At 39.4% G+C, this 1,153,433-nt stretch overlaps 5 protein-coding genes and 1 non-coding gene across 6 annotated transcripts; 4 read left to right on the top strand and 2 right to left on the bottom strand.

Moving 5' to 3' along the window:
- Positions 1 to 7,546: 7,546 nt before the first annotated feature.
- LOC139173930 (collagen alpha-1(IX) chain-like) lies at positions 7,547 to 81,021 on the top strand. Its single transcript, XM_070763920.1, has 31 exons — positions 7,547 to 7,664; positions 7,999 to 8,131; positions 20,896 to 21,292; positions 23,797 to 23,880; positions 26,262 to 26,282; positions 30,274 to 30,348; positions 31,608 to 31,643; positions 31,746 to 31,808; positions 41,747 to 41,800; positions 42,355 to 42,390; positions 45,175 to 45,198; positions 46,064 to 46,117; positions 47,711 to 47,764; positions 49,620 to 49,652; positions 50,018 to 50,074; positions 51,788 to 51,841; positions 52,391 to 52,444; positions 53,705 to 53,758; positions 55,974 to 56,027; positions 56,884 to 56,937; positions 57,330 to 57,383; positions 57,522 to 57,575; positions 62,352 to 62,405; positions 64,307 to 64,351; positions 66,597 to 66,650; positions 66,755 to 66,808; positions 68,550 to 68,603; positions 70,079 to 70,150; positions 80,338 to 80,373; positions 80,491 to 80,535; positions 80,959 to 81,021. The coding sequence occupies exons 1-31, from the start codon at positions 7,547 to 7,549 to the stop codon at positions 81,019 to 81,021; spliced, it is 2,094 nt and encodes a 697-aa protein (XP_070620021.1).
- A 98-nt stretch (positions 81,022 to 81,119) lies between these two features.
- On the top strand, positions 81,120 to 101,739 carry LOC139173881 (collagen alpha-1(IX) chain-like). Its single transcript, XM_070763797.1, has 6 exons — positions 81,120 to 81,143; positions 84,900 to 85,046; positions 88,163 to 88,217; positions 93,388 to 93,576; positions 97,807 to 97,884; positions 100,636 to 101,739. Exons 1-6 carry the CDS (start codon positions 81,120 to 81,122, stop codon positions 100,818 to 100,820), a joined length of 678 nt encoding a protein of 225 aa, XP_070619898.1. The 3' UTR covers positions 100,821 to 101,739.
- Positions 101,740 to 109,465: 7,726 nt separating this feature from the next.
- On the bottom strand, positions 109,466 to 294,513 carry COL19A1 (collagen type XIX alpha 1 chain). The gene is made up of 47 exons (XM_070738981.1): positions 294,423 to 294,513; positions 280,040 to 280,114; positions 279,528 to 279,627; positions 248,891 to 249,014; positions 247,489 to 247,764; positions 234,530 to 234,610; positions 232,765 to 232,890; positions 228,580 to 228,633; positions 222,246 to 222,299; positions 219,052 to 219,105; positions 213,906 to 213,950; positions 204,660 to 204,713; positions 203,102 to 203,137; positions 192,236 to 192,289; positions 183,350 to 183,394; positions 173,142 to 173,153; positions 168,648 to 168,692; positions 168,429 to 168,464; positions 166,636 to 166,689; positions 165,752 to 165,796; positions 161,528 to 161,572; positions 160,373 to 160,462; positions 158,650 to 158,694; positions 158,472 to 158,549; positions 154,626 to 154,661; positions 154,476 to 154,529; positions 154,331 to 154,384; positions 152,972 to 153,013; positions 151,964 to 152,017; positions 151,203 to 151,256; positions 148,306 to 148,359; positions 146,315 to 146,368; positions 145,068 to 145,103; positions 143,383 to 143,433; positions 143,036 to 143,071; positions 136,529 to 136,555; positions 134,480 to 134,533; positions 129,420 to 129,464; positions 127,386 to 127,430; positions 127,234 to 127,296; positions 124,603 to 124,638; positions 124,461 to 124,505; positions 122,292 to 122,462; positions 120,455 to 120,521; positions 118,430 to 118,558; positions 110,861 to 110,938; positions 109,466 to 109,602 (listed from the first exon to the last, which is right to left on the bottom strand). The coding sequence occupies exons 1-47, from the start codon at positions 294,511 to 294,513 to the stop codon at positions 109,466 to 109,468; spliced, it is 3,141 nt and encodes a 1,046-aa protein (XP_070595082.1).
- A 52,515-nt stretch (positions 294,514 to 347,028) lies between these two features.
- On the top strand, positions 347,029 to 412,738 carry LMBRD1 (LMBR1 domain containing 1). Its single transcript, XM_070733043.1, has 16 exons — positions 347,029 to 347,220; positions 348,875 to 349,051; positions 353,069 to 353,129; positions 363,428 to 363,525; positions 365,780 to 365,847; positions 371,793 to 371,881; positions 372,979 to 373,052; positions 383,470 to 383,595; positions 384,419 to 384,571; positions 393,592 to 393,656; positions 395,955 to 396,057; positions 396,735 to 396,839; positions 399,082 to 399,231; positions 401,272 to 401,350; positions 411,263 to 411,354; positions 411,513 to 412,738. Exons 1-16 carry the CDS (start codon positions 347,155 to 347,157, stop codon positions 411,630 to 411,632), a joined length of 1,626 nt encoding a protein of 541 aa, XP_070589144.1. The 5' UTR covers positions 347,029 to 347,154; the 3' UTR covers positions 411,633 to 412,738.
- LOC139158214 (small Cajal body-specific RNA 15) lies at positions 410,189 to 410,320 on the top strand. The gene has a single exon (XR_011557616.1). It is a non-coding gene; the product is annotated as a small Cajal body-specific RNA 15 (non-coding RNA).
- Positions 412,739 to 515,732: 102,994 nt separating the features above from the next.
- ADGRB3 (adhesion G protein-coupled receptor B3) lies at positions 515,733 to 1,115,851 on the bottom strand. Its single transcript, XM_070733042.1, has 31 exons — positions 1,115,745 to 1,115,851; positions 1,112,527 to 1,113,295; positions 917,341 to 917,451; positions 911,322 to 911,483; positions 904,178 to 904,342; positions 899,007 to 899,171; positions 880,205 to 880,369; positions 861,634 to 861,735; positions 861,035 to 861,141; positions 843,375 to 843,569; positions 834,854 to 834,922; positions 833,073 to 833,181; positions 808,007 to 808,153; positions 806,493 to 806,568; positions 793,752 to 793,854; positions 785,405 to 785,448; positions 684,890 to 685,016; positions 683,204 to 683,307; positions 679,806 to 679,908; positions 579,944 to 580,094; positions 578,385 to 578,454; positions 574,365 to 574,431; positions 568,327 to 568,412; positions 565,275 to 565,373; positions 564,745 to 564,916; positions 556,038 to 556,133; positions 552,718 to 552,757; positions 549,403 to 550,046; positions 531,978 to 532,013; positions 521,004 to 521,108; positions 515,733 to 516,622 (listed from the first exon to the last, which is right to left on the bottom strand). The coding sequence occupies exons 2-31, from the start codon at positions 1,113,278 to 1,113,280 to the stop codon at positions 516,431 to 516,433; spliced, it is 4,566 nt and encodes a 1,521-aa protein (XP_070589143.1). The 5' UTR covers positions 1,113,281 to 1,113,295; positions 1,115,745 to 1,115,851; the 3' UTR covers positions 515,733 to 516,430.
- Positions 1,115,852 to 1,153,433: the final 37,582 nt, after the last annotated feature.

Below are 1,153,433 nucleotides of genomic sequence, written 5' to 3'. Positions count from 1 at the left end.
CAAGGTTCCAATCGCCCCTATTATAAATCAAATTGCCCCCCCCCCCTGTGGAGCATGGGCCCCATGTTGGGGACAGGTGTCCAAAGGATCAATGTTGTTCTTATGATTCATCACACAGTCAGCCACATATTCAGACTGGATTTGGCATTTTTATTCCCTATCAAGTCTTTCCCAAGGACTGGGGATAGATAGATATTGATATTTGATGGTGTTAGAGGATGTAAGCTGTTCCGGGAAAAACTGCCTTTTGCAATTGACTGATGGTAAATTTGACAATGCTGATGGTTTTCAAGTTATCCTTATGATTTACAGTGCTATTAGTTGAAGTTCATGTAGCAGACACGACATATGGCAACATGTGGCAGAACATTTTGTGCCCATATAGGCCTTACCAGGCACCTGTGGACAAATCATGTACAGCCCACAACCCATTAGATCCTCTTCGAATATGATGGATGAACATCATTAGTTGAAGTAGCATTTATTAAATTGTTTTCATATAATACAATTTTTGTGGGGAGTTGATGAACAGTCTGAAGCTTCATAAAGAAATTAAAAAGTTTGGGGAACCCCTGTTCTAAACAGATCCAGTCTGCTTAGGTTTTGAACTTAGACAAGGACAACCAGGTACTCCCATCTACTGAGACATAAAACACCGTATTTTTCAGAGTATAAGACGTGCTGGAAAATAAGACGCACCTTAGTTTTGGGGGAGGAAAATAGGGAAATGAATCTGTTTACCAGGTATTAATCTGGCTAGCGTCCTTAATGTGGTCAACTTCAGCACATTATTTTATCCCCTGGTAAAAAAAGAGGGAGTAACAATGAAAGAGCTTGCAAGCCAGTAAGAGGTGGGAACATCATTAGCATCTGGAAAGAAACATTTGGAGCAAGTAGAGCAATGGAAAAAACTCTGCAAAGACTTAGGGCCTGTAAAACATTCTTTGCAGAGAGAAACAATGAAAGAACTTGCAAGCTGGTAAGAGCTGGGAACATTGTTAGCACCTGCTTAGGGCTAGAAAGAAACTTATTTGGAACAAGTTGAATCAATGAAACAAATCCTGGAAAGACTTAGGGCTGGAAAACATTCTTCACAGAGAGAAACAATGGAAAAGCCTGAAAGACAAGAGCTGGGAAGATTGTTAGCAGCTAGTTAGGGTTGGGGGGGGGGGAAGCTACATTCAGAGTATAAGACGCACCCAAATTATCAGCCTCTTTTAGGGGGGGGGGAAGGTGTGTCTTATACTCCAAAAAATACAGTACTTGTATTGTAACTTCCTGAGGTTACACAGGTCAAGTTGCAGATGCCGTAAGGGGAAAATAATCCATTGTCTTAATGATTATACATTCAATTCCACCTATATTTCAGCTTCCCCCGGACAGAGCTTGAGAATGGAATAACTTCACCAGAATACTTCACCAGAAGAGCCCTTCACTCTTCCACTTGAAATAGAATACCCTATGAGACTAGACTTTCAATCCTGGGCCTAGAAAGTTTAGAACTAAGATGCCTTAAACAAGATCTAAGTATTGCCCACAAGATCATATACTGAAACGTCCTGCCTGTCGGCGACTTCTTCAGCTTCAACCACAACAACACAAGAGCACACAACAGATTTAAACTTAATATTAACCGCTCCAAACTTGACTGTAAAAAATATGACTTCAGTAACTGTGTTGTCGAAGCGTGGAACTCATTACCAGACTCCATAGTGTCATCCCCAAACCCCCAACAATTTACCCTTAAATTATCTATGGTTGACCTATCCAGATTCCTAAGAGGTCAGTAAGGGGCGAGTACAAGTGCACTAGAGTGCCTTCCGTCCCCTGTCCTATTGCTCTCCTATATCTCCTATACCTTTCTTCTATTCCTATATCTCTTCTTCTATTCTTTCATTGATATGTTCTATTACTATATCTTCTTTTCTATTATTTCTTTGATATATTTTACTATGAGTATCTCCTCTATAACCTTCATCATGTATTTTACTATGTGTATATAGATATATACCCACTAAAACCCTCATTGTGTATTGGCAAAATAAATAAATAAAATAAAATAAATAAACTTTCTATTACAGGCAGTCCTCGGATTACGACCACAATTGAGCCCCAAATTTCTGATGTTAAGCAATACAGGTGTTAGGTGAATTTCACTCCATTTTATTAAGTTTCTTGCCACAGTTACTTCCCTTCGCTGGGTCCTTCAGCATATTTGAGTAGCCACTGCTCAGTGTACCAGCTTCCCTTCTGTTCTGTCAGGCTCTCTGGTAGACTTCTCCCAAAAATTCACAGGTACAAATTTCAGACATACACACGTTTGAAAATTCAAAACAAGGTTCTTTATAATGAAAAGTCACTTAAAAGTCACTATCTGGACCGGGACTCATTGCTCACAGTCACTCATGCCCTCATCACCTCGAGGTTCGACTACTGTAATGCTCTCTACATGGGGCTACCTTTGAAAAGTGTTTGGAAACTTCAGATCGTGCAAAATGCAGCTGCGAGAGCAGTCATGGGCTTACCTAGGTATGCCCATGTTTCTCCATCACTCCACAGTCTGCATTGGCTGCCGATCAGTTTCCGGTCACAATTCAAAGTGTTGGTTATGACCTTTAAAGCCCTTCATGGCACTGGACAAGAATATCTCCAAGACCGCCTCCTGCCGCACGAATCCCAGCGACCAATTAGGTCCCACAGAGTGGGCCTTCTCCGGGTCCCGTCAACTAAGCAATGTCGGTTGGCGGGCCCCAGGGGAAGAGCCTTCTCTGTGGCGGCACCGGCCCTCTGGAACCAACTCCCCCCAGAGATTAGAACTGCCCCTACTCTTCCTGCCTTCCGTAAACTTCTTAAAACCCACCTTTGCCGTCAGGCATGGGGGAATTGAAACATCTCCCCCTGGGCACGTTTAATTTATATATGGTATGCTTGTGTGTGTGTCTGTTAGTATATGGGGTTTTTTTTTTAAATCTTTAAAATTTTAAATTGTTTGATTACTTATGATTTGTTTCTACATGTTGTGAGCCGCCCCGAGTCTTCGGAGAGGGGCGGCATACAAATCCAAGTAATAAATAAATAAATAAATAAATAAAAATAAATAAACTAAGCCCTCTTTTGGTACAGCAAAGAGCATTTGTCTCCAAACAAACTGGTAATTTGTACAAGTCCCTTATCAGTTCTGTGATACTTAGCTTGCAGCTGTGAGGCAATTCACAGTCCTTCTTTCACAAAGTGAAATACACTTTGCTCTGGTTTAGTTTCAAAGCGGGGAAAAATCAGCACACAAAAGGTCAAAGTCAGTAAAGCAGTCACAAAACAGAATGATCAGATAATCCTCCACAATGGCCAAACCCACAGGCTGCTATTTATAGCAGCCTCACTAATTACCACAGCCCCACCCAACCACAGGTGGCCTCATTTTCTTTGATAATAATCTCTCAGTTGTTGTTGCCTATGCATCCCTCTCCGCATGCGTGGCTGTATCATTAACTCTTGTTCTGAATCCAAGGAGGAGCTAGATAATTGATCTCCTTCTGAGCTGTCTGCCACACTCTCCTCCTCCTTGTCACTCATGTCTTCTTGGTCAGAGGAGCCTTCATCAGCAGATTCCACCGGGGGGGGGGGGGGCAAAACAGGCCTGCAGCATGTGGATGTCTCCCCCACATCCACAGTCCTTGGGGCAGGAGCTGGGCCAGAGCTAACCACAACACCTTCTAAACTATTTTATCTGCCCATGAACAGCATACAAAGTAATATTGTCTTAACTGCTTTTTTCTATCCACTCAAGCAGTATCTAATTCCCCCGGGGCACAAATTCTTGCTTTTTCCAGCTACAGAAACATATCTGCAGGCACAGTTATCTATACTTAAAATACAGCTAACCTGAAGAGAGAGGTAGCAGACTTATTAATCAGAAAACTAAACTAGGTTATCTGTGTTATTATCCGAGGAGATTCAGACCTCAGCTATGAATCCTGAATAAATTGCCTGATTCTGTTCAGCAAAATTCCTGTACCGCAGGAGTGGCTGCCTCATTTAACAGTCCGTATAAATGAAATGTTCCTTTTCTCTCTCTCATGGGTTTAAATTTACCCTGAAGAGTAAATATGCCAAAATATACATAAACTTTATTGGGTCAGTTCCAGGCACCAGCCCTTCATGTTCTCTTTTTAGTTCCTCCCCTTTAGTTTTATTCCACCAAATGCTAGGTAGTATGGCTAGCCCAATGTTTCTACTGAAATCATGCCCCCACCCTTTCCTCCTTGTATGTCCCAGCCAAATTCTTCTCACCCTCCCTTCTAGTCTAGGACACGTAAGCTTGCCTAGTACCCACCTCCACATTTCATCAAGATCATTAAAACTACCTCAGAGGTGTGACATCCATTCCTCCACACATGCCCTGCAGAGGGGAGAGAGAGAGAGAGACCCCAGGGCAGATGGAATAGGAACAAAACGCAAAATAATTCTCTAGACTTCTATCACTCAAGATAAGGTGGAAACATGAAGAACGGCTGGTAAGCAATCTATTTCTAAAAGAATTGCTCTCTAAAAATGGGCAAACTTCAATGGACTGTTTCGAAACAGCCTATGTGAGCTGAACCTCTATATGATAGTTTTTATTTCCCTACGGCAATCATGTATGTGTTAGGAAAAGATGTTTGAGAGAATGACTCCAACTCAAACCATTTTGTTGTAAGGGGGAAATAAAATGTGGTATCCCTGAAATGCTTTAAGATGAATTGCTCATCTATTGTGTTAAGGAAGGTTTATGGAGATTGGTTGGGAGTGGAGGTGGTTTATTGCTTTTTTATTGTTTTTATATTGGGCTTTTATCTTTGCAAGCCATCCAGGGTCACTGAGAGTGAGCTGGGCGGCAAAATAAATTTTCATAAATAAATAAATGTCACGGAATTATGTATTTAAGATACATAGAATATATCCCTGGCTCTGAAATGAAAATGTATGAGGTTATTAGGCAGTCTACTTTTATGTTTAAGAAGTTGTTTCTTCTTTTTTCCCCCTCCTTGCAGGCAGTATCAATTTCTTTTTTCTGTGAGTTGCTTTCTGGAGATTCTGACATCAGCTACTGTTCAAGGGCAAACAAGTGAGAAGCATCTTCATTACACTAACTAAATGTTTGGTAATTAAAATGGTTCTACTGTATTCAGGTATAGGCAAGAGACTACTGTAGACTGAGTTGTAATAGGGCTATGTTAGGCTTCTTGTGCAATGAATCAGAAAAGAAACAGAAATGGCAGAACATGGAATCTGATGGATGACTTTTTTGCCAATCTCCCCATTGTGACAGACTTTTCTGTTTTATTGCTGCATTTAAAGAAAGAGAACAGAAATATATTACATTTTTGAAATGAAAGATCTAGGAATAGACACGATTAAAGATTATACTGGAACAATATAGAGAGGATATGAATGGAATTGAGTTAGAAACATTCATATAAGGTGTAAAAATATGAACATCAATATTTTACAGAAATTAGTATATATACACGCAGATGTGTGGCTACCCACCCACATCGCCAAGTACTATCCAAGCAAAAAGTGGTCAAACTTGCAAAGAACATTCATTGCCTTTCTAGGACAGACTTTCTAAACTTATTATTCCCAGATGTGTTTGTTTGTTTGTTTGTTTGTTTATATGCTAACAGCAATAATAAACAATAATAAGACAGCATATAATAATCCAATACTAAAAACAATTAAAAACCCATTATTATAAAAAACCAAACATACATACAGACATATCATGCATAAAATTGTAAAGGCCTAGGGGGAGAGAGTACTACATTTCTCCAAATTTTGATCTAACTGATAATGCTGGATGAAATACTGGGTGGTTGTATTGGAGGGCACTAAATCTGAAAAGATCTTCCTAGAAATATAATGTGATCAACCAATGGTAAGAAAATTTCTTGGAATAGACAAAATGTTTTTTGCGGTCAGTTAAAAAAAAAAAACTCAGTTCAAACTGTAACTCTTTCTTCTAGTCTCCAGAGGGATATTCTAACTTGAAACAGTGCATAGGTTGAATTCTACAGCTAACTGGAACCAATGTTTAGTTTTCCTTTTCGGGTTTTTTTTTTTAGCTGAGGTTGGTTGACTAAATAGACTGAGATTTTTTTCCCTCCCTTTCCACATACACACAGTGTGATGGTTGTTTGTTCTTGCAAAAAACCTTCAGTTATGATTTCCACACTTGCCCTCACCTAACTGAGCATGTTGTATAATCAAGCACTGGAAAAGAAAGAGTAAGAAGAAAATATTTGAAGTATGAAAAGGAAAGGGAAGAAGGCCAAAATTTTTGACAAAATTTGCAAATGCAGAGTTGGCACTTGCTTATTTTGGTTTTAGTGTCGGTATGAACTTCACTAACTATCTAGGTAGAAATATTTTAAACTTGTCCAAACTACAAGTAACTCTGCATCATATAACTATTTCTAGTACAAACCTATCTTAGGGAAGACAGAGGACCTTCAGAAATAGCAGGGAAAGAACCGAGATTCTCCAATATACTGTATATTTACCTCACCTGTAGCATCATTGGACTTCATGAATGCAGCTTCTTTTGATTGTGGCTGTACAAGGTGTGAACTTGTTTGTACCATGTTTTCCCAAAAATAAGACCCTGTCTTATATTTTTTTGAACCCTGAAATAAGTGCTTGGCCTTAATGCCATGCATTCAAAAGCCTGATTGGATTTTGTTCTGTCTGGGTCACTCCGGAAGCTATGACCAACCCAAAAAGATAAGCCAGACACACCGGTGCAATGCAAATGCAGTTTATAAAGTTTAAGAGAAACAAAACTAACAGAAAATGTTCTTACAAAGCAGGAAAACACTGGAACTGCAAATATATCCACGAAGGTAATAGTCCATGCAGCAATACAGGATTTTTGCTGCCAAGACGAGACTGTAGATAGCAGACATACACCTCCCACGGGTCTTCCAAACTGCTGGGCCACAAGCCAGGAACAGAGACACCGAGAAACAAGACAGGATAACACAACTCCAAACTGATAACACTCCACATGGCTTCAAGGGCTGGCCTGCCTTATATTCCCTTTCCCTGTTAATGAGGACCACACCCAAGCCCAGCTGTTCCTAATTCACTGCTGATAGTATTTCTTCAATTGCTCCTTCCTTTGATCTGAACGTCTCTGTCGCATGCCAATGACAGCTTGAGCTTCGTCCCCTAGTGACTCCAAGCTACTGGCTGGGGAGAGCCCCTCCCCGGGGCTCTCATGCTGTTCTTCCTCGTCACCTTCCTGACTATACTCTCCCCCGTCCGACTGTTCAGCCCACTCCTCTTCGCTTTCATCCTCCTCCGGGCATGGTGCCAGCAAAGACGCAGCTGGACCCTGATCGGCCTCAGGCTGAACCATGACAGATTTATTATCAGGGAATGTCTTATTTTGGAGGAAACAGGGTACTTTAAGTTTTTATACATGACCCTAAATAAATAAATTGATTTGTTTTCTGGAACTCCCTCTAAGGAGATTACTCCAGGTCATAGACCATTCAACAGCAAAATGGATAGAGATAACTACAATGTGTCTAATCTTTTTGCAGGGTTTCCAATAACATTCAATTCCAACCTGAGAATGGACCTCTGTCCACGAACCAAGATTGGTCAGGATGATCTACCAGGCAAGTAAATGCAAGTTATTACACATTTTTTCCTTCATATAAACTGAGACGGAACATCTTTTTAAAGGTCCGTTTATTTTTGTTCCATGAAGTGAATGTGACTGAAAGAACCTGCTTTATATATCATTTAATTATACCATCACTGATTATTTTCAAGATGATACACCTTTATATTTCTAATGTGAACTATTAAGAAACTTAACTGATTTAAATCGAATTTTCAACAGCAGTAAAGTTGAATTAATCAGAAAATACATATTGAAAGAAAAAATAGCAGGGTAAAAAGATCTAGGGGTTTATTTTCCCCCTCAAATATTTGTGTTCCTTACTTTAGGTTATGACTTAATTTCGCAGTTCCAACTTGATAAAGCTGCTTCCAGAGGCATTATCCAACGCGTGGTAGGCTCCACATCTTTACAAGTTGCTTACAAATTAGGTACCAAGGTAGACTTCAGGATTCCTACAAGGTAACATTTTTATTGGTTTTTCTTATTATTTCTGTTAATGTCTATTTATTTGACTGAGCAGCCATTTTGAAAAGAAAGAAATTGTGCAGCCTAAAAAGCTGGAAATCATGAACTTTAGCCCCTCCTTAAGCGTGAAAGCCAACTAGGTGACTTTGGGTCATCTCGATTCATAGGGTTATTGCTGTGGAGAAAATAGGAGACAAAAGTATGTTTGCCACCTTGAATTATTTGTAAAAATAATAAAGACAATATAAATTAAAAATAAATAAATTATCCTTCTCATGTTGAGGAATAATAGCTGCATTTTATATCCTTTTCTGTACAATTATAGTGCTGGAAACTTTAGGGATAGTAATTGAGCAGGGAATCTACAAGTACAGTAATACCTCATGAGACGAAATTAATTGGTGCAAGGAGGAGGTTCATAAGACGAAACATTGTTCCCCATAGGAAACAATGTAAAGTCAATTAATCCGTGCAACCAAAAACCCCCCCGCAAAAAAAGGCTTTCGGCGACTGCTGGGAAGCCGCGCGGCTGTTTTAAAAGGTGACAGCCGGCCTGGGGGGCTTCCCAGCACCCCCCGTACCCCAAACCTGGGTTCGGGGGGTGCTGGGAAGCTCCCCAGGCCGGCTGCGACCTTTTAAAACAGCCGTGCAGCTTCCCAGCTGTCTCCTGAAGCCGAACGCCAAAGCCGAACTTCCGCATTCGGCTTCGGGAGACAGCTGGGAAGCCGCGCGGCTGTTTTAAAAGGTGACAGCCGGGCTGGGGGGCTTCCCAGCAACCTCCCGAACCGAACCCGGGGTTCAGAAAAATTTTGCCTCTTTTTACGAACTTTGTTCGAGTTACGAACCGGCGTTCGGGAGGCTTCTGGGAAGCCCCGCTGCCCGGCTGTCACCTTTTAAAACAGCCACGTGGCTTCCCAGCAGTCTCCGAACGCCAGTTCTTAACTCGAAAAAAGTTCGTAAGAAGAGGCAAAATTTTTCTGAACCCCGGGTTCGTATCACGAGTTGTTCATAAGATGAGGGGTTCGTATCTTGAGGTACCACTGTATAATGAAAGTTCCCCAGTAGTTTTATATTCCTGATATAAAGGTACTGAAGATTATGGTGAAAATGTGAGAGCAGAGATAGTGTGATCATTCTCATATACCTTCACATATTCACTGAATAGGATTATTAAAAGAAAAAGAAAATGGAATAGAAATTGAGACAACCCAGATGACAGAATTAAACTAAGAAGGTAGCATTAGATTAACAACATATACCGAAAATAAAGATTTAACAGTATAGATATAATGTTAAACAACAAGGAATTTAAATAGTAATGCTGACAGTTTAAGCATGGGGAAATGTTACCAGTCTGTTAAATATACAATATGTATTAGAATCAAAATCACTCAGGGAGGGGTTTAGAAGGGAAAGAGGAAGTAGGAAGGAAAGAAGGGAAGTAGGAGAAGGAAGGAGGAGGGGGAGAGAAGGAATAACAAGAGAGGCAATGAAGGGCTGCAAAAAAATTTGCTACCACGTTGTGGCCGTGGCTTATTTTGTGGGTGTGGTTTACCAGCCATTGACCAGCTTGGAATGGCTTGATGATCATGTGTCTGGGGGGGAGGGTTGCTTAAAGGTCATGTGACTGGCTTAAAGATGGCCAACTTGATGTCACTCACGTCAAGGATTTGGGTTAGGGTTAAGGTGCCTGGCCTCTCCTTGCCTCCAAGAGGTATAATTTCTCTATTTACTATTACTGAACATCCAAAATATACTATTTAATTCTATGTATATATGCCATATATGTACAGACATATTACACACAGGCACACAAAAATATACATTATCTGCTATATAAACTGTATGAGCATGTACACACACTCTCGCATGCACAGCTGTTCTAAAATTATACACATTCAACCTCATTTACTGTGATAGGAAAAACATACCCAGAGCCCAGAAGGAAATTTTTTTTTCTACTTGTGCGTACCTGATGATATCCGCAGGAGCCCATTACTGAATAGAGGAGAAAGAGATGGAGAGGGGGAAGTGTGAAGAAAAAGAAAAACAGACTGATTAGTAACAGCAAGATTAGGTGTAAAAATAGATTATTGAATATACAAACATTGGTACTTCATATTTTGGTAACTTCTTTTCAAGTATCCATTGGAAATATATAATGGGAATGTGAAAACTTTCCTCAAATTTATAAGAGGCTCAATGCTGTTTTCTTTATCTTTTATGAAGCGTGACTGTGTCAAACTTTCCATTGCCAAACATTTAATTTATTTTGGAATTTAAAACGAAGACTATTAAGCAAGGATATTGGACAGCATTAAATGAGGAAGGCTATATTCTGATAAAACATGTTTCTTCTCTGTAGAGTAAACCATTTAAACCTTTAAAGTATTTACCCAGTAATCAGAATCCTCGGTTGCCTGTCAAGAGCTCATGAAATCTGACTTAGCGGAGCATCAATACTATCATTCTAAGAGTTAAATTAAAAGGGGGTAGGATGTTCAACCCATGAATGAATTGCAGAAGAGATCTCAAATAAGTTTAGAATGTGTTTTATTCAGATCGCCTAACCTGAATGTGAGTAATACATTGGTCCCTAAATCCGGCTAATAAAGCTGTTATCCCTCACCACACTGTGCTATCATTTATTTGTACATGAAGCATGTAATTATTTTTAATATTAGTCTGGGACACAACAGTAGCCAGCGATTATGTGGAGAATGTGTGAGCTTTTCTATAATTTGTCTGGATATGGTTGAAAAGGTTCGATTATTTTCTTGAAATTTAGGTCTTGGACCTACCGCCATCTAGCGGCTGTGGAAGCTTAGTGGTGCTGTTCACCAAAACTGGTGCTGAAACATGCACAATTATTGTATTGCTGTAACGGGCTTCATTAGATCGGCTTTTTCCTCTCATTGCATTTGCATTTGTAGCTGATTCATTTTAGTTATGGTAGTTGGATTGTTCTTGTTGTAATCCATAGACAGAGATGGTTATAATTTAGTACGACTGTTGCTGGTGTTTTAAAAATCCTGACAAATTTCCCCTCACTCAGTCCTCAAGGAATTGCAAAAGTAGTTGGGATTATAGGTTAATCCCTAAGATTAAAAATGCTACCAATAAAGGTAGGAGTGTAGCAAGCCTTTGTCAGATGCATCTAAATGTGAATCTAATTTCTTACAGGCTTTATTTCAGAATCTATTGTGTATTTTCACTCCAGTTTCCAGTTTCCTATTTTCCTCCCTGTGTTTCCAACAATAGTCTTCATTTTATCGTTTTTTCTGTGTTTCATTGCAGCATAATAATATAAGAATTGCACTGTGTTGAATTTTGTATTGTGAGAAAAATGTTAATATAAAATTAATTTGGAGGTGGGCTTAAGGGAAAACTGTCATGTAGATAAGGGTAAATTCAATTATTGTATTTTGCCAAAATCCCTCATATCAGAATTTATCACGAGAGGGAGAAACAAGAATGCATCTTTATAGCTTCTAACAGGCAAACTTAATCCAGAAGAGGTTATTTACCATTCAGCTTTATTAATTACTGATAGAAACCTTTCTTTATATATTAGTATTTTTCAAGCAGCTTTGCAGGTTTATTTCATTCCCAAACAATAATAGGTACAAATAAAAGCTACATTTTCAAACCTGAATAGATATGTAGAGTTCCACAATTATTTCAAGGTTTACTTGTATTAAAACAGATTTAACAGAATAACAGATTTGGAAGGGATTTTAGAGGTCTTCTAGTTCAACCCTTGCTCAAGCAGAAGACTATAACAGTGATGGCGAACCTTTTTTCCCCTCAGGTGCCGAAGGCACATGTGCACACATTATCATACCTGCATAAGTGCCCACACCCATAATTCAATGCATGTGGAGGGCAAAAATGGCCTCTCCTGCCCCCCCAGAGGCCCTCTGGAGGCCAGAAAAGGCCCATTTCCCAACTTCTGGTGGGCCTGGCAGGCCAGTTTTTCACCCTCCCCAGGCTCCAGGGAAGCCTCTGGAGGCCAAGAATGCCCCCCCAGAGCCTTCATGCAAGCCAAAAACCAGCTGGCCAGTACACATGTGCTGTAGCTGAGGTAGGCCACAGCGCGCATGCCAGCAGATATGGCTCTGCATTCCACATGTGGCACCCATTGCTCTATACCATTTGAGACTAGTGGCTGTCCAACTATTTTTAAAAAACTTTCAATGATTGTGCAGTGGGATAATATTCAAGGTATACTTTTCACACACCCAGAGACATACAATTTAAAAATGATTTACTGAGTTTGAACATACTGCAATCTTTAAGAGGATTGTTACATGCTGTTTTTATTATTGTTGTTAGCCGCCCCGAGTCTGCGGAGAGGGGCGGCATACAAATCCAATAAGTAAGTAAGTAAGTAAGTAAGTAAGTAAGTAAGTAAGTAAGTAAGTAAGTAAATAAGTAAATAAATAAATAAGTAAATAAGTAAGTAAGTAAGTAAGTAAATAAATAAATAAATAAAGACTGAGGATGTACAGTATTTGTAAATATGAATTGAAGCCTTTTTTCTTTACCGCAAAGTCTCTCATTTCCCCCACACCTAGTTCTTCGTTAGCTGTGGAATGCTTGCTTGCTCTTTTCATAATTATTCTCATTAAAAGCTCCATTAGAAACAGCACATTCTATCAAAAGCTAAAAGATTAATAATGGAATTCTACGGCAGTCCTGTAAGATTGTAAAGCCCTTGAGTTAACATGAAAAATTGGAGTACACAAGTCGTATATCAAATCATAAACATTCTAATGGGTTGTTTGCAATCTTCCAAAGAGAATGGGATTTTTTGGGGGGGGGGTGTGGAGGGAGGGAGACTTGGAACTTAGTTGTAAAGGAGTAGATGAATTCAATGCATTGAAATTTATTTATTTATTTATTTATTTACTTACTATCTTGGAGATTGCCTTCTACCACATAGTTCTATAACCCTGTAAAGGCACACAGATTGGTCTTCTCTGGGTCCCATCAGCTAAATAGTATCGGCTGGCGGGTCTGCAGGGGAGATCCTTCTCTGTGGCTGCCCCAGATCTCTGCAACCAGTTACCTCCTGAGATCCAGACTACCCCCACCCTATTGGTCTTCCAAAAAGCAGACCTGGCTTTTCCGACAGGCCTGAGGCTGTTGATCCTATCGTGGTAACCAGCGAGATCTTGCCATGAATAGTATGAAGGGGTTGAACTGTTGTATTGTAGATTGTTTTTAAACTGTTTTTACAGGTTTTAGTACTATTATTGATGTTTTATATTTTCGCTGTGAGCTGCCTAGAGTCCTTAGGGAGTTGCGCGGCATAGAAATAGAATAACTTTATCAGTCTGATTGTCTGTCTGTCTGTCTGCCTATCTATCTATCTATCTATCTATCTATCTATCTATCTATCTATCTATCATCTATCTATCATCTATCTATCATCTATCTATCTATCTATCTATCTATCTTTTATTTATTTATCTATCTATTTATCTCTCTATCATCTCTCTATCATCTATCTATCTATCTATCTATCTATCTATCTATCTTTCTATCTATCTATCCATCTATCTATCTATCTATCTATCTATCTATCATCTATCTATCATCTATCTATCATCTATTTATCTATCTATCTATCTATCTATCTTTTATTTATTTATTTATCTATCTATTTATCTCTCTATCATCTATCTATCATTTATCTATCTATCTATCTATCTATCTATCTATCTTTTATTTATTTATCTATCTATTTATCTATCTATCATCTATCTATCTATCTATCTATCTATCTATCTTTTATTTATTTATTTATCTATCTATTTATCTCTCTATCGTCTATCTATCATCTATCTATTTATTTAAATTCATGTGCCACCTGTCTCACTTTGAGTGACTCTGGGGCTGTGGAGCTTACAACATCATGAAAATAGGAATACAGAATAAAACATTAAAACAAGAAATGCAACAAGAATGGGGTGGTGCCACAAGAATAGTCTGGTATTCAGAAATCCAGTTGCCAGCAGACTTATGTGTGAGGTATAAAAATAATGCTTAATGTTTTAAAATAAATCTCTTCTACTTATCAAGGTTTTAAACATGGTTCCAATGGTCTCTTGTGACAATGTATAGGGCTTCAGCATTTCATGCTTGAGTATGCATCACTGTTGCCTTGGCAGAATTTTATTTTTGATCAAGGACTCATATAGTTTAGTGATGGAAAAGTGTGGAAGAATTACTGGATGAGTGTTTTTAAAATGGCATTTGCTAAAATAGTAAAATAAAGTTCCACCTATTTCTCTACCTCTGAATAGTTTGCTTTTCTCTTCTAACTCAAACTCAACCCGGATAAGACGGAGTGGCTGTGGGTTCTGCCTCCCAAGGACAATCCCATCTGTCCGTCCATCACCCTGGGGGGGGGAATTATTGACCCCCTCTGAGAGGGTCCGCAACTTGGGCATCCTCCTCAATCCACAGCTCACATTAGAGAACCATCTTTCAGCTGTGGTGAGGGGGGCGTTTGCCCAGGTTCGCCAGGTGCACCAGTTGCGGCCCTATCTGGACCGGGACTCACTGCTCACAGTCACTCATGCCCTCATCACCTCGAGGTTCGACTACTGTAATGCTCTCTACATGGGGCTACCTTTGAAAAGTGTTCAGAAACTTCAGATCGTGCAGAATGCAGCTGTGAGAGCAGTCATGGGCTTACCTAGGTATGCCCATGTTTCACCAACACTCCGCAGTCTGCATTGGTTGCCGATCAATTTCCGGTCACAATTCAAAGTGTTGGTTATGACCTTTAAAGCCCTTCATGGCATTGGACCAGAATATCTCCGAGACCGCCTTCTGCCGCACGAATCCCAGCAACTGATTAGGTCCCGCAGAGTGGGCCTTCTCCGGGTCCCGTCAACTAAACAATGTCAGTTGGCGGGGCCCAGGGGAAGAGCCTTCTCTGTGGCGGCCCTGACTCTCTGGAACCAACTCCTCCCAGAAATTAGAACTGCCCCTACTCTCCTTGCCTTTTGTAAGCTCCTTAAAACCCACCTTTGTCATCAGGCATGGGGGAACTGAGACATCTCCCCCGGGCATATACAATTTATGCATGGTATGTTTGTATGTATGTTTGCTTAGTAAATGGGGTTTTTAAAAATATTTTAAACTATAATTTAGATTTGTCATGAATTGTTTTATTTTGTTGTGAGCCACCCCGAGTCTGCGGAGAGGGGCGGCATACAAATCTAAATAATAAAATAATAAAATAAATGTTTAAAAATCATTGTTTCGTTTGTGATATTGCTAGATGTAGTGAGCATACATAAAGATAATTTTAAGGAGTAGCTATGAAGAATTTAGAGGGCGCTAAAAATATCAGGATTAGAATGAGGGTGTTGTTTGTACTGTTTATTAAAATAGTCTATTTTGTCTTCATGGAAGCTTGCAGTCAATTCATGTTACTTCATCTGTAAGCTTGTTTCTTATGAAATATTCTAATAAATAAAATAAAGTATGTTTACAAATGCTGCATCAGTAGGTTAATAAATGCTAACATGTATATTCAGTATTTGTTAGCACTGGCAATGCTCATTTCAGAATAAATAATTTTTTGATTATTGCTCACTGCTTCCAATTTGCATATCTCCAAGGAAACCTTGGAAACTAATAAAAAGCAGAGGTTTATCTCTTTTGTTTTATCAGTTTTTCTCTCCCCCCCCCCAATAAATAAATAAAGTGAACTTCCTATTGGCTGGTATATTTTCCAGCAAGGACTGGGCATAATATAAATTCATACACCCTGAATTTATAGCTTGAAAGAGGTGAACATAGTTTTCCAGTCAAACTCAGGACATCTAAAGTTCTTATTTCAGTTTGTGAATCCAAGGTTTGAATTTCAGCTATAATCCGTGAGAGAAAATGATTGAATATTAATCTGGTATGTATGTGAGGCAGCATTGCCAATGCACAAGAGAGAGAAAAAAGTCCCACTATCAGTCTGGTTGATTCAGCTGTGCAAAATTTGAAATGCATATGATCATCTAACACGATGCTATGCTGAGTCATACGAAGAGATGCTTATGAACTGATGCATGGAATTAGAAACATAGAAACATAGAAGTCTGACGGCAGAAAAAGACCTCATGGTCCATCTAGTCTGCCCTTATACTATTTTCTGTATTTTATCTTAGGATGGATATATGTTTATCCCAGGCATGTTTAAATTCAGTTACTGTGGATTTATCTACCACGTCTGCTGGAAGTTTGTTCCAAGGATCTACTATTCTTTCAGTAAAATAATATTTTCTCATGTTGCTTTTGATCTTTCCCCCAACTAACTTCAGATTGTGTCCCCTTGTCCTTGTGTTCACTTTCCTATTAAAAACACTTCCCTCCTGGACCTTATTTATCCCTTTAATATATTTAAATGTTTCGATCATGTCCCCCCTTTTCCTTCTGTCCTCCAGACTATACAGATTGAGTTCATTAAGTCTTTCCTGATACGTTTTATGCTTAAGACCTTCCACCATTCTTGTAGCCCGTCTTTGGACCCGTTCAATTTTGTCAATATCTTTTTGTAGGTGAGGTCTCCAGAACTGAACACAGTATTCCAAATGTGGTCTCACCAGCATTCTATATAGCTGGATCATAATCTCTCTCTTCCTGCTTGTTATACCTCTAGCTATGCAGCCAAGCATCCTACTTGCTTTCCCTACCGCCTGACTGCACTGTTCACCCATTTTGAGACTGTCAGAAATCACTACCCCTAAATTGTGATTACTTCTTTGTTTCTTCGATTTATTTATTAATGTTTGAAAGTCTAGAAGGAGAAAAAAGGGGATATATTATAGATGAGCAAGGATGTATTTTTGTGTGTACAGGTATGTGTAGGGAAAGCAAAGTAACCATAATGTATATTTGAGTGAATGTCTATGTATGTATATTTGTATTTACAGGTATAGACAAAAATATATAAACAGATACAGACTAATATGGAGGCAATATCAAAGGAGGTAGCAGCATGCAAAACATTTAAAATTCTACCTGTTTCAAAGTGAAACACTCTGGTTTGAATTTGGATCCCTTATTTCAAGTCCAAAACAGCTTGTGAAAGATTTGATTATTCATGGTTAGATCATTGCAACACACTCTACATGGGGCTACCCTCGATGTGTTCTCAGAGACTACAACTGATCCAGAATGCAGCTGCGTGAGCTGTTGTGGGTGCACCTAGGTACAGCCACATTACACAAATCATCCGCGAGCTGCACTGGCTCCTTATTGGTCTCTGGGCACAATTCAAGGTGTTGGTCATTATCTTTAAAGCCCTACATGACTCAGGTCCCCTAGCCGCAGTGTGACCGGTGGTCGTTTTCCGGGGCCAAATAGGAATTTTTGGCAGCCGTAATACCATTAGATTCCAGCCATTTTTTTGCCTACTCCACACTGAGCTGTGAATGGGTCAGTTAGGGGGTGTCTGTTGTGGTTGGCTCTGGCCCAGCTCCTGCCCCAGGGAATGTGGAGGTGGAGGCAGGGGAAACATCAACATGTCCTAGGCCTGTTTTGTTGCCGGCAGAGTCAGGGAGTGCAGTTTCCTCGGACGAAGACGAAGGTGGGATGACTTGGAAGAGGGGGGCTTGGCACACAGCCCAGGAAGCCAATCACCATTATCTTCGGTTGATTCGGATGAGGAAGTGTTAGACCCACACAGGCGCAGACTTATGCATCGAAGAGACCAATTGAGGAAATATTACAGGAGATAAGAGAGGCCACCTGTGTTTGGGTGGGGCTCCAGTAATTAGAGCTGCTGCTATAAATAGCAGCGTGCTAGTTTGGCCGTTGTGGAAGATTATCTGATCGCAGTTCTTCAGGATCGTGCCTCGCTGTGTCTGAACTTTGTTTGTGGATTTTTCACACCTTTGACACCAAAGCAGAGTAAAGTGTGTGTGTGTTTCACTTCGTGGGAAGAAGGAGGGCTGTGATGTTTCTTCACAGCTACTAGCTAAGAACTTAAGGACTGATTAAGGGACTTGTACAGCCGACAAGGTTGTTTTGGGGAAGAGTGCTCTTTGCAATATAAAAAAGGTGCTTTGTTTCTTTTTAATTTTGTGATAAAGGACATTGTTTTGAATTTTCAAACCTGTGTGTGTCTGAAATTTGTACCCGTGAATTTTCGGGAGGCTTCTACCAGAGAGCCTGGCAGAACAGTGTCCAGCATCTTATTCAAACAGAGTTAGGTTAATTCGGCCAGAATTTGGAACGTCTAATTGTGCTCATATCCCTTTGGTCATGGGGATTAGGTGGTAAGGGGTGGAAAAATTCAAAAAAGCAGCAACTGTGTGATCTCCTTTGGGCACCTTTTGGAAGGCAATGGGCTGCTCCCCGCCATGATTACAAGGCTGGGCCACCCCGGTTATGGAGGCAAGATGCCCTTGGGGCTCACCCACCGCAGGCCCAGAGATGAAAACCTGGGTGGGTGAGCCTTCCCACAAGCATGGGCATGGCAAAGAGCAAGGGAGGGTCAAGTTCAAGTCCAAGTCCAAGTTCAAGGTTATGGGGACTCTCCCTTGCTCAGTAGGGGGCTTTCTCCCTATAGTTGCCAAGGAATGTTCTGGATGGCTGTTCCGCCCTCTTTCGTTTTACCTCTGCAGGTCCTAAGTTAAATTAATAAAAGTGACTCATAAATCCCAGTTCTGTGTCCGCATGCTTACTCCACATGCACTGCAACTAATACCTACCCACCTATGTGCTAAATCCTTCCACATATTTTCTTACAAAAGTCTGCCAGAACACGGCTGTGTGTCAGAAATAAGAAACACTGTTTTGGAAACCATAAATCTGATTTCTCAGTTTGTGAAGACTTATATACTCATGTCTTACACTATTCATGAAGACACCACAGGGGGGAGGGGAGTAACACGTACATCAGACCCAGAGGAGAAATTGATTAACATTTCTTTATAATAAAACATGTGAATCATCTCAGATTTTGTACAAAACTACTAACCTAATGAGAGAGATCAGAGGGGTAATATTGTGTTTAGGGATGGAGAATGAGATTTATTCATTGCTTTCAGCCCAATAATCTATCACTGAAGCTAACCTCAACACTTTACAGCCATTTGAATTAATCATATGTTCCTGCAATCTTCAGTAATAGATGATTTGTCTTCTTTTCTTAATTAATTAAAAAATTCTTGAGATGCTTTTTGTAGAAAGAATAAAGGGACATAAATGGAAGAAGCCAATTCCCCAAATGAGAAATTCGGCATAGAAAAGGCTACCAATGGAAAACAGTCTATGGAGATTCTCAGTTATCTAGGTCATGGTTGTCCCAAAGGTGCTTTTTCAGGAGGCAACTGGACTTCCTTATTTTTTTCTTTGAAGATGTTTAACTTCTCATTCAAAAAGCTTCTTCAGAACTGACTGGATGGCAGGGAATGGAAGGATTTATATTCCTTGCAGACAGCTGGTCATTTGCATCCTTTTAGAGAGTAGTTGAGGCCACTTGGAAGTTTATCTATGTCCTCATGGTCACCTGAGCAGTGCGAATGGGTGTGGAGCCTTCTTGGCTGCATGGTGTTTTCTGTCCTCTGTTCCTTCACTGTTGAAGACAGGCACGGGCTGCTGGGGATGAGCCTGTGTTGTCTGCATCTCAAGCTGAAGTGCAAATGGTTCCTGTAGTCTACAATTTTTATCTGAAAATCCATTCATACTCTCACAGCCTTCGAAGGGTGCTCATCCCAAAGTGGAAATTCTTAGTCATCCAGGTGCTTTTTCAGGAGGCAACTAGACTTTCTTGGTTTTTCTCTTTGGAGATCCAAGGAGCTTCTTCAGCTCTGACTCTCTACTATCCACTCAGAGCTAAAGAAGTTTCTTGGATGAGAATCAAAACATCTTCAAAGCAAAACCAAGAAAGTCCAGTTCCTTCCTGAAAAAGCCCTTTGGGACAGTGGAAAACAGGAAGGACAAATATTTAGGTAGCGAACAGTGTTGGAATGCAGACTTTGACTAAACTGTGGAAACTGACCAAGGAAAGATTCAACCTGGAAATAAGGAAGAACTTTCTGACAGTGAGAGCAATCAACCATTGGAATGGCCTGCCAGCAGAGGTTGTGAATGCTCCATCACTTGACACATTCAAAAGGAAATTGGAGTGCCATCTGGCTGGGGTGGTGTAGAGTTTCCTGCTTGAGCAGGGGATTGGACTTGACCTGCGAGGTCCCTGTCAACTCTAACTAACTAAATAACAAGCAAGCAAGCAAGCAAGCAAGCAAGCAAGCAAGCAAGCAAGCAAGCAAGCAAGCAAGCAAGCAAGCAAACAAACAAACAAACAAACAAACAAACAAACAAAGCAAATCTGAAGAATCTGGTACAGCTGGGGTGGGGGATCGGTTTTAATAGTATTTTATTTAATCCAAACCACAACTTTAGAAGGGAAAATGATGTAAAACATGGAAGAGCTTGATTTCAGTAATCTGATTAGTACTCTTATACAGTAGTTTTGGGTTCATCCATAGCACTGTTTTGTTATTAGTAAAAGGTTATGAACTTCAAGGCTTTGTCTGGATTTAATTCTTCCACAAAGTAAGCTAACATTACGCAATCTCTCTCTGACAGTAAAGTGGAATTATTGGTTTGTATTGGGATGAATCTGTTTGCTAATGTTGTCTTTAGATAGTGGCTTCTTGCTCTTTCTTTGAAATGATAATGTACCTCAATGTTAAGTCAACCTAGTAAACAGCCTGTTTTATTTGCATTTTTAATAGATCCTTGTACCCTCAAGGACTACCTGATCTATATTCCATTTTGACTACTTTTCGGATGACTGGGAATACAATTCAAAAATCCTGGAGTCTATGGCAAGTTTTAGATTCTTCTGGAAAGGAGCAAGTTGGACTGAAGCTTAACGGACAAGCCAAACGTCTTGAATTCTCATATAAAGCAATTGACGGAAGTCTCCAAACAGCATCGTTTTTGGATTTACCTTATCTTTTTGATTCCCAGTGGCATAAAGTTATGGTCGGTATAGAAAAGAATTCTGTCACACTTTATATTGACTGTGCTATGATACAAACTTTAGCCATAAAACCAAGGGGAAAGATCAATATTGATGGCTTTACCACATTGGGAAAACTGAAAAATAATCCTCAAATTTCAGTTCCGGTAAGTTGTAGATATTTCCCTTTACAGCAAAAAGGTTTTTCAATTTTTAAAGAAATTGTAAATGGTAATAGAACTAAGAGGATAATATGCTTCAAATGGAACAGTAAGAAATTGTTCAATAGTTTTGGCATCGTAAGGAAAGAGTATCACTTAATAAGGTATAAAGACTGAAACCTCATTATAACTGAATATTTGGACATTTGTTTTAAGTGAACATTTCAAGAACTGCATAGCTACTAAAAGAAATAGGATGAAAACAGGAGATAATTAATAGACCAGACTAAAAAGAAAGCTGGATCCTGTGAAAATTTGTAACTTAACTCATTGCAAGGGTATGTAAGTAAAACCTGATATATTTTTTGCAAATTTAACCATCACTCTGAACTATATTATAGTTAAGCAGCTTATCAAAATTAATTATGCTGTCAGTTAAAAAATGTGTTAGCTTACGGGTATAGGACAGTGATGGCAAACCTATGGCATATGGAGCCATATCTGAGGGTACAAGGAACATTGCCCTATGTTAGCTCCAGCGCAGATGTGTGTGCTGGCCAGCTGATTATCAGCATTCTTTTTAGCCTTTTTGGCTCTTCCTAGGCTTCAGAAATGTCTCCTAAAGCCTGTGGATGGTGAAAAATGGACCAACAGGCCAAACCAAGGTTCAGAGGATTCAGTAAGGCCTGTGTGCAAACACAGGGGGATGGGCAGCCCTTGGGTTGTGCACATGTGTGGTGGGAGAGCATTGCACTATGGGTGTGGGCCAGTGAAGGACTGCAAAAATTTTTACTACCACACTGTGGGTATGCCTTATTTCATGGGTGTGGCTTGCTGGCCATGTGACCAAGTGGGAGTGGTTTGATGATCATGTAACCAGGGGGTGGCTTAAAAGTCATGTGTCAATATGCCGATGATACCCAGTTATACATCTCCACCCCATGTCCAGTCAACGAAGTAGTGGAAGTGATGTGCCGGGGCCTGGATGGGTGTCAACAAACTCAAACTCAACCCAGACAAGATGGAGTGGCTGTGGGTCTTACCTCCCAAGGACAATTCCATCTGTCCGTCCATTACCCTGGGGGGAGAATCATTGACCCCGTCACAGAGGGTTCGCAACTTGGGCGTCCTCCTCGACCCACAGCTCACATTAGAGAAACACCTTTCAGCTGTGGCGAGGGGGGCGTTCGCCCAGGTTCACCTGGTGCACCAGTTGCGACCCTATTTGGACCGGGAGTCACTGCTCACAGTCACTCATGCCCTCATCACCTCAAGGCTCGACTACTGTAACACTCTCTACATGGGGCTACCTTTGAAAAGTGTTCGGAAACTTCAGATCGTGCAGAATGCAGCTGCGAGAGCAATCATGGGCTTTCCCAAATATGCCCATGTTACACCAACACTCCGCAGTCTGCATTGGTTGCCGATCAATTTCCGGTCACAATTCAAAGTGTTGGTTATGACCTATAAAGCCCTTCGTGGCACCGGACCAGATTACCTCAGGGACCGCCTTCTGCTGCACGAATCCCAGCGAACCAGTCAGGTCCCATAGAATGGGTCTTCTCTGGGTCCTGTTGATGAAACAATGTCGACCCAGGAGAAGATCCTTCTCTGTGGCAGCCCCAACCCTCTGGAATCAACTCCCCCCAGAGATTAGGACCGCCCCCACCCTCCTTGCCTTTCACAAACTCCTTAAACCCCACCTCTGCTGTCAGGCATGGGGAAATTGATTCCCCAGGGCCGTTCCCGTTTCATGTATGTTTTTTGTCTGGGATGTATGATTGCTTTGATATTAAGGGTTTTAAATTGCTTTTTTAACTATTGGATTTGTACTGTGTTTTTTGTTGTGAGCCGCTCTGAGTCTACGGAGAGGGGTGCCATATAAATCTAATAAATAAATAAATAAATAAAAATAAATAAAATAAATACGATAGTATACCTGTTGTCCTTAACTTACACCCCAATTGAGCCCCAAAATTTCCATTGCCAAGCAAGGCAGTTGTTAAGTGAGTTTTGCTCCATTTTATAATCTTTTTTTCCTGCCACAGTGGCCAAGAGAATCAGTGCATCTGTTAAATGAACTATGTAGTCGTTAAGTGAATCTGGCTTTCCCCATTGACTTTGCTTGGTCTTCGGGTCTCTGCTAATCAGGGTGTGGACCACTGATCATCACTGTCATTTTGGCAAATGGCAATAATTTTCCGCTAAATTTTCCGTCCAAATCAGCAGCAACCCTCCAATGTTTTTGGGTCATCTCTGTCTCCCAGCCTCAATTTTCTATTGGCGCGTGGTGTCAGTTATTAACTATATCACAGAACTGTGAGGATCGAAGTGAGGAAGTCGTGCAATTCTCAATCCCCAGACTTAAGGAAAGGATAACACCAAAGCAACACCTTACCAGGCTTGGAGTGGTTCTGTTGCTGAATGATGATGATCAATAATCAAGTACTGTATCAGTTTTATAAAATCTCTCTTTGTCTTACCTGCCTCTTTTTTTGCTCTTTTCTCAGTTTGAGATCCAGTGGCTGATGATTCATTGTGACCCACGGCGTCCACAAAGAGAAACATGCGGTGAACTTACAATCAGGAGCTCGGTAATCTTAAGGGCAAAGCTTACTTTTTCAACTTTGGAATACAGGTAGTCCTCAACGTACGATCATAACTGAGCCCAAAACTTCTGTTGTTAAGCAAAGACATTTGCTTTTCTTGCCCCAATTGTTTCTTGCCCCAACTTTTCTTTGCCCCAATTGTTAAGTGAATCTGCAGTTGTTAAGTTATTAACACAGTTGTTAAGTGAAATCCGGCTTCCTCAATCATTTTGCGTGTCAGAAGGCGGCAAAAGGCGATCCCAAGATCCTGAAACACAGCAAAGATTATAGGTATGAACCAGGGCTACTACTGCTGCGACTAGTGTGCTGTGCACGCAGTTTCAGTTGTGTTGTGTGCATGGGCATACTATGTGTGCGTGTCCCCAGCGTGTGTTTTCTTCTGTGAATGCACAGGAAGCAAAAACGTGCCAAAATCTCCCATGTGCACGTCCCCTTGTGAGATTTTTCTTCTACACATGTGCATGAAGCAAAAAATACAAAACAAGATGGTGGAAGCCATAGGACCGCCACCCGAGCGGTCGCTACCACTACCGCACCAGTAGCAACCCACTGCTTGTATGAACCAGCGGCCAAGCATCTGAACTTTGATCATGTGAGCATGGGGATGCTGCAAAAGGTTGTAACTATGAAAAACAGTCATAAGTTGCATTTTTCAGCATCGTTGTAATTTTGAACAGTCGCTAAATGAATGGTTGCAAGTCGAGGATTACCTGTATTCAAAATGCCAAAATGCAAAATCCAAACTCAGAACAATCTACATATATATACCTGTGAAAATTTATGATATATATATATATATATGTGCGTGTGCGTGTAGATTGTTCTGAGTTCGGGTTTTGCCCCGTGTAATATTTTGAGTGTCTATGCGACATTTCGGTGAAATCACATTCACCATCATCAGGCTGAAGTTATAAGCTATAAATCTATATTTACAGCAGCACGAAGCTTATAACTTCAGCCTGATGATGGTGAATGTGATTTCACCAAAACGTCGCATAGACACTCAAAATATTACACTGGGCAAAACCCAAACTCAGAACAATCTACATATATATATACAGTACACGTGAAAATCTACGAAAACAAATATATATATATATATATATATATATATATATATATATATATATATATATATTTGTTTTTGTAGATTTTCACGGGTATATGTATGTAGATTGTTCTGAGTTCGGGTTTTGCCCTGTGTAATATTTTGCATGTCTATGCGACGTTTCGGTGAAATCACATTCACCATCATCAGGCTGAAGTTATGCATGAATAAAAGAGATGATACATCCCGCCTACCAGAGATTTGGAAACCAGCCTTAAACAAAAAAACATATCAGAATAATCACCATATCAATCTTTCAAGTAAGTGTGATTCCACCAACCAATCAAATCACTAAAACATAGTCACCCAATCTATTTGCTACATTCAAACCAAGTCTCCACCCCCAACACTATATATAAGGAAGAAATGGCAGTTACAAACATTCCATATTTACAGCAACACGAAGCTTAAAACTTCAGCCTGATGATGGTGAATGTGCATTTCGGCCTTGTTCTGGCCTCATCAGCTAGCCACACCCTTCCTTACTAGGGTGATCCGACATAAAAAAAACATATATATATCACATGTTTTTTTGCTGAATTTGAAAATTAAGGGAGACTAGGATAGAGCTATTTCGGCCTTATTTTGGCCTCATCAGCTAGCCATACCCACTGGGACTTGAACCTGCAACCTTTGCCTTGTAAGGCAGGGAATTATCCTCTAGGCTACAGTATCCAATCCCTTCAGCTCTACACCAGGGAAGGGTTACATATTTTTGTGTCGAATCATATTTTTGTGTCGAATTTGGGCAGAGAGGCAAATAAGGAGCTGTGATGTTCCTTCAATACACCAGGGTGATTCCACACACACACACACACACACATATATATATATATACTTAAAACAAAACAGAATTCAGGATGAAGCCCCTTTGCAGCACAGATCAAGGTAGAAACGCTGCCAGGAAAATTCACAATGCTTAAAAGCAGGCCAAAGGGTTAAAAAGCCGAAGTCATTCAATCCCTCCTTTCTAGACATCAGATTTCCTCCCCTCTAGCTACACTCCCCCAACACTCACCCATGCAACAGCTGTGCTTTTTGCCGGGTGTGCAATTTGGAAGTATTTGGAGGGGGTTCCTTTGGGCTCTATTCTTCAATAACATTAAATAATCCATCTGTAGCAATTGAAGAAGCAACCATGGCTAGCTTGGGATCCTGCACAAAGTTTCCCTGGTCCCTGTGGATTTTTCTGCAAGTCATTTGCCTTTGTCTAGCACAAGTGAGTTTCGCCTAACTTTTTTTTTGTTATTCTTTTCAGATAAGCCAGACAATTATAAAGGTAAGTCTTAAAACTAGAAGGATTCTTATTTGTAAAGTTTCCATAAATGACTTACTTTTTGATTCTAGTTTGGGTTGTCAATAAATTAAAGCAGTGTGTATGTTTCTAGTGATGCTAATATATTGGGAAAGATATGGGATCTGTTATGCCCAGTTGGAGAGCTTTCTAGAGAAAGTCCAAAGCTGCCGTAAAATATATTGGTTGACATTAGTTGGAACATGCACTATTTTTCCTAATTGGTGAGGTTTCACAGGGACCCTACACACCATTCAGAGTAATCTAATTAAGATCACCAAGTATGATTAGGTTGGGATCCATTCTACCAATTTTGATGATTCCCTCCCCCAGATATATTTAGTACCCATCTGCTTTCCTTTTTATTCCAAGGAAGTTTATTTCCTTTAATTCGGTGCAATCCACAAGGGACACGTCTTTCGGATTAAGTTAGGTGGGTTAATTATCACTTCAGTTCCCTAAGCAATCTTTTTATAATTACAAACAGGACAAGGAAAAGGGATCATTTCCTCCACATTTATGTGTGACAGGGGCTTCAACTGTTCTTAGTGATGATGAATATACACCCCAAACTGTTAATTACCATATAGTAATATAAACAGGTAATGGTACCAAAATAAATAATTGGAAGAAAGCTAAATATGGAATAAGGCATTTTGCTGTTAGAAACACAAGAATGAGAAAGTTTTCTGTGAATGTCAAATTGGCTCACTTATTTGAGGATTCTGAAAAGATATTTTTCCTAATTACACACTGTAAAGCAGAAGTATGTGTGTGTGTGTGTGTGTGTGTGTGCGTGCATTCTTTTGAGTTTATATTAAAAATAGATGAAAAGCTCTCATTCTTTTAACCAAGTCTTCAAAGAATGACAGAAAATAAGCTGAAAGATTACTTAAAATTATTAACGTGTAGTAATGCATTTCTCCAAAATGAAATGTTAATCTTTTGAAGCACAGTGAGCAAATCCAACAGATTTATCATGAGTTTTATTTATTTGGAAGTAAATAAATTTGTAGAGACTCAAGTTAGCTTTGTTAGACACTAGAAAGAAAAACAAATATTTACCTATGTCCTTACAAAGAAAATGAATGTGTACTATGCAGCCTTATGGTTGATGATGACATGAAGCACCTTACTTTGCAATGACTCTTCTGTGTAATTTCTGAATTAAAAATACTTTTTAAACTACTGGTTGTGAGAGTGCTGTCTAAAGCTGAAATTCTCACATTCTGAAATAAATAGAATAGAATAGAACAGAATTCTTTATTGGGAAAGTGTGACTGGACACACAAGGAATTTGTCTTTGGTGTATATGCCAGGAAAACTGCTTCTCCTTTCAGCCGTTTACCATTTACTGAAAAGTATGAAGGTACAAAAAAGGGCTTGTTAGAAAATCACAGAGCATTTACTGTGAAGTCAGAATTTCATCACCAAAAGAAAACAGTGTATCCTATAGGCCTTGAATTTCCCTCCCCTAAATTATTTTTGAAAATAAATGGTTTGAAATTTTCCAAACCTTTTCAGACTTAAAAAAATAGAAAGAAAAAGAAGGAAGAAAGGAAGGAAGGAAGGAAGGAAGGAAGGAAGGAAAGTTATAGAGGACAAGGTTTTATTAAGGGCTATCGTATGTGTACACAATTAATCTCTTACTAATTTACATATCTCAGAAGGTAAGTCTAGATAACAGTAATGACAACTTTACTTAAACTCATTTATGCAAGTACCATTTTATTTTCTCTGTCTCACATTTTATAAGGGAGTGAAGTTAATGGGGCACATTTTTAACTCACAGGACAGTGGATTATTATTAATTTATAGTGAGAAGACACCTTCATTTCCTGTTTAGAATGAAATGAAAATGTAAAGCATAAAGCTCCCTTTCTTTTCATTCCCCATTATATTAAAGCAGCGCTTTCCATTAGAATTTCCTGTACGTCGGTGGAGAATCTCAGTGATCTAGGTCATAGTTGTTTCAAAAATGTTATTTTTTCTTTAAAAGGCACCTAGATAGGGGTTTTTTTGGGAGGGGAGGAAGGAAGGAGAAGAAAATGTTTTGCTTCAAATCCAAGAAGCTTCATCAGTTTTAGAAGCTTTGCTCTGCCATCAGAACTGATGAAGTTGTGAATGAGAAGCAACATGTTTTCTTCTTCTTCAAGGGAAAAAACAGTCTAGTAGCCTTTTGAAGAAGGAAAAAAAGCACCTTTGATATACTGTAGGCATCGGCATGAATTCTGTCTCTACCCATCTCCACTAACAGAGATACACATATGCCAGTAGCGGGTTCCTACCGGATTGCATGAGATCAGTGCACCAGTAGCAAAAGTTGCACTGCGCGTGCAGCTTCTCTTCTCCTGCATGCGCGTGTGTGCATCCCAGTGTAGTTTTGCTTCTGCGCATGCACAGAAAGCAAAATCTCATGAGGGGACGCATACATGATCTTTCAGCGATTTTTTTTTCTGTGCATGCGGGGAAGCAAAAAACCACCGAAATCTTTCTCATGTGGATGTACCCTCACAAGATTTTGCTACTTGCACATGCACAGAAGCAAAAGCAAGCTGGGGCGCATGCACCAACATGCAGGAGAAGAGAAACTGCACACCCAGCGCACCAATCGCAACAAAAATAGGAATCCGCCCCTGATATATGTGCATTTGTGCACACACACCCTTTGTCAATCTGTACACCTGTACATTGTAATTACTCACATTTGTCATGAATTACCATCACACAGATTAGAACAGGAGCACATTACCCAACCAGGCAAACTGAATTTGATTAGGTTAGTCAGAATATCTACCATGTTTCCCCAAAAATAAGTCACCCCCGAAAGTAAGGCTTAGGAGAGGTTTCGTAGAATTGCCTAATACAGTGATACCTCGTCTTACAAACGCCTCGTCATACAAACTTTTTGAGATACAAACCCGGGGTTTAAGATTTTTTTGCCTCTTCTTACAAACTATTTTCACCTTACAAACCCACTGCCATCGCTGGGAAACCCCGCCTCCGGACTTCCATTGCCAGCAAAGCACCCGTTTTTGTGCTGCTGGGATTCCCCTGAGACTCCCCTCCAAGGGAAACCCCACCTCTGGACTTCCGGGTTTTTGTGATGCTGCAGGGGAATCCCAGCAGGGGAATCCCAGCAGCGCAAAAACACAGAGGTCCGGAGGTGGGGTTTTGAGGACTTTGGTGTTTTTGTGATGCTGCAATTTCACTGAGGCTCCCCTCGCTGGGAAACCCCACCTCTGGACTTCCGTTGCCAGCAAAGCGCTCATTTTTGCAATGCTGGGATTCCCCTGCAGCATTGCAAAAACACAGAAGTCCGGAGGTGGGGTTTCCCATGGAGGGGAGCCTCAGGAGAATCCCAGCAGTGCAAAAACAGGCGCTTCGGCTGGCAAAAGGGGTGAATTTTGGGCTTGCACGCATTAATTGCTTTTTCCATTGATTCCTATGAGAAACATTGTTTCGTTTTACAAACTTTTCACCTTAAGAACCTCGTCCTGGAACCAATTAGGTTTCTAAGACAAGGTATCACTGTATAAGGCATCCCCTGAATGTAAGACGTAGGAGATTTTTCGTTTCACAGTATTCCCGAACAGAACATATATAACATATATTTGAAGAAAGTCTAATTGTTGTACCTGGAAATAATGGTATGCTAATGGTAAGAAATTCTTGATAGGATTCACAGTTTGTCTGGTTATGCTGGTTTGTGATGACAACGACTGTACGGTATATAATAAATGTTCATATTTTTTTTGTTCAGCAATAAATGTGAATTCTTCTTCATTGAAAAAAAAAAGACATCCCCTAAAATAAGACATAGTACATCTTTGGGAGCAAAAATTAATATAAGACGCTGTCTTATTTTCAGGGAAACAGGGTAGTTTGTGGTTCTCAATTGCTCCTTCCCCCTTGAATAGGATGCTTTGAGCCATTTCCTCTTCCTATTTAAACAGTTCTTTTTATTCCTTGCCAGAGAGGCCCTCCAGGTCCACAAGGCCCCCCTGGACCCCCTGGACCCTCAGGTGTTCCTGGCATTGATGGCATAGATGTAAGTATAGCTTGTGCTGTGTGGTGACAGGCAGCATTCAAGATATTCTTCCTCCAATATTATACAATGACACTGCTGTCTCTCTGAGTGTATTCTTTTTTTAAATTTATTTTTAAAATTATTATATACACATAAAGACATACATAAACAAGACAGACAAACATATATGGGTACAATTTCCCCATGTTCACAGTAAACATCTCTCGGTTTGCATCCACCAATATACTTCCCCAAGACCAATATTTTTACATTTTTATAAATTACTTGTTTTTCTCTCTTCTTTCTTCTTCTACATTATTCTATACAATATTCCATAAAGATTTAATGTTATTTTTTTCAAGTATTGATACTTCTAGTTCATCTTTTATTCATTATTTCTTTCAACCATTCATATAATTTATTCCATAGTCGTATTCGGTGTCATCTTTTTCTTTTATTTCCCTCATTAATTGGTCCATTTCAGCGCAATCCAATATTTTTATAATTATGCCCTTGTCTTTTGGTTTTTTGTCGCTTTTCCAAAATTGTGCATATATTATTCCAGCCACAGTAGTGATATATATCATCAAATAGTTTATTTTCTTTTTATATTTTTTGTCAATTATGCCTCTCTGAGTGTATTGATGTGTAACACACATCTCAGTCATGACTTGTTAACTGGTAGTAAAAAAAGTTTTGATGATTGGCCTGGAAACTTAAGAGATACATTCTTTAGCCCCAAAACACAAGAACTGGTGGTGTGAACTAGAACAAATTATCTTCTACTGCTGGAACAGGTCCATCATATAGTTTATAATTTGCATTAGGGATTCTACAAGATTAATATTTATAATCTGCAAATTCCATGTTCATAGCAATTCTGTCTACTAGCTGTAAGATTTTCTCCATATAATATGCATGCGGTGGCACAATGATTAGAGGGCAGTATTGTAGGTTAATTTACTGCCGACGGCCAGGAGTTTGATCCTGATCAGCTCAAAATTGACTCAGCCTTCCATCCTTTCGAGATGGGTAAACCAAGGAGCCAGATTTGGGGGGGGGTGTTGGGGGGGGCCAATACGCTGACTCTGTAAAACCGCTCAGAAAGGGCTGTAAAGCACTATGGAGTGATATATAGGTCTAAGTGCCAGTGCCATGTGTATTACAGGAACATTTATAACATCTATATAATACTGTAAATACAATTTACAGATAGAATTATTAGTGCTACCATGTTAAAATGAACTTCACTTGATTTTTACTTTCTTTTATCCTATTAGGGAGACAGAGGCCCTAATGGCCTCCCAGGCCGTCCAGTAAGTAACTGAGAACAGGTAGTATTTTCAAAATATCTTCTTTTAAAAATATCTGGTTTTATTTGCTAACTGACTTCACTGATATGCAATTTACTCCTATAGGGTCCTGATGGCGACGCTGGAAAACCAGGTGTCCCTGGATTGCCAGGAGTACCAGGAGCTGATGTGAGCATAAATCTTTATGGTATCATTCTATGTATGTGCTAAAAGGATTATTTTGATTTCAGACCTATACTGGATGTGAAAATGACAAGCTGCACTCCATGAAACTGGGAGTTCTTTATCTACAATTCCCTTAAATTCAGGCACAACACTATAGAATCATAGGGTTGAAATGGATGTTGTGGCATTCTATGTTGTTGTTGCCAGTGTTCCCTCTAATTTTTTTCCGGTGTGGACGGAAACGTATAGTGTCTGAGTGGCAGTCCCTTTAGGACTGGGTGACATAGAACTATAAATAAATAAATAAATAAATAAATAAATAAATAAATAAATAGATAGATAGATAGATAGATAGATAGATAGATAGATAGATAGATAGATAAATAAATAAAGTGTGGGCGCGCGCTATCACACATGCACGAGTTCTGACATCCATAATTCGCTCCCCCTCCTTTCTCTCTCTTTCTCTCACCTCCTTCCTCTCTCACCTCTCTTTCCTTTCTCTCGTTCCTTCATTCCCTCTTTCTCTCCCTCCCTTTCTCTCTCTTTCCTATCTCTCCCTCCCTTTCTCTTTCCTTTCCTCTCCCTCCCTCTTTCTCTCTATCCTTTCTATCACTCACTCTTTCTTTCTCTCCCTCCTTCATTCCCTTATTCTCTCCCTCCCTTTCTCTCTTTCCCTCTCCCCCTCCCTCTTTCTCTCTATCCTTTCTATCACTCACTCTTTCTTTCTCTCCCACCTTCATTCCCTCTTTCTCTCCCTCCCTTTCTCTCTCTCTTTCCTTTCTCTCCCTCCCTCTTTCTCTCTATCCTTTCTATCTCTCACTCTTTCTTTCTCTCCCTCCTGCATTCCCTCTTTTTCTCCCTCCCTTTTTCTCTCTTTCCTTTCTTTCCCTCCCTCTTTCTCTCCTGGGGCTGCCTGTGCCTGCCCTGCACCCCCCCACCGTGGACGGAAAGCATTCAGCATTGGCGCCTTCCCCCCAAGGATGGCAAGAAGCTCGGTGGTGGGCCGTGCCGCTTGCCTTTCGGCATCGGCGCCCCCCACACAGATGGACATCAGGCTGGTGGGGCCGGTGGATCTGCCCCTCCACCCCACCCCCTGGCACATGGACACACTCCCCCCTCTATCCCACCCTACGTGGTCCCAGCACAGGAAAGCTTTGCTGGCCGTGCACCCTCCCCTTGGTTCTGCCTCCCTCCACCGCCGCGCAGCTCACCTCATCAGCGGTCACCATGGCGCCATTGCTGTCGCAGTGGCTGCCCTTTGCCGGCCAGCAAAGCCAGCTCCCCAGGAAAGTGGCGCGTTTGAAAAGCGTGCCGCTTTCCCAGGCAGCCAGCGCAGGGCTTTACATCAGCGGATGTCCCGACAGCAACCTCCGGACAGCTGTGCTCACCTGGTGCCGTGGGGGGGGAGGTGTCTGCCCCCTCGACCCAGGAAAGCGGTGCAGGAATGCCCCTGGCTCCAGGGGTCAGCCCCCAGCATGGTGGCGGGGGAGGAGGCCAACACCTCCTCCAATGCTGCACAGGTAGGTATCAGAGCCGGGGCAGCCAAAGCGTTGAGGCGAGTGGAAGGTCCTGTGCGCTGGAAATTAAAATCCCCGCATTGACAGGTAAAAACCAGCATGCTGTAGCGCGCTGCCCGCCTTAGAGGGAACACTGGTTGTTGCTACCCAACAGCATCAGATCTGATTTGCAGACAATCTAGATGGACTATCAAATATTATCAGTTATGTGTTTTTTAATTGTATTTTTCAGTAGAAAAAAAATAACTTTTTTTTTTCCTTACTGGACTTCCAAGATATTTTCAGAATTTCTAGTTATGCATGATATGACTTACATAGCCAAACTAAAAAGGAAAGAACAAAGAGATTTCCTCAAAATGATTTATTTTATTTATTTATTTATTTTATTTATCAAGCATGTATTAGATAGCAGGTATAAGTATAAATATAATTGTGAATACATGAAATGGATACAAATAAAAGGGGACATTAGGACAGGGTCAGTAGGTACGATGGTGCGCTTATACACGCCCCTTACAAACCTCTTAGGAATGGGGTGAGGTCAACAGTAGATACATTGGTACCTCTACTTAAGAATGCCTCTATTTAAGAACTTTTCTAGATAAGAATTGGGTGTTCAAGATGTTTTTGCCTCTTCATAAGAAACATTTTCTACTTAAGAACCTGAGCCCAGAAAAATTTCCCAGGAAATTTGAGAGCAGCATGAAGGCCTGGCCAGTTTCTTGACATTCCCCCTTTAATCCTGGCCATCTCGGGCATTTCTGGGCTGTCAAAGGAGCCTTTCGGTGTATGGGAGGGGCGTGCTCCTCCTCACCATCTCAGAGTCCCTCTTTTTTTTTTTAAGCCTTAAAGTTTTGGATTTTTTAGATTCCCCTCACCTCACCTTCTTCCTTCGGCAGTGACTGTCCTCCTCTTCTTCGTCCTTCTCTCCCACCCAAATTCCGAGCTTTTATTTCTTTCCTAATGAGTTTGCATGCATTATTTGCTTTTACATTGATTCCTATGGGAAAAATTGCTTCTACTTACAAACTTTTTCTACTTAAGAACCTGGTCACAGAACGAATTAAGTTCTTAAGTAGAGGTACCACTGTAGTCTAAAGGTAAACTTTTGGGGGTTTGAGGAAGAAACCACAGAGTCAGATAGTGTATTCCAGACTTTGACCACTCTGTTGCTGAAGTTGTATTTCCTGTAATTGAATTTGGTGCAGTTTACCTTAAGTTTGTATGTATTGTGTGCTCATGTATTATTGTGGTTGAAGCTGAAGTATTCATTGATAATTAAGACATTGTAGTAAAAAATTTTATATACTATGCTTAGGTCAGACTGAAGACAGCATATTTCTAAGTTGTCTAAGCCAAAAATTTCAAGTCTGGTGGCATAAGGTATTCTGTTGTGAGTAGAGGAGTGAACTTTCTCAATTGTACTGATGTCCAATACGCAGTGCAGCTTCCAGACAGATGAACTATGTTACAGAATTGGTCTAGCAAATGTTTTGTATGTTCTAGTTAGCAGTACAATATTACCACAGAAGAAACTATGCAAGATTAGATTAACAACTCTTAACGCTTTTTTTGCAATGTTGTTACAGTGGGCTCTGGGACTTAGATCATTAATAGTCATCAACAATGACTACTCCAAAATCTTTAACAGAGTGAAAGTCACAAGGTTGTGTTCATCCAGTTTGTATTTATATTCTGATTTTATTTTGCCGCTATGTAAGACAGATCATTCATTGGTTGAGATTTGAAGTGCCACTTGTTTGACCATTCTGACACATAATCAAGGCGTGTTTTTTTTTAAAGATAGAAGCATTGTTAGTTGTGTTGAATAGTTTTACCTCATCAGCAAAGAAAACACAGTTGCTTTTAATATGATCACAAAGGTTATTTATAAAAAATATAAAGAGAATTGGTCCTACAACCCTGCCTAAGGGATCACCACTGTTAACAGGTACAAGATTTGATAGGGTACTCCCTATTTTGGCCACTTGTTGCCTGTTTGACAGGAATGTAGCTATTCAATTATTCAGAGGTCCAGAAATGCCATAAGATTTTAATTTTAGGAGTAGTTTGTCATGTACCACTGAATCAAAGGCTTTATAGAAGTCTATGTAATTTGCATCTATTGCTTTGCCTTGATCAAGTTGTGTAGTCCATATGTTTTTGCAGTGTGGGAGATTACAGGATAATTTTTTTCTGAAACCAAATTGTTTGTTAGAGAGTAGATTGTCTCTAAGTGGAGGGTAATGGTTTGGTTAATGATTGATTCCATGACTTTGCAGGTGATGCAACATAAACGTAACATAAGCCATAACATGGCTTAGGACCAGATTACTTACAGGACTGTCTCCTGCCTCATATATCCCAGCAGCCAGTCAGGTCCCACAGAGTCGGCCTTCTCCAGGTCCCATCAGCTAAGCAATGCCAGCTGATGAGGCCTAGGGGAAGAGGAGAACACTTATGTATGTATGTATGTATGTATATATGTATGTATGTATGCATGTATGTATGTATGCATGTATGTATGTATATATGCATGTATGTATGTATATATGCATGTATGCATACTTTATACTTATAAAATATATGCGTAGCAGTTACTCAAGGATGCTAAAGACTTCTTAAAGAATGTACAGTCTGTAATTTTCATTCAAACTTTTCAAGAGTGTGATCTGAAATTATAGTACAATCTATAGCTTGCTTTCACTTTAGCCATCAAAGAACAGGCAGTCATAAAATAATGAAGCATTTCTCTGCAAAATGTATATTGTAATGTCACAATATAGGCAATTTAATTGTTAAATAGTGGGATTCAATATTACAATAAAAGTAGGAAAGAACAGAGCTTGCATTATGCTATCGCAATGCACAATTTGTCATTTTCATGTCATATTGTAAGAAATGGACTCCCATGCTTGTTTATAATATAAATATAAAAGCATATTCTTTTTGTAAAGGCTTAATAGAATGTAAAATATCAACTAAATTAAATGGAGGCAATCTAATCTAGATATGTATTAGAAAGTTGACAATATAATGTTGGTGACGGAGTGTTATGATCCAACAAGGCCTCAAATTTAATTCATATTACCTTCAACTAGTATATGCTCCACTGACTTAATATACATGTGCAGAGAAAATTATGTACTTGTTTTGTATAGTCTATGTTTGGAGTATGTAAATATAAGAGTGATTAATGTGGATGACCCAGTCTGACAATGATTATAATAAATGATATTCTCCATTTGATATTTCCTCTTCGGCAATCAATTTGGAGAGCTTGCTAAGTAAGAAAACAACATTCTAAATTTGTACTATTAGAGTTTCCACAAAGATAAACTTCTTTCACCTAAGATTTTTGTAAGAGCTGCTTATTCTAAGGAAAAATAATTGTAGGTAGTCCTTGACTTACAACAGTTCATCTAGTGACTGTTTAAAGTTACTAAGGCATTAAAAAAGGAATTACGACAGTTTTTCACACATGTGATTGTTGCAGCATCCCCATGGTCATGTGATTGAAATTCAGACACTAGACAATTGACTTATTTTTATGATAGTTGCAGTGCCCTGGGCAGGGGCGGGCTACCATTCCCGTCCCTACTGGAATGGGCCGGGAGCACCTTCCCACGCTTGCCCCCTGTGCAGAAGCGAAAAGAACCTGGAAATAGGCAAAAACAAAGTAAGTGCCTGCTAGCCGCTGACCACTGCCATTTGACCCCCCCCCCCACATGCTCACCACCATTCACCCCACATGGCAGATTCCCTCCCACCGCCTGCTCTGCCATGCTGCTGTCTCCTCGCCACCATTTGCCCCATGCGCAGGAGTGTGTTTCTAGCTGGAACGCTAAATTGGGCTCGCCGCCGTAGCTTGTGAGTGCTTGTGGGGCCAGCGCGATTTTACTTTTGCATCTGTGGAGGCAGCAAAATTGTGCATGGAACCGCAGGTTTGCCTGTGTTTCGGTGAGTATTTTTTGTTTCCACGCATGCCGAAATACGGGTGCACCTGTGGCTCTGTGCGCGATTTTGCTACCTCTGCAGATGCAGAAGCAAAATCGTGCTGGCCCCGCAAACACTCATGAGCCACCGCGGTGAGCCCAATTTAGTGTTCTGGCTAGAAGCCCACCCCTGCCCACACACCTCTCACGCTGGCTTCTCCGCTGCCCGCTTCCACCTACCATGCTGTGCTGTGAGCGGTCCGCCCGGCCCTTACCTTGCTCCGGTGACCTCCTGCAGGGGCGCTGAGAGCATGCAGGCCGGGTGGCCTGCTCTGTGCTCTCCTGCACCACAGGCATCTCTCTCCTGTGGTGCGAGATAACAGGTGCGTGGGTGGATCTCAGGCAGGCTGCTTTTGCCAGCTGCCGCTCTAGGTGCCACATTGAGATTCTGGCTGCTGCGCATGTGCAGGAGCCAAAATATCATGCACAGACATCCTTCCGGCAGCGAAATTGCCAGTTTCTTTGCTTCCGCGCATGCGGTAACTGCGGATACTGGTAATTTTTTACTGGAATCACTCCGTTTGCATGTGCACAACACGTGCATGCTCCAATGGAGCAAGCCCACACGCTCCCCTTCTGTCGGCGGAGCAGCGGTTCTGGCTGTTTTGGCTGCTGCCTATCACTGGTCCTGGGGTCATATGATCACCTTTTATGATCTGCACAAGCAGTGTCATTGGGCAAGGTCACTTTACTTAACAACCATATTAGTAGAATTAGAATTAGAATAGAGGTGGAAGAGACCTTGTGCCCACATCCATCTGGTGGTGATGCTGTCTGTCCCACATTTTTATAGTTTACCAAGAAGTAGATAGTGGTCTACTTTGTTGAATGCCTTGCTGAAGTCTAAGTATATTATGTGCACAGCATTTTGTCAAAGAATGAAATAAGATTGGTTTGGCAATGATCTGTTTTTAACAAACCCGTTCTGGCTTCTAGTTATAACTTTATTTGTTTCCAGATATTCCCATATCTGTTCTTTGATTCTTTTTTCCACTATCTTCACAGTTGTTGTGTATGTAAGTACGTGAACCAAATTTGCATGCCTGGTGCCGATTGGCCAAAGTGCGCCCAGTGAATTCAAATGAATGTCAGATTGTCCGCTTCCAAGAAATCCCCTTTTAAAAGAGGCTGCCGCAAGCCACTTCATTCATTCTGCTTGCCCTCCAACTCGAACCCAAATAAACCATTGCTAGGTACCGTGCTGATGAGTCCTTTATTCCTTGATCTAAAACCAGGTATTGATGTTAGGTTAATTGGTCTGTAGTTTCCTGGATCTAAGTTTAGTTTTACTAATTTAACAACTGCAGTGATTCACTTAGCAACTGTTAAATAAAAGCAAAAAAAATTGTAAAATGGGAAAAATTCACTTAACAAATGTTATAGCACTTAGCAACAGAAAGTTTGGGCTCAATTGTGGTGATAAGTTGTGGATTACACTTGTATTGGTCTCTTTCAATAAATAAACTAATATTTATTTTATTATTTAACTTAGCAAAGACTTGTTTCTGTTTGTTGAGAGATCTCCTTAACTTAGCTAAAACTTGCTTTTGTTTGAAAAGAGAGCTCAAATCCTTTAATGTGCCATGCTACAAAATGTGTTCCTAGTTTCATATAATTAACTTTTTAAAAATAGCAGGCAGAGAACAAAAGCCTGTATCCATCCATACCATATCTGAATCGCATTCCCAACACAGACACAATTTAATAACCTTTCGGAGAATCTGGTTTTACATATATCTTCTGCATACAGCATGAAATAAATGAGTTCAAAGGAGCTTTCATGCCCTTCAACTTTCCCAAATCACCTGGGGATTTCACTTGATAATCCCAGGTGAACATCTGCCCTTCGGAAATGTTTATCCATGCACAGTAGGGGGGATACGTGCTTCTCCTGGTAAGTATGAATGAAATGAATTTCATGCACTGCTGTATCTCTTTAACAAGCAGGCGGAGAGCTAAAGGCTTAAAGAGCAGGTTTCCAAAAGCTGCTTAAATTGACGCAATTTGCTTCTGAGTCAGGGGGCATTAACTTCTGAGTAAAGGGGATAAAAGTCAACAGGAAGAAAAACGACAACGGCCTATATTTCCTACCATCTCTTTCTGTTGAAACTCTAAAAAGCTGGAAGTTAGGAGACTGGAATGAGGCACTTTTGGTGCCAGTTTCACTCCACACCACCTACACACCCACTCACCCACTAGCTGGTCCTTCTGTAGGGAAGCAACTCCATTGTTAATGCACTTTCTGGCTTCAAGTTGGTGACCCTCTGATCTGTCAGGATGATCAGTGCGTTGGCTAGGAGTTGGATTTTTCTGGATCTCTAAAATTCTCAGCCTGGCTAAGAGAACGGAAAAACTTAGAAACATAGAAGTTTGACGGCAGAAAAAGACCTCATGGTCCATCTAGTCTGCCCTTATATTATTTTCTGTATTTTATCTTAGGATGGATATATGTTTATCCCAGGCATGTTTAAATTCAGTTACTGTGGATTTACCAACCACGTCTGCTGGAAGTTTGTTCCAAGGATCTACTACTCTTTCAGTAAAATAATATTTTCTCATGTTGCTTTTGATCTTTCCCCCAACTAACTTCAGATTGTGTCCCCTTGTTCTTGTGTTCACTTTCCTATTAAAAACACTTCCCTCCTGGACCTTATTTAACCCTTTAATATATTTAAATGTTTCGATCATGTCCCCCCTTTTCCTTCTGTCCTCCAGACTATAAAGATTGAGTTCATTAAGTCTTTCCTGATACGTTTTATGCTTAAGACCTTCCACCATTCTTGTAGCCCATCTTTGGACCCGTTCAATTTTGTCAATATCTTTTTGTAGGTGAGGTCTCCAGAACTGAACACAGTATTCCAAATGTGGTCTCACCAGCATTCTATATAGCAGGATCATAATCTCCCTCTTCCTGCTTGTTATACCTCTAGCTATGCAGCCAAGCATCCTACTTGCTTTCCCTACCACCTGACTGCACTGTTCACCCATTTTGAGACTGTCAGAAATCACTACCCCTAAATCCTTCTCTTCTGAAGGTTTTGCTAACACAGAACTGCCAATACAATACTTAGATTGAGGATTCCTTTTCCCCAAGTGCATTATTTTACATTTGGAAACATTAAACTTCACAGGCCACTCCAAATTTTGTTGATGTGGGAAGCAGAAAGCCCTGGTAATTTGGTCCGCAAGGAGTTGGGCAGCTTAAAAGTAAATCAAATCAAATGAAATCAAATTAAATTGTTGGGAGTCCTTTTGCAAGCCATGGTCTGCACAGGCCACTCCAAGATTGGTTGGTGTGTGAAGCAGAAAGCCCCGGTGACAGAGTACATAAGAAGTTGGGTTTAAAAGTCAATTAAATTAAATTGAATTGAATTGAATTGAACTGTTGGGAGTCCTTTTTGCAAGCCATGGTCTGCTGTACTAAGCTAAGCTAATAGTGCTACTGTCCAATTTCTCCTACTCTTCTATATACCCTTTGGCAATTATGGAATTGGTAGTAAACATTTTCGTAGTAGAAAATCAGGGCAAAACAACCCACCTTTAACAAGTAGGAGTTTACCTCCTGGTGCTTTGTCTAAAAATATAACTGTAACCAGGCATCTCTGAAGGAGAAGGAAAATATATTTCACTGACTTACAGTAATGCTTGCAGTATATATATTCCAATTCATGCAAAGCATTAGATGAACCTCTAGGAGTCATAATGGATCCCAAAATATAACTAGTATCTTGGTCTTGAGTTACAACCTTTGACTTTCTTTATAATTTTTTGGATTATTCGTGGCATTAAAGTGGTCAGCAAATCTCATCATTGGTCATATCCTGTGATAATATCAGTGAATAGAAGCCTCTTTCCTTCTTACTAAAATAACGTCTTTATTTCTTACTAAAAATAAAAATGTATGTGAAAAAGACATTATACATTCATTTTCCAAAATATTTAGCTTTACAAGTTGTACGAAGGCATAGATCCTGTCTGAAGCAGAAGGCTCCCGATTCACCTTGGCTTCATTGTAAACTGAGCAGGCAGATATCAAATGTACTGTCCTCAAGTAAAACATCATTTTTGAACCTTGGATCATATTCTGCTTCTTCTCATGTTTGTTAGTCAAAACGTAATACCAGGTCCAACTCAAAATTTTAGGCAATTCCTTACTGAGTTGAATGTAAGACTGGGAACAGACCTCTAGTTTTTGAATGAAAGTTTTATAATTGGGAGCCTTTAACACAATCTCTAAATTGGATGTAGGGGCTGGATCTGAATGCTGAAATCTGTCTGAAGAAAGTCTTGAACTTGACTCTTAATGTCTGTGTGTGTCCGCGCATATATAGAGAAAAATTGCTTATCTAGCAGGTCATTAACATTCTTTTTTTTCCAGCCAATTTAGCCACTGACTGCACTAAAAGTTAATATTTTATTTCAAAAGGGATTGACAGGACCTGATGGATCACCAGGGCCAACCGGTACAAAAGGACAAAAGGTACGATTAAACTCTTTCATTAAGATTTCTTTTCCATTTTTCAATCTCCAGACTCTTTTATTTAATTATAGGATTGTAGGTGCTTGCCAGTTGCTGAATAGTAGTAGTAGTAGTAGTAGTAGTAGTAGTAGTAGTAGTAACAACAACAACAACAACAATAAAAACTAGTAGTAGTAATAGTAATAATACTCATAATCATCATCATCTCAATAGGTGGATAAAATGCCAAATCCAATCTAAAGATCTGGCTGACTATATGATGAACCACAATAACAACCCACCTTTTAATATATCTATACTTCAAGATGGCAAACATAGCTAATTCTCCTGTCTTCTATTTTCTCCACAACCCTGTGAGGTAACTTGGGCTGAGAGACATGACTGGTCCAAAATAACTCAACTGGGTTTTTATGCCTAAAACAAGTCTAGAACTCACCACCTCATCAATTCTTGTATTCTGCCTTGTTCCTAAACAAAAAAATAACATAAGCAAACAAGAACGTATAAAAATGTTTTAAATATTTGAAATGTTGTAACATTTATGATTTTTTTAGGGTGAAGTGGGCTTGCCTGGAGGACGTGGACTTCCTGTAAGTCATTGAGTTTTACATGGTAACTTTTTTTTTAAGCAACTGGAATTATACACTACTCAAAAAAATAAAGGGAACATTTAAACAATACAATATAACTCCAAGTAAATCAAACTTCTGTGAAATCAAAAACTGTCCACTTGGGAAGCAACACTGGTTGACAATCAATTTCACATGCTGTTGTGCACATTCAACTTTGTACAGAACCAAGTATTCAATGAGAATATTTCATTCATTCAGATCTAGGATGTGTTATTGGAATGTTCCCTTTATTTTCTGAGCAGTATGTTTCCTTAACTATTCTGTAAAAATTAGACCTTTTTAAAAAAAATAAAAATACCCCACATCTTTAAACCTGGAGGAAGTTTCTGGTTATCTATAGAAGAGCTCAAAAAGTACTTTCCTGTCTTGAAATTAGCAAGGGATATTAATCTTTGTGACCTTCATATTATTTAATACCAGAAAATAGCATTGAGTTGATAGTAGAATTTAAATTCCAGCAGGAATCTGTTTTTATTTGTCAATAAGATTTGATAACAGAGTTTATTCAGTTGAAAATGCTGAAATTTGCAAAAGGAAACACTCAAAAGATAACTGCAAATGTTGAAGAAGAACTACAGAGAAAAAGGCTTTGTTAGAATGAGTTGGGTAAAGGTAGGGTTAGCCTCCAATTAAATTATTCTTCATGTGGGATTTTTGTTAAAATAATAACAAGTGCTTCTACCTGCAGGGCATCCTGTGCCTGTGTGTGTGTGTGTGTGTGTGTGTGTGAGAGAGAGAGAGAGAGAGAGAGAGAGAGAGAGAGAGAGAGAGAGAGAGAGAGATGGTGACTGCAGTTATGCAACTGAATCCTTGTTTTTTTAAATAGGTATGTGTAGAAAAACGTCAGGACTGATTTTATGGATATTTTGACAGATTACATTCCACCTACAGACATACACCTACCTACCATACTTCTGATCCCACTCTAGCTTTCTCATGGCAACCATTTGCATTTAAGAATATAGTTATGCATTTATCATCTTTAAATTACTTCTCAGATGACACAGCTAAGTGACCTATTTATTAGCATGGCCATTTAACTAACAGGTGCCAGTACAATGAAGCAGTAAAACTTAAACATGGAGATAAATGAAATATGTAAAGAGGGTAGAAAGACCGACACCACCTAATAAAAGGAACCTTAGCTTTGTTGTTCAAAGCTGTTCTGGATGACATTGGAACATTCCTTATGGGCTTTTGTTTGTGGATTCTTTCTTTCTTTTTAAATTAAAGTTAATTAAATTAAATGGGTAAATTTAAAAACCATAAGGTTGCTGTGAAATAGAGATAAGAATATCAATAGAACAGTAGAATGTTATTATCTACAATAGAGTATAGTATAATGTTATTATGTAGAAGGAAAGTGAATTATATAGTATGATAAATGGCCTAAGTGGACTTATGAGAAAGTTTTCAAAAAAGCTGGTTTCCCAATAGTTTGTGTGGTAAAAACTGCCCAGAATATTTGCAATATCTGCCAATTTAAGAAAGCTGAATTGTGTAAAGTCACCTTGAATTTTACAGCTGTGTTACATTGAAATCTCTGGAAAAAAGAAAAAATAAAACTGGTGGAGATCAAATATAAGTTGGAGCCAGTTAAAATATACACCACACTATGATCTATTGTTTTAGTAATTCTTTTGCACAAAACCAAAGTCACTGTTTTTGAAGTTTTATATCTTCCTTTTCTACTGCATGGGCTTGGTAAGTAGCTCAACTCAGTCTAATTCATGATGAAATTACAAATCACACCTTTCCATAATCATGAGCACATCATGGCATTGTATAAATCAATTTGTAAAGCACAATATGGGTGAAAAAAGGCAGAGGTAAAATTGATTTTGGCTGGGTTATTATTATATGCAACATTCTTACATTTCTTTATTAATACAGTATTTTGTAGACCACTTACTTCCCAAGATTCAAAGAGGATTAGAATCAGACTAAGAAAAGTATAAATATAAATTTATTTATTTATTTTTATTAGAATTGAAAGGGACTCTGCAGGTCATCAAGTCCAACCCCCTGCTCAAACACGAAATCCTACATCTCCCTAGCCAGATGGCAGTCCAATCTCCTCTTGAAAATGTCCAGAGTTGGGGCGTTCATAACCTCCGCTGGCAGGCCGTTCCACTGGTTGATCGCTCTGACCATCAGGAAGTTCTTCCTTATTTCCAGGTTGAATCTCTCCTTGGTCAGCTTTCATCCAATGTTCTCAGTATTTAAAACAAAGAATTAGAGGAAACCTTTCAAATTGACTATGAAATCGTCATTCATTTCAGTGCTTGGGCCCATTCTATCTTCTTTTAAGATTTGGATAGTGGAATTCTTGTCTAGTCTCCTTCCTTTGGGTAAAGAGAACAGAATTTTGCCTCTTGAAAATAAATGTTAAAATAATCCAGAATAAACTTCTCTAGAAAAATGTGGTCATTTCTAGGATAGTGTGCTAATAACTGTGAAACCTGCATTTTAAAATGTAAAGTTGTACTTTTAAGCACAGATTAATCAAGCAAGAAAACGGCTTTGTCTCTTTCTAAATTATCACATTTCAACATCTGTCTCAAAGAGAATTAAAACTATCTGAAATTCTTCGCTAACTCAACAAATTGAAGAGGTGAAACAATATTTTCTGTTCCCAGTTAAAAATTTTGGTGTTCGTTCTGAATATATCTACAGTTGGTTTGAGTTGGAAACTAAACATATAAAAATAATAATTAGAAAACTTTGTTTTTTCTATTTTAGGGAAAGGGACTTCCGGGACCTCCTGTGAGTAGGATTGTTATTTTTTTCACTTTGAAACAGTCTCCACATACCAAGTAACCATCTCAACAAGCCTCCACAGTTTTCTTGGCAACATTTTCAGAAGTAATTTGCCACTGCTTCCTCGTTAGGGTTGAGAAAAAGTGACAGGATCAAAGTCATTCTTTTATGTACACTGAGAGCATATGCACTAAGACAAATTATTTGTGTGTCCAATCACACTTGGCCAATAAAGAATTCTATTCTATTCTATTCTATTCTGTTGGCTTCATGCTTAAAGTAGGACTAAAATCATATTCTTTCAGTTCTAATCTTCTGCCTTTAATCATTCAACCCAAACCAACTCTTGCATACCCAAACCAACTCTCAAATAGAACATAACCCACCATGCACAATTAACTGCCTATTAAACTCTTCTGTTTAAGAAAAACCCATCCATTCCTTAGACTGGATTAGCTTTCAAAGCAGGGGTGATTAATCCTTGGATACCTCCAGCACTTTTTATGGTCCCAGATTCTTGCAGGTTTAAGGACGATACTTTTAAGGAGATGACATAGAACTTTACTCTTACCAAAGTTTAAGACACTGATTTCACACGTTAAAAATGCCATACTCCCAAATGTTGGATGGGATTTTATTTTCCTATTTTGGGCATTTGGAATGCAAATCAGGAAGCTTGAACTAAGACAGAAGTCAGATATTTTGTCTCTTTTAGACTCTTACTAGGCACAACCTTCCAAGGTGATATCCTTGACTGCTGTTGAGAGATTAATAGTAATAATAATGCAGCAGCAGGACAGGCCCTGTTTACATTAAAGTTTCCAATCCCTGTTATAAAAGTTTAATTAGTTTCTAACTTTTTTCAATACAGGGTCCTACTGGTGTAGGAGGACTTCCAGGAGAAGTGGGAAGAGTTGGGACACTGGTGAGTACTTTGTTTCATATTCCATAAAATCATTGATTAATATTTGCCTCTTTGTTAAAGCTTTTAGCAAAGATATCCCTCAGGAATGACTGACACATTACACTTGAATACACTAAAATGAATCTACCCTTTAGATATATCTTTGAAGGATTGTAAATTGTACCTATCCTCACCCCACAAATAAGCCTGGGTCTTATATTAATTTTTGCTCTAAAAGATGAATTGGGGCTTATTTTCCAATTAAGTCTTATTTTCAGGGGAATACAATACTAAATGCACGTGTCTGGCTGATTATCTTATCTTGGCCTTATTTTGGAAGTAAGGCTAATAATATGAGCATCATGAAAAATCATGTTAGGGCTTATTTTCCAGTTGGATCTTATTTTGTTGGGATAGCACAGTATTAGCCATTCCAAACTTGATAATTTTTAGATGTTTAGCTGTACAGTAGTACCTCTAGATACGAGCTGCTCCACATGCGAGTATTCCAAGTTATGAGCCGCGACGCGAGCAAAATTTCTGTTCAACACCCGAGCTCAAATTCAGGATACAAGCTGAGCTTCCACTAGGTGGTGCAAGAATCTCCTTGCTTCCAGTTATCTCGGTGCGAAAAACAAAGTCTAAAGGCATTCATTCGAGATGCGAGTTGATCGACTTACGAGCTCGGGTCTGGAACGAATTAAACTCATATGTCGAGGTACCAGAATGTCCAACCAGCACAGAGGGCACAGATTGTGGAAATCTGTTACTGATATTGATCTCTGCAGTAGGATGTCACCAATATTATAACTATCTCTAAGGGAAAATATCATACTTCATCTTTACTCCATTGCCTGTTGCCCTCTATGGAATAAATAGAGCTTTTATTTAAGCCTACACAGATCTTATTATGTTTGCTATATTGTACTTAATTACACAAAAAGCTCTTCTTAATTCCTATAAGTAGCATTTATTGGAACTCAATTGAATACACACTAGATTAGATTGGTTAGCATTCTCTCATGTGGTGAAGTCTCATCTGGGAATATTACTTTACAATTACTGTACAAGTAGTCATTCCTATGACTGCTTAAATTGATAATAAAGGGTTTACAGCTTATTCCAACTGATGCAGATTAAAAAGTGAATCCAATTAAATTCAGCTTTTCCTCCCAAATAACTGCACATGAGAATGATGTGTGATATTTATTTGTTGGGGATTGTAATAAATGAAGTCTTTCAAAACTCCACAACTTAATGTGCCCATTCTGAAACACCCATTGATTTGGAATTATTGATTCTTCTATCTTTATCTATGCACTTCCATAATTAAAGGTGTATATTTAAGAGACTTCATGTAGGAATCCATTTGTATGTAATCAGCTTCCTACATCAGTTGAGAGATAAAAGTAAATGAAAGGTATGAATCGTTTTAATCTCTTTTGCTGTTCTTATTTACGCTGCTTTTCTTATTCTGAGCCAGAAATCTATTCTGTCCCGGAATATTTTTGGTGTTTAATGCAACCAATGTAGAGTTTATTTGGTTTTCATAACCCTTTCTTCTAAGAGACTTGGATATACAGTTTATTTTTATGTTGTTGTGACACTGTTTAGGGTGATCCTGGAAAGAGAGGCCCCAAAGGAATGCCAGGACCCCCAGGGCCAAGGGTAAGTCTGCACAATTTAAACAATGCGTACGATATTGTACGCAAAGGAGTAGCAGAACCAGGAGCCTGAGTTAGAAGAGGCGTGAGCCTAGAATTTGTATGTTAGTCACAAGTGAATTAAGTCCAACCCCTTTTGATTTCTGTTATCCTTACTTAGCACGAAAATTGTGCTATCCATTAGTTGAGGGTATTCCTGTGCCAACTCCCCCCAGAGATTAGAATTGCCCCCACCCTCCATGCCTTTTGTAAGCTTCTTAAACCCACCTCTGCCGTCAGGCATGGGGGAACTGAGATATTCTTTCCCCCTAGGCCTTACAATTTATGCATGGTATGTTTGTATGTATGTTTGGTTTTATAATAAGGGTTTTTTTAGTTGTTTTGTATTAGATTGTTACATGCTGTTTTTTATCACTGTTGTTAGCCGCCCTGAGTCTGCAGAGAGGGGCGGCATACAATCAATCAATCAATCAATCAATCAATCAATCAATCAATAAATAAATAAATCAATAAATAAATCAATAAATCAATCAATAAATAAATAAATAAATAAGTTTAATTGCACCTTCATGTGTGGACCTGATCTTTTGTGCCTGACAGATAGTGTATTCTTAAAAAGGAAATTGAAATATTTCAGGCTGCAGAATCTCTTAGTTAAAAGTAAAATTCCAGCAACTCTTAAGAGGCAAAGCATCAGAAAAGGGCGGCATACAAATGTAATAAATAATAATAATAATAATAATAATAATAATAATTATTATTATTATTATTATTATTATTTCAATACAACACAGCAAACGAGATCACTATGCTGGATTTCGTATTTCATTACCAGTCGGGCGCTTCCCAAGCACCTAGGCCTGCGTGATGTAGCGGCGAATTATGTTTGCCGATCCCAGTAAAGCGGCCTTTTGCAATTGACAGTTGGAGATTTTGTCAATTCCGATGGTTTTCAAATGTCCGCTGAGATCCTTTGGCACTGCGCCCAGCGGGCCAAGTACCACTGGGACCACTTTCACTGGCTTATGCCAGAGTCATTGCAGCTCGATTTTTAGATCTTCATATTTCACTAATTTCTCTAGCTAATAATAGCTAATAATAATAATAATAATAATAATGTTGTTATCATTATTATTATTATTATTATTATTATTATTATTTTGTCATGATCATAAAGACCCTTGGAAAGGGGATGACTTCTGAATGGCAATTAACAAGCCCCAGTCTTTCTTCTGTTCTTTAATTGCTGTAGACATCTTGGCTATGTTTTTTTCCATCTGTTAGTCTCTCATGGAATTCCATTACATTTTTGGAGAACTCCAGTGCCCATCAACTAGGGAAATCCTACTCTAGTCAACATTACCAAGTTTTGCATAGCATGGCAAGTGGGCCCTTTGCATTCTATTTTACATACATGTTGTTCTGGCTTATTTTCCAATGGTGCCAGTTGATCCAATGCAGTACTAATTCATCTTTTCTGAGTAAAAGGGCAAATGTATGAAGGCTGCCCATGTTTGTAGTTCATCCTATTTATTGAATGCAGTCAAAAAGCCAGAAATCTGCTTCTTCTACATGGCATATGTACAAATTCGCAGCATGAATGGAGAATGTAATACTGAATTGAAAAAAATTGTAAAGGCACATTCCAATTTTATAGGGAAAGAGGTCCTACATTTTTCAATATTGATTCTGTCTGTGAGTTTAAATAGGTCCTCTGCTGGTGGTGGAAAATAACGTTGACCTTTTAAAAAGCTCCTTTACTGCATTTGTGGATCTATACTTCTAGCCTTATTCATTCAACTTGATGCTTGGCAATATCCATTGCTATTCTAATTTTAAACTTTGCTAATCTACTTCAGGGAACAGTTAGCCACCATGGTGGAGATCCACTGGTAAGATATTTATCTTCCTTTTTATGGATGACATCCACCCTCCTGGGCTTTCAGAAAGCCCTAAGAACCTGGCTGTATTTCCAGGTCTGGGGTTAATGTGGTTGTAATTTATATGAGTGGGGGCTGTCATATTTATTCTACTGTTTGTGCCATTGGGCCTTTAGTTGTTTTGTACATAAAGTATATCTATAGGGGTCTTAATTGTTTTACTGGAGGTAGGAGAATTGTCTCTATGTGACTTTTATAAACTGCCCAGAGTCTTCTAGAGTGGACAGTCATACTAATTAAATTATAGTAAATTAGTAAACAGAATTTCTCTAATCAATATTTCTCCTTATTAACTTAGTTCACTGTTTCATTTTTAGTGTCCAAATGCCTGCACACCTGGACATCCTGGATTTGCTGGAATGATGGGCATGAAGGTAGGAGAGAGGATGGGCACGATACATTCTGGGTATGATTGTATATTTGTTGGATGTTGATAAGTTTCAAACAATGTTACAGCAGTACCATAACAATCTGGAGTTAAGGTTAAATGTCACTGGAACATGAAACAAACATTTATTATATGAAAACCATTTAACAATTTAATAAATGCTACATAGAGCAATAGTACTATGAATTAAACTGCTGCAAGAAGACTGCACAGACGGACTAGAAACACAGGATGACAAAGTAGAAATCATGTTACAATGGAATATCTGCAAGAAATACTATTTGTCTGCAAGCCAGAGCTGGTGGGAACACAAAATAGACAAGCTCATAGAAAAAGCTAAAGTGCTTCAAACAAAATACCTACCACATAATATAGACTTAACAAATGTCAATAAGAAAGCCAAAAGAAGAAGAAAAAGAAAATCTGGGTAGTGGAAGTTGCAGTACCTGGAGACAGCAAAATTGAAGAGAAAGACCTGGAGAAAAATTACAAAATATAAAGGCCAGCAAATAGAAATACAGTGGAACCTCGACATACGAGCAGCTCTACTTACGAGCTACTCGAGATAAGAGCTGGGAGGGGAGCAACATTTTTGTTCGCCTCCCGAGCTCACATTCGGGATATGAGCGCCAAGGAGCTGTCTCCTGAAGCCGAATGCTAACTTCCGCGTTCGGCTTCAGGAGACAGCTCCTTGGCGCTCGTATCCCGCGCGCCACTTCGCAGCTGTCTCCTGAAGCCGAACGTGGAAGTTAGCGTTCGGCTTCAGGAGACAGCTGCGAAGCGGCGCGCGTGTTTTAAAAGGTTGCAGCCGGCCTGGGGGGCTTGCCAGTACCCCTCGAGCCCCCCAGGCCGGCTGCGACATTTTAAAACACACGCGCCGCTTCGCAGCTGTCTCCTGAAGCCGAACGCTAACTTCCGCGTTCGGCGGCAGCGGTTTTTTTTTGTTGTTGCACGGATTAATTGACTTTACATTGTTTCCTATGGGAAACAATGTTTCGTCATACGAGCGTTCCGACTTACGAGCCTCCTTCCGGAACCAATTAGTCTCGTAAGTCGGGGTTCTACTGTAGAATGACAGTGGCAAATGAAAGCAAAGATACTACTAATAGTAATAGGTACCTTGGATACAATGCCAAAACAACTGAAGCCACACTTGAACACCATTGGCATTGATAAAATCACCATCCGTCAATTGCAATGGCAGCTTTTACTTGGAATACCTTTAACGCCATCAAATAACATCTGCCTATTGTGGGTCCTTGGGTAGAACTCAATAGGTAGATAAAGACACCAAATTCTGGATGATTGTGTGACCAACGAGTCTATGGAGAAGGGCGGCATACAAATCTAATAAATAAATAAATAATAAAACCATAGTAATAACAATGGATGATCCTATTAATTCTTGAGGGTTCATACTGAACACTTTTGAGAACTCTGATTTAAATGTTTTAATTCCAACTTCTCCAACCTGATATCCTCCAGCTATATCAGGTCATACCACACATCATTACCAGCTGATATGATCACAGGTTAAGAGGATTCTGAGAATTGAGGTCCAAGACATTTGGAGAACATCAAACTAGGAAAATGGCTGGTTTCACATAGCTAAAATATCCAAACCTATTATTTTTTTAATAGGCAATGTTTCCAGTGGCATATTTAGCATCAGTGAAAATATATTTGCTTTATATTTTAGGGTTACAAAGGAGCAAAAGGTGAGATTGGAGAACCAGGAAAACAAGGCTTTAAGGTAAGAGGAAGTAGAACGTGATTACATGCAAATCATTACATGTTGGAGAGTGATGGTTTATGGAGGAAGAATGTTTTAGGTTGCTGTGTATTTAAGAAAAGAATAATAACAATCTTCGTAGATTAATCTTAGCATTTCTCCACTATTTTCATAGCAGTTAGTTACAGCAACTAATGGCCCTCTGAATCACTAAAAATAATGTGCATCGTTTTGTTTTTCTTTTTATGGCATGTGAACAAATCTTGTGATTTGTAAACTACAGTTTATGCTTTAGCATATAGTTTGTTCAATCAACCATGGCTGAAAGCAGTAATGATTTAGTGTGATATTGTGTACCATCAGCTTTTCATCCCCTTTATTGCCTGGTTACACTCTTTCTCAAATACAGGTGTAAGTCAGCCCTATTTTAATGTGCTCTGCCTCCACACTTACATATATGGGAAATACATAAATAACACAATAGATAATATCGAGGGAAACAGACTAAATTATGTATGCTAATTTTTCGAATGTGTTATTAACTAACTTGTGCCTTGTATATATTTTTAGGGAGAAGAAGGCGAACAAGGACGAATTGGTGATATCGGAGATCAGGGCCCTCCAGTAAAGTATTTCCTTTTATTTAAGTTTTTCATTGTGTTTCATCATATTGAGATGTAAAAAACTAAGTGAAGCCATCTACCCCCTATCATTATAAGTTCCTGATCTGACTATGTTGTCATGACCGTTCAGAAGATCATGACAATCATTAAGTGTTGTATCTCACGATTTTTGACAAATGTATCTTTTCTTTTATGTACCCTGAGAGCATACGCATCAATGACAAATCCCTCGTGTGTCCAATCATACTTGGTCAATAAAGAATTCTATTCTATTCTATTCTATTCTACTCTACTCTACTCGTCAAACTAATGGGAGTCCACGAGGATGTTGCAATTGTCATGTGTGAAAAACTCACTTTTTTTCAGTGCTATTGTAATTTTCCATGGTCACTAAGCAAATGCTTGAAGTCAAGGACTACTTGTAATGCCAAAGTATGTGTGTTGGTGGCTGTTTCTTTAGACTTAACTGCAAGTACTTTCACAACACACCAGTCAAGAGCAAATCTAAGCAGCTCTCACAATTGATAATAACTTCTACAGTGCATCTAATAATAATAATAATACATGGCGTACAATTAAAGTAACAACATATCATTAGTTGCATCTCAATAGGATTTTAAATATAACTGACATTTTACAATCTTCTGAATAGTAACAAAAAGGAAATTGATTTTATTTCTGGGAGCTGATTTCACAAAAGATAACTCACAGTACGTCATTTGGGGGGAAGTTCTGAGTTCATACATATGAACTGAGTTCATACAGATGGTTAAGGTTTTGTTGTTGTTCAGTCACTAAGTCATGTCTAACTCTTTATGACCCATGAACCATAGCACACCAGACTGCCCTGTCCACCACTGTCTCCTGAAGTTTGCTCAAATTCATGTTCATTGCATCAATGACACTATTTAGGCAACTCATCCTCTATTGTCTCCTTCTCCTTTTGCTTTCATTTTTCCCCATTCATTTTTCTTTTTCAATGAATCCTATCTTCTCATTATGTGCCAAAGAATTTGAGTTTCAGCTTCAGTATCTGTCCTTCAAAAGAACAGTGTATTTCCTTAAGATTTAATTTCCTTAAGATTTTGGGAGGTTTTTCTTTTTAAATGAATCAATAGAAAAGCTTTAAAGTAAGACACTATGTCACAAGAATGGACATAGAAGATGTTTAAAAACTGTTTTATCCAAAGCAAGTGGGCACATATTTGTATGTGATCAATCATGTGCATGAGCATGTTTTCATGAGTCTTTTGCATTTCAGGGACCTCAAGGGTTAAGAGGTTTTATTGGCATTATGGGTCCTAAAGGAGATAAAGTAAGTAGCATCAACTATACATTTGTGATTTCAAATTGTTTGGCAACGTTGATTAATTGAGTGGTTTCCTGATTTACAAAAGAATTGATATAATAATAATAATAATAATAATAATAATAATAATAATAATTTTTTATTGGATTTGTATGCCGCCCCTCTCCGCAGACTTGGGGCGGCTAACAACAATAATAAACACAACATGTACAATCCAATAATAAAAACAATATATGTGAGGACATTCATTTAATTATGCTTGTTTTCTCACTAGGGCATATGTAGATAAGCTTGTATCTACAAATTTGAATATATATTCCCATTTATTTGAAAGATAAAGGTTCTCCAATTCTACATTTTTGGGGTTTGCGATTTAGCTATAGATCTGTTACAATTGTTACAGATTGCCTGGCTGGGGAGCTCTGGGAGTTATAAAGTAGTGAGTATATTTTTTCATGTGTTGTCACATGAAAAGATATACAGTACTTAAATATTTACTAAATGTGATGTGGTGTACTCACTTCTGTGACATATTGTATATAAATGTCAGAAGATATATTCTCTATTATATAACCAGGGTTAGAACCATGTAGGAGATCAAAGGTAATAGCCGGCACTTTGGGTCATATCCAGAAGCTTAGTGGCAACCAGTGGAAAAGCCAAGGCAGAGGATCACTTGGGTTTTTGATGGGATAATACTCATCACTGCTTGGGCTGCTGCATTATGTACTAGTTGTAGCTTTTAGATTTTTTTTTCAAAGGCAGCCTCTTACAGAACACAGAAATCCAATTGGAAGGGATTAGGACATCAGTGACCATGATTAGGGCATCTTGAACCAAAAAATGGCCACGACTGATACACCAGAAGTACTTGCAAAGTCTTCCTAGCCACAGTTGCCCTATGCTCTTCAAACAAAAAGTAAATAAAATTAGAAAAGATATACAATGGAAGGGATATCAAATAGGAAGTATGGAATTAAAATTAAATTTATTTGCAGATGATGCTATAATAGTCACAGAAACACCAATAGATATGATTAAAAGAATGATTACAATACTTCAGGAGTTTAAAAACCAATCAGGGTTAAGAGTGAATATGGAAAAATCAGAAATTATTTGTTTAAATACAGGGCCTAAAGAACAAATTGAAATACGGAAGGTATCGGGTTTAAAACTGGGTAGCAAGAAAATGAAATATTTAGGAGTATGGTTATTAAAGAACCCGGGAAAAATGGTGGAATTTAATTATAATTTAATATGGAAAAAAATTCAGAAACAAATTAAGAACTGGAAAAATAAAAATTTGAGAAGATTGGCTAAAGTAAGAGCTTTAAAGATGATGATTATCCCAAAAATGCTATATATTTTACAAGTAATGCATGGAACCTTCCCAATAAGAAAGATAAGAGAATGGGATACTAAATTGAACGTGTGGATAGAAGGTAATAAAAGACCAAGAATTTTTAAAAAATGGCTGATAGCAACGGAGGACGAGGGAGGTTGGGGAAATCCAAACTTGGAGTATTATAGGGACGCATATCATATTGATAGGCTAATGGAATTACAATTATTAGAGGAAAAACCATGGGTAGAATTAGAGAAAGAAATTAGTTGCCCTATGCTCTTCAAACAAAAAGTAAACTAAAACAACTCCTAAATTGTATACCATTTCTGAATATGTGAGTACAAACAAAGCACTCATTAAAAAAATCCCTGAAATAATATTAGACCATAAATCTAGAGCTACTCCATCTTAGACTCAGTCTTCCTCCCCACCTAGACCCTAACAGATCCTTCAAGTCTGGGGTCAGCATTTCCACTGCAATTTTTCTTCAGCCCAGGGCATATTGATAACACTGAACACCATGCTGATGAATGACTTCTCCAAGTAGTTTCCAGTAGATGTTGAAAAGAAGTAAGGAAAAGTGGGATCCCTGAACGTATCATAATGTAGAGGTTTCTGGACAGTTCTCTCCTCTCTCACCACCATTTACTGGAAGTGTTCCTTCAAGAGAGAAGAGGATCTGTAAAGAAACCAATGCCCCCACTTCAAACACATATAATCCTTGTGCTACTCACTTGAAAGGGAATGGAATGGGGTGTAGGAACCAAGTCATGACAGATGTAAAACTGAGTTTGTCCTTATTGGAATTGCTAAGAAAGTGGAATATTTGGAGATTTTGAATCATAATAATCATTCTTCTTGGTCTTTATAATATAGGGTGTTCGTGGTTTTGATGGAGAGCCTGGTCCTCAAGGTCTTCCTGGGGCAACTGTGAGTTAATCTGCTTAATCCTAAAGTCCTTTAGCCTACTGATAGAATTAAAATGATTGTCTTCACCCTCACATGAACAAAATCTTTTATCTTAATTTTCATTCCAAAAATGCTAATTTTCCAGACACTACGGTAGTGGCCCAACACATGGGTCCCAAATTCATGGCCTGTGGACTGGTACCGGTCAGTGACCTGTTGGGAACTGGGACATGCCAATGGCGGGCAAGTGTGTGAAACTGCATTTGCACAAGTGGCAGGCGTGCATGCAAAGCCATTCCTTCCCCCTGCTGCTACTCTGCAGAGCCAGAAAGTTTGGGGACTGCTGCCTTCACACTTCAGTGCAGCAATATATAGTATAAATTAGGGAAGGGTGACTGTACTTTTGAGATTGGGAAGAGGGAGAGCCACTCTTCTGTTCTGGGGGACTTGATCTCTTGGGAACCTCAAAACTGGCACCCCAAATATCTGCTTTTCCATTTTTTTCTCCCTCCTGGGTTCCTAATGGGATAGGTGACTTCTTGGTTTCAGAATACAGTAATTTAAAGAAGACTGGCCATTGGGGATGCCTCGAACTGAAGTGGAAAAAATGTTGCTTTTGATGCAACCAGAAACGATGGATAGTGTCCATTTTTCTGGACAAACTGACTATGGTTTCATATGTCCAAAGTCTGAAAAAATAATTAGAGGGACATATTTGCTCCAGGTCAAGCTAGACACACAGAAGATTCGTAGTATGAGAAGCTACAATTGGAGTCAATGTGCATTTCCTGTAAATGGCAATCACTCTAATGAGTTGATGTGAGTGCTTCAAGAAATTGCTCAGAGATTGCTAATCACTATCTACATTCCTCTCTAGGGTGATCAGGGACCACGAGGTTCACTTGGAGAAACAGGTCCCAACGGAGAGAGGGTAAGTTTTTTATAGCCTTGTAATAACTGGAGAAAAATAAGAATACCTCCAGTCTGGCAGCTAAAAGTAGGGACATTGATTGGAATACAAGTCCAAATATGACCTATGGAGTTTGTGCAGAGTTTATTTCATATAATGACACGGATTCCACATATCTAAGTGTCAGTAAGTTATATTGCTTTTAGCATGACTTTGTGATGAAATTAAACCAGTATATATTGAAAGCTGCACGAAAAAGAACTTAGAAAGCAAAAATGGATGGGAGGTAATGCCAATACTCAATCATAAAAATATCTGAAATGTGTCATTTCCTTTGCTTTGTTCATATCTATTGACATGCACATCATATTTTCACCATGCTGTTTTTTTAATAAAATGCCTGTTATTTTTAGGGCCCACAAGGCATTAGAGGAATTACTGGATTCCCTGGGCCAAAAGGAGAAACAGTATGTATGCCATGATTCTTAGGTATAATGGAATTTATTATTTATGTTTACAACAAGTTTATGTTGACTCACAAGACCAGGCAAAAGTGTGTGTGATTTATCTATACTAGTGTGACTAGTACTATTTCTTTCTTCCAGGGCTTACCTGGAGCTGATGGCCGTGAAGGTATACCTGCCATGCCAGGGGCAAAGGTACTTAAACTGAAGTTAATATATCTCCTCTAATGTATTATAGCAATATGTGAAAGTCCTCCACCATTATCTTCAGATAAGCAATTTCTGTATCAAGAAGCATAAATTTAACGCTTATGCAAAGGGGCTCCCAAACAGAGAAATGTCAATTAAATATTTAAATAGAATTATGAAGAAGTAGATCAGTTAGATGAATAGAGTCGGCCTTCTCAGGGTCCTGTCAACCAGACAATGTCGTTTGGCAGGGCCTAGGGGAAGAGCCTTCTCTGTGGGGGGGCCAGCCCTCTGGAATCAGTTCCTCCCAGAGATTGTCACTGCCCCGACCCTCCTCGCCTTCCGTAAAAGTTTAAAGACCTATTTATGCTGCCAGTCATGGGGCCATTAGATCCTATCCCCCTAACCAACGAGTGTTTAGTATGTTTTGTTGAGTGAATGGTGATGAATGATTTTAAATTATATTAGAGCTTTTAAAGTCTTTTTTAGCTATATTAATTGGATTTTTAGATGTATTTGTTGGATTTGTCTTGGATTTATATGTTGTGAGCCACCCCAACTCCTCGGAGAGGGTCGGCATACAAATCCAATTAATAAAATAATAAATAATAAATAAATAGGATTCTCAGTTATTAGTAGTAAATTAGAACCATCAAACTGAAAGTCTGTAACAGTGGTTGGTGTCTTCAGACAAGCAAAGTCAGTAGGGGAAGTCAGATTTACTTAATGATTGCAAGACTCACTTAACAACTGTCTTGCTCAGGAGCAGAAATTCTGGTTCCAATTGTTATTGTAAGTCAAAACCTACTATAATAACATGCAGCAGGGAAAACCTCTGAAATAGCATGGGCTAGTGTTTGGAATCACAAAGATGTAAGAGCTGTGCATTCTTTATGTTTTCTTTTGGAAAAAAATACAATTGAGCGAACTGAACTGAACTTCTGAGTCCACAGGCCAGTTATAATAGTTGCATTCTACTTTTTATATAGTTCACCAATCCAAAGCTCTTCTTTCTTTTTTCCAACCAGCTCCTTCTGCCAGAAGTCCCTTTATCACCCTTAATAATTAAATTGTTGATATACCTATATTCAGAGAGCCAGTTTGGTGTATCTGTTAAGGGACCAAGTTGGAAATAGGTAGATGGTCAATTTTAATCAAAGTCACAGGAACAAAGTCAGATATGTAAACTTGGGCCAGTGAAGAAGGGAATGAAAACCACTACTTAAAAATCATGTGATGAAAACTCTCTCTCTCTGTTTGTGTGTGAATATACACCATGTTTTCCCCAAAATATGACCTACTCAGAAAGTAAGCCCTAGCTTGATGTTTCTGCACCCAATATATGCCCTATCTGCTGCACGAATCCCAGCAACCGGTCAGGTCCCACAGAGTTGGCCTTCTCCGGGTCCCGTCGACTAAACAATGTCGTCTGGCGGGACCCAGGGGAAGAGCCTTCTCTGTGGCGGTTCCGACCCTCTGGAATCAGCTCCCTCCAGAGATTAGAACTGCCCCTACCCTCCTTGCCTTTCGTAAACTCCTCAAAACCCATCTCTGTCATCAAGCGTGGGGGAACTGAGACATCTCCCCCTGCCTATGTAGTTTTAGTGCATGATATGACTGTATGTATGTTTTTTATATTGGGGTTCCTTGTTTTTAGATTTTTTTAAATGTACAATTGCTATTTTAGATTTTAAATTATTAGATTTGTCAATACATATTGTTCTTTATCACTGTTGTGAGCAGCCCCGAGTCTGAGGAGAGGGGCGGCATACAAATCTAATAAATAAATAAATAAGTATCTCCAAAATTAGCCCTAATTAAGACCCCACCCACTCCAGAGTGAACATGTAAAAATTAAGCTAGAGTGGGGATGGGGATGGGGTGCTGGAGCTTCTCTACTGCTTACTTTCCAATAGTTGTAGCTAGGCCTCGCATATCTCACCCCATTTCTTTTGATATAGCCGGCAAGACTTTCCTGAAAGGCTCTGTAGCTGATAACAGAGCTCCAAATCAATCAATCTGTTATTGACTGCAGAGCCCTTCAGGAAAGCCTTGCTGGCCTTGCTGTGCAAAGAAGTTCCTGAAGTCCTTGACAGTGAAATGTGTGTGTGTGTGTGTGTGTGTGTGTGTGTTTGCTGATAAGTGAAAAGGAAGGGAGACTAGTATAGTTTTCATTTTTTTAAAAAAGTATTCTGTATTTGATTGATCTGTTATCTGTCTGCCTGTCATGTATACAGCTGAATTGCGCAATGGGCAAATACCCCAGCATAAACCAAAATGTTCATGGTAAACCAAAAATTAATTTATTTAACATTGAGATATCCATAGTAAAAGTTATTAATTTCAGCAATTTATAAATTAATCAGAGCATCCTATCATAATCAAGTAGAATACATCATCCAATTGACTGCTGTAAGGTCTTCACAAGAACTCTATTTTCAGGTTAGTCTCCTTGAACAGTCAAATGAGAAGATAAGATATTCTGGTAAATTAAATACATGCATACTAGAATATGTGCTGATGGTAACAAATATAGATGGCTTTCGGAGATTTTCCAATTCATGGAAGAAAGAACTACAGATGCCCACCAGCCCTTATGGCTAATTTGCTCTGTGAAGAAGTGGATATATTTCCAAATGAAAAATGATTCTGTGTACTAAATGCAAGGAAAACTCTCTAGTTGTACCTGACCCAGTTGCTCAAAGCCATAACTGAGGGAAGACAAATGTTGAAACCGATGTCACTATGGTGTGACTAATGAGATCTTCATGTACACAACACAACAAATCAAAGAAGATCATTATCACTGGAGTCTGACATATATAAATGGTGTTTCTAGCAGAAGTTTGCCTCCTTCCATTTAGATCTTTTTAACTATTTCCCTGCAAACATTTTCTTCCTGAGACAGAGTAATGCCTATTTCTCTGGCTTGGCCAGCCATGGTAGCTGTCCTTTTCTTAAGGTGTGTACAAAGGGCTTGCTCCCAAAAGGTTAATGGCAGATCCACACCAGAGAAAATCCTAGTGATTGTCACTCATGCAGTGTAAGATATGTGTCTAGCTACTTCTCTCCCCCCCCACACCCCATGTAAAGTGTGGGAAGAGAAAAGATGTTTAGTGAATTATCCAGTGAACATGTCTCTTCTGCTTGTCTTCCTATTTGTGACAAGTAGTATAGATAATACTTTCTATCTAGTTTAGATCGATGTTTCTCAACCTATGGTAGCTGGAGAATTCTGGGAGCTTAAATCCACACATCTTAAAATGGTCAAGGTTGAGAAATATTAGTCTAGATATAGGCATCTCTTAATTAGTATTTAATATACATATTAGTTACATATAAACGATTAATACCTTTGCATGCTATTTTTAAATTTTTTACAATGTGTTTACTACTTCCTTAAAATGATAGCTTGATGGATAGAAGCACTGAATAAATATCAAATTATTATTATTATTATTATTATTATTATTATTATTATTATTATTATTTATTAGATTTGTATGCTGCCCCTCTCCGAAGACTCGGGGAGGCTCACAACAATAATAAGAAACAGTGTAACAATGGGACAAATCTAATAATAAAAAAAATATATAAAAACCCCAACAATTAAAAACCATACAGCACATACATAGCAAACATGAAATATAAAAAGCCTGGGGGAGATGTCTTAGTTCCCCCATGCCTGGCGATACAGGTGGGTCTTGAGTAACTTGCGAAAGACAAGGAGGGTGAGGGCCGTTCTAATCTCCAGGGGGAGTTGGTTCCAGAGGGCGGGGGCCACCACAGAGAAGGCTCTTCCCCTGGGGCCTGCCAAACGACATTGTTTGGTCGACGGGACCCGGAGAAGGCCAACTCTGTGGGACCTTATCGGCCGCTGGTATTCATGCGGTAGAAGGCGGTTCCGGAGGTATTCTGGTCCAATGCCATGTAGGGCTTTAAAGGTGATTACCAACACTTTGAATTGTGACCGGAAACTGATCGGCAGCCAGTGCAGACCACGGAGTGTTGTAGAAACATTGTAGAAAATTATCAGATGTTAGTACATATCCTAGGAAGTTCATACGTCTATGGGCTATGATATTTCCAGGGATAACTTCCTTCTTATTATGAAAATAGAAAGGTGAGCTAGATGGCCTATTCCAGTGATGGCGAATCTATGGCACGGGTGCCACATGTGGCACGCAGAGCTGTATCTGCTGGCACATGAGCCACTGCCCTAGCTCAGTTCCAATGTGCATGTGTGTGCTGGTCAGCTGATTTTTGGCTCACACAGAGGCTCTGGGAGAGTGATTTTCGCTTCCAGAGAGCTTCCGAGGGAATGGGGGAGGGTATTTTTATCTTCTCGCAGCTCCAGGGAATCCATTGGAGTCTGGGGAGGGTGAAGCATGAGCCTACTGGGCCTACCAGAAGTTGGGAAATGGGCTGTTTCCAGCCTCCAGAGGGCCTTTGGGGACAGGTATTGAATTATGGGTGTGGACACTCATGCATGCACAATAGAGCACGTAAATGCTCTCTCAGCACCCGAGAGAAAAAGAGTTCGCCATCACTGGCCTATTCTATCAGGATAATATCTACATATTCTGCCTTCATTTCTTGGGCATATGTTGGTGATTTACTTTAACTGGATTATTTGCTTAATACCACGTTTAGCATATGTGGTAGAGGTGTTGTTTGCCAAAGTGGGAAACACATTTATCTTCTTGCTATATAGCTTTGTATACCATGTAAGCAGATGGCTTGATTTCCTACAAAGATTCACCTGAAATACCATTTCCCCAGGGTGAACCGGGAAAATCCGGACCTCCAGGTGATACAGGCATTCAAGGAATCCCTGTAAGTATTTTCCATATTTTCCCCCATATTTAAAATATAAGCAAAGTTTCATTTCTAAGCCGCTTTGAACCAAATAGCAAGATGATGGTAAAAACCGGAAACTTTAAAATTTGGACAAACTATATTGTAATGTTACCAGGAAGAAAACTTGTTGCTGACTTGGGGGTTTTTGGGGGGGGGGGGGGGGGGGTTTGGCTTAACTGTAAAAATAAACAATTAAAATGGTGTAATTTCACCATGCTTTGGACATTTAATTTTAATTTTAGCAAGTCAAATTGTGTACTTATAGTATATGTATACAGTGCAAAAGGGAAAGGCACTCAATCTTAAAAAGTTAACCAATCTTGCAAATTGCTCAATATATTTCAAACAATGAATAAATTGGAAACTTTCTGGCTGATTACCTCATTGAGTATAGCAAATTATACCCTAGGTACTACCCTGGAAAAGAGTTTACTGGTTGATAAGGGATAGAAGGCATTAGGGAAGATCAATCAACCCTTGTAGAAAGATATATCCACTGTTCTTGGGTATGTTTTACATTGCATTCATCCATTCAACAAGACAGTTTACAATTCAATCCCCAAAAACAGTCTGTGAGAGAAATTGGTGGCATCCTTCATCAATTACCAGTTTTTCTTGTTGAGCATGACAGTAATTTACAAGTTCAAAATGACATTTTTATTTAAAAAAAAATAAGGCAATGAAGTAAGGCAGCATCTAGGCACTCTTTAATTTCTGTGGTAATCTTTTGATGCAAATCCAGACAAAACCAATAGATCAGTGTCACTCTATTTGCATGTTAACTATGCAACTCCTCTCTGTAAAAACATAAGAGGCCAAAGGCAAATCTTTAAATTCAGGCCTGTTATTGTGGGAAGGAAAAGACTGGCTACTAACTATAGTAATGACAAGCTGTTTCCTCTGGAAATCCTGTCATCTATTGCTACATTCAGAAAATCAAGTTTGATTATTGATCAAATTAAACTATTCAAATAACTGCATGCATAATTATTCCCATTGTGTTTGCTAGTTTATGGATACAGGCTAGGCCCTTTGCTGTTGTGATGTAGCATATGAGGCAGACTCTGAGGATGGAATCAAACAAGTAATCAGCCTAGAGTCATTACATTTCCACTAGTGATCCAAGTTCAGCCTTCCCCCACTTGAATTCCATTAACTCTCTTCTAACACCAAGTTAATGCCGAAAGTTAGTTGTAAAGCCAAGAGCAAATAAATAATTTTAACTTAATGTGTGGTCCTGATTCTTTATCCCTGACATGTTCTCAGATTGCTGAGGCTTTAAATCTGTACTAGTCCCACCTCAGACATAAAAGTGGACTGTGTGATTTTGGGCTAGTCCTTTTCTCTCAGCCCAAAACAGGTTGTTGTTGTGGGGAAAATAGGAGGAGAAAAGGATATTTGAAATATTCATGACCTTGGGCTACCTATATAAAGTAATAAAATGGGATAAAGGTCTAATAAATAAATTTAAAAATAAATTGATGTATATTTTACAAAATTGATGACCTTCCCTTTTTCCAAAACTCATTAAGAGGTCTTCTGTGTTCTGTGAAATATCTACCTGTGCTGGGTTGCTTTGCATTGATGCATATCTGAATGGAGACCTTTTTAATAAGTATCTGTCATTAGAATCGGACATACTGTATGTAGGACATATCCATCATTCTAATAGGATACATCAATTTTCTTGTGCCTGTTTATTCTGAGTTGAAGCATTCATTTTTCTTATGCTCCTGATGAATTTCAGGATGTGAAGCTTCATTAATTAATATTTGCAGTGTTTCAAGAAAACAAATTAAAGCAACCTTTTGATATTTTCATTAAGAAATTTATCTACAACATTTCAAATCTTTTCAATATCTGTTTATTTTTTTAAGGGCTTATCTGGCTCTGCTGGAGCAAAAGGTGTTCCTGGCACAAAGGTAAAATATCCTAGGAATTTTGGAAATAGTCCATCCTCATTACAGATGTAACTGTTACTTATTCCTTCTTTTGGGAGCCTAAATGAGACCAATCCCATTTACGGTGTCTTCTGTAGAGTACTGAGCAGCAGGTCGAAGGAGAGAAAGTTTATTTAATCAGAAAGCTTCATGGCTCAGTAGAGATTTAGATCAAGGTTCTCATAGTCCAAATTCAAAATACAAGCTTCTTTTCAACCTTGATTTTTTAAATGGGTCTACTGGGATTACTAATTTTACAAGCTACTATTTTCAAAAAGCCTGAAACAGTTATTAACTCTGAATTTTTATTTCCTTTTGGTAGAAACGTCAGAGCAAATCAAAACTGAAGTGAGATTATTTTGGGGTGTGGGTCAGTAATGGGCAGCCAAAATTTTTACTGCCACAATGTAGGTGTGGCTTATTTTGTGGGTGTGGCTTGATGGCTATGTGACTGGGTAGGAGTTGCTTGTGGCCATGTGACCAGGTGGGAGTGGCTTGAACGATCATTATCGTTCAAGTGAACTGTTAAGTCCTCGACTTACAACCTCACCAGTGTCTCTCTCTGGGGTGACAATTTGCTTCGCGTTTCCCACACTCTCCTTCCTGGGTCACCCCCTGCATTAGGCTGGGTAGCTAGGCAAATGGGTACTGATCAGCTGTTGAGAAAAGGAGGGAAAGAAATGGGCCCCCTGCAAATCCTGCCGGTGTTAGTCTCCCTGTCGCTTTCCGAAGAGGAGGCAGAGGATAGAAGAGAGGGATAGTCAGCTAGAGCTGGGCACACAGCTTCATTTCCGCTGGTGGAACTGTGTTCCACCCCATCCGGCCTGCTGCCCACCCCTGGTGTGTGTGTTCCTACAGCTGACAGAAGCATTTACTCTGGATTTGTGTAAAAGGCTAAATTATGGTATAAATGCTAAATAGCTTTGTTGATATAACATGCTAAAACTGGGGTGGGCAAATAAGTTTTCCATAAGAAACTGAGACTGTTGTAGAGGGCCAAAAGAATGCAACCTCCTCAAACTCCATCACCTCAACTCTTCAGGCTGCTGCAGTTGAAGGTGAGCACTGTGCAGGGTTTTTTTGTCCTTGCCTTCCTACAGCCACCAGCCAACTAAAAGAGCCATCTTCCCTTCTTCTCCTGCATCTTATGGTGCATTTATTTACATTTGATTTCTAATTTCCTTTTTTTTTTTAAAGTAATTTTTATTAAATTGTTTTAAAAAGTATAATAAAAAAAGTATATACATTGGTATACAGTATTTGCAATATTTGCAATACACAAAGAAAACATCAAAACAAACAAAAACACCATGGACAATTACAAAATTACAAATAACATAAAAAAATATCTCATCAATATCCTCTTGGGAGGAGGAAAGTTACAATCTTGTTGAATATCAAATTATTTTCTGGTGAATAGAAATCATCGGCATTCACTATTGTTCTTTTTGGTTATTAATGTCTTGTCTATTGTTATTGTTTTTTAACCGCCTTCTGTACACTCTTTGTTAATTAATTTAGTTACATAAAAAATTTGTTTTCTCATGGGCCGGACAGTGATAGCTAAAGGGCCAGATGTGGTTTGCGGGTTTTAAATGCCGAAGTCTATGCTAAGCCATAGAATCAAGCCTAACTAAGATGCACATTCCACAGCTCCCCCCAACCCCCCGGGGTGTTGGAGAACATAAAATTTCATGCAATGGGAACTGGATTGAGAAGCGCTCAGGATTCACAGCACCCGAGGGTTTATCCCAGTAATCACATGGTTAAACTCATTTTGACTTTGTAGCAGTTACTTTGGGATTTGGCTCTGGAGAGTAGTATCATCACCTTTTTGTCATGGTTGGATTATTTCTTTTTTTTAAAATAGATTTTTATTGTATTTTTCTTTTTTTGCAAATACTCATAATTAGAAACATAGAAACAAAGAAGATTGACGGCAGAAAAAGACCTCATGTCATGGTCCCTCCAGTCTGCCCTTATACTATTTCCTGTACTTTATCTTAGGATGGATACATGTTTATCCCAGGCATCTTTAAATTCAGTTGCTGTGGATTTACCAACCACGTCTGCTGGAAGTTTGTTCCAAGCATCTACTACTCTTTCAGTAAAATAATATTTTCTCACTCTGCTTCTGATGTTTCCCCCAATTAACCTCAAATTGTGCCCCCTTGTTCTTGTGTTCACTTTCCTATGAAAGGTGCTAACATATTTTTCTCTCCTACAGGGTAGTGTTGGTTTTCCCGGGAAACCTGGTTTGATGGGAAATTCAGGCAAAACTGTAAGATTGGTTTTCCCCCCCCCTGATATTTCACCCTTTTTTATTTTTTGAAGTATCAGTCTTTAAATATATACAGTGTGTTGTTCTTGCAATCCCACCAATAGGGAGAACCAGGACTACAAGGAGAACCAGGATCACTGGGACCCAAAGGCCCATCAGTAAGTCTATTTGCTTGGCTTTTGGCTTAGATTGAGACTCTGGATTTTCTGCTCCAGGTTGTTAAAAAAAACAATCACTTTATGATGAGAAGTAATTTATAAACTGGTAGAATTGTAGAAATGGATTTACATTCACTCTCTATTCTTAGGATAGTACCTTTGTTTTGAATTGACTTCCCTTTATTTTCTCTGTGTTGCTCTGTTTTTCTCATCACCGTTCTTGTCAAAATGCAGTAAAACATATATTTATAGTCAATACATTGAAGTTCAGAATTTGACTCCCACGTTCTAGGACAATTTTAGAAACTGTGAGTTCCCCAGAAGCTTTAAATTTAAGAAAAGGAGGGCATTATGAAATATATGTTTGGATAGTAACTTTCCCAATTGCAGACCAACTCTTATGGTCTAAACTTCGACCATAATAAAGGCTGAGCGCCAAAGAATGGAGGCCTTTGAACTATGGTGCTAGAGAAAACTTCTGCAAGTCCCTGGGACTGCAAGGCGATCAAACTGGTCAGTCCTAGAGGAGATCAACCCTGACTGCTCTTTAGAAGGACAGATCCTGAAGATGAAACTCAAATACGTTGGCCACCTAATGAGAAGGAAGGACTCACTGGAGAAGAGCCTAATGCTGGGAACAATTGAGCACAAATGAAGAAGGGGACGACAGAGAATGAGGTGGCTGGAGGGAGTCACTGAAGCAGTCAGCATGAGTGTAAATGGACTCCAGGGGATGGTAGAGGACAGGAATGTTGTCCATGGGATTATGATTGTGACACAACTTCACAAGTAACAGTAATAAATTAACTGTATTAATTATGTTTAATTCTAATTAAATCTAAATCGAATCCAATCAATTATAGTTTTTATTCTGGCCTGGTTTTTTTCCCTTAATTTTCAGTGTATAGCTTCCAGTTTGCAATTCAAAAGTTGTGCATGATTCTTTGACAGGAAGTATTTACACACTGCTGCATTAGGCATTGATAAATCTAATCCCATAAGTTGTACTACTACTTATGAACTTAATTCGTTCCATGACCAGGTTCTTAATTAGAAAAGTTTGTAAGAAGAAGCAATTTTCCCATAGGAATCAATGTAAAAGCAAATAATGCGTGCAATTGGGGAAACCACAGAGAGGGTGGAGGCCCTGTTTCCTCCCAGGAGATTCCTAAAAAGGCCCCACAGAGGCTTCTCCCTATCTTTTCCGGTTACAGTTTTGGAGACTTGGGTTTGTAAGTGGAAATCGGTTCTTTAGAAGAGGCAAAAATATCTTGAACACCCGGTTCTTATCTTGAAAAGTTCATTTCTCAAGCAGAGGATCATTTCAGACAGGATATTAAAGCCTTGTGCTACTTTCTCCAAATTACATGCCTTTTCAGCAATTAGTCATGTACAACACTCTCAAGAGACCAGTGTGCTTTGCTTTTAAATGATTTCTTGTAAGAGTTGCAGTATGTGGGGGGTTTTTTAAAGCGTGTATGCATTTATTAGCTGTATCTGGTATTTTATCATCATATTTTATTAGCTACCTCTCATATTTAATTAACTATCTCTCTTATTTTTATCATGAAATTCAATTTTAGGGGGGTTGCAATAACTTTGTTATTTCTTTGTGCTATTAGAAGACCTTGAATTGCTTGATTTTTGGTAAAATATCACTATTAATCTTCAAAGGTAGGCAATTTCACATCAAAAAATGTCACTGTTTCTATTTCAACAATACATTTTTGTTTCCTCAAAGGGTGGCAGAGGTGAGCCAGGTCCTGCTGGTCCTCCAGGGTCACCAGGTAAAACGGTAAGCGGGCAGTCTTGATTTCCATCACATTAGTTTGCTCGGTCAAGGGTTTGCAGTAACCAGGCCATTTACTCAGGAAATGAAAAGATGAAATGTGAATAGGGGCCATTGTCAGCTTCATTCATTTTTCAGCTCCTGACTCAGTTGCATCATTAGTTCAGCTTCCTAAAAATGTACTTTTAAAAAAACTGACATTTGTATGTGTTAATACTGGAAGCTCTTTCACTCGTTACAGGGCGAAGTTAAATTTTAATATTCTTATACCTTTATAAAGAATGCTGAAAGGCTACTCCCTCCTCTTTGTTTGCTAGTAGTTACCACCAGACATGAATACCTTCTTTGAAACTGCTCAGATTTCATTTGCGCCGTTTCTGCTGGAAAGCCAGTCTCACTATTCAGACTCTGAAAGAATTCTCTGTTAGAAGGGAATGCAGCATAGCCTCGGTGGGTTGTACCATTTCCCCAAACCCATAAAGACCCCATTGTTTTAGCAGATTGAGAAAATCAAGAAGGTAAAATAATGCACTTGGGGAAAAGGAATCCTCAATTTGAGTATTGCATTGGCAGTTCTGTGTTAGCAAAAACTTCAGAAGAGAAGGATTTAGGGGTAGTGATTTCTGACAGTCTCAAAATGGGTGAGCAGTGTGGACGGGCGGTAGGAAAAGCAAGTAGGATGCTTGGCTGCATAGCTAGAGGTATAACAAGCAGGAAGAGGGAGATTGTGATCCCCTTATATAGAGCGCTGGTGAGACCACATTTGAAGTACTGTGTTCAGTTCTGGAGACCTCACCTACAAAAAGATATTGACAAAATTGAACGGGTCCAAAGATGGGCTACAAGAATGGTGGAAGGTCTTAAGTATAAAACGTATCAGGAAAGACTTAATGAACTCAATCTGTATAGTCTGGAGGACAGAAGGAAGAGGGGGGACATGATCGAAACATTTAAATATGTGAAAGGGTTAAATAGGGTTCAGGAGGGAAGTGTTTTTAATAGGAAAGTGAACACAAGAACAAGGGGACACAATCTGAAGTTAGTTGGGGGAAAGATCAAAGGCAACACGAGAAAATATTATTTTACTGAAAGAGTAGTAGATCCTTGGAACAAACTTCCAGCAGACGTGGTTGGTAAATCCACAGTAACCGAATTTAAACATGCCTGGGATAAACATATATCCATTGTAAGATAAAATACAGGAAATAGTATAAGGGCAGACTAGATGGACCATGAGGTCTTTTTCTGCCGTCAGTCTTCTATGTTTCTATGTTTCTATGTTTCATAACATTTTTATATTGCCGCCCATCTTTTAACCCACTCTGGGTGGCTCCAGAGCTCAACATACTTTCCTGGTTTGAATGAGATGCACAGCCATCTGTGAGAAAGGTCTAACCCGGAGACTGGCTGTCTATCTCAACTCTCCCTTTCTTCAGTGCAAAAATGCTCTAAAGCCCTGCCATCTCTGATTGCTTTTACAGGGTGCAGAAGGAGACATTGGACTGCCGGGTTTACCTGGGCCTCCGGGACTGCCTGGTGCTAAAGGCAATAGGGTAAGCAGATGCAGGTCAAGAAGATGTTGCTCACTTGACTTTGGTTTGGTCAATGTCTTTTCACAAAAGAGAAGCTTTTTTGCCTTGTGCCAAATTTAAATTCACTGAAACCTGTGAAGGGCTGCAGAAAATTTTACTACCACACTGGGAGCATGGCTTATTTTGTGGGGGTGGCTTGCCGGCCATGTGATCAGGTGGGAGTGGCTTGATGAACATGTGACTGGGGGGTGGCTTGAAGGTCATATGACTGGCCTAAGGGTGACCAATTTGACATCACTCACGTTAAGGGTTTGGGTTAGGATTAGGGTGCCTGGCCTCTCTTTACCTCAAAATGATAAAAATTCCCTATTTATTTACTATTACTCAACATCCAAAATATGCTATTTAATTCTATATATATATATGCCATATGTGTACATACATATTACACACAGGCACACAAAAATATACATTATCTACTATATAAACTATATGTACATGTACGCACACACACACATGCACAGCTCTTCTAAAATTATACACATTCAACCTCATTTACTGTGATAGGAAAAACATACCCAGAGCCCAGAAGGGAAAAAAAGAAAAAAAAATCATTTTTTTTCTACCGGTTATGCATATCTGACCATACCCATAGCAGCCCATCACTGACTGAAAAGAGAAAAATAGAAAGTTATGAAATCACCATATCATGTTTCTTTTCCAGTGTTCTTTGAGAGTTATTGTACTATACAATTAAAAGATTTTTTCCCCCTTTAATTTTTTTCCTTCTATTTCTCCTTTGCTAAATATTGACAGAACAATTCATCTTGTGGTTACAGCAAGAGTCCTTAGTGTAATCTTTTCAATAAAAGAAATAAGCCAAAATATAGCATTTGTTTTTTCTCACTCTGTGTCCTTCATAAAGTATTGGCTGTCTGGTTTGACACCTGAGCCAAAATTTGTTGAAGGCCATCCCATCCTCTTCTGTAATAATTTTCAATCATAGTTAATCTTTTGTCCCATCTTGCAATTCTTTGTTTCCTGTATTCTGCATGACTTGAACCTCTATTGTTGTTAAAGTTATCCAGGTAATTTTTTGTGGAATTTATCCTCTTTTTCTTTCCATGTTTCCAGAGGTGCACTTTCTGATTCTGAAGTCTCTTACCCAGTAGCATCTGCAGAGGGCTATGGGAGAGTCACAGCAATCTTTTATATATATACATATATATAATTTTTAAAATTAATTTTAAATGTTAAAACATACAAACTACATACATACAACATAAAAACAGTATCCTGTGAAGGTGCACCCATCACCTGACAACATACATATATACCCCACCACCAATTGGAGGGTCTGTACTAACATCTTCAATATTCTTCTAAGCTGGAATCTGCGTTCTATTTACATATCAAAGAGTGATTCTAATTCTAAGAGGTTATATGACAAGTAGAATTTGTGATCTAGCCATAAAGAATGAATTAAATTAGAAATTAGAGTCACAGCAATCTAAGTAATGTTACAGCACCATGGGGTTATACTGCAATGCTACTTCTGCCATTCTGAGGAAAGCAGTACCACTGATAGGTGTTCATAGCAGAGCTTAGAACAGGGGTATCAAAATCAAGGCCCATGGATACTTAGATCTGTCCTCTGGGGGCTGCTCAGGAAACAAGGACCAGCCTGTGGTGCCTCTACCAGCAAAAATGGGCTCGCAAGCTTCTTTTTTTCTGCCAGAGGGTTGCAGGAGGCTGTCCCAACTGAAAACATAGATCAGGAGCTTGTTTTCCCTAGTAGAGCGCTCAGACCATCACAAGTGCCCCTGACACGACTGACATCAAGCTGGCCATGCCCACACGGGTCAACCCACCTTACCCACCTTGCCCCCCTCGAAGTCAAACACAACCCTGATGCGTCCCTCAATGAAATCAAGTTTGACTCCTGGTTTAGAAGAATAGAGTCACGCCCTTCGATTTGTAACTCAGCATAATTTCAGACAATCGCCTTCATATTTTCAATGCCTTTAATCAGCCATTTTATTGAAAATGCTTTTTAAAAAACCTGATAGCCAAAATGATACTTTTAGAAAGACAAAGCCAGTTGGATGACAACTCATTCTCTCTCAATGAAAGAAACTATTCTGAAATTTTGCCAAAAATTGCAGGAATTTATCCAAGTAGCCACCAGGATTTGAATCCTCTCCCAGCCCCCAAAAATGTTGGTACAAGCAGGGCCACCATCAGGAATTTTGGGGCCCCATACAGCCTAAGTGTCTGCCCCCCCCCCGCCATTTTAAAACTATTTTAAGTCGCCAAGCCACTCCATCCCCCGCTTCACGCCAAGCGAGGTGGTCCCATAGGCCAGTGTTTCCCAACCTTGGCAACTTGAAGATATCTGGACTTTAACTCCCAGAATTCCCCAGCCAGCAAATGCTGGCTGGGGAATTCTGGGAGTTGAAGTCCAGATATCTTCAAGTTGTCAAGGTTGGGAAGCACTGCCATAGGCTATTTCAGGAACTGGGTTAAGCCGATTGTGTTGACTCGTCCAGGAGAAAGAAAGAAGTGGGAGTGACAAGGGAAAGAAAGATCCTGGCATCGGTCAGGCGGAGCAAGGCTTATTTACGGCTCCTTGGCACTTCTCCCTTCTTGTTGACAAAACCATGTGCTTTCTAGCGAGGGGAGAGGGGAGGGGGATCCCACACCCGGCAGCCACCAGAGAGGAGCTGGAAAGGACGAGGGGAGAGAAAAAGCAGGGTACCAGCAGTCAGGCGGGTGTCTTGAGGGGGCACTCCCATCTGGAAGGAAGGGAAGAAAGGCGAGGGCGAGCTATGAAGGAAGGAAGGAAGGAAGGAAGGAAGGAATGGTAAAAGGGGCGATCAAGAGAGGAATGGGTGAATGAATGGACGGAGGGTGGGAAGGAAGGAAGGAAAGAGGGAAGGCACAGGAACAGAGGAAGGGTGCAAAGGAAGCAAGGAAATGTGTGAAAGGGGAGAGTAAGAGAGGAAGGAGTGAAAGAAGGGAGTGAGGGAGGAAAGAAGGGAGGAAGGAGAAGGAAAGCAAGAAATGGAGGGAGGGAAGGAAGGAAAGAAAGAAAGAAAGGGGGAAGGGACAGGAACAGAGGAAGGAAGGAAGGAAACTTATGAAAGGGTAGAGTAAGAGAGGAAGGACTGAAGGAAGGGAGGGAGGGAAGAAGGTAGGAAGGAGAAAGAAAAGAAGAAATAGAGGAAGGGAAGGTAAAAGAGAGAAAGAAAAAGAGAAAGAAAGAGAAAGAAAGAAAGAGAATGAAAGAGAAATAAAAAGAGAGGGGGAATGAAAGAAATGGAAAGAGGGAAGGAAGGAGAGAAAGAAAGAGAAAGAAAGAAAGCAAGATAAAGAAAAAAGAATGAAAGAGCAAGAGAGAAATAGAGAAAGAAAGAAAAAGAAACGAAAGAAGTTGTGATTTTGACTATGCCGGCTCATTCCCTCCCCCGCTCCCCACAAACCACCTACCCCTCTACCACAAGAGGGAAGCGCCCGAGGCGCCGGGTTCTTCCCTTTCTCCCTCGCCCGCATCCTTGCCGCGCTGACTCACCAGGAGAAGGCTGGAGACCCACGCAGCTCCTCGGGGGGCCTTGCGGAAGGCGGCGGCGGAAGACCCCATGGCCGGCGCTGGATGCGAGGAAGGATGCTTTCTGCGCGGGCGGAGGCTGAGAGCTGAGAAGGGCGCGCCTTGCCCACCCTCGCCGGAAGAGCTGCCCATCTAGCAGTCCCGCTGCCCCATTGCCCAGCAGGGGATGATGGGCAAGGGACGCCTCGGGGAAGGAGGGCAGGGCGGGAAGGGAAGGAGGGGGCTGGTGGGGGTTTAGGAAAGGGGAGCCCGCTGGGCACGAGGGAACACTGGCCGCGCGGGGCTCCGAGGCCAGCCTTGCAGCTCCTCGGCGGGAGGAGCCGAAAGCCACCGGGAGAGGACTGGGCTCAGCAGGAGAAGCGCCGCCCCCCCCATTATTCAATTTCCCCGGGCCCGGTACGCCCCTCCCAGTAATACCCGTCTATCTGCGGCCCTGGGTACAAGAAATCTGCTTTGGAAGGATTTGTACACGTAGGAATACGTACAATAGCTTCTCTTGGCTATTTGCTAGTGCTAGTTAGGACTTTCCATACCAGTGGTTTCTGCAGTACACATGACCTAATTTTTTTTTACAGTATTTTGTCTACAATGTTTCTTTCTGATACTTCTTCCTGATGTAAATACTAATTGGAATCATTGATGCAAATTGTTACACTGGTACACTCTAGGATTGAACCATTTGCTTAAGGTTTCTCAGGGAACTTGATTTGGTTTTTTATTTTTTTCAAAATATTTTTTATTATTTTCAAAATAAAATACATACCATGTCAAACAAATATAAAATAGACTAACGCATAACATAAAAAAAGCTACAGTTGCTCCGCTCAGTATTGGTCTTCTTAATACAAAAAGGAAAAACTAATTATAGTTTAGAACAATTCAGAAAAGTAAACATTTCTATAAAATATCTTTATATAATATATTCTGTCTAATAAATTTAACTCTTTATTTTAGCATCTTTAAGCATTTCTTTTATTCCACCAACTACAGTGATCCCCCGGTTATTGCGTCCCCGACCATTGCGAACAGGGTAATTTGCGATTTTTCAACCCGGAAGTCAAAATACCATCTACGCATGCGTGCCCTTTTTTTCTATGGGCACACATGCGTAGATGGCAACTGGGAGATCAGCTGCTGGGCGGCTTCCCTGGGTCTTCCCCCTCTTGCTGGCATCAGCGAGGAGTTTCCTCACCGCCCACACAAACTCCTCGCTGCCGCTCGCCCGCCCTTCGCCTGCCCACGCCGTTCGCTCCCCCTCTTGCTGGCGGGAGGGCGAGAAGCCCTCCCCAGCACCCGCTCGCCCGCCCTTCGCCGCTCGCCCGCCCTTCGCCCTGGCCGCTTCTTCCCAGCGGAGAAATTCCAGCCCCCACCTGGTCCCGCCCGATCCTCCTCCCTGAGGCTGCTCGCCCTCCCATGGCCGCTTCCTCCACCCTCCATCGCAAGCCCTCGCCACCGCAGCCAACGCGCGCTGCGATCTTCAAGCCCGGCTCCTTTCGGCCCAGCATCCCGGGCCAAGCAGCTGCCTTCCGTGACTGAGCCTGGCTGGCCCGGAAGATCGTAGCGCGCGTTGGTTGCAGCGGCGAGCGAAGCCAAGCCGGCAGCAATGTCGCCGCCGCTGCAGCCAACGCACGCTACGATCTTCCGGGCCAGCCAGGCTCAGTGACGGAAGGCAGCCGCTTGGCCCGGGATGCTGGGCCGAGAGGAGCCGGGCTTGATCCGCTGAGCCTGGCTGGCCCGGAAGATCGTAGCGCGCGTTGGCTGCAGCGGCGAGCGAAGCCAAGCCGGCAGCAATGTCGCCGCCGCTGCAGCCAACGCGCGCTACGATCTTCCGGGCCAGCCAGGCTCAGCGGATCAAGCCCGGCTCCTCTCGGCCCAGCATCCCGGGCCAAGCGGCTGCCTTCCATGACTGAGCCTGGCTGGCCCGGAAGATCGTAGCGCGCGTTGGCTGCAGCGGCGGCGACATTGCTGCCAGCTTGGCTTCGCTCGCTCGCCGCTGAGTAGCCGAAGATTGGGGGGCGGCGCGGCTCTTTTAAAACATCGCCGCCGACATGGGGGGCTTGCTAGCACCCCCCCAAACCCGGGTTGGGGGTTTGGGGGGGTGCTAGGGAGCCCCCCATGTCGGCGGCGATGTTTTAAAAGAGCCGCGCCGCCCCCCAATCTTCGGCTCCTCGCTAGCGCTGCGGAAGTTTAAAACACCATCTGCACATGTGCAGATGGTGTTTTTACTTCCGCAGCGCTACTTCGCGAAAACCCGCTCGTTGCGGGGGGTCCTGGAACGGAACCCTCGCAACGAGCGGGGGATCACTGTATAGACCTTTTGCCAAGTTTTATAAAATTCTGTTTCTACTTGGTTATTCAACCACCTTGTCATCATATCTAATTCTGCGCATTCCATAATCTTGCTAAAAACCTCTTCATCCTTGATTTTGTTTTTTTAAATCCAATCTTAGCACAGTTATTATTTCTTCTATCCCAAATACAGGCCAGTGCAGTGGTGAACTGCAGGCAAGGAGCCACAGGCTGCAGGGTGATGAAGCACAAATTACCTTCACTCTTTGTAAAGCATGTCTCCTTCAAGCCTGTGTTCAAAGCTGTTTTCTTAACTCCCAATGATCTCTGCAGTGATATATTTGACACCCCAATCCCTGACCCACAAGAAAAGAACTCCAACAGCTAGCCATGCTTTTACAATTCCTGATATGGAATTTAAGGAGGATATAGTTTCCTGTCTTATGGTGAACTTTCAAGGCACCAGTGGTGTGGATCTGCTTTGTATGGCTAAGTCTTGATCTTTCACCCCATTATCCTGCCATTTGTAAGCCAACAATTGTTGCAGATGTCCTGGTGATGATTTTTAAGAAGCTGTAAAAGGATTCTATTTCAGTCCCTTCTTTATAGCCTTTGGGGATATAAAAGTTTAACATAAAATCAAAATACATTTGCCATATACATTTTATCAGACGTTGGTTATTGATAGAGTTCAGATGTCATTCGCTGCTTCTCCATGTTCCCCACCTACGATACAAGGTTCAATCTATTTGGGCTGGTCATCTGTTTCAAGAGCAATATAGCCTCACAGGTATTTTAAGTGAGGATGAGAAGCTACCTATTTACCTTTGTCAGAAATACTTGTGCATGTTCTCTAATATGCTATGAAACCAGCTATTGACTATATCAATTAGTTGAGAGTAACCAACAGTCAGTGGAATCAGAAACATCCCCCAACAGATTCATGTATAGGTCCCACAATCCAGTATCTTTAATGTACTCTGTGTGTGTATGCGCCTACTAGCGTGTGTGCACATGCCAATAATAATAATAATAATAATAATAATAATAATAATAATAATAATAATAATTTATTAGATTTGTATGCCGCCCCTCTCTAAAGACTCGGGGCGGCATGCAAATCTAATAAATTGAGCTGGTGAGATTTGAACTGCCAAATTGCAGGCAGCGGCCAGTTAGCAGAAGTAGCCTGCAGTACTGCACTCTAACCACTGTGCCACCATGGCTCCAAAGCCATCTAATCCTGCAACTATCAAACTACAGGAAGAAACCAATACTTAGGCAAGACCTATCCATCAAATTTATCAACGATAAGAAATAAATCACTTCCAAAACCATCTATCCCCACAAACCACTTGCCCAAACACATCCAACCCAGCAAGATAGAAGAACATATAACCATGCTGACCACTGAGTTTCATTTTTGTTTTTTTTAAAAAATCCTGTATAAATTACCTAGTAATAAAATGATTTCAATTCCAAAACCATACCTGAAGAATTTAAAATGCAATATTGTCTCACTGCATATCCATTCCCTCTCTCCCATGCTGCCCACTGTGCATCTGTACCCCCATCCTGCCTCCATGTATGAGCACAGGCCTCACTGAAGTATGTGATGGTGAAAAAAATGTCCAAACAGCCAAACCAGAAGTTTGGAAAGACAGACTTCTGGTTTGCCTGTTGTGCTGTTTTTTGCACTCTGGAGTCTTCAGGGAAACTTCCTGAAACTCAGGAGTGTGAAAAACAGCCCAAAGAGAAAACCAGAAGTTAGTAAAAATGGACTTCCGGTTTGCCCGTTGGCTGTTTTTTACACTCTGGGGCTTCAGGAAGCTTCTGGAGGGCAAAAAGGCCTTCCCCAAGGCCAAAAAGCATCTGGGCAGTGCGCATGTCCTCTGATATGGCTCACAGGTGGCACACATGCCATAGGTTCACCATCACTGATCTATACTGAGCTGTGATGGCACAGTGTTTAGAATGCAATACTGCAGGCTACTTCGTGCTGACTGCCAGTTGACTGCAATTTGGCAGATTGAATCTCACCAGGCTCAAGGTTGACTCAACTTTCCATCCTTCCAGGGTAGGTAAAATGAGGACCCAGATTGTTGGGAGCAATATACTGACTGTAAACAGCTTAGAGAGGGCTGTAAAGCACTGTGAAACAGTATATAAGTGTTATTGCCATAAAGTTTACACTCATTTTCTTGGTATGTGCTGGTTCTTTTAGCTCTTACAGTACATTATATAAAAACATTGCCACTATTGCTTTTTAAAACAATAAACAGCAACGTACACTATCTCTTGGAAATCTAAGCTAATAGTAAACACTGAATATTTTTATTTTTGGGTTACTTTCCTGATTCATTAGTGCCTTTTATTTAGGCCTTAGTGCTGCTCAGCAGGTATTGCTATCTATTAAAGCCAAGAGAGACAATAGGAATACATGAAGCCATTATTGTACTTTCATATATTTCTAATATAAAAGACTCCAGATTAATTTGTCAAAACAAAGAGTACTGAGTGGGGAGATGGCAAAAAGCAGAGAAAGAACATTTATACTTTCCATAAGCCTCTTAGCTTCAGAGCTAAGCAAATTTAAAAGAATAGATTTAATCAAAATTCTGTTTTAAATTTCATTTTGTTGTTTGGTTTAGTGCTAGGTTCTAAGTGTCACTAGTATGAAATGTTCTTTTTTTTTTAACAAACAAAATTTAAAAAACCATGGAAACTCTCCCAAATTTGTTTTGTAGAACTAATTCTTCCATGGTTGCCAAGTTTGTCTAGGAAAAGGAAAACAAAATGTTCTCTTCAACATATTCTGATTGAGCAAATCTCTCTGTTAATTTAAATAAGTGAACCAGTCAACACAGTGGAGATCAGTGGTATCCCACTGATCTTCACTGTGTTGACTGGTTCACTTATTTAAATTAACTTACACACAAAGGAATGTAGGTTACAAGCAGTGAAGGGCTACCAACATTTTTATTACCACACTGTGGGCGTGGCTTATGAAGGACACCCTGCATTTTCTTTCAACATCTTTCAGTGCAAATTGGGTGCTCTGGGGTGGAGCTCCATTTTCACTACCCCACTGTGCCGCACCCCCCCCCCGGCAGTAGCCCACCCCTGGCTGGTTACAAGATACCTAATAAAGATGGAGCAAATGTTAGTTTTGTCATGAAATTAAAAAATGAAATGAATAATCAGAAGAGAAAAGCTTAATTGAAAAACATATAGAGACATTTATACAGGATTAAAAAAAAATAACCTTTAAATGTGCCCTACATAGAAAACAAAAATTAGTTATATCACAGCTGATTATTGTTGCTATCATTATTATCACCCTAGAGCAGTGGTTCTCAACCTGGGGGTCGGAACCTCTTTGGGGGTTGAATGACCATTTCACAGGGGTTGCCTAAGACCATGGTAAAAGACAAATTTCCCATGGTGTTAGGTAGCTTCTATTCTGGCACCTTGGAACATATTTTTACAATCTGACCAATCAGGTGTTTACAGTGGGGGTATCCCTCTGACCTTCCTGCCAATCAGCTTAAAGCTCTGTTGGGAAAATTGGCACTAGACTTATGGTTGGGGGTCACCACAACATGCGGAACTGTATTAAGGGGTCGCGGCATCAGAAAGGTTGAGAACCACTGCCTTAGAGTCTAGACCAGGGGTTTCCAATCTTGGCAACTATAAGCTTGGAGGATTTCAACTCCCAGAATTCCCCAGCCAGAAGTCTGCCAGGCTTAAAGTTACCAAGTTTGGAGACCCTTGGTCTAGACCAGGGGTAGGCAAAGTTGGCTCTTCTATGACATGTGGATTTCAACTCCCAGAATTCCTGTGCCTGGCAGTTGAAGTCCACAAGTCATAGAAGAGCCAAATTTGCCTACCCCTGGTCTAGACCATTGACTCTCTGCAAATGCAGTCATTTCAAACTGCCTGATATTCCTGCAGAGAATTTCCCCTCTACACCGGTTGAGATGGGCAGTTCCAGATGGCTGGATGAACCCATCTTTGGAACTGCCTCAACCTTTGACCTGAATGTGGCCCTTGCTTTCACAAGAGTTTTCATTCGAGGGGCATGAGAGTGTAAACATGTGGATGTGGATTAAGATGATAAAATGCTAAATATTCATAGAACATGCCTTTTATGTTTTAATGTTTAATTAATATTCCATTCATATTTTAAGATGTGGCAGCAGAGCACTCTAGCAATCAAATCATACATTTTCACTTTCTAAAGACAGACCCGACTCCCTGTTTAATTATTAGGCCATATTTAAATGACTTTACATTTTTCATTTGTATTTAGGGTTCAGCTGGTGGGAGAGGGCCAAAAGGAGAACAAGTGAGTATATAAACTTGCACAGTCCATTTATTTTACAACCTTGTTAAAAAAAAAACTCTCTGGAAAATATACTGTGCCTATTTACAATCTAGGCTTGTCTGTCTTTTTATATCCCAGGGACCCACTGGAGGAGAAGGAGAAGCTGGGGAAAGAGGCGACCTTGTAAGACTCAATGTTCACTCTTTTAATAGGAAATATTCAGACTTAAAATACAAAAAAAAACCTACTGCCCTATTGTGTCTTTTAGCATAACTAAATAATTCAAGGAAATAATTCCTACAGATTTCATAAGTGAAGCCTTTAGTAATGTAGCAAAATGTTAGGAAGTGATTTGCAAGTCATAGAACAGTTCTGATGCGGTAAAGTCACAAAGCTGACTATTTCCGCATTTATTATTTATTCAATTTATATGGTTGTGTAATCGCAAACGGACAGATACAGCCTCCCAAAAGGATTGAAGATACGTCATTGTGATTTTAAAAACAACAACCCCCATCTGACTAGGTTATGGTAGTCTTCCCAGAAAAAACAAGGCCAAATCAAGAAACATAAGCTGGATTCTTGCTTCTTCTTGTCCTGTCATAGTCTGCTGAACTTGATAATAGTCTGAGAACCATTATCATTAACACATCAGTAGTGATTGGCTGATTTGGTCCACAGAGCACCACCTCATTTACTTATGTGAGTTGGTTATTTCAAGTGGGAGTTTGAAAAGAAATTTCCTTCCTGTAAAAATAAATGCATGAATGAGGTTAGTAGTCAAGGCCAAGGTAATTGCTGTATTCTCCGGTGCTAGTTCCACATGTCTTTTATAAGACCCCCTTCTGAATATGATCAGCTCTGAACTTCTATTCATCAATAGAATCATCAAGCTGTCCTGCTTGAGGATTCTGGGCCACAAAACCCACAGTCCCAGACAGGGCTAAGACTGGGGAAGACATGTACTAACTGCACTAGCTGTTTCTGATACAAAAACCTATCCAGAGAGAAAAACCCAGGCGAGTGAGAGGGGGGAACCTCCCACTCCTTTGACCGAAAGGTGGCTGCTGCTGTTACTGCTACCTGCTTTCTCTTCCTTCCCATGCTGAAGGGCTCCCCTCTCCTCTCGCTTGCTCGCTTTGTAGCTGGCGCCTTTCTTTCACTGTGGTGACTCCTCGGTTTGGCTGAAGCTGAGTTGATCCGGCCGACGCAAAGTGCCCCCTTTTGCCTTTCTGTGCCCAGATACTCCGGGAGGCAACCTCGTGCCAGGTGTATGAGAGGCAGCGCGAGAGAATCATCACAGTGAAGTAGTTTATTCCCTCTCTAAGTACTCAGAGAAAGGAAAACACTTCGTCCACTCTGGGCTGCCCAGAGCAAAGGGAGCATTTCTTTTCTCTGAGCACTGGCAGACGTTTATTCCCTCTCCAAGCGCCCAAAGAAAAGAAAATGTTTTGTTCACTCTGGACTGCCAAAGCCCCCTTAAGTGGCAACAAAAGGCTTATCTGGCAGCCCAGAAAAGCCCGAGATGGCCAGGATTAAAAAGGGAAATGGCAGGAAAGTGGCCAGGCCTTCATGTCACTGTCAAATTTCCTGGGAAATTTTTCCGGGCTTGGCTTCTTAAGTAGAAAATGGTTCGTAAGAAAAGGCAAAAAAATCTTGAACACCTGATTCTTATCTAGAAAAGTTCTTAAGAAGAGGCAGATATACCACTGTATTCTGTTGCAGAATTTGTGGTTATTGCTTTTCATCCTTTTTAAGCATCCCTCTAATAATCCTCCTTTCCTGTAATTATGATGATACCTGTATCTGTAGAAAGAATAATATGAAATTGATTATATGTAAAACTGCACATATATATGCCAACCTGACATCATTCATCTTGCTTTGTTAGGGTGATGCTGGTTTGCCAGGCCCTAAAGGATCTGTAAGTATGATGAACTGCAGGGTTACTGAAAATCCAAAACATAATAAATCAGCAGAAAGTGGCAATAAAAAAAGAAAAGAATAAAACACAGGGTAGTTGTTTGCCTTCACAAATATGTTAAAATATTCAGTTCCACAAGGAAAGAAGCTACGACGGAATGATCATCCATTTTCTACCTTTTAAAACTGTGGATTATTTTCTAGAGACATTTTTCAAAAGTAAGAAATGTAACTTTTTCTAATGTGCAGAATGGAGGAGAGATGAGCATCTAAGAATGAGGTTGGCAAGCAATAAAAGTAAATAAAAATCCTGGGAAATAAATGAAGGATTTAGAACTAAGTATTGGCAAAGCAATACCTGTGAAGTCAATTTCTATATAGGGTGCAAAGAGATCTACACACCTTCTAGAGCACACAGTATCACTGCTTTTAAGGCTTAAATCCTCTACATCCTTACCTGCTGTTCAGATTTCTACATAGCCATGTGTCCATTTGCATTGCAAATCACGATGCAGCATCTGATCTACCGGTACTTTAAATGTTATTCTAAAATTGTGGCTACCGGCACATAAAATGAACAAAGGAAAATATACAGATTGGAACCCAGTTTTTGGAGATGGTGAGATATATACTTTTTCTCAAGTTGGTTGCTGTTACTTATAGTGCCTTCCACTTTTGCAAATTATCAGTTCATTTCAATTTGTGGAAGATGCAAAATTAAACTCCCTGTTTACCTCCATAGTAAAATTCTGCTATAGAGCTTGTTGAATTAAACATGAAAAGATGCTCAAGGACTTTTTTTAGATAAACTCAAGGGGTTCCACAGTTCTTGCAATGTGTGGCAATACGTATCACTGGTGTCTGAAGTGGGAGCTGCATTGGTTAAGTCAGTGGCATTTGGACTGGAATATTATAGTTAATGACATTTAAACAAACTGGAATATGAAATATAGTTTAATCGCCCACCTCACCTGAAATCCATTAGACCTGGTTTCCCTGATGAGGACTAATGGAGAAATATTGTTGCATATTATAAAGTGTCATGTGTTATTACTTACATGAAGGGAAGAAAATTAGTGAAGGCAGCAAGAGAATGCCATTTGTTCATATATGATTAAGCAGATATGATGATCTGAATGGGGATCATGTGCCTTGGATGTTTTAGAAAGGGGAAAAAGGCTTTGCAATTTATTTCTGTGAATGACAGAGGGCTACAGTAACCATTCAAGCTGAATAGTGTTTGAGTACTAGAGGACTATATTGAATTTACAAAATACACAATATAATGATTTAGTGGAATTGAGTTATGTTTTGAAAAACAACACTCTCTTACCTACTGCAATTACTGCTCTCATTGAATATTCTCATCATATCAGTTCTCCCTATAATCATTCCAAGGGGTTTTCTTTCAATCTGTGCATATGAACCAATTCTTCTGTGTTGGTCTGTCTATTCTATTCTATTCTATTCTGTTCTATTCTATTCCTTTTCTTTTCTTTTCTCTTCTCCTCTCTTCTCTTCCTTTCCACCCTTCCCCTGCAACTTGCAAAAGTACCATACTAATTTTCTGTTTTCTCAAAAAGAGAAATTTAATATTTCTTTCCTCGAAAGTGATATTTATAGAACACAAAAGTGACAAGCTTAAACGTCCTTGTAGTATATAGCCTTCTGGTGGTTAAGCTGTTTTTAAATATTTAATATATTCATAGGATTTGTGCAAAGACAGGAGTTTGAAATTGCTTCGGGGATTCATATTGCTTAAATAATATTTTGCTACACAGATGCCTGTGGGAACAAGGGAAATCAAATGCTACTTGCTATGCGAAAGCTTCTTTTCTGGTTTAACAGAGGAACCCAGCCTCTATCAAATTTATTCATTTATTTATTTGTTAGTTAGTTAGTTAGTTAGTTAGTTAGTTAGTTAGTTAGTTAGTTAGTTTGTTTGTTTGATTTCTATGCCGCCCTTCTGCTGAGACTAATCATAATCATAGTCATAGTCATAGTCATAGTCATAGTCATAGTCATAGTCATAGTCATAGTCATAATCATAATGCAAAAGCTTCTTTTCTGGTTTAACAGAGGAACCCAGCCTCTATCAAATTTATTCATTTATTTGTTAGTTACGTAGTTAGTTTGTTTGTTTGATTTCTATGCCGCCCTTCTGCTGAGACTAATAATCATAATCATAATCACAATCATAATCATAATCCCTACTGAAATGTAAGGCACCACATCAGATTTCCAGGTTATTTCTCCCTCCTAGAACTTCTTTCTAGAATTTCAGATAAAAAATAAATATGAAATGTTATTGTGTCATAATAGCATCTTAGAAAAGGATATATAATCACTGATTAAATCCACTTGTCTGGGAATTAAACCTATGGATTCAGTGGAACTTATTGTGCCTTGCAGGAGATAAAAGAAGACAGCATTTGTTGTTTCTTTATTGAACAACCTTCTCATTTAGCAAGCTCACATTATCATTTGACAAGGTGTCAAGAAAGTTGACATAAATTCCATGAAAAAGGAACCAGATTTCTGGGGTGATAAACATTTAATTACGTAAAAAGTTGTTTTTACAAGAAACTACTCTGCCGTTTACTTCTTGCCCCCTTCTTTGTTAGGTTGGGAATCTTGGTGAACCTGGTTCACGTGGGCCAGAGGGAAACCGTGGCATGCCTGGCATAGAAGGATTTCGTGGGCCTCCGGGGCCCCGTGGTTTGCAAGGGGAACAAGGGTCTCCAGGGCTGCCTGGCAGTCAGGGGCCAGCGGTGAGTAACAGTTTCTTTTTATAATATGAGTGTTGGCCTGGCAAGTTGCAATTCCAGTATTAGAAGAATAGATGTGGGAAGAAGAATGTATTTCATACTCCTTCGCTTGCTAGCATGGCTATCCAGCTATGAATTCAGATTATTATTATTTTTTAATCATGATGCTTGATTGGTTTTCCATGGAGTAGTTTGAGTGAAACACTAGTGTGGTCCTAGCTGAAGCAGCATCTTACAAAACGCAAGAGGGATGAAGACCTCCTTTTTGTGCAAAACCTTAAAGGAGCACAGAGATTATTATTTCCAGAGGAATTCTGCATCCTGGGCAAAGGTTCCTCCACTTAATTGTACTGCCAACATACTGCCAATACATTTTGAAGAAAAAGTCTGAATTGAAATTATTGGCTGGGTCTCCAGATCACTGGTGAAATCTAAAAATTTTCCCTACCGGTTCTGTGAATGTGGTTTGGTGGGCATGGCATGGTGGTAATGTGACGGGGAAGGTGTGGCCAACTTGATGTTGCTCACTGTTAAAGCCAAGTGCTGCACATTCTCCCCTTCTGAAGCCCCCAATGTTTTTGAGTTTCCCTCCACCATGTGGCTTGACTGCTCAAGCAAACCTCAGAGCCTCACTCTCCATCCTGGAAGACCGCACATCCCACTGCCAATCCTCCGTACAAGCCACCCATCCAGTTCCTCCAAAGGCAGAGCCCTCCCTGCAGGGCGATCCAAAGAGGGGAGGCGAATGCCTTCCACTTGTACCTCCCGTGCCCGCTCTGTGGGGCTTGGGGCTCTGAAGCAGCCCACTGGCTTCCCACCCAACCACCTGCCTGCTCTCTTTGACCACCAGCACCACTCCAGGAATTCAGCTTGTGGATGCTGAATCCCCGGCACTCAGAGAGGAGGAGGCTCAGCTGCAGTGCTGCCTCCTGTTGGTGAAGAAGCAGAGCAAGAGCGGTGGAAGCTGCCATTGAGGTGGCAGTCCCTCATGCAGGGCAAGAGCCAGGCATAGCTGCACCACCATGAAGCTTTCCCTTTGGCCTGGATGGGGGTGCTTACTTGGGCTCTAGATCTTCATCTTCACCAGGTTGCCAGTAGTTGTTCAGCCGGCCAGAGTGGAATATGGTGCAGGTGGAAAAGCCAATGCGCCACCCCAGTCCCCTGGATGAGCAATTGCCGGGCCTCTCCAGCAACAGGTGCTCTGGGGTCACATTGCCTGCCTTTGCCGCCTCCATGCACTGCATGTGGAAGGGGCTGTCACAACTCTCCCTTCCCACCTGACTGCAGATGTTTGCCTGCCTGAAGCAATCTCCCAAATCCACCCTGTCACTTTTGTTTCACAGGGGGACAAGGAAGAAAGCAAACTGTAGGGGCTTGGCAGTGCTCTGGGATGGCAGATGAGACGTGGACATCACAGGGCTGCTGCATATACATACATGCATGCACCATGCTGATGCTGTTCACTTTCTTCCTTCTCCCTGTACAGCCCTGGGACATCTGCTTGCCGTCCTGGAGCATAGCCGCCACTGCCACCATCCCTCTCAGCCCCAGAGCAGCAGCGGGTGGCTGTTGGTGTAGATGCAGCTGCTGCTATAGGGCTGAGAGGGGAGGTGGTGGTGCTCCGAGACAGCAGGCAAATGTCTCAGGGCTGCTGCATATGCATACCGCAGCTGCATCTCCACCAGGACTGAACACCCGACCAACCAATTTTCTCGTCCGGGCTGGACACTGACTTTAGAATGCAAACAGGTGTGAGAGACCACTGGGAAGGCTGCTAACTCCTTTTCCTGTGGCCGACTGGCCCCAACATGCTTGCCTGCCTTACATGTGGCCTTCCGCTTGCCTCTCTTTGCAAACTGGCCATAGGGACACTGGGAAGGCTGCATGGAAGGCAGGTAAGCATGCATGTTGCAGGGACTGGTATGGTGCTGGTAGGCAGCTAGGTAGGCTGCGACTTCCCAGGCTTAACCTAGCAGGCAGATCAGAGCACCATGCTTCAGGCAGGGAAGCTGCAGAGCAGAGACCGGGCGGAGCAGAGCAAGCGAGGGGATTGGTTCAGGGACATAGCCAGCCAGCCATTGCTACTGGTTTGGCGAACCGGGCCACATGTCCGCTATTAGTTCTCCCAAACCAGTCCGAACCGGTAACATTTCACCCCTGCTCCACATGGATCTCAAGGCTCATAGATGACTTGTGTTTTCCACTAATCTTGAAGGTGACTCTCACCACCTCTCCAGGATAACCTGACCTGCTCCAGTTGTAGCCTCACTTGAGAGCCTATGTTTCTAATGGGTTCATTTTGAATCTATTAGTGTTCTGGGTCCTCTACAATTGAAAGTATCTAAGATGCCAGTCTTAATACTACTCTTTAAGCTGAGTTTACACATGGCGGCATAGAATTTTGGGAAACAATTGGAACTACTAATGAAATACATATTCAATAAACTTGTGTAGGCAGCAGCAAAGAGCAGGTAGAACTAAACAGGGCAGGCAACCCACTTTTGAGAATTAATTCTATATTGTGAGTAATACAATTCCTATTGAAAAGGTCCTACTTCACAGTCTGGGAAGTACACAGTCATTGCTCTTATTTTCATTGGAAAAAATAACCATTCCTCAAGCATTATGCTTTTCAGTTTTCAAATTGTCCCTTGCTGACGTTTATCCTTGAAGGTGCTTTTTTGGTAAACTGCACTTGGATTTGTGCGATAATGAACAATAGGCAAAGGGAGCAATAAGAACTGTCCAATTCTCATAGAGCCTGAATTGGAGTAGCAGAGTTTTCTACCCGGGTGATATGTCATTACTATGGGTTGTCCCTTCTTGTCTCTCATGCTCCACGTGCCCAGCTCCCATCTTCTTCTGGTTATCTCCTTTTTGAAGTAAGGTATTAGGAAGCAGCATAAAGGACTCACCAGCCTCTTATAGTTGAGACCTTAATGCATGTTGTGGCCTACATTCTTATTCTGGGCTTTCTGCTCCTTGTATTATTGGAATTGCTTCAAGCTGCAGGCTTGAAAATTTGCTTGCAGCTGCAGAATTGTTCTCTTTACTGTTCATATTCCCACCTATTCCATCCTCACAAAATTACTGTTATTTTAATGCTGTATTTCTTTCAGGGCAGAGAACCGACCGATTTGCATATTAAACAGGTTTGCATGAGAGTAATACAAGGTAAATAAAAGTACTCTTAATATATTTTTAAGGTTGCTCATGAGCATATTTTCATGTACATACTTAACGCTACAATATCAGGTGTGTATGTTTCATTTTGTCAGCTCTTGCATTTATTTTCACTCAGCATTGTCTCGTGCTAGGGTTTGAAATCCAGTGGGAGTTACTAGCTATAAGAGCTGAAGTGCAGGATCTGGATCAGGCGGGGATTGGCAGTAATTGGCAGCCAAAATTTTTACTGCCACACTGTGGGTGTAGCTTATTTTGTGGGTATGGCTTAATGGTCATGTGACCAGGTGGGAGTGGCTTGCCAGCCATGTGACCAGGTGGGAGTGGCTTGAACGATGATCATTGTTCAAGTGAAGTATTACATCCTCAACTTGCAACCTTACCAGTGTCGCTCGCTGGGGTGACAATTTGCTTCATGTTTCCCACGCTCTTCTTCCTGGGTTGCCCCCAGGCTGGGTAGATAGGCGAATGGGCGCTGTCAGAAGCATAAATGCTGCCAGCGCCACTTCCACCCATGCCTTCTGCTTGCACCTCAGGTGGGAGGTGGCTGCGGGTGGCTGGAGGGGAACCGGGCAGGAGAGAGGGAATCTCATCCAAGGCCAGGAAGGAGCAAAGAGGAAAAAAGCAAGGAGTGCAGATGCAGCAGCAGCAGGAGGGGAAAAAAGGACAGCCGAGCCGAGACTAGTAATCCAGGAAGTGACAGCTGGAGCTGCGCACACATCTTCATTTCTGCCGGTAGAACGGCATTCCACCCCGTCCTGCCTGCTGCCCACCCCTGGGGTTGCTGCTCCCACCACTACCGTTGCGCTGGGCATGCAACTCCGTATCTCCAGTGTGTACACGAACATCCGAGCAAGATTTTGGTTCTGCGCATGTTCTACGCACGCAGCTTTGCATCTCCAGTGTGTACGCACGCACATCTGTGAAGGGCTACCAAAATTTTTACTACCACACTGTGGACGTGGCTTGTGCATTTTCTTTCAATATCTTTCATTGCAAATTGGGTGCTCTGGGGTGGAGCTCCATTTTCGCTACCCCACTGTGTTCCCACCTATCCGGGTAGTAGCCATCCCTGGGATACGCGCATCCACTGAAGCAAAAATGGCAGAAATCTCTCTTGTGCACGTGTCCCCTCATAAGAATTTGCTTCCTGGGCATGCCCAGAAGCAAAATCTCACTCAGACGTGCACACGTGCACGCCAGAGACACAGAGCTGCGTGCACAGTTCAGTTTTCACTACTGGTACGATAGCGTCAACCATACCGGTAGGAACCCACTACTGATATGGATTTGCAAACTCAGATTCAAGGCCTCTTACTCTATCATGATTCAAGTCACACAACCTAAGATATTTCACAGGGCTATCTATTATGTAGATAAAGCAGCAAGGTATATTTTACCCTACCAGGGGTAGAGATCCCAAGAATAAGGCAGGAAGTACATATCGTAATAAATGAAATGAATTCCAAACTCAGCTAATCCATGGAGGGAGCACTTATTTAATAATAATAATAATAATAATAATAATAATAATAATAATAATAATAATAATAGTAATTTAATAATAATTTATTAGATTTGTATGCCACCCCTCTCCGAAGACTTGGGGCGGCTCACAACAATAATAATAACAGTATACAATGTAACAAATCTAACAAAATTATTTATTAGGCATTTTGACATTTTGTAATAATTGCAAGCTTTTTAATTTTCCAGAATGCCTTTTTAGGTACGTTCTTTCATGCTCATGGAAAATCAGGACTCAGAGAAAGAGTATTTTTAAAAAATAATAATAATAAGAGTGACTGATTTATAACAATGCCAGTACAAAGTTTCAATTTGAGATGGAATGTGAACGAGCTTTTTAGATGTCATGAAGTCTAGTTCATGCTACCAGCACATTCAGCATATGTTTTTCTAAATTTGTTGGGAAGATAAAAAAATAAATGAGAATTTCTTTAAAAAGAAAATCCTAAATGCAGCCTTCTCTATGTACATCTCTTGTAACACCTTGAACCTTACTTTGGTGAGGGTGCAGAAAGAAAGTGATCAAGACACTAAACTATTTACACAATTGAAGATAATTTTGGCATCAGAATTACAAATTTTAAAGAGCTGTAGTTTTAAAAAAGGGGTCGATCATAGCAATTCATTTCTTAAGAGATAATTAAACTCTTCTCCAAGAAACCCATATCTAAACTTCTAGATTGTTCTCTCTCTCCCTCTCCCTCCCTCCATTCCCCTCCCTCTGTCTCTCTGTCTCTTTGTCTCTGTCTCTCTCTCTTACACACATAGATATTCTCTGTGGAAATTTTCTTCACGGAAAATAGGTTTTGTGATTGTTTTTTTAAAAAAACTAATAGGATTATATTTGGAACTGCTAAATAAATCATTCGTTCTTGCTATGGTGGGTGTTAGATCACTGAAAAAAAGGATGTGACATATACATTGCATTCAAATGTTTGCAAATTCAACCCCTAAATCTCTAGGGAGGCTAAGAAAAACTCTAATCTGAGACTAGCAGTCAAACCTAGAGAGATGAGTTACCTGTTTCTCAGGATGTTTTCTAGGTTTGCAAGAGAAATTCATCATTTCAACCTTAGGACCTTAGCATAGGGCTGAGATGTTGAACCTATGGCACGTGCGCCCATTCTTCTTCTGGGTTTCTGGCATGCATGCACACATGATCAACTGGCCTTTGCAGGTGCGGAAGAGCTGGTTTTCTGTTTTCTGTTGTGAGCATGTATATCAGCATGCGCATCAGTAACTAGAAGACTTGCTGGCTGGCATGCGCACACCAGAAACCGAAAGTTCATTTTCCAGCACGCGCATATCCCCTGGGAAGCTCCTCTTCCTAGTCATGGTCCAGACAAGTGTGTGCATGCATGCAAAGTACACAAGTGTGCACACGAACGCTTTGTCATCCCTGGCATAGGGCAGTGATGGCGAACCTATGACAGGGGTGCCACAGGTGGCACATGGAGCCATATCTGCTGGCACATGAACCGTTGCCCTAGCTCAGCTCCAACATGCATGTGTGTGCCAGCCAGCTGATTTTTGGCTTGCATAGAGGTTCTAGGAGGGCATTTTTGGCTTCCAGAGAGCCTCCAGGGGGATGGGGGAGGGCATTTTTATCCTCCATCAGTTCCAGGGAAGCCTTTGGAGCCTGGGGAGGGCGAAACTTGAGCCGACTGGACCCACCAGAAGTTGGGAAATAGGCTGTTTCCGGCCTCCAGAGGTCCTCCAGGGGGTGGGGGAAGCTGTTTTTGCCCTCCCAGTGCATCGACATGGGTGTGGGCACTCATGCAGGCACGATAGCATACGTGCAGTGATGGGCTACCAACATTTTTACTACCACACTGTGGGCGTGGCTTATACCGAGAGCCCAGAAGGCACCGGCACATCACTTCCACTGCTTGCATGCTCTTTTGGCACCGGAGGGAAAAAAGGTTCAACAAAACTGGCATAGGGTATAAGGTTATTCGAATAAACAGGAATGTGTGTTAAATAAAAGATCTTCCTTTTTTTAGTTCTACTGATATTACTCATCTATACGCACTAATCATAAATAATGTTAGCTTATTGCTTTTACCTAGTGTTGCATTTTATGGAGTTCCTTTTGCAAAAACATAGGTAAAAGTTTCAAATGTTTGTGTCAAGTACAGCAATTCAGAGAAATTGGAGGGCTCGGCTCCAGAACAAAGCAATCTTTTACTGATTGTATAGATAATGAGCAGATAATAAGAACTCTGCTCCTTCGTTTATTAATACACATAAATATGTTACCAACATCGATTTGATTCTTGCTTTGTGCATTATTATACTTGTGGTTTGGGATTTTTATTGTGGAAATATAGCTTGCCAGGGGCTGCTATTGAGATCTGCTGGGACGTTACAGTGTTGTATTTCTAAAGTTTAAGAGGCTTTATTGCTCTTTGTGATTTAATTTGAAGCCTTCTCGGTGCAACTATTTTTTAAATTGCCCAACAGAGGACTGCATTCATTTTCTGTTTCAATATGTCTTTTCTACCGAGATAAATGTTTCCTTCTCCCTTGTCAGTATCAATTATTCTAAAATGTAAAGGCTGCAGCTCGCGGGCTAGAGCGCCTATTTCCATGCAAAAGATCCTAGACTTTCAATCACTGCCATTGCCAAATAGGCTACAAGCCCTGTTCTCTCGTGCAGGTGGAAGCATTCTCTCTCTCTCTCTCTCTCTTCCTTCCTCTCTCCCTCTCCCTCTCTCTCTCCCTCTCCCATTCTGATTTCAGCAAGAATTAATGAGGCAAGTTTTATTATTGTGACTGAAAGGAAATCTATTTACCAGAAATAGATCAAAGAGATCGCAAAGCCTAGTGCCCAGCAAACAATTTCTAACCAGGAAGTGCTCCATTCCTGGGAAGAAAGACAATAGGAAGTGACTTCAGATTAGCAATCTGTCAATTAGAATGACAGACAAAGAAGGAATGCGGAGCAAAATTTTACCTACTGCCTAGTACAGTGATGGTGAACCTATGACACCGGTGCCACAGGTGTGACCAGATTTTAGCATTGGTAAAGAGGGACACCATCCATAATTCAATGCCTGGGAGGGCAAAATCAGCTTCCCTTGCTCCCAGAGGCCCTCTGGAGATCAGAAACGGTCTCTTTCCCAATTTATGGTGGGTTCAGTTGGCTCATGTTTCACCTTCCCCAGACTCCAAAAGCTTCCCTGGAGGGTAAAAATGGCCTCCTCCATCTCTCTGGAGGCTCTCTGGAGGCCAAAAACACCATCCCAGAGCCTTTGTGCAAGCCAAAATTCAGCTGGCCGGAGCAGAAGTAGGGCAACAGCTTGCCTGCCAGTAGGTATGGCTCTGCGTGCCACCTATGTCACCCATGCCATAGATTTGCCATCACTGTACTAGGCTGTTCAGGTTTTTTCATTTCTTTTTCTTCTCTTTTTGTGAGGAGAGGGAGGACTTTGGTTTTTATTTTGCCACAACACTTGCCGTGATTCACATTAGGACTGTAAATGATTGACATTGTTTGCTTCATGAATCACAAAAAGAAGATAGGTTTGTAGCTTGTCTGCAAAAGGCTTAAGAGAGAAGGCAGAAGAGAGAAGGTGATGGTGTGGAAATGGTCTGCATGGACTTCAACAGTTCATTTCTTTTCATTGAGCAGAACAACTGGCGCAGATGGCTGCTAGTCTTCGGAGGCCTGAATTTGGGGCGCCTGGCATCCCAGGCCCCCCTGGCCCCCCTGGTTCCCCTGGACTTCCAGGAGACAGTGGCTTTCCAGGACAGGCTGGATCCCGTGGAATGCCTGGTCCCAAAGGCCCTCCTGGGGACATTGGACCGAAAGGTCCCAAAGGTGAGAAACTTAGAATATTGCTTTGTGCATCAGATATGTTGTTGTTGTTATAACTATAACTTTTTAATTATATTTTACGGAATCCAATCAGAAGTGGGCTCCTACCCATGTGGTAGTGGCTCGCCGATTTCACAATTTGCGTGTGATGACTCTGGTGCTATTTTTGCTAGTACGTGCATGGCACCATCTTTTCCCCCCTAAGTTATGGTGGGTTTTTTGCTCTCTGAGCACACGCAGAAGGAAAATCGTCCCTCTGCAAATGCACGAAACTTCACAATGCACATGCAGTGCACCGATAAGAGGAACCCGCCCCTGAATCCAATTATTTGATTCTCCACGAAATGCACAGACCTAGATTCATTCATTTTTCTGGGTTTTAAAAAAAAAGAATATTTGTTCCAATAAAATAGGGCTTAAGGCTGAAATAATTAAATAAATAATTTAAAAATAACCTATTAGATTTGTATGCCGCCCCTCTCCGAAGACTCGGAGCGGCTCACAATAGTAATAAACAATGTAGAAACCCAATACTTAAAAAACATCTAAAACCCATATCATTAAAAAACATACAACTCAGTCACACCATTCATAAACCATAATAGCCTGGGGATCTCACACTTACTCCATGCCTGGCGACATAGATGGGTCTTCAATAACTTATGAAAGGCAAGGATGGTGGGGGTGATTCTAATCTCCGGGAGGTGTTGATTCCAGAGGGTTGGGGTTGCCACAGAGAAGGCTCTTCCCGCCAGACGACATTGTTTAGTCAATGGGACCCGGAGAAGGCCAACTCTCCGAGTCTCTGGAGTCTCCGGAGAGGGGTGGCATCCAAATCTAATTATTATTATTATTATTAATAATAATAATAATAATAACAACGACAACAACAACAACAACAATAATAATAATAACTCTGTGGGATCTTATCGGCTGCTGGGATTCGTGCGGCAGAAGACGGTCCCGAAAGTATTCTGGTCCGATGCCATGTAGGGCTTTATAGGTCATTACCAACACTTTGAATTGTGACCGGAAACTAATTGGCAGCCAATGCAGGCCACGGAGTGTTGACGAGATGTGGGCGAATCTAGGAAGCCCCACAATTGCTCTCGTGGCTGCGTTCTGCACGATCTGAAGTCTTCAGAAATAAGAGGTGCATTCTGAACTTGGATGATTTCTTCCAGATGTTTCATTGCCCAAGCTAGGTGACATCATCAACAAAACACCTGCAAGAAAACAACCAAGTTCAGAGAGCACCGAGGACCCTTTAAGGTTGTGTGTTGAACGACAATGATTGAAAGTTATGATGGGTTTGGAGAAAGTGCTTTTCAACCTGAACTCAGATATGACTACCTATCAAAAAACTTAAGAAACAATTTACTCATCCAGCACATTTCATACATCAATCTGTCATACCAATCATTCAATCAATGGCAGGGGCTGGAGAAAGATGATCAATTCAACAGCCCCAGGCCTGTCAGCACAAATGTGTTTTCCAGTTCTTCTGAAAGGACAGGAGAGTAGGAACCATGTGGATCTCCAAGGGGGAATTGATTCCAGAGGGCGGGGCAACCACAGAGAAGGCCCTTCCCCTAGAGCCCACCAACCAGCACTGCTTGGCTGACGGGACCTGAAGAAGGTCAATTCTGTGGGCCATAACTAGCCACTGGGATATGTGGTCACATGATTGCAATTTAGGTGCTTGGCAGCTGGATTGGATTTACACTAATTTTCTGAGGTTAGTTGGGGGAAAGATTAGAAGTAATATGAGAAAATATTATTTTACTGAAAGAGTAGTAGATGCTTGGAACAAACTTCCAGCAGACGTGGTCGGTAAATCCACAGTAACTGAATTTAAACATGCCTGGGATAAACATATAACCATCCTAAGATAAAATACAAGAAATAGATTAGATGGAGCATGAGGTCTTTTTCTGCCGTCAATCTTCTTTGTTTCTATGTTTCTAAGGATATTTGACTGCAAGGGTATAAAACCGATGCCTGCAATGGATGCAAATAATTCCTGATGATCTACTCAGGGTAGATGTTCATCGGGTCTGGTGATTCTCAGCCTGCTTAGGATGCAACTTTGTATTTTATCCCCTAAGTAAAATTGGTCATGCTATTATAAAGATATCCAAAGGCACCATGCAATGGCATGAAAAATAGCATATGGCTTTTGAGTAAACCACAGTCCAGATTCAATATGAACATATGTCTTCTAGAGAAAACTAATTATGTGAAATAGTTCTCTTGCTCAAAGATCAGAGGTGGCTAAAAAGGAGAGTGAGGAAGTGAAAATTAGCGAAGCTTTAGACCAAAATAGCTTGCTGTCTGACAACTCTACAAGATAATTACACTGGCACACAGTAATTGGCACCTAAAAGCATGTTATACCTAAAAGAAGGAGAAGAATGGGAATGAGTGTGCAAAATAAAGTAATCTGGCATGATAACAGCAGCTAATTAACCTGCACAAAGGAAGAATGCAAAGTCTGCATTTTATATCTCACAGTTAACAAAAAAAAAAAAAAAAAAAAAACCAGGAAAAGGTGAGAAATGTAAAGCTTCTAGGAGAATGTGGCCTGCCAAGAGTGGTCCATAGATTATATAATAAAATCTATAATGTTTTAGCTGCATTCTTCCTAATGACAGTTCAGTCTGTATCTAGGCAATTCTCCAAAGCAAGCCAAGAGGAAGGAAATTCTAAAACAGGCAAAGAATTAAAGTCGCAGCCTCAGGAAGGATGCCGAAATCCCATTAGGACAGCCTCCATGCTGAATACTAGAAAAGGAAAGGGGGGGGGGAACCCCCATGTTTTTCTGTAATGTCTCCCACAGCTAAACAAAACTATTCTGATTTAATGAACCAAGTGGCCTTTTTGGTTGTCAGCATTGTAGGGAACTGAAGATCTGCAGTATCAGCTGTTTCAGAGTGAACTTACATTCCTCTGGTATTGCTTAACTATTCCGGATAAAAATCAAAACATCCTTTGTAAGGATCTTAATAGGATGTAAGGCATAGAAACCCCACATTTACTAATTACAATAAAACCTAGGCACTCTTAGAAATCATGAGATAGATAGAAAGAAGGGGCAGAGTTTAATGAAAAGGAAAACTGACTGCAATATATATATATATATATCTCATCACCGGCTCAAGGTTGACTCAGCCTTCCATCCTTCTGAGGTGGGTAAAATGAGGACCCAGATTGTGGGGGCAATAGGCTGGCTCTGTTAAAAAGTGCTAGTGCTAACATGTTGTAAGCCGCCCTGAGTCTAAGGAGAAGGGCGGCATAAAAATTGAATAAATAAATAAATAAATAAATAAAAAATATATCAAAGACTTGGAATTAAAAAATAGGCCTGTTTCAATTTACAGTATTCTTAAAACTCTCTGGTATTATTAAGATGGATAGAGGCAGCGGTGGGCTACGAGCCCGAACTCTAAATTGCACTTACCGCCGCGGCTCGTAAGTTCTTGTGGGTCCAGCGCGATTTTGCTTCCGCACCTGTGGAGGTAGGAAAACCGTGCACGGAGCCACAGGTGCGCTCGTGTTTTGGCATGCGTGGAAGCAAAAAAAATCTTGCTGAAACATGGGTGCACCTGCAGATCCATGCGCAATTTTGCTACCTCCCCAGTTGCGGAAGCAAAAATGCGCTGGCCCCACAAGAACTTACGAGCCACGGCAGTGAGCGCAATTTAGCGTTCTGGCTTGTAGCCCACCGCTGGCTAGAGGACTTCATTTGGCTATATAGATTAGCCAGTTTATTCTCTTCTAAGCTAAATTCAAGGTATTAGGACTTACTTTTAAAGCTGTAAATACAGTAGCTGAAAGTGGAAATATCTGAAGGTGCACTAACATTTAAGATCTGTTCTCAAGGCCTTTTCCAGGTGCCTTGACAAAAGCATCCATCATAAACATTTAAAAGCATCTTTGGAAGTAGGTGCCTTAATCTCTGGCCCAATTACCTCCTTAATCAAAACCACACAAAGACAAAGGAGACTTTATCAACAATGACACTTTATCCACAGACATTTTCTAGCCAAACAAGTCTTTTGAATTCATTTTAATAGTTTTAAGGTTGATTGTACCCCAACTAGAAATTTTAAACAAGGTAGCATGCAAATGTTTTAAAGAAGCAAAGGGGTAGGAAATATATATGTAATGTAAAATAAAGTGTGTAAAGTAAAATAAAAATGTGCTTTTTTTTAAAAAAAAAAAATATTTTAGGTGACATAGGTGAGAATGGAGAGAGAGGATTCCCAGGTCCAGGGCCCAAAGGCTTACAAGGAACAATAGGACTCCCTGGTAAGTATCGAAATTGGTATCTGGGTCATCCAGGAAATGAGCAAACTATTTCACATTAGAAACCGCATTTAACACAGTGCTAGAAATAAAGGCATCTGCTTTGAAGAATGACCGCTTCTCTCTCTCTCTACACACCCAAACACCCATTTTCTCATCTACTCTCAATTTTTGGCCTCCTAGAAAAGAAAAGTTGCCCTCCTAGAAAACAGAACATTACCGCTCTGTTGCTTCTGTCACAAAAGGTGACTTGACTTGATTGATATGCAATACCAAGCCATAACGGGGTTGTTTTGTATTAGCATGAGTTAACCTACACATTATGATTTAGGAATCTGTATGAGGTAGGCCATAATTTTTTAACAAACCTTGGTTGAAACCCCTTGGCTTAAATATTATGTGTCATCTCTGCCAATGTGTTCCTCTTTTAAAATAACCAGTTAGATCTAGATCATGGTTCTTGCAATATGTTACCATTTTTTCTCATGCTGCTTTTTACACTTTTTATCATGGTGGGCAAAAATGAGGATTTACGGTATAATAAAAAAAAATCAGCTTGAAAATCAAGAAGCCATAAAAGAAAAGTATTAAAATCAGTTTCAATTGTGTCAATAACTGCACAGTATGCAAAATTGCATGAGACAAGGACCAAGCATCTATTGAATAAATTAAAAATACAACTTAAGCTTCCACTTAAAATGAGTTGTGTGAGGTTTTGCAAATCCTTTAAATTGATTTTGGTGGCGCAGCATTTTGAAGTTCAGCTTTTGAATACTGCATTGGGGATATAGTGAGAATGAGGGGGAGGGAGGCAAAAGTCTTCATTGGTCATAACTGAAGCAAAAGTGCCCTCTAGTGGCCAGTAGAATACAAATAATTTGACATTGTTAACAAATAACTTTATGGTAACACTGATTACAAATAAATCTGCAGTAAAATACAAATAATTTGGCATTGTTAAGAAATAACCTTATGGTAACACTGATTACAGACACATCTGCAATTTATTACAAATAAATCTTACTTTGAACACAGAGAAAGCTTTATGTTTCCCTGCATTAAAAGTAAAATATGTTCTTTTGTTTTAATTTCCTACCACACATTCTCCTCCTTCTTTTCCCAGATTGCATTATATTTTCTGTGTCACTTTTCAACTTCTTGTCTGCCTTTGTCAGACTGATCATTCCAGGCACAATTGATCAATTATCAAAAGCGATTTATGGTGTCTCTTTGTGCCTTCAGGGAAAGAAGGATATCGAGATGAACTATTATTTGCTGTTTTTGATTGAATAAGCCTTTCTAGGAGCCTGGGGGGGGGGACGGAAACACGTCTTCTCCATCCCCCTGGAGGCTCTCCGGTGGCCAGAAATGGCCCTTTGCCAACTTGAAAGAAAGGTCCAAGAAAGGCCTGGATCTTGGGGAGTGAAAAAATGGCATTCCATTGCATGCCGGCAGTGGTGGTAGGGTCACACATGCATGCGGGGGGTGAACACATGGAATTATGGGTGTGGGCATGCACGTGTGACTCCCTGTGCCCCCCCCCTTTGGCACATGAATCAAAAAAGGTTCACCATCACTGGTCTATCACAAGCTTAAAAACTTTGAGATGCAATTCCCAGAATCTTAGTTGAAAAATTCTGGAAGTTGAAGCCCACACACCTTAAAGTTGCCAAGTTTGAAAAACATTGGTCTATAGCAGAGATGTCAAGCCTGCGTCATCATGGCAGCAACATGTGACGTATTGGGACTTTTCCCCCATTCACTAAACCAGGCATGGGTGTGGCCAGCGCCTGACGCATCTGGCCTGCGAGCTACAAATTTGACACTCCTAGACCATAGCAACAAGTATTTTGTGTTAAGACTTTGGAGATTCACTTTTCCAGAAGACATAGTTGTGTAGAAAGCCTCCACTAATACTTTGTATTCTGTCCGGCCTGTTCAATTATCAGAAATCTGACCCAATTAGACTCGGATTCAAAAAAAAGCATAAATCAAGTCTCTTTATCAAGTAAAAAGCTGCAATACAGAGACGAGTACAATTGAAGGTGAAGCTGGTAGCATTGCAGTCGATATCAGCAGAGTTCGGGATGCCAACCAAATATACAGTCATGGTATCTTTGCTTCACTTAATTACTCACTCACTCAGTTCAGAGAGAGTTTTTTTTCCATCTACAGTCAAAAGCAGGATTTCAAAATCCACGGAACTAGGAAAAGCTCTCAGCTCCATGTTTGGAAGATTGTTGTCCACACCCTTTTTCCCCATTAGCCTTTCTAAAATACTGCTAAGGAGTGGCCAAATGTCCCATAGAGATATTCATCTCCAAGGCCTTCTTCTATACAGATATTCATGTCTGGATTTTAACCTCCTGACCCTTGCTTCTAACAGGAGTTCCTGATCCCCAATAGCCTCATTGTCCTCTGATTCAGACCCTACCATAGCTGGGGGTTCTACTGTCTCTGATGGTCCCCCACGTTCCCCTGGTTCCATCTCCCATTCACTCTCACTCTCAGTCTCAGCTGGCAAGAACACTGGCCTAGGATATCCAGACAGACCCGGATCATCCTCCTCAAAATCCGTGACCAGCTGAGCTGGATGTGGACCACTCACAACACTTTGCATCTTCTACATAGGGTTAGATTAACAGGAGAGACCAAGGCTGATGCAATCATCCATGCAAATAAGACTTTTAAAACTACAACAATATGATAGTAGATGCTTTTTCTAAACTTATGGCCCGGTTTTTGTCTTTGCAGGAGAACCCGGCAAGGCGAGTTATGGCACTGATGGGCGAGATGGCGAGAGAGGCCCACCTGGAGTCGCTGGTTCCCCTGGTATCCCAGGTCCTCCTGGCCCTCCAGGTCCTCCTGGTTATTGTGAACAGTCAGCTTGTACCATGGAAGCTGGGTTACAAGGAGGGAAGAATGTGAAAGGCCCATGAAGAATGTAGCATGTTTGCACAAAATGACATGAAGCCATCTTTGATCTGCAGATATCGACCGACCACCAAGAGAAACAGTCTAGAAAAATCAGAGTGTAAAACATACAGCAAATCTTATCAAGATCCTTGACAGATCTAAATGTTCTGATTGTTCCCTCCATCTGTTTCCTAAAACCGCACAAGACAGTTAAATGTTTCAAAATGGTGCTTACAAAATGATGCCAAGTGTCTTTTCTTTTCTTTCTTGAATTATGATGAAGAGCAGCAGATGTTTCTTCAGCTGTTAGTTCTTTGGGGTTACTAAAATACTTACTTATAGAGTACATAAGAACCATCTCTTGTACAGTCTAATGCATTGGAATAGTAAGTTATCCCAATTTCTTTCCTTTCTCCCTAGGGCCAATTTTAGTGCTATAAATAGCCTGAGATTTAGATGTAGTCACCTTGTTTTTAAAAGTATTAATTTCTGAGGCCAGGTTTACCAGGAATAAGACAGGTGGAATAAACATACCAGTAGTTTTCTGCTCTGTTTGAAACATCTAGAATTTAAACCACTGCAAAAGGATTATTAATCTTTTGAGAACGGTTAAAATTTATAGCTGAGTTTATTTATTTATAAATACCTTATCTCTGATTGTGTACAAATGAAATAAATAACATTACTTAATCCTTTGCATTTTATAGAAGGTAAATGAGAGTAAAACAAAGAGCATTTTTAAAAAATTTCCCTTCTTGAAAAATATTGGAAGTAGTAAAAAAACAAAACAAGTATATAATATCCTCCAAAAATTGTAATGCATTTTGAGCATAGCTTTATTTTTTCACGAAACAGGCATCCCTTATAATTATACCTCTTGTATGAAACACATGATCTGTCATTTATAATTCAAAAATAAAAGTACCCTTTTAAAATAATAAATCCCACTTTTCTTCTTTCTTTTTGTCTAGTTTCTGTGCATTGAAAATGAACTACGTGGTTGTTTTCACCTGTGCCTCTTTGATAATTTATTCCAATGAATCCCTCAAGTTGGTATTGTCCAGGTTGTTCAAGCTAATTTCTTTGCTATGAATTGCTTTTTTTTTACAAGTAGCATCAAAATACAGTCATAGTAATTGGGCTGTTTCTTATAAATTCTTATAAATTCACAAAACTCTGTACAAATATTTGTTCGTGGCAAGTGCCAGCTACAGTGATTGATGACAGATAGAAAAATAACAGATAGATACAGATAGAATGTAGAAGATGGTTCTGATTTTTCCTGGCAGATATGGGGAAAACATTATGGATATACATACATACATATGTATCACATGTTTTTTGATGAAATTTTAAAATTAAGGGAGACTAGGATGGCACCATTACGGCCTTGTTCTGGCCTCATCAGCTAGCCACACCCTTACTGGGATTTGATCAGGCAGCTTCTGCCTTGTAAGGCAGAGAATTAACAGCTGAGCCACCATACCTGATCCCTTCAGGCTTCAGCTCTGTACCAGGGAGGGGCTATATGTTTTTTATGTTGGATCACCCTGGTATATTAAAGGAACGTCACAGCTCCTTTTTGCCTCTAGGCCCAACCCAGGGCCATTTCAAGGCAGTTAATTTATTCATAGCCGACAACTATATTCTGTATGTATCACATGTTTTTTGCTGAAATTTTAAAATTAAGGGAGACTAGGATGGCCGCTGGGTGAGATCATCCAAGGGCATGGGGTGAGTTACCATCAGTACGCTGACAACACTCAGCTGTACATCTCCACCCCATGTCCATTCAGCAAAGCAGTGGAAGTAATGTGCCGGTGTCTGGAGGCTGTCAGGGTCTAGATGGGTGCCAACAGGCTCAGACTCAATTCAGACAAGACGGAGTGGCTGTGGGTAGTGCCTCCCAAGGACACGTCCATCTGTCCGTCCATCACCCTGGGGGGGGATTAGTGACTCCCTCAGAGGTTTCGCAACTTGGGCATCCTCCTCAATCCACAGCTAACTTTAGAAAACCATTTTTCGACTGTGGCGAGGGGGGTGTTTGCCTAGGTTTTCCTGGTGCACCAGTTGCGGCCCTATTTGGACAGGGAGTCTGCTCTCGGTCACTCATGCCCTTATAACCTCCAGGTTCGACTACTGCGATGCTCTCTACATGGGGCTACCTTTGAAGAGTGTTTGGAAACGTCAATTCATCCAAAATGTAGCTGCGCGAGCAGTCTTGGGCCTTCCAAGAAATGCCCACATCTCGCCATCACTCGGTGGACTGCATTGGCTACCAATCCATTTCCGGGCACAATTCAAAGTGTTGGTTATGACCTATAAAGCCCTTCATGGCATAGGACCAGATTATCTCCAAGACTGCCTTCTGTCGCATTAATCCCAGTGACTGGTGAGTTCCCACAGAGTTCGCCTCCTTAGGCTCCCGTCGACCAAACAATGTCGGCTGGTGGGACCTAGGGGAAGAGCCTTCTCTGTGGGAGCCCCGACCCTCTGGAATCAGCTCCCCTCAGAGATTTGCATTGCCCCCCCCTTGCCTCTGAAAGAGCTGAAAAACACATCTTTGCCGCCAGGCTTGGGACTTTTAGACCTTCCCCCGATCAATGAATGTTTAAGTATGAGTGTTGAATGATTGGTTTGATAGGTTTTACTTTCTTTTAATTGAATATAATGGCTGTTTTTAATGTAATATTAATTGGATTTATATTATTGTTCTTTTTTTGTATATGCTGTGAGCCGCCCCGAGTCCTCAGAGAGAGGCGGCATACAAATCCAAATAAATAAGTAAGTAAGTAAGTAAGTAAGTAAGTAAGTAAGTAAGTAAGTAAGTAAGTAAGTAAGTAAATAGATAAATAAATAAATGGCATAGAATCTGGACAACATATAAGAAGAAACACAATCTTAAACCCGTGGTTCCATCAGTAATTTTTTTATTTTAAACATAGCAGTAACATAAATAAACAACAGAAGAAACTGAAAAGAGAAATTGTTGAATGAAATTTAACAATATAAACCAAGTGGAAATACATATTCTATCAAAACTTTGAAACTGAATTTTATAAAATTCTGAACCAACTACAAATTAAATGTGGTTGATTTAAAAAATAAATAAATAACCACAAGTTCGCTATTATGAATGCACACACACACACAGAAAAAAAATTGACAGTTTCAATTCAATGCCATTCAAAATTAACTTAAGACCAAAGTAGATAAGATACCATATGCAAACAAGTGAAGTCCTCACTTGTGGATTTGAAGAAAACAAAAATAGAGATGTAAGGACAATAATAAGGCAATATTATTCAGTAAAGGCGACAATAAAATATGCCTCCATCAATTGCTGTGAGCACATGAGATAAATAAATATTTACATAGTAAAGTTCAGAAAATAATTTAAAAGCATCTGTATTTTATAAAAGAAAACAGCAACAATGAACTGAGATCATAATCTAACAGTGAAGTAAGCCTGCTTAAAACTCAAAAGAGAGGAGAATTAAGCACCTTTAATTGTTAGACTGTGACATTCATTTTGGTTCCTGTAAAGTTTGTACATCCATTTGGTCTATCTTTCCTTACAGTTTTAAAATTCACACAAAAACATTTGCAGTTGAAAGCTTGCAACTACCATCATAATGACCTGTGTTTTCTTAATGGTTATCAGAGGTACGAAAAACCTGTGCTTTGTATTTATATCAAACACATTTGCACGGAATAATCAAATGTAAGCTAAATTAAACACAAGAAAAAGTAACACACCCAGGTTTATATTAGATAAAACCAAATGGATTTTTTATATAAAAATATTGATATCAAAATTTAACATCTGAGATAGGTAGCATAAAGCTTCCACATCGGTACCAAGGCGTTTTTATTTATGTAAAGATTGAAATTCATACTGCTCCCATGAAAGAAATGTGGAACATAATGAGGATCAACAGAAACCCAGTAAGGATTCTGTCCCATTTACCCATGACACAGATGTGGAGGGGGCAAGATTGTGCCCAAGGCCTTGTTACCCTATTTATGTACAAGCTACATTAAATAAATGGTGATTATATTTAAACTATTCTGGAGGGGGTGGGGGAAATACAGAAAGAGGATTATCCAGCCAAAGATAAGCATTATTAAATCCCTTTGATTTAAAGGGGAGATATAAGCATCTGCTTAAGTTATCTCCTGCTGAAAACAATGAGACTTAAAGAAAAATAACAAATATAACTTTGCCTGAATTGTTCCCTTATTAATACATTAATTCTAAGACAAGAAAAGAAAAACGACAATAAATATATTATCTTGTAAAGACAAAAAAAGAAGGAAACTTGAACAAATTTATTTATTATTTAGTGCACAGTTTCCTATCATATATGCATTTATGCAATTCAAACACTATTGAATCATATTCATAAGTTAAAAAGAAAGAGTGCTCCATGCTACAAAGTTTTAGTAATTGGCTAAGAGACAGAAAAAGTATTGGGAGACAGAGATAAAAAGCAGCTCTTGTATATCCCAAGAGATATCAGTGCAAGATACCATATGGTAAACTGAAGCATTTTGCCCTCATTATTCCAGATTCAAGGACATACTATGTACCAGTGTAATAGTAATCCTTTCTTTTTGGAAATGCAGGAGTGTATGGGAGAGCGAAAGAGAGAGAGAGAGAGGGAGAGAGAATGAATATAATATGATTATGAAAACAGACTCCTAAATTGAATGTAGTTTTGCCAAAATCCATTCTAAAATTGAATGCCCCAATTTCCATGCTTACAATTTACTAAGGGGTTGTATGCTTGGATTCTATCTTCAGAAATAGATTATCAGTAACTGTGGATGCTCCAATATAAGACCTTTAACATTCAGTCACTTAAGTCTTATTCACAGACCTTAGATCTAAAGACATCCACTAGCTTTTGCAGCCTGTTTAAAAGGGTGCATAAATATGAAAATATACTTTTCCCCCCTCCACAGCGGTTAGATTTGTAGCACTCTATTAGAATACATGTATTTCAGTTTATAGTTTCAGGATCACTTAACAGTTTCAGAAATGATTGACTCTAATGGTAGAGAAATAAAATATTTTACTTAAAATGTAGTTCTTAGAACTGCCTGTTGTTTGGCACACAAAGAATAAAAATGTGAATGTCTCAAAATAACATGAGCCAGTTAAAATAGGCTGCTCAAACAAACATCTAAATTGTTTTAACAAAATATTAGAATAAACTTTAATATTTAAAAACCATGTGAAGGCACTAGAAAAACAAAATAGGTTATCCAAATTTAAAGAGCAATATACTCATCAAAATGTTAAAATGAATTAAAATTTGACATATTGTATACACACACACACATGTAGATTTTAAGGATAAGAATAGAGATCTCGGTGTACTGCAATTCATGAATGTTTTAAAGCAATTTCTGAGTTTGGCCTATTTATTACACAAAGCTACATAATATCTTTAAGAGTTGATGATGGAAAGTCATATTGCCAAAATTTGTCAGGAAGGAAACCAAGAGGGATCACCTAATAAAACCCTGAACAAATTATGTTTCTAATAAATATAATTACCAAACACAGGCAAATAAAAATAAAAGCAATATGAATTAAACATATTTTCCCCAAAATATAGGTTTTGTTTTTCTGATCAATTCAAGTATTATACTTTTATGTAAAATGCTAAATAATTTATCATTTATATTTCACTCAGTGAAAAGTCAAAATATACACAAAGCATCATATTATATTATATTATCTCAGCTACACTATATATTTCCAAAATGTGACATTTTACAGAATCTTGCCAAAGTATAGCACTTATAATTATTCTCATAGCAAAGCCTAAATACATTTTAAATTAAATTTTTAAAAAATTGAAAATCTGAATTAAATTTGGAATCACTAAAAAAGTTTAAATAAAACAAGATTAACATCTCAAAACAAAATCCTGCCAGACATTATAGTTATCCAGCAGTCCATCTTGCAAGATTAAAACATAGATGTCCTTTTACTCCATCAAAACAGGACAACGATACAATTTCAGAACAAATTTAGAACGAGTCCTTGGAGAGGGGAGGCATATAAATCCAATTAATAAATAAATTACATGAGATATAAAAAATTTCCCACCAACAAGAAACTATACTTAAACTATACTTCAACTAATCCTTAGTCTTTCTATCTAGGCATCTTCCTTAAAAATAAGCTTTCATATAGATAAATCTATTCCCGAAAGACCAAAAAAGTCCAGTTAATTTGTTAAAATAGAAATTAAGTCAGAAGACAGTCATCGTTTTCATTAGTCTTAGGTGCCAATGCTATTCATTATGTAATGCTACTATATATCTCTGCTAAACAGTTTTATTTCATTTTATGCAATCATTTTCTCCTCAAGTGAAATGCGAATCTGCTTCAATCCCTGAATTTTTCAAATAAAGGTTGTGTGTACTGCCAACTAGCCTACCTTATGTCAATTATATATGAGCTCAGTGGGGTTGCTGATATTCGCCTGCTTTTCTCCCTTCCAGTACAACAAAAAGGAGTCCAACAAATACTGCTGATCAAGATGTAAGATGATAGACACTTCTTTCCAAACTACAGCTACTTGCAGAAATTCTGTCGAGTCTGTCAGAATTTTACCCCAGCTAAAGTTCTGATTGTCTTACAATAAACCTTGAAAATTCATTACATTTATACAATCTTCTAAAATCTTTTGTTTTCTAAGTGCATTATACCGAACAATATTCTATTGCAGTGATTTTCAACCTTTCTAATGTCGCGACTCCTTAATACAGTTCCTCATATTGTGATGATCTCCAACCATAAGTCTAGTGCCAATTCTTTCAACAGAGCTTTAAGCTGATTGGCAGGAAGGTCAGAGGGACTGTACTGTAAATGCCTGATTGGTCGGATTGTAAAAAAATGTTCCAAGGTGTCAGAATAGAAGCTTTAGTTCCTAAACCATGGGAAATTTATCTTTTCCCATGGTCTTGGGCAACCCGTGTGAAATGGTCGTTCGATCCCCAAAGGGATCCTGACCCCCCAGGTTGAGAACCACTGCTCTATTGTCTACAAGAAGCAGGACACTTGCATGTTGGCTGGAGGCAATGAAACATCCTAATGAAGAAGTGTGGAGAATAAGACAAATGACCTTGGTAGAAATATGCAAGAGACATAACTTAAGGAAAGTGGGCTGAAACATTTTTTAAAAAAAAAGTTCTGGAAAACAAGATATTTAGCAATGGATTAAGCGGACACCTTTCTGATTTGGTGGTGGGGTGAGTGGAAGAGAAGATAGAGTTGAACGAGACCCAAATATTCTGTTGCTGCAACTAACTTCAACAATAACGGCTTCTCTTTTTTAATTCCTTTTTTAAAAAAATTAATAAAGTTATATAAAAAACAAAGTGAGACTACTTACAGTCTTCTTGTGGCACTGATTTCCTGGTCTAGTCTATCAAGTGGGACTGACAGGACTACAGACTATAGATACTGTGATTGGATTTGCACAATACAGCAGTACCTCTAGATACGAGTTTAATTTGTTCCAGAAGGGAGCTTGTATGTTGAACAACTCGTATCTGGAACAAATGGCTTTAACTTTGTTTTTCCCCTCTGAGATAACCAGAAGCAAGGATTCTTGCGCCACCTAGTGGACGCTCGGCTCGTATCCCGAATTTGAGCTCGGGTCTGGAACAGAAATTTCTCTCCCCTCGTGGCTCATAACTTGGAATACTCGCATGTGGAGCACCTCGTATCTAGAGGTACTACTGTATTACAATTGTTATAATCACCCTGTATTATAGCTGACTTGCAAATGTATATTTTAACTAGGAAAAGTTATTATCAGCAAACCGCTGAAAACTAAACTAGCTTCTAATAATCAAGCTCTTTTTCTCACATATGCAGGAGTAGAGATGAGATGCACATATTCATCTCACTTCTATAATGTGAGTATATAACTTAAGCCATAGTTTACTTATGTGCTGTCTGCATTTACAACATTTCCTTGCAACTAATGGGAGAGAGACTCTAAAGTTAAGATCTTATCTGCAATACCTAGACTAGAGCATTGCCAGATGTATTTTCTGTATCACTTTGCTACTTCCTTGTAGTTGTTCCAAATTTGCAGCCCAAATATGGTAATTTGACTCGAAGGTCTTTTAGGTCATTCAGAATTGTAGACACAATTTTAAAAAGCAGATTGCATCATATTGCATTATGATGACAGGAGCAAGGAAAATGCCTGTCACTATTTAGATTTTTTAACCAAACCTTTAGAAAAACGTCAAAATTCCACCACATTATAAACCATATTTGTCATTGAGTAGATGTTACTGAAAGGAGACTAAAACTAAATATGGCTTATGTATTAAAGATAAAAGTAAGAAACTCATTTAAAAAAAACCTTATAAATTGGAAAAACCATTAAGAGGTCAACAGGCCATTATGATGCACAAAATACAGTAAAAGTATAAACATATGGAATGAACTCAAGAAAATAACATCTCAGTATTGGCTTAATCTGGACACGAAATGTTCCACTGAGATATTCTATAAAATATACATAGTCAAAAATTCACCAACAGTTTAAAACTTAAATTTCAGAATTTGATAGGGGGAAGAAATGAGGAAAAGATAACTGAGGAATTAAACTGTATCCAAAATAGGTGTTCATTTCCCATTTGTTCGGGATTGACTTTGAGAAACTTTGTAATAGCAATCTTCTGGATTGCATCTTCCTGCAGGGCCAGGTAGTCCCTGCACACCTGGTTCTCCTGGAGCTCCATGTGGGCCTTGCATACCAGTAACTAAACAAACAAACAAGAAACTACAATTAGCCTTGTTAATTTTAGTCAGGGATCCAGCAGTTGGTTGTGACTTTTATTTCAGAAGTTATGCATTACTCAACTCAACTCAATTTAGTTGCTTTTGAATATACCACATATACAGAGTACAAGAGAGCATGGCAGAGCAGCATCAGAATGAAGAACAACAACAGATCTATAATATGTTCTCAACCTTTCTAGTGCCGCGACCCCATAATACAGTTCCTCATGTTGTGGTGACCCCCAACCATAAGTCTAATGCCAATTCTCCAAACAGAGCTTTAAGCTGATTGGCAGGAAGATTAGAGGGACACCCCCCCCCCCACTGTAAGGTTGATTCTCAACCTTTCTAATGTCATGACTCCTTAATACAGTTCCTCATATTGTGATGATCCCCAACCATAAGTCTAGTGCCAATTCTCCAAACAGAGCTTTAAACTGATTGGGAGGAAGGTCAGAGGGACACTCCCCCACTGTAAACGCCTGATTGGTCAGATGGTAAAAATATGTTCCAAGGTGCTAGAATAGTAGCTTTAGTTCCTAACACCATAGGAAATTTGTCTTTTTCCATGGTCTTAGGCAACCCCTGTGAAATGGTCATTCGATCCCCAAGAGGGTCGCAACCCCTAGGTTGAGAACTACTATATTGCAAGATTATGGACAAAACAGATGAACTAGGAGGAGGTAACACGTGGGCCTGAAAAGAAGAGCAGTAGCAATGAGGGGGATGGAGCTGGGAGAAATACCTTCAAAGTAATGCCTGATAGCCCCCCCTCCCCCAATAGAGAGACAGAGACAATACATAAAAGAGAAGGAGGCAGCAGAAATCGCATCACCATCTGTCAGCATGACTAAGGCAAAAATAACAAAGCTAATTACAGGAGGGAGGGGCAAGGGTGTGGGCCTGTTACGCGTGCAATGTCTAAATTGATCGGCATTACATTTAAGTTTGCTTTTAAGCAAGCATCTCTCCAATGGTAATTTTACACTCTGACGATGTTAGCAGGGGCTAACAAAAACTTAGTATAATAAAAAAAATTTAAAGTTCCAGTGATTCGTGATGTCTATCATTTTTCATATCTATCTATCTATCTATCTATCTATCTATCTATCTATCTATCTATCTATCTATCTATCTATCTATCTATCTATCTATCTATCTGTCATCCCTCCCTCCCTCCCTCCCTCCCTCCATCCATCCATTTGTTGTATTGTCAAGAATAGAATATTGTCTATTTACCTGTAGGACCAGGTGGGCCAGGATCACCTGGCAGGCCAATTCCAGGCTCACCTCTTTCACCTTTTTGTCCTCTGTAGCCTAGAGGAGATAAATGCAAACGGAATAAGAGTGCCCTGAAATGACACTGTTAAAATTTTGTTAGACTGTCTCCTCAAAGAGCATTTTAATTTATTTTCCAATGCCTGAAATTTAAGAAACATTCTACATACTTCCTATACATTAAAAAAAATCCCAATAGAGAAGAGCAGAGGTTGACGTAAAAGGTGCAGGCTAGGTATATTTAACTATTTACTGGCATTAATTTTGTCTAATTTGGATTAAAGTGGAGTTGAAGACAGGAAGGTGCAGTGAAAGGGAAAACAAAAGCTTCTTTTTGTTAGCACTTGAAAATAAATTTAATGGGGAATTGCCAGGGGATTGAACAACTTTGCGGTAAGTTTAGGATATCATTAAAAGTGCTAAGCACAGGGCGTATTACGATACCATTTGCAACCTGAGATTTCAGCAGCAATGAACTGCCAAGTACAGGGTAAAATATACCGGTAGCTTTTGTTTAAACACAGGAAATTTAGGTTCAAATATCTGTGCTTAGCTTACCAAGGAATTACAGAATGATGTAGCCAATGCATGCTTATATGTGAAGGTTGCTGAAAAATTCAAGATTATTTGAATATTGTATTGAGTTGGTTCACATACTGCACTAAGTTCACAATATACCATGAAAACATGATGGTTTAGCACAATATAAGAACTAACCACAGCATGGGCACAGGGATCTAAATTTAAGTTTGCACTAGTATAGAGCCTCCTGCATTACCTTTCCTTGACCTCACACCTTCCTGAGGTACTTCATGTCCACACTGGGTGAAAATTCTGGGAGTGACAATCTCAAAACATTTGGACTGTGCTAAATTGGAAAGGTTGCTCTACAGGATCAGTGGACTATATGGAAAAGAGTGATACATATGGAAATTATTAAAAATAAAATTAGGTGAGGAAGCTGCTTCTTTGAGATATAAATAGCATTGGGTTTTTTTCCCTTGGGAATATTAGAATTCAATTTTGATAGACATGGAGAATGTGGTAGGCCTGGGTGTATCTGTGGCATTAAAAATTGTTGTTTCTGAGTAAGACAAAAAGGATCTCCTGGTGGGTTCCCTAAGACTAAAATCCAGTTTTGAAGTTAATTATATTAATAAATTTCACTGTTTAAAGTTGTATAAGCACTTCTGAAAAAAAGATTATAGACAATTGTGAATCTTTATATTCATCCACATTATGAAGCTCTAATCAGATATTTGTAAAAGCTATAATTTCTTTGAGATACAAAGTGGTTTTGTGAAAAAGCAGGATTTTAAAACAAACTCCATCTTCTACTGCCAGAAAATGGAAAAGCTAATCAATGGTTCTGAAAAACTGTCAGGCATCAAAGGAATCCTTTTCTTTGATGACAAAAGGTTTAAGGGACATTAAGGGAATTAGAGGACAAAGGATGAAGACAGATACAGCAGATAGCTAAGAGAAACCAATTCTGAATTGCTTATTTCCAAATGCAGTGTCAGTTCACATTGTTGAGTCACACAACTTTAGATGAGTGATCATACTAAAGAGAAAATATATTGAAAGAAATGATAACATGGGTCAGAAATGCAAGCAAGCTGTGGATTTGAAAACGCTGAGGTCTGTTTTTACTACTTCTGGTTCATAATTCTGTTTCTAACACTGAAAAAGAGGTTCAAACTGAAAATTACTGTGAAGTGTGTGTATGTGTGCATACACCAAAGGGCCTAATTTAGGAATGATTTAACTCTTTGTTCACTGTTGTTCAAAGTGATGTCCCTGATCAAACAGCATAACCACAATTTGAAAGGAGTCAAAGATGCATGTCTCCTTCCAACCCACTATTCTACTCTCTTCTGAATATGGAAAACAAATGTATTTAGCAATATATTCAGAAAACACAGTTTGATTCTAATTGGGAAACAGCATCCATATAGATACAATAGCATGCTGGACCAATAGAAGCCAGCTGACTCATCTACTGTCCAGCAGACCCACCATGGTTTGCTGTATCAGTTGATTGAGTAAACAACATATATTTGAATTCATATCCATGCAAAGACATAAATCATGATTCACAAAGGATATCGTCCACATATTTACTAAACCAAAAGTAAAGAGGCCATATCATGCCTTAGAGTGATAGGTAAATCTAGCCTCAAGGAAATGAGGAATTGCATCAAAAGTCTATAGCTGAATTTTTTTTTCTCAGCAAAATGAACATTTGAGGTGCTTGCATGCATGCATGCCAGTGCTAACAAGAGATTAATGTTCTAATGTTGTCAGATGAAGGGAATTAGAACAACACAATTATGGTTAAATGTGATTTCAATTACTTTTGTCTCAACAAAACAAACATGCCAGGAAGCATGCACACCGGCTTGGAAAATGACATATATTAAAAAACAAACTGACAGTGAAATGTGATATCTTCATAAATTAAAAAGTAATAAAAATCGTTAACTTCATATACAGTATTATCTGGGAAACTATGTCCTGTTGAATAGAACTCCTAATGTCCTCCAATTACCATGATTAATTTAATAAACAGGTTAGTTGGAAAGGTACACAATTTATTTTAATTACTACACTTTCTAGCAAGAGCATCTGTTACGCTTGTTGTTTGTTATATTACCTTCCTTTACTTTACAATAAAAATCATTGCTACAAACCAATCCTACCGAGCTGTAAGAGGCATCTTCAGGAAGGATGAAAATAGTTTAGATTTTGGCAATGGCCTTGTGATTGAAATTCTGCTTGGCTTTTTTTACAAAGTTGAGAATTGTGCAGCCACATCTGCCATCTTGATTTTTGGCCCCCTCCCCAGCTCATGGCCACACCTGGTGCTATACATTAAAAGGTTTTTCCCCCTTAAATATTCTCTTTTAGGTATCCATCACTTGAACATCAATATGTGTCATGGCTAAGGATCAAAATAATAATTTGGAACTATAAGTAAACAAGAAACAAGGCAACCCAAAACATCTGCTAACATGATTATGAAAGTCAATTCACAATTTATGGCTATGAACTCTAAAAAACAACCATCAGTCACATCCAAATTACATAAGATAGCTTTACATTGTTGAGCAATAACAAAATATTTATGAAACATTTCATCAACAATTTGTAAACTTTGGCTTTATTTTACAGAGTCAAAACAGTAAGAAAAACAAATATTGTAAGATAATCCAAATATTCAAAAGCAATCCAAAACAAATATCTCTAATTAACACAGCAGTTTTAAATATGAGGTATATATATTATTAAACTTCCAGAGTTTAATTTCACAGTCTGAGTGACATTTTAAATTTATTGTGAAAACCATGGAGTTATTTTAAGTTTTTAAACTCAAGTGAAACAAGGTATAACTCTAAAATTCTGACAATTAATGTATAATGAAATATAGATAAGTTATTTCAGCTTATTTTTGGCTTTTTAATTATGATTTATTGTAAAGATACAGTTGTAATGCTGCAGTAATCAACCATATTTTTAGCCCTGGCAACATTTGGGAAGTCCAAAAAGAGACAAACATAGGCAAGAATATTTTTTGGGGGGTGATGCTGACAATAAGACATTGTATCTTTCCCCAATTATCAATGAATTTTAGGCTGCATATATGAGTCTTCAGTCCTATTTATTGATAACAAAAATCCTGCTTCTTTGTAATTTCAGAATCTGGGCTTCCCATTTAGAAGTTTAAAACCTGAATTTACACCAAGGTACTTTCTACTTAGAAAATTTCATGTTTGGGATTCAGGTTTCAGAATGCCTTTTGAAGAATTTGTTCTCTAGAAGGTATCTTTATGTTACAAATGTGGAGATCTTTGAGGAATATTATATATTGTATCAGTCCATGGAACTAGCTAAGAACAAGGTTGTTAAAAAAAGTCAGCCACTGAGACATATTTTAGAAATCCATTCCGTTATCTGCTGCATTGAAAAAAAATCTGTAGTAATTTTATCCATTATTTTAGTTTCAACAAAAAACACATATAAAGTGTCTACAGGGAGTCCTTTGTGAACAAATGTAATTGGCTATGAAATTTCCATCACTGAGGAGTGCAGTAAACTATGATGCCACATGATAATGTTGCCTAACAATAACAATTCTGGTATTCCTGGTTGATATGAATAAACAAATTACTGTGAGTTGTTAAGCGAGGATCTGGTCACCATTTGTGACCTCCTGTCAGTTTCCCCATTCAATTTGCTTGTCAGAAGCCAGCAGAGAAGGTTGCAAATGGCTGATTTTGGGATACTTTAATGGATGGAACTCTAAGGACTGGCTGTAAGTACCATTTATTCAGCATTGTTGGAAATCTGAATAGTCACTGAATGACTATTCACTGAATAGTCACTGGATGTTAAGTAATGATCACTTTTACTTGTGAGTAAAATTCTTTATATTTTCTCTACTTCCTCAGTTATATAAAAAACAGGGTTGATGCAATTACAAATAATAATAATAACCATACTATACGGTTATTTTTTTCTTAAACAATATAGTATTTTCAGCTTTAAAATTTGTTTTTCTTAATTAGACTATTATTTAGCTTTGCAAAAGACTTGTTATTCAATCTCTCACTTTATTTATTTATTTATTTATTTATTTATTTCTATGACACCCTTCTCATAATAACTGAAGATGTTCCTTTTAATGTATGTTAATGGTTGCTGACTACTATTTTTTTTGTCTACGTGTGTTGTGGGATAGGGATAACCTGCTTGAATACTGAAGCTAGTAAGCAAGAAAATGTTGGGTATACTTCAAGTTCTGTTTTGGGAAATTAATAATTAAGAGATGGGTGTGTTTTGATATCCTAGACCAGTGTACTTGGTACCCGAGTCTGATAGCAAGGAGGTTGGAGAGAATGTGGAGTCAGAGGCTGAAAATCAACTAGGGCCTGTTGCATCTCCAAAGGTCCCCATGAGTGACTCAGGAGAAGAGGAAGAGCCTCTTCTCAATGTAAGAGTACGCAAAAGTGTTAGCAGACAGGAATGGCTGAAGAGGAAGAGATCTATGTGTGTATAGCTCTATAGAACATTTGGCCATGCCTTTTGGCTATATAAGGATGTGTCTCATGACAAGCTATTGCGGACATCAATGTTTGACAATGGGACATGGCTGAGGCGACCGTGATTGTGGATTATTTCTGTGAAATGACAAAAGTAGAAGTTCCAATTTGTATCTCTGGGCTTCCTGCAAAGTCATCGTGAGTCAGGGAAATTAGAGACTGGATAAAAGAAAAACTATTTGGGGAGTTTTTGGCTTTTGGACTGAGACTGTAATTAAAAACTGATAATTGCCATAAACTGATTCCTTGCTGTCGCTGATATATTTTTACAGTCACCCCTTCTGCTATTAGCTATTAGAAAATATAAGCTTAAAATTTGTATACTCCAGGTGTGTGTGTACCTATTTCTTGGAGGCTTCTTACTTAGGCAGAACACTATTATTCTCATCAAATGAGGGAATTCATTAATTAATTCATTCATTTGTTCTTTTTCTATACCTCTCGTCTTACTTAAAAGTCTTTTATTAAGAGATACTCTGAAACATCCTACTGTTCCATATTCTGTTGAGAAGCAATTGGATACCACTATTTCAGGCATTCAGCCTTGTGAAAAGTGTTGAAGCAATCTCATTATTGCCAGCCTAGTGCTATTGCAAATTTCTGATTGGCCAGAATTTGAATTTACTGGCTTCCAGTCACTTTCAATATTCTGTGGAAAATCTAAAAAAAATGACAACCTCATCTCCCATGTTATAAACCATGGGAAAATGTCTTGTACTCTTTGCAATCATCTGGAATTTGGCAGCTCAAATCGGATGGTCCCATAGTTGTAACCTTGAGTATCCAAAACGGGAGAGGCGAGCGGAGAAAAACTAGTTGGAAGCTACAGAATATCTCATGAAGTAGTGGAGAATGGATAGAGGGATTGGTGAGCAATAATCTGGTAAATTGGTGCTTTGTAAGATGTTATGTGACCTGCAACTGCCATCTGGTGAATGGGAATGCCCCTCAGCAGCCATTTTGTCCATTTATAGGCTTAATATTTCCAATAATTTATTGGGAATAATAAGTAATAAATAATTTAGCCCCAAAGGCAGAGGATCCTTGTAGAAGAGTGAATGCAGTATTGTGCATGTAAAGAAAGGAACATTGATGGTAGATGTATTTTTTCTGAGAAGCAAATCTTACAAGCCAGATCTTTTTAGAAGTAAATGAACCTGATTGGACTGAATTTTCAACTGCAGCATTAGCTCTGAATTACTGAAACGTTTACTGTGTGGGAGCACCTGGATATAATTCAAAGTACATATTTTGTTCAACATTTTAAAGCATGGCTGATTTACCATTGGTGCATTGGGGTAATATGCTATACTCAGCGATATTCTGCAATAATCTCTTTACAACTATAACACTAAAAGCAGCTTTTATTATTTCTGTCACTAGAAGCATTGTTTCTAGTCCTTCACATGGCAATGGGAAATCATTCACATTATATCTTGGCTTGCTGGCTTTGATTTTCTTTTTACAAACATCTTTAGCTATTCACTCTGTGCATCCTGGTTAAACAATCTCAGCAACAGAGATATTCAATTCGATTATTTACAAGAATTTGCAAATTTTGTTGAGGAGCAGGCCATATTCTGAGAAACCTCTAGTCCTCCATAACAATGCTTGATCTTTTCATTCTGGTTCTTCTCATTCTGAGCTCTTTCTCTGAGCCATTATTCTTCTCCTTATAGCTTTGTGTTCCGCCTTTCTTCAGCTTTGCTTTCATATTCTTCATTCCAGTCTGACTTGCTCTGACTCCAGAGCAGACCAAACTAACAAAAAATAATAATTAAAAACTACCTATACTTAAATAGGGTTTATATCTACTATCCCAGTTTTACAATGTGAGTTCTAAATATCTTGTTTAAAATGGCACTATAGTCTGTTTTCACTGAATCACTGACACTAATGAAACATAAAACATTCCTTTCCCCCCAGTTAATCAATATACCACTTTACAGAATTTAAGTTTTCTTTAGATACTGCACAAATCTAATGACAAGAATACATGTATGTAGTTAAATTTACTGGAAAAGTAATAAATTGTAACATTTACACTTTTTCATTTTAGTCCAACTTTGATTTATGTATATTTTATAACACACTGGATGCCTAAGATCAGAAACTCAAGTAGCTGATTAAGGGATAATCCTCTTATTACTAATATTCGGGTACTAATTATCCAGTTAGAATAATTGTAGATTAATCAAAGGAGTATATTAATATCCTGATGTGATCAGTTATTAAGGTTATGCACCAATTAGAAGTGTTTAATATGCAACAAAACAAATGTTAATCTATTGGTCTAGTCTAGAAAATGCTAGTATGGATTTAAAAGTTAATTGTTAGAAAGCTGCTACCTGTATAGCTGTAACCTTTCTGAAAGTTTGAATCCTTTAAAAACAAAATATGCACATAGGAATGAGATTGGCAACCCTACCTGGTGGTCCAGGTTCCCCAGGTGGCCCAGGTAATCCATCTTTTCCTGGAAGCCCTGGCTTCCCATGTGTTTGGGAAGCTAGCATAGCAGCAGGCAACTTCAGCTGAGACACAAATTGAGTCATCCTCTCTTCGTTTATTAAAAAAGCAAAAAGGGTGATAAAATAGTATTAAATGTCTTTTCAACACCTGGAAAATATTTGTTATCTATAACTACAGTATTACATTTTATTACGTGGTTATTAAAGTGGTTATTTCTTTTTTTCCCCACTTCTCCCTTTCTTCCTGGCCTGCTTTCTGATTTTTTACTGACCTGTGTATTTGAGTTTGGCAATATGTTACCTTTTTAATGCATTTAATTGCCATGGGTGAGGGGCCAACAAGAGAAGCATTATACTGTAATTTATCATTTTTAGCCTTTAGCCTTTTTAGCCTTTTAGGTAGGCTGTTGTTGGGTGGTGATCTGAAACGACCTTCTAGAACAGTGGTTCTCAACCTTGCTAATGCCACAACCCCTTAATACAGTTCTTCATTTTGTGGTGACCCCCAATCATAATTCTAGCGCCAATTCTCCCAACAGAGCTTTAAGCTGGAAGGTCAGATGGACACCCCCATTGTAAACGCCTGATTGGTCGGATTGTAAAAATATGTTCCAAGGCGCCAGAATAGAAGCTTTAGTTCCCAACAGAATGGGAAATTTGTCTTTTCCCATGGTCTTAGGTGACTCCTATGAAATTATTGTTGGACACACACCCTGGCCCCCACCGTTCTAGAAGCATGAAAGGAAATAGATAAAACTATGTAATTCCAAGGGAGTCTCGTGCACTTCTCTCATATCTCCATTTAGCTTTCCATTTCTGCCTCCTCACTTGTTTGACCTCTAAGCTTGTGTGTTTTAATACAATGATGAGTGAAGTTGGCTGGGAAATGGGAAGTGCATACAGTCTCTCCCTCTGTAATTAGCCAAGTCTGAACCGAAACCTACTCCTGGGTCAGTTATCGATGGAAAAAACACCTGGGCCCTGTTATCTTTCGAAGTCTTTGATATGTGGGAATCATGTGATATGATTGCATTTTCATAACACCGTAGTACTCATAACATTTGATATGAAATGTTGCATAGAAGATACGTCTGTTAACTAGCATCAACTCTTCTTAGATAACTATCACGTATCTTAGGTATACTTTATTTCAAAGAACAAAAAGGAGACATTTAGGAAACATCTGTGAATATCTAAGAGTAAGACTATTTTGTTTCATTTTGTTTATTCTGTGATTTTTTTTTCTCAGTCAGCAAAGAGAAAGAAAATGCTGAGAAAAGTTCAGTTTATATAGGCTAGTTACCCCATAATATTGATCGAAGAACAGACTGGTATCAAAGACTTGATGAAAAAACTGACAATATATGTTACTTTTCCTCCACCTTATTATGTTTGTGTAGCCTCAGAAACTGACACTGAATATCCACTCTATCTCTATGTAGTTTGAATTGCCTCTGGTTTGCATAATATCACTTTAGAAGAGGAAAGAGAAGGAAGTCATAAATGGGTCTTCTTTTATCAGAGTTGCACAATATTTGGAAAACCAAGATTAAGACAGACCACTAAGAGTTTAAACATCTCCTTATTCAAATTGTTTGTCCAGCACTGCAAGGGGAAAAAATTCAATTAACTTCTCACTAGATAAAATATATCATTTTTTGGAGGATGTAGGGTGGATATATAAAAGTGCTATAGGTTTCATTGCTATCTGTCTTCTAACAGGTGAGTATCCTTTGTGATTCCAGCACACATTCAAAAACCAGATTGTTAGTAAAAGGCATTTTGAATGTCAAACTATTATTTATTTGTGATTGCAATAAGTGACTTAGAAGGAACCTGCCTGCCTTAAGCACTTTAAATGTACTTGTAAAAAGGATGAAGCTCAGTGAAATTGTTTCAAATGTTACATATCCAATAGATCTATAATGCACAATTGGAAGCAAGTATTTACAATGGAGATATGAATACATTTGCCATTTCCTTACCTTCAAAAACTCTAAGAACCTCCTGTCTGACATATTTTTTCATTTCATCAAATGAAATTGAATCAACCTGAAGAAATAAAAAAAATAGAGATTAAGAATAGATGGCTTGGGGCACAAAATCATCAAAAGAAATAAAATTGCCTTCCTGTTTCTATTAAGAGCTCTGCAACAATAAAAGTTATAAATTGAATTTGTGTAATGAAAATCTGCTAGCATCACTACCATCATAACAATAACCACAAAGCAATACCACTGCCTAGTAAGACTTGTTTCTCAATGATTCCTCCAGAGTTTTATTTTGATTTTTTTAAAAAAAATACAGCCAATTCCAACCAATAGACAATATACAGATCGTAGGCCCAGAACTCCTTCCAACTGCAATTTCTGAATATAAAAATTAGATCCCCCTCTCATTTATTTATTTATTTATTTGTATTTTTATTTATAATATACATAGCTGTTGTTCTGCCTAAGCGAGGAAATCCCAGGAAATAAGTTCACACACTCAAACAGCTGGAAAGGTATAAGATGGCAATATATTGGTCAAAAATGTTCATAGCGTAAAATGGTTAAAGGTAAACAAAATTATCAAAAACTGGGCAGCGGTCCATAGCTAATGACCTTTACAGGCTGGAATCCAAGAACTCATTAAAAATCTCTTTGATGGGTCCATTAATCACCGAAACTCACAGCATCTTGGCAGAAGTCCTGGATGAGCAGATTGTGGATATTTAAAGCTGTCTTGAAGCAAACATGATCTCTAAATCACGGAGTCAACACCTTGCCATTGCTTTAACATTGTCGTTTGCACTGATTCATTGTGAGACCTCCCCTTATATAGCCACAAGGCATGGCCAAGTGTTCCATAGACTGATTCACACTCCTCTTTCTCCTCAAATAATCTTGCCTGCTCATAATTCTGCAGACCCTTGCATCTATAAGTGTCTCTTCATCATCTCCTTAGTCATTCAATAACACCTCTGGAGGTGCCACAGTCATTGGTTGGCTTTCAGCCTCTAACTCCATATTCTCTCCACTCTCAGACTCAGGTGCTAAGTAGTACACTGGCCTAGGATACCAAAACGCACCCATCTATCAATTCTCAAAATCTGTGATCAGCTGAGCAGGACATGGACAGGCCACAACAGATATACATTGTTTATATACATAAGATGGGTACTAATAAGAGGAAACAATTGGACAGGGATGGAGGCACGCTGGTGCGCTTATGCATGCCCCTTACTGACCTTCTAGGAATCAGGTGAGGTCAAGAGTGAACAGTCTAAGGGTAAAGTTTTGAGGGTTTGGTGATGAAACTACAAAATCAGGTAGTGAGTTCCAATCATTAACCACTCTGTTGCTAAAGTCGTATTTTCTACAGTCAAATTTGGGGCGGTTCACTTTGAGTTTGTACCTGTTGTGTGCTTGTGTATTGTTGTGGTTGAAGATGAAGTAGTCGTTTATAGGTAGGATGTTGTAGCAGATAATTTTATTAGTCAGGCTTAGGTCGTGCTGAAGGTGATGTAGTTCTAAGCTTTCTAAGCCCAGGATTTCAAATCTGATTGCGTAAGGTATTCTGTTGCGAGTAGAAGAGTGGAGGGCTCTTCTAGTAAAGTATCTCTGGACATTTTCTAATGTATTTATATCTGATATGCATACAACTGTTGTTTAATAATTAACATACGCTTTGAATAGAAACCCATTTCATTATCTTTGTTCGTGTTATGTCCTTCCCATTAAATGATGCCATTTTGCCCGCTGTAGCTTTATCCTCTCCAAAATCTTAGATGTCGCACATAGCCAACAAAGGTTGTCTACTCCCTGCCTTTCACCTTACCGGCATTCCTGGAATTCCTGGGACACCCGGAGGTCCCTTTTGACCTGGAGGTCCCGAATTGCCTTTTTGCCCTGCAGATCCAGTAGGTCCTAGGGGCCCTTGGTCTCCCGGTAAGCCAGACTTCCCCCTTTCACCTTGTGGGCCCCTATCTCCTGGTATACCTTGATCACCCTGTTGAAACAAACAAGAAATAATGCTGTGTCAAATACTTTGCTTGAGTTTTTATTATCTTAAATCTCTTAAAAATGAAAACATTAAAGTCAATTAGAGGGGTGCAGTCCTTTGTATTTCCAGCAAAAAAAAACAAACCTTGCCTTACAGCTCACAAGGGTGCTTACATAGCACTTCCTGCATGTTCTTAAAGATATTCCCCCCCTTAGGATTGCATAGCTGCTGGGATGTCAAACTATTTTGGGGGGGAAACCCCCAGCAAGTGTTAGGTGGTCATCCCTGCATGCTTTGAAGCATATTTTTGCCTTCAAATTTACTTTACAGTCCTACTAAATAATATTTCTTTACATTAGAGAATAACACGTGAAAGAACCACATGGAGAAGACCAAGAAAACTGGAACCCATTAACAAAACAACAGAAAATGCCATAAAGTTCTACTATCTTATCAGCCATAAGGTGTTAGTGCTGCAAAAGAAAAGAAAAAAAAGAAAGAACATAGAGGGAAGATGTCCTCGATGCAAAGAAAGGAAGATCTATAGAAATTGCTATGAAGAATATTATAATTACTGATTTAAAAAAAAATACAACAAATGCTTAAAACAGATCCTTCTTACTCAATTTATCTTCTGAATTTTAGATAAAATAGGTTGGGGGGGAAAACAAAAAAACCCCAAACCAACCAACTTCCCCTTTCCCCCCAAATGGCTTTCCTCTTTTATACAAAGAAGTTTCTCTTGACAATATCTCGAATGTCTTTATCATAAGGGCTGTAGAGACAATGTTGTCTTCAATCCAAAATAAATTGAAATAAGTCCACGGTGTAATATTAATTATATAACACGACCCATTACTCAAACTGAAATTATGAAGGTGATATACACAACTTAGATTACACCAGTGCTTCTCAATTATTTTCTGTTACCCTACCCCCCCCCCAGGAAGAAGTAAACATTTTGTGCCCCCCCAACTCTCTCCCATACCCCGCCCAACCTGCCATCCCCAAATTGCGCCCCACCATGAGATGCATGTCCTACCTGACACTTGTACTGGTACCTCTGTCGTGGGCAGTCTGTTCTAAAAGAAAATGTCTCGCGAGTTCAAGAAGTTTGATTGAACTCGTGAGACGCTTTCTTTTAGAATGGGCTGCCCTGGACACAATGCCGACGAACGCAATGGAGGTACTGGTACAAGTTTCAGGTAGGACGCGTGTACTACTCTCTGTAGCAAAACAGCACATTCCCCAGGGTCACGCACCACCCCTGGCATCGCTCTGCACTCCCCCAAGGGGGTGCACCTAACTATTTGAGAAGCACTGGATTACACACGCACATACCTTCAACTGATAAATAAATCAGCTAACTATATAAATCAGCCTTTTTCAAGCTCATATCCTCCAAATATACTAGAGTTACAAAAATATCAAAAATTCCACCCTGAATCTCATACCAGTTTTGTTTTTTTGCATTTAGGTTGACAAAAAAATTTAGCTTCCTGGCCACACAAATCCCTGACCCCGGCATCACAAATTATCTTCCCTATGCATCAAAAAGTCTCAAATATAAAGAAAATATATGTAAATTTAATAGGAAAAATGTGGAAGCAAATATATGATGGGAAAGATCTGGCTTCATAGTAATAAATGTGAAAATGGTAGATCACCAGTTGTACTGCAGCTGCTAAAAATCTAATACTATTTGGAGATGCCTTATTAGGAGTATGGAGTTCAGAGCATGGGAAGTAATCGTCCCACTCTAAAGTAATCAGACCCCACTTAAAATACTGCATTCAGTTCCAGTTGCTTTGGTCACAAACTTGGAATTTAATTCATTAAGACTTCTAAATAACCTGCCATTTTAATATGTTTGATTTCCACTGCATTAATGTTCATTGCAAGCTATAATACTTCAGTTTATATGCATTTATATCTTACAAGTATGCATGTAAATTGCAAATAATAAGTTGGATAAATAGTATGACGATTGGCAAAGTAACTTACGCGTTCTCCTTTGGGGCCTCTATCACCAGGTTTACCCATTAAACCCTACAAAAAAAATGGAAATTAGTGCTAAATATATATATTCTTGCTGACAAAGGCCAAAAGCACAATTATATTCTGCATACATAAGTAGTGTTCTTACCTGAGGACCAGGCAATCCATCTTTCCCATTTAAGCCCTAAGGGGGGGGGAAAGCAATAATGATCCTCCTATTACCAAAGGTCTGAATTTTTCTATATATATATATCTAAGACAGAATAGAACATAAGCATAAAGCCCTCAGGATGCAAAATCTCAACTGATATAGTGATTGAAGACAGTTGCAGTTGCCTTAAGTCCTATTCATTCAGGTTCCAAAGGGCTCAAGACATTCTTCAATCACATAACACTAAGTGGTTCTAGCTGGCTGTTGGATTTAGGGTAGGATTTAATGCCTGCAAATTATAGGTAAAACTAACTTTTAAAATAATATAATAAAATTACTCATTACTATATAGCTAGTTAGGTTAGAGCAGGGGTCCCCAACCACCGGGCCGCGGACCAGTACCGGGCCGTGGGGCATGTTGCACCGGTCCGTGGAGTCAGCAGCTGCCGGCCCTCATGCCGCCACCCCCTCCCTCCAGCGCTTCGCCTCCCGCCAGGCAAGAGGCCTCAGGAGGCAGGTTCTGCCGGCCACATGACGATGGACGGGACAGAGGGGCGGGAAGGACTGAGAGGCTCAAGCCTCTTTTGGCTTCTGCCGCTGGGCGCTTTTGCGTTTTTGGCTGGGGAGAGGCAGGAGGGCCAGCCTGACCCCCTCTCTCCAGCGCTTAGCTCCCGCTGGGCAAGAGGGCTTGGGAGGCAGGTTCTGCCAGCCATAGAGCGATGGCAGTAAAGAGGGGTGGGGAGGACCAGCACCCCCATGCTTAATCCCGCCCCCAACCACACCCCTTTCCGCTCCCACCGGGCCATAGAAAAATTGTCTTGCTGAAACTGGTCCCTGGTGGAAAAAACGTTGGGGACCACTGGGTTAGAGTATTCACTTTTATTATTGTGAGGTCACTTTCCATTACAGGTATGTTTAATTGCTGAGGAGGGTTTTTATTTATTAGATTTTATTTATTTATTCATTAGATTTATAGACCGCCCTTCTCCTCGCGGACTCAGGGCATCTTACAAGAATAAAATTCAATGGTATCTCTCCTTAAAACGCCTCTACTTAAGAACTTTTCTAGATAAGAACCAGGTGTTCAAGATTTTTTTGCCTCTACTTAAGAACAATTTTCTACTCAAGAACCCAAGCCCAGAAAAATTTCCCAGGAACTTTAAGAGCGGCACGAAGGCCCGGACAGTTTCCTGCCATTCCCCCTTTAATCCCGTCCATCTGGGCTGCTGGAGGAGCCTTTTGGTGGTGCTTAAGGAGGCACTGGCAGCCCAGAGCGAACGAAGCATTTTCCTTTCTCTGGGCGCTTGGACAGGGAATAAAACTCTGCCAGCGCCCATAGAAAAAGAAATGCTCCTTTCGCTCTGGGCAGCCGAGGAGTCATCACAACGAAGGAAAGGTGCCAGCTACAAAGTGAACGTGTGAGAAGAGAGGGGAACCCTTCAGCATGGGAAGGAAGAGGCAGCAGGTAGCAGCAGCAGCCAGTGTATGGGAGGCAGCCTCGTGCCGGCTGTATTGGAGGAGTGTGCTCTTCCTCACCGCATCAGAGTCCCTCTTTTTTTTTTTTTAAGCCTTAACGTTTGGGATTTTTTTGATTCCCCCACAGCTTCTTCCTTCGGCAGTGACTGTCCTCCTCCTCTTCTTCCTCCTCTTCCTCCCACCCAAATTCTGAGCTTTTATTTTTTTTCCTAATGGGTTTGCACACATTATTTGCTTTTACATTGATTTCTATGGGAAAAATTGCTTCTACTTAAGAACGTTTCTACTTAAGAACCTGGTCATGGAACAAATTAAGTTCTTAAGTAGAGGTACCACTGTATAGGCAAAGATAAAAATAGTACAATGCAGTAAAAAAAGTTAAGAGAATAAAAATAAGACCCAGTATAAAACAGTCACCCCTTATTCATACTGGTGGCTGGAGTGGAAACTAATGTTCACAGCCCCAGGCCTGCTGGCATAAATGTGTCTTTTAACATCTTTCGGAAGTCAAGGAGAGTGGGAGTGGTACAAATTTCTGGGGGGTGTTGGTTCCAGAGGACCAGGGCTGCAACAGAGAAGGCTTTTCCTCATGGACCCGCCAATCAGCATTGTTTGGCCAATGGGACCCGGTGAAGGCCAACTCTGTGCAACCTAACCGGTCATTGGGAGATGTGAGGCTTTCCCTCCTAAGTCAATACAAAATTCCAACAAATTTTAGTGGCTTCATTTTGGAGATATGCAGAGGAGGAGAAAACAATAATTTTGAGTAGCTTTGCAGGGATTTAATAATTATAATTAATTAATCAGATTATGGCAGAAATTGTTTACGATGATCCCATGAGTTATCGACATTCTGGGTGCCATACCAAAAATCTTGCATGGCACTTAGAAGAACTCTGCATTAACAAAAATTTCATTTGTCAATTGCAAAAGACCTTGGATCTGCACATATATTATGCTGCTATATTACAACATCCTAGATTCTTGGGAAGAACCTGATTCTAAAGGCCACCACTAGTTAAAGAACTGGCAGCTATGATTGTGAACATATCATAATAACTATCCAATAATTGGCCATGAATTAATTAATTGGATGAATAAAAAATGAATCCCTGTCTCAGGTCATACCGGAATCCCTTCTGAATTACTCACGGGTATTCCTGATGGCCCTTCTGGCCCTGGGAAGCCAACATCTCCAACAGGGCCTCTTTCACCCTAAAGGAAAAATAGAGTCTTTTATATTAATTGAAAGCAACCAGAATACTTATACTATTATGGGAGTGCTGAAACCTAAGTGCTCTTACAGGTTCTCCAGGGATTCCTGGTGGTCCTGGAGTGCCATGCTTTCCCTGTGAAAATAAATACATAGAAAATCACTTTTAAAAATCAATTATTTAGTCTGCTCTGTAATTATAGCTGTTTTAATGTACAATAGTTTACACTATATTACACTGATATTACCTGAGCAATGAATTCTTCCTTAATTATAAAAGCTTTTTGTTCCATTCTTAGATGTGCCAAAGCTATACTAATTTAGGCTATTCACCCTAACATTCAATGATGCTTACTTCTGAAGTACCTTTTTCTAAAAATTATTAGAGATATCTTGAGGTTGTTAAATCCTCTTAGGATAGAAACTGACCCTCAAACACTTTTCAGATGGCATAAATTAAATGAAGCTTTAGTTACAAAAATATATCATAAAAAGAGGCATGACTTAGGAGCCATATGTATTAATTCCTCAACTTCAACATCCCAAAAGAAAGACAAATACTAAAGCAAACCTGTCAAATTTCTGTTCTCTACCCTCCCCCCCCACACACATACATAAATAAAAGTGAGAATCAGAGCAGAAAAAACCCAGAAGGTGAATTGCCCCTATTCCTATTCTTACATGTGTACAAACTGGGTGAAAATATATAATGACTTTGTTATCACTCTTTCAAATGATAACATCACATTAATAGATGCCCCCCCACCTGTCAACAAATCAGGAGATTGATCTGTAGCCTAGCCCATATGAATGTATCCATTGCAGTAATACTATAAAATGGATTACAGATAGAACAAGGAAAAAAATAGAGATCAGATATTCATCCATCCATCCATTCATTCATGCGATTCTCCCAGGATAGATTTGTTACTTCAGAATATAGGTGTGGACTTTTTTTTATCATTGTCTTGTTATTTGTTTTAATTTGTAGCATAAAATAAATAATAAAATATTGATTTGCTAACCACAGAAAATTTCCTCCAAAATCGAATGCTCAACACTTTCTAAATATGAATGGAGATCATTTGTAAGAAGAAAAAGTTAAGATTAGCTATCAGCAGTGCACATTATTTGGGTATAGTCTATTTCCAGATTCTTTTGAAGATTCATAGTGAGAAGCCAAGTAACGTAGGAGGTATTTTATAGTAAGAAATGAGCATATAAGAAAAGAATTAATGATTAGGTATGACAATGTTGATTCTGAACGTATTTGGACACAATTCCCCACAGTGTGTACACATCCCTCTCTACATGGGGCTACCTTTGAAAAGTGTTCGGAAACTTCAGATCGTGCAGAGAACACAGCCGTGAGAGCTGTCGTGGGGCTTCCAAGATTTGCCCATGTTTCTTCAACACTCCGTGACTTGCATTGGCTGCCGATCAGTTTTCGGTCACAATTCAAAGTGTTGGTCATGACCTTTAAAGCCCTACATGGCATGGGACCAGATTGCCTCCGGAACCGCCTGCTACCGCACGAATCCCAGCAAACGATAAGGTCCCACAGAGTTGGCCTTCTCCGGGTCCCATCGACTAAACAATGTCACTTGGCGGGCCCCAGGGGAAGAGCCTTCTCTGTGGTGGCCCCAGCCCTCTGGAACCAATTTCCCACAGATATTAGAACTGCCCCCCCCCCCCTGTCTTTCGTAAACTACTCAAGACTCATTTATGCCGCCAGGCATGGGGGAGTTAAGATATTCCTTCCCCCTAGGCCATTACAAGTTATGCATGGTATGTTTGTGTGTATGTTTGGTTTTATTATAAAGGTTTTTAGTTGTTTTATTAATTGGATTTCTACATGCTGTTTTTATCATTGTTGTTAGCCGCCCCGAGTCTGCGGAGAGGAGCGGCATACAAATCCAATAAATAATAATAATAATAATTGTTACGTAATGTGTCTTCGGAGAATGGCGGCATATAAATCTAATTAATAGTAATAATAATAATAATAATAATAATAATAATAATAATAATAATAATGTGTGTCTATTAGACTTTACCCTTATTTCCAGTTATTACGATTACTATTCCCTTCCACAATCCACATTATTGTGAAGAATATACTTACAGGTATTCCTGGAACCCCTGGAGGTCCCACTGATCCCTGGTCACCCTAAAAAGAAAAAAACACACTACATTGCAATATTTCCAAAGTACTGTATTTCTCTTGAGAAAATCCAATGTCTATTAAGAAGGCTTAATGAGCGAAATGGTGATGATCTAATTTAGAACCCACCATTGATTCATTCAGCATTTGAAGAAACAATTCTTCTCACACATCCTATACATCAATGACCTCTGTGATAATATCGCAAGCAACTGTGTGCTTTTTGCCGACGATGTGAAACTTTTCAACACCACTGACAACACACTCACTCTCCAAAAAGACCTTGACTTTGTTTCAGATTGGTCTAACACCTGGCAACTTCAAATATCAACCAACAAATGCTCTACCCTCCACATCGGCAAAAAGAATCCAAACCTCGCATATGAACTGAATAAACAAATTCTCGCAGCCAACCCACACTCAGTAAAAGACCTTGGAATACTAATATCAAACGACCTAAAAAGGCTTCCAGAGTTGTTAACCTGATCCTACATAGCTTCTGCTCTGGCAATCTCACAGTACTGACTAGAGCCTACAAAACCTATGCCAGACCCATTCTTGTATACAGTTCATCTGTCTGGAACCCACACCACATCTCAGACATCAACACCATCGAAAATGTCCAAAGATATTTCACCAGAAGAGCCCTTCACTCCTCCACTCGAAACATAATACCCTACGAAAATAGACTATCTATCCTGGGTCTTGAAAGCTTAGAACTGCGGCGCCTAAAACACAATTTAAGTATTGCCCACAAGATCATATGCTGCAACGTCCTTCCAGTCAACGACTACTTCAGCTTCAACCACAACAACACAAGAGCACAAAACAGATTCAAACTTAATATTAACCGCTCCAAACTTGACTGTAAAAAATATGACTTTAACAATCGAGTTGTCGAAGCGTGGAACTCATTACCGGACTCAATAGTGTCAACCCCTAACCCCCAACACTTCTCCCTTAGACTCTCCACGATTGACCTCTCCAGGTTCCTAAGAGGCCAGTAAGGGGCGTATATAAGTGCACTGATGTGCCTATCGTCCCCTGTCCAATTGTCTTTCCTTATCTCATTTATCATATATATTCTCTCCTTATATCATATATATTCTCTCTATATCTCTCTATATTTATATTATATATATATATATATATATCATATATATTCTCTCGTTATCTCTTATATCATGTATATTCTCTCCCTCCCATCTACTTCTCTTCTTTTTACTTTCTATCGTTATATATATTACTTAATGTCTATTCTCTTCCATATGTATTGTATATTGGACAAAGAATAAATAAACAAAATAAAAAATAAAATAAAAAATCTCTTATTTATATGGGAAGCACTATCTGAAACAGCCTTCATCCTATTAAAATCAAAAGAATCTATTTGTATTTTTCCTTTGCTTCTATCTCCTGAAATGATCATAAACAATCACAAACATCCATTTACTTCTGTTGAGCATGAATGATTCTGACCTAAGTTCTTATTTTGGGCATAAATTCTAGAGATTATCTTAAAAGAAGGAGACAAATTTCATACATTATTCAGGACATGACATTTTACCTTAAATTATCCAAAAAATCTTCAAGACAATGAACTTTCTACATGCAACTGTATGTAAACTATATGTATGTATGTCACAATTATTTTGCCATAATGAATAGGAAAACTAAGAAATGAAGTTTTCTGAGTGGTAGACTAACAGTATTGGAAGACTGGGTAAACAGGGTATCTTATAGCCAGGAATAATGACTGTGATTATGATAACAACAACAACATGAGAATCTTAAAAAATCTTTTATCATATAGTTAATTCTGTTATAGTCTCCTTTTTTGTCATATATTAACCTCACTGCATGGATAGTATATTCTCTTTTCCTATATGTTTATTTCTACTATAATTAAGGCAATCTCAATTTCCTGCCAACTTGCTTTTTAGAAAACATAATAGAGGAGCCTACTGAAATTAAGTTATTGAATGTAAATTATTCCTGGAATATACCTATTAAGAGTCCACTACAGCAGCGTTTCCCAACCGGTGTGCCGCAGCACACTAGTGTGCCGCGAGACACCGTCAGGTGTGCCGCGGTGCCCCTAGGAAGCTCCAGCTGGGCGGGGCGCTGTCGGTGCCGGACCGCCGTATCTGGCGTTCTCCTGCTGGGCCCCAAAGAAGGAAGGCGGGAAAAAGGAGGCAGGGGCAGGGAGGTGCGGCAGTAGGAGTAAAGGGAGCCGCGGCTGCCCCTGCCTCCCCATGGTGCCTCCGGCCAAACGCGCCCCTGGCTTTTCCACCCTGCCCCATTGCCCGCCCGATCCGCCCACTCTCCTCCTCCTCTGCCGCCGCCGCCTCAAGCCTTGGGGCGCGATCCACCCCCTCTCCTCCGCCGCCGCCTACTGCCTTGGGGCGAGCAATCCAGGAGTCCAGGACTGTGTGGCTTTGCGCCATGAAGAGAAAACGGCCGACTTTTCCCTGCTGCCGTTTTCTCTTCATGGCGCAAAGCCACACAGTCCCGGACTCCCGGATCGCTCGCTTCTCCGGTCAGCAAAGCCATCTGCCCAGGAAAGCGCCGTGCTGGCCGGAGAAGCGAGCGATCCGGGAGTCCTGGACTGTGTGGCTTTGCGCCATGAAGAGAAAACGGCAGCAGGGAAAAGTCGGCCGGACTAACGGGAGGCGGCGCGAGGCCGGGCGCTGGGGACGTCTGGGAGGGCGAGGAGACTGATGGCTGCTGCGCACTCCACTCTCTCTCTGGCTGTCTCTTGCTCTTTCTTTTTCTCTCTGTTGCTGGCGTGGTGAACGAGAGAGAAAGAGAGAGAGAGAAAAAGGAGGGGAGAGAGAATGAGAGAGAAAGAAAGCAAGAGAAAGAGAGGGAAAGAAAGCAAGAGAGAGAGAAAGAAAGGGGGGAAGGAGGGAGAGGGAAAGACATAGAGGGAGGGAAGGAGGGAGAGAGAAAGAGAGCAAAAAAGAGAGGAAGAAAGAAAGAAAGAGGGATGGAGAGAAAGAAGGGAAGGGAGAGAGAGAAAGAGGGAGGGAGAAATAGAGTGAAATGGAGGAAGATATATTTTTTTTGTCCAAACTTTTCTTTAGCGCCCCCCCCCGTTCAGTGTTCCCCAGAATTTTGAAAACATGAATAATGTGCCGCGGCTCAAAAAAGGTTGGGAAACACTGCACTACAGTAATAATAAAACTTCTACTGTCCTGGCCACTCCTGCCAAATGCACTATAATTATATAATGTAGAGTATATAATACTCTAATAAATTATCTGATTCATCTCATATAGATACAGTGGTACCTCTACTTAAGAACTTTTCTAGATAAGAACCCAATGTTCAAGATTTTTTTGCCTCTACTTAAGAACCATTTTCTACTTAAGAACCCGAGCCCGGAAAAATTTCCCAGAAAATTTGAGAGCGGCACAAAGGCCTGGCCAGTTTCCTGCCATTTCCCCATTAATCCTGGCCATCTGGACTGCCAGAGGAATGTTTTGGTGGCGCTTAAGAAGGCTTTGGCAGTCCAGAGCGAACAAAGCATTTCCATTTCGCTAAGACAGGGAATAAAACTCTGCCAGCACCCAGAGAAAAGAAACGCTCCCTTTGCTCTGGGCAGCTGAGGAGTCACCACAGCGAAGGAAAGGCGCCAGCTACAAAGTGAGCGAGCAAGAGGAGAGGGGAGCCCTTAAGCATAGGAAGGAAGAGGCAGCAGGTAGCAGCAACAGCAGCCAGTGTATGGGAGGCAGCCTCGTGCCGGGTGTATTGGAGGCATATGCTCCTCCTCACCACTTCAGAGTCCCTCTTTTTTTTTAAGCCTTAAAGTTTTGGATTTTTTTGATTCCCCTTACCTCACCTTCTTCCTTCGGCAGCGACTCTCCTCCTCCTCTTCTTCCTCCTCCTCCTCCCACCCAAATTCCGAGCTTTTATTTCTTTCCTAATGGGTTTGCACTCATTATTTGCTTTTACGTTGATTCCTATGGGAAAAATTGCTTCTACTTAACAACGTTTCTACTGAAGAACCTGATCATGGAACGAATTAAGTTCTTAAGTAGAGGTACCACTGTATAGGCTTGTAGCTACAGGCAAAGTGACAAATTATGTGCATATGGGTGTCCTTTATAGTATTTATCAGCTTTTCTTAATACTGGTTTCTGAAAAAGATGTTCTAGAGGTGCAAATACCCCAATGCATAATTCAAATAGACCACAAAGAAGAATCTATCAATTACAACGTTAAGACATTCAGAGGTGGAACACAATAGCTGCTTCAATTCTCCCCTCCCCTTCTTTTTGCCAGGGAAGGAACCATTCTAAATCAAAGTTGTTTAATAGCAGGTAGAAAGTCTAACAAGTTGCTCAGTAACAATCACAGATAATATCAAAAGATAACTTGGAAAGATTAGGAAAGCAAAGTTCATATAGGTTGAATCTGCATCTTGTAATAGATGGAAAAGCAATTGTATGCTTTGTTTTGATGTGTTGTATTGTATGGTCTTAGCTATAGTAATTTAGAAATCAAGGTTCATGGTTAGTACTTTATTAATCCAGCCAATGTTAACAAGGTTAACTAAGCCATGACTTAATGCCATATGTAAAATCAAGTATAGTCTTTTCTTCCCCCACCCTGAATTTTATTTGAATTTACAGTACATTACATTTGGATTCACAGGCCATAGTTGCCAGCCTGGTACAAAGCAGGTTGCCCAAAAGTAATAGCAGAATCCAAGAATCATTAGCCAATATTTTTGTTGTTGCATAGCAAGTTCTTCTTCTACCTTCAACATATTCTGTGAAATTGCCCTAGCTAGTACAAACAACAACATCCAATGTGCTTGGTGCTGACATAACAGTAAGGTGATATCTATTCGCTTAAAATACTCAGTTTTGCTGTAAATTTGTAATTATTTTGTTCTAAATGAAGGCATTTCCTATATGATTGAAATATGTACAGTAAAAAAGAATTGGAAAATGAATTGTCGGTAGGTAAACGCAATCAATTTTCCACATGTAATTTTGCAATTAAAATGATACCTTTTCTCCTGGTAGTCCTTCTAAACCTGGTAGTCCCATTGGACCAGCTTCACCCTTGGGGGAAAAAAACAAACCCCAAAAGACAATTGTTTTTGATTTCAAAACCCTAAGTAAATAAAGCCAGATCTATTTCACAAGCCGCTACTTGGAAATGATCATTTTTGCCTTGTTGAGCATTTTAATGACTGGAGACTAAAAAGTTCAGATTCAAGGTTGTTTTCTGTGTGATGTCTGGCTATACAGTATTTAGGTTACACCGGGGCATAACACTTGTGATTACATTATCTTGCAAAAATAAGGACTAATGGCCATTTTAGCTTCTTTGAGCCTAGTACTAAATTGGTTTCCATCATCACATCTGACAAGACTTATAGTAATTCTGTAGTTCAACTATATGTGCATAAAATGATTGCTCCTATGAAGCCAGACTCTCTCTTTTAGCTTCATAAGTAAATCAAATGGTCAATGTTGGCTTCTAGCTTTGAAACTGGATGAAATGACTTCCACAAATCTCCTCCCCATCTTGACATTATGTTCTCCAGGGCCATTTGCTTTCTTTCTGAGACTAACTATCCAGAGGGAGAGAAGGTAAATGGAAACTGGAAATGGAAACTAATGACCAAACTCATCAGGGCACATTTTACATATACGGATAAGGTGACCAGATGGCCCGCTTTCGGGGGGACAGTCCCGATTTTTAACCATTTGTCCCACGTCCTGTGTCATTTTTAAAAAGTCCTGATTTGTTGAAAGAATCATCTTTACTTTTGATGCACATAATCGGGCTGCATAACTGTTACCCGTTGCAAAGTTTCTTTCATCCAGATACTGCAAAGATGCTTTCTTGGCCCCACTGCTGCTATGGCAACTTGAACTAGCCGCCCTGCCACTGAGAGATACCAGTCTTGCAAGGAGTCAGTGCCCCTCGGGTGCCTAGCATTCTAGGAAATGTAGTTTGAATGTCTCGAGGCACCGATTGTTTTGAGTTGACAAGAAACTACAGCTACCAGAATGCTCTGCAACGTAATAGAGAAAGTCAGGCTGCATCTGTTTCTTAAAGGCGTAGGTGCTTAATTTTAGTTCTACATGTTTTTTCCAAGTCAGATTCCTTATAATTACAGTAAGTTGGATCACCACGAACCGTCCCAAAAGCTGAACAGGGATGACTGGGATTTTATCTCAGCCTATTTGGAACACACTGGGTAGGAGAAGATTGAAATACACAATCACATTATGAATAGGGCCGAAAGTCAAATAAAAGATGCTGTTTTGTTTTAAAGCTTTATCTGGTGGGATGGGTGATGGAGGATGTGTTACTCATATACTTTTCCAACAATTGCTTGATTTTCAATAAGACAAAGTAGGAAACTTAGAATCTTAAGAGCAAGACAGTTTAAGAAATGAAGTCCACTAGTCTGGGAATTCAAATTCCTAAAGCAACCCAGACAATTGGCCTTTGTTTAAATACACCCAATGAAGAGCAGAACATCATGTCTTATATAATTGTTGAAGTGGACACAATTGGAATGATGTTATTGTAACTAGAGCGCAGGTACATAAACTTCTATTTATCAACCACTAACCCTAACCCTATTTGGTTGTGAGATCAGGACAGATGAAATAAGTGGCCATTTATTTAAACTCACTGGAGAGCAAAAAAGGAACAAAAGCAGGGGTGAAATCCAGCAAGTTCTGACAGATTCTGTAGAACTGCTAGCGGAAATTTTGAGTAGTTCGGAGAACCCCCAAATATCTATTCTGTCTGGCCCCAGAGTGAGGTGGGAATGAGGATTTTGAAGTATTCTACTCCTGCCATGCCCACCACGCCACTCCATGCCCACCAAGCCACACCCACAGAACAGATAGTTAAAAAAATGGATTTCACCACTGAACAAAAACCTACTTTTAGCTAAGTAATTTATTTATTTCATAGACCAAATTTTTAATCAAGAAACCCCCCCCAACCCCTCCTCCCCATCAATGATGTCCCACTTTACCAATGTTAAAATCTGGTCACCTTACATAAGGACGCATTGTACCATTACATACCATAGCTCCAGTCTCCCCCTTTGGGCCCTATAAGACAATAGGATACAGTACATTATTTATTTGTGAGACTGATACTCCGTGAGATTGATACAATGATTTTATGGCCTTTTATCAGAGTCAAGAATCTTCCACTATCAAATGAATTAGCCCTTATAAAGTAATTACAGTGGTACCTCAAGATATGAACCCCTCGTCTTACGAACAACTCGAGATACGAACCCGGGGTTGAGAAAAAATTTGCCTCTTCTTACAAACTTTTTTCGTGTTATGAACGCCAAACCCGAACTTCCAGGTTCGGCGTTCGGGAGGCTGCTGGGAAGCCCCCGGCTGTTTTAAAAGGTGACAGCCGGGCGGCGGGGCTTCCCAGCAGCCTCCGAACGCCGAACCCAGAAGTTCGGGTTTGGCGTTCGTAACGCGAAAAAAGTTCGTAAGAAGAGGCAAATTTTTTCTGAACCTTCGGAGGCTGCTGGGAAGCCGCGCGGCTGTTTTAAAAGGTGACAGCCAGGCTGGGGGGGCTTCCCAGCAGCCTCCGAACGCCGAATGTGGAAGTTCGGGTTTGGCGTTCGGCTTTGGGAGACGGCTGGGAAGCCGCCCGGCTGTTTTAAAAGGTCATAGCCGGGCTGGGGGGGCTTCCCAGAAGCCTCCTGAACCCCGAACTTTTGCCGAACTTCCGGGTTCGGGGTTCGGGAGGTTGCTGGGAAGCCCCCCAGCCCGGCTGTCACCTTTTAAAACAGCCGTGCGGCTTCCCAGCAGCCTCCGAACGCCAAACGCGGAAGTTGGGGTTTGGCGTTTGGCTTCGGGAAGCTGCTGGGAAGCTGCCTGGCTGTTTTAAAAAGTGACAGCCGGGCTGGGGGGCTTCCCAGAAGCCTCCCGAACTTTGAACTTTTGCCGAACTTCCGGGTTCGGGGTTCGGGAGGTTGCTGGGAAGCCCCCCAGCCCGGCTGTCACCTTTTAAAACAGCCGCGCGGCTTCCCAGCAGCCTCCGAACGCCGAACGCGGAAGTTTGGGTTTGGCGTTCGGCTTTGGGAAGCTGCTGGGAAGCCGCCTGGCTGTTTTAAAAGGTCACAGCCGGGCTGGGGGACTTCCCAGCAACCTCCCAAACCCCGAACCCGGAAGTTCGGCAAAAGTTCGGGGTTCGGGAGGCTGCTGGGAATCCCCCTAGCCTGGCTGTCACCTTTTAAAACAGCCGGGCGGCTTCCCAGCAGCCTCCCGAAGCCGAACACCAAACCCGAACTTCCGCATTCGGCATTCGGAGGCTGCTGGGAAGCCCCGCCACCTGGCTGTCACCCTTTAAAACAGCCTGGGGGCTTCTTGGCGGCCTCCCGAATGCCGAACCCGGAAGTTCGGGTTTGGCATTCGGCGTTCGGGAGGTCGCTGAGAAGCCCTCAGGCTGTTTTAAAAGATGACAGCCAGGCGGCAGCGGTTTTTTTTTTGCGGTTTTTTGGTTGCACGGATTAATTGATTTTACACTGTTTCCTATGGGAAACAATTTTTCATCTTACGAACCTTTCATCTTACGAACCTCCCCCTGGAACCAATTAGGTTCGTAAGATGAGGTATGACTGTATTTGCTTTTTCCCATTAACCATCATTCCACAAATGTTCTCGGTGTAGGAAAATATGGTATTTGAAAAACAATCTGGGCAATGCCTTTATTTTCCATTTGCTACGATACTTTTATTCTGCACTATTTGCAGTGAATTACTTTGCAAGAAATAAATTATAGCAGATTATTGGTATTTATTTATTTGTTTGTTTATCATGTTTCTTAACCTCTCATCTCCCTCAACAGATAATCTATCATTTATCCACAAATAATAAATGAATTCATGTTGAGTTTGCTCTATGAATAAAACTCATGCATCCACTCGGTTTAGGATTGGGCAAGAAACCCTGTACATATATCTATTATTTTTAATAATGACACGTCAATATAACTATCATATAAAATGAAAATAGATCTTTGCATCTTTAAAAAATAAAATGTTTTCTTTGAAAATAAACAATAACCAATTTTTAAAGTCCATTTTAAAATGGAAAGAATAAGGTTATAGAAATTGACAAACAGATTCTTCAAATGGAATCAAGATTCCAAAATGCTGATATAATTTCTGTAATTGTTTTGCACATTGATCTAAACTTCAAGGAAGGAATCTGACAGGAAGCTTATTTTAAAAGGATTGTCAGAAAATATATCTATGAATTACAGTGATCCCCCGGGTATTGCGACCCCGATCATTGCGAAATGGCTATATGGCGATTTTGCAACCCGGAAGTAAAAACACCATCTGCGCATGCGCGCCCTTTTTTCTATGGGCACGCATGCGTAGATGGCACTGGGCAGATCAGCTGCTGGGCGGCTTCCCTAGGTCTTCCCCCTCTTGCTGGCGGGAGGGCGAGCGGCGGGCATCAGCGAGGAGTTTCCCCACCGCCCACGCAAACTCCTCGCTGCCGCCCGCCCTTCGCCCGCCCACGCCATTCATTCTCGCCGCTTCCCAGCTGAGTCCTGAAGCGAATTCGCTTCAGGATTCAGCTGGGAAGCGGCGAGAGCGAGCACGAGCGAACGGCTTGTCCGCCGCCCGCTCGCACATCGCCCGCCCACGCCATTCATTCTCGCCGCTTCCCAGCTGAGTCCTGAAGCGAATTGGCTTCAGGACTCAGCTGGGAAGCGCGAGCGAGCGGCGCCAGCGAACGGCTTGTCCGCCGCCTGCCTGCCCGCTAGCGAGGAGCCGAAGATTGGGGGCCGCACGGCTGTTTTAAAACGTCGCCACCAGCATGGGGGGCTTGCCAGCACCCCCCAGACCCCCAACCCGGGTTTGGGGGGCTGCTAGGAAGCCCCCCATGCCGGCGGCGACGTTTTAAAACAGCCGCACGGCTTGCCAACTGAGTCCCGAAGACAAACGTCAAAGGCGAACTTCCGCATTTGTCTTCGGGACTCATTGGGAAGCCGCGCGGCTGTTTTAAAACGTCACCGCCGGCATGGGGGGCTTCCTAGCAGCCCCCCAAACACGGGTTGGGGGTCCGGGGGGTGCTGGCAAGCCCCCCATGCCGGCGGCGATGTTTTAAAACAGCCGCGCGGCCCCCAATCTTCAGCTCCTCGCTAGCACTGCGGAAGTAAAAACACCATCTGCGCATGCGCAGATGGTGTTTTTACTTCCGCAGCGCTACTTCGCTAAAACCCGATCATTGCTAGGGGTCCTGGAACGGAACCCTCGCAATGATCGGGGGATCACTGTACTTCTTCTGGGTACTAATGAATAATTAGCAATTAATAGGCTCCATCTCCAGGTAAAAATGTGTATATCGTAGCTACATCTGAGAAATCATTTTTAAAATATAATTTCAGACAAAATTTAAAATACAATTCTTTATATGTTATTTCTCTCAATAAATTATTTTAAAAGGGAAACATGTTTACATTTACACCTGATTTAATACTTCTTCAATTCAACTTTCTTAATAAATGACTTTAATATATTGAAGGATATTATGTCACTTTGCAGTGAAGTATTGAGTGTTCAATTTCTCAAAAATACTAGTTAAATATCCTAGCTGCACTTTGAAATCATTGATAATAAACTTAAATGCCTTTCTTTAGTTAAATATTGATAAAAGCCATTTTTCACTTCAAAAGCACGTGTCAAAATATTTCCCAAAGCAGCCATTCATAGTAAACAATAAGAAAACCAACTCTTGAGAATAATGTTTTCTTGACAGGCCGGGCTTTTATATAGATCATAATATTTATTATTCTTTGTAGAAACAACTCCACTACTGTACTCAACTATTCTTATCAAATGCTTGCTTATGAAACATTACTCATTCCCGTGATTTCTTTTCTTTTTAAATAAATCCTCATTTATTTTACTGTCATCAACAAATCTAAACTATTTTACTAAAAATGCATCTTTACGGCTATTCATCTAAATGAAAAATCAAATGTTTATCTTTTCAATTAATTAATCTATCTCATATATATGAAATTGGTTGGAAAAATGTCATTAAAGGAATACTTGGAAACTGCCATCATCTCAAGTATGTATCAGAAAATTACATTTTCTCCTATCATTGTGTCAGTTTTTTTACAGGTTAATAAAAAACAGGAGAATTGATTGATTGATTGATTGATTGATTGATTGATTGATTGGATTTGTATGCCACCCCTCTCTATGGAATCGGGGCGGCTAACAACAGTGACAAAAACAGAATGTAAAAATCCAATACTAAAACAGCTAAAAACCCTTGTTATAAAACCAATCATACATACAAACATACCATGCATAAATTGTAGAAGCCTAGGGGGAAAGATTATCTTAGTTCCCCCATGCCTGACGGCAGAGGTGGGTTTTGAGGAGCTTACAAAAGGCAAGGAGGGTGGGGGCTATTCTAATCTCTGGGGGGAGTTGGCTCCAGAGAGCCGGGGCCGCCACAGAGTAGGCTCTTCCCCTGGGCCCCGCCAACCAACATTGTTTAGTTGACGGGACCCAGAGAAGGCCCACTCTGTGGGACCTAACTGGTTGCTGGGATTCGTGTGGCAGAAGGCGGTCCCTGAGGTAATCTGGCCCGGTGCCATGAAGGGCTTTATAGGTCATAACCAACACTTTGAATTGTGACCGGAAACTTATCGGCAACCAATGCAGACTGTGGAGTGTTGGTGTGACATGGGCATACCTAGGGAAGCCCATGATTGCTCTCGCAGCTGCATTCTGCACGATCTGAAGTTTCCGAACACTTTTCAAAGGTAGCCCCATGTAGAGAGCGTTACAGTAGTCGAGCCTCGAGGTGATGAGGGCATCAGTGACTGTGAGCAGTGACTCCTGGTCCAAATAGGGCCACAACTGGTGCACCTGGTGAACCTGGGCAAACGCCCCCAGGCGTTTGATTCTAGAGGAATATTTTTGATGAGATTTCAAGTTAATTTTTCATTTCATTCCTCTTTTTTTGAATGATAAAAGTCTGGAGATTTGTTAGCTAAGTTTATCACAGCTTCTTCTCAGAAGTCATTTTAATTTGTTATAGCTTTTATTTTTAATTGACAGCTTTTTCTGCCAAATAATATACAAAAGACTTTCTTCTCTAGAAATTCTTGGGAAATCAAAAGACTTCCCTTATTTTGCTCTATTTTGCTTCCCCATTATACTTTTTGATCTAGATTTTAGCATTTTGTTTACCACAAACACACCCTTCTCCATTTTCAGTCAAAACTCTAAAACCACTCTTTAACTGATGATAGACCAGAATCTGTCTCTCCCAGTGTGAATTCAGCATTTTGAACACAAAACCATATTGGACTTATGCAAACTGCACATGTCATACAAGAAGGCTGTCATGGAATCAGGACAACTGCAACCCAGTGAGATTCATTGGGTAGAACTGCACTATTTAATAATATGCTATTTTAAAAATAAAATTATAATCTTCATGTTTAAACTCTTTTGAATTTTTAAAAAAGAAATTGAACACGGATGTTATTTCTAATTGTAAACTGCATAAGCTAAGATTACGATACTCATTGGACTTGACAGACTTTTTCGACTGTTTTAAGCGTTACTATGTTGATTTTTTAAGCGTGGGCCTATGTTGATTTTTTCTGTCATGTTTTCCATCTCGTTTGTGGTCCAAAACATGTCTAGTCTGGACCATGATTTGTGAGGGGGTGAGTAGTATGTGAATTGTGTCTTAAATTTATTTCTTTCCCTCCAGGTATCTTTTAATCTATATTCTTCTACGATATCAAAGAATGTTGGTGGTAAACGGTTTCTGTTATTTGTTTTGTTATTTTTCCTCCCGGATTTGTAGTCAATTGTTGGGTCTACTATTGCGTTAAAATCTCCCAACAGGCATATGTTTGGATTTTGGGTCGTAGCTATTTGTTCATATAATTTTTTATAGAATTCTTTTTGATTGGTATTTGATGCATATATTGCTATTATTAAGATCTTTTTTTGATCTATCGAAATTTATATAATCAGGATTCTGTCTTCTTCATCTGAGTATACCTGTTTCGGGTTAAGCCACTCTTTGGCGTACACTATTATGCCTCTTTTTTAATTCTCTGCTAGGATTACAAATGTTTTCCCAAGATTGGGATTTTCTAATAGGTTTTTGTCTGATTTTTGAATGTGGGTTTCCTGTAGACAGGTTAGATCTGCATTTTCGTTTTGTAGTTTTTTGTATGTTTGTTTTCTTTTAATAGTTGAATTTAGTCCATTGATATTGACCATTTCTAACTATGCTAGATATAATTTGATTGTTTAACATTTTTTTTCTTCCATGGAAAAAAATCAATAATGTTTTTTTTAATTTATAATGTCACATTGAAAAATACATCAAAAGACACCAAAATGAAGTGGAATATTAGTACTATGTGAATATTAGTACTATGCAAAATGCTATTCTTCTTATTAGTCCGGTTTCTGGATAGAAACAAGAAAGTGTTGTAACCTCTACAAAATTGTATGTATATTCTATATAATAAATATAAAACTACAATGATTCCATACTTACAGGAGGCCCAGGGGGTCCAGCATAACTAGAACTTCCCTGCAAAGAAAAAAAAACACTTCACATTAAAGTAAAATTTAAGTCTTGTAAAGTAATTTATACTTATCTTAGTGCCATTGTTCTTACTTTTTAAAATTTATCTTTTGTGGATTAAGAGACTTCTGTTTTATATTATGGAATATTATATGTTTCAGATGTAAAAGGTGCGGATAGTTCTTAGAGGATCTGCATTGATTTTTTTTAAAAAAATGTAAATTATTAAAACTGATTGTTTCTTCATTTTGGTCCTTTTAAACAATAAAAACAGGATATACATTCAACAAAGAAAAAATGTTTTCCATGCTAAATACCTGTAGTTTATATAAGCTGCTCATGCCACTACTTTCACTATATGATATACCCTGAAGAAAAAAAATAAAAAGAATATATTAATGAGAAACCTTAAAACTCGTCCTGATGCCTTCAAAGATATCAGCACTACATATCTTTTATCTCAGTCAACAATATGAAAACAGAAATTCTCCTAAACCAAGAAACAGGCTTGGGGAAATTTTAGATCTGCAGGATCAACATGTAGAAACATAGAAACATAGAAGATTGACAGCAGAAAAAGACCTCATGGTGCGTTTAGTCTGCCTTTATACTATTTCCTGTATTTTATCTTAGGATGGATATACATTTATCCCAGGCATGTTTAAATTCAGTTACTGTGGATTTACCAACCACGTCTCCTAGAAGTTTGTTCCAAGCATCTACTACTCTTTCAGTAAAATAATATTTTCTCACGTTGCTTCTGATCTTTCCCCCAACCAACCTCAGATTGTTCCCCCTTATTCTTGTGTTCGCTTTCCTATTAAAAACACTTCCCTCCTTAACCTTATTTAACCCTTTAACATATTTAAATTTTTCGATCATGTCCCCCCCTTTCCCTTCTGTCCTCTAGATTCTACAGATTGAGTTCATTAAGTCTTTCCTGATAAATTTTATGCTTAAGACCTTGATCATGCAGAAAGCAAAGTCTTGAAACACTTGTACAGATTATGTACATCTCCCATTCCAAAACTTTTTTTCTATGTGTTAGCAGATAGGAAAATATAATCCAAATATTTTCAAGGGCTATCACTGAATATTTCTCCATTTGTTGCTGCGTAGAAAACAGGTCTCCATGAAGAATGAGAGGGGGACAATTTCCCTGCTTTGACTCCATGGACTACCTTTCTCCAGGAAAATATTGTTTCCACTTATAGAAACTGATCATCTTAAGGCCAGCCGCCTCTCTAGGAATAAGGGACTGACAACATTTGACCTACTGAAGCTGTTAGGAAATTAATTCTAATCCCAGATTAGGTTCAATGCAGTGATGGGCTCCTACAGGAATAATCAGGAACGCACTTCCGGTAGCAAAATTTGGAGCTCCACCCCAGAGCACCAAATTTGTACTGAAAGATGTTGAAACAAAATGCATACTAACACAGTGTGGTAGTAAAAATTTGGGTAGCCCATCACTAGTTCAGTGGTTCCATGATACAGACCTTTATTAATGATATATTGCCCTAACTTTGGGAATCTAGTCCACCAAAATCATACTATGAAATATTTTAGGACAGTAATAGCGAACCTTTTTTTCCTTGGTGCCGAAAACACGTGCACGAGTGGCCGCACCCATAATTCTATGCCTTGGCAACAACAAAAATGGCCTCCCCTGTTCCCACCGGAGGTCCTTTGAAAGCCTAAAATAGCCCATTTCCCAAACTCTGGTGGGTCCAGTAGGACTGTTTTTCACCCTCTCCAGTCTCCAGAGGCAAAAATGCCCTCCCCCCGGAGATTCTCCGGAAGCCGAAAATGCCGTCCTTGAGCCTTCGGGCAAGCCAAAAACCAGCTGGCCAGCACGCACATATACATTGCAGCTGAGCTAGGATAATGGCTCGCATGCCAGCAGATATGGATTCTCGTGCCAGCTGTGGCACCCGTGCCATAGATTCGCCATCACTGTTTTAGGACTTCAGCCACTTATAAGAGAATTGAAATTACTTACAGGTGGTCCAGGTTTTCCAGGAGCACCCTCACTTCCCTAAACAAAGAAACAAAAAAAGAATAACACTCTGAAAAGACCTGTTCCACATAGAACAGTACGATGTTACAGAATACATACAGATAATTCTTGCATTTAAAACGTGTAGTATAGTAGTAATAAATAATATTTAGAATTGCTAGAGCACTTTCACATAAAAATGCTTTTAAATATCTCAATGGTAAATCCAAATGTTCTCTGCTCTTCAGTTTAATGACTAAGAAATATTCTAATCTAACCATGGGGACAATTACCATGCAATTAAAAAAAACCTTAATTCTATTCTTTTACGTGCAGTTTTTAAAAATCTATTCAGAAGCAAAAGACCAAATCAACATTCTTGATGTGTGTGCTGTAAAATACTATCTGTAACTACAGTACTTCACTGTGGGACACAGTATTTGGCAGATAGATTATTGAAGTTAATAAAGTTTAGAAAAATGGAGATATTTTATTGAAGATGAAAATATTTTTCTAAATAACTGCCACCAGTTCCCTGTGACAAATTGTCTCCCCAATGTAAAAAACCTTATGACAAATTGTCTCTGCAATATATAAATTCAGAATATAAAAATGAAAAGAAAGTGCATTGCTCTATCTTAAAAGATGACATTGATGGTGATTAATCTGTACTATCAAAGAAATTGTTGTAGCAGAATGCACTCATTCTCAAATGAAGAACATTAAACACAGTTGGGTTATGAGAGTCTCAAGAATGCTGTTGACATTGAAGCTCTCAGAACACTTCAAAACCAAGTTTTTTTTTAAATGAACTCATCTATTCAAAGAAATCATTTAAACATGTTTAAGAAGTCAGTTTTGGGGTTTACATGTTGATAAATGACCACATTTAGAGTTATAAACTTTCAGCAAAAAGATGAGATCAGTACTACACTTTCTGCTATCAGAAACAATCAATGTTTGGGTCCGTATTTATTGAGGGTCAAGTGCAAAGAAATTTTGGAATTACCACTGAGATAAGAGATAGCATTTTAAAAATGTGAAACAGCTCTAACAAATCTGTGTAGTTATTACTTTCTTTGTATTGCTATGCAAACTATGTAAACCACAAATCTTTGAAAGATGAAAGATTCAATCTCAACAATGTTAAAGAGCGCACCTGGAATTATTTATTTAACTAAGAAGAAATTAAGTAGAAACCATAAAAATGCTTTGAGAGGGGAATTTGTGTACTATGAAGAGTAGCAAACCTTCTCGCCTTTTGTTCCTGGCGAACCAGGATGTCCAGGTCTTCCTATTGTGCCCTGTAAAACAAAGAAACTACATAAAACAAAAGAATTTAATGTCATAACGTTCAGAGTTATGACATTTGAAAGCCGTGTTTTAAACAAATGATTTTTGTGCAATTATTTATGACATATCAGATGTAAACCAAAACTAACATTGTAGAGAAACTCATTTTCCAAGTAAACCTTTTATCTGAAGGAAAGCAAATCATGACATTTCATTAACATAATCAGCACCCAACCTAGGGTAACATATTCCTCACAAGTAGTGTTGGGCGAACCCAACGAAGTTTGGGTTCAACGAACTCACCCGAACTTTGCCGTGAAGATCGGGTGAGTTCACCGAACCCAAACCCAAACACCGCCGCTGCAGAGTCCTTTTCCGTAAAAATAAACAAGGAGGTGGGGAATTCCCCACCTCCTTTTGCTTCCTTTTATTTTTACGGAAAAGGATGCCTCAGGGGCACTGCAAGCAAAAGGAGGTGGGGAATCCCATGATGGGATTCCGGGGGCGGGGCTTTGACATCACAGAGACTCCTTCCTCCCTGTTTCGGCTGGCCAGGAAGGAGTCCCCGTGATGTCAAAGCCCCGCCCCTGGAATCCCATCGTGGGATTTCCCACCTCGTTTTGCTTGCAGCGCCACAACCAAAAGGAGGTGGGGAATCCCATGATGGGATTCCCCACTCTTCTCCTGGGTGGCGGCGCTTCACGGTGTTCGAGCGAATGCCGAACCCGAACTTTTAAAAGTTCGCCCAACACTACTTACAAGGTTAATTTTTGAGAACTCCCTATACAATCTATGTCATACTGCCTACATTGTGGGTAAAACACAGAAAAAAATCCTCTCCGGTTGATCTGAGGATAATAATAATAATTTATTAGATTTGTATGCCGCCCCTCTCCGAGGACTCGGAGCGGATATGTCTGACACAGCAGAAAACAGTCCTTCAAGTAAGTTTTCCTAAACAAATGTGCAAATAAGTGCAAATGCTACAGGATAAGCAAAATGCCACCCAAGGATCAGCATGTGCAAACATCCTTGCTACTACTCAGGGCTTCCTGAAGTTTCCAAAGTTTCTTCAAAGATGTTCCTCGCTGCACCTCTTCGTATAACTAAAGCACACTTTATCTTCATACTTGAAGCAAAGTACTGTACTGCATCTTATTGATGCTGTATGTCTTTGACATATTTTTAAAATAGAATGGCTGAAAATTGTTTTTCTGATGTCATTTCCTTTCTTTCCCCCAGCTTTGACAAATTATTTGCCATGATTCTATTAGTGTGGCCGATTCTAGTGTGGCCACTGTGCATGCTACAGCTATTAGGAACCACAAGTGAGAGCTGAGTGACAAGTAAGGACCAAAGGTGAATGAGCTGCCCTAAAACATGCCTTCTACTTCTGTGCTGGAAATATAAATACCAAGAAGGGTGTTTTCTATTTTACCAGGTATAAGTTAGCTTGAGGCTTTAAAAGAGGATTTTCATTTTTCTTCCTTAATCAATTAATTCTTGCGTTGGAAGCAGAAAGAACCACACAGACAACCACACATTAACTGGGAGTTAATGGGTCACTTTATTATTACACAATAGAAGCAGACCTGCAGAGGTAAAACCTAAATAATAATAATAATAATAATAATAATAATAATAATAATAATAATAATAATAATATTTTTGGTTGTGAGCTTCCCAGAGTGCTTAGGGGGTTTTGTGGCACACAAATTGAACTAATAAATAATAATATATACCTAGAACTTCCTACTGATCTGCACTGAAGTACTAACAAGCTCTGACCTGCAGGGAATCAGCTAAGATATTTCCTTTTGCTGTAACCTATCAAGTACCATTATTTGCACTCAATTTAGCAAATCATCTTTTCAAGTCACATTGAGCGGCAGCTGTCAAGTAATTAGGCTTCAATATTTCACTGGCAAATATAAAAGCAAATGCTTACAGAAGATCCTGGCGGTCCTACCACACCAGGTAGTCCTGGAATTCCTTGAAGGCCCTGAAATAAATCAAAATATGTGAATGGGAATATTTAATTTATTTTAATTTGTTAGACTTGTATGCCGCCCCTCTCCGTGGACTCGGAGCGGCTTGTGTGTATGAATTCTATACCTAAGAATCTTTACCTAAATTTATAGAAAATGCAGTTATATAGCAGTAAATATTTTCTATGCACAAATAGTTCAGATAGGTCAAACATTATGCTAATCGGTAAGAAGATTCCTAAACATATAGGGAAAAGAAGCAGGTACTAATTCAAGTTTACAATTTATTTATTTATTTATTATTTAGATTTGTATGCTGCCCCTCTCCGCAGACAATCAAACTCAATATAGAGTAGTACCCCTAGATATGAGCATAATTGATTCCATAAGGGAGCTTGTATCTCGAGGCAACTCGTATTCTGGAACAAATAACTTTTTCCCCCTCGGAGATAACTAAAAGCAAGGATTCTAACCAAAAGCAAGGATTCTTGCGCCACCTAGTGGACGCTCGGCTCGTATCCCGAATTTCAGCTCGGAAATAGAACAGAAATGTCTCTCCCCTGCTAGCTCGTATCTAGAAATTCTCGCATGTAGAGCAACTCGTATCTAGAGGTACTACTGTACTATAAAAGTGAAAGAATGTTGAAATCACATTTTTTAAAAATCTGGAAACAGGACATGTTTCTTGATACCATTACTTTAATTCCCCCTTTCTGCCTGGGAAAAGAATCCATTTTAGTACATGTATACTCTCTCAAAATTCTCCCGTGAGGTTTATTCAAAGATCAGTGGAACCAGAAGCATTTTCAGAATGACTTAAAGCACAACCCTGCTTTGCTGATTTTGAAACTCTATTTCATTCAGATACAATCTGCTGCCCTGGATGCAGGATTAATTTAGCTACTTGCAGTGCAGTAGAATATGAGAACCACTCAAGAGTGCTAGATTGCTTAAGAAGCTTATCAGCTGTGTAGCAGTTTGACTCTTGCTCAGTAACCAAATGAATCCGGGTGGCACCCAACCATCTAATAAAAAGATTTGCACTCACTCTGGAGCCTCTTAAAAATCTAATTGCCAATTATAAACCCTCCCTTTTATTTGGATTTGCCTTTGGCTCATGGGTTCTGAAGAGTGAAGTATTGCTAAGAATTGCTTGACGTCAGGTGTCTGAATTTTCTGCTCTTGCTGCTTCCTTTATTGCATTGACTCATTTATACTGCCAGGCATGGGGGAGTTGAGATATTCCTTCCTCCTAGGCCAGTGTTTCCCAACCTTGGCAACTTGAAGACATTTGGACTTCAACTCCCAGAATTCAGGCCATTACAAGTTATGCATGGTATGTCTGTGTGTATGTTTGGTTTTATAATAAGGGTTTTTAGTTGTTTTATTATTGGATTGTCACATGCTGTTTTTATCATTGTTGTTAGCCGCCCCGAGTCTACGGAGAGGGGCGGCATACAAATCCAATAAATTAATATTATTATTATTATTGTATAGAAACCTGTAAGGATATTGAAAGTCACCCAAATAAATGAATATAATTGCTTGCCTGTGGTGAATTTGGAATAATTCTGCCTATTTTATTGAACAGGTTTCCGATTTAGTCTATGGAGTTTAGTTTCCGAGTCTACGGAGAGGGGTGGCATACAAATCTATTAAATAATAATAATAATAATAATAATAATAATAATAATAATAATAATAATAATAATAATAATTTATTTATTAGATTTGTATGCCGCCCCTCTCCGCAGACTCGGGGTGGCTCGCAGCAGTGATAAAACAGTATAAAATGGCAAATCTAATATTAAATATTATTATTATTATTATTATTATTATTATTATTATTATTATTATTAGTGTTGTGCTATATTGGTGCTACATTATGCTATGCCATATTGTTATTTTTTTTAATTTTAATTTTTCCTAATAGACAAAGCATAAAGATTCATAGTTGTATATAGTTGGCGTTGTATTTAAGCCTGTGCCTATCTTTTAAAAATCAATAAATATAGTGTCTCCCGAAATATATTCTGATAAGCTATTTGTCAAGTTATACATGATTAGCCCTTGTATGAGGACCTAGATTGTTGGGGCAATATGCTGACTTTGTAAACTACTTGGAGAGGGCTGTAAAAGTATTGTGAAGTGGTATATAAGTGCTATTGCTATTGCTTTCCAGCTACCAAGTGGAGGTATGGCCAATTACACCATTTTGCACTATCTATGGTATGTTTTCTATTTTATAGACAGAGGAGAAACAGGTGCATACAGAGCGAGATAGGGGGGAAAAGAGGAAGAAAAAGGAAAGGGGGAGAATGAAATGAAGAGAAAGACAGGCTAATGGAATAAAAGCAGAAAAAATGGTAAGAGATTTATGGAGAAGAGAATAAGTAAGGAATGTTTTATTCAACTGAAAGCAGGAAATAACCTTTCATTTAAATTTCTTAATTTAAAAATGTTTCTAGAGGGAAAAAAATACCTTTAAAAATCCCTTTATCCCAAAGATCCTTGGTCATGTGGGAATCCATGAACCTGCAGTCATATTTTTTTTTAACCAGGGGAGAATTTCTGCCTTCAGTAATATCAATAAGGAAAATCATTTTTTTTGGCAGAAGGCGGGGGAACAATGAAGTAAATTTACTTTGTCAGGAACCGATAGTGGAGAAATGCTTTTTCTATGCCAAAAATGTCTTGCTTTCTAGGGCTGTAGCGAGAGGGTTAATAGATGTGGCTGTGACAGCAGCAAGGTTTGTTAAATCAAATGCCTGAAAGCCTAGAATGAAGACCTGGAAGATGACAAGGGTAACACTAATAGGAAAACCACTCTTGTTACAGCAGGAGCAGATTTTCATACCTCATCGCCTTTCTCTCCCAGAAGACCAGGAAATCCACGTTCCCCTTTGCTCCCCTTGGGACAAAGAAAATAGACATTGCTTGGTTTACATTTATCCAAGGAAACAATTTCAAGTAATGGATGCCAAAATAGCCCCGCAGAGATTGTAACATACTCCTTGTTCTTTAACTCTAACAATGGCATCATCAATGATGGCTTACAAGCATATAAACATTGACATGGTTAACTTTGTAATCCAAGGCATACTTGGAGCTGAATCTTACTAAATTCAAGAAAACTGTTTAATTTTCACTGAACTGCAGTATTGATGCTGAATGACAGAGTAAGAGAGATCACTGTGTGTGTATGTGTGTATGTTTGTGAAAAAATGTTCAAGATAATTTTGTACAGGAATTCTCCCTGGCCCTTCGTTGTTCCTGCATTTTCTGTAAAATGCAACGTTAAGTAGGAATGCCTATTACCTGGCCCAGATTCCTTTTCTTACAATGTTTCCTTCATAAATTCTGCTCCTGTGCAATCATCTCTTTAATTAAAAGCTTCTATGCCATTTCCAGAAGAGTTGACCAACTAGAACTGGTCACTTATTCTGAGGGGAATGGTGCAGGAATATGGGATGCACATGGTCTTTTAACCTGCCAAAATGTTAATTATTTCTGGTGGTGATAATGATGTATTTACAACCTTAAAAAGCAAGAAACTTGCATGTAAAATTAAATAAAATCCACAAGCCTCATTTTAAAAAGCTCACATGAGGAACTCACCTTTGACCCTTCCCTTCCTGGAATCCCTGGGGGACCTCTTGGACCAGGATCTCCCTTAATGGCACAAAGGCAATGATAGAGTGTTTTTTTAAAGTAGCCTTGGATAATGTATTCACACAAGAAATTATACCAGATATGCCTTCCTGACTTTAAGATCCTGCCTATGATAAGTTTACAATATTGCATTTTCTCCTCTGAGAAAAACATTCTGACCAAAAGATAAAAAATCTTGGTGGTTATCCTTCTAAGATAATTTAAAGCAGAGCTTAAGGGAAAATTGCTTTATTTTAGATTTTTGTTTATGAAGTGATAAATAGAAGAATCACATCCAATGTTAAACTTAAGAATTATTTGTAAACAGGAGTCTCCTTTACTCAGGGAACTTCTGTAAAAGTTGGTTGAACAAAACTTTAGATAGTAAGATTTTGAAAATGCATGGATGTTATACATGCAGAAAAAAGCATCAGTCATTTTACATTTTTGTAAAAGAAACATAATCCTTCAGTTTGGTCTAATGGTTAAGGCATCAGGCTATAGACTAAGAGAATATGAGGCACAAAGACAGCTAGGAGATCTTGGGCCAGTCACTTTCTCTCAGCCCTTGGAAGGCGGCAAATATATCTGAGAAACCTTGTCAAGAAAACTACAGGGTCTCTGAGAACTGGCCATGAATGAATGGAGGTTGGGTGTGTGTGTGTGGAGAAATAAAGTCATCCTCCAAACAGAAGAGGCACGAAAACCCACAGGCACATGAAACTCTTTACCCTAAATTATAAACTCTGGGTTGACTTACCATTAACTGTTAATAAAAATTGTGGATGGTGAATTATGAATAATGACATCTACATTGTTGTAGATGTTCCATTGCTTCTAATCATTGTGACATCTATATATAGGAGACCAGTGCATTCCAAAGACTGATAAGACTAACAGGATGCAAACCACCGAGCCTATGAAAATGTGTGTTCTTTAAAAAAAGGGATAGAGTGGCTACAAAATGGCAATTACCTTTAATAAAGTACTTATATCACCAAGGAGAGGAAGAGCAACCTGTAATTAAACACACTGTTAGATTGCTGTTTATACAATACCAAAACACATTACTTTTTTCTTTACTGCATTTGTTTATTCCACCTATTCAGATAAACAGTGTACAACACTTGTATCAAAAGATAGCACTGTTTTAAAAGTTAATAAGGTATGCAGTTTATCCCTATTTTTGACATTGGGAGAGATGATCAATAATTGTTGAAAGCAATCTGAATTTAACCTGCTATTATATAATTTATTGTGAGATTTTATTGTTATTTAAATAAAACAATGGAATGCATATTAGACATTAAAACAATCAATCAAGTCCAGAGATATTTCACGAGAAGAGTCCTCCATTCCTCTGCTCGCAACAGAATACCTTATGCCACCAGACTTGAAATTTTGGGCTTAGACAATTTAGAACTATGCCGCCTTTGGTCTGACCTAAGCGTAGTACATAAAATTATCTGCTACAATGTCATACCTGTTAATGAATACTTCAGCTTCAACCACAACAATACACGAGTACACAATAGATACAAATTTATGGTAAGCCACTCCAAACTTGATTGCAGAAAATACGACTTCAGTAATGGAGTTGTCAATGCCTAGAATGCACTACCTGACTCTTCTTCCCCACACCCCAAAAACTTTAACTTTAGGTGACCTTATCCCATTCCTAAGAGGTCTTTAAAGTGCATATATAAACATTACCGTCCCTGTGCTAATGTTCCCTTTTATTCATATCCATTTCATGTATTCATAATTATGTTTACACTTATATCTGTTATCTAATACATATATCTTTTCTAGCAATGTAGGGATCATTTAAGGAATTGATCCAAAGATAATTTCAACTCTTTAAATGTAAATAATTGACTTAATATATATATATATATACAGCCACAATTGAACCCAACTTTCTGCTGCTAAGTGAGACAGTTAATAAGTTAATTTTGCCGCATTTTATGTTCTTTTTTTACCAGTTGTTAAGTGAATCATTGCAATCATTAAGTTAGCAAAGCAATTGTTATGTGAATTTGGCTTTCCCATTGACTTTGCTTTATCAAAAAGTTACAAAAAGAGCCCCCATGACATTGCAATTGCAATAGTTATAAAAATGAGTTGTTGCCAAGCATCTGAATTTTGATCACGTGACCATGGAGTTGTTGCAATGGTTGTAGATATGAAAAATTGGTCATTTTTTTTCAATGCCATTTTCACTTTGAACGATCGCTAAATGAGCTGTTGCAACTCAAGGTCTATCTGTATTTAAATTTTAGTGATTTTAGATACTTTACAGCCTTCAGTGTAAGAGTTAGTTTATATACATACTGGGTCACCTGGAGGGCCTGGGATTCCTGGCTTTCCATCTCGACCTGGAATACCCTAAATGTACATAAAGATAATGCAGGGTTTGTTGTTGTATTGCTTTTGTTCAAGAAGATATTACTACTACCCTATATTTATTAGTACTTACATCACGGCCAGGAGTTCCAGGAGTCCCAGGAAATCCAGGAGGTCCTCTTGGTCCCTGTAGAAGGAACATTTGGAGCATTAGGTATCAAGGAAGACTTACACAAAAAACAGAATAAAAGTACTGACCCAGATTTCTTATGAAATAGCTTACTTGGAATCCTGGCATCCCAGGAGGCCCTTTAGGACCCTGAAACACAAAGCAAGGAGTGAATACAATCATCATCCTTATTGTCAAAAAAGGGGGGGAAGGGGTTTATTGCTAATAAAAATTTGCCCAAGTAAAAAAAAAAAACCCCACCCAGGATTTCAAAGAGATTGAGATGGACCTCATTTCTGATTATTCATCAACACAAGTGTATCACTTGAGGCTAAGATTTAAATTAACAACTCTTAATGCTTTTTTGGCAATGTTGTTATAGTGGGCTCTAGCACAATTATGCTTAGAGGTTTAGCCACGATTGTGGAGAGCTTTTAAAAAAGTATGCACATAGTCCATCAGGCCCTATAGATAGATATGGTTTTAGGTTGCGTAATGCCTTTCTAGTGTTATTTTCTGTAAAATCAAAGTTGATTGTGGTACAACTAGGAAATATTGGGCATTAGCCATTGCTGTTTACAAAGACTGAGCTGAATAATGACTTAAAGAGGTTGGCTTTAGCTGTTTCATTGTTATAGTCTTTACCATTGGGTTCCTTAAGGGTGGGATGGATCTTTGAGATGGTTGTTTACAAAGTTAGAGAAGCACATGTGAACTTTGTGTGTAGAAGGTTTACTTCTTGATTGATGTGATAATTGGTGCATTCAGTCTTTATTGGTGACACAGATTTTTGTAGTGGCTTTTAAAGTTTGCAACATAGCCTGTTTTATTTTTTCACCAAAGAGATCTTTTTTTTGGACTGGAGCTTCCTTATTTTTATGGGTAATTTATTTTTCTTGGTTTCGGTGACTATTAGTGGTACATATAATTTAATGACTTTTTGGATTTCAAACAATATATTGTAGTAGTCTTCAGCAGTACAGTATTACAGTCAGAGAATAGTGCATGCCCATCGAGAGACAAGAGGTCGGCATCTCTGATATAATAGCTGGCTTTTTAAAGTTGTAATTGGTTATCCCATCATTGAGGGGGTTTCTGTAAGGACATATGTTGAGACAAAAGTCAATCATGCTATGGTCACTGTTGAGAAAGAGTTCTTTTATTTGTAGTCCATAAATTGAGTGTAAACTGTTGCAGAAGATGAGATCAAGACAATTGTTAGTATTGTCCGTTACTAGTTGATCTAGCCCTAGATTGATAATAGCATTTTAAAGGGTTGAATGTATGGTTTCAGTTGTAGGACCCTACCTCAATCTACTTTGAGGTAGATTAAGTCACCAAGAAATATAAGAGGAAGTGGGTAGGAAGCTGCCCACGTTAGTAGTGAGGTTAGCTTGTTCCCATGTGTGATGTCATAATCAGGGGTTCAATAACATAGTAGGAGACAAAGAATGGTATTTAAGGTCAGTTCATAGATAATAGTTTCTTGAAGATCGAATTCATGTTTAACTTGCACCTTTTTTAGGTTCAGTGATTTCTTATAGAAGATTACAATTCCACCTCCTCTATGGGTTTCGCGATCAGATCAGTAAACATGATAGTCACTGTGATAATGGAGTTGGGGAGGGATGCATTTAGCCATGTTTTGCAGATAAATATAACGTCAAATTTAGCAGTTTTTAGTAAGAGAAGGAGTTCAGGTATTTTGTTAACGATGCTTCTTGAATTCATTAGTTTGCATTTAAGATCAGCAGTGGTTGATATTGAGGAAATAAGGGGCGTGCATACCTAGTTTTGGTTTATGGGGGTTGATTTTGGTTGAAGGTGGATTGGGAGTTTGAATGCTTTTGGGTGATGGTGGTTTGAAGGTTGGCTGGTGGATTGTGGGTCTTAGTTTTGATGCAGCCAGCGTGGTAGTTGATGTACAGGTTGGTTTGTCTTTGGTCTTGATATTTTTTGAGATCTGCTCAGAGTTCGTAGTAGTGGATTCATTGTAATATGGATAGGTCATGCCTTGAGTGAAGCTTTAATTTCTGTTAATAGAGTTTATAGCATAAATGAATTTTTATTCGTTTTTGCAAATAACTCTGTGGGGCTACAGAACCATGTCTATACTTAAACTTCAATGATTTCTTCAGTGGGGAATTTTGATGCAATAATTTTGTGAACCTAATCTATATCAAGTTCATTTGTGACTTTAAACCCAAATAGAACAATGGTATTATGTTTTTGTTCCCGTTTAAGGGTGACTTTGATGAGTAAGTATATCAAACATGGTAATTAGATCATCCAGTATAGGTAGACACAATGGACAGAAACAAATAAATGTGGGAGCTTTTTGTAGGAAATTGGCTACATTTTTGTTTATTTCCAGGCAAGTATTGTAAGCATAATTTGAGCACATGGCATTTTTTGAATTCTTCATTCTCTTTTATTACAATGTGGTTTTATTACATTTATAGCATATATTGTCATTGGTAGAGGTATCTTCCATTTGGGGGTATTTGATTATGGAGTTTTTTTATTTTTTGTTTGGCATAGTTTATAATCAAATAGTGGCTGAGAAAAGATCAATAGTCTAATAGTGGCTGACAGATTAGTTAATTAGTATCACTAATTCATCAAATTAATTAATATCAATAACCAATCAAATCAGTTAGTATCAAATAATCAATGGAATTAATTAATTAATATTAACAATCAATTTATATCAACAATCAATTAGTCTAACCATCAATAACAAGTCAGTTAATTAATTATACTAATTACTGTATAGTTAATTAATATTACTTAACCAAGTCAAGTGTTCAATCATACCAGTAAAATATTAGATTAATAAAAATCAAATAAGAATATAATCTATCTCAAGTTAACAACGCTTGACTTAATGCCTGGATTATTAATTGATCAATTGAATGGAAATAGACAGTTAAATGTTATAATGAGAAATGATGGTAGGAAGGAATGTTGGTTGGAAGACAACCAGATTAAAAAGATGTGAGTATGGAGGTTTTCTGGGGAAGGAGTAATTTTTTTTGACATCCATCCATCCATCCATCCATCCATCCATCCATCCATCCATCTATACATACATACTTACATACATACATACATACATACATACATACATACATACATACATATCCATCCATCTATGCACTCCTTTCATATGTCATCCCTACTAACATTTTACTGTTGAGTAAAGCTTCTCAAGATATTGGTCAAAGTCCTCTGTGGGGTTATTAGCAACTTAGAGGATGAGTGATTAAACTCCACAGGCAAAGGAGGTGAGCTATCAAAATACCTGCAGCTCAGGTCATTTGTCAAAACCCTCTGCTAGCAATTATTATTTATTCAGTTATTACTTATTTACGAGGGAAAGTTACAGAAATTCATCTTTTCTTTTAGGGAGTAATGGAATTTAAAAATCTTTGCTGAAGAGAGCAGTTTACTATCTGATTTAAGACTTAAATGCAAATGTAAAATATACAAAACATGACATTCATAACCCTATAAACTAATAGATTCCCCCCCCCCCCCAAAACTACTCCTTTTCAAATGACATGCATGGGAGAATAATATGACCCAAAGGCATCTTTATCCCTAAGTAGATATGAGCAGAACTGTGCTTCTGGCTTAGTTGTACTCTGGGAAAAGACAGGAACAATTGCCTTGCTAGGCACCAATATATAATTCCTCTCTCTCCATTCCCTTGACAGTCACAAAACCCAAACGGCAACAACTTTATTTAGCCATTCTATTTTGACATGCTAGCAAGTGCAATAGTGGGATCAGCCAAGATCCATTTTATTATTTCTTTGCAGAGGAAAAGAAAAATACACACACAGAATCATATATTACAGTAGGGTTGCCATCCCCGTTACATCTATCAAGCAGATACAGAACAACATCCATGTTAACAATCAGGTGAAAGGGGCACAAAACAAAATGTATACTTACAGGTAGTCCTGGGGTTCCATTCCCAACTGACTCTACGTCTCCTGGTGGGCCTTGCACTCCAGGGAGCCCCCTTTCTCCCTGATAAAAGAACAAGCTTTTGTTTTTTTAAAAAAAATCTTCGAATCAAAGCAAGACTCCAAACTATTTCAAATATAGGATAAGTATAGACTTTCCCTACCTTAGGCCCTCGTGGACCTATTGTCCCGGGAATGCCAGATAATCCCTAAAATAGGGGGGGGGGGAAGAGAAAGGTTTGTATATTAGGACAGAATGAGGCCACACAAGCAATTCTGGATGCCCCAAGAAGGGTGAATGAAAATCTTTTGCTTCATGAATTATATTGGGTGCTGGTTTGCTTTTGTGTCCAATTTAAGGAGTTAGTTGCGTACATTTATTTATTTTATTTATTACATTTGTATGCCGCCCCTCTCCATAGACTCGGGGCGGCTCACAACAACAATAGAAAACAGTTCATAACAAATCTAATAATTTTAACAATTAAAAAAGAAAACATTAAAATCCCCGTTATTAAAACATACATACACACAGACATACCATACTTAAATTGTATAGGATGGGGGGAGATGATTCAATTCCCCCCATGCCTGACGGCAAAGGTGGGTTTTAAGGAGTTTATGAAAGGCAGGGAGCGTGGGGGCAGTTCTAATCTCCAAGGGGAGCTGGTTCCAGAGGGTCGGGGCCACCACAGAGAAGGCTCTTCCCCTGGGGCCCACCAAATGTCCCTGACATAGGGCCATGCTATTTATGGGAATCGTCTTTTTTCCAATATATCAACCCATCCATCTGGCAGAGAAGGTATATTGCAGGTACTGTCAGTTAAATAACTTCAATTGGTGGGGTGTAGGAAGAGAGCTTTCTTTGCCCTTGCCATATGGAATATTCTCTCTCCAGAAGTGAGACCGGTCCCCAACTCTTATGGGCTTTTAGAAAGTATTTAAAATATGGCTCTGCAGCTTCATTTGGGGAGAAGACATTGCAGGCGGGCTGGTTGGTGCCCCAAGAGCCCTCCTTCACCTTTTGAACTAATTCATAACAGCTCTTAGTCATCCTTGCCTCCTTTTAGGTTCTAAATTTTCTAAATTAAATTTTACATGCTCTTTCTATATTTTAACATTTATTGTACACTGCTCACATACCTTCCCTGAGAGCAGAAAATTTGGCAGTTCAAAAACATGAAATTATTTTTGTGTAATTAGAAAATAATAAGAATTCTTAAATTGACGGGGAAAAAAATCAATTTAAGACACAGTTGTCCTATTATTGCAAAATAAGATGTCTTATAATGATAATTATTCACTTCTGTTTTAGTTTCACAACAATTGATGAGATAATTATTTATGAGTAGTAACAAAGGGAATCATACGGTGAGGGAAGACGAGAAATGTGTAGAACTGAATAGCTTTCAACATGGAGTTATCCGCAGCTGTTTACCTCAGAGAGATCTTTTCAAAAAGCTCATTATTTATGGCTCTGGGTTATACAAGTGTATCTTTGAAATACTCTGTGCTAGGTAAAAGAACAATGGGTATTATGTTTATGGAAATTCTCCATCATCCAGGTCATGGTTAGCCCAAAGGTATTTTGGGACGTCAAAAGGCAATGAAATGTTGTATGGACATGGTGGAAGAAAGGATGATTTGCAATAATAGAAAGGTTAGGGAGAGATATAGTAAATCGTGTTGGTGAAAACTAGTTTTAGCTAGGTTCATACTTTTGAATTCATACTTTTGAATTCTTTGAGATACTATTTCTTTCTTGTGCTTAATGAAATACAGTAGTATATGCAATGCTGGTAATTCCATTTGCAGTTGGAATTTTTCTTCTGTTGACCCTATAGTCTTTTCTGCCATAGAATACTTAATGGTACTTTAAGTACTTACTGGTTTTCCTGGAACACGTAATCCTGGAGGCCCTGTGTCACCTTTAGAACCCGGAGGCCCAGGCGGGCCTATGATTCCACCAGAGTCTCCCTATGAAATATAGATGGAAACAATGCTAATTTGATAGGAAATTATAAGAGCCAAATTAATGTATCACATTTAAATTGACTGAATTGTTTTATCTTCACATTCCTCCTGTGTTGTCAAACCACTTTCTTTCTTTCTTTCTTTCTTTCTTTCTTTCTTTCTTTCTTTCTTTCTTTCTTTCTTTCTTTCTTTCTTTATTTAATTTTTATGCCACCCTTCTCCTTAGACTCAGGGCAGCTTACAACATGTTAGCAATAGCACTTTTTAACAGAGCTAGGCTATTGTCCCCATAATCCGGGTCCTCATTTTACCCACCTCGGAAGGATGGAAGGCTGAGTCAACCTTGAGCCGGTGATGAGATTTCAACCTTGTCAACATAGATAGCCACTTTTTTAGCTATCTTCTCAAGTAGCCTTAGTCAATTAATTTTATATCATCCTTGTTGTTGGGCCTAAACTAGTGAGATTGCTTGTATTAGCAAGATTTTTTTAAAAATCCATTCCAACCAGAAACTCTCCAAAAAGAAAAGAACAAATCTCTGCTGGAGACTCTTAATGTTACAATTGTTTTCTGGCTGCTTTTTGGCAAAGGAGGAGGGAAAATGACCATGACTTGCTTTGCTGGAAAGTTCACTTCCTAAATGAATGAAGCTAAGACAAAGTGATGGCGGATGCTAGCCAACAAGAAGATTTAATTTCATTTAAAAAATAACTTCCTATAAATGTAATAATTTTCAATTAATTTTATTGTAACCATTACAATCACAGTATGGTGGAAATTTTTGGAGTGCTCCTTTTAAACATAGAGAATTGAATGAAGTCAGATATTACTTTTGCTCTCTTTAGTTGATAAGTACTAAACTAACCCAAAATTTACCATTCAATTTGAAACATAGCCTCAGTTTAAAAATGTTCATTGTAGTCATATTTTTTTACAACAAATGAGATAACAAAATATAGAATATTGAACCTATCTGAGGTAGACGTGACAAAACCCATACAGCAACTATGGAACAGATATATTGAAAATACAATACATGCAATTATTTGATATTGGTTTAAAAATTACCTTTTCTCCTTTAATCCCTGGTATTCCATGTTCTCCTGGTAAGCCCTAGTTGATTAAAAAGAAAGGTATATGGTCTTCGACTTTATAGTTAATTATCTATTTAAAACATTTATGCTTTCTAAAACAGTGGAATAAAAAGAATTATGTTTATTTGTTGCTTAGGAAAATGGAAGATTAACAAAACTGGTTTCCATACATTTATAATTGTCTAGCATTGTCTATTTAAATTGTTTATTTAAAGAGAAAAATAATTGACTATAATATTGAAATCGAAGACAAGTAAACCATCAACTAATATTTAAGGTGGTTTTAGTAATTTTATCTTCTTTTTTCTTTCTTTTTTGTATTTTTAAACAACAAATAGGGGAATTTTTTCACTAAGCTAAAAGATTTAAATTCTGACTTATATTGTTAAAATAATATAATATCCTTAAATGTAATTTCTAATAAAAAATATACTGAGCACTAACATTACAATTTTGGTAATTCTTTCTCTACTTATTATCGTACTATAAAAAGTTAATATTTTTCTTATTGTTTTCTTTTTGTTTGTTCACCTTTTTCTTTTTAAAAATAATTAATATATTTAAAACAGATATAGGGTAAAACATAAGCACTAAATTATCTTTCCTTTTCTGCAGATGATGTTAGATATTTTTAAGGCAAATGAATTGTTGAAGAAATTGTAATCTGATCTTGATTTTATTAAAAATGATCATAAAATCAGATTTTATCTGACATAAATTTGTTTTTTTATTTGCTTTCAAACATGAGACAAAATTTTAACCTTATATATTTAAAGGCTTTAATAAATGAAGGAAGTAGACATAATTGCATGATAAAAAGTTTTCCAAGACAACTTCGCCTCAACCAAATTGACTTTATTATTTATCCTTATTTTCTTTTTATCCCTGTCCTTAAATAAAGGAACATAAAACATGAAATAAATTAGAATATATATAAACAAATATACCCTTTTTTGGAGTTTTATTCGGGGTTATATTATATGTGTGACCATTCTAAAATAAATTCTAAAGAAAACAAGCAGAAAATTAAATAGCTTTGAGGCTTTAAAATTAATTTCATTCAACGAAAGTAAAATGTGTCATCTTTATACCATATCTATCTATCTATCTATCTATCTATCTATCTATCTATCTATCTATCTATCTATCTATCTAATCATCAGAAATAACAAAATGTATCATAGGAATTAAACAGAGAGAAAGGAATTATTTCCACTGTAGGAAAAACCTTTTTATTTCATTTCTGTGTAAGGTGAAACTCACATACAGTGAACCCTCGAGTTTCGCGTCCTCAAGGATCGCGAAAGGGCTATTTCGCGAGTTTTCAACCCGGAAGTAAACTCCACCATCTACGCATGCGTGCCCTTCCACGCATGCGTAGATGGTGGAGTTTCCCCGCCGGGCAGAGGCTTCCCTGGGTCTTCCCCCTCTTGCCCCCGTAAGACCCCAGCGGCGGCGCGAGCAACGGCGTGGGCGGGCGGGCGGCACGCGCGGGGACACCCCAGCTCGGCTCCCCAGCTGGGAAGCGGCCCCAGCAACAGCGTGGGCGGGCGGGCGGTGCCCGCGCGCTTGGGGACATCGCAGCTCGCTCCCCAGCTGGGGAGCCGAGCTAGGGAGTCCGGACCGCGCGCGCGTTGCTGGGGAAAGCGCGCGCGCTTGGGGAATCCCTAGCTCCGCTTCCCAGCTGGGGAGCGGAGCTAGGGATTCCCCAAGCGCGCGCGCTTTCCCCAGCAACGCGCGCGCGGTCCGGACTCCCTAGCTCGGCTCCCCAGCTGGGAAGCGGCCCCAGCAACAGCGTGGGCGGGCGGGCGGTGCCCGCGCGCTTGGGGACATCGCAGCTCGCTCCCCAGCTGGGGAGCCGAGCTAGGGAGTCCGGACCGCGCGCGCGTTGCTGGGGAAAGCGCGCGCGCTTGGGGAATCCCTAGCTCGGCTCCCCAGCTGGGGAGCGGAGCTAGGGATTCCCCAAGCGCGCGCGCTTTCCCCAGCAACGCGCGCGCGGTCCGGACTCCCTAGCTCGGCTCCCCAGCTGGGAAGCGGCCCCAGCAACAGCGTGGGCGGGCGGGCGGTGCCCGCGCGCTTGGGGACATCGCAGCTCGCTCCCCAGCTGGGGAGCCGAGCTAGGGAGTCCGGACCGCGCGCGCGTTGCTGGGGAAAGCGCGCGCGCTTGGGGAATCCCTAGCTCGGCTCCCCAGCTGGGGAGCGGAGCTAGGGATTCCCCAAGCGCGCGCGCTTTCCCCAGCAACGCGCGCGCGGTCCGGACTCCCTAGCTCGGCTCCCCAGCTGGGGAGCGGAGCTAGGGATTCCCCAAGCGCGCGCGCTTTCCCCAGCAACGCGCGGGCGGTCGGGACTCCCTAGCTCGGCTCCCCAGCTGGGAAGCGGCCCCAGCAACAGCGTGAGCAATGGGGTGGGCGGGCGCGAGCAACGGGGTGGGCGGGCGAAGGGCGGGCGGCAGTGGAAGCAAAAACACCATCTGCGCAAGCGCAGATGGTGTTTTTACTTCCGCACCGCTACTTCGCTAAAAATCGATCATCGCGTGGGGTCCTGGAACGGAACCCTCGCGATGATCGAGGGTTCACTGTACTTTGATTTCTTGTGAATCAAGGAAGTCATTTATATATGCATAGGAATGTTAAAGAGAATAGTTATGAATTACTATGTTCTGCTCATCATATAAATGAAAGAAAAATCTGTTTCATCCCCTTACAATGAACTCAGAATAGCCTAACAAGATATGTGTACCTCACTGTTTTTAAAATTTGAATAAAGTAGATTAGTTTGGTAAAGTTTCACTTGTCTAAAACTTTTCAGTGAATTTTATGAGTATCTGAATTCAATTTTTCTGGACAGCTACAACCTCATAATCCATTTCTACATATGGTGAATTAGGAAGTCTAAAAACAAAATCTCTTCCTGGGATTGCAAGCCATTAATTTATCACCAACTTCTGCACCGGCTTGAAAATGCTCTTGGAACTGTAGCTAACATAAATAATGGTGAGACAATTAAGAAGACAGTTATGGCCTCTGGATCCAAATCAAAGGTTGTAATACCCGAGAAGTACCTTAATTAAATGAGTAATGCTTAATTATTATGAGGCTGAGCCATGACTGATGTGAATCTTAAATGTGAACTCCATGTAATATACATGGAAGTATAAATGTATGTAAGCAAATAGGGCAAAAATGTGATTCAAGAAAATGAATTAACCAAAATGGAGCAGGAAGAGGGCTAGATAAATTGATGAGAACATGTCTAAAGGCCAGATGAACCCAAGACTAGATTCAGCATGTCCATGCTGAATCCAATATCAAAGAAAGATGCCGGTACATGAATTCAAGGATAGCTATACATTTCAAATAAACAACACAGCTTGCATGCGAGAAATGAAAAATCTGAAAAACAAAATCTGAAAAAAATCTTAGCAAGGTGAATGCACAGAAAGAACTTAACATTTCAAAGTTATGCATTTAAGAAGCACTTTTTCATTTAGGTGATAATGTGTAAAGGGAAAAAAATCTCGATAAGCAGTATCAGACATACAGAAGTAGGACATTTCAGAATTTGTCTACTGTTCCTGCCAGAAATAAGAATTGGCCTCATGGCTTGTGTTACTTTAGTAGTGAATAGGTAGTAAATGAAAGGAAGTTGATCTGAAACCCAAGTAAGTGTATAATAAAATCAGTTTTAATTAATCACCATTTAATATTAGTTTCCTCATTTGCCAGGCAACAAACTGGGAATCCTAGCAACATTAAAGCCTCTAGCTGCATTCTTCTGCAAAAGGTTTTTTGAACCAGACTGCCAATAAAAATATGCCAATCTATATTTATATTGTAAACTGTTAAAATAATGATTAAGGCCACCCTTCTTAGTAACAGTGCAAGACATAGAAATGGAATGGCATATTCCTAACTACCCAGAGGCATAGCCATAAAGCTACTGAGGCCTTCTATGGTAGCAATTTCACATGGTCACCTATGCGGTGGTGATATGAAGACTGTCTGCCTTAGTGATTTAATACCGCATTTGATGGGATGAGTGAAACAATAAATTGTTATTATGGAACACTTCAATATGCCTGGTTCTAAATCTCTGCATATATACCTTGTAAAAGAAGCTCACCAACAGTTTAATATTGTTATTTTATTGGTTAATATTTTACTTGAATAATCCTTACAAAGAGCAGTATGATACTTGCCTTTTCTCCTGAAGATCCTCTGGGACCAGGTGGTCCTGGAAATCCCTAGAACATTATGATAAATATGAAATTTTTAGAAAAGGGAGAGAAAGGGGAAAAAATCCCTACATATATTTAGTGTTCTTTTTTTTAATAAAGGGATATATTTGAAGAAAATACATGAAAATGCTAGCTTCTTCTAAGTAACAAATATAAAATTCTTTACTGTTTAAAGATACAAAAATCAATATACTGAAATTGGCGCCGAAGTAGTCTAATATTCTGATTTTTAATGTCCACATGCAAAAGGGAAAAACAGTCTGTTCTGAATAGAAGACAACCTGATTTCCAGAATCTGTTGCACTACATGCAACAGAAAATGTAAAACAGGTAGTCCACATTTAGCGAGTGTCTTGTTTAGCAATTATTCAGTTACTATAGAAATTTAAAAGTAACTTTGTAACCAATCCTTGCATTATAACCTTCACAATTCTGTAAAAGAAAGGAACGTTGAAATCATAGAATCATGACATTTCACTTAACAATTGCTTCGCTTAATGAGTTGCTGGTCACTAAACAAGGACTATCTAGAGCAGGCGTGTCAAACTCACATTGTCACGGTGGAGACATGTGATGTATTGTTACTTTTTCTTCCTTTGCTAAATCAGGCATGTATGGCCAGCACAAGACACATCCAGCCCGCAAGCTGCAAGTTTGACAGCCCTGATCTAGATTTAGATGTTCATCTATGTATGAATTCAAGGATCCTTTTGTCAATTGCTGACACAAAAAAGGAAACTAAATCTCCAGACTGATCTTGTATTAGTTGGAGATTTCTTTTCAAAAATTTTTTTAAAACATGGGAAACAGAAAATAATGCAATTCATTAAATATATTTTACATACCGGAGGTCCTGGATTTCCAATAGACCCTGGAAGACCAGACTCCCCTACTTTGCCCTAAAACAACATTTTAAGAAAGGTAAGTTATATATCAAACTGTAGACTTGGTAAGTATATATACTAATTACACACTACAGTTTGTTTCTAATGCCTACAGATCAATTTTACTCTAAAAAATGAAAGTGAAATCACTTGCAAGCCAAGTAACTCCAGAACCTGTTGGCATAATCTCTTTGCAACATGTTCCCAATGGTGATATACTAGTGGATGACTTCTATTTACATACAGCAACATACCCACTTATTGTACAGGTGGCTGTTTTGAGCCATGGATTTGCATAAATGTGGATGACAAATCAACATCAAGAGAACCTCATTATCTACGGTAAAGGCTTTTGTGTATCTCCAGTTTTTGGTTTGTAGTTCTGATTATAAGACAATTATTGGTTTTGCAACCCAACAAGACAGACACAGACTTCAGAGGATAATTAGAACTGCAGAAAAAACAATTACTGCCAACCTGCCTTCCATTGATGATTTGTACACTGCATGAGTCAAAAAGAGGGCTGTGAAAATATTTATGGACTCATTGCATCCTAGACATAAATTGTTTCAAGCCGTACACTCAAAATGTCGCTATACAGCATTGCACACCAAGACAACTAGACTCTAGAAGAATTTCTTCCCCAATGCCATCACTCTGCTAAACAAATAATTCCTTTACCACTGTCAAACTATTTACTAAGGCTGCATTACTATTACTATTAGTTTTTCTCATCTTTCCTGTCACCCATCTTCTCCCACTTATGACTGTATGACTGTAACTTGTTGCTTGTATCCTTACGATTTATAATAATATTGTTTCCTGATTGCTTATTTGTACCCTATGACAATCATTAAGTGTTGCACCTCATGATTATTGACAAATGTATATTTTCTTTTATGTACACTGAGTGCATATGCACCAAAGGTAAATTTTTTCTGTTGTCCACACTTGGCCAATAAAAAAAATTCTATTCTATTTTTGAAATGTTTTCTTTGCAGACGTGCAATGTGTACTTTTGTACAGAACTTGTTATCTAAAAGTGATATCATAATTTAGTCATTATAGTTACCCTTTTGGCTAAAATTTAATCTTGGATTTTGGGACTTGCTAGAAGCATAGGGAACATGCCTCAAAAAAAGGATAATATTGGATAAAAATAATCACTTTCGCTGGAAGTAACCATAATCAATGAGTATCATCAGTTAATAATGAAGGAAAGAATCTTTGTGCATTTGCTCAGATCTGTAATTAAGGTATTGTCATCCCTTCACAAATACTTATAGAACAGATAAATGCCTTGATCTGTAAATTTGGCAAGATGAAATTAATTTATACTACATGATGAACAAATTCAGTCACCAAATCTGTCAGATGTTCACCACTGAATGTAGCTTTTCCATAAGGCCTATACATTTAAAATCCAAGGCACAGAGTTTCAGAGATGAAAACAATATAATTTCAGAAATACAGTATTTGCGTAATAGGAATCTAAACATAGATTCTTATGCAAATATCCGATCTGAAAAAAAGATATGAAAGAATGCAAGTGGGTAGGTCATGAATTAATTTCTCCAAGATTTTTTCCAGAGATAATTGTCCAAACTAGATTACACTCTATCTTCTCTATAACTCAAATATCGATATACACAAACTTCACATTTTATCTACAAAGAAATTTTAAATGTATTGTAAAGTATTAGAAATATTCACAGGTTCCTGTAAAGACAAAGGAAATTTTGAGCTGTACTTACTGAATCTCCCTTTTCACCTTTTTCAGTAGGTTCTCCCTGTGATAGAGTACAAGTTAAACTCAATATTTATCAGAACACTTTTACTTAAATCCAGATTTGCTCTCTGTTTCTAAAGGTTTTGGCAAGAATGAAACCCACTTTTAATTTCCAGAAGTCCCATATAAAAAATAAAAAATAAGCCACACAATCATAACTATCAATAGCCACTGATGTACTTACTTTTTCTCCTTTTGCACCTTTTAATCCCTTTTCATCTCGAAGACTCTTTCCCAAAAAAGAAAATAAAGATCAATTCTTTCTAATTTGTTAACAAATTAGAGATCAATTTCCCCAAATCTTCCTTTTTATAATGGTTGGTATAATGAACAATTTACATTATATAGTTGCAATCTAAATACTGAGGAATTATATTTAGAATAGCAATATATGCATCTCTGCATTTCCATATGAATATAGCTGGCATATTTCAAATTACTTCAAATTGGAAAAAGTGTTTTAAAAGTCAAAGGTAACATGCCAGCAGAGTTCAGTATTGCTTATTCTCAAAATAAAATTGTATATATGTAAGTATGTGATATACAATAATTATGTGGGAAGGGAAAGATTGTATGAATGATATATTGGTTCAAAATGGATGGAGTAACCTACTTTGGTAGAATAACCTCTATATTGATTGTTGATTATCTTTCCCTGTTCAGTTCAAACTGGTAATGTTTCTATAAGGTACTACAACTACCAGTATAAGGCCCCGAGTCCTCGGAGAGGGACAGCATATAAACCCAATTATCAATCAATCAATCAATCAATCAATCAATCAATCAATCAATAAATAAATACAACCAAACATATTAAACATTCAATGGCCATAACATAACATAACATAACATAACATAACATAACATATTGGCAATTGATTTAAAGTATGATATTCATTTAAACTTTTTTCCTTGCATTTTTTTCTTTGAAAAGTCTGGTTTTGCATGTCTTTCTGCTTTGTACATATGTGCATGCTCTCCCACATGTACCCAATATATACATGGTTTTCATGCACATATTTGTCAGTTTTTTTAATCTCCAGAATTTATTTCAGTTAAAATTGATACCTTTAATTGATGGATTAAATTTATATCAATTGATGTTAAGACGGATTACAGTATAAACTATTTTCAAGAATATTAGTAACAGTTTTGCTATCTGATCTTCCTGTGGATAATTATCATGCAGGTATAACAGTTTTTAAATCTCAAGATTATTTTTCATTGATTTATTAGTATAAACAAATTTCTGGATATAAACAGAGCAAGTTGTTTTCAATTAATATTATAGTGTTTTTAGCTTAATTTATTCATCTCCCATCTTGAAAATTTGGGTCCCTGTTGCAACCCGAAACCCTGGTTCCAGAAAGTCTAAGTACTTAAAACTAAAGTTTAGACTAGTAAATCATCTTCCTAAATACTAAACTTAGCGCTTCTTTTCTGGAAAGTTGTTTGCTTGAGAATAAATCATTAAATATTTTGCATTGGACAGCTGAAGGAAGCAGTGTATTAGTACACTACATGAGGGTTAAAAGATGATTAATTTCTTGAAGGTGAAACAGCTGGCCCCCCATGTTTTGCCAGAAGATATTAACTGGGAAACATGATAAGGCATAGGAATTTGAAAGGTCTTATAATTGTAAGAAACATGAATCTGGCAGACAGATACATATGATATCTTGAGGACCTCAACTTGGGTTCATGTCACCTGCCACAAACTTAATCTTAAATAGGAATTAAGAGGCTACTAAAATATGCAAAATATACCAAGAATGATTGCAAGAAGTAAGTTATACGTAATGAAGAAAAAATGCCAGGATATAATTAATTTTCTAGGCGCTAAAGATTAAGAAATATAAAGCAGAACTTCCAAAAAACTGAAACATGGAAGTTCAATCTATTGTGCAGTTGGTATAAAATACAGCAAAAGCTAGGTGCCTAACAACCCAGAAATGTAGTAATCTTTAGCAATTTGTGTGCACACAGCTGGTCATAAACTGTTTTTCCACAGACTGAGGAAATGAGCTCATTCATACAAATGTATGATAAAATAACTCAATTTGATTTAATACATTTTTAAAAAAAATCTAAGGCTAGTACATTGGTGTAATTAGTAAAGCGCCATTACTAACAGTGGTGAAAATAGAAAGAGGCAGAAAATTAGAAATTTCCCAAAAGGAAGGATGAAAGTACTAGAAAAATAATGAAATAGAGATTGGGAAATTATACCTATCATATTTTATTGCAGTTTTGATGGTACTATATAGATCAGAGGAACAGAATTGCAGTGATTTTAAGAGAAAGCTGGAAAAAAATGCGAAGGGAATAGATCGTTTATTTTGGAATACCACCTCCATCCCCCGTCCAAATCAAAGGAAGTATTCTGCTTGATCACCCACCCTTAGATATTAATTCAGGATATAGTTTATCATTTAGGAACAGACTTTTGGTCACAAATTTAAGATAGAATAGTCACCTCAGTTTAATAAAGTTTGAAGAACTGTTCTGAGTCAATGATATAAAGTCCAAACTGGCAAGCTATTGTTATGGATTTTGTTGCCAAACATTGATAACAAAACTGAATTTGTAATAAGTAACAATAAAAAGCATTAGAACTCCAATTAATTTGAGATAATAATATAAAGATGAGTTAGATGAAAAAGATAAGAAAGTGAAACTTCCAAAGTGTATAGAACAGGGGTGTCAAACTTGCGGCTGCCCCTCTCCGTGGACTTGGGGTGGCTCACAACATGTCAACAACAAGCAGTATACAAAATACAATTGGATCCAATTAATATAAATAATTTGCCGACATTGGTTGAAAAATATTTTTTAACTACTAACACATTTGTGAATGGTCACTAATTGAAACTGTCACTAAATGAGGAATGGGTATATTCATAGCTTTGGAGACCTAAGTTCACAGTATAGCTGAGAAGTTGAATGCATTGCATGACTTTTACTACAGAATGGAAGCTGTTATAAAACTTCCATGGAAAAGCTCTATTAAGACTCCAAAGAAAGAATACAGAAGAACTGATCTTTTTTTGTAGAAATATGAAGATTATATGATATTTTTTCATAGAAAATAAGAGAGGAGGTTAAACATAATGAAAGACAATCCTTTGGTTTTGCAACATAAGAAATAGACTCAGAGTCAAGCAAACTGAAGACAGGTTGAAGATGGATCATGTAGTTTATTTAGGTAGGCAAATGAAAAGTAAAAGTTTGACTTCACTGTGGCAATAACAGATGTTAACTGAAAAGATGGCAAAAGAGCTTGTTTTTAAAAAAATTAAAAGGCTGCCAGCTGTTTCAATGAATTAAAGCTAGATGATTAAACATTACAAAACCCCTATTTCTGAAAGACCAATTTAGCTATATAGATTAAAAGTCATATCCAAATGATGTAACCTGTTCGCTTATTTTGTATTAAAAATACGAAATAATAATTACATCATATTTTCCATCAATGTTTTAATTTGGTCGTTTAAAAGGAAATCTTGTGGATTGTCAGGATGTGACAAAATGATAGTCAGAAAGAAATGTTTCATCTGTAATTCCCAATCTTCTCATACTGCAGCAGAACATCTAATTTAATTATTACAGTTGAGCAAATTCATGACTTGTATAATCCACTTTGTTCCTTACTAGAAATTCAGAGTCACCCAGGAAAGAGCAGCAACAAATACTGGATCAGTTTGGCAAGCATATGAATGAATTTAGTAATTTGTCAATAGTACCTGAGCCAAGTTTTAAACTCTTTTCATATAAAAGATTAGTTTTCTGCCACCCATTTCTTTTTAACAATGTTATTTCAGGACAAGGATTGAGAAATTCTAATCTGCAAACCTCCCGAAGATCTATTTTAATAGTCCAAAATACATATCCAATCCACCCTGCAATTTACTTAATTTTCTAGGTTCCTTTTGCCAATCAATTGTTACAGTTGTATATAATCAAACATATTACTACATTAGTTCACCTTCATCTCTATATGCAAGCTAAAAGTCAAAGTAATTATCACAAACAACAACAAATACATTAAGATAGATCTGATTTCAGGATAAAACTTACATAAAACTTATCTTGCTAAACAAACCTTTTCAAGGTGAGTCACTTTGTAGGGAAGGTGAGTGGTATAAAAACTTAATAAATAAATAAATAAATAAACAAATAAATAAATAAATCTATATATATAAAAGCAAAAACCACTCACACCATAATCACGGAATCTTCAGAACCGTAAAGCCTACAAACTTGAAATTTGTCCCTAGTAAGGATTTTTTGAAATGACCATCAGAGGGGATTGTGTGCACATGCATCTGAGGAGGGGATGATTAGAATGAAAAAATACCTAGGTACTACTGGGTCATCAGCTAGTAACATAATAAATAAAAGGTGCCTGTCTATCATTCAATTTTAAGTAAAAGGGTTAGTATTCCTATGGAAATATTATTAATAAAATAGATTAATTTGCATTTGTATTATATTCCAAATAATTTCATCAGTATTTTTGTAGTACAGAATTTGATTTTTCACATGCAAAAGATATACCGGTAAGTATCTGAAGATACTTCATGAAGATAGGAAGTTGCTGAATTGCATAATACTGAGATACTCATAATATCCATACCTGATAATTCTGCCCTTTAAAGGAATATTGAAATACTGGAACACCTGGAGGGCCCTAGAATGGGGAAAGAAAAATCAAGAGTATAATTTTTCAGGTTTGAAGATAATTTTTCTTACAAATGTATATTCAGGGAATCTGTTAGTTGATTAAGGTTCCATTAAGACAAACAGACATATGTCGTTTTATTATTGCTTATGTCTCATGGAAAAAACATATGTATGTATTTATATATTTGCTACATTTAGTAACCAACCCTGATTGGCATACCACAAATTAAGAATTAACAAAGAAACAAAAACTCGGCTAACCCTCCCATAAACCAGGAAAGGAAAATATTTTTGTACAAATACCTAAATACCTAAATGGAGGAATCATTATTTTTAACCAAGAATGAAATTAAAGGTTTGATGAAACAAGAAAATTATTAACAATGTTATGAAATTTGTTAAGAGCAGATGACATTAGTTGCTGGAAGAACTGTTTCATAAAATGGCCTCACCACGTAGAAGCCTACTAACTTGTCCAAAGTCCAAAAATAGCCCAGAAGAAATGACTCTCAGTAGACCTTCCTAAAAAAAAAACCAGACTAAAAAATGAATATTACTCTAGAATAGTTTCTTAAATTATAGTTTTGATCAATCTTCTTAACCTGTTTTTTTTACATTGATTTCTTTTTGAAATGCAAATTATTAACTATAAAACTAAGTACAGTATTGTACAATTAGGAAGGTGTTATGTGATATCTTTGACTCCAGGACAAGGATTGGCCTCTATTTTTATAGAGGAAAGCTCCATTGTATTTCCTGCATTTAAAGGTTACATAACACATTTACAGCATCTTGAGTTGGAAATAAAGTTTTGACTCTTATTTACGTGAATAAAATATTTTTTTTTTCTGGGAGGAAGGGAGGCATGGATAATTTGGGATATTGCTAGATTTATTGACAATCTACTTTCTACTTAATTTGCAAAAGTAACCTGAATTGTTAGAACTACAAATCACAATTAAATACAAATGCATCAACATCATTTGGAACATTAGAATTGTTATCAATATCAGAATAATTAGTTGGTTCAAAATCCAGAGTTTTTAAATATACAGTTGAATAATGTCAATCATGTACTATTAGTTCTGAAAGGATTAGAATCTCTCACATCAATTAATCAATGGCTAAAAAACTTAATGTTTCTTATGAACTTAAATTATAACCAATTCAACAAAATATTCTTGTTCACTTTAACTGGATATTCCAATGATTATTTTTAAAAAGCAGTCTCTAAAAGTTATTAAACTTATTCATACAAAATATAGTTTGGTGTCCTGTTGCCCTATTTTAATTAGTTAATACCTTTTAGAAAGACCACTGTGGTTTAAAAATGTGAACGTGCATGTGAATTATATATTGAAAACTCAACACTTAATCTTGTGATTTATGGTTTCTCAAACAGAAAGGCAGTGGAAAAAAGATAATTCTTCAGTATTTGAAAGACAGGCATAAACCTAGATTTACAATCTTATATATGTATGCTTTTTTATTTATAAGTCATATACATCTATGAATGTAATGAAAGATAGATCAATATTGTTTTGTGTGGTTAAAATTTAAATGATCTGCAAAAAAGATACCTGAATTATTTCTTATAAGCAACATAATTTATCTTCATTATTTTTGCTGGGGGTTTTTTTTTTTTGGAGTATTTTTCTTTTCTTCTTCTTTTTGTACATTAAGACAATGGCATCTAAAAAGAGCTCAATAATTATTCAGATATACGGTATGTATTTTGAATTAGTACCACTAACTACATTTTAAAATGTAGATTTTTTTTTTGCCTCTTCTTAAGAACTATTTTCTACTTAAGAACCCGAGCCCGGAAAAAAATCCCAGGAAATTTGATAGCGGCACGAAGGCCCAGCAAGTTTCCCCTTTAATCCTGGCCATCTCAGGCTTTTCTGGGCTGCCAGAAGAGCCTTTCAGTGGTGCTTAAGGAGGCTTTGGCAGTCCAGAGCGAAAGGAGCGTTTTCCTTTCTCTGGGCGCTTGGAGAGGGAATAAATCACTTCACTGTGGTGACTCCCTCACACTGCCTCCCTTACACCCGGCACGAGGTTGCCTCCCAGAGCATCTGGGCGCGGAAAGGCAAAAGGGGGTGTTTCGCCCCAGCGGGATCAACTCTGCTTCAGCCAAACCGAGGAGTCACCACAGTGAAGGAAAGGCACCAGCTACAAAGTGAGTGAGCAAGAGGAGAGGGGAGCCCTTCAGCATGGGAAGGAAGAGGAAGCAGGTAGCAGCAGCAGCAGCAGCCATCTTTCAGTCAAAGGAGTGGGAGGTTCCCCCCTCTCGCCTGCCTGGGTTTTTCTCCTGCTGGGTGTATAGGAGGTGCGTGTTCCTCCTCGCCGCCTCAGAGTCCCTCTTTTTTTTTTAAGCCTTAAAGTATTGGATTTTTTTGATTCACCTCACCTCACCTTCTTCCTTCGGCAGTGACTGTCTTCCTCCTGTTCTTCCTGCTGCTCCTCCCACCCAAATTCTGACCTTTTATTTCTTTCCTAATGGGTTTGCACGCATTATGTGCTTTTACATTGATTCCTATGGGGAAAATTGCTTCTACTTACAAACTTTTCTACTTAAAAAGCTGGTCACGGAACGAATTAAGTTCTTAAGTAGAGGTACCATGGTAGTATTAATATCTCTTAAAATAATTTATGTCGGAATCAATAGACTAGAATAGAATCTATAAAATGGAATTTTATTAAAAAATAAAACCTTCAACATGCTGAATATTATTTTGTGGGAAAAGGAAGACAAACATCTATTAAGTTGAACTCTATTTTCAAACTTATTGATGTAACACACACAAGCATACCATAATGTTCCACACTCTCAAAGTAGATTGGTCCATCTATTTTAAACTACTGAGATCAACAGTCACTCAAAAGGATAGGTCATTATAATATTGCAAGACACTCTGTTATTCAGGAGTGGTCTTCAAGTGCTAATATGGCTAATATGGCTCATGAAATGTTCTTCATGACACTAACTGGGACCTGAAATTCCATTGACACAGTTCTAAGTAAAAAAAACAAAAAAAATGTAGTCATGCCATTTAGTGATAGCAATTGTGGCAATCCCAGTTGCTTTAATTAAGTGAGGGCTAGGCAATTTGTTAAGCAAGGTCTTCATGTAGCTGTGAATTACAGCTCTCTGCCAGTTTCCCCATTGGATTTTCTTGTTAGAAGCCCACTAGGAAGATTATAAATGGGGTCTTAGGGACTCTGTAGCAACCTTAAATATGAGGAGTGGTTGATCATTTGTTGTACAATTAAAATGTATTATAATACTGCTTTCTTTGAGTGGAACTCAATGTTTAATGACTTCAGTTTTATTTCCATATCCAGATTACCACTTGAGCTTTTAATACTTTTGAAACCATATTCATTACTGGGGACTACATGGAGATGCCCAAGCAGCTATACTAGCAATGATATAGAAAATATTTGCTATTCTTTTTGTCCAGAATGTTTTGGACTTTCTGGTCCAATGTATAATCCTAATACTTTTTAATGGACTCTATTCAATGGCTGTAATTTCTGATCTAGAAAAAGAATTGTGCATTTTCTTTTGTGGTATTATCCAGTAGCCTCCCAAGCTTACTCGGCTTTTTGAAATCAGCCACCTCTAGTTTGATTTAAATAGTATATTTTAAATATATATTTATTACCAGACCCAGAATTCTACATACTGACTTTTCTAATAGATTGTATTCAGGTGAATGATTATATGAATAACACCAGCACCAGTGTTCCCTCTAATTTTTTGGGGGGGTGGGCGGAAAAGTATAGTGTCTAAGCAGCAGTCCCTTCGGGACTGGGCGGCAGAGAAATAATAAATAAATAAACAAACAAACAAACAAACAAACAAATAAATAAAAAACCCACCCTGTTTTCCCTCAGAGAATTTCAAAATAAAATACTGTACTGTGTGTCTATAACAGTGAGCTCATAATAGGGCAACTCTATCAATATCAAAATGCCACTTAAATAGTTGAGCTAGTTTCAAACTAGATTTTGATTTTCTTTCTTTCTTCCTTACTCCCATTCTTTTTCTTTCTCTTTTCCTTCCTCTCTTTTTTCTATCTGTTTCTCTCTCTTCCTCTCTTCCTCTCTCTCTCCTTCCCTCTCACTCTTTCCCTCTCGGCTTCTGGGCAGGTTTGGAAAACTCTGAGTTGATGATGATTTTTAAGTGAGCGATTGCTCACTGCTCAGCTCAGAGGGAACTATGACCAGCACATCATTTTCTTTCTTTTTTTAATGGAATGGGGATGAAAGAATTGTTAATTCAAAATTAGTTAAAACCAGGGACTAGTTAAAATTAGTTAAAACATCCAGTTTTTCATCAGCTAGCTAATCAAAGGCAATGCTATCGTGATATACTTTGCTACAAATTGTAGATTTCAAAATCTAGGCATTTGATTGCTATAGTATTTGAATAGCAGCATGTGGTATATCTGGGGGGGGAAAACTTGAATAAAGCCAAGTTCGGTTTAATATGTACTTTAGAGGCTTTAGAATAAAATTATACCAAAGGTATTGAAATATAATTTTGAGCCTCAGTCTTTCTGCTTCTTGTTTAGCACGTAACCACATACTGGTTTATTGTGTTAACATATAGAAAAGCCTAGTTACGTTATAAAGTGATTTTCAAATAATTTTCTAAATCATTATTTTAAAAAGAGATACCAAACCAAAATTGAATTGTGTCTCTTTTACTGAGGATGCATATAACAGTGAAAAGCATCCCGCCTTGATAAAAACTTGGCCAATTTGTTAAAATAATTAATTAGTATAATATCATTTGTTCTTTCTTATCTGTAAGATGACTGATGAAGCTCTAAGATAGCCTGATGGTCTGTTAATGAAGATTTTTCAGCACTACATGAGTATGAAGGGAAAAAATCACTAGAGGGAGCTGCTGTTCCATTCTAAATGAGCTGCTTGAATAGTTTTTCAGCTTAAAATTAAATGACCCACACGTTGAATAGAATAGAAGTACCGTACTGTACAGTACTATGGTTTTGAACAAAAACAATTACTGTATATTATTTATTCCTTCTGTGGAACCTAAACTTAGTCCAGTGAGAATTAGAGAACTTTTACAGAATGGTGGATTAAGCAAAGTCCCTAGGCCTGCTTACTAAATTATCAGTTTGCCCACAGCTTGTTAAGAGAGCTGGAAATTCAGTCTCCCTCCCAAACGATGAAATGCTTATAAATCAACTCAGCATTTGTCAGAACCAGAGTCCTGGGCTCTGAATTTTAACGGGAACAGAATAAGAGTAAATGATGCTCTGGCTTTACTAAAAAAAACATCAGAGAAACATCAACATCAGGTAGCTTTCTGATGCTGTGAATTGATGTTTGTTCTGCTATTTATTGTTCTACACAGTCACTTCTGAAACTATTCATTCATTCATTCATTCATTCATTCATTCATTCATTCATTCGACTTCTATGCCGCCCAATCCCAAAGGACTCAGGGCAGCTTACAACAGTGCTTGACAAAAATTTCCCATTCTAGTTGGATAATTATGGGGAATAATAATTACTCTCCTAGCCCTAGGTACATCAACCTGTACTGATTTCAGTAAAATGTATTTTTTATTTCCCTTGTAACAACTTACCACCCACTGCTAGCAAACTTATTCACTGAAGCCTATGATTGCAGATGGATCTTCCCAACTGTCAGGACTCAGAAAAGTCTGGTTTTGAAGTGGGAGATAAGCATAATGGCAGCTGGGACAGAGAAACCTTATACGAGATATATTTGTTCATCTTACAGAAAGCTATATCTATCATAATATGTCTTCCATCAAAAAACCCACATTTATTTAAAACATATATATGGTATGCAATTATTAACCAGGTTGATGGCGCTCAGCTTTTTCAAGATCAGCTAAAATGGGCTAGGTGTTAGATTGTTCCATCCCATCTGTGAAATGCTTTACTGTCATGAATATAAATGAATACCACATATTGGCCATACAAACCAGCAGTGGGTTGCTCCCAGTTCTAAGAACCGCTAGAGCCAGCAGTGTGAGGTTACACCCACCCAGAAGGAGAAGCGTTGTGCGTATGAGTACCGGTCTGGTAGAAAAGGGTTTTAGAACCCACTACTGATACAAACACTGCCACATTGGTTAGAGAAACACAATAGGACAATCAAGAAGCCTATCAGCATTGTCCTTTTCTGCTTTCCTTGTAACTTTAATAAAAACCCTGTATCAGGGTGGAATAGTTATGTTCTTGGACTGAGCAAACTGTCTCCAACTATTTTATTGATTTAACATAAACATATTCACAATCCAATGTTTAAAAAAAGAATCAGAAGGCAAGCGTCCATTGAATGGCTTGATACTTAACTTTGTAAAACTCATGACAGTCTCAACCGAAACTCATGACAGTCTCAACCGAAACCCCATTTAATGCTAAATCCAAGTCCATGTTTATAACGTTTTTAACACACAAAGAAGTCTGGTTACTTCATATACTCCAATTGTAAAAATTACAGTAAAATAAGATAGGCTGCTTAAGACAATGTTAGCTCAAGTTCAAAACACTCCAGAAACTTTAAGAAGGGTATCTTGTATAAGAAACCCCAATGGAAGACTATTTTTATATTTATAGTTTGAATTCCTATAGATTTAACATTATTATAATTCAACAAAAATATGTTGTGATCTATGGGTCACTTTTGTGACATTATAATAGGTGACACCTGGCTCAATTGTAGTAACTATGAGTGTGATCTTGGAGTCTTAGTGATCTTGGAGTTTCAGTGTAACTATAAGAGTGATCTTGGTGTCATAGTGAACTTAAATACGAATCAGTTGCAGCTGCCAAAAAGGCCAACAGAATCCTAGGCTGCATTAATGGAGGGACAGATTCCCTCAAGGTCATGTGAAGTGTTAATAACACTTTATAATGTGGTAAGAGCATATTTGGACTACTACATCCAGCTTTGGTCACCACAATATAAAAAAAGATATTGAGACTGTAGAAAGAGTCCAAAGAAGAGCAATAAAGATGGTTAGGGACCAGAAGCTAAAGCATATAAAGAATGGTTGCAGGAATTGGGTATGTTTAGTTTAATGAAAAGAAGGACTAGGGGTGACATGATAGTAGAAACATAGAAACATAGAAACATAGAAGTCTGACGGCAGAAAAAGACGTCATGGTCCATCTAGTCTGCCCTTATACTATTTTCTGTATTTTATCTTAGGATGGATATATGTTTATCCCAGGCATGTTTAAATTCAGTTACTGTGGATTTATCTACCACATCTGCTGGAAGTTTGTTCCAAGGATCTACTACTCTTTCAGTAAAATAATATTTTCTCATGTTGCTTTTGATCTTTCCCCCAACTAACTTCAGATTGTGTCCCCTTGTTCTTGTGTTCACTTTCCTATTAAAAACACTTCCCTCCTGGACCTTATTTAACCCTTTAATATATTTAAATGTTTCGATCATGTCCCCCCTTTTCCTTCTGTCCTCCAGACCAGTGTTTCCCAACCTTTTTTGAGCCGCGGCACATTATTCATATTTTCAAAATCCCGAGGAACACTGAAAGGGGGGGGGGGGCGGGGCGGGGGGGGGGCTAAAGAAAAGTTTGGACAAAAAAACCCTCTCTCTTCCTCCCTTTCGCTCTATTTCTCCCTCTTTCTCTTTTCCTTCCTTCCCTTCTTTCTCTCTCTCCATCCCTCTTTCTTTCTTTCTCTCTTTTTTGCTCTCTTTCTCTCTCCCTCCTTCCCTTCCTCTATGTCTTTCTCTCTCCTTTGCTCTCTCTCTCTCTGTCTCTCTTGCTATCTCTTTCTTGCTTTTCTCTCTCTCTTGCTCTCTCTCTCTCTCTTTCACTGTCTTGCTATATGTCTCTTTCTTTCTCTTTGCCTCTCTTACTATCTCTCTTTCTTTCTCTTTCTCTCTTTCTCTCTCTCTGTCTCTCTTGCTATGTCTCTCTTTCTTTCTCTTTCTCTCTCTCTCTGTGCCTCTCTTGCTAAGTCTCTCTTTTTCTCTTGCTATGTCTCTCTTTCTTTTTCTCTCTCTCTGCCTCTCTTGCTATGTCTCTTTCTCTGCCTCTCTTTCTTGCTCTGTCTCTCTCTCTCTGTCTCTCTTGCTATGTCTCTCTTTCTCTCTCTCTCTTTCTCTGCCTCTCTTTCTTGCTCTGTCTCTTTCTCTGCCTCTCTTTCTTGCTCTGTCTCTCTCTCTCTGCCTCTCTTGCTATGTCTCTTTCTCTCTCTCTCTTTCTCTGCCTCTCTTTCTTGCTCTGTCTCTTTCTCTGCCTCTCTTGCTATGTCTCTCTTTCTTTCTTTCTCTCTCTCTCTCTCAGCTGACTGCAAGCGGGAGCCCTGACGGCGGCAGCTGGACGTGCTGCTGGACACCGTATATGCCAGGCCCGCAGCGCCAGCATGTACGACGTCTAGCAGCACGTCCAACCGCCACCGTCAGGGCTCTCGCTTGCAGTCAGCTGAGAGAGAGAGAGAGAGAGAGCGCTCCCTCTCGCCGCCGCCATCTCCCCACAACTGCCTGCGGCCACTGCGGCCGCCCCCGCCCCCCGCTCCCATCGCCAGTGCCCTCCCGCCGGGCCACAAAGGAAACTTGCCGTCGACGCAGGAGAAGCTCCAGCTGGGCGGGGCGCTGCCGGTACTTCCTCTTGGGGCTCCCGCTCGCAGCTGTCAACCGGCTCCTGCTCGATGCCGCGGTTTTCGGCGCTCTCCTGCTGGGTCCCAAAGAAGGAAGGCGGGGAAAAGGCGCGAAGAATAAAGCTCTCCTTCTTCCTGCCTTCCTTCTTTGGCGCCCAGCAGGAGAGCGCCGAAAACCGCGGCATCGAGCAGGAGGCGGGGGACAGCTGCGAGCGGGAGCCCCAGGACGGAAGTACCGGCAGCGCCCCGCCCAGCTGGAGCTTAGCGGCACACCTGGCCATGTCTCGCGGCACACCGGTGTGCCGCGGCACACCGGTTGGGAAACGCTGCTCCAGACTATACAGATTGAGTTCATTAAGTCTTTCCTGATACGTTTTATGCTTAAGACCTTCCACCATTCTTGTAGCCCGTCTTTGGACCCGTTCAATTTTGTCAATATCTTTTTGTAGGTGAGGTCTCCAGAACTGAACACAGTATTCCAAATGTGGTCTCACCAGCATTCTATATAGTGGGATCATAATCTCCCTCTTCCTGCTTGTTATACCTCTAGCTATGCAGCCAAGCATCCTACTTGCTTTCCCTACCGCCTGACTAGTAGTAGTAGTACTCCAATATTAGAGAGGTTGCCACAAAGAAGGGGGAATCAACCTATTCTCCAAAGCAACTGAAAACAGAACAAAAAGCAATAGTGGAACGATTTGTCCCCAGAAGTTGTGAGTGCTCCAACACTGGAGCTTTTAAAGAAGAGATTGGACAATCTTTGTCGGATATGGTATTGAGTTTCCTGCTGGAGCAGGAGGTTGGACTCCAGCAGGGCTCCCAACCCCAGGCCAAAAAATGACACCATCCCATGGCCTGCCAGGAACCAGGCTGTGCAAGCGAATGAAGCCCCATCCATTCACATGCAGGATCCAATCTACAAAAGCCCCCACCCTCTGTGGAACCAGTCCCTGGCACCCAAAAGGTTGGGGTATGTTTGTTGGACAAGAAGACCTCCAAAGTCCCTTCCAGTTCTGTTATTCCGTTTTAAGAATAACAGAATTGTTACTCTTAAAAGAGTAGGTTCAGTTAATTTTCTGGAGAAGAGATAGTCGTAATCCAGCATTGATTCAAATGATAAGTTCATGTGCTGCAAGAAATCTGTTTGGGATAGAAGCATCGGTTCCTTGACCATTTTTGAAATCTGGAATTCAAGTACTCAACCTGTTTATTACTATGTAGGAGACACACGCTATCATGAACTATCCCCCCCCCCAAAGAACAACAATAAGAATGATGTTCAGAATACTCCTCTATCACAATTTCATTTTATTAATGAATAATGTGCCCCAATCTGATAGGGATTCTTCATTCTGAAGGTTTTTCATTTTCAATATAATTATGTCACGCACAACTGTTACATTCTTATCCTATTTTCTCTTATCACACATATATTGCACGTCTTTCTATATGCCTCATCTTTGTTTCTCTGTAGAGGAAGCAAAAGAATTGTTAACACAACCTCCTCTGGTATGGATTGTGGTCTAAACTGAGTTGGATGCTATCCTTGTGGATACTCACAGGTGGTCCTTCTTTTCCAGGGAGTCCTGGTTTGCCTCGTCGTCCCTGGATAAACAAAGACATAGAAGAGCTAGATTTATTGGGATAAATAATTATTTATTTGTTTAAAAATCACGGTTTTGAAAAATATTTATTTATTTATTCAATTTTTATGGCACCCTTCTCAGACTCAGGGTGGCTTACAACATGTTAGCAATAGCACTGTTTAACAGAGCCAGCATATTGCCCCCACAATCCGGGTCCTCATTTTACCCACCTCGTAAGGATGGAAGGCTGAGACAACCTTGAGCCGGTGATGGGATTTGAACCGCTGACCTACAGATCTACAGTCAGCTTCAGTGGCCTGCAGTACAGCACTCTACCTGCTGCGTCACCCCGGCTCATTTATCAAAATATCAAATCTTTAAGGTAGAACTATCTTCTCCATCAAGGAATTTTTTCCAGGCCAATCATTCTAAGAACATTACTGGAAATATATGGTCCCTGCATCATACACCACACTTTTCCTCTGTAGAAGCAGATTTGAACAAACTGGCTTGGTGCCTTATTCTGGACAGAATGTTTCACTTTAAATTTAAAAAAATCATTTTAAAAAAATGACAATGTTCAAAATATCATTTTAAAAATTGCTCTAAATAAAGTTCACGATAATCTGCTTACAAGAACAAAGGCAGAAGTGTCATTCATTCAGAGAATATTTGTTTCAATAGGTGCTGTCTTTTTCCTGTGATTACATTCATTTTTACAATCTTCTATTGTATCCACATGGGCCATATAGAAAACAGTGTTAAATAGGATCTGAATTTATTCAGTGACACTAAAAAATGACACCTAAGATTTAGTCAGGTAATAGAAAATGGCAGTCAAAGAATTGATTAAAGTCAATATTGAATTCTGGGGTTCAGTGGTGATTCCTAGCAAGGACCTATTTATAGTTTTCCCAGTCTATATCAAAACTCTATAAAGGTACAATTGTGTACTGCATATTTGAAAACTGATACAACGGTAACTGTGATCATTGAAAAATTTTCCTGAACCAAAGCTGGAAGCCCCAAAGAACTGGCTGTAAAGCAGAAATGAAAAATGTTATGAACAATGAAGTAGCTTAAATCATTTAAAGATATTTTTTTTCTAAACCAAAAAGCTTTGCTTCATCAAAAAATTTAATTAGCATTTGTTTTGCAAGTTATGGGCATAGATAAAAGCATTTTCATGTGATATCTATCAAAATACAGCAAACTCAGATGAATTATCATAAAGGAACAGACAGGATTGGCAGTGGAAGAATTACAGTACACTTACCATCCTAAATCTTAAAAATAGACTGTGCATTACAGATTTACAGATATCCTGCCTCCATTTTCTAGGCTGATTTTCAATTCTGCTGTATCTGAACTGAATTATGCACTTCTAATTTATTGATCTCCATTATTCAAATCATCTGTCACTGTCAGAGATTCCCTGTCAACTAATCTGGACTTCATAAATCGAGCAGTTCCATGGGTCCAGGATCAGGAAACAGTGGATGACAATGTTTCAAAAGCCATGTGTCTCCTAACATTTTTCATGTGTTTCACAGACAGCATCCATATTTAGGTCAATGTGCTTTTTGTTAACCTAACTTTAGTGATAGCTTTTGATGATTTTGGTTTGATGGCTTGCACATGCATATTTGTATTTTAGGAGTTAAAAAAATATGAGATATGTAAACATTTTTCATCCAGATGTTTACTGCATCCTGTAACTCTAAACACACTGAGTACAACCTCTTATAAAACAGAGTGGTCAATATTAATGCAGTACTATTGGGGTATTTAAAGTGCACAGAATGTCACAACACATATTTGTAAAATGTGACTGTCTAAAAAGTATTTACTGTGGGGTTTTTTTTACATTGCTTTAATATTTCTCTATAATGTAAAAAGTTTCATACACATGTACTATTAAGTTCTTTCAGAGAAAAATGCTCTGCTGCATAAGTAAAGTGAAAGGATCTGCTCTTGTAGGCAGTAGAGTTCCATAGATACGAGAAAGGTAACCTTCATTATCATCACCATTAAAGGAAACAGAAAAGATCTTGCAGGCATGAAACTATTGGTATGTATGATCAGGGCTTCTAAATCAGAAGTTTCATTATATGAACCTTGATTTCCCATAAAGTTATTAACTAAATGTGCCATTTGAAGTACAGAATGAAATGTGAGATTTCCATTCAAAGCAATTTGGATTTTTCAAAAACGTAGATACTGATTTAAAAAATCAGATTCTGTTGTTTACCTTTCCAATTCCTAACTAAATACAATATAAAGAAACATTAAGCACATAGTAGGATTTGACTTGGCGTGGACAAATGTGATTCAGGTACAGAATGCAGAACTGAATACTCTGTACCCTATCTTTGTAAAACAGTTTGTTAATACAGTGGTATATCTACTAACGAACTTAATTGTTTCAGTGACCAGGTTCTTAAGTAAAAAAAGTTTGTAAGAAGAAGCAATTTTTCCCCACAGGAATCAATGTAAAAGCAAATAATGTGTGCAATTGGGGAAACCACAGTGAGGGTGGAAACCCTGTTTCCTCCCAGGATATTCCCAGAGAGGCTTCTCCCTGCCTTTTCCGGCCCTGTTTTCTCCCAGGAGATTCCTAGAGAGGCCCCACGGAAGCTTCTCACTGCCTTTTCCGGTTACAATTTCAGAGGCTTGGGTTTGTAAGTAGAAAATGGTTTTTGAGAAGAGGCAAAAAAGTCTTGAACACCCGGTTCTTATCTAGAAAAGTTTGTAAGTACAGGTGTTCTTAGGTAGAGGTACCACTGTATATCTTACGAAACATAACATTTTTTTCAGATTGTTTCTATACTGATTACTGTCAGTGGCATTGTCCATTATAGATCCATTGTGGACTTCAATTCCCAAAATTCATCAGCCAGCCTTACTGGTTGGGGAATTCTGGGAGTTCACATTCATATATCTTAAAGATGCCAAATTTGAAAACCCTGATTTATATCAGTACAGCCTGTTCATCACATTTATCTAACTTTTTATGACTCATAGAAAAGACACTGTATTAAACAAGTAAACCCATTAGTAGTTGATCATATATAGTACATTCACTAGACATTCTGTGGGAACTACCACCAAAAGAAGTTGGTATGCATGTCTTGTTCCTTATTAAATAATAAATGGCTGTAAAAATACAAAACCAAATGTAAGGTTTCTCAAATGCCTTTTCTCCTGCATAACCTGCATATCAAACCAGTGGGCAAATATATCCTGCCAGTATGTTCAGATCACCTCTCTGAGTAGAATGCTTAGTCTTCCATTCCTATAAGATTCTATGCTATAGGAAAAAATCGATCCACGGAGCTCTATTAATAACAAGAAATGTCAAGGTATTTCTTATTTAGGAGCAACAGGAGGTGCTAGCAGTCCAAGATATTCTCGTGCAGTGATTGCATCTCTTTCTACTTACAGATTATTTGTAACAAATAAAACAGTGAGGAAAAATAGGGGAGGGTTATAAGCCAAAGGTAGCTCCTGCAACAGTCAGTACATAAAGCAGGATGATTGAATAATGATAGTATTTCCCCAGGTGACAAAGGTATGAACGGGAAGGCAAAGGCACCAGAGCAGGGCTGTGAAACTCCCAAACCATTAGCTGGATTATCACATGCTGGCCACGCCCATGCCCAGTTTAGTGAAGGCGGGGGGGGGGGGGAGTCCCGATACATCACTTGATGCTGCCATGACAACATGAATTTGCCCTGCACTAGAGCATCAAAATTCTTGGGGTAGATGAATATTTCTTCTTTCCTATTATGCTATATTGAGGATTTGAAAATGGTCTGAAACCTTAGTTAATTGGGATAATGATAGTAGTTGGGTAACAATAAAATAAAATCATATTGTTGTTCAGTCACTAAGTTGTATAGCACACCAGGTCCTTCTGTTCTCCACTGTCTTCCAGAGTTTGCCCAAATCCATGTCCATTATGTCAATGACACTATCTAAACCATATCATCCTCTGCCATCCCCTTCTCCTTTTGCCTTTCATCTTTCCCAACATAATAAGTCCTCTCTTCTCATTAGGGTAGCCAAAATATTTGACCTTCAGTTTCATTATCTGTCCTTTCAAAGGACAGACAGGTTTGGTTTCCTTTCAGACAGACTGATTTGATTTCCTTGTAATCCAAGGGACTCTGGACTCTCAAGAGTCTTCTCCAACACCACAGTTCGAAAGAATAAGACGATATTTATATTTTTCAATATCTGCCATAACATTCAATGTTTGCATTGAGATGGTATGTTGCCTTCCTGAATTCAATTTCTTTTCCATTTATTTCTGCTGTTCTTCAATAGTAAAATATTTACATATTGGCAATCTGAAGCTCCACACGATTTCAGTATGTGCAGTTTCTATACTGAAGGGGAAAATACTCTGTTCTGATTCCTTAAGGTTCTTGTTTCTCTAGAAATGTGTCCTGGGTGGTTTTTAAACCTATGAAAGTTAATCCAAAGGTCCTCTTTAAAACCACCCCTTTCCTGGGAGGGGTCTAGTTTGGCTCTTTGGGATGGAGATGCTACAGGGAGTCGAAATTTTTCCTTCTGGAATTGAGAATGCTCTTGGGAGAGCTTTTATTCACAGAGCCTTGGCCCCATGAGCTATGTTTCCTCTAATATTTTTTATTTATTTATTTATTTTATTTATTTGTCAAACAAGTATAGTATTATAATATATATTAACATAACATAACATAACATAAGTAGAATGTAGTAATAGAAAGGATAATAAGACAGTAGGACAGGACATTAGGCACATAAGTGCACTTATGCACGCCCCTTACAGACCTCTTAGAAAAGGAGAGAGGTTGATTGTAGATAATGTAAGGTTGAAGATTTTGGGGTTGGGGGAAGCAACAACAGAGTCAGGTAATGAGTTCCAGGCAGTGACCACTCTATTGTTGAAATAGTATTTTTTGCAGTCAAGTTTGGAGCGATTTACATTCAGTTTGTATCTATTACGTGCTCTTGTGTTGTTGTTGTTAAAGGTGAAGTAGTCACTGACAGGGAGTACATTATGATGTATGATTTTATGAACAACAGTTAAATCAGTTTGGAGATGACGTAGTTGTAAATTTTCTAGATTTAGTATTTGAAGTCAGGAGGAGTAGGGTAATTTGTTACGTGAGGAGGAGTGAAGGACTCTTCTTGTGAAGTATTTCTGTACTCCTTCTATTGTATTAATATCTGATATGCAGTGTGGATTCCACACAGGTGAGCTATATTCTAGAATAGGTCTGACGAATTTCAGTGTCTGCAGAAAAGTATAGTGTTTGAACGGCACATTTTCATGCCTGAGCACCTGAAATTTTGTCACAGATGTCACCCGAGACAACAACGAAATCAGTGTTATTTGAAACTCAAAGTTATGTTTATTAAATGTACCCACTTAGTTAAAAGTTTGGTCGCGGGCTCACCATTGGTTTGGCGCGGTGGGACATGTATGGCAATTGGAAAGTGCTGCAGGGAAGTTTGTTGTTGCATGCGCAACTGCGCAGCTTAGAAGGAATAGTGACCAGAGGGTAGCTCTGTTTTTGTTTTGCTTTCATCGTGAAGCCAGCCAGCTCTAATGCTTCAGGTCTACCCAAGAAAAGGGGAATTTTAAGATGCCACTGCTGAGCAGCTGCCTTTAGCATTTTTCTTCATCTTTGTAAAGGGCCAGGCTGGGTGGCCTTGTGGGAGGTATAAAAATGATGAAGATCAGCAGGTGTGGTAGAATGCAGGGCAGCAAGGACAACCGTGTTGGAGATTGGCAGGCATTCGGTACTTTATGAGGTGCGGTGGTGGGCCTCGGATCTCCCAGGAATTCGGAACTTCCCATGGAGCAGCTCCTTTGTACTCTGCTGTGGAGGCTTCCCAGGTATTCAGCCCTTTGTGTGAGAAGATCTATCTATCTATCTATCTATCTATCTATCTATCTATCTATCTATCTATCTATCTATCTATCTATCTATCTATTTATCAAATTTATGTGCCGCCCCTCTCTGTAGATGCTGCTGCTTTGTGTTGCGGTATTGGAACTTCCACTATGTTTAAGGGCATAGATGGGTTGGGGGTAGATAAGCAGGTGGGGGCCAGGCATAAATGCAGGTGGGGCTGCCAAGCTCCCAAACTTTGATGACATGACTGCAGTGGGCTTTGACAACCATAACTTCAGACATAATTTAAAAGTTACTTTGCACAGAACCATTGTAATTTTCAATATTCACTAAACATATCTTCTCAGAGATGACTGGCTTATCATAGTTATCATTCCATCACAAATATATCCTCCAAGCAGAGTAATTAACTGTCATGTGGTAGCGCTTTCTGTTAAGCCATTGTTTTCATTTAATTAGTGATTCTTGGAGGGTTTGGGGACAGAAGGTTTTTTTTTTTACAATGAGAGTTCTTTTCATTAACAAGGACCTATTAAATGGATCCAGAAAAGCTCCTCATTTTTCAGTAGTACATGTACTAACAGTTGTAAAAATTTTAATCATCTCTGCTTGATTTCATCTAGGGTATTGCAAGCTTCATTTCAACTGTGTCTAAATGAATCTAAATGGAGGTAATGCAATTTGAAAGTTCACTGCAATGAAAGTTTTGCATACTTGGAGTTCAGAGAAAAGAAATGCTCTTTCATGTGGTTTCCACTAAAACTTCAATTGTTCCATTACTTCTCTAAATTGGTTTCCATGTTCATTTTACTTACAGTAATTTTAAATGGGGATGGGGAATTCAAATGGAATTGGCCCAGCAAAATGAAGAATGCTTCAGATAACATCAGGCTCAACCCTGAAACCCCTGAAAGCTAATTAGGCTTGAAACGACCAACATGTGTATTAAATAATGCACATGCAACAATAGAAAAGAGGATATAAGCCATTTCAAAATGTCTTGCCAAAATCTATTATTACTCGGTGCTGCCTCATTCTGTGCACTAGTTTGTTACACAAGGCCCTCTGAAAAGGCAAAAAATTATCTAGAATTAAATTGTAGCTTCTTGGTATAGTCCACATTCTTAGGCAAGGACTGTTTATCTGGCTGGGGATGGAAGAACACTGTGGTCATAAAACTGGTTTAATTATATATGATCAAGGATAAGACATTTACCTCATGCCAAGGCCTAGCATAAGACTGTGGGGAAATTGGAGAGCCATTTGACTGGAACTTTACTCTTAAGTATGCTAATTTATTTTACTTAAAAATGCTCAAGTTGCATCCTTACTTTCGTATGTCATAATTTTTTAATTTTTTATTATGACTAGGAGCCTCTAAAGTCTGGATCATTCTACCTTTTCAAATGAAAAGCAAATACTAAAACTGTAAACAGCAAGACAGTGTTATTTCTTCTTCCCTTCAGGAGTTTTAATTAGAAGTTGCAGTTTTACCATATTTTTCAGAGTATAAGGTGCACCTAGATTTTAGAGGTGGAAAACAAGGAAAAACGTATTCTGAACCAAATGGTGTAGTGATATATTATTTAATAAAATACCAGTGTAGCAGAATACTTTCTACAAACATGTATACTTTTTCCAAACGTCAAACTTGACAGCTTTAATACTCGTAGACTTTGAGACAGCAAAATTGGCTGCATTCAGTGTATAAGATGCATTGATATTTCCACTCTTTTTTTAGAGGGAAAAAGGGTGTGTCTTATACTCCAAAAATAGGTATTTGAACAGAATCAAATCTCCTTAGAATCTGGTGCAGAATGGAAGATGATTACGGTACTTTCTTTAACACTATTTATTTCCTCTTTCAAAGTGATAATAATAGTGAAACTGACTTTGGTAAATTCAATTCCCACGGAAATATTGCTGCTAATATTCATAAATACAAAATAGTAAGAATAGCAAACTGAATATTTTTTCTACTCAAGTCAAACACTAAACATTTAAGAAAAGATTCTTTATTTTAAGTTTCTTGCTAAACTTTAACATGTTGATAGGAAGAACATTTCAGAAAATAATGTTTGACTATTTTTCCTGTTGGCACTGAATTGACCTTTAAATTTGCTTTCCTTAAAAATAAATCTTCCCCTTAGCTAGAAACACCAAACTATGTAAACTTTAAACAATGCTTCAGGTGTTTCACATGGCAATTATGGTATAATGTACTTAATAGGTCCAATCTAAACATATTTTTCATGCTACCGTTTCAGTTACCAGCAATTATTGCATACTTTTGCAATATTTTCCTTGACCACTTTAACATTATATAGTTTGAGCAGATATTTGCTGATTTATGTTTTTTAAAAAAATGCTGAGAGAAGTCAATGGTTTGTGCATGTTTTGAAAGTTACCTGGAAGAAATGCTTTGGGCCCTGTGTAAGTCTGAAGAAAAATGTGCTATTGCTTTAAAAGTTGTATTAATGTTGATAAATGTATTCATTAAAGCAACATCATCCCTTTTTCAGGCTTGCCCAAAAGCCTCAATTATGTTGAGCCACTTTAAAGAAGAGAGAATCAAACTATTCTCCAAAGCAACTGAGTGTAGGACAAGAAACAATGGTTGGAATCTAATCAAGGAGAGAAGCAACCCAGAACTAAGGAGAAATTTCCTAACAGTTAAAACAATTGATTAGTAGAACAGCTTACCTTATAGTTGTGAGTGCTTAATCACTGGAATTTTTAAGAAGAGATTGGACAACCATTTGTCTGAACTGGTATAGGATCTATTACTTGAGCATGGACTTGAACTAGATGCTTTCTTCCAATTTTGTTATTTGTTACTGCAGAGTGATGTTTTATGTGTTTGAGGTCCAAAGGTTCCTCTAATAAACCAGTTTTGAAGCACAGACAGTATGATAAATTAGTATCTGCCAGTCGCTGCCATATTTACTCACCCGCTGACCTTCTTTTCCAGGTGGGCCTTGAGGACCTTCTATTCCTGGCAAACTCTGTAAATATAGACAGTTTTCAAATGTTACTTCCCTCATTAATATAGCTTAAATTAGCTGCTTATATTCCTAAAACAGTAAGCAAACTTTCATAATTAAAGTTTAATTTAAAGCAGTATTCATACAGGTTCTTATGGCTGCGGCTAGCAGATGCAAAAGATCACTCTTTAATTTGGAAGGTGGTTTCAACTGTAGATTTGAACAGTTCCTGTTTGGTATTTTTTTACATAAATGTTACAGGCTAAGTTTTCAGCTATTTGGATTTGATGGAAGAATGTGTGTCTGCTTTTTGAATAAATGGTAGCCTCAATACCGGAGGGTCATTTGTATATAAATTTTTGCACATGGACATTTTTTTTAAAAAAAATTGATTTTTTTCCCATTAAAAACAACATATTAAAAACATACAAAAACACATAAGACAAAAACAAACAAAAACAACCAACCACTTTTCCAGCTTTTTCATCATATTTTGAAATATACTGACACTTTATAATAATAAATACTTTATTGTCATTGTGTGTATATACACAATATACCCATGCAATGAAATTCATAGGACATCAAAGACCAATGTCAACATACATAATAATCCAAAAAAACAGGCTCAACCCACCACAATTTCCAACCTGAACCATCCAACATCCAACAACAGAACAAGTAGTATTGTCCAGCAGTTCACTGATGGTGACCCCCTAGTAATATAATATTGCTATTTTCATTTTGACACTTGCTGTTATTTATCTAGTTCATCTTTAATGAATTGAGTCTCCTAAAATATTTTCCACATCTATTTCTTCCATGTTAATTTCATGAGTCTAATTGTTTTCATACGAAAAGAAAGTAAGAACATTTACAATTTCTTCAAAGATGACCCTCATTCTATAACCAAATTTTTAAGGTTTTTTATTTTGTTTTAACCATTTATATCATTAGTCCCATGCTTCATAAAATTCTGTATCTTCCTTCTCATGATTCTCTATTGTTAATTTATACATCTCAAACATTCTAAAAATTTTCTAACAACCATAGAGGATGTGGGGATGGTATCGATTTTCCAACTCTGAGCGTAAGCAATCCTAGCAGCAGTAGTTATATGAAGCATTATATCCTCTTTTTTAAACTTTCCTCTGAAAATTCCTAGTAAGAAACACTTCCGGATTCAAATCAATCACCTGTTGTATAATTTATTCCAACCAATTTCTTATTTAATTCCAGAATACTTTAATTTTGGGGCACATCCACTAGAGATGATAATAGTTCCCTTGCACCTTCTTGCACTTCCAAAATTTTGAGGACATTGTCAGGAACATCTTTGCCAATCAGGCCAGGGCTAGATGCCAACGATAAAACATTTTATAAATATTTTTCTTATATAATACCACCAGGGTCAATTTATAGTTTACCTCCCAAATTTTATCCCATTCTGCCAGATTGATTGTGTATCCAAAACTTTGTGCCCATGCAATCATTGTCCCCTTGATCACTTCTGCCTCCAATTTGAATTGCAATTGAAAATTATATAATTTCAATATCATTTTTTCTTCTGGGCCAAATAAAATTTTATCTAATCCTTGTTCATTTTGGAATCCGAATTACATTGCATCTTTCTTGTACCATGATTGTATTTGTAGATAATGCCACCAATCTAGTTGTCAGACCGAAGCCATCATTTTGAGTTGGAGACTTGGCCTGCCACAAGTAGAATAGTACTGTGGGAATTGGGGAGGGGTGGTTGCATGAGAGGGAAAAATACTAGCTACAACAAATTCTTTCCAGAGACTCAGCACCAACCAGAAATACAGGGGAGGGTCGTGGATGTTGTGAGAACCAGAGTGGCCCGTGTGATGAACTTGTGGGTGTGGGGACAAGGGATGAAACTTAACCTGGGTGGAGAACTGTAGGAAAAGTTAGTATTGGGTTGACAACTGTTCGTAATCAACATGACTCTGTTAATAAATTGGAACTTGGAAGGAGGCCAAGGTTTGGATTCTGATTTATTTCTCAGTGTTAATTGGAACGCTGACACCAGTTCTATTCCCATTCATTTAAGTTCTTGTTTTGTTTTGAGCATTTCTTGATCATCCAAGTGCTGTTTGTAGGTTACTATTTTTTCATCCGGTAAATTTGGATAAACGATTGCTTCTACCTTTGACAGCCATTTGGGAATTTTTCTGAAATGCTCTTGATTTTAAGCCAAACATCTAACAGGGATCCTTTTTTATAATGTCTTTTAAAAGAAGCATGTGTTTTGTGCTTCCCTCCCCCCATATAGAGGCATGCCAGCCAATTTGTAGGTCAAATCCTTCTAACATTAAAACCTTTTTATTTTTGAGTGTGATCCAATTCTTTAAACCAATTTAATGCATCAGCCCAATAATAAATTTCCCAATCAGGAAGCCCAAATCCACTCTCTTTCTATTGCCATATAATAATTTAACTTTGATTTCGGCCTTTCATTTTGACAATATAAATTTTAATACTGTTTTGTTCAGTTCTGTAAAAAAAATTCCTTAATTTTATTTATTTATTTATTCGACTGCTATGCCACCCAATCTCAATGGGACTCAGGACAGTTTACAACAATATAAAAATATTGGAGCAATTTGAAATAAAAATAATATCTTTGGTAAAATGTTCATTTTAATTACCACTATTTTGCCCAATAATGATAATTGTAGTTTTGCCCAAATCTTTATGTATTTTCTGGGTCAGTTTAGCATAGTTGTCTTCTTTTATCGAGCTGCATTTTGCCAATAGTTATAGGCTTAGATTTTTTTTTTTTACAATTTTGATATGCAGTATTTATTTCAAATGTCTATTGTGTTGTTCTGTTAACTTTTTTGTTATTATTTATCTTTTTTCTTTCTTTATTTTTAATCCCACCACTTTTCCAGATTTCTTGATCTCGCTACTTAAAATTGGTCCTGTCTCCAGGGTGACTTCCAAGATATATGTTATATTGTTGGCAAATGCCTGCACTTTGTATTCCTCCTTCCTCATTTTTAGTCCTTTTATATCTGGGTTATTCCTTACTGATTTGTATGTCGCCCCTCTCTGTAGACTCGGGGCAGCTAACAACAATGATAAAAACAGCATGTAACAATCCAATACTAAAACAACTAAAAAAAACCTTATTATAAAACCAAACATACACGCAAACATACCATGCATAAATTGAAAAGGCCTAGGGGGAAGGAATATCTCAGTTCCCCCATGTCTGACGGCAGAGGTGGGTTTTAAGGAGCTTACGAAAGGCGAGGAGGGTGGGGGCAACTCTAATCTCTGGGGGGAGTTGGTTCCAGAGGGCCGGGGCTGCCACAGAGAAGGCTCTTTCCCTGGGCCCCGCCAAACGACATTGTTTAGTTGACGGGACTTGGAGAAGGCCCACTCTGTCGCTGGGATTCGTGCGGCAGAAGGCGGTCCCGGAGATAATCTGGTCCGGTGCCATGAAGGATTTTATAGGTCATAACCAGCACTTTGAATTGTGACCAGAAACTGATCGGCAACCAATGCAGACTGCAGAGTGTTGGTGTAAAATGGGCATATTTGGAAAAGCCCATGATTGCTCTTGCAGCTTCATTCTGCACGATCTGAAGTTTCCGAATACTTTTCAAAGGCAGCTCCATGTAGAGAGCATTACAGTAGTTGAGCCTTGAGGTGATGAGGGCATGAGTATGAGTATGATCACTGGTATGAAACTAGGATGCTTACTGAGATACACAAAAGCAGAGCACGCATAAAAATGATGAAGAATTTGTCTGGAAAGCAGGTTACCTTTGTATTTGGGAAAGCATTTGAAAAGATTTCAGGCTTTGCTAAAAAACATTTCAATCATAAAAAGGATTGAAAAAGGAGTAATGGGAAAGAATGTTATAGCAAACAAAATTCAAATTCAGAAGCACTTGTCTGGAAAAATACTACCTTATGTATAATGTGAATTTAATTTTTATATATATATATATATATATATATATATATATATATATATATATATATATATATATATATATTCGTAGATTTTCACGGGTATATGTATGTAGATTGTTCTGAATTCGGGTTTTGCCCTGTGTAATATTACACAGGGCAAAACCCGAAATCAGAACAATCTACATATATATATATATATATATATATATATATATATATATATATATATATATATATATACACACACACACACACACACACACACACACACACTTAAGAGAGGGAGGATGGGTGAAAATTCGATAAGTTTTATAAAACAGAAAAAATGGGTAAAGTCTACTATTATGCTATAAATTAAACTATAAATTAGAACAATGTATAATCATAATTTAAATAAACACATATCTCTATAGGGCCAGACTATTTACAGGACCGACTGCTTCATAATTCCCAGTGACGGATTAGGGCCCACAGGGTTGGCCTTCTCTGGGTCCTGTCGGCTAGACTGTGTCAGCTGGCAGGACCTTCTCTGTAGCGGCTCCAGCCCTCTGGAACCAACTGCCCCCACCTTCCTGGCCTTCTGAAAGGCTGTGAAAACTTGGCTTTATCGGCAGGCCCGGGGCCAGTGAGCAATACCATCTAGCTCCGACTAATATGAATGATTGTTTTTTAGGGGTTTTTAATTGTTTTTATGTTGTTTTAAATTGTTGTATGCCATCCAGGGTCCAGAAGGAGTTAGGATGCTTATAAATCAAATAAATATAAATATAATATATGGCACTTTAAAAACTATTAATGGGTTAAGTCAGATATTACCCAAAACATAAAATTATTAGTCAAAACAACAAGAATGTCTAGGTAATCTGAAAAAAATTCCATTATTTTAACTTTATGAAAATCAGTCAGAATCTGATGTTTTGAGACCTTATAATAAGAGAAAGGCAAACCTGATATATAGTAAAAGTCTATACACAGAATTACAGTCCATAATCCGATATAACACCTTGTTAAAAAATGTAAGAAGATTTATGGCCTACTTTTAAAATTTTAACAAGATTTGATGTAAAGCATTATTTGAATTAACTATAAGCCATTTCATCTGTGAAAACTTAAACAGTTTACTTAAATTAAAATTCAAATAAATGTAATTACATCAGAACCATTTTTGAAGTCTGATAAGTAAATAAACCATTCACACCTTTTCCTGAGAGAGAGAAAAAAAGTTTAAATCTAATATTATGCAAGATATATTCAATGAGGTTAGGTATTATGAGATTACCATAGGAATTATTATGATGTGCACTGAGGATATATATTCAATTTATGTTCAACTGTAGAATGTACAAAATTCATACAAAGGATAAACAAAGAACAATGAAGAATATTACTTCAATAACATCGAGAGAATTATAAATCTCTCTAAATCTTTCACCTTTTTAGACTTTGATTCTTTTCAATCTTTATAAGCCAGTGTTGGAGAACCTATGGTAAGTATGCCACAGGTGGCATGCAGAGCCATATCTGAGGACACGCAAGGCGTTGCCCTAAGTCAGCTCCAACATGCATTATTTTTGGCCATTTTGGCATTCTTTTCGGCTGTTTTTGCTCTCCCCAGGGTCCAGGAAAGTCTCCTGAACTGTGGGGATGGCAAAAAATGGTCCAACAGGCCAACCGGAACTTTGGAACTTCTGGTTGGCCTGTTGGGCCATTTTTCACCATCCCCAGGCTTCAGAACGCTTTCCTGAACCCTGGGGAGAGCCAAAAGCAGCCCAACAGCCCTACTGGAAGTCCAGAGACTTCAGAAAGGCCTGTGCTCATGCTCGTGGGGGGGCAGTACGGGGGTTGTACGCATGCATGGGGGGAGAGCATTGCATCATGGGTGTGGGCACACAAACACGCACATCCTTTTGGCACACGAGCAGAAAAAGTTTCGTCATCACTGTTCTAGGCTTTTGGTGCACTAGATCCAATCCTTCCTGTTGGGATTAGATCCAATCCTTCCATTAGATCCAATCCTTCCTGTTGGGATGCATTTAAAAATGAAGCTGGGAAACTACTGTCTAACCCTACTTTATTAAGCTCTGGTGTTCCACGGGACATTTTCTTGTTTCTATGTTGGTTTACATTTACAAAGCTGACCTTTGGGACTGAAGAAAAAGCTATCTGGCATGGGTTTATGTTCCTTCGTATAGACCAGATTTCTTGATTGATAGTGGTTACTGGATTCACAGATGATAGCTGTGGCAAAGAGCATCTTTGTACAATTATGTCTAGTGAAACAATTGGACCCTTCATGAGTTGGTGAGAAAAATCTATTCTTGATCATATTCCAACTTAAAAATTGTAAACACTTTGCATATGTCTGATTCTAAAAAAGGTCTAGAAATTGCAGTTGGTGAAAAATTAAGAGGCTAAATTGCTGATTGGTTATATGATGCCTGTAGTGAAAGATCTCTACTAGTTGCCAGTTGTCTACCAGACTTAATTTAAGACAAGGTATGGCCTCTCGTTCTATGAACCTGCCCAGTTACTCAGATCAGCAGAAGAAGCACTTTAGAGTAGGCCTTTTGTCAGAAACTCATCTATCTGGACCTTCTCCTTTGTGAACCTAACCTAGGATATGAAATGAATTCACAAACAATGTTAATTTGCCCCCTATTTTCTCAGTATGTGGAAAAAACACAACAGCAAAAATCTTTTTCATCAGACTTTTAACTATTAGTTAAATTAAGGTTTGATTTTAATGATTCTAATTTTAAATTTATCTTGATTTTAATTATCTTGCTTTTGTATTCATACATTTTATCACTTTTATTAATTGCTTTAGATCAGGGGTCCCCAACCACCGGGCCGCGGACCAGTACCGGGCCGCGGGGCATGTTGCACCGGTCCGTGGAGTCAGCAGCTGCCGGCCCACATGCCGCCACCCCCTCCCTCCAGCGCTTCGCCTCCCGCCGGGCAAGAAGCCTCGGGAGGCAGGTTCTGCCGGCCACAGGACGATGGATGGGACAGAGGGGCGGGAAGGACCGAGAGGCTCAAGCCTCTTTTGGCTTCTGCCACGGGGCGCTTTTGCATTTTTGGCTGGGGGGAGGCAGGAGGGCCAGCCTGACCCCCTCTCTCCAGCGCTTACCTCCCGCTGGGCAAGAGGGCTTGGGAGGCAGGCTCTGCCGGCCACAGGACGATGGTGGGAAAGAGGGGCGGGGAGGACCAGCACCCCCATGCTTAATCCCGCTCCCAACCACGCCCCTTTCCGCCCCCACTGGGCCATAGAAAAATTGTCTTGCTGAAACTGGTCCCTGGTGGAAAAAACGTTGGGGACCACTGCTTTAGATTATTTCTGAACAGATATAAAAATAATGGAGAGTTATCCTGGAAGAAAAAGAATCATTGGTTTTATTTCCCTCTGATGATATCCATGGCACCATTTACACAATTACAGAGGGTTTCAAAATTCTTTAGAGCAAATCTTTTGAGATGGAGAATCTGTAAAAAAGGTAATCTTTGTCTTCCAGACACATGAGTAGAATTCTTCTGAAAAAGCACCCTTCTTTGAGGAGGCAAGGCAGAGAATTAAACACAAGGTCTGCTTTTTCAGTAATAATATAATCCCAGTACCATCTTGATCAATAAAATAAGGAGGATATCTCTGATTGAAGATATGGAATATAAAAGATCAACAAACTTCCATTGATTCATGTTATTATACTATCAGTGATAGGAAGAAGTGTTTGTGATATTTTAGGATCACGTGTTAAAATAATTAGGATGCATTTAGATAATCCACTTGGCTAGAAGGGTAGGCGAGTATCATTTACTGCTTGACATCAGCAACAAAAGTATCTTGGGCTAGTTCTTGAAACTGCATGATTATATGTAGCACTAACCACAGAACATGTCTCTTTCTGAATGACTAACTTCTTCGTTTTGTTTTCTGTGTACCAAATGTGCTATCTGATGCTTCATTTAACCAGGTCTCAAGGAATATAGAACCAGCATTTCAAGTATCTGTGTAGTAAGCACATTTGGGTGCCTTTAGCTTGTGACAGACTTAACCCTTGGCTTCTGCTTAAGAATCTGGTGCCATCTGGATGAGTATTTTATAACTCCCCAAAGGGATAGGCCTACAGGAACGTAAAAATGGATGCTCATTTTCCCGGAGCACTAAAAGCTGTGGATCAAATGTCAAGAGGAATAGTTTTCATATACTTTATGAGAGAGATCACCCTACCACCTTCCTTCACCTGTCACTCTTGTGACATGACATCCACAGGCTTAAGCTCTGGATATCAGAAAGGAGAGAGAAGCTTAGCCAACTGTGTCATTTCAGAGAAAAGCCCCTTACTTCTTCTGCCAATTCAGCACCTTGACAAAACTGTGAAGATAAAGCTGTCATCCCTGAAGTTTAGTCATTGCATTGCTCTTGCGGGACGTGAGAACAACATCAACCATCTTAGACCATTATGTTGTTTTATTAGCATTATGTTATTTTAACGTTAGAGAAATTAATGTTTAAAGTCAAGATGTTATGCAAATTAAGTAAGGAATTACACTATCTTACAGCTATGTTCATGTGTCTCTATAATTTTTTAGGGCAATTCCAAATACTTTTCTTACAAAAAAGATGTCCGTTGAAACTTTTTCGATATTTCTCCATGCCCAAATAGAGAATAGATAAAGCCAACTCTTACCACATTTACAGGACCATTACATAAAGTTTAATTGACTTATTAGGATTGCTAAGTGACAATAAAAACAAAATTTTCTCCCTGATGTCCAAAATGTAACAGTAACTTCTTATAGCATTTAGATATGTATGCCACTTCATTGTGCTTTTATAGCCCTCTCTAAGCGGTTTACAGAATCAGCATATCGCCCCCAACATATTGCTCCTCATTCACCGACACAGACTTCAGAGGATAATCAGAACTGCAGAAAAAACAATTGCTGCCAACCTGCCTTCCATTGAGGACCTGCATACTGCACGAGTCAAAAAGAGGGCGTGGAAAATATTTACTGACCCCTCACATCCTGGACACAAATTGTTTCAACTCCTACCCTCAAAACGTCGCTACAGAGTACTGCACACCAAGACAACTAGACACAAGAACAGTTTTTTTCCGAACGCCATCACTCTACTAAACAAATAATTCCCTCAATGCTGTCAGACTTTCTACTAAATCTGAACTTCTATTCTACTAGTTTTTCTCATCATTCCTATCACCCATTTCCTCCCATGTTGACTGTATGACTGTAACTTGTTGCTTATATCCTAAGATTTTTATTAATATTGCTTCTTCATTGCTTATTTGACCCCTATGACAATCATTAACTGTTGTACCACATGATTCTTGACAAATGTATATTTTATTTTCTGTACGCTGAGAACATATGCACCAAGACAAATTCCTTGTGTGTCCAATCACACTTGGCCAATAAAAATTCTATTCTATTCTATTCTATTCTATTTTACCCACCTAGGAAGGATGGAAGGCTAAGTCAACCTTGAGCCGGTGGTGAGATTTGAACTGCTAATCTACAGCAAGAAAGTTAGCTGAAGTAGCCTGCAGTGTTGCACTCTAACCACTGTGCCACCCCAGTTCTTATTGGACCTCAGTTTTCAAAACTATGACTTTATGGAGGCAGGTTTCAAGCCCAGTGTTTGAAAAGCAATTTGGGAGGGAATGTAGGTTCTGATAAATAAAATGAATCTTAAATAAGGATATTACCAGACATCTGATAACTCTTTCATATTAGGTTATGATTGAGCAAGGACTGCCAGACTCCAATCTCAGTTTCCCATCTCATATTACATCTGTCATATCCAAAGTAATCCCCAATTTCTCTGCTCCAAAAGCACTGAGAGATAAATTTGGCTGCTTAGGGAAAATGCAGGATAGGGGATTGATTTTCTAGATCTTTGCAGGAGTGTCCATTCTCCATATGTCTAATTTTAACGCCATTGGGGAAATGATCATCTAAACCTGCTAAGGAAAAGGCACTTCAGTGTCATTTTGAACAATTACTGCATATTAAAAATGCTAAACAGAGTGACATACAGTGTTCCTTCGATTTCCGTGGGTGATGCGTTCCGAGACCGCCCGCGAAAGTCGAATTTCCGCGAAGTAGAGATGCAGAAATAAATACACCATTTTTGGCTATGGACAGTATCACAAGCCATCCCTTAACACTTTAAACCCCTAAATTACCATTTCCCATTCCCTTAACAACCATTTACTCACCATTATTACTGGTACTCACCATTGAATAAGACACTTAGTGATCCTGATATTTATAAATATAATAATAATAATTATTATTATTATTATTATTATTATTATTATTATTATTTATTAGATTTGTATGCCGCCCCTCTCCGTAGACTCCGTAATTATTTATTAACAATATTTTTTTTTGGTTATTTATTTGCAAAAATTATTAGTTTGGCGATGACATATGACATCATTGGTGGGAAAAACCATAGTATAGGAAAAAAAACCGTGAAGTATTTTTTAATTAATATTTTTTGAAAAACCGTGGTATAGGCTATTTGCAAAGTTCAAACCCGCGAAAATCGAGGGAACACTGTATTCTTTTTACGTTGTTTTGCAAGGCTTTGCATGACCTTATGTCACACAGTGAGATAGCCAGAATACTTCTGAAGAGAATGAAGGCAGACTGTGTTCAGCTGGGGGGGGGGAATGTAATGTTCCTCTCACAAATTTTATAGGTTTGTAATTCTGTTCTGTTCTATTCTATGTACATTTTGTGCAACTGAGGAAGTACGAATTTTATTTACGCAGGTAAATAATGGGGGGAAAAATCACGATATATATCTGCCAATATTTGGAAGATTCCTTCGTTGTTTTCAAATTAAGTACTTACTGCAAGAGTGGCAGGTCCTGGAGGTCCCATATCACCCTATAATATCAGGAAGGAAACAAAAAGTAACAATCTTGTATTATGCAATTTTTCAAAATGCCACTTCCCTTAAAATGCTTAACTTGAAATCTATGGTACACTCATTTGAACTACTTAATACAATACATATAGTCCATATTCAATTTACTTTAGGGAAATGTGATGATATGGTGAAAATTAAACTGCTGAACAGTTCAAAGTCAGCAACTATCTTCTGAGGGAGATTCGAGCTTATCCCTGGGTGGCTCATTTTTCATGATATTTTGGTAAAAAAATTCAAGGATTGGCTTATCTGCAGATAGGCTTCTACATGAATACATGTTTTAAATCTCTTTGGTCCCTTTTCTGAATTAATTTCTGTAACTGTTTCTAAAATGCCTGTCGTGAAACCTGGCTTGCATTTCTTCTACAATATTTTTGTACACTTTTTTTTATCATATCCTTCTATCTGAAGGTATTTTCCCCAAATTTGTATGTTTTTTGCAAGTAAATTTCATGCTTTATTGTACCCACTTGGCAAGGTGTATTTTTTAACCATTGTGTGTTTGTGAGAGAGAGAAGAGAGAGAGAGAGAGAGAGAGAAGGGGGGAGAGAAAGAGAGGGGGGCATTAGTAAATTCAGAGATGTGAGTCTGTCATCATGGAACAATGCCTCTGCTCATATATACTGCTGGGATACCCCATCCCTCAAAAAACAAACAAACACCTTGGATGGAGATGATGGAAGGGGAGGTAAAGAAGTAGTTGTAAAAGAGCAAAAGAGACTTAAACAAGATCTAAGTATTGCCCACAAGATCATATGCTGCAACGTCCTGCCTGTCGGCGACTACTTCAGCTTCAACCACAACAACACAAGAGCACACAACAGATTTAAACTTAATATTAACCACTCCAAACTTGACTGTAAAAAATATGACTTCAGTAACCGAGTTGTCGAAGCGTGGAACTCATAACCGGACTCCATAGTGTCATCCCCAAACCCCCAACACTTTACCCTTAGATTATCCACAGTTGACCTATCCAGATTCCTAAGAGGTCAGTAAGGGGCGAGTACAAGTGCACTAGAGTGCCTTCCATCCCCTGTCCTATTGCTCTCCTATACTTTTCTTCTATTCCTATATCTCTTCTTCTATTCTTTCATTGATATGTTCTATTCCTATAACTTCTCTTCTCTTCTTTCTTAGATATATTGTACTATGAGTATCTCCTCTATAACCTTCATCATGTATTTTACTATGTGTATACCCACTAAAACCCTAATTGTGTATTGGACAAAATCAACCAATCAATAAAAAATAAAAAATAAACAATTATCCTACTTAGGTAAACTCAGCAAGTAACATTTTCCAAGCAGTTGTTAATATTAAGACTCATGTTCAATGGCATCTACACTTGAGCACTGAATGCAGTCCCTTAGTATTTCTTCTTTGTTCTTTTATTGTCAACAATTTCTACTCTTCTTTTCATTACCCAGGTTTTTAATTTTCAGCTATATAAGTGTTCTCATGTGGACACATGCATACCTTTTCTCCCTTTGCACCAGTTATTCCACAATCGCCAACATCACCTTTTAAGCCCTACGGAAGAATGAAAAAAAAAAGATAAGGAACCATGTTTAATATGTATTAAATTCTGTAAATAAGAAGTATACTGGTTAGGTCCCCAGACTAGAAATTGGGAGACTGTAAATTCTAGTTCTGCCTTAGGCATGAGGTCAACTAGATTATCTTGGGACAATCCTTCTCTCTCAGCCGAAAGGAGAAGCAAGGACAAGCCACTTCCGAAAAGGTTAGTCCAGGCAGTTGCCAGGAGTCAACAGTGACTTTAAGGTGCATTCGCTTGCCTGTGTATGTATGCACATATGCGCACATACACACCCTTTTTCAAGTCAATCTCAACTCTTTTCAGCATGATGGTTATGTTTTCTTGGTAAATAAGAGTGGTTTGTCATTGTCTTCCATGTGTTTTCTTCAGTTTCCAACCTTATCTATAGGCCTGCCATTTTATGGATGTTTCTGACCCACATAGTAATCAAGTCTATTACTACCACAGATACGGTGAACAAGCACTAAGACATTATTTAATAAACCAATACACAATTACAAATACAGTGGTCCCTCGATTTTCGCGGGTTCGAACTTCGCGAAACTTCTATACCACGGTTTTTCAAAAATATTAATTAAAAAATACTTAGCTGTTTTTTCCCCTATACCATGGTTTTTCCCACCCGATGACGTCATATGTCATCGCCAAAGTTTCGTCCGCCTTTAATAAATATATTTTTTAATAAACTTTAATAAATAAACATGGTGAGTAATAATCTAAATGGTTGCTAAGGGAATGGGAAATTGCAATTTAGGGTTTTAAAGTGTTAAGGGAAGGCTTGTGATACTGTTCATAGCCAAAAATAGTGTATTTACTTCCGCATCTCTACTTCGCGGAAATTCGACTTTCGCGTGCGTTCTCGGAACGCATCCCCCGCAAAAATCGAGGGAACACTGTATAACCAAAATAAAACCTTGGAAATTAATATACAAATGCTATCAAAGTAGAACTGAATAAATTACTGATATAATGTAACAATATATATGAAAATATTATGACATTTAATGACAAATTCATCTGAGTTTGCTTTTATACTATTTTCTGTATTTATTTTTATTTTTGCAATGTTTTCTTTTCTTTTTTTTAAAGAAATAGAATGAAATTCATTCTGGAGACAACTCCTAACTGCGGGTTGTATCCAGCTTTTCATTCCCAGTTTTTAAAGAATTATTTTAAATATCATTTGTTTTTACATAAACAAAAAATCATAAATGAAAATACCTCTATACCTGCTGAAACAAACATGCAATTCTTAAAAGTAGACTCATTAAATTTGTCATCTATTTAAAGGTTTCCCTAAAATTACTACTTGGTTTTCATGACAAATTTGATTGAGAAAAAATGGATGTTAAGATAATAAGCAACATCTCTCCCATTGCAGGTAAGAAACTTTGAATTAGAAAGTGTTCAAAAAATTCATAATTGGACAACTTCAAGTTTTACGAAAATTACATTAATGCACCATTTAGAAGAAATAGTTACAGTACATTAGCATTTAAATAGCCATTTCAAATTAAATGACGGATTTTGATAAACCGGATTTCACATTTATGCTTATAAGCAATCAAAGAGTTAAAATCTAAAGCAATGATTTTTCTGTCTGAAGAAGACAGACCATGAAAAGAGAAATGAATGGGGGGGGGGGGATCTGCTTTAATGCCCATGCTTGAATAGCATAAATATAAATTACCCTATTCAGATTTCTGAATGGATTCAGATTTCCGACTGATTTTTTGTGGACTGTAAACAAAAATGGTTATGAGATTTCAGAAAGCAAATGGAATATGTATATAAACATACATATTTAACATGTTATTCCCTTTCAGGATGTGCAGTGTTATGCAGCGGACATGAAAGAAGTAAAGAAATGCTTAGAAAAATAAAACAGAAGAGTTGAAACTAATAAATACTAGCACGATTTATATACTTCTCCATACTTTTCTATCTTTGCAAAACATTCCTGCCTTCTCAACATCCATATGCTTCTTTGTTCTTTTCATAGATCATTTATCTCTTTCTGAGGTTCACATAAATTTGATTCCACCACTATTTTCTTGGACTGCTTCTTTGTCTCAAATCATTCACACTTTCTTCATAGATTTGTTAAGCAATTCATTTGGTATGATTAATTCAATGTTTCTTCCAATCCATGTTTACTCCACACTCATTCCTTCTTGACCTGATTTCTTATTTTACTATACAGTGGTACCTCTACTTAAGAACGCCTCTACTTAAGAACTTTTCTTTATTTTTCTAACAAAGTCCTTCCTTCCTCTGTCCCTCCATTCATTTCATTCTTCCTCCTTCCTTGTTCCCTCCATTTCTCCTTCCTTCCTTCCCTCCCTCCCTCCTTCCTTCCTTCTTTCCTTCCTTCCTTCCTTCTATATATCTATATCTATATCTACACCGCTCAAAAAAATAAAGGGAACACTTAGACAACACAATATAACTCCAAGTAAATCAAACTTCTCTGAAATCAAACTGTTCCTTTAGGAAGCAACACTGATTGACAATCAATTTCATTTTGTTGTCAGCACATATCTATCTATCTATCTATCTATCTATCTATCTATCTATCTATCTATCTATCTATCTCTCTCTCTATCTATCATCTACCTACCTACCTACCTACCTACCTATCTATATCTACAATACCTATCAACCAATTATCTGTCAACTATTATAAAAAAGAAATGTCACTGCAACAGGGTTGATTCATGATTATATGAGCAGAATACTTTTCCTGTTTTGATCTCCTATAATGGTACCTAACAAGAATGAACTTCACTGCAAGAATGGACAATACGCAACAGAATATGATCAAGAAGACTTAGCAAAACATGGGGGGGAAAGGTGTCAGACTTCTAGGTGTAAAAACTATGAAATTAAATGAAATAATTATATTGCATAATAGTATAGGAAATTCGTTTCTAAAGTATAAAGTGTCTGTTTGCCAAAGTACCGTTCAAATAAGATGTAAATAGTCTTATTCAGTGCTATGAATTATAACATTTACTGTAATTATATCTTGCCATTATTCCACATTCAGACTTGAGAACGTTCTCAAATGCACTGAATGGTTGGACTCTGCGCAGAATATAAAGGAGATGGTTTGTAAGGCACTTCAGGGTGAAAAAGCACTTCTTCTTGAAGCATTAAAACAGGCATTAAAACAGACCTGAGCACCCGCTCTGCTCGGCGGCTGCCTCATGGCGGCAGGACAGCCCTCCAGCCCAGCACTTTCCTGACTCACCAGGGCTCTTCTTGAGGCCGGAGGACGTCAATGCCAAGGCAGGCCTCAAGAAGAGCCCTGGTGAGTCGGGAAAGCGCCAGGCTGAAGGGCCGCCCTGCCGCTTTGGGGCAACCGCCGAGCAGAGCAGATGCTTTGGCCTTCCTCCAGCCCTCTAGCCTGGTGCTTTCCAGACTCACCAGGGCTCTTCTTGAGGCTGGCCTCGGTATTGGCACTCTCCAGGTTGGCGGCAGGCAAAATGCTACTGCTGAGGCTTGGCGTCCATGTTGTTCCCGCTGCAGCCCATCCTGGCCTCAGCCTCTTCAGCACCAGCACTGGCAGCGGCTCCCTTTCACCGCCTCCTTCGGTGTGCTCTTCCTTCCCCACCCCGCCCCACTGGCCCATCGCCACAGTCGGAGTCAACTTCAGGATGTTCTTGTTGTTATGCTTACCTCTGCCACTGATGGCCCTTCGGCTGCTGAGGGGGCCTGGCAAGCCGCCACCACCACCATCCTGCGAAAGCCAGAGGAGGTGGGGGAGAGGCCACCCCTCCTCCTCCCCCAGCCTTGGCTGACCCACCCCCTTCCCTTGTCCCAGCAGCGAGTCCCTCGCCCGCCTAGCTTGGGAGGGGCAGATCAGCTGTCGGGAAAGGAGAAACAGTGCCAATGGGAGCATTTTTTGAAGCTGTGCAGTCGCTTCTCCATAACACTCGCTCACATTTCCCAGATGGGAATATTCCCAGATGGGAAAATTAAAAATAAAGCACTCCTTTGCCTGGCCGCCCGGCCACCTCCAATAAAATAAAACACTTACCTGAGTGCCAGTCCTCCTTCTCTAACAAATGAAAATTTTTTAAAAGGGGTTTTGTAAATAGCTAAGGGCAGCCAACACAATCAGCCAAAACAAGTTCCCGGCTGCATACCACTCCCTCACACAGGACAGGAGTCTGTGCGTGCCAAGGCGAGGTGGGCAGGAATGATTGACAACCCAGCAAATCAGGAAGCTGCTGGCTCATCAATTTCCTGCACATGCACATATGATTTTTTGAAAAAAAAAAAATACCAGTGACTGATTGATGAGCCAGCGAATCAGGAAGCTTCTGGCTCATCAATCAATTTTCTGCACATGCGCAGAAGATTTTTTGAAAAAAAATGCCAGTGACCGGGGAATCTTGGAAGTAACTAACGTGGATTAGCTGGAGCTGCGCGCGCAGGTTCAATTATACTACCGGAACGGGGTTCCGCCCCGTTCCAGCTGGAGCCCACCCCTGCCTGTTCCTTACAACTAAAAAAACCTAAGCTAATTAAGTTATCACATTTTACTTTTTAAAAAAGGGCAGGGGAGGGGAGAGAAAATTAAAAACCATAGGAGAAAGAGAATTTCCAATTTCTTTTTTTAAGTGATTGCTTAACTAAATGGTCCAATTGTATAAATTTATTAAGCTGTTATTTCTTCATTAGGATTTTATGTACAATCACCCTTTACCTTGTGATTATCCACAAAGAAATTAAATAATATATATATATATATCAGCTTACATCCCTTCCAGGTATGCCATCTGTTCCTTTTTCTCCTTTTTCGCCCTAAAAGGAAAGCAAGCAAACACCAATTAACTTATGTGCGTAGAGAAAATATCTTCCTGGAGACCATTATATAAACTTTTAATTGAAACTTCCGCATAATTTATACTCATTACCTACAATACGAAGCTTTTAATTTTCACCAATTTAATTCTGCATATTTTTCTCATGGAATTAAAGTCAAGGAGTTAACAAAATGATTAGATAAAAACGCAGCTAAATTTTTTAATGGTGTTTTCACAGACTTGTAAAATATCTGTTTCCATCTTCCATGGCACCATTCTCACTTCTGATTAATAGGACTCCAGACCATACAAATAAATGGCACTAGAAGATCTTTTACTAATTCAACCAAAATGTATTCTGTGTAATCAAGAACCTTGAACTCCAGAAATGATAGCTGTGGAGCCATGTCTTATTCAAATGATCTTTCTTTTATATACATTCCAGCCTTTATTAGACAGTTCATTTAATTCTTACTAAAAGACAGTAATTCAAAACACATATATCAATGCCTTAAGACAGTGTTTTTCAACCAGTGTGCCGAGGCACACTAGTGTGCCGCAAGACATGGTCAGGCGTGCCGCGAAGAAGGAAGCTCAGGTTCCAATCTCGCAACTTTTTGCTTAGAGCAAGAGAGAGAGAGAGAGAGAGAAAGAGAGAGAAAGAAAGCAAGAGTGAGTGAGAGAGAGAGAGAGAAAATGAGAGGAAGGGGGAAAGAGCAAGAGAAATGAGCAAAAAGGGAGGAAATAAAGAAATGAGAAAATGATTGAGGCAGAGAATGAGAGGAAAGAGAGAGAAACAAAAGAGAGAGAGAAGTGACTCTTGATTTAAAGAATATGATAAAAAAGCACCCAAAGAATAAGAGAGAAAAAACCCCCAGCCCTCACTTAATTTTGGAAATGGTTCAAGAGTGTGTATACACACACACACACACAAGGGGGGAGGAGACAGGGATGGAAAAAAGAGAGGAGAGTGTCTTAGAGTGTCATTTTGTGTCATTTTGGTTGGTGGTGTGCCCCAGGATTTTGTAAATGTAAAAAATGTGCCGTGGCTCAAAAAAGGTTGAAAATCACTGCCTTAAGAGAAGGACATAATGTTCTTCTATGATAGTTTTGCCACATAATCCAAGTCCCCCCCCCCCCAAAGGTACTCACTAACCCAATATATGAAATACCACTCCCCAAGATACAACAATATGAAAAATTGGTATCTAGAAAGGTTTGCTTACTTGAGAATTCAGTGGATGACATTATATCTTAATAGTAAATCCATTTATTCAGTGAGACAATGGAAATTAAGTGTACTACCCTGTTTCCCCAAAAATAAGACGTACCCTGAAAGTAAGGCATGTCAGAGGTTTTGTAGAATTTGCTAATATAAGGCACCCCCCGAAAATAAGGCATAGTCAAGTTTACATATGATACGGTGGAAAAACATACAGTATTATTCAAAGCTGTTCATAGCGGTACCGTAATAATGTGGTGTCCCCTGCTGGCCCCTTCCATTACTTTGTACCGTCCAGTACAGCAGACACAGTGTCTCACCGCCATTACAGTCTCCACTACAGTGTGTAGACTGTAGTTCCTCTGGTGGCCGGAAGCTGCAATAGCGGGAGTATACTGTTGTACCATATAAGTACCGTCGTTTGTGTGTGTGGGTGCCATACTGACAGGTACCGTACCGTAATCAGTGTACCGTATGGTACACTTTCTTTGGGGGTGTCAGCTTTTCTGCCTGTGAATTTGTCTTATTTGAGAAATATTAAGGCACCCCCCAAAAATAAGACGTAGCACAACTTTTGGAGCAAAAATTAATATAAGGCAGTGTCTTATTTTTGGGGAAACACGATAGTACCATAGCCTAAGAATTCTTCAGCATGTATTGGGATGATCCAATGAAAAGATCATACTTAAGAACTGCATCAAACAGTGGGGGGGGGGGGGAATCCAAAATCTTAGCTGCTAGCTCTCTGAATAAGATTCTTATTTTGTGGGTCAATAGAGTGAGCCTGGACACCCAGATAATCAAGAAAGGTTGTATGGTTTGAATAAACACCATCCTACTAAGAGAGAAGATGGTCCCAAATTTAAGATGGCACACATAGAACGAAGAGTAGACAAAAAAAATAGAGACAAAAGCCCTGTGTAATTCCAACTTCTCCCCTTTGTCAACATCTTATACAACCCACTAAGTACCAGGTTTATGAAAAGTGCAAATTTATAAAACACCAATAGTAGTGATTTCTAAACATTTCAGACTGATGTACCGCAAATGTGGAATCATAGTTTTCTTTTTGAACCATCCAATGACTTCTATGTGAGAAAAATCAAGGGAAATGAGAACAATATGCTGGAGAAAAGAGCAGACTATCTTGGGATGTGGGGGGGGGGGGATCAGAGAACAACAAAAGAACTGTTAGAAGCTCCATGTGTCCAGTAAATATTGTGCATTTTCCTTCTTTCGTTTCATTCATTCTTCAAACAAATCCAGCCTCTCCTTGACTTTTTCTATATATAATTCATAGTTTAAAGATCAAAGTGAAACATCTTTCCATAATTTATTATTGCATTCCTATATTGTTGCGTAGTAAGAAATAATATAAACAATGCATTGTTCTCACAAAATATTTCTTTTTCCCTCCCTACTTCCAGTGTTGTACAAGTCACTCCATTTATTAATCGCACCAAGAAGATGCACTTTTACGTTAAATTCTCATAGTTCATATCTCATGTCACTTGTAATGCTGGTCTAAGCCATTGAATCTTCCCAAAGTCTACAAACAGGAAATAAAAGAAAGGGAAAAAGACACCTACTGACAATCTGATTATAACTAACAGATGGACCACTTGTCATTTTAGGTCTCTTTCAGGACCATAAAATTGGTATTTTCAAGATTATCAGTTTATACTATATATCAATTGGAACCATATTACTTGTAATACTCAGTATTTCCCTCCAGATGTTTAAATTTACTGGATTACTGAGCTGAAGACACAGGCCTTTCAGATTTTGTTCTGGTTTACAGACAGAATTCCAATAGCTAGGCATTCCAGCTTGGAGGAATCTTTGGATGTATTCATGAAATCTGGAAACATGTTCTCCCATTAATAAAATTGAAGTAAACCCTGAAAATAAAATATTAAGATGTACAGTGTTTTCTTTCCCCTTTACAGTCGCAAAAGGAGTGCAAGGCTCCGTCTACCCACCTGGATGCTGCCAGTTGGGTTTTTTACTCTGTGCATGCGCAAAGCATTCTGTGCATGTGCAGAGGGTAAAAGAACCCAAATGGCAGCATCTGGGCAGGTGAGTGGAGCGTCACGCTTCCTTCGCGACCAGTTCTCTCACAGGGACAAGCAAACTGGGAGCATTTTACCCCTGAAGTAAATTCTTGCAGTTATTTATCTAATGTATTGGACTTTTCGAAAATTGAAATCCTATGTTGACACAACTAATAAATAAGGATTTGTTTCCAAATAAACATGGAACAGACTTAGCCCCATGCTTTTCTCAACCAGAAGTAAAATCTTTTTAATCATTCCTTTTGATTTAGGAATGATTTCTGAGAGCAAAGGTGTTTATTGTATGCTGGTTTTCTTTCCCTATTTTATTTCAATTTGTATTTTCTCAAAATGTCATGGATAACATTATTGAGAATTGGAAAATCAATACTCTGCTTTAAAGCAATTGTGCTAGAAGTCATGTTCTTTTCTAGAAGTACAATCATGGATTTTATATTGATTGAATTATTATCAACTCCCTCCCCCCCCCCCCGGAGATTAGAATGGCCACCACCCTCCTTGTCTTTCGCAAATTACTCAAGACCCACCTTTATCGCCAGGCATGGTGGAACTAAGACATCTCCCCCATTCTTTTATATTTTATGTTTGGTATGTATGTGCTGTATGGTTTTAATTGTTGGGGTTTTATATATCTTTTTTTATTATTAAATTTGTTCTATTGCTCTATTGCCCTTTATTACTGTTGTGAGCCGCCCCGAGTCTTCGGAGAGGGGCGGCATACAAATCTACTAAAGTAAATAAATAAATAAATTTATCCAGAATATTTAAACTTGAACGTTCACTTTTCCACATCACTCTTATATTCTGGCATTTTAAAATCCATCTTTAGTTCCACAACATCTTTTTCCATATCGCTTTATAATCTAACATTTTAAAAACTCCAAATACACGATCAGATCAGTGTCAGTCTTTATTTCAACCAATAAAAACTATTGTTCTTCTATGTCCTTCAGTGATAGGTTGCTGCTGGTTCACCCCAGATTGGGCAAATAAAGTTGAAAATTATTACATAACATCAAGCAAAATCAATTTGCATAAGTCAGCATAATTTACCTTTTCTCCCAGTTCACCTTGGTTCCCTTTCAAGCCATGTTCACCCTACATTTGAGAGAAATATAAAAAGTCATTATTGTTTTTAAGTTGCCATGCAGTATTTAAAGTATTTATTCTGCTTAAAGATTGTTTTTAAACAATGACCAAATATACTTTTCATTCACAACAAAAGAGATAGACTTCTTTTCATCTCTTTTTTACTATCTTCATCTGGAAAAATGCTAAGGTTATATACGTTTTGCATCATTAAAACAGAACATTTCAAAACATAATTACTTTGAACAGAAAAAAAAATCAATTTTACAGAAATTTCACAGAAAGTTTTCGCTGAGTACCAGTAGATTGAATTGTACTTAGCATTTTTCAACATGCAACAAAAAATTGTTATATCTTCAGAACTTTCTACAACATTATACTTTTGAGAGAGAGCCCTTATCAATTAGCCCTGTTGTGGCTAATAATCTTTAGGAGTTCACCACTGCACTGAGCATATTCCTTTTGTTTTATCAAAATAATTTCATACATATAGCAAGTATAAAAACATAATTGAACATGATTGGTCACTATTGTGGTATTCATAGTGACAACATTATTGCAGTAGATAAACATTAAATGCCATTTCTATCAGCATATATTGCATTTTATAAATAATAGAATAGCTGAGTTTTAGGATTTTTACTTTATGCTAGGAATTTGGTAAAGTGTGCATCCAAGCTCTGTTTTCCATAAAAATTATTCATTATTCCAGATAAAAGGACTGCTTTTATAAGCACTAATGGCTTACAAAATGAAAGGTGTAGCTTTCTGATAAAAGTTAAATTAATATTTAAAAGATTAGTAAGCATTCAATAAAAATGCCTACATGTTGTATAAAGTTTCTTTAAAATAACCATTGGTAATATTATTAATTCTATAAAAACACACATGTTACTTTTAAATTAGCTTTCTACAATTGTTGAATTATAAATTCTCAATTTTCTAGTACGAATGTTGGCAATATTGGAATTCTGGGAGTCAAGGTTCAATGTACTGGAAGGCAGCAGACTTGCAATAGCAATAGCAATAGCATTTAGACTTATATACCGCTTCACAGTGCTGTACAGCCCTCTCTAAGCAGTTTACAGAGAGTCAGCATATTGCCCCCAACAATCTGGCTCCTCATTTTACTGACCTTAGAAGGATGGAAGGCTGAGTCAACCTTGAGCTTACTGAGATTCCATCTGCCAAACTGCTGGCAGCCAGTGATCAGCAGAAGTAGCTTGCAGTACTGTACTCTAACTACTGCGCCACCGAGGCTTAGTGCAAAGAGAGTAGCAAAAACTGCCAGCAAATTAGTTATTTTTATACTCTTCTTCTTAACAGATTTATTATAGTAAAAATAAATAGTGGGAAAACAAGGATGACTTTCAGTGGAAGATGATTTTATTGGGCACTTAAATTCTAGGAATAAGCTGTAGAAATACCGAAACTAGAAATATACCCCCTAAATTGAAAGAGCTTCCATACTACAATCCAATAGCATTTCACTATTTTCTTTCTTAGTAATTTTTTTAACAGAAAAAGAAAGAAAGAAAAAACACACAAAGATTTTCAATGAAAGATAGCAGAACCGTGTCCTTTGTAAAATTCTGTGAGGGAGGCAGAGAGATTTTACAATAAAAATCTCACCTGGAAGGCTATGCTGTCTTACTGATGTTATCACAACAAATAGAAACCTTTCTTTCTCTGGGATCTTAAGATGGACATTTTAACTTGAATGTATACAACTTCTACAAATAACAGAATGAAAAGTTATCTCTCATTGTTATTTGGACTACTGTAATCTGTTCATTAATATAAATAATTGCACAATAACTAGAAACTTTTACTTGACAAAACAGCAATATTAAATGTGATTTTACTTTTACAACTGCATTGAAAAAATGTCATATTTTATATAGAATGTGTAATTGGATTACTTGTGAATTTATTTATCTACTTATGATACTTAATCTTGCCATTAAGGAATGAAGGATGATATAAATAATAGTAAAATAAAGTAAATATAAATCTTATTTTACTATTGCTATGAATTTTTAAAATTTGCCTGAAACACAGGGACTTTAGTAAGACAACTGAACAAATTTAATGGCCAATTTTTACTCTGCTTATATAGCAGGTACTAGTTTTCTACCTGATACATAAAAATGTGAAGGAAATGGAAGGAAGAAATAAGAATGGAATCTCTAAAGGCTATAAATTGTCTTCACAGGAAAAGTATCCTTCGTGATAGCTACATCAATGATTAATATAGCTTGCTCCTATATTATAACAGATGATGCTATTTAAGTTTTAAAAAATCCAAATCTTTTTAATAAAACTGTGATATTGAAGATGGTAAAGATTTTGTTCATTGTGGATAAATCAGCTATGGCCTGATTTATTAAACTTTAATGGTAAAATTTGGGCATGAAATTACAAATTATTGATCCTGTGAAAACTGCTTTCGTATTGGCAGTACCAATGCCAGGATAGTATTAGATGTCCAAAAGTCATCTGAGATATACATTCATATAAACTGGAATTGGCAGAGGTGGCTGAAATTAGAAGAGGGTTTCAATTTGATGCCATGCAAATTGCTATAGAACATTTTGGCCAAATATAGATTTCCCCCTTTTTAAATTGGATTAGAATGTGATATTCTAAACCTTCAGCCAAAGTTATTAGAAATTAAATGATTAGAACTCATCCAAGATACCATTTATCTTATGCTAAATTTAATTTGAATTGGGATCTTTGGTTTATCTTATCAAGCAATCAGGATAGATTTTGAGCAAAAAACTAGTGGGAATTGAATCACATTTTTTAATTACATAGCACTAACAATGTTATACCATCAAAAAATCTGTCTCTGTTTTACATCCAAATAAATCTAGTGATGCAGTTAGACTGTGCACCATCACTTGCATGTTTATTGTAGAGAAGTCTTGTCCAGGATATTGATTTCAAGAAGCATTTATGGAACAGGTCACCAATAAATTTTATTCTCTGTTCATAGATAAATTTGAAGCAGTTGAATCTGGCTAGCCACATTTCTGGCATATAACCAGCAAAAATATAACTATAAAAATCTCACTGCTATCTGCTTGAAATACACACCACGTTTGTTTACTTGAAACCTATTTTACACCCCATTGCTGGATATAGATTTCAGGCTCTCCTCAAATTCATCGTAGCAAAATTGAGGACAAAAGCTTAAAGTGAAAGAAGTGAAGTTCTAGATATTAGAGAACATTTGTTAAGTTAAATGTTTGTTCTTCCTTAAATCTTGTCATGCTGCCTCACGGTAGTGAAGGTAGGAGTTCCTGGGAAGGATTATGAAGATCACTGAGTATGGCAACTTCCAGCACAGTTACCCAAAACATTAAGATCATCCCAGTTGCTCAGTTAAACCAAGCATGCATCGAAGGGCAGTGATAGTGAATGAAGATGATCACTTTAGTGACCAAAAAAAAATAAAAATTGATGCCAAAGCATTATCTCATAATGCAAGGGAGAAGAGATTAGTACATCACTCCTGAATTTAACTAAGAAAAGCACATTGGTTCATGATGTAGTACTGAATGAAGGACCTCTCTAGCTACAGAGTTTGGAATCATTCAGGCAGAGGCTTTTTCTATGATATTTATTTATTTATTTATTTATTTATTTATTTATTTATTTATTTATTTATTTATTTATTTATTTATTTATTTATTTATTTATTTATTTATTTATTTATTTATTTATTTATTTATTTATTTATTTATTTATTTATTTATTTATTTATTTATTTATTTATTTATTTATTTATTTATTTATTTATTTATTTATTTATTGTTAGAGTTGGAAGGGACCATGCGGGTCATCAAGTCCAACCCCCTGTCTAAGCAGGAACCCTATAGCATCCCAGCCAAATGGCAGTCCAATTTCTTCTTAAAAATGTCCAGAGTATTGGAGTTCACAACGTCCGCTGGTAGGTTGTTCCACTGCTTGATTGTTCTGACCGTCAGGAAGTTCTTCCTTATTTCCAGGTTGAATCTCTCCTTGGTCGGCTTCCAGCCGTTGTTCCTCGTCCAGCCCTCCAGTGCCCTGGAGAATAAAGTGATCTCCTCCTCTGTGGCAACCCCTCGTATACCTGTAGACTGCTATCATGTCCGCTCTGGCCCTCCTTTTTTCTAGGCTATCCATGCCCAGTTCCCGCAGGCTCTCTTCGTAAGTCTTGGTTTCTAGACCCCTGATCATTTTGGTTGCTCTTTTCTGCACCTTCTCCAGAGTTTCAATGTCTGTGGTGACCAGAAACAAATTCTGGATTTGGCAGAGTGGAATGGAAGTGATGAGGCTTTTGAATTTTGATATTGGAAAATATTCCTGAGAATATGATAGACAACCAAGAAAAGAGATAAATCAACTTGTGAGAGCTCCAACAATTAAACTTTCAAGAGGAGATTGGATTGCCATTTGTCTGAAATGGTGTAGGGACTCCTGCTTGAGTGAGGAGTTGGACTTGATGACCTACAAGGTCCCTTCCAGTAATCTAATCTAATCTAATCTAAATTTACAATTCTCTCTTGCACAAATGTTTTTCCCCAGCAATCTTGATTTTTCTTTTTTTAATGATTATGACGTTGTTTTAATTACTGATTGTATGCTGCCCAGAGTCACATTCAATGAAATGGGTGGCTACATACATTTGTTGAATGAATGAATGAATGAATGAATGAATGAATGAATGAATGGGCTCAGATTATCATATTTTGGACACATTATGTGAAGAACTCTTGAACATTGATAATGCTGAGGAAAATAGATGGAAAGCAAAAAAGAGAACAATCCAAAGAAAGGTGGATGGACTTGATTATGGGTTGATTAAAGGGCCAAGTCAGGAATAGATCATTCTAAAGAAGATTTACCTGTGAGGTTACTGTAAGTTGGCACCAACCTGGTGGTACATAATTATAAAAATCATGAATGTATTTTTAGTTTCCTCTTAGTTTACTTGCTATTTGATAATGTTAAATAAATAGTAATTACATATTTCCTGTATAAAATATTGTGGTAAGAAATGAAGATGTCTGCTATTCTGACAGCCAAATGCAAACTATGGACCCAAAGGTTATATATGTACCTTTTCACCAGAAGTACCAGGAACACCAGGAACACCAGTCAGACCGTCTTTTCCCTAAAACAAATGGTAAACTTCATCAACTCTTATTCATTGGTTATTGAAAAAAAGTATTGCAATATGAACAAATAAAAATAATTTTCACAATAAAAAAATGTTATAATTTCTTATTATTAAGGACTATCAATACTTTTAACTAAGAAGGTTAATGATCTTCATGTTTGCCAAATAGATAAAATATCTATTTATGACAGAATTTGGCCTGCTTTTCAAGACAAGCAATTCTGAATAAGAATTTGATAATTAATGCTCATTTGATAATCAGTCACTCATGTCCACTCATGAGGTTCAACTTCTGCAATGCTCTCTACATGGGGCTGCCTTTGAAGAGTGTCTGAAAAGTTCAAATCGTCCAGAATGCAAGCAGTTATGGGCCTTCCAAGGCACTCATATTTCTCCAGCACTCCGTGGACTGCATTGCCTGCCGATTGGTTTCCGGACGCAATTCAAAGTGTTGGTTATGACCTATAAAGCCCTACATGGCATCGGACCAGATTACTTGCCTTCTGCCACATGAGTCCCAGTGACCACTTAGGTCGGCCTTCTCCAGGTCCCGTCAACTAGACAATGTCATTTGGCAGGACTTAGGGGAAGAGCCTTCTCTGTGGGGGGCCCGGCCCTCTGGAATCAGCTCCCCCCAGAGATTTGCACCGCCCCCACCGTCCTCGCCTCTGTAAAAGTTTAAAGACCTATCTGTGCCACCAAGCTTGGGGCCATTAGACCCTAGCCTCCTGGCCGACGAGTGTAGTATGTCTTACTGTGTGAATGGGAATGAATGATTTTAAATGTTATTAGAGTTTTAAAAGTTTTTTAGCCATATTAATTGGATTTTTTAGATATGTATATTGTATATTGTTTTGATATGTTGTGAGCCACTCCGAGTCCTCAGAGAGGGGCGGCATATAAACAAACAAACAAACAAACAAACAAACAAACAAATAAACAAACAAACAAACAATTGAATTACTCAGCTTGCATTTCATAACATTTAACAATGTTTGCCCACTAAGTGAATCACATGTAGAGATGTTGAAAAAACAGTGCAGGACTCATTATGTGACTCTATGGGTATCCTCGATGAGGATGCCTTCCATTTATAATTCTCTGGTCTTTTTCCACAGCTTATTCTGTCATTTTTCTTACTATAGTAAATCTGTTATGGAAAATAAAACAGAATGCTTCACAATAACTAGCACTAGCTGCTGTTCATACCCCCCTGCTTGAGATAAAGGTTTATTTATTTCTATAGACTTCTTTAGAAAACAAAGTCATATAGTGAAGATTAGGAGTGAAAGTTCCCTGTCCTTTACTTTCCAGCAGAATATCAAAGACACAACAAGGTACTTAGTACCTCCAGGACAGAGAAGAAACATGAACTACTATTGCTTTTGGAAGCTTGGGGAAAAGTGCAAACATCATCAATCAAGTATCATAGATATTAAAACATCAAACAAATGACTGAAATCTTTTGCACACTGTGATGTTTGAAACTGTTTAGAACCACTGTATGTCAAACTTGGGAATAATTTCATATAAAAGAATGATTTACTTCTTGAAGATGAGATGAAGATAGACTCACTGAATTGTAAACAACTTTCATGGGCTTTAATTATCAGACCAGCTGACATGTCATCTAGGATGAAAAAAAATCTCCAATTCTGTAGCCACGCATAGAACAGACTTTTGTAACCTTGATATTCTCCAGTTGTGTGGACTTCAACTCCTAGATTTCTTAAGTCCAGCTGCTTGGAGAGTTTTAGGAATTGATGTCTACATACAGTATCAGGCAGTCACAAAGGCTGATATAAACTGCTAATTTTGATTCTAAAAGGGAAAATGTTTATCAATTTTAAATTAAAACAGAGCCCAGGTCTAACAGAAATCATAAATGAACTGATTTTTCCCCATCCATAATATTTTTATTCATTGCACCACCACTATTTTTCTTGAACATGAAATTATAGAAATGACTTGAATGCAATTTTGCAATATAACAAAGGCATGGTTATATGCAATTTTTTTTTGAACTGGCTTGTAGCATTGCGGCGACTGCAGTTACTATTGACACATGAATGTGCTTGTTTGCTATGATCGGACTTGAAAGATTTAAAACTGCCTACTTAAAAATCACTACAAAACTCTTCCTACTAGACATTTTTCCTGGTACCATCGGACCTTTCTAAAGTAATGAGGAAAAAAAGAGACATGGCTAGAGAGTATGCTGCTTGTTATTGATTGATTTAGATTTGTAGGCCACCTAATCCAAAAATTTTAGGCAGCATACATAAATATTTTTCAAAAACATATAAAACATACAGAGAAGTGCAGAATATTGGGTAGAGAATAGGTAATTCACTCAAATACCAATCATCCATCCTCTACTAGTCAGGATCACAAATCACTTGGCTTCTGGTCTGTTTGAAAAGCCAGTTTTTAAGATTTTTTTCTAAAGGATGGCAAGGATGGAACCCAACAAACTTTTGGGGGGATAGTATTCCAAAAGGTAGAAGCAATAACAGAGTAGTAATGACTCTGCATTTTTCAAGGCAACACTAATTAATTAATGGGAACTGGAAAATATACCAATTCTATCAGATTTCTATCAGGTTTGATCAGATTCCATAAACAACTTGGCTCTGAACCCTATAGATGCAATAACTGACAATCACCATCTTGAATTACAGCCCAACATCCACTGTCAATCAGTGCAACACAGAAAACAAGAGGTCTTAGATCAAAATATAAAGATACATCATAATTGCTTGTGAATCCACATTCTGGGGTAGTTTCTGAGTGGTCTTCAAGGACATTGCATGAAAAAAATATAGATGAAAGGTGACTATGAATGGGATTTTCCAGTCCCACAAACTTATTTTGTGGAAATATTATATAAATATTATCTAATTGATACTATTCAAATATTAAACATAAGCTACATTAACATCTGTCCTGCACCCCCTGTCCAGACTATTTTTAAAAATATTCAGAATTGTAGGGCCTGGTTGTTTACAGATTGATTGTTCCCAAACTGTACAAATATTACTTACATTTAAATAAAATCTAAGCAGCTGTAACTTATGTTCATTGCTTTTGGTTCTGAAAATGGTCTAAGAACTCCTTTAAGACAGGAATCCTACCTTTGTTCCAGGTAAACCAGGAATGCCATTTTCTCCTTTAGCTCCTTCTTCACCCTATACAAATTAAATGTATTTAGGTGAGTCCCATTGCTGAAGTTGCAAAATATTTAATAAACAATGTAACTCTCCAAATGTGTCTATTTTCCTTGATCATGGATTGTTATTGATAATAAAAAAACTACAAGGACAAAAACACAATGAATATTCTGTAACTTTGTATAGGACTTGAAAAGTGTTATTATACCCTTCTTTCTATACCATAGCCGTATTTTTCTAACTACGATTTATCTCTTTTCATCATTCTAACCTGTAGGTCATCACCAGTCATACTTCATAAATGAATCCTACAATTGGGCTATCTGGAAATCCAAGGGTGAATGAGAATAGTGACTATTTAGTAAACATGTGCTTAGAAAAATGTGTTTTCAAGTATATTTGTGCCTTAAGCATAATGTAGGTGGAAAAGAACTAAGCATATCAGGAAACAGTGTAGATAAAGTTTAATACAGTGGGGAAAGAATAGTTAAATATGTGTAGGAAATCATGAAGAAGTAGAGATAAGAAAATTGGTGCTGAATAAATGAATACGGAAGATAAATGTGAGTGGCCAGAATGGTTTGCTTATATAGAAAGAACTGATTGCAAAGAAAGAATGGATGGATCAAAAGGAAAAGAAAAATCAAGGTAATGGCTTAAATTAATTTTAAATAAGTATTCTTTTCTTTTTAAAATGCATTTAATTTCTTTAATTCACTATTAATTACATACTTCTTTTCTGCTTTTTGTTTTTGTTTTAATCCCAGAGACTAGCTTGAAAAGTGGATGTATATTTACTTACTATAATTCTCTCATCATGAGGTGCCCTCATCACCTCGAGGTTCGACTACTGTAACGCTCTCTACATGGGGCTACCTTTGAAGTGTTCGGAAACTTCAGATTGTGCAGAATGCAGCTGTGAGAGCAATCATGGGCTTCCCTAGGTATGCCCATGTTACTCCAACACTCCGCAGTCTGCATTGGTTGCCGATCAGTTTCCGGTCACAATTCAAAGTGTTGGTTATGACCTATAAAGCCCTTCATGGCATCGGACCAGAATATCTCCAGGACCGCCTTCTGCCCCACGAATCCCAGCGGCCGGTTAGGTCCCACAGAGTTGGCCTTCTCCGGGTCCCGTCAACTAAGCAATGTCGTCTGGCGGGACCCAGGGGAAGAGCCTTCTCTGTGGCGGCCCCGACCCTCTGGAACCAGCTCCCCTCAGGGATCAGGACTGCCCCCACTCTCCTTGCCTTTCGTAAACTTCTTAAAACCCACCTCTGTCATCAGGCATGGGGGAACTGAGACATCCCCCCCTCCTTGCCTATGTAGCTGTATGTATGATATGTTTGTGTGTATGCTTTTCTATATATTGGGGTTTTTTAGGCTTTTTAATGTAAAATTGTTATTTTAAACTTTAATATTAGATTTGTTACTGTATATTGTTTTTATCATTGCTGTGAGCCGCACCGAGTCTGCGGAGAGGGGCGGCATACAAATCTAATAAATAATAGTAATAATAATAATAATAATAATAATAATTCATCTTCATAGTGTTTAAGATGTATACACTACCTGTATTTGCATAAAATATGAAAGTTGGTGGGGTTTTTAACCTACAGGATGGGACAAAAGCAACACTTACATAACACTCTGGTTAAAGCACAGCACCTAATGCTTACCAATTTACAAGGTCTCTGAAAAAAATTCAAACAGGTGCAAATCAAAATGGACACAAAAGTAATCAGATATAATCCATCTGTGTTGGTTCTAATTCCAGTTGGGTCATATTGCAACTTTTATTTTTAAAAATGCGGCAAAAATGAAAAAGAATGGGAAACGTGGGCCAGTTGCTTATCTCGGTATTGTAATCAAAATGACTGTATTATCATCTAAATCTACCCTTGATTTGCTGTGTAGTAAATTACCAGATAAGTACCTTACCTGTTGTTTGTGCTGGGCATGGCTCAACATTTTATACAAATACATTAACTAATTAGTTTCCATTAACAATATGATTAATTGCAGTTTGTCCAGATTCGACAAATGGTGCAAGTGCTGTTAATCATAAATGAAAACAAACATTTCCTCCCCAATGCTGAAATGGAGGAAAAAGGAAGGACATAGGCACAATAGTAGGGATGGCCTGTTTTTATAATGCTAAACTTTAATTTAGATTTACATTTAAACCAATGAAATGATTCAAACATTTCCCCAGGAAGTTCAGAAAAGACAATTTTTCCCTAATAAAAAATCCTTCCATAAATACATTTTAACAGTGAAGTTTCCTCTGCACATGTGTGCTAGTAATTTCCAACTAGGGTTTGGTGCTCATCTCTTTTTCTAAGCTGAAGAGTCAGCACTGTCCAGAGACATGTGGCTGGCATCAGTAAAGGACAACCATTTGCGGCCCTACTGGAATGGTCTATGTGCCTTCGTACCTGAAGCACGGTGCTGGATGCCTGGACCAGAAGCATCCCAGCCATGGCCCACAGCACCGCGGCAGCTGCCCCTCTCTGAACCTCGGCCCCGCTTTCCCATGGCCGTCCTGCTGCTTGTGCCTGGCTGAGGGAGGTCCGAGCTCTGGCAATGCCTCCCTGGTCTCCTCCCTGGACTCCTGCAGCTCCTTGATGGGTGGGCTGCTTCATCGGCCACCTCTCCAAGCTGCTTGGCTGGGAGATGTGCCAGCCGCCCCTCCTGCTCGAGCCATCCGGCAGCTTGGAGAGGTGGCCAATGTAGCTAGCCACAGGACAGAGTCTGGAGAGGAGACCAGAGAGGCGCTGCTGGAGCCTGGGCCGCCCTCAGCCAGGCACAAGCAGCAAGAGAGCTGCAGGAAAGCAGGGCCGAGGTACAGAGAAGAGCAGCTGCTGCAGGTGCCATGGACTATGGCTGGGGTACTTCCAGGGTGCTTCCGGGGGTGGGGTGGCTCGAGCAGGCAAGACAGCAAGCATGTCTCCTGGGTGAGCAGCTCAGAAAGGTGGCCGAGGTAGCTGCCCGCTGTGGCCACCCACACACCCCACCCTGGAGGAATTATTCCCGCTATCCAGTGGCTCCCAGATGGGACTGACCACTACTGCACCTCACAGGATCCAGTCCTACAGCCACTGGTTGACCCCAGCAGCAGCAGTGGCAGAGGCGTCCCAAGTCCGCTGCGCTCTCTGGGCCCACCTAGCGGTGGGTGCTATCACTGCTGGATGGGGCAGCAAGATTTGGCTTCTGCACATGCACAGAAGCTGAATCTTGCGTGCACGGCGCGTGCATGGCACACGCACAGTGGGCAACGATGGAAATGCATGCGCAACTTCATTTCTGCCGGTGAAACGGCATTCCATGCCGTCCCACCTGGAGCCCATCCCTGGCTGGCATGATTAAACGCTATGGATTTGCAATGCTGAACTGTCGATCATCTGATCAACAAGCTCAGCGTCTTAACCACTGAGTCATCGTGTCCTTTGTACATTTAGGAGATTATTACATTTTGGGCAAATCTAATCTTAACACTTTATAATTCATTGGAAACCAATGTAGCACCTAACTATTCAGTTAATATTACTTATTCTGTCATGTACTTCTGTAAGAAACATTATTCTTTTAGCATCTGCATTAATAAAGGGATATTTAAAACATTAGCTACAATACTTTTTTTTTACCAGCATTAGTAGTAACGAATTAAATGAGCAAAATCCACAGTCCATCATAAAATAAAGATGGAATCTGCAACAAAATCTGAGATAAGATTTATTTTTTTATTTTTTGCAAATTTGGAGATTGGGGCATATTTCCAATCCTTATTATTCCTAAAAGTATGAGCAGGCTATAATTGGTTGAAAGCAATTAGCCAAAGGACAAAGTTCATATTATTTTTTAAAAGGCATTTCTGCAAGTCACTATGTCTTTTATGTACAGTAAATTGCTTCCATAGACAACATCCTGCTTCTTTTATACCTGCCTTCTTAAATCACACTTTTCATTCACAGAAATTCAAAGACCTGCACCTGTAAAATCCAGCTGGCAGCCCTTACTGGTTGGCATGTGAGCAGGGGGTTGAGTAAATCAAGTCACATATGCTGCACTCGCTCCAGAAATTCAAATCCAGTGAATCAAAGTAATGATGTTTAGTGCTTTCCATTGAATGATTTAAATGTGAGCATGTTCAGTTCGCTCAGTCTCATCAGCAGGACAACATTTAAATGACTGTATGCTATTAGCAAGCACTACAACATTTAAGAAAAAGTGTAACATAGGCGGAAATGACTGGTGTCAGCTTTTTTTTGGCTACCCACAGAATCCATCTTACATCATGTTCTACTTTCTGTATTGTTTCCAGATATTTTAGCCAGGCTACAAGCCTGTTTGATATCAATATTGATACATCCTGGCATCTTCTGAATTTATGCACAACTCTCTGACAGATACTCATATTTAAAAAATAAGGTTGGTTACTGTAATAACCAAAATGATACTAAATATGCACTCAGTTGTTTCATAACTATAATAAATACATAAACTTTGGTCAATAAATGGCTAGTAAATAAAGGAAAAACCAAAAACCAGATATGAATTAATTCATTCTATCTTGCAACTGTGATACTTAAAAGATCAAATTTAACCAGGCATTCAGCTCACCAGTACCTGATCTACGGTAGGATACTAACATTGGTGAAAGGTAGTTTTGCGTCATATTGGTTATTTTAATTATTATTTCATTTCATTGCTTCTACCTCATCCTTTCCCAACAGTTATTATTACTGTAGTTTTCATAAATCACAATACAACTTCCTAAACTTTAAAAATATTAAAGTACAGCTCTGAATAAAGTGACAGGCTTTGTGCTGTATAATATACCAGTGTAAGTAAAGGAGTGGTTTTACAGTTGTTTCTAAATAGTTTAAAAGTTAAGCCTATGTGAAATTGATTTAAATAAACCCTTTGCAAGAAAGATCCTCTTTTATGGAAAAAACCTGCTTTGTTTACATTTTAATGCAAAATAAGATTTTGAAGGTTGATTACTAAAGCACTTGATGGCTACTTTAAAGAATATCTTTGATTTCTGGGCTTGTGAAATAACTGGAACTTTTTTTTATTGGAAAAACTTGTCACCAAAAGATGAATAAACTCCTTTGAAGGCCCACAAAACAGACTTTAATGTGGACTTGAATGATTATTTTAAAATAAAAATATATATACAAATAATGTACCCAAAGAGAAATTTTATGTATTCTTTTAAATTGTAATATGGGAGATTTATTGGAGTTACTTTGTGGAAAGTACAAATGGACCTGGATAAAATTGATAAGAATGTCAAGAAAAGAAGCAAGGAGAAAATGAGAAAGAGAATTTTAACCATGATTGTTATTTCCATAGTTTTGTTCTCTGTAGAGCAGAGGGAAAAAATATAGGACTTTAAACTCAGTTTTAGTTTTTCCTCCCATTCAGTTCTAGATACAAACAACTTTTTCTTGCTGAATTCCAGACAGCCTCAAGTTAGGGATTAAATATGTTGCATGGATCACTGGGCATAGCTTATTATTCTTGATCAGTCAATGGTCATTTTAGTCATTGTGATTTTCAGTGGCACAATTGAAAAAGACGTTACTGAAATTTGACACACAGAAAATGCTGATGATATTGGGGTATTACAACAGTATTTTGAATGCCTACTAAAGCCCCTCCTTACTTTAATTTATATTTAGCACAATCAAGGCAGAGTTCTTTTGAGTATATTTCTTACAATTTCTACTTTCCCTAGAACATTGGCAACAAAAATTGGATTTAAATAGGCCACAGCATTACTAATTGAAATACTGGTATGTTGGATTTTCATGCTATCTTACTATAAGCCTAAAAAAATCTGAGCTGAAAATGAGATTGTATATAATTGTGTCAATAGTCCAGTATTTTTTAATGCAAGCCACAAAATATATTCATATTTAATGGAAAGATACAGGGAAAGTCCAATATTTTAGTTGCATTGGAAACCTAAGCATTGATTTGTCAGATTTCAAACAAGCAACAAAGGTTAATTTAGACTCCAGCTATTATTACTCATTTTCTAGAATTTATTTTTTATTTATTTTATTGGGTTCTTTTTTAGAAAAACAATTTATTTTAATTAAGTTACTTAAATCATATTAAGGCCAGGGGCAAGAAAATCGGTCTGGACAGAATTTATCTCCTTTGGGACTTTATACCAAAGGAAGTTCTCTTCTTAACAAGTATGGACATGTAATATCTTTTCGGTTTCTGAAAAATCAACTGCCCAAACTGAAAGACAATAGAAAAGTTGCCTATAAAACCTTACCTTTTCTCCCTTTTGACCTGGCACACCATCCATGCCTGGCAATCCTGTTTCTCCCTGTTGAGAATGAAAGCTAGGATATTTATTATAGAATCCTATGTGGGGGTGTGTTTTTTTTTTGGGGGGGGGGGGTAAACAATGTCCTACAAGTAATGACCTAACAGGGTAAGTATAAAGCGTAATTGTATAATATGCCAGAGCTCCATCTAATGGTCGAATTACTGGTAGAAAAAGGAAGTACTTTGGCAACACCTACAACTGCTACAACAAACCTCACTCTGGTTTTGCACTTCTTGCTCGAGGTTTTCAAGAGGCCTAAGCTGACGTTTCTGATTGGAATAATATTGAATGATATTAGAAAAAAAAACATTTTCTCTAATGCAGGGAGAACCTTTATACCTTTATCCTTGGAGCCAGGAATAAGTAGCTCTGCAAATGCTGCTGAATTGGAACTTGCACTATCTTTCCTTTGTAGCTACAATGATATGGACAGATAGAGATTGTAGTTCAGAAATTGACTCCCCCGGGCTGTTTCCCATTTTACGCAAGGTTTGTCTGAGATGTATGATTTGTTTTTATACGTAGGGTTTTAAATTGCTTTTTTATTGTTGGATTTGTATCATTTTTTGTGCTGTGAGCTGCTCCGAGTCTCCGGAGAGAGGCGGCATACAAATCGAATAAATGAATGAAATGAAAATGAAATCTGGAGAACAATAGTTTTTCAACTGTTGCTTGAAAGAGGTGTCAAACTCATGGCAACAAGGCAGAGTCACATGACGTATTGGGACTTTCCTCCCTTTGCTAAACCGGGCGTGGGCATGGCCATTGCGTGACACATCCAGCCTGCAAATTTGACAGCCCTGTTCAAGGCAGATCCCTAAAGGGCAATCATTAGAGACTTTACATTTCAGGATACATTCTTAGATCTGATCTACTCCCATTTTTTGTTTCCCCCCCTAAAAGATATACAAGTAGTCATCAACTCATAGCAATTCGTTTAGAGACTTTTCAAAATTACAACAATGCTGAAAAAAGACTTAATTTTTTTACACTTATAACTTTTGTAGCATCCCCATGGTCATGTGATCAAAACTTGGGTGCTTGGTAACTGCCATGTATTTACGGCAGGATCACTAGTCACAATCTTCCCACTGGCTTGGGACAAGCAAAATCTATGGGGGAAGCCTGTTCCACTTAACCACATGATTCACTTAACAACTGGAGTGATTCACTTAAAAACTGTGGCAAAAAAGTTGTAAAGTGGGGTGTAATTCACTTAACAATTGCTTAGTAATGAAAATTTTGGACTCAGTTGTGGCCATAAGTTGAAGACTACCTGTCCTTGTTTAAAAATACAGTGATACCTCGTCTTACAAATGCCTCATCATACAAACTTTTCGAGATACAAACCCGGGGTTTAAGATTTTTTTGTCTCTTCTTACAAACTATTTTTACCTTACAAACCCACCGGCGCCGCTGGGATGCCCCGCCTCCGGACTTCCATTGCCAGCGAAGCACCCATTTTTGTGCTGCTGGGATTCCCCTGATGCTCCCTTCCCTGGGAAACCCCACCTCCAGACTTCCTTTGCCAGCGAAGTGCTCATTTTTGCGATGCTGGGATTCCCCTGCAGCATCACAAAAACACAGAAGTCTGGAGGTGGGGTTTCCTATGAAGGGGAACCTCAGGGGAATCCCAGCAGTGCAGAAACGGGCACTTCAGCCAGCAAAAGTGGTGGATTTTGGGCTTGCGTGCATTAATCGCTTTTCTATTGATTCCTATGGGAAATATTGTTTTGTCTTACAAACTTTTCACCTTAAGAACCTCGTCCCAGAACCAATTAAGTTTGTAAGACAAGGTATCACTGTATGTGGGTTATCATCATCAACATCACCATCAACTTCATTGCCATAATGTCTTCTGCAGTTTTAAAAAAAATTATTTTTATTTTTCTGTGATAGGCAGAATAAATTGAGCTGATTACTATCATCCAGTACACATCACTACCATACACATTTACAAATATATCCAACATTATGTATTCAACTTTTCCACTTTATTTTATTTTAAAATTAAAATTGCCAGTCTAACAAATATAGGTTCTGACATAATATTTCAATGAGACAGAAATAATGAAAATAAGATATATTCTAGTACAAAATATCTACTGCAACTTGATGTCTTCTACTGTGTATTTGTGAAAATTATATGCAAATATCATTATCTTAATTGACAATGCTTTATGAAAATTGCCTGGCTCAAGAGCTTAAATGATACCCTTCTAGTAAGGACAGATGCGATTTCTGTGCAATGCATCTGTTATTGATTCACAAGTGACTGCTGTCACACTGATATACAGACCTGTCCTTGCTCCCTGCTTCTAATGTATTTGAAATGTTTATGGGAAATGCTGCTGTCCTGTGTCCTCATATTGTTTTGTTCATTGTTTTAATGTAGAGGTTGTAACAATTGACCTGGGATATTAAATGACCCATATTCTTCCCATGTTGGTCGAGATACTTATCCACTAGCTCATGTTACGGATGGCCCTGCTAATGTTTTAGAGCATGGGTTCATAAATAATCATTTCTATAAACAATCACTCATACTGTTTAGATATTTCATCATTGTAACATAATTTGCAGAAACATTTTTCCAATCAATTTTAAATAACTGTTTTCATCCTTTGTTATAGTAGATTCCTGAGCTATAAATGACCTAGTTGGTGTCCTCCTTGTTAAAGGTAACAATCTATGAGTTTTTGTAATAAAAAATTCACAGAAAAGACGGACTTCAGATAACCTTGTACTATTTTAACTCACACTGGCATTCTCTTTGCAGTGCAACATTATGCTTCTATAACAGAATAACAGAGTTGGAAAGGATCTAGTCTCTTCAAGCAAGAACCCTATACTGTATCAGTGATAGTGAACTTTTTTTTGGTCCACGTGCTAAAAAGGGGAGGGCACGGCGGGTAGTGCACATGTGTGCCCACTCCCATAATTGCATGCGCCCCCATGCATGCATGCATGACTATCACCACCAAGCTGGCACATGATAGCATGCCAATTTTTTGCTCTTCCCAGGCTTCAGAGCCTTTCTAGGAACCTGGGGAGGGTGAAAATAGCCTTCCCCCGGAGGCCCTCCAGAGGCAGAAAATGGGCCATTTGCCAAGTTCCAGTTGAACCAAAAGTCACTTTTTTTGGCTCTCAACAAGCTTCAGAGCCTTTCTAGGAGCCTGGGTAGGGCAAAAATGTCCTTCCCACCCCCTCAGGAAGCTGAAAACAGGCTTTTTCCTGAGTCCCATTGGGCTCAGGAAACCCAAAAATCAGCTGGTCAGTGCACCGATGCACACTGGATTTGAGCTTGTGTGCCCATTAATATGGCTCCATGCCATAGGTTCGCCATCATGGCCCTATATCATTTCAGACAAATGGCTGTCCAATTTCTTCTTAAATTGTTGTTGGAGCACCCATAACTTCTGAAGGTCATTCCATTGATTGATTGATTGATTGATTGATTGATTAGATTTGTATGCCGCCCCTCTCCGTAGACTCGGGGCGGCTCACAACAATAACAAGAACAATGTAAGAACAAATCTAATAATTTAAAAAACACTAAAAACCCCATTATTAAAAGCAAACACAGACACAAACATTCCATGTATATGTCATTTCCTCCATGCCTGACGGCAGAGATGGGTCTTAAGAACTTTACGAAAGGCAAGGAGGGGGGGGCAGTTCTAATCTCCGGGGGGAGCTGGTTCCAGAGGGTCGGGGCCGCCACAGAGAAGGCCTGCCAGGAAATTTCTTCTTATTTCTAGGTTGGATTTCTCCTTGATAAATTTTCATCTGTTGGTTCATGTCCTGCCCTCAGGTACTTTGGAGAACAGGTTGACCCCCTCTTCTTTGTTATAGCCCCTCAAGATTGCTATCGTATCACCCCTATTTCTTCTCTTCCCTCTCTTCCCTCTCTTATGCATAAGTCTATTTCTAGAAAAGCTTTTCCCTAACCATATCAAATTATAATTTCTAGACAACATGGCCATTGATCATGAAGACTTCTTTAATGTTCAAAAGTGTATAAAAAAGAACAACAGTACAAAAATCTAAATAAAAGGTTAAATCTGCTCAAAGAACTATACGTTTAATAGATCATATGAGAAAGAATATAATAAAAGAGGATTATACCTTGTTCTGGGAGCAAAAACATTTTTCTTCGGGGGGTTTCTCCATTATTGGAAGAGCTTGTATTTTACCTATGTGACCAACTGATGGTGATGCGGCAGTAGTTTTCAAGCTTTTCTCCAAAGAATGCTGAAATTATGAATACATATTAACTGGACTGAAGTCTAATTCATTAAGGTCAAATTATACTATCTATAGCAGTGATGGCAAAGCTTTTTTTCCTTGGGTGCTGGAAGTGCGTACACGTGCACTATCGTGCATGCTCAGATAATTATCAGATAATTATTGAACCAAGTTCAATCTATTTAATAAACATGATGATGTTTATTAGTTGAGACGTAATAACTCGGAAGCTTCTGTAGCGTAAATCCATCCCACCGCTAAATAATATCTTTAAATATCTTTAACAGAGTTTAGGATTTTGGCCATGAACTTTGAAAAAAACAAAGACATTTTAAAATACTCCATTTGCATGTTAGTTATCTGAGCAACACAGAGATTCTAATCCAATCATACCAACTCTAATTTGAACCCAACATAGCACTTGTGTATATCTCTTTATAAAATCATATGAGAAAGAATATAATAAAAGAGGATTATACCTATAGAATATAATAAAAGAGGATTAAAAGCGGCAGTAGTTTTCAAGCTTTTCTCCAAAGAATGCTGAAATTATGAATACATATTAACTGGACTGAAGTCTAATTCATTAAGGTCAAATTATACTATCTATAGCAGTGATGGCAAAGCTTTTTTTCCTTGGGTGCTGGAAGTGCGTACACGTGCACTATCGTGCATGTGCGAGTGCTCACTCCCTTAATTCAATGCCTTGGGAGGGTGAAAATAGGTAGGGAAACGGCTCAGGTGCCTACAGATATGGTTCCACATGCCACTTGTGGTACCCATGCCATAGATTCGCCATCAGTGATCTATAGCATCTTCTGCATCTTCAGAGACTACATTTCCATGGTGAATTTTTTTTAAAAAAAAACCTGTGTAGACAAGTTCAGCAATCTCAATTGAAAATCTGGCAATAATAATGTAATGGAATTACAGTAAATACTGTTATTATTTTAAACAGGTGTTCGTTTATATTTACTTAATCCATAGGTAGAGTGCACTATGCTATAAGCAAAATGCTTAGAACATAAAGCCTCTGAAACAACAGGTGCTCCAGTGCAGATCCTTTTCCTGTGATACTGATGTTCTTCTATTACATTGATTTGAACCTGTTATTCTTATTATTTGAATGGTAAATAAATTTCAATATTTTTTTTAACCAGAGTTTAGGAAGAAGTGCCATCCTTATTCCTCCAGATTTTTAAAATACACTTCTATTAACTTGTAATTTTTATCTCTATTGTATTTATTTTTAAAATAGATATTTCATTGTGCTGCACAAGTTCTCAGAACATTAAAGGTCTGAGTAGAACATAGTATTTTTTTAAATGAATAAAGATTTCATCATCAAAATAAAGAAAATATTTCAAATGATATTTTCCTCCCTTTTTCTGAGAAATCCCTGCAGGTTTTTTGGCAAGATTTTTCAGAAGTGGTTTGCTGTTGCTCCTTCCTAGGACTGAGAGAAAGTAACTAAGGCAAGGTCACTAGCTAGTTTTCGGCCTAAAATGGGATTAGGTTTCTAGCGTGATGCCTTAAGTACACCAACCTTGTTTTCTTCAAATGATAGGCCATAGTAATAAGCCATGCAATTGTGTAACATTTTGTTGCAAAATAATAATAATATTTTTTATTTTACAAAACTTACCACATGCTCAGATAATTCACAACAGTTCTCCTGGGAAGCAAGGCTTGGATTGCAGTATAAGATCATGCGGCCAAGTTCAATCTATTTAATAAACATGATGATGTTTATTAGTTGAGACGTAATAACTCGGAAGCTTCTGTAGCGGAAATCCATCCCACCGCTAAATAATTTGACCCCACTGAAATTATGTCTTTAAATATCTTTAACAGAGTTTAGGATTTTGGCCATGAACTTTGAAAAAAACAAAGACATTTTAAAATACTCCATTTGCATGTTAGTTATCTGAGCAACACACAGATTCTAATCCAATCATACCAACTCTAATTTGAACCCAACATAGCACTTGTGTATATCTCTTTATAAAAGGAGCTGAATTTATGACAACAGCTATTGCAATTTGATGCATTCCTTGGTCAGCTCTCTGACCATTTGAAGGATTTATTTTTACAGATGGAAATTACCTCTCTCCAAACTGCACTACTTAAAGTCAATAACACTAGAGTTTTATACAAATTCTGCTAGCTGTGTTATGAATTTATCTCTATTAGTAATCCTAGGAATAAGAAGTTAAAACTTAAGTCACAATCTTGCTTTTGGGGGTCGAGACATTGTCACTGAAGCCAAATAGTGTGGCCTCATGAGATAACACTATTGCTTACTGCTTTCTTGCTGTGAATAGTCCCACCTAGGAAATACAGCAACTGGTCTGGCAGCTTTTGATAGAAGCCCAGTTAAAAGCATTCAGCTGCAACTATAGAAACATTGCAGGAAGCAGGACAATAGCAATGGACAATATTATTGGAACTTTAGTAAAAGCCTATTTGTTAATTTGGGTACTTAGACAAATCTCAGACCCTTTCTCCCTCCCTCTCTCTCTCTCTCTCTTTCCACATACATCCCCAGAATTAACTGAATAGTTCCACAGAGTTTCATTTTTATTTTAAAATATCTATTTTCTTTAGAGACGTAAAAAAAAAGGTTTTCAAAAAAAACCTTTGAAACCCCCCCCCCCCCTCTCTATTAAGCTCTCTTCCAATTGGTTTTGTTTGTAACTTAGCAATGCAGTCTGGTTTACTATATAGATTTGTAGTATCCTCCCATTCACTTCATAACTCTGGTTGGCTGAATTGATTTAATTATCCTTCCACTGATGCCATCTGATAGACCACTACAATGGGCTACATAGCACTATTATGAAAAGGAGCAACATGAGTTGACAGGGTCTTACCTTGTCCAACGTTTTACTTACTAAATAAGTCCTTGGATGACATATAAGTCCAAAAATGAATGAATGAATGAATGAATAAATAAATAAATAATACTTTATTAAACTAAATAAATATCCCCAACAGATAGCTGCCTAGCCTGTTGGAAGATCTCCTCTAAGCGAAGAGCACTATTATTCTAAGAAGACTGGTACTGTATTACCATAAGAAATTTTATCTTGATATTTAGACTGATACGTCTTTAATTTCATCTATCTGGTCCTTGTTCTGCCTTTGGCTTCTATATTTAAATAAGGCTGCTTTCTTTTGTATGTCATTTAAATAAATTTAAATTGATGTTACATCTTTACCTTTAGTCCTCTCCTTTGAAAGCAAAACATACTCATCTCTTTCAATGTACCTTTCAAAGACCCTTTATTATAGTTGTGGTTCTCTTCTATTTGTCTATGGAGATTCTCAGTCATAGTTGTCCCAAAGGTGTTTTCCCAAGAGGCAACTGAACTTTCTTGTTTGTCTTTGAAGACATTTCGCTTCTTTTCCAAGAGCTGAAGAAGTTTCTTGGATGAGAAGTGAAACATCTTCAAAGAAAAACAAGAAAGTTCAGTTGCCTCTTGAAAAAGCACATCTATTTCTGTTCTGACATCTCCATTTCCCTTTCAAAGTGCAGTGACCAGTAGTGAACACAATATTTCAGGTGTGATTGAGCCAACACAGAACACAATGAAATTATCGCCTCCTGTAAATTACATCCTCTAGATGTAAAGTCTTGTTTTTGCTAAAGAATCCTAAGATTTCTTTAGCTATTTGCCTTTGTTCGTCTACCAATCCATCAGTCTCCTAGATTTTTTTTTACATGTCACTAAACCAGGCTGTTCTATTTGACTTTTCTACCTAGAGTTTTTAATCTGTCTGTCTGTCCGTCCGTCCGTCCATCCATCCATCCATCCACCCACCCACCCACCCACCCACCCATTTAATAGAAGCACTGTTTTAGATCTGAAAACTGAAAAAAGAAAAGACCCGTTGTACCTACCTGAACGGTCTTCTCGATGCACTGGAAGGAGAGTCCAACATGGGTATTTAACCAATCCTATTGGTAGAGACTGAGTAAAAAATTAACATAATAAATAGGCACCGCCCCAACAGTCTCCCATGAGCCTCAGTTTTAAAAACGAATCACCAAGGAAAGAGGATAACCAAATTTATTGAACAATCCAACAACCCAACAACAACAACCCAACCTCCGGAGTCCCGAACCTTCAACTACCGGGTGGGTTTGGACTCTCCTTCCAGTGCATCGAGAAGACCGTTCAGGTAGGTACAACGGGTCTTCTCCACTGCATCTGGAAGGAGAGTCCAACATGGGATATACCAAAGCTCTCAAGGCCCATGGGAGGGAGAAGGTCTAACTAGGGACTTTGGAGAAACACACACCTTCTGGAGGACTCGCCTACCAAAAGCTGCTTCCGCAGAAGCAAAGGAGTCCACCTTATAATGCCTAATAAACGTAGTAGGCGCTGACCAGGTTGCTGCTCTACAAATGTCTTCGATGGACGCCTGAGTTGCCCAGGCCGCTGACACCGCTGAGCTCCTGGTTGAATGAGCTAGTATCCCGTCTGGAGGAGTATGCCCTCCCGCCTTATAGGCTTCAGAGATACAATCCTTAAGCCACCTACTAATAGACTTTGCCGATAGTCCAAGTCCCAGTCTAGCCTCTGAAAAGGAAATAAACAGGTTTTCCGACTTTCTGAATGGTTCTGTTCTCCTAATATAAATCTTCAGAGCCCTCCTGACATCTACCTTATGCCACAGCAACTCAGAGGGATGAGTTCCATGAGTGCAGAAGTCAGGGAGGATCAACTCTTGCTTCCTATGGAAGACCGAATTTACCTTCGGTACAAATGCAGGGTCCAACCTAAGCACTACTCTGTCTGGATAAAACTGGCAGAGGTCTGCCCTTACAGATAATGCTGACAGCTCTGACACCCTGCGAGCGGATGTAATAGCTACAAGAAAAGCCGTCTTCAAGGAAAGTAACCTGACTGGTATAGTCCTCAATGGCTCAAAGGGAGGCTTAGTCAATGCTTGCAGTACCAGTGTAAGATCCCAAGATGGGAATCTCCTAACTGGAGGGGAATGAATATTTGTGGCTCCCTTAATAAATTCTCGAATCCAAGTATGCTGCGCTAACGTTCGAGACTCTGATGTCTGGATCATGGTAGATAAGGCAGCTACCTGCCTCCTCAATGTATTAGGGGCTAAACCTTGTTCTACCCCTGCCTGTAAAAATCCCAGAACATCTAAAACAGAAGCTACCCCAGGGTCGATAGAATGTTTAGTGCAAAATTTACAAAAGGCCGTCCAAGTCGCCTGATAAATTCGTGAGGTCGATGGACGCCTAGCGGCCTGCATGGTAGCTATGACCTTCTCCGGCAAGTTAAATTGTCTTAGTCTGTTCCTTTCAAGTGCCAGCCTGTCAAGTGTAGCCACTGGGGTTCCGGATGATGAAGGTTCCCCTGGCTGAGCGAGACAGACCGGTCCGGAATCCTCCACGGAGGCGACACTGAGAGCGCCACCAAGTCGGCGAACCATGGACGTCTTGGCCAGTAAGGGGCTATCAAGAGTACTTCCGCTTTCTCTTGGAGGATCTTCTCCACCACCCTCGGGACCAGGTTCACCGGTGGAAAGGCATACAGCAGACCTGGGGGCCAAGGAGCCCACAAGGCGTTCGTCCCTTCTGCTCTCGGATCTGGAAACCGTGTGAAGAACCTCTCGAGTTGAGCGTTCTGACTGGTGGCAAACAGGTCTACCAGGGGTACTCCAAACCTCTGGGTCAACTGTTTGAAGAGTTCCGGATCGAGTCTCCACTCTGACGGATCCAACGTTGCCCTGCTGAGCCAATCCGCTTTGATGTTGCTGACCCCAGCAATGTGTTCCGCAGTGAGGGACGCTAGGTGAGTCTCGGCCCAATTGAAAAGCCGTGAGGTCTCTTCCATGAGTCGGTGCGACCTCGTGCCCCCCTGGTGGTTCAGGTGGGCCCTGGTCGCCACATTGTCTGTTAATATGAGTATATGTCTGTTCTTTACTATGGGGGCAAAGGCTAAGAGGGCTAAAAAGACTGCCCTCAGCTCTAGAAAATTTATATTGACTGGGGACAGGTCTTCCACTGTCCAGATGCCCTGAGCCATGTGACGGCCCAGATGAGCTCCCCATCCGTATAAGCTGGCGTCTGTGGTAAGTATGAGTCGATCTTGTGTCCGGAAAGGAGAACCTCCCTGGATCGCCTCGGTGGTCCACCACTGTAGGGCCTTTACGACTGCCCTGGGCAATTTGATTGACCTGTGGGAGTGGCTGATTCTGGCCCTCTGAGCTGGTAGCAGGAACCATTGCAGGCTTCTGATATGGTGTCTGGCCCAGGGTACAATCCCGATAGCGGACACCAGTGTTCCTAACACTTTTGACAACAGTGCCAACGGAACCCGACTGCGGCGAGACAGCTCGGTAACGAGACGGCGGATATTCTCCTGCCGCTCGGGAGACAGAGACACAGTGCCTGACATGGTGTCTATGATGGCTCCTAGATGCTGAAGCTTGGTAGCTGGCACCATCTGGCTCTTTTCCAAGTTGATGGTGAATCCATGGTCTTCTAGAGTACGCACCGTCCTGGACAAGTCCTCCCTGGCCTGACCGGGGGACCTAGACAAGATAATTATGTCGTCCAGGTAGGCCATCAGTCTGATGGAGTGCGACCGCAGATGCGCCGTCAAAGCGTCCAGCAACTTGGTAAAGGTTCGCGGGGCGGAAGATAGGCCAAAGGGCATGGCCTTGTACTGATAATGAATGCCCTCTGAACAAAACCTGAGGAATTTCCGATGAGCCGGGTATACCGGTACATGTAGGTAGGCCTCTTTCAGGTCTATCGAGGTTAGCAGATCTCGAGTCCTGATTGAAGGGAGAATGGTCTGTAATGAGTGCATGTGGAATCTCCTGTACTTTATAAAGACATTGAGCTGTTTCAGGTTTAGTATCATTCGGTATCCTCCTGATGTTTTGGCCACGAGGAAAATTCGGGAATAAAATCCTTTCCCTTCCTCCAGTGGCGGCACCTGCTCGATTGCTTGAATCTCTAGCAAATGAGCCACTTCTTTGTGGATCTGTTGTCGCTTTAGAGGGTCCCGGATTAGCGGGCAGTGTACAAAACGGTGAGGGGGTTGACCTATGAATTCCAACCGTAGTCCGTCTGACACGGTGGTTAGCACCCACCTGTCCGAGGAGGTCCTCCGCCAAGAGGGGCTGAAGTGTTGTAACTTCCCTCCCAGCGGCAGACTCCCGGCTGAGTCACTTTGAACGACGGAAGCCTCTCTGATTATACCCCCGAAAGGGCCGTCTGGTTGACTGGTAACCCCTCTGTCTGTCCTGGGAGAATCCACGGTCGCTCCGAAAGGATTGCTGTGTATATTGGTTCTGGTTGAAGGGCCGCTGTGTCTGGCCTGAACCAGTAGGTGTCTCCCAGCGAGGGTTCTGGCGGCGCGTGTAAGGAGTGAACCTCCTATCCTGGCGTCTGCTGGATCGAGGCAGGACCTTTTTCTTGTCCTTGTCTTCAATTAAGACCTTGTCTAGGATCTCCCCAAAGAGCATTGAACCCTGTAAAGGGGCTGAAGCGAGGCGCCACTTTGACTTCAAGTCTGCTGGCCAATTACGTAGCCACAGAAGTCTACGAGAAGAGAGTGTGGTAGCCATGCCTCTGCTGGCGAACTTAGCCGCATGGAGGGTTGCATCTGCTGAAAATTCAGCTGCCGCCAGCAGCTTACTCAAGTCCTGGCGTAATCTACCCTCCTCTGGTCCAATTCGTGACTGCATTTCTTGGAGCCACATTATGGAGGCTCTGTTAAAGAAGGAGGCCGCGGCCGCTGCTCTGAACCCCCAGCCGGCCATCTGGTGGGTTTTTCGCAATAGAGTTTCCGCCTTCCTGTCCTCAGGTTTTAGGCTCTCTCCCGTCTCAGATGGTACTAGGGCACTGGAAACCAGTGTCACTACTGGTTGATCGATGGGAGGGAACTCCAAAAGTTTCTCCACCTCCTCATCAAACGTATAGAATTTGCGCTCCAGGTTTGATGGTCCCTGGGCCGCTGCGGGGTATTGCCACGGTTTCTTGACCCCTTCAATGAAAATGTGTGAAGCCGGAATAGAATCAGTCTCGGGTTGAGGCTCCCTAAGCAGAGAAGCTGAAGTTTTTCCGGTGTCTTCCTCAGACGTCTTGGTTCCCTGGAGATTCATCACCTGCTTTGCCTTAAAAAGCAAGGTCCTAAACAGTGCTGGTTTGAAAAGACCTGCTACAGGCTGTTGCTCGGGTGGGTTCTCATCCTCTGAGAACTCGTACTCCTTGTCACTGTCCTCGCCAAAAACCGGCTCCTCTGATAGGGACCCCAGCCCCGAGGGGGGCGGTGCTGGCCAAAGGTTCCTTGTCTGAGGTGCAGCTCGGCGTGCATACTGGCTAGACCCTGCGGTCACCCCCTGCGAGTATATCTCAGCCATTAACTCCTGCATATCTGGGGGCATATGTTGCCAAGACCCCTGCTGGGACCGCAATCCGGCCGCCGTGGGGGTGAAGGTGGCTGAAGGGGGTTGTGCGCCTCGTCTTGCTGGCCCCACTGACTCAGGCCGTGTCCAAGACGGGGAGGGTGATGGTGCCGCTTGAGGTATAGAGAAAAACTGTCCATCTGGCGACCAATCACCTTCCTGGAAGGCCCCTGTAGGCCCATAGGCTGATTGCGGGGTCATAGGGTCAGGAGTGGTTACCTGCCGCTGAGTCAAGGGCACCACTGAAGGAGAAGGCTGTAAGGCCGCCTCTAACTTCTTCTCTAGCGCTTTTATGCGCTTCTCTGCCTCTTTAAGTGAAGCTGCTGAGGCTGGGGAGTGAGAAGCCTTGGATTTCTCTTTAGTCTTCCCCTTTTCCTTCTCTTTAGGGCCCGCCGGTGACCCAGCTTTGCTTTCCCCGGCTTGTTTCTCCATTGTACTCACTATTAGCACTTCGTTTTAATCACCGAGCTCGAAACCTCTCCTTAGCACCTCGTCACTCCGAAAAAAATGGTGACCGGCCACCCTGTTGGTACTGCGCCTGCGCTCTGGAGCCCGAAGCTCTCTTGGCGCCCTCCAGCTGCCGGAAGCCCTTCCGGTCGGCGCGCTCCTCGCTCTCTTGGGGGCTACCCAAGATGGCGGCGCCCAGCGCTTTCGCGGGTTTTCCCCGCTTCCTTACGCTCGCCGCCCGAGGAAACCATGCCTGCCGCCGCTTCCCCGGCATCCTCGGACCTCCTGGGGGTCTCCCGGTTCCTGCCTCTTCCGAGGCTCCGTGGCGCTCTCGGCGGCGGCGGCGGCGGCGGCTATATTCAGCTCTCGCCGCTTCACAGCTGATTGGGCTGCCGCTCTTCCCAGCGGAGTCCCCTGGGGTGCCTCTTCGCCTCGGACCTCCCAGTGGGGGGGGCGGACCCCCCCACCTTCGGCCCGCAGCCCTCGTTTGACCGCGGAGGCCAGTGACTCCGGGCTGAGGTGCTCCTCTTGGGGGCAGATCCCGCGGAGGGAAACAGCCCCTAAGGAGATCGGTGGGGGTGTTGTCCTCGGAGGACAGAGACCCCTTCCTCCAACGCAGTTCCATCTGGAGAGGAGACAAAAACAACACATTAAACAAGGTAAAAAAAACAATAATTTACTCTAAGCAAAACTCAGTATGACTCTACTCTTGGACTGAGTTTTTAAAACTGAGGCTCATGGGAGACTGTTGGGGCGGTGCCTATTTATTATGTTAATTTTTTACTCAGTCTCTACCAATAGGATTGGTTAAATACCCATGTTGGACTCTCCTTCCAGATGCAGTGGAGAATACCTAGCATGCTCTTAATAATATATTATTTTGAATATACTGTATTTTAGTCTAGGCTTTATACAGAACCATCTGCAAAAAGAAAGCTTGAACTTTCTATACCTATAACTGACCTAGGGGGTTGGGGAGATAATATTTTTAAATTGCCTTCCTTCTAAGAAATAAAGTACTTTTTCCAAGTGAGGCTTTTTTCATACTCTATATACTATGTACATGCTGCATCAGACTCTTTGTATGCTAACTGTTCTGTGAGACATTTATTTAATCTCTGGAAAAAGAAACCAGATGGAAAAGTCAATGATGAACTTTGGAAAAAAAAAAGGAAAAGGATTAAGAAATGAAGGAAATGTGACAAAAACCAGAGGCAATGAGCAAGAGGGGTACAATGATAAAAAATGAGGGAAGGATAAATAAATAGGAACATGCTATATTTCTTGTCTCTGTACTCCTACTGTGAAAATTAACTAAATAGACAATATTGGAAAGGTTCATATAAGTCATTTACCAAGTTATTAAATTAAACAGAAATATTAAATCATCCATCATATATGAAACAATTGAAGTACTGCAGCTATTTGCTCACACTTATGGTATTTTCCTATGAAGAAAACACAATTTACTTAAAAATAATTAACTTATATGTAAAACATTTTGGGCTATCTCAAGCATGTTAAAAACTTCAGATTACATCAATTAAATATTTCAGTTTTCCTCTTAACATTTTTCTTTATATGTCACATACATTATGTTGTAAAACTATCAGTAGAATTATTTCACCTTTATTTTGGGCACAGTTTTTGTTTGATAACATTATTTTATAAATTAACTGAAGTAAATAATATATATAATGAAATAGAGGTTCATATGATGTTTTAATACCCTTTCCCCCAAAAAATAAGACAGCCCCTGATAATAAGGTCAAGTGCTCATTTCAGGGTTCAAAAAAATATAGGTTCAAAAATCTTATGTTTGTGGAAATATGGTATTAGATACCATTTTCTTCAAACTTTATGAATTTACTATTATCCTTCTTGAACAAGGTTCTAGTCATCATAAATTGATAAAAAGTGTGCCACATTTTTCCAAAGGCAACAACTTTTCTGGGAACAAATATTCAGACTTTGGTGCTGAATAAAAGCAAATCTATGTAACTGCCCAACATTGCTCCAGCAGTAGAAAACACTGGAGAAAAGCTGTTGATTCTTTTGTAGTGATCACAGATTGGAAGAAGGCACAGCTGTTTGGTCAAATTGCAGCAGATAATCCATCTGGAAAAATGCTGAATAAAATACCATGGCCTTTTGAATGACCTTGGAGAAAACAAAGTCTCAGAATAATGCCATATGGTCCAGCTAAAAAGCAAGAACATGATGGATAACCAATAAAAGCAAACATGTTTCAATGCAGTTGAGGAATTAGGACAAAAAGTAAGAAATATTATATCCTGATTCAAGTAGGAAAGTAGAGAAAAACTTAGCAAGTTGGATCATAAAAACATTTTATCCCTTAAAAATTGATTGATAGTCTTTTAATGACACACACCGTTCTTCGGCCTGATTAATTGAAGTCATGGACACTAAAAGCTACTTTTTAAGATTAAAAAAATATAAGTAGGGGAATAGCCATAGTTTTGTTCTTAATTCGGGCAGAATACAGTAGATGATCTTCCTTATTCTAGAAATGGAGCAGAAGCTGGAAGACAGAGAGATATAAATTCTTTCCTAAAAGAAAAATAAAGTAGAGATGGCAATATGATAATCTCTTTAAAAATAGAGGAGCCAGTCAAAGTGTCATAAATATCACTTTAAGGGATTGAACAGTTACCTGGGAGAAAAGTCCAGAAGATATGTTTTATTTGATTGCATTGGACTTCCTGATAAAAAATTAGGAGCAAATGGGAAGGTTATAATTCAATCTACTTCATTCCAGAGAAATCGCAAAACTAAACTAAACTCTCCAAGTTGGAAATCAGAGGGAATTGGGTTTTATGTGGAAACCTGACCCTGATAAATGGAGAGTAGATGGGGCAGTTCCAAAGGTGGAGATTCTCATGATGGGTGAGGCAAGCCACAATTGTCAAGATTTCAGAGTTTACCAAAATAGCAGTTGGTCAATTTCTTTTTGATCTTTTCTAAAATGTAAGATGTAACATAAAAATAAACAAACATAAAAATAGGTCATCAAGCTAAAAAAAGAGATGGTATCACAAAAGATTGGGACTGAAGCTATTTTATCCTGCTATAGCAATAGCAATAGGATTTAACTTACAATATATACTGCTTCAAGGTGCTTTACAGCCACCTCTAAGCGGTTTACAGAGAGTAAGCATATTGCCCCAAACAATTTGGGTCCTCATTTTACCAACCCTGGGAAGATGGAAGGCTGAGTCAACCTTGAGCCTACTGAGATTTGATCTGCCAAACTGCTGGCAGACGGTGACCAGAAGAAGTAGCTTGTAGTACTGCTCTCTAAGATCTTGTAGCTCAAGGCTCTTATGAATAATCACTGTTATTATTCCATGAAAACAAACAGAATAGCCTTTGGGTTAGTCCAGAGGAAATTGATAAGGTCCATCCTGATGGTTATAGTATCATTTGTGTTGTAGAACAGCTAGTTTGAATGTGTTGATTTAATGTTATGCGTTATACCTGGATCAGATTTCTCAGCTACAGAGGCCTTCAAAGTGAATACCCATCCAGATATGGATAAATAAAGAATAAAGACATTATTAGAAAGGCTTCTATGAATGGAAATCCATTGGTGACATTGTCTGAATCCAGCCCTCTGTGCAAGAATTTTTCAATGCAGAACTGGAAATTGTCCTGAAGTTGTATCAGGAAAAGAGGAACAGAGGTATCACACCTCGGGAGAGTGCATCTGAAAGCCAGTGAAGTGAATGACTGAAACCACAGATGTCATACATACAAACTGTAGAGACCACAGGTTCAATAGCAAAGATTACAAAAACTAATTTACAAGATAGTTTCTGAGGATTTCCGGGGAAGGTATATCAAACTGAAGATGGTTCTGTGAAGGTGAAGCAAGTGACTGCAACAAAGAACCAAGGAATCTGTGGGTAGACTTGTTTCTTAGAGCCTCTTTGGATAAGGACTCAGAAATTAGTAATTATAATATCAACACAGTCAGTAATGTGACATCATCGCTAGCATTATTCTGCTTTTAGGAATAGACTTTGACTACAAGATGCTAATGAAAGAATAAAATATGTGGAACAATAAAGCATAAGTGCACCAGTGTGCCTACCACACCTATCCTAATGTTTTCCTCTTACCCATCTCATGTATATAAACAGAGTTGTATCTATGTATACTACCAATATGTAATTGACAAATTAAAATAAATAAAATAAATCTGGCCGGACAAAAAAGTACAGAATGTGGATTTGGATGACAGGCTAAGAGAATGATTTGGAAAAGGACACTTTACTGGATATACAAAAGAAACTGGTTGATGTTTTAAAAATTAAAAGGTAGATACAAGTGATAAGCCAGGAGAATGACCTGGAAAATATTTTCTTTTTGAATCTACATAAGAAGCTTGTTAAAGTCTTGAGGAAATATGGTAGACAAAATAAAGAAGAAACAAAGGGAAATGAAATCCTATAATAATATTTGATTGAATTAAAAGGAAGCAATATAAAGCTGGTTTATCTGATCAAGGTCAAAATAAGACTTTTTTTAATTTTCTGGAAAAAAATTAATAGTTTTTTGCTGACACCAAGAATGAAAAATTAATGTTTTATGTATTTGCTTATAAATAAGATATGGAATATGGAATAAAAAGTTATCTGTTTAACCTTATGGGAGTGATAGTGAAAATTTATTAAATGTGTTTACACTTGTGATGAATGTGGAAAGTTACTTATTTATATATTTCCTTTTTTCCCTTCTTTTTTCCCTTGTATTTCTTATTCTTCCTTGCCATTTTCTTCTTTCTCTAGGTGCATTAGGTTTTACCATTATAAATAAAATTCTTGATAAAATTATATTAAAAATAACATTTCTAAAATTTTACTTTTAGTACAGTATAGAATGTGTATTAAAGCAGATGTGTTCCCTTAAATGTGCCACTGTATCCTTTTTATTGTAATTTAATTCCTACTACATAAGCGGTTTTCAAAATACCTTAAGTTAAACCTGAGGCTATATTTGATACCTGCAGCACAGAATAGATAACACTCTAGAAATATTTGCTGCTTTTAGGATTCAGACTTCATTTCTTTTAGGATTCAAATTTCATTTTTAAGGATATCAGGGCATCAAAACTGCCCAATGTCTGCTTTCTAAACATATATAAAATAGATATGTCTCGATTCAAATATGATATTCTATAGATGCAAGGCTCCTTTCATTCAATGATATACTGGTAATTAATTTTTCTGGAGAAGCTTTTACTTGAAGAAGAGATGAGGCAATTTTGGTTTATTCCCACTTCTCTTCTTCAGTCCAAATGATATTCAATTATTTTTGAAGGGTTCCAAGCTTTCAGAAAAATGTTTTAGGGAGCAAGAAATTATAGGAAGAGGAAAAAATAAGAGATAATTATTCTCCCTTCTTTTTCCAACAATGTGTCTCATTCACAAAACTGATCTAATTCATAAACAGAAATAATTCAAGTTTTTCCAGCGCATCAATTTGATGTCATTCATTCATTCATTCATTCATTCATTCATATCTATCTATCTATCTATCCATCCATCCATCCATCATCAATCATATTACCATCTTATAAATTCAGAACAATAACCAAAGCAACATAACAAACTCACAACTTCCTTTTCCATAAAAGCAACATAAAACCACTTAATTCATTAAAACATGGACATGAACACTTACATCTACAGGTTTACCATCTAAATAATGAGTAGCAATGAGAATCTTTCCTTGAATGTCAGAACTAGATTTTTCTTCCGTCGTCCTTTGTTCAATTAAGCTGCAGTCCACATAAAGAGAAATCTTCCTTGACTGTACATTGATGCCAAGCTTATGCCATTGACGGTCAAAAATAGGATAGATTTTGCGGCTTTTAAAGACATAGTGCAGGGAGTTCCGCTGGGTGGATTGTGCAACATACTCTATAGTTTTTTTAAAACCATCAATTGAGATGTAAGTCTAAACAGAAATATACACACACAAATTTCAGTGGTTAGAAAATGAAATAAACTGCAAGACAGTGAAGAAAAGAATAAAATCATAGAAATCAGTACATTTCTATAATGTTGAAATCACAGGACAAGTTTTTCTCAGATCAGGTCAAGCTTTCTCACCTCCTCCTCCTTTCTGATGCAGCCGCTCCACCCTCCAAAAGCTCCCCAGAAGAGCAGGTGACTCTACAGTAGCAATAGGACTTAGATTTATATAATGCCCATAGTCCTTTATAGCCCGCCCTGTGTGATTTACAATATCAAGCTAACACACACTCACCCCCCCCAATCTGGGTCCTTATTTTATCAACCTCAGAAGGATGGAAGACTGAGTCAATCTTGAGCCCCATCAGGATTGAACTCCAGGCTGTGGTCAGAGTTTGCCTTCAATACTGCATTCTAACCATTGTACCACCAGGAGTCCAGTAAGAAATGGAGTGGGATGGAATGTACTAAACTAATAAAAAGTAAACATTTTTTCAATTAAGTCCAAATTTTCCCTGACACATCTAGATGCATCTTTTACTTGTTTAAGGTTTCTGAATCTGTCTCTTGCATCAATGCAACCTTGCCATTAAGCATCAAACTCCAACCTTTCACTTTTCTTGCTTTTAAAAAAATTGTTATATACTACAGGCTACAATATTCTTCGAACCAAAAAACAAAATGTTAACATAGAGTAGAGTAGAATAGAATAGAATAGAATAACAGAGTTGGAAAGGACCTTGGAGGTGTTCTATTCCAATGCCCTGCTCAGGCAGGAAACACAATATCATTTGAGACAAATGGCTGTGTAATCTCTTTTTAAAAGCCTCCACTGTTGGAGCATCCACAACTTCTGGAGGCAAGTTGTTCCACTTCCCAACAGATACCATCCCACGACTCCATTACTGATATGTAAACCATCCTCTAATTGCTATTTGAAAAATGACTACTGTTGTATCCAAGCCACGTCAATAGTTGCACCATCTGGAGGGAACCATCTAGCAATTCACAAAGCTGTAGATAGCATTTTATTGGGGATGGGAATAGGAAACAAGTGAACAAACACAAATAAAGAAGTAACAATACCACATAACTGAATTTGTTCTAACCTGTGGCAAATTATGCTGATCTAAAATCTGCAGTAAATACCAGCGTTCTCTTTTGCTGTTTCTTCTGACACGGAATGTGGCTGTTAAGAAGTATTCCTCTGGGAACCCATTTGGAAACAATTGCCTAAAAGTTGAGGTGGGGGTGGAAGAAATTATCTTATTAGACTAACTCTGATAATTTTTATAAAACATGGAAACAAACGGATATTGAAATATACAGAAACTAATTTGGGGTTCATAGGTACTTGAGGAACTCTACTGTATTTAAAAGACTGTTCCATCTCTTGAGGTTACTATAGCCATAATTATTCAGGTCTATTGCTACCCACAAAACCACACCCTGTTGGAAATCTACTTTTCACCATCTTTATTACATTTCATACATATGTTGTTACTAAATTACAATTAAAAATGAACTCATTCCCATCTTTTTGCCAGGGGGAAAAAAAAGTCTATTCTTCCATCATGAAAGTCAACCTTTTCTTAATCAGGAAAACCACTGTCATAGGAAAAAGTAATCCTTCTAAAGCTAACTGAAAATTTACTGCACACTATGTACTAGAAACATCCTCCATTTGCACTGTTACTACAGAATCCTATAGAAAGTATGTTAAAAATACCACTATATTTCAGGCTTTATTATTTAAGTTTTAAATCATACAACATGCTTTAAGCTATATTTTACTCAACCATGACTGTTGACTTGGGTAGTTTCACGGTAGTTTCACTAAATTTCAAACAAACCAATCATATTTTGGTCTAGCATTCAATGGTTAACTTAACACTAAAACAAAATATTTCATTTTGGTAATTTATTTATTTATTATTATTTATTTATTTATTATTTAGATTTGTATGCCGCCCCTCTCCGCAGACTCGGGGCGGCATACAATAATTATAGCACACACACACACACACACACATATATATATTACAAACGAATTGTTTATAAAACATTCTATTATGTTTCTCCCCAATGAAACGTGACCTGGCAATGGCACAAATTCAGATCAAGCTTTTATAGGTTGATCCTATTCAGACATACATTTGGGTACAAGTCATGAACTTCCTTCCATAGAATCAGGAATTGTAAATACCCAGAGAAATTCAAAGTAGATCCCTATACTTTTAGGCACTGATCTATAAATACTGATCTTATACCTATAAACTGATCTGAAGATGGAGAAATGAAGAATCATGCATAGGGCCAAATTGCTAATGTATGAGTAGCCATATATATGTATATGTGATTTCTGACAGTCTCAAAATGGGTGAGCAGTGTGGTCGGGCAGTAGGAAAAGCAAGTAGGATGCTTGGCTGCATAGCTAGAGGTATAACAAGCAGGAAGAGGGAGATTATGATCCTCTTATATAGAGCGCTGGTGAGACCACATTTGGAATACTGTGTTCAGTTCTGGAGACCTCACCTACAAAAAGATATTGACAAAATTGAACGGGTCCAAAGATGGGCTACAAGAATGGTGGAAGGTCTTAAGCATAAAACGTATCAGGAAAGACTTAATGAACTCAATCTGTATAGTCTGGAGGACAGAAGGAAAAGGGGGGACATGATCGAAACATTTAAATATGTTAAAGGGTTAAATAAGGTTCAGGAGGGAAGTGTTTTTAATAGGAAAGTGAACACAAGAACAAGGGGACACAATCTGAAGTTAGTTGGGGGAAAGATCAAAAGCAACGTGAGAAAATATTATTTCACTGAAAGAGTAGTAGATCCTTGGAACAAACTTCCAGCAGACGTGGTTGGTAAATCCACAGTAACTGAATTTAAACATGCCTGGGATAAACATATATCCATTGTAAGATAAAATACAGGAAATAGTATAAGGGCAGACTAAATGGACCATGAGGTCTTTTTCTGCCGTCAGTCTTCTATGTTTCTATGTTTCTATATTGGGAAAATGGGAAAACGCCACCAGATAAATTCTTCCATGTCTGTAGATTTATGGATGTTCTCCTGAAGTGGACACCCATTTTATTCCATTAGGATTTTCAGTGTACTGTTTGCATTAAGATGGCTAGTCCAGAAGTGCTAAAATTATGCCTGATCTCTGTGTTTAAAGGATTGCTCATGAAATGGTTACTGAAAGCCAAAAACAGGAAGCTCACATACTCAGTCATGTTTGCTGGCAGCAGTTCCTGTCTGTTGCTTCTTCACCACACCCTATACTGAGGAGTTCTTGTCTTTCATGGGATAAATAATTGGGCAAGGTGCCCATTCATGCAGCACATTTTCCAGAAGATATTCCTGATCAGCCTGGGCACAAGACTTACATACAAGTGCAATCTGATAGGTAGTTTTTCACTGGCTTTCTGCCTAAACCTGAACTTCACCCCAGGTGATCTTTGAATACAAACCAAAAAGCCTCTTATAGCCTCTAATTCAAATTAAGAAATACGCTAGTCAGATCAAAAAGTTACACATACAAATTAATCATAATTTCTGAGAAAGGCCACAATTTTGTATGTGATGGCACTTAACTATTACTTAGAAATAAACACAGGTGAACAGAGGGGAACAACATTAATAGACAACTCTTTAAACATTTATTTATTCCATTCAATTTTTATGCCGCCCAACTCTCTCTGGACTCTAGACGGCTCACAATCAAAAATATAAAACATCCAAATAATGCCTCCTTCTCACACTGCTCAAATATATATCACCATACTTGTATTCATATAAGGAACAACAACAAAACTTAATAACTGATCAGGTTGATCATGTGGATCAACTGGACACACAAAGCTGGATTCAAATATGTTAATAGAATAATAAAGTACAGTGATATCTTGCCTTACAAACTTAATTGGTTCCAGGACGAGGTTCTTAAGGTGAAAAGTTTGTAAGACGAAACAATGTTTCCCATAGGAATCAATGGGAAAGCGATTAATGCGTGCAAGCCCAAACTTTACCCCCTTTACCAGCCGAAGCGCCCAAAGCAAAAACACAGAGGTCCGGAGGTGGGGTTTCGAGGACTTCGGTGTTTTTGCGATGCTGCGATTTCACTGATGCTCCCTTCACTGGGAAACCCTACCTCCGGACTTCCATTGCCAGCGAAGCGCTCATTTTTGCGATGCTGGGATTCCCCTGCTGGGATTCCCCTGCAGCATCGCAAAAACACGGAAGTCCGGAGGTGGGGTTTCCCATGGAGGGGAGCCTCAGGGAATGCCAGCAGCACAAAAACGAGTGCTTCGCTGGCAATGGAAGTCCGGAGGTGGGGCATCCCAGCAGCGGCAGTGGGTTTGTAAGGTGAAAATAGTTTGTAAGAAGAGGCAAAAAAATCTTAAACCCCAGGTTTGTATCTCGAAAAGTTTGCATGATGAGGCGTTTGTAAGATGAGGTATCACTGTAAAAGAATAATAGTGTTGGAAGGAATTTGGAGGTCCAACCTACTTGCTTAAGGAGGAGACCCTATACAATTTGAGACAAGTGGCTGTCCAGTCTCTTCTTAAAAAACCCAGTGATAATGTACCCACAACTTCTGAATGCAAGCTGGTCCACTAGTCAATTGTTCATTGTTAAGAAAATTCTCCTTAGTTCTAGGTTGCTCCTCTCCTTGATTAGTTTCCATCCACTTTTTCTTGTCCTGCCTTTGGGTACTTTGGAAAATAGGTTGATCCTTTTTTTCTTTGTGGCAGCCCCTCATATATTGGAACACTGCTATAATGCCATCCCTAGTCCTTCTTTTCACTAGACAAACTTAATTCCTGCAACCATTCTTCCCACTCCAGCCCATAATCATTCTTATTGGTCTTTTCTGCACTCTTTCCAGAATCTCAATATCTTTTTTTATAATAGGGCGACCAAATCTAGATACAGTATACTAAGTGTGGACTTAAGGCTTTATAAAACAGTACAGTAGTACCCCTAGATACGAGCATAATTCATTCCATAAGGGAGCTTGTATCTCGAGGCAACTCGTATCTGGAACAAATAACTTTTTTCCCCTCCGAGATAACCAAAAGCAAGGATTCTTGCGCCACCTACTGGACGCTCGGCTCGTATCCCGAATTTGAGTTCGGGACTAGAACAGAAATGTCTCTCCCCTCATGGCTCGTATCTTGAAATACTCGCATGTAGAGCAGCTCGTATCTAGAGGTACTACTGTACTTCATGTGAAGATTTCTCCCCCAACTCAAAGAGTTTTTTCAGTCCACAAAAAGGTCACTGATCTGGTAGAGATCCAGCTATCCCCACAGATCCCTTTTACTTGCAGTAAACCAGAAAACAGTCATGGGTGTTCTGGAGAACGTCTTAACCTTCAGAAGGAGAATGGCAAGTGATGTAGAAGAAAGATGTGTGTGACAATTTTCTGTCGCCATCAGTCTGCCAATGAGAATGTCCCGGAGCAGAATTCTACACAAGAAAAATCCAATGTGTCCTTTGTAATCCTTGACAGTGCATTCAATTTTCAATGTAATTTTAATAAACAGTTTAAAATCAATTTGATTTTAATAGAGTGAACCTAATTTTAGCCAATAAAGACAAAATACCATTACTCTATGCCTGCAAAAATTGGGGGGAAACAAAGCTTATCAAGACAAGAGGCTGAGAAAAACTGACCTAACATTTAATGATGATGAACTTGTATTAAATGCTATAGTCTGTTCTACTTATTCTTGTTACCAGGGAATAAAACATTTCAAAAAGTTCAAACAAAAATTTGAAGTGATTTTACATTTCCTTATTTTAATTTTTTGGCACTAGAAATAGTTATACCGCTTTCCTGACTAAAGGAGGATTTAAATCAGTGGTCCCCAACCTTTTATTGGCCATGCCCCACCCAAGCATCTCTAAAATCCTGATGCCCACCTTCCATGACATATAATTCTTACAATCCAAAAAGTGAACTCTACACATGCAGAGGAAGCCTAAAAGGCCATTAACTTGGTTTAAACAAGGCTCCATTAATAATCAAATTGCTCCCTGTGTGGTGTGGGCCCCACATTGGGAACTAAGGATTTAAATCCTCAGTCAGTTGATTTTTAATTCAGCACCTTCACCTCTATGCAAAATTGTCTCTTTCTATATTCTGGAACTTTCCTCAAGAAGTTTAATCTTCTGTGGTGGCAATGAAGCTGAAGAAGGGCAGTGTATTTATACCATTTTTAATCATCACTTCCTGAAACACTGAAGTAACCCTGAACCAGCAGTGGGTTCTAAATTCGCAGAAGAGTCCCACTGCCACTTATAACAAAACTTATTTTCTGGAAGATTGCAGATTTTTCTACTTGTCTTTCAAACTGTCCTTGAGAGCATGAGCCAGATAACATCAGTGCTTACCTAGCCGATTGTAATTTTATTAAAGCAATCCACAACAATAATAGAAAATCACCCTGCAGTCCTGTCTTGAAGATGGTTTGATATACAGTACCTTGCTTTGGTTATTCTGACATACCCATAGAAAATAAAGGTTTATATATCAAAAGTTGCTATGGCCATTAATTCTTTTTATGCGGTTATTTTCTCTGAGTAAAAATGCCAGTTTTGCAATTAATTATTCTCTATCTGCTGCAGTTAAATATTCACTTTATGTCTTAGAAGATCAAATATGAAGCATATCCTCTGAGACAATGATAAATGACTTATGTAACTTGACAATTAATTGGCTGGAAACTTACTTTTCCTTTGACATATATTCTTTCTTTGGAGACCAAACCGATACTCTACACTGTTCAAATCTTTGGCACGCAGCAGCTATCCTACAAATTACACACACACACACACACACACACACACCAGTAGTTGTTTTGGGAAAATATGATAAATCAAAAAATTGATTTTTGGTCCTAGGCAATCACTTGTTTTAGAACAAATATGCATTAAACTTCAAACTTTAAAACAGAACAGTAGATGCCGACTAAGCACCACAATGTCATTGGTACTTAAAAAAGCAGATTCCAGGTTGTTTTATAGATGTATTTTAATTTTGTCTCAAGTTTTATTGACTTCTTAAGATAGATTTATAAGTCTTCACAGATTACTCATGAACATACTTTTTTGTACTAGTCTAAAAATTTAATGAGCTGACTGTGACTGAATCCAGTATATTTCTCTTAGGTGTAGTATCAGATTTGTCATCTGTGTTCAGGTACCAATAAGAGACAGCACATTCTTTGCTTTAAGCAGAAGCAATTTCAGTTTTCATTATTGGTGCTGCCTGGGATAGCCTCAGAGCTGGTGGGATATGAATATCACATAGAGATAAATGATGCTAATTGTTTTTTTCTAATGCAATATCAAAGTTGTAGACTTTGGTTTTAATGCCACCAGAGAAACAATTCTTTAGAATTAAAATTGGTGGCCTAGGTCCATGGACATTAAAACAATGCACTGAGTATTTTTATGTTTCATTTTTTTGTAGGTTTAATATGTTTTGTACATTGTTTTAACTTCTGATTGAAGCCCCCCAGAGTTGGTTATAAAATAGATAGTTATAGAGATGTTATAGAGATCTTTAAATAAATAGAGAATAAGTAGAGAATATAGCTGGAAGAGGGAAGAACTAGTAGCCCAATGAAGGCATGTTCAAACAGCAGATTACTCTGGCCAGCTTCTGTATCGAGAGCACAGAGAGTATTTTATAGCCAAAGTTACTTGAGTTAATAGTTAAACGAAGTAGTTCCCACTTCAAGGAACAGAACAAATTAAATTAGGCTTCCAATGTTAATTATCTTCCTTTTAGCTTTCCCTAAGTGTTCCAGACTTTCATGCCTGGCTCTCAATCAACCCAGCAGAGTCATAATTGAAATATAGGCAGACTGACTGGCAGGACTATTTTTGAGAAGTGGTAGGAAGAGGTACCCTATCAAATTTAGTAAGGCAATCTTTATTTACCTTTCAGATTTTGCTTTAAAAAGCACTGGTGGGAAAAAAAGCTGCTATTTTTAAATGTTATGAACACTAATTCACCAATGCTGAATGAGATCAAATTAGAGGTTGTGATTAACTTCCGTATTTACATGTATCAATGGGGCCTCTAAGTTGTTGAATGTCTTCCAGGAAAAGAAAGCTGATCCAAGTTACATTTCCTGAGAGTGAAGTGAGAGATGTTTGGCGTTAATGGAAAGACATTTTGTCTTCCAGCTGACACCTACCGTCACCTGTCATCTTGCAAATAATTTAACAATCAGTGATTATGAGGCGACTAGTGTGAAAAACCTTTGTCCTAAGATGTGAGATGCTGCATTTAATGCCACCTTAAGTCAGAATTTCAGTGGGGTTTTGCGAGAAGTGGAACTTTATTCTTGTAAGAAATAAGAGCAAAGACACAACCATCTATATAACATAATATAACATAATAACATAATCAAAATATATTTCCTGGCTGTCAAGTTTCTTTCTGTTTCTCTGTTCTCACAGAAAAGAGCATAACACGTTTATTCTGATACTAGAGTGTGAAATTGGGTCATGGTGACATTAGATAGATGTGAAGTTCTTGGGAAATTCCATGCTGGAAGCTACTACCTTTGGCTAAAATGCCAATGTGTTATATAATATCGGTGGACAATGGAATGGGAGGAGTCAGACTACTGTTTGCTTGAAAGGCTGAAAATGTCTTCTACCTCATAGTACCCAGCGAGCGGTAAGATCCCACAGAGCTGGTCTCCTCCAGATCCCATCAGGTAAACAGTGTCAGCTGGTGGGCCTGCAGGGAAGGGCCTTCTCTGTGGCTACCCTAGCTCTCTGGAACCAACTACCCCCTAAGTTCCAGACTGTCCCCATTCTATTGACCTTCCAGAAAGCATTGAAGACCTGGCTTTTTCAGCAGGTTTGGGGCCAAGGATCTCACAATTTTACAAAGTCCGGTCTTGAATGATATGTATGCATGTGGGGGGTTTTAACTGTTTTTTCTTAATCTTTTATGATATTTTAAAATGTATTTTATATCCTGTTGTAAGCCACCCAGAGTCTTTCGGGAGTTGAGTGGCATAGAAATAGATAGATAGATAGATAGATAGATAGATAGATAGATAGACAGACAGACAGACAGACAGACAGACAGACAGACAGACAGACAGACAGACAGACAGACAGACAGACAGACAGACAGACAGACAATGTCGTTTGGCAGGCCCCAGGGGAGGAGCCTTCTCTGTGGCGGCCCCGGCCCTCTGGAATCAACTCCCCCCAGAGATTAGAATGGCCCCCACCCTCCTTGTCTTTCGCAAATTACTCAAGACCCACCTTTGTCGCCAGGCATGGGGTAGTTAGGATATTCCTTCCCCTAGGCCATTACAAGTTATGTATGGTATGTTTGTGCGTGTGTATGTTTGGTTTTTATAATAAGGGTTTTTAGCTGTTCTATTAAATTGGATTGTTACATGTTGTTTTTTATCATTGTTGTTAGCCGCCCTGAGTCTGTGGAGAGGGGCGGCATACAAATCCAATAAATAAATAAATAAATAAATAAATAAATAAATAAATAAATAAATAAATAAATAAATAAATGGATGGATGGATGGATGGATGGATGGATGGATGGATGGATGGATGGTTGGTTGGTTGGATGGATGGACGGACAGATAAATATATTTATACAATGTGTTCAGATTAAAATATTGCTTGGTCGGAGCACCTTCTCAATTCTCTTTCCATGCCCTTTTGCAAAAATCCAATAATTGCTATTTTTTTAAATTACTCATTGGTTTACTGGTTTGGGAGTTATTTCTCACAGGTTTGATTGTTCTATAACCTCTAGCCTCTGACCAAGAAAGATTACTCAAGGAATGCCAGAACGCTAAAGTCTCCCAATGATCATCCTTTTCCTAATTTAGTCAATAGCCTTTATAATGTGGAATAAAAATTGGCAAACAAATTGTAAGGTTTTAGGATTTTAAAAAACACTTAAAAGGGTTTTTTTTTAAAAAAGAGCAGTGAGCAATTAGCAAGCTGCAGCTGCAACTCTTTACCACCATAGAACATTTCAATGCTTATTCAGTAAGAATCAGGATTAGCTGTTACCCAGAATAAAGTTAGAATCTGGAGAAATCATCACGCAGCTGGTTTAAACACCACTTGATTCATTTTTGTATATTTTAATATTACAATTAACAACTTGATGATCCTTTTATATTGTGTTGTATCGGAGTCATCAAACCACATAATGATTGAACATTTAATAGGAAGCTGAAGGACAGCATTAGGAGAATCATGATATTTCTCCAGATTCAAATTGGGAACAAATGAAAAAAAAAAGTGGAAATAAACTTACAAGGAGCCACATTATACTATATGTAAAAGAAATGCAATGCTATCCAGTATTGTTCAAATTTTTTATTTAAGAATTTATGTTTAAAAGTAAAAGGAAATTTATGAGCATTAGAATATGGAAAAGAGAAATGATTATGTATTTCTGATTTTGTAATAGTGATTTCAAACTCTAGAAGCTATACTGAATGTTTTAAAATTCAATGAAGCTCAAATACTGTTTTCTTGCTGGCCAAGAAGGCTTCTTTCAATCCAAAGTACTAACATATTAAAAATTAAAATAAAGTATGAACTGTGCTGGTTTAGCCTTTTGAATCTGAAATCTGCTTTTATGTTTCTCTAGTATCTATAAGCTTCAGTCCAAAGCTTCTGAATTTCAGTCCAGTTATAGATTATTCTGTAATGGTTCTAATGGATTTAACTCGTAAGCATAAATCCAGATTTAAACAATTTTAAGAGTTCAAATGTGTGAAACCTCTCTTTCAATGAGATACAGTAAGGGAATCAGATTCCATGCATGCTACTATCCTCCAGAGGGAATGAATTAAATACTTCCTATCTGATCTAAGAAGCTAATTTGGAAGCCTTTGCGCCCACATCTAAACTTAGGAAACATAAGACAAGGCAAATGAGGAGCAAAAAAAAAAAAAAATCCAAAACCCATAATACTATTGCTGTTTCCAGTTGCTAGTGTCAAATTTCTTGGCACATATTGTTGATCTGACACCATAACATAAATATATTTAGTCAATTGCTTTCAAATAGGAAGCATATATTACATTACATTACATTAAACATCCATTATTTTTTAGCCTTGGAAATAATATTGAATTTAACATCTTAATGAAAAGAAAATTATATTTAAATTAACAGATTAATTTGTGAGTAAAGTGAAACCTCATTGTAAAAGATTAATTAGGGAGAGGGAATGACCATTATACATAAATACCAATAAATATGAACATACATGATTGCAGTAATTTACTTCATTTAACATTTTAATAAAAAGAAAATTATATTTAAATTAACAGATTAATTTGTGAGTAAAGTGAAACCTCATTGTAAAAGATTAATTAGGGAGAGGGAATGACCATTACACATAAATACCAATATATATGTGTTGTGGTTAGCTCTGCCCCAGCTCCTACCCCAAGGAATGTTAAGAAACATCCACATGCCGCAGGCCTGTTTTGCTCCCGATGAAATCTGCCGATGAAGCCTCCTCTGACCAAGGAAGCGTAAGTGACAGGGGAGAGGGGAGTTTGGCAGACAACCCAGGAGGAGATCAATCATCTGCATCATCCCTGGATTCTGAACAAGAATTAATGACACATCCATGCATGCCTAGAGTGATGCATAGGAGACAACAACTGAAGGATTATTACAAGAGAAAATGAGGCCACCTGTGGTTGGGTGGGGCTGCTATAATTAGTGCTACAGACAAAAGTGCAGCTTGGTGTTTTAGTCTCATGGCAGTTTATCTGATTCATTGTTTCGTCAAGTTCGTGGTTTTTGTGCTGTTCAAGATTGTGTGTGGACTCTCTGGACTTTAGAATTGGACTCAATTTCCCAGTTATTGGGTGAGCAATTGGATTGCATTTAACCTTTGCCTTGTGTGTACCAGAAAATCCCTTTGACATTTAAAAAGGGAGCTGTTTTGGTTTTTCTGTTTATAAAAATTTTTGGGTTTTCCTTTTATTGTGTGGTGTTTGTCTTCCTGGACTAATTACCTGTAATTACTGGCGGTTGAAACATGCCGGCAGAACATATATGAATATACATGGTTGCAGTGATTTACATCATTTATGTTGTAAATTATATTTATTTGTTTGAAAATCTGTAAAGTTACCTGTAAAGCATTATATTTGAATTATATATGTGGAAGTTACCATGAAAGACAGAGCAAAAAAAAAATGCAACCAAGGAAACCGTCAGATAAAAGGCAGCTCAGTCCACAGCAGAGATGATGATGGGGGAATGATAAGTATTTAGTTTTGTGCTGAAAATAGTGTAAATTCATAAAGATCTTAGATACAAGGTGAGTATTTATCATGGCTGCCATAGTTACCAATGTATTTTAATGTGTTGCATTAAGCAAAAGGATTATTATGGTTTATGAATGGTATGACTAAGTTGTATGGTTTTTAATGATATGGGTTTTAGATGTTTTTTAGGGATTGGAATTGTACATTGTTTATTACTGTTGTGAGCCACTCCGAGTCTTCGAAGAGGGGCAGCATACTAATCTAATAAATTATTATTATTATTATTATTATTATTATTATTATTATTATTATTATTATTATTATTATTAAATCCATCTCCAGTTAGCACAATGTGAGAATGGGGAGAGGGGGGAAGCAAGCAGAATGGTATTTGTGTTTCATGAATAATATTATATAATCATTGCTCTGATTTCAAGAGATCTGTTGTGGTTGGCTCTGGCCCAGCTCCTGCCCCAAGGAATGTGGAGGTGGATGCAGGGGAAACATCAATATGTCATAGGCCTGCTTTATTGCCGACAGAGGCAGGTAGTGCAGTTTCCTTGGACGAAGAAGGTGGGGGTGACTTGGAAGAGGGGGGCTTGGCACACAGCCCAGGAAGTCAATCTCCATTATCTTCGATCGATTCGGATGCGGAAGTTTTGGACCTACGCAGGCGCAGAGTTATGCGTAGAAGAGACCAATTGAGGACATATTACAGGAGATAAGAGAGGCCACCTGTGTTTGGGTGGGGCTCTAGTAATTAGAGCTGTTGATACAAATAGCAGCGTGTTGGTTTGGCCGTTGTGGAAGATTATCTGATCACAGTTCTTCAGGACCATGTTTTGCTGTTTTCCAGACTTTGTTTGTTGATTTTTCACGCCTTTGAAACCAAAGCAGAACAAAGTGTGTCTCACTTCGTTGGAAGGAGGGCTGTGACGTTTCTTCACAGCTGCTAGCTAAGCACTTAAGGACTGATTAAGGGAATTGTACAGCCTACAAGGTTGATTTGGGATGAGTGCTCTTTGCAATACAAAAAGCGTGCTTTGTTTCTTTTGAATTTTGTGATAAAGAACATTGTTTTGAATTTTCAAACGTGTGTGTGTCTGAAATTTGTACCCTTGAATTTTCAGGAGGCTCATACCAGAGAGCCCGGCAGAACAAGATCCAAGAATTAAAATTGTAATTAGGTATATATTAAAATTGTTAAAAATAATACATTTTATTAATAAATAAAACATTTACTTATTAACATTGGATTAACATTGTAATTAATTGTATGCTTTATATATAATTAATCATGACCTTACAAGCCTCAGACTGCATGATAAACAGCTAACTGCAAATGCTGCTAATGGGAATGATTTCAAAACCCTTACAGAAAGCGTTGAATGACGTTTGAGTATTTATTTATTTACTTACTTACTTACTTACTTACTTACTTACTTACTTACTTATTTGCCGCTCATTCCGAAACGGACACAGAGCCGCTGACAACAGTTATAAATACAACAATAGAATAGGAAACCAAAAGGTAACAGGCACAAAGGGTCCATCTTTTTTGTGTATAACTAGTTAGAACTGTTAAAGAAGAGGTAGTGTTCACTGCCTGCTGTCCAATAATTAGCATATGAATCCTGATTTGACTTAGGACAGCTGTTTCCGTCTCATTGCTTAATATGATTCAGATAGAAAAATTATGTTGGAAACATGAATAATGTGTAAATGGGCTATTAATAGGCTTTTAGTTGAATCAGTGTGTTTAATTTTGGTTTATTTTTCAAATATGTAAAGTTATATTGAGTCATGACTTATTTTCTCAAAAATTAACAGCCTGAATCATAACCTATTTTTGTTAACTGCTCATAATCATACTGTATATTACCAGTTAAGGAATAAAAAAAATCATTTATAGGGGATCCCCTTAGCAAGATGATAATGTAGTCCAGTTATCAAAAATGCTTTGTACCCTGAAGTTTGGCAGGCCACCACCGTTTAGCTCTCCATAAGGCTTTGAAGACCTGGATTTCCTCCAAAATGTTGGGGGAAGTCTAGATAACACATTGGAACTGATTTGACCCAGGTATTTTTTTGTTTTAATTAGTTGAGTTTTATAGTTTTAATATAATTGTACAGTGATCCCCCGAGTTTCACGAGAGTTCCGTTCCAAGACCCCTCGCGAAACTCGATTTGTCGCGATATAGCGGTGCGGAAGTAAAACACCATCTGCGCATGCGCGCCCTTTTTTTTCATGGCCGCACATGCGCAGATGGTGGAGTTTACGTGTGGGCGGCGGGGAAGACCCAGGGAAGGTTCCTTCGGCCGCCCAACAGCTGATCTGCTCCGCAGCGCGGCAGTAGCGAGGAGCCGAAGATGGGGTTTCCCCGTTGCCCAGGCAACGGGGAAACCCCATCTTCGGCTCCTCGCTGCTGCCGCGCTGCGGAGCAGATCAGCTGTTGGGCGGCCGAAGGAACCTTCCCTGGGTCTTCCCGCCGCCCAGGCAAAGGGGAAACCCCAAGATTGCTTGCCGCTTGCCCGTTCACCCGCCCGGCTGCTCGCTTGCCCGTTCACCCGCCCGCCCGGCCGCTCCGCTTGCCCGTTCGCCCGCCTGCCCGGCTGCTCGCTTGCCCGTTCGCCCGCCCGGCCGGCCGCTCCGCTTGCCCGTTCGCCCGCCTACCCGGCCGCTCCGCTTGCCCGTTCGCCCGCCCACCCGGCCGCTCCGCTTGCCCGTTCGCCCGCCCGCCCGGCTGCTCGCTTGCCGCTCGAGAGCAAGAGGGGGAGAGATAGAGAAAGAGAGAGAAGGAAAGAAAGAGATGAGAGAGGGAGGAAGAGAGTGTGAGAGAGGAAGAAGCAAGATAGAGAAAGAGAGAGAGAAAGAAAGATGAGAAAGGAAGGGAGTGACGTCATCAGGTGGAAAAATCGCGATATAGCGTTTCGCAAAGATCGAGATCGCGAAACTCGGGGGATCATTGTATATGTCTTTTAACTTTTAAAATTGGGAACAGCCCAGGGTTGGTTGAAAAATAGATAGATGTATAAAAAGATAAAGGTTCCCTTGTTATAGTCATGAGTCTAGGCAGTAATGGACAGCCAGAATTTTTACTGCCACACGGTGGGTGTGGCTTATTTTGTGGGTGTGGCTTAATGGTCGTGTGACTGGGTAGGAACGGCTTGCCGGCCATGTGACCAGGTGGGAGTGGCTTGAACAATCATAATCGTTCAAGTGAACTGTTAAGTCCTCGACTTACAACCTTACGAGTGTCGCTCGCTGGGGTGACAATTTGCTTATTTATTCGATTTTATGCCGCCCTTCTCCTTAGACTCAGGGCGGCTTACAACATGTTAGAAATAGCACTTTTTAACAGAGCCAGCATACTGCCCCCACAATCCGGGTCCTCATTCTACCCACCTCGGAAGGATGGAAGGCTGAGTCAACCTTGAGCCGGTGATGAGATTTGAACTGCTGACCTGCAGATCTACAGTCAGCTTCATTGGCCTGCAGTACAGAACTCTACCTGCTGCGCCACCCCGGCTGTTAATCGTCGGAGATCCAGTCGTGAATGGAGCGTGAGGCTCCGCTCACCTGCCTGGAATCATTCTATTTGGCTTCTTTTACCCTCCACGCATGTGCAAAGCATTCTGTGCATGAGCAGAAGGTAAAAGAACCCAAATGGTGACATCTAGGTGGGGGGGCGGAGCCTCACACTCCCTTCGTGACTGGCTTTCCAACGACTGACAGGCACGAGCGAACCAGGAGCATTTCACTCCTGCTTTAATCTTTTCTTTTATGGAGACAAAACACTATTTTAAGTAAAGACCATGTGAGAGAATAACCAGGTTGAGTACAAAAATAATAATCATGTCTGTCATTTAGTTGAAAAAAATAGTAATAAGGGAAGTTGCTTTCCTTTAAAGTAAAGTAAATGTGAGAGGCAAAATTGGACTTGGGGGAATTGCAGCTTGAGGTAAGAAGGTAATATCACAGTGGGAGGCAGCACTTGATTCCCTGCAAGCCAACTTAATCTTTTGAAAATATAAAGAGCTTATGTTTTCTAGTCAACCTTTATCTATGTTGAATCATTTGCCTCATAGCAAATATGTGAAGTGCTGGCTAATGGCAACAACTCAATTACGCAAAGTAGAATGTAGAAGATTACCAACCAACTAATCTTTTCACCATCATGTATTTACATCAATTTGCTTAGTCACATTTGGGCGTTTAATATCACAGGTACGAATCAATTAAACCACTTCAGTAGCAAAGCAGACATGAGCTGTCTCAGCCACACCATCCTTTGAGGTTGGATGGTCATCGGGAACCTACAACTAGTACAAAATGCTAGATTGTAGAATGTGATAATTTCCTCCCAATTTATTATATCTATTCTGAGGACACTGAATTCACTACCAGTTTGCAGCCAAGTGAAATTCAAGGTAACTCAAAGACCGTTGTGATTTAGGATCTTGATTTCTCAACCTTTGCCCCAAAGCTTTGTGCTATCAGCTAAATAACAGCTATGCCCTCTTGAAAGTGCCACATCTGCCAAGGTTCATTAAAGGTTAATCTGAGGTAAAGCATTCTTCATACAAGTGACCCACATTGCAGTTCCCTCCCTACAAATTTTTAGTATTTGGCATCAATGTAAAACAAATCTTTTCCTGCAAGCCTTTTGTTAAGCTACTAGGCAGCTGCGAGAGCAATCATGGGCTTCCCTAGGTATGCCCATGTTACAACAACACTCCGCAGTCTGCATTGGTTGCCGATCAGTTTCCGGTCACAATTCAAAGTGTTGGTTATGACCTATAAAGCCCTTCATGGCACCGGACCAGAATATCTGCGAGACCGCCTTCTGCCGCATGAATCCCAGTGGCCGGTTAGGTCCCACAGAGTTGGCCTTCTCTGGGTCCCGTCGACTAAACAATGTCAGCTGGCGGGACCCAGGGGAAGACCCTTCTCTGTGGTGGCCCTGACCCTCTGGAAACAGCTCCCCCCAGAGATTAGGATTGCCCCCACCCTCCTTGCCTTTCATAAACTTCTTAAAACCCATCTCTGCTGTCAGGCATGGGGGAACTGAGACATCTCCCCTTGCCTATGTAGTTTTATGTATGGTATGTTTGTGTGTATGCTTTTTAAATAATGGGTTTTTTAGGCTTTTAATGTTAAATTGTTATTTAGACTTTTAATATTAGATTTGTTATTGTATATTGTTTTATCACTGTTGTGAGCCGCCCCGAGTCTTCGGAGAGGGGCACCATACAAATCTAATAAATAATAACAATAACAATAACAATGACAATGACAACGACAATGATAACGATAACAACAACAACAATAATAATAATAATAATAATAATAATAAAGTGCCTTTCTAGTCATGTTAGCTACTGTTCTCAGTTATTTTACTACATCATGAAAGACTTTTAGATTCTTTTCAATTGTTCTTAACTTAATGTAAATTGTCATTTGAGGATCAAGCTTTTCCTTGATGATATGTGAATCTCCCCCCAGAGATTCACACTGCCCCCAGCCTCTTTGCCTTCCAAAAGAGTTTAAAAACACATCTTTGCCACCAGGCCTGGGGACATTAGACCTTACCCTGTCCAATGAATTTTGTGTGGTTATTGAATGAATGAAAATGAATGTTTTTAAAGTTAGAATTTTAAGACCCCTTTAGTATATTAATAGGATAAACTGTACTGTTGTGTTTTTTGCTATATGCTGTGAGCTACCCCCGAGTCCACGGAGAGGGGCGGCATACAAGTCCAATTAATAAAAATAAATAATAAAAAATAAAAATGTGCAAATATATTTCTAACGCGTACTCTCTTATTTCCTTTTTCTTCATTGCTTTGATTCTTCCATTTTTAAAACTTAGAGGCAAAAAATAGGTTCCACTGAACAATATTCAGAGTTGAATCTACAATAGCAGAATCCATTTACTTTTGTTCCATTTCTTAAATGTAAGAATTTTTTAAAATCTTATTGTTTTTTGGTCTACTAAATAAAACATATTGCCATTATTTAAGCAAAGAGCAGATACAAACTTTCATCCAACATCATAACAATTGAGGTAGACATATTATTTTTTTCTTGGTATTAAGAAATATACACTAAATGTCATTACCTATAGCCCAGGGGTGAAATGCTACCGGTGCGGTCCAGTTCAAGTGTACTGATAGCAGCAGCTGCCAGTGGTTCAAAAAACAGGTAGCGGCAGCTGCATTTTGCACATGCGCAGAAGGTAAAAAAGCATGCAACAGTGTGCAAAACATGCACTTCCAAACCAGTAGGGAAAGAAGGTAGATTTCACCACTGCTATAAACTAAGAAAACACAACTTTCTATGGTCAGAAATTTGACCTTTGAATAGCATGCCAAGGGCTACTCAAAACAAAAACAAAAATCCACAACCCCCCTTAATTCAAATTTAAATTTAATGATTGAACACCCCACACTTTGAAAGGTCAAGAGTTCCCAAATTATGTATCTGCAAACTGCATGTTAGGGTGAGAAAACACCAACCTTTCTGCTTATTATGGGTTAAATTTATTAAGTAAGGAATAGTCTGTCTGCTATTATAGCTACTGAAGCAAGCAAATTTGTTTGTGATAATTCACTTTCTGTTGCCTGTATGTGCACATGTGAATAATAATTTAATTTGCAAGCTTACACAGAGATCCATGATGTAATTTAATTGACATGTCATCTACAATCTCCAGACTAAAGATGCATTATGTGCAGATTTAATTTGTTATGGAAAACTGAGGGGAAAAATTGAAATCTGAAAAATAGGAAGCAATCCATGTAAGTGCTTAAAATAATTTTGAAATGTCTCTCCTAAAAGCAAAATGAAAGCCAAAAATTAGCACAGACAGATAGGAGGAAATGGAAATCACTGATAAACAAGTACAGTGATACGTCGTCTTGCGAACACCTCTTCATATGAACTTTTCGAGATACGAACCCGATGTTTAAGATTTTTTTGCCTCTTCTTCCAAACTATTTTCACCTTATGAACCCAAGCCGCCGCCGCTGGGATGCCCCAACTCTGGACTTCCATTGTCAGCCGAAGGCTCCCCTTGCTGGGAAACCCCACCTCCAGACTTCTGTTGCCAATGAAACGTCCATTTTTGTGTTGCTGGGATTCCCCTGAGGCTCCCCTCCCTGGGAAACCGCACCTCCGGACTTCTGTTGCCAGCGAAGCACCCACACCTCCGGACTTCCGTGTTTTTGCCATGCTGTGATTTCACTGAGGCTCCCCTCGCTGGGAAACCCCACCTCCAGACTTCTGTTGCCAGCGAAGCGCCCGTTTTGGCGCTTTGCTGGGATTCCCTTCATTTTTGCCAGCGCTGCTTTGAATGCCAGTGAGGGGAGCCTGAGCAAAATCGCAGCATCGCAAAAACACGAAAGTCTGGAGGTAGGGTTTCCCAGGGAGGGGAGCCTCAGGGAAATCCCAGCAGCGCAAAAATGGGCGCTTCAGCTGGCAGAAGTCCGGAGGTGGGGATTCCCAGCGGCGTAAGGCAAAAGAGGTAAGTTTTGGGCTTGCACGCATTATTCGCTTTTTCATTGATTCCTATGGGAAACATTGTTTCATCTTACGAACTTTTCACCTTATGAACCTCGTCCCGGAACCAATTAAGTTCGTAAGACAAGGTATCATTGTATCTGTAACCCATGAATTTGCAAAGTGTAATTCTTTCATCTTGGTGCTATGAAATATGCCTAGTTATCAAGAGTTTTAACAAACTGCATCAGTACAATGAGTACTTAACTTAATCATATGAGACTGTAAGATTCCGAGTCCATAAAAGATTCAGGAGGTACTTAAGAGTGCACTACGTGACTAATAGGTATGAAAACAGAAATATCTCACCAATTGCACAGCATTCTAAATTTCCCTATTAGAATACTTCACTACTTCCAATTATTTATTTTTAAAGCTAACAAACAGTAATATTATTAAATTGGTCTGATAGCCAATTTAAAGTATAATGAAAATAAATAAGATGGCACAAATATTTCCATACATATTCACAACTCATTGCTATTCTAGCCTTAAGCCTTAATCTATTCATGACATTAGCAATGTGATTAGCAATCAAATTATTTTTAAATAAATTGGTTAAGAACACTGGGGAAAGAACTTAAGCCTTTGTTCCCAGCAAAATCACTGCCCCTCACCTGAGATTATCTGTAGGGAAATCAATTTCAGTCTTTTTGCACTAAATGCTACTGTAAGTACCACAAAGTTAATTAATTGTTAATCACATCACTACATTCATATTATTATAGTTCAACTATAAATCTTCACTGGGGAGAGTAGATCAGACATTCTTAATTTAACTGCGGAAGAGAGATGGGAACTTAACTGATCACCTTTCAAGTGCGACAAACGATGACAGAATGAAAACGATTGCAAGCAGCAAATCACAGGCCAAAAGCTTTACTAAATGGCCAGATTTTAATAAATAATTTAAGTGTGGGAGTACTATTGCTAATACAAGTTCCATGATGATGATGATGATTTTGTCATCCGCGTTAGCTTTAGAATAGAAGAACAGAGTTAAAAGAGAGCTTGGAGGTCTTCTAGTCCAACCCCCTGCTCAGGCAGGAAAACCTATAACATTTCAGAAAAATGGTTGTCCAATCTCTTCTTAAAATCTTCCAGTGTTGGAGAATTCACAACTTCTGGAGGCAAGCTGTTCCACCGGTTAATTGTTCTGTCGGGAAATTTCTTCTTAGTTCTAGGTCGCTTCTCTCCTGAATTATTTTCTATCCATTTCTACTTGTCCTGCCCTCAGGTGCTTTGGAGTATAACTTGACTCCCTCATCTTTGTGGCAATCCCTGAGATATCAGAACACTGCTATCATCACCCTAATCCTTGTTTTGATTAAATTAGATATACCCACTTTTATGTTTTAGCCTCCAGTCCCCTAATCATCTTCTTTGGACATCTTCTCTGTCCTCTTCCAAGAACAGGGCTGTTAAACTCGAAATGTCACAGCAGCATCACATGATGCATTGGAACTTTTCCCCCCCTTCACTAAACCGAGCGGGTGGCAAGGCTAGCATGTGATGCCGCTGGCCTGTGAGTTAAGAGGTTTTTTTACATCATGGTGACCAAAACTAGATGCAATATTCCAAGCATGGCCTTAAAAGGCATTGTAAAGTGGCATTAACACGTCACCTGATCTTTTACCCCATGATGATCAAATACAAGGGTATAAGATATTGTTAGCCAGATGGCAAGGTGGTGGTAGCACATGATATGACACAAATTCACTTATTAATAAGAGTTTAAACATATAGAATTTTCTAATATAGTTTATGTGATATATGATAAGAAGTATTTTTTGTATTTCAGATATATATATAGAACCCCTAGTAATTACAGGATAAATTGATACAGGATTAATTAATCTAATCTAGAAGTGAAAGTTTGAACTAAGATTGGCATAATAGAAAGCTTGATATTGTTTATACTGGTGTAATGTAATTTTTTTTAGTGTAAGATGGGGAGTCTACGGAGAGGGGCGGAATACAAATCTAATAAATAAACAGATAGATAGATAGATAGATAGATAGATAGATAGATAGATAGATAGATAGATACATAGATAGATAGATAGATAGATAGATAGATAGATAGATAGATAGATAGATAAATTGGGTTTTTTTCTTTTTTTGAAGTTTTCTCATTTGATAATATTATATATGTTCTATAGAATGTTTTTAATGGAAGAAAAATAAGCCTCCATTGAATGATTAATAGAAAAATAAATTTTTCATATATGCTTTATTTCAAGCATGGTTTTAGTGTTTGTACTTATGTACTGTTTTTTATCCTATGTTGGAGAAAAATAAAATTTGTATTTGGAAAAAAAAAATACAAGGGTGTATTTATAGCCATTTTAATGGTTACAACTGGTTCCTTTTCCTTCCACATTTTCCAATATTATAGATTTTTTAAAAAGAGAGTAAGTCATGTACATAAGGTTCCCAAAGTATGATAATTTGAGTTTGATCATTTCTGCCTTGAGTGAGAATTCTTGACTGATTTTCTCCATGAATCATTATGTTTGTTTTTTTGGCTATGCATGGTATTGTCAGAAATGTTCTCCAACGCACATATTCAAAAGCATCAATTTTCTTTCATCCTGCTTCTTCAAAGTCCAACTTTTAATCCCATAGAGTGCCAAAAGGAAAACCATAGCCTGCATAAACATGTTGTAGCACCTGTATATAGGGGTGGGTTATAACTTACTTCACTGCCAATTCAATTCCTCCCATACCTCCCTTAATTTATTTTTTTTAAAAGCCAAAAACAAGATGGTAACACATGCTCAGTGCCGGAAACTTTGCTTTTGCGCATGCACAGAATCCCCCCCCCAAAAAAATAATCCCCCCTCCCACAATTCCTAAAAGAAGATATTGTGGCATTCACAGACTGGCATCAACAGAACCGGTTCCATGCAGTGAAGGGCCACACTTACCTTTCCCTACCAGATTGGTCCCGGAAGCCAGCACAGGGACATGGGGGGACAGCGGCAGTGTGCATGTGAATCCCCATGTGGGAAGCAAAGAAAGGTTGAAAATCACACAAATCTTGCACGTGCAACCATCCTTGTGTGAGATTTTGATGATTTTTGCCAATTTCTTTGCTTCCACGCATGTGCAGAAGCAAAATCTGCGTGCGGAGGGTGCGGGGGCGCATGGCAGGGACGTGCAGGTGCACATGCATCACCGTTTCCGCTACTGGAATGGTGATCTCAGGTGTACCAGGGGCATCCCGCCCCTGGTTCCGTGACATCATTGTGGTGTCACCAGTGGCTTGCTACCTTTTCAGGCGAACCAGAAGGAACCCACCTCTGCCTGCATATCTTTCCTAACGCTTTACTGCTATTTTACCAAATGCTAGTCTGTAGCAGATTTCTTGACCGCTAGTTCCTTTAAACCTAAAAAGTAGACACTATCTACTGCTTCAATATCTTCACTGTAAATTTTTGACAATTTACAGAAAAATCTGATTTTTTTCATTTAAGTTAGTGATACTATGCTTTGCAATCTAGAACAGTGTTTCCCAACCTTTTTTGAGCCGCGGCACATTGTTCACATTTACAAAATCCTGGGGAACATTGAGCGGGGGGGGGGCTAAAACAGTTTGGACAAAAACCCTCTCTTCCTCCCTTTCACCCTATTTCTCTCTCCCTCCCTCTTTCTTTCCCCCCCTCTCCTCCCTCCCTCTTTCTTTCCCCCCCTCTCTCCATCCCTCTTTCTTTCTTCCTTCCTTCCTCTCTTTTTTGCTCTTTCTCTCTCCCTCCTTCCCTCCCTCTTTCTCTCTTTCTTGCTTTCTCTCTTTCTTTTGCATTCTCTCTCTCTCTCTTGCTCTCTCTTTTATTCTCTTTCTCTCTCCCTTGCTTTCTCTCTCTCTCTCTCCCTTGCTTTCTCTCTTTCTCTCTCTCTTGCTTTCCTTCCCTCTTTCTTTCTCTCTTGCTTTTTCTCTCTCTCTCTTTCTTGCTTCTTTCTCTTGCTTTCTCTCTCACACACACTTTCTCTTTCTCTCTCTCTTGCTTTCTTTTTCTCTCCCTCTCTTTCTTTCTTTCTCTCCTGCTTTCTCACACACAAACACTCTTTCTCTCTCTCTCTTCCTTGCTTTCTCTCTCCCTCTTGATTTCTCTCTTGCTTTTACTTCTCTCTCTTTCTCTCTTGCTTTCTCTCCTCCTTTTTCTCTCTCTCTCTTTCTCTCTCGTGCACCACACCAGCAACAGAGAGAGAGAAAGAGAGAGAGAGCGGAGAGAGAGTGGAGGGCGGCTTGCTGGTCCGCGACCCCCTGGATCAGCAGCCCCGCATGGCCCCAGCACGGACTCCGCCGTCACCTTTGCCTCCGCCTAAGAGGCAGCAGCCACATTCACTCCTTCACCCTCCCAGGTGTCCATGGCGCTCAGCCACGCGCCGCCTCCGCCTCCCGGTACCCCCACCTGACTGCTACCTGCAGGAACGGGTGGTGGGGCGCCACGAAGGGCGGCACTTGAAAACCACCACGGCGCTGTTGTTGTCATCACGGTGCAAAGCCACACAGTCCCGGATCGCTTGCTTCTCCGGCCAGCAAGCCGGATGCCTGGGAAAGCGGCGCGCTTTTAAAATGCGCGTTTTTCAAATGCGCCGCTTTCCTAGGCAGCAGACTTTGCTGGCCGGAGAAGGGAGCGATTTAGGACTGCGTGGCTTTGCGCCACTTCAAAAGTTTCTGCGGGGGGGTGTGTTCCTAATGGCTGTGCGGGCACCCGCCCACGCAGCTTAGAAGCAACAGTGGCCGGTGCCCTCCCACCGGGCCCCAAAAGCTCACGCCGTCACCGCTAGGGAAGCTCCAGCCAGGCCGGTCTCGTGGCACACCTGACCATGTCCCGCGGCACACTAGTGTGCCGCGGCATACTGGTTGGGAAACACTGATCTAGAAGGCTTAATATATCCCATCAATAAAAAAAATACTTTTTTTGTCAATATCACAACTAGAGTTGAGAAGGCACTGCAAATATAGAGCTGGGACTCCTGATGGTTCTTTTTGAAATGGACTAATTGAAGAGCATCTCTGGACATCCTAAATTAATTTACTCTGGGCATGAGGTCATTCAGATTGTCTTATATTGCCAAGTCAATGGAAAAATAATGCAGGGACCAAGGAATGTAGAATAGTGATTTAAGCCAAGGTTTCTGAGCCTCAGATACAATACCTTAAGATTGGACCTCAGTTCTCAGAATTCCCAGCATGCTGATTATTGATTTAAGCAACTCTGGTGTTGTTGTTGTTGTTGTTTGTTGCATAGTCAGTTAGATGTTAAGTCTGAATTCGTCTTTTTTTAATCAATCTATTGAGTCCTTCCTAAGGATCTGGTACAGATGGATATTTATTTTACTTATTTATATCCTGCTTTTATTATTTTTATAATTAATCCAAGGCAGTTAACCTTCCTCCTCCCATTTTCCCAACAACAGCCCTGTGAGCTGAGTTTGGCTAAGAGAATGTGAGTGGTCAAGAGTCACTGAACCAGCTCTCATGGCTAAGATGGGACAAGAATGCATAGTCTCCTAGTTTCTAGTCTGGGGCCTGGGTAAAAAAACTAAGGATTTGTAGGTTTTGGAAAAAAATGGTTCTTGGATGTTCTGTTTTTCTGTTTGTTTGTTTTAAAAATATATTATTATTATATTGATGGTCTTTGACTGTAATAAAGGTCTATTTATTTAGTCTGGTGCCTTAACCATGAGACCAAAAAGGCTCCCTCTTATTTTGTAATAAAAACCACTATTTAACAAAAGTATCTTTCATGACTGCATGAAAACACACATTAAGAGCAATTGGTTATAGGAAAATTCATTTCTTCAGGATGACTTAGCAACAGCAATAGCATTTAGATTTATATTCTGCTTCACAGTGCTGTACAGCCCTCTCTAAGCGGTTTACAGAGAGTCAGCATATTGTGCCCAACAATCTGGGTCCTCATTTTACTGACCTTGGAAGGATGGAAGGCTGAGTCAACCTTGAGCCTACTGAGATTTGATCTGCCAAACTGGTGGCAGCCAGTGATCAGTAGAAGTAGCTTGCAGTACTGTACTCTAACCACTGCGCCACTGAGACTCTGTAATTGACTCATATTTTTCAAAAGAGACAGTCCAAACAATCCTGAAATAAATAATCTACTGCAAAAGTGCTATTAGTGAAACAATCTTCTTTTCTTAACATGAGAGAATGTGTAAACCTTTTCAATTATTTTGTGTGACCAAATATTTAATTTAATTTAATCTATTTGACTTTTATGCCACCCGATCCCAGTGGGACTCAGGGCGGCTTACAATGATAACTAGTACATGCAATAAACAAGTCAAATAATTAGTAATAAGAACATTAAAAAAAACCATAATAAACCAAAAAAGAATTAACCAATCGAATCCACAATTATATAGAATAGTTGCAGTCGGATATGATAAAATGTTACATTCACAGCCCCCAGGCCTGACTGTAAAGCCAGGTCTTCACAGGATAATACTGTGGGAGCAGTGTTAATATTGTTGTTAAATATTGCTAATATTTGTTAATATTGCTTCATTTTAACAAAATTATTATACCATAACATTTCAGGGGAGAAATTCAGCAGGTTCTGACAGGTTCTGGAGAACTGGTAGCGGAAATTTTGAGTAGTTCAGAGAACCGGCAAATACCACATTTGCTGGCCCCAGAATGGGGTTGGTCTGTCTCTCTCTCTCTCTCTCTCTCTCTCTCTCTCTCTCTCTCTCAGTCCTCTTTTTTCATTCATATTTACTGGTTTTATTCAGAGTTTCTGCAAATTGAAGACCACCTTAATTTCAGTGTAATGAACATAGTTTAAATTGCTATTAATATGTACAATGTCGGAATGGGAAATCATAGTGCTGACAGAAGAAATGGTGAAAATTCCTTCTCAGAACCACTTGACAGAAAGCATCCAAACTATTATACAAATGTAAAAGCTAACATTAAATCACATCTGTTAGAATATGTGTTAAAACTCTTATATGCAAATAATCCTCCTCCTTAAAATATGTAGTTTAAGAAATATTTTTAATGGAGTACATCATAAAATAATATGTTAATATAAATATTTTATATCATAATGTGTGTCTTCTACAAGCCTTTGGTTTCTTATTATTTTGAATTTAGACTGCCAAACTTATACCAGTAGTATCTACATGCTGGATACTATAATTATGCTACTCGTAATTATACAACTACAGTAATACCTTGTCTTATGAACTTAATTGGTTCCAAAACGAGGTTCATAAGGTGAAAAGTTCATAAGATGAAACATTGTTTCCCATAGGAATCAATGTAAAAGCAAATAATGCGTGCAAACGCCGCCCCAAATCTCTCCCAAATCTCTCCCCCAAAAGCTTCTTATCTTGCTCCAAATCTCTCCAAAAATCGCTCTCCCAAAAGCTTCATTTCTTGCCCCGAATCTCTCCAAAAACCGCTCCCCCAAAAGTTTCATTTCTTGCCCCAAATCTCTCCAAAAATCGCTCTCCCAAAAGCTTCATTTCTTGCCCAAATCTCTCAAAAATCGCTCTCCCAAAAGCTTCATTTCTTGCCCCAAATCTCTCCAAAAATCTCTCCCCCAAAAGCTTCATTTCTTGCCCCAAATCTCTCCACAAATCTCCAAATTTTTGGAGAGGTTTGGGGCAAGATACGAAGCTTTTGGACTGGCGATTTTAGCAGCGAGATGGGGTGAAGGAAGCGGCAGGCTAGGGGGGATTTTGGCAGCAGGATGGGGCGGCTGCAGGGAGCAGAGGAAGCAGAGAGCTAGAGGGGAAAGTGGCAGGGAAATGGGGCAGCTCTGGCGTTCCCCACCTCAGGTGCAAGCAAAAGGAGGCGGGGAATTCCCAAGCAAGCAAATGGGAAATCCTGGTGGTGACAGTCACAAGGCAGGGGAATCCCTTTGGCAGTCCGATAGCTCATGCACAGTAGGAGAGCACACTGGCCCGTGCTCAGGTTCGTAAGACGGAAAGGGTTTTTAAGACGAGGCAAAGAAATCTTAAACCCCGGGTTCGTATCTTGAAAAGTTCGTATGATGAGGGGTTCGTAAGATGAGGTATCATAGTATTTGTATAATTAGTAGTATAGTATTAAAATTAGTAATAATAAAATATTCCTTATTAAACTCAAAACATATATATTAATGCTAGAATCATTACTGATTTCCCTATGCTATTATTTGTAAAAGTTAAAGAATGAAAGATACCAAAGGGGTTCATCCAAGTATGAGACTAAGATCAGGGGTGGGTTCTAACTTACCTCACTGCTCACTGGTTCGCTTCCTCCTGTGCTGCATGGCTGCACCACATGGGCACACACATGTAAAGCAAACAAGCATATGCAAACTGCCCCAAAAATTAATTTTTTGTTTTGAAAAAAAGCCAAAAACAAGATGACAATGCCACCCCAAATCCCCCCCCCCCAAATACATGGTGGAGCCCACGGACTGATACCGACCAAACCGGTTCTGTGACATTATCATGACATCACCAGCGGTTTGCTACCGATCTGAACAGGGAGGAGCCATTTCTGACTAGGATACTGAAAAGCAATTTTCTGTGTTGGATACAAAAGCTAATATTGCTCAAATGATGATTATTTTTCCCTCTCCTAAAATATGGTGCAAAGATTTCTTCAGTCTTGAAGATGTTCATTTGAAACACACTGAGGGGAAACACAATCCAGTGAAAAGTAGAAACTCAAACAGACAATCTAATTTATCTGAATATTATCACTGGAAACATTAGGATATATCCCAAGCTATGTATCTCTCCAAATGCAAAGATATATTCCCCAAAACAGGTTAATCTGATGCAGTGTGTTCCATGTATCCAGAAAACTATAATTTATTCAAAACTAGACAATGTGCAAATATGACAATGTGAGGCATTTCTACTCATAGAGAAGGAAAACTATTTTTTCCTATTTATATCACGTTGTGATTCCATTTTCTGTGTCATTCTGGAAAAATTGCAGAAGTCTTGGGAAGACAGATCAATGTGCCTAACAGAATAAAAACTGATGAAGTCCAATAGACATTGTCTGTACCCAGACTTACAAAAAGAGACTCTCCTTTAAAAAGTAAAAAAACAACCAAGTGGAAAAGCACTGAACTGTTTCATTCTAGCTCAGAAAAAAAAATTGACAATCTCATTATTGCATCAGAAATAGCCTAAATCGATCTTTAGTGTTGGAAAGCACATCTAAACCTACAAGTTACAGCATTACTTATGCAACTCCCAGTCTCCTCAGCCAGCTGCAGGCTTGGATTCTCCATCTTACATTAGTATAGAGGGACTGTCAGCCTTCAAGGAAAAAATTGGGGGCCTATAATTCACCTTATATGGCTGTAAGCTAACTAGAGTGGCTTTGGTAAGATGGGCAGCATGTTAGTCTCATAATAAATACAATTTTAAAAAAGTAATTTGGAGATGGAAAAATCTTTAAGCCATCATACAAGTGGAGTTCTGCTTAGTGTCCTCTACAACTAGTTCTTCGTTTATGCCATCAATCAAAGTAACACACCATGAAGGTTTCAGAAATAGCATTGCCTTTGTTTCCATATAAAACATGCATATGTAAAAAAAAAAATCCACAATCCGTCACTTTCTGCCTTATTGCGGGAAACAATAATTTTTGACAGAAACATCAATAGTTGTAAGTCCCCACTGAAAACTAAAATGGCATCACGCAACAGAAGAAGCCTAGCATAGTTTACAGTCACTCGTACTATAGCTGAATGAGTGAAATGTAAGGGGATATTTGCCAAGCTACTTGACACTTTCAAGTCAGCTTAATCAGATACCCTTTCATTTCCTGTAGTAGAGAGACCAGTATTCTGCTACTCACTATACTGTACACCAAAATCTATTTACATATTCTAAGGGAAGAGATGAATTCTCGAAGTGTGCCATTTGGTTGCACTTCTGTGGGTTTTTTTAAAATCAAATAATCTGTGTAGGAAAAGGAGACACCCCCCACCCCCAAAAGCAATACTGTATACTGTAATTCAGCAAGCAAGATAATCTTTTCATTGCAGGACTATAAATTCCTAAAAGTTTCTTTGCGAGCTCACCTTATTAACTGTGTGGTAGAAGTTTTAAAATGTACAGAAACATAGCTTTCTTCTTCAAAAGCATTGTACACAGATGATGGATTCAAAAATGGTTTAGGGATATAAGTTAATGCACTATATGCAGACTGATGTCAGTTTCCTTTTAAATTGTTCTTGCATCAAAAGCCACAAATCATATTTTTATGTTTAGGAATATTTATAGAGTAATCAGATCTTTGAGGAGGAAAGAGAACAAATAAACAGTAAAATCTGCAAAGCAGTTGGTGTGTGATATGCACACATATAGAACTGCAGAAAAAACAATTGCTACCAACCCGCCTTTCATTGAGGACCTGTTTACTGCACAAGTCAAAAAGAGGGCTATGAAAATATTTACAGACCCCTCACATCCTGGACACAAACTGCTCCAACTCCTACCCTCAAAACGAGGCTATAGAGCGCTGCATACAGAACAACTAGACACAATAGGTTTTTCCCCGAACGCCATCACTCTGCTAAACAAATAGTCAATACTGTCAAACTATTTACTAAGTCTGCACTACTATTAATCTTCTCATCGTTCCCATCTCCTCCCACAAATGATTATATGACTGTAATTTTTTTGCTTGTATCTTTACAATTTATATTGACTGGTTCCTAATATGATTTGATTGCTTATATATACATGGACTCTAATTGTGTTGTACCTTATGATTCTTGACGAACTTATCTTTTCTTTTTATGTACATGTGCACCAAAACAAATTTCTTGTGTATCCAATCACACTTTACCTATTCTATTCTATTCTATTCGCTAAACTGTTGGCTGTATCATGTTCATTTATTCATTTGTGAAGTTGTTCATAAATAATGGAGAAAAATCAAGCAGTTTTTTACCTTTTTTTTTCTTTGTAAATGTTCTTTTTTCCAATCTAAATTGAGTGAATGTTCAGGAACAATATATACAAACTATAATTTCACTAGCAGCAGAGAAGAAAAGGTAAAATAAACTGATAGCCACCATGGAAAGTTCTATTCATATGAAATAAGAATCTGTTCAGCAACGTGATCTTCTCCTTAGTTTTTTTAAAAATAAAGTTCAATAAAGTTTTCCAAGACCTATATTAAAATTGAAATTGAGTTTTAGACTATTTCACGCAGCATATAAAAGCTTCTCATTTCACTATTTGTGAGCAAAACTGAAAGAACTGTACGCATAACTATCCATAGTTCACAAACAAATAGCTATGTTGGAATTTGCCTGGCTGAAATTTCAGCTAAAAACTGCAGAGAAAGCAATTAATCATTAGCAGGAAAATGGAAATTCAAGCTGCAGAAAGCATGGGATAAAGATACTCAAGGAAAAATAACAATGAATTAGAAAAAGAGAATGATAAAATAATATAAAAGAATATTTCGGGATCATAGTTATCAATGGCATACTAGAATGTTTGAAGCAGATCATATTTTAATACCCCCACACCCTTTCCGTTGCTTTTGTGCCCTGCCACCCACAGCCAAACAGCTGGTTGGAATGCTGGCAGTAGTGATCTGGCTGGACACCACCAACTCTCCAAGATGCCTCCTTATTTATTATAATAAATAAACAAATAAATGATCCATTTCACCAGGCACTGCACCCCCTTATTGTCAGCACTAGTGGCAGACGGTCCCTACTAACTTTTCCTTTATTTATATGCGAGTATTTAAAACATTCATACAGCTGCCTATCTTCTAACCAACTGTGGACAGCTTTCAATCACCCTTGATATTGCCCCTGGTAGTTATCAAATAGGGTATTTGATTACTTACTGAGAATCTTTGATAAGAGGTGCATTCCCCAGTTTAAAACATGGTTTTTCAACTCCACATGAAGTCTGCCTCAAAGAGAAGCTTTCTGCTAAATCAAAACCTGAAAGATGTAATCAAGCTGTATCATCAACTGCCCACTTAATAGAATTTATCAAAACAGAGAAAATCTGAAATCTTGGTCACAACAATATCCAAATCTCAGTTTTAATTGTTAATAGCATACTCATAGGAAATTCTCCTAGTAGTTGACTTGGCAACCTCTGGGGAATGTACTTGTCATTTCCTTTTGTATTTGAATGAGCTTGAAATGCTGCTTCCATTCTTTCATAGTAATTTAAAGCAAAGATGAATTAAAATTGGAAAGAGGATTCTAAACTCATTTGCAACACTCCAAATAAAATGCTGTCCTTTCATTAAAACACATTTTGAAAGGTTAAAGGCAAAATGCATTATTAAAATCAAGGTATGCCTTGTAATAATGTTGGATATTATTTAATGTAAAGAAATCTCACCTGAAACCCTTAGGTTTTCTTTGCACAGATGGGAGAAGTGGTGTCCTTCTGCTTTCAATATTGGACATTCGGTAGCTAAGAAAAAAGAATATTAAATATTTAAAACTTTAAGAGAAAACTGAAACAGTAGATTCCACTCTCTGCTACAATATGCCTAACTTTAATATAAGAAATATAATTAGGAGTGTACAAACTGAAGATACTTGGACTTCCAACCACTTCAACAGCTTCTCCAACAATCCTTGTAATTTCTTTGCAGTCAATATGGTGTATAGAAACATAGAAACATAGAAGTCTGACAGCAGAAAAAGACCTCATGGTCCACCTAGTCTGCCCTTATACTATTTTCTGTATTTTATCTTAGGATGGATATATGTTTATCCCAGGCATGTTTAAATTCAGTTACTGTGGATTTACCAACCACGTCTGCTGGAAGTTTGTTCCAAGGATCTACTACTCTTTCAGTAAAATAATATTTTCTCATGTTGCTTTTGATCTTTCCCCCAACTAACTTCAGATTGTGTCCCCTTGTTCTTGTGTTCACTTTCCTATTAAAAACACTTCCCTTCTGGACCTTATTTAACCCTTTAATATATTTAAATGTTTCTATCATGTCCCCCCTTTTCCTTCTGTCCTCCAGACTATACAGATTGAGTTCATTAAGTCTTTCCTGATACGTTTTATGCTTAAGACCTTCCACCATTCTTGTAGCCCGTAGAAAAAATTCAAAATAAGCCTTAAATGTCCAGCTAAATGGCAGCAGAGAGCCAATTGTGACTGATCTTGAAAAAGCTGAATCAATCTTCAAATACTACCACAATGGAACCTAGACATTTTTGGTCATAAATCATTGTGGTTTTAAGTTGAGGTACCAAGTGACCAGACTCAATTTTACAACCATTTTTATGATGGTGATAAAGTCAGTTATCACAGTCATTAAGCAAACTACATGGTCATTAAATAAATCCAACAATGGGCACTTTTTTACGTTTTCTACCAGAAAACGGAAAAAGCCATGAATTGTGGATACAGGCCTGAGGGTTGCTGCAACCGGTTGTAATTGTGATCCAGTTCCCAAGCACCTGAAATATAATCATATGTACCCAAATGTGTGTGTGTGTTTGTGTCTGAGGCAAAACATCTGCCCATCCAAATCTTTAACTATACTCATTGCAGCAAACTAAAACAAAAATAAGTAAAGCCCATTCCAGAACATTATTAAAGTTCAAGCTCGCTTTCTTTAAAACAAAAAAATAGCAATATCAACATAGAATATGTGGCATTTTACATTGCCCTGAAGTGCTTATTCTACAGCATTTGAAGCTGAAAAGCAAGATGATGAAAGAAGTAAATGAGATTCAATTTATATAATTCATTTTAATATACACTTGAAAAAAGCCTGACCTTGGGGGGGGGGGGAATGGAAAGGGATTTGAAGGAAGAATGATGGTATCTTTGTTCTTTTTTAAAAAAAAAAATCAGTAGCTAAAGGGTAGAAGAAAGAAAAGCCAAAATTCTCTTAAAATTTAAAAAAATGAAGAGCTATAGGTAATTAAACTAGAGATCTTAGGTAGGGCTACATTAGAAACTGACAAGAGCAAAGAAGAAAAGTACAGTGGTACTTCTACCTAAGAACGCCTCTACTTAAGAACTTTTCTAGATAAGAACCGGATGTTCAAGATTTGTTTGCCTCTTCTTAAGAACCGTTTTCTACTTAAGAATCCGAGCCCAGAAAAATTTACCAGGAAATTTGAGAGCAGCACGAAGGCCTGGCCAGTTTCCTGCCATTCCCCCTGTGTTTATCTCTCTGGCACAGTGTATGGGAAGCAGCCTCGCGCCGGGTGTATAGGAGGTGCGTGCTCCTCCTTGCAGCCTCAGAGACCCTCTTTTTTTAAAAAACCTTAAAGTTTTGGGTTTTTTTTATTCCCCTCACCTCACCTTCTTCCTTTGTCAGTGACTGTCCTCCTCCTCTTCCTCCCACCCAAATTCCAAGCTTTTATTTCTTTCCTAATGGGTTTGCATGCATTATTTGCTTTTACATTGATTCCTATGGGAAAAATTGCTTCTACTTAAGAATGTGTCTACTTGAGAACCTGGCCATGGAATAAATTAAGTTCTTAAGTAGAGGTACCACTGTATTTCAGAACTTTGAGCATGAAGACTGAGGATCCAATAGGAATTTTGCCTAATCATTTGTGTCAGAAGGAAGGGAGGAAGGGAGGAAGGAAGGAAAGAAGGATAGAATAACAGAATAACAGAATTGAAAGAAATTTGGAGGTCTTCTAGTCCAAACCCCTGTCTAGGCAGGAAACTCTACACCACTTCAGACAAATAGTTATCCAGTATCCCTTTTAAAATTTCCAGTGTTGGAGTATTCACAACTACTGGAGGCAAGTTGTCCCCCTTGCCTCCAGAAGTTGTCCCAATTGTTCTAGCCGTCAGGAAATTTCTATTGTTCTAGCTATCAGGAAATTTCTCCTCAGATCTAAGTTGCTTCTCTCCTTGATTAATTTCCACCCATTGCTTCTTGTCCTGCCTTCAGATGCTTTGGAGAATAGCTTGACTCCCTCTTTTTTGTGGCAGCCCCTGAGATATTGGAACACTGCTATCATGTCCTTTTAGTCCTTCTTTTCATTAAACTAGACTTATTAAGTTCCTGCAACCATTGTTTTACCCTATTTATTTACTTACTTATTTACTAATTTACTTACATGCATGCATGCATGCATACCTACATACATACATACATACATACTTATTTGATTTGATTTGATTTGTATGGCCCCCTCTCCGTGGACTCAGGGTGGCTCACAACATGTCAACAATAAAATAGTGTACAAAATACAATTGGATCCAATTAATATAAATAGTTATAAAAATTAAATATCAAAAATCATCCACTCAAATACAAACCAAGCATACTAAGCATTCAGTAACCAGAGGCTGGGATCTAATGAACCCAAGCCTGGCAGCTTAAATACATTTTCAAGTTCTTAGGAAAGGCAAGGAGGGTTAGGGCAGCATGAATCTCCAGGGGGAGCTTATTCCAGAGGGCCAGGGCCCCCATGTTTTATTTCCGGCTCTCAGCTGACTGAGGCTGCAAGGCAAGTCACCTGCTAAAATGAAAGTGAAACTAAAGTCCATCTTTAGCTGCAAGGAGGCAAGAGGCTAAGACTTAATTTTATTTTCTTGTGCTAATCAGTTGCTGAATCTGGATGCAAGGAGGTAAGTAATAACTATAAATGTCTATAGAATGTTCAAATTATTAGACTTATTTTTAAAGACTGCTTTTTATTGTTCTAGACAACTTTTTAAAAATGAAGAAGCTTTAAAAATAAATGCTTATTCTCAAGAGGCCCAGTGCTATTGTATCTTCTTTTAAATAATAGAGAATAATGAATACTTCCAGAAAGCCACATCAGTTTTAAAGATCTGTACAAGTATGATCTGAAATGTAGCAGTGTCCTGTTTAGTATTAATATAAGGCAGTTGAGTTAAATCTTGACTTAGTCGGGTTTGGAGTAAATCCATTTAAATAATTTGGAAGAGTTAGTGTGACTACATTTAAGAAAACTTTTTGACATTAATATACTGCCATAATGTACATTTCTCCAGTTCTTTGCTATTTCTATGGATCAGGCACAGAAATACACGCAGAGAAATACACAGCAAACAGAGTATATCATCTCTGTTTGCTATTTGCTATTTGGCAAATTGCTGGGAGGTGGAGGCCATTTTTCCTTGTTTTCCTCCCCCAAAACTAAGGTGCGTCTTACCCTCTGGTGCATCTTATACTCCGAAAAATACAATATCTCTGAGACTGCCTTCTGCCGCATGAATCTCAGCGACCGGTTAGGTCCCACAGAGTTGGCCTTCTCCGGGTCCCGTCGACTAAACAATGTCGTTTGGCGGGACCCAGGGGAAGAGCCTTCTCTGTGGCAGCCCCAACCCTCTGGAACCAGCTCCCCCCGGAGATTAGAATTGCCCCCACCCTCCTTGTTTTTTGTAAACTCCTTAAAATCCACCTCTGCCGTCAGGCATGGGGGAATTGAGACATCTCCCCCGGGCCTATACAGTTTATGCATGGTTATGTTTGTGTGTATGTTTTTGCTTTTTAAGAAGGGTTTTTTTAGTGACTTTTAAATTATTAGATTTGTTGTATAATGTTTTATTGTTGTTGTGAGCCGCCCCGAGTCTACGGAGAGGGGCGGTATACAAATCAGATAGATAGATAGATAGATAGATAGATAGATAGATAGATAGATAGATAGATAGATAGATAGATAGATAGATAGATAAATTTGCTTTGACCATACCCTCACAGATACACATGGGTTATTAAAAAGTAATATGATTTTTACACTGCCAAAGGGATTGGGAAAATTCCAGCAGCCCTGCTCTGGATGACATGCCTACCTTGTTTCTTCTACCAACCAACAACTAAATTGTGTACCTCCTAAGGTTACAATATTCAGCAAACATTGGGAGGCCTTCAATTCCTGTTGGCTGTGTTTTTGATTGCTATTTTTTATATAAATTTACAAAAATCTTTTTCTGCATAATTTTAAATTGCATACGCACACAGAAACCAGCAGCAATAATAATGTATTTGGTTCAATTATCTTTTATTAAAGGAAGCATGCAGAATGCTTTTTAACCCCAAATAATTAAGGGTTGAAACATAGTTGTACAAATAACTTCAGTGGATAAAAACGACTGTATTTATCTGAAAAGAAGATAACTTTGAATGAAAGTCTCATCCTTGGAAAATTAGGGGAAGAACACTAATCTATGATCTTAGAATAGATTCCTCCCAATACAAATATTTAGAATTAAAGATTGCATGGTTTGTTTTAAATACTCAAGTTCATTATTTATTGTTGCATTTACAGTATATCAACTGACTGTTTCTCTCTGTGGTGCAGGTGATTCTATTCACTTTATTTAAATACTAGTAACTAGTGCTTCGCTATGAAACTATGTGATTGGACTTGATAAATTGAAAGTTAAAGCTTGAAAATTAATGAGTAGTTATGATTAGGCTTGATACATTGACACTTAAAGCTTGAAAATTTATGTAGAATGTATAACTCCTTAGCATCAGAGCATGTTAATATAAGGCAACTGGCAGTTGGAACAGACTTCTTTTCAGGTGAGGAGGGGGAGTAGAACGTCTAACTCCTTAGCATCATAGCATGTTAATTAATATGATACTGTATAAGAAATACCAATGATCTTATGATCATTTCAAAAAATCCTGTCTTATTGAGCACCTAGAAGCCAAGAGGAACATATGTGCCAAGTTTCAAGTTTGTAGGCTTTACAGTTCTGCAGATTTTGTGATGAGTGAGTGGTATTTGGCTTTTATATAGAGAGAGATACAAGAGCAGCTTATAATACCATCACAGTAGATCTGAAATCTACATTGGTGAGGGCAGGAGATTTCTAGGCAGCACCTTACTTCATTCTCTTCTAATAATATTGTCTAGCAGCCTCCTCCACATTTATGATCTAACCATATTGGCAGATACCATCTTGCCTGCAGCAGGAGGCAAAACTAAGCGCAACTTAATTCACTTGTTTCACCCAGAGAGAACAAGAAGTGCCAGATAAGACTGTTGGCATTCCATTCATTAAGTTCAGTCTTACAAGCAAATTCAGTCTTCGGAGAGAGGCAGCATAAAAATCTAATAAATTATTATTTACACTTAGAATATGACAGGCTATATAGTTATATTTATGTAATCAGTCAATACTCTCTGTGAACTATAAATAGGGTATGAGTTGCAACTGAAAGTCCTGGGAGCAACAATATTCCGTGTGCAGAATAAGTCAATGTCTTCCCAAACTCCCTGAGTAATTCCAAATGTAAATAGCATAGTCACATGAATAATCCTAATGAATTAACTTGAGGAATGATTCATTGGTTCTATTTTAGGCTTGCCAATAGTCTTCAATAATTCAGGGAAATTAAAACAATACAGTACAGTGCCACTTTATTAGGAATCTATATATTGCAAAAAATAATACAATGCATCAAAATACTACAGTATGGGATATTTTAAAATAATAGTTCTTTTAATTATAAACAGTGATTAAAGCAATGATTTTGAAGCAACATTCCTCTTTGCCTATTGTCTATATTAATAGTTCATTTATTTCTTCATGTCTGTCTTTTTTTGTCCAGGATGGTTAGGTTTTAAATTTTGCATGTAGTAGAGGGAGCTTTGACAGTTACAGCTTGCCATTTAAAGTAAGGAGCTATATCAGCTATACTTCTATCCTTTTATTTTTATCTTGCAAACTTCTATGATGTTTCAATCTGAAGACTCTGGGTGGTTATGACCTATAAAGCCCTTCATGGCACCAGACCAGATTATCTCAGGGACCGCCTTCTGCTGCACGAATCCCAACGACCAGTTAGGTCCCACAGAGTGGGTCTTCTCCGGGTCCCGTCGACTAAACAATGCCGCTTGGCGGGACCCAGGGGAAGAGCCTTCTCTGTGGCGTCCCCGGCCCTCTGGAATCAACTCTCCCCAGAGATTAGAATTGCCCCCACCCTCCTTGCTTTTCATAAGCTACTTAAAACCCACCTCTGCCGCCAGGCATGGGGGAATTGAGATACCCTTTCCCCCTAGGCCTTTACAATTTTATGCATGGTATGTCTGTATATATGTTTGGTTTTTATTATAATGGGTTTTTAATTGTTTTTAGTATTGGATTATTGTTATATGCTGTCTTATTATTGCTGTTAGCCGCCCCGAGTCTCCGGAGAGGGGCGGCATACAAATCCAATCAATCAATCAATCAATCAATCAATCAATCAATCAATCAATAAATAAATAAATAAACAAACAATTTTTTAAAAAAGAACCATAAAACTAAAAACACAGAAGCAATAATCAAAAATTTAAAAATATACAATAAGCAGACAGAACCAGTGCTGCATCTTCAGGGCAAGGGATCAAAATCCACAGAATCTATTACAGATTTGGGGATTTTTCACAAATCATGCAGATTTTGAACCTACCGAGAACTGCAATGCAGAACATAGCAGTAGAGCTTCCAGCTCCACCAAAATTGCCCAAAAGCCCAGTCAAAGGATTGTTTTCACTTTTCATCCAGAATACTAGCAAGGAGGAACCATAATTACTTTGAAAAGCACATTGGCTAGCAAGTGGAGTGTTTTCTAACCCTGTCCTTTTAGTTTCATGGAAATTGGATTGGAAATGTTCAGCATGCATTCACAAGCAACAGGTTCTACAAGCTGTAGAACATGTAGCTCCAAAGACTATCAGGGCTGCCACAAAATAATTTATAGATAATAATTGATATTCTGAACAGTAGGAATCTACAAGTGAACAGAACAGTAACATCAAAAAGAAGTGTTTCTCTACTGAAACAATTCATAGATTTTGCATATAAACTGCTAAATTTTATATTAACAGGTTTTGGAATAGCCTTCCAAAGCAGCCCAACACAGACTGTGGAAATGTTACACTGGACCTCAAGCATCTTGCAGTGTGTGTCTCTCCATTCTTCCTCCAAACTATGGGTCCTTGGTTTTCAAATGAGATGCAAAAGTTTCCATAGTCTGTGTTGATTTGGGGAACCATGTCATCTGCTGGTGTTGGTCCCACTCTGCCTCATTAAGTCCATCTACTAGGAGATTTTAGAGTGCTCCATGCTTCCATCTGCATACAAGCTTTATGGGGATGGTGACTTAAATTTTCCAGAAAGACTTGGCACCTGCCAACACTGCCAAAAGCACCAAAAACTGCTTCAATGACCATGAGATTACTGTCCTTGATTGGCCAGCAAATGTGCCTGACCTGAGCCCCATAAAGAATCTATGGGGCATTGCCATGAGAAAAATGAGACATGACATGGAACAGTGCAGAAGACCAAAACCCCACTATTGAAGCAACCTGGTCTTCCATAACACCTCAGGAATGCCATAGGCTGATAAAATCCATGCCATGCCGAATTGAGGAAGTAATTGCTGCAAAAGAGGCTCAAAGTACTGAGTACATATGCATGCTTACCCTTTTCAGAAGTCCGATACTGTTCTATGTACAATCTTTTTTAAAAAATTGATCGCATGTAATATTCTAATTTTCTGAGATGGGGGATTTGGGGTTTTCATGAGCTGTACCCCATAATCATCCCAATTATGATAATATGATAATATGACAAATCATAGCTTGAACTATCTTGCCTTGTATAGAGTATCTCTCATAAGTTACATTACTGAAATAAACGAACGTTTGCACGATATTTTAATTTTTTGAGTTTTATCTGTATATAAACCAATTTTCTTAAGACTTTTAATATGACTTATGATAATTACTAAGCAGCTATGCAATTCTTTTAACAAGCTGCTAGGTAACCTCTGATCCATTGGTCATCATTTGAGACTAACTGTACTTCCTTACCTAAATAAGTATGCTAAGAATGAGCATGGGCAGGCAAAAAAGCAGTGGGAGCAGGAGTGATTTATGACTTCCTGTCAACGTTCCCCTTGACTCTTCTATTAGAAAGATGGCAAGCAACTTTGGAAAGGACAATCACATGTGGCAGTCTGGTGGCACTAAATGGGCCACAACCTTGCCAAATTTCAACCCCACAGGAGTCATAGATGTCCAAATTTTGGGCATATTTCATAAATTAGCACATGTGAGGTACTGCAATTGTTGCCCTGTGACACACTATCTGACTGAGGGTTACAAACTATCAGATGTGGGAGTACTGTATAAGTAAAGACACCTTAAACAAGATCTAAGTATTGCCCACAAGATCATATGCTGCAACGTCCTGCCTGTCGGCGACTACTTCAGCTTCAACCACAACAACACAAGAGCACACAACAGATTTAAACTTAATATTAACCGCTCCAAACTTGACTGTAAAAAATATGACTTCAGTAACCAAGTTGTCGAAGCGTGGAACTCATTACCGGACTCCATAGTGTCATCCCCAAACCCCCAACACTTTACCCTTAGATTATCTACGGTTGACCTATCCAGATTCCTAAGAGGTCAGTAAGGGGCGAGTACAAGTGCACTAGAGTGCCTTCCGTCCCCTGTCCTATTGCTCTCCTATATCTCCTATACCTTTCTTCTATTCCTATATCTCTTCTTCTATTCTTTCATTGATATGTTCTATTACTATACCTTCTTTTCTATTACGTATTTCTTAGATATATTTTACTATGAGTATCTCCTCTATAACCTTCATCATGTATTTTACTATGTGTATATAGATATATACCCACTAAAACCCTCATTGTGTATTGGACAAATAAATAAATAAATAAATATAGATTGTAATAAAGTTGGGATGTATGATAATCTTTGTGAAATCAGAATAAATGATTAAATCTAAAGGTTTAAACACAGGGATTAAAATAATTGCAAGAAGCTTGTAAGCTGTTGACAACATTAACTTCAATACGGTAGGTCAATCCTTTCTTTTAGTTTTCTTATACTTTATTTTTAGCAGTAATCACTTTCTTCAAGTAAGTAGTTGCTATACCCGTGGTTCTGCATCAGTGAAAATAAAGGGAAAATTGCTGTGAGCCAAAAAGCTATTAGCATATCCTAAAAGAAGCTACTGCAAGCCTCATCTGCTACTCTACAATAGCTTCCTTTTTTCCCTGTCATGCCATTTCCTTAATGAATACAATATTAGTTAATTAAATGAAACCATTGCCCAGACTTATCCAGGATACTAAGCAGGAGAGGAACCTTCCTCTTTTATTCATAATAGTACACACATGTTATCTCTCCCATTCTTTTACACAAGTAATTGCCACCATATTCAAAATCCCATTTTAATAATCAAGGTTAATTGGGATCTGCCTGTGAAGCTCCATGTGTTCTTAGAGTCATTTCAATGTGCTTTAGCCACCATAAGCAATTTGTAAGGATCTCAATCCCAACCAATCTTAGACCCCCTAAAATACAAAACTTTGCTAAAACAGAGCATCAAAGCTTGGAGGAAGCAGTCGGGAAGGGTTAACTCCTCCACTCGAAATAGAATATCCTATGAGACTAGACTTTCAATTCTGGGCCTAGAAAGTTTAGAACTAAGACGCCTTAAACAAGATCTAAGTATTGCCCACAAGATCATATGCTGCAACGTCCTGCCTGTCGGCGACTACTTCAGCTTCAACCACAACAACACAAGAGCACACAACAGATTTAAACTTAATATTAACCGCTCCAAACTTGACTGTAAAAAATATGACTTCAGTAACCGAGTTGTCGAAGCATGGAACTCATTACTAGACTCCATAGTGTCATCCCCAAACCCCCAACACTTTACCCTTAGATTATCTACGGTTGACCTATCCAGATTCCTAAGAGGTCAGTAAGGGGCGAGTACAAGTGCACTAGAGTGCCTTCTGTCCCCTGTCCTATTGCTCTCCTATATCTCCTATACCTTTCTTCTATTCCTATATTTCTTCTTCTATTCTTTCATTGATATCTTCTATTACTATACCTTCTTTTCTATTATTTCTTAGATATATTTTACTATGAGATTTTACTATCTCCTCTATAACCTTCATCATGTATTTTACTATGTGTATATAGATATATATCCACTAAAACCCTCATTGTGTATTGGACAAAATAAATAAATAAATAAATAAATAAATAAATAAAATAAAATAAAATAAAATAAAATAAAATAAAATAAAATAAAATAAAATAAAATAAAATAAATAAATAAATAAATAAATAAATAAATAAATAAATAAAAAGAAGAAAAGCCAAGGCTGAGCTTGGCTTAGAAAGTTAAGGCATAAAACCTGGTTAGAAATTTAACTGTCCTTGAGATGCACACCTCAGCCTTTTCTTTTTATATTCATGACTTTGACTTTGCTCACTGTTTTATGCTGTACTAAGGAAAATGCGTTTCCATGCGGCATGCCCTGATGTCTGTCTCTAAAATGTTCAAAAGTAAGACATATGTTACAAAGAATTGTAGAAACTCAAGGATGTCAGATTTATTTTAATTGCCGGCCTCCACCCCCTCCACACACCCCACACCAGTAAATTGTGACTTTTACCAATGGCAAAATGTCATTTTTCTAATGCATGTTTTTAGGGTGGTATTTTCAACTGCATATTCAGCTATTCAATTAAAGATAAATTTTGTAATTTCATACCTTCAGCGGGCAAGGAAAGGACAAAGGATATTTTCTTTTTTCAGGAACTGATATTAGCAAGTCTTAGGAAGTCTTTGCTTTCTTAATAGTTTGAGAAAGAATCTGAACTGCAAGATTTGCTAATCCATAGTTCTTACAGTGCTGTTCGATATTCCATAACTCCTTGATTAACAATCTTCAGGTTTGGGCTCTTGGTTATCTTAAATTGGTATTTTCATATTTTAGAGTTCTATTTTGAATAGAATAGCATTTAATTTCTATTCTCAAAAACTCACAATGAGTAAATTCCTAACAACCTTTCCATTGACTTCTATTAAACCACTCAATATTGTATATCCGGTTAGAGTAATAGCAATAGTACTTAGACTTATATACAGCCCCACACTGCTTTTACAACACTCTGTCAGTTTACAATGTCAGCATATTGTGCTCAACAAACTAGTCCTCCCCACTTTTACCAACTTTGGAAGGATGGGAGGCTAAGTCAACTTTGAGGCAGTCAGGATCAAATTGCTGGCAATGAGCAGAGTTAGCCTGAAATACTGTATTCCAACCATTGCACCACCTCACATACCATATTTTTTGGAGTATAAGACGCAGATTTCCTCCACCCCCAAAAGAGGGTGGAAATGTCAGCACATATTATACACCAAATACGTACAGCCATTTTTGCTGTCCCGAAGCCTCACCCTTGCATCCCGTTTTTTGACAGAGGGTCTGAGAAGCCTGCAGGGAGTTTTTGGGTGCTGGGGAATGGGAAAAATGGCCCAGTTTTTGCAAATAAATGGGCAAAAAATGGGGTGGGGAAAGTGTCTAGCAAGTCTGCAGAGAGCTCCTGGGGATTAGCAACAAGGCTCCAATTTTTCTGAAAAATGGGCTGTGTTTTCTCCTGGTTTTTTGGGGTTTTTTTTTACAAAAATGGAGACATTTTTGCCTTCCCCCAGTCCCCAGGAGCTCTCTACAAGCTCCCTGGACCCTTTGTCCATCCCATTTTTGTGAAAAAATGGATTAAAAATGGCTCATTTTTCACAAAAAGTGGGCCATTCTTGCAACCCAGGAGCTCCCTTCAACCTTCCCAGACCCTTTGTCCACCCAATTTTTGTGAAAAAACAGGCAAAAAACAGCCCATTTTTTTTCAAAAAGAGGGCTGTTGTTGCCTTTTCACTACCCCACCTAGAAGAGGAATTCTGGGGGTTGACGTCTACTAGTCTTAAAGCTGTCAAACTTGAATTACCCCTGGGTTAGAGATTAGGTCTGCAAGGGTATCCAAACTTGGCAAGTTTAAGACTTGTGGACCTCAACTCCCATTCCTGAGCTAGCATGACTGGAGGAGGAATTCTGGGAGTTGAAGTCCACAAGTCTTAAAAGTGTCAAGTTTGAAGTTTGTAAAAAGTATACATGGTTGTAAAAAGAATACATGTTTGTAAAACGTTTTCTGTTACACTGGCATTTTATTAAATAATATATTACTACACCATACTGCACCAGAATACTTTTTTCCTTGTTTTCCACCTCTAAAATCTAGGTGCATCTTATACTCCAGTGCGTCTTATACTCTGAAACATACAGTAAATGATATTCCACAGCATTTTCCACCTGATACTATAATACTCAATAGAAATTTCTATTTTTTAAAAAGGTTCTTTTTTTATTTACATACTTTATTTTTTTACACACACCATATATTTTTGGTGGTGCTTTTAGGCAGCCCAGTAACAGAAACTGTGGCCAGAAGAACAATAAATGACTCAAAATACTGTATGGAGGAGGAGAGGTGAAGGAGAGAGATATAAAGGCAGCCTTTTTAGACTAAAGAGATGTTAACGTATCAAATCTTTATTACCATCATAGACCAGTATAAGGAGAGTGAGATACAAAAAAATTAAAAAGCATAAAAGTATATTAAAGTCTAAGTTTTAAAAAACTAAAATATTGAAAGCATATCTAAAAACAAAAGTTAAAAAAATAACCCAAAGGTTATTTTTATATTAAAATAAATTTAATATTAAATGGATATAGGGCAGTGGTTCTCAACCTGGGGGTCAGGACCCATTTGGGGGTTGAATGACTGTTTCACAGGGGTCACCTAAGACCATGGGAAAAGACAAATTTCCCATGGTGTTAGGAATGAAAGCTTCTATTCTGGTGCCTTGGAACTTATTTTTATAATCCAACCAATCAGGTGTTTAAAGTACAATCCCTCTCACCTTCCTGCCTATCAACTTAAAGCTCTGTTGGAAGAATTGGCGCTAGACTTTTGGTTGGGGATCACCACAACAAGAGGAACTGTATTAAGGGGTCATGACATTAGAAATGTGAGAACCACTAATATAGAGGAAAATAAAAGTTAGTACATGGTAAATGAAATTTATCACAGTACAGAGCACTTTCAAATAAGGAACTATGATAAGTTAAATAAAAAGGAATAAAAGAAAAAGAAATCACAAAGTGTGGAATGAATCCTACTTGACTTGCCTTTTTAAACTTATTCAAATACTTTTCTTTTTCATTTTAGATAGCTTATAACTTCTAGGGCATTATTTGTCCTAGTTATCAGAAACATAGGAGCATTCTGCTTCTGGGGAAAATTTTAAGAATTGCACAGTTGCTTCTTTCAAGGTCAGCTCCATTTACTTCAGCTGAATTTACTTTCAGGTAAGTATATTATCATCACTAAAAGACATAACTTGGAAACAAGTCTTATTAAAACCAATTGGATTGATAGTCTGCAGTAAATGCTGTTCTGATTGTGGCACAGAGTATGTACAAGACTGCACTTGTGAGTCTGCTCGGTTTCCAAGCCCAGGATTGGGTTCTTTTTGGAATTGTAACTTAAGAAAATGAGGAAGTATCAATAACAGCACAACATAACTGTAAATGAGGATAGCACGTTCTAAATGTAGGCTCCTGTGAGTGATCAGGAAATGGAAATATTGCTGGTGGATATCTTAGGGGAAAATACCTTTCAATGTAATTACATATTCCCTAGATCAGAAATACAGTTTAGCTCCCAAAACTCCACCTAACTCTTAAAAATATTTGTCACAGTTTAAGTAAACTATAGTTCTCTACACAGTATAGATACATTAGGACTTGAAGGTTTACATAAACATACTCTGTATTTTCCAGAATAACTCTAAACTATCCAACAGGATAAATATTCCAACGAATTTTCTGAATCCTATTAAAAGAAGGAAAATGAGGAAATACCTGGCTTGTCAGTGACTATGGTAGAATGAGACATAGGAAGGAGGATGAGTGCAAACCAAAGCCATCCTATGCAAGATCCAATAGCCTTCATCTCCTCTTGGACACATGTGAACAAATGGCCAGAAATCTGAAAAGCAAAGCAAACATGATTACAGACGCTCTAAACCATGCACATCTGGACATCTGTTATGGATGCATAGCTGAATCATATGCAACATCAACGGTGTAATTATGAATAGCCAAAGGGTTAGGAGTTTCCCTACCTTTTGAGTTATTATCTCATAGCTACTGTTTTTTAGGAAGAGAGGAGATGGTTGGGCTAAAATGGGGAACAAGTAAGGAGAAGTGTGGATTTTACAGCTAGCTTTTCTGCTGCATGGCCTGCCCAAGCAAAATTAATGAGGCAGGCAGTGCTGACCATGATTTCAGTTTGATAGTCTATTATTAAATGGAGCATGGTAAAAAGAATAGCTTACTTTGAAACATCCAATCAACCCAACAGTAAAATTAGTGCCGAATATTTTCTTGTATTCTCTTTTTTTCTTTTATAAATGAGGTGCTATTAAATTTTTGTAAAGCTATAAAAAGCCATCTCAGTCAAAGAATTTCTTCCTTCCTGTTCCCACCCATCCTCATAATTTAAGCTGCACTATAGTGAGTGATACAAAACCAGAATAATTATGAACAATTGGAATAAGATGTTCACACGCACATCATATAGGCTTTACTCATAAACACATTCAGCAACATATCCTAGAGAAAGGAAAGGTGTGTGAGAGCAATTATAAGCTAGAATTCCCTGTTATGTACTAATTATCATAAAGATCTAAAAATGGAGATGAAATGTTTGTTTATTAGCCAAGAACATCTTGATGATCAAAAATGTATTTTTTTTCTTAATCGCTAGAGCTAATACTCAATCCTTTTTCTGTGTGTGGAAGAAGAGACAAACTCCATTTTTTGAGAATTGTGTAACAGCTGTTCAGAAATCATTTGTTCTCAGCCTTGTAATTTTGTTCATAAGACTATTTTATTTTACTTTCTGGGATAATTTTTTTCATTTAGGTATGGAGTTATCAAATGAATATTGTCAATGTTTGACATTTTTGTTACATTTGATCTACTACAGTATATCAAGCATTTTGTTAACTTTGCTTATTGAAACAACTCATTTCTGACAGCAGTGCAGCTGAAATTAGCTTGCACTTTTTATAAAATATTGTAAAGTGGAAACAAAGAAGAATCTATTTTAAACAAGCTATCATCAGGGTGACAGTAACACTACAGAAAAAGCAATAATATAGTCATAGAATTTTACAGAGGGAATGATGTTTCTCAACTACTTTTAAAAGACTGATGAGTAATAAGTTTCAGGCAGCTGCACAAAGATTATATATTTTGGTCAATAAGCCATTAAATTATTAGTAACAGCAGATTTACATTTTTATTACAGAGTTTTTGCCTTTGTTATTTAAATTTAGGCAGAATGCACTCACTATAGCAGAATACTGAGTAGACATCATATTAGACTGGAATGAATCTCTCCTATATTTAGATTGAAAGAAATAAAAGAGGAGTTGCATAACCTTTTCTTTTTCAAATTCAACAAAATTTAAGATTTGAAAGAATTTTACCAATCATATTTGTTCTCTACACGTAATTGTGACTTTTGAGAGTTATAATGAATTAAAAAATCCTGGTGTGTGTGTACAAAAACAAAAATTAAAACCCATGAAATCCAGAAAAAATATCTTTTGTTTAATTTCCAGAGGAATAAACAGAGTTCTATCTATCTTTTTCAGTTTATGGGCACACAACACGCAACAAAATCAGACTCACCTATGTTTGAGAGGCTTGCACACCCCTTAATTTAAGGTGGCCCAGGCTTTGTTTTACAATCTGCCAAAAGATGGTCTAGACTAGTGCTATTAATACTACCAAGTTTGGAATGAAATGTCTGTAAGAAAACAATCAAGATGAGAGAGCACCAAGGACCCTTCATTTCAACCTTAAACAACAAATATTCTCCTTTATTGTATTTTGTGTTGGGTATCCTCTTGTGGAAGTGACAAACCATTTTCTCTCTCTCTGGCATTAACACATCCCTACTTGCCCAGATATCTGTGCATATCATATGCAGACTGGGGTTTCTACTCATCTGAAACGGACTCTTTCTCTTCATTGCTACCAACCCGTCTGCTTACAGGATTTGCACAGGGAATCATCTGAAAGAACCTAGCAACATTATTCTTTCTCAAGCTCCTGAAGGGTCTGAAGGGTTCTCATCCTCCAAAAAATACCATCCTTCTCCATGCCACAGCACATTTAATTTATCCATTACATTCTGGTTCTTTATGCCTCTTTGAGTTTTTGTAAGCTTCTGCTCGTGTTATCAGCAAAAGTATCTAGACACCCAGTTTTGTCAGCCTCTTTTTCCATTGCCTTCCGTTTTTCTATGCAACAGGATCTTTCGCAATGATTCTTATTACTGTGTGATGAGTTCAAAGTATTTTAGCTTTTACTTCATTATTTGAGTATGTATTCAGATTTATTTCATCTAATAATGAATTATATGTTGTTCTTGGAACCTGCAACCTTATTAATATTTTTGTCCAACACCACATGTCAAAATAATCAATATTTCTTTAACTTTCTGATGGTCCATCTGTGGGAAAAACCACAGTGATGAGGGCTGTCAAACTCCCATTCTGTGGGTCAGGAGCGTAGGTGCTGGCCAGGCCCATGCCTGGTTTAGCGAAGGGGGGAAAAGCCCCGATATGTCATGTGGGGCTGCCATAACAACATGAGTTGACATCCCTGATAGGGATGATGGCCACCTCTTGCTAAATAAACAGATTTAGAAGCTTAATATACATCTATGAGAAATGGTGTAGCTACAGAATCCAATTAATCTTGCCTTTCTTCTCCAGATAAATCTTAGTTGTTTTAAATTTAAGGGAAGAACTCATACAGAATTTGTGAAAGAAAGATAGGAAAAGGAAAATACTCATTCTTCCATTCCAAATGAAACAAAAACTCTGCTTCCAGGGAGGGAAAATATTACTTTTGTAGAAATAGATAGATATGTCTTAGTATTTGTCTTAGACTCTTTCTTTCTGCCAAGTCTCATAGTCCAATGTGTTTATTAATCCATGAAAATTATGAAACTGAATCTCAGCCTTTTATTCATACTCCACACTCTGTATAAAGATATAATATAAATCCAATAAACAGACAAACAAACCAACAAATAGTAACATTTTCAGAATCTTCTTGGAATCTGTATATTAACCTGGAATACTTTCCTGGAGTTTACTACAGAAATTATTATGTGTAGCAAACCACTACCGTATTGTAGTCTGCTCTGAGCATTTATGTTTCTTTAAGCAAGTAGCATTTATTTCTTCCAAGACTGAATGTTTGTTATTTTGGGGATTTAAAACATTTTTCAAAGTTTTTTTTTAATAAAGTTTGATTTTGTTTATTTCCTATGGGATCAGCTAAGAGAAAATGAAAGGCAGTAATTTCAAGCCATGCATAGCCAGGATTTTACACTACTGACATTATTTCAATTTCTTTGCATTTTTTAGAGTTAATCATTAGAAAGTGGGCACTGATTGTGAAAATTCACTTTTGCATACTGGTTTTATGGGAAGTACACCATGTAAGGTTCCCTCTAAAAAATAAGTGTTGGCAATGGAAAAAAGTATTTTTTAAACATAGATTATCCAATTATTGCTAACTGAAATATGCTGGGGTGATTTGGTTGAAGCTGCATAGCTGAAAAATAGGAACTAATAGGAGCCTCATCTTTCATTCCTGATCAAAATTCTCTTTAGAATTCCCTGGAAAAGCAAATAGCAGTTGAGAATAGAACATTACTGAGAGTGCTAATGCTGATGAATGCAGCATTATTATCATAGGACACATTTCTATTTTTTAAAAAAAAAAAACATGATGGAAATTCATTATTTATGCTTAATATAGCAAGTCTTGAAAATCAGTACCATTTATATGAATCTCCAGATTTTAGTTTCCTGCACTATTTTGCATCATGTCCACCACTTTAGGTGTGAGACAAGATGTCTTAAGTCTTCTGGATCTATGCATGAGAATATTTTTATTTATTAATTAGGTGCATGTATGTTGTATGCCGCCCTGAATTTTTGGAGAAGGGCGCCATACAAATCTAATTAATAACAACAACAACAACAACAATAATAAATTTAGAAGTTCAAGATGATATTCATGGCATGTCCTCCTTCAATTTTCTCCTATACAATCCTATGGGGTTGGCTGGACTAAGAGAGGTAGATTGGCGCAAAGCTATCCTTGGAAGGGCACTCAGGGGAAGGTTTTTGGTTTTTTTACTGATACTGGCAGGTCTGAAAAAGAATGCTAAATCCATTGAGAAGGCAGAGTTCTATACAAACACCTGCCCTTAAATGTTTCAATGTTCTTTGCAGAACTGAAGGAGAAGAAAACAGGAGGTTGGCTTCCACTTAATTCATAAGAAGCATCTCAACCACAATTATGACATCTCATAGTTTTCTATTAAAAAAAATCCCTACCAGGAGGTTCTTGTTTTCATTGTTTAAATTAATGCATTTTGGCTACACTTTTTTTTCCTTGTGTGCCACTTTATTACTTTTTCTAGCCCCAAGCACTACAATATTTATACAGTAGTCCCTCACCTATCGCTGGTGTTACGTTCCAGACCTGGCCGCGATAGGTGAAATCCGCGATGGGGAATTTATCGACTGATAGTACTTATTTAAGTATTTATATTGTAATTGTTTGGTAAGTTTTCAGTGTTTTAAGTGTTTATAAACCCTTCCCACACAGTATTTATTTTAGATACAGTATTTAAATACAGTATTTATAATTTTAGATTTTTTTTTTTTTTTGAAAAACCTGCCGATCGAGTTCGGCGGGCTGTTTAAATCTGCCGATCGACTTCCTCAGAAACCCGCAATGAAGTGAAGCCGCAGTAGGTGAAGCGCGGTATAGCGAGGGACTACTGTACCACCACATAGTGGTGTATATATATATATACCATCACAATATTGATACCACCACATAGTGAAATTCAATGTTGCCAGGATAGACGAGTGGGGGAAAAGTGTTGGCTTAAATTCTTCACTGACCCTAGGGCAAAAGAATCTTGTACAGAACTCCACAAACGTATTGGCCTGTGGCCATTTTGACCCTTAATCTTCAAATCTAAGTGAAAGACATTTGATGAATCAACAAAGGTAGTACTCATAGTACAACCCCAATTGAGCCCAACATTTATGTCATTAAGTGAGACACTTGTTAAGTGAGTTTTGTCCCATTTTATGAATTTTCTTGCCACACTTGTTGAGTGAATCACTGCAGTTGTTAAGTTAGTAACATGGTTGGTAAATGAATCTGGTTTTGCTTGGCAGAAGGTCACAAAAAGTGATCACATGACTTCAGGACACCACAACTGACATATTTGCCAAGTGTCTGAGTTTTGATCATATGACCAGTGGGATGCTGCAATGATTGTTAAGTGTGAAAAATGGTCATATCTACGAGACCATCTCTTGCCACATACCTCCCAATGGCCAATCAGATCCCACAGAGTTGGCCTTCTCAGGATCCTGTCGACTAAACAGTGCAGGTTGGCGCGCCCTCGAGGGAGGGCCTTCTCTGTGGTGGCCCCGGCTCTTTGGAACCAACTACCCACTGATATCTGTACTGCTCCCAACCTACTGGCCTTCCGAAAAGCCTTGAAGACCTGGCTTTTCCAGCAGGTCTGAGGGCCGTGAGAGTAACACCTAGTCAGGGCCAAACTATGGCTTGCTTGTCATGTATGTGTGTAAGTGTATAGTGCAGTTGGGGGATTTATGGATGAGTGAAATGGGTTTTTTACTGTTTTTATTGTTCTTATTTGACTTCTAATGTATTATTGTTTTATTCTATTGTTGTAAGCCTCCCTGAGTCCCATGGGATTGGGCGGCATATACTGAAAGTCAAATAAATTAAATAACTGACTTTTTTCAGGGACCGCCTTCTGCTGCACGAATCCCAGCGACCAGTTAGGTCCCACAGAGTGGGTCTTCTCCGGGTCCCGTCAACCAAACAATGTCGCTTGGCGGGACCCAGGGGAAGAGCCTTCTCTGTGGCAGCCCTGGCCCTCTGGAACCAACTCCCCCCAGAGATTAGAATTGCCCCCACCCTCCTTGCCTTTCGTAAGCTGCTTAAAACCCACCTCTGCTGCCAGGCATGGGGGAATTGAGATACACTTTCCCCCTAGGCCTTTACAATTTTATGCATGGTATATCTGTATGTATGATTGGTTTTTATATAATGGGTTTTTAACTGCTTTTAGTATTGGATTATTGTCATATACTGTTTTATTACTGTTGTTAGCTGCCCCGAGTCTGCGGAGAGGGGCGGCATACAAATCCAATAAATAAATAAATAAATAAATAAATAAATAATAAACTGTTTTAACTGTGAATGGTCACGTAAATGAAGCGTTGTACCTTGAGAACTACCTGTATGGTGGGGAGCCTAGAGGAGGTATCACTTCATCTGTGCAGGTGCCAAGTGTATTTGCTGCTGACTCTCAAATGGGAGGAAAGCAAGTCAGTGTAGGCAAAGAGCTCTCCTTCAGCAGAGTTGTCACAATCATTCTTCAAGCATAATAACAGCATATTCAGCACACACACAAAAAAAGACAGCAAAAAAGCCATCGCCATGTCTGCAAGCAAGGAGAACACTCTCCTGTTGAATTTCTACTTCAGGAGGCATTGGTCTCTTAATATTATTTTTATTATTGTTGTGAGCCGCCCTGAGTCTTCAGAGAGGTGCGGCATACAAATCTAATAAATTATTATTATTATTATTATTATTATTATTAATTTTAAAAAACAGGGAAACTATCACCGAGGAAAAAAAGAGTTGGTAATCTCAGTCAATAGAACTACTTGCCGTGTGTCAGGGTGAAGATCAAGCACAAAAGGCAGAATCTAGTGATAGCTGAATTAACTTCTGTTTTACATCCGTTTCCTTACCTGAGCAAGAATGTTCCGGTACATTCCCTTGACATGGGAATATGTTCCCTTTCCCTTGACATGGATCCCCTTACCAAACCCCACTAGTCAAGCTAGTGTTTCCTCTTCTGCCTTCCCCTCTGAAAGCTCAGGCAGCCATGACCAAAGTTGGATTGGAAAAATGGTCTATCGCCCAGCTTCTTGCTCTAGGATTGGCACCTCTCTTGCAGCTGTGTAGAGGAGGGGAAGGCGCTGCCCATGTGCCTGACTACTTCTCCCAAAGTTTCCCCATTAGTCTTCCACTCAGAAGACTAATAAGGAGATATAGACAAGCCAGTAGCAGCCAATCCCAGATTAAATCATTTTAGATTGTTTGTGCAACTGCTTATTTCCCTTGAGACCTCAACTCATTGCTTACAATTTAGGCGATCTGTGGAGGTTGGCTGGTTCATCTCCTCATTTAGGCCCGGCTGATACAGGTAGCAGATTAATATAGCAAGGAGGTTGCAAAGTATTGGGGATGGAGGGAGGCAGCTGCTATATTGTTCTGATTCAAATGGCAAGGGAAAAGTCATGCATTTTAAAGGCTTTTCCAAGATTGAAATATTTATTTACAAACCATCAAGAGGATTCCAAAAAAGGGATGTTTCACCTGCAGTTTGGACTTGCATGTATCGCCTTACCACATCTTTTACTATCTCATTTAATCAGAGGTATTCTGATCAGGCCTTAAACGTACACCTTGAAGTAATTCAGAAAAAGTCTGCCACTGACGCTTCAGTAGTTGGTACAATTATCATGTGTTCTTATTCTTATAGAAACATAGAAGCATAGAAGACTGATGGCAGAAAAAGACCTCATGATCCATCTAGTCTGCCCTTATACTATTTCCTGTATTTTATCTTAGGATGGATATATGTTTATCCCAGGCATGTTTAAATTCAGTTACTGTGGATTTACCAGCCACATCTGCTGGAAGTTTGATATCTCCTTATCTTTTAAAAAGCAGGCAAATATAGAAACCTTTTGGGGAGGGACTGATACCAGTAGTCAACAAAACAGGAATATTTTCACTTCTTTACTAAGTACAATATATCCCCTGTATAGTTTTCTTAGAGTCACAAAGTAGAGCTGCTAAAAAGAAGTCCGCGTCCTGAGCCAGCCTGTTTCTTGTGACTACTTTCTTGCTATCAAAGTGTACAAAGACCTTGGTGTTTCTATTTTAAGCCATTCACATCCTGATTAACACCACCCAACACCTTTTCCATTGGGAAACTGCATGCTTTCATCACAGTTCTCATAAATCCACAATGTGAACGTGTGGCCCAAACCGAGGACAATTTCAGTTGCGCTCATATGTCAGAAAAGTGTGAACCCTGGGCTAATTTCAGCCACAGGCTAAGACAGTGGAGCAATTTTACAAGGAACCGAGACAAATATGTAGGATAATTCACAGGTTCGTTTTTAGGGATCATGGTAAGCAGGCAGAGCACAGCTTCAGATCCTCATAAACATATGCCATTCTTATGAGATAAAACTCAGAAGAACTCATCCTTGGGAGAATTATTTAACATTGATGCAAAAAGCAAAGTGAAAAAAGGACTCACACTTGCCATAGCTTCTGCCTCAGGAGGCCGTCTCCAAAGCTATGATTAAAATAGTGAGGGCGACTCTATGACTGCAGGAAGAAACTAGGAGAAAAGAGAAAAAACTGCTTTCATGGACTGTACATTTTAAAAAATAGTTTTGTCCTCTATGAGTGGTAAGCCAAGTACATCGTGGAATAGCTGAAGCAGGGCTCTTTTACTGAACAAGAGGAGATGTGCATCAGACCTAGACTTATTTTGGTGTGAGGTATAGGATGGGAATGGCTGGGCTATCCTAGCATAGCAAAGTGAAATGAACAGTGGAAGTATAGCAAGGCTGTACTCCGAAATCTGCAAACGTCTACATTTTGTTCTTTACTAATAACAAAGAGAAAAGAAGCACAGTCCGAATAAAGGGTAGCCTATTCAGAGCCCTCAGATTAGAACGGGTCATTTCAAATTCTTCCTCTTCACAGGAATGGTACTCCCTAACGTTTGCTGAAAGCAATGCCCTAGATACATTTGTGATTTGTGATTATACATAAAAGCAACACGACACAGCAGAATAGTAAAGTCTTCAGAAATAGCATCAGTAGGGAATGATACCATTTCGACTCAGAATAAAATCACAAGAGAAATTGAATGATTTCTTTAACTGGACACTAGAAATTCATTTGCAAAGAATGATGCACTTTTACCCTGTTTGCTTAGCTTCAGACAGATCGCTTTGCTTCATCCCAAATTTTCAAAATAGCACAGACTGAGAGTGTTTGACCCAGTAAAGAAACGGGAAACACAACCCGTTAAAATTCCAGCATTCCTTTAAGCTATACCTTTATTCCACTAAGTGCCCTGCCTGCACAATACACATTTCAATTTTGTGGTCCAGCTATGAAAAAGAGCAACGGACGCCTCAACACACATATACACACACCTGGAAGAGCTGTCTACTTTAAACATTCTAGAAAGTGGACGAAAACTCTCCGTAGAAGCCATTCTCGCTCTACCAGTTTGTATACATTAAGCCTTAGTTTTCCACTGTGTCCTGTGCTCTCAGAAGAGGCAACAATGCAATTTTCAATCAAGGCTCTTGCGCAAACAAAAACGCCTGTTCTGCCACCGCAAAACTCGGCAAAGCTGCATGACATAATCAGCATCAAAGAAGCAATCTATTTATCAGCAGGCAATGTATCACAAAATCCACCGAGTGCTCCATTAAATGCTGACAAAACTCAACAGCAGAGCAGACAGTACTTGTGGGCTAGGCTTGGCATAAATCAGCTGGTCATAAAGAAGAGGCTCTCTTACCTTCAATTTTTATTTATTAAGTTTCCCACCAGAAGCAGAACCAAGGCCAGTACAGAGCTGCTGCTGAGGAGTTGCTGGAGTCTTTAAAGAAAGGGAAAAGGGGGATGCATCTCTGTCCTTATTAGTCTCACACAGTGTGACCCTCCCACTCAGCGGAGACTGAGAATCTAACTCTATGACAGGGCACTGGCTTCTACAAAAGCCTATGCTAATGGCTTGCAAATCTGGCAATAATATTAAAAGAGTTAGGTTTGTGTCACAGAGAGCCCTGCCTGGGTAGGACTGCTGCCTGAAAGAAAGGGTGTCTGGTTTCACCATGCTGCCTCTGAAGTCCCACACTTGATCCAGGCACGACAGCAGGGGAGTCTTCCCCCCTTGTGTTAAATGTAGCCACATCTCATCAGTTTGTTCAGACTTGTTCTCCTACCACGCACATCAAACTGACCAGAGGCAAGCTGCCCTTACTTATGGCGCTGCTGCTGCTGCAGAGAAGCAGGGACGGCTCCTATCTGCTTTGCTCATCATCGCAAGGCAGAGGGTTCATAGCCGGCAACGTCGCCGACAGGAAGAAAACGGTGTGCTCCCTGTTAATTCTCCCTTGCATAGTGTGTGCTTCCAGAGAATTCTCCTGACAATTTCTATAGCACAGTTGCCTTTCCTCATTTAACTGGAGGGATTAAGGGAGAGTGAGAAAAATGAATTGATTGCAATGCATACCTAAGGACAAGAACAGGGTCTCATCAGATATAATGTATACTTAGAAGTGGAATATTCCCTTAAAGACTCCCCAACTTCACTTTACAATCCTGCTTATTTTATTTCCCGCTGTCCACAAACATCAGTTATCCTGAGTCGCTGATTTATTTATTTATTTTGGTGTTTCTTTCAGGGCAGAATTACACAATGTAAGTTGCACATCATAGTTCCCTCTAAGCTGAGTAGTGAGCAATCGCTCACTTAAAAATCATCATCAACTCAGAGTTTTTCAAACCTGCCCAGAAGCCGAGAGGGAAAGAGTGAGAGGGAAGAAGAGAGAGAGGAAGAGAGGAAGAGAGAGAAACAGATAGAAAAAAGAGAGGAAGGAAAAGAAAAAGAAAAAGAAAAAGAATGGGAGTAAGGAAGAGAGAAAGAAAATCGAAATCTAGTTTGAAACTAGCTCAACTATTTAAGTGGCATTTTGATATTGATAGAGTTGCCCTATTATGAGCTCACTGTTATAGACACACAGTACAATATTTTATTTTGAAATTCTCTGAGGCAAAACAGGGTGGGTTTTTTATTTGTTTGTTTGTTTGTTTGTTTGTTTATTTAATATTTCCCCATTGACTTTGCTTGTCAGAAGGTTTTAAACAAATATCATATGAACCTGCCAAACTGCAACCCTCATAAATATTAGTCAGTTGCCAAGAATCCGAACTTTGATCACATGATCATGGGGATGCTGCAACAGTCATTAAGTGTGAAAAAGTCATAAGTCACTTTTTTCATTGCTATTGTAACTTTGAACAGTCACTAAATGAATCATTGTAAGTCAAAGACTACCTGTACTTCTGTGTCTGTACTTCTAATATACCGTATATAAAATGGTCTGACTAGTAAGAGGATTCTATTTACATAAACTATAACTGGAATGCAAATAAAAGAATCAGCTAAATAGAATGGGAGAACTTCACCTGAACATGATGTGATGGCCCTATATTCTTGATATCTCTGGTTTCTTTCTTTTCTTTTCTTTTTTCCTAAGAACTGGCTAGCAGGATATACAAAAATACCCTTTTTTGCCTGATATTCTAGTTTTCTCAATCTGATGCTTACTTGCTAATGCAAAAGACAGACTAACTTGGTGGGGCATTGATAAAATCGAAATTAAGCTGAGTTCATTAGGACTGTAACCATTACAGAAGTGGCCTGCCACTGGTACTTCCTGAGATGTTTTTACAATTTCCCAGTGTAATCTACAAATTAGAATTCTTGACTGTCTCCCCACCCATTTTAACCAGGGTCAATCTGGTTTAGTTTCTGAGAACAGCTCAGAGGGACTATATGTTGCCACCTGAAGCGGTGTTAGAATATATGACTCCTTTATTTCCGGGACTGCCTCTGCCACACACCTCCACTGACCAATCACAGCCCACTGGTTGGGCTTCTCAGGATCCATTGGCTAGACAACGTCGGTTGGCCATTTAGGAGGGCTTCTCTGTAGTGGCTCCGGCTCTCTGGAACCAATTGCCCCCAGAGATCTGCACAGTCCTCACCCTCCTGGCTTTCCTAAAGGCTGTGAAAACTTGACTTTGCTGGGGTCAATGAGCTATACAATCTACCTCCGGCCATGGATATGTATGATTTATTTTGGTCTTTTAAACTGTTGTTACACTGTTTTAAAATGTTGTACGCCACCCAGAGTCCAGCTTATAAATGAAATAAATTAAATAAAATTAAATTAACATTTTTAGTTTGCTCAGAAAGACAGAGAGTATTTTGGATGAAAGTTTACTGTCAAAATAATAGAACATTCAAGTTTACTAGAACACGATATGGTCTTTTAGTCTTTTCTTTAAACATTATTTCAACCTAATGGCTGTTATGGCACGCTTTAGAATGGGATTGAAATTGTCCCTGAAAATAGTAACCAAGTATTATTTCCAGCCTGTAAAGACAAACAAAAAGTTTTAAATATAAATTGTTTAATCATGTCTTTCTCTAATTCTTGTATGTTCTCTACCAAACAGAACAGTGAAAACCTTAACTTGCAAGATAAGTAAAGCAATTAAAACAAGAGAATGTACGGTAATAACCACGATTATAGGTACAGATAAATTAACTGAATGAGTTCATGTAATACTAAATTATAAAACATATTAAATCAAATCAGTATTTCAGTCTCAACCACCACACAGAGATATCTAGTTTGACAGTAACACCATAAAATTTAGTGTATGTGCAAGTAAAATGTTATTCAGTGAATTTTATTAAAGTTTATTTAAAATGTAAAAGTAAAGTAAAAATAAAAAGTAAAGTTTATTTTAAAATGTCAAGTCAATTTAAAAAGGGTTACGCAAGAAGCTTTGAAAATTTATTGAAACTACTTTTACAGGTTAGCAATTAGAGGTACTGAATCTACATTCATAAGTGAAAAGTCATAATTTGTAGCTTGCCTAAGAGTTATTTTGGCATGTAAACCATGATTTAAGGCAGAATGAGCAACTTTCTGCTAGCAGGAGACTGATCTTAACATTTTGGTTTTTTTGAATTTAGAAGAGAGATTTGTGTTGTAGGGAGGTTCTTTGATTCCCCCCCAACCCCCCCCTATATCAAATCTATATAATTTATTTAATATTGGAAATTTAAGATTTCCGCTACACAATTTTCATGACTTGGCCTATTCTTAGTTAAATGCATTTAAGAGATGAGAAGGAATCTTCCAACTTTCCTCTCCAAGATGTAGTTTAGGAAGAAGTGAGATTTAATCTCATGCGTTTCTTAATAAATGTACTTTTTACTTCATAGACACTTCTGGAGGTCCCTAGGATGGCATACGTAACCTTGCTGCTATGTCAGTTGAACTGGTTGCCAGTTTGCTTCCAGTTCCAAGGTGTTGGTTTTTGCATTTAAAGCACTTCATGGCTTAGGCCAGGTGTCTGAGGCACCATCTTGCTCCAATGGGATTGGCCCATCCTGTTTTCACTGGCAGAAGAGGTATTCCTCAGACCCCTCAGACAGATCATCTATGGGACTGTCTTCTGCCTCATGTATCCCAACAACCGGTTAGGCCCCACAGAGTTGGCCTTCTCCAGGTCCCGTCAGCCAAGCAATGTCGTTTGGCAGGGCCTACAGGAAGAGCCTTCTCTGTGGTGGCTCCAACCCTTTGGAACCAACTCCCTCCGGTGATCCATACTGCCCCTACCCTCTTGGCCTTTCGTAAGGCCTGAAGACCCACCTTTGCTGGCAGGCATTGTGGGTGGGGCGGGGAGTGCTAAGAACTAACTCCGGCCCATGAATGACTAATCCAACTGGATGAATGTGAATGATTGCATTTTTAAGATATTGGGGTTTTAAAGATTTTTAGAATTTAAATATTAGATTTCTACACGTTTATTTGTATTTTTGTATTTATCTGTGTTGTAAGCCGCCCTGAGTCTATTGAGAACGGCGGCATAGAAATCTAATAAATAAATAAATCAGTTAATAAACGTTGCATAGCAAGGTTAAGGAGAAGAGTCTTCTCTGTGGTGGCCCCAGCCTGTGGAACAGCTTGCTTTCTGAGATGACTTCTGCTTCCACCCTTCCTAGTTGCCTCAAAGGTGCTTTTTCCAAAAGGCAATTGGACTTTCTTGGGTTTTTTGTTTTAGAACGTTTTGCTTCTCATCCAAGAAGCTTCTTCAGTTCAGTTGTCAGGACTGTAGAAGCTTTGATGAAAAGCAAAATGTTTTTTTAAAAAAAACCTAAGAATGTCCAGTTGCCTTTTGGAAAAAACATCTTTGGGGAAAACCATGATCTGGACTATTGAGAATCTCAATAGACATCCAGCTTTCTGGCCTTCTGCATGAACCTTAAAACATGGCTCTGTTTATTAACATTGGGGTTAACAATGGGACTGTGCTATGCTGGAGCTGGGATACAGAGACTTTTAAAATACAAATGTCCACCACCAATTATGAGCCTTGGTGGCGCAGTGGTTAGAGTGCAGTACTGCAAGCTGCTTCTGCTGATTGCTACCTGTAGTTCACCAGTTCAAATTTCACCATGTTCAAGGTTGACTCAGCCTTCCATCCTTCCAAGGTGGGTAAAATGAAGACACAGATTGTTGGGGGCAATAGGCTGATTCTGTAAACCGCTTAGAGAGGGCTGGAAAGCACTGTGAAATGGTATAGAAGTCTAAATGCTATTGCTATTGCTACTGTCTGTTCTCTTGGTTTTGATCTTTTATTTGTTATTAATCTTATTTTCACTGTTTTTAACGTGTTTACATCTACTCCTTTATACTACTGTAAGTTGCCCAGAGTTACTTGGGATAGTAAGATGGGCAGCTTATACATTTAATAAATAAACATCTATTGGAATTCGCCAAGAGCTGAGCTAAACTCATGCTTCTTATTTTTAATGAGATATTCAGCAGCTACATTGCTCAATATTCTTTCAGCAACCTGAACATATCCTCACAAGAATAACTGCTGAATTCAAATCAACAACAGTTGGCTGCTGGTAAACATGGATCAGAGAGGATGTTACATTTTCAGCTATTTGCTTCTCAAATGTCTTTGTAGCTTGTTAAATTGTAACTAAAGATTTTCACTTAAGAAGCAGGTAGGAATAGCACTTAGACTTATATTCCAGTCCATAGTGCTTTACGGCACTCTGAGCTGTATACAAAGTCAGCAAATTTTCCCCAACATAACTGAAAACATTTAAAAAAAAACATTTTAGAAAGAAAGAAAAAAGATCTTGTATCCCAGATGGAGGAAATGACAGAAGGGCTAAAAATATCACCTAGCTGAAATATCATAGCAATATCAAATGACCATTAACATTTAGAGCAAAAGCCCAAGAAGACAAATATATATACATATATTCATCACCATTTTTTCGTCATGAGAACCAGTTGTGCATGGATCTGATTGGTTAGCATCTCTGAGGTTGCCAATACATTATTACACTCTCCCCTCATCAAAGCAGAATTTTAATCAGAAGAACATTTAGATCATAACAAAAAAAAAAGGTAGTTTAATGGTTATTAAAATGCAAGGGAAAAACAAATGGTTGAGCAAAGACTGAATTTGTTTCACTTAGGAGACAAGAAGAAGTCTTCAAATTATTGTTTATTTGCTTTTTACTTTATGACTGACTCTTAGCCGTCCAGGGTCCATTGAAATTGGGTGGCATATAAATGTTACTAATAAATAAATAATAATTAAATAAACTATTATCCTTTTCAAAAATTATACTGAAAAATATTGGAACAGTAATCACACATCGTTCAGGCAGTGGTTCTGAACTTCAGAGCAGACGTATTTTTTTAGTCTGGTGACTGAATACAGTGGTGGCAATACGCCCACCCCTGCTTTGCTTTGCTGAAGAAGAAAAATTAACACAGCTGGCCCTCTCCCAGTCTACCAATCTCACAGCTTTCCTGATTTTCTAGAAGAATCTGTTTCTGCTAGTCCCAGGGATCGCACAGCCCGTCAGTGAAGAAATCAGAGCACTTAATGTAACTCAGACATTACTAGTTGATATATTTTCAAGTAATTAAAACCACCCCAAAAGTGATGATCTGTAGGCTGGTTCAGAACAGGTAGTGAGACACTTTTCACATTTTTCCTTTATTGGCTTCTACAGCTTTAGTTACCAGAATATTTTCATCAATTGCCCAGATAGGAGTGATCATCTCCACACTGCCCTAATCCCCCCTCCTCCTTCTTTTTCTTTCTCATCTCAATTATGTACAGTGGTACTTCTACCTAAGAACGCCTCTACTTATGAACTTTTCTAGAGAAGAACTGGGTGTTTAAGATTTGTTTGCCTCTTCTCAAGAACCATTTTCCACTTACAAACCCGACGCTCTGAAACTGTAACCGGAAAAGGCCGGGAGAAGCCTCCATGGGGCCCCTCTAGGAATCTCCTGGGAGGAAACAGGGCCGGAAAAGGTGGGGAGAAGCCTCTGTGGGGCCTCTCTAGGAATCTCCTGGGAGGAAACATGGGCGGAAAAGGTGGGGAGAAGCCTCAGTGGGGCCTCTCTAGGAATCTCCTGGGAGGAAACAGGGCCTCGACCCTCCCTGTGATTTCCCCACCCTCCCTGTGGTTTCCCCAATCGCACGCATTATATCTATGGGAAAAATTGTTTTTTCTTACAAACTTTTCTATTTAAGAACCTGGTCACGGAACAAATTAAGTTTGTAAGTAGAGGTACCACTGTATACGCAATGTTGTCTTCAACAGTGCTCCAAGGGCTTTACAATCAACAGGATAAAACAACAGAGTGCACAAGCAAACTAAACTCAGCAAGCTATCACTGATATGTATGTATGTATTTATGTATGTATTTATGTATGTATGTATGTATGTATTCGACTTCTATGCCACCCAATCCCAATGGGATTCAGGGTGGCTTACAACAATAAAAAATACAAATTACAATGATAAAAGAAGTCAAATATAAATGTTAAAACAATAAAACCCCAGTTATAAAACCCATGACACAAACAATCCAATCAACACACATACACACCATTCAACACAATTCAGCCATGAGAGATGTACAGTAAATGTTCACAGCCCCCAGGCCAGGCCTTTGAAGCCTTTCGGGAGGCCAGTAAGATGGGAGCAATACAGACATTGGGGGGGGGGGAGTTGGTTCCATAGAGCCATTTTCCCCCTCTAAACTTCTCTGCTGATGGTTTGTATTGGTTTGTAGCCTTTCATTCAATTGTTCCCTTTATTTGTGGAAGAGAGTATTTTTTAAAAATGTATTGTCTTTGCTGGCACTTGCATGCTATTAATGTTGGTTTTATTTTAGTCTTCTTTTAACGCCATACATTTGGAAAGATTTGGTCTTTCTAAAGAGATGGTAGAGTGGAATTCATCAGCATATACACTCTTTGGACCCAGAGCAGTTTTGTTTTTCAAAGGATCAATTTTAAATATATGAAACTGTCTAAGCACCCAGATAGCTGTTATATATATCAATGGAGCCCATGTCATTTTATGCAATCTTTGGTTTGCTCTTTGTCCCCTTTATTTTTAGTTGCTGAAATCAACCAAATAATATATTCTTCACTCCTAAGCAAGCTTTCTTGGGGATAGTGATGGTGTTATGTATTTTATTGTTTATTAGTTTTCATTTCAATACATTTCCCTTAATTTTCACAAAGAAAAAAATTCTTATAACTAAGAAAACCAAAAAGCCCATCTTTAAGGTTACCATTATCTGTTCCCAAAGTAAATCTCCAAAACAAGGGCTACCAGGTCTGAGCTGCAAAAACTGATAAGCAATACTTCCCCAATGGAGTGGGTTACTTCTTTTCATTAGGTGATTTCTGCATGGATCAGGAGCCTTCATATCTGCTGCCTAATGCCAGAATCTTTGACAACAAATGTATGGAAAAATGAGAGTTGCAAAGTTTGTATCTGATATGGATGACCTTGAACGGGAGATGACATACTCTGCTCAGCTTAGAATTGAGTCAGGTCGTATGCATTTCATCTGAATCAAATGCCTAAATGAAGTATCCCAGACAAAACCCACAATAGTATATGAATAAAAACTATAAGAACCTTAAATCCACTAAATAAACTTTAATATAATAATAATCATCATCATCATTTTGTCAAACACGTAGAAGATAACAGGCACAGTGTAAATATAAATATGAACATAGTAAATGGGTACAAAAAGAATGGAGACAGTAATATAGGGATGGTAGACACATTTGTACGCTTATGCACGCCCCTTACAGACCTCTTAGCAATGGGATGAGGTCAACAATAGACAGTCTAAAATTAAAACTATGGGGTTTGGGGATGTAACAACAAAGTCAGGTAGTGAATTCCAGGCATTTACCACTTCAGTAATAGTCGTATTTTCTGCAATCAAGTTTGGAGCAGTTTACCTTGAGTTTGTATCTATTGTGTGTTCATGTATCATTTGGGTTGAAGCTGAAGTAGTCAATAACAGATATTATGTTGTAGTGGATATTGTGTGCTACGTTTAGGTCAGACTGCAGGCGGCATAGTTCTAGGTTGTCCAAGCCTATGATTTCAAGCCTGGTGGCATAAGGTATTTTATTGGGAGCAGAGGACTCTTCTCATGAAATACCTCTGGACCCATTCAATTGTGTTAATGTCCAATATACAGTGTGGATTTCAGGCAGACTACCTATATTTGAGATGTCATAAGCTACACCATCTACACCATAAAAATAAGAACTATTAAAATACCATTCAACTAAGTATTAAAAAATTCCTTTCAAGTTCTAAAGGAAAATTTAAAAGTTCTTCTTTCAATGTGATCTTTTTGAATAATTCACCGCAGTACACTGAAATTTCTCTGCATATTGCAACAATTCTCTTCTGGTCAAATCCAAGTGCAGGGCCATTTGACTTCCATTAGCCCTTCCCCTTATGCCTTCTGGAGGAGATGGAGGGTCCTAATTCCACTTGAATAACAGAGGAAAGAGAACTTTTCTGTCAGGCTGTCCTATCCATCCATAAAGAACTGATTTCCTGGCTGCGTCACATGGCCTTACAGAATTCAATTCAATTCAATTTATTAGATTTGTATACTGCCCCTCTCCAAAGACTCGGGGCGGCTTACAACAATAATAAAAACAAGATAACAGTAAACAAATCTAATATTACATATATAAGAAAAGATATATAAAGCCCCAACAATTAAAACCATACAACACATACATACCAAACATAAAGTATAAAAGCCTGGGGGAGGTATCTCAGTTCCCTCATGCTTGGCGATGTAGGTGGGTCTTGAGTAATTTGCGAAAGACAAGGAGGGTGGGAACTGTTCTAATCTCTGGTGGGAGTTGATTCCAGAGGGCCAGGGCAGCCACAGAGAAGGTTCTTCCCCTGGGGGCCGCCAAACATTGTTTAGTTGACAGGACCCGGAGAAGGCCAAATCTGTGGGACCTTATCGGTCACTGGGATTCGTGCGGTAGCAGGCGGTTCCGGAGGTACTCTAGTCCATTGCCATGTACGGCTTTAAAGGTCATAACCAACACTTTGAATTGTGACCAGAAACTGATCGGCAGCCAGTGCAGTCCATGGAGTGTTGTAGAAACGTGGGCGAATCTAGGAAGCCCAATGGCTGTTGCTGCCGCATTCTGCATGATCTGAAGTTTCCGAACACTTTTCAAAGGTAGCCCCATGTAGAGAGCATTGCAGTAATCGAACCTCGAGGGGATGAGGGCATGAGCGACCGTGAGCAATGAGAATGCATTTAATTCACAGGATTTGTACAACATGATGAACTTTGTGTTTAAACAGAATGTTTCATTAAAGGAGGCTAGATAATTTAGAGAGAAAGGGAGAAAAAAAAGATTTTTTAAGGTTAGGATTTTATTTCTTTAAAGCATGTTATCATGTATATAGTAAGAGAGCATATGCACCAAAGACAAATTCCTTGTGAGTCCAATCACACTTGGCCAATAAAGAATTCTATTCTATTCCTCTAAAAAGATCTCAGGATAAGTGGGGGAAAAGTGATCCAACCATTAATTATGAAGCTACAATGATCTTCTATTCACAATTTATAATTTCAGTCATAAGTCATAACAGTAATAAAGGCCACCACATATACCTGCTGGATTTTATTACCTTTTTCATGGCAGTCATTTAATGGACTTATTGTTTCTTCTGGGGTGTTTTTCGTTTTGTGTTTTTTTGGCAGAAGTAAATACTGCAAATGGTTGCAAATGTAGGATGGTTATCAAATATCTGATATGTAGTCACACAACTGCAGATGGGAGGGGGCAGACATCGAAAAGTTGCAATTGAAGTTATGACAGACACACACACCCCTTTTGAGGGTCTGTCATAACTACAAGCAATTGCTAAGCGAATCATCGTAAATCATGGATTACCTGTATGTATCTTTTATAAGGCATCACCACATGGTGATGCTCTCTCTCTCAAGCTACCCAACAGAATGGCTGTTGTAGATTACTACAGAATTATGGGTCTCATGAATGAGGGTTAATAGAATAAACCTGCCCGACTTCCCTCAAGTGCAGATCCATCTTGATTTTTGTCAAACATACTCTTTATGCCCACTGAAGGAGAAAGCCGAGGGTCTTAAACTTGAACAGCGAGAGAAAGGGAGCTCTTCTTACAAACAGATTGAAAGTTCATTTAAAGCCACTTCTATCCTACTAATTCTCCAATGTATTCCAATCAGGTTGTAGCACATAAATATTTAACTTTTAAAACACCTCTTATAATGAGATAAGCAGGTTGTAAGTAGGTTAAAAGATGATAAACGGGGCTAAGCAATAGTGCCTGAAGCTATAAATGTGCTTGGAGACACCTCCTTTGCTGCTTGCCAAGCTTACTGTGTAGTTTCATTTTAGAGTCTCTTAATTAAAAATAAATTAAATGGAAAGCTAGCATATTGAAATGCAAAGTGCACACCTCAGCATTATTTTGAATAATGCCGCTGTGGTCCCATAGGCTTCTTAGGAAATAAATGAAACTAGTAGCTGCAACCTGATATTTTGTTCAGTAGTGTTTCTACCTCATGGGGAATAAAAGATTAAGAAAATTGAGATAGTATTCACATTTGCTACAACTAGGAAGATGATTAATTTGTCTTTACTTTTTTTTCATTGAGTACACTTTTTTTATAGGTAGGTAGATTGGTCCCATATTAGCTATTTCCTGAAAACACCCAAAAATTCCAGAAATGTCAAAAATGAACAATTTCCAGAGATTGCCATAGCTCCCCACATAGCCATTTCCTATGTAAGAAAACATTCTTACGTACTAAGGGGCAGAGGTTGACCTTAAGTGCACAGTGTCCATTAAATATGAATGGAATGTAACATAGAAACATAGAAGTCTGACGGCAGAAAAAGACCTCATGGTCCATCTAGTCTGCCCTTATACTATTTTCTGTATTTTATCTTAGGATGGATATATGTTTATCCCAGGCATGTTTAAATTCAGTTACTGTGGATTTATCTACCACGTCTGCTGGAAGTTTGTTCCAAGGATCTACTACTCTTTCAGTAAAATAATATTTTCTCATGTTGCTTTTGATCTTTCCCCCAACTAACTTCAGATTGTGTCCCCTTGTTCTTGTGTTCACTTTCCTATTAAAAACACTTCCCTCCATATGCATATGTACCATATGCATATTTAATATACTTTATGCAAATGGTTGCATGGGTCTCACAACAACGTAAGATATGTTGTTTTGCTGTCCTTGCTGTGATAGACCACTGCTTGCTTCCTAGGCTCAGAGACTGATTGGCCTTATGTCATCCAGCAGACTTTGAATGAATAGGATTCACAGCGTTCTGATTTCTTTTTTCTTCTTTTTTTTTTTGTGTGTTTTTTATTTTTTTTATTTTTTTATTTTTTCTGATTTCTAGCCTGGTGCATTTAACCACTACTCATTTAAGTTTTTTTTAAAAATGTATTTATTTTGTCCAATACACAATACATAGAAGAGAATAGACATGAGGTAATATATATAAAGAAAAATATAAAATAGAGGAGAAGATATATGAAAGGAAGAAAATATATATGATATATGAGATAAAGGAAAGACAATTGGACAAGGGATGAAAGGCACACTGGTGCACTTATGTACGCCCCTCAGGTTCTATTGTACCCAAACTGTTTCACACCACAAAATAGTACAGTGATACCTCCTCTTACAAACGCCTCATCATACAAACTTTTCGAGATACAAACCCGGGGTTTAAGATTTTTTTGCCTCTTCTTACAAACTATTTTCACCTTACAAACCCACCGCTGCTGCTGGGATGCCCCACCTCCGGACTTCCATTGCCAGCTAAGCACCCGTTTTTGCACTGCTGGGTTTTCCCTGACGATCCCCTCCAGACTTCTGTGTTTTTGTGATGCTGCAGGAGAATCCCAGCAGGGGAATCGCAGCATCGCAAAAACAGGTGCTTCGCTGGCAACGGAAGTCCGGAGGTGGGGTTTCCCAGTGAGGGGAGCCTCAGCATCGCAGAAACACAGAGGTCTGGAGGTGGGGTTTCAAGGACTTCCATGTTTTTGCGATGCTGCGATTTCGCTGAGGCTCCCCTCACTGGGAACCCCACCTCCGGACTTCCGTTGCCAGCGAAGCACTCATTTTTGTGATGCTGGGATTCCCCTGCAGTATCGCAAAAACACAGAAGTCCGTAGGTGAGTTTTCCTATGGAGGGAGCCTCAGGGGAATCCCAGCAGAGCAAAAACAGGTGCTTCGGCTGCCAAAAGGGGTGAATTTTGGGCTTGCACGCATTGATCGCTTTTCCATTGATTCCTATGGGAAACATTGTTTCGTCTTACAAACTTTTCACCTTAAGAACCTCATCCCAGAACCAATTAAGTTTGTAAGACAAGGTATCACTGTATTAGGAAAAAATGCTAATCATAGTAAGGGCCTAAGCTCAATTTTTGTATCTCCAAAGCTACAATTCTGCCAAACGTTATAAGGGAAACATTGTGCTTGAAGTGGTGGCTGAGAAAATGGCCTTGAGGGACAGGAGAAAGCACCACTACAAAGACAATAGTTAGATAAAAGAAACCTGAATCCAGAACAGAACTGTAACCTGAAAAGCATCTCAGATAAAATCCTCCTGAGCTCTAACAAAGATAAGTGGGAGACTGCATTTAGACTTGCAAGATGTCATTAAGAGTTGAGGTGGACTCAAAGGAGCCTTGAGGTTGCAAATCATATTTTTAGAAACTCTAGATGTGTGCTATTTAGGTTACAGCCAATCATGAATAATCTTAAACAATAAACAAAATTTGAGGAGAAGAAAAGAAATGGTGCCATGCATATTTGTTAATCAAGGCATTGAACTGTGAATTGAAACAAATGCCCCAAATAAGAACCTAAGAAGTGCCGTTCTGATTCAGGCCAAAGCCCATTCTGATTCAGGCCAAAGCCCATCAAGTCCAGCATTCTGTGTCACACAGTGGCCCACCAATTGTCCATGAGGATCTTGAGCAGAAAGAGAAGGCAAAACCCTCCCTTTCCCTCCAACAAATGGTACCCAAGGAAATCTTGCCTGCCTCAACCAACATAGAGGCAGCACTTGGACATCCGTTTCAATAACCATTGATACACTTGGCATCCATGAATCTGCCTTGAAGCTATCCAGGCTGACAGCTGTCACGACCTCTTCTGGAAGTGAATTCCATAAATCAACGACCCTCTGGGTGAAGAAATATTTCCCTTGATTTGTCCTCACTTTCTTACCTATGAGATTTAGGGAGTGTCCCCTCGTCCTAATATTGTGTGTTGGAGAAAAGAATTTTTCTCTATCCACCTTTTCTATCCCATGCATGATTTTATACACTTTGATCAAGTCACCTGTTAAACGCCGTCTTTCAAGGCTGAAGAGACACAAGGAAAATCTGGGTTCTCTTGGACAAGTAGTATGTTTTTCTTTTTAGGTTAGGTCTTACTTAAGGAGTAGTCAACTGCTGTAACATCAAACCATGTATACTTGGCTTAGTTTATAGTTCAATGTGACATGGGAACCCAGAAAATCAAGTTAACTTAGAAAACCATGGTTCAATTAAATATGGGTAAGCTTGTTATGCAAATATAATCATAGCCTTTCATGTGCATTCTTGTGTGTATGTTTTTGCTTACTCATCAGGCATGACTCTATCTTTATCCTTTGGCCTTGACAGCTGCTTTGTTCTTGGCTCTAACATCTGGCATTTAGCTTGGTTTTGACTCCTCTTTGCTTCCTGGCTCAACTCCCCACTCTTAATACCCAGCACCTGACTCACATTTGAAGACTGCTTACAACCAACTTGATTGAAAGGGGAAAAATGGGAATTAAACGCCAATTTCCAGTCTACATTCCAGAACATCTCCACAACTTATAGTGTGGACATGTATTCCGTGTAATGTAATATAACACTAAGGGCTAAATTAGGCAAAACACATTATGACATGTGATCACTTCTGATCACCCTTCAAGGGGAAGAGAGAGAGGAAGAGGAAGAGAGAGGGAGGGAGAGAGAGAGAGAGAGAGAGAAAGAGATGGAGATTGAGAGAGAAGGAGGGAGGGAGGGAGAGGGAGAGGGAGGGAGAGATGTCTGCAGGAGATTACAATGAAAAGGAACTGCAAAGTAAGCTTCTCCTTACTTAACTCTTTTTTTTCTTACACACCTATAATATGAAATTATAAATACTGTATAAGTAATCCTCAACTTACGACCAAAACTGGACCCAGAATCTCAGTCACTGAGCAAAATGGTTAAGCAAGATGCAACATAATCACTTGCGGTTGTTGTGGCTGTTAAACAACTGCAGTGGGCGTTAAATGGATGACTGGAAGAAGAGCCTCTCAGGCACAGTGTTACATTTATACATTTTAAGAAAAAGAATTCCAATGGCTTATCATGATATTTATTTATTGGATTTTTTAATTTATTTATTGGATTTGTATGCCGCCCCTCTCCGTAGACTCGGGGCGGCTAACAACAGTAATAAAAAACATCATATAAATCCAATACTAAAACCACTAAAAACCCTTATTGTAAAAACCAAACATCCCTACAAACAAACATAACATGCATAAATTGTAAAGGCCTAGGGGGAAAGAATATCTCAGTTCCCCCATGCCTGACGGCAGAGGTGGGTTTTAAGGAGCTTATGAAAGGCAAGGAGAGTGGGGGCAATTCTAATCTCCGGGGGGAGCTGGTTCCAGAGGGCCGGGGCCGCCACAGAGAAGGCTTTTCCTCCGGGCCCTGCCAAATGACATTGTTTTGCTGACGGGACCCGGAGAAGGCCCACTCTGTGGGACCTAACCGGTTGCTGGGATTCATGCGGCAGATATGAGAGTCAAGTTGGTTTACAGGTAGTCTCCTTTAGCAAATGACTCAGACAAACAACCATATGCAGCTAAACAGTGATGGAAAAATATTTTTGTGACTAATATCTGCATCTACAATTTTCAAAACAGTCTCTCTCAATCATGTGTTCACCATTATATCCAGTTAGTATGTGTTGTCCAATACCTGACTCTTTCTCCCCTCACCACAGGCTCACCCTGTCCGTCTGCAAGTTATTCTACAATGTCATGAAAAAGGGGATATGTGTTTTATTTAAGACAGGTAAAATATTAGCATATAATAATATAAATATAATAATATTACTAATGGATGCTGATTAAAAATGGTTTAAAAATAGATATTTTCATAACCAATAAAATAATTTTTAAACAAAAAATACAACACCAAATAAAAATAAAAAAATCCACACTTTTACTGTTGAGTACAAGTGTTAATTATAGCACTGTTACTTACCAACTAATCACCCTGGAATAATTCTGCTGGTAGGAATGCAGAATCTAATTATCTTTTTGCAAGCATTATTCATCCATTGATGGTGTGGCAATTGAAAGGCACAAGGGGAAATAGTTGCTCAAAAAAAGTTCCAAAGGATGAACAAACCAAACCAGGTCCTCTCGCCCCTGCTATTTAATATCTACATGAAACTGCTGGGTGAGATCATCCAACGGCATGGGGTGAATTATCATCAGTATGCTGATGATACTCAGCTTTACATCTCCACCCTGTGTCAACTCAATGAAGCACTGGAAGTGATGTGCCACTGTCTGGAGCTGTGAGGGTTTGGATGGGCATTAATATGCTCAGACTCAACCCTGACAAGATGAAGTGGCTGTGGGTTTTGCTTCCTAAGGACAATCCCACTTTTCTGTCCATTACCCCAGGGGTGGAGCTTTTGCCCTCTCAGAGGGTCCACAAATTGGGCGTCCTCCTCAATCTGCAGCTGAGTTTAGAAGACCATCTCTTGGCTATGGGTGTGCTTGGTGCACCAGCTGAAGCCCTATTTAGACAGGGAGTCAGTTTTCACAGTCACTCACACCCTTATCACCTTGAGGTTTGACTACTGCAATGCTCTCTGCATAGGGCTACCTTAGAAGAGTGTTTAGAGACTGCAAATAGTGCAAAATGCAGCCCCGCGAGCTATTGTGGGTCTTCCATGATCTGCCCATATCTCACAATCGCTCTGCGAGGTGCATTGGTTGCCAATTGGTCTCCGGACACAATTCAAAGTGTTGGTTATATCCTATAAAGCCCTACATGGCTTAAGACCAGATTACCTTCGGGACCATCTTCTGCCTCATGTATTCCAGCGACCAGTCAGGGCCCACCATGTTGGCCTTCTCCAGGTCTTGTCAGTCAGGCACTGTCGTCTGGCAGGGCCTAGGCCAAGTTGGCTCTTCTATGACATGTGGACTTCAACTCCCAGAATTCCTGAACTAGCATGATAGGCTCAGGAATTCTGGGAGTTGAAGTTCACAAGTCATAGAAGAGCCAACTTTGCCTACCCCTGGCCTAGGAGAAGAGCCTTCTCTGTGGCAGCTCAAGCCATTTGGAACCGGCTCCCACCGGAGATTCATACAGTCCGGCACCCCCCTGGCCTTCCGGAAGGCTTTGAAAACTTACTTTTGCCAGCAGGCCTGGGGCCGCTGTAATTTAACATCATGTCCTGGCCTTTATTTTGTGGTGTGTTGTGAATGAATAGGGCTGTATGATTTTAAATTTGGAGTTTTTAGATTGTTTTAAATATTGGACTTCTTAACTATTTTTTGTATTTTTATGTTGTGAGCTGTCCTGAGTCCTTGGAGAAGGGCATCATATAAGTCCAATAAATAAATAAAATAAGTGGCTAGTGTGATTGTATCTCCTGCCATGATGAAGGTGGGGTGAAATGAGGCATGGGTTTTAAGCTGTTGATCTTTAATATTATAAGGTGGCCAGAGCCACCAAGTATGAGTGGGACAGTCATATAAATTTGTTTAATAAATAAAATATGCCTAGATAAATAAAATATGCCTAATAAATAAAATATCAAGAAATACATCTAATAATAAGACAGAGATAAGTTGGGGTGAATTGGAGGAAGCAGTGGCTGAGAGAGGGAATCTTCTGGTAGTAAATGAAATTTTAAAAGTAAGAAAGAACTATTTAATCTATGCTTTGAAAACTTTATTTTTCAGATTTCTGCAAAAAAAAGTTCTTTCTCTTTCCTGCTGTTTTTTTTTGTCATTGTCTGATCAATTAGCAATTCCAACTGAATGTAATTAATGGTTGTCTTCACACAATGTGCTAAGCTAAGCAATTCTATTTTGTAAAGCATGCTTTATGGCTGCAAACCAGATAACACTGATTTATTCAGAGAACTGTGATTATATAAATCTTGACTTACTATTACGTGCCATGCCAGCTATTGTTTAGCATCACGATGCTTCTAAGTGTCCATTATGGCCAGAGATAAAAATATTGTTTTAATCTTAGGATAATTTACTTTTTAAAAAACTGTATCTGTTAGAATATTTTGTGTTTCAGTTAGTATCTTTCTATTTTTCCACGTTCAATACAAAAAAAAAAAAACTAATCTCATTGATTTCTTTGACTATGTCACAAAGATGTTGGATGAAGGTGGTGCCGTGGATATTGCCTACCTGGACTTCAGCAAAGCCTTTGATACTGTTCCACAGAAACAGCTGATAGATAAATTAGTGAAGATTGGACTTAATCCCTGGATAGTTCAATGGATTTGCAGCTGGCTGAAGCCTAGACATCAGAGAGTTATTGTTAATGGCGAGTATTCTGATCAGAGTCAGGTTACAAGCGGTGTGCCACAAGGGTCTGTTCTGGGTCCTATTCTTTTTAATATGTTTGTGTGTGACATAGGGGAAGGTTTGGTAGGGAAGGTTTGCCTATTTGCCGATGACTCTAAAGTGTGCAATAGGGTTGATATTCCTGGAGGGGTCTGTAATATGGTAAATGATTTAGCTTTACTAGATAAATGGTCAAAGCAATGGAAACTGCAGTTTAATGTTTCCAAATGTAAAATAATGCACTTGGGGAAAAGGAATCCTCAATCTGAGTATTGTATTGGCAGTTCTGTGTTAGCAAATACTTCAAAAGAAAAGGATTTAGGGGTAGTGATTTCTGACAGTCTCAAAATGGGTGAACAGTGCAGTCAGGCGGTAGGGAAAGCAAGTAGGATGCTTGGCTGCATAGCTAGGGGTATAACAAGCAGGAAGAGGGAGATTATGATCCCGCTATATAGAATGCTGGTGAGACCACATTTGGAATACTGTACTGTGTTCAGTTCTGGAGACCTCACCTACAAAAAGATATTGACAAAATCGAACGGATCCAAAGACGGGCTACAAGAATGGTGGAAGGTCTTAAGCATAAAACGTATCAGGAAAGACTTAATGAACTCAATCTGTATAGTCTGGAGGACAGAAGGAAAAGGGGGGACATGATCGAAACATTTAAATACATGTATATTAAAGGATTAAATAAGGTCCAGGAGGGAAGTGTTTTTAATAGGAAAGTGAACACAAGAACAAGGGGACACAATCTGAAGTTAGTTGGGGGAAAGATCAAAAGCAACATGAGAAAATATTACTTTACTGAAAGAGTAGTAGATCCTTGGAACAAACTTCCAGCAGACGTGGTAGATAAATCCACAGTAACTGAATTTAAACATGCCTGGGATAAACATATATCCATCCTAAGATAAAATACAGAAAATAGTATAAGGGCAGACTAGATGGACCATGAGGTCTTTTTCTGCCGTCAGACTTCTATGTTTCTATGTTTAAAACAAAAAAAAAAGGGGGGGGGGAATAGCTCATAGAAGACAATTCCCATCTTCCTCCCTCCCATAACTTTTGAACATCACTTGAAATTTATAGACAATACTGAAGTTTAATCCACATATAAGTTGTCAAGTTGCAACATTTTAAGCCATTTTAAGACAATATTTGGGGTTTTTTGCTTAGCAAGTTATAGGTATCTGATCATTGTTGACAGGAAACTGTAATATATATTAACACACTGTGTTAATGAATTCAGTAATTATGGTTAAATTAATCATAGGTTAGTGGTTACTTTTCCATGAAGTTGCTTTAACAAAAAGACCTATCAAGCTGAATTTATTCATATAATGGCATTTTTGAAGTCATTATAGCAATGTGTGCTGAAATGTTACTTATCACTTAAAAGTCACATCTCTTAAGTTTCCAACCAGAAGGTGAGTTGAACTTAAGTATTTCCAATAGGAGCCAATATTGAAATAATAATTACATTCTGCATAAACCAGCAACTTACCTTTCATCCTTTATAAGAGAAAAACTAGTCCAATTAACAAATTGTATATTTATTATTCATGATGTCTAATATTATACACCTCACGTGTGTGTGTGTGTGTGTGTGTGTGTGTGTCTGTATGCTGATAATGAAAATGAAGGGAGACTAGTATAGATCTATTTCAAGCTATTTAGCTCTCATCAGCTAGCCATACCCTTACCAGGATTTGAACCTGGGCAGTCCGCCTATAAGGAAGTAACTTTTAACCTCTAGGCCACAGGTTCTCCTCCTGTCTCAGCTTGTACCAAGGAAGAGTTATATATGGATGGTTTTTTCTGTCGAATCACCCTGGTATTTCCAAATATGGGAGGGAGCATATTGCTTCCTTTTTGCCTCTCAGCCTCTCCAGGGGCCATCCCAGCAGTTAATTTTATAGCCGACAAACTATATTCTATATGTATAACATATTTTTGCTGATAATAAAAATGAAGAGAGAATAGTATAGATCTATTTCAAGCTATTTAGCTCTCACCAGCTAGCCATACCTTTATTAGTATATACAGTGATCCCTCTATTATCGCGAGGGTTCCGTTCCAAGACCCCTCACGATAATCGATTTTTCGGGATGTAGGGTTGCGGAAGTAAAAACACCATCTGCGCATGCGTGCCCTTTTTTTCTATGGCCGCGCATGTGTAGATGGTGGAGTTTGCGTTCCCCGCCGCCCACGCAAAGGGGAAACCCGATTCGGCTCCTCGCTGCTGCTGCGCTACCGAGCAGATCAGCTGCTGGGCGGCCAAAGGAACCTTCCCTGGGTCTTCCCGGCCGCCCACGCAAAGGGGAAACCCCGGCTCCTCGCTGATGCCCGCCGCTCGCCTGCCCGCCAGCAAGAGGGGGAAGACCCAGGGAAGGTTCCTTCGGCCGCCCAGCAGCTGATCTGCTCGGCGCAGCAGCAGCGAGCAGACGAAGATCGGGGTTTCCCAGCCGCCCACGCAAAGGGGAAACCCCGGCTCCTCGCTGATGCCTCCGCTCGCCCGCCCGCTGCCCGCCGCCCGCCAGCAAGAGGGGGAGAGATAGAGAAAGAGAGAGAAGGAAAGAAAGAGATGAGAGAGGGAGGAAGAGAGTGTGAGAGAGGAAGAAGCAAGATAGAGAAAGAGAGAGAGAAAGAAAGATGAGGAAGGAAGAGAGTGACGTCATCGGGTGGAAAAATCGCGATATAGCATTTTGCAAAGATCAAGATCGCGAAACTCGAGGGATCACTGTACTATATATATAGTACAGTGATACTTCGTCTTACAAACGCCTCGTCATACAAACTTTTCAAGATACAAACCCAGGGTTTAAGATTTTTTTGCGTCTTCTTACAAACTATTTTCACCTTACAAACCCACTGCTGCCACTGGGATGCCCCGCCTCTGGACTTCCGTTGCCAGTGAAGCACCTATTTTTGCGCTGCTGGGATTCCCCTGAGGCTCCCTGCCATGCGAAACCCCACCTCTGGACTTCTGTGTTTTTGCAATGCTGCGATTTCACTGATGCTCCCTTTGCTGGGAAACCCCACCTCCAGACTTCCGTTACCAGCGAAGCACCCGTTTTTGCGATGCTGGGATTCCCCTGCAGCATCGCAAAAACACAGAAGTTCGGAGGTGGGGTTTCCCATGGAGGAGAGCCTCAGGGGAATCCCAGCAGTGCAAAAACAGGCACTTCGGCTAGCAAAAGGGGTGAATTTGGGGCTTGCACGCATTAATCGCTTTTCCATTGATTCCTATGGGAAACATTGTTTTGTCTTACAAACTTTTCACCAATTAAGTTTGTAAGACAAGGTATCACTGTATTGAAAACATGCACCTTAGAAGAGATAGGAAGAGATAGCCGCGCAGAGTCCTCGGAGAAGGGTGACATACAAATCAAATCAAATCAATCAATAAATGTAAAACTAGATATATAATATGATTGAGTCATTTGGAGAATGGAAGAATCATTTCCAGTGGTATTCGTGTCTTCATTACATAGGAGTTAAAATTTCTACAGGCAAGAAAATCTGAGTTAACGTGCTGTAAATTGCCCTACTGGCCTACACCCACAGTAGAGCAATGCCACAAGTAAGGTTGTTTATATAGCTATTTTGAGAAGCTCGGCAACTAGTATATTAATATATTACAGTGTTCCCTCGATTTTCGCGGGTCCAAACTTCGCGAATAGCCTACACCACGGTTTTTCAAAAAATATTAATTAAAAAACACTTTGCGGGTTTTTTCCTATACCACAGTTTTTCCCACCCAATGACATCATATGTCATTGCCAAACTAATAATTTTTGCAAATAAATAACAAAAAAATATTGTTAATAAATAATTATGTTTATAAATATCAGGATCACTAAGTGTCTTATTCAATGGTGAGTACCAGTAATAATGGTGAGTAAATGGTTGTTAAGGGAATGGGAAATGGTAATTTAGGGGTTTAAAGTGTTAAGGGATGGCTTGTGATACTGTCCATAGCCAAAAATGGTGTATTTACTTCCGCATCCCTACTTCGCGAAAATTCGACTTTCGCGGGCGGTCTCAGAACGCATCCCCAGCGGAAATCGAGGGAACACTGTATAACATATGTATGTACCATATGTCAACATTTAGATGAATCTGCTCATTTTCTATATATGATACAGTAATTTTCTTCAAGTCTGGCTTTATATGAAGATATTTGATCTAGTTTATACGTGACTTTAATTTATCCATATTTCGGGAGGAATCCAGTTTTTCACTGAAAACCAGTTGCAATTCAGCTTTGAATCATTCTCTGCAAAACCGAGTCACTGTGCTTATCTGGATAACTTGAAACCAAAACAATTCATATTTTAGGCTTTTCCTTTGCTTGAACTTATGTAGGCTTCTCCCCCATATCCAAAATAATTGGGCAACAGCAGACTTCAAGTCACTGTGAGTAAGATAGGTGGCATCTAAATTTGTCAAATAAATAAAGGAATGAACCTTTGCAATATGGAAAAAAATTAACATAAACACTCCAAAAAAACTCCCATATTCTCCATCAAAATATTTTGGGAAATGAAAACATGACATATTCCAGATTTTTTTCCCCTCTGGCAACTCTGACATTTGTAAAAATGAAATCACAACACAGTTCAAGTTATCCCCGATGGTGTTCTGTTGATGTACAATAATGAGTCGCAGAGTGGCTGAAGATTGTAACACTTGTGTCATGGGAATAGGAGCAGTGCTATAGTTGAAATCACCTGTGGATGGAGAAGATGTTTTCACACACTGTCTTGTCATACTGTGATTTAAAAAAAAAAATCAGCTTAGTGCATTGTGTGAATCCAGCCAAATGTGATTTCTTCAGATCAGTTCTGTAAAAGCCTATTATATGAACACTATAATCTGTGCAGCAATAACCCTACACTGTTGACCATTATTAAACCTAAAACTTTGATCAAGAGTGCTAACTAGGAATTAGTTGTAGTAATGTCAAAAGTGTTTATTCTGATGTAGTCTTCCTGGGATCAACATATAAAATCCTCAGTATGTTGTTGCATCACATTATCTAAAAAATGTTTTGTGGTATAACAAGCAGGAAGAGGGAGATTGTGATCCCGCTATATAGAGTGCTGGTGAGACCACATTTGGAATACTGTGTTCAGTTCTGGAGACTTCACCTACAAAATGATATTGACAAAATTGAATGGGTCCAAAGACGGGCTACAAGAATGGTGGAAGGTCTTAAGCATAAAACGTATCAGGAAAGACTTAATGAACTCAATCTGTATAGTCTGGAGGACAGAAGGGAAAGGGGGGACATGATCGAAACATTTAAATATGTTAAAGGGTTAAATAAGGTCCAAGAGGGAAGTGTTTTTAATAGGAAAGTGAACACAAGAACAAGGGGACACAATCTGAAGTTAGTTGGGGGAAAGATCAAAAGCAACGTGAGAAAATATTATTTTACTGAAAGAGTAGTAGATCCTTGGAACAAACTTCCAGCAGACATAGTTGATAAATCCACAGTAACTGAATTTAAACATGCCTGGGATAAACATATATCCATCCTAAGATAAAATACAGAAAATAGAATAAGGGCAGACTAGATGGACCATGAGGTCTTTTTCTGCCGTCAATCTTCTAAGTTTCTATGTTTGTGTGAATGTTCAAAGTATTAAGGATTGAAGTAACTAAAAACAGTAAAAAGGTGAGCCCTCTACTGGGCAAAATATAAAATACTGTACTTTTGCACACAATGTTTTGATTCATAATAAAGTATAATCCATATTTTGGAAATTTTGTAGATTTTTTTTTTCAGAATAGAAGCAGCTTCCCTGTTATTATTACTTTTAAGTTTAATTCTCATTCTAATGCAACCAAAAAGTCTACACAGTTGTTGCAAGCAGAGAGACTGAACTCAAGAAAAATGAAAGCTTCATAGATTGGCAGCGTAAAAGAGCACAGTGAGACAGGATTTATTTCTCAGACTGAAAAATAGAGCTAATATGCGAATCTTCTTTTACTTCTGGCCTACACTGGCCTTTTGCATTCATCTGGCTTCTCAGTGTTATGAATATGAGCTATGTTGGGTTTCAGATACCACCTGCAGTTCTCTATATTTCAATGGTTGCTACTGACAAGACACTGCTCTTACGTACTCACACTGATTTCTGTTAAAAGGAATTTAATGGGGTTGTTTTCATTATACCACTACAGAGTTCCCTCAATTTTCGCAGGTTCAAACTTTGCGGAACGTCTATACCACAGGTTTTCAAAAATATTAATTAAAAAATACTTTGCGGTTTTTTCCCCATACCACGGTTTTTCCCACCCGATGACATCATATGTCATTGCCAAACTTTTGTCTGCCTTTAAAAAACATTTTTAAAAATAAACTTTAATAAATAAACATGGTGAATAATAATCTAAATGGTTGCTAAGGGAATGGGAAATTGTAATTTAGGGGTTTAAAGCGCTAAGAGAAGGCTTGGGATACTGTTCTTAGCCAAAAATAGTGTATTTACTTCCGCATCTCTACTTCGCGGAAATTCGACTTTCGCGGGTGGTCTCGGAACGCATCCACCGCGAAAAGCGAGGGAACACTGTATTTGTATTATCACAGCATCTCTCAGGGATGATCAAATATATTTTCGCTCAGAGTCCATAAAATTCTAAAGTCCAGCATGCAGGTCAGATTGTCCTCATGGATAAAATAAACTGAATAATAACACAATGATTTTTCCCAAGAAATCACTTTCACGTCTGTAACCAATTATTTTCTCTGGGTGAGGATTAGATCCAAGATGGCAGATTTCGTTTTCTTTCTTCCATTTTTAACAATGAAGTTATCAACAAGATAGAAGAAGACAAGGTGGATATCGGATTCTTGGTAGAATTAAATTCCGAGCATCTGTGAAGATAATTGTAATCCATTATCCCTTTGTGTGTCTCTTTGAAACATTAATATATGCATATGCATATACAAACAGATTCCTTGTAGATTTTTCTTTTTTGCTGGTGATCTTCAAGTTAAGAGGAATGCATAGTTCCCTCTAAGCTGAGCAGTGAGCAATCGCTCACTTAAAAATCATCATCAACTCAGAGTTTTTCAAACCTGCCCAGAAGCCGAGAGGGAAAGAGTGAGAAGGAAGGAGAGAGAGAGGAAGAGAGGAAGAGAGAGAAAGATAGAAAAAAGAGAGGAAGGAAAAGAGAAAGAAAAAGAATGGAAGTAAGGAAGAGAGAAAGAAAATCAAAATCTAGTTTGAAACTAGCTCAACTATTTAAGTGGCATTTTGATATTGATAGAGTTGCCCTATTATGAGCTCACTGTTATAGACACACAGTACAGTATTTTATTTTGAAATTCTCTGAGGCAAAACAGGGTGGGTTTTTTATTTATTTATTTGTTTGTTTGTTTGTTTGTTTATTTAATATTTCTGTGCCGCCCAGTCCCAAAGGGACTGCCGCTCACACACTATACTTTTCCGCCCACCCCAAAAAAAAATTAGAGGGAACACTGGAGGAATGTCCACCAAAGTAATGGTAACTCTTTTGGCAGATGTTTTATGTTTTGCCTTATGTTCCAATAAGACTTCCTCAATATTAGCTGCCCTGAGTCTATGGAGAGGGGCGGCATACAAATCAAATCAAATCAATCAAACAAACAAACAAATAAATAAATAAATAAAATGGTTCAGAGGTGGAGATTGATTTAAAATAATAATAATAATAATAATAATAATAATAATAATAATAATAATAGTTGGAAGCGATCTTTTACTACAACCCCCTGCTTAGGCAGAAAACCCTACACTATTTTTAAAGCATACTTTATACTCATCATTTCGCATAACTAAACTATGGATATCTTATTGGCATTGTTGTATTTTTATTCTTAGAGCTGCAATCTTCCAAAAGATTGAAAGTTAGGTCTAAGGTGACTAATAAACCCAGTATTTTCTTTGTCAAGATTAGAAAAAGGAGACAAATGTATGATTCCTGGTTACAGAAATCTGCAAGGCAGGAAAAATTGAAGCACTGAGGTTAGATATTGTATTAAAGTTTTAATCCTTTAATGAAGGAATACATAATTTATTTTAATTGTGATAAGCTTTTAAAGCTAAATAAGCAAAACATTTAATCACAAAAATGTTTCTGAATATGTTCTTAGAAGCACAGAGGTCTATAAATATGCTTGTCATAAATGAACAGTAGAGCTATTTCATTAGCTGATAACAGATTTGTTATTAGAGTCAGAATACCCCAAAGAATAGGAAGAACATAGGAAGAAATAATTACAAATGTTCATGGAGAATTATGTCTTTTGTGTTTATAATTTTATTAATCCAGTTTCATTCATTAACATTTTAAAAATGAAAATATACATTATTTTTATTGACTGGAAAAGTAGGATCTGTTGGGAAGTTTTGAGGAAGCTATGTAAATTTTTCATTTCTTTGTGGTATGTGGTAATGTTTGGTTTCAGAAAATGCATAATTAATTAGTACAAATGACATCAAGGGAACTATTTTCTCCTGGCCATTTAATCATTATAAATTAATGATGAGAAATGCAAACTTGAGCATAAAAATAACTAGGTTTTTTTTAATAATACACGGAAATATATGCACTACGCAGAATATCAATTTGCTTTTAAAGGAAGGTTTGCTACCCTTCCTTTACTACCCTCAGGCACAATCTGAGGTTAATTGGGGGAAAGACCAGAAGCAACGTGAAAAAATATTATTTTACTGGAAGAGTAGCAGATGCTTGCAACAAACTTCCAGCAGACGTGGTTGGTGTATTATTGTGTATTGGACAAAATAAATTGTGTATTATTGTGTATTGGACAAAATAAATAAATAACTAAATAAAATAAATCCACAGTAGCTGAATTTAAACATGCCTAGAATAAACATACAGTGATCCCTCGAGTTTCGCGATCTCAATCTTCGCGAAACGCTATATCGCGATTTTTAAAAAAATATTAATTTTTTAAAAACCCACTTCCGCATTTGGCTTCAGGACTCAGCTGGGAAGCGGCGCGGCTGTTTTAAAAGGTGGCAGCCGGCCTGGGGGGCTTCCCAGCAAGCCCCCTAGGCCGGCTGCCACCTTTTAAAACAGCCGCGCCGCTTCCCAGCTGAGTTCTGAAGCCAAACGCAGAAGTTCGCCTTTGGCGTTTGGCTTCAGGACTCAGCTGGGAAGCGGCGCGGCTGTTTTAAAAGGTGGCAGCCGGCCTGGAGGGCTTCCGAGTCCTGAAGCCAAACGCGGAAGTTCACCTTTGGCGTTTGGCTTCAGGACTCAGCTGGGAAGCGGCGCGGCTGTTTTAAAAGGTGGCAGCCGGCCTGGGGGGCTTCCCAGCACCCCCCCGAACCCCCAACCTGGGTCTTCCCAGCCGCCCACGCAAAGGGGAAACCCCAGCTCCTCGCTGATGCCCGCCGCTCGCCCGCCCGCCAGCAAGAGGGGGAAGACCCAGGGAAGGTTCCTTCGGCCGCCCAGCAGCTGATCTGCTCGGTAGCGCAGCAGCAGCAAGGAGCCGAATCGGGTTTTCCCTTTGCATGGGCGGCGGGGAACGCAAACTCCACCATCTACGCATGCGCGGCCATAGAAAAAAAAGGGCGCGCATGCGCAGATGGTGTTTTTACTTCCGCAACCCTACATCCCGAAAAATCGATTATCGCGAGGGGTCTTGGAACGGAACCCTCGCGATAATAGAGGGATCACTGTATCTCCATCCTAAGATAAAATACAGGAAATAGTATAAGGGCAGACTAGATGGACCATGAGGTGTTTTTCTGCCGTCATTCTTCTATGTTTCTATGTATCTACCCAAATTTATCTAAATTTCTATTTTTTAAAGAAACTAATTCCTTTCCATTGCAGGTATTACCTGCTAATTTTCTGTCATAACATACCATTCAATATCAACTCCAAATATATATTTCTTAACATAGGCAAAACCCATATGGGAAAAAAATATGCACATTCAAACCACGTGTACATACAATCCTGTATCTTTCTACTATACCTCTTTAATACATCCTTGCTAAGTGAATCACAATGATTACCATCTGGCTTCCAGCAATTGAAGGTGCTGATAAAGCCCTACAGGGCAGAGGGTCAAAGCTACCAATCTTCCATAATGCCTTCATTCTCACAGGACTACCTTCCTTAGGGCCCCAGCAATTAAGCAGAAAGTGAAATATCTCTATTTCTGCATTTGCCCTTTGGAAATAAATCCCCCCCAACCCCATGCCCACTCTGCTCACCTTTAAGCATCCCATAAAAATCAGGTTTTCTCCCCTTATTTTGAGTTAAAATAAATGGCTGAGGTTCTGCGATTTGAAGAATATGGATCGTTGCTTTTGCTCCCTTGAATGGTCACTGTTTTATGAATGTTTGTTGTAGGTACTGTTGCTTTTGAATTCAGGGGTATTGACAGGTTGGGAATGTAGAGGTTTGAAGAGTTATCAAGCATGCTGAAATAGGAAAACACTAACTAAGACAAGTGGGGCAAGTTCAATGGTCACTAAAAGGTTAAAACAAACGTCCATTGTGCAAGAATAGAGATTTCCTGAAAGAAAACTAACAGCCAGCCTAGTATCCTGAAGAGGAACATTCCACTGATGCTTTCTTTTTTCTTACAAGTTTTTCCTTTTCTTTCTTCTTATGGTTTTTTTATTTTCTATTTCATCTCTAGCTCTTCCATGCCATGGGTTATATCCATTTACTTGAGACTATAATGTTGCTTTAAATTGCATTTTTAAAGTTGTGGTGGCACAGTGTTTAGACTGAAGAACTGTTTTACCTATTATTTGGATTATTTATAAGATATTGGAAAATTCTAAATTCTGGGAGATAAATATAAACTCCAGGCTTGTCTTAACTGATAGTGAAAACTGTATCTACTAGATACCTAGTAAGAAAGTCCTCCATTAGACCAGCAAAAAATCTGTGCAGTCTGTTTTCAATCCCTATTATTTCATTTGTCTTTACATATAAGATGGTTGTCCTTGCTGTTCTGTTACAATTCCCTGATGTTTTGTTCTGAATACAGAAAGTTGCATTCAATTCAAAACATGGTTTGAAGTTTACACCATCTCCTAATTCATTTCCACCACCTTTAAACAATCTGCAAGGTTCCAAAAGGGAAGTCCAAGAATGTACAATGCAGAAAGGGGGGAGATCTACTTCAGGAAAACTGCTAATTTAAAAAGGAGAGTCTTATGACCAGTCCTCCAAGTTGCAACCATGATTCTGAGCTGGATATTTGGCAACCGATGTGCCCTTACAATGGGTGCAGCATTCTGAAATGATAGAATTGTCATTTACAAACTTTGCAGCTGCCTTCTAACAAGCGAAGTCAATAGGGAAGCCAACAGGAAGTTACACGTTGCAGTCACATGATACTACACTTAGTGACTGTTGTGATTCAGCCTGAGGCTCCTCAGGGACCGGCTGGAGCTCTGCCGGATCCATGCCCAGAGGAGGAGGAGAGTGACCAGGAGGGGGAGGACCAGGCAGACGGGGGAGAGGAACGTCAGGAAGAGGAGGAGAGAGAGCAGCCTGAGACCCCCGGGGGGGGGCTCTCCCCAGCTAGTAGCCTGGATTCCTTGGATGAAGACGCACAGGCTCTAATAGACATGAGGCAGAGACGTGCAGCTCAAAGAAGGGGCCAATTAGAAAGGTATTTCCATCCCTGAATTGGCAACAGCTGGGCTTGGGTGTGGTTCTCCTCAGCAGGGTTGAAAAGGCAGGCCCGCCCTTACAGTCTTGTGGAGAGTTATCAACTGGGAGTCCTGTGACCTTGCTTCGATTCTTGGCGTCTCTGATCTTGGCTTGTGGCCTAGAAGGCTGAAAGACTTGGGGGAGGCGTGGGTTTTATTATCTCCAGTGTTGTTTTTGCCAACAAGAATCCTGTTTTATTGCCTGGCCTTCGTGAAACCTCTGTGAAGCTTCATCGTGTTCCTGTCTGTAAGAACAGTTTTTGTTACCTGTGTTTGCTTTCCAGTATATAAACTGCCTTTGCTTTTTACCAGTGTGTCTGGATACTCTTTTTGGTTGGTGTTGGCGTCTGGGGGGACCCAGACAGAACAGTGACCATAAGGGCAGACTAGATGGACCATGAGGTCTTTTTCTGCCGTCAGACTTCTATGTTTCTATGATTGGAAATGACACTGTAAGTGAGGCACAGTCAAGTGGGTTTTCACTTTATGACCATATCGCTCAGCTATCCCAATTATGGTTGGTAAGTGAAGATTATTTGTAAAGTTAGGCAGCAGAAAAACAACCTACTTTCCCTATCTGTACCATAACAAATATGCTCTGGCAATATCTATCGTCTGTTGATATTACATTCATTTCACTTCTTTCAGCAACAACTGTATGGCTTAAGATCAAATTCTATTAAAGATTTCCTCAAATGGAGGGAAAATACCAATCCTTTATTCCAACATGTGTTTCTGGCTTCCCAGGTTAGTCTATACCACTGGATTTTCTCTTTGATCTCCTATCCCAATGTTAAACAAGTCCAAATGTCTTCGATTTTTCATGATCCATCAAGTTCACTAGATGCTGGCACCAAGTATCTCTGGACCTATTGTAGTATCTTTAATCCACAGACTATTATTTTTTTCCTGCTTAGACAAAGAGATACAGATGCTGGCACTGAATTTGAAATGTGTTTGAAATTGTTTCTGTAGTTATTTGGAATAAATAGGTTCACTTCATTCCACAGGAATTTCCCATTGGGTTTTTTTTTTAAGTATTTTTCAGAGCTAGCCCTGCCATTAAGCAGAATATTCCCATTACTCAGGCAGCTGTTTTTGAATTTCATGAAAGAGTAGGAAACTCTTGCATATTTATTATTGTATTGTTTTTGCTCTTGCAGAAGAAGTGAACATTTGCAGGATTATATGCCTCTGGTGACAAAATAATTGGATACAGCTTGCAAACTATATACATCACATAGGGTAAAGGGAACATGTCTCATCTTTCATCCTTTGATTCTCTCTTGGACCTGACAGTTTCTCCCTATTGAATGGTAAAATGGATGGGGAGGAAGAAGAGGTTGCCTCAGTTTAAAGTGGCTGGATGCTATTCTTCTTTCTTTTGGTTAAGCAAGCACGGACAGTTGGTAGAACTTTTGTAAAGTCAACCAGTTAAAAAAAAAATCAAAACTAGACAGATAAAGGGAAGTGTTGGTATGTAAATTTGCTAAAAAGCCTTACACAATTCCTCCAGTGAACATGTAAAGAGAAGGGCCCTGGGATCGTAGTATGATCAGTGGTAGGAATGGAGGGGAAGTTCCTGCTACAGTGCATGGTAGTTGATTGGAATGGGACAGTTTGCCTGCAGAAAAATGAAACAGAACAGGCAAACTAGACAGCTCCCCTTGAGCCAGTACAAATAAGAAAAAGGTATTTTTGATGCATAGGAGGAAAAGACAAGAAAAGTTTTCTTTTCTAGTGGGTTGTTCAGATTATCTTATTCCAGCTATAGCAAAATGATCAACTGAAAGGAGAATGCAAATGGGTTAGGTATATTATTAGAATGTGGAAATGCATCTTCAAAACAAGCGTTTTAAAAAGGATAATAAATCACTCTGGAAGATAAATGCAGTGGTATTTTGGCTCTCAAAAAATAATTTTAAAAACCTCATCACAACTTAGCCTTTCAGGTTTCATCATTGGTCATACCAAGGAAATAACATCTTCTTCCCATAACTCAGATACTTTGCTGGAGAAGATAGTACTAGTCAGTTGCGAAAGAGATGGTTTAGCTCCACTTGAAAAGTATCCTGTACTCAAAATAAATAAATAAACAAAAGGACAAAAGTAGGAAAAATGATTTTTAAAAGTTCCAGGTAGATAAGTATCATTCTACTACTATATTGTTTTTATTACTATTGTGAGCCGCCCCAAGTCTTCGGAGAGGGGCGGCATACAAATCTAATAAATAATAATAAATAATCATAATCATAATCATATTGATTGTTTTGTATTTATGGAGTCTACATTAAATAAATGTATTGGGACATAACTTCTTGCAGCCTTTGGATACATATCAAGAAGAAAGAAATCCCAGCAGTGCTTTAAAATTATTATAGTGCTTTGTCATTTTGATTAGAATGTTTAAGTAGAAACTATTCTTAAACACCCAAAATAGAAACTACAGGTTAAAAATACTCTAAAATAGAAATATAATCCTCTGAACACTACACTGATTAGGGAAGCTTGTATTCAAGTAATCCATGCATGAAATCAAGTTAGCATTATTTTTATATAGGTCCTAATATTTCATCCTACCTTCCCCTTTCCACTTTTTGCTAAGTGTCAGTCTGGAATTATTATTCTTTGAGCCTGCCAGAGACAGGCACAAAACCTCACAAGGCAGTTAAAAGAAATAAAAGAACAGATGTGTGGGTGGATGCATGTTGTGTTCTGCATGCAGTTTCTCACTATAGGCTGAATGGTTGGATTTGCCAAGTTGGTTGGATTTTGTATTACAACTGAAGAAGAGAAATTCCCAGCGACACCTTACATTAATTCCTTCTTTCTGTTAAAAATTTGATTTTATAAACTGTGATAAAATACAGATTGTTATGTTTACCGTATGTCGTAATTGAATACAGTATTATGAGCCACAGTATGACAGTGGTTAGAGTGCAGTACTGCAGGCTATTTCTGTGAATTGCTGGTTGCCTGCAATTTGGAAGATTGAATCTGCCAAAGATTTACTCATCCTTCCATCCTTCCAAGGTGGATAAAATGCTGACTCTGTAAACGTAGAGCCTGCTTAGAGGGGGCTGTAAAGCACTGTAAAGCAGTATGAAAGTCTAAGTGCTATTGCTAGTATTGTCACAGAAAAGTGGAGGTTTCCAAAGGAAACAAGTTTGGGTTTAGGATGACATGGGTGTTCTAAAATGCTATTGTGTGTATCTTCCTATTTACTTAACTAATCACCTATCACATGCAACTTCCAGTTTCTATCTAAATTCTATATGCTGCTGAGTAAATACTAATCTTAGCAAATTCCTACCAGCTCAGGAGAGCAAAATAAACAATTGTTCTCCATGGGCAACGAAATCCTCAGTATTTCTTTGAAATAAATTATGTCATTAATTTCAACATTATTTATTTCACTTTATTGTCTAATTTGTGTTAAGCAACACAGAATATATTTTGAAATGGTGGGGAGAAGAGACTGAAAAACCAAAAATGTGAACATAGTGATGGATTTGAACCACATCCTCCTCCTTCCATCAAACTGCAGTAGGGATATGCCTTATATCAGGAAGCCAGCATAGTCAGGCTGCCTGGAGTAGGGGCAGTGCCCCAATACCAGGGGTCATTTTCGTCCTCCCCAAGAAGAATCACACTTGAAAGAGAAGGGAGACTAGACAAAAGCACCTTAATCCTGGCCAGGTCATTTTGGCCAGTGCTCAAAATCACGCTGGGACAGGCTGCAGCAAGTGCAAACTTCAGCCCCAAGAGTGAATTCTGGTAGTAAGCCAGCTTTGAAAACATATGCCTGCTTTGAAACTGCACATCTGGATTGCCACCAGAACACATTCTCCTTCTGTTTGGACAAGCTGACAAGAGACTTGGAGTCTGTTTAATCCAGAAAGAGTTTTATGAGTGGAACTGTAATTCACACAAATTCATTTACACCGATCCTATCCTAGGAAAGAAACAACATAACCTTCCCTAGCAGACCCTCCATTTACTCTACATCTTAAATATAAAGAGCATAAAGTACATATAGCTTTAACAGAGCAAAATAATAATCATGAGTCATATATGAAGTCTTACTTAGCAAAGCAAATGTTCACACTTGAAGTGCTAAAGGAGCAGGCTGAAGCACTGCAGTGAACAGCCCTCAAACTAACAAAACACAGATGTGCTAATGCAGCAAGATGCATCAAGAACATAGTCCAGAGCAAGCTCATGAAACAGATCCACCTATGTTTACCAGTGTCAGGTTCCAGAAGAGCATTAGAACGAAAGCTTCGTACACTTCAGTTTGTACACAAAATCTTTAATCCAGTGTCTTCTGGCAAGAACTAACAAACTTCCAAAATAATTGTTCTTTGCAGCATTTCCCCAGCATTCCCTCCACCCTTTTAAATGTTTGCCTCACCCCACCCAGCACTGCCGGCTGCCTCTAACATCATTCAGCCAAGACCATGGTAACATGATAGTCTGTCTGACATGCTTGCCGGCCAGCTGATTGACATCTGTAGCCAGGCGTCTTCCAACCATGGAGTAAGTGAGGCAGGTTGCAACATGATGAGACCACCCCTGCCTGAATGGCAGCCTGATCAGTTGGAGCTGACAATCAGATCAAGTATCATAGTCTTTCTGCGTTTACAAGTGCACTAAAGTGCCTTCCGTCCCCTGTCCTATTGCTCTCCTATATCTCCTATACCCTTCTTCTATTCCTATACCTCTTCTTCTCTTCTTTCATTGATATGTTCTATTACTATATCTTCTTTTCTATTCTTTCATAGATATATTTTACTATGAGTATCTCCTCTATAACCTTCATCATGTATTTTACTGTGTGTGTGTGTGTGTGTATATATATATGTGTGTGTGTGTGTGTGTGTGTGTCACATGTTTTTTTGCTGAATTTGAAAATTAAGGGAGACTAGGATAGATCTATTTCGGCCTTATTTTGGCCTCATCAGCTAGCCATACCCACTGGGACTTGAAGGCAGAGAATTATCCTCTAGGCCAGTGATTTCCAACCTTTTTTGAGCCGCGGCACATTTTTTTACATTTACAAAATCCTGGGGCACACCACCAACCAAAATGACACAAAATGACACAGTAAGACCCTCTCCTCTTTTTCCACCCTGTCTCCTCCCCCTTGTGTGTGTGTGTGTGTGTACACACTCTTGAACCATTTCTAAAAACAGGTGAGGGCTGGGGGTTTTCTGCTTTTTATCATATGTTTTAAATCAAGAGTCACTTCTCTCTCTCTTTTGTTTCTCTCTCTTTCCTCTCATTCTCTGTCTCAATCATTTTCTCATTTCTCTTTTTTCCTCCCCTTTTTGCTCATTTCTCTCTCTCTCTTGCTTTTTCTCTCTCTTGCTTTCTCTCTCTCTCTTTCTCTCTCTTTCTCACTTTCTCTCTCTTGCTTTCTATCTCTTGCTTTCTTTCTCTCTCTTTCTCTCTTTTCTTTCTCTCTATTGCTTTCTTTCTCTCTCTTTCTCTCTCTCTCTCATCAAAAAGTTGTGAGACCGGAACCTGAACTTCCTTCTTTGCGGCACACCTGACCATGTCTCACGGCACACTAGTGTGCCACGGCACACTGGTTGAAAAACACTGCTCTAGGCTACAGTATCTAATCCCTTCAGCTTATATATATATAATGTCGGATCACCCTGGTATATTGAAAGAACGTCACAGCTCCTTTTTGCCTCTAGGCCCAACCCAGGGCCATTTCAAGGCAGTTAATTTATTCATAGCCGACAACTATATTCTGTATGTATCACATGTTTTTTGCTGAAATTTTAAAATTAAGGGATTTTAATTTTTAATTTAATTTTTTTAATTTTAAAATTTCAGCAAAAAACATGTGATACATACATACATATAGCCACTAAAACTCTCATTGTGTATTGGACAAAATAAATAAATAAAATAAATAAAAATAAAATAAATGAATTGCGGTCTACACATAAAATGACAACATGAGAGAATGAGTGCACAAGTTTAAATAACAACACAAAATCTAAAAATCCAGAAAAAGCAATCAAATCAATGGGAATTTTCAACATGAAATTTCTAGGGAAATAAAGATAACTAAGCTACACTGATGAGAGCCTGCTGAATTTTTGGTAGGTATGTGCCCTCTGTGCTTGTTTTTTCATATATGCATTTGTTGAGGATGCAATGGTTTGGTTGATCCATTGTATGAAGAAGAAATGTATTTTCTCATGTAACTTGATACCAAGATATTGTATATAGGTTACTGTTAAAAAAAATATAAATTTAGATCTGCAGCAAATCAGCAACAAGTGCAATTCTTTCAACAATAGTTACTCTGGTACCCTATAGAAAGTCTGCTGCTACACTGTGCACTAGCCCCATCTAGAGTGCATAAAAGTAAAAATAAAAGTGAGTTATGATGTATGGATCACAATAGCGAAGTTATTTTTACCAGTATTTGAGACAAATCAGCTCTGGAGACAACTACCAAGGAAATGAAAAAGATAAGTACCCAATAATATTCACAGCAATCCTTCATCCCTTTCTCAGTAAACACACAACCAATTTGAAACCCAGTGTGAGATGAATCTAGAAAGTTTCTTCAAAGATTGCTTGAAATTCCATTCTCACAGGTATCATTTCTTAGGAGGCTACGGGTAAAAGGTCAATTAGATTATAATTATTCAAACCTTTGAGTTCAATACAGATTTATTTTCCCCAGGAGAGGCCACTCCACTGTTCAGTCAGCGACACGTTCGTTATAGTCTGGACTGAACCAATCCATCAGCCATGATCATAGTTCCCTCTAAGCTGAGCAGTGAGCAATCGCTCACTTAAAAATCATCATCAACTCAGAGTTTTCCAAACCTGCCCAAAAGCCGAGAGGGAAATTTTATTATTATTTCTGTGCCGCCCAGTCCCGAAGGGACTGTCGCTCAGACACTATACTTTTCCGCTCACCCCCAAAAAAAATTAGAGAGAACACTGGCCATGATGCATATGCATTAAAGCATTAAAGCAAAAATGCATTGTATGTATTCCCAGGCCACAATAGAGGGCCACAAAAGAGCCAGCAGTGTGCAGCATCTGTCAAAAAAACAACAACACAGTTCTAGGCTGCATAAACAGAGGAATAGAATCAAGATCATGTGAAGTGTTAATACCACTATATAATGCCTTGGTAAGGCCACACCTGGAATACTGCATTCAGTTTTGGTCGCCACAACGTAAAAAAGATGTTGAGACTCTGAGCAGAAGAGCAACAAAGATGATTAGGGGACTGGAGGCTAAAACATATGAAGAACGGTTGCAGGAACTGGGGATGTCTAGTTTAATGAAAAGAAGGACTAGGGGAGACATGATAGCAGTGTTTCAATATCTCAGGGGCTGCCACAAAGAAGAGGGAGTCAAACTATTCTCCAAAGCACTTTAGGGCAGAACAAGAAGCAGTGAGTGGAAACTTATCAAGGAGAGAAGCAACTCAGAACCAAGAAGATATTTTCTGACAGTTAGAACAATTGCCTCCAGAAGTTGTGGGTGCTCCAACACTGGACCTTTTTAAGAAGATGTTGGATAATCATTTGTTGGATGTAGTGTGGGGTTTCCTACCCAAGCAGGGGGTTGGACTAGAAGACCTCCAAGGTCCCTTCCAACTCTGTTATTTCTATTTCTAAAACCGAGAGGGATGGTGCATTGAACACTCCACTCAAATGCACGTAAAAACTGGTAACCAACTCAGCATGAAGGCAAATGATTTAACCTCCAACATGCCAATTCAGTGAAGCGGTGGATGTGATGTGCAGGTGACTGGAAGCTGTAAGAGTCTGGATGGGAGCCAACAGGCTGAGGCTCAACCCAGACAAGACCGAATCCTAAGGACTATTTGATCTGTCCGTCCATTGTGCTGGAGGGAGAAACATTGACCCCCTCAGATAGGGTCCGCAACTTGGGTGTCCTCCTGGATCCACAGCTGAACCTTGATCGCCACTCTCAACTGTGGCCAGGGGGACCTTTGCCCAGGTTCCTCTGGTTCACCAGTTGCAGCCCTACTTGAACAAGGAGGCTCTACACACTGTTGCTCAGGCCCTCATCACCTCCTGTCTTGATTATTGTAATGCTCTCTACATGAGGCTACCCTTAAAGAGTGTTCGGAGACTCCAAATTGTCCAGAATGTAGCCACGTGAACTATCATGAGTTTACCTCGGTACACCCATATAACACCTACACTGCGCGAGCTGCACTGGCTTCCTATTAGTCTCCGGGCCCAATTCAAGGTGTTGTTTGTTTGCTTGTTTGTTTATTGTATTTATATGCTGCTCATTCCAAAAGCTTGCACAAACCTGAATTGAATTGCCATGTGCAAATTAGAAGGGAAGAAGCAAATAACTCTACTGTGTACTAAGGTGCCAGGTTGGAGAGAGATCACTAAGAAGTGATCTTGTCAGTAGTTCATCTCATCTCTCCAATCCACAAAATTTCCACAAAATTTGCTGGAAAACACCAGATTTCAGAAGTCTCCAAAGCAGTTAATATTAACTGGTTCATGATCCCATTAGAGAAGAATCTCACAAAGACAATTCACCCACTTAACACCTCCTATATTCACATTATCTTTGTTTGTCCAGGTACAAATCTAAATTGAGGGCATGTTTCCTCACAGTAAGCAGTTTACAGTAGTCGTGTGTTCCCCCCAATAAATAATTCTGACTGCTGCATTGTAGAAGGAATAAGGAGTCCTTCTACAATGCAGGATTTTAGAAGGATATAAAGTACCATGGAAGTATTTTTACACAAAATGCGACATCTCTTCAACTCCCCACCCCCAAAAAACCCATGACTAGCTAGAAATATGATAGAGACATTTGAAACCATAAAAGCTTTTGAAAACATTAGCAGAGAACAGCTGCTCGCTATCCTACACAAATATAGAAGAGGGCACCTGATGGAATTAATAAGCAAACAAAATTAATGATATTACGGTATGTATGTGAGTGAAATACATGCAAAAACCTGTCAAGCTGATACAAAAGTATACATCTGAACATGGAAATGATCAACAATATAGAAGTATAAATATAAAAAGTGAGGCACCTGTCAGCAAGCTGGGCATGGCAGCAAACCCCCTAGGGAGCCGACAAATCTTCTCAGCCAGCGGCGACGGAAGACAATACTCAAAATGTTGTCCTAGTTGCGGTGGCCACAAACAACTGGATTGCTTTTTTCTTTTCTTTTTTAAGAGAGATGTTATCTGGAAAAGAAGATACAAGAAAGATAAAAGAAGATACTGAAGAGCAAAGGAGGAGTTGAATTTAGCGCTGGTGAGTGTGAATGTTGATAGAAGCGTGAAAGACTCTTTTTTTAAAAAAAAAACTTAAATGGGAACGAAAGGATTGAAATTACAGGGAGCGGCTAGTTAGCATCGGAGAATCATGGAACTTTTATTAAATCAACCATTTTCATGTTTCCATCCCACTTTTCTTGGCTCTTCCCATTTTTTAAATTTCTTCAATAAAAATCAGTTTTGACTACACTGAAAATATTCTGTTATAATCTTCTTTACCAGATTCTTAAAAAGTACTTTATAGTCAAAATCCAGGTTCTTAAAGAATGGGCATCGATTATAATTCCATCTCTCCCCCTCCCTTCCCCCCTTTGCAGGTCTGCAAAACAAGCTAAAATAAGATCATAAGCCCAGTGAGGGTTTCATTTAGTGACTGCTTTGTTTAACAACTGAGTTGCGGGTCACAATTATAGTTGATAAGGTCACCTGTATCTATCTATCTATCTATCTATCTATCTATCTATCTATCTATCTATCTATCTATCTATCTATCTACTTACCTACCTACCTACCTACCTACCTGCCTAATCTATCTATCTAATCTATCTATCTAATCTATCTATCCATCCATCCATCCATCCATCCATCCATCCATCCATCTATCTGGATTTGTAGGCCGCCTCTCTGCGAGGACTTGGGGCGGCTCACAACATATTATTATTGTTATTATTATTTATTAGATTTGTAGGCCACCCCTCTCCGAAGACTCGGAGGGGCTCACAACAACAATATACAGTATAAATCCAATGATTAAAAAGAAAACAATTAAAACCCTTAATATAAAAACAGTCATACACCCCAAACAAATCATACATAAAGCAGGACGGTCGAGGGGAATAAATTTCCCCACGCCTGGCGGCAGAGGTGGGTTTTTAGGAGTTTGCGAAAGGCAAGGAGGGTCCTAAACTCTGGGGGGAGTTGATTCCAGGGGGCTGGGGCCAAGACAATAATAAAATCAATCCAATTAATACATAAAAACAATCCATAAAAATCTACTTTAAAAACTTCCATTACCATTCATTCAACAATCGTACTAAAAACATTCGTTGGTCAGGGGGAAGATCTAATGACCCTAGGCCTGGCGACAAAGATGAATTTTTAGGCTCTTTCGGAAGATGAGGAGGGTGGGGGCAATATGAATCTCTGGGGGGAGCTGATTCGAGGGCTGGGGCCCCCCACGGAGAAAGCTCTTCCTCTAGGTTCCGTCAGCTGACATAGTTTGGTCGACGGGACCCTGAGGAGACCCACTCCGTGGGACCACGCCAGTCGCTGGGATTCGTGCGGCAGAAGTCGGTCTTGAAGATAGTCTAGTCCTATGCCATGAAGGGCTTTATAGGTCATAACCAACACTTTGAATTGTGTCAGGAAACAGCTTGGCAGCTATATAGCTTTATCCTTGTCTGCAATAGTGATACTAATTCAGAAAAGCTGTGTCAGCCAGACTTCTGCCAAGCTTTGCTTCTGCCACAATGTGGATTTAGTGTCTGGAAAGCTGAGATTTACAGCTGTTCTTTGTGAGGCCTGCCAAATGCCATCTTTTTTTTTCACTCGTGAAAAGTAATTAACATTCAATATTGGAAAGTCTAAAAAATTATTTATTAATACTGTATAGGACTATGGATGAGGTAGCATTTTAAAAGATTATAAATAGCACTAGTAACAAGAAGTGGAAAAATCAATACCTTGTAATTTTCCCTGACTCGCTTGGCATGGTGTAGTAGCCACGGTGGTGCAGTGGTGGCACATTGGTGGCACAATGGTTAGAGTGCAGACTACTTCTGCTGATAACCAGCTGCCAGCAATTCGGCAGATCGAATCTCACCAGGCTCGAGATTGACTCAGCTTTCCATCCTTCTGAAGTGGGTAAAATGAGGACCCTGATTGTTGGGGGCAATATATGCTGACTCTGTAAAGGGCCTTAAACACTGTGACGCAGTATAGAAATATAAATGCTATTGTTAACACTATAGTATGGATGCAGCTTTAACAGATTTCCCATAGAGCTGTGTTTCCCAACCTTGGCAACTTTAAGATACCTGGACTTCAACTCCCAGAATTCCCCAGCCAGCATCTTCTATAGCAGTGTTTCCCAACCTCGGCAACTTGAAGGTATCTGGACTTCAACTCCCAGAATTCCCCAGCCAGCATTCGCTGGCTGGGGAATTTTGGGAGTTGAAGTCCAAATATCTTCAAGTTGCCACGGTTGGCAAACACTGCCATAGAGGATAGTAGTGTTAGAAGACAGCCCTTGGAATCAAGACACTGGACCTAATAGCAGGTTGGTGCGTGTTGGTACTACTGTGCTGTCAGGTGATTTGATTTCTTTCTGATTTACTCTAGCAAGAATGGCAGACTGCCTACCCATCTTTCAACTCTGTACATGTAACATTGTGTGCATATTTACTTGAAGGTTCATATACACATACGGTACATAACTGAGGCCAAAGTGATCAGTATTACAGGAATTAATTTTAGAAACATAGAAGATTAACGGCAGAAAAAGACCTTGTGGTCCATCTAGTCTGCCCTTATACTATTTCCTGTATTTTATCTTAGGATGGATTGGTTTATCCCAGGCATGTTTAAATTCAGTTGCTCTGGATTTACCAACCATGTCTACTTGAAGTTTGTTCCAAGCATCCAATTTTGCAGTGGAAAGATATCCCGTGGCCATCCTTTCCCAGGAGGATCTGTACAGGTTCATTTACAGACCATTCAAAATTACAATGTCACTGAAAAAAAGTGATTTTTTAATGTTATTATTATTATTATTATTATTAGATTTGTATGCCGCCCCTCTCTGAAGACTCAGGGCGGCTCACAACAGTATTTATGCTCATTTTTAACACTTATGGCCCTTGCAGCATTCTCCAATTGACACTATCAAAATTCAGATGCTTAGCAACTGACTCATATTTATGGCGAGTTGCAGTGTTTTAAGAGAAGCGTTCCCCTTTTGCGACCTTCTGACAAAGTCAATGCGGAGCCAGATTCACTTAACAATCATTATTACTAACTTAACAGCTGCGGTGATTCACTTAACAACTGCGGTCAAAAAGGCGGTAAAATGGGGCAAAACTCACTTAATAAAATGTTTCACTTAAGCTGACTTTTGGGCTCAACCGTGGTCGTAAGTTGCAACCCCGCCTCCCTCCATGAGGCTAAATCACGCGCACTTTCCTCACCCGAAAGCCTTAGCGCACCCGCCGTATAGGAATCCTCGCGGAGCTCACTTTCTCTCATTGGCTGCTGCTTTGTGACATCAGCCAATAGAAACATTGCAAAATGCTGTCGGGCCGTTCCGGCAAAAAGCGTAGCTTGGAGGTTCCTCTAGCAACCCCGCCCCCCTTCGATTAGCTCCTCCTCTTCTCGGCGACATCTCCGTCGTTGCTGCCCTTCGCGCTTCTGCTGTTGCCGGAAGTAAAGATGGTGGCCTTCACCGCCGAGGCGGATTTGGTGACGGGATGGTGTCTCTTCGGCCTTGCTTTACTGGTAGGTGCTGCACTTTGCCCGGTCGGGCTTACTTTTCGGGTAACCTTAGCTGACACTGAAGCCGTGGTGGTCAAGGTTTTATTGGAAAGATGCTTGTGTTTGCGGCAGGAGTTCAATCAGTGCAGCGCTCAGATGACTCGCTGCCTCTGTCGTGGGTGAGCGGGGCAAGCTGCGCAGCCCCTAAGCAGAATCCCCCCCCCAATTTAGAAAAACGTAATAGAAAGCAGAGGTCTCCAACCTTTGGCAACTTTAAGACTTGTAGACTTCAAATCCCAGAATTCCTCAGCCAGCTTTGCTTTCCCTCATTGGCTGCTGCTTTGCTTTGCTTGCTGAGGAACTCTGGGAGTTGAGGTCCACATGTCTTAAAATGGCCAAGGTTGGAGACCCCTGATATAAAGTACACAACTTAGTCAGGCTTCTCTAGCGTCTATTAAATAAATCAGTTAGGGTTATTTTGCTCATGTCCGCCATAAATGACCATTTATTTGAAACATCAAATGCCTCTACTGCTTTTAAAAGCAAATCAGTATGAAATTACGAATCAGTGACCCTAGGCCAGCATTTTGAGGTATGGAATCATATGCTTCTGTTTTTCCCAAGTCTGTATATGCTAAGCCAACATTAACACACCTTTTTTTTCTAAAAAGATTAACCATCTGAACCTCAGGTCAGTAGTAGATACAGTCGGGATATTTTTTTAAAGAAAATTCAGTTAGGAAGTGCTGCTTCTGTTTCTTCTGATTTAACATCTGTAATTCCATTGCCTCCATCATGGACATTTTGGGACAGTTTTCCTGGTCAGGCAGTAGAGGACCATGCATGCCTGGGGAAATGTGGACACAACCATGGTTTGTTAAATATAGTTGGTGGTCTTCATACATACATTAGGGTTAGGCCAAAACCAGAAATGGCGTAATTTCTAATATATATGTTGCGTGAGGCATTTATTTAGGTAACTAATATGCTGCAGCAAACAGTTTAGTGAAAGTTCCTTCTGCTGTGCTAATTAATGACATTGAACTTTTTATTTTCTTTGTATTTGATTACATTATTATCCATAGTTAACTGAGGAAGGTAACATTTACTTGGATTGGAATTTGTCTCCTGCTAGCTTCATTGGCACATCTGTGCACTTTTTGTAACAAGATTACAGAATTGACCATTGCTGCCTTCCTCTTTTAGATTTTAATCTTTCTAGTCTAATCTACCGCCCTGGCTTTTGGAGCATCTTTCCTTCAAATACTATTCAGGCCTTAACTTTTTAAAATCAGCCAAGAATCCCTTTATACTACAAGAGTAGATGCTATATCATTGTTATTATATCAGATATATATCAACATTTGAGGAAGGAAATAGGATGCCATATGTAAAAAAGTGAATGTATTATGTTGCACTAATGATAATTGAATAAAGAAAAGTCAGGTGCAGTGAGAGATGAGGCTGCGGTCTGTTTCAGAGATGTGGTAATTGATAGATTGAAACTGCACTTTAATAATATGTATGTAATTTTTCTAAAATGTAAAGTTAAAATAAGCGAATACATTTCTCCAAATAAGCATATTTTGAAAGACAGCAGAGTTATTTTAGTATGTATATAAACAGTAAAATGAGTGCTGAAATTATTATTTTGTTATAATAATTTGTCTTTTTTTAGGTCATTTTGGTGTTTTGCTGGATTTATGTCCGCAAGTACCAAAGTAGGCAAGAAAGTGAAGTAATTTCCACCATAACATCTATTTTTGCTTTGGCAATTGCACTTATTACATCAGCTCTCCTTCCTGTGGACATTTTTCTAGTTTCTTATGTGAAGAACCAGAATGGAACTTTTAAGGTATTTATTAACCCCCACTTTCTATAATTTTTATAACAAATCCTGTTCTTCTGGGGTTTTTTGTTGTTTCTGTTTTGTTTGGGAAAATAAAAAGTATTTGAATTCTTTTAAACACTAGAAAGCAAATGCAGCAAGATGATTTAATTACAAATGATATTGACTTGTTAATATTATAATAATTAGATTGCTGCATTTTTCTGAAAAAAAAACCCATTTATTCTATTTTAAATGTGGTTTTAGTTAAGGCTTTTTATCTGAACGTTTGCTTTGAGTTAAAAGGAGGATAGAAGTTGGATGAGGGAAGTATGTAAATCTACTGAACAAACACTTAGAAAGCCTAGTTTCATTCTGTCAAAGTTGAACTTCATTTGTTTGAGAGATATAAATTAATTTGGTACAGTTTATAATAAAAGAAGCCTAATCAGAATAGACATTTCCTGCATAATGTTGGATATGACCTAATTTTCTAGAAAAAATATTTTCAAACATGCTACTTTCATCTTTTTGTTTTATTTCTGCCATTAAGATTGTAATGCCATTTTTAAATGAACTGATTAATACTGGTAGCAGAAAAGAGAGAGATCTTTAGTGTTAACTCTAGTGGAATGCATCTGATACCAAATGAAAACCTGGTTTGATTGAACAATATTTTGAAAAATATTGGTTCTGCATATAATTGCAGGGATAAAACAAAGGAGAATTAACTTACATTATAATCTACATCAGTGGTTCCCAACCTTTTTTTGGCCATGCCCCACCTAAGCATCTCTAAAATCCTGATGACATATAATTCTTACTATTCAAAAAGTGAATGCCTACTCATACAGAAGAAGCCTAAAATTCCATTAACTTGGTTTAAACAAGGTTCCAATTCCCCCCATTAAAAATCAAATTGCCCCCATGTGGGGTGTGGGGCCCATGTTGGGAACCACTGATCTACATGGTATACTCTCATCTTTTCATCTACTTCATGTTCAGGTAGAAAGGGACAAAAATATTTCAGTAGCCGATACACATTTCAGTAGATTAATGGGAAGTTTTAAACCTGAGTACCTGGGTAAATAGCTATAACTGAGGATTCTAAATTTTGAGTGGCCTAATGGGTAGCTAGGGAATTTTAACAGCAATAAATCTTTGATTTAACAAACCTCAAATTACTAATGCTTCAGATGCTACAAATTATACATGCTATGCATTCTTCGTGAAATGTAATAACATCCTGTTTAGATGATATTACAGATAGTAAAATAGGCATGCATATTCAGATATAATGGACATTCACCATTTCTCTCCAGTAAAAAGTTTTACTTATGTTTTCAAAATGCAATGCAGTACTGCCCTCTAATGAGAGGAAAGAGTTTCAAGGGGAAAGGAAGTTGGGGTTTTTTCCCTTATGATTTTGGGCTGGAGCTGGATAAATAGCTGAAAAACAATATACTAGACTAACTGGTTATGAAGATTTTGACCTAGAAAACCCTAAGGAACAGGAGCCAGCAAAATTAAATTGGCAGGGAAAAGGGTTTGGTCAAATGAGGTTTGAGGAGGAATTTTTGTTTATCCCGGTTGATGCTGTATGCTGCATTTAGTTCAGTTCTCTATCTGACTGACCCCTCTGCTCCGACAGTTCATTGATTACTGAATACTGATTTTTTAAATGCAGTTCTCATCATCTTACAGTTTCTTTTAGATAAATATGAACAAATATAATGTTTTTAATTGGATTCTTTGTATCACATTTTTGGACTTACAACTTTAGGTGCTTTGGCAAGATTTATTGAAAGTTTTTTTAAAAGATTTTTTTTAAAATATTAAGAAATTTGCTTTAGGGAGAGAAATGTTATCTAGAGTTTCATGCAAATGAGATCGTATGGTCTTTTCCTAAATGTGCGTAGCTGGAGAAAAGAAGTATTGAGATGCTTCCGCCTCCACTCTGCAATGCAAATTCTTGCTTTTGCTCATGAAGTTGATAAAATTTGCATTGGTTGTTAATAAGGGCAACCCAAGTACAATATATTGTTTTTGGTGACATTGTTATTAGGAAAGTAACTTTTAGCATTAAAAATCATAAAATGTACCCAACATCTTAGCATCTGAATGTTAATCATATCCGGTATAATTTACCTGACAGCCAAGTAGTACAGAGTTATAGAGAAAATGTTTACCATATGTCAGTGATGGCGAACCTTTTTTCCCTCGGGTGCCAAAAGAGTGTGGATGCGCACTATTGCACATGCACAAGTGCCCACACCCATAATCCAATGCCTGGGGAGGGCGAAAACAGCTTCCCTCGCCTCCTGGAGGCCCTCTGGAGGCCGGAAATGGCCTGTTTCCCAACTTCTGGTGGGCCCAGTAGGCTTGTGTTTCGCCCTCCCCAGGCTCCAAAGGCTTGCCTGCAGCCAGGGTAAAAATGCCCTCCCCAATCCCCCCAGAGGATCTCTGGAAGCCAAAAATGCCCTCCCAGAGCCTTTGTGTTAGTCAAAAATTACTTCGCCGGCACACACATGCATGTTGGAGCTGAGCTAAGGCAACAGCTCACGTGCCAGAAGATATAGCTCCGCATGCCACCTGTGGCACTCCTGCCATAGGTTCGCCATCACTGCCATATGTCTTGCAGGTGATCATAGAAAACAATTCAGAACATTATTTATTTGGGGTTTGGAATCAGAACTATAATAGCTGGCAAGTGACTTAGAGATCTGCTGTCAATGTTCAGTGGAGGCAGTACAGAATTTCCTTCAGAATGATATTGTATTGCAGAAAATTCTCATCTAGGTTTTTAACCCCCACAGAAGTGAAAAGGCTGTCAGTTTTCCTGAATATTTCACAGAGCCTTGTAGATGTATTTAAGTCACTTGGGACCTCTATTTGCAGCAATAGAAAGTATCATTCTCAGAATTTGTACTCTTAACATTGTCATTGTAAATGAAAGTAACATTTGAACTTTCTTCCAAATGTGATTTGCTTTTGAGATTTAGGGCTATATATCAGAACCTGCTGTCTGCAGGCTTTCTAAAATACAAGAAAATACAAGACGTTCTATGATTCCGTAGTGATTAATCATAACAATATAAGAATGGAGCAGATTTTTTTATATATAGTGTAGAATATATACTGTAGAAGCATAATTCTATAAATTCATGGTTATTACAGAAGGATCTTTTATTCAATTTGGATTATTTTTTATATTAGGTATTTGTATTTTATAACTTTATGCATCTACCCTATTTATTTATTTTTGTGTCTCTGTTTTAATTGATGAAACTTTCAGTGTTCTGACTGAGTGTCTCAAAGGTTTTCAGATCTGGATGAGAAGTAACAGGTTCAGGCTCTGTCTTAACAAATAATTAGGATATTTGACTCCCTAGATCTGGAAGTTTTTCGTCTTTAGATTTGGATAGGGTTCAAGAGATTGGAGTTGTCCCAGGGCCTGGTAGTAGGATGAGTGTTGAGTCTCTGTCAATTTTTTTGTTATTTTGTATAATTTCCAGATGTGCATGGTTCTTTTTTGCTCTGTTTTAAAGAGTTTTTCCCCCTTTACTTTTAATTGTAAATTGCCCAGAATTGTTTGGAACTAGGGAGCATCTAATTTTAATAAAATAAAGAAAGCACCCTACAACATTAAAATATATCACCTACTTATTTTGTAATTTTTCATAAATGTATATTAATATATTTTATTTAAATATTATTTATTAGATAATGCCAGATTAAAACATTTTGAATATGTCTTTGCTTCCAATTTAATTAATGCATCTTAATAATATTTTTGAAGAATTATTGTTGATTCTTAGTTCATCCAATAAATGCTAATTTTTACTACCATGTTATAGATTTCTTTATATGAAGAATTCTTAAATAAATAATTTTAATGGGCTTCAATATTATTTGTAAAGATGATTAATGATATATACCGTAATTAGATTATGCACAGTTGCAGAGATTGCTCTTTTTAAAAAAATTAACTGGACATAAAAATAACTGTTTACGTACTCTGTTTTCTTCTGTGAACATTTGTAGGACTGGGCTGATGCCAATGTTACAAGACAAATTGAAGACACTGTATTATATGCATATTACAGTAAGTATTGCAAATATTCCACTATAATGAATTTTTTCATAAACTTAGAGTAAGGATGAAAAGCTTAGCCGTTTCCAGAATCTAGCTAGATTTATTACAAAATATTATTTCTGTGGTGCCATAGTCCAAAATATTTCTTAACTGACCTCATAGTTATTTCTTTCATCTGGTTTATATAATTTCAAAAGGTTTATGCTAGTTTAGGATGATGTCCCAGGATTCTGTGAGAATCATCAAATCACCTTCTCTGTCCTTTTTTTAAATATGATTTTAAAGAATTCAAAAAATTGTTAATCTTTCAACAATTTTTTAAAATGGAAGGCACATCTGTTTGACAAAGTATTTAGTTTTCCATGACAACAAATCATATGTACTTAGTAAAGCATTTTTTATTTTTCATTAAATGTATATGCTGCCCACTCAGTAGCAAGCGACTCTGTGCCACTTATATCATAATAAAATCAAAAGTACAAAATATTTAAAATATGACAATTAAATATTAAAAGAAAGATTAAATGCAATAGGGTCAAGGAGGGATCATCCTAGTCCACTAACTACCTCCATCATGGAATGCCTTCTTCAACTCCCCATGTCAACATGTTAGGATAACAAGAGCCATTCATTCATTGCCTTATCTGACCCAACCCAAGAGTATTTATTTCCTGCCTTTATCCTTTTTACAAATAACTCAAGCTGGCAAACATATCCTCCTACGATTTTTCCCACAACAATCCTGTGGGGCGAGTTGGGCTGAGAGTGACTGGCCCAAAAACATTCAACTAGCAGAGTGATTACAGAAACCTAAGCAAGGTCTGACTTAACCAGTAGTTGGGCAAAATACTGTCAAGAAATCCACAAATTCCAAGACTGCAAACTAGGAAGTTGACAAACATTCCAGAAGAAGACACAGTGGTAATCCAGTCCTGTATTGTTGTGGGGGGGGGGGACTCTCCCTAAAACATGTAGATAGTTATTAAGAGTGGAACTCAACTCAGTGGTGATTGTCATATCTTGTATTTGGATGCAATATATATATATATATGATAAATATGTCTGAGTATGCTTTATTTATTAAATTAAGTGATACGCTGACTATTTTTCATTACATAAAAATGCAGCATCTATAGATGGTAGCATCAATTGTACTAAACATTTCACTGATATTCAATATGATCAATCAGGATTTTTTGGTTAATAAAATAAACTAACTGTAATAAGTCTTCAGTGAGAGCTTTATCCTCACTCTGAGAGAGTATTATTTATTTTAATAGTGATCTTTAAAAAAGGATCTTCAATATGTTTGCCCTCTCCTATACTAATAATTGGTATGTTTACGAATTTTAATGACTATAGTGCAAAATCTGGCACTGTTATATATGATAAATGATTTCCTGTCTGACTGAAGAAAATCAATAAGGATTTTTTTTTTGGACACATAAAACATATCAGTAAAGGGAGGATAAAGGTTTGTCGGCTGCCTTCGTAATAGACACAGTATAAAGGCATAGGTATGGTAGTCTCCAAGGTACTTGGGTAACAAGTTCTTTCCTGCATGGGAACTTGGTAAATTTTCATTAAGAACTAAGGAAGACATGATGGAATCTTGTATTTAATAAGAAACAACATATTTCAAAAGTAAATGTCCTCCTTTATTTTCACAGTAATATATACTCCAAAAATAAAGGGAACACTCAAGTAACACATCCTAGATCTGAATTAATGAAATATTCTAATTGAATACTTTGTTCTGTACAAAGTTGAATGTGCACAACAGCATATGCAATTGATTGTCAATCAGTGTTGCTTCCTAAGTGGACAGTTTGATTTCACAGAAGTTTGATTTACTTGGAGTTATATTGTGTTGTTTAAGTGTTCCCTTTATTTTTTTGAGCAGTGTATATTTAAATGTAAGCCTTCTAGTCCTTGTCTACTCCTAAGGACTTCCTGCAATTTTTTTGATAAGGAAGTTTGCCTTTGCCTTCTTCTTACGGGGTAAGGGAGTGTGACTGGCCCAAGGTCATCCAATTGGTTTTGTGTCTTAAGATGGACTAGAATTGAGATTCTCCAGATGTCTAATTTAGTGCTGACACTGCTACCCTGAACTGGCTCTTTGTCATGGATTAAACTTTTATTTGAATCATTGGGATTTTGAATGACATTGGGATTTTGAAATGTTGCAAGTAGAAATATGTATTAAGTGGCTGAAACTTATGTAAGTTATAAATATTTTCTGTTTTGGAAGAATTATATTTAATGCAGTATATAAAACCATGAATCTTTGATAGGGTATAGGTTTGCTGCTGTTGTATAAACCAGCCTCCAGATGGTGATATGGACAGAAAATGTTCCTGGTTGTTGTTGTTGTTGTTGTTGTTGTTCTAAGTAAATCAAGTTAATGAGGTACATCTCCATTGCTCATTCTATGTTGAACTGAACCATGATTAAATAAAACAGGTATTAAAATAAGTAATTCCATAACCAAATGTTTATCAGTACTATTGGTTGGATTAACTTGGGGGAAGATTTTATAGTTTCAAGAAAATCCAATGCATCAACCCATTTCTGTTACAGTTTACTGTAGTTACATGACTGGTTTTTTTAATTAATTTTTTAATTGATATCAATCAATATCAGTTAGATGACTGTGAACAGTTTATTCCTGTGCTTCTGCAATCTCCAAATAAAGAGTCCTAATGTTTTATTCTGAAGAATTCCCACTTTTTTCTCTACAGTGATACCTCATCTTACGAACTTAACTGGTTCCAGGACGAGGTTCGTAAGGTGAAAAGTTCGTAAGATAAAACAATGTTTCCCATAGGAATCAATGGAAAAGCCAATAATGCGTGCAAGAGGAAAACTCACCCCTTTTGCCTCATTACCGCCGGCATTCAGATCGTTCGGGGGTGGGTAGAGGAGGGGGGAGATGGGGGGGAGAGAGACAGTGCAGACTGCCCGGAGGGAGCCTTGTGGGTGGATTGGGTGGACAGTTACTGTCCGGCTGCAATGACTCGAAGGGAAGGGAGGGAAACGCGCAGGCCGTTTGTGCATCTTCTCGAATTTTTTGTGTCTGGGAGGCCCGACTGGGGGTTCTAGGATTGTCTTGGGAGAGACCGGCAGCGGTTGGGGAAAGGTTGGGGAAGCCCTTGCCGGATTCGCGCTGCGCCGCCACCTTCAACTTCAAGCAGAAACCTCCCAGCCACATTTACCTTCCTCCACCGCCAGCGGCATCCAGCTTCTCCTCTTCTCGCTTCTTTACAAGATGACAGCTGGGCAGCGGCACGGAGGCTGGAGGCGGCGAGTGTGTGTGGAAGAGGTCTGCAGGAGAACTGGGGGGAGCTGCCTAGACACCAGCCTGCAGCAAAGGCGCCCCGCGATCACCACCTTTGCCTCCAGAGGAAAGACTCCAGCCCACGCCTGCTGCTTGCTCTCCTGGGCGGCCCCACAAAGATCACCTTCGGGAGCTTCCCAGCCAGGTCCCTTCCACGGGGCGGTGGACGTGGCTCCCCCTGGGACCGCCCCCAGCCTCCGGGCCGCCGCCTGGCTGTCATTTTGTAGAGAAGCAAGAAGAGGAGGAGGAGCTGGATGCTGGTGGTGGCGGAGGAAGGCGAATGCGGCCCGGAGGCTGGGAGGGAGGCTGAATACGGGAGGAGGAGGGAGGCAGCCTCCACGCTTTTCTTTCGGAGGAGCTAATTGGCCAAAGACGTTCCCAGCCCAGTGGCGCTTTTACATTGATCTCTTTCTCTGACCACTTAGCTCCTCCGCCGAAAGAAAAGCGTGGAGGCTGCCTCCCTCCTCTTCCCGTATTCCGCCTCCCTCCCAGCCTCCGGGCCGCCGCCTGGCTGTCATTTTGTAGAGAAGCGAGAAGAGGAGGAGGAGCTGGATGCTGGTGGTGGCGGAGGAAGGCGAATGCGGCCCGGAGGCTGGGACGGAGGCGGAATACGGGAGGAGGAGGGAGGCAGACTCCACGCTTTTCTTTCGGAGGAGCTAATTGGCCAAAGACGTTCCCAGCCCAGCGGCGCTTTTACATTGATCCCTTTCTCTGGCCACTTGGCGTTCGGGTTCAGGAGGACGCTGGGAAGCCCCCCGGCTGTTTCAAAAAGCAACAGCTGGGCGGCGGGGCTTCTCGGCAGCAGCAGCGGGTTCGTAAGAAGGAAAAAGTTCGTAAGAAGAGGCAAAAAATTTCTGAACCCCGGGTTCATATCTCGGGTTGTTCGTAAGACGAGGGGTTCGTATCATGAGGTACCACTGTATATTGATATATTTTTCAGCTTTTATATTTTTTTGCTTCATCTTTAGGGTTTTCTATGTCTTGTTTTATATGTCTGAAAGCACTAGCAAGTGTAGGTGTGACATTGTATGTTAAAACAATGTTCTTGTCCAGAACTGTTTGATTGGACACATAGTGCAAGCTTCTTCCGATCTGAGACTAAACGGCAGCAGTGAAAAAAGGGCTATTTCCCAGATGCTGAGGAATCTTTGATATTGTTAATCTTGAGGGGAAATTTTTTTTTAACTGTTTTCTGCAGTGGGGAAATCTAAAGTTAGAGCAACTTGCGAACTGTACAATTTGATTTTCACTTAAAATAAGTCCTTCTGAAAATGGGCTCTCCATTTTCTAAGGCAGCGTTTCCCAACCGGTGTGCCGCGGCACAGTAGTGTGCCGCGAGACATGGCCAGGTGTGCCGCGAGAAGCTCCAGCTGGGCGGGGCGCTGCTGGCACCCCTGCCTGAGTGTCGTCCTGTGGATGGTCTTGGGCTTCACAGTCGCTTCCTAGTTCCCTCTCCTCCCACCGCCTGTGTCTCCTGCCGTCGCCTCCCACCAAGCCGTCGCCCATTGCCGTGGGTTCCTCGAGTGGGAGCTGCCGCTTCCCTCCGTCCAGCTCAGCCACGCTGCCGTAGAAAGCACAGAGGTTATTGCCACCGCTTCTGCCTCCACTCAGGGAGCCACCGTGGTCACCACGTCTTTTCCTCTCGCTCAGCTCAACCACGATGGCTGCCTGAGTGGAGGCAGAGGCGGCGGCAATAACCTCTTGGTGGAGGGGAAGCGCTGACGGGCTCTCCTCCTTCCCCACCCCAGCGCTTCTCTCCCGCCCTGGCTTTTGCTTCGCCCTATGATTTCCCCGCAATTTCATCCAGGCCACCTCTTGCCTCCTTTTGAACTGCGGGGAAATCTGCGGGCGAAGCAAAAGCCAGGGCGGGAGAGAAGCGCGGGGGTGGGGAAGGAGGAGAGCCCGTCAGCACTTCCCCTCCGCCAAGCTGCCTGCTTGTCCTCGCGCCTCGTTGCTACCTCCTGCCTTTTTCCAGGGGCCTTTGGAAGGTACCCAGGGAAGGGGGGGATTGGGGGTGGCTGCAGCGGCTTCTCGTCCTCCTCATCGGGCTGCTAACGCCCGCCCGGCCCCTCTTGCATGCAGTCCCTTCACCGAGCGCTTTTTTCTTCTCACAGCTGAGGCAGGATTTGGAATGTCGGGGGTGTGTGCGTGCAGGCTCCACATCCCCCTGCCACCCGGAACATTTAAAATAAGAAAAACCTTCGCCGGCCTCCACAGAGAAGAAAGGAAGAGAGAGAAAGAGAGAGAGAGAGAGCAAGAGAGACATAGCAAGAGAGGCAGAGAGAGCAAGAGAGACATAGCAAGAGAGGCAGAGAGAGAGAGAGAGAGACAGAGAAAGAGAGAGAAAGAAAGAGAGCTAGCAAGAGAAAGAGAAAGAGAGACAGAGAAAAAGAAAGAGAGACAGACAGAGAGAGAAAGAGATAGCAAGAGAGAGAGAAAGAGAGAGAAAAAGAGAGAGAATGAAAGAGAGATAGCAAGAGAGGCAGAGAGAGCAAGGGAGAGAGAAAGACATATAGGGAGGGAAGGAGGGAGAGAGAAAGAGAGCAAAAGAGAGAGGAAGAAAGAAAGAGGGATGGAGAAAGAGAAAGAAGGGAAGGAAGGAAGAGAGAGAAAGAGTGAGGGAGAAATAGAGAGAAATGGAGGAAGATTTTTTTTTGTCAAAACTTTTCTTTAGGGCCCCCCCCCCCCCCCCCCGGTTCAGTGTTCCCCAGGATTTTGAAAATGTGAATAATGTGCCGCGGCTCAAAAAAGGTTGGGAAACACTGTTCTAAGGCAAGGATTCTTTATGGGCTATCAGGCTATTACGTCTACTGGAGTTCAAAGAATATGTGGAAAAAGTGATAGATACTTTCAACATTAACCTGTCTGAGAAATGTCTGCTCCTTATTCTAAAATAAATATTTTGACCATCCATTTTTAGCTTTAGTGGAGATTTTGGATGGTGTGATTGTAGAATGGTGAGATGATGTTTTTATAGCTTAAGTTGCTATTTTTTACTGTAAATTCAGCAACTTATTTTTTGGTACTCACTTTAAGAAGAAAGGTAGAGGTCTTTCATAAAATTTAAAGACTTTCTGGAAAGCCTTAAAGACCTGGCTCTGCCGGCAGGCCCGGGGCCGTTGATCATATGATATAATTCCAGATCCGGCCACTAGAAGATTGTATGATTTTATTAATTGGGTTTTAAATTGTTTTTAAATTATCTTTTTTAGATGTTGTACACCGCCCAGAGTCCTTCGGGAGTTTTGCGGCATATTAATTAAATTAATTAAATAATAAATAAATAAATAAATTTCATAATAATTTGTCTAAATTCAGATAAAGGATTCGGAATTCAGTAAGACTGCCAAAGTAAATGTAATGGAGTTGGAATTAAATTTGATCATAGTGTAAAAGTAATGAAGAGTCTGTGGTAAGCATGAATGAAATTCTTTTTAGTGAATTCTAACTAAAAATAAGTGGGATGATTTCCTATACAACTAATTTTTTTTACTGAACATTTGATTGAGGAGTTGAAGAAAACAAAGAGTATATTTCACTACCTAAGTTCCATATATATTCAGACTGGACTTGCACCTTATTCAAACTACAATAAAGCTGTTTATTTTTGGCTTATTTATTTAAATTCAAACATCGTCGTTTGTTAATCATGATTAAGATTTTAACATGATTTATGAATCCATCCAATAGTGGGTTCTACTTACCTTGGCTACCAGTTTGGAATGGGTACATGCTTTTTTATGATGTCCAGACAGGTGGGCGGAGCATCCCGCTGCTGCTACCGGTTCGCCATATCAGGTCAAACTGGTAGCAACCCACCACTGTATCCATCTATTCTGACTTATTGAACAAATTATTATTAAAATAAATAATAACTGTTAAGCCTTATAACAAAGCCTTAACAAAGTTTTATAAACATATTCTGACAGTTAAATAATATCTTTCTTTGAGTGATGGCCAAATCTAATTAATTGAATCTCATTTTGTCAAGACAGCTAGACATATAAACCAAAATGACTATTGATGAATACATGCTTTGTTCCATCTCTGGATGTACTCATGAACTGCTGTGTATAGAAACTTTTTTCACTTACAAATATTTTTGTTAAATAATTTATTTATTACAACATTTGCATTGCATCTGAATCCAAACTTCCCGACAGCTCATATATAACAAGCATAAATATAAATTCAAGTGTTTAAAAAAATAACAGTGAAACCATAAAAAAATTATATTGGGTATAGAATATAGAAGGGAAGAGACTTTGGAGGTCTTATAGTCCAACCACCTGCTCAAGCAGGAGTCCCTATACCAGTGATGGCGAACCTTTTTTCACTCGGGTGCCGAAAGAGCGTGTGCATGCGCTATCATGCACCCGCGAGTGCCTACCCATAATTCAATCTCTGGGGAGGCCCTCTGGAGGCTAGAAATGGCCTGTTTCCCAACCTCTGGTGGGCCCAGTAGGCTCACGTTTCGCCCTCCAAAGGTTTCCCTTTAGCCGGGGGAGGGTAAAAACACCCTCCCCCACCCCCCTGGAGACTCTGGAAGCCGAAAACGCCCTCCAAGAGCCTCTGTGCGAGCCACAAGGCAGCTGGCCAGTACACACATGCACATTGGACCTGAACTACCGTGTTTCCCCGAAAGTAAGGCAGTGTCTTACTTTCTTTTTATCCCCAAAAGCCCCACTATGTCTTACTTTCGGGGTATGTCTTATATTGGAGGTGGCCGGGGAGGCGACTGGCGGCGAACGGGAGAAGCCGGCGCTGCTTCGGAGCCGCTCGTGGGCAAAGAGCGAACGAGAAACTTTCCCCGGATCTTTTTTCCCAGCGATGCGATCTGGAGGAGGAGAGATCCTGCACCTGCCGGGGGGGGAAGCACTGCAGCGATAGCGCTTGGGGGGGAGACGCTTCGAAGCGGGGGGTTGGTGTCAGTCTGGGGAGCCGACCGGCGGCGAACGGGAGAAGCCGGCGCTGCTGCTGCTTCAGAGCCGCTCGCAGGCAAAGAGCGAACGAGAAACTTTCCCCGGAGGACTGCCCGTACAAACTCGCCTCCTTCCAGCCCACCGACCTTTCAGAAGCGGGTTTACTGCATACTCGGTATGCAGTCGCTGGTATCGCAGCTCCTTCTGGACCGTCTCCGTGAAGATCTTGTTCTGGCTTACTGGGTCCAATGGTTCCTTTACGCCCCCTTTAAACGCAGCCATGAGGCCTTCCTTGGCTCGCTATCATTCATTTATTCATTGGCTGGATAAATTAAAGCTCAACGCAAGCCGGGATCTCTAACTCCGCCTCTCCTTTTTTTCGTTGGCTGAAAAATTAATGCTTTAAAGAACGCAAGTCGGGACTTTTAACTCCGCCTCTCCTCTTTTTCATTGGCTCAAAAATTAAAGCTTCCCCAAGGCTGATTGGTGGTTGTGGCCGGTGGAAAAATATTTGAATCCCGCAGCGCGAGTCAGGCAACTCGAACGTGAGAAATGTCTCTTTCAAACCCGGCTCGGTCGACGGCGGGCTGAAGATGGTTTGAGTGGATCCCGATCTCGGGTCTTTGTCATGTTTGCGTGTCCGCTCTCTCGGCTTCACCCCGCAGAACTCGGGCGGAACGAGTTTCGCGAACTGGTTTTGCAGGTGACGAGCGCCTCGGGTCCGGCCCGTCTCCAGACCTTCCCTCTGCGGCCGAACGAACTGCGCCTGTTCACGCGTTTCGCGAAGGAAGGGAAGAGCTCAATCCGGTTGGGGGCCCCAGTTACGTGCAGGTGCTGCTCTCCAACTGCCCTCCGGATCACTTGCGTCGCTTCGTTCAGATGTTGCGCATCAAATTTAAAGCGGCCCAGCGCGCAGGGCGGCCGGTGACTGAGCGGACCAAGCCGCCGCCCGCTCGGCTTGCTTCAGACCAGCGCCGTCCTTCGCTTTGCCAAGCCGGGGAAGAGGCGGTGGCGGCGAGGCGAAGGACGGCGCTGGTCCGAAGCGAGCCGAGCGGGTGGCAGCTTGCAGCGAAGGCGCTCGTCCCAGCAACCGACCCGCACCGAGGGAAATCCTTTGTGCCTTGCCGCCGAGCTCTCCCACCTGCTCGGCGGCCGCAAGCCTCTCCCTACCACCGTGCTGCCGAGGGAACCGCCGCCAGGGCTGCTGCTGCGCTGCCGAGCAGATCAGCTGCTGGGCGGCCGAAGAAACCTTCCCTAGGTCTTCCCGACGTCATCGCCCCCCCCCCCCCCGTGTTTCCCTGAAAGTAAGACATATGTCTTACTTTCGGGGTAGGGCTTATATTAGCCGACCCCCCTGAAACCCCCCATATGTCTTACAATTGGGGGTGTCTTACTATCGGGGAAACACGGTAGGGCAATGGCTTGTGTGCCAGCAGATAATGGCTCTGCGTGCCACCTGTGGCACCCGTACCATAGATTTGCCATCACTGCCCTATACTATACCATTTCAGGTAAATGATTGTCCAGTCTCTTTTTGAAAGCCTCCAGTGATGGAGCACCCACAATTTCTGAAAGCAAGCTATTACATTGGTTGATTGCTCTAATGATAAGGAATATTCACCTTAGTTCCTGGTTGCTTCTTTCCTGGTTTAGTTTCCATCCATTGTTTCTTGTCTTGCCTTTGTAGGAGCAACATTCTTTAACCCTCTCATTTGACACTCTCATGTTTAAACTTATAAATATTCCAAACTCAATTATGATTGTAAATGGAAGACTACTTATAATTATGAAAGTGTTTCTATTCCTGTACTTTATAGAAGTCTTTGTTCTTTAGACAATTTGTAAATCTTGTATATATTAATGATATAATACAAAATTGCCTCATTTTACTGGCTTGTGCATTGAAGCTAGAGAGACCTATTTCAACAGGATTCTACTTTGCTTCGTACCCCTGCTTTATTACATTGTAGTAAACATGAATTTAAAGTATTCATTTTGTGAATTATTTTGTTTCAGAATGTCCCTGTTGTCTCATTCTTTCATTTTAGCCCTTTACTCCATCATATTATTCTGTGTATTTTTATGGATCCCATTTGTCTACTTTTACTATGAAGAGAAAGATGAAGATGATGGCAATACATGTTCGGTAAGATGCTTATACTGCTATCAATTGCTTGATGCAAGGTAAATAATGCAAGGTAAATAAAAAAGGGTTTGATTTCCTCGCTCCAGTGGTAGTTGAAACATTAAAATTTTTATCATGGTGAAAGGAAAAAATGTTCTCTTAAATAGACTGAAGTTGGGTTTAACCTGTGGTTCCTTTCCCCTCTGAATATCCTTATGGGAGCACAAGAGAGCTGCCTCATATAGCTCTGTTTAGTTTAGTATAATCTGCTTTGACAAGCAATAGCTCTTCTGGAGGAAAGCGGGTGTAGAATCATACTGGGGCTTTTGCTTTTACTTATCCTTTTAACTGTAATATCAGGATTATCTGATACTTTCTCTATGCAAAGCATATGCTATATCACTGAGATACTTTTTTTTTGCCTTGTGCCCACAGCTGTAGGCTTTTTCAATCTGTTCAGAAAATTAAATGAAAATAAAATGCTTCTAAATGTGACATTAATTATCAAAATTGGTAAAAATGCTGGAGTTTGGGCCAGGTTTCCTAAGTCATTATCACAGAGTGAAATGCATTATGTTTAAAAATGCTCATATACTTATATGTAACTAGAATTAACATCATAACTTTATTACTATATGATACTTATAGCCTCTTAAAATAATTGCTCCTTTTTTCTGTTTGGCAAATATGCCTGTTAAGGCACAATTGGAGACAAACTTTACAGTAAATCTTAATCTTAACTAATAAGGGAAGAAGTTTTAATTAAAGCTGAATATTTATTAAGTGGAGAATGAATTCAGGCTACAGTTGTACATGAAAATCTGCCCTACTAATTACAGTGAATAACTAATATGTTGTAGACTGATTTTTCAAATAGCATGCTTTGCTCGGAAGAAAGTTTGCTTTTGCCTAAAATTTAGGGGGGAAAACATCCAGGAGATTTTAATCTATTAAATTGAAGGTTCATTATTATATAGTAAACTACTTAACATTTTTCTACAATCACAATTATCAAAATTCTTTCTCCTCCTTTTTTTATAAATAGAAGCTGTTGCCACTACATTGTGGTGTGATTTTGTTCTTCTTTAGAAATTAGATTTGAATGCATTTTATGAGTGTGATTGTAAAATAAATGAGAATAATTCCTGGCATTAAACTTTACTTCCAAACCTGGCAACAGTAGCTAAGAAAGGGAACTAGAAATTTCCCTGCTGTTATAGTGGATTGAAACATTATTTTAAAATAAAAATTGTGCAGAGACTGAACCAGAGAATGGGGCTTAACAGACCTTGAAATAAAATAGCTTTACTATATAGACAAAAATATTGAAGCATTTACTGTGAAAACTTACATTTTTCCAATAAAAAGGTCAGAACATTCCATAGAGGACAAATCCTTCCCACGTGCTCAAGTGATTGGACTATAAACATTCTGACATTCTTCCTATGCAAAGAGATGGATACTTTTCTAGTTCTACCTTCAACCAGTGCGCAAACCCAACACTTGTCTAGCTTTTCAAAGGCCAAGAATCCATCCATTTGTCCAGCCATCCAACCATTTATTAAATATATATGTTACCCATTTTGCCATAAGGTGACTGGTGGTTATAAACCACAATATAAAATATTAAAGTGATAAGTATTAACATTCAAATGAACCAGAAAGGAAGAAACCGATATACAATGTGTTGGAGTGTGAGCTGTTATCGGTTCTCTTCTGTTCTCTCTTTTCTCAAACACTTGTTCTTTAATACTTCCTCCTTGATCATCTTTATGAAAGCAGCAAGCTCTTCCCCTATAGGAAAAATATTAGAACTTTCTTAGCAATGATTCCAGAACTTAGTGAACAAAAATATCCATTACAGAATATCTTGTGCCCTCTGGAGAAAATTAACTTCATAATATGTCTGTGTTTTGTTTAATGGAAAGTAGTCAGAAATTTGCTTGACTAATGAATTCTCATCCATCAATGTATTGTAGATGTCTGTGGTTTCTGATTCCTGATTCAGATTTAAAAGAGGCCTTAATTTTAATATGCAAATGACAGCGATAACATAGGAAGAAAGTTGGGGACCTTTGATAGAGTTAATAAAATGGGGCTAATGAATATTGGATATTTTTCTGTTGAATAGGGTATAGAATGTTACAATCATTGCATAAAATTGGCTTTATTATTGCATAAAATTGGCTATATTAAAGGAAATTCTTTAAAAATCATATTTATCAGTGAACTTTAACTATTTCTTCATAATGATTTCCTATTTTATTTTTTACAGCAGGTTAAAATTGCAGTCAAGTATACACTAGGATTCCTTCTGGTTTGTTCAGTTCTTCTACTGATTGGGTAAGCACTATGTATATATACATAAATATGCATAGATTGTAATAGTATGTTTTTTTAATTACTCTTTTAGTTTCCAAGTTAGTTCATATATGCATCAGCAAGTAATAATTCTTTAATACTATTGACAGTATCTTACGTACATAAATACAAATGGGTCATATTTTTGTTTAATGGTTCTGCGAACTGCAAACACAGTGAAAATTGTGGCATCCTAGAGTTTTTGATGGTTGGATTCTTACCTCTCATTTTCAAATTGGAAATAAATACAATTTTGGAGGAAGTTTGGAGTTGTGTTATGATGTCATTGTACAGTTGAACTTTTACACTGTTCTCCAATTGAAGAGAAAAATACCATGTACTTGAAATAGAACTGAAGGAAAATCTTGGAATTCTTCAACAACTTTTCCAGCTTCATAGGTTTTTTTTATCAGTTTTTGAAATATACCACACCTTGAATATAGCTGATACTGTTCTTATCCATTGTTGTCTTGGGTGTTTATTCAGTTTTCAGTGAGCTGTTGTATTAGGTTTTTGCCTGCTTCTACTGGTAAGAGTTGAGAAACTCTTCAAAATAGAATAATGTATGGCTTGATATAAAGCAAATTAATTAGAATTTGATAGCCATACACATACAGTGACCATTAGCTTTTGATTTTTGCCGCAGCCAACTATTTAGGAATCACATGTAGATTACATTTGTGATTAGAATGTAAAACAGGACAACTTATCTCCTGTACAGCCTAAAATATGCATATACCAGTACTTTTTGTTGATTCTAAAATAATAAATAATGTATGAAATTTGAAAGATTATATGAAGCTGCAATCTTCATGCCCAGCTTAATTAAATACAGTGAATGCCCCACACAAATGTCACTGTCTACAATCTCTTCTCTAATATGTATCTTGAATTTGATTAATATTTATTGCTAGCTTGATCTCTACAGTCACTAGTTATTTGACTTTTTAGCTGAGAAAGTTAATATGTAGATAATAAAAATTCAAAGGTAATACATTTTTCCTTGATAAATTTAACGGTTTTTTTATATTTGAGTTCTATGAGAAACTAATAATTTTGATTAAAATAGTGTACTAGAGTAGTTTCATGAAAAGGGTGAGAGATCAACATTTCTCTCTGTCATTAAAAAGTTAGCTTTTAAAAAAATAAAGGTTTGAAATTGTTCTATTATTTTTTTAAGGTTTGGAAAGGTTATATATGAGCTATGCTGTGAATCCATTTGAATATTGACAATGATTATAAAGAAAGGTTACAAATAGAAAACAAAAATAGATTTCTACAACATTCCATTTTGAGGGAATTTAACAAAAGTTTGATTTAGAAGAAATTTTGTTCGATGTATAATTGTAAATAACCAGGCTGAGCCTGAGGAAGGGGTCAAACGTGTCATAAGTCCTAAATCCCTTTGTGCCCACAAAAGATCTAGTCCAGTCCATCTTATTTCCAGAACATTTCCCTAAGGGTCAGTTGGCCAGATTCTTGTACATAACTTAAATCTTTATACTCACTTGAACTGCTGGAATTTCATCATTTTCTGAGCACTTGACAATAATCTTAATAAGACTGTGCGGACACTGCTTTCTCAGCATTACTTCTGCTTGTTTCTTAAATCACTTGAAGCTGCATTTAGCTGCACAATCTCTTTTAAGTAACAGTAACGGATTTTATTTCTAGATGGAAATTCACTATTTTTACAGGCCTAATTTTATTTAAAATAAAATGTAATCTTTAAAGAAGCAAGCATGGATAAATGGCTTTTTGTCATTTTCTTAAATGTTTGTTACTTCTCAGAATGGTTTACTTTTCCTTAAGCCTGCATACACTGCTACTCAATGATTGATATAGCATCGTCACCATAATTACATATTTTCAAGAAACCATTTATCGTTGTGTTCAATAGATTGCCCTTTTGCTGTAAAATATTAACTTGAGTCCAATATTGTTGGATTTTTATTATTTTATTTTTAATAAAATGTAGAGTGAAGCTCTTATTTTGTTATGAGCTATGTGTATTTTGAAGACACTGCTAAAATACTTCTTTTCAAAGTGATACAGATCTATACCTATTTTTCTTGACATAAAATGCCTGTATTGTAATGTAGAATATCACTTTTCATTTTCTAATTTTTAAAAGATGGTTGCCTCCAGAAATTTGGGGAAGCAAGTTAATGCCAATTTCTAGTCAACAATTCCAAAATCTACTATAATAAAAGTAGCAATAAAATGTGTGATATTATTTGCTAAAATTTATTTAATCTCAATTCTACTCCAGGTTTATTTTTCATCCTTACTGGAGAAAGCTCGTCTGTGTCTGTGTCTGTGTCTGTGTGTGTACACATGTGTATATAAACAGCATCAAAATAATAAAAAAGAACTAGATATAATATAATTATTAATTTAAATATGCCTGCATGACTGAGAATCTCCATAAACATGCACATCCTTATGATCCCCAATAACCTGTTTCATTTGTCTTGTGAGACTGATTAATCACTAATTGATTATGAGAATAACAATGAAAATCTCTTATATCCTATTTATCAACATTTATCAACTTATTTAAAAGGTATGGACAAGTAGCAATAGCATTTAGCAATAGCAGTTACCATATCTTCCCGAAAATAAGATATGTACCCATAATAAGGCCAGTTTGCCTTTTCAGCACATGAACTGAAATAAGCCCTTCTTCTAAAATAAGCTTTCCCAAACTACTTTCTGGGGAAAGGAGGGGACATGCAGAGAGCTGCTCTTTTTGTGGCAGGCACTCTTTGGGCCAGGAGAGGAAGAGCGAGAACAAGTGAGAGGCGGGTGCGTACACATCTCACAGGATTAGCTCGGCTCGTATGGGCTCTGCCTTCGGCAGTTTGAAGTGCATTCCTGCCTGTGAGGAAGAGGAGGTGAGCATTGATCCCTGCCTCGCCGACTTCTCACAGGCAAAAGCGCATTTCAGAATTTATTCATTCATTCATTCATTCGTTCATTCATTTATTTATTTATTTATTGGATTTGTATGCCGCCCCTCTCCGTGGACTCAGGGCAGCTAACAACAGTGATAAAACAACATGTGACAATCTAATAGTAAAACAATTAACCCTTATTATAAAACCAAACATACATACCAAACATACCATGCATAAATTGTAAAGGCCTAAGGGGAAAGAATCTCAATTCCCCCATGCCTGACAGCAGAGGTGGGTTTTAAGAAGCTTACGAAAGGCAAGGAGGGTGGGGGCAATTCTAATCTCTGGGGGGGAGTTGGTTCCAGAGGGCCGGGGCCGCCACAGAGAAGGCTCTTCCTCTGGGTCCCGCCAAACAACATTGTTTAGTTGACGGGACCCGGAGAAGGCCCACTCTGTGGGACCTAATTGGTCACGGGGATTCGTGCCAGCAGAAGGCGGTCCCTGAGATAATGCTGTTGGAAACAGCCCAAAGGAGCCAAGCCAGTCCTGTGGGGTATGCGCATATCCACAAGTGTTTTAAAATATGCTCCTGCCTGTGAGGAGGCGCCAAGACCTGTCGGGTACAACAAGCCTACGAGCGCAGGGCTTGAGCAGCAAGACAGGCGTATCCAGCCTGTTCCTGTCACCACCCCTTCGCTCTGCCTTCCACTGCTGCCTCCCTTGCTCGCTTGCTGGCTCGGGCCGCTCATCCTCTACCTGCCCTCCCCGCATCCTTCAGATGGGGAATGCAGGGGAGGACAGTGCGTGGTAATCCCTTGCAGGAACAGCCACCTGTTTCTCAGTGTTGTGTACACTGACCCTCCCCTGCCTTTGGCTCTCAAGTGAAGCAGGAGGGGGAAGAAACTCTTGCAGGCTGCCTGAGGCAAAGCACCTGCCTTTCCTCCCTCCTTCCCTTCCCTCCTCTCTTGGCAGGAATCTTTTGCTGCACGCTACATGCAAGAAATCTTTCTCTCTTCCAAACTCCGCCAGAAATTAGTCTTCATGAGACTCATCATGCCTGTGCAGCCTCTTGGAGCAAAAGGGGAGAAAGATTTCTTGCATTCCGCCCCGAGTCTTCGGAGAGGGGCGGCAGACAAATCTAAGAAATTGAATTGAATTGAAATTGAATTAGTGTAGAGCCAAAAGGTTCCTCCTCCTGGTGCTGTGTCTTAAGTGCACTCTTCCCCTTTCCTCTGCCAAAAGAGAGAGTGGGGCGCATTTGGAAGAGACGAGAAAATGCATGCCCTGCTGCTTCTGCTGCTGAACCTGGCTAGAAGTTTGGCTGACAGCTCGGCTTCCTCAGGCAGATGCAAGAGTTTTTTCTCCCTCCTGCTTCACCCAAGAGCTACAAGTCCCATGTAGGACGCATGTCTTGTAGCCCACCCTGTCTGACCTGCCTTCTCCAAGTTGTGCCCCACTGTGAAGTGCGCATCCTTCCTGACATTTGTAGCTCTGTCGAATTCCTCGGTGTTGTGTCCAGAAAAGCCCATTGTAAAAGAAAACTTCTTGCGAGTTTGAGAAGTTCCTCCGTCACCAAAGAACGTGACGGAGCTACAAGTGTCAGGTAGGACACATGTCTCACAGCCCAACATGTCCAACCTGCCAAAAATGATTATCTGTGAGATTCGTCGCACCACCGCCATAGCCTTGTGGAGCAGGACTCTGCAAGGCTTGTGCTGTGGCATGCACGAACGGTAGCAGGACTCCAGCTGTGCTGGGAATGACGCTTGCGGCAGTCATGCAGTTTGTGCATACAACAGCACAAGCCTTTCAGAATCCGGCTCCAGGAGGTGGTGGCGGTGGGCCAGCCGCTCGGCTGACACCAAGAACAGGAAGGGGTGGCGGTGGTGAATCCAGTCTTGTGCTCACCACCTGCTGCACTTCTAAAATAATAACACACACACACACACCATTAATAAGGCCAAGGCCATATTTCGGGGTTCAATTTTATTATTATTATTATTATTATTATTATTATTATTATTATTATTATTATTATTTAGATTTGTATGCCGCCCCTCTCCGAGGACTCAGAGCGGTTTCCAACAAACAATACAGTCTACAAATCCAATGTTAAAACAGAACACATTAAGAATGTCTTATTTTCGGGAAAATATGGTGGACTTATATAACTCCTTCACAGTGCTTTACAGCCCTCTCTAAGTGGTTTACAGAGTCAGTATATTGCCCCCTCCCAACAATCTGGGTGCTCATTTTACTGACCTCAGAAAGATAGAAGGCTGAGTCAACCTTGGGCAACCAAACTGCCGGTAGTTGGCAGTCAGCAGAAGTAACCTGCACTACTGCATTCTAACCACAGCGCCACTGCAGCTAACATTCTTATTTGACCCTTGGAGTTTTCTGATGAAGCAATACACATTATTAAATTTTGAATGAAGACATCATGCTTAGAGTTATTTTAGAAGGAAATAGTTGTGCATACTTTTAAATTTAGCATATGTTAGATGTGCTGAAATAAAGTGCTTACACATTCTGTATTTGGTTGGTTGTCTCAGTATATGGCAGTGCCTGGTTGATCTTACCTGAGTTCACAAGCTAAGGTGGGTTAGGCTTCATCAGTCCAGACATCTAGATCTATAAGCTAAAAAGTTGAAAAGCATACCAGAAGGTGGCAGTGGTAAGCCATTTCTGTGTTGTTGCTAAGAAAACCACACAAGCTGGTCCATCAAATCTGTAGGAGTTAAGCTTCACTTGGAACAGTTAATTTGCCTGCTTTCTTTTCTTGCTTTCTTTACTTTCCTTGAATTTCTGATTTATCACAAAAATCACACGACTCATTCTAAGCTAGAGGCACTACATTAATTTTTTAAAAACATATGTAAAATCAGAAAATAAACAGCACTTATATGAAGCAAAGAACTTAGCAATTGCTTTTTTTTTTTAGTTAACTGCAGTTGCTAAGCATGCCAGTATTATTAGACTAATCATACAGATTGATTTGATATATTTCATTTATTCCTGTTACAGAGCTTTTGTTCCACTGGATATTCCTAGCAAGAAAAATTCAACAGAGTGGGAGAAAATAAAACTTTTGTTTGAAGAACTTGGAAGTAGCCGTAAGATATTTTTTTTCTTGTAAATCAGTTGAATAATTTTGTATTTTCTTACTTTAAATTCCATTGGATTGGGACATCTTGCATTTCAATGTGGGTGATTAATGAACTGCTAATAATGAGGAAATAATCTGGGTAGTATAGAACTATTACATTAGGTATAGTTTCACTACTGAAGACTTAGATACTATTTACTCTTTACTATATGCAGAGAAATTGTGTTTATGGTAGTTGATTCTGAGTCTTTTGGGAAACTAATATAAATAACAGCTGGAGAGCTCTAAAGTTTTGTTTAAGGAGCTAATTTAAGAATGCCAGGAGTTAGGTGAAGTTTTATTTCATTGCTGAATGTATAACATTCTAACAGAGAGAGTGGCTGATCTATAATAAAATTCCTCATGGAGTGGTGGTTCTGCTCTGCTAGAATTATTAAGGAGAAGCTGGACAGTTGCTGGGGTATTTAGAGATACCATGCAATTATTATGGAGCTGGACTAATTAATCTCCTTGATACCCTCAGACTTTATGGTTTATTTAAAATACCCTATTATTTTCTTTGAGACTATAGGCCTTTCAGGCAGCCTACTCCCAGTGAAGAAACAATGGATATATTTGAATGATAAAATTTAGAAATCTTTTTGGAAAAAGTACAAACACTCCAGGATTAACAGAAGTGTTGAATGCAGGCCAATGCTCATAGGAGTTTAAGCCAAAAGTAGTATTAGTGACATTATTTCTCAAGTAATAGAGGATTAGTGACCTTGCCAGTTTTGTAGCATTGTAACTCAGCACGACGTAGTATAGCTGCAGGTCAAGGATGATGGGTATTGTAATCTGGCAAGGTCTGGATGTTCACCAGTTCATCACTGCTTGCATTAAAGGTTTAAATCAATACCAACATCAAATTTTAACACAATTTGGGAGGGGGAAAGCGGTTGGCAAATGATAGCTGAAATTTGACATTCTATTCTGCCTTTAACAATTATTTATACTGCCAATTGTTGATACCTTATTGTTTCCTGTGATATTGGATTGCATTCAATTCATCCTCTTTGGTTGTATACATTTTAGAGAAACAATTCTATTTATTTCCCCTTGCAGATGGTTTATCTGCCCTTTCCTTCTCCATAAGTTCTTTGACCCTTATTGGAATGGTGGCAGCTATTACTTATACGGTGAGCAACTTATTTTTGGTCTGGCTTTATTTTTCAACATTTTGAACTCTGCCCCTTGTTAATTCAGGATCAAATCAAGTGTTGTTGAGGTTAAGGCATAACAAGTTATTTAAGCTGCAAATGTATAATGTTTCCCTAAGCTTATTTTCCAAGTTCTCAGTTTTAGGTTAACAGACAAAGTGGTGTTTAATTGGATGATATAATTTATTCTTTAAAACAGAAGGTTTAGAATAAGAATGATGCATTTTTAGCTCTTTGGATGTTATTGGACTACATTTCTAGTATATACTTTAGGAATCAAAGATAACATTGAAGAGCCATGGATTCCACACTAATTCTTAACTCCTATTTATTTTTCTTTATTATTTTTACAAAGGACTCGAGGCAATGAACATACCTAATGCTCTATCCTTCTTATTTTTTTCCCACAACAACAACCCTGTGAGGTGTGTTAACTGACACCAGCTCAAAGTCACTCAGCTAGCTTTCAGACCTAAAGCAGGACTAGAACTCATGGTCCCACAGTTTAACCACTAGACCAAACTGTCTAAGGGCTCCAATATTTCTTTAAAAGAACTAATTATTTTCCCTTTTAAAACTTTATGCAGGACTTGTAACGGTGACAGCTTGTAGTATATAAGCAGAAACAAAACTTTCTTACCTACTATCAGGGAGCCAAATTTGTTTAGAAAGTCCTTAATCTGTACAGCAGATTTTAAGGGTGGGGGGAAGGCTCCAGTGGGGCAAGAAGAGCTATTGCTATTCTCAGGGTCACTTTGGCATAGCAACGGGTTCGCATTTACAACCAGTTGTAGTCTCCCTCAGTCACATTATCACAATTTGTGTTGGGTTTTGCTGGTTTCCAGCAAAAAAGGGCAAAAAAGATGCCATTGGTTAAGGTGGATTTGCTCGTATGACCAATGAAAAAATGGTCATAAAATCAGATTAGGTTATGTAATGACTCACAACCACAATGACTTATGACAAAATTTGATCCCCAATGTGTTCGTAGGTTTAGGACTACCCGCATGGATTCATCTAAAAGTATTTCATAAATCTAGTTAATAGTTGTTTTGAAGTGATTATATACTACTATTGCATGTCTTCAGTAATGGGCAGCCAACATTTTTACTGCCACACTGTGGGTGTGGCTTATTTTGTGGATGTGGCTTGATGGTCATGGGACTGGGTAGGAGTGGCTTGCTGGTCATGTGACCAGGTGGGAGTGGCTTTAACGATCATTATCATTCAAATTAACTGTTAAGTCCTCGACTTACAACCTCACCAGTGTCACTTGCTGGGGTGACAATTTGCTTTGTGTTTCTCGCGCTCTCCTTCCTGGCTCATCCCCGCCAGGTGTGAACAGATGCCGTTCAGCTGTTGAGAAAAGAGGGGGGAGGAAAAGCCCCCCCCCCCATTTCTGCCGGTGCTGGTCTCCCTGCTGCTTTCCAAGGAGGAGGAGGAGGATGGGAGCGGGGGGGGGGGGGGTTTAAAATATCAGAAAACTGAGGGAGACTTACAAGGTTATTATTGCCATACAATGCCTTTTTCATCTCAGCTGTGGGCAGAGGGCTTCACAAAAGGCTTCACAAAAGGGGAAAAAGACCGCAGCCCAGACTGCTTTGGCAGGGCATGGCTCTCCTTTTTTCCCTGTTGCTGCTGCTTTCCTCCTTCCTGACTTTGGGAGGTGGCTGTGTGAGGCTGGAGGGGAGCCGGGCAGGAGAGAGGAAGCTTGTCCAAGGCCAGGAAGGAGGAAAGAGGAAAAAAGCAAGGAGCGTAGATGCAGCAATATGGAAAAAAAGAAGAGTGACTGCCATCGGTCAGCTGGAGCGGTGCACACAGCGTCCTGCCTGCTGCCCACCCCTACATGCATAGTTCCCTCTAAGCTGAGCAGTGAGCAATCGCTCACTTAAAAATCATCATCAACTCAGAGTTTTCCAAACCTGCCCAGAAGCCAAGAGGGAAAGAGTGAGAGGGAAGGAGAGAGAGAGGAAGAGAGGAAGAGAGAGAAACAGGTAGAAAAAAGAGAGGAAGGAAAAGAGAAAGAAAAAGAATGGAAGTAAGGAAGAGAGAAAGAAAATCAAAATCTAGTTTGAAACTAGCTCAACTATTTAAGTGGCATTTTGATATTGATAGAGTTGCCCTATTATGAGCTCACTGTTATAGACACACAGTACAGTATTTTATTTTGAAATTCTCTGAGGCAAAACAGGGTGGGTTTTTTGTTTGTTTGTTTGTTTGTTTATTTATTTATTTATTTATTTATTTATTTATTTTTGTGCTGCCCAGTCCCGAAGGGACTGCCGCTCAGACACTATACTTTTCCGCCCACCCCCCAAAAAAATTAGAGGGAACACTGCCTACATGTCTTCAAAATTTAATATCCAGGGTGAGAAGGATATTAAAATGAATAGTGTAATTGTGATGACTCCACAGTACAGTCAGAAAATATGTTATGCCATTCAAGTCGCTGTGTTAAAGAAGAGGATATGGAGTTGGATTGCTGCTTCTGTATATCTTAGTATTGAACTTCCTAGTTTAAAAGCTTTTGCCTTAAGTCCTCCTTTAGTGATCACAATTGGTACTAACAACTTGATTATTAAGTGAAGCAATTGCTAAACACAATTGCTAAATGCCTCCTTTGCCTACGAGCTTAATTCAATTGTTCTTTGCTTTATAGGCCTTTAATAAATGCAAGGATTGGTCAAAAAGTTTCTTTTTCTTCACAATTGTAACCGCATGCAGTTTCTAAACAAAATAGTCACTAAAGGAGGACTTTCTGTAATAGGACATAAAAAGATCATCCCCCTGAGCCGTTCCTACTGTGGGGTGTTCCACACTGTAAATGGGTAGCATAGTTTTATTTCCCTGGGCACCTGGAGTCCTAGTTATTTTCCTTTAGAATTTATTTGATACGTTGCTGTTTTTCGAATCAGGAAATGTATGTAACCTGCAGGAGAAGAATGGAATGAAAAGATTTATATATTTAGTTAGTTAGCTAGCTAGCTAATGGAACAGCTCTGGCCTTGAGAATGGGAAAGTGATAAGTGAACTATTAAAGAGTGACTTTCAGAAAAGATTATTCAGTCCTGAGAAGATGAAAGCATAAGAAATAAATTTCAAAGTAACCCCATCTTGATTTTGTTTTGGTACAAGATAAGGCAGACGGAACCTCGGAGAGGCTTTCAAGATTCTATCTTGCTATAATAAAGAGCAGTCTGAGAATCCCTGCTGTACTTGTTTCTTGATCTTGCTTGCCTCAAAGAATTGACAGCACACATAAACAAATTAACAGCACGGATATTGTTAAAAGATCAACCGTACAAAGGTACAGATACTGCTCACTGGATGACTGGTCTCTTAACCACTGTTTGAAGTTACGATGGACTTTTTAAAAAAATCTCCTTATGATCCATCTTCAAAGTTACTTCTGTTATGCACACACCCATCCCATTGTCCAGTGATTGCATTTTGGATGCGGACAACTGGTTTGCGTTTTGACCAGTCGCAGTGTCCCACAGTCACATGACCATGATTTGCTACCTTTTTGTCATTTTCTGGCAGAAAACAGGGGGGGGGGGGAACCCACACTGTATATGCTGGATTTGCTTACTGAGCATCTGATTCACTTTATAACATCAGAAAAAAGATTGTAAAATTGAGTCTCGTCATATAGCGATCTGATTAACAACCACAGTGACTTGCATCCAAAATTCCTGGCTCAGTTGTGGTCCTAAGGACTTTTTGTAGAATAAGAATGGTCATGTAAGAAAAGAAAAAAGAGAGGTGCTTGTAATCACTCTGTGCCCCGAGGACTCCAAAATTTAATAGTTTGGGGGCTTTTCCAAATTAAGTGACAGCTAATTGCATCTGCAGGAATACTCCATAAGATCTCCTAATTCCGATTAGGTCCCACAGAGTTGGCTTTCTCCGGGTCCTGTCGACTAAACAATGTCGTCTGGTGGGACCCAGGGGAAGAGCCCTCTGGAACCAACTCCCCCCAGAGATTAGGACTGCCCCCACCCTCCTCGCCTTATGTAAGTCATTAAAAACTCATCTTTGCCGCCAGGCATGGGGAAATTGACACACACCCCAATTGTCAAGGTTGGTGTATGGTTTGATTGGACTGTGTGATTATTTTATTATAAGTGTTTTAAATTGTATTTTTTTAAAATTGGATTTGTATACTTTTTATGTTGTTGTAAGCCGCCCCGAGTCTTCGGAGAGGGGCGGCATACAAATCTAATAAATTATTAATTATTATTATTAAATTTTAATTCAAACTTTCACTTCCAATTGGAAAGGATGATTTTCATAGCTTCTACAGTCTGATGGGCAATAATGCTGAATATAGTAGAAACAAAGCCTTGTTGTTGTTGTTCTTATTATTTACACAATGCCCAACTCCCAGCAACTTTGGGTAGTTTACAAATTATTTAATACATTTTCCCCATTATTCTTTGTGAAAGTTACTATCATTCTGTTTCAGGCCTTGAAAATTACTAAGATTATAGTTTTATGCCTTTTCTTTATTGATAATATAATTGTTAATCCATTTAGAAGGTTAATCATCTAAAGTACTAAAAATATTTGAGATTTATAACTTTAAGTAAAATCTTCGACTGCCAGAGCTGGGGCGGCGCAGTGGTTAGAGTGCAGCACTACAGGGTACTTCTGGCAGTTAGCTGCAGATCTCACTACCGGCTCAAGGTTGACTCAGCCTTCCATCCTTCTGAGGTGTGTAAAATGAGGGCCCAGATTGTTGGGGGCAGTATGCTGATTTTGTAAACCGCTTAGAGAGGGCTATAAAGCACTGTGAAGCAGTATATAAGTCTAAATGCTATTGCTATTTACAAAGAACTTCCATAATTTCTCCAAATTAAGTGTATCCTGAGTTTTATTTGTGAAGAGCCATGGTGGCATAATGGTTAGAACACAGTACTGCAGGTTCACTGCTCATTCCAGGAGTTTGATTTTGAATGGCTCAAAGTTGATGCAGCCTTCCACTCTTCCAAGGTCGGTAACATGACCCAGATTGTTGGGGGCAATATGCTGATTCTGTAAATTGCTTAGAGATGTCTGTAAAGAACCATAGAGTAGTATATAAGTGATGTTGCTATTCACAAAAGCTGTATTCCATTTATTACCCACTAGTGGACATTTTAGGTAGCAAGCTTATTTCAAGTATAGAGTTGTCTCTTGGGAGCCTTTTTTAGTTTTCTTATTTGTACCTACACAAGACAAGGTACTGGCAGAAACCGTATGACGAGGGGTTCATATGACAAGGTACCACTGTATAGTCTTCGGAGAGGGGCGGTATACAAATGTAATAAATCATTGTTATTATTATATTGCAAAACATTTTAAGGTTTTTTTCTGTTAATATACATTCAAGGTTTGTTTGTTCTATGTTTGGGGTTTCTTAGTAACTGCTCTAGGCTTCCTTTCCCCAATTCTGTTTTTTACTAAGGTGTATATGTTTTAGATGTCCTTTCTTCTTTGTTTCTGGTGTCTGGTACCATTTAATTGTTAGGCTTTCTGGGCATAAATAACTTTCACTTGTCACTTAATCTCAGTCACTTCTGCAGTTTCTATCTTTATCTCTAAATAATCACTTCCTGTGTTTTTATTTTAGAAATGTTACCTCATCTCTCATGTCTATTTTTATTATATTGTATTGGTGCATAGACTGTTTTTGCAGAATTGCTGATAGTTCTCTTTCTTCAATGTTTGTTAATTTCATTAAAGGGTTATCGTCTCTTGGTACTTTTGTCTCCAAAAGCTTTCACTGTGTTAATATGATATTGCATCTTCTGTGTGATAGTACTTTGGCTGTGGAACAAACTCTCTAAAGAGGATTGCCTGACACTGATTACTGAGCTTAACTGCCAAATCAAAATTACATTATTTTCTCAGGCTTTTTGTGAATATTGCTGTTGTGTGCTGTGATTGCTGTTTTTAATCTCTTTTTATTTTGAGTGGCAATATTTTTGTACTGCAAGAGATACTTTCAAGCATGTGTGTGGGAGAGAGAGAAAGAGAGACACACAGAGAGAGGGAGATCTAAGATACCTTAGCAGATATTCTTTACTTACAAGAATCATTACTGCTAGAAGATGAAGTTAGATGAGCACTCCAATCATTGCCAAGTTGAAGTCTATAGGAACTGATGGAATACCTATTGAAATATGACAAGCAACAGAAGAAGAATCACTCAAGGTTCTAACTAAACTATGCCAGCAAATCTGCCTGAAGAATTATATAGTAGCCAAACAATTGGAATAAGTCAATCAGATCAGATTAATAGAGTTGGAAGGCATCTTGCAGATAATCTAGTCCAACCCCCTGCTCAAGCAGGAGACCCTACATCTACCTCTACCTGGGATCAAACTCACAACCTCCTGGTTGTGACACAAACGCTCCACCTTTAGGCCACAGCAACTAGAACAGTATCATAGCAGGTGTAACAAAGTGCGCCAACCATTGTACAGTATCCTTAATTTCACATGCTAACACTATTATGTCTAGAATTATCCAGCACAGTTTAGAGCCCTATATGGAAATGGGATATCAGGTGTTCAAGTTGTGTTTAGAAAAGGCTAAGGAACATGGGACATTATTCCCAATGCATGCTGGATAATTGAAAAGCCAAAGAATTTTTAAAAAGCAGTCAATATATGTTTCACTAATGTTAGAAAAGCCTTTGATTGTGTCATGGAATCATAGGGCTGAAAAGGGCCGTATAGGTCTTCTGGTTAATCTCCTACTCAAAGCAGGAGACCGTATACATTACTGTACAGGCAAATGATTGCCCAATCTTTTCTTGAAAACCTTCAGTGATGGAATACCTATAATTCTGGGAAGCACACTGCTCCATTGATTAAATGTTCTCATTGTCAGCAATTCCTCTTTAGTTCCAGGTTGGAGCTTCCACCCATTGCTTCCAGTCTTGCTCTCAGGGGCAGTGAAGAATAAATCAAGTCCTTCTTTCCTGTGACAGCCCTTCATGTATTGGAAGATGGCTATAATGTCACCCTGAACCTTTTCTTTGTTAGACTAAATAAACAGGATTTAACCTCCAACCCTTATAATCTTTGTTACTTTTCTCTGCATTCTTTCTAGGGCCTCAGCATCTTTTTTTTTGTATTGTGAGCAGAACTGCAGTATAGAATGGTACTATTAATTCTTATGATCTTGTGGTTGTCCCTCTGTTAATATAACCTAGGACTATATTAGCCTTTTTGATAGCTGCAGCACACTGCTGACTCATACCTAAGTCGTGATCTATTAGAACACCTAAGCCCCTTTCACAGGCACTATTGTTGAGCCAGGTTCTGCCTATTCTGTACCCGTGGATTTAGGTTTTTTTCCTGCCTAAATGCAGGCTCTTTCTTAACTCACTACTGAACTGCATCTTGTTGCATGGCAACCAATATTCAGGTTGTCAAGATCATTCTGAATCTTGAGTATATGTGTCAAATTTACAAATTTGACACATATACTTGGTGTCAAATTTACAAATTTGATGAGTATCCCTTCAATCCACCTTGTCTGGGTCATTTATGAAGATGTTGAAGAGCAGTAGGCTCAAGGCAGTACCTTGAGTACTACACTCTAAGTGTGGTTGGTCAGCCAACTGCAAATCCATCTGGTGGTGTTACTGTCTATCCCACACTGTTCTGTCTTACCAAGAAGTAGGCTGCGGTCTACATTATCCAATGCCTTATTGAAGTATACTATATCCACAGCACTTGCTTGATCCACTGATTTAGTCACATTCTCAAAGAAGGCAGGAAGGTTTATTTGGCATGGCCTACTTCTAACAAACACATGCGAGTTTCTAGTTATCATCTTGTTCATTTCTAGGTGCTCACAAATCCACTGCTTGATTATCTAGCATGTTCCCGGATATTGATGTCAACCTGATTTCTCTGTAGTTTCCTCAATTCACTTTTCCACCTTTTTTGAAGATTGGAACCACATCAGCTCTTTTCCAGTTCCCTGGCAGCTCCTCCAAGCTCCAGGAGCTCTGAAATATTTCATACAGTGGTTTCAAGAGCACATCTGCCAGCTCCTTCAGCACCCTGGGATGTAAATCATGCACTCCCAGAGATTTGAACTCCCAGAGATTTGAACAAAGTTGATAGGAGATCTCTTACCAATTCCTTTGCTATTTTTGATCTGCATTCCTGTTCTGTCTCCCTCTAAAAGTGCTGATTTTGATCAGTTGAACTATTTTTCATTTAGATACCGTGTTTCCCCGATAGTAAGGCAGTGTCTTACTTTTTTTTAACCCCCAAAAGCCCCCCTATGTCTTACTATGGGGGTATGTCTTACATTGGAAAAAAAATTGAAAGGGTCCTTTTAGCGGCGCAGCAGCGAGGAGGCGAAGATTGGGGTTTCCCCTTTGCGTGGGCGGCGGGGAAGACCCAGGGAAGGGATAGCGGCGGTGGTTTGGATTAAGCGATCGTAATCCCCCAAAAGGATGAACTCCAGCATCGGAAGGCCGATGAACCGATGGCTACGAAATTAAGGCTTTTCTTTGAGAGAGAGAGAGAGAGTGGGGGATAGTCGTCGTCGGAGCGCTAAAGACCAGGGCAGAGAAAGCGCGAGCTGCATGCGGGAGAAGCGGAGGAGGAATCAGGCAAGCCGAATGGGAATCCCTCCCCTGCCCTCCCTCGCTCCATTCCCCGCCAGCAATTCCTCCGCAAACCCACCTCTACATCCTCGCTCTGCAAGTGCCGAGACAGGCGGACCACATTGCAAAGGGCTGCCTCTCCTGCCGCCGCTGCTATTGCTAATGCCCGGGGCTGTAAGCAAAACCCGGAACGGACTCACACAGAACAGGCTCCCATTCGGCTTGCCTGATTCCTCCTCCGCTTCTCTCGCATGCAGCTCGCGCTTTCTCTGCCCTGGTCTTTAGCGCTCCGACGACGACTATCCCCCACTCTCTCTCTCTCTCTCAAAGAAAAGCCTTAATTTCATAGCCATCGGTTCATTGGCCTTCCGAGGCTGGAGTTCGTCCTTTTGGGGGATTACGATCGCTTAATCCAAACCACCGCCGCTATCCCCCCCTCGCGCGATTCCTTGCACCTTCTTCCCAATGTTATATCTGCGGTTCAGCCTCCTTCCCCGTCGAGAAAGCGTGTGCAGCGGGGAAGACCCAGGGCTCCCCCCCCCGCAATACCCCCGTGTTTCCCCGAAAGTAAGACATATGTCTTACTTTCGGGGTATGGCTTATATTAGCCAACCCCCCTGAAACCCCCCATATGTCTTACAATCGGGGGGGTCTTACTATCGGGGAAACACGGTAGGCTGATGACATTACTTGGATAATGAAAATACGAAGGATAGATTAGCACTCAGTAGAGCATGAATGAAGACTTTGGAAAAGATTCAATCCTGATGTATCTGTACCTCCAAAGATGAGAAATTCCCTGTGACACACTAAGGAAGCAAAAGTTGATTTTAAAGAAGCAAGATAGGAAGTGTATTGATGCTTTCAAATGTTGGTGAAGTTTAGAAAAGACTTCTGAGAATACCATGGACAGTAAAGAAAACAAAGCAATGGATCACTAAACAAATCAACCCAGATTTCTTATTCAAGGCAGACATGACTAGACTCAAATAATCTGGCACATTATGTGAATACTATACTCAACTCTCTGGAAACATTTCTAATGTTGTGGAAGATAGAAGGAAAGAGAAAAAGAAGACAGCCAACAGCAAAATGAATAAACTCAGTTACAGTGGTGATCAGGGCACCTTTGGGAGACCTGAAAGAAGAAGTTAGAGATAGTTCATCTTGGAGAAAATCTGTACTGTACTTGTGATTGTTAGAAGTCGAAGATGACTTGATGACACATAATCAATAAAGAGGAAGATCGTAGGATTATTTTCTAACTTTATTACTTCTTTTCAGATTTGGTAACATGCAATAAGAACCTGGTGTTATATATTTTTCACCTTGTTTCCTTGAATCTTAGTTATAGATTAGTTACAGTTGGGTTCTCTTGTGTTTATAGGAACTTTGTTGCTATATTCCCTCTTTCAGCGGTCTGTAAAGAAACAAGCATGCAATTGTAATTAATGCACAAAAATTCCAAATAACTGTCTTATTGTAGACCATTTAATTTTATCTCTTCTTATTAGGTTTATTATTATTTTTTATGTAGTCAAGTTTTTACCAGTATTTTGGGTGAATTCTGTATCCAGTACTTTACTCTTCTTTTTGTTAAGGAGAGATGGGTTCAGAAACTGTCTTTATACTTTTTAATATTTTCTACAAAATAGTTATAAAGAAATATGACTGAATTTTTTTTATACTAGAACTAAAATACTGTATTGATTTTGAACTAATTACAATGATTATTTAGAAATGTTGGTTCAGTTGATGCTCTGTTTCATTTTTCTCCAGGCTTATGGAATGTCTGCTTTGCCTCTAAACCTTATAAAAGGCACAAGAAATGCTAGTTATGAACGCTTGGAAAACACTGAAGATATTGAAGATGTTGAGCAAAGTATTCAAAGAATTAAATCAAAGGTGCTACTTTGTAACATTACTTTTAGAACTTTAGTTCCATCTTTTTCTAAGATCATTTAACTTTCACTCATTATTAGTTTGGACTTTGGACACCTGAAAAATGCAATGTATGTTAAGGTAGAATTTTATTTCATTATTTCCAAATACAATATGTATTCATATATGATTTCATTTACATTCATTCACATTTTTTGTAGCTCAATAAAGTATCCAATTTGCTGATAACTTCAATAACTGTTAAAAGTTACTACTCTAGTATATATAGGGATGCGGTGGCTCAGTGGCTAAAACACTGAGCTAATTGATCACCAGGTCGGCAGTTCAGCAGTTCGAATCCCTAGTATCACATAATGGAGTGAGCGCCTGTTACTTGTTCCAGCTTCTGCCAACCTAGCAGTTTGAAAGCACGTAAAAAAATGCAAGTAGAAAAATAGGGGCCACCTTTGGTGGGAAAGTAACAGCGCTCAATGCGCCTTGGGCATTTAGTCATGCCAGTCACATGACCACAGAGACATCTTTGGACAGCGCTGGCTCTTCAGCTTAAAAACAGAGATGACCACCGCTCCCTAGAGTCAGGAACGACTGGCTCACTTGTGTGGGGGAACCTTTACCTTTACCTTACTAGTATATATGATTCTTTGTATCATTGCTTTGTATTCTGCCTAGTCCATGTGTTTTTTGTTTGTTTAAATGAAGTTTGTATTAAAAAAAGTTAAATACTCAGATTTTGGCATAATGTTTCATTTATAGTACTTTTGAATTGGAAAGCCCATCCGTATTAATATATAAATTTTGCACTTTTTCTTACGATTCTCCCTACTAGTGCAGAGAAGGTCGGCCTTTACCGGGTCGAGACAGGCAAATGCTAAAACAACTTGAAGACAAACTAAGAAGCCTTCGCAAAAGAGGACGGCGTCTGGAATACGTTGAGAAAAGCTGCTGGACCAGATTCTGTGGTGCCATGAGACCGCTAAAAGTAAAGATTCTCATTTTATATTATAAGAAAACTTTCTGCTCATACAAAAAAGATATTGATATCCTACCAGTATCTCATAAAATGTTCGTGTTATTAGACACAGACTCGACTCAGAAGATCAGAATGGCTCTACTGGTTCCACAATATGAGAGAAAGCAGAATCATTGTTTTTGAGTTTGTTTTTTTAAAACACTATTGCTTAGATCTCCTGCCCAAACATAGTTTGAGTGTGATGTATCAGCAAGCAATATATTTTTTTTATATAAAATGAATCAACAAAATGTTTTGAAAGAAAATTGAGTGGAAAAATAAATGGCCATGCCAAGAATGTAATAATGGCTTGAAAATTCTGCTGGGGCGTTCAGTCCTTTGAATTTAATCCCAGCTACTGTATTTCATAAAAGTGAATGCTTGTTCGGTAAATACATGTATACTGTATTTTTTCCTCCCTAAAATAGGTTGATAATTAGGATGCATCTTATACTCTGATTGTAGCTTCTCCCCCTCCCTCCCAGCCCTAACTAGTTGCTAATGATCTTCCCAGCTCTTACCTTGTAGGCTCTTTCTGTGAAGAATGTTTTCCAAACCCTAAGTCTTTGCAGGGTTTTTTTCATTGGTCTAACTTGCTCCAAATGTTTCTTTCCAGCGCTAACTAGGTGCTAATGATGTTCCCAGTTCTTACTGCTTGCAAGTTCTTTCATTGTTATTATTATTATTATTATTATTATTTATTGGATTTGTATGCCGCCCCTCTCCGCAGACTCGGGGCGGCTAACAACAGTGGTAAAACAACATGAACAATCCAATTAATAAAAACAACTAAAAAACCCTTATTATAAAAAAACCAAACATACACACAAACATACCATGCATAACTTGTAGTAGCCTAGGGGGAAAGGATAACTTAACTCCTCCATGCCTGGCGACAAAGGTGGGTCTTAAGTAATTTGTGAAAGACAAATTGTTACTCTCTGCCAAGAATGTATTCCAAATCCTGTGATTTTTTTTCATTCTCTATTTGCTCCAAATGTTTCTTTCCAGCCTTAACCAGGTGCTAACAATGTTCCCAGCTTTTACCACTTGCAAGCTCTTTCATTGTTGCTCTCTGCCAAGAATGTATTCCAAAGCCTGTCTTTGTAGGGGTTTTTTTCATGGCTTTACTTGTTCCAGATATTTCTTTCCAGCCCTAACCAGGTGCTATTAATGTTCTCAAGCTCTTTCATTGTTACTCTCTGTGAAGAATGTTTTCCAGGCCCTAAGTCTTTGCAGGGTTTGTTTCATTACTCTAACATGCTCTGAGTAAGTTTATTTCCAGCCCTAATTAGGTGCTAACAATGTTCCCAGCTCTTATCTACTTGCAAGCTCTTTCATTGTTACTTTCTACCAATAATATATTCCAAACCCTGTCTTTGTAGGGGGTTTTTTATTGCTTTACTTACTCCAGATATTTATTTCAAGCCCTAACCAGGTGCTATTAATGTACCCAAGCTCTTTCATTGTTACTCTCTGCAAAGAATATTTTCCAAGCCCTAAGTCTTTGCAGGGTTTTTTTCCCCATTGGTCTAACTTGCTCCAAATGTTTCTTTCCAGCTCTAACCAGGTGCTAACAATGTTCCCAGCTCTTTCATTGTTACTCTCTCAGAATAAATTTTTAAAGTCCTTAACCAGGGAATAAAATAATATGCTGAAGCTGACCAGACTAAGGACGCTAGCTAGATGAATACCTAGTAAGTAGATTCTTTTCCCTATTTTCCTCCCCAAAAACTAAGGTGCGTCTTATATTCCGGTGCGTCTTATACGCTGAAAAATACGGTAAATGTTTACATGAACAACTGTAAAAGACATTGGATGCCAGCTGGGCATCTGTGAAAAAGCTGGGCTGAAATGCTTTGTCTCACTCTGAATTGCTGCTTAGAAGCAGTGAGGGAGCCTTGTTTATTTATTTATTTATTTTTAATTTATTTACAGTTTGTGTTGGAAGGGACCCTGTGAGTCTTCTAGTCCAACCTCCTGCTGGTGCAGGAGACCAGCCAGACATATGACAGTCCAGTCTCTTCTTAGAATCATAGAAACATAAAAGATTGGTGGCAGAAAAAAAACCTCATGGGCCATCTAGTCTGCCCTTATACCCTTTCTTGTATTTTATCATAGGATGGATATATGTTTATCCCAGGCATGTTTAAATTCAATTACTGTAGATTTACCAACCACGTCTGCTGGAAGTTTGTTCCAAGGATCTACTACTCTTTCAGTAAAATAATATTTTCTCATGTTGCTTCTAATCTTTCCCCCAACTAACCTCAGATTGTGCCTCCTTGTTCTTGTGTTCACTTTTCCATTAAAAACACTTCTCTCCTGAACCTTATTTAACCCTTTGACATATTTAAATGTTTTGATCATGCCCCCCCCCCCCATTTCCCTTCTGTCCTCCAGACTATACAGATTGAGTTCATTAAGTCTTTCCTAATAAGTTTTATGCTTAAGACCTTCCACCATTTTTGTAGCTTATCTTTGGACCCGTTCAATTTTATCAATATCTTTTTGTAGATGAGGTCTCCAGAACTGAACACAGTATTCCAAATGTGGTCTCACCAGCACTCTATACAGCGGGATCACAATCTCCCTCTTCCTGCTTGTTACACCACTAGCTATGCAGCCAAGCATTCTACTTACTTTCCCTACTATCTGACTGCACTGTTTACCTGTTCTTGAGGGTCTCCAGTGTTGGAGTGACCTCCGCAGGCAGACCATTCCACCGGTTGATTGCTCTCACCGTCAGAAAGCTCTTCCTTATTTCTAGGTTGAATCTCTCCTTGGTCAGCTTCCATCCGTTGCTCCTTGCCTGGCCCTCTGGTGCTTTGGAAAACAGTGTGACCCCCTCCTCACTGTGGCAGCCCTTCAAGTATTTGAAGACATGCTATCATGTCCCCCTTGGACCTCCTCTTCACTCGACTATCCATGCCCAGTTCCTGCAACCTTTCCTCATATAATTTGGTTTATAGTCCCTTTATCACTCTACTTGTCCTCTTCTGTACTTTTTCCAGAGTTTCAATGTCTTTTTTGTAGTGTGGAGCCCGAAATTGAATGCAGTACTCTGGGTGAGGTCTGACAAGGGCATTATAAAGTGGTATTAGTACCTCTTTAGATTGCATCCCTCTGTTGATGCAGCTCAAAATTGTGTTGGCTTTTTTAGCTGCCGCTGCAAATTGCTGGCTCATATTGTTGCTTCAAGCAAACCCATCCATTGAGCCCTGATATAATTCTTTAGAAGACAGATCTAGAGATAGCTTCTCTAATTCACATATAGGCAACTGTGTCAATTTTGCCAAATTGTAACACCCTCCCCTAATTTTTATAAAATATTCACTTCTTTAAATGTAAGCAAATACAGTAATACCTCATGATACGAACTTAATTGGTGCAAGGAGGAGGTTCGTAAGACGAAAGGTTCGTAAGACGAAACATTGTTTCCCATAGGAAACAATGTAAAGTCAATTAATCCGTGCAACAACAAAAAAAACCAGCAAAAAAACGCTGCCGCCCGGCTGTTACCTTTTAAAACAGCCTGGGGGCTTCGGCGTTGGGAGGCTGCTGAGAAGCCCCCCGGCTGTTTTAAAAGGTGACAGCCGGGCGGCGGGGCTTCTCAGCGAAAGTTCGGGTTTGGGAGGCTGCTTTGAGGAGGCGGGGAAGCCTCTTGCAGCAGCTGCCACAGCCGCCGGCTTCCCCGCTGCTCGCCCGCCAAGGATGCTGACCTTATGCCTCGCGGGGAAGCCGGGCAAGAGCGATCTTCTGCCGGCCATGGGCGAGCGGCGGGGAGTCGCCCATGGCCGGCAGAAGATCGCTGTTGCCCGGCTTCACCGTGAGGCATCAGGTCAGCAAGAGCGATCTTCTGCCGGCCATGGGCGACTCCCCGCTGCTCGCCCATGGCCGGCAGAAGATCGCTCTTGCCCGGCTTCCCCGCGAGGCTTCCCCCATGCTCGCCCACCGCCCGCCCGTCCAGAATGCTGACCTGATGCCTCGCGGGGAAGCTGGGCAAGAGCGATCTTCTGCCGGCCATGGGCGAGCGGCGGGGAGTCGCCCATGGCCGGCAGAAGATCGCTGTTGCCCGGCTTCACCGTGAGGCATCAGGTCAGCAAGAGCGATCTTCTACCGGCCATGGGCGACTCCCCGCTGCTCGCCCATGGCCGGCAGAAGATCGCTCTTGCCCGGCTTCCCCGCGAGGCTTCCCCCATCCTCGCCCGCCGCCCGCCCGTCCAGAATGCTGACCTGATGCCTCGCGGGGAAGCCGGGCAAGAGCGATCTTCTGCCGGCCATGGGCGAGCGGCGGGGAGTCGCCCATGGCCGGCAGAAGATCGCTGTTGCCCGGCTACACCGCGAGGCATCAGGTCAGCAAGAGCGATTTTCTGCCGGCCATGGGTGACTCCCCGCCGCTCGCATTGGGGTGGGGGGGCTCTCAGGACAACCCCCCACCCCAGCACTTTGCATCCCGCCGGCTAAGAGCAATCGGGCAGCAGCTTCTGCCGGACACGGGTAATGAGCGGGACAGAGAAGCGGGGAGAATCAGGAGGCTCCTTTGGCGGCTGGAGGCTACCTGGCTTTGTGTTTTTGGCTGGGGGAGGAAGCAGTAGGACCTTCCTAACTCCCTCCCCCCCAGCCAAAACCCCAAAGCCTGTTTGCTGCCACACGATTTAGCCAGGACAGGAGCGAAGTGACGTGGAGGAATGGGGAGCTGAAACCGGGCGGTTTCAGCTTTCCATCCCTTCACGTCACTTCGCTGCTAAATCGTGTGGCAGCAAACATGCTTTGGGGGTTTGGCTGGGGGGGGAGGGAGTTAGGAAGGTCCTACTTCTCCCCCCCCAGCCAAAACCCCAAAGCATGTTTGCTGCCACACGATTTAGCGGCGAAGTGACGTGAAGGGATGGAAAGCTGAAACCGCCCGGTTTCAGCTCCCCATTCCTCCACGACACTTCGCTCCTGTCCTGGCTAAATCGTGTGGCAGCAAACAGGCTTTGGGGTTTTGGCTGGGGGGGAGAAGTAGGACTTTCCAGCAGCCTCCGAACGCCGAACGTGGAAGTTCGGGTTTGTTCGGCTTCGGGAGGCTGCTGGAAAGCCGCCCGGCTGTTTTAAAAGGTGACCGCCGGGCGGGGGGGCTTCCCAGCAACCTCCCGAACCCGGGTTCGGGGGGGTGCTGGCAAGCCCCCCCAGGCCGGCTGCGACCTTTTAAAAGAGCCGCGCCGCTTCCCATCTGTCTCCTGAAGCCAAACGCGGAAGTTCGGCTTTGCCGTTCAGCTTCAGGAGACAGATGGGAAGCGGCGCGGATCTTTTAAAAGGTCGCAGCCGGCCTGGGGGGCTTCCCAGCACCCCCCCCCCCCGAACCCCGAACTTGTGCCGAACTTCCGGGTTCAGGGTTGGGGGGGGTGCTGGGAAGCCCCGCCGCCCGGCTGTCACCTTTTAAAACAGCCGCGTGGCTTCCCTGCAGTCTCCGAACACCGGTTCGTAACTCGAAAAAAGTTCGTAAGAAGAGGCAAAAATTTTCTGAACCCCGGGTTCGTATCACGAGTTGTTCGTAAGACGAGGGGTTCGTATCTTGAGGTATCACTGTACAATGATGTTTGACGAATTACTAAATTAGGATGAATTAAGCTAAATTAGGGTGTTTAATAATTGTAGTATTTTATAATGGAAAAAGTCATGTGAAACAGCATATTGTGTAAAAATGTAAATGTATTTTTGTTAGGGACATCAAATCTCAAAAGGTACATCACCAATTGCTTTGAAACTTTGACAGAGCATTCCAATTGAAAACAGCCCTTTTGATATACCTATATTAGGTATGTGACAGGTAAAACTGGTCAAAACACAGGATTCCCCAGTGAAAAACATAGGAAGTACATTTTGATTAGCTGGTGAAAAGACAGGTAGTTACTTTGCATGGAGACTGGTGACAAACATAGCAGGCACATTTTAATTGGCTGCTGATCAACTGCCACAGGGAAATTTCCTGAGAACATAAAGGAACCAGGTTTGGCTGCAAATCATGGGGTTTGCCACCCATGCTTAGGTGGAACCAAGATCCCTGCGAGGTAGGACAGTATTATCGTATTTTGGCAGATGGATCGTGCCAACCTCTTAAAGCAGGAGGTGGGGAGAGACAGGAAGGGAGAGAAAGAAAGATGTACAATGTCAACCTGCTCTCTAATGTTAATCACTTCAAACTCTGTTACTCTGAATAAATTGAGCAGGGGGTTGTACTAGAAGAACTCCAAGGTTCCTTCCAAGTCTGTTTATATTTTTAACTGCCACACAAAAATCTCCTCAGAACATGAAGGGAACCATAGATTATAACTATAGATGCAAACGAAACATCTACTGGCTGAATAATTCTGTAGATATTGCAATTTACATAAATACAAATGTAAATGTCCGTTTGCTCACAATCTAAAATTTCCGATTCTTCACTGATTGCTTTGAAAATTGCTCTCAAAATAGGTTTGGCTACAAACTGTGAGGTTTGTCTCCTAAGTATTGCATGCTTGGGTGGAACCAAGAACCCTGCGATGTAGGACAGTCTTATTGTATTTTGGCAGATGGGTCAGGCCAATCTCTTAAACCAACAATCAAATGTCACCCTGCTCTCTAATGTTAATCCCTTCAAACTCTATGATATAATTGAGCAGGGGGTTGGACTAGAACACCTCCAAGATACCTTCCAACTCTGTTATTCTGAATAAATTGAGCAGGGGATTTAAAAATGTAAACGTTCACTTTCTCATTTCTTTCTTTTCACTTAACCATACTGAGTCACAGCAATGGGTGGCCAGTTACAAGTAGTATTCAATATAAATAGATACCTTTTGCTATATTTCATAGTGTAATTGTTAAAATCAGAACTGTAGCTAGAATAGAGATAAGGTGAAAGGGATAATCTAATACAGTATTAAAATGAGAGCACGCGTCAGTTTGATTGTTCTCTTTGTTAATTTATTTGGACCTATGCAGTAGTAGAGTCTTATACAGCTGTGTAGTGCCACAGGGTCACATTCTATTCAGCAAATGCACAGACTAACTTTGAAATTGGAGAGAGATTTATGGTTTAAGTTACTATTACAATTGAACAAATAATGGATCAGTGTAAAACGGGTAGACAAGAGGAGAAATGTGTGAACAGATTTGCAGGATGAACAAATAAGCAACAAATTCAATTTGGTGTTAGAAAACCATCAGGGTATGAATGTGGAAAAAGAAAAGATACCAAGAGAATGTAGAAACAAAAAGCTTAAGGCACTGGGGATTTTACATTTCCATAAAAAGAATTGTACCCAAATGATGCTGAAAATACACCATTATTCTGTAATGGGCATGTTAGATAGCAAAGTTCACTCTCATATTGGTACTAGATTTCCACCAAAAAAAGTCTCATAAAAATAATTTATTTGTAGTGAAAGATATAAAGCTATGATTTATTTGTAGTGAAAGTTATATGTAGCTTATGAAGATTACTTCACAATATGTAGGTCAAATGTACTTCTTTCCAAAAACTTGGAATTTTTTCTAGCACACTGCAGTTGTCAAAGACTCTTACATTTACTCAGTATAAAGATCAGAGTCAAGTTTAAATCAAGTATTTGTAAATAATAGTGTAATGTTGTAAGTAACTAGCAGTAATCTTATAGCTTTAACAGCTATAATGTAAACAAAGTACAGTATTTAAATATGCTTTCTTTTGTTTTGAACAACGAGAATCATAAAATTGAGTATTTTTAAATCAAAAGCACTAAGACACAAGTAGAATCATATTACAGAATAATACATTATTCCAAATAATTTAAATTTATATAATTCTCTCTTGCAGCATGTACAGACACATTAAGACTCCAGCTTTGCACTGAGCTCTGATCTTACTGCTTTAATTATTTAAAGACTTCCTTTAAAAAAAATGAACTCAGTTTGGAAGGCAGCAATTATGTCTAAAAGTTTTCTCACTTGTAGAAATGGCACCTCATATGAACATATACAGTGATACCTCGTCTTACAAATGCCTCGTCATACAAACTTTTTGAGATACAAACCTGGGGCTTAAGATTTTTTTGCTTCTTCTTACAAACTATTTTCACTTTACAAACCCACCGCTGCCGCTGGGATGCCCTGCCTCCAGACTTCCGTTGACAGCTGTTTTTGTGCTGCTGGGATTTCCCTTAGGCTCCCCTCCATGGGAAACCCCACCTCCAGACTTCCATGTTTTTGTGATGCTGCAGGGGAATCCCAGCAGGGGAATCCCAGCAGCGCAAAAACAGGTGCTTCACTGGCAACAGAATTCCGGAGGTGGGGTTTCCCATGGAGGGGAGCCTCAGGGGAATCCCAGCAGCACAAAAACGGGTGCTTCAGCTGGCAAAAGGGGTGAATTTGGGGCTTGCACGCATTAATCACTTTTTCATTGATTCCTATGGGAAACATTGTTTCGTCTTACAAACTTTTCACCTTAAGAACCTCATCCCGGAACCAATTAAGCTTGTAAGACAAGGTATCACTGTATTTATGTGTTGTATCTGTTGTCTAAGACTATGGACTACATGGTTTGCACATGCTAGAATAATAAATACACATAAGTGTGTGCTTTAGTCGTTTTCTCCACTTTTAAGAAAGATTTAAACGTACATTGTCATTTGAACAGATCTTTACCTAAATAATCAGCTGTATCTATATCTGGACAAAATTCTTTTTTGGAAAATGAATTGAAGAATTATTGCTTATGTCATTTGATTTCCAATTGCAGTCTTGAATTTCTATAAAAGTAATATTTTTAGTTTTCTTTTGCATGAACTAATATTTCTTGCAGAATTCAGAGTAGCTTCTGGTGTTATTAGCAGAGGTTTTGGTAATAATGTAGATGCTGAATTTTTAATTACAAGGAAAATGCCTGCTAACAATTTTCTCATATTTCTCTCATTAAATAATAGCAAAATAAACTATGCATTGTTGAGAACGTGCTAAACTGTTTTTCAAACTTACTTGTCTTTTAGGTTGTATGGGGAATATTTTTTATACTTGTGGCTCTGCTGTTCACTATTTCTCTCTTCCTGTCAAAGTAAGTATATAACATGCTTTTCATTTTAAAATGTATCTACTGAAAATCATTCAGCCAGACTTGGGCCAATACTTGATATGAATGTCCTTATCAGGTATTCACCAGAAACCTGTGAGCTTGAAAATGAACAGAACGTGCGCCCCGTACCCCACCATTCTCTTATTTAGGACGGAAGACTGAAAATACCTTTGGATATTTATTTGAATGTAAACCAACTGTTTGCATAACAAAAGACTATCTGATTGCAACTCTATACTATTCAGATTTAAGCAAACAGTTCTTCAGACCTTTCTCTCTGAGCATGTTAATAAAGTGGATGACCAGTGTGCTCAGCATATTTTAATATGCTCTCAAATCCTTTTATTGTACATTCAAGTAAACACACGAAGAAGAAGCTTAATGTCCTACATAGGTGCAAGCTTTTTGAAATATTGAAAGTATTTCTTCCAGATAAAATTCACTCGCACTGCTTTAACCAGATTTTGTGAAATGAAAGGGATAGGGATACAGAAATCTCATCAAGTAACTATTTTCAATTTAGAACCAATTTATCTTCCAACATATTATGATGGAGACTTTCTTAGTTTCTTTTTAATGGCTTTCTGGTGAACTGCTGGGGAAGTAGATTTCACAGATAATGGAAAAGTGCTCAAGTAGCTATTTAAGAAAACATATCCTTATCACTCTGTGAACTAATATTTACAATTATCTTGTTGCTTTTACAACAAACACAATATGGCCTAAACACAGGCCGTGATAGAGATAATATAATCACTATGATTTTTTTCATTTGTTTGTTTGTTGTTGAATATTTGTTGTAGCTTCTATTTAAATCATGGAAATGACATTCTCCTTCTGGACTATTCTGTTTTGGTGGTGTTTTGCCACTTTCTGAAACTAAATGCTGCAGACGATAAATGGCTTGAAGTACTGAGTTGACCCATCCCCTGCTTCATTTAGAGACATCTCAAACTTCTAGAAGGTTTATTCTGGATATAGCTAAACAACCCTGAAAAGCTATAACCTAAAAGAGATTATGAATTAACTGGAGAGAGGTTGGAATACTGTGAAATTCTCTGGAACATTCCATTTTCAAATCTGTATCTTTTGCATAAGAGCCATTTACAGGTGAAACTCGAAAAATTAGAATATCATGCAAAAGCTCATTTATTTCAGCAATGCAACTTAAAAGATGAAATATAATATATGAGAGAGACTCGTTACATGCAAAGCAAGATGGTTCAAGCCGTGATTTGTCATAATTACGATGATTATGGCTGCAGCTCATGAAAACCCCAAATCCGCTATCTCAGAAAATTAGAATACTACATGCAATCAATAAAACAAGAATTGTACATAGAACAATATGGCTTGAACTATCTTGCTTTGCATATAACAGGTCTCATATATTATGTTTCACCTTTTAAGTTGCATTACTGAAATAAATGATATTTTGCATGATATTCTAATTTTTTGAGTTACACTTGTATATATCTCTCCTGGCTCTAGGGTTTTTAGAGGATTATTCCTGAATTATTGGCACTGCAAACATGCATAAATACATGGATTTTTAAAAACAGATGTTTGCGACAAAATGTGCAAAAATATATAGGATGTTAGTAGAGGAGTGTGAATTGTAATGCATAATATTTTGAAAGTAGAACAGAGGCTATTTAAAACGGCATGTAATACATAGAATTTAAAAATAAAACCCCAGATATATTTTTGGTTTTGGAAAAGGTTTCCATAAAATTCTGCACTCACAGGGAATTCATTTTATTACCATTACAGCAAATATGTATAGTAAGTGATGCTGTTTCATTACCTTACTTAGTAACATCATCAGTTCAGGAGTTTTGGAGAGAGGGTTTTGGTTGGCAGGGAATCTGCACTTTTCCGAAACTCCTGTACAATGATATTTCCTGATGGGGTAATGAAATGTTATTAGCGATCCCATAATCAAGCCTGGAGAACTTCAACAATATAACAGTTCATATTAATATAAACATGAGTGATAATTATCAGATTAACATATCCTGAATTTTCTATAATAAAATGGTACATTTTCTGAATGTACAAGTTGCTTAGAAGATATTTGCAAGTATCAATCCTGATCTGTGCACATAGAAAATGCTATGTTCCTAATGTAATCATGACTATAAACTGTTATAATTTCTAAAATGCTAATGTCAATGTGTATCTTTATTCTTAAGTACTTTATACAAAAATGTGCTAAATATATATATATATATATTTAAAAATCAAGCAAATAACAATTTATGTCTTAAATTCTTACAGTTTGGATAAAGCACTTCATTCTACTGGTATAAATTCTGGGTTTATAATCCTGGGAACTAATTTGACCAACCCATTGAATATGCTGTTACCTATTCTACAGACAGTAAGTAAAACTTTGCTTCTACTGAATGTTAAGGTCTTGAATCCTAATAAAATAAAAGAGTTTTAAAAATAAGCAAATGAAATATTAAATAATGAGTTAATATAATAATATACATGAAATAGTATGTACATTTTTGATAATGATTGATAGAAAATGAAAAATCTGATTCCAATAATTAACAGAAAACTACTCAAACTATTATTGGGGGAGAATATCATAAATTAAATATAATAAACTAAATTGTTCTATTTGGATTGTATCTTGTCAGTATGGGAGGTGAGGGGTTAGCAAGCAAATAGTTTGCAATCTATTTGTTATCTGAAATTAGGGTGATATTTATCCATATTTTGGAGCAGAGAATCTCTTTTTCCCATAGCATTCACTAAGGGACCCTGTTAATGCTATTCCACTTTCCACAAACTGAGTATTGAACATAGTAGAGTTTTTGGGAGGACGCATCACCTCTGACTGTTTAAGAACCCATTTAAGTCTCTTATTTTGATACTGTCAAAATTTGGATAAAATACTACTTTCTGCCATTGCCTTATTATTGTCAAATATATTGGATTTAGTAACATTTTTATTTATAATTTTCTTGTGTGGGTTTTCCTCAAAATTGTATAGCTGAAGAATCAGGAATTTTCCTGATGTCTAAATGTGATGCATTTATCTTCTAGGTGTTTCCCTTAGATTATATTCTTATTACCACCATCATCATGTACTTCATATTTACTTCAATGGCTGGAATTCGCAATATGGGAATCTGGTTCTTCTGGATAAGGGTAAACTTTATTGTATCTTTCACTTTCCAAGTAATTTAATATGTTAGACAAATAAATAAAACATTGCAAATACATATAAGAAAAAAATGCAGAAATTTTGTTTTACATATAATATTAAACAAAATACCTGTTTTGCCAGCTTTTATATCAGTTCATATAAATCATTTCACTTCATACCCAGACAACATATGCAGGAATCATTCTGAAATTTTTGTGCCTTGGAATTTGTCTGCAATAACTAAGTGGCAATTTTGTTATATTTAAATGCTTAATTTTAAAATAATATTTTTAATACAATATTATGTTATATTTTTTAAAAGTATTTTAGCGTACTGTATTTCATAATATGCTATTTGTATGGATTCAGGTCTAAAGCATGGTATGCTACATGGTATTTTAACTTTTAACATGTCTAATTTTATTAAATATGTGTTTTTCCTTAAGGAGGGCCACTTTGAAAATGGACTCTTGCTCAAAATTGAATGTTTAGATGCTGACTTTCTTTTTAAAAAAGGAACTCTTAGCAATAGCAATTAGACTTGTTTACTGCTTCATAATGCTTTACAGCACTCTCTAAGCAGTTTTCTCTGTCTCTGATCTAAAAGAAATATTTCTTAGCTATTGTCATCAGTTTTGTTTTCAAATATTTGAAAGATTAAGACATAGATGAGATTGTATAACATTTTTTTTAGTCCTAGAACCACTCTAAATCTGTAGTTAATGTCCCCTGTGGGATTCAGGAATCCATGGATGGATTTCATGGAATTCATGAATTTGTACAAGGAAAAAAATATAAATGTGTTTAAACATAAATAGGTAGTCCTCCACTTATAACCACAACTGAACACCAAATTTCTGTTGCTAAGTCAGATGGTTGTTAAGTGAATTTTGGTCCATTGTATCACTTTTCTTGCCACAGTTATTAAGTGAACGTTGCTTTCCCATTGACTTTGTTTGTCAGAAGGTCATAAAAGCTGATCACATGATGCTAGGATACCGTAACTTTCATAAAAATGAAAGAGTTGCCAAGCAGCTAAATTTTGATCACATGACCATGGGTATGCTGCACTGGTCGTAAGTGTGAAAAATGATCAGAAGTCACTTTTTCTGTGCCATTGTAATTTTGAACAGTCATTAAATGAATGGTTGTAAGACAATGGTTGTAAGAATATCTGGTAGGCAGGTTCTTTTCCCTATTTTCCTCCCCAAAAACAAAGGTGTGTCTTATATTCCGGTGCGCCTTATACTCCAAAAAATACGGTAATATACTGCCACAATATACATTTATCCAATTCTTTGCTATTTCTATGGGTCAGGTACACATGCACAGAAATACACAGCAGAAAGTGTATATCATCTGTACTGTTTGCTGTTTGGCAAATTACTGGGAGGCATAGGCCATTTTTCCTTGTTTTCCTCCCCCAAAACTATGGTGTGCCTTATACTCTGGTGCATCGTATACTCTGAAAAATACGGTATTTTCTAGAAGTGGTTAGTCAAACACTTTATGCTGCAGCAACAGCGTTTTGCAGAAATTGGACTGTTTCAATTGCATCATTTATTTATACGATTTATAAAGCCACCTATCCCAAACAAGTGACTTTAAGCAGCTTACAAAGATTTATAAAAAACAAAAAAGTAGATAATTTTAAGTGCTTTTCAAACTATAAGCTCCATGGAAAGTATGAGTAGCATTAGTTTAATCCCCCAGTGGAGCCCACATCACCCAAGCATAAGATCTCAAGCCACACGCCAGATATTTCATTCATGCTTTGCTGTAGTTCTCTCTCTTCTTTGCTCTCTCTTCACTGCTTCTGTTTCCTGTCCTTGTTTGATCATTTGCTGTTAACTACATGGGATAATGTGCAGTATAGAAAAAAATGGGAATATATAACAACGGGGTACAACCCAGTTTTCTATAGTTTGCTACGTTTTAATACAATTGCATATTTGGGTAAGTTAAGCAGGGGTCTCCAAACTTGAAACTCTAAGACTTGAAGACTTCAACTTCAGAATTCCCCAGCCAAGTTTGCCATATTGGAGACCCCTGAGCTAAAGCATCCATTTGCCAGCAATACTTGGTGTTGAATAGTAAACTCCTGTAATTAATCAAAATTTTGAATAGACTTTTCAAATGAAAAGATAGATAGTCTATTGAAATTACACTCTGAGAATCTTCTTATTTTAATGTCAAGAACTAACTCTTAGTGTGTTAATGTAAGAACATATTTTTAAATTTTAGCTGTATAAGATCAGACGGGGGAGGACGCGACCTCAAGCCCTTCTCTTTCTTTGTATGATACTTCTGTTGATTGTTCTTCACACCAGCTATATGATCTACAGTTTAGCCCCTCAATATGTTATGTATGGGAGCCAAAAGTATCTAATTACGGTAAGATTTTGAAACTTTGCTGTCAGCTATCATGCATTTTGAAATTAGCATTTTCTTATGTTAAACATAAGTTCAAGTAATAAATCTAGGGTTCAATTATGTAATAATGTAAGCATTATGGTGATAATTTCATAATACAAAGAATATAATTATTTTCTTCTTTTTCCTTTTCATTGTTTTTTCCCCCCAATTCTATCCTTCAATATTACAAGAGTACCTCAAAAATTCCTAACACTGAAGATGTGGTTGGTCCATATTCCACACTCCCCCCACATGATATCAGTAGGGGTTGGGCTGTCCTTTTAGATCATAATTGCCCCATACATGTTTCCATTCTGTTGGTGTACAGGAAGGGCCCCAAAACAGTTCCATTTCAGTGGCCTTTGGGTCTGCTTGCATGTATGTTTTAATGTGTTCCAAATAGGTTTCATACAGAACTTGTACTACTTCCTACAGTGTATAAGTTTTATTTATTTATTTATTTATTTATTTATTTATTTATTTATTTATTTATTTATTTATTTATTTATTTATTGAATTTGTATGCCGCCCCTCTCCGAGGACTCGGGGTGGCTCACAACATATCAGAACAACATAACAATACATCTAAAAATCCAGTTAATATAGCTAAAAAGACTTAAAAACTCTAATATATTTTTTTAAAAAAAACATTCTTCACCATTCACTCATTCAAGTTATATATTTATTTTTTGCCCAGACCTAGCCTTAATGAATTCTTTATTTTTATTCTTTGGATATGTATTTTATTTTATATTTTTATACTTTCAAAGGATCACAGTATTACAAAGTTTATAATTCTGTTACATATAGCATGTCATTTAAAAAGACCGCCTCCTGCCGCACGAATCCCAGCGACTGATTAGGTCCCACAGAGTGGGCCTTCTCCGGGTCCCGTCAACTAAACAATGACGGTTGGCGGGCCCCAGGGGAAGAGCCTTCTCTGTGGCGGCACCGGCTCTCTGGAACCAACTCCCCCCGGAGATTAGAACTGCCCCTACTCTTCCTGCCTTCCATAAACTCCTTAAAACCCACCTTTGCCGTCAGGCATGGGGGAATTGAAACATCTCCCCCTGGGCACGTTTAATTTATACATGGTATGCTTGTGTGTGTGTCTGTTAGTATATGGGTTTTTTTAAAATCTTTAAATATTTTAATTAATTGGATTACTTATGTTTTGTTTCACTTGTTGTGAGCCGCCCCGAGTCTTCGGAGAGGGGCGGCATACAAATCCAAATAATAAATAAATAAATAAAATAGACTTTTTTCCCTAAACATTTTCAATAATTCCTTGATGGGCTGGTCACTTTTTTCTATACTCTTATCTCATCTTTTATTTTTTCTTGTTTCCCAGCAATATTATTTTTCCCAGATCTCATTCCCTCAGTTCCTTGGTAGGGATTTAACCTTGATAACAGATTGCAGTTATCGGTTTTTCAGCTAATGGAAAGTGAACAAAATAGTTTAGATATGGTTATCAAAATTGCCTGCATTTCAAATAGTAAAGACTGAAATGTAATTTTTCTGCATGTTAGTCAAATACAGTAGTCTTTGAATTACGACAAAAATTTCTGTTATTATGTGAAACATTTGTTTTTTGCCCCATTTTACGATTGTTCTTGCCACCATTGTTAAGTGAATCACTGCAATTGGTAAGTTAGCAAGTTGTTAATGAAACTGACCCATTGACTTTGTATGTCCCGAAAAGTCACAAAAATGTGACAACCCCCCCCCTGAATATTGCAACCATCATAAATATGAGTCAGTTGCCAAGAATTTGAATTTTGATGACCATGAGGATGCTGCAATGGTCGTAAGTGTGGAAAACAGTCATAAATCACTTTTTTCAGTGCTGTTGTAACTTTGAACAATCACTAAATCAACTGGACTACCTGTATCTTTTAAAAAAAATAAAAGGTTCGGGTTGCTTATTGTGCCAAGTAAAATGCATGATGTGTCAATGGCATTAGTATTTTTAAATGTATTATGAAATAATCCTCAATTAATGTCTTCTTTGTGCAGAATAATAAGACATTTGAAGGACAGTTGAACAATGAAACAACGTACATATCAAAAGACTGTGATGCAGATGCACCTGAAGGTGAGATAACTTCAAGCCCAATTATAATAAACAATGAAAGATAACTGAGTTTGTAATTAACATATTTGAATATATTGATTTTTCATGGAAGACACTAAAGCTACGAGGGTCGACCAAAAAGTAATGCACCACATTTTTTTCTCAGGCTACAGTAATGGTACAAATGCGAAACTTTAGTTATACATTATTTGAATTGTCAGGAGTGCGTGTGTAAATTTTGTGTTTCTTCAGACAAATAGTGTAGCTTCAACAGTGTTTCAAAATGGCGTCTGTAAGTGATGTATGTTACAAGCAGCGTGTCATCATTGAATTTCTCACTGGGGAGAAAGAAACTGTTGGGAACATTCACAAATTTTTGTGTACAGTTTATGGAGAATCTGCAGTCAACAGAAGTATGGTTAGTCGCTGGGCACAGAGGGTGAGGCCATTAGAGGTGATTCGCACAGTGCAGAAATGGCTTTGTGTCCAGAACAAGGAGTGGTAACCATAGAGTGAAAACCATAGAATAGGATGGACATTATGAGGAAAAATAGGGAGTGTAGAAGAAACATCATTCTTTCTTGTGTGTAAGTTTCATTGTGTTCAATAAATACTTGTTGAAGAAAAAAAATGTGGTGCATTACTTTCTGGGTAACCCTCGTACTCACCAATCACTATCAGGACTTGCCTTGCAACAGTCTTTAATTTGATTCTCTGGTTGCAATCTTGATATACTTCCTATCATGAATTTCTGAGAAATAACGACGATGTCAAATCTATTGGTATACCCTGTTTCTATTTCCACAGTCTATTCCAGGGGTGTCAAACTCACATCGAGGTGACGTATCAGGACCCCCCCCCCCCCCTTTTGCTAAACTCGGCATGGCTGTGGCCAATTCATGACACATCTGCCGTGTGGACCAGGAGTTTGACAGCCCTGGTCTAGTCTGATGTTATATGAAGGCTTTGGCCCTGAGCCATCAAATTCCTTTAAATATTGCTTATCAAATGCATGGAATTAGAAACTTGCTAGTGCTTGGCTATAATGTTGTTTCTAAGAAAATAGCCATCCTAAATAGAGTTCCCTCAACAGAATTCTACATCCAAATTGATTTTGCTGTTATTTTCAAAAGAGTAATAGGTTTAAAATTATCTCTGTATTTCAGTTGCTCATTTTGCAATAATTCCCCCCACACACACACACACACACACTCACACACTCTTGGCCAGTTTTTAAACAAGTTTAATATTCAGAAGGATGTTCTTCACAAACATCTGTTTTTGTATCATCTTCCTCTCAGTAGCCCAGATGCTCAAGTACTCTCCACTTCATTCATTAGGGAGGGAGGCTATTTAAAGGAAGATCATGAGTGAATGAGATGGTATTTACAACTTCCTCTCTAGAGTTTTATGTTTGTTTGCTTGTTTGTTTCTGCAGAGAATGGCTGCTAATTCCTTGTGTATAATTTTCAGAAGGCTGGTAGGGAAAAATGTGTCAGTATTTTCTTTTTCTTTTCTCTTCCTTTCTTTGCCTTTTTTTGTGACTATAGTCTTAAGGATGTTTATTTTCTGCCAGTAGAACTACTTCTAAGTAATGTGTTAATGACTAGATTAGCTTGTATTTTGGAGTAAGGGTGATCATTTGGCCACTAACTAGATCATTTATTACTTTCCCCACCAACTTTTGGGAAGAAAAAAAGTGCTGAGATGAAGGACTCTTTAATAAAAAAATCCTGACACACTAATTCATTTGTAATAAATTGTTGTGGCTGTAACTCCTTGTTCAGCGAGAATGTTCTCTTAAATGCGTTCATTGTTCTATAGTGCAATATGTTTTAGCAGTCCAATTTACTTTCTAATTTACATCCTGCTTCCAGTTCTTATGTTTTATATTCCAGTATATATTGATTATGAGATTATACTGACAGAAGAGTATTAGAAATAAGAGTGTTGCTGATGTGATTGTACATGAATTCCAGTTTCATTGGTTATATTAAAAAGAGGTTGTTATGGCAACTACATTTCTCAAAATATTGCTTTGAATAGAAGAGTAACCTTGCTGAATTAGATCTAAGCGTTTCTATCCCAGCATCCTGTTTCCCATAGTGCTTAACTTGATGCTTGCAGAAATAACTACCTTCCTCTATTCTTCAGCAAATGGTACATTTGAGCATTATACCATTGTTACTTGGAGGTACTGTTCACTGATTACAGCTACTCTTTATTTATATAATGTTCTTTATAAGGAACTTATAAGGAACATCGGTTGTGAGCCATCGCCATATCTTGTGGCAATTAAAACTATGTAATTCATCATGAGGGAGAAAAATGCTTTTTTCTGAAGGCCCATCACGGAATGACTTCACTTCCTTATATTTTAAGAAGGAAATTAATTCCCTGTCTTGCACTATTTATAAAAGAAAATGCAAAATACTATTTTATTGCGATGCTAAGTTTAAAATAATCTGCAAAAAGAAAATTGTTTTAAACTGGAAAGTTAGCAAGTTGTAAAGGAAATCTCTAGCCCTCAGCGCTACATTTATCTTCAGAAGTTAGGCTGGGCCTTCCCTGTCCTCCAGAGGAATTGTTAGTAAATAGAAAAGGGGGAAATCAGTTCAGATAAAAAAGACATGTTAAAATGGATAATCAGGGATAGGGGAATTGAAACATCTCCCCCGGGCCTATACAGTTTATGCATGGTATGTTTGTGTGTATGTTTGCTTTTAATAATGGGGTTTTTAGTGTTTTTTCTTAAATTATTAGATTTGTTGTACATTGTTTTATTATTGCTGTGAGCCGCCCCGAGTCTACGGTGAGGGGCGGCATACAAATCTAATAAATAAATAAAATGTATTAAGAATTGGCAAGAAAAGGATTCTAGAGATTGTGGATATATAATTATAATAAAAATGTTAGGGGCCTCAAGAGTGCGGTAGTTCTATAAATCAATAAAGTAAACATCATCTGCAGAAGTAAAAGAGGGGAATTATAAACATAGTAAGGAACAAATTTAAAAATAAATGTCACTTTTATAATAATTTTTATTCAGATATATAAGGCCATATTTAAGTATGACTATACTTAGTTGTCACTATATACAGTTATTTTCTGAAAGTGGAAAGTGGCCTTATTTGCACTTTTATAAGGATAATTTTGAACTTACCACAGAAATAGTCATTTTCAATTCTGAAATAACTGTTAATAGTGGTTCAGGAAAAAATATCACTGTTTATAGAACACAAAATTTCTAGTGGAATTTCTTACCAGTAGTGGAAGCAATTTTATCCTGATATAATTTTAGATTCACTTCAAGTTGCTGCAATATAAAAGCACATATCTAATTTGGGGTGAATGCCACATAAAAATTACTGTAGGATAATAATGAGTGAAATTAAAAATGTTTCCCTCTTATATCTAAAGCAAGCTCTCCTTTAGATATATATATATATCAATTAGCATACAGTATCTACTTCTTTTTTATTGAAAAAATGCAGTAACTTTTCTTTTGGCTTCATTTACCTGTTAAATTTTGAAAAAGCTGCACACGTAATGTTTAAATGTAGGTCAACCCCATTGAGTTCTTCTATTTTCAGCATGGCTTAGCTTTAATTGTGTCCTTTAAGAGCACATTATATTTCTTTAATTATATGTTGTTTTAGGTTTTCAGGCAGAAGAGAATTTTTAGGAAGTATACATGAGCTGAGACAATGTTACCCTCCATTGTTGTCTTCATAATGAAGGACAGATCAAGAAGAAATAAGATATTTGTGAAAAGAACTGTCCTTGGAGCCAAAGGAGGAGAAAATCTCATCTCATCCACCAATATCAACCCAAAGTTTACCAAACCAGTTTCTCTCAATAGTTTTAACAAGCAGGCAGTTTTAATAGTAGACATTTTAAATGCACCATAGCCTGTTCTCATTTCTGAACATGCATGTACCATTTTTATCCAATAGAAGATAGCAGTTATTTTCTCAAATAATTATCTGGGATTTCAGGTGATAGTTTTAATTTCGCTGGTGTAAGAATCAAAGCTATTGAAGACAAAGGAACAGACAAGATCTGGTGGAATATGTGGATTCCTTTAAATATTAATGCTGCTTGGGCAAGCTGATTATCAGGTGAATTTAGTATTTTAATGTTAAACAGGACTTCTTTATTCTCCTTCCTTCCATGCTCCTTGCATACCCTTTTCTCCTCTCAGCTCTATCCAAATCTGTTCTTTCCCTTCCTGTCTTGTAAAGACCAAATGGGTCAAAAAAATTGGCTATAATTTGTTTTATCAGATTACCATAGAGAGCCATCTGTAGGTCTGATCATTTTCTTTAATTCAGATAAGCAGCTGGAGGGGGTTGCATATAGCAAGGTATATGATGCTTTATGATTTTCTTGTGGGTTATTTCTTGTCACCTAGAGCAGTGTTTCCCAACCTTGTCCACTTGAAGATATTTGGACTTCAACTCCCAGAATTCCCCAGCCAGCAAATGCTGGCTGGGGAATTCTGGGAGTTGAAGTCCATATATCTTCAAGTGGACAAGGTTGGGAAACACTGACCTAGAGCATAGTGGTTGGCTCAAACTAATAAAGGTCCTTCGCTGCAGAATTAGATCTCAATTTATATTTTGGGCTTTTTCCTACACGTTTTATTTATTTATGTGCCACCCTTTTCATCTTTTAAGGCATCTCCAAGGTAGTTTACAAGCTTGAAATGTAGAGTAAGAGTGAGAACCCATTTAACTTATCGTGTAGAGGTTGTATAAATCTGCTTAGTTACTTCAACTAACAGAATAATCCCCTTAATGGTGCCTCCACTGCTGTTCCCAAAATGCATTGCCTAAGGAGAGGTGTGTGAGTCCCATTAAGAAATATGTTTTTACATCTCTCTTGTCAAGTTCTAAATTGTTAAGCACAGTATTTTAATAGTTAACCTAGTGTGTTGAGTTTATAGTCAAATTTAAAAATTCATATTATCTATTGTATATAATAGATCATGAATGCTTATAGAAGCGGAAAGGCAAGTGCTGCATTTAATAATAAATAGGAACAGCAAAAACAACTCCATTTTATAAGTGGGGGGAAGTAAAGCAAATTAAAGGGTTTTTGAAATAGGAATGTTTTAAGAGGTCATCTGAATTATTGGGAAAGAGGATTTTATTTTAATAGTATCAACCAGTTTAACATCAGGCATGTCTGGACAATTCTACAGCAAATGTTCTTAATTTTTTTATGCCTATGCTGTGAGGTTTTTTTAAATAAAAAGGAAATTTTTGTTTAGATTAAGGGCATCTCCATGTTTGATGTATAAAGTCAATTGGCATAAGATACAATCACTGACCTTGGGAAATAGAGTAATGAGGTCTTATAGATGGATGATGCCCTTGGTGAGTGAAATAAATATACAGTGGTAACTTGGTATTCATCCTTAATTGATTCCAAGAGGCATGATCAGTACCAAACAAAATTTTCACATATAGTAAGTTCCAAGGCAGCTGACACCAACAGGTTGTAGCTTCTGCATTGAATACCAAACAACACTGAATACCTATTATTTGTGTTAATGGTATTTCTGCAGTACATTTCCAGCATGCCTCACCACTGAAGTAAGGGAACCAAAAACATATTTCATACAATATTTTCATGACTGGATCAATGTAAAAACTTCCTGTCTTTAAGAATAGTCTTAACAAATAACAGCACCTGGCCATCCTTGTTGGGGCTTAAGCAGGATCCAAATTACCTAGAGGTTAAGTCCCAGGTGGGGAATGGGATTCAAAATTTTACCAAGCGATTCCTAAAAGATGTTTGGTATGGCACTTTTACTACAGAAAACTCTTTTGCTAAAATCAAAAGGCTTCCAAAAACAAGGTACTTAGCAGCATTCATTTGTGTTTCTTTGTAGTTTCATCCCCCAGTTTAAAAGAAAATAGCACATAAATAATTAGCCTCTTGAATGTACTACTTAACTTTAGATTCATTGAGATTATTTGTAGACAAACGCTGCTTGATAAACGTATTAATGGCTCTCCAGCATTTTGGGAGGGGGAGATCTTGCTGAGATTGTCAGTCAAATCCAGGATATGTTTTCGCTTTCCCCAAATCCAATATGCACTTTACTTATTCATTTGAGATATTCTCTTGAGAAATCTGTTATAGAATCTTTTAATACTTTTTTTTTTTGCTCTGTCTGTGCTGTGTATAATCTCTAGCATGTGTTCAAGCCAATTACATCTTTCTTTAAATTGCATCTATCTTGGTGTGAATAAGGAACAGAAGACCTTAGATTATTTTTGTCAATCTTTGCAGGACACTCTCCCATTGCATCAGTACTGTGAGTGCGCTATATTCCCATGGCAACAGTTTCTTGCTCCTCTTTTGGCTCTTCATTGTTTAAGTGAAAGTAAAAGATAATCAAGCTGAATTTCTTGTGGGCTAATTGGTAGGAAAAAAAGAAGAAAAATCTGAAATGGTATTGCACTATGACAGATTTCTTTCTAAGACATGTCGGGATTTGATCAACATTAAGTGTTTAATGTTGTCAGCAATCCAATGTGTAGGTCGTGGGAGTGGATGGTGTAGTTGTTTGTTCTATGGAGGTGGCTTGAAGAGTCTGGCAGACAGACACAGAAAAGTGAAACAGGCCAGAGAGAAGCAGTTATCAAACTGGAGCCATAAAAGAGTGGGTCCAGAAGAGAGCAGCAAAGATTAAGAACCTGAGAGTAAACATTTGTGAAGTGTTGTTGAGTATGTTTAGCCTGTGGGGACACGTAATAGCTTGTCTTCAAGTATCTGAAGTGCTGTCACGAGCAGAAGTGTTCAGAGTTGTTGCAGAAGACAGGGCAAGACACAGTGGCTTTAAATTACAAGGCAGTAGAAATCGCTGAGAATCAGGAAACCTTCCTGTTTGACAAAGGAGCAAGTTGCTTTAGCAGTGGCTGTTTGTCCTTCACCAAAAGTGTTTAAACAGCATTTGAAAGCCATATGGTAGAGATGCCATGGTGGAGATTTTTGCACTGGACAAGGTGTTGGATTTGATGACCTCCAGAGGACTTTCCCACTCTTGCTTTCTTTAATTCTATGAATCACAGCAAGATGCGCAAGACGGAATGGCCACAGGCTAAATTAAAGGAAGTTTCTCCTTCATCTGGCATACTAGTGCTGATTTCTATTGGGGTTTTTAAGTAGTTTATTTTTCCTTCCTTGAAAACATAGTTGAGAATTTCTGTGTAAATCATAGAGATCATAAGAAGTACATTCCAATTCTTAAATGCAAAACTCTGTTGGTGATCGTAATGCAGCCGTTCTCTCTCAACCTTAGAGTTAATTTGGATTTCTGGGTTATGTTTCTCATTTAACAGAGCATATCAAAGGTTAAGTAGGGTCATGCTTTCTTGCTTTTGTTATGTGCACCCATAACAACACCAATCATCTCCAAAGCAACTTGCTGTTGATTTGTCTTATTCATACTGAGGCAAACTTTTTCTTTTCTTTTCCCAGATAGATGATGTATTTTAGAGCATTGAAAAATCAGTTAGGATGTGCTTGAAACAAAAGGATACCGAATAAAATAATCCTCCTTTAATGACCACAGTTATAACCACCAACACGGTTATAAATTATATTGGTTGCTAAGTGAAACGATGCTTGTGCTTATCATTTTAAATTCAATTTTCCTTTGCTTTATAAGTAATTATCATCTTACAGTCATTCTTCAGTGACCATTCAAAGTTGACAACAGCACTGAAAAAAATGACCTACAACTGGTCGTTGTACTTGTAATAATCACAGCATCCCCACCATCACAGCATCAAAACTGAGGCACTTGACAACTGGCATGCATTTACAACATTTGCAGTATCCTGGGGTCATTTGACCACCACTTACCAACCTTTCCAGCCATTTCCTGATAAGCCAAACTAAATGGGGGAAATTGGATTTATTTAATACTGATCCCCATTGTGCCTGCAAGTTGAGAACTACATGTATAGAGCTTTAAAGTTTCTTACTGCAAGGATTGGTTGTAAAGTAATTTTTTTCATTACTGTCGTAACAACAAACACTTGCTAAGCAAGGCAGTTGCTAAATGAGGACTGGCTGTACCTAGACTGACCAGCAAGATGCTGTGGGAAAAGCTGAGGGTGCAGCAACTCATGTCTTTTGAGTGGAAATTAATTCAGTGAAGATAGTATTAAGGAATAATATGAAGAGATGGTTAACATAACCAGGGAATTAGACTAGTTGATCTCTAAGATATGTTCAAACTCGGTGATTTTATGAAAACAACTGTAGATGATGCATGTGACTCAATCCAGCATTAATTATAGAGATCTGTATTAATTCTAGATGGTCTATATCAACCCTGTGACAAGAATTAACTAATATACTCCACTCCAGGGATGGTGGAAATCATGTAAAAAGTTAAATGCAGGGTCATAATATAATGCAATACATGTCCTTACTGGGATCTTAAGTAAATTTGGATTGTATGTATGTGTGTTTGTGTGTAACATATTTTGTCTGATAATGAAAAAGAAGGGAGACTAGTATAGATCTATTTCAAGCTATTTTGCTCTAATCAGTTAGCCCCACCCACCCACACACACACACAATTCTGCTAGATTTTGTATATCCCTTCCTGCCACTCTGTTAAGCATCAGGACCTGGATAGCTCCTGAAGCTAATGCACTGCATATAGTAATCTGAAGTTCAGTAGTCTGTAAGTTCAATTCCCAGTAGACAGTATTATAAATTAATTGCATTTTAACTGTTAAACTTGTACTGTGCATCTGTGGTTTTGAGAACAAATGTGTATTTGTGTCCTTATTACTCATTTAACATGTATAAACTACATTCTAAATTATTCTGGAGGACTAAGAAAGTAGGGTCAGTCAAGTCAGTTGATTCTACTGATACTATCCTCCTAAATGAAATGGCAGAAGAACAAGGCCTTGCTTGTAGGATGTGGCTAAGTCTTACTGCAATTTGCCAACATTTTTTTCCTTAACACGCACATACATAGACATTCTTCTAAGAATAACAAGTAGGCTTATTTAGCATATACAGACTCCAGATGTAAAATGGCAAGACATGCCATGGAGTGGGGGGAATTTAATGTAGATTTTGACAAACTGTCTTGTGCAGTAGCAGTATACTAATTAACCCTATTTCAGAGTGTCATATCATCAGGATATAAAATAGTAATAAATTTGTCATGGACCTATGGCATATGAGAGTGTGTGAAGCATACAGAATCCTGGAACATCATTGACATAGATGTTAAAAAACATTGGGGTTAAAATACGATTCCTGCCTGACCTAATTAAGGGTAAGTATATATTTAGAGGACTATTTATACCCATGCAGATTTTCAAATGGGTGTTTGAGTAAAGGGCCTTAACCAAGCGTAAGAATCTGGGTTCACATATTCCTTTCCGAGATGAATTTTGTTTATAGAATCAAAAGCTGCACTGAGATCTATAATTTCAAACATTTGTTTCCATTAGTTAGGTGTTTTGTTATGAGATGGTGTAAAATAAAATAATTCAGCTTTAGACTGAATCTAGCTTGCTCCACCACTAAAAGATGTTTCTTTCCCTATTTCTTATGGCAATTTCTTACCTGATTGTGATGCAACCTCTATTATTTATATAAGACAACAGCTCTGCTAATAATGGGATCCACTAATCAATGTATGTCTTGAAGAGATCAGGCAATTAAAAAAAAGCACTCCAGGTGCCTTATTAAATTTCAGAGATTGAATAATAAATTTGATTTCTGAAACTGACAAATTGTCATGTTTATGTATCCTTTCTCATCCATTCAGATTGAAAAATGAATGAGAATCCGTGTATACATGGAAGAACTGTGATCCTTTTAAAATTCATTTCCTAATATTTAAGAGCAACTCTTAGCTATTTCTCTTTTTTTCCCCTCCAGATCAGTGCACTGTTACTCGGACATATCTGTTTCTACACAAATTTTGGTTTTTCAGTGCTATATATTACTTTGGCAACTGGGCTTTTATTGGAGTAAGTAATCTTATTTGAAGATGATTATAAATACAATTTAATGTTTTAGGATAACTATACTTACAGTACGTGCATCGTGACAACATTGTCTCGCATATAAATCTGTTGCATCCTTCATCTAACCTCCAGTAATACAGTGTGTTGATGTAAATTCACAGGTTTTCTTGATTGGATTAATTGTGTCATGCTGCAAAGGAAAAAAATCGGTCATTGAAGGTGAAGTGGACGAAGATGATTCAGATTTAAGTGATGATGAGCCATCGCTCTATCATGGCTGACAGCCTGCAGTCCTGAAGGTTAAAGCTTGCAATGTAATACTGTGAAAATGCCACTTTTGGTTCTGACTTTATTCTTGGAAAAGTTCACTTTTGCCAATATTGAAGGGAGAAGTAATATAAACCAAGATTTGGAATTTCTGCAAATCTGACTGGCTTATAGTTAAATTCATTTGTACATAGGCACAAGAGCTAATTTTATGAAGGAAAAATTAAAGAGAACTATTTTTTGAGTATATCGCTACAATGTTGTGATGTCATTTAAATGCCATTTAAGTTTGTTTTTGTTAGTCTTGACTTTTAAATTTATTAATGATTTTTGTTTCTTTAGACTATTGACAAATCATAATGAAACTGACAAAAGTGTCATACATCTCATGGAAATCTAAAGTTACCAGTGCTTGTTAATATGAAACTAATACCTAAAACACACCTGTTGGTATATAATGTGATATTTAAAGATAATAGAACTATTGTCTGTTTATTAGAGAGAATCCCTCCCATATCAAATGTGAATGCAGTATTATATTCAATAGTTGCAGATGGGGTGCAATTATTATATTCAGTAAAATAGTGGAAGAAATATGTATCCCATTCTCAAGTTTTGTTTATTCAGTTTAGTATCTACCCACATATACTATTTTCAACTCAGTTGGATAGAGAGCAATAGATTTGGGCTGGTCAACAATATAGAATATGTCCAATTCAAAATAATGTTTAAAAAGATATTTTTTCCATTTTTCATACAATTTATGAGCTTTAATTGTTTCATGGTTTAAACTAAACCTAGTATGTACATTTTAAAAAGACATTATATATTAATCACCTTGCTTGGTTACGGTTTGCGGTTTACTGTCTTGGCATAATGATACAAATATGCTGGACCCTGTTTTAAACACTGAAACAACTATTCAGTACAATTTTGCTTAATTATAATTGATGAAGGGCACAAATGTTTAAAAATCACGCTATTTTGTCTCTTATTTTGTAAAATAAATTAATCAGGATCCTGAATACATACTATTCTGAAGTGTAAATCTATTATTTAATCTTAGTCTTTACTGTTCTTAAATTTCTCATGCCTAAATAATTACATATAAAGAAAACAAGTTTTTGAGTGTCTTTTCTGTATTTTCCAGACTGCGGCAATGTCATATATTTGCTCCCTCAAAATATAATGTGGAATAACTAGACTTACGATTATTTTTTGATGTTTGAGCTGGCTTTTCTTTCAGGGTTTCCCATGACAGAAATCACGAGAGAAATGATATCAAAACAGAGACAAAAAAAAGGCTTGGCTTAACATACGTATTGGAAAGGGCAGGGAGAAGAAAAGAGAAGAAGAATCCATTTGCTTCTTTATGATTTCTTTCTTAAGGAGTTTTTTTTCCCCAGGGGTATGCCCAAACAGTGTTTTTATTTCCAACTTCAGAACATAAGAGCCCCCTTCAAAACTTTTCATTGGATCATTGTAAATTGGGAATAGCAAGAAGGACAAAATAACGTCTTGACTTCACCATTTAGTGTAACCTGTTATGTAATGCCCCCCAACATGCACAGTGTGTAAGCGCACACACACACACAGAGACACACACCAAAACTAGCTCAGACTATCAGTATAATTCTAGTAATGGCTTTTGCATTTCAGCTGACAAGCTCAGTGGTTAAAGATGTTGAGCTTGTCAGCTGGAAAATTGATAGCCTGGGTTTGAGACCCGAGTGCTGCACAATGGGGTGAGCTCCCGTTCCTTTGCCAGCTTCTGCCCACCTTGCAGTTTGAAAGCATACAAATGTGAGTAGATTAAGCCTAGTGCCATTTTGGTGGGAAGGTAACAATGTTCCATGAACCTTGGGTTATAGTCATTTCACCAAATGACCACAGAAATGTCTTTGGACAACACTGGCTTTCTCGGCCAAGAAACAGAAATGAGCACTGCCCCCAGTTGGACACAACTGGACAGAAGAAACTTTTATCTTGATTAAAACTTAGACTCTCAGCTCACATTGACAACTTCAGTAGATGCAGCAAGATATGTCCAGATATATGCAGAGTAACACAGGAGGACTAGATAAGATACCAGAATATAATGTGGCAATTAAGGAACCAGATAAACAATGAAGACATGTTTGTAAAAAACTGTAGTTTACTCTTCAGTGCAAAATATCTTCTGCTTCAGTCTTCGATATACAGGAACTTTACTTTAGTTATATTCAGCCTACTTACAAGTAGATATTCAACCAATCCAGATTTCTTCGTATCACTGTCACTACTCAATATTTATCTCACGCTCAAACTGCTCCAGCCAGCCAACTAACGACCACCATCAACAGCAAATAACAGCAGACAGAAAGAAGGTAAAGTTGATTTGCATCTTATAATGCTCTGGCCCAGTCAGGTTGCAGTTTACACCCTATGACTCAGCATTAACATGCTTACATTCTACCTTTTACATTATATGGTAATACAATGAAATATCACCCAGGATTGCTAATCCTGACAGGATAGTCCATGCATACTCTTGCATACTACTTTACATTTATTGGTCTTATATTTTCTTAATTTGCCCTTTTCAGGCAACCTCCCTTCAAAAAGGAGCACAATATAAAATACTTGTCCAGGTCCAGAGCCAAATGAAATAGGCTCAGTAAAAATCTAGACAGAAAAAAGTTATTCTGTTTCATGACCTTAAAGACAAAAGGAAGCAGCTGATGCATGGCTAATAGCATTTACCTAAAACTGGTTCAGTTCCATCTAAGACAGAAAGATCAGAACTATCTGTGATTGCTCTCTGGAATTTACTCAATGCACTTAAAGAATCTTAATTTGAATGTAAAATTGTTTCCAAATGTAAAATAATGCACTTGGGGAAAAGGAATCCTCAATCTGAGTATTGTATTGGCAGTTCTGTGTTAGCAAAAACTTCAGAAGAAAAGGATTTAGGGGTAGTGATTTCTGACAGTCTCAAAATGGTTGAACAGTGCAGTCAGGCGGTAGGGAAAGCAAGTAGGATGCTTGGCTGCATAGCTAGCGGTATAACAAGCAGGAAGAAGGAGATTATGATCCCACTATATAGAGTGCTGGTGAGACCACATTTGGAATACTGTGTTCAGTTCTGGAGACCTCACCTACAAAAAGATACTGACAAAATTGAACGGGTCCAAAGACGGGCTACAAGAATGGTGGAAGGTCTTAAGCATAAAACGTATCAGGAAAGACTTAATGAACTCAATTTGTATAGTCTGAGGACAGAAGGAAAAGGAGGAGACATGATCAAAACATTGAAATATGTTAAAGGGTTAAATAAGGTCCAGGAGGGAAGTGTTTTTAATAGGAAAGTGAACACAAGAACAAGGGGACACAATCTGAAGTTAGTTGGAGGAAAGATCAAAAGCAACATGAGAAAATATTATTTTACTGAAAGAGTAGTAGATCTTTGGAACAAACTTCCAGCAGACGTGGTTGGTAAATCCACAGTAACTGAATTTAAACATGCCTGGGATAAACATATATCCATCCTAAGATAAAATACAGAAAATAGTATAAGGGCAGACTAGATGGATCATGAGGTCTTTTTCTGCCGTCAGACTTCTATGTTTCTATGAATCCCATTTAGAGATTTAAGGTGACTTTGGTGTTTAGAATGAAACACCTAAGATTCATCAAACTACTAAGCATGTTATGGCCTTCAAAACCATTCAGCTCCAGTTCTGAAATCCAGCTAGATCAAGAGTTAATTCAATTTTATTTTCAGGCTCTGAATTTAAAACAGGTTAAAAATGTTCCCTTGTACATAATTTTCAAATCTATAGGAGCAGCCACCCAGAAATGGGAGATTCTATTTTTATTAATTTATTAGAGAATATTGCAACTGCCATAGGTTGGAGAACAGATTATAGTTCTACTGTTTCAGCACCATCTTACGTTTGAACTGCCATCGAATGAGGCAATTGGTAACTGAGGACTACCTGAATCTATATCTAGGAAAAACAGCAAAAATTTTGCTACCATCAGTTATTTATACAGGACCCTTTCCTTCAGTTCAGCATCATCTTGGATAGTTGCAGAAGTGCTGATAAGTCTGATTACATATCTTTCAAAAGTAAGAGGTACTTTTGACACCCTACTTGAACTCAGAATGCACTTTCTTTCAGCATTGATGATATTATATAGTTGGGTAATGAAATGCCTGCAAGAAAACTATCAAGTTTCGAGAGCACCAAGAACCTGACAGTTCAACCTTGAGCTACAAATATTATCTTCTATAGGCACTTTGTCCTCTCCTGGATGTGATAGTTTTTCTTCAGTCATACAGAAACTACTCTTGGGATCATTATCACTTTTTATGGGACTTTTTAGAACTGGCACACCTACTTCTCCCAAAGCTGCCATTTCTGTGCTTGGTATTCCTGCAGTTGACCCTAACCCCCAGATGTTTCAAAGTGCCTCCAGTCCGTTACCTTTTTTCGGAGGTCACTTTTAATGTACATTTAGTTGTCTGATGCTGTGTATGTCTTGAAATTCTTTGCTCCGTGACAGTTTGGGGAATGAACTAAAACCAGAGCTAATAAACTTAACACTTAATGTCCTTGGAATTTCAAAGAGCAGAAAGTTCAGACTGCATAATTATTCCTTAACTAGTGACTTGGGCTTCTATCTAAAGCAGATGAGCCAGGACTGTCATAGTGGCAGTTTGTATTTTAGACAGAGAAAGAGTACCTAAGTAATTCTCAAATAACACTTTGACCACCTAAAGTTGGGTTGTAACCTGGTGTTTTACCTTTCACAACTTCTCCCGTGCAGTTATTTGAAATTCCTGAATTTCAAAGGAAGATCAAGCATAATAGCTAAAAGAAAAGCAGATTCCAGATTAAAATTGATTAAAACTTGCTCTTTTCTGTGCAAATACTGAACAAATAGCTAGAGAATTGGTGATTCCAGGCTGCAGCACTCTATTTTTTTTTATAGACACCTATTTATTTGAACTTTTTAGTGCTGCACCCTCCCAAACCAGATCTTTGAAAATTACTAAATGCCTTTCTGGCCACTGCATCAGTATTTTAACCATTCAAGAAACAAATGGAAATGATTTCATAGTTTGCTCCGATTGAACATTTTAAAATCAAGACTGAATTTTTGTTAGTCTGATCCAGTCTTATCATAAGAAAAGGGATGATCTGATTGGGAAAAATCAATTTGCCTGGAGCTAGTATAGAGATATGGAGCCAGTTTAGTGTAGTGGTTAAATGCAGCAGGAAACCATAGGTTCTAATCCTGCCTTAGTTACAAAGCCAGCTGGCTGACCTTGGAACAACCGCCCTCTTTCAACCCTACGAAGAATGCAATGGCAAAAAATCAGAGTTTAGCAAGAATTCAGAAATCTTGCCATGAAAACTGCAGAGATTAATCCAGATGACTGCCAGGAGTGCTTACTGCCTGGAACTGTGTGTGCCATTTTTAACCAACTACTCTACAGATGTGACAGCCAGAACCTCTTCTGATAAGAACAAACAGCCTGTAAAAACGGTAACTCGCTTAGTTCCTAAGAGTAACATGCTGACATAATATGCAAGACTTTCTTGATAATATTTGCATGCTCAGTAAAAATGTCACAAATAATAGCCTGGATGTTTTGAAGACTTTATGTGTAAAGTGACTTTTTAAACTACTTTGTCCTCATAAGCAAAGCCTGCTATCTGGAGTAAGGAAATATAAAGTTAGCATTAGGCTACAACAGAGCAACTAAGCATGGTATGCCTCTTGCATCAAGACTACTTATAAATGTATAACAATAATATGCTTCTATCGAGCATCCTTAATATTAAGAAGCAACCATTAGTACCAGAACAACTATAATTTCTTTAAAAACAAAGAGAATTTTACTACTATGTGTAGGAAAAGAAAAACCAATGGCCTATTGAATATAAATGATGAATAACAGGATACAAACATATTAGGGAGAGGGGACTTGGATTCATCAATTATAATGGCAGAAAATCGTTAATGGGACTCTTCTAATGTAGTGCAGGCATTTTGGTAGAGTTATTCAGCTAAAAACAGTAAGATTTGTCTTTCTACATTCACCACCATACATTTTCAAGTTACTCCAAGTCCCAAAGATGCTTTTTTTCCCAAGAAGCAACTGGAATTTCTGGGGGGGGGGGGGGGTGGGGGGGGGGGGGTTATTTCAAAGAAAAATCAGAAAGTCCAGTTGCCTCTTGAAAAAAGCACTTTTAGGGCAACTATGACCTGGATGTCTGAGAATCTCCATAGACAAATTGCTCAAAGAAAATGTATTTTAGGTAGTAAGTTTTACAATGCTGATGAAGAACTAGGTGGATCCAAAGTTATGCAAGTGAGTGGGATATTGCCAGTCTCTTATTCCACAAATGAAATGCTCTGAATAGTAAGGAGACATCTGTGGAAGGATGAGAACCGCTGCTGTAGTCCATATCTGAGATAAAACTGAGGTGGCTGAATGGAGCTGAGCATTTACTGGCTGCATGCCCTTCCTGAAGCCTACAATGAATTCACAGTAGATTTTTTTTCTTTGTGCTCCAAGAGAAAAACACCTGGTGCTACCTTGGATTGAACTCTCAATTTTCCGAGTGGGAGGCGAGCATCCTTGCCGCTATGCCACCACACTGCTTTCAAGAAAGAACTATGTGAATGTTGGATTGTAAGTCTACTCTAGTTTACTCTATGAGGAGTGAAATGTCCAGCTTTTGATTCAGAGCATCCTATAAGAAGGAAGAGATCTCATATTGCTTCTTCATCTGAGAATGTCCCCTTTTTGCAGGTAGCCAATGATGGATTTACAGCTTGGGGTCCCTGGTATGTTCTCTGGGAAACAAAAGACTGTACTCTTTAGTATGCAGCCTCAGTCTAATTTTTAGTTCTCCAGCTAATAAAATAACACTGTACAGTATCTCAAAAGGGCTACCTTCTATTACAGCTAAAGCTTTTCTGATTTGGTTGTCACTTGCCTACCGAGACAATTTAAGTTGTCTCATTTCTGTTAATTATTTCTTTCACTGACATAGCATTTAAGTCTATGATAAACCCTTCCTTGATCCTTCAAATGTTGAAAGAATTGTGACTTCCGGATTACATTACGCTTATCATTCAGGAAAGGGATCCTGTGCATTTACATTAGCGGAAGCAGTGGAAAATAGCATAATTATGTCTCTTCCATTCAATTCCTTCTTTGTGCTTATAAACAGACTAGGCTAAAATGGGATTGGGTAGTTCAGTTTATTTATTCAATAAATATTCATTAAAGGAATTAAAATGGATTAAAGATATAAATTGATGAGACCATAAAACAGTAAAAAAACAACCACATCAGAGGGAAATAAAAACTTAAAATGCAAAGTGCAGGGGTCTCAAACTCAATTTACCCGGGGGCCGCTGAAGGTAGAGTCTGGGTGAGGCTGGGCCGCATCAAGTTTTCCACTCTTACAAAAACATTCCAATGTTATCAAATGTCTTTATTTTTTCATCTTATTTTGTGTTAAAAAATCAAAATAAATTAACAAATTCCTAAGAAAAAAATAAATCAGTAATAAATAAAATAATAATAATAATAATAATAATAATAATAATAATAATAATAATAATAGGGAGAGCACAGGATAGACGTGATGCTGTGGCACAGATGATCCACTGGAACTTGTGCCGGAACTACCATTTACCAGTGGCAAAGAACTGGTGGGATCATAAGCCCGAAAAAGTGGTCGAAAATGAGCAAGCAAAACTACTGTGGGACTTCCGACTTCAGACTGACCAAATTCTGAAGCATAACACACCAGACGTGATCGTGGAGAAAAAGAAAGTATGGATCATCGACATCGCAATCCCAGGAGACAGCAGAATTGATGAGAAGCAGCTAGAGAAATTAGTGAAATACGAAGATCTAAAAATCGAGCTGCAACGACTCTGGCATAAGCCAGTGAAAGTGGTCCCAGTGGTACTTGGCACGCTGGGCGCAGTGCCAAAGGATCTTAGCGGACATTTGAAAACCATTGGAATTGACAAAATCTCCATCTGTCAATTGCAAAAGGCCGCTTTACTGGGATCGGCAAACATAATTTGCCGCTACATCACGCAGTCCTAGGTGCTTGGGAAGCGCCCGACTGGCGATGAAATACGAAATCCAGCATAGTGATCTCGTTTGCTGTGTTGTACTGACATAATAATAATAATAATAATAATAATAATAATAATAATAATAATAATAATAATAATAAATCAGCAGATATAGAAAACTGAAGAAATCACATTCAGTGCCCTTCGTATCAAACTCGGGCAGTACTAACATTAAACTTTGATATTGAGGTGGGGGCCGCAAACTATTGTCCCAAGGACCGCAGTTGGCCCGCGGGCCACAGGTTTGAGACCCCTGCTCCAGTGCCATGCTGGTGAACCTATGGCACAGGTGCCGCAGGTGGCACATGGAGCCACCTATGCGGGCTCGAGCTGACATCCAGGTCAGCTCCACATCATATGCCTATATGCATCCTGCTGGAAAGCTGATTTTTGGGTCTCTTCCAGGAGTTGCGTGCACATGCACATGAGGTGTGGTGTGGTGGGATCACGTGCATGCAAGGGGGATGAGAGACGTGTATATTGCACTTGGGGGGGGGTTGCAGGACTCCCCCTCTTGACCCATTTTTAGTTGCAGGAGGCTTCTCTTAATGACCACATGGATAACCTGTCATGATTTGTTCGAAAACTTCAGATCGTGCAGAATGCGGCCGCGAGAGCTATCGTGGGGCTTCCTAGATTCGCCCACGTTTCTACAACACTCCGTGGCCTGCACTGGCTGCCGATCGGTTTCCGGTCACAATTCAAAGTGTTGGTAATGACCTTTAAAGCCCTTCATGGCATTGGACCAGAATACCTCCGGAATCGCCTTCTACCGCACGAATCCCAGCGGCCGATAAGGTCCCACAGAGTTGGCCTTCTCCGGGTCCCATCGACCAAATAATGTCGTTTGGTGGGCCCCAGGGGAAGAGCCTTCTCTGTGGCGGCCCCAGCCCTCTGGAATCAACTCCCCCCAGAGATGTCTTTCGCAAGCTACTCAAGACCCACCTATATCACCAGGCATGGGGAAATTAAGACATCTCCCCCAGGCTTTCTTATATTTTATGTTTGGTGTGTATGTGTTGTATGGTTTTTAAATTGTTGGGGGTTTTTAATATAATTTTATTATTAGATTTGTTCCATTATTATACTGTTTTTATTATTGTTGTGAGCCGCCCCGAGTCTTCGGAGAGGGGCGGCATACAAATCTAATAAATTGAATTGAATTTGCTTAACAAACATGGAAAAAAAATTGTAAAATTGGGTGTAACCAGTGGACCAACTTGCATTCAGAAGTTGTAGAGGTTTCATATATTGGAGATTTTTAAAAGATTAGACAGTCAGCTAACTGAAGAGTCATAGGGCCATGATGGTGAACCTATGGCATGCGTGGCAAAGGTAGCACATAGAGCCACATTTGCTGGTACTAAAGCTGTTGCCCTAGCTCAGCTCCAGCGCACATGTGCGCACCAGCCAGCTGAATTTCAGCTCATGTGGAGATTCTGGGAGGGTGTTCTCAGCCTCCAGAGGGCCTTGGGGGAAATGGAGGAGGACATTTTCACCCTCCCCAGGCTCCAAGAAAGCATCTGGAACTGGAGAAGATGAAAACCGAGCCTACCGGGCCCACTGGAAGACAGGAAATGGGCCATTTCCAGCCTCCGGCAGGGTAGGCCAAACATTTTCACCTTCCCCAAGCTCCAGGAATGCCTCTGGAGCCTGGGGAAGGCGAAAAATGGGCCTACTGGAAGTCGAGAAACACATGCATAGGGAAGCAGGGGAGGCGCGTGTGTATGTGATGGGGCATGGGCCAAAGGGGCATTGAATTATGGGTGTGGGCACGCACATGCGTGATAGTGCGTATGCTTGCACTTTCGGCACCTGAGGGGAAAAAAGGTTCGCCATCAGTGCCACAAGGTCTCCAGCTTGAGCAAGGGGTTGGGCTAGAAGACCTTCAAGGTCCCTTCCAATTCTATTCTGATTGATTATTATTTATCACCTGGGTTACCAATGGAAATCCTGGTCTCAATTGTGGCCACAAGTCAAGGACCACCTGTACGTGACATGAAAAACCTAAATGATTATATTAAGCCAAATGAAACTAACTTTTTGGTGGCCAAAGGCCATATTTAATATTTTAATATTTTAGACAGGGCCCAAGACACCAACAGGACATTGACCCATCACACATAAATAGGGCTGGTCTTGGGAAAGGACTTTTCCAGGCTCTTTTTTTTTTTTTTTCGCCACACAATTACCAGTTTAGGAATGTTATTACAGTTTTCATCATTTCCATATCTCACAAGGCAAGGAGAGAGTAATTCCAATGCTTGCAGAATCCCAGAAGCGGAGTTCACAAATTGGCAAAGTGAAAGACAAAAAGATGCCTCCGCTCTTCACAATAATCAAAAGAATAGGTAGTGGCACTGCACAAAATCCCTTGGTGACCAAAACATGTAAAGCAACAGAAGTAGCAAACAGAAAGTCCAGTGTTTTAAAGATGGGTCCAATGCCTACCAAAACATTGCTAAAGGCAGAGTCTACCACCCAGTCAAAAAATTTGTGTATACGAGGAGTCCTATTTGTTTTTCTTGGGTTTGGTTGCATATTTATACGTTTTCTGCAGTCCTACCCTCACAGTCTCCTGAAACAGATGGAAGTCCTAACAAATAGCCTTTCAAATCTATTATTGCATAATATGGAAACACTGAATTTTGTGAAGTTGGTCATGATTAAGTTTTTCCACTGATTTTAATGTCTATCCTATGTTCTACTCTGGCCTACGCAGATTGGAACAAAGGAAGAATCCACACGCTGAGATTTTGAATCAAACACTTTTATATGAAAAACAGGATTTTATAAAAGCAAATTCAAGCCTTGTAGTCCATTTTGGCATCTTTCCCTATCAAATTGGCTAAGAGATAAAAGTCCGGGCAGCTGATGAGAGTCAAAGCTAATTAGCACATTCCTCAGTGAGATCAGGGTTCTTCCATCACACATACGCTTACAATTCTCCAGGTTTTGCTCACACAGCTACAGCTCTGCCCAATGAAATTAGAAAAATAATAGCAGGAGGCATTTCTGGAACCACAAATCTAGGACTGCCACCATTACGAACATTGGAATGCCACACCCTTTTACCCAGAAATCCTCCTTTATATACTGTCTGGATGTGGCCAACTGTTTCCTAAAGATATAACTGTCTAGACTTTCTTTCATAGACTCACTTTCTGAACTTTTCCCCATAAAGATATTCCTGTCTGCTTCTTGATTTTCTGACCTGAGCATCTAATAGAGGCTGCTGATCTCCTATGTCTCCCTCCTCCTCTGCCTCAGACATTACCATCATTGGGGTTTCTACAGTCTCTGGAGGTTCCTCAGGTTCCAACTTTCCGTCACTCACTATTTGACTCAGTTGTCAAGAACACTGGCCTTTGATACCAAGACGGTCCCAATTCATCCTCCTCAGAATCTGTGACTAACTGACCCGGTCGTGGACCACTATAGAATCCCTAGAATAGAACACCCTATAGTAGCATGTTTTTAACAACAGAATAGGATAGTCTTAACAATACTTCGCAGAAGTACATTGAATTTAATCTGGTGTTTTGGAATCAACAAGGTCCAGTAGCGAAAGGGGAATGGGTTTCAGGTCCTAAATGGCTGACTCTTTTTCCTTCAAAGTGATAGTTCAACTAGCTAGCCACAAACTTTCATTTTGAAGATAAATGTGGTAAATGCTATAAAAGCACTCTCCCAGCTAAAAGGGTGATATATTAGAAGGGAAGTTTTAATTTAGTTGCTGGTTCTGACAGTTATAAATTTCAGGATCAAATCTAAGAAATAGTGGCTAACATACTTGTTACATAATTATTGACAAACCTGAACATTGACTGAATGTGTTTCAGTGGCCTGCTCTTCAGCAAATGTGGACAGCATATAATAATACAAGAGCCGCTTTATTACACTTGGCCATCTAAGGTGACATCTGTTTCAAGCCTTTGCAAACCAGTGCATTAGGGTCATGATGGGATATTATGGTAAGATAATAATATATCTAGGTGCAACTTCTCCAGCAAGTCACCTTTGGACATTCTGAATTCCCTTAAGGCACAGAATCTTGAGTTTCAATCAGTGTTAGGCAAGGTCATCGGAGACCAATTATTCCCCAGAATGACACATAATAGTAATTCACTAACATTTTATGAAATTATCAGCTACAATCAACAATGTGATGCTGAACAGAGTGCGATACAGGTAGTCGTCGACTTATGACCCAACATTTCCGTTGCTAAGCAAGATAGTTGTTAAGTAAATTTTGTTCTATGTTACGATTTTTTTTGCCCAGAGATGATAAATGAATCACTGCAGTTGCTAGTTTAGTCACATGGTTGCTAAATGAATATGCCTTCCTTGCTGACTTTCCTTATCACAAAGTCATTTGGCAGGCCCCAGGGGAAGAGCCTTCTCTGTGGCGGCCCCGGCCCTCTGGAATCAACTTCCCCCAGAGATTAGAACGGCCCCCACCCTCCTTGTCTTTCACAAGTTATTTAAGACCCACCTATATCGCCAGGCATGGGGGAACTAAGACATCTCCCCCAGGCTTATTATATTTCATGTTTGATGTGTATGTGCTGTATGGTTTTTAATTGTTGAGGTTTTTATATATTTTATTATTAGATTTGTTCCATTGTTATACTGTTTTTATTACTGTTGTGAGCCACCCCGAGTCTTCAGAGAGGGGCGGCATACAAATCTAATAAATTGAAATTGAATTGTTGATAGTCTGATTAGAATAATAGAATAACAAATTTGGAAAGGACCTCCAACTCCACTGCTCAAGCAGGAAACCTTATACCCATAATGGGTATAAGTAGCACGCAGAGCCATATCCAAGGGCAAGCTAGATGTTGCCCTGTCAGCTCCAGCATGCATGTGCATGCTGGCCAGCTGATTTTTGGCCTTCCGGAGAGGGATTTTTGCCTTCCCCAGGCTTCAGGAAAGCCTTCTCCAAAAACTGCACATGTGGTGAGCAGCAGAGTGCCAGAGCCGGGCTGCCCTGCCAGAGGGATGAAGCTAGGTGATGTCAGTTGTTTCCTGGCGCCGAAAGAGCCCAATGGTGTAGCTATGAAGGGGCTGGGACACCAACATGCCTGGAGTCAATCTGCACAGGAGTGACAGGCAAACTCCATTTTGGCTAAAACAATGGGTGTTCATTGGGGTCTGGGGTTTTTTTTGGGGGGGGGACTCAATAAAAATGGTGCAGTTGCAAAGGCAACTGCAGATGGCATGGTGCCCCTGCCCATCCTCCACCATGCCTGCCTCTGCACCACCAGCTAAGCCAACCCAGGGAAGGAGAAGTGGGTGGGTCAGGCAAAGGCTGCCCTGTGTGTCTAAGTTGGCTCCCAGCGTTTCTTGTGCACAACCCTGCCACCTCAGAAAAGCAAAGGCAGCTGCAGAAGGAAGGGCAAGAGCTACTGGCCAGCTCAGGCATATCTCATATTCCTCATGCACTCCATTATTTTCTTATCCACCTTCAGTGCTGCTGCGGCTTCCATGAACACACATGCACCTGGCTGTTGGCCAGCTTGCTCGCCTGCCTGCCTGCACTGTGGTTGCCGCAAAGAGAGTGAGATGCTAAAAGCTCTGGCGAGCACCTGGTGCAGATGAAGGAAGAAGGGAAGTCTACTGCCAAGAGGAAAAAAAGACCAATGATGTGGAAAGAAGGTCTCCAGATCCCGCCCGCCAAACAATGTTGGGCCGCCCCGAGTCTACGGAAAGGGGCGGCATACAAATCAAATAAACAAACAAACAAATAAATAAATAAATAAATAAATAAATAAAAATAAATGTTGGCTGGCAGGACCATGGGGAAGGGACTTCTCTGTGGCAGCTCCGACCCTTTGGAATCAATTGCCTCTGAAGATCCATATTACCCCCACTCTACTGGTCTTCCACAAAGCCGTTAAGACTTGGCTTTTCCAGCTGACAGTATGAATGCTTTTTAAGGGATTATTAATGTATTTTATATTTTTGTTGTTTTATTACTATTATATATTACAGTACATTGTTTTTAATTTATTGCGATTACTGTGAGCCGCCCAGTGTCCTATTGGAATTGGGCGGCATATAAATGTCACAAACAAACAAATAAACAAACAAACAAACAAGAGTTAGAAGGCCTTACTTATTTGCACCCAGACTATCATTAAGTGTTGTATCTTATGATTCTTGATGAACATATCTTTTCTTTTATTCACACTGAGAGCATATGCACCAAGACAATTTCCTTGTGTGTGCAATCACACTTGGCCAATAAAAATTTCTATTCCATCTATTCTTGTCAGTGCTTATATAGTAGCTGGCCATGTTTCCTGTCCTTAGCAACAATTTTATCAGAACAACCATATGATATGAAATGCCAGATGCATCCCTCTTCCACCAAAAATTGGTTAGCCTTGTTGCAGTGTCACATTCAAAAATGGATACCAGAGCAGAGAGAGCTGAACTTATTTCTTTGTGCATCTCTCCAGGTCGATGGAAAGAAGCAAAGAAGTTGCAATCTGCAATCTAGGGAAGGGAAAACAACCTGTCATCCACATCTGTCATGGGGTTACTCGCCTTACGGGATACTGTGCTATGAACCAATAACTGTTTTCTTTATATGGAAGAAGAACTCAAAAATCTGTCTCCTTGCCACCACCAATAACCTCTCCCCATCTGCTAAAATTGTGCATTTCTAGTTTTGTCTGATGGAAATAATTATCCACTTTCCTTCTTGCTCCAGTAACAAAAAGAATAAGGATACAATAAATAAAATTTAATGAATAAACAATCCAAAAATATGTGAACTGCCACAAAACCAATGAGTTTTCTCCAACAATGCCTTTAAACTGCATAATATTAACATTTTTTCCCACTTATGGGTGCCAGAAATTATAATTTCCAGACTGTTGCTAATTAACGATCATCATAAATGCCTATCCTTATGACCAAGAATATGTTTTCATTTTAGAATGAACCTTTCAACCTCAATATGGAGATGTGTATTTATCTCTATATGCAGCTGCAAATTAAAATGCTGCAAGAATGGCCCAATTCATTTTTAGAATGCTAAGGTTCTTTAAGAACATATGTACAATCCAAACTTTAGTCAATCATGTCTTTTTATATCAGAAAGCATACTTCTTTTTTGGGACTGTTTTGTTATCTTTAAAATAAATCCTTTTTCAATATGGCACTAAAATACATTTTTTGGGGGGAAAGGAGGAGAAAAAGGAAAATTTAAGGCCTTTGTCTTCAATGAAATTACTTCAAAAACAAGCTAAAATGCATCTTATTTAAAATGAAAAATGTTAGAAATAGTATGTTGTATTCGTCAAATCAAACTCAGAACTGGTAGCTAACCAGGGCAGGATACCAATCCCAGCCCTACCGAAACGCACCAGGAGCGTGCCCCTGTGTGCATGTTTGTTGCGCCCCTGCTACGCACCTGTGCTGGCATGTGATTCACGGTCCATGATCTGTGATTCGTCATCCATGCCGGCGTGTGATTCACATGAAATCTCGCATGAAGACATGCATGCGCCTCAAGTCTACGGAGAGGGGCGGCATACAAATCTAATAAATAATAATAATAATGCGCACAATTTCTGGGGGTTTTTTGCTTCCGCGTATTTCACCATGAGTGACGGGCTGCTGGCTTCCCCACGCTGCCATCGCCTGCCACGCCGCCCCCACCCCCTGATGCTGCCACAAGCGGCCTGCCCACTCCACCGTGCCACGGCTCTTACCTTCAATCTCCTGGTCGATGGGCCATGGCGCGGGGATCAGGCACGGCAGCCCTGAGCTCTGTGCTCTCCCATGTGTGCCGAGAGATGCCTTCAGCATGGGAGAGCAGAGAGCAGGCCACCCGGCCGGAGCTCGGGCAGGCTGCTGTTGCTTGCTGGCCCCAGCTGCCGCTCTAGGTTCAGCAGCGAGTTTTGGCTGCTGCGCATATGCAGCAGCTGAAATCTCACACTGACGTCCTTGACGCAGCGATATTTGGGCAAAAAATGCTGGTTTATTTGCTTCCACACACGTGCACATCCAGATTTCTTTCTCCCCAGTTTGGATTTCTTCTGTGGTAGACAGGGCGGCTTGTTCTTTTGTTTGTTCCTTTTGTAATTCAGCATTTCTCATTTCTTGTACTCTATTTAACTTCGAGAAGGCATCTTTTACTTCTCGATCAGTCATAGCGAAAGCCAAAGTGTCAGAAAAATAGAATTTTCATTTCTTGCCAGGCATAGCAAGCCTTAAAGCTTATTTTTGAGGCTTAATTAAGACAACCATCCTCTGCTACCATGTCGTGGTTTGAAAGTGATTAAAGTCCATTAGAACATTAACCCCGTGGAGGAGGTGGATTAAGCCTTGAGTCATTTGTTCAAAACAAGATTTCTGTTATTATAAAAGTAGAAAAATAAATCATGTCACGAGGGACCACAAACAAATATGTCTTCACATGATAGAGGTAAAAGAGGAATGGAGTTTCAGCATGAAGAAGGAGGAAGTGATGTTAGTTTTGGCAGGATCTTAGTAAGACACACAAGGTTAACTCTTTAATTACTGAATGTCTCTGAGGCTGGCAATATTTAGCGTGACAGAGCGGGCCTATGTTCTCCGTTGCCTCTGGCGGAATGGCATTCCCGCTGTTCCAGGTTGACACCCACCCCTGTAGCTAACAGTTCTTATGCAAACTATGCTTCCCAAAAACATAATGCTAGGTACTGGCTTGGCTGGTTTCAAAAAAACTTTGGAAAAATCCATTAAAGTCATGGAGAACAATGGTTATTAGCCTTGTTGGCAATGTGACTATCTTTGAAAACCACTGTTTGGCGATAAGTACCAGTATCTTCTTCGTTGCCTGGTTGGCCACTGTGAGACTAGACTGCTGTCTTAGAAAAGCCAGGTGTCCAATCCGGTGGGACACTGGTTATGTAGTTAACAATTGCATCTACCTGAAAAAAAGGGAAAGAGATAACTTCACCCCATTTTATCTTCTTATCAAGTGAGCAGAAGCTATTGGTATTGCAATTGGACTGAGACAGAACAGCCTGGGCGGCTAGCCATGGCTTCCCACTTGGAGAGGGCCACACCCAGGGATATAAATTAATTTTAGCAACTGTCATGGCCAAAAATTGCAATTTGGGAATTAGCTCTGTGTGCTGCATATGTTTCCTGACTATTAATACCATATAATCAACAAGAGACATAGATACACAAGCTATACTGAGTAGCATGCTAGGATCTTAAGCTCTAGGCAGAATATTTAACTCCAAATACTTGCAGACAAAAGACGTATAAATATATACTGGGACAAAACCTCCAGTCAGGGTTTTCAGAACAGAAGAGAGACATCTAGACTGAATCTTTAAAATGTGTGTATCTATTCAGCAAACACCGATCCCAATACTTTTTTCCATACATGATGACAGAATAGAAATGAATCAGGTCATATTTAAAGTGCAGTCCGCTCTCTTTGTTACACATGGTTATGTGATTATGCCATGTAAATGCTTACAACATATTTGAAAATAATCGTGGAAACAGAACTTGTTGACTAAAAAAACATGAAGCAATTCTGTTATTCAGGCAGGCAGCTGCCAACTTTTTGTAAGAAAGGAAATGTAGATGTCATTGAGGTATTCCAAAGATGGAAGTTAGCACATAATCAAATACTTTTAATTCTGTGGTTCTCAACCTTCCTAGTGCTTGACCCTATAGTTCCTCATGTTGTGGTGATCCCCAACCATAAAATAATAAAATTATTAGGAAACTCAGGGTTGGGTTCTAAAGTCTAAGGAGCCTTACAAAGAGGCCAGCATGATTGGGATCATCTGAATCTTGAGAGCATAACAAAATGTCCCTGACAAAGAAGATCTTTCTGACATAGTAACATGGTATATGGTCCTTTATTTGAAATGATCCCATAGAACTTCTAATGAATGTCCTGAGGTTTGATAGTCTTAAAATGCCTCTAAAGAGAACAGAAGGGAGGAAAACAGGCTGGATAATGGAGGATTTAATGTTTTAGTCTTTTACGCAAACTGGAAGACACTTCAAATTTTATTGAAGAAGATTTCAGCCAATCAAATATTTCTCCTGTAGGTTTATTGACATGCTTTAATTCATTTGTTTTTCTGATCGACGGGTAATGTATTGGTAGCTACCTTGGGCACATTTTCAGTAGAAGTTAGGGAACAAAGATTTATCAAAGTAGCTACAAGCATTGGACATTAAAAAAAAAAACCAGGATTCATTCCTATTGGAGAATTAGTAGAAGTTTAAATTTAAATGATACCGAAGTCAAACAAAATGTCTCTGATGCTGTGTTCTCCGCACATTGTGATTTTGCATTGACATTGACATGGCAGGTGGGAGCAGACCAAGGGAGGGGGGGGGAAGGGGCCCGGCTGCTTCGGGCAGATTGTCATCTCAAACATGAAAATATTACAAATGAATGAATATTTGACTCTCATACGGATAAATAGAAGATTACCTTTTCCTTTTGACAACTGAAGCATTGCAGCTCCTTTTTCAGAGCTTAATCCACAGGAAGAGATGCCGCTTCCTCCCCTCCATCCTCCTCTTTTTGGAGGGAAAATCCAGCCATGAACAAAGTGCCAATTATATCCTATAAGGCTTGTGGCTTTTTCCCAGTATGAAATGTTCACTGAAAGCATTCTTGTTAGCTTTACGCTCAGTGAACTGAGATAGCTGTTCTTGTTTACCATTAACAGAAGTTTGAAGTTTCAGGATAAGTGGAAATGTTGCTTTTACTTGACTGGAGTTTTATGGAGAGTCTCTCCCTCCCTCCCTCCCCTCTCCCTCCCCCTCTCCCTCTCCCTCCCTCCCTCCCTCTTTCTCTCTCTCCCTCTCTCTCTCTTTCTCTCTCTCTCTCGTCTGGAGGAGTAGTGGGAAACACAGACCACGCAGTTGCAAATATTGATTATTTTTTTTATAACATTGCGTTTGCCAGATTCATATCTTGTCATTTTCTTCTTTTTATTGAGTTAGATATTTACTGGAAGATAACTATCACCCATGACTTATTACAGCTGCTCTTCCAAGGAAAATAAAAAAAGAATTATATCCTTTCAGTAATGACACCCTCTGTTTTATTATTTCCTCCCCCCCTCTTAAAGGAAAGCAAAGCTTTCCAGAGAAATATGAAGAGGGTACTTCAGAGAGCCATTTTGTAGTGACAGGAAGCCTTGCCCTTCATAAAAACAGGCCTGGCTGAGTGATTTCTAAGCAGCTTTACCTCCACTTCTATCTTCTACCCCAATGCAATTACTTTTCTTTCCAAAGGACCTCTAAACAATCTTGTATCAAAGTGCTGGATGCTTTTTCCCCTCCCAAATGCCATTTTTAATCACTTTGTTTACAGTGGTTCGTAAGAGCGCACTTTTCTTTCTGTATGATTGTTCTCAAAAACAGCCACCCTCAAAAGAAAAAACATAATTTTGATTAACCTATGGGAGGATAGTTTACAATATGGAAGAATGAGAGTGCATCACAAACATAATTAGTTCTAATCTACCAAGATTTTTTTTAAAAAAGGATTTGACACAATACTTCTATAGATGATCTATTTCAATGTTTTCATATTCTTTTCTCCTTCAGGAAGTTACCAAAGGTGATGTCAGAAAGGAAAAATGTACTTTTGAAGTTCAAAAGTAAATTGAAGTAAAGGTATTCAACCTTATGGTGAAAGTCACCATAAGGTTGGGTACCCCCTTAGTCGCAGTGTTGCACTGCCAGCACCGTTCCCTGTAGGCTGCGCACGTGAGCGAGCGCGCACCCCAAAATACCGTCCCGCGCGCCCTTTTCCATGGGCGCTCAGTCCCCATTTTCCATGGGCGCGCAGTCCCGCGGGGAGGCGCCGGCAGCAGAAGGGAAGGGAGCCGCAGTCGCCCCTGCCTCCCCATGTTGCCTCCGGCCCCCTCGGCCTTTCGTCACTGCCCCCCGCCCGATCCGCCCCCTCTGCTCCTCCGCCACCTCCTACCTTTGGGCGCGGCTCCTCCGCACCCGGAACGCACGCCCTGCCCATCTCAGTCCCTTTGCTGAGAGCACTTTCATCCCGGGCTCTCAGCAAGGGGGTTGCAGGAGAGGCGGGGCAGGTTGCGCACGTTCCCTATCTCCATACCAGGCCACTCGGAACATTCAAAATAAGAAAAACTTTCGCCAGCGAAGGCTTTTCTTATTTTGAATGTTCCGAGTGGCCTGGTATGGAGATAGGGAGCGCACGCAACCGCGCGCGCCCCCCCCGACATTAAATATCACCAGCCTCTGCTGAGAAGAACGGAGAGAGAACGAGAGTGAGTGAGAGCAACAGACAGCAAGATAGAGAGAAATGAGAAAGAGAGAGAGAGAGAAAGGGGGGAGAGAAAGAGATAGCAGGAGAGAGAACAAGAGAGAGAAAGAGTGTGAGAAAGAAAACAAGAAAGAGTGAGAGAGAGAGAGAAAGCAAGAGAGGGAGAAAGTGAGAAAAAGAAAGGGACCAAGAGGGGGAAAGAGAGAAAGAGAAAGAAAGAGAGAGATGAGAGAGGAAGGAAGAGAGTGAGAGAGAGAGACAGAGAGAGAAGTGACTTGATTTAAAGCATATGGTAAAAGCACTTAAATAATAACAGAGAAAAAAAACCCAGCCTTCACCTGTTTTTATTAATAGTTATGTTTTTGGTTTTGCTGGTTGATTTAGTTTTAATAGTAATGGATTTTGGTTTTTTTAAATTATTAATTTCTTTTAATAAAAGGGATTTTTTTCTTATTTATTTATTTATTTATGTATTTTTTTTTCTTATTTATTTATTTATTTGTTTATTTATTTATTTATTTATTATTCTATGCCGCCCAGTCCCAAAGGGACTGTCGCTCAGACACTATACTTTTCCGCCCACACCGGGAAAAAATTAGAGGGTACATTGACTGCCAGCCTCCCTCATGTTGTTCTGGGTAGGATGAGAGCAAAATGGCTGTTGGATGGCTTGTACATCATAATGGCACAGGGTAAACAAACCTTCTGTCTGAGTTGATGGGCTATCTAGAAAATGAGGATTAGCACTGTTTCTAGCCACGCTGCTGAGGGAGTAGGAATAGCAAATGCCTACGAGACCGCCTTCTGCCACACGAATCCCAGCGGCCGATTAGGTCCCACAGAGTTGGCTTTCTCCAGGTCCCATTGACAAAACAATGCCATTTGGTGGGACCCAGGAGAAGACCCTTTTCTGTGGTGGCCCCGGCCCTCTGGAATCAACTCCCCCCAGAGATTCAAACTGCCCCTACCCTCCTCGCTTTCTATAAAATGTTGAAGACTGACCTTTGCCGCCAGGCGAGGGGGGAATAATCTCCCCCTCCTTTTTTTGCTGACCTTATTATGTTTATTATGTTTTTATTTAGTTGGACTGAGTAGATAAGTTTTTATAATGTATTTTTAAATTAGGGTTTTTTTTCCAATTTTTTAACATTAGATTTGTATCTATATTGTATTGCTATTGTGCTGTGACTCACCCCGAGGCTTCGGAGAGGGGCGGCATACAAATCTAATAAATAATAAATATAATAAAAATAAAATAAAAATAAAAATAAAAAAATAAAATATTATTATTATTATTATTATTATTATTATTATTATTATTATTATTAAATGAAGATAGCTGGCACTGGGCAAGAAGTACTCATTGGAGCCAGAGAAGGACTGCCATCTTCGGTGCCACCCCTGTGCCCTCCAAGGTCGTTGTGGATGTGCACCTGTTGGCACAAGATTTGGTTTTTGTGCATGTGCAGCAAGCAAAATGTTGTGTATGGACGCATGTGCAAGTGAGATTGCAGTGATTTTTGCCAATATTTTTGCTTCTGTGCATGCTCAGAAGCAAAAAAATTGGCAAAAATCGCCGAAATCTCGCTTGCGTGATTCATACAAGATTTTGCTTGCTGAGCATGTGCTGAACCCACACATCCTGAAAATTGCTATCGGAACATAGCACCTTACGAACTGTCCGGTAGCAAACCATCAGTGATTGGAGCACACTGTACATGCTGAAACACACAGGTTCAATAGATACTGTGAGATATTAGTAGATGTTCTGCCGGGCTCTCTGATAGGAGCCTCCCGAAAATTCAAGAGATAAAACAATATTTATTTCTTTATTTTCAGCTGATGAGGCTTATCAGGACTGGGAAAATATTCAAAGGAAAATCTGCCCTGCTTAGAATACATTAACAATTTATTTTGCATTTTATCATGCTTAGGAGCTCCTTAATTAATTAATAACCTGCCATTTTTCTGGCAGCTGGCCTCCAGACAAGTAAAAATTAATGCATAGGAAATATCCCAGATGAATCCAGAATTCCCACAAGTGGGATTGAATTCGTTACACATTCTTGCTTGAGGTAAATAGGAAGCAAGTCTAGCAACCTCCCTCCTCATGCAGCGTCTTCTGTCCCTTACAAGCTTCTCTAGAGAGTTAAGAAGGTTTGGGACTTGGAGAAGAAAATAGAAACCACTCCTCCCATTCCTATGACCAAGGAACAGTGGTGAAATCCATTTTTTTTACTACTGGTTCTGTGGGCATGGCTTGGTGGGTGTGGTATGGCTTGGTGGGCATGGCAGGGGAAGGATATTGCAAAATCTCCATTCCCACCCCACTCTGGGGCCAGCCAGAGGTGGTACTTGCTGGTTCTCCAAATTACTCAAAATTTCTGCTACCAGTTCTCTAGAACCTGTTAGAACCTGCTGGATTTCACCCCTGTCAAGGAAAGACAGTGATGACAAAGGAGATCCTTTGTCCTGGCAAAGGTCTTCTAGTCCAACTTTTTAAAAATGGCACACCTTACTAGAGCAGTGTTTTTCAACCGGTGTGCCGCGGCACACTAGTCACACTAGACACGGTCAGGTGTGCCGCAAGGGGGCTCCTGCAAATGGGAGAAAAAAGGAGAAATGAGAAAATGATTGAGGCAGAGAATGAGAGGAGAGAGAAACAAAAGAGAGAGAGGGGTGATTCTTGAAGCATATGATAAAAAGCACCCAAATAATAAGAAACCCCCCCCCAGCCCACACCTGTTTTTGAAAAGAATAAAAGAGAAAAAAAACCCAGCCCTCAACTGATTTTGGAAATGGTTCGAGTGTGTATACACACACATACATAAGGGGGGGAGAGAGACGGGGATGGAGAAAGAGGAGAAGTGAGAGGGAGAAGGAATGAGGGAAAAAGGGAGGAAGAGAGAGAAATGAGAAACATGAGAGAGAAAAGGGGGAAAGACAGGAGAAGTACCCAGAAATGAGACAGTGGTATAAATTTGAGGAGGGATGATTGATAGTTGACTGTATTTACATGGGATTGTATATATGAAGGGGTTATTTATGTATGTATGTATGTATGTATGTATGTATGTATGTATGTATGTATGTATGTATTTATTTATTTATTTATTTATTTATTTATTTATTTATTTATTAGATTTGTGTCATTTTGGTTGGTGGTGTGCCCCAGGATTTTGTAAATGTAAAAAATGTGCCGTGGCTCAAAAAAGGTTGAAAATCACTGTACTAGAGGACAGTGATATACATTGATCATCCAGGTCTCAGGGCAGTGATTTGAAAATTATGTGTTATGGAAACTTACTGGAAACTCCCCATGTTCACTGCCAGTCAGAAGATTTTCCAGGACTCCAAACTGCTTGACTGACATGTGTAAGTAGCAATATCTATAGTCTATTTAAACTCTGGTGTCTGGTTCATTGTTTTTAATCTTCAATTGGGCAAAATGGTGCCTCATAGGGCAACTATTTTTGAACCAACATACCGGAAATGGGCTACCAGGTTTATGTCCATTCTTGGCCATAGGATCTCATTGTATCACTTTGGACCAGACATTCTCAATCCAATCTATGCATAGGTGGCTGTTGTGAGAATAAAGAGAAATTCTCACAGTTTTGCACTCTTGAAAGAAAGACTATGGGAAAAATAAATGTGTCTTGTTTTGTACAGATCCCTCTATGTAGTTTAATGCAAAATTAAACTATCAAAGGAAGAACAACTAAAGTTACTCAAAACCAATGCACAATTTTTATTACACTTGGAAGACGTCTGAATGAGAGATAGCAAAGGCAGAGCAGATTAAGTCCTTGTATTTCTTCTAGCTTGGATGAACAAGTCAGAAACAGATCATCTTATTCCAGCTGTTGTAAGGCAGAATTAGCTACACTTCAAAGGCTGGAGATTAACATTCTTCCCCATTTCAGTTCTTCAGCTTCCAGAAATTCAGCTGTTCAGCAACTAGAACCAAAGACTGTAGCCTGAGAATTCCTAATCCGTGAATTTGCTTTGAGCATTGGTATTGAACAGTTTGCAAAATTATTCCAAACAAAAATTCCCCTTGCCCAACCTTTATTTCAGCACTATCTTGGAGAGTAGGTGAAGCACTATTTTATGGTTATTACTGCTGCTGTTGCGCAAGAGAGACAGTCAAAAAAAGTAAGAGCCCACATCTCAACATCACTCCATGAGCTGCATTGGTTGCCAATTGGTCTCCGGACACAATTCAAAGTGCTGGCTATGACCTACAAAGCCCTACATGGCTTAAAACCAGACTAAGAGCTGAGGTGGCGCAGCAGGTAGAGTGCTGTACTGCAGGCCACTAAAGTTGACTGTAGATCTGCAGGTCAGCAGTTCAAATCTCATCACCAGCTCAAGGTTGACTCAGCCTTCCATCCTTCCAAGGTGGGTAAAATGGGGACCCGGATTGTGGGGGCAATATGCTGGCTCTGTTAAAAAGTGCTATTGCTAACATGTTGTAAGCCGCCGTGAGTCTAAGGAGAAGGGCAGCATTAAAAAAAATATAAATAAATAAATAAATAAATAAATGTCGTCAGGCATGGGGGAATTGAAATTTTCCCTTCCCCGTGGCTTATAAAATTTATACATGGTATGCTTGTATGTATGAGTGGTTATTTAAATTGGGGTTTTTTAGATTATTTTTAATATTAGATTTGTTTATACAGTGAACCCTCGAGTTTCGCGTCCTCAAGCATCGCGAAAGGGCTATATCGCTAGTTTTCAACCCGGAAGTAAACTCCACCATCTGCGCATGCGTGCACTTCCACGCATGCGTAGATGGTGGAGTTTCCCCGCCGGGCAGAGGCTTCCCTGGGTCTTCCCCCTCTTGCCCCGGTAAGACCCCAGCCGGCAACAGCGTGGGTGGGCGGGCGGCGCGCGTGAGCTTCGGGACACCCCAACTCCGCTTCCCAGCTGGGAAGCGGAGCCGGCAACAGCGTGGGCTGGCGGGCGGGCGGCGCGCGCGAGCTTCGGGACACCCTACCTCCGCTTCCCAGCTGGGAAGTGGAGCCGGCAACAGCGTGGGTGGGCGGGCGGCGCGCGCGAGCTTCAGGACACCCCAACTCCGCTTCCCAGCTGGGAAGCGGAGCCGGCAACAGCGTGGGCGGGCGGGCGGCGCGCGCGAGCTTCGGGACACCCTACCTCCGCTTCCCAGCTGGGAAGCGGAGCCGGCAACAGCGTGGGTGGGCGGGCGGCACGCGCGAGCTTCGGGACACCCCAACTCCGCTTCCCAGCTGGGAAGCAGAGCTAGGGTGTCCCCAAGCGCGCGCGCACCCCAGGCGCGAGCAACGGGGTGGGCGGGCGAAGGGCGGGCGGCAGTGGAAGTAAAAACACCATCTGCGCACGCGCAGATGGTGTTTTTACTTCCGCACCGCTACTTCGCGAAAAATCGATCATCGCTTGGGGTCCTGGAACGGAACCCTCGCGATGATCGAGGGTTCACTGTATTGTCTTTTTATATTGTTGTTAGCCGCCCCGAGTCTTCGGAGAGGGGCAGCATGCAAATCTAATAAATAAATAAATTAAATAAATAAATACCTGCGATACCGTCTTCTGCCTGATGCATCTCAGCGGCCGGTTAGGTCCCACAGAGTTGGCCTTCTCCAGGTCCCATCAGCAAAACAATGTCACCTAGCGGGGCCTGGGGAAGAGCCTTCTCTGTGGCAGCCCTGTCCCTCTGGAATGAACTCCCTCTGGAGATATGTACTGCCCCCTCCCTCCTGGTCATTTGTAAAGCTCTGAAGACCTACCTCTGCCAGTAGGCATAAGGGCCGTGAGAGACAAGAATGTCTCCAGCTGAGGTTGTGAATGATTGAATTGAATATTTTTTAAAAAAACAGTAATTAGATTTCTTTATGCATATTGTTTTCATTATGTTCTACGCCACCCCGAGTCACTTCGAGAAGGGCAGCATAGAAATCAAATAAGTAAGTAAGTAAGAAAGATGGCAGTCACCCCAGTACATTCCAACCATTTTCTATATGTATTCAATACCTGCAGAAAGAAGTAGGAATTCAGTTGAGATGCTGTGACATCGTTCGACCTGCTTTGATTCTCTCCTTGCAGCGATGGGATCGAGAAAGCCTTGCTGCCAATCATCCAGAGGAGTACCAATAGATCCCATTCTTAGACTTTTGTTCAACCCGCTTCTAAATCAGAGCACTGTATGCATGGTTTATCTACCCCATGCTCCATGGTCTATATTCTAATATGCTCATTGTGTTTTTAATATTTTAATATTTTTAGTATTATATTTTTAAATTAAGTTGACAGTGCATGAAATAGATCGATGAAGCAATGATTTCCCATTGCTTTTAAGGGAGAGAAAAAACAATCATCTACACACCTTTGACCTACGTAGACAGAGGAACTGAATCCTGTAAAGTATCCTGGGTTACAGATATGATTTGCTGGTCGTTTTTTCAAAGACAATCCTTTTGAGATAAACATTCTAAGCTAATTTTTCTGCTCTGGGTTAGGTGATCTATTTGTGGGTTTATCAATTTACTCAGCTTTCTTTCCTAACAAAGAATGGTAATTTCCCAGAGATTTCAGAAAGAAAGAAAAATATTTGACATGGCCTTCCAACCTATTTTTTATTTTAAAACGAACCCTTTCTTTTATACCTAACATTAAAATTGTGCTCTAGGCTGTGGTAGAACCAAAAAGGCATTGAGGAAATGTAGGTTAATGTGTTATTTGTGCACTTCAGTTGACTGAACTGACTGATGCAGTGATGTGGAAGCAATGCAGGAGGGCAACGTGCTCCATCTTCAGTGAGTGGGTGGAGAAGCATTGCCAGCCCGCGATGGGAAGCAAGAGATTGCGACTGTGGCTGCACACTTAATGAGAGTTACTTGATCGCTTCTTCAAGTCTGCATCCTAAGACTTTCACGTGCCGTATAAACACTTTTGTAGAATCTTGTTAATATTCAAGATTCAAGCCAACCTCTCTGTTCTCAATGCCTGCAATATTCTAATGAATTATGTGTTTTAAAACTAATAAACAACAATGACAAAGAGCATTGTTATAACCGGATCATCTTTTAATGTTTAGGAAAGCGTTCTACAGCATCAGCAGATTGTTCTCTGAATATTACAAGTTCTCTATTCTAATCCTTCTAGATGTATTTGACTAGAATACTCACCTGAAAAATTAAAGGAAAATATTTTATCTCCTAGGGAGAAAAACCCCATTCCCTGCCCATCCATTTGGTTACACAGCTGGAATCAGACAAATCTTTAAGAATTATTTATGATGTTTCAAGAATGAACTGGTTCTGTTTCTTATTTATTCATTCACCACGTTTTTATGCCAGAAAGAAATTTGATTAGAATTTGATTATAGAAATAATGAAAAAATGATCCTGAGTGTCTGCAGCGTAGTTAAATTTTAATCATATTGTCTTCGGTAGTCGTATCAAACCACAATAATGCCAGAATAATAATACATCTGCATGGTCCCTTCATCATACAAATATTGTACTGCCATTACTTATTTGTGTTCCAACATCTCTTACAAGTATGACTTATATAGCAGTGTTTGGAATAGACTCCACAAATTATACAAACCTTGTGGTATATAGCTGTGGTTGGATTGCCCTCACAACTCCTATGTTAATGTGGAAGAGAGCCTCCAAAATCTAGAGGGATGTGGAACATTCTAGAACATATTGAGTATTCTAATCAATTTAGTATAAAGGTCGAAGACTCTAGATAGAAACCAGGAGACTGTGAGTTCTCAGTTGTTAATCTTGGACCGGTTGGTTACTTTCTCTCAGCTCTAGGAAAGAGGCAACAGAAACCGTTTACAAAATCTTACCAGGAAAACTGCAGGGATAAGTCTCTCATTCCCAGCAGGTTTAAGGCATGGGATTTCTAAAAATTTGGAAAAATACAGGACATTGAAGTGTGGGGAAGATCCTTCATTTCATAAATGCCTGCCACCAATAATTTTTGCAAATTTTCTGTTTTGTTTTTTAAATCTGTGTGGTACTAGGTTATTGAACAAATCAATCTAGAATTCTCACTCAAGGTATTATTATTATTATTATTATTATTATTATTATTATTATTATTATTATTATTTAGATTTGTATGCCGCCTCTCTCCATAGAGCCAATTATCCTACTTCACCTTGTGATACAATAATGTTCAGAGTATTGTATGCTGGAGGATTTATTTATTCTGTTTATTTGTTTTTATCTAAATTGCAAATTGGCTATTAAAATTAAGTGGAGCTGTTTACATTTTAATCTTTTGATTGATTTTGTTTAGCTTCCTAAAATTGTTTTAATTTCTAGGGGGTTTGGTGGGGCAAGAGAAGAAGGCATAAATTCTCTAGTTTTGTAGTCAGAAGGTGGTGGTTGAAATTACAGGTAGTCCTCAACTTATGACCATTTATTTTGGTGAGACATTTGTTAAGTGAGTTTTGCCCCATTTTGCAAACTTTCTTACCACAGTTGTTAACTGAATCACTGCATTTGCTAATTTAGTAACATGGTTGTTAAGTGAATCTGGCTTCCCCATGGACTTTACTCATCAAAAAGTCACAGAAAGTCACATGACCCCAGAATACCACAACCATCATAACTATGAGTCAGTTGCCAAATATCTGAATTTTGATCACATGACCATGAGGATGCTGCAACAGACATAAGTGTGAAAAATGGTCGCAAATCACTTTCTTTGGTACCATTGTAGCTTTCAATGGTCTCCAAATGAACTGTTATACATCAAGGACTATCTGTATTTCAATATTTGCATGTTGGTGTTTTACTCATCGTATTATGTGAACCCCATCTTTTTCTTTCCCTACCAGAGTCAATGGGATGGATGCTGTTCTGTCTGGGTCACTCCGGAAGCTATGACCAACCCAAAAAGATAAGCCAGACACACCGGTTGAATCCAAACACAGTTTTATAATGGTAAAAAGCAAAGAAACCAACAGAAAATGTCCTTACAAGTCAGGAAAGCACTGGAACTCCAAAAGAGACACAAAAGCAATTGTTCATACAGAAAAACAGGATTCTTAATACCAAACGAGGCAGTTGAGCTAACAGACCCAAACCTCCCACCGGTCTTCAAGACTGCTGGGCCATGAGCCAGGAACCAAAGCGTTGAGAGAAAATGCAGATAACACCAACTCCTCTTTGATAACACTCCACACTGCCGAAATGGTTCTCCTGCCTTATAAACCCTTCCCTGCTAATGAGGACCACACCCAACCCCCAGGTGCTCCTCATTCAACGCTGATAATATCTACGCAGTTGAGTTCTCCTTTGAGCTATGCGTCTCTGCCGCATACTAATGATAGGTTGTGCTTCGTCATCCAGGGACTCCAGGGAATCCAGAGAATCAAAGCTACTTGTTTGAGACAGCCCTTCCCCAGGGCTCCCAGGCCTTGCTTCATCTTCACTTTCTTGACTGCTGGCTCCACTGTCCGGCTGTACAGAACTCTCCCCTCCACTCTCAGACTCCCCCGGGCATGGAGCCAGCAGAGACGCAGCTGGTCTTTGATCTGGCTCAGGCTGAACCACAATAGATGCTAAATGGGGAACATTTTCCAAAACTAAAATTACGCAGTAAGAAACCACCAAGCTGCTGTCTCCAAACGGGAAGTGGAAGCAGGGTGACAAAATCTGGAGAGTTTCTGGGAGAAGAGCTTTTGAATCTTTGTTTTTCGCTCTGTAGGCCTCAGTCTTACTACACAAAGCAACAAACACCAGGAGACCATTTTTAGAATACAACTGACTCAGTATGGATGAACGGGAGGATTCATTAAAGCACACCCTACATCCCACTCACCAGATGTTGTTGGCTTGCCTAAAAAAAGATTTCTTCCCCAGATTTCAAGTAAGTATTTTTGTCACCTTCTGTTGGCTTGGAAGCAAGCTTTGTGTTACTTAGCAGCTGCAGTTGCTTGGGATAGTCATCTTTTTTTTTTTACAGATGCCAGCAAATTGAAGAGGCATGCCTCACCACTCTTTATAGAGAACTGTAAAATCCAGGAGATACTCTGAAGAACATAACATCTACAAGGAGGATCAAAATGTGCAATTTGGTTGGTGTGGCCTCACTATCAAAACTTCAGTCCTTTTGCATAGGTGTGCAATGCCCTCTTTTAGAAGTCTGAAACATAGAAACTTAGAAGATTGACGGCAGAAAAAGGCCTCATGGTCCATCTAATCTGCCCCTATTTCCTGTATTTTATCTTAGGATGGATATATGTTTATCCCAGGCATGTTTAAATTAAGTTACTGTAGATTTACCAACCATGTCTGTGGGAAGTTTGTTCCAAGCATCTGCTACTCTTTCAGTAAAATAATATTTTATCATGTTGCTTCTAATCTTTCCCCCAACTAATCTCAGATTGTGCGCCCTTGTTCTTATGTTCACTTTCCTATTAAAAACACTTCTCTCCTGAACCTTATTTAACCTTTTAACATATTTAAATGTTCTGATCATGTCCCCCCTTTCCCTTCTGTCCTCCAGATTATACAGATTGAGTTCATGAAGTCTTTCCTGATAAGTTTTATGCTTAAGATCTTCCACCATTTTTGTAGCCTGTCTTGGGACCCATCCAATTTTATCATTTTTTTTTTGTAGGTGAGGTCTCCAGAACTGAACACAGTATTCCAAATGTGCTCTCACTAGCGCTCTATACAGCGGGATCACAATCTCCCTCTTCCTGCTTGTTATACCTCTAGCTATGCAGCCAAGCATTCTACTTGCTTTCCCTACCACCTGACTGCACTGTTCACCCATTTTGAGACTGTCAGAAATCACTACCCTTAAATCCTTCTCTTCTGAAGTTTTTGCTAACACAGAAGTGCCAGTACAGTACTTAGATTGAGGATTCCTTTTCCCCAAGTGCATTATTATACATTTGGAAACATTAAACTGCAGTTTCCATTGCTTTGACTATTCATCTAGTCATGCTAAATCATTTGCCATATTATAGGAATATCAACCCTATTACATACTTTAGAGTCATCAGCAAATAGGCAAACCTTCCCTACCAAACCTTCCCCTATGTCACTCACAAACATATTAAAAAGAATAAGATCCAGAACAGACCCTTGTGGTACACTGCTTGTTGTTGTTGTTGTTGTTGTTGTTGTTGTTATTATTATTATTATTATTGTTGTTGTTGTTGTTTATTAGATTTGTATGCCGTAACCAGTCTCTGCTCAGAATACTCACCATTAACAGCAACCCCCTGATATCTACGCTTCAGCCAGCTGCAAATACACTGAACTATCCAGGGATTAAATCCACTCTTCACTAATTTATCTATTATCTTTTAGATTTGGTCTCCCTCCTGCAGAAACTATTGCTGTGGATACAGTCCAGTATCAGATTATATTAGGCCCAGAGAATGAGAATAACAGAATTATAAAGTTGGAAGGGACTTTGGACGTCTTCTTGTCTGCATTCAATTTTGGTTACCACAATATAAAAAAAGGCATGGAAACACTAGAGAAAGTGCAGAAGAGAGCATCCAGAATAATAAAAGGACTGGAAACCAAGACATACAAGGAAAGGTTGCAGGAACTGGGCATGGTTAGTCTAGTGAAGGTCCAGAGGGAACATGATAGCAGTTTTCAAATACTTGAGAGGCTGCCACAGAGAGGAGGGGTCTCACTATTTTCCAAAGCACCAGGGTGCCAGACAAGGAACAACAGATGGAAGCTGATAAAGGAGAGGTTCAACCTGGAAATAAGGAAGAACTTTCTGACACTGAGAGCGATCAACCAGTGGAACATCTCGCCAGTGGAGGTTGTAAACATCCTAACACTTGACACCTTCAAAAAGAGATTGGACTGCCATCTCTCTGGGGTGGCATAGGGATTCCTGTTCAAGCAAGGGGTTGGACTAGATGACCTGCAAGGTCCCTTTAATAATAAATTAAAAATTAGTCCAAGCCCCTGCTCAGGCAGGAAGCCCTATCCCCGTGATGGTAAGTGTGCCAGAAGTGGCATGCAGAGCCATCTCTCCAGGCACGCAAGGCATCACCCATTGCTCTTTTGGGTTCCAGCATGCTAGCCAACTGGTCTTCAGATGCGTAAGAGCACCACAAACTGGAAGAGCAACCACCCGGTACACATGTGCATACCAGAAAGACGATCTTCTGGTTTCTGGTGTATCCATGTGCACTGGCCACCTGGTGTTCCAGTTTCTGGTGTGCATGCATGCGCCAAGACCAGCTGACTGGTGCACATGTGTGCACGGGAAACTGGAAGATCATTTTCCTGATATGCAGGCTGATCTTCCACTTTCCAGCATGCATGTGCGCGCTCCCATTTCCGATGCCGAAAAGTTTCACCAACACTGCCCTATACCATTTCAGACAAACAGTCATCCAATCTTTTTTAAAAAAAACCCTCCAGTTGGGGGCACTGAAAGTTGAGAGAGTGTGAATGATTCAAAGTCACCCAACCAATTCTCCTGACCACCAGTTACCCTGATCTGAACTTCTTTGGGCTTGGCCATTGGAAGCACCCGCTCTTAGAAATCCTATTGAGAAGATCATCACTGATTCTTTTTTTTAAAAAAATACTTCTTCTAAACAAAGAGCCACAAAATGACCCCACAATCTGTGAAGTAGCAAATATGAAAGCCCATGCTTGTCAGAAATCTACTGTTTCTAAGCTATGAGATAAGTGTACAGTTTAATAGTGTTACATTTTGTTCTACAGATATTCACTCTGCGTAGGTCACAGTAGTCTGAGATGGATTTCTGTACCTCTATTGAAAAGTCCTCTGTTCTCTTCCATCAACTTCAACTCTCAATCATGTGCCTGGGGAATTGCTTGAAATGGATTCTAGTGTTGGTTCTGTGAATGTTGAATGTTTTCTTTTTCACTAGCTAAAGAATCCAAGAGACTTACATGATAGAATTTGATTAAGTCAAATTCTTGTAAGAAAAAGAGAATATTTTTTTATTTTATCTTATTCTAATACAAACAATCCCTTTTTCATTACACACTGTTTAATGAATAATTTAGAGTTAGAATAATTTTGCCCCCCTTTCTATCAATTCAGATTGTTTAATTTTAAAGGAACTAGTTCTCAGGTGCAACAATCCAAAAGTCCAATAGTGAGCAGCAAAGACTTCTGGGATTCTTCAACTTTATGCTTCCCTTCCATATTTTTGTAGATCAAATCTGATAAATCCCAATGAAGCTGACAGAAAAGATGTTGGAAGCAGATGTTGGATCATTTCTGAATTTTTAGCAAAATATAATATATAATTATTATTCCTTAATTATATCTGGCTTTAGAGTTAGACGCAAATCAATTTACAATAACCTCTTATTATGCTCGACAATGTTTCCTTATTGTATTGTTCTAAACAGAACTTGAAATATGTATAGACTGCATTCATTTTCCTGAATTTTTGTGAAATTCACCCTTCACACCCATATTTCCCAGAGTCATGTAATGGGAAGACTGAAGCTGTAGCAGCATATATTTCTACTAAAAGAAAAGGTCTCTCTGAACTGGTCAGTTTGACCCTCCAAATGAAAGAGCAGATACAGATCTCAATTGCAGGTTTTTTTGTTTAACTCAATACGATGCCCAAAATTAAAAACAGAGCATTTGGGTTGCTAGGTAAGTAAAGTCTTTTAAATGTAGCATGGGATTGCAGAGAGTCGGGGGGGGGGGGTCATTCAAAAAGCTTTAAAATAGGAGAGCTTTCAATCCTATTCATTCTGAATCTTAAACTGCATTTAGTTTCCTGAACTAGTTGAAACTTATATCGGGAAAAGACTTGGAGGTAAAAGTTTATGACTAAAACCCACCTCAGTTAATTGCTACCCAATGAGCTGAATCCAAAGTAGCCTGCAGTCAGCTTTAATAGATGAGAAACCAGAATATATATAGCCAAGATAAAGTATGTGAAGAAATCAGACGATTTGGTCTTTCTACGGAACTAATTATTTTTGCATTTGGAATTGTGAGAAAACTGTATGGTTTGATGGGACCTTTATTATATATTTGCATGAGTCCAATCTATTACAATGATAACAAAAAGATATGGAATCTCCTAGCTGAAATCCTGAGACATTCTATAACATTCTGGTGCCCCTGAATGCTGTTACAACTAGGGATCAGAGAAAGGCTACCAAATTTTTTACTACCACACGTGCATTTTCTTTCAATATCTTTCAGTGCAAAATGGGTGTGCTGTGGTGGAGCTCCATTTTCGCTGGCCCACTGTGTCCCCCCTCCCCGTCCAGGCTGGGGATGTATACTTTTTAGACCAACAAGCCCTTTCTGATGCTTACATTTTTTATTTTGAAAGCCATCATTACTGATGGTTTCTGTTGTTTTGTCTCTCTGGATTAATATTAGATATTTAGTCCTGTGTGTTTTGTGTATTACAGTATTCCTATTAATTAATCCTATTAAATATAGGAGTAGCAGATATTCCTTGATTTTTCAGAATCCACTTTTGCTGCATAAGGTAAATCTCAGATTTCTGCTATGGAAATGATCAGTTTACTTGTATAAGGTGACGAACTAAATTTCCCAAGAAAAGCCTCCTCAGGTAATAACTAGGAAAACTCAGAAGAAGATTTCTTTTAAAGCACATATTCTTCAAATCTTTAATCAAACTTTCTGTTTTATCATGCATCTGTTGACAATTTTTCTGCAGATGGAATGGATGGAATTTAACTCGAGGGGGGGTATGTTTTTCATGAGGGCAGAAGACAGACTTGACTCCACTCCCACCGTGCCCTGGTATTCTTTCCTATAGCCATTTTTGGGGAGGGGAATCTGCCCACTGGAAACTCTTTATTTATTTATTTTGTCCAATACATAATATACATTAAAGAGAATAGATATGTAATAATATAAATAAAGAAAAGAATAGAAGAAAAGATATAAAAGTATAGGTGAACATATTTGAAAGGAAGAAAGGATAAATGAGATAAGGAGAGACAATTGGACAGGGGACGGAAGGCACACTGGTGCACTTATGCATGCCCCTTACTGACCTCTAAGGAACCTGTAGAGGTCAATCGTGGATAGTCTAATGGAAAAATGTTGGTGGTTAGGGGTTGACACTACTGAGTCAGGTAATGAGTTCCACGCTTCGACAACTCGGTTGCTGAAGTCATATTTTTTACAGTCAAGTTTGGAGCGGTTAATATTAAGTTTGAATCTGTTGCGTGCTCTTGTGTTGTTGCGGTTGAAGCTGAAGTAGTCATTGACAGGTAGAACATTGCAGCATATGATCTTGTGGGGAATACTTAGATCGTGTTTTAGGCATCCTCCATGATCCTTGCATTTCAGGCACTCATTTTGCAATCGGGGATGGGGATTTGCCACCTGAAAACACTTTTGTTTAAAAGGCTTGTTTAAAAGTTCCCCGGGCTGCTTCAGGAATCAGGCAGCAAAGGTGCAGGGACTTGCTGAAAAGCCCAGTAGCATGTTTACGAAATGGCAGGTCCAGGAGGACTGATGTGCTGCCTCTCTATCGGGCCTTTCTGAGAGAAAGCCTGGCTTTCAACACACTTTCCCGGAATGCTTCAGAAACAGATTCCATGTGGAAGTGGAGATCCCCGGTGTTGTGGTTAGCTCTGGCCCAGCTCCTGTCCCAAGGAATGTGCAGGAAGATGTGGGGGAGACATCCACACGCCGCAGGCCTGTTTTGCTCCCAATGGAATCTGCCGACGAAGCCTCCTCTGACCAAGGAAGCGTGAGTGACAGGGAAGAGGGGAGTTTGGCAGACAGCCCACGAGGAGGTCAATCATCTGTATCATCCCTGGATTCTGAACAAGAATTAATGACACATCGATGCATGTGTAGAGTGATGCATAGGAGACAGCAACTGAAGGATTATTACAAGAGAAAATGAGGCCACCTATGGTTGGGTGGGGCTGCTGTAATTAGTGCTACAGATAAAAGTGCAACCTGGCTCATGGCAGTTTATCTGACTCATTGTTTTGTCAAGATCGTGGTTTTTGTGCTGTTCAAGATTGTGTGTGAACTCTCTGGACTTTAGAATTGGACTCAATTTCCCAGTTGTTGGGTGAGCAATTGGATTGCATTTAATCTGTGCCTTGTGTGTACCAGAAAATCCCTTTGACATTTAAAAAGGGAGCTGTTTCTGTTTTTCTGTTTATAAAAACTTTTGGGGTTTCCTTTTATCGTGTGGTGTGTGTCTTTCTGGACTAATTACCCTGTAATTACGGGTGGTTGAAACACGCCGGCAGAACACCCGTTGCCTGGAGCTACCCGAAAAATTCAATGCACAGAGCATGTAGGTGGGGCTACATTTAGAGTATAAGACGCACATAGATTTTCACCCTCTTTGGGGAGGGAAGTGTGTCTTATACTCCAAAAATATGGTAGCTTACCTATCATTCAATTCTTCAATTCCTTAAAAAACTTCCAGATTTATTTTTCTTCCAGTCTTCTTCTTTTAGCCTTCACATTCTCATTATAATCAAAATAAAAATACACAAATTTATGTAAACCCTATAAATGATTTGTTCTATTTAAAAACAAAATAGGGAGAGGGCGGGAGAGAGAGAGAGAAATATCTCAGGTTACTCCAACCTCTTTTTATTCTCTTTTCCAGAATTGGTCTGCTGGAGAGCTGCTTCACTGAGCATATTCACTGTGCTTTTAATTAGAACATTAATATTCCCAAACTTGCTCTGGTTTCCCACTAACACTGGCATTAATTCTTCTCTTTCAGTAACTTGGACAAGAGGGAAAAAAACAGATCAAAATGAAAATCTCTATGCAAAGCATACTCACAGTCTCGATAAAGAAAAGACGTCCTTGGTGCTCCAGATGTTGGTGAACTATAATCTCAGATCCCTCCCCACTGGCTAGACTGATTGGGCATTCTTGGAGTTGTAGTTCAGCAACATCTGGAAGACACAGTATGTCTCCTTCTGACTTAGACAATATATGATAATATCACGTTTTTTATACAAGTACATTATCTTACTCCGTAAGTCTTTTATTTTCTTAACAAAAGCTGGATCACTCCACTTTCATGCTGTAATAACCAAGGAGTGGGGGAGGCTTGGCCTTAAGAAATGTCTGGGTGACCTAAAGGTCAGCTCTGGAAAGTTTTTGAGTGGAAAATTGTAGTTCATTGCAGTGGTTAGAATACAGTATTGCAGGCTAATTCTGCCAACTGCCAGTAGTTCGATCCTGATCAGCTCAAATTGACTCAGCCTTCCACCCTTCCAAGGCCTGTAAAATGAGACCCAGATTGTTGGGGGCAATACATTGACTGTCAACTGCTAAGAGAGGGCTTTAAGACAATATGAAGCAGTACATAAATCTAAGTACTATTGCTAGTTCTATAAAAGGACTGCACCTTATTTCTACTGTTGCTTTAGAAAAGTAGTTTGGTGGTACTCAGATGTTAGAATACAGCATTATATTCAGGGGTGGGTTCCATTTACCTTTACCACTGGTTCACATTGCAATGTTTCACGTGCATGTGTGTGACCTCTCCTGCAATTTTATATCCGTGCATGCTCTATAGCTCAAATAAGCCCAAAACACAGCTGAGGGACTGATCAGCTGTGCTTTGACGAAGGAATAATGGTTGGCATAGACCCAGGCATGGGTGGAGGGTCCTTTTACAAGCAGCAAAACAGGAAAATACTTCAAAACAGTAAAAAAAATGCTAAAAAATCACACAAAAAAGATGGCGGCACCCACCGACCGACACCAGTCGATTCATTTCAGTGATGTCACCAGTGGATCGCTACTGGTTTGGGCAATCTGGTCCAAAGTGGGAGAAACCCACCCTTGATTATATTCTAACAATTCTTGGATTTTGGAGGAGTTATCCTATATCAGTGATGGCGAACCTATGGCAGCGGTGCCACAGGTGGCATGCATAGCCATATCTGCTGGCACATGAGGTGTTGCTCTAGCTCAGCTCCAACGTGCATATGTGTGCTGGCCAGATGATTTTTGGCTTGCACAGAGGCTCTGGGAGGGCATTTTTGGCTTCGAGAGAGCCTCCAGGGGGATGGGGGAGGGCATTTTTACCCTCTCCCAGCTTCAGGAAAGCCTTTGGAGCCTGGGGAGGGTGAAATACAAGCCTACTGGGCCCACCAGAAGCTGGGAAGCAGGTTGTTTCCAGCCTCTAGAGAGCCTCCAGGAGGCGGGGAAGCTGTTTTTGCCCTCCCCAGGCATTGAATTATGGGTGTGGTTCTTGTGCATGCATGATAGTGTGCACACACAGTCTTTCGGCACCCAAGGGAAAAAAGGTTCACCGTCACTGTCCTATATAGTACATTTGAAGGTACAAGGTGATAAACCCAAAATGACGGTGCTCGCCTCCTTCCTCTTCCACTGTCTCTTCCTCCTCCTCTTCTACAACATGGCTTTCTCTCTGTGGAATAAAAGTTTTAGAATAACTCTTTGTGCTTAACCTGCAGAAATATATGTAGACATCAGCATCCAAAATACTGTAATCAAAGCCCTTATTAACTCTGTAACTCAGCTGGAATTAACTCCTTAAAATGTTTCAATCCTTCAGTGCAATTCTTCTTCTTCTTAGCATTTTCTTCTTTGAGGAATGCTATTTTGACTGCGACAAAAAAAAAAATCTGACTCTTCTAAACAAAAAATAAAAAGGCAATTCCGCATAGATGAAGAGAGTTGCTTAGCAACTGCGATACTGCCTGTGACAATAGTTTAGGCACATCAGATCAAAGGAGGACTTTAATGTAACTTCATAAAATGGGGGAGCCATTAGAGCTCACCATACATTTAATTCTGTTTTTGCAACCCTTTGGGATGTGATTTGGAAAGCATCCTTCTGCTGGGTCAATGCCTGTTTGCTTGGCAAAGCGATCCACGATCTGGACTCCCATTGGGCAATACAGACAGAGGTGACAGGGTCAGGCCTTAGTCCTGTTGTTTGGGAAGAGTTTGACCTGATAACTCCTGATGAGGCGGACAAGGCCAACCCGTCCTGAAGAAACTGTCCCTGGATCCAGCCGAATTGAAGAACTATAAGCCGGTCTCCAACCTGCCCTTTCTGGCTAAGGTTGTTGAGGAGGTGGTGGCACTCCAGCTCCGACAGTCCTTGGATGAATCTGATTATCTGGACTCCTTTCAGTCTGGTTTCAGGACCAGTCACAATTTCAAATTTCAAGTTTAATTGGATTTGTATGCCACCCTCTCCAAGGACTCAGACCTGATCCCTCTCCAGCTCTGTACCAGGGAGCGGTATATATGTTTTTTATGTCGGATCACCCTGGTATATTGAAGGAACGTCACAGCTCCTTTTTGCCTCTAGGCCCAACCCAGGACCACTTCAAGGCAGTTAATTTATTCATAGCTGACAACTATATTCTGTATGTATCAAATGTTTTTTTAGCTGGAATTTTTAAAATTAAGGGAGACTAGGATGGTACCATTTCGGCCTTGTTCTGGCCATATATATATATAGATATAGATATAGATATAGATATAGATATAGATATAGATATAGATATAGATATAGATATAGATATAGATATAGATATAGATATAGATATAGATAGATATGTCACATGTTTTTGCTGAATTTGAAATATATATATATATATTTGTTTTCGTAGATTTTCACGGGTATATGTATGTAGATTGTTCTGAGTTCGGGTTTTGCCCCGTGTAATGTTTTGAGTGTCTATGCATAGACAAGGGGCAAAACCTGAACTCAGAACAATCTACATATAGTTATATATATAGTTATATATATAGTTATATATATAGTTATATATATATCTAACAATCCTAATTTTAAAAAATCTTCCATTAACATTCATTCAACAATCGTACCAAAAACATTCGTTGGTCAGGGGGAAGATTTGGTAATCCCAGGCCTGGCAGCAAAGATGAGTTTTTAAACTCTTACGGAAGGCAAGGAGGGTGGGGGCAGTCCGAATCTCCAGAGGGAGCTGATTCCAGAGGGCCAGGGCCCCCACAGAGAAGGCTCTTCCCCTAGGTCCCGCCAGCCAACATTGTTTGGTTGATGGGACCCTAAGAAGATCAACTCTGTTGGACCTCACCTGTCACTGGGATTCATGTGGCAGAAGGCAGTCTCTAGTCTAGTCCTATTCCATGTAAGACTTTATAGGTCATAACCAACACTTTGGATTGTGTCTGGAAACAGATCAGCAGCTAATGCAGTTGACAGAAACCGCTTTGGTTGTGCTGATGGATAATCTCTGATGGGCCTGGGATAGGGGATATTCCTCTATCCTGGTGCTCTTTGACCTCTCAGCGGCCTTCAATACCATCAGACATCGTATCCCTCTGCGGCAGCTGGAGGGTTTGGGAGTGGCTCTCCTCCTATCTTTCCAGACAGTCCTTTGCAGGGAATCCCCAGAGCCACTTGGTCTTTTCTGGGTTGAGTTTGAGTCTGTTGGCTCCCATCCAGACTCTAAGAGCTTACAGGCACCGGCACATAATGTCAACTGCTTTACTGAATTGGCGTGGCGTGGAGATGTATAACTGGGTATCATCAGCATACTGATGATACCTCACCCCATGCTGTTGGATGATCTCACCCAGCGGCTTCATGTAGATGTTAAATAGTAAGAGAAAGAGGACAGACCCCTGTGGCACCCCACAAAGGAGACACCGAGGTGTTGATCTCTGACCCCCCACTAACACCGACTGTGAATGACTGGAGAGATAGGAGGAGAACCACCATAAAACGGTGGCTCCCCCTCCCAATCCCTCCAGCCATTGCGGAAAGATACCATGGTTGATGGTATTGAAGGCCACTGAGAGATCAAGCAGCACCAGGATAGAGGAATGTCCCCTATCCCGAGCCCGCCAGAGATCATCCATCAGCATGACCAAAGCGGTTTTGTACTGTGACCATCTTGAAACCAGACTGATAATCATTGTGTTATCAGTGCACATTCAAGTCAGCAAAGATTGTCCTCCAAACTCTATTTGTGGGAAAGGCAACAAAGAGATGAAGAAAGAAAGATGAACCTTCTGTCTTTTTTCTCTTTTTTTTCCTGCAGCACTATTTGCCTCGTGGGATTCATTCGTCAAATTTAAAAAAAATTATATGATTTGCAGAAAGGAAAACAATTCTAACATCCCATCTTAGTTTAATATTGCCTCTTCTTCTCCATTTTAAAAGTTTTATTTTCTTTGCTTCTTTTGTGTGAGTAGTTTTCTGCATCTTCATTAGCTACTGACAATTTCAGATGGAGGGGACCCTGGTTGATTTTCATTCATTTTAAGAAAGCACTTTTCTTGAGCTGCAGAAAGCTGTAATGAACTCTTCTGTAGCTCCAAGGGAGAAGGGACTGTTCATGTGTTAAAAGCAGATTTCCAAATGTTTGTAAATGAGAGCAAGAACCCCAGGAAAAAATGGTTAAATTGCACCGGCAGAAGAGATATCAGCATCAATGCTGGAAACAATAATAGAGCCCACAGTCTTCTTGTTGTTCTTTGGGAAAGGGAAATTTGAGCTCGGATTGCTTTGAGCAAGTGACATGTCTCAGAGAAGAAAGCACCTTGCTTTAGTGTCAAGCTGTCAAGCTGGGCACATCATTTCATGCCCACCCAGTGATTGTTTACGCTATTGCAAAACCAAACCGAAGCAAATGCCAACTTTGTGCTCGGCATTGAAAATGATGCTGCCTCTCCTCATCATACTGGAATCCTATTTATAAATATGCTCTATCTGTAAAGATTTAGATCAGGGCCCATGGGGTTCTTACATCTGGCCCGCAAGGCTGCCCTGGAAGCAGTAAAGGCCTGGCCCACAGTGCCCTTCTCATCAAAAACAGGCAACCCCCCCAAGCTCCATTTTCACTGACAGACAGTTGCAGGATGCCTTTGCAGCTGAAAATGGCACCCAGGAATCCACAAGCATCCCCAAAATGAGTGTCATTAAGTTGACCATGGCCATCCATGCCATGCCCATCCCCGATGCAGCCCTCAATTAAATTGAGTTTGACACCCCTGATTTAGATGATCACCAAGATCTTAATATACTTGCCCTCAGGATGTTATATTCTCAGTGTTAGCCTTATTATCTGTTGTGGTTAGCTCTGGCCCTGCTCCTGCCCCAAGGACTGTGGATGTGGGGGAATCATCCACATGCTGCAGGCCTGTTTTGCCCCCAGTGGAATCTGCTGATGAAGGCTCCTCTGACCAATAAGACATGAGTGACAGGGCGGAGGAGAGTGGGGCAGACAGCTCAGAAGGAGATCAATTATCTAGCTCCTCCTTGGATTCAGAACAAGAGTTAATGATAGAGCCACGCATGCGGAGAGCGATGCATAGGCAGCAACAACTGAGAGATTATTATCAAAGAAAATGAGGCTACCTGTGGTTGGGTGGGGCTGTGATAATTAGTGAGGCTGCTATAAATAGCAGCCTGTGGGTTTGGCCATTGTGGAGGATTATCTGATCGTTGTGTTTCGTGACTGCTTTACTGACTTTGATCTTTTGTGTGCTGATTTTTCCCCGCTTTGAACCAGAGCAAAGTGTGTTTCACTTCAATTCACAGGACTGTGAATTGCCTCACAGCTGCAATCTAAGTATCATAGAACTGAGGGACTTGTACAAATTACCAGTTTGTTTGGAGACGAGTGCTCTTTCCTATACCAAAAGAGGACTTGGTTTAAGTGAATTTTCATTATAAAGAACATTGTTTTGAATTTTCAAACGTGTGTGTGTCTGCAATTTGTACCTGTGAATTTTTGGGAGGATTCTACCAGAGACCCCGACAGAACATTATCTAAGGAACCTCATAGCATATGGAGTCAGAGAGGGGATTACATTCGACCTTCATAAACCACTTTCTACAATCTTGAGTTGTGCTCCTATTTCTGATTCATTTTTTACACTTAGAATAGAAGATTCACCACCCATTCTTCTAACATTTTCTCAAAGTTGTCTTTTGAGGATTCCTTAAGAACTTGTCTGCATGAGGCAGTTTCCTTTTCATCCCAACCCATAAACTAGGTTGATTTACAATTTGGGTTATTTTTTTTCTTGAACCACCCAAATTTAATTATTTTCCTGACTGTTAACTGAACAACTCTATGTTTATTTAAAAATTCAATCTGATCGTAACCATTGGATGTTTACTCCTCATTAAAATGTTTTGGATTTGCAGTTTAGAATTCATGGTCAATGAAGTCATGTGTCAAATATTCAATTATTTAACACAGGGAAAGAATTCTCTTGTGTCGAATAAAACTTAATGAAAGTTGTTATTATATTTTTATCCTGCCTTTTTTATATTTAGTCAACTCAAATGGAATGTGAAAATCACCTTGGAAGACTAGGACAAGTGGCCAGGAAGAGATGCTTCCAAGGAAAGATCAGCTAAAAGGGGAAGGACTGAGTGATAGGCAGAGAAAGAAACTCAGAAAGAATCTGCCTTAACCTTTCCGACACTAAAAAGATAGTGAAAGATTTGTACTTTCAAATTCTATTGAGTCCTTACATAACTTAGATGTAGCTCGCCTTCTGATTTTTCCTGTTTGGTTTATGTGGGAGACTAACAGTGACACACATGTCAAATCTTCCTTCCTCCTATTTTCCCAACAACAAAAACCCTTGATGTTGTGGTTAGCTCTGACCCAGCTCCTGCCCCAAGGACTGTGGATGTGGGGGAGACATCCACATGCTGCAGGCCTGTTTTGCCCCTGGTGGAATCTGCTGATGAAGGCTCCTCTGACCAAGAAGACATGAGTGACAGGGAGGAGGAGAGTGGGGCTGACAGCTCAGAAGGAGATCAATTATCTAGCTCCTCCTTGGATTCAGAACAAGAGTTAATAATACAGCCACGCATGCGGAGAGCGATGCATAGGCAACAACAACTGAGAGATTATTATCAAAGAAAATGAGGCCACCTGTGGTTGGGTGGGGCTGTGGTGATTAGTGAGACTGCTATAAATAGCAGCCTGTGGGTTTGGCCATTGATTATCTGATCGTTGTGTTTCATGACTGCTTTACTGACTTTGACCTTTTGTGTGCTGATTTCCCCCCGCTTTGAAACGAAACCAGAGCAAAGTGTGTTTCACTTTGTGAAAGAAGAAGGACTGTGAATTGCCTCACAGCTGCAAGCTAAGTATCACATAATTGATAAGGGACTTGTACAAATTACCAGTTTGTTTGGAGACGAGTGTTCTTTGCTATACCAAAAGAGGGCTTGGTTTAAGTGACTTTTCATTATAAAGACCATTGTTTTGAATTTTCAAACGTGTGTGTGTCTGCAATTTGTACCTGTGAATTTTTGGGAGGAGTCTACCAGAGAGCCCGACAGAACACAGTGAAAGATTTATACTTTCGAATTCTATTACTGAGTCCTTACATAACTTAGATGTAGCTCGCCTTCTGATTTTTCCTGTTTGGTTTATGTGGGAGACTAACAGTGACACACCTGTCAAATCTTCCTTCCTCCTATTTTCCCAACAACAAAAACCCTTGAGATGGGTTATGCTGAGAGACTTTTGTCCAAAGACATCCAGCTAATGTTTATGCTTATGGGAGTCCCAGTGCTCTTGGTTCCTATGCCAGCATCTTCACCACGACACCACCAAAAAACACAGATTATCTTAAGTGTTAGAAATGCATTATATACAAGAGGTTCTCGCCAGAGGTGGACTACTATGGGTTTGCCCAGGTTTGGGAGAACCCATGGCTAATGTTATAGCTGATACAGAGAATCTCCAAATCCCATCCCAGGCTGGCCCCACCCATCTCCCCCTTCCAACTCCACCCTTCCCCTCCCAGGAGTCTTCATGCAGCCTATTTTGGGCCCATGTGGAGGCTTGGGGAAGGGGGGGGAATGGGCCACCCGGAAGTTCTGAAAGCCCAGAGTCCTCCCGGAGGCTCAAGGAAAGCCTCCAGCACATGGGGAGGGCAAAACCGCCCACCTGCCATGGTGCAAGAGGCCAACTAGCCCACACTTACTATAGCCACACCCATCCAGCAACCAGGCAGAAAATCCGTTGTTAAAGATTTTGAAGCCCACTTCCTGGTTCTTTCCAATGCAAGAGTTCTAAACACTGAAAGCTTGACATATACTAACCCAGGGGTAGGCAAAGTTGGCTCTTGTGTGACTTGTGGACTTCAACTCCCAGAATTCCCGAGCCAATCATGCTAGCTCAGGAATTATGGGAGTTGAAGTCCACATGTCATAGAAGAACCAACTTTGCCTACCCCTGTACTAACCGATAGTAAACCAAACCATGGTTTACTATACTAGCTCAATTAATTCAATTTACATGAACACACACACACTGAATCATAAATTGCCCATGCTGGTTGAGTGACACAAACTAGCCAATGACACTTTAATAGCTTGTGTGAACCCAACTTTAGTTAAGAGTATAATTAACAAGCACATTGTCTTTGGTGGGATTAAATATTTAGAAGTGGACTCCTATGCCCTAAGCATCAATGCTTATGGGGTCGAAACAACACCTCCCCGCAAAGTAGCTGCTCTTAGTTCAAACAAGGCTAATGGATTCTGCCTGCTCATGTGGCTAAGCCCAAGCTGAGCCTTTTGTAACAACTTTATGCTAGCTTGGGTGCATGATTCATGTTACACGTTACTTTCTGATTTTAACCTTCAAACAACCATTAGGAAGGACCTAGATATCAACCCAGAAGCTTATTCAAATTGTCAGTTGCTAAAACACTGATGCAGGCTTTTAGCTCTATTGAATTTCTCACAGTCAGTTACCTGAGCAATGGTTTGTAATTTAATTAATTACTCTCCAGTCTCCTTTCGCTATCTTTAATTTTATTACATTTGTGCATGTGGTTTCTTTTTTCTTAAAAGCTCGGCTACCTTTCTGAAGTAGAAGGGGGTGATTTAATTCAGTTGGAATCCTTTTATTGTGAGCCCTTTGATCAGCTTTCAGCAGCAAGGGACACTTTAAGTGTTTGTTTGTATCTTTGTACCTTTCTAAACTCTTTTCTTATATGAGGTGTCTGCATCGCACATAACTTGGGCCTTGGCCAAGCTTTTTGAAAAATGTAGACCTTTCCTTCATATATATATATACAGTATATGAAGGCTTTTAAATCTTGATGCAGGAAAATTCTTTAGTGTTATTGCTCCATTTTTGTATTAAAGAGGGTGGGTTGGGTTGAATGGGGACAATGAAAACGTACACGTTGCAATGATAAAATAGTATAGCCACTAGAGGTCAGTGGTATTTCACTTGGGCTTCTGCTTCTCTTGCAAAGGATTCCATGTTTGATCTCTGACCTTAGAACGAAAGAAGATAGAACAACAAGATTGGAAGGGACTTTGGAGGTCTTTTAGTTCAACCCTCTGTTCAAGCAGAAGACACTATATGAGGGGTGGGTTCTAACTTACCTCACTGCTGGCTTACTTTCTCCCATGCTGCATAGGCGCATGTGTTTTGCGTGCCTCACGGCCATGCGCAATGCTGAAAACTCAGCTTCTGCACATCTGCAAAAGGAAAAAAAAAGATGGTAATACCTACAGTGCCACTGAGAGAGCCAGTTTGGAGGTACGGCTATCCATCCATCACTCACGTTTTGGTGATGTTGTGGTTAGCTCTGGCCCAGCTCCTGCCCCAAGGACTGTGGATGTGGGGGAGACATCCATATGCTGCAGGCCTGTTTTGCCCCCAGTGGAATCTGCTGATGAAGGCTCCTCTGACCAAGAAGACATGAGTGACAGGTAGGAGGAGAGAGTGGCAGACAGCTCAGAAGGAGATCAATTATCTAGCTCCTCCTTGGATTCAGAACAAGAGTTAATGATACAGCCACGCATGCGGAGAGCGATGCATAGGCAACAACAGCTGAGAGATTATTATCAAAGAAAATGAGGCAACCTGTGGTTGGGTGGGGCTGTGGTAATTAGTGAGGCTGCTATAAATAGCAGCCTGTGGGTTTGGCCATTGTGGAGGATTATCTGATCGTTGTGTTTCATGACAGCTTTGCTGACTTTGATCTTTGTGTGCTGATTTTCCCCCGCTTTGAAACTAACCCAGAGCCAAGTGTGTTTCATTTTGTGAAAGAAGAAGGACTGTGAATTGCCTCACAGCTGCAAGCTAAGTATCACAGAACTGATAAGGGACTTGTACAAATTACCAATTTGTTTGGAGACAAGTGCTCTGTTTATTTGCATTTTCGGTATAAAGAACATTGTTTTGAATTTTCAAACGTGTGTGTGTCTGAAATTGTATCTGTGCATTTTTGGAAGGATTCTACCAGAGAGCTAGACAGAACAGGACTTTGGAGGTCTTTTAGTTCAACCCTCTGTTCAAGCAGAAGACACTATATGAGGGGTGGGTTCTAACTTACCTCACTGCTGGCTCGCTTTCTCCCATGTTACATAGGCGCATGTGTTTTGTGTGCCTCACGGCCATGCACAATGCTGAAAACTCAGCTTCTGCATATCTGCAGAAGCAAAACGTAAGATGGTTGTGCCTACAGTGCCACTGGGAGAGCCTGTTTGGAGGTGCGGCCATCCATCCATCACTCACGTTTTGGTGAACGGGGGAAAATTCCTGCTACAAGTTCTAAAGAACCAGTCCAAACCAGCAAGAACCAACATCTGCTCTGTATCATTCTGGATAAATGACTATCCAATCTCTTATTAAAAGCTTCCAATGATGGAGTACCCATAATTTCTGATTAATTCTTCGCCCTGTCAGGAAATTTCTCCCTAGTTCTTCATTGCATTCTTCTTTGAGAAGCTTCCATCTGTTATTTCTTGTCCTGCCTTCAGGTGCTTTGAAGAATAGGTTGACCTCCTCTTCTCTGTGACAGCCTCTCAAGTATTTGAAGGCCACTATCATGTCACTTCTAGTCCTTTTCTTCCTTAGACTATACATACCTAGTTTTCTAAATCATTCATCATATGGTTTAGCTTGCAGACCTCATCACATTTTTTGCTTTTCTCTGTACGCTTTCTAAGGTCTCAGCTCTTATTTATGTTTTTCTATCATGGTGACCTGGACTGGATTCAGTAATCCAAGTGTAACGTCATCAGTGCAATATAGAGCAGTACTATCATTTCATGTGATCTTGATATTAGCCTTCTGTTGATGCAGCCTAGGACTGCGTTGGCTTTTTTGGCAGCTGCAGCATCCTGCTGATTCATATGTAAGGAGTGACCTATAAGGACACCTAGATTCATCTCATAAGTTACTACTGTGGAGCCAGCTATCACCTATTCTATACTTATGCATTTCGTTTTTCTTGCCTAAGTGTAGGACCTCACTTTTCTCAGAGGTTCTACTAGCAAAGTTCTGGCCCAGCGTGGTTCTGCCAACCATTGTAGGCTGTAAATGAGTGGATAGCACAATCATCTGTCTTGAAAGTCTACAGAGGTACATTGTTTCAGGACATCTGGATTATCATTTTCAGTGAAGACGGGACCAAAGTCTGTTTTGGAATTCCTCAGCAGATCTTTCTCCTTGCTTCTAATCATTTAACATGTCTTGCGGTTATATTTCAGAGGTTGCTTTATCATTGGAAATGACTGAGTTGTTTTCTTCTTTCTGTTTCAGGGAAGACCTTGTGGCTGCCTGAATTTTCTAATCTGAAAAACTTCCATTTATTGATTTGGGTGTGTATGTTTATCTTCTAACCTTCTCAAAAAGACTGGGTGACTGGTCTTCCCTTGGGATTTCACCGGGAAAGCAGGAAAACTACAGACATAGTCATTGTACAATGAAAGCCTGGGTATTTATACATTCCCATGGCAGCAGTAGGTTGCACTTACCTGCAAACCAGTGCGCTGCATGCACATCCTCTTAATTCGGGCATGCCCATGCATAGTTTATAGTTTAGTTTATAGTTTATTAGATTTGTATGCCGCCCCTCTCCGAAGATCCGCATGCGTGTCCTTCATGTTATTTTGCTTTCGTGCTTGGGCAGGAAGCAAAAGTGTGCCAAAATCTTGCAAGGGGATGCTCGTGTGTGCACGATTTCAGTGACTTTTTGTTTCCAAACATGAGCGGAAGCAAAAAAATGCCAAAATCTCTCACACACAAGCATCTCCTCATGAGATTTGCTTCTGCATATGTGCAGGAGGTGAAAACAGCAAAAAATTCAGGAAAAAAGATAGCGCCGCCCGACAGACCTGCACCAGAGCAGTCGCGTGCAAACAGCGCAATCTGGCGGCTGCTACCGGAACGGAGTTGCCTACCGCACTGGTAGAAACCCACCACTGTCCCATGATCTTCTCATAGCTTTGTAAATAAAAAAGATCATCATATCTAATCCACAAGATCATCTGAAAACTCCTTTGATTTTATTTATGTAAATAAAAAAGATCATCATATCTAATGCGCAAGATCATCTGAAAACTCCTTTGAAAGAAAGAATGAGAGAAAAAATATGCAAGAAATATCTTTCCATATGTAACTAATTCAGCTGCTTGTTTTAGGAGCTTGGTGTTTTAATTACAGTTCTCTTCCAGAGCTTGAAAGGATAAAGTGCAAAATAAAACCTTTGTATGTGCTCTTTTTAGCAATAATCCATATGTTTTGCCTCTATCTCAGGAAATTGTTTGGAGCAGTTTGGGCTGTTGTGGTCATAAAGGGGTCTCTTCCTTCCTCAATGAGTAATAACGTATTTACTGCTATGGGTGAGCTACATCCTTCTCCCTCATAGCTTCTTGGGATGGAAGATGAATTGTAATGATGGTGCATCTTGAATTAAGAGAGCAGGGATCTGCCCGTGCCTGAGAAACCACCTTACATCCAACCAGGTTGAAAAATTTCCTCCCAGACTTTGTGACTATCTTTGGCGGGCAATGTGATAAGTTGAAGAAAATCCTGGATGAAGCAGATTGTATGACATGTAGATCAGTGGTGGGCGGGACCCAGGGGAAGAGCCTTCTCTGTGGCGGCTCCGACCCTCTGGAATCAGCTCCCTCCAGAGATTAGAACTGCCCCTACCCTCCTTGCCTTTCGTAAACTCCTCAAAACCCACCTCTGTCGTCAAGCGTGGGGGAACTAAGGCATCTCCCCCTGCCTATGTAGTTTTAGTGCATGATATGACTGTATGTATGTTTTTTATATTGGGGTTCCTTGTTTTTAGATTTTTTAAATGTACAATTGCTATTTTAGGTTTTAAACTATTAGATTTGTCAATACATATTGTTCTTTATCACTGTTGTGAGCCGCCCCGAGTCTGCGGAGAGGGGCGGCATACAAATCTAATAAATGAATAAATAAAAAAAATATTTTTGCTACCAGTTTGTACACATGCTCGCACACACGTGTGATGCTTCTGTGCATGCACAGAAGAATCCCGGGGTAGGCGGAGCCTCCCACCTCCAGAGCTACTGGTTCTAAGAACTGGCCTGAACTGGGAGCAACCCACTGCTGATGTAGATTTGTGCATGGGATCACCTCTTATAGATGGAGAATGGGACCCGGATCTTGAAGTGAGGACCCGGGTGAAGAGAAAACAGCTCTTTTGGCCCCGTTGGATCAGTTAGCAGGATTTGGTACCATAGACTTTAGTTTAATCTTCCCAGACTGGCTGTGTGGTTTGTGGATTGGGACCCTTGTTTTAGAACTGTTGCTACAGCAGCAGAGGGAGGAAAATTATTCTGTCCAAAAGTTATAAACAGCTCCTGGCTGTACCCTGCTGCTGTAGCCACCATTCTAACATAGGAGTCCCAATCCACAAAGTGTCTTCTGACCTCAGTTTTCATCCCCTTCACCATCTTTTAACTGTGCTATGTGAATACAAGTGGATTTGTTAAATTGCATGATATATCGGACCATAAAAACTGTATCCGTGAAATTATGCTCACTTTTAAGGTGATAATAGATTATTTCTTGGTCTGTTGCAACAACACAATTACCTCTTCAGAATTTATCCTACAGAAATTTCAAGAGTACAGCTGCATAATTACACCTCCTCTTGCTTTTGAACCAAGATAGTCATTCAGAAACTTTGTTTTGGATTTTCAGTTGTGGACATTTTGTTCTGAAGGTTATTGTTAAGGAAAAGATTTAAAGCTTCAGATGCACATCTGCAGGGTGAAAGCAGTTTATTTCTTACCAGAGGGAAAAGAATAAGGTTTATCTCTCTATAACCAAGCTCTACTTAAATATCACAATGTCCAAAGGTGATCTATTTATTTTTCTACTTATCTATCTATATCTATATTTCTCTCACTCTCTCTCTCTCTCACACACACACATCTATCATCTTTACCTATTTCTATCATCTATTTATCATCCTTCCCCTCCTCCCTCTCCCTCGTCTCTCACATTTATCTATCTATCTATCTATCTATCTATCTATCTATCTATCTATCTATCTATCTATCATCTATCTATCTATCACTATCTATCTATCTATCTATCACTATCTATCTATCTATCTACCTATCACTATCTATCTATCTATCTATCTATCTATCTATCTATCTATCTATCTATCTGTCTATCACTATCTATCTACCTATCTATCTATCTATCTATCTATCTATCTATCACTATCTATCTATCTATCACTATCCATCTATCTATCTATCACTATCTATCTATCTATCTATCTATCACTATCTATCTATCTATCACTATCTATCTATCTATCTGTCTATCACTATCTATCTATCTATCACTATCTATCTATCTATCTATCACTATCTATCTATCTGTCTATCACTATCTATCTATCTATCACTATCTATCTATCTATCACTATCTATCTATCTATCTATCTATCACTATCTATCTATCTATCTATCTATCACTATCTATCTATCTATCTATCTATCACTATCTATCTATCTATCTATCACTATCTATCTATCTATCTATCTATCACTATCTATCTATCTGTCTATCACTATCTATCTATCTATCACTATCTATCTATCTATCACTATCTATCTATCTATCACTATCTATCTATCTATCACTATCTATCTATCTATCACTATCTATCTATCTATCTATCTATCACTATCTATCTATCTATCTATCTATCACTATCTATCTATCTGTCTATCACTATCTATCTATCACTATCTATCTATCTATCACTATCTATCTATCTATCACTATCTATCTATCTATCTATCACTATCTATCTATCTATCTATCACTATCTATCTATCTATCTATCACTATCTATCTATCTATCACTATCTATCTATCTGTCTATCACTATCTATCTATCTATCTATCACTATCTATCTATCACTATCTATCTATCTATCACTATCTATCTATCTATCTATCTATCACTATCTATCTATCTATCTATCTATCTATCTATCACTATCCATCTATCTATCTATCTATCTATCTATCTATCTATCATCTATCTATCACTATCTATCTATCTATCACTATCTATCTATCTGTCTATCACTATCTATCTATCTATCACTATCTATCTATCTATCACTATCTATCTATCTATCTATCTATCACTATCTATCTATCTATCTATCTATCTATCTATCACTATCTATCTATCTATCTATCTATCACTATCTATCTATCTATCTATCTATCACTATCTATCTATCTATCTATCTATCTATCACTATCTATCTATCTGTCTATCACTATCTATCTATCTATCACTATCTATCTATCTATCTATCACTATCTATCTATCTATCTATCACTATCTATCTATCTATCTATCACTATCTATCTATCTATCACTATCTATCTATCTATCTATCTATCACTATCTATCTATCTATCTATCACTATCTATCTATCTGTCTATCACTATCTATCTATCTGTCTATCACTATCTATCTATCTATCACTATCTATCTATCTATCTATCACTATCTATCTATCTATCACTATCTATCTATCTATCTATCACTATCTATCTATCTATCTATCACTATCTATCTATCTATCACTATCTATCTATCTGTCTATCACTATCTATCTATCACTATCTATCTATCACTATCTATCTATCTATCTATCACTATCTATCTATCTATCACTATCTATCTATCTATCTATCACTATCTATCTATCTATCTATCTATCACTATCCATCTATCTATCTATCTATCTATCTATCTATCATCTATCTATCACTATCTATCTATCTGTCTATCACTAACTATCTATCACTATCTATCTATCACTATCTATCTATCTATCTATCTATCTATCTATCACTATCTATCTATCTATCTATCTATCACTATCTATCTATCTATCTATCACTATCTATCTATCTATCTATCTATCACTATCTATCTATCTATCTATCTATCTATCTGTCTATCACTATCTATCTATCACTATCTATCTATCACTATCTATCTATCTATCTATCTATCACTATCTATCTATCTATCACTATCTATCTATCTATCTGTCTATCACTATCTATCTATCTATCTATCACTATCTATCTATCTATCTATCTATCTATCTATCTATCTATCTGTCTATCACTATCTATCTATCTATCTATCTATCTATCACTATCTATCTATCTATCTATCACTATCTATCTATCTATCATTATCTATCTATCTGTCTATCACTAACTATCTATCACTATCTATCTATCACTATCTATCTATCTATCTATCTATCTATCTATCACTATCTATCTATCTATCTATCTATCACTATCTATCTATCTATCTATCACTATCTATCTATCTATCTATCTATCTATCACTATCTATCTATCTATCTATCTATCTATCTGTCTATCACTATCTATCTATCACTATCTATCTATCACTATCTATCTATCTATCTATCTATCACTATCTATCTATCTATCACTATCTATCTATCTATCTGTCTATCACTATCTATCTATCTATCTATCACTATCTATCTATCTATCTATCTATCTATCTGTCTATCACTATCTATCTATCTATCTATCTATCTATCACTATCTATCTATCTATCTATCACTATCTATCTATCTATCATTATCTATCTATCTATCTATCACTATCTATCTATCACTATCTATCTATCACTATCTATCTATCTATCTATCTATCTAATCTATCTATCTATCTATCTATCTATCTATCTATCTTATCTATCTATCTATCTACTGTCTCTCTCTCTCTCTTATCTATCATCTCTCTCTATCTTCTATATCTATCATCTATCCCTGTTAAATGGATACAAGTGAAATCCAACAACACCAGGAAAGCAAAAGTGTTGAGATTTGGGAGGGAAACTAAAGTAGTAGAGAAGGATTCAGGAGTGGGTTCTAAAACCCTTTACTACTGGTTTGCGTGTGCGCAACACTTCTGCACATGTGCAGAAGCATCTCGAATGGCCTCCTGCCACCGGCTCTACCGGTTCTTAGAACCAGGCCAAACTGAGAGCAACCTACCGCTGGAAGGATTGGAATGCATTCTTCCTCCAATGGCCGGGACACTAATAGATCTGGAATGCTTGGCCCTCTTACAATCAGAAAAATATTAAGTCTATGGAAAGGTTAAATCAATGAATGGCAGCAGGGTGAAATTTTTATGGTGATCATCAGAGGAAAATTCAATTCTAAACAACATTTTCCTTATAAGGAATTGAGTGAGGGGGAATGATGCTTGCAAAAGAAAATTGGTGCAAAATCAAGGTTTTTAAGAAAAGGAAAAAGGAAATATTTGTTTTTTTAAAAGTTCCCACACAGTATGTTTTTATGGTCTTGATTAGCATATGAAAACATTTTTATTATTTGGTTTTGCTATTTTCCTTCATTTTTCTAAGTACTAACAAACATGTAATATTTGAAGAAATTGTTATTATATAGTACATAATGGCTGTTTCTGCATAAATGCTATATCTAAATCACCCAACGTATTGAGACAATAGCTCCCTTCCTACAACATGCTGAACCACCTCACTCCATTATAGAAAGGATAGGCTTGGTAAAACCAACATTTGTGCACTTAGAAATGTCCTCCTACCTGCCCTTAGTTATGCTCTCTTATTATTCCAACTGAAGATTTGCATTTAAATGAATTGGTGGTCTCTGAATTGGTTGACTCATCAATAATGAACAATAATTTTTACATGTATATGCACAGCAGTCACAGGCAGCTAACCATGCAAGCATCCTACATATTGGGGGGGGGGGCTGTAAGAAAACAACTCTTGATCATTTCTACGGGAGTGATGCTATTGCAAACTGCTTTACATAGAAAGAAAAAGAGAGAGACAGAGGGAGAAGGAGAGGGTGAGAGGAGGAAGGAAGGAAGGGAGAGGGAGAGATAGAGATACCTAGAGGGGGGCGAGAGAGAGAGAGAGAGAGACTGAGATTTGACAAAGTCTCAGGAATCCATTCATTTTTGCAACTACTGTATTTGCATCTACAGTATATGCCTCTATAAAAACAGAGCCATATTTTTCTGCTACTAAATACTGGGGACATGATGACATAGGCAAATTACTAAATGCTCTGTTGATTTTTGCATCTAAAAGCATGCACCATTCTCCTATGAATGCCTGATTGACAGACCCATGGCTTGCTTTTAACAGTGTACTATAATAACAGAGGTTGGAAGAGACCTTGGAGGTCTTCCCACTCAAGAAGAAAACTCTATACAAGTGGTCATAAATGCAGCCCTCCACCCCCCCCACCCCCTGAATTTTGATCACCTGAGCTGTAACAGATGGAACTTCAAGGGTTAGAATAAGTCAATTTTTCATGGACTTCTCCCAATTCCTAAGAGGTCAGTAAGGGGCATGCATAAGTGCACCAGCGTGCCTTCCGTCCCCTGTCCTAATGTTTCTTTTTTAGTAGTATCATGTATATGAGTATTATTATATCTTTGTATACCAACAATATGTACTTGACAAAACAAACAAACAAATAAATAAATAAAATAAAACTTTGAACAGTCATTGAATAAATGGATGTAACTCATGTAACCGTACAATTTTTGATAAGATCTCTTATCCATCTCTTCCTTAACCGCCATCTGCCAAACCAACCTATTTCCCCCTCCTTACCCCTCTTCTCTCTCCCATCAGTCAAGCCACTCATTGCGTCTGATAAAGTGAGCTGCAACTCACAAAAGTTTATGCCTTTTCATAAAATTTGTCATTGGAAAAGGTGCTACAAGATTCCTGATTTTTTTTTTTGCTACCATAAACTAACCCAGCTCTCCGCCTACGATCATTAGTATAAGGAGCTGCTTTGACATTTTTATATTTCAAGAGATTGTCAGAAGCTCCATTTCTGTTCAATCGTGTGTGGTTGCACCTGATGCCCTGTCAAAACCAAGAATGATTCAAGTCGTACTTATGCCCCCTTCGACAATTTTAGCTGGCAGTTGGTTCCTTTATATTATTATTATTATTATTATTATTATTATTATTATTATTATTATTATTATTATTATTTATTGGATTTGTATGCCGCCCCTCTCCACAGACTCGGGGCGGCTAACAACAGCAGTAAAACAGTACAACAAAATCCAATACTAAAAAAGCAGTTAAAACGCCATTATATAAAAACCAATCATACATACAAACATACCATACATAAAATTGTGAAGGCCTAGGGGGAAAGTGTATCTTAGCTCCCCCATGCCTGGCGGCAGAGATGGGTTTTAAGCAGCTTACGAAAGGCAAGGAGGGTGGGGGCAATTCTAATCTCTGGAGGGAGTTGGTTCCAGAGGTCGGGGCCGCCACAGAGAAGGCTCTTCCTCTGGGTCTTGCCAAGCGACATTGTTTGGTTGACGGGACCCGGAGAAGACCCACTCTGTGGGACCTAACTGGTCGCTGGGATTTGTGCGGCAGAAGGCGGTCCCTGAGATATTCTGGCCCGGTGCCATGAAGGGCTTTATAGGTCATAACCAACACTTTGAATTGTGACCGGAAACTGATCGGTAACCATCTCAGGAAGCTGTGGGAGAATGAAATTTCAATTGCTGCACCTGAGAGTAAAAGTCTATTTGAAAAGGTTTACTAATCTGTTGCTGTTGTGGACAAGGATCAGCCACACAGCTTGGACCATGGGAAGAAAGAGCTGGCTGAAGAACAGGCAGAAGAAAAGCACGAGGCAGGATCTACATGCAGGAGAAGAAGAAGAAACAGGAAACGTGAAAAATTGACCTCCGGGGTCTGGATCAGCTGCTGCTAATTCAAATTACAGGACTCAAAAGCCATGCCACGTTCTCGTGAAAAATACCAAGGCCATAAATAAGTCAGGCTTTTCAAGTAACGCGTTGAGGGCCGTTTCAAGAATGCACTACAGGAAAGAGGGATTATAAATAGTGCAACACAGCACCTCCTGGAGACATCCTTTCTCACACCGTGCAGTGGGTTATATTTACTTACAGTGCCAAGAGCTAATATGAAACCATGAATATGTTCTAAAGATAATTCACTTCTTTATTAATGGCTCTTTGGAGTGATAATTCTCGTCCCTGTCTAGCTTGCTAAATATGTTGTGTTGATAAATTCTGCTTCAGTAAACGGGGGCTCCATTTGGATTTAATGTAGGCAGCCTTGAAAGGAGATGAATGCTCTTGGTTGCTGGAATTAATGTTGATTAACATTAAGAACTGCTCAGATATTTGTCATTAAAATAGCATCCACAGGCTGCCCTCAGACCTCTGAACAAGCCTGTCCACATATAACAAAAGCAACATCTGTATTTTCTTTTCTTATTTTCCTTCCCGAACTCTTTAGAATCAGAGAATGTTTGTTGAGGATACTAATGAGGAGGGACACTTTTTAAAATATATATAATTTTTGCACATTTCAACTTAGAATCTCTGGTGCATTAATCCCCAAAGCAACAATGTGTGAAAAGTTATTTCAGGAGCACAAATTTCCTGACAAGGAAATGGCCAGCTATTTTGTGTCTATATTTAAAAGTTAATCGTGTTGCTCCTTTTCTTTTCTCTTTTAGACATGCAAAATCACAATACTGTAGGGACCGAGAAGCTGTCAAAATGGTTGGATGGGTGGGGTTACTTCTGGAGCCTTGTTATCACTGCCTCATATTAATTCCATCAGTAGTTGGGTTTTTTTAATTACTACTTGTTCCACAGGTATTGGTGTGATGATGATTTGTGTTTCATAATAGCAGTATAAGTATAGTACAAATATGTATAAATGCAACTATGATGGAACGTAGTGGGTGAGAATCGCAGGAAGGAGAAATGCATTCCAGAGGAGTAGGAGACAACTCGGCTAAGATATCATATGCAAATGAAAGGTGGTGAAGATAGCTCTTCCCTAATTGTTTCCAGACTGTGTGCTACTTTAGTTTGGCAAGAATCTGTCTGTAGGCAGAGAACAATAAGGAAATCTGCTTAGAAAAATCACTATGGGTCATTCTTGGTTTTGGTTGACAAAACCTGAAAGCTCCTACTGTCCATGCTTAAGACCTCCTATTATGAAAGAATGGGAAATGAACGTTTACAAATGTGTGATTTTTGAAGCATTTGATGCTCATATGGCCTTGAAAACTGCAAGAATTCCTCTATGTAGTTGCCAGGACCAGAAGACTCTCTTTATCTGTGCATATGTATATATACATGGGTCCTTTGGAGCTTCTAATGGTGCATCCATTTTCATTATAATTGACTCTATCCATCTTGTTAGAACCTTTACTGATTCTTTTTCTGTTGCTTGCCATATTCCTTTAGATATACAGTACTATTGATTCCTGTAGCCTTCTGGCTTGGTATTGGCCAGGGTGCTGACCTAACTTCATCTTCTAGTACTAGAATTTCTTAGTAGACAATATCTTCTAGGATATCTTGGGGGAAACTATATTGTATAAAATTTCCATAAGTTCCTTCATTGTTTCTATTTTACTCCTTTAGTGTCTTTACAGATGTTGTAATACTGCTTGTAGTGTCTTCTAACAGCTTTCTGAACTTTTGGGGGTTTTAAAAGTTTTTTTGTCTCTGAATTCCTGAGGGTCCCATCACCCATCACTGTATTGTCATTTAATTTTTTTCCTATTCATGTGGTTTTCTTGGAAGAACATCTGAGTAGTACGAAATGATGCCTTTGCTGTTGTTACTAAAGTGAATTTCCAGCATGGTCCTATATCTCTGATATCCAATATAAGTGGTCACTTGCTTTAGCTGGGTAGTGGGGATGATCTTTGTGCCTTGAAGAGACCCTGTTGGTAGTATACCTACATTCTTCTCTTTTCCTTCCCAGAAAAAAAAAATCCCTTCCCAACTTTTGCCCCATGATGAGGCAGCCTAAAGAACTTGTATATTTATCATTGATGGGGGCCATGTGGAGGTGTGTGTGTGTCTGTGTGCAGAAAACTCCCTCCCCTAAGTGGGTCTCTTACTCTAAGTGAATGATTTCACTTAGTTCACATAGCCAGAAAGATCTAAGACACCTTTCCTGGATGGTACATGATCCCACCTAGGTTGCAACAACAGGAAAGCTGGTGGTGGGAGATTGTGTGTGTGTGTGTGGGGGAATTCACCAATGAAAATGCAGTTGATTTCTTCTCCCTTTGGCTGCTTAGAAAACTGTATATAAGTGATAAACACTGTGAAGGCAAGGAGACATCTTTGCACCTTCCCATGGTTGGTTTGTTTGTTTGCTTGTTTGTTATTTTATTAGAGTTGAAAGGGACCCTGCAGGTCATCATGTCCAACCCCCTGCAGGCCATCAAGTCCAAGCAGGAAATCCTACACCTCCCCAGCCAGATGGCAGTCCAATCTCCTCTTGAAAATGCCCAGAGTTGGAGCGTTCACAACCTCCGCTGGCAGGCTGTTCCACTGGTTGATCACTCTGACCATCAGGAAGTTCTTCCTTATTTCCAGTTGAATCTATCCTTGGTCAGCTTCCAACCGTTTTTCCTCGTCTGGCCTTCTGGTGCCCTTGAGAATAGAGTGACCCCCCTTCTCTCTGTGGCAACCTCTCAAGTACCTGTATACTGCTATCGTGTCCCCCCTGCCCTTCTTTTCACTAGGCTATCCATGCCCAGTTCCAGCAATCTCTCTTCGTATGACTTGGTATCTAGTCCCCTTATCATTTTGGTTGCTCTTTTTTGTACCCTTTCCAGAATCTCTATGTCTCTTTTGAAGTGTGGTGACCAAAAAGTGATTTGTCTCTAATTCCATCATATATGGATGAAGGACAATGAAAGATAACTGTTCACTTTGGGGAGAGGGGGCAACAATTGTATGAGATAGATTAAACAGCATGGAAAAGACAGAATTGTTAAAGTGGAGAACTGAGGTCAGCATTTCTTGATTCTCATTTAATCCAGTAACAGTCAGCCTCATTGTTGATTGAGTTGTCTTGCACCCTCTTTCTTCCAGGATCTCAGAGTAGTTTTAGTGGACAATGTCCCTTCAATTTAGTCCTGCAAGAGCACGCTACAGGTAGGCTTTGCTGGAAGATAATAGGTCAATTAAAATCACTCAATGTGTTTCCATGATTGAGGATGAACTTGAACCTGGATCTCACTGGTCACTTTTGCCTTAAATGATCAGGAGTTTCCCATCAGTTGAATTCAGAATGGTCAGGGACCAGTTACTGTTTAAGGATGTAGCCCAAACTATCTGGAAGCTATCCCATTGCTTCCCTCTTATTCTGTGCCAGTAATATTGACTGGTTCCAAAATTATAATAACCAAAAAATGTTGTTTCAGAAATACCATTCAGCAGGTGGAGCTGAAGGACAAGCTAGGCAATGATTTGGTAGGGAAATAGCAGGTTCTGACACACCTTAAACTTTTCAGAGCCCAGTGCTTAAATCAGGGGCCTCCAACCTTGGCAACTTTAAACACCGCAGAACGTGGTGAGCCGAGTCAAGGTCTTTCAGGGACTGAAGTTGAAATGGATCCTTTTTACATAGATTAACAGCCCATCTCTTTAATTGTCTGCAGAAAAGATAGGCTGAATGCAAAGGCAGTGTTCATCTGCTCTCAATTCATTTCAATGCCTACAAGAACATTAAGTTTTCTGGCATCTCATCGGAAGAACTTCACAAACTCCTTTCATTTGCATTTGTTTAAAAAGTGCAAATTGAGGTGGAAGGTCCTTCTTCAAATGGATTTAAAACAGCTTTTGACTGGACATTTCCCTCCTCCTGCCTCCGCCTCCACTTACATTATACCTGCAAATCTTTGTAAAAGCCCCACAAAGGTCTAGGATGCATGATTGAATGCATTCTTATTCCATACCGAACAAATTGAAGTTATTCAAATAATTTGGGAGGAGAAGGGATGATAACATTTTCAAAGGTCATTCTTAGTATTAGCAATGGAGAATGGCGCTTGTCATTCCCTCTCAGTCTTTTTGGACTTCATTGATTTGAGGACCTGCTAATCAGGAAATGTAGCGTTGCCTCCATGCAGTTCTGAAAGCAGCGAATCTTCCTATAAAATAGTCAGGGAAAATAAAACAGGGAAAGTAAAGGTAGGTGATGCTACTTTTACTTTCCATGTTTTATTTTCCCTGAGCATCACCCAGCTGGGCTGAAACCTAAGGATGTCCACTGGATGATGGAAAGGTTGAATGGAGAAATTCAGAATTCCCCATTCAATTTAAAGGGCATGGGAAAATACCATGAGAAATATAAACAGAGTAAATGGGTATTAATTGCAAGGATTTTTTTAAAAAAATGTGGAGAACTTAGAAGCCTAGCATCCTAGGACACCATGGCTGCAAAGTGCAGCTACTAGCTCTTGGAGGGGTACACTCAGGCACTGCGGCAAATCAAAGCTGGATCTTCCTCTAGACCATTGCTTCTCAATTATTTTCTGTTACGCCCCCCCCCCCCGGAAGAAGTAAACATTTTACGGGGGGGCCCAAACTCTCCGCCGGGACGATTGTCTGCAATATTTGGCATGTTTTTGCTGAAAAAACTCAAGTTTTTTCACAAACACAAGTGTAATGTGTGTTTATTGATTTGATTTGATTTGATTTGATTTGATTTGATTTGATTTGATTTGATTTGATTTGATTTGATTTGATTTGATTTGATTTGATTTTGTATGCCGCCCCTCTCCGCAGACTCGGGGCGGCTAACAACAGTAATAAAAACAGCATGTAAATCCAATACTAAAACAGCTAAAAAACCCTTATTTGTAAAACCAAACATACATACAAACAAACATACCATGCATAAATTGTAAAGGCCTAGGGGGAAAGAATATCTCAGTTCCCCCATGCCTGATGGCAGAGGTGGGTTTTAAGGAGCTTTAAGGAGCTTAAGTGACACCTTAATTTATTTGGCTTCATGCTGTTGGCTGCAAACATTTTTAGACACAGTCAACATACCAGTCTTTCCTCGTCTCCCACTGTAGTCACAGTGAAGCCAAGCACCACATTCGCTGTGTCATATTTCCTTGTCTTAGCTTTCGGGAGACTTACATTTGTCTCAATATCTCTGTCTCTCTCCTCCTTTCTTTACATCCCTGTTAAATATTTTTCAATGGGGTCTCTTGAGGGTTGGTTATCTGTACTTCATCTCTCCTGTTCTCTGCTGTGTGTTATTGTTAGGTGAAAAAAAAACCCACAGCAAAAAGCCCATGCGCCCCCCATGGTATTGCTCTGCCCCCCCCCCCCGAGTTCTCACCCCACTATTTGAGAAGCATTGTACTAGACCAGAGGTCCCCAACCGCCGGTCCGCGGACCGGGACCGGGCCGTTGGAGCTTTTCAGCCGGTCCGCGGCGCCAGGGCCCCCTCGGCCTTTCCGCATCACCAGCGGCGCTCCCCCCGCCAGCCAGCCAAGCCCCGCGCCCGCCGGAACCGGCTCCTCGCTCTCCCCCCGCCGCCCGCCGCGTTTGCAGGAGGTGGGGAGGGTTGGGCGGCCCGCCAAGGCCAGGAGGGACGCCGCTGCCCCCCCCCTCCTTCCCTCTCTCCGCCCGCCGCTGCGCCTCCTTGACAACGAGAGGAAATGCCGGCAAAGGCTTTCCTCAGCGGAGGCCGGCGAAGGTGATATTGAATGTCGGGGGAGAACGGGTGGTTGCACGCGCTTCCTATCTTCCTGCTAGCCCACTCGGAATATTCAAAATAAGAAAAACCTTTGCCGGCGAAGGCTTTTCTTATTTTGAATATTCCGAGTGGGCTAGCAGGGGGATAGGGAGCGCGCGCGCAACCACCCGTTCTCCCCCGACATTCAATATCACCTTCGGCGGCCCCGCCTCTCCTGCAAACCCCCTTGCTGAGAGCCCGGGGCGAAAGTGCTCTCGCAAAGGTGAGGCGGGCAGGGCGTGCGCGCGTCATCGCTGAGAAGAACGGAGAGAGAACGAGAGTGAGTGAGAGCAACAGACAGCAAGATAGAGAGAAAGTGAGAAAGAGAGAGTGAGAAAGGGGGGGGAGAGAAAGAGATAGCAAGAGAGAGAACAAGAGAGAGAAAGAGCGTGAGAAAGAAAACAAGAAAGAGTGAGAGAGTGAGAAAGCAAAAGAGACAGAAAGAAAACAAGAGAGAGAAAGTGAGAAGAAGAGAGAGAAAGAGGGGGAGAGAGAGAGAAAGAGAGAGGGGGAGAGAGAGAAAGAGAGGGAGAGGGAGAAAGAGAGAGGGAGAGGGGGGAGAGATAGCAAGAGAGGGAGAGAGGGAAAGGTGGAGAGAGGGGGAGAGAAAGAGAGAGGGAGAGAGAGAGGAGATAAAGGAAGAGGAGAGAGAAAGGAAGAGAAAGAAAGAAAGAGGGATAGAAAGAGAGAGAGAGTGAGAGATGCTCAGTGAGCCTTTCTTTGAAGTTGCCTTTCTTTCTTTCTTTCTCTTTCTTGCTTTCTTTCTTGCTCTTTTTCTTTCTCTCTTTTACCTTCCCTTCCTCTATTTCTTCTTTTCTTTCTCCTTCCTACCTTCTTCCCTTACTCTCCCCTTTCATAAGTTTCCTTGCTTCCTTCCTCTGTTCCTGTCCCTTCCCCCTTTCTTTCTTTCTTTCTTTCTTTCCTTCCTTCCTTTCCTCCCTCCATTTCTTGCTTTCCTTTTCCTTCCTCCCTTCCTTCCTCCCTCATTCCCTTCTTTCACTCCTTCCTCTCTTACTCTCCCCTTTCACACCTTTCCTTGCTTCCTTTGCACCCTTCTTCTGTTCCTGTCCCTTCCCTCTTTCCTTCCTTCCTTCCCACCCTCCGTCCATTCATTCACCCATTCCTCTCTTGATCGCCCCTTTTACGGCGCCGCTGACAGCTAGCTCCCCCCCCCCCACCGGGCCATGGAAAACTGGTCTAGCTTAAAGCCGGTCCCTGGTGCAAAAAAGGTTGGGGACCTCTGTACTAGACCATAAAGAAGTGCTGGAGACCATCTATTCTAAGAGGTGTAAGATAGGAAATTTGAAGGGAAGGTGGAAAACACCACCACCCTCCTCCAGTTTGATAGGTCTGCAAAGGGTCCCAATGTTCCTTGGTTTGTTCTAATTATACTTCTGCAACCATATATGCTTTTGCATACCCTAGTAAGATGTTCACTTACTCCACATTAATGTTAGCCATAGCAATTTCCTCCCATGGGTTGGATCTTGGCTTTATCTATGTTGGCTTTAATACACAAGTTAAAGTCAAAGGACTAGCGGAATTTGAAAATAGGAAATAGAGATTATAAGAGGAAAAGTACATCTGGCTTGAAGAAAAGAACTGGGAGATTTTTAAATACAGTGATCCCCCGGGTATTGCGATCCCGATCATTGCGAAACGGCTATATGGCGATTTTTGAACCCGGAAGTAAAAACACCATCTGCGCATGCGCGCCCTTTTTTCTATGGGCACACATGCGTAGATGGCGCCGGGCAGATCAGCTGCTGGGCGGCTTCCTTGGGTCTTCCCCCTCTTGCTGGCGGGAGGGTGAGCGGCGGGCATCAGCGAGGAGTTTCCCCACCGCCCACACAAACTCCTCGCTGCTGCCGCGCCCGCCGCTTGTCTTGTCCGCCGCCTGCCTGCCCGCGCGCCCACCGCTCGCCCGCCCTTCGCCCGCCCACGCCGTTCGCTCGCGCCGCTTCCCAGCTGAGTCCTGAAGCGAATTGGCTTCAGGACTCAGCTGGGAAGCGGCGCGAGCGAGCGGCGTGAGCGAACGGCTTGTCTGCCGCCTGCCTGCCCATGCGCCCGCCGCTCGCCCGCCCTTTGCCTGCCCACGCCGTTCGCTCGCGCCGCTTCCCAGCTGAGTCCTGAAGCGAATTGGCTTCAGGACTCAGCTGGGAAGCGGCGCGAGCGAGTGGCGTGGGCGGGCGAAGGGCGGGCGAGCGGCAGCGAGGAGTTTGCGTGGGCGGTGGGGAAACCCCAGCGCCGCTTCCCAGCTGAATCCCCTTCCCAGGAACCCCAATCTTCAGCTCCTCGCTAGCGCTGCGGAAGTAAAAACACCATCTGCGCATGCGCAGATGGTGTTTTTACTTCCGCAGCGCTACTTCACGAAAACCCGATCATTGCTAGGGGTCCTGGAACGGAACCCTCGCAATGATCGGGGGATCACTGTAGTTGGTTTCTAGGATATTTTTTTTCTCAGCTTGTATCATACCGATGCAAGATTAATGCTAGTGGTATGAAGCATCGAGTTGCCATCCCTCACAGCAAACATGCATTATTCTCCCTGATTTAAAAGATTCAGACCTAGTCAGCAAAAACAGGCTGCAGTGAGCCTTTGCATCAGCATCTTGCCTGTAGGAAACAACCTTTGTACGCTAGCAGAAGCCCAACGTTTGTTTCTACGCTCAACTCTGGCATTTGTGAACTCCTTCCTCGTACTTACACTGTTCTACATTGTTCATTTCCTTCTGGTGGGAACTTCCAGGGGAGTAGTTAGCTTGGTCTGCCGGGAAGAGTGGTCACTGGAGAAGAGAGGCAATAAATAACAATAATGCTCTTCCCTGTAGCAAACCCATCTTGGCCTGTCAAGATGTCTTTAGCCTCCCGGTGTTCAAAACTATTTGTTATCCCGCACTCCCCCTGATTTTTCTTAGTGTGCTTTTGTCTCAAACTACGGCCTGTCTTTTAGACCTGCAGAAGCAAAGATTGCCTCCTAATACATACATGAATGAAGCCTGAAGCTCTGAAGCTCTTCAAAAGTGTTTGCCATCAAGTCTTTCATCTGTTAAAGTCTTCACTAATAGTCAGATATGCTGCACAATAGAACAGTTGCAATAGTCAGTATCTTGTTTTCCCTCGGGTGTGCAAGTGGGACCTCTAGGAAAATGAAAACAGTGGATTTTACGTGAATGGATTGATTGACTGATTGGTTATGTGCCTTCAAGTTGTTTGTGACTCCTAGAAAAGCATAATAATAAAACTTGAGTGGAATGAAGCCTTCTGGCAGTTAAAACCCGACAGTATCTGACCAGAGTGTTATTCAGTTGGTCCAGACCTGTTCGGATATGTTAGTACATGGTACTCAACAGTATTTGGGGTTGCCATGTATGTAAACTACCAATTGTTGTTTGATACAATATACCTTTAAGGACTTTGGCTGGTTCACCATAAGAGGGCGCCAGCACTCTCTCCTGATGATGCTGGATAGCTCATTCACTCTTTACCTTTGCTTGTGGGGGGAGTATGTTCTGCTTCATGCTGCTATGTGCGATTTGTTATTTATTTCTGCTTTGTGCTTGTAAATGTGTATACTGTATATGTAAATAATACTTGTTTAGCATACTAAGTCTGTGTCGTTACTGGCTGTATCCCACATCCACACTCTTACCCAAAACTCTGCTCTGCGTATGTCGAAGGACTTGCAGCCTAGCTGCTCCAAAACATACTAACAGGATGAACTGATAGTAGTGACATGTGGATAGTATTCGGCAGCCACTTACGATGCTAACCGGATGGTCCTTGGCTGCCGGCACGTGTGTGCATGCTCCTGATATGTGCTTGTGTGCACCTCACATGAGATTTGGCTTCTATGCATGAGCAGCAAGCCAAACTTCATATGATTTTGGCTACTTTCACTGATATTTTTGCTTCCGCCCATGTGCAGAAGCAAAAATACTGGCGTTTTTTGCCAGGAATCTATCTGTTGTGCCATTCCTGGGACATTTCCACTGGCCAGACAGTGTCCCCCCATGTTAGGGGGAGGAGCCCATGACTGCCTATAGATGGGTCTGCTCACCCCCTCTGGTGCTATGCTGCCCTATTTAGTGATGCATGTATGCAAGTGGTGCATGCGACCGAAGCAAGTGTGCACATGCTGGCCAAACTGGTATGGAAATTATGAGAATCCTACTTATGTACCCAACAATAGAGCCAATAAAGTAATAAAAGGGTGTACCAAATTCAGTTTTCTTTCATGATATTTTCCCCTTTTCCAACTGGAATCAGAAAAATAACCTCTGATTTTTTGAGAAATATGGTTCCCAGGATGTTCTGTCTGGGTCCCTCCAGAAGCAAACACCAACCCAAAAAGAGAAACCAGACACACTGGTAAAAAGCAAAGGCAGTTTATAGAATTCAAAGCAAACACGGGTAACAGAAAATGGAGATAACAAACATACGCCTCCCCCAAGTCTTCCAGTCTTCTAGGCCACAAGCCAAGATCATAGACGCCGAGAAGCAAAGCAGGGTCACAGAACTTCCAGTTGATAATGCTCCACATGGCTTAAAGGGCTGGCCTGCCTTTTAAACCCTGCTGAGGAGAACCACACCCAAACCCAGCTGTTGCCAATTCAGTGATGCCAATACCTTTCTAATTGGTCCCGTCTCTGAGCTGCACGTCGCTGTCTCATGTCAATTATAGCCTGTGCTTCCTCATCCAATGAGGCCAGGCTACTGGCTGGGGAGAAGCCCCCCCCCCACGGGGCTCTCAGGCTGCTCCCCCTCATCCTCTTCCTGACTTTCCTCTCCCCCGTCTGCCTGGTCCTCCCCCTCCTGTTCACTGTCCTCCTCCTCCGGGCCTGGATCCAGCAGAGACGCAGCCGGTCCCTGAGGAGCCTCAGGCTGAATCACAACACGGGAGATCATCTAATACTATTCCAGCCTCTTTCCTCAATATTGAAGAGTAAAAAAGGTAGGGTTGCAGATCAAAAATATAGGTGCTTGGCAGCCTGGAGGTTGATAATTCCATTGTAAAAACAGCCCTTTTGGTTGAAAACAAGCGAAGTAACTAAATTCCAAGTAAAGATGGAAAGTTGAGAAATGGCAGAGATTTTCAGAGAGCAGGATGGAATCTATGCACCGTATCTATGTATTTTGTCTTCCATCTCAATGGAGCTCAGATGGAGTGATGCAGGTTTAAAGCACAAGAGCTTTAAAAATAAATTACTGCAAGGACATGAAAAGATAGAAAATGCTATGTATCATCAATCACCAGAGTCTGGTTACTGCAACATTACTTTGGGCCAGAAGGAATTGCTTGTACTATATCTCCTCGGGAGGTGAAATTTGAGGCTCATGCTGAATTAGACTTCTTAATTGGAAATAGACTATTTTAATTAGCATTATGAAGGTTGATCAAAGGATCTATTATAGAATAAATTACTCCTCTCCCTTCTGAATATCAAGCATAAAGATTTCAGTTTCACCTTCAAATATATGTATTACCAGTGTAAGATGGTAGGCAATAACCAAATCATATTCTGTCACTTTAAATTGCATGTGTGTGTTTGCGCGCGCATGACTTTTTAAAAAAAAATTTGAAATGTTTCCCCAGAAGTAACACATTCATCTCTACTTTCTACTTTCCACCTTATATGTTGAAGAAATGAAGTTGTGTGGGAGGCAACAGTTCAGTTGCTCAATGAAACAAAAGACTTGGGAGGGCAGAAGAGAAGGGGGAGGAAATTTATGAAGGTTGTAATTGTACAGTTGGGTGTAGACATATGGTCATAGAAAAGAGGTAGGAAAAATAATCACTCTTGAGTTCTTATGTAATCAGGAAACTCACCGTGCCCAAAGAGCAATGATGGACCAATATGAAACCCATCAAAAAACATCAGGGAGTGCCAGGGTTGAGTTTATATCTCAATGAGCAAGTAGGCATCCTTGGTTTCTTATTGCTGAATTTCCAGCGCAGAGGTGAGATTCATCTATTTCTGACCAATTTTGGAGAACTGATAGCAGAAAGTTTGAGTAGTGTAGAACACTTGTATATACCACCTCTGACTGGCCCTGCCTCCATCTATTCTCTGCTTCCCGAGTTCCAGCTGATTATTATTATTATTATTATTATTATTATTATTATTATTATTATTTATTAGATTTGTATGCCGCCCCTTTCTGTAGACTCAGGGCGGCTCACAACACAACAAAAACAGTTCATGACAAATCTAATAATTTACAATTTAAAATATTTTAAAAACCCCATTATTAAGCAGACATACCATACAAGCATACCATACATAAATTGTATAGGCCCAGGGGAGATATCTCAGTTCCCCCATGCCTGATGACAAAGGTGGGTTTTAAGGAGTTTACGAAAGGCAAGGAGGGTAGGAGCAGTTCTAATCTCTGGGGGGAGCTGGTTCCAGAGAGTCGGGGCCGCCACAGAGAAGGCTCTTCCCCTGGGGCCCGCCAACCGACATTGTTTAGTTGACGGGACCTGGAGAAAGCCCACTCTGTGGGACCTAATTGGTCGCTGGGATTCGTGCAGCTGAAGGCGGTCTCGGAGATATTCTGGTCCGATGCCATGATTGGGAGGAAATGGGGATTTTGCAGTAATCTTCCCCTGGAGTGGGGAGGTAATGGAGATTTTACAGTATATTTCCCCTGCCATGCCCACCAAGCTACGCCACACCCACAAAGCCACGTCCACAGGACTGGTAGTAAATGTTTTGTCAATCCCACCACTGTTTCAGTGCCCCCCCTTTTAAAGTTTAGAAGTAGTTGTGACCATGCTGAGGGTAGCAGTAAAACTGCATTCACTCGGGCTGTTCAATTTGGTTCCTCTATTAAAATATTTTCTGAAGCTAGTAGGACGGTAGTCTTTACTGAGAAAAGAAGTCTCAGTGGTTGGAGGTAAACAGCAGGTTCAGCAAATGTGATTTCAATGGAATCGCATACAGGGAAGAGTTACTAGTGTTTATTGTTGCTATGTTGAAAGCAGGAGCTTTCCTTCCTGATGTTAAATAGCCCTAAAACAGAGTTAAGGGACTTACTAGGTGCTTCCCAAGTCACATAAAACTTGGACCAAAGAGTTCCCAGTTATATTATAATTGCACACATGAAAATGCCTTAGATGTTTGAACATGTGCATTTAGTAATGATAAAATCTTTGCCCCAGGCCCTTTTTAGCCTTCTGTTTCATATCTGGAAATCTGACTCATACAGCACTGCAATCTCATAACCACCCATAATATACCTCTTTATAATTAAGGCTGCAAGCTTAATTGGTCAGTTAATTAACTGTAGTTTTTATTGATTAATCAAAGAGGGCCAATTTTAATTAGCATGAGCAAAGTTTTATAGGAGAGGCCCAGAGCGAGTAGAGAACTGTTTGGTACAATTTGGTATTTTGAATTTTGGTACCACAGAATAAAAAGGATGGCTTACACAAATGACCTTTTATTTCTGACAATGATTAGCCGCTTTTATTAAAGGTCCCAATTCCACCAATACTGTCATTCTTTAGTCACATGGCTGCAATGGAGTCCATATTGTGTAACCTTTCTTGCTGTTACTCATAATTAATATTCAATGTTGCATTTTGATGGTTATTTGTTATTTAAATGGCTGGGACCCTAAATGTAATCCAGAATCTTATATAATGCAGTTTATTTATTTATTAAATCCATATGCTGCACATCTCATGATCAACAGACTCTGGATGGCATACAGCATCATAAATAACTATATAGCCCATTAGAAGGTTAAAAATATTAAAAATTGGGCATTAAAAATAAAATTAGCAGCAAACTAGATAAAAAGAATCAATGCATAAACAGGGCGGAGGTGGGATATTGATCTATTGGCCACTCACAATAAATTCACAGAAAATAATATTACAAATCTGCATTATGATCAGGTCATAATTGGTGCAGCATTTAACTGACTCTGAATAATAATAATAATAATAATAATAATAATAATAATAATAATAATCCCCACTGATGGGTACGCCTTGTCGTGGTAGTGGGGCTTGTGTGCTTCAATGAAGCTGAGAGCTGTGCTGGTGATAGTGTAAACTACTGGTAGGTCTAACCTTGCCGGAGTGGTCAAAGCAGAGGAGCCAGACTAAACGTAACTAACCCATTTAAACTAATGGAGGGACAAAACAAAAAGAAGTCCATACTGGCTCGGTCATCGCCCAGGATAAAACAGACCGTGGTGGCTGCTGTGGAACCTGGGCAGCCATCGACAAATGAGCTACAGGAACAAAACAAACAAAGCTTACAAATCAAAAAGCGGCAGAAATTCTCAATGTCAGAGAATTGCACAATCATGAAGCATAACACACCAGACATCCTGATTGTGGAGAAAAAGAAAGTATGGATCATCGACATCACAATCCCAGGGGACAACAGAATTGAGGAGAAGCAGCTAGAGAAATTATTGAAATACGAAGATCTAAAAATCGAGCTGCAACGATTCTGGCATAAGCCAGTGAAAGTGATCCCAGTGGTACTTGGCACGGTGGGCGCAGTGGCAAAGGATCTCAGTGGACATTTGAAAACCATCGGAATTGACAAAATCTCCATCTGTCAATTGCAAAAGGCCGCTTTACTGGGATCAGCAAGCATAATTCGCTGCTACATCATGCAGTCCTAGATGCTTGGGAAGTGCCCGACTGGTGATGAAATACGAAATCCAGCATAGTGATCTCGTTTGCTGTGTTGTATTGACATAATAATAATAATAATAATAATAATAATAATAATAATAATAATAATAGCTAAGCAGGATTGCACCTGGCAAGAACCTGGATGGGAGACTTTCAGAAAAGCCAAGGGTCATAGTCTTAAATGGGAAAATGAAAGAAGAAAAAAAGGAATAGGCGACAATGACAATTATATATTCCAGCTAAGAAAACAACATGGTTGTGTCCTGATAATCTTCACGAATCAAGTTTGATTTAAGGGACTTTTAGGTTTTAGAGTAGAACATGAGTAAAGTTGAACCAACTTTTATTATTATTATTTTTTATTTATTAGATTTGTATGCCGCCCCTCTCCGGAGACTCGGAGCAGCTTATAACAACAATACATAGAACAAATCAAATAGTTAAAAAAGGACAGTTAAAAACCCTTATTATAAAAACAGTCATGCATCCCAAACAAAACATACATAAAATGAAACGGCCCGGGGGAATCAATTTCCCCATGCCTGACGGCAGAGATGGGTTTTTAGAAGTTTGCGAAAGGCAAGGAGGGTGGGGGCAGTTCTGATCTCTGGAGGGGGTTGGTTCCAGAGGGTCGGGGCTGCCACAGAGAAGGCTCTTCCCCTGGGCCCCGCCAGATGACATTGTTTCGTCGATGGGACATGGAGAAGGCCAACTCTGTGGGACCTAATCAGTCGCTGGGATTCATGCGGCAGAAGGTAGTCCCGGAGATATTCTGGTCCAATGCCATGAAGGGCTTTATAGGTCATAACCAACACTTTGAATTGTGACCGGAAACTGTTCGGCAACCAATGCAGACTGTGGAGTGTTGGTATGACATGGGCATATCTGGGAAATCCCATGATTGCTTTCGCAGCTGCATTCTGCACAATCTGAAGTTTCCAAACACCATGTAGAGAGCATTACAGTAGTCGAACCTTGAGGTGATGAGGGCATGAGTGACTGTGAGCAGTGACTCCCGGTCCATATAGGGCCGCAACTTGTGCACCAGGCGAACCTGGGCAAATTCCCCCCTCACCACAGCCGAAAGATGGTTCTCTAATGTTAGCTCTGGATCGAGGAGGACGCCTGAATCAGTAATAACCCCCCCCCCCCAGGGTAATGGATGGGCAGATGGAATTGTCCTTGGGAGGCAAAACCCACAGCCACTCCATTTTACCAGGGTTGAATTTGAGTCTGTTGAAACCCATCCAGACCCAAACAGCCTCCAGGCACTGGCACATCACTTCCACCGCTTTGTTGACTGGACATGGGATGGAGATGTACAAATGGGTATCATCAGCGTACTGATGATACCTCACCCCATGCCCTTGGATGATCTCACCCAGAAGTTTCATGTAGATATTAAATAGCAGAGGGGAGAGGACCGACTCCTGAGGCACCCCACAAGGGAGAGACCTAGAGGTCGACCTCTGACCCCCCACTAACACCGACTGTTACTGACCTGAGAGGTAGGAGGAGAACCACTGAATAACAGTGCCTACCACTCCTAAACCCTCCAGCCGGCGGAGAAGGATACCATGGTTGATGGTATCAAAAGTCGCTGAGAGATCAAGAAGCACCAGGACAGAGGATAAACCCCTGTCCCGGGCCTACCAGAGATCATCCATCAATGCAACCAAAGCAGTTTCCATGCTGTAGCCAGGCCTGAAACCCTACTGTTGTGGGCCTAGGTAATGTTCTGCCAGCATGTCTCAACCGCCCGTAATTACAGAAAGACACACACCACACGATAGAAGGAAAACCCAAAAGTCTTTACCAACATAAAAACAGAAACAGCTCCCTTTTTAAATGTCAAAGGGGTTTTCTGGTATACACAAGGAACAGGTTAAATTCAATCCAAATTCTCACCCAATAACTGGAAAATTGAGTCCAATTCTAAAAGTCCAGAAAGTCCACACACAATCTTGAACAGCAAAAACCACAATCTTGACGAAACTATGAATCAGATAAACTGCCATGAGGCTAAAACAGCAGGCTGCTCTTTTATCTGTAGCACTAATTACAGCAGCCCCACCCAACCACAGGTGGCCTCATTTATCTCCTGTAATAATCCTTCAGTTGTTGTCTCCTTTGCATCACTCTACGCATGCGTGGATGTGTCATAAATTCTTGTTCAGAATCCAAGGATTATAAGAATGATTGATCTCATCCTGGGCTGTCTGCCAAACTCCCCTCTTCCAAGTCACTCCCACCTTCTTCTTCTTCTGAGGAAACTTCACTACCTGACTCTGTCGGCAATAAAACAGGCCTATGACATGTTGATGTTTCCCCTGCATCCACCTCCACATTCCTTGGGGCAGGAGCTGGGGCAGAGCCAACCACAACAGAAAATCGGCTTCTTTCAAGGACTGCTGGAGCGCCACCACCTTCTCAACAGCCTTCCCCATAAAGGAAAGGTTGGAGACTGGACGATAGTTATTGAGAATGGCTGAGTCCAGGGAAGGCTTCTTGAGGAGGGGACGCACAAGTGCCTCCTTATAAGGAGCTGGAAAAGACCCCCTCCCTAAGGAACCATTGACAATCTCCTGGACCCAGCTCTGTGTCACCTCCCTGCTGGCTGAGACCAGCCAGGAGGGACACAGATCCAGTAAGCAGGTGGTGGAACTCACAGCTCCAATGGCCTTTTCTACTTCATCAGGTGTCACCAGATCAAGCTCTTTCCCATTCTGTGTGTGGGACCATTTTTTTCACTAATTTCTGCATATTTTTTCCTTCTGCGCATGTGCATGTTGTGATGCATATGCAGTGCATTGGTATGGACATAAAGAGAAACCTGCTGCTGTCCCAAACCCAAAAATAGCCTACTTTGCTTTCTGTAAAACATCATTATCTGTCTGTCTGTCTGTCTGTCTGTCTGTCTGTCTGTCTGTCTGTCTGTCTGTCTTCCTGCCTGCCTGCCTGCCTGCCTGCCTGCCTGTCTGCCTGTCTGCCTGTCTGCCTGTCTGCCTGTCTGCCTGTCTGCCTGTCTGCCTGTCTGCCTGCCTGCCTGCCTGCCTGCCTGCCTGCCTGCCTGCCTGTCTGTCTGTCTGTCTATCTATCTATCTATCTATCTACCTACCTACCTACCTACCTACCTACCTACCTACCTACCTACCTATCTATCTATTTATATGCCACCCCTCTCCGAGGACTTGGGGCGGCTTACAATATATTAAAAAAAACAAGGGGAGGAAAGGGTGCATCTTATATTTTGAGAAATACAGTAGCTAAAATTATTTTTTATAGAAATTGGCACTGCTCTTGTTACAGAGAATAACATCAGAGAGTGGGATGAAATTCTCCATTTAAGAATTTTGTGCCAAGAAAGTACGCTGAACTTAGGTAATTAAACAAAGATTGATTAATGTTATAATGCCATTTCAACATTCTGTGGCACTTGTAATTAAGGCAGTTAATGATGGGGTTTTCCATAAGTCCCACCCCAGGATTGACAATGAAGAGAAAATGCTTTCAGCATATAAAATTGTGGGGAACTGTTATAGAAAGACCAACATGGGGCACAGAGATAAATAATCTCTGTCACTGCACTCTATTATTTTCAACATACAGATGACAACATATTTTGGTTTGATTATATTTACTTATTGTTGGGAGCAATATTCTGATATTGTAAACTGCTTAGAGCAGGCTGTAAAGCACTGTGAAGCAGTATATAAGTCTAAGTGCTATTGCTATTGTAACAAACACAAACACATGCACACACCCACACACATACACATACAGAGGGGGGTGAGATTAGGTAAACTTTGTAATATAACTTTTTTTAAAAATGATGAAAGTTTAGGCATCCAAAGTGAAAGCAATATACAGTAAGTGCACCAAACTAGCTAAGGTTAATACCCAGCATTTCAGTACAGTAATTTGAAAAAAGTAACAACTCTGAATGTGTCATTAAAAATCTTTGCCCGTGTCCTGATCCTAAATAAGCCATTTTATAGATGTGGGCTCTGTTCTGCCCTTTTATACAGAGGTCTGTTGGCTGAGGCATAATTAATCTGACTCTCATCCAAATAGACAAAAAACTGTCATGTTCCCTTGGGTTCAAGTATATACAGTATTCCATGTGTTAAACCTGGGGCACCTGCTCTTCTCAAAAGACATAGGTGCATGCATATTAACCAATGCTTAATCAGTACCGTAGCATATTATAAAAGATCACTGCTTTATTGTGGAAGAAACCATAATTTGTTTTTTATCTGACGAAATAATGATGTCTATGATCAGTTTACCTGTTCTTAGTATTCAGTGGTCAGCAGAAGAATGTAGAACAATTTTTCACATAATGCCCACTGACTTGTCAGATTTGGCACAGCTTAATAAGATGGTCTTAGCCATTTCCCCAGGGCTTCCCAAAATAGAGACAAAAGCCACAGGGAACATAATTTGTGGAGCACTCTGGCCCTTCCACCATTCGTCTTGATTTAACACAGTGAAAACCATCATCTTTCACAGGTCCGGATCAATCTTTTCTATATTTATATGCACTTCTCTGATCAGTGATCCTATCCTATATTTGTTTGCATGTCTAAATTTAGAAAACAACAGCAGCTTAACAGTAGAGTTCATAGCCTATAAACCTCTGGGAATCAACTTTAATACACAAATTGTGTAGACCCAGAACTCCTACTAATCTGCTAGAACCACATCCAGAAATATTATCCCACCAATTGAATTGGTAGGGGAAAAAAAAATCCTGACTGGTCCTTGTCATCTCTTTACCATGAATGTGTTGCTTTTTGTAAGCATGTTATTTAGCAGCAACGCATAATAATGCTTTTAATTGGGGAAAAAATAATCAGCTGGCAAATAAGTGGTCAAGAAGACCACAAGCTATTTCAATGTTTTGAATGACATTCAAGCCACCCACATTTTGGGAAGAACAAAACAAAAACACTGCTCCCATCCCCATTAGAGGCTACTAAATCGTGCCATAATTATTCAATCATCATTTGAATGGGCAAATAATAATTCTTCCTCTCTCTTTTGTATTCACAGCAAAGTGTTGTTTTGACACTTTGACTGCTTGGAGTCCTCATTTGGGTCAGATTACTGGGTGCTGCAAGATTGCTGACACAAAGTTGTATGGCATTTTGAGATGGAAAGTAGAAAAAAAAAAGTACAATTGACTCTTAAACAGGTATATAGATAGTCCTCAACTTACAACAGTTCACTAGTGACCCTTAGAAGGTACAGCAGTCCTGAAAAAAGTGACTTACGACCACTTTTCACATTTATGACCTGTTGTACTCCACTCGTGTCCTGCGCAATTAGTCATGGACCCATTGGACGCAGAGACAGTGGAGACATGGTACAGGCGTCTATGTTCCTGGCACCCAAGACTGACAGCAAAGAAGATGTGGTGTCAGAGTCTGAAGACCAACCAGGGCCTTCTGCACCTCCTGAGATGAATGACTCAGGTGTAGAGGAGGAGCCTCTTCTTGCTGCTAGGATTCACAGGGCCTCTAGGAGGCATGAGTGGTTACTAAGAAGGAGGTTTACTCATGAGTAGCACTGCTGACTAATGGGTTACACAATCAGAGTATTTAAGATGGTGTAACAAGCTGCTTCTGTGAAGAGAGCAAAGTGGTTTCATTCTTGCATCTAGTTTCCAGTTCTTTCGGCTTGTGATTTAAAGAGACGCATTCTTGGCATTCTGAGAAACTCCAGAAGTTAGGAGAAACTCCAGGAGCTGACAAGCTAGTCCCTTTGTGTGTGTGTGCACCTGCCTCTCACTATCCTTCTAGCGACGATCCAAATTTTTGCAATGCTGCGATTTCGCTGAGCCTTCCCTTGTTGGGAAACCCCACCTCCGGACTTCTGTTGCCAGCCAAAGCACCCGTTTTCGCACTGGTGGGATTCTCCTGCTGGGATTCCCCTGCAGCATCGCAAAATCTGGAGGTGGGGTTTCCCATGGAGCGTAGCCTCAGGGGAATCCCTCCAGCATGGAAATGGGCGCTTTGGCTGGCAACGGAAGTCTGGAGGCGGGGCATTCCAGGGGCGGCGGCAGGTATGTAAGGTGAAAATAGTTCAGAAGAAGAGGCAAAAAAATCTTAAACCCTGGGTTCGTATCTCAAAAAGTTCATATGACGAGGGGTTCGTAAGACGAGGTATTACTGTATAATAAAAAACAGTAGAGTACAATAACAAATCCAATTAACTAGCTAAACGGCTTTGAAAATGGGCTGAGCCTCATCTGTTTCCCTCCTCCCTGCTTTCTTGCCTTTTCCTCTCCCCCACATGTGTGCGCTCCTTCCTTCTCTCCCCCCTTAAGAGTTTGATTACAAAGACATGGGGGAGGGTTAGAGCGAGAGAGAGAGGGAGGGAGGGAGGGAGATGCTTTATTGGAGGTGTGATGTCAGTAATGGAGAGGTGGCTACCTGCAGGACTGGCTCGGCTACTCTGGGCTGTCTGATGCTTGCCTTCTCTTGTTCACTGGCAGAAGTGCCTTTTAAGTTGCTGGAAGTAGAGCCCAGAGGAGCTGACAAGCTAGTCCCTTTGTGTGTGTGTGCACCTGCCTCTCGCTATCCTTCTAGCAGTGATCCAAATTTTCACAATGCTGCAATTCCACTGAGGCTTCCCCTGCAGCATCGCAAAATCTGGAGGTGGGGTTTCCCATGGAGGGTAGCCTCAGGGGAATCCCTCCAGCGCGAAAACGGGCACTTCAGCTGGCAAAAGGGGTAAATTTTGGGCATGCATGCATTAATCACTTTTCCATTGATTCCTATGGGAAACATTGTTTCATCTTACGAACCTTTCACCTTATGAACCTCATCCTGTCCAGCACCAAGGTATCACTGTATGTTGTAAGCCTCCCCGAGTCTGCGGAGAGGGTAGGCATAGAAATCCAAATAAATAAATAAATAAATAAATAAATAAATAAATAAATAAGTAAGTAAGTAAGTAAGTAAGTAAGTAAGTAAGTAAGTAAGTAAGTAAGTACCGGTAAGCAAGCAAGCAAGCAAGCAAGCAAGCAAGCAAGCAAGCAAGCAAGCAAGCAAGCAAGCAAGCAAGCAAGCAAGCAAGCAAGCAAGCAAGCAAGCAAGCAAGCAAGCAACCAAGCAACCAAGCAACCAAGCAACCAAGCAACCAAGCAACCAAGCAACCAAGCAAACAAATAACTAAGCAAGCAAGCAAGCAAGCAAGCAAGCAACCAAGCAAATAAATAAATAAATAAGCAAGGAAGCAAGCAAGCAATACGGCAAAGCCATTAAAAGACTTTAGTTTCATTTTGAAAAAAACTTTAACTGAAAATAATTCTTGTGCATAGTAAATCATTTATTATGTAAAACCAGTGATTTGCATCTAATTTCTGAGGGGGGGGGGTGTTCAGTGCTGGAACAGAACATGACCATTGCAGCATTCCCATGGTTATGTGTTTTACATTCAAATGCTTGACAACCGACTCATTTTCATGATGGTTGCAGAGTCCCGGGGTCATGTCATCCCCTTTTGCAACCTTCTGACAAGCAAAGTCAATGGGGAGACTAGATTCACTTAACAGCCCTTTTACTTGCTTTCTCACTGAGCAACAGAAATGTTGGCGTCATTGTGGTCATAAGTTGAGGATTACCTGTCCTGCAGTTTAAAAAAACCAAGAAAACTTTCAACCCACACCCCCTCCCCCAAATCTAGCTCCCAGCACTCATAAACCTGCCAACCCATAGTCACATTCCTCCTGTTTTCACCCTTTGAATACTCAATCATTGTCCCGCTGCCTGCTGTGGGAAGAATGTGCTTTTATCTCTGTCTGCCTAAGGAATAGCAAGAAGAAGCACTGCGTGTTTTTAAGAGCATTAATAAAAAACAGGACTGCATGCAAGTCGAAATGTTAGATTACTACTTCAAGGGATGACTGCCCTTTCGAAACGGAGAGGAGTGGAGTAGGAGACCTTGTCTTCCCTAAGCTGGTGTGAGTAATTGCCTGATGAGTTATATTCCTTTTCGTCTCATCTCCGCTTTCAAGCCAAGCGAAACCATTTCAAGACGGCCATGCTTAAGCATATTAGTTGAACCAGGGAGAAGCTTTTTAAGTGGAGGTGATGCAGAAGAAGAGGCATTCAGCTGTAGAATTTGGTGTCTCTTCAGCGAGCCCTCTGTCATGCAAGTAATTACAGTCAGATGTTCGAACATGGAATCATAGGGGCGGAAGGAATCTCAGAGGTCTTCCAATCCACCCCCCTGCTCAAGGCAGAACACTTTAGACCAGCCTGGTTATTTTGGATACTGTGAGCACTGTATCGCTGTAGGGAGACTGTAGAGATTCTCAAGAACACCCTTGGAATGGTGTGGGAGTAGGAATGGATTTCCAGAGTGTGGGGGCGGGATTGCAGACTATATTATTATTATTATTATTATTATTATTATTATTATTATTATTATTAATTGGATTTGTATGCCGCCCCTCTCCGCAGACTCGGGGCAGCTAACAACAGTGGTAAAACAACACGAACAATCCAATTAATAAAAACAACTAAAAAACCCTTATTATAAAAAAACCAAACATACACACAAACATACCATGCATAGCTTGTAATAGCCTAGGGGGAAAGGATAACTTAACTCCCCCATGCCTGGTGACAATGGTGGGTCTTAAGTAATTTGCGAAAGACAAGGAGGGTGGGAGCCGTTCTAATCTCTGGGGAGAGTTGGTTCCAGAGGGCCGGGGCCACCACAGAGAAGGCTCTTCCCCTGGGGCCCGCCAAATGACATTGTTTGGTCGACGGGACCTGGAAAAGGCCAACTCTCTGGGACCTTATCGGCCCCTGGGATTCGTGCGGTAGAAGGCGGTTATGGATGTATTCTGGCCCAATGCCCTGTAGGGCTTTAAAGATCATTACCAACACATAGGATCCATTTAGTACTACTCGGGTGACCCTGAGAATGCAGACAAACTTTGCAGAAGTGTTTTAACAGCCCTCTACAACAGATATGCAAGGATTATAAATGCTTCCATTCCTCCAATCCTATCCTATCAGAATTGAGGAAGCTTCTGGGATGAGAAGGGAAATATCTTCAAAGGAAAAAAAACCAAGAAAGTCCAATTGCTTCCTTTAGGACACTATAAGGAGAATTTGAAAAAAATCGTATTCTACCTAGACAGGTTGTTGAATCTCTGATTTTTCCAGATGTTCTGGAATTGTTTTTTGTTTGTTTCATACAGTATATTTAAAAACATTGTAGCCTGCTTCAAAATTAAAAGGATCTGCAATAATATCATCAAAAAGGCTTCCAGAGTTGTTAACCTGATCCTACGCAGCTTCTGCTCTGGCAATCTCACACTACTGACTAAAGCCTACAAAACCTATGCCAGACCCATTCTCGAATACAGCTCATCTGTCTGGAACCCACACCACATCTCAGACATCAACACTCTCGAAAACGTCCAAAGATATTTCACCAGAAGAGCCCTTCACTCCTCCACTCAAAACAGAATACCCTACGAAAATAGACTAACTATCCTGGGTCTTGAAAGCTTAGAACTGCAACGCCTAAAACATTATTTGAGTATTGCCCACAAGATCATATGCTACAACATCCTTCCGGTCAACGACTACTTCAGGTTCAACCGCAACAACACAAGAGCACGCAACAGATTCAAACTTAATATTAACCGCTCCAAACTTGACTGTAAAAAATATGACTTTAACAATTGAGCTGTCGAAGCGTGGAACTCATTACCGGACTCAATAGTGTCAACTCCCAACCATAGTTCCCTCTAAGCTGAGCAGTGAGCAATCGCTCACTTAAAAATCATCATCAACTCAGAGTTTTCCAAACCTGCCCAGAAGCCGAGAGGGAAAGAGTGAGAGGGAAGGAGAGAGAGAGGAAGAGAAGAAGGGAGAGAAACAGATAGAAAAAAGAGAGGAAGGAAAAGAGAAAGAAAAAGAATGGGAGTAAGGAAGAGAGAAAGAAAATCAAAATCTAGTTTGAAACTAGCTCAACTATTTAAGTGGCATTTTGATATTGATAGAGTTGCCCTATTATGAGCTCACTGTTATAGACACACAGTACAGTATTTTATTTTGAAATTCTCAGGCAAAACAGGGTGGGTTTTTTATTTGTTTGTTTGTTTGTTTGTTTATTTATTTATTTATTTATTTATTTATTTATTATTTCTGTGCCGCCCAGTCCCGAAGGGACTGCTGCTCAGACACTATACTTTTCCGCCCACCCCCCCCAAAAAAAATTGGAGGGAACACTGCCCAACCCCCAACATTTCTCTCTTAGACTCTCCATGATTGACCTCTCCAGGTTCCTAAGAGGCCAGTAAGGGGCGTACATAAGTGCACTGATGTGCCTATCGTCCCCTGTCCAATTGTCTTTCCTTTTCTCATATATCATATATATTCTCTCCCTCTCATCTACTTCTCTTCTTTTTTACTTACTATCTTTATATATATTACTTAATGTCTATTCTCTTCCATATGTATTGTATATTGGACAAAGAATAAATAAAAAAATAAAATAAATAAATCTTTGTTGGTTGAAGCCACTGAAAGTTATCCCAGGGACTTCTGGCGAGCCAGGAGTTCTAATCCACTTTGTCCTTTAGCATGAGTCGCCCTTTTGTAGCTGAGGACTAGTGACTTGCACAGATGATCCGTGATCGTACTGATAAATTATTAGTTTAAACTGAACCATCTGCTTAAATCTGCAAGGAATAGTGGGATAATACATGTAGTCCTCGACTTATGGCCACAATTGAACCCAAAATTTCTGTTGCTGAGTGAGACATTTGTAAATTTTGTTTCATTTTATGACTTTTCTTGCCACAGTGGTTAAGGAAATCATTGCAGTTGTGAAGATAGTCAAATTTAGAGAGAAAAATCAAATTGATATTAAGAGGAAATATTATCAATAAAAGGCATTATTATACCATTGAGAAAATGAAACATAAAATGGACATATTAATAGGAAAATTAACAAGATGTATATATGTGTAATAACCAGTAAAGGGAAAATATTATTATAAATGAATGAGCTTCAAACCAATTACACTGCTATTTAGCAGGTGTTAATACTAAGCTACGATATCAAATAATCCATGTATAAAGCATGATGCTTTATTTTTTGTTGTATGTTATATGTATATATCAAATGTTGTATTGTTGTTCTGTTTTTTATTTGTTTTCTTTCTTTTTTAACGTACAAATTCAATAAAGTATTTTTTTTTTTTAAAAAGAAGATAGTCAAACAGTTCATTAAGATTATTAAGTGAATCTGGTTTCCCCATTGACTTTGTTTGTCGAAAGTTGACAAGAGGAGAACACATGACTCTGGGACACGGCAAGGGTCATAAATACGAGTCAGTTGTATTACTATTATGTTGTGAGCCTCCCCGAGTCTTCGGAGAGGGGCGGCATACAAATCTAATAAACTATAAACTATAAACGTAAATATGTGACCCTGGGGATGCTGCTACAGTTGTGAGGGCAGAAAATGGTTGTAAGTCACTTTCTTTAGTGCTGTTGTAACTATGAACTTTAGGAATCAAGGACATGGAGCACCTCCCTTATGAAACCAGGTTGCAACGCCTTGGTCTCTTCAGTCTTGAAAGACGGCGTTTGAGGGATGACTTGATCGAAGAGTATAAAATCATGCATGGGATAGAAAAGGTGGATAGAGAAAAATTCTTATCTCTACCACACAATACTAGGATGAGGGGGCACTCCCTAAAGTTCATAGGTGAGAAAGTGAGGACAAATAAAGGGAAATGTTTCTTCACCAATAGGGTCATTGGTTTATGGAATTCACTTCCAGAAGAGGTCGTGACAGCTGTCAGCCTGGATAGCTTCAAGGCAGGTTTAGACAGATTCATGGATGCTAAGTATATCGGTGGTTATTAAAACGGATGTCCAAGTGTCGTCTCTATGTTGGTTGAGGCAAGCAGGATTCAGTACCACTTGAGTACCACTTGTTGGGGGTCAAGGGAAAGGGAGGGCCTTGCCTTCTCTTTCTGCTCAAGATCCCCATGGACAATTGGTGGGCCACTGTGTGACACAGAATGCTGGACTCGATGGGCTTTGACCTGATTCAGCATGGCTCTTCTTATGTTCTTATGACTAAATGAACCGTTGTAAACCGCTTACATACTGGTAAGACACGAGTAGATTATTGTGTATGGTGTCCCTTTCAAAGACCGGATCCACCAATTTTTCAGTATTTAAATGCTGTTTAAATTCTCTCTGCTGAGGAAAAACCCTTATCATTGTTTTTATGACAGGGAACAAATATTGATATATGCATGTATGTAGAACATAATGTTTCCATAGAATGGAAGGGGAAAATATGTATTATATTATAATATATTCCATATTTCCCCCTTCCATTCTATGGAAACATTATGTTCTACCTATATGTACCCTTTGTTCCTCTTTAGGGTAAGAAGAAGGAATTCATATTAGAGGTGTTCAATGTTTCAGAATGCACGGGAGGAGTAACATTGTACCTATCTAGAGTTGTTCTTTTTTTAAAAAAATGTATCTTTTCTAGCCATCAGGTGATATTAGAAGGACTTGCCATTGTTTTGAAATGGACTGTCAGAATAGAATAGAATAGAATAGAATAGAATAGAATTCTTTATTGGTCAAGTGTGATTGGACACACAAGGAATTTGTTTTTGGTGCATATGCTCTCAGTGTACATAAAGGAAAAGATACATTTGTCAAGAATCATGAGGTACAGCACTTAATGGTTGTCATACAAATACAAATAAGCAATTAGAAAACAATCAATATTAATATTAGTATCAGTCTGTTTGGAAGTAAATGATGGTCTATTCACACACTGTCCTTATATATATGGATATACTGTATATTGCAACAGTTATTCCAGAATTATACTCTGAAAGGACTTGTAATTTTTGCCAAGCTGTTTGTTACAGAACCACAATGTTAAATTCACAATCATGGCTTGTAAAAACTATGTAAATTGTCAGTAAAGGAAAGAAAGAAAAAGCCCCAGAAGTTGAGCCTTATCACACCACTATTTTCAATGTTTAGGCCATTCCAAAAGCAAATTTAACATGTCTTGCTTTTTCTGTATTTGACATGACAGCAGCCTTCAATATTTGAGGGGCTGCCACTGAGAGGAGGGGGACGATGACCTATTCTCCAAAGTATCTGTGGGCAGGACAAGATGGAATCAAAAATAGACCCAACTTAGAACTAAGGAGAAATTTCCTGACAGTGAGAACAATTAATCAGTGGAACAGCTTGCCTCCAGAAGTTGTGGGGTACTTCATCACTGGAGGGTTTTAAGAAGAGATTGGACAGCTATTTGTCCAGGATGGTGTAGGGTTTCCTACAGGGGATTAGATTAGAAGACCTCCAAGATCCTATCCAACCCAGTTATGCTGTATGCTCTGTCATCAGATTGCAAACACTTTTAGGAGTTTACTTTTATTAGTTAAGTTAGTATAAAATGTGAACTGGAAAGCAGGGAGAATAGGCTCTTGAATTTTTTTAAAATATGGAGAAACATACAGAAATGAGTCATGGACATGTGGGCTGGTAGGTGGGTAGGATGGGGAAGAGAGAAGGCAATTTTCTGAAGTAGCCGAAAATAGCCTACTTTGCTTTTTGTAAAACATCATTATCTATCTGTCTATCTATCTATCTATCTATCTATCTATCTATCTATCTATCTATCTATCTATCTATCTATCATCTATCTATCAATCAATCATCTTCTATCATCGATCTATCATCTCTCTATGTCTCTATATCATCCACCCATTCATTATCTCTCTCCTATCTACCTATCATCTATCTGTCTGTCTCTATCTCTATCATATATCTGTCTATCTCTGCGCAACTGTCAGTTTAATTGTCAAAACAATCAAATAACATTAGGAGAATAGCACCTAATTTAGTTAGAAAACACATAATCAATGTGCTGTGTAGTGGGATGTGATAATTTATTTATTTGGGCTCTTTTCAATCCCTCCTCCCCACTCATATTGTCTCTACAGGGAGAGATTCAGCAGACTTAACTGTTAGGAAAGAGGCTGAATCTATTTCTGGTGCCATGGGAGCTATCTTTCCCTCGGCCCAAGCTAGGATGTACAATGGCTGATTGATTCTAAGTTTGTTTGTTTGCCTGTTTATTACATTTTTGCACATTTTGCAATTTTTGCTACTATAAAAAAATGCTGTAAAAGTATATCTGTGTTGACTTTCTGTCCCCCATTGCACAGACTGGGCTAAGAGATGCTCAACATTCAAGAGGATCTCAGGTGCTTTAAATTTCTTTCTTTCATTCATTCATTCATTCATTCATTCATTCATTCATTCATTCATTCCGGACTCTGGACAGCTACAATAATTAAGAACAACATGGAAACAAATAAAACCCCTAAGAATAAAATCATTCATTCATTTCTTCTTGGCCGGAGCTAGGTGGTCTTGCTCAATGGCCCCAGGATTGTTGGCAGAGCCAGATTTTTGTGACTCTCTGGAAGGCCAGGAGGGTGGGGACAGTGCAGATCTTCGGGAGTAGCTGGTTCCAGAGAGCTAGAGCTACCACAAAGAAGGCTCTCCTCTGTGGTCCCGTGTGACACTGTCTAGGCAACAGGACCCACAGGAGGCCAACCCCAAGGGTCCTATTCGATCGCTGGGAGACCGTCACGTAAATAGTCTGGCCCTAAGCCATGTAGGGCTTTATAGGTGATAACCAACACCTTCGATTGCATCCAGAGACCGATTGGGAGCCAGTGAAGCTCATGGAGTGTTAGTGTGATATGGCTGTATTTAGGCCAGTGATGGGCTACCAGAATGTTTACTACCACACTGTGGGTGTGGCTTATGCATTTTGTTTCAACATTTTTCAGTGCAAATTGGGTGCTCTGGGGTGGAGTTCCAAATTTTGCTACCGGTACTGCGTTCCTGACCTAGGCACACCCACAACAGCTTGCCCAGATGCATTCTGGACTAATTTGAGTTTCCAAACACTTTTCAAGAGTAGCCCCATGTAGAGCATGTTGCAGTAATCGAGCTGAGAGGTGATAAGGGCATGAGTGACTGTGAGAAAAGACTCCTGAGCCAAATAGGGCCACAACTGGTATACTAGGCAAACCTGTGCAAAAGTCCCCCTAGCCACAGTTAAAAGATGTTGTTCCAATCTCAGCTGAGGATCTAGAAGGATGCCCAGATTGCGGACACATTTTGAGGGAGTTAATAACCCCCCCCCAAACTAAGGATGGACAGATGGAACAGTCCTTTTGAGGCAATGCCCACAGCCACTTGTCAGGGTTGAGCTTGAACCTGTTAACTCCCATCCAGACCCTCACAGCCTCAAGGCACCAGCAAATCACGTCCATTGCTTCACCGTATTGGTATAATCCACATAATGAGCTCTTCAGAAGTCAGGGAATGTATATATCCTTTTCTGGATGGCTTTAAACAGAGGTGGAAAATTATTTTTTTTTAAAGGACCACATGTGAAACGAGGACTGCTATGGGAGAGCCGAACCAATAGGGCTGCGAAGGTGCAGAGGCCTGTAAATTGGAAAATAAAAATCACCTCCAGAATAAAAGGAATCCCCACAGACTGGACAGGAACAACCAAAGGGCTGGTTGTAGCATGGGGCCCATAAAATGCCCAGGTCTGCTTTAGAAGTTATCATCCTTCACAAAATGTTGACAAATTAAATGTAATTTCATGATTTTTTGCTTTATTTCTGGCTGAGTGCATTGAGGAAATAAAGTTTTGCAAACATTTTTTTTTTAAAAAAAAATCTTATAAGAAAAACTCTCAGTGAGCTGCATTGGGTATCAGTTTGTCTCCGGACTCAATTCACAGTGTTGGTTATTACCTTTAAAGCTCTACATGGCTTAGGACCAGTCTATCCATAGGACCGACTGCTATCTCATACTTCCCAGTGGTCAATAAGGCCCTACAGAGTTGGCCTTCTCCAAGTGCCATCTGCCAAACAGAAGGGAAGGGCCTTCTCTGTGGCAGCTTCAAATCAACTGCCTCCGGCAGTAATGGGCAGCTAAAATTTTTACTGCCACACTGTGGGTATAGCTTACTTTGTGAGTGTGGCTTAATGGTCATGTGACTGGGTAGGAGTGGTTTACTGGCCATGTGACCAGGTCGGAGTGGCTTGGACAATCATCATCGTTCAAGTGAACTGTTAAGTCCTTGACTTACAAGCTTACCAGTGTTGCTCACTGGGGTGACAATTTGTTTCGTGTTGCCTGCATTCTCCTTCCTGGATTGCCCCCCCCCTCACCTCAGGCTGGGTAGCTAGGCAAACGGGTGCAAACAAAAGCATAAATACTGCCAGCGCTGCTTCCATCCATGCCTTCTGCTTGCACCTCACACAGGAGGTGGCCACATGAAGCTGGAGGGGAGCCGGGCAGGAGAGAGGGAAGCTTGTCTGAGGCCAGGAAGGAGGAAAGAGGAAAAAAGCAAGGAGCGCAGACACAGCAGGGAAAAAAAGGAGAGCTGAGCCGACACAAGTAATCCAGGAAGTGACAGCTGCCAATCAGCTAGAGCTGTGCACGCATCTTCATTTCCGCTGGTGGAACTGCATTCCACCCCATCCTGCCTGCTGCCCACCCCTGGCCTCCAGAGATACGCACAATCCCTGCCTTACTGCCTTCTGAAAAGCCATCAAGACCTGCCACTTCTGGCAGGCCTGGGACTATTAATGACTGAGTGTATGTGTATTAATTTAGGGTTATTATTTGTTTCCATTGTCTTAATTCTGATATTTTTGATATGGTAACTTTTTATACTATTTTAAATGTTGTTAGCCACCCAACGTCCACTGGAGTTGGGCGGCATATAAATCCTGTTAAAGATTAAAGTAATTTGAGCACTCCTCTGTTACTAAAACCCACTTCCCTACCTAACTCTTTGTGGTCAGGAGTTTTTATCACAATGGATATACTTCCTTCAGGGAAGGATTCTAAAGGCAGAGAGCCTTCGAAGTAGGACTTCTCTTTTCAAACCAAATATTTCTCTTTTCTTTCCTATGGAAAATGGGAAGGTTTTTCTTTCTTTTGACTTTACTGTTGCCATGGAAAGAGGAGTTTCTTCAGGTATATGAATATGATCCTTAAGACTTTAAATACTGACATCTTGGATGGGATTCAGGCATGAACACAGAGCCAAGGTACTTTCTTTAGCTCTAGTGTAATCGTAACTATAAATAAATTAGGGGTGAGAACATGTGGATTCTCAGGGCTTCCAATATACTATCACTAGAGATGGATGAAATATGCCAGAATTTCAAGAGATAGAATTATGCAAAAGACATGATTGTTCTGTCTGGGTGCCCCCAGACTTCAACACCAACTGAAAAAAGCAGCAAGACACGCTGGTAAAAGCAAAGGCACTTTATAGTTGGAAAAACAAACACAGAGAAAAACCTGTTCTTCCCAACAGACAGGCTATGAGGCTTCACAGCAGAGTCATGACGGCCAGACAATACAGCAGACTTCTTTCTGGCACACACACCACTGTAGAGAATAAGACCCACGTCTTTCCCCCCAAGGTTTCAGCCTTCAGGGCCACAAGCCAGAGTCAGAAACGCCAAAGATCACAGCCAGGTCCCAGGACTCCCAAAGACAATACTCCACAATATAGGAAGGGTGGGTCTGCCTTTTCAGCCTTTCTGGGGAGAACCACACCCAAACCCAGCTGTTGCCTATTTAGGGCTGGAAATACCTGGCTAATTGTCCCCTTCGTTGTGCTGCTCTTCTCTGCCTGAGATCAATGATGGCTTGTGCATTTTCATCCAAGGACTCCAGGCTGCTTGCTGGGGAGAGCTCCACCTCGGGGGACTCAGGCTGTTCTCCCTCTCCCTCGGCCTGATATTCCTCCTCCCCGTCTGCCTGGGCCTCTTCCTCCTCCTCCTGTTCCTCCTCCTCCCCCTCTGAGCATGGAGCCGGCAGAGGTTCAGCCGTTCCCTGAGGAGCCTCAGACGGAATCACAACACATGATATATAACTTGAAGCCCTCGAGCTGCATAAAATACTCTCTCAAGGCCTGCAGTGTTAACAGCAACATTCCTCTTGTTACTGAACTGTAACTTCTAATATGCAACCTCTAGGGGGAAATATTAAATATTAAGAATGATTATGTTAACTATATTAATTTAAATGAAAGCTAATAGGAATTTAAACTTGCTTCCTTGCTGGTACACACAATTTAATGACCAACAGGCATACAGTTCAATGACTAGTATGGCCTTTTAAACCCAAAATGTTGCTGGATTGTTGTATGAGAGCGGGGGCTTTGGTGCTGTCTCTGGGCAGAGTTGTTTAATTTGCTGGCTCTGTTAAAAAGTGCTATTGCTAACATGTTATAAGCCGCCCTGAGTCTAAGGAGAAGGAGCATAAAAATCGAATAAATAAATAAATAAATTTCATTACCCAAACTTGGTAACATCATCACTACTAGCTGCACTGATTATGTTACTTAGTTTGGTTAATGAAACGTCTACAAGAAAATAACCAAATTCAGAGAGCAACAAGGACTGGTGCTTCAATGCTGAGATACAAATATTCTCCTTTATGTTGCATTGCTATTTAATGTATACTGTTACTATAAAGAGGCCACTACAGCTGGCCCAATCCCGTCTAGAAAAGATCATAATGGATGAAGCAAGCCCAATTCAGAAAAGGGGCTTTGAACCACTGAGGCTATTGGGGATCTAATTACAAATTAAATTCTATGATCATACCTGCAATGTTTCTTGAGGGATGCAAGTTGTTTAAAAATAAAATAAAATAAAATAAAATAAAATAAAATAAAAAATAAATAAAAATAAAATAAAATAAAATAAAATAAAATAAAATAAATAAATAAAATAAATAAAATAAATAAAATAAATAAAATAAAATAAATAAAATAAATAAAATAAATAAAATAAATAAAATAAATAAAATAAATAAAATAAAATAAAATAAAATAAAAATAATAATAATTTATTAGACTTGTATGCTGCCCCTCTCCGGAGACAAGCTTTATTTAGAACAGCTTACATTTAATACCACGATACAACAGCATCTGCCTAGGATCCTTGGGAAAGACTCTATCTGTCTGTCTGTCTGTCTGTCTGTTTGTCTGTCTACCCACCCACCCACCCAACCCAATCACCCACCCACCCACCCACCCACCCACCCACCCACCCACCCACCCACCCATCTATCTACTATCTATCTATCTATCTATCTATCTATCTATCTATCTATCTATCTATCTATCTATCTATCTCTGTGTGTGTGTGTGTTTGTGTGTATGTATGTATGTATGTATGTATGTATGTATGTATGTATGTATGTATATTCCAACATAACTCTGGAACATCTTGAGCAATTTCAACCAAACTTGGGACACAGATGACTTACCCTCTGGAAATAAATATTGTGGGGCTAAGACACCACTAACACTCCTTGGTGTGTTTGTGTGTTTGTCTTAACACCTGGGTCATTAAGCAGAGCGAGTGTGGTGTCCGAGATCAGCAATTGGGCCATTAAGGAGACAGAGTGTGGCATCCTAGACCGGCAATTCTTCATGATGTCACTTCCTTCCTGTTGTGGTTCCGTCTGGGGCCCCTCCGGGAATGGCTGATCTTCTGTCGGTTTCTGGCTCAGAGGGGGAGGATGAGGAACAGGAGGGGCAGGCAGACGAGGAGGTGGAATCGCAGGCAGAGGAAGAGGGGGAACAGCCAGAGTCCCCCCAGAGGGAGCTCTCCCCAGCAAGCAGCCTGGATTCCTTAGAGGAAAATGCACAAGCCATAATAGATCTGCGACAGAGAAGAGCTACACAGAGAAGGGAACAATTAGTTAGGTACTTTCAGCATTAAAGAGGCAACAGCTGAGTTTGGGTGTGGTGCTCTCTGGAAAGGATAAAAGGCAGACCCACCCTTCCTGGCTTGTGGAGTATTATCTTTGGGAGTCTTGGGACCTGGCTGTGAACTTTGGCGTCTTGGAATCCTGGTTTGTGAGTTGGAGTACTGAAACCTTGGGAGAAAAAGGTGGGGGTCTTATGCTCTACAGTGGTGGGTGTGCCAGCAAGAAGCTTGCTGTATTGTCTGGACATCAGGACTCTGCTGTAAATTCTTATAGTCTGTCTGTTAGGAAGAACAGATTGTTCTCTGTGTTATTTTTTTCCAGTTATAAAATACTTTTACTTTTACCAGAGTGTCTGGCTGTTTTTTCCAGTTGGTGTTGAAGTCTCGGGGGGAACCCGGACAGAACACTTCCCAGCTTCCTCTGGAAAGCCAGCTGTAATGTTTGTCCTTCAGTGGATCAATGAGGAAGCGCATGATGTTCCCCTTTCTTGACAGAAGATTTGGGGCAAAGTGCCAGGAAAGAGGATGCATGGGAGTGGGATGGGAGGGGGCGAGGATGATGGGCATGGGAGTAGCGGGAAGAAAGGACCCTCTCAATGGCTCCCTGTCAGACAAAGACTCTGACAGCTGTGGCCCTCAGCTTCAAGCAAAGAGGGCAAGTTGTCGGGGGAGATGCCTCCTAATGCAAATACAGTGGTACCTCTACTTAAGAATGCCTCTACTTAATAACTTTTCTAAATAAGAACCGTGTGTTCAAGATTTTTTTGCCTCTTCTTAAGAACCATTTTCTACTTAAGAACCTGAGCCCGGAAAAATTTCCCAGGTAATTTGAGAGCAGCACGAAGGCCTGGCCAGTTTCCTGCCATTCCCCCTTTAATCTCGGCCATCTGGGCTGCCAGAGGAGCCTTTTGCTGGCGTTTAAGGAGGCTTTGGCAGTCCAGAATGAACAAAGCATTTCCCTTTCTCTGGGCGCTTGGAGAGGGAATAAACCTCTGCCAGCGCACAGAGAAAAGAAACGCTCCCTTCACTCTGGGCAGCGACTGTTCTCCTCCTCTTCTTCTTCCTCCTCCTCCCACCCAAATTCCAAGCTTTTATTTCTTTCCTAATGAGTTTTCACACATTATTTGCTTTTACATTGATTCCTATGGGAAAAATTGCTTCTACTTAAAAACTTTTCTACTTAAGAACCTAGTCACGGAACGAATTAAGTTCTTAAGTTGAGGTACCACTGTAATCACCTTAAAGGCTGTTCCCTATAGAATTTTTCCCAGGCTGTTGGCCATGGCAATTAGGTCTCTAATTCTCACCATAGTGGTTGAGGCAGATTTCTTCTACAACTTATTTATTTATTTATTTATTGGATTTGTATGCCACCCCTCTCCTTGGACTGGTAACAGGCCCAGGCCCAAGTGTCTTTTTTTTACATTTGCTTTATTGCATTCCATAATTATAGATTGCAGCAAATTACTTTGATTTGACGCTATAGATATAATTCATCCTTTTCCTGTCTAATACAGGATTGGGATAAATAAATATCCTGGTAACGCTGGGTTATCAGCTAGTAGGTTGATTAAAAATGCCAAATCTAGACTAAATATCTGGGTAAGTGTATGATGAATCATAATAATAATAATAGTACTGATTCTAATTCTGCAAAGGTAGTAACAGGCACCTTGGGTGCAATACCAAAACATCTGGAGCACCGCTTGAACTTATTGGCATCGAAAAATTGACCATCAGTCAATTTCAAAAGACAGCTTTACTCAGAACAGCTTACATTGTGCGACAATACCTCTAACATCATCAAACAGCAACATTGGCCTGTCCTAAATCCTTTGTTTTGCAAGGACTTGATAAGTGGATAAAATGTCAAATCTAGTCTGAATATCTCTGGCTAAATGTACAATGAGCCACATAATTCTTAATTTTGCCCCATACCATTTAATTTTTTAAAATAGGCATCCTGGATCAACAGTTCAGTTGATATTAAATTTGACTAATCGGATCAAACTCTTTAACCTCAGAGATATGCTGGTGTCTGACCCTTTTGCGGCTACATTTCTGGCCTTTTCATTCATTCATTCATTATTTGAATTTCTAAGCTGCCCTTCCTCGTAGATTCAGGGCGGCTTACAAAAAAGTAGTATTGCAGATGTTTAGCATGGATAAATGTTTCCTCCTGAAAGAATAGAAGAACCACAGTGTATAAAATGGTGGCCCCTATTGTTATGTCCCTAGCAACAGCAGGGGGAGCTATTTGGCGGGAACAGCTCAACTTTCCCATTGATGGAGTTCCGGGTATAAATATCTTGTCAAGTTGTTGTTCACCTTTACCCGAGTTTCTGTTAATAAAGTTGTGTTGCATGTGCTGCTGGCTGTCACGGTCAATCACTACACCTATTATTTTTCCCTTTCGAATGCTAGCTAGGATAAAGGAAGGTTAAGATAAATTCAAGATTTTAACCAAATGAGGCCCTGCAAGCCTGATCAGTCACCTAATTAACGAGCCTTCCTACAAGAAATTTCAATTAATAGTTTATATGTGACCTCCAAATTAGCACAGTTATTAATGAAACATATTTCTGTCTCCAGGAAATGTCGAGTATCTCTATATGACAATGTTATTCTTCATTATCGGGTTTTCAAGACTGGCAAATGGTATCAGATTCCGAATGCTTCTTTCCATTCCCCCCCCACCCCACACACACCGGTCTAAAGAGCAATGAAATATGACTGGGAAGCTTCACCAATGATTGAGCTTTTTCATTATAAATGATACTTCAGTACACGTTCATGCTTTTTCTTTAAAAAAATAAAGAAATTTCCTGGACTGGGAATGGTATGATAAATATATTTCAATTGGAACATACATTTCAAAACATCTCCCAGATGAAGTGAAATTAGCATTTCAAGAGGGATATTTGCTATCTGCTCTTCCACTCCACTGTTGGATCCTATCCTGTATATCTTTTATGCTATTGGTCAAAAATCTGGTACTCTGATAGGGAAGAGATGAGGCACTAAATTTTGACAGCAGTCTTGGCAATTTCTTCATAAATGTTTCAATGTTTTAGAGGGGACAGTATGGCTACTCTGAAGAGGAGAATCTGACCTTAACCTGATCCTTAATGCTCCTTAAAACCAAAAGAATGAGAAATCTTCAATTTCTTCCTGAGACAGAGAAGGATCTTTTAAATTGTGTTAGTGAATTTTCTTATCCTCTTCCTTGATAAAATTTCTTTCCTTCTTTTGAGGGAAGTGACTAAATGCATGAAAAAATCCTATTAGAATCCAACTGCAAATTTACATCTTTTAGTTAGTTTTTTTTTTACTATGGACATGTACAATATTGACCATCAAATATAATAAAAGCTAAATAGTTGCCAAATCATGAAAAGCAAGACTTCTTTTTTTATTTTGGGTTGATTATTTTGAGTATTGCATCCAGTTCCAGGCATTGCACTTCTGAGAAACTGGGAGACATTCAAAGAGGGTCTATAAACTGAGTTTGAGAAGAAAAAACTCATGCTTGTTAGAATAACACTCAAAATCTGCCTAAAGGAAAGCCGTATTGAAGACAAATTTAGTCCTCTCTCAAGCTAGAATGCAAGTCATGGAATAATGGATTTAGGAACAGGTTAATAGATGGCAGATTCTTCTTTGAACATTAGGAGAAAAAAGAACTACACTTCCTGTTGGCATTGGCATCCTTCAGTCTCGAAAGACCATGGTATCATACTTTGGACTCCCCAGAGCACGAACCCTGGGTAGGTTAGTATGGAGGATAGACTGATACCTAAGCAGCAGATCCCCCCCCCCTCTCCATGTTTCTGGGATATTCCAATGTAGTGACAAAGGCCAATAGGATTGGTTGCAGCTACGTCGCAGGAGTTATCAGAACATGGCTGTACAAAGTCACAAACTGCTTCTGGGACTCCGGCTCTGGATTTTGCATCAAGGTTTACTCTTAGAGCCTTATCCAAGGATGTATATAGCAACAAAGCAGTGGAGTTTTGCAGCCAGAGTTTTCCTTCTCCTAGTGGTTGACCAGGGGTGCTTAGGGAGGGGTAGCCACATCCTGGGCAACAGCTTCAACAGGCTGGCCAAACCAGGTTGAGAGTAGTCGATGGGTCATTGACCTTCGGTGAGATAGGGACTTGTCTATCCCAAGCATATGAAGACTGATTCCAACAGACTGAGTGGATGAAACCTATTAGAATAGGTCAATGGTCATGAAGGCTGTCTCTGCAAGCGATGTGGTACACTAAGAGCACAGCAAGACACGAAAAACACTTCCTAGAGAACAATAAGAACAATTTGGTGGTGGAATCATTTACTCAAAACATTGTCCTTTATTGGGTATGTACAGGGAAACAAGACTCACATCTGTGGTGGATGAAAGGTCTAACTAGCTCTTTGGACTCTCTAATACTCTATTTTATTCACTTAAAGAAAATAAATCCTAGTTTCCCAGTTAAAATGATTAAATATGCATTGGGTTATTTTTTTAATGCATTGTTATTATTTATAAATGTTTAAGTCTCTTGACTAATGGAAGATGGGATGTGGTAATATAACTGATGAAAGCAGCCTACTGCTTATTATTTTTTTTATAAAGCAATCTTCTTCCCACATCAGGAATACCAAATATTTAGTTTTTATTGAAAGATATAGTATGTAAAACCTTCCATATTATGCATGTAAGGTACCCTATGTTGGAACCCAACAACAAACACAAACATTACTGTAGTTCCTTTATTCTGCTCTAGCAGAGCAGTTCTAATACACAGAAAGAGGCTCTTGAAATTGTTACTTTCCTCCATCCACAGTCCACCTGTGGAAAACCACAACAGAGAACCCTAGCTTCATGACAAGTTGCATTTCCAGACCACGTTTGGACAAAAGAATGAACACAGTGCTCTATAAAACTGCTGTGATGGAAAAAAGTGGGATGTCAAGTCAAATTTCTTTGTTCTTCCCCAAATGCAAGATGTGAAACAGAAATGTCTAATTTGTTTAATTATTGATATGCATGTTCTGAAAGAGCTCTTAGTTCAGTGTCAGCTGAAATCAGACCTTGGAAACAGACTCAAACTCACATAAAAACATAGAAGAAGGTGTTATAGCTTGCCCGGATACCTTGACGAAGATGCTGAAAAACCTTTGGTCTTATTTAAGCATGAAGAAATCAATGCTTATTTATAACAGAGGTCTTCAAACTTGGCATCTTTAAGACTTGTGGATTTCAACTTCCAGAATTCTTCAGCTACTTATGCCAAGTTTGGGCACCTTGCATCAACATTTATTTATAAAACTCCTTTAACTTGCTCGCCTGTTTGCAGCATCCAGTTTTATTCATGATATTCACGGTCAAATTTTCAAGAGCACAAAAAATAATGAAGCATCATGCGGAATTGTCACTTGGATTTTTGTATCAGAGACTGAACTTGATTTGGATAACTGCTGATGGCTTTTTTGAGACACAGCGGGAAGGAAAATGCATTTTCTTCTTAGAAAATGGAAAGAGGGATTATATTGTCCTCAGAAAATATATCCAAAATGTTGCTTCCAGAGCAGACTGAAATCCAACAATTTTATGGTACAGTATATACAAAAAGTGAAGTAGAACTCTGTCGACAGTAGACAGACCTATGTTTTTACAGAATGGTCCTGCTATAGTTCCATATAGTCCATGAAGAATGCAGTAGAGGAAAGTTTCAATAAAGAAACAGATACCGGTAATTGCTTTTAACAGGAGGGAAAGTATTCTTTTGTTAGCATTATTGTTAATAATGACATACATAGCTCTGATGTTTCCACAATGACCCCTTCATTGGCTTTATTTGATTTCAACATAATGGATGAACAACCATTTTAAAAGACCGAAGACAGTTCATTTCATACCAGCATTTTAAACCACATGACTCTATAGTCCACAAGTAAACTTGACCTTAGTGGAGTTTATTTCCATTCTCAGATAAGACTACAACCTTTAATTAAGTTATTAATTCTTGCATTTTAAAAGTACCTATATTTGGGTAAATCCTAGCTATATATTTTTAGAATAAGGCATTTTACAAAGCTAATTGTATAGAATTAATAGTGAGTAGAGCAGACGAAGACTGTAATCTGTAGTCTGCAGAGACATACTCAATATGTCTTCCAGACTAAGTAAGAATAATAGCCCTGTTCTCCTTAATTGCCTGGTTTACGAACAATGACAACTAACTCTCTGACAATGCCTATGCTTAAGCCAGATGTCCAAATCAATATTGTTTCAGAGAAGACAATAAATGTTGGCTAGCGGTTCAAATTTCAAAATATTTTAAAAAAATGTTTTCAAAAGTTGAATTGATTAAAAAAATAAATCTGAGTGAAGTATAACTTTGAATAGTCAAAATAATTATTTTAAAACTCCTCTCTTGAGGAGGGGAAGGAAAGGAGGGAAGGAAAGGAAAGGGGAGACCAATCTCTGCCAAATGCCATGACTAACACATGTGAACAGTTAGATTTGTTTATTCAATTTTTATGCCACCCTTCTCCTTAGACTCAGGGCGGCTTACAATATGTTAGCAATAACACTTTTTAAGCCAGCATATTGCCTCCACAATCCGGGTCCTCATTTTACCCACCTTGAAAGGATGGAAGGCTGAGTCAATCTTGAGCCAGTGATGAGATTTGAACCGCTGACCTACCAATCTACAGTCAGCTTCAGTGGCCTGCAGTATAGCACTCTACCTGCTGCTCCAGATCATGAGACAAGCATTTCACAAAATTAGGAGAGTTACAGAGGAGAAATGAAAGGGGTTCCTTTCTCATTTGGACAACTGACTATCAACTTACTACTGACAATCAACAATTACTTGTAAGGCTGTCCCAACCATTTCCACCAACTGAAGTTTCTGCTTTTAGCATTAGAAGAACTCCAACTACTTCTGTCTACTTCCCATCACTATAGTTTGGGATCCACATGGAAAAATCTGCTTCCAAATTTGTATGCTTCTTAGCAGCATTGGCCCAGTCCTAGCTGTCTTAGAATATTGATTGATACATTGTGGTTGGTCAAGACCATGTTTATCCTAAGGCTTGATGAAACTTTAGCAGATTTTTTGGAGATTGGGGACAGCTATTCTGAGGGATAGGGCTAACATTTCTCATATTGATTATGGAGAAATTTTCCCTTCTCCTTACATTCTTCCTAACTAGCTGTTCAAGATCATGTATAGGATTATTTCCCCTCTGATTTGAGTCAACAAATTACTCAAGGAAATAATCTTCTATATCAGTGATGGCGAACCCTTTTCTCCTTAGGTGCCGAAAGCACATGTGTGTGTGTTTGTGCACTATCACACATGCAAAAATGCCCACACTCATAATTCAATGCCTGGGGAGGGCAAAAACAGCCTCCCCCTGGAGGCCCTCTGGAGGCTGGAATTGGCCTGTTTGCCCACTTCTTTTGGACCTGGTAGGCCCATTTTTCATCCCCCTCAAGCTCCAGAGGCTTCCCTAGAGCCTAAGTAGGTTGAAAATGCCCTCCTCATCCCTTGGAGGCCCTCTGGAAGCCCAAAACAACCTTTCAGAGCCTCTAGACAAGCTGAAAATCAGTTGGCCAACGTGCACATGAATGCTAAGCTGAGCTAGGGCAACGGCTTGTGTGCCAGCAGATATGGCTCTACTTAGCCATCACCGTCCTATATAAAAATCATACCTACATATGCATGGAAGTTAACGCTGCAACTCAATTATTCAATTAGAGATCAGAATGTATAAGCCTATTTAAATTTAAACCATTGTTTTCCTTTTAAATGAAAAAAATGTTTATGAAGGCCAGGGGAGATATTATTTCCATCTGTAGCATTAGCCTATAGAAACTGACTGGTGCCTCTCTCAAAGTTTTGATTTACTTGATTTTATATCAATGTTTTGTCCACATTTAATTATGCATATTGGAGCTGAACTAGAGCAATGGCTCGCGTGCCAGAAGATATGGCCCCGCGTGGTTCGCCATCACTGCCCTATAGTGATGGTGGAAACACCTACTTTTTGAAAATGGCGTTAGTTACACCAATGTAATACAGTTATACTAATTGACAGATAACCAAGAGCTTACACCATGTTCCAAATGGAAGCAATAATGTGCTCTATATAGTGTTCTGCCAGGCTCTATGGTATGAGTCTCCTGAAAATTCAAGGGTACAAATTTCAGACACACACACACACACACACTTGAAAGTTCAAAAACAATGTTCTTTATCACAACAATTCAAAAGAAACAAAGCGCCCTTTTTGTATTGCAAAGAGCACTCGTCCCAAAACAACCTGGTAGTCTGTACAATCTCCTTAATCAGTCCTTAAGTACTTATCTAGCAGCTGTGAAGAAACGTCACAGCCCTCTTTTTTCCACAAAGTGAAACACATACACTTTGCTCTGCTTTGGTTTCAAAGTCGTGAAAAATCAACAAAGTCCAGAAACAGCAAGGCACAGTCCTGAAGAACAATGATCAGATAATCTTCCACAATGTCCCAAGCCAGCACACTGCTATTTATATCAGCAGCTCTAATTACTGGAGCCCAAACCAAACACGGGTGGCCTCTCTTATCTCCTGTAATATTTCCTCAATTGGTCTCTTCTATGCATAAGTCTGCATCTGTGTAGGTCTAACACTTCCTCAACCGAATCAACCGAAGATAATGGAGATTGGCTTCCTGGGCTGTGTGCCAAGCCCCCCTCTTCCAAGTCACCCCCACCTTCTTCTTCGTCCGAGGAAACTGCACTACCTGACTCTGTCGGCAATAAAACAGGCCTATGACATGTTGATGTTTCCCCTGCATCCACCTCCACATTCCTTGGGGCAGGAGCTGGGCCAGAGCCAACCACAACATATAGGATGACTGCTATGTCATTATGCAAGGTTATCAGCACAATGATATGAACACTTTCTCAGTGATTGTCATATCAGCTACTGTTCATCCACACAGATCACAGGCAGGCAAGGGTTCCACTTACTGGCCACTACCAGTACACCCTCCAGGACTGTCGCGGGTGCGCAAGTATCCGGTGGGTGTGCACACTTCTGTTGATATGAAATTTTGCTTCTGCGCATGCGCAGCAAGCAAAATCTCATGTGGGACACTCTCTCGTGCGAGATTTCACCAGTTTTCGGTGATTTGCTTCCGTGCAAGCATGGAAGCAAAACCCCCCGCGAAAATCAGAGAAATTTTGCATGGGAGTTTTGTATTGTACCCCCCAGGCTTATTCAGTTTATGCATGGTATGGTTGTGTTGCATGGTTCCAATGTTGGTTGTAGAATGTTTTTAATATTAGATTTGCTACACTGTCATTATTTTGTTGTCAGCTCCGAGTCTGCGGAGAGGGGCAGCATACAAGTCTAATAAATTAAATTTAAATTAAATTATGCAATATTTCACTTTCTGCACATGCGCAGAAGTGAAATCTCGCTCATGCATGTGCATGCATCGGGGGCACGGAGATGTGTGCGCATTTCCGTTTCTGCCACCGGGACTCCAAACCCAGGCGTGCCAGCTGCAACCCATTACTGATCACAGGTGTAGACCAGAAATCTTAGCTAGTTTGTTGTAATGCACAGAATGGCATTTGAGTTGTTAGAAATTGCCCTTAAATGGCAGAATAGGAGAAACAATTCAGCCTTTATTCAACGCAGCTGAGCAACAGTATCTTCCTTTAGTAGAATTATACTGTGGCCTTTAGATGAAGAGACATGCAGTGGTGCCTCTACTTACGAACTTAATTCGTTCCATGACCAGACTCTTAAGTAGAAAAGTTTGTAAGAAGCAATTTTTCCCATAGGAATCAATGTATAAACAAATAATGTGTATGATTGGGGAAACCACAAGGAGGGTGGAGGCCCTGTTTCCTCCCAGGAGATTCCTAGAGAGGCCCCACAGAAGCTTCTCTCTGCCTTTTCCAGCCCTGTTTCCTCCCAAGAGATTCCTAGAGAGGCCCCACAGAGGCATCTCCCTGCCTTTTCCAGTTACAGTTTTGGAGGCTCGGGTTTGTAAGTGGAAAATGGTTCTTGAGAAGAGGCAAAAAAAATCTTGAACACCCAGTTCTTACCTAGAAAAGTTTGTAAGTAGAGGCGTTCTTAGGTAGAGATACCACTGTACTGTGTACAGTCAAAAATTAGACTGGGTCTTATATTAATTTTTGCTGCAAAAAACAAATTAGGGCTTATTTTCTGGATGGGTCTTATTTTTGGAGAAACATGACACTAAATGCATCTGACTGGCTCATTATCTTAACTGGGGCTTAATTTGGAGGTAGGGCCTATATTATGTGCATCTGGGAAAATCATGCTACGGCCAAATGAGGAATGAGTTCCCTGTCAGAGTTCATTAGGAGGACACTTCATGAAATAGGCCCAAGTTGGATGATTCTGAATGAGATTTCAACAAGGACAAAATTTTTGCAGGAAAGTACTATATTTTTCAGAGCATAAGATGCACCTTTTGCCTCCCTAAAAGAGGCTGAAAATTGGGGGGTGTCTCATTATTATTATTATTATTATTATTATTATTATTATTATTATTAATTAGATTTGTATTCCACTCCTCTCCGTAGACTCGGGGCGGCTCTGAATGTAGCTTTTTCTAAGCTTCCCACCCACCCTAACTAGGTGCTAATGATCTTCCCAGCTTCCTACTCCATCAGAAGAAGGGTTTTTCCAGCCCTGAGTCTTTGCAGGTTTGTTTTAATTCCTACTCCCTCTGAAAAAAGGTTTTTCCAGCCGTAAAACAGTGGTAACGATCCTCCTGGCTTGTAGCATTTTTTTTATTCCTACTCCCTCCAAAGCAGTTTTTCCTGCCCTACGTCTTTGTAGGCTTGTTTTCATTCCTACCCCTTCTGAAAAAAGGCCTTTTCAGCCCTAACCAGGGGATAAAATAATGTGCTGAAGCTGAACAGACTAAGGACACTAACCAGATGAATACCAAGTAGATAGATTTTTCTATCATTTTCCTCCCCCCAAAATAATGTGCATCTTATACTCTGGTGCGTCTTATACTCCGAAAAATAAGGTATCTGTTGCATCAAGTTTTGCTTGGAGTCTCATAATGCTCAAGTATTCACTGAAAGTGAGTTGGACGGCCATATACATTTTCTGAAAAGAACAAATAAATTGGTAAAATTACAGGAGTCAGGTGCAGAATTTGAAAAGGTATGATTGTGGTTTTCAAAGTCAAAGGCAGTCATGGGAGAAAAATCCAACCATTCCTTCTCATTAGGCAAGTAAATAGATCCCCCTCCCCAACGCTTTAAAAGTGTGTCGGCAACCATCACAACGACAAATGCTTAAATGATACAACTAGGTGGAAGATTCTGCATTTAACTAACATTTGTATTTCAAAATGTCTTTATTGTACCACGCAGGCCAGTTGGATTTCATATATTTATTTAATACTGCCTTCTTTACATACTATAAAATTTAATTCAGCATACAAAATATTGGGTAAAAATATCTTCATTCTTCTTGAGGTTCAGAGGTGATCTGCTACTATCTTGGAAGATAGACGATGGCTGGTCCTTCAGATGTTCTTGGACTCCAGTTCCCATAATTCCTTATCAATATTCTCAAACTTAGGGCTGCTGGGAGCTGAAGTTAAGAACATCAGGAGCCCCACCCGTTGTCTACTCTATTTAGGTAGTGGTCAATTACACGTGGATTGCTATAGTCTCTAGTCATTCTTCTTCTAGCATAAGCATCATGCTATGTACCCCAGTCCTGAAGGAGATAATACATCTTTGTTGGCTACAGAGAAAAAGGAGAAAGTATCATAAAATGTCATTATATGGCAGTAAATTAAAAAAAACACATTTTTCTCAGTCTTTGTGTTCTGAAACGCGCACAGTGTTTTTCTAGAAATTTTCTTCCTGTGGCAAGATGGAAAAGGACCACGATTTACATATAATAGAATGTATGTAGCAATGCTCTGACAAGTCCAATTTACATTGTATGTTGCCTTCATAGATTAGGGAAAAAAAAGAACAGCTTGGCAAACCTATTATTACATTTGAGAAATCATTAGTCCCAAAGGAGTAATAACAGTACACTATTAACATTCTGAGTACATTTTTCGGCTTCAGTGTTGTTAAAAAAACATTATAAATATGCAAATTTCAGATCAACAAATCCAAAATAAAATGCACTGAAAATACTGATATGTAGACAAAAGTTTATTTACACCATACAACATTTTAAATATTTTATGCACAGCTGCAGCAGGAAAAGCTATTCCGAGCTTCCCAGAGAAAACTGCAATAATAAAGATGTGAAATATATTATTCATATAAAAGTGAGATTATTACTTTATTGCATTTAAAGCAATGAAGAATGTAGCTCAACAGACATTCATTTAATGACAACAAAACTTTGCTTTCCTCTGCTTCTTCTTCTTTTCTTTTCATTTCTTCTTCTTCCTCCTCCTCCTCTTCTTTTTTTTATATTATAAAGTAAAAAGTGTAGTAATGGCCAAACAGACTGTTATAAACTTTAAAAACTGCATAAATATATACATTGTGCTTCATGGTGAAGTTTTCTGAAAACTAAACCAAATGAAGCTGTTACAACATGAACCGTTGTCTGAGGTTTATCTATAAAGATTGACCTTACAAATCCATTCCACGGGTACTTACAAGACACGATGGTAAGAATTGTACACCTGGGGCCTCCACTAGGTTGGCTAGTGGAAATTGATTGTGTGACAAGAAAACCCACTGACTTCTGGCCCAGGAAGGTGCTGATATGCCTTAGCCATGGTGTCCAAACAGGCTGGTTCAGGCTTCCCAACGTCTCTGGAGCGTCAGTGCAAACAAAATGATTCTAGGATAAGCTTTGTGCCTCAGTTTATTTCACTTTTCATTAAACCTCGGTTTGAAAATCACCTTCTTGTACGTCTAAAGGCAAGTTCAGACACTTTTCCCACTCTGATGGTCTTAGTTCTAAAGCATCTTTTGCCTCTGAATCTAATACGTTGATGGTGGTGTAATGTTGGTAATCGCTTGGGGCTTTGAAACTGTCCCAGGGACTCTTGCTGCTTCCTGCTGGATTTTCCTGAGAAAATTGGGAGATTTAGGGTGGCAACAAAGAGAAAGAAAGAGAGAGAGAGAGAGAGAGAGAGAGCATGGTTAAAAAGAATATATTTATAAAAAGAATATTAAAAATAACATTTCCTTTTCTGTTTTAGGCTATTTATGAAGTCGTATGGAAAAACCAGTCATCGGAAGGTGTTGTGGTTAGCTCTGCCCCAAGGACTGTGGATGTGGGGGAGACATCCACATGCTGCAGGCCTGTTTTGCCCCCGGTGGAATCTGCTGATGAAGGCTCCTCTGACCAAGAAAACATGAGTGACAGGGAGGAGGAGAGTGGGGCAGACAGCTCAGAAGGAGATCAATTATCTAGCTCCTCCTTGGATTCAGAACAAGAGTTAATGATACAGCCACGCATGCGGAGAGCGATGCATAGGCAACAACAACTGAGAGATTATTATCAAAGAAAATGAGGCCACCTGTGGTTGGGTGGGGCTGTGGTAGTTAGTGAGGCTGCTATAAATAGCAGCCTGTGGGTTTGGCCATTGTGGAGGATTATCTGATCGTTGTGTTTCGTGACTGCTTTACTGACTTTGACCTTTTGTGTGCTGATTTTTCCCCGCTTTGAAACTAAACCAGGGCACAGTGTGTTTCACTTTGTGAAAGAAGAAGGTCTGTGAATTCCCTCACAGCTGCAAGCTAAGTATCACAGAACTGATAAGGGACTTGTACAAATTACCAGTTTGTTTGGAGACGAGTGCTCTTTGCTATACCAAAAGAGGGCTTGGTTTAAGTGAATTTTCATTATAAAGAACCTTGTTTTGAATTTTCAAACGTGTGTGTGTCTGCAATTTGTACCTGTGAATTTTTGGGAGGATTCTACCAGAGAGCCCGACAGAACAGAAGATAAGCCGATCTATCTCTGTTTGGCATTAGAAGAGATACCATCACTGAAGGGAGTCAGCCTGGCCTTTATTCAGTGTCCATTCTCACATCCCTTTCCAAGGGGAAGTCACTGATACACTGGATGGTTTGCCAAGAAAGCTGCCAAACGAATTCCCAGCACTGAGCTAAAAACTGAGCAAATTAAGAGTTCACTGACCATCCCTGGCAGCTGTATGTTCAATTGGCATTTCTTGGAAAAGGAGGCAGTCATGGCAGACAAGAAATGATTGGACACTTCCAACCAAATGTTATGAAGTTACAGATGCTTCATGCTATGCTGTAAACGGAAGTTGATAGTGGTTGAAGGGCCTTACAGGAAAAAGTAGCATAGCTTCCTTTCTATGGATGGTTATATGTGAAGGATTGGCTTTGGACCACAGGCTATAGAGATACAAATGATATCTACATTTTTATCACTTTGTACAAAGGTATCTAATTTTTTATCACTTTTAAGAAAATCCCAATACACATACAATCTCATTTGGGAACACATATATAAGGAGGAAGAAGCTTAAATTTTCCTACTCATTTTGCACCATGGGATTTTATTTTGTCTTAATCCTTTGGTACCAATGGAATACTTCTTTTAAATCGCTTGTGTACATAAGGAAAAGGATATTTTTCCAAACAGGACACCTGTGGCAGGGAATAGTAAATCAACAAAGATCCCTATTGCATGCACTACGGTCCCAATCTAGATCAAATTACCACCCAGTTTGACTAAAAATATGTTACAACACATTCTAATTTAATCATCACTTTTTAAAAACATATAAATTCCTCATTCTCTATTATAGTCTTGCAGGTCTTGGAGACTCCTATTTTCCTTTACAATTATGGACACAAAGCAAAAATGCTTGCTTTGTTCATTATACAAGTGTACCAAAGATGCCTGCTGATGCTAGATATTCTTGTTGGTTGCCCTAGAGTTATAAAATTCTTTCTGAGGTTTATTAAAGTATGGCTCCTGCTTGATTTATGCTGCTTCTCACTGCCTGGATTGGCTTAATATAGAAGCAGGAAGATCAGGCTGATGAGTAATCAATCCTTAAAAAAAATTCTACCAGAGAAATGAGTTTGCTCCCATAATTTATCTTCAAAACTGGTAAGTGTATGAAATATATATACACCGCTCAAAAAAATAAAGGGAACACTCAAATGACACATCCTAGATTTCAATGAATGAAATATTCTCATTGATATATATGTCACATGTTTTTTTTTGCTGAATTTGAAAATTAAGGGAGACTAGGATAGATCTATTTCGGCCTTATTTTGGCCTCATCAGCTAGCCATACCCACTGGGACTTGAACCTGCAACCTTTGCCTTGTAAGACAGAGAATTATCCTCTAGGCTACAGTATCCAATCCCTTATATATAAAGAGCTAGTCATGAAATGAATAAAAACATCCTAGATTGTTTTTTGTTCAGCTTTTTATGTGCTCACACTGTGTATTACTAGATAAACTGCCGAAGAAAAGAAAAGATTGATAAGGAATAGTGATGCAAAGCAGGAGAGCTCTTAATGTAGAGAAGGTCTTATGTCAAATAAAAGCAGAAATGGGCCTCTATAATCCTAAGGATTTTCTATTAAACTTGAAATCTATTTCTAATTTACCCCAAAGCTAATAAATTACTTGCTAACAGTCTTTTAAGTGATGCTCAATCTTAAACCACTGGAGTTTCATTTTAACATGGTTCTGAAGGTACCCAACACCCTAGCTGTTCTTAAATTTGCAGCAGACAACAGAATACAAACACATACAGATTTACTCAGAATTCTATTTATTTCAATTGTACATTATAACAGTAAATGAATGAATCAAAATTCTCAAAAAAGGTTTTGCTAATATTATGTAAGAACAATACCTGTCTTAACTATTAAATAACTTATATTGGTGGTATTTATTTGTTTGCATTTGATTGTCAAAGTTTTAGGCTGTCTTTAGATTTGAATTTGCCAAAGTAAGAGAGACAGATCCTTAGGGCACATATCCATCTACCACAGTGATTTTCAACCTTTTTTGAGCCGCGGCACATTTTTTACATTTACGAAACCCTGGGGCACATGGAGCGGGAGGGGGGGGGCTAAAAAAAGTTTGGCCAAAAAAAAATCTCTCTCCCTCTTCCTCCCCTTCGCTCTACTTCTTTCTCCCTCCCTCTTTCTCGCCATTCCTTCCTCTTTCTTTCTCTCTCTCTCCATCCCTCTTTCTTTCTCTTCCTTCCTTCCTCTCTTTTTTGCTCTCTTTCTCTCTCCCTCCCTACGTCCTTCTATGTCTTTCTCTCTCCTTCCCTCCCTCTTTCTCTCTCTCTCTTGCTTTCTTTCTCTTGTTCTCTCTCTCTTTCTTGCTTTCTTTCTCTCTTGTTCTTTCTTTCTCTCTCTCTCGCTCTTTCTCTCTCTTGCTTCCTTTCTCTCTCTCTCTTGCTTTCTTTCTCTCTGAGCTTCGCGGCACACCTGACCAAGTCTCGCGGCACACTAGTGTGCCACGGCACACTGGTTGAAAAACACTGATCTACCATCTATACATTAAATGACAAAAAGCAACATATCACTAAAAAGCAAATAAGGATTTTTAAAAATCTGAAAGATTTAAAAGAATGAAGAATGCACTTCTGAGAAGATTGATTCAATGAATCTTTAAAGCAGTTTCTAAAGATCATAATGCAAAGGACGTTTGTTTCTTTATGGAAGAACACTTCTATTTCAAATAATTATGGCATATGGAGGTAACTACCAATTCTTTGAGTTCTGCTGGGAAATTGTCTGGAAGCCCCCCCAAAATCTGTTTATTTTTGGTAGAGGTAGATGACATTTTAAAACAACAATTTAAGATTAAAATTTCAATTTTAAGCTCCTAAAATTTTCAAACACCAGTATATGCATATTTCACAATGCTAGATGTCATCAAAGCATAACTATGGACATTAAAACAAATATAATCTAATATTCATAGTATTTATACAAGAATTATTGAATATTAGAAGAATTCTGGAAATTGGATAGTTGGGACACCTCCTTTATAAAAAGTATTTATATGAGTATCTGATAAGCAATGAATTTCAACAATGTTTTCTAAATCTTCTCTTTATCACTACCAGCTAAGCTTTATGAGTAATAAGCAGGGGTGGGCTACTGCCCCGACGGAGGAAGGGGGATGATGCAGTGGGGTAGCAAAAATGGAGCTCTACCCCAGAGTACCCAATTTCCACTGAAAGATGTTAAAAGAAAATGCAAGGCGTCCTGCATAAGCCACGCCCACAGCGTGGTAGTAAAAAATTTGGTAGCCCTTCACTGGTAATAAGCCACTTCTTAGATATTTCCATTAAATTATATTAAATGATATACACTTTCTTGAATATATTATCTTAAATTTACGATGTCCCTCCCTTCCCCCAACAGTTCTAAAAAATATGGCATTCTTTCATAAGTGGAAGTTAAAATTATATATTCCATACTTACCATACTTCCTGATTTTGGTACATCTCTAAATCTGTCTAGTGTCTGAAATTTCTGATTTAATTCTTGAAACAGTTCCATATGTCTCTTCCTTGTATGCATGACCTTCTGCAAAATGGAATATAATTGCTTAGTATTTATAATGAGCATTTTTTTTTCAAACAACCATTATTTCCTCCTACATAACAAAGCAAATTGAATTTGGCCAAGACATGAAATGAAACAGGTCATGTCAAATATTTGATTTGCTGTTGGAGAGCTGTTTCTCCCTAGCACATGCTGGAATTTCTGAAAAACAGTGCTGGCTTATTTTGTGTTTCTGAAGGTGCATTAACACATGAAGTTTAAGCACAACTATGAATGATTTTCTTTGCTTGACAGTTAAAATTAGTTTTAAAGAAACAACCTTTTTCTGGAAGAACATCCCTATTGAGAACTTGGAAGATCCAATAGTTACACATGTTTCAGATCAGCAAAATATCCCTCTGCAGAGTAGGGAAGACAGCCATTATTGTGAGACCAGTGACAAGGAGGACTATAGGTTGCCCTCGACTTACAACAGTTCATTTAGTGCCCATTGAAGTTACAACGGCTCTGAAAAAATTGACTTCTGAACATTTTTCACATTTGTGACCATCCCCCATGGTCACCTGATCCAAATTCAGATGCTTGGCAGGGTCACATGATTCCCCTTTTGAGACTTTCTGACAATCAAAGTCGATGGAGAAGCCACATGACCATGTGTCTAACTTAACAACTGTAGTAATCCACTCAACAACGATGTCAAGAAAGGCCATCAAATGGGGTAAAATTCATTAAACAACTGGTTCGCTTAGGAATGGAAATTTTTGAGCATAATTGTGGTTGCAAGTCGAGGGCTGCGTGCATAACCTATATCCCAATTGGTCTCTGGGTGCATTGGTGTTGGTCATTACCTTTAAAGCCTTACATGGCTTAGGGCCAGACTATCTTCGAGATCGCCTTCTACCATACAGCTCCCAATGACCGATAAGGGCCAACAGAGTTGGTCTTCTCCAGGTCCCATCAGCCAAACAATGTCAGCTGGCGGGTTCACAGGGAAGGGCCTTCTCTGTGGCTGCTCCGGCTCTCTGGAACCAAGTACTTCCTGAGATGCAGAGTACCTGGCTTTTCTGGCAGGCCTGGGGCTGTTGATCTGATGGTGTATCATGGGGATCTCGTGAGAAAAGGTGTGAATGGTTTTTAACAGTTGGTTTTAAATTGTTTTTAAATTATTTTGCTAGAAGGTTTAATACTACACTGTATGTTTTATTTTTTTGGTTGTTAGCCACCCAGCATGCCCAGGTAGTTGGGTGGCATACAAATTTAATTAATTAATTAATTGATTGATATTGAACTGGGAGATTTTTAACTAACAGCAAGGAATGAACTCTCCTTCTGCTATCACAATCCTAACACCATGGAAACCACAAAGGAAATCACTCATCTATGAATGGAATCCTCCCACTGCTGGTCCCGAGTTCCTAGATACAAGGTAAGAAGAGAGTCATTCCTGGCTCTCTTACAAACTAGAGGTTCTACTTTGAAAGAGAGGGGTAGCAATAAATCTTCAGTTTGGGCTCACTCTGTAGGGACAGGCAGAACAACAATGGGATTATTCTCCAGTGACCTTTTTCTCAATTATCATTGGCATCCCCCCCCCAAAAATGTTCATTACTCAGATGCACACCTATAATATCTATACAGGATATGGCTTCACACCTCCATTTGGGTAAGATCGTGATTAAATTAATGAGCAATGCTTCTGATTCAAATAACGGAGGAGGAGGTTTATCAGAGCAATACATTTCAGCATTATAGTCTTAATTTTTCATGCTGAAGGAAGTGTCATATTATTTCATGATGTGGGCACAAGGACACAGGAAGCATTTACGAACCAATTAACCTCACTAGGATTGTGAGATGCTTCTTGAAGAGCAAAATATGTAACAGAGAAAGCTGACCTAAATTTATGGACATCTCACCCAAATGACCTTCTGGAGATTTGCAAAAATAGCCATTTCAAAAACTTCTCAGGAGCATATTCAGTGCTACAGATATACATGTTCTTTTTTAAAAATTGCACTTTCAAAATGATTGTCTGCTAAATAAGCCTCATGGTAAGAAATAGTGTTGAAAGAAACTTAGCAAAGGTGCATAAACACAGATAATACAATGTGGGACAGGTTTTGTCATTTTATACATGCCTCTTAGAATAGAAATGTCACTTACAGCCGCTATGATTAGAATTATGACACGTAAAGTGGCTTCAAGCTTAAAGTCATACAAGATGTGGTGATTCCATATGACAACAGTCACTTTTTCATAATTAAATTTTGTTTAGTTTGGGATATAATGGGCATCATTGAGGGCATCATGTGTGAAATGGTGCCTGAAAGCATCATGTTGACAATCTCTGGCTTATAAGCTTTTGATGTATTAGGAGACCCACAAGGGACAGAGTTTTGAATCAAAATACAACAGAATACAAGGAGCTTCTATCCTCAAAATATCTGCCTGCCTGTCTGCCTACCTTTAACGCAAAAGTCTGAAAAGCAGTATTTGGCCAGAGAAGCTTACAATTTGTTATTGGGAACCAATTTACAGTGGTACCTCTACCTACGAACGCCTCTACTTATGAACTTTTCTAGACAAGAACTGGGTGTTCAAGATTTTTTTGCCTCTTCTCAAGAACCACTTACAAACCTGAGCTTCTGAAACTGTAATCGGAAAAGGCAGGGAGAAGCTTCCGTGGGGCCTCTCTAGGAATCTCCTGGGAGGAAAAAGGACTGGAAAAGGCGGGGAGAAGCCTCTGTGAGGCCTCTCTAAGAATCTCCTGGGAGGAAACAGGACTGGAAAAAGCGGGAAGAAGCTTCCGTGGGGCCTCTCTAGGAATCTCCTGGGAGGAAACAAGGCCTCCACCCTCCCTGTGGTTTCCCCAGTCGCACACATTATTTGCTTTTACATTGATTCCTATGGGAAAAATGGCTTCTTCTTAAGAACTTTTCTACTTAAGAACCTGGTCATGGAACGAATTAAGTTTGTAAGTAGAGGTACCACTGTACCATTGAATATTCAGTTCTTAGTACTGTAACTCTAAGATATTCTAATCTACACTTAATTTTACTGAAAAACAATTGTTTAGCTACTTAATCAATTGCATTTCATATTTTTTATTATTGATTTTGAAGGAAGCTAAGTGAGTTTATAAGGGGAGGATATATTTGGCAGAATCAAATGGAGCAGCACTAGAAGTCTAGAAGACAGACAGCAGAAAAAGACCTCATGGTCCATCTAGTCTGCCCTTATACTATTTCCTGTATTTTATCTTAGGATGGATATGTATTTATCCCAGGCATGCTTAAATTCAGTTGCTGTGGATTTACCAACCACTACATTCATATAAACTAAACCATGGTTAAATCAAGGGTTAAAATGATAGCTGGTGTTTATGAAGGGGATTGAACAATTTTAATTGCATTAAATATGTTTTAAGATTACACCACTATTTCTGAGTATTTCCACATCAAAATGGTGAGAAGCTAAGTCCTCACTTGTTACCAATTGTAATTAGTGACAGTTCTAAAGTTTCAAGAAATGCTTCAGGTCCTTTGTTCTCAAGTTACCTACCTCTAGTACAGGGGTGGGTTCTAATTTACCTCACTGCCAGTTTGCTTCTTCCCATGCTGCGTGGCCAGCCTTGTAGGCGCCCATGTGCTTTGCACATGCGCAGTGCTAACTCTCCCCCCCCCCAAACCAAAAACAAGATGGCGATGCTTGTGCAGTGCTGAAAACTTAGCTTCTGCACATGCTCAGAAGAAGAAAAATTACACCCCCCGCAAAGAAAAAACTAAATAAAAAAAGATGGCAGTGCCCATGGACCAGCACTGACTGAACTATGACATCATTGTGACATCACCAGCAGGTTGCTACAGGTTCAGGTGAATCGTTCTGAACCTGGAGGAATCCATCTCTGCTCTAGTATATAAGTACTGTGCAAAAATGTAAGGCAGTTGTGCAAAAAAAAAGTCATAAATTAAGAATACTTTCAGAAAAAGAAGTGTTAGTACAGTAGTACCTCTAGATACGAGTTTAATTCGTTCCAGAATGGAGCTCGTATGTCGATCAGCTCGTATCTGGAACAAATGGCTTTAGACTTTATTTCCCCCCCCGTGGAGATAACCAGAAGCAAGGATTCTTGCGCCACCTAGTGGAAGCTCAGCTCGTATCCCGAATTTGAGCTCGGGTCTGGAACAGAAATTTAGCTCCCATCGTGGCTCGTATCTTGGAATACTCGTATGTGGAGCAGCTCGTATCTAGAGGTACTACTGTAGTTTATTTTTATCAATTAAAAAATAGAAAATAAGTGAACAGAAGAGAAATCCAAATCAAATCAATATCTGATGTGACTAAGCTTTGCCTTCAAAACAGCATCTCGTTTTCTAGGTTCACTTGCATACAGTTTTGAAGGAATGTGGCATGGTTCCTTCAAGGTTGTTCCAAACATCTTGGAGAACCAACTACAGATTTTCTGTGGATGTAGGTTGCCTCAAATCCTTCAGACTTCATATAATCCCAAACAGACTCAATGATGTTCAGATTAGGGCTTTATGGGGGCCAAACTATCACTTTAAAAACTCCTTGTTCTTCATTATGATGAAGAAGATATTTCTTAATGACATTGGCTGTATATTTGGGTCCATTGTCCTGCTGCAGAATAAATTTAGGGCCAATCATATGCCACCCTAATGATATGATGGATAAGTATCTTCCTTGATTTCTCAGTATTGAGGACACTATTGAACCTGCAAGGAACCATCACCATCCTTCACAGTTGCCTGCAGACACTCATTATTTTACCGCTGTCTAGCCCTCCTGCTGTAGCCAAATACTGTATTTATATTTTGATTCACCAGTCCAGAGTACGTGCTGTCATTTTCCAGAACCCCAGTTCCTGTATTTTTGTGCATACTTGAGTTGCTTAGCCCTGTTTCCATAGATATGGCATTTTGGGGTGTAATTCTTCCATGACGACTACTTCTGGCCCGATTTCTCCAGAGAGTAGAAGGGTGTACCTGGACCCCACTGGTTTCTACCAATTCTGTGCTGATGGCACTGCTGGACAGCTCCCAATGTTGGAAGTTAGCACAATGTGTCTTTAATTTGCTGCATTAAGTTTCTTTAGCCCAGTGTTCCCCAACCTTGGCAACTTGAAGATATTTGGACTTCAACTCCCAGAATTCCCCAGCCAGCATTCGCTGGCTGGGGAATTCTGGGAGTTGAAGTCCAAATATCTTCAAGTTGCCAGGGTTGGGAAACACTGCCTTAGCCAACCACTGCATCTACAGTCCTCAATGTTGCCTATTTCTTTGGACATCTTCAAATGAGCTTGAACATCTTGAAACCCAACTCTGCTTTGAAATCTTTGAGTGGGAGAGATCTTGCTGAGGCAGTATAACTATCTTTCGTCTTATTCCTGTGCTCAGTTTTGCCATGGTGTACAACCTGTGACACAAAACGCTCTTCCACAACCTCACCTTAGTAGCAGAGTTTGGCTGTTCATCCAGTTTTAAGCCTCCTACACAGCTATTTCTGTTTCAATTAATGACTGTGTTTCAACTTGCATATGAAGTTGATGATCTTAAGCACCTGCCTGGTATAATTGATTAATCACACACCTGACTCTAATCTACAAAATCCCTGACTTTGTGCAAATGTAAGAACGGATGCTGTTTTGAAGGCAAAGGGTGGTTACACCAAATATTGGTTTGATTTGGATTGTTCGTTTACTTTCCATTTTGATAATTGATAAAAATAAACTGTTAACTTTTCTACTGTATTTCTGAAAGCATTCTTAATTTACAGCATTTTTGCACAACTGCCATACAGTACTTTTGCTGTCTTCAGAGAGGGGCGGCATACTAATAAATTATTATTATTATTATTATTATTATTATTATTATTATTATTATTATTTGCACATTACAGTAGTCACTTGTAAATCATAATGGCGGAGTTCCCATAATGCTAAGCCAAATTAGACATATAATATTGTGGTATGAATTCAGTTTACAAATATGTGAACTATAAGAACTACATGTGAACTCAAGTCTACAAACCCAAAATATACAATATTATCAGATCAAATATGGTGAGGACACTCTTAGTCCCTTCCCCTAAATATTGTCATCTGATGGGAACTAGGGACCGTGCGTTTTCTGTGGCAAACTCTGCCCTATATATATTTCTGTTTCCTGAAATTCCAGCAGGCCTCTATCCACTTACCCATCTACAAAGCTTTGAAGATGTGGCTTTCCCCCCATGTGCTAAATAGGGTGAGGCTGATGAGGATGTTTAATAAGGATTGGGAAATGTAACTTCAGTGCCATGTTTTTAACATTTAAGGTTTTAACAGATTTATGTTTGGCAGTTTTTACTGATGTTGACTTCAGCGAATTAACCTTTGTTATATTTATAATTGTTTAAAAATCTCCATGTTTTATTACATTATCAGCTGCCTAAAGTCACCTCCAATTGTGAAATATAGGCTGCATATAAATTTAGTTAAAAAAATTTATTTATTTATTTATTTATTAAATTTGTATGCCACCCCTCTCCGTAGGCTCGGGGCGGCTCACAACAATAGTGAACACAATGTAAATACAAATCTAATATTTAATTGTTGATTGGGAGCCTCCCAGAGTTCAATATAGGCTGAACCAGGTGTGGGTTCCTCCTGGTTTGGTCCAGATCACCTGAACCATTAGCTGGTGACATGATGATGGTGTCACAGATCCGGTTCAGTCAGTCTGTAGGTGGCGCCATCTTTTAATGGAAATTTTTGGTGAATTTTTTTACTGATTTGAAGGTTCTTCCTGTTCTGCTGCTAGTAAAAGGGCCTTCCTGCCCACCCCGAGGTTTAAATTGACTTTTATTGCTTTGCCCGAAGCATAGCTGATCAGTTCCTCAGCTCTGTTTCGGGCCAATTCCAGTTACTGAGCACGTGCAGTAGCCAAATTGTACAAGAGAACACAGGCGTGTGTGATTGGAGTGGATGTGTATGTGAACTGGAGGTGAAGGTAAATGGAACCCACCCATGAGCTGAACACATATACAGGCAATAGATAAACAAATATGCATAATGTATACTGTGTGTATGTATATGCATAACCCAAGGCTCTTCTAAGCATGACCAGATGTACTTCAGAGTGAATGGTATGCCAAAGGGCATGTGCTGAGATAGAGAAGACATCTGTCTCTTCCTCCCTCTTTTCCAAATTACAAAATAATATACAGGCAGTTTCTGGTTTCATAAACTTGGCTATTGACCAATTGGCTCTTCTACTTAACAGAGATATCTGTCTTCATGCTGAGCACATGATAGATGTGGGATTTTGACAGATACTGTATGTGAAATACATGTGATATATGTATGCTCTATATTTAAACACCAAATTCTACAGCAGCAGAAGCCGGTAAAACTTGGTGAAATATCCACACTTTGGCTGAGAAGTAGAATTTGAGTGAACAATTAAGGTGAACAGAATGTTTTTCCAGATTCTCAGGAGCAGTGGTGAAATTTGCTTTCTTAGAAGAATGTCTTCAAATCAGTTGCCATAGAGAAAAATGCTAAGAAAGACAACCACACGGAATATTTGACCTTTTAAATGACACTGTCTGACTCATAAGATTTACTTGATTATGTAATTTCTCCTGATCTGCTCAGGGAAAAAAATAGTTGTAATTGCTTTTTTGGTACTTAATGTCTCATTGTCTTTCTGTTTAGCATACCCTTTTCTGAAGTGGATGTCTTCTAGTTTGGTTTTCTTTGGACACAGGCAAAACATATGCAAAAATAGGTCTGTAAATTTTAAATCTTTCAGATAAAACTTTTCTCCCTCCCCCTGATTTTTTAAAAAAGAAGAAAAATACGTGCATGGCTATTGAAGTACGAGGGAGAACAAGGAAAGGGCTGCTGGATGTGACTGATTACCATTGTATAAGAACACATCAGTACTGGAAATCAGAAAATGGGACCAGCAGGTGCAATAACACTTCTATTGCTCTGCTTTCCTTCTCCACGTACATCCCCAGAATGGTGTTCACTGATCTAGCATTCCCCAGTTATGTTATGAAAATTATCTTGGGATGGCTAGTCTTTTAAAGGCAGTCCGAAAAACATTTCACCTCCTTCTGACCAGGAAGGCAATCCACACATCTTGTTTATTTCTATTTGTTTATATGCTCATCAATAAACTGACTCTAATTGTTTTCCCAGTTGTAATGTATGGCTATGAGAACTGGACCACAAGGAAGTCTGAGCGCTGAAGAATTGATGCTTTCACGTTGTGGCATTGGAGAAAACTCTTGAGAGTCATTTGGGCGGCAAGGAGATCAAGTGAGTCATTCCAAAAGGAAATCAACCATGGCCGTTCCTTGGAAGGGCAGATACTGAAGCTGAGGCTCAAATACTTTGGCCACCAACTGAGAAGAAAGGACTCATTGAAAAAGCCCCTGATGTTGGGAAAGATGGAAGGCAAAAGGGAAATGAGACAGCAGAGATAGAGTTCGATAGAGTCATCAACACAGTGAACATGAATTTGGGCAAATTCTGGGAAATGGTGGTGGATATGGGAAGGGGGTCTAGTATGCTGTGGTCATTGGCAGGGGTGGGATTTAAAATTTTTAGCAACCACTTCTCTGCCCGGTTACTTGGTGGATGTGGCTATGGGGGCATGCCCTACTCAGCCTCTTGCACCACATCGTATGGAAGAGTTGCCCTCCCCAGGCTCTGCAGGCCCATTTCTAGACTTCTGGTAGGCCCATTTTTCACACTCCCCGGCCTCTGGGGGCTTTCCTTGAGCCTCTGGGAGGACGAAACAGCCTCTCCTGGGCTCCAAAGGTCCTCCAGAGGCTGGAAACAGGCACATTTTTGGATTTCTGTTAGGCCCATTTTTTGCCCTGCCAGAGCTTCCACACAGGCCCTGCACTTGCCTGACATTCAAACCAGGCCGCATGGAGGCCCCTGGGATGGGAGGGGCAGGATGGACGGGGTTAGCTAGCCCTTGCAACTACTGGTTTGGCAAACCGGATGTAAAATTAACATCCTGTTCATCCGAACCAGTTCAATCCGGTTGAATCCTACCTCTGCTCATGGGGTCACAGAATTGGACATGACTGAACAACTAAACAACAACAAACTAGAGAGAGGATTTCTCTGTTTATTTCTGCTTCTAGAATTGTTCTGAACAGAATACTATAGGAGGACAGATTGCATGGAAGGCTAAATATTTTGGTCTAAGGGTTAAGGCACCAGGCTAGAAACCAAGAGACTAGTTCTGCTTTAGGCAAGGAAAATAGCTGGGTGACTTTGGGCCTGTCACTCTCTCTCAGCCTATCTTACCACACAGGGTTATTATGGAGAAAACTAGAGTAGCAAAGGATATACATTTGCTGCCTTTAGTTACTTATAAAAATAATAAAGGTGGGATAAAATAATCTAAAAATGAATTAATTAATTAAACATTTCACATCTGAACCATGGTTTTGCATGTCACAAGATATTCACACAGAAAGTTGATACAAGCTAGTTAAAATGTTTGATAGATTTATAGTGCATTTTAAAAATCACCTAATAAAATGTCTTCCCTTAACTTACTTCTCATTCAATTTTTAATAATGCAATTATTAAAATACTATATCTTTTTAGTAAAGATGTTTTTCTTTAAAAAATACAGTTCATTACAAGATAAACGATACTGATCAATTAGATTATTTTCTCAATTGCAGTATTTGTGTGTAGTATTATTATCTATTATGTACTGCTGTCTGTTTATTCACATTAACATGAATGATTTTTCTGGTCTTAATGAGTATAAATGATGATAAAGTGGTCCTAAGAGTATGTTGAATCTGCAAGCTTTCAGTTTCTCATAATTATACCAGATTGTTCCGGTTAGGTTAGAATGAACAGGAAGTGTAACACATAAAAAAAAGATTCCACACATTCTATATATTTAGATCAACTGAAGAAGAATACTCTGTTCTGAATAAATTCAGATGCTTCTCAATCCTAAATCTTTATTTTAAGACTATCATAAGGAACCAATGGCAATTATTTTTAAGCCACAGAATGAAGTTGTTAGGTGTTAACAACTTCTTTACATTCTACTGATCAGGTACATCAATCTTTCACAATGAGAAAGATGAGTGTTTAGGTCTGAAGCATTTGTTCAGTTACTGTAAGTTTCCATTCTGCATAAATTAAGCAAAACCAAACCAAACATATGCATTTAGAAACACATAGCACTACATAATTAAAATTGACCTGAGAGATTAAAAAAATCCCAAAACTTAAAAATACTAAAAGAGTGACCACACAGAATACCATAATTTAGTGACTGAATATTTAATCTGCCTTCAACTGTCTAAGTTTAACAGGGAACAATTGGTTAATTAATAAGACTTTAGGTCCAATCCTAACCATTCCATGAATAATTTTATCTGAGCAATTTCAGAGAATTCTCTCCCAATATACTTGGAGATAGCGGTACTCCACATACATGCCACAAACTAATCTTTTAGCAAGTGCTTCTCTTATATATAACAACTTTCTGAAACATGGTGCCTTCTGGGTCATTATATGCAGTACATCCCTTCCATGGGTCAGTGGAAGGGCTTCGATTTAAATTGTGAAAAATATAGAAATATATGATGATACTTGATCTTTACCCTTTTACATGATTGTTTTTAAATTTTAGATAATAATCATTATCTAAAAAAATACACAGCCTGAAAAGAAAAGTTGAACAGATTTTTTTAAAAACCCAATTATAATTAAAAGCACTGATTATTATTCGTAAATGCTGAATTAAACTATGCTTAAATAAATATCTCATATTCATCATGCTTTGAATCAAGTGCATGCTGGCTGAATAAAAGTAGTATAGGGACACTTACTTCAAAGTCGAGGTCAGAATAACGTGATTTTCTCCTCTGTTAAATGTTGGTTGAAAACAAAACAAACAAAATCACATATTAATTTAACTGAGCATCAATACAGTAACAATGCTGCATTTGTTTTGGACAATAGTTATTTATTGACTTACTTAATGGAACTTCTTTGCTATTCTAATATTCTTGATGGAATATTTGAACTGGCTATAGGTTTTTTTATCATATTTAAAATAGATCCACTAGGTAAGGAAACAATGATTTGCAAATCCTACAAGTGAGTCTCCTCCAAATATGATTAAAGATCGACCTAATCCAGTATCTGGTGGAATCACTTATATTACTTCAATGTATTCATAAAACTCTAATTGCCCAGTATGCTAACCACTCCCCCCCAATTCCTTAATAAAGTATTACCATTTGAACTTGTAAAATGAATATAGCTTAGGTTTACTTGACAGATTATTTTTCTCCCTCAACCATCTTTTAGCTTTTATTGCCCCATTAAGATGGAGATCTTCATAAATTGGAGTTTTTCAAATACTTAAACATGTTTTCAGCTCATTTTAAAAGAAATAGAATACATGAGAACAATCCAAAACAGACCAGATAGTTTCATAATACCAAAACTTCCTCCTTTCCTTTCAAACTTCATCAGGAGAATGCAAGAAATTACTTTCGACCTTCTAATTTTCATTTTGGTGATTTAGAATACATCAAAAGAAGAGGTGAAAGATTGGCTAGAGAAAAGAAATAAGATGGCCAACAGCTAATTGAATTTGGCCTTTTAAATCTACAGTATCACACGGCCATAATTGTTGGCTTGATAAGCTTTCACAGAATCAAAAATAGAAGGCTGTGATCTGCTGAATTTTGCATTTTGGACAATCGAGCACAAAATGATCCAATTCCATTTTGCATTTTGCCAGCAGCATTGCTTAATAAGTAAAGAAGCATCATTTATATGGCCAGAATAGGGCAATGAAATTTCATTGCCATCTGTGTGAAGCTCTATAAGAGTAAAAATACATATCCAGTGCTCACTTCATTCAAGTGGCAATATATTTAGATAGAGGGCATAAGTGAGATGGGCCTATGGGGAATGCCTTTTTCTTTTTGGCACTGAGAGTTAGGAAAAAGGTCTGTAAATGCATTTCAGATGGAAACCCAATACAGTAAGACACTCAATACATCCATTCATCCATCCATTCTCCGCCTACATCCATTCATCCATCCATTCTCTGCCCTTAAACCAAAGATGTGCACATTTTCTTTTTCAAAGTTGTGCACTTAGAGTCAAGACTATTCTCCAAACGATAGGGAAGAAAAATAAGAACTGAAATTAGTACTTAAATATCATTTGCTACAAAATTCTGAACAAATTATTTCTACAGTTCCTATTATTCCCAACCCTCAAACAGTAGTCCAATACATCTAGAAGTCACCTGATTGAACCATGTGGCTTTTATTTGCAAAACCAAATTGAATGGACTTTTCCCAGACATTTATTTTGTATTGCAAAGACATTGTTCTTACATTGTCCTTGTTATTGTTGTGAGCTGCCCCGAGTTTACGGAGGGGGGCGGCATACAAATCTAATAAAATAAATAAATAAATAAATAAATAAATAAATGTTTAGCCCTTTGAGGTAGATCATGTCAGAAAAAAGAGATTACTGCACTTGGAGTCTTGGAAGGCACATTATTGCAGTTAGACCAGGGGCCTTAACCTGGTGGTCCGTGGGCTGGATACGTCATGCACAGGCCATGTTCACTCCAACTCCGTGAAGGGGAAAAAATGTCCCAAACATCACATGACAGCAACGTGACGCCACAAGTTTGACACCCATGACAAATACTATTATAATAGAATCTTGAAAACCTGTCAGTTCTCTCCTCTACTTAGGCCCAACAATTTCAAAGCGGTGTGATTTTGTGTTCACACTTTCTACTTTTTCCAGGACACATATTTTTTCTATAAGAGTTTGTTATTTCTGTCCTCCTTTTCTGAATCAAATGCATATTCTTTCACACATGGGAAGAAATAAACCTTGCCTAATAGCATATAACAGTCTTGTGTGTTGAGATGCACACATAAAAAATTAGGGTACTGATAGGAAATGAGTGGGAGGGAGGAGGAAAAAATTAAATGGCCTTTGCTGGAAAGATGTTGCCCTTATGTGGGTTGTCAGCATTTCTTTGGTTTTTAACTATAACCCGATTAATGTCACAGAAAGTAAACAAAATTGAGCCAAGTTTTAAATATGCCATCTATTGAAAGGACAAAGATGCAACTCGTAAAGTTGGCTTCTGTCAACAGTATTGTTAAAATTAGTCAAAAGATGGAATGCTAAAGTGTAGTTGACTGACAATGAACATGAAAGTTTCTAACGTCTTTGTAACCGGACCAGACAAAGGGAACTGAAGTGAACATATGAGGCCTGTTTTAGATACAATAAACTATAATTTAATGTTACCTCTGAACAGAATCAGACAAAAGGAAAATGTGTTTGGTATAATGGTTAAGGTGCTGGCCTAGAAACCAGGAGACTGTGAATTCTAGTGTTGCCTTAGGCATGAAAGCTGACTGGCTGGATTGGGTTGGTCTTTCTTTTTCAACTCAACCCTCCTCATAGGCTCCTCCTCACAGGAGGAGAAATTATTTTCTTTCACTTAAAGTGAGACATATGCATATCCCTTATCACAAAGGGTCATGAATTATGATTTTTGTCATTGAAATTTATTATAGAAAAATAGAGATCTATCAATACCATAGATCAGAAAGGTCGGAAGTTCATCCCTAGTGCCATGTAACGGAGTGAGCTCCAGTTACTTCTGCCAGCTTCTGCCAACCTAGCAGTTCGAAAGCACGTAAAAAGTGCAAGTAGAAAAATAGGAACCACTTTGGTGGGAAGGTAAGAGTGCTCCATGCGCCTTCGGCGTTGAGTCCTGCTGGCCACATGGTCAAGGAGGACGACTTTGGACATATATCAAAATGAGACCTGTTTGAGATATAACTTAGAAACAGAGATGAGCACTGCCCTAGAGACGGAAATGACTAGCCCTCATGTGCAGGGGAATCTTTACCTTTTATCAACACCATTTATGGAATTGTAAGAGTCTGATGTTAATCTAATGGATCTGTTTGAAGCATTGATATCTGAAAAGCTACTTATTAAGAACAATAGGATGAAATCAGGACAAAAGGATACAGGGTAAAATTTGCTTTTGTGGAACAGATTAATATGAGAATGTATTTAATATCTGGCTATTTGAGATAAGAGACTTAAGAGTGAATGTAATGTATTTCCCAGACCCAAACAACTGGAAAAAGAGAAACTGATGACCTTTTTAAATTGCTTTGGTTACACAGATAACTATGATAATATTTACATTCAGGCAACAGGCGGGGGAGGAATCTAAAATGTGAGAAAAAAGAAGACTTCTGTCCAATTAGTTTTGCATCAATCAATTCAGCTTGGAATTATTCATAGAGGGAGCTTTCTCAGTATAATTCTAGATCAACTTTGAACTCTGCTCACTGAAGGACAAAAATAGAAGAGCAGAGAAGGATTGTTTTCATACCCCAACCTGCATTACATTGTTGGCAGGAGGAAGATATGTTCCTACCCAATGACTCATGAAACTTCTTGTGGGGTGAAATAGAGGAGAAATGCCTCCTATGTGCTTTCATCTAATCAGCAACCTGATTCATTGCTCCAAATACATCAGGCAGTGGAGGGCTTAATGGAAGAAATAAATACAACATTTTGGTGAAATGATTTTGGCAAAGTGTGCACCTGCATTTTCATTAATATAAATTTCTTTCATCCATGTTTTATAAATCAGTGAGAGATTAAATTTCATATTCAGGGGCCCCATTCCAAAGTCAAAAGAAAATCTGCTTTTCCTTCCACAAAATTAAAGCAGAAGTGAAACATTTGGTCGCTTTTGGTATCTTTGAGATAGAAAAGTACTACATAACTTCTTCTGTCTTAAATATCCTTATATGTCTTCCTCTTTTGCAATCCTAGTTAAGTGGGCTGAATGCAAGATTGGCAGGTGACTAATCCCTAATTTAGGTAGGTGTAGAGGAGTTTGGTATGACTAAATATACTATGCGTGTAGTGAAAATGGCTGCTTCCTAATAGTTTCAGTAGATCAGTCTATTATATATTTGAAATATATATGGGAAGGAATCAATGCTAAACTATATTGAATACCAATGTGGGAGTTTCATCGAATTAAGCGGTTCACAGAATCAGCATATTGCCCCATCCAACCTTGAGCTGGTGGTGAGATTTGAATTGCTGAACTACAGCTAGCAGTTAGCAGAAGTAACCTGAAGTGCTGCACTCTAACCACTGCGCCATCCCGGCTCTTATAGTTTTCCCCAAATATAAAGTTTTTTTTGGGAAAAGAGAACAGAACTTGCTCCTAATTTTAGCTAGAAAGTAACCTGAGACAGCATGAGTTAAGTGATGGAACGGATTCTTCTTTCAGAAACATTGGATTCTCTATAGAGAGAAGTGTTCATGGTATCTGTCTGCCTGTTTCTCTCTCTTTCTCTGAAAGAGAGAGAGAGGGAGGGAAGGAGGGAGAGGGAGAGAGAAGGGCCTGGAAATTTATTTTGCACATTTAGAGAGGATAAGCTTTTTTCTCTCTCCCCTCTTGAAGTATGTATGACATATCTATGACTGTCACCATATTTTATGTCTCGTTCTGCTTCATTTAAATGAGAAAGAGAGAGAGAGAGAGAGTAGGAGAGAGAGGAAGAGGAAGAGGAAGAGAGAGAGAGAGAGAGAGAGAGAGAGATTTAATTGGGATTTCTTGTTCCTTAAATTCCATTCTTCTTTTATGTGTGAATCAAAACACCTGGAATTTACGCTCTCATTCCAGGTAAAAATAAAGTCAGTATCACTGGGGTGACTACATCATGTTTCCCTGGGGGGAAAATTATGACAGTGGCTTCTCTCTGCCTTCTTCTAGGCTGCTTTATTTCAGTTTTCTTTCTAGTGTACAGATGTGGGATCTCCTATCGAAGGACTCAATAAGCCCACCCGCTCTGCTTAGTTTTTGAAAATCAGCCAAAATCAGCCAGTTCCTGCTGTATCTTACTAAACAAGTCCAATTGTCTAATTATACTTGTTCAAAGCACTTTCCATAAAAGCATGCAAATTTGGACTGAAGAGGCGTTTCTTCAAGAGATTTCCTTGAAACTGCAGAAATCAAGCTAAGAGAAAGGTTGCTTGTCACTTCTGCAGCGAATGCAAGCAATGGGAAAATGTTAATGTAATAATTTCATATTCATTCTAATTTTTTGTTTTGGTAAAGACTCTTGAATTCATATGAATATGCTGGGATATTTTCATCCTGATCAGGATGGTGTGGAAGGAATGAGACTCCCTCAATCTCGGACCGTGTCTTTCTGTTATAACTCACAGGCTGTTGGACTTAGTTTGGACAGGTTCTTTTGCAGCCTTTCAGCGATCCAGGTTTTAAAACATTTGAGATGCAAAACTGCAGCAGTTTCTAAGAGGGAGCCACAAAAAAAATGGCTTCATTCCGGTGATGCACCTCAGCTCAAGCAGTCAAAGTTATCAATTCATTTGATTGATTAGCTAACTGGGCCTTGGGAAGGAAGTACCTTTACAATTCAGAAAAGAAGTGAAGATGAATTTTGCCTTCCCTAGAGTATCTTAGAGCAGCTGTCGCCCACGAGCCACCTGTGGCCCTGGACAGCTAGTAATGCAGCCCCACAAGATCATAAAATTTTAACATTATGTGATTTATACGCATTGGCTGTATTATATATTTATTTGTGGCCCAAGACAATTCCTCTTCACTCAGTGTAATCCAGTCAAGCCAAAAGTCTGGATAACCATACTATACCTTAGAGCAGTGATGGTGAACCTTATTTTCCCTGGGTGGTGAAAGTCTGTGTGTGCATGCTATTGCATGCGCGCATATGCCCACAACCCATAATTCAAGGCCTCCATGTGCCCCACCTCTTGTGCATGTGCGTGCAACCCATGTTGCCCTGTGCATTTGCACACGACCCTCCCACTTCCCTGCTTCCCAACTTCTGGTGGACCCGGTAGGCCCGTTTTTCACCCTCACCAGCCTCCAGAGCTTCCCTGGAGCCTTGGGAGTGCATCTCCCTTGCCCCACCTCGAGGCCCTCCAGAGGCCAGAAACGCCTTCCCAGAGCAGCTGTGCAAGCTGAAAATCAGCTGGTTGGCACACACATGTGCAAAGCTTAGCTAAGCTAAGGCAACATGCATGCCATAGGTTTGGCATCATGGCCTTAGAGGAATACATACAAAATCATCCAGCTGATTTTGGACAACTGGTATTCTGATATCTTTTTAAAAAATAGTCTAATGTTCCTTGTGGCGTACAGTAGGTCTGAGTGGTGAGAGTGATCAAGAAGACAAATGAACATAAGTAGCCAGGCTTGACTAGTAAGTAGGATGGCCGTATGATTGGTTGGAATAGCTCTCTTTCCTAAATATTTATTGGCATCATTATTGCTATGCATAGCAATAAAGTCATGGACAAATTATAACCTACAGCTGATGTTCATCTTTTCCTTTGGATCCTCAAGTGGTTATACATAGGTCACTTCAGCAGGATGCACTATGTTGTTTAGATTTATTGTTTATTGTTGCTTCATAACTCATGGTTATTGCATTGCTGTATTTATGCTGTATTGTTATTGCATTGCTTTATTTATGCCACTGTTATAAATAGATATAGGTTAATAGTGGTGTTTTTTTAAAATTTGTGATTCAGATCCTATTTATTATTTGTGTCAATATATACGCTTTGCAGTATGTTAGCTCATGCTGACATATATTTATATTGGCTCCTAGACACAAGCAGATCTTTCACAACTACAATCGTTGCCCAAGATCAAACTTCAGACACTTGGCAACCGACTCATATTTATGGCAGTTTATTTATTTATTTATTTATTTATTAATCAGATTTGTATGCCGCCCCTCTCCGCAGACTCGGGGCGGCTAACAGCAATAATAATACAATGTAAACAAATCTAATATTTAAGTTAATTTAAAAACCCCAATTTAGAAACCAATCATACATACTGACATACCATGCATAAATTTTATAAGCCTAGGGGGAGGGAAAGTATCAATTTCCCCATGCCTGACGACAGAGGTGGGTTTTAAGGAGCTTACGAAAGGCAAGGAGGGTGGGGGCAACTCTGATATCTGGGGGGAGTTGGTTCCGAAGGGTCAGGGCCACCACAGAGAAGACTCTTCCCCTGGGTCCCGCCAAATGACACTGTTTAGCTGATGGGACCCGGAGAAAGCCAACTCTGTGGGACCTAACTGGTCGCTGGGATTCGTGGGGCAGAAGGCGGTCTCGGAGATATTCTGGTCCGGTGCCATGAAGGGCTTTATAGGTCATAACCAACACTTTGAATTGTGACCGGAAACTGATCGGCAACCAATGCAGACTGCGGAGTGTTGGTGTGACATGGGCGTATTTAGGAAAGCCCATGATAGCTCTCGCAGCTGCATTCTGCACGATCTGAAGTTTCCAAACACTTTTCAAAGGTAGCCCCATGTAGAGAGCATTACAGTAGTCGAGCCTCGAGGTGATGAGGGCATGAGTGACTGTGAGCAGTGACTCCTGGTCCAAATAGGGCCGCAACTGCAGTTGTGACCTGGTTCCCTTTGTGACCTTCTGACAAGCAAAGTCAACAGGGAAGCCCAATTCACTCAATGTTCCTAATTTAAAAACTGCAGCAATTCACTGTCTCAAGAAAGGTCGTAAAATGACAGAAAATTAGTTTAACAATTGTCTCACTTCACTGAGCAAGAGAAATGTTGGACTCAATTGTGGTCATAAGTCAAGGACTACCTGTAGACCACTGGGGGAAAAATCATCATCATTTGGGAGAATTCGGGGTTTGTAATAGAGCAATGGGTGCTTTCAACCTTTGTCAATAGAAGGCGCCTATTTAACTGTTAACACACTCTTGAGATATCTAAACAATTTAATCTTTCTCACTTTGGGTGACTAGAGAATGCTGAGGGCCTTTAATTTGTCCATCCATGCTAAATAATGTATTTACTGAAGCACTAAGTGAACATTTATATATCATTATAGGATACTATTTTCTTACAATCAATGATTCTTAGGAGCTGGGAAGTGGGGATATGGATTTAAATGAGTCAATCTTAATAATAACAACAGAGTTGAAAGGGACCTTGGAGGTTTTCTAGTCCAACCCCCTGCTTAGGCAGGAAACTCTACATTACTTCAGACAAATGGTTATCCAACATCTTCTTTAAAACTTCTTGTATTGGATCATTCACATCTTCTGGAGGCAAGCTGTTCCACTGATTAATTGTTCTGTCAGGAAATTTCTCCTTAGTTCTAAGTTACTTCTCTCCTTGTTTAATTTCCACCCATTGCTTCTTGTTCTATCCCCAGGTGCTTTGGAGAGTAGGTTTTGACTCCTCCTTCTTTTTGGCAACTCCCGAGATATTGGGACATTGCTATCATGTCTCCCCTGGTCCTTCTTTTCATTAAAGTAGCCATTGTCAAGGATCAGTATTATCCTAGGTAATACAGTGTTCCCTCGACTTTCTCTTGGATGCGTTCCAAGACCGCCCGTGAAAGTCGAATTTCCGTGAAGTAGAGATGCGGAAGTAAATACACTATTTTTGGCTATAAACATTATCACAAGCCTTCCCTTAACACTTTAAACCCCTAAATTACAATTTCCCATTCCCTTAGCAACCATTTAGATTATTACTCACCATGTTTATTTATTAAAGTTTATTTAAAAAAAAATTATTAAAGGCAGATGAAAGTTTGGCAATGACATATGACGTCATCGGGCAGGAAAAACTATGGTATAGGGAAAAAAACAGTGAAGAATTTTTTAATTAATATTTTTGAAAAACCGTGGTATAGACTTTTCGCGAAGTTCGAACCCACGAAAATTGAGGGAACACTGTATTCCATTTCCATTTAAGGTAAAAAGGTTGTAAGTATGCAATGCAGTCATACTTTGTAGCCGGCAACTACTACCTACTGGGTAGGCACAGGAATGTGTGACAAAGGAACTCAGGAACTAAAGCTGATGAAGAATGCAGACAGTGAAGCTGATGAAGAATGCAGACAATTCCGCAGGAACTGATTGAAGAAGTTTTACTCTTCAGTGTAGCAAAAATAGAATGTCTCCTATTCTTCTATTTACAGAAAATACTTTACTACAACTATAAACCACGGTACAATAAACCAATCCACTCACTAGCCACAAGCCAACCAACCACCCACAACAACCAGAACAACCAGCAATAACTACCAAACAGAACTAACCACACCCACTGCAAAGGTGCCTTGCTTCTTATTCTGTTCTAGCCCAATCAAGTTGCAGTCCATAACTCAGACAGCCATTTATTTATTTTATTTATTTCATTAGATTTATAGGCCGCCCTTCTCCTCGCACACTCAGGACGGCTCACAAGAGTAAAAATAGATACAATAAACAATAAATACAATTAAACATTAAAAATGCATAAAAACCACAATAAAAACAATCAATCATTCCTCTTTCATACTAATGGCTGGACCGAAGCCATGCCCAGTTCCTGCAACCGTTGTTCATATTTTTTAGCCTCCAGTCCCCTAATCATATTTGTTGCTCTTTTCTGTACTCTTTCTAGTGTCTCAACATTCTTTTTGCATCATGGTGACCAAAACTGAATGCAGTATTCCAAGTGTGGCCTTACCAAAGCCTTATGAAGTGGTATTAACACTTTGTGTGATCTTGATTCTATGCCTTTGTTAATACATTCTAGAGCTGTGTTGGCTTTTTTGGCAGCTGCTGCACACTGATGACTCATATTTAAATTGTTGTATACTAAGACTCCAAGATTCATCTCACAGTTACTATTGTTGAGCAATGGACCATGTATACTGTACTTGTGCATTTTGTTTTTCTTTCCTAAATGTAGAATCTTACTTTACTTACATTACTACCATGTTTTCCCCAAAACAAGACCTGATCTTATTTATTTATGTTTTTTGCCACCAAAAAGGTACCAGTCTTATTTCGGGGTATGTCTTCCACTGATTCACCACGTGGCGGTGGCACTGACAGCCTGGCCAAACAGGACCTGTTGTCAGCCCACTTTTTCTGTGGCCGCTTGTTGCTGCTCAAGCTTGTTGCCCCTGGCTTCTGTTTCACTGTCAGACACCTTCAGGAAAGGCCTTTGCAGCTGAAAAAGGGGCTTCAGATTGATGTGTGGTGCCTCCCAGCCTCTTTTCACCATCAGAGGCCTTCTCTGTAGCTGAGAAACAAGGTCCGAATTGATGCACATATCGCCCCCAGCTTTCATTTTGCTGTCATAGGCCCTTCAGGAAAGGCCTCTGCAGCTGATAACAGAATTCTGGATCATTCCGTAGGCTGGGGGTGCTGCACCTGTCAATTTGGAGCCCATTTCTCAGCTGCAAAGGCCTTTCCTGAAGGCCCCCAACAGCAAAACGGAGGCTGGGGGTGAGGTGCATGAACGGTGACAAGCAGCCGCAGAAGAAATGAGCTGGCAAGGCAAGGCAGGTGTTGGGGTGTGTGAGGCCTGGCTGTAACTGTCTGAAGGTAAGTAGTAGGTCAGTTCCATCCCCACCCTAGCTTAATTTTTACCCATGCACCTGGCTCCATCCTCTACTCTATACTCTGGAGAGGGCGGAGACTTTGAGGGGGGGAGGACCTATATTGGGTGCATGTAAAAATCAAGCTGGGTATTATTTTTGGGATAGGTTTTATTTTAGGAAACTTGTATTTTTTTTGCTAAACCTATATTTTCTACAATTACTATATGTCTAATTCACCAATGTACATTTGATAAATATTCAAAGATTAGACACCAAGAACTATTTACTTGTAAATAAATAATAAATCATTCATTTTCTATGTTCTTTAAGTAGAAAAATACTCTGAACGCATCCTTTATACTCAGAATTTGTTCAGAATTGCTGCTGAAGCCAGGAACTGGAAATTCTGTTTGCCTTATTATGGTTTGGTAAGTAATTTCCTAGTTAAACAATTCCCTTGATTGCCTTGGCACTCTTCCCTCACTTTTATTATGCATCTAACAATCATTGGTATTGCATTTTCAGATTTTAAAACGGATGAGCAGAGGCCGCAAATCACACCAGTGTCCTTTACTAACACAACTAATTAATTACGCAGAAGTAATGATAACATGGCAATGTAAATTATGTCAAAACCTATCGAGATAGTTGGGATTATGATTACAATGAACATTGAGAAACATGTCATCTATCTAAATGAGCACCCAGTGGCAACATCTAATGAATCCTTTTTTTTTTTTGACTAAGGAGGAACATGCCAAAAAGTGCAGATAATGTCAGGTCCAAGCAACTGAGAACGACATTTGGAGTTACTTCTGAATACAGTGGTACCTCGAGATACGAGTTTAATTCGTTCCGGACCTGGGCTCTTAAGTCGAGCAGCTCTTATCTCGAACGACTTTTCCCCATAGGAATTAATGTAAATAATTTTAATTGGTTCCAGCCCTCAAAAAACTCACAAAGTTAGTCTAAATTATGCAGAAAGACATGTTTTTAATGAAGAAATGTACATGTACATATAAATGAATAATGAAGTTTCTTTCACTTAACTTGTAAACTTTCTTAAACTTTTAAATTTACATATGTTCAACTTCTCTGCCACCCAATCCTGTAGGACAGAGGTCCCCAACCCTTTTTGCACCAGGGACCGGCTTTAAGCGATCAAGAGAGGAATGGGTGAATGAATGGACGGAGGGTGGGAAGGAAGGAAGGAAAGAGGGAAGGGACAGGAACAGAGGAAGGAAGCAAGGAAACTTATGAAAGGAGAGAGTAAGAGAGGAATGAGTGAAGGGAGGGAGGGAGGGAAGAAGGTGGGAAGGAGAAAGAAAAGAAGAAATAGAGGAAGGGAAGGTAAAAGAGAGAAAGAAAAAGAGCAAGAAAGAAAGAAAGAAAGAAAGAAAGAAAGGGGGAAGGGACAGGAACAGAGGAAGGAAGCAAGGAAACTTATGAAAGGGGAGAGTAAGAGAGGAATGAGTGAAGGGAGGGAGGGAGGGAAGAAGGTGGGAAGGAGAAAGAAAAGAAGAAATAGAGGAAGGGAAGGTAAAAGAGAGAAAGAAAAAGAGCAAGAAAGAAAGCTGCAAGCACCCCCCCGAGCCCCCCAGGCCGGCTGCAACCTTTTAAAACACGCGCGCCGCTTCGCAGCTGTCTCCTGAAGCCGAACGCGGAAGTTAGCGTTTGGCTTCAGGAGACAGCTCCTTGGCGCTTGTATCTCGAATTTGGGCTTGTAAGTAGAACAAAAATATCTCTCCCCTCCCAGCTCTTATCTCGAGTTGCTCTTAAGTAGAGCAGCTCTTATGTCGGGGTTCCACTGTAGTTGCTTTCTGCCTACCAACAGAATCTTGCCAGACTAAAGCAGTTAAGTAAAATAACTTTAGATATTTTTATATAAACAAGGAGAGAAGCAACGTAGAACTAAGAAGAAATTTCCTGATAGTTAGAACAATTAATTGATGGAACAACTTTCCTCCAAAAGTTGTGAATGCTCCAACACTGGAAGTTTTTAAGAAGAAATTGGAAAATCATTTGTCTGAAATGGTAGAGGGTTTCTTGCCTGAGCAGGGACTAGAAGACCTCCAAGCTCCCTTTCGACTGTGTTATTCTGCGTTTTACCAAATACTCATATTTCGCACAGGATGTGGGATAATATTAGAATATAGACTATGAATTGCTAGGGAGGGTCCAGTCTTGACTCTCTTCACACCCATCAGACATTCCAAGCTCCACCAACCCTTTGGTCTCTGTGAAAGAGCCCCTCCCTCCTGCAACTCCAGACTATATTCCTTCACAGAAGTAGTATATCCATCTATAATGTGAATGCCAGCTTAGTATGGTTGTACTTAAATCCTTAGTGTGCTATGAAATGGAATAGGTTTTCTTTAAAAAAATCTGAATATTTCATTTTCTCTCATATATTGGTTGGATTATAGCTTTAACTTTCTAGATGGAGCAAACCAATGATATAAGAAAACAATGAATGCTAAGATCATTGAAATGCAAAGCAATCCAGAAACAGAGTTGCTTCCATACTCTGTACTCTAGATGCTCTTTTTGCTTTGATAAATTTGCAATCATACATAAGGGATATTACAGAGACCAAGGAGGCTCAGAGATATGGTTCTGTCATACCAGTTATTGTTCCGAATGCCAATACATAAATGACTTAGAATGCTTAACCATCACTTAACATTTGCTGGATCCTAGAAGCAGCTAGCGGTGGGTTGCTCCCAGTTCGGCCCAGTTTTCTGAACCGGTAGAGCCGGTGGAGGGAGGCTCTACCCCCCCCCCCGGGGCTGGAGATCTATTATGCATGTGAACCAGTAGCAATGGGTTTTAGAACCCACTACTGGAAGCAACAACATTAACAGAGAAATGATTGTCGACCTGCGTAAGAGATTGCTTCATTGTTACCCTTGCGAACAAAATGAATAAACATACAAGATTTCCAATATTGTCAATGATTTTAGAGACATAGTAAAGGAAGAAAAGTATTACTTAAAGGCAGTTGTTCTGCTGTATTTGATCCTGGGAAGTCTAAAACCTGATTCTTAGTCTCCTACCACTGGTTCCTGTAACTCTGCCTAGGAAAACCTTACAAAGTTGTGGTAGGACCTGTTTTCCCTGCCTTAGGTTTTAACTACTGCTCTAAATCTTCTCGCCTTCTTCCAGGCAGCCCATTATATCTGGTGGCACTTTGTGCGCTCTCTCCTCCGTTCTTCTACTTCCTTTACCTCCTTGACTTGCTTCTCTTTGCTTCTCTGTCTACAAGGGCTTTTCATTTGTAGTCAGGTTTTCCAATCCCTTCCACTCTTCATTGGTACAGACCTCAAAAGTCTGACTTAACATTTTCTTGCATTGCTCATAACAATAATAAGTACTGGTAAGTTAAATCTTGAAGTCCCATTTCAAGATAACTATCTAGTACTCGTTTGAACACTCTCTTGAAGTTAGCTGAGCTATCTTGGCTATCTATCTAGCTACGTTTATTAGATGCTGAGCCTAATTTGCTGAAGCAGGAGAAACTTGTCTGAAAATCACTCAGTGCAACAAAGATATTCCAATAGCCCAATCCAAATTTTCTCAGTCATTCATTGTTTGTAAGAGGCCTCCTTGTGGAGCATGAAATAAGTTTCATAAATATATTATCGGCAACGTGTGAAAAATCGACTTTGTATAGTGTTAGGAAATCTATAGAATGTGTGATGTTTTAGGCAAAATGTAAAATGTCTGTGTTATTTTAATATGCGACATACTTTCTCTAGGCATTTTATATAATACCTAGGCATTCTGCAGAATGACAAGAACAATTTAGGCAAAGTCTGAAAAGAGAGTAATGAAAATGATTACTCTAACATTAACTTTAACACAGTGGTTTCCAACCTTTTTTTGCCCATGTCCTACCTAAGCATCTCTAAAATCCTGATACCCTCCCCCTCCCCGTGACATATAATTCTTACTATTCAAAAAGTGAACTCCTACCCATGTGGAGGAAGCCTTTAAGGCCATTAACGTGGTTTTATCAAGGTTCCAATTGCCCCTATTAAAAATCAAATTGCCCCCCTGAGGGGCATGGGTCCCATGTTGAGAACCACTGCTCTAACCCTTTATTGAAAAGACATACATATAAAAATGAAAGGGAATTAGCAACTCAGAATACCATGAGATTTGGGATAATTGGTATAATTGAATTGGCAATAAAAGCAAAAGACTGGGATAAAATGTGAAAGCATGTAAAAAAATGAGAAATATATAAGCATGCAATGTAATATATGTACTTATAAAGAAGTACAGTGATACCTCGTCTTATGAACTTAATCAGTTCCGGGAGGAGGTTTGTAAGGTGAAAAGTTCGTAAGGCAAAACAATGTTTCCCATAGGAAACAATGTAAAGCCAATTAATGCATGCAAGCAAAAAAAATAATCACAAAAACGGTGCTCTGCTGGGCGCCGTTGCGTGGACTCCAGGAATGATGTGGACTCCAGGAATGATGTCTTCATGACGTCAAAGCTCTGCCCCTGGAATTCCCTATTGGGATTCCCCACCTCTGTTTGAGCCTCCCAATCGGCCAACAGCTCCACAACTCTCCTGCAAAGGTGACAGCCGGGCGGCAGCGCTTCTCAGCGATCTCCCAAACCTGAACGCCAAACCTGAACTTTTGCTGAACTTCCAGGTTCAGCGTTCGCCGTGGCGGGTTCGTGTGGCGAAAAAAGTTTGTAAGAAGAGACAAAAAATTTCCGAACCCTGGGTTCGTATCTCGAAAAGTTCGTATGACGAGGGGTTCGTATCACGAGGTACTAATGTAATTGTAAAAAATGTAACAAACTTTTAAAAATGAGCATAGATCTGTATTAAATTATTAGAAATGTTTTTAAAATTTGGAAAAAGCTAATAAATAAGACTTTAAAAAAGAAATGCAAAATAAAGTACAAGACTTTTTTCTGGAGAAGAAAAACAAGTGAAAAAGATCCATATTCATCTATTTGTTGGAATAAGGGAGGCTGGAATGACACTTTAGTGGGAGTATTTCATATATGGGTGGTTTGCTTTTTGGCATTGCTTAAGTTGCCTACGAAGCATTTCATACTTTGACATTCCCTCTTTGGCATTCTACAGATTTCCTAGACGTTTTATAAACTGATTAATTTTACGCATTGATGATAACATATATACAGAAATCCATATTTATGATAAACATAGGCAATACATTAGAATCTCTCTTGATCAGTTCTATTTCTGTTTAACAAGGTCCCTTCAAAATGCTCAAGATGCATAGTATGCAAAGCCAGTCAAGTGTACAAGAGGCAAGGCCTAGCCACTGAATCACAGAAGCCTCTTCCCATCATTCAAGCAAAAATGCAACAGTTAAATTATATAAACATACATTTTGCCTCATCACACTGGCTAATACTATGACCAGCCTAATAATAAAGAATAAATGAAAAGAAATCAAATTCTATGACATGAATTGAAGTGGCCAAATATCCAGACTCTTAGAGTAAAAGGAAAGAATATAATGTTGGTTTATTTGGTCAAGCTTAAAGTAGATATTGTTATCTCTGGTAACCCTTAATGTATTTTTAATTATGAAACAATAGCTTTATAGATGTGTATAGATTTATATATGGGAAAGAGCACATGGGAAGAAAATCATTTGTTATATTTGAGATAAGAAACGTAATATGATACATTACTAAAATTGTTTATACTGTCATAATAAAGGGGGAAGTCATTTCTTTTGTATATGTTGTGGTCCGCCAATTGCCTGCGAAACTGGGAGAGAGTCAGACAGCAACGAGGCTGGGGAAGAAATGGGCCAGGTCTGGAGTCTGGAGAAGGCTTGGTGCCAGAGGCAGGGATCCAGCTTGGGCCATCAGGGAGGTCTGTGCTCACTCGGGAGCCTCAAGAGGATGACATGAGCAAGGCAGAGGAACAGGGGGAGCCTGTTCTCAATGCATGCATGTGCAGAGCTGCCAGAAGACAAAAAACAGTTACAGAGGAGAAGGATTACTCGGGAGTAAGTCTTGGAGATAATTGGCCCCTTCCATAGGCTATATAAATGGAGCAAATGGAGGTGCTCGTTGCAGGAAGCAACTTCACATCGTGTCTTAGCATTTTCAGTTTTGACTTGTGTTTCTGTTTGGCCTTGCAAAGCTCTTTGCTCATTAGTCTTTGGCAGCATGTCAAGAAAGATAAAGGTTTGTGCTTATCTGCATTCTGAAAGACTACTGTAAACTCATCAATATTTATTCATTAATATTGTTTGGGACTTAATACAACCAGGAATGAAAATAATTCACAGCCGTTAAAATAAAAGAGGTTTTTGGGACAGTTTTTGTGTATCATTTATCAGGAAGCCTAAGTCAGAACAGGATATTTCTTTTATCTTTCTAATAATTTTTCTGTTCTATTTTTCTACCTTTTACTTTTTTTGTTTATTGTTTAGTTTGTCTTAGTTCAGTAATTGAAATCTTTTATAAAAGTATTGTCAAAGAAGAAAAGTTTTTCAAAACCAAAAGCAGAACAACAACTGCAGAAACATTCATTAAACCCAGAGAGATAAGAATAGAGGGAGGGAAGGGAAACAGACACTCTTGCAAGATTCTGATACTATAGCCTATTTCAATACAGTATAGTTCTAATCTTTTTGCAAAGGTGGTTTCCTGATCTGGTCTACCTTGTAGGGTTGATATTCCAGCAGCATGAGAAAACAGTTGCATATTGCTTGATATTGGTGTCTCTGTGTGTGTGTAGGTGAGAAAGCCATCCCCATCTATATTTGACATAACGAAAACATCACTAACCTCCAAAGAACTCATTGATATGGTTGATCCAGTTTCACTTCTTGCTAGTCCTGTGCTATCGTCCATCTCAGAAGCTATGAAATTCTTTACAGCTGTGCGAGGTTCGAAAGGCAAGTTCTGCATGTGTTCCTGGGAGGGGAGATGTTGATCTAAACTCATACTGAACTGGTCCATTACATTTGGGTTCATACTATAATCAGGATTAACTTTGTAGTGCAAAAGCCTTTCATGAGGCAAGGTCTCCATGCCTATATTCAACTTGCTGTCATCCTTCAGAGATGCCTGTGTGTTCATTGAACCTCTAGGCATGACAATGTAGTCACTATCCATCATGCGGTCCTGAGGGTGGACTACATCCAAGTCTGCACCTCTCAGGTTGTCATCAGTACATAAATAGACAGTTCGCCGTAGTTCAGTGTTGTCTTTTTTAAGACACTGGTTCGCTAATTCACTCATGCTCATGGGCATATGCATGCCTCCCGACTGCTGAATGATCACTTTAGAAATTATATTCCCGGGCAATGTGGAATAGTTCATTCCTTCAGGGTTGACTGTCTTCTCGTCTTCATCATCATTCAGGGAGATTCTAGATAGGGTGCCTGTTATCGTGGCTGCTCGGCATGGCCCAATGTCCTTATGGAGAACTGTAAATTAAAGAGCAGGAGCACAAATTGATAAATGCCTCCAAAATTAGAAGTTGGACACCAGCTGAAAGAACGTCTTTATCTCATATTGGTGCTGGATCAACCTTCTTCAACTTGGCCATAGATGACTAGAAACTACGATTTCCTGAATTTTCAACCTGCTTTCAGCCAAATTGAAGAAGGCTGAAAAGTTTTAAACAAAGCAATTATGACATTATAGATATCTACATATCTACATATCTCTCTCCCTCCCTCTCTCTCTTATCAAAGAATAGGACAATAATTTAGGATTAAATTGTGAGAAAAAGGAAAATGATTTATTTTAGGATCTACTCCATTTTTTTCCTTCCCTATTTTCCTTTTACAGTAGCTGAAGTCAAGAGTACTCTTGATATTCTAACATGTATAGTTACTGAGAATTATAGGTGGTAACAAATTATTCTATTAGGAGATGTGTGATTGCTTTTCTATTTTCAATCAAATAAAAAACTATTTGCCTTGAAGCAAGGATATAAATGAGAGGGACTAGACCATTTCAAGTCTCCTTGTAATGTAATTCTTAACGAAAATGGATATAAACCCATTTGAGAAAATAGTCATTAGATTTTTCCTAAGTGCAGATGTCAAATCACTTCAGCCAGCCATCTTTTAATAATCTTTCATTTAGAGGGTCAGATTTTAAATTTTTAATTTTTAATGATGAAGCCTGGACCTATTTGCCACAAAACCGTCTTTTTCCCTGTACTTTTCTCCCTGTACTTTTCCAGCAGAAATGTTTTGGAAAGTAGTATCTCATTTCCTTTGGTTTTAAGGAATTGAAATGAATGACTCTGTTTTGGAAATCTAGCTAAAAATCACAGTATCATTAAATTGCCAAGGCAGGGAGATAAAGGCATCATTATGAAGTGCAGATGTAATTAACAAGTGTTTATGTTCAAATGAAACTAGGAAAGCCATTTCAACTTAATGAAACAGTATTAATGTATTGTTTGCTGTGATATATAAGTGCATTGATTGGAACAATTTACAGTTTGCCATGTATTCACTGACACAAGAGAAACTCTTCAAGAAATCATCACTAAACTCAATTATTTTGTGTAACCTATGCCTAATCTCTAACCTCCCAATTTTTTTTTTAGGAAAGGGTGTTGACAAAGTGGTTGTGCAACAGCTTCAAAGGATTATTGATGAATCAGATTACCTGGATCTCTTTTGGTTAGGTTTCTGACCTGGGTAGGTTTGGGAGGCAAACAGCACTGATCATGCTTTTGGAGATTTCTGTGGTGATTGGGATGGGGGTAATGCGTTCATTCTTGATCTTCTTGACCTCTTAGTAGTCTTTGCTACCATTGATCAATGGTATCCTTCCGGACTGGCTATGGGGTTGGGGCCTGTTGGAAATGCATTGTGCTAGTTCTTTGTCTTTCTCCAGTGCTGGTTCCAGTCGATGTTGATAGAGACTGTGAAGTTCCACCTTCAGCATTTACTATTTGAGGTGGGCACAATTGCCATCTCCACTGTTGCCACCTCCTCACGTCCCATTTTTGGCCTGTTCTAGGTGGCAGGGATAGGCTGCAATCCCTGCCACCTGTAACAGGCCAAAAATGGGATGAGTGGAGGCTAAAAATGGAGCATTCAGATCCCTGCAACCTGGAGCAGCTGATATATGGTATTCTGAAAGGCAGATCCAATGCCAATCAGCTGGTCATGCTGTGCTGACGCTGACCAGGTTGTTTGCTGCAAGGATGCAAATTGCTGGGAGGCAGAGGCCGAAGGGTAGGGGCTGGTGGGTGGGTAGGGCTTCGGCAACATTTGCTATATAAGACGCACAGACATTTCCACCCACTTTATTTTGGGGGGGGGAGTGCATCTTATACACTGAAAAATACAATATATGTTTTTTGGTTGTAATTTTGATTTTTTAATTGAGTTCTTAACTTGGTTTTAAAGGGTTTATTGTACTTTACCAATTTTTAGATTTTGTTTATTCATTATTTATTTGGTTTCTTAAAAATTATGTTGAAAACAGAACCAGAAATGTGAGATGGGCAATTGTACAAGTTAAATAAATAAATACATACAAATTAACAACAGCAACAACAACAAACAAAGACCTGAAGCTCAGATCTGGTGGATCGTCTTTACTCCCTTAGATTTTACTGAAGAGCCTGGTGGCAAAATTTCTAGCTTATAGAAAAAAGAATGTTCTCCCCTTTTACATTCAGTGCCTTGTGACTGATGAAAATTGGCATTTTGTTGAGCTAAAGCCATATTTAATCAAGTGCAGCATTCACTGAATATGGAAAAATATATACATATGTATATGTGGGAGTTATATGGGGTTTATGTTTATCAATTGAACTTCTGCTCCAATTATAAGTACTTTTTCCCTAATCATTTCATGCTTGCATATGCAGATGATTTGATGTATCCAGGCTCAGATGCTCTCTGAGATAAGTTGTTTTTAAAAGCTTGTAGCACCTGAGTTTTTCCAACCCGCTTAAAAAAATATATACTCAATTTATACAGTAACACTACGTTTATCAAATTTTGAGCACCTCTTTAGATTTGTAGGACTCATGTTGTTAAGTTGTCAGATCATTGTTGTTGTCAGATCATTCAGAAGGGTAAAGCTACTTTTAATTTTCATTTGGTACTTGGACAGCCTTACCTGACCGACAAGCAATGTCCACATCTTTTTCAAAATCTGTCTGTAACAATAAGAAAGAGAAGTGAAATGAGACAACTGTTAGCAATCATTAGCTAAAGGTCAAGCTAAATGCGGAATGTGACCCAGAGGTGCCACCCCAGCTCTCAGATTCCAAAACACATAACACAGTGTGCATCATATCATCATTACACAGTGCATTGAAACTTCACTCCTCCAGCAGATGATATGAAATGAAATAACAAATACAATGATTTACTGAGCCATGACACCATCTTGGGCAATTAAATATTACAGAAGAACAGAAAAGTGTCTGTTCTTTGACAAATACCAAGAAGATGCTATAGGATCCAGTTCTGACCTCAGCTATCACATTTCCTTCTAATATCTCCCTTACTAAAGCTAAACCACACATTCTTACTGCAAGATCACAGCTAAAATGAGACAACGTTAAGTATTTAGAACAGCAGTGGGTCCTAAAACATTTATTACTTGTTCGTGTGTACACTCTCACGCAACACTTCTGCACATGCGTAGAACATTCTGGGCGGGTGGGCGGAGCCTCCCACTGCTGGCGCTACTGGTTCTAAGAACTGGGCCAAACTGGAAGCAATCCACTGCTAGTTTAGAATAGTACTTCTCAATCTGAAAACTGTCACTCAAATTCTCAGCCATTGTGAGAATTAAGACAAGAATGAAAATTCCAGGAAAATTCCAGATTAGAAAAGACTTTAGGAAGATTAGTGTAAGAGAACTTTTTTTTAAACTACAGAAACCATTGTGCAGGAGTGGTTTGTAGCTGTTTGAAAATAAGGGAATTATTGTTGCTATTAATTGCAGGCTACAACAGATGTCATGTGGATAGAGTTCTATTCTTGTAGTAGAAATTTCCCTTGCTTTAATATGCTCCAGAAGTTTCTCCAAATCTCTAGAAATTATTTGAGGAGCATGAAGAAATATTGAGAACGGAAGGAGAATTCTCATTGCCATATGTGTTTATCCCACTCATAAATGGACAGTGTTGGATACAATCTATTGTTTTATTAATTATTTCTTTATTTGTAAAACTTTAGCTACTATTTATTACTAAGACCCAAAGCAGGAGTAAAACAAATTAAATTAATTTATGATTATTATTATTATTATTATTATTATTATTATTATCATTACAATAAATTACTTTAAATCATTAAAAGATCTTTAATGCCGTGAAACACATATGTACAAATCTAACATTTGCTCATTATACATCATATATAATTACAGTACAAAATGCAGAACAAAAGTCTTCCATGCATGCTTGGGTTTTGGAGGATGCTTAAATTAAAGCTTGAATATTTGGGATATATTCATGAAACATGTGAGAAGTTTCAGTCACAGAGGGATGATGGTTCACACATTCCTGGATTGACACAAGAAGAAAAACTTAAAAGTGATAACATTGGATGCACTCTCTGGCATGGGTTGACAGAAAGCTTAGGAAATCTGCTAATTTTCATTATTTTACATTATGGTATTAATTCAAATTTAATATTGGGGTGTTAACGTTATTTAACCAATGAGTTCATCTTACTTAATTTTCCTATCTTCTACAACCCATTGAAGGAATGATTCCCATTTATTTCAGATGTAAGAAGCACCAGTACAGAAATTCAGAAGGCATGCTGTGGCTAAGACCATCATAAAGAAAGACTTTCATGTGATGTTCCTTTGTAATTCTGTATTTGCACACACAGAAGAATCACCTTTATTAAATTTTCAGATTTGATGCTGATATAGACTAATTAAATTTTTCCACATAATAACATTTCATCCATGCATTACATTTCACCCACAAAGCACTGCAGACATAAATCCACAAACATTTTTAAATCATGGTTTTATTAACCCCTTCAGTGCATGGCATGCTTTTTGTTCTTGCTTTTAATGAAAGGTGACTTTTCTCAGTTCTTTTTCACACTAAGTTCTCAATATGTTCAATTGAACATTTGGCTAAACTGGTTAATTAGTTTGGTGTATATGAGTTGTTTCTTAATAGGTTCAGTAAGTACAAGTAGTCCTTGATGTACAACAGTTTCTTTAGTGACCGATGTCTGATGGCTGTTTTTCACACTTACAACTATTGCAACATCCCCATGGCCATGTGACCAAAATTTGGATTCTTAGCAATCGGTTCATATTTATGACGGTTACAATTTCCTGGGATCTTCTTTTGTTACTTTCTGCTAAGCAAACGCAATGGGGAAAGCCTGCTTCATTTAACAACCTTGTGGCTAACTTAACATCTGCAGTGATTCAACTGTGGCAAGAACAGTCATAAAAATGGGGAAAAACTGTTTCACGTAGCAAAAGAAAGTTTGGGTTCAACTGTGGTTGTCAGTCAAGGACTATTTATACCTTAAATATAGTGGAGTATGTAGCAGTTCTGTGCTAAGAATAAGCAAATCCTTTCAAGTTACACTAGGAAGTACAGTATATGGAATTATTTGTAATTTTAAGCACCTACACCCTCACACCCTACTATAGTAATTTTAATGTGATGGCTAGAAAGTGACCATAAAATCTTTTCTCTCACTCTCATATATTATTTTCCATTTCAAATTATATGCTACTTTCCCCATCACAAATATATCCAACATAGCTAAAACAAAAATGTTTCCCTATTGAGGAAACCTTGTTAAGAAAGCATCTGATATAATAATTAATTACAACATAAAAGGTCAGTTTGCAATATGCAGGATTATAATTTGGATCCATTTATAATAATGCAAACAAAACACACTTAACACCTTGAATGTACTATGAATATTTTATATCATCAACATCATCATCATCATAATCACCACCATTATTCACTCTTAAAAATGACCTAAGAGTTTTCCTTTTGATAGCCTCTTTTGCATGCAGAGAAATACAGTAGATTTGAAATGCATCAGAAAATTAATCATATTTACTTTTTTAAAATATTAGATTTAGAAGGCCAAAAAACTCTCCAATGGCTTTGGGTGGCTTATGTAATTAAAATAAAGCAAAACAGTTAAAAATACAAGAAAATAAATGTCCAAAACTTATAGATCCAAGCATTAAGAAATAAAATAAAAGTAATTATATTATATGCTACTTTACTTTCTATTTTAATGCTGTAATTACTGATTATAGTCATTTTATGATTCTGAATATGGGGCAGGGTGTGAAAGTTTTCCACCACAAGATGGAAACAAAGAGAGAGAACAAATTCTCTTTACTAGTTGTCATCAAGAGTTTTGCAACCAGACATGCACACTATATCTGCAAATAGTAGTCAAGGATAAATATAAACTAACCATGATTTGAGCATGTCCATTAGGAAATGAACTTGATGAATCTGCATTGATTGGATCTTGGCAGTTTCTTAAACGACATCTAAATGCATCTTGAACCTGCAAGATATAACAGTAATTTAATATACTTAAAAATTATAGACAAATGATTAAAGCTGCAATAAACAAATTCTTGATTCATCATTATTTTCTCATTTGGTTTCAAATGATGTTTGTAGTGACATTATGATAATTTTACAAACACAGCAAGCAAATTAAAGCAAATATTAAAATTGGACTAGCACAGGCCTGTGAATAGCTCTTCTGAAGAATGTCGCAGTGAGATTTATTCCCAGGGAAGTAGGAATTGGACTAAAGACACAGATCTTTTGTTCAGTATGCCAAAGCTATTTTTATGACTTCCTAGATTAGAACAACAAATGCATCCAATCTTAATGAGCATAATGGTAAAGGCCACTTAGACAATTAATGGGAAGAAATTCAGCATGCTTCATTCCATAAATATAGATCTGCATCCTTTACCTGACAACTCTTGAGTATCAACAGTACTGCCCAAACCGACACCAATATAGAAAAACAAATACTAGAGCACCATCATGATCTTTTGAGGAAAGAAGCTGAGCGATTCTATCTGAAAAAAATTATTCAGATACATTCTAAACAATATATCGTGCCTAGGTCTGCAGTGTAACTGATAAAAATATCCCAGCCATGTTAATTTTTGATGGTCAATCTATATCACAGATTATCAGGGAGCTATGGCAGTAATCTAATCCCAGTGTCTAGAGGCTGTAAGGATATTGATGGAGGAGAACAGGTTAGGAATATACCTTAGCATGATGTGCATTTATGGGTTCAAAAACTGGCTAATTCTTTAACAGAGGACACCATCTTTAACAGAGGACAATGTTGTCATTTCCCCAGAAAGAGCAGATGTAAAATATGAGGATGCCGTTGAACTCATAGCTCCTGCTTGTCTACCAACTTGAAACTGTGACCAAAAGATTTTCTGGGTGCAGTTGAGATGCTCCTAATTATGTTTCCCTCTTACTGTATATTGCTTAAGACATGGCTATCTTATATTGCTTAGAACCTGGCTATCTGAGAGACTGCCAGCTCTAAAAAGAAGCTGTCTACCTAAGGCATGCTTGTAGAGTGCTATTCCTCAAGAATTACAATGAGAGGCAATCAGAGAGGAGGAATCTCTGCTAAAGAACCCTCTTTTTTATGTTGTCCTATCAGATGTAAGACCGACACCATCACTCTGGGCATATTTGAAGTTTTTCAAACACCATTCAGGTACTGAGGGCTAAATTGGCAGAGGTACCTTGGTGGATGGTTAGTTTTAAGTTCTGAGGATATATGATGCAATGGTTTGTGATCAGAACGTTATGAATACTTAACTTATTAGAAATTATTAAATATTTCCATTTATAAAGCTCAGACTTTATTTTGTTTTATGTTGCTGCTGTGAGCCACTTGAGATAATTGAACCAACTACTGTAAAAGCAACTACGATAAGCAAAACAAATAAAATGTCATTATAGATGGATTTTGGTTTCCTTATTTGCCCACCGAAATTCCTTAGTTATCACATTTCCTCATTTTTCTTTAATTCCAACAATCTAATCTCCACATTCCATGGCTTTGTTCTCGAGAACAACGCATAATTATTATCTCAGTGGGGTTTATTTTTGCTAATCATGCAACAGATGGAACTATAAGCATTCCAGTTGTGTTTACATCCAAACTCCAGAATTCTCAGCATCTCTGGATGAGTGGCACCAGTTTGAAGAAAACTCACCAGGACTTAATCTGTTGAAAGCTAAAGTGTGCAGGCTTGTGTCTGTTCCACTGACATTCAGGGAAAATATTCTACTTCTCTAGATTGGACTAGGGCTGAAATGGCTACCGTACAAATCTTTCCTGTCACATTTTAGTGACACACATAAGCAATGTAATTCCATCTCACATGAATTTTGGCACTAAATTTCAGCCGTAAAATATCATGGATTGGCAGCAACAAGTTGAGATAAGCAAAGCAAATTTGCCTTATCTCAATTGCAGGAACAGGATAATTTTTGAGCTGCTTATAACAAGAATATATATTCAGCTACAGCCTGATGAAAGGAGGCGTTATCTCTTACTAGTCAAATGTACAGAATGATCATCGGGGTTTTTGTCCACATGTTTTCATAGAGGAGATTTATCCTTTTCATCATCCACTACTAGTTGAGGGAAACAATGATTTTGATCCCCATGCTTGACTAAATGGGGATTGAGGGAGGGAAAGAAGGAAGGAAGGAGGGAGAGATGGAAGGAGGGAGAGATGGAGGGAGGGAGAGAGAGAGGTGGTGAAAGAGAGGGGGGAGAGAGAGAGATTGAGAGAGAGAGAGAGAGAGAGAGAGAATGATGTGCTGAATACGTGAATACCAGGGAAGTGGTACTAGTTTGATCCCCATGCTTGACCAAATGGGGATTGAGGGAGGGAGGGAAGGAAGGAAAGAGAGAGAGATGGAAGGAGGGAGGGAGAGAGAGAGAGAGAGAGAGGTGGTGAAAGAGAGGGAGGGGGAGAGAGATATTGGGAGAGAGAGAGAGAGAGAGAATGATGTGCTGAATATGTGAATACCAGGGAAGTGGTACTAGTTGAGCGAAACAATGATTTTGATCCCCATGCTTGACCAAATGGGGATTGAGGGAGGGAGGGAGGGAGTGAAGGAAGGAAAGAGAGAGAGATGGAAGGAGGGAGAGATGGAGGGAGGGAGGGAGAGAGAGGGGGGTGAAAGAGAGGGAGAGGGAGAGAGAGATTGAGATTGAGAGAGATTGAGAGAGAGATTGAGAGAGAGAGATTGAGAGAGAGAGAGAGAGAGAGAGATAGAGAGAGAGAGAGAGAGAGAGAGAGAGAGAGAGAGAGAGAGAATGATGTGCTGAATATGTGAATACCAGGGAAGTGGTTTCCCTGGCAACAGTAACCAATTCAAAGCTCCTCTTAAAAGTTGCCTTCTCTCTTCCCATGTCCGTTTGAAAAAAAAAGTCCATGACATTTAATTACTTAAGGTGTGGGGAGGAGGTGGCACAGTTGGATGCTAAGCATAATTAAAACATACAAACAAACAACAGGCAAAGAACATTTTCCCTTATTGACCAAACTTTAGGATATGACAGGTCAAATTAGGTTTGGGGCATGGAATAGTTAGGCATTTGATTTCTGTCTCTTTTTTTAGCAGATGTGTAACATACATGGCCACAGTTTACTCTACATGTATAACTGAAAGAAAATAGGTTTGATGTTTGGAAGTCTAAGTTCTCTCTTGTATCCAGTTAACAAGGGAACATTCTGGCAAGTTCTTTGTTTATTGAACAGTTAAATAAGGAATTCAGATTTTAAAAACAGTGTCATTGATTTCCAAATATTCAGCCAAAATTGTGAATTGTATTGTGAACTTAAGAAATAATCACATTTAACTATTATTTCTGGTTTTTTTAGATATGAACATTCACTTGCCTATCATGGTTTAGTTTTGCATAGGAATATAGTCCCCTTCTCAATAAAGAAATATAATAAACTGAATTGAGATATATAAATTGAGGACTGATAACTATTTTTCTATTGTATTTCCTGTCACTACATTTTATTCATTATTTATTAAATCTGGATAATTTTATTATTGAATTAGTGACCATGCTACCCCTTTACCCTGGGCTATGTCAAGCTACTTTTTGCTAAAAACCTATGGTTGCAAATAAAAAATTAAATACAAATGTCTACCTACCCAAATGTCTGGATACCCAACTTACAATATTGGATTCACTCTATATTGGATTAGGTCTTGATTCAAGCTAACTTGGAATGAATTAAATATAAACCCCTAATTATTTGGATCTCCTTTTCTTATTCACATATCATTGAAACGACGGATTACCATCACTACAGCTATCACATAATTACTGTACAACACCATCAATATATTTAACCCCATAAAAATGTCTTGTCTTTTATTTTATAATAGCAGATGGAAGAACAAGGCAGATCTCTTTCCAGGCTACTTTTCTGATAGTGGGATATTTTTAAAAAATAGGCATGTGTCAATGTCCAGATATTATTGCACCACTTCCACTTAGCACAGGCAATGATGAAGTTAAAGAACTGCAATACAGGGAATGAAATTATATGGACATACAACTTCATGAAATGTAATTTTTCTCTTAGTTGGGCATTAGGATTGCCAAGCCAATTAGAGAGGCCTCTGAAGAGAAGGAAATAAATAAGGGTATAAGATTTTTGGAATGGAGCTTTGAAAGGAAAACAGAACATGCAAAGAACATCAACTGAGAGACTTTCTGAAAGCTGTAAAGTGATCTCAGGAAAGGGGACCTCATATGACAGGATATGAGGGACAAGAAAGGCGAGTGATTTCCCTTGTGAACTTTAGCCAAAGGACTGAGCTGATTTTTGCAAGGTTATCACAAATGAAGCAGACATATTTCTTCTCCAGATACTTAGCTTCAGAAGCAAAGCCCAGACATTGTTGGAGATGGCAAGGCAGAGAGTGAGCAGTCTCAATTTGACCTTGCTAACGCTAGGCTATTCTTTTCTGGAGATAAAATTTAGACTGGAAATAGACGGATTGATGATGCTTTTGATGCTTTCCATGTGTTATGTTGTTGCAGTGACAGAACAAACGTGCTGTGATTTTTACTCTAAGATTTGACATTATCTATGACAAGTCATTTGGCATTCAGATTTATTGTTTTGCCTGCTAGAGGCAGATTCCATAACTCACATGGATAAATGACAGGGATGAGATATGGAGTTCATTATTCTTTAATCCAACAGTATAGGCATGTTTTAAAAATTTACTTTAAAAATGAACTATCTAAATAAAGCACTTTGGAACCCATGTACCTTTTTTGAGGGGAAAGAAGCCTGATTAAAGTCCTGATTGCACAAAGTCAGAAAGGCAACTCCTTCAAAGCAAAAATGCTTAAGTCTTCCTTACATTATGAGTTACTTTCCAGATAGAAAGTTACTTAGTGTTAAAACAGATGGCATGGTAGACTTTTTAATTCATGTATACAAAATTTGCATGTTAATATAAGACTAAATATGTTGGATTTTGCACTTTTTTATAGCAACCTTCCATGTGGGCAGGCTTCAGAGTATTTGTATTAAACAGTGACAACATTTGAGAGTTTTGTCAACCAGATACTTTTCAGCTGTTCTGCACTACAACCCCCATAATCTATGATGGCTCCCATGCTGACTGTGGCTGACAGAAGTATAAATAGGGCAGCAAAAGTTCTAAATTTATATAGTCACCCAATAGAGATTGGGTTGGAAACCATACATAGAAATTGAAGTTATTCATCATGCTATTCAAAATTTTGAGCCCACTTGGTTTTCTTTTACACAAATTGAAAATAAAATTTTGGTAGGCCCAATAGATAGATTTCAGGTCTGTCAAATCCATTTTCCTTTTTCTAAAAACAAGAAATTTAAGTATACTCATCAGATTCAAAATTAAAATGGTAGCAAATGAGATGTTTATATATTTAGAATTCAGAACCTACGTGTTCCTCATCATATGCTCAATCTGAGAGTTAGTTTCCATCACATACAGTTTCTTATACCAGATGGAACCTGATTCATTCATAGGACCCCTTGGTTTTTTTTTTTAATAGTGATCTAATACACTGGCAATCAAAATATTTATTGATAACTTATTCGGAGTTAGAAATATCTGAATCTCTATCAGTCTTCTGAAAATCTGCCAGCTATCTACAAATCCATCTTCTGTTATTGAAACCTGAGATTGCCTTACTATTTATTTCCTCAGGACAAAGTAGCCTCCACTCCTAGGTCCCTACCTTGTGGGGTTCTTCAGGGGTCGGTCCTCTCCTCTGCTGTTTAATATCTACATGAAACTGTTGGGTGAGATCATCCAAGGGCATGGGGTGAGTTACCATCAGTACACTGAGCTGTACATCTCCACCCCATGTCCACTCAGCGAAGCAGTGGAAGTAATGTGCCAGTGTCTGGAGGCTGTCAGGGTCTGGATGGGTGACAACAGGCTCAGACTCAATCCAGACAAGACAGAGTGGCTGTGGGTACTGCCTCCCAAGGACATGTCCATCTATCCATCCATTACCTTGGGGGGGGGGAAATTATTGATCCCCTCAGAGAGGGTTCACAACTTGGGCGTCCTCCTTGATCCACATCTAACATTAGAATACCATCTTTTGGCTGTGGCTGTGGACCCAGGCCTGAGTGTGCCTAGTGCACCAGTTGCGGCCCTATTTGGACCGGGAGTCTTTGCTCACGGTCACTCATGCCCTTATCACCTCAAGGTTCGACTACTGCAATGCTCTCTACATGGGGCTACCTTTGAAGAGTGTTTGGAAACTTCAGCTCATCCAAAATGCAGCCGCACGAGCAGTTTTGGGCCTTCCAAGACATGCCCATATCTCGTCATCACTCCGTGGACTGCATTGGCTACTGATCTGTTTCCGGACACAATTTAAAGTGTTGGTTATGACCTATAAAGCCCTACATGGCATAGGACCAGATTATCTCTAAGACCGCCTTCTCCTGCACGCATCCCAGTGACCAGTGAGGTCCCATAGAGTTGGTCTCCTTAGGGTCCCGTCGACCAAGCAATGTCGGCTGGCGGGACCTAGGGGAAGAGCCTTCTCTGTGGGGGCCCTGGGCCTCTGGAATCAGCTTCCCCCGGAGATTCGTACTGCCCCCCCTTCACCTTCTGAAAGAGTTTAAAAACTCATCTTTGCTGCCAGGCCTGGGATTACCAAATCTTCCCCCTGACCAACGAATGTTTTAGTTTGATTGTTGAATGAATGGTATTCATAGTTTTTTTTAATTAGAATTTTAAATATTGTTTTTTTTTATGTATTATTAATTGGGTTGTTATTACTGTTTCTTGTTTTTCTGTACGTGCTGTGAGCCACTCCAAGTCCTCGGAGAGGGGCGGCATACAAATCCAATTAAATCTTAATTCTAATAGACAATGCACTGCCGTGGCAAGCTGAAGCTGGCCCAAAAGATTGAAGCATGAATGTAATGACCAAAATCAGTGTGGCTGCCAGAAGTATCTCAATGCCTTCTCTTTTACCACCACTACCTCTCAATGGTAGACTATTGACCTTGTGGAAGACTGTTTTTTCACTCAACCACCTGCACTATTTGTTTTGTCCCTTAATCCCAGAATGAAATGCTACTTGGTAGGCTATAAATACAGGGCTTCTGTAAGGCTTGGGCAGAAGTCATCCCCCTCCCCTTCTATCCTGTGGCTGTGTATTTTTTTCTCTTTCTGTCTATGGAATGGTCTATCAGTGGGCCAAGAAGCCGGAGAACCCAACTAACTTAGCAAAAGCAACACCAAATTAAAGATAGGATATGTGACACCTCGAATTGAGAAGCAAGCAAGCAAGCAAGCAAACAAACAAACAGTATACTCTTGAAGATTGTACTGAAAATGTGATGTGATATATGCAGGGTCAGCTGGAAATGCACAGAGTCTCTGGAGATGGAGCTGCCTGTTCCCAGCAAAAGCTTGGAAGAGGAAAACCAACTTTGCAAATAAGCTACAAAGCTTTCAATGAAGATAAGAACACTTTGGGCTATGAGAGACTCACATGTGTTAACAGATAAACTACAGGAGGTGTAGCTTTTCTGCTATCATAATTCTGCTATTACTCATTGTGGATCAACACTGAGTACAACAAGAGTTACAGTCTTGACCTCTTATGTGGGACTGAGGCCTTCATTTCAAAGATAGTTAGATTGGTTGGTTCAAGCCAGATGTTTAGGAATAGCAGTTATACAGTGTTCCCTCGATTTTCACGGGGGATGCGTTTGGAGACTGCCCGCGAAAGTTGAATTTCCGCGAAGTAGCGATGCAGAAGTAAATACACCATCTTTGGCTATGGACAGTATCACAAGCCTTCCCTTAACACTTTAACCCCCTAAATTACCATTTTCCATTCCCTTAACAACAATTTACTCACCATTATTACTGGTATTCACCATTGAATAAGAAACTTAGTAATCCTGATATTTATAAACATAATTATTTATTAACAATAAATATTTTTTTTTAATTTATTTGCAAAAATTATTAGTTTGGCAATGATGTATGACGTCATCAGGTGGGGGAAAATGTGGTATAGAAAAAACCCGTGAAGTATTTTTTAATTAATATTTTTTGAAAAACCGTGGTATAGGCTATTCGCGAAGTTCGAACCCGCGAAAATCGAGGGAACACTATATACCATTTCACAGTGCTTTACAGCCAGAGGTGGGCTGCTGCCCGGATGGGGGAGGTAGGGAACGCAGTGGGGTAGCAAAAATGGAGCTCCACCCCAGAGCACCCAATTTGTACTGAAAGTTGTTGAAAGAAAATGCAGGGCATCCTGCATAAACCACACCCACAGTGTGGTAGTAAAAAAATTGGTAGCCCTTAACTCTTTACAGCCCTTTCTAAGCAGTTAGAACATCATTCTGACATAGGAACGATGGAAGGCTAAGCCAACCTCGAGCCGGTCAGAACTGAACTCCTGGCAGTGAGCAGCGAGTTAGCCTACAATACTGCATTCTAATCACTGTGCCACCATGGCTTAGGAAGTATTCTCGGTTGTTGTTACATTTCATAGGGATAGAAGATTTGTAAAACAACACTAGGAAGTGGCTTCTTACCTCCCTTCGAAGAATACAGTGAACCATGACAATGACCAACCCTTGCAATGAATCAAATACAGCAAAGAGTATCTGAAATAAAATGGATCGCTTGTCCGTCATTGCCAGAACTGCAGACATCCAAGTGAGAGCCAGGAGAGGTAGAACAACACAGGAACTCCACAGCGATGCCCTAAACAGGGGCAAAGAGGAAAGAAAAGAGTGACAAGAAGATTGTAGGACTATTGAAACAAACAAACAAAAAAGACCCAAGCCAGCTTTAGAAAAACAAGCATATCCAAATATAAATCTTACTTAAGGATGGCAACATTTTTTTTCAATTGTGAAAACCCATGACATTATATAGTTATAGAAAAAGTGACATTATGAAATATTACCCAGTTGAATTATAAGATGCGGTTGCCATTTTCCCTTTTTTAAACAATTAATTATGTTCAACATTAGCAGTTTTAATCTTTCATCACTGTAGTATTTTTTCACATGCACTGCATAAGATTTGTAACAAGAAGATGTAAATGATTAGGACTAACATGGCGTTACTGGCGGTGGTGGCTGACAAAGCTGTTGTTGAAACTACTCCACACTTGGCACATTTGAGCGTCAAACCGCTATGAGGCTCACTCATCTGACTGCAAACAAACAGAACACCCACAAAAAAGAACAAAATATTGAATTTTTGGTCACTGCTGAAATTTAGCTTTTCATATATGATGTCATGCAAGAAAGAAAATAACAAGAAGTCAATTTATTCAGGATGAAACACTCTGAATGATTTTAAGCCTATATAAAAACCATACATTTAAAAACTTTACACATCAAAAACAGGTTAATTCTATTGGGGGAGGGAAAGGCTTCATTTTATCCAAGGTCTAATTCTTCCAGTTGATAATGTCTGAAGCCTGTCCTGTCCCAATCACCATAGATAAAAGTTCTTTTGATCACACTGAAGGAAACATGCATGTGGTAGGTTAAAACAAAAAACAAAATGGCCCCTCTAATCAGACCATTTAGAAGAATAAGGATTTGCTCTTAACAGAGTAACGAAGCAGATTGAGAAGGCAAAAATACATTACATACACATCCACTGGAATTGGAACAGTTCTGTCCTGAATGAGTACAGTACTGTCAATCTATCATGGGAATGTATGTAACAGCTTCCTCTCTTAAGTTTCTACTGAATTTAAATTAATACTGGTCTGAATAGAGTTTGAAATGAATGAAATTTAATGAAAGTGTTAGTTCAGGCTAGAAATTTAATAAAACACAGTATACAAGCATTAAGAGTAACATATATTTATACAGATACTGATAGAGATTCTATATTGCAACACCTAGCAGCTGCTTCTGTCTATTTTTACTGTTTTTATGACAAATTTGTTATCTGGCTATTTTCATCCTTCCATACACCTTAATTTATTTCTGTGATGGAAGTTTTTTTTTTTAATCAGCTAAAGTAGTTATTATTACACACTGAAGACAAAAGGAGAACATTAAAAAAACTCTTCAACTGATTTGTAAAATATTGCACTTTCCAACCCCTTTAGTTATAGTAATTTATAGTTTTATTTTTAAACCGTAGGATGAAAGTATATAAACAGAGGTAGAGCTTTTAAAAAAAACAATGTATCACTTATTTCTAGAGCAAATCATATAAATAAAGAGAGCACACAAATAATGTGAAAAATATTCAGATTTTCATTTGTTTTGTACACAAACATGGTGTGGGAAATGAGAATCTCACAGAATGGTAATTTTTATTTTCAGGTTTGTTTTTGTTCCTAGGTACATAAAAACATCCATAAGAGAAAAAAATTAAAATTTTTCGGTATGATATATGGAACATGATGTAGACTAAACATTCTTGCACTGTGATATGTTGAAAATTGATAATATCAATTTTGATAATTTCAATAATTTGATATCCACTAATTCATACATCTCAACTTACAAGTGAGTGAAAATGTATACAAATTATGTTTCTTTACCAAAAAATGCAGTGTGGTTCACAGCTTAAAAATGTGTACAAAATGACCATATGTGTGTATGTGTCTTTGTGCCTTTAGCGAATATAACAAATTGTACATTACAAAGAAAAACTGCAAACAAAAAAGAGATTCAGACAACAAAATGTATTTATCCAGAATTTTTGAAAAGATTGAAAAATTTTCAAACTCAGATACAATTTTCAAAAGAAATTTACAACTGGGAAAATAAAAATGGGAACAGAATTGAAGTGAATATTTGTTCTGATTCTTACAGGGTCTATAGACAACCCTGCTTGCTACAGGAGCATTGATCAAGTGATGCAAAAGAGGAAGTGATTGTGTGGAAGCCCATGAGGGTAGAGCTTGCCAACTTCAGAATATTTTGAAATTTAACCATTTCTCAGTTTGATGAGAGGGAAACTCCTAGAAAAGCCCTCTTCGGGAACTGAAAAATAGAACATGTGAGAATAATATAGAAATGTATTATAGCGTTATCACTGTCCTGTTCTCTATCCTGTGCTGATGGTAAAATTCTGAAAGGGAAGTAAAACTCTTTCTATCTAACAGAGATGAATATGGAGAATATATAGTGAGAAGCAGAGAACCTAGGCATTCTTTTCTAGTCTTTTGATCTTTTTAAAAAATTATTTGTATCCCACCTCTATTACTTTTATAAATAATTCAAGGCAGCAAACATATCCCAAACACATTTCCTATTTTCCCCACCACAACTCTGTGAGGATTGGTTGGGCTGAGAGAGGGTGACTGGCCCAAAGTCACGTAGCTGGTTTTAATGGTTAAGGTAGGACTTGAACTCATAGTCTCCTACTTTTTAGTCTGGTGCCTTAACCACTAGACCAAACCGGATACTTTCCTACTTAATAATTTGAAATCCGATATCCAGTTCATTCAAAAATTTCCTCACTAATTATCTCCTGTGAATGAAAATCTCTGAAAAAAGCAGGCTCATCCTTCCACTTAACTGCTAAGAGCACAGAATGAGGGCATGTAGAAATGACATGAGTCAAATTTAGACTAATAATCTTTTCCACATTTCTCCAAGAACAAATACAGGCACTGAGACTAGAACTAGCACTGATACCTAGTTTCTGCAAGAAAACAATCAAGTTCAGAGAATACAAGGATCCCTGAGAATAAATATAAGTTTTTATATTCATATAAAAGACTTTCGAATCCCAATGTCACTTGCATCTTGGAGATGCAATGACTGCAGAAAACAAGAGACACTAATATTTAGCTTGCTTGCTTGGTAGCATGCCTAATTCTTCTTGATTCATAACCCATAAGTAATCATACAAGTGACCCAATTCTAATACTTTTAGATCTTAGAATGCTTCTGGCATTTCTAAATATTTAACTTAATACAACTGTACTTGTGTTTTATTATTTTTCTGTTTCTCAGTCACATTTCCTCAGGAAAAATAAGATAACTGCAATTTGGAGATGAATAGAACTGGAAATTAAATTAAGAGAAAAAGTCTCAAAGTGAAATTAAATAAAAATACATGTGGCGAATAGAACACTAGACAGACAGAATTTAGTAATACATCATTGATACATTCTAACTTTTGCTTACCCCGCTCTATGTTTGAGTTTTTTATCTAGGATTCCATCTCTGGAAACTAGTTTATTAAACACAAGGATACCAATCACCATGTTGACCTGTTAAATATGAAACAAACAAACAAACAAAAAGGTAACAGTTACCTCTTTAATGACACTGAATGAAAAATCAACCTTAATACATTTGGCAGAAATTTAAAGAAATAGGAACAACAATTTAGATCCTATATCTCAGCATCTGTGACTCTTGTGAAGCAAAGAGACGCAAGGATTGCATTCTGGAGAGAACTAGATATTCCAGAAATTTGCCATACCCTGTAAATCAGCCATGATAAACCTGGATATGTATAGTCCTCAGTGGTAGCCTATCCTCCTATTAGCATTTGGTATAAATGGGTATACATATACTATAACATCCTCCTTGCCTTTCGTAAACTCCTCCTGTCGTCAGGCATGGGGAAATTGATCCCCTGGGCCGTTCCCGCTTTGTGTATGGTATGTATGAGATGCATGATTGTCTTTTATATTAAGGGTTTTAAAGTGTTTTTAAGTGTTGGATTTGTATTGTTTTTGTTGTGAGCCACTCCGAGTCTACGGAGATACAAATACAAATCTAATAAATAAATAAATATAAAGAAATATAACTATAAGACACTGAGTACTGAAGAATTCTGCTTGTCTGTTATGCACTGTTAGGTTCAGACTGGGCAACGAACTATAATTATAATATAATTTTATGGGAACAGGATAAGAATGATCACAATTCACATGGTTTGCATGCAAAAAGGAGAAATACTCAGTCTTGAATATCTCTAGATTCTAGGAGCAGATGGGATAAAAAGATATCTAATAACATTATAATTCTACTGGGAATACAATTTTTGAATAAGATTAAATTAATTAACTCTGCAAACTTCTGCACATGCAAAGATTACCTAGAAAGTGAATTCTGTTTAACTCTGATTTACTTTTATTTAAACAAATGTAGAATTACACTGTTAATTGACGTTTATCTACTTAGAAAGAGTAGAGCATAAATGGAAAATCATAGATCCCAGGGTTTCAAGTGGTTCTGTTTTACATGTCCTTGAAACCTCTCTCTCTCTTCTAAAGTCAAAAATTACTGGTAGTTTCCTGTGGTTTAAGGCAAGAAACAGAAATAGAAATTTAACATACTTTAAAGAACGCATGCATGTCTCTGAACAAAAGAAAAACAATACATTCTGGTTCCATATGTGTATCTGACATGATTCTGGCCATTTGGGTCATCAAATCACCCATACTATGTGCCGCTTGCTTGCCCTAATCTAGAGGAATTATAAAGGAAAGATTTAAGTGCACAATTGTTCCTACCTTCCCTGTCCTACTGTCCTACTGCCTTCTTTATCATTACATGCTACTTATGTTATGCTTATATAAACTACAATCCTATACTTGTTTGACTAAATAAATAAAATAAATAAAGGAAAGATGGATTTATAGCAACTTTCTTACAATTAATTAGGTTGAGGTAAAGCAGAGTTTAGTTCGAGATCTCATCTAATCCATTTGGTGATTTGATTTGATCTAATCCATTATGGTGATCCATAAAGGTGATTTGAGAATATATAATACACTAATTGAGATATATATTACACTTAAGCTGAAAGCTCGATTATTAGTTGAATTCAGAAGTCTAATTTTAATTTTTAAACCAGTATAGTTTATTGAGTTACTGAGGGGTTTTTGTTTTGTTTTGTCATTATAGATCAGCAAGTCTCATGAACTTTCTTCTGAGTTATATTAAGTTATTCTTACAAAGATAAATTGTTCATGAAAACTTTCCAGGACATTTCAAATCCATTTCAGCGCATTCAAACATCACAATCAATCTGTTTTGGACTGACCAATAAATTTAATGCTTCATAAAGAGTTCATTAATTGAGCTGGTATATATAAAGATCTCAATAATTTAGAAATCTAAAATCTTTGAAAAATCACTGGTGCTCATAAAGTTTACAGCTCCTACTTTGCACAACGTTATGAGCCAGTTGCATGACTGAGCTGTTGACACTTCACATTCCTTGTCATATTACACTTTTATACACAGGAGACTGTGTCAATGACAAAAGTAACACCCTTATTTAAGAGTGTGATATTTTTATTTTGGTTTTACACTAAGAGTCTATCCATTTTCTTTGTTTGTATAAGCTTCTGTACAACTGTGAAAGGAAGAAAATTATTTTTAAAATAAAAATTTACTGTCCATTGAAAATAATCTGAATGCCATACTAAATGTATAATTATTGGATATCTTGATAACACCATGTAGGATTTAAAACATGAATACACTCTATAGTAGGATGTTTGAAATGAAGTCATGTAGTTTGAAAAAAAGAGAGAAAGTTAACACTTTTAAAGGGGTATCCTGTGTACCCCCTTCTCCTAATATTTGCATGGTTCTAATCTTCTACTCACTGCCACTGATCCAATAAATAAGGTAAAATTAAGGATGGCAGTTTAAAAATCAGATAAGATAGTAGAAGACAGATGTGGAGAAATGTGCTTTTATTCTGGCCATGTCCATGTTCTGTTTTAACACACCCACTTTCCCCTTAGCATACCACAGGAAACCTCTCACACATTGCACAAGGTCAAGCCCCATAGAATGCAAAATCTGGCTTTATCATAATCTGGAACTAGATATTACCATTGACTTTAGAGGCAACTATGACTCTCAATAGTAGTGGGAAGGGAAGGCTCCTAATTCTGGATTTCCCTTGACATCAGTTTTGTCATTTTGAGAACCATAAACTTTATCATGATTAAGATACAGTATCTTGAATGTAGTCTGTAATATTCTACAATGCATACACTGTATATTGAATCTAGACATATTAAATTAAGTTGTGCCAGCATATAGGGTATCAGGAAGAGAATAAAGACACAACTACAAGAATGGAAGAGTATGATTGTCTGTCTGTCTGTCTGTCTATCTATCTATCATCTCTCTCTCTCTCTCTCTCTCTCTCTCTCACACACACACACACACACACACACACAGAGAGAGAGAGAGTTACAAATGTATTATTTGTACATTTATATACTCAATTGTCTAGAGATGCTTGACCCAGTTTAAAAATAATGTTTGCAACCAGAGTAGACTAAGCTGATACCATTCATGTCATCTAGACAATTTTTAGTTGTTTCTGTAAATAATAATATGTATACCCCCCCCCCCCCCCCAATATGGTACAAAATCTATAGTTTTGTACCATATTTTATAAATCAGTGAGTTAAATGTAAAGGTAGCTTGTAAAAATAAAGGCACATATTATTTTTTTCTTATTGACATTATTTAACTGTTTGAGATAATCAGGAAGATATTTTAAGAGTGGATCCATTATAAAGCACATAGTTCTCTCTCTCTCTCTCTCTCTGTTGTGTGTGTGTTTGTGTATGTGTGTTTGTTTCAGGACCAATTCAATTCAATTCCAAGAACTGGCAGAAATGGAGGTCAATTCTATATTTCAAACTTTCAGGGGACTGATATATATGCCATGTGCAATGAGTTGTGAGGACATGCACATATGCAAGGAGAAATTCTATTCAACAAACAGGTGAAGGCTGGAAGCTTTTAAAATTAAGTATCTCCTAACTCGGCTTAATATTGCAAATAGAGGATGGGAGGAGACATTAGAAGAGAACCCCATATGATTTTTCTTGGTGTTACCTTACACTGCCTGATCTTTGTACTAAAGCAAATGAACCTTATTTGGAATGGCAAGTTCTTACTTAGGTTCAAGCCAGGCTGCAAATCTAACCTTCTCTCCTAGAGAGGAAGCACCATTAAATCCAGTTAGAGGACCTTCTGGATAAATATGCTTGAGATAATCTTGCCAAGCTAACATTATCTTTTTGTTGCCAGTCTAACATATGTAATTGGTACCCAAAGAGACGATAGTTGGGCATCCAATTAAAAAGCCTGGCTGCAGGAGGTCTGTATTATTATTCTTTTCCAGTAGTGGGTTCTAAAATCCTTTGCTACCAGTGTGCGCGCACCACGCTTCTGCGTATATGCAGAAGCATCCTGGGCGGGTGGCCAAAGCCTCCCACCGCCATCGCTACCAGTTTGAAGAACCAGGCTGAACCTGGAGCAACCTACTGCTGCTCTTTTCCTGCATCTCTGCCAAGAGAAGATGTAACCTGAACATGGATGAGAGATGTCAAGGAAGTTGCATCTTTAGGTGGAGCCAATGATGGAATGTCAGCAGTACTGTTTTTTCAGGTAGGTAAATTCAAACCGCAATTTTGCATAACCCTGAAAGGACTACAGCCTAAGGCAGGAGTGTCAAACTCATATTGTCATGGCAGCATCACGTGACATATCAGGACTTCCTCCCACTTCGCTAAACTGGGTGTGGTCAGCGCGTGACGCATCCTGTCCATGGGCCATGATTTTGACAGCCCTGGTCTAAGGTGTACTCACACAAACAATTACTCACCATTTTGTTCTGTGTACTTGGGAGATTTAAGCCCATGAAAACTAGGTGATTTTGCTGAGATAACTATTACCATTTCACAGGCTGCTATTCGTGCTCAGACTGCCCTTTGCTCAGGAGTGATTGAAACTCTCTCTGTGCATGGAGTGGCTTCGTAATAAGCCTCTTATTTACAGCTGTATATCCTCTAACACCACAGTGTGAAGCAAATGACTGTTGTTTGAATAAATTGACCTCTAGTCTCCATTCCAGATTAAATGGGCAAACCTTGTTTGTTCGATTGAATCTGGAGGACAAGAATAGTTTAATAGATCGACTCATTATCAAGTTTATGTCATAAACAAGATAAAATAGAGGATTTTTCATTAATTAAAAAAGCAAGGCTCCTATTGAAAAGTGGCTAGTTCATAATTCATCTCCCTTATTCCCATTGATGGAGGATTATGGCATTTCAAACCTAATAGGTTTTTTTAGGGGGGGGCACCTGGCAGAGGAAAGACGTTTTGAAAGGTACAGATAAAATTTATTGAAGTGGGAATGTTTGTTTTTGTAATTAAAATATTTGGTATAAACTAGTTTCATAATACAAAAAATAAGTCATACTTATATTCTAGATATTCTAAAATTTTAGAGTATTCTAAATGATAAAATTTTATTTTTATAAATTTTAATCTCATACAGAAAAAATAGTACATAATCCTTTTTCACAAATAAAACTGACACATATTAAATATATTAAAAGATGCAAACATTATAAAGTATGTAGCAAATTTACAGTTTGTTGTGGTTAGCTCTGGCCCAGCTCCTGCCCCAAGGACTGTGGATGTGGGGGAGTCATCCACATGCTGTAGGCCTGTTTTGCCCCCGGTGGAATCTGCTGATGAAGGCTCCTCTGACCAAGAAGACATGAGTGACAGGGAGGAGGAGGGTGTGGCAGACAGCTCCTCCTTGGATTCAGAACAAGAGTTAATGATACAGCCACGCATGCGGAGAGCGATGCATAGGCAACAATAACTGAGAGATTATTATCAAAGAAAATGAGGCCACCTGTGGTTGGGTGGGGCTGTGGTAATTAGTGCGCTGCTATAAATAGCAGCTTGTGGGTTTGGCCATTGTGTAGGATTATCTGATCATTGTGTTTCGTGACTGTTTACTGACTTTGACTTTTTGTGTGCTGATTTTTCCCCTCTTTGAAACTAAACCCGAGCAAAGTGTGTCTCACTTTGTGAAAGAAGAAGGACTGTGAATTGCCTCACAGCTGCAAGCTAAGTATCACAGAACTGATAAGGGACTTGTACAAATTATCAGTTTGGTTGGAGAGGAGTGCTCTTTGCTATACCAAAAGAGGGATTAGTTTAAGTGAATTTTCATTTTAAAGAACATTGTTTTGAATTTTCAAACGTGTGTGTGTCTGAAATTTGTACCTGTGAATTTTTGGGAGGAATCTACCAGAGAGCCCGACAGAACACAGTTGATGTAAATAAATAATAAAAAAAAAGAATTCTCATCTGCTTTTCTTTTTTCCAATTGTCCTCTATCTATGATGAATAAAAATGCCAAAAATATTTACCAGGACAACAGCAGCTGCAGGTCCAACAAAAGCATAGAGAAGTCCACCTTCAAGAGATAGCCAGCAACTGGAAATATTAAAAAAGAACTGATATGAATTAATAAGGTGTAGCATCTATATGTTTATTCAATGCAAAGCTTCAATGATTCCCTCTCTGCTAGATTTAAAGATGCTTTCATTAAATATAGCAAGTATTATTTGTTACATTTTCAGGCCAGCACATTTTAAATCAGTATTTTTTTTTTTTAAAAAAAAACCATTTTCACCACTCTTTTCAGAAATACAGAAGATCCAGAATTTCATTTATAAGAGAGACCTACACTGTAGCAAATGATAATGTGTGGCCCATAAGAGAAAGCTTGCTGAACTGTATATAACTGAAATTAATCTCTGGATCGTAGTATAATTGTTCCACAATCATGTTTAACACTTTTAAAACTAGCTAAAGCAGCAACAGTCAGGAATTATACAATCTTGGGAAAAAATGCAATTCACTTACAACTTCAGTCACTTTTGAGATCAGTTTGATTTGGGGTTGTCTTGTGAATACAACCATGCAATTTCACAGAAGTAATTTGTCACTGCCTTCTTCCAGGATGTGTTTTCAACTTTCCAACTTTCTTGGTGGGCTCCTTTCCAAGTACTAATGAGATCCGAGTTCAGGTTTCAACTAAGCCAGGCTAAATGCTGCCATACAGTTCAACCCAAACAACCATAGAACTTGTATTGTTACAAGATACTGTGGCACGTCTTAAGAAATCTGGGGCATTGTTTTATGTTATGTGGAATAATTATATTTGAAGAAAAAATACCCTGCTTGTCATGAATTTGCATACACTGCCGGTTTTTTAAAAAATTGCCCTTATTTTTATTAAACTGTTTTTGAAGTATTTTGAGTTTGAAGAAAATATTGGTTTTCTGCAAAGAAGCTTTTATAAGGACAGGATGGGCAGGGTTTAAAAACAGCCTTTAAAATTCCTATTCCAGTGCTGATTCTCCATATATTAAAATATCTTTTAAGGGCTTCAACCAATGAAGACTTTAAAGCAGTGTTTTTCAACTTTGGCAACTCTTAAGATGTACAGACTTCAACTCCCCTTATTGTCTGGGGAATTCTAAGAGTTGAAGTCAACACAGCTTAGAGTTACCAAGATTGAGAAACACTGAGGAGAATAACCACAAGGAAAAGGCTGGACACAAGGAATAACTCCCCTTATTGTCTGGGGAATTCTAAGAGTTGAAGTCAACACAGCTTAGAGTTACCAAGATTGAGAAACACTGAGGAGAATAACCACAAGGAAAAGGCTTCTTCTCTCTCTCTCTTTTTACCCCACAACCCTTTCTAATTTTTCCCTCAGTTCCCTCAGAAACAAGGACTGTGTTGCTGGGAAATTGAGAGATCTAGTTCAAGTTTTGGGATAATTTCCCACCTCTTTTACTGCAGTACATTTGGAGGAGGAGGGAACAATATTGAGGCCAAAAACAAAGAAAGAGAAAGATCAATTGTGTTTCATTTCCAAAGAACAAGGGATATAATCTTAAATACATTTGGTAAGTTAAGAGGAAACCTATCCATGTTTTCTCAGAAAGCTCATTGCATTCACTCAGCTGTTATCCCGGAAAGGTATGTCTCAAATATAAGGCTGTAGCCTTGAATTTATTCCATTTAAATATTTAAATAGCTCTTTGATGATAATTTACAATTCAGAACACTTCCTGACTTAAGACACCAAGGCTTTAAATTAAAGTTATTAATGTGATGAAATCAGGTTAGTGAGTTCCGCAGAGTGCATGTACGACTCTTCACAAAATAAGGAACTGTTAATCCCTTTAAACTGAAAGGCCTTTAGGGAGATACTGCATCTCCCCCATATTTTAGGAATTGTCATACTTTCATTTAGTAGCTGCAAATGTTGTGAGGATGAAGTCATTTTTAGTCTCTGGCAGGAGTGGATGAAGTAAGGCCACTTACCTCCCTTTCTCTCTCCCTCTCTATTCTATCTATAGAATCTGTCTGTCTGTCTGTCTGTCTGTCTGTCTGTCTGTCTGTCTGTCTGTCTGTCTGTCTATCTATCTATCTATCTATCTATCTATCTATCTATCTATCTATCTATCTACCTATCTATCTCCCTATTTATCTGCCTATCCATCTGTCCATCCACCTGGCCACCCACTTGTCCATCCATCCATCCATCCATCCATCCATCCATCCATCCATCCATCCATCCATCCATCCATCCATCCATCTATCTATCTATCTATCTTCCTATCTGCTTATCTATCTGCCTATCCATCTGTCCATCCACCTGCCCACCCACTTGTCCATCCATCTATCCATCCCAACAATTCAACCAACTCTGCTTGGCATCCAATCTAAAAGATCAGTATAAAACATAATCTCTTGACACACGACTCAATTTCCCACAAAACTACCCCAGACAAACCCAGTGTGAAAAAAGGCTCTCTAAGCAATCACTATCCAGTTGCAGTACATTTCAAGCACCTGTTTTGAAATAAGTCTACTCCTTGCCTTCTGGAATGCTAGGACTATATATAGTTTCCAGCCTAATTTCAAAATCGTTTTAGAAAAAGTCAATTCCAGACTCTGATAGAACTGTTCCTCCCTTCTCTGTAACTTCATCCTTTGAAGAAAGACAGAGGAAGCTGTCAGAAAGACAGTTAAAAAGAGTTGTTGTGATCCTACTTCTTGCTTTAGCTCTACCCACCCACCTAACATATTAGCACTGAAGAAATGATTCAGTGCTCAATTAAAAAGTTTAAAAAAAATATTTTTTTTGGACCAGAATTGATATAAGGTAGAGTCTTGACAAGCTTCTGATCCTTTACCAAAACCCAGGACATGAATAAATATCCAGATAAGTGCTGTTTTCATCCAAGGCTACAAAAGCTGATGTGGATGTTTATTCATCAGTGGCTTCTAATGCTTTCAGTCTTAACTTCATCTATATTTGATAGGGTACTGGAATGAGTCCTCTTTCCATATTCACAATTATCTTTGCTCTGAGTGCAAAGGGACCAAAATGTTCCACTTATAGTTTTCATAACAGTCAAACCTTTCCCCTCCAATCCCAAACCTGTGAAACAACAAGACAGAAAGAAACAAATGCTACACCAGTTACACAATGATTTACTCTTGCCTTTTTTGGTCTCTCACATTAAGTTATTGGATGTTGTTCAGTTGGTTTTTGCTTTGATTGTTGTGCAAGTCTACCCATTGGGATTTGAAAATCAAGATGTAATGCTCAAAATGTAGTGTCCCAACCAACAATAATCCAAGAAACCATGATTAAGCAAGACAGTGCTTATTATATGATGTTGTTTCAGTGCACATTTCTTTCTTTTTAATGGTTATTCAAATTGAGCTGTCAGGCAAGGACAGGGATATACCAAAAGAAGCATCTACTCATTCTATAATTTGTTGCCAATAAAGGTAAAAACATGTCAAATACTATAGAGAGCAATTGAGTATGTATGATTGTTTCCTGCCACACCTTCCTCAGAGAGCTGGGGAACTAGGGGCTACTTTTAAAGACCCTCAGTGTCAACCCAAGATCTGGATACAGTAAAACAGCCATATGCAGGAAATGTGGTATGCGTTCCGAGACTGCCCGCGAAAGTTGAATTTCCGCGAAGTAGAGATGCGGAAGTAAATACACTATTTTTGGCTATGAACAGTATCACAAGCCTTCCCTTAACACTTTAAGCCCCTAAATTGCAATTTCCCATTCCCTTAGCAACCATTTAGATTATTACTCACCATGTTTCTTTATTAAAGTTTATTTAAAAAAATATTTATTAAAGGTGGATGAAAGTTTGATGATGATATATGACGTCATATAGGGTATGGTATAGGGGAAAAAACCGTGGTATAGGGGAAAAAACCGCAAAGTATTTTTTAATTAATATTTTTGAAAAACCGTGGTATAGACTTTTCGCGAAGTTCGAACCCGAGAAAATCAAGGGAACACTGTATTATGATAGAATGATAGAATGACTTACTATTGAGTGGTTCCATAGCCTTTAGTTTTGGTAAAACCTATTGATATGGCCACGACCAATGCTGGCAAACCTGCAAGAAAAACCCCAGTGTTATTTCCCTGTGTACATAATGATCTGCACATCTAAAGACCATTCTGATAGACATCTCATGCCCATATGGTGCCACAAAACTTGTGCTTGGGGGGTTTCATACAATGAAACTTAGGCATACTGCTTTTCTATTCATAACCCTTTTGTTTGTTACGTTTATTTGCCATGCCCCAGAAAATAAGACGTTTTCCCCATTTTTTCCTCAAGCCATATTGCCCTTATTTCTGGGAAAAAAAGTGGGAGGGGAAAAAAGCAATAAAATGGAATTCTAAACTATTTCCTAATAAGATATTTTAAATAATATATAAAGAAGAATATTCAGCATCACGAGTCAGGTGATAGAAAGGCTTTGGAATACAGCTAATTTATTGCATTGGGTCATTACAATGTCTGTCTATTCCCAGAAGACAAGCAACTACAGCTTGGGAGGCTTTGCAATCGATTCTGAAGAAGTGGTTTTTGGAAGTGATGACAGTACAAGGGCAGCCTTTCTCAACTATTACTTAAATAATTAAGACGTCTGTAAACCTTACAGAGCTAGTAATCATTTTCAGTTCATTGATTTGTTCCCTATTTGGTCCCTATTTGTACTCTATTCTGTTACCTGGGCTAGAAACCTCTTTCTTTGATCTGTTTAGTTGCCTTAATGTCCGTACAGTTTTTGGCTTTCAGGACATAGTTATAATGGGTAAATAATTTCACCCCTGTAAGATAAATAAGGTTGGATAAGATTATCAGAGGTGGGCTAAAAGAATGGAATGCAATGCATTCAAATTGCCTCTACCTCTTTGCTGCTATCTAATGTTAATCTGAATTTTTGCATCCCTCATCTGGTAGCTCTAGGAATGGTTGACCCCTAGCTACAGTTTTACTATCACTAGAATTCCTATAGAAGGGATTACTTGTGAGAATCGCAGTGCTTATTGCTTTTCATGCTTGGATGAGAAAATCATGCTTTATGATATAAATTATATGGAAAGAATATTTTCACCAGCAATAACTCAAGTATATCCTTCACCTACCATTAACTTGTCAACTACTTCTGTTATCCCATTCTGCATTATGACCAATCCCATCAGTAAGTCAACAAAGTATTTGATATGGTATATAACGAAGATACAGCATTAAAATGTATTGATTTTGATCACAGGCACAGTTACGCTTTGAAAAGTCTACATATTACCATATTTACAGAAAATCTTCTAAAGACAGTAAGTTACAGTATGATAAACTTTAGTAAACTATGGAAAATTCATTACCAGCCAGAGCTGGAAGCAAATCAATGGAATTAAATAATATGCTTGCTTGCTATTCTATCAATATTCCAGTATTGATATTCAGTGTAGGAACAGTACAATCTCTTTACTACCTGCCAAGATTCTTGAAACAAGCATTCATATTCCAAAGGTTATTCATGCAAAAACACTAAACTGAAAAAGAAAAATATCAGCTGAATAACAGGAGCTCACCCCATCCAAGGCATAAAAAGCGTTTCCTTATGAGCCGTGTTCTAATTTTTCCAGTGACAGCCATGTATGACTGCCACGCTTCGGTTAAAACCCAACAAAAGGAAGCTAAGAAGAAGAAATGTAAAAATGCAGTGGTCGTGGTACAAATGTTCTGTAGACAAAGAAAAAAAGAATTGTTGTGAAGGCTCAGAGAGAAGAATTAAAGTTACATTCCATTGGTCTGGATAACACATAATGGTAAAAGTATTTTCATATAGATCTATAGCCAAAATACTGTATGTGTTTTTGGAAATAGTAGCCATACTTTTATGATTAAAAAAAATGAAAATGTAGTAGTTGTTAACAAAGGAACAAAATTAACATGTTTTTAATTTTGATATTTTTCAAATGGGGACTTAGAGAGAAAAAGTGATGGAATAGGAAGAGTCTCTAAAACCTGACCTTCATGGGTTGCGGATAATCAGTTGCTAAATTTCTTCCCCTGAAACACTATGTCTTAACAAGTGAAATTTATAAGCAGTGAGATTTTGGATGGCAGAAGGCCTTAGAAATTTCCCCTCAGAATGGAATGAGGGGTGAGTTACTTCTGGCAGCAGTGGATAAGGCAACTGGCTCACCTTTTGCCTAGTGCACACCTTTCATGCCCACTTTTTGAGTAATAGTACCCACATTTGGGGTCTGTGCTAGCCAATTAAATTGTAGTTATTAGTGGTGTCATGTTTTCTGATTGTAACCCAAGATGCATAGCCTTAGAATTAGGGTATCAGACTTGTATGGTCATAGCATTGTCACATGATGTTTCAGGATCCCCCCCTTTGCTAAACCAGGCATGGGCATGGCCAGCGCATGACGCATCTGGCCTGTGGGCCATGAGTTTGACAGCCCTGTCTTAGAACAAATCCCTGCCTTTGCTGTAAAATTAAAGACATAAATGCCATTTTTTCTGCAGCTATTAAAGACCAATGCAGCTTCTGCGTTAATTGGAATGCACACTAGGTTCAACAAACCCCAAATTTCCTGGGACATCAAGATTGTCTCTCTGTCTAGTCTTCCTCCTAAGTGGAAGAAGTCGATCTCAGATTGAAACTCCCCAATCCCAAACTCCAGGCACAGAGAAAGATAGTACATTTTTTATTTGTTTGTTTGTTTCTTTCTTTCTTTCTTTATTGGACTTGTAAGACAATTGGACATTGCCAACCATCCATCTAAAGCAGTGATAGCAAACCTGTTAGCCAAAGGGGTGCATGTACAATAGCACATGCGCATGTGCCCACACCCATAATGCAATACCCTCCTCTCTGCATCCACACCCCCCCCCCCCCGATACCTCCCTATGTGCATATGCACAGGCCTCAATGAAGTCTCCAGACGTCCGAACCAGTAGGCCCGTTGGGTCCGTTTTTCGGCATCCACAAGCTCGGGAGGCTTTCCTGAAGCCTGGGGAGGATGAAAACAGCCTCCCCAAACCTCCAGAAGGCTGAAAATCCATTGGCCAGTGCAAACATGCATGCTGGAGCTGACTAGGGCAATGCCTCACATGTGCCTGGTGACAGTGTGTGCTGACATAGGGCAACGTCTGTATGTCAGTGTATGCTGACATAGAGTAATGCCTGGCTCTGTGTCCCTCTTGTGTAGGTTCAGCATCATGGATCTAGAAGCTATTTCCATTGCTCTGTCTGTTTCAAGATTGCAGCCAAAGGAGATGCTGTGTCTCGCTTCCTCTGTCCTTTGAAAAAACACCGCATTGCCATTTTTATGTGAGAGAAGTATGCTCATGATTGCCTTAAGAATAAGCACCTGGCTTTGCATCTTGTAACTATTCAAGGATTTGAGTGGGCCATGTAAGAGCTAAAACTCCCTCTTGTGACTTCAGTTTACCTATCTATCAAGTCATGCAGTAATAATGCGACAGAATAGAATGTCAGCTAACAATTCTTTCTATGTCAATATATTTCAAGTGTAAACACAAAACTTTTCACTTTAGATTGATTTTGACATGCATTTTAAATAATCTGAAAGCCCAGAGATCTTTTCAGTATTTAGCTATTGCCTGTCTATCTATCTATTTAGTCTAAGCAATGCAAAAAGAAATATTTATGAAATAATGACTCTATGCATGTCAAGCGCTTGTCACCTGACAGCCTTTCAACCAAGTGACAAAAGATTTTCTCAGCTATAATTTTGGTTTAATAAAACTACGGTATGCATAAGTGAGAAGGATCTTTCCAAGAATATTAAGTGCCAAAATATACCTCCCCCATTTTTAAAAAAATTTGGTTGATCCATGGATGGGCTTATTTGTGAGTTTGTGCAGTAATATTTTTAAAGCATCCTTATATCTCATATATACTCGTGTATAAGTCCATTTGCAGATAAGCCTCGACGTTTTAACCAAAATGCCATGAAAAATGGAAAATCCATGGATTACCCATAAATAAATCAATTGTGAAAATTAAAATAAATGGAAATTTTAAACTTTCACAGTATTTGGGTAAAAAGAAATGTATGGGTCAGTTAATCCACAAATCGGCTTATACATTTCTGTACTTAGCACACAGTACCGAATCCCTGTGCAGAATATGTTACAGCATGGGAAGTCTGTTTTATGTTGCAGCATAAAAATCTGTTATTAGAATCTGATCATGCACTGCTTCCAAGGCAAATCAGTTACCTGCAATATGAGTATGCACTTAAAATGGGAAATATATTCACTTTTTTTTTTCATGGATGCAAAGAGACAGAGAAAGAGAGAGAAATGTTTGGATTGTGCCACAGTTTAGCATAAGCTGTTGAAAAGCCCAGGCCTTGTGCATTAACACGCAGTTCCTGGAGCAGCAAACATTCCCTTTGACCACTGCCACAATCAGTGGCACCAACGTAATCAAACAAATCTGTGGCTGAACTGGTAAAACCAAGCCATATTTATAGAGGTATCTGCAAGGGTTGGCCAAAAAAATTCAAGAAGGTGTGATCCAAACTTGGCCTGTTTCTTATGCATGTAGCACCAATTTCAGTTTTTTGATCCTAGTTATGAACCTCTGTGTGCTCCAATTATGTTCTTTTATTATAGAATATTTATCATTCCAGCAAATTAGTACAGTGTTACACAACACTGTAATTTGCACAATTAATTAACTTAAGGGTCACTGAAGTCAAAACTTTTCCAAATTGATGGCTTCAGTAGAAAAAAGTCAAGAAGCATGTCAATACAAGACTGGGTAGCCCTAGTATGTATGGCATTGTGCTAGGGGTTGTTTGTTATGCAGTCAGAGATAAAACTCTTCTTGACAGTTTGTTCATTCTCTCTCTCTCTCCCTCCCTCCCTCCCTCGCTCCCTCCCCCCTCTCTCTGACAAGCATTTCTCCAATGGTTCATTTTTTGCAGTCCAAAATCAGCTTCAGATCTAATTATATCATGAAGTGCTACTTGACTTCCTAAGCTCAAGTGCAAAAAGCGATGAATCTGCAAGCAGCACAGGTGTAAGACTGTGCCTTCTCGCCATGTACACAGAAAATCTAGCAATGCATATTAAATATGAAATATAAAAATTACAAATGTATTTTGATATTATTCACACAGACTCATTGAGGCACAAGCATGCATATTCAAATTAAGCAAGAAAGGTTGCAGCAAGGCAATATAAAAAAGGAGTCAACTTTAGAATTGTTTAAGAACTACCTCCCCGAGACTTCGGAGAGGGGCGGCATACAAATCTAATATATTATTATTATTATTATTATTATTATTATTATTATTATTATTAGCTTTAAAAAAAAATAAATTGCTTTTCTGATGGGATAATGGTGCTGATCCTAAAAGCCATAAGGAAGTAGTTTGGTGTAATGTGTCGTCTCCAAGATGTTAACAGAATAACAGGGCTGGAAGGGACCTTGGAGGTCTTCTAGTCCAACCTTCTGCTCAAGCAGAAAACCCTATACCAGTGGTGGTGAACCTTTTCTTCCTCAGGTGCCAAAAGAGTGTGTGGGCATGATATGTGTGGGCATGATATGTGTGCCAAAAGAGTGTGTGGGCATGCTCACACCCATAATTCAATGCCTGGGGAGGGTGAAAATAGTTTCCCCCACCCCCCGGAGTCTCTCTGGAGGCTAGAAATGGCCTGTTTTCCAACTTCTGGTCAGCCCAGTAGGCTCATGTTTCACTCTCCCCAGACTCCAAAGGCTTCCCTGGAGGGAAGGACAGTGGGTAAAAACTCCCTCTCCTATCACCCTGGAGGCTCTCTGGAAGCCAAAAACACCCTCCCAGAGCCTCTGTGCGAGCCAGAAATCAGATGGCCAGCTCACACATGCATGTTGGAGATGAGCTATGGCAAAGTCTTGTGTGCCAGCAGATATGGTTCCATGTGCCACCTGTGCCACAGGTTCACCATCACTGCCCTATAACATTTCAGACAAATGATTGTCCATTCCCTTCTTAAAAGCCTCCAGTTTCAAAGTGCCCACAATTTCTGGACTATGGTTCCTGTTGCAGAACCACAACTCTCAGAATCCTTAGCTATCCATGATCCCAAGTGGGTTTGCTGGAAGTTGTAATTCAACAACTTCTGAATGGCCCGATGACCTGATGGAAGAAAAAAATGCATTTAAAATTCTCTGTTCTCCGGGACCGTCTTCTGCTGCACAAATCCCAGCGACCAGTTAGGTCCCACAGAGTTGGCCTTCTCTGGGTCCCGTCGACTAAACAATGCCATTTGGTGGGCCCCAGGGGAAGAGTCTTCTCTGTGGCGGCCCCGACCCTCTGGAACCAACTCCCCCCGGATATCAGAGTTGCCCCCACCCTCCTTGCCTTTCGTAAGCTTCTTAAACCTGCCAAGGTTGAGAGGCATTGCTATAAAAAAAGAAAGAAAAGCTTTGGAGTAAGCAAAAGTCTTTCTCCTCCCATACTTCTCCAACTACTGCTTTTATAATTGAGAGAAACACCTACTTTGCTGAAGTCATACTGATTACTGATGTTAGGCAGAAAAAAAAATCTTACTATGTTTTTTTCCCCTCTACCAGTCTCATTTAGTTAAATGACAGAAACTCTGGTCTAGTGAGTCATTGAAAATAGAGTATTTCAGAGAAAGCATCATGGAAGTCTTACTCTAAGAGAGTCACAAGGCAAACAAATGATCTTGGTTATGTTGGTTATGACCTTTAAAGCCCTTCATGGCACTGGACCAGAATATCTCCGAGACCGCCTGCTGCCTGCCGCCTGCCGCCTGCTGCCGCACAAATCCCAGCGACCAATTAGGTCCCACAGAGTGGGCCTTCTCCGGGTCCCGTCGACTAAACAATGTCGGTTGGTGGGCCCCAGGGGAAGAGTCTTCTCTGTGGGGGCCCCAACCCTCTGGAACCAACTCCCCCCGGATATCAGAGTTGCCCCCACCCTCCTTGCCTTTCGTAAGCTTCTTAAAATCCACCTCTGTCGTCAGGCATGGGGGAATTGAGATATTCCCTTCCCCCAAGGCTTATAAAATTTATGCATGGTATGTCTGTATGTATGATTGGTTCTTTAAATTGGGGTTTTTAAAATTACTTTTAATATTAGATTTGTTTACATTGTCTTTTTACTGTTGTTAGCCGCCCCGAGTCTGCGGAGAGGGGCGGCATACAAATGTAATAAATAAATAATGATATATTAACTTTTTTTGATAACGGTTTGGAAAGTTGTTTACTTACTTACTTGTTTATTATCCTGTCTTTATAAGTAACTCCAGGTGGCAAACACACACACTATTCCTTCCTCACGCTATTTTCCTCACAACAACAATCCTGTCAGGTGAGTTGGGTGGACAGGGAGTAACTGGCCCAAGGTGACTCAGCTGGGTTTTCATGCCTAAGGTGGAACTAGAACTCACAATCTTCTGGTTTAATCACGAGGCCAAGTTCCTACTTGCTCACAGTCAATAGCTGACTGATCGACTATGTACAGAAATCCCCCATGCTGCTTTTTCTCAATTGTGTGTTTTACAATTGAATGACTATCAGAGATGCTTTTCAATCTTGGCAACTCTAAGAGGGATGGATTTCAACTTCCAAAATTCCTCAGCCAGCATTGCTAGCTGGAGGATTCTGGGAGTTGAAGTCTACTCCCCTTAAACCTGCCAAGGTTGAGAGGCATTGCTATAAAAAAAGAAAGAAAAGCTTTGGAGTAAGCAAAAGTCTTTCTCCTCCCATACTTCTCCAACTACTGCTTTTATAATTGAGAGAAACACCTACTTTGCTGAAGTCATACTGATTACTGATGTTAGGCAGAAAAAAAAATTCTTACTATGTTTTTTCCCCCTCTACCAGTCTCATTTAGTTAAATGACAGAAACTCTGGTCTAGTGAGTCATTGAAAATAGAGTATTTCAGAGAAAGCATCATGGAAGTCTTACTCTAAGAGAGTCACAAGGCAAACAAATGATCTTGGTTATGTTGGTTATGACCTTTAAAGCCCTTCATGGCACTGGACCAGAATATCTCCGAGACCGCCTGCTGCCGCACGAATCCCAGCAACCGATTAGGTCCCACAGAGTGGGCCTTCTCCGGGTCCCGTCGACTAAACAATGTCGGTTGGCGGGCCCCAGGGGAAGAGCCTTCTCTGTGGCAGCCCCGACCCTCTGGAACCAACTCCCCCTGGAGATTAGAACTGCTCCTACTCTCCTTGCCTTTCGTAAGCTCCTTAAGACCCACCTTTGTTGTCAGGCATGGGGGAACTGAGACATCTCCCCCGGGCATATACAATTTATGAATGGTATGTCTGTATGTATGTTTGTTTAGAAAATGGGGTTTTTAAAATATTTTTAAACTGTAATTTGGATTTGTTGTAAATTGTTTCACTTTGTTGTGAGCCGCCCCGAGTCTGCGGAGAGAGGCGGCATACAAATCTAAATAATAAATAAATAAATAATAAATAAGATCTGAGTGTGAGTATCCTGCTTTCATTATTGGATCATCCCTCTACAATTGCCTCACTGCCATTAATACCAAGCAAAAGACTCTCTCTGGGACCTTTTCATTAGTAATGTATCAGTCATTGCCAAGAAAACATCCTTCTCTTTAAAAATTATCAGATTGTATCTCCCTATACTCCTTCATACATACATACATACATACATACATACATACATACATACATACAGACAGACAGACAGACAGACAGACAGACAGACAGACACAGATTCAAGAAATTGTTTATACAGGTTTTCTTGCTCACAAATATAGAATAAAAATTTGAAAGAAATTTTTGTGTCCAGCTATGATTACAGTGTCAGACTAATTTGAGAATTCATACTGAGGATTTTGCTTAATCTTTAGCATAGTCATTTTTTTAATACAACAGCTGCACGTTAATCCCCCGGAAATTAGGGACAGAATTCTTATTGGCATTGACGATTAAGGATTTATGGCCAACCTCTTTCTGTAAATTCTGGGATTCAATGGCAGAGGAAAGGATCCATTGCCCTCAATTTTCTAAGTGGATTATTTTAATTTACAGAGAGAGATAAGAATAATGAAAATAACCAATATAGAGAAGTTACATTTGCACTGATCTTCAGAAATGGCCAGAGTCGTATTTCTCTTTACTGTTGCTAATTTTCAAGTTTAATTATTTTGTCATGGTGGCATATTGTGCTTTTTTTTGTGCTGCATAATATAAACATTTTCCCACATAAAGAAATGACTTTGAAGAAGAAACAAACAAAAGTATCAATTCAATTATTACAGTTATTAAAGTTATGAACAAATAAGACCCATTCAGATCAAACCCAGAAGGTAGCTACTTCTGAAAGCATAAATGATGACTTAAAAAAAAGTACTAAATGTGCATATTTTGACTTTATCCCTTGTAAATACATTTGAAATAAGTCCTACCTGCAGTTTTGTTATCAGTAATAAAGAAGAAATATTGCTTTTCTTAATGAGTACTCAGATAGTAAGCACCAAAGATTTATAAATAAAAAACCCTAAATGTTGCTTATTTAATAAGAACTTCTCATTCTACACACAAATATACATATACAAACACTGAACTTTAAAAGTTCCTTTCGGCAAGCTCCCTTTGTTCTGCAGCAACTATCTCAAACTGATATTCCCAATACATCAGAATTCCAAACAATGCCATCTGTTAGCTTTGAACTTTTCCTGTTCACAACACAGTTGGAGAGGTACAAACATAGAAAGAGATATTTTTTCTGTAGTTGCAACAATGATTGTACCTTTTGTCACCCCAGTTTTTTATGATTCACGGTTTGGGTCTGAATCTCCTCTTTGCCAGGGGAAAAAAAGTTTCTAACACAATCCTGTATTTTCTTAAAGGAATTTCTAAAACATTTTTGGGGTACCTTTTCTCCATCAGTCAATGGAAAGTTGACCTAGTCATATGGACTTTCTCCCAAGGAAGACATAAGCTCCTTGTCCAGATTGAATTAAATAAGCAAACTCAACAAATAATCATGTCGCTCTTAAACCTTAATCTCTCACCATTCCCAAATTGTAAAGATGATCTGATGACAGATAACCTGAATGAATATCTACAAATTTGTAATTTGTTCAATACAGTTGCTATTTGAATTTCCCTTTTACAATTTTATAAAGGCTATACAGTAGATACAATTTTCCCACATTAACCTAGCAGTAAGTTCCATTAAAATCAATGGGGTTTAATTTTATTCACTCAGAATTGTACTATGTCGAATTTATTTTTTTCTTTCAACATCAAACAGTTTTTTGGTAAAGGAACTACAGTGATCCCCCGTTTATTGCGTCCCCAACCATTGTGAACAGGGTACTTCGCTATTTTTCAACCCGGAAGTCAAAATACCATCTACGCATGCGTGCCCGTGGGCACGCATGCGTAGATGGCAACCGGGAGATCAGCTGCTGGGCGGCTTCCCTGAGTCTTCCCCCTCTTGCTGGCGTCAGCGAGGAGTTTCCCCACCGCCCACGCAAACTCCTCGCTGCCGCCCGCCCTTCGCCCGCCCACGCCGTTCATTCTCGCCGCACGGGCCTGTCCACGCTGTCTCTCGGCGCTTTCCAGCTGAGTCCGGGAGCGAACTCGCTCCCCGACTCAGCTGGAAAGCGCCGAGAGACAGCGTGGACAGGCCCGTTCCTTGGCGCTGTCACTCGGGGCTTTCGTGCTGAGTCCGGGAGCGAACTCGCTCCCCGACTCAGCACGAAAGCCCCGAGAGACAGCGTGGACAGGCCCGTTCCTTGGCGCTGTCTCTCGGGGCTTTCGTGCTGAGTCCGGGAGCGAACTCGCTCCCCGACTCAGCACGAAAGCCCCGAGAGACAGCGTGGACAGGCCCGTTCCTTGGCGCTGTCACTCGGGGCTTTCGTGCTGAGTCCGGGAGCGAACTCGCTCCCCGACTCAGCTGGAAAGCCCCGAGAGACAGCGCCAAGGAACGGGCCTGTCCACGCTGTCTCTCGGCGCTTTCCAGCTGAGTCGGGGAGCGAGTTCGCTCCCGGACTCAGCACGAAAGCGCCGAGAGACAGCGCCCCCCGGACCCCCAACCCGGGTTTGGGGGGTGCTAGGAAGCTCCCATTGTTGGCGGAGACCTTTTAAAACACTCGCGCGGCTTCCAGGACTCGGTTTGGAAGCCGCGCGAGTGTTTTAAAAGGTCTCCGCCAACAATGGGAGCTTCCTAGCACCCCCCCGAGCCCCCAACCCGGGTTTGGGGGGTGCTAGGAAGCTCCCATTGTTGGCGGAGACCTTTTAAAACACTCGCGCGGCTTCCAGGACTCGGTTTGGAAGCCGCGCGAGTGTTTTAAAAGGTCTCCGCCAACAATGGGAGCTTCCTAGCACCCCCCCCGAGCCCCCAACCCGGGTTTGGGGGGTGCTAGGAAGCTCCCATTGTTGGCGGAGACCTTTTAAAACACTCGCGCGGCTTCCAGGACTCGGTTTGGAAGCCGCGCGAGTGTTTTAAAAGGTCTCCGCCAACAATGGGAGCTTCCTAGCACCCCCCAAACCCGGGTTGGGGGCTCGGGGGTGTGCTAGCGAGCCTCCCATGTCGGCGGGGATGTTTTAAAACACCCGCGCGACTTTCCAATGAGTCCCGAAGACAACGCGTTTGTCTTCGGGACTCATTGGAAAGTCGCGCGGGTGTTTTAAAACATCCCCGCCGACATGGGAGGCTCGCTAGCACACCCCCGAACCCCCAACCCGGGTTTGGGGGTGTGCTAGCGAGCCCCTCATGTCGGCGGGGATGTTTTAAAACACCCGCGCCGCCCCCAATCTTAGGCTCCTCGCTAGCGCTGCGGAAGTAAAAACACCCTCTGCACATGCGCAGAGGGTGTTTTTACTTCCGCAGCGCTACTTCGCGAAAACCCGCTCGTTGCGGGGGGTCCTGGAACGGAACCCTCGCAAAGAGCGGGGGATCACTGTAAAACACTAAAAAAGAACTTACCCAAAATGTCTTACTGAAATTTCAACAATCCAATCATTTGGATTATTAAAAGTGTACCGATCCTGCTTTGGCTTGTATTTTAATCACCTACAGATGGATAACCTTTTTTGGTTTGTGTTCCAAAAGTGTGTGTGTGTGTGTGTGTGTTAGAATGTGTGCATGTGCCCACACTCCTTCCCTCCCCCCATGCATGGACTGTCTCCTGCACATGCGCACAGGCCTTTCTGAAGCCTGGTAGGCAGGGGTGGGTTCCTACCAATGTGGTCTAGAGAGCCGCATCGGTAGGAACTCACTGAATTTTTGGCAATTTTTTCCCAACATCTCTGTGTCGGAAGAAGCTCTCCCGCCCCCTCTTGTCTTAATGCCGACATTTATTCTTTGCCCGAAGCACAGCTGAGGGCTTCTTTTGCACAGAGACGCTGGAAAAAAAAAAATCACTGAAAATTCAGTGGGTTCATCCGGCGCAGCTCTCTGGATCACATTGGTAGGAACTCACCACTGCTGTTAGGTGAAAAAAAAGGCTCAAATGGTCAAACCAGAAGTTTATATAACAATAATAATAATAATAATAATAATAATAATAACAATAATAACAATAATAATAATAATAATAATTATTATTATTTATTGGATTTGTATGCCGCCCCTCTCCGTAGACTCGGGGCGGCTAACAACAGTGATAAAAACAACATGTGACAATCCAAACTAAAAACCCTTATTTATAAAACCAAACATACACACAAACATACCATGCATAACTTGTAATGGCCTAGGGGGAAAGGAATGTCTCAGCTCCCCCATGCCTGGTGGTATATTATTATTATTATTATTTATTAGATTTGTATGCCACCCCTCTCCGCAGACTCGGGGCGGCTCACAACAGTGATAAAAAACAATATTAACAAATCTAATAATTTAAAATCTAAAATAGCAATTGTACATTTAAAAAATCTAAAAACAAGGAACCCCCATATAAAAAACATACATACAGTCATATCATGCACTAAAACTACATAGGCAGGGGGAGATGTCTCAGTTCCCCCAGGCTTGACGACAGAGATGGGTTTTGAGGAGTTTACGAAAGGCAAGGTATAAGTGAGTCTTGAGTAGTTTACGAAAGACAGGGAGGATGGGGGCAGTTCTAATCTCCGGGGGGGAGTTGGTTCCAGAGGGCCGCGGCCGCCACAGAGAAGACTCTTCCCCTGGGGTCTGCCAAACGACATTGTTTAGTCGACGGGACCTGGAGAAGGCCAACTCTGTGGGACCTTATCGGTCGCTGGGATTCGTGCGGTAGCAGGCGGTTCCTGAGTTAATATATTAAGTAGAGTATATTAAATATATACCAATATATTAAGTAATTGATGTAAAATATATAAAGAAGGAAGAACGGTAAACTGCTGAAATGTAAGCCTAAAATCCTCAACTAATGTCAAACATGTTGGTTAATTATGTTTATTTAATAAAGTTTATCTTTTTTCAAAAAAAGAAGTGCATTTTTCTGAACTTCCAGTTTGTCCTTTGGGGTATTTTTTTTGCTTCTGAGGCTTCCCTGAAGCATCCAGAGGATGAAACAGCCTTTCCCAAGGCCGAAAATCAGCTATCCAGAGCACACGTGTGCTGGACCTGCAACATAGAAAAGTCTCAAGTGCTCTTCCATATGGTGCTGCGTGCCACAAGTTCGCCATCACAGACCTATGGTATTTGTGCATGTACTACAGTTCTGTTAAAATAGAACTGAGTTTTATTCAGGCATGCACATTCTCAGAGAGACAGATTTGGTTTATTAAGTTACAATATTTTGTATAAACAATGCACAGAATGCGAATTGCTCCATTATGGGGTGGCTGGGCTTCAGTTTGCAGAGTAAAAGAACCACCGTGTTTTCTCAGCACTTCTGTAGCAATGGAAGACAATGCTTTCCCTCCCGTATTCCTTAGGAGGAAGGCAAAGAAATACTTTGCTCAATGAGAGTGGTGTAAAATTATTCCTATCAATAGGGGGCATTGGCTACTGTGTAGCACAAGCAAGGGTAGCATTTAAAGTGGATTATATTTCTGTCTGGGGAGGGCAAAGAGGTCTCCATGAAAGGCAAGGGTCTCAGTGGGAGATTCTCAGGCTTAAAGTTTCCAGTGGCTTGTTCTCACGTAGTGAGAACTGCAAGATCTTTTTTCACGAAATGTTATTTACCCTCCCCTTCAAAAAGTAGAAGGGCGTCGTGTTTCAGCAACAACTGTGCTTTAAAAAAAAAAAATGCATGGCATATAAAAGAGAAGCCAGAATAGCTTTAATCATCTTGATTTTCAACTTCAAGATGATTTGGGAAATGTATTCATTATTAGACATCCAAGTGCCATAGACAATTTTCTTCCCTACTCGATGACTAACTGTAAGCTTTTTCCAAAACCCAGAAAAAAGACGAGAGAAGGAAAAAGGCTGCAACTGAGACATCTTCTCGAGTAACTGACCAGTTCAATTTGTGTTATGGTGGTACACTATGATGCTGGCATCCCCAGGAGAGTAGAAGTTCTGGATTGACAGTGAGTCAAAGGGCACACTTTGCAGCAGAAGTGTTCGGAAACTTCAGATCGTGCAGAATGCAGCTGCGAGAGCAGTCATGGGCTTCCCAAGGTATGCCCATGTTACACAAACACTCCGCAGTCTGCATTGGTTGCCGATCAGTTTCCGGTCACAATTCAAAGTGTTGGTTATGACCTATAAAGCCCTTCATGGCATCGGACCAGAATATCTCCGAGACCACCTTCTGCTGCACGAATCCCAGTGACTGATTAGGTCCCACAGAGTGGGCCTTCTCCGGGTCCCGTCAACTAAACAATGTCGGTTGGCAGGCCCCAGGGGAAGAGCCTTCTCTGTGGCGGCCCCGACTCTCTGGAACCAGCTCCCCCCAGAGATTGGAACTGCCCCTACCCTCCTTGCCTTTCGTAAACTCCTCAAAACCCACCTTTGTCGTCAGGCATGGGGGAATTGAGATATTTCCCCCGGGCCTATACAATTTATGTATGGTATGTTTGTATGTATGTCTGCTTAATAATGGGTTTAAAAAAAATATTTTAAATTGTAAATTATTAGATTTGTTATGAACTGTTTTATTGTGTTGTGAGCCGCCCCGAGTCTATGGAGAGGGGCGGCATACAAATCTAATAAATACAAATACAAATACAAATAATACAAATACAAATACTAGCTTTAGAGCAGGGGTCTCCAAACCTTGCCAACTTTAAGACTTGTGGAATTCTGGGAGTTGAAATCCAGAAGTCTTAAAGTTGCTAAGGTTGGAGACACCTGCAGACCATGAAGCTCCAGAGGGAAGAATGGTTTTTAATTACATTGTAGATTCATTTGATGGTAGCAATTTTGTTTCTTCTGACTGAAGGTAACTTTCTTTGGAATTGAGAAATGGTAGGCAACAACAATGGTTTGCTTTACTGGGAGTTCATATGAGTCCAGATTAAGATAGTTGTGCACTTCAAGGGACAATTGTTCAGCCATGAGACTTTCTGTAACACAATTGAAAGTTACATGCATGTGGGAGTGAGAAACAGAAGAATAGAGGGAAAGGAAATCAAATCATTTCTCCCAAGCTTCTTCAATTAAAACAACAACTACTACTACCTTCTCCTCCTCAATCTCCTCCCCCTCCTCCCAAAATTAGCCTGCTATAATTTACTATCTTGAAATAAATGCACTGGAGGATATGCATGAAGATGCTTAAAATTTAAACAATTTAGTCAGTTCTTTCTGCAAGTTCATAATTGACCATAGAATTGAGAGGCCGGGTGAAATCATTGCCCGGCCGACATTTGCGGCAGCGGGGAGGGGCGAGAACACTGCCTCCCAGCTGGGCGTGCTGCCGCCACCTATGTGCCACTGGCACCATGCCAAAAATTGATAGAGGGCTGGGAGAGAGAACGCTGCCGGCCTGACATTCCTCCTGCATGAGAGGGGCATCTCTGCCATCTCCCAGCTGATTAAGGAGTCTGGGAGGTGAGGGAGTTCCCCCAAGCATAACTGGCTCGGGGGTGATGACGTAGGAGGGGGGCGTGAGCAGCAGGCCTATTTCAGGGCCTGCTCTTCTTGCCTTCTCTCCTTTTCACTCCCTGCTCGCCTCCCAATTGATCACCCACCCACCCTCCAGGATGTCTTTCAAGAGGTCGCCTGTGGGGCCGAGAAGGAATTTTTTGCAATCTTGGAAGTTTTTGTCAGATTGTTTTTTCGCCTTCTCCATCCTGGTCGTGTGTGAGGTTTTTAAGGGTTAGGGGTAACAGTTTGTAAATAGGTTGATTTGAATTTATTTTGGTATTGGTCACTATTTAGCAGAAAAGGGGCGGAAAAGGGTGTCAGTAGCAACTTTGTGTTCTCCCTTGGGCATCTGAAAGGTGATGGGTTCCTTCGTCACACAACTCATGCTTCCTCATCAGACGGAGCGGTGGGAGGGAGGAATGCTTGGGACTCATCCACGTCATTTCTGCTTCCGGGTCACGGGATGAGCCCTTCCACACGCTGGGCATGGCTTTACGTTTGGGTGAAGACGTGTCATGCTTCATCCTTACCAAGCAAGGAGTTCGCCCATTAGTTGCTCAGGTATGTTATGTCAGGTATTCTGCCCCATTCAGTTTCCTCTGCAGGTCTCTTTCTGTAATTCAATAAAGTGACCCATTTTTTAATCCAGCTCTTGTGTTCGAGTATTATTCCATGTCCAACGCAACTGTTAATGTGTCATATTATAAGCAGCACAGAGATAGAGATAGAGAAGGATCAGTAAATTGTTATTTAATCCTGGGTTGTTACTCCTCTCCTTCAATTCTGAACACTGTGCCATAAAACTAACAATAATTAGTTATGGGTGATATAATCCTTTAGATATAATATTGTCAATATAATAATTTTGACCATTAAATAGAAATGCAACCATATCTAGTGAAATTGAAATTGTGCAGAAACTCACAATACGATTTTCATCAGTTCTACTCAGCTAACCGGGTAAATATAGGCTTGTTGTTCTTACAGGGAAGTATAAATAAACGTGACGAGGAACAATGTACAGTTACAGGTAGGCTAAACATACATTTTCATGAATTGAATGTAAAGGCAATTCCAAACAGATGAATATTCTCATGAAAATTATCAGAATCAGACTGAATTTCTTTAACGATGATGTGCTAAAATGAGTTTGTGATTTATAGCTACGACTGGTTAGATAGAAAGAAAAGAATTATGATGTAACTTGAGACCAACCGCACTCAATGCATAGTGCTCAACAGAACTGCATCTACATCGGGGGATGTTTGCAGTGGAGCACCCCAAGGCTCTGTTTTAGGCCCAGTACTCTTCAATAATGTCATCAATGACTTGGACGAAGGGATAGATGGGGAACTAATCAAATTTGCAGGTGACACTGTCAGGAATAGCCAACTCTCCAGAAGATAGGCTCAAGATACAGGAGGATCTTGACAGACTTGAACATTGGGTGCTATCAAATGAAATGAAATTCAATGGTGAAAAAAGTAAGGTTGTTATTATTATTATTATACAGAAAGAGGTTAAAATATAATTGTACTTTCCAACTGCTGGGAGGAATATCAGAAGCCACTTCTTTGTTATGTTCTTTTTCTTTTCTATTTGTCTTCAACTCTTTTCTCTTTGTTTTTTTTCTTTAATTCATTACTTTAGGTTAGTTTGTATTAGATTTAGTTTTTTTTAAAGTTCTGATACTATATATAAACATTAATGAGCACAATTCTTTTGTTAGTGAGTTCATGTAGAGCACCATTGTTATCCTCCCCAGGCACTGTTCTTTTACTGAATATTTTGATTAGTAGTCTTGTTGATACCTTTGATCCTTCAAAACAATTGTTTTGATCCCTTTAATCTGGATAACTCTAATTTATAAGAACCACAAGGCATAGCATTCAGGTTAGAAGGATCAAGGTTGTAGCTCTGTAAGGTTTAAAGGACACTGTATGTTCAAAACAGTTGCAGATTGATTCAGGGATGGGAGGTTAAGGATTATGTGTATTTGCCGCATCAGGTTACTTATCAAAGTAATAAAGATAGTATTAAAAACATAACAAATAACATGAATATATAGCGCACCACATCTGGTTGCCTTAGACTAAAGTTTACAGCCCAGCATGTCATGGAATGTGATATTTGATTTCATGAAGAAAAAGAATAGGATTAAAAGACTGGATTCGTTTTCTTTTTCACATTTTTTTGGTCTTTCTTCTAATTTGATCTCTCATTGTTTTGCTTCACTAGACACTAAGCTATAGACACGAAACATTTAAATATGTTAAAGGGTTAAGTAAGGTTCAGGAGGGAAGTGTTTTTAATAGGAAAGTGAACACAAGAACAAGGGGACACAATCTGAAGTTAGTTGGGCAAAAGATCAAAAGCAACATGAGAAAATATTATTTTACTGAAATAGTAGATGCTTGGAACAAACTTCCAGCAGACGTGGTTGGCAAATCCACAGTAACTGAATTTAAACATCCCTGGGATAAACATATATCCATTGTAAGATAAAATACGGGAAATAGTATAAGGGCAGACTAGATGGACCATGAGGTCTTTTTCTGCCGTCAGGTTTCTATGTTTCTATTGCAAAAAAACCCCGAACACACAAACCAAACAAAATCCTGGTGCAATTTTTCTTAATTAACTCCCTCACCACTTAATTAATTAATTGGACTTAGATTCTGCCCCTCTCTGAAGATTCGGGACGGTTTACAACATATAGACACAATAAAAGCATCCTAAATGCAAATTTAAAATCAATTTAACTAATCTAAAACCCCCAAATCCTTAAAACTCAAAAGTAACATTAAAAACCAATAACTTCCATTTAAACAGTCAGATATACATTCTATTCATCGGCCAGAGCGAATATCTTAATGGCTTCAAGCCTGCTGCAGAGGTAGGTCTTTAGTGCTTTACAGAAAGCAGGGATGGTGGGGCAGTACGAATCTCTGGGGGGAGCTGGTTCCAGAGGGCTGGCCCCCCCACAGAGAAATAATAATAATAATAACAACAACAACAACAACAACAACAACAACAATAATTTATTAGATTTGTATGCTGCCCCTCTCCGCAGACTTGGGGCGGCTCACAACAATAATAATAACAATGTGCAATGTAACAAATTTAATATTTAAAAGAAAGTATCTAAAGTAATCTGGTCCGATGCCATGTAGGGCTTTATAGGTCATAATCAGCACTTCGAATTGCATTCGGAAACCAATCGGCAAACAATGCAGCTCATGGAGTGCTGTAGAAACATGGGCATACCTAGGAAAACCCATGACTGCTCGCGCAGCTGCATTCTGCATGATCTGTAGTTTCCGAACGCTCTTCAAGGTAGCCCCACGTAGAGAGCATTACAGTATTTATTTTTGTATTTATTAAACCAAGTTATATGGCTGCTGAATCCACACACAGGTGACTCTAGGCAGCTTACAACATTAAAACTCCACAACATAAAAACCATTCCCTCCCCCCATGGCAGCAGCAACACAATCAAGCCAACCCCTTGATCAATGCCATCGCCATTTGAAGTCCACAGTCCTGCTGACAAAACCAAATCTTTAGAGCCTTTTGGAAAAGCAGCAATAAATAACTGGAGAAAAATGTATCCAAAGTGTAAAACCCACATTTTAACAAAGCTTTTTTCTGAAAATGGGAAAATGCTGGTTCTGAATATTTGTCAGTATAAAAACAATCCTTGATTTTCCCTTCATTCTGTAGACTGTGGCTGCAACAGACAATGTTTTTTATCGCAGACTTTACTTCCATTGTTACCAAAGCAATATTCCATTGTTACCAAAGCAGTTTGGACAATGTATTTCATTTACATCCATGTATGTAATTTGTGAATGTAATCATAAATGTTTTAATGCCATTTCTGTAAATTTGTGTCATTTGTTTTTTTTAAGCAGCCTAGAACAACAACATGGGAGTGGCTGGATCAAAGGGATTTTAAGATAAAACTAAACGAAAATTAAATAGGATTGGCAGCCACATTGGCTTTCCAGAATTTTCCAGGACTCCAGATGTCACCTTTTCTGTCTTCATTTATAGCTGGGGCATCTGGTTGGTCATGTACATAGTTGAAGAGGCTTATTTTATTAATCCCCTTCTCCCTTACTCCCTCCCCCCCTCTCTCATGAATTTGTAGACATGCACAAATGTGTAAACACACATTTTTCTGAGGCAAATGGGCATTTATGTCTAAGTAAAATGTATGGCAATCTAAACAAATGGATCAAATGAAAGAAGGGAATACAAGACCAGGCACAAGAAAACCACAATAACATATTTAGCAGGTGCTAAATATAGATGGATAGGGAGAAAACTTTTGCCCAAGTTCCTGGACAGCCTTAGGCCAAAGTCAGATTAGAACTCAGTGTAAGTAGCACAACAATACCTGGTCTGGCACTGTGGTCTTGGATGTAGACTGCAACAGGTATTCCCAACATCCGGGCCATGGCTTACTACTGGGCCATGAACCTGTTGGGAACCAGGCTGTGGAAGTGGTGTATGAGCTCATGCAAGCATCCCTATTTGCACAACTCTATTGGTGTGAGTGGCATGCATGTGGTATCTGCCACTCACAGGGAATGCTCCCACCCCAACTGACAGTCCGCAAAGCCAGAAAGGTTAGGGATTTTTGGGCTACCACATCAATGGAAAAGAGAAAAACCATCATTACAAAAGAATTCTAAGAAATATATACCGCTCAAAATAAATAAAGGGAACACTCAAATAACACTTCCTAGATCTGAATGGATGACATATTCTCATTTAATATTTCATTTGCACAACATAGAAGACTGACGGCAGAAAAAGACCTCATAGTCCATCTAGTCTGCCCTTATACTATTTCCTGTATTTTATCTTAGAATGGATATATGTTTATCCCAGGCATGTTTAAATTCAGTTACTGTGGATTTACCAACCACATCTGCTGGAAGTTTGTTCCAAGGATCTACTACTCTTTCAGTAAAATAATATTTTCTCACGTTGCTTTTGATCTTTCCCCCAACTAACTGCAGATTGTGTCCCCTTGTTCTTGTGTTCACTTTCCTATTAAAAACACTTCATTTCTGAACCTTATTTAACCCTTTAACTTATTTAAATGTTTCGATCATGTCCCCCCTTTTCCTTCTCTCTTCCAGACTATACAGATTGAGTTCATTAAGTCTTTCCTGATACGTTTTATGCTTAAGACCTTCCACCATTCTTGTAGCCCGTCTTTGGACCCGTTCAATTTTGTGAATATCTTTTTGTAGGTGAGGTCTCCAGAACTGAACACAGTATTCCAAATGTGGTCTCACCAGCGCTCTATATAGCGGGATCTCAATCTCCCACTTCCTGCTTGTTATACCTCTAGCTATGTAGCCAAGCATCCTACAACTATTCCATTTGCACCACAGCATGTGAAATTGACTGTCAATCAGTGTTGCTTCCTAAGTGGACAGTTTGATTTCACAGAAGTTTGATTTACTTGAAATTATATTCTGTTTTTTAAGTGTTCCCTTTATTTTTTTGAGCAGTGTATATTTGCATCATGGTAAATCGGTACATGTGGTATAGATAAGCTATAAATATAAAGGGAAATTTATAATCTTAGTAAATGGTGTGTACTATGCTTCAGATTTCATTTTAAAAGGATCCTTTGGAGCATGTAGGAATGTTAACCTGGTACTTATCTGCAATTCTTCACAGCAGCTGCAAGTGGCTGATTTCAGCAGTTGCAGCTACCAGAGTCACAATTTCATGCACACCCTTTGCATGCTCTAAAACAGCTTTTTGGGATCAAATCCACCATCCACCCTAACACTTTATATAATTCAAACAGAAAGACAATTGATTTCCTCATACTGAGGAAGGCAGCGTTTGCTAGTGCATAAGGGCCTAGTGTTATGACTTCTTTTTGCAAGCGAGTCTTGCATTCTTGAAATAGAAAGCACCCTTTTGTACCAATACATTTCCCCAGTTTATCCTATTAGAATTTAGGCTACAGAATTCCAAATTTCTACCGCTGAGTTTTAAACAGCATTTACATGGTAAGGGATTCAATGTGGCCATTGAATATTAGGCAGTATTTACCATCTAGTTTTCAAGAAACTCATGCAAACTCCCTTTGGGCCTTTTGTTCCATTTAAGTTTCTCTTCTATAATCTCCTTTTAAATGCAGCCATTTCTTCCATACAAGCATAGATCTGTCGCTTCAGATCGTAATCATGCTGCTTCATGTAGGGTTGTGAAGATTCTGGCTGAATTTTCAATTAGTGTGACAAGAATACTTCTCATACTCCTGCAGAACAGCTCTGTAATTGACTATTGAACACATAGGAGGGAAATGCATTCCACAAATACCTACTTAATTATTACTCTGATATGGACCATTTTATTGAATATAAAGAATGTTTGTTTCTTTTAAAAACTGTCTCCAATCTAGTTATTTTGTGATAGAGGGCTTGCTCAATGAGGACATCTCTACTTACATTTCCATTACTGTGGTTGAATCATTCATTCATTCATTCATTCATTCATTCATTCATTCATTCATTCGGTCAAACATGTATATGATTACAAACAAAGTGTAAACCTTTTTGTGAACGTATAAGAAGTACAAGCATGGATATGAGTACAAGAAATTTTACAAATACAAGTTTTAGTGTTATAGTACTGCTTTATAATTGTGTGGGTCCTCTGAGAATGTGTACTAACCTTACCAGATAGATTCCACCTTAACACAAATGATAATATTGAGAATCAGAGTAGAGAACACTGGAGTAAGAACTTAGGATAAATGTGGGAGGGTTCATAGAAACATAGAAGATTGATGGCAGAAAAAGACCTCATGGTCCATCTAGTCTGCCCTTATACTATTTCCTGTATTTTATCTTAGGATGGATATATGTTTATCCCAGGCATGTTTAAATTCAGTTACTGTGGATTTACTAACCACGTCTGCAGGAAGTTTGTTCCAAGCATCTACTACTCTTTCAGTAAAATTATGTTTTCTCATGTTGCTTTTGATCTTTCCCCCAACTAACCTCAGATTGTGCCCCCTTGTTCTTGTGTTCACTTTCCTATTAAAAATAGTTCCCTCCTGAACCTTATTTAGCCCTTTAACATGTTTAAATGTTTCGATCATGTCCCCCCTTTTCTGTCCCTACTCAACTCTGAAACTCACTAAATAACTTTGGACTAGTCATTGCCTTTCAGCCTAACATAGCTGGAGTCAAAAAGAAGGGAAATGGGAATGGATGGGGATAAAATTAGTTGGATATGACATGTTTATGGGCCATAGGAAGAAGGGTTTTTTTTAAAAAACAAACAAACTTCTGACGAGTTAGGAACTGCACAAATTTGTAGGCACAGTGAGACAATCCTATAACCTTTAAACAAATAACTCTTAAGATATTCTTAATTAATTTTTTTAAAGTGTCTCTAATTTATTAGGCAACATGCTAAATATAGTTGGTTATCTTTTAAAAAAAACTGAAGGTAATATGTGATTTGCCAGCTTTCTCTAAGAAGGAAAGGAACATCTCACCCCAAAATTGCATTCTCTGGGAACTCATGTACGCAAATATATGCAAGGTTAATCGATTAAATGTGATTTGATTTATGTAATAGATGGCAGCCTGAGGAGTGCCACAAGTGTTTCCAGTTTGCGAAATACATTTGCTGATTTTGCTCTAGAATTTATGGGAAGACAAATTTCTGTTCCATTTGGATTTTAATCTTGCAAAGCCTCTTTCCAGAAGTTTAGGAAAGTATAGATTTCAAACAAGGTATTAAAAGCATCTACAACATGGTATCTGGATTTCTTCCACTTTTTAAATAACGACTGTGCTCTTGGTCAGAAGGAAGGGAGGGAAACTTAAGAATGGACCATTTGGCAACATATTAAGCTAATGCCCATGGCTTCTGCTGTAGGGATAAAATGTGGAAAAATTTAATATTTTTAAAAATTCATTCCTCCATAGCCCAGGTCAGATCCAGCCTATATTTAAACCTGACAACACTCCCCCTCATTACCAATCCCCCTGATGCTATTTCTTTCCAAAATGTGTTGGATTGGAAAGAATAAAATTAACATTTTGACTGGAATATTTGGAGGAAGTTATAATTCAAGGGCAAGAGAATATTGTCACTAGATTGCTTGTCAGACATGAGAGCAGCAAATATTGCAGAAGATGTAATCCTGTACACATAGTTTGAGATGTGTACAAATGACAGAATAGGAGTGGAGGGTTGTAAGGCGGTTGCATTTGAAGTCAGTGGAATACAGTGTTCCCTCGATTTTCACGGGGGGTGCATTCCGAGACCGCCCGTGAAAGTCGAATTTCCGTGAAGTAGAGATGAAGAAGTAAACACACTATTTTTGGCTATGAACAGTATCACAAGCCTTCCCTTAACACTTTAAACCCCTAAACTGCAATTTTTCATTCCCTTAGCAACCATTTAGATTATTACTCACCATGTTTATTTATTAAAGTTTATGTAAAAAATATTTATTAAAGGCGGACGAAAGTTTGGCGATGATGTATGACGTCATCGGGCGGGAAAAACCGTGGCATAGGGAAAAGTATTTTTTAATTAATATTTTTGAAAAATGTGGTATAGCTGTTTCGCGAAGTTTGAACCCACGAAAATCACGAGACTACTGTACAGTGAATCTGTCTGAGGCCTGTGCATCTTTGCTTCACCTCAAACTCTGCCTTAGTATTTCAAGAAAAAACTTGGAATTGAAACCATGTATATCCAATCAATAAAAATAGAACTGGAAGGGGCTTTGGAGGTCTTCTGGTCCAATTCTCAAACAGGAGACCCTATACAATTTGGGACAAGTAGCTGTTCAGTCTCTTCTTAAAAACTTTCCGTGACGAAGCACCCACAACTTCTGGAGGCAACCCGTTCCACGGGCTAATTGCCCTCACTATTTGGAAGTTTTTCCTTAATTCCAGGTTGCTTCTCTCCTTGATTTGTTTCCATCCATTGTTTCTTGTCTTGCCTTCTGGTGGATTGGAAAATAAGTTGACTTCCTCTTCTTTGTGGCGGCCCCTCAAATATGGGAATGCTGTTATCATGTCACCTAGGCTAGCCATACCCAGTTTTTGCAACCGTCATATGTTTTAGTATTAATATGTTTTAGTATCCAGGCCATTAATCATCCTAATTGCTCTTCTCTTGCACTTTCCCCAAATTTCATAGCCCTGTGCTTTGCTTCTAGAAATGAGAGTGTAGTGCTTGTTGAAGCAGCATGACACAGACCTTTGCAAAAGTGAGAGGTCCTTCACAGCTTCAAGCAGTGCACAGCTTTAGCATAGATTGGATATATATAAAATTTAATGGACATATGTAGGAGGGTCAAGAACAGATGGGCAAAACATAATAATTGCCTCTGAGTGCCCACATCTTTGGGTGCATCAAAAAATTACTTGTGAAAGTTTAGCTGTGAGCATACTGGCATTACAGTTAAAGATAGCTCACGATAGATGCTCCCATTATCTCTGAAATAGGTGGATATAATTGGTTGATTCCTGTTACATTTATTTTATACATCTAACTTCTTTGGAATTTAGCACAGTGTATAAATAGAATTCACAGGTGGTGGCTTATACAGGTATTGACAGATTAAAAATATGTTCATTTTCAGCAGGACTGAAGTCTTCCTTCTGCTCAGTGAATAATTTCACCTTGGAACAGATATGACAGATTTGGGGTTAACTTTTTCTTTCGTGTTTCTTTGGAATGAAATACAGCTAGTATAGCTCCAGCATATTCTTGCATGAACATACTGATTAACATAAGGAGAAGACTCCTTAGCTCATAGGGAGAAGCTAAAACAAAAATGTATCACAATTAGAAGGTTAGGGATTACTTTAAAAGCAGGATATCTATCTATCTATCTATCTATCTATCTATCTATCTATCTATCTATCTATCTATCTATCTATCTATCTATCTATCTATCTATCTAATCATCTAGAGGACCCATTAAAATTCCCATATTGTTATTATTACAATTATTATAATAATAATAATTATTATTTATTAGATTTGTATGCCGCCCCTCTCCGAAGACTCGGAGCGGCTCACAACAAGAAAACAGTACAACTCCAATAGTTAAAAACAATTTAAAACTCCTCTTAAAACATCTCAGACAAACCATAAACGGAAACGGCCCAGGGGAATCAATTTCCCCATGCCTGATGGCAGAGGTGTGTTTTAAGGAGTTTGCGAAAGGCAAGGAGGGTGGGGGCAATCCTAATCTACAGTGGGAGTTGTTTCCAGAGGGTTGGGGCCGCCACAGAGAAGGCTCTTCCCCTGGGCCCTGCCAGACGACATTGTTTCATCGACGGGACCTGGAGAAGGCCAATTTTATTTATTTATTTATTTATTTCATTTATTAGATTTGTATGCTGCCCCTCTCCGTAGACTCGGGGCGGCTCACAACAGAATAAAACAGTTCATAACAAATCTAATAATTTACAATTTAAAATATTTTAAAACCCACATTACTAAGCAGACATACGTACAAACATACCATACATAAATTATATAGGCCCGGGGGAGATATCTCAGTTGCCCCATGCCTGACGGCAAAGGTGGGTTTTGAGGAGTTTACGAAAGGCAAGGAGGGTGGGGGCAGTTCTAATCTCTGGGGGGAGTTGATTCCAGAGAATCAGGGCTGCCACAGAGAAGGCTCTTCCCCTGGGACCCGCCAACCGCCAATTCTGTGGGATCTAACCGGTCGCTGGGATTCATGCGGCAGACGGCGGTCCCAGAGATATTCTGGTACGATGCCATGTTAAAGTAGCTCTGGTTGTTAATGCTATACTAGAGAGCTAAGAGAAAAGAAGGAATGTTTTAATTGTAGATGATTTCTGATCCTTAAGAACTTAAATATCTTAAGTTAAGATACTTAGCAAAATAAAGGAGTTATAAAGAACTCTTTTCATGTTCCCTGGCACCAGTGCTGTCAATTGTATAGGTCAATGGCAAGATAAATCTAAGTGAAAAAATATGACTGTAATTCAGTTATAAGCACATTTGGGAAGTAAGCTAATTCCACCATCAAAATCTATATGTGCAGTGAATTTCTACAGAGGATAACACAGATGAAAAAACATGCATGTTGCCTGGCAGAAACTTTTCAAAATATAAAATAGATACAGGTGACTGTAAGACGCCCCTGCCTCAGCTGCCTCAGCTTGTTTAGGCCAGTGTTTCCCAACCTTGGCAACTTGAAGATATTTGGACTTCAACTCCCAGAATTCCCCAGCCAGCATTCGCTGGTTGGGGAATTCTGGGAGTTGAAGTCCAAATATCTTCAAGTTGCCACGGGTGGGAAACACTGGTTTAGGCAGACTCTTCCCTCAGCTGAATATAATCACATAATTTTGTCATTTACTAATATTTATATCAATTGTAAGCCACTCTGAGAAAAGGTGTGATAGATACATTTTAAACTTTCATTGTTAGCAATCTATATCCCAGTCCTTGCAGTCAAATATACTGATCTTTAGGATACACATATTTGTATAAAAATAAAGTATACTTACATGCTATATTTAGAATGAAGATGACTAATGCCATCGAACAAAGAGGATTTTATTCTCCAGTTAGAAGACTACATGGGGCTCTACATAGAATCCTTTACAAAAAGTGCACTTGATTCCATTCAATTAGACATATTCAAAGGTAGGATCCCCACTAGACAGCTTAGAAGCAGTACATTTAGAATTTATTTAGCCATTACTGTTGAAATAGCAGTCATAACCACAGGTTTCAATGATTTAGCAATAGTGTGATTTCCAGAATTCTTATCTTTAATTTCTGTAACCTGAGTGCAGAAAATTGATGGTACAGTGATCCCTCGATTAGCACGGTCTCAATTAGTGCGAAACGCTACAACACGGTTTTTCAAAAAATATTAATTAAAAAATACTCCACGGTTTTTTTGCTATACCACGGTTTTTCCCACCCGATGACATCATACGTCATCACCAAGAGTCACTTCACTGTCTCTTTCTCTTTCTTTCCTGTCATTCTCTGCTTCAATCATTTTCTCATTTCTCTTTTTTTCTCCCCTTTTTTCTATCATTTCTCTCTCTCTTTCTTCCTCTCTCACACTCTCTTCCTCCCTCTCTCATCTCTTTCTTTCCTTCTCTCTCTTTCCTTCTCTCTCTCCCCCTCCACTTGCCCACGAGAAGAAAAAAAGCAACCTCTGCCGGGCAGCTCCCCTTGTGCCCCCGCTTTGTGCCTGCCTCTTGTCCCTCTCTTTTGGGGATTTTTTTTTCTTTTCTGTCTGAGTGCGTCTGTGTGAGCGCGAGAGAGGGAGTGCGTGTATGTGTGTGTGTGTCTGTTGCGGCTTGGGCTGGTCGGCCTCGGAGGCGGGAGAAGGCGAAGAGGTAGCAAGCGGGGAACCCGGCGGGGTGGATGGCGGCGGCGGCGTGTGTGTGTGTGGTGGCCGCCTTCAGCTTGGGGTCGCCGCAAATGACCTAAGTGCTAGAGCCCACAATAACAACATTGCCAAAAAAAGAACTAAGAGTTGTTAATTTAATCTTACTTAGCTTCTTCTCTGGCAATATTAACCTGCTAACCAAAGCTAACAAACATTTGTTAGACCAATTCTGGAATACAGCTCCTCTGTCTGGAACCCACATTACAAGTTTTTTTTTTAAAAAAAAATTAGAGTTTTAAAGTCTTTTTTAGACATATTAATTGGATTTTTAGATGTATTGTTATGTTGTTTTGATATGTTGTGAGCTGCCCCCAGTCCTCGGAGAGGGGCGGCATACAAATACAACAAATAAATAAATATCAGACATTAATACAATTGAGATTTCAGAAATATTTCACAAGGAGAGTCCTTCACTCCTTTACTCACAACAGATTCCACCAGACTTGAAATACTGGGATTAGACAATTTACAACCATGTTGCCTCTGATCTGATCTAAATGTAGTTCATAAAAGCATATACCAAAATGTTTTTCCTGTTAATGACTACCTCACCTTCAACCGCAGCAATACATGAGCATGTAATACATTCAAACTAAATGTAAACCACTCTAAACTCAACTGCAGAAAATATGACTTCAGCAATAGAGTGATCAATGCCTGGAATGCACTACCTGATTCTGTGGTTTCTTCCCCAAACCCCAAAAACTTCAATCTGGGATTGTCTCCATTTCTAATTGGTCTGTAAGGGGCGTGAAAAGCGCACCACTGTGCCTACTGCCCCTGTCCTATTGTCCTCTTTTATTGTTACTTTTTACTTATGTTATGTTTATACAAACTACTACTATACATTTTATTTATTTATTTATTTATTTATTGGATTTGTATGCCGCTTCTCTTTATTATTTATTTATTTATTGACAAATAAATAAATAAATAAATAATAAATAAAATAAATAAATAAAAAACAAATTTTGGGGAGAAACCCCTGGAGTTGGTGTGACATGGTTTGATACATTCCAATGACTATGTGTGACTCTCCCTAACTAATTTTGCTCTGACTTATGAAGTTGCTTGGATGAGCAACGAAACATCTCAGATTAACAAAGTTTGTTCCAGTTGCTATAACTGAACCTTTAGACTCCTTTGGCCTGAATGACTGAGTCTTCGTTCACATATTTCATGAACAGGTTTCTTCTGTTAGAAGAAATCAAGACAGTTCAATTATACTGATACTATGCTAAGGCACTCAGTGCTGCCTAGCTCACAATCCCAAAGAAATAGTCTAATTGTTCATTTGGGTGCATAGTAGGCAGCACTAGGGAAGGTACATCAGTGAAAATAATCTTTTCAACTATCAGGATTGTATAGTTCTGCTCTTGACAGCTATGGATCCAACTTATTTCTTGTTCTTTTTTAAAAAAGAAATGGCTTTATCTTGTTAAGACATACAATGGTTAATAAGAAGATAGAATTCAGATTTCAGCTTCTACTAATGAACAGATGATCAGTAGGATGCTGGCTTTCAGAATTAATTATCACCCATTGAATTAGATTAAAGAATCACATGTACTTTAATCATTTTGTGCACATGTAATTCTTTATCCAGCTAGGCATGTGCACGTGGAAACCTCCTCCCACTTACATATATCTTAGAAGTGGCTCAGGCATGAGTCATTGTTCAAAGGATGCCATGTTAACTCTTTTCCCTTTACAATTTAATTTTCAGGAACTTTTGGAAGCAGCCAATCGTGTTGTTTTTTTAAAAAAAAACTTTAATGGTAAAATGCTCTAAAGAAAATGCTCTTAGCAAGATTAAGGTTTTTTTAAGCTTCAATATAAAATATTAGAGCTGCAGATGGCTGACAACAGCATATTGGAAATGCATTGCTATTTATTTTGATTAATTTAACAATAACAACAAAAACCTTCTGCTCTGCGATTTTCATAGGTAAAGTAGACAATTGTATGTCTATTTTAATTCTGAATATTACAGACCAGAAGACCTCTTGTGAATATTTATTCCTGTACAACTTACATACAATGGCAAATTACTACTTTCAACCCTAAATGTTTTCCCCCCTGATTTGCTAAGGAAAGAAAAGATCTGGTCATTTTGAAAAAATATGAGATTTTGTTCAATGTATAGGTGTAGAATTGAACAACAGTGCAAGAAAATCATTAACATAAAAAACCCACAAAAGATGAGCTTATATACTTTATAAACCTTCTAAAGTCCATGTCCTACAATAGTATTTGATCATACTAGTTGACCATATTAGCAAATTCTGAAAATTGTATTTTAGTATAGCCAGAAGCACCAGAGTGGAGAAAGATCCTCCAGGCAGAAAATGTAGAAGAAGAAACTGAAAATTGCATACTCAAAAGATAAAGAAGAATACTGTGATAGAATAAAAGTAACAAAATTATTATTAGCCAGAACCTAAGAAACGTTATACACATTTCCTCCTAATTTTAGGGAAACAGAATGAATGCTACCCGAACAAGAACAATCAGCTTTCAATTAATGATGAAATTTCAACCATTTTTAAACAGATGGCCAGAAAATTCACACGTTCAAAGAGACCTAAAAATCATTAAAGTTCAAGCTCTCAAACACCACAACCTCTTGGAAGAATTGAAGAGAATTACTGCTATTTCTCATGAAACCAAAATTAGAAGCTTAGAAGAAAAGGAATGATGTAAAACTAAAATCATTATGGGTTTACAAACTGAATTACTTAATTACTTAATTCTGGGAACAAACTAGAAATAATTTAAAAATAATTAACTTTGAATGCTCAGGAGCAGGAACTTTTTTAATATATACAAAAGAATGTATTCGGCAAAACATCTCTCTATCAATACATTTTAAAGGTGAGATACTGGACACTTGCAGATTAAGAGCAAAGGCAACATCATAGAGATCTGTTCTTACAATTGTTAATTTCTGAAGTCTATCCTCTACACTTTCAAGAAAACTGGTAGTATATTGAATATAAAATCATGATTGATCCAAACCTTTTACTATTTTTGTTATATTTTATGAAGCATTTTAAGGAAAGGAATGCAATTTTTATATTTTGTTGTTTTAAAAAGTACAAATCATTGTTAAAATAAAGAATCAAGGTGATACATACAGTATGTGAATAGCAATAGCAATAATCAATTTATTAATAAATAAATTTTACAATTTATTTTACAATAAATTGTAAAATTTAAGAATTAGAGGAGGGTCCAACTGAGCCATTAAAGACTTTATACTAATTTGGGATGCAGCATCAGTCCATGTAAATAATTAGACTTTAAAAGAAGGTTCTCATATTGAATTAAACTCTGTGCCAGATTTACTTCTGAAATACAAAGGTTATCAAACATAGTCCCACAACGTAAGTAGCCATCCTACTTCAGAAGAAATTGAGTGTATTTTCTAAGAGGAAATACAAAATTTTCTTCATGCAGTTGCCCCATACAAGGCTAATTCAATATAATTTGTGGCAGCATAAGGTTTATTAATATTTTATTTTATAAAATCTGGAGAAAATATGACCTTTCAATTTTTTTTTGTTCTATTTTAAATCATTTTCCATTTGTTGAGTTTTACAACTTTGCTGCTGCCAAAGATGAAAGAAATGATCCAATTTGACAATTACTGTAGATTTCTAATCATTTTCAGAGAACAAATTGTCCTTTTTAGCAATTAATAGTGGAATGACCTATCAGCAATCAAACATACCAATTTTCTGTAGATAAATTATTATTATTATTATTATTATTATTATTATTATTATTATCATTATTATTATTATTATTATTAATTTTCTATATTGGATTTACAAAAGAGGCTTGTGAGAAAATGCAAAGAAAAAAAAGATATTAATTTCTACAACAATATTTGAATGGATAAAATAAATAAATAAATAACATAACATAAAATATTAAAATAAAATAAATAATAAAATAAAATAGATTCTGTATATTGATAATCCTTCATAGACTTTTATTTATGCCAGGACTGAAATGATGCTTGATGGATTTTTTGTAAGAGTTGGGATATGGGAATAAGAGATCATTTGTTGTATTTTAAGAGAAGATGATAAATTACAAAAATAGTTTAATATGTTTTAGTGAAGGTGGAAAGACACTTTATATATTTCTTTTCTCTTTCTTTATTATATTCTTGCTTTTATTTCATTTCTATTTTTCTGTTTTTTATTTTTTGTATTTTTTCTTACTATCTTATTTTTTTTAGGTTAGCTAAGTTTTTTGTTTGTACTTTTATTATCGCAAAAGATTACTATTTGTATTTTTATATAAATTGTACAAATGTTTGTACTTTTATTATTTCAAAATAATACTATTCAAAATTGAATTTATTCCTAATCTATTCGATATCCTGACACTGAATCATATTTTATGAGTACTAAAATGTCCTTTAGATGAATAAACACATCGTTATTTTATAATTTCAATGTAGGATCCTGAGTTTTATTTATTTCCTTAAAGTTTGCTTTATTTATGCCTTTTCACTGCTAATGGTTTTAACGTCTGTACGAATAAGGAAAGATGGATGTTCTTGACATTGTTGTCAAGAACTAACTACCTGGGTTAGTATTTTAAACACAATTTCTTGAAAAATCTTGTAATATATTATAGAGCTGGCATCTGGTCCTTGAGCTTTGTTCAGTTGCTGTGATTTTATTTTATTGCTGCTTTCATTTTATTTTCTGTTATTAGTTTATTGAGAACTTCCATTTGTTGATCTATAAATTTTGTAAGTTGTATGGTATTCTGGTACTCTTCAATCTTAGCTGGATCAATGTCTGTACAAACAGAAGTAATTGTTCTTTTAACCTCTTCCTTCTGCAGTTGGTAATACAGTGTTTTGTCTGACACGTTGCCTTTTTCAAGGTATCTCTCTACCTGAAACTCAGCTTCTTGTAGGTCTCATTTTCTTTTGCTTGCTTCTTAATTCTAATTCCTTCAGTTCATTCACTAATATATCCTTCCATTTTTGCATAGCTCTTTATCTATTTGATGCGACAATTCTTTTAGAAATCTTTGCTAGTCTTCCATACCTAAATAGGTAATAGGTAAATAGGTAACCTGATTTGGAAAATTTGGAAAAAGCTCTTCCTTGTGTGTCCAATCACACTTGGCCAATAAAGAAATCTATTCTATTCTATTCTATTCCATTCTATTCTTCTTATTTGCCGATGATATTAGAGCTATTTTGACATTACACTGTGTCAAGTTTATTAAAGTCATACAACATAAAGTTCATATCCTGGTTATACTATTACCTGGAATAAGTCATCCACTTCCTTTCTGAGCTATTATATCACTCAAAAGATCAGGATTCATAATTTGGACACAAAAATGCATGTGTTTATAGCTTTCTTGAAATATATCAGAATGTTGAATACTTCATGTATAAATGTATTAATTCAATTTCAATAAGCATTACTTGATGGCTAAAACATCTAATAAAACCATGGGGTAACATTAAAATGATTATTACATTAAATCAAATTTATCTTTTTAAATGGAGTTCCAATGTTAATCCCCATTAGACACTTTATTCTGCTAGAAAATGTTTATGGCTGGCAAATTAGGTTGCTACATGAACATAGCAGCTGTAGCATACTAGATTATTGTCTATGTCAATAAAGATATTTTATTGATCAGGCATTTTTGGAACTATGTATCATAAGACCTATCTGGAAATAAATATGTAACTGAAATCTTGCAAATTTTAGGGTTTAGTTGTATTAAACAGAGGGTGTTTTTGTTTCCAGCCTTTAAAATTGATAGGAACACTTGGTCATTAATAGAGAAATGGTTATATTTTGATTCCAAATCACATGATAAATAGATGTTATGGAATAACACTTATTTGAAAATAGAAGGAAGATTGTTAGATTAAATCTAATGGTTATTTCAAAGGTTTGAATTATTCTATTTTGAATATGATTTGCGTACAATATTTGCATGGTGAAATATGCAACTGAAATATAACTGAGCTTTATTTTGGTTAATAACAATAACAATAACAACAATAACAATAATAATAATAATAATAATAATAATAATAATAATGATTTATTAGATTTGTATGCCACCCCTCTCCGAGGACTCTGGGCAGCTCACAATAGTAAACAATATATAACAAATCCAATAAATAAAAACTTTGTCTAAAACCCTTATTAAAATAAACACACAACCCAATCATATCATATATAAATCCTATTAGCAAGGGGATACATCAGTTGCTCCGTGCCTGGCGACATAGGTGGGTTTTCAGAGACTTGCGAAAGGCAAGGAGAGTGGGGGCAGTTCTAATCTCCGGGGGGAGTTGATTCCAGAGGGCTGGGGCCGCCACAGAGAAGGCTCTTCCCCTGGGTCCCGCCAGATGACATTTTTTAGTCAACGGGACATGAAGAAGGCCGACTCTGTGGGACCTATATGATAATACAATTTTGGGAAGAAACATCGTTTTAATCAAATTGAAAGGCTGAATATGCAATGCTGTATTGAACAATGCAATTCTGTCATTCACACAGTTTTGGCTCCACCAAATGGGATATAGAAAAGAGGATACTTTTATATACAGGGGAAGAAAATTATCCCAAGCATATGAAGGAATGGATTCAGTATATTGTCTGTCATCTGGTTATAAAAGTCTTTGTGGTCTAAATTAAGATGACAAACAGACATCTGTTTCCATATAATCTAGCTTGAATTATTTATGTAATTTTATATTGATAACAATACAGTGATCCCCCGGTTATTGCGTCCCCAACCATTGCGAACAGGGCAATTTGCGAATTTTGAACCCGGAAGTCAAAATACCATCTACGCATGCGTGCCCTTTTTTCTATGGGCACGCATGCGTAGATGGCGCCGGGCAGATCAGCTGCTGGGCGGCTTCCCTGGGTCTTCCCCCTCTTGCTGGCGGGAGGGCGAAGCCCCCCCCCAGCACCCGCTCGCCCGCCCTTCGCCCTTCGCCCGGCCACCCGCTCGCCCACCTGCTCGCCCTTCGCCCTTCGCCCGGACGGCTCCGATCGTTTTAAAGCAGGCGCGCGTTTTAAAGCAGGCGCACGTTTTAAAGCAGGCGCGCATTTTAAAGCAGGCGTGCTGTTCTCCGCTGACTTCTAAAGCGGGGAAGTTCGCTAGGAGTCAGCTGAGAACGGTGCGCGTTTTAAAGCAGGCACACGTTTTAAAGCAGGCGCGCTGTTCTCCGCTGACTTCTAAAGCGGGGAAGTTCACTAGGAGTCAGCGGAGAACGGCGCGCCTGCTTTAAAACGATCAGAGCCGGCCGGCTCCGATCGTTTTAAAGCAGGCGCGCCATTCTCCGCTGACTCCTAGCGAACTTCCCCGCTTTAGAAGTCAGCGGAGAACAGCGCGCCTGCTTTAAAACGATCGGAGCTTTCCAATGAGTCCCGAAGACAAACGTCAAACTTCCGTGTTTGTCTTCGGGACTCATTGGAAAGCCGCGCAGGTGTTTTAAAACGTCACCGCCGACATGGGGGGCTTGCTAGCACCCCCCCAAACCCGGGTTGGGGGTTCGGGGGGTGCTAGCGAGCCCCCCATGTCGGCGGCGACGTTGTAAAACACCCACGCCGCCCCCAATCTTCGGCTCCTCGCTAGCGCTGCGGAAGTTAAAAACATCATCTGCACATGCGCAGATGGTGTTTTTACTTCCGCAGCGCTACTTCGCGAAAACCCGCTCGTTGCGGGGGGTCCTGGAACGGAACCCTCGCAACGAGCGGGGGATCACTGTAGATATTATATGATTATTCTTTTTTGTTAAATAATTTATTCTGTTTTATCACTATTAATTTATTTAAATTTATTTTTTTCATAACTTGGAGCTTTTCTTTTTTTAAAAAAAAGCCTCCATAGTTACAATGTATTCTTCCTTCCTTCCTTCCTCTCACCTACCTACCTATCTACCTAGCTTTATTCATTTCACTATTAACAAAATATAAAATCTTTATACTGGATATTTATTTATTTGGATACATGTTTTGCATCGTATTTTTGCAATACAGATAGTATCCTGTTTTCTAATTCCAACGAGTTTCCACACACCCACACTTCATCTTATTATTTCTGCTGGAAAAGAAAACTGCCAGATATACTTTCTTAATAAAGCAGTCGGTGTCCATGTGCTTAAAATACATGGCTGTTTCATCTGGGTTTAGGCTACATAAACATTTTGTGCCCTCGATCATACTTTACAAATATTTTGGGCCATCAGCATTCCTTTTAATTGCCATTCATCTTTCAAGAGCTTCTGATTTAATATCTACTCCAGCTTCATAGTGGAACTCTCTGCAAGTAGAGGGTGTTTCCTTGGAAATCAGCATGATGGCTGGAAAATGGGGAAGAAAAATCAGCAGCAATACCATTTCTCCCTAATAGAAATTAAAAGAAATTGAAGCAGCAGCAATATGCATTTATGGCATGGCAGTCTGCCATGTCAGAGAATTAAAATAGTATATTGATTTACATTGTTCACTTACAGTGGTTTCACTGCTTAAAAAAAGGAAAAAGAGACAATCCTCCATTTACAATTGCCCATTTTAATGCACTGTGCATATGCATTCACAGGAAGAAAAGGAAGATCAGAAATGTAAACAACTATCCATCTAGACTGCAAAATGTGTGCTTCACTTGATTCCTACATTTTAGATCGGTTTTTCCCATATCCCTTTCATTCTTTAGAAAGCTGTATTTTTCACCAGCAATAGCCTTCGGTAACTAACCAATAGTTACCAGGTAGCAGAAGCTAATTCCCAATTTTCAGATCTTTGATTGATCATAGGTTGGCAAGAATTTCAGATTTTCATTGTTTTATTTTTTAAAGACAGTAAGGTGAACGTATCCAGCCATAAAGGTGGAGAAGTGGCCCCTTGTGTGAAAGAGTTTATAAATTTGTCAGTTCTGATATTATCCATGTGTTGATTTAGTACAGAGGAATATGCAAGACTGAGTGTTTTCATCAAAATAATAAAAGCAATATCATACTTTCACAACATAATCCCTATCCCCTTTTTACTGGTGTACAACATCACAATTCATGTTCAAAAGAGGTGAAGCAGGTATCACGAGGGCCCAACACTGCTTTGTCACTTGATCCCTTGACATTTACCATGTATGGTTCTACATTGGGTCCACTCCCCAATCATTCTATTTCTATTTGCAGGTCTTCATATTTCATGGTTTTCTCCATTTCTTTCTCTTGTATTCTGAGCTCTGCCACTTCCACTATCCAAACATTTTTATTATTTTTTTCTCTATTCACCAAAAAAAAAGAAAAAAAGAGTGAGGGCATAGTTGCAAATTCTTTAGCTGGCATTGAGTTCTTCCCAAGAACTTTGGATTTCATAATGTATCGATGTACAGTACTATATGTATGATCACAGGGCAAAATGCGCCGAATAGAATAGAATGGAATGGGATAGAATAGAACAGAATTCTTTATTGGCCAAGTGTGATTGGACACACAAGGAATTTGTCTTGGTGCATATGCTCTCAGTGTACATAAAAAAATGTAGATTTAAAATATATATTGGGATGAGGGATCATAACTGGAAGACTACCAAAACAGTTCTTCAAAGATATACAGTATGTATGTTTTCTGGCATAGAAATTTCATTCCTAGGCAGTTTCACTAATGCTGATCTTAGTCTGTTCTTAGACCCCATGGAGCCACGGTGGCACAGTAGTGAAAGTGCAGTACTGCAAGCTATTTTTGCTGTCTGCCGGCTGACTGCAATTTGGCAGTTCAAATCTCACCAGGCTCAAGGTTGACTCAGCCCTCCATCCTTCTGAGATGGGTAAAATGAGTACCCAAATTGTGGGGGAAATATGTTGACTCTGAAAATTGCTTAAAGTGGGCTGTAAAACACTGCGAAGTGGTATATAAACCTAAGTGCTATTGATATTGTTACTGATTTTCAAGGGTGTTTGGGGGAGGTTCTCAACTATTTGGTAGGCAGTTCGACAATGTACCCATTGTTACTCAATAACCAGAACACAAAGAATACAGAATACAGAGATAACAAGAATGGTTTAGGGGCTTGGCCATGAGTGGCTTCTCCTTGTTTATTGCTTCAGGAGTTCTCAAGGATTTACCCATGATCTCTTAAGATGATGCTTGGAGTAATGCTGTAAAAGTCAACATGCAAATATTTTCAGACATGTTTTGTTTTACACTATGGTGGAAGAGGCAGAAAAGTACCAAGACGTCTTTGCCTTTTAAATATAAACTGACTGCCATTTAGTGACATTGCTTAACATTATTTGGTCCCTGTAAGAGAGCAGCAGGCTGAAAGAACTACTTTCTTACTACTGATAGAGACAGTTTTGCTAGGCACTTTGCACATAAAATCTTTCACGATTGCTCAGATGTATGAGAAAGCGGAGTTCAGAGTTGAGATCCAGGGTTAATACTTAGTAAGATTATCTAGGATTTGTTTTAACTTATGTTTCCTGAGAAACAGGACAGGTTTTTCTGTGAGATTAGCTCCACTATATGGGCTGGATCATTGTCACTCATGTCTTATTAGACCCGCCAGGGAAAGACAAGAGGTTCACTTTGAGAGGCACTAAATGCTTCTTTGAGAGAGGGACTGGTACCACCAGCTTTGTAAAAATGACATTGCACCTCCTCCTCAAGAATTCATTCCTAGATTTATCCCTCCTAGACAACTTCCATCTCATAGAAACATAGAAACATAGAAGTCTGACGGCAGAAAAAGACCTCATGGTCCATCTAGTCTGCCCTTATACTATTTTCTGTATTTTATCTTGGGATGGATATATGTTTATCCCAGGCATGTTTAAATTCAGTTACTGTGGATTTATCTACCACGTCTGCTGGAAGTTTGTTCCAAGGATCTACTACTCTTTCAGTAAAATAATATTTTCTCATGTTGCTTTTGATTTCCCCCCCAACTAACTTCAGATTGTGTTCCCTTGTTCTTGTGTTCACTTTCCTATCTCCCAACTTTTCGTATTGGGATTGCCTAAGATTTTGCAAAGACACTGAATGGAAGTGGAAGGCTCAAATTTCCTAAATTCAGGTTGGACATGGCATTGAAACTACATATATGAATCTTGTGGATGATCTGTACCAGAGCATGAAGAAAAAAATACAATGCTTGTCATCTTGATGAATTTCAGCGAGAACTGGGTACCAATGAACAAAGTATCCTTCTGGAATGCGTACAAAACTTTTGGCACTAATTTGCACCCTTCCTGAGTGGGATTCCATGTGGTAAGGAGGGCAAACTGAAATCAAATCTGAAACTAGAGTTTGTATAACCTACCTATTAATGGTTGAGGGCTGTTATCGTAGAATAACACTGATATTTTGTTATATATACAATATATAACATAATATATATGTTATATATTGTATATTGTATATATTTATTTTACATAAATAATATATTATTTACTATGCACACATACTCACTCACTCAGTCATTCACTCACACACATATATATATACAAACATAGCCAGAGTCCTGGTTACATTTGGGACAATCTACTTCAAGTAGAATCTGCCTGTTGAATATTAGCAGATTAAAGTGTCATAGTTAAGATACTGTTTTATTCTGATATAATGATTTAATGAATTTTTAAAAAAATATAGAGAGATAATGTCAGATAGAAGATATCTGGGAGGATCAGTGAATATTGATTTAATGGATTTTTTTTTTAAAAAGGATACTTACTGCTTAAGAAATAAGCAAACAAAACCCTTAGCTGGTATTAATTTAAATCACAATCATTCTAAGACTAGAGAGAAATGCCAGGTATTAATCCTCCTTGGAGGAATCCCTACTAATAAAGATTGTAAATATACTGTTTGATGAAAAAGCCTGAAGATATGACTTTGCAAATGATTGCTAACGTGATGTTTCATTCTCTGATGCTGTTTAAGAAATAATCTCGATATAGTCCTTTACAGAAACCTTCTTTTTCCTAACTGTGCATCCTTTTTGCTTTAATTGCTAAATTTGTACAATACTGCTTTGCTTCCTGCATCTTGGTAAACACATCCCCGCCCCCACTGACATTGAAGCAAAGAACCAAGGCGAGCCAGTTTTAATTATTCAGCTGTGGTTTTTATTTTTTTAAAAAGCGAAATGATCCGCAATTCAAATTCACACATATTAATGAATAAGGTTTTTTAAAAAGGCTACATAATAAAGTGAATAAAGGGCAACAGCTACAAAAGGCCAAGACTTGGAACCTTCACGCTCCTTTAAAGAAGTGAAGGGTATTCTATTCTCCGGCAAGAAGGAAAGAAAATAGAAGACACCATACACTGAACTCTTTTTACTTTGCGTGCAAAGAACAGCCAGCAACTGTGATTTATAAGGACCACAGAGAAATGAGGATATCAGTGCCTCGTTATATGCAATCACCAGGATCAGAGACAGCATAGCTCTCATGGGAAATAACAACGAGATAAGTTTAGTGTCTACATGTTTTGCTTGGGGGCTATTTGCCTCTCTGGAAATAGGTTGATGCATGTTCTGATTCAGCAGAGCACTTTGTATGTTTTTAAAGCCACTCAATTCAGACATAACCAACCAAAGCAATGGACAACATACCATCCATTGTGACGTGCACTGTTTTGCTGTTGGTGTTTTAATCCTCAGGGAATTATGGATGTACAATTGTTTGTCAGTTTGTCTTACCTTCACATTACACTCACATTTAGAATGAAGAGATTCCCCACCCCACCACCACATCCCAATATGTATTTTAAAGAGCATTTTGCTTTGCTTGTGATCTGCACATATACTTGATTAGTTTCCACCCAACAATGGATGGAAATGAATCAAGGAGAGAAGCAACCTGGAATTGAGGAGAAACTTCCTAGTAGTGAGGACAATTAACCAGTGAAATGGGTTTCCTTCAGTGTTCCATCACTGGAGGTTTTTAAAAGACTGACAGCCACCTATCTGAAATAGTATATGGTCTCCTGCTTGAGCAGGGGATTGGGCTGGAAGAACTCCAAGGTTCTCTGAAGCTCTATCTGACTGATTGATATGCTGATACATTATGAAATCTTAGGTTCTTGCTAAGAATTCAATGTCAGTTAAAGAGCTGGCAGCACTGACCTCACCTTGTTGTCAATAGATGATGATGATGGTAATGATGATAACAACAACAACAACAACAACATCCACCCATGCGTGGAAGTAAAAACATCTTGTCGGAACATGGGTGGAGCTGATTCTCCGTGCACAATTTCGCTGTCTGCATGGGCGCAGCAGCATAACTCTACTGAAACTCACGGGACCTCCAGAGCTGCGGAGGAGAGCCCGATTAGGCATTCCAGCTAATAGCCCACAATTGGTAGGTACCATATCCAATAATTTCACAAAATACATCAAGAAATTGCAGCATCCTGCAATAACACCAGCGGAACTGCAAAAAACTGCACTACACGGAACATTATATATTTTAAGAAGATACTTGATTGATACCTAGGATGCTGGCGGCAACCTGTATCAACCATTAGCACCAGTCAAAAGTATTTGTGATGCATTTTGGAATGTTCAGGTGACCAATTTCATGTTTAATGAATAAAAGAGATAATAATAGTAAGTCTGGAGAGTGGATCTTGCAGTGCAGGTAGTCCTTGACTTACAGCCACAATTGTGCCCAAAATTTCTGTTGCTAAGCACAACAGTTGTAAGTGAACTTTGTCCCCTTTTATGACCTTTCTTCCCACAGTTGTTAAGTGAATCACGGCAGTTAAGTTAATAACATGGTAGTTAAAGTGATTTAGGCTTTCTTACTGTCTTTGTCTGTAAGAAGATTGCCAAAGCTGATCACATAATACTGGGACCCTGTAATCATCATAAATATGAGTCAGTTGCAAAGTGTCTTAATTCTGATCACATGGCCCTAGGGAGGACTGCTTACACTGTCATAAGCAAAAAACTGTCATAAGTCACTTTTTTCAGTACCATTATAAATCCAAGCAGTCATTGAACAAACTGTTGTAAGTCAAGGGCTATCTGTACCTGGAGACAGCAGAACACAACAGAAAGATCTGGACAGTAATGGGCTACCAAAATTTTTACTACCACACTGTGGGCGTGACTAATAATAATAATAATAATAATAATAATAATAATAATAATAATAATAGTAATAATAATAATCGCAATCCCAGGGGACAGCAGAATCGAGGAGAAGCAGCTAGAGAAATTAGTGAAATACGAAGATCTAAAAATCGAGCTGCAACGACTCTGGCATAAGCCAGTGAAAGTGGTCCCAGTGGTCCTTGGCATGCTGGGCGCAGTGCCAAAGGATCTCAGCGGACATTTGAAAACCATCGGAATTGACAAAATCTCAATCTGTCAATTGCAAAAGGCCGCTTTACTGGGATCGGCAAACATAATTCGCTGCTACATCACGCAGTCCTAGGTGCTTGGGAAGCACCCGACTGGTGATGAAATACGAAATCCAGCATAGTGATCTCGTTTGCTGTGTTGTATTGACATAATAATAATAATAATAATAATAATAATAATAATAATAATAATAATATATTAGATTTGTATGCTGCCCCTCTGAAGACTCGGTGCGGCTCACAACAATGATAAACAGTATACCAGAGATCATCCATCAGCGTGACCAAAGCAGTTTCCGTGCTGTAACCAGGCCTGAATCCTGACTGCTGAGGGCCTAGATAATCAGCTTCTCCCAAGGACTTCTGGAGCTAGAGTGACACCACTTCTCAACAACCTTCCCCATAAAGGGAAGGTTGGAGACTGGATGATAGTTGTCAAGTATGGCTGGGTCCAGGGAAGGCTTCTTGAGGAGGGGGCGCACAAATGCCTCCTTGTAGGGAGCGGGAAAGGACCCCCTCCCCAAAGAAGCATTGACAATCTCCTGGACCCTGCTCTGTGTCACCTCCCTGATGGCCGAAACCAACCAGGAGGGATCCAGTAAACAGGTGGCAGAACTCACAGCTTCAACGGCCTTGTCCACTTCATCAGGTGTCATTAGATCAAACTTGTCCCAGACAGGTGGAAAAGGACGGACCCCAGTCACCTCAACTGACTCAGTGTCAGTCGACACTGCTGTCCAATTGGAGTCAAGGTCCATCCAAATCTGAGCGATTTTATCAGTGAAAAATATGTTAAAATCCTTGGCACTACCCTGCAAGGGCTCCCCAACCCCCCCCCCCTGATTAAGAAGGGAGCAGGTTACCCTGAATAGGGTGGCCAGGCGGGATTCCACTGATGCAATCAAGGTGGCATAATACACGCATCTTACCGCTTTGAGCGCCACTTTGTAAGTCTTAACATGAGCTCTTACAAGTGTTCGGTCAGATTCAGATTTACTTTTCCTCCACCGCTTCTCCAGACACCTCTTGTGGCGTTTCTCTGTAAACCAAGGAGCTCTCCGGGGTCTAGTGCCAGAGAGAGGTTGCAACGGCGCAATCTGGTCAAGAGCCTCCGTTGAAGCCTTATTCCAGGTCACAGCAAGAGACTTTGCCGAACTTTGGATAAGTGAATCCGGTAAAACCACAAGCGCCCTATGAAAGGCCTCTGGGTCCATCAGGCGCCTGTGGCGGAACCACCTAGTCAGTTCTGCCTCCCTGTGGGGGACGATTGGAGCCTTGAAGTTAAGCCGTAGCAGAAAATGGTCTGACCATGACAAAGGCAAAACATCTAAGCCCCTTAGTCTCAGATTATCACTCAGCTGCTCTGAGAGAAATATTATGTCGAGCTTGTGCCCCCCGTCGTGAGTTGGACCCTCAACTACTTGGGTCAGGTCCATGGCTGTTATGGTGGCCATGAACTCCTGTGTTAGCCCAAAGGATTCGCCGAGCGACAGTAGGTTCAAGTCCCCTGAGACAATAACTACTATATAAGGTGTATATACACACATGCACACACTTGTAAAATTATGCACATTTAACTTCATTTACTGTGATAGGAAAAATATACCCAGATCCCAGAAGGGAAAAAAAGAAAAACAAAATCAAAATTTTGCTACTGGTATTGTGTACCTGACCAAAATTTGCTACCGGTACTGCGTGCTTGACCGTACCCATAGGAGCCCACCACTGAATCTGGAGAAAATCACTAAGGAGCTGCAAATAGAGGTAAAATAACTGTGGCAAAAGAAAGTAAAAATAGTATTGATAGTAGAAGGTGCCTCGGTTGCAATCCAAAAACAACTGAAACACCACTTGAACACAATTGGCATTGATCATCGGTCAACTGCCAAAGGCAGCTTTACTTGGAACAGCTAACATCCTGCAATGATACCTTTAAACACCACAAGACAACAACATGGATTAAAAGGCCAAATCCAGTTTGGTTGACTGCAATGAATCAAAATAATATTTTTTTAAAAAAATTGTATGTCACTCAATGACTCTTGTTTGTTGAATGATTGTTGAAAGAGATGTGACTGCATGAAAGTGCTGATTACAAAAACACATAATGTAAAAGTGTGATTTATAACTCCTAGTCACATGTATGCTAGCATGTAGAGGAAAGAAAACAGATCTGGGTCTTGCAGTTGCTCTGTCACAATGCTAAATTACCCTATTGTTCTTTACTTCAGAATTTCAAATCACATCTGATTGGCTGCTTCTTTCTTAGTCTGCAGTCACCTTGAAGAAGGAGCAGAATATCCACTCACTTTTATATAGAAAAATAATTCAGTACGTTTGGTAGATTTGTGTTCTTCCTCAGAAATGCTACAAGTTGGAATATTGTTATAGTAGCTGCTTGCCGTATTTTTCGGAGTGTAAGACGCACCTTTTTACTTCAAAAAAGTGTGTCAAAAACGTCTTATACACTGAATGTTGCATGGGGGGAAAGTTGGGCGGTAGTCAGCAGCAGTGCTGGAAGTCTTCCTGTGCTTTGGTGGTGGCTGTCCCCGAGGCTGCCCGGCAGCCCTTAGCTGCTTCCCTACCCATGAGAGACCATCAGTTGGCCGAGGGGCCCTCCTGGCAGGCCGAAAAGTGGCCCAGATGAGCCGCTGTGGCAGGTGCCGGGCAGGTGCTGCCTCTCCCTGGCTGAGGCAGCTTCACTCGGAGCGCTGTTTGCCGACCATCATGCCCTCCCAAAGGCGCCCCCTAAAATGGGAGATTGGGGTGAGGGCTGATGGAGCTGAGCCCCCTCCAGCCAGATGATCAGGGCTGCCCCGTGGGCCTTCTCTGCTGTCTGGATGCTCAGAGCACTGAGGGAACGCCCAGCTGCCACCTCATGCCTCACCTCACCTGCCTGGTGGTGGGTGTTGTGTCTCAGCTGTTGGGCAAAACCTAGATGGGGCTTCTACTTTTCAAGCTGAAGGGGCTTTTGTTTGCTTCCAGGGTGGCATCATGTTGCATCTTGTGGCTTTTGACTCTTCTTACTCTTTTCTCTCCCCTCCTTTTTTCCCCTTTGTCGATCTTCCTGAATGTTTGGAAAGGCAGAAGCAGAGGAATTGGAGGGTGAGGTGAATGGGAATTGAAGTCCCACAAGCCTTAAACTTGCCAGGTTTGAAGACCCTTGCACTCCTAACCCAGGAATCTTCAAACAGGAGAGCTTTAACACTAGTGGACTTCAACTCCCATTCCTGAGGCAGCATGATTGGTGGAGGAATTCTGGGAGTTGAAGTCCACTAATTTTAAAGCTGTCAAGTTTGAAGATTAGGCGTTAGGAATGCAAGGGTCTTCAAACCTGGTAAGTTTAAGGCTTGTCGACTTCAACACCCATTTCTGAGCGAGCATGACTGGTGGAGGAATTCTGGGAGTTGAAGTCCACAAATCTTGAAGCTGTCAAGTTTGAAGTTTGTAAAAAGTGTACATGGTTGTAAAACGTATTCTGCTACACTGGTATTTTATTAAACAATATAATACTATACCATTTGGTTCAGAATACTTTTTTCATTGTTTTCCTCCTCTGAAATCTAGGTGCATCTTACGCACCGGTGTGTCTGATACACCGAAAAATAGGGTAAGATCAGAATCTTTTTTTGTTGTTCCTTGCAAAACCCAAAACTGAAGGACAATTAAAGTCTGAGTTACAGGACATTCGCTGGTTTAGTTCCTAATGATCTGCTTTATATGTTGCTCAAAGCCTACACCAAAGCACTATGCTTGTAGGTTTCTCTCCTGAGGTCTAAAGTGCATTTCCAGATGAGGTCTCAATTTTCCACAGATGCTCAAGCTAAAAAATCTGTCACTTCCAAATAAATGACTCAATTTATTTTCTAGGAGTCCCTCCACATATTTTTCATCCTGGCTTTTAAATATGCCACTCTCTTTTCGGCTCTGTCTTTTCTCCTCTCCTCATTAATATTCTCTTCCGAGTGCATGATAAGCATATCGTTTCAGGAGATAAATTGCTCTCAATCCTTCAAGGTGTTAACATCCTGACAGCTTTACGGTACGTCTTTGTTACTAATCATTTGAAAATAGGACTGCAGCAACATCTGGATGTGGCTGAGATTTTGTCCACTGCTCTTGCATCTTCCCACAATCAATCTTCCTATTCCTAGCTGCTCACCACCAATCTTGACTCAGAGTTTCATGTTGCACTAAATTGTAGGCAACTTGATTGTTTTCTGCCCGTGCCATACTAAATTATCATTGGCTGGTTTCACTGTGCATGAATTGATTTTTTTTTCTCTCCTCCCATACTCTTATGTTAATGATACTGCACTCCATTAATCAATTAATCTCTCTAGCCTGCATTGGCAGAACCATTTAAACATGACCCTACAGTCTCCTTGTTCCGACTCACAAATCACTGACATGCAGAATATGAAACCTCTAATTAAGAAAATTCAAGGTTTTGAGCAAATTTGTTGGACTAAAAGATCAAAAGTGCTCAGGCAAAGGCATAATGCTGCATTGTGTGCTGAGATAGCTTTCAGCCACATGTCAATCATAATGGGGGAAAAAAACAAATGAGGGCCCTCAAAGCTCAGCATGTTGAAGAAAGAAAGCAAAATAATTTGATTTCCATTTTGGGTATTAAAAATATGTCATTGAGTCCAAAAGCACTCCAGTGTAAGAAGGACATTGATAGCGTTAAGCTGATGCAGGGGATATACTCAAAATCTGAGAAAGTAAGCAACCCTATGGAGTGGTAAGAGGAAAGAATGAAGTGATTGACTTCTCTAGAAGCACAGTAAACGCTCTTTAAATGTTCAATGTTCTCTACCTCTTGGGATAATTGTTGCATAACTCTCCTTTGATAGGAAGGAATGAAAATGGGGATAATTGAAGATTTTGGAGGGAGAAAAGAAACAGAATTTTCCTCGGTATTCACAATTTCTAGAACTGGGAGTCTCAGAGCCTTCCTCAATCATTTTGGTGACACAGTACTAAATTATATTAAATTAAATTGAGTTCATTTAGATTTATACAAAATGAAGTTTTCAGTTTCAGAGCCAGCTCAAAATAAAATGGTCCCAGAGGATCCATTAAAAAAAAAGGTAGACTAAGGGTAATTCAACTCCTGCTCCCCATTGGCTCTCTTCCACATGATTTCTCAGGATAGTTTTTCCTAACAAGGCATTAGAGCATGATGGTAATATTGGAATGTAATTCAGCAACTCAGACTAAATTATTCTTGATTCCTTTTCCCATCCTATATACCAGTGATGGCGAATCTTTTCGGTATCGAATGCTGAAAACAGAGCACACATACAGCGCGCTCGTCTGGGCCATGACCCAGAAGAGGAGCTGCTGAAGGGGCATGTCCGAGTTGGAAAATGAATCTCCAGTTTCTGGCACATGCACGTGTGCCATCCAGATAGTCTTCCGGTTACTGGTGCACATGTGCGTGTGACAATCATCTGGCTAGCGCACATGCCAATGCTAGAAAACGGAAGACCAGCTCTTCCCGTTTCCAACACTGCTGCACGCACACAGGCTAGTTGATCATCATGCACACATATGTGCCAGAAACTTGGAAGAGGAATGGGTGATGCTGCACATGCCAGGCAACATGGCTCTATATGGCACTTCAGGTATGTGTGCCATAGATTTGCCATCACTGCTATATACGTTACATAGAAACATAGAAACATAGAAGACTGACGGCAGAAAAAGACCTCATGATCCATCTAGTCTGCCCTTATACTATTTCCTGTATTTTTATCTTGGGATGGATATATGTTTATCCCAGGCATGTTTAAATTCAGTTACTGTGGATTTACCAACCACGTCTGCTGGAAGTTTGTTCATCTTACATAGAGCCTCTAAAATCCAGATTGCTAATCTGAATTTAAGGATGCTGATTCAATGGATCCTTTCTGTAATTGCAGTTGTTTCAAAGAAGCACCAAGGTTTTAAGTGTTAGGAGACAAATCTGCTAGGCATTATCTCTGCAGGGAAGTCCTAATTTGTCTTGTTGACCAATTTCCCTTTCAGTAGGTAAAGAACAGGACAAGAGGATCAGCTATTCTTGGCTCATGGTAATCAATGGATGAGACGTATCTGCATACAGGGATAAATTACCCAATGGTCAAAGTACATTTGAAAAATCCTGGAGAACTGGCAAAGTGACAGATGATTGGAGAAGGCAAAATGTTATCTACATCTTCAAAACAGGAGAAAAGGAAGGCCCAGGGAATTACAAATCAATCAGTCTGACAATAATATATGGGAATTCTAGAGCAAGTCATAAACAGATCTTTGGGTAAGTATCTAGACACAGTGCACTCAAACTCCTTTCCAATGTTTATGAATGACAATAAAGAAACGCTTATCAAAATTGCAGACATTGAATACTATAGAACAGAGTTCCCCATGTTTTTCGGCTTTGAGGACTGGTAGGGGATGGGTGGGAGAGGGAATGGTTCTTGCGGCATGTACACATGTCTGCAATTTTGATAAGCGTTTTCTTTATTGTCATTCATAAACATTGAAAAGGTTTATGTGAACAGTGGGCATTCTTGATCACATAAATAGAGCACATGCATGTGCTTGCCACCACTTCTGCAGCCTGGTTCCAAATGGCTTAAGGCCAGAAGGTGGGCCAGGGTCTGAGAATTGATGACCCCTGCTATAGAAGACAGAAATACAGTAAAATGATCTTAATGGGGTTGAGAATGGAATGACATTATATTTAACAGGGATAAGTGCAAAGTTCACTCATTTAGGAAGCAATAATCAAATGCGCAGGTATAGTGTGCTGGATATCTGGCTTAGTAATAGTACTTTGAAAGAAATCTTGGCATTATTGATTAATTGCAAATTGAATAGAAACTAGCAGTGTGGCTATAAAAAGGCAATCTAATTTTAGATTGTACCATCAGAAATACAATTTCCAAATCACAGCAAGTAATTCTCAAGGAGGTTGAGATCCCTTCTTTAGGAAGGATTCAAAGAAATAAAAAAATATTTAGATAAGAGCAATGAGCTTTTGAATATTTTTGTAAGCCAAAATTACCTGTGTTCTAGCTGAGATGCACTCCCTACTAAATCAGAGTTGGGGATGTCTGTTAATTTGAGGATCACTTCTTAGATTGAAATGAGGATGATGGTGCAACGGTTAGAATGTAGTATTGCAGACAAACTCTGCCCAGAGTCTGGAGGTCAGTAAAATGAGGACCCAGATTGTTGGGAGAAATATACTAATTCTGTAAACCGTTTAGAGAAGGCTGTAAAGCACTGTGAAGCGGTATATGCTATTGCTATTGTTACGATGCACTGGAATTGTAGTGAGATTAAATATGCTGAGTATGTTTGGACTTGAAAAAAGACAACTGAGATGGAGGAATATGGTAACATCCTTCATATATTGGAAAAACAAGTCACAAGCTGCTCTATTTTGCTTTGCTTTTAGTATTTTTGGAAATTTTGTGTGTGTTAAGTGTCTGTCTTCCATCAACTGCACTTCTTCTTTTTTTTGGTTGTGTTATTTTTAATCTTATTTCATTCTAAGTTGCCCAAAATAGTTTTGGACTTGGACAGCCTAAAATCGCAATAGTGACTTAAAGAATTGTTTTCAGTTGTTCCATAGTGGCAACAAAATAACGAATGGAAGTGGAAAAAGAAAAGGAAAAAAAAAGGCAGATTTGGTTTGAAGATAAAATAAACTAAAATTCTAACCATAAGAGCAGCTTGGAAATAAAACCAATTAACCAGAGAGGTTTTCTTTCATTGCCCATGTTCTCTTTCTATGGCTAGAGAGGCATATGTCTGGGGTGATTTAGTTTGGATTCTGTACTATATTGAACAGAAGGTCGGTTTCAGTGCCCTAAATGGCTCCTTCCAACTTTATGATTCAATGATTTACTGGGCTGACCATATTTTGGGCATGCATCCAATGTAAAATCATTTGTGGATTTATGCAATTGCGCACCAAGCTAGATGGGAGCCTGTGTGATGTTACGAAGCTAGAACTGCAAAACTGATTCCTGTGGCTCCTTTCCAGCCATAGAAAGGAACTGAAGTAGATGCCTCTAGCACTTGCTTATCCTAATACAATGACAGTTACCAGTTGAGGTTTGCACTCGAAAAGAGACATTTTTGAATTCAAAATTATTTGAGCTGCCCCAATCGGCAGTAAGGAGTGATTAAAAATGCTGACACCACTGAACATCACTGCACAAATTTAATTCTATCTCTGGATACAAATCCATAATTATATTACTCCATGTCAGTTTCTTCCTAAAAACAGACTCAGTGTTATGAAACAGGGCTGAGTCAGAGACTATATCCAACTATTATTTATTTTTATCAGGCCTTTGTTACTTTATAAGTAACATACATGATATTTCTTGTTTCTTCTCCTCCTCTTTTCCCCTATAATAACAACCCCGTGAAGGGGTTTTGAGTTGAATGTTTGGGTTTTATGCCTAAGGTAAGATTAGAACTCAAGTCTTTTGATTTCTAGGCCAGCACCTTAACCATTATGCTAGACGACTTTCTACTACAGCAGTGCTCAACCTTTTGGGCACCAGGGACCAGTTCCATGAAGAGACATTTTTTTGCGGACCGGAGGTGTTCTGGTTTCCGGTAGAAGTTTAGTAATTACAAATAACTCTCATTAAATGCATCCTTTCATGAATAAAGCAACTCCGTTTATTTCTCTGCTCTCCTGTATTTTCAACACATTCCAGACATCCCTCGGTCCGTTATCTCTCTCTTCCGCATTTCTCACATTCCTTTTGGTGCTTCACTGAGACAAGATTTATTTCCTAACTACATAGCTTTAAAAACGACAGCAGCACTGACTAAATACAATACAAAATACTTGGCTTACTTTAGCGTGGCGAAAACACCTCCATATTTCCTTTCAGCAACGTTGAAACTCCACCCTTCTTCTCCACTAGCCCCCTGACATGCCAAATACCTCAATACAATATTTAACCCATTCCTCTCCTTAATATCTTCTTCCAGACCTTTGCTCTCTGCCTTTCTGAACCCTTCTGAATTTAGGATTAACCCAGCGTGCGTCTAATTCTCCCTCACTAGATCCTGAACTCATAGCCCCATCCTGTGGCTGGTCTCCCACATGTTCTACTACCTGTAACCCCGGGGCCCCCACTACTTCATAAACACTATCTGAATCTGAATCCTCAATATCTTCATCATCCTCCAACTGATCAAGAGTGTGTACAACAGGAGGGGTGTGGTTTTGTATGCTGCCTGCATCCCATGGATGAGGCTTTGTTTCTTTACCCAGATCAGTTTCTGGCATGCCATGGCCTGGTGCCAATCCATGGACTGGTGATTGGGGACTCCTGCTCTACTGCATCCCCTGCTATAAATTGCCATGTGGATTGCCATGTTGTACTGAACTGTAAAACTGAGAGAACTGAGCTGAAATCCCTTTTTCCAGGCTATTGCTATTTAAGCAGGACAGGGCCTAAAACAAGAAAAACTGTGTGTGTTCATTTATTACTATTTGTAAATGCTTATTTGAAAGAACAAGTTACTTCAGTGTCCTGTAACAGTTTGTGCTACATGATTCCTAGTACAGAAACAGTAAATCTGGAATCTTAAAATGACCTCACCATCACTGAGGTCTGAACATTATTCAGCCCCTTAACAGAAAATAATTCCATAACATTGCCAGTAACGCTAAGTCTTTGGAAAGGCAATAGTATAAATTCAGATAGTTTACTACTTACTATACTTGCTGACACAGGGCAAACAGAATTAAAATGCTAGCTAATCAAACTTGGGAGGCCAAGGGAATCTGGGTTTTCATGCTAAAATAACTGGGATTAGTTGTTTCATTAGTTTGGAGAAAATTAAACTAAATATTGGGGAAGAGGGAATTCTTGGCAATAGAAGTGTCGAAACATGTTGGGAATTGCCCTTATTGTAATCTTACTATTAGCTCCTTTAGTAGTTGGTTTAAGGAAAAGTACAATCAGATATTTCAAAGGATGACTGAGATAGTAAGATATCCAAAGAGAAATTTAGAACTTTAATTAATTTAAAAGCCTCTGGTCTCTTGAGTTCAGAGTCTCCCCTCACAAAAATTCTGCTGAGGCAAGCTCAGTTCAATTAATGAACATATAGCAAAGGATCTTTGGTCTGAAGATACAAAAGTTCCATTTCCATTACCATCATTTCAATTAAGGAAGTTTTGGTACTCAGTACCCAGAATATTATCGAATCATGTGATATCTATATAGTAAAGGAGGAAATAAGAACTAGTGGTAAATGTAGACTTCAATACTATAAAATAAACACACCAAATCAGGGGTAGGCAAAGGTGGCTCTTCTATGACATGTGGACTTCAGCTCCCAGAATTCTGGAGCATGATTGGCTCAGGAATTCTGGGAGTTGAAGTCCACAAGTCATAGAAGAGCCAACTTTGCCTATCCCCTGCACCAAACTAATCCAGATTACAGGTAGTCCTCAATTTAGTGACTGTTTGAAGTTACAACAAACAACACTGAAAAAAGTGATTTATGATTGTTTTTCACGCATAGGACCACTGCAACATATCCATGGTCACATGATCAGAATTCAGATGTTTGGCAACTGACTCAGTGGCAGTGTCATGTGGTCATAGGATCCCCTTTTGAGACCTTCTGCCCAGTAGTGGGCTGGAAATTTTTTAACGATTGGTTCTCTGCTCTAATGACTGGCTGGCTGGGCGTGGCCAACTCAATGTCACTGTCGTTAGGGGCGTTTGCCTCACCTGCCCTCTCATGACCGTGGGGATGCTGCAACGGTTGTTTGTATGAAAAGCGATCATAAGTCACTTTTTCCAGTGCTTTGTAACTTTGAATGGTCACTAAATGAACTTGATTGTAAGTCAAGGATGACCTGTTCAAAAATACAAAAAGCTTCTTTGCTTGCAAAAAGATGCCCTAAACACCAGTCATTAGATTGGAAATGGGGGAATGCACACTGAAGATCAATAAGTCACAGCCGTCATGGAAACCTAAACCATTCTGTCTGAATACAGTGGTACCTCTACTTAAGAATGCCTCTACTTAAGAACTTTTCTAGATAAGAACTGGGTGTTCAAGATTTTTTTGCCTCTACTTAAGAACTATTTTCTACTTAAGAACCTGAGCCCAGAAAAATTTCCCAGGAAATTTGAGAGCGGCATGAAGGCCTGGCCAGTTTCCTGCCATTCCCCCTTTAATCCCAGCCATCTGGGCGACCTCCTCCTTCTATGGCTATGCCAACCCTTCTGTAAATAGCTGTTCAAGTGCCAGAAATAACAGTACCACAAAAAAAACTCTGGGATGGGTGGGGGAACTCCAGAGAAGCTCAGCCACAGACAGAAAGTCCAAGCAGTTTCTGAAAACACTTAAAGCAGCGGAGGCGGCAATTAAGATAAGGATTAGGCTAGAAATACAGGCACACTAGAATCTTTCCTTCCTGCATTCCTTGCAGGATTAGCCCTGTAAAGTGGGAAAAGATTTCTTCCAACAACTGGTTCTCTGAGCTTCTCAGAAAATCAACATCCAGGTACGAACCAGTAGCAGCCTACTTACTGTTTGGTTTCCATTGCATTTGCTTATTTCCCTCCCTTGCTACTGAACAGATTGTGACTGAAAGTCAAATCGAACTGTCCACCTACACGCATCATCTGGTACTTACAGTTATCCTACAACTGTACGTCTTCTGTACACAGAAGAAATTCCTGTAAATAGTTCCTGATTTAATTTTCTGTATTACGATAGCTATATGCATATTCACAAATTAACCCTACCTACATATCTCAACAAAACATGTTATAATAAGAAAGTGAACACAAGAACAAGGGGACACAATCTGAAGTTAGTTGGGGGAAAGATCAAAAGCAACATGAGAAAATATTATTTTACTGAAAGAGTAGTAGATCCTTGGAACAAACTTCCAGCAGACGTGGTAGATAAATCCACAGTGGCTGAATTTAAACATGCCTGGGATAAACATATATCCATCCTAAGATAAAATACAGAAAATAGTATAAGGGCAGACTAGATGGATCATGAGGTCTTTTTCTGCTGTCAGTCTTCTATGTTTCTATATGCTGTGAGCTGCCCTGAGTCCTCGGAGAAAGGCAGTATAGAAGTCCAATAAATAAATAAAATTAAAAAGTCCCGTATTTCAAACAAAAATTTGCAGGATTGTCATAAAACCCCACAATTAGAAGATTTATATAGGAAGAAACCAAAAGGAAAATTCACAATATTGCAAGATTCAAAAGAAAGAGATAGATCACTGCTTTCTAATCTTGAGCTTACTATGGTAAAAAGAAACAATAAAACAAGACAAAAATTGTTAAACATCGGGAATATTTTAAAAGGCAAAGTTAAATCTGCTGATATGTTGGCATCATCATCAAATATATTTTTTGCTGTAAGGATTACTACAGAAAAAAGAAAGAAATAAAGGTTTTAATCAGATATGCCAATATTTTTTATCCAGGAAACAGATTAAAGATGTTGCTCCACTAAGGAAGGAACCTACCAGGGCTGACTTATTTGCAAATTACCGGAAAGGTAAAAGCAATCTTAAAGAATGAGGAACTTTGAAAAGGATGACAGAATTTGAAATATTTATAAAAAAACACAATAAGATATAAGATAACTTTGATAAATTATTACTGAAAAACAACCCAAAGACAGATCAATTTTAAAAACTGTATGATAAAATGGATGCAATATTTTAAAGTAGTAAATGGATCGATGAGATCAGCTAGGAAAAAAACCTAGTATTTTCTCAAAAGTATAATTTAAGGGACTATTAGCATGAAATATTTTATAGATAGTATAAGATTCTGTATCAGCAATGCCATAATAAAGAAGGAACATTGTATCACATATATTATAGGGGGGGGAAATCAAGTTCTAGAAAGAAATAGAGCAAAACATTCAGTGAAATTTGGCAATAAAATCTGAATTGAAAATGCAAACATTTTTATTAGAATGATCCAGGAAGTATAAATGAAAAAAAAACATAATTTATTGAGATGTATGTTGATGGCAGCAATAATCAATTTGGCACAATATTGGAAAAGAGAAATGTTGCTGACAATAGAAGACAGAGAGGCCAAAATTTGAGAATATGCTGCAAAGGAGAAACAGACTGTATATATTTCCAACACTTGTCTAAACAAAGGAACGGGGGGGGGGGGGGGGGGACAGAATAGAACAGAATTCTTTATTGGCCATGTGCAATTGGAATTTGTCTTTGGTGCATATATTTTTAGTGTACATAAAAGAAAAGATACATTTGTCAAGAATCATGAGGTACAACACTTAATGATTGCCATGTGGTACAAATAAGCAACCAGGAAACAATCAATATTAATATAAATTGTAAAATACAGTGGAACACCGACATAAGAGCTGCTCGACTTAAGAGCTACTCGAGATAAGAGCTGGGAGAGGAGAGACATTTTTTTATTTTATTTTATTTATTACTTGGATTTGTATGCCGCCCCTCTCCGCGATACGAGCCGAGAAGAGCCGGGCTGGCTTACTTTCCTTCCTTCCCGCGCTGATGCAGAGCCACTCGAACAAAGCGTCGCGCCCCTCTGATGCTTTCGGCGGCTTCCGAAGCGACGCTGGGCTCTTTTGCCGCCAAAAGCGTCAGGGGGGCGTGACGCTTTGTTCGAGTGGCTCTGCATCAGCGCGGGAAGGAAGGAAGGTAAGCCAGCCCGGCTCTTCTCGGCTCGTATCGCAGAGAGGGGCGGCATACAAATCCATTTGTGCCATATGGTACAAATAAGCAACCAGGAAACAATCAATATTAATATAAATTGTAAAGATACAAGCAACAAGTTACAGTCATAAGTGGGAGGAGATGGGTGATAGGAACATGCTTCATGTACATGTATGCATGGAATCAATGCAAACTTTGTATCTCCTAAGCCCATCACCATGCAAATGGATAAATAAATTCAGTAACAGTATGCTAGAACATATCCCAACTCTTTTTCTTCAGTTCTTGATCTTTAAAACACTTAGTAACTTTAACATTGCTAGTAGGTGCAGAAAGGGCAAGAGAGAGGTGAGAGAAATGCCTTAGTGTTTTGACTCCACGTGAACTCAGCAGACAGAATACAATCAACAATTAATGAATATCCTTCTGCATTGGTGTTTCATGCAGAGAAGTAGCATATTTATCTCCCTTATCAACTCCACCAGTATTTTTCTTAGTATCTCAGTGTACTAATGTGAAATGTCATGATCTGACACTTAATAGAAGTAATTATGCTGAACAAGAGCACAAACTATTTATTTGAGCTTATGAATCAACCCAGGTATTTTTAAATATTGCAGACTAAATTTAGCAAATTGTAATAAAAGACAGCATCAATTCCCACTTTGCAGATACTTTGTCTAACTAACAAAATTATGCTTAAATAATGATTGATAAAGGAGGAGGAGTGATAGTTATTCACAGATGAAGACTGCAGGGAGAATGAATGTAGGATGAAATCCATAAAGGGATAGACTGAAAACAATTATGCTTCAGCATCAAACTGATCTGACTGATACTTTGGATGCTTATAACTATCAATTTTACACAGCTTTTCAGAACAACTTCCTATGCACAGAAAAGAACCACGATCCAGGATTTATTTAATAATATATTTTTCTGAAATTTAAAAATAGGAAATTAAAAAATGAAAACAAGATGTTTGTGTTAGAAAAAAAATCAGAGGTAAAGAAAAAGTGGGGGGAGGGGAAAATATCAAGAAAAAAAAAGGCTTCCCCATCATCATCATTACAAGTACAAAAAACAATTCAGTGACTTATCACCTTCTCCAACTTTTAGACTGAAAAATTTGTCATTATACATCAAATAGTTTATATGTTAGCAAACAAGAAAGCTTCATCATTCGATCTTAATTAGCAAATGTCCGTTAAGAATTACCAGAAATAAATGTATATTTTAACCTTAAACAAATAAATCTATTTTATATTCCTTTTCTTTACATAGTAACTTATCGTTTTCTCTAGGAATACAGCAACAAAAATATCCTCTTCCCATGTCTTATATCTATAAACAAATATTTTAAACTTCATCATTCAAACTTAATCAAGAAAAGTTCTGTTAACAGCTATCAGAAACAATATATTGAAAATCATGATCTTTAAAAATAATGTTCCACAAATTAATTTCTTATAATTTTCTTATCATATCTTCTCAGAAATTTGTTTGAAGGCATCACACTTTCCTTCAATTTTAACACAGTGACTTATCACTTTCTCTAAAAATACCACCGCACCAAAAAAAACCCTTTTCCATGTCTTATCTATAAACAAATCTTTAAAGCCTTGTCATTCAGTCTTATTCAAGAAAATTGCATTAAAAATTACTATGAAAAAAATCTGAATCAAATATGCTAACCTAAACCTTGTTTTTGCTTTTAAAACTCTTGACATTTATTCCTTTTTAGTAGTGTCTTAAAAGGCGATTTTTAATTTTTTTCTCTTCATCTTTTCTCAATAACTCCTTCATACATGTCATCATCATTTAATAACCTCATAATCCCTTGCAGGGCGGAGTCTGGGCAAGTGAATGGAGCTAGCAGAGCATTCAATTGCTGGATGCTCTTCCTGTCACCAATGAAGAGCATTCAGCAGATATATTCTCAGTTTGCCTGGAGAGGGAAATATCTGCTTCTACCTAGGATTGAATTCACAGCCTCCTGATTGCGAGGCGAGAGGTCCACCTCTGGGCCACTCCACCACTCTGCTTAACTCCTTCATACATATAATACATCCATAATCCAGGATTAAATAACTAATAACGTATGAAAACCTATTAGCGTGTTTGGATGATTTATTATGAATCTGAAAAGGATGCTCCATTCCATTTTATTGACATGATAACTTGAGAACATGACAGGTCATGCAAGCAATCTTTTTCCAGTTTCTTAGACAATGAGCAATATCTGACTGCTTCTTACAGTAAATTATAAAATATCCTCTGTTCTAACAAGTACCTTTCGTTGGCATAAATTGTGAACAAATGATGACTTCTGAGCACAGATTTATGATGTCAAGTTTGACTTGGTCATTATGACAATCCCAATAAGCTTCATTAGAAGAAGTTATGAATGTCCTTTCATCTTTTGTTAGATGGATTTAGGAGCTGAAACTAGGGCAATGACATCTAAGAAGAGAATTGCAGTCTTGTTTTAGGTTAAAATATTGATTTGATTTTAACTCCAGAAACAATGACAGCAGATAGATAAAATATAAAGACAGTGTCTGAATCAAGTTAGGAAACAGATCTAGTACCAAGGCTGTACTGTAATAAATACGAATGTACTTATTTTACATGACATTCAGCATCTAATAATTCTACTTCTTACTTTCTCATCTAATTACTAGACATATACATCATCATGGAACTGGTTGGTATCATTTCATTAAAACACTTCAAAGCCTTTGAGGGTCCTTTAGAACAGTGTTTCCCAACCTTGGCAACTTGAAGATATCTGGACTTCAACTCCCAGAATCCCCCAGCCAGCATTAGAGCATTAGCTGGCTGGGGGATTCTGGGAGTTGAAGTCCAGATATCTTCAAGTTGTCAAGGTTGGGAAACACTGCTTTAGAATGTATTAGTCTATTACAGAGATGGCAAACCTTTTTACCATTTTTAGCCTCTGAGATGGCAAACCTTTTTATCTTTTGCAATAGAGTAATAAAAGCATTGTCCGCTTGTCCTGCAAAGAGATGACCATAGAGAGAGAAAATAAACTTCGTGACTGTTTGATCACTATATTCTTATCTATTTGAGGAAGCAAATTCTAAAGCAGGGGTGTCAAAATCAAGGCCGGCAGGTCGAATTTGGCCTGCAGAGTGCTTAGATCTCGTCCGCATGGCCACCCTGGAAATAGCAAGAGATTGGCATGCAGTGTCTATGCCAGCAAAAATGGAGCTCAGGGTACACTGGCAGAGGGTTGCAGGATGCCACCACAGCCAGAAACGGAGCTCAGAAGCCAGTTTTTGTTGGCAAAGCACCACAGGAGCCCCTGACATGGGTAATGTCAAGTTGTCCATGCCCACCCCGGCCACACATCCCGCCCCCGCAGGTCAAACACAACCCTGAAATGGCCCTCAATGAAATTGAGTTTGATGCCCTTGGTCTAAGGTATGTTTTCCCACAAGTGTCACAAATCCTTCCTCCTCTTTTTCAGGACCTGCTTGAGGAAAATACTATTAAGCAGCAAGGTGGCCTTATAACTGTGAAAAGAGAGCACAGGAATTGCTGGGGGGGGGAGGCATAGGGAGAAATGTTGTTGATGAACATTACCGAATGTTAACGCTCCTCATAATATGTAAGTAATTTCAACAGATTAGAATGTGATCACTGGATAATGGTTTTCATTGTTGGATAAGTCCGGATTAAATTTTGCTTTCAGAACAAAAGGCATTTAGCCCTCAGTAAAATATTTAACCAAATCAAGTAATATTTGTTCCCTATTGACTGATTAATCAAACACGTACAAGAGTGATGTATGCAGGCATAGTAGATTTACACTTCCCGACCATGTTTTAATGAGAAATTATTTTGTTTGTGTTAGATGATCAATTCTCCACCATTGTTGCTATCACCACAATCCCTTTGAACACTGGTATAGTAGATAAGTTGGGGAACATGTTTATTGAAGGAAGCTGTTTTGTGCATTTTAAAGAGATTCCTTCAGTTCAATGAACTTCAAATTCAATCCAGTTAGAAGGATTGAGCTATGGATGATGGAAGAAGCTATATCAAACTAAGGAATGGCTACTAATGCTGCTTCCTATGTTCAAATGCAGAGGAGGTGATCTTTTGGTGAGTGGTTTTTCCTGCCCATGAACTTCACTTAATATTTTGCAAGGGGCCACAGGTATGGTTTCTTGATGGAGAGTTTTGAGAGTTTTTTGTTTTTATGATGAAGTGATGCACAGCAGAAGGCCATGGTTTTAAACACATATGCAGATGTTATTTATTCTCAGCTATTGTGATAATGGATTCAGAATTGTGAACATAATTGTAAATATATAAACAAAGTGGAACTGGGCAGAAACAACAGAAGTGAAAATCTTTTATTTGCCAAAACAAAAGCTAGCGCTTGATCAACACAGATATCCTATATACACATAATGCATATGAAGGTGTGGGAATAAACAATGAAAAGAAACATTCTGATGAAAGAACATTATTCTTGCTAAAATGCTGCCTCAAGTCATGTACCTTATAAATGTTCCTCCTCTATGTACATTCATTGTCATGAATAAATGCACGTACCGATATCTTTAAAGGGGAAAAAACCATTAGCAATTCACCCAACACTGCTACAGAATGTTATTTTATTTCTATTGTTGAAGAACTAGCACATGCATAAACGTTCAGTTAGGCTTCGGTTATGATGTATTGATAAAAGATGTTTCAGATAAAAAAAGGAAGACAATCAAAATTAAGACAAAATGAGTAAATGTGTCATGAAGTTATACTAGGCCATTTAAGTATAACATTTATCACGGTTGAATTCTAATGTATTTCTCATCAAACTGTATAAACCATCTAGCCTGAGAATTGATTCCTATAACCCTGTACTTTCAATTACATGTATGGTTTTAGATAACTGTAAGACAGGAAAACCCCAGAATTATCAGATATACCCCAAAGCTATTTGAATGTTTACATTGTTTATTCATGAAATGAAATCATATATCTAATGCTGTTTTTATCATTGCTGTTAGCCGCCCCGAGTCTGCGGAGAGGGGCGACATACAAATCCAATAAATAAATAAATAAAAATAAATAACTGGAATAACAAGACAAATTGTAATCGTACAAGGAAATCTCCTCAAACAAAGCTGTAACTGCAATTGTATGAATGCTGACTTTTACAGTAGCCTACCAAAGCTAACTGCCTCAATTCTGGGGAAATTTGTACCATATTTTACTGTTTATTTCATTCCAATATAACCTCATTTAGTCAAAATAAATGATATTAGAATGCTGCTCTACTGATAAAAATTCTCAGTACGATCCAACCTAATTTGTCAGGTTAAAGAAAAACATTACTTTTCTTTAGCTGAAAGGTAAGAATGACATGTAAAATTAATTTATTTTCATGTATGGTAATTCAAAGCTGTAACTGTAGAACTATAGAGCTATATCAGAATCATGTTTCATAGCAAATCAATAGAAAATGTCTATTCTAATAATAGATTTCATGCTATGTTCCAGAACGTTAGGAGAGCAATTTCTTTGGAAACAGCAAAGAATACAATTGCTTTGGGAAGCAAACCTTGTAATCGTTGTGCAATTCCAACAATGTCTCGGATGCTTCTTAGCAAAACCTCAACACTTACGGTAATATTAGAGTCTTATCAATATTGCAACTCTTCAGAGACACATTTAATAAAAAAAGCAATCATCCAGGTGTATATGACCACACAACTATTTAGAGAAAAGACATTTTCTGGACCATCCCAGTCCATGCCTCCCAAGGAAGATTCACTGTGTAAAATCAAGTAAAATGAAAGTAATTTGTGACTGAAAATACTGTAGTTTCTTTTGAAATTAATTCAATGGAATATTTTTTTGACTTGGTTGAAAATGAACAAAGATTACAAGGTACATTGTTTTTTTTAAAAAAATCTATAAAATATTGTATAATTTTAGGAACATTTTTTATTTGTCCTTTAAATAAAAGCACAGACACAGAATGGGGTGCTGCTGGATAAACCAATGTAAAAATATTTTATGAGGTTTATTTTTTAACTCTGTACATTCACCATATATTCATCCAAATAAATGACCTAACAGTTAAAGAGGGACCTAATATTTAAAAAAAAACCTAAAAAGAAAAGAAATTGCATTGAGTGCAAAAACCAAACAGTTTGAAATAGAGTAAAACTATGAAAAGTACCAGTTCTGCGCTTTCTTGCAGAATTGTTTATAACCTCCAGGTGAGCAGAGTTGAAGTTTGCCTTAAGTATTTAATTATTTTATTACATTTATAAGCTGCCCGACCTGTTAATCTAGGCCAGGGATGGTGAACCTATGGCAAACCGATGGCACAGGTGCCATAGGTGGTACACGGAGCCATATCTGCTGGCACCCGAGCCATTGCCCTAACTTAGCTCCAACATGCATGTGTGTGCTGGCCAGCTGATTTTTGGCTTACACAGAGGCTCTGGGATGGAATTTTTAGCTTCCAGAGAGCCTCCAGGGGGATGGGAAAGGGCGTTTTTACCTTCCCATAGCTCCAGGGAAGCCTACTAGGCCCACCAGAAGTTGGGAAACAGGCCATTTCCAGCCTCCAAAGGGCTTCCGGGGGGGGGGGGGGAGAAGCTATTTTTGCCCTCCCCAGGCATTGAATTATGGGTGTGGGCACTCACGCATGCGCAATAGTGCATGCACATGGTCTTTTAGCACCCAAGGAAAAAAAAGGTTTGCCATCACTGATTTAGGCAGTGTGAAATTTATATGCAATTTAAAATAAAACAAGCCACACAATACAAAAATAATGTTCAGAGAAACCCCCCCCCCATCATTGCACAAACAAGACAAAACATAATCCTTGAGCACAACTGAACACAACACTGTTGTTAAGCTAAAATTCTCAGTTAATTGAATTTTGCCCCATTTTATGGCTTTTCTTGACACAAATGTTAAGTGAATCACAATGGTTGTTAAATTAGTAACTCAATTAAATGAATATAGCTTTCCCATTGACTTTGTTGGTCTTAAGTTCAATCACTTGACTCCGGAACAAGTGTGATAAATATGAACCAGTTGTCAAGTATCCAAATTTTGATCATATGTCCACGAGGATGCTACAATGGTGACATATGTGAAAAACAGTCGCAAGTCATTTTTTCAGGGCTGTCATAACTTTGGACAGTCACTAAAAAAAGGATTGTAAATCAAGGACTATCTGTACTCACAAGGCACCTATCCAATCTAGCCCTTTTCTAAATAAAGCTGGTGGTGGGAAATATATTATCTGGGGCCTTGAAGGATCATTCCAGAGACTGCAACAGAGAAGGCCTGTCCCATCAGGTAGCATAGCATCATCAATTAAATTTGGATTATGCTGACACTTCTGGATTATACAGGACAGGCAGGAAATATGGTAGAACAGGTGGTCCCACAAGTAACCAAGTCATATTCCATGAATTATTATGCTCCATCTCGGGTTTTTTCTTCCTGCATCAGAGATGCGTCAATGACACACCAAGTGGGTTAGGTGGGGATAAGGACACCGCAGAACCCTATAAAACTAAGCTTTAATTCAGTTTCAATTAAAATTCAATTAATATTCAATTCAGGGTCAATTAAAATTAAACACTGTTAATTTGATTATTCTTTGTGCAATTAATACATTTTCATTTCTATCGCTTTAAGATTTACAAGTTAGAGGCAATTAGGAGGAAAGCCAAATTAAGGCAATTAACTTAATGTTTAAACTGGATTTTCACAGCAAATTACTGTTGCCTTTTGAAGCACAGGAAATATTAGTAAATTCTAGCTTACCACACCTTTCTCAGTTTTGTTTTATATCTTTTGGTTTTAGACAATTATAGATTGACCAGGTTGTGTCTGCTAGGATCAGGCAAGGATTTAATCACTGTGGGAAATAATAGCTTGCTTTTTTAAATGTAATAGGCTCTTCATATATTTCATAATCTGAAAATCCAATCCAATGCACTTTGGTTAAAGGTAAAGGTTCCCCTCACACATATGTGCTAGTTATTCCTGACTCTAGGGGTCGGTGCTCATCTCCATTTCAAAGCCGAAGAGCTAGCGCTGTCGGAAGATATCATCGTGGTCATGTGGCCAGCATGACTAAACACTGAAGGCGCATGGGACGCTGTTACCTTCCCACCAATACTCAATTTTTCTACTTGCATTTTTACATGCTTTCGAAGCCTATTGTTGACACAGTAGGAATCAGCAGTGTTCTATAATACATATAAAAGGACTACATGAAAGGTATGCACAATGTGAAAAAATAATGTCATTAATAGATATAATCAGGCTCAATCCAAGGTCCCAGGATTTCTCTTCTGAAGCTGTTTTTCATTCTAACTAATGATCGGGTGGTTCACTCTGTATATAATAGTTCAACAACAACAACAAAAATCTCTCAAAAGTTGCAATCATAGCTTATGATTTCTGAGCAGCTTAGATTTCTTCGTTCATTTGGAAAGTATCAAAATGCAAAATGAACCTGTTGGCAAGGCACACTGTTTTCCCTTTCAATATGCCAACCAGAGGCAAGATTTCTTAGCTAACTCTCTCACCAGGGGCTCATTAGTAAAACATATCAATTATTGTACACACCAGGAACACAGCAAATGAGGTACTACTCCTTCTCCTAAATTTCAAATAGCTGTACTCCCCTTTATATATAGCAGCAATGATGCTTTGCAATCACAGTGCATTTGGAACGATAAGCCATTGTTTAGGATTTATATTGCTTTATTGCTGTTTTCCACTGCTTCGAAATATTGTAACTGCTCATCAGTTGTAACATTTTTACACAGAAAGCCTACAGGAGAATCCCAGCCATTAGGATCAAACTAATTTTAAAGCATTGTTAATGATTTTGTACACATGCTACCTGGCTAGGCTCTGTCAAGTCATAAGGAAGATTCTGAATAGAAAAAAAAATTCAAATCTATCACAATTTTAAAAAATTTTCTTGAGCATAATTGATTCTGGTTATTATTGTTTAATTTATAGGCTACCCAGCTTCAAAAGACTTTGGATGCTATTTCAGAGCTGGAAATTCACCTCCCACCATAAAAACAGATGAAAACATTAAACCAAACAGACATTAAGCCAGGTGTGGGTTCTTCCCAGTTTGGAATGGATTGCCCAAACTGGTAGTGGCCTGCTGGTGAGGTCACGTTGGTATCAAGGATGTGATTCGGTCAGTGCCAATCTGTGGAAGGGGCACCACCTTTTTTGGGGATTTTTTCCCATTTTTAAAAAAAGTTTTTGCCTCTGCTGCTGCTTGAAAAGGGGCTCTCCCACCTGGCCCCGACTTTATACTTATATATACACATACATATAAGTATAATACACACACACACAGATATATATCAGTGATGCCTCCTAAATGGACAGTTTGATTTCACAGAAGTTTGATTTACTTGGAGTTATATTGGGTTGTTTAATAGTTCCCTTTATTTTTTTGAGCAGTATACTTATATATAAACTGAGCCATCAAATCACACCAGCCACCAGTATTTATAGAAGGCAGGCAGCTCAGGTCTCGCTGTGTTCGCCCTAGAACAAGGACAGAAGCACCAGCCTGAAGATGATGAGTGAGACCTCGTCGAAACGTCGCCAGAAATTTCTAAATCCTACACGGGAAGAAACCCGAATATACCAAGACCGTCATAATGTATATAATATATACCTTTACTCCTTCGCCTGAAGCACAGCTGATGAACAGTTCTGTTTTGGGCTGATTATAACTACTGAGCATGCGCAGAAGCAGAATTGTATGAGGGGTTGCACACAAAATGTCGCAATGCGAATCGGTGGTGGAGGTAAGTGTAACCCACCCCTGCCTTAAGCCAAATTGAAATAACCTTATGGTAAACAAAAATCAAGCAAGACAAAAATCATTAACTCAGTCCTGATACCAAAACCATGCTTTTAGAGCTTAGGAGAGAGGGCACTGTTCTTATGTCTGTGGGATACTGGGGATGAGGTTGGGGGCCGTGATTCAAACAAGTTGATATTATTTATTTATTTATTTATTTATTACTTGGATTTGTATGCCGCCCCTCTCCGAAGACTCGGGGCGGCTCACAACATGTAGAAACAAATCATAAGTAATCAAACAATTTAAAATTTTAAAGATTTAAAAACCCCCATATACTAACAGACACACACACAAGCATACCATATATAAATTAAACGTGCCCAGGGGGAGATGTTTCAATTCCCCCATGCCTGACGGCAAAGGTGGGTTTTAAGAAGTTTACGGAAGGCAGGAAGAGTAGGGGCAGTTCTAATCTCCGGGGGGAGTTGGTTCCAGAGGGCCGGTGCCGCCACAGAGAAGGCTCTTCCCCTGGGGCCCGCCAACCGACATTGCTTAGTTGACGGGACCCGGAGAAGGCCCACTCTGTGGGACCTAATTGGTCGCTGGGATTCGTGCGGCAGGAGGCGGTCTCGGAGATATTCTGGTCCAGTGCCATGAAGGGCTTTAAAGGTCATAACCAACACTTTGAATTGTGAACGGAAACTGATCGGCAGCCAATGCAGACTGCGGAGTGATGGAGAAACATGGGCATACCTAGGTAAGCCCATGACTGCTCTCGCAGCTGCATTTTGCACGATCTGAAGTTTCCGAACACTTTTCAAAGGTAGCCCCAGGTAGAGAGCATTACAGTAGTCGAACCTCGAGGTGATGAGGGCATGAGTGACTGTGAGCAATGAGTCCCGGTCCAGATAGGGCCGCAACTGGTGCACCAGGCGAACCTGGGCAAACGCCCCCCTCGCCACAGCTGAGAGATGTTGTTCTAATGTGAGCTGTGGATCGAGGAGGACGCCCAAGTTGCGGACCCTCTCTGAGGGGGTCAATAATTCCCCCCCCCAGGGTAATGGACGGACAGATGGAGTTGTCCTTGGGAGGCAAAACCCACAGCCACTCCGTCTTATCCGGGTTGAGCTTGAGTCTGTTGACACCCATCCAGGCCCCAACAGCCTCCAGGCACCGGCACATCACTTCCACCGCTTCGTTGACTGGGCATGGGGTGGAGATGTAAAGCTGGGTATCATCCGCATATTGATGATACCTCACCCCATGTCCTTGGATGATCTCGCCCAGCGGTTTCATGTAGATGTTAAATAGCAGGGGGGAGAGCACCGACCCCTGAGGCACCCCACAAGGGAGAGACCTAGGAGTCGACCTCTGTCCCCCCACTAACATCGACTGCGACCGGCCAGAGAGGTAGGAGGAGAACCACTGAAGAACAGTGCCTCCCACTCCCAACCCCTCCAGCCGGTGCAAAAGGATACCATGGTCGATGGTATCGAAAGCCGCTGAGAGGTCAAGGAGCACCAGGACAGAGGATAAACCCCTGTCCCGGGCCCGCCAGAGATCATCCATCAATGCGACCAAAGCAGTTTCCGTGCTGTAACCGGGCCTGAAACCCGACTGCTGGGGACCTAGATAATCGGCTTCTTCCAAGGACCGCTGGAGTTGGAGTGCCACCACCTTCTCAACAACCTTCCCCATAAAGGGAAGGTTGGAGACTGGACGGTAGTTATAAAGCACAGCTGGGTCCAGGGAGGGCTTCTTGAGGAGGGGGCGCACAAGCGCTTCTTTATAGAGTGATGGAAAAACTCCCCTCCCCAAGGAAGCGTTGGTAATCTCTTGGGCCCAGCTCCGTGTCACCTCCCTGCTGGCCGAAACCAACCAGGAGGGACACGGATCCAGTAAACAGGTGGCGGAACTCACAGCTCCAATGGCCTTGTCCACTTCATCAGGTGTCACCAGATCAAACTCTTCCCAGACAGGTGGACAAGTACGTGCCCCAGTCACCTCGACTGACTCGTTGTCAGTCGACTCTGTTTTACAATTGGAGTCGAGGTCGGCCCGAATCCGAGCGACTTTATCAGCGAAAAACGTGTTAAAGTCCTCGGCACTACTCTGCAAGGGCTCCCCAACTCCCCCCTGATTAAGAAGGGAGCGGGTCACCCTATGAATATAAACATTATGAATATAAACATTTTTTTTACTCTTCTGTGCCATCTTTTCACATGGGCACATAGCACAGAACAGACCCTGAGTTAATCATCTATAGAAAGAAGAAATAATTAAAAACTTTAAATAGCATTTCAAGGGGTGATTTTGATTCCTAGCACTTTATGAATTTTTCAGTTGACCTCACTACTCAAGTAGGGGTAAAATTGATACCAAAAGACAAATGACAAATAGGTTAATATTTAATTAATTGCAGACAGATTATATCATAATCAGGCTCAAGGATGACTTTGAAGATTAAATTGCAGAATATTTTAAAAATGATAATGCCAGTAATGCCAGTAATAATAATAATTGGGTGCTGCCCAGTAAGGCGCTACCTTGATGTGATAGTGTGGCTTGCATGCTCTAAAGAAGATGAGAGCTAGGTTAGAAGTAACCATACTGAAGAGATCTCATCCGAGCCCCCCCCCCCAAACAATATGGGACATCTGAAGTATAACAGATAGGTCAACAAGATTTTTTCTAAATGTTGGAATTCTAAATGTCCAGCCAATGAAGCAGTGGAAGTGATGTGCCGGTGCCTGGAGGATGTTGGGGCCTGGATGAGTGTCAACAAACTCAAACTCAACCCAGACAAGACGGAGTGGCTGTGGGTCTTGCCTCCCAAGGACAATTCCATCTGTCCATCCATTACCCTGGGGGGAGAATCACTGCCCCCCTCAGAGAAGGTTCGCAACTTGGGCATCCTCCTCGATCCACAGCTCACATTAGAGAAACATCTTTCAACTGTGGCGAGGGGGGCGTTCGCCCAGGTTCGCCTTGTGCACCAGTTGCGACCCTACTTGGACCGGGAGTCACTGCTCACAGTCAGTCATGCCCTCATCACCTCGAGGCTCGACTACTGTAACGCTCTCTACATGGGGTTACCTTTGAAAAATGTTCGGAAACTTCAGATCGTGCAGAATGCAGCTGCGAGAGCAATCATGGGCTTTCCCAAATATGACCATGCTACACCAACATTCCGCAGTCTGCATTGGTTGCCGATCAGTTTCCAATCACAATTCAAAGTGTTGGTTATGATCTATAAAGCCCTTCATGGCATCGGACCAGATTATCTCAGGGACCACCTCCTGGTGCACGAATCCCAGCGACCAGTTAGGTCCCACAGAGTGGATCTTCTCCGGGTCCCGTCAACTAAACAATGTCGCTTGGTGGGACCCAGGGGAAGAGCCTTCTCTGTGGCAGCCCCGGCTCTCTGGAACCAACTCCCCCCAGAGATTAAAATTGCCCCCACCCTCCTTGCCTTTTGCAAGCTACTTAAAATCCACCTCTGCCGTCAGATCCTCTTTACCCCTAGGCCTTTACAATTCTATGCATAGTATGTATGTATGTATATTTGGTTTTTATATTAATGGGTTTTTTAATCGTTTTTAGTATTAGATTACTATTGTACACTGTTTTATTGTTACTGTTAGCCGCTCCGAGTCTCCGGAGAGGGGCAGCATACAAATCCAATCAATCAATCAATAAATAAATAAATAAATAAATAAATAAATTCTTGAACATCTGGTGACAAATGTGTTACAGGCCTAAGAATTCAGTAACCAGGGCCAGCAGCAACAGGACTACTGGAAGAAAAGCTGCTTACTCATCACAAATCCACAAAGACTGAAAACCAAATAACAATTTGCTATTCGAAATCAAGTTCAATGAAATGAGGATATCTGAAAAGATTGCACCAGTTCTGGAAAGAACAACACCCAGAATCAGAAATAACAGAACAGAAACCAGCAGATCAGCATTGATATGAAATAAAGTGTTGACAGAAATAGAATAAGTATCTCAAAGGTCTATCTAAGACAAAGAAATCAAAGCAAGAGGGAGCATAGACAAACCAATCTGTAGTAGACATCACATCACTATTGGATCATCTTCATTCCAAACCAGGCACCCTCCCTTCTACCAACTCCTCAGAAAGAACAAAGTCCTCTAATTGAAAAACAAGAGTATCTGAATGAAGAATAACACCACAAATACAACACAATAAGGATGCCTATACTGATTGTTACAAAACAACAGCTATCACAGGTATTAAAAGATGCTAATACTGTAATATACAATATAAATAACACCTTAATGCAAGAAGCAAACTAAGTGATATACAGCACAATAGCAGTTATAACTGAAGATGGGTTAACATCTGCAAAACCTTCCTGGTAATGAAACAAAAGGGGCAGTGATAGGCAATTACAGGTCAATTACTCACTTACTAACAAACTTCAAATGCTAAATTGTGTAACTGATGCAGTCCAACAGGATCTAGAAACAACTACAGTTGTGACCAGAGTCTCAGTCACTGAATAAAGCAATCAATAATTGAGGCAACATACAGTCACTTATTTAAGTATTCCTTCTATTTCAGAAAGCTGGCTATGAATAACCCATGCTACAAGACACTCCATGCCAAAATCCTACTTGGATTTTGGGTTCCTTGTCCCTAGGTGCTGGCTACAAATGTCAGCACATCTTGGATTTTGGCATGGATCTTTTTCAGCCAACACCCAGAAACCACAGGGAGTCTTCTTGGCAGGAGAGTGGCTCATGATCTTCCCTGCAAGCTTCCCCATTGCCTTTTTTGGGGAAGCTGGCAGGGAAGATTGCAAATTTATTTACTTATTTATTTATTGGACTTGTATGCTGCCCCTCCCCTGGACTCAGGGCGGCTCACAACACATCAATAAAAACAATATACAATAACACATCTGGATTCCAATTAATATAAATAACTAGTCTAAAACGATTCTGAAAAGACTAAAACATTAAAAATCATTTATTCAGATTCAAGCCACAAGCATACTACACATTTGTTGGCCAGAGGCTAGGGTCAAGTGACCCCAAGCCTGGTGGCATAAACAGGTTTTCAAATTCTTGTGTAAGATGAGGAAGGTGGGGACAGTACAAATCTCCAGGGGGGAGCTGATTCCAGAGGGCCGGGCCCCCCAGAGAGAAGGCTCTTCCCCTAGGCCCCACCAAGCAATATTGTCTAGTTATTATTTATTATTATTTATTAGATTTATATACCGCCCCTCTCCGAAGGTTGGGATATAGTTGACGGGACCTGGAGAAGGCCAATTCTGTGGGACCTAACCGGACACTGGGATTCATGCAGCAGAAGGCGTTCCCGTAAGTAATCTGGTCTGATGCCATGTAGGGCTTTATAGGTCACAACCAAGACTTTGAATCGCGTCCGGAAACCAGCTGGCAGTCAATGCAGTCAATATAAATGACGATATCATGATCATGGGGACCAGTTTTAAGTGTGAATCAGTAGCCAAATCCCCAAATAATAATCATATATGACTCCAGGGGTACTACAACAGATATAACTTTGGGCCTGGGTTGTAAGTCCTTTTGTTTAGTGTCATCTTAGTTTTGAATGGTCACAGAATCAATGGTTTTTAAGTGTAATTGAAAACAAGCTTTTTCATCTGAGCAGAAAGGAAATCATCCAAATAGCTGAGAGACAAAAGATCAGCTCCTAATAGGCAACCCATAAAAGATGGAAGACCAACCTGAATGTAGATTTGATTGATTTAAAGATCTTTGACTCTCTGCCACACGCCTGGAAAATCAAGTGCCTAGAAATAACTTGAGTCAGTAGAAACATCAGAAGCTTTGTCCAAAGATCAATGGCACAATAGAAGACACAGACATCACTGACACATTGCTTGTCAATGATGATAGATTGGGAGAGGTTAACTTCAAGAGAGGAATTTTTGAATCACCAACTCCACTACTATTATCTGTGCACCGTTTCGTATGGAATGCAAACAAGAAAAACACAAAATTTAGATGCAAATCTGGGTTTTTTCCCCCAGCCCAAATATTAACTCTGTATTAAAATATCTGGTTATCTCTGTATTAAAATATCACAAAATTAAAATGTTTTCATTGAAGAACATGGGTTTTAAAAAAAGGATGAGAACAGGTTGGAATACTACACAAGGAGGAACAGGAAAGTTTTAGAAATCTTTATGGTTGGAATCTGTAGTTACCATGAGAAATTAGACTTTTCTAATCCAATATAAAAAACATTGAACAAGCTACAAAAACCAAAGACTGTCTGGAGTCAACCAGGCGAAAATAATGCTATTGTTGCAAAATCCATTAAAAACAAAGTAAATAACCATGAAAATCTATAACTTGTCCATTTTTTAATCCTCAATTGAGATTTGCACTGTTCAGAAAATATCGACTAAGGAAATATAGTGTTCTAATAAGGACAGCTTGTTTTAACGTTCTTTCCAATTTCTCAAAAGAAGAATATGTTCCCCTGTTCATTAGTGGTAAAATCTCCTTTTTCTCCAAGGTACTTTTTCAAAAAGCAATTGGTCTTTGTTTTTCTGTGAAGATGTTTTGCTTCTCATCCAAGAAGCTTCTTCAGTTCTGACTGGATGATGGAGGGTGGAAGGATTTATATTCCTTGCAATCATCTGGTCATTAGCTATCCTCTCCCACCCCCCACCTTTAAGTAATAATTATAAGAAGGAAAGTTGACGAGCTCGTGATCATCTGGAATAGATTATCTATTAACATAAAAAGAAAAGAGTCATATAAGAAAATCTTAAGAACACTATACAATACTCACTGAGTTCCTTGGACTTTATTTCTAGGAAACTAGCTTTTGAATTGTACCTGGATGTTTCTGTTATGTTTCCTTCCCACAACTCATCACATTTACATGTATGGTTGATACAGTTCACCATTTATGCTTAGAACCCTTTCAAGTACTTCAGGATCCTGTCATAATTTTTTAATTCCAAGTTAAGAGCAGAAAAATCTTAAATGAACCCTGGAGCTTCCTGACAAACATGCAGGATTCTACTTCATTAGTTAGTCTAGTCTATCTGGCTGTACCTTTTGGATTAGGATCCAAGGGCAAACTAATACCACTTCATAGCGCTTTGGAGCTCTCTGCAAGCAATTTATAGAGTCAGCCTATTGCCCCCAACAATCTGGGTCTTTATTTTCCCAACCTCAGAAGGATGGAAGGCAGAGTCAACCTTGAGCTGGTGAGGCTGCGGGCAGAGTAAACCTGCAATATTACATTCTAAGGATTTTTGGAAATGACCATCAAAGCATGAGTATTATATTATTATTATTAACAAGTTCTGATGCTAAGGAGTTCTACTCCCCCTCCCAACCTGAAAAGAAATCTGATCCAAATGCAAAACACAAATAGAGGAGTTTCAGTTATGCTTTTGCTTTCACAGCAGTAAGCAGCTTTACTACAGAACAGTTGAGCTAACACACTCCTTTCTGTCTCCTTGCACATACTGCAAATACCGTTTGAGTTTCAAAACACCCCTCAACTCTCTCACACACTAACTGGATGCTAGCCTGATGAATACCAATGGGTGCTGGTAGGCAGAGATAGATTTTACCCCTTATTTTCCTCCTCAGTTCAGATGAATCTGTTCCTTGCACTGTAACAACAGTTAAAGAGAAAAGAGGCAGAAAACGCAGGAAAATATTTACAAATGCAGTTAGGAATACACAAGTAAGGGAAGCTGCCTGTTTCTTCCATAGCAGCTCTATGCGGCATGCTCCAGAGTCAGTTCACCTGACAGCCTGGTCATCCTCCAGCCAGACAGCAAAACTAGGAATGTTGTTTACAAGGAGGTCCTGAGCAATTCATCTGAGGGATGAATTGAAAGTCTATGCTATGCAAATAATGTATCCATCTGTAACAGAAACGTAGCTTACCATCTCTAATGAAATAATACAGTCCCTTTTAACAACTTGTTAATTTTCAAGCTTTAAGTGTCAATTTATCAAGACCCATCACATAGTTTCATAGTGAAGCACAGGTATCAGCTACTGTATACATATAATACAGTGTTCCCTCAATTTTCGGGGGTTCGAACTTGGTGAAAAGTCTATACCACGGTTTTTCAAAAATATTAATTAAAAAATACTTCACGGTTTTTCCCCCTATACCACGGTTTTTCTCACCCGATTACATCATTTGTCATCGCCAAACTTTCGTCCGCCTTTAATAAATATTTTTTTAATAAACTTTAATAAATAAACATGGTGAGTAATAATCTAAATGGTTGCTAAGGGAATGGGAAATTGTAATTTAGGGGTTTAAAGTGTTAAGGGAAGGCTTGTTATACTGTTCATAGCCAAAAATAGTGTATTTACTTCCGCATCTCTACTTTGTGGAAATTCGACTTTCGTGGGCGATCTCGGAACGCATCCCCCGCGAAAATTGAGGGAACACTGTATATGTTTATTTTTCTTGTTATATGTGAATAACTGATTTGAAATTCAAAACAACTTTTTCAAGGTCAAACATACTGCTTCAAGCTGATAATATTTTGAATAGGAAAGTTGTGCTTTAACCTACCTTTTTTCATGCACATCAGGGTGATTAAATAAGCAACTCAAAACAGCAAGATATGTTAAAGGGAAGTGAGAAGCAAAGTTTTAACCTATGACAAAAACTGTTGATGCCTTGTAAACTGTACTCTCTAAAGATGCATTTTAACACTCCGCGAAGCTGTTTTTATTACAGGGCCTGGTTGGAGCTATCAGAAGAATTTATTCTATCAGCATAGATGAATGAAAGGACAAATTACAGTTTTTGCAACAGATCTCTGTTTGAACCTGCCAATCAACAGGTATTGCCTGACCCTTTCTGGTCACCATGTGATAGTCAGCAAGCAGTCTTTTGTATATACTGTAATTCTTAGTGAGACTTCTGAAGCAATGAAAAATAATAAAAGATATGTTTACAAAATACAATATGTTATAGATTGAAGGTGCTTTTCTCAGCATTCGGTGCATATAGATGATTGCTGAGGTCACAAGTAACTTCCCTGCATCTGAACAGCTTATATGTTCTTCACTTAAACTAATTTTACAGTGGGATTTGGCTAGCTGTTATTTAACACTGAACTAAGCTGGTTAAAAATGAAGTATTTCAGTTTAACTACATTGGGCTAGACCTCAGGAATATTAGCTCACGTGGATTCTTGGATACCGCACATAATAAGAATCTGTTGCAATCTTCTCTTTAAATAAAAGGAACAAATTATCTTGACTGTTCAACCATACAAGAAATCCCTGACTGCAAAGTAAGAGGTCACACTGCAGTTTCTTTCTCATGCTGGTATTATTCCAATTCCCAGGAATGGCAACACTAGCACGGGAAAGAGCGGTGAAGTTCATTCCTTCCATATAAACCTAGGATTTCCTTCCCATGCTTCGGCGGCTGTCCTCAAGGCTGCCCGGCAGCCCTTGGCTGATTCCCTTTCTGTGGGAGACCGGCAGGCGTTGTCAAGGAGCCCTCCCAGCAGGCAGAAAAGCGGCTCGGGTGAGCGGCTGTGGCAGGGGCTGGGCAGGGGCTGCCTCTCTCTGGCTGAGGCAGCTTCATTTGCAGCCCCCTTCCCCAACCACCGCTGCCATCTGAGGCCATCCCGCCCCCCCTCTTCATCCTGCGCTCCAAAAGTGCTTTTCTCTCCATTTAGGACCAGTGCTTTTCTCTCGGGGTGGGGAGAACGGAGACACTTCCAGCATTCTTCACCCAGGCAAAAGACACAGTGGCAGCGCAGGATGCCTGAGAACCTCCACCGCCGTGTCTTTTGCCTGGCCAAAGATTGCTGCCAACAGTGGTGGGAGCGGTTTTCCCGTAGTCCGGTGGTGGCAAGCTGCCTCTCTGAAACTTCTTATTAGAGACCCCTGGACCCATTTGCAGGCTCCTCTCCCCAGGAATACAAATAAAAAAAGATCTACGTTGAATTCAGCAAGGAATTCAGCAGCGATTCCTCCAAGCGAGCTGTGGGCTTGTTGGGGCTGCAGATCAGTCTTTCACCACAACCCCCACCATCCCAAAAGACCCACAAACCGGCACTCACCGAGCTGACTTAGGCGCCAACTCGTTTCCGCAGTAACGTTTGGCGTGCGATGCTTCCAATCTTACAGCTGCTGCTTCCTCGGATCCTGCCTCCTGTGTGAGCAATGGGGGCCAGTGGCGGTGGCTTTTCTGAGCACGCGAGGCTCCCAATGGGGAGGGCAACCGAGATGGCTCTCATTGCAAGCGCCACGCTGCTCTCTTTGGCGGCCAGGAGGGGGAAAGAAAGGTGGGCGCTCTCGATCTCTACACGTGAGACAAGCCTACCAAGGCAGAGAGGCGCCCATGTGACGGAGGACAGAAGCTTGGCTTTCCCCCATGCCTAATATTTCACTAAATATTAATGTGCAAACCAAAGCAATCCAAGCTAAGCAAAAATCAAACAAAAGAGCAGCTTTTTAAACAGTTCTGAAATGTCAAGTCACAAGGAAAATATTTTTTCTCCTTTGCAACCCCCCCCCAAAAAAAAGGTATATTTTCTTTGCCTTTTCCAGTGCCACTTTCTTATATTAGCCTCTGTCAGGAGATTTCAAGTCTTCAGGTAACAAGTAGCAAGTCAGATGATGTTGTGGCACTAGTTAGCCAATCATATTTGGATGAAAGGGAGAATGTCACCAATTTATGGGATAGTAGAAAAAAAAACCAAATAAGTTTTCTATTGCACGGTCAATTGGATGATGTCACCACTGTGACCTCAGATTGATACTGCAAATATGGGATATACAAATCTGGAGAATTACTAGACAGCAGCAGCATACTGTAGGGACGCTATCTTTAAGCTCCCCTCTGGAGTTTTTCCAGATTTATACAGTCTAAGTTTTATAACCCACCTTTGAGTGCAATTTCATTATTTGCCCTTGTACGATCTGTAAACTGCAGCAGAAGCACAAGCCACTTTCTTTGGCAATGAATGCGTCTATTGTCTGTTGTGTAAAGCTGTGCTACAAGGGCAGGCAACCAGCTCATCCTTGCAGCATAACCAAAAAAAAAAAAAAAAGAAGATAGGGACTCTCATCCGTGTTGCCGTGACAACGCAGCAATGTGTTCCATCTGGCTTTCCCCTCTGCTGTGAAGCAGGCAGTCAGGCTGCCCTCAGAGAAATGATGGATAAACTGCCTGTTGCTCACCTGCAAAATCAAAGGGGGGAACCCTTGAGGTTCTCGGAGGGATTGCAAACCTTTGTGAGAAGCAAATGATTTAATTGATGTTCGACCTCCATTATTGTCTCACAGTTGCCCCAAAGGGACACATCTGCATTGGAGAAGGGAAAGAGGTCTCTTCTTTAGGCCTACTGACTGTACAAAAACCCAGGCAGTATCCTTTGGCTAAAGGAAAAAAAGCCCATGGAGCCTTCTCTTGCCTGCTTGGCTCTCCTCCTTTCCCGAGATACAAATTTTACTGGGGGTACCAGCTATTGGGAGCTTGGTGAGGAACAGAACCTCTGTTTAGAGTAAAACAGATGGGAATGGGAAAGGTTACAATATTGCCTTATCTTTCTTTTCTCTAAACTGAGATGTACTTCTGAATGTGCTCTGGACTGCAAATGTAATTGTGCTTTTCATACCGAGGCTTCCAAAAGGTTTCATGCAGTTCCATATCCAATAGCAAAAGCACTTAGATTTATATACCGTACCGCTTCACAGCCTTCTCAAAGTGGCTTACAGAGTCAGCCTATTGCCCGCAACAATCCGGGTCCTCATTATTCACACTTCGGAAGGATGGAAGGATGAGTCAATATCCAGTCACAAATTTGGCAGATATACCTCACTGTGCTGCTTTCTAGAAATTTGGAGTATACTCATCTCAATTGAGATGGCAACATGAAAGTTTTTGCTCTTTATTTTCCAAACACTTAAGCACATGTTCATGCATCCTATCATAATCCATTCCCCCATCCCCCTAGGAATGTGCATTGGGCAAAACTGTCCTCCCACTACTTGGGCTCACCTTTACTTTTTAGGCAGGGCAAAAAGTATAAAATGGTTCCATCCAGCATTTCCAATAAAGTATTCAAAGTGTCAGAAATAAATGTCATATTTTTTTTCTCCTATCACATTAAACTTTCCTTGATTCTAACTTTTATACAACTTAGAGGGCAACATAGAAGGCTCCAAAAGTCCTAATTCAAAACTGAGATTTTAGATTGTGCATTTCTTCTGTAGATCACTGGTGGTATTCTGGTTTGCACCGGTTCAAGCAAACTGGTAGTGACAGTGGCAGGAGACTCCGCCCAACCACCCAGATGTCCTCTTGGATGCTCTGCTCTGGACCAGAGCTGGGTTCCTCCTGGTTTGGACTGGTTTGCCAGAACAGGTAGCAACTCGCTGGTAACATCACGATGATGTCATGGAACCGGTTTGGTCGGTGCCGGTCCATGGGTGCCATCATCTTTAAAAAATATTTTTTTTTGCATTTTTATTTATTTATTTTTTCTTCTGATTATGAGCAGAAGTCAAATTTCTGGCTCTGTGCATGCAGTCGGCATCTTGTTTTTGGCTTTGGGGAGGGATTTTTTTTATTTTTGGCCACTGCACACGTGCCCACACAGCATGGGTGGAAGCAAAACAGCAGTGAAGCATCCCTGGCACGTATGTGTGTTCCCATGTCCAAGCTGGTAGTGAAGGTAAGTGAATACCTTCTGCTGTAGATGATCTTCAAATCAAACATGCTGGAGAAATATTGTTTCCTGTTCTCCTGTTCTATGCCCTGTTGTTGGGATATCTTAGCTCAATGGCACAACAAAACTCTTTCCTAATTCCAATCATTAACAAAAGAAACACAAAACATTTTATAGCAGCAATTACTTTGTTAACCGTTAAATTTGAATTTTGATTGACATGGCATAGGAGGGAGGCAGCCAAAGCAGAGACTTTGAGAGTCCTTCTGAAATACAAACTACATGTTGTACTGTACACAGTACAACAAATTAATCCCATCTTAAAACTCAAGATACTGTATAACAGCTATGTGCTTTTCTGCCTTACTGGTTCAGCTTTCCCTGAGAGGCTTGAGCTGAAGGTTGCAAAAACATTTTGTTTAGGTGACATCAACTAACCATGAAGAGAGCCTAGGAAAGTTCCTTGAGATGTAGTTTAATGGGGACTGTAAACTGGGAGATTTAATAATTACAGAGTAGATGAACAGTCCTACTTCAGACAGAATGTACCGTATTTTTCGCTCTATAAGACGCACCTGCTGATAAGACGCACCTAGTTTTTAGAGGAGGAAAATAGAAAAAAAATATTTTGAGCCAAAAAGTAGGCTAAAATATTTATTACAATAACACTGCCCTAGGGGAATTGGGAAAATATACAAACAAGCCCCCCTCTCTCTTTCTTTCTATCTCTCCCTCTTTCTCTCTACCTTTCTTTCTCTTTCTCTCTCTCCCTTTCTCTGTCCCTCTTTCTTTCTCTCTGTCCCTCTCTTTCTTTCTCTCTGTCCCTCTCTTTCTTTCTCTCTGTCCCTCTCTTTCTTTCTCTCTGTCCCTCTCTTTCTTTCTCTCTGTCCCTCTCTTTCTTTCTCTCTGTCCCTCTCTTTCTTTCTCTCTGTCCCTCTTTCTTTCTCTCTGTCCCTCTCTTTCTTTCTCTCTGTCCCTCTCTTTCTTTCTCTCTGTCCCTCTCTTTCTTTCTCTCTGTCCCTCTCTTTCTTTCTCTCTGTCCCTCTTTCTTTCTCTCTGTCCCTCTTTCTTTCTCTCTGTCCCTCTCTTTCTTTCTCTCTGTCCCTCTTTCTTTCTCTCTGTCCCTCTTTCTTTCTCTCTGTCCCTCTTTCTTTCTCTCTGTCCCTCTCTTTCTTTCTCTCTGTCCCTCTCTTTCTTTCTCTCTGTCCCTCTTTCTTTCTCTCTCTTATCTCTCCTTCTCTCACTCACTCTCTTTGTATCTCTCTCTTTCTCTCTCTCCTTCTCTATCTCTCCCTCTTTCTCTCTCCCCCTTTCTATCTCTCCTCTTCCTTTCTCTCTCTTTCTTTCTCCCTTATTTTTTCTGTTTTTCTGCTGTGGGCGGTTTAGGGCCCCTCAAACCCCGACGACCTCGCCCCCGGATCCTGGCCAGGACAGGGCAGCTTCCTCTGACAGGCGCCGCGCGGGGCCGAGGGGGCTCAGCAGGAGGTGCAGCGGCGGGCGGAGAGAGGGAAGGGGGGACAGCTGCGTCCCTCCTGGCCTTGGCGGGCCGCCCGACCCTCCCCACCTCCTGCAAACGCGGCGGGCGGCGGGGGGAGAGCGAAGAGCCGGCTCCGGCGGGCGCGGGGCTTGGCTGGCTGGCTGGCGGGGGGAGCGCCGCTGGTGGTGCGAAGGGAGACCCTCCTCCGGGAGGGAGGGGGCCAGGCAGCAGCTAGCCAGCCGAGTTCGCAGCCAAACTTTGCACAGGGGGCGGCCGGCTGCGAGCGACTGGCTGGGTTTTGGGTCTTCGAGACCTCCCCGCCTCCTGAAGCGATTCCCGTAGCCTTCCCAAAGGCTCGGAACCGCCAACGCTCCTCCGGTGCCGCTCCGCCTCCTAAACCTGCGGGGTGGAGGCGTCCCCCGGCCCAGCACTTCCGGAGGCCGAAAGGCGCGGCTCTCTTCGGGGTTGGGAAGAGGAGAGGCGGCGACAGAGGCGGCGGTCTCCAGATGAGTATATCGCCGCCGCCCCCCTCTGCTCCAGCGCCTCCCCCCCCTCCCTGCCTGCATCTTCGCTCCATAAGACGTGGCTGATTTTTCATCCTACTTTGGGAGGAAAAAAACTGCGTCTTATGGAGCGAAAAATACGGTATTTGTTTCAAAGTCAAATTATAATTATATTTGCTGTCAGTTTGTAATATTGTGCCAAGTTCAATAGCTTTTTCACCCAGCTGCAGGACTTCTCATGCCAGACACTACTCGTTTTTCATCTGGGAAAAGATTTTAAAATGTGTTCTTTATCCGGACTTTAAAAATCACAAATTTCTAACATGGTAGAAATTCATCAGACAAATATTTGAGAAATGAAAGTAACAATGATATTGTTTTCCTTCAGGTTTTTTTTTTTACAATATTGTCTGCTACATTTGTTATAAAGCCCGTAATTATTAAACTATTCCTTCTTAACATTACAATTTTTCTTTGCACAATGAGAGCAATTGACAAAAAGGACATACCATGATATATCAGGGGTACACAATACATGCCTTCGTTGGGTCTCACAAAAGTGGTAGATTGAGTGCATTATGGGTTAAAAAAAGGCGCAGATGCATTGATTGGTCCAAAAGTAATATTTTGCAGTTGCAAGTTATTCTAACTAATGAAAAGAAGGACCAGGGGAGACATGATAGCAATGTTCCAATATCTCAGGCGTTGCCACAAAGAAGAAGGAGTCAATCTATTCTCCAAAGCACCCGAGAATAGAACAAGAAGCAGTGGGTGGAAGCTGAACAAGGAGAGAAACAACTTAGAACTAAGAAGAAATTTCCTGACAGTCAGAACAGTTATTCAGTGGAACAGCTTGCCTCCAGAAGTTGTAAATGCTCCAACACTGGAAGTTTTAAAGAAGATGTTGGATAACCATCTGTCTGAAGTGGTGTAGGGTTTCCTGCCTAAGCAGGGAGTTGGACTAGAATATCTCCAAGGTCCCTTCCACCTCTGTTGTTATTGTTATTGTCTTATTCATTCATTCATTCATTCATTCATTCATTCATTCATTCATTCATTGGTTCGTTCGTTCGTTCGTTTATTTATTTGATTTGTATGCCGCCTCTCTCTGTAGTCTTCCTGTAACCTAATTAGGTAAGTTGGTTTCTCTTTGATCACTGAAAGAAAATATATGTGTCCCAGAATAATGTTGCAAGATCCAATCCAACGAGGACCAGAGTTTTGGCTTCTGAGCTTTTAGACTCGTGCTGGAGCCTATCTTCAGGGAACTTCTATGTATCTGCTAGACAAAAGTTCCCTGAAGATTGGGTCCAGCATGAGTTCGAAATCAGGCTAGAGACATTCTCTGAAGATGAGATCCAGCACGAGTCTGAAAGTTCAGAAGATAAAACCAACCCAGTTTGAATGCTTCCTTTGAGGCATGTTGGTCCACTCCAAGGTATGTTGGCCCACAACTGCATGTTAGCCAATGGCAAAGAAAGATGAGGGGATTAATACTGAGTGTCCATCATTAAGCTGGGACAAGCTTCTTGTTGAGTAGGTAAGATTGATTAAGCTGGGACAAGCTTCTTGTTGAGTAGGTAAGATTGATTAAGCTGGGACAAGCTTCTTGTTGAGTAGGTAAGATTGATGGGGCTTTTGTTTTTTGTTTTTTTTAATTGGGGTGGTAGCATCAGCTAGGTAACATCATCAGTTAGTACTGATGACTAGCCTTGCTGATATTACCTGGTGCATAAGCATTCTAGTATGCCTACCAACCCTGTCCTAATGTACCCTTTTATTTTTATTCATATCATTTCATGTATTAAAATAGTTCTATCTACTATCTAATATGTGTTTGAAAAAATAAATAAATAAAATAGTTTAGATAATGAAACATCTGCAAGAAAACAGACAAGCTCAGCGAGCATAAAGGACCCCACATTTCAATCCCAAGTTAGAAATATTATCCTTTATTGGCTTTTGCGTAAGCATCTAGATTGGGGACATAGGGTTATTATCCTAAGACATCAACACTAGGGTTGAGTCCGCTTTACACTGCATTAATATAGCCAGGATATGAAATTAAAAACTCCAGATTTAGGAGGTCAAATTATTCATAAAATCATCTACCACAATGTCCTACCGGTCAATGAATACTTCAGCTTCAACCGTAATAACACACACACAAAAAATAATTCAAACTCAATGTAAACCGCTCGAAACTAAAGTGCAGAAAATACAACTTCAGCAAGAGAGTGATCGATGCATGGCATGCACTACCTGACTGTGGTTTCTTCCCCAAACCTCTTTGACTGTCTACAGTTGACCTCACCCCATTCCTAAGAGGTCTGTAAAGGGCATGCATAAGTGCACCACTGTGCCTGCCTTCCCTGTCCTACTATCCTATTGTCCAAATTTACCTATACCCACTTGCCTTTGTTTATGTTTATACCATACCTCTTATCTTATACGTGTTTTGACAAACAAACAAACAAACAAACAAACAAACAAACAAACAATTTAAAAGTTGGGTATGGAAGAAATGTATGTCTTTCAGAAATGGGAAGAAGAGACTGCTACTCTGGGTAGCTGCTGATAGAAATGGCATGCTTGATTAGGACTTCCTCTTCCTCCTTGGTCACTCTTGTTTTTGAAGGGATAACAACCACTCAGGAGGACTGAAAACGTGGCTGCCCTCTTACCTAATCTTCAAGGTGGTTTGCACCCTGTGATAGTTGTCTTAGCATTGTACTTTGCATCGTGCTCACCAAATCACACTACCTCTTTGGGATAGTCTTGCTTGCTTGCTATGTCATTTGAGGATGGTTGATGTCCAGGAATTTACCCCTCCCTCCCCCAATGAGTTTGCATTTTAATACAGAGAGCTTTTTGGCTGATAGAAGTTGGCATACTGAGCTTTTAAACTTCACAGGGTGGAATGAATTTTAGCAGTTAGAGGGGATGGCGGGAGGGAGTCTCATTCTTTTGGATTGGAATTTATGGAATCTATTTTCACTTCCCCCACAATTTCCATATATAGCTCTTGGGCTGGGCTGCAGCTGCAGCTTCCTTAGCATGGCTAAGTTAGTAGAATCATCACCCAACATAGTTAGATAACACTGGGTCAGGAAGAAACTGCAGTAGCAGGGTGGAGTGATTTATTGGATGGATTCTGAAGAAGCCTTGCAGGTTTTAAGATCGCAGCTGCTTTTAAAAAAAATGCTCAATTCTGTTTTACTCTTGCAGGAACCCCCATATCTACAGTATCCCCACATCTATTTGGATTGCACAGACACATGTCGTATCTGATTGCAGTTATTAGTATCTATTTGAATCCTAATTCTCCCAGCAGCTTTCTCTTCCATTCCCTTCTTCTCTTCTATCACTTAGGCAATGTATTTTGAGAACCCTTGATCCTGTTTGCTTCGCAGCACTATTGGAAATTTAAGAGATTTCCAATATGGTAATGGCTTCTGCCAGAGCCTATGTTGATAATCAAGAAGGTATGTTTTAGCTCTCATACTCTAGGTACAGTTTTCTAGTGAAGTGCATAGTAGAATTGTCACCTCTTTGTATTCTCATACCCTGTTAAATTCAACGTCAGCACACCAACTGTTGATGCAATCTTTCAGTATATGAGCGTCAACATCAGATTTGATTAAACTTTTAACAAGTTTCAGACAGAATCATTTTTTCTCTTCCTCTCTTATACTACTTGCCTTGCCACTCTTCAAAAAACTCAGTATGGAATAGATGGAACTTGGAAGCTATTCCATTGAATTTTCAAACAGCTCTTATAGGTTCATTTTAATCCACAGACTCCAGAAAGCCTAGCATCACCAGATTGTTTGTTTGTCAGAGCTTGGAATCTTTTGTTCCTATCTATCATTCTTTCTATTACACCATAATAGTCTAGGATAGCACATCATTGTTTATGCAGAGGAAGCATGGCTTCGAATGGAGAAAGACTCACATCTTCCTTTTAAAAAGTTCAGACTTTCTCTGCCTGATAACCAAGAGTATCATTGATGCCAGGATAGAGTGGACAAGCGATGGGTCTAGAACTTCATTTCAGAAAATGGTTGCAGAACAATTCCTGCAAAGAAAAGATAGATGGGTCCAGAAAAGGATAACAGAAGCTCTGGTTGCAGGAGAGAAAGTACCAAGGCCAAGACTGCCGGGGCTGCAGTAGAAGCTCATGTAGGGAGGCTAGATGAGAGAGCTTTTGAAGGAGATCCAAGAGAGAGAGAGAGAGTGGGCTCCTGCGTCATGGCTTGGCAGCACTAATCCCATTTGTATCCCTCTGCTAACTTGGTTCCAGGCAAAAAAAGCATCAAAGAGCGAAAGCAAGAGAAATAGGATGCCTCTGTTTTTCCAGGCCAAGAGTTATAAACCTCTCTTGTTTCCCTGTCCCTCGCCAATTCTGACTGGACAGCCTCTTTCTTGGCAAATTGGAAACACATCCTACTGTTAGCTCTGGCCACAAGTGACTTCTTCAATGAGTTAAAGGCATTTTATCGGAAAAGATACCCCCTCCCCTTATAGGCAAAACAGATACTATTATATAATATTACCAGTATGTTACTACACTTTCCACAAGGATGAAGCTTCACTGCCTTTTCTTTTTCTTCTTCTTTTTTTTTGGAACATCAAATCAAGGATTTTATTTATAATTTTAGGCATATTTAGTAATGTCGAAGATATGTACTCTGTTTTCCTAAAAATACAACATACCCAGATAATAATTTTCTTTTTTTCTTCCTTTTCGTAAATGATTTTTTTTTTTAAAAAAGAGAAGAGAGCAGGCCAGGGAGAATATAGAATTATTTTTATATCCAAAACATCTAATTAAATTTAATTGCAACAACAGACAATTTTTCTCAGCCCCACTTGCTGCCAATTTTCCTGAAAGCAACTGGCCACTGTTAAAAGACTTTAAAAAATGCCCTAGATCTATCAAGCTAGTGATAGTCAAAAATATGGTTGACAAATTATGTCTTTTATATAACAAATAAATATATGTATGTAGTGAAAGAAAATATTAATTGATGATAGGCAAATAACCATCTAGGTGCATATATTGAACACCACTGAATGTTGTTTAAGTTTATAAGTTGATTTGTCTGTCCATTCTCTTTCAGTTTTCTTTCTTTCTTTCTTAAATTCTTTCTTTCTTTCTTTCTTTCTTTCTTTCGTATGTTCTGTTTGTTTAAATTGTTTTTATATGTAGAAACTTAATAAAGATTATTTTAAAAAATGCCCTAGATCAATGATGAACTTTTTTTGCTTGGGTACCAAAAGGCCATGTGCGTGTACAATAGCACGCACATGCATGCCCACATCGATAATGCAATGCTCTCCCCCATGCATGCGTGCATAACCCCCGCACTGCTCCCCCCCACTGCTCCCCCCCAGCATGTGTGCAGATCTCACTAAAGCCTCCAAACTCTGTGGATGGTAAAAAATGGGCCCACATGGCCCACCGGAAGTTCAAAAATGAAGTGTTTGGCCTATTTTTTACCCTCCCCAGCCTTCAAGAAAGCCCCTTGAAGCCTGGGGTGGGCAAAAATGGCCTCCCTCCATCTTCTGGAAGGCCAAAAATCAGCTGGAGTTGACATAGGGCAATGCCTCATGTGCCCTCAGGTATGGCTTCATGTGCCATCTGTGACACGTGTGCCATAGGCTCACCATCATGGCCCTAGACTGACCACATATCATCCTCAGTGTGACAATTCCATTATCAAGACTTTAGAAAATTCAGCTACTGTTCCTATACAAATGCAGGCATTAAAATTGGTGCAAGTGATTTCACAATCTCTTAGCAGTCCGGAGTGCCTAGCAATGAAATGCCTGAGAATTGCAGCTGCTCTGCCATGGATGCATAATTGTCAATATGGCTCTACTTGGTCCTATGGATATATATTGAGCATAAAACTTCTATAGGATTAAGTAGAAAGAACACATCCTTAATATTTAAGACCTGAAATATATAACGGTAGCGCAATTCAGGATTCAATCAGTCTGAATATTTAAAAAGCCATCCAAATATTTATTAGAAAGAAGAAATATTATGCTACTTAATTAATCTACTAATGCACCCATTATATCATTAATCATTTGACAATGACAAGGTCAGCTGTCTAAGAAAATAATCTTCTGAAACATAAACCAATCTTGACTTTTTTGTAAACAGTGAACGATGGATGGACTTGATTTATTTTATCAGCAATGAAACTCCGTAGATCTTCACAAGATATGTAGGAGCACACAAGTAAGGGGAGTCAATTAGTAAAAACGAAACTCAATCTTATAATGAAAAATTTGCATTTATGATATTCAGAGCTAACCTTCAGAAACTTCGTCATAAGCATTTCCAGGACTTGGCACCAGGATCCCTATTTGACCATTTATCCAGATTCAGCTGGTCACATTAAAAATGTTAATTATTAAAAGGTTAAGGGTTAAGGATTCCCACTTCTTGAAAGGTGGTCAAATTTGGTGTCAATACCACACCTTTTATCATTTGGAACACACTGCCTCCCCAGATATGGAATCCCACCAGCCTAAAGACAATATTTACAATACTTTTAATTTTCAGAGCGCTCGGGTGCAAATTATCCTGGGCTGCCTTAATTCAATAGGCTGTTTGTTGATAGTTTTTCAAAGTTGCATTTTTACTTTTTATTTTATTTTATTTGGGGTAATCCCCACCCCCACAACCCAAGGAGATTCTGCTGATCGGGTCCTTCTGTCCCTCTTCTCAGAGGACAAGCCCATCAAACACGCAGACACACCTTGTGGGTTTTTGAGGCTTTAAGTAAAATAATAGTTCTCCTCTCTAGGCAGAAGTGATGAATCAGGAAAGCAGCCACTTCTGAACAGCCCCTTGATTAGGATTGTCTCCTCTTTTATGGTAACAGGAATGCCATCTACAACCCAAAATGTCACAGCAGTTCTCTTTCCTTCAAAACAACAGTGATTCTTTCCCCCACTCAGTTATTTCTTTCCTGCCTTTTTCCTGGCCTTTTCTATAGGATGCCTCTTCCCTTTCCCCATCTGAGCTGCTGGCCTCTATAGTTCTGCTATAATTCTGCTCCCCTGCACTTTGATTTCATTGCCTCTGCTGGAGACTGCATATCCCAGAAGCCTCCCCTGCAATCATTTCCTCCTCCTCCTCCTCCTCCTCCTAGTTCAAGAGGCCAGGTTCAGGCCACATGGCTACATTGCTATTTGTATAAGGACTTTCACAGGTAATCAAGCTGTAGGAAACTGACAAACAAGTTGTACAGTATGCTTTTCTCTTATTGTTTTTTTAAAAAACGTATCCTGTGCACTCCAACTTTGTTACTACAACAGTTTGTACGTCTATTGAGACAAAAATTGACTGAGTGTGTACTTCTTTATAAATAAAACTGAACGGATAACACACAACTGAAGCTAGGACAGATTCTGGTTTGGTTAGCATCAGTTTCTGTACTCTCTCATTTCTTCCTTAGTTTCCATATTTCCAAAAAAAGATTAACTGAACAATAACCCGAACTATTTTTTTTCTTGATTATATGTAGGCATGAAAGAAGTAGAAAATATTGCAACTTTCCCCTATCAATCTTCTCTGAAGGTTTTCAGTGGCAACACCCTGCATTCTGGACTAACGGGAAGTTGGAGTATGTGATAAAATTGTTAGAATTATGAATTATCTCCTTGAAGAATCCTAATAAGAGAGGATAACTCAAAGGATTAGAGTTTATGCAGCAGCTTCTCGTTTGTTTTATCTGTTATTTGAACTGGAATACGACCAAGTATAGAAGTACTGGAGAGTGAGGTGGGAGGAAAGAATGGGATGCCAAGAATAATTTTCTTGAGTCACCAACAGATTGCTTGAAACTGCTTTAACCGGGCCCTATCATGTTATCGCCCTTCACTGCTAGGATATGGGAATGATTTTCAGAAGACATTAAAAACTGGTATCTGAAAATGCATATTGACAAATTCCATTTTCCAAACAGCAAGTCTGGATGACATTGAAGTGGCTCAAATACAAGTTCAATCAGTAAAGATGTGAAATTATTTACTTTCATTACCGAAACACGGTTTTCAAAGACTTTCTTTGGCTCACAACAGGAGAGGCTTCCATGGTAGCTAATATTGGATATTGTTTAGTTTTGAAATATAGATATAAGCACCAGTCCAACCACTCCTGGGGCCACGTTTTGCCCTGGATAGCTAGTAATGTAGCCCACAATATAATAAAATAAAGGATTTTTGCTATTTATATATATATATATTACTATATTATAAATTTTATAGTGCCACAAGAGAATTCCCCTTTCCCTCGGTGAGGCCCAAGCAAGTCAAAAGGTTGGACAATCATGATCGAGACTGTGTAGCACTTAAAATTTCAATAAAGCATCCTCAGTAAGAAAATCAACATGAACACAACAAAACATTTTTGGTAATAAAACTAAACCATGCCCACAAATAACATCATAAAACAATATTATGTGGGTAACAAATGAGAAGCAAAAACAACAATTAAAATGCACAATAAGTAAGCAAAATAGCAAATCTTCAGCACAAAAGAGTAGGCTCAGAAGGGAATCTGGTTTTGTAGAAACATAAGAAGATTAAAAATAAATCCCCAACCACCCACTGAGGAGTGGGTGTGCTCAAAAGCTATAGATTTTCAGGGAGCAATGAAGAGAGAAAATGGAAACCTTAGTGAGAGGGAGAACAAAACAGAGTAGCATGGGTAGCTGACCGAAAAGGAGAATGTATTCATTTCTTTACAATGATCTTTTTGATGTCACTAAAAACCATCATGTTGTGATACATATGCCCAAACATTGATGAAACAGACAGTTGAAATATCATTGTTTGTATCTTATTAACAAATACTCTCCAGTGCAGTGATGATAAACCTTTTAGGCAGTAAGTGCCCAAATCAGAATGCGTGTGTATGCATGTGTCACCCCAGAAACTCAAAGGCCTTCTGGCCAATACACATGCGCACGCCAGATACCTGGTTTTCTGGTTTCTGGTGCATGCATGTGCATTGGCCAGCTGCTCTTCACATGTACTGGAGCCCTGGAAACCCGAAGACCAGTTGGCTTTGGATTTCCGGAGATTTGGCATGTGTGTACCAGAAACCAGAAGAGCACCTAGCGATGGTGCACATGTCCAGAGAGGGCTCTGCCCGCTACCTCTGACATGTGTGCCATAGGTTCGCCATCACGGCTCTAGTGGATGAGTATTTCACAGCTTGAAGTGCTTCCACTGAGAAGCCACTACTGTAGGTTTTAGAGGACTAGATTTCCTTTGATGATAGTAAAAGCAAAAAACAATTAATTCATAGTGGAACAACAGATGACTGCCCTACAATCTAATTTTAGTGGTGTAACTTGTTACCCCTTTCCAATTTTGAAACCACATGGTTTTCAAAATGCCTCAAGTGTTTCCAACTATCAGAATATCTTTCTGTTTAAATTCATTGAAACTATATTCAGTTCTAGATAACTGCAATATACAATAAATACTTCACAGTCTAGAGAAAAAGCTAGACAAAAACTGTATGGCTTCTAAAAGAAGCCATGCAGCCATATGGACAAAAACCATATGGACAAAAACTGTATGGCTTCTAAAAGAAGGCATAGCAATTGTTAGATGGACTCTCTTCCCCCTCTTCACTTGCATTTGACAGCTGAGATTAAATCCCACCATTTATTTCAACGTGAAGGCAAGAAATGTCAATTCCCCCTCCAAGCTAATTTTAATTCAGCTACTGTATTTTGAAACTCCTATGAACTTTTGAAAGAACAGACTGACAACCCATATGTAGGACTCAGAAGGAGAAAGAACTCCACATTTCATTTCTATTTAGAACAATGGGATTTTCCAATTAAGAATATTTACTTACTAGCTGATACCCATGCTTCACTACGAAACTATGTGACGGGGCTTGATAAATTGACAGTTAAAGCTTGAAAATTAATGAGTAGTTAAAAAAGAGACTGTATTATTTTGTTGGAGATGGTAAGCTAAGTTTCTGTTACAGATGAAAACATTATTTGCATAGCATAGACTTTCAAATCGTCCCTCAGTTGAATTGCTCAGGATCTCCCTATAAACAACATTCTTGGTTTTGCTGTCTGGCTGGAGGATGACTTGGCTGTCAGGTGAACTGACTCTGGAGCATGCCACATAGAACTGCTATGGGAGAAACAGGCAGCTTCCCCTACTTGTGTTTTCATAATCGCATCTGTAAATCTTTTCCTGTGGTTTTAGTCTCTTTTCCCTTTAACTAGTATTACAATAGAGGAAATAGATTCATCTGAATTGAGGATGAAAATAAAGGGAGCATCCATTGGTATTCATCTGGCTAGCTACCTGTTAGTGTGTAAGAGAACATAAGAACATAAGAAGAGCCATGCTGAATCAGGCCAAAGCCCATCCAGTCCAGCATTCTGGGTCACACAGTGGCCCACCAATTGTCCATGGAGATCTTGAGCTGAAAGAGAAGGCAAGACTCTCCCTTTCCCCTGACCCCCAACAAATGGTACTCAAGGGAGTCCTGCCTGCCTCAACCAACATAGAGGCGGCACATGGACATCCGTTTCAATAACCACTGATACACTTGGCATCCATGAATTTGTCTAATCCTGCCTTGAAGCTATCAAGGCTGACAGCTGTCATGACCTCTTCTGGAAGGGAATTCCATAAACCAATGACCCTCTGGTGAAGAAATATTTCCCTTGATTTGTCCTCACTTTCTTACCTATGAGCTTTAGGGAGTGCCCCCTGGTCCTAGTATTGTGTGATAGAGAAAAGAATTTTTCTCTATCCATCTTTTCTATCCCTTGCATGATTTTATACACTTCAATCAAGTCACCCCTTAAACGCCGTCTTTCAAGACTGAAGAGACCAAGGGAGACAAGAGAGCTTGACCAAGAGAGTTGAGGGGTGTTTTGAAACTCAAACAGTATTTGCTGTGTGAGCAAGAAGGAGACAGGAAGGAGTATGTGTATGGCTTAGCTTAACTGTCCTGTAGTAAAGCTGTTTGCTGCTGTGAAAGCTAAAGTGAAACTGAAACTCTTCCCTCTACTCCCCCTCCCAACCTGAAAAGAAATCTGATCCAAATGCAAAAGACAAGCAGAGGAGTTTCAATTTCACCTTTGCTAGTACAAAAAGTAAAGTCTCTTCAAATTACTGGAAGTGCTACAAGAGGCCCCAAAATGCGATGTACAGTTTTCTCCAAATAACACCTAACATCAAAGCAAAGCATTGCTGTCTAGCACAGGTTATTTTCCATAAACTATTTAACATTATTTAGACAAAAATCAAAAGATCTAATACCATCCAACTATGTCACAAAGATGAGACTACTGGTCTTGTGATTCTTGGACATATTGTTAAAGAAGAATTTTATATGTGACATTAAACAGAGTTTCAACCAAACGGCAATATCAATCAAGGCATAATGTACTTGTTCTCTTTCTCATATCAATTTATCCACATTCTTTGAGATAAGAGAAGAGGAAGCATCTAATCATACTATAATTCTCACTGGTTGGAAACACAAAGCTAATTAATATAAAAAATAGAAAGTGCTCAACTAAACTCCATGAAGTGCTACAAGATACAAGTCCTAACTCAGTATCAAGTCACAAGCTTTGTAGGCAGACAATTCCAGTTCAACCCTAGGACTCTTATGGCAGAATTGGGAAAGACCTTGAAAAGAAAATCTGGAGAGCCACTTCTAGTTAATATAGATAATAGAGATAACACTGAAACAGATGAGCCAAGAATCTGACAAGGTATGGTAATTTTGTTTTCTGGATATTTCCCTGACAAGTTAGGTACAGGAAATTGAGAGTAGGAGTTGCTATCTTAAATTAAACAGATCAGACTTGGATCGCTAATATATGCTCCACATCCTCCATTGAAAAGCATTAACATTTTAGAAATAATTATTTGGGGACCTTGTTTTAGCCTCCTGATTTTAGCAACCTCTGTAAAAATCAACTGGATGACCCATTTAGCACTCTGTTTCTGAAGCTCTCCTCCTTCAGCAGTCTTAATTAGAGTACTACAAAAGTCTCATTGTTTAGAGATGTCAACAACATTCTACATGTATTGTGATGAAGTAGGATAGTACCTCAAAGGATAATGTGTCATACAAACTCTACTTAACACAATTGAATAACGCTAAGAAATAAGGAAAGATCCTTAGCTACCTTCTGCCGTAATGCTTTTTTGCCATAACTTTAAATAATCTTCTTGTCCTTCAAGAATAACTCATAAATGATGCTTGCTCAGTTTGGAGTATCAATAACGATTATTCATACATACAATTTTCTTATTAATTTCACTGGTTATTGAGACTGATCCCAATTACATAAGTTTAGACTTTTGTGTGTTTAAAATCAAGTCATGATTTAATGTACAGTATCACTCCCACCCACCCACCCCGAAACATGGATGCCAATCACAGTCTTGAAGAGGAAAAGGAATGTTCATAATATAGTATGCTAAAATTAGAGCACAATCTAATGGCTTCAATCTGCAAGTAAGAACATGGGAAATCTAGAATTCTATTATTTGTAGCACAGTAGGAAACAACAAGCCAGCTTGGAAACTGTTATGCCACTTTTAAATTTTTTTAACCTTATTCTTTCTTTTTTTTTACAAATATCAGGTGCAGCCTTCAGTGTAATATGCAGAGCTGCTCAAAAGCAGAGAAGAAATAAATAGGGAGAGGAGGCTCTAGTGGAACTATCATAAGCTCATGGCCTGCATATGTTTGTAGTACTGAACAATAACTAGACAAAAAGATAAATAAATCACTGTGAGCCATAATACCATCCAAAATTGCTCTTTTTTGTCATACACTTAGAACCAACATAGATTTAGGTTGTCACTTGTCGGTTGCCAATTTACTTTAATGGATGTAAACCAATTCAGTTCTATCGTAAGATTTTCCTGTGTTTAACACTGAATATTGGATTTGGCCTTATGCTAAAGATTTTGTAAATTAAAATACCAGGCAGCACCATGTCAACATATGTTTCACAGGTGTTGCACAAATGCCACCTGTTTGTGGAAAAGGAGGATTTCCCCATGCATTTGTGAAACCACAAACAGTTTAATACTTTACTGCATTTACTTTCGTAGGTTTTGTCCCTAGATAACTTGCCTGAGTCCAGGAAATTTTTCAGAAGCTACAAATATTTCAGACTCCTAAAATGATACTCTTAGAAAGCAATTTCTGGATTCCAGCAATATCTGAGGCTGAAATTATGTTTCACTATGGGCACTTCTGGAGATATAACTGCATTATCTTCATATGCTCTGAGGTTTAATAAATAAACAAATAAATGTGTGACTTCCGTGGGAAACATTGCTTGTTCCTACCCTTTTCAAAGACAGCTTTGAAGAAATCAGAAGCTTTCTATAAGAGCCTGATACATATTCAAGCATAGGCTTCTTCACTGATGTAAAAAAAATTCCAATCTAGTTTCCATAATTTAGTTAGGGAAAAGTGCAGTCCCTTTAAGTCCTTGAATTTTTATGATACATAATCATAAAGCCCATTAATGAGAAATGATGGTTAATTCTACCTTCACCTTTCCCACTATAAAAGTTCAGAGTATACCCTATAGTCTTTCTATGTTGATTGCTTTCTCAGAATAAAATTTGAATCTACAAATTCCTCTTACCTATTGATTAGTGAACTTAACTTTAAAACAGTTTTTTAAAGTACCCTGATTCATAGATTTACTATTCAACATTGTCTAGATAGTATATGCCTGCTGGGATGGGCAGTACTGTGTACTGCCAGTTCACCCCTTTTCTCTGCAGTCAATTCATGTGATCATGATTGGCAGAAAGAGATCCCGCCCTCGGTCCCTACTGTGTGGAGTGTTGCAGGGATGTGGGTTCCTCCGGATTCGGACCAGTTGTATGGAACTGATAGTAACTTGGCGGCCTGGGTCGCTGGAACCGGCAACGACCCATGCCTGCCGTGTCTCCCAAATGGCTCTCTTGGTGGAGCCATAGGTGCTGCCATCTTGTTCTTTGCTTCTGTGCGTGCACAGAAGTTGGTTTTTTTTAGCACTGCACATGGGCGCCTGTGCGGCACATAATGCACACTAGCATGTCAAGGAGCAAAATGGCAGCGAAGAAAACCAGAACCCACCCCAACCTCTACATGAGGTGCTGGCTGGGTGAGCTTATCCATCGCTATGGGATGAGGTGTGTGTGTGTGTCATTGGTTTGCTGATGATACCCAATTATACATCTTTGTCCCTGGTGGATTAAGTGATGCTATGAACATCTTACCCTGCGCCTGGAAACTTCAAGGGTCTGGATAAATAGCAGTAGCATTTCGACTGTAAAAGATCCCACAGTATTTTACAGCACTCTCTGGGTGGTTTATGAATGTCAGCATATTTTCCCCAACAATCTGGATCCTCATTTTACCAATCTCAGAAGGCTGGAAGGTCTGAGTCAACCTTGAACCATTCAGAATTGAATTCCTGACTATGGGAAGAGTTAGCCTGCAATACTACATTCTAATCACCATGCCACCATGGTTAAGTCTTCTTGAAGAACAACAGATTTCAGCTGGAAATAACGAATGTCTTTAAATTGTTGGGCCCACCTGTTCCAGGACTATACCCACCTTTGGTTTCAGAGGGGGATGCCTAAATATCTGTTTTCTCCTAGTGTTAAGTTTTTAAGAAGTTTATAATATTAGTAATAATTATTTTTATACAGTATCTAATTATTTTATCCTAGTTCTACATTGCCCAGAGTCACTTATTTTTATACAGTATCTAACTAGCCTCCCCGAGTCTTCGGAGAGGGGCGGCATACAAATCTAATAAATCTTAAATCCTAATCTTATTTGTGAGATGAGCAGCTATATGCAATGAAACAAAGATGAAAACACCTTGAAACAATAAACCAAATTCAGTTAGGTATGAAATGTAACTCTTGACATGCTACACAAAGTCTGGCCTGACCTCTGAACCACTAGAATTGCATAATCCTGTTCTAAAAGAAGATGCTCTTAAATGAGGCCATCATTCTTTCTGAATAGGAAAAATAGAACAAGATGTCTCTTTCCAATACTGCTATTAAAAGAGATACAGGGAAAATGGGCAACTCTTCTATTCACTTATGAATAAAAGTACAGTCATTTAAGCTAGAATCCTAAATAAGAATGTGGTTAGTGTAATAGACATTGAACTTATATTCGTCTTCTGAAGAAAGCTTAGGAATCAACCTAATTCCAGATCTAAACATGAAGTGCTTAGTCAAATAAACCATGTAAGAGATGTATGAGGGCATTCTCTGTGGTGGCCCCAGCCCTCTGGAACCAACTCCCCCCAGAGATTAGAACTGCCCCCACCCTCCTTGCCTTTCGTAAACAACTTAAAACCCACCTCTGCCGCCAGGCATGGGGGAATTGAGATCCTCTTTCCCCCTAGGCCTTTACAATTCTATGCATGGTATGTATGTATGTATGTTTGGTTTTTATATTAATTGATTTTTAATCATCAATACCAAATTGCTATTGTACACTGTTTTATTGTCGCTGTTAGCCGCCCCGAGTCTCTGGAGAGGGGCGGCATACAAATCCAATAAATAAATAAATAAATAAATATCTAGTTTCTGTTCTGCATTTTGAACTGTTAAACACACACTTATTTTCATTAGATGGAGTGGTCATCTCTCCCAAAGTTAAATACTGTACACAGATAGATGAATTATGGTCATATGTGAAAATCCAGCATAACATGATGCAGAAAGCATCAAGTTAAGCCTGGTATTTAAGTTAAGACTTTTGACATTGGAAGGATATGATTTGCAGATAGGCTAGAATGCATTTATATGGTATGGGAAAAACAAAACATATAACTATTTCCAGAGACATTATATTAGGAATTCATTATATTTAGCATGGGAAAAAATAAAAGGGAAATACTATATGAGTATACCTAATTGGATACCAATAATAGAAGAATTAACTCATCCAAACACGGTGAATTGGCAGAATACACCATAAGGACATTTTGACAGATGAAGCTGAAATCGATTCAAGAATTAGAGGAACAAGGAATTATAATGGACTGGTTTATGAGACTACAAATCCTGATGAGATATAAAAAAGATAGTAAGACAGAGAATATTATGTTGAAAAAGACTGAATTAGATGAAATATTAATAGATGTAAATGAAAATTTGATCACCTACATAATTACCTACTACATGTTGAGTTACAATTTGAACAAGTAAAAAATACTATGATTAAATGGGCAAAAAACGTTGGGTACACCAGTGTTTTTCAACCAGTGTGCCGCGGCACACTAGTGTGCCGTGAGACATGGTCAGGTGTGCCGCGAAGCTGAGAGAGAGAGAGAAAGAAAGCAAGAGAGAGAGAGAAAGAGCGAGAGAAAGAGAACAAGAGAGAGAGAAAGCAAGAGAGAAAGAGAACAAGAGAGAGAGAAAGCAAGAGAGAGAGAAAGACAACAAGAGAAAGAAAGCAAGAAAGATAAAGAGAGAAAAAAGTGATAGAGAGAGAGAAAGAGAGGGAGGGAAGGAGAGAGAGAAAGACATAGAGGGAGGGAGGGAGGGAGAGAGAAAGAGCAAAAAAGAGAGGAAGGAAGGAAGAGAAAGAAAGGGATGGAGAGAGAAAGAAGGAAGGGAGAGAAAGAGGGAGGGAGAAATAGAGCAAAAGGGAGGAAGAGAGAGAGAGGATTTTTTTGTCCAAACTTTTTTTAGCCCCCACCCTCCCCCCGCTCAATGTGCCCCAGGGTTTCGTAAATGTAAAAAATGTGCCGCGGCTCAAAAAAGGTTGAAAATCACTGGGGTACACAATAGAAGTGGATAAATGGAAACAACTTTGGGAAAGGAATTATAAATTGATTATGACAACAGACTATAAAGAAAATTTATATAAAATATTTTAGAGATGGCACATGTCACCAGAAAGAATTGCTAAAATGTTTAAATGAAATGCTGGAAATGCCAGCAAATAGCAGGATCTTTTTATCATATATAGTGGACATGTGCAGAAGCAAAAATATTTTGGATTCGAATACAGACATGGATTGGAAAAAATGTTAAAACAAAAGTTGGAATTAAAACCAGAGGTCTTTTTGTTAGGCATTTTGCAAAATAACTTTGGCAAAGAAAATATATATTTAACTGTACACATGATAACAGCAGCAAGAATCACATTCACACAAAAATGGAAAAGAGCTTAGATCTCATCCGAAGAAGATATACTTAAAAAAACATTTGGACTGCTCTGAGATGAACAGAATGACAATGAAACTTAAAGATAGAGAAGAATCTGAATATTATAATGTTTGAATGAAGTTTTATAATTGGATAGAAAATGAATATAGTTAGAAATTGAAGTAAAGTGAGCACAATTAAAAAACTAGGAGTGATAAAGAAATGATTTAACCTAGATGGCAAAACTAGAATGTAAAGGAAGGGTAATATTAGTTTTAAAGTGTATATCAACAATTAAAGGATAATGGTTATAAATATTATAAAAATGTTATAAAAAAGAAGAGACACCAAAGAATATAATTATTTAGTAATATATTATCAGTCTGTTTAATATAAAACCTATTAGAACCAAAATCACTCAAGGGAAAGTTTAAAGGGGAGAAAGGAAGTAGTTGGAGAAAGGTAGAGGTTGGGTGGAAAGAGGAAGGAAGGAGAGACGGGAAGGAATGTAGATGGGAGAGATGGAGAGAGTGGGAGGGGAGTGAGAAAGGGAAATATGAACACAGACTGATAACCTATTAATATAGATAGATTAATATGAAAATAAGATATTAGCTAGAATTATGCAACTATGTACGCTATGGATATGTTTTCAATGTATATGCATTGATATATGTATGGGAAGTTAAAAAATTTAAAAAAATCATTCAAAAAAAGTTAAGCCTGGTAGAAGAGTACATGAGCTCGGAATTAAACATCATTGATTTATAACTGCATTTTGCTACTAATTAATAAACGAATAAAGACACATTTATACAGTCTATCTTATTCTACCCTTTAGCTATAAAAAATTCTTTCTTAGCAAATTATAAGAGACTGTACAGATCAAGAAGTTGAGAAATCAAGAAACTTTTAGTGAAGAGAGGAGAGGATATATAGGGTTCTAAATTTATGTTGGTTTCATTGTTAAAGCTTATCGAGGGTGAATGGGGAAGAAAAGGGATGAAGAAAATCCACTAAGCATTGAAAATACTTTCTAAAAAGAATTACATTTGACGCAACAACATTCCCCCCCTCACCCAACTCTGCATTCAGTGACTTTCACACAAGCATGACTATTTCTTGCCACGAGATAATAGCTAGGAAAGATCTACAGTTGACAGTATACTGCACTTCCAATACATGTTTGCTTTAAAACAACAGGATAAGCATAGCAAAGTGTCCGTCGTGTATATAAAATTGAGCCTTTAGATGACTGAAGATGGCACCCTTCTGAAGACCTGATTCATGCATTCATATTTCAGAATTCATGTAGATTGACTGATTTAGGCAAACAGTGAACGTGTTTTCATAAAAAGACTTTCATAAAATGAGTTAGTTTGGGGGACTATTGCTGGACAGAGATTATTGCTAGACTGCTGTTTAACTTTCTTCCTTCTACCTTGTACTGTTATTTTCATATACTTCTTCATGTACTAATTTGATTAAGCCTATCCTATGATCTGAGATACTGCAGTACTAAGGGTTGGAAAGGTCCAGGCATAATAATGAACTTTAGTTATACTGCTAATCCACCAATGCAACATCAAAACACTATAGGTCTGTGAAAATTTTTGATTTTCCTTCCTTGAACAATGTGATAAACCAATGGTGAAATTATCACTGATTATAATAAATTGGGACAGCATCTCATCTGCATATAAACTTGAAAGATATAATGAGATTCATGAAGGTAAATGTTACAAAGAAATACCTAAAATTGTTAATTATTTTGAGAGAAGGAGAGATTGGGATCAACAGTGCAGCTAATGTCAAAACATTTATCTTAGCTCCTCAGCTTTACTTAGAGTGACAGTACAATCCCAAAAATTTGTTATGGTTCATGCACTGCAGAACAAGATCTGTGCAACTTGCTTGCTCTAATGATAAGCCCCTCCAATTATGTCTTTGACAATGCAACAGCTCTTAGGAACAGAGTATAAATCAGCTTTATTCTTTTTATACAACTAATCTTTAGCTAAGTAGTTTCTCAACAGTTGGAAATAGTAATATGAACAATAAATCACAGAATTGACAATTGGAAAGTCAGAGATTACAGGGTTTACATATTAGGTCCACAAAAAACTTTAAGTACTAATTTCCTTAAGATTTTAAACTTTAAAATTAAATGAATTAGGAAAACACAGTTCTTGATATTATGTTTGGGTTAAACTCTGAATTTACACAAATGGTTCATTTCACATCTGTACAAATTACTGTGGTTGACTCAGACTACTTAGAACATTTCATACAACATTAATCTTAGTCAGATCCATCAACTAATGGAAATATAGTTGAAACTAAGTTTATGCTTATGTATGAAATTTATGTATTAAAGTAAATGTTATTAAAGTCAGTAAAACTATTGTGCGTTGACTTTAGAATCAGAACACCAGTGTTGTCAATGGATTGCCATGCTTCAGATAAAAAAAATTGAATTTATGCTTGAGAGTCATATCTCATTCAAAAACGTCTTATTTTTTTTGGCCAAAACTAAGTAAGAACCATTAAGATAAAAGGAAAGGAACTGAACAATGCAAACAAGAATGTATCAACAATCCCTTTTATGACAGTTAATCTAGTTTTGCTTTAACATTTACCAGATATATTGTATATGTACACTCAGATGTTCAAGTACACTTTACTTTCTAAGAAATTATATGTCTTTATTGAATGTCAGTGTGCTAAGAAAAGACAAGAAATATTCTAACATTATTCATTATAGCTACCATAATGAGGTAGAATATATGACTTTGATGCATCATATCGTTGAAATTTGAAATATACATATGTTTGCTTTTGAAGACACCAATTAACCAGAATGAATTACAGGAAATTGAGGTTTGGAAAGGAAAAACATTTTCAACAAAACATGTTGGATCTTTTTTTTTTTTTTTTACTTCCTAATATTTCACCAGATAACTGTCAATTTCTGTAAAGGGTCTTTTTTGGGGAGGTTGTTGTTGTTGCCAAAACTGAAAAGAACCCAGCTGTACAAAAACAGATTGCAAGCAATTAAAATATAAAGGCAGTTTAGTCATACCTTATTATGTGTCTGTGTTTGTCCAACCAATATGAGAATATTTGATGATATAATGGATAGGCAGAAATTAATTAGAATTATGGACCTCTCAGATCTGATGTACCTGTCCAAATAAACACACACACATACATACACACAAAGATTTTTTTAAAAAATGTATTACATATTAATATAGTAAATTTTTATTAAAACAAATCATTTTTAAAGTATTTAATAACCATTTAAAGGATAAATATAACTTCCAAAGTTTAAAATTAACTTTTCAAATGAATTTATAAATGAGTATTTAAACAAGTTTTAGTTGGCATTGTACTGGCTAATAATAATTAATATCAGCATTGGGAACAGAGAAACAAAAAATATTTCAATAATGGCAATAAATTAGTGACACGCATGGTAGATTTTGAAGTTTGCAATCTCAAATTATTTTGATACTGAAATTAGTAGATACTCTATCATTCACTTCAAAAGGATGCAGCTGTTTGAGTGGTTGCAGTCCACTGGGGAATTATTTTTATAGATGACTTAGAGAAATGACTATGAACTGAATTAAGTATGAATGATAAATTTACTTATGTCCTTCCCGTTCTCATAAAACATACAGTGGACATTACTGGAGGATTATGCCCACAGATGCAGTAGGAATATCTGAGTGGATGTTCATCTGATTAACAAAGCTAAATTGATGGTTATATAGAAATGGATTATTCAGATTCAAAATGGACCATTGTTTGGCTAGATTTGTTTCACTAATTAAAGTACTGCTTCATTATGTTTTATAAAGTATATAGACATTAGATGAGATAATTCATTCTATTGCTGAAGAGTAAATCTTTCACAAACTTAATTTTTGTAAGTTAATAACTCATTTACTTGATGGACAATCATGGCTTTGTCATTCAATTTAAGAGAGATGTTTATATGTACTCATTTATATTGCAAAAGGCATATATTTTCATTCCTTCTGATAATTATTCAAATAAGTTGCAAATCTTGATATGATTTTTTTTAATGAGGATTGATGTTTTAAGTCACCTCCAAAAAACTGAATTTGGAGTAAGCCCAGGCTCAAAAATTATAGTAATATATTTTTAGATAGTTTCACAAACTCCATATTTTACTAAAGCTACATTCCTCATGTCAAATTGTTTGAAAATAATGGATACTCAAAGTTACTGTATATGGGGAAGAAGGGGAAAGTTTGCACAAGTACACTTCCATTCATGCATATTTTGAACTAAGATATTTGCTCCTAAAATAGTGAATTTCACAGAGAGAAAGTAGAAAGTTTAGCATTAAACATTTTAAACTTCTTCAAAATATTATAATTTATAAAATATATTTCTTATGTAAAGATATAATTTATTTTCTTAATTCAGCAAAATTTATTTTACTACTTGATACTGCACATTGGATGTTGTGGTTTATGCATATAAACATACTTATCCGAATTATGCAAATTCTGTATGAAACTTGATTAATGAAAGACCTTATTTTTATATTTTGGATGATATCAAACTGAGTAAATTCTAAAGCTGCTACAAAATTTGTTTTTATCGAGGAACTATAGAACTACTGTATTTGATTTGCTCAATCAAAATCTCAGATTTAGAAGGGTTTTATTTTAATACAAATCATTCCCAAACAAGCAATTTTGTTACATGGTTACTGAAGAACATAATGAGTAATTTTACAGAAGTATGAAATCAAATCAATTTATTCCAGACACGATGGGCTACCTTTGTATCTTAAAGGGATCTGGATAATGCTTTTTTCTATTGAACACACAAAGTCCCCTGGCTTTTCCCTCTGGACAGTTATTTTGTGCCCCTGATTTTATTTATTTTATTTTACTTTATTTTTATAACCATCCATCTTACTAAATGGTCCTGGGTAGCTTTATCTCACTTTCCTGCCTCTGGACACTCTACTGATGTATCCTTATTCCTAGTTTCACATTACTTTCATTTTAACATAGCCGAATATATAGTCATAAACATACCTTACAGTATTTATAATTCAACTTTGGAGCCACTTGGACCATAAATACTGTAAAACTCCACAGAAGCCATCCCCATTACCGCTGGCCATCACTTCAAAACAATAAGTCACAGGAGGAATTGTGTTTTACCCTTACAGTTTAAACAAACTAAAACCATTATGCCTACTACGTTCAACTTCTGATAGCATTCTATTTTAGTGTGTTCACCTACACATTTTAATATATGTAGATATATTAATTCATTTATTTCCTCAGTGTGATGTATAAATATATATTAGTGATTAATAATAAACTAGTTCTGAAGTATTCTGTTTCTTCTAAATCAATTAGATGAAGCATCTACTTATTCAGATATCATGGGAAAGAATAATCTGTAAGCATTATTCTGTAATTTAGTATCGTTTTTCCATTCAATGGTTACTTCATTCCCCCCTTCTATATTGCAAATGGTCATCTCTCTCAATTTGGGATTTCCCCCTCTTGCTTCCACTGTGAATGTGATCTAAGGGATAGCACATATAATCAGTTGAATCGGAGTTGATAATTGACAAGTTCAATTAGTGAAAATCTATACACACGAAAAAAGTTCAACCCCACAATTGCTGTTGCTGTGCTGAAATCATTATGAGGTGTCTCAGATTGTGTCTCTGTACTTGTGCATTCATGGGAGCATTCATTGTATTAAGAAAAAAAACTGAAATATATGCAGTGGTTCAAACTTACTGAGGGCCTGTTATGCAATAAGCAATATTGTGCCACTGAATCAACAGGAACTAGGAATACATTAGTGGAAATGCTGAAGTACTTGGAGTACTTGTCACTCAATTGTTTTGTTTACCATGGTCTCAAATTAGAATTCCATATGGATCTAGGCTTCTCAACCATAGGGACAGAGGAACACACATATACACATGTATCTTGATAGAAGTAAAAGGGACAATCTTTGAATGTAATGGAAATGTAATGCATTGCAACTTCAGCACTCACAATGATTTGTTGATCAGAACTGATGTCCTTAATGCCATTAAAGAAAAATTAGCTATTTAATCATGAGTGTTATTTTTTAAAAAATTCAGGGCAACCTGGTCTACCCAAATATGGGACAGAACATACTGCTTCCGCTTTCATCTTTCAGCCCCAATCCAGGAGCCTTCGCAGCAGTCACTTTCACAACAAACTATTTTTGTGTTTAATTTATTTTATTTATCGGTAACTATAAACTTGATCATGACCTTAACAATAAAATGTAACATTTTAAACAGAATTATTTACATATTCCAATATCTAATTATCAACTCTTATAGAAAAGACACATACAAATCTAATAAACCATACTTTTATTTAGAGCAGAAAAGCTTCTTATGTGGTTTTACAAAGCCACTTATCAATTACCTACCTCCATAGTGCTGCATAGACAACTGCTAGGGTGATCAAAGCCAAGCAAGAAAGGCCACTGCCTACTATTAGGGTTACTGAGGGAGTACCAGATGATTCCATGATCTGTGGATCATAACAGATATCTATCAGAGGAAGCCATATTCTAATAACTGCAGCCAAAAAAAATTGTTGCAAATCTAATTGGTACACAGCTATTTCACCTCAATGGTATTACCAGTAAGCAGCCATTCCTCCCTACTTTAGCCTCAATTTGAGGCTATGATGCTTTTAAACCCCTGGGATTACAGAATACCAAATTACTGTAATACCTATTGTGTTGGCCTTCAATAGGATCAAGACCAATTTCACTCATCAGATAAAGAAATAGTTTTGTTTTTTTCCAAGTAGGTTAGTGATATCAACAGTTTCATTTGAGGCCATGATATTTATTGCCATTACAGATTTTTAGCTTTTAGCATAACAGCAACAAATTTTGGAATTACATCTCCCTTTGAAAACCAAAGTAATGATCTGAAGAAATAATTTGGCTTATTTTGACAAATTAAATGCTATCCAGTTCCTTATCCAATACTTATGATCAAACTTTTTGACAGTACAATAACTTTGCCTTAAAGTCATACATTTTTTGTTGTAGTTTAAATGGATAAAAGAAACGCCTATGCAAGAAATTAACAAAAATGAATAAAGTAATTGAAAAATCTGCACCTTTAAAACAAATAGGCAAAAAATTCTTCTTATGCTTAATATTTTCATAGTTGAAGAATAAATGACCTTGAGGAAGAAAAGTCTTTTTGATTCACCCAATATACCTCACATTCTTGCACTTCTATTTCTTTTATCAGTTTTTTAAACTGCAAAGTGTATATGTCATTGGCTAATTAAACAATTAAACCAAGAAGTTTTCAGAGATACCCTTCTTGATTTAGCAATATGCTGCTGAAAAGCCTAAAGGCTCCAGTGTAAATTTCATTTTATCTAGATATGATGTGTCATCTAGGCAATATAAAACATATTGCTTAAAATGGATTTTGAGTTTATTTCAGTCAGACACTTCTAGGTTACAGGTAAGATGATTGCTTACTGTATACTTATCACTGTTTCTCTTAGGTTGCCCAGATACTTGAAAATCTATTTTAATAGGGAGGGCTTTTTAAAAAAATAAATAAATCCATACATAGTTATTTTAAATTAATTTACATTTTTAGTCTAGTTTTATGTATATAGAACTCTCTTTCATAAATGTCAACAAATAATATATATTCCCTGTACTGAAAACGCACAACTGCAATCTGTTTAACGAGAGTGGCTAGGTTCCTTGTTCTACTGGCACTAATGATCAGAAATATCTCGCTCATTCCTCTTTCATTAATATATTCTCAAATGTAATCCATTACCATTTCTAAGTTTTCTCTTTACAAATAGGACTTTGCTCCACATCTGAAATTGACAGCAGTTGTTTATGTGGCAAAAATCTGTAATTCATTTCCCACAAACTGTAAGCTACGGAGGGAGAAGATCCGATCTCTTTCTGACCCGCAGCAGTGATATAATTCCTGCATACAGGTTACTGGAATATCCCTGGAGTTAATCCGGAATGCATTAAAACATTCCCCCAGTCTTTCCATTAAACTCAGGGATCTCTATATAAATATATTTAGTTTCCCTCCCCTCCTTTGTTACTTACTATTTCTCTAGGTTGCTGAGCCAAAATGGCGAAGGTAGAGAGACGATCACATAAGCATTTTGTATGGGATGCATCGGTAAGCACAGTTTTACATCCCTGGGTGGACCAGGTTCCCAAAGAGTCGTTCCTGCAAGAAGAGAGAGAAAGGGGAGGGGGGGAGAGAGAGAGGAGGGAGGGAAGGAGGGAGGATGAGAGGCAGAGGAGGAGGAGGAGGAAGAGAAAGAGAGAGAGAAAAAAACCGGGATAATTACGGCGGGCGGTCAATTCCGTGAAAAGAAAAGGCAGTTTAATTGAGAACAGAGTGACAGAAGAGATCTACTTGTTGTTGAATAGGACTTAATTTAGATGCATCTCCAGCTGTACAGTAATGCAGGGGGGGGGGAATAGAGGCGGCGTGCAAAGGGAGGGGGGTAGAATAGAAGGCAAAGCAGGCAGCTCCGCCGAACGCAGTGAGCTGTCCAAAGCTCTTGGTGCTGAAACCACGTCCAGCTTCAGAGTTCTGCCAGCCAGCAGAAGCGGAAGCTTTTCCCCGCCGCCCGCCGCTTCCCTTTAACCGCTCGGAGCACTGCAAAAACTCATCGCGGGGGGAATAAAACAAAAGCCTCTTGTGGCGTTCCCTCACTCTCCCCCCCTCCAGTGCATACCATCGCTGCCTGGATCTGGCTTCACGCTTATGTGAGACTACAACCTCTCTCTCTCTCTGTCTCTCGTGGACGCGTGTGCAATTTAAATGCGGATGGCCGTGAGCTATCTGCCTGATTAAGACTGATTTGAGATTGGCCGATTCTTAGGGCTTCCTCTGCTGCTCGGCTACTACGCTGCTGCTGCTACTGCTGTATTAAGGTAGAGATTCTGCTCCGGTTGGGTTTGTAACGTTCAAGCCTGAGGATTTCACCCTGGAAACCGGCAACAGCATTCCTCCTCCAACTCTTCCCCCCTCCCCTCTCTCTCTTTTGCCGCGCCTCTAGCAGTGGGGTGGATTTCAGCAGGGCACCACATCTTCCAAGAGACATCTCGTCGCCCTCCAGACTTCTTCCCCCACCGTCCAACTCGATTTCATCCTTTCCCACCCTCCCTCACTCTCAATTCCAGGGGTATTCGGCGGTGGGGTGGGTGGTGGGGGTGGAGAGGGCCGGTTGGAAGTACTAAGGGATCCTTTACTCTCCCCCCCAGCCCCCCCCTCCGCCAACCTTTTGGTTTTGCTTTTTTCAAAACAAAAACCTATCTCTGATTAGATTAGCCCATTTAAAAAAGACAAAAGCTCCTGCTCAAATCTTCCCCAGCAGAACAATAAAACGGTACCAACCCACGTTTTCCTTGCGCGGAGAAAAAAGAACGAGGCAGGAGTGGGGGTGGGGTAGTAAGGAGAGAGAGGGGGGAGGGAGGGGGCGATATTAATCTTGCCTTGGTGCGAATTAAAGGCATTTGGGGGGTGGCGGGCTTTGAAAGAACTCAAAACTGCTATCACTGATTGTATGTATTCCATATTAAAATGGGATATTTTCTTTTTCCCTTGCATCCTTCTGCATAAATAATTTCTCCAGCCCACCTCAGGTTCATTGCCAAGCTTCGTATGCAGCTATTCACACAGTGCCTAAGCTTCTGCTTATGCACTAGTGAAAAGGACTCTGCCAGGAACAGCAAACTCTCTTACTTTCCCTCCCCAAGGTCCTTAAAATAAAGAGAAGTTGGAGTGGAGGAGTGAAAGCTTTTGCCTTCAAATACCACCCATTTCTCTCTGCCTTTGAACCACCTGCTTTGGAGTTCCCTCTTATTTCACGGGCATTATTGTAAACAGCAATCCTTACACACTAGTCCTTTTTTCTTTGAAAGGTACATCATCCCAAACCACTGTGCACCACCTTATTCTTCAATGCCCTGCAGGTTCATCCTTTGGCATTATAAATACTTTCAAGACCAGCCTGTAAAATAAGGTTTAGCCCTGTATGTCATTTAACTATAAAACAGAAGACTGTTTATTAAAAATTTGGAAACTACCACTACTAAATGTATCTGACACAGATGAATCACACACATTTGTTGTATTTGTCCTCCTGAATATTGTTTTACTTTGTCTTTTGCTTTTCAAGCACAAATGAAATACATTTATCAGAGATGATTAAATATTCAAGAAGAGTCTAGTTTAAGGGAAACTGATATGGCTTAATACGTAAAAACAATGTTCAGTTTTTAATTCAATTCAGAAGAGTGCTTAATAGGGTTGGACTAAACTTGGAAAGTACTGGGTCGCAGCCTAATATTTGGTTGAAGGTTTGTTTAATTTAAAATCATATTGGCTATAATGCATATTATCATGCTCATCTTACTAAAATTAGATAATTTCTAGACCACCAGTTTGATGGCTAAAGTCTGCATTAGAAACTACAAAACTATGAATTCAAATCTTTTTTCAAGTAGGGAATTCAAGTAGGGGAAAAATTCTACCACTTTGTCCAGTGATAGTAATGGTTTCTTTGGTCGCCAAGGGAAAACAGGAAGATTACTGCAGAATCTAATAAAATCTATTGGTTAATGATTATTGGGCTTCCAAATTTGCAAAAGGCTTAATTTGTATATTGTTTTTGTGGCATGGCTTCCAAAACCATTTTTGCTATAGATGGTTCACATATATATATCTCATAATGTATAGGGTGCCTATAATACATGCAGATACTTTCTATGTAAATTTCAAGGGCCTTAAGAAAGACATGAAAATGCAATCAAAGCATTCAATTTGGTGTATGACTTTGATGCATTAATGATGAAACTTGGAAGCCAACCATGTTGTTCCATTTATTTAAATGGTATTCCTCTATTTAAGTGGAATGATACACTTAGTACTATATACGAAGGGTTGTAGCGTTGCTTCTCTATAAGCTAAACTTGCCTAAGATTATCCATTAAGACTACAAGTAAACTATGAAATGATCCAGAATAATTTTTGTTCCTGAATTGACAATTGCATTGTCAATCAAGACTAAAAATTATGCATAATTATCATTTCAAACACAGGATTTTTTAAAAATAAACTTTTATTTTCAAGTCAAAGTTTTTTCCTTATATAATTTAATTAAAAATTCACCTTAGCTGTGCATGACTGCTATTTCCCTAAGTGTTTCTCCCCTAAATGAAATTTGCTTAGAATGCACAACTGCAGCAGCGACAGCTCCTGGAAAAATGTGCCACCTATTGTTGCCTGAATCCATCTGTATTTTTGCTAAACTATCTTCTTCTTTCCAAAAAGCTAAAACTAAAAAAGATTATTTCTAAGGTTTAAGTCATAATTCCACAAAAGACACTTTCCATTTGATGATGGGAAGCACCCAATATATCAAGGAACTACAACGACAAGAAAAACAACCAAAATTCAATGAGAAAATGAAGGATGGTGCTATCCTTTGCATTTACACAGTGCCTTTGATCCTACTCCATTAGTTTCACCACCTAATTTTGGGAATGGTTATTAGAAGGGACAGAGTAGAAAAGTCTTCTTAATTGAGTGGAATAAATCTTGCTTTACTGTGTCTCCAGTCTAAGATCCATTCAATAATTGAAGATCTATAAAGGAGAATACAAGTGCAAGGGAAGTAAGGGCACATAACCTATTCTTGGATGTATGGATACTATCAACTATTCATACAAATAAATTTGAAGAAACCACAGAATTGTAGAAATGTATGAAAACTTTACCTCTTATGTACACACTTAAGCAAAACCATTGCAAAGTCTATAACATTGATAAAATAAGAATCCAGTGCCTTACGGAATTGATGAGATCATCTCTAGCAAAGCTATGATTTGAATGCTGCCCGTATCATGATTGGAGGGAGCAAAAATTGTCAGATCTTTGCTCCCTCTACAACAGAGGTCTTCAAACTTGGCAACTTTAAGACTTGTGGACTTCAACTCCCAGAATTCTGGGAGTTAAAGTCTTAAAGTTGCCAAGTTTGAAGGCCTCAGCTCTACAATCTTCATTGCTCTGAAGAGTCCTTCAATCTTCCCAATTATATATTCAATGTCAAAGTACATATAGGGAACTATAGAGGTTGGGAAACAATGAAGATTGCTTCCTTCCTCGTCCTATCATCAGAAAAGTTCTACTGGCTTGGAGATTTTCTGTGGATGAAAGAAACATTCCCATTCACAGAAGACTGATTCTGGAGCCAAGCCAAAGAGAATAATTAAGTTTGCATAATAACATGACTAGTTAAATTTATCGCGCAATTTCAGTGTTCACAAAATATAGTTTGAGTATGTATTCAGAACAACTTTTTAATTATCCTCCTTAAATTCTATATATTTTCCAAATGATCTGTCTACATTATAAATAGACTAAATAATGTATAAATTTTTTAAAAATGAAAACAAATCTGGAGTAAATGGAATATATGTGATTCATTCAGGCCACGTGCATCTTGCTCCTTCTGTAGGATCCTGTATCTATGTTTTTTTTGTTCCTTATATTAGTCAATCAAGTGGCTATTTGGGTTTCACCAAACTTACACTATTTTTTAAAAATATTGTAAGTCAATCTTTTCTACCTAATGTTCTCCAGATTTACTGGAATCGGAACTTCCTGAATTCCAAAGTGATGGCCACAATGGACTAGTAATTCTGGGAATTTTATAGTGAGCCTTTTGGGAAGACAAAAAAATATGCTGCAAGTTAGCATCATTTGCAAGGATGTATCAAAAACAGAAGATACCAGAAGCAGCACAATCGCTTAGGGTCTGTATTGGTACTATAGTACATGCATGCATAAAGGGATGGGGTTTGCATGGTGATTCCATTCCTCTTGTTTTGCCATTTTTGACACACATATACACAGATACACTTGCCACTGTGGGTCCTGATATTTCATGGAATGGCTGGATAGATCTTTAAGTCAGTCTGTATATATGTTCCATTCAGGCCTTTGGTGAGTAAGCAATAGGTCCCTCACTTCATTGCTCTTGTCAATTTTTTTGAATGTCATTATAATTTCTTTTATTGTTGCAAACTGCCCAGGGCCGTTGAGAATTGGGCAATTTACAAGAAACCTTACATACAAGTTACACGTGATGTTCTTCCAAAATAATCTTGGTAAATATAATTTCTAAGAGTGGATAATTTTTCTATGGTACAAAATAATTCAAAGAACTGTCTATGAGAGAAACTATGGGTTATAAAGCAGAGTGCCACAATTAATACTTTGTGGTATCATTTCACCAGATCTTCACAAGACCTAGTTTATCTAAGAGAAGTGCAATGTATTTCTTAGCTTGTATAGAAATCTCATTCTAAGCTTTCAAGATATTAGATGGTTCAGCCCTTAAAATGTTTTCCTATCGCTCACAAAGACTACTATCCTTCCTTTCGTTTGGACCCTCCCTGTACAGATCTGAGTGCTCAAGGTTGCCACTCTGATCACAAACTCAGTGGCAGTGGCTCTTCATTAATGCTCCCAGCCAATGCTCACAACTGTAATAAGGAAGGAAGTGCTGTTGCCCATCATATGCTTACATGGAGCCCAGTCGCCTTGATAATTTTGCATCTCACAGGATGACAAAGTATTGATTGTCTAATTAGTTGCTTTCCAAAGATGGAACACAATACAAATTGTGTACTGAATAGAAGCACATGTTTCCTCTTTGTACACAGCAAAGCTTTTGTTTATCTGGAATGTGGGAGTTAACTCTGGAAATAATATTTAATTGCTGAAGCAATACCACAGAAATACAATGAAGAAATGACGAGCTATTTACCCGTAAGCTTTATTAAATAATGTAGCCTTCACAACATTACTTTATTAAGTAAAGTAGCCTTCACAACACAACATCTTTTAGATTTTATATATATTCTATCATCCTCGGCCAATATGGGGGAATACTTAGCTGATATAAGGGAATTCTAACATCACGTAAGAGAATAAATTAGAGGAGGCTGCTCTAGGAGTGTACTTCCTGGGCAGCTTTTTTCCCAGTGCTGCTAAGATTATATTGATTTTTAAAAGGCACTCACATCTATTGATATTAAATGCTGGGCTTCTACCCAGATTTTTGTTTTGTTTTGTTTTGTTTTAAAGCATAGATGGTTCAGCGAAATTTATTTGGCCAGTTTCAGAATAGTGGCTCAACTTCTCAGCCAGGATAAATTAGTTTGGATTCTCTTTTATTATAGGATAAAGTTTACATAGCTCACCTCCATTGGAAACTGCTTTTTTACTATGACTAAGAATGAACTTTATGAGTGTCAAAAAAGCCAGAACTCTAAATAAGGATTCTAAAAAATAATCAAATTGCCCTGTTTTGTCCCTGTACTTTTGGATAGAATAGACTTAGAGCTTTATACAGTACATACTGTAATTGTAGTCATGTATTCTAATTTTCATAAAACAGTGCATAGATTTGTAAATTACCCCTTTATCAAGAACTGTGATCTTTTGGTCATCTTTTAGATATTTAACCATTCCATAGTATCTTTACAGAAACATAAAACATGATCACTGAAAGGGGCTTTAAGATCATCTAGTCTAACTTCCTGTTCAATTCAAGAATCTGTGACTATAGTATCATTTGAAAATAATCATCCAACCTGTGTTTGAGGTCAACAAACACCTCCACTGAAGGAGACCTCCCTCCTACCATCTCTGCTCTGGTTTCTGGTAGAAGTTTAGTAATTACAAATAACTCTCATTAAATGCATCATTTCATGAATAAAGCAATTCCGTTTATTTCTCTGCTCTCTTGTACTTCAACACATTCCAGACATCAGTCAGTCCGTTATCTCTCTTCTAGCCGCATTTCTTACATTCCTTTTCCTGCTTCATTTAGACAAGATTTATTTCCTAACTACATAGCTATAAAAAACATCAGAAATGACTAAATACAATACAAAATACTTTGGCTTACATTAGCCTAGCGAAAAGCCCCTCCATATTTCAGCAACCTTGAAACTCCACCCTTCTCCTCCACTAGCCCCCTGACGTGCCAAATACCTCACTACAATATTTAACCCATTCCTCTCCTTAATATCTTCTTCCAGACCTTTGCTCTCTATGTTTCTGCATCCTTCTGAATTTAGGGTTAACCCAGCGAGCGTCTGATTCTCCCTCGCTAGATCCTGAACTCATAGCCCCATCCTGTGGCTGGCCTTCCACCTGTTCTACTACCTGTAACCCCAGGCCCCTCACTACTTCATAAACACTATCTGAATCTGAGTCCTCAATATCTTCATCATCCTCCAACTGATCAAGAGTATGTACAACAATCTCCAGACAAGGCACCCTGCTCCATGGCTGAATTGTTGCTACTATGAGAAAATGTTTCCTGATGTTCAACCAGCAGCATCTATTGTCTTGCCATTTAAACCAAGTGTTTCTTGTCCTGTCCTTGTAATAGCTGAAAATTCTTATTATTCATGTTAGCCCTTTAGGTATTTGAATGCAGCTCTCATGTCTCCCCGCAATCTTCTCTTCTCCAGGCCAAATCCTCAGGAGTTTCCAACCATTCTCTGTTTTTTCTTTCTTTCCAGGATCTCAGTTTTATTGAATTTTTTTTGAAGGGGGGGGATTAAGGCAGTTTCCCACTCTTAGATGGGGAATCAGTACTGTGGACCTGTATGTGTGCTATACCCTCTGCAGGCTGTTCATCCTAATCCTACTTTACTCAATTGTTTAGCAATTTGACAGTACATCTTGTCACGTGCCAATAATAACACAATGGCATCCATCATAAAGTCAATAATATAATGTGGTATAAATGTATGAATATATATTATACAAATTGATAATATATTAATGTATAGTTTGGTAATGATACAATCTGATATGAAATTAATTAAGAAATTCTATAGAAATGTGCTCCTTCCTTGTTGCTGCGACTATAAGATGAACCTATACAAGTTGCCATCTATTTCGTGTAATTATAATTGCTTGGGGCTTCAGTGGTATTAAAAACGCCTTCAATTTTGTGAATGCTGAACTTTTATTTAAAATGCGATGGTTTATATCCTCAGTGTCTGTGTATTCCCTTGCTACAAAATTCCAATACTGAAGAGTCATTCAGCCTCACCCTTTCATCAACTGTTACATTTGTTTTAATTTATTTAGTTCACCTGCTGGCTATGTTCTCCCCTGTTGTGCTAAGACCGCAATTGGAACAATCATTCAACTCCATTTGGTGCGGCCATTTTAGATTGCGGTGAGACCTGGTGCATTAAATATTGCTTCAGAGTATTTATATAGGAGGAATCATGCACAAGAGATAGTAGTGCCAAAGAGTTTACAGAATCATGGTCCAACCACTCAAGACACACTGGCAGCAACATTTATCCAATCTTGCATCATATATTGTGAGAAATAACATCCGTTCATGATTCTTGGCTCCTGTTAAAATATATCATGCACATGACATCCTAACAGCAGCAAAAAGATAATGATTACTGAGAATGTGCCAGGATATACTGTAAAAACTATTCATGTAGCAATGAACCTATCACATAATATACACTAATTGCTGCATTATTCTTTTCTGATGAAACCTCCACCAATATGAGAGTGTATGGGTATGAGATTTATTTGTTGTTGAGTTGATTTGTTATGCCCTTACTCTAAACACTTCTGGTTCCAGGATCTAATTATCTGAATAATAACACCCCAGGGTATTTAGAAGATAAAGTCCATTCTTACATGTACTATGGGCTTATTTTTAAACAATGCAGCTTGTAGATAGAACTCGTCCTTACAATGTGGATGCTTGCGAACAGAAGACCAACAAGGAAATGCTTACATGGATGCTATATTTAAAGAAACAACAGTGTTACATTAGCTTTTCAAATCAAAGACTATCATATCTCTGACCATGGTAATGTATTGGAGTCCATGGAGAGGAGTGGCATATAAGTCCAATAAACAAATAAATAAATTGAATGAATGAATGAATAAATAAATAAATAACTTGGCTTCACCTTAGAATTTGACAGTCTCCCCATGAGATCACAGTTGAAATGATGGTAAACTGTAGCCTACGCTATGTTGTCATTAGATGATACAATATTGGTTAATTAAAAAACATATCCCATAAGTCCATATCAGTGGCCCATATTAAGCTGAAAGGAAATGTGAAATAACTCTCCCAGGGTGTATGTCTATATGTGGATAGATAGATAGATAGATAGATAGATAGATAGATAGATAGATAGATAGATAGATAGATAGATAGATAGATAAAGTGGTACTCAGCCTGTTCGGACCAGTTCGCATAAACTGGTAGTGGAAATTGCAAGTGGGCCTGCTCACCCACCCCAGTTCTATGCTATCCTATTTGTGCACATTTTTTGAGGCTGGGCACATGTGCAAGTAAAGCACATGCATAGGAGGCTTTGGGCATGTGCAGAGGTGGCACATGCGAGCATAATGCTCGCTCACATTTGCATACCAATAGGGAAGGTAAGTGAAAGCCATTGGACGGATGGATGGACAGAGAGACAGACAAATTAAATGAGTAGTATTTCCACCTCTGTATTTACCCATCTCCACTCCATTTTCATGTGGAGAGTGAGTCAATGCTTTCTATTCTCCACTATAATCTACCCACATTAATCTTTCTCCTCTCCACATCTGTCTTTCACTGAAATCTTTCAGTTGGAAACCATTTCTTAATTACTATTCTTGTATTATTTCAGCCTTTACATTTATTTTGGAGGGGAATTTAAAAATATGCACGCTCAGATTGAGGGGAACTGAGCTAATGATGAAATCCCTATTTAGTAAATAGTTGTCACAAGTTTGTGAATGGATATTGAGAAAAATTGACATTCAACACCTATCAAATTAACCTATAACGCTTCCTGTAGTCTCTAAATATTATTTGCTAAATAATGCTGAGTAAAACATATATGTTTTACATAGGGTAGTGTTTCTTAAAATAAGGATCCCATAAGACTCTGTTAGGAGTCCGCAAGATCAAAATTATTTCCCAGATATTGAAGATACTTGCAAAAATTTAAAAGAATAAAAAATAATGGTCTTTTCATTATTACTTTTTATATGGTAAAAATGTGAAGAGTTCCTGAAAGCAAAAACATTGAGACTTATTTAGAACACCTTCAACTTTCCATAACTTGTTATTTCCTGTTTACAAAATTATTAGATTAGTCTAATCTAATAAATTCAGTAGATTTATATATAACTTCTTTCAAGATTTAGGGCATCCAAAGCCAGCTTTATTGTTAATGTTTGTTTTTGGGAGTATCTTGTGTAAACATGACATAAATGTTATATGATCAAATTTTAGGGGCAATCCAAATAGAAATGACAACCATCTGTAAATCAGCTACTAATCTCCAATGGCAAATTGATAGGGATATATATATTTAGGTCTCTTTGAAAAGTTAACTAATTGTTTAATGGAATCAGAATCCGGATTATGGATTCAGTACTTGTACATATTTACTTTATTAATTGCTCCATCACTGAACATCTGGAGACCAATTTTTTTTAGAAAGACGTCTTCTAAATGGCTTTGGTATGTAGTTTATGTCAAACTGATTTATTTTGGTATAGTTCCTTTTTTAAATTAAATTAATGAAAAAGGAACTAGGAAATCTCCACTGAAAGCCAAATGAAGCAGAAGTAAAATTTAAAAAGTATGTTGACTAGGAATTTGTTCTCAATGTGTGTGTGTGTGTGTGTGTGTGTGTGTATGTTTGATGTCAACCAAAAGTGTGATGTCAGACTATTTTAAGAATTGCCACTGAAATGTCTCCTGTGGAATGTCTTGTGCCTGGCCCAAAGCATCCATGAGCAGCCTTCAGAGGCTGGATTTCTGGTTCTTGGGGCCAACAAAATAGTGTCAGTTGGAATCTACATCAAGGCCAGACCTCAGGCAAAAATATCTCTAGCTTACTATGAGAAGTCAGATGACAAGAAAAATCAAAGAAATTCTTGCCTATTCCAGTATTCTAGGTTCATGTAAAGTCAGCATTTCCAATTTCTGGATAAATTAAAACCTTTAAAAATATCTTGGTTAAACACCCCTTTTTCTTAATTATGACCCATGCATAATTAACTACAATCCATCATAGTGAATGAAGGGCACAGTATTTATATTTCCTTAATCTGGTAATACTGATTAAAACCCTTACTTCATTCAGAGTACATTTTGAAAGAACAGGAAAAAAAATTCCAACATCCAATCATACTGATTTGGGCTTGAAGCCAAATGTTTTAGTTCATGCATTTCTACATAATAAAGAAGGAGGAGGAGAGGATAAGGAGGAGGAGGAGGAGAGGCAGAAGAAGAAGAAGAAGAAGAGGAGGAGGAGGAGGAGGAGGAGGAGGAAGAAGGAGAAGCAGGAGGAGAAGAAGAAGAAAAAGAAGAGGAAGAAGAAGAAGAGGAAGAAGAAGAAGAAGAAGAAGAAGAAGAAGAAGAAGAAGAAGAAGAAGAAGAAGAAGAAGAAGAAGAAGTGGTACCTCTACCTAAGAACGCCTCTACTTAAGAACTTTTATAGATAAGAACGGGGTGTTCAGGATTTTTTTGCCTCTTCTTAAGAACCATTTTCTACTTAAGAACCTGAGTCCGGAAACATTTCCCAGGAAATTTGAGAGCGGCACGAAGGCCTGGCCAGTTTCCTGCAATTCCCCCTTCTCTGGGCGCTTGGAGAGGGAATAAACTACTTTGCTGTGGGACTCCCTCACACTGCCTCCCATACACCCGGAGCGAGGTTCCCCAATCGCATGCATTATTTGCTTTTACATTGATTCCTATGGGAAAATTGCGTCTTTTTCCAAACATTTCTACTTAAGAACCTGGTCACGGAACGAATTAAGTTCGTAAGTAGACTGCTTCATAGTGCTTTACACTCTGCCCTAAGTGTTTTACGCCCAACAATCAGGGTCTTCATTTTACTGACCATGGAAGAATGGAAGGTTGAGTCAACCTTCAGTCTATCAGGATCAAACTGCCAGCGGTCGGCAGAAGTAGCCTGCAATACTGTATTCTAACCACTGTGCCACTGCAGCCCCTATAGAAGTGCCATTCCAGAAGCAATCACTGCAAAAGAGAAGATACACAATCTAGGTCCTGATAAATCTATTCTTTACATTCCTTTATTGAAAGGACTTGAAGAGGGTCTACTTTGCCCAATCTTACTCTATCCGCAGAAACTATTGCAGACAAGCAGTCCCTCCATTAATCAGGCCCAGAGCCATTAAGATCTTTATAAGAGCCAACCAGTACCTGAATTGCATCTGGAAATTATTATTATTATTATTATTATTATTATTATTATTATTATTATTATTTAGATTTGTATGCCGCCCCTCTCCGCAGACTCGGGGCGGCTCACAGCAGTGATAAAACAATATACAGTAACAAATCTAATATTAAAAGTTTAAGATAACAGTTTAACTTTAAAAGCTTAAAAACCCCATTATTTAAAAAAATACACACAAACATACCATACATAAAACTACATAGGCAAGGGGAGATGTCTCAGTTCCCCCATGCCTGAAATGAAGTGGCAACCAGTGCAGTTTGTGAATACTGTATATCACTATATTTTGGACTAGCTGTCTTCAAGGGCAGCCCCAAGTACAGTCTGTGAAGTGACTAAAGCATGAGTCACTATCTAAAGAGCTTTCCATTCTAGAAACAGGCTCATAGGTTTTCCTGGCCACAGATGCCACCTGTTATTTGAATAGGAGCTGTGAGCGCATCAATCTCAATTGGACAGGTGTATCCAAACATTATCTTCTTTATATTTAACTTTTGAATTTGGAAACAGTTTGGTTCTGATTTGTTTTAACTATTTTTTAATCAATCGATATATTTCAGCTATCATCTCTCATAATGTCTAGTCGTAGGTTGCTTTATTAAAAAGCTTATTAGCAGAGATTAAAATAGAAACCTCTACAGTGTCTCTGGAAATTAAAACCTTTTTCTTTATAAATGATGAATAAAAGTCTGCGGCTGTTGTTAATCTGACCTCAACACATAAAATGATGTATAAAAATCCTAATATGGATGACTATAAAGCTTTTCAGAGTTGGTAAATGATTAATCGTGTGTTTCTAGTATAGTATAGATGGGGATAAATTTTAAGTACATACAAAACTCCCTGAGGATAATACATTTTATTTTCTCATCTTACCTCATGGAGTTTTTATAGATAGGAACTAAAAAATCTATGGCCCCTAGGTTATATTATTTATGCAAACTAAAGAATTTGTGTTGGTGCTACTATATATGGATTTCTTTATCTTTCTTGGTGAAAAAAAATGTTCTCCAACTGCAAGTAAGAGGCAGTTTTAATCTATAGAGAGACTATCAAATTCTCTCTTCCAGCATCCAACGAAGCATTCTATCATATTTCTGCAACTTCCTTGTCATCAGTTGTAGTTAGATTAGATTAGATTTATTGGATTTATATGCCGCCCCTCTCCGCAAACTCGGGGCGGCTCACAACAAAGTAAAAACAATACATAATAACAAATCCAATACCCACCAATCCAATTACAATGTTAAGCTAAAAAAATCATAAAAAACAACCCCAGAATATTAAAAAAACAAGCACACAATCAATCTAACACCAAAACAACATGGGCAAGGGGGAGATGTTTCAGTTCCCCCATGCCTGATGGCAGAGGTGGGTTTTAAAGAGTTTGCGAAAGGCAAGGAGGGTGGGGGCAATCCTAATCTCAGGGGGGAGTTGATTCCAGAGGGTCGGAGCCGCCACAGAGAAGGCTCTTTCCCTGGGTCCCGCCAGACGACATTATTTAGTCAATGGGACCCGGAAAAGGCCAACTCTGTGGGACCGAACCTGTCGCTGGGATTCGTGCGGCAGAAGGGACCCGGAGAAGGCCAACTCTGTGGGACCGAACCTGTCGCTGGGATTCGTGCGGCAGAAGGCGGTTCCGGAGATATTCTGGTCCGGTGCCATGAAGGGCTTTATAACCAACACTTTGAATTGTGACCGGAAACTGATCGGCAACCAATGCAGACTGCGGAGTGTTGGAGTGATATGGGCATACTTAGAGAAGCCCATAATTGCTCTCGCAGCTGCATTCTGACGATCTGAAGTTTCCGAACACTTTTCAAAGGTAGCCCCATGTAGAGAGTGTTACAGTAGTCGAGCCTCGAGGTGATGAGGGCATGAGTGACTGTGAGCAATGACTCCCGGTCCAAATAGGGCCGCAACTGGCGCACCAGGTGAACCTGGGCAAACGCCCCCCTCGCCACAGCTGAAAGATGTTTCTCTAATGTGAGCTGTGGATCGAGGAAGACGCCCAAGTTGCGGACCCTCTCTGAGGGGGTCAATAATTCCCCCCTCAGGGTAATGGATGGACAGATAGAATTGTCCTTGGGAGGCAAGACCCACAGCCACTCCGTCTTGTCTGGATTGAGTTTGTTGACACCCATCCAGGCCCCAACAGCCTCCAGGCACCGGCACATCACTTCCACTGCTTCGTTGACTGGACATGGGGTGGAGATGTATAACTGGGTATCATCGGCGTATTGATGATACCTCACCCCATGTCCATGGATGATCTCGGCCAGCGATTTCATGTAGATATTAAATAGCAGGGGGGAGAGGACCGACCCCTGAGGCACCCCACAAGGGAGAGACCTCGAGGTCGACCTCTGACCCCCCACTAACACCGACTGCGACCAACCGGAGAGGTAGGAGGAGAACCACTGGAGAACAGTGCCTCCCACTCCCAACTCCTCCAGCCGGTGCAGAAGGATACCATGGTCGATGGTATCGAAAGACGCTGAGAGGTCAAGGAGCACCAGGACAGAGGACAAGCCCCTGTCCCGGGCCCGCCAGAGATCATCCATCAACGCGACCAAAGCAGTTTCTGTGCTGTAGCTGGGCCTGAATCCAGACTGTTGAGGACCTAGATAATCGGCTTCTTCCAAGGACCGCTGGAGTTGAAGTGCCACCACCTTCTCAACAACCTTCTCCATAAAGGGAAGGTTGGAGACTGGACGCTAGTTATTAAGCACGGCTGGGTCCAGGGAAGGCTTCTTGAGGAGGGGGCGCACAAGTGCCTCCTTATAAAGGGCCAGAAAGGACCCCCTCCCCAAGGAGGCGTTGACAATCTCCTGGACCCAGCTCTGTGTCACCTCCCGACTGGCCGAAACCAGCCAAGAGGGACACGGATCCAGTAAACAGGTGGCGGAACTCACAGCTCCAATGGCCTTGTCCACTTCATCAGGTGACACCAAGTCAAACTCCGCCCAGACAGGTGGACAAAGACATTTAGCCCCAGTCACCTCGACTGACTCGTTGTCAGTTGACTCTGTTTTACAATTGGAGTCGAGGTCTGCCTGGATCCGAGCGATTTTATCAGCGAAAAACGTGTTAAAATCCTCAGCACTACTCTGCAAGGGCTCCCCAACTCCCCCCTGATTAAGAAGGGAGCGGGTTACCCTAAACAGAGCGGCTGGGTGGGATTCCGCTGATGCAATCAAAGCGGCATGATACGCGCATCTTGCCGCCTTGAGCGCCACTTTGTAAGTCTTAATATGAGCTCTTACAAGTGTTCGATCGGATTCAGACTTACCCTTCCTCCATCGCTTCTCCAGACGTCTCTTCTGGCGCTTCAACTCCCGGAGCTCCTCGTTGTACCATGGAGCTCTATGGGGTCTAGTGCCGTGGAGAGGTCGCAATGGCGCAATCCGGTCAAGAGCCCCTACTGCAGCCTTGTTCCAGGCCTCAGCAAGAGTTCTTTATACTATACCAGAGGTGGGTTCCTACCTCTATAGAACTGGTAGTAACTTGGTGGCCTGGGTCGCTGGAACCAGCAGCAACCCAGGCCTGCCAGAACCCCAATCTGGTTCTCTTGGCACCTCCTATGGTGCTGCCATCTTGTTTTTTGCTTCTACAGATGTGCCAAAGCCTTTTTCTTAGTACTGGGCATGCACATGTGCCTATGGTGGACAACACCCGCATGCCTGAGCAAACCAGCAGTATCCAGAACCCACCCCTGTACTATACACAAAACTATGCTTGAGTAGGAAATTAAACTGACAATACATTGATTGAAAAGAACAGCGACAGACCGAATTGGATGTCAATTGTTAAAAGACATCTAACCTAGAAGTAAGGAGAAATTTTCTGTCAGCGAGAACAATTAATCAATGAAATAGCTTGCCAGCTTGCCTCCTGGAGTTGTGATTGGCACTTCATCAGTAGAGGTTTTAGAAAAACAGATTGGATAAGTACCTTTGACCAGGGTGGTGTGACCAGGGGGCTGGACTCAAAGACCTCTAAAGTCTCTTCCAGCCCTATGATATTATACTGTATTCCTAAGCCTTCAATAATATGTATAATATTTCATAAATATTAGGAGGTTTTAAAAAAATTATTACAAATTGTTATTATTTTGTTTGAAATATCCATCAGGGTATTGTACAAAATGTTCTGCAAGGGAAGAATCCACTCTACTGTAAAATTGCTTTATTTTTAATATTTGCAAAGTTATAATTGCCTAATATATTCTAATATGTTTCAAAGAATGGAGTTAATGCCAGGTCTTGTTTTATTTATAGCCTCAAAGAGAGGCATCAAGGAAGATCCATTATGTATTCCCTAGGTTTCTCTCCCCTTTTATTTCAAGTCAAAATTGGAATGCTTACAAAAACGGGACAGGTAATCTGGCCCTAGGAGGAAGTGGTCCTTCTTTCTCAACAGTATATCGCTAAAGTTTCTTCCCTTACACTGCTACTTAGCTGTAACTAGGAAAGCAAGCCTCTTTCTTTTAAAGATAGGATGACCCACAAATGATTGTGAAGAATTAATGAAAGTTTATTTGATTTTCATTTTTTTTCCACTATTCTGTTTTCCCCCAAAATAAGACCAGGATTTATTTTCTTTTAAGCCCCAAAATAAGCACTTGAGCTTATTTTCAGGGAGACCTTATTTATTGCACATACAGAGGGCAGCAAGCTCACTGGCCCTACTGTCTCTGTCCCACTACCTGCTTGCCTGCAGCCACAATGACCCAAGTTCTCTGTGTGCCATGGCCTCCGCCTGCACTGCTTGCTGGCCTTGTTGTTGGCTAACTGCTGAACTGGTGACTGTGCTGTTCTGGCCTTGTGGGGGCTCCGGTTAGGTCCCACAGAGTCGGCCTTCTTCAGGTCCCGTCGACTAAACAATGTCGTCTGGCGGGAAGAGCCTTCTCTGTGGTGGCTCCGACCCTCTGGAACCAGCTCCCCCCTGATATTAGGATTGCCCCCACCCTCCCTGAGTTTTGTAAACTCCTTAAAACCCACCTCTGTCGTCAGGCATGGGGGAACTAAAACATCTCCCTTGCCCATGTTGTTTTGCCATTTGATTGATTGACTGTGTGCCTGTTTTTATATATATTGGGATTGTTTTATGAATTTTTAAACTTAGAATTGTAATTAGATTGGTGGGCATTGGATTTGTTACTATGTACTGTTTTTATTATTGTTGTGAGCCGCCCCGAGTTTGCGGAAAGGGGCGGCATATAAATCCAATAAATCTAATCTAATCTAATCTTTGCCCTCCTGGCAGCGCTGCTTTCGGCTGTCCTGCTGGGCTGCTCCTGCCTGGTTTAGGGCCAGTCATCCCAGATCTATGACCTCCGCCGTGCCTCCTGCTGCTGGTAAAGCTGTGCTGGCCGCATCACCTTGGACCGCTGGGCTCAGCTTGTATCCTGGAGCTTGCAGCACTGAGTAGACCTACATGAAGGAAGTAGGTGAAGTGGCATGACTCTATCATGGTTGCTGGCAAATGGCCCTGGCAGGCTGGCAGCAGGAAGGGGCACTCCAGAGCTTGTAGATCTTGGCCGACTAATCCCATATCAGGCAGGAGCACCCAGCCAGGTGGCTGAAAGCAGCACTACCAGTTAAAGAGTTCCCAGGAGGCCAGCAGCAGCATGGGCAGTCACTACAAGCAAGTAGCGTCAAAAGCAAAAAGTAGGACTCAGCTCTTTCTCGAAATGTGTTTGCAGCAGCTACTGGACATGGAGTGGATGGTTCCATGCCTCTGCCTGCTGCCAGTGCTGTCCTGGCATGTTTTGGAAGGGAAATCGGGTTAAAACCTGCAATCTCTTGCCGCCATGCAAAGCAATAACAACTACATCATCTCCCTTCCAAAACATGCTGAGTTATGATCTGAACAAGAACTGGCTTGACCTGCTGTTGAAGTGCCCTCTGGCCCTTTCCCAAAGGGAGGGTGGCTCTTGTCTGCATTTCACTGCCTTCTGCAGTGCAAGAAGCAGTGAGCAAGTCCCAATTTTCATTTTCATTTTCAATTTCCTAGCCTCTTGCTTGCAGTAACTGGGACCACTGCGGGTGGCACCAGCAGTAGGCGGAGACTTGTTTCTCCCCCTACTCTTTTCTCCTCTCCTTCAGCCCAGCCTATATGCATCCGGAACCGCCTGCTACCTCCGGAACTGCCGGAACCGCCTGCTACCGCACGAATCCCAGCGGCCGATAAGATCCCACAGAGTTGGCCTTCTCCGGGTCCCGTCAACAAAACAATGTCGTCTGGCGGGCCCCAGGGGAAGAGCCTTCTCTTCCCCTGGGGCCCTGGCCCTCTGGAATCAACTCCCCCCGGAGATTAGAATTGCTCCCACCCTCCTTGTCTTCCGTAAACTACTTAAGACCCCACCTTTACCGCCAGGAATGGGGGATTTGAGACACCTTTCCCCCAGGCTTATTATAATTTATGTTTGGTATGTATGTGCTGTTTGGTTTTTAATTATGATAGGGTTTTTAGTTTTTTTTAATATTAGATTTGTGCCTGTATAATACTGTTTTTATCATGTTGTGAGCCACCCCGAGTCTTCGGAGAGGGGCGGCATACAAATCTAATAAATTATTATTATTATTATTATTATTATTATTATTATTATTATTATTATCCGTCTCTCTACAAGGCCTCTCAGGAGACATGGCAACAAGCAGCTTTTACACTTTACTTTTTGAATGCTGTGTCTCCTGAGAGGTCTCATGGAGATGCGGGCAAGCCCCTTGTACTTAGCTGCATGGATTCTCTCCCCCCAACCCCGTTTCTCCTCCCTCCAATCTTGTTTCTCCTTCAGCCCAGCCTAGCTCTCTTCCTCCCTTCAGTGGGGCAGCCAGTTTCAAATGGCATGGGAGGATCAGGACAAATATACAAGAAACATACTCTTCCTTGCATGCTGGGTTCCTGTGAGCGAACCCAGGGAGCAGCAAGCGAAGAGGCAGCTCTCTAGTGACCCCCTCTCCCTTTCTCTCCTTCATCTTATCTCTGTCTTTGCTTGCGGAGTGTACAGCAGAGTTGGAGCACCAGGTTGGCCAGTGGGGGCTAAGCATGCAGGGGTTGCAGCATGGTGCACCCCAACCCCGCCACTATTTCTCGTGTGTGGCCGGGTGGAGGTCACTCATGCAGAGGCCATGTCTCAGGGTACCACTCTGAGCAGCTGTTGAGCTGAAGGCGGTGAAAAGTCAGTCTCCTTACCTGGTTGCCTTACACCATTTCTCTTTCAACCTCTCTCTCTCTGTATGTGTGTGTGTGTGTGTGTGTTTGTGTGCGAGAGAGAGAGAGAGAGATGCAATTCAGCTGGCTCGGTTGATCTGTGGGCTGCAATTAAAGGGCTGAGCAGTCATGACTGTGAAGGGAAGAGGTGGCTCCTGTGCTGACTATGCCCATCCCCTCCACTAGGACTTATTTTTGGCATAGGATGTATATTAGCCCTCCCAAAAATTAGGCTTGGGCTTATTTTTTTGGTGGTGGGGTATTTTTCAGGGAAACACAATATATTTTAATAAGGTTTCAAAGGTGTGGCATTTGTGTGTTTTTGACACTTGCTCTTGTTCTTTGATGCAGAAATAAGTGTTAATGTTCCAGTAACATTCAATATTATGTTGAAAATTTTTTATCGAAGTTCCATTTGTCTTTGGTAATTAGTACTTTTAGCTTATCTTGATGTGTGGGTTGTCTCTTCTTTGCCTGTCTGCTGAGCTGCAGTGCCTAGGAATACTTAAACCAAAGAAACTGCAGGGCGGAACAAAATTAATGCTTTCCTTCAGTGCATTAGATTCCTATCAAATTAGCAGTCTCTTCAGACTGCTGCGGAGAAAACAAATTAAAAAGTTCAGAATCGGATGCCTAGAAACACGACTGATTGTCTTCTTAATTCCTCTCAATTTAGTGAAAGTTAATTTCATGAAGCACAGGTACTTAAGACATGTTCTGGGGGAGCAATAGCAGACTGAAGACAGCTCTGGGAAAGCAGAGCTGACAATCCGGGCAAAAGGAGACGACAGTGAGTGGATCGATTCCCTGGAATTCATTTCTAGATTATGGAAATGATTAGGATTACCTACACGTTTACTCGTATGCTTTGCTCATGGAAAAAAGGTCACAAAACAGCGATCTCCAGCAGACTTGAGAGTTCTGTGAATGGTGAAAAAATATCCTGCCTAAACCACAATTCTTTGTCTTCAAAAGGACACTGAGTTTGTCAAACACTATTTCACTGAGGGCCACATCAGGGTTGTGTTTGATGTGGGGGACAGTGGCCAGGGTGGGAGTAGCCAGATTGACATCACTCATCAAGGCTCTGATTTTGGCTGCAACGGCCTCCTGCAGCCCTCTGCCAGCAAAAATGGAGCTTGGTGAAGCTGTGAATGGCTTATCTAAGCTCCGTTTTCTTTTGATAATTTTTTAAATTGAGAATCTTAAAAAACATATACAATATCAAAATTGTGATACATATGTTAAACAGTTATAACAAAACACTAAACAAACAAACAACACAAAAAACAAAAGAAACAACATAAAAAATATTTAAAAAGAGAGAAATATCCTATTTCTCTTGTAGCTAACTTATTTTTAGCGTATATCATTCCATATATCTTATACAGTTATTCGTATCGTTTAACATGTTAAAGTTCTAATAGTGATTCATAATAAGGATAATAAGGATATTAAAATTAAATAGTTTACAATATGAATAGTTCTCTCCACATTTATGCAATAAACAGTAACAATAAACACATTTTCACACTTCTCCAGTTAACACATACCTTTGTCTACAAATTGTTCTACATATCTATATATTCTCATTGGTATCTCCTCTATGCTACTTACATTATTTTGTTTCTTTCATCTTATCCAACTATTTATACCATCTGTCCCAAATTTTGTTTCTTCTTTTTCTTTTAGTTGCATTATTAATCAATTCATTTCCACTCCTTCTAGTATTTTATTTATAACCAATAGGTTAGTGGGAACTGTTTCTTTTTTCCAAAATTGTGTGTAACAAATTCTTGCCGCTGTTGTTATATTGATTATCAAATATTGATTATCTTTATTTATTGTTTGGTATTTATTATACCTAGGAGAAATATTTTTGGTTTCAATTCTACACTGATTAATATAATTTCCTTTGCTTCCAATAGGTCCTGGCCACCAGACATGTCCACCACATGTGATAATATGTGCCTAATTCCATTTAGGCCCGCCTGAGCTATGTTTTCATTGGCAGAGGGATACAGGAGACTATTGCAGCCGAAAACAGAGTCCGGGCAGGCCGTGTGTGGCCCTCCTGAGCTATTTTCATTGCCAGAAGCACCATGGGGCAGTCCTTCACTGTTTCCAGGATGGACCTGGAGGCAAGACCTAAGCACCCTGCAGGTCTTGAGCTTTATATCCCTGGTCTATAGCCTTTCTTTTAAAAAAAAAAAAAATACTTTATTAATTTATTAAGAATGGGAAAGGGGGATGGGAGTACAAAAAGAAAAGTAGGAGGGGGATGGGGTAAACAATATTTTTATACAGTAGCTTATATATATTGTTGTATATTCATTTCAAATATTTATCTATAGATAATTATTTTGTATTCAATATTCATATTTACATAATCTTATATGTATAAAATATAGTAGTTTAGGAGTAACGTAGAAAAGAAAAGTAGTTTAGGAGTGAGATAGGAAAGAGAAGAAAGAGAAAAAAGAGAAAAAGAAAAAAAGGAAGAAGAAAAAAAGAAGAAGGGGGGGTAGTACCTGCAGACTAGGAGGAATATGTATTGTGACGATATATTAGTTTTATGAGTAAAGGATAGGTCTATAGCCTTTCTTAATTACTTTAGAAGATTGCTTGTTCATGAGTTTCCAGATGTTTAAGATGGTTCTGAAAGACAAGCTGTCAAAAACCATATCTTCCTTCTATCGTGGATGGAAGAATTTCTAAGTAAGTTTAAGTATTAACAAGAAAGGCTTAATTTTTGGAATACAATAAAAGAGGGACTAAAATGTTGGTTTGGAATGTTAAATGTTAAAGAGCTATACAGATTTGAGAAAATATTTCCTATGGAGCATTTAAACATTTATAAATGAAAATACTGTATGAAATATCTGAAATTAATTGTAAGAAATTCTCCCTTAAGAAAGTTTGGCTGATTGGAAAATAAACAGATGCTAACAGGAGGCCGGAACAAAAAATTACTCTTAAAAGAGAACTGACCCATTCATACCATGGAGCAACATATTTGCCTTAGGAAGAAATTAAGGCAGTTTTAAGGGAACAATATAGATAGAAGTTACTCACAGAGGATATAGAAGAACAGCACATTTTACTAGATAAAATAGAGACTGAGATTTATTTGAATGTGGATTTGGAATTTTAAAAATGCTGGATTTTATTCAAAAAGTAACAATGGAAAAAGATGCTGTGGATCTGAAAATGGATTTAAACATTCCAGAGAACAAGTGTGATATGGAAAACGACACCAATATGGATTTCTAAATGAAACAAGTCAATATTTTAACAATTAAAGGGAACACAGAAATAATAAATCAGAAGAGTGACTTTGAAACCCCTCTCATCTTGGATTTAAAAAAAGATGTTAAACGAATTAAACTGTTCCTGAGAGGAGACAAAGAAGCATTATTCATTATAAGTCAAGGAACCCATATGACTAGTACTGATTTTACAATGTTTTAATATGCGGTTGTTAAGCAAATTACATGGTCATAAGTCTGAATCTATTCTCCTCAATGAGTGTTTGTTTTTGTTTTGCTGGAATCTGGCAAAAAAAGTAATAAATTATAGTCATGTGATTGTAGGATGCTGCAATCACTTGCAAATATGAGCCGTCTGCCAGGTGCTCAAAATGTGGTCATCGTAATTCTGAATGGTTCTTAAACAACCGGCCATAAGTCAAGGACTACTGGTAATTGTCTCTATTTTATTATGCAAGTAATTGACATTTGGCTGTGTTCTTGCAATGCATGACACTTTGTCAGAGTGACACAAAATACAAAATGTGATTAATTTATATTAGATTATTTTTACTGAATCATATTTAAATTACTTAATGTATCAAGTTTATTATCCGAAGTAATTTTTCCAGGAAACTCAATTTGAATGAATAAAAAATGGTTCTTGATAAAAGTCTGATGGAAATCATTATCCTCTGAACAACCAATCAGCCCAACATAATCATTAGATTGTATTATCATGAAAATCAACTTCTCTTTGGGAGCAGTTCACTTTTACCCCAGAAAAGAATCAAGAAAACGGTAATTAATAAGAGAAGCATTTTAAAATATATCCTAATTGATCAAGTACTGGTCAAACGATAACATTGTTATTCAGAGTAAAAAAAAAGTATAAAATATTTCCCCAAGTATCATCAATACATTCCAGCAACTCTTATAATTCAGAAAGACAATAGCAAGAAGGGAACAATAAATATCCAGTCAAATTTATCCAGAGAAAAACACTGGAATGTGATGGAATACTTTATGAATGTTGTGTTGACATCATGTTTAGCACTCTATAATCTGTCACAGTATAATTATTTACTCTCTGAAATGAGTGCTTCTAAACACATTGCTTTCTTATGTAAGTCCAAAGGATACAGAAATTCAATTCTATGGTGACACATTTAAAAAATGGACATGAATGCAAATAATATTGCCCTAAAGCAGAAGTACATGTACTGTAGGAAACAACATGTGCTTTAGCCATCCCTGTGAGATGGAATAATTGAAATGTGTAGGAATGCCTCTGACAGAAGAATTCAATCCAAACTAACTTAGGATAAGTTTATTTATTTATTTATTGGACTTATATGCCAATTAATTCTTTGTAAAGCGTTTAGAAAATTGTCCACTTAATCTCCTTTTTTGTCTGTGCCCCAAATTCGTAACATAATTGGAACATCTACCATGGAACATGAATGGGTGGACACTGCAAATTATATCTACCTTACTGACTAAATCAATATTCAAGTCAAATGAGAGGTATGGCTTATTTTAAAAAATTGATGATGATGATGATGATGATGATGATAATAATAATAATAATAATAATAATAATAATAATAATAATAATAATAATAATAATAATAATAATATATTAGATTTGTATGCCGCCACTCTCTGAGGACATTATAATGTGCCTATAATCATAACAACTATTAAATTATGTAGCCTCTAATTTGCAAAGTAGTTTAAGCAAATTATATTTTTAATATAAGTAGTTTTACTTTTATATTCTTCGAAGTATATACTTTTTGATGCAAATGTGCATTTATCCAAGAACAATTTTTCAAAAAAAAATATAACTATCCCTATTTAATACCTAGAATTCCTGTTAATTCTAAAGTAAGAAACCAGTGGTGGGCACGGCTTGGTGGTCATGGCAGGGGAAGGATACTGCAAAATCTCTATTCTCACCCCACTCTGGCGCCAGCCAAAAGTAGTATTCACCGGTTCTTCAAACCACTTAAAATTTCCACTACCGATTCTCCAAACTATTCAAAATGTGCACTACTGGTTCTCCAGAACCTGTCAGAATTTGCTGGATTTCATCCTTGTAAGAAACTATGACTATGGTACCCATGTCTTCTATATTAAGAAGATATGGCTTTCTATTTAAATATAGCTTCTGTTTGAAGTGTCCCAATAAAAATCCAATTATTTTAAAGAGGAAGAGAAGCAGCCTCACAATAATTTATCACTATCTATCACCTGTCCCACAAAAGAGGAATGATATATTTTTATAGTTCTAATAGCTGAAGACTTGGCGCTGCCCAGGTATTTTTTTAAAAATTATTATTATTATTATTATTATTATTATTATTATTATTATTATTATTATTATTATTATTTAGATTTGTATGCTGCCCCTCTCCGAAGACCCGGGGCGGCTCACAACAACAATAAAACAGTATACAATAAACAAATCTAATATTAAAAAAATATCTAAAAACCCATTATTTTTAAAAAGAAACATACAGCACAAGCATACCATACATAAACTACATAGGCATGGGGGAGAGGTCTCAGTTTCCCCAGTCTTGATGGCAGAGGTGGGTTTTAAAAAGTTTGTGAAAGGCAAGGAGGGTGAGGGCAATCCTAATCTCCGGGGGGAGCTGGTTCCAGAGGGTCGGGGTTGCCACAGAGAAGGCTCTTCCCCTGGGTCCCGCCAGACGACATTGTTTAGTCAACGGGATCCGGAGAAGGCCCACTCTGTGGGACCTAACTGGTTACTGGGATTGGTGCGGCAGAAGGCGGTCTCGGAGATATTCTGGTCCAACGCCATAAAGGGCTTTATAGGTCATAACCAACACTTTGAATTGTGACCGGAAACTGATCGGCAATCAATGCAGATTGCGGAATGTTGGTGTTGCATGGGCATATTTAGGAAAGCCCATGATTGCTCTCGCAGCTGCATTTTGCACGATCTGAAGTTTCTGAACACTCTTCAAAGGTAGCCCCATGTAGAGAGCGTTACAGTAGTCGAGCCTCGAGGTGATGAGGGCATTAGTGACTGTGAGCAGTGACTCCCAGTCCAAATAGAGCCGCAACTGGTGGACCAGGTGAACCTGGGCAAATGCCCCCCTCACCACAGCTGAAAGATGGTTCTCTAGTGTGAGCTGTGGATCGAGGAGGATGCCCAAGTTGCGGTCCCTCTCTGAGGGGTTCAATAGTCCCCCCCCCCAGGGTGATGGACAGACAGATGGAATTGTCCTTGGGAGGCAAAACCCACAGCCACTCTGTCTTATCAGGGTTGAGTTTGAGTCTGTTGACACCCATCCAGACCCCAACAGCCTCCAGGCACCGGCACATCACTTCCACTGCTTTGTTGACTAGACATGGGGAGGAGATGTATAACTAGGTATCATCAGTGTACTGGTGATACCTCACCCCATGCCCTTCTAACCCAGCAATTTCATGTAGATATTGAATAGCAGGGGGGATAGGACTGACCCCTAAGGCACCCCACAAGGGAGAGACCTAGAGGTCAACATCTGATCCCCCACTAACACCGACTGCGACCGACCGGAGAGGTAGGAGGAGAACCACTGCAGAACAGTGCCCCCAACTCCTAGCAACTCCAGCTGGCACAGAAGGATACCATGATCAATAGTATTGAAAGCCACTGAGAAGTCAAGAAGCACCAGAACAGAGGACAAGCCCCTGTCCTGGGCCTGCCAGAGGTCATTCATCAGCGTGACCAAAGCAGTTTCCGTGCTGTAGCCGGGCCTGAATCCTGACTGCTGAGGGCCTAGATAATCAGCTTCTTCCAAGGACCACTGGAGTTGGAGCGCCACCACCTTCTCAACAACTTTCCCCATAAAGGGAAGGTTGGAGATTGGACGATAGTTGTTGAGAATGGCTGGGTCCAGGGAAGGCTTCTTGAGGAGGGGGTGCACAAGTACTTCCTTATAGGGATCCGGAAAGGACCCCCTCCCCAAAGAAGCATTGAGAATCTCCTGGACCCAGCTCTGTGTCACCTCCCTGCTGACCAAAATCAGCCAGGAGGGACACGGATCCAGTAAGCGGGTGGCGGAACTCACAGCTCCAATGGCCTTGTCCACTTCATCAGGTGTCACCAGATCAAACTCTTCCCAGATAGATGGACAAGTACGGGCCCCAGTCACCTCGACTGACTCATTGTCAGTCGACTCTGTCATCCAATCGGAGTCGAGGTCCGCCCAGATCCAAGTGACTTTATCAGGGAAAAATGTGTTATAATCCTTGGCACTACTCTGCAAGGGCTCCCCAACTCCCCCCTGGTTAAGAAGGGAGCAGGTCACCCTAAACAAAATTTTGCCATCCTAATTCCCCCTGCCTTCCACCCATGTGCATACGACACACCCTCAGGTCCATTTTTGACCTAGGACATCTCCTTGCAGCCAAAACGCACCACAGGTGACTCACGCTCCCCTGCACTCCCCTCGTGCATGTGTGGCAGAATTGAATATCAGCTGGCTGGGAGGAGGCATGCATGCATGTGTAGCTGAGCTAGGCTTTGTGTGCCACCTGTGTGCCAGGACACACACACACATGAAGAAGAAGAAGAAGAGGAGGAGGAGGAGGAGGAGGAGGAGGAGGAAAAGGAGATAGAGAGGAAAAGGAGGAAGAGGAGAAGGAAAAGGGGGGAATGAGAAGGGGAGAAAGAGGAGAAGGAGGAGGAGGAGAAGATGATGATGATTACAGTCATTATTTGTACATTTACGTATACTACAGATAATAATGTTTGGCAAACCCATGTTCAGGGGCAGGTCATACAAGGCCGTTGAAACCAGAATAAGATTTACGGTATTTTTGATAGCAATGTGTGGAGAAGCTGATTGCTTCTGAAGGAAAGTAGGATGGAAGCAGTCTTGGACTTCTCACTTGTTCTAGTCCCAAATAAAATTACTTAAATAGGTTGAGAAAAGTTCTGTCATCTTAGAAACACTGCAACCTAACTACATGAAGTTTTGCTTGTCTGGCTAAAGGAGAGAAAGAGTTAAGGGCATATAGCCTGGAGCAGTGGTGGGATTCAATTTTTTTACTACCAGTTCTGTGGGCATGGCTTGGTGCATATGGTGGGCGAAGCAAAATATCCATTTCCTCTCAATCAGCTGAGACTCCGGAGGCAGAGAATAGACTGGAGCGGGGCCAGTCAGAGGTGGTATTTACCGGTTCTCTGAACTACTCAAAATGTCCATTACCACTGGTCAGAACCTGCTGAAATCCACCTCTGGCCTGGAGGGAGGTGGGGAAAAGGAACTTTTTGGTACCCTCCTTTCCCATGTGCCCTGAATACATGCTCATTTTGCTTAATGGTTAATCCAGGCCCGCAGATTGTTAGTTAACAAACAAGGACACGTCTTATTGATTTTGTGAATTCTAAATTAAGCAGAATAACAACTCTCTTCAGTGATTTTATGTTAATACTTTCAAACAAATAAGGCAGAATGGCTTGTATTCGTAAACTGCTTCAGGTTGAATACATTTCATCCAAAATGAAAACATGTTTGCTGATTTACAGCAATGTGCATAAATTGAATAGCAGTACTTTTCAGAACAGAACAAGGCTAGTTATATTAAGAAATTATCTACAGAGTGATAAAGACTATGAATTTACATGCAGCTTATTGGCTAAGAAAAGTCTACATTATGTTTTATCTTTACTTTGCATTCTGCCTATCAAATCTGAAAGCGTGTGAAATTAGGCATATCTGTTTTTATAAAGAACATATGAAATCTTTCCCGTCTGCCTATTCCCAATAAATATCTTGAAGGGTGAAAACAATTTTATGTTAAACATGTATTTTAAACCAAATCTTCAGAATCGTGCCTCCATGAAAGCTGACATGGACAAGTCTGCTGCCTGGTTTGTCATCCTTTCCGCTCCTGAAAATTATTATTATTATTATTATTATTATTATTATTATTATTATTATTATTATTATTATTATTATGTCAATACAACACAGCAAACAAGATCACTATGCTGGATTTCGTATTTAATCACCAGTCGGGCACTTCCCAAGCATCTAGGACTGCGTGATATAGCGGCGAATTATGTTTGCCGATCCCAGTAAAGCGGCCTTTTGCAATTGACAGATGGAGAGTTTGTCAGTTCTGATGGTTTTCAAATGTCCGCTGAGATCCTTTGACACTGCGCCCAGTGTGCCAAGTACCACTTGGACCACCTTCACTGGCTTATGCCAGAGTTGTTGCAGCTCGATTTTTAGATCTTCGTATTTCACTAATTTCTCTAGCTGCTTCTCCTCAATTCTGCTGTCCCCTGGGATTGCGATGTCGATTCTTCTTCTTCTTCTTCTTCTTCTTCTTCTTCTTCTTCTTCTTCTTCTTCTTATTATTATTATTATTATTATTATTATTATTTAGATTTGAATGTAATCTGCTCCCAGTGAAGAGCTACCAAAATGTTTACTACCACACTGTGCCCCTGGCTTATGCAGGACACCCTGCATTTTATTTCAACATCTTTCAGTGCAATTTGGGTGCTTTGGGGTGGAGCTCCATTTTCGCTAACCCACTGCGTTCTCCTCCCCTTCTGGGCAGTAGCCCACCCCTGTGTGCTGCCATCCACCCATCCACCCCCAACCTTTGCCTTCCGCCTCCCAGCAATTTGCCTCCTTGCAGCAAAAAGCTTAGAGCCCGGTTAGTTTGATTAGGACAAGCAACTGATTATCGGCCTCCTGACCATCAGCTGATTCAGACTGCAGGCAAGCAGCAAAAGGCTATGGCAATTCCTGCAGCCTTCTATTAGCTGCTTGTGCTAAAACTGAAAATGAAACTAGAAGTACAAGAAGGCAAATTGCTAGGAGGTAAATGCAGAGGCAGATTTGTATTTTCTTGTGCTAATCAGGCTGTGCTGAAACTGGCTGTTTGTTGTTTGCTGCAAGGATCTAAGTCAATAACTATAAATGCCTTTAGAATGTTCCAATTATTAGACTTATTTTTAAAGACTGCTTTATTATTGTTCTAGATAACTTAACAAAATGAAGAAGCTTTTAAAAATAAATATTTGATCTGAAGAGGCCCAGTGCTGTTTTATCTTCTTTTAAATAGCAGAGAATAACTATACTTCCAGAAAGCCACATCAATTTTAACATCATCTTATCATGTACAGTATGAAATGTAACAGTGTCCTGCTGTAGTATTAAGATAAGGCAGCTGAGTTAGAGTGTTATTTGGAGTAGATCAATTTAAATAATTTGGAGGAGATAGTGTGACTGCATTTAAGAAAACTTTCTGGCATTAATATACTGCCATAATATACATTTCTCCAATTCTTTGCTATTTCTATGGGTTGGGCACGCAGGCACAGAAATACAGTGTATATCATCTGTATTGTTTGCTGTTAGTTGAGGCAAATTGCTGGGAGGCAGAGGTAGAATTTTCCCTCCTTGTTTTCCTCCCTCAAAACTAAGGCGCATCTTATACTCTGAAAAATATGGGCATGTGCTGTAAATTGGTATGGTCAGGAGAAGGATAGTAATATACTTTATGCAACAATTTGGAGAACAAATCCAAAGGTACACCAAGCCACCTATTTATAATATTATAATATTTTACTGCTTTTTAAAAATTTATTATTTGGGGTTTTATAATTTCCACTTAAAAGTTTAACTTTTATGGTGCATGTTATAAGAGCATCTTTTAAGCTGCAGCTTCTTTTCTTCATCAGTATGGGGTGCTGTGACACTGAGATCCTTTCATAGTCTTCCCTAACTAGAAAGAAAACCATTGAAACATAAACCATGATGTCCTATACTGAGGAGAAGAAAAATTCCATGGCTTGTTCATGTCAAGCAGGGGCCAAGAGAATCTTATAAGTTCAATAAATAAATAAGTGAAGAAGTCAAGGGAGGGGAGGGGGGAAGCTTGGGGATGTGAAGGGATGAGGAAACTGGCTTTTTGTATTCCTGGATTACATATTGATTTTTTTTGTGTGTGAGCTGCGCACAGATTCCATTTCCAGGCCAAAGCATTCATTGTACAAGAGAGCATGATACTAACTCACAATATAGTATCATCCCAATTCCTAAAATAAAAAAAAATCTTTAAAAATCTATTTGTTGAAGTTTAAGTACATTCAGGGGCCAGTTCAGAAACTATTTGTGTGAATCAATTCTAGAAACATAGACACATAGAAGTCTGACGGCAGAAAAAGACCTCATGGTCCATCTAGTCTGCCCTTATACTATTTTCTGCATTTTATCTTAGGATGGATATATGTTTATCCCAGGCATGTTTAAATTCTGTTACTGTGGATTTATCTACCACGTCTGCTTTAAGTTTGTTCCAAGGATCTACTACTCTTTCAGTAAAATAATATTTTCTCATGTTGCTTTTGATCTTTCCCCCAACTAACTTCAGATTGTGTCCCCTTGTTCTTGTGTTCACTTTCCTATTAAAAACACTTCCCTCCTGGACCTTATTTAACCCTTTAACATATTTAAATGTTTCGATCATGTCCCCCCTTTCCCTTCTGTCCTCCAGACTATACAGATTGAGTTCATTAAGTCTTTCCTGATACGTTTTATGCTTAAGACCTTCCACCATTCTTGTAGCCTGTCTTTGGACCCATTCAATTTTGTCAATGTCTTTTTGTAGGTGAGGTCTCCAGAACTGAACACAGTATTCCAAATGTGGTCTCACCAGCACTCTAATTCTAGCTAATTCTAGAGATGACATTTCTCATCTTATAATTGTTGGTTTTCAGTAATGCTACTATTCTCTTATGTGTATGTGTGTCTATTGGTTATGCATGCATGTACCATATTTTTCACACTATAAGGTGCAGTGGATCATAATACGCACATTAGCTTTAGAGGAGGAAAACAGTGGGGGGAAAATCTGCCTCTGCCTCCCAGCCTCCATCCAGTATTTATCTGGCTAGCATCCTTGCAGCAAACATCAAACAGCCTGGTCAGCTTCAGCACTTTATCCCAGCACATGAGTCATCAGGGCTCTGCTCTGTTGCACCTGGTCAACTGAGCTGAGCTACTGCCACTTTGCTGACCCTTTGTTGATTGGCGGTTGGCTCAACCTTGCAGAATATCATCAATCTGCTGTTCTAGGTATTCCTCTGCCGATTGCCTCCACCGCCACCACTGTTGCTGATCTCCACCGCTGATCAATGATACCACCACCATTTTCTGCTGATTGACGCTGCTGTTTGCTGCTGTTAAGGTGATTGGCGGTGGCAACAAATGACAAACGGTGCTGGAGATCCCTGCTACCTAGAACAGCTGATCCTGGGAGGCTGATCCAACCACCAATCAGCTGCTCAGCAGTGAAGGCTCCAGTGTTCTCCGATGGTGGTGGCAAACAGTGACAGCAGTGACAGGTGGCAGCAAACTCTGCTGCCGCACCACCCCCACCCTCCCCTCTGCCACAATATTTGCTCTCTCAGATGCACAGACATTTCCACCCACTTTTTTTGAGGGGGGAAAGTGTGTCTTATAGTGTGAAAAATATGGTATACAGGTATGTTACCACAAACATGAACACCATTGTTTCTGCTGTTGTGGTTCTAATGTATAACTTTGCATTTTCCTTTTTAGTGCTGTTTTAGGGATCCAAATCATACACTTGTGAACTTAGCTACCAATCATTTCCAACATTTTCTCTCTTCCCCTTTTGTCTTTGTCATTTCAATGGATGAAGCATAGTTTAAGTGGTGAAATATTGGTTCTTGTTGATTTGTATCTCACGTACGGTCCAGGTGGAATAGTTACTTATCTCTGGAGTCACAAATAGATTTGCACTTTCTGAAGTTTATTTTTATGACATGAACTTTGGAATTTGAATTACCTTGTACATGTTGCAGAGTGGCTTGGTAAGTGTTCTGTCTGGGTCCCCCCAGACGCCAACACCAACCAAAAAGAGTAGCCACACACACTGGTAAAAAGCAAAGGCAGTTTATATAATTCAAAGCAAACACAGGTAACAAAAACTGTTCTTACAGACAGGAACACTATGAAGCTTCACAGAGGTTTCACGAAGGCCAGGCAATAAAACAGGATTCTTGCTGGCAAAAACAACGCTGGAGATAATAAAACCCACGCCTCCCCCAAGTCTTCCAGACTTCTAGACCACAAGCCAAGATCAGAGACGCCGAGAATCGAAGCAAGGTCATAGGACTCCCAATTGATAACTCTCCACAAGACTGTAAGGACGGGCCTGCCTTTTCAACCCTGCTGAGGAGAACCACACCCAAACCCAGCTGTTGCCAATTCAGGGATGGAAATACCTTTCTAATTGGCCCAGTCTTTGAGCTGCTCGTCGCTGCCTCATGTCTATTATAGCCTGTGCGTCTTCATCCAATGAATCCAGGCTACTAGCTGGGGAGAGCCCCCCCGGGGGTCTCAGGCTGCTCTCCCTCCTCCTCTTCCTGACGTTCCTCTCCCCCGTCTGCCTGGTCCTCCCCCTCCTGTTCACTGTCCTCCTCCTCTGGGCATGGATCCGGCAGAGATCCAGCCGGTCCCTGAGGAGCCTCAGGCTGAATCACAACAGTAAGATAGAATTTAGAGGACTGGAGATGACCTTTGCCCTTAATATAAACACATACATATAAAAACAAATACAGACAATTGTCTTATAAATTATTCTTCATATCATGACTGTATAAGAAACTCAGAGCATATAGAAGATTGGAACTGAACCTGCAACAATGGGACTGAACCCGCAACAATGGATAGAGATTAGCTACTTACTATTCAAAAGGTGAAACATACTTCTGCTTTTGCATGTGGATATGTTTGTGCTGTATCCCACAGGACAATTGTCCTATTTATGGTAAATGAGAATGAGAGATTGGATGCAAGAAGAAATTCATTGCAAATGAGATTTAAATAGGATAATTTGCAACTCGCATTATTTGCACATTAGCTGTGAAGTAGGCTAAAAGAATTATAAGGTAATTCCTTGGGAATGATTAAGAAGAAAGTATATTTAAAATTTCGGAGATATAATCCTTGATATATTTTCTCCAATAAATCAATTTGAGGAAACAAACACACACACACACACACACACACACACACACACACTGTCTCTCTCTCTCTCACACACACACTTAGTGATCTACCGGAATTGTATACACTTTGTAAGTCATATGGACTTTCCTTTTTTCCTTAATTAAATTTGCAAGAAAATGAAGAGGAGTAAAGGCAGACCCAAAAAATGACATATGTGTTTATTAGTAGAAAATTATAGAAGAAAACAATTTTCAATTTTTGAGATTTTTACTGGGATTCCTCATATTTTGTTCAAGTTTAATTTGAATATCTTTATACAAAAGAATAAGTGACCACTCCTTCTTGTAAAAAATAAATGCTGAATTTTTTTCATTTATTTTTTTTGTTTCTACAGTATAGAGTTGCTTTTAATTTGAAATAAATTCTTGTTGATTTCATGGAGATATCCCTGGAAATTTCTTGTCAATAATATGGAAATAGTTTATCTTCTTCTTGGATGCTTTCATGATTCTCCCAGCTCTACAAGGTTGTCTATATTCCTTAGAGTTGTCCTACCTAAGTCTGACTCTGCCTGACTAGTGAACCCAAACAAGATTGGCCAGATGTTGGTAGCCATTAAAACTTGTAAATAATAGCTGACTAATTGAATGAATATTAACTGTTCTTAAATTGTAAGGTCCTTGTTTGAAGAATGACTGTACAAGAAAATCAGGAACAATTTGGAAAGCTCATATCTCTTTAGCTGCTCTCAGCTCAAATGAAAGATATAGTTCAGTTTGATAGCTGTTAAGCGGGCATGATAGCAGTGGCTAAATCAATAGTGACAAATCTTTGCAAGAAACTATTTGTAATGACTATTCACAAGATAGCAAACAAACAAACCCCAAAAACTGACAACCCAGTGACAAGGGTTCAGCCTAAAATAGGGATTTGAAGAATCTTGGTTAATATGATTAAATTCTTCAACCCTTGATTTTTTCATTTGGGATGGATATTAAATTTCACTAGGCAAAGTTAAGTAATACGTAAATGACAAATGACCAAGTCATCGGAGTTGAAAAATGTAACTTTTATAACTCTCTCACACACTTGTTTTCTTACACACAGACACACATGTAATAGTTTTCTTTGCAGGGCTTTGTGGGGGGAAAAGGTTTAATCTTGTCATCCTGCCACTAATTCTGATGAAGAATATACACTGCTCAGAAAAATAAAGGGAACACTCAAATAATACATCCTAGATCTGAAAGAATGAAATATTTGCATTGAATACTTTGTTCTGTAGAAAGTTGAATGTGCTGACAACAAAATGAAATTGATTGTCAATCAGGGTTGCTTTCTAAGCGGATAGTTTGATTTCACAGAAGTTTGATTTACTTGGAGTTATATTCTGTTGTTTCAGTGTTCCCTTTATTCTTTTGAGCAGTATACATTAGCTATATTGTCTGGATACACTTCCTTTTCCAAACACTATGACATTCCAGCTCATCCATCAAATAATTTTTTGTGGAGTATCAGCCCCGAGTCTATGGAGAGGGGCGGCATACAAATCTAATAAATAATAATAATAATAAACGATAATATGTCAAGATTTTATTTATTTTTATTTATTTATTTATTTATTTTATTTATTGGATTTGTATGCCACCCCTCTCCGCAGACTCGGGGCGGCTAACAACAGTGGTAAAACAACATGAACAATCCAATTAATAAAAACAACTAAAAACCCCTTATTATAAAAAACCAAACATACACACAAACATACCATGCATAACTTGTAGTAGCCTAGGGGTAAAGGATAACTTAACTCCCCCATGCCTGGCGACAAAGGTGGGTGTTAAGTAATTTGCGAAAGACAAGGAGGGTGGGGGCCGTTCTAATCTCTGGGGGGAGTTGGTTCCAGAGGGCCGGGGCCGCCACGGAGAAAGCTCTTCCCCTGGGGCCCGCCAAACAACATTGTTTGGTCAATGGGACCCGGAGAAGGCCAAGATTTGTTCATCACAAGAGTTGGTTATCTCATTAATAAAATGAGTTCATTAATATATGAAAATGTTGTGTTAGGTTCAGATGATGTTCAAGAAAGCCATCATTGTCTATGCACAATTGAGAGAACCTAACCAATGATTAAATAATTGAGAGAACCTAACCAATATCATGGAGCTTGAAGAGATAGGCATGGTTCAATGGAGAGATTAGCAGGGTTCAATCTGTTTAGTACTTGGACCAAAGAGCACCACGAAATACTAAAGCTGTAGATTAAAACATCCTGCAAAATGATTAGTACAAACAGCCTCTGCATTGTTTCCAAGAAGACTGTATTAATGTATCCATGAAATCATTGTTCAGCTCAGTTCATAGGCGTTATCTCATATTTTAAGCTGATTGAACTTTTTTCCCCACATGCACATAAGTTGCTAGGTGCTGTGACCTTCATATAGTATGATAAGTATCATATAGTATTATATGATTATTAATGTACATGATATTCTATTTCTCTACACAGTGAATGACAGCATAACCCTTTTGATCAGCACTACCTGTTATTTCTTCCCCTTCTGTTTTCTTCAAGGGCAAAGTCAACAGCGAGCACACGGCAAAATTTACATAGGAAGAGATGCTAATGTTGTTTATATTGTTGCTAAATTTACAGAGGAATACAAGCTTACTTGTAATCTTACACACCACAAACAAAGAATACTCATTAAAAACAAATTTGATAAGGAATTTCATTACTGGAAAGGCTATTTTATGTTGACATACTTGATCATTTTAAAACCACAAGGGATATTTTATATAAAAAGCATCCCTTTTATAATCTGAATTCAAGCACATTTCTTTGCCAATTAATCCTGAGACATGCCTCTCTTGCTTGCCAGGAGTTGTATCATCAAATTGGACAATATTTTTCGTCACCAAAGAACCTCTGAATTTATTTCGTTGTCACCGAAAATGTAATAATACAATATGTGGCGTTTCCTAAGAACATGTAGAATGTTTTTTCAAGAAGAGATTTGTTCATTTTCTTAAGGGCAGAATAGGAAGATCTAAGTGAAGAAGTTTCCATTATAAATCTAAGAAAATAGGTTATTTCATGCCTTGTTCTTATTTCACTCTATATTTCTACTTCTTGTTAATGAATTGCAGAATGCTTTGTTGAGCAAAACTGTGGCACCAAATGAATTTTAGGGGAACTTTATTGAGGCTAGTTAGATACCAATATGTATTATCTATGGATTTATTTTTTTCTTAGCATATTTTTTAATTGAATCAAATAAGACAATGAAAAAAATATTGGTCTGCAAATTTCATGAAATGCACCACCATTTTAAATGGGTACAAAAATCTTGACCACCTTTAACCAAACAGACTGTATTCAGTTTAATCAAAAAACTCTAAATCCAGTTATCTTCCTTCCAATTTTGGCAATATACAATTAACTCAGTAAGAGACTACTGAAGGCAAGCTGGTATATACGTATATAGACAGAGTTATGTGCATAAGCTAGCATGGGATGCCATTTCAAGCTTCTTTTCAGATTTCATAACATTTTACTTTCCATCCCTGGCAGATGGAGAATGAGATTTCTCATTGGAATTCAGTTATATTATAGTTGGGAGCATATGTTTATGTTCTATGCTTCATATAAGATGCCACAGATCAAGGCATGAAGCAATAAACAAACACAAAATGATTTTCATAGTGGACAAACATGAAAACTATTCTCCCACCCCACAAAGTCTAATTAGCTGAAAGTCTGAAGAGGCTATGGATCAGATTGTAAGAAGATCAACTGACCGAGGTTATAGTCTGGTCTGTTGGTATCGAGTCAGTTACAAACTTTACAAACAAACAGATAAATAACTTCTGCTTAGAGACGCTTCAATGTCTGTCCCTGAATATATCATGGATGCTTTCCAGTTCAGTGCTACCTACTATGAGCTGCTTTTTTTTATCCACAGGGAAAGGGTTATGGGATTGTACAGTTTCCCAGGATTTTTCCTCCGAAAGTGAAAAACCGCTGGAGGCAATTGATTTTGCTAGAAATAGAGACAGAGGAGAAAAGATCATCTACTCTGTTGGGGATGGGGAGAAGGGCTTATATTTGAAACTCATCCTCAAACAAGAATGAAGGCATTATAAAGAGAACAGAGAATAGAGAGAAGCAACTTAGAACTAAGAAAAAAATTTCCTGAAAGTTAGAACAATTTATCAGTGGAACAACCTGGCTCCAGAAGTTGTGAATGCTCCAACCCTGGAAGTTTTTATGAAGAGATTGGACAATATTTTGTCTGAAATGGTACAGAGTTTCCTGCTGTTTTCTCCTTAAATCCTCTATTTTGGGTGGGGGTGGGAATGGGGAGATGGATTACCACTCTCCATGCGACTTAGATGCATTTAATTTTCTTCCTGATAACAAAGAAACAAAGAAACTGGAATAGCTTTGGAGTTGATGAAACAATAGCATCATTTGATTATCTGGACAATATATAGTGTGTCTTTTCTTCACCAGTTTGATGCATGGATTTCACTGCAGACATTCAGCATTATGAGGTGGAATAGGTTTTTGGTTAGTGCCAACTCAAGGCATTATTTTTAATCTAATAGATCTCATTTTCTTGTATGAAGCAACTTTTGCAATGTATCATACTCTGGTTCCTGCTTCTTAACTTTTGCATGCTTTCCCTTGATAACCCAGTTTATCAACGAACTCAAGGAATTATGCTAATATACTTGGAACATACTCCAAGAGTTTGCTCATAATCTTCTTTCTATCACATATGTAACATGCACTTCTTGACCTAATGAGGTCTGGATGCTTTAGAAATGTCACCCTAGTTGTTGTTGTTGTTATTATTATTTATTGGATTTGTATGCTGCCCCTCTCCGTAGACTTGGGGCGGCTAACAACAGTAATAAAAAACATCATGTAAATCCAATACTAAAAACAACTAAAAAACCCTTATTATAAAACTAAGCATCCATACATACATACAAACAAACATACCATGGGTTATGTACCATGCATAAATTATAAAGGCCTAGGGGGAAAGAATGTCTCAATTCCCCCATGCCTGACGACAGAGGTGGGTTTTAAGGAGCTTACGAAAGGCAAGGAGGGTGGGGGCAATTCTAATCTCTGGGGGGAGTTGGTTCCAGAGGGTCGGGACCGCCACAGAGAAGGCTTTTCCCCTGGGCCCCGCCAAGCGACATTGTTTTGTTGACGGGACCCGGAGAAGGCCCACTCTGTGGGATCTAACCGGTCGCTGGGATTCGTGCGGCAGAAGGCGGTCTCGTAGATACCCTGGTCCGGTTATTATATGAAAGATTGGCAATAGTGGAGACTGGACATTATTGCCTGTTTATGGTTTGTGAAGAAACTACTTTGGAGTACACATAAATTTTTAAACCTAAGGTCCACATTAGGAATTTTCAGTCACAGCATGCAAGGGGTTAAATGTGACTATCAGGATTTTTAATTCCTATTCCTGTCATTTGGAGTCTGTTATGGCTGTTCTCAGTAATTGAGTATGTCTTTGAGAAGATAAATAGGTCTTAAATGTTGGCAAAATTTATTTCTGGTGAATCTATAATGACTTGGGCATTCACTCTTCCTATCACTCTTGCTCTCGTTGCATTGATCTATCTCCACACAGAGCCTTTTGCTTAGGGAGAATAGCCAGCAGCAAAGAGTTATGTTGGAGCTGCGTTGGTGACCTAAAACCAGCATAGAAAGCATTTAAACCAAATTTAAATCTTTAAACACTTGAAATTATCAATCAAAAAGAGTAAATAATATATATCATGCAGCCTTGTTGATAGATATTCTAAATAAGCAGAACCTGCTTGGTAGTAGACACAAACAACCAGATCCACACACAGATTTTAAACAAGCTACTTTATTGTATTCTGCAGGAATCTCCCTAGATTGCTTGTCTTCCCCTAGGGAACAGATAGAGATTCCACGTGGATTAGTCAGCATCCAATTCAAGGTTAACTCACTGTTTGAGTCCTCCTACTGGGATGGCTGGGTATTTCCCAACATCTGCAGAATTACAATCCCAAATAATCATTTTAGACAAAATGAAGGTGAAAGAAGAGAATGGACAATAAGTTTTAAAAATAAATACTTCCAAAGAGATATGTCATAGGGGCAGGTGTTGCCACCCATCAAAGAAGAGGGTGTGCTGCAGAGATGAAATCCATTTATGGCTGGCAAATGTGCGCACGTATGTCCAGAATGTGCAGAACATGAAAACCACCCCATTTTTTAAATTTATTTTTTTGCAGTACAGGCTTTTCTCAACTTACAACAGTCCGTTTAATGATTGTTCAAAGTTACAGCAGCACTGAAAACAGTGACTTATGAACATTTTTCACAGTTTTGACCTTTGCAGCATTCCCATGATCACGTGATCAAAATTCAGATCCTTGGCAACTAGTTCGTATTTATGACGGATTCTGTGTCCCAAGGTCATATGATCACCTTTTGCAATCTTATGACAAGCAAAGACAACGAGGAAGCCAGGTTCACTTAACAACTGGATTAATAACATCAACTGCCTTGATTCACTTAACAACTGTGGCAATAAAGTTGTAAAATGGGGAAAAACTGATTTAACAAATGTCTCACTTAAGAACATAAATTCTGGTCTCAGTTGTGGAGGTAAGTCAAGGACTTCCTGTATTTGTTTGTTTATCAGCTATTTCTCTTACATGCCTATGGAGATTCTCAATCATCCAGATCGTGGTTGCACCGAAGATGCTTTTTTAAGAGGAAACTGGACTTTCTGGTTTTTCTTTGAAGACGTTTCACTTCTCATCCAAGAAGTTTCTTCAGCTCTTATATTTTCTCTTATATTTTCTTATATTTCATTTATATTTTGCTCATACTGTGTTTGGATGTGGACCGCAATATGACCCCCTTCTCCTGAATTCCAAGTTAATGTAAGGTAAATAGCCTGAATGAATTGTAGTTCCTTACATTGTAGTTTTAAACATTCAATTACTGTTTAGCCATTCATATCACCTGCTAATTAATTTGTCCTACATTTGTTTTCATTCTAAATTTAGTTAATTTATGCTGCTTTATCTATTGTGACTCACATTACAATAACCTAGCCTTGATTCTAACTTGTTTTTAGACTATTTCATAACTTTGATTTCCCTTAGATGTCCTCATAATTTGGCCTGTGAAATGATGTATTATTAACTTGACATGAAAAATGCAGCATAAATATAAAAGTGCAAAATACATTATTTGAGGCTAGCTTGACTTAAGTACTGTATTTTTTGGAATAGAAGACTTACCTTTTTATTCCCAAAAAGTGGGTTAAACTGTGTGTGTCTTATATTCCAAATGTAGCCCCACCCAGCCGCTAGCCCCCATCCTTCAGAGGTTTTGGCCTCTGCTCATCACAGTTTTGGGTGGCTCCAGGCAGTAGGGATCCTCACTTCCACTCATGGCCAGGGGAAGGTAGGGAGTCTGTGGGCAAAGTGGGCGCTGTGCAGGAGGCATAAGGCGAGGTGACTCACCATTTAGCCTGGGGAGGAAAGCAGCAGCACCGCGATCCTCTCCCCAGTTCTAAAAATGGAGCATGCAAAGACCAAAAAGGAGGATGGTGTTTCAGGCGGCAGGCAGTTCTGGCTGGTGCTGCCTCCCAAAAAACCTCTTTCATCCTCAATTAAAAAATGGGGCATGGAATCAGGGAGGGGATTGTGGCACTTCCGCCTGAAAACCCAATTTTTTCCCCGATTTGAAAAACTAAGCGTGCGGAGATCAAAAAAGAGCATTGTGTTTTGAGCATCAGGCAGCACTGGCTGCATTTTTGGAATCGGGAAGGAAAGTGTTTTCGGGCTGCAGCGCCGGTCGCAATCACCCACACCTGAAATGCGATGCTCTTTTTTTGCCTCCTCATGCCCCATTTTTGAAATGGGGATGGGTGTACGGTGGGTGGCTCCGGCCGGCACTGCAGCCCAAAAACACTTCCCCCTCCATTCCAAAAACAGGGCGTCCACCTGGTGCTGCCTGCTGCTCAAAACGCAATGCTCTTTTCTGATCTCCTCACACTCCATTTTTGGAATTGGGGAGGAAAGTGATAGACCTGAGTGCACAAAGCCAGAAATAGTAATCAAGGTATTGAAATAACTTGAGGCTTCCGGCACCAACTGCACAGGAGTTCAGCACATTTCACCACCAAAATCAATAAACAAAAATCTCCAAATCAAGGTCTCAAGAAGCCCAATTTGAGGAATCAGGTGGAAGAATTGTGAATCTCTTGGCTCTTGTGTCACTTGAGAGTAGCTCTCTACAAAGATGCAGGGAACTTGCCTAAAAGCCCAGCAGTGTGTTTATGAGATGGCAGCATCCAGAAGGACTAAAATGCTGCCTTTCTATCAGGCCTTGTTGCAATAAAGCCGGGCTTTCAATGGCTAGGACTATAGGAAGGAAGCTTGGAGAGAAGGGGGGGGGGGAGGCATCTTGGGAGTGGAGCCTTCAGTGCCAAGTCCCTCTTCTGCCCCCATGAAAATCATTGCCCTCCCCACCCACTCCAGTTAAATGCCCAGAATTGTTTTTTTCTTGCTTTGCTCCCCCAAAATTAAGGTGCGCCCTATACTCCGGTGCATTTTATACTCTGAAAAATGCGGCAATATAATCTATATGAATTAAGCTACATGAATGCTAGTAACAAATAAATGCATATTTCCAAATATTTTAAGGACAGACAGGTGGTGCTTTTGCACCATCTGACATTCTAAACCACAATATCTGATTCAACTCTAAGTACTGCACAGCCCAAAGTTTTACAGTGTTGTTTGAAAATAATACTTTATTAAAAATAGTCTCTGACTGTATTTAATAAAGCCACTGTATGGAACTTGGTTTAGAATAATAAGTAATTATAAATACCAGCAGAATTATCTGCATGCATTTTCTTGATTTTTATTAGAGGTTGAGAACAATTCAATGGTTTAAAGAGGCATAGTTTTTTCATTTCTTTTTCACCGCTTAAATATAGTAAAATCTCTACATGGGAATGTTCAAATGATCATACTATCAAAATTCCATGATGTTAGTAATGGGGAAATTCTGTATGTTTGGAACGGCCAAAGCTGCAATCATTACATTTTAGGGCATATTTATGACATTTAAAATAAAATGTACACTGTAGAAGTGAATATATGTTTAAAAATGCACACAAAAATGTGATGAATAATGGGATTTGCAATTGACTTAGAAACATAGAAGACTGACGGCAGAAAAAGACCTCATGATCCATCTAGTCTGCCCTTATACTATTTTTTGCATTTTATCTTAGGATGGATATATGTTTATCCCAGGTATATTTAAATTCAGTTACTGTGGATTTACCAACCATGTCTGCTGGAAGTTTGTTCCAAGGATCTACTACTCTTTCAGTAAAATAATATTATCTCATGTTGCTTTTGATCTTTCCCCCAACTAACTTCAGATTGTGTCCCCTTGTTCTGGTGTTCACTTTCCTATTAAAAACACTTCCCTCCTGAACCTTATTTAACTCTTTGACATATTTAAATGTTTCGATCATGTTCCCCCTTTTCCTTCTGTCCTCCAGACTATGCAGATTGAGTTTATTAAGTCTTTCCTGATACGTTTTATGCTTAAGACCTTCCACCATTCTTGTAGTTGAGTTTGTACTTCCACCATTCTGTAGCGAGTCCAGTTGACTTGTAGCGAGTCCAGTTGACTTCAACTGGACTCGCTCATGAATTTAGTAAAATTAATAAAATAAATGAGTATTGCAAATACTGTGTTTGCATATTGCCTTCCTGTCTATACGCCCCAGAGTTCAAACAAATATTCTGTACAAGAATCTCTTTTCTGAAGGAAACATCTAGTATCCTATTAGCCTTTGCACCAGGAGCCTATTAGTAGGATTTCATGACTCGACTCTTCTGGACTAACCAAGCAAGAGTCAAAAGGTGTTAGTTTACCATCACAATCAAGAAGTGTGTGTGTGAATTATGTTCTGTCTGTATGTCCTGCTGGTGAGTTCTGTAACAAAGAAGTCTTTTCTTCCCAGTTCTTAGATACATTGGATGACTAAGTATCCAAATGAGTCAATTAGCTTGGTTTAAGTATTTCTCTAACATAACAAGTTTAACTTTAGTTCTGCTTCTCAATAAATCACCCTATTGGAATTTAGTTCAGCAAGTTAGCTGGCCCCTTTTAAAATACATTATTTATGTTTAAAACAGCTGAATATGCTTTTGAAATGAGCACAGATCTTTTATCTCCAACATCACTCAGAGTTGTGCCACAGTGCAGGCATCTGGAAAGGTTGCTAACCCACCTGTAACTGAATAGGGAACTCTGCACCTTTTTAAATCTTAGATCATAGAAAGAAGCAGGACTTTTATTGTCAGTGGGACTGAAGATTTAGATGTGCAGCCTAAAATTCATTGATAATTGGAGAATAATACAATATCTTATTGCCAGTGTCCCTTTTTTCATACATTCCTACCTATGCTTGTCTCTTTTTGAGCATCTACTCATCCAAAGAAGAACTGCATATCTAAAATACTTCTTGACACATGCAGTTTTGAAACCAGTTTGGAATCATAGTTCAGACAATCAAGCAAAGTTTTACAGTGCAATCTTATGTAGGCGTGCATAAGTGCCCCGTTGTGTCTATCGTCCCTGTCCTGTTGTCCTATTGTTCTTTTTAACATTACATTTTACTTATATTATGTTTATACAAATTATTAAACTATACATGTTTGACAAATAAATAAATAAATAAAATAAAAATAAAATAAATAAATGATCCTTTAGAATAGAGGAGCTTCACTAGAGTCCAAAGTGCCACATGAAGCTTCCCAAAGTCTTGGATGTTACCCATCTATCCATCAAATTGTAATTTTTATTACGATGGAAAAAGGACATTAATAAATACCTGATCAAGGCATTAATTTAAATAGTTAAACAATCAGATCAATTCTGCTTTTCTCTATGATCCACCCTTCTGAGGATATGTAGCTTCAGCAAACATCACCTGTGATCCTTCAGAATTACAAATTACACAATCTGAGCCTGATTGTTTGCTTGAAGACCTTTGATTACCCAACTAAGTAACCTTGTTGAACATGTAATGAACACCTACAAGCAAACAGTTTAGTTCACAGAGTGCCAAGAACTCCTCAATTCAACCCTGAGCTACATACAGTATATTCTATTTTCATCTATTGGACAGTTACATGCTTTTTATGTTACAAGCACTGAGAAGTGCATATAGGATTGCCTTTAGTTCAATAGCAGTTGGTTGTGGCTTTGTGAGCTTGGCACTAAAATGTAGATATTTGAAGATATGGCTTATAGCTAATATGAACAAGAAGAGATGTGACTCATACATTTTCAGGATAATGATAATTATAAAAGGTGTTTAATTAGTTTCCAGAAAGTCTAGTAAATTTGTTGACAGACCTTCTTTGATAGAATTGCAAAAATAATTAAAATAGAGAATTCCTGGAAGCCTGGCACTCAAATAAACTGACCATCAACAGGCACAGAGAGATAAACAACATGCACATATCATTAAAAGAGGTGATCAAAAAGCCAAAAAGAAAATAGAAAAACCAAAACACTTCCTCACCAGCAATCAACACCCAGATGAGCAGAGATTAATGCCAAGATTAACACTAGGCCAACAAATCAGGAAGCAAACAAATACCCCAATCAAGGAACTATCAACTCAGACAAGCAGAGTTAACAGTAAACCTCAGCCAATCAAGCAACCATAAAGGCCACTGCCACCAATACTGACAAGGCAAGCCACTAATATATAAATTGAGAAAAAAAACCATTCCCTACTAGCCTTGATGTTGTTTCCTAATTTGATAATGAAACATCTTCAAGAAAACAACCACACTCAGAGAGCACCAAGGACTTCATAATTAAAATAATTAATTAATAAATTTTAACTGTTTATTAGACTTGGCTATTAGCGATAATATTTCTTACACTAAAATTACACATTCCTTCACTCTAGCCTTAAATCTTTAGAAGCCTGGAATTAGTTTTCTGATCCAAGTGTTTCCTCCCTACCATGATATACATTCCATTTATAGTTATTATAAAATGAAGTGGAAGACAATTGTGAGGTTATTTCTCCATTATTCTTTTAAGGGAATGATTCCAAGAAGTGCTAACAAGTTGAAGCAAGTGTCAGCAAAAATCAATAACCTTGAGGTGAGAATATCTATGGACTAAATCAACCTTTGCAGAAGAAACAAGGTGGCCAGAAGAGATGGAGTCAATTTATAAAGATATGTGGCCTCCTCTGGGACTTAAATTGCATTCTGCAGTGTGGATAAGATGTCATAGGTCAGGAAAATTAGAAATTAGCCCATTATGCTATATTATCCAACTCTTTTAATTGCAGTGCAGAACTTTCCTTCTGATATGGAGCACAATAAAACTAGCATACAGTTTCCAAAAACATCAACTACAAAACATCAACCCAGGGCAGTGTTCCCTCTAATTTTTTTTTTGGGGTGGGCGGAAAAGTATAGTGTCTGAGTGGCAGTCCCTTTGGGACTGGCCGGCACAGAAATAATAAATAAATAAATAAATAAACAAACAAACAAACAAACAAACAAAAACCCACCCTGTTTTGCCGCAGAGAATTTCAAAATAAAATACTGTACTGTGTGTCTATAACATGAGCTCATAATAGGGCAACTCTATCAATATCAAAATGCCACTTAAATAGTTGAGCTAGTTTCAAACTAGATTTTGATTTTCTTTCTCTCTTCCTTACTCCCATTCTTTTTCTTTCTCTTTTCCTTCCTCTCTTTTTTCTATCTGTTTCTCTCTCTTCCTCTCTTCCTCTCTCTCTCCTTCCCTCTCACTCTTTCCCTCTCAGCTTCTGGGCAGGTTTGGAAAACTCTGAGTTGATGATGATTTTTAAGTGAGCAATTGCTCACTGCTCAGCTTAGAGGGAACTATGACCCAGGGTACAGTGACTCTGGCTTGAAAGCACATAGTGCTAAAGAATATTGTCATGTCTTTACTCCAACCTTTTAAAGTCCATTGATGACATTGGAATTAAAAGTGCCTTGTAGCGCAGAGGCTTTTAACCATTAATGGCCCAGAACAATGAACATTGCTTTCCTTATCTCTTCTTCATAATTGTAACCTTCTACACTATCAAAACCTATTCTAAAATATTAAAAGAGAGAGATCCAAAAGATCATATTTGCTCCAGGCAGCATAAATAACAGAACTGGATTTTGATGTGTTTTAACATATCTTTATGCATCTGCAGTATTTCATCCACACAATATATGGAGTCTACAGTTTCCAGAATTCCAAGACAAATATATATGTGTCCCAGGATATATGTGTCCCAGGATAATGTTGCAGAATCTAATTTGGGTCGGTCACCAGAACTAGAAGTTTTGTCTTTTGAGCTTTAAGGTTTGAATCCAAAAGTTCAGAAGACCAAACCTCTGGTCCTAGTGATCCACCTGAATTGGATCCTGCAGAATTACTAGAGACCATAATTACTAGTGTACTAGGGAAAGATCTATGTAGATCTTTCTGTAAATTCCCTGTGACTCTTTTTATTGATTTACTTGACTTTTATTGATTTAATTAAATTGATGTTTGTATGCTATTGCTATTTTTGGGTTGTAGTTGTTGCGTTTATTTCTCCTCAATTAGAATTTCTTTTTTTACTTGCTGTATTTCATGAAATAGAAGCTTGGTCTAGTTCATGGCACAATATTTTTGCCTTCAAGTGGCACAACAGTTGATAAGAAAGAAGTTAATCTCTGAGGGTAAGAATATATCCCAGAAGTATTACCATACTATGATTGTTTACTTAATGAACAAGGTTGCAACCCACTACCAATACATATGCAGAGAGAATGTAAAGCTTACTACCTAGCAACAATTCCCATGCCAAAGCAGAGTTTTGCAAGAGAGAAAAACATGCTCTTAAGGAAAAAGTACATTAAGAGTAGAAAAATATACAAATGGGGAGTAGGTGGCATCTCACCCATTTCTGCATATATAAAATACAGGTACAATTTGATATTATAGTTCTGACCTCTACAGAGGCAATCTGGACTTGGGAGCAAAGAAGAACTAATAGTAGAGAGAGGGGTGGGAGGGAAGCCACCTACACAAGACATTAGCCAGATTTCCATATATTGTTTTTCATTTATTTAGTTATATTTCTACCCAGTGAATTTCCAAGAATGCAACACAACTCATAATTTGATAAAAGGAAAACATGAATTACTAGCTAATGGGAACACATTAACAAACCAGACCAATTCCAAAGTAATTCATTTTTTTTAAAAAAAGCAACGTCTACATTTTCTGGTTCATAAAAGCTTTCCTAAGTAAAAGCCAAAATAAAACATTACAAATGGTGGTAGTCTAACATTCTGTATCCCTACAGACTTGGCCTGAGATAATCTTTTTCCAAAGGGAGCTACATACTTGTGAGACATTGTAATGCTTAGCTGTAGCTCAGTGCAGACTTGTTTGGGACAATTCTTTTTTTAAAAAAATTCTTATGAGAAGAATTTACCAAAAGGTGTGCAGGACTAAAACCATTTGAAGATTTAAATGGAATGAAATTTAGTTTGATTTAATGGCCTAAATCACTATTTTTGGAGTACACTCTCCAGCATGTGACTCAAAGGCAGAAGTCTTAGCTCAGAAAAAGCGGGATGTAATTAATTAATCGGTCCCAAATCTTCTCTCATTTGAAGTTGAATGAATTGGTAATTGGGTGTTACAATGACTCCATTTCATTCAGGTAAAAGTGCTTCAGGAGTTCAGAAAGCACAAATCTAACACCTGTCTGCAATACACACTGAAGTACAATAGCCATGTATTATTCGAAGAATGTGAAAAAAGAAAGATGCGGTTGCTTTAATAGGTTGCAGACAAGTTTAAAGTCCACTGTTCTGCTTATTATAAATACCTCTTCCCAATTATATGTGAGGTAGTACACAGTCCTTATTCGTAATGTAGTAAGTAGGAGAGTAGATATCCTATTTTTCCAAATTTGAGAAGTAAGTTTTATATGATTTTAAGCCAAGACCAAGGGGTGGAGTGTCTTCTCCACTCCTGAAATATTAGGTGAAATTCAAAATGCACATGTAGAGGTTTTACAATGTCTACTGAGATTGAATATTATTTGAAAAGTCAGCTTGGGATAGCAGCGGAGAAAGCAGCCTGTAAGAAGGAAATGCAATGCCCTTTTTCTGCTTCATGTAAACAAAGTGTGGAACTCAGTTGTGGGTTATAAATTACATTGCCACTGGTTCACATGTGCGCGCAGAAGTGTCCCAGGTAGGTGGACGGAGCCTACCGTCTCTGCTACCAATTCTAAGAACCAGTCCAAAATGGGAGCAACCTACTGTTGGTGGAACTCCCCTGACCACTTTCAAAAGAGATATGGGAATAAATACATTTGCTTTCTGAATAGGAATGAGCCTGGCTCTCTGGGTCTTTTGGAAAAATGTGGCTCTTTTCTCAGGCTTTGGAGCTGGGATTACTGGAGTTGCAGCTTGGGAAATGGGAATTGAAATTTTATTGAGATCTCAATTTAGTTTCCTTTTGATCTTAATGGAATGCTGTACTTTTATTTGCCATTCAAGGTTTCTTAGGCAGATGTATGGACATATAAAAGGGAGAAAGAAAGAAGGAAAGAAAGAAAAGAAGGAAGGAAGGAAGAGGAAAAAAGGAAGAAAGAGAGAGAAAGGAAGAAAGAAGGAAGGCAGGAAGGAAAATTATAGTGCGATTAGCAGTTTTAATAGTACAAAAATAAACTTTGCCTGTGAATTTGTCTTCAAACCATACTAGGTTGATCCTTTCAAAACAGACATTTCCTTTTCTGAAAATCTGTAGAATATTTGCACAAAAATCCTTACACCATCATTTTTCTTTTTTTGGGAAGCAAACTATGGAAGATCCTGACAACAGTGACCTACTTCTAAAAGCATTTGGGGCACATATCAGCAGTCATGGCCTGACAACAAACTGACAAGGTGCAGTCTTTTCCTTCAGACCTCGCTCTCCACCGAATTCAGAGTGATTTCATTAGTGCTGGGTGACCTCACAGCAAAAGATTTCTTTGCTTCACCTACCCTGATCAGCAGTAGGAAATAACTCGCATTTTACCGTGATTTTCCCACATAGCATCTTTGTCATGATAGATGCATCTGAACACAGAATATTTCCAAGAGGAACACCCAGGTTTTATTAATAGATAACAAATATCTCTGAGCAAGGCTTGGGTATCCACCCATTTAATGCACCCTGTCAAAGTACTATCCAAGCATTGACCTACATCATGTTGATAGTAAGCAACAGCTTAGAATACATGCTTGTACAGCAAGGTTGTATTACAACAGTGAACATACGGTAGGTGGTTAGATTCTAATCACTTGTTATCTGGTAGCTAAAATGTTACTCAATTCAACAAAAGGGTAGTATACAGGTATACTTTTGACTACAATTGAGTCAGAGGTGGGTTCATCTCAGTTTGGACTTGTTCTACAGAATCATAGCAAACTGCTGGTGACATCATGGAGCCAGTTCTATTGTTGCCAGTCCATGTATGGTACATCTTTTTGGGGGGGGGGGAGATTTTTTAAAAAACCTTTTTCCTTCTGCATTGTGCATGTACCACCATCTTGTTTTCAGCTTTTTTTGGGGGGGGATTTTTGGCATGAGGGGTGCCCACGCACTGCAGAAGAAAGTGAACCAGCAACGAGGTAAGTTAGAACCCACCCCTGAATTGAGCCCAACATTTTTGTTGTTAAGTGAGGCATTTGTTAAACGAGTTTTGCTCCATTTTACCATCTTTCTTGCCACAGTTGTTAAGTGAATTCCTGATGCTGATAAATTAATAATCTGGTTGTTAAGTCAATCTGGCCTCCCCATGGATTTTGCTCTGCAGAAGGTCACAAAAGGGGATCACATGATCCTGGGACACTGCAACCGTCATAAATATGAACCAGTTGCCAAGCATCTGAATTTTAATCACATGACCACGGGGATGCTGCAAAAGTCATAAGGTCATAAGTCCCTGTTTTCAGAGGCCATTGTAACTTTGAATGATTACTAAAAGAACAGTTGTAAATTGAGGATTACATGTACTGATCAAGCACAGAAACAGGCAAGAAATGGTTTATTAGTGTTGATGTGCATTATTTTTGTTTCTTTTAATCTTTTATTTTTATATTTGTCTGTAGCACTATGTATACAGCATGATAATTAGTTTGACAGTTTTCATTTATTAGCACAGGTGGGTTTTTGTTTTTTGTAAATGAAATCACTCTGAATGTTTTATTGACACTTAACATTAAGGCCTTAACATCTTAGATAGCATTGATTAAGTTAAGAAGAGAGAAATAAAATAAAAGTCTTTAACAAATTAAGTCTGTAAATGTACTAATGATTTAATAAGGTGCCAAAATGAGAGTAGTCATGCAGACTTCCTATTGATATACAACAGTTTCTAGTAAAATAATTGCGGGATTTAATCACTTACTCGGGGAATGTATTACTAAAATGGAACATTATTAACAAGAAAAGTGTGTTTGGAGGGAGAAGACCATCTGGCACCTAAAAAGAAACAGATTCTGCTTACGTGACAAGGGAACTTACAGGGACAAACTAGATACAGCTGAAAGGGAAGAGATAAAACAATAAGAGGAGAGAGCAAGAATTGATCTTGTACTCTCCTCTTTTTAAATATTTATAAGATAATATGGACCCAAATTTAGAACTAAGATGTTGGGTTTAAATGGGTACATGAGGAGATGGAAACAATTTGGCTGTGAAACATCTGGAACATAATTTTTTAGGGAAACCAACCAACCAACCAACCAACAAACAAACAAACAAACAAACAAACAAACAGGTGTCCCTCTGAAAGTAAGGAAGTATCTCTCAGCTGTGGGAGAACTCATATTTCATTTATTCAGGTTTTTCTTCTTTGAGTAATGAAAGTTTTTCTTTTAAAAAACACTAAAATCTATCAGAAAAACTGGTTCTGAATCTATTGATTCTTCTTCTCAAGTTCACATAGTTTGATATCTTCTGAAAGTATTTTTTTTAAAAGCACTTTTGATTAAATAAATAGGAGATGGATTTTGATTTTTCTTTTCACAAGGAAGTTGGACGGGGCTGAAAGTTTGCCAATACTTTCCTTTTTATGCCACCTTTACATTCCCACCACCAAATGCAGTTCTGTAGAAAATAGCACTGGAAAGCTGCCCCGAGTCCTCGGAGAGAGACGGCATAAAAGTCAAACAAACAAACAAAATGAGGAAGAGATTTGAAAGAAGTTTATTTTACCTCTTTTGCCAAATCAAACATCTTCTATGGACACAAAGATCCTTTCTGTTCATGAACACTATAACCTGATTTCAAAGCTTTATTACTGGAATTTCACATAGCTTATTGCTAGTGGGAAAAGGAAGAAAGAAATAATTCTGTGTCAGGGAGCACACCTATAGGAAGTCCCTATATATAATACTGCACAAGAGAACACGCCTATAGGAAGTCCCTATGGGTTGACTTCAACACCCAGAATTCCATAGCCAGCTTTTCCTTTTCCTAATCTTTATTGAGTTTTTTAGTTATAAACAAACAACATATAAACAAGATATACAAAAATACATGAAATGTAAACAAATAAAATAAATACTAACCACTTTTCCACAGCTTTGATAGCTGGGGAATTCTGGGAGTTAAAGTCCACTCATCTTCAACGCCCAAGATTGAGAAATGTTGGAAATTTTATATTTTTCCTATGAACTGATCAGAGTAACCTTACAGGGTAAAGGTATAAATTTAATAAGTAAGACAGCCAGCAAGTAACTAACAAAAAAACAAATAAACAAGTAGTGACTAGTGTATAAGACCTTTCTGCCAACTTCAAATCTAGAAAGGTGGTAAATATTTTGGTGAGAAATGTTTAAAGAGTGTCTTTGAAAAATCTACCTGCCATTCCCATTCCTGTCTGTCTTTACTGAACATGACATTTGTTGGCATTTGCTTGAAAGCCCAATCTCTATAATCAGAAAAAGCTGGTGCCACATCAAGACTGTTATCTCACTTTCACACTCTGGCAACAAGAGCATTCAACCTGTCAGATTTATAAGGTCATTTTCTATGCGAATCTGGCATGGTGGCCTAATGGTGAAGACACTTGTCTCCCAGTAGGAAGATTGAGAGTTCAATCCTAGGTAGTGGCAGCTGTTTCCCTCTCCTAGGGCAGAAAGAGAAAATATTTCTGGTGAACTTTGCATAGGCATTAGGAAGGCCATATGGCCAATAAATGCTTAGCTCCATCCATTTGCACTGACTCTACTCCGAATTAAGGAATTACATGGTTGTACCAAAGAAGTATTTTTATTTTCTATTTGAACAGATTTCAGATTTCGTAAACTACTCAAGACTCACTTATACCGCCAGGCATGGAGGAGTTGAGATACCGCCAGGCATGGAGGAGTTGAGATATTCCTTCCCCCTAGGCCATTACAAGTTATGCATGGTATGTTTGTGTGTATGTTTGGTTTTATAATAAGGGTTTTTAGTTGTTTTATTATTGGATTGTTACATGTTGTTTTTATCATTGTTGTTAGCCGCCCCGAGTCTACGGAGAGGGGTGGCATACAAATCCAATAAATTATTATTATTATTAATTATTAATTATTATTAATAATTTTTAATAGTATATGACCTCAGTTTGGGTAAGCACTGAATGTGTTGTCCAAAAATATTACCAGGTATGATGATGATGATGATGATGATGATGATGATAATAATAATAATAATAATAATAATAATTGCTCGATTGTAAAAAACAGATGAAACAATCGATCACATACTCAGCTGCTGCAAAAAGATCGCACAGACTGACTACAAGCATAGACATGATGCTGTGGCACAGATGATCCACTGGAACTTGTGCCGGAACTACCATTTACCAATGGTAAAGAACTGGTGGGATCATAAGCCCGAAAAAGTGGTCGAAAATGAGCAAGCAAAACTACTGTGGGACTTGTGACTTCAGACTGACCGAATTCTGAAGCATAACACACCAGACATTGTGATCGTGGAGAAAAAGAAAGTATGGATCATCGACATCGCAATCCCAGGAGACAGCAGAATTGAGGAGAAGCAGCTAGAGAAATTAGTGAAATACAAAGATCTAAAAATCGAGCTGCAACGACTCTGGCATAAGCCAGTGAAAGTGGTCCCAGTGGTACTTGGCACGCTGGGCACAGTACCAAAGGATCTCAGCGGACATTTGAAAACCATCAGAATTGACAAAATCTCCATCTGTCAATTGCAAAAGGCCGCTTTACTGGGATCGGCAAACATAATTCGCCGCTACATAACGCAGTCCTAGGTGCTTGGGAAGCGCCCGACTGGTGATGAAATATGAAATCCAGCATAGTGATCTCGTTTGCTGTGTTGTACTGACATAATAATAATAATAATAATAATAATAATAATAATAATAATAATAATAATTTATTAGATTTGTATGCCGCCACTCTCCGAGGAAGCATAATAACAATAGCATTTAGCATTTAGATTTATATACTCCTCCACAGTGCTTTACAGCTCTTTCTAAGCAGTTTACAGAGTGTGAGCATATTGCCTCCAATAATCTAGGTCCTCATTTTACCATGGATGGAAGGCTGAGTCAACCTTGAGCCTGCTGAGATTGGATCTGCCAAATTGCTGGCAGCTGGTGATAGCAGAAGTAGCTTGCAGTACTGCATTCTAACCACTAACAAGTTTGTATACCATTGCTGTACAATATTAGGTATACATAAGAATGATAATGAGTACTATAGGACTATAACCTTATACTACCAAACTATAACCTTATACTACTTATACTTGCTGATTCTGCTAAATGCTGGTATTTTGTCATAAATATTGCTATTTTTATTATACTCTGCCTGCTCTGGAAAACTGAAGTAAAATCCAGACTGAATTAATAACTGGGTGGCAGAATATCAGGCTCAAACAGATAGGTGAAAAACATCCCGAAAGAAAGTAATGGTAAATTAGTATCATAAAGTTTCTACCAAATTCACGGTTTTGTCTATGTAATCACCAAGGATCAAGTTTAACTCAAGGATGTCATTATTGCTATTGGATCTTTAATTGCCTTTAAGTTTCTAAAAAAGGGAAACATAGCTCCACAAAACAATTAGCAATAGACAACGTGGTTTATATTAGAAACTTTAAGAGACATAGCTTCATTTTATGCAATGGATTCTGCTGCACCAATTGTTTCTTAGCACATACTACATTCATTTTCTTTGGGATTATAAATAAGGTTATCTCAAGATCTATAGCCGTCTTCAATTGAGCTGAGGTGGCGCAGCAGGTAGAGTGCAGTACTGCAGGCCACTGAAGCTGACTGTAGATCTGCAGGTCAGCAGTTCAAATCTCATCACCGGCTCAAGGTTGACTCAGCCTTCCATCCTTCCGAGGTGGGTAAAATGAGGACCCGGATTGTGGGGCAATAGGCTGGCTCTGTTGAAAAGTGCTATTGTTAACATGTTGTAAGCCACCCTGAGTCTAAGGAGAAGGGCGGCATAAAATAAATAAATGAATAAATGATTGATTAATTAATTAATTAATTAATTGACTGCTTGATTAATTAATTAATTAATTAATTCTCCTTCCATGGAACATACAATAAAAAAAACCCAACAGGATTAAGGCACAAGAGCCTATCTATGTTGTACATTGACTGTTTCTCCTTAATATCTCTGTTTTGGGATCTGATGGAGATTTTACAGTTCAGGCATCATATCAGCAGGCAAATATTATTGGGGCAGTATCTTCGTTGTGAGATTTTGTACAAGGGGCTTCTTTTTCTCTCCCCCCCTCTCTGTGGAACCATTTACATAGAAGAACAAAAGAAACTAACTCAGAATGCAAAGAGCTATGCAAAGCAATATTGACCAAAGTGCAGCTGTATGTAAATCTTTATAAGGATAGTTATTTTTATTCCAGGGCCTCTTACTTGAGAATGCAAGATAGAGAGGAGATCCTGTCCTCTCCCCAGCCCCCAGCTTTAAGTTAACATGTACAATAGTTTTACTTACTAAATTGCTTTGCGATCTAGATAACAGAAGATAAAAAGGCAGCTATGCCTCTCTGTTCCCTGCTGTAACAGTGAGGAGCAGGCCTAGGATCTCTGAAAATGTATAAAGAGGCAGAGAATCTCTTCTTGTTAAAAAAAAGTTTGAATTTTAGCTTTGTCTGAAATAGAGACTGACAACTACAAAGGGATCTAGGTCATGTAGGAATAATTTATCATCTTGATTATAAAATTCTGCATTACTAGCTGAGTGTCTCTAGGCATATTCTAGGACAGACCTGGGCAAGGGGCGGCCTGCGGGCTGCATCCAGCCCGCCCACTGTCTGTGACCAGCCCACCCGCTATCTGTGACCAGTCTGCAGAGGTCGGGGTCCGCTCCAGTGCGAGGATGAAAGAGCTCACCTGTCTGCCGGGACTCCTCCGGTTCCTGCTTTCCTGATGAATCATGAAGAAAGCAGGAACTGGAGGAGTCCCGGCAGACGCGGAGAGCTCTTTCATCCTCACACTGGAGTGGACCCCAACCTCCTACCGAGAGTGCCTGAGCACAGAAACCACGCAAACACACCAGCGCAGTGACTGTGGTGCACCGTGTAGCCATAAAGCAAACAATTAGGGGTCTGTAGAGTGGGTCTGGGTATTTAGGTCAGGGCAGGATCTGGGTCTTTACAGTATTGGGTAGAACTGAGTTAATTATATTAGTCTGGCCCTCTAAAACCATCATAATTTCTCATGTGGCCCCATTGCAAAATTAATTGCACAAGACTAGGTCCTAAATACATATTATTGGGGTATACATTTTCCCACATGTCCATTAATTTTATTTTACAATACCTTCTAGCCGTGTGTGAGAGGATGAATTTGGTTTAGGAATATACTATACAATTATGAATTATATTTTGGGATCATACAGTTATAAATTTGGTAGAAGTATATCAAAATAAAAAAACTTTTGTACAAATAACATTAATTATTAAGGTTATTTAAAAATTATGCAAACATAAAAATTATCCAGTTCACTAAATTTTTTCAAACCAATTTAAGATGGCTGTAACCCAGAAAAAGTGGAAGAGCGTAGAGAATATTTCATCCATCTATCATTTTGTATATCAGTTTTACTTGAAAAATATATTTTTTAAATATATTTGATATAGTTTCTTTTTTCTGTCATGTTATGATATGTCTGATTCTGAATATTTTTAAAGTTGGGAGCATTTATTGACTATAATTGATAAATGTCCTTATTTATTATTTACATGGCCTTGGACCAGAATACCTCCGGAACCGCCTGCTACCGCACGAATCCCAGCGGCCGATAAGGTCCCACAGAGTTGGCCTTCTCCGGGTCCCGTCGACTAAACAATGTCGTCTGGCGGGCCCCAGGGGAAGAGCCTTCTCTGTGGCGGCCCCGGCCCTCTGGAATCAACTCCCCCCGGAGATTAGAAATGCTCCCACCCTCCTTGTCTTCCGTAAACTACTTAAGACCCATCTATACCGCCAGGCATGGGGGATTTGAGACACCTTTCCCCCAGGCTTATTATAATTTATGTTTGGTATGTATGTGCTGTTTGGTTTTTTAAATTGATAGGGTTTTTAGTTTTTTCTTAATATTAGATTTGTGCCTGTACAATATTGTTTTATTGCTTGTTGTGAGCCGCCCCGAGTCTTCGGAGAGGGGCGGCATACAAATCTAATAAATTATTATTATTATTATTATTATTATTATTATTATTATTATTATTTCCCATAATATATTTTGAGAAAGCACATAGTAACTATATTTAAGCACAAATCAAGTACAAACTCAGATCAACATAAAAATTAAACCTACAGTTACTTCAAAATTAAAATACATATTTTAATTAAAGATAAAACAATATTTTCATTTAAAAATGAGCTATTTAGAAGGCTATTTTATAACCATGATGCTACTTGGACCCTTCCCTGAACAAATTGGACCCTTCCCTGAACAAATAAATTAGCTTCACAGTAAATGGATTCTGAGAAAACGAAGTAAAAATGCTATGTAATCTGCATTTTGTAATACAGTATTTCATTTATTATATAATATTTCATTCAATTATTCATCTATGCAGTTGCAATCAAAAAGATTTGGTAGCTCAAGTAATAAGATACAAGATAAAAACAACTTAGCAAGATTGTACTGAGGATTTGCTGCAGGGACTAGCAAATAGTTCTTATATAATGCATATTTCAAAATTATTGCATTTTGTCAACAAAGACAGAAAAGTAACTTTGAAATCTCACCAAATTTGAGTTTGCCTTATCTTTTTAAATATAAAGTTTTAAACAATTCCATTTATATAAAGTTTTAAACAATTCCATTCCATTCAGTCTTCAACAAGTACCCACATTGATTTATTGCCTACATCCAGGTGTGAAATTCAGGAGGCTCTGACAAGTTCTGGAGAACCCGTAGTGGAAAGTTTGAGTAGTTTGGAGAACAGGCAAATACCACCTCTGGCTGGCTCCAGAGTAGAGTAGGAATGGAGATTTTGCAATATCCTTCCCCTACACCTACAGAACCGGTAGGGAAATTTTTTAAATTTCACCCCTGCCTACAAGCCAGCTGTGCTACTGCCATCAACTCTTCCTAATGGTGAATGTGAGAAGATCTGGCAAGGTCTTAATGAGGAAAGGCTAAGTACATACATAACCTCTTTCACCATTGCCAAGCAAAATATCAAATGAAATTGACAGAATTCACCAAGAAGTTTTTTTTTAAAGTTTAACAAGCTAACAAACCCCCATGTATTTGAAGCCCAAAGAGGAGAATGTACTTGGCAGGTTTGTTCCCATACAATAACCAGGAAGGAAGAAAGGAAGCAATGAAATGATCATCTGCAACAATTCATATAAACAGCAGAGGCAAAAAGTAACATTGTAAAGTGTTGGAAGAAGATGCTACACAAGAGTGGTTTCTTGAAAGCTCTCAAGAAAAACGACACCATCATACTACAATACAGCCAAATGAAAGGAAATTAAAAAGAATGCCAGCACTTCTCTTTCTCTCAAAAATAACCATTCCCAAGTTTTAGTATTCACAGGGACACTCAATGGGATAAAAAAATGGAAACAGATGTGCCTTAACAAGTCAGGTGAAGTCCCAGGAGGATGAAAGTCAGTGATCTGAAAAGTTCTCAAGTGATGGGACATTAACAACTTTTTCACTGACATCATCATCATCATCATTATTATTAATTGGATTTATATCCCACCCCTCTCTGAGGACATTTTAAAAACCATCCTGTATCTCAAAAGAAAAGAGGCACCCAAACCTTACAAACTATGTTCTAATATGCCTACTTTCTTCCGCCTACAAATTCTTCATGAGTGCAAGAGCCAACATCTGAATGAGTAATGTCTTGGGACCAAGCTGGCATTCACAAAGGCTCTTCAACAATTCACTACTGATGTATGATCACTTGGCTCATGGAATGTGTATGAGCAGTCTTCACGCCTTTGTGACTCATGTATGCTAACTATGAAAAAGCATTTGACAATATAGAACGAAAAAGCATTTGACAATATAGAATCAAATCCACTTGTAAATGTCTTTAAAAACCAAATCCTTTGTTGAGTTCCGATACTGAAGAAACAGGAGGCTGGTAGAGTGACTTCAGCTCTATATTAGGTTACAGGAAGTAACTTCCAGCAGCAGTATACAAAAGGCAGGGGGTTTAAATAGGGAGCCAATCCGGCAGGGAACCAAACAGAATTTTCCTACTTTCCTTCCCTGCCAGACTGGAGTGAAAACATCCCGCTTTTTCAGGACATAACATCCTTGATTAGAAATACATACGTATTTGAATTTGAATGTCATTTGAGCATAATGAAGATTCAGTTTTCTGCTGGAGGCAGAAGGCATAACAATTATTTTGTGCTATACCTTTTTCTCAGCACAACTTCCTGCTTGTAATATTTGAAAAATAATCCTGAGAAAATCGCAGCCCTACAGGAAACTTTACGACGGTCTCAGCTTTCTGCTGTGAACAGGAAGGGACCATTTTATTTGTAGAGGTACAAGATGGCTTCAATCCCATGCTTTAGCTAATGCAACTCAAGTCTATGGAGAAGGGCGGCATACAAATCTAATAAATAATAATAATAAAAGATAAGACTTAAGGGTATTATGACAGGTACCTATTCTAAAAATGTAAAATATTTAAGCTTGCATATTACAACAGCTGCAAGGATTGTATTTGCACAGAACTGGAAAAATCCGCAAATACCTGAAGACAATGAGATCATCAAGAAAATATACGACTGTGCAGAGATGGACAGATTGACAATGGAACTTAATAATCGAAAAGAATCGGACTATTATGAAACCTGAACAAAATGGACAAAAAAAAGAAACTAAAAAGAAACATCAAAATAAAATATCAAGAAATCTAAAAGTAATTAGAAGACAATGTCGATAGGAATGTATATATGATGTAGATTCATCGGTAAATATGATTATGTACTTTAAAAAAAATGGAAAAATTTAATAAATATATATATATATATATTTAAAAGATATTAATATTCAGCAGCATACTATCCTTTCTTGCATATTACTTATGGAAAAAGTATAGTTTATGCCATAATAGTTATTGGCTACAAGAGAAGTAAAAGTCAGAAAATACATCCACTATTGTTTGAAATTTATGGTTAAATATTTTTTGTGCTAATTAATTTTGTGTGCTTATTGACCATGTGTTGACATGCTTAGCAATGGCAATTAGAACTTCAGCAAGTGCTTCTGTACATTGGCATGGTCATAAGATGCTGTGCTTTACAGTTTTACTGTTGGTCTCTGTTACTGCTCTTAAGTGAAGACTACCTGTAAATGATTAATTAAACACACTTGTGGTTTTGGATTGTTACATGGTTCACTTGGCTTGCCCATTTATATTGTCTTTCCTGTAGATGCTCTTGGTTTATTTATTTATTTGATTCAATTTAGACACCATCTGACTCTTCTTCTAGAAGTTTCAGTAAAACAAATAGCAGAAAAAGCCTCCATTTCCAAAAAAGGACAGGGCAGACTGCCTAATGACACTGCTCCCCCCCCAACTCAGTTTTAAAGAACCAGTCAAATATAATGCAAGAACAAATACAGTGTGATTCATAAGTGCCAACAAACAAGAGTTCATTGCAGTGTATATTGCTGAACTTAAATGCTGCCTGAATGGGCTAAATGATGCGTTGAAAGATTAACTAGTCAACAGAATTCTGAAACAAAACATTCCAAAAGAGCTTTTATCAAAGGCCTATTTAACATTTAAAAGAACAGTAGGAATCACTATTTCCATGGAAACTGCTGCTAGATATACTATAAAGCTACAATCAGAAGCTTATATGTAAATAAGCTTCATTGGCACACAAACAGATAGTAACCTGTCAAAATGAACTGCACCATCATTGTGGCAGAGATTCAAATACACCGTTCAATGCACATTTAAAGACAAAACTGAAGAAACTGCAGTTCACTGGGACATGTTCAGTTGGCTATAACCAGGGGAAAGCACATTATTTGTCATAATGCCTTGCCTTCAGAGCTAATGTACGGTATTCCTTTAATCTGGGTGGCTTCCATCCTGATAGTGTTTCAGAAGGCCTTAAAAAACTGCCTGTCTCCCCAGGCTTTGGGCTAGAGTGCTTGCAGTCCCTTATAAGTTCTTGTTTCTTTGATTTTGTCCAGTGTGTAATTTTCCTCTTGTGGTTTTAAGCCGAGTCATCATGTGACCAGACTTGATTTTACAATGCTTCTTAAGTGAATTATTGATTGTTAAGCAAAGTTTTGTGGTTGTGCAAAATTGGATAAACTGAATCAGTTTATCCAATTGACATTTTTGTTGGTTTTTTGCTGGAAAATCCCCCACCCCAAATCACAAAATGTTATCATAAGATCACAGGATACTGCAACTGATCACCAAAGTGAGCCGCTTGCCAAGTGGCAAAAATGTGACCATATGGCCGCAGGGTTTATATGGCAGTTGTAACTTTAAGAATGGGTCATTAAATCACTTTTTTTAGCCCATCATAAGTTCAAATAGTCATTACGTGACTGGTTGTAAATCAAGGATTACCTGTATTTTTAAAACTGGTCCAGAATAAATATAGAATAATGGAAACTATAATAGGAATTTATAGAGACTTCATTAAGACAGACTCTTAAATGATCTGTGAAATAGCAATAGCACTTAAGACTTATAGACTGCTTCACAGTGCTTTACAGCTGTCTCTAAGCAGTTTACAGAGTCAGCATATTGCCCCCAACTGGTGGTGGGTGCGATCCAGAGTGATGATGCAATTTTTGGTGATTTTTTCCCGGGGTTTCCCTGAGAAGGAGTTTCTCAGCTGTGATTTGGACGAAGAATAAAGATCGGCATTAAGACGAGGACGAGTGGGACAGCTTCTTCCCATACAGAGACACCAGAAAAAAAATAGCTGAAAATTGCATCATCAATGGGTTCATTTTATTATTTATTTATTTATTTATTTATTTATTATTTAGATTTGTATGCCGCCCCTCTCCGAAGACTCGGGGCGGTGCAGCACTCTGGAACGCACCAGTAGGAACTCAACACTGTCTCTAACAATCTGGGGCCCCCTTTTATCTCAGAAGGATGGAAGGATACGTCAACCTGGAGCCGGCAAGACTATAACAATACAATACTGCATTCTAACCATTGAACCATCATGGCTCAAACTTCTCAACTTTTCCCCCTCTTGTGTAGGCTAAGTTGCTGTTTCTGAGACAAATTGCCAAATCTACCTTCAGTTTCTTGCTTATGTCCACTTTCCCTTCACTCATTTATTTATTTATTTATTAGATTTGTATGCCGCCCCTCTCCGTATGCCAACCTTCCCACAATCTTTTGTACATATATAGGGTATATCAAAGTGTCATACAGTGATCCCTCGATTTTCGCGGGGGTTACGTTCCAAGACCTCCCACGAAAATCGATTATCCGTGGTATAGTGGTGCGGAAGTAAAAACACCATCTGCGCATGCGCGCCTTTTCCCCATGGCCACGCATGCGCAGATGGTGGAGGCGGGGAGCGACGAGAGTGCGGAAGCCGACAGATTGCTTTGAATGCCGGCTGCCCCCACCCCCCAAGCACCCACCCGCCGTTCGCCGCTCGCCCACCCAGCCGCCGTTCGCCGCTCGCCTGTTCACCCGGCCGCCCGGCCGCCGTTTGCCGCTCGAGAGCAAGAGGGGGAGAGATAGAGAAAGAGAGAGAAGGAAAGAAAGAAAGAGATGAGAGAGGGAGGAAGAGAGTGTGAGAGAGGAAGAAGCAAGATAGAGAAAGAGAGAGAGAAAGAAAGATGAGAAAGGAAAGAAGACAGTGAGAGAGAGGAAGAAAGAGAGAGAGAGAAGAGTGGAAGTAAGAGAGAGAGAAATGATAGAAAAAAGGGGAGAAAAAAAGAGAAATGAGAAAATGATTGAAGCAGAGAATGACAGGAAAGAAAGAGAAAGAGACAGAGAAGTGACTCTTGGTGATGACGCATGACGTCATCGGGTGGGAAAAACCGTGGTATAGCAAAAAAACTGTGGAGTATTTTTTAATTAGTATTTTTTGAAAAACCGTGGTATAGCGTTTCGCGATAAACGAGACCGCGAAAATCGAGGGATCACTGTATTGCTATTACAAGTTTCTGTATCACTGCTTTGATAGTCATGGGCCAAATGTTTACAAGGCTATCAGATGCCTGTGGCTATTTAGATAATAGCATTACCAGCACACCAAATAGTGAAGCGCATATGCAAAAACTGTAGGTAATGTTTCAGAGCTTGGTGGGCTAAGGAAATGGAGCAGATATAACAAAAATGGATTCTTTTAACCTAGTATTACATATTATCAAAGTTCTAGGCACATGTATGGAGTGTAATAAATCCATGATGCAAGAAGGCCTTGATGACATCAGTTTGTGGCACAGATATGATTTTTATAGGATCTGTTAATTATAATAAAACCTTCCCAAAGATAGCCACTATACTCTGTCCTTTGAATGGTTTATTACAAATCGGGAGGAGATGGCAGTGAACCAAACAAACATTTACAGAAGCAAAGAAAATGGTGCCATCAAATGAAGTGCTCACACATCATATCCCCAAATTGCTTTTGATATGTGGTTTCATTGGTGTGGTTTTATCACATGCCATTAAAGAGAGCCTTGAATGCTCAATAGGTTTTGCAGCGCTCTTCCTCATAACCACAGAAAACAATTATGCACAAATAGACAGGAAGTGCTGAATTCAGTTTGGGGATTTAAATGGTTCAATACAGTAATACTTGTGCAGATGGAAGTTTACTGTCACCACTGATCATTAGCCACTAATGTCAATTTTCAATCCAAAGCGATTACCCTTGGCTTACAGCAGCTGCTCAAATGAAGTGCTGGGCCTTATTTTATAGAGGACACAAAATATAAAAATAAAAAATACACACCGCAATGCAATGGAATGCAAAAAAAATGTATCCTCTTCAAACAAAAACTCTCATCAGACGAGGATTGCTTTAACATTATATTACAAAGGACAGACATTAAGTTGGATCTTGGGTCTTCCCAGTGCTAGTTTAACATCTACAATACCACACTGGACCACATGCAGGGTTCCTCCTGGAGAAGTAGAGATGAGAGTATAAGAAAATAATATTGCAAAATCTTCATCCCCACCCCATTCTGGGGCGAGTCAGAGATGATGTTTGCCAGTTATCAAAATTTCCAGCAAAGTCAACGGGGAAGCTAGATTCACTTAATAACTGTGTTACTAACTTATCAACTGCAATGGTTCACTTAACATCTGTGGCAAGAAAGGTCATAAAATGGAGCAAAACTCCCTTAACAACTGTCTCATTTAACAACAGAATTTTTGGGCTCAATTGTGATCGTAAGTCAAGGACTACTTGTATTGGTAATGGAACTAAAAATCTATCTTTTCAGCAGACATAAATGATGTAAAGTCTTCTGTGAGGTTCATGTCTTTCTTTGTTTTTGCTATGCTTTCTTCTTCGGTTTGTCAGTTAAGATTTTTTTCAATGTATGCTGGTGTGTAAAAAATATCCAGATGTATTTTTACATCTAAGTGAACTAGGTGAACTAAGTAAAGTACATGCTCACTCTGATGTGACCCGATTTTAAAATTTCTAAAGTGGGACACCATTGATGGGATTGTTTAAAAATTTGGTCTATATGGAGCAAAAAAAAAATTCTTTCTTTTTTCTCTCTGTCTCTTCCTCCCTCCCTCCCTTTCTATTTCTCTCTCATTCCCTCTTTCTTTCTTTCTTTCTCTCTCTCTCCCCCCTTCCCTCCCTCTACCGTCATTTCAGCAAGGCCGGGCTCAGCAAAGTGTTGAAATCGAGAGTCCGTTTCAAGGTCGTGCCACACATCATGGCTGAATAGGGGGGAGAGTGGAGGAAGAAGAGGAGAGGGGGAGGAGAAGGGGCTCAGCAGCTGAGCCGCTTGGGCCTTTTGCACCGAAGCAGCTGGCCAGAAAGACGGACACAGGAGAAATAGGGGAACTTCCCAAGCTGACAAGACTTGTCAAATGCCCGATTGTCATTGCTCTGCGCCACTTTGGCTTTCTCCTAAAACTGCTGGGTGGAGGTCTGTTAACATGGAGGTCTGTTAAAGTTGGGACATTTTTGAAACCCCATGGGACGCGGGACAAATTATTAAAAAACAGGACTGTCCCGTCAAAGCGGGACATCTGGTCACCTTAATATAGGGATTGATTGGGAATGCAGTCGGCCCAAAGTGAACTGGAAATGGCCCACAATAATTTTATATCAAAAAGGTTATAGGGCCAGCAAGGAACCAGTACCAAACACTGACTAGCTACAGCATCCCATGCAAGGAATTTAAAAAGTATTTATTATTTCCAGGCATTTGGTCAATCATATAGTTGGTATTAAAAGCCCACACATGGTAGCTACTCATTAGAATTCAAACTATTCTTATGGTTTTCTTGAAATCTACATAGTTAGCATAATTTGCTTGAAAATGACATTGACCTTGGAAAAATCTCCTGCTTGAACATAGGAAAGAATTCAGCATCTGGCTAATAAAGAAAAAGGCACTATTTAAAATGCTGGAACTCTTAGGGGCCTTGAAATTACAATACAATGTCCAGAAGACGCTCAAGCCAAAACAGCTGTGAATGAAAAAACGCACCAACGATGGACTATTTAAGATTGAAAAATTCTGAGGCTGAACTTAGCCAAGTGTAAATTCATTAGGAATTAACCTTCAGGAAAAGAAATCTGGAACATGCTAAGACAGATGTAGGCACATCACGAATGAGCAATAACACTTAACACTGTTCAGGAAATATCATAAACCTGAAATGATCAAGGAACGGAACATATGTCAAAAATATCTCCTTATTCAGAATGCAATGAAACAAAATAATATGGACCTTTCTGATGCTTGAATCAAAGAACTGTTATTAAGATAAGTTATCTGAAAGCTATAAATGTAATACAGAGTTAATCAAACTTGGTGATGAAATTTTCCTTAATGTTTGCAGCTGCTTAATGAAGAAACAACAAATTATGTTTTTTTATAATCAATGGAGTGTGTGCTTGCTATGATCTGCATATAGGGAAGGATTGGAAGTGAGCTAGGTGTTAACTCACCTGGCAATTACCTGCAGTAATTATCTAACACCTGGGAGAGGTGTAGTGAATTGAATTATTGTTAGCATTAATTAAGCATGCCTTTGCTTCTTTACTGTTATTTGATTAACTTGACTTCTTGGAATGTACTATATACTTGCAGACTTACTAGAGATAATTCTAGAACAGAGGTCTTGAAACTTGGCAACTTTAAGACTTGTGGACTTCAACTCCCAGAATACTGGGAATTTGAAGACCCCTGTTCTAGAAGTTTGATAAAGTTAGCAACCTGAAAAAATTCACACTGATGCGAGAATATCTTGCTCACAGAAAAACAAGTCAGAACAGGTAGGTTAAATCCAAATAGCATAGCATAGTTCTTGGTTTTTAAATTCCTTCCTTTATCACCGGCAATTAAAAAAAATAAAATGATGGGAATAATATTCATTTTCAAGCTACTATATATTAATATATTTCCTAGATCTGCAATATATTAGCGGCACGGCTCTTGCAGAATTAATCTCCCTCCGATTAAAAATGACATTTCATAAAAGCTCATTTAATTTAGATGTCTGTCATTACATGGAAACAAATGGTCTCTGGAAATAAACATTGGTGGATTCATGAACAAACTATGGAAGCCTCTCTGAAGCCATACCTGCTTTGTGCTTTTGTGCTCAAAGTTTTTTTCTGCACAAAACTCCTTTCATGCACTCTCTCTGTCATTGCACTCAAGTACCCTTTCAGGCCACTCAGGTACTATACACATGTACACCCATACGCTTTTCTAATGGATGACCTAATGATAGATTATTACTTTTGGAGTGCTATGCTGTTTCCCATTAAAAGTGAATACCTTGTTTGTCCCTGAATCTAATTCCATTTCAGGCTGTAGGCAAAACTTTATTATGAACTACAGTCAGGAGGCCTGGAGGTGAAGCATACTAGCATACTAGCAGTACCTCCCTCATTCCTCTATTTTTTTAAACTGTAAACAAAGGCTGCCTGCACCAACTCAATTCTCTCTTCTGCTATTTTCTTTAAATAAAAGAAAAGGCATCCCCTTGAAACGTGTAGGGGACAGCTGGAATAAAAGCTGGGATATATCATGGTTTGACTCTTTCTATTGGCCCTAGATTGCTCAAGGATTGTCCCAGGCTTTGCTTCATCTGTGGCACTTTTGTTTATTCATAGACAGATTGATGATGATGATGATGATGATGATGGATAGATATATATCCATAAGCAGAGCTTCAATCATGCCATTGTAGCTACCATCTTGATCTTGTTCCTCAACATATGCAGGTGTCTCCAACCAAAATCCTGAGAATTTTCTGTTCCTTGTTTGATATATTTCATCTGATCCATTTTAAAAGAGCAAAGCTACTGGAGCTTTATATAATCTACAAATATTGGTATTTTATACCATCCGCCGAGTGATGTTTTTCTTGCCACTGGATTGGAACACCAGGGGGAAAAAGAATGATAACCAATGTTCCAACTACATTGATTATACCGAATGCCATGCTGTGTAAATATTGTCTTTGTTGCATTAGGTTTATGAAAGAAAAATATGAAGTAAAAACTGTACGATTGAGAACATGAAGGTGAAGCTTGCTGACCCATAAACAATGAAACACAGCAGTCCACCACTCCCTTGGTACTACTAACTCATTCTCAGTGCCCCCCATGCCCCATCAGGTGGACGTGGCTTGGTAGTCAGGTGACCAGATGGGGGTAGCCAACTTGTAAAATGTAGTGAAACTCATTTAACAAGGCTCTTGCTTAGCAACCAAAATTTGGGGCTCAGTTTTGGGCTCAACTTCACCAGATGATATTGGTGGGATTATATACTCTTGGAATAGGCTTCTAACATTTTTACTTTACTCAATCCTCTCTGGAAATGTCCCCCAACTTTCCATGATGGGGCAGCACATCAGGACTGGGACAGGGTGGGGAGACAGTTAATATAATAAAGTAACATAGTATAAATAAATAAAGTGATGATAAAGTGTTATCAGTGTCTTTTTTATGACAAAGACATTTCTAATTACTGTAATCAAATTAACATACAGTGATACCTTGTCTTACAAACTTAATTGGTTCCAGGACAAGGTTCTTAAGGTGAAAAGTTTGTAAGACGAAACAATGTTTCCCATAGGAATTAATGGAAAAGCAATTAATGCGTGCAAGCCCAAAACTCACCCCTTTTGCCAGCCGAAGCGCCGATTTTTGCACTGCTGGGATTCCCTTGAGGCTCCCCTCCATGGGAAACCCCACCTCCGGACTTGTGTTTTTGCGATGCTGCATGGGAATCCCAGCAAGGGAATCCCAGCATTGCAAAAATGAGTGCTTCGCTGGCAACGGAAGTCCGGAGGCGGGGCATCCCGACAGCGGTGGTGGGTTTGTAAGGTGAAAATAGTTTGTAAGAAGAGGCAAAAAAATCTTAAACCCTGGGTTTGTATCTCGAAAAGTTTGTATGACGAGGCGTTTGTAAGACAAGGCATCACTGTATTTATAGTTTATTCCTGTTGTCTGACAATTATATACGAACTATATATATATCAGTGGGGCCTCTCGGTGGGGCCGAGGCAAAAAGGAAGCTGTATGCTCCTTCCATATACCAGGGTGACTTGACAAAAAATAACACACACACACAAACACACACACGAGCACACACACACATGTGTGTGTGTGTTATAGTTTATTCCTGTTGTCTGACAATTATATGTTAATTTGATTACAGAAATTAAAAATGTCTTTGGTATATATATAGTTTGTTTGTTTGTTCCTGTTGTCTGACAATTATATACAGTATATATCCAGATGGCTGACATTGTTGAGAATGATATTGGCTTCAAGGGCAATGTTGATTGTTTTCACCATATAATAACAATCAGTGTTCCAAATCTTTAATAGGAAAATCTTTTGGCCAGCAGGCTATTTGTAAAAGGAGAAAAGTGTATGCCAGAATATATATAAATATCAGAATGCCTTGACCTCATGTGGTGCTTGGCTTAGTTACTGACTTGACATATAATATTCAGTCAGGATTTAATTATAGTTTGTTTGAATATCTTTACCCATTTCAACAAAAAAAAATTAATGCTTTATTTGGATGAAATAAAGTTCAATCTCAAAGCATATTTTATAAATGGCTTATAAATCCTGTATCGTCTTGTTTATAATTTGTAGTCTTTGAATCAACAATTCTGGCTCCTATATACTGCATGTTTCTGCTTTGCTGAAGCAATAGAAGATATGCAAATAAAAGCAGGAGAAATGTGGAAAAAATAACTAGCAACTAGTGGATCAAACCAACTGCATTGGTTATGTGAATGTTTGACTCACATTGCAGCTTATTTCTCAAGCCAATTTTATAAGAAATCCTGGTTTAAACTTGTACAGCTTTTCAGTTTCAATTTTCCCTATTTTATGTGGGGTTTTGAGGGTGGGAAGAAGCTAAAGTAATGCTTCAAATTCCACAAAACTGAGAAGGAATCTCTGAAAGGCTTTCAAGAGTCTGCAATTATGCCCTTCAATAACAATGTTGTTATAATAGTAGTCTTTATGGCTTAGTCCTTCGAGGTAGTGTGAATAAGAATCCCAACCATGTCTGTGGTAAAATTACATTGTGTAAGGCTGAAAGTATTTCTCCCTCTTTTTCTTTTATTCGCTGGAAAACTAGATAAGAGTTCTTTCTGAACTATATTCCATTACACTCTCTCTTTCAGTAGGCCATGCTGTTTTACATGCAGGTTGTCCAAGCTGCTTAATGTCTTCCAAAGTCATTCCCACATACCATTGTATTGCGTTCTCTGTTCCCTGATTTGTCTACCCTAAAGGGATGACATCAAGGAACTTTTAACAATGGATTTTTGTTTCTGTTGTCAGCATTCTATCCTTGATGTTGGTGGAAAAGCTGTAAAAAATTATATCGCCTCTGTAGAGAGTAAAGAGGATAACCTTGACAGAGAAAGGGAAGATTCATTACCAAGGCAACAAGTAGATAAATACTTCAGAAACCCAGATGAGGGGGAAGGACCTGAAAATATCTCAGACCACTCCCTGAATTTAAATGAATGTTAAAGAGAGATGGGGAGAAGCATATTCAGACTTGCAAGATCTTGTTCAAATAGCTATATAACAATAGTTTTCTTCCCCCATCACATCTCATATCTGTTTCTTGTTCTGGTCTACTTATGGGAGCTGATAGTCTCTGTCTTCAGCCTTAATCTAGTTTTTAAGGTTTTCCATATTATTTAATTTTATTGAATTTGTTCTCAAGTTGACTTGGTGGTGTTTGAAATTAAAGGTGGGGAATAAATCTCACTACCACCTTTCCATTTTCTTCTTACTGTCTTACTATCCTCCTAACAAGTGATTCAATGCACTTTTCATTCTGCTGCCCTTCTATGCCACAAGCAGAAGCTCGGGTTCAACTCACCTGTTCAGAAGAAATACTTCTGCACAGGTGAGTTGAAATAGCAGTAGCATGGAGATTTCTGCCCTGGAACCTTTTATTGCTAATTCTTCTTCAATGAAATTAAATGCTTTATTTTATCTTATTCTATCCTACCTACCTACCTATCTACCTATCTACCTATCTATCTATCAATCTATCAAATTTGTATGCCGCCCCTCTCCGCAGACTTTATATATTGCACTCTAGAGAACAATCTTTGGACTTCTATATCTTCCTAATATAAATTTTGAAAAAGTTTTCATTAATGATCACAACACCACCACCCCCACACAAAAAAAATTCCTAACACATATTAGACAATAAATGTAGTTTTTGAGATTAACAATAATATTTATGGAATCTATCTATTATGCCATCATAACATGAACAATCTAAACTAATACTATATTGAGAATTGAAATTGAATAAAACAATCTTTGCGCATGGGCGCTCCCTGTCTCCCTCCCCTCTCTCTGTGCATTTCTGTCAAATCTGTGCCATCTTTTTTGTGCAATACAATTTTTGATTTTGGTTCAAAACTTCATAGAAGCTGGTGCAATACTGCAACAGACTGAACCTGAATTGTTCCCCTAGCCACAACACAGTTACCATAACATCTATTTGTACATCCAACCTCAAAGCCAGATGGCAAAGCCTTAAGTTTGGGTCTTGAAATGGCAATCAAGGCATTATATGGTCTTTTATACTATTCCTTTCCTTGCAAGAAGCAGAATTCACAATTACAAAATAAAATACAGTATAAGCAGCAGGAGAAACTTCTGGATCAGGCAAAGTTGACTTCCTTTATTCATTTTTAAATTATAACACAAGAAAGTTATATTATTGAAGACCCTGTATACTGGAAAACTGAAGAGGACAAATGAAGAAAGGGAAAGAGGAGGAAGGAATAAAATTTAAAATAAAATTTTGTAGGAAAATGGCATGAGAGACTAACCAATTTATCTTATAGCTTCATTCCATAAGAAATTGAATAATGTAGAAAAAATCTGACAAGTTAATTTTTGTTCATTTTTTTCCTGTTATCCAGCCGCAGTTTTTCCTAGCCCACATGAATATTCTGATTCATGTGCATAACACATGCATTTTAAAGCATTTTTCTATACTTTCCTGTAGGTGGTTTTCTGTAATAATATGTTGCTTTACAAGTTTTGCATGCCCTTCTCTAAGCTATTGGATGAATTATGGAAAAAAAGCAGCTTTCATTATAAATTGAGAAACTGTGAATTAGAATAATCCCTTTAAAAGATGACTGAATGATTTTCTACATCTTTCCTAGAAGTTCTATCTAAATATTTAAACAAATCCACTGATTGCACCCCCATCACTACACTGTAACCTGAGGCATTTTATACATGTTGTGATTATACAATCTGAGTTTGGTGCTGTTGCCTTTCCACATGTCCCATTGATGCCAGGGACTTGCAAGCAGTTTTGAAAATTTAGTCTATTATTGATCAGTTCCAATTCAGAAGCACTGTAAATATTATTGGTAGCATAAGAAAGTGGTTTATGTAGGTATATGATACATATTAGGAGAACAGTGGCTCAGAAGCTTAGAATATGCTGACGATGGACAGTCTAGTGTTTGACACCTGTTGCTTCTGTAGGATAGGGTGAATTCCTGAAACATGTTCCTGTTTCTGCCAACCCAGCTGTTCGAAAATTAGCAATCCCAAGTAGATAAAATGTGCATCACTTTGGTGGGCAATTCACAAGGACCTGAAAGGAGCCCCAAATGGGGGTATCCCCTGGGCAACAGTAATGCCAGCAAAAATCCTTTCACCATGGAAGTAGTAGTAGTAGTAGTAGTAGTAGTAGTAGTAGTAGCAGTAGACATAATTACTCATGAGAAGGACCCGTTTTCAACATTAAGATTTCTTACTCTGTCACCAGCCAGTCTAAGGTACAGTTTTGCTGCTTTCCTTGTACATTGACCAAGTTGCTTGTGCTTTAATATTGTCCCCTTGTCATTTCAGTAAACAAGCAGAGCAAGAAAAAAAGATGCTCCCTTCCATTAGCTAGCTGGAGGATGTCCTGTTCTGCAACATGGGTAGATAGTCTTCTAGCAGTGAGAATATTTGACCCTGCCAGAAATCTGCAGAATAAATTAAGTGGGTCAAGAACTGGCTGTATAGAAGTGACTTTGATGCTGTATTAAATCAGATCCTGTAAAATACCGCAACCTAAGCAGTAAAAAAACAAGCACGACTAAAGCATAAGTGGAAGCCCATTTAACTAGATTTAATTAATACCAATGAATTCTTTGTCAGTACTAAAACAAGTATTTCTCTCCTTAAGACAACAGCCGGTGCCTTATTAGTTGTCTGTAAATAACAAATATGTCACTTGGACTGCCAATTTGGAGGGGAGGATGATAAGTATTTGGTTTCCTAGGAGGAATCTATCTTAAATTAGTGGATTGTTTTTCTAATTTAGAGTTCCGCGAAGCCCATGAAATACAGACAGCAAAGTTTTGATTAAATCCAGAATAAGTTACTTTTTTTGCAAACATTCTAGAGATGTTTAGAAAAATGATCACTAAACACTGGGTTAAAGGGAATAGAATTTCATACAAAATGGGTGACTAAATGGTATGTCTTGAAAGACCCAACCTCATGTGATACAACTACAGATGAAAATTTGCTATACTATACAGTATGTCATATCTTTTTTGCATCATCATTTCATTTTTGGCGATAACCCTCAATTTTCTGGACAGAAATACTTTAATCAGTTTCATCTTTTCCAATATTTGAATGTCTTGCTGTCTTGTTTATGAAAAAAAAAAAAGCAATATTGGTAAGGATTTTTTTTAAAAAAACCTACACTGCCAACACTCAACTTCTATCGTATTTTATTTGCCTATCATAAAACTGTTAAAGTTGTAAGGAAAAAATACAGCATCTCATATACATATAAATACATGGAGATTTATATCCAGACCTTTAAGATTGAAGAACTTAAACTCTTATGTCTGGATGGATAAATCTGTCAGAATTCTTCCTTCCTTCTTTTCTTTCTTATGATCTCTTAAGTTCCTTCTGTCCAGCATATGGAAAAGAATGAGTAATATTCATTAACTCATCTCTGTTCTGTATCTGTGATTGATAAAAACTTTTATAGGTTAAGTTCTAATACATAAATTAATCGTTCTCCCAGTATGAAGGAAACATACTAGAATAGTAGAACATGTCATGTTAATGTCCAGAGCAGTAAAATAAAATTGTCATTTATTTTCCTGCTGCCAAATGAATAAATCACTGCTTTCTAAGGTCAGAAAGAATTTAATCCATGAAACGGTTCCAAAAGTCTTGTAATCCACCTAAAAAGCATTATATAGAAAGCTATCATCTTCAGGTAGTTCTTCTAACATATAATTTACTTCTTTCAGAAACAGATAAACAAGAAAGCTACTCGCTTTCTGATTCAGTTTAACTCAGAATGTATCTCCTTTCTTATCCTCAGAAATGCTCTTGGTTGTAATTATCTAGAAAAATACATTTACTGATTTTCCTTATTGCAAAGACCATAAATATAAGTTTCCTGAATCAATTTACAAGTTATTGAAATAATTATAGCATGAAACAACCCCAGAATAATACAGTATATTGGATTTCTGCTATGTTTCATTGCACATCATATAGTTCTATTGTGTAATAGCATTTTCACTGAGATCTGACCAGTTCATAATTTTGGTTGATTATATGAGGATAGACATCCAAGAACATCTTGACAATTATGAAATCCCTGTATGAGCAAACTGATTATCAGCTTGCATTGTAACATGTTAAACAGGATACTTCCATACAATCAATTTTCTTTTGTTCTGTGCAATCCACTGGGTTTACAATGACTATTGTCTATGCTCAGAAACACCATACACTAGCAATTATTTGTGTCTGGGGGTCACAATGCTTTGCTTAAAATTCTTAATACTAAAGAAACTAGTGGTGAAGACAGTCTATTGATTTAGGACTGTACAGCAGCAATGCCAATCCAGTAAAAAGCTCCCTCCATCCTCTTTTGCTTTGTTTTAGTTTACTGCATATTGACCAAAGTGTAATTTGCCAATTCATGGGAACAGCTGCTTTCTTAAGATTATAGGTTATATCAGTTTCACCCATGTGAATGAAATGTCATGTCTAATCTATGAAAAACTTTTACATTGTGAATATATTTTGTGGAATGGAATGTAGGTCAAAATAGCTTCTGCCACTCACAGATTTATCTGCAATCTGAATGACTCCATCTACAAGTTGGTCTGCTACAAGCATTTCCTGTATTTGGCAGATTAGTCAGGTAGGGCTGCTGTCTGTTAGTTTTTCAAAGATGCCAAGAAATAGCAGAACATTAATTACTTCGGCAGCCTCTTTCAAAGTCTGCTATAATTCATAGCTTTGTCGATCAATTAAGCACTTCTGGTAGAAATGTGCAAAACATTCTGTGCAGAGAACTGCTGATTTCAGGAGATCTGTGTCCAAACCGAAATATATGAATTTCAGATGCTTTGATGAAAAACAAGGCTGCGTTATTTTGGAAATGAAGTTCTAGGAAATTTGTGTGTGTGTCTGTTTGTGTGTGTTTGTGAACAGTGGGGAAAAAACAGGCACATAGCATCTGAGGGGGAGCAAGGAAAGGACTGCTGAGAGCACCACAATAAGAAACAGCCACACGCACTAATGTGTCCTCAGCACATAGGGAGATTGGAGGGAAGAATTCTGGAAACATCAGAAGACATGCTGTTGGTATATGCCAGTGATGGTGAACCTATGGCAGGCATGCCAGAGGTGGCACAAAGAGCTCTCTCTACTGGCACATGCTGTCCCAGGTCAGATCTCCTTGGCATTTATTTTGTAAGCTTCTGTTTCGCTGCAAATTATTATTATTATTTATTGGATTTGTATGCCGCCCCTCTCTGCAGACACAAGGCGGCTAACAGCAATGATAAAAAACAACAAGTAACAATCCAATTTAATAAAACAACTAAAAACTCTTATTATAAAAACGAAACATACACACAAACATACCATACATAACTTGTAATGGCCTAGGGGAAGGAATATCCTAACTCCCCCATGCCTGGCGACAAAGGTGAGTCTTGAGTAATTTGCGAAAGACAAGGAGGGTGGGGGCCGTTCTAATCTCTGGGGGGAGTTGATTCCAGAGGGCCAGGGCCGCCACAGAGAAGGCTCTTCCCCTGGGGCCCGCCAAACAACATTGTTTGGTCGATGGGACCCAGAGAAGGCCAACTCTGTGGGACCTTATCAGCTGCTGGGATTCGTGCGGTAGAAGGCAGTTCCAGATGTATTCTGGCCCAATGCCATGTAGGGCTTTAAATGATGAAACAGAGGCCCCAAAAATAAAAAGATCTTATCTCTTGCCATGCTGTTGGTGTTGGGATGCCCTGCCTCCCGACGGCCAGTTGGTCTTTAGGTTTCTGCTGCACATGCACATGTTCATTCATGCATGCACTTGCGTAAGTGTGGACCCTTCCGTTCAGGCATGCACACATGTACAGTTTGGGCACTCGGTGTCTAATGCAGTGGTACCTCTACCTAGGAATGCCTCTATTTACAAATCTAATAAATAATAATAATAGCCTCTACTCAAGAACTTTTCTAGATAACAACCGGGTGTTCAAGATTTTTTTGCCTCTTCCATTTTCTACTTAAGAACTCAAGCCCGGAAAAATTTCCCAGGAAATTTGAGAGCAGCACGAAGAACCGACCAGTTTCCTGCCATTCCCCCTTTAATCCCAGCCATCTGGGGCTTTTCTGGGCTGCCAGAGGAGCCTTTCGGTGGCGCTCAAGGAGGCTTTGGCAGTCCAGAGCGAACAGAGCGTTTTCCTTTCTCTGGGTGATTGGAGAGGGAATAAACCACTTCGCTGTGGTGACTCCCTCACGCTGCCTCTCATACACCCAGCGTGATGTTGCCTCCCGGAGTGTCTGGGTGCGGAAAGGCAAAAGGGGTCTTCGCCCTGGCCAGATAAACTTGGCTTCAGCCAAACCAAGGAGTCACCACAGTGAAGGAAAGGTGCTGGCTACAAAGCAAGCGAGTGAGAGAAGAGGGGAGCCCTTCAGCATGGGAAGGAAGAGGAAGCAGGTAGCCTTTCAGTCAAAAAAGTGGGAGGTTCCCCCCTCTTGCCCGCCTGATGCAGTGTATGGGAGGCAGCCTCGTGCCGGGTTCTTAAGTAGAAATGTTTGTAAGTAGAAGCAAGTTTTCCCATAGAAATCAATTTAAAAGCAAATACTACATGCAAAACCATTAGGAAAGAAATAAAAGCTTGGAATTTGGGTGGGAGGAGGGGGAGGAAGAAGAGGAAGAGGAGAGTCACTGCCCAGAGCAGCAGGAGTTTTTCTTTTCTCTGGATGCAGAGGTTTATTCTCTCTCCAAGCGCCCAGAGAAAGGAAAATGCTTTGTTCTCTCTGGACTGCCAAAGCTTCCTTAAGCGCCACTGAAAGGCTCCTTTGGCAGTTTAGAAAAGCCCGAGATGGCCGAGATTAAAGGGGGAATGGCAGGAAACTGGCTGAGCCTTCGTGCTGCTCTCAAATTTCCTGGGAAATTTTTCCGGGCTCGGGTTCTTAAGTAGAAAAGGGTTCTTAAGAAGGGGCAAAAGAATCTTGAACACCCAGTTCTTATCTAGAAAAGTTCTTAAGTAGAGGCGTTCTTAAGTAGAGGTACCACTGTATATATTTTCAATGTCATGATAATTGTTGCCATCTTCTCTTTTTATGGGTACTCTGACTTTGTTAGTTTAACAGGTGTTTTTGTGTTTAATTCACCATAGAATCTGGGGATGAATGTAGGTTTTAAGAGTTACAGATGCCCGTTTTGTAATTGTGCTGCTTGCTTCATGAAACAGAAAATTAGAACTGTGATGGACATTAAAACTATCCAATGAGAACTGAATAGATTGTTTTTCCTCCTAAAATAACAAGTTCTCCTTTACTGAAGACATATTTTAAAATAAAGATATCAAGAAAAAAAAAAGCAATCGAAACAATTCCAATGCTCCAAGCTTGTACTTGTCCTGCTCATTTTCTTCCTTGATTAAAGGCAGACAGTTCTTCTCATGAGATATGCTGACTGCAACTAGGCTCATAGGGAGCTCTCAAATTGGCAGCAGAAATGCCACTTCTGCAGAAACAACACTTCATATCTCTATAGCAACAGATTTATAGCATCTTTCTCCCAACAATAGGCTGGATTCAAGCTTACTTCTACTTTAGGTAAGTTAATTGAAATGAATAATAACTTAAATCTTGTTGGTTTCAATGGGACAACTTTAAAACAGATTAAATCTAGAGTCAACTCAATATGTCCTATTACCTTGGTCTGTAGGAAACGAAACTGTCTATTGCTTGTACCATAAATTTCCTCTGTTTCCTTGAGGTTTCAGAGATTTATTTGCCTCTGATAAATATTTTAGTGAGAAGGACATTAAATAAGCATTCTGTTCTTTAAACACCAATGTTCATGTTCATCTGAATTAGATTTTGATTGAGCAAAATACCTGAAGAGTTTTTAGGGAAACATATCAGTTGCTGGTCTCAATTGTGGTCTCTAAACAAGGACTACCTACGGTATGTACCTCAGGGGTAGGTTCCTCTTCGTTTGGACCAGATTGCCAAAACCATTAGTGACCCGCTGGTGACATGAATATTATTGTCACAGATCCAGTTCTGTCAGTGCTAGTCTGTGCACACCGCCATATCATTTTTGGTAATTTTCAGCAATTATTTCAGTGTTTGGATGGCTTCTCCTCATCCTCTGCTGTGAAAAACGTCCACCTGCAGGTTAATATCGACTTTATTTCTTTGCCCGAAGCAGCTCCTCAGCGTTGATTCAACCATTTCTGAGCATGCGTGGAAGTGAATTTGCATGAAGGAACGTCGCGATGTCAACTGGTGGGGAAGGTAAGTGGAATCCACCCCGACGCACATAAACATACACATGCAGCAAACCAAAGTTATTGCTTTGGCCAAAGGATGATCTATAAGAATACTTTAGATTGATTGCATTGTACTGTTGAATAGCTTTGCTTTGCTTGGTTCAGCTGCTGCTTTTTGATAATGATGATGTGCCTTCTCCTGAAGAGGCCATTCCTGGATTCAGGGGTTATGGACAATTGCAATTTGGGTTTTAAATTTCCCTTCCAAGGGAAGTATGCTTGAGATAGAGACAGTGGAAACATGGAACCCCCTATATACTGTGGTAGTACCAAGGCAGTGAAATATTTAGGGAGGAAACAGAACAATCATAGAAGAGTTCTTGAGTCTAGAGAAAGGGGGGAACATGAGACAATGATTCATTCACATTCATTACCCCAGGAATAAGTTGTGTAGGGGAATTATTTAAAGAACTTACACGATTAATGTCAAGCCCCATAGGGATGGCAAACTTAAGAAACATGAACTAAGATTGCCAGGAAGATTGGTTAGAACAATATTATGGAATTGTACATTATCCTAGCCAGGTTCACAATTTTGTGATCTTTCTAGACCAGGGTTGTCAAACTGGTGGCCTGTGGACCAAATGCATCACCTACAGGCTATACCCACCACAGTTCCATGAATGAGAAAAACGTCGCAAAACATCAGGTGAAGGCAACATGACACAGCAAGTTCAACAACCATGTTCTAGACTCACAATTGCTGTTAAACAGTAGGCAGAATCTGTAACCAGGAGGAAGTTTTGCCAATTGCAATAGGTACATCAGCTGCAAGTCTATAGTACTTGGTACAGAAGGACCTGCCTAGATCATGCCCTCATGGATCCAGAATATTTACAAGGTGCACTGCTCTAAATCATGGATATGAGGAATGATAAATAGAGGTAGTTCTTGACTTACAGAGGGGTCATTTAGCATCTTTTCAAAGTTACAATGGAAACCCTAAAAGGTACATACGATCCAGTGCTTTTTAAAAGGCAACTGGATTTTCTTGGGTGTTTTTTCCTTGAAAACATTTCGCTTCTCATTCAAGGAATAAAAATGTTTTCAGGAACAAACTGCAGTCATGTGACATTTCAGATGTTTGGCAACTGGCTTGCATTTACAGATGTTTCAAGTATCCTGCAGTCACATGACCACGATTTACATTTTTGTGAAAACCAAAGACAGAATTTTATTTATTTTATTTATTTTGTCCAATTCATAATACACATTGAAAAGAAAGATATGTAATAATATAAGTAAAGAAAAGAATAGAATAGAAGAAAAGATATAAAAGTATAGGTGAACATATTTGAAAGGAAGAAAAGATAAATGAGATAAGGAGAGACAATTGGACAGGGGACGGAAGGCACACTGGTGCACTTATGCACGCCCCTTACTGACCTCTAAGGAACCTGGAGAGGTCAATCGTGGATAGTCTAAGGGAAAAATGTTGGGGGTTAGGGGTTGACACTACTGAGTCAGGTAATGAGTTCCACGCTTCGACAACTTGGTTGCTGAAGACATATTTTTTACAGTCAAGTTTGGAGCGGTTAATATTAAGTTTGAATCTGTTGCATGCTCTTGTGTTGTTGCGATTGAAGCCAAAGTAGTCATTGACAGGTAGAACGTTGCAGCATATGATCTTGTGGGCAATACTTAGATCGTGTTTTAGGTGACATAATTCTAAGCTTTCTAGACCTAGGATTGATAGTCTGCTTTCGTAGGGTATTCTGTTTCGAGTGGAGGAGTTACTAGTTTTCAGCAAACCCCTGCCCAACCCCACTCCCAGTTGCAAACAATCTATTCACTTAATGTCTGGAGAGACATTCATGGCCACAGATTTATTTAATGATCAGTCTTAGTTGCTTAATAACCAGCACAAAAATAATTTGATAAAATGTAATCAATCATGTGATGACCTACTTGATGACTGTGTGACTTATGACCATAATGGGCAGTCTCCATTACAGTCATAAGTGGAGGACTACCTGTAAACAAATACATGATTAAATATAATAAACAAATTATAAATATTATAAACAAATATATGCACAGAGTAGAAAGTCTTAGTTTCCTGTCCTTTGTAGACTCTAAAAGGAATGTTTAAAAGGAATGCTCAGAACATATTATGCAGTTTTAGCAGTGAGATAAAAATGCTGAGGCCAGGAAAAATGTTATTTTCAATTCTACTCCAGGGTTTATCACTACTTCGCAAAGCTCCTTACATTTTCTATTGATTCCTTGTGATCCACATTGAAAATTTAGATATTGCAATAATCCTCAGAGGAAATAAAACACTGCATGTCTTAAACAAGTACAACAAAATGAAAGAGAGGGAATGTTTGCCAGAAAGGAATAATCAGCAGTACAACAGAAAAGCTTTGATTTAATTAATTAATGATATAGAAGTATTGTAAGGTGCATTGTTAAAAGCAAATAGGATCATTCATGTTAAATATGTTTATACTTATCTACTGTGATAAGGGCCATATTTCAATAAATCAAACAGCACAGCACACAAATAGAAAAATGCATCAAATTATTTAGCAGTGCTCAGCATTGCCACAGGGTCTAAATAAACCTTTAACATCTTTTTTTAAAAATTAATTTTCCAACTGAACAGAATTCAGCATATGTGTATTTTTTTTCTCCTGAGCTCTCAGTTTATTTTCTGTTGACAGCATCAGCTGTTTTTGAGTAATAAAATTCTATGCAATTTGTGATACATCCTTTTCAGCTTTCACATAGAAACAGGTTTTTCAAATAGGTAGTTTTTCCAAAAAATTATGAACTAGACCCAATAGAAATTAAGGATGCAGATGTTTTCATAATAAGAACTGTTTCTACACAAACCTTTTATGAATCCAATCTGCTATTTAAAAAATATTATATTCATTATATGTATGGTATATATACTGCTGAATCCCCACAATTTAGCTGTTCATTATCACAGTTTGTTAAATATCAATTCAAAAAAATTCCATGTTAGACCCGAGATCCCCTTTACTGCAGAGATTTTTTAATATATATATAGTGGCACTCAACTGTTTCAAAATGTTGTGGTTAGCTCTGGCCCAGCTCCCGCCCCAAGGATTGTGGATGTGGGGGAGACATCCACATGCTGCAGGCCTGTTTTGCCCCCCCCCCGGTGGAATCTGCTGATGAAGGCTCCTCTGACCAAGAAGACGTGAGTAACAGGGAGGAGGAGAGTGCGGCAGACAGCTCAGAAGGAGCTCAATTATCTAGCTCCTCCTTGGATTCAGAACAAGAGTTAATGATACAGCCACACATGCAGACAGCGATACATAGGCAACAACAACTGAGAGATTATTATCAAAGAAAATGAGGCCACCTGTGGTTGGGTGGGGCTGTGGTAATTAGTGAGGCTGCTATAAAGAGCAGCCTGTGGGTTTGTCCATTGTGGAGGATTAACGCCGGCTGACTCACCGGCCCCACGGCGATGTTGCTGAAGGGCCGGGCAGACTCGGACCCTTCAGATGGCGGCCGCCATCTTGTTTTCGGCCGAAATCTCGCGAGACGAGATTTCGGCCGGGAATGCCCTGCCCACGTGGCCGGGCATGACGTCGGGTCCGGGCGGGGCCTGCTGGCCCTATTTAAGGGGCAGCAGGCCGGGAAACAGCCTTTTCGCCCGGACCTGGTTGCCTGAGCAGACACTTGTTTGGTGCTGCTCGGCCGCCATTTTGGGTCTCCCTCGTGTTGCGGCCGCCATTTTGTGGCCTACCGAGGGGGCGAAAAGTGCTGTATCATTGCCAACGAGGTTTTTTCGAGCGCGATTATTGCTAATTGTAAACTTTTCCTGCTGCAAGACGACGTTGAGGCCTTACTCCTCTCACTTGGGAGCTGTCTTCAGCGATCCCCCTCGGGCCCGAGGGGGACTGGTAACCTCCTCCCGGCTGGGAGGAGGGCGCGGTGGGGGGTGTTCGGTCTGGGCCCCCGGTCTTGGGCGGTTGTTGTTTGGGAGGCCGGATTGCAGGCCTTTCAGGCCTGCCTGCGCAGGGAGGCTTGCCAATAGCAATACAATACAATAAATAATAATAAATACTGTGTCAATATAAATATAATTATAAATATTATAATACAATAGAGGGGTCGAGGGGGTAGCAGGGGCTTCCCCCCCTTTTTTTTCTGGAACCAGGCCCTAGGTAGGGCCCTGCGGTGGGGGGATTTGTGCCTGCCACTCGTTCAGGGGGTTCGGTCCTAGGTTGTTTTGGTGGCTCATTGCATTCTAGGGGAAAACCTGTGATGGCTCCTAAGAAGAGGCCTGCCACTGCTCCTATGGCTCCGCCAGCGGCGCGCCCCAGGAGGGCCCTTAGGCCTTCTGCCCGGGCTAGGGCCAGTAGGGAGGGGACTGCGGGGGTGGTCCCTGACCGGGGGGGGTGGTCTCGTTGCCTCCTGCCCCTCAACCTGATCTTTCTCCTGCTATGTCTTGGGCCAGGGTGTTGGAGCGGCTAGACGAGCTCGAGCAGTGGAGGAGCGGTGCGGTCCCCGGAGCGTCCAGTGATCCAGTACCCGCGGCGTTGGGGAGAGATCCGGCGGCGGCCCAGGCTGGGCAGATGGCTCCTTTTGGACGACAGGCCCCGGCAGGGCCTATGGCGGCTTTCCCGGGCCCTGCAGCATTGGGCCCACCGTGGATGTCATCAACCCCGTACGGGGCAGGTGAGGCTGCACCACACACCACATCACTGTCCTTTCTTCCTCCCCCCGCCCCGGGTTTTCCCCCGGCGGGGGTCGGGAGTGGGTCTAGTTTTTTGGGGGCCTCCGCGGGCACCTGCGGGCAGGTATGGGCCCCGCCGGTTCCTCCTCCGGGGCCGCAGGCGGCCGGTGCTGCCCCGCTGTCCGGGACGGGCCCTGCGGGGACACCGGCGGTGCCAGGTACAGGGGGGTGGGTTCCCCCGGCCCCTCCTGTCATGCCCCCGCTCCCGGTTTTCCCTTATCCTCACGGGGCGGGAGTTTTTGGTGTGGCGGCCAACTCGATATGGGACCCGTTCGCTTGTATTAAAGCGGGGGCCATACCGTGCGGGCTGCCGTCCACCCCTCTAGGATGCCACCTTCACCCGTCGGTCAAGGAGGCTATTTGGCGGGGTGAATACGTGGATCTTTTTTCGCTTTTGAACCGAGAGGTTCCCAAGCAGGAGAAGGAGATTGTCCCGGGGGAGAAAACAAAGAAGACCAAGGTAACGAAATGCTTCAGCTCCTGGCTGTATGCTTTTCTTACCTATGGGTCGGTGGTGATACAAAGGCAGCCGGCTATGGCCTCTGCCATGTTTAAGTATATAGACTTGATTGCCAGGGCCCACTTCGAATATAAGGGCACCATATGGCGCCATTATGATAAGGGGTTCCGTATGCGGATGTCGGTGGAGCCCAACTTGCCATGGGATATGGTGGTTCCGGATCTGTGGTTCCGGGCCACGCATATGTCTGGAAAGGAAGGGTGTGAGCGTACGGATAGTGGGCACTTCATGGAGGAGGAGCCTGGCGCGGCTTCGCCGGCCAAGGCGACTCCTGGTGTGGCTGGCAAGGGGGCCTTGCCCGCTTGTCATGAGTTTGCTGCAAAAGGGGCGTGTTTTCGTCCCTTTTGTAAGTACAAGCATGCCTGCGGGAATTGTGGGGGGTCCCATGCAGCTTCAGTCTGTCCCCGCCCCAAGAAAGGGGCGGAGAAGAAGGGCGGGGGTCCAGGAAAACCTCCCCCACCAGCTGGGGGAAAAGGGGCCCAGTCCAATTAGGGTGTCTGTGCTCGAGGGTTGGTTGTTCGACTACCACCCTCGCCCGAGAGCCGAGTTGCTCTTGAGGGGCTTCTCCGAGGGATTTAGGATCCCTTATGTGGGTATTAGGAGGGCCTTCATGTCCGACAACCTCAGGTCGGTTGTCGGACATGAAGACATTGTACGGGCTAAGATTCGAAAGGAGGTGGCTGAGGGCAGGGTCCTTGGGCCCTTTCCGGAGCCGCCCTTTCCGAATCTTCGTGTGTCCCCCTTAGGTGTGGTCCCCAAAAAGGCGAGTGGTGAATTTAGGTTGATTCACCATTTGTCTTTTCCGAAAGGGGAGTCAGTGAATGACTTCATTCCTGACGAGCTTTGTTCTGTCCGGTACGCATCCTTTGATGCGGCCGTGGCTATGGTTAGGGAGTGTGGGGTGGGAGCCCTTATGGGTAAATGCGACATTAAGTCGGCATTTCGGCTCCTCCCCATTCACCCAGGCGACTTCGAGCTCCTGGGCTTCCATTTCGAAGGTGGGTTTTACGTGGATAGGGCATTGCCTATGGGCTGCTCTATTTCCTGCTCCCTTTTTGAGAGCTTTAGTACCTTCCTGGAGTGGGTGCTCAGGAGGCGGAGTGGCCTGGGGTCCGTCGTTCATTACCTTGATGATTTCTTGATGGCCGGGCCTGCGCAATCAGAGCAATGCTTTGCTTTGATGCGGGACTTCGAAGCCCTTTGTGCTCAATTGGGGGTGCCTTTAGCCTCCGAGAAGACCGAAGGCCCTGCCACCAGGATTACCTTCCTTGGTATTGAATTGGATTCAGTGGAGCAATCTTCCAGATTGCCCCTGGATAAGTTGATTAAAATCAGGTCCAAGCTTGAGGCGGTCTTGGGCTGCAGGAAGGTTACTCTTCGGCAGCTCCAGGAGTTGGCTGGGATCCTTAATTTTGCCTGTCGGGTAGTGGTGCCTGGTAGGGCTTTTTCTCGCCGGTTGTATGATGCGATGAAGGGGCTAAGTTTGCCCCACCATCGTACCCGCTTATGTGCAGGGGTCAGGGCTGACCTCTGCGTGTGGCGGGAGTTTTTGGAACGTTTTAACGGATTGTCGTTCTGGCGGCAGGAGCTTCTTTTGGAAGCGGAGCTGCAGCTGTGTTCCGACGCCGCAGGGACTTGCGGTTTTGGGGTAGTGTTAGGTGACCAGTGGTGCTGGTCGGCATGGCCTCCGGAATGGAGTGCCTGTTCATTGGTTAAGGACTTAACTTTTTTGGAGCTTTTCCCCTTAATAGTGGCCTTAGAGCTCTGGGGGGAGCAGTTCAGGGATAAGACTGTGCATTTTTGGTGTGACAATCTAGCGGTTGTCCATGTTGTGAACGCCCTGTCCTCTAAGAGTGACAGGGTGATGCGGCTTGTCCGCCATTTTGTGCACAGGTCCTTGTCTTTGAACGCCTTGTTTTTGGCTAGGCACGTCCCTGGTTTAGATAACGGGGTGGCTGACGCCTTGTCCCGTGGTCAGTTGTCCAGGTTTCGGACCCTGGCCCCGTGGGCCCGAGAGTCGCCAGAGGTGTTTCCAGCCCACCTGTGGAGCCTGGGCGGGCTCTCGAGAGCTGGAGAGACGAGGCCTCCAGGGCGATCGCATTATCGGTAGCTCCTAGCACCCTGCGAGCTTATCAGCGTGCAGGTAAGGAGTTTGGGGATTTCAGGCTGGGTAAGGGTTACCCCCATTGCTGGCCTGCCCCGGTTGAGCACCTAGCTGAATTCTGTGTCCTGCTGAAGGGGCGTGGCCTTTCAGTGAGGACTATCAGGGCTAGGTTAGCCGGCCTCGCCTTTTTGTCCAAGGCGGGGGGGTTTGGTGATTTTACGGGTGATTTTCGCATCCAGAGGATGCTGGAAGGTTGGGTGAGGGAGCGACAGGGGTTCCCCTCTGACACTCGTCGGGCCCTGACGGTTCAGCAGCTGTCTCTGATTAATCAGACATTTGGCAGTCTGTGTGCCTCTCTTTACGAGGCTCGGCTGTTCAGGGCAGCGACTTGCGTTATGTTTTTTGGGGCCCTCAGGGTCAGCGAGGCAATGGCCTCCTCACAGTCTGACTTGTCGCTCCGCGCCTTCCAGCTCGCTGATCTGACCTTTAGACAGGGGGGTGTCTCTCTTTTGGTGAGACACTCCAAGACAGATCAGTTACACAGAGGGGTTAGACTTGAACTTAGCGCAGCCACCGATAAGTCTGTTTGCCCGGTGGCTGCTTTGCAGCAATTCTGTGTTTTGCGTGGGTCAGGGCGTGGGTACCTTTTTCTACACCAGGATGGCACCCCCCTGACCCGGTATCAATTCTGGGCGATAGTGTCTAAGGCTATGTCTCAGGTAGGCATGGATCCCGCCGGCTATGGAACGCATTCGTTCCGTATCGGCGCCGCCACTAGCGCGGCACTTTCTGGTTTCCCGGCCCAACGGATTCAGGAGATCGGCCGCTGGCGGTCAGCGGCATATTTGGGTTATGTTAGGCCCGCTGTGGATCCGGGGCAGGGTTTAGGCTAGGTAACCTCTCTGTGTGTGTCCTCTTCCAGGTTCCCAGTCCAGGCAGAAACCGACGGTGCTCCTGTGTGGCCACAGCATGGTCTTCTGGGCCGGCCGCTCCGCAGCCAGAAGCGCCATCGGGACCCAGCTGTCATTGGGACGGTGGGTCAATGTTGTTTGGATGGGCCGGAGGGGTATGCGGTGGGAGGGGCTCCTACCGACGTTGCTGGGTACTCAGCATCTCAGGGCGGTACCCGGCGCTGCTGGGCGGGCGGCTACCCAGGGTCGCGCCCAGATGGGACTGGGTGGTCGGCAGCCCATAGCCGCACCCAGATGGCTGGTCTTGCACCTCGGTGGCAATGACCTATGCCTGCTTGGCGGTCTACCGTTGATCGTCCAGGCGCGCGAAGACCTGCGGCGGCTTCGCACGTTATGGCCCACCACGCAAGTGGTGTGGTCAGAGATCCTTCCAAGGATCGTTTGGAGGGACGCCATTTCCCTTAGGGCCATCCACCGGGTTAGACGCAGGGTGAATAAGGCCGTGGGTAAAACTGTCAAAGAATTAGAAGTAGTGGCCCATCCCCTCATCACTGTAGATCGGCCGTGGCTTTACCGGGCCGATGGCGTTCACCTGTCAGAACAGGGGAACGCCATTTTCTTACAGGACCTGCAGAGGTCTCTGCGTGAGCTGGCGCAGATAGAGGGGGGAGTCGGGGGGCCAAGATAGAGATCTGACCCCCGCTCCGTGGCAGGTTAGGGGCGGAAATCTGGGTGGTTTCAGCAACTGCGCGTTCTCCCTTGGGCATCTTTGGGGATGATTGACAGGTTCTCTCCAAGCCCATGGTGGGTGCTACCTGCGCACTTGGGGGGAACCTGTCTTTGGGTCCCGCTATTGAAGTCCCAGGGTAGGGGTGAGCCGGCGGGACCCCCCTCATGCGAGTGTATGGCAGGGTCTCAGGTGAGGGAGAGGTCCCTCACCTGGACCAGCATCGATTACGCCCATAGTTGCCCAGGAATGTTTGACCTTTTACGTCATTTCCGCCCCGGAAGTGTTTGTTTGACCCTGCAGGTCCACTGTTTCCGGGTCATAGTTGAGTATGTTGATTTATGCAAATTTATGCTAATTCATGCTAATTTAATTAATAAATTATGCAAATTTATTATAATAAAAATGACCCAAGTTTAAATCCAGCTCTTGTGTCCGAGTCGTTACTCCGTCTCTTCTGCAATAACGCCGGCTGACTCACCGGCCCCACAGCGATGTTGCTGAAGGGCCGGGCAGACTCGGACCCTTCAGATGGCGGCCGCCATCTTGTTTTCGGCCGAAATCTCGCGAGACGAGATTTCGGCCGGGAATGCCCTGCCCACGTGGCCGGGCATGACGTCGGGTCCGGGCGGGGCCTGCTGGCCCTATTTAAGGGGCAGCAGGCCGGGAAACAGCCTTTTCGCCCGGACCTGGTTGCCTGAGCAGACACCCACCCGCCCTTCCCTATTTTGCAGTGTGCCTAGGGGTCGCCTGCGGGGGCCGAATGGGAATTTTTTGCAGCCTCGCCCATTAGGCCAGGCTGTTTTTTCGCCCATTCCACACTGGGGAGATGGATGTGCGGTTAGGGGGTGTTTTGCATTTAATTAGGTTGATTGGCTTACTTCTGGTCATTGGGTAGGCAGGTTAGGGGCGGAAATCTGGGTGGTTTCAGCAACTGCGCGTTCTCCCTTGGGCATCTTTGGGGATGATTGACAGTTTCTCTCCAAGCCCATGGTGGGTGCTACCTGCGCACTTGGGGGGAACCTGTCTTTGGGTCCCGCTATTGAAGTCCCAGGGTAGGGGTGAGCCGGCGGGACCCCCCTCATGCGAGTGTATGGCAGGGTCTCAGGTGAGGGAGAGGTCCCTCACCTGGACCAGCATCGATTACGCCCATAGTTGCCCAGGAATGTTTGACCTTTCACGTCATTTCCGCCCCGGAAGTGTTTGTTTGACCCTGCAGGTCCACTGTTTCCGGGTCATAGTTGAGTATGTTGATTTATGCTAATTTATGCTAATTCATGCTAATTTAATTAATAAATCATGCAAATTTATTATAATAAAAATGACCCAAGTTTAAATCCAGCTCTTGTGTCCGAGTCGTTACTCCGTCTCTTCTGCAATATCTGATCTTTGTGTTTCATGACTGGTTTACTGACTTTGACCTTTTGTGTGCTGATTTTCCCCCGCTTTGAAACTAAACCAGAGCAAAGTGTGTGTCACTTTGTGAAAGAAGAAGGACTGTGAATTGCCTTACAGCTGCAAGCTAAGTATCACAGAACTGACAAGGGACTTGTACAAATTACCAGTTTGTTTGGAGACCAGTGCTCTTTGCTATACCAAAAGAGGGCTTGGTTTAAGTGAATTTTCATTATAAAGAACATTGTTTTGAATTTTCAAACGTGTGTGTGTTTGAAATTTGTACCTGTGAATTTTTGGAAGGAGTCTACCAGAGAGCCCGACAGTAGGAAGATGGCTGTAAAAAGAAATGGGGGATGCGGGCAGACAGAAAGTCAGCCGTGTTGAGAAGGTCTCTGACATAGGAAAAGGGACAAACAGGAAGTCCTTTCCAGCCAAAACAAAGGGTCAAGTCCTATAATTTGTTTGGTACTCATCATTTTTGTACTCATCATACCTCCCGGAACCAACAAGTACTGAGGTAACACTGTGTTTTAGAGTATAGACTAAACTTACCTAGCGTGGGTTATTATAATTTGTTGTATTCATTAAAATAAAAAATTAATAAAGTGTCTTCCAGGAAATTAACTCTCTGTACTTTATAGAGACTTGCTCTGTTCTCTCTAATATTGCAAATATCGCAAAGAGCCTATTTCACCATGCAGCAATATAGCTTTGCATACTCTAGGCACCCATAAAAGCACCTTAAAATCAAGTTTAAGACCAACTTAATTTGTTTCCAGTATAAAATATAATTTGTTGTTACATATAAAATAGCTAAATATGATTCGAGGTAATCTAATAAATCCAAACAACTAATTATCAATTCTGCTTTGATAACCATGTGCCTGTCTATATTTTTCTGGGACAAGGCAAGATCAAGATCTTTTATTTGGACATGTTGATGTTAGTCCTATGTGAAAGATATTTTTTTTTTACTGAAAAGTGATACTTTGTGATTAGATCAGACTACCTGGAAGATTAGTTATAATTTCAAGGAACAAACTATGTTTTTATTAGTGTTTTCTTCTTTGATTAACTGAATATTAAAGACAAGTAATCCCTCGACAGTCAGGATTCCTACCTGCCTACAGCACGGAAACTGCTTTGGTTGCGCTGATGGATGATCTCTGGCGGGCCTGGGATAGGGGTTGTCTGTCCCTGTGCTCCTTGACCTCTCAGCGGCCTTCGATACCATAGAACATGGTATCCTTCTGTGCTGACTGGAGGGTTTGGGAGTTGGAGGCACCATTTTACAGTGGTTCTCCTCCTCCAGTTGGTGTTAGCGGGGGGTCAGAGGTTGACTCCTAGGTTCCTACCTTGTGGGGTTCTTCAGGGGTTGATCCTCTCTCCCCTGCTGTTTAATATCTACATGAAACTGCTGGGTGAGATCATCCAGGTACACGTGGTGAGTTACCACCAGTACGCTGATGATACTCAGCTCTACATTTCCACCCCGTGTCCACTCAGTGAAGCAGTGGAAGTGATGTGCCAGTATCTGGAGGCTTTCAGGGTCTGATTGGTGCCAACAGGCTCAAGCTCAATCCAGACAAGATGGAATGGCTGTGGGTACTGCCTCCCAAAGACACGTCCATCTGTTCATCCATTACTCTGGGGGGATTATTGACCCCCTCAGAGAGGGTCTTCAACTTGGGCATCCTCCTTCATCTACAGCTGACTTTAGAACACCATCTTTCGGCTGTGGTGAGGGGGGCATTTGCCCAGGTTCGCCTGGTGCACCAGTTGCGGCCCTATTTGGACAGGTAGTCTTTGCTCACGATCAATCATGCCCTTATCACCTCGAGGTTTGACTACTGCAATGATCTCTACATGGGGCTAGCTTTGAAGAGTGTTTGGAAACTTCAAATTGTCCAAAATGCAGCCACGCGAGTGGTTTTGGGCCTTCCAAAATATGCCCACATCTCATCACTCCGCGGACTGCATTGGTTGCTGATTGGTTTCCAGACACAATTCAAAGTGTTGGTTATGACCTATAAAGCCCTACATGGCATAGGGCCAGATTATCTCTGAGACTGCCTTCTGCCGTACAAATTCCAATGTCTGGTTAGGTCCCACAGAGTTGGTCTCTTCAGGGTCCCATCAGCCAGACAATGCTGGCTGGTGGGGCCTAGGGGAAGAGCCTTCTCTGTGGGAGTCCTGGCCCCCTGGAATCAACTTCTCTCAGAGATTTGCACTGCCCCCACCCTCCTTGCCTTCCGTAACAATTTGAAAACACACTCATGTCATCAAGCTTGGGTTCATTAGACCCCAGCCTCTGCCCAATGAATGCATTCGATGCGATAGTATGTATGTGACAGTTTGATTTTAAATGTTTAGTTTTTAAGATAATTTTTAAATTAACTATTCTATTAATTGGCTTAAAAATGTTTTATATATTGTATATTTTTATCAAAATGTTGTAAGCTGCCCCGAGTCCATGGAGAGGAGTGGCATATATGTCAAACAAACAAACAAACAAACAAACAAACAAACAAACAAACAAACAAGCTTTGTGCAGGGACAAGTGAGTGAATCCTACCTTCCCAAAATAAGTCTCCCTTAGCCTTTCAAAAAAGTTTTTCCTGACCAGAAGTGGGATCATACTACTGCCCTCTGGCTAACTTCACTGTAAGAGATGACCAGACTAAGCCCAAGGGAAGGATCATACATGTCATCAGTCATCAGTCCTGAGTCTCTTTGTGCTCATACAAAATCTAAGTCCAACCCACCTTGAATTCCTTTCAATCTTATCTACCGCCATTTTGCTTTGACTGTTAGTTGTTTCAATTCTTGTAGAGAGCTTAAGCTCGCGATAAATATTTATAGCCATTGAAACTGCCTGGATATTCTGATATTTCTGGCACTTGACATTCACAGTTAATACAAATCAAAGCCTTATGAATACTGTTGAAATATGGCATTATAAAAGTAAATATATATTGCTAGAAATGGCAATTGTTTAAGTATTGATTAATTGTCTTCTATTTGTACATAATTTAGTTTACACAAGATAAACCTTTTCCGATTTTCATTCATATTCCATATTAAGGTTGTGCCAAGTAGAAGTGAAATTGGTTCTATTTACTAATTGTAAGGTGACATGATTCTACTTTCAGGAGTTAGTAGCTGAGTTTTAAAGCCACTCCTTCTCCTCCTCCTTTTTCTGAATGCTCTGCAGGCTCATCAAAAACTGTTTAGAATGATTCTGTCAGCAGTATGCTGACAGAGAAAAAACTGCCTTGGACCAGAAGGTGCAATATGCTAAATGAAACTTACACTGCTCCAGCTATTAAGAAGGAAAAAGATATCAAGCAAATTCAATCACCTTTTCCTTAGAAATTTGATTCTGAAGGATATATTCTCTTTTTCCTCTTTCTCTCTTCCTATACATTTCTTCCTATTTTTTTCAAATGAACTCAGTATTGATCCATTAGTTGCGATGGGATTTGACCAACTGACTCAGAGTCATTCAGACTGGCTTTCATGCCTAAAGTGGGACTAGAATTCAAAATCTCTCAGTTACTAGCCTGGTGCCTTAACCACTAGGCGAAATCAGCACTTGTGTTCCCAAAAATGTATTTCTGCTAAAAGTTAGAATCCATTCTTAGGATACGTAATGCATTAGCCCAATGGTTCAGGGCACATTAGCATGTGATGATTGACACAGGATTAACAAAAGAAAATAAAATTTCTTATAGAAGAAGATTCTTGCTGTCCCAAAGGTGCTATTGCGAAAAAAAACCCTGGTTTCTTGGTTACTTCTTTGAAAATATTTCACTTGTCATCCAAGAAACAGTTTCAGTTCTGCTTTTTGGATGAGTAGAAGAAAGTAAGTCAAGTTGTATTTTGAAAAGCATCTTTGAGACAACCATGACATGGATTATTGAGAACCTCCATAGACAAGAGTCTTGCAGGGTCATGCTAATGGACCATTTAGTCCAGTCTTCTATGTTCTACAATGATCACAGATACGTTCAGAAAGTAACAAACACAGAAGAATGAAGAACGATGTATTGCTTTCTAGCACTAAATATTTAAATGAAGCTGTCCATCATTTAATGATAGGAGACTATATAGATTCTGTTTCAAGATGCCTTAGGATGGCATATTGAAAAGTTCACTTTTCCTCCTTGTTTAAAGTAGTTCCTTTAATTGATCCTGAATTTCCCCATTTTTTTTTCAGCAAATGATTCCATGTCCTAACACTGTGATGAAGGTTGAAAACTTCACTCTATCCATATTTCAATACCAAATGAATTTTAGGACAGCTTTCCCCATGACTGGCATCATGGGAAGTGGAATATTTTTGTTATAACTTTCATTTCCAGAACTTCTCTCAGTTTTTTTAAATTGAATTTATTTCTCACATTTTTTCTGGGAAATCAAGATGGTGTACTATACTTGGCAGTTGTTTTAATTTGCTTTCCATAGCAAATTAAAGGTTAGTCATCCTGAGTGCAAAATAGAAGCTTTATTATTAAGGTAATTAATTGGTCTATGTCCAAGTCCAATATTTTAATTGCTACACCATACTAGCTCCCAAATTATATTTTTAATGCCATATAAGAGGAAAATAATCATATTAACTGATTTTTTATAGGCAGACAATTCTGGTAAAATCATATCCATTGGGTGGTGAAGACTTGAAAGTGACTAACCTAGTAACATAACAAAAGCACGTTGAAATAAAATCCAATTTATTTTTAAAAGGAAAATTGGCATCCACATAATGGCCCAAAGTTGTGCATTCCAAATCCGGACTAAAAAATAAGACAGATCTAGTGAAATGCTATGATACAAACAGCAGGAAAATATATGCCATGTGCATTCTTATAGGTACCAACTGGTGTCATTACATAACTGTTTAGGTCACATCTCAATTCTTTTTTTCTTGGTGACTTCATTTTCTGTTTATGGGTTGAAAAATTATCTCTCTTTTGTTAACATCATAGTTAGAGGCACAAAGTGCAGGGACACAAGCTGCACTAATAATTAGATCAGATATTATTGTTTCTCTGTTTGTTTTGCAATGTGGTTTTGAATGCTCCTTAGGATGATGATGATGATGATGATGATTATTATTTATTAGATTTGTATGCTGCCCTTCTCCGAAGACTCGGGGCGGCTCACAACATGATGATAATGATGATGCTGATAATAATAATAATAATAATAATAATAATAATAATAATAATAATTAATAATAATAATAATAATAATAATAATAATAATAATTTATTAGATTTGTTTGCTGCCCCTCTCCGAGGACTCGGGGTGGATAACTTTGGAACTGTCTGAATTGTTCACCCCCCCCAAAAAAATTATATATTTATTTGTTTGCTTGCTTTCTTATTTCCTTATTTAGTCACGTTTAGACAATTTCCGCACAGAGGGACCATGGAAGACATACAAATAAAATACTAAAACATAAAAACAGTATTTAAAATGTAACAAGTACCACAGATCAATGTTAAAATTAAAAGGCAGAGGAATGCTAACCAGCCTCATGGCTATGTGCTCCTTGGGCAGTGCCAAGAAGGACCGCAGTGTCAAATTTCCACCCCTTTCTGAAAGGCCAGGAGAGGGGGGTGGGGCCTATCTTGGAAGCCAGAATGTTCTGTAGGGACAAACAGGTAATCCTTGACTTATGACATCAATTGAGTCCAAAATTTCTGTTGTTAAGTAAGACATTTGTTAAGTGGATTTCCCCCCATCTTACGACTTTTCTTGTCATAGTTCTTAAGTGAATCACTGCAATTGATAGTGACCTGGTTGTTAAGTGCATCTGGCTTCCCTATTGACTTTGATTGCCAGGAGGTCGCAGAAGGAGATTTCATGACCCCGGGACACTGCAACTTTCATAAATATGAACCTGTTGCCAAAGCATCTGAATTGTTGTCACATGATCATGGGGATTCTGCAAAGGTTGTAATTTTGAAAAATGGTTATAAGAGGAATCAGACTATAATAGAATTTGGAATACATTTTACAATTGGCTAGAAATTAGGAATCAAAGTAAGTAACAGAGAAACTAAAACCAGAATTATAAAATATTCATGTGTATATATGTATGAAACTATAGATTAAATTACTAATGGCAAAAAAACATGTACCAACTTAAACGGTGAAGTAAGAAAGTAGTATATATATATTGACACAAAATACTGTAAAATATATTGTATAGTGTTCTTAATGTTTATATTTGTATGTGTTATGTATTTGTTCAGTTTAATTTTTGTCTTATTTTTTACTTTTATTTATTTTTCTTTGTCTTGTTTTTTTGTATTTTTATTTTGTATTTGTGTTTTTTAATGTTGGAAAATTAATAAAGACTATTTAAAAAAAGAAAAGAAAAAGAAAAATGGTTATAAGTCACATTTTTTCTGGTGTGGACCTAACTTTGAACAATCACTAAACAAAGTGTTGCAAGTTGAGGATTACCTATCAACTTACATATTACTGTTTCTCCCATATTAAACTCTGTAACAAGGTAGCTATGAAGTGGGAATTGTGTGCTGTTTCTTATTTTTGTAACCCTACAAAGCATGGCAAGGATAGTGTATGGGCCACTATCACTAAAAGAGCAGAAGCATAATGGTGCCAAAGATGAAAATGAGAGCAGAAGAAAAGGTAACGATTCCCAGTATAAAAGAACTAAAGTTATGGTTGTATGTGTACTGTACGGCTCAAAAGGCAATCAGCAACAGCTGGAGAAACTGCTTCATTTTTGTTTCTTTGCATGTTACTACAGCAATGCGAATGTAAGATAGGGAATACTGTTTAGTTCTAACATCTATTTCACTAAGAGCTAGAATCTGATTGGCCACAGGGCAAGCCTACTTCATGCTTTCAGATCTTTTTAAAAAAATTCCCTTCTCGTTTAAATTATGCAAATTTTGTCAGTGAAGATGCCAAGTTCACAGGGACTCTGACTACTTTATCCTCAAAATGTCTTGCAAAGTTGTCACTGCCAGCCTCTAGTGGTTCTAATGTATTCTGAGACGGGGATGTGATAGTTCCTTCACTGATCTGAAGTTTTAACTGAATGTCTTCCCGGAGATGTAATGAGGATGGGGGAAAAATGATAACTTTACTGTTGTCACTGTCTTAAAAAAATAATGACAATTTTCTTCCAGTTATTCTTTACTCTGATTGTTATATGATTTATAGTAATGCACAGTCTTTCAATGTGATATGATATAAATAGGCTGTTTAGTTATATCACAAACTCTTTAGGTTACAGCTGTTTAATCCAGGAACTTCTATACAAGAAACAATTTATACTTTCTACAATTTTTGGAGAGAGCAATGAGTAAGCAATAGCTCTAACTAATAATATATTAGATCTATCTGCCCATGTTACACCAACACTCCGCAGTCTGCATTGGTTGCCGATCAGTTTCCGATCACAATTCAAAGTGTTGGCTATGACCTATAAAGCCCTTCATGGCACTGGACCAGATTATCTCAGGGACCGCCTTATGATGCACAAATCCCAGCGACCAGTTAGGTCCCACAGAGTGGATCTTCTCTGGGTCCCGTCAACTAAAGAATGTCAATTGGCGGGACCCAGGGGACGAGCCTTCTCTGTGGCGGCCCCGGCCCTCTGGAACCAACTCCCCCCAAATATTAGAATTGCCCCCACCCTCCTTGCCTTTCGTAAGCTGCTTAAAACCCACCTTTGCCGTCAGGCATGGGGGAATTGAGACTCTCTTCCCCCTAGGCCTTTACAATTCTATGCATGGTATGTATGCATTTATGTTTGGTTTTTTATATTAATGGATTTTTAATTGTTTCTAACGTCACACTACTATTGTACACTGCTTTATTGTTGCTGTTAGCTGCCCCGAGTCTCTGGAGAGGGGCGGCATACAAATCCAATAAATAAATAAATAAATTTGTACAAAATAGCTGGCTGGAACAAGTTGTAATATAAACAAACCAAAATGTCTTTGTTGTTCAAGGACATAAACATAAGCCAGGCTTATATAATTTTAAAGGGTAGTTCATAATTTCAGTCTGCCCTATATAGAAAAGTGTGATGCTGCTTACAATAGAATTTAAATTTATCTGCAAGTGATGGAATCCAAGACAAATATCTCAATAGCACAATGTTGCACATTATATTTCAATATCTGTGTATTAAATTTTTTAGATTGTATGCAATATATATATATATATATATATATAATATTTTAGGGTACACTGCCCAGAATCCTTCTCTGAGGGCGATGGGTGGTTCAAAAATATGTCAGCTGCCACCTTATGCTTCCTTGTGCATCCCTTCTATGCCGTGACAGACTGCCATGAACTGTGGGGAGAGGGAATGAAAGGTGGGATGCTTGGGAATATGAAAGTAAGTGCTTTATCTCCTTGAGGGGCTGCCTCAAGGTCACCCAGCTGGAAGAAGGGGGGAACAGCTTGCCAAACGGTGCTTTGACTGACAGTGATGAAAGCATCTTGCATGAACCTGATTGGTTACACTGGGGTAGGCAATGGGAGGTAGCTAAAGGAGCAAAAAGTATAAGTTAGGGGTTTGGCGCACGATTCTCAGTTCTGGCTTTGCAATACTGCAATGCACTTGACCTCTAATAATACCTTTCTCAACGAATGGAGCCAAGGATCATTTCTATTTAGAGGTTTAAGTTGTCAGGTCCGACAATGTGGAATATAAATAAATGAAAGTAAAATAGCTATCCTCCATTTCCAGTACATTGGGAACTTTTACTATAATTTAAGACCTACAGTCTTAGAATACAAATTCTGTAAGATAATCAAATAGTAAAATACTCATTCATGAGATCATTGCAGAGGAAAAATGGTAAAGAAACTTAAACCAAGGTTTGCTAAGATTATTTTCCTACACCCACAAATTTAGTAAAAAAGCAGTAGCAAGATGTGATGGAAGAAATAGGATCCTTTTCTCACCTCTTGCAAGTGATCTGCTTAACTCCAAGGCAGTAGAAGATAACTAACTGTTTCAGCAAACCGCAGTGGTGGTAGTCATGTTACAGGGATATAACAAATGATAGCATCCATCTTTTCTGATCCCACATACTCTCATGACTAATGCCTCTCCCATTGGGTTGTTTTTATTATTGGAAATCTTCAAGCAGCTTTAGGAACAGCCATTTAAAAACTACCATTGAAAAGTTTCACTGTTCCTGAGATTTGAAGTACTGAAATGACTTATAATTGAAATAAGTCATTTTTGAGGATTCCTAAAAACGCATTCCTGAAAAATACATCCTTCCTCTGCAATATGGCAGAGAAAGGATGAAAAATGGAAAGGATCCAGGGGCAACAGCACTGACATGAAAAACACACTTATAACAGAGACCTACCTCGATTATCACAATCTTTCTGTTACATTAGGATGGATCTATACAGTGAGTTCTAACCATATTTTATGCCTTGGGAAGCACTGATATTGCCTTAAATACTGATGAGTGCTGTGGAACAATTACAGTAATCATTATAAAACATGCAAAAAGATTCAAATGTTTCTTCAACGTTCACAGCTTTTAGCACAATTAAACTAGCGGGATGCAATCATTTCTGACATAGACATGTTTACCTGCACAAAGGAAAATAACAGTGCATAAACGCTATATTTGTTCAATCGCATTCTTTTTCTTAAAATCTACTTCGCATTGATTCTTTTACACTTGTACGTTTGTCACTGGAGTACGGAGAAGCCATATTTTGAATTCCTGATAATGGGGAAAGAGAAGCTTCTAAAATACAAGCATAATTATGTACAGTCCCATATGTCAGAGAGACCTTAAGAAATGCTTACAAATAATTGATTGTATAATGTGATGAATAAATGTGTTTCATTTTACTTTGTAAAAAACTTCAAAAAGTGCCTGAAGAAACTAAAACTTTTTCTTTATTTCATTTTAAGAGTTGTTTTTGAACAAACTATCCCCCCAAAAGTGGCTTGCAAGAATAATGATTTTAAGGCTTGGAATTTTTTTGTACACTGCAGACTTGCTTGTGAGAAGGGTGGCTATATACAGTAAATTAGAGAGGTAGGCAGACAGGTAGATAAATTGATAGGTAGATTGTTGATAAGTAAGTAGATGATGGATGGATGGATGGATGGATAGATAGATGATAGATAGATAGAGAGGTAGGTAGGTAGGTAGGTAGGTAGAGCAAGCTCTAATAAAGCAACAGGAAGACTAAGAATACCTTAAATTCGCAAGGGGTACAATCACATAATCTTTGCTTACAGCACAACTAATTAAAATGTATCCCTCAATGTTAATCTTCCTATAGCACAAACTTGCATGCGCCAATTGAAAACAATATATTTAATGGAGAATATTTTCAAAACAGTATGCATAACAATGCAGTCTATGCTTAGCCAAAAGTATAGCTTACTATGTTCACTTGGACTTTTCTATAGTAAATGCACTTAAAAATGCAGCCAAATAGACCTCACAAGGAAAACATTGCCTAATTGACTATATTCAATCTCACTTGAAAAAAATTCATGGCTGATGGTGAGCATTAACATACAACATGGCAGAAACACAAATGTATTTCCTTTATCATATTAGTAGAATTTATTATTAATATAAATTACTTTGAGGGTTTTTTTAAATAGTGACACAACTGTCTTTGCTACAATATTAGTTTTGAAATGATTAACTGGCTCAATTTCATCAAACACAATAAATAATACACAAACATATTAACACACTTTGTATGTACATACGTACAAATGTACATCTTTTGTTGGCCAAAAATTTGACAGTGTACTCAGAATATGTTGCCTAGTAACATGATCTCTTGTAATAATAGCACAAACAAGGATTTTATCCTAGGAGTCACATGGAATCATATGTTTCTGTAAAGATTTCTGTGCATACCAAGAGACTGTCAGAGACCCTTGACAATAATAAATTATTAAGTAATCAATGCCAGAATGAAGTGGGTGATTTTCTAGTGCCAACATATAATGTAAAAATACACTGAAATTGGCACAGCAGTATATCGGCATAATTATATACTTAAGTTCATGTTTAGCACAGATTTCTGCATTTCATATTCATGCCTTTTAATCTCTACCTAGATATTGATGTGATTTGGAAATATAAATCTCAAATAAGAGCAATAAACATCTGTTACTTACATTCTGGAGTCATCCCATAATGCGCAATAGGGATTCAATGTTCCCTGAAAAAGTGGGAGAATGTCCATTAAAATGTATTATTTACTCAGAGATGTAACATGCACACACACATGTCAAATATCCTGGTAAGATTATGGCTAGCTGAAGAGAGCAAAATAACTTGAAATAGATATATATTAATCACTCTTCATTTTCATTATCAAATAACTAACTAACTAACTAACTAACTAACTAACTAACTAACTAACTAACTAACTAACTAACTAACTAACTAACTATTCAGCAGTCCTGAGTAAAAATGAAAAGTGCAGTTGTATGAAATATAAGTAAACATGCTATTCAGACTTGGCCAGATACCAAGCCTTCTGAGAGTTGCTTGATCTTTACATTAGAACTTAATAATATAAACACACACATACACAGAGAGAGGCAGAGGGAGAAGGAGAGGGAGGGAGAGAGAGAAAGAGAGAGGGAGAGAGAAAGAACTCTGAGATTTGAATGAACATAAGAACTGGATTAAATTCCTAGTTCTGTGAATCCATTCAAAATTATTCCAAGCTTCTCTTCATTCCAGAAGTTTAATTTGTATGTGTTCATGTACAATATAGTTTTGTTTTACTTTTGTCTGAATAGTTAGGATCATAAATCCTTGCTGAACCATTGCCATTCCTATCTAGAGATCTATGAGGTTATTCTAATTTATCTTCTGCACATTGCTTCATAATTTACAAATGATCTTCTGACCAGTTGTCATGTTTCAACTGCATTGCCATTTCAGGACCATTTTCTTTTGTCTCTGTTGACTTTATTGCTTCATTTATTGAACTACAAACATAATACTCCATGAAAAATCAGCTTCTGCTTCCACCTTTAAATATTAAAGATAGTATTCACGGTCCTAAGGGATGTCCACTCTAGTTGTCATAGAAGAAGGCCTCCAGGATGGCCCTTATCCAGATAGGTAGAAGCAACTTACTTTTTCACTATGAAGAAATCAACCCCCCCCCCCAAAAAAAAAAAAAAAAAAAGCTCTCCAGAAACTATAAATAAACAGTTTTATAGAATCCTCCATTTATGGCTGTAGTCCAGGTCAGTCTGATCTAGACTGCTGAAAACAAATAGGAAAACACTTTGCCACACTTTATGCCTAGTATACTCAAGTTGTTGAGATGATTTTTTTTCTATTGTTGCTCTGGAAAAGCTACTCTGACAAATCAGCATGCACAAAAACATTTTAAACAATTTTTCCATTAGCTTATACAAAAACAAAATATGAACCCAAGCAGGTCATTCTGACAACAGATAAACAGAGAGTAAGACAATTAGGAGTCTAAACTAGAAATGTGTCTAACTAAATCTGACAATGTAGTATAATTTTCCCTTTTACACACTGCAAACTTTAAATATTAGCCTGCACCATGGAGATAAGATTGTTTTTTAAAAACCTAAACTAGAAAAAGGAATCATTTCCTTGCTGAGTTGGATCCAGGAAGATCCAATTACACATTGTCCATTTTAAAGAACGTATATACTTAAAATACTACAGTATTATAATTCAGTCAACCACCTTCATTGTGCTGCTTCTCAGAGCCAGATCTTTAAGCCCTTAGGAAAACAGGAGGGTTGGGACCAACCTCACATTTTGTGTGTGTGTGTGTGGGGGGAGATGTTCCAGAAGAGAAGAGCAACACCAGAGAAGATTCTCCTCCTGGATGCCACCAGCTATAATAATGAGACAGACGGGACTGCAGATGCCTCCTCTGCCAGACTGAGTGGTACAGGCCAATCCCAGTGGGTTGAAACAGTCCCTTTATAGGTGATCACCAACACCTTGAATTTTACCTGGAAGCAGAGTGGTAATCAATGCAGCTCATGGAGCTGCGGTGTTACATGGGCCATTCTTGGACCCCCAAAAATGATATTGGATATTCAGAGAAAAACAGGGCACGAAATTGACTTTGAAAAAACTAAATTACTTTCCAAAACAGAAAATTTATACAGAAGAATTACTAGAGAAGCTATAGAAATTGAGAAACGCCCCCTATGCATGAATAAAAGAGATGATACGTCCCGCCTACCAGAGATTTGGAAACCAGCCTTAAACAAAAAAACATATCAGAATAATCACCATATCAATCTTTCAAGTAAGTGTGATTCCACCAACCAATCAAATCACTAAAACATAGTCACCCAATCTATTTGCTACATTCAAACCAAATCTCCACCCCCAACACTATATATAAGGAAGAAATGGCAGTTACAAACATTCCATATTTACAGCAACACGAAGCTTAAAACTTCAGCCTGATGATGGTGAATGTGATATATGTCAAATGTTTTTTTGTTTTTTTGTTTTTTAGCTGGAATTTTAAAATTAAGGATTGTCAGATTTAGTTATATATATATTATGTCGGATCACCCTGGTATATTGAAGGAACATCACAGCTCCTTTTTGCCTCTAGGCCCAACCCAAGACCATAAAATTCCAGCTAAAAAAACATTTGACATTTATATATATATATATATATATATATATATATATATATATATATATATATATATATATATATATATGTAGATTGTTCTGAGTTCGGGTTTTGCCCTGTGTAATGTTTTGCATGTCTATGCGACGTTTCGGTGAAATCACATTCACCATCATCAGGCTGGAGTTCCAATCTTTGTGTTTTTGCAAATGAATATTAGCAACTGACATTTCTTCTTAGCATGTAGTGTGGGGGTGGAGATTTGCTTTGAATGTAGCAAATAGATTGGGTGACTATGCTTCCGTGATCTGATTGGTTGGTGTAATCATGGTTATAGAAGGAATGGCATGAAGATTATGAAGTGTTTTGTTTAAGTCTGATTTCCAAATATAAAATTCTAAAATTTTATATTTGGAAATCAGACTTAAACAAAACACTTCATAATCTTCATGCCATTCCTTCTATAACCATGATTACACCAACCAATCAGATCACGGAAGCATAGTCACCCAATCTATTTGCTACATTCAAAGCAAATCTCCACCCCCACACTACATGCTAAGAAGAAATGTCAGTTGCTAATATTCATTTGCAAAAACACAAAGATTGGAACTCCAGCCTGATGATGGTGAATGTGATTTCACCGAAACGTCGCATAGACATGCAAAACATTACACAGGGCAAAACCCGAACTCAGAACAATCTACATACATATACCCGTGAAAATTTACGAAAACAAATATATATATATATATATATATATATATATATATATATATATATATATATATATTTGTTTTCGTAGATTTCGTGTTCGCCTGAGAACAAGGACAGAAACACCAGCCTGAAGATGACAAGTGGGACCTCGTCGAAACGTCGCCAGAAATTTCAAAATCCTACACAGGAAGAAACCCGAATATACCAAGACCGTCATATATATATATATATATATATATATATATATATATATATATATATATATATATATATATATATATATATATAAATATATATATATAAATATATATATTTGTTTTCGTAGATTTTCACGGGTATATGTATGTAGACTGTTCTGAGTTCGGGTTTTGCCCCGTGTAATATTTTGAGTGTCTATGCGACGTTTCGGTGAAATCACATTCACCATCATCAGGCTGAAGTTTTAAGCTTTAAATATGGATATAAATATTTAAAGCAGCATGAAGCTTAAAACTTTTAATTCTGATTTCAAATCCAACTTTGGTCAAACTAGAAATTGTCATGGGTATCCTAGTAATAAGTGCAAAATCAATCGCCAGCAACTATAAAAAATTTCTAATGCCATAATATTCTTCACTTTGATTTCTTCTTTTTGTAGGAACAGGTGTGTCAAAATTATTGAGCCTTCCTGAAAGGTAGGTGTTCTTCAAAGAAAGCCCACTGGTTTGACATTCAAACTAGAACACACAATGTTGCATACAGCTACCCCTTGCCCAAGTTTTTGCTTTTTCCACTTAAACAAGATTCTCATTAAAGCAATGACTTTTAAAATATCTTAAGCCTGATATTTACCTGATCGTAACCATCACATTAAACCACATAGAACAGATTTAAATCACATGTGTGATGGAACACAGTTATTAGCATAATATGAGAAAAAAATACTTGAATAAAAGTTCAGGATTTTACTTCTTGGTTGGAGAATTAATTAAATAATTAAATTGGTAACATTAACATCTGTACTTTGTGAGCCATTAATGTACAACATTCAAGGTCTGCAACGGAAGTAAAATTGTCTTCACCTGATTAAAATTAACTACAGGGTTCAGAGATAAAGCCATTTTAATTACAAAAATTACTATCTCGTCTTAAATTTAAGTGAATTATTGTAGTGGAAAAATAAAAAAAGAAACCATTAAATTAGCACATTGGGAAAAAAGATACTGATTAAAAAAGATACACATACACACACACTGTGTTCCCCCCAAACATAGACCTTATATTTTTTGAAACTTGAAATAATTTCTTGCCCTTACTGCCATGCCCTCAAAAGCCCAGAGGATGTCTTATTTTGCAGGAAACAGTATATATACACATATGTACACACACAATTTAAATGGTCTAATTTTAACAATTCTGTTAAACAATTTGGGGTGGCATACTGCAGACTACTTCAGCTAACTGCTAGCTGAAGTTCAGCAGTTCAAATCTCACCACCAGCTCAAGGTTGACTCAGCCTTCCATCCTTCCAAGGTGGATAAAATGAGGACCCAGACGTTGGGGGCAATATACTCATTCAGTAAACCACTTAGAGAGGGCTGTAAAAGCACCATGAAGCAGTATATAAGTCAAAATGTAATATAAAAAATGTAAAACTCCTGGCTCGCAGGCCGGATGCCTCACACGCTGGCCATGCTCACGGCCAGTTTAGCGAAGGGGAAAAAAGTCCCAATAAGTCATATGACACCGCTGTGACATCATTTATTTATTCATTCATTCATTCATTCATTCATTCATTCAATCAATCAATCAATCAATCAATCATTTTTTTTAATGCCGCCCTTCTCCTTAGACTCAGGGCGGCTCACAACATGTTAGCAATTGCACTTTTTAACAGAGCCAGCACATTGCCCCCACAATCTGGGTCCTCATTTTACCCACCTTGGAAGGATGGAAGGCTGAGTCAACCTTGAGCCGGTGATGAGATTTGAACCGCTGATGTGCAGATTTAGCAGTCAGCTTTAGTGGCCTGAAGTACTGAACTTTACCCACTGCGCCACCTCATCAGGCATGTCAAACTCACCTCATGAGCTTGACACCCTGTATCCTTTTATATAAATATGTAAGATCTAAATCCAAATAACTACGCAGTCTGTTTTTAATGGCACTATTCTCAATACACCTTTCTTTTTATATTGGTGGGTCTTGGGAGAGCTAAAAACAGCCAAAAGAAAACGACACTTCTTCTCAGATATTATTGATAAGGTTGCTACTGCCACTCTGTCTTGTCAGCACTTCCAGTCCTTCGGCTAACACGATAGTTATTAATATTGCAGAAAAGTGGACGAAGTCAAGTGTCAATTAATGCCTTTCATCTTGTGCTGGCAGAATGAAACTGACAGACATTTTCAAGGTGTGACAAAAAGCCATATGCTTTGTCACTATATTTCTAAAAACTGCAATAAAAGGGTGAAAAACGGAAATGGCCTGTTAGAGGTCATGGTGAAGTCCATTTAACTCTCCCCTGGCCTTGGTAATACTGTGCCATTGCTCTACAAATTATTATTGGTACTTTAGCGACAATATTTGAATTGCTTATCGTTGTATTCCAGTTTGTGCACAAAAAAACACATGTAGTCTTTGGCTTACGATCACAATTGAGTCCAACATTTCTGTGGCTAAACAAGACAGTTGTTAAAAGAAGTTTTGTCCCATTTTACAACTTTTTTTTGCCACAGTTGTTAAGTAAATCACTGTGGTTGTTAAATTAGTAATACAGTTGCTAAGTAAATCTGGCTTCTCCATCAACTTTGCTTGACAGAAAGTTGCAACGGGTGATCATGTGACCCGGGACATTGCAACTATTATAAATATGAGTCAGTTGCTAAGCATCTGACTTTTGATCACATGACTGTGTGAATGCTGCAATGGACATAAGGGTGAAAAACGGTCATAGGTCATTAGGAGCCGTGGGAAAGTAGTGGTCAGAATGCAGTACAGTGATCCCTCGATTTTCGCGATCTCGGTTTTCGCGAAACGCTACATCGCGATTTCCCAACAAATATTAATTAAAAAATACTCCACGTCACTCTCTTCCTTCCTTTCTCATCTTTCTTTCTCTCTCTCTTTCTCTACCTTGCTTCTTCTTCTCTCACACTCTCTTCCTCCCTCTCTCATCTCTTTCTTTCCTTCTCTCTCTTTCTCTATCTCTCCCCCTCTTGCTCTCGAGCAGCGAGCGGCGAGCGGCAGGCGGGCGGGCGACGGGCGGGCAGCAGCGAGGAGCCGAAGATGGGGTTTCCCCTTTGCGTGGGCGGCGGGGAAGACCCAGGGAAGGTTTCTTCGGCCGCCCAGCAGCTGATCTGCTCGGCAGCGCGGCAGCAGCGAGGAGCCGAGGATCGGGGTTTCCCCGCCGCCCACGCAAAGGGGAAACCCCATCTTCGGCTCCTCGCTGCTGCTGCGCTACCGAGCAGATCAGCTGCTGGGCGGCCGAAGAAACCTTCCCTGGGTCTTCCCCTCGGGGTTTCCCCTTTGCAAGGGCGGCGGGGAAGACCCAGGGAAGGTGTCTTCGGGCAGCGCTGCTGCAGGAGGACCCAAGCCGGTGAGAGGGGTGGATCGGGCGGGCGGGCGAGCGGCGAGCCGGCGGGCGGTAGTGGCGAGGGCGCCGGACGCGCTGGGGCAGCCGACATTCAAAGCAATCTTTGTCGGCTTCCCCACTTTCATCACTCCCCGGCTCCACCATCTGCGCATGCGCGGCCATGGAAAAAGGGCGCGCATGTGCAGATGGTGTTTTTACTTCCGCACTGCTACTTCGCGAAAAATCGATTATCGCGAGGGGTCTTGGAACGGAACCCTCGCGATAATCGAGGGATCACTGTATTGCAAAAAAACCTCTGCCTATATCCTGAAGTTCAATTTTGACTGGCTCCACTCCTATTTATTGAGTTTTCACATGACTCTTTTGGCCCTTCAAGTTATACATTATGCAATCTCAAGAGAGAGAGAGAGAGGAAAAAAAGTAGCAGAAATTCAGAAATTTTCTTCAGTGTTATGAGAGAGAAAAACAGAATCTTGAAAGCCTGTCATAATTTCTGATATAATTAAGGTAGGTCTATTTTGAGTGTTTTTTCTCATGACACCCACTTTTCTCAGAACTAAGTAGTTTTTTCTCTTTCACCACTCCTTTTCCAAGGCAAGATCTACATTTTCCCCTCTGTATTGATCTGTTCATATTTTAGGATACGGCCCAATGAGAAGTTAATTTTGTGAACCATTTATTTCAGTGGGGCAGTTGGCCATGTATTGAAATTCTGCCCATTTCAATTAATTAACCCTAAAAAACCCTAAAGCACCTGCCATATAACATCCCAAACTTAACAACTGTCGATAAGAAAGGTGAAATGTCTGGCTAGTGAATGTGGCAGTACCTGGATGTAGCAGAAGAGAAAGACTGGAGAAAAATCACAAAATACAAAGACATGAAAATACTGTATAAGCTGAATGACCGGCAAAAAAGAAAATAAAAGATAGTGGCACTAATAGGTGCTAGGGGTGCAATCACAAAATATGTAGAGTCCCATCACCATCAGTCAATTGCAAAAGGCAGCTTTACTTGGAACAGTTTACATCTGGTAAGAAAATGTTTTATGCTATCAAATAACAAGTCCTTCCCAAAGACCTGGGATAGGCAAATGTTGTTATTTGATTTGATATTTTGCTAAGTAGCTTTGACCAGTCACTTATTAAACCTAATAAAAGACTGTAATATATTTAACTCTACCTATAGTATGTTTAACTCTATACCGCAGAGCTTCTGGTGTTGTGTAGTTTAAATATTTTAGTAAATGAAACAAAAATTAAATAAATACACCATATTGGAGATTTCCTAGAGTAGAGCAGTTTAACAATGCATGGGAACTACTAAGGCATTCAATGCTATGGAAATCCTCATGCTTTCGTATTTAAAATAAGATGAATTTGTATTTTTAGGGAGTCTTTTCTGTCCATACTGCATAAATATTGCTTCTAATTATATAAAAATAGCCACAAACTACAAAATCAGTGAAAAATAAATAAAACATGTGAGATAAAATTGACTATAGTTAAAATAATTCTGTACGTTATTTGTTTAAAAATCTTCAGCTAATTGGAAAATAAGCAGAAATACTTACATTTGCCAGGTGAGCTAATTCTATCTCTAGAAAAGAATCTGATGTTCTGGGCTCAGGCCGTATGGTGACCACAATAATTTTGGAGTTAATAACTGTATAATTTCTGAAAAAAAGAACAATTAAAAATACAACAATCACTAAAACTACAACTTGATGTAATTAAGCAAAGTGAAACTTGGATCTTGCTGTTCTGTTCGGGTCTCTATGACCCAAATCGAAGTTTGAGACCCTGTAAAAACATTTCCCTGTATATCTGACACTTGAATTTTCACGACTTTGCATCATGTTAGGGGTTCCGGCTTAGTTTTTGCTGGGCAAAAAACCTCACACTTGTACTGTTCCTGGGTCAGTATGACTCAGACCGAAAATTGTTTATTTTAGGTACTTAAATTTGGTATTTTTGAAAACTGTTTTCACTGGGAAACTAGTTTGAACATTTCTGCACACAATGAAAAGAAAATTGAAATGAAAACATTAATGCTTATATTTTTATTTTGCTCATAAAAGCCCACTCCCCCCATTTTTGTGAATTTTCTTTCAATTTATAGATAGTTTAGTCTGCAAACTGCGTACAATTTTACTAAATTTGGTGTGGGATTACTAGTTTGAATATCCCTGATCATTACAAAAATGGAAATAAACTGAAAAAAATGATGCTTATTGGTTTTCTTTGCTCAGAAATAAGCTCCCCCTCGGCTGTTTGCAACTATTTTCACTTTAATTTTTTTTGCCTGCCAGTTGCAACTTTTTTGAATTTTTTTGCATTGAATTACTATTTTGAACATTTCTGAACATAATGATATGGAAATTGAACTGAAAAAATAGATGCTTATTTGTTTATTCTGCTCATAAATGCCCCCCCCCCTCCGCTGTGTGCAGGTTTTTCAATTCATATATATTTCGGACTCCAAAATCAAAATATTATTAAAACGTTTTGCATTGAATTACTAGTTTGAACATTTCTGAACATAATGATATGAAAATTGAAGTGGAAAAATTGATGCTTATTTGTTTATTTTGCTGAGAAAAAGGGCCTCCCCCCATGGCTGTGTGCAATCAGTTTCACTTTACATTTCTTTTAGACTCCAAACCTAAACTATTTTTAATAACCTACTAAATTGAACATTGCTGATCATCAGAAAAATATTCCCAAAGATTTTTAACTGGTGCTTATATGTTTATTTCACTCAGAAAGCCCCAACCACATTTCGGCTATGTGCAATATTGCCACTTTACATTTTTTTTAGCCTGCCAATTCCAACTTTTTTTTGAAAAAATATTTCACTGGGAAACTAGTTTGAACATTTCTGAACATAATGATATGAAAAGTGAACTGAAAAAATTAATGCTTATTTGTTTATTTTGCTCTGAAAAGCCCCCCCCCCAGGAGTTGGAGCACTTCAGGTCAGTTTATATTTTTTTATATTTTTCCAAATCTCTGGAAATCCCCCCCCCCCAGGGTATTGATATAATAAATTGAACATTCCTGATCATAAGAAAAATAGAGATGAACTGAAAAAAATGATGCTTATTTGTTTTTTTTGCTCAGAAAAGAGCCACTGCCCCTCGGCCTTGCTGTGTGCCATTATTTTCAGTTTTTATATAGATTTGGCTAAAAATATTGGGAATACCCTTTTGAAAATCAAGTACATGATAGCCAGACAACTCATTTTATGGAAGAAAATCAATTTTACTAAAAATAATTATGTAATTTTGAATTCACAAGCATAATTTATATATGGATGAAAACATTGCGCACAGGCTGGTGGGGGGCTTTTCAGAGCAAAATAAGCAAATAAGCAATTATTTTTTCAGTTCAATTTTCATTTGTTTGTGATCAGAAATGTTCATTTTAGTATTTCAATGCCAAAGGTATTGAAAATATTTGGTATTAGGAGCCTAAAAAAATATATAAAGTGAAATACTTGAAAAAATGGGGGTGGCCCTTTTATGAGCAAAATAAACAAATAAGCATCAATTTTTTCAGTTCAATTTTCATATCATTATGTTCAGAAATGTTGAAACTAGTAAACCCACAGTAAAATTTTATGCAGTTTGCAGGCTAAACTACCTATAAATTTAAAAAATGGGGGGGGGCCTTTTATGAGCAGAATAAAAATATAAGCATTATTTTTTTTCATTTCAATTTATATTTCATTTTGTGCATAAATGTTCAAACTAGTTTCCCAGTGAAAACAGTTTTCAAAAAGACCAAATTTAAGTACCTAAAATAAACCATTTTCAGTCCGGGTCAAATAGATCTGGGAACAGTACAAGTGTATAGTCTTTTCGAACAGAACAGCAGTAAACATGGCTAGCTAAAAGGGAATTTAAATCAATTTTCCTCCAAAGAATTTATAAAAATGATGTCAAATACATTCAGGAATAAGACATTCTTCCTGCTGATCCAAGTGCCTTTTACTAAGTACAATTTATTGATTAAAAAATAGATTCACAACATAAATATTCACAGGCCTATAAACTCATTAATCTTCTGGTAAACCTGAGATTTGTTTTAGACAAAGCACATTTTTCGTACAACTCTGGTATGGCCATTTTGCTGAAGATCTATTGAAAAACATTCATAAGAATGACAGCAATGAGAGTTTCCTCAAAATCAACTCTGTTTTTCTCATCAATAACATGAGGGGTTTAAATGTAATTTTGTGCCATTATGAGCTACTTCGGTATTTAAAAACAACAACAACAACAGTGAATTCACACTACAGGTCAGGACTTGACCTAATGGTCATCAGACTCATTAGGAAATATATGATATTTCGCCTTTGGACCTAGGTATCAGTTGCAAAGCCCTTCACTTTTAAAGGAGTTTTAAAGGTGAATAGTCTTGATGGGCTAGGTCAGGGTTAAGCACCATGCTAGCTCAGGAATTCTGGGAGTTGAAGCCCACATGTCATAGAAGAGCCAACTTTGCCTACATCTGGGCTAGGTCATCTGAAACCAAATCACTTAGCCATTATACCACTTTGCTTGGATGCTTAGAGATCAGAGGCAGGTTCCTTCTGGTTTGGACTGGTTCACCCAAACTGGTAGCAAACTGCTGGTGACATCATGGAGCCAGTTCTGTCACTTCCATCTTTTTTTTTTAAAAAAAATCTTTTTTGGGGGTGGGTGGGAGGATTTTTTTAAAAAAAATGCTGATTTTTTTTCTGCACATGTGCAGACGCCAGGTTTCTGGCACTGTGCATGTGCCGCCATCTTGTTTTCGGCTTTTTTTGTGGGTTTTTTTGGGGGGGAATTTTCAGCACTGCACATGTGTGCACCCACGAGGGATTGCCATACGGCACAGGAGGAAGCAAACTGGTGGTAAGGTAAGTTAGAATTCACCCATATTAGAGATACTGCATTTCACCAAAAATAAGACTGTGTCTTATATTTTTTTGAACCCTGAAATTGTTGTGCACTCAAAACCCCAATTGGGTTTATTATCAGGGGATTTCTTATTTTTGGGGAAACAAGGTAGGCATTACTAAAGGGTACCATTGCCATAAAGGAGGGAAAAATAATGAGGATTCAGTACAAAGGGGACAATATTTAGGTGTCCATTTTTGATATTCCTAGGGTTATGTTGAACAGTTTCTTTCTATTGTCCTGTTGTATTAATTCTTAGTGACCATTATTGGTATTTTTATTCTACTGTTTTCTTTTTATTCTTTTAATGAGCTGTTAGCCATCAAAAGTCAATTAAACAAACACATTTCTAAAACTAGAATCAAAGCATATGATTCCAATATGGATTAAAAATGATTGTACTAGGCATGATGATGGAGTAAAAAAACCCCCAAAACTAAGATGCCTTTTATAATCACCTCACCACTTCTGCCAAATTCCTAACTGTAGGAATGAGCTTTTCTTCCCTGAGCAGTTAGGCTATTCAATAAATTATCAGTGTGTACCTTATGAAACTGAACTACATTATGATAAAGCCAATGGATAATTTCCATATCACAATGCAGTCTTAAGAAGCAACATTCTATTTAATAGCTGTCATTGTATAGCTGAATTGGGCAATTTCTTTTCAGCTGGAAAATACAGTTTCCACAAAGTTACCAGTTGTCAGTTAATGCAGTGTTTTCACGAGAAAACGCAAAATGAACTTTTGGAGGGAGTATATATTTCAACTTAAATGTGGAGCTTGGATAATTAAGAACAAGCATTTTGTCTCACAGAAAGTTTGTGTTTCCATTGCTAAACCTAACAGCATCTGACAACCCCGCTGTGAAATGAAATTCACCTGCTGAACTGATTCTGTAGCCTTCTAAGTATTAATCAAGGTGCAATCTTGCCTAGGTTTTTTTTTAGATGACCTTAGGTCAGCTAGGTGCTGCCATCTGCTGGGTTTTTTTTATTTTTATGAAGTACTAAACCTGTATCTTTTTCTACGGTGTGGAAATCGTGTTACAATGCACCTCAGAGGCACATGATAAATATCCAACATCATATTAAAATCCTGTGTATACAGATTTCTTTTAAAAAAAAAGATTTTTTAAATTTTTTCACTAACTTTACATAAACATCCATACCTATACCATAATATGAAACCATACATAATTATACATTTATATCCAAAATGCCATAAACAAATATTCCAAATTTGCACCTTTTGAATTTTTATTTTCCGTCTGTTTTCTTTTTATATTTCATACTACTCCCCCTCCTCTATCTCTGTCTCTTGCCTCTCCCTTTCTCCTCCTTTCTTACTTTCCTCCTCCCTCTCTCCTTTTCACTCTCCCTTATCCTTCCCTGAATACCTCTAATCCATTTTATAGTTACAAACAATTGAAAACCCTAACTTCATACCAAAATTGGTGCTATTCTTAAACTTATATCTTTTCCTTTATCCATATCTGCTGTATATCTATGATGCCATGGTCTTTCAAGACTGAAGGATACCAATGCAAACCTATACCTTTATCTATATCTGTTATATCTATCTACAGCAGTGTTTCCCAACCTTGGCAACTTGAAGATGTCTGGACTTCAACTCCCAGAATTCTGGGAGTTGAAGTCCAAATGTCTTTAAGTTGCCAAGGTTGGGAAACACTGATCTACAGTATCTATCTATCTATCTATCTATCTATCTATCTATCTATCTATCTATCTATCTATCTATCTATCTATCTATCTATCATCTATCTATCTATCTATCTATCTATCTATCTATCTATCTATCTATCTATCTATCTATCTATCTATCTATCTCCATATCTATATCTATGTATCTACATCTACATCTACATCTACATCCCTCTCTCTCTCCTGTTATTCTAATGCTGCCTCCTTACCTCCTATTTTTCCTCCCGGGTCTACCAACTTTAATTTTCAATTTTCTTTCAAATCTATCGCTATAGCTTATCTTCCAGACATATTCATTATCTCTTGTACCTCTTAATAGATTATCTTCCAGACATATTCATTATCTCTTGTACCTCTTAATTTTAGTCTATACTCCTCCCTTGCCTCAATTTATATCTTTGTTCATCATCCCCTAACCCCAACATTTTACCCTTAGACTCCAGACTTCTAAGAGGTCAGTAAGGGGTGTGCATAAGTGCACAAGTGTGCCTCCCATCCCCTGTCCCATTGTCTCTTCTATAACTCTCTATCTTTTTCTTCTATCACTATATATCTTCTATCAACATGTATCTATATCTCTTCTTCTACTATATTATTCCTACATCTTCTCCTCTATTCTTCCATTGATTGATGTACTATGTGTATATCCCCTGTAACCTCATTGTGTTTTGGACAAAATAAATAAAAAATAAAAATAAAATAATTTTTTTTATTCTGTCATTTCTAAATGCCTTAAATTTCTGATCTCTTTTCCCATGTCCTATCTCCCTTTCAACTCATTTTTTTAAATTTTTAACTCATTCTCCATATTTTTTAAAAATATTCTAATCTCATCACTATACTTCATCCATTTGTTAATAACATTACCAACTTCCCAATATATAACGATAAAGAAAAAAAGAACCCCTAATTATCTAAAATCTCTACAACAAAAAATACAATTTATAAATTATATGATCATATATAAGGACCTTTAAAAATGAGTTATACAACTGTTATAACATTCCAACAATTTAAGTAATTATTTTAAATCCTTTTCAATATTAAATCAATTTTATAAGCTACAAATCTTTTATAAAAGCAAATCGTATAAAGAAAAATAGTAATTATTCAAATTTTATAACTTTCCAATAATTGACATAGTCTGATTTATTTCCCTTCTTTTCTTTATTCTTTTTTCCCTTCATCATCAAAACTTAATTCAAACCATCATCAATCTAATATAAAATTATTAATTTATTAGAAATCTTTGAGCAAGATAATTATGCTGATTAATTATACACACTTATACACAACTAATATTATTGACACGATTAAATGTAAAATAATTATTCTATTTTCTTTTCTTTTCTATGGACCTTCCCCTTTTCATCCTTTCTCTTTTGGTCTCTCAAAAATTCCATTTCTTGTAGGTTTTCCCTTTCCACCATTCCTCTTAACTTTTTCTTTTTCAAAATTTTATGTCAATAACTTCTTTTTTCCAAATTCCTTTTCTTCCTTTTGACTATATTATTTGTGTAAGTCTACTCTCAATTCCTCCTAGTCTCTTTTCCCAATTACCCCCCTTATTTTTAAATTGCTTCTTCTGATACCAATACTCTCCTCTTACTCTTTTCTTATCACTGTAAATCCTGTAAATCACTGTAAAACATCAATCTGTTTTTTTATTATTATTTACAGTCCTTTTTTCATCTTCATTTTGCCTCCAAAGATCTGCATTTTCTCCACCCTACCTGTCTTCCAGAAAGCCGTTAAGACCCGGCTTTTCCAGCAGACCTGGCATTAGGCTGATTACAACTATATATGTTTTTTATATTATTGTTATTATTGATTTTTATTATTAGATTTTAACTATTTTTATTGTTGTTGTATTTATTCTGATTGTTAGCCACTCAGAGTCCATTTGGAGTGAGCGGCATATATAAATGAATGAATGAATGAATGAATGAATGAATGAATGAATGAATAAATAAATAAATAGATTTTCTTCATTTTTCTTTTCCACCAATGTAAATTCTAAGTGTTCTTTATGATCAAACTTCATTTCTATTTTCTTTTCACCTCTGATTTCCAAAAGGTAAGTTTTTATATCTTTATAGATGTATTTTAATATCCCAATCAGTTCTTCATAGATACATGCCTCCATCTTGACAAGTTCACTATTCACAAAGTTCATAGAATTTTTAAAAATAATCTTTATTGAATATATACATTAAAAATAGAATGGAAAACAGCACATATAATAACTATTAGCTGAATCATAAATGTCATGTTGAAAGACAGAATGAGAAAAGAAAGAGAAAGAAATATAGTATAGATAGAGAGAGAAGATTATAAAGATGAGGAAAGAAAGAGGGAGCCAGCTAGTTAGCTGGCACTTCAATAGTATATGACCTCTGATTTGAATATGTGGATGGAGTAAACTTCCCTTCGGTTTTATTTGCTCTTGGTAGAGTAGTAGTTGATTTTAACAAATATAAATACTTTTTTTTGAAACCTTCAAATCCTTAGTTTTTTGACTCAAGCCTTCCCTCATAGTTTTTTTTTTACTTGAGCTTATGTCCATATTATCTCTTTGTATTTCAGTCCAATCCATTTTAAAATCCTCTTATCTTCTATCACCAAAACTGTGCACATCAAACACACTAGCACAACTGCCACTGCTTTCAAGTACTTTCAAGCTCCTAGTTATCTTCTTATGGGCAAGGTCAGTCCCTAGATGTCAGTTAATTCGAGCTTTCCACAGTCTGTTGCAATATTTTCTTTTAACCGGCAGATGGTGTTATGTTCCCAATATAACAAAACCGCTCTTTTACAAAAGTCTTCAAAGTATTTTAAGTCCATTTAGTGCTTATAAGATATTTTCTTCAAATTCTTTATTCTTTTTCAGTCTCTTTAACTTCCACCAAGTTTAATTAGAAAGACATCCTCAAATTTGGGCTTTTAAACTTGTTTCTTTAATTCTCTCTGTGATATTTCCAATTGCTGATTAACAGCTCACTCCATTTTAGAGTCTCTTTTGTATCCTTTTGAATTGGAAATTTCTTCTTTTGTCATTAAATCAGCCAAACACTCATCCAGCTTCAACACTTCTTTTCCTATCTCCAGCACAAATGCTTAGATCTTGTCACCCAGGCAATCCACAATCTCTCCATTTCAATTGTTCTGATCATGGCTGTCCCAGCTAATGGCGACAGAGTTGTCTTCCACAGCTGCTGGCCAAGGTGCTGGCTTCCTGGGGGGGGGGGGTCACAACCCCCCAGACCACCGACTCATGCATCTCTTCTTCAGTGCCCCTACACAGCATATCTGACCTGGTTCCAATCCAGTTCCAAGTCTCCAAACAGGTGGGATTTGGGGTTCCCTGTGCTGTGACGTTCACCATGCTCCCTTTTGCATGCAGATTTCTTATTGTGTATCACACAAGACATAAAACTATCCAATTAAGCTTTAAAGTTTCTGTCACATTTGTTCCAATTCAGTAAATCAACAAATAGTGTGTTTCATGCATTATATCAAGTCTTATAACTGAATAATCACAACCTCTTTGGATTTAACATCCATACAGATATGTTGTGGTTAGCTCTGGCCCAGCTCCTGCCCCAAGGACTGTGGATGTGGGGGAGACATCCACATGCCACAGGCCTGTTTTGCTCCCGGTGGGATCTGCTGATGAAGGCTCGTCTGACCAAGAAGACATGAGTGACAGGGAGGAGGAGAGTGTGGCAGACAGCTCAGAAGATCAATAATCTAGCTCCTCCTTGGATTCAGAACAAGAGTTAATGATACAGCCACGCATGTGGAGAGAGATGCATAGGCAGCAACAACTGAGAGATTATTATCAAAGAAAATGAGGCCACCTGTGGTTGGGTGGGGCTGTGGTAATTAGTGAGGCTGCTATAAATAGCAGCCTGTGGGTTTGGCCATTGTGGAGGATTATCTGATCGTTGTGTTTCGTGCCTGTCTTGCTGACTTCGACCTTTGTGTGCTGATTTTCCCCCGTTTTGAAACTAAACCAGAGCAAAGTGTGTTTCACTTTGTGAAAAAAGAAGGATTGTGAATTGCCTCACAGCTGCAAGCTAAGTATCTCAGAACTGATAAGGGACTTGTACAAATTACCAGTTTGTTTGGAGACGAGTGCTCTTTGCTATACAAAAAGAGTGCTTAGTTTATTTGAATTTTCGGTATAAAGAACATTGTTTTGAATTTTCAAATGTGTGTGTGTTTAAAATTTGTATCTGTGAATTTTCGGGAGGATTCTACCAAAGAGCTCGACAGAACACAGATATAACTTTAATAAACAAAAATTAGTATTGTCTGTTTTTAAACAAAATTTGTTGCTTTTTTTCAAAGAGATTTGGTTTAATGAGCCTCCATTTATTGTTTGTGGATTTGTGAAATGTCTCAAAACACTTCTGGCATGAAAGGGCATCAAACAGGAAACAAATCTAGAGTGACTGCAAAAACAAAATCTAGGAGAGCAATAATGTGTTGGCAACAACATTTATACTATGCCATACTCTGATAAATTAGTCTTATTGACAAAGTCACACAGAGGTGTGATGAAGGACTCTTTGCTGCCCAAACAAGACACTTTTAAAGAAGGAATAGCATTGTGATTATTTATGCAGGAAAATAATAAAACTCGGTGTGTCTTTTTTAATGTAAGGAATACATTAAGGAATACTTTACGACATATAGTATTTAGGTAAGAAATACGTATTTAGGTAAGGAATACTTTAAGACATATACTGTGCGATGTTTAATTTTTTCCTTGAAAGATGAAAAAATACGATTTATTTCTCAAAAGCTTATTAAAACAAAACCCACACATTTTTTTAAAAAGATAAACACTGTTGGGATTACAAATTAAGACAGTTCAAAACGTATGAAGATGAAGATATTTATTAAAAAACACAAAGACATCCAGCTAAGAATGTTTTTGTATGACACCAATGTGACCGTAAAGATGACAGCAATAGAGCAAATTTGTGGCTTGGAGTTCTCTGAGGTTGGCTGTTTTCTTGTTTCATTAACAAAGTAGGTAACATCATCTGCAATAAAACAATCAAGCTCACAGAGCATCAAGGATCCCACAAGAAGACAATCAGACAAATCTGATTATATAGCTAGGTTGCAATTTCTACAACAAAACCTTTTTTTCATGCATGGGAAATCAATGGAAGAATATCTTTCTTTAAAGCATCTAGTTCTGTGATGGTGAACCGATGGCAGACATGCCACAAGTGGCACACAGAGCCATATCAGAGGTCACCTGAGACATTGCCCTATATCAGTTCCAGTCCCAGCTCGCATGTGCAAACTGGCCAGCTGATTATTGACCTTGGGCATTTCACTCTCCGGAGGCTTCAGGGAAGCTTCCTGAAGCCCAGAATGCAAAAAACCGTTCCAACCGCCCAACCAGAAGTTCAGAAAATGAACTTCCAGTTTGCCTGTTGGGCTGTTTTTTGCACCCTGGGGCTTCAGAAAGCTTCCCTGAAGGCTTTGGAGTGCGAAAAACATCACAACAGCAAACTGGAAGTCTGTTTTTCCAAACTTTTGGTTTGCCAATTGGGCCATATTTTCACTGTCCCAGGCTTCAAGTGAGGCCTGTGAGCATGCACGGGGATTGGGGAGGGGGCGGATTGTGCACCTATGCAGGGACAGCAGGGGGGCACATGTGAGGCAGAGGAATGGGTGCGGGCACGTGTGGACACGGTAGCACACACCCACATATTCTTTTGGCACACGAACCAAAAAAGGTTTGCCATTATGGGTCTAGTTTCTACATTAGAATAGTATAATATCTTTCCCTGTTTGATAAGGGTACATACAGTATAATCTTGTTTTCTGGCACTAGAATCAGTGTATTAAATGCACGTGAATCGAAGAGAGGTGGTACCTGATTCTATGCTGCCAACAGTTGTATGTGTAGAAAAGGTTTTCCACATGGAAACTGTTGTCATGGTGTTACAATATGATCAAGTGGCTATTGGCTTCTCAAAATATGTTATTAATCAGAAAATTATACTGAAAATCCTAGAAACTGAGAATAAGTGTTATGAACATCTGACTTTCTCTGCATAAAGGAATCAAGCTATAAACACACTGGGATGAAAAGCTCCTTTATTTTTTATCAAAAATAACATATTAAAAAGTTAATTCTTCAGAACCAAAAGTATTTTGATAGATGAAAACAGATGGCCTTTTGACAAAATTTACTTGGTATGGTTCTGAAAAGGCAGCAGATACAACTAGTTAACTAAAATTTTGTTATGTACCTATAATTAATAACTAGCATTAATTAAATGAATATTAAACAAGCACTTATTTGGAAGGCAAAGCGTGCATCAACCAACTTTGACTTGTAAAATCTAGAAAGTGAACCTGAGAAAATAATCCCATTTATACAAAATGTTCAAATGTGCCTGGAATCGTGGAGTAAAATTTAATTTTTAAACAATATTTTTTTTATTATATTTGCATCTTGTTGATGGAATGTAGCAGGATATATGAGGGGGTTGAGATAAATTTCCATTTAGAAGACCCATTTGGCTTCAGCAAACCTGTTAAATCTCTACACCTCAAGAGCTAGAATATTTATGCTATGCCAACCTTTCTATTAAGTGCTTGTTAGTAAGGTAAAATCCATGAGAGAATTAGTGGACAAATAATCACTGTCCAAAACCTCTTTTTTTTTTATTCTTCAAAGCCTGACTGAGAACAAAACATGTTGTTTTGTGGTCCTAGGAGACTTTTGACAGCTGGGGAAGAGGGAAATGTTCTTCTACTATCTACCAATTTCCCCCCCAGTAGTGTTATTCTCACTCTGCATATGTAGGGTGTCTTGTACCATACAAAGCTGTTGATGTGAAGACTTCATCAGAGGGAGGAGAAAGAAAAGATACAAAGCTGCAATTAAGTACCCACACTTACTTCTTGTTGTGTATAGAGGGCTCCCTGGATATCACCTTGTTTTTCATTCTTCTCAGATTTCATTTATATTTGTGCTTGACAGTTGAAGCATTATAATACAGACTGAGAAAAAACTGCCCTATCACTCTGAGCAAATCTCCCTTTGATTTCTATGGAACATTTTTTTGATAAATGTCTAATAGCCAATAGTTGCTGTTTTTCTCCATCACAGTAGGAGGCTGAACCTTTCAGTTATACTTACTCAGCTGTGACTAAATCTTGACATAACTTATTGTGCCTAATTATATTATAATGCACTAAGAAAGGGGCACTGCTATTACTCACAGGGAGCAGATCCCCCCCACCTGCCCCATATGCTTATGACTTCCAATAGCTTTTGTATTAAATAAATGCGTGGAGTTGAAATATATCTACATCTTACCTGATAATAGTGTCATCTGTCTTTTTATCTTCTGTCTTTCAGTTATTATCTAGTCATTATTGAAACACTCATGCAACACAGATAAAAGCATGTTTGCATCTATAAATACCTACACCCATTTGCACTTAAGACACTATGCCTTAAAATTTATGCCCAAACCAGGTTAGTTGTTTCTTCTTTAGACAAAAATAAGAAATGGAGCCTTATATTCCATTCCTGCCTGTTTTCTACAGGACACATCTTAGAGAGACACTCCATTGGAACTGTTTCTTAGAGTCATAACTTACCTTAAGGTCGGCAAAATAAGCTCTAAATTTTTGTACAATACTGCTCCAAGTACAAACACAGTGGATTCATCTAGTTCTAAAATCAAAGGATGAAAAAAGAAAATATGTAGATAAAATATGATACCTTTCCAAGTATCTCCAACTTTGTTATTAACAGATAAAGTGCAACAGTATTTTATCATTATAGAAAATTTTGTTTAATGAAAACCGAGCTTGCAGTTGTAATATATTCCAGTGAATTGTGTTATAATAATGTAATAAGATTTTACATTTAGGGATGAAAAAAGTCTGTAGACCTGAATCTCTCACATGGTTAGGAGTATTCTGAAACCTTATTATATGTGAAATTCATCATTTGCTGCTAAACTGATATTTTGTGTTATAATCTTACTTATTATAACTAATAGCCTAATCTAATAATCCAATTATTTATTTGGCCTCAGGAAAGGCACTGGAGTGCTCAGTGGTCCTTAAATAACCCCACCAACTGCAAAAGTTAAATAAACCAATTTGCCATAATGAACTCATAGTGAACCATGGTCAATTTTAACTAATAATGTCCTTTAAAAGCTTATATTTGTAGAAAACACATCAATCAAAGTTGTGCAACAAAGGCAAATATAGGCCATTCCCACACAGAAATGTAATTGCCACATAATTATGAGAACTCTTCCTTTTCCACTCCACGTTCAAGGCAACTTTGGTTATTTTGTAACAGGGTCCTAACTTAGCAGTGAGAAGTCCATCACTTCCTTTCTCATAGATGAGAGTTATAGATAATGAACATGATCATTCACATACAGATATGGAAGCAGGGAAGAGGAAGAACCAGATAAATGTGTACTATGTCAGTCCCCTTTTTACATAAGAAATTGAAATGGCTATTCCTATAATGTGTAAAGGAACGCAAAGATTGCAATAGCCATTTGGGTGAACTCTGAAGCAGGCAAATAGTTTTCATCTGGTCTCCATTATGATTATTATTTTAAATCTATTATGACCATCGGCTCCAATAGTGCCTCTTTCCCCTTGATTTTCCTACTGATTCTTTGCTGTTGCCATATTATTTCCAACTTCAACTGGGTTCCCATAGAAATAGAAACAGGTTTGAGGTGCATTATAATAAGGAGGCACCACCAGCTATGAACTAATGAGAAGCCCAAAAGATAAATCCAGGAATTAGCTTTCATGTTCACAGACTCAAGAACTTCAAATTATGCGAAGAATAAGCTTGACATTCTTTCTGCTATATATTTTCCTTGCTTTATGGAGAAATGCCATGTTATAACAATAGAAGTTTAGTTGCAAATGCTAATCATTAAGATTCAATAACCACCTTTTGCACTATAGATTTGTATAGAAGGAACAGGTCTAAAATGCGACTATAATGCTAATCTTAAAATAGCTGATCAAAAATACTGCTGAAACAAGCCCACAAATGCATGAGTTAGCAAGTTAACTTTCTTTGTGGAGATTTCATGAAATAGAAAATTAAAATGCTGCTGAGTTTTTACCTGTTGACATAGGGGTGAAAATACTTTTGGGAATGACAACTCTATCTTCGGAGTTTCGGGCCCAGTCAACCATTCCTTTCCTTCCTCTCATGGGGAAATTGATGTCTGTTAGAACAGATGCTGCAGGAAGTTTCTGAATGCTGGCCACTATTAAGAAAAAGAAAAAAGAAAAAAAAATCAAGCAGAATTCTTTTTTAGTAATCAAAGTATTTTATTATGGATCAATTAAGAGCACATGTATTTCAAAATTCTGACTGAAAATAAGAGTTTTATAGGAACATGTTTCAAATTCAACCTCAACAACACAAGAGCACACAACAAATTCAAACTTAATATTAATCGCTCCAAGCTTGACTGTAAAAAATATGACTTTAGCAATCTAGTTGTCGAAGCGTGGAACTCATTACCGGACTCAGTAGTGTCAACCCCTAACCCCCAACATTTCTCCCTTAGACTATCCACGATTGACCTCTCCAGGTTCCTAAGAGGTCAGTAAGGGGCGTACATAAGTGCACTAGCCTGCCTTTCGTCCCCTGTCCAATTGTCTCTCCTTATCTCATATATCATATATTTTTTCTTCCTTTCATATATCTTCTCCTCTATTTTTATATCTTTTCTTTATATATAATACTTCATGTCTATTCTCTTCAATATGTATTGTGTATTGGACAAAATAAATAAATAAATAAATAAATAAATAAATAAATAAATAAATAAATAAATAAATAAATAAATAAATAAAATTAAAAATGAACAAAAACTGCAGTCCTACGTTGGTGGACTCAGAGGTTGGCTCATTGAATACATAAAAATATTTCCTTGTATGCATAAACCAGAAAGATGATAAGTTTAGGAATGACTAATAGACTGTGAGTGCAACATTGTGGATTTTATTCTCTGACTTGTCAGCTAGATTCAAAATCTTAGTAGGGACTCTTCATTCTGTTATTCCATTCTGCATGAGATTCATATGGAGGGAGACAGAGCTATATCTTCAGTCCAGATTCTGAACTGATTAAAAATGACAGAATTAGGAAGAAAATATTATAAACTGCCTGAGGATGTATAATTTCCAGAACCAGATTAATGAAGCAGTAACAACTCTTATATCCATTGCACAGAAGCCCTATTAAATAGATTGGCGTATTATCAGCCTGCAGCTTCCTTTTGGACAAAGTAGAAAAGCAGAAATCTGGTATCGTACAACTCATTTTTGCTTATTTTTCAATGTGAAAAATACTCATTACCATTTTATTACTTCTGGTGAGCACCTTTAGAGAGTAAAACAGAATTGCAACTCACTTCATTTACCTTCACATTGACCATTCAGAGTAGGTGACTTATTTGACATATAAGGAAAGAAGATGCAGATAGCCTAAGTAGCTAAGTAGATTTTTGTCTAAATTATTTATTACTTGTAGTGTGCCCTCAGTATACAAAACCTCCCTATTGAGCAGAATACAGGTAGTCCTCAACTTACCACAGTTCATTTAGTAACCATTCAAAGCTATGACAGCACTGAAAAAAGTGAGTTATGATTGTTTTCATAGTTATGACCTTTGCAGCATCCCCATAACCATGGGACTAAAATTCAGGCACTTGACAATTGACTTATACTTATGACCGTTACTGTGCCCCAAGGTCATGTGCCCCTTTTGTGACCTTCTGACAAGCAAAATTAATGGAGAAACTAGATTCAATTAACAACTGAGTAATCAACTTATCCACTGCAGTACTGCATTCTAATCACTACATCACCTTGGCTCAAAACAAGTCACTTTGATGATGCAAATGAGCATTAATTTCTCCTAAAAAATATTTTGCCAAACACTTCTGTCCTCACTTAGCTTTTTGCATATTTGGTAAGAATCTAGATGTATTTAGCCTTTTTGAATTCAATCTTGGCACCCATTCCTTTAGAGACTATTCAATCTACCTGGGTTGCCTCATTCAACAAAGATCCCTTTCCAATTTAAAAATAACCCCAGCATGGTTCTTCAGGATGCTCATAGTATAAGCCCTATCCAAAAATAAGGCCCAGTTAAGATAATCAGCCAGATACATTTAGGACCATATTTTCCTGAAAATAAGACATAACTTGAAAATAAGTTCTAGTGCCTTTTGGAGCAAAAAATTAATATAGGATCCAGTCTTAGTTTTAGAGAAATATTGGTAACAATATAACCATTGAGCTGGTAGACAGATACTGTCTGCAGATTTATCTGTCGAGTTATTGGAATAGTTAAGATAAGAATACCAGTTAACCTTTAATGTATTTCATGAATAGTTCTGATTGAGTTTTTGGGGTTTTTTTTTATTAGATGACACCATCTCAACAAAATCTGGTTGCTGTGAAGTTGAGACAAGAAAATTTAATCCTTCCTGGATAAGGATGTGGATATAAAAAGACATTTTGCAAAGCAAAATCTTAGCAAGGAAGAAAAACTCTGCAAAAATGCTAAAGAATTTGATGCGAAAGCAGTTACCATCAAGCCAAATTAATGTTTATGGTTTTAGTTTATTGGCCCAAATAAATCATGCTAAGTCCATGGTTGGGAAGAACCACTGCAATTTGAATGTTGAAGGCAGCAAATAAATCACTTAGAGGAAAGCTTGAAGGACAACATGTAAACATGAAGGAAAAAATGAACAGAATTAAGCAATTAAGAATTATGCAAACTGTTTTTTAATGATGAACATAACTCAGCCAAGCCACCTCTCCAAAACAGGGCTTATTGTCCCTAAAAACAATGTTTAGTTTGCACTACAGAGCATAAGAACAAGTGAAATGCAGTAGGTATTTTCTACCAAACAAGTATATGTTCAATTGTGCTATTAATTTGCAAAACCCAGAAACCCATTACGGTCAGTTTTAAGTGAGTTGTATGAAAATACATACTGACAGTTCATAGCTCTGAATGCAAATATGGTATATTATTGCTTTTTAACCGATATGCCTGCCCATTTGTGTGTTATAATTGGTAGAAGAGTGTGGAAAACACAGACAGGCTAAAAAATCTGTTTATCCATCTCACCCTATTTATAATGTAGTGGTTATCTAGAGATCACTTGCATCCTGATTTAAGCACACTGAGTGGGACTCCATGGTAACATTGACAGTTTGAAATAAGATTCACGCTAGTTCTAAGCGTTCAGCAGGCTGGCACATACTCACATTAGCAGAGAGAATAAACAATCCATTTTCTAAATAATCATAGAAAGAAGGTAATAGAGTCAATGTTATTTTCACACTGCGTCTATGGCAATGATACACATGACTAATCTACAGCAAATGCCCCAGAGAGGGGTAAAAAGAGAAAGACAACAGGAAGCTCTGTAAAAGCAGTTATAACAATATTACAGCAGAAAACGATTTAGCCTCTCCTAAGTGGGTTTCATTTTAAAGGAAAGTGTAATTCAAACCAAGAGACAAGGAAAATTAAGGCAATAATTATATTAGATTTCCAGAATATATTGCTTGACATAGCTCTTTAGCTAAGTTGAATTTAAGGCTGTTACATGCATGTGTACATAGACACTCATAATTGTGAAACAGTTTAGATTTCTCTGTATCACAAAACATCCAGCTGCTGCACTTCTGAAATTGTGTGCTTGTGAAAGGAGCATTGACGCAGTCTTTTCAGAGATTCGTTTGCAGGTAGATCTTGGTTAAAGACCTTTTCTTCAGAGACTGAAGCTATGGCAATGCTGAACAGATGGCATTTATGCATGATCCCCATATTTATGGCCATTGCAGCGCCCCCATGGTCACATGATCAAAATTTGGGTGGTTAGCAACCCACGAACATTTAAAGCCACAAGTGTGCTTCAACTCCAGTCATCTCTCTACCTCCCCTCCATCTCTAGGTTTTGGGCGGCCCTGCTCAGCGGCAGTGGCAGTAGAGCCACTGTAGAGCCTTCACCATTCTCAATAACCTTGCCCTCCTTGCCTTTCAAAAGTTGCTTAAAACCCACCTCTGCTGCCAGGCATGGGGGAACTGAGATATACTTTCCCCCTAGGCCTTTACAATTTTATGCATGGTATGTCTGTATGTATGATTGGTTTTTATATAATGAGCTTTTAACTGTTTTAATATTGGATTTTGTTATATATTGTTTTACTGCTGTTGTTAGCCGCCCCAAGTCTGCGGAGAGGGGCGGCATACAAATCCAATAAATCTAATCTAATCTAATCTAACCTTGCAGCTTCTACCTTACACTATACTGCCAACACCACCATCACTGTAAAAGGCTATTTCATTTCTTGCACCATGGACAACCACCCAATTGCACCACAGCACAAAGCCGTAACCGCCCCTGCTGCCTTTGAGCTCTACCAACGCTGCAGGATCCCAAAGGCTTTGGCTGTTTTCTTCCTGCTGCAGGTGATGAGGTGAGCTCTCTGTGACCTTATGTGAGGCAGACAAAGCCATGTGCTGCCTTCTCCAACTCACACATGGCCTTCTCATGAGGCTTAGGAGCATTCCAAAGCCTTCCGAGAAGTCTGTGCATGATTCGGAAAAGCAGATGGGTGATGTGGAAAAAGGTGAGTGCAACCTTGGGAAGAAACAGCTGCCTGGTATATTGATATAAAGAGAACTTCAGTTTCCAAGAACTCCCATGTCTAAGCAAAGGGAAGTAATCAGAAATCAAAGGACACAAAGGACAATAAGCTGGAATACAATGTAATTTTCCCAAACCAGAGCCTGGTAAGAAACTGCACTGGAACTGTTTTAGGCCAATCCATCTTCTCTGACCTGCACATATTTACTTTGGGATTATTATCCAAAATGTGATTATTTAAGAATTTTATATATGTTTAGTTACCCTTCAATGTGAAACTCTGATTATGTTCCAAATTTTGTGGGAGAGGAAAAGACAGAGAGAATCCCCACAGTACTAAACATACTGTATACATAACATTGTATTTTGCGTTAATCTGATACTATCTGATTTACATCCATAACTCTTTAAAATAACTTATTAAATTGTGTTGGGAATAAAATAAAACTCTGTACTTCTTCCCTAGTCCAGAATATCAGCAGAAAACAAAATACAATTCTGAATAGCAATTAAGGCTTAATGCTGTCCACAAGCCAGAATTGTGCAGAATGAGAGTATAAATGAATGTAAAAGAAGCGGAGAGTTATAGGAGGGGACAGTTTAAGACACGTAGCCATGTATTCTAGCAAACGAACGGAAGGCATTCTGATTGCTTCCAAGATTCTCTTTGATCACAGATAAGAGTATTGCTTACAATTCACTTGTTCAGTGACCAATTGAAGTTAAAAGGGTCTAAAGAAGGAGACTTATGACCAGACAAGCTGTGGATGCAGCCTTCCCATGGCCATGTGATTGTAATTCAGGTATTTGGCAGCCAACACTTCATTTATGGAAATCAAATGTCCCTGGGTGATGTGAAAATCTTTTACAAATTTCAAGGCCAGTTTCAACAAGCAAAGGCAACACAGAAGCTGGAGAATGTGGCCAGGGGGTGGGGTGGTTTGTCACCTTATGTCCTACTTTACGACCCATGATGATTCACTTAACAACTGCAGGCAGAACTGCCAAATTGGGCACAGTCATGTGATTTTTTTTCACTTTATGACTATGACACTTAGCTATAGAACCAGAGATGAGTTCCTCACGGTTCGGACTGGTCCTATAGAACTGGTAGTAACTTGGTGGCCTGGGTTGCTAGAACTGGTAGAGACCCAGGCCTGCCAAGTCCACGAGCTAGTTCTCCCGTAGCACTGTAGGTGCCACCATTTGTTTTAATGTACTGCTCATGTGCACATGCAGTGCACAATGCGTGCCCCCTGTGGCACATCCGTCAGCAAACCGGCAACAAAGAAAATCAGGACCCACCCCTGTATAGAATAGCCAAAAATAATTGTTGTTGGTAAGGGGTCTTGTAAGTCAATAGTAATGTGATCATAGCTACTATAATCCAAACTAATAACTATCTGGATACAACATAGAGAAAAGGAGGGAATGCATTCAACAGTGCTAGGTCATAACTATGAATCCAGTACCAAGGGACCATTGGAACATAGGACAATTAAACCAAGACTCCTCAAACAAGATTATACCCAAGAACAATGTCTGGATTTAGCCAAATTATTTTTATTTTACTTCTAAAAAATAATTGTTAATTCTACTCCACCTTTATAGGTAATGTAAAACCAAGTGTTTTTCCATTTAAGGCAATGGTGATTATTCTACTCTTCTTTCTATATACTGTATATAGTACTAAAAAAGCCTATTTCTTTCCTTCCTGGATTCTAAAACTGCATTCTTCTCTACTACTGTGCATATTGAAATAATAAACAGGAATCAACTCATGCTTACATGAAAAAAAAACACCCTATAGATAGAGTTTCTGCCTTCTCATTGTGAAACATTTTTGTAATACACATCACTTAAGGAAAAGTGGTATAATCTTTTCCTTTAGCATAAACTATATTTTTTGGAGTATAAGACACACTTTTTTCCTTCCTTAAAAAGGCTGATAATTTGGGTGCGTCTTATACTCTGAATGTAGCTCCCCCCCCCCAGCCCTAACTAGGCTGCTAACAATCTTCCCAGCTCTTACCTTGCAGGGTCTTTCATTGTTTCTCTCTGCGAGAATGCTTTCCAAGCCTTAAATCTTTGCAGGCTTTTTTAATTGGTCTAACTTGCTCCAAATGTTCCTTTCCCACCCTAACCAGGTGCTAACGATATTCCCAGCTCTTACCCGCTTGCAAGTTCTTTCATTGTTACTCTCTGCGAAGAATGTTTTCCAAACTCTGTCTGTATAGGGTTTTTCCCCCCATTGCTTTACTTGTTCCAAATGTTTCTTTACAGCCCTAAACAGGTGCTAACAAAGTTCCCAGTTCTTACCAGCTTGCAAACTCTTTCATTGTTTCTCTCTGCGAAGAATGTTTTCCAAGCCCTAAGTCTCTGCAGGGTATTTTCCATTGCTCCACTTACTCCAAATGTTTATTTCCAGGTGCTAATGATGTTCCCAGCTCTTACTGGCTTGCAAGCTCTTTCATTGCTACTCCGAATAAAGTTTTTTTAAAGCCATAACCAGGGGAGAAAATAATGTGCTAACTAAGGACACTAACCAGATGAATATCTGGTAAATAGATTCTTTTCCCTATTTTCCTCCCCATAAACATAGGTGCATCTTATACTCTGGTGCGTCTTATACTCTGAAAAATATGGTATTTTTGAGAATAAAATATCTAGAATCTGTGTAGATTAGATTTAATAGAAAACAGACTTAGTAAAATGAACATACAGAATATAGATAGTCTATTATTGTAAACAAAGGTAGCTAAAATGCCATTTGTTCTGATTTAATAGTGTATGTTTGTATTTGCAAAACATGTTTGAACAGAATAAATTGCATGATTCATACAAGATAAATTCCTAATTTTCTACAATATCATTGGAGGCAGGTTTTATAAAAGGATAAAACTAACTTTCATTAGAACAAAAATAATGTGTTTACTTTATATACACAAATACTGTACCAAGCAAAAAATCACTCTGGGTTAAGTGTTCACAATAAGGAATTATGTTTAAAAAAATATTTAAACGAGAAGCATAAAAGATATTTAATTAAAACCATAAAACTATCTTTAATTAAAATGTTAGTTATTTCAGATTTGCCATAAGCTTTAACATTTAGTACTGTGTATTTTCAGCATAAAAAAAATAGTCCGATATTTTGTGCAAAGGCCCCTTGTGCATTATCTTTATCAGGTGGTGGTGGTTTTCCCTGAACATTTTTTTTTAATATATTGCGTGAATTTTTTATAGATATATATTACATGCTACTCAGCATTATAATGGAGTTGGGAAGCTAATTGTCTTCCTTGCACTTGCACAAGACAAATTCCTTGTGTGCCCAATCACACTAGGCCAATAAAATTCTATTCTATTCTCTTTCTACCTCTATATGCATGAATGAATGGGGGAAAAAAATCAGGTTTACAGAAGCTTCATTTCATTTGGAACAATGAAACATGCTTAAAATGCAGATGGGATGTACTTGAATCATACTGATTTAACAAATGTGGTCAGGAATTATATGCTTCAGAATGCCGGGAGTCCTTGACTTATAACCATTCATTTAGTAACCATTCAAAGTTACAACGGCACTGAAAAAATGACATATAATCATTTTTCACACTTGTGACCATTGCAGCACCTACTCGGTCACATGATCAAAATTCAGATCCTCGACAACTAGTTCAGATTTGTGACCTTACCACAAGCAGAATCAATGGGGAAGACAGATTCATTAACAAATTGTGTTACTTAGCAACTTTGCAGTGATTTGCTTAACAACCGTGGCAAGAAAAGTTGTAAAATAGAGCAAGATTCACTTAATAACTGCCTTGCTTAGCAACAAAAATGTTAGGCTCAATTGTGGTCATACTTTGGGGTATATCTGTAGTCTTTAAACAGTTGTAACTGTTACCTTAAAACCAACTTCTGTGTTTAGATACTGCCTTTTGCTCAAGGTACCATTGCTGATTTATGAAAGCAGTTCTTCCTAACTCAGGACATTAAATCAGTAGTAGGGAAGTCCCTAAAAGGGCTGTGATATCACACAAGAATGGGGAAAACCTATGAGCCTGAGTGCCTTGAGAGGGTCCACAACTTGGGCGTCCTCCTCAATCCACAGCTGACTTTAGACCACCATCTTTTGGCTGTGGTGTTTGTCCAGGTCCACCTGGTGCACCAGTTGCGGCCCTATTTGGACAGGGAGTCTTTGCTCACGGTCACTCATGCCTTTATCACCTCGAGGTTCAACTACTCCAGCGCTTTTTACATGGGGCTACCTTTGAAGAGTGTTCGGAAACTTCAAATCATCCAAAATGCAGCCATGTGAGCAGTTATGGGCCTTCCAAGGCATACCCATATTTCATCATCAATCCACGGACTGCATTGGCTGCTGGACACAATTCAAAGTGTTGGTTATGACCTACAAAGCCCTACATGGCATCGGACCAGATTACCTCCGAGACCGCCTTTTGCCACACGAATCCCAGTGTCCAGTCATGTCCCACAGAGTTGGCCTCCTCAGGGTCCCATCAGCCAGACAATGTCGGCTGGCGGGACCTAGGGGAAGAGCCTTCTCTGTGGGGGGGGGGGGGGGGCGGCTCTCTGAAATCAGCTCCTCCCAGAGATTTGCACACTCCTTGCCTTTTGAAAAAGTTTAAAGACTCATCAGTGTTGCCAGGCCTGGGGTCATTAGATCTTTCCCCGTGACCAATGAGTATTTTAGTGTGTTTAATGGAGTGAATGGTAATGAATGTTTTTTTACATTAGAACATTTAGGGTTTTTAATTATATTAATTGGATCTAGATATACTGTTATGTTTTCTTTGATATATTGTGAGCTGCCCGAGTCCCTGGAGAGGGGCAGCATACAAATACATTAATTAATTAATTAATTAATTAATTAATTAATTAATAAGGTAGTGTACAATATGCTCCTTCTTCATATTTGTCCGCAAAACAGCAACTGTGTACTTTGGGCTAAGACAGAGCAACTGTGTGAAAATCACCCATTGAGTTTTTCATGCCTTGAATTTGATCAAGAATCTGGTTCTCCCCACTCCTAGTGCAGCATTTTAGCTAGTTTGGGATTAACACATTTTGTATGGCAACATCTTCGTGGATTAAATTTTATCATTAAGTTAGTGCATATCATTTGGGTGGAGCACGGTAGAGAGTTTTTTACTGTTAAGAATACTAAAGAATTATTGCAAAGTTTTCTCAAAAGTGCTTTGTCAAAAGACAACTGGATTGTCTTGGTTTCCCCCCCCCTTGAAGATGTTTTGGGATTTTTTTTTAACCTGAGAAGCATCTTCCGTTCTGACTGAATGGTGGGGACCAGAAGGATGTATATTCCTTGCAATTATCTAAGGGCAAAGATAAACCTCCAAGTGTTCTCAACAATTCTTAGGAGAGTGATAATAGCCACAAGGACTGCAACCATATACATCCTTCCATTCTTCCCTTAATGACCCTCAAATTTGTGTTATGACTGCTACAAAAAAGGTCATAAATCAGCCATGGTCATGTGATGGATGCTTTTTATGACCATCATCCACAGAGAGGGGCGGAATACAAATACAAATCCAATCAATCAATCAATCAATCAATCAATCACTTATGACTAGAATTGTGGTTGTGTATCAAGGATTTGGAGGAATTTGAAGCATATTTTGACAATGACCACCAGAGGGAGGTATGGTAGTAGGGCTGGGCTGCCTTGTTACCAGAGAAAAAGAATGGGGAATTTGGTATAAAATTATTTCTATCTTGAATCTTTTCCTGGGCTATACATACTCAAAATGACTTTAAAATACAAGGAATCACAATGCATCACAATGCAAACTTTAAAATATATCTACAGGACAACATCACATATGCATGCATAAAGCACAGAATTTGCATTGTCATTCAATTTGCATCATTTGGCTCTTTTTTCCCCTTCCCCCAATAAATGCCCATGCCTAGGCTTCTTATCACTGACCAATTTGGCCTCTGCCTCTTTCTGTTAAACCTAACTCTATTTATATCGGCAATAGCAATAGCATTTATATACAGCTTCATAGTTCTTTACAGTCCTCTCTAAGCAGTTTATAGAGTCAGCATATTGCCCCCAACAATCTGAGTCCTCATTTTTACACAATGGTCGCCCCTGATTGGGTTCTGGGGAGGAAGCTATGCTTTTACCCAAGCTTCTCAAACTAAGGTTGAGGCTGGTGTTGGACTCACTTAGATTATTAGTATCAAATGTCTTCAACTTCAAAGTTGTCTGAAGGCGACGTGGCCAGCATATAAAGTAACTAAACTAACTAAACAACCAAAGATCCCTACCCTTGGGAGGAATTACTCCATACTCCTAATTGCAGTTATGGGGATATCCCTACTGATATTGGGGTTGATCCAGGTACAGTAAGTGTGCACTTGTTGGACCTAATTTTCATTTAGGTCTGGAACCAGCTCTCCCCCAGAGATTCGCACCGCCCCCACCCTCCTTGCTTTCCGAAAAAGTTTGAAGACTCATCTTTGCCGCTAGGCCTGGGGTTATTAGATCTTTCCCCCTCCTGACCAACCAATGTGTTTAGAATAAATTATTGATTGAGTGAATGTTAACTGAATCTTTTAATTTTTAGGATGTTTATAAGTTTTTAAATTATTATTAATTGGATCAAATTGTTTTATTGTGTATTCCTTGTTTGTTGTGAGCCGCCCCAAGTCCACGGAGAGAGGCAGCATACAAATAAAATAAAATAAAATAAAATAAAATAAAATAAAATAAAATAAAATAAAATAAAATAAAATAAAATAAAATAAAATAAAATAAAATAAAAAAATAAAAAAAAAAATAAAAAAAAATCAATCAATAAATAAACAAATTTCATAGCAGACAGCGAACTGAAGATAAAGACCCTTGTCATGGTTAGAGCCCGGTCAGCCTGAGGCTATCAACTGCAAATGAATTCTAGACTAATTAAGATGAATCTGCTTGGATTAGTACTATTCCCTTAGTCCTGTTCCGAATCAGCTAAATCTGGGGAGAAGGAAGAGGCTCAAGAGACGATAAATGCTTCCTTGGCAGAAGGCTGTTATATAATTTTTGATGTATAATTCAGAATCATGTTGGCATCTTAAAATCCCATTCCTATTTCAATCTCAGCCATTACAGGGAATGACAGGTTTCTTTTTTTTATTACAGGTTTTTATTACAGGTTTCTTTTGTTTATTTTCATATTATGTTGTTGTTCTACTATAATCTGTAAATCCAGTCCTTCTAGACAGTGTTCTGGACCAGAACATCCCAGATGACATTGGCTCGATTTTTGGCCCTACCCTATTTGAAACTCATTTTTTCTCTCTCTTATTACCAATACATACATAGACATTCATAACACAGCACGTACATACATAGACATTCATAACACAGCACGTACAACACAAAAGAGAAACAACCTTGCTGTGGTATTATATATGTCTGCATCAAAATTCTTCAAACAGAGACCTGTGCAAAGGCAAATGAAAGGAATTCTGATGCATTCATAAAAACATTCAAACCACAGTTGCCTTTTGTATGGTATTTTAATACCTGTAAGAGAAAAGTGGAATGAGAATAGAGGCCATGAAAGAAACAATTTTTAAAAAGTGACAATCTGGATGTTTTGCAGGTACCTCTACTTAAGAACTTAATTCATTCTGTGACCAGGTTCTTAAGTAGAAACATTCTTAAGTAGAAGCAATTTTTCCCATAGGAATTAATGTAAAAGCAAATAATGCATGCAAACCCATTAGGAAAGAAATAAAAGCTCGGAATTTGGGTGGGAGCAGGAGGAGGAAGATGAGGAGGAGGAGAGTCTCTGCCGAAGGAAGAAGTTGAGGGGAGGGGAATTTTAAAAAATCCAAAACTTTAAGGCTTAAAAAAAGGGGGGACTTTGAGGTGGCGCACAGAGAAAGGAAAACACTCTGTTTGCTCTGGGCTGCCCAGAGCGAAGGGAGCGTTTTTTTCCTCTGGGCGCTGGCAGAGGTTTGTTCCCTCTCCAAGCACCCAGAGAAAGGAAAATGCTTCATTTGCTCTGGACTGTCAAAGCCTTCTTAAGTGCCATCAAAAGCCTCTTTTAGCAGCCCAGATGGCCAGGATTAAAGGGGGAATGGCAGGAAACTGGCCGGGCCTTCTCAAATTTCCTGGGAAATTTTTCTGGGCTCAGGTTTTTAAGTAGAAAATGGTTCTTAGGTAGAGGCAAAAAAATCTTGAACACCCGGTTCTTATCCAGAAAAGTTCTTAAGGAGAGGCATTCTTAAGTAGAGGTACCACTGTATATCTTCCCAGGATAAACAAAACAAGGTCTTAGCTATGTAGTACCAGCTTACACAGCTAGCCTATTCCCCCCTCTTCCCCAGGAAAATTACCATCAACTTAGCCACAGAAGACCAAGGAACGCTAATAGGCTTGGAAAAGATATTGAGAGGAGATCAGAGCTCTGGGAAAACACTTCTGGAACAGAAGTGTCAGATTCAAGGCTCGTGGATCAGATCTGGGTGCTTAAATCTGGCAAAGAAGCAGCCTGCATTGTGTCTGACTGGCAGAGTGCTGCAAGCTGTTCAGGCAGAAAACAAGGCACAGCGGGGCCATAAGTGGGTTCCACTGTGCCCCCGTTTGGCCAGCAGGGTGCTGCAGGAGGCGTCTGTCCTATTCCTCCCCCTGCCAGTCCGCAGAGGAAAACTGCAATGCTGATTTGGCCCTCGAAGAAATCCAGTTTGACACCCCTGTTCTAGTAATACCTGTTTATGTAATACTGTCTCTTAGTTCTTTCAAGATCCTATGGTTTTTGTCATCTTGCCCCATTACCTCACAGGTACACCCAATGGCTTCATGACCCCTACTATAGTACCTTGTATTGAAAGACCTGCCTGGCTGCTATATGCAAAGAGATGCATAGGCTTGTTTGCATACATCTATAAAGAAGGATGATAACTCCATCTCTTTGGGGACATGGCTTGGACTCTATGCTGTCAATAAATCAATTTATGTTTTAGTGTAAGTGTTTAGTTTGTGCTTATGTACTTATCCAAGCTGCACCACAGAGGGTGACCCCTTCAATAGTATATTAAAATTAACAATGATAATCCAGATCAAATTCTGTAATGATAGAGGTTTCCTAATCCACATTCAGAAATTTCTGGTGAGCCTCTTTTCTCAGTTCTAATGCAGAATGAGAAACTTTTAATCCAAAGGATTCAATGGCTGCTTTGACAGCTCAGTCATAGAGCCATCATACAAAAACTCCTGCAATCCTTCCTGGTGACATAAATGTGTATTCACACAATCTTTTTTTAAAAAATCTCTCTGCCCCCCTCACTCCATCCCTTGAACAATTAGGCTTTGCAATGCCAGCATATTCATAGAGTGGAGGGAGATTTGACAAAGAGTAAACTGAAAGCAGAGAACTTCATTTGTAAAACACACATTTAATTTTAATTATATTGCTTTACCTACTGGTGAGAGAATAATGGGGCTATTTCCTCTGAAGGCTTTTTAAAACAAGCATTGGGCTAATGACGGCCTCTTTAAAATGAACTTTTAATTGCATGAGGCCAAGTTGCCTTCAAATTTCAATATGCTAAAGTAATTCACAAAGGCAGCAAATCCTAAATATACTTTCAAGAAATATTCTGCATTCAGTACTTATGGGATCTTTTAACGCTTAATCTGAAATGTAGCTTGATTGTGTTTAAAATGTTTATGCGAAAATTAAGTTGATTTTTTCTTCTTCTGCCATTATATACAGTATCTTAATTGTGCACAGGGTTCAGTAAGACTGGGCACCAAATCATTGACTATAAACTATATGATAAGGAACTAATAGGACTTTTAGGAAATATCAAGAACTGAGATTTCCTGAGTTTGACTGCGTTTAACTAAGAAAAAGAAAGAATCAAAAAAGAGAGGAAGAATCAACTATGGAGAGATGTCTGTGAAAATTCTCAGTCATCCAGATCATAGTTGTCTTAAAGATGCTTTTTTCTTCAAAGGGTTTTTTCCCCTTGAGGAGGAAGAAGAAAATGTTTTGCTTCTCCTCCAAGAAGCTTCATCAGTTCTGATGGTTTCCTTCCATTCTCCCCATCATCAGATTTGATGAAAGCAGTTCAGTTCCACAGTTCCAAGAAGGTTCCACAACCGTTTGCATTATTCAGGTGACCTTGAGGACACAAATAAACCTCCAAGTGGCCTCAAGGACTTTCAGAAAAGGTGCTAACAACAAGATGACTGCAAAGAATATAAATCCTTCCATCCTCCACTATTCAGTCAGAACTGCAGAAGGTTCTTGGATGAGAAGTGAAACATCTTCAAGGATGTTTCCTTGAAGTTGCCTTTTGAAAAAGCCCCCATGGGACAACCATAACCTGGATGACAGAAAATCTCCACAGACATTTGAAGACAGAACTAAGGACAAATTTGAATATATCTCTAAGCTCTTTTTCTCAGTTATATTTAAATCTCAAATGTACAGCATTGATTGGGTCTAGACCAGAAGCAGACAATCTTACCTAGCCAGCAACTGCACATAACTTGTTTTTGGAAACCTGAGTCAATAGGGTATGGGGGCTATAATGTAAAGGAAAGAAAATCTCAGTATGCTGCAACCTTCCATAGTATAATTATTTATTATCACATTCTATGACAACCACAACTCTGTCAGTGGTAAATGTTTAATTCCCTTTGGGACTACTGTGTATTTCTGAAGATTAGTTGTGAAGAAAATCTTATTGGAAATCATTGTTTCCTGTATATTTTTCATAATTTATTTCTATATATTCAAAAAGCTGGATATTTCAAACCAATCAATATTTAACAAATTGGTGCTTTTAGCTATCTATAGCAAGCACATTTATCTGTCTGTTCTTTTGATTCGTAGTCAATTGATTTGACAGCTAAATGATGTTCAGACAGTCAAGATAAGACATCATTCACAACAGCATTTAGACTTATATACTGCTTCACAGTACTTTACAGCCCTCTCTAAGCAGTTTACAGAGAGTAAGCATATTGCCCCCAACAATCTGGGTCCTCATTTTTACCAACCTTGGAAGGATGTGGTATATTACTCAACAGTAGTAACTGTGAGAGGGATCTTGGAGTCCTAGCGGACAACCATTTAAGTATGAGCCAGCAGTGTGCAGCAGCTGCCAAAAAAGCGAACACAATTCTAGGCTGCATTAACAGAATCAAGATCATGTGAAGTGTTAATACCACTTCATAAGGCCTTGGTAATACAGCATTCAGTTTTGGTCGCCATAATGCAAAAAGATATTGAGGGTATTGAGACTCTAGAAAAAGTGCAGAGAAGAGCGACAAAGATGATTAGGGGGCTGGAGGCTAAAACATATAAAGAATGGTTACAGGAACTGGGCATGGCTAGTTTAATGAAAATGACCAGGGGAGACATGATAGCAGTGTTCCAATATCTCAGGGGTTGCCACAAAAAGAAGGATGGAAGGATGAATCAACCTTGAGCCTACTGAGATTCAATCTGCCAAACTGCTGGCAGCCGGTGATCAGCCGAAGTAGCTTGCAGTACTGCACTCTAACCACTGCACCACTGAGGCTCTAGTAAAAGAGACTCAAAGAAAATGAAGGAAATGCTGCTTGAATGTTTCCTCGAGATCATCTCTTTTCTATCTGTTCACTTTACTGATTGTCAGGATCAGAAGTCTAAACAACAGCTAGGATTTAAGACAGAACAGTTTTTAGTTTCCATAGTTTCATCTGATTTTCAAAATTATAACCAAGAGGGTAAAATCTAGGCTTTAATCTGTGAAATAGAATGTAACAATAAAATGATAAAATTTGATCTGAAATAGACTTTCTTAAAGATATACTAGACTTCTGCTTTTTCTCCAGGCATTCTGCTGTTCATTGATCTATTTTTAGAAACATAGACTTTGAAGAGGGCATTTAGCCCCTCCCCCCCAAGCCCAATCTGAATAGGCATGGAAATGAATTTAAACTATGGGGCATGTAAATTCAAAGTATGGAGCCTCCTATTCTTTTGTTTTGAAGACAAGGACAATTGCTCTTCTCCAATCTTTTAATCTTTCCATCTTCCCCAATGTTCTACAGGCTTTTAAGAAGAGACTGGATAGCCACTTTTCTGGACTGGTATAGGGTCTTCTGTTTGGGTAGTGTGTTATTCCATTATTCGAATTTCCAATTATCTAGCACTGTAACAGTTGTCTAGGCTTACTCATATATAATTTATTTATGTGGCCTGACCACCTGAAACCATCTGGAATTTTAAGAATTTAAGATTCCAGATTCCAAAGAATTTTAAACAATCAAAACAAAATACATAGTCATAATAAAATTGATTAAAATAGAAAGTAAAATTAAAAGGCTAGGATAAAGACTGTACGAAATAGCAGTGCTATTTCACGGTGTTTCTCAACCTCAGAAACTCTAAGAGCATGGATTTCAAATCCTAGAATTCCACAGGCAGGATCTGTGTTTTCACTGCTTTTGGAAACAGTTATGAGACTGGGGGATAACCCTTCATGCTACATCTCCTGGTACAGCGGTCCCCAAACTACGGCCCATGGGCCACATGTGGCCCGCTGAGGCCATTTATCCAGCCTATGGGTGAGTGACGAGCACATCTAATTTTCCATGAATAAAATGCAGTATTTTGTTAGTAACTAATATCAATCATCAAAAAAGTTGCAAAAGTTTTTTTTTCTAATTTTGTCATCCAGTTACATTCATTTTCTTTTAATTAAATTCCCTCCTCAAAAAAGTACACCAATTATATTTCTAACTTATTAACCATTATGCCAAAGTGCTTGTATAGTCAATCAGATGTTAACAAAAGAAAATTAAAAACAAAACATAAACATATATGAATTTCAGACTTCTTCCCCCCCCCCAAATAGTACGTTCCCATTTTGTTTTTTACTTTAAAATAAGGTATGTGCAGTGTGCATAGGGATTTGTTCATAGGTTTTTTTAATAGTCCGGCCCTCCAACAGTCCGAGGGACAGTGAACTGGTCCCCTGTGTAAAAAGTTCGGAGACCCCTGTCCTGGTAGGATTGGGCCCTTAATAGGTAGCTGTCTGGGCAAGATAACTCAGGGCCTACTTGCTTCATTTTAATTTAATTTTAACTTAATTTTATCCTTATTATAGCATCAATCACTTTGTCAAGAGGAAAACAGTCTTTGTTTAACAGAACTGTGTGGTTACTATAAAATAATGATCATATTTGAAGGTAACTTGGCCAAAGATAACTTTAACTTTGAAATATTACTGGCAACGTAGTGGTGGTTTTCCTTAGTTCCCTTGCTAAAAATCTCTTCAGATTATAGCACACGCCTTTAATTATAGCATCAGAAAATCAAAGAGGGGAAAAAAATGAAAATATCTTAAGTCTTCATTTTGCGGTGTGTGTGTGTATGTGTGTGTGTGTGTGTATGGTGAGCATATTAAGTCTTCCTCAAGCAAGGAGAAAGCCAGTTGTTATTCTTTCCCACCTCATTAAATTGCCAGAATGAGAGAAGTTAACTGATATATAACTGTTTGTCACAAAGATCAATTTGCGAAGTTTGAGGAACACCGTGACCTGCTGTGTTTTAAAGAAAATCTCTCCGAGTGAGTCTAAGAAGTGCAATAGGAAATATCAAGCCTTAGAGGAACAAATACTAAAATCTACTTTCAATTCCTGAATGACTCAACTGAAAAGATGAAGGGAACATACAGGATACCCAATAGGTTGATCTGTAAAACCTTTCCTTAAGTATAAAGATGTGTATTAAAAATGATTTCGTTGGAAGTGTTCTGAGATTGCTCTGAAGTTTCTTGCATTGAAGTAGGAAATGAATTTGTAGATGCTATTCTTCAACTGGTTTTTTCCCCTCACGCCAGATAAAATTGTTTGTGGCCTTTATTTTTCTTCTTAATTTGGAATTGTCAATCTACTTAGCATATCTCATTGTCTTCAGTTAGGTTATACCAGGGCTGTCAAACTTGCAGCTCATGGGCTGGATGCGTCAAGTGCTGGCCACCCCATGCCTGGTTTAGTGAAAGGGGGGAAAATCTGATACATCAAGTGTGACACTGCCATGATGACACTGCCGAATTTGACACCCCTGTGTTATACACTCTGTACATTATAAAATATTTTCTTGGTTGTACACAATAACGAGTAAGATAAAAAGTGTCAGTTCATTTTCAATACTCCTTGTTTGACCAGATATTTAGATTTAGAGCTTGTTATACCTAGAACCTCAAATGGGTTTAAGCTGGGAGTTATTTCTCCCTCTTTTAAAATTTAATACTAAGTTCACATTTTCTTCTTCCTAGTGTCATGATGGAGAACCTATGGCACATATGCCACAGCTGTCACGCAACGCCCGCTCTGTGGGCACGTAGCTATTGCCACAGTTCTGCTCCACCACGTATGCCAATGCCACCTGGTCTTTGGGTCTCTGCCACGTATTCACAGAGCACAAGGGGTGTGTGTATGGGGGGGGTGTATTGCAGTTTGGGGTTTGGGCACAAGTGCACACTCACATGCACAGATGTGCACTTTGGGCACTCGATTAGAAAAAGGTTAGCCATCATTGTCCTAGCACAGTGATAACGGACCTTTTTTTCCTCAGGTGCTGAAAGAGCATGGGCCCACACCCATAATTCAATGCCTGGGAAGGGCAAAAACAGCTTCCCCAACCCCCTCAAAAGCCCTCTGAAGGCCGGAAATGGCCTGTTTCCCATCTTCTGGTGGGCCCAGTAGAGTTGTGTTTCTTCCTCCCCAGGCTCCAAAGACTTCCATGAAGCCGGGGAAGGATTAAAATGCCCTCCCCTATCCCTGGAGGCTCTCTTGAAGCCAAAAACACTCTCCCAGAGCCTTTGTGTGAGCCAAAAAATCAGCTGGTCGGCACACACATGCATGCTGGAGCTGAGCTAGGGCAATGGCTTGTGTGCCACCCGATATAGCTCAGCGTGCTGCCTGTGGCACCTGTGCTATAGGTTCACCATCACTGTCGTAGCATATTCCCTCAAGTGCAGTTTCTGCTTTTTGGATCATTGAATGCTACTTTACACAGTCAGTCAGGATGCAGGCCCATGGCTTGCATATCTTTTTTTTAAAAAAAATTATTTATTTGTTTTTTTCAAATATAACATACAAAAAGGAAAAAAAACATATATAAAAACATACTCATACAACATTTGGGAAATGAAAGTTTCCCCACTTTTTAGGTGTTTGATCAGAGAATTTTGCTTCTTTTACATAGTATTAATTTTTCAATTCTTTTATTCGACGTGTTGCTTTGCGTAGATTTTTATTTATTTCTTTATTGCTCTTTTCTTTAGCCAATCGTAAAATTTGGCCCATATTTTATAGTAATCTGATTCTTCTTTTCCCTCTAATCTTTTAGATAACCTTGCATATCTTTTTTGATGGTGTCTTGTAGAATTGTAGAATTCATATATACACAAATATTTGGAGAAAATTTCACTCACTCAGCTTTTCCGAGATTCCTATTAGCATATTTTAAAAGTATTTTGGTCAGCTTTGGTTAAAGGGTGATTTAAAAAACTCTCATGTATGATAGTCAGGAGATTTTGAACTGGAATATTTATTTATTTATAAAACTAGAACATAATGATTGATTAAGGATAATCCATCATCTGTCTTTCGGTTTAAATCTACTCTTTTTGTTTTTGCTTTTTTCATCTTGTCTAACATCTCCCTTGGATTCACAGCTAAGGCAGTCTACAATTATTGTAAATGAAAAATAAAAGTAAGCACGCAATTTATTTTCAAGGTAAAATTCTATTAATCATAATTATAGCATTTATAAATTGTGAACAATTAAGTCCCTGATGCAAAAATATTCCACCTTTGAAAACTAATATCTAACTAATGGCCTAGTTAGACTTATTTTGGAAACTGTAGAAAATAAATACAAAAAAGCATTTTGGAGTTTCCAAATGCATAATAATTACAACTGGCAGTGGTCATGAAAACTAAAAGAAACCATTCCCAGTGCAGTAAGACAACCTGCATGCAAAAAAGCATTTTCTCATTTTTTTCCCCAGCACATTTTGATTAAAATAATATAACTTAATAGATATTTCAACAGATAGATATATTATTTTTGATTAAAATAATATAACTTAATAGATATTTCAACAGTTAGAAGCACAGGACACTTAAACAGTCAGGTTTAATTGTACACTTCAATGGAAAATTCAAAGACAACCCCAAAGTTGTAGCCTTAACTGAGAAGAACTGAGAAAAATAAACAAATAAAAACACTGGAAAAAACAGCCAAGGTCAACAACTCACTTTTGTAATGCTTCTAAGGAAAATAACTGATATGTCCATGAAGCCACTATTATTACATAGAAGAAAAAGGGGAGGAGGAGGGAGGTTTAGTTAATGCAGGAGTACCCAAACTCAACTTGTTGACTCCCAAACATTCATTAAAGGAAACCAATTTAATGAATACTGCTCTAATATACAAACAGTCATTATCATCATTATCATTGCAGGAGAGGCGGAGTAACGACACGGACACCAGAGCTGGATTTAAAACTGGGTCATTTTTATTAAAATAAATTTGCATAATTTATTTAATTAAATTAGCATAATTAACATAATTAACTATGACCCTAACACGGACCCGCAGGGTCAAACAATTGCTTCCGGGGTGGAAAATGACGTAGAATAAACTTCCGGGGCAACTTATGGGCGTAGCTCCATGCTAATCCAGGTGAGGGACCCCTCCCTCACCTGAGACCATGCCATGCACTTGCATGTGGGAGGTCCTGCCGGCTAACCCCTAAAAGGGGAATTAAATGGGCGGGACCCAAAGACAGGTTCCCCCCAACTGCTCAGGTCGTCAAAACCACAAGCCTTTGGAGAGAACCTGTCAATCATCCCCAAAGATGCCCAACGGAGAACACGCAGTTGCTAAACCACCACCCAGTTTTCCACCCCTAACCTGCCACGGAGCGGGGGTCAGATCTCTATCTTGGCCCCCTGACTCCCCCCTCTAACTGCACCAGCTCGCGCAGTGACCTCTGCAGGTCCTGTAAGAAGATGGTGTTCCCTTGTTCTGACAGGTGAACACCGTCAGCGCGGTAAAGCCACGGCTGATCTATGGTGATGTGGGGATGGGCCACTACAACCCCACCTAACTCCCTGACTACCTTACCCAGGGCCTTATTAACTCTCCGTCTAACCCGGTGAATGGGCCTAAGGGAAATGGCGTCCCTCCAAGTGATCCTTGGGAGGATCTCAGACCACACCACTTGCGTGGTGGGCCACACAGTGTGAAAGGCAAAAGGCGCCGGTGGGTAAGTACCACCGGCGCTATCATCATCATCATCGTCAAGTGCAGAGAAGAGCAACAAAGGTGACTGGAGGCTAAAACATATGTCTAGTTTAATAAAAAGAAGGACTAAAGGAGACATAATAGCAGTGTTCCACTATATCAAGGGCTTCCAAAAAGAAGAGGGAGTCAAACTATTATCCAAAGCACCTGAGGGTAGGACAAGAAGCAATGGGTGAAAACTGATCAAGGAGAGAAGCAATTTAAAACAAAGGAGAAATTTCCTGACAGTTAGAACAATTAAACAGTGGAACAGCTTGCCTCCAGAAGTTGTGAATACTCCAACACTGGAAGTTTTTAAGAAAATGTTGGATCTTCCAGGAGGCCCGAGGCTGAATGAGATACTATCTAGATCTGGCCATGAGAGATATTGAGAAATATGTGTGGCTTTTATCTAGAGTTTTGTAATTATTTTTAAAATTGTTCTTTTAAATATTGTTTTTATTTGTTGTAAGCTGCTGAGAGTCCTTGAGGAGCTGGGTGGCATATAAATTAGATAGGTAGGTAGGTAGATAGATTATATAGATAGATAACCATTTATCTGAACTAGTGTAGGGTTTCCTGCCTAAGCAGGGGGTTGGACCAGAACATTTCCAAGATCCCTTCCAACTCAGTCATTCTATTCTATTCTATTCTATTCTATTCTATTCTATCTCTGTGGTTACATCCTCAAACCCCCATAATTTTAACCTTAAACTGTCTATTGTGGACCTCACGTGCTTAAGCGCACCAGCATGCCTACCATCCCTGTCCTACTGTTCCCATTTATTTGGACCTATTTCCTGTGCTCATGACCATGTTTATACTTATATTTGTTATATCATACATGTTTGACAAACTAATTAAATAAAATAATTAAAAAAATATAGATTCACAAAGTTAATGCTTTAACCTTGTTAAAGTTAATGTATATATTTAAAGCATCATATGGCAAAACAAGCAGCTTAAAAAAAATCTCCCCCCCCCCAGTAACTTTAGTCTTCTAGTAACTTTTCTTTTTCTTCTAATCTTTCTGATGTGTTCAACAGAATACATGTCTTGACTATTTGGCAGCAAAATTCTGCCTCCTACCATAGTCATAGCCATCTGTGCATAATCCACCTTCCCCTTCTTTTTACATTAGAAATGGTTTGTTATTTTGAGTTGCATCTATAGTAGAGGGCATAGTGAGGAAGGATCTTGCCATGCAAATTCTGATCCTTACATACTTGTATATAAGGATGAGAGTTGTTATCTTGCCATCATTTTGTTATCACCATGGTTAAGAAAATATGCCAGCAACATATACATCTATGTTTTTAAAGAGTATATGATAGTCTTATGAATACGTAATCGATATAGTAAAAAAGTCGTTCAAACAGATTATGAAAATAATAGTAATTTTTAACATGCCTGTTTTAAATGCCTTTTTGGAACTGTAAGTAACAATTGTAAGTGATAGCCTAGTTAGCTTGTGCTAAGTATTAGGATATTTTGTGAATTCACAGTCTTTTCCTGCAGGCAATTGTTGTGATTATGTTTGTTAAATATATCACTGTTTTAGTCAAGCTGTTTACATCAACAACATCACTTCTTTCCTCTCTCCACATCTCCCTCCCTCTTTCCTTCTCTCTCCCTCTCTCTCCAAAGCAGCAGATTCTTCTCGTTTGTCTGTTAATCAGTCTTTTCAGAAATGTCCTTGGCTCAGAACTGATTTTGCTGACAAAAAAATTATGAATAGTGTTACATGTCAGTGCCAATGCCAATTTTGGTCTTGATCATTAGATATAAGAGCAGAGCCTCCAGCTTTTTCAACACAACTGAAGCATGTGGTATGATTGCTAAATCGAGTATATTTAATATCTGTTTCCCTTTACTCTTTCAGATTGTGTGCTAGCACTTATTAATTCTGTTAACCCGAGGTGTCTATTTAAGGCTATTCAAGGACTTATTTAGTAACATCCACATGTGCAGAACTGCCACAGCATTAGGAGAGGTTATGTCCCCCAAAGTCTTCTTCACTACTTAATTATGGCAAACAGCTATTTCTGCCTCTTTTATTGCATGAAATGAGAGCAAGCCACCTTAAAATAAATACAGCACCCACTAAATGTCATCCTTAAAAACACCTCCAAATCCATAAAGCCAATAAAAACATATCTCTATTCAGAGGTTTGTATCAAGGATCCTCCCCCCCCACCCTATTGCTTTGTCTGTGAAAGTAAGGTTTCTGTGATATTGTGATTTTTTCCAAAATTGGCACTTCAATATAATATTTAAATATTTTTTTTCTGATGTGGGATTTAAAAAGCGAACTAGATTACAAAGCACCAGTAGGGATTACTATATTTATGATGGCTGAGTAGTCCATTATGCCTACACTAAAGTAAAAAATCTTTTCGAGATGGTGAAAATATTATTTTTTGATATTTTAAGAAGTTATGGTGATTGTCCTCATAAAGAAGCTATAGTAGGGTGGGTAGTGATTTACAAAACATTTGACATGGTGAGTATGAACATTTGTCAGAAAGTAAACTTCTACCTGCTACCAAATCTTCAGGATACTTTCCATCAGATTAATTCAATGCCTGATGGTGACTATGTCCCATCAAATCAGTGCTATCTCTTTAGATGAGAAGTGAAACGTCTTCAAAGAAAAAAAAGAAGAAAGCCCAGTTGCATTCTGAAAAACCACTTTTAGGACAACCATGACCTGGATGTCTGAAAATCTCTACAGACTTGGATAAACTTTTGTTTATGAATTCCATTTGATTTACTTACATGGGTCACCATTAAAGTGCCTCGTATTTCAGTTTCAAAGGAAGAAATAGCATAACCCTTTTTGTGTAATATTATATATAACAGAATTGGAACTTTATTAGAAAAGCTGCAAAAGTAATTTCAGAATAGATTTATTTGTTCCTGTAATATCTGCAACTTCAGATTAGAAAATTTATTTTACTTCATAATCACACTTACTACCAAAGTGCATATCAAAAGGGAACATAATATACATACCACAACAACAACAACCAAATTTGAAACAGAGGATGGATCTCAATCTTATTTATCACATAAATAATATTTACATGATATGACTTTTTAAGAAAGCTTAAAATATATATGTGGTAAAAGACATTCCTATTTCTTACCTACATTTCCAGTCATTAAGTACGAATTCTGAAAGTCCATCATCCCCATTCCAACAATGTGTATAAAATCTTCAATCACCTGCATTAGTTCTATGGAGCCTTGGTAGATCTTTAGGAAGAAAAAACAAAATGTCTCACACTCAGTAACTGCAGGATCCCAATTTGTACAATAATCACCAGCATCATAACAAAATGAATGAAACCTGCAAGAATTGGGTTGTCCATTGGGTGCCTTTTCAGGAATAGCGCATGCTCTCATGGATCAAAGCTTGTTCTCCCTAGAAACAACTACAATGGATTGCCATATATGCACTGAAAGGTAGAGGATCTTTCGGATATAATGAGAGTTAAATGAGAACTTCCTGGGAGAAGTACATGGGGCATGCTTGAGTTTCCTGAGGAATTTAGCACACTGTTATTTTTTTGATTCAATGTATAAATTTGCACTGATTACAATGCAGGTAATTTTGCATTGACATCAAATGGAAAATGTGTTCAACTTATGATAACAAGAATAAAATTTTAAATTGTTCCATCCCTGGAGAGCAGCAGGGGGAGAAAATGGATGATAAATGGGTATCAAGAAAAATTGATAATAAATTCTGAAAATCAAAAGATGAAGATGCAATTGACTTAATTGCACATTATTTCTGATTTGGCCTTTACATACTAACTTTGCACATATAATTTGCATATATGTGTTTTCATATATTTTACTTTTAAACAATGGTGGAGAACTGTTTTACATAATTATTTGCATTATTGGATGCATGACAATCACTCAACACTAACGGTCTTAAAATATATCTTTAAAAACTCATTATGGTAAATCTAAAATCCTACTGAAGGATTTCTGAAAGTCCTCCTGTCAAATATATCATCTCATAAGTTATAAAATATGCATACATGGTTTATAACAAACAATGAATATTTAATCTAATGACATCTTGTGGAAAACCAGTTATTTCTTTCCTGACAACCTATCTTGTTATGTTATATCTAAAGCCTTCTGAATTATATATGTGTAAATATACCAAGGCTGGGGCAAACAAGAAAACTTTTGTCAATTACAATATTTATAACATAAAGTAAAGAAAGGTAAAGGTTTCCCCACTCCAGTTGTGTCCAACTCTAGGGAGCTCTGTTCTTCAGTGTTTCTTAGCCAAAAGAACCAGTGTTGTCCCAAGACATTTCTGTGGCCATGTGGCCAGGACGACTTTATGTCAAAGCACATGGAACATTGTTACCTTCCCACTAAAATGGTACCTATTTATCTACTTGCATTTACATGTTTTGAATTGCTAGATGGGCAGGAGGTAGTGGAAGGATAGACACTCAGCTTGTCATATGGCATTCAGGTCTTGAACCTGGGCTGTCAGTTTTCCAACTGACAAGCTCAGTGTCTTTAACCATTGAGCCATCACACCCCCTTAATGTCCATATAAGTATATAAAAAGAGCACTGATGGAGCAGGCAAAATATCTATTTAGTGTAGCAGCAATTAAATAACAGCAGAACATGAAGTCTTAATTATCTCTGATATTTGTTTTTCAATAAAGATAAGTTGTCCTTCATCCTACAACTTCATAAGAACCAGCAGTTATTCAGAGCCTGGAAACCTATATATTTGATAATCCAATATATGAAAACATGCAGTCACTAGATGCATAATCCCTGGGGCCCAGTCCAACTAGGATGATCTTTGACTGATGAATCAACAATAATCTTTTTATTTAATAATCCAGAAAAGAGGGTATGTCAACAGCACATGAGATATTTACCTGCTGTGCGTCTTCCCATTTTTCTTTGTTTTCTTCATCCAGAAGGTTGCTAACTATTTGAAAGAAGTTCTGAAAATTCAAGGAGACAATTACTTTTTATATAAAAAATGATGCATCAAAACAATAAAACTATTTTTGAAAAACTTGACAAAGTCCTTGTATATAAGCTTTGTTGCCAAATCTGATCATAAGCCATTTCCCTAAGTCAGAAGTAGTCAATCTGGAACCCTTCAAACATTTGGGATATTGATCCTATGCTTATTTGATTCTGGCTTTGTAGGATGCAGTCCAAAATATGTGAAATGACCTGATTTCCTTTCCTAAGTCAAGAAAACCTATGGTTTGTTGTTAAGGTATGGTTTTATGTGGTAAACAGTAATGATGCTTGCAACATTAGAATATTTGTCATGATACCCATTGTATTAACTACTGAGCTTTATTTGTTATCAGTATTATTTAGCACTGTTATTTATTAGTCTGTATGTGAGCTAGGTCTTTTAAGAAATCAGATCCATACATTATGACACCTGCCCAATAGAACATCTTACTATGAGATCCAAAGGCACCCAACTTTCCTGGCCCTTTTGGAAAGTTGTGATGAACTGGTTCTTCACCCAAAGATTGGCTCAGGTTTTTAGTTGAACTCTACATTATATGTAGGTGTTTTGTGAATTTCATATGTTGCTCTAGGTTATTGTATTATGATTACGTTTAATTTCGTATGTAGAGTGATTGTAATTTTATGTAGGTATCTATATAGTGTATTATATACTTATAGAGTAGATATGGGTGGACCAGTGAAGGACCAAAATTTTTACTACCACACTGTGGGTGTGGTTTATGCAGGATGCCCTGCATTTTCTTTCAACATCTTTCAGTGCAAATTGGGTGGAGGTGGAGCTTCATTTTCGCTACCCCATTGCGTTCGCCCACATCCAGGCAGTAGCCCACCCCTGGGATGGACCTATACATTTTTAAAATAAATAACATTTTTCTTTAAAAAAAAGTGTTTCAAAATGCATGTAGAAAAGAGATATGCATGCCATATCTGTGTTATTCTCTGGCAATTATTGTGTAAAAGTGGAAAACACACAGTTGCTATAACACTACCTGGTAGAATCAGCAGATATGATTACAATCCTCTCTTTTTGTAAATAAATCAGTCCCTGAGGGTGTAGAAAAAACTTTATTTAAAGAAAAATTGTAGAAAAATCCATTTTAACTTTAAATATTAAAATGTAAATAATCAGGGCTGTATGAAATGATTGTATACAATGAAAGTATAGTCTTGTGATCTAGGAATTCAGCAACTGCAAATTAAAAGGGGAAAATGAAATAGGGGGGGGGGAAAAAGCAAAGTGAACAAGTAAGCATACAGTAAGATGGTGTTGATTCACTGCCAGTAAGGAAAAGCTAAATTTTAGGGGATCAATAGCACAGATATCCTGAAGGTTTATAGCTAAATTTTAGGGGATCAATAGCACAGATATCCTGAAGATTTATATCAAATGGATAGACAATGCAGTACCTTTAAAATGAGCCAAATCATCAGTGCTTTGATAATCAAGTTGAGTTCTCCCCATTCAACAATATCTATTTCCATTCAATAATCCCAGAGGTGATAAAGATAATGGGAACTGGGAAACATATTTATTTATTAATCAAATTTATATAGCTTTAACTTTTTGTTTCTTATGTACTCAACAAAATCAGTGGCATTAATTGCTATATTGCTGTGTTTAGGATTATGTTATGCAGAATATCTTCTGAATATTTACTTGAGTTCAGTGAAGCTTACATTTAAGTACACAACTTTTCATATAATTCAAAATAGCCTGTGGTCTGTGAACCCCTGGAGGGGCAATATCGACACAGGAGGTTTGCAAAGGCTTGAAGAATGTTATGATTTAAATCTTGAGTTAAGTCTTGGTGGCCCATGGCCAAGTTATTTAAAGGCAGTCCATGATGAGGAAAAGGTTGAGAACCACTGACATAGCCCATAGTTCTGTTTTCTTCTAACATAGAAAGCAACTAGATCCTTTCATCATTGAATACAAAGCCAACAAAGAAATGAAAACAAATCAAACAAATCAAACCCAAGGTAATTGTTTACAAAGACCTAAAATGGCAATATACTGTACCATTCTATAGGATCAAGATATGAGGCAGCATTTTCTTTTCAGTTTCTAGCTAGGGTGTTTGCACTGTGTAGCCTTTCTATTGCCAAACTAACAACATTTCCCAGGACCGAGAACAAAATTATCCTTAATCCTATCCATGTAGTTTATTATTTATGTAATTCTCCTACATAAAAAGCAGCAACAGAACATCTAAGCATTGCTTTTTCTGCATATAAAGTGTATAATGTACCACGCATACGCCCATTGTAAATAATATTCTGAAACATCCCACATTCTTCTCCCAGTTCAGAATCCAGGTCAAAATGCAAATTAATTGATTCTACCAGATGTTACTTGGGACAGAATTGGGTGATGATATTTATTTCTAATTACTTTATTATCAAGATCTGAAACTTCATCATATGTGAACTGGAGGGCTAGAAGAAATGTAGCCTTAATAAATGATGTGAAATATGAATAGGAGGAAGAACAAAATCACCCACATTTCTATGATGAATTGAAAGAAAGGTACAATCTGAACTATTCCATATCTTTGAACTTTTGTATATTTTGCATACAGAATCATTCAAAAAGCTTTAACTACTCTTTCATTAAAATAATATCAAATAATACCTTGAAAGTATTCTAAAGTATTCTGCCATTTTACTGTCACCCTCCACCCACTCACACCCCCAAAGTCTCAACATACTCCAAAAAGAACAGAGCAGATGATACAGAAGGAAGCAGGCAACAGCAAAAGCATCCAGCAGCAGCTCACAGCAGCCCACCTTTCAGCCTGATCTTAGTCCAATCTTCCAAAAATATAATGTCAAAATTGGCACCCCACCCAAAACTAGTCCAAAGAACTACTATCAAAACTGTAACAAGAATAGTGCAGCCACTAACATGCTGTCAAACTCTATAAAACAATTAATGATGTATTTCCCCTCAACAGCTATTTTTCAGCTTGCTACATCCTGAACTTCAAATCCAAACTGTGGAACAGTCTACTTTATCCATCCATCCATCTATCCATCCATCCATCCACCAGGGAAATATATCCATTAAAGATATTGCACAAATCAGAGATGGGCTGCTGGGAGTTCTCAAGAGAACCTCTAGCTATGCAGTTCAGAGAACCCCCAAATCCCATTCCTGGCTGGCCCTGCCCACCCCATCCTGCCCTTCCCAGGAGTTCCCATGTGGCCCGTTTTGAATGCACATAAGTTCAGGGTGTGCATGGAGGTCCTAGATTGTTGGGGGCAGTATGATGACTCTCTGTAAACCACTTAGAGAGGGATGTAATGCACTGTGCTGTAGTATATAAGTCGAAATGCTAAATGCTATTGCTACTATACTGACTTATTTGTTTCTTATTTTTCCCCTTGTAAAAATGACATATCTCCTAATAGATGGTTGTGAAGAATTAGTTCAAGTGGTAGGATCCCACTCAAGTTCCACACAACATGACAGGAAATAGATAATGACTTTAATGAGTTCAAATCTCTAGAGCTAAATGGACTGTATCCTAGGATGTTAAAGAGAGTTAAAGATGTTAAACAGCTAGATGTTAAATTTTAAAAATCCCGAGTAATATTTAATCAAAATTCAGGCATTTAATTTCACATCAACACCGGGGGAAATCCTATAAATGAGTACTTTGTAAATAACTTGGATGCAATGTTTGATTCCTGGAAATCCACATATATTTGCGAATAAAAAAGATTAAGCTCATTTTACATCATGACGGTGTAACTTCAGAGCCAAACCAAAGCCAATTCATTGTGTATTCATATTGTTTTTATCAAAGTACCCATCTTTTGATTACAGACCCAAATAAGAGGCTGAATATATTATTTTTGAAAATGAAAACTAGGTCAATTTCTATTGAAATAAAAGAAACCCTACATTCCTCAGCATTTCAGCATTCACAGCTACACAATAGACATCCTTTTATTGCCAATTGAAAAATATCACATGCATATAGAAAGAATAAAAATCAGATAGTCATTTTCTCTGAAATTATTTATTTCATGGGGAAAACTTTTCCCTTTTAAGTCCGTGGATGCATAATCAAATATGTGCCCTGTCATTTAGTTCTGATGGAATGTGTATTCATATCCAATTGCAGCAGCCCTATTGATAAAATTAACCTGAAGTCGTTTGATGCATGGCCCACATTTATTCTTCAAAGAGAAATGAAACTGGATAGAATGTGAATTATAATAGATCTAGGGTAATTAGAATGCTGATCTATTTTTTCTGGTAAGTAGAGTTAAAGCCTAGAATCAGGAACAAAAAAAATGACTGCATTCTTTTGTATTTTTAAAATCAATTAGCTCTATTTCCAATTATAAAAATGATCAGTGTTTCATAGGAGATTCTAATAAATGAGATTGTCTGAATTATTATTGCCCTTTTTATCTATTATCTGGGCTCCATGATAGGAGTGATTTGAGCACTTTTAATATAAGCTGTATCCACCATAGTTCTTAATTTGTATATTGGTATATGCTGGATTTGCACATTTCCTTGTATATACATAAAGTACCATGCTGGAGTACAATTAAAATACCATTATAGATTGGTCACAGAACAAATTATGAATGATAATTTATAATTTCATTTTCAAAAGCATGCGCATTTAAAAAATAAAACACCAGAATTTTCTGATAAAAATTAGTTACCAATAAATCATCTGCAATTGTTGCCATTATTTTATTTTAATGTACTTTGGGCTCTGTCTTGTCTATAAATAATAATAATAATAATAATAATAATAATAATAATAATAATAATAATAATAATAATAATAATAATATTTAGGTAGACATATTCCAGTTCTGACTTTGCTTTAAGTCTCCTTTGAAATATTACACCGTATAACTATTTTTTTCTTCAAACATTGGTATCATTTTGTTGAATAAATCCTAATAAAAGTTTATTCAAGGGCAATTTTGTATGCCATATAACAATTAGCAATTAAAGTCATTTAATCAAAGTTACTAATTAAGAAATATATTTCACCTAAATGTACAAGCAGCAGCACAAAGTCCTCCTGTACTGTAATTCCATAGTTTGTGATGTTTTGTAGGATAGCAGGTCACAAAAATTGCCATCATGTAATGTATTGTGACTTTTTTCCCCTTTGTGGAGGTGGGGTGGGTGTGGCCTGCACGTGACACATCTGGCCTGCAGGCCACCAGTTTGACAGTCCGGGTATAGATTATCATACATGGATTGCTAGTTAGTCTGGAACATACTGAGTAGTCTACTTGCCAAATTTTCCAATCATTTGAAGTTTCTACACATATTTTAGGACGTACTAGACCAGTAATGGAGAACCTGTGGCATGGGTGCCACAGGTGGCATGCAGAGCCATATCTTCTGGCACGCGAGCCGTTACCCTAGCTCAGCTCCAATGTGCCTGTGGATGCACAGCTGATTTTTGGCTCACCCGGAGGCACTGGGAGGGCATTTTGCCCTTCTGGAGACACTCCAAGGGAGGACGGGCATTTTTACCACTGGAGACTGCGATGGGTGAAATATGGGCCTCCTGGGCCCACTGGAGTTTGGGAAATGGGCTGTTTCAGGCCTCTAGAAGGCCTCGGGGGGGTGGTGGTGGTGGCAGGGGAGGCCATTTTTGCCATCCCCAGGCATTGAATTATGGATATGGGCCCTCATGCATGCGTGATGGAACACACATACACGCTTTTGGCACCCAAGAAAAAAAAAGGTTCACCATCACTGTACTAGACAAAGAATAGAGTGCTATATTCAAGACTGGATAAAACCAAAACATAAATAGCCAAATTCCACCCACTCAGGAATAAATGGCATGAACACAATTGGAAAAATGCTGCCAATGTCCTGATACGATTTTGATATCTAAGGACCAAGAAGCTATTAACAGAATTGTTTGCATTTTGTATTATCCTTACAACGATGAGCTACGTGGAGGATTGTTATAATGAATGCTGCATATTAAAATTTGTCACTACAGTTCTAATACTGAGCATTGCACAAATACTCTTAGCACTTTGAAATATTGACCAGAGACTAAAAAAACCCACTATCACATTTATAGGTTGCAGAGGAAGCATTGCAGCTGTTATTTTTATATTGGTATGCTGTAGCAAGGGAATGTTTTAAGAAAAAATGATTTTAATTAGCATTTGCAACAAACCAATTAACCAACCAGAAATGTTCCATTCCTTGCTCACAAAGCCAGATATGCAAACGGTGGCATGATTAATTTTTAGAATAAAATATTTGTCTACTAAACAGATGCCCATGTTCTTCGTGCATAGAAATGTAGCAATATTCAACAAGCTTGAGGTCATTTGATAAAATTAGCATTCAATGAACATCTAGGAAAATCTAATCATTTTGAAATGCTTTATTAATATATTTACTGGATGTAACAAAATCTCATCTGAATGGTTGTAGAAATTTGAAAACAATTTATGGCTAATATGTTTTTTAATCTCCAACTTTGATGGCTATTGCTTGTTATATGGTTCTATGATCAAAAGTGTACAACATTTGGCACAACAAGTATCCAAAACCAAGCAATATTTTTAGTAGAATGAATAAGATCTTAAGCTGAATGGAGACACATAGTCAGTTTCTTGGGATATTAACAAAAGAAATCTGAGAATTTGTTATTAGTGCCTGTGTCATTCCCTGTAGCTGATGACAGAAATAATATGCCTTATGTTAATTATTTTGTATGTCCCCAGTCAAGCAATCATGAAATATGATCACTTTTTTACATAGGTTGCTAAGTTTATGAGTTTTGCTGTTGTATTTTAAGTAATTGGTTAGTTGAGCCATGCTTAATAACTTCCTCCATTTTTTTCAGCTTCTTTGGTGAAAAAAGCATTTTTATATTGCAATACTGATGACAATAGCTTAGATAAGCTTAGATTTGAAATACTGTACAATAACTTCTACTGTACATACATCATTTTTATAGCAATTTAGATTTGCACATAATTCTAAAATGTCATATTCCTCACATGTGGAATAGTTATATACTACTATAAGTTTCACATTCTAGTGAAAATCCTGTCCCTGCTGTGATTATATGGCATCTCCCAAGTTCGAAAGAAATGACAGTTGCAAAGCTGTACCACTCTAGTTAAAATGTAGTAACTATTTTTTTCACTGTAACATATGTGAACAATGTCTAGGATGCTGGCAGCGGGGGAAGTATTTAGAATATAATGATTTCATTAATATGAAGAACAGGCTTGCACTTCTGCAAATGTAATAATTTTGTGACAACAAAAATAAGAAATCTGAACAGGAAGTTCAAACATAATGTCTGAGTTCTGATCTGTAGCATTCAAAGCAATTTTGGAAGCATTTTGATGGCAAGATGACGCTCATAGTGTCATCATTATGCCACAATTATGTACTTGCATCCCAACCATGTCATCGTGGTTTACATTGATGCACATTTTCCTCCCAACTCAACTCCTCTGAACATTTTTTTTTGTAAATAGCGATTTATGATTGTCTCTCAAACCTGAAGAGGAAACTATAGTTGAAATAGATTTATAAATCTGATTCAGAGAACAAATGCAAAACATGATTATACATTCAGAAGCAATGATAAACAATGGCTTTCTTGAAACTGAAAATCAGAGAGAGTTTTGACATATTTAATGGGAAATGATGATTTAAACTCAAGACCTCATCCTGAAATAGGCTTTCACCCTTGTAGCTGAAATGACTTTTACTATAGTGTTTGCCTACAGAGGTGAATACTGGTACAGAATGATGTTGTTTTGTTTTATGCATATTATATCATAGGAATTTCTGGTCAAAGGAATGAATGGGTGCATGAGTGAGCCAGTGAGATTTTTTTTAAAAAAAAATCAGTGTTTGTTAGGACTTTCATAGTTCAGCACTGAGCGATTTGTCTTGATGACAGCAGTAAGTAACAGCGTTAAAGCAATCTATCATTGAGTAAAGTCAGCCAACATCTACACTGGATGACAAGAGTACTACAAGATCTTATGAGTCATTCTGTTCCTTGATTTTTCTTTTTAAACTGGAGATGTTAGGAACCGAATGTTAGTCGGTTTGCATGTAAACCTTTTTACAAGTCAGTTTAGTCTAGTTAAGGCTAGAAACCAGGAGATTCTAGTACCCTTAGGATGTTCTAATTCTGCCATAGTTATGAAAAATGGCTGGGTGAACTTGGGCCACTCACTGTCTCACAGCCCAACTCACCTCACACAGTTGTTGTGGGGAAAATAGGAGGAAGAATGAATATTCAATAGGTTTGCCACTTTAAGTTGTTTATAAAGGCAGGATATAAAATTTGTAATAGTAACAGTAAAATAGATTAAGTCTTTTTCATATTGTTCCATAGCTATGGTTTCACATACCTGAACACCATCTGATGCAGGGATGTAACTTGCTCTCTTGAATGTATCTGTAACATTTCTGAGAATTTCCACCGAAACTAAAAGATCCCCTGCATAAAAATTCTTCCTCTGAGTTAAATCCAAAAGAGTCTTCGTCACCTGAGACATTCCTTCACCAGCCAGTGTTCTCTGTCCTTTTGCAAGATGTTCTTTAATCTGTAAATCATAAAAGAAAATAAAAACATTAGAATCTATTCTAGTACATATTTTTTTAAATGCTAGGAAGGTATTTGCTTTCCTGACACATTGGGATAAACCAGGAAAAGGCCAGAGTGGTATATAAAGCTATGTCCCAAGTTTCACTTTGTGATGGCTTGTTTTGAGACCTTCACACAGTTTGAACTTTTCCCAGAAGTTTCATTGCATTGTTTTCATTGTTCGTTTGTGTTCATTTTGGTATTTGGGTTTTTAAGTATGTACATTAAAATTATACTAAAGGGAGATACAATGGAACAAATTTAAGGAACTCCTTATATAAATATTTCCAAGTTCAAGAAAAGTATAAATCCTAGTTTTAGACCTGTGCTTATAAATCCTAGGCTTATAACATTACTGACATAATTGGTAAAAATTATGGAGATAGAGATAAAGAGACAGACAGACAGTGTATTAGGAGGCTGGAAAAATCACACAAAAAGCTGGTGCAGAGCTAATGAACTGGAGAATCTGGAAGAATATTATTTTAAAAAACCAGCTGTAGCATTATATGGAGCTTTCATACATATTTTCTATGAAAACCAGACATCGCTGCACAAATAACTATTTTATGACAGCAAATAACCACTTTATGATAGCAATCTACATTCTATTCAAGTCACTGGCAAAGCATTGATTTATAGCTTCTTTTATATTATGTATGTCATAGATATAAGTGTGAAAAGAATAGCACAGTAGAATCTGACTGACTCAGGCTTGCTGTAGTTTTAAGCAATTTATCCCCTAAGATGAACAACTGATGGGATCAAAACATGCTGGAATTTATTTTGGCACAGCATAATAAGTTCTATTTTACCCAGCCGATTTCTTAAGAAGCAGAATCTAGCTCTATGTAATTGCCAGGTGACACTCTTCCCTCCCCATCTCCCTTGCTGTTTCTTTTGAATTTAAATGGATGATGTGATCTAAACCACATAGAATTCCTCTATGAGGCAGGTGGGCTGTTTTTAAGTGTGATTTACAAACAAACACTTTTAAGAGTAATATATGGAAAAATACCCTCTTTGTCTATATACCTGGACTTGATGTCTGGAGTTACTAAAGAATTTCTCCAAGCAATCATTGTTGCACATGAAAATGGTGATATGTTCTTGTTAAAGGAAAAGAACTATATATTGCCATTCACACATATATGGGAGCTTTTTATTGCATATTTTCTGCTCTGCTGCCTCCATTTTACACATCTTATTTGGAAAACACACAACACGACCAGCAGAATAAATGATAAACAGGGGAAAATCCAGTGGCTTCAAAGGGGGAAAATGTAAAACAACAAATGAATTATTATGACATGAAGTCAAGGGATAATACTAAAAGATGTTTTCTTAGGGGAAAAAAGACAACCTTGGAGTAAACAACAAAGGGAGTCAGAATTAGATGTAAAAGAGCTAAGTCTATTCTATCCAAAATTATCCACTGAGTAGATAGCAAACCTCATACTATTCTTTTCCACATAATTATTGTTCTAAATAATCCTTGTTATGTTCTACATAACAATCTAGTAAGTAAAATATATTTTATCTCCCGGATTGTTTTTTTTTAATAATAACAGAAAATATCTTTGCAGTCCAATAAAATAAGTGTCCCTTCACTTGATATTAGATATTTTTAATGCAAAATATATAGAGATGAAAGCACTTTTGTAGTTTTTACTGTGAAATATTTACAAATTATGCACAAAAACATTAGATTCTTACATTGCATACTTATCAATGACAAATATATTAATACTCTTGGCAGAGATTATTTTGTCATCAATAAGTCAGTAGATATCAAGATAATTTGGCAAGAACGATCAGGTTCAGTTAACCATGCTATCATCCCTTTTGTTCCTGTGATGCTAACAGTGGCATTGGGTTCTTAGTTACAATCAAACTATTGATTTATTAATTGTTTAATTGAGATCTTTTAAGCCAGAGTACTTATTATACAAGTCCCTAAGTCTGTGTGTAGAACTCTAACTGGCTCAAGTACAATAATAACGTTCCTCATGAGTTAAATTTAATCACAACATGAAGTAGGTATTTCTACTTATAAATATTATTTGCCATGTTGTGTCTATCACATGGGGCTACTTATATTTCATGGCTCTGTAAGGAACTTCCTTCTTCTCTTCCTTTTTTTTTTTGCTCAATAAAATTGGCAGCCATACTTATAGGATGGACCACTTTCTTGAGCAACCTTCCTTCCTTCCTTCCTTGCTTCCTTCCTTCCTTCTTGCCAGCCTGCCTTTAAACAATTCTTTTATCACTATAATTTTCTGCAAGGTATGTTAGGCTGAAAGAAAATGAATATTTAATAACTCTTGAACTTCAAAGTCCACCAATTATATTTATATAGAGCCCATGCAGCTGTGATTTCTGCAGGGCTGGTTCTTGTCTTTGCCTCATTTCCAACTGTTCTGTGAGTAACTACAAAATGTTGCCCTTCCAATTCAAGGTGCCTATAATTCAATACAAGGTAAGATGTTGTTAATGGCATGTTCAAATGATACTTATTTTAGATCAAATATATTTTTGACCCTATTATGTTTTTACATAGTTCCAATCTTAATATGCAATTTGAATTGTTTACTTTAAGTATATACTCCTGTGATGTTTTGATTATATCAATGTGAATAGTTTGGTTACTTTTTGTAACTGTTAATGAAGACTTTTGAAATGTGATAATTATCTTCATCTTTGAATTCTTCCAAGCCATTGAAAATGCTGCTTAAACAAACATGTGATTGTATAGTTGCTTAATTGTATAAAATAATTGCCATTGTTTTCCCTTTATATCTAGACAAGGTAGTAGTAGACAGTCAGATGATTTTTCCAATTTTTAATTTTCCAAATAAAGCTACTTTGTTTGGAAAATACTATAGAAATACTGTAGTTTGCTTATGTTATAAAATAAGTCCCACTGATCCCCTTATTTTGTATCACCAGCATAAACAGAAGAATCAAATTCCTCCAATATTAATCCAACCTGAAATGGTGGGTCAATGGAAATTAATAAGGAAAGGCCAAATGAATAGCAATAATGAGCCAAATAAAACAAAGTCAAATGGAAATAAAGATTGAAAGGGTACCAGTAGAAACTGGAGAAGAATTTAGGATAATCCACCACTATTCATTTGGCCATTCTTTTTTTTTCCCAATTTTTTTTATTAGACACACATAACAAAACAACAGAAAAAACATAAAACATACAAATGGGGAAATTATGGTCCCCTGTATACAATAAGCTATTATTGGATATAATCAAACTTTAACTTTTCCATAAGTACTTATGTTAGTCTTTACATATATACCATGTTTTAAGTATTTCTATTTTTAAGTAAATGATTTGGGCTATAATGTTGTTACATAGTTTCTTCAGGGTTAGCAGTTATACGTCATATTTTATTTATTCCTTCTCTCTTTCAACCATTCATAGAATTTATCCCATACTTTATAGTAGTCAGTCTCCTCTTTTTCTTTTAATTCCCTGGCTAGCTTATCCATTTCAGTGCAATCTATTATCTTTCTAATTATGTCTTCATCTTTGGGTATCTCTTTGGATACCAACTAACCCGCTAATATCTGTACTGCTCCCATCCTACCAGCCTTCCAAAAAGACTTGAAGACCTGGCTTTGCCAGCAGGCCTGTGGGCCGTGAGAGTTAACACTTTAGTCCCGGCTGAATTATGGTTCACTTGGTATGTATGAGTGTATTAAACAGTGTATTAAACAGTAAAAACCCATTAAACTAATCAATCAATTATAAGAACAATTTTAAAAAACCTAGACTAAACTATACATTTAGTTTAGTTTAGTAGACTAAACCTAGACTAAACTATACATTTAGTTTAGTATAGTTTAGTCTAGGTTTTTTAAAATTGTTCTTATAATTGATTGATTAGTTTAATGGAGTTTTACTGTTTAATCTTTGACTTCTTACTGTATTGATGTATTCTTTTATTGTTGTAAGACACCCTGAGTCCTATGGGATTGGCGGCATATAAATCGAATAAATTCAATTCAATTCAATCTCCATATTTTTCCAGAATTGTGCATACATAATTCTTCCTGATGTAAGGACGTGTATTGTATTGTATTTCCTTTTTGTATCCTTTATCAAATATATCTAATAAAAATAATTCAGGTTTTCTTTCAGTGTCCTCATTTATTATTTCATTTAACCAGTTACCTATCCTATTCCATTATTTCTTTGCCTTTATGAAGGTCCACCTTACGGTCACATTCTTTTTTCTATACAAGATTCAATATTTAAATATATTACCTCACCCTTTTTAATACCATTAGTGATTGCCAAGATAAGTTCTTGTTCTTAGATTCAGTATTAACCAAAACAGACAGATTCTCATAATTTCAATAATTTTACGTAAGAATAATATTGCTGTGTGTGTTGGCTTAGCAAGTTGTATCTGCCAATTTTATAGGGACAGCAGCCCTGCCTTCTGTGGCATATGTTTACCCTGTGTGAGGTTTATGTCCAAAATAACAGATGGCATGATTCTGATTTTTATAGCTATATGGTTCCATCAGCTTTTCCACAAATATAATTATAAAAAAAACCCTAGACAATGCCTACACAAAGTTCTTAAAACAGTTTAGAAGATTTTGTATTTTTCTATATGAAGTAATATTTTGAAATATGTTGAAACATATCTACCAATTTTATAGAGACAGCAGTCCAGAAATCTGTTATGGAACCAGTTTTATAGAACACCAGTGAACAATGTTATGTCATTGTCACTCTGTTATTCAGCAAGTATAAGCTACACAGATAACATCTACTCTAGAAGCTCAAGTTCCCTCTTGAACCCAGAACCTTTGGAATGTCTTTAACTTCACTGTGTGCGGAAAGTCTGTGTTACCCATTTTTATTTGGACTGTAAGTAAATAATTGTTTTAAATCCTATCTCTTAATATTGCAATTATCTATTATTAATCCTGTTGACACTGAAATGCTGTGTGAAGAATTTGCCTGCTGCTGATGTTTAATCAAGGAGAACGACTTTAAGAGTTTGTCTTTTTTATCTTTATAATGCGAGTTGACAAGTGGAAAATCAAAGAGAAGGAGGAAGCTGAATTTCAAAAACTTAGGTTGGATGGTTACTTTTAAAAATGGTATGTTGACAGATAGAACATGGGGCCAAATGCTATATTTCTTCTTATTTTAGGAAATGAAGACATTGGGTGATATATTGTGACTGTATTTTAATACACTCTGGCTGTTAATCTATGCCATGGTTCTTTGGGTTTATATTAAGATTAATTATAGTCACTTGGGTAAGTATGCAGATGGTGACATACGGTAGGGAAAAATAACTAATCTGTGAACTGTATCTGCCACACTGAACACCTCTGAGAAATTGATGGAGGAAAAGTTAATATTGCCCAAGCACTAGATACTATTTAACACTGTCATTTCCACACTATTGATTGTTCTGCCTTTTTATTTTAGCAAGCTGATTTTCTCTTTGTCTCAATCCTGCATCCATGTAGGAAATTCTGTGAAACCATCCAATTGTGATTTATTCATTGTACTATAGTTATACAATTTAGTGTAATGTGCAAACCCAGTATACCAGTATATCTTGATATTTATCAGTTTATTTAAATAGATTATATGGTTGTTTATCATGATATTGGAGAAAGAGTAAAGAAGGCCAGGAGTATATACTCCGTAAAGGATTGCCCAAGCCATGAAGGTCATCCCAGCTCCCCAAATTAAAAAAAAAAGCAGGCTCCCATGTAGGACAGATTTATTGTTACTTATGCTTAAGCACAGGTCTCTTCCCATTTAATAGTAAGCATGTGCTTGGAAATACATAAGGGTCAACATTAGGATTCTAGGCCAGGGGCATCAAACTCTCTGTCTGCAGGCCAGATGCATTACATGCTGGCCACACCCCCACCTGGTTTAGTGAAGGGGAAAAAAATCCCAATATGTCGGGGGACAACACTGTGATGATGCAAGATTGACACCTCTTTCTAGGCTGATCCCTTCTTTAAGGGATCCACCCCCAGGATCTGCCACACCTTCTCCTATGATTTCTTGAAAACAGCAAAGGCATGTAACTTCAGGTATAACAATTTAAAGTGATTGGTAGTAAAGTGTTGGACAATGGATTCCTTTGTCCAAATGGCACTCAACATGCTACTGAGATACCCAGGGATCCTTTAGCATATCAATAGCCTTATGTTATGACTAGCTGAAAATTTGCAGGAATGTCTGGTTTCTGATGTTGCCTTTAGGGAATTTTTTTTTAAAGCTGCAGAGGCAGATCAACATAGGAACATGAAATGTAAAAGTAAAAACATGGAGAAACACAACCTAATGAAAACTAATTAACTGATTACACACAATTATCTTAGACCACCAAATGATTGAAATGGACTAGAATTAGACACTTTCAGGCATAAAATTAAACTGTTTGCTACTCAGGGCTTGAAAAACAGTGAAGGGATAGCATTGCTTGCAGAGTCAGGAAAGACATAGCAAACACAGCTGGCGATAATGCTGTGACTGAATAATACCAATTAGACTTCATGGACAATGGTTTAATATGACCATTATCCACCAATGCAGAAGAGAAGATGACAAATTTTATAGTCAAGTTCAATCTGAAATTGACAGAACATGCAAGAAACATGTGATGTTTGTGCCTAGAGACTAGAATTTCAAAGTTCAAGTTGCTTAGGAGGGAAATATAGTTGAACTACATCAGTGGTGAGCTGTAAATATTTTTGTAACCGGTTCACACATGTGATCACATGCAACGCTTCTGTGCACGCGCCAAAGTGTCTTGGGAAGAATCTTCCATCACTGTCACTATCAGTTCTAAGAACGAGTCCAACTGGGAACAACCCAGGGGAAGAGCCTTCTCTGTGGCGGCCCCGATCATTTGGAACCAACTCCCCCCAGATATCAGAGTTGCCCCCACCCTCCTTGCCTTTCGTAAGCTCCTTAAAACCCACCTCTGTCGTCAGGCATGGGGGAATTGAGACTTTCCCTCCCCCTACGCTTATAAAATTTATGCATGGTATGTCAGTATGTATGATTGGTTTCTAAATTGGGGTTTTTAGATTAACTTAAATATTAGAGAGGGGCGGCATACAAATCTGATTAATAAATAAATAAATAAATAATAAACCCACCCCTGAACTACATAACCTGGGGAACAGAAATGAAGCAGAAGAATAGTGTTTTTTGATTAATCCATTGATTTTGTCATTCCTAACCTAATATTGAAACAACCAAACTAATGTTGATATACAAGGACATCTTATAGAACTCCCAGAAATCACACTGAGTAAAGTATTGGCACAAAGAAGCAGAATACCGTATTCAATGAGGTGGAATGGAATCAAAGCCCTTGTTAAGGATAAATGTGAGAAGAGACTGCCAGAAATGAAGAAAGGCAGAAGGAAAACTGGATGGCAGAACAAATTGTGCAAATTGCAAAGGAGAGAACTCCAGGCCAAAAAGACAAAGATCCCAAGAAGGCATTTAACAAAGAATTCCAGGGAGCTGTTAGAAGAGATTAAAAACCAGTACTACAGTGCTATATCTAAGGATATTGAAGATGGAAATAGACACAAAAAAAATTAAAGAAAATATTTTAAAAGATGTCCATACTCAGAAGAAAGTACCAGTCTCAAATTAGTACACCAAAGAATATCAATGGGTACTAGATTGGGAGGTTAGAGTATTTCCTAATATATCGGCAGATATAGTAAGCAACAGAAGAATTACTAAAATATCTACCGAAACTATTATAGCAAATCATTTCCAACCATTGGGAAGAGACCAGTCTATGTACAAATACCAAGAAGAAAGTCTAAAAAGAGTGTGCAATACAGTGATCCCTCGATTTTCACGATCTCGATCTTTGCGAAACGCTATATCGCGATTTTCCCCACCCGATGACGTCACTCTCTTCCTTTCTCATCTTTCTTTCTCTCTCTCTTTCTCTATCTTGCTTCTTCCTCTCTCACACTCTCTTCCTCCCTCTCTCATCTCTTTCTTTCCTTCTCTCTCTTTCTCTATCTCTCCCCCTCTTGCTCTCGAGCGGCGGGCGGCGGGCGGGCAGCAGCGAGGAGCCGAAGATCGGGGTTTCCCCTTTGCGTGGGCGGCGGGGAAGACCCAGGGAAGGTTTCTTCGGCCGCCCAGCAGCTGATCTGCTCGGCAGCACCGCAGCAGCTGATCTGCTCGGCAGCGCCGCAGCAGCGAGGAGCCGAAGATCGGGGTTTCCCCTTTGCGTGGGCAGCGGGGAAACCCCGATCTTCGGCTCCTCGCTGCTGCCGCGCTGCTGAGCAGATCAGCTGCTGGGCGGCTGAAGAAACCTTCCCTGGGTCTTCCCTGCCGCCCACGCAAACTCCACCATCTGCGCATGCGCGGCCATGGAAAAAGGGCGCGCATGCGCAGATGGTGTTTTTACTTCCACACCACTATATCGCGAAAAATCTAGTATCGCGAGGGGTCTTGGAACGTAACCCTCGCGATACTCGAGGGATCACTGTAATACATTGCATAATATTCTTACTTTCACAGGTTAGCAATCTAACCCACATTAGATGTTAATCTAATCTCTGGAAAGGAAGATACAGCTTTCCAAGCTGGTGTTAGAAAATACAGTATCTAGAAAAAAGAGATTTTACTGCTGATGTACAGCCAAGTAATTATTTATTTATTTTTATTTATTTGTTTGTTTTGTCAAGTGAAAATATGATAATATTAAGATACATGATACTAGTAAAAGTCAAAAATTTTAAGAGTATTAGAAATAATAATATTCAAATACATGGATATTATTATTTCTAATACTCTTTTTCAAATATTGAGAGCTACAGAATAGCAAGAAGTCAGCACAGTGACTTCTTGGTACTCAATTACTTTGAAACTCATTGAATTTGGCACTCAACATATTTTGACAGGAAATTTTTGCCCCAGTACTCATTGTTTTGTATTCAACGCACAAACTATAACTTGTTGGTGTCAGCTGCTTTGTAACTGCTACATTATTTGTTTGGTATTCATTTTTGGTACTATCCTGGAAACAATTAACAATGACTATCAAGGCAACATTCTATATATGTTGTTGATTATAGAAAGACCTTTAATTGAATTGACCATATGTAAATGTATCTTTTTCAAATGTATCTTTTTCTGACAAATGTATCTTTTTCTTTTATGTACACTGAGAGCATGTGCACCAAAGACAAATTCCTTGTGTGTCCAGTCACACTTGGTCAATAAAGAATTCATATTCATATTCATATTCATATTCACATTATTATTATTATTATTATTATTATTATTATTATTATTATTAATTGGACTTATATGCCGCCCCTCTCAGTGGACTGGAATGATCAAGGAATGATCTTAAGAATATGGGAATTTGAAAACATTTCAATGTCCTCACAGGAAATGTAAGCATAGTTTATTTAACATGTCATAGGCCAGGGGGAACATGGCAGCAATATTGCCATCACTATGGCAATGATTCTTCTTAGAACACAGACATTAAAAAACAAACAAACAATCACAATGTGCGTTCAAAATATTCTCTTATACAAGGTGACATAGCCATAAACATACATATGGGATCATTTCTTATATTTAAATATGATTGCCAGGTAAAAGAATCACTTAAAAAGGTATTTCTGTTCTTCATCAAACTATCATAATTTAGTGTTTTAGTAACAAACTATTTCTCTTTTACACAGGAGTAAAACTATGCATGTTATAGCAAGTATATTATTACATCTCCAGGCATTTTTATACTTAAAATGTGCACAGAGGATTGTTCATGTTATCAGAGAAATAAAGCAGGGAGAAGAGCTTATTATTTTTCTGGCACAGTGTTTCCAAACTGAAATTTTCTCCAGAGGGTATAATTAATATGAATATGCCCTGTTCATCCATGCAAGCCTAATAGCAGCAGCTGTGGTAACTTCCTGTTATGCCGTAGCATTGATGCATTAAAAAAAGAAAAAAACTGCAAAATTTGGGGATGATTTTTTGACATTGCTACATTTGGCCTCCATTTATGGTCTCCCTTTGACCAAATATCACTTTTAAAAATTTGCCCCAGTTTGATTATGATTATAATAAGCCAATCAAATCATGCCAGTCTGTTATCTTATTGAAATAACTACATCAAGTGATTTCTCTTAGAACAGTATCTTCTTTGTGTATGTGGGGTGGGGCATCATATTCACTGACATTGTTTGGGCAGCATTTTTCCCCCCAAATACTCAGCATGCTTCATCAAAGCACCAAGAACATGCTGAAAAATAGCTATTGGCACCATAAAGCACAGCAATCATATCAAACATATGAAAATCTTATACTGATATATTTTTACTTGCTTACTGTGATTACTGTTGAAAAACAGATGAACTACAGTAATGTCTTGTATCCAAAAGTTTGTGCCACAAATACGGTTAATCTGAATGTGTCAGTAGGCCTGCTTAAGGCGTTTTAAATGAAATTTAATTTGACTTAAAAGGTAGTTCCGATAATTGCTTGCTTTTTATTAATGCAGAAGTAACAACAAAATATGGATATTATAGCACAAATGATTATTTTAATAAAGAGGTGGTTTGACCATAAAGACCGTGTTGTGATTAGCTCTGGCCCAGCTCCTGCCCCAAGGACTGTGGATGTGGTGGAGACATCCACATGCTGCAGGCCTGTTTTGCCCCCCCCCCCGTGGAATCTGCTGATAAAGGCTCCTCTGACCAAGAAGACATGAGTGACAGGGAGGAGGAGAGTGTGGCAGACAGCTCAGAAGGAGATCAATTATCTAGCTCCTCTTTGGATTCAGAACAAGAGTTAATGATACAGCCACGCATGCGGAGAGGGATGCATAGGCAACAACAACTGAGAGATTATTAACAAAGAAAATGAGGCCACATGTGGTTGGGTGGGGTTGTGGTAATTAGTGAGGCTGCTATAAATAGCAGCCTGTGGGTTTGGCCATTGTGGAGGATTATCTGATCGTTGTGTTTCATGCCTGCTTTACTGACTTTTTGTGTGCTGATTTTTCCCTGCTTTGAAACTAAACCAGGGCAAAGTGTGTTTCACTTTGTGAAAGAAGAAGGACTGTGAATTGCCTCACAGCTGAAAGCTAAGTATCTCAGAACTGATAAGGGACTTGTACAAATTACCAGTTTGTTTGGAGACAAGTGCTCTTTGCTATACCAAAAGAGGGCTTAGTTTAAGTGAATTTTCATTATAAAGAACATTGTTTTGAATTTTCAAATGTGTGTGTGTCTGAAATTTGTACCTGTAAATTTTTGGGAGGAGTCTACCAGAGAGGCCGACAGAACAGACCGTTTCTTTTTGACATTAGAAATTGACAAAGAATGGACTTCCCCATGCAAATCCACCATCTTTTATCATGGTTCTTCCAACAAGAGGAATCGTGGAATAATTCCACAGAATCTTTTAGTTGGTAGTGATATTCACTGTTGAGGAGTTTGCCATCGAGATTAATTGACCATCATGGCAATTCTGGAATAATACACATGGCTTCATTTTGGATGGAACAGGGTCTATAACTGCAATAGGAAGACCGCAAGGAACACAGTTCATTCAAGTGCTGAAGGAACTCCAATCTAAACATTTCTGTAGTTGCCTTTCATCCAGACATCTTGCTTAGATTGTAAAACTCTGATAGGCCAGATAAATAAATAAATAATGAAGGTAATATAAATAGGAGACAATTAGCTGGGCCTGAAAATAATAGACTATCTTGATTTTCAATGCCCTGTCAGGTAATTAGACCAATGGGATATTTAAAAAAGTCTTGCAACTCTTCTTAGTGATTCCTTTATAATAGTATAAATTATTATCAAGAAGGAAAATAGATTTAACCTCTCTGCCTTCATACTGATATGCACCAGCAAATCAATGACATCCAAAAAAGGACTTTTATATCCTGGTTCTGGGAATGACAAAAGAAAATTTGAAAATTTGAGTGTTGCTTGGCCTGGTTTTGATGCTCAGAGAACCCAGGTAAGGCAAGAATCAGTCTAGGGCAGGCCCCCCTTGCAATGGAGAAGAATTAAAACTCTGATGAGAGAAAGAAAGAGGGAGGCAGGAAGGGAGGGATATTTTTAAAATAAGCATTTCAATACAAGATGGTGTTTCTCAAAAGGGGTGGAGTGGAAAAGAAAGGTAAAGAAAGAGAAAAAGCAGTGGCAAAAATAGAAAGCCTTGTGGGAACAGGAATCCTGTAATACCAATTTCATATCTACTTGATGTCAAAAATTCTACCTGACTCCTTTAATGAACCGTCTAGGGAAATAAATGAATTGGATAGAAAAAAGCCTTCAATTCCCAGGGTTAGAGCAAAGAAATTTCATCAAGGAAAAAAAAAGGACTGAAGATGTATGAATTTTGTACTAATATTTGGAACTAAAAAATTGAAATCAGCTGTAATGAGCTGCCACAGAAGCAATAATTATTCAGTTCACACCTATTTTATTTAAGTTCCATTTCATTGTAGCAGCTGCAATAATATGTGAAGGGAAAAAAATGAAACCACTTTTGTGGCCTAAATATGTAAAAAAGAATAGAGGTGTATTTTACAGGACACAAGCTATTTTTGATAACTATTTGTTCTCTCTCTAGTTTCCAACATATTAGAAATGTTTTTCAGGCATTAGCTTTCTATGACCCAGAAATATGTCATGTAATCCATTTTTAGAGTTCACAGGTACATTTCATTTCATAGCTGATGTAACAGAATAGTTGGGTTTTTCATTTAAGAAATGACTGCTCATTAGGTTGGGAGTGTGCCATGGGCTCATGTTCTGTTCGAAAAAAGTTCCTAATGTTATGTTCCCGGGTCACCCTGACCCGGACCGAAAACTCTTCATTTGCAGTGCTTATGTTTGGTCTTTTTGAAAGCTTTTTTCACCTGGAAACATGTTTGAACATTTCTGCACACAATGGAATGAAAATTGAACTGAAAAAATTAATCCTTATTGGTTTATTTTGCACATAAATGTGCCTCCCCCCCCGTTTTTGTGAAAGTTTTTTCAATTTATGGATAGTTTTGCTTGCAAAATCCATTCTATTTTACTAAAGTTGGTGTGGGATTGGTAGCTTGAACATTTCTGCACACAATGATATGAAAATTGAACTGAGAAAATTAATCCTTATTGGTTTATTTTGCTCATAAATGGGCCCCCATGCTTATACTCAAATAGGCTTATACTCGAGTAGGCTTATACTCGAGTATAAAATGATATGGTCTTATATTCAAAAATAAACCAATAAGAATCATTTTTTTTCAGTTCATTTCTATTTTTCTTATGTTTAGGATTGTTCAATTTAGTATATCAAAACTTTTGAGTTTATTGATAATTTTGCCTGCAAAATGCATTCTATTTTACTATTCTATTTTGGTGTGGGATTGGTAGCTTGAACCTTTCTGAACATAATGATATGAAAATTAAACTGAAAAAATGATCCTTATTGGTTTATTTTGCTCATAAATGGGCCCCCATGCTTATACTCAAATAGGCTTATACTCGAGTAGGCTTATACTCGAGTATAAAACAATAAACCAATAAGAGTCATTTTTTTCAGTTCATTTATATTTTTCTTATGTTCAGGATTGTTCAATTTAGTATATCAAACCTTTTGGGGGAAAATTCCTTAGGGATTTGTAGCCTTAAAAAATATAAATTGACACGAAATTCAAAAAGGATGGGGGGAGGGGCTTTTTGATCAAAATAAAAATATAAGTCTCAATTTTTCCAGTTCAATTTTCATATCATTATGTTCATAAATGTTCAAACTAGTTTTCCAGTGGAAAAAGTTTTCAAAAAGACCAAATTCAAGTACCTAAAAAAAATCATTTTGATCCGGGTCTATATGACCCGAACAGAGTAAATGTGACTTTTTTTTTGCCAAGAAAAAAATTTTTCCCCCACCCCCACAAATATTTTTTTGATGATCAGCATTGTTAAATTGAGTAAATGAATGCGTAAGATTTTAAAGAATATTTCGGATTTGGAGCATAAAAAAATAAAAAGTGAAAATTGTTGCAAGCAGCCAGGGCGGGGGGGAGGCCTTATTTCTGATGTTAAAAAAACAGTAAGAATCATTTTTTTCAGTTCCTTTATATTTTTCTTATATTCAGAAATGTTCAAGGTACCATTCCCACACCAACTCCAGTAAAATAGACTGCATTTTGCAAGCAAAACTATCCATAAATTGAAAAAACTTTCACAAAAACAGGGGGGGAGGCACATTTATGGGCAAAATAAACCAATAAGGATTAATTTTTTCAGTTCAATTTTCATTCCATTGTGTGAAGAAATGTTCAGACTACTTTCCAAGTGAAAAAAGCTTTCAAAAAGACCAAACATAAGCACTGCAAATGAAGAGTTTTCGGTCCGGGTCAGGGTGACCCGGGAACATAACATTAGGGAGTTTTTTTTTTTCAGCAAGAAAGAAACCTCCCACCCCCCCAAAAAAATTCTCATAGAGAGAACCCCTGAAATGATGAAAAGTCATGAAATTTCAAGTTTCAGATATGCAGGGAAAATTTTTTACAGGGTCTCAAACCTTGATTTCGGGTCTCACAGACCCGAACAGAACAGCAGGGTTAGAAGGACAATTCCTTCATTCGGAGATAACGGGAATACAGTTCAACAGTAGAAGATTGTAATGCTGATGGCATGAATGAATGAATGAATGAATGAATGAATGAATGAACGAACAGATTTGTGTTCTTGTTTTAAAAGGTCAAAGAAGAACAACCATTGTCAGAGCTGCTATCAAGAGATACAAATAAAACCCGAATCTATGGATGTGATTTTAGCACCCATGTGTATATACATATGAGTGTATGCATGTATGTATGCATACAAAGAGAGACTCACCCTGGCTGTAATCAACTATAATACTTTCTGATTGACCAAACAGGGACAGGAAAGCATAAACATTTTGAGTGCTATCCCAAGTGCTTGATGCCAGCTGTTCATCACATGTAGAAGAATCAGTTACTGAACTGACAAAACAAAGAAGAATATGTTCCTCATTTCCTTTTTAGAGAAAGCTTCTCTGAGCATATTGTTTGTGCAATCAGTATTTTCTTTGCTAAAGATACTTGAATGTGGTCAAATTATCAGCATGTATATCTTTACATGTAATTTCTCATACATCACCTACCATTCTTTAATTGCAAGGCTAAACTTACTACTACATCAAACAATAGAAGCAATGGCATCAAATTAACTGAAATGCAGAAAAAGTAATATTTTTAAAACCAACAAAACAATATTTTTTTTGTTTCAAGACAACACTTAATGTCCACTGAATATGTATATATTCTTTTAGACTGCATGGAATGCACCAAAAGTTATGTTATATGAATTAAAGGTAGAAAGGAACCCAGAGAATTGTTAGACAACAGAAAGTCTGACTTTTCATACTAGATTATGCACATATGTCAAAGTGATTCTTTACACTTATAGCATGGGAGAGGATTTCTGACAAATTGGTAATTGGAATTTCTCTATCAATGACTATTTTTTTATATATTTTAATGCGTTTTCAAATTTTAAGTAAGTCAGTATATGATATTTGTATACAATTCTATGAATTTAAATAAACACTTTGTTATAATGAATATTATTTGTTTTAATCCAAGTCCTGGGAGAAAGGAGGCATAGAAATCCAATTAAATAAATAAATAAATGATCCCAATAGCGAATTTAGGTAGCCACTCAGTAACAGTTGTTTGGAGCAGTCTATAATTTGTATAATAATAATAATAATAATAATAATAATAATAATAATAATAACAACAACAACAACAACAACAACAACAACAACACGCTTGGGAAGTGTTTGACTTGTGTATTGTGATACGAAATCCAGCATATAAATCTCGTTTGCTGTGCATTACTGTTTTTTTGTGAATAAAATAATAATGATAATAATAATTCATTTCCACAAAGTGGAAAAAGTTACTGAAAAGGAGACGATTAAGATCTTGTGTGACTTATGAATACAGAAAGGTCATCATTTGGAACACAACACATCGGATATCACAATTGTTGAGGCCCGATGAGTACAGTTTATTGATATCATCATATCAGAAGATGCCAGAGTTGAAGAGAAAGAACTGGAAAAAAATTATGAAATATTGCGACCTGGCCCTTGGGAACAACACGACTATGGATGGAACATGTAACTCATTGTCATCGTGGCACCTGGAACCATGTCCAAGAATTTCACAAGAATCAAGAAATTGCAGCTTCCTACAGTAACACCAGAGGAATTCCAAAGAACTGCACAACTTGGAACATCATATATTTTATGAAGATACTTGGTTGATATCTAGGATGCTGACAGCAACCCAAATCAACCATTAGCAACAGTCAGTGGTATTTGTGATTCTTTTTAAATGTTGAGTTGACTGAGTTTCATGTTTAATGAATAAAAGATAATAAAAATAAAATAAAATAAAATAAAATAAAATAATAATAATAATAATAATAAGCCAGTGAAAGTGGTCCCAGTGGTCCTTGATATGCTAGGCACAGTGCCAAATGATCTCAGCGGACATTTGAAAACTATCATAATTGACAAAATCTCCATATATTAATTGCAAAAAGCCGCTTTACTGGGATCAGCACACATAATTTGCCACTATATCAGTTCTAGGTGCTTAGGAAGCACCCAACTGGTGATGAAATATGAAATCCAGCATAGTGATCGTTTGCTATATTGTATTGTTGAAATAATAATAATAATAATAATAATAATAATAATAATAATAATAATAATAATAATTCTAAACAATATTTAGTATCGAGGGGAATGAACTTTCATACGTTTATATTATCTCGAAAAGAAAGAAGATCTTTTATTCACTTTTCCAAAGCAATCTGCACGTCTATCTTTGGTTATCTCATGAGCTAATTTTATGCCATTGTGCTTGTTCTCAGCTAAAGTAGAATTGAGAAATTTTTTTTCCCTGCCACTGATTTATGAGTATACCATTAAAACGCTGAACGAGTTATAAAATGTTCTCTAGCTTCAGGAAATCTAATATATTCACAATCAGGATTCCCAGTAAACCTAAAGAGGTTTGTTGCTTCCACTGCCTATAAACATTTTATAAGAGAAAGAATAGAAAGGCTAGAAACCATGCATTATTTCATAATTGCACGAACTGAGGAAAGTAAAAAATAAAATGGAATAAAAGAATAAAATGAAAGATGAAAACTAATGGCATGCATATCCCCACCTCTAGCAATGTTTATTTTTCTTTAATATCCAATGATCTGACTGAATAGCAAAACAGTTTATTCCCTTAATGCTGTTGTTTAGCAATGAATAAATAGAGCAAGTAGGAAAGCTGGCTTTGCACCTACTGAATGCTGCAAGTGTTTGTACTCATTTGATATGCATCTAGCAAAGCTCGGCTGTTCCCAGAAGGCCACTCCGTGAAGGCTGAGAGAGCAGCGCCTGCTAGTGGTACCTGTGAGTCAGAAAACACAAAGAGAAGGAGGAACAGGGGGAGAGGGAGAAAGGTGCAATGGAAACACAAGTCAAAATCAACAAAAGAAGTCTATTCAGAAGAATTCTGTATCTTGTTGAGAGCATGCACACACAAATATTATGTTATAAATAGGAAGCATTAGCTTTTTCTTAGGAAAAAACAGCTCAACAATACCGGTTCAGTGTAAAATATAGTAATATTATGAACGTTATAGCATTTTATGTTGAGCATGCCATTATTTCCAGTGAACTAGCTTCAGAATAAATCAATAATTGCTTACTACAGAAACCACAGGGCGGCTAGATGGAAAACATACAGATTTTTAAAAGTAATGTATACATTATTTAGGATCAGAAGAGTTAAATTTAAGGACTACTGTAATCATATAAACTTAGTAAGGGGCAATAGACTTTTGGATTTATAATAATACAGATTGGATTTATTTTTTTTAAAAAACCACAGTAACAATACCTGTAGCATTAAGAGGGCATCGATTGAATGCCATATCCCCTGCTGGCGTCCTTTTCCAAACCATTGATATCAAATAATCCTCCTGACATATTTCATAAGGCGCTGCAATTTAAAAACACTGAATATGAATTGCGGACTTGACAGGTACACACAGTGAGAGTAATTAATTAATTGACTAGATTGCCTCCAGGAGTCATGGGTGCCGAAGGTTTTCAAAAATAGACTGGACAACCATTTGACTGGAATGGTATAAGGCTCCTGCGTCAAACAGAGGCTTGGACTGGAAGACCTCTGCAGTCCCTTCCAGTCCTATGTGTCTATATTCTAAATATAACATCATTAGGCCGCTATCACTGCTATTGATGCACTGTGTGTGCAGCTTCAAGTCTCTGACATGTGCATGGGCACATCCCTGCAATGTGCAGGAAGCAAAATCTCATGAGGGGACGCATGCGTACATGAGATTTTAGCTATTTTTGTTTGCACGCATGCGCAGAAGCAAAAATCGCTGAAATCTTGTGCACATGTGCATCCCCTTGCAAGATTTTGCTTCCTGTGCATGTGCAGAAGCAAAATCTCACTGGGATGTGTGCGCACGCATGCCAGACACCCAAAGCTGCGCACGCAGCTCGAGTTTTACTGCCAGTGCAGCATGCTCATCTGTATCGGTAGGAACCCACTACTGAACACCATGCGATACCACCTTGCAAGTTGCAGGACTGTGTAAGTTTCCAGGCAAAATGCACAGGGTTTGATATCCCTTACAAAAGTTTACATAGATGGCTCTGACTTTGCTAATCTCCTCTAAATGCATGGAGACATCCAGGGAATGGGCAAGTATATGGGATGAGCGACCAAACTGGAAGGAATATAAAATGGTTTGGCTTGTATATTCTGCTCCCCTCCCTCCCCGGTGTTTATGTATTGCCATAGGAAAGGACATTACTATCATTGCATCAAGACAGCCAAGTAAGTTTCTGACTCAATCTTTATGTTATATAATTTGTATACTCATTATTTTACACTGTAGCCAAGTGTCATTTCTTCAGGGTTGTGACATAAAAAGATTTGCTTAAATATATACAAAATGTGAGGGGGTATTCTCACTTCTGTGACATATTCTCTCTCTCTCTCTCTCTCTCTCTCTCTCACACACACACACTAAAGAAAACCTGATCAAGAGCCCATATTTGGGCTTATAATGTGATGGTAATGGTGGCAAAATGTCATTTCACTGTCTTTATGCATCCATAGGTCCAGTTACCCTGACCAGGATGGCTCATTCTTTGCTAGTAGTTATGAATCACAGGAACATCTACTTGGAACATATACTGGAAGAATATTCTAGTGATCTCAGAGATAAAATCATTTAAATTTGCTGTGAGTTGGACTCCAACTAGGCAAGTGCATTAGAGCTGCTTGGGACATGGTTTTGTGGGTTTCCCTGTGTTGGGTTTCAGTCTGCAGCTCCAGACAGTGGACAGATTTCTTCAAACTGTGAACCTAGCCACCTCTTTCTTAAATTCAAATCTTTCCTGGGCATTTAAACCTGTTTGGGAGTGATTTATCCAGCTTTTCCCAGAAAGCAGGTGGTTCCTTTGACCCTCCTTTAAAAATTAATGGACAATTTCTTTGTAGTCACCAAGAAGGAAGGTTGTTAAGGAGGTAGGTGGTCAATAGTTCTGAAGTATCATGGAGGAAATGGATTATATGGACCCTTTCAAGTAAGCTTTCAGCCCCAAATATAGCACAAAAGCAACACTGGTCATGCTTTTGATAGTCATTAACAGGATGGTGCATTTATCCTTGTGCTCCTTGATCTCTCAGCCAATTATGACGAACACCTTAATTGAAGCAACATTCAGTACGGTTGAGCTTCACATATCACATGAAACCCAGAGGCTATCGCTGCCTCTAATTAAGGAAACACAACCCTTCAATGCCAAAACACATTGTTTACCAATTTGTAATTGTGGAGACAATCACATTGGCAGAATTGAAAGGTATTTGGCTTTCAGAATAAAGGAGAATCTTCCAATATGGGTCCAAACAGCCTTGAGTTACCCAACAATAACATCAAATCATGGCCACAAAATGCCTTCTTTGGCCATTAAGAGACACTGTCTACAGGGTCATTAGGTGGATCAAAACTCTGCATTTAAAGTTCTATTGTGCCACAGGAACTCTAGTTTCCTGCGTTTTGCTGAGGCAGTTGCCGTTAACCGTCTGAAGCTCCCCTTGTGCATGCAGAAACAGCTTGATGTCAATCTACGTCTCCCATGGGTGTAAGACTTGCCATTGGTTGCTTTCCTGCATACATTATAAACTTAATTAAAGCTCTTTCTAGATCAGGGGTATGGAACGATAGTTCTTTTATGACTAGTGGACTTCAACTCCCAGAATTCCTGAGCTAGCACGATTGGCTCAGGAATTTGGGGACTTGAAGTCCACAAGTTATAGAAGAGCCATTGTTCCCCATTTCTGTTCTAGATCTTATATATCAGGCTGATTTTAACTGTGTTTTTGTAATGTAGGTACTGATGAATCAATACGAAATGCTTGCATCTACCTCTGTTCGTCTTTTGGCTGTATTTTTTAAATTATTATTTGTTTTAAATTGCGAGTATGTCAATAATGGTATCCCTTTCAGCTGAGTTTGGGAGTGGAAGGCACCCTATTATTGTGATTCTCCTCCTTTCTCTACGGTTTATGTTACATTCTCAGACTGAAGCACATAGGCTTTAGTCAGGTCCTCATTCTGGAGGGAAAATGCTGACTGCTGATTGGCTAGAGCAGTGATGGCGAACCTTTTTCCCCTCAGGTGCCAAAAGAGCTTGGGTGTGCACTATCGTGCATGCGCGAGTGCCCACACCCATAATTCAAATGCCTGAGGAGGGCAAAAACAGCTTCCCTCGACCTCAGGAGGGCCTCTGGAGGCCGGAAATGGCCTGTTTCCCAACTTCTGGTGAGCCCAATAGGCTCGTGTTTTGCCCTCCCCAGGCTCCAAAGGCTTCCCTGGAGCCTGGGGAGAGTAAAAATGCCTTCACCCATCCCTTTGGAGGCTCTCTGGAAGCCAAAAATGCCCTCCCAGAGCCTTTATGTGAGCCAAAAATCTGCTGGCCGGCACATACATGCACATTGGAGCTGAGCTAGGGCAAATGCTTGTGTGCTAGCAGATATGGCTCTACGTGCCACCTGTGGCACCCGTGCCATAGGTTCATCATCATTGGGCTAGACTGCCTGGCAGTTCCTTACAAAAGAGCTAACTGTTGGACAGAGACTTTGCTGGATTGTAAATAGTTGCCAAATAAAGAGCTGTTGTTTTGAAGCCACTTCTATCTGCCTCTTCCATTCACCCTATTTAACAGACTGTTTCCAACCACTATTTGATGAGGAGAGAAAAAGGCTGGATTAAGGCAGCTTCACCCTTTCTGAAAAAATCCATGTGAATTGAAACTAATGGGTGAGATAAACCGTTGTACTACCTACTCTCTGGAATAGTATTTCCCTAGAAATCTGTATGGCTCCCATCCTGACAGCGTTCCAAAAAGCACTGAAAAGCTGAGCAAGTCTCCCAGGCCTTGGGACAGAGTGTTGGGGAATCTGGTTTTGTTCTACACATAGTCCTCAAATTGCAACAATTCATTTACTGATCATTTGAAGTTACATGGCACTGAAAAAAAGTGACTTATGACCATTGTTCACACACTGTCAAAATTCAGACTCTTGGAAACTGAGTCATATTTATGATGACTGAAGTGTCCCGGGATTATGTGATTACTTTTTGCGACCTTTTGAAATGTAAATGGAGTTAATGGAGAAGTCAGATTCCCTTAACAACCATTTTCCTAATTTAATATCTGCGGTCATTCATTTAATAACCGTGGCAAGAAAGTTTTAAAATAGACAAAATTCACCCTAAGAACTTTCTCACTTAGCAACATGTATTTTGGGCTAAATTCTGATTGTAAATCAAGGACTACCTGTATTTGGTATGGTTTTTCCCCCTGGACACATATATGCTTTTTAAAATTTATTATTGTGGAATTTTTATTAAATCAAACACAAGGAGTTGGTTAGAGTTGGCTGCTGTTAGTATATCAACAAGTAAAAAAAAATAACATATTCATGCATATAATGACTCTCCTCGACCCAACTGATTTTTTTATTCATTTATATTTATATTTAAGCAATTGTTTTCTAAATAGTATACTAATAATATTTTTTTTTGGGGGGGGGAGAATCTGCAACATTTCCTAGTGATGCATTTGCTTCCAGAATCATTTCTTTTTTTACTTTTAGGAATACTGAGCCCATGCACTTCTTAGCTTTTTTTAAAAAAAGTAGATAATTAACTTAGAGTTTGTTTAGAAGGAGGCTGATCAATTGCAAAACAAGGCAAAAATTAAGCAGTGACAGCAAGAAGCATTTTCAACATATGTTAGCGAGTATGACAAACAACATTCTGTATATTGGTGCTTTGCGGCTAGTTACATCCTCCACTGCAGCCATTTTATGAATGGACAGCTTCCCAATTGCATTGTGAGAGCAGCGATAACATGTTTTACAAAATTACCAACAGAAGACACTCCCCAAAGTACACCTGCCCCTACTCTTCTTTAAAAAGGAAAGTTATTCGGGTGCCATGAGACTCTTTTAATACATTTACTATATATCCTCATCCATTTGGTATTTTAAATCAAGATTTACATCCGCTTCTGTAAATACATTGAATAAAGCTTTGCATTATTATTATTATTATTTTTTGCGACTGCAACTTCACTAATTCAACATGTGAACATTTTTATGGGACGTTACCCTGTTTTTTTGCCCTGAGATGGCAAACACGTCTAGTGGAAACGAGAGGTTCTGTGGAAGCAAGAATGAGCACTTTAACAGATGACAAAATATCCCTGCAGATGTTTCTGTGAAGCTAATGTGAAGTGCATGAAATAGGTTGCTAAAATTACTTCAGTCAAAGCTCTTTCAAATCATGTCAAGAAAGCTGACAGTGCCAGAAGAACAAGAATATATCTTAATGGCAAACATTTAAGAAAGGGAGCTGTTTTCACTTCATCCTAACTGCAAAAAAGAACTGTTCTAAAGCCTGGGGATTTTTTTCCCTGGGATTTGTACACAGTGCTTCTTATCCAGAATGTAGGGTATGAGAATGACTGCACATAGTTCATTAATTATTTTTTTTTTAAAAATCAGGTTCAAAGTGCTGGGATTGATTTTTTACAGTTTGATCTATTTTGTGTTTGCTTTTATTTTTTTTAAAAACACCATACCTTATAATGAATATATATCCAGTTATCTATGTGCATAATCAGGCTTTATAAACAGCTTTAAAAATCTATCTAAAATAAAAGGATGCTGTGATACATTGCCACAGAGGTAAAAAGCCACCAAAGGAACGAAAAAAATTCTGCCTTATCCCATCCTGCTGCATTTGTTCTTTTAGCTTAATATTAGCTTATTTATTTATTTATTATTCAGCTTCCCTCATCATTAGAAACTCCCAGGGTTTCTGCAGTCTCTCTTCATTCTTAACTAATAACGTCAGGTCTTGAGTCTGTAAGCTTTAACGTGCATAACACTGTTCTTACACAAGCTGCGCTCCATTTTGCTTTGAACAGCAGATTGAAAGTAGAATTTATATGCTCTCTGAAATTTAGCTGGTTAAAACGGTGGCTGTTTAAATCCAGTAAAGGAGCAAAACAAATACACAGCAACATCTACCATCACACGAGAGAAACAAAAAGAGAAACTTGATTTTACTCCATATTGTACCAAAAAAAAAAGCATTTCAGACAAGCCAGTTCTAAATATATTATTTAAAAGTATATTTTATTCATCTGCATTCAGTGACAAGGAGAAAGGAATTCAAGTTATCCCTGAAGATTCCACCAAGCATCCATAGTTTGATCTGACATTAAGCTTTTCTACATAAGGGTCAGTGTGATGTAGATTAAAGTTATAGAATAAAAAAAGACTCAGGTTCAAGTCAATTCTCCATCAGGGAATTACACTGGGTAGCTTATGGCCAGTCACATTCTTTCACAAATTTATTGTTGCATGAAAACCTGGAAAAAAGAATGTTATAGATATTGCCATGAGCTTCTGAAAGCGAAGTAAAATTTAAATGTATACAATAACTAAAATGTATATAATTATGGTAATTATACCATAATTATTGGTGTTAAAATATGTGTATATGGTATTATCTCTCTCTGAAGAGAAATGCCTAGCAGACAAGTAGCATCGGATGAAACTATTTCTTTCACAAGAGTATAGAAAGCTGTCGGCTTTTCTAATTATTGCATAAGCATGTTACCCATAAGAAAAAGAAAAGGATGATACACAAAATTACTTGTTTGCAATCCTTTCAATGGGTGTATTAGGTAGTACTATTCCCATATATTTAGCTGTAAGTTTTGTAAACCAAAGCAACAGTGATGACTTTGAAGTATAGGGAATAGTAGTGGAGAAGTGCAGGGCAGTCCTGAGTAGCTATGACAGGTCTGCTGAACTGGAAAAGGACTAAGAGAACATAGGCTCAAGGCAAAAAGAATAATGTACTTGCTAAAACTTCAGCCAATAACTTTAACCGGATCTCATCACTCTTGGTTGGTTATACAAGTGGACTGATGGATGGTGTCCTGTGTGTATCTGTATTTTTGTTTCTACCATTGGAAAGATATGAAGTCTCTCAAATAGACCTTTATGCCTAGAAAAAGGGAGTGCAGTGGTTAGAATGCAATATTGCAGGCTAATTCTGCCCACAGACAGGTTGACTCAGCCTTCCATCCATCCCAGGTCAGTAAAATGAGGACCCAGACTGTTGGAGGAAATATGCTGACCCTGTAAACCATTTAGAGAGGGCTGTAAAGCATTGTGAAGCAGTATATAAGTCTAAGTGCTATTGCTAGTGCTAGAAAATGGATGACTCTAGTACTCCCATCCCTTTTTTACTTGGAAAGAAATCAGCCAAGATCTTAGAAATGGATGAAAAACTGGGTTTAAAAAGCCATAGTTATTATCAGAGCCCAAAACTTTGGCATAAACTTTTTCCTGCCCACTAGGGATGAGGTGGCAAACTTTACTTAAAGATTTTTGATGGTTTAGTAACTTCTGTTGAAAATCTTTTTTTTTTTTTTTTGTATTTTTGCTAGATGACTAATTGGATATGTCTCTTTCAATGATTTCTTCAAATGGATCACCGTGCTAACAGGGTGCTATTGCTATTTGCTATATATCATATTCTGTTTATCAATTTTATATTTATTAATGAACAACATATTTACATCTTTGAAATTACTTAAAGCGTATAAACTGGCTTGGAGCTTATTTAAAAGAAGAAACTGAAAACTAAAACTAACTAAAAGAAATAAATCAACAAAATTTGCTTCTAGGAAGCAGTAGCATATATGCTCCTTACTATACTTTGCATGATCTTTGTAGATGCCATACACTAAATAGATGAATGGCTTTTTTTTGTTGTTTGTTGTGAGATATAGATATAAATCTAACAAATAAACAAGAATGCTTGTGCATACAAGTTTTAGATTTATGGTTGTCACTAGCATACATCAGCACTTTTTCTTTTTTAAAAAACAGACTCAAGTCTGTTACTTGAGTTTTCACTCTTAAAATGACTTCTTTTTTTTCAAAATGAAATCGCTGTTCTACTTTTACAAAAGTGAGGATGAACTTTTATCTTTGGTTTAATATCTAAAACATGGTTGTCCAACCTTTTGGCTTGCCTGGGCCACGTTTAGAGAAGAAGAGGAATGGTCTTGGGCTGCATATAAAATATATAATATAGTTAAAGTACAATTTATAAATCACATCATACAGTTAAAAGTTTCTATTTTATTTTATTCTATTTTATTCGTGATAATGATAACAATGGAGTATGAAATCTTGCCCTTTTCTTGACCTAAAATTGTTTTTTTATAAAAATTAGATTAGAACTAAATATTTTTAAAATTCCAATAAAATTAATAAAATATTTTGACTGCACCAGACGTTATCATTAATTTATATTACTCTTTATTATTATTTTACTGGGGGTGGATGTAGAGGTAAAAACTTTAGGCTGTTGCTTGTGACATTTAGAAAACTCTTTTCCAAGTTTTATTCGTCTTAGCCTTACAACAGACAAATTATCCGTTTTCAGTTTTTCCCTTTTGCACACAGAAGGAGCTGTTCCATGTTGTGACAAACAATTCCATCAAATTAATTTGAGCAATTGTTTAGCTGACTCCAGAGCCTTGCAGTCTATTTCTTAAGTCAATGCAAGGGCACAGCTCTTCTACAGCTTATATCCTGGGGGTACACAGTTACTTCTGTCTCTCACAAATCGTAGAAGGAATTGCCATTTTGCATGCCAAGCATTCATGTTTTCATTAGGGCTTTTATGCCTGAAAGAGTCCTCTGAATTGGCACAATGTAATCTTAGATTATTTTCCTTCAATTATTCTCTTTTGCCAGCTATCAAAACAGCAATGATTATATGTTACTAGCCTTATGCACAAAGCTGATAAGCATGACAAAATTTCTTGTAAGATCTTTAACTGTTGGTCACAATTGCCAACAAATGTACATCTCTAAGGTGGAAAGATCCTTAATTTATGCTCATTTCAAATGTTCCTAGTCTGTAAGATCACAGGATATGCTGTATCAATAGCATCACACCTGACTATAAGAAAAGTGTGCTTCTACTTGAATTTGGAGCTGGAATTAGTGTATCGGCAAATAAGCCCTGACAGTCATCTATTATTTTAAATTAGTGGTAATGAGATACTGAAAGGGACTTTCTACTAAAAAAATGTTAAGAAATAAAACAGAAGGGCCATTGATTAACAGACTGCCTACCAGTGTTCCCTCTAATTTTTTTTTGGGGTGGGCGGAAAAGTATAGTGTCTGAGCGGCAGTCCCTTCGGGACTGGGCGGCACAGAAATAATAAATAAATAAATAAATAAACAAACAAACAAACAAATAAAAAACCCACCCTGTTTTGCCTCAGAGAATTTCAAAATAAAATACTGTACTGTGTGTCTATAACAGTGAGCTCATAATAGGGCAACTCTATCAATATCAAAATGCCACTTAAATAGTTGAGATAGTTTCAAACTAGATTTTGATTTTCTTTCTCTCTTCCTTACTCCCATTCTTTTTCTTTCTCTTTTCCTTCCTCTCTTTTTTCTATCTGTTTCTCTCTCTTCCTCTCTTCCTCTCTCTCTCCTTCCCTCTCACTCTTTCCCTCTCGGCTTCTGGGCAGGTTTGGAAAACTCTGAGTTGATGATGATTTTTAAGTGAGCGATTGCTCACTGCTCAGCTTAGAGGGAACTATGCTGCCTACCAATAGGCAACAACACCTAGCAAACTTGGCTCTTCTTGAAGACAACATATGGAAGTTCAATCCTGATTAGTGCTTGGATAAGAGATCACCAAAAACACTCCTAAGAAATAGTTTTTTAATAATTCCTAAAGAAAACCAGGATACAGAACTTCATTAGGATTGCCAAGAAAATTATAGGGCTTTGTTTCTGTAATCAAAAATCATACTTGATTGGAGGGATTATTTTCCCAGGAAGTACTCTCTCAAGAATTATATGCAAAATGACTTTATTCAGTCTGGAATTATATTGGACCCTTATTTTTCCTGCTTTTCTTCACATGGGGATGACAGCGGATCTATTTCAGAAGTTCTAGAATGTCTCCACTTTTGGAGCAAATAGAACATTGGGAAAAAATTGAATTTTCAGGAATATGGCTAAATGGTAGGAAAAGGAATCCTACTGTTCGGTTGGAATGCACGTCAGTTTCTGAATCACAGGGCAAAAGTATAAAGAAAAAATGTTTTATTAGGTGGTATAATTCAGGAAGGAATAAATTCAGAAAAGTTATTGAAATAATATAAGGTTACTTAGGACAACCAGAATGCCTCAGTACTACAAAGACTTAAGATCTAGTGAATTATCACTGTCTGCCCATAACCTCAGATCAGCCACATGATCAGAGAGTGCTTACTACAGATTTCCAACTCAAAGGCTAGAAAGGAAAGAGAGGAGAGGCAAATCTCTCTGGCTCCTAGAGAGTGAATTTTATATACAGTGTTCCCTCGATTTTCATGGGTTCGAACTTCGCGAAAAGTCTATACCACGGTTTTTCAAAAATATTAATTTAAAAATACTTTGCATTTTTCCCCCTATACCACGGTTTTTCCTGCCCAATGACATCATATGCCATCGCCAAAATTTCATCCGCCTTTAATAATTTTTAAAAAAAATAAACTTTAATCAATAAACATGGTGAATAATAATCTAAATGGTTGCTAAGGGAATGGGAAATTGTAATTTAGGGGTTTAAAGTGTTAAGGGAAGGCTTGTGACACTGTTCATAGCCAAAAATAGTGTATTTACTTCCGCATCTCTACTTTGCGGAAATGCGACTTTCGCGGGCGGTCTTGGAATGCATCCCCCGCGAAAATCGAGGGAACACTGTACCTTACTTCTCTGCTCCAGGCATGATTTGCACTATAAGCAGAGGTAGTACAGTGTAGAGTATATCTGGTATAGACAGTATATTGATTATAGTACTGATATTGAGTATACAGTTTATTGATATTTAAAGTTACCAAACTGTCAGTAAAATATTATTTAAAATATGTGGAATTCAGCATTCATAACATATTGCCAGGCAATATGTTAGTATATAAGTAATTATATAAACAGACAGAATTATAGGGCAGAGCAAAGAATTGGGTTCATTGTGTGCACTCACACTTCATTGTACATTTCTTCCTTATGGAGCACTTGGCATAAAAGAGACTCTTTCCAAACTATAACTAAGAATTTGAGGACTTAGAAGAATTTTGCCTTGTCATTTCCAAACTATGCACCCACTACCAAATCCCACTCCAAGTATCTAATATGCCAGGAAAGAGCAAAGAGGAAGTCAAGACAAAGGAGCAGTACAAACCAAAACTGACACAAACCAACAAACGAACACTGATACAACTGTCTTCACTATGCCTTTCCACCTATGCTTTCTAATATATTTTTCTTCTTTTATTGCTGTACTATCTTTTCCTTAGTACTCTATAGCCCCCAAACAGGGACCAAACTGCAGTCACTACCTACATCCATCCCATCTTGCTCCAAATGTTCATAAATACTTTCCAGTTGCAAGTTTTATGCATGGAGAGCAACAACCTGTCAGCTTCATGAAGAATCTGCTGCAGTCTCCAAGGGCTATGCATCACCAGTGGGAAATATGCCTGGAGCACAGAAGTCAGGGAAGTCTGTCCACAGAAGCCTCTTCTACAGAGGTCTCTTGTTCTTAATCAAGAGATGCATGGTCTGACCTTGTCAACCCTTCTCTATTATGTTTCTTGTAGCTTAGCATGAGGGCAAGAGTGAACTAGTGTGTTTTCAATGATATAAAGCTGGCTGAAAACCTAGGGCAGAGGGTAGCCTCAAAATGCATCCTCTAAGAACAAAATGAGCAAGAATTAAAGCCTGAGAGAGGCTTTGCAGAAACACTGGGTTCCTGTACGTGCAGTATTTCCTGAACTGGACAGATTTCCAAGTCCAGAAAGAAATCTGGCTTTAACACGCATAAACAAGCAAGGAGACTAAACCTTGAAAAAGGACAAAAAAAATCTATGTCTCCCTAAGCTTTGGATCTTCTTTTAAGTTTTGGATGAAACCCCAGAAATAATTTTCAAATGATAATTTTTGATGGAGCAATGTATCAAAATAATAGAGATAAAATGTTTAATTAATTTTAATAAATACCCTTAAATGCAATTAAAATTAAATCAGATTTAGCTTGTTTTTGCTTAAACTGTTGTGCGTAAGGTTCCTTCTTCACTCCAAAGGTGGTTACTTTTAGGAAAAGGATGTGTGCTCTTGTTCTAAAACTCCAGGATTAGAGAATATATATGTCCTATATATCATTGCTAATTCTTTGTTCTTTCTGCAAGTCTTCATTTGCTCTCCTCTGGGCATTTTTCAATAAGTACAGTTGAATAAACAAGGGAAGAGACATTTGAATCAATTTTTATCATTATCCAATGATAGAAGTTTACCTTTCTCTCATGGTGGTGATCCAGACATGATGAAATGTTTCCTTATTTGTTATATTGGTTTAGATAATAACCTTATGGTATTTGCATTTGTTAACATTCTCATCCAAAGTGAGCAATCATTATTATATTATTATAATCATATTAAGCAACCTCCTATGTCTGAGAAGAACCACGGCAAACAGACACGGTCCAGGTATTAACTACAACATGGAACTAGAACTATAGGGCAGGGGTTTCCAACCTTGGCAACTTTAAGACTTGTGGACTTCAACTCCCAGAGTTCCTCAACCAACTCTGGGAGTTTAAATCCACAAGTCTTAAGGTTGCCAAGGTTGGAGATCCCTGCTTAGACAATAGCAGTTCTTCTCTATCACAGCTGTGTCTCAATCACAAGAGATCCAATAGAGTTCTTGATTGACCAAACATGTCAAAATTCACTCTGTTTTGGATATTGTGCAGTAAACCACTTACCATTCAAATATACTATTATTTATTACCTAGGAAAGAAAAGCCAATCTAAGGCTTCAACCATATGTTGCAGTATGATTTTTATAATTCTCAGTTAGTTAGGATAATACAGTATCCTAAAATATCTGAAGGACATCAGACTGCCTATCTCTGAGTTAGAGATTGACTGTGAAGGGAAGAGCTCTATTTCTAGCCTGAGGGCTGGGAATCACAATGAAGCCAATAGTCACCTACAGTATTTGTACTTGAACTAAGAAAAAAGGCTTTCCAACATTCTTCAGCATGCTTTCTTGTTGCCACCAACCTTGATCAAGTACATGGAGTAAAGAGGAGGCAACATAGAAATGGTCAGCTGAGGTTGGTAGTTCTCTGATAATAAACTTCCAGGAAAATTATTTTTTTTCCTCCTTCATTTCTGAGATTCAATTTTATTCTTCAATTTTAAAATACATGACCCATGGTATATTCCAGTTTTCACTAAGGAGTTCTTGTTGTGTTTTTAGTTTATTCATACAGGTAGAATCTGGGTGAACCATATTTGCATGTGTAATTACATTTTTATTGCTATATTTATCTCTGACATAAAAGACATTTAAAGGAGAAGCTAGATGTACAATTGTTGGAGATACAATATTTGAATAGATTTTGGATGTTTTATTGTTCACTATTTGATACAATGCCATGGATTTGCATTGATTTGCTAGTATGTAGGGTAAATATTTTTTTTAAATAGTGGTCTAATCAACAGTTCATAGATGTTGGATCCTCAATTCTATTGGAATAGCCATGTCTGAGGGACTCTCTCTCTCTCTCTCCCTCCATCCCTCTATCCCTCCATCCCTCCCTCCATCCATCCATCCATCCATCTATCTAATCTATCTATCTATTATGCCGCCCCTCTCCGAGGACTTGGGGTGGCTTACAACATATCAAAACAACAAAAAATATACATATCTAAAAAATCCAATTAATATAGCTAAAAAACTTTAAAAACTCTAATAACATTTAAAATCATTCATTCCTATTCACACAGCAAGACATACTACTCTCGTTGGCTAGGGGGCTAGGGTCTAATAGCCCCAAGCCTTGCGGCACAGATAGGAGGAGAATGGGCAGTGTGAATCTCTGGGGGGAGCTGATTCCAGAGGACGCCCCCCCCCCCCCCCCACAAAGAAGGCTCTTCCCCTAGGTCCCACCAAACGACATTGTCTGGTTGATGGAACTCTGAGGAGGCCAACAAGAGCCGGGGTGGTGCAGCAGGTAGAGTGCTGTACTGCAGGCCACTGAAGCTGACTGTAGATCTGAAGGTCAGCGGTTCAAATCTCATCACCGGCTCAAGGTTGAATCAGCCTTCCATCCTTCCGAGGTGGGTAAAATGAGGACCCAGATTGTGGGGGCAATAGCCTAGCTCTGTTAATAAGTGCTATTGCTAACATGTTGTAAGCCGCCCTGAGTCTAAGGAGAAGGGCGGCATAAAAATTGAATAAATAAATAAATAAACTCTGTGGGACATGACCGGACGCTGGGATTCGTGCGGCAGAAGGCAGTCTCAGAGGTAATCTGGTCCGATGCCATATAGGGCTTTGTAGGTCATAACCAACACTTTGAATTGTGTCCGGCAGCCAATGCAGTCCGCAGATTGATGGGTATGGCTTCGAAGGCCCATAACCGTTTGTGCGGCTGCATTTTAGACGATTTGAAGTTTCCAAACACTCTTCAAAGGTAGCCCCATGTAAAGAGCACTGGAGTAGTTGAACCTTGAGGTGATAAGGGCATGAGTGACCATAAGCAAAGACTCCCTGTCCAAATAGGGGCCCCCTCGCCACAGCTGAAAGATGGTATTCTAAAATCAGCTGTGAATCGAGGAGGACGCCCAAGTTATGGACCCTCTCAAGGCACACATGCTCATAGGTTTTCTCAAGTCTTGTGTGGTATCATAGCCTTTTTAGGGACTTCCCTACTACTGATTTAATGTCCTGAGTCAGGAAGAACTGCTGCCATAAATCAGTAGTGTTACCTTGAGCAAAAGGCAGTATCTAAACACAGAAGTTGTTTTTAAGGAATGTAGTGGAGTAGCAAAAATGGAGTTCCTCCCAGAGCACCCAATTTGCACTGAAATATCTTGAAAGAAAATGCAGGACATCCTGCATAAGCCAAGCCCACAGTGTGGTAGTAAAAAATTTGGTAGCCCTTCACTGACCACATGGAGGTGTTGGTGTTATATGGGTGTATCGAGATACACCCATGATAGTTTGTGTGGCTGCATTCTGGACTATCTGTAGTCTCCGAACACTCTTCAAGGATAGCCCCATGTAAAACGCATTACAATAATCAAGACGGGAGGTGATGAGGGCCTGAGTGACTGTGCACAAGGCAAAAGACTCTTTAATTGGTCCAACTGGTGAATCAGCCTTCAGGATGGAAGTCTGTTTGCCAACAGACAAGGAAGGACTTGCTGAAGGACTGACTCAAATCTGGGTTACAGCAGGGCAGATCCTAGCAAGCAAAAAATTAGACAGACTTGGTCCTCTATCTGATTGGACAAGAACAACCCATCCTGAAGGCTGGCTTCACCCAGGATGTAGAATATATGGTTCTCAATTATTAATCTAACATAGTAATTTATGTTATAATATAGCAATTTAAGCTATTTTATTAGTGGGATGATGAAAGAGTCTTTAAACAAAACCATTTGATATTTTATCAAAAGGATTATTTCTAAGTAGACGATAGAAACCAAAAATGTCTTGGATAAATGAGTTGGTGAATACTGGTCTCTACAAGCCTACAATATTCCTTATATTATTATTTTTCCAACACTTAGCCATTAACACTTACTTCAGTTAATATTACCAGCTATTACCTCTATCATGGCTGATTATTTCACCAACTTATATATTGTTTCAAAGCAAGATTTATAGTAGCAAATAATAAAACTAGGAATAAGAGTTTGTGAACATGCAGCTGTAGGATCCATTGGACCAAACCATGGGATAATTGATTCTGACCACATAGGTTTCTCCTTTGGTTCTCCGAAGGTTTTGCACCTTTTGTAACTTATACTGATTTTAGATTGAGGGTTGCTTAATGTCTAGCAGAGACTTTCCAGGACTTCATGTGATTTCATCAAGTGAAGAAGAAAGGTTAGAAAGGGAGAAGAAATATACAGATCTAGCCTATTTCACTATTTGGATAGCCTTAAATATGTATTTATGAGCAGGAACAGAGAATAAAGCACTAGCTAGTCCTGACTCCATGCTTGCCTCAGGGGGAAAAAAATCAATCCCAGTGAAATTACCTTAGATATTCACCAAGATTTTGAAATTACATACTAAATCATCCATAATGGTCTCTTCTTTGTTAGTTTGCTGTCATATTCATGTTTGTATAATTAAGGAGGATTTGTTGTCTATTATCATGATAATGAAATATATTGTATGTATTTAATGAAGATATTAAGATACATAAAATGAAAGCATAGCATTTAAAACATAGAGCTAAAATACATAACAATTACATAATTGAACTAATTTGATATATGCAAAACAACAGCGCAACAGAAATACAAAGATATCAATTAATTTTGTTCAATTATTATTACAGACGATTGAATGAATGTTTGTCCTTCCTCTATTTGCAAAGGGAAAAATTCTGTAATTATCTTGGAATACAGAGAACAAATTGTACTCAAGTTAAGTACAGTATATTTTATACATTTTCATTTATTTCAATCCAAGCTATAAACTGCAATCCTACACAAACTTTCCTAAGGCTAAATTTTGTTAAATGGCTTTAGTCCTTAGTAGACACATATAGGCTTGTAACAAGAAGCATGTGTTTCAGTTCTAATAAGACAAATGAAATTTCAATGTAATTTTATGAACCATTTATCCAGTAATGAGTTGCCAAAATTTGTATTGGCACACTGTGGGCATGGCTTGTTTTGTGGGTGTGGCTTGATGATCATGTGACTGGGTAGGAGTGGTTTGCCGACCATGTGATCAGGTGGGAGTGGTTTGACAATTATGTGACTGGGTCGGAAAGGTCATGTGACTGGGTCGGAAAGGTTATGTGACTGGGTCGGAATGGTTACCGACCAAGATAAGTTTTCAGATAGGTGCTTGGACTCTTTTCCAGTTGATTAAATCACATTATTTGAATAGCCACAAAAAGGACAAATGATAGACAGCAATATTGGTTGAGAAACACAGCACCATTTTAAGGTTTTGCACTGAACCCACAAGGTTCAGTATGATAACAGAGTAGTCAAGTAGCTCAATTTTCTTTTATATCTATAAAAGTTCAGTTCTAGATAATGATTAAAATGATTAAAGCATTTATGAGTAAAAGCATGCTATTTAATTATTTCCTATTTTAAAAGTAATTAAGGATCATACTAAAGTACTAGAGAAGGAAGGACAATAAAAACCTATTAAGTATTCAATAAATAGTGCATAAACTTACTACCCCCACTGAATTCACACACACACACACACACACACACACACACACACACGGATGGGGGCAGCAGCCCATTAATGCATTTATCTTATATTAAGCTTTTTCTTCCACAGTTTTCATTATTTAACTTTGAATGAAAGGGGTTGGCTGTAATTCAATAGCGGACCATTTGTTTGGTCAGTCATAAAGGAGGATGAAATAGCAGGTCATTTCCTACATTCTCTGAAACTTGTTGAGCGATTGCCTTTCATACTGAAATGTTTCTAATTCTTAATGAAAACTCCAAGTCCTTACGCAGTTTGCTGTTTCTACTTATGATGATTATATGAATTTAAGAGTAGAATTTAGAGCAACATTTTGTAACAAATGATTGTAGCAAACACAAATCTGATTGTCAGCATTTCAAATTTCATCTACTTTTAATACGTGTTGAGTATTAAAAAATCATCATGTTTCAAACTGAAATAATTTATGAGGGACGCAGTTAGTGAAGAAATAGGAATGGATTATAACATTATTTGGAGCCAATTATCAAACTTAAAAGAGCCTTGGTGGCACAATGGTTAGAATGCAGTGCTGCAAACTACTTCTGCTGCCTGCCATTTGCCTGAAATTTGGCAGTTCAAATCTCACCAGGCTCAAGGTTGACTGAGCCTTCCATCTTTCCGAGATAGGTAAAAAAACGAGGACCCAGATTGTTGGGGGAAATATGCTGATCCTGTAAACTGCTAAGAGAGGGCTGTAAAGCATTGTAAAGCAGTTTATAAGTCTAAGTGCTATTGCTAAAAAAATGGATCATTATCCCAACCACAGTTCCCACAACATTACTGACTTCTTCCCCTTTAGAAAAATGAGGCCATTTTTCCTCAAAGCATAATAATAAATAATAATCAAGCTTCTACCTGATGGCAATTCAAAAATATAGTTTGCTAGTTGTTTTAAGAGTTTGAGAATATAATTGTTTCTGTGTGGAGAAGGACTTGGGAGGCATCTCAGCAATTGCACCATGACTATCAGGTGCAAAGAATCAGGAGCATTTGGGTAGGTTGCAGTATAAATGATTTACTAATCACCAGGACTAAATGAGTGTTAGATAAGGGTCGATGAAATTCAAGGAGGACTGTTTTGGGCTTTCTTGTGGTAATGCAAGCATTCTAAACTGATGACATGTTTTAGTCCACCCTCAGTTCTGCCTTCTCTTCTCCTACAGTGGCTTCCCAAGGAAGAGGCAGCACACACTAGAAGTCCAAAATAAGAGACTGTGCAGTCCTGAAATCTATGGGGGAAGGAATAAAATATTTAGAGAAGCTCTTATCTATTTTGTTAGATCATATAGTTTTAATTGGGTAAGATTTTTGTCTATTAGATATATATATATATATAAAAAGATGTACCAAATCAAAAAAGGGCTCAATTGAATTTCAATATGTCATCTTTGAGCTTAGGCCTGATATGTTTCATCTTTATTTTAAATCCTAGATGTGATTATGTTAAATCTGAAAGCCATATTGAACCACACTCTACACATACCTGTTACTTACCTGGGCATCGCTGTTCACTACACCGTCTAACCTCATCTCCGCTTCCTTCACACTGTTGCCCAGTAGTAGCTGCACCTTGGCATATCCTTATTCTCTTCTCCCAGCCACCATCACAAGATTTGGAACACCCACTCCAGTGGCCCCAGTGATTCCACTGGCCATTAGCTGAAGAGAATATACACACACATATATACAATAGTTAGATATCACAACACTAGCTATTACAAAGAGACCCACTGAAATGGGTAAAGCAACCATTTAAAAAAGACAGAAGAAAGTGAAAAAATATCCAGAATGGGCAGAAGCTAGTCAAAGTTAACCACATAATTCAAATCAGTGGGAGAAAGAGAGCAATGTGCTTGAATCTAGCCGATAAATAAACTTAAACACAATACAGTGGTATCTCTTCCTAAGAATGCCTCTACTTATGAACTTTTCTAGATAAGAAGGGTGTTCAAGATTCCCCCCCCCCTCTTCTCAAGAACCATTTTCCACTTACAAACTCGAGCCTCTGAATCTGAAACCGGAAAAGGCAGGGAGAAGCTTCCGTGGGACCTCTCTAGGAATCTCTTGGGAGTAAACAGCCAGAAAAAGTGGGCAGAAACCTCTGTGTGGCCTCTCTAGGAATCTCCTGGGAGGAAACAAGGCTGGAAAAGGTGGGGAGAAGCCTCCATGAGCCCTCTCTAGGAATCTCCTGGGAGGAAACAGGGCCTCCGCCCTCCCCTGTGGTCTCTCTAATCGCACGCATTATTTGCTTTTACATTGATTCCTATGGGAAAAATTGCTTCTTCTTACAAACTTTTCTATTTAAGAACCTGGTCACTGAACGAATTAAGTTCATAAGTAGAGGTACCACTGTATAGGGTTGTCCATATTATAAGAGCTGTCCAAAGAGAAATGGCTATGGTTGAAAAACTATTCCTGCATTGGATTGTACTGTAAACATATATAGTTATGGCACCCTCTTTTTCACAGCATGATTGTAACATATCGACTCCATATAACAACTCCAATCCTCCACTGGAGGGAGGCGGAACTGAATAGGTCATTCCGCCCCAGGTACCTAATGGACTCAGAGGGATTTCAGAGGGCCCTTGGGGATTTTCCAGACTCGCTTATACAAAATCCGGCAGAGTCGCTTGTGGGGGCCTGGAATATGGCCTCAACAGAGGCTCTTGACTGGATTGTGTCTTTGTGACCTCAGGTTCACTAAAATATGTCAACCTTGGTTCACTCAGGAGCTCCGGAGGTTGAAACACCAGAAGAGACATCTGGAGCAGCACTGGAGATCCATTAAATCTAAATCCGAGCAAACACTGTTAAGATCTTATATTAAGACTTATCTAATGGCGATCCAGGCAACAAGATCTTCCCATCTTGCTGTCGTGACTGCATTTTCAGAATCTCACCCAGCCACCCTGTGTAGGCTGACCCACTCCCTCCTTGACATGGGGATGTGGTGGAGCCCTTGCAGGGTAGTGCTGAGGAATTTAATCAGTTCTTGTGGACAAAATCGCTCAGATCAGGACTGACCTGGACTCCAACTTGGTAGGATCGACTGAGGTGACTGGGGCAAATCTTAATCCAGTTGTATGGAATGAGTTTGAATTCCTGACACCTGATGAAGTGGACAAGGGCATACGAACTGCGAGCTCCTCCACTTGTTTGTCCCTCCTAGCTAGTGTCGGCCAGCAGGGAGGTGACATAAGGCTGGATCCAGGCGATTGTCAACGCTTCCTTGAGGGAGGGATTCTTTCCTCCTCCGTTGAAAGAAGCAGTTGTGTGGCCTCTCCTCAAGAAGCCTTCCCTGGATCTTTTTAAAAAAATGCCATCCAGTCTTCCTGGTCTAAAAAGGGAAGGTTGACAATAAAGTGGTGGCACTCCAACTCATGTGGTCTTTGGATGAAGCCAATTTCTTAGACCCTTATCAGTCTGGTTTCACAGAAACTACTTTGGTCTCACTGATGGATGATCTCTGGTGGGCCTGGGATGGGGGATTTTCCTCTATCATTGTGCTACTTGAACTCTCAGTGGCTTTTGATACCATCGACCATGGTATCCTTATGTGCCAACTGGAGGGGTTGAGAGTGGGGGACAATGGTTCTCCTCCTACCTCTCTGGTCAGTCACAATTGGTATTAGGGGGGGACAGAGACTGTTTTCTAGGCCCCTTCTTTGTGGGTGCCTCAGGGGTCAGTTCTCTTCCACCCTACTTTTCAATATCTACATGAAACTGCTGGGTGAGATCATCCATAGGCACAGTGTGAGTTTCCATCAGTACACTGATGACACTCAGTTGTACAGCTCCACCCCATGCCAATTCAGTAAAGCAGTGAAAGTTATGTGCCGGTGTCTGGATGCTGGAAGGTCTGGATGGGCAACAATAGGCTCAAGCTCATCCCTGACAAGACTGAGTGGCTGTGGGTTTTGCCTTCCAACAACAATTCCATCTGCCCATCCATTACTCTGGGGGGGAGAGTTTTGACTCCCCCTCAGAGAGGTTATGCAACTTCAGAGTCCTCCTAGAGTCTCAGCTGATGGTAGAGCAACATCTCTCGGCTGTGGCTAGGGGGATTTTCACACAGGTTCGCCTGGTGGGCCAATTGTGGGCTTATTTGGAGTCTCTTCTCACAGTCACTCATGCCCTAATTACCTCTAGGCTCAATTACTGAAATGCACTCTACTTGGGGCTACCTTGAAGAACATTCAGAGACTACAACTAGTCCAGCATGCAGCTGCGAGAGCCATGTTGGGCATATCCAGATATTCCCACATTAGTCCAGCACTCCGTGAGCTGCACTGGCTGCTGATTGGTCTCCGAATGCAATTCAAGGTGTTGGTTATCACCTATAAAGCCCTACATGGCATTGGACCAGTTTATTTATGGCACCGTCTTCTGCTTCACACATCCCAGTGACTGGTTAGGTCGCACAGAGTCAGCCTCCTCTGGCCCCCGTCGGCCAAAGAGTGCTGACTAGCAGGTACACGGGGAGAGCCTTCTCTGTTGTGGCCCCGGCCCTCTGGAACTAACTGCCCCGCAGATTCACCCCCCCTGCCTTTTGAAAGGCATTAAAAACATATCTATGCTGGCAGGCCTGGAGACTGTGAGCAAAAGCTTTGCTCCAGCCACTTGTATGAAATAGGAATGATTGTCTGTTTTTATTGTGGGTTTTTAGTATTTTTAATGTTTTAATGGTATTTATTGTCCTTGTATCTATTTTTATTCTTGTGAGCCGCCCTGAGTCTGTGAGGAGAAGGATGGCCTATAAATCTAATCAATAAATAATAAATAAATAATAATATAATTCTGTATATATATAAAAAAGCCAAATACCATTCACTCAACACAAAATCTTCAGAACAGTAAAGCCTACAAACTTGAAACTTGGCACATATGTTCCTCTTGGCTTCTAGGTGCTAGCTAAGAAAGGATTTTTCAAAATGACCATCAGAGCATTAGTATTTCTTATACAGTATTATATTAACATGCTCTTGTGCTAAAGAGTTAGACATTCTACTCCCCCTCCTCACAGGAAAAGAACTCTGTCCCAACTGCCAGTTGTTTTAAATTAACACACACTGATGCTATCACTTTGCTAAACTGGGGACGGGTGCACCAGCGTGTGACTCAGACAGCCTGCAGACTGAGAGTTTAGACATTATACTCCCTGTCCCCACCTGAAAAGAACTCTGTTCCAACTACCAGTTGCCTTATATTAACATGCCAGAGCATGTTTTGTAGCGAAGCATGGTTATCCAGCTACTGGTATATAATTTTTTTTAACAATTGCCAGTTTTCATTTACACAGCCCACAGTATAATACAAACAATTTATTTTTATATATTCATCAATATTGCTTGTGTTCATCCACTGTACATTTCTCACTATATTTTTATTAATACTACCAAACCAAATTTTAAAAAAGACTAGGAAAGAATCATTAGACTTTAATGATAGAAAAATGGATTCTCATTTGCCACTTTGGCTTCAGCTTACAGGACAATTCTCATCAACTTAACCTTTGAAATATCACCCAAGGAATTCTTCCATTTTTTAAAAAAGCTTCATTAATAAACAGTTTCTCATCTTTGAAAGAATTATGACTTTGCAGGAAAAAGCTATTCTTGAAATGTGTCATATGGTCGATTTATATTTTTAAATATCCTCAGTAGAAGGCAGTTTTCATAGATTTTTGTCCTTCTAAATAGCAGCTGCCCTTAATTGATAAATAGCAAAATAATAAAATAAAACGCAATGTTAGGAAATCAGCAGCACCTTAAACTCTCCTTAAAAAAAGCAAGTGAAGCAACATGAAAAGTATCACTATTCAGAAGACCTTTAGCAGTGCAGTCATAATTCCTGGAAGTTGATAGTGGGCCAGTTAAGATGATGTTGTGCTGCCCTCTACCTGCCACTGCTAGCAGAAAAAAAGTGGTTTTTATAAGGGGAAGGGGAGGTGCTGCTATTGCTGCAATGATTGCCACCATGGCACCCAGATGTTTCCAGCAGTTTTTGCCAAGGTGTCTTGTTGCTGAACAATGGGAAAACATGATTTTTGAGAACTGCCTGCTGCAGGCAACGTCAATCAACCAAAGTCTCCCTTTCGCCCACTGCCGGCATTATAACAGATGGAGCTGTCAATCTAAGGTGTCAGTCAATTGAAGGTGTCCTCACCCAACTGAAGGTGTCTCCAGGACTGAGGAGGAGGAGCTATGTCCTGGCACTCTTCACAACCTCACACAGGATTTCGTTCCAGTGCAGTTTTATGCAATTTACTTTATAGCCACTACTTTCACATAAACGTCTGCATAACAGCAGCTGATGCACCTTATACTGATAAGATAAAGAAGCTGACAGAAAGCAAGACTGAAAGCAAGAGATGTTTCCTTTTCTGTGCAAAGGATGCCACACACTGCTGTAGTTCAGCATCACCTCAGGACATCATGAAGCATCGAAAGCAGAGGGTCAAATTCTTCGCAGGCCCTTATAAATTCCACATCAACAAATTCAAAATATCCCCATCGATAGAGTGGCTTTTTCAATTCGCTCCACCTCTTCTTGCAGTTTGAGGACATGGGTGATTTGCTTTTCAAACCACTCTCTGGCTTCAAAGGAACCAACACCCACCCAAAGAGCCCTTTTCACATTGTTTATGTCAACATATATTATTCAGAGCAGCACATAAACAAGACTGTGATTACCGGCACTAGAGAACTTTGTTCTGCCTTGCATTTTTAAGCAAACTGACATGATCTCAGACTAATGTTTTCCCTTTAGATTAAGCATCTTTGTTATGTACTACAGCTCTCACTGTGAATGTTTCAAATATTTCGGGAGGAAATATAAATAAAAATAGACATTACTGAATAGAACACTTAAAAATACATTTAGAAGGACCGTTGAACTTACCTGAACGGTCTTCTCGATGCACTGCAAGGAGAGTCCAGGATGGGTAATTCTTCAGTCTGATTGGTAGGGACTGAGTTTAATTTAAATATTAGGCAGGTGCCGCCCCCTTAGCCCTCCAGTCTAAATTAAAACGAAGGAGCAATAAAGTCCAACACATTTATTGAACCAAATGAAAAACCCCACAACATTAAAGAAAGGAACCATAAACCTTAAGATGGCCCCTGGTCCAGAGCCGGGCGGGTCTGGACTCTCCTTGCAGTGCATTGAGAAGACCGTTCAGGTAAGTTCAACGGTCCTTCTCCAATGCACTTGCAAGGAGAGTCCAGGATGGGATATGCCCAAGAAAAACTCAAAGGGAGGGAGAAGGCTGGACCAGTGGCTCGGCAAAGGAACAAACCTCCTGTAGAACCCTCCTCCCAAAAGCTGCTTCCGCTGAAGCATAGGAGTCTATTCTATAGTGCTTTATAAAGGTTGAGGGAGCAGCCCAAGTGGCCGCCTGGCAAATGTCCTCTAAAGACGCCTGTGTCCTCCAAGCCGTCGAGGTGGCGGCACTGCGAGTCGAGTGTCCCGTGATCCCCTGTGGCACAGGAGAACCTCTAGCTCTGTAGGCCTCCGCAATACAATCGCGGAGCCAACGGCTGATGGTCTGGGAGGAAACTCTAGACCCCATAGATCTTGATGAAAAGGACACAAACAAGGCTTCTGAAGATCGAAAGGACTGAGTCCTGCGAATGTAGAGTTTAAGGGCTCTCCTCACATCCAGCTTGTGCCATCTCAACTCTAAGGGGTGAGTCCCATGGGTACAAAAATCCGGCAGCACAATGTCTTGTGCCCTGTGAAAAGTGGTATTCACCTTAGGCAGGAAAGCTGGGTCAAGCCGAAGGACCACTCTGTCCGGATGAAAACGACATAAGTCCGGTCGTGTAGACAAAGCCGAAATCTCTGAGACCCTTCTGGCAGACGTAATAGCCACCAGAAAGGCAGTCTTAAGAGTCAACAGCCGTAGCGAAACCTGTCGTAGAGGCTCAAACGGGGGGCTTGTGAGCGAGTGGAGAACCAAGGACAGGTCCCATGATGGGAATCGATGTATGATTGGCGGTTTAATATTAGCCGCCCCTCTCAGGAAGTCTCTTATCCATGGATGTTTGCTCAAGGGGCGATGACTGTCCAATGTAATGATGGTGGATAAAGCAGCAACATGCTGGCGAAGAGTATTCGGGGCGAGGCCCTTGTCCAGACCGGCTTGTAAGTATGTCAGGACCATAGGAGGAGAAGCCCTCTGAGGATCTACCTGTCTTTGTGCACAGAACGTAGAAAAGGCCTCCCAAGTGGCCTGGTAGATCCTCCTGGTAGAAGGCCTACGGGCAGCCTGTATGGTATCAATAACCGTGTCTGGCAGAGCGTGACTCCTCAGCCGTTCCCGCTCAAGCGCCACACGGTCAGCTGCCACCACTGAGGCTCCGGGTGTGACATGGTTCCCTGGAAGAGGGAGATTCGGTGGTCCGGAATCCTCCAGGATGGTGCAATTGAGAGTTGCATCAGGTCTGCAAACCAGATCCGACGGGGCCAAAAGGGGGCCATTAACAGCACCTCTGCTTGCTCCTGCAATATTTTCCGAATGACTCTGGGGATGATGGAAATTGGTGGAAACGCATATAAAAGACCCCGAGGCCATCCGAGATGCAGTGCATCCACTCCTTCCGCTCCCGGGGATGGAAATCGGGAGAAGAAACGAGGAAGCTGGGAGTTGAGACATGTTGCAAACAAATCCATAACCGGCACCCCAAACCTCCTGGTGATCTCCTGAAAGATCCCGGGTTCCAGTTGCCATTCCCCTGGATCTAGGGTCTCCCTGCTGAGCCAGTCTGCACATATGTCCTCCACCCCCGAGATGTGTTCCGCTGAAATTGATGCCAGATTGGTTTCCGCCCACCTGAAAAGAGACTCCGCCTCTGCCATCAGCCTCCGTGACTTTGTTCCCCCCTGTCTGTTGATGTGGGAACGCGTGGCTACGTTGTCGGTCATAACCAATACGTGCTGATCCTTCACCAGGTGAGCAAAGCTGTGGAGGGCCAGTGACACTGCCTTCAATTCCAAGAAGTTTATATTGACATTGCAAAGGTCCTGCTGCGACCACAGACCCTGGGCCATCTGTGAGGAAAGATGTGCTCCCCACCCTCGTAGACTCGCATCGGTCGTCACCGTGAGGAATTCCTTTTCCAGAAAGGAGGAACCCCTGCTCAAGGCCGGAGACACCCACCACCGGAGAGATCTGCGAACCCTGGCGTTGAGGAAAACCCTCCTGCGAGAGTGGCTTGATTTCTGCTTCTGAAAGGGGAGAAGGAACCACTGTAATGGTCGAAGGTGGTACCTTGCCCACGGTAGTATGCCAATGCATGACACTAGTGTTCCCAGGAGTTTGGATAGAAATAGGAGACTTGGGTACTGCTGGAGGCGTAGCTCTCCCACCAGAGTCCTGATTGTAGATTGCCTGTCCCGTGACAGAAACACCTCGCCCAGTTTGGAATCTATCGTCGTCCCCAAGTGGGCCAGGCGGGTCGTGGGCGTCAGGTGGCTTTTGTCTCAGTTTATGGAAAAGCCATGGTCTTCCAGGGTCTGTATGGTCAAGTGTAAGTCCTTTAATGCACGATCCCGCGTTCTGGACAAAATCACGATGTCGTCCAAATACGCCATGAGGCGTACCGACTGACATCTGAGGTGCGCCGTAAGGACATCCAGCAACTTTGTAAATGCCCTCGGGGCCGAGGATAGGCCAAAGGGCATTGCCCTGTACTGGAAGTGGGCTCCGGCGAGGCAGAATCTGAGAAATTGTCTGTGAGGAGGAAATATCGGGACATGGAGATATGCCTCCTTTAGGTCTATGGAGGACATGAGGTCCAGGTGGCGGATAGCTGCAAGAATGGACCTGAGAGAGTGCATCTTGAACCTCCTGTATTTGACATAGAGGTTCAAGTGCCTCAGGTTCAGAATCAGCCGAACTCCCCCCGACGACTTGGGAATGAGAAAGATCGCTGAGTAGAAGCCCCTGCCTTGTTGTTCTAGGGGGACCTCCTCTATAGCTCCTATGTCCAGTAAGTGGGAGATTTCTTTGTAGAGGAGTCTTCTTTTCTCCCCATCCGATGGAATGTGACACGGGAGAAATCTGTGTGGCAGAGGGCGGAAGAACTCTATTCTCAAGCCCTGGGCAACTGTGGATACCGCCCAGGTGTCTGAGGACGTAGTCTCCCATGCGCCAAGGAAAGACATCAGCCTTCCGCCCAAACAGCTGCTGTCCTTGGAGTCACTTCGCCTTCCTGAAGCCTCTGTTGCCTCCTCTAAAGGGGCGGCGGCCCTGGTAGGATCTATTCCGGTCAGCCTGGAAGGATCTGTCCGCTCGAAAGGATCCCTGGCTAAAGGAGCCCTTGAAATATGGCCTCGACGCCTGGGTGCCCGTCGAGGAGGGCTCGGACCGAAAGGGCTGCCTCCGTTGATAGGGAGTGAACCTTATATCCTGTTTCCTGTTTGCCCTTGGCATGACCTTTTTCTTATCTTTATCCTCAATGAGGACATCGTCCAGGACCTCCCCATACAGCTTCTTGCCTTTGAATGGGGCAGATGCCAGGCTCCATTTGGACTTAACGTCCGCCTGCCAGCTCCTGAGCCAAATGAGTCTACGGGAGGCGACTGAGGAGGCCATTGCGCGGGAAGTGAATTTGGCGGCGTTGACCGTGGCGTCCGCCGAAAACTCCATGGCCGCCAGGAGTTTGTTGAGGTCCTGTCGGAGTCTGCTCTCCTCCGGATCAACCCTGGATTGTAGTTCTTGGATCCAGAGAATTGTGGCCCTGTTGAAGAACGATGCCGCCGACGCGGCTCGAAGAGCCCAGGCAGCCATCTGGTGCGTTCTGCGTACCACATTTTCCGCCCTCTTGTCCTCTGCCCTCAGACCCTCCTGAGACTCCGAGGGAACGAGGGCATTAGACACCAGGCTCGTCACAGATTTATCCACTACTGGGAATTCCAGCAGGTCCTCCATTGCCTGATCAAATGTGTAGAACCTGCGATCAAGGTTAGACGGTCCCTGGGCAGCAGCCAGGTTCTCCCACGGGCGTTGGATGGTCTCCCTGAACAGGTGGGAAGATGGAATGTGAACCGTTTCCTGCTTGGGGAAAACAAACAGGCCCCCAGCAGGCTGGGCCGCTTCAGCCGCCGCTGCCTGGTCTCCCTCACCTGCCTGATCACTGGTCATCTTAGCTTTATTCAACAGAACCCTGAAGAGGGACGACTTGAAGAGACCAGTAAAGATGGGCAGTTCAGGGGGCTGCTCATCTCATCCTCAGCCCCACTGAAATTGTCTCTAGATGACTGCTCTTCATCCATCGAGCCTTCCAAGGAAAAGGCGGCTGGGGCAGTCCAGGGGTCTCGGGACCTCATCTGAGGGAGTCCCACTGGAGCCTGCTGGTGTTGCTGAGCACCTATGGCCACGCCCTGCGTATAGGCGGTGGCAATGAGGTCTTGCAAAGTCTGTGGCATACTCTGCCAGGCATCATTGGAGTTGCGCAGGCCTGCAGAAGTAGGAGTGAAGGTAGCCGTCTGACCACACTGGGCTGATGGAAAGGCTGGATATGCAGAAGGTCCTACCGCACATAGTCTCTCAGCCCTGGGTGTGGGTGTTGTCAGCCTCACCCTTTCTGGAGACCAATCCCTCTCTGTGGCTGTGCCTACCACCCCTAGATGGAACATGGGGGAGGCCACCAAAGGGTTGGGCTGATTGGCAGAAGGAACCGGGCCCAGTACCTTCTGAGAAGCCTCCAACTGCTTCTCCAGCGCTCGGATGCGCTTCTCTGCTTCCCTCAGAGAGGCCCCTTGAGAGGTCTTGGCCTTCTGGGGCTTCTCCTTTGGAGTGCTAGGTCCTGCTGAGGGCTCCTCTACCAGCTGGCTCACCTGATCTGCCATGCTGTCAATCACGGTGAGATTGCCTGTACCGATATAGCAAGCCAGTCCAAAACTCCGTAACTGCTCTAATCTACCCAGAGCAGAATGACAGCTACGCTCCTCATCTGCGCCTGCGTGTCACCAGGGCAGATTCTAGCTTTTGATCCTTAGCGCGCCTAAACGGCCTGCAAGCTCCGCCTCGCTGTCAAACTTTGACAGGGAAAAAATGGCCGCTGCCGGTTGCCATGGCAACACCCGAAGCTTTGGCGCGCGAACCTCCGCTGCCGGCCTCACAACAAAGATGGCCGCCGGAGTCTTCAAGAGATGGGCGGGAAAGCCTGCCAGGTTCCCGCCTCTCCTGGGCTTTGAAAGCGCTCGATTCCGCGCTAGATCGCTTCCCCACGGGGGCGACGGGGGGGCACGGCTGTCCTCTGAGGGCCTATGGAGGACCCCTGGCGTCCTGGCCCCTGGTATATTCGCCACGGGGGAGGGTGGACCCCCCCCGCGGCGTCAACCTACTCCTCTCCTCCGGAGTCTACCTCGGAGGTAGTTTCCCCGGGCGCTCACTCCTGAACCCAACAGACAGGCCCCTGTGTGGGTTTCCAGAAAGGAGGAGCTGCAGTCCTCTGGATTAGACCCACTGGAGGTCTGAAACCAGGGCTGCCTGAGGAGAAAACCCCCAGCTGCACCTGTGGAGAAAGGATAGGAAAAAAAGGCAAGTTAAAATTTTTGTTAAAATTTTCTTAACAATATTTAATTTAATTATTTAAATAATTAATTAATTAATTAATACACAATAAATAATTACTCAAAACCAAACCCTGTTGGCAGAGCAAAAAACTCAAAGTCCCTTTACTGCGACTGAGTTTTTAGACTGGAGGGCTAAGGGGGCGGCACCTGCCTAATATTTAAATTAAACTTAGTCCCTACCAATCAGACTGAAGAATTACCCATCCTGGACTCTCCTTGCAAGTGCATTGGAGAATAACAATAATTATAAAGCCATTGTTTAAATAACAATAGCACTTAGACTTATATAAAAAGGTAAAGGTTCCCCTTGCACATATGTGCTAGTTGTTCCTGACTCTAGGGGACAGTGATCATCTCCATTTCAAGGCTGAAGAGCCACCGCTGTCCGAAGACATCTTCACGGTCATTTGGCAGGCATGACTTTTATACCATTCCATAGTGCTTTAAAGCTCTCTCTAAATGGCTTACAGAATCAGCCTATTGCCCCCAACAATCTGGTTCTGCATTTTACCAACCTCAGAAGGATGGAAGGCTGAGTCAACTTTGAACCTGATGGGAATTTGAACTCCTGGTAGTCGGCAGAGTTAACCTGCAATACTGCATTCTAACCACTGCACCACCATGGCTCTTAAATGTAAATTCCTGTGTGGTTTGCAAATTAAAATATCGCAGAATTAAGGTGCATTGGTTGCTTGAATGTGCACTACCTGACACAGTTCCAAATTAACCTTCTCTGTCCTTGGTAGAGACAATTGGAAAGCAGGCTTAAAAGGAAGCTGCTATTCCTGCCTTTGCTGCTCTACCCATCTTCAGTTTCTAAGTGTGATCACAACCTGACAGGTTACTAAGAGCTGACTTGAATAAATTTCTAACTTAGACTTGAAGATGAAAAAAAACAAGCCTGTAAAAGCAATACTTGTAATCCCCGGATGTTTCCTCTATCCAGTCTTTTGTACTGAACCTTTTCCTAGTGCTAGTGTAAGAGAGGAAAAATTCAACTCAGACTTGCCAAAAAACACATAAATAAGAAAAGATAGCAAAAGAAAAGGAGAGAGCTTGCATACATCCCTCTCTTAGGGATTTCATATATTGCATTCCTCAAATCCCCTTCTTTCCTCCTTACATATTATGGAATGATCCAAATGTGCTTAATTCCCTCTGCTCCAAACAGGCTGCTCCTTCTATACTTCCTTTAATAAACTGACAATCCTAAAATCTCAAACAAGAGGATTTACAACAAATAAAAGCATTGGAATAAAGGCAACTGGCAAAATGCTTCCTTTTCTTACAGGTAAGATTCTAGAAGCCTAGCTTTGTGCTAAAGTTAAATCTGCAGCAAGGAAATTAAGGTCAGGTATATGTGCAATTTTGAAAAGAAAAAAGAAAAACTGAAGCAAAAAACTGTGTAGAAAGTGGCAGAGAGAGAGAGAGAGAGAGAGATATGATAAGTGCTAGTAAAATATAAATGTACTGCTATAACATGTCTGAAATTAACTAGCCTAGCCAATAATTCTTTATCTATTAAACTTACTATAAACTGTTCAGCAAAGACGTTTTGGAATTAAATGTTTTTCACTTCAGCCAAAATCAGAAAGCACATAATCAAAACAGAATTGGTTAACTTGACTGGCATATGATTTATTGCAAATTTAAAGCAAAAGAAACTGAATTGAAGCTACATGACGTTATTCATAATCCAAGGAAGTTAATTAAAAAGTATATTAAATATACATTGAATGGAGAATATGTAGTGTTTGAAGCAGATTATTATTTTTTTAAATGAATGGAAACAAAATAAACAGAAATCTTCTATCCAGGTTGCAAAATTATTTTGACAATATTGGAAATATTCACTAAAATGCAAATATTAAACTTTTTAAATGATGGTAATTTAAAATTGCATTTCTCATCTCCTTTGCTTATTATATGCAATAATTCTTTTAAAGGGCAATTAAAAGTCTCCAGTATTAAGAGACATTCCAGAAAGAGTGTTAAATGTTTCTGAGCTTTGTAATACTGAGCCATTCTTCAGTAATACACTGTCATTACAAAATGTGTCCCTTCAGCCCACATTTCTTCTTGGACAGGTATGACTGCATGTAGAAAGATATATTAAATATAGCATTCATTTTTTCATATTCTTTTTCCTTTTATAAAAGTCTGCTCTATAAATATATAGGGGTAGCCTTCAATAACCCAAGAAGTGGTAAACAGAATTTCTTCTATACATTTTCTTTTTTTTTTAATCATCTTTATCTCATGCAGATGATTTTGAAGCTGCTATAAACAATATTAAACTGTAAAGAAGTAACAACAGAAAGGATGCAGCTTATATATAGTAAAAAGGAAAAAAGGCAAATCTGTGTGAAATTTAACCTGGCGACAACAAGGGCATATCCATGTTGTTGAGTTGGCAACAATAGGGAGGCGGTTTACTTTATGTTCCTCTTGGATTTCTTTTCTCCCTTAAATTCTCAGATCAGTCTACAGCCTCCCATTCAAAACCTAATCAAGTCAGACTTTGCTAAACTTTCATCACGGTTAGCCGAGGCCAGCTTGGTGCTGCTCCCTGCTATAAATTAGTCTTAATAAACCACTTAAGGCTTTAGAAGACCAGGGTTTTTCAAGTACAGTGATCCCTCGGTTAGCGCGGGGGTTACGTTCCAAGACCTCCCGCGCTAACCGATTTCCGCGTTATACTGGATGCGGAAGTAAAAAAACCTTCTGCGCATGCGCGCCCTGGCCGCACATGCGCAGAAGGTGGAGCGACGCAAATTCGGAGGCTGGCAATGCAATGGTGATTTTTCCGGGCTCCTTGCCGCTACCCCCCCGCCCGCCCGATTCGCCCCGCTCACCGGCTTTCTTGGGGCAGCGCTGGCGGCAATGGCAAACCTCCCTCCTTCCCTTCTCTCCTTCCTCTCACCGGCTTTCTTGGGGCAGGGCCAACGCTGGCGGCAATGGCAAACCTCCCTCCTTCCCTTCTCTCCTTCCTCTCACCGGCTTTCTTGGGGCAGGGGCAGCGCTGGCGGCAATGGCAAATCTCCCTCCTTCCCTTCTCTCCTTCCTCTCACCGGCTTTCTTGGGGCAGGGCCAGCGCTGGCGGCAATGGCAAACCTCCCTCCTTCCCTTCTCTCCTTCCTCTCACCGGCTTTCTTGGGGCAGGGGCAGCGCTGGCGGCAATGGCAAACCTCCCTCCTTCCCTTCTCTCCTTCCTCTCACCGGCTTTCTTGGGGCAGGGCCAGCGCTGGCGGCAATGGCAAACCTCCCTCCTTCCCTTCTCTCCTTCCTCTCACCGGCTTTCTTGGGGCAGTGGCAGCGCTGGCGGCAATGGCAAACCTCCCTCCTTCCCTTCTCTCCTTCCTCTCACCGGCTTTCTTGGGGCAGGGCCAGCGCTGGCGGCAATGGCAAACCTCCCTCCTTCCCTTCTCTCCTTCCTCTCACCGGCTTTCTTGGGGCAGGGCCAGCGCTGGCGGCAATGGCAAACCTCCCTCCCTCCCTCCTTCTCTTCTCTCCCTCCCTCCTTCCCTCCTTCTCTCCCTCCTTCCTTCCCTCCTTCTCTTCTCTCCCTCCCTTCTCTCCCTCCCTCCTTCCTTCCCTCCTTCTCTTCTCTCCCTCCCTTCTCTCCCTCCCTCCTTCCTTCCCTCCTTCTCTTCTCTCCCTCCCTTCTCTCCCTCCCTCCTTCCTTCCTTCCCTCCTTCTCTTCTCTCCCTCCCTTCTCTCCCTCCCTCCTTCCCTCCTTCTCTTCTCTCCCTCCCTCCTCTCCCTCCCTCCCTTCTCTCCCTCCTTTCTCAAAAAGCACTTAAACTGTAACTGTACTGTTACTGTACTGTGTAATGACAGAATAAAACCCCCCAGCCCTCACCTGTGTTTGAATTTCATTCATTCACTCAGTCATTCATTCATTCATTCTTCTGTACAGACTGTGTGCCACTCAGTCCCAACACTTTTAACCCATAAATTACCATTTCCCATCCCCTTAATTACCATTACCTACTGTACACATTGAATAAGACTCTTAAGTTATGAACAATAACATATTTATTTACATTTTTTGGGGTGGGGTGGGGGTTAGCATAACTGGGATACAGTAACTAGGGATCTTCTTCTATCACCATTTCTACAATGGACGCTGCAGGTGATGGTGTGACAGACCTCTTGGTTTTTGTGACAAACATGGTCATGGGCAGTTGTTGGCGCCGTTTCTTTTTCTGGGCTAACATGGATCTGTATGGTGCAAAGATGTTGTCAAGGGAGACGTTAAACTGTATAGAGCGAGTCATGTTGGGATCCCAAAGTTCCACCATGCGTTGTACATTTGAAGTGGCTCTGTTCAGTTCTGCAAGCCGCTCAAGCGTTAGGCCAACATCTTCTTCTTCCTCAGCTTGTTCAGCTTCCGCTTCCTCCTCTTCTTCACTCGCTGACCTGGTCAGCTCCTCCAGATCTTTGTCTGTCAGCGGTAGGCCATGCTCATCAAGCAAACCATTGACTTCCTCTGCTGTCATGTCAACGAAGCCTTCTCCACCCAGTGCCTGTGCCAGCTTCACAGAGGTCTGGACTGCAGCATCTTGGATTTCTTCGGGAGCAAATCCCTTGTAATCATGCACCACTTCTGGCCACAATTTCCTCCAGCAGGCATTCATTGTCTGTGTCTTCATATCTGTCAAGGCATTCTGAATGTTCTTCAGACAAGATGCAATTGTGTACTGACGCCAGTAGGCCTTCAATGTGAAGTTGTCATCAGCATCCATTGCTTCCACGATGCTTCCAAGAGAATTGCGCGTGTACAGTGCCTTAAATGCACGGATAATACCTTGATCCATCGGCTGGATAAGCGATGTGGTGTTTGGTGGCAAGAATTCAACTTGCACCCCATCATGTTCATGGTCCAGGTGATCATGGCCGCCAGCATTGTCCATTAGGAGAAGCACTTTGAAATCCAGTCCTTTGCGAGCCAAATACACCTCCACCTGTGGGATGAAGCAGTGATGAAACCAGTCCCGCGTGAGGGGTTTTGTAATCCATGCTTTAGCATTATGCATCCAGTACACTGGCAATGCATTCTTATTTCTGTTCTTGAGGGCTCTTGGATTTTGTGACTTATAAATTAGCCCTGGCTTCAGCAAAAAGCCTGCTGCATTCCCACACATGATCAAAGTCACTCGATCTTTCATGGCCTTAAAGCCAGGGGCTTTGGCTTCATCTTGCATCAAGAAAGTCCTTGAAGGCATCCTCTTCCAGAACAGGCCTGTTTCGTCCATGTTGAACACCTGTTCTGGAAGGTAGCCCCCTTCTGCAATTAGCTCTTTAAACGTGCGCTGGACAAAGTTTTCTGCTGCACCTGTATCTGCTGAGGCAGCTTCTCCGTGCAATGACACACTCTTCAGGCCATAGCGCCGTTGAAATTTCTCAAACCACCATTTGCTTGCTGTGAATGTGGCTGGGGCTGAGGCTGAGGCTGCAGAATGACAGGAAAGGGAGAGAGAAGTGACTTGAATGAAAGCATAAAGAGTAAATGCCCACCTCCTTCCCTCCTTCCTTCCTTCCCTCTCTTCTCTCCCTCCCTCCCTCCTTCCCTCCTTCCTTCTCTTCTCTCCCTCCCTCCCTCCTTCCCTCTCTTCTCTCCCTCCCTCCCTCCTTCCCTCCTTCCTTCTCTTCTCTCCCTCCTTCCCTCTCTTCTCTCCCTCCCTCCCTCCTTCCCTCCTTCCCTCCTTCCTTCTCTTCTCTCCCTCCCTCCTTCCCTCCTTCCTTCTCTTCTCTCCCTCCCTCCCTCTCTTCTCTCCCTCCCTCCTTCCCTCCTTCCTTCTCTTCTCTCCCTCCCTCCCTCTCTTCTCTCCCTCCCTCCTTCCCTCCTTCCTTCTCTTCTCTCCCTCCCTCCCTCTCTTCTCTCCCTCCCTCCTTCCCTCCTTCCCTCCCTCCCTCCTTCCCTGCTCCTTCCTTAAAAAACACTTAAATACAGTATCTAATGACAGAATAAAAAACCCCAGCCCTTACCTGCGTTTCCCTCATCTGCATCGCCTTCTTCTGTGTCTTCAAGACGGTTGTACAATTGTTGTGCCTTGGTTCTGATAGTGTTGGTATCCAAAGCAATGCTCTTTTTGCGGCAGTCTTGTACCCACAGGGACAAAGCAGCTTCCATCTTCATGAGCCGTTTGTTTCTAGGCGTCACCATTCTTTTTGCAGCCTTGTTGAAGGCCATCAGGGAACTTTGCCTTATCTTTTTCTCGTCGTCACGAATGGTTCGCACACTCGATTCGTTGATCCCATACTGCCGACCAACATCTGCATAAGAGCGTCCCCCTTTCAGCATGTCCAAAATGTCAATTTTCTCTTTAATTGTGAGTATCCTCCTGGTCTTTTTAGCGTCGCCGCCAGCACTCCGAGCACAACGTTTAGCAGGCATCTTGCAACAAGTCTGAACAAGTTCCAAAAGTTCAGTTGCAAAGCTTTTTTTTGCGTTTGCAACGATTGGTTGAGATTTTGGCCAATCAGCAATCAGCATGACGTCATCGGGCGGGAAAAACCGTGGTATAGCAAAAAAACCGCGAACTTATTTTTTAATTAATATTTTTTGAAAAACCGCGTTGCAGCGTTTCGCGCTAATCGAGAACGCATAAATCGAGGGACCACTGTATGCCCAAACAAGCACCAAGAACCAATGCAACTACCGGTACTTTAACTTTGATGATATATATGTTTTCAGCATTTGGCCCCAGTAAACAAAGTTACTGCATCTTTGGCACTAGTGGTGTCTGCTAAATAGTTTTCCATATATTTCAGCTTGGCATTAAAAACAAGCTCTCCTTTGGATGGAAGAATCAGCAGAATTAGCCAGCCTAATCATTGTTGGGAGTTGTACAGTAGTAATTTTTGGATTGCATTTTTTAATTTCTTCAGAGTAATCTAAACAATATAATAACAATGTATTAACTAGTTTAAAGTAGTCTAAACAAAATATCACCTGATAGATAACTATACCAAGATATCTGTGTCCACAAGTTTTGCAGCAGATACATATTTGATGTCTCAAACTGCAATCTAATCAAAATGAGGCATTTCAATATTATGGATCTTGTTGAAGCATTCTTAAACTCAGGCCCTACAACTTGTCATTCCCTCTTCCATTATTTTAACACTGCTCTTCATCCGTTCGTTCATTCGTTTGTTCATTCATTAGTTCATTCATTCATTCATTCATTCATTCGTTCGTGTCCCACCTTTATTATTCTTACAAATAACTCAAGCTGAGGAACATATCCAACATAGCTTCCTCTTACTATTTGCCCTACAACAACAACCCTATGAGGTGATTTGGGCTGAGAAAGAATGACTTTATGTTTACTATTTCCCCTCCCCCAGTACTCTAAAAATGAATACAATTTTTTTAAAAATGAATACAAATACAAATGAGCAGAAGGTGGTGGTGGGGATGATGTTGCCATGTATTAAAAATGAAGCAACTTTTTAAGACAAGGATGATAAGAATGGTATATTAAACTACAGGGACAGAAGACCAAGTTCAATTGTCTATAAAATCACAGGCTAGAAATTGCTCAAAATCATACTAGATAATCTTGTACCCCCAAGAACATCTCTTGTACCCCCAACAATATCTCTCAGTCCTTCTGGCATCCCAGACTGGTAAGAGAATAAAGAAGAATAGCCATTTTCCCACCACCACCATATAAGACGGGACTGAGAGAATATAATGTACCTGTACATTCAGAGTTGTAACATTCCCTGCTTTCTGCCCATGGACCTCTGCACTCAGACCCTCCGTGTGCTGCTGCTGTGCATTGTCGACTTCTCTGCTGCGTGCCATTGGAGCAAGTCACCGAGCATTGACTCCAAGTACTCCACTCTTGCCACTGTCCATCAACTATTGCAAAAGAACAAAATAGAAATGAAATCCATTGACCTTATAGGGCCCAGAGAGTTTCTTCTTGGAGTATAACTTCTTCATTTTAGATTTATGTTTGTGAATACAGCATCTATTTGAGACATATTAAAGACATCACATCTGTTTTCACAGGCAAGTACTTTGTTCATGTTCCTCTTGTTCTATAGTATCTCTTCTGAAACTAAACCGAAGCATTGCACAGTATTTGTGCCTTGTAATTGATAACTTCCCATTCAACAATTGTATTCCAGATTCAGACGTAAATGGGATGTTTTGGGTGAAGCAGAATAAACTAGCCAACACCAATGAAAGAGCCAGCAGAAGAATCATGAGTAACATTCTGAATATGACAAGCAAATGATTATTTGTTCTCCAGCTCCCTATATGAGAACAAAAGCTTCTGAGTGACATATCTACCTAAGCATAGGTGGTACTGTCTCATACCAAAGACTTGATTTTTGGAAAGTGGCCAAAAAATATTTACTTAGGGATTAAATCAGTGGCACTTAATGTCTAACATTAATGTCTAAATCCCTAAGTAAATCTACTTTGGCCACTTGCCATAAATCAAGTCTTTGGTATGAAGCATACAGTCTGATGAGTACCTCTAAACAATTCTGGAGCCTTTAACATTTTTTATTCCAAATAAAGTATGTTTGAACTGTGTCTCTGATACACTTTGTCCTATTGGACAAAAGTAGGGTAAGATGCTGTTTCAGGTGCAATAAGGCAAAATATGATTAGATGGCCTGAAGGTATATTTGTGCTACAATTGCAAATGCCATTTTCATTAAGAAATATAACATGGGCAGAAGTTAAAATGCAGTATTTACTCCAAGATATAAAATATTTGCACTTTATCCAAATACTAAGCTCCTTCCTCATTTATGTTAATAATAGAGATTTAAGTGGTCTGGATAAGTGGAAAGGCTCAGGCAGTTTATACAATATCATTCTGAAAAGAGAATTATGAAAAACACAGAGAGACCGTATAGTAGTAAGATACGTTCCAATCTCTGGTACTCAACTTTTAAGTGCATTTTCTTTATAAAATAATAAAAAACAATAGTGACTATGTGAACGCAGACTTCTATTTTCTATTTTTAAAAAAGTGTCCCAAATAACCAAAAGACTGTAGACATAAGTACCACTTTCACTGACTAGGAAGCTAAAAAAAAATATCTGTCCAAATGGATGTATCTATTAAGTCTTTTTTACAGCTTTATACAAAGGTGACATCTTATAAACATCAGCTGTCATTTATTTCTAGTTCAATGACATTGCGGAATGATATTACAAGAAAGGTGACAAGCTAAGTAATGAACTCAGAATATAACATTATTTATGAGATATGATTATACTTTGAGAAATTGGTTGAAATGAATAATTAATGGGCTACCCAACATTGCTTGATACTGTAAGGCTTGTACTACATTGTTCGCTTTATACTTTATTTATGTCTCCTTATGCTGTGTCTGTTAAATGGTTAGGGAGGTGCTCTATCACATGATAATTTTAAGCTCATACAGAAAGATTAACAGAGTTGAAGGGACTTTGTAGGTCATCTAGTCTAACCAAGCGGGAGATCCTACATCTGCCTCTACCTAGGATCGAACTCACAACCTCCTTGACTGTGAAGCAAGAGCTCCACCTCTAGTCCACAGCAGCAGGTAGCTAAAGGGATTGCTGCTACCAATAGTATTAACTACTTAAACTATATCATTTCAATAATAGTATTAACTACTTAAACTATATCATTTCAATAGCACTCTTATAAATATCTCCTTTATTTTGTTTTACTCAGTTTTCCTTCAGGGGAAAATCATTGGGGTAGTAAAACATAGCGATGAGATTTTCTCCTAATAGCTCATACCCAAAACAACACATGCTGTGATGCACATATGGATATAGCTAACTATCCTACTCATCAGTACATCAGTATTCAGAGTTGTCATAGATTTCACTTAAATAACCATTTAATTTGAATAGCTTCAGAAGGGTTATCTGCTTCCATTTTAGTAACATGCCTCACATCCAGACAAATTGAATGCTGTAACTGAATAATATTTAATACACAGTAAATGTGTGTGTGTACACACACACACACACACACACACACACACAGGGTGCGTTCCAAAAGTAATGCAATTATTTTTTTCTAAAGTAATTTATTGAACAGATTTGCACAAACACTTAAAATTCTTCAAAGTACTGTCCTTGGGCCTCTACATATTTTTCCCAGCAACTCTGCCATGACCGGTAAGCGTCCTAGAAGGTGTCTTCGGGGACTTCTTGCAAGGTCTTCGTCACGGATGATTGGATATCTTCTATGGACGAAAAACAGGTTCCTTTCAGGGCTGGGAACAAAAAGAAGTCTGCTAGGGCGACGTCAGGACTATAGGGTGGGTGGGGCTGCCTTGGCACCTGGTGTTTGGCCAGAAACTTGCAGATTTGTAGCGCGTTGTGGCAGGGCGCGTTTTTCATCCATAGAAGAGATCCAATTAGCTGTGACAAAGACCTTGTGAGAGGTCCCCAAAGATGCCTTCCAAGGCGCATACCGGTCATGGCAGCCGCTGGAAAATATTTGTAAAGGCCCAAGGACAGTACTTTGAAGAATTTTAAATGTTTGTGAAAATCTGTTCAATAAATTACTTTTAAAAAAATGGAAAATATCTACATTAGGGAAGAATATTAATATTTTGTGTTTTTTTTTCTTTTTTTAACGGAGGATACTTTTTGCATAAAATAATGTAGTAATAATGATTTATATTTATTTTGATTTGTTAAAGTAGAAATGACATACTGATATAATGAAAAAAGTGAAATAAATGATTTGAGTAGGAAATGTATTTTAAAATTTCTAATAATAACCCTTCCTCCTATGTATAAGATACAATACGAATAGTGTTTTTCCTTTTCTTATTCTTTTCTGCTCTTCCTTTTCCTTTCCTTTTCTCTTTTATTCTTTCTTTCTTTTTTTATTTTTCCTTCCTGGGCTTTTAAAGAGACGTACATTTGGATATTTTCTATTGTTAAGGGCAGTTATGATAAAATGAAGGGTTTTTTTAAAAAAAAAAATGAAAGTAGGAATGTGTTTTTTAAGAACGCTAGAAAGGGACTGAAGCACGATGGCATAGTTAGGAAAAACAGCAAATAGCCAAGAGAAATTTAGATAGCTATAGCACTTTAAATATAAATGAAAGTGAAGAACATTATCTGAAATCCAGATGACAGCATTTGAAAAGGAGATAGCACAGGATGAATGATATATACCAGAAATAATTGGATAAATAATTAGAAAAATTTGATTAATTTGACTAAGAAATTGGCATTTGATATTGCATTATATTTTAATTTGTGGTATGTAAATTGAAATCACTATAAGGTGTGAAAAACAATAACAATTTATACCCAGAAAAAAATTAATAATAATTGCATTACTTTTGGAACGCATCCTGTATGTGTGTGTGTGTGTCTGTTTTCTGTTGAATTTTCAATTCATCAAAATATTTGCTGAACTAAAAATTTGACAGAAAAACCATATATATAAAAAACTTATAACACTTCCCTGGTACAAAGCTGAAAGGAGGAGATCCTGTGGCCTAGTGGTTAATTCTCTGCCTTACAAGGCAAAGACTACAGGTTCAAATCTGTGAGGATATGGCTAGGTGATGAGAGGAAACAACCTCGAAATAGATCTATACTAGTCTCCCTTCATTTTCAATTCAGCAAAAGTATGTTTTATAAAAGTGTGTGTGTGTATATATGTGTGTGTGTGTGTGATAATATCTGACAGAAATAGACTAATGCAGAGTTTTAAAATATTATTAGTATTAAAATTATGCTTAGAGAATGTACTAGAAAAAAAGATGTTCCTAAAACATTGTTATTAGATTCAGCATCATCTACATAACCTTACTTTTTGCCACAAAAACAATCACAATGCTTCTTTTATAAATATCCACAAGAACATCACATGCAATACATAGGGAGCTGCAGAGAGCCCTGTTGTCTATGTTATATCCTGTGCCATTTTAGAATTTCTTCTGATTTTTAGGATTAGTTTATGATATAAGGGATTAGCGTATGATATAAGGGACTGGAGCAAGAAAGAGGGGAAGCTATACTGCAACGGCACAACTCTGGGTTCTATGTGGAATTCCCAGACCATCAGGCAATAATCAGTTTTATGTCAATATCATTTTTACAGATTAATCTAATTGCCAAGATGCAAGAGGCACTTTGTGCAAAACTATAGACGTTTCTGACTTTGATGGAAATTCTTTGGTCTTTGAGTAGAATCCTGTCATATGTTATTTTATAAATTGCTCAAAAGTATTTCTGTCATTCCACCATCCTCCAAGGTTTACTGAAGGCACTAAACTGAACAGGTTTACTAAACAAATTAGCTATTTACATTTTATTCTGATCAGCAAGTCTTTCTATTCAGGGAAGCAGAGGAGTCGCAGGAAGACCTAGAAAGAGCTGCCTTTCTGACAATAGCATTTTTTTACACAGGGGATTGTTACTGGATTAAAAAGCCATTCTTGTTCCGAGTTTTCATTTTTCATTCATATACCATGGATCCCTTTAGTCTTTTTGGAGAGCATTTAATGCCTAGCTATCTTCCTTTCCCAAGGATGGATTAGTATTGATTTGGGACAAGGGATCTGGTGGAAGCTGATAAAAGCCTTGACATTTGTGTCCTTGGAGTCTCAATATGAGTTCTCACTGTGCCTTCCCAAGGATTGCCAAGCATGTGATTTTAAGGTCTAAGAAGCACAAATGGTTTTCAGGACAAAGATAAGCTTGCTTGCCCAACTCTAACCATATGTATTAATTAATTCTCCAGTTTACTCCAGTAACGAATCCTTCAGGTTTTAGGATGTTAAGTGTAGAAAATGACATAAGCAGGCCAAAGAGGGAGAGGGAGAGAGGGAGGGAGGGAGAGGGAGAGAGAGAGAGATCTTTCTATGCATGCTCACCAGGGCACAGAGCAATATTGCAAGGCTTATGCTGTGTCTCAGGTCCGTCACATGATCTTCCCCCATACTGAGGAGGTGTACATGACCTTGTCCTAGTTCTTTGGCCTCGACCACATGTGAATGAGCATAAACTCCATGGTGACCATTCCTCCCAAACTCCATGTACTGTAATAAAGCAAAGAGGCTTTACAAAGAAAAGAACATCAATAATAAAATGAATTAAAAACAAATAGATAAGTAACACCAGTAACAAAATGAATTCAAAACAAATGATAAGAAAAAATTACTTGGCCAACAGAGAGAAAAAATAGCAATCTCACCATTTACAAATATCGATTAATGGATCCAAGAGAGCATGCTAGTACTGGATAGAGGAAAGTTCTCTTAAACACTTATCATTAAGCCAACTCAGGACTCCAGAGTTAGTGTTATCCAAAGGAAATCTAATTTAATATGCTGTGGAACATATAGGTTTGAAACATGGACAGAGTCATAGCCTCTGAATCTAGTTTAGAGAGCCAAGAGAATCCTAGACAACCAACAACTTCTTCTTGAATGCCATTAACTTTAATAAATTTCAATGAAGACAGCAGATCTATAAGGCAAAGGAATTCTAGACCCATAATTGAGTTTTCCTCTAGAAAGGAATGTATCAATATTATAATTAAACAGCTTCAAAGATATGGTGTTTTATCTTCTGTTTGAAATAAATTAATAACACATAACTTCTAGTAATGACTAAGAATAAATAAATAGTAATATTCATATACAAGTGCTCTTAGAACAATAACACCAGGTAACACAGGCTTCTTTAATATAGTATTAATAGTCATCTCATATTATAAAACCATAATGACATAATGTGTATTTGGTAACAGTATGTTAAACAGTACAGCAAATTGATTATCATCAGATAAATAGATGAGCTTGAAATTTACCCCATCAAGTATTTCATCTTAATATAAATGTGAACTAACTAACATTTTACTAGGCTATGTAAAGTTGGAGAAAATGCTTAAATATTTATTAATGTATGACACTTTTCAAAACTGGGTTTTCCCAGCCAAAATAAAATGCTTCAGAAAAGCAGATGGAAATAAAATTAATGTTATTTATTTTGCAAAAGTTCAGAGCATGACCAAGGGTGCCATAATAAACTGGTTCTACTCTAAGGTACTTTATGATAAAATGTTGTCTATCTATTAAGCTTAAATTATAAAATATTTTTTATTTCCAGCTTGAACACTAAATTTCATTTGTGTTCACATACAAGTGGTACATTTATTCCTCGACTGCTGATATTTCTGTTTCGCTTCAAATAGTTCTGAAAATTTGTATTATGAAACCAATTAACATAGCCAAAAGAAGTCACCAGTAAGTCCAATTATAATGGGACAAATATCAGGTCTCAGCAAGAAATATATATATACCTGGTTTGCACTCTTTCAAAATGCAGGGGAAAAGCTCACAAGTGAATGCCACAACAAAAATGTTATTCAGAGGTTGAAGGTATTTTTCTTTCCAACTTACCAGTTTCTAAATCCAGGAGGTTTAGTCAATAGGCAGGAGGATCCTATATTATAAAGCTTTATCTACATGTTTTTGATTAATTGATTGATTAATTGTTTAGTTATGTTATACTATATTATAATACTGATTTATCATACTCTGCTAAAAAGTAACAAAGAGTATGATTAAAATGTCAGCTACTACCCATTTAGTATTATGCTTTATTTTCATTGTAGCTAAACTATAAATGAAACAGAAGTTCTGAGTTCTATTTGGAGCCAATCAAGAGAAGTAGGACAAAGGACCCTGAAGCTAGTCATTCAAATTTAAACAGAAGTGTAGGCTAATGCAATTTAGGTGGAACAAGATCTTATTTTCTAGCCTTGGACTTGCCAGGCAGTCTTTGTCTGTTAGCAATATCTTTGCAGAAAAAGTTCAGGATGCCCACAAGCTGATCAATAGAAACATCAGCTGAAAAAATATATGTGTGGGAATAAACCAACATGATGTTAGTAGTTATTGAGTTTGTTTTCCCACTCAATGAATGGAGTTCAGTTACCTCCAGTGATAAATTTAGGAGCTTTAGTATTTTATTATTGTTTTCTCGGAATTATACGTTGAAAAACATGGTGCTCATGTCACTAGATATACATAAATGAGCAGAAAATGTAAAATACTACCCTATTGTATACTTTCATGGGCTTTTTCAGTTCTAAGTTCAGATGTCTCAATGTCCCCAGCCAAAATCTCTCCTCTTTTAACCCAGTGCATTTATTTTTTCCATAGCTGGTTTCATTCACTCTGAAGAAAAAAGGAATTTATTGTTGTTCTAATAAGTTCAATAAAAACAATCAGGTTTGAACATGAATGAAACATTTTGCCGCATTTGGTTTTCAAATAATGATTTAGATACTAAGTAAATGAAATAATTAACTTCATAATTATCTCTCCAGCATGTGAAATCCTTCAGTCTCTATAAAATATGTTGGCATTTATTTTAAGTATTCTGTTCTAAAAACTATTGCATTAGCTCTGCCAAGGATTCCATTTTCCTGAATGAAAAGCAGCAATTCATGTTTTCTTTAAAAAAATATATTGCAGTTATAAAAGTTGGTCTAAATCAATTCTATAATCAGACAGTTGGACATATCCAACAAGATACAAGATATTTTTTAAGGGGAACTCCAATTTCAAGCATAGAGGGCACAAAGTTTGTGCTGAAAATATGTTACGCAACAGGAAAAGGAAATACCAAATTCTTATCCCTCTTCTGATTGTGTTATCTTAGCAATAATTGCAAATTTAAGACTGGTATAACAATATCTGATAAAATTAAAAAGTGGCTAGGAAGGATTAACAACTGAAGAGCAAAAAGATATGGGATATTTCCCACCCCAAGCATTCTTCATTTCTTGTGACGCTTTTAAATGATATTATGAAAGATCTATTTGTCCCAGAATCACATAAATATCTTCCATTTTAATTGATTTTCATTTTAATTTATGACTCTATGTCCAACTGCATGGACAATTTTTCCTATATGGAGAAAAGCCATTTAGAGACTGCGACAAATCCAAAAGCATAGAACCTCATGTATGAAGTCCCTCCATCTAGGTAACTTCGAGCAATACATTTGATTTAATCTAGAGATTAATGATAAAGACATTTCAGGTTTTTATGGCATACCAAACCCCTATTTAATTAGCATTAGCCATTATTGAATTTGGTGTGACATAAACCATGGATAACGGAGAGGATGAAATTTGTTATAATTAGTTATAATTCACTTACTTAAACATCTATATTAGTCCCATTTATCATATGCATTTTTCCCTTTCTCATAAACAACAGGAAACTCAACAGAAACAGCAGGTGAAAATCGGGATCCCTTCAGATTTCTTTCCCAATATACTGTGCAAACCTGTAGTGCCATAGGCAATTTAAAAATTCAATTTATGTCACTCACTTCTATATCAGAATGCAATCTTGCAAGTAGTCATACTTACTTTGGAATTAACATGTATAGGATTGCACAAAAGGCTTGTGCAGCTCAGGATCCAAATGGCTCAAGTCTGAAGTATGTGAATTTTAGCTTTTACATGCCCTGGTTTGCTTGGAGCACAAAACAAAATGCAAATGTTTCAACTGTACATGCTGTTTCAAGTGAAGTTGTCTTGCCTGCAGTGGTCTGTTTGGAGAAATATTTTTTGAACTGTTTTTCCTGGACCAGGGATGGTCATTCCACTCTTGCAATTTACTTAAAATGAAGGGAGTGAGTTGGGAGTGAAGCTTTGCAGGGAAGCAGCAGGCATCCCAAAGAATGAACTCATGAGCACCATGCTTTGTGAATCCACCTATTTCTCTTGTAATACCTGGCCTGCTTAACTACAAAGTAAGAACTACTTTCTTGGGATTGGCACAGCGGTGGGTTGCTCCCAGTTTGGTCAGGTTTTGTGAACCAGTAGTGGCAGCAGGGGGAGGCTCCACGCACCCACCTGGGATGCTTATGCGAATGCACATGAACGTGTATGCAAACTGGTAGTAACGAGTTTTAAAACCCACTACTAGGATGGAAGGTGGTGGTAGAATATAATCCTATATAGGTCATTCTTTATCAAGTGGGCCAATTTTCAGAATCTTCCCCACTCTACCACCTTCAATTTCAATGAAACTTTGTACATATATTTCTTATGGTATAAAACTGAGGTGTACAAAATTTTAGGCCTTAACTCTGTTAAGAAATGGAATTAAGTTTAAAAATATGTTAAAATTGGAAAAACTACAATAGACATTGCTCGCGGGAATTTCCTCTGATAAAAGTGGAGGCTTTGTCTAGAATGATGTTTTTGTTTCAGGCAATACATGTTTTGATAACCGATGCACCATTTAAACGGTGGCAAAATAATGTATCTAAATATATGTGGCAGGAGAAAAAAACCATGAGTTAAATGTAAGATGCAAAGAAAAGAAGAGGACTTGATTTATCTGATTTAAAATTGTATTTTGTAGCTTGCTGTTTGGTTTGGATGAAACAGTGGGTATGGCTAACAAATAGAAGATTATTACCTTTTTTTCCTCTTTATTTCTTGTTAATCAGTATCTATTAATTACTATTTAATATAGGCAATAGAGAATGTACATAGTTAATATTTCTATACAGACTTGCCGTGCACTCGCCCGCTGTTTATTGTGAGCTTTAATTGTGTATGTATGCATGTATGTTTGTATTGTTTATATATGTAAATAAAATTTATAATGATTTTTTTTTTAAAGAAGACTTTGGAGTTAGAAGGACATGACCTGATATTTCCGGGCATGGACATGATATTTCTGGGTATGGACAATTCTGACACAACAAAGTCAAGGTTAATAGGGAGTCTGCGGAGAGGGGTGGCATACAAATCTAATTAATAATAATAATAATAATAATAATAATAATAATAATAATAATAATTGAGACTATGGAATAGGCACAAACCCAGGCTGTGTTTGAAAACATCTCTGTGGCTCTCAGCATAAGGAGCATTTTATAGACCAGAAAAAAATAGAAATGCAGTAGAACCTCTGGTCATAGCCATAATTTGTTCCATAACTTTGGTCACAACTTGATTTGGTCAGGACTCGAACCTAATTTTGGAAATTTGGTGCTTACAAAAAAAATATATATCTGGCGCAAATTGTTAATTTTTTTGACCCAATTTGGTGGTAGTCAGAAGCATTCATGACCAGAGGTTCTACTATATACTTATTCAGATACTTTTGTCAAGGGGAATACCAAATAAAATCAAGAGAATAACTGATGGCAGAGGGATATAGTTGTCAATGGTTCTTTTATTTACAATTATTAGAAATATTTAAAGTAGACAAGTGAATTCAAGGTTTAAACTGAGACTGAGAGACTGAGTTTGAGATAAAGTTGTGTATAAATGATGGTCATGTAACTACTAAACTACAGAAACCTTTATACAAACTGAAATAGGAAAACAAATGAAATATGTATGATAAATTAGGTTAAAATTTTGATTACAATAAACAGAATGGGATAATAAATAAATATATAAACAAACAAACAAACAAACAATGGGAAAATATAGGACTGAAATTTATATTATGTTATAACTTAAAGAGAACTTTTATAACACCATTGTTTAAAATATAAAAAGGCATTTCAAATTTAAATGGGAAATGTGAGCAACAAGAAGTGACATTTTGTCTTGCTTAGTGGACATGTTAAAAGCGAGAAAATTCTGTAAACACATAAACCGATTCAGAGGATTTTAAAGATTAACATACAGCTGAAAACAGATGCTTTTATTTTGGAATTGTAAGATAGAGAATTGGAAAAAAAATGTGGAACTTTGTTTTTGTACATGATAACTGCAGCAAGATTATTGTATGCACAAAAAAGGAAAGATTCAGAACTACCCACAATGAAAGAAGGATTGATGAAGATTGTGGAACTTCCTGAAATGGCTAAATTGACTTCTTTTCAAAAAGAAAATATCTACATTTTTTTGGCTAATAAGAAATGCCTTCTAGATTTTTTTACATGAAGTATTAAAAATGAACATATTAAGTGTTTGATGATTAGATACATTATAGAAAGTTATGCTGTAACCATAGAATAAGAGGCAGATTTATAGTTGTACTTATAACTGCTGTAGCATAGACCAGAAGCTTCTTCTTTGCATCTTGTTTCTTTTCTTTTTTTCTATTCTATTTTTTCCTTTTATTATTACTTAAACATTTAGATTTTGCTTGGATTTCTTTACTTTTTTCTTTTCTTACTTTTTATTTTAATATTTTTATTTTAGTTTTAGTTTTATATTCTTTAAAAAATATTATGTATTTATATATTTATATATGTATCTAATTATCTATCTATGTACCTATGTATGTGTGAGCAGGGCAGTGGAAATGTGCGGGCCCGTTTTTTATACATTATCCAAAATTGCTTTAGACTTTGTGAATTGACATTTATTTCTCTTAACTAAACACTTGCCTATTTATCTCAAAACCCACAAAGCCCTTCAAATGAAAAGTTACGATGAAGAACTTTGAATTCCATATGGTTTAGGAGGGTAATTTTATAAGATTCTCTCTTGAATTGACCATTAATGTTCTATATGAAGAAGTTGATATGAGAGGCTTAAGCAAGGCCAGTCCCCTTTCTAGCTATATTGAAGGCTAGAAGAGGGTTTAAGTTGCACAAACATAAGAAGATTTTTAAAAAATTGGTTTTTTTTATTTTTAAGTAATCTCAAATTATGAATTTGAGTTGCCATAACAGAGAATAACCAAATGACCTTGGTTAATTTAAATCATTTTAGCTTCAGATTAACTTTGTAATAATGTAAACCAATTAGACAATAAAACATGTTCAATTATGTCTGTAATCGTTGAACTATTTTCCAAAGTAAAGACTATAAGAATACTTTAAAGTATTGGAATGCAGAATATCCCCAAATAATGCATTGCTCGTTTCAAAAGGAAGTAAATTGAACCAATGACTAATAATTTAAATCACTAGGTAAGGTGCCTGTCACTAGCCATGTATAAAGAGTAGTGTTTCAAGTGGTTACCATTCAACAGTTCAAAAATATCCACAAATTCATTTATTGGCTGCTAACACTACCTGGACAGAGGGCAGTGTTATTGCAAACCCTTGATTCTCTTAAAGGGCCGCTGCAGTGTGTCCCGTAAGGTGATACACAAGTTCTGGTTCGCACCTGCGACCCTTGACCACAAGTAACTGAACATGTACTCCACTGGGCCCACTCTTCAGCACCAGATTCACCTGTATTCAAGACAATAAGCAAACATGAATACAATCATGAGTACAGAGACAGAGCTATACTTTTTAAAAAACAAGCAAAGGATAGTTAAATAACATTTTTTAATTAAAACAAGGATAGCATGTTTTTTTAAATAAAAGCTCACATTCTGGGAAAAAATAAACAATGATTTAAAAAGTAAGTATATTTCCAAGGTAAAAATAAAACCAGGTAAGAAGTGGCATTTAAGGAACAAGCAAACCTAATCTTGTGTGTTAATTTATTCTTATAATATATGTAGTATATGCTAAATTGTAACAAAAAATGAAAGCGGAAACTTAGAGTTTTTCATCTCATTGTCAAAGAAATTGAGTGAGGCCATATCTCCCAAAATGTTGTGGGATGGGAAAGTATGACTTCTATTGCCAATTGTGAGTGACAGTAGGAACAGTTAAGTTATCTGAAGGCGGCCCACTTTCCTGGATAATTACAAAAATACAGATAGTCACCGCTCTTATCAAGTTTCTGTCTTTCCACAGAAACAAAAAAAGGGAAAGAATGTCTTTCTTTTATGCGTTTATAGAAGAAGACATTAATTTCATCCACATTATCCTAAAATCAACTTAAGCCTAAAATCTAGCAGCTGTATTCATTTCATTAAGAAGTAGGATGAGAATAATGTGAATCACTTGTGTTTGTTTATTTTCTGGTTTTGACTTGATATATGACATTTTATATGATTATGCTTAGCCTATTTCTTAACTTTTCAAACAGTAAATAGCCTAGTTCTGAATTTTTCAAACAGAAAATAATGCTGAAACCACTGAAGAGTTGCTAGGGTTTGCCCAAGCAAGAAACATACAGTATTTTTCTCTTTCTCTTTGCCTTTCCCCTTCCTTCCTTCCTCCCTCCCTCCTGCCTGCCTTCGTCTTTCTCAAGAATAGGAATGAATGTTTTCCATTCCTATCAAGTGAGACATGTAAAAATAGAATTATGTACTTAAAACATTGAGATGGGAACAAAATTTACATGACCCATGGCATGATATACTCTGAAATATATTAACCAATATTCTAATAAGACATCTCTAGGTTCAACATGTCCATCTGCAAAGAAATCCTAGTACTAATATGTTTTTTAAAAGTTTTAGATCTAGGGAATGATACTTTGGCAATCTGGCTTCCAAAATATAACATGGCTAAAGGATTTTCACTTACAGCGTTGGTTGATGAATAGATTGATTGACAAAATTAAATGTATCTATCTAGAAGAAATCAGCCATTATCATACATATGACTGACATTAAGTTGAAAAAGCAGGGAGATGGATAAGACATCTCAAATATGGAATGTCCATGGAGATTCTCAGCCATCCAGATCATGATTGTCCAAAAGTTGCTTTTTCAAGAGGCAACTGGATATTCTGGTTTTTCTTTGAAGACGTTTCACTTGAAGATGATCCAGATGATTCTTCAGCTTCAGAAACAAAACGTCTTCAAAGAAAAACAAGAAAGTCCAGTTGCCTCTTGAAAAAGCACCTTTGGGTCAAATATGGAATTGGATTTTAAATGTTTGCACTGATTCATTCCTATCTCATTATCTGCTTCAGACATGTAAAAAAAGTGACAATAACCATCAAGGGGGACAGAGAGCTATATGTGCTCTTACACATTCAAAATGGGATCAGGAAAGGAGGGTACTATGTGTAATGTGACTATGCAATATGATGTAGTAAGAGAAAGGTAGGAAGCCTGCTCATCTGCTTCACAAGATTACAAACTGTTAACAAAACTGTGACAAAACTGTTAAAGATGTTTCTTGTTCAAGAGTAGTGGAACAAGCTAACAGCGCTCTGTTGGGGGTAAAAAAAAAAACCAATCATTTAAGGTGTGGTAAATGCTGAGAGTGCCAGGCTGCAAATGGTTTGTGACTTTAAGAGGGATTCGAATTTTGAGACATGCAACTGACTTATGAACTACTCTGCTGCCTGTGGAAGCTTTTCTAGGTCTGCCAACTTCACAGATGATTGTGAGATCATATTGAACGATATAAGCTGAGATGCAGCAGCCTGATTGGAAAGGAAAATTTGGATAATTGAGGGCATCACCTCATTTTGGAGTTTTCCCTGTCCTTCTCTGACCTTGGTCCCATAGCTTAACTATTCAATAGATTCCATATTTATGGCTTTGTGTACTGGGATAAAATCTGCTAGGAGAGGGTAGTACAGGAAGTTCACATTCAGCAGTTACATTTGTATCTTAAATCAGGAAACAATCTGTTGGTTTCTTAGTGAACAATTCTAGGAATCATTAGATTGTGGAATAGGATTTTGTCTATGGCAATTCAGAGGGGAACAAGCATATGACTGCACTATTCGTGTCTCAGGAGACAGTTATCCGCATTGCGTACACCCGAATACTGAGCTTTGTGTACTCCATTGAGATTAACTGGACCTTACTGTCAACTGGGATTTAGTTTTCACCATGACTTTAGTAATGGGATTGAAGATTAAGAGATGGTCCTCTTCTTTTTGTCTAATTAAAAGTGATGTCAGAAGTACTTTATTGACTGCACCAAGCCTATATAACTAAGACATGCAGATATGGCTGCTGTGGAACACATACGTATTATTTTTATAATAGAAGCGAGAATTCTGGAAACATATGCTGCCATCAGTCATGCCTGAGCAAGTCCCACATATTTTACAGAATGTACTCAATTCCTTTTTTTAAAAAAAGAGGTACATGTAGCATATAACCCACTGAATTAATTACGGTATATTTCTCGCCCCCAAGGGATTGAATAGATACTGGACATTTAGGAGGGCTCTATGGAATCAGACCATCATACAATGATTTCCATTGAAACATCAGAAGGTTTAATTTTTGCTTACATTCAACATGGATTTATTTCATCTGGAGCAGATTCCTAAGGCCTTGCTACCATCCTAAACACTAACAGTGATCTGAACTATAAACAAATGCAAAAGTACATTTAAAAAGTAGCCAAAGCAAAATGTGTTGACTAAAATGTCCCACAAATCTATATCACACTTACCTGGATTATAATTTTAAATTCTTAATACCTAAAGAGAGGACAATATGGGGGAAACTTAACTCATGGTTGGAGAATAGATATAGTCATGCTGCAGACATGTGCTGTTAGGGCCAATGCACATTTATGGACTCTTTCTTTTTTTTTTCTCTTTGAAACATGGTAATCATCAAATTCTTTCTCCAACAAACATCTAGCACCTTCATTTAATATATTTCCCACTTACATTCTCCTCTCTTCATTGAAATTAAAATAAGATACATGATAAGGATGCAATAACATGGCTACTTCATTATGAACCCACATCAGTCCATGTCAGTCCAGGAAAAGGATCTTTTCTTGTATTGAAGGTTTCATGCTTGTTTGAACATAAATATCCTACAGCTTCTTCATCTACAAAGGCTTCTCAGTTGCCTTCAATGGAAAAAGCAAGACACATATGGGAAAAACTGGTCTTCCATTCTCCAGTGAAGTGAAAGTATAGCTGCCTGAAAGCAGAAAAACTGTGCATTCACTAGAGAAAAGCACAAACTATATGGGGTTTTTCAATGTCAGCAGTGCAGAATTATCACAACCAGACACATGAATGCAGCAGAAAAATAAGGGGGCTTTACCCTTAAAATATCTCTCTTACATCAAAATTCATCTTTCCCCCATTTTTAATTATTTTTTGTTTAAAACAGAAAAATGAGTTTATAGATATCACAGCAAATCCATTCTGAACAATTTTATCTGCTACTCATAAATAACTATACGATATGACAAATAATCAGGGTTTATAATCTAGGCTTAAAAAAACATAAAGAAAAATAAACAAGGAATAACTTCAAGTCACAAAAACAAATGAATGCCATTTCTAATTCCACTTATCAATCTTATTAATTTCCGAGCAAGTACAGATAAATGTAGATGCATGTTAGAAGAGTCTAATAATGCTACTGAAGGCAACACAACATTAATTTTATCACAAGAAAAGAAAAGGATCACAGTGAATCACATATGCAATGATCAGTACTAAAAGAAAATCAGAATGGAAAAAGGAAGAGATGGACTAGATATTAGTAACTGTGTTGAAAAACAGAGCATAATATTTTGCAAAATGAATTCACTTACAATATGCAAGCTACAAGTGATTTTGCTCTATGTTAGACAAGTGGATTTTGTTTGAAAAGGCTGATATAAGATACTTGATTATCAAATCAGGATTTTGGAAAATGCTTAGGGGAATGGATTTAAATATTCATTTTCTTTGAATCATAAGAACATTTACTCAGAAGGGCAGCTGCATTTATAGTGTTGTTCTCTATGGATCACTGTAAGTGTATTGAAGTACATGCTTGAACATCATGTCATCTACAGGCTACTATAGTAGACTATCACACAATTTTATGGTAATTCTGTAAAAATACAAATCAGCCTGAGACACCTTGGGTCATAAGAAGCTGGCATTATATGGCTGCTTGAATGTCCAGAAAGGCTTTGTGATTGCAAAGGAGAAATGTGATAAGGTATAAGGTTTTGAGCTATAATAAAAGTAGTGGGAGTTGAATTTAATTGTATTGGATCATATCAATATCTTCCAACTTGGATTATCAGCTTTTCAGGTCTTAAATTATTGTTCAGAGAACTCTGTTTTCTACTTTATGAGATTAAGAGATTATCAAAAAATATTTATATCAGAAGTTTATTTGACAGAATCATGACTGCACACAGAGCCTCTATAGCACAGAAATCATTTCACACTGAAATGTGCTGTAGGGCACATGGAAAAATGTGTGCAGAGGGCAGATCCTCCAATATCAGAACATCAATATGGAGAAAAATTACTTCAACAGCCCTGTGTTTGTTGTTGCTTTAGTTGTGTTCATGGCCACACTGAACAAAACTCAACCATATTGGAGAAGTAACTGTATGTAGAATAAGCTCTATGTTGGCCAGATTATGGTGTTAATTTTGTGCTTGATGTTTGTACTTTGAGTGGCCTGATGATATGTATTGGACCATAAAATATGTCTGCATTTAGGAAAATCAAATGGCTAGATGAAATGAAAACTGCCTTTTATTAGGTTTCATCCCTGTCCACCTAATTTAATGACTGGTAGGGAGCAGCTTCTCAGGATTAGAGGGTAAAAAATTCCAGCACTGTTTGGAAATGCTGTGGTTTAATGGGATATACTGCTGTTTGTGAAGGAGGTGCTCTGTCACTGAGCACAGCTTGCAATTTTTAATCATACCTCATTTCCTAATATGAATTTATAGTCACTATGCTTAAGAAATGCGGTATTCATTCTCGTTGAATTGTTAATCATAGGGAAAGGCAGGCTAAAATCTTTTGCATATTTTTCTCTGTCCCATTAATAAAAATGGGGTTGATTTCTAAGTAGACATGGATATGCCATAATACAAAATCTAAGTATAGAATTGAGACACTTATGTGTGCTATTTATTGAACGTAATTTGTCACCCAATAATCTGAACCTGAAGCTGTGAAACCTTTGCCATTCACTCTACATATTTAGATTTTCTTTTAAAAACACACACTAAATTACATACTTTTTTCTGTATGTGTGGTTAACTATGATTTTTAAATTTAATACAACATTCATATTAAAAGCTTCATATTGATCGCATGTGTATTGGACACTTGTCTAAGTCTTAGATCTTTTATTTATGAGTTTTAACTGGTGGTTAAAAAAAAAGAATAAATGGCTTTTTAAAAGTATCAGCTTAGAAAACTGACAAATATGCAGCAAAAGATTATGGAGACATGCAGTGGCATTGCTAAAATTAAACACAGTAAGGAGATAAAAGGTAATTAATGTATTACCAGTTTGTGCCATAAATTTAGCAGCATCAGCTTGTTCCTGAGGGACCCTTTTTTCATGAACAGATCGAGGTCGCTGACTTTTAATTGTATGATCTCCCATCATTCCAAATTCTAAAGACAGAATAAAGGTTTATGAAAGCTTGTGCGTAGACATTTCTCAAAAGGTCACATACTATCTCATGCAGTTGTTTGACAAAAACACCTGAAGAGGGCATTAGTAGAACATCAATTTACAAGGCCTGTTTTTTGCTTTGTTTTATATTGTTTTAAATGTCTCAACCTGTGGTTTGAAAAGAGGTTTTAATCTAAAATTTGTTTAAAGTTATTTTTTAATATATATATATATATATATATATATATATATATATATATATATATATATATATATATATATATATTTCAGAATTGTGATACATTAAAAAAACAGCCATGATACAAAATCAGTTATTTAGGCTATATACATTTTATTAAGAAATAATATTTATATTAGTGCAAACCACACCAGAAAACTACCACCAACGCATTAAGTGGTGTCATTCTGCAATGAAATTTGGTGATTCTTGCTGAGAGATCAATGGTTTTCCTGCTTAAGCCACCCAACCAGTGGAATGGCAAGGAAATTTTCATGAAAACAGTACAAATGTATTGCAATGACAGGGCCAAAATGCCGTGTGTAATCTGGATGCAACAGCAGCTGTGTTTAACTTTCATTGCTTCAGAAAACTCTCTGCTACAAAAGACATGGAAGTCCCTCGGCTTTTTCTTCCCTGCTGTTAATTCTAAAACAGAATCACTCTTTGATTTTAATAAGGGTGGGGGAAAGCCTATCTTAAAAACTCCTGCATGGAAATCATGAGATGCTATTTAAAACACAAGACAGCACCGCTAATTTTTCTCAGTGCCTTTGGCAAATCACTTAATCTCCAGCAGTTTAAGCTTATTTTTTTATTTGCTCATAACTATGTGCCCCAACACCTTTAAAGTGCAGCATCACAACATATGGTATTATTTTAGAAATAGAAAAAACTGTTCTGGCAGAATTAGCATCAGTGTGACAGGTTCTATTGTTCATTGCACAAGTAGCATGCACATGTTTCACAATCCAGAAACAGGCAGGCTACAGAGGAAATTGAGCTAAACCAAATTTCCTACTTCTTTTTCTTAATCTTCTTTTAGGATCCAGGTAACCAGGAGCCTTGATGGTGCAGTGGTTAGAATGCAGCATTGCAGGCTGACTCTGCCCACTTCCAGCAGTTCGATTCTGACTGGCTCAAGATTGACTCAGCCACCCATCCTTCCGACGTTGGTAAAATGAAGATTGTTGAGGGCAATATGCCGGCTCTGTAAACCACTTAAGAGAGGGTTTTAAAGCACTATGGAGCAGTATGTAAGTGCTATTGCTAGTTATATTGAGTGGGCCAGTTTGGTTAACGCATCAGGCTGGAAACCAGAAAACCATGGCTTCTAGTTTAGCTTTAGGAATGAAGCCAGATGAGTGACCTTAGGCCAGTCCCTCACTCTTAGTCCTAGGCAAACCACTTACAAAATATTTCCAAGAAAACTGCAGGAACTTGTCAAGGCAATAGCTAAGGCAAATATTGACTTGAAGGCACAAGCCTGCCCCCTTTCCAATACATTTATATTTGCTTTCATGCTAAAGTCTAGGAGTATAAGAAGATACACATCTAGACACATACATACATACACACACAGGAAATTCAATTTGAATGTATATTAATTTGCAAAATTTAGTAAGAATAAACTGTGATGATAGCAGCAACTGTATTGTCATTGCAGCTACTGCATATGGAATTCTCATTTTAGGATACCTGTTCTTGTGGAAACTATAATGCTGCCTGTTAGTAGAGGACAACTATGAACTTCATATTGCCTGGGAATTTTCTTCTATCCTTACTTAGATAGTCCTCACTTTATGAACCCAAATGGAACTGGAATTTCCATCGCTAAGCAAAATTGCCACCAAATGTGTTGCACCTAAGCTTATGACCTTTTAGCCATAGTCATTTAAGCCAGGCATGCAGTTGTTAAGTAAATCTGGCTTCCCCCATTGACTTTGCTTGTTGGAAGACTCCTGGGAATGCTGTAATCGGCAATCACATGATACTGGGAAGATGCAGCCAGTGTAAATGGATGGTAGTTTCCAAGCACCCAAATTTTGATTACACAACCTTGAGGATGCTGGAATGGCTGGAAGTATGTGCAAGGACTGGTTATAACTCACTCTTTTCTGCACTGTTGTCATTTTGAATGGTTGTAAGACCAACACAACCTGTATTGACATAATTTTATTTCTCAAATATTAGGACAAAATTCTTAAAATTGTTTAATTGTTCAATTTCATACTTTAAAATAGAATGATGATTTTTAAAAAATCTATTTTTTTGCATCGCAAAGAGAACATGTTTGAAGAAATATAACATACATTTAGTCACGGCATGATTTATTTTAGAAACAATGATTATGTACAATGTGATTTAAAAGATGTTTGATTTTTGAGTAACTATTGTGAAAATGGAGTCAAAAATGACCCATTCCAAATATCCGTGTCTAAACCCACAAATGATAATCTGCCAAGGGTTAGTACTACTCTGCAATTGGTTTCAAGTTCTGGTAGTCAATCAACCCAATCTCCAACTCCAAAATATGGTGAACTCACCATACTAGAATAGTCTATTAGAATAGTCTCCATATTTGTCACTATCGTTTCTTGCTTTCTGACAGCTTCTCTGGGCACAGAGAATGAGCAGTCAGTAGTTATTTTTCCATCCTGTGGAAGAAGCAGCAGAAAAGAAACAGCCATAGTCTCATCCTATTGGTTCTATCTGAAATTAAAAAAAAACAAAAAACCCCAAACCCCAAAAACCCACCACCATCACTACCAAGCAGTTGATAAGAGTCTATAATAATAAATTTGATTGTTGCCAACACTAAATCCTTCCTAAGCTGTACTCTTAAAAGAAAAGAAGCAGAAATCCCAACTCCACCTTCAAGACTCTTAAAATCCTGAGACTCCCAGCTAATTATTGAAAGGTCCTTCCAGGGGTGAAATTGAGCAGGTTCTGACAGGTTCTGGAGAACCATTAGCAGAAATTTTGAGTAGTTCTGAAAACTGGCAAATATCAGCTATGGCTGGCCCCAGAGTGGGGTGGGAATGGAGATTTTGCAATATCCTTCTCCCAGCAGTGGGGGGGTGGTGGTGAAGATTTTGCAATATTGTTACCACCACCGCCAAAGCCATGCCCACAGAACCAGTAGGTAATTTTTTTTAACCCCAAGTCCTTCTTGTTTCTCTTGGTAAAATTGAAAATAGAAGCCAGTGCCCTGCTAGCTTATCTAAGACTCTTCCATTTGAGAGGCACAAGCAAGTTAATATTGTTTCAGGAAAGACAGTGTTTCTAATTATTGTTTAAATTTAGGTTCTGAGTAGGGAGCAATAACTTTCTTGAGATTCCATGTGCCAAAGAACCAGCTGTCACAACTCTTAAGTCTTTAAAAAAAAATTGCAGTCATACATGCAGGCTTAATGCAAAAGAGTTCAGACTTAATGAAAAGAAAGCAAATGCTCAGTTGATCAGAGAGCAGTTAGAATGATTGGGTGGGACAGGAAATTTCTTGAATTTCATTCATTTCCACTGCAATATTTTCAGAACGAACATTTGCAGCAATGAAATTGCTTTTTCCAGAGGCCATAAGGAAAACCCCAGGTGGAATCATTCCTGATGAGAATATCGCCGGCTGACTCACCGGCCCCACGGCGCTGTTGCGGAAGGGCCGGGCAGACTCGGACCCTTCCGATGGCGGCCGCCATCTTGTTTTCGGCCGAAATCTCGCGAGGCGAGATTTCGGCCGAGAATGCCCTGCCCACGTGGCTGGGCATGACATCGGGTCCGGGCGGGGCCTGCTGGCCCTATTTAAGGGACAGCAGGCCGGGAAGAGAGCCTGTTCGCCCGGACCTGGTGCCAAGAGCAGACACATGGCTGTCTGCTCGTGGAATCCTTCGGCGGCCGCGTGGGCGGCCGCTGCTTGTGGAAGCCTCGTCGGAGGCTTGAGGAGGCTGCAGCTTAGCCCTTCCGAGGCCTGCGGTCTTCTCCTCTTCAGGCTAGGCTGGAGTCCGGCGTGAGCCCCCCCCCCGCTTCGTAAAAGGCGGCTGCGTGTTGCGGCCGCCATCTTGAGAGCCTCATCGGAGGCTCGTGGAGCGGTAATGGCCTTCGGGTCCGGTGGGGAGGCTGGGCCTGTGCCGTTTTCGGCTGTTGGCCCCTCTATTTCGTCCAGGGGGGGATCGTTCCGGTCGCCCCCTCGGGAACGGGGGGATCGGGCGGAGGGCTCGCGTGTGCGCCTCCCCCCCCCCCGGTTCGTGGCCCCTGTTCAGAGGGCAGTTAGGCCCTTGGCGGCAGCTTCCTGCTGCTGCGCTGCCTGTTTGGGCAGAGGCCATTTGCTGCCCTCTTTTGGGGCCGGGCAGCCCCGGTTTCATTATTGTTAAAATAAGAACCATGGTGTAAAACAAAACATACATAATAATACTACTGATATGTATAATTACTATTATTTAATTATTTATATAGAAACACTGAAGTCAGGAAAAGACCTATTGGTCCCTCTGGTCTGCCCTTATAATATTTACTGATTTTATCTCAGGATGGCTATATGTTTATCCCAAACATGTTTAAATTCTGTTACTGTGGTTTTATATCCCAAGTCTGCTGGAAGTTTGTTCCAACGATCTACTACTCTTTCAGTAAAGTTGTAGTCAAACCAGTAAAACAGTTATGGCCCAACATTAATTATTTGAATAGTTAGTTGCCCCATTGTAGCTGTGCCTGGGAAGGCGATGAGGCCCTCGGCCAGGGTAGCCAGGAAGCCCCCCCCCCCCGTGGGTCCTGCTGGGGGGGGGACTACGGTTGGTGGCCACCCGGTCCTAGTTTTTGGGGGTTTTCGGGGGGGGGCACCTGTAACCAGGTTTGCCCCCCCCCCCGCCGGCTCCTACTGCGGGGGCACGGGCCCCTTGGGCAGTTTTTTGCTATGGCCTGGGGTAGCCGGGGCGGGGGGGTTCGGACCCCGCCAACGCGGGCCGTAGTGCCTCCGCCCCTTTTGAAGGCTTACCCGTCGGGACCAGGGGTATTAATGTACGGGGGCCACCACAGTGTGGGACCCGTTTGCTGCATGTCAGGGCTTTGCTGCAGGGGGGCTTGTTCTCGCCCCCTTTTGTAGGTACAGCCGTGCGTGCGGGAGGGCAGGGTGCCCATGCCGCTTCGGTGTGCCCCTGCCCCTAAAAGGGGACGGTTAAGAGGGGAGGGGGTCCAGGGAACAAACCCCAACTACTGGGGGAAAATGGGCCCAGCCCAAGTAGGTAAGCATGCTCGAGGGTTGGTTGAGGGACTACCACCCTCGCTCGAGAGCGGCTGCTCTCTTGCTAGGTTTCTCACAGGGATTCAGGATCCCTTGCAGGGGAGGGGCCCCTTTTTAGGGGTGGTCCCCTGAAAGGCGAGGGGTGAATTTAGGTTGATTCACCACTTGTCTTTGCCTAAAGGGGAGTCAGTGAATGATTTCGTTCCTGACGAACTTTGTTCGGTGCGGTACGCATCATTTGATGCAGCCGTGCCATGGTTAGGAAGTGTGGGGTTGGAGCCCTTATGGGAAAATGCAACATTGAGTCGGCATTCCGGCTCCTCCCCATACACCCAGATGGATGCGGGCTTCTGGGCTTCCATTGCGAAGGTGGGGTTTTTTGTGGACAGGGCACTGCCGATGGGCTGCTCTGTCCCATGCTCTCTTTTTTGAGAGTTTCAGCACCTTCTTGGAGTGGTCGCTCAGGAGGGGCAGCGGTCTGGGATCGGTCGTTCACTACCTCGATGGATTCTTGTTGGCGGGGCCTGCGCGTTCAGAGCATTGCTTTGCTCTAATGCTGGTCTTCGAAGCCCTTTGCGCTCTGTTGAGGGGGCCTTTAGCCTCTGAGGGGACCGAGGGCCCCGCCACCAGGATTACCTGTCTCGGTATTGAATTGGACTCGGAGGTGCAATCTTCTAGGTTGCCCCTAGAGAAGTTGCTTAGGATCAGAAGAAAGCTCGATGAGGTGCTGGGCTGCCGGAAGGTTACCCTACGGCAGCTTCAGGAATTGGCAGGCATTCTAATTTGCCTGTCGGGTGGTTGTTCCTGGTAGGGTTTTTCCAGGAGGTTGTAAGACACGATGGAGGGGCTCCGTCTGCCCCATCATCGTACCCGCCTTTGCGCTGGGGTCAGGGCTGACCTCGGCGTGTGGCGGGATTTCTTGGTTAGGTTTAATGGTTTGTCCTTCTGGAGGCACGAGCTTCTTTTGGGAAGCTGAGTTGCAGCTCTGCTCTGATGCCGCGGGGACTGGTGATTTCGGGGTAGTGTTAGGTGACCAGTGGCTGGTCGGCATGGCCTCCGGAATGGAGTGCCTCTTCGTTGGTTGAGGACCTGACGTTCCTGGAGCTCTTCCCCTTAATAGTGGCCTTAGAGCTTTGGGGGGAGCAGTTTAGGGACAAGACCGGGCACTTTTGGTGTGACAACCTAGCGGTGGTCCATGTGGTGAATGCCCTGTCCTCAAAGAGCGACAGGGTCATGCGGCTTGTCCGCCATTTTGTGCACAGGTCCTTGTCCCTAAACGCATTGTTTTGGCTAGGCATGTCCCCGGGGTGGATAACGGGGTCGCTGATGCCCTGTCCCGTGGTCAGTTGTCCAGGTTTGGACCCTGACCCCATGGGCCCGGGAGTCGCCAGTGGCGTTCCCCGGCCACCTTTGGAGTCTGGGGGGTCTCCCGGGCGTAGGAGAGTAAAGGTCTGCTGGGCTATGGCCCCCTCTGTGGTGCCCGCACTCTGGGGGATTCACAGCAGACAGGTGCAGAGTTCGGGGGGTTCAGGCAGGTTACAGGTTACCCCTGTAGCTGGCCTGCCCCAGTTGTGTACCTGGCCATATTTGTGTCCAGCTTAGGCAGTGTGGCCTTTCAGTTAGGACTTGAGGGCCAGGTGGCCGGCCTCGCCTTTTGTATGAGGCGGGGGCTGGTTTGTGGATTTATGGTGAGTTCCGCATAGTGAAGATGCGGGACGGCTGGCCAGGGCCTTATCACTGGTTGCTAGGTCCTTTTGGCCTTCCATCTCATCGCCTTAGTCGGGCGGGTTTTGGAGTACAGGGTTTGGCCAGGCCAAGCGTGGATCCCGCCGCTTGTGGGAACGCTCGTTCCGCAGTGGCGCCGCCTCTAGTACGGTGACGGCGTTCTCGATACTGAGGATTCGGGGATGCTGACCGCTGGCGGTCGACGGCCTGTTTTAGGCTACGAACGGCCAGTTGAGGGTCCGGGGTAGATCTTAGGCCAGGGCTCCCTTTGGTCCCCTTCTATTCAACCCCGCCAGGATGGACCGACGGTGTTGCTTTGGGTCATGAGTGCTCCGAGACCACTCAGCAACACGGTGCCGTCGGGGGTGGGGACCCTGCCGTCGTGGCGGCTGGGTCCTTGTTGTCTGGCGGGGGAGACGGGGTGTGCGGTAGGACGGGCGTTTCTACCGCTATGCTGGGTGGGCGGCATCCCATTGCTGCGCCCAGATTGGTCCTGGGAGGGCGGCATCCCATTGCTGCGCCCAGGTGGTGCTGGGAGGGCGGCATCCCATCGCTGCGCCCAGTTGGTCCTGGGAGGGCGGCATCCCATTGCTGCGCCCAGTTGGTCTGGGAGGGCGGCATCCCATTGCTGCGCCCAGTTGGTCCTGGGAGGGCGGCATCCCATTGCTGCGCCCAGGTGGTGCTGGGAGGGCGGCATCCCATTGCTGCGCCCAGTTGGTCCTGGGGGGGCGGCATCCCATTGCTGCGCCCAGGTGGTCCTGGGAGGGCGGCATCCCATTGCTGCGCCCAGGTGGTGCTGGGAGGGCGGCATTCCATTGCTGTGCCCAGTTGTTCCTGGGAGGGCGGCATTCCATTGCTGTGCCCAGTTGTTCCTGGGAGGGCGGCATCCCATTGCTGCGCCCAGGTGGTGCTGGGAGGGCGGCATCCCATTGCTGCGCCCAGTTGGTCCTGGGAGGGTGGCATCCCATTGCTGCGCCCAGTTGGTCCTGGGAGGGCGGCATCCCATTGCTGCGCCCAGTTGGTCCTGGGAGGGCGGCATCCCATTGCTGCGCCCAGGAGGTGCTGGGAGGGCGGCATCCCGTTGCTGCGCCCAGATCGGTCCTGGGAGGGCGGCATCCCATTGCTGCGCCCAGGTGGTGCTGGGAGGGCGGCATCCCTTTGCTGCGCCCAGTTAGTGCTGGGAGGGCGGCATCCCATTGCTGCGCCCAGTTGGTGCCGGGGCAGCATTCCATTGCTGTGCCTGGATGTGTGCTGGGAGGGCGGCATCCCATTGCTGCGCCCAGTTGGTGCCAGGGGCGGCATTTCATTGCTGCGCCTGGATGTGTGCTGGGAGGGCGGCATCCCATTGCTGCGCCCAGGCGGTGCTGGGCAGGTGGTCACATGGCTACGCCCAGTTGTTCGGGGAGGGCGGCATCCCATTGCTGCGCCCCGGTCGCTGGTCTTGCTCTTGGGGGCAAGGACCGGTACGGCTTGGGGGTCGGCTGGGGACCCGCCAGGCTTGCGGGAGCCTGCGGTGGCTTCACGCTGTGTGGCCCGCCATCTATGTGGTGCGGTCTTCGATCCCCTAGGGATATTTGTGGGTCGCCTTTTTCCCTTAGGGCCATTCACCGGGTCAGGTGTAGAGGCCATAAGGCCCTGGGAAGGGTAGTCAGGGAATTTAGGTGGGGTTGTAGTGGCCCATCCCCTCATCACCATAGATCGGCCGTGGCTTTACCGGGCCGATGGCGTTCACCTGTCAGAGCAGGGGAACGCCATTTTCTTACAGGACCTGCAGCGGTCTCTGCGTGAGCTGGCGCAGATAGAGGGGGGAGTCGGGGGGCCAAGATAGAGATCTGACCCCCGCTCCGTGGCAGGTTAGGGGCGGAAATCTGGGTGGTTTCAGCAACTGCGCGTTCTCCCTTGGGCATCTTTGGGGATGATTGACAGGTTCTCTCCAAGCCCATGGTGGGTGCTACCTGCGCACTTGGGGGGAACCTGTCTTTGGGTCCCGCTATTGAAGTCCCAGGGTAGGGGTGAGCCGGCGGGACCCCCCTCATGCGAGTGTATGGCAGGGTCTCAGGTGAGGGAGAGGTCCCTCACCTGGACCAGCATCGATTACGCCCATAGTTGCCCAGGAATGTTGACCTTTTACGTCATTTCCGCCCCGGAAGTGTTTGTTTGACCCTGCAGGTCCACTGTTTCCGGGTCATAGTTGAGTATGTTGATTTATGCAAATTTATGCTAATTCATGCTAATTTAATTAATAAATTATGCAAATTTATTATAATAAAATGACCCAAGTTTAAATCCAGCTCTTGTGTCCGAGTCGTTACTCCGTCTCTTCTGCAATATCGCCGGCTGACTCACCGGCCCCACGGCGCTGTTGCGGAAGGGCCGGGCAGACTCGGACCCTTCCGATGGCGGCCGCCATCTTGTTTTCGGCCGAAATCTCGCGAGGCGAGATTTCGGCCGAGAATGCCCTGCCCACGTGGCTGGGCATGACGTCGGGTCCGGGCGGGGCCTGCTGGCCCTATTTAAGGGACAGCAGGCCGGGAAGAGAGCCTGTTCGCCCGGACCTGGTGCCAAGAGCAGACACCCACCCGCCCTTCCCTATTTTGCAGTGTGCCTAGTGGGTCGCCTTTGGGGCCGAATGGGAATTTTTTGCAGCCTAGCCCATTAGGCCAGGCTGTTTTTTCGCCCATTCCACACTGGGGAGATGGATGTGCGGTTAGGGGGTGTTGGCATTTAATTAGGTTAATTGGCTTACCTCTGGTCATTGGGTAGGCAGGTTAGGGGCGGAAATCTGGGTGGTTTCAGCAACTGCGCGTTCTCCCTTGGGCATCTTTGGGGATGATTGACAGGTTCTCTCCAAGCCCATGGTGGGTGCTACCTGCGCACTTGGGGGGAACCTGTCTTTGGGTCCCGCTATTGAAGTCCCAGGGTAGGGGTGAGCCGGCGGGACCCCCCTCATGCGAGTGTATGGCAGGGTCTCAGGTGAGGGAGAGGTCCCTCACCTGGACCAGCATCGATTACGCCCATAGTTGCCCAGGAATGTTGACCTTTTACGTCATTTCCGCCCCGGAAGTGTTTGTTTGACCCTGCAGGTCCACTGTTTCCGGGTCATAGTTGAGTATGTTGATTTATGCAAATTTATGCTAATTCATGCTAATTTAATTAATAAATTATGCAAATTTATTATAATAAAATGACCCAAGTTTAAATCCAGCTCTTGTGTCCGAGTCGTTACTCCGTCTCTTCTGCAATAGGGTATCACAAGACCATGCTTGTAGATACCAGACCTATCAGCAAATCATCTGATTTGTTTGAAAGCTATTGAATAACAAATGTGCTATCGGCACATGTTGGATTCCTTTTATTGTTAAGTTTCATTTCACCATAAAGGAATCTGACAGTCTTTTTGACTCCATATCCTTTCTTCTGTAGTTTTCTAATCCATTTCTGTCATATGATGTGAAAGTGCATAAAATGGCTAGAATCATTACAGCTTCTTCTCATTTCCCAACATTTCCTCTCAAGTGTTTTCGCATCTCAATATTTTGCTGTTAGAATTTTTGTTTTCATCACTAGATGGCAGGAGATCCCTTAACTTGAACTGCAAATGAGCTGCAGTAAAATCAAAATCTAGCTAAATCCCTCTTCCCCACCCACCGTTCTCTCTCTCTCCTTCTTTCCCTGTTCCAGAAAATCAAATCCAAAAATTAGCAGCAGAATATTCTCTCGAGGAGAACTTGAGTGAAAACAGAAACCTAAGATTAAAGACCTAATAAAGGATGAGGAAACGATGGCAATTCTGAGAGGTTTCTGCCATCCAGAAAATGCCTCGCTAAATTAACTGGACTGACGTGACTGAAGTGTCGGGATAGATCACAACCTGTACTCATTTCTAGTTCCACATTTAGAAGCATAATATTAAAGTCTTGGCTGACATGTGTAGTTGTCCCTAATAAAGTCTAGCTGGAAGAAAAAATGAGAAATAATTTATAACATGAAGGCAAAGATCTAGATTTTTAAAAAACTGCAATAACCAGACATTGCAAGAAAGATTTCATGCTAGCCTGGACATTGGAGATTGATTGGGGGGGGGCATAAGTATGTTAATAATTAGGGTATTATAAAGATAGATAGATAGATAGATAGATAGATAGATAGATAGATAGATAGATAGATAGATAGAATAATAATAATAATAATAATAACAACAACAAAACAACAACAACAAAACAACAACTATTATTATTATTATTATTATTATTATTATTATTATTATTATTATTATTATTATTATAATAAAGGTGTATCTCAGTGTCAATAAGTATGATTGACGAGCCAGGAGGCTCCTGGTTCAAATCTCATAATAATCACAACCTGAGGAAAATGGCTGAGGTGAATCTGTTTCTTGTGTTCCCTTCTCTCTTTTCTCCTATCAGGTTATCAGAATAATACTGACTTGGCAAAGTTGTTGCCATTATTGTTGAACTGATACATAGCTATGATTTAAATACTAGACATAGCTATACATAAATGTGCCAAGTATGACTACAAATATGGCTACAGCTCCTCTGCTTCACAGCATAATAAATTCAGCTGGAAGTATGAAAAATTTCCTCTTAATTTACAGGACAGATAAATTGTGGATCTTATTCCTGTACATGCAAACCTAAGGCGAGTGTTGGCTGTTTATTTTATGGGAAGATGGGATCAATTTCTTTGAATTATTCAGAATGTGTTGTTAATTTTGGCTGGCTGCCTCAACACAGGGACATTAATGCAAAGGGTTTCCCGCCCTTCTTCCTGGTTGGGAGGGATTTTCACAATAACTGGTGGAAGAAGTAAATCTCCCTCCCCCTGCAGTTTACCACAATTTGAGTTTAAATTCCTTCCTGTCCCATCTTTCCATGATTAAAGAAACACATTAAAACTAAGCTGATGTGGCTAAATATTAACATAGTTTAAGCCTCTTAAACTTAGGTTAATATGTTAAATCTCTCTCACTTTCCAGTCTGAGAGAGAGAGAGAGACAGAGAGAGGGAGGGAGGGAGGGGGAAAAGAAAAAAACAACAGCAACTTCCCAAAACTGTTTTAATATAATTTAAAAACCAAGAAAGATAGCTAAATATCACATAGGTTATGGTCTTTTTCTTAACAGCAGGGTTTTAATATATATATATATATATTATTATTTGCACAACCTAGTTGTTTAGCCACCACAAAGGTTCTACAATAAAATCACATGTTAGTGCCCATTGTCAAAAAAGATTGCCAGCACAAGGACTAAGGCCATTCATTCAAGACCTTTAATTTCAATAATCATCACAATTGCTAGATGGGAAATATAACCGCTTGCAAATGTGACCATTTGAACTAATCACAATGGTTTCTAACTTTGAAAGAAATAATTTGTTTCTTGGGTAGATTTAGGTGTCTTATTATAGCTTTGTTAGTGGTATTGTCTAATGAGATGATTGTCAAACCTGCATTGTCATGGCAGTGTCAAATGACATATCATGACTTTTTTTTCCTTTGCCAAACCAGGTTAGGTGGGGCCAGCATCATGTGACACATGCGGCCTATAGGCCACGCGTTTGACAGCCCTAGATGATCAATGACCAGTAATATAGACACAAGGAAAAAGCCCTTATATCTGACAACAACCTTAGCAACAGTCATGCACGGACAAATGAATATAGCCCTTATATCTGACAACAATCTTAGCAACTGTCATGCAATTTTGTTCATAATCTTACACATTGTCCTTATTCTCCAATTTCGTTAAATACTCCCAGAGTGTTAAAATTTTAACTCCCTAATATTATAAACAGCATGCTGGCTGTTTAATTTTGGAGTTGCAGCCTTTACACATTTAGAGAGGATCAAATTAAACTAGACATACCCAGTTCTATATTAGAGTTTCTCATCAAAGGCTAGAGTTCTGGGATGTATAATTCAGAAATATTTGAAGGTTTTCTCATCCTTTATTGAGAATTAAATGATATAATGAATTTAATGGGGCTTACTTTTGAATAAACAGAATGAGAATTACATTTAAAATATCCTTAATTTTTTGTCTGAAAACAAATCTTTTATGTTCTAAATTATGTAATTTCATATCTTTTTTATCTGAAGTAATCTGGAGCAACTGTTTACATACAATATGTAAATTGCATTCTATATTTTCCATTTTTGAGTAGAGTAGAATAGAATAGAATAGAATAGAATAACAGCACTGGAAGGGACTAGAGGTCTTCTAGTCTAACCCCCTGGCTCAGGCAGGAAGCCCTATACCACTTCAAACAAATGATTATCCAATCTCTTCTTTAAAAACTCCGGTGTTGGAACATTCACAAGTTCTAAGGCAACCTGTTTCACTGATTAATTGTTCTGTTAGGAAAGTTCTCCTTAGTTCTAAGCTTGTCTCCTTGATTAGTTTGTCTCCTTGATTAGTTTCCACCCATTGTTTCTTTTTAAAAAATATTTAAAAGGGTTTTTTTAATTTATAATATATTTAAAAACACAACATATACACGACAATATAACACAATACAGACAGATAACAAAAAAGAAAGGCACATGACGGTATATAATATACATATATTATTGCCCTTTGCCCCCTATTAACTTTTCAATATATGTTTACATTTGAATTGATTTGGAACTTCTCTATCATACTTTCTAGCCTTTAATCTTGGTTCTCCTCTCTATCCAATTTTGAATTTTGAATAAGAATTTTGAATAATTATGTTTGAATAAGATTTCTTTTTCTATAGGCACGTCTTTATTTTTCCATTTCTGGGCATATGCTATTCTTGCCGCAGTTAAAATATGTAACATTAAATATACTTTTCCCCCCATATTTGTCAATGGTTATTCCTAACAAAAATAATTCAGGTTTCAGATTGAGTTTCATCTCTAATATCTCTCCCAGACATTGTCTTAATTTTTTCCCAATAATCCCTTGCTTTGTGGCATCCCACCATATATGATAATATGTTCCAATAATCCTTTGGCATTTCCAAAATATTCCTGATGTTTTGATTCATTTTAGTCAATCGTACTGGAGGGGGGGGGTTTGCCACCTATAAAACATTTTAAAAGGTTTTCTTTATAAGAGGTAGCCACAGTTATTTTTCTGTTCCTATGCCATAAATCTTGCCAAATATCTAAATTAATGTTGAATCTGAAATTTCTACAGCATTTTATCATTGTCTCTTTGACTTGTTCCTCTCATAATGCCTGTTCTAATAAATAGTGATATGTTTTTCTAATCATTTCTTCTTCTGTTCCTAGAATTATTCTGTCCATTTCTGTTGTTTCCATATTTATACCTGGTTCACTTTTATATATTTTGTTTGTATTTGTAAATATGCCCGCCACTCTAACTTTATACCTTCTTCACTTAACCATAGCTTTTTGTCCTACCCTCAGATGCTTTGGAGAATAGTTTGACTCCCACTTCTTTGTGGCAGCCCCTGACATATTGGAACACTGCTATAAAGATGGAAACAACAGAAATGGACAGAATAATTCCAGTCCTTCTTTTCATAAGACTAGACATATCCAGTTTCAGCAACCATTCTTTATATGTTTTAGCCTCCAGGCCCCTAATCATCTTTGTTGCTCTTCTCTGCACTCTTTCTAGAATCTCAACATCCTTTTTACATTGTGGTGACCAGAAATGAGAAGACATTCAGCAATAAGCTTGGCTAACTCAATTACAGAAGAAATTGATACACCAATGGAAGACTTGAATAACAAGGTTAACAATTGCCTCTCCTATATCTCATATATCTTTTCTTCCATCCCTATATCTTTTCCTCTATACTTCATTGACATATTTTATTCTTATTTCTTCTATTCTATTCTTTCTGTGATATATTTTACTACAAGTATATTCTCTATAACCTTCATTGTGTATCGGACAAAATAAATAAACAAACAAACAAATAAATAAATAAATAAAATAAAAACAAGGTTGGGGAAACCCACCTACACGGTCACTAAGATTGACCATTGACTTGATCTCACGTAATCAACAACAATCAACCTACTACAGAAACATCTGACCTCAAAGCTGTCAAGGAAAATGAAATACAGTAATACCTCGTCTTACGAACTTAATTGGTTCCGGAAGTAGGTTCATAAAGTGAAAAGTTCGTAAGACGAAACATTGTTTCCCATAGGGAACAATGTAAAAGTGATTAATGCATGCAAAAAGAAAAAAAAATCGCAAAATGGCGCTCCGCTGGGCGCCGCTGCCTGGCTGTCACCTTTTAAAACAGCTGGGGGGCTTCTCGGCGTTCTCCCGAACCTGAACCTGAACTTTTCTGGTTTAGGAGGCTGCCGAGAAGCGCCGCTGCCCGGCTGTCACCTTCTGAAACAGCCGGGGGGCTTCTCGGCGTTCTCCTGAATGCCAAACCCAGAAGTTCGGGTTCCGGTTCCGGTGGCTGCCGAGAAGCACCCAGATGTTTCAGAAGGTGACAGCCGGGCGGCGGCGCTTCTCGGCGGCCTCCCGAACCCGAAAAGTTCGGGTTCAGGAGAATGCCGAGAAGCTCCCCGGCTGTTTTAAAAGGTGACAGCCGGGCAACGGAGCCCAGCGAAGCACCATCTTGCGATCTGCGGTGAGTTTGTAAGCCGAAAAAAGTTCGTAAGAAGAGGCAAAAAATTTCCGAACCCCGGGTTCATATCACAAGGGGTTCGTATCACGAGGTACCACTGTATATGAAATTAAACAAAAATGTGTGATAGTCACAGCATTACAATATTGTATTAATATTTACAATACATAATAAGCTAATCATTCATTTACAACTAGATTATATCTGGTGTGTTGTTAGCTAAATGGAACAGAAAAAAATGTTTCAAGGATTTCTACTTCATTTTACTTCTAGCAAGTTCTATACTGTGCAGGCAGAGAGCAGAACTGAGTTATTGCCTTAGTTGTTTAGTCATTGGTTAAGAAATAATTTAGAAAACATGGATGTTAGGGAAATAATCAAGTCTAAAAAGTACATAAAATGAACTTAGTGTATTTTGTGGCAGTAACTATAGAACAAGTTGAAGCTCTCTAATTATAGTAGCAACTTAAGTCTAATGCACCTTAGAATAAAACGGTGTTTAGAGCTTCCTGGCTTTTTAATAGCATTAGTAATAGCACTTAGACTTATATACCACTTCACAGTGTTTTTATAGCCCTCTGTAAGCAGTTTACAGAGTCAGCATAATGCCCCCAACAATTTGGGTTCTCATTTGACTTCATTTAACCCTTTATTATTGGTTCATGCGCACACTTGTGCGCATGTGTGACACTTTTGTCATGCACCGGAGTTTCCCAGGTGGATGGGCAGAGCTTCCCACCACTGGCACTACTGGTTCTTAGAACCAGGCTGAACCGGGAGCAATCACCACTGGATGGAAGGCTGAGTGAACCCTGAGTCTGGTGAGACTTGATCTGCCAAGCTGCTGGCAGCCCCGGTGTCAAAAGAAGTAGCCAGCTGTACTGCACTCTAACCACTGCGCCACAACAGCTCTTTAAAGAAATTATTTCCTTACAGACCCTGCATTGTAATCCTAATTTATTCATCTCAAATTTTTTGTTAAATAGAGTACATCCAAAATGACATAAATTATGTATTACTTTCATTAACCATAATAAAAAATATTGTTTTCCCCCCACTCAATATATTAAATTTTGCTGTAGTTGTCTTCGAAACCCCTTATCACCTTACCATCCAAAGACTACAATTCTTGCTCGGTTGATTTGAAAAATGGCTATGCCTCACTTCCCAGATTTATTTACTGCAATATAAATTCAATCCAGTTCATTTGCTGATCATCAGTAAGCCTGCTAGCCAAGACTGTCATTATTGCTTTATATATTATTAATGCAAAATACATGCTTCACAGCAACAGCAACTCCATAGCACAAAAATTAGTTGGCCAGTATTTTGCCTGTGGTCAGCCATGTCTAGAGCAATTTAGCTTAGGGTCTACAGACCACTCACCCATCTGACCTGAATGAAAATCTGAATGCTAGAAAGCAAAGATTCCAGCCTTATTTTCATTTGATATAAATGTCTCTGGAATACATATGGAACATTCTTTAAAAGTAAAGCGTAGTAAATGGCTGCAATCCAATGTACTTTATCAGGAAATGAATTTGCCTGCTCTTTGTTCCAAAAAGATAAAGTCAAAATAAACTGGATTGAAACACAGTGTGTTTTAAATTAATCTGCAACTATATTTCAAGACATATTTCTCAGAGAGTATGTTTTTTCTCTTTGAACTTATTCAGAGTTACTGTACTTCTGAAGAAAACAATCAGAATAACATCAGAATCAAATTTATTGTGTTGAAATGGGATTTACTCTTAGGTTAAATGTACTTAGGACTTCAGGGCACAACTGTCAACCTAAATATATTCAAAATACATTGCAAATGTATTTCATGAAGTTGGGTTCTTACATAACTCTATTTAGAACAGACATATAAGAGCCAACAGAATTTGTCATTACTAATTTAAACTTCATTCCTTTTAGTGATCCTACTCTAAGCATGAACATCTAAAATTCATCTGGTTTTGTTAGATATTTTGGACTATTCTCTAGATCAGTGTTTATCTCTTTTTTGTCTGAATTATATTTCTTAAATTATATTAAAAATTAAAACTGATAATTTGTATCATATTTATTTATTGAATTATATAGAAATAGCAATATTAAAGCTAGATATTAATACAAATAAAATATTTTCCTGGAAAAAAATCCTGCATTTTTTAATAATAAAAATTGTTAAACAATTATAACAAAGAGTAATGAAAACAGTGACATCATTTTAAATTTTTGCAGATCCCTTCAATATTTGGCAAATATTTTGTTTTTATGACCCCTGGAGAGAGTATTGAAAGGAATTGGAATGTATCTCATTCTTTCTCTCAATATTCCTTTTAAAATTAAAATAGTTAATTGAGTATTGAAATATTTGAATCCTCCAATATAATTTCCATATATTTTACATTTGTACCAAATAATTTATTTTTAGTTTAGCTAGAAGTTCAAAAACCTTATGTTGTCCTACTTCTAGCTCTTGGCTGGAGAAAATGACCTTAATCTGTATTTCACAAACTATCTAGGAAAATGCAAATCAAAATACTATAATTAAAAACAACCACACGGAATGGTTATAAGAAGGAAAGAATAGTATAGATCATATTTTTTAGTTAGTCTGGTAATCAGATGTTTACTATCATTTAAGAAACATCTGGAAAAAAGTATCATTTGGAATTTTGAATTTAAATGTGCATCTTCCTTGACACTCTGACAAAATTTGTTGTGGGATACCCAGATCATATAGTGGCCAGTGACTCACTCATTCACTAACTCACTCATTCAGAATTTGTTATGAGAATAAAATAAAGGGAGACTTGTGTATAAGGCACCTTGGAATTGGGGAGAAAAGGCAGGATATAACAACATTTATTACAACTGGCTAAATAAATAAGTGGAGTGTAATGGTTTTATACTTGGTAATCCTTGGTAAGGATTGTTTTTGGCAAATCCTAGAACAATGATGGTGAATCTTTTTGGCACCAAGTGCCAAAATGTGAACACTGCGCTCATGCTTTGCAAACCCTTCATCTGAAGTGCGACCAGGAAGAGGAGTTGTCCAGAGGGCATGAGTGCACCCCCCCCCCAAATTACTTCTGGTTTCCGGTGTGAACATGCACACTGCCCAGCAAGTCTTCAGTTTACAGCCCCGCATGCACATGCACTGATCAGCTGGCCATCACGCATGCTCACAGATCATCTCTTCCAGTTTCCGACACTGCCACACGCACAAAAGCCAACTGACTGTCGCATGCACATGTGCGCCAGAAACCCATGTGTGCCAGGAGACATGGTTTCACGTGCCACTTCATGCACATGTGCCATATGTTCGCCATCACAGTCCTAGAATATATTGCATGACTGCACAGATTGACAAGTTGACCCTTTATTACATCCAGTGACTAGAATTCCACCTAAAGAGGGTCAAAATTAAAACATACAAAATAAAAAGATAAAAATAAAGGAAGGAACTTTCCAGAAGATTTGTAATTTAACTAATGTCTCTTGTGCATTTCTTGAAAAGGAAAAGCACTGGATATTTTGATGGAGCTAATTCAATTTCCAAGCCTTTGGAAAGAAAAAGATCACTCAAGTATGGAAGTATGAGATGGCCTCAGAGCAGTGAGTCTTCTAGATATGAATAGAATTACCTAGGAGTTCATCAGTAAGAAGTTACTATGTGAACAAATGAATTTAAAGAAGAAATTGTAATGGCATTTACTTGAAAGTAAGTCCCCAGAAGCTCAATTGTCCTTATTAAACAATAGATGTGCTTAGGATTGTAGGGTGTGTTAATTAAAAAGTTCCAAAGAGTTTACTGAATTTATAGAGTAGAGTAAGAACATTATATCCTGAGTAAGCATTTGTGAGATGTGACTGCAAGGCTGCTAACTTCTAATTAGCATTAAATCCTTTCTTAAATGGAAGTTTGTTTAATATTCATATAAAGATGAAAAAGGAGATAGAAGACAAAACTGATTCACAGCTTGGCAAAAGAAAGGCATTGTTCATTCGTAGGCAGGATTTTTATCCTATCCCAAATTAAAATCGGTATGTATATTTTGGAAATTGAATTTTGGCAAGAGAACTAGTGACAAAAAATAACACATCCAGAGTTAGCACTTGATAGCATTTAAACTAAAAGAAATAATGCCACACGGGCTAACTTAACTTCTCTGTTAATAAAACTGTTTCCTATTAAACATGTTAAATGATTGCCCTGTTTCCAAAATTATTGTACCCATATGGTCCAGTATATTTATCTCAAAACCAGCCATTTCTCACTTGTTTTATGATGTATTAACACTACCTTTGGCATAATTTATCAGTAAGCAGTACAAAGAAGTACAGTGGTACCTCGGTTAATGACCACAATCTGTTCTGGAAGGGTGGTTGTTAATCGAAGTGGTCTTTATTCGAAACAATTTTCCCCATAGGAAATAATAGAAATGGATTTAATTGGTTTCCAGCCTTTATTTCTTCTGGGGAAAATTGAAAATTGAGGATTATTTTCTCTTCCCCCCACACATATTGTCCCTCACTCCCCCCTCTCTTCCTCGCTTTCTCTGCTGAGATGGCTCTGGCGGCTTCCCTTCATCACGTGAAGTTCCTGGCGCTGCTGCTCCTTGAAGGGAAGCCACCGCCACTGCCGCCAGGAAGGAAATGGTGCAGCTGCCTAGAGGTAGAAAAACAAACCACTAAGGAAAGGAGCCCTCCGAAGCTGACAGTATTGCAGCCGCTCCCAGCCTTCCTGCAGCTTGGAGCGGTTAGACGGTAGACTATGGGAGGCTGTTAAGCGGGCGGCCAGAAGGGACGTGTCGGATCCCGACTCCCATCCAATCTCATCCCATCCCCTCAGATCTTGTGGCAGCTGCTTTGCCAAGAAGCCCTGGGACTCAGTGAACTCAGCCCCCCCCCCCAATGTTGCTGAGAGGGGTTGTAACACGCAGGAGATATAGACAGCGGCACGCCTGCTTTGTCATAGCGAAAGCGACGCTTTGCTGCTGGGTGTAACATTTCGCATAATAACCAAAATTTTCTGTGGCTGTTCAATATCCGAATTTTTGTTCGTTATCCGAAGCAAATTTTTACTGAAAATTTCATTCATGATCCAAAAAGTACGCTAACCAAGGCGTTCGCTAACCGAGGTACCACTGCATATCCAACTTCTTAAGAATATTAAGAATCTTCTTATTGTAATATAGTTTAAATAAAGAAGGTTAATGTATCTGAAACATCTTACCTCATGTTTTTATTTATAGTGGCAGCTTTTGCCAATATCTGATGTTTACACTATTTTCATAAATTGAGGGAGCATCACATCTACACGTACTGTCGACTTGCTGAGCCAAAGCCTTGGTTTCACGGAGGTGAAATCTGATTAGCTCTTCACACTTACTTTTTCTCAACAGTCTTTTTCCATCAGAACAAAGAATCAGCAGCTGATACCAGTACCTTCACAAAATGCTAACGGAACTATCTACTGCTGTTTCAAACTGCTAGACTGAATAATTAATAATAGACTGATTTTTGGATGCTGCTCTAATACCCATCTCTCTGGGATTTCCTAATTGGAAAAAAAGCAAATATGCTTTATAACATGATCAAAATAATTACCTTGTAAATACTGTAAATCACTGGAATGAAAGATACATTCTAACTGCAGCATATGCTGTTCTTTGTCAGATGTGTATACCAAAAATGCCTATTTTTTCATGTAAATGTAGGAAATTGCTTTTGATTTTCCTAGCTACAAGAGTGTTTTAGGAGCATAGTTCTTCTTCATCTAAATAGACAAAACATATGATAAAGTATATGAAGAAATGTGATGTATGTATGTATGTATGTATGTATGTATGTATGTATGGATGTGTATATCTATCTATCCATCCATCCATCCATCCATCCATCCATCCATCCATCCATCCATACATACATACATATATATATATATAAATCACATAGATAGATAGAGAGGAGAGAGAGAGAAAGAGAGAGAGAGAGAATCTTGAAATAAAAATTGAAGGCATATAATTTATGTCAAATAATATTACCATCACACTGTTGAAATGCGTCAGGGTTTTGTTTTTGTTTTTTTAAAAACACCCTAATTTTTTCAAAAGCAGATTCCCGCATTCAAAATTCATGTACTCTCTCTTTACAAGTGATGGACTATGGGAAAATAAACAAGCTAGCATTGTCTCTTCCACTGGCATTCATTCATATTGCCCTCCAGGCACCTATTTTCCGAAGCACCTGAAGGCAGGACAAGAAGCAATGGATGGAAACTAACCAAGGAGAGAAGCAACATACAGCAAAGGAGAAATTTCCTGACAGAACAAATAATCAGTGGAACAACTTGCCTCCAGAAGTTGTGAATGCTCCAACACTGGAAGTTTTTAAAAAGAGATTGGACAACTGTTTGTCTGAAATGGTTAAGCACTTCTTGCCTGAGCAGAGGACTAGACAAGAAGACCTCCAAGGTCCCTTCCAATTCTGTTATTCTGCACAATCTGTCTATCTGCATTTACCAATACTATAATTTTTTGTAGGGCATCCATTTCTGAGTAAACAAGCATACAGTATTATTGTATTCAGAGCTTAACTCACAGCTTCTACAAAATTACCTGACAATAGAAACAAATAGGCTCAAACAAAAGCTTGATTTGATCATTTCTGTAGACAGTTGCAAATGATATTCCCTTAATTTCTTAAAGATACAAAAACTGTGTACAATCCTCAACACTCAGCAGACTAACAATTATGCCAAGGGCATAAGGAGCAAAACAAACAGGTTTATTTAAATCAAAAATAGAGTGGCTAAAGAAAAAATGTTACTCTCAATGAAGCTGTTCCAAGCACTGCTTTCTAATAATCCTGGTAACTATGAAATGTCTTCAGTCACTATAAGCAGTACAGACCTAATACTGTTTTAAGAGGACCTGGGATGATGGCATGAAATTAAAATAGCATTTTAGGATATAACACTGGGTTTTGCATCACCCCGGTGATGGTGGTTTGGACCAGTGGTGGGTACCTACCAATGCAGACCAGAGTGCCACACTGGTAGGAACCTACTGATGATGCAATTTTCAATTATTTTTTTCTGGTTTGTCTGTGTCGAAAGAAGCCCGCCCGCTCTCGTCTTAATGCTGACCTTTATTCTTCATTTGAAGCACAGGTGAGAAGCTTCTCACCTGTGTTTCGGCTTGTAATGTAGTCCTGAGCATGTGGGGATGTGAAATCGTGTGGTGGGACACGTACGCACGCATAGATGCACACCAGTAACAAAATTCAACTGGAACCCGCCCCTAGTTTGGACATATGCTATTTTTAAGTATGAGGAGATGCTCTGTAATTTTGCCTAATCTACCTTCTACCCTGTTTCCCCGATAGTAAGACACCCCCGATTGTAAGACGTATCGGGGGTTTCAGGGGCGTCGGCTAATATAAGCCGTACCCCGAAAGTAAGACATATGTCTTACTTTCGGGGAAACACGGGGGTATTGCCAGGGGGGGGAGCCCGATGACGTCACTTCCAAGCTCCCCGCGCACCCCTCGCCTTCGCCGCGACGCGACGCCACCGCCTCTTCCCCGGCTTGGCAAAGAGAAGGACGGCGCTGGTCCGAAGCGAGACGAGCGGGCGGCGGCTTACAGCGAAGGTGCTCGTCCCAGCAACCGAGTCCTGCTGAGGCTCGGCTGCAAGCGGCCAGTGATGCCGACCAGCTCTGAGGCGAGCGGCCGGAGCTGCGCCCTCCTTCGCCCGCTTCCTTTCTGGCAGGCAGGTGGGGCTGCCCAACTGCGCAGAGCGGCTCCTCCCCTCCAGACACACGCTTCCCCGACACGCGTCTGCAGCTCCACGCGTGCACGCCGCTTGGAGCCCTGAGGTTGAACTTGGAAAAGGGCTCACGAGGCTCCTGTCCCGCGGCTGCCCTTCTGGACTCTGGGGAGATGCCTTCGGGAACGTGACCCTTTCAATTTTTTTCCAATGTAAGACATACCCCGAAAGTAAGACGTAGTGGGGCTTTTGGGGGTAAAAAGAAAGTAAGACACTGTCTTACTTTCGGGGAAACACGGTAGAAAATGCCTGTACAGTATTTGTTCTACCGGGCTCTCTGGTATGAGCCTCCCGAAAATTCAAGGGTACAAATTTCAGACACAGACACGTTTGAAAATTCAAAACAATGTTGTTTATCACAAAATTCAAAATAAACTAAGCACTCTTTTTGTATTGCAAAGTGCACTTGTCCTAAAACAACCTGGTAGTCTGTACAATTCCCTTAATCAGTCCTTAGGTACTTAGCTTGCAGCTGTGAAGAATCGTCACAGCCCTTCTTCTTCCATGAAGTGAAACACACACACACTTTGCTCTGCTTTGGTTTCAAAGTCATGAAAAATCAACAAAGTCCTGAAACAGCAAGGCAGTCCTGAAGAACAACGATCAGATAATCTTCCACAACGGCCAAACCCACACGCTGCTATTTATATCAGTAGCACCAATTACTGGTGGCCTCTCTTATCTCCTGCAATATGTCCTCAACTGGTCTCTTCTACGCATAACTCTGCGCCTGCGTGGGTCCAAGATTTCCGCATCCGAATAGACCGAAGATAATGGAGATTGACCTCCTGGGCTGTATGTCAAGCCCCCCTCTTCCAAGTCACTCCCACCTTCTTCTTCGTCCGAGGAAACTGAACCACCTGACTGTGTCAGCAATAAAACAGGCCTACAACATATTGAAGTTTCCCCTGCATCCACCTCCACATTCCCTGGGGCAGGAGCTGGGCCAGAGCCAACCATAGCAAGTATTTATTTTAGAAAGTTTTGTCAGCACAACTTTTTGTCATTTCTAAGGAGACAGAATGATGCTGATGGGTTTTAAACATGGACAGTAAGGATATGAGCATTACTATCTTCTACTCAGCCTGACATCCTTCATAATTGTTACCTATCATCAGCGATGGGCTACGAGCCAGAACACTAAATTGCACTCGCCACCGCGGCTCATAAGTTCTTGCGGGACCAGCATGATTTTGCTGCTGCACCTGGGAGGTAGCAAAGTTGCGCCTGTGTTTCGGCAAGGTTTTACCTGTGGCTCCGCATGTGATTTTGCTATCTCCACAGGTGCAGCAGCAAAATCGGACTGGTCCCGCAAGAACTTACGAGCCATGGCAGCGAGCGCAATTTAGCGTTCCGACTCATAGCCCACCGCTGCCTATCATGTGCTGGCATTATAAAATGGTGATCATAATTTCAACTTGGAGCAACTTGCTAAGATAAGGGCTATATTTACCACTTACCCTCTGCTATAATAACTTCAGGGGCTAATCCAGGCAGTTGCCTGGAATCAACAATAACTCAAAGGCACATACATGCACACTAATATACAATATGCCTTTTTTCAAATAAGATAAGTGTGCTAGACTTTATTTGAAGAATTGATGCAATCAGAAGAGAGAATATGAACTTTATCCCATTGTAAATATTATGTTCCTTAATGAGCTCTACAATTCTTATTAAGGTTTGTGGCCAAGGCTCTGTTGGCAGTAGAAAACAATCTTTCTTGCTTTGTACTATCACCACTGGTCTATTCACACATGAAGAGTGAGTAAACCAAGAAGCCCATGTGTAATAAGGGTTTTTCCTGAAATGAATAACTCAGATCAGCACTGAAAGCTGAATGAAAAATGGCTTGCTGAAGGTCCAGAGTGACCTTTTCCAAATTGACTATTGCAATTTAGATAAATGCGGGTTAGTGGCCATCACCAATTACTGACAACTCCGTAGTTATCTCAGCTGGCTAGGAAAAAAATCACACACAAACATGCATACATAAATACACTTCTCCTTTTAATGACACAAAATCTATTAATTCGGTTTTTTATTATTTTTTTTAGTTAAATTTTAGATGTATCTTATTACGACGGAAGAAAACCATTCAAGGAGTTAAACACTTTCTTTCCTTCCCACAAAAGTAGTACAGTAGTCCCTCGCTATATCACGCTTCACCTGCTGCAGCTTCACTTCATCGCGGGTTTTGAAGTCAGCTTTATTTGAATGATTTTACCACACAAACAAGCGCTAGAATCCCCCAGCGGGACTCCCAAATGATGAGCGGGGCGGGGACTGAGCTCCGGCAGAGGCCTGTCCCCTCGTTCAATCCCCCTCGCCAGTGCCAAAAGGAAAAAAAAGAAAGGAACGCGACGCGGCGGGGATTTCCAGACTGGGCTCGAGGGCGGAAGAGGAAGTGCTCGAGGGCGGAAGAGAGAGAGAGAAAAAAAGAAACAGCCGGGGCAGCTCACCAGGGACTTTACAGCCGGGGCAAGGCAAAAAACACAACATTTGGCCGAACTGCTGCAAAGAACAGAGTAAGTAGTAGTGGGGGGGAAAGGTTAGCCGGCTGTTGCTCGCCTCCAGGCATCCGGAGCTGGTGGGAAGGAGGATAAATTCCCCATCGTGGATTTCACCTATCGCGGCAAGGTCTGGAACGTAACTCCCGCGATAGGTGAGGGATTACTGTATAACTCTTTAAAAAAAAAAATCATAAAACTATTCCCCATAAGAAACTGCACGCATATGTAATTTCAGAGGATATTTTACTCTTTTAAATTCAGGATAAATAGAAAAAATATGGAAGCATTCATTTAGCAACAATTCTCTTAGTGTATGTAACTAGTATCCTGTCACAAAAGTATAACAGTGATCAAATTAAATGTAAATTTGCAATAGTGGCAAATAAATTTAAACTATAACTCATATGCCAATGCATTATAAAATGATCCAGCAATTTACTGTACAAAAGTAAAGATGACTGATAGGAAACCCAGAAAATAAGACGTTTATGTTGTGCATACGTGTATCTGTTCAAGTGCATAATACATAATGCTATAAATTGTTCAGTTCTCTGTGATCTAGAAAGTTGGTTCACACATACAGTATATTCAATTTTATTTTGCGAACTGCTCTATTAAGCCTTCAGGGATTACATCAACAACGCAGATTTATTATAGGAGATATAGGAGAGCAATAGGACAGGGGACGGAAGGCACTCTAGTGCACTTGTAATTACTGCGGTAATCCTATAGTTGAACTTGGGTGTGTGTGTTTGTCTATGTATGTATATATGTGGGATAATTTGAAAAAGATGGATAGGAAATAGTGAACGGGTTGGAACAATTGAATTTGTGGGGAATGAAAGAGCTAGGAACAAGAAATTGAGCCCCCTCTGCTGAGTGTGTAAACAGAAGCAGATAGGGACTTGGTTATGCTTCCCAGCTTGGAATGAATGGGAGGTCTTGCCTGCAGAGGGAGGGAGGCCGGTGTGTGTGTGTGTAGGAGGTAACCTCTGGAGAGTTGGAGTACTGCGGTTGTAATTGGGAGAGGTAGATATGATGGGAGCCATGGGGTAGGCTGTTCTTGCAGAACTAGGACTTGCTGACTTAAAGCAATTATTGTTCCAGCCCTTCTGATTCTGGTTCATTGGGCTCATCTCGAACATAAAAACATAGAAGATTGACGGCAGAAAAAGACCTCATGGTCCATGTAGTCTGCCCTTATACTATTTCCTATATTTTATCTTAGGATGGATATATGTTTATCCCAGGCATGTTTAAATTCAGTTACTGTGGATTTACCGACCACGTCTGCTGGAAGTTTGTTCCAAGGATCTACTACTCTTTCAGTAAAATAATATTTTCTCATGTTGCTTTTGATCTTTCCCCCAACTAACTTCAGATTGTGTCCCCTTGTTCTTGTGTTCACTTTCATATTAAAAACACTTCCCTCCTGAACCTTATTTAACCCTTTAACATATTTAAATGTTTCGATCATGTCCCCCCTTTTCCTTCTGTCCTCCAGACTATACAGATTGAGTTCACTAAGTCTTTCCTGATACGTTTGATGCTTAAGACCTTCCACCATTCTTGTAGCTCGTCTTAGGACCCATTCAATTTTGTCAATATCTTTTTGTAGGTGAGGTTTCCAGAACTAAACACAGTATTCCAAATGTGGTCTCACCAGCGCTTTATATAGTGGGATCACAATCTCCCTCTTCCTGCCTGTTATATCTCTAACTATGCAGCCAAGCATCCTACTTGCTTTTCCTACCACCCACCCATTTTACTCACCCATTTTGCGACTGTCAGAAATCACTACCCATAAATCCTTCTCTTTTGAAGTTTTTGCTAACACAGAACTGCGAATAGAACATCTGGTGACTTGGGATGTCCTGGCCCTGGGCTCAAGTTGTTGCTGTTTAATGCCAGATATATTATTAACAAGGACCCCCTCATCTGAGATTTAAACCTGGCCTATATAGCTGAGACCTGGCTTGGCCAGGAGAGGGGTGTTCCTCTCTCAGAGATGTATCCAGATGGGTTTTAAGTATTACATCAGCCACAACCCCTGGGAAGGGGTGTAGTAGGAGTGGCAATTATCGCCTCCAAGGGCCTTCTTCCTCACAGGATCCCTGCCCAAGAGATTGCTGGGTATGAGTCTCTCCTCTTGGTTGGACTCAGGGGTTCAGCTGGGCTTATTGCTGATGTACCTTCCTCCCAGCTGCCTTACAATGGCCTGTGCAGCTAGAGGTGATAGCCGAGTTGGCAGTAGAGTTCCCTAGACTTATGGTTCTGGGAGACATCAACTTGCCATCACTTGGTGAATCTTCAGAAGCAGCACAGGAGTTCATGGCTTCCATGATAACCATGGACCTGGCCCAAGTAGTTCAGGATCCAACTCATGGGGGGGGGGGGACTTGAGCTGGTGTTCCTCCCGGGGCAATGGAGATATGATTTGGAATTAAGGGGTATAGATACTTTTCCCTTGTCATGGTCAGATCATTATTTGCTGAGGTTAGACTTTTAAGGCACCACTCCCCCATTGAAGGGAGAAAGAAATGGTTAAGAGGTTCCACCCCAGGTGCCTAGTGGACCCTGCAGGATTCCAGAAGGAACTTGGGGAGATACTGTTCTGCCTGGCTAATGGCAATTAGCCCCCCACGAGTTCAGAATAATTTTTAAACACACAGCAAGGAAAGTCAGACAAACTCTTTTATATTCAGAGGCAAGTAAAACACAAAGAAACTCAATTACTGTTCAGTAATCTCAAAAGGTGACAGTTACTCACACCCACAGTTCATTTGACACTGAGGTGTGTGCCAAAACAGAGAAGTAATTTATGGAGCTATAAATCCAGAGTCTCACATGCCAATTCATCATAGCCCTTCCTGGCTTAAGTGTATCAGAGTTCACAGAAGTTCCGAAAAGAGAAACCAGCTCCACGCTGCTCAATCTTCTTTCTTCTTCCAAATACGCCAACGATAAATGCCCACGCCAAGCACTCCCACTCTCCTGTATTTATCGGAGTCCCTGCAGTGTCATTAACCCCTGAACAGCTGCACTCTATTATCTATTTTGGTGCCTGCGCAACTGTTCCCTTTGCCCCAGGATCCTATGCACACAGGGATTCAAGATAGGCTCATCCACGATATCTTCCCCTTCTGAGTCTGAGAACTCCCTAGCTGGGGAACTAGCTGGTGGGTTGGCTGTACCCATTCCCTTGTCTGACTCTTCCCACCCCCAACTGCCTCCTTCTGCTAGTGCTTCATCCTCACTATCTGAGGCAGTTGGCAACCAGACAGGTCTTCTATAAACAGAGGACTCCCACAGATCCACATCAAAATCCCCAGCTACAGGAGCTTGCCTAGAGCCAACCATAACAGATACCGGACTCCCTTGTCCACAATCTGGCCAAGTCGCTGGTGGTTGCCTGGAATAGGGTAACATCTGGGGCCCTGGACCAGATTGCACCTTTGGAACCTCTCTATGGTAGAGGATCCAGTAAAGCTCTCTGGTTTACTGAGGAGCTCTGGGAGATGTAGCACCAGAAGAGAAGTCTTGAGCAACGCTGGAGAACCAGGAACCCCAAATTTGACCGAACACTTCTAAGAGCCTTTATTAGGACTTATTTAGTGGCAAAATGTGCCCAGCCGCCCTTTCCCTCCTTAATGCAGAAGGAACAGAGAAGCCCTTGCAAGACAGAGCTGAGAAATGTGTACAGTATCTGTAGGATAAAGTTGCCCAGATTCAAATGGACCTGGGATCTGATTGGGCAATCTCGACCAAGATGACAAGGACTGGTCTTAGTCTTATTGCATGGGGTGAATTTGACTTGGCGGCTCCTGAGGAAATGGATAACGCAGTAGGAGTGATGAGTTCTTCCAGTTGTCTGTTGGATCCATGCCCTTCCTGGCTGGCTTCAGGCCTTGGTTTACATGTCCTTGAGTGAAGGATCTTTTCCACAACTATTAAAGGAGGTGATTGTGTGACTCTTTCTCAAGAAACCTGCCTGGATCCAACTGAATTAAAGAACTTTCATCCAGTATCCTTTCCCTTTGTAGGAAAGGTTGTTGAGAAAGCAATGGCACTTTAGCTCCCACAGCTCTTGGATGAAACAGATTAGACCCTTTTCAAACCGGCTTCAGGCCTGACTACAGCACAAAAACTGCTTTGATCACACTGATGGATGATCTCTGGTGGGCCCAAGATGGGGATAATTCTACTATCTTGGTGCTACTTGACCTCTCAGCAGCTTTTGGTGCCATTGACTATAGTTATACTTTTGTGACAACTAAGAGAGTTGGAGTTAGGAGGTATCGTGTTACAATGGTTCTCCTCCTATTTCTCTCACTGGTCACAATCAGTGTTAGTAGGAGAACAGAGATTGACCCCTAGAACCTTTGTTTGTTGGGTGCCCCAGGGCTCGGTCCTCCCCCCTCCTATTTAATATCTACCTGAACCCACTGGGTGAGGTCATCCAATGATTCGGGGTGAGGTATCAGCAATATTCTGATGATACCCAGTTATATATCTCCACCCTGCATCAATTCAGTGAAGCAGTGGATATACAGTGATCCCCCGGGTATCGCGATCCCGATCATTGCGAATGGCTATATGGCGATTTTTCAACCCGGAAATCAAAACACCATCTGCGCATGCACGCCCTTTTTTTCTATGGCCACGCATGCGTAGATGGCGCCGGGCAGATCAGCTGCTGGGCAGCTTCCCTGGGTCTTCCCCCTCTTGCTGGCGGGAGGGTGAGCGGCGGGCATCAGTGAGGAGTTTCCCCACCGCCCACGCAAACTCCTCGCTGCCGCTCGCCCGCCCTTCGCCCGCCCACGCCGTTCGCTCGTGCCGCTTCCCAGCTGAGTCCTGAAGCGAATTGGCTTCAGGACTCAGCTGGGAAGCGGCGCGAGCGAACGGCGTGGGCGGGCGAAGGGCGGGCGAGCGGCAGCGAGGAGTTTGCGTGGGCGGTGGGGAAACCCCAACCTTGGGCTCCTCGCTGCTGCGGCGGAAGTAAAAACACCATCTGCGCATGCGCAGATGGTGTTTTTACTTCCGCACCGCTACTTCGCGAAAAACCGATCATTGCGAGGGGTCCTGGGGGGGACCACTGTACTGTGCTAGTGCCTTGAGGCTGTGAGGGTCTGGATGGGAGTCAACAGGTTCAAACTTAACTCAGACAAGGTTGTAGATATTGCCTCCTAAAGACTATGTTAACTGTCTATCCTTGGTTCTTGAGAGGGAAAACTGTATCCTGCAGAATGGGTTCACAATTTGGGTATCCTTCTAGACTCACAGCTGAAATTAGATCAACACTGTAGCTAGGGAGACCTTTACACAGATTTGTTGGTGCATCAACTGGGACCCTACTTAAATCAAGAGGTTCTCCTCACAGTCAATCATGCCCTTATCAACTCACAATTAGATTTAACATGCTCTACATGGCGCTACCCTTGAAGAGGAGACTACAGTTGGTCCAGAATGTAATTGTGTGAGCTGTCGTGGGTGCACCCAGGTACACCCGCATTACACCAATCCTCCATGAGCTGGACTGGCTCCCTATTGGTAACTGGGCACAATTCAAGGTGTTGGTTATTATCTTTAATGCCCTATGTGGTTCAAGACCAGATTATCTTCGAGACCACCTTCTGCCACATAGCTCCCAGCAACCGGTGTGATCCCATAGAGTTGGTCTCCACAAGGTCCCGTCAGTCCCCGAGGGGAAGGGCCTTCTTTGTGGCTGCCCCAGCTATCTGGAACCAGTTACCTCCAGAGATCTGGACTGCCCTCAACCTTGCCAAAAGCAATAAAGACCTGGCTTTTCCAGCAGGCCTGAGGCCGCTGATCTTGCAGTTGCAATTGGCAAGCTCGGACTATGAAATGATATGTAGGGCCTTTCAATTGTTTTTAACGCTTTATGTTATAATGTCTATAATGTTCTGGTATACTGTAATGCTCATTTTAAGATGTTTGTAATGTTTATTTGTCTGTTAGCCACCCAGAGTCCTTTAGGAATTGGGCGGCATACAAATAATAATAATAATAATAATAATAATAATAATAATAATAATAATAATCCTCCATTGGAATTTGTGCCTTAACTATCATCTAATAGTGACAAAGAACTGGTGGGATCATAAGCCCGAAAAAGTGGTCGAAAATGAGCAAACAAAACTACTGTGGGACTTTCGACTCACTGAATTTTGAAACTTAATAAACCAGACATCGTGATTGTGGAGAACAAGAAAGGATGGATCAACATCGCAATCCCAGGAGAAGCAGCTGGAGAAATTTTCAAAATACGAAGATCTGAAAATCGAGCTGCAACGACTCTGGCATAAGTCAGTGAAAGTGGTCCCAGTGGTCCTTGGTACACTGGGAGTAGCGCCAAAGGATCACAGCGGACATTTGAAAACCATCGGAATTGACAAAATCTCCATCTGTCAATTGCAAAAGACTGCTTTGCCGGGATCAGATCACATAATTTGCTGCTACATTATGCAGTCCTAGGTGCTTGGGGAGTGCCTGACTTGATAAAATACAAAATCCAGCATAGTGATCTCATTTGCTGTGTTGTATTGTTGAAATAATAATAATGATAATGAATAATAATAATAATAATAATAATAATAATAATAATAATAATAATAATTCAAGAACAAAATTATTATTAAAAGACATTATTACAATCCGAAGTATTAATAAATTCAAATGAAAAATAACTAACTAAATAAATACTTCTCTTATTTCCCAGGGCATTTATTTGAAGAACAAAAGTGAAATCATTATACAGTGGTACCTCAAGATACGAACCCCTCGTCTTACGAACAACCCGAGATACGAACCCGGGGTTCAGAAAAATTTTGCCTCTTCTTACGAACTTTTTTCGTGTTACGAACGGCAAACCCGAACTTCCGGGTTTGGCATTCCGGAGGCTGCTGGGAAGCCCCGCAGCCCGGCTGTCACCTTTTAAAACAGCCAGGGGGCTTCCCAGTTGCCTCCCGGAGCCAAACCCGGAAGTTCGGGTTTGGCGTTTGGCTTGGAGAGGCTGCTGGGAAGCCACCCGGCTGTTTTAAAATGTGACAGCCGGGCTGCGGGGCTTCTCGGCGGCAGCGGCAGGTACGTAAGACGGAAAACGTTCAGGAGGCCGCTTTGGGTTTTTGGCTGGGAGGGAGGGCAGGAGGTCCGACGCTGGGGGAGGGAGTCAGGAAGGTCCTCCTGCTCCCCCCCTCAGCGAAAAACACAAAGACGGTCTGCCATCGCATGACAGGCAGGGCGGAGCAGCGTGGAGCAAAGGGAGTCTGAAACCGCCAGCAGCTTCAGTTTCCCATTGCTCCGCGGGCGGCGGCAGACCGCCTTTGTATTTTTGGCTGGGGGGGAAAGCAGGAGGCGCAGGATCAGGCCGGCGGCGGGCACGGGAGAGGCAGCAGGTCTGCATCCTGGGCGGGTGGGCGGGCCGCGGGCGAGGAGGCGCGACCGAGCGGGCCGGCTCAGGCTCTGGCTAGGACAGGGCGGGCAGCAGCTGGGCGCGGCAGCGAGGGTGCGTCTGACTCGGGGCTTGCAGCGCCTGACGCAGCGGGGAACAACAGCGTGGGAGGCAGGAGAGGACCAGGCAACCGGAGCAGCGTTGCCGCTGCTCCCGACTTGGCTTCCCTGGCCGCCTGGCGCTGCGATCTTCCAATCTTCCCTTGGCGATCTTCTGATCTTCCCTGGCTTCCCTGGCCGCCTGGTGCTGCGATCAGAAAATCGCAGCACCAGGCGGCCAGGGAAGTGGCCAGGGAAGCCAAGGGAACATTGGAAGATCGCAGCGCCAGGCGGCCAGGGAAGCCAAGGGAAGATCGCCAAGGAAAATGCCCAGCCCAGGCCCCCCCCCGAGGCGTTTTCCTGGAAGGAATGCCATCCACCACCGAGCTTTTCGTAATCTGTTTAAATTTCCTTCACTCCCCCAACATTCCCCGCCTTGCCTCGCTTGACTGGCCAGAGGACATGACATTCACCGCCTCCCGTGCCTCCTTTGGCTTTGCGATTGGACGCGCCTCCCGCCGCTCTGCCCAATCACAAAGCCGAAGGAGGCACGGGAGGCGGTGAATGTCATGTCCTCTGGCCAGTCAAGCGAGGCAAGGCGGGGAATGTTGGGGGAGTGAAGGAAATTTAAACAGATTACGAAAAGCTCGGTGGTGGATGGCATTCCTTCCAGGAAAACGCCCAGCCCAGCCCCCGTGACTGGCCAGAGGACATGACATTCACCGCCTCCCGTGCCTCCTTTGGCTTTGCAATTGGGCAGAGCGGCGGGAGGCGCGTCCATAGGCTTGGTCGGGTCGCCGCAGCACCCTCCCTTCGCCAACCCTTTGGCGGTCACCGGTGGGCTTAGGGTGCCTCGGCACCGACTTCGCTGCCCCTTCCCGAGCCCAGCCCCGTGACATTCGCTTTCCTCCCGCCCGCAGCCGAGACTGATCGTGGGCTCCTTCGCAACCTCGGAGAGTTTCCAGGGCATGAAAGCTCACGAAAACCAGGAAGCTCTCCGAGGTTGCGAAGGAGCCCACGATCAGTCAACTGCGGGCGGGAGGAAAGCAAATGCCAAGGGGCTGGGCTCGGCTCCCCCCTCGGCTCCCCCCCTTGCAAGCCCCGCCGCGGAAGGCTCCATTCTGTTCCCTGCCGGCCCGATTGAGCGGCCGGCGGTCTCCATTCAGGGAACAGAATGGAGCCTTCCGCGGCGGGGCTGGTAAGGGGAGGGAGCCTAGGGGGGAGCCGAGCCCAGCCCCGTGGCATTCGCTTTCCTCCCGCCCGCAGCCGACTGATCGTGGGCTCCTTCGCAACCTCGGAGAGCTTCCTGGTTTTCGTGAGCTTTCATGCCCTGGAAGCTCTCCGAGGTTGCGAAGGAGCCCACGATCAGTCGGCTGCGGGTGGGAGGAAGGCGAATCCCCCGTGGGCTCCGTTACATCTTCCGCTGCCAGCCAGGCCATGCTGGCGGCAGCGGAACAATCGCCTTCCTCCCGCCCGCAGCCGACTGACCGTGGGCTCCTTCCCGAGCTCCCTTCCTGAGCCTCCCGTTCTCTCCCCCCCCCTCGCCCCTTCGCCTCCCTGTGTTCCTAGGAGAAGTGCTGGGGATTGAGGCAAGACAGACCTTCTGCTCCTCACCAGCACTTCTCCTAGGAACACAGGGGGGCGAAGGGTCGAGGGGGCGGAGAGAGAACGGGAAGCTCAGCATTCCGTCAGCCGCAGCGCTGGCTGTCAACTTTTCTTTTTAAAACTGGGCAGGAGCTGACTTGCCTCCCCAGTGCTAAAAAGAAAAGTTGACAGCCAGCGCTGCGACTGACGGAATGCTGAGCCTCCCGTTCTCTCCCCCCCCACCTTGCCCCTTCCGGTTTCGGCGTTCGGGAGACCGCTGGGTTCCCAGCTGTCTCCGAACGCCAAACACCAAAGCCGAACTTCCGCGTTCGGCTTCAGGAGACAGCTGGGAAGCGGCGCGGCTCTTTTAAAAGATGACAGCCGGCCTGGGGGCCTTCCCAGCACCCCCGAACCCTGTGCTGGGAAGCCCCCCAGGCCGACTGTCACCTTTTAAAACAGCCGCGCCGCTTCCCAGCAGTCGCGGAAAGCCGTTTTTTTGCGGGGGTTTTTTTGGTTGCACGGATTAATTGACTTTACATTGTTTCCTATGGGAAACAATGTTTCGTCTTACGAACCTTTCATCTTACGAACCTCCCCCCGGCACCAATTAAGTTCGTATCTTAAGGTACCACTGTATTCATAAATCAGAGGATGCCAAGTAGTATCTTTTCAGACTAACACTTCATTAAAAGATACCAGCTTTTACTCACTCCATCAGATGCATGGAATGTCTAACTGATGTAGTATTTAAGTTGGGATGAGCTCAAGTTTGGAAAGGGAGGTGGTTGTGCAAAAGCAAATTGCATGTGAGATAGATTGTAAGTACTGTATTAACAATTAACCATCATAATGAGTTCAGCAATCTCTCACTCAATTCTTCTGGTAAAGTACCTTCTTTTAGTGTTGTTAAAGTACCACTCATTAAGTGTTGTCATTCATTAAGTTTCTTGACAAATCTATATTTTCTTTTATGTACACTAAGAACATATGCACCAAGACAAATTCCTTGTGTGTACAATCACACTTGGCCAATAAAGAATTCTATTCTATTCTATTTTCTAAGATAGCTATTCTATAGATCTGTGGTGGAGTGTCCTTGGAGTTTGAAATGGTCTGTGGTTACTTTGCCATTGTTTTGAGACTTGATATATGTCTATTAATCCTTTTGTGCAAAATTTGGTGTGTTCATCAATACTCTTCTGACAAGTCTAATATTTGCTTCCATATGATATCATAGGGAATTCCATATCCTGATCTTCATAGACAGATAACAGCACTTGAGCATCTGCTGTTCTAAATGCCAGAATGCTTCATAGCGGACCTCAGCTTTAGAATAGCAGGCCTTTAAGGTCACCATTAAAAGAAAAAGTGCTGAAATCACCTACATGAAAAGGTTTCATTATATTTTAGATCTTGACAAACACAATAGTTTTTTAGCATATGGGTAGTCCTTGGCTTATATTCAGTGATGTTCAAAGTTATGGCAGTGTTGAAAACAGTAAACATACAACTGACCCTCAAATTTCTGGCCATCACAGTACCTCTACAGTCACTTGATTGAACTTTGTGAACTTGAGTGTTCAACTTGTAATTAAAACATTGCAGGGAATCCATGTGTGACCTTGTCTGTCAACTGGAAGGGAAAGTTGCAAGATGTTCCAGCAAGTCCTACTAGCTTTTTTCATTCACCCAAGCGATGAAATCTAGTTACCTTCCCCACCGGTTCAGAAGTTCATACTTTTTAAAAAAGTGCAGCTGGAGCCTCAAACTGCCGCCGCTATCAGTTCTCTAAACCACCGACGGCTGCCGCTACCGGTATGCCCAATCCAGGCCGAACCGGTAGCATTTGACCCCTGATTCACCTGGCTACACACCTACATCCCAGAGCACACCTTTGCTGTGCTTATGTGATGCTTCAACACTCCCATCCCTAGCCTTCCCTGACAAATGCACACTTGCCAACCCTTCCCAGTCTCTCCCACCCCCACCTCTCTGCAATATCACTGCACACCTTATCTGGGGCCTCTGGCATTTCCTGCTTAACAACCCACAGGTCTTGGAATTACAGTCGCAACTGGGACTCCTGGGAAAGTTTTTGCTAAGAAATGTATCCAAAGATGTCACATTTTAGGCACACTAATTGCTTAGTGCTGTCAATCCCAGTCCCACTAACCATTTTAAGATAGAGAAATATCATTATTATTATTTTTAAACTGATAAAACTTGTCTCACACGCAACTTGTATCTGCAAAACCACCCTGACTTCCTCATCACCAGTTCATCCTAATTTAAAATCTACATCAGTTCAGTTACTTGATGGATCTGATGAAGTGAGCTTAGCTCATGAAAGCTTATCCATTTTAATTGAATTTCTTATTCTTAAAAAGTATTACCAAATTCCAGATTTTTTGCTACCACAGACTCTCTTTATCCAATATCTGAATTCATAAATCACAGTGATAATCCCTTATCCTCTGTTGGATGCCCGGTGCACTGAGGATGTTTAATAACATGCCTTCACTTAAAATGCTCAGCCAAATGAAAAGAAATAAGTAACTTGGCTCATTAAAAAGAATAGCAACTAAGGAGTATTTTATACTTAGGTTGAAGACCCCCAGGTTATAGCAACACCCAGGCCAGGAAATATAACAAAGAAGAGAGAGAGAGGGAGGGAGGGAGGGAGGGAGGGAGAGAGAGAGAGAGAGAGAGAGAGAGAGAGAGAGAGAGAGAGAGATATGCAATCAATAAGGACTTTTTTTTCTCAAATATATAGAAATAGCATCTGTAGAAATACTGAAGTCATCTAATATTAACTCTCCGGGGCTACACAGGTTTAATTTTATCAAGCTTAATGCATCGTGCACTTCTAATCCATAGTATATTCCTTTCTGAAAGCCATATTACTCTTCAAAAAAATTTACTGTCAAGAGTAGGGAGTACGAAAGTTCTTCTGAGGCCTAAACCTGTGTTAGTCTTTTTGCCCATGCAGACTCAAACAATTTATTTTCAGATCTCTTTGCTTTGCATAATCTAAAATGTTTGTCTTCTTTATACTAAACCACTTTTTAATTTTTTATTTATACCCTAGTTCAGTGTTTCTCAACCTTGGCAAATTGAAGATATTTGGACTTCAACTCCCAGAATTCCCCAGCCAGCATTTGCTGGCTGGGGAATTCTGGGAGTTGAAGTCCAAATATCTTCAATTTGCCAAGGTTGGGAAACACTGCCCTAGTTAAGGTCTCAGATCAGCCTTTGTCTTTCTGGAGACTGTAAGGTATCCCACAGCCAGAAGGAAAATACTGTACTATAGTCAAAACTTTCCTGTTCTATTTAGTAAAAATATTAAGATGAACTTTTTGCCATTGTTTAATTTTTAAAAACTTAGTTTATTACTTATGCTTATTCTATATATTAAAAAAAATAACAGTATAAACTATAATTTAAAAAAACATGATGCATTATGGGTAGTCTCCAAGTTTCAACAATCAAATCCAAAATTTCCATTGCTAAGTGACACAATTGTTATGTGATTTTTGCCCCATTTTACAATCTTTCTTGCCAAAGTTAAGTGAATCACTTTTTTCATTGCTGTTGTAATTTCAGTCAGTAAACAAATGCTTGTAAATCAAAGTCTATCTGTATTACAGAAAAGAGCAAATCAATAATAGCTGAAACTGAGCATGTGTCCTGTGCTCTACATAGCCATACCCTAAATCTAAATCAAATTTTAAAAAATGCTCATCAAATACTACTTAAGAATATGCCAACACAGTTTAGCTTAATATTCAGTTTCATTAACAAGTCTTTTCTTGGATCGTTATATATTGCAGTGTTTCAAAAACTATTTTTTAGAAAAACAATTACTAAAAAGAAAATATTGCAATATACTGAAGCCATATAAAAGAGCAAATTTGCAAGGGAAGGCTATAGCAGACTATAGTAAATGCCATAAATTTATTTATTTATTTATTTTATTCGATTTTAATGCTGCCCTTCTCCTTAGACTCAGGGCAGCTTACAACATGTTAGCAATAGCACTTTTTAACAGAGCCATCATATTGCCCTAACAATCCGGAATCTCATTTTACCCACCTCGTAAGGATGGAAGGCTGAGTCAACCTTGAGCCGGTAATAAGATTTGAACCGCTGACCTACAGATCTACAGTCAGCTTCAGTGGCCTACAGTACAGCACTCTACTTAAATAAGAGGTGATTCAATTCTTCCCAAAACATGTCTATCCAATTCAGTACAGAAAACATGTAGTCAAATTTGGCTAAAGAACTGTACAACAGTATGAAAGCAGAATTTAAAAGAGTTTAAGTTTTGTTTTTATAAGCTAAATTGTTTTGTCTCTGTATCCTAAATTGAGATGGAATTCAAGCTGATAAGGAAGTGTGGAGATGTTGTTTTGTAGACTGAGAACATGTGCAGCCTTGAACAAATGAATCCATAGTTACAAGTATAATGTAGCTAAGTAATGTTTGAACCCTGTCTCCTTTTGAAGGTAACACTTGTTTCTTTAAACTCAGTAAAATTCATAGCATTAGATAAGAATGTATCATTATAGAAAAGAATGTGTTTGGTAGTTTGTTACCCACCATGTCAGAATAGCTGGCAAAGAATGGGAGGAGTTATTTTGTAATCAGGGTATATTATTATTTATTTATTTATTTATTTATTATTATTATTATTATTATTATTATTATTATTATTATTATTATTATTATTTATTAGATTTGTATGCCACCCCTCTCCGTAGATGCTGATATTAATCAGCATCTCGCTTCTGTATGGCGTTGCTCCATGAGGGGGGCACCGGCTTTTGGCCAAAAATGTTTGAAATAAACAAAGAGAATAAACTTTTCTGTTCTCTTTGCCCGAACATCTCATCTATTTTTATAAAAATTCAGTAACCAAGTACAACACTGCTATATTGTAAACAATTGTATTATAGGCAAGTTGCTGGACATTGTAGTACAACCACTAGGTACAAGTTCACCATTTATCCTTAATGTACATCAATCTTACTCCCATATGTTGACATTTCACTATGAACCCGATACAGTGATACCTTGTCTTACAAACTTAATTGGTTCTGAGACGAGGCTCTTAAGGTGAAAAGTTTGTAAGATGAAACAATGTTTCCCATAGGAATCAATGGAAAATCGATTAATGCGTGTAAGCCCAAAATTCACCCCTTTTGCCAGCCGGTTTCCCAGCGAAGGGAGCATCAGCAGCATCGCAAAAACACCAAAGTCCTTGAAACCCCACCTCCAGACCTCTGTGTTTTTGCGATGCTGCAATTTCACTGAGGCTCCCCTCGCTGGGAAACCCCACCTCCGGACTTCCGTTGCCAGAGAAGTGCCCGTTTTTGTGCTGCTGGGATTCTCCTGCTGTGATTCCCCTGCAGCATCACAAAAACAGGGAAGTCCGGAGGTGGTGTTTCCCATGGAGGGGAGCCTCAGGGGAATCCCAGCAGCGCAAAAACGGGCGCTTTGCTGGCAACGTAAGTCCGGAGGCGGGGCATCCCAGTGGCAGCGGTGGGTTTGTAAGGTGAAAATAGTTTGTAAGAAGAGGCAAAAAAATCTTAAACCCCGGGTTTGTATCTCGAAAAGTTTGTATGATGAGGAGTTTGTAAGACGAGGTATCACTGTACTTGAAAGATATAACCCAGAGCTTCCTCTGAATGATGAAGCATAGCATTCTGATGTAGAAAGGAGGCAAGACAGCAAATGGATATGCTAAAAATGTACTTTGATATATTTTCAAATACTTGCAATTAACACTGACTGGGAACTGATACACTTAACAAAATGACCTACATGGAACTCTTTCCTCTAGATTTTCAAATGGAAACCAAGACGTTTCTCAGGCAACACCTATAAGCAGACAATATCTATTTGTGCCACCTTATCTACATCTTTCATTTTTAAGCACTGTATAGACTTTGGATTGCTTAAAACAGTATAATCATAAATAATAAATTAAGCTAAGTTTTAATGTAATTCTGTGAACTTCAATGGATGTAGTGCTGAGGGCTAAATCAGGCCAAATCTATATTTATGCTCCAAGCTAGAATTTATATATTCCGTACACACGGGATACATAATTTAAGCAAATAAGTGTCATCACTGTTATTTTCAATACTGAAAAACACGGAAAGGTCTCAAAATTTTATGAGTGAGACAGTCATATATATTTAATGGTAAATCTGTCTCCACAACAGGAAAGCAAAGAAAGTTGTTTTTACATTGTTCTAAGAAGTGTGAAGTGTGGGGGAAGGCTGACAAAGTTACACGTACATTCCCTTGCATTTGGTTATGGAACCATTGCAAACATCTCTGGTTTTGTTTTTAAAAAATAACATAATGTCTGCAAAGTTTAATTTTTTTATTTGAATTTTGAGACATGAATCTATTGTACACATTTTTGTTGAGTTGGGTTCCTACAGTCTTGCCATTCTCAATATTTTTTTTTTCCATATAGGAGCTATACCCTCATGAAATGTATAAGTATTCCCAAACATTGATTCCTATAATTAAAAGGAATACTGCAAGAAAATTAATGTGGAAAGCCTAAGCTCCATACAGTTAGTATGAGATGATAACGTTGAAATCAGTCCTTGTGTAGTCCTGTGAGTTAGAAGAGCAATAAATGATTCTGATTACTTCTAATATTTTGCAGAAATAAAATGCCCTTCAAATGAAGCTTAAATCCTGCTGTTTTCATAGACAGGTTTATGCACCTGTCTTGTTAGCCATATAATTGTTATTGCCTTCTCTTAGAATGTTTTCTCAAGTTCCTAGTCTAGTTTATAGCCTTTTAATTCCCTGGAACTACCTCATTCAAGTGTAGATCAAGTTTGCTTTTGCAGGTGCTGCTATCTGATAAACCATATAATAAGTACTGAAACAATTATTCAAAGTATATTTTCCAATTTTCAAGATATATAAAATCCATATTACAATAAATCCCAGCCAACAAACCCCAGTTTCTTCTATGCGTACCTGACAGAGATAGGATAAAATGATGTGCCATGCACGTTGACAACATTCTCTGCACTTTGGAAATGCAATACTTCTTTGGGGTAGACTATGTACCATATAATATAAAAGCTGAAGATTGACTTCTTTACAGTAAGTAAAGGAAAAGGCCTTTCTATCCAACAAAGTATGGTAAATACATTTATAACTAATAAACAAAAGAAAAGTCTGATGACATAATATTGTTTGCTGATTAACAGAGTTGGAAGGGATTTACTGGTCATCTAGTCCAACCCGCTGCCCAAGCTGGAAACCCTACCTCTGTCTTCAGCAAGATTGAATTCACAACTTTCTGATTGCGACAGCTTTACCTCTAGGACACAACAGCTTGGTAATACAAGGACCAACAGATTAACTTAGCAAGAAACAGTCATTCTATGTTTTCTGCATTCTCTGAGAATAAACAGCATGAAATACTGTATATAATAATAATTAATAATAATTTATTAGATTTGTATGCTGCCCCTCTCCACGGACCTGGAGTGGCTCACAACAGGACAATACACAATATACAAATCCAATGGTTAAAAACCAGTTCAAAACTCTTATAAAAATAATCATACAACTCAAACAAACCATACACAAATTATAATAGCTAAGGGGTATATTAATTTCCCCGTGCCTGGGACATAGGTGAGTTTTCAAGAGTTACGAAAGACAAGGAGGGTGTGGGCAGTCCTGATATCCGGGGAGAGTTGGTTCCAAAGTGCCAGGGCCACCACAGAGAAGGATCTTCCTCTGAGTCCAGCCAGATGGCATTGTTTAGTCGACGGGACCCGGAGAAGTCCAACTCTGTGGGACCTAATCGGTCGCTGGGATTTGTGCGGCAGAAGGCAGTCCCGGAGGTATTCTGGTCTGATGCCATGATCACCAATAAAATGAAAGCACACTTTGTTGGCATATTGATTATTTTTATGTTTGATCATTATATTGTATTTATTTTAAGAACGTAAGAACATAAGAAGAGCCACGCTGAATCAGGCCAAAGCCCATCGAGTTCAGCATTCTGTGTCACACAGTGGCCCACCAATTGTCCATGGGGATCTTGAGCAGAAAGAGAAGGCAAGATCCTCCCTTTCCCTTGACCCCCAGTATTTTATTTTACTCAATTTCTATAGGAGCTCAAGCAGCTTTCATGGAAGGCTCTCTCATTATTATTCCCACAAAATTTATCTCATGAGATTGATTGGACATCAATCGATTGAGTAGCCAAACTTTAGCCAAGGAAGACCTGGACCTGGATATCCTCTCTCCTAGATCAACAACTTTACCATTATATTATAATAATGGTGAACTGTCTTTCATACACCCAGTGCATATAGCAGCAATGTCTGTGTATCTTAATCTCTTTCAATAACTCTTTTGCATCATGCACATGTAATCTGTATGTGTTGGCTTCAACATTGTACAGAATTCTTGCAAATAAGTCCTCAGTTAACGGAACAAAACAAGAATATGTAGTGACATTTTTAAAAAGAAAAATATGCTTGAACTCAAATGTTTTTGTCCCGTTAACTAATAAAACTATAGTGCCTGGATGCTTGTATGCTGGGGGTACGGGACTGTCTCCAGCCTCATGTATCCCAGCAACCCATCAGAGCCCACTGAGTGGACTTTCTCCAGGTCCTGTCAGCCAAGCAATGACATCTGGCAGAACCTAGGGGAAGGGCCTTCCTTGTGGCAGATCTGACCCTCTGGAACCCACTCCCCCCAGAGATTCGCACTACCCCCACTCTCATGACCTTCCGGAAGGCTTTAAAAACTCATCTTTACTGGCAGGCTTGGGGCTGTTGATGTCTAACATCCTACTCCAGCCATCAGTATGACTGATGTGAATGAGTGTGATTACATGGTTTTATTACTGGGTTTTTAGATCAGGTTATAATTGGGCTTTGGAATTATTTTTGTGTTTCTTTTATATGTCGTGAGCTGCCCTAAGTCTTTGGAGAAGGGCCGCATAAAAGTCCAATCAATCAATCCATCCATCCATCAATCAATGCTTTGGAATACAGTGGAACCCCGACATAAGAGCTGCTCTACTTAAGAGCAACTCGAGATAAGAGCTGGGAGGGGAGAGATATTTTTGTTCTACTTACAAGCCCAAATTCGAGATACAAGCGCCAAGGAGCTGTCTCCTGAAGCCAAACGCTAACTTCCGCGTTCGGCTTCAGGAGACAGCTGTGAAGCGGCGCGCGTGTTTTAAAAGGTTGCAGCCGGCCTGGGGGGCTCGGGGGGGTGCTTGCAGCTTTCTTTCTTGCTCTTTTTCTTTCTCTCTTTTACCTTCCCTTCCTCTATTTCTTCTTTTCTTTCTCCTTCCCACCTTCTTCCCTCCCTCCCTCCCTTCACTCATTCCTCTCTTACTCTCCCCTTTCATAAGTTTCCTTGCTTCCTTCCTCTGTTCCTGTCCCTTCCCTCTTTCCTTCCTTCCTTCCCACCCTCCGTCCATTCATTCACCCATTCCTCTCTTGATCGCTTAAAGCCGGTCCCTGGTGCAAAAAGGGTTGGGGACCTCTGTCCTACAGGATTGGGTGGCAGAGAAGTTGAACATATGTAAATTTAAAAGTTTAACAAAGTTTACAAGTTAAGTGAAAGAAACTTCATTATTCATTTATATGTACATGTACATTTCTTCATTAAAAACATGTCTTTCTGCATAATTTAGACTAACTTTGTGAGTTTTTTGAGGGCTGGAACCAATTAAAATTATTTACATTAATTCCTATGGGGAAAAGTCGTTCGAGATAAGAGCTGCTCGACTTAAGAGCCCAGGTCCGGAACGAATTAAACTCGTATCTCGAGGTACCACTGTACTAGTATTATTACATTCAATTCAATTTATTCAATTTATTAGATTTGTATGCCGCCCCTCTCCGAAGACTCTACATGAATAGATATTAATATAGCATATTGCTATTTTCTACCAACCATAGTATTTCTATCACCACCACCACAACAACGCAGCGATGGCACAAGTGGTTAGAACGCAGTTATGGAAAATACTAATGCTAATTCTGTCCACTCAGCGGAGTCCAACACTGACATGGCTTGAGGTTTACTCAGCCTTCCATACTTCCACGGTTGGTAAAATAAGGAACTCAGAATGTTGGGGACAATATGCTGATATTTGTAGACCACTCAGAAACTGCTGTATAACACAATAGAGCAATATATAAATATAAATGCTATTGCTACTACAACAACAAAAAGTGATTTAGGGTTGGATGGAACATAATATTATTCTAAAAATCAAATTTAGGTTAGTATATTTAATAAAGTACCGGTAAATGTTTTATTTTCTCTCACAATGAAGCTTCTCAGGTTGCTCACATTAGGATAATGCAAAGCAATCAATAATAATCAAAGTATGCTACATTCAAGTGGGGGGGAAAAGCAAAATTTAGGATTGAAGCTTATTTCTAGATAGGCTTCAAAATAGCAATAGTGTGACAGTAAATGAGTAAAGTGTTAAGCAAACCTGGTTTCCCACATTGACTTGGCTTGTCAGAAACAACAAGGGAAGTGCAAATGGCAATTACATGAGCCTGGGATGCTGAAACCATTGTGCACGTCAGTTGCATTCTGACCATATCACAGTGGGGATGCCACAATAGTCATTTCACTAGAACAGTGGTCTCCAACCTTGGTAACTTTAAGTTTTGTGGACTTCAACTCCAAGAATTCCTCAGCCAGCTTTGCTATAAGACCTCCAAGTTCCCTTCCAACTCTTTTATCCCAAATTCTCAGTGCCATTATAATTTTGAAAGGTCTCTAAACAAATGGTCATATATTAAGGACTCCCTGTAGAGCAGTGTTTTTCAACCAGTGTGCCGGGGCACACTAGTGTGCCGCGAGACATGGTCAGGTGTGCCGTGAAGCTCAGAGAAAGAAAACAAGAGAGAGAGAAAGAAAGAGAGAGAAAGAGAAAGCAAACAAGAGAGAAAGCAAGCAAGAGAGAGAAAGAGAGAGAGAAAGAGAACAAGAGAGAGAGCAAGAGAAAGAAAGAAAGCAAGAGAGAGAGAGAAAGAGAGGGAGGGAAGGTGGGAGAGAGAAAGACATAGAGGGAGGGAGGGGGGGAGAGAGAAAGAGAGCAAAAAAGAGGAAAGAAGGAAGAGAGAAAGAAAGAGGGATGGAGAGAGAGAAAAAAGAGGAAGGGAGAGAAAGAGGGAGAGAGAAATAGAGCGAAAGGGAGGAAGAGAGAATTTTTTTGTCCAATTTTTTTTTGCCCCCCCCCCAACTCAATGTGCCCCATGGTTTTGTAAATGTAAAAAATGTGCCGCGGCTCAAAAAAGGTTGAAAATCACTGCTGTAGAGGATACCATAACCTTGGACATTTATAACTGTTACTTTTTTATCATCAACATTTCCTTGTTGATAAATGAGAGATATGTTATCCAAATATGATTCTCACCTCTCTGTAAATAATTCATAATTTCTAAAAACATGGATTTTCTACCACTATTTACTTTATGCCATACTTTCTTTTATGCTTTCTTATCGTAAGATATTTTTTAAAAAAACCTGAGAAAATGTGTGCAAAAGCAGAGTAAATTGCTTTTCAAGTGTAGCTGAAAGTTTTGATTCAGCGGCATGTCATATTTACTCAGCCCTTTCCCCATTAAGGAGATTAAAACTGCTTAACTCAAAAATTGTAACTTGCAGTTGGTTAATTGAAATGGTAATATTTTAATAGGCTGAAAGGCATCTTTCAGTGCAACAAGAAATAAACATGACTTCTTCCCGGGCCAAATCTAGCAATCATTAATTTATTTAGTTCTGTTTCAATCTGATAACACTTTTTTTAAAAGAAAAAACCTACCACAACCAGATTAGCATACACTATTAGCTCAGGAAAAAGGGAAGGAAACCATCCTCTAGCAATGCACTGGTTACCAAATTTAAAGGAAGCAAACCTGTTCAGAACAATGAACATTGATGCACATAAGTAGTGTCTGCTGTCTAACTACATATTCGTCTCATCACAATGGCTGGCACTAGTTCATTACAGCTTTGCCCTGGGGTGCCCGTTTATAAAGCAATGAAAAGTGACTGCTCAGAGGATACCAAATGATGGGGTCAGATAGGGAAACATGTCAGATAAAGCATAGATAAAGAGACAGAGCAGAGAATTGCCTCGGGGAAAACTATTATCACTAATGATTGGGTTGCTACTTGATATATAAAGCAGCTCCTTATGATTAAAACTTTAACTATCTAAAGCCTCAACTAGCAAAATGTGCAGCCTCTTTGGCACATTTTATTCAAGGCATAAACCCTTGTCAGCTGCAGCCTAGTTCATCAGATGTATACGATCAGTGAGGTACAGCTCACAGAAGCTAACACCTTTTAATAAAACGTGTTAGTCAGAAAAGGTGCTTCCAGAGGCCTCCCAATGTGTTGGGTTTTTTTAATACCACTGTTTGTTTTATTTATTTATTTTTGAGATTTATAGGCCACCCAACACTGGGGGTCAAAAAGCAACATAGAGACAATAAAAACAATTTTAAGAAACCCTTAAAATGAAAGCATTCGTATCCATTCAGCCGGGACAAGATGAGACAGTTCACCGGTTCAAGGCCTCGCAGAAAACCCATGTTTTCATGGCCTTTCAGAAGTTGATTCCATAGAGCCCCAACTGCCACTGAGAAGGCCTTCCCCCGTGGTCCTCACAGACCCTGAAGGAACCTTCAAAGACCAACTTTGTGGGCACTAACCGGCCGCTAGGAACTGACCTAAAGGTGCTTTTTCAAGAGGCAATTGGACTTTCAAGTTTTCCTTTGAAGAAGTTTCGCTTCTCATCCAAGAAGCTTCTTCAACTCTGATTAGATGGTAGGGAATGGAAGAAGCTTCTTGAGTGAGAAGTGAAACATTTTCAAAGGAAAACCAGAAAGTCCAATTGCCTCTTGAAAAAAAGCACCTTTGGGACAACCATGACATGGATGACTGAGAATCTCCATAGATATTCCATGACTGAACTCACCTCCTAAGCATTGATTGAAGCATTTAAGAATTACAGGTTCCCAAAATAACTATGTTCATTGCAATGTAGTCTTATAGACATAGGGATGGTTGCATAATGGATTAGTTGAAAATAATAATAATAATAATAATAATAATAATAATAATAATAATAATAATAATTATTATTATTATTATTATTATTATTATTATTATTATTATTATTTATTAGATTTGTATGTCTGGGAATGCCTTTGAGGACTCTACAAAGGTGCAGCTAGTCCAGAAAATTCTGGTAGAAATAATTATAGATAAACATTCAATTAAAAACCATGCCTCTTTCTCATTGGGATTAGTTGATTAATTAGAAAAGATGCGTGTGAGATTATTTTTAAGTCTGATTAATGTAGCAAGTGTTAATATATTCACAAAAATGGAAATGAATATCCACAATGGAGGAATGGTTGGATAAAATGAGAGCTGGCAGAGATGGCCAAATTGTTTGATTAGAAAAAAATCAACAGCAACATTTATCAGTGATTGGAAGCCCCTTATATACTTTTTGCTGAAGAAGACAAAAATGAGCTTGTGATTTATGAGCTTGAGGATTCAAAAGGGTAGCTTATGGAAAAAATAGAATTATGATGTAATGAAAGTGAGAGAGAGGAGGAGGGATGGAGGAGATGGAGAAAGAGAGAGAGAAAAAGAGGGAGAGACAGAAGATTAAAATATAAATGCATTTATAACTGTAATCCAAAGGACTGGAACTCACTTTTTAAATAATATTCTCTTTATATTTCTCCTACAGTATCTTAGATTCTGTTACTTATTCACTATTCTTCATTTTTTGCTTGCTAATATTTGTATTGTTTTTATGTTATTAAAATTTCTTCAATTAAATTAATTAATCAAATTAACAAAAAGCTGCAACTCGTCCAGAATGCAGCAGGGTGAGCAATTATGTATCAGTAGTCCTCAACTTACAACACTTCATTTAATAACCATTCAAAACTACAACGGCACTGGAAAAAATGTGACTTATGACCATTTTTCACACTTACAACCTTTCTAGGATCCCCACAATAATATGATTAAAATCTAGGTGCATGGCAACTGGCTCGCATTTATGACAATTGCGAAGTCATGTAATCACCTTTTGCAACCATTTGACAAGCAAAGTCTTTGAGGAAGCCAGATTCACTTAACCAACCATGTTACTAGCTTATCTGTTGAAGATTCACTTAACAACTAGGGCAATGAAGGACGTAAAATGGGGCAAAACGCTTAACAAATGTCTCACTTAACAACAGAAATTTCGGGCTCAATTGTGGCACTTCTTGGAATACTCCATGAGTTGAATTATCTAATCTCAGTGTGCTTCTGGATGTCACCTGTCACATACTACAGTAGAGAACCTGTCTTTAGTTCCCAAAATAGTTAGTCCCATAGTCAATGCAATGATATGCTGCCAAAATCATGGGTGTGCAGATTTGACTGGGTGAACAGCTGACTGGGATAAGAACATTATAAGAAGGCCTTTGTGTATCTCCTATGTGGATTCGAATTCTTTTATCTTTTGTATCTATTTTATTGTATTTTTATTATTGTTGTAAGCCGCCCCGAGTCCTTCGGGATTGGGTGGCATAGAAGTCAAATAAGTAAGTAAGTAAGTAAGTAAGTAAGTAAGTAAGTAAGTAAGTAAGTAAGTAAGTAAGTAAGTAAGTAAGTAAGTAAGTAAGTAAATTCCAACCACCCCACCCCGATATCACAAATCATAAATTTGTAACTAATTAAAATTTTCAAAATGATGTTCTCTTCTTTATATACTTACAGATACAGTGATCCCTCGGGTTTCGCAATCTCGATCTTTGCGAAACGCTATATCGCGATTTTTCCACCCGATGACGTCACGCCCTTCCTTTCTCATCTTTCTTTCTCTCTCTCTTTCTCTCTCTTGCTTCTTCCTCTCTCACACTCTCTTCCTCCCTCTCTCATCTCTTTCTTTCCTTCTCTCTCTTTCTCTATCTTGCTTCTTCCTCTCTCACACTCTCTTCCTCCGTCTCTCATCTCTTTCTTTCCTTCTCTCTCTTTCTCTATCTCTCCCCCTCTTGCTCTCGAGCGGCGGGCAGCACCCAGGGAAGGTTCCTTCAGCCGCCCAGCAGCTGATCTGCTCGGCAGCGCAGTAGCAGCGAGGAGCCGAAGATGGGCGTGGGCAACGGGGAAACCCCATCTTCGGCTCCTCGCTGCTACGGCGGCCGGGCGGGCAGCGGACAAGCGGCGGCTGGACAAGCGGCGGACAAGCGGCGGGCGGAAAAGCGGCGGGCAGGCAGGCAGGCGGCTCCTCAGCTGCTGGGCGGCGGAAGGAACCTTCCCTGGGTCTTCCCAGGTGCGGAAGTAAAAACACCATCTGCGCATGCGCGGCCATGGAAAAAGGGGCACGCATGCGCAGATGGTGTTTTTACTTCCGCACCACTACATTGCAAAAAATCGAGTATCGCGAGGGGTCTTGGAATGTAACCCTTGCGATACTCGAGGGATCACTGTATCTATTTTCTTTCTGTTCTTTTTTTCTCTCTCTCTTAGTTTTTATTGTATTGTTTTATTGAAACCCTTCAGTTTAGCATTCAATACCATCGTACCGGACATTCTCTTAACCAAACTAAATCAGCTAGCAGTACCTGAACACAGTTGTAAGTGGATCACAAGCTTCCTAACAGACAGGAAGCAGCAGGTGAAACTAGGAAAAATCACATCAGATATATGTACAATTAGCACAGGTGCCCCCCAAGGCTGTGTACTCTCACCACTTCTCTTCTCTCTATACATTAATGACTGCATCTCATACGATCCATCTGTTAAACTACTGAAGTTTGCAGATGATACAACAGTGATCAGACTCATTCGAGACAATGATGAATCCGCATATAGACGGGAAGTTGAACAACTATCCTTGTGGTGTGACCAGAACAATCTAGAACTGAACACACTCAATGGTGGTAGACTTTAAGAGAAACCCTTCCACCCTTCCACCTCTCACAATACTAGACAACACAGTATCAACAGTAGAGACCTTCAAATTTCTAGGTTTTATCATATCTCAAGACCTAAAATGGTCACCTAACATCAAAAACATCATCAAAAAAGCACAACAAAGAATGTTCTTTCTGCGCCAGCTCAGGAAGCTCAAACTGCCCAAGGAGCTCCTGATTCAGTTCTACAGAGGAATCATTGAGTCTGTCATCTGCACCTCTATAACTGTCTGGTTTGGTGCTGCAACCCAACAGGACCGACACAGACTTCAGAGGATAATCAGAATTGCAGAAAAAACAATTGCTGCCAATCTGCCTTCCATTGAGGACCTGTATACTCCACCGGGTAAAATATTTACTGACCCCTCACATCCTGGACACAAATTGTTTCAACACCTACCCTCAAAACGTCGCTACAGAGCACCTAGACACAAGAACAGTTTTTTCCCGAACGCCATCACTCTACTAAACAAATAATTCCCTCAACACTGCCAGACTTTCTACTAAATCTGCACTTCTATTCTACTAGTTTTTCTCATCATTCCTATCACCCATTTCCTCCCATGTTGACTGTATGACTGTAACTTGTTGCGTATATCCTAAGATTTTTATTAATATTGCTTCTTCATTGCTTATTTGACCCCTATGACAATCATTAAGTGTTGTACCACATGATTCTTGACAAATGTATATTTTATTTTATGTACGTTGAGAGCATATGCACCAAGACAAATTCCTTGTGTGTCCAATCACACTTGGCCAATAAAAATTCTATTCTATTCTATTCTATTCTATTAGTTAAAATTATTTGAAAAACAAGTTTTAAAATGGTGACAGTAGCTTTCTTAGAGATTTAGGAAATCAGTGTGTCCATGAATACATTATGTCTTTTGGGATATAGATCTTGCAAAACAACACTTTATATACCATGGAAGGAAGCCATGATTTTGTCTGTGGGAGTGCTCCCTTGTTTCATTTGCAGACAGTTGGGGACAATCTTTGTAACAGCTACACTGAACCTGTTTCACTATTTTGGAGAAAGGGATTGTGTATGTGTGTTTTGCTTATTACAAAAGAGAGTGAAAACAATAGTGATGCAAATTTCTATTCTATAATGTAACAAGGGTATTTTTTACTGATGAAGGTTGGAAGTCATTTCTTTGCATACTTTTCTCTTTATTATAGTCTTACCTTTCTTCTTTCTTTTGTATTTTCTACTCCTTTCTATACTATTTTCTTTTTCTTTCAATTTAGTTTGTATTAAACATTATTACTACAATAATAATGCCATAATAATAATAGGAAACCCACCCATTCTACCACCTCTTACAATACTAGACAACACAGTATCAACAGTACAGACCTTCAAATTTCTAGGTTCTATCCTATCTCATGACCTAAAATGGTCACCTAACATCAAAAATGTCATAGAAAAGCACAGCAAGGGTCAATTGTGTCACCTCAAGAAGCTGAAACTGCCCAAGGAGCTGCTAATACAGTTCTACAAAGGAATTATTGAATCTGACATCTAACTATCTGGTTCAGTCTGCAACCCAACAAGACAGACACAGACTTCAGAGAATAATCAGAACTGCAGAAGAAAACAATTTCTTGTCTATCCAATTACCACCAACCTGCCTTCCATTTTCTTTTTGCACAAGTCAAAAAGAGGGACATGAAAATATTGACCCCTCGCATCCTGGACATAAATTGTTTCAACTCCTATGCTCAAAGCGATGTTATAGAGCACTACACACCAAGATGACCACACACAAGAACAGTTTTTCCCCGAAAGCCATCACTCTGCAAAACAAATAATTCCCTCACCACTGCCAAACTATTCACTAAGGCTGCTTTACTATTACTATAAGTCTTCTCATTGTTCCTATCACCCATCTCCTCCCACTTATGACTGTATGACTGTAACTTGTTACTTGTATCCATACAATTTATATTAATATTGATTGTTTCCTGGTTGCTTATTTGTATCATTAACATGACTCTTGACAAATGTATCTTTTCTTTTATGTATTTGTTATATGCACCAGACAAATAGAATAGAACAGAACAGAATAGAATTCTTTATTGGCCAAGTATTGGACACACAAGGGATTTGTCTTGGTGCACATGCTCTCAGTGTACATAAAAGAAAAAGATACATTTGATAAATTCTTTGTGTATCCAATCACACTTGACCAATAATTTTTTTTAATTCTATTCTAATGAAAATTCTTAACAAAATTATATACAAAAAAAATTATGAAGCATTTGGAGTAATGATGAGAGTTCAATTAAACAAAATCAAAGTTGAATACAGAAACAAGAAACTAGACTCCTTTATTTTGCTTTTGCTGCAAGTCTAAAGCATCACCTCATTTGCAGTATTTATGAACTAAATTCTCCATTAGCTTTTGCTATGCAAATGTCAGTTCCTTTTTTTCCTTCCCTATTATACAGTTCTCTATTCATCATCCATTAAACTTTTAAATCTAGCTTTTGAAGTTTCTGAACCGATGTTGAACACATTTTCATGGCAGAAACCATATCAGTTTCCGCTATTTGTTTCAGTTGTTTAGTTATGGATGTTTTGAACTACAGTTGAAAGTCTCTTCTGCAAATCAAATGGAAACAAACAGTACCCTTGTAATGTGTACAATAGTTTTGCATATTTGATCAAATACTCAAACACACACAAAATCTACCAAGCAAAATCAATTTAATATTCATTTGTAAAATAGCAAACCCTTTATTGTCAGCATTTAGGGTCATTCTTTTGTGAAAAATCAGAGGGAAGGTTTAAGGAGCCTTCCTCTTTTGAAATACAATCCCTATACTCAGTAATAGTCTTTAGGAAAATAAGCAGAAAAGGAATTTAGATTATGTGCCATCAGGCTGATGCCAACTCTTAGCAATAATCTGCCCTTATCCTGGTCCTTCACATCTTCCAATGGTGAACACTTCACAGCAGTAACTCAGCCTATCCACATTGCTGCTGGTCTTTCCTTCTTCTCTTTTCCAACTTAAGAGCCTGCTCCAGGGAGTTAAACCTTCATGAAATATTTTCAAAGTACCATCATTTGAGCCTGGTCATTTGTGCCTTGGGTGTGAAGCATCAATTCTCTTCCTATCCAGCTGCTTCAAAGTCCAAATTTTGTTTCAATAAAGTGTCAAAAGAAAAACATTGCCTGAATGATTTTGACCTTCGTAGCTATAGATATATTTGAATATCTTTCCCAAGGTCTTGAAAAAAATAATGTACAGTACTGCCTTCCACAGACATTTCTGACAACTCCTTTTCCCACATAAAGGTCTAATCTGTGTTGGGGGATCCTAGCTAGAGCAATTTTAATCTTAAACAAAAATAAGTTTATAACTATATAAAACAACTAGAAAAATAAAACTTTTCTTTTTCAGATTTACTTTCTATGAGGACCCCTGAGGAATATAACTTTGTGATTTAATTTATTCAACCTTTTCAGTTCAGAAAATAAGACTTGTTGTTAAACTTTGCGCATGAACAGCTATATATATTAACTTGTCTCAAAGGCTCTAGTACAAACATTCAGTCTCAAATCTATTTCTAACAGGATTCTATATACCTTTCTGTCACACAAGGCAATGAAATATAACTGGTTACCGATGGTACATGCTTCAGTCAATGTAATTCAAAACTAGCCCCTCCCCCCCAAGCCCCTCCCCCCCAGCTCTGGCAATGATATGTATAATGCTGTCCATATCTAGAACTGCTAGTCATATGACTGTCTTTATTTTCCAGGCCATAGCTTCCTTTATCATTCCCTTGGGGAAATCACAAGCTTCATAGGTAAAATAACATTTGAGCGGGCATGATCATATTGCCAACAGATATCTGGGACAGTATTTGTCATGAGAAGATGGCTGAAACATTTGTCACCAGACTAGGCCGAATTTAAATTTTGTTTAAGATTGTAGAGTTTGAAGATCTGTATCTTTTCTTCCTTTTCCTTCAAAAGTGGGGCTGCACTGAGGTCTTTAATCACAGTATTAAGTTATATTACTGAAAGGAATCCGAGGAAAGATAAAAGCTGATGATTCCCTACCAAACAGCCAGAGATTTCCAGAGTTGCGCTGCACCTGGTGTTCTGAGCTGTTAATGTTTGCAATAAAAAAATATATATTTTAAAAAATCAAGATTTCCTCTGTATTTTTATCTGAAAGAGTTACACCTATTATACATTATAGGCGAAGTTGGAATTAAATGAACTGTTTGCAAACATTATGCTACCAACAGACAAGAACATTTATTCAGTGGGTCCATTGATGCTCTCTGAACTGGGTTATTTCCAATGTTACCTAGTTGGGTAATGAAATGTCCACAAAAAATTTAGATGAGATGGTACATAAATGTAATCAATAAGTTAAAACAGCTAGCTAGCTAGATAGCTAGATAGATAGCTGGCTGGCTGGCTGGCTGGCTGGCTGGCTGGCTGGCTGGCTGGCTGGCTGGCTGGCTGGCTGGCTGGCTGGCTGGCTGGCTGGCTGGATGGATGGATGGATAGATAGATAGATAGATAGATAGATAGATAGATAGATAGATAGATAGATAGATAGATAGATAGATAGATAGATAGATAGATAGATAGATAGATTTTTTAAAAATTCAACCAAACTGTGAGTACAAAGCAACCCAAAGTTAATGCTTCTTGGTACATGGTTAATACAAAATAGAATTTCTTTCTGTTGGCCTCTAAACAATATATGTTGTCAATCAGTTTTTAATTCAATAAATAATCTTATTGGTGGAGAAATTGTAAAGGCGATAAGAATTAAAAATTCAGATTAAAAATTCCAAATTGCAGTTATATGCTTTTAATGATGAATTCTTTTGGTTATAGGGCTCATTCTGCTATTACTTTGCATATTCTGCATATTTCTTTCTGAAGAGAATGAGTAGACTGGAAGGCATACAAGTCTACAGAATTTTACTAGCTATAAGTTTTATCTGAAGTTACTTACTAATGTAGGGTATAATTTTGGAGCAAATAAGAGGGGTTTTCATTTTGTGCTTATTCAAACTTAGTAGTTTGTTATTTCTTTATAAAAATGTATATACCATCTTAATTGATGATGCTTAGCATTAGCAATAACTTATTTTCCGCCAGGCAACATCAAAAAAGACTAGTAAACTCACAAAAATTCAGTATTATTATGGCTATATTTTAGCAACAGGCGATAACATAAAAAATATTGCAAATAAAGCATTTGAAAATGTCTAATTCTTTAAAAAAAGATATCTTGGCAACACCTAAAGCTAAGAAAAATTCTAGTGATTTTTCTAGAGGTCAAAAACAAAAGGCTGAGTTAGATTTTAGGTGATCTCAAGAGATGGGAGTTCGAAACCCTCAAACATCCCGTTTTGGATAGCATCTGTTTTCTAGCAATCAATGCAAAAAAGAAATGCATGGCCGGCGGCTTTAACCGCCGGCCGAAATTGCCCCTGGAGCCGGGGGACGCTGCCTGGAGCTCCGTGTAGCTCCAAACTTCCAGTTTCCGGCGAAACCAGAAGTTTGGCTTTTGAGCAGCACGCCAACCTGGCGCGTTGTATACTGGGCTCGGGGGGGGAGGTCCTATTTAAGGGCCTCCTCTTTGCCCGGCTGCATCCCGAAGCGAACAGATGTTCGGTCTGTTTGCCAACGATTGGAGCATGTGGCGAGGCATATCGGGGCCTCGCGAAGGTTGAATTTTGCTGAGTCAGAGGCCTACAGGCCTCTGACCTTTACTGCTTGCTTGCTTAGCAGGCTTAGGCCCGGGGTAGTAGGCCTTTTGCGCCTACTACCTCCTTCCTGGGAGTTGGTGGGTGGGGATTTTAGCGCTGAAGGGCGTGGCTCGGATCCAGGTGAAGGTGGCTATCTTCACCTGGTTCAGCAAGTAGTTATGCCCAATAAGTTGCCCAGGAAGGTTTTGACAGGAATTTCCGCCCCGTTAGTTTTTGGCCTCTGCAGGTCCTTTGTTTACAGTTGAATTTGAATTACAATATTTAAATATTTAAATTTACGTATTTAAAGTTACGTTATTTAAATTTATGCTAATTTAATAAAGTGACTCTATATTTAACCCATACACTGTCTCAGCATCTTTACTCTGCTTCCGGGGCAATTAAACTGTCCATGTTTGTTCTTTCTTAATTAAACAAACATGGAGCTTCTTAAAATAGGGGGGGGGGATGGTTGCTTGTATTCCAAACACAAAAAAACTGAAATAGCCTGTGATATTTATAACTCCTCTGACCTTGAATTTCTTTTGCATATATGCTTTCCAGAAATATTTGCAATCAAATATACCAGAAGAAACAAGTTGTCTTTTTAAAATGCATGGCCTGAATCTTCAGAGTTCCCCCAGTCATTGTCTTTCATATATTCATTGCAGTTAAAAATGAATACCTGTGGCAGGGCTAGTCTTTTCAAACAATCCCCTCAATGCATAGGATACCAACTATCCAGAGTACTTCTAGAAGCTGGAAGGCTTGGAAGGCAGTTGAAAACATTGCAACAAAATTCAGTATTGTTTGCAGCAAAACTCAGTACAATGCTGAGATTTACAAGTAAAAACACCAGTATTTTGCTAAGTAAATAAACAAATAAAGCAGTATGAATTACAGTGATCCCCCGGGTATCGCGACCCCGATCATTGCGAAACGGCTATATCGCGAGTTTTCAACCCGGAAGTAACACCATCTGCACGCATGCGTAGATGGTGGAGTTTGCGTTCCGGCAGATCAGCTGCTGGGCGGCCGAAGGAACGTTCCCTGGGTCTTCCCGCCGGCATGGGGGGCTTCCTAGCACCCCCCAAACCCGGGTTGAGGGCTGGGGGGGGGTGCTAGGAAGCTCCCCATGATGGCGGAGACCTGTTAAAACACTCGCGCGGCTTCCAAACTGAGTCCTGAAGCCAAGCGCAGAAGTTCGCCTTTGGCGCTTGGCTTCAGGACTCGGTTTGGAAGCCGCGCGAGTGTTTTAAAAGGTCTCCGCCAACAATGGGAGCTTCCTAGCACCCCCCAAACCCGGGTTGGGGGCTCGGGGGGGGTGCTAGGAAGCTCCCCATGATGGCGGAGACCTGTTAAAACACTCGCGCAGCTTCCAAACCGAGTCATGAAGCCAAGCGCCAAAGGCGAACTTCTGCGCTTGGCTTCAGGACTCGGTTTGGAAGCCGCGCGAGTGTTTTAAAAGGTCTCCGCCAACAATGGGAGCTTCCTAGCACCCCCCCCCGAGCCCCCAACCCGGGTTTGGGGGGTGCTAGGAAGCTCCCATTGTTGGCGGAGACCTTTTAAAACACTCGCGCGGCTTCCAAACCGAGTCCTGAAGCCAAGCGCTTTTAAAGCCAAGCGCTTTTAAAACACCCGCGCGACTTTCCAATGAGTCCCGAAGACAAACGCGTTGTCTTCGGGACTCATTGGAAAGTCGCGCGGGTGTTTTAAAACATCCCCGCCGACATGGGAGGCTCGCTAGCACACCCCCGAGCCCCCAACCCGGGTTTGGGGGGTGCTAGGAAGCTCCCATTGTTGGCGGAGACCTTTTAAAACACTCGCGCGGCTTCCAAACCGAGTCCTGAAGCCGCGCGAGTGTTTTAAAAGGTCTCCGCCAACAATGGGAGCTTCCTAGCACCCCCCAAACCCGGGTTGGGGGCTCGGGGGGGGTGCTAGGAAGCTCCCATTGTTGGCGGAGACCTTTTAAAACACTCGCGCGGCTTCCAAACCGAGTCCTGGAAGCCGCGCGAGTGTTTTAAAAGGTCTCCGCCAACAATGGGAGCTTCCTAGCACCCCCCGAGCCCCCAACCCGGGTTTGGGGGGTGCTAGGAAGCTCCCATTGTTGGCGGAGACCTTTTAAAACACTCGCGCGGCTTCCAAACCGAGTCCCAGAAGCCGCGCGAGTGTTTTAAAAGGTCTCCGCCAACAATGGGAGCTTCCTAGCACCCCCCCGAGCCCCCAACCCGGGTTTGGGGGGTGCTAGGAAGCTCCCATTGTTGGCGGAGACCTTTTAAAACACTCGCGCGGCTTCCAAACCGAGTCCCGGAAGCCGCGCGAGTGTTTTAAAAGGTCTCCGCCAACAATGGGAGCTTCCTAGCACCCCCCCCCCGAGCCCCCAACCCGGGTTTGGGGGGTGCTAGGAAGCTCCCATTGTTGGCGGAGACCTTTTAAAACACTCGCGCGGCTTCCAGGACTCGGTTTGGAAGCCGCGCGAGTGTTTTAAAAGGTCTCCGCCAACAATGGGAGCTTCCTAGCACCCCCCAAACCCGGGTTGGGGGCTTGGGGGGGGTGCTAGGAAGCTCCCATTGTTGGCGGAGACCTTTTAAAACACTCACGCGGCTTCCAAACCGAGTCCTGGAAGCCGCGCGAGTGTTTTAAAAGGTCTCCGCCAACAATGGGAGCTTCCTAGCACCCCCCAAACCCGGGTTGGGGGCTCGCGGGGGGGTGCTAGGAAGCTCCCATTGTTGGCGGAGACCTTTTAAAACACTCGCGCGGCTTCCAAACCAAGTCCTGAAGCCAAGCGCTTTTAAAGCCAAGCGCTTTTAAAACACCCGCGCGACTTTCCAATGAGTCCCGAAGACAAACGCGTTGTCTTCGGGACTCATTGGAAAGTCGCGCGGGTGTTTTAAAACATCCCCGCCGACATGGGAGGCTCGCTAGCACACCCCCGAGCCCCCAACCCGGGTTTGGGGGGTGCTAGGAAGCTCCCATTGTTGGCGGAGACCTTTTAAAACACTCGCGCGGCTTCCAAACCGAGTCCTGAAGCCGCGCGAGTGTTTTAAAAGGTCTCCGCCAACAATGGGAGCTTCCTAGCACCCCCCAAACCCGGGTTGGGGGCTCGGGGGGGGTGCTAGGAAGCTCCCATTGTTGGCGGAGACCTTTTAAAACACTCGCGCGGCTTCCAAACCGAGTCCTGGAAGCCGCGCGAGTGTTTTAAAAGGTCTCCGCCAACAATGGGAGCTTCCTAGCACCCCCCCCGAGCCCCCAACCCGGGTTTGGGGGGTGCTAGGAAGCTCCCATTGTTGGCGGAGACCTTTTAAAACACTCGCGCGGCTTCCAAACCGAGTCCCAGAAGCCGCGCGAGTGTTTTAAAAGGTCTCCGCCAACAATGGGAGCTTCCTAGCACCCCCCCCGAGCCCCCAACCCGGGTTTGGGGGGTGCTAGGAAGCTCCCATTGTTGGCGGAGACCTTTTAAAACACTCGCGCGGCTTCCAAACCGAGTCCCGGAAGCCGCGCGAGTGTTTTAAAAGGTCTCCGCCAACAATGGGAGCTTCCTAGCACCCCCCCCCGAGCCCCCAACCCGGGTTTGGGGGGTGCTAGGAAGCTCCCATTGTTGGCGGAGACCTTTTAAAACACTCGCGCGGCTTCCAGGACTCGGTTTGGAAGCCGCGCGAGTGTTTTAAAAGGTCTCCGCCAACAATGGGAGCTTCCTAGCACCCCCCAAACCCTGGTTGGGGGCTCGGGGGGGGGTGCTAGGAAGCTCCCATTGTTGGCGGAGACCTTTTAAAACACTCACGCGGCTTCCAAACCGAGTCCTGGAAGCCGCGCGAGTGTTTTAAAAGGTCTCCGCCAACAATGGGAGCTTCCTAGCACCCCCCAAACCCGGGTTGGGGGCTCGCGGGGGGGTGCTAGGAAGCTCCCATTGTTGGCGGAGACCTTTTAAAACACTCGCGCGGCTTCCAAACCAAGTCCTGAAGCCAAGCGCTTTTAAAGCCAAGCGCTTTTAAAACACCCGCGCGACTTTCCAATGAGTCCCGAAGACAAACGCGTTGTCTTCGGGACTCATTGGAAAGTCGCGCGGGTGTTTTAAAACATCCCCGCCGACATGGGAGGCTCGCTAGCACACCCCCGAGCCCCCAACCCGGGTTTGGGGGGTGCTAGGAAGCTCCCATTGTTGGCGGAGACCTTTTAAAACACTCGCGCGGCTTCCAAACCGAGTCCTGAAGCCGCGCGAGTGTTTTAAAAGGTCTCCGCCAACAATGGGAGCTTCCTAGCACCCCCCAAACCCGGGTTGGGGGCTCGGGGGGGGTGCTAGGAAGCTCCCATTGTTGGCGGAGACCTTTTAAAACACTCGCGCGGCTTCAGGACTCGGTTTGGAAGCCGCGCGAGTGTTTTAAAAGGTCTCCGCCAACAATGGGAGCTTCCTAGCACCCCCCAAACCCGGGTTGGGGGCTCGGGGGTGTGCTAGCGAGCCTCCCATGTCGGCGGGGATGTTTTAAAACACCCGCGCGACTTTCCAATGAGTCCCGAAGACAACGCGTTTGTCTTCGGGACTCATTGGAAAGTCGCGCGGGTGTTTTAAAACATCCCCGCCGACATGGGAGGCTCGCTAGCACACCCCCGAACCCCCAACCCGGGTTTGGGGGTGTGCTAGCGAGCCCCTCATGTCGGCGGGGATGTTTTAAAACACCCGCGCCGCCCCCAATCTTAGGCTCCTCGCTAGCGCTGCGGAAGTAAAAACACCCTCTGCACATGCGCAGATGGTGTTTTTACTTCCGCAGCGCTACTTCGCGAAAACCCGCTCGTTGCGGGGGGTCCTGGAACGGAACCCTCGCAAAGAGCGGGGGATCACTGTAAACTAAATTGTCCTGTGTACTGTACAGTAGAGCTGTGCCAAGCTTCCAAAGAGATCTTGTTTTATGCCGCAGAGTACTAAACCAATGTGAGGGCTTTTCTGCTGCTTCAGGTGTTATTGCTGGAATTATTGTTTTAACTGTGCTAAAACATATGGGGAATGTTGGGGATTGAATAGTGATGGCTTTTGTCATGAGCAGCATAAATGTAATCTATTTGCTCCCTCAAATAGTAATGATAATAATTTTGAAAGACTTATGTGACCATCCATTTTATGTATCACAACTCTCACACTTTCCTACCAGTGCTATACTGTGGTACTCAAATTGAACAAAATGGCACTTCTTTCACTTGTCTAGTTTTCAGCATCTTGGATATGGTGAACCATAACATTTTTTCTCCCTCGAGCTAATGAAGTGTTTTGCTTCTCTGCTGGTCTTGCTAATGCAGCCCAAAGTTCAATTCGGCTCTCAGGATTCAAGGCTGATCAATACAATGTGTCCTGTGGGACAAGTTTTACTTTTAATTCTGTAAGATTGAAGCAAGTTTACATCTAATGACAAAGAGTGAATGGATGCCAAATTAACAGAAGCACTGACCCAAACAATATATGTAGCCTTGCCACCTTTTATTCTTCTGAGAATAAAAGATGGCAAGGCTACAGATGTTTTCAGTGAGTGAGAATGGTGTCTGTATCACACTATATTCGTTTCTTTCTACCGCATTTCTCCGAAAATAAGACTGTGTCTTGTATTTTTGGAACCCTGAAATAAGCGCTTGGTCTTATTGCCATGCACTCAAAAGCCTGATTGGGCTTATTAGGGGATGTCTTATTTGGGAGGAAACTAGATAGATAGATAGACAGACAGACAGACAGACAGACAGACAGACAGACAGACAGAGGGGGGGGAGGAAGGAAAGAGAAACAAAGTAAGTAAGTAAGTAAGTAAGTAAGTAAGTAAGTAAGTAAGTAAGTAAGTAAGGAAGGAAGGAAGGAAGGAAGAAAGAAAGAAAGAAAGAAAGAAAGAAAGAAAGAAAGAAAGAAAGAAAAATTTTTAATTGGCCAAGTATGATTGGACACAAGGAATTTGTCTTTTGTGTATATGCTCTCAGTGTACGTAAGGAGAATAAAATACTCATACATTCATCAAGAATAAAAAGATGCCACACTTAGTGTCAGGAAGGAAGAGAGGGAGGGAGGGTGGGAGGGAGGGAGGAAGGAAGGAAGGAAGAAAAAAAGAAAGGAAGGAAGGAAGGAAGAAAAAAAGAAAGGAAGGAAGGAAGGAAGGAATTCTTCATTGGCCAAGTATGATTGGACACAAGGAATTTGTCTTTGGTGTATATGCTCTCATGGTGTATGTAAGGAGAATAAAATACTCATACATTCATCAAGAATAAAAATATGCCACACTTAATGTCATTTTGAAAGACAATATTAATTAAGAGTGAAGCAGTGCTTGCCACTGCAGGAACAGTTTTCCTATGCACAAAACAAAACAAAACCTACTACCATCAATTATTGAATGAAAGTGACTGAAGAAGACCTTGTCACTACCTATTGCACTTAAAACTCTCCTGATGTCCTCAAGAAGATTAAGATTTATTAGATTTGTATGCCGCCCCTCTCCAAAGACTCGGAAAAACCAGAGCAATGCAATGAACTGGTCAGAGTTGTTTCTTTATTGTTGCATGCCTATTTAGAAGAATCTTGTCAAATTGACTATTCTCTTAACAGCCAGATAAGGGTTATAGGGATTCATGGAGTGTGTATTTGTGCACACCTGCTATACAAGGACTCTAAGCTAGCCAGTGTTGTGGCCCACGAGTACCCCATGTAATAATTGAGTTCTAATCAAAGAAGGCTAAACTTTGCTGTGTGCCTTTCTAGGCTGACATCCCAATGAAGCACCGATCAGGAAGGAGGGACTGAGCTTGCCAGCCAACTAATTGTTTGGATAACCCATACAACCCTCGCTAATCCGAGGCAGGAAAGCACTCCCAGGTATCTGACCACATATAAAAAAGTAAGTGCACCTCTGTAACCTTGATACCCCAAACATATGGAATGAGGCAGGGGAATAAGACAGTTCATCTCTGGTATGTGTAGATATGATTAAATGTAATTTGTGAGATATACAAGCTTGTCTGAAATCATTTACATATTTAATACAAATTGAAATACAAATTTAATAAGGTGTCAAAGCATGGCCACCTTGTCATAGGATTGTTGCTGGCTTTCAAGATTAGAATCCAAATAGTTAGCTTAATGCAGGTCACCCAGAATGATATTTTGATATGATGGAAATCGGATAAAGGGGTTCAAATTAAATATTCATTTCATTTATGCTGCTTTTCTTAATCCTTTTCAACAAGGCTCAATGTTTTGTTCATTATTTAAATGGGATTTGTCTCCACAATGCTTTCTTTAAAAGATTTATTTTACTTACTTCCTTTTATTAGAAAACACTGCATTTATTAAAGGCATTCTGGAAAGCCCCTCCCACACACAGTATAATTAATTGGTTATTCTTCTCTGTTTCTGTGGAAAAAATACCATAAATATTGACTGTGCCAATTTTATCTTACAAAGAGCGTGCTCAGATCAATAGAATCATGATACATATCTAAGATGCACTACTATATTTACTTGAAAATACCTGCTGTTGCCCTTTCTGATTTTCTTTCCCAAGTGATGCGAGACCAACTGTTTTTAGTTCGGTAGATTGCATTTATATATACTTATTGGCTTTAAACTAAATAAAGTTCCCGTAAGGATTCCCAAAGTACAAATTCCACTGAGGCAAATAAAAATCCACAATAGAGGTAACTGGCTTCAAACTACATCTGTTCGGAATCATAATGAATCCGTGCTACCTAATTGAGAATCATGCCTGTGTATTACCGTTACATGCAGTCTTTAGAAAATTTGGAAGGGAACTGTTAAATCAGAAAAGGCTAACAGATCTTTATTGGCATTCAGGAACAGTTGAAGTGACCAGCTCGATGCATAAGTAAGATTAGGGAAACAAGTGGCATAACCCGCACCTTATATACATGGTTACTAGCACAGGGATTGGTGACAGTATTTCAAGCCTTGGTGCTGGAGCTTCCTATTGGCTGAGCCCGGAGGCTCCTCATTGGTCGCGCCCAGGCTTCCCATTGGTTGTGCTAGCAGGCTGCTTATTGGTCGCCCTGCTCCAATCAGCTATCACCTTTATTATACAGCTTGCAAACATAACCCCTTTTGAAAGACAGACATAACAGGAACTACTATTCTCTGTGTTTTGTTTTGCTTTGTTTTGTTTTATTATTGTAACTGAACTCACATGTTGTGACATGGCTTCACCTAATTCTTTTTTCAAGCTATTTTACAGATTTATTCATCCAAAATGTTTTGCAACACTGTGTGCTTGGAGCATTGAACTTCCAAGCGTATTCAAACAGGATCTTTTGAAAAACAAGATTACATTATTAAAAAACTTTGAAGGGAGTCAACTCTGTAGATAATAAGCAAAACCCCACATTTCAAATAAGGCAACTTGGACACAGGGGGGGGGGGAAACCAGGAGTGTGATGGCTTTCAATATAATGTTTCAAAAGGGAAATAATACTATGTTTGGCCTTATTTTGAATAGCGGGTCACTAAACTTGCAGATGACTAAATGAAATAGAAGCAACAATGAGAAAAACATTAATAGACATGCAGTATTCCACATCTAATCTCCAAAGAATGCTTCACAAAGCATGGGAAAGCAAACAAGGTATCTGTCTGCAACACTTTAAAGCAGATGCATTGTTTAGTTTGAATGAAGACAAATGCACATGTCCCAAGATAAAGTTGTAGAATGCAATCTGAGTCGGTCACCAGGACCAGAGATTTTGTCTTCCAAGCTTTCAGACTCGTGATGGAGCCTGAGAATGGCCTCCAGCATGAGTTTGAAATCTCGAGTCCTGGTGACCGACCCAGATTGCATCCTGCATCGTTTAGTTTATTTGCATTGTTATTATTTGCAACATCTGTGGAATCTTGACAAAAATGTGGTTATTTTAAGATGCTGCAGACCTATCTCAAGATCTATCTTGAGTTAACATACATACTATACTGGAGGCTGAAACTGAAGCTGTGCTACCTTAATAATCAGAAAGTCATATTTCCATCTTAAGGAACAAAAAATATGAGCGACTGAATGCACAAACAACGCCTTCCAGGATGCTAATAACTTCAATATTAGATGCTACATGTTTCAGGTATTTTTAAAGGGACAGTTTTATCAGTGAAAGAAAGCTTTAATATTGCTTGAATTCAGACTTTTTGTAATTATTAAAATGAGTGATAAAGAAGGCAGGGGGAAAAAGCATAGGCAGAAACTTTGTTGAGGATGACATTCCCTTAAGCCTTGTTATTTTCTTTATGCAACCATCTGTTTCTTGTTTTAAGAATGTTTTTATAATACTAGCTATCAAAATTCTATATTAGATCGTTTAAAGTCACTGCCCCACTGTTAAGAGTGCTCCAGATCTTCACACCTCCATGTTATAGCTTTGTGCCCTCAAAACATCTGCACTGAGATTTTGGAAGCATACAGTGTCTACAAAGCCTTAACGGATATTCAAAAAAGAGAAGAGGAAAAAAATGTTATTACATTTCTGGCTAAATATAATGCCTTTTCATTTCATGAAAACTGAGGTGGAAATTTTTCATTCAATATCTTCATGAGGCCAAGGTAACTTGTTGGTCTAGAGTCTGGTATCATCAGTTTGTTGACAATACCCAACGTTACACTTTGGTCTTTGGCCATATAAGAAATATGCTCAAATTCTGCTGGGTTTCTGCAAAGCTATAAAGACCTGGTTCTTTCAACAGGATTTGGGGTAGGGTAAAGTGATTTGCTTTCTGATGGGTAATATGATTGTGGGTAATACTTCTGGGTAATATGATTGTGCTACCTATCCTCCCTATATGCAACATGTATTCTTTAGGACTTTCTGTTTTGTAATTATTTTTACTTGGTGTAACCGAGGTGGCAGATGAACTGAGTATTTATTTTATTTTTTTTAAATACACATTCTTAGTTTGCATTCTTAGTATATTTTCCTGTTTTTTTCCTTAGGAACACCAGTTAACAAGCAATTTACAAATGTGATTAGAAAAGGAAATATGCCAACTCAGGGTCAAGCACATTTGAGCACAGTTCAGGCAAGATCATATTCTATTTTCTCCCAGTGCTCAAAACACACTGGAAACCACAGTCTTATGGTCCCCTCATAAGGAGCAACTGTGTGGAGCATTTTTTGATGATTTCAAATCCTTTCCTTGTCTAAAGAATAGAATAGAATAGAATAGAATAAAATAAAATAAAATAGAATTATTTATTGACCAAGTTGATTGGATACACAAGGAATTTGTCTTTAATGTATATGCTCTTGGTGTACATTAAAAAAAGACAAAATATGTACGGTACATTTGTCAAGAATCATGAGGTGCAACACTTAATCATGAAAGTCATAGAGTACAAATAAGCAATCGGGAAACAATCAATATAAATTGTAAAGATACAAGCAACAAAGTCACAGTCATGCAGTCGTAAGTGGAAAGAGATGGAAGATAGGAACGAGAAGAAGACTAATAGTAATAGTAATGCAGCCTTAGGGAAAAGTTTGACAGTGTTGAGGGAATTATTTGTTTAGCAGTGATGGCTTTATGGGAAAAACTGTTCTTGTGTCTAGTTGTCTTGGTGTGCAGTGCTCTATAGCATCATTTTGAGGGTAAGAGTCAAAACAATTTTTGTCCAGGGTGCAAGGAGTCAGTAAATATTTTCACAGCCCTTTGTTTGACTCGGGCAATATGATTTGTCGTCAATGGAAGGCAAGTTGGTAGTAATTGTTTTTTTCTGCAGTTCTAATTAAATTCTGAAGTCTGTGTCTGCCTTGTTGGGTTGCAGAATCAAATCAGACAGTTATAGAGTGCAGATGGCAGATTCCTCTATAGAAGTATGAAGGCCCAGATACTTTCTGGTTCTTTTTTCGCCACACCCAGCTTTGCTTTTTGTAAAGCCATCTTTAGCCCACCATGTATTCCCTGGAAATCATGGAACTGTGCTCTGATGTCCAGAATACAAGACCAACCACATGGCACACCCTGCCATACGTCAAAAACTTTTCAGAAGCTGTAGAACGCGTTGGATTTAAAAAATAAATCTGATATGGAATTCAATCATTCCTAAACTTTCAGTTAATGTATGGATTTATATCACAGCCAAATTTTAGATTTTTCTCTGTATAAAGACAATATTTTAATTTCATGAGTTATTTAAATTTGTTTGTTTGTTTTTCAGATTAATTTTTTATGTCCTCTATAAATTCTCTTTTTATAAGCTATTTAAATTTCAGTGGTAATGATTCCCTTAATTACAACTTCTAATTTCAGTAAATAATGTATTCTTAGCTTAAAGTTTAATGGTGACTTTATTTTATGATTCATAAGTAATTATGATATGTTAGAAAGTTATAATCATTACATCCTGGAGCACTTGTAGATTTATTACGATTATATTTGTAGACTTATATCAATTATTCAATTATGTGTTATTCTGTTATTCATTTTTATCTTTTATCACTTTATATTCATATTCCTCTAAAAAGCATATTATCATTATCTCTTTTATTCATTAAACACGGAACTCAGTAAACTGACATTTTAAAAAGTGTCACAAATACCACTGACTGGTGCTAATGGTTGATACAGGTTTCTGCCAGCGTTCTAGGTATCAACCAAGTATCTTCTTAAAATATATGATGTTCAGAGTAGCACTTTTTCCCCCAGTTCCTCTGGTGTTATTGCAGAAAGCTTCAATTTCTTGATGTGTTTTGTGAAATTCTAGGACATGGTACCAAGTACCTAGATAACAATGGGTGTCACTGTTGTTTTGTTTTTGTTGTTGTTATTGTTGTTGCTGTTGTTGTTTTCCACTGACAATCCAAACTGCCAACTATGCAACAACAAAGTCGAAACTGTTTCACATTTAATATGCAAATGCAGCAAAATTGCACAAACTGATTACAAAGCTAGACATTGCCGAGTTGCTAAATTATTCCACTGGTCATTATGTAAAAAATATGACTTACCTGTATCCAAAAAGTCATGGGAGCACAAAGTGGAAACAGTTACTGAAAATGAGAAGATGAAGATATTATGGGACTTTCACACCAGCCAAAATGTACAGTTTATTGATAATGCTGTATCCGGAGATGCCATAATTGAAGAAAAATAACTGGAAAAAAACCACAAAATATCGCAACCTGACCATCAAAACTACAAGATTATGGATGAAACATGTAACCATGATACCCATTTTCATCAGGGCAAAATCACGCTGGGGATGTGCATGCAAAATGTTGTGATGCAGACACAGCGCACCAATAGAAAAAGATAAGAGGAACCTATCTCTGTTTTGTAGGTATTTATATGATGCAATGCATTGTAAGGAGATGGATTCCCTGGAGAGAGAGGCTACACTTGAGGAATAAAAGGCAACTCAACCTAGATCTTGCAGTATGTATGAATGAAAGAAAATAAAGACAGGCCCTTCCCCTAGAGTTCTGTGAAGAGTATACAGTATTATAAATGCAAATAACAGAGTGCTCAGATTTGGATAAGGTGTGAAATAATAATAAAAAAACTCTGCTTGGAAGAATCACATAAAACATAAAAACTTTTGGGGTGGAAATAGAACGTTAAGGATTCCTATCCAGGATTCCTATCCATAAATATTCTAAGACAGAGGTCTTCAAACTTGGCAACTTTAATACTTGTGGACTTCAACTCCCAGAATTCCCAGCACAGGTGGCTGGAGAATTCTGGGAGTTGAAGTCCACAATTCTTAACGTTGCCAAGTTTGAAGACCTCTGCTCTAAAATACCATTCAATAATTCATTTTAGGCCGAAACAATAGTCAAGTATTCTGCATGTAGTAAATATTTTAAAAACCTTAACATCCTCAGGAAAATAAAATTAAAAGTCTATTATGTCTAATGTTAAAGCTTACTTAATTACATTTTTGTCCATAAAGGAGATGCTAGGAATAGTTAGTGGAATTAGAATAAGGAGCAAGCAAAGAACTCACTGTCTTGATATCATCATAGCTGATACAAAGATGAATATCCAACAGCTAAAGAACCTTTGCTTGACAGGATAGCCTTGGCTCCCACCATATCTGCCTCTACTCAGCAGAACTGGAATACTCCGGCCTTCTACCTCTGCAGAGATTACCCACCCACCCATCCTCCCGATCTCTCTATCATCCGGCAGGCTGGTCATTCCAGTCAAATCACTCGTACCATTCACATTCCTTATCCAGTCCATTCAACACTTAAAAAGACACACACACACACACACCATGAATTAATTTAAAAAGCAGTTGTTAAAAACTATTAAAAACAACTATTAAGAGCATAAAGTCCCTCTCTCTTGCCAAGGGATATATCCTCCCTTCCAAAGAGGGGGACGGACGGCAATGTTCTTAAGGGGTTCTCTCAGACTAATAGTCTATTTCCATGTTCATGCTTAATACTTGCATTTATTTATTTTATTTTATTCATTTGTCCAATACACAAATACATAGGAAGAAAAATAGACATGTGATAATATAAATGAGGGTGAAAGTGAACTTAGAGGAGAGGATATAAGAAAGGAAGAGAATATATAAGATAGGAGAAAGAAAGGAAAGACAATTGGACAGGGGACGAAAGGCACACCAGTGCACTTATGTACGCCCCTTACTGGCCTCTTAGGAACCTGGAGAGGTCAATCGTGGAGAGTCTAAGGAAGAAGTGTTGGGGGTTAGGAGTTAGCCGCCCCGAGTCTTCGGAGAGGGGCGGCATACAAATCTAATAAATTATTATTATTATTATTATTATTATTATTATTATTATTATTATTATTAACACAATTGAGTCCGGTAATGAGTTCCACGCTTCGATAACTCGATTGTTGAAATCATATTTTTTACAGTCAAGTTTGGAGCGGTTCGTATTAGGTTTGAATCTGTTGCGTGCTCTTGTGTTATTGTGGTTGAAGCTGAAGTAGTCATTGACCGGTAGGACATTGCAGCATATGATCTTGTGGGCAATACTCAAATTGTGTTTTAGGCGCCGTAGTTCTAGGCTTTCTAGGCCCAGGATTGCTAGTCTATTTTCGTAGGATATTCTGTTTTGAGTGGAGGAGTAAAGGGCTTATAAATAGCCTTATAAATAGCCTTGCTGGTTTGAAACCTGTTAAGATTTTCCCCCCTTCTTTTTAATAGCTATTCCCCCCCCCTGAGCTAGTCTCTTTCCTTTGCCTTTTTTTGGGGGGGGAGGGATGGGTTAATAAGTCCAGTGGTGCAAATTAAAGACCAGGGAAAACACTGACTCAATTGAAGGGGTGTTTCTGTCTCGCAAATTAGTCAGTGGCATGCTATAGTTAGCCTATAATGAAGTAAAACATACCAAGCCAAAATGGCCAGAAGTACTTGACACAATATAAGAAGAGGGAAAAGTTCTTTAAAACTGCAGAAAGAAAATATGCCTGGAGGGCACATCTGTGACAAGAGTGCGTGGTAAATACGGAGCCATGTCATCCATTCCTACCCTCCAAAAATAGCTAGGCAGTGTGGATAAAATTTTAGTTGGTGGTCTGGTAACAATAGCTTAGCAGCAGGAGCAATCAATTCAGTTTTATTTTTATACAAACAATAGTGTCCACGAGAAAAGAAAACCCTGCTAAACGTTACACATTTACTCAAATTCAGATGGCATTACCAAACTGAGAGCATGTTAGAAGAACTGTCACAGGCTTCCTATTATATTCTTTTAAGAAATAAAATACCACTTTTCCACAGAACAATGCCGTGGATATAGTCAGTAAGGATGCCAAAGCATTCTTGTTGCAAGTTAAGTATTCTCATTTAAGCAACCATGTCTTCTGGGAAATTTGTTTAGATGCTTCAGAGTCTTTCTCATATGTCTCTGCATTTACATGCCTGTATAACTGTTTAATTTCATGACACTCCAAGGAGTAATGCTGTTTAATGTTACTGATACACATACCGATGCAACCAGCCAGAAAAGCCTACACAGCAGCCACGCTGATTCTTCTAGAAGACATGATGACTTTAAGAGTTTGAGAAGAGGTTGCACACTATCCCACTTAAATGCCCTACACACAATTCTGTAGTCCGCTGTAACTTGAAATCCCACTTGCATTGCTGACCTTGAATTTATCAAGTGCTGGCTTTAACTCAGTAAAAAGTAAAGACTTCCAAGTAGTGTTGGGCGAACTGAACCCGCACAATTCGGGTCTGTACCAAATTTTGTGGTGTTCGGCATGCTGGACCCGAACCTGAATTTTTAAAAAAATTCATGATTTAGTTCAGCGTTCGTGCCAAACACCGTGAAAGCCACTGCCCGGCTGTCATCTGCTGAGAAGAGGAGAAGGAGCCAGGCGCCGGTGGCGGCAGAGGAAGACGAACACTGGGGAGCTGTCAGCCGGTCGGGAGGCACAAAAGGAGCTGGGGAATCCCACAAAGAGATTCCAGGAGCGGAGCTTTGACGTCACGTATACCGGCAGGTTGCTAACGATGCCAAAGTGATCACTTCCTGGATTCCATGGAATCCAGGAAGTGATCCATTTGGCGTCCTTAGCAACCTGCCGGTATACGTGACATCAAAGCTCTGTCCGCGGAATCTCTTCGTGGGAGGGATTCCCCAGCTCCTTCAAAGGGAGGTCTTTTCATGTAAAATATTTTTATTTTTACGAATGGCATCTTTTTTGTAAATATATATATATATATATTTTACATGAAAAGACCTCCCTTTGAAGGATCTGGGGAATCCCTCCCACGAAGAGATTCCAGGGGCGGAGCTTTGGCACCACGAACCATTCGGGTTCGGCCGAATTTTGTGCGAAGTTCATCCGAATGTGCCAAACCCGAACACCACTGGGTTCGCCCATCACTACTTCCAAGTTGTTGTTTTTTTTAGTTATCCAAAGATAAGTTTTTTTTAAAAAACTCCAGAGAATACTGGAATCTTCCAAAATATAATGGGCCATGGTATGGGAACCCAATGCAAATAATGATGCACGTGTGTGTCTATGTGTCTCTCTCTCTCTCTGTATCATACATTCCATTAGGTCAATGTCTCTATTAGATAATATTTAAAATATTTCGGGCTGTGGGTGCCCTCCAAAGAATTGCGCTATAAGAGAAGTGTAGAATTTATTTTTGAAATACAGCTCTTAGCTTTCTTTAACATTAGCTGTTGGAATTTCTCCAAAATCCTATTCATATTCTATATACTGAAAGCTAATGTAATTTACCTAAGACAATATTCTAATATAATTAATGTCAGACCAAGAAGGTATTAATTATTTTCACTTGCATATTGATTATACTTCTTGATAGTTCATATTGTTCTATAGCAGTGATGGCAAATCATTTTTGGTTGACGAGCCAAAAGAGTGTGTGTGCATGAGTTAGCATGCATGAATGTGCCCAGATCCATTCCCTCCCCAACAAACATGTGCACACACACATACCACCCCCCGCGCATGTGCACAGGTCTAACTGAAGTGAAAAAATGGGTAAACAGGCAAATCGGAAGTTCAGAAAGAGGGGCTTCTGATTTGCCCATTGTGCAAAGTTTTTCACACTCCAGAGCTTCGGGGGTATCTATGAAGCCTCCAGAGGGAAAAATGGCCTTCACCAAGCCCAAAAATCAGCTGGCCAGCACACCCATGCATGTTGAAGCTGACATAGGGCACCCCCTCACGTGCCCTCCGATATGGCTCCGCATGCCATAGGTTCACCATCACTGTTCTATGGTATAGTCTTCAATAGAATAACATTTTAGAATGGAGAGAATGGAACTATTTTCATAATAAACATAAACAGGAGGTCAACACAAGAGGTACTTTTTAACAGAATGGTAACGCTGACTTTTTTTAATAAAATGCTAAAATAAAAGAGTTTTATTAAGCATTTTAAAAAATCAATACTATTTGGTTTCATTAAATTTTATGATACCAATTATGTAAAATTATTGATAATCTGTTGACATGTGTTTCATGCTTTAGCTGTATCCAAAATAGATAAATTTGGCTGACTAAAATGTGTACAAGTGATTTTAATGTTCTTTCCCCAAATATACCTTGGTAAACATTTTCAATCCGCAGGCTAAGAACAAATGCTTGTGAACATTTTCTATAACTCTAGTTCTAGAGCATGATAATATCAGTTAATATCAGTAAGGAGAGAGGTTCCACATGTTTTATATTAACAATATATGTCAATTCTTATCCAGTTTCCATGTTTCCCTTCCTGGGTAAGATTGTAAAGAAAGTGTCCATGCTAGCGGCTCCAGAGAATGCTTGAAGAAATGCATTATCTGGATTTTTTTTTTTGTCCAGGATTCAGATGTGGTTATAGGATTGAAATGGCACTGATTATAACTTGTGGATGATTTCTGATGGACAGGGATTCTGCATCCATCTTCAAACTTCTTTAATTCGGAGTGGCTTTCAATACTATTGATTATGACATCTTTTTTTCAATTGGTTCCAGGAAGTAGGTAGTACTGGTTGTTTCCTTTGTCTACAGCCAGTTCCAGTAGGCACTGATAGGGAGCAGAAGCCCAGCCCATAGACACTGCTCCATAGGATCCCACAAGCTAAATCCTCCTTTTCCTGTTCAATTTCTATATAAAACTGCTGAGTTAGGTTATCTAATGGGATGGGGTGAGGTCTGATCTATACACCCATGATTCTCAGTTTTAAACAACCAGCCAAGTGATGCCATGGAGGTTTTTGTCAATATTTATTTATTATTTATTTATTTATTGGATTTCTATGTCACCCCTCTCTGAGGACTCCGAGTATATGCAGGCTGTTGAGATCTAGATAGAACAAGAGGATTCAGTTCAAGTTTATCAAGATAGATTTAGTGGCTTGGAATATTAGGGCCCCCTAGTTCCAGAGATTTTTAATCTTTATTCTGGATTGAACTGCATTTTTCAAACAGAACCAGCTCTAATTTGGGGGTTTTCCTGCACTTATGACTCTTTTTCTGTGTTTGCACAGATTTGTGTTATTCTTTAGTTGTGCCCTTTCCTGGACCAAAGGCCTTGCTTATGGTCACTCATATTTTAGGCACTTCCTGAATGAACCAGCAAAATGTAATACATGCTACAATTCTTTTCCACAAACTGCACTGGTTGGCAGTTTGTTTCTGGGTGTACCATTCAATGTGTTAATTCCAATCTATAAAGCTCTTCAAGACAGTGGGGCAGATTATTTGGGGACTGCCTCTCTCTGGTTATGTGTACCTGTCCTACAAGATTCAGCAGAAGAGGCATGCTCTGTTTGCTAAGGAGTGCCATTTAGCAGGGCCTTATCTATCATGGCACCAGTGGTGGATTGCTCCCGGATTGGACTGGTTCTTAGAACTGGTAGTACGCAGTAGTGGGACGCTCTGCCCACTCCCCTCGGATGTTCCGCCCACCTACCTGGGAAGCTCTGCCCATCCCTCCAGAATGCTTCTGTGCATGTGCACAAGTGTTGCAAGCAAGTGCAAGCACATGTGTAAACCGGTAGCAAAATCATTTACAACCCACCACTGCACAGCTTTTTTTGAATATAATCCTCCTAGTAATCAAATGGTATTTAGCTCCATTGGCCTTTCATAAGGCCTTAAGATCTCACCGGCCGGAAGGTGAGAAAATCGAGTGAAGCCTATGTTTTCTAAAATCCTTGTATTGTTAAGTAATTTAGAATTTGTAGAACAGAAACAGAACAACATTACAAGAGGTGCCAGGACTGTTAAATAAACAGCATCATGTTTATTTAAATTGTCCCTATAAATTACAGAAGGGTCTCTTCGTCATCTGCCATGATGAATCTAAGTGGCAAAGTTGGTCTCTGGAATTTGACTCAGAAAAGGGTTGCTCTTGTTGGAAACTTTTAATAGCCCTACAACCTCTGTTTCCCCTTCAACCCCTACACTTGCTCAGTTCATGTACCATCACCAAAGGGAGATTACTGCAGATATTAATGAGGCTATAAGATTTTGGTACAGCTGGAAGTTTGAGATGTCACAGCTTACAAGAATAAATAGGAGGAGCTAGCTTGTCTAAGCGGTCTTTGTTCTTGATGATTTTTAAAAAATGTTCTTATATTTTTAACAGTATTAGCTGCCTACAGTCATGATCTTCCTACAGCCAGCCATATAAACTGAATAAAGAAAGAAATACGATGGGGGATGAGATGATATTTTTACTGATCGAAGTTGAACTTTTGGCTTGACTGTGCTCTTAAAAGCCTGGTGTATTTCTGAGTCTCTATAATAAAAATAAAGCAATAAAGAATTTCAGAGAGAGAGAGAAAAGAATCTGCTGTGATCTCCATGCATAAGTGTGTTTGAGATTGGGAGAGTATTTATTATTAATAGGGCAACACATAGGGCTGAATCAATACTGGCTCTGCATTTGGTTCCTAAAAAACCAATACCAATCTAGATCTATCAGAGGCAAAACAGAGAGAGCAAGGTAAAGCACAAAGCTGTTTAGAAGAAGAAGACATGTTTTTGAACATTCTACAGATGCAAGCAAAGCATGTTCAAAGCCAAAATAATTAATTTCAAATGTGTCAACAGTTGTCAACAAATAAGATAAACAACCATCATCAGCATCTAGTAGAATAATAACACAATTGGTTTACACCTTAAAATATATCTTTCCGTGTGGTATGTGAAAGAGATCTTTCTGTATATAGACTTTAATTTAATATGTACAGCTGTTATGCTTTGTAAAAAATGAAGATTTGCATTAAGACACTGCTTGCAGAGTTACTCTTGTGAAAGCAATTTTCACCATACTCTATTTCAAATAATTAATAAATTCTTGTGGTATCTACATATAAACAGAAGCATTAAAATAAGATTATACTGGGAAACAGCGGGATTTTAAAGAGTTTTCCCACACAGCCTTATAGGAACACTGCAGTTGGATTCTTAGCCTTCCGTAAAGCTCTGAAGATCTGGCTTTTCGCCAACAGCTGAGATAAGTTTGGAAATCTTTAGAAGACGGACTTGGTGCCAGATGTTTGTTGTTTTCCATATTTTAATTTGTTTTCTTTTATAGTTTTAATATGATTGATACATTGTTTTAATTTTTTATTGGTAGTCGCCCAGTGTTGTTTAGAAGGTTGGGCAGTTATATAATTTTAAATGAAAATGAATAAATTTCAGCGACACGGGTATTAAAACTATGTACTAAAAACGTCAGGATCTGAACTAAAAATCAAAGCTGTTACCTAGATGAAACATATTGTATGCAAAACCACCACACAATAAAATGCAGCTTAGGGAATGTCTCCACCATGACTAACATGGAACTGTGTTAGCCTATTTGTAGACCATCCCACCAAAAATCTTTGGCAATCCAAAACAAGAAGATAGAGATGGAACAAGCAGCCGTAGCCTTTTTGCTTTCATATTGTCAATTTGTAAATACATTGTCCTCACTTTTCTGCCCTGTCATAAGGCAGAAGAAGTCTGAACACTTACCAAGTTGAAATGATGGTGGTGGAACATGAGCTCTTTCCTATTATTTTTAAATATGTTCTATCTAAGAATATTTGTCCCCTGGAGAACTAGTTTGTCCTGCAGGCAAAAAAGGTCTGGAAGACAGGAAGCCCTGGCTAAATTATTATTATTATTTATTAGACTTGTATGCCGCCCCTCTCCGAAGACTCACGGCGGCTCACAGAATATAATGCAAAAACAATATGTGTACAAATCTAATAATTAAAAACTAAACGTTGGGCAGATCTCTGTTTTACATACAATTGGTAGCTTAAACTGTTTATTTATATTATTTATTTGTATCCCACCTTTTTTTTTATTTTGACAAACAATTCAAGGCCAAAAACATATCCGACACACTTTCTGTTTCTATTTTCCTTGCAATATGAGCCGTGGTGGCAGAGTGGTTAGAATGCAGTACTGCAGGCTTATTCTGCTGACTGGTGGCTGCAGTTCTGCAGTTAAATTCTCACTGTCTCATGGTTGATTCAGGCTTCCATTCTTCCGAGGTCAGTAAAATGAGGACCCAGATTGTTGGAGGTGAAGTAGCCAATTAAGAAGTTCACGATAGAGACAGGGAGCCAGAACATAACATATTTATTAGTAACTGAATACACACATGCATCAGTCAAGTCTGAGGTTGCTGCTTATTTACTGTTGCTTACTTGCTACATTTCACCAATGAACATCATCGCTTTTCCCACTCTTGCTACAGGTGCCCCCTAGTGCTTTTCTGGACATTACAGGAGGCAATAGGCTGATGCTGTAAACCCCTTACAGAGGGTTGTAAAACACTATGGAGCACTCTATAAAGTCTAGTGCTGTTGCTACAACAAACCTATGAGGTGGCTGAGAGTCTCGGCTGACTGCTCCAAAGCTACCCAGCTGGCTTTTATGATCAAGGTGGGACTTGAAATGAGGGTCTGCCACTTTCTAACCTACTGCCTTAACCTCTAGACCAAACTGTCTCTTCAATCATTTTCTAAGTTGTTAAACATTCAACTGCAGTCTGGATCAGACTGCATCATTTGTTCTTTATTCCTGGTGTCAATGTCTTGGCCCAGCCATGGGCAGCATATAATGTGGTCAATCCACTTTAGACCAGAGATTTTCCAATCAAATAGACACAGGTAAGAATCAAATGAAACACATTATGAATCAAATTCCACACTTTTCTACAGCACTTTTCCCCCCAAAAAAGTGTTAAGGAAGATTTATGCCTAGAAAGCATGGAACCTTGGGCCAGAAGGACAAATAGCTTCTACCCTCAAAATGATGCTGTTTAGGGCTCTGCATCCCAGGGCAGTTTTTACTTGCATTCTATCACTCTGTTAAACAACTAATTTCCAGAGCACTATCAATTTATCTACTAAGACTGTATTACTAGTATTATTCTCATCCTTACTAGTATCTATCTCTTCCCACATATGGCTATATCCATATTGCTTGTATCTTTACAACTTATATATTTTTATTGTTTCCTAGTATGATTTCATTGCTTATTAGTGCCCCATGACTATCACCAAGTGCTGTACATGTATTTTATGATTCTTGACAAATATATTTTATTTTTTCTTTATGTACACTGAAAGCATATGCACCAAAGACAAATGTCTTGTGTGTCCACTCATACTTGGCCAATAAAGTATTCTATTCTTTGTATTTTCAGTAAAGATTCCAGGAAGAGGAATAGTAACTACCTAGCCTCTTCTTTTAATGACCCCATAATTCCTTGTGGGGTGGAGTCTGGGCAACTGAATGAAACGAGCAGAATGTTTTAATGGCTGGATGCCCTTCCTGTCATCAATATATGGAGTTTTGTTCAGCAGATATATTTTCTAACTGCCCAGAGAGAGAAATACATGCCTCCACCTAGTATGGAACTCACAGCTTCCAGATTGTGAGGTGAGAGCGCCACCTCTAGGCCATTCTAGTTACTCCAAGAATAGTAACTACCTATGAATTAAGAAATCCATTCTTAAAAATTATTCTACTGTTTTCTAATTTGTTTGCCATCCAGGATCTGCTGATGAGGGTATTCGAAATAAGAATTACAAAGTCGTGTTTCACATGACTTTCACTTAGACAATCATGTCACAAATCTTTCTTGCCTCCTTCCTGTGTTTGATTACGGTGCTCAACAGAAATTTAGCTTCCATCAATCATAGTAGATGATAATCTGAATTTTTTCATTTGATTTCCAACAGTTCTCAATGACCATCTTTTTTCTGTACTGTGGAGAGAAATCAAAGATCTCTCTACTGATGCCTACAATAGCCTCTTATTAAGTGAGCTATAAACGCTGAAAAATGTGCTTGCACTTAATCTGCACAGCAGACAAAATAACCAGGAGAAAGAAGAGTTAGCTTATGTCAATAATGTGGAGTGACTGAAGTTGGATAAAATAAATCACGGCAGGCTTCCATCTGTACAGCAATTTAATTTTGACTCACAGCAACTCAATTTTTGCAAAATGCTTGTTATATGGTATGTAAGGAACTATAACTAAAGCTACAATTTATATGTGTGTGCTATCAAAGTAAAACTAAATAATGCACATACAGTAATGTAATACAATTATATAATTAAATACTGGCAAAAGTAGTGGCAAAAATCCAAAATGGTTTTCTATCTTAGGCATAGAACAGGGGTGTCAAACTTATGATGTTACAGCGGCATCACCTGAGAGGCATTTTCCCTCATCGCTAAATTGGGCGTGGGCCTGGCCAACACATAACGCATCTGGTCCATGGGCCATAAGTTTGAAGGTCAACTCCAAATGTCATATTTTCCTTCACAATGCATTGCTCATATAAATGAGTTCTACTCAGATAGTTCTTCATCGGAGGACTCAGCAATACACCCAAATGGATAACTGCTTCCACTTTTGATAAATAAGACTTTTAACTCAGTTTGTTTATTTATCAAAATTCTTAACCCCTGTTAGAAGAACTTGGGGCGATGTGCAGTCCAGACAATTGCTGGTCTGAATATAACAAACAAATCATTCCTTGCTTATTTATTTATTTATTTATTTATTTATTTATTTATTTATTTATTTATTTATTTATTTATTCATTCATTCATGCATTCATTCATTCATTCATTCATTCATTCATTCATTAACCCTAACCCTCTCCGCAGACTTGGGGCGGCTAACAACAGCTATAAAACAGTATATAACAGAATCCAATACTAAAAACAGTTAAAAACCCATTATATAAAAACCAATCATACATACAGACATACCATGCATAAAATTGTAAACGCCTAGGGGGAAGTGTATCTCAGTTCCCCCATGCCTGGCGGCATAGGTGGGTTTTAAGCAGCTTTAAGGTTATTCTTCCATCAACTTTTATTCTGTATACCTGGAGTTTATTAAGAAATCATATTGGAACCATGAAATGGTAATGTATTTAGTAATTCAAATAATAATCAAATGGAAATGCTACAATAAAATAAACCTAAGATTTAAATATGTGTGTATCTATATTTCATTATTTATGTTTGTGATTTCCCCTTTAATATTGCAAATGGCAGGGATTCTCTTCTATTTTGTTTAATCGGTTAAGATCACAAAAAGTTATTGAAGGAATAAATGCTTCTCTCTGAGAGGAGAATATGTTTTAGAAAATCATGGCATTCATATGAAATTAAGCATGAGCTTAGCTCAGAGAAGGTTAATTTCACTGATCTTATTTAAATCAATACATAATTAAATTTCAACTTGCTCAAGTTCTGTGTACTTTAGAAAAATGATTTGAAGGCAGAGATAATTATAAAACAAAACAAAACAACCCCCCCCCCCAAGAATTATACCTAAGCTTGGTTTACTCAAACCTTATTTTTAGCAAGAATTTAAAAAATCAGGGGAGGGATAAACAACCATCTGACTAAAAGAGATTTAGCCTCTTAACCCTTTAATTTAAAATGCAATCACAACATACCTAAGACGGTACAGTTTTGCAGCAACCAAGTTCTCTTTGTCAACAAAAGTGAACCAAAACATTTTTATGCATCATTCATCAGGATAATTTGTACACTCTAGCAATTCAAAGCTATTGCTAAATGTCATGTTATTGTTATGAGCTCAGACCTTTTATATTCAAAAACCAGATACAGAAGTGTATTCATATTTTACTTTATTTATTTAGTTTGTCAAACATGTACCTACATATTCAAAATAAAACTGCCCTATTGTTGTCTACTTATGTGTCCGTGTGTAAAATCGCATTTTTCTGATTTATTTTTAGCCTTCTATTCTCTGCTAGATGGCAGACCGCCACAAAAACAACAATAATCGGATAGATGCATATTAAAATGGGAATTTATGAACCCTTTTATGGAAAATTATAACGAGGACTCAAAGATTTATTTCAGAATTGTATTTAGAGAGAATAGCATGGGGTACTAATTTATTTTTCAGAAAAGAAAACATTGATATTATTCAAAGACTATTGAAGTAATGTATAAAATCTATGGACTTGTTCCCTATGGCAGATAGGAGGGATATCACCTATCTAAGCCCAATATTTATATATTTGTGCCAAATGATGGGCCACAAGGATGTAAGGTTGCATTTTGTATTGTGGTATTACCACACACGTCATTTTTCCATCATTTTGGCTTGCTGTAATAAGCATAATGCTTACAAACAATATTTTCTAAGGTTTTTGTTCATCCCTTCATATCAGTGATGGGCTGCCAAATTTTTTACTGCCACACTGTGGGCGTGGCTTATTTTGTGGATGTGGCTTGATGGTCATGTGACCAGATAGGGGTGGCTTGCAAACCATGTGACCAGGTGGGAGTGGCTGAATAATCATGTGATGGGGTGGCTTAAAAGTCATGTGACTTTTGGGTGGGAGTGACTTACCGACCAAGATAAGTTTTCAAATACAGTGATCCCCCGCTCGTTGCGAGGGTTCCGTTCCAGGACCCCCCGCAACGAGCGGGTTTTCGCGAAGTAGCGCTGCGGAAGTAAAAACACCATCTGCGCATGTGCAGATGGTGTTTTTACTCCCGCAGCGCTAGCGAGGAGCCGAAGATTGGGGGCGGCGCGGCTGTTTTAAAATGTCGCCGCTGGCATGGGGGGCTTCCTAGCAGCCCCCCAAACCCGGGTTGGGGGTCCGGGGGGTGCTGGTAAGCCCCCCATGCCGGCGGCGACATTTTAAAACAGCCGCGCCGCGCTGGCTGTCGGCGCTTTTGAGCTGAGTCCCGGAGCGAATTCGCTCCGGGACTCAGCTCGAAAGCGGCGACAGCCACCGCGGAGAAGCCGTTCGCTGGCGCTGGCTGTCGGCGCTTTGGAGCTGAGTCCCGGAGCGAATTCGCTCCGGGACTCAGCTCAAAAGCGCCGACAGCCAGCGCAAGCGAACGGCTTCTCCGCGCTGGCTGTCGGCGCTTTGGAGCTGAGTCCCGGAGCGAATTCGCTCCGGGACTCAGCTCGAAAGCGGCGCCAGCCAGCGCCAGCGAACGGCTTCTCCGCGCTGGCTGTCGGCGCTTTGGAGCTGAGTCCCGGAGCGAATTCGCTCCGGGACTCAGCTCAAAAGCGCCGACAGCCAGCGCCAGCGAACGGCTTCTCCGCGCTGGCTGTCGCCGCTTTCGAGCTGAGTCCCGGAGCGAATTCGCTCCGGGACTCAGCTCCAAAGCGCCGACAGCCAGCGCCAGCGAACGGCTTCTCCGCGCTGGCTGTCGCCGCTTTCGAGCTGAGTCCCGGAGCGAATTCGCTCCCGGACTCAGCTCCAAAGCGTCGACAGCCAGCGCCAGCGAACGGCTTCTCCGCGCTGGCTGTCGCCGCTTTCGAGCTGAGTCCCGGAGCGAATTCGCTCCGGGACTCAGCTCCAAAGCGCCGACAGCCAGCGCCAGCGAACGGCTTCTCCGCGCTGGCTGTCGCCGCTTTCGAGCTGAGTCCCGGAGCGAATTCGCTCCGGGACTCAGCTCCAAAGCGCCGACAGCCAGCGCCAGCGAACGGCTTCTCCGCGCTGGCTGTCGCCGCTTTCGAGCTGAGTCCCGGAGCGAATTCGCTCCGGGACTCAGCTCAAAAGCGCCGACAGCCAGCGCCAGCGAACGGCTTCTCCGCGCTGGCTGTCGCCGCTTTCGAGCTGAGTCCCGGAGCGAATTCGCTTCAGGACTCAGCTCGAAAGCGGCGAGAATGAACGGCGTGGGCGGGCGAAGGGTGGGCGGCAGCGAGGAGTTTGCGTGGGCGGTGGGGAAACTCCTTGCTGATGCCCGCTGCTCGCCCTCCCGCCAGCAAGAGGGGGAAGACCCAGGGAAGCCGCCCAGCAGCTGATCTGCCGGGCCCCATCTACGCATGCGTGCCCATAGAAAAAAAGGGCACACATGCGCAGATGGTGTTTTGACTTCCGGGTTGAAAAATCGCAAATTACCCTGTTCGCAATGGTCGGGGACGCAATAACCGGGGGATCACTGTAGATGTTTGGACTCTTTTTCAGTTGATTAAGTCACACATTGGAAGGCTTCTGTATCTGATAAAACAATTGCAGAGCCCCCTCCTATTGGCCTTTCCTGAAGGCCTCTCTAGCTGATAACAGACCTCCGGATCGATGTGGAGCTCTATTATTGGCTGCAGAGGCCTTTAGGAAAGCCTTGCCGGGTGCAGAAGAAATGAACTGAGGTATGTGAGGCCTGGCTGCAACTGTCCAAAGCCAAAGAAGTTCCTGAAGACCTATAACAGCAAAAAGGAGGATGGGGGTGATGCAGACAAATAAACTTCCAGTTGGCCTGTTGGGCCATTTTTTGCCATCCATAGGCTTCAAGAGGCTTTCAGCGAAAATGGCTGAAAAGAAGGCCGAAAAATTAGCTGGCCAGCGCGCACATGCGTGTTGGAGCTGACATAGGCCAATGCCACGTGCCCTCAGATATGGCTCCTGTGCCACATGTACCATAGGTTTGTCATCACTGTCCTAGTGAATACATGGTCCTTTCTTAGAGGCAATATAGGAAAATGTTGCCAATGTGATATTTTAGAATGATTAACTTTCCCTGTATCTTTGGGATTTCCAATGCTCTTCTGTGGCAATATGAATCATGCTTAGCTTTTCCAAGACCAGTCAAGTTTGGCTAGAGGCTGCAACCGGCCACTACTGCTATTAGCAATAAATTAGATTTAAGCAATGCTTAAGTGTGCATACTTGCACAGAAATTCCTGCTTGAAACAAATGGGAAGAGCATTTGATTCACTTGAGATAATAATACTGTTAGTTTTTAAGATGTATAAATAATTAGCCGCAACAAATACATTGAGCTTTTGTACTGTAATTAAATACAATAAATATTTTTTAAAAATAATACTATGAATATTACAAAAAGCTGTATATCTTTCAAACTGTAAATGATTTCCCTGGTGATATGAAGAAAATGTTTTCCTTTTTTTTAAAAAAATGCATCAGTGTGGTGCGAAAAAAATGGAGGCTGCAGACCCTCATTTTTAGATATAATTAAGAATCAGATATATAATTAAGAATCAGTACCAGGCTGTGCTTAATCACACGACACCCCAGAATGACTGTTCCAACCTTCAGCTTGCAATCCTCTTAGAAACTAACTAAAAGAATAACCACAAAAAGAGAGCAATGCAATGAGATAAGAAGCCACAAGCACTCCGTCCCCAGTTAAAGACAGGCAAATGATTGTCCTAATGTTTCTTTATTCCTAATAATGGAATTCTCCAGCAATGCTGCTACCTAACAAAAATGTCCCATTTACAGCTACAGAACCTTGTCCAACTTACTCAGTTTGTTAACCAACTTGATCCCTTGAACTTCCCACCTTAAATGTGACTTTTGCTTCTCAATTATGATCAGACCTTCAAGTTGTTGTTGTTGTTGTTGTTGTTGTTGTTGTTGTTATTATTATTATTATTATTATTATTATTATTATTATTATTATTATTATTTAGATTTGTATGCCGCCCCTCTCCGCAGACTTGCTTTATATTTCTCTGGTGTTTATTAGCAGCCTTTCCAGGTAATACCAACAATTGTTTAATTATTGCACTTCAGTGCAATAACAAGATCAGGGTCATCTCATATGAGTAAAAAAGCCTACACTGAGGACTAATCAGTGCATACACTTGATTAAATACAAAAAACTAGAAAAACAAATTCAATGGAAATTATGTTTGAATTCGGTAATTGTGTGAGGAACAATTGACTTTTAAGGAATAAGAGATCCTGTGAATTATTAGGCTACTCCTTTCTTGATGTGGTGATCCTAATTTGTGTCAAGCTCTCATGGACTAGGGGAAAATACAAAGAGAATGTGATACTTCTTTTTAAATATTGTGTAATTTTGCCCTGGGAATGAAGCACAAAGAACAGATGACCTGATATACTTTATAAAAACTGATTTGCCATGTAATTAAGGAAATTTCTTGCACATTATACATTTTTTTAAACTAATGTACTGCTTGCATCACCATTTACTTAATGTAAAGAGCAAATTTTAAATGAAAGCCATGTCACATTTTTGTTTTAATTTTTGGAGTTTTCCCTGTGATACATTTGTCCTCAGGCTAATGCAGCATCATGTTCTATTAATGTTCTCTCCTCATTCTCTTTCTTTCTGCCCTTTTCTCAGGATCTCACTGAATAAAGTTATTTTATATGGCAGTGTATTTACAACCTTGTCTTCTGTATTCAGAAAGAAAATCAGTAATGAGCTATTACTTTGAACTTAGAATATTTTATCATAATCACATATGTTTACAGAATGCACATGCGTTATATCCTTCAAACGTATGCTATTAAATATTGTACTTTTTCCTATCTTTTAGAAATACAGTGGTACCTCTACTTACAAACTTAATTCATCCCTATTCTAAAAACTGTAAAGGTGGCGATTATCAATTTAAAGATGGGAAACTAAAAGCTGTAAAACCAAAATCTCTACTATGATATCTAAAAAATTAAAATGTGGTTGCTATCATTATGCACCTTTTATTTAGAGATGGGGAAGTGTAGACCCAGGCCTAGGTCACTCTGCATTTGTTCTTAAATTATATTGTGTTTAGGTTTATTTGTCCATAAAGTCCTATCCAGAGAAAAATTTGTAACACAGAAGATGTGTATTACATAGAAATTGGAGTGGAGGGGGCATGTTAGCCTATGTGGTGATGTCAGTTTGTCAGCAGGATTTGCTAACAGATAGATTGATAATCTATCCTTCAATATTTGGAAGCTATTTTCATTGTGAAATACAGATAGTCTCACTTGAATACAGACAGCTGTAATTTTGAATACTGACAGCTGTAATGTGGCCCCCAATTTTAGCAACCCTTCAATAAAATGCCAGGTTCTGGTTCAGAAGCAGCTCTGGAAAGGGAATGATTTAAAAGTGAGGGCATGGGACAGAGAGTGTATGTTCAAAGAGAGGGGTAACCTGCACATTTTTTCAACACTAAAGAGACAAACAGGAATTTTTAATCAGCATAAAAGAACTTGGAAGGAACTGTAACAGGTTTTCCAGTTTATTATAAACCTGTTTGATAATTTTGTTCCTATTAATAATATTAGCTGTAAATACATTCTGTTCAAGAGATTGTCATTATGTTGTTTATTTTTATTTTTATATTCCATTCTATTAATTCTATCTATTTTTAGTTAGATTTCCCAGGAGGTTTTAGAAACGGCTTTCAATAAAACTGTGTGACTGTGCACTGCAGCAAAGGTTCTTTTTTTTTTTTAAAGCATTTTTTAAAATTAAACATGGAGTATAAAGGCTATAACTGCAGACCAATTGACTTCTGTAAATGGAATGAAAAGGGGACATCAACTGGACCTTGTTTGTAGGTATTAATGTATTTTGGACTGATCTTAGATTTTGTCAGATCCAAGAAACCAAGAACAACATAGGGAATTAATTCTGAGTGGTTTCTTTATTGTTGTTCAGCTATAAACAGAAATCATGTCAGTTTAAACCACTTATTAGATATACTCTAAATTGCTATCGTGTTTCCCCAAAATAAGACCCTGTCTTATACTTTTTTGAAGCCTGAAATAAGTGCTTGACCTTATTGCCATGCACTCAAAAGCCAGCTTTTTTATTATTATTATTATTATTATTATTATTATTATTATTATTATTATTATTTATTAGATTTGTATGCCGCCCCTCTCCATAGACTCGGGGTGGCTCACAACAATAATAACACAATATATAAGCTTGAGCTTATTATCAGGGGATGTCTTATTTGGGAGGAAACGGGGTCACCTTTTTCCTGTATACCAAAGATTCCAACCTCCCCTGTAGTTTTGCGCTCTTTGAAAAATCTCCTCCCTCCTGTGACTCTAAAGCAGGGGTGTCAAGCTCAAGGTCCGCTTTTGTCAAGCTGGATCTGGCCCATGTGAAATGTGATTTTTTTTTCCCCTGCTGGTTCTATGGGTGTGGCTTATTTTGTGAGTGTGGCTTGGAGGTCAAATGGATGTGGCTTCAGGTGGCCATGGCTATTTGGTCATGTGACTGGGTGGGTGTGGCCAATTTAGCAGTCCATTTTGTCAGGGAGCGGGCAATTGGATTAGATGACCTCTAAGGTCCCTTCCAGCCTTTGCTCTATTGTTTCAAAGCGTCCTCTGAAGTTGTGTCTATTGTAAAGTGACCAGAGCGCGACACCATTGATGGGGGGGGGGGGCTGCACGACTGAAAAATCTCTGGAACGCCAGAGAGATGCGCGGTCTCTTCTCTAACCCTTCTATCTCTCTCTCTGGCTCTCTCTATTTCTCTTTCTCTCTCTCTTGCTTATTTTCTCGCTTTCAGGGAAGGAGTCAGGAAAAGGATCTTGCTGCTGGGGAACCACCGGTAGAAATTTTACATGACCACGGTGCCTCCAGCATTTTGCCCAGGCCTGTCAGCAGGCAGAACAGTGTGTTGGCCAGGAGCGCTTCCCACAATGCTCAGACCTGGTAGGCACACTCCTCCATGCAGCCGCTGGATGGGAACATCAACAGAGTGCCCGGTGTGCCACCGATGAAACCCTGGGCAGCAGGAGCACCTGACAAAGAAGAGGGCCAGGACGGCGAATCTGCTGCTTTGGCTCCTATGGGAAGCCTCCTCGGACTCACCAGCCACCCCGCCCATCCTGTCTCTCTCTCTCCCTGCAAGGGGGCATGGCGTCGGCCGCTCAGTGATGAGCCAGGCATGCTGAGGAGCCCTCGCCCCCATCGTAGCCCCCCCAGTGTGGAAGCTGAGCTGCTTGCCAGCCGATCTCTTCAAGCACAGCAAGCAGCTTCAATACAATCTCCAGCCGCTGTTCAAGCCACTGGCTGATATGTCAAAAAATTGGAACTTTTTAAAAACTCTGCAGGACGCGGGACAAATTGGTAAAAAGCAGGACTGTTCCACAGAAAGCAGGGCATCTGGTTACCTTAGTCTATTGCCAGCAAGGTTTGCGCTCCTCCCTCCCTCCCCTCCCTCCTTCCTTTCTTTCTTTGTTTTGTGGGAAGCAACTCGCTTTCAAATAAAATATTACTCATAATAAAGGGTCACGGAAAAGCAAGGAAAAAAATCAAGCTGTTAACCAAGAACTTGCCTGAAGCTCATTCCACATTCCTGCCATATAGAGATAATATCCATATAGAAATTGGAAGTCTGGCTTTGACTCCATTCACACAAGCAGGCAAACAGATCCCTAGAAAATGCATTCAAGATGAGATATTCTGAAATTTTCCCCACGGCAAGATTTGGCAGCCAACAAAATACAGTGCGTAGTAGAATCAGAATAAGCAGACCCACACGCAAGATCTGACACAGGACATAAGTCATTTAATCACAATGGGAATCACACAAACCCTTTCAGAAACACAAAGGCCATATTGCACAAACTCCAAAACTTCAAAAACATAGAACCATATAAGAATCCTGCCTTTTATCCACTGATGAATGTCACTTTGCTTTTGCACTTAAAAACTTCCTTCCCAGCAGCTTCCAAAGGCAGGAGTCTCCAAAGTTTGCAACATTAAGACTTGTGGACTTCAACTCCCAGAATACCTTAGCCAGCCATGTGGCTAAGTTTGGACACTCCTGATTTAAAGCGACAACATTTGTTTTTCTTCTTTGCCAAGTATCTTCTGGCTAGAAAGTGAGTCCTCATTTTTCCCCCTTCTAACACCTTTCTTTCTTTCTTTGTTTCTTTGTTTCTTTCTTTTCCTGCTGCTATGTCCTTCTATCTTAATATTCCAGGAAACCAATGACCTATGGTTTCTCCTGAACATAACCTCTTGGACATGTTGTGTATACAGTACTCTAAATTTGGGATGCCAAAATGCTCCCCAAATTGGGTTCAGCTTATACACAAGTATTTATGGTAATACCTTTGTACAAATACACAGTATTTGTATATCCTGTATACTCATGTACAATCCCTGCTTAAATGATCCTCAAATAGGTTAACCCAACTTTAATCAACAATGGATTATTGAAATATTACCCCTGGATAAGCCAACTGTGAATGTTAAAACATACTAAAATTTGGAGAGTTGGCTTATCTGCACATTTCTTATGGTATTTGTGTTAAAAAATTGAGGGTCATCCATACAGTCATCTGATTTTTATATGCTAAAATATATGATGCATATTTCTGAGACACATGCACAATGTGTGTGGGTAACATTATCAAAATGTACATATAGGCAAGCACACATCACTACCAGAGGTGCGTTCCTACTGGTGTGGCACAGTCGCTCCAGTAGTGGCCCAATGATTGTGCAATTTTGGCTCGCTGGCTCCAGTGCTGTTTTTGCCAGTCTGTGCATGCCACCATATTTTTTCTAATTTTCAGCAGGTTTTTTGGCTCTTTGAGCATGTGCAGAAGGAAAATCATCCCACTGGGCATGCACAGAAGTAAAATCGCACAATGTGAAACATTGCGATAAAAGGAAACCGCCCCTGATAACTACCATTGTAAAACATGCTTTTCTTGATAACCCTTTTGCATTCTAATACATTTATGATCTTCCTTTTAACATTAGCATTGTTTTATATCATGTTTAAGACTTTTCCTTTTATCTCAAGGAAAAATGAGGAGACACTAGAACCTTGCGGTTACTATTTGTTTGTAAAGAAAAAAGAAGAAGCACGTCTTAGAAGCTCATACACTGTATTTGGAAAACCCAGTTAAGCAGGTTCCTCCATCTATTAAGTAATCAAAATGCTAGCTAGGGTTAATATAAAAGGAAGTAAGGTATTCCAGTTGAAAATGGAAAAGAGCCCTGAAAGTGGAATAAGAGAAACACCTTTAAACTGCAATATTTCTGAAGATTTGCAATAAAATGGAGGTGAGTATAGTCAAGGATGAGATCATCTGATATGTGTTCTCGAAAATGATTAGCGCCCCATTCCAGGCAAAGGAAAACTAAATAGGACAAATAAGCCTATAGGGCTTTTTATGTTAAATTTATTAAAATTTATTAAAATTATTATTATTATGCTGAGAAAAGAAATGCATTAAAATAAACTGATCTCTTCTTCTGTGCAGATCCTCCAAATAAACTCTTTTTCTACTTTATAATCCTTGATTTGCCTAGTCTCTGAGCCTGTTCTGTCCCATTCTGATTGCTTGTCTTTTCTGCGCCATTGCGCTAGACATTGCTCTCACTGGTACTCTCTGTTATCTGCCCTCTACTCTCTGCCCTCTCTGTTATCTGCCTAGTCTACCAAATTAAATCCCTGCTTCAGATTACAGATTGTTAGAGTTGGAAGGGACCTTGTAGGTCATGTAGTCCAACCCTCTGCTCTAGAAGTCCCTGCACCATTTCGGACAAATAGCAATCCAATCTCTCCTTGAAAGTCTTAAGTTTTGAAGCTCTCACAACCTTCGCAGGCAAGCTGTTCCACTGTTGATCGCTCTCCTTATTTTCAGGTTGAATCTCTCCTTAGTCAGCTTCCATCCATTATTCCTTGTCTGGCCTTTTGGTACCTTGGAAAACAGCCTGACCCCCTCCTCTCTTAGGCAGACCCTCAAATATTGGAACACTGCTATCATGTCTCCCCTGGTTCTTCTCTTTGCTAGACTGGCCATGCCCAGTTCCTGCAACCGCTCTTTGTATGTTATAGTTTCCAGTTCTCTAATCATCCTGGTTACTCTCCTCTGCACTTTCTCTAGAGTCTGAATGTCTTTTTTGTTGCATGGTGACCAAAATTGGATATAGTACTCAAGGTGTAGTCTAACTAAGGCTTTGCATAGTGGTATTTAAAGCCCAACATGGCTTTGCACCAGATTACTTATGGGACAGTCTTCTGCCTCACAGCGGATGGTCAGATCTCACAGAGTCGGCCTTCTCTAGGTCCCATCAGCCAAGCAATGTCACCTGGCAGGGACTAGCGGAAGGGCCTTCTCTATGGCAGCTCCGGTCCTTTGGAACCAATTCCCCCCAGAGATTCACACTGCCCCCACTCTCCTGGTTTTTTGAAAGGTTTTAAAAACATACCTTTTGCCGTCAGGCCTGGGGCCATTGAGAATTGATACTCTGCTCCGACTGATAGTATGATTGGGTTTAGAATAAATTAGATTGAATGGTTTTAAATTGTTTGGGTTTTAATCTTAGGTTTATACTTGGGTTTTTTAAACTCTGCAAATAGATATTAGTACCTCCCTAGTCCTAGACCCTATCCCTCTATTAACGCAATGTAGGATTGTATTGGCCTTTTTGGCTGCTGCTGCACATTGCTGGCTCATATATAGATGGTGGTCCACCAAGACTCCAAGATCCCTCTCGCAGTCACTGCTATTGAGTGTGGTTTCACCCAGTTTATATGTATATCTTCGGGTTTTCTTACCTATTTGTAGGATTTTACTTTTGTCTGCATTGGATTATATTTTGTTAGATTGGGCCCAGTGTTCAAGTCTGTCAAGATTTCATTTTGCTTCTGAGTTCTCCTCTCTGTTGCTGTAGAAGAAATCTCTTTCCTCAGCGTCCCCCCCCCCTCTCATTTCTTCTTTGCTTGGCTGCTTTTTGCTTGTCTGGCTCTGCCTCTCCTGTATGCTTGCCTCATGCTTTGCTGTTGTTGTTGTTATTCATTTCTACTCTGTTTATCTCCTTTAGGCTTTCCATGCTGGATCACCTGTACTCCCCCTCTTGCTCCTCCATCTGTCTCCTTATTGCATCAACATAGTGTTTCTTCCTCTGATGGATTGTTTCCCATTTACACTACCCTTCTCTGGGACCCAGTTTCCTCTTATTTCTTTAATTAGTTCATCTTCTTGCCGCCTCTTAACTAAAGGTGGCCTTACCCATTAATGGTAATGAGATAGTACCTTCTACCTTCATTTGACAAAGGAGCACCTTCATTGATTCCCTGGGAGCTTTGTGACCTACAGAGCTCTTTACTTGAACCAGTCAAAGATTCAGGGGTGCCTATCCGCTATTGCTCACCAGAAACTGCCCCCTGAAGTGGTCGCCACACTGTGTGAATGTTTTGTATGTCTCTCTGTGTTGTAACTGTTCTCTTAACTTCATTCTGTTGAGATGATGATGGTGAAGGACAAGGTCTTTGCAGAGTTCTGGAATGAAAATGTCAAAAGTAATAACTCAACCGAATTACAGTTTGGACCCAGCATTCTCAATTGTCAATTCTAAAAACATGTTTGCTGTTGTTGTTTTTAAAATAATGCTGCTTCTGTTTCATATAAAAACTAAAGATTTCAGTGTAATTAATTTTTTATTTGCCTTTCTTTTTTCTAGGACAAGGTTCAGACCACTTTAGACATAGTTGCTATGGATGATATGTAAGCAACTAAAAGGGTGGGGAAGGGTGGAAGGGAAAAAATAGAACCAGGAAACTATAGGCCTATCATTCTGACCTCAATACTAGGGAACATTCTGGGAAAGATAATCAAGCAACAAACCAGTGAACAAACCAAATGAATACTTATAAGCAAACAAAGGAATAACCAAAAGCCAACATGGATTTATCAGAAACAGACCATGCCAGACTAATTTTATTGCATTCTTTCACAAAGTGACAAAATTACTAGACCAGAAGAATAATGTTGATGTAATTTATTTGGACTTCAGTAAGGCATTTGATAAAGTATACCATAACCTACTACTAGATAAAGTAGAAAAATGTGGGTTAGATAGCATCACCACCATATTGATTCATAACTGGCTGACCAACTGCACTCAACGTGCAGTCCTCAATGGAACTGCATCTACATGGAGGGAGGTATGCAGTGGAGTACTCCAAGGCTGTGTTTTAGGTCCAGTACTCTTCTTCATCAATGACTTGGAACAGATGGAGAACTCATTGAATCTGCAGATGACACCAAGCTGACAGGAATAGCCAACACTCCAGAAGATAGGCTTAAGATACAGAAGGATCTTGACAGACCTGAACACTGGGAGCTATCTAACAAAATTAAATTCAATTGTGAAAAAAGTAAAGTTCTACATTTAGGCAAGAAAAAGAAAATGCACAGGTACAGTATACAAATTTGTATGGCATACAAATTCAATAAATAAATAATAAATAAATAAATATGTGGCAACTTACTCAATAGTAGTAACTGTGAGAGGGATCTTGGACAACCATTTAAATATGAGCCAGCACTATGCAGCAGTTGCCAATAAAGCCAACACAGTTCTAAGCTGCATAAATATCATGTAAGGTGTTAATACCTCTTTATAATGCATTGGTAGGGCAAAATTTGGAATACTGCATTCAGTTTTGGTCACCACGATCTAAAAAGGATGTGGAGATTCTAGAAAGAGTTCAGAGAAGAGCAACAAAGATGATTAGGGGACTGGAGGCTAAAATAGAATTCTTTATTCTAAGAACAATTGCAGGAAGTGGGTATATCTAGTTTAATTAAAAGAAGGATTAGAGGAGACATGATAGCAGTGTTTCAATATTTCAGGGGTTGCCACAAAAAAGGAGTTGAGCTATTCTCCAAAGCACCTGAGGATGGTACAAGAAGCAATGGGTAGAAACTAATCAAGGAGAAAAGCAACTTAGAACAAGGAGAAATTTCCTGACAGTTAGAAAAATTAATCAGTGGAACAACTTGCCTCCAGAAGTTGTGAATGTTCCAACACTGGAAGTTTTTAAGAAGAGGTTGAATAACCATTTGTCTGAAATGGTGTAGGGTTTTCTGCCTAAGGGGGGATTGGACTAGAAGACCTCCAAAGTTATTTGGAGGCTTTGTTTATTTTTATCCAATCCAATTATGTAAAAAAATGGATTAAGAAAATGGCACATCTATGAAGCTATTAAGGTAAGCTTTATCTCACAAAGAAATAAAAATCCATTCTTGAATTGTTAATGATTTTTCAGCAAAACACTGGTTTCCTCATATTATCCTTTGACTCTCGCATATAAAAAAGTACCTTGAATGTTCTCTATTCAAACCAATTTAAAGAATGCATGTTATTTGCAGCAAATATGATTTCACATATTAAGCTATACTTTACAGACCCTCAATTCCGTTCAAAGAACACTGATGTGATGAGTCATAACACCAACGCCTTGCAGAAGAACATCTTTCTAAAAATACCCATTACAGATTTTTACACTCATTGAAATAGGAGTTTAACCTCATATCAGAATAAAGATATTTTATGTTGGTGAACTTCTCCACTCCCAATAGGAAAATAACTTTTTCTGCCTTGCCTTCTTCCACATCATTTCTCCCCTTCAATATTCACCCCTCCATTAAAGATATATTTGTACCAGCTGCTGTCCCATATGTTCCAATTCAGTTCTAGAAAATAACAACTCGGCATGCTTACACCTTTAAAATGTTTATATTACCATTTTGTTTTACTCATAAGAGACTTATAACATATTTTAAGACATAATAATACCAGGACAATAAGATATAAAATAAAAATTTTATATAGCTAGGTTAACAGAGATATAATTAGGGGATTCACATTAAAGTGTGCAACTCCAACAGCTTCCACACTTTTCAAAAACACCTGGTACTTAATGTATTGGCCAATATTACTAAAATTTTATATCACAGAACAATAATAAATGACTATTACTCTCTAAAAGAACAAAATGGATGTGTAGAAAGTGTCTTTGTATGTATCATTTTTTAATATAATGCACAACTGTTGCATTATATCAGCAAAGGGAATAGTCATATATTTGTGTTCAGTGCAATCTAGCAGTAATTAAGATGCTATAAAATTATACCCGGGGGGGGGGGGATACTATCTTGAAGGCTAAATGTGCTGCCCACTTTTCCATTTCAGTTTGCATAATTTCTCTTTGAAATGTACAGATTTTGCCAGAAAATAAAACTGCTACCAGTTATCATTAAAATGTGATGGGAGAGCACTTGGCAAGGGTAGCTGGGTGCTTTGAACAGCTGGCTTAACCACTGTCAAGTTGCAGTTATAGATGCAGAATTTTCAATACATGTAACAAGTCAGTTGGGTTATTTCTAACCATGGATTTACTGCTCTTTGGAAAATGTTTTAGATACAAAGAAAAACTCTCTCTCCCTTCATCCCGTAATCTTCTTGTATTCCTGCAACCTAACCACTGAGCGAATTGTCTTTAGCAATCTTAGTTGCAAACCCATTTTCCAACATAGCCAAATAGGACAACAAGCATGTAAAAATAACTGTGAAGAACATCAGGAAGACTTTCTCTTGCTTTATCCCACTAAAGTATCCTCCTCCACACTTGTGACTCATCAGTCCAGCTTGCAGGAAAAGAAGAGGAGTGTGGAGTGAAATGCTGGAAAATTATCAATATGGTACAAGCTCTGTCTTCAACTAAAATTGGCAAAGAACAATAGTATGGACAGCAAGACTCTATAGCCAGAAACATCTGGAAATAGCCAAGGCAGTAAAAAAAATGGTACATCTGCCCATAAACAAAGTAATAAAAATAACCCAGTGACCAGAGGAAGTCAGCCATGCCAACAACATTCTAAAGTACCTAATAGGAACCTGGGATCTTCAATTCCATTATTTAGGAAATATGATAGGTTGTGTCCATGGTGACAACGTTGAAGATATTACTTTAAGAAATGGAACTGATAAAGATGACTTATAGCTGCTTCAGTTCAGTTCAGGATAAACCCCAAATTAGCAGTTGGGGGTGATAAAGAATAGTAAATACCCATGAGCAACCACTTTACACTACCTGTTACATCCCCCTATTGTATGAGGGGATAACAAACCAGTGATTCTATGCAGGGCCGCCGATAGACCGGTACTACTGGGAATGGTGTCACGGGCCCGGGGAAATTGAACAATTAGGGGGGCCCACAGTCGCATGACCCCCCTCGTCTCAGTGGGAAGGGGCTGGCTGGGTGGAAAAGCAGTGAGCCATTCCCCCCCGACATTCCCTTCCCTCACTCACTCGCCTTTATTTTGCCGACTTGGCTGCCTTTTCATTCTACTATTCCCACGACCAACTCCGCGGGCGCCCGTCCCCTTTGCCCACACTTCCCTCCCGGTGCCTCTTGGGAGTTGTAGTCTTTTCGAGGAGGCGGGCTCAGCCGCTCTGCCTAGTAAAAATCACAATTTCTTTCGTTGCTTTTTCTTTCTCTATTTCTCTCTTGCTCTTTCATTCTTTTTTCTTTATCTTGCTTTCTTTCTTTCTCTCCTTCCTTTCCTCTTTCCATTTCTTTCATTCCCCCTCTCTTTTTATTTCTCTTTCATTCTCTTTCTTTCCTCTTTCTTTCTTTTGTTTCTTTTTCTTTCTTTCTCTCTTTCTCTCTTGTTCTTTCATTCTTTTTTCTTTCTCTTGCTTTCTTTCTTCCTTTCTTTCTCTCCTTCCTTCCCTTCTTTCATTCCCCCTCTCTCTTTTTATTTCTCTTTCATTCTCTTTCTTTCTTTCTTTCTTTCTTTCTTTCTCTTTCTTTCTCTTTTTCTTTCTCTCTTTTACCTTCCCTTCCTCTATTTCTTCTTTTCTTTCTTCTTCCTACCTTCTTCCCTCCCTCCCTTCCTTCAGTCCTTCCTCTCTTACTCTCCCCTTTCATAAGTTTCCTTCCTTCCTCTGTTCCTGTCCCTTCCCCTTTTTCTTTCCTTCGCTCCCTCCATTTCTTGCTTTCCTTCTCCTTCCTCCCTTCTTTCCTCCCTCACTCCCTTCTTTCACTCCTTCCTCTCTTACTCTCCCCTTTCACACCTTCCTTTGCTTCCTTTGCACCCTTCCTCTGTTCCTGTCCCTTCCCTCTTTCCTTCCTTCCTTCCCACCCTCCGTCCATTCATTCACCCATTCCTCTCTTGATCGCCCCTTTTACCATTCCTTCCTTCCTCCCTCCCTCCCTCCTTCCTTCATAGCTCGCCCTCGCCTTTCTTCCCTTCCTTCCAGATGGGAGTGCCCCCTCAAGACACCCGCCCGACTGCTGGTACCCTGCTTTTTCTCTCCCCTCGTCCTTTCCAGCTCCTCGCCGGTGGCTGCCGGGTGTGGGATCCCCCTCCCCCCTCCCCTCGCTAGAAAGCACATGGTTTTGTCAACAAGAAGGGAGAAGTGCCAAGGAGCCGTAAATAAGCCTCGCTCTGCCTGACCGATGCCAGGAGGATCTTTCTTTCCCTTGTCACTCCCGCTTCTTTCTTTCTCCTGGACGAGTCCACACAATTGGCTTAACCCAGTTCCTGAAATAGCCTATGGCAGTGCTTCCCAACCTTGACAACTTGAAGATATCTGGACTTCAACTCCCAGAATTCCCCAGCCAGCATTCGCTGGCTGGGGAATTCTGGGAGTTAAAGTCCAGATATCTTCAAGTTGCCAAGGTTGGGAAACACTGGCCTATGGGACCGCCTCGCTTGGCGTGAAGCGGGAAATGATCCCCGGGGGATGGAGTGGCTTGGCGACTTAAAATAGTTTTAAAATGGCGGGGGGGGGCAGACACTTAGGCTGTATGGGCCCCAAAATTCCTGATGGTGGCCCTGATTCTATGCTGCAAACCTTTGCTTCCCCATCACTCCTTGAAAATCTGTGATTTCCCCCCCCCCTCTCCTGTGTTTCTGCTATAGATAAAACGAACTATCATGCAATGGTTAGTGGACAGACTGCTTGATATATCCTTACGGTCTCTCTTGGTTGTATTGCTTCACTTTATAATTTACAAAGTTATGTCTGTAAATCAGTAGTAGGTTCTAAAATCCTTTACTACTGGTTCGGGCACACACTCACCCACAATGCTTCTGCACATGCACAGAAGCATTCTGGGAAGGTGGGCGGAGCCTCCTACCATCAGCGCTACTGGTTTTAAGAACCGGGCTGAACCTGAGCAACCCACCACTGGTGTAAATTTAACTCTTAACTGCTGATTGGTCATTTTAGGTTGAATAATTACTAGCTGAAGATTTTTTCTCATAAACTTAGTATTATGACAAATATATCTGGCATCTGGAGAAAGTGAGGGGAAAATGGGGGTTCCCCTAAAAATTTAAATTAACAGGCATTTATCTTTCTTCCAGAGCAACATTTCTGAAGATTATTTCTTCTTATATGCTTTCTACAAGCAGGGGAAGTGCGTGAGAGAAAAAGGGCAATATGGTATAAATTTGCATAACATTTGCATAGTATTAATGTTTATTTTGAGAGGCAAATCTTAGAAATAATGAGTAATGTAAGATATGCAACCACTCTTTGGAGCTCTAAAAATCCTGGCACTTCTAACCTTGAAAAGGCAATTTTAGCATACAGAAAATGGTAAATCAAGCTTCTTTTATAATTAGCTTAGTCATAATACCTATAACACCTCTATGCTGGTTCCACTGCCTTTTACCAACTGCCATTACTAATCTCTAATTTTTTAAAAAAACTGGTAGAGGTCTTTTGTAATAAGATTTAGTAACTTGACTTGGAAATATTCCTGCAAGGATGTTAGCTTTTGTCCTTATAAACATCCATGCCAAATTCACTTTTTAAAATGATAAGCTCTCTTGGATGTTTTGGGGTGGGGGATTAATATTGAAGAAGGCATATTAAGAAATGTTCCCGGCTTAATAATATAAAATAGCTGTAGCTTCTGCTCTGAAAAGTAAAAGGCCTTTCATGATTAGGTTTTTAAAATGAATAGTATTTTGTGTTAAAAAAAGCTTTAAGATTTTGCAAGAAAATGAAAAGGGGTAAGTAACGAAATGCTGTCATTGACTAGCGGAAGAACCACTTATATATTTTTTTCCTGAGCAGAAAGCATGGAGATCAGCATTGTGCACAATCAGTCCATTCTAGCTGCCCATCTATTAAACACTTTTCAAGATGTTATACCACACCAACTACAAATGATGAGAATTTTACTCCACCGCTAATTTAAAATGTCAGACTATAGAACAGTGATGGCGAACCTATGGCACGTGTGCCACAGGTGGTACAGGGAGCCATATCTGCTGGCACTTGAGCCGTTGCCCTAGCTCAGCTCCAGCATCCATGTGTGCACCGGCCACCCGATTTTCGATTTGTGTTGAGGCCTTAGGAGGATCTTTTCACCTTCCAGAGAGTTTCCAGGAAGTGGGGAATGGTATATAAATCCACATAAATCCAATAAATAAAATAAAATAAAATAAAATAAAATAAAATAATAATAATAAAATAATAATAAAATGAAATAATAAATTTTTGCCCTCCCCCTGATTCTGGAGCCTGGAAAGGGCAAAAAAACAGGCCTACTAGACCTACCAGAATTCAGGAAATGGGCTGTTTCAGGCTTCCAGAGGTTCTCTGTGGGGCGGGGAAGGCTGTTTCCGCTCTCCCCATGCATTGAATTGTGGGTGTGGGCACTCACGTAGGCACAATAGTGCATGCATGCATGCGCTTTCAGCACCAGAGGAAAAAAGGTTCACCATCACTGCTATAGAAGATTGGGAGAGGAGAGGACATTGCAACTCTCTAGAACACTGCTTGACTAGAAAATCTATCATCAACGATTAGCTGGGACGACAGGCCACAAGTTCTTTATATCTGCATGAAATACAGGATCAATTCAAAGGATTTATTATTCATTCATTCATTCATTCATTATTTATTTATTTATTTATTTGATTTGATTTGTATGCCGCCCCTTTCCGTGGACTCGGGGCGGCTCACAACACAATAAAACAATTCATAGCAAATCTAATAATATACAATTTAAAATTTAAAATAGTTTAAAAAAACCATTTTTAAGCAGACATACCTACAAACATACCATACATAAATTATATAGGCCCGGGGGAGATGTTTCAATTCCCCCATGCCTGATAACAAAGGTGGGTTTTGAGAAGTTTACGAAAGACAAGGAGGGTAGGGGCAGTTCTAATCTCTGGAGGGAGTTGGTTCCAGAGAGTCGGGACCGCCACAGAGAAGGCTCTTCCCCTGGGGCCCGCCAACCGACATTGTTTAGGTGACGGGACCCGGAGAAGGCCGACTCTGTGGGACCTAATCGGTCGCTGGGATTCGTGCAGCAGAAGGTGGTCCTTGAGATATTCTGGTCCAATGCCATGAAGGGCTTTATAGGTCATAACCAACTCTTTGAATTGTGCCCGGAAATTGATTGGCAACCAATGCAGACTGTGGAGTGTTGGTGTGACATGGGCATATTTGGGAAAGGCCATGATTGCTCTTGCAGCTGCATTCTGCACGATCTGAAGTTTCCGAACATTTTTCAAAGGTAGCCCCATGTAGAGAGTGTTACAGTAGTCGAGCCTCTAGGTGATGAAGGCATGAGTGACTGCGAGCAGTGAGTCCCGGTCCAAATAGGGCCGCAACTGGTACACCAGGCGAACCTGGTCAAACGCCCCCCTCGCCACAGCTGAAAGATGGTTCTGTAATGTGAGCTGTGGATTGAGTAGGACGCCCAAGTTGCAGACCCTCTCTGAGGGGGTCAATGATTCCCCCCCCAGGGTGATGGACGGACAGATGGAATTGTCCTCGGGAGGCAAAACCCACAGCCACTCCGTCTTATCCGGGTTGAGTTTGAGTCTGTTGACACCCATCCAGGCCACAACAGCCTCCAGGCACCGGCACATCACTTCCACTGCTTCGTTGATTGGACATGGGGTGGAGATGTAAAGCTGGGTATCATCAGCGTACTGATGATACCTCACCCCATGTCCTTGGATGATCTCACCCATTGGGTTGTCTTGTCCAATGTTTGTTTCTACCACTGAATACCTACACGCTTTAGAAATCACTTCTATAGTCATAGTCTACGGAGAGGGGCAGCATACAAATCTAATAAATAAATAAATAAATAAATAAATAAATAAATAAATAAATAAATAAATAAATAAATTTCCCATGCACAAATGAAATGTTGACTTATTTAATACAGGTACACGAAACAAATTGTTCTATTTAATTATTAGTGAGTTTAAATTCTATCACAAGCAGACCTTGCTGGATCAACTTCCTCCAATGGTTTGTTCTCACACTGACCAAGCAACTACACCAGGAATCCCAATGGTCTCCTGGAGATGGTTTTCACTGACAATCACACTCTGATAATGGGGCATTGATCTTCGCAACTTCCATTCAAGTCTGGTCCAATTCTTTTTTGGTTCCACTCATTTTTGAAGTGAAACAAACCAATAGTCAGCATAACATCTTTCATCTTGCTGTTTATCTTGATATTCAAGGTAAATAGCAAAAATTAAAAAAACAAACTTATTAAAATTGTTAATTAACTAAATAATTCAATTAAAATAAAAACCTGGGCAAAAGGGACATCTTCAGAAACGGTTTCCTGATAAGTAATCAGAATGGTTCAGTTTTGACTTCCCAGCACACATCTGTGAAAAATGCATTCTATACACAAGCATATGCTTCCCAGAAAGGGAAAAACCGGTAACATTAGAAATAGCAAACATAAGGCAACTTGAACTGTATTTATTGCAGAGAAAAAGATAACAAAATCAAAATATTCCTGAGATCTTCCTTCACCTTAGATTACCATTTCTACTGCATTGATCAAATAGTTTCCAGTATTATATACTATATTTCATAGTAACAGCTAGGCATGTTTTAGTTAGTTGGTTTACTATAATACTATATGTCAGGAGAGGGAGGGAAGGAGGGAGGGAGGGAAGAAGGAAGAGAGGAAGGGAGGAAGGGAGGAAGGGAGGAAGGGAGGAAGGAAGGAAGATGTTCCCTACTAGCTTCCTATAAGGAAATTCAGTGGGAAACCAACAGGAAATTGCTCCTGCTCCCACTGATATTTTTTTTTACTGCCCATGACAATTCTGCTGCTCTGTTCAGGTAAGGAAGTACATCTGAAACAATGACCCATTATCTAATGTATTCTAAAGAGGAAATGGAAGAAATAAAAACAAAATTCATTTGTGACAGAATATCCTATTATTTTGATCCAAGGAAGTAATTGGACATCGTCTCCTATACCAGTGATGGTGAACCTTTCTTCTCTCGGGTGCCAAAAGGTAGCATGCATGCACAATATCATGCATGCACGAGTGCCCACACCCATCATTCAATGCCTGGGGAGAGCGAAAACAGCTTTGTAGGCCACAAACCGCCTGTTTTCCATCTACCAGTGGGCCCAGTAGGCTCGTGTTTCACCTTCCCAGACTACAAAGACTTCCCTGGAGCCGGGGGAGGGTAAAAATATACTCTCCAGACTCCCCACGGTCTCTGGAAGCCAACAACACTCTTGTAGAGCTTCTGTGTGAACCAAAAATCAGCTGGCTGGCACCCACATTCATGTTGGAGCTGAGCTAGGGCAACAGTTCGCATGTCAGCAGATGTAGCTCTGTATGTCACCTGTGGCACCCCTGCCATAGGTTTGCCATCCTATACAAATCTATTACACATTTATACTTAAAGATACAATGGTTGATGAGATAAACTCAGATCCACTTAAGAGTTCTGTAAACGTGACAGTTCTGAAAAGGTGAAAACTATATAAATACCAACCAAGTGCCTTGCGCCATTTAACTGAAATAGTCTTTAGACTAAAAATCGATTTTCCAGCAGCTTTTTGAAAACTTGTCTCCCTCACTTTTCATTCAGGCTGTTAAACAAGGAAGTTTGTACTTTGTTATAGATAACAGTAAAAGATAGCAATGGATTGTAATAGAATTATCTAGAAATATATTGCAATGAACCCCTTCTAATAAAATTTTCTTGGCAGAAAAGAAATAATGAAATGCCATCTACAAATAACAAAAACAATACCACTTAGACTTATATACCACTTCACAGTATTTTTCAGCCCTTTCTAAGCAGTTTACAGATTCAGTATATTTCCCCCAACAATCTGGATCCTCATTTTACCGATTTTCGAAGGATGGAAGGTTGAGTCAACCTTGAACTTGGTAAAAATCGAACTGCCAAATTGCAGTCAGCAGAAGGGAAGAAGAAGGGATTTCTGAAGAGGTTGAACTCAGGTATGTCAGCTCAAGGACTGACTCTTCCCTCCTACACAAACATGCACAAACATCCAAGCCTCACTCTAAAATAAATCAAAATTTATATCACACTTTTTTCATTCGTCTGATCTTTATGCTTGTATTTTCTAAGGAAAAAAGTAAACAGAAATAAACAAATGGAATATGTATCATGTTTTTTAAAAAAAAAAAAAACACCTGAGAGAAGAAACCAACTGATTCCTCAGAATTCAATTTTTCGGTGCCCCATTGTCTACACCAATTACTTGGATAGACTGATCAGCTAAATTTCCTTCAGTCCTTTCAGTAACCGGATTTCTTAAAATAGAATTTATCCACATCATCACGGTAACTCAAAATGCTTATGTAGTTTCACATTTAATCCTCAAACTCCATGAAATAGGCCAAGAAGAGGGATTTGCAAAGCTGAGCAGAAACATAAATCCCTCTTTATTTTAAATCAACATATATTCAGTTTAATGCAGTGTCTCTTTCTTTGGACAAAATATTTTAATGTAATTAATTCTTCTTTGAAGTCAATATAACTATAAGTTATATTGACTTCAAAGAAAAATTAATTAATTAAATTAAAAATATCCATCAATTGTCCTAGTTTCTTATTCATTCTTGAACTTTTTTCCTGATTCATTTCACCTCATCTGACAAAAGAGAAATTGCACTGCCCTCTGTTATCTCATCCACATTTTACATGCATGTGAAATTAATAATCTGTCAATGATGTGGACCAATTGTTAGGGTCTGTTAATTCACATTTGTCTTATCCCTGATGAGCAATAATAGGAATTTACTTGTCACAGTTGTCAAAACTGTACTTTGGAAATGTGCTACCGTTTGATGTAAGGGAATAAATTGCTCAGCTTTCTTTAAACAAGGATTTCTTCTCTATTGTTGGATATACATTATCAATGCTAAAAGTTTAGAACCTTTTCAGATAATTATAACTATGAACAGAGGGTCCAAGGTGATACTTTAAAATGATCATGATATAATAAAGTATATTTTATATTGATTAAGTTGTCTAACAAATTTGGCTGTGGTTTGTTACCGTAGATCAGTGCTTCTCAAATACTGTGGCAGACACCACTGGGGGGCGTGCAAAGCAATGCTAGGGGTGGGCACGCTTGACCCCAGAGAACATGCATTGTCCCTCTTGATAGATTCCCCCAGACGGGGAATGTTTTCCCAGTTGCATACTGCTCCAAGCCTGGAAGAGAAGGTGGCCAGGTGGGGTGGGGAAACTGCGTGGGTTCTTGGCGTTCTTGTGAGCAATGCAGCAAACCTGCTACTGGCAAGGAGAAGCATCCTCTGCAGCTGGACAAAAGCTTTGAATGGCACCCTAAAGCCTCCTTCCACACCATTTGCTGTGAGTGCCCAGGAGAGGTTGTGCTTAAGGGACAGGCTGACGACTCCAAAATATCGGCTTGATTAAGCTGGCCTGGTCCCATGCCAAAAGAGGGCCCTAAGCATCGTAGTCTATGCCTGCCTAACCAAAACCAGGCTCTACTTAGTTCAGTATTATTTACTCTCAGATAAGTGGGTAGAACAGCCTTCCCCAGCCAATAGTTTGCTTGCAGCTTATAATAACTAAAATAATAAATATTAACACTAAAATTCCATTGGGGTCCAGAACAGAAAATTGATGGTATGTGTGCAAAATGTTTACTTCTTCCTAGGGGGCGGTGTAACAGAATATAATTGAGAAACCTTGCTATAGATAGAGATTGCAAACTTCAGAATTTGACAAGTAAGCGTTTTAGTCTTAAATAACCAAACAGAGAAATAGTTAATGTTCACATCTATGACATTGGGAAGCAGTAAGTGCCTGAATTTAACATAAAGTTGTTATTATTGTTATTATTTATTGGATTTGTATGCCGCCCCTCTCCGCAGTTCAGGAAGATTCCAGATTAAATGGACTAAAATAAGTGAAATACGTCTATTATATTTATGTAATAGCACAGAAGATTTCATACCTAGAGAAGAACATCTTAAATAATAATAAAAATAAGCAAATAATTATCAACAAATATTATTTGTTTTGTCTTTGTTTTTACATAAATATAAAAAAAATAGAAGGTGTTAATGGTGGGGGAGGGATGGAAGGACCCTTTTTTAAATTTTGTAACTAATTCAGTAAGCATTATTCCTGCAGTCCTAAAGTTTTCATTACCAACCAAATTCATTTAATTAGATGTTAACATCTGCATTTCCTAATGATACTTATCAGGGTTGCTAAGAGATTCAATAAACTGAGAATCACAGTGCCAGTCCTTTGTTTTGAACATCCATAAGAATCTTGATTTAAGTATAGTACAGTGTTAGTAAGGGAAAATTAATTGGACGTTATTATTAAAATTAAACTATCCCCAAAGTATTTCTGAGTGTAATGAACGTGATGGTTTTAACAGTATTAGAGAGGGTTAAATTATTCAGAGGAGTATCATTAGAAAATTTAGTTGTATTATTTGAATATCGATCTATTTATATTTTATGATAAAGACAATTAATTATAATTGGTTTTTAACAGTAATGCAACTTCATAGTAGTAAAAATTAGTATGAAATCAAACATCCTTCTTTTACTATCTATTAAATCTAGTGAAAGAAACAATCACACATGCAATCATGAAATGCCAAATCTTTAGAACGTTGAGGCACAATTTACATTGTGGCTGCAGTATCAGTAGTGTTTGTTGTCAAGAAGTGACTAATCATAAAAAGTTAGGATTAGTATTTAGAGTATTAACTCTAGGATGCATACAGAGAGAAAAAGAAGGCTGTGCACACACAATCAGAAATAATCAGGGAGAAACGCTTTATTCTGTCTGCTTTCTGCAGTCAAAACTAAATTGCTGGTTATTGGTCTAGAAAATAATTTTATTTATCAGTTTTTCCCTCGAGTGCCAAGGGGTAGACCATCAAAGCACTGTGCCAAATAATCAATTTTATTAAGTATGCATGATAATATCACATTTTAACAATTGACTTACAGATGTATCACATTTGAAATCTGTGCCCTGTTATGATTAGCTGTAGGAGCCACTGCTGATTTTAAAATAAGATTTGGTTTAATCTTGCTATAAGATTTTAGCAATAAAATATTGGATTATGTTCGCACAGCCCTAAAATGTACTTTTGTCAGTCTTTGACATCTGAATGACACCTCATTTCCTCTATCATAGTTACATAATACAAAAATTACTCATCTCTTGTATAAATTAGTAATCACAATCCTTGCAATCTTCCTCATTACATGAAAAATTCTTTATGATTCAGGTGACATTTTAAAAGGTAGGATTCTAAAGTTAGATACTTTAATCTATATTTAAATACTGAGGTAAGCCAGAGGTTTTTAAATAGTTCTGCTTGACTTGCAGTGCCAAGCAAGATTAATACACTTTTAAATTCTGACTAAATTTGAATTTCCAGTAGTATTTCTTCAAGATCAGTTTCTGAAATAAACAGGAACTTTGGGATGTAGAATCTGAAATATGTAGTTGTTTGTACCATTTATCATTTCAAAGAATTATCACTTTTGGCAGATCACAAACGGGTATATTGCAACAAAGATATTAGGGTTTGAGCAATTGCCATATTTCATAGAGGTGATTGATTCAAAAAGTAGAAAGCAGATGACTTACAAGTTGCAAAATAGAAAAATTACAGATGTATCTCCAAACTTTTATTTTAAAAAGTGCATAACATCAGATGCTATTTAAGAGATTAGTAACACAGGAGGCATTTTGGAAGAAGAAGAAATGACGTGGCCTATAAAGTACATGTCTACTTACTTTGGATTTAAAAAGAAATAGAAGAACAAATACACCAATGTTTCTGGAAAAAATAAGGGATGGGATATGCCTTTTCTATCCATAGGTAAGTGCCAATAGGAAAATACCCATGTTTCCCTGAAATTAAGACCGTGTCTTATATTTTTTGAACCCTGAAATAAGCATTTGGCCTTATTACCATGCACTCAAATTGCCCGATTGGGCTTATTATCAAGGGATGTCTTATTTTGGGGAAAACAGGATAGGTAGGTAGGTATTAATTGGGAGTAAAGCAGTGCTTACCACTGCAGGAACAGTTTTTCTATGCACAAAACAAACAGCAGCAACAACAACAACAACAAAACCTACTATCATCAATTATTGAATGAAGCTGACTGAAGCAGACCTTGTCACTGCCTATTGCACTTAAACACTCCTGATGTCAGTCGCAAGAAATCAGAGCAATGCAATGAACTGGTCAGAGTTGTTTCTTTATTGCTGCATGCCTATTTATAAGAATATTGTCAGACTGACTGCATTCTCTTAATGAAAGTCAGATACATCGTTTCCTGCTATGCAAGGACTCTAAGCTAACCAGTGCTGTGGCCTGCCAGCAGCCCAAGCAGCTGGTAGCTGATTCCAACAACGAAGAGATAGATGTGGTAATGTGCCAGCAGCCTGTGCAGCTGGCACCCGAGTCAGACAGTGAAGAGGCTGGTGAGGACTCAGTGCCAGAGGTGGAGACTCAGCCACCTCTGGCACTGAGCCAGGGCCTTGAGAACCTCCAGAAGCTCACATAAATGATGGGGAAGAAGAGCCTATTCTCAATGCATGGGCATGCAGAGCTGCTAAAAGGCAGGAATGGTTCCTCGAGAGGAGGTCTCCTCGGGAGTAAGACTTGGGGCTAATTGGCCACTCCCCTAGCCCATTTAAGGAATGACAATGAAGGAGACAATTTGCAGGAAACAAATTTGTTCATATTCCTTCATGTCTTGACTCCAGAAACGTCTGATCAGCTCTTGTTCTGTGTCTTGGCATTTTTCCTGCAAATTGCTTCTGGGCATTTTTCCAACCACCATAAGATTGCTGTTATCTACAAGACTGTTTACTCAGAATTGAGTTATTATACATTGATAAGCCTACAAAATGGCCACTCTGCTGATGCGTTCAAATTCTGAAGAAGAACTAATTTTATGAAAGCCAAACCCACCCGACAAGCTCAGAGGAAGATGGGCAGTATGATTAAGCAGCCTTAGCACTCCCGAGCATGGTCCAGGGGAATAGTACACCAGATGGTAATAGCTGACTGTTTTTTAAAATCACAGCTTCAAAATGGCTGCTGGGAGACACGGGAGCTAATAGCTCCAGTGGATTCACTCCCTTGTTGTGGCGGGTGGGCAAGCAGATGGAGGATGGGGAACCCTCGTGACCAGGGTTCAGAAAAGTAATGTTGGCAATTAATGGGTGCAGAAATGACACCTTGTTGTCTCCTGCCCCAAGCAAGTTACAGTACAATTGGGGGGGGGGGGAGAAATGGCGACCACCACTCTGAAAATGGAGCCAAAGCCGCTATCCATTTGGAATTGTGTGTGGGAGATAAGAGACCGAGATTTAGACTCCCATGGCAGAACTTGCGGTCAATGCCACAGCACACGGCCCGACTCCTGCCAAAACGGCTAGAGCCAAAGCTCTGCCTAACAGAAAGCTTGCCTGATCTTCAGATTCTCTAGTTGATATTCGAGAAGCCTTGACTCACAAATCGAAGTCTGTGTGCTTGAAATGATAAATCCAACGTCCAGGATGGGAGCAGAATTTTGCCACATCCTTCCTGCTGAAGGGTCAAGTTGAAGCTGGGTCTTAGTAGGGCATTAATGCATTAACTACATTAAATACATCCATGCATTAACTACTCAGTTACTAAAGTTCCTGCAGTTGAGTTTGGAGCAGTTTACTTTAAGTTTATATCTGTTGTGAGCTCGTGTGTTTTTGTGGTTGAAGCTGAAGTAGTTGTTGACAGAAAGGACGTTGTAGCAGATGATTTCATGGGCTATGCTTAGGTTGTGTTTATGGTGACGTTGTTCTAAGCTGTCTAAACCTAGGATTGTAAGTCTAGTTGCGTATGGTATTTTGTTGTGAGTTGATGAGTGGAGGGCTCTTCTAGTAAAGTATCTCTGGACATTTTCTAAAGTGTTTATGTCCAAAATGTGGGTTCCAGGCAGATGAACTGTATTCAAGGATTGGTCTGGCAAAAGTTTTGCATGCTCTGGTTAGTAGTGTGAGATTACCAGAGCAGAAGCTACGTAAGGATTAGGTTAACAACTCTTGAAACCTTTTTGGTGATGGGCTTTGCCACTTAGGTCATTTGATATGAGTATTCTAAATCTTTTATGGAGTGAGGGTTGTGTGTAACGTCTTATTTATTCAATTTGTATTTGGTTCTGATTCTTATTGCCAATGTGCAGGAAAGATAATTTTTTGGTTAAGATTTGGAGTTGCCAGATGTTTGACCATTCAGACACAAAGTCAAGGTCTTTTTGGAGAGTAGCTGTGTTATCGGTGGTGTTGAAAAGTTTTACATCATCGGTGAAGAGAATGCAGTTGCTGGTAATGTGATTGCAAAGGTCATTTATGTAGCACATGAAGAGTGTTGGTGCTAGTACACCGCTTTGGGTATGCTGCTGTTAACCAGAACAGGATTAGGTATGGCACTCCCTATTTTGACAACTTGTTGTCTGTTTGATAGGAACACAGTTATCCAACCACGTAGGGCTCCTGAGATGTTGTAGGATTTCAGTTAGTTTCTAGGTGGATGATAATTGATTGGTTTATTATTAATTCCATGACTTTGCATGTAATGCAACATAGAGAGATTGGTCTGTAGTTTTCAATTAGACTGGGATCTCCCTTTTTTGAAAATGGGGAAGACCATTGCTAGCGACCTGGTGAGCTGGTCCTGAATGATTTTTTAAAAGATTATGCTCAGTGGTTCGGCTGGTGAGAGCTTTTTTAGGAAGTATGCACATATACCATCAGGCCCAATTGAAGGTTTAAGGTCGAGTAGTGCTTTTTCAACGTTGTCATGTACTTCTTTTGATATTTGTATTCTTTTTCCTATTTATTTTTAATGGAAAAGTCAAGCAGCCTGAAATTGATTGCATGAATGAATAGGAAGTCAAATAGCACATAATGCAGTTGAAAATATTTGGGCAGAAAATCTTAGGGAGAGTATTTCTTTTAATTGCTGCTATCTTGCCAAACATTGATAATTAAATATATTGCCCACATCTAAATTCAATTTTAGGGTTGTACAAACAGGGTGGCAAATCTGGTGTGATTTTTTAAAAATTAAAGTGCTGCTATGTTTTCTGTAATATTTACAGTAATTATCTAAAACAACATTAGCTAATATTAAGCCCAATATATTTTTGAAACTGTTTTTGGGATTCATTATCAATGTTAATTAGCCTAGCAAATAATTTTTTATATTGTCACTTTTAGAAAGATATATGATTCTGATTGCAATTGAGGCATATATCTGCTTTGGTACCTAACAAATAACCAAGTTGTTTTCAAGCAGATTAATTACATGAGATTTTTTTAAAAAATGAAGATACTGAATATATTTGATCTTCTTAATATTATTTATTATAGCTTTAATAATAACACTAAACACTAAACAAAACAAATCAGTCCAAGCAAAGTCTTGTTAAATACACATATTAGAAAACATTTTGTATTTGTTCAATCAATGCTAATTAACTTAGTTTTATTTGAAGTAGAATTAATTATGGAAAGTAGTTCCTCTAAATTCCATTTCAAAGAAAATATTTTTTGAGAAATTTACTTTTCTGTCAAATGTTTTAAAACATTTGTATTGGTAGCAATGTTAATAGAATTTTAATATATTAAAATAAATTACTCAAGGTAAATTAGAAAGGTTCTTAACCTTTCTAATGATGCGACCCCTTAATACAGTTTATCATGTTGTGATGACTCTCAACCATAAGTCTAGCACCAATTCTCCCAAGAGCTTTAAGCTGATTGGCAGGACGGTCAGAGGTACACCCCCACTGTAAACGCCTGATTGGTTGGATTGTAAAAATATGTTCCAAGGTGCCAGAATACAAGATTTAATAAATAAAGGGAGCACTCAAATAACACATCTTAGATCTGAATGAATGAAATATTCTCATTGAATACTTTGTTCTGTACAAAGTTGAATGTGCACAACAGCATGTAAAAATGATTGTCAATCAGTGTTTACAGAAGTTTGATTTACTTGGAGTTATATTATTTTTTTGAGCAATGTATTTATTTAAGGAACAAACCAAGATTGATGTGGAAAGCTATAAATACTTAAAATGTTTATTTATTTTTTAATCAATACTGCAGTATATTTATATCTTTATGCAAATGTATGGCAACATCTTTTGAAAGACTTTATCCGGTTATCAAGCTTGTGTCAGGTTTAAAATTACTGACATAGACATAATATTTTTAAAAACAATTTTACAGTGTTCTGTCCAGTTAAAAATCTGAAGCTTCAACATTTAAAAACATTTGTTATAAAGATACTTATTTCATTTTTTGTAATGGTTTAAGATGTTTATGTTCCTTAATTAATTTTGTAATTATAGAATATACATGCCCACAAATGTGGGATATATAAATTAATGCATTTTGCTTGGATTTTGTGTATTTTGACCATTGTACTGCTAATTGTATTCCTCCCCCTCCCAGCGATACTGACCTCCAGACCCAGCATGGTGTTTTGTCCTGGCCTGTTTTCTCGCACCAACACATGCTGTGTTACAGCTGTCATTTTTGCTGTTTCCTGCTGGTGGTGCTGACACCAGGCATGTTTTAGCACATTAAACTCTTGTGTCAAACTCTTTGATGGCTGCCTAAATCAAAAGTGATTCTTCTTCAAGCAAGATTCTCACAAAGTTTTCTGAATCAAGAATTACTAAAATGGATGGGTTGAAATTACAGGTATTCCAGAAACTAAACTATTCCATTTAGTATCAATAATCCCCCATTGATATTATGATGGATTTCCTTTTTTAAAATGAACCAAAGAGGAAGTATGTCTCTCCACTAATATTGACAAAAAATGCAATTGTTTGTTTATTTAATGGTTTTATGCAGTGATGGGCTGTTCGGAAACTTCAGATCGTGCAGAATGCAGCTGCGAGAGCTATCATGGGCTTTCCTAAATATGCCCATGTCACACCAACACTCCGCAGTCTGCATTGGTTGCCGATCAGTTTCCGGTCACAATTCAAAGTGTTGGTTATGACCTATAAAGCCCTTCATGGCACTGGACCAGAATATCTCTGGGACCGCCTTCTGCCGCACGAATCCCAGCGACCAGTTAGGTCCCACAGAGTTGGCCTTTTCTGGGTCCTGTAAACTAAACAATGTCGTTTGGCGGGACCCAGGGGAAGAGCCTTCTCTGTGGCAGCCCTGACCCTTTGGAACCAACTCCCCCCAGATATCAGAGTTGCCCCCACCCTCTTAGCCTTTAGTAAGCTCCTTAAAACCCACCTCTGTCGTCAGGCATGGGGGAATTGACATGTTCCCTCCCCCTAGGCTTATAAAATTTATGCATGGTACGCTAGTGTGTATGATTGGTTTTAATTTGTGGTGTTTTTTAAATTAACTTAAATATTAAATTTGTTTTACATTGTATTGTTATTGCTGTGAGCCGCCCCGAGTCTGCGGAGAGGGGCGGCATACAAATCTGATTAAACTTAAACTTAAACTTAAACTATTGCCGGTGCACTGTCGGTGACGGGCGCGGATACATGCACATCTGGCGTGCATACACGTGCACACCGACACAAGATTCAGCTTCTGTGCATGCACAGGAAGTTAAATATCTCACAAAGATATGCGCGGAAGCAAAAAACACATCAAAAATTGGTGAAGTATCACGCATGGAGATTTCACTTCCTGTGCATGCGCAGATGCTGAATCTCGGGCGGGCGGGCACGTATGTGTCTGAGACTGTGCACTGGACCATCCATGGAGCAGCCCACTACTGGTTTCATGAATCTCTAATATTTGGGTATCCAATTCTCAGAACCGTATTAGCCCAGTTGGTGTTTCCAGTTCTACTGACTGGAAACAAAAATGCATGATGGAGCAATGTAATCTTACCAATATGTAGATGGCATTGAGTGCGGGAAATAGATAAGCATTTTTCACATTTGTAATATGCATATTTCATACAGTGGTAATAATTTCTTGAAAATTAGTTTGATGTAATTCTTAAATATCAGGCTATTCTGCCTGAGGCTGGTTGATCTTGACATGGTCTCTCTCTCTCACACACACATACACACATACACACACACACACACACTGGTAATCAGCTGATAGACAGGTGCTCACTCTTTCTCTCTTTCTTTCTCTCTTTCTCTCTCTCTCTCTCTCACACACACATGTAATCAGCTGATAGACAGGTGGTAGTATGATGCCATCTATTCTTAAGGTTTATTGCAATGGCTCCAATATATTATTCCACTGCAATGTTCACACTTTTATTAGAAACCAAGTAGTTGGACAAAGTAGGTACCAATAAGTACATGGCTGTGCACAAATAGCAATAGCAATGGTACTTAGACTTACATACAGCTTTACAATATACTTTACAATACTTTCTAAGCAGTTTACAGAGTCAGCATATTGCCCACAATAATTTGGGTCCTCATTTTACCCATCTTGGAAGGATTGAAGGCTGAGTCAAGGTTGACCTGGGCGGGATTTGATCTGCCAAATGGAAGGCAGCTGGCAAGCCTGCAATAATGCATTCTAACCACTCACCTAGCTGTCTTCATGTGCTCATGAACACCCAGTTTCCCTCCAGCAGAAAACAACAGGTAGCCAGAGGTATTTAAAACAGCAAAGTAACTCATGCAAAGGAGACATTTCAAACAGAAAATCATACAAAGAATGTAGCTAATTTAAATGGCTTTTCAAAAGGCTTCGTTCAAATGCTTTTCACACTCCTAGTACATCAATCAATCAAAAGCACTGGAAGGGAATTTGGAGGTCTTCTAGTCCAAACCCCTCATCAAGCAGAAGACCCTATACGAGTGATGGCGAACCTTTTTTTCCTCGGGTGCCAAAAGAGTGTGAGTGCACACTATCACACATGCGCAAGTGCCCACACCCATAATTCAATGCCTGGAGAGGGCAAAAAAAAAGCTTCCTTCACCTTCTGGAGGCTGGAAATGGCCTGTTTCCCAACTTCTGGTGGACCCACTAGGCTTGTGTTTCGCCCTCTCCAGGCTCCAAAGGCTTCTCTGGAGCCAGGGGAGGGTAAAAATGCTCTCCTCCATCCCCCCGGAGTCTCTCTGGAAGCTGAAGACACCTTCTCAGAGCCTCTGTGCCAGCCAAAATCATCTGGCCAGCACACACATGCATGTTGGAGCTGAGCTAGGGCAACAGCTCGCATGCCAGCAGATATGGCTCCGTGTGCCACCTGTGGCACTTGTGCCATAGGTTTGCCATCATTGCCCTATACCCATGATGGCGAACCTGTGGCACATGTGCCAGAAATGGCACATAGAGTCCTCTCTGTGGACATGCGCTGCTGACAGCTGCTCTTCTGGTTTCTGGCATGCCAGCTGATCATCGAACATGCCAGAGCGCTAAAAATGCAAAGACCAGTTGGTCAGTGTCATGAATGCGCAGGCCCCCTGGTGTTCATGTTTCCAGCATTCTGGCATGCGGGAAGACCAGCTGGCCGGCATGTATGTATATGCCGAAAACCAGAAGGCCAGGTAGCTGGTGTATGCTTGCGCACCAGCTAAGTGGTATTTGAGTTTCCAGGACTCCAGTGCACACTCACATGTTCCAGTTTGGGCACTTGGTGCCAAAAAGATTTGCCATCACTGCCCTATACAATTTGAGACAAGTGGCTGTTCAGTCTCTGTGGGTGCTTTATCATCTCCAGTGATGAAGCACCCACATCTTTTGAAGGCCAACTGTTCCACTTGTTGATTGTTCTCACTGTTAGAAAATTTCTCCTTAATTCCAGGTTGCTTCTCTCAATTAGTTTTCAATCATTGTTTCTTGTCTTGCCTTTTGGTGCTTTAGAAAATAAGTTGAACCCTACCTTTGCGGCAGTCCCTCAAATACTGAAATACCACTATCATGTCACCTCTATTCCTTCTTTTCTCTAGACTAGGTTTACCCAGATTTTGCAGCCATTATAAATACCATATTTTCATGAGTATAAGACGCACATTTATCTTCCCAAAAGAGGCTAAAAATTTGGGTGCGTCTTATACTCTGAATGTAACTTTTTTCAAAGCTCCCCCCCCCAGTCCTAACTACTAGGTGCTAATGATCTTCCCAGCTCTTACTTTGCAGGCTCTTTCATTGTTACTCTCTGCAAAGAATGTTTTTTTTAAAAGCCCTAATCAGGGGATGAAGCTGACCAGGCTAAGGATGCTAGCCAAATGAATATCTGGTAGGCAGATTTTCCCCCTATTTTCCTCCCCAAAAGCTAGGGTCCGTCTTATACTCGAAAAATACAGTAGATACGGATGGATGTGGCCAAAGTGGTTTGCTTAAATATTTTCATTATATCCTTAGCCTTATTTGCACAGCAAATAATATGGCATCACATCTTACCTTGGGCTACAAAATAAAGCATAAAGCAAAGTATAATTGGCTAAATTAATTTCCAATGGTAGATAGGAATCTTTCAAGATATGAATCCAGAAAGTAGATACTTGCGCGTAAATATTGCCAAACCTAATTTGTCTAAATGTAGCAGTTACATATGTGTAGTAGGCAAGATAAACTAAGCATAAGAGCCACATTTTCCACAAAGAAATTAGGTTGTATTGACTTTCTGGAACATTTCCTTTAATAAAAGAAATTTAAATGGTTACAAACCCTATTAGCTTACCAGCCCATGGGCCTATTAAAGTTGCCTTAATTTGATCTCTGCACATAGTTCTTTCATCTGATATACATCTGTAGTCACAGTGGAAACCAGAATAATTTCTCTGATTAGAATTTTTAACTCACACTTGGGCACACATAGAAACAATTTCATCAATATACCTTAAGAGATCTTGTACCAAACTAAGCAGGCAGAAATGGGAACTATTTTTATTCTGATTGTGGTTAATGATTTTATAGTTAGATTCCTGTCTTAGTCTTTTGAATTACTTTTTTTTTTAAGTTCAACAAGCAAGCTTTATATTAAGCTGCCATTAGGGGGCAAATTTAACATTCAGAAATCAATTAAGAGCATTTTATTTCAGTGGATTGTTAATAGTCAATTCATGCATTCCAAAGAAGATTGGGTAGCTCACAGAGGATTAAAAAAAACATGGTCACATACGAGGAACAGCTTTCCATGCACACTTAGTTCCTGAATTTGCTATGAAGGGAGACTGAAAGGGTAGAATGAATTCACACGGGGAATGTGAGGGATTGAAATTGGAGGGTCTGTTCTTTTCAAAAGGAGGCTCCATAGTTGGGTTCCTCCCAGTTCTCATTGGTTCTATAGAAACAATAGGAAACTGCTAGTGACATCACGTAACTGGTTCTGGTTTTTGGGGGGGAGGGGGTTGCTGATTTTTTTTCTTCTATACATGTACAGAAACCAAGTTTCCAGCACTGCGCATGCACCGCCATCTTGTTTGATGTCAACAAATTAAACACACATATTACAGCTCAGAAAGCCTACTTGGTCAGTGATTACTAGAATTTTACACCATTAAGAAGAAATCATATACAGCAATGTTCCCACTAGTGATTTACTGTGTCATTCAACCTATTAAGGTATCCTCATGGTCCATCTAGTCTGCCCTTATACTATTTCATGTATTTTATCTTAGGATGGATATATGTTTATCCCAGGCATGTTTAAATTCAGTTCCTGTAGATTTACCAACCACATCTGCAAGACGTTTGTTCCATGCATCTACTACTCTTTCAGTAAAATAATATTTTTTCACATTGCTTGTTCTGATCTTTTCCCCAACTAACCTCAGATAGTGCCCCCTTGTTCTTGTGTTCACTTTCCTATTAAAAAAACTTCCCTCCTGAACCTTATTTAACCCTTTAACATATTTAAATGTTTTGATCATGTCCCCCCTTTCCCTTCTGTCCTCCAGACTATACAGATTGAGTTCATTGAGTCTTTCCTGATATGTTTTATGCTTAAGACCTTCCACCATTTTTGGAGCCCGTCGTTGGACCGTTCAATTTTATCAATATCTTTTTGTAGGTAAGGTCTCCAGAACTGAACATAGTATTCCAAATGTGGTCTCACCAGCACTCTATACAGAGTGATTGCAATCTCCCTCTTCCTGTTTGTTATACCTCTAGCTATGCACCCAAGCATTCTATTCGCTTTCCCTACCGCCTGACTGCACTGTTCACCCATTTTGAGACTGTCAGAAATCACTACCCCTAAATCCTTCTCTTCTGAAGTTCTTGTTAATACAGAACTGCCAATACAATACTCAGATTGAGGATTCCTTCTCCCCAAATGCATTATTTTACATTTGGAAACATTAAACTGCAGTTTCCATTGCCTTGATCACTTATCTAGTAAAGCTAAATCATTTGCCATATTATAGATGCCTCCAGGAATATCAACCCTATTGCACACTTTAGAGCAGGGGTCCCCAACCACCGGGCCGCGGACCAGTACCGGGCCGCGGGGCATGTTGCACCGGTCCATGGAGTCAGCAGCTGCCAGCCCTCATGCCGCCACCCCCTCCCTCCAGCGCTTCGCCTCCCGCCGGGCAAGAGGCCTCGGGAGGCAGGTTCTGCCGGCCACAGGACAATGGACGGGACAGAGAGGCTCAAGCCTCTTTTGGCTTCTGCCGCGAGGCGCTTTTGCGTTTTTGGCTGGGGAGAGGCAGGAGGGCCAGCCTGACCCCCTGTCTCCAGCGCTTAGCCCCCGCTGGGCAAGAGGGCTTGGGAGGCAGGTTCTGCCGGCCACAGGGCGATGGCGGGAAAGAGGGGTGGGGAGGACCAGCACCCCCATGCTTAATCCCGCCCCCAACCACACCCCTTTCCGCCCCCACCGGGCCATAGAAAAATTGTCTTGCTGAAACTGGTCCCTGGTGGAAAAAACGTTGGAGACCACTGCTTTAGAGTCATTGGCAAATAGGCAAACCTTCCCTACCAAATCTCCTATGTCACTCACAAACATATTAAAATAAATAGGATCCAGAACAGACCCTTGTGTCACACCTCTTGTAACTAGTCTCTGCTCAGAGTACTCGCCATTAACAACAACCCTCTGATATCTAAGCTTCAGCCAGCTGCAAATCCACTGAACTATCCAGGGATTGGATAGTAAATATGGGTATTGCAGTAGATATGGATAATTATCCAGTCACACAAGCAGATATGTTAGTTAGAGTGCATATAGTGTTTACTTTTAAGAAATAGCACAGTCCAAATAAACATTCCAGGTCATACATGTTCAAATCAGCCAATCTCTTGTAATACAATAATCTTCTTACCAGTTTGTCTTTGTCATATACATTCAACCAAAATGTTACAGTTTACAGACACTTCAAAATATCAGAGAGAATAACAGAGCATAACACAGAGATCACTGTCAAGTCATATATACAAGTGTATATACATACATATAGGTATATACATACAGTGATCTCTCGATTAGCGCGGGGGTTACGTTCCAAGACCTCCCGTGCTAATCGATTTCCGCGTTATAGTGGTGCGGAAGTAAAAAACACCATCTACGCATGCGCGCCATTTTTTTTCATGGCCGCACATGCGCAGATGGTGGAGTTTGCGTGTGGGCGGCGGGGAAGACCAAGGGAAGGTTCCTTCAGCCGCCCAACAGCTGATCTGCTCCGCAGCGCGGAAGCAGCGAGGAGCCGAAGATGGGGTAAAGGCAAAGGGGAAACCCCATCTTCGGCTCCTCGCTGCTGCCGCGCTGCGGAGCGGATCAGGTGTTGGGCGGCTGAAGGAACCTTCCCTTGGTCTTCCCGCCGCCCAGGCAAAGGGGAAACCCCAAGATCGCTTGCCGCTTGCTGCTTGCCGTATTGCAGCTTGGAGCCTTGCTTCGCCTCCTTCGCTGCAATACGGCAAGCGGCAAGCGATCTTGGGGTTTCCCCTTTGCCTGGGCGGCGCTGGGGCCATGCGGAGCTGCTCATCTAGGGGGGCGTGGACCGGCAAGGTGCCCTCCGCTCTCTCTCTTTCTCTCCCTGTTACCGGTGTGGTATAAGAGAGAGAAAGAAAGAGAAAGGAGGGCGACTTGCCAGTCCACGCCCCCCTGGATGAGCGGCCCCGCATGGCCCCAGCGCCGGACTCCGCCGTTGCCTCTGCCCTTGTTCGGCTCTGCAGCTGAGAGGCCACATCCACCCCCTCCTCGGTGTCCCCGGCACCCAGCGTCCCCACGCCGCCTCCACCTCCCGGTAATGCGCCCGACCTCTGCCTCTCTCTTTCTCTCTCATATACCATGCCGGCAACAGGGAGAGAAAGAGAGAGAGAACTAGCGCGGACTTATAGAAACATAGAAACATAGAAGACTGATTATTATTTTGATTATTTTATTATTAATTATTTTTTAATTAATATTTTTTGAAAAACCGCGTTGCAGCGTTTCGCGCTAATCGAGACCGTGCTAATCGAGGGATCACTGTATAGGTCTCGGTGTGTTCGCCCTAGAACAAGGACAGAAACACCAGCCTGAAGATGACGAGTGGGACCTCGTCGAAACGTTGCCAGAAATTTCCAAATCCTATACGGGAAGAAACCCGAATATACCAAGACCATATATGTGTGTGTGTGTGTGTGTGTGTGTGTGTGTGTTTATGTCGGATCACCCTGGTATATTGAAGGAACAGCTCCTTTTGGCCTCTAGGCCCAACCGTTTAAAAAAAAACATATAGCCCCTCCCTGGTACAGAGCTGGAGGGATCAAGGTCTGGTGGCTCAACTGCTAATTCTCTGCCTTACAAGGCAGAAGCTGCCAGATCGAATCCTAGTAAGGAAGGGTGTGGCTAGCTGATGAGGCCAGAACAAGGCCGAAATGGTACCATCCTAGTCTCCCTTAATTTTAAAAAATTTCAGCTAAAAACATTTGATACATATATATATACACACAAACACACACACACATAAACACACACACACACACAGAGAGAGAGAGAGAGAGAGAGAGAGAGAGAGAGAGAGAGAGAGAGAGAATATGTATATATTTTCAGGCCAGTTAATCTTTATTTGCTTAAACTTAATTTATAATTTTATTATTAACTTCTTGATTGACCGAATCTTCCTTGCATTACTTCCAACCATAGAAATGAGCCTTTTTGGTTTGAAAATCCAAACCCAAGATGCTCAGAGCTGGACTTCAGAAATTTAACAGGAAAGGTATTCAGGCATTTTCCTTCTGTGCTATTACTGTGCTCTGTTAAACAGAAAATGTGTTCTAACTAGAATGGTAACCCAATTTGAATGATGCATGAAATAATCCATCTCTGCAGTTTGCAAAATGCTTACGGCTCCTTTGGGATAAAAAGTACTGTACATTATAAGACAACATTTTTTTCTTATGTGTTTAACTTGTCAAGTAGTCTTACTTTTGCTTGATTCAAACCTCTACCTTAGAATAATATATTCTGCGAACCACTTTTACTGTTAATGCTTTTGAATGGAAATATGTCCCATTGTTTTTTGAACAACTTATTCTGTAGTCTCTATTTATCACTTTTATAAGAAGTACATGAAACTTTCCCTTTCTCTCTCTAGTGACATTCTGGTCTTAGATGCCTGAATATTTCATTTTATTTGTCTGAATGTATGTGTATTCAGAAAGAGACTAGCTGTATTCTAGAACTGAACTGAAGGGGGGTTGGTTCTCTTTTTCTTATGGTTTAATTACTAAGTCTCCCCCCTCCCATTCTTTTTCAGAGCCTGTTAAACTGGTTATATGAAGTTTTTGATACACTTAACATTCTTGATATAATTAAAAATTAGTGCAGACATAATGCAAAATCATTCATATAATGTAAAATCTGAGTTGGGTTTAACGGATACCTTATAACATGTTAGATATGGTAACTGAATGGTTAATTATGTCTCATCGTCTATCAATTTTTAGTGACTAGATATAGACATGTAGGGACTATATATATAGATACAAAGCACATATACATATACAGTGGTACCTCATCCTACGAACGCCTCTTCTAACGAACTTTTCAAGATACGAACCCGGTGTTTAAGATTTTTTTGCCTCTTCTTCCAAACTATTTTCACCTTACGAACCCAAGCAGCTGCTGCTGGGATGAAGGGGTTTCTCCCCCCCCTTTTTTTGAAGAAAGAAAAGGGAGGGGCTGCTTGGAGTAGGAAAATTTTGCCGAGAACAAGGTGCTTGCAAAGGAATTGAAAGGGTGCCTTTTTAAGAAAGAAAAGGGAGGGGCGCCCCCTTGCCTTTCTTCCTTCCCACTCACCCTTTAGCCTAGCCTTGCTTCTTCCACCCGCCCCCTTTAGCTGCTCCTCCCTGCCCTCTGTTCGCCTCCCTTCTAAAATTTGGGATTTTCCTGAAGGATTTGCACGCATTATTTGCTTTTACATTGATTCCTATGGGAAACATTGTTTCATCTTACGAACTTTTCACCTTACGAACCTCCTCCTGGAACCAATTAAGTTCGTATGATGAGGTACCACTGTATAGTGATATATCAATATTATGATATATGTAACTGTATTAACAATGACATGAGGTTATGCTGGAGGCAGAAGATCATCTTAATGAGGATGTCAAAGGCATCATTTAATTTTGTACAGGAGAACGCAGTATTAAACTTCTCCTGTATTTTAGCAAGAAAAACACATAGAGAGAATATAAAATAGGACCTGAATCCATAAATTGCTTTGCTTTATTGTTTTTTAAAAAACAAGAAATTTTCTGAATCAAATGAAATGTCCAAATAATAATCCTGTGGAGTTCTTGAAATAGATATAGCCCATTTTCCTACACACATTCAGTAGGTTTACTAAAAACAGAAAAATCTTAATTCTTTACAGTAGCCACAAGACACCAGATCAGTGGCATAAGAATTCACAACAATAGACTGAGCCACTCAACAACACTTTAAAAATCCAGAACTTAACTACTTCCAAAATACATTCAAAAACCCAATTATTGCTCCCCTTCCACTTAAATAAAAAATGCCCTAATAAACAACACAAACAGAAAGACACCCCAGGAATAACACTCCTTTAGATTAAAAGAAATTACACTGGAGCACAACAGCAGATTACCAGGGATCAAAGTGGGCCACAAATTTATTCAAACGCTACAAAGACTTCTGAGAAAACCTGAACATCGCCAGATTGCAATCAGAATTGCATAGGACAAATAAGGTACCAGCTGAATAAAGGAAAAAGAAACATAACTGCAATTAAGGAGTGAGATAGATAGATACATAACAGCTTCCCATGCCCTCAACACATATCACAAACTTGACTGAGACAATATGGGGGTAGTGGAAAGATCACACAAACAGAAGGTAGACTATGCAAGAGCCAGGCAACACCATTCCCAACATCAAATTAATAATAACAATAATAATTTTTAAAAATCACAGGAAACCTACAATCGCCAATCCATTCTTCCAACTGTAGACCTTACAGATTACAAATACTGCAAGGCAATCTCCATTTCTAAACTGTTACATTGAATAAATCTCATTAGGATGTGAGGCAAAACACTTACAAACAAGCTTTTTATCTTTTAATGACTGCACAATCCTTTGCATTGGGTAGAGTCAGGGCAACTGAATGGAGCTGAGTTTTTACTGGCTGGATGCCCTTCCTGTCACCAATGCAGAGTTTACAGCAGATATGTTCTCAGTGAGCCCAGAGAGAGAAACATCTCCCACTATCTACCCTGTTTTCCCGAAAATAAGACGTACCCCGAAAGTAAGGCATGTCAGAGGTTTTGCAGAATTTGCTAATATAAGGCACCCCCTGAAAGTAGTCAAGTTTACATGCGGTATGGTGGAAAAACATATGGTACAATTCAAATCTGTTCATAGCGGTACCGTAATAATGTGGCATCCCCTGCTGGCCCGTTCCATCGCTTTGTACCGTCCAGTACAGCAGACACAGTCTGCTGCTGTCTCACCACCATTGTAGTCTCCACTACAGTGTGTAGACTGTAGTTACTCTGGTGGTCGGAAGATGCAATAGCAGGAGTATACTGTTGTACCATATAAGTGCCGTCGATTGTGTGTGTGGGTGCCATACCGTACCGTAATCAGTGTACCGTACGGTACACTTTCTTTGGGGGTGTCAGCTTTTCTGCCTGTGAATTTGTCTTATTTGAGAAATATAAGGCACTCCCCAAAAATAAGACGTAGCACAACTTTTGGAGCAAAAATTAATATAAGACAGTGTCTTATTTTCGGAGAAACACGGTAGAATATAACTAATAGTCTCCTGACTGTGAGGGGAGAGCTCCACCTCTAGACCACTGCACCACTCATTTGCAAACAAACAAATACCATACTTTTCAGTATATAAGACACACTCTCCCCAAAACAGTGGATGGAAATGTCTGTTCATCTTATTGGCCAAATGTTGCCAAAGCCCCACCTATCTGCCAGCTCCCACCCTTTGGCCTCTGCCTCTCAGCAATTTGTCTCCTTGCAGCAAGCAGCAAACAGCCTAGTAAGCTTCAGCAGAACCTGATTTAGTACAAACAGCTGATTTGTGGTTGGATTGGCAGTTGAATACTGCCTATCCGTTATTCCAGGCTGCGAAGATCGCCATTGCTGTTGCTGCCACCATCAGCTATCAATGCCTCCACACACCCTATTTTTTACCTCTGTGGATCTCATTTTTGGCCTCTATGTGACCCATTTTCAGTCTATTTGAGGTGGAAGGAATAGCCGCCACTGCCACCTATCCCTGCCACCTTGAACGGGCCAAAAATGGGATGCACGAAGACCAAGAATGGGGTGCACCAAGGCCAGAAATGGAGCACACTGAGGCCAAAAACAGAACATGCAGAACAGGAGTGTGTTCTAATTTTTTTTACTACCAGTTCTATGGGCATGTCTTATTTTGTGGCCATGGCTTCATGGTCATGTGACTGGGTGGGCATGGCCAACTCAATGTCACTCATGTCAAGGAGTGCCTTACCTGGCCCCTTCCCTCTCAGCCATTCCTTCTCACACCCAGCGTCAACATATCTATAGTTGTGTAAAAATGTTGTTCACATTTTTTCAACTTTATTACGTATATACTCTAGATCAGTGTTTCCCAACCTTGGCAACTTGAAGATATCTGGACTTCAACTCCCAGAATTCCCCAGCCAGCAAATGCTGGCTGGGGGATTCTGGGAGTTGAAGTCCAGATATCTTTAAGTTGTCAAGGTTGGGAAACACTGCTCTAGATGTACTTTCATGGACCACTGAAAGGAGGAAATGGCTCACATGGTTTGCCCAAGAGTGTGATAGGCAACAGACTTTAAGGTGCTGCAACAAGAGGGTGGGGGGCAATGCATTTTCCAAAGAAGCAAAAGGCAAAACAAAAACCAATGAACAGAGAGAAAAGCAACCTAAAACTAAAGATAAACTTCCTGACAGTGGGAACAATTAACCAGAGGAACTGCTTGTCTCCAGAAGTTCTGGTTGCTCCAACACAGGAGGTTTTCAAGACTGGACAGCCATTCCTCCCCCCACAGGTCCCTTCTAAATGTTATTATGCTATTCTGACACCTTTCCCAGGTCCCCTACTCGAATTTTGGTATCCTCAGTTTTCCTGCCTCAGTGTGGGGGTCAGACTAGAAGACTTCCAAAGTCTGTTATCCCTAAGCTAAATAGCTAAGACTCTCATTGGGACCCTATCTCTTTTGCTCCCTCTGGAGCTGAGCTGCCTCTAGATATTCATTTTAATAAGATTTGTAGAAACCTGCAGTTGAAAGTTCTTCATGTCGCCTTACCCTGAAGACTCAATTTCATTTGGAATTTAATCACAAGCTGATTGCCTTTTTAGCATTTATTTCGACACGTCTTCAAATGCACCCCCAAGAAGCCACATGTCAAAAAGGCAGCAGGGCTGCTGGTAGCCAAGTGCTAAGGCAGGATTTATCTCACATCTTCACTGTCTCTCATTATAATCTTCCTTGCTTGCTTGCTTGCTTTCTCCCACCCTCCTTTCCCCCTTCCTCCTTGTCTCCTCTTTATTCCCATTTTCTAGGGGAGAAGGCAACTTCCCACCCCACCTCCCCAGCTTTTAAATGTCACCCTTATTAAGAGTTGGAGATGCCTGCTCAGATACCTGCTGCTTGTTTTTCCCAAAAGAAAAAAAAAGAAATTGCTGGCACAGGATCGACATTGTAACTTTTTAAGGATTTCAAAAGCTGTTCTTTTAACTTTGTGGTCTTGCTTTTTTGGACAACCCACCTACTCCCAACCGCAACTTTTTTGTTTAAAAGAGAAAGAAATCGAAGGAGGAGACAAATAAAGACACACACACATACACACACGCACACTGGAGAGCTCTCCTGCTCACTCACTCTCCAAGCGTCCATGTGCAAGCAGACAGCCCATTTGCGCTTCCTGGTGGGAGGAGGCATGGAGCAATAAGCGGGACTGTTTTGTTTGTAGCCAAAGAAGTCACTGACCAACTGACTGACCTGATGGAAGCTGATCCCAGGGGTTAGTTTGGCCAGGCAAATTATCCTCCCCTCCACTTTGCTATCAAAGTGGATCCTGCAGCTGTGCTGCAATGTAGTAATGGGAAATGGGGCAGACCACATGAGGGGAAGGAGATGAAGCAGAAAGAGGGTTTGTCACTACTTGCCCCACCCACCACCAGCCATATGCCCTCGCTTCCCCCAAGCATTTATTGGCCTACCTGATTTCTAGCTCTGTCCCGTTTCTTTCTATCGTGTGCAGGAAAACAAAGGTTTGTGTGATTTTTTTTTCTTTTGCGAGAAGTTGAAATTGATTGATTGCACTTTATTTTTAGTTTCAAAACTTTTTGCTTTTCCTGCAGAAGAAACGCAAGGAGAAATCAGGTAGATTTCCACCCCCTCCTCCCCTTGCAATGCTAGAAGTCACATGCCTTCCACATCCCACCCAGAGCCTTTGCGCCTTGCAGTCTCCTACTGCCCATGGCACGCTGGCAGGCAGAAGCTCCTGGGTCCCATGTCCTCTCCTTCCTACCCAGGGTTCCAACCTACCTCTCTGCCAATTTGCTTCCTTTGCGCACTTGCAAAAAAAAAAAAACCTGAAAAAAAAAAGCCCAAAACAAGATGGTGATGCATGCACAGAAGAAATTTCTTTTAAAAAATTCAAATAAAAGATGGTGGCATTCATCGACTGGCACCGACTGAACCAGATCCGTGATGTCATTTTGATGTCATCAGCAGGTCGCTGCTGGTTCGGGCAAACTAGTCTGAACCAGGAGGAATCTTCCTCTGATGTGGAGGCTGAAAATAGGGCATGAAAATGCACGGATAGGTGGCAGTGGCAATGGGCAGTGGTGGCGCTGATGCACACAGCCCGGAATAGCTGATAGGCGTTATTCCAGGAGGCAGATCCAACCACCAATCAGCTGCTCATTCTAAATCAGGCTGTGCTGAAGCTGACCAGGTTGTTTGCTGAAAGGAGGCAAATTGCTGGGAGATAGAGGCAGATTTTTTCCCCTCCCCAAAAGCTAAGTCCATCTTATACTCCGGGGCACCTTATAGTCTGAAAAATATGGTAATTGTGATAAATTCTCCAAAAACCCAGAAATCCAACTATTACCCTGTTTCCCACAGGGACCAACTAGATGGCTTTTAGAAACCAATAAAGGCTTTATAGATACCAATTTCTCCTTTTACTTCCCAGCAATTGGTATACAGAGATCACTTCCCTTTGATGCTGGAAGTAATATCTACCTTGCATTAAATGAACAGAAATGGATTAATACCCATAAAGTTGTCTGAAGGCACTTCTGTACACATTATTTATTTATTTAAAAGATTTATAGTGCCACTCATTTTCCTGAGTGACTCTAAGCCATGTATAAGGATAAATCCACCCTACTACCTATTATAACTGTTATGTTGTTCTTGCTAAACAAGAACCCTCAAAACAAAAAGGCACCTCACTGAAAGAGCTTACATTAGCTCCTGACCAAGGATGAAATGTGAATTTTTTTCCTACCAGTTCTGTGGGCATGGCTTATTTTGTGGATGTGACTTGGAAGTCAGATGGGTGTGGTCATGTGACTGGGTGGGTATGGGCATATTGTCACATGACTGGGTAGGGGTAGCCAATTTAGCAGCCCATTTTGCCAGGGAGCAGGGTGTTGGACTAGATCAGGGGTAGGCAAAGTTGGCTCTTCTATGACATATGCACTTCAACTCCCAGAATTCCTGAGCTAGTATGATTGGCACAGGAATTCTGGGAGCTGAAGTCGACCGGTCATAGAAGAGGCAACTATGCCTACCCCTGGACTAGATGATCTCTGAGGTCCCCCCCCTCTTTCTTTCTTTCCCTCCCTCCCTCTTTCTTTCTTTCTTTCTTTCTCTTTCTTTCTTTCATTCTTTCTAAGAAAGCCCCCAAATAAAGTATTATTCATAATAAAAGGGTCACAAAAAACAGGAAAAAATCAAACTGCTAATAAAGAACTTGCCTCAAACTCATTCTACATTCCTACCCGATAGAGATAGAGTTAATGGCTGTATAGAAAGTGGGAGCCTGAAATTTGGCTCCATTCACACAAGCAGACAAACAGATCACTAGAAAACCCGTACAAGGTGAGATAATTTGAAATTTCTGCAAGGCAAGATTCAGCAGCCAACAAAATACAGTAGTAGAATCAGAATAAACAGCCCCACACGCAAGATCTGACACGGGACGAAAGTCATTTAGCCACAATGGGAATCACCCAAACCCTTTTAGAAATACAAAGCACATATTGCACAAACTCCAACACTTCAAAAACACAGAACCGTATAGGAATCCTTCCTTTTATCCACTACTTAATGTCACTTTGCTTCTGCAATTAAAAACCAGCTTCTGAGCAGCTTGCGAAGGCTTTTCAATTTAAAGCAGGAGTCTCCAAAGTTTGCAACATTAGACTTGGGGACTTCAACTTCCAGAATTCCTTAGCCAGCCATGTGGCTAAGTTTGGAGACTCCTGATTTAAAGAGACAGCATTTCTTTTTCTTCTTTGCCAAGCAATCTCTTGGCTGGAAAGTGAATCCTCATTTTTTCCTTCTAACACCTCTCTTTCTCCCTCCCCTCCCCCCCCCTCTTTCTTTCAGGCCAACTGGCAGGGGGGAAAGGCTTTAAAACATTTTTTTTTTTAAAAAAACAAGGAAGTGATGATGTTGAGGCGGATGGGCAGATTCTCCAAACCAGCTACCACAACTGCTACTTATTCACCCGAACTGGGCCAAACCCAGCAATGAGGTTCCATCATTGCTCCTGATCCAAATACTTGAGGGATCAGCTAGGTCTCCAGAGTCTTAGGAAAGATTAATAGGTTTGAAGATACATGGATGACTGGGGGGGGGGGGTTGGATTTTCCACAAGGCAGGTGCAGCCATAGAGCCGCTCCTATCCTGGTTTCATCCTGGTTTGACTACTAAGAAAGGCACTTTGAGAGTCAGTTTGCCAACAGCTTCTATGGTATTCAGTCTAGACAGAGGATTATCATATCTTCCCATGGGAAAATAGCCTTGTTGCTTTTTCTTGACAACTTTCTGCTCCTGGAAAGCGCCTACCAATTGCTTCTGTTTTTGCGGTCTGGTCTTCCTGGACACATACACCTGTATGTGTGAGTATATCTGAAGTGCAGTTGAAGAAGAAGAAAAAATCTTTCTTTTGTTCTTTCTAATATCCTTTAAAGCTATCATTGTTCTTTCATCAAATTGTAACTGTTATAAATAAAAGGCTGCCCATTCTAAACCTATCAGAATCTTCATCTGTTCTTAATATTTCTTTTCTTGAGCTTATTACTTTTCTTTGTGTTAAAAAAATTATTGTGATTTACATTTTCACCCTCTTTTAATTGTCTAAGGCAGGGGTGTCAGATCCAAGGCCCGTGGACCAGATCTGGCCAGCAGGGTACTTAAATATGGCCCACGGGGCCCATCTAGAAATAGTAAAGGGCTGGCCTGGGGTGATTCTGCCAGCCAAAACAGGCATGCATCCCCCCCCCACACCCTGTTTTGGTTGGCATGGTGCTGCTGGAGGCGTCTGTCCCATCTCCACCTTCCCTTCCCTCCAGCCGGTCTGTGGATAAATATAATGCTGAACCAGCCCTCGAAGAAATCCAGTTTGACATCCCTGGTCTAAGGTATACAGGTTTCAATTAGAATTCCCAAGTAATCCTGGTTTATTTATTATTTTAATGTTTTCTAAACATGAGTTCATATTTTCTAATATTTGCTACTTTTTATTTATATAATAATTGTATATCCACAAATCAATGGCATCATCAGGAAAAATGTGGATTTTAGTAGAGATAGGAGAATTATATCAGTGTTGGGATGATTATATATTCCTCTCCCCCAATGTTTTTAAATAAAGTTAAATGACTATTTGGGAATATTTTCATATGTATAAATGAATAGATGGGGGATGAAGAGTAAATCAGTCTTTGTATTATTAGGATTTTTATTTTAGGTGCAATTCTTTATTGGATTAGAAGAAATTGTTTAACTGTATCATTTACTTTATTATTAGAGAACTATATCCTGAAATAATTTGTGATATTGTGATTTGTTTATAGGGGCTATAATCTGAGATCCATCTACATAGGAAAATGGCTGATATTAGTGGGTAGTTTGTATGATATTTCTCCCTAGATAATGATTATTGTGCAGAGATATTATATTTTTATTTATTGTATGCACATAATTATACATTAAATTAGAAACAAATATTAAGTATATCCACTGTGGAAATCTTTGCTACTATTTGTATAGTTGACTAATTTAACAAATGAACAGTCTGAAGTCAGTTGAAATGGTGGCTCTTTGTCAGATAAAAAGCAGAGCTCAGAGGAAAGAAAGGCTGGAAATCTGAGAAAACTTTGTTGGGAGAAAACATGAGAACTGGCTCTTGAAAAAAAAGAGAAAATACTGTAAAAGCAGTAAAGCATTACAATAAATTGCAAAGTAAGTGCTACAGGTCTCCGAGAAACCAATGCAAAAAATCCTATAGAAGTCTTTGGGTCAATTTCCTAGATGTTCACATAGACAAATTTTTCCGTAAGCAAACATTATAATTGATTTATGGTGAATACAGTTTTTATTTATCTTTTACGTTTATTCATGAAAGGCTACATCGCTGTGACATCCCCAAACAACCAACATTTAATTTCAACGGAGTTAAAGGCTTATACTTTATTTTCCCTCTGTCTACAGATTTAAACTAGATTCTCAGTGTAGCTTAAAAATATTTTGGGATGTATTATTTCTCTTTACTTTTCTTCCTTCACAACCCTCTGATGCTTTACAAATTACTTATCTTCCATTAATAATGCTTAACATGGGGTATTAACCTCCTATACATTTCTAATTAGTTTTTAATGAATTTTAGTTTGCTTATAAAAAAAAAGGCTAGTTGACTACCACAAATGTAATCTCCATTACTGAAACGCAAGACAATCACCCTTGAGAATTCATGTCCTTGAAATTTTCATGTTAAACTAGCATGACTCAAATGAAAATGCACCTATGCTTATCCCATTAGCTTTTATCCTATAATGCGTTCTGAATAATATACATGTAACTTTTAATGGCAATATACTACCTCAGCATTCATTCATTCATTGGCATCCTTCAGTCTCGAAAGATTATGGTATTATGCTCTGGCGAGATTTCCTAAAATGCCGTATGTAAAGCTGAAGGCCTGGGTAGGTTAGTATGGAGGATAGACTGTTACCCAAGCAGCACACACACACACACCCTCTACATGTCTCTGAAAGGAATGGCAAAGCCAATATAATTAATTCCAGCTATATTGCAGGAACTATCAGAACATGGCTGTATACAGTCAAAAACTGCTTCCAAGACTCCAGCTCTGGATTTTGCCTTAAGGTTTACTCTGGAAGCCTTTTCCAATTAAGGCAGTGGAGGTTTGCAGTAAGAGTTTCACTTCTAGAAGATGGTTTTGCTGTTTTATCCACCATTTGGACATAGAGCCCTCTTTCACCTTCAAAACTGTTGACCATCTTCTTCTGTAACCCTGGAAAGCTTGCAGGTTACAGGGTGCTACCAGCCAGGCCAACTGGACCAAGGTTTTTTAACGAGGTATTATTCCTGGAACATGATGGTATAACAAATCATGATCTTCCAAGTATTCATGTAAATTTGGACAACTTCTCCTCCCACAATCAGGATCAGAAATGGGGGTGGGGGGAGGAAAAGACCTCAACTTCCTGCCGGTGGCAAAAGGCATGATCAGGAATGGAGGGGGGGGTGGAAGGGAGCCCAACTGCCTATCAGTAGAAAAAGGATCAGGAATGTTGGAGTGGGGAGGAAGAGAGCCCAAGTGCCTGTTGGTGGAAAAAGGGTCATTCTTAGTCAAGTGGACCAGGTGTCCCCACTCAACCACCTTCAATTTCAATGAAACTTTGCACATATAAAATTGAGGTGTGTAAAATTTTAGGTCCATATTCCCAACATTCAAGGTTTCAGAGTCCTTTGAGTACAGGGTGACAAAATGTCCACTGCAAAAAAAGCTTTTTGCCAAATTTGAGGAGCTCTAGAAAATTGGTCCACTTGACAAAGAATGACCCAGATCAGGAACCTCAGCATTACTACATAATTAAACCTTTGCATTATTCCATAAGATAATAAGATTCAAAATTCTTCCCTACTGGTTCTGTGGGTGTGGCTTGGTGGGCATGGCAGAGGAAGGACATTATAATATCTCCATTCCCACCTCACTCTGGGGCCAGCCAGAGATGGTATTTGTCAGTTCTCTGAACTACTCAACTGGTTCTCCAGAACTTGCCAGAATCTGCTAAATTTCATCTCTATTCCAAATGAAGCTAATAATAGTCTAGATAATAGAGAAAATTTTCAAAAGAATATAAATATCTGAAAATATTAAAATGTGAACTCTCCAAGTTGAGTTATGATATGCAGCAATTGCAGCATACAAATCTACCATGTTTCCCCGATAGTAAGACCCCCCCGATTGTAAGACATATGGGGGGTTTCAGGGGGGTTGGCTAATATAAGCCATACCCCGAAAGTAAGACATATGTCTTACTTTCAGGGAAACACGCTACTAAAAGAGAGGGAGGCATCGGAGCAGTTCTTGGCGCTGGCGAGGGAGCTTCGCGCCCAGGAGAGTCTCCCAAACCCGGCGCGGATAAGGACTCATCGGTCGGCGGAGGAAGCACGGCGGCGGCGGCAGGCTCCGGAGAAGAAAGAAGCGGCGGATAGCTGGCGAGGCGCCGGCTAGAGGGCTGGACCCCGCCGCTTTGCCGCCGCTCTCGCCACCGGCTTTGCTCTCCCCGCCGCGCCTGGGGCTGCCTGCTGCCGTAGCCGGGCTGGGCGCGGGGCATCCTCGGCGTTGGGCAGCAGGCAGGCAGGCAGCCCCAGGCGCGGCGGGGAGAGCAAAGCCGGCAGCGAGAGCGGTGGCAAAGCGGCGGGGTCCAGCCCTCTAGCCGGGCGCCCCCAGGACGCGCATCGCGGACCGGCCCCGCCGCGGCGCAGGAGGGATGGAGGCCGGGCCCAATGGGCAGCCGCGCCTGCCGCGCAATGCTGCCTAACGCCGCCCGCCCGGAGAAGAGGCCTCGCCCGGGCCGAAGCCCGAAGACGAGCCGTAGCCTCCGGAGCTGGCCAGCCAGGCGCCCCCAGGACGCGCATCGTGGACCCGCTGCGGCGCAGGAGGGATGGAGGCCGGGCCCAACGGGCAGGCCCTGCCCCGCCCGCCCGGAGGAGAAGAGGCCTCTCCCGGGCCGAAGCCCGAAGACGAGCCGCAGCCTCCGGAGCCGGCCAGCCGGGTGCCCCAGGACGAGCATCGTGGACCGGCCCCGCCGCGGCGCAGGAGGGATTGAGGCCGGGCCCAACGGGCAGGCCCCGCCCCGCCCGCCCGGAGGAGAAGAGGCCTCGCCCGGGCCGAAGCCCGAAGACGAGCCGCAGCCTCCGGAGCCGGCCAGCCGGGCGCCCCAGGACGAGCATCGTGGACCGGCCCCGCCGCGGCGCAGGAGGGATGGAGGCCGGGCCCAACGGGCAGGCCCCGCCCCGCCCGCCCGGAGGAGAAGAGGCCTCGCCCGGGCCGAAGCCTGAAGACGAGCAACCCCCGGTGGCCGGGACAATATAAGACATACCCCCAAAGTAAGACACAGTGGGGCTTTTGGGGGTAAAAAGATAGTAAGACACTGCCTTACTATCGGGGAAACACGGTAATAAATAAATAAATTTCTTTTTCAGGTAGAATATATTTAAACAAAGCATTAATGTCGTTGGGTCTTCAAGAGTATAAATACTAGAACTTCCGGGGCGGAGCCGGGGCAAGCAGGCAAGGGAGAGCAACGCTCCGCTCTCCTAGACCTGGATCCTGGTATTCGGAGGCCAGAATTTTGGCAAATCCACACCGGAGGAGTGGGTGAAGGAGCGAGGGCACCTTTGAGCGCTGTGGTGAAAGGCAATCACCCCGCATGAAGAAAGAGAGCCTCACAAACTCCAATGCAGGAGAGCTACCAGTCAACATAGCAACGGTAGTGCTGTGACAGCCCATTGCAATAGAGGAAGAGAGAAAAGATATAATACAATTTTGATTCTACGATTAAGAAGAGACCCGATATGGTAATTAAATGAACTATTTGAGTGGACAAATAAGTAATAATATACCAAGTGTGACAGTGTAAAAGTAACCACAAAATTTAAATAGCAGCTACCCGGTGGTGGGGGAGTGAAGGAGAAAATATACGCGAAAAGGTAGTATGCGAACAGTGAAAACACTAAACCAAAAGAGTTTTTAAAAAAACAAATATTTTAAGAAAGAAAAGGAAAGTGAGACTGTGACCTAAATGGATTGCTAGCTCTTTACTCTGAAGGACTTGACTGACCCAATTGACTGATTGATTAGATTGCGGGGGTAGATTTGATTACGGTGGTGGATTGATCAGAAGTGGAGATCATGGTGATAGAGTCTGAGAGTTTAAGAGAAGATTGGCCCTTTAAGAGATCGAGAACAGAATCCAGGAATGCGGAAGGAACCAGAGGGAGACGACACGACCGGAAAAAAAAGGAACCTGAGGGAGACGAGTTAGAGGGAAAGAGTGGCGCCACCCGAATAAAACAGTGCGTGTAAGAGAAAAAGAGGCAACACTTAACTTCAAAGAGAGAAGAGAGAAAGAAAGAAAAAATACAGCAGTGTAGGGAGTAACGGCGATTAACAACTGACAGAGAAAACTCCAAACTGGATCAGAGGAAGCTGTGAGTTAAATGGAAAAACGGTAACAGACAGCGGCAGAGTACTTTGTTTTTTCCCCTTCTCTTTGGTTATTAAAGAAACCGGGAACTAGAAAGACGGAGTATTTATTCTGAACCAAGAATCATGAAATGAGACTTATATAAAATTAATTCAAATCTCTGATTATTGAACATTACTGACTATTGATCATTGACTGAAAATACTGAATACTGAAAATTGATTGAATAATAACTTTGCGAATGAATTTGATCCTATATGGCCTTATCTACATATAATTGTTAAAAGGATTTGGGTAGCACTTTTTTCTCTAATTTTCTCCATATTTTACTTCTAAATTTTGATCTCTATATTCTAAGAATTATTAAGATATTTATCTCTAAAAATCTTTGAATTATATTCTTTATATCTTTTGATTATAGCTAGTTATATACTTATCCATTTGATAGCTAAGATTTTTGACTGTTAGTTATTCTTAGGCTTTAGATAATTAAATACTATACTTAGTGATCTTATTAACCTATTAAGTTTGATAATTAATAATATAGATTAAGATAGATTCTGATTTAAGTTCATTTATTATTATTATTATAATATTGTAGTACCTCAATTTATATGTTAGGCTTAATAATAATTAATAATTAACAACAGCCAATAATATTACTATCTTTATAATTACTATCTATTCTACCTCATGAAAGAGGAAAGGGGTAACTTTGAGAGAAATTGCATGGTAGAGTGGAGCGAAGTAGTTAAAGCAATTAAAATGTCAACATACCAGAAATTTGTCAAAAAAACATCCTCTAACCCAACTCTACCAACAGGTTCACCCTCAACTCAAAGATCAATAACTGGCATGTTAGCACCTAAGAAAACAAGTAATACTTCACTAACAACACAAGAAACATTACTGGCAATTCAGGAAACAATGCTGAAACTCGAGGAAAAGATAGATAGAAATGATGAGATAATGAGGGAAGATATGCAAAAAATGGATAATAAAATAGAAATAATCCATCAAATTTTAGAGAAAAATGAAAAAAGGATAGAAATTGAGAAAAGAATGGAATAAAATGAATAAAAGTAGATACAATAGATCAAAAAATTATGCTTATGAATAAAGAGTTGGAAGAATCAATAATTAATTTAGAGATAGATAGAGCAGAGTTTTATATCAGATTTCAAAATGTAGTAGAAGACAAAAATGAAAATCTAGCAGAGATAATGACAGAAATGATAGCTAAACTGTTCTGTCGAGCTCTCTGGTAGACTCCTCCCAAGAATTCACAGGTACAAATTTCAGACACATACACGTTTGAAAATTCAAAACAATGTTCTTTATAATGAAAATTCACTTAAACTAAGCCCTCTTTTGGTATAGCAAAGAGTACTTGTCTCCAAACAAACTGGTAATTTGTACAAGTCTCTTATCAGTTCTGTGATACTTAGCTTGCAGCTGTGAGGCAATTCACAGTCCTTCTTTCACTAAGTGAAACACACTTTGCTCTGGTTTAGTTTCAAAGCGGGAAAAATCAGCACACAAAAGGTCAAAGTCAGTAAAGCAGTCATGAAACACAAAGATCAGATAATCCTCCACAATGGCCAAACCCACAGGCTGCTATTTATAGCAGCCTCACTAATTACCACAGCCCCACCCAACCACAGGTGGCCTCATTTTCTTTGATAATAATCTCTCAGTTGTTGTTGCCTATGCATCGCTCTCTGCATGTGTGGCTGTATCATTAACTCTTGTTCTGAATCCAAGGAGGAGCTAGATAATTGATCTCCTTCTGAGCTGTCTGCCACATTCTCCTCCTCCCTGTCACTCATGTCTTCTTGGTCAGAGGAGCCTTCATCAGCAGATTCCACGGGGGGCAAAACAGGCCTGCAGCATGTGGATGTCTCCCCCACATCCACAGTCCTTGGGGCAGGAGCTGGGCCAGAGCTAACCACAACAGCTAACATCCAACAAAAAGATAAGCAAGAAACTGCAAATGGATTAGATGAAATTTACAGGGTGCACACCAATTACGCCCGGAAACATAAATTGCCCAGAGAAGTACACGAAAGGTGCTCCAAAAAAGAGATTAGAAATGAAATATTAAAAATTACAAAAGACAAAACAGTATTGTACAAAGGGAAAGAAATTAGAATCCTTAAGCAAATACCAAAAAGACTAAGGGACAATCGAAGAGGGTATCGCCCGTTGACAGAACAACTAAATAAAAGGAGAATTCTCTTCAGGTGGTTAGTCCCAGAAGGGTTTGGCATTCGGGTTCGGTGGTGCCCAGCGAAGTGTTTTTTGCGTTGTTGTTTTTTTGCTTGCATGCATTTATTGATTTTACACTGTTTCCTATGAGAAACATTGTTTCGTCTTATGAACTGAATTATTTCTTGCTGAAAAAAAGGCAGTCTAAAATTCTATTGAAATGATTACATTTTTTAAACTTTTTTATTGGTTAACTAAAGCAAGGTAACCAAAAAGAAGAGAAAGAGAAAAGATACACAAACACATACACACACACACACTTGTAATATTTTGGTAATATTTTTTTGGGGGGGGGGACCTAAAAAGCAAAACAATTTTAAAAAATTAATTACAACTAATTACTAATTGAATATTTTTATCCTTATTTTGGACAATATTACTCATTTGTGTTTAGATCACTATATACATAACAATGTGAAATCACAACTGCCAGTTCTTTAGCTGTTCTTGGCCACCATATGCAGCATGTTTTTCCGAAGGATATAAGATGCTGTAATTTATCAGTATACTATATGTAGATATGGCTTTTTGTAATTGGCAGTTAGACGTTTACAATGTACAACCACATTTGAAGCCAATATTTCAACTTAATTTTATTCCATTTTACAGACTTTTCTTGCCACAATTGTTAAGGGAATCACGGCAGTTGTTAAATTAGTAACACAGTTCTTAAGTAAATCTGGCTTCCCCATTGACTTTGCTTGTCAGAAGGTCATAAGAGGTCATCATGCAACACTGCAACAGTCACAAATATGAGCCAAGCGCTAAGCATCTGAATTTTAATCACATGATCATTGGACCCTGCAATGGTTTTAAGTGTGAAAAACTGTCATGTCACTTTTTTTCAGTGTAACTTCGAACAGTCACTAAATAAACTGTTCTAAGTATCAGCATATATCTTTGAAAATATCATTCTCTATGATCCTACCTAATCAAACTTTTGTGATTCTAGTTTAAATTATATTTTCAGAATGTTTTCCTGTTTTTGCAAACATGACCACATATGATTAAACATTTCTTCTTTTTTGTGACATGACATATCTAACATTTATTGTTATATGATTTTCCATCTTAGCAACTGTTTAAAAAATATACATATTATATACACTGTGTGTGTGTGTGTGTGTGTGTGTGTGTGAACAGTTGCTATGATGAAAATATATTTCCGCCCACTATTTATGCACATGCACACAAACAGAAACACTCTATGTATAGAACATTCCCCTCAGATTGTGGCTTGATATAAATTTTAGTTCTTCCCACTGTTTCACTGTTATTCCTTCTTTGAATTTTTTCATTTTTAATTTGTTCTGCCTCTTTATCATATTTAATAGCAATGTATAGATATCTCCTAAGAAATTATCTTGATCCAGCATAATTATTTAAAATTATATCATGTTGAATCAAATATGCATAATCTGAGACTTGGGAAAGCTAATCCATTATTTTCATGTCTTGCAAAATTTTGAATTTCACTGTAATCTTTTTCCTGTTTGATATAAATATATAAATTGTTATTTGCCAATTCTGCATTTTTTTTATTTGGTATACAATTTGGTGCCCTTTGAAATAAGAAATTGATTTTGGGTAATACATTCATTTTTATTGCCACTATAAGTCCTAGCCAGGGAAATGTTAAGGTTGTCTATATGCCAATGTCTTATTTCTTTCCAATATTTAGTATAAATGTTTTGTATTTTGTTTTTACTGCATCCGGCCAAGTCCTAAATATTTCATTGTACATTTTGTCGTCTCAATCAATTTTCTTTATTTACAAAATTTATTTCTCAGATGTTAAGTGCCTTGCTATTTATGTTTATTCTTTTCATGGATTTCGCACCCCAAAAGCAATAAAAATCTTTTCACCACTTTCATCAACTACTATTATATGGACCTTTGTGGTTTCATAATAGTTAATACTATCATCATCAGCATGATATTTAATTTTTCCCTTGAATTTTGATTCCAATCATATATTTATTTATTTATTCAGATCTTAATTGGGCAAGATTTTCATAATTGTCATGTGCTTTTGCTAATTTAAAATCTTGTGGGAATTCCATTCATAATTTAAATAATCTCTCTCTTTTTCATTAAAGTTGAAGAGATAAAACTCTAACTTCATTTCTCTTCAATTGGTATTTTTTGCTTCAACTATATGAGGGAGCATACAAATAAGTGGTAATAGAAATGACGTATAAATTAGAATGATTATGTATTGTTGGAGCAATTTTAACATCCATATAGCAGTTCCTGTTCCAATGTCAGAACTTGGTTTTAAATATGTAAATAATATCCTGTCATGTTTTGAGATGTCTCTGGTTATTATCATAATTAAAATGTACGCAATTAATTTACCATACTATGTATACTTTTACAGAAAGAGTTTCACCTTTATTGAAGACAAGGCTTTCCTGGGCTTTTCATTTTTAAAAATAGTTACAGTGATCCCTCGATTTGCGCGTTCTCGATTAGCGCGAAACGCTGCAACGCGGTTTTTCAAAAAATATTAATTAAAAAAATAAAATATTAAAAAATAAAAAATAAGTCCACGCTAGTTATCTCTCTCTTTCTCTCCCTGTTGCCGGCGTGGTATATGAGAGAGAAAGAGAGAGGCAGAGGTCGGGCGCATTACCGGGAGGTGGAGGCGGCGTGGGGACGCTGGGTGCCGGGGACTCCGAGGAGGGGGTGGACGTCTGTTCCCTGAATGGAGACCGCCGGCCGCTCAATCGGGCCGGCAGGGAACAGAATGGAGCCTTCCGCGGCGGGGCTGGTAAGGGGGGGAGCCGAGGGGGGAGCCGAGCCCAGCCCCGTGGCATTCGCTTTCCTCCCGCCGACAGCCGACTGATCGTGGGCTCCTTCGCAACCTCAGAGAGCTTCCTGGTTTTCATGAGCTTTCATGCCCTGGAAGCTCTCCGAGGTTGCGAAGGAGCCCACGATCAGTCTCGGCTGCGGGTGGGAGGAAGGCGAATCCCCCGTGGGCTCCGTTACATCTTCCGCTGCCAGCCAGGCCATGCTGGCGGCAGCGGAACAATCGCTGGCTGTCAACTTTTCTTTTTAAAACTGGGCAGGAGCTGACTTGCCTCCCCAGTGCTAAAAAGAAAAGTTGACAGCCAGCGCTGCGACTGACGGAATGCTGAGCCTCCCGTTCTCCCCCACCTCGCCCCTTCCGGTTTCGGCGTTCGGAGTCCGGCGCTGGGGCCATGCGGGGCCGCTCATTTAGGGGGGCGTGGACTGGCAAGCGGCAAGCGGCAAGTGATCTGGCGGGAAGACCAAGGGAAGGTTCCTTCAGCCGCCCAACACCTGATCCGCTCCGCAGCGCGGCAGCAGCGAGGAGCCGAAGATGGGGTTTCCCCTTTGCCTTTACCCCATCTTCGGCTCCTCGCTGCTTCCGCGCTGCGGAGCAGATCAGCTGTTGGGCGGCTGAAGGAATCCTCCCTTGGTCTTCCCCGCCGCCCACACGCAAACTCCACCATCTGCGCATGTGCGGCCATGAAAAAAATGGCGCACATGCGCAGATGGTGGTTTTTACTTCCGCATCCAGTATAACGCGGAAATCGGTTAGCGCGGGAGGTCTTGGAACGTAACCCCCGCGCTAACCGAGAGATCACTGTAATATCAAATAATAGTAATAGCAGTAGCAGACTTACAGTGGGGGGGAAAAGTATTTAGTCAGACACCAATTGTGCAAGTTCTCCCACTTAAAAAGAGGAGAGAGGCCTGTAATTGACATCATAGTTAGACCTCAACCATGAGAGACAACATGAGAAAACACATCCAGGAAATCACATTGTCTAATTTTTAATGAATTTATTTGCAAATTATGGTGGAAAGAAATCAATTCTGGGAGCAATAATTAGAAAATGGAAGACATACAAGACCACTAATAATCTCTCTTGATCAGGGACTACATGCAAGATCCCATCCCGTGAGGTCAAAATGATCACAAGAATCGTGACCAAAAATCCCAGACCCACAGTGGGGAACCTAATGAATGACCTGCAGAGAGCTGGGACCAACATAACAAAGGCTACCATCAGTAACACACTATGCCGCCAGGGACTCAAGATTTTGCAGTGCCAGACATGCCCACCTGCTTAAGCCAGTACATGTCTGGGCCCGTCTGAAGTTTGCTAGAGAGCATTTGGATGATCCAGAAGAGTATTGGGAGAATGTCATATGGTCAGATGAAATCAAAGTAGAACTGTTTGGTAGAAACACAACTCGTCGTGTTTGGAGAAGGAAGAATGCTGAGTTGCATCCAAAGAACACCATACCTACTGTGAAGCATGGGGGTGGCAACATCATGTTTTGGGGCAGTTTCCCTGCAAAGAGTCCAGGATGACTGATCCGTGTACATGAAATAATAAATGGGGCCATGTATTGTGAGATTTTGAGGCAAACCACCTTCCATCAGCAAGGGCACTGAAGATGAAACGTGGCTGGACTTTCAGCATGACAATGATCCCAAATAGACCGCCAGGGCAATGAAGGAGTGGCTTCGTAAGAAGCATTTTAAGGTCCTGGAATGGCCTAGCCAGTCTTCAGATCTCAACCTCATAAAAAACTTTTGGAGGGAGTTGAAAGTCCATGTTGCCCAGCAACAGCCCCAAAACATCAGTTCTTGAGGAGATCTGTATGGAAGAATGGGCCAACATACCAGCAACAGTGTGTGCCAACCTTGTGAGGACTTACAGAAAATGTTTGACCTCTCTCATTCCAACAAAGGACATATAACAAAGTATTGAGATGAACTTTGTAATTGACCAAATATTTATTTTCCACCATAATTTGGAAATAAATTTGTTAAAAATCAGACAATGTGATTTTCTGGATGTATTTTCTCATGCTGTCTCTCATGGTTAAGGTCTACCTATGATGTTATCTTTTTAAGTGGGAGAACTTACACAACTGGTGTCTGACTAAATACTTTTTTCCCCGCTGTATATACTGCTCCATAGTCTTTTAAAGCCCTCTCTAAGTGGTTTACAGAGTCAGCATATTGCCCCCAACAATCTTGGTCCTCATTTTACCCACCTTGGAAGGATGAAAGGCCACGTCAACAAAAAACCAGTGAAAACTAAACTGTCGAACTTTAAAGCCGGCAGTCAGCAGTTGTCTGCAGTACTACATTCTAACCACTGCACCACCATAGCTAAGGATCCTACTATAACCTAGAAAAGTGATGGCGAACCTTTTTTCCCTTGGGTGCCGAAAGAGCGTGGGCGTGTGCAATCGTGCAGACATGAGTGCCTGCACCCATAATTCAATGCCCGGGGAGGGCAAAAACAGCTTCTCCCACCCCCTGGAGGCCCTCTGGAGGCCAGAAATGGCCTGTTTCCCAACTTCTGGTGGGCCCAGTAGGCTCATGTTTTGCCTTCCCCAGGCTCCAAAGGCTTCCTTGGAGCCAGGGGAGGGTAAAAATACCCTTTCCCATGCCCACGTAGGCTCTCTGGAAGCCAAAAACACCCTACCAGAGCCTCTGTGTGAGCCAGAAATCAGGTGGCCAGTACACACATGCACTTTGGAGCTGAACTAGGGCAAGAGCTCATGTGCCAGCAGATATGGCTCTGCATGCCACCTATGGCACCCGTGCCATAGGTTCGCCATCACTGGCCTAGAAGCTTAGAGCAGCTTCAGATCTTTTATCAAGATCCTTTATTGCATTAAATATGCACACTATGTAAATTATAATATCCATACGTAACTTATTGTGTATTAAGATGAAAAGCAGCATTGGTCCTACCTGAATGTCTTTTCTCAGTGTAAGTTGCAGAATAGGCCAGGAATGGGTAACGACTTTGTCCTTCTGCTTAGAGATTGAGTTATAATTTTATAGCCATGCCCCATTACCACTCTGACCTTGCCTCTCTCTTTGGTCATAGTAATCGATGAAGGCACAGATGTAACAAAACAAACTGATCCAGATGTTAGATGCTCTGAACCCACCTTTCTGAATCCAGTCCCTATGGTCATTCAAGGGCGGGACTAGCCTAGGAATGGGACATACCAAAGCTAGCATTCCTAAGAGCAGGTATTCATTGGGGCTGGATGCTCAGATGCCCAGAGAACCTGCTGGAGCACTATCCTTCCAAAGCTGGCATCGCCCAAGGCAAATGCATCCAGCTGGTAATGCCAGATAAATGGCGTAAGAGATGCCCATGTGGCTGCTCTGCAGATTTCCTCCAGGGATGCCTTGGATAGACCAGGCTACAGTGGCTGCAGCATTCCTTGTAAAGTGAACCGGTAAAGATTGGGCCTGGTACGCGGCTGCGATACAGACACATATCCAACAGCCAACAGTAGACGGACACCTTAGATCCAAAGGAGGCTGGCTGGAAGGATACAAACAGTGTCTCCAATCATTGAGAGTTCAAAGAATAGGATTGACTCGTTTTTCTGACAGGAGAGAAAGAACTGTGGAAAGAACTGAGTCAATAACTGGGGCAAAGACAGAGGCAATGCCAGAGAGAGAGGCAATGGGACATGGCTATAAAATTATAAGACATCTTCAGGCAAAAGGACAAAGCCATTACCCATTCCTGAACTATCCTGCAACCTCACTGGAGGACAGTATCTTTCAAACTCTTGTGTTTTGCATCTGGGTGAGCTTGGTAGGAACTCTGGTAAGTCTAGAGGGCAACAGGCTATGGAAAGGGTTGGTTTTTTTTACATTTGTATGCATGACAATATTTCATTAATAACAAGAGAAAGATAACAACTTTTTCTTTGCATTGCTCTTCTAGAAAGTTCTTTGTCAGTTCTTTGATATAAGCAGTGCAGCAACAATATAATTACAAAAGTATTGAGAAGATTAACTGCATTTGAAAATAGTATATAATGTAATGTAAGATATTTTACCCATTAGTATACCACTCTAGTCTTGCTTAATAAAATAAATAATTCTTTTTTTCTAAAATTTATTGGAAAGGTAGAAGTAGGTTAGATAATTCTTTGCTAAGCGGTGGTAATAATGTAAAACCAAACAACATTGAAAAATGATTTAATGCAGGATGGAACAAGTTTTGAAAGTTACAAACCTATTTCAACTGGAGATATTTCTATTAAATTTTACCAAATCATAAATCCGTTGAAAATATACCAGAGTAACTGTGTAAATGAGAACTCTGATTTAAGCCCTTTCTTGAATCAGTCAAATACGAAGCTTTCCCAGTTATGCCTTGGCCAATCATTCATTTCTCAGCTCACCTATTTAACAAAAAGGCTTTTACTACATTGAAATGAGGAAAGATCACCATGAACATCTGGAGGAAATTTAATATATAAATATTACAATAAATGAAAGGCCTCATGGAATATTGATCAGACTATGTGGACTGATTCAGGCATTCCTCCTACTCAAATATCTTTAAAACAAACTTCTAGAGAATAGATTTGGGCAATGGATAAAGAAAAAGATAGATAGAGGGTTGGTTTACACTGCTAAACACGGCAGAAACAGTATGAGTGAAGACACTACTGGATCTTTTTCACACATCCTTTCAGTAGTACTGTCTCAGTACATTTAAGAAAGCCATTCTTTTGCTTTCATTGGTGGCAATGATGGTGATTTATCTGCATTCACACTCATATTCAGAAGACTAGAATGCATCTCTGAGCAGTTGTCCAAGCTTTTAAGAGATGCCACTGTCATGTCATTGTCACAAAAGTGCCCTTTTTTGACTGATACTTTACAATCTTCAGATGTTCAATAGGAATGCTAGAAATCAAACATTTACCACTTATTCACAGAAATGTAGAAAAAAATTATAGATAATTTGATGAGTGGGTTAGGAATCAATCCGATATTAAAATCATATACTATAATATATTTTCAGCTCTATAGAGGAGAAGAAAAAAATATTTTCTGCCCTCGAAAAATACTTTATCTAACATCAGTGTCTTTCATGAGCTTCTCCTGGTATCTTTCTATAAAATGTCCTATGGTACTTTAATATAATGGTTGATTGAATCTCATTCTAGAAGCCTACTGATTAGGAAGTATGAAGGAAACATTGTTAATCATCCTATCATAATTTAATTTAAGAAAATTAAAACGTGCCTGAATTTCTAATACAGTAGGAAGCTGCAAAAATAGAGTCACGTTTTAACAAGATGTATAATTACTATAGGAATGCAATTAAGATGCCAGAAGAACAACTTAGATTCCTCACTACTAGCATTTCTCAAGCTAGTAGTGCCATGAGGATATCTGCACATGTCACTACTCATTAGGATATGCATATAGTTGCAATACCAGCTATTAAGTTATATCTGAAACAAGTCAGCAATTCTACAGTCAGGATGGTCTTTTACGGCAGCAAGATATGTTGAATTACTGTTTAGTTTGATATTATTTCCGACATGATTATTTTTATTACCCACAGCTTGCAGCTCTCTATGTAAGGTTTAATACATTTTTAATATACTTGCACAATCCTCAGTAGATGCTACTGCAGAATCTTAACTATCCTATTTTTTTAAGCTTGCAATGTCAGTGAAATTGCCATTTCAACAAAAGACTCTGTAACTTACTGTAGTGATTAAAGTACAATGATTTATCATTCATTTTGCTATACTACTTTTCCCCTGACTGTTGCAGCTATATTAGCAAAATTCATATTATTACAAAACCATATTATGATGCAGTCATTTTAAACCACTTCCATTCAGCACTAAAGTATTTCACTAATGTAGCTATAACAGTGGCCAATAAAATTTAAATACTGAGAACAGTTGAGTTTGCCAAGTGGAAGAATAATGCTGGAACACAATGTGTTACTAATACATACTTTTCATCAGCTAGTCTATGATACTTCCATATTTTGGGGAATTTGACATAACTTAACTTTTATGTAGCAATTTATTTATATAAATCTAAATATGTATCTAATTAAAGTATACATTTAGATTTATAAAATGAATAGCTACATAAAATTGAAATTTTAATATTCAATTAATATTTTAAAAAGAAAGTAATGTGAAAACTAGCAAGAACGAAGGGTGACTAGAATGCATCACTGAGCATGTACTATTGGATTAATCTTATTTCATTACAAATTTCAGAAAATCATTTAGAAATATATAATGCCCATTCTTCAAATAGCAGGGCACGCAACATTTTTGATTATATCTAACAATAAAATAGGATTTTACGGTAAAATCCACTAGTGTGTTAAGACAGCATTTATTTCTAGTGACTTTGGTAATATTTCCCTTGTGGTTTACTAGGCAAAATTGTAGTCTGCTGGGTGTGATAAAAAGAGAATTCTCAATCTTACATGTCATTGCTTGAGGCAGTAATAGAGAATGCTACAGCCCATTTAATGCAGATACTTTTGTCATCCTACATAAGAACTAGATATGGATTACTGTTATGGAGAAAGTATAGAAGACACCACCATATATATCACCTTGAACTCCTGAACAAAGGGGACAAGGGCATGCTCTATAACATGTATACCGTAACATGTAGCTCTGCTGGCCGCATTGCTACCACCACACAACACTACTTGCTACCAAATAGGTGATCAACATGCTAGATCACAAAATTCCAGGAAATGTCAGAATTACTTCTCACAAACTGCTATGAGCTGGCCTACCACACCACTGGATATGGATCAAATACATAAACAAATGTGTGTTCTTGTTTCACTTTAGTTATGGCAACATTACACGCAGAGGTGGGTTTCAACAGATTCTGACCAGTTCTGGAAAACCAGTAGCAGAAATTTTGAGAAGTTCGGAGAACGGGTAAATACCACTTCTGACTAGCCCTGCCCTTATTCTCTGTCTCCCAAGTCCCAGGAGCAAATGGGGTAACCTTGCCCTGGAATGGAGTGGGAATGGAGCTTTTACACTATCCTTCCCCTGCCATACCCACCAAGCTGCACCTACCAAGTCACACCCACAGAACTGGTAGTAAAAAAAATTAATCACACCACTGATTACAATTACAAGATGTACTACAAAGGATTGTGTGACTTGAAGCCGGAGCCAGTGATTTTCTGTCATCTATTATTTTGGGAGAAGGATGGGAGAAGGAAACAATGCATTTAAATCACTGCAAGTAAACAAGCTATTTGAACCATCTAATTTGCAATGAACTGTTTCCACAGTGTCATTCTTGTCTGCAGTAAAGTTTTTCATCTAGCTGAGCCATCAATTTAGATCTCTACCAAGTCCAGCTGAGGAACTGAACTGAAGGTGTCAGGAGATCTGTGATTTATGACTGAGTCCAGGTCAGGGAAGCAAAAATGTTAGAAAATATAGGCTTGCATCAAATATGTAAGATGCAGAAGGGATCATGTAAGCAGAAGGTAACATGTGCTTCTTTAGCTATAAGATTTACTTATCACTTTACTCCAGACAGACCGTAAGAGATTAGGGATGTGCTATGATAAAAATAGTAATGCAACAAAAAATAAGCATTAATTAAACAAACAACAACATTTTTCTTTCATCACTGGCTCTACTATATATAATAGTATATATAGTAGATAATTAGATTAGATTAGATTTATTGGATTTATATGCCGCCCCTCTCCGCAGACCCGGGGCGGCTCACAACAATGGTGAAGAACAATACATAGTAACAAATCTAATATTTAAAAATCTAGGTTACAGTTTTAGATTAAAAGTCCAAAAAAAGAAACCCCAATACAGTGGTACCTCGACATACGAGTTTAATTCGTTCCAGACCTGAGCTCGTAAGTCGATCAACTTGCATCTCGAACGAATGGCTTTAGACTTTGTTTTTTGCGCCGAGATAACCAGAAGCAAGGAGATTCTTGCGCCACCTAGTGGAAGCTCGGCTCGTATCCCGAATTTGAGCTTGGGTGTCAAACAGAAATTTTGCTCACGTCACGGCTCGTAACTTGGAATACTTACATGTGGAGCAGCTCGTATCTAGAGGTACTACTGTATACAAAAAACAACACACAATCGAATCATACACAAAAACTACATGGGCAAGGGGGAGATGTTTCAATTCCCCCATGCCTGATAGCAGAGGTGGGTTTTAAGGAGTTTACAAAAGGCAAGGAGGGTGGGGGCAATCCTGATCTCTGGGGGGAGCTGGTTCCAGAGGGTCGGAGCCACCACAGAGAAGGCTCTTCCCCTGGGTCCCGGCAGACAACGTTGTTTACTCGACGGGACCCGGAGAAGGCCAACTCTGTGGGATCTAACCGGTCGCTGGGATTTGTCCGGCAGAAGGCGATCTCGCAGGTATAATAATAATAGAGATATAATATAATCGAGATATATATATGTCCCATCGGCTTTCTGGAAAAGTCAGATTTTATTTATTATTTATATTATTTATTTATTTATTTATTTATTAGATTATAAACTTCCAGAAGTCTCTTAAAAAGTTAACTTTTCCAAAGATGGAAGTTTCCAAAATAAAATGCCCATTATCAAGTCCCCTTCCATTCTATCAAGTTCAATAGGACATTGTTCCTATTAGATGGCTAGATTCTTATCTCTGATAGGTATTTTCTTAGATAAGCACATCCTGAGGATTTTAGTTGTTCTATAGGAATAACCAGTAACCAGTAATTACTAATAGTAAAATGGTAGTAACTGGACCAACCAGCATGCACATAGACTGCTGCACTTTGTACCAACTGAACTTTTGAGGTTGTATTCAAAGATAGTCGCTATATAAAACATATTGTAGTAACTGTCCCAAAAGTGCTTTTTCAAGAAACAGAACTTCCATCTTTATCTTTGAAGACATTTTGTTTCTTATCCAAGAAGCTTCTTCAGCTCTGATTGGATAGTAGGGAATGGAAGGATTTATATTCCTTGCGGAGAGTTGGTCATTTGCATTCTTTTAGAGAGTCACTGAAGCCACTGGACACCTGAGTAGTGCAAATGGAGCCTTCTTGGAATCACTGGAAGTTTGAAGAAGATAGTTCCAAGAAGGCTCCATGCCTATTTGCACTACTCAAGTGATCTTGACAACACAGATAAATCTCCAGGTCACTTCAACAACTCTCCAGGTCACTTCAACAACTCTCTAAAAGAGAGCAGTGGAAGTGATGTGCCGGTGCCTGGAGGCTGTTGGGGCCTGGATGGGTGTCAACAAACTCAATCCAGACAAGACGGAGTGGCTGTGGGTCTTGCCTCCCAAGGACAATTCTATCTGTCCATCCATTACCCTGGGGGGGAATTATTGACCCCCTCAGAGAGGGTCCGCAACTTGGGCGTCCTCCTCAATCCACAGCTCACATTAGAGAAACATCTTTCAGCTGTGGCGAGGGGGGCGTTTGCCCAGGTTCTCCTGGTGCGCCAGTTGTGGCCCTATTTGGACCGGGAGTCATTGCTCACAGTCACTCATGCCCTCATCACCTCGAGGCTCGACTACTGTAACGCTCTCTACATGGGGCTACCTTTGAAAAGTGTTCGGAAACTTCAGATCGTGCAGAATGCAGCTGCGAGAACAATTATGGGCTTCTCTAAGTATGCCCATATCACTCCAACACTCCGCAGTCTGCATTGGTTGCCGATCAGTTTCCGGTCACAATTCAAAGTGTTGGTTATGACCTATAAAGCCCTTCATCGCACCGGACCAGAATATCTCCGGGACCGCCTTCTGCCGCACGAATCCCAGCGACCGGTTCGGTCCCACAGAGTTGGCCTTCTCCGGGTTCCATCGACTAAACAATGTCGTCTGGCGGGACCCAGGGGAAGAGCCTTCTCTGTGGTGGCTCCGACCCTCTGGAACCAGCTGCCCCCTGAGATTAGGATTGCCCCCACCCTCCTTGCCTTTCGCAAACTCCTTAAAACCCACCTCTGCCGTCAGGCATGGGGGAACTGAAACATCTCCCTCTTGCCCATGTTGTTTTGGTATTAGATTGATTGTGTGCTTGTTTTTTAACATTCTGGGGTTGTTTTTTATGAATTTTTTAGCTTAACATTGTAATTGGATTGGTGGGTATTGGATTTGTTCTCATGTATTGTTTTTACTTTGTTGTGAGCCGCCCCGAGTTTGTGGAGAGGGGCGGCATATAAATCCAATAAATCTAAATCTAAATTTAAATCTAATACAAATGTTCAACTGTCTGCAAGGAGGAATAATCCTTCCATTCACCACCATGCAGTCAGAGCTGAAGAAGCTTCTTGGATAAGAAGCGAAAGGTCTTCAAAGAAAAACAAGAAAATACTTCCTCTTTGAAAAAACACTTTGGGGGCAACTATGACTGGGATGAATGAGAATCTCCATAGATATGTATTATTGTAGTCCACACCAAAGATGACAGACCATGAATGACCACCTTTAGAACGTTATTATCCACATAAAGACAGGGTTGGTCTACCAGCAAAGGTTCTCCTGTTATTTCCTTTTGGTTGCCTTTTTACTATTTACTTTTTGGGTGCTACTTACAGTATCTCTACTTCATTTTTCTGGCTGTACATTAACTAGCATCTGGTCCACATGTTCAATATTTCTGTGATTACACAGGAAATATTGTTTGGAAAGCAGGGACTTCAAGATAAAGGAAAGTGCAGAGAATATCTATATGAACATCTTTTGAAAGTAAAAGCACAGAAGACTTATTTTTATAATAATTCATTTCATACTGTTCAGTTTACTGATAGCTAAAGAAAGACTCCTTGGTTTGTTACCAGGGAGAAATTTAGAAATAGATTTATCTGTGACCTATTCCATAGTCTGATTTTTAAATTCATATCATGATCCAATAAATCCATAAATAATAGGTCAAAAGAAAGATAGGGAAGTAACTGAATTGGAACTGGTTAAGGATTGCAATCACAGGTTATCATTCATCACTGCTTATTAATACGCACACACACACACACACACAGAGAGAGAGAGAGAGAGAGAGAGAGAGAGAGAGAGAGAGAGAAAGAGAGATAATATTTTTCTATTTAGATTTGTTACTGAAAAAGTGGAGCACAGCATGAAATAAATTAGTAGGATATTGCTTGCAATGCAGGGAAAACCTGGTGCTCTAGGCTGGAGAAAACTGGAAAAAAAATCTCAGGAAAAAAAAACCCTGCATGAAAGTTAACTAGGAGTCAAAGTCAGTTCAAAGGAGATTTTCCCATTAATATGAATGTATTAATTAAAGCAACCAGATACACATGCAATTCTGGAGTAAGAGCAAATGCCATTTAATAGCTATGAAATTGGGACAAAAGTGTCTTATTCTTCAATTCAATCCCCCATGAGCAGATCAGCAGAAAAGATTCAAAGTCTCAGAAGAGAATGAGGGTTAAAAAACTGGCTTCCAAACGTTGACTTGTATTCTGTAGTATATTTTCCATTTATTTCTAGAAAAAGAACAGAGGCTATAATGAGGAGGGGGGGGGGAAGTTGCCTAACAGAGCAAGACTCCTCAAATACTTTCCCCTAATCTGGGAATACGCATTATGATATGCATGTTATTAATATCAAAATTAAAAATACCTGCTGACCTTAAATGAACAATTATTTCAAATATCAAAACCAAAGTAATAAATATACATACAGTATATGTGTTATAAAATGGATGACTATGTGCTTGAATATATCCTCTGCCTTCTTAAATGGATCTAGCACTTCACAGGAATCCTCACTGGCATACAAAACTGATTTTTTTCAGTTTATATGGTACGGTTTATAAGATGTATATTCTATGCAACAATTTACCAGATTATTAAACCATTAATAAAGGTGGAAGCATATAATATTGAAAATAAAAATACTTTACTACTGTTATTGTATGTATATACACACTATACCCATACAATGAAATTCACCTAACACCCTAGAGACCAGGCCCAACACACATAACAATCCCCAAACCACACCGCATCGGCCACAAATTCCCCACTCTGAACCACCCAAACATCCACACAACAGATCAAGTAATACAGCTCACAGCTTTAGTTCATTGTTAATTATAGCTCTGGGATAAAAACTATTCAGAAAACATGTGGTCCGAGTTTTAATTGTTCTGTATCTTCTGCCAGAAGGCAACAGTCCAAAAAGATTGTAAGCAGGATGAGAAGAGTCTCTGAGAATGTTGTGCAACTTCCTAGAACAGCGAGATGCGAAGATATTGTCCAGGGCTGTTAGCTGAAGCCTAATGATTTTCTGAGCAGTTTTAATGATTCTCGGTAGAGCTTTTTTGTCCGTACAGACCTGATCCCATACCATGCAAGAATGCCATATGTCAGGACACTCTCAATGGTGCTGCAATAGTAGGACAGCAGTAGATGCTGAGATACACAGGGGTAGGTTCCCATTTTTTTGTACTACCTCTCTTTGGGCGTAGCTTGATTTTGTGGGCATGGCTTAATTTTGTGGGCATAGCTTGACGGTCATGTGACTGAGTGGAAGTGGCTTGACTGTCATGTGACTGGGTGGGATTGGCTTGCCAATCATGTGACTGGGTGGTCATGTGACTGAGTGGCCACGGCCAACTTGATGTCACTCATGTCAAGGGTTAGAGTTAAGGTGCCTGAACTCTCCTCAGCTCAAAGACATCAATGAGATAAAATTTCCCTGTCTATTTACTACTACTTAACATCCAAAATACAGTGGTACATCTACTTATGAACTTAATTTGTTCCTTGACCAGGTTCGTAAGTAGAAAAGTTCGTAAGAAGAAGCAATTTTTTCCATAGGAATCAATGTAAAAGGGAATAATGCGTGCAATCCCAAAACTCACCCCTTTTGCCTTATTACCGACAGCATTCGGATCCTTCTTTGGGGCGGGTGGAGAGGGGGTGAGACAGAGGAGGCTGCCCGGAGGGAGCCTCGTGGGTGGACTGACACACATGAGAAGCTGCCTGGCAGCTTGTCAGCTGGCAGGGTTTCCACCCTCCTTGAAAGTTTTCGCCGACGGTGGCAAAGGAGAATCCCAGCGCTTTGGCTTTAGACAAGGCTACCTGGCTCTCACTCCGTGCCTGGCACCCGCTTCCTCCAGGGGAGTCCTTTCAAGTCCTTTAAGTGCTCTCTTGTGGTCTTAAAGAGGAGGAATGAAGGGGGTAAAATTTGAACCCCCCCTTCCAAAAAAACCAGATCCCATGCGAAGATGTGCAGAAAATTTCCCACCCGGGCTAAGTTACCCCTCGCCTTTGAAAGAAATTTTTTCTAACACTCCAAAAACACGCCCATGTTCACTTTTCTGCGTCCGCTCGTGGTTTTTTTTTACAGCGGCTGGAAAGCGGTGGGGGAGTAGTTCCTGAAATGTTTCTATTAAACTTTTGGCAGCATCCCGGCCGATTCCTTGCTGAGGAAGCCAAGGAAGCCCCTTCTGTTAAGGTTGGGCAAAAGACGGCTGGGGGCCCTTCAGCTCTCGCTCGCCTGCATTTTGGAAAGCTGTGTCACTCGTCCACAGGTCCCTCCGAGTAGGCAGGGAGAGCCCAGCTTGTCCACTGCTTTCGGCCAAGGAGAGTTGGAAAGCCGGTCATATGCCAACTGGTGGAAGACGCCGAAGCGGGGACGGAGCAGATGGGCGAGATGCCCCCCTTCCTCTACCGCCCCCTCCTCCAGAGCCTGCGGGGACAGCCACGTGCTCCCCTTTGTCTCCCTGGCCAAAGAAGCGGTGAGCAGTTGAAGTTGCGGCCTGGAGTCCTAATCCAGCCGTTTTGCCTCCCTCCCTCCGGCAAGCCTGTGCGGCTTCTCCACATGGAGGAAACTGCTCTGAGTCCTCCTCCCCCCTCCTGCCCATTGGCCAGTTGAAATGCAACTGCTGCCCATCGCGACCCTCCAAAGCCAGCCCAGCTGCGCCTGCCTCCTCCCCCTTGCCTGGCAGGTGACAAAGTGCTTGGGTGGATGTCCGGCTTGGGGTCCGGAGTTGCCGCTCCTCGGTGCTCCCAAGCTGAGTCAGCGGCTCCCCGCTTCTCTGAGCCTTCCCTCAGAAACCCCGAACCCGGGATGCCGCCACCATAGCTATTCAATTGGATGATAATAAAGTATGAATATGGCATGTTTGATCTTCACAACATTGGTAAGTAGAAGTGTGCCATGACTTGAAATGGAAGGCCTCAAAGGAACTCCCAATAAGTTGGAAAAAATTACAAAACTATTTCCAAAGAGTTTGGAAGCTACCAGTCAACCATCAGACAAACATATACAAATAGAATCAATCCAACATCATTGTACCCCTCTCCAGGATTTGTTAATCATTCAAAATCACACCAAGAACAAGACGTGTAATATTATGAGAGAAGCCCAGGGTAACATCTAAAGAACTAAAAGGCCTCTCTTGCATTGGCCAATAACAGTGTTCATGGAGACCATAATCAAGAGAACTCTAAACAACAATACTGTACTGGGCATGGTAGGATTATTATGGAGAAAGCTGTTACTAAGGAGAAAGCTGTTACTTTTCAAACAGAACATTTCAGCCCATGTACATATTGTGAAAGACCACACGAATAAGCTGGAAGACTATTGGAATAATGTTCTATGGATGGATGGTACTAAAATAGTACCAAAGGTCCTTTTTTCCCCTAAATAAATTATACTATATAATAATTAAATGGAAACTATACCATAACATTTTAAATGTTAAAGGGGCTATTTAATTGTTTAATAGTTAATTGTTTCTTTTGGTGCCCTTGAATCAATCTTGATTCTGGTTGACTACTGGACAAATGCTTTCTATTTTATTGACACCAGAAGTGGTTTGCCATTACCTTCTTCCTAGGGCTTAGAGCAGTGGTTCCCAACCTTTTTTTGGCCAAGCCCCACCTAAGCATCTCTAAAATCCTGAGGCCTCCTCCCCCCCCCCCCGGTGACATATAATTCTTATTATTCCAAAAGTGAACTACTCATGCAGAGGAAACCTAAAAGGCTATTTACTAAGTTTAAACAAAGTTCCAATTGCCTCCATTAAAATGAAATTGCCCCCCTGTGGGAAGTGGGCCCACGTTGGGAACCAGGGTCTTAGAGAAACCATAGGACCAAAGTCACCATACTATTTTATATGGCAGGTGAGGTTAGAACTCATGGTTTTCCATTCATAGCATAATACCTTTAGTACCTTTAGCCACTGCACCAACTATTTTTATTTAGTTTTGCATTTAATTTCAACCATTTAAAATATGTGCCTTTCCCATTTCTGTTTATTATAAACAATTTCAGAATGGAATAGACTAGTATTATCTCTGAGTACAAACTTTGTCATTTTGAAAGAGTCAAATCAATGTAAATTCAAATTATAGTTCTTTTATTAAATTTATATATTGCCATCTTGTTGTTTAGGATGAAATCCTTTTGAATGTTTCTAGTATAAATCTTATGATACATTACTTAGTGATTTTTAAAAAATATTTGATTAGCCACTGTTACTTGGAAATAACGGTCCACTAAGTCTTTATACTGAAGTGTGTGGAATTTGTCTGCTACTTGTTATATTTGGATATAAAAAGTTAGTCAATTAATGTTTGCCAGTGTATTTACCTATTCCTTCCATACATTTCACAAAGATTCAAACTCACTCCTGATGGGATGATCACAGGATTGTATGAAGGGACGGTATTATTATGCAAAATATTTATTCAACATCTAGGACATTTTCTGATTCTTTGTACAGTATTTTATCATAATGTCTATCTATAAATACATATTAAGCATGTAATTGTATTTAAACACAAATAATATAAATATTTCTTCATGGGTGTATATGCACTAACACTTACAGTATTCTATTCATTGCAGTTCACATTTTTAAAACGTACATTCTTAACTGATTCAGTAAAAATTTATTCAGTAAAGGTATAAAGGTATGCTCTTATTCAGATCTGCTTTTATGTAAAATAAGCTGCAGTAAAGTAATAGCTCTGGCATTAGGCATTTAAAATGGATTTGAATAAATTTAATTTTTTAGTCTATTTAAAAGTGGACATGATTTTAAAGCTTATAATTAAATTTAATTCATGGCTGAAATATCAACATTCTATGATAATGGATTAGAAAAATTGGCTTTAATTGATGCTGAAAATCTAAATATAATATTCATTTATAATGGATTATAGTTTCTTAAGACTTCTAAATACTTATACGACTTTCACACTTCAAATTAATGCTTACTTATACCTCAGTTCAAAAGTTCAAAAAGAAATGAAACTTTCAAATAATTCGGATTTTATTGTTGTTCCACATAGACACCTCTATCAAGTATATACAGAAAATGTGCATATAATTATTGGTGGTTTCATTCATTGGTAGTTTCACTAGCAGGTTACTTTGAATGTGTAAATACTGTTCAACTTGTGCAAGTTTCATTTTGTAGCTCTTCAAGGTAGGCCAAGGAACTGACACCTCAGTGACGTTGGAACCCTTATTTTATTTTTGTATAGAATATAGTAACTGAATCTTGACAGCCTTTCAGAGTTTCTGCCTGCCCGTTCTTACAGCATACAAACATAAAGTGGGTTATTTTGAGTCTCTTTCTTATATTTACCGTTCTTCATGATTGAGATTTTTATTGTTTCTTATCGGTTTATCTGCTTCTCACATTCTTTTACTCTGTCTCCTTCCCTCTACATATTCTTTGTGAGGAACTCTGTTCTAAGGGAACAGGATGCACAAAGTTTATAGGGGCAAACCAAAGGGAAACCAAATGGAAATCTGATTTTGTGAACTGGAAATTCACAACATTAAACCAAATCAAGATTCAGTTCCTCAGACATGTGTTTATTTGTTTATTTATTAAATTTATTTGCTGCCTGTCTCGCAGGTCAGGCAACTCCAAGCTGCTTACATCAGGATAGCAATATATAACAATGGTTATAAATAAGAAAATGAGTTAAAATTACAAAAAATTAAAATAAGCTAAAAATTAGAGGGCTTTAGAGGGAAGAGGTGGGGTCCCTCCTCTATTGGGGTATCAACCACCTCCAGTCACTAGGTTCTTCTTCAGGATCCTATGCCAGTTGGTTTTAAGGCTTTAAGGACTTCCTTGAAAGCTAAAAGAGAAGGGGCAGATCCAGTGGTGGGCTATGAGCCAGAACACTAAATTGCGCTCACCGCCGCGGCTCGTAGATTCTTGCGGGACCAGCACGATTTTGCTGCTGCACCTGTGGAGGCAGCAAAATCGTGCACCGAGTGGCCGGTAAAACCTCGCCGAAACACGGGCGCACACAGGTGCAGTAGGCAAAATCACGCAGCAGCAAGCACAATTTAGCGTTCTGGCTCGTAGCCCACGGGTGGGTGGATCTTACCTCCTGTGGAAAGATGTTCTAGAGGTCATGAGCCAAAACAGAAAAGGCTCTTCAGCTGGATCCCACCAGCCAAAATTCCTTGAGTTGCAGTATGTTTAGTCCTATTGATTTCAGTAAAATCACTTTTACTTAGGATTGCCATGGGTGTCTATCAGCAGAATGATAACTATTGGAATAGCATGTTACCTTATATCGCCAATCTGCATAAGAAAATTCAGGAAACTTCTGGGTCCAATTTTGGATGCAGAGAATTTGTCAGCCACAGGAAGAATAAAAGAAGACACTGCCTTAAAAATTATTGTCTGGCTTATAATCTCTTTATTGTTTTAAAATAAGGCTTCACATCATTCCTCATTGTCAAGCTTCAAGACATTCTTCATCACTCAGTTCTTTAATGAGTTAGACCTCATTCACAGACTGTCACTAAATTCTTTCCTACTTATGGCTTTTTTTCTCAGTTCATTAATTCTCATGGGCTGCTTCTTTCTACCAGAGTAGGAAGATCAAATGCTACAGACTGAGTGTGGGAAGCAATTTATTTGCTTGAGCTGTGCTGGATGGTTCCAAGACTCCCCCTCACAGCATGTCTTTGCTTTTGTTTTTCATTTCTCATAATTAGCCAGAAATCTTCTGTCTGGTGATGAGTACATGTTCACTGTTTAATTTTATTTTTTAGGAATATCTAGATCTAATAACTTTAATTTTAATTCAATCCATAAAGTTTATAACCTTCATGATCATAGCTTGTTCTTGTGTGCTTTAAATCCAGATTTAATTTAAATATTATGACACTAGAGGGCCAGTTTATTATACAGTGATACCTTGTCTTACAAACTTAATTGGTTCCGGGACGAGGTTCTTAAGGTGAAAAGTTTGTAAGATGAAACAATGTTTCCCATAGGAATCAATGGAAAAGCAATGAATGCGTGCAAGCCCAAAATTCACCCCTTTTGCCAGCCGAAGTGCCCGTTTTTGCACTGCTGGGATTCCCCTGAGGCTCCCCTCCATGGGAAACCTCACCTCCGGACTTCTGTGTTTTTGCAATGCTGCAGGGGAATCCCAACATGGGAATCCCAGCAGCGCAAAAACGAGTGCTTCGCTGGCAACGTAAGTCCGGAGGTCCCAGCGAAGGGAGCATCAGTGAAATCGCAGCATCGCAAAAACACCAAAGTCCTCGAAACTCCACCTCCGGACCTCTGTGTTTTTGCGATGCTGCGATTTCACTGAGGCTCCTCTCATTGGGAAACCCCACCTCCGGACTTCCGTTGCCAGCGAAGCACCCATTTTTGCCCTGCTGGAATTGCCCTGCTGGGATTCTCCTGCAGCATCACAAAAACACAGACGTCCAGAGGTGGGGTTTCCCATGGAGGGGAGCCTCAGGGAAATCCCAGCAGTGCAAAAACGGGTGCTTCGCTGGCAACGGAAGTCCGGAGGCGGCGGTGGGTTTGTAAGGTGAAAATAGTTTGTAAGAAGAGACAAAAAAATCTTAAACCCCGGGTTTGTATCTTGAAAAGTTTGTATGATGAGGCGTTTGTAAGATGAGGTATCACTGTAGTAGCTAGGGGAGTAGGTTAGAAACTGAGAGAAAATGAAGTCTAGTCTCACCTTAGCACAAAGCCAGTTAGGTGAACTTTGGCCAGTTAGACTCTCTCTCAGCCCTGGGCAGGAGACAAGACAAATCACTTATGAAATTTTGTCAAGAAAATAGCAGGGATAATGATACAGAAGACAAAAATGAAATGAAATGAAGAGTTACTAACACTAACCAATCCCAAAGAAAAAAAGAAAAGCACGCGGGGGTTGGGGACAGAAAGGAGAAGATTATCCAGCAATTCTTTAAAGGTTTTTCATTGGTTTTTATATGTTTGATTTTATTTCTGGTTTTTTATTCTGATTATTGTGCACTGTGCAGAGTTACTTTTGGTGAGATGTGTGGCTATGTAAATTTGAGAAATAAATAATGTTGATTTAGTATATTAAACTCTGCTGTTCTACTATGTTTGAAATATTGGTAATTAATGATAAAAATCAAAATTAAAATAGGAATTAAAATTAAAAGGAATTGCATATAAATTAAAAATATACCAAGAACAACTCCTCACAAAGAAGGGCCATTTACATATCAGAATTCTACACTAGTATAAATACAACTTCAACTTCCGAGTCCATGGAGAGGGGTGGCATATAAATCCAATTAATAAATATCCCCAAATGTCACCATGGTTGAAAAAAAAATTGCAGGTAGTCCTTGCTAAACAACCATCCATTCAGCAACTGTTTATGATAGTGCTGAAAAAACGAAGTTACAACCCATGCCTAAATATTGCAGCATCCCTAGGGACACATAATAAAAATTTCAGCACTTGTCAATACAGTATACGATCTCCCCCCCTCCCATGATTATGGGACTACCCAATACCAGCCTATCGCCCCTTGAATGTAAGCCGCCTTGCACAGCAGCAATAAGACATAGTGTCTGGCCTGAAATAGAGGCCCAGCCCTTTGGCAGTCTCAACCCTAGCACCATTGCTGCCACTCAGAAATGCCAACTGGATCCACTCTCCCAGGAATGAGAGCCTTGGGAAGTGGAATGATGGGTCCTGTTGCTCCTGAGAATCTACCATGGCCTACTTACCTTCAGATATTTTTTATTCTGCTCTTGAGCTTCCAATTGCACAGGGCTTCCCTGAACCCTCTGGAGTGCAAAAACAGCACAATGGGCAACCGGAAGTCTACTTTTGCAAACTTCCGGTTTGGCAGTTTTTTCACATCCCAGGCTTCACTGAGGCTTGTGCGCATGCGTGCGGATGGGGGGATTGTACACATGGGCTAGGACAGCGGGGAAGTATGCATGGGGGGAAAGAAGGCGAGTGAGCATGTGCACACATGCTAGCACAACCACACACACACACACACACACACACTTTTGGCACACAAACAAAAAAACGTTCACGTGCCAAATATATATATATATATTGGGGGGGTGCTACCAGTAGAACAACAATAATGGGACTAACCTGGAACCACCATGACTAATTACACTCATAAGCAGAGTTAGTTGTTTGTGCCAGAAAACATATTCAGCATAGAGGTCAGAAGAAGGTAGAAAGCAAAACTTTGTGTTCTGGGTCATGTCCTTTATCATTTTGCTCGTCTATTATCTCAAACATAGTATTTGTTGCCAAAATAATATCTTCCTCCTTTCTTGTCACTGGAATGAATAGAGGGTGCCATTTTGCCTTAAGCAGCAAAGTGACTTAAGTTAGTCTTGCACATTATTCAAATAACTGGCAGATTTATTGCCTTTGGAGGTAGGGCCCTGAAGAAAAATATACCCATGCATTCTGAATTTGAACCTAGAAACAGACAAGGGCTAAACCATAATTCTTCCATTCTTGATAAGAAGTGTGGCCATCATCTGACCCCAGTTTTTATCATATAGTGTGGGTTGATCAAGTATATTTCTCTAGCACTCAATTTCCTCCACAGGAAAGTAAATTTTAAACGGTGGGTGGAAGGAACAGCAGCTTCGGTACATTTTTGTCTGACATACGTTGTCATGAATGCATGCATATAAAATATCCACCTAAGAGTACTTGTAATGAATAATACTGTTTCTCTTGCTAAATATTATCACGTTTTCTTGAATAAAGTGATCACATCAGATGTTATTATTTATGTATTTTATTTATGTATTGTCAAATTTAGTTCGCTCCCAAAGTGACTTAGGCGGTTTAGATTACAGTGATCCCTCGTTCTTCGCGATCTCGTTCTTCGCGAAACGCTATATCGCGATTTTTCCACCCGATGACGTCACTCTCTTCCTTCCTTTCTCATCTTTCTTTCTCTCTCTCTTTCTCTATCTTGCTTCTTCCTCTCTCACACTCTCTTCCTCCCTCTCTCATCTCTTTCTTTCCTTCTCTCTCTTTCTCTATCTCTCCCCCTCTTGCTGGCGGGCGGCGGGCGGTGGGCAGGCGGGCGAGCGGGGGCATCAGCGAGGAAGACCCAGGGAAGGTTCCTTCTGCCGCCCAGCAGCTGATCTGCTCGGCAGCGGCAGCAGCGAGGAGCCGAATCGGGGTTTCCCCTTTGCGTGGGCGGCGGGGAAACCCCGATCTTCGTCTGCTCGCTGCTGCTGCGCTGCCGAGCATGCAAAGGGGAAACCCCGATATTCGTCTGCTCGCTGCTGCTGCGCTGCCGAGCAGATCAGCTGCTGGGCGGCCGAAGGAACCTTCCCTGGGTCTTCCCCGCCGCCCACGCAAACTCCACCATCTGCGCATGCGCGGCCATGAAAAAAAGGGCGCGCATGCGCAGATGGTGTTTTTACTTCCGCAACCCTACATCGCGAAATTCGATTATCGTGAGGGGTCTTGGAACGGAACCCTCGCGATAATCGAGGGATCACTGTAATTATAAATTACTTTTCTTTGCTTATAAGGTAAAGAAAATATCTCTCCAGCTTTTGGAACTATTGTAAAACTCAGCCTATTCTTTTTCCAGTGAATGTAAAAGCCACTTGAAGAAAATCAATAAAAGCAAGAATAGTCTTTTGTCATTAAGTTCTACACCATATAATATCTCTATTACAAGTCTTCTGAGCAACATTTATATTGTTTAATATTTTGCTTTTACTAATTAAAAAGAAAAAAAACAGTCTTACTCTTACATGAGTCTATGATTTTTTTTCTGATATTGCAGAATTTGCAGATATCCAAGTAGTAAACAGTACCCCAATCAAGGAAGTCAGACAAAGAAGCTAACAGTAAACAATAGTCTAATCAAGAACCAAGAACACTCCCACCAGCAGTGACAGAGCAAGCTACTAGGATACAAAATGAAAGCAAGCCCCACTCCCTTTTAGCACTGAGGATATTACCTAGTTGGGTAATGAAACATCTGCAAGAAAGCAACCAAGCACAGAAAACATCAAGGATCCCACTGTTTCTTCAGTTTAGGGTGATGAATTATCCATGACTGTATTTTATGGAATTGTATAATCAAAGGAATACAAAAACATATTTGAACGGCCACATTAATCCTTATGATTATTTATGAAGTTTAATGATAGGGAAAGCCTTCTGGAAATATAAAACATTAATAAGAGAATGCTAGGGTACAACCAGGGATGGGCTATTGCCTGGACATGGGAGGACGCAGTGGGGTAGTGAAAATGGAGCTCCACCACAAAGCACCCAATTTGCAATGAAAGATGTTGAAAGAAAATGCAGGCCGTCCTGCATAAGCCACACCCACAGTGTGGTAGTAAAAATTTTGGTAGCCCTTCACTGGGTACACCTTTCTCTTGTTATTCTCTTGGTGAGCGGGCTAACTTGTATTTCATATGATGGTGTTATTTCTCTTTTATTTTATCTCTTTAGGGGATGGGACCTGCAACATTCCTTGCCTCCCCACTCTAGTGGGTTCGGTAGATGTAACCAGCAAGAGACAGTACCTCAAATAATCCATGTCCAAGCCATGAAGGGCTTTAAAGGTGAAAAACAATGCTTTGAAATGCACCCAGAAGCAAATCAGCAGTCAAGGATGTGATGGCCTCTTTTCTCCTGCATCTCAAATCATGTGAAGTGAGGTAGGAAGTGGTTTCAATTTGCCCTAAGATAAGAATCAATTGGATACAACTGAACTGACTGGAAAGTTATTTGTACTAATACTGCAGTGCACATGTGCTGAAATAATGTAATTATGAGATTTCACAAGCTTTATATTATACTGATATAGGCCACACAAAGTTCACATCAAAAATTTTAGTGATACTTTGAATACTGTGCTTTAAAGTTGAACATTAGTCTGTGTTATATAGAGTTCATAATTAATCTCAAAATCCTTATGAAATTCTTGTATGCAAATGTAAAGAGAAGATTAAATACAAATTATTCTTTATTCTACACTGAAAAGAAACTGAAGATTTCCTAAAACATAATATGATTCTTTTTCCTACTGGGTTTAGTATGGATTTGAATGTATTCAAAAACAGAAAGATACGCATAATATAAAACATGACAGGCCTGCAAGCAGTTTTAGCTTGCATGGTTGATTCTTACACTGAATAACATTCTGGGTCATGTTGACCTTGGCAGTTTTATGGAGATCGTATTAGTACAGATTTGAAATGTTCTTGAGCAATTTCAGAAATGTATTTGAACTAAAGCTAAAAGACTTAAGAATTCTGTGGGTGCACACTTTTCTTGTCAAGGGTTCCATCCACCAAGCAAGTTTTAGGTACATTAAGAAAATGTCTGGCATTTTAAAGATTGCATTTCAACTTTCTTTTTCAGCTTGCTGAGGCTAAAATTAATAGGTGAACATTTTCAAAATGACTCAGAGTGATTTAGAATAAGTGCTTCAAACCTTGCGTGAAGACATTTCTTATCTATTAAAAAAGTTTGTCTTCTTGCAAGCTTCTGGGCAAGAGTGAAAATAAAGGAGAAAAGATGAAGCAGCTTTAAAGAGAGTTAACTTTTAAAACACTAACCTGTTTTTTTTCCCCAGGTTTGTCAGAAATCCTGACGAAATTGAGACAGCTTACTTTAATAAATAGCAAACAGGTACTATTCTTACACAAGGTGTAAAACACTTCTTTCCAAATAATTTCCAAAGAGTGCCTAAAAAGTAATCAGCTAGATTTGAACATGTATCAGCATTACACATCCTGACACTCTCTAACATAAACTTTATTTTAAAAGAGGTTTAAAGTGAATATTCCTGATCTTGGCTTTTGATCATCCCTGCATCCTCCTTTCTCTCATACCTGGAAGATAGCCACAGCAGGAAGCCTGTCTTAATAGACTCCTAGAAACAAAGTGATGACAACGAACAGCTTCTGTTCACTGCCCACTGATTAAATCTATGGTGTTTGGGCTGAAGATAATTTAAATGGAATATTTCCTGCCATCCATGCTATTCTTCAAGATGAGCAAGCAAAAAACCAAAATATCTACTCCACTTTCTACCCCCAAAAACCCTAATTTCTGGCAGGAAAGCATTTGTGTCGTTGCTGACAGTCTTATGGTTGATAGACAAAAGCATTTATCAGATACATACAGGAGAGGGTACAGAAGGGAACAGCTATTTTGTAAATGAGATAACACTTCTAGCTAGAAGAACAACTTATCACCAACAAAAAAAAACCCAAACAGAAGTGGGATGGAGGGAAAGAAAGATAGGGAGTGGGAGAGAGAGAGGGAGGGAGAGGGATAGGGAGAGAGAGAGAGAGAAGTAGATGCAATTTATCATGCTGCCAACGTATGAAAATCGGCATTTGACAAAATCTGCTTTTCTGCGCAATTGTTAAAGATTTACTAGCTTTCTCATATCATCAAATCTTTTACAGCCAAAGACCAGCATAAGAAAGGTAGGGTGCAGTCAATTAAAAGACAGAAAACAATCAAAGTCTTATAACGAAAAAAGCTAAAAGTTATAAAACAAAAATATGCTGTACATAAAATAACCATGATGGCAAACCTATGGCATGTGTACTAGAAGTGGCACGGAGAGCCCTCTCTCTGGGCACGGGTGCTGGCCAGCTGGTCTTCAGGTTTCTGATGCTCCAGAGTATGCGAAAACCAGCTGGCCAGCACACATGTGTGCACTAGGAACTTGAAAATCAGCTGACCATCATGGCCAGGTGGTCTTCGGGTTTCCAGTGTTCTGGCACACATACATGCATTGAAGTTTGGGCACTCATTGCCCAAAAGGTTCACCATCATTGGTATATAACAACAAAAGTCTAGAAGCATTAAATGGATTTAGGGGAGCCTAGCTGGGCACCATAAAGAAATTGTGCTATTGGCTTGATCTCAAATAATTTGAGTGCTGGAGGTATGACCATGTCTTGTCTTGAAGACAATATATTTCATCAGTTCAAGGGGAAACACTTTTTAAATGCCTTTTCTTTTTGCAGCACCTGTCCCATGAAATACTGTCTTCCAAAAGATCTGGAAGGTTCCAACTTTTCCAGATTTTTGTAATACTTAACAGATCTAAATATTCTCCCAGGCCTTGACTGGGAGATTAAACCTGCCTGCTGATAGGTTTGTTTGGTATATAATATATGGATTAATAATAAGATTAATGGATTAATGTTTTTAAGCCTGGACATATGCTGTATATTATATAGAGCGCTGGTGAGACCACATTTGGAGTACTGTGTTCAGTTCTGGAGACCTCACCTACAAAAAGATATTGACAAAATTGAACGGGTCCAAAGACGGGCTACAAGAATGGTGGAAGGTCTGAAGTATAAAATGTATCAGGAAAGACTTAATGAACTCAATCTGTATAGTCTGGAAGACAGAAGGAAAAGGGGGGACATGATCGAAACATTTAAATATGTTAAAGGGTTAAATAGGGTTCAGGAGGGAAGTGTTTTTAACAGGAAAGTGAACACAAGAACAAGGGGACACAATCTGAAGTTAGTTGGGGGAAAGATCAAAGGCAACATGAGAAAGTATTATTTTACTGAAAGAGTAGTAGATCCTTGGAACAAACTTCCAGCAGACGTGGTTGGTAAATCCACAGTAACCGAATTTAAACATGCCTGGGATAAACATATATCCATTGTAAGATAAAATACAGGAAATAGTAAAAGGGCAGACTAGATGGACCATGGGGTCTTTTTCTGCCGTCAGTCTTCTATGTTTCTATGTTTCTATGTTTCTATTATTACAATTATTATTCTATTTGGTATATTGTATATTTTTATTAGAAAATTTTCTTTATTTACAACAATACATTGGTATAGTGTATTATAGTGTATTATAGTCACTTCAGTGAGGTGACAGGCAATATAATATATAAATAAAAATGGCTATTAATATGTATCAATTAGACAAGAGATATCCAGAAGACAAGAAGAATCATATCTGGATTGCACAATAGAGAAGACCAATAAGTGACAACAGGGTGTGAGATATTTCTATTTGTTTGTTACCATCTAGAGCACAGGTGTCAAACGCAAGGCCCAGGGGCCAAATTCGGCCCATTAACAACAACATATACATGTACAGAATATGTGCATGTATACATTTGTATGTAATTACAAATATTAGCCAGGATGGGATACATTTCCTGTTACACACAAGCCCAAATATATCTAATAGTATATTAAACATTTTCAGTTTGAATTAACCTTTAGTAATTAGTTGACACACCAAAAGTAATTGTGGATTATGGTAGGACATAAACGAAATTAAACAAATTCATTGAACAAAGAACTATAGACACTGAATAAATTATATGTGTTCCAGGTATATTTTTAAACAACCCAGTGACACATTAAAAAATGGTCAATCAGATCCATAACCACCAGATGGCATAAAGCTTTCTACCTATTCTTGCTGCCAATGTTCCCTCTAATTTTTTTTTGTGTGGGCGGAAAAGTATAGTGTCTGAGCGGCACGTTTTCATGCCTGAGCACCTGAATTTTTTTCACAGATGTCATCCAAGACAACAACAAAATCAGTGCTATTTGAAATTCAAAGTTATGTTTATTCAATGTACCCACATAATTAAAAATGTAATATATCAGTATCACTTATAATACTGCAAGTCTGCATCTGCAATATTAAAATACTGTATGGTATTTAGGTCAATGAGGTGGAAGAATTGAAGAGCTCCGGCTGTGCAGTGGGGGGAGGGGGAAGTGACTGGCTACAAACGACTATGTAAAGTTCAGCTCAGTCATCAAGACTGTGAGGCACTTGAAAGTCCTGCGCTAAAGTTTGATTTCCTGTGAGCGGCAGCGCAGCTGCTCACCTTAGAGGGAACAGTGCTTGCTGCCTTATAGTGATTATAAGTATATTTGCATCCCAGTGCTTCTGGGCCTAAGACAGTGGTGGGTTGCTACTGGTTCGGCCCAGATCTATGAACTAGTAGCACTGGCGGCAGGAGGCTCTGCCTATCCAGCTGGGATGCCTCTGCATATGCATGTAAGCACACCCGCACAAGCGCACACGCAAACCAGTAGCGAAGGGCTTTAGAACCAACTACTGGTCTAAAGACAATAGCTAGACCAGTTGTGGTTCCAAGGAAGAACCACAAGATGTCTCTCCAACTTTCCTTTATCACCACCAACAAAAAACCTGTACCATTTTTAAAATTCCTCTTTCATTATATTTATAAGTAACTATACATATAAAAAAACATTTCTAATACACTTTCCTTCCTCTATTTTCGCCACAACAATGATCCTCTGAGCTAAATGGGACTGAGACAGAAGGAGTGGGCCAAAGTTACTCACTTTCATGCCTAAAGAGCAGGACTAGATCTTGCAGTCTCTTGATTTCTTAATTAGTGCCTTAATCACTAAACCAAACTGGTTTCCACATTAAAATACAGGTATCCTCAACTTACAACCACAATTAAGCCCAAAATTTATGTTGCTAAATGAGAAATTTGTTACATGAATTTTGCCCCATTTTACGATTCTTCTTCCCACATTTGTTAAGGGATTCACTACAACTGAATTAGTAACACGGTTGTTAACTGAATCTGGTTTCCCTGTTGACTTTGCTTGTCAGAAAGTTGCAAAAAGTGATCACATGATCCTGGGAAACTGCAACCATCATAAATGTGAGTCAGCTGTCAAGCATCTGAAAATAAACCAAGGGACCATGGGAATGCAACAGCCATAAGTGTGAAAAATGGTCATAAGTCACTTTTTTCTGTGCGGTTATTAAGTGACTGTTGTAAATCAATGTCTATCTGTAAAGTAATGTATTTGATTTATTTTGTCTTTTTCGGGGGTAGGGGTGGGAAGAACATCTTACTTTTTCCGCAACTTTTATTCCCCTTTTATATACAGTTTGGATTTGTATTCCACTTGATGCAGGTCAATAGCCTTTTTCATTTAAAACTATTATTTTGCTCAGTTTGACCCATAGATTAGGTCTTATTTGCTTCAATTCTCAACAGCTTAATGTCACATAGGCATTACATGTTTCTGAATTAATCCCAAATTAATCCCCAAATTGTTTACCCTTCCAGCTCTGCTGTCAGAGATATTTCTTCAGTCTTTGACTCAGTCTAGATTAGCATGTCTAATATATGTATATTTAATTAAAGTATCTGTTCATCACCCTCTCAAAGCTGCATGAAGTACAGAGTGCAGTATTAAAGACTGGCACTTTATTATTTCAGAATTCATATCACTTTTTATTTTATTTTATAAAGAAATATAAGCAATAAACCAGTAAAAATCTTAACAAATTCTTCAAATTTCTGGGCAAATCAGAAGATCAGCAGTAATTACTTCGGAGTCAAACAATTATTTACTTTCTATTTTTACATGTGCATTGTATTTTTACATGTGCATTACATATATATCATGTGTGATATCATATATATTATTATTATTATTATTATTATTATTATTATTATTATTATTAATTAGATTTGTATGCCGCCCCTCTCTGAAGACTCAGGGCGGCTCACGGCAATAACATAGATCATATACCTTAGATATGAAACTGGCTGGGTAATTTTCAGCCAGTCATTCTCAGCCAATTCATCTCAGTGTTGGTATTTTGAGGAAAATTGGATGTAAGAGTATCAGACATATTCACTGCCTTGAGTTAATATATAAAAAGGTGGGATAAAATATCGTATCCAAAATGGAAGATCATCTAGGAAATGATCAGCATGTTAAGATCAAAGGCAAGCAAGCTAGAACAGATGAAAGAAAAAAACTGAAGTACAAGAAAACAAAAGAATATTTCATTAAGAAATAACACCTAGAGACAAGAAAGAACAAGAAAGCAATGGTAATTTTTAAAAAGTAGTAGACAACAGCCATAAACAAGACAATCAGCAGATGCTAAACCGGAATTACATACTACAGTGAAAATCTCCTATTTCAGTCGAATCAGAGATGTTTCTATCAATCCATCAACAGAAAAACTGTAATGAATCAGCCAACACTTGACAAAGAAGAAACAGTCTACTTCTGGGTGGCACAATTTAGAGAAATACAAAAAGACTGCAGCTTGGATAAATGAGGTGGAGAAAAGGGTGGGGGGATCTGAAATAAAAGAATTTGTAATAGCAACAAAAATTGTAGAGAAAAAGGCAAAAGAGATCAAGAAGTAGAAAGAGATGAATCACATGTGTTTTGATTGAAACACCTGATTGGTCTTTGCAGGCATTTTAATAACATAGTGCAAGGATATGAAATTGAAATTTGCTACCTACTTGATAATGAAAGGTCCAGCAAAAAGGGCAGCATCCAACAACTGCAGGCCAATTACCTGCTTACTAACAACTTTCAAGTTGCTAACCATTCCAGAATTGTTTTCTGGCTACTGTTTCTCTGCTTTGTGATAGACTATGTTTCTTATTTACTGAAAATAGAGATACAAAATACTTCCCTCAATTTCATCACCTGACTTGTATGACACAACTTAGAAATTGTTTCAGATATTGGGATGATACGATGCAAAGGTTGCTCACATATTGCTTGCATCTAGTAGTGCCATCAGAACCCATATCAGAGTAACAGGATAGATGTTTCTTTTTTTACTCTTGATTTCGTCAAGAAGCAGAAAGAAATCTGCAGCAGAAGACAAACTGCCAAAGCTATATAAATTACTGCCATATAAAGAAGATGGTAGAGTTTGGTAGCTCATGTGGTTAGGATGCTTCTCTGACGATCAACAGGCTCATGTTTGAGACCCCGGTTGCTGCAATGACATGGGGTGAATTCCCATCAGTCAGTCCAACTCCTGTTTGATAATGGGCAATAGTGAGTAGATAGATGGGTACCACTTTTGTGGACAGCTTAATGGGGACATGAAAGGAGCCTCCAAATGGGTGTCTCATGGGCAGTGGTGATGTTACCAGCTAATCCTTCCAACTATGGTGCTATGGGGCTATGGCGCTCCCAACATGACTGTAGTAATACAGAAGTAGGAGGGAGGAAGAGAGGGGTTTCTATAGAATACTGAAGATTATTTATGTAGATATGAGTTTCTACTATTAAATAATCGTCATGGCTTGACATATACCAATAAAAGCAAATATAATTAAAGCAAACTTCTAAACAAACAAATAATACATAAAACGAGTGCAATAATGAATATATTTTATGACATATTTTGGATGAATCCACATTTTGGATATTTTATGACTGGATACTGAGACATAGTTGTTTGGTCTGATCTGTGTTACAGACTGGAACAGATACTTGTCTATATGAGATGTGAAAGGCTCATAAGCTTACTGGAAGTGTTTTCTTCTAATTTTGCAAAATGTTAAGCCCTCTCTTACTTCTTACATAACTTATTTCTCTCTGAGATATACAATAGTGGTTTCTGTTCATATTTTAAAGGATGTTATTCTCTAATGACTGACATCAGTATATTAGCATGTGACCCTGCAGTCCCTTTACTAATGGGGTTGAAGCATGAATGCTATAGTGCTTCTTTTGTAAGTACACAGGGAACATTGAAACATTGCCACATAGAGGCCTATGCTCCCATACTTTGTCCAAAGGACAGAAGTCAAAAGTTCTTGGCACTGAAAGGAAAATATGTACATATTATCTGATGAATGCTTTCCCTCAGCTATGAATTGTGTCGGTATCGCAGGACATTAAATCAGCTGCAGAAATTCTGTGACAATGATCAAAGATATTTGGGTAAAATATAAAATTATTCAATTACCATTAAAACCAGATTTAATCAATGATATTTTATTGCTGCACAACATAACTAACATGTTTATGATGTGCACAGAATTATCACATCTGTAATATGAAATTGATTTCTACATGCCTGGCTATGTCATAAACTTTTAACTGTGCTGTGCATATTTGATTTATGCCAACTGCAATAGTAAGTCTTGTGCTCAAGTTTCCACTGAAGAAGTACCTACCTGGTATGACTTAATTTGCTTCAAAACATCTGTCTCCATTAATCTCCTTAAGCTCAAATGGCAAAATGATTATTGTTAGTGCAACTGCACAACTTGAGCTCCAGTACTTATGGATAATTAAGAAGGAATCTTAATGTCAAGATGCAAGGCAGTTGATTCTAATAAAAAGCACCCACGGTTTTCAAATAGTTCAAAATAGCAACCTTAACTAAGCCAATCGAATACTATTAATGTGGGATCTTCTTTAGAATCCCCTTATCATTAGCAGCACAAAAAATCACATAGAGAGCTACTTGATCTGATCTTTTCCAGCCAGGATATATAACTCTTCAGGAATGATATGATGCCACTATCATATGCAGATTATTTGCCGGAGGCAATTGAGACTCATAAGAGTAGAAATACAAAGTGTCTACAGGACACCAAACTGCCAGTCATTCCCCAGGGCAACTTGTTCCCCAACTAGCTGGAAGGCTGAAAAGGAGGTTCCTGGGAGGATGCTATTTGATATGTTATTTTCTGTTTTGAACAAATTTAGTAGCCATGATAGCACACGGAGGGTCGATTTCCTCGTCGCCAATGTAATAACTCTCAAAGCAAGGTTGAATCAAACAAGGTTTATTTCGCTAACAGGACAAGGAAGTCAATTCAGTGAACAAGCAATGGAGTATTGAGAGCTCTATACAATGACAGTTCTCCTATTTATACAATCTAGCCCAGCAACAGGGCAGTTTTACAAAGATACATTTTAAGCACCAAAAGAAGGCAACCAATCAACATGCAATAAACAAATCTGAACTTTTGACTTTTACCCTGTCTGGGTAGGTCACCCAGGCAAACATCTAACAAAAACCTAGCACTAAATTTTGAGTCAAAACTCTCTCATTTCTAATCATAAAAATGGCCTGATATCATAAAATAGCCAAATTTCAACGATGTACAATATTGACACCTTTTGACTTTGCTTGTCAGAAGGTCACAAAATGAGTCCGGGTACCACTGCAACCATCATAAATATAAGCCAGTTGACAAGTGCCTGAATTTTGACCTTGGGGATGCTACAATGGTCATAAGTGTGAAAAATGATCATAAGTCACTTTTTTCAGTAACATTGGAACTTTGAATGGTCACTAAATGGACTATGGTAAATTGAGGACTACATGTGTTATAACCAGTTTTCTAAATACTTTCTAAACATTTTGAAGATAGGATTGCTTACAACCGAGCAGTTTTTCATCAGCACATCTGATGAACCCATTTCAAAAGCTCAGTTCATAGCAGAAAAAAATCAGTGCATTGAGGCCTTCCGCCTCTTTCCTTGATTGCCTTCCACAGTTCCTGCAATCTGCTTTAATGTTTGTTTGGTTTAGAAGAGAAAGAAAAGAGAGGAAAGTATGTGGGAGAGAGGTATGATTTTTGACAGTTTAAAACAAGCTAGGTAATTTAGTCCTTCTGGGAAACAAATCATCTTGAAACAGGCAGAAGGAAACAACTGCTTGGCTGTTTTAAAAAACTGCCATTTTGTGAGCAAGGTAATCCAACAGTTCCATGTGGAAAAGACATTTTCTGAACAGGACAGCATTTAGGGATTTGGGTGCACAATATAATGCTAAAATTAAACAGATATATTCTAAAGTTCTGTATTTATTTTTATCTAGACTTCTCACTGGCATGTGTGTGATACTATCAGCTACTGAATCTTTTTGGAACAAATGTGACAGATGGCAACATTTTCCCAACTACTTAATGTCAGATATGTGGTTAGTGGTCCCTTAAATCATGGGATTTAAGACTTTTAACACAGCAATGTTCCTTAAATAAGCTTATGAATGGAAGGAGACTAATTATTAGATTTTTAGCAAGAAGTAAACCAGATACTTTTTAAGATGGAGAGGTACTTGTCTGCCTTCCTCTGGATGTAACACGTTGAGATGTTTCTGGACCAACTATGCTCCTAGATGCTTATCTTTCAGAAATAGGCATGTCTACCTTTCAGTAGCTTGTAAGGATAGGGTCGAAGGTTAAAGCTGCAGGACTGTTAAAATTGTGCAGAATATAAGACAGAAGACCTTAAGAAACTCTTCTCAGTCATAACTCACTGGGTGACGGCATTGTTTTAACTTGTCTTATTATGGTGGATGAATCTTCTTTTTAATGAAACATATGACATTTCCTGGTTTTTTCGGGCAAGTAATCATGATTGGCTCTGTCAGTCCATTTTTTTTTGCTAGCTAATGGAAATTAGTATTAGTTCTTTCAACTGGAATTTTTCAGATAGGTCTTTTTAAAACTTTCTGGTTTAAAGTATGTTTTAAATTTGACAATGTTTTATTATTGATACCTTTTTTCTGTACCATCATGCTGTATAAACTAGAAAATAAAACTACTTGACTGAGTAACAAAATTGTAGTTTAGTTCTCAATGATAATGAAGGTATTTAAATCCTTTGTAAAGTCTGCGGAGAGGGGCGGCATACAAATCTAATAAATTATTATTATTATTATTATTATTATTATTATTATTATTATTATTATTATTATTATTATAAATAAAACCAGACTTTCTCTGATATCATATCCATTGGATATATTGATATATCGCTCATTTGGCGACTTGAAAAAGCAATAGATAAATGGCAAAATGTTGTGATAAAACATAGTTTTACTAAGCAATTTTATTACAAGCCTTATGAGGCCTCTGCACTCAATCACTAAGAGCTTATTTTAAGATGGAAGCAAGCCAGCCCTTTTGTCTTCCGTAAATAGCTTTGCTGAACTCAGAACCAATTGGTTTTAAAATATTAATTCCAGCTTAAATTTCATTTATGGACCAAAGCCAGCTTTGCTTGTATACAAATGATAAAACAAAAGTCAACTTAACTGTCAAGTCAAAGACAAAAGCAGTACATAAAGATTAGGTCTTTATGAGCTCAGTAAAAACAAAAAATAAATCTGTCATTACAAAATTTAATGGACTTTGCTAAATAATAGAGAAAAGCATAGGCTTTGAATGCACTAGATAATTTATTGAATTCTTGGCAATTCCCATTAATGGATTTTAAACAGTAACTTTAATCTGAAATTAAATGGAGTCATTTGTGATTACAGGAGATAATAGTTGCTTAGGCAGACATGAGACAGTTACTGTCTCATGTATATTAGTAAAGTCAGGCCATATATTAGCAAAGTCTCCAAATTATCTTTGGTTTCTGGTAACCTCCTGAGCACTCTGCCTTAGCCTTTTCCAGAAAGTTTTTACCACTTTACAGGTTACAGTACTAGTATATCTTCCAACCAAATTCTAACCAGGATGATCTGGCAAAAAGTCACCCAGGTGCTGCACCTGTGGAAACAATATATACATGCTTTGATTGAAATTGGATTCCTAGTAAGTTCATGGAGATATCTGTGGAATTGGCTAGACAAGAAATAGAAATGGTTTGCCATTATCTCATTTGAGAATTTCTATCTATCTATCTATCTATCTATCTATCTATCTATCTATCTATCTATCTATCTATCTATCTATCTATCTATTTTTATGCCGCTCACTCCAAACAGGCACTGAGCAGCTAACAATAGACATAAATACAACAACAATAAAAACAATTGAAATCTAATAATAAAAACCAACAATACAATGAAACAGTAATAACATAAAAAAAGCCATACATACTTGCAATCAACCTAATTCCAGGCCTGCCAGAAAAGCCAGGTCTTAATGGCTTTCCAAAAGAATGGTAGGTGGTCAATGATATATGATTATATATAATTTAGTAGATACCTGCTTAAAACAATGTGCAATAGAAACCACTAGAGATAGTGCGGATCTCTGGGGGCAGTTGGTTCCAAAGGGTCGGAGCTGCCATAGAAAAGGCTCTTCCCTGAGGTCCCGCCAACCGACATTGTTTGGTGGACGGGACCTGGAGAAGGCCAACTCTGTGGGCCCTTACTGGCCGCAGCGAGGTATGAGAGAGGAGGTGGTCCCGTAAACAGTCTGGCCCTGAGCCATTTAGGGCATTAAAGGTGATAACCAACACCCTGAATTGCATTCGGAGACCAACTGGCAGCCAATGCAGAGTGTGGAAAGTTGGATTAATACGGGCGTACCTTGGTACGCCCGTTATTGCACGGACTGCTGAATTCTGCACTAGCTGAAGTCTCTGAACGCTCTTCAAGGGTAGCCCCATGTAGAGTACATTGCAATAGTCAAGACGAGGTGATGAGGGTGTGAGTGGCTGTACGGAGCCCCTCCTGGTCAAGGTAGAGCTGCAACTGGTAAACAAGATGGACTTGTGCAAAAGTCCCCCTAGCCAGCTGAGAGATGTTGCTCTAGCCTCAGCTATGGATCTAGGAGGACATCTAAGTTGCGAGCCCTATCTGAGGGGGAAATTTTTTCCCCTTCCAGCACCAAAGATGGGCAGATGTATCGCCTTTAGTTGGAAAGACCCACAGCCACTCAGTCTTGTCAGGGTTGAGTTTTAACTTGTTAACCCCCATCCAGACCCTAACAGCTTCAAGACACTGGCACATCACTTCCACCACTTCGCTGAACTGACATGGGATGGAGATATACAGCTGAGTATCGTCAGTGTATTGTTGGTAACTCACCCCATGTCATCGAATGATCTTACCCAGCAGTTTCATGTAGATATTAAATAGGAGAGGAGAGAATGTTGTTTTCTATAGCTTTCCAGTTTTATCTTTATCACCATTGATTAATAATTATACAGATTCTGAGAATTAATCTATGTCAGAGCATTTGTTGCTTGGTCTCAGAAGCCTAGTGTGCGAGAGAGGAAGATTTATGGGTATGGGTATGCAAGTATGTTTGTCTCTCCTCTCCCCCCATTCTCTTTCTCACCATATATTTAGCTCAAATTTATAACCGATCAATCTATAAATCTTTTCACTGGCTGCAGGATTTGTTTTTATATGTTTAGCAGTTTCATTAACTGACTTCCAGCAAGACATCACAGAATTAAATTTTTCCATATGTTTTTAAGTGTAACATAATATACAGGTAGTCCTCAATTTATGACTGGTTGCTTAGTGCCTGTTTGAACTTATAGTGGACCTAGCCGGCTATTTATGACCCAGATTCAAAGTTCTAATGGTCACCTTCTCATGGTCAATGGACCAAATTTCAGGTGCATTTACCACTGTTTGCAGTATCCCACAATCATGTGGTTGCAATTTACAAGAGTTTAGCAGAAAATTGGCAATTACTTTCAGGTTTTGGCAAACCTGCACCCATGGTGAATCACTGGTTTACTTAATGACCATGGTGGCCAATTAATGACCAATTAATGACAACAGAGGCTGTTTCATGACTGTGACATCCACATTAAACCCCTGCAAAAAATGTCGTAAAATCAGATCAGTTACATACCTAATCTGTTTTATGACTATCACAACTTATGACCATAAGGGGAAGCCTCCACTATGGCCAGAAATCAAGGACTTTTATCTTTAATAAAAGTTTTGTTTGCTTGATATTTTCAGTAAATGCATTTTTGATATTAACTGTTTAGTTTAGTTTGTGCTAGATTTAATCTTTCCTTTCTCCCAGAGCATAAAATAGCACATGCATAGGATAAATAAGGCTAAGAATATGCCTAATTCATATTGATTTAGGAGCTCCATTGCTGTCGCTGGACTTTTTATTCCATGACACGTTTGAAGTTCAGTTAAATACTTATGTTCCCAAAAGCAGACAAACCCAAATCCAAATATTTTTTTAATAGATGGGGCACTTAAATGCTGTAAAGACTATGTTTAAAATGTTTGAAGCAAGCAGCCCTAAAAGTGTAGTGACTTCTTCTCCCAAATAAAGAAGCATTAATAAACTACCATTCTTTACATGTTAGTCACAGTAACATTATCTTTTGTTAATCTACAATTCCTATTAACAAGATAAAAGATGTTCTCAATTAAATAGAGGATCTCAATTAAGATTATAGTTTACTGTAGCAGTGTTGATTATATAAGAGAGGAGGCAGAGAACCATCATCTGAAGCTCTAAAAATTCACCTGGAAAAGTCTTAAGAGGTTTTGTGATGTCAGCAAGATAAAGATAACAGGAAACTGTTTTATTTGTCACCAATGGCTCTACCTACTCATTTAGTCTCCTGCCTTAAATATAAGAGCACAGATGAGGAGGTGGGGGAGAGAACAATATTCCATTCAAACAGAGACAAAAGCTTTGGAAGGTACTTTATAGTTTAATCTGCATTTTTCCCCCTCTTCTACCACTGTACTCTTATTTTAATGTGAACAAAAATGTTTTTATTATTTAAAGGAAATGACAACTTCTAGGACAATTTTATGGATGGAATGCATTTTGCATTTACTTTGGTGAATGTAAGCATCCTGCAATTTGGCAGCTCAAATCTCACCAGGCTCAAGGGTGACTCAGGCCTTCCATCCTGCTGAGATGGGTAAAATGAGGGCCTAGATTGTTGGGGGCAATATATGCTGACTCTGTAAACTGCTTAGAGAAGGCTATAAAAACACTGTAGTATATAAGTCTAAGTGCTATTGCTATTGCTATCCTATCATCAGTCATCTCTCTAGCAATCTGCATGCACCCTAATTTCCTAGTCTCAATTCAACCTGAAGGGAAAACTCAGCAAGGAAGTCCTTGCACAAGTTTTTTTCAAATCCATAAGTGCAGGAAGCAAAGTAGGAGTAGGATGCTACAGAGAAACCAATGGTCAGCTTGCAAAAAAAAAATGACCAGTACCTTGCCACTGAAAGAACTCAAGACTGTTAAAATTGAAACACAACAAATTTCAGGAAAGATTCATGGAACTTTGAATTTGGCATGGTTTGGTATATGGCAGTGATGGTGAACCTATGGCACAGGTGCCACAGATGGTACGCGGAGCCATATCTGCTGGCACATGAGCTGTTGCCCTAGCTCAGCTCCAACATGCACGTGTGTGGCCAGCCAACTGATTTTTGTCTCACATGGAGGCTCTGGGAGGGCATTTTTGGCTTCCGGTGGGATAGGAGAAGGCGTTTTTACCCTCCCCCAGCTCCAGGGAAGACTTTGGAGCCTGGGGATGGCGAAACATGAGCCTACTTGGCCCATTGGGAAACAGGTCATTTCTGGCCTCCAAAGGGCCACGGGGGTGGGGTGGGGGTAAAGCTGTTTTCGCCCTCCCCAGGCATTGAATTATGGGTGTGGGCACTCGCACATGCTTAATAGAGCATGTGCCCACTCTTTCGGCACCCGAGCAAAAAAAGGTTCACCATTACTGGTATATGGTTTCCAATACAGGTAGTCCTCAACTTACAACCACAATTGAGCCCAAACTTTTTGTTGCTAAGTGAGTTTGCCCCATTTTGCAACCTATCTTGTCACAGTTAAGTGAATCATTGCAGCTGATAAGTTAGTAACCTGGTTGTTAAGTGAAAGTGGCTTCCCCATTGACTTTGCTGGTCAGGAAGTCACAAAGGGAATTGCATGACCCAGGGACATTGCAACTGTCATAATGTAAATAAGTTGCTTAAGCATCCAAATGTGAGTTATATGACCATGGGAATGCTGCAATGGTCATAAGCCTGAAAAATGGTCACAAGTCACTTTTTTCAGTGCTGTTGTAACTTTGAAATAGTCACTAAGTGAACTGTTGTAAGTCGAGGACTATCTGAATTTGTTTAAAACATTTATATCAGTCTGAGGTATAGGGCGGCATAGAAATCTAATTAATAAATAAAGTGACCATCTTCTAACCAACTGGGCAGCTCCAGTCAAAAGTGAAATCAACTTATAAAACTAAACACGTTAAAGATAATGAAAACCAACTGCTAAATCAAATGTGCAGTTATTCAATCTTGTTCTAGTGCTTCGGGAAAAGTCAAGTCTTCAAAGCTTTTCCGTTGTTGAGGTGGTCAAGATCTGCTGGACTTTAGGGCACAGAAAGATACATAGGGCAGAGTTTGCCCCAGAAGAGGCTCACTCCCTAGTTCCCATAACAACATTTACAGGAAGGGTCCAAGGAGTAGTACGCTTGGTAGGATGATAGATGTCATTTGGGAATGACAGCCACACCTTCAAGGCTTTAACGATGAAAACCTGCTCTTGAATTGTACCTGGAAAGAAATTGTAAACAGTGCAGTTTACATACATGATACATGTCCAGAGTTAGGGGTTTTGTTTAGAATGCCACAAGTCTGCAGGTTGCTTTGATGTTTTTCCTATTTTGTTTTATTTTTCCAAAATTTAATTGCCTTCCAACATCTTTGTGATTTGTGATTTTTATTAAGTGCCATGTATTTGCATTTAGAATTGAATAATGGATGGAGAGCAACTTTCCCCCAAAAAAATGAACAGCCTTTAAAAAAAAAAAAAAAGCTATTTAAGGCCAGGTCAAGTTTAATTTCAAGTTTACTGGAAAGCTGTTATTGTAAAAAAAAAAAAAAAAAAAGTCTTCTACAGTACTTACATTATTCTTTCAAAATACATGTTTTAATTTTCATCTTTTCACTTTGCCAGCATGCTTTAAAAATATGATCGGCAATACAGCAAAAATATGTAAGAAATTATGCACATATAGAAAAAAGTAAAAAATTTATATTCAACACAAAGCACAATGAAATCACAGCATTAAAAATCCATAACAGCAATATTAATCAGTTCTGACAAATGTGGAATTCAACTGTAGTTCAAACCATTTACCTGGAAAACTAAGCAATTTTTAAGCATAAATGTTTTTGGTGACAAAACAATTACAATATGGCATAATTTCATAGGGTAAAATATTTTAAAAAATGAAGGAATTATCTCTGCAGACATCTGGAAATGAAGAGTTAGAAAACACAATATTAAAAAAACCAAATAATGTCAGAACTGACATTATTTGGTTTTTAATATTATGTTTTCTACAGCAAAAAGTGAATCCAGATTATTCATTTCAGGGGCAGCCCTGGAAGCAGAAAAAAAAGGGATAAACAATAAAATTAATTCCTCATCCTTCCTTCTGCTGGATACAAATACAACTCTCCTCCCTCCCTTTCCCACCACCCGCCATTTCTATAGAGGATTTGGTACCTATGATCTGACATAATATGAACAGATACAAGATTACCATCTCTGTTACAAAATCATATATAGAAGGCAAAGAAATCAATGTTATGCATTAAGGGTTTTTTGCAATCTGGATGTAAGCAAATTATTGTAATGGCTGAAATTTATACATACTAGTCTTTTATTATTTTCACTTGGATCTTATATGATCCTTTTATCTCCTGAAAAGACTTTTTTGTGCAACATTGTTTAAATTTGATATTTTACTGTTGAGTCACATTTTCGGAGAAAATGAATTGCACTGAAGATCTCATGTCATGAATTTTTATCCAAATACTTTATAATTTACAAAGATCACTGTCCTGTTTTGTACCCTTAACCATTCTTAAGATCTCATGGCCTTATATATGGTATATATATGCATGTATGTACTGTATGTATATATATTTAGTCAATGGGGGCGCGTACAGTCCTATAGCATATATTAGAAGGAACAACTCTAAATGAATGATCTGTAATTATAACTCTGAGCCAACCTTTGCTTTCTGGCATGCACATTTGGCTCTGACAGAAATAGCAAGTCATCTGTGATTATTCAAGATATATTTAATGTTTGTTTAATACACCTAATGTTGTTGAAGTAAAAGGGCACAAAGGAAGTAATTTGGAATAATAAAAAATCAAGAACTGTTCCCTTCCTATCCTGAGGACAATTGCATTTCCAAGAAATGTGTTTTATTTAGGACACATGAGCACATCATTATATTGTCATGAAATCTCTGGCAATTTTTTTTCTTAGTGAGAGCCACACAGCTTTCACTGATGAAAACCTAATAGCCCAATGTCATGATTGTTCAAGAAAACAAGGCTGGAAATAATGTGCAATGATTCCTCTGTCAGCAAAGTGGACACAGTCCAAAGCAAACTGAGAAAATCAATGGATTCTAGCATGCCTCCTTCTGTATGGAATCAAAGCCAACGTCATTACCTGGGTGTTCTCCAAACACTGCACTAATACAGAAATAGGAATTTGTTCTACAAATAGCCTCCACCCTATACAATGAATGTAACACATACAAAATTCATGTGTAGGATAGACCTCTCTCTGCTTAGGACTTCTAATAATAAATTAAAGAACTTCACATTGAAACCATTATAGAAAACAGATTTCTTTTTGTCCAAAAACTCTTTCAATTCTAAAGTATCTTTCACTCCCTTCTTTCAACTCTTACTACCATATTATTTAGGTAGAATTTCTCGCTTTGTAGGTTTGGACTCATTTATTTCAATAAACTCTTTTAACATGAAACCCCTCTCTTTGATTTAGGAATTTGGGGGGAGTGGCTAAGAAATGAAACAGGAATGGACTTATCATGACTTTTGCCTCAGAGATAAGTGCCAGCAATCTTGTTCTTTACTTAAAACAGTTTAGGACAGTCCATTGAGAATGGAAGGAACTCTATTTTTGTAAATATATATGGGAGATGTATACGGATTTTTATTGTTATATTTACATTCCATATATATATATATATGAAAATTTTTGAAGAGCTAAAGATTGTTCTAAAATGATAATTTATTGGATCTAGACATTAGCATTTTATGACATTATTTAATGAAGCTGTTTTCTTGGAATGATTTTTCATTTTATTGTTAATAATTTTTACTGGCGTATTGTAAGTGTAGAGAATTTTTTAAAACCCTGAAATTATATAGCCCAAAATCCATATAGACCACACACTATATAGCGCACTATTTTATCTGCACCCCACTGTACTATCTACTCTCTAAAAATGAATTACTATTCCATATTTATTGCATTACACTTTGAACTGCTACTTGCATTTCTCATCTTCATTAACTCTTGTACTACTTACTTAAGCATGGAAATAAGGAAAAATCCAGTACATAATTGTATTTATACGAAGGTACGTAGTGGTATGAATGTGAAACATTATTTGAATTGTCAGGAGTGCATGTGTAAATTTTGTGTTTCTTCAGATAGATAGTGTAGCTGCAGCAGTGTTTCGAAATGGCGTCTGTAAGTGATGTACGTTACAAGCAGCATGTCATCATTGAATTTCTCACTGCGGAGAAAGAAACTGTTGGGAACATTCACAAACGTTTGTTCCCTTAGACTTCCACTTGTTTGGGCCATTAAAGAATGCCATTTTGAGAATGACGAAGAGGTAATTCGCACAGTGCAGAAATGGCTTTGTGACCAGAACAAGGAGTGGCGCTAACAGGGCATACACACCCTTGTGTCTCGCTGGAGGAAAGTCATAGAATAGGATGGAGATTACATGGAAAAATAGGGAATGTAGAAGAAACATCATTCTTTCGTGTGTAAGTTTCATTGTGTTCAATAAATAATTGTTGAAGGGGAAAAAAATGTGGTGCATTACTTTCTGGGCAACCCTCGTAAATTCCAACCAATCAAATGCCTGTAAAGAGAACCTTGCATCAAACTATGCATATGTCTCTATATCTGCACTAATAATTACCAAGGTGTTATCAGTTTATCATGAATAAAGGAAGAATTAACAAGATACAGCGCATGGCTTCTGGAACTCTTTCCACAGCCTTTACCAGCAGTGGTCATAAGGCATGTTTCTCTGGATTAGGATGCATTTGGATAGGCTGCTTTGAATCACATGACCAGGAGAGGGAAAGGCACAGCTATTAGAAGGTAGCATCTGAGACATTGCTTCATCCAACTGTGAATCACTGAGGGAATTTTCAGGATGCTTTTATTCTCCCAGAGCCCCAAGTGTCTTTCACTTTTTTAAAATACATTGCTCTTTTGCTAGCTGCTTCTGCCACATGCTTGGTTCTGGTTTGTTTGTTTGTTTTTTTCAAATGTAACATTTAAGAATAGTGAATTGTAGTAAAAAAAAAGAAGCACAAATTGTGTCATCTGTGCGCTTAGCCTTCAAATGACCCTGACATTTTGAAGGCATCTGGCATCAGATAAAATATTTCCTACTTAGTTTATTAAAATATTTAAGTACACACAAACCCCAGTTTTATTTTTTATCGCTTTGATCCTAAAGATTATCTCTCTCATGAGGGAGAGACATTCCCTGAAAATGGGTTCCAGCACAAATCCAAAAGCTTGGAAGACTAAATTCTGGCCCCAATGAATGATCCAGATTGGATCCTGCATTATCCTTCTCAGGCATTACCACATTTTCTCTCGTCTACATCCTCATATTGAATGCAACCATGACAATGCCAAACATATCCAGTAGCAGCACCCAGACATCTTGAAAATATAAGCCAGCCAAGTCTTCCTAGCGCTAGAATGGGGAATCACCACAAAATCCCCTGGGCTAGGAAGTTTTAAAAAAAGGTCTTGGAAGAAGGAATTACAGATAATCCTGGGTTTACGACCACAATGAAGCATAACATTTATGTTGTTAAATAAGATATTTGTTAAGTTTGTTTGCCCCATTTCTATGACCTTTCTTATCGCAGTTATTAAGTGAATCAATGCAGCTGATAAGTTAGTAACCTGGTCACTAAGTGAATGTGGCTGCCCCATTTACTTTGCTTGTTAGAAAGTCACAAAAGGGGTTTGACCTTGGGATAGCAAGACAAAAATATGAAGCAGTTACCAAGCATCTGAAATTCTGATCACATGCCCATAGGGATGCTGCAAAGGTCATAACTGTGGAAAAACAGTCATAAGTCACATTTTTAATGCTGTTATTACTTTGAATGGTCACTAAACAAGCTTTTGTAAGTCAAAGACTACCTGTATTTTAAAGAAAGCAACCTGAGCACATTTATGGGATCATCAAGATCAAGCCTGCATACCACATAACTTTAAAGATGGTGAATCTCCCCTCCAAATTACCATGAATGAAACCAAGACAAGACCTTTATCATTTATTTCCAACAGCCCTTAAAGATAAAAGGTAAAATATTAAATTACAGAGTTCTCTGGGCCATAAAAGCATATGCACAATAATTTATTTGGTGAGACAAGATTCCTAATTCTTTAAGCATTGTTGTAAATCAACTGTTTACATCTGTACATTTCCCCAAAGTCGATCCAGATTAATACTGTCAATAAATCTTATGAATAAATGAATGAATGAATGAATGAATGAATGAATGAAACAAACATCTAATAAATAGCCCCAAACATTTTCTGCTTGTTCCATGAGAAGAGTGTAGCTGAAAATTGATTATCTTGTGATAAAATCTCCAACTTGATCATACTGAAGAACAATTAATTAAAATTAAATTAAAAGAATCACATTGACATATGATAGAACCATTTACTTATCCTATATTATGCCTCAAAAACTTTCTACTATACACTGAACAAAAGCTATAAATCATAAAGCTTATATCATAAAGAAATTATTCTTGCATGTTACACATATTGTATTTATTATAAAAAGTATATAGAAATGAAGAGCGATAGGATATACTATATATATTATAATGTTTTCTTGCAATTTTTACTTGTTTTATTTGATTTTTATTTTAAATTGGGGTTTTTTCCCCTAACATTTTATTATGATAATGCCACTCAGTTGCTAGGTGAGATGGGAAGTTAAATAAATGTGATTAAATACATACCTAAAAATTAAAAATTAATTGCAAATATATTTCTAATGTATATCAGTGATGTACATTACTAATGTATTGTGGTATACTGCAATATATATGCAATGATGCATGCTTTGTAAATTTGCAGTACTGTATCCCTATTATACATTCCACACTACATCTTGTTTTAAGTTTTAAATTAAATAAATATAAATAATGCCCAGTAGAATACTATGACCTTTATTTTATTGCAAAGAGTACAGACTTACAGAGGAACAGTTAAACTTCAATTTGAGATTTAAAGAGCCACAACAATTTAGATTTTGGGTACTTTGATTGAGCACATGGAATATGACCGAATAATATTAATAAAAATTAATTCCCCTGGAAGAAAGAACTCTTCCCTGAATAAATTACTTTCTCTATATTGAAATGTTAAACAGATCATTCTGGTACAAATTAATACTGAAAACTGAACACTGCATTGCTGATATTTCCAGCTGATGATATTAAAAATAACACAGGCGAATATAAAAGTAATTCAAAAATTCAATATTTCTTTTTATAAAAAAGATTACTGTAATGTCATTTAATACATGCAATTGCCTTAGGAATTCGATGCCAGTTTTCTGTGTATATTATAAAACTGGGAACTGAATAAAGCTATTGTTTTCTTGTTTAGGTATAGGTTTCTTGTCTAGTTTTGCAACATTTTTGCATTCTCTCAAGGAATTAACTTTAGATTTGTGCATCATGTAAAATAATTTGTCCTAAATTACTCTACAATGAATACCTATAGTCAGCCAAAGAGTATTCAACCTGGGCTGTTGGTTTTTTTAGTGTAGACAAAATATAAGAGCTACAGAAGCAAAAACCGAATAGTTATTGAAGTTTAAGTTTAAGTTTAATCAGATTTGTATGCCGCCCCTCTCCGCAGACTCGGGGCGGCTCACAGCAACAGCAATACAAGACAAATCCAATATTAAATTAATTTTAAGAAGTCTTCAACCAAGCTCATATGAAAAGAGTATAAAGAATATGAACATTTCAATAATGGTACCAGCACAGTACTTATGGGACTTATTAACCACCTGAGACACATAAGGCTCATGATTCCGAACCCCAAGGCACCTATAGAATTACATAGGGACAGATTAAATGCATGATTGTTCTAATAGCATTTAGTTGGTTACAGTCCTACTGTCTGATTTGTATTAGTTATTGTTTATTGGGTATTAATGGCCTATTATTTGATTTATACCTTCTTTTTATTCATGTGAATACTCAAAATAGCTGTGATTTTTAAATGAATTGGTAAGCAACTTTGCAGATTTCATCTTAAAGATACCCTTAAATAAACAAACACAGGCAATAAAGAACATGTTTTGAAAGTAACAATCATTGTTACCCAAAGCGTACATACCAGAATTCTTATAAAGTTAGCTGCTTAGTACATGGTTTAATTTTAAAAACTCAACTCACTGATAAAAATGAATGATTAAAACATTCATGAACTGCATTCCAGACAACTTTTCAGGCAATACATGCTACGCAGTTAATCCAGTGAATATTTCACCTTAACAGATAAGATTCAAAACTGTATCTAGTCAATATTATATATCCAGCAAGACCAGATGCTGATGGGAAGTAAGTAAGCAGGACATGTGCAAGAGTAACCCTAATCACTATTACTCAGTTCCATGGCAGTTAGCCTTGAAAGTACAACAATAACTATAATTCTTCATCTCCACCAAGATACTAATCTCTTTTTAAAATAATTCAGGTTGGTGCCCATTCTCTCCACATTTTGAAAATCAAGTCATAGTTTATCTATGTACTGAATCAATTATTATAACTATTCAAGCACATGAAGTACAAAATACTAAATCACTTTATTTTTATCTGTTCCATCAATTTAGGAGAAGAAACAAAAAAACTGCTCGATTCACATCATCACCGCTAGTTACATATACCAGTTAATCATCTGCCTTTGCATTTTTTTACTGAGCTACAATACCCTTCACTATCATGGGAGTATTCTTTTACAGCTTCATCATTTAACCTTTCCTCTTTTGCATCCTTTTTAAATGCAGAGGTTTATTATTATTTATTTATTCGATTTTTATGCTGCCCTTCTCCTTAGACTCAGGGCAGCTTGCAACATGTTAGCAATAGCGCTTTTTTAACAGAGCCAGCATATTGTCCCCATAATCCGGGTCCTCATTTTACCCACCTCGGAAGGATGGAAGGCTGAGTCAACCTTGAGCCAGTGATGAGATTTGAATCGCTGACCTACAGATCTACAGTCAGCTTCAGTGGCCTGCAATACAGCACTCTACCTGCTGCACCACCCCAGCTCTTTATAAGGTATCCAAGATCACTGAAGAATACAATTACTAGCTCCCACTAGAAGGTTTCATCATGTTTTGAGCATTATATCATTGAATCAATAATCAGAAGTAGTATCCATTTCCTTTTTTTTTATAAATAGAATATCTAATCAGAAAAATGAAGAATGAACAATCTGATTATGCCTGCAAGCGTTCAAAATCAGGAGCTTTGTGGGACCTTCTGGAAAAGTTTTCAAAACACCCAGCATGATTGCAAGGGGATTACTGTATTTCATTTCCAGAGGAAATGAAATAAATTACCTATACAGTATATACATTCACAAATCTAATCACATGTCAGTATTATTATTTCTAAATAAAAATATCATTTTATAGTTCTCTTATTCTATTGAAAACTTTATGCAAAAAAATGGCATATAAAGAATGTTCATACAGTACAATTTTTATTACTTAAACATATTTAATTTACATGTATTGCAATGGTATTGATAAACTATTCAATGATATGAACCACAGAAGTATGAAAATATGCTTATTTCACTTGTACTATTTTAAAAATGACACCTAACCTTTACCAGGATAGAAAGAAAAAATAATAGAAACGTATATTTGGCAAAATTACATATACTGGTACATCTTCATTTACTAAGTATTTTGTTACTTAATATGCTGAGTCAGGAGGGGATTCTTCTCAATTAAAATCAATTCTTCCTCAAATTGAACAGTCAGAAAGGCACATACATAATCTTGTTGTGTGGCCTTCACAGTTAAGGAATGATTCCTCTACATACACTAAAGATCTCTGGGGGAAATCAAATGTAATTTCCAAAGTGTGATAGCAAACAGTCTAATCTAAAACATTTCCTATGGAAACACCAAGTCAACTATCATCTGTGTACTTAGCTTGACTCACACATTATTTTAAAACCTATTTTACTTTGAAGGGGATCCTACTGCATCACTCTCAAACAGGAAAGCTCAATTATTTACCATAGACATATTCATAACATGTAAAACAGATATCAGACTGTTGATGTGACTTTAGAACTCTTGAAACCACAGTATGGAAGATGCCAATCCTTTAGATCTTCCTCTACTGGGTGAGATTCCTGGTTCAAGTACACCCTTTTTCAGTATTTGGGTGTTTCTTACAATCAGGGTAACATTCTTAAAGTTTCAATCGTGGCTTTTTCCAAATAAAACCAATTATGAGCTAAAACAATCAAGGCAGCCTATCAAGTCACAATATCCGTCAAACATAGGAATAACTTATCCATCTATCACAAGCATAAACAGCAAACTAATTATAAATCCATCCACCTATTTTACTATGTGTATGTATTGGACAAAGTCTTTCCATCTCTATAAAGAAGCGCTTGTGCGCCCCCTCCTCAAGAAGCCCTCCCTGGACCCAGCCGTACTCAATAACTATCGTCCAGTCTCCAACCTTCCCTTTATGGGGAAGGTTGTCGAGAAGGTGGTGGCACTCCAGCTCCAGCGGTCCTTGGAAGAAACCGATTATCTAGGTCCCCAGCAGTCAGGCTTCAGGCCCGGTTACAGCACTGAAACCGCTTTGGTCGCGTTGATGGATGATCTCTGGCAGGCCCGGGACAGGGGTTTATCCTCTGTCCTGGTGCTTCTTGACCTCTCAGCGGCTTTCGATACCATCGACCATGGTATCCTTCTGCACCGGCTGGAGGGGTTGGGAGTGGGAGGCACTGTTCTTCAGTGGTTCTCCTCCTACCTCTCTGGCCGGTCGCAATCGGTGTTAGTGGGGGGTCAGAGGTCGGCTCCGAGGTCGCTCCCTTGTTGGGTACCTCAGGGGTCGGTCCTCTCCCCCCTGCTATTCAACATCTACATGAAACCGCTGGGTGAGATCATCCAAGGACATGGGGTGAGGTATCATCAATATGCCGATGATACCCAGCTTTACATCTCCACCCCATGCCCAGTCAACGAAGCGGTGGAAGTGATGTGCCGGTGCCTGGAGGCTGTTGGGGCCTGGATGGGTGTCAACAGACTCAAACTCAACCCGGATAAGACGGAGTGGCTGTGGGTTCTGCCTCCCAAGGACAATCCCATCTGTACGTCCATCACCCTGGGGGGGGGGAATCATTGCCCCCCTCAGAGAGGGTCCGCAACTTGGGCGTCCTCCTCGATCCACAGCTCACATTAGAAAACCATCTCTCAGCTGTGGCGAGGGGGGCGTTTGCCCAGGTTCGCCTGGTGCACCAGTTGCGGCCCTATCTGGACCGGGACTCATTGCTCACAGTCACTCATGCCCTCATCACCTCGAGGTTCGACTACTGTAATGCTCTCTACATGGGGCTACCTCTGAAAAGTGTTCGGAAACTTCAGATCGTGCAGAATGCAGCTGCGAGAGCAGTCATGGGCTTACCTAGGTATGCCCATGTTTCACCATCACTCCGCAGTCTGCATTGGCTGCCGATCAGTTTCCGGTCACAATTCAAAGTGTTGGTTATGACCTTTAAAGCCCTTCATGGCATTGGACCAGAATATCTCCGAGACCGCCTCCTGCCGCACGAATCCCAGGTCCCAGAGTGGGCCTTCTCCGGGTCCCGTCAACTAAACAATGTCGGTTGGCGGGCCCCAGGGGAAGAGCCTTCTCTGTGGCGGCACTGGCCCTCTGGAACCAACTCCCTCCGGAGATTAGAACTGCCCCTACTCTTCCTACCTTCCGTAAACTCCTTAAAACCCACCTTTGCCGTCAGGCATGGGGGAACTGAAACATCTCCCCCTGGGCATGTTTAATTTATATATGGTATGCTTGTGTGTATGTCTGTTAGTATATGGGGTCTTTCTTAAATCTTTAAATATTTTAAATTGTCAGATTATTTATGATTTGTTTCCACGTGTTGTGAGCCGCCCCGAGTCTTCGGAGAGGGGCGGCATACAAATCTAAGTAATAAATAAATAAATAAATAAATAAATAAATAAATAAATAAATAAATAAATAAATAAATAAATAAATATCTCCATTTGTAGTAAACAGGCAACTGATCTGCCAGCTACTATTCTATTAAAAAAAACCCTAGTCTTTGGAGAAAAAGACTGCTTTTCCTATTGCCAAAAGGAACGGGTTAAATCCCACAACTGTTCCCCAAAATAATTAAAGCCTTCAGATGCCAATATATTCTCACATCTCACTTTCTGTCATTTAATTGTCTTAAAAGTTATCTTAAAAGCTTCACAATATTGGACATATATTTTTTCCTACTCTAAGGAAGATTAATTAATGTTGAATGGTGCTAAATACCATCCCTATCCTTAAAAGGGCTTTCAATGGGTCTTTAGAGAAGAATAAATAAACAGACAATTTAAAATCACATTCTAGTCTCTTTCCCCACTGCTGTAGACTATATAAAATATTGACCTTTTTCCTCATTGATAAATTGACCCTGTGAACCCATTTTGTTCCTCTCCACCCCTTATTTGAAGCCATCAACGTGCCTTGTCCTTTAGCTTGACTATAACCAAATTACTCTCCCCCCTGTGCCCAACCCGAAAAGTATCTTTGGCACCTCTGCAGTTTGAGCAGCTTCACTTTTTTTCTCCCACATCACTCAGCCTTGGCTGCCCTTAAAGAAAATCCTCACAGAACAACGTGTCAATTTTGCATTCCTTTACAAAGGCAACTTCTATTACAGAGACCAGTAGCTTGGCTCTGCTTCCCCACAGACAGAGAGCTTTGTGACCATGTAGAAACCAGGGGAAAGGAAAACATTTTCTGCATGAAAATGCAACCTTCTTTAGCACAGGGAGCTAGGACTGGATAAGGAAGAAAATTCTCCATCCGTTCCCCGCCTTCCTCAATCCCTTATTTTTCTCCCCTTTCCTTGATTCTAGGTACCCATGAATTCTTTTACCAGAAAGAAAAATAATAATTTGTTTGATAAATCTCTATTCATGTACTCAGTCATTTAAAACTGTAATGTTATTGACATCACTTATTTTGGCACATTTTCGCATTTAAGAGCTTGTACTGGATATCCCTAGCATTTCACTCTTTCATTTCTCTGAGGAATTGCCATATCTTTTTCTTTGTACCTGTTCATGAGTAGCCAGGAAGGCATATTAAAGGAGAAAGGTGATCAGATGAATCTTTAAATTGCTAGAATATAGAAAGCATTATTGTTGTTGTTGTTGTTGTTGTTGTTATTATACTATTTTATTCATTAAACATGAAACTCAGTCAACTGAACATTTTAAAAGTGTCACATATACCACTGACTAGTGCTAATGGTTGATGTGGGTTGCTGTCAGCGTCCTAGGTATCAACCAAGTATCTTCTTAAAATACAGTATATGATGTTCCGAGTAGCAATTTTTTTGCAGTTCCACTGGTGTTATTGCAGGAAGCTGCAATTTCTTGATGTGTTTGGTGAAATTTTTGTTCCCAGATGACAATGGGTATCACTGTTACATGTTTCATCCATAGCCATGTAATTTCAATGGCCAGGTCAAGATACTTCATATATTTTCCAAATTTTTTTTTCTTCAACTCTGGCATCTCCTGGAACAGAGATGGCAATAAACTATACTCTTCGGCCCTCGACAACAGTGATATCTGGCGTATTGTGTTCCAAATGACAATCTGTTTATATTTAAAAGTCCCACAAGATCTTCACCATCTCATTTTCAGTAACTTTCCACTGTGCTCACATGACTTTTGGGATACAGTTATGTCATATTTTTTACATAATGACCAGTGGACTAATTTAGCAACTGGATCATGTCTAGCTTTGAAATCAGTTTGCGCAATTTTGCTGCACTCACATATTAAGTGTGAAACAGTTTCAACTTTGGCATTGTAAAGTCAGAAGTTTGGATTGTCAGTGGAGTTTTGTATATTCGCTTTCATGGCATTAGTAGTGCTTCTTCTTGAGCTTCCGTTTCTTTCTTGATGGTTACCATTTTAAACCATGCTCATATAAGATTGTCATCACATTTTCCTTCAATATTTTTCTATTGTTGTCCATGCAAAGCTTCAGTTTTTCATCTATTCAAACTGTCATCCAGCTGCTTTCCCTTATATTCTACCTTTGTTTTTGTTGTTTTTATAATGTTCTCCATTTTCACAGCCTGTAGCAATTTTACTTTGATTCACATAATCATTCAAACTTTGTTTCTCTTCTACAGTTTGATGGACTTGGAATAGCCCTCTGCCTCCTATTTGGCAGATACAATCTGTTGATGTCATTTCATGGATGTAAAGCATGGTACATATTCAAAAGTTTGCACATTTTCTGGTCCAAGTTTTCCAGCTTAGCTAAGGTCCAGTTGATGATTCCAACTCAGTAGCGTATTACTGGAACTGCCCATGTATTCATGGCTTTAATTATGTTTCCAGCATTCAGCTTTCATTTTAATATTTTACAGACCCTCCTGACGTATTCCTTTTGTGTTGACTCTTTGACTTTTCCATTCAAGATGATGTTTCCAATATACCTAACTATTTGTAACTGTCATCCTTTGCTAATGCTTTCATTATGCGTCCATTTCCCAGTTCTATTCCTTCTATTTTTTTTTCATTTTTCCTCACTGCATGGATAATATAGCACATTTTTCAAGTCCAAAGTTCATTTTAATGTCACTGCTGAACAGCTGAACTGTGTTGAGTATTTATTTAAGTTTAGTGAGGCTTTTTGCATACATTTTTTTAAGTCATCCATGTACAGTAGATCAGGGATCTCCAACCTTGGCAACTTTAAGACATGTGGACTTCAACTCTTCAACAGCTGGCTGAGGAATTCTGGGAGTTGAAGTCCACAAGTCTTAAAGTTGCCAAGGTTGAAGATCCTTGGAGTAGATGGTTTTTCTTGCTATGTTGGCGTGAGATTTGGTATACCAGTTTTGTGTTTTGTAGGATTATTGTTAGTGGAATTAATGCAGCATTTATTGTTATTGTTATTTTTTTTTTAAAACCCCAGTAATAAACAGAATACGAGATTTATATGCTGTATTTCATATCACAATATCACAAGTCAAACACTTCCCAAGCACCATGTGTTGTGAGCCGCCCCGAGTCTACGGAAAGGGGCGGCATACAAATCTAATAAATAATAATAATAATAATAATAATAATAATAATAATAATAATAATAATAATAATCTAGGACTGATGTGATGTATTTTCGTATGAGGTGCACAGATCCATGTACAGTGCGTTTTGCAACTGCCAAATCGTGATTTTTGTCAATGTTTATTGTTTTGAAATGCTGGCTGAGGTCTTTTGGCACAGCACCCAGTATGCCAATTACCAGCTGTACTGGTTTATGCCAGAGTCGTTGTAGTTCAATTTTAAGATCCTGACGTCGGTTAAGTTTTTCTTGTTGTTTTTCATCAATTCAGATGTAACCTGGTATGGCAATATCAATAATCCACACTTTTTTTTCTTTTCCACAATCGTGAGGTCTGCTTGTGTTCCAAAACCTTGTCAGTTTGAATTCAAAAGTCCAAAAGTATTTTGGCATGTTTGTTTTCAAATACCTTCTCAGATTTATAATCCCACCAGTTATTTACCATTGGTAGATGATAGTTGAGACACAGGTTCAAATAAAGCAACTGGGCCATGTAGTTGTACCTCTCTTTGTAGACCATCTGTGTGGTTTTGCAGCCAATTGTTTCATCAGCTTCCTTGCAAAGTCTGCATTTTAGGTCATCAGATGATTTTTCAATTCTGGCCTTAATTGCATTTGTTCTGATTGCTTGCTCCTGGGCTGCAAGAATCAAATCTTCTGTCTCCTTCTTCAATGTTCAATTGGAGAGCCATAACCAGGTCTTCTCCTTATCAACTTATCATTCAATCTTGTCAAGGAACTGTCCGTGTAAAGCTTTTATTGCGCCAGCTGTCTGTTCTGGTTTCCAGTACAGTTTTCCTATACTGATTCTTTGTCTACTGTGTTTTCAGAAGCTTCCAGTCATTTACTACCATCAATGCAGGTTCTTCACTGTCTTTGACTAATGCATCATCATCATCCTCATCATCATCATTATCCCCAAAGCTTCCACTATCCACTTTATTAAACAAGTAGGCTATGGTCTAAGTTACTAGACAACAGTCTCCATTTTGCCATATACTTTACCATATATAGAACATAATGTTTCTTCTGGAACTTTTCCTGTCTGGGATAGAAGCAAACGAGCTTCCGGTTTTACACACTAGATTATGTTAAATGTGTTTGAATGTGGTCGCTAGCCAATATAACCTGGATTTATACAGTACCATTACAGGTCTTTAATGGAGGCTTTCTAATCCCACAAGGGAGGTCTTAGAAGTTATCCTCTTTTAGCACCATTTTGCACAGCAATATTAACAAATTGGGAGTCAAGGTTACCCATTCCCTCAACCTCTGTGATCCTAGTCTATTTGGATTTTTTAACTTTCAATAGTATTTAGTATTCAAATCCCTTCCTTGCAAAGCCACAGCAAAGGCCACAGGTGAATAACCACGTGCAGAAAGACTCTTGCAATAAGAAAGAGACAAGTAACTTGATGACCAACCTGTAAGCATACTTCTATGTTTATGTTTATGAGACTAAAATCATAAGTCTTAATTTAATAGAAAAGGAAAGTCTTAGCTAGATTGCTTTTTCTTTTTTTAAAAAAGAAAGGAATATTTACATATTACACGTGCAGAAAAATACTTGCTATTGCAAGTAACTTGCAATTGCAAGAGACAAGTAACTTGATAACCAACCTGTAAGCATAGTTCTATGTTTATGTTTATAAAAATAAAAGCTTAAGTCTTAATTTAATAGAAAAGGAAAGCCTTAGCTAGATTGCTTTTTCTTTTTAAAAAAAGAAAGGAATATTTACATATTATATTAAATGAACAAAATTAGATCCTCCCTCTTGGAAGGAATCCAGAGAATGACCAACTACAGACCTTCAGAAATCTTTTTATGCAGCAACTGGTGTGGAATGCAACTCACAGTTTGACTTACAGATCATTTCAATTTATTACATAAAGGAGCAGTGGGACAATGGAGCCCTTTTGAGGAGCACCTACCTTCCTTTGGTGGCCGCTTGGCTTCTCGTGTGAGATTGCAGACCTGGGTGGTCTGCAGTTCCTGGGTGAGACAACCTTCTGTCTGCTCATTCAGCGGCAATACGACATTATTGAGCAACACCATGGAGTGGTCATTTCCTCCTTCTTCTCCTAAATGCTGAGGGCAGGTGCATTTCGTATACATGATCCCACAGGACTCGGTTCTCCCATTCTCAGATTTCAAGCAGCTCTCCAGCCAAGTGCATAATACATGGCAACCAAACTGGCTTGGGCTCACCTTGTTCAAAACCAAAAATTCAAAGAAAGACTTTTTATCATCTTCCTTTTTGTATAATCCTATGAAATCAGAGGGGTAGACGCGACGTATCTGAATGAAATTCTTATCATATTGCAGAAATACAAAAGCATTCTTGGAATCACACAGCGGCATTATAGAATGATTATTTTTTAAGAGATCCTTAATTTTTTCATGAGAAAAATGATCAAACTGATAAGCCAGCAAGGAAAAATTAGAGCAAGTAAAGTCCTTTTTGGAAAATTTCAGGTAAATGCTATATTTGGTTGGATCTGGGTTTTCCAGCGTCCATGTGCAGTTGGTAAAGTTTTTGGGAAACATTTCACTTAGAGAATATGATCCATAAATGACCCCCTTCACCAGCGTTGAACACCAGAAGTCTTGGGCAGCATTAAATCCAAACATAACCAGGAGATAGGTAGAAAATATATAAATCAGCAAATTGCGAACAGCCTTCATCCTATGTCATTTGGCCTGCAGAAGAGGAGAGGAAATCAAGAATGCAGGTCAAATGCTTCATGAAACTCAAATGTCTACTAAAATTGCAGCCAGACATTTTCAGGATTCCATTTAGAATATATATGTATTTTCCCCCTTAAAAATAGTTTTAAATATATTATATTATTTTAATTCAAGGAATTGTTGGATGCTGTGTGAATAGTGCCACCATGTGGTCAATTTGGCTGAATAATTTGCTTTTCCAGATTTTTTAAAATAACGTTTCTTACATTTTTAACATAAATATGTCTTTTTGTTATGCACATGTACAGGTTGGAAGGTTATTCTTTTAATGACAATTTGTATCAGACAGATTATAATAGAAATCATTTTTATATAGCTCTTTTATATAAAATTGGGAGCAACTATTGTTATTCAGCATCTTTTCTATTGTTATAGTCACTTTGAACAATTATTATGAATCACTGTCATAATTTTAAAAATGCACTTTGTGCATTACTTTGTGCATATGTATGGTTGTCACTAGAATACTAGATTAAGTTCTAGTATATTAATATTTTTTTTAAAAAAAATCTGAATAAATCATTTAATTCTGAGAAAAAACTTTCTTCCATTTATCAGTAGGAGCACGTTACAGTACTCTGACATTTATTCCATTTGGAATACACAGAGTGAATTTCCAATAAAAATGAAAAGGGCTATTTGATTTCTTGAGATACAACTTCGCTCTTAAACAGATCCACATTGATGCTTTTTCCCCTTCAAATATGTGTGTTGGGTAATAGTGCCATCTCTTATCAATTCTATCCTGGAAACAGCACATGTATTTTAATCCTCACAGTAGCTGCAATTTCTATGAATCTCTTTCTAAAGGAAGTGAATTGCAAATATATTTACTGTACTTACAAAACATTTAAGAGAAACCGTGTGTGTGTGAGAAAATATTTCCAGTAGTCATATTTGTGAAGTTGCTTATTTATTTAGTTAATGGTGAGCAGTTTTTTGTGACGTCAAGCTAATATTCTTAAATGAATTAGTTAGCTCTTTTTCTATTACTTATGTATCTACAACATACATACAGTTAATGAATGTTTTATATTAATTCCTCTTATTCTTTCCAGCTTTTTTATCTCCACTCTGAAAGACCAGGCAGGCATCTCCCTCCCCCAATTGCGTAATGCTGAACAAATCAAGAGATTTTGAGCTCCCCAGATTATAAACCACAAGCTCTAAACATGAACAGGAGGAAAGCAAATGGCTTAGTTTTCTTTAAATCTGTAAGTTCCCTAAGAAAAATAACAGGATAGAGAGCAGTGTGCATTGTAGAAAATAATCTTCCTCCCCAAATGACAATCTCTTTTCTCTTTGTTGAGCACTATAAGCAACAAATGGCTTCTTTGCAAAATGAGGCTGAAAGGATGAGAAGGAACTTGCTTATGAGCAAACCCTGGATATGATCCTCTACTCTACAAATGTTGCCGGAACACTTTGTGAGCACTGCAGCCCTGTTATTATTTGCAAAGGTTTCAGCACTGAAAGACAATGTGGGATTAAAAGCATAACTTTGGGAATTTCATTAGCAAACCACATCTATTTCAGAATGAGTAGTAAGTGTGTCGGCCTTGTTTAGACCTTTGATAAAAATCTAAAGAACTGCAGAAAGAGAGCTCGGAAAAATGATTTCCTAAAAAACAGCCAGAGCTTTTTACTGGCTGGCGTTTTGTTAAGACTCTTATAATCCAATGGGTATCATTTTGGCTTTCCTGTTTGATCAGGAAAATGACCATTCTCCATCACATACAGGAGGGCAATCTTTTAAATACACCAAATACAGCAGTACATAATATTTGTGGAACTGATGCAGCAAATGCATTTCAGAAGCAAGAGTTGAGATCATGAAATGGGGAAAGAGAAAGCTGTTTTAAAATGCCTGATTCCAGAGGATCTAAGATCCATGGGAACTCCACTGAAAGACAATCTTCTCTCTCTCTCTCCCTTCCCCCCCCTCTCATTTTCTCTCTTCCCCCACCCCAGGTGATACTAGTTTAATCAAACCTAGACGGCGCCATCACTCCACAAATTGGCTCCACCAAGAGCCACAGACCTCCCTGAAACTTCCCATTAACCTAAGCAATCCCCCCTTCTTCCTCTTCTTTCCCTGAAATCACCATGTTCCTTTCACATCCATGGAGGCAAGATTCCTCTTTGCAGCTGAGCTATCAATCCCCATTATTCGCCCACTTGCCAAGGAGAGTTTTTGTAACTTTTGATAGCCTGGATGAAGAGGTTTTTGCAGGTTAAGGTTTGTGTACCAAGTCCTATTACCTCACTTCGTCTTGCTTGCCAAGCAAAACCAAAAAATAAAAAATAAAAATACCCAAAACCAAACAGCCTAAGCTTCTCCCACCACCACCCTAGCCTAACTGTCCCTATCACCTTCCCATTTTTCCGGCAGGACCCTTACCTTCCACTCCGAAAGCAGGCAGCTATGTCTCTAAGAAGATCCTAGCACCACCAGCACATGTCCCAAAAAGAGGCAGGGAGACATTCCCCTTCTGGCGGAAGCATCGTTGCCCATTTTCCTCAGCTGGCATTCAAAAGCAAAAGCAGGAGAGGTGGGGGCGGGATAAAAATTAAAATGCTGGGATTTGGGGGGGGGGGAAAGGGGAGGTTAGAGGCACTCGGTTCCGGCCAAAGCGTTTCTTCCAGATCTATAAAATCGAACCAAAGATAAAGTGAGGTAGGGAGGGGGAATTTTTTTTAAAAAAACCCACCCAAACCGGATTAAGATGGGGGACGGACACTGCCGGCGGGGGGGGGGGAGAGAGGAGGAAAGGGATAAAACGAACTTAAAAAAAAAAACAGCAGCTCACTTGTTTTGTTTTACTTGAAAACAGTCTAAACCCTCCAGCAGAGAAACCAGGCGAAAGGGGCGAACCGCAAGGCAAACTCAAAAAGAGATCCACTTGCCCTACTGCAGATTTGTTGGCGGGCTTTGGCTCTCGGCTGTGGTTAAGACCGCTTACTCCCTTTCTTCTCTTCGCCTCCCTTCTCTCTCTTCTTCTTCTTTTTCTCTTTCCTTCTTTCTTCCTTCCTCCTCCGGCTCTCAAATACCTGAGCGAACAGCCGCCACTGAGGAATGGGAGGAAATGAATCTCTCGCCCGCTCTTTCTTTTCTTTTTCTCCTTGGCCAAGGAGGGCGAATAGCTGCTTCGAAGGGAAGAAGCAGGACTCCGTCGAAAGAAAGGAAGAGAGTGGCGAAGGTCTGGGTGAAGCGCGGGAAGAGAGAGAGTGAATGTGTGTGTGTGTGTGTGTTACTGTATCCCTATGCGTGCTGGTGAGTGCATGCGTGCCCGAGTTTGTATGTGAGTGCGTGCGGGTCAGTGTGTGTGTGAGAGAGTGAGAGAGAGAGAGAGAGAGAGAGAGAGAGAGAGAGAGAGAGAGAGAGTGCGCTCGCGTGCGTAAGAGAGAATAGAACCGCTGGGAATGTGTGAGTGCGCTTTAGCGTGCGCCCGGACGCTCGGCTTCCTCTCCAGTGGCTCTTCGTGAATGTGTGTGTCTGGGTCTGTCTGTGTATGTGTGCGTGCGTGCGTGTGTGGTGAGTGTGTGTTTGTGTGAGTGTGTGCGCGCGCGCGCTCCTTTCTCGCGCTCTTCCCAATGGGGCGAGTGAGCGAGCCCCGCGCTCTCCAGAACGCGGACGCGCCTTTGCGCGCTCCCCGGGAATTTCTACCAAACCCTCCCAACCGCCACCACCATCCACGGCTCTCTTTCTACGACAGCCAACGCGGGTTTTTAAGCGCAACAACCGCCCCCCTCCCGCGCCTTTTGCCCAGGCGCGCGCGCAGGAGGGGACCGAGTGGGTGGTGGTGGTGTCTGCTTTCGCGCGCGCCTCGTGCGAGCGCGTAAGGTAAAGCTTCTCCCTCTCAGGCTCCGACGAGCGGAGCCCGCCGCGGTGCGATTTTACACGTCATAGCTACTCAACCCTAAGCACGTTTTCCTTTCCTCCCGCCCTCCTCACAGCAAGCCCCTCTCTCCCTCTTTTCCCCCCTGCGTCTGGGAGGTTTTTCCAGAGTCAGTTCCCACACCGCTGTGTGGCCGGGTGCGAACGAACCTCGGAAGCTGGTCAAAAGAAGGGGAAAGCGCGCGCGGAGAAAGGGGGGTGAATGGTGGCGGTTGGGAGGCGAGGCGAGGAGTGAGGCAGCGCAGGCGTCGATCTCTTACCCCACATACATACACCTTTCCTTCTTCCTCCTCAATATCCTCCCCCCCACCATAACAAAAAAACACAGAGGGGGAAAAAATCCTCCCGCCTTTGGTCTTGGCTGTTTTTGACTACAGCCCTCTGTCTACAGCCCCGAGAGCGATCGTTTCGCCACTGTGAAGCAGGTTTCAATGATCTGGCGCTCCGTGGAGGGGGGGGGGGGGAACCCATCATAGGTCCCCGCTTTCAAAGTGTGCCGCCTTTCCTCAAACGGGAACAATGGCTATTTTCTCCGCCTGGCTGTAAATTAAACACTTGGTTCTTTGCCTCAAATCTACGTTTTTTTCTGGTCTCACGGACGAGGAGAGATGCGACCAGCCATCAACAAGCAAGCGCTTCTGTGGACTCCAGCGATTCCGGCTTCCTCTCCTCTTTTTAGCCTACCCTTCTCTCACTCACCCTCTTTCTCTTTTCCTTAACATTTAACGGGAGGGACGGGAAGGGATTTTATTTCTTTATTTGTCGCGCTGCTTTCGTCGGGTTTCTTCGCGGCGATAGGAGCTCGCCTGCTTTCGTCTCTCTGCCGCGATAGGGGAATGCCTGATGGCGTAAAGATGTAACCAGATGTTCGATTTGTCTGGCTGCTGCTTCTTTTTTAAACATCTACTATTCTTTCCCTCCCTCCCTCGTCCCACTGGGATATTTTAACACCAATGACAGAAAACTGAATGGCCATTTGAAAGTAAGATTAGCCTGTCCCGGAATAATTCTTGAAAGCAAGGGGGACTCAGCTGAATGACAATAGGTACAAACGGACTTTCTTTAAAAAAAAAAAAATCAGAACTGCACTGCAGAAGAAAGAGAAGGCAGGTCAGCGGTGTTATTGAACCTTGAGATTTGTTGATTGAATTCAAGGAACCCAGAGGAGTGCCAAATAGACAAAATAGCGTCTCTCTCTCTCTCTCTCTCTCTCTCTCTCTCTCTCTCTCTCTCTCCCTCCCTCCCTCCCTCTCCCTTGCTCCTTCCTTCCTTCCTTCCTTCCCTCCCTCTCCGCATTCATAACCAGAAAAATGGAAAACTTCAAATAATAAATACCAACGACTGCACCAAGGGTGGGGATGATCATGTAGTTGGAATAATGTGATGGGGATATCCAGAATACAGCTGTTAGTGTCTATATCAAAATTCTATGGTCTGAGATGCAACCCATTGAAAGGTAAAATGATAGGCTTGCAGTGAGTAAAGCTATGGGAGAACTGGCAAATGAATGATGAACACACTTGATGGTAAGAAGGAGTCTTGTCCAAAATGTGGTGTCAACAGAGTAGCAAGCTACTGGAAATGAATGGGCAGTAATTTGACAGTTAAATAACAGTATTTAGATTACAGTGATAGGTTCTGTTGTCCAATGTGACACAACAAAATGGATATTCCAAATGGGAAGTGGTAATAGGAATACTTTGTGGCCATGAGACAGTTGGGACTGGGCACTGGGCAGAGCACTGACAATGGAACAACAGCCCCCATAGTGGCTTAACGAGGTTTTGGACCCAGAACACAGTACAGTGCTATGACTGCTGAACAAAATGGTGGAAGAATAAGACAATGATAACCGGGTGGTATGGAATTAACACAATTACTCAGAGTAGCCCTAGAAAAAGAGTAAATTACTCTAAGCATTAGATTAAGGTGAGTTGAAAGGAAAAAAATTGGAGGTCACTGACAGCACCAAATGACAAAAGGAAGAGAATGCACTTAATGTCAAGGAATTCCTTGGAATCAAATGTTGGCAAGAGGTGGACTGATACTGAGAAAATAATAGCAATTGGAAGTAAGAATTGGGATGAATGATAGGATGAAGGAGATCACTGAACAGCTCACCTAGGTTGGCACCCAGCCTTTGAGGAAGAAATTTAGAATGTGAGGGCTTGATTAAAATGCCTGAGGAACAAATTAATAGGATAATCTTATACATGCATCATGGGGTTAAAGGGGTCTTCTTCCAAATGTTACTGGGAATGAATGAAATGCTACGGGGTACTGTAAAAACCAATCATCATTTTAATGACTAATGGGAAATGTAAGTCTTTCAGAAAGCATTGATGTGAAGGACATGGTCAAAAGAGAAAATGAGCACTAAAGAATTGATAGAATTATTCAATGGATTTATAAAGACATGACAAAGTGATAAAAATATCTTGGGCATAAATTAGTAGACTGATAAGAGGATAACATTTGACAGAAAAGATAGATCTCACAGGAAGAGACAAAATGAAACTCATGGAAAATGTGCATATATGTGTGAGAGAGATGTTTGCCCAAGAGGAGGTAGAATTGATGGATATTTTGTAAAAAGAAATGTACAAGGAAAATGTATATGTCATCCAGAACTACAAAAGGGATAAATAAATAAGCCATTGTGATTACCACTGATTTTCTTATAATTATTGTAGATTTCTGGAAAGACAAAAGGTTCTTCCTCCCTTGGTACTTCCCAGATACATTGGGACAATTCTAAGAATTTCCTTCGTGTGTTCCAATTGAAGTTGTTTCAATATCTGTGATGGGAGGTATGTTTTAAAGTCATATAAAAGAAATGTAGCCTGAACACACTAACCAGAAGTTGATGAGTAAAAGTTAATGCACAAGTCAGCATGAGTATTATCTAATTACTATTAAATTAATTATTAATTATTATAAAAGACTATTATTATTATTATTATTATCTTTCTTACTAGTATCTATCTCTTCCCACTTATTACTATAATCATGTGGCTTGTATCTTTCCATTTATATTGCATTTATTTTTTCCTCATATGATTTGATAGCTTATTAGTAACATTGCCTGTCACTAAGTGTTGTATCTTTTTATTCTTGATGAATGTAGTTTATTCTCCTTACATACACTGAGAGCATATACACCAAAGACAAATTTATTGTGTGTCCAATCACACTTGGCCAACAAAGAACTCTATTCTATTGTATCTTGCATAAATGATACAACATTTGTTCATCTGAAAAAAAAATGTTGCTACAACTAACAAAACTTCTAAACATAACATCATCTAGAGAATACAGAACAACATGAAAATAGAAAACAAAAATCTGATTTGCAAAAGCATAAATTATTTATTAAAGTACCAGAGTTTATTAATTTTAATGAATATATTTTCCTCCCTCCAGAATTTCAGGACATATCATAATATTCTCCTTAACAAGTTATCATCCTAATAGTTCAGTGAGATGTTTTGGCCAAGAGATAGTGAGTATTTCATATGCTTCAGTTTAAATTTCTATCTATTATTTTATTTAGGAACCTGTTGCTGTGTAAACAAATGCATTTTATAAAGAAATGAGAAGATGTTATAAACCCCCAATTGTTTTTTCTTCTATTCTTCCATTGTCATTTTCTACATAAGGCATTTTGTTCTTATGGGAACCAACATTTCACGTTCTTCACAGAGACCATTTTTAATGGAGAAATAACTTCATGCAATTTTGTCTGAATTGATACATAGTGATAATCCAGAATTTAATTGAAAGAGTCAAAGCTTAGTCTTAATTGTGAATAAAGTATCTGCATCATTCCATTTTTTTCCATGTTTGACTTTCTACCAGCCTTCCCATTTGAATAGACTACTAGGATAGGACCATATCCCCCCTTGCACAAGCATGTGCTCCATTTGCACGCACTCTGCTGCTTGCGCGGAACTATCCCCCCTCCTGCCCTGTGCCAGTTCACAATGCAAAAAGGTTGGCGAACTCTGTTTTAAATGTAATTTAAATCTTTAATTCATGGCATTTAGCCGCCCTGAGTCCTTCAGGATTGTGTGGCATAGAAGTCAAATAAATAAATAAATAAACTGCCAGTTGTGTTTTTTTCTGTTCTTGCTTGTTTTCAATATTATGCAGATATATCAATTATTATAAGTGGGCATTTGAGCATCTATAATTTGTTTAGAATCTCCCTTTTTACAGCCTGCCTATTTAGTTCAGGTTGGTTTAAGTTAAACAATGGGGAAAAAAACAATGTAGTATGTATGTATGTATGTATGTATGTATGTATGTATGTATGTATGTATGTATGTATGTATTTATTTATTTATTTATTTATTGTTAGAGTTGGAAGGGACCATGCGGGTCATCAAGTCCAACCCCCTGCCTAAGCAGGAAACCTATAGCATCCTAGCCAAATGGCAGTCCAATTTCCTCTTTAAAATGTCCAGAGTATTGGAGTTCACAACGTCCGCTGGTAGGTTGTTCCACTGGTTGATCATTCTGACCGTCAGGAAGTTCTTCCTTATTTCCAGGTTGAATCTCTCTTTGGTCAGCTTCCAGACGTTGTTCCTCGTCCGGCCCTCCGGTGCCCTGGAGAATAAAGTGATCCCCTCCTCTCTGTGGCAACCCCTCGTATACCTGTAGACTGAAATCATGTCTGAAATCATATTAGATTTCTTGAAATGCAGCCTATAAATGTTTCATTTTTTTTCTTTCTTATTTGTTATTTCTCCATCAGCTGCCATGGGTTGAAATGTTCATCAGTAACTTCTTTTTTGGAGAAGTTAAAAAGCCACTTAGAATAAGACTTGTTTTGTTGCTTGTTACTTGTTCATTTTGCTAAATTTTACACAGATAATCTAATATTTAAAGGGGACTTTGCTAAATCTAGGAATGTCACCACTTTAAATTTAATTGGCTAGCTGTGAGATGCACTTTATTGCGGAGGGGTGGGGAGAGAATATCAGGAAAAGCTATATTAATATACTGGAGCATGTACAAGCCAATTATTTTAGAAACCACGGGATTCTGTTATATATTATCTATTATATATTTTTAAAGATATTGTTGCAGTTACACACACTGAGTAATTACTTTTCACATAGGGTACCAAAGACGATAATATTTTCACTGTTCCTCAATAGATATAATTTTGAAGATGTAAATTTGAAGACAGCATATACTGATAATAAATGAAGAATAAGATCTGCTCACTAGGAATTCCACTGTCTTTCACTGATGAACTAATTCCATACAAAGTGTTACTTATTTATTTATTTATTAATTTATTTATTACTTGGATTTGTATGCTGCCCTTTCCGAGGACTCAGGGCAGCTCACAACATATCAGAAACAATATAACAACATCTAAAATCCAATTAATATGGCTAAAAAGACCTAAACATTTCTGATATAATTTTAAAACATTCATCACCATTATGTGTAACATAACCTTTACTGTATGGACACTTGGCAGAGTCACATATACTATATTTCTGATCAGCTGCCACAATATTCTGTGTCTTTAGAATTATCTTGTTTCCACCTAAATTTTTAAAACAATACATTATTATTGGCAATATTTAGGTTGTCCAATGCAAGTACTTGAGGAAATTTTGCTTGCAGAGCAATAGAATAACTATATCATATATTTTTAAAAATTTGTCATCGCTTTATATTGCACTTTTCCACTAAAATTAAAGAGAAAGTGTGCTGAGGTTCTCATTTGCTCTTCGAAATAGAGGTTGTCCTTAGAAATAATCACTATTTCCAAATCATCTATTACCTCCAGAATTGAAGTGGACTAAAACTGGAATGGGAGTACACCATAATAGCTATTATTGAATCACATGAGAAACCTATAGGGCAGTGATGGCGAACTATCTGCTGGCCCACGAGCTGTTGCCCTAGCTCAGCTCCAATGTGCATGTGTGTGCTGGTCAGCTGATTTTTGGCTTGCACAGACACTCTGGGAGGGCGTTTTTTGCTTCCAGAAAGCCTCCAGGAGGATTGGGGAGGGCGTTTTTACCCTCCCCCGGCTCCAGGGAAGTCTTTGGAGCCTGGGGAGGGCAAAACACGAGCCTACTATGCCCACCAATAGGAAACAGACCATTTTCAGCCTACAGAAGGCCTCCAGAGCACCTCAAGGGGGCAGGGGAAGCTGTTGTCGCCCTCCCAAGGCATTGAATTATGAGTGTGGGCACTCGCACATGTGCCAGTGCCCACACACCCACGCTTTATCGGCACCCGAGGAAAAAAAGGTTCTCATCACCGCTATAGGGTGTAATGAAGATATAAGAATAGGAATGTGAAGTTCACCTTAACCATGGAAACTCATTGAGTCACTTTTGATCAATCACTCTTTCTTTCTTTTAACCCAGAGAGAGGTGGTCTTGTATGGGAAAAAAGGAGGATGGATCAGTATGTATGGCACTTTGTCATCCTGTTAAAAAAAGTCAGTATATAATCAAATGCATGAATATTGATGTATCAACAAAGCATTTAATAATGTCTTCCTTGGCCATCAAAACTTACTGGGACACCATGTTGATGCTATTACATTAGTCTTGATTTAAAATATGCCTTCAGACACCCTGCTGTGATTAGGTGTACTCATGGCATTGTTTTTATTTTACATGGATGGACAACTTCTCCACCCATCCTTTCACTGCAACTTTTTAAGAACTGCTGGAAAAATGAATGCACTGTATATATAGCGAAATCTTAGATAAAGTAACACAGAGATTAATGGCTCTTTGAACGCTGAGCAAGAAATAATGATCTTAGGATAAATACTTGAGGTGATATCGTAGATATTGCAAAGAATTTATACAAATAGAAACCTTACTAGTAAACTATGAAAGATGAAAACATCTAAACATTTTATGCATGCTTCATTTAAGCAACTCTTTAAAGGCTATTATAACAAACGTAGGTGCTTTGTATTAGCTTCTTCACCCCTTTATCAATATAAAGGTAGCTAAGAAGCCCTGTGCATAGTTTGAATCAACTACCATGTTTCTTAGTAATCTCCTTCTGGTTTGTGGCAGGTTAATTTGCCACAATTTTAAATTAATTACAAGGTCTAGGTTTTTTTTCTTCATTCTGGGTAAATTTTATATCAGTGAAATATGATAAGTTGTATCTGAAATGACCTATTTAATTCAGCCTACAAAACCAGTAACAACCTAGAGCCGTCCTTCGCAATTGCAGCTCCTGGCAATATATACATATATATATATATATATAATATATTATATTACAACCTTGTAACTTTCATTAAGAGGTTGGCTTTGAAAGCTTCTCTGCATTTCTAAGGGGCTCTTCAGCAGAAATCAATTAATGATTAATGATTAAACGGCAGGGCCTGATGATGATGATAATGATGATGATGATGGGAGTCTGCAACAAAATGTCATAACATCTCTAGCATATTATAAGCTATAAGGACATCAAGCAGGGTATTTCTTCTCTTGCCAATGAATTTTCCGTTTTCGTCTCCCACTGACATTTTGTGATGGTTATGTGGAACGACCTTGGCAGATTGGAGGAAGAGCTAAAGCCAGGGGAATAGTCAGATAAGAGGCTTTTAGCCTGCAGCAGGGATGAGGACATGGCAAGCATCTCAGGAGGGACCCTCCCTATTTTCCTGGGCTGCAAAGGGCGAAGGGGGAGAAATGTATTTTCAGACTCTGTTAATGAGACGTTATAATAAAGTAAAATTAGTTCATTGAGGTGTGCTTCCTGTCTGTCTCTCTATCTCACAAGGCTGATATGTCTTGTCCCAGAAGCAGAATTGGTGGAGACTGAGACCAAGGGGGCAGAAAGAGAAAAGGCTGGGGTTAGCCACCTTGCCGATTTCCTTCTTGAAAGTTGCTGCATTTTATGCCTTCCTTCAGGGAAACTGGTGCAGATGGGGAGAAACCTATTCTCCTATTGCTTTTCAAAAAAAAATTCCTCCCAAAAATTGGTAGTCCTCAGGTTATGTCCCTCAATTAGGACCAGCATTTCCATTACTAAGCAAAGCAATTGTTAAGTGAGTCACCCCCAACTTTACTATCTAATAAGTAGGTGATAGGATAGCAGTCTTCCAATATCTAAAGAGTTGCCACAAATAGTGTGTGTGTGTGGGGGGGGGGTGTTTCCAACCTATTCTCATCTGGGGACAGGACAAGAAGCAATGGTTAGAAACTAATGCAGGAGAGAAGCAACCTAGAACTAAGGAGAAATTTCCTGAGAGTGAGAATAGTCACTCAGTGAAATGACTTGCCTTTAGAAGTGGTGTGGGTGCTCCATTACTAGAGGTTTTTAAGAAGAGATTGGTTAGCCATTTGCCCAGAACAGTATAAGTCTCCTGCTTGAGCAGGAAACTGGACAAAGACCTACAAGCTAGGGGTGAAATCCATTTTTTTTCTTTTTGCTACCAGTTCTGTAGGCATGGCTTCGTGGGGGTGGTGTGGCTTGGTGAGCATGGCTTGGTAGACATGGCAGGGGAAGATAAGGCAAAATCTCCATTTCCACCACCACCACCATCCTGGGGCCAGCTAGAGGTGGTATTTGCCAGTTCTCCAAACTACTCAAAATTTCTACTGCCAGTTCTCTGGCACCTGCTGGATTTCACTCCTGCTCCAAAGTCCATCTTATTGTGTTAATATAGCATTCTGGCAGTTCAGTTATGAATTGTTCTTTTGAGAAGTGAGAAAGGATCATCCATAGATGCTTTTTATTTAAAGCTATGTTAAGCTTCGATTTTCCTGGGGACGTAGGTTCTGTATTTATTTTTATTGCCTCAATTTTAGCCCCAGTCTTGTAAGCCTCTGCACTAGAGGCCATTTCCTCATAAGCAATTTATTATATCTTCTGGAATAACTCAGTCATCCCTATGGAAATATAAAGTTGGCTCTCATGACTACTACTACAGCACAATAGTTGGATGAAGCTAGAAGGCTCTCTAAAGTGAGCTTGCTGTTATAGAAAGTAAGCAGTTATCTATTTTTTTTTTTTTTAAAGAAAACCATACATGGGATTTTTTATCTGGACAACTACTTCCACACAAGAATTTTATGACAGTTCAAATCCATTTCTGAACTTCTCTGTTCCAACAATGTTATAAAGGCAATAATATCTCTGACTCAGCTACAGAATATTTTAAAGCCAGAAAACCTATCATTTTCTTGAAAGCTATGGAACTCCCTCAAGTTTATAAGCATTCTGTTTTCTCATTTGTAGAAATATTTAATTCAATCCTGCTTTCTGGACTTCAGCAGACTTATAGATTTCAAGGAAAGGGGGTTTGACAACTTTGCAATTCCACCCCCTCCCCAAAGGATCTGTTAAGATTTTAATATTTGGTTTGGAATAAATCCAAACTACTGCCCACAAAATGAAAAATATAATACAGTACAGAGTATGTATATTATATAAACACACACAGAGAGAATGTATGTTATTTTGCATTAAGTTGGAGAGAATGTTTCACCAATTTATATGGAAGCTCAGGACACAGCAATTCTTGTTTTTGTTTGTTGCAAGATTGACAGAGCAAAAGATCATTTTAAGAAATTGTAGAATTTTAAAAAATTGCAATACAGAAATACCCTTGAGACCCACAAATATTACATGGATGTTCTTGCTTTGAAATCATTGCATTTTAAAATAGATTTTGACTGGACTGTGTTGCATTTGAAATTTGGTATTTGTTATTTCCATACTAAATGAAACGTATGGTTTTCACACAACTGTCAAAAATGGACTGTGAAAACCCAGGTTTGAGGTATAAGATATATAAATTTGAAAAATAAACGATTGGGATACTTTCTGGGGCTGTACAAAGTATTCTAAAAAGCATAACATTCAAGAGTGAAAAAAAACCAAATTATTTTCCGATCATTAAAGTAGCCATTTCTTTTTGCAAGATTTGCAGTGTTGCATTTAAAGCTCTTTTTTATGCCTGTTTATTCTGTTTGTTTTTCCAGGTAAGGAAAGTGCTGCATAATAAGTTTTCCTGGATGTTTTACAAATGGCACTTGTAACACTTTTTGCCTTGACAACTTTGCTTTTCTACAGAAACAGTGCTATTTCATTAAGCAACCACACATTGCTCTTCTGTTATAGTATTTAGGTTTGCATTTCCAGAAAAGTGTGAGTATAAATAGATATCTAAGAAGATGCTAAACAGAAAACTAAGAAGAATCTTATTACCCCTAGGCTTTGATATAACAACAGCACAAAAGCAATGCACATAATCTACTTAAAGTTACACAATTTTAAATACAAATCTACTAGAAGGAACTTTGGGTGGCACGCTCCTCAAATCTCCCTGGGGAAAGTCAAGTAGTATTCTTTCAATCTTTCATTGAAGGATAAGTGAAATAGGGAGGGGATAATTCTGGTCATTGCAGCCATGTGCACAATCTACATCTATTACAGAGAATTTAATCAACCTTGTGGGGAGAAAGCTGGTCATTACAGTGCTGTACTTGGGTGTCTTACAAATACCCTTTTGTTGATAGTTGGAATCAATCCTAGATTTCAGGTAACAGAGAGAAAAGAATAACAGAAGAGACCTTGGAGGTCTTGTAGTCCAACCACATGGCCAAGCAGCAGATCCTACGGTATACCATTCCAGACAAGTGGCTGTCCTGACTCTTCTTAAAAGACTCCAGCGATGAAGCAACTTAATATGCGCTTCTCTAGAACAGTAAATTCAGTAACAATCAGGAAGAGATAGTGGTTATAACTCCAGGCTAGAAATCAAAAGACTGAGAATTCTTGTGCTGTCTTTAATGCAAAAGTCAGTTACTCACTCTCAACCCTAAGAAGCAGGCATGGATAAAACACTTCCAAAACTCTTGTGAAGACAACTTCAGGAACTTTTCCATAGAGTCATCAGAGTCAACAGAGTCCATAGAGTTATTCCATAGAGTCAACACTAGCTTGAAGTCTCTCCCTCTCCCCCCTCTCCCCTCCCTCCCCACCCATATATACTGTATATCATACCCACACATATTCAGCTGAATGTCAACTTGTGAAGGCAGACAGACATCACGCTCACTAGATCATGGTTCAGCCTATGTTATTTCCAAGGCTGTTACAAGAATCATACTGAATAACCATTAACCCAGTCCTGACCTTTTAGGGAGAAAGGTAGGATGCAAAGAAACAAAATGCAAATAAAACCTGAGCTTTAAGTCATATATTTTCTTTCTGCTATATTCTGGATTCTGGATTCTGGATTCTGGAACCTGAGTCCCTGCAACTGAACATACAGAAGTAATGACTTAATTGTACTACTCAGGATAAAGGGGCTTTTTAATAGTATGTTGGGAGAAAGATCACAGTTCACAGAAAAAATGAGTGAATATAGTCATGTCACAATTCCATTGCCTTATGATGGATCTTTCTTCCCTGCAAAGAAAAGGCATGCATTCAAAAGGGAATTCAAGGCAAGTCTCAAAATCCCAAGTAAGAATTCATAGTGAACCTGTCCTCTTCAAAATAAATGTGTGTGTGTGTGTGTGTGTGTGTGTGTGTATGTGTTTAGGTGGGAATAGGAAAGAGAGGAGAAGAACTAAGTAAGCATTTCTGATACAAAGCCAGTTTGGTATAGTGATTATGGCAGCAACCAGGAGACCCTTGAGTTCTTACCCCATCTTAGGCACAAAATTAGTTTGGAGACCTTGGACCAGTCACTTTCTCTCAGCTTTATGAAGGAGGCAATGGCAAACTACTTTTGAAAAACCTTGCCAAGAAAACTGCAGGGACTTATCCAGGCCGTCTCTGAGATTTGAACAAAATGGAACAGAAAAAAAAATTCTAGTACAGTGTAGAAAACATGATTGAATATTAAATATTTCATTAGTATAAGACAGTTATGGTGAACATTTTTTCCCTTGGGTGTCAAAAGTGCATGCAAGCACACGATAGATTGCATGTGCATGCCCACACCCATAATACAATGCCTGCTCATACACACTACCTCCTGTGCATGTGTATGTAATTATTATTATTATTAATAATAATAATTAGATTTGTATGCCGCCCCTCTCCGTAGACTCTGTGCTCCCGTGCTCCCCCCACATTTGTGTGCAACTTCCCCATGCTCCCCTGCCCATGTGGGCATGACCTCCTCACACTCTGTTTTGGCCTTAGCAGGCTTCCCTGAAACCTCCGGAGGTCCAAAATGGCCCACTGGATTTCTTGACTTCCGGTGGGCCCAGTACATCCATTGTTTGCTCTCCCCAGGCTCTAGAGGCTTTCTTGGAGCCTAGGGAGGGTGAAAATGGCCTCCCACTCTCACAGGAGGACTGCCGGAGACTGAAAATGCACTCCCAGAGCCTCCATGTGAGCCCTGTAGTTACCTGACATCCAAAATGAGCTCTGTGGAAACCCCTGATGGAGGGGGCAGAGCCAGCCATGGAGCTGAGCTAGGACAACAGCTCGAGTGCCCACAGATATGGCTCTGTATGTTACCTGTGGCACTCATGCCATAGCTCACTATCACGGGTATAGGCCCTATTTTGGGCAGAATGGGACAAGAGTCTCAAGCAGCTTTTGTGGGATTATGAAAAAGCATCATTTAAAAATAAAAGGGAATTTACTCATATTTTTAATAACTAAAGAAGGTCAGATATTTTAAAGGGTTTTTTATTGGGTAGCAAAATAACTTGAGGTTCAGTCTCCTTGACTTGAGGGAGGTGTCTCATCTGCTGCTTTGCTTCAGGCAAAAATATATGTTGGACCAGATCTAGGGACATTCACACTAAAAGTAGCCATTCATTTTTTGTAGTGATCAGAATGAGCTAGCACATGCCTTCTTGCTGCATATAATTTGTGTTTATTGTACCCAATACAATATTTATTTTCTGAGACATGAGCGTTTTCTACTGCACATTCTTTTTGTGCGATGTTTCTTGGAGAAATTCACTGAAGGGCAATCATCCCAAGCCAAGTGACATAACTTCACATTACAATCTTGATTTATCTTAGTTGTCAACAACAGGAAAAGAGATTGAAATCAGTATACAAATAATACTACAAGAAGAATTTTTAGGTTTAAAATGTTTTCAGTGAAAGAAAACTAAACATATTTTTCTTTCATATCGAAAGTGATAGGAAATACTGAAATACTTTAAAATGTTTTTTTAAAAAGTTCTTGCTATTAAATGGAAAACTAAATATTTTCCCCTCATTTTTAAGAAAAATAAGCCTTGTTGATTTTATTGCAGTAATGAGTACTAGCATACTGGGAAATTAAATCATTAAAAACTTCCTTAGCTTTTAAGCCTGGAAAAGTTTCATGTTGCACTCATCTTCATGCTTCAAAAATCTGATTTATGCTCTTTCCTCCTTCTCCTCCTCCCCTTCCTCCTGCCTTCTAAAACTCAAGCACAGCAGCATTTTTACATTTACAGTATTTTACTACAAATGTTGCAATTATTGAATCTATAAATTTTATGATAATAACTGAATTCTAATGAGATTGCTTCCTTTTTATAACATGCTTCATCCTTGAAAAATTTTCAGCTATGTCTTATTTAGTCTCCCTGCCCTATCAGCATACATGTCTAAATTGAGTATGCAGCCAATGACCAGATACATAAATGTCTGAAAATGGGAAAAAAGAACCAAAGGCGGGGGAAAATGGAATTTAATAGGATGTTGCATTCAATGTATTAGGTACATATGACAACAAAACTAAAATGACTTATAAAATGTCTTGTTGAGATTTATCAGTAAATTCTTCAGCTAGCCATTGCAAAACGGTCTTTATTGATGGCCATTTCAAAATTTCTAGACTGGAATTTTTTGCCATGGATATTGTCATTTAAGCTACTGTAATTGTTGCTGAAGCAGATTTTAATATGTGTTGTGATTCAGCCTGAGGCTCCTCAGGGAACGGCTGGAACTCTGCCGGATCCATGCTCAGAGGGGGAGGACGATGAACAGGAGGGGGAGGACCAGGCAGAAGAGGAAGAGGAGGAGGGAGAGCAGCCTGAGACCCCCCCCCCGGGGGGGCTCTCCCCAGCGAGTAGCCTGGATTCATTAGATGAAGACGCCCAGGCTATCATAGGTATGAGGCAGAGACGGGCAGCCCAAAGAAGGGACCAATTAGCAAGGTATTTCCATCCCTGAATTGGTAACAGCTGGGTTTGGGTGTGGTTCTCCTCAGCAGGGTTGAAAAGGCAGGCCCGCCCTTACTGTATTGTGGAGAGTTATCTGTTGGGAGTCCTGTGACCTTGCTTTGATTCTTGGCGTCTCTGATCCTGGCTTGTGGCTTCAAAGGCTGAAGACTTGGGGGAGGCGTGGGTTTTATTACCTCCAGTGTTGTTTTTGCCAGCAAGAATCCTGTTTTATTGCCTGGCCGTCGTGAAACCTCTGTGAAGCTTCCTAACGTTCCTGTCTGTAAGAACAGTTTTTGTTACCTGTGTTTGCTTTCAAATATATAAACTGCCTTTGCTTTTTACCAGTGTGTCTGGTTACTCTTTTTAGTTGGTGTTGGCGTCTGGGGGGACCCAGACAGAACAATATGGGACTCATATAATTTTATTTGATGTTTCAATTGTATTTTTGTGGCTTTGTCTGTATTTGTTGTTAAGACCCACTGACATTTTGGTGGGAAGAAGGGGGACAAAATCATGCAATAAATAAAACGATTATAAATTTGTATATAAACATGACAAAGGACTTAACAGGAATTACTTCCATGTGTAGTTATTATGTTAACACCTATTTCAATATTTCATATTTTTAAATTTAGTTATGCTCTTCATCATTAAATAAAACTGAGATTGATGAAAATGAAACAGGACACGATACAACACTACAATACTACTTGAAGTAGTATTGCACAGCACTATAAATAACACTATGTAGTGCACAAAACACCAGTTGAAATACTTTGTAACATTACTATATTTTGACTTTTTTATAGATGAGAGAATAATACTCTTTTAAATAAGTTTCATAATTGAAATAGATCAGGACGTTTAAAGGAAATGCAGAATAATTGTTTTTTTGTTTTTTTATTTCAAATGACTTTTGCTTTCTTTGAACATTGGGGGTTATACTGTTGATCATGTGTCATTTGGAAGTTATTCGCTAACATCAAATAATCAATGAATGAAATGAAATTATATAACCTATTCTACGATCAATCATTTCTAGTACTCAACGTGCATTTTCAGAATAACGCCTTGACCTTCCTTCCTTTTTCCGTCCTTCCTTCCTTCCATCCATCCATCCATCTATCCATCCATGCATCCGTCTTTCCTGACCTATTGTATTAAGATGCCAGGAAATAAATTCTCAACCCATTCGATACAATACATTATACAGAAAACTCAGTTTCTTTCTCTTAGTTCAGCTGCTATCAGAAGCTGGAAATAAATAGTTTACACTCAGTAGATGGATGACATGGCTTTAAATCTGTTCCTTATTGACTAAAGAACGGTTCTACAGAGAAGAATAATATAAAATGGAGGGCACTGTTTTCTTGTTCATTTTCTAAATGTACCCAAATCATCTTTATATTAAGATTTTTTTTAAAAAAAATAAAACCTTTTCCCTCTGATATTATTCATATTCTGTAAAATGTTGACTGGCCATTAATCAACCTGAAGTATAATGAATAAAATCTCCCCCTATAACTCTCCTCTGTGAGTTTGGCTCACTTCTACAAAACCTGAGGAAAATACTGAATCCTTTTTGTTTCTTTCTTCATGAACTGTACAGGTTCAGCAAGTTATGTTAGTCTACTGATAGAATTTTTATAAATGCATTACATTCATTTACAAAGACATAAATGTATTAGAAAGATGGAAAAGAAAAGAAAAAAAACTTTTTATATAATTAAAATAATCTGTTTCTAAAATTCACATTATGTAACTTAGATATGAGATTTAATGAACACTTTATTTGTTTATGTATTTATTTATTTGTCAAAACATGTACCAGTCTAGTAGGTACTGGTATGAACATAAATAAAAGCAAAGTAGGTACAGGTAAATTTGAACAATAGGAGAGTAGGACAGGGACAGTAGGCACATTAGTGTGCTTATGTATGCCCCTTACAGATCTCTTAGGAATGGGGCGAAGTCGATGGTAGACAGTCTAAGGTTAACGTTTTTGGGGTTTGAGGAAGAAAGCACACAGTCAGGTAGTGCATTCCAGGCATTGATCACTCTGTTGCTGAAGTCTTATTTTCTGCAGTCTAATTTCAAGCAGTTTATATTGAGTTTGAATCTATTGTGTGCTTGTGTATTGTTGCGGTTGAAGCTGAAGTATTTATTGACAAGTGGGACATTGTGGTAGATGATTTTATGAACTACGTTTAGGTCAGATCAAAGATGACAAAAAGGTACCTCTAAGCTATCTAAGCCCCAAATTTAAAGTCTGATAGAATAAGGTACTCTGTTGCGAGTAGAGGAGTGGAGGACTCTTCTTGTGAAATATTTCTGGACTCTCTCAATTGTATTGATGTCCAATATGCAGTGCAGGTTCTAGAAAATGAGCTGTATTCGAGAATTGGTCTAGAAAATGTTTTGTATGCTCTGGTTAGCAGTGTAATATTGCCAGAGAAGAAGCTATCCAAGATTAGATTAACAACTCTTAGTGTCTTTTTGGCAATGTTACAATGGGCTCTGGCACTTACGTCACTAGATATGAGTGATCCAAAGACTTTGACAAAGTGAAGGTCATCTACAAAGTAGTGTCCTCCAAGCTTGTATTTTATGTTCTGATTCTTTTTGCCAATGTAAGACAGAGCTCCTGTGCTTATCGTCCTGTCTTTTGCTTTACAGACCTGCAAAGTTTGGAAATGCAACTATTTGTTGTAGTTACTTTTTGATCTCCATCATAACTGCACATGATCGCTGAACAAGACAGTGTTTAAGCAAGGACTACCTGTTTCTTTTATTGCCCTTTAATTGCACACTACTACTTTTCTTCTTCTCTCATCCTTTACAATAATATCCTGGTTCTGACATCATCCTGTTGATCTCAAACAACATCGCCATTACATCCAAAATGGGAAAAAATTACTAATCAGGCTTAAGATAGCTAGGGTTGGAGTGTTTATGAAAGGAAGGATAAGAGAGAACAGGGTTGTTCCATATTATTATTCTAATGCAGTGCTTTGAATTAGCATTGTATCAAATGTTGATTAGGACAATACGTTGGCTTATAGATCAATCACGCTTTGCAACAATGTACTCCTAAATACATAGAAAAAATGGAAAATTGACATGAGATCAAATTTGTAACACAGTCTTCATGTGCCAAGTCACCTGTATAATTCATCACAACCTTTTCTTTCAGTCTATTAATGTATAAAGAACAGAAATTCTAATATATTGGCTATCAGATACCAGAGAAAACAGCAAGTGTTTCATTGTCTCCTGTCCCTGATTATTGTTTTCACTTTCCATTTTACAAGAATATCCATCTTCCATAAAATGATAAATATTATTTTGGGTGGATAATAGTGTCATATGTGCCTGTATATATTTCTCTAGAAATTTATCTCTCCCCAGAAGCAATTATTTTAGCATTACTCGTGTCAAAGCTGTTTAAACAGACTGATTCTTTAAAAGTTGGCAACACTTGTTTGAGTTCTCATGCAAATGAAATCACACTGAATTTTAAATGGGATCACCATAATGATGCACTTTCTGTTCTTCCCACTTTTGTCTTTCAGTATGTACCTTTAGAATTTGCCATTGCATTTAAAAACTTATTTATTTCAGAAAGATTGCACAACCTAAGTGTTCTTAGTTTTTAGGTATTTAAAATGTCTTTATTTTCAAAAAATGTGCAGTTATTCTGGATTCATCTGTAAAGAGATTATGACAGTCCATGATTAGTAAAATTAAAATGACCAAAATGCAGTTGGTTTTTTTATATATATATAATAAGGGTTTTTAGTTGTTTTATTAAATTGGATTGTTACATGTTGTTTTTTGTCATTGTTGTTAGCTGCCCAGAGTCTGCGGAGAGGGGCAGCATACAAATCCAATAAATAATAATAATAATAATAATAATAATAATAATAATAATAATATCCCATATCCCATTGCATATAGGATTGTTGGTAGCACAAAGAACAATAGCAAAACCAACAGTCAGAAATGAGTGCACCTCTAGTCCAAGAGGAAATGAAAGAGACCAAACCTGATGAAGAGTAGCCCAATTTTTCCCAACTGATTCAAATATTTTACAGTTCCCGGAAGTTGGAACAAATATGGTGCTAGGAATTCTGGGAACAGAAATCCAGAATAACAAGAACACAGAAAAAGAACCAACAACACTAACATTATTGGAACATGAGATCTTAGAATGGGGCTGGCTAATTGTTCTGTTCACCAGAGCTGTTCTGTGGTCCACATTTCTTTGCTTCCAAACTTTTGCTCTTTTTGCCTTTTTTCTTCATCTGTTGCTTTTTGGCAATCCATCTAGGTCCAGTCCTTTCAATTTTGCACCTACACTGCTTCTTGCTTCCTTAATTTTTAACCTCTCCACCTGGAACTTCTGCCTTCTTAAATTTGCTTTTATACTTTGACTACATGACTTTTTCAAACGAGCCCTGACGGAACCTTTTTGTCAGCTACATTGACTTTCATTTTAATCCACACAAAAATGGACTACTGTGGACATTTTGTTCTTGACGATTTCTCTTAGCATTTAGAAAGTGCATAAACATTCACCTTCATCATCATATCAGTGTAATGAGTGTCAGTCCCCCCCAATAACTACTACCTATAGTGCCAAAATATTATTTATATAAGAGTGATTATAGAGAAGGACCACATTGTACAGTTATCATGATAAATAAGAATGCTATACTTGTACATTTTCCATATGGATTTGGTTGAGTATGGTTGGAAACTGAATGCCAAACTAGATTGATTTTGGATTTTTGATAGTGGTCCTCTTGTTACCCCAAAAAGAGTGCAATGTAGACATAAAAAATACGTTTAAAAAAATATTTTTATTGATTTTATAATATAAAACACACACACAACATATAACAAGTGCACAGTGGTTGTGCCCACCACCAGACGATCATTCGTACCCCACCACCAATTGGGGGTGTTTCTTGTATAAACCATTTTAACCCAAGTGCAAAATATCTTTTTACATATTATTTATTTATTTATTTATTTATTTATTATTTGGATTTGTATGCCGCCCCTCTCCGAAGACTCGGGGCGGCTAACAACAAGTGAAAAAAACAATCCAATACATAATCCAATTAACTAAAATATTAAAAGTTTAAAAAACCCCTATACTAACATAGACACACACAAGCATACCATGTATAAATTCAGCGGGCCCAGGGGGAGATGTTTAGTTTCCCCATGCCTGACGGCAAAGGTGGGTTTTGAGAAGTTTACGGAAGGCAGGAAGAGTAGGGGCAGTTCTGATCTCCGGGGGGAGTTGGTTCCAGAGAATCAGTGCCGCCACAGAGAAGGCTCTCCCCCTGGGGCCCGCCAACCGACATTGTTTAGTTGACGGGACCCGGAGGAGGCCCACTCTGTGGGACCTAATCGGTCGCTGGGATTCGTGCGGCAGAAGGCGGTCTCGGAGATATTCTGGTCCGATGCCATGAAGGGCTTTAAAGGTCATAACCAACAATTTGAATTGTGACTGGAAACTGATCGGCAGCCAATGCAGACTGCGGAGTGATGGTGAAACATGGGCATACCTGGGTAAGCCCATGACTGCTCTCGCAGCTGCATTCTGCACGATCTGAAGTTTCCGAACACTTTTCAAAGGTAGCCCCATGTAGAGAGCATTACAGTAGTTGAACCTCGAGGTGATGAGGGCATGAGTGACTGTGAGCAATGAGTCCCGGTCCAGATAGGGCCACAACTGGTGCACCAGGCGAACCTGGGCAAATGCGCCCCTCGCCACAGCTGAGAGATGGTTTTCTAAAGTGAGCTGTGGATCGAGGAGGACGCCCAAGTTGCGGACCCTCTCTAAGGGGGTCAATAATTCCCCCCCCCAGGGTAATGGACGGACAGATGGAATTGTCCTTGGGAGGCAAAACCCCCAGCCACTCCGTCTTATCCGGGTTGAGCTTGAGTCTGTTGACACCCATCCAGGCCCCAACAGCCTCCAGGCACCGGCACATCACTTCCACCGCTTCGTTGACTGGGCATGGGGTGGAGATGTAAAGCTGGGTATCATCCGCATATTGATGATACCTCACCCCATGTCCTTGGATGATCTCGCCCAGCGGTTTCATGTAGATGTTGAATAGCAGGGGGGAGAGGACCGACCCCTGAGGCACCCCACAAGGGAGAAACCTAGGAGCCGACCTCTGACCCCCCACTAACACCGACTGCGACCGGCCAGAGAGGTAGGAGGAGAACCACTGGAGAACAGTGCCTCCCACCCCCAACCCCTCCAGCCGGTGCAGAAGGATACCATGGTCGATGGTATCGAAAGCCGCTGAGAGGTCAAGGAGCACCAGGACAGAGGATAAACCCCTGTCCCGGGCCCGCCAGAGATCATCCATCAACGCGACCAAAGCGGTTTCCATGCTGTAACCGGGCCTGAAACCCGACTGTTGGGGACCTAGATAATCGGCTTCTTCCAAGGACCGCTGGAGTGCCACCACCTTCTCAACAACCTTCCCCATAAAGGGAAGGTTGGAGACTGGACGATAGTTATTAAGTACGGCTGGGTCCAGGGAGGGCTTCTTGAGGAGGGGGCGCACAAGCGTTTCTTTATAGAGTGATGGAAAAACTCCCCTCCCCAAGGAAGCGTTTGTAATCTCCTGGGCCCAGCTCCGTGTCATCTCCCTGCTGGCCGAAACCAACCAGGAGGGACATGGATCCAGTAAACAGGTGGCGGAACTCACAGCTCCAATGGCCTTGTCCACTTCATCAGGTGTCACCAGATCAAACTCTTCCCAGACAGGTGGACAAGTACGTGCCCCAGTCACCTCGACTGACTCTGTCTTACAATTGGAGTCGAGGTTGGCCTGGATCTGAGCGACTTTATCAGCGAAAAACATGTTAAAATCCTCGGCACTACTCTGAAAGGGCTCCCCAACTCCCCCCTGGTTAAGAAGGGAGCGGGTCACCCTAAACAGAGCGGCCAGGCGGGATTCCGCTGATGCAATCAAGGCGGCATGGTACGCGCATCTTGCCGCCTTGAGCGCCACTTTGTAAGTCTTAATAAAAGCTCTTACAAGTGTTCGATCGGATTCAGACCTACTCTTCCTCCATTGCTTCTCTAGACGTCTCTTTTGGCGTTTCAACTCCCGGAGCTCCCGGAGGTCGCAAAGGCGCAATCCGGTCGAGAGCCTCCGCAGCAGCCATATTCCAGGCCTCCGCAAGAGACTCCGCCGAACTATGGACGAGTGCCTCTGGAATAACCCCAAGCACCGTCTGAAAGCCCTCTGGGTCCATCAGGCGTCTGGGGCGGAACATCTTAATTGGTTCCACCTCCCTGCGGGGAAGGATTGGAGCCAGGAAGTCAAGCCGTAGTAGGAAATGGTCTGACCATGACAAAGGCAATGTTTCTAAGCCCCTTAGTCTCAGACCATTACTCAATTGCTCGGAAAGGAATACCATGTCAGGTGTGTGCCCTCCCTCGTGAGTCGGACCCTGTACTACTTGAGTCAGGTCCATGGCTGTCATGGTGGCCATGAACTCCTGTGCCAACCCAGAGGTTTCGCCGAGTGACGGCAGGTTGAAGTCCCCCAGGACAATAAGTCCGGGGAACTCCACCGCCAACCCGGCTACCTCCTCGAGTAGCACAGGCAGGGCTTTTGACACGCAGCTGGGAGGCAGGTACGTGAGAAATAAGCCCACCTGAACCCCTAAGTCCAACTTCACCAGGAGGGACTCGCAGCCCGCAATCTCTGGAGCAACGAGTCTACGCAAGCCAAGGCTCTCCCTGGCTATAATAGCCACTCCTCCCCCCCTTCCCTGGGGTCGAGGTTGATGCCATATCTGAAACCCAGCTGGGCAGATTTCAGAGAGAGGAACACCCCCCTCTGGGCCCAGGTTTCAGTAATACATGCCAGGTCAGCCTCCTCATCCAGGATCAAATCCCGGATGAGGAGAGCTTTATTTACCACTGACCTGGCATTGAGCAGCAGCAACCTGAGCCCAGGGCCAGAGTTACACTCATCACCAGTACCCAAGATTGGGCTCACAGAGCCAGAACAAGGGATCGTTATTAAGCAACGATCCCTCGTTCCCCTGGAACGGCTAACTCTGTGGCCCCCGCCATATCTGCCTCTCCCCAGCAACACTGGAATATTCCGACCCTCTGCCACCCCAGAGATCAGTGCCCCTTCCTCTCCTGTCTCCCGAGCGTCAGGTGGGCCAAATCTGTCGTTCATACTATTTTCATTCATCTCATGCATACCACAACCCCACCCACTCCAACCATCACACTCACACCAATCATTCATCCTATGCACAATATTACATACACCCCAGTCATCCATTCATTAAGAAACCCCCCAATAATATTAAGATTAAATTAGTAATAATTAAAATAGATTAACTTGATTATTAAAATACAATAAGAAAAATATCTAAATTTATCTAATTTAAAAAACTATAAATATAATATATATATATATAAAATATAAAAAATATAAAAAATATCGGAAATTAGTCAGCAATAAGATAGTGTAAAATTCTTAATTAGTTCTTAATTGGAAGTTCTGGATTATAAAGTGATTCCAATTTGTTTCTTAAAGCTTGGTCTCGGATTCTACTCGCCATGTATCGTCTTACCTTATCCCATCGTCCCATCAGTTGTAGCAAATCAGTTTCATTGACCAAATTCATCCTTTTGTCCATAATCTCAAAATGAATGTACCGGTACCAATTTTGCATTGTCCATTTTGTCACATCCTTCCAACCCAGGACTATTACCGCCTGAGCGCTTTCTATCGCTGCTTGTTTTATTTCTCTAAATTCTCCCATCTCATTACTTTTGACTAATACTGCCATTTCCTTAGTGATTATCCATCTTATATTTAACATCCTATTAATATCTTCTTGCACTTTTTGCCAAAAATTATGCACTACTGGACATTCCCAAAACATATGCATAAACACTCCTTTATCTTGGCAGACATAAAAAGTACGTTAATAAAAAGTTCTAAATGCTGATACAATGGTGCCTATCAGACAAAATCCTGTAGTTGTTGCAGAGCATATTCCTCACATATTCAAATCACTGCTTATTATCTGGCAGGACCCCATGAGCAACTCAGGAGGCTTTCATTTCTCCTATATATCATTCACAAGCATTCTTACCATCCTCTTCCTTTGGTTTGTGTTCTTTTCACAAAGCAACCTGTGGGGCTATCCCCTTTCTGTCATTGCGGCATAGGTCCACACTCTTCTCAGGAGTGTGCCAAAACAGCCAAAGTCAACCCCCAATCTCCAATGGTCTCTATGAGCTACCACAACTACTTTTTAAGACAGTGCTTCAGTAGATAATGTAATTTCTACTTTAGGGAATTGAAATTTTGATGTTCGGGATCACACGCAACATTTTAATTAAGGGTTCATACTAACTAGTTCATATCAAAAGTGGGTTTCTCCCTGTTTGGACCAGTGCCATACTATGGGCACCACCAACTTTTAATTTTTTTTTCTTTTGAGCATGTGCAAAAGTTGAGTTTCTGACTTTTGCACATGCTCAAAAGAAAAAAAAAATTACTGCATGTGTGTCGCCATCTTGTTTTTGGCTTTTTTTTGTTTTGATTTTTTTTCAGATGTTTTTGTCAGTGCACATGCCTCTTTATTCCGTGTTTTTAGTTTGGATATAAAATTTTTAAAATCTTGCAAAGACCTTCTGGGTTTGTTCTTCTGAATTTGGTAGAATTATGTTAGAGAAATACATTAAGGCTATGTTATGGCTTCCAGTATACAGTATTTAAATTATTTTGTCTTCAAAATTGTGCTGTGTATAATTCAATAAATATAATTTGATGGAACTTTTCCTACCTTCTTTTTCTAAAACAAAGCTCTCTACATGGGACTACCTTTGAAAAGTGTTCGGAAACTTCAGATCGTGCAGAACGCAGCCTGGAGAGCCATCGTGGGGCTTCCAAGATTCGCCCACGTTTCTTCAACACTCCGTGGCTTGCATTGGCTGCCGATCAGTTTCCGGTCACAATTCAAAGTGTTGGTCATGACCTTTAAGGCCCTACATGGCAATGGACCAGATTACCTCCGGAATCGCCTGCTACTGCACGAATCCCAGCGACCAATATGGTCCCACAGAGTTGGCCTTCTCCGGGTCCTGTCGACTAAACAATGTCATTTGGCGGGCCCCAGGAGAAGAGCCTTCTCTGTGGCGGCCCCGGCCCTCTGGAACCAACTCCCCCCGGAGATTAGAACTGCCCCCACCCTCCCTGTCTTTCGTAAACTACTCAAGACTCATTTATACCACCAGGCATGGGGGAGTTGAGATAGCTCTTCCCCCTAGGCCATTACAAGTTATGCATGGTATGTTTGTGTGTGTGTATGTTTGGTTTTATAATAGGGGTTTTTAGTTGTTTTTTATTATTGGATTGTACATGTTGTGTTTATTATTGTTGTTAACCGCCCCGAGTCTACGGAGAGGGGCGGCATACAAATCCAATAAATTATTATTAATTATTATTAAAAAAGAATTTAGAATGCATCTGTCATGTGGTTTCAGGTTGCCACCCTGTTGTAGTAGCTTTTAATACTATTGGTCATGATATACTATCCAGACAGAATTAACTTTGGTGATAATGTACTGTAATATCTGCTTGCTGATTCTGACAGGACTCTCTTTTATAAAAAACGGTTGCTGGAATTGAGTATGTCCAGTTTAATGAAAAAAAGAACTAGGGTTGACATGATCGAAATGTACCAATATCTAAGGGATTGCCACGAAGAAGAGGGGAGTGAGTCATCCTATTATCCAAAGCACCTGAGGACAGAACAAGAAGTAATGGATGGAAACGTATCAAGGAGAGAAGCAACGTAGAACTAAAGAGAAATTTCCTGACAGTTAAAACAATTAATTAGTGGAGCAACTTGCTTACAGAACTTTTGAATAGGGGAAGTTATGAAGGAGAATTTGGGCGACCTTTTGTCTGAAATGGTATAGAGCTTCCTGTCTGAGTAGGGGACTTCCAAGTTTCCTTCCAACTCTATTATTCTGTTGACAGTACAATCTGCATCTATTTATCTATTCCCTCTCCTGTACACCCTCTTTTCACTTATGTTGATAGAAGTAACTTTAGGCTGTAGAGGGAGATCATATTTAGCTTGGGAATAAAGTGTAAGTTATCTGATGGCATTTTATCATTGTTGTTATTGATATGTATTATTATTGAAGAATTGTGGTGGTATGGTTTTAGAATGCAGTACTTCAGGCTACGTCTGCTGATTGCTGGTTGCCAGCAGTTCGGCAGTTCAGTTCTCGTGACTCAAGTTTGACTCAATCTTTGAGGACCCAGATTGTTAGGGGCAAGATGCTGACTCTGTAAACTGCTTAGAGAGGGATAGTAAAGCACTGTGAAGTGGTATATAAAGAGCGAAGGGCTACCAATAATGTTACTACCACACTGTGGGCGTGGCTTATGCAGGACGCCCTGCAGTTTCTTTCAACATCTTTCAGTGCAAATTGGGTGCTCTGGGGGGGAGCTCCATTTTTGCTACCCACTGCGTCCCCCCCATCCAGACAGTAGCCCACCCCTGTATATAAGTCTAAGTACTATTGCTATTGTTATTTTTGTCATCTGATACGTACTTCCATTCAATAATGATGATGGAGCTGTGAGAAATTATAGGCACAATGAAGACATTCTTGACCACTAAAAAGTTTCAATGGAGGACTGGTATTTGCACAATCCTAAAAGATGTACAATATCCATTGTTAGATATTTGCCTGGGTGACCTACCCAGACAGGGTAAAAGTCAAAAATTCAGATTTGTTTATTGCATGTTGATTGGTTGCCTTCTTTTGGTGCTTAAAATGTATCTTTGTAAAACTGCCCTGTTGCTGGGCTAGATTGTATAAATAGGAGAACTGTCATTGTATAGAGCTCTCAATACTCCGTTGCTTCTTGACTGAATTGACTTCCCTGTCCTGTTAGTGAAATAAACCTTGCTTGATTCAACCTGGCTTTGAGAGTTATCACATCCATGACTTTTGTTAGTTCAGAATGCTTTACACAGTTACAGATAACATTTCCTCGTAGTGTTACATCACATTATTCTGGTGTGATGCTCTATAGCAGTGATGGCTAACTTTTTTGCCGTCACATGCCGAAAGCGTGTGCACAATCATGCACCCGTAATACAATTCTCACATGACCTGCCCATGCATGCATGTGTCTATGCAGTGTGAACCTGAACTAGAGTGATGGCTCATGTGCCCACAGAGAGTGCTCTGTGCACTACCTGTGACATGTGTCCCATAGGTTGCAAATCACAGCTCTATAGAAACTTTAAGAGGAGCAGAATGGTGTTAATAAGTTGCTAAATGGTACATGGTCTCAGAATTATGTGACTCTCAAAGTTAAATCTTACTCTTTTTTCTGTTTGTTTTTCACACTCAGTTCATATAATAGTTTTAACTTTTTATTCTTTTTTATTAAACAGATAAACAAAAATACAGAAAATTATAAAAAGACTGGGAAAAGCTGGAAAAAAACAACACAATCCTACAAGATGTATATTTACACAAATGGTCCAATAAATTGAAGCCTTGATTCATTACAGTAAACTTCATCTATATTAATTAATTCAGCAAAACAGTGAATAATTGTAGCCTTATGGTTTTGTTTCTGATACCAGACAGTAAGTCTTTTAATTGTATGTAAGTCCAATTTCTTTCGAAGTCAAGTTCCATATGATAGGAGTAGGATATAAATATCTGAAAATATTAAATCTCTAAATTAAATTAATGCATATATATAATTAAAGTGTTAGTTTCACTACATAATTTCATTGAGGTTATTTCTAAATATTTCTTGCTGCAAAGAATGTATTATGAGATGCAAAATCTTTTGAAAATTCATCCCTGCTTGAATCTGATTAGACTTCTGCTGTATATGTATATATAATCAGTTTTTTCCATTTCCACATTGATTATGCTATATAGGAATAAAACTATGTATGGAGGAAAATGCAAACAAACAAACAAACAAACAAATAAATAAATAAGCAATTTTTCCAGAATTATTCAGAATTTGTTTGGAGTAACAATGTCTTATGATAACCCTTTCATATAGAGTCGAGGTGGCACAGCAGGTAGAGTGCAGTACTGCAGGCCACTAAACCTGACTGTAGATCTGTAGGTCAGCGGTTTAAATCTCATTACCGCCTCAAGGTTGACTCAGCCTTCCATCCTTCTGATGTGGGTAAAATGATGACTCAGATTGTGGGGGCAATATGCTGGCTCTGTTAAAAAGTGCTATTGCTAATATGTTGTACGCCGCCCTGAGTCTAAGGAGAAGGGTGGCATAAAAAATTGAATAAATGAATAAAATAAACCCTGTTGAAAGCCATTTTCATAAAATATTCAAATAAAGCATTTTTCACACTGCAATACTGACCTATCATTTATAGGCATTGGTTATTTGCTTATAATTATTACTCAGCGGATCAATGGGTTAGAAAAATATCTGAAACATGTTATATTTTTTCAATGAAAAAAAGAGAGAAATTTGCATCACCTAGTATCTCCCTTTTTAAAAGAAATAGGCAGACGCCAATTTGTGGGGTTTGGTCAGCAGGCAACTAACCTTCAAAGGACACAAATATCTAAGTTTAAAAAAAGATTTTAAAGATTTTGTTTGCCAAAAAAGAAATTTATGTTGCAAAAAATGGGATATAGTTTATAGTGATTTTTAAAATTAATCTCAAGGTATTTTGTCTATTTAGAAGTTATAGACAAATATATTTAAGAATGTTGTGAATAAAAACACACACATACACACACAGAGAGGAAGACCTTCTAAGATTTTTGAACTATAAAAAATGTTGACAAAAGAACTAATGTATATGATAATTACATAACATAATTTTTGCCAAACTGGAACCATCCTATTCAGTTGGATTTCCAGAATTCAAAATATTGGTTTTGATTTCCAGAATTGGCCATGCTGATGTATGTTCCAAGCTGCACCAGGGAAATGAAACTTGGGTTTTTATCATACTTTGTTAGCTAATGTGTTAGCTACGGGACTTGTGATAGGGATACAGGCAGCTGTGGTTAGAATAGTACTGGCTACTAATTGCAGAACTATAAGAATAAAGTTTTGCTCCAACTTAATATCTTAAATGAATATTAGCACAATTGCTAAATGATATTACCAGTGCAGCCTTGGTTTCTGGTTTTGGCCAAGATCTGAATGTTCAAAACTAGTTGTGTAGACACATTTTACATCCAACTTACATGCTGGACAGAGAAACATATGAGTTAAGAGACTGAGTACAGCAGAGTACACAAAATACCAGTAGATCTAGAAAGCAGTGTCTACCATAGACAAAATGAACTGGGATATTATGCTATCCTAGTGAGGTCTGGAAGGATGCCTGCAATCAAAAATGTAAAATAGCCATTCCCAGGCACTCTAGCAAATTAACAAGCTCTTGTATTTTGTTTGATTTGCCTCCTGCTGTGTCTAAGGTGCAGCAATGGAAAATAGTAAGTTGGCAGCCATTTGCAGCGAGGTCTCCCAAAGGATAGATTCTGCAGTGGTAAGGAATCAATAGTGAGGGATATTTATACACTGGTGTTTTCAGATCACTTTTATGACCCAGAAAAAGTAAGTTATTTAAGTTGTCTATGTTGCTACCCTCATAAAAAAATATTTCTTCTACAATATTAGGAAATGTTTGATGTGATCATTAAAGAAGAGGGTAGTGGCCACAATCTTAACTATCTAAAACAAACAGGTATCAGTTTCAATATGTACTTTTTTTCAGTATGAATTGTGAAATCCTGAATAGGGTGGCCATTGTACTGTGTCAAATAGGTTTCCCCAGTTATAAGTAACATCCTGCACTATAAGAGAGAAGCATTATCTATGATGGAAATAGCAATAGCATTTAGATTTATATACCACCTTTACAGCATTATTTGGGTACTTTGCAGCATTATTTGGGTACTTTACAGCATTATTTGGGTAGTTTACAATGAAGAAGCATTATTTTCATATTGCCCCAAACAATCCAGGTCCTCATTTTACCAATCTTGGAAGGATGGAAAGCTGAGTCAACCTGAGCCAGTCAGAATTAAATTCCAGGATTTGAGCAGAGTTTACCTGCAATGCTGCACTTTAATCACTTATGCTGCCAGGGCTCAAATCACCTGTAAAAATGTCTAATGTTCTTTTATATCTTTCTTATAGTAATGTGCCTGCAAGTCACATTCTAGCCAACAAAGAAGTCAAGGCCAGACCAATGGAACAGGTGATAAAATGATTCTTCTACTGCCCAGTCACAATGTCATAATGAAATACTATTAATGTTTTAAAAATGTCACTATTATGCCTCATAGATCATACTAAACCCTACCTTTCATTTCATTTCATGGGAGAGTTCAGCTTCTCTCCTGAATTTGGATTTGGGAAGCTTTTCATGTTTCATGTCCATAATTCTTTTCTCTCCGAAAATTTAAGATCTAGAAGCTATGCCCCAAAAATTGGCAACAATCCTGATTATAATCATCTCAGTTAAAACCCACACTCTGATTTCCTTTTTTTAGTTTTTTGTTTTTGTGATTTACTTTCAATCGTCATCTGTTAATACTAATCTGCATCACAGGGAACAAATAAAAATCAGCTAAAAGCCTAAAAAAAGGCATTCATATCAACTGATCTTTCAACAAAACAGTGCAATTTAAAATAGTTTCAGTATGAGAATGAAAGCTTTAATCAGAAAACTACAGCAAATATTCACTCTTGGGGCATAATAATGTAATAGTGAGATTGTAACATTGCTTTCATTTCACTGCTCATAGCCTAATTCACGCTGAATAGTATGTTATATATATATGAACAAGCAAATATGCTGTCTTTATTGAAACCTCAGGTTTATTATATATGTACAGCAATAGCTCTACTATCCCACTATTGCTTCGATAAGTCTCCTGATTACAAAATTCATGCACATTAATAATGAAACATGCTATTATATAGATTAATGACATGCTTCTAATCTTGTGGGTAATGGGTCTTACTGCAAATTGCGGGGAAATTGCCATAGAATTTTCTCTACTTATACAGTATAAGGTCAAAGGTAATTTCTTTTTCAAAAGATGAAAGAACATTGTCCTGATTGAGAATAAATGACTCAGATGACCCAGTCTTCTGGGGCAGATCACAGCACCCATTATCCACTACTCTGATATTAGTTTGCCCACTAAAACTTTCTGTCTCTTTCAGTCCTCGTTCACCTCAGTCTCTTAGCAAAATATCACACCATCTTTGATGTTAGAATATATTCCATGTTTTTCCTGCACACCATTAAAATTTTAATATTTTTTTAAATGACAGGTCTTGTGCTTTTAGAACAGCGTATTTCATGCAAACCAGAAACTGCAGATTTTCTCTGCAATGTCTTCCATAATGAAAGAAAAGGCATTTGTGGGATTTCTGTCTGCTAGGCAGTAACTGCAGATACTGGAAAGAAAAAAAAAAGAAAGGATGATAATCCATCTGGAACAGTTTCAATGTAGCAGATCACATATTGGAACAGGACATTGGATTATATAAATGCTATGATACTATTGCTGTACAGTAGAACATATAGCAACTATTTTTAAAATAATCAAAATAATGCAAGCAAATCTGTGTTCAGAAAGATAATATGTAGAAGGCTTTCAACATACAGTTTTGAGAGAATGCCATCCTTTAAGCAGCTTTTCTAAAAAGTACAGAAAATGTAATATTTAAGTGGGATTGAACAAATCCAAACATCTACATACATGAATCATTAAAGATTAATCACAGTTCATAGCCTAACATTCCTGCTTCGTCCCACTAACATACATACAGTAATGAACAGAATGCAATAGGAGAGGAGATAGAAAGAACCTGAACAGACCACATATTCAAAGCATCTCATACCCATGAGACCATGAGACCAACCACAATGGCTACACATTCATTCATTCATTCATTCATTCATTTTCCTTCCTTCCTTTCTTCCTTTATTCATTCATTCATTTATTTTAATTTAATTTAATTATTTCTGCCCCAGAAAAAAATTCCCCTCCCCCAAAAAATTCCTTCCAAAAATTCAAAAAGAAGATGGCAGCCTCCACAAACTGGCACTGACTGAACCCTTTCCATGACATCATTGTGACATCACCAGGGGGTTGATTCCAGTTTGGATGAACTTGTCCGAACCGGGAGGAGACAATCTTTGACAGCGATCATAAATTGTTACTACCCTGCAATTAAAGTTATAAGAGCCGTAGTGATACAGTGGATGGAATGCAGTATTGCAGGCTAATTCTGCCAGCAGTTCTATGCTGACCAGCTCAAGATTGACTCAGTCTTGCATCTTTCCAAGGTCAGTAAAAGGAGGATCCAGATTGTTGGGGGCAATACTCTGTTTCTGTAAAATGTTTAGAGAGGTCTGTAAAGCATTGTGAAGGCTAAGGGCTATTGCTATTGCTATTTTGCAGTCCAGCTCTTGGGTTTTCTATCAGGTGCAACTTCTGAATTATTAAATGATGTATACAGATGACAACATACTACACCCATTCTAGCATATGATCTCTTGTCAAAGTTTCATATAGCTTAATGAAACATAGATAACTGAAAGTCCTGCTACATTTTTGAGTAACCTAGGACTTGAACACTACCCTGCCTCCCAATAACTATTAACTGGACCACACCACTCAGGTAGGAACAGGACCACAGTACTCCCAACTCATCCTTGCAAGCAATCCAGAAAAATATGATAGTTTTTCAAATACTGATTTTATTACATCCAATGTTGCTGAGAGGTCAGGTATTACCAAATGGGCCATACACTCTCCATCAAAGTCCCAAGAGAATTCATATACTAGTAACAATGCCGTTTTCATCCTATGGACCTGAAGCTTGATTGAACAGGATTCTGCTAATTTACTTCCTTTAGGTGATTCTCCTCCCTTACCTTTTCTATTGTAGGGTAGAGAATTAAAGAATGTGATTTGGTGGATTAAATTATATATACTCTTTCAGTGTTCTCTTTGTGTCTCTCTGTTTCTGTCTTACTCTGTCTGTCTCTCTCACTCTCTGTTTCAAAAGTAATGAAACTATATGGTTTCATATTTACTTCTAATTACATGGAAGTAGAAGTAGGTAGATGGAAGAGGGGTTAACTTCCTTTTTCTCCATGTCACCAAACTATAAATGTTGACATGGAAATTACACCATGAAAACCCTATGTAGCAACCTGCCTATCTACCTACCTACCTGCCTATCTACCTACTTTGTTCTTTCCCTTGTGAACCAGTTGAGTTCTTTCTTGAAGATGCCTTATGAGAATATACTTCTAGATTGCGATGTTCACATCTTATCCACATCTATTTTGACAGGCTTTTAATTGTTCAGTAACATGGATGTTTATTGCAGCGGGAGCAGAGTAACACCGCGGACACAGAGCTGGATTTAAACTGGGGCATTTTTATTAATTAAATAAATAAACTATTTATTCAAAACTAAAATTGGACCCACAGAGGTCAACTAAGAACATTTGGGGCAGAAATGACATAACAAAAACTTCCTGAGCAACTCGGGGCGTAGATCCATGCTGATCCAGGTGAAGGGGACCATGCCCTCACCTGGATCCAAGCCATGCAACGCATGTAGGAGGTCTCGCTGTCCAATCCCTGAAAGGCAATTCAAATGGGTGAGATCCAAAGTCACCATGAGCCCTTGGAGAGAGTCTGCCAATCATCCCCAAAGATGCCCAACAAAGAACACGCAGTTGCTAGCACCTCCCAATTTCCCTTCATCGCCATATATAAACGATGCGAAAAGGCCCTGCCGAGGGCCACCACCCGGCAGGCAAAGTTAAGCAACCCAGCCAACTCCTGGAGTTGGCGAAGGGTGACTTTATGGCTTGCTAGAACTTGATCCAATCTATCTTGAATCTTAAGGAGCTTCTCCAATGGCACTCTGCAAGATTGAGCAATGTAATCCAATTCGATACCAAGAAAGGTAATCCTGGTGGCGGGGCTCTCAGTCATCTCAGGGGCCAAAGGAACCCCCAGGTGAGCGCAAAGTGCTTCAAAGGCTGGCATCAGAGCCAAATACTGCTCTGAATGCACAGGCCCGGCCATCAGGAAGTCATCAAGGTAATGAATTACAGAACCCGACCCGGATCGCCTCCTAAGGGCCCACTCCAAAAAGGTGCTAAAACTCTCGAACAGGGAGCAAGATATGGAGCAGCCCATAGGCAATGCTCGGTCAACATAATAGCCACCCTCAAAGTGGAAGCCCAGGAGTTCAAAGTAATCTGGGTGTATGGGAAGGAGCCGGAATGCAGACTTGATGTTGCATTTACCCACCAAGGCTCCCACACCACACTTCCTGACCATGGCCACTGCCGCATCAAAAGACGCATAGCGAACCGAACAAAGCTCTTCAGGAATTTAATCATTCACTGACTCCCCTTTAGGGAAGGGCAAGTGATGAATCAACCGTAATTCACCACTGGCCTTTTTGGGGACCACCCCGAGAGGCGAAACCCGGAGGGCAGGTGATGGCGGGCTAGCATTAGGGCCCAAAACCCTGCCCTTGGCCACCTCCTTCTGAATCTTAGCTCTAACAATGTCCTCATGACCAGCCACTGACTTAAGGTTGCTGGACATGAAGGCCTTGCTAGGACCAAAATAAGGGATCCTAAACCCCTCCCAAAAACCCTGCAGAAGCGCAGCCGCGTTTCTACATGGGTGATAATCCCTCAACATAACCTCTAACACTTCCAACCTAACCGCACTGGGGCCCTTTTCCCACAGGGGGAGGCTGCCGTTTGGGCAGCCCAGCCCTGTCCTTGGGGGCCTTCGGTTTAGGGCAAGCGTGGGTGGCGTGGGAGCCCCCACAACTTCCACTTGCATGTCAAAATCTGCACGCGAGGCAAAAACAAGACCCCTGGCCATAAAATCATGACCTGGGGGGGCAGCCCTTGCCCCCATCCCAAACCAGGTGCGAGTTGCGGGAGTCGCCACAGGCTTGGCCTTCATAAAGTGGCCTCCCCGCCCTCCACCCGTGCAAGTTGAGTTGCATGGAACCATAAATTGGGAATCACCATGTCCTACGGTGGGGTGCGTTCAAATGCCACCCGCATCTGGAAAGACTCATCATACTGCAACCATGCAGTACCCCCGTACTCATAGTGAGCCCGGGCAATGAGATCAATATACTTAATCATGGAGGAAGCCCACCCAGGCTCCCTCTCAATGACTACTGACATATAGGTCAAAAAGGCATACAGCCATGAGCTGAAGCACCTATCTACCTTGACCTTTTTTGGCCGGTTGGCCTTTGCCCCTTCATCCTTATCCTTCTTGGGCACTTCGCGATTAAGAAGAGAGAACAAAGAGACTGGCCCCCAGCTAATGCAGGTCCATGAAGCCCCAGCATCTGGCCTGAAGGCCTGACCAACCCCCCCCCCTCGGGCCTAGCAAGGCCAAAGAGGAGCAATGGGCCCTAAAGGGTCCAGCCAAAACCAGGCCAGCAGTGATTTATTTGCAGCTGGAGACCTCCCCAATGAGGTTAAACCACCGAAAGGGTGATTCGAGGCCAGCAGGCCTGATCCTCTCGCCCCCTATAAGATGGCCGATGCCACAAGGCCACTCAAAATGGCCGCTCTAGTCTCAGCGAACACCAGCCGGGTGTTTGCCTGCTCGTGGTTGGGGTGAAAAGGAAGCCCCAAGCCAGCACAGCCCTTTATAAAGGGCTGGCTGGCCACACCCCGACGACGTCATCGGCCAGTGCCGATGACAGACCTGACCAGGATCTCGCGAAATATCGTGAGATCCCAGCCAAACAAGATGGTGGCTGCGCCGGGGACCGCGTTTCCCCGGCACCGCAGCAAATGCGGCTGGTGGTAAGTCGCTAGCTCGGCATTCTATTGTTAATAGTAATGTGTTTTACCAATTTATATTCTACTGCATTTTGTTCTAAACTTCATTAGCAATGTGACACTATGAATCAATAAATACTTTTAATGTTTTGTTTAATGTAATAATCAATTGGTCTTTTGCTTAAAGTATTTTTCCACTTTTAATATAAAATGAATTTCTAAGGAACTTAGAAATGCATATATCACGGCATGGTTATTAAAAGAAAAGTAACCAAGTCATAAAAATCATTAAAATCATGGAGGAATAAAATTATATTATTTTTTCATCTGGTATTTCATGGTTTCCAAGCTCAGCATGGGAGGAATAATTCTCCCACAGACTGTAATCTCTTCTCATGTACTTAGGCCAATATTAGAAGTCAATAATCACCTAATAAATTGTTATAGTAGGGATTGACAAATTTAAGATATGATGAGTTTACTTTGATTTTTTTATACATTTTTTAAAAATTTGATAAGGGATTGTCAGATGGTGGGCTTGAAGTCTTCAATCCCAAGCAGTTTAGAAGGAAAGTCATTTTTTTTCTTAAAAATATGGCCTTGGACATAATAGCCAGGGTTGCACTAAGATTGCAGATCAGTTTTACCAGCTTCCTTTCCTTAGCAGACCCATAAAAGTACTATGAACCATTAAAAATTGTAATTAAATAATTTTGTTACAAAATATTATTTTAAAATGAACTTCTTTATGCTCTGTTTTACAGGCTTCTAATGTTTATGCTCAACATTTAAAAAATGATATAAGAATTATAGATTGAAGAGAGGGGCGGCATACAAATCTTAATAATAATAATAATAATAATAATAATAATAATAATAATAATAATAATAATAATAATAATAATGAAAAATCCAAAGTGCAGACTCTGTAAAGAAACAGATGAAACAATCGATCACATACTCAGCTGCTGCAAAAAGATCGCACAGACTGACTACAAGCATAGACATGATGATGTGGCACAGATGATCCACTGGAACTTGTGCCGGAACTACCATTTACCAGTGGCAAAGAACTGGTGGGATCATAAGCCCGAAAAAGTGGTCGAAAATGAGCAAGCAAAAC

The sequence above is a fragment of the Erythrolamprus reginae genome, chromosome 1 (genome assembly GCF_031021105.1).
Source record: "Erythrolamprus reginae isolate rEryReg1 chromosome 1, rEryReg1.hap1, whole genome shotgun sequence".
Taxonomy (NCBI): domain Eukaryota; kingdom Metazoa; phylum Chordata; class Lepidosauria; order Squamata; family Dipsadidae; genus Erythrolamprus; species Erythrolamprus reginae.
This window is presented reverse-complemented; position numbering and strand designations above follow the sequence as displayed.

What these genes read in the sequence shown, in the direction of transcription:
- LOC139173930 (XM_070763920.1), top strand. Translation starts at nt 7,547, where the DNA reads ATGGATAGAGATAACTACAATGTGTCTAATCTTTTTGCAGGGTTTCCA. An exon ending in AGGGACTTCCGGGACCTCCT is followed by an intron (nt 45,199 to 46,063) that starts GTGAGTAGGATT and finishes TTTTCAATACAG; the next exon opens with GGTCCTACTGGTGTAGGAGG. An exon ending in ACCATGGTGGAGATCCACTG is followed by an intron (nt 49,653 to 50,017) that starts GTAAGATATTTA and finishes TTTCATTTTTAG; the next exon opens with TGTCCAAATGCCTGCACACC.
- LOC139173881 (XM_070763797.1), top strand. Translation starts at nt 81,120, where the DNA reads ATGAGGTTAGTAGTCAAGGCCAAG. An exon ending in TTGCATGAGAGTAATACAAG is followed by an intron (nt 88,218 to 93,387) that starts GTAAATAAAAGT and finishes TTCATTGAGCAG; the next exon opens with AACAACTGGCGCAGATGGCT. An exon ending in TGGACCGAAAGGTCCCAAAG is followed by an intron (nt 93,577 to 97,806) that starts GTGAGAAACTTA and finishes AAAATATTTTAG; the next exon opens with GTGACATAGGTGAGAATGGA.
- ADGRB3 (XM_070733042.1), bottom strand. Translation starts at nt 1,113,280, where the DNA reads ATGAAGGCTGTTCGCAATTTGCTGATTTATATATTTTCTACCTATCTC. An exon ending in CTTAATGACTGGAAATGTAG is followed by an intron (nt 808,154 to 833,072) that starts GTAAGAAATAGG and finishes TTTTCTTAATAG; the next exon opens with TGGCCAGCATTCAGAAACTT. An exon ending in ATGGACATGCTCAAATCATG is followed by an intron (nt 552,758 to 556,037) that starts GTTAGTTTATAT and finishes TTATTGTTACAG; the next exon opens with ACAGATTTTGAAAAAGATGT.
- LMBRD1 (XM_070733043.1), top strand. Translation starts at nt 347,155, where the DNA reads ATGGTGGCCTTCACCGCCGAGGCGGATTTGGTGACGGGATGGTGTCTC. An exon ending in TCTTCGGCCTTGCTTTACTG is followed by an intron (nt 347,221 to 348,874) that starts GTAGGTGCTGCA and finishes GTCTTTTTTTAG; the next exon opens with GTCATTTTGGTGTTTTGCTG. An exon ending in ACCAGAATGGAACTTTTAAG is followed by an intron (nt 349,052 to 353,068) that starts GTATTTATTAAC and finishes GAACATTTGTAG; the next exon opens with GACTGGGCTGATGCCAATGT.
- COL19A1 (XM_070738981.1), bottom strand. Translation starts at nt 294,513, where the DNA reads ATGAAGGCTATTGGATCTTGCATAGGATGGCTTTGGTTTGCACTCATC. An exon ending in AAGGTGAACTGGGAGAAAAG is followed by an intron (nt 204,714 to 213,905) that starts GTAAATTATGCT and finishes ATTCTTCCGTAG; the next exon opens with GGCTTAAAAGGTGATGTTGG. An exon ending in GCAGCTTATATAAACTACAG is followed by an intron (nt 143,072 to 143,382) that starts GTATTTAGCATG and finishes TTTTCTTTGCAG; the next exon opens with GGAAGTTCTAGTTATGCTGG.